The sequence below is a fragment of the Bos indicus genome, chromosome 17 (genome assembly GCF_029378745.1).
Source record: "Bos indicus isolate NIAB-ARS_2022 breed Sahiwal x Tharparkar chromosome 17, NIAB-ARS_B.indTharparkar_mat_pri_1.0, whole genome shotgun sequence".
Classification (NCBI taxonomy): Eukaryota; Metazoa; Chordata; class Mammalia; order Artiodactyla; family Bovidae; genus Bos; species Bos indicus.
In genome coordinates this window covers 57,143,614-58,202,162 of record NC_091776.1, presented here as the reverse complement: position 1 = coordinate 58,202,162, position 1,058,549 = coordinate 57,143,614, and the positions used below count along the sequence as shown (strand labels likewise).

Genomic DNA, 1,058,549 nt, shown 5'->3' with positions numbered 1-1,058,549 from the left:
CTTCTAGGTCCTGATGAGGCAGCTCGATCGTCTTCTCCCCAGGAGCAGAGTCTTGCTAAGGCCTGACAAGTCCTTTGGTCACTTGAAAAAGATTCTTTAAGACTATGAACTTAGTTTGGGTCTGGATTTATCATGGAGAGATTTCCGCGTGGCCTGCAGCATGGTCAGGGCTGAGACCCCAGCTCTGCTGTGTGATCTTGGTGCCTCTTTATGTCCTAGCTGCTTCTCTGGTGGTTCAGACGGTAGAGAATCTGCCTGCAATCAGAAGACCCAGCTTCCATCCTTGGGTCAGGAAGGTCCACTGAAAAAGGGAATGGCTACACACTCCAGTATTCTTGCCTGAAAAATCTCATAGACAGAGGAGCCTGGCCGTCTACAGTCCATGGGGTCGCAAAGAGTAGGACACGACTGAGCTCATTTTTGGATCCACTGGGTCCCAATTCTCCTACCCTTAATAATGGTCAACACTTATTGAGTGCCTTCTGTTGTAGGTTACTGGGTCCCTGTCTACACTGCCTAAAGTGAGTTTCCCAATTCTAGGGTGGTGAGAATGTGCTATTACTATCCTTTTTTACAGATGAGGAAACTGAGGCACAGGGAGGTAAAGGCTCTTGCCAGCAAATCACAGAGTTGGTGAGGAATAAACCTGAATCTAAATGAGGGCAGTCTGCTGCAGGCTCTAAGCTCTTAACCATGGTTTTATACTGCCCCCTGTAATCTAGGAATAATAATACCTCCCTCCCAGGATTAGGGCAGAGATTAAATGCGAGAAAAGTGTGCCAAGCACCTGGCAGGCATCGGGCCCTGGATAAACCTTGGTTCCTTTCGCTTCTGGCCAGAACCACTTCCCCATTCTCCCGGGACTCACCTCCTTAATCCCCGCTAGACTTTGCAGAGGGGACCGGATCCGTTGCCCAATGTAGCGTTCCAAGAATGAAGATACATTGTCTATTTAAAAAGCCCTTTGGATTTAAATTGAACAATTCCCTCCTCCTCCCCCTTTTTAATCTGCACGCTTTTAACGGCTCACTTCATGGACATTAATTTTAATGGGACGATTATTACCCTGTTTGGAAGCGTGCCCCTCGAAATGCTGGGCTCATGAGGTGGCGCTGGGTCGAGTCCCAGCAGCTTGGATGTTTTCTGTAGTGGAGAGAGTGCAGTCTTGGCCATGGGGACTGTGGACGTGTTGTCCAGCAAAGGGGGTGATGGAAAAGAGGGGGAAAAGGGAAGATGTCCTTCTCTCCCCCGACACTCTGCAGGTGACAGTCAGTCCCTAACTGTCTCACTTTTGAGAGGGCCCATCATTCACTTACTGGGGAATGTGGCCTTGAGATGAGGCTTTTTGGAGCCTCTGTTTCCTCAACTGTAAACTGAGATTAATAATAGTACCTGCGTTACAGAGTTCAATAAGATCATACCTGGAAGCCCTGAGCACGGTGAGCACTCAATAATAATAGTACCTGCGTTACAGAGTTCAATAAGATCATACCTGGAAGCCTTGAGCACACTGTGAGCACTTAATAAATGTTGGCTAATGTTGCTATTTTAAGGTAAATCATGTATTTGTCAAAAAGTGTGCTTTTAAGAAGGTTTGAGGGCCCACACCTTCAAATATTTTGGGTTGGCAAAAAAGTTGATTTGGGTTTTCCATAAGAGGTGGAATAGGGTCCCCTATTGTGAACTGACAGTTCAGTCACTGGTGATGAGTATTATCTAGAAAGAGCAAAGTGTTTGGGAGATTGGCATGTAACACTCTCCTAATACTTTAGTAAAAATGAGTTTCTGATGTTAACGTTTAGTTTAGTAAACACTTACATGGTGCTAATCCTGTGCCAGACACTGTTCTAAGTGCCTTAGATGTATTAACTCGTTTAATGACCCTTTGTACTAGGATAGGCTTCCCTGGTGGCTCAGATGGTAAAGAATCTGCCTGCAAAGCAGGAGACCCGGGTTTGATCCCTGGGTCTGGAAGATCCCCTGGTGAAAGGAATGGCCACCCAGTCCAGTATGTTTGCCTGGGGAATCCCATGGACAGAAGAGCCTGGCGGGCTATAGTCCATGGGGTCACAAAGAGTCGGAGGTACGATTCTTAGTCCTTTATTATGGATGAGCACAGTGAGGAGGAGCATTTAATTTGTCCAAGGTCATACCGCTGTCTGACCCCGGAGTGAATACTCTTTAGCATTATGTCACCACTGGGGACTTGGGAAGAGGGAGGGAAGGAGAGAGGTTGTTATGGGCTGAACTATGTCCCCCTAAAATTCCTGTGTGGAAGTCCTAAGCTCCAGTACCTTGGAATATGGCTGTATTTGGAAACTGGGTCTTTTTATTTATTTATTTTGGCCACGTCGCACATGGAACCTTAGTTCCCCGATTAGGGATGGAACCCACGCCCCCTGGATTGGAAGAAGAGTCTTCACCATTGGATAGCCAGAGAAGTCCCAGAAACAAGGTCTTTAAGTTAAAATGAGGTCATTAGATCAGAGTCCCAACCAATATGACTGGTCTCCATATAAGAAGAAGAAGAGACACCACAGGTTCAAGAAGGTAGTCATCTGAAAGACGAGGAGAGAGGCCTCAGAAGAAACCCACCGTGTTGACACCTTGATCTTGGCCCAGAACTATGAGAAAATAACTTTTGGATGTTTAAGCCCCCAAGTCTGTAGCACCCTGTTAGGGCAGCCCCAATACAGAAGGAGTGTGTGTGGGGGTGGGGGGACCTGTCCTCAAAGGAAAGCTAGGAGCAGAGATTCACCAGACTGCCCCCACTTTTACTGCTGGCCACGTGCTTGGACATTTTTCTAGGACTGTTGATGTGTTTCCTTCTTCCTCCTTCATGTCCTGTTGGAAACATTTAAGGGAGAAGTTGTTTTAGTGGATTATTTTGAGAAATAGTTTGTGAAATCCAGCTGACACATTTATTCAGAGAAAACTTTCCCTACCAATTGCCAGGATGCATAGCTTCTCTCTCATAAAGAAATGATAGATTTTTCTAGTCCATGAAAACTTCCTATAGCACACAGGTACTCAAAACTGGGTTCAGTGGGACTTCCCTGGTGGTCCAGTGGCTAAGACTCCTCACTCCCAATGGAGGGGTCCTGGGTTTGATCCCTGGTCAGGGAACTAGATCCCATGGGAGGCAACTAAGACTTTGCATGTTGCAACTAAAGATCCCGTATGCTGCGACTGGCAGGTGTTCAGTAAATATTTGTGGTGGGGAAGAAAGAAAGAAACAAAGAGGGAGGGAAGGAAAGAATGAATGAATGGTAAGCATCCTGATTTGTCTTTCTCACTTTCAGATATACACAGTGATGTACATAGAATTGTTACCACCAATAATATAAATTCTTACTGCAAATCTTTCCCTTACCTCCTACAGAAATCAAAACTCAAGTATTTTGAGCAGGGAGTGTGTGGGTATAAGGAGGAGGGTGGTGGTGGTATTTCTCTTCTTTAATTAAAAAAATAATTACCTATCCTGGTATTTGAGACCAACTGAGCCTTACCTTATGGTGTCTTAATTCTTGTGGCTTGGTAAAGTGCTAAATGAATGAACAGCTGTTGCTGCCTCCAAACAGCTGTGTTTTCTGAAGCCATATATTAGTGCCAGGGGCATATTTGATGCCAGGAGTCAGCCTGATGAACAACAGAGTTCTTGACTCAAAATCAGAGTTATCCCACAGTGGTTTGACACCCTGTGCCAGAGAAACCTAGGTTTGAACCCTAGCCATACCATGCAATCTAGGGCCCTTCCTTGGGCATATTTTTCATCTCTCTGAGCCTCCACTTTCCCATCTGTAAAATGGAAATAATAATCAAAGCACCTACCTCATTGGGTTGTTGTGAGGATTAAAAGGAAGACCATACCACATGTTTAGCTAAGTGCTTGGCACTCAATAAATAATTGTTATGATCCTTGTTGATGTATCAGGATTATTAAGCATCCACTTAAGAAGCAAGAACAGGGACCCCGACCCAAACCCACTGGGAAAACAAGAGGATTCATATTTCAGTGAGTCCAGTATTCAATGACATCACAGTTATTCCTAGGAAAGTCCCCTGCATTCAATAGACCCAGAGCAAGACAGCACTCATCTCTCACATTTATCCTGTTTAACCCCCTGATACCAGGAATGATGGGGTAACTCCTCCAGAGACTTCCTAAGTATTCATTTGCTACTTCTCCCTTAAGGATGTTTCTGTTGTAAGTGAAGAGAGAACAGCAGACAAATGTCCACAGCAGGAGAGAAAAGCTTAACCAGCGCATAATTATAGTCTCATCAATACTTTAAGTATAAAGGGTAAAGCTCATTTAAATAAAACCTAATGCCTTGATTACTGGAGTCACAAGAGATAGGGTTGATTAAACTTGCACTCCTGCTGTGAAAATTCAGATGTATTGTCCCTTGCTCAGGCAATAATCACTTTATTGGAGGCAACTGAGCTTAAACACGTGAATCGCTAGACTTGAAATTATACTGATAAGAGGGTAAATGAGGATAAATACTAGAGAACAATTTGGCAGACCTGGAAAAATCGGAAATTCATATACCCTATGATCTGGTGATTCCGTTTCTAGCTATTTACTCTCAGATCAGTGGTTCTCAACTAAGGACAATTTTGCTCTCCAGGAGACATTTGGCAAAGTCTGGAGATGGTTTCTGGTTGTCAAAACTAAAGGGTGCTACTGGCATCTCATGGGTAGAAGCTTGGGATGCTGCAAAACACCCTATATGCACAGACAGCAAAGAATTATCTGACCCCAAATAGTGCCAAGTGTGAGAAACTTTGTTCTAGATATACAGTTGATATGCATTTGGTTTTTGATATGCATTTGTGGGCTTCCTTTGTGGCTCAGATGGTAAAGCGTCTGCCTACAATGCAGGAGACCCGGGTTCGATCCCTGGGTCAGGAAGTTCCCCTGGAGAAGGAAATGGCAACCCACTCCAGTATTCTTGCCTGGAAAATCCCATGGATGGAGGAGCCCGGTAGGCTACAGTCCATGAGGTCGCAAAGAGTCGGACACGACTGAACGACTTCACTTCACTTCATGCATTTGGTAGAGGCTTTCCTGGTGGCTCAATGCAGGAGACCCAGGTTCAAGCCCTGGGTCGGGAAGATCCCCTGGAGGAGGGCATGGCAACCCAGTCCAGTACTCTTGCCTAGAGAAGCCCATGGACCGAGGAACCTGGCGGGCTGCAGTCCGTAGGGTTGCACAGTCAAACATGATTGAAGTGACTAAACAGCAGCAGCAGCAGCAGCAGCATGCGTTTGGTAGAGATTTAAATCATAAGGGTTTTTATTATTTACTTGACAACCAGTCCAGAGCAGGAATTGGCAAACTATGGTATGTGAGCCAATCGGTCTGCTCCCTGTTTTTATAAAAATTTTATTGGAATGCAGCATTGCTCATTCATTTATGTATTATTTCTGTAATTCTTTCTGCTGCAACAGTAGAGTTGAATAGTTGCAACAGAAACGGCATGCCCTGCAAAGGGTAAAATATTACTGTCTTGCCCTTTAGAGAAAAAGTGTGTCACCCACTGATTTGGAGGAAGACAAGCCCAGGATTGGGTTTGTGGTACAACTATTTCATTAAGAATCAGGCTATGCCTTTATTTCTACTCCAGGGTCCTCAGTATTCTGGTTGTGGTCCTCAGGCTTATTGTCTCATGGCTGTAGGATGGCTGCCACAGCTCCAGACATCACACGTGTACTGAATTGAATAGTGTCCTCCAAAGTTTGTCTCCATCTGGAAGCTGTGCATGTAGCCTTACTTGAGGATAGAGTCTCTACATACATAAGCAAGATAAGATGAGGGCATATAGGATTAGGGTGTGTCCTAATCTAATGACTGATATCCTTATAAGAGGAGGGAAATTTGGACACAGACATACACAGAGGGAAAACGACTAAGGTACAGAACTACCTATCATAGGGGCCACATCAAAACTCAGCCTCTCCCTGTGCCCAGTCCTGCTTCTTTCTCCTCCCTTCCCTAGGTAGTGATCCCAAGGGTGTCCCTTGCTGTTGTTCAGTTGCTAAGTCATGTTCGACTCTTTGTGACCCCATGGCCTGCAGCCTGCCAGGCTTCCCTGTCCATCACTTTCTCCCTGAGTTTGCTCAAATTCGTGTCCACTGAATCAGTGATGTCATCCAACCATCTCATCCTCTGTTACCCCCTTCTCCTCTTGCCCTCAATTTTTCCCAGCATCAGGGTCTTTTCCCATGAATCACCTCTTCGTATTAGGTGGCCAAAATATTGGTGCTTCAGCTTCAGCATCAGTCCTTCCAATGAATATTCAGGGGTGATTTCCTTTAGCATGGAATGGTTTGACTCTTTGCTGTCCAAGGGACTCTCAAGAGTCTTCTCCAGTGCCACAGTTCGAAAGTGTTAATTCTTCGGCCCTTAACCTTCTTTATGGTCCAAATCTCACATCCATACATGACTCCTGGAAAAAAACCATAGCTTTGACTATAAGGACTTTTGTTGGCAAAGTGATGTCTCTGCTTTTTTAAAACACTGTCTAGATTTGTCATAGCTATTCTTCCAAGGAGCAAGCGTCTTTTAGTTTCATGGCTGCAGTCACCTTCCACAGTGATTTTGGACCCCAAGGGTGTCCCTAACAAATTGCTCTATGCTAATCTCCATCTCAGATTGACTTCTTGACAAACCTTACAATAACCATGTTAGACCTTCCACCGTTGTTGAAATGAAAGTTCTGACACTTCGGTCAAAAGATAACCATATTACAGATGGTTGAATGGGTAAACAAAATGAGGTCTAGCCATACAAGGGAATAGTATACAGCCTTGAAAAAGAAGGAAATTCTTCAATGTGAATGAATCTTGAAAACATGTTAAGCGAAATAAATCAGACACAAGAGGACAAGTATTGTATGATTCCACTTCTGTGAGGTTTCTAGATAAGTCAAACCCATAGAGACAGACAGAATTGGGGTTGTGAGGGGCTGGGGGCAGGAGGTAGGTATTTAGTGCTTAATGGGTTTAGAGTTTCACTTGGGGTTAATGAAAAAGTTCTGAAGAGGGATGGTGGTCATGGTTACTACAATGTGAATGTACTTAATGCAACTAAGTTGTACACTTAAAAATGATGAAGATGGGGGGGGGGATTCCCTAGGTGGTCCAGTGGTTAGGATTCAGGGGTCTCATGGCTGGGGTCTGGGTTTGATCCCTGGTAGGGGAACTAAGGTCCTATAAGTGGTGTGGCACAGCCAAAAACAAAAATGGTTAAGTTTTATGGTATATATATATTAACACAGTTTAAAAAAAAACAACAGCAACGAAAACCCTCATACAATCATGATTCCAAGTCTAAAGACCTTTTATCTATCATTCTTAAACTTTTACTTTCCTTATCCCCACAGTTAAAATATATATTTATTTATTTATTTATTTATTTATTGGCTGTGCTGAGGACTTTTTTACAGCATGCAGGATGCACACTCTTAGCTGTGGTTTGTGAGATCTAGTTCCCAGATCTGGGATCAAACCCCCACCCCCTGAAGTGGAAGCATGGAGTCTTTATCACTAGACTTCCAGGAAAGGTCCCATATTTTACTTTTTAAAAAAATATTATTTTATTTTAGTTATAGGATGATTACTTTATAATTTTTGATGTTTTTTTTTGCCATACATCAACATGAATCAGCCACAGGTGCACATGTGTCCCCTCATCCTGAACGCGTCCCGCCCCCCGCTCTGGCTTTGGGTGCTCTGCTTCACGCATCAAACTTGCACTAGTCATCTGTTTCACATATGGTAATATACACATTTCAATGCTATTCTCTCAAATCATCCCACCCTCACCTTCTTCCAGAGTCCAAAAGTCTGTTCTTTACATCTGTGTCTCTTTTGCTGCCCTGCATATAGGATCATTGTTACCGTCTTTCTGAATTCCATATATATGCGTTAATATACAACATTTGTGTTTCTCTTTCTGACTTATTTCACTCTGTATAATAGGCTCCAGTTTCATCCACCTCATTAGAACTGACTCAAAGGCATTCTTTTTTATAGCTGAGTAATAGCCCATTTTGGGGGGCTCCAAAATCACTTCAGATGGTGACTGCAGCCATGAAATTAAAAGATGCTAACTCCTTGGAAGGAAAGTTATGACCAACCTAGATAGCATATTCAAAAGCAGAGACATCACTTTGCCAACAAAGGTCCGTCTAGTCAAGGCTATAGTTTTTCCTGTGGTCATGTATGGATGTGAGAGTTGGACTGTGAAGAAGGCTGAGCGCCGAAGAATTGATGCTTTTGAACTGTGGTGTTGGAGAAGACTCTTGAGAGTCCCTTGGACTGCAAGGAGATCCAACCAGTCCATTCTGAAAGAGATCAGCCCTGGGATTTCTTTGGAAGGACTGATGCTAAAGCTGAAACTCCAGTACTTTGGCCACCTCATGCAAAGAGTTGACTCATTGGAAAAGACTCTGATGCTGGGAGGGATTGGGGGCAGGAAGAGAAGGGGACAACAGAGGATGAGATGGCTGGATGGCATCACTGACTCGATGGACGTGAGTCTGAGTGAACTCTGGGAGTTGGTGATGGACAGGGAGGCTTGGCGTGCTGAGATTCATGGGGTCGCAAAGAGTCGGACACGACTGAGCAACTGAACTGAACTGAACTGAATATTCCATTGTGTATATATACCACAACTTCCTTATTCATTTGTCAGCCGATGGACATCTCGGTTGCTTCCATGTCCTAGCTATTGTAAATAGTGCTTCAGTGAACATTGGGGTACACGTGTCTCTTTCAATTCTGGTTTCCTCAGTGTGTATGCCCAGCAGTGGGATTGCTGGGTTGTATGGCAGTTCTAGTCCCAGTTTTTTAAGGAATCACCATACTATTCTCCATAGTGGCTGAACTAGTTTGCATTCCCATCAATCCCCATATCTGTCTTAAAAATCACAATATCACAGTCGTGGTGTATCATCCTTTTCTTGTTTTGTTTCTGGCCACGCCTCACAGTGTGCGAGATCTTAGTTCCCTGAGCAGAGTCTTAACTACCGGACCACCAGGGAAGTCCCTATAATTCTTTTTATTCGTTGGTGGATTTGACTTGCTAATGTATTATTGAGACTATTTGCATGTGTGTTCATGAGAGATATTAGTCTGCTGTTTTCTTTTCTGATAATAAGAGTATTAGGGGAATTCTGGCCTCGTTGAATGAATTGAGAAGTATTCCCTCTGCTTCTATCGTCTGAAATAGATTGTGGAGAATTTACATAACTTATTTTTTAAATGCTTGATTGAAGTCACCAGTGAACACATCTGGGCATGGTGCTATTTTAGAAGGTTATTTACTATTGATTCAGTTTCTTTAATATAAGCTTAATCAGATCATCTGTTTCTTCTTGTCTGGGTTCTCATCCAGGTTATCAAATTGGTAGGCATAAAGTTATTCATAATACTCTTTTTATTATCCCTTTACTGTCCATAGAGTCTGTAGTGATATCTCCTCTTTCATTTCTGATATTAGTAATTTACATCCTTTCTCTTTCTTCCCCTCCTTCCATGTGGAGGCTGGAGCTGATTGAATTTGGACATTTCCCTTACCCCCAGGTCACTTAGGCTCTGATAATATCCCATCAAGTTGTGCTCTGCTACTGCTGCTGCTAAGTCGCCTCAGTCGTGTCCAACTCTGTGCGACCCCATAGACGGCAGCCCACCAGGCTCCCTCGTCCCTGGGATTCTCCAGGCAAGAACACTGGAGTGGGTTGCCATTTCCTTCTCCAATGCATGAAAGTGAAAAGTGAAAGTGAAGTCGCTCAGTCATATCCGACTGCTAGCGACCCCATGGACTGCAGCCTACCAGGCTCCTCTGTCCATGGGATTTTCCAGGCAAGAGTCCTGGAGTGGGGTGCCATTGCCTTCTCTGGTTAACTATTAATAGTTTCTCCTGAGGGCAAGGCTGGTTAAACAGAATACTCTGGTGTATTTCAAAATGGTTCATTTACCCTCTCCCCCCTGGAACCGTGAGAGGACTTTTCTCTGATACTTGTGGTAAGAACTTGGTCAAACTTCTGGAGGAAAAACTCACAAAAGAGTCAGGCTCCTGTGACTGGGTCCCCCTGGAGCTTTAATCTCTCAGACGTGTCCACACTGAACCTCCGGCAGTTCATCCATTACAGCTCAGGTTTTCCTATCCCCGCACTGTTCTGCTTGTGAGCCTCTGCACCAGTAAGCTCGACTCCCTGTATTCACCAGTTCCATCAATCTTTTTTAAAAATTATTTATTTATTTATGGCTGCACTGTGTCTGCTGTTGCACGTGGGCTTTGTCTGGTTCCAGTGGATGGCTCTTGTTCCAGAGTGCAGGCTCTGGGCTCCCGGGCTTCAGTAGTTGCCAGTCGTGGCCCAAGTGGCCACAGCCTCAGTAGTAGTGGCCCACGGGCTTAGCTGCTCCACAGCATGTGGGATCTTCCCAGACCAGGGATCAAATCTGTGTCCTCTGCATTGGCGGCCGATTTTAAACCACTGGACCACCAGGGAAGCCCATGTTTCACCAGTCTAGGGGACAATGGTTTCCTCTGTCATCACCTCTCTTATGGATACAAGAGGAGCGGAAGATTTTTCAGTCTGTTCAGCTTTTTACTTGTTGTTATGACAGAGTGGAGGCTTCCAAGCTCCTTAAATGCAGAATCAAAAGTCAACCTAAGAATCTTAAGTAAAACAGAATCTAAGTCAGTCTGGAGAAGGAAGAAGGAAAGAAGGCTTCTTGGAGGAGGTGACCTCTAAAATGAAATCTGGTAGGAGTTAGGAGGAACTACAGAGCCTCTTGATGAGGATGAAAGAGGAGAGTGAAAAAGCTGGCAAAACTCAACATTCACAAAACTAAGATAATGGCATCTGGTCCCATCACTTTATGGCAAACAGAAGGAAAAAAGTGGAAGCAGTGACATATTTTATTTTCCTGGGCTCCAAAATCACTGCAGACAGTGACTGCAGTCATGAAATTAGAAGACATTTGTTCCTTGGAAGGAAAGCTATGACAAACTTCGACAGCATATTAAAAAGCAAAGACATCACTTTGCAGATAAAGGCTATTATTTTTCCAGTAATCATGTACAGATGTAAGAGTTGGACCATAAAAAATGCTGAGGGCCGAAGAATTGATGCTTTTGAACCATGGTGTTGGAGAAGACTCTTGAGAGTCCCTTGGACTGCAAGATCAAACCAGTCCATTCTGAAGGAAATCAACCCTGAATATTCATTGGAAGGACTGATGCTGAAGCTGAAGTGCCAATACTTTGGCCACCTGTTGTGAAGAGCTGACTCATTAGAAAAAACCCTGATGCTGGGAAAGATTGAAGACAAAAGAAGAAGAGGGCAGCAGAGGATGAGATGGTTAGATAGCATCACCTACTCAAAAAATTTGAGCAAACTCCAGGAGACAGTGAAGGACAGAGGAGCCTGGTATGCTGCAGTCCATGGGGTCACAAAGAGTTGGACATGACTTAGGGACTAAACAACAGCAACAAGGAGTTAGGCAGATGCAGGTGAGGGGATGAGAGCATGGGGTAGGAAGGTATATGAGACTGAGATGATTAGAGCTTAGTGACTGAGAAAAGTGTTGAGAAATCAGACTACAGAGGTGAGCTAGAGTCAGATTTCAGGAGGTTTTACATGGCATTGACCTTGCAGAAATACTGTGAAAATGGACATTAAGATTCACAGCACTAAAATGTCACCAAGGAACTCAGCCACATTATAGACATTCTTGACTTCATCCTCACAACAGCTCCATCTGCAAAGTGTTTCGATGAAATTCTGAGTGGCTTAGGGCACTTTGCTGCTATTAAGTGCCCATATAAATTGCAACTTACTGGCTCAGTTGTTTGATTTCCTATTTTTCTTTCCATTTGTGTGTCACCTGTAATTAGAGTTCCAAAGTGCTCTGTACACCAAAGTGCTCAGGGTGATTTTTCTGTAAAATAAAGACACATGTTTTCAGCAGTCTGTAAAATGGAATAGACCAAGGAACCTTTTCCATCTCCTATATGAGCACTTGTGTTGAGATTTATGAGACTTACAGTGAGGCCCCTCACTTCTTTCTTAAAGGAGTGAATTCATCTTTCTCTTAAGCTTTGTGTGAGTGTGTGTGTAGTTGTGCCTATCTTTATTGTAGCCTCCTCAGTAACACAAACATTTATTGAGCATCTACTATGTGTGGTCAAAACCCTCAGAAATACCTTCTGCTTCCTCTTAGCTTCATCACCCATGGATTCATTCAGTCATTCATCCAACCAACCAACCAACCAACCAACCAACAATTTTCCAACAAATCCCAGGAACAAAACTGGGAAGAGAACACAGGAAGAACAAGATATAGATGGTTCCTACGGAGCCTACATTCTAATGGAGGAGATGACAAACAAGTAAATAACAAAGAAAACAACTTATTACAGTAAGAGTGGATTTCAGTGACCAACAGTTGTGTATCGATGCCTCAGATGAGGCATGGAGGGATGGTTTTTCTGAGGAAGTCACATATAAGCTGAGCTAAAGGATGGATGGGGCTTCCCTGGTAGCTCAGCTGGTAAAGAATCCGCCTGCAATGCAGGAGACCCTGGTTTGATTCCTGGGTCAGGAAGAGCCTCTGGAGAAGGGTAGGCTACCCACTCCAGTATTCCTGGGCTTCCCTGGTGGCTCAGGTGGTGAAGAATCTGCTTGCAATGCGGGAGACCCGAGTTCAATCTCTGGGTTGGGAAGATCCCCTGGAGGAGGGCATGGAAACTCACTCCAGTATTCTTGCTTGGAGAATCCCCACGGACAGAGGAGCCTGGGGGACTACAGTCCATGAGGTCACAAAGAGTCAGACATGACTGAGCCACTAAGCACAGCACAGCAAAGAGTGGATAGGGCTTTAGCTGCACAGAGAAGTGATGTGGAGAGAGTATTTTAGGACAATAGAAGTATGTGCAAAGCACCTCTGTAGAACTCTGTGCTCCCAATGCAGTTCCATCCCTGGTCTGTGAACTGAATCCCACATCCTGCAACTAAGACATGGGACAGCAAAAAAAAAAAAAAAAGGCAAAAGGAGGCTGAGGAGAGAGGAAGATCAGGGGAGTGGTGTCCTCGTGGGACAACATCCCTTTGAATGATTAAGTTTGTAACTAGCAGCTGACACTGAATCCTGTCTGTGCAGCCTTTAAAAAAAGGAAACTATTGATGGGAGAATTCTCAAGTACAAGCAAATCTTTTCTTGTTACAGGTAGTTTTTAAGACCAAAGTTGTTCCTACACCCAAGGAATTAATGGGCTTCCCAGGTGGCACAAGTGGTAAAGTACCCACCTGCTAATGCAGGAGACACAGGAGACATGGGTTTGATCCCTGGGTCAGAAAGATGCCCTGGAGGAGGGCATGGCAACCCACTCCAGTATTCTTGGCTGAAGAATCTCCATGGACAGAAGTGCCTGGCGGGCTATGTTCCATAGGGTCGCAAAGAGATGGACATGACTGAAGCAATTTAGCATGCCAAGGAATTAATATTTTTTTAATCTTGAAGGCATAAAACAGCAACAAACGGCAATAATACCTATGGTGATAAATATATCAGAGTCATGTTGATATTTGAAATAGCTGCTTGTAAAATTCCAAAGTTGATGCTAATGTTTCTAAACATGTGAAATCACATCATTTCCTTCTATTAGCTTCAGGTTGGTCTCCTGGTGTTTTTCACTCATTAGTGGTTCCAAATGAGGTGTGATTCCTCAATCTTGCTCACAAGAGCTAAGGCGGTATCTCAGTATTAAGTGGAAGGGTGTGCATGCTCAGTAGCTCAGTAGTTTCCGACTAAGTGGAAGGGAGTTTTGTCCTAATTCATGGATTGCTCAAGAATGAACTACTGTTAGGTTTTGGGGCTACTGAATGCAACTTACAGTTCTAATAAAAAAATTTATTTTTTAGAAGTCAGAAATTGTTGCTAGTAATTAAAAATCAAGATACTGGTTTTTAGAAGCAGAGTGGAGCCGAGTTTTGGTTTTTATCTCTAGATGGGCATCTATGCATTCAGAAAACTAGGATCATGGCATCTGGTCCCATCACTTCATGGGAAATAGATGGGGAAACAGTGGAAACAGTGTCAGACTTTATTTTTAGGGGCTCCAAAATCACTGCAGATGGTGATTGCAACCATGAAATTAAAAGATGCTAACTCCTTGGAAGGAAAGTTATGACCAACCTAGATAGCATATTCAAAAGCAGAGACATCACTTTGCCAACAAAGGTCCATTTAGTCTTGGTTATGATTTTTTCAGTTGTCATGTATGGATGTGAGAGCTGGACTGTGAAGAAAGCTGAGTGCCGAAGAATTGATGCTTTTGAACTGTGGTGTTGGAGAAGACTCTTGAGAGTCCCTTGGACTGCAAGGAGATCCAACCAGTCCATCCTGAAGGAGATCAGTCCTGGGTGTTCATTGGAAGGACTGATGCTGAAGCTGAAACTCCAGTACTTTGGCCACCTCATGCAAAGAGTTGACTCATTGGAAAAGACCCTGATGCTGGGAGGGATTGGGGGCAGGAGGAAAAGGGGACGACAGGGGATGAGATGGCTGGATGGCATCACTGACTCGATGGACATGAGTTTGAGCAAACAACGGGAATTGGTGATGGACAGGGAGGTCTGGTGTGCTGCAATTCATGGGATCGCAAAGAGTCAGACATGACTGAGCAACTGAACTGATGCTTCATTTGCCACAGTTCACACCTAGTCTACTTGCCTCATTTTCATTTTGTGGAGTCACCTGAAGGCATTTGAGTCTGTGGTCACTGAAGGCCTTCTTCAGTAGGCTGAACCATGACCTCCCAAAATATCCAAGTCCGAGTCCCTGGCACCTGTGAATGTTACCTTAGATGGCAAAAAGGGTTTTGCTGATATGATGGAATTAAGGACCTTGAGGATCTTCCCTGGCAGAACAGTGACTGAGACTCTGTGCTTCCACTATGAGGAGGATGGGTTTGATCCTTGGTTGGGGAACTAAGATCCTACATGCTGTGTAGTGTGGCCAAAATAAAAGAGTAAACTAAGGATCTTGAGATGGAGAGAGGAGCCTGGGTTACCCAGGTGGGCCTTATGTAATCACAGGTACCCTTAGAGCAAGAGGGAGGGAGACTTGAACACAGAGACAGAAGGCAGTGTGATGACAGAAGGAAGACTCTGCTGCTGGCTTTGAAGATGGAGGAAAAAGCTACAAGGCAAGGAATGCAAGGAATTTTAGAAGCTGGAAAAGGCAAGAAAACAGTCTCCTCTCAAGCCTTGGAGGAAGCAGGGCCCTGTCAGCACCTTGATTTCAGCCCAGTGCAATGGATTTTGGACTTCTGGGTTCTAGAACAGTAAGAGAACAATAGTGTGTTGTTTTTAAGTCAGTTGGTTTTTTCATGTGTTATTAATTTGTTACTGCAGCCGTGGGAAACTGATACACCCTCTTACCTTGTACGTGAGAGAATATTAATGATCTCTGTTCCTGTCCCCCACTTTAACTACTTTTTTGAGGCCTACATAATTCTGCAGTGAAGTTCTTGAACCCCAGTAGGCCAGTGTGTGACTGAGGAGGAGGGGTGAGGCAGTAAGTACTTGGGCAAGGGTGTTGGCCATTTTCAGCTGTCTTTCTGGGGCTCCAGCAGAGTTGGGGTTCAGTGGCGAGTGCATAGCACCTCAACAGTGGGCTGAGGGGATGTGCAGGCATGGGGAGCACTGAGACTGACTTCTCAGAGTCTCCTCCTATGATAGATAGCCATATAGATGTGTTAGTCTGGAGCAGTATACCTTCCCCCTTCTTCTATTTTGGGAAACTCTGCTTCCCCACTTGATCTGGTCCTGGAAATTCACCCACTATAGTCCCTGCTCCCCAGTCAAGGTCTGGGATGTGACTCAAGCCAGACCATTCAGTTGATCCTCTGGGGTAGGGGTTCTCAGAGTCACTTGGAGGGGTTGTTAAAACACAGATTGCTGGGGTTGCATACCCAGAATTTCTGATTCAGTAGTCTGGCCTGAGAGCTTCCATGCTAACGAGTTCCCAGGTGATGCTGGTCCAGGGGCCACACTCTAAGAACTCCTGCTTTGGGATTTTGAATGCCAGAAGGTTGAAGAGTAGTGGTGAGTGCAACCAAAACAGATGGTTCATGACTTCCTAAATGACATCTCTGAATCTGATCTGGTTCTGGGCATTCCCAGGGTCTAGTTATTCCTCTTTTATCTCTCCAAGTTCAACTAGTTTATGCTTAAGGTATCAATTTCTGGTATCTGTTGCTTGCAACCAAAGATCTCTAATGGATTGAACTTGCAAGGAGCACTCTTGATAGGGGAACGGGTGGGGCTCATGGAGCACCAGAGGTACGGAGGATAAGTTAGACATAATCTCTAAATGCCAAGACCATATCAATGTGGATCTTAATGATCATTCATAGAATGCCTGCTACGTGCCTTATGGATGCTAGGAATTTTATGGCATCCTACCAGCCTTACAGTCATTCTAAAGGGAAGATATCTTTCCATTTATTTTTCATTTGATGATACAGAGGCCCAGGAATTTGCTATTATATTGGAAATATATGCAATCAACATAATATTATTAGTGAATGGTAGGTAATATTGAGCATATTTCTCCCCCTTTTTTCATTTTCCCTGGGTGACTAATGGCCCCATTAGCCTGTCCCCACTGCCCTTTAAAATTCTTTTAAAGGGACAAAAATAAATTGATTTTTTTTGGACCATCAAAATCAGGTATTTAAAATTTTTTCCAGTCTGCTTTTCAAGTATTAGGTGCTCCAAGTATCCTAGAGAGATCAGAAGAGACTTATTTGGCTTTGACCTACAGGCAGATAAATAAAAACACGTTTGACCTTTGGAATTCATATGGAAAACATCTAGAATGAAGGAAGATGTTAGCTAAATGTTTGGGGGGAAATAGCTCATTTTATCTTTATTACAAAAAATACTTTATTGAGTGCTTCTAATGCCCTCCACCACATCCTCTTGATTGGTTGTTCCCTTTAGTTGTGGCTGACTTCATGCATGGGTGACCTGACAGGTTAACTGCACAGAGTATCTCTTGCTTTCTGCCCCAGGGTATCTTTACTGCCCTGGTGTGGGACATCCATGGGAATCTGTTCACTTATATTCACCCTGGAAGTGACAGATTATGAAAAACCCGTGGTTTAACCTTTCTCTAAAGGAGGATGAGTCAATGGAGAAATATTCCCTTCCAGTTCTTATTTCTTGGGAGAAGAATCTTTGAGGCTCCTTAGAAGGTCCCAGTGAGACTGAGTGGTCCACAGCAGGACCAAGCCAAGAATGCTCTTTGGATTAGCTGTCCCTCCTTCCCTGCTTCTTGATCTCCCATGCTTATTCTCTAGAATCATTCCTACAAATAACCAGCTGCCTGAAAGCCTGGGGTCTCAAGCTCAGCTTTCTGGGAGAACTCAGGCTAGGAAAACATTTATTGTAGAAAATTAGAAAATACAGATAAAGACAGTAAATCACCCCATAAATCTGTTCTCTCTAGAGATCTCTTCTGGTAAGATTTGGGTGTGTATTTTTTGTAATGCATACACTTGAAGAGATTTTGCCATACATGTGTCTATGTATCCTGACTTGCTCTATTGTGAATATTTTCATATGTTTTTCTTCTCCAATGTAATTTAATAGCTGCACAGTTTTTCATTTACTCACTTGTCATGTGTAATACTACGTGCCAGACACTGTACTGAGCACTGAAGACATAGCTATGAACAAATAGATCAGGTCTCTGCTCTCATGAAGCTGACAATCCAGTTAGGATCTTTCCTATGTTCTGATTCGGTATAACTTAGTTAACCAATGCCCTTTGCTCAACTACTTAGATTGCTTCTGATTTTCAGTACTATAAACAGTGCTTCAGAGAACATTCTTAAAGGCATTCTTTGGACTCCTCACTCAATTCTCTTCTCTTGGATAAATTCCTAGAAGGGGAATTGCTGGAAGAAAGAGGATGTGAGTAAATGAAGGTGCTGGAATTCCCATCTAGATCTAACTCTGGCACCCAGGCTGTCAATAACTGTGCTGATGATATCACTGAATTTGAAAACATATATACACATACGCATGGTAACCCCAGGTGCAGTCAAATGGTTCCTAGCTGTTTCAGATGTGTGGACTCTATGATTTTGACAATTAGCAGGTCAGGTATGGAGTAAGAGGGCTTCCCTGGTAGCTCAGCTGGTAAAGAATCCGCCTGCAATGCAGGAGACCCTGGTTCAATCCCTAGGTTGCTCAGTTCCCCTGGAGAAGGGACAGGTTACCTACTCCAGTATTCTTGGGCTTCCCTGGTGGCTCAGACGATAAAGAATCTGCCCGCAATGTGGTAGACCTGGGTTCCATCCCTGGGTTGGGAAGATGCCCTGGAGGAGAGCATGGCAACCCACTCCAATATTCTTGCCTGGAGAATCCCCATGGACAGAGGAGCCTGGCTGGCTACAGTCCATGGGGTCACAAAGAGTCAGACATGACTGAGCCACTAAGCACATGGAGTAAGAAAGAGGATTAGAATCCTGGGTCTGCAAATTACCAGCTGTGTGATTTGTGGCTGTTTGTCAATATGGTGGAGACATTAGTTCTCACTTTAAGGGTTGTTACTAAGTAAATATTTATTGAGCTCCTACTTATCACTGACCTCCAAGCTAAGAATTGACAGTCCAGTAGGGAAGCCATTTAGTAAGTCCAGTTAGTAAGCCATTACACAAATAAAAGATTACAAATTGTGTTCTGTGCTATAAGTATGGGATGCTATAAGAATGAATATCAGGGAGATCTGATTTGTGTGGGCAGGGTTTGGGAGATGAGCTGAGACATGAAAAGCTGTGGAGGAGTTAAGTCCAGGTGGGGAGAAAAATTCCTTGTAGTAACAATTGATACAAAGCCATTGGAAGTTGGTATGCGATTGTCTTTTTTCTTTCCAGTCTCACAGCCCTCTCACTTGTAGTTCCTTCTAGAAAGATCTTTTCTGAGATCTGATCATCCCATAGTTGGTTTCTCTTCTCATCTAGCTTTTAGTTCACATGCCATGTCAGACGGTCCATTCTCTGGATCATCCTTCTAAAGGTAATCCTCCCATCCCCGTCCTTCGCCTTATTTTATTACCTTGCTGTAGCTTCTTCACTTTCATGCATTGGAGAAGGAAATGGCAACCCACTCCAGTGTTCTTGCCTGGAGAATCCCAGGGACAGGGGAGCCTGGTGGGCTGCTGTCTATGGGGTCGCACAGAGTCGGACACGACTGAAGCGACTTAGCAGCAGCAGCAGCAGCTTCTTCATAACACCTCCCACGGATCAGACGTTCATATTTATTTGTCGAACGTCTCTTCCTCCCCCCACCCCCTTACTTAAATCCAAACCCCAAGAGGGAAGGAATTATTTTTGTTGCTGCAGATTTAAATGTTGAATTCTCAGCGCCTGGCATACAATAGTTGCTCAATGCACGTTTGAAAAAACAAAAACAAACGGCTTGCCGCAGTGTGCACTTGGCAAAAGCCACAAACAGGGAAGCTGAGAAGCTGGGGGCGGGGGCACAGACCCCGACCCTGAGCTCCGCCGCAAGCCTCACCAGCCCTGCACAGCCCGACGGGGCGCGCGGGGGCGGGGCCGCCCACCCGGAACCGGAGAGCCGGGAAGCGGCGGTTTCCGGCGGCGACGGACACTTCCCGCGGAGGGACCTTCCCGCGGAGGCACCGTCCCGTGGCGCCCGGTGGGCCGAGGCAGGCGGGGGCGGCGGCGATGGACGACCACAGTCTGGATGAGTTCCGCCGGCGCTGGCAGGAGGAGCTGGCTCAGGCCCAGGCGCTGAGGAAGCGGCGCCGGCCCGAGGCTGCCGAGCGGCGGCCGCGGCGGCCAGAGGTGGTGTCCGGGCGCGGCGAGCAGCAGGCCTCGGGGTACCTGGCGCTGGCCCAGGGTCTTCTGGAGGGCGCGGGGCGGCCCCCGGCGGCGCGGGCGACCCGGGCCGAGAGGCAGGAGGCGGCGAGCCGTTCCCGCTCCCCTCCGGCCCGCGACGCTGCCGGGGGCGGAGAGCAGCTGGTGGACCAGCTCATACGGGACCTGGTGAGTGGCTGTCGCCTCCCGCCGAGGCACGGGCTGCCCCCGCCCCGATACAGACCGCCTGATGAGTTGGAAAGTGACTGTGCCACCGGTGGGGTTGGGGGGGGGGGGGGAATGAATAGAGGTGAGTCTGGCGGTTTACAGTCCACGGGGTTGCCAAGAGTAGGACACGACTTAGCGACTAAACAGCAACCCAACCCTACGTTTGTGGATGCATTGAGTATCTTTGGAAAGTGTGGTTCCGAACGGGGGGCGGTTTTGTCTCCCGTTTTGGTAGTGTCTGGAGACATTTTTGGATGCCACAACTGGGGCGGGGCAGTGTGGGGTGGCTGGTAGCAGCAAGTATCTCGTGGGTAGAGGCCAGGGGTGCTGACAAAGATTCTACAACGCAGGACAGCACCCACAAAAAATTACCTGGTCCAAAATGTAAGTACCAGATCGAGGAAATCCTGGTCTGGAAGGGCTCCTAAACTTGGGGGAGGCAAACCCACCATGCGGACAGGAAGGAATTTTAACTTTTCTCTATATAGTGTTTGGACAATTCAGGTTTTTTCTGACTGTGCATGTGTTACTTCAATTAAAATACACAAAAAATATTTTGATAAGAACTTTCATGCTACCGATAGTGACCATTTTATGGGACATGAATATCTTCCAGAATCTGGAGAAAGCCGGGGACTTTTTTTTTTTTTTTTAATCCTTTTCAGGAGATTGGCACAATCAAGATCACCAGAAACACAATCATGGTTAAGAGTTGGGGTAAGGCAGCGGGTTCAAGGGCTTCATTTAAATTGGGCTCAAAGGCAGTATCTGTGGCTTCCCAGTTGGAAGTAGTTATGTAATTGCCAAGCTGTTTCTAGAAGAAATGGATTACTCAACATAATATATAGTTATATTCAAATAACATTAGTAGCTGTAAGTTTTCACCAAGTTTCTGGTTCTGTGCTCTGCCTATCTCTAAAGTTAGAGATGACGTATTTTTTTTTTTTGGTCTATGTGTTAAACATTCTCATTTAACGTGTCAATTCTTACGTGTGTGAAAATTCATACTGGCATCATGCCTGCTTCTGTAAGAAGTGTTTGACCACTAAAGTCTGACAGATGTAAACATTTTTAAAATTTAATGCCTTGGCGAGGTGGCTTATCACCTGATAAGTTGCCCAGGCCAGGGCGGATCTACACAGAAGTTATTCTCACAGACATGTAGGCAAAGGCAAGACCAGTGCATGGGGGGTGAAGAGAAACAGGAATGGGGATTATTAGGACCAGTAATCCTCCCTACTGAATATGGCATTGTCTTTAGGAGTCACAACAATCCTGGGAGGTAGGTATTGTTGGTCTCCTTTTACAAATGAGGAAATGCAGGTTTTCTGTAACTTGCTCAGGATTACCTATCTGACAAGTTCTTTGGATTGAATTTGGGTCCAGATCTGTTGGACTTTAAATTTCACCAGCTAGGAGTTCCTTAAACTTGACTTGTTGCATCAGTTTCCAGAGGAGGGGGCCCAGAAACCTGGTGATTGGAATGATCAGGTGAGTTTGAGATATTGTTCTCAGCTTTACCACCTCTTGGTTTGGGGTCCTGATGCTCGCTCGGGGTTTTCCAGACTTAACACTCCTGAGGCGTCCATTCCAAAAACAGGAGCCCTCACTTAAGCATCCTAAAAATGGAAGCAGCCTGCCTTCTGGAGGATCCAAGGGACTTCAGAGTCTCAGTCACTACACCACCATCAGCAGCATCCAACCGTTGGGGCATCGCTAGTGGTTTTCTTTTGTTTTGTGTACTTAGCAATCATCAGTAACACGGCGATAAATAAAAAATAAACTAATAAAATCATTGTGTGCTTGCTTGTTGTCTCCTTGGTATTGTCAGGGTTTAGAAATGTGATTTCCAGTTTTCCCAGTGACCCTTTCCAGTGGCTAGCATTAGACTTATTTGGCAAATGAAGTTTAGGAAAGTAATTGACTTAAGGGACTCACCCAGTATCTTCAGTCAGAAAACCGATGGCAGCTTTTATAAAAAAGATCTGGATTTGTATTTCAGGGGTTGTAAGTCCCAGAGCCCACAGAGGGCAGGCAGGCAGGAATGTGAATGAGTGAAGTAGGCTGTTACTCATTTGATCCTTTTTTCCTAGTTCATCAGGTGTTTATGTTGAGCACAGATTCCAGCCATACTTTTGTAATAATTTGTTTCATAACGACTACCATTCTTTTTGTCACATTAAATAGTAAACATCATAACGGTGTAGAAATTGTCTTCATGATATCACTAAAGAAAAATACTTAACCGTTTTTCTTGATGCACAGCCCTCCTCTTGGTCTTGTTTCCCCATTTTTTTAAAAAAACAACCTCTGTATTGAATTGTACAAACCATAAATGTACATCTTAATGTGTTTCCAAGAATGTATATAGCCATGTAAACAGCGTCCAGGTTACAGAACAGCATTACCAGCTCTTCAGAACCTTTACTTGTGCCATTCCACCCAAGGGTAACCTCTCACCTGATTTCTAACACCTTAAATTTTATCTGATTTTTAAAATTGTATCAGTAGAATCATATAGCATGCACTTTTGTGTCTGGGTTCTTGTGCATAGCATTATGCATGAGATTTATCCCTAGGAATATGCCACATTGTACTAATTCTACTGTTGATGGGCATTACTGATAACTAGTTTGTTAATCACCAGCTTCGAGCTGTCTGGAAAAGTGCTGCTAGGAACATCTTGTAGATCTTCTGGAACATATGAACAGGTTTGTTGGGTATCTGCTTAGGAGTAGAATGGCTGGGTTACAGTAGGCATATGTTCACCCTTAGTAGATATTGACCATTTTCCAAAGTAATTGTACTAACTTTTTCACTTTTCATAGTAACTGGAATATGTGGAATATGGTATTTCACTTTTTTCTTTGCCATAAATATACTCCCACCCAACTGAGATGACATGCGGCAATGAACTTGACCCTAATATGGATGAGATGATAGTGACAAATTGGGGAATGTATGCTATGGCTGTGGAGAAGGAAATGGCAAACCACTCCAGTGTTCTTGGCTGGAGGATCCCAGGGACGGGGGAGCCTCGTGGGCTGCCGTCTGTGGGGTCGCACAGAGTCAGACATGACTGAAGCGACTTAGCAGCAACAGCATGCTATGGCTGGGCTAAACGTGGGAGTCTTGACCCAGATTAGCTGGTTGTTGCCATGTAAGAATGTGGTCCTGGTGTTATAGAGTCTTTAGGTTTTTTCCTCCCCAAATTGTGATTTGTGTTTTTATGTGGACTCTTACCAGTTTCTTTTTCATTTTTAAAATAATTTTATTTGTTTACTCTGACTCTGCTGGGTCTTTGCTGTTGTGCGTGAGCTCCCTCTGATTGCAGTGAGTGGAGGCCACTCTTCGTTGTGGTGTGTGGGCCTCCTTGTGGTATCCTCTTGTTGCGGAGCACAGTCTCTAGGTGCACAAGCTTGAGGAGTTGCTGCACGCAGGCTCAGCACTTACGGTGCACAGGCTTAGTTGCCCCACAGCATGTGGGGTCTTCCTAATCGAACCTGTGTCCCCTGCAGCCGCAGGTGGATTCTTAACCACTTGGACCACCAGGGAAGTCCAACTCTTATCAAAGATTTTTTGCTACAAAATTTTTTCCCCAAAATTTTGGCTTAAGACAAAGAATTTATTTAGCTCAGTGTCTTTCAGGGTGGCAGTTTGGGCTGGGCATGGGTGGGCTCGTGTACATGTCTGAGGTTAGCTCCTGTCACGGAAACAGCTCTGGCTGTGTGTGTGTATGTGTGTCTCATCATCTAGCAGGTTAGCCCTGGGTGGACCTTATCAGAGTTATGAGAGTGGTAGGAGGGCAAGTCCTAACCCACAAGTGCTTGTGAAGTCTGTGTGTTTATTGTCTCATTGACCAGAGCAATTCATATGTCCATACCCAGAATTGGAGCTACGCAAATGCTTGAGTACAGAGAATCATGTTGAAGTTGGGACTAGTTAATACAACCATCTGCCACAAGAACTCTTCCTTCCTCTAGTTCTCCATAACACTTCTCTGTGGGCTAGATCTGCCTTGGGCCATGAGTTTGGGATCTGTGGGTGACTCCTGAAAGGAAGATTGAGTTCTATTTGGTATGCCCCGCCGCCCCCCCCCCCCAAAAAAAAAAAAAACTCATGACAGTCTCATCCATTTGACCTGAAAAGGAAATAAAAAGTACCACCTCCTTACTCTTCCCCCCTTCTCACTACTGCACTTGACTAGTCTTAAATTTTAAAAAAAAAGTACCACCTCCAAACACCCGCTCTCCCCTCCTCTCCCCATCTTTGGTACTCTGTTACACTGTCAGGTCTTCTATTTTTGGTGCAGTCTCTTTCAGTTCAGTCTTCAGTATCAACACTGAAGCAAGAACAACTAGTAAGTTATCAGGAGTGAAATTGCCTCTTGATGGGGTAGTGTTGTAGTGTTACACAGTCGGGTACAGGCCTGACCTTTGATGGACAAGCCCAGCTGAAATGAAGACTTGGAAATGATTGCTCTTGAGCCTTCTCTTACGAAGCTTTTGATACAGTGCTTAGAGACCATCTGTTCTAGGTGGTGAGTTAGGGACACCTAAATTGTCTTCTTGGTATACGGTTGAATTAGTGAAAGAAATGATATGGCCCTGGAGAGAAGTTTGGAGGTATTGCCTTTTTTTGTCCTTTTCCCCCTTTTCAATAAACTCAGGGTTCCCATAGGTAGTAGAGCTGCATGAATATAATCACAAGCATATTGCTGCGTTCTTCACTGTGGTGGTCATGAAATCCAGTTGCTCAGTCTCATTTCTCTTTAGGTGGTGTATCAGGACTCTGGGCAGCAAGCAATCAGCACCCAACTTAAATTGGTTTAAAAAACCAAACTGGAATCTGTTGATTCACATAATTGAGAATTTCAGGTGGTAGTTCTTGTTCTGTAATGTAATTTATAATGTAACTAGAAATACTTCCATCTCTCTGTTTTTATCCTCCCCACCCCAGTTTTACTGAGCTATAATTGACATCAGTTTAGTCTGTCAGTCGTGTCCGACTCTTTGCAACCCCATGGACTGCAGCACGCCAGGCTTCCCTGTCTGTCACCAACTCTGGAGCTTGCTCAAATTCACGTCCGTCGAGTTGGTGATGCCATCCAGCCATCTCATCCTCTGTCGTCCCCTTGTCCTGTGCCCAGTCCCTCCCAGCATCAGGGTCTTTTCCAATGAGTCAACTCTTTGCATTAGGTGGCCAAAGTATTGGAGTTTCAGCTTCAGCATCAGTCCTTCCAATGAATATTCAGGACTGATTTCCTTTAGGATTGACTGGTTTGATCTCCTGACAGTCCAAGGGACTCTCAAGAGTCTTCTCCGACACCACAGTTCAAAAGCATCAATTCTTCGGTGCTCATCTTTCTTTATAGTCTAACTCTCATATCCATACATGACCACTGGAAAAACCATAGCTTTAACTAGATGGACATTTGTTGGCAAAGTAATGCCTCTGCTTTTTAATATGCTGTCTAGGTTGGTCATAGCTTTTCTTCCAGGGAGGAAGCATCTTTTAATTTCATGGCTTCAGTCACCATCTGCAGTGATTTTGGAGCCTCCCAAAATAAAGGCTTTCACTGTTTCCATTGTTTCCCCATCTGTTTGCCATGAAGTGATGGGAGCGGATGCCATGATCTTTGTTTTTTGAATGTTGAGTTTTAAGCCAACTTTTTCAGTGTCCTCTTTCACTTGAATCAAGAGGCTCTTTAGTTTTTCTTTGCTTTCTTCCATAAGAGTGGTGTCATCTGTATATCTGAGGTTATTGATGTTTCTCCTGGCAATCTTGATTCCAGTTTGAGCTTCGTCCAGTCTGGCATTTCACATGATGTACTCTGCATGTAAGTTAAATAAGCAGGGTGACAATATACAGCCTTGATGTACTCCTTTCCCGATTTGAAACTAGTCTGTTGTTCCATGTTTAGTTCTAACTGTTGCTTCTTGACCTGCATGCAGATTTCTCAGGAGGCGTGTCAGGTGGTCTGGTATTCCCATCTCTTTCAGGATTTTCCACAGTTGGTTGTGATTCACACAGTCAAAGGCTTTGGCATAGTCAATAAAGCAGAAATAAATGTTTTTCTGGAACTCTCTTGCTTTTTCAGTGATCCAGCAAATGTTGGCAATTTGATCTCTGGTTCCTCTGCCTTTGCTAAATCCAGCTTGAGCATCTGGAAGTTCATGGTTCATGTGTTGTTGAAGCCTGGCTTGGAGAATTTTGAGCATTACTTTGCTAGTGTGTGAGATGAGTGCAATTGTGTGGTAGTTTGAGCATTCTTTGGCATTGCCTTTCTTTGGGATTGGAATGAAAACTGACCTTTTCCAGTCCTGTGGCCACTGCTGAGTTTTCCAAATTTACTGGCATATGGAGTGAAGCACTTTAACAGGATCATCGTTTAGGATTGAAATAGCTCAACTGAAATTCCATCACCTCCACCAGCTTTGTTTGTAGTGATGCTTCCTAAGGCCCACTTGACTTCACATTCCACAATGTCTGGCTCTAGGTGAGTGATCACACCATCATGGTTATCTGGGTCTTAAAGATCTTTTTTTGCATAGTTCTTCTGTGTATTCTTGCCACCTCTTAATATCTTCTGCTTCTGTTAGGTCCATACCATTTCTGTCCTTTATTGTGCCCATCTTTGCATGAAATGTTCGCTTGGTATCTCTAATTTTCTTGAAGAGATCTCCAGTCTTTCCCATTCCGTTGTTCTCCTCTATTTCTTTGCAGTGATCACTGAGGAGGGCTTTCTTATCTCTCCTTGCTGTTCTTTGGAATTCTGCATTCAAATGGGTATATCTTTCCTTTTCTCCTTTGCCTTTCACTTCTCTTCTTTTTTCAGCTATTTGTAAGGCCTCCTCAGACAACTATTTTGCTATTTTGTATTTCTTTCTCTTGGGGATGGTCTTGATCACCGTCTTCTGTATAATGTCACAAACCTCCGTCCATAGTTCTTCAGGCACTCTATCAGATCTAACCCCTTGAATCTATTTGTCACTTCTACTGTATAATCGTAAAGGGTTTGATTTAGGTCATACCTGAATGGTCTAGTGGTTTTCCCTACTTTCTTTAGTTTAAGTCTGAATTTGGCAATAAGGAGTTAATGATCTGAGCCACAGTCAGCTCCCAGTCTTGTTTTTGCTGACTGTAGAGTTTCTCCACCTTTGGCTGCAAAGAATATAGTTAGTCTGATTTCAGTTTTGACCGTGTGGTGATGTCCATATGTAGAGTTTTCTCTTGTGTTGTTGGAAGAGGGTGTTTGCTATGACCAGTGCGTTCTCTTGGCAGAACTGTGTTAGCTTTTGCCCTGCTTCATTTTGTACTCCAAGGCCAAATTTGCCTGTTACTCCAGGTATCTCTTGACTTCCTACTTCTGCACTCCAGTCCCCTATAATGAAGAGGACATTTTTTTTTTTGGCGTTAGTTCTAGACGGTCTTATAGGTCTTCATGGAACTGTTCAATTTCAGCTTCAGCATTACTGGTTGGGGCATAGAGTTGGATTACTTGGATAACTGACATAGAAAACAATAAATTTAAGGGGTACAGCATGATGACTTGACATAGCTATATACTGCAAAATGATTGTAGTAAGTTTGGTTAACATCCTTTACCTCGTAGTTGGCAAAGTTTTTTTTTTTCTTCCTAATAGGAATCTCTTCATTTCTTGGTCCTGCTTTCCTTTTGTTGGCTTTATTCATAGACAGGTGCTCTCCAGTTTGGGATAAAATGGCTGCCGGCCAGTTCAGTTTTCTATGCTAGCAGCTAAGCAACTCGGTGAAAAAGAGCATGTTTTATGCTCCCAGAGTGATGAACTTTAATTCTCATTGGTCCATCCTTGAACCAGTCACTGATGCAAATTGGCCAGGCTCACATCCACTGTCTTCTCCTGCAGATGAGTGGAGTCAGCCTCACCTAACCCATGTTGACTAAGAATGGGATGATTTCCTAACAGAAAAGAGGAAATGGATATTGGGCAGAAACAACAGATGACTGCTTTAAGGGGGTAAGAGTTCAAAGTGTTTGCAGGAATGTAGGTGTTTTCTGTTCATCCAACATGTATTTATGGATCAGCTAGGTTCTGGGGAATCAGCAGTAAACAGAATGGACACAGTCGCAGACCTCAGAAGCCTACAGTCTTGCTTTTTTTAAAAACTGAAATGGTGACATTAATGGATCAGGTTGGCCCTGGTTACAAGTCCAGCCTCTGGAATCAGGCAAACTCGAGTCCACATTTGGTCTCTGCTGCCGCCTAGCTGTTTGACCGTGGGCAGTTTCAGTTATCTTGCCTTACTTAGCAAAAAAGGTCGATGCTAGTATCATCTTGTATGGAGGCATGGGACATTCTTAGCACCAAGCATGGCTTACAGTCAGTAGCCAGTAAGTTAAAGCTAGCACTATTATTATCAGTGGTTTTGCAGAAGAGTTTATTATGCTATCTCACTTCCTCTTTGCTAAGCGTTATTCCTGGTAAACCTCTTGCTTCAGCATCCATCCCGCCCTTGGATTGGAATCCCTGAAGGGCAGGTCTGTTGTCCTCCTCCTGTACCCCCACCCATGGTACTGAGTGTAGTAGTGGCCCTGCCTGCATTTGTGGAGTAGAAATAACAGGGACTGCTGCTTCCAACAGCAACCTCATAAGGAGGATCTATGGCGGTTGGAACCCTGGTGACCATTCAGAGCATTAAGATTTGGGTTTTCAGGCCTGATAAAAAATTTTAATACTGTTGGCCAGTATTTATTGCTCAGTTTGTCACAGCCTACATCTCTGTTGTCAGCAAGGTCAGTTTGATGACTTTCCTCTTTTTGTTAAACTTAGAAACAAGTAGGGAAACACTAATACAAAATGAGAAGGCAGCCTAGTCAAATGTGAACTCAAGTGTTGGCCCGCCTGGTGAGACTTCCCTTCCTTTCTGTCCTTTGCTTTCCTTTTAAGGCTTCACTTGATGCTTGTTCCTCTGTTTACTCTCTCCTGATTCTTCCAGCCCAGGGTTCGCTGCCTTCTTCCTTACCCAAACTAGAATGTTCTCCTGTCAGTGCCATTCATTTTTTCCTGTTGTGAATGAGCAAGTGTCTACTTGGGCATGTTTTGAAATGGTCTCTGTGTGTGCACTAGAACAGTTTGTAACTCAGGGCATCTGTTCGTTGGAAGGTTCTGCTGCATGCAGCAACCTGGGCTCCATTCATTCACTCCTCAGATAACTCATTAGGCAGCTTCTTGGTGAGCCTGGCAGGTTACAGTTGATGGGGTCGCAGAGAGTTGGACACAACTGAGCAGGTGTGCACATGCGTGCACTAGAGAGAGGGCTTCTTGGTACCAGGCAGTGTTCTTGGCACTGAGGCTACAGCAGTGAACAAGACAGAGAAATCAACGCTCTTATAAAAGTCCACATTTTGGGCAAGAGGGAGATGGACAATGAACAAATAATGGTTGGGTAGTAGATGCTCTGGAGAAAAATACAGCGGGTAGAAGGGATAAGAGTGTGTATGTGTTGGGGATTGGTGTATTCAAGAAAGCCTTCTTGGGAAGGTCACACTTCCAGAAGCGGGGAGAGATTCAGGAGAGGGCATTCTAGGCAGAGGACGGCAAGTGCAAAGGTTCTGTGGCGGCCAGGGCCAGCTGGCCTCACGGGTCCATGTGACCTGTGTGGTCACCTAGGGCCCCAGGCTCAGCAGCATATGCTGCTTAGTTTAATGCCCTCTTGTTACCATCTTGAAATTCTTAATATTAAACAAGGGGCCCTACACTTCTGTTTTCCTCTGGGCTGCACAAATTATATAGCTAGTCTTGATGGTATGAATGTGTTTGGAGAGTTTGGGACCCTTGACAGGGAACTTCTACAAACCAGCCATACCCACACAGGCTCCTCTGGGACCTGAAGCTTTTGACAAAGGGCTCCCTCTTCTGACTTCTCTTCCTCCTGGAGAGAGAAGTTGCATCCCATTGTAGATGAAAAAGGGGCTTTGAAAGCAGAGATCCAGCCTCTTCTGCCTTCCTAGCTTCCCCCACTGCCCAACCTCCTGGGATTGCCCCAGCTCTCACTAATCCAGGTGCTAAACCATTTTGTGTCCATCCCTTGTCAGCGCCTGGGGGAATCATACCGGTAGGTGGTGAATGATAGTGGCTTTTGAAGTTGGCAAGCCCATTAAAAAAAAGCACCGTGGATGTTGAATGTGCATCTGCTGTGTGCAGCGCAGTGTGCCTGGTAGACACTGCAGTGGACCTGTAGTGCACTGTGTACTGTAGTTCAGTTACATCAGCCACGTATGTGATCAACCAAAATTCATTGAATTCCTTTTGTTTTTTCTCATAGTGACACGCAAGGGATCATGCTAAGTGTTAAATGAAAAACTGGCCTTTTGTGGACTGTTTGGGAGTTCAACCACCCTTTATAGCATTGTTGCTTCAGAGAAATGATTTCCAAGTTCTGAATAGCTGGCTTCCTAATGAACTTGGGAGTACCTTGGGGGACTGTCTTTATTGCTTTTTGTAGACTCCAGTTTTTATCCCATTTTATGTGACAATGATATATCTCTATAAAAAATTTTAGTTCTGAGTGTTGACTTCATTTCTTACACACCCGCTCATAGTACCTCCCGCCCCAGCAGTTGGCATGGTCTTCAATTCAGATAGTGTTTTGGACGTAAAACATTTTACCTTATTTTAAAAATGAAAAGGTCACATAGTTGTTATGCGTTTTGAGACACATTTAGGAACGTAAACGAACACCTGTTTATCTCAACAGTATTTCAGACCTTTCCCCCTGCAGTCGACCAATTTTATTTTTCTTAAAGAAAATACAGATGAAACTGGAACTCATCCACTCCTTCTCATGAGATTGTGTGGGTCTGCTCTACTCTTCAGCAGTATGTGAACAGTTGAGATAAATTCCTGTAGAAAACAGTCTCCTTTCAGGGGCAGATTTCGCAGAAATGTTGCGTTATCTGTTGTCTAAACTCGAGGTTCTTGTCTCAGTTTCTTAAGACGTCATCTAGAGAGAGAGCTTTCGTGTTCTGTTTGCCCTAGAGATGAACGCTGGGAACAAACCTTAAGTCCGTTTCTTCACTCTTTACTGATTTGGCGCTTAGTGATTATCCCTTCTTCTTCTAAACAAGAGAAGACAGATTAAATTTCTAACAGTAAGGCACAAAACCAATCCATTTGCAGAATTAGTCTTACATTAGTACATGAGAGTACAAATCGGCCTCCCTGGGGATGGATCTGTTTGCAATTTCTTTTAACATTTACTGGAGTAAGTCCAGTAGACTTTGGGAAAATCGAGTATTCACTGACTTTGAATTAACAAAGTAACATAACCTCTCTGTGGTGGCTTTCTTTTTTTTTTTTGACTTGATTGGGAAAGGATTGATTTTTATATCTGTCGATAAGTTAGGGTTGTGTTTCTCAACGTTTGGTTTGCATGAGAATTCCTAAGGAGTAGATGCCTGAGCCCCACTCCTGAGAATTTGGAACAGAAGGTCTGAGTGAGACCCTGGATTTTGGTTTGAAACACACACACCCAGACAACTCCAAAGATGATTCTGATGTTTGGTACAGGACAGCGGTCACCAGTAGTGGATAGCGAGTCAATATCTGAATCATTAAAAAAAAAAATTAAAAGCCAAATTGTATGCTGTCAAAAGGATGTTTTTCTTTAAATTTGAAGAAATGTTAATACTTTGTGGGACTTCCCTGATGGCTCAGTGGGTTAAGAATCTGCCTGCAATGCAGGAAATGCAGGGTTCAATCCCTGGTTGGGAGGATCCCCTGGTGGAGAAAATGGCAACTCACTCCAGTATGCTTGCCTGAAAAATTCCATGGATAGAGGAGCCTGGCGGACTACAGTCCATGGGGTCGCAAAGAATCAAACAGGATCAAGCATGTACACATTAATATTAATACTTTAAATTTATTGGTCTTCCGAGTGGTCTTCTGTACCATAGATTTGGCCATTCTAAATTATTCTCTAAACTTTGTAATCATACTAACACTTTTATAGTATGACAAAGTTTCCTGTAATATTTCAAGTGTCTTTTTTTTAAGATTTACTTACTTTATTTTTGGCTGTTCTGGGTCTTTGTTGCTTTGGGCAGGCTTTCTCTAGTTGCAGCAGGCAGGGGCTCCGCTTCATTGCAGTGTGCAGGCTTCTCATTGCAGAGCGTGGGCTCTAGAGTGCGTGGGCTTCAGTATTTGCAGTGCGTGGCTTCAGTAGCTGTGGCTTGGGCTTTAGAGCTCTTGTTAGTGCTTGTGGTGCACACACTTAGTTGCTTCACAGCACGTGAAATCTTCCTGACCAGGGATTGAACCCATGTCACTTGCATCGCAAGGCGGATTCTTCACCACTGGACCATCAGGGAAACCCTTTGTCTGATTTCTTCTTAGGATATCTTAGTTTCTGAAATGACAACTTGTCCATTTCCATATTTAAGTTGGTACAGATACAGTTGGTTAATTTGGCCAATAACTTCTGGGGTAGTGGTATGTTGGCGCTAGTGTTAAAGAACCTGCCTACCAGTGCAGGAGACACACGAGATGCAGGTTTGATCTTGGGTCAAGTAGGAAATGGCAACCTGCTCCAGTATTCTTGCCTGGAAAATTCCATGGATAGTGGAGCCTGGCGGGGCGCAGTGGAGCTGCAAAGAGTCAAATGTGACTGAAGCGACTGAGCACAATGGCACATGCTTCAAAATAGTCTAGGTAGAAGTCTGTGATGGCACCTTTTAGGTTACAAGGTATTTCTGTACCCACTAGTAGCATTATTATTATCATTTTTACTTACATTTATGAACTGCAGGAAGTCCCAAATGAGAGCACTTAGGACCTTCCTGCTGCCTCGGCTAATTTATACGTGGCTACTGGATTGCAGCCTCAGTCCAGGATGTGGCTCTATCTCCTTGTCCAGTCACGCTGTACCTGTAAAAGGATTGCATTTTCAACCACGGGATCAAACATGCTCATAACTCTCAATCTTTTGTAAGGTGTTTCGCAAGTGGTATGTTACTAGTAATAACAAAGTGAAATTTATGAGTGATTGACTTAACCTTGAAGCTCCTCTGTAGTTTTTTGGTTTTTGATATAATAATGTCACTCTAACTTGCATTTCTCTGTTGCCTCTTTAGTGGAAAGTGAAGTAGGTTACCTAGTTTAATGACACTGGGATTATGCATAAGAACCCTTGGGAATGTGTTGAATACAGGGCTGCTTGCAAGTAAAGGTAGGATTAACCGTGAAACACTCTGAGATAGAGGTTTGCGTGCAGGTGGTTTCCTGGGTTGGTCTTGCTGAGGGGGTCCCATATTGAGGCCTTTTTACTCCGCTATCGCGCGGTCATTGGCTGCACACTGCCCTTGAAGAGGGAGTGTGACCTGGAATGAGGCAGCTTGTTTGCTCAGGGCGTGCCTGGGAAAGGACGCAGCTATGAGCTGCTGGCAGGCAGCATCCTGGGCCTCTGGGGGGATAAGTGTTGTGGACCCAGACAGGGAAACTGAGTGACCCATCACAGCCTCCATTACAAGAGCCAATGAGAGAATGTCTTGCCAGAAGGATTCCAAGTGTGCAACAGGAAACTGCAGCGTTTGGTCTCCTGACCTTGCGGGTCTACGTATTTCTTAAGGTGTGGGGACTTGGACCTCTCTTTAATATATTGGTTTCTTTTATGCTTTTTCCTGCCATTCCCAGCCAGTGGTAGCAACAGGGAAGTTCGTTTACATAAGAGTCTGGGACTTGATCTGTTTGGGATTGACCATCATTTTGAAGTTTAGATAATAATTCTCAGAGCACAGTGATTTAAAAAAAAAAGTTGGCTTTGTGCTGTTGGTGTTTACATAATTATAATTCAGTGCTTTGAAGCAGTTGTTACCCTCTAGAACTGGTAGGTGGTCAAGAGCCATGACAACTGTGTCAACAGTGAGACCACTGTGGCGTCTCTGATTGTTCGTTGGTGTGGGAGCCCTAACACCCCCGACTGGTGGTTCGCACCCTGCTGGCCGCCTCACTTTCATCCACTGTGCAGTAGAGCAGATCCTTCTGTAGTTATTACTGTGGTATAACCGTCTAGAATTGATGATTCTGTTTTTAAAAAATTTGTTTTATTTTTGGTCGTACTGGGTCTTTGTTGTTGCACGGACTTTTCTCTAGTTGCTGCAAGTGGGGCTCCTCTCTAGTTGTGGTGTGCTATCTTCTCTCATCGTGGAGCATGGACTCCATAGCTGTGGCACATGGACCTAGTTGCTCTGTGACGGGTGGGATCTTCCTGGACCAGGGATCGAACTTGTGTCTCCTGCGTCGGCAGGCAGATTCCTTACCACTGAGCCACCAGGGAATCCCTGATGATTCTTTTTTGAAAGCCTTTTTGGAAGAGACCTTGTTGTGTGGATACTTTCAGTGTTCAGATCCCTGAATGACAGCCTGTGCCGTACTCTTCCCTTTCCACTGTTGTTGACCGTCATCTGCTTATCATGTGACAAGGGGAGACAACTTTCTGTGTAAACAACAAGCTTATGTGGGGGCAGAGTGGAATGTGGACCTAATCAACAAATACTTGTTGAAGGAAAAAAAGGGGCCTGGGATATATCGTTCAAGGAAAGAAGACAGTAACTTTAACAATCGATGGTTGCATGCTTAGCCTTGGGTACTTGTGCCAAGTCCTTTCCGTGAATTATTTCATTTTATCCTTATAACTGCCCTGTGAATAACACAATAGGTATGCTGACATCTGTTTCACAGATGAGGAAGCTGAGAATCAGTTGCGTGTAGCCTGGTCTCATGGCTAGTGAGATGGCAGAGCCAGGATGACCAGTTGGAATCTGTGCTCTAACCCCAACGTGGTACTGCATCCCAGAGGTCACTGGTGTCAGGACAAATGGTGGCAGAGTCTGGAGTATGCTAGGCAGAGGCCTTATTTTCTAGGAGGAGAAGAGAGAACTGGCCAACTGAATAGGCAGAAGGGAGAAGGCACCTGCCACCAGAAGTATGACTTTTGTGCACCAACAAAACTAAAAAACAGAGGTAATTTCTCACCCTTCATCCCAATCACATCAAATCCAGACACCAGTTTATAGGGAGTTCTGAAGGGAAGATTGAAGAAAACAATGCCTGGCACATCGCTGGCAGCAGATAAAAAAAGAAAAAGCTAATTATGAGTTCAGTTTGCATGAATGCAGACTTTGCCTTTATTCTGCTTGTATAGGACAGGGGACATTTTTTCCTCTTGCTTCTCTACTGAATGTTTAAGGTAGACTTCTCCACCTCACTGTAGTCAAATAATCCAAAAGAGAAAGCAGAAGGAAGTCCAGGGCTGTGAATGATAGTCTTGTAATGTATGCAGCTTTCATTGACTCCTTTCACCATTACAATAAGGCATCTGAAGTTGAATCTGGGCAGAGAGAAAGTGATGCCTCTTTTTCTTGATGGGTAAAGTCGATTAGCTGTAGGAGGGGACCTAGCCTGACCAATGACTTTCCTTTATTTTTTTAGGCAGGGATCCTTTTTGTCTTTCAGTTACACTTGCAGATTTTTTTTTTTTTTCCTGTTGTTTTCGGTACAGCCAACTCTTCTGTCCTGACTTAACATTCTGTTCCTTCTTTACCCGCCGAGAACTGTAAGCCCTTCCTCCCTTTCCCTCTAGAGAGCCTTCTTGGCCTTCATGCTTATTAGCCTTGCACTGTTTTTGCAGTTGAATACATTACCTCCTTATGCCCTGGGTACTGTTAGCCCTGAGAGTTCTAGATGAATGGAAACACAGTTCCAGAAAAATCTTCACCCTGATTCTTGGTGCCTTAGCACGCCAAGACTCTTTCCATGCAGCCTTGCAGTATACAACTGTTGTATTTGAGTGGTGAAATAATACTTTCATTTGTATCCAGTAAGTCACTGATGTCAGCCAAAGCTTACTAGAAGTGAATTTTATTAAGCAAGTTCTGTTGGGATGAATAGCGCCGCTTTCCCCAGCTTCACAGGCTCCTACTCCAAAGCAGGCTTTGGCAGGTGGATTTGGGCACAGACAGAGGGATACATGTGCACACTTGGCCTTTTTTTCTGTTTCATGCTCATATTTCTTTGTGCTACCAGGATCGTCATGACAGCCTTATCTCTCAAATAAAGCCTGTTACCTCATCCCTAATTGCTTATCCAAAGGCAGGCGAGCTCTAATTTCTCCGCATTAATAAATGACACCGAAGAAGAAACTGCTTTGTTTGCACTGGCTCCCTGGGTTAACCAGCGCAAGCCCCCGAGTGCATTAGGAAACCTTGTGCTTCTCCTGTGGCTGAGGGGGGACGTGCTCACCTTACTCAGGAGCGGCGCCTCGTTTATGTACTTTCCGCTCACATTCACAGCCCTGTCCCCCTCTTCTTGGAGAAAACACTGCAGTGACCTAGGTCAGCGTTTCTCTGCTATGTACATGCACTCCCGTCCAGGTTGGGGAATAGCAGCAGTTGTCCTGGAAGGACCAGTGGCCTCCCTCCCTGGTTTCAAGGCTCTTTCTTGGCTTCCTGCCACTCATCTTTCCTGAGACGTTGAGAGGCTTTCCACGGACCTCTGCACTGATTCCCGTGGCACCCCTTAGCTTGTGAGAGGGCACCCCTGCTTCTCCTTTTTGAATCATTTCGTGAGATGGTCTTGTGGAGTTTATAAGTGCATGTGAGGAGACTTCATATGAATGTGGGGAGTCAGAGATTTGAGAGTGACTATAAGGCTCTGAATGAGTTCTATGACTGTGCTCCATGGAATAGTGAGAACGTTTTGCTTCTCCTTAGTATCACAGTTCTGTCTCTTGTCACCACCTAAGGTCGTTGCTGATCATTTAAAGGGCCTACATTTTCATGTTTCAGAATTTTAATATTTCTTTTCTTTTTTTCCCTCCTCAGAATGAAATGGATGATGTTCCCTTCTTTGATATCCAACTGCCTTATGAGTTGGCAATCAATATATTTCAGTATCTGAACAGGAGAGAACTAGGAAGATGTGCACAGGTAAGCCGTCAGGATTTGCTTACATGTGTAATTCAAGTGTGGGAAGCTCCTCCATAACAGAAGTGTACTTTACAGAATGACAGACTCCACAGAGTTCACAAATGGGATAGCAGCTTTACTTGAAGGGAAGCAACCTTGAGCTTAAACGATCGTGTTTCATATCCCCACGTGGTGTTGATCTTTTCGTGACCAGCTGCTCCAGCGCTGCGTTCCTCCTGCAGTCTGAGTTATGGCTGACCCGTGGCAGCGTGCTTAAGGCTGACAGCACTGTGCTTGCCTTTCTGAGCTCGCCAGAGCTGTTAATGTCCTCACTGTTTCTGATGCAAAGGTGTGAGGCCTTGGTTCAGTCAAGCCAGCTGTTAGGTTGGGAGCTGAGGGTCAGCCTGGGGACAAAACAGTGACATCATGTTCCACTGTACAGTCCAAATTACCCTTCAGACAACCGAATTCCATGCAGTGAGGTGAGAGGCATGTGAGAACTGAGACCCACCGAGGGAATTGCAGATCAGTGTCCCCCATCTCGTGCCTGCTCTGGGCCACATGCTGGTGGAGTGGGATGGGGGCAGATAGTTTAGGCCAGACTTTATTGTGTGCATGCATCACAGAGGGTCTGGATAAAACGCAGTTTCAGATTCAGGAGGTCTGGGGTGTGGCCCCTACTAGTCTGCATTTCTACCAGCTGAAACCAGCGTGGCTTTGGCCATGCTTTAAGAGGCAGGCATTTATGCCATTAAAGTTAGTCTTGTATTTTCTTCTTGGTGAAGAGTGAATGTGATTGCTGATCATTTGGCATTTCATGGACAGCTGTGTTTCCCAGAAGACACTGGAGTATCCATGGCCCATATCAGCCAAAGAAGTAATCTGTTTAGTGGTTACCATTTCCCATCTCTAGATCCTATAATGCGTTTGACACAAGTCTCTATACCTTTAGGAGAAAGAATTTGGTGAAACTGGGTGGTAGGAGGGACTTCCCTGGAGGTCTAGCGGTTAAGACTCCACACTTCCACTCTAAGGGATGTGGGATTCAATCCCTGATTAGGGAACTCAGATTCTACATGTTGGGCAATGTGGCAAAAAAAAAAAAAAAAAGACATTAAGTGGTAGGAAAACTATACATTAAAAATCCAAAACACTGTCATGAATATGAAGTTAAAAATATTAAGGCAGTTTGAGAGTGGTGAAAACTGTGCTCAAACTTAGACTCTAGAGCTGGCTGACCCCATGGCAATTCAGTGAAATGACAACAGAATGCAAGACAATTTAGAGAGTTTCTGGTTTTACTCTCTTTCCCTATTATGATTTTACCTTGTTATGAAGCAGTTTGCTTAATCAGAATGTTTTTCTACTTAAATATGAATTTGAGAAAGTTTTCAGGATTTTTGATTGCCACAGTATCAGTTAAAAGGGGATGTTGGCTAATATTTTTTAATGGAGAGTGTGGAAATCTTTAGAAAGAAATTATTCAAAGGGTAAAATTCACAAAATAAAAATCTTTGCAGTATAAACTGTGCTCAGAGCCTATCTATTGCATTAAGTAAGAGTACCTACATTGTCTTCTTTCCCTTGGCAATTGGATTTGTTATATTCTAACTTTACATATTGGCCCTATCCCAAGAATTGGAAACAAGGGCGTAGCTAAGTGAGTCCAGCTCCTGGATTTCAGCTGGATGCCGTTGGCTGAGGCCTTAGAACAGGGTCTAATAGCTTGCTTTCCACAAAGTCAGCATTCGGTGATAAAATCTTCATTCTTGATAGGGAGCTGCTGTTTAAGGAATCATTTCTTTTAACATTGCTTTTTGCTCTCCCACTTTGTAGTGGGCCATGTGGCTTTCACATCTGCTGCTGGTTTTCTCATCCAGAGAGTTTATCAGTGTAAAGATAAGATCTGGTGGAAGAAGAGACCCCCCTTTTGGTACAGTGGGGCTGCATTCCAGGGTAGATTGGTTATGCTGGTGAGATTATTCTGCAGGTGTGAACAGTTTAATTTGCAACACAGTAGTCCAATTGTCCACCAGAATTCTTCCCTCTTGGGCCAGTTGGATTTGGATTTTTCCTGTTGAACCTAATTTTTAAAGCACATGAGTAAGAACAGAAAATATCTCTAACCAGAACCCCTGAGTTGGCTGTGATCTGCAAAGCCAGGGTTTTTTTTTGTTTGTTTGTTTTCTGAGCTTTTGCACAAAGAGGACAATGGATGGCCAGTAGTTTGCAGACTTGGCTTTGTTTTTTTTTTTCAAGCATTAAAGTAAAACCCCAAAGTAATAAAAATAAGTAGCATTTTCATTTGTTTCTCACGGTGTTTTTATTTTTGAAACAGGGGAAAGGGCCTTCTGTTCAATGGAACATCCTGCTGCTTTATGATTTTATTTCAGAGGGGGCTAGCTCTCTCCGTCTTGCTGTTTTCCTCTGGTTCTCTTTTAATCTAGCCGCCTTGGGATTTGAGTGAAATTGGTTGGGCCAGTTATGGGGAATTGGCACCATGAACTATATGTGTACCCTTGGAGAAAACCTGTTTGCTTAGATCTTTATGCCAAATTGGTAACTGACTCACAGTAAGGAACCCTGGTTGGGGAGGACTTCTGAGATTTCATTATGCCACGGACTTGGGGAATTGATTTGGCTCTGACTTCGTCTCCTTTCTGCTTTGTGAGGCTTGATGCTTCAGAACTTAAGTCCCCCCACGTTAGTCTGTGACCCTGTGGACTCTGGATACTGGCCTCCCTAGCCTGTTGCTGTCCATACCTGGCCCTCAAGGGGTTTATATCTCTGTGGGAGAGTCTCACGCTGAGATGTCTCAAACAGTGTGCTTTTAGTAAGGTGTTATGCGTGGGACAGCTCATTGAGCAGTTTATCATTTTGCTAGTTACAATTTTATGTTCTTTGTATGCATGTGTGTATGTCCACAGAATTTCCAGTCTTTGCAACGTGATATTTTAAAATGGGTAACAATGACAAAATTGTTGATTTCAGAATTGTTTGTTTTTTATGAGAAAAAAGTAAGTGTGCTGTTATATTACTGGATAATTCTAAGAAGTAAAGGTTTTTAAGTATATGCCAGTGTTCATTTGAAACACTTTAAAAGTAATTTTAAATTCATAGGAAGTTGCAAAATACAGTGCAGAGAAGTTCTGTGTACCCTTCCCCTAGTTCCTCCATTGTCAGTGTCTTGGAAAATTGTCCCACGGTATCAAAACCAGGGATTGACATTTGCAAAGTCCACGGAGCTTATTCAGATTTCACCAGTTTAACACGCTTATTCGTGTGTATTTGGTTCTGTGTGGTTTCATCATGTGTGTAGATTTGAGTGACCACACAGTCAAGATACAGAACTTTCATCACAAGAATTCCTGCTACTCTTTTATAGCCACACCCTTCCCCTTCACTAACCCTGGAAACCTTGAATTTATTTTCCATTTCTGTAATTTTATTTTATTTAAACAAATTTTTAGAGATTTCATTTTTTAAAAATGTTATTTATTTTTAGCTGCAGTGGGTCTTTGTTGCTGCACGGGCTTTTCTCTAGTTGCGAAGAGGCGGGGGCTGCTCTCGAGTTACACAGGCTTCTCACTGCAGTGTGTCTCTTGTTGTGGAGCAAGGATTCTGGGGCGCTCGGTCTCAGTGGTTGTGGTGCATGGACTTAATTGCTTCATGAAATGTGGGATCTTCCTGGACCAGGGATCAAACCCATGTCTCCTGCATTGATAGGTGGATTCTTTATCATGGAGCCACCAGGGAAGGCCTGTAATTTTATTTTTTCATTTTCAGTTTTAACATATATTTTAGTTATGTGTATTTCCTAATGTGTAATTTTAGCAGTAGAGCTGCAAAGGCAAAAAGGTCATGCTTTTCAAGTAAAACGTAGAAAAAAATGTGCTTAAAGAATGTAATCAAGAAAAAGAGGGAAGATGGAGAGGTTAAAAAACTTAAGATTTATGATAAAAATTGGCAAGCAAGAAGTAGGTGTTACCAAAATAAAGAAGTACTTCTGGAACTAAAGCCTAGTCTATTAGATTATGATATTTCAAGTTTCAAGGAAAATGTGATCTTACCATCTTCCCAGATGTCCAAATAGGAGAAACTAAAACCAGACTTTTCCTAGCTGCAGGTCTTAATGACATGTTTAGAAGTTGGGGATTCAGAGCCAAGTGCTCTGGGTTGATTTTTCAGAGCAGAGATGATGCTGAGGACTTGAGATTGCTGGCAGAGTTCCCTCAGTTCTTCGCTTCACCTTTGCCCCCAGACTCCTCTCAGGGAGGCTCGTGCGCACCTGACACCCAAGCACCTACAGGCGTTTTCTTTTAATTTGCCAGGTTGCAATGGCTGCTCCCTCTAAATGGGGTTAAGGAAAAGCAGAGCAGCTCCAGAAAGAGGATGGGGAGCGTGATGAAACAGGGACAGTGAAGTGCTGATAATCATTTGAACGGAGTTGGGGGGGACTTGAGAGTTGTTTATACTCTTCACTTTACTCTTGTGTGGTGGACATTTTCCGTATTAAAATTTAAACGAGAAAAAAAATCAAAAAGCAAGAGATTATACTTGAATAAGAAAGTCAGAGCCTTCTGAGGACAGCACATGCCAGGAGCTGACCTTTGAAAATAAAAACAACCCAGTTTTTTAAGTGTTAAACAATGTTGGACCTACTCTTCTCATTCAGTCTTTCATGCAGGGCCTGCTATGTGCCATGTATGTACCGTTCTAGACAGTGAGTACAGCACTGAACAAAACAGAAACCCCATTCCCCCCACCTTCTAGAAAGCTTTACAATTATGTGCAGTAAATACAGGATTGAATATAGAGTATATCGGGTGGTGGTAGGTGCTGTGGAGAAAAGAGACCAGCAGAGACGATGTTGGGGTTACACTTCTAAGTGACTGGGGAAGATGTCCCAGAGAAGGTGGCCTTTCTGCAGAGACTGAAAGGAGGGAAGCAGGAAGCTGGACAGGTCTCTGGCAGAGGTGAATCACAGGTGCAAAGGCCTGGAGGTGAGTGCAGCTGTTGTGCTTGAGGAGAGCAGGAAGGTCAGAGCTGGCTAGACTGTGGTAACTGAGTGTCAGCCTCCCAGAGATGTGCATGTGCTTGTCCTCAGACCTGTGATGTCCATGTGTTACCTTTTGTGGGTAGGGACCTTGGCAGGTGTATGTTGAGGATCTTGGCATGGAGTGATCTTGGATTATCCAGGTGAGTTCAGTGTAATTGCAAAGCTCCATAGCGGGAGGCAGGAGGTCAGCGAGAAGAGGAGATGCCATGTTTCTGGCTTTGAAAACGGAGGAAGGGGCCCCAAGCCAAAGAATGTAGCTGGCCTCTCAAACCTGGAATAGGTAAAGAAACAGATTGTCGCTTGAAACCTCCAGAAGGAATGCTACCTGGCTGCCCACAATCTTATTTTTTACTTATTTATTTTTTGACTGGGCCATGCATCTTGTGGGGTCTTAGTTCCCTGACCAGGTATTGAAACCCTGCCCCCTGCAATGGAAGCATGGAGCTCTCATCACTGGACAGCCAGGGAATTTCCCCAGCTCCTTGATTTTAGACTTTTGGCCTCCAGAACTGTCAAGTAAACGCGTTTTATTTTAAGCCGTAAGTGTGATAAGTTGTTAGAAGATCAGTTCAGTTCAGTCGCTCAGTTGTGTCTGACTGTTTGCAACCCCATGAATTGCAGCACGCCAGGCCTCCCTGTCCATCACCAACTCCTGGAGTTCACCCAAACTCATGTCCATCGAGTTGGTGATGCCATCCAGCCATCTCATCCTCTGTCGTCCCCTTCTCCTCCTGCCCCCAATCCCTCCCAGTATCAGAGTCTTTTTCCAGTGAGTCAACTCTTCGCATGAGGTGGCCAAAGTATTGGAGTTTCAGCTTCAGCATCATTCCTTCCAAAGAAATCCCAGGGCTGATCTCCTTTAGGTTGGACTGGTTGGATCTCCTTGCAGTCCAAGGGACTCTCAAGAGTCTTCTCCAACACCACAGTTCAAAAGCATCAATTCTTTGGCGCTCAGCTTTCTTCACAGTCCAACTCTCACATCGATTCATGACCACTGGAAAAACCATAGCCTTGACTAGATGGACCTTTGTTGGCAAATTGTAATGTCTCTGCTTTTGAATATGCTATCTAGGTTGGTCATAACTTTCCTTCTAAGGAGTAAGTGTCTTTTAATTTCATGGCTGAAATCACCATCTGCAGTGATTTTGGAGCCCCCCAAAATAAAGTCTGACACTGTTTCCCCATCTATTTGCCATGAAGTGATGGGACCAGATACCATGATCTTCGTTTTCTGAATGTTGAGGTTTAAGCCAGCTTTTTCACTCTCCTCTTTCACTTTCATCAAGAGGCTTTTTAGTTCCTCTTCACTTTCTGCCATAAGGGTGATATCATCTGCATATCTGAGGTTATTGATGTTTCTCCCGACAATCTTGATTCCAGCTTGTGCTTCTTCCAGCCCAGCGTTTCTCATGATATACTCTGCATGTAAGTTAAATAAGCAGGGTGACAATATACAGCCTTGATGTACTCCTTTTCCTGTTTGGAACCAGTCTGTTGTTCCGTGTCCAGTTCTAACTGTTGCTTCCTGACCTGCATATAGGTTTCCCAAGAGGCAGGTCAGGTGGTCTGGTATTCCCATCTCTTGAAGAATTTTCCACAGTTTATTGTGATCCACACAGTCCAAGGCTTTGGCATAGTCAATAAAGCAGAAATAGATGTTTTTCTGGAACTCTCTTGCTTTTTCCATGATCCAGCGGATGTTGGCAATTTGATCTCTGGTTCCTCTGCCTTTTCTAAAACCAGCTTGAACATCTGGAAGTTCACGTATTGCTGAAGCCTGGCTTGGAGAATTTTGAGCATCACTTTACTAGCATGTGAGATGAGTGCAATTGTGTGGTAGTTTGAGCATTCTTTGACATTGCCTTTGTTTGGGATTGGAATGAAAACTGACCTTTTCCAGTCCTGTGGCCATTGCTGAGTTTTCCAAATTTGCTGGCATATTGAGTGCAGCACTTTCACAGCATCATCTTTCAGGATTTGAAATAGCTCAACTGGAATTCCATCACCTCCACTAGCTTTGTTTGTAGTGATGCTTTCTAAGGCCCACTTGACTTCACATTCCAAGATGTCTGGCTGTAGGTGAGTGATCACACCATCGTGATTATCTTGGTCGTGAAGATCTTTTTTGTACAATTCTTCTGTGTATTCTTGCCACCTCTTCTTAATATCTTCTGCTTCTGTTAGGTCCATACCATTTCTGTCCTTTATGGAGCCCATCTTTGCATGAAATGTTCCTTTGGTACCTCTAATTTTCATGAAGAGATCTAGTCTTTCCCATTCTGTTGTTCAGTAGGAAACTAATACAGAACTAATACAGTGAGTGGCCAGGGCTAAGAGAAGCTGAAAGAAAGAAAGAAAGTGAAGTCACTCAGTCGTGTCCGACTCTTTGCAAGCCCGCGGACTGTAGCTTACAGGCTCCTCTGTCCAAGGGATTTTCCAGGCAAGGGTACTGGAGTGGGTTGCCATTTCCTTCTCCAGGGAAGAGAAGCTGAGTTGGTCCCAACTGGAAAGGCACTTAATCTCTGGAACTTGAATAAAAGGAATTTGAACTTGGGTTCTGAATGAGATGGGAAGCCAATGAAGTGTTTTAATCCAAGGAGTGATAGGTCTGACCTGTGTGTTAAAAGGGATCATTTGGATTGCCATGTGGAGAATACACTGGGGGACAAGACCTGCAGCAAGGAAATCATTTGGAAGGCTGCCAGGAGCACACAGTGGGGCTTCCCAGGGGGCGCTAATGGTACAGAATCTGCCTGCCAGTGCAGGAGACGCCAAAGTCTCTGGTTCGATCCTTGGGTTGGGAAGATGGCCCGAAGTAAGAAATGGCAACTTGCTTCCATACTTTTGCCTGGAAAATTTCATAGTTGGAGGAGCTAGAGTCCATGGGGTTGCAAAGAGTTGGACACAACTGAGCACGCACATACACACACTCACACACACACTAGCGCCCATGATGATTTGGATCAGGACTGGCTGGTGGAAGTGGGCTGAATTAGGGTTGCTTATGTGTTGGATGTGGGGAGAGAAAGAAGAGTCAGTAGTACTCCAGGGTGTTTGGCCTGAGCAACCAGGGGGTGAGGTTGCCATTACTGATGGAGGGGAAAGTGGTGGGATGAGCAAAGATCAGTGCTTGGATGTAAAGCTGCAGGTGAGTTCTGGGTTGCACTCAGGACTGAAGATGTAAATCTGGAAGCTGTCAGCACATGGATGATATTTAAAGCCAGGAAACAACTAGCTCACCAGGGACACAAGTGTAGATGGAGGAGGAGATTGGGGGACTGAGCCTGGTCCACCACAGTGATTAGATGATAAGCAGACTAAGAAGGTAGTACCTGTGAGGTGGGAGGAAAACCCGGCGTGCACAGGTTCTGAACCAAGGAAGAGAATTTTACAAGGAGGTGAAGGTGATCCAACGTAATGATGAGCGGTACTGTGAGTCAGCCGAGAGGAGGACTGAGAAGTGACTCTGGGTTTAGTAGCTAGACATCAGTAGCGCTCTCCCCAGGTAGGCTTCGTACGCCATTGCTTGACTGGAGCAGTGACACTTTCCCCTGTTGTGGACCCCACTGGTAACCTTAATCCAGGCAGAGTTAATAAGCTAGTTTTTGAGCCAAGGGCTTTTTTTTTTTTAATGCTACAATTCATAGTGGTGCTATAAAGCAAAATGCTGGAGACATTTTTATTAGCAAATTCTTGCAGCTGAGGCTCACTCAGTGGGACTTTTACTGGGCAGGGCCAGTCCAATCTCAGTGTATTAAAGAAAGACCATTAGGCCTTTGGAAAATGCAGACTTGTAAACTTTCTAGATTTAATGAAACTTAAGAAATCAAAACAATTAGGTTTCCTTTTGGTGAGACTCTAAAATTTACTGTGAAGGTTTAGCTAGGTCTTTTTCTTGTTGATTTTTTTCCCCTTTCAGGCTTAAAAGAAATTCTTAAAGCCTGTCATTTTTGTTCTCCTTTAAAGAAGAATAAAAAGGCAACCCTCCCTTTACAGTTTGCTAAAGAAATTGTTGGCATGTTTGTGTGTTTAATACCTAATTGTAAGTACAATCCTGATCCCTTTTTGGAAGTTATTCTCACCTCTAATCTTTTATAAATCCCTCAAAGAGCTTTACTGTTTGTTATCCAGGGTTTAAACTTTATCCTGAATATTATTTTCTATAAAAGAAGCCCTGCGGTTTGGGGGTTAGTGGTGGGATGATACACTGAAACATCAACTTTTTATTCTTGGGTTTTCATCCCATAACCCTGTTGTACAGATTTCAGATTGTGTTATTTAAGACTACTTAGCATTTTCTTTGAAGCTGATACATATAAAAAAGTTTTCAGCTCCCAAGTTTTATAAGGTCTGACATATTTGAGACTCTTGAAAGTCTCGGAACGGTTTCTGTGTTTTAAAGTGACTGACCTTTGTACAGTTTAGTACTGGTAGAACCTCATCTAGAATGTTGAGTTTAATTGGGATATTCTAGTTTGTAATCAGTGAGTGCTGAATTTGCGTTCTTCTGAGATGCTGATGATTCACTGGCTCCATCTAACAAAGTGCAGCCTTGTGGCTAATTTTTAAACTCCAAAATTACAAAGATTACCCCCCGTTCAGGGCTAGTCTTGTGATCCAGCCTAACTCTGAGGGCAGAGACTGGAACTTTTCTTTCTAGCTTCCCCAGCCATGGGGAGCTGGCCCCCAATCTGGGCACGTCTCTGGGGTGTTACCTACTTGCAAAAGGTGTCAGTTAGGCAGGTTAAGGTGGAAAGTGGGTGAGAATTGCTGGCCTTAGTGCCTGTTGTGTGGTGAGCACCCAACATGTGTTTTAATCTATTGACCGATAACACATATCAGCATTCTCTAAGGTGCCTTCTGGAGGGCACTAGGCTTTCGAGACACTCCTTCTTAGAAAAGTCCAGGAGCCAGATATGTTTGAGAAACACAGCTTCCTATATCTCCTCCTCAGAGATAGGCAGCACGTGTCAGTCTATTAAAAGCTCTGAGAAGTTCCCACAGGCAAGAGTCAGTGTTCTCCAAACTTGTGTGACGTGGAATCCTTTTGATTTTTATTTACTTGTTAATCTAGCTGGGTCTTCATTGCGTCACATGGACTTTTCTCTGGGTGTGGAGTATGGGCTTCTCTAGCTGCAGCGTGAGGCCTTAGTCGCCACTTGGCGTGTGAGATCTTAGTTTCCTGACCAGGGATTGAACCCATGTCCTCTGCATTGCAAGGCAGATTTTTAACCACTGGATCATAGGGAGGTCCTGAGAATCCTTTTCTAAAGTTCGGGAGCTGCTATTCTACTGACTATGCTTTGGCAAGTGCTGTGTAGTGTATAGTGAAATTAATGACTTAGTTACTTTGAATCTCTCATCTGGAAGTTACATTTTATAATTTCTGCAAAGTTTTACCTTTTATAATTTTTACCAAAAAAAAGGACTGATGTATCCCACGGATCAGAGTAAACTGCTGCATGTTCAGTTTAGTTAGCTCTCTGTGCCTTTGAGAAACCATGAGGGTGTCTGTGTGTTAATCCTTATCTTATACTTTATTTAACCCTGAATTCCAGGAGCCTATGGGAGAAATACTGTGCTCTGAAGCTATTTGAGTTGTTGCCTACCTTCATCACAGTGAATGGTGGTCTGTCCCTGTCTGTTCTGCTTGATTGACTAGTGCTGAGACTCCCTTTGGCACAGACAGATGGACAGACACCACCCAGTGTCATGGACAGGCTCAGCTGTGGAGCAGACATGCCAAAAATAAAACCGTGGTGTTCTCGCTAGTCAGAACTGGGACTCCAGTATTATTGAGTCATTATCCTATTCTTTATTGCCTGACCACTTGTGATCAGATGAGGGTTTTTTTCCCTGATGCCCTTATGGCTGAGATGGAGAGGTGTGGGATGACAGTGTAGTTACGTGGATTTGTAACTGATGCTGTGACCATGCCCAGGGTGGGCTGCTTAATGGATCCCCATCAGCCTGGGATGAGGGCTCTAGTGCTTTGCTATGGGCTCTGTCTTCAGCCCCATCCTGGTTGGTTTTTTAAAAATAATTAAGACATGAAGGCCCACAGACTGCATTTTGCAGATGACTTATGTAAAGGAAAAGTAACATCCATATAATGGATGACAGAATTGAAATGCAAAGATGATATAAAATGCTGGGAGTGGGTATGTGTGATGAGCTGGGATTTAAAATGAATAGAAAGTTTAGAAAGCTAAGAATTTAAAACATGATAGTGTGAGAGTAAGAAATGGGGGCTTTTTTTTCTTTAATTACAGTTGGTGTTTAAGAAGACTGAAGATTGATAAATACCAAATTGAGATTACTGTTGGGGAGAAAAGGATGTGGACTCGGAGAGATACATAGGAGTTTTAAGCTTATTGGTTAATACTTCTTAAGCAGGGTGGTGTGTCCATGGGTGTTTGTAATATATAACTTTGTCTGCCTTAAATATTTGTTAAAATAAATGGACTCCAGAAGCTCTGGACTATGGGTTCTGCATTGTATCTTTAAGTGAAGTAGCAAATTAGTATCTGCTAAAATCCTTCTGTTCATGGGGCTTGAAAGTTGTGTATCTGGGGTGTTGTTTAGTCCCGAGTACCGCATTTGAAGAGGGACAATGCAGACGGTAAACACGAGGGTACGCTTCAGAGGTAATGAATACGGAGGTAGTTCTGTGACAGTTAGTTGAAGGAAATGTGTAGCGTTTAGACCAGTGAAGAAATGACTAAGGGGAAACATGATGGCTGCTCTCAGTCACTTGAGAAACTGTTAGTATGTCTTTTTTGTTCCTCTTTTCTGATACTATTATCTTCTTTTGTGTTAGATGTTTTTCTAGCATACCATTCTAATTCTCTTGTTTCTTGTACCATATTTTGGAGTTATTTTCTTAATGGTTGCCCTAGGGGTTACAGTGAGCCTCATAAAACAATGTAGTTTTGACTAATACCAACTTAATTCCGATTGTACAACCAAAGTGCTCCAGAATAACTGTGTTCCCTCTCCTTTCTTAGAATTTGTACACAGTAATAGAATAATCTTTATAAGCCCATCAACAGTTTTAGGCTGTGTCTTTTTAATCAGATGGAAGAAAAGGGATGCAAGTAAAAGTACATTTATACTGTCTTCTATATTTACCTTTATAGTGATGTTTACTTGGAAAATAAAGTATGCTATGCTATGCTAAGTCACTTCAGTCGTGTCCGACTCCGTGTGACCCCATAGACGGCAGCCCACCAGGCTCCCCCGTCCCTGGGATTCTCCAGGCAAGAACACTGGAGTGGGTTGCCATTTCCTTCTCCAATGCATCAAAGTGAAAAGTGAAAGTGAAGTTGCTCAGTCGTGTCTGACTCTTAGTGACCCCATGGACTGCAGCCTACCAGGCTCCTCCGTCGATGGGATTTTCCAGGCAAGAGTACTGGAGTGGGGTGCCATTGCCTTCTCCGAAAATAAGGTATATTTCCTTTCAATTCAGCCTAAAGGACTGCCTTTAGGCAGTCAAAATATTTTATTTAGTATTTCTTGTAGAGCAGATATACTCCAGGTGAATTCTCTTATTTTCTGTTTATCTGGGAATATCTTAATTTCTCCTTTTATTTTTGAAGGATCATTTTGCTGGCTATAGATTTGTTGATTGGCAGTCTCTTTTCAGCGGTCAGTGTGCTGCATGCTACTGCTTTCTGAGTTCCGTGATTTCTGAGAAGTGCGGAGTACCTTGTGCACGAGTCTTTTTTCTCTAGATCCTTTCCAGATTCTGTCTCCAGCTTTCAACGGTTTAACTGTGTCTAGGTGTGAGTCTCTTTGAGTTTATTCTTCATGGTGTTTGCTGAGCTTCTTTGCTATGCAGATGAATGTTTTCCCTCCAATTTGGGAGAGTTTTTGGCCTTCATTTCTTCGGGTGTCCTTTCTACTCCCTTTTCTCTCTCCTCCCATCTGGGACTCCTATAATGCCTACATTGGCCCACTCAGATGATGTCTCATGGTTCTCTGCGGCTCGGTTACTTTTGTTACTTTTTTGTTTTTTGATCTTTTTCTTTCTCAGTATGGAAAATCTTAATTGACCTTAAGTTTTCTGATTCTTCTTCTAGCTCAAATCTATTGTTAAGCCCTTTTAGTGATTTTTTTTGTTTCAGTTATTATATTTTTCAACTATAAAACTTCTATTTGGTTCTTAAAAAAATAATTTCTATCTCTTTATCGATATTCTGTACTTTCTGAGACATTGTGCGTATATGTTTATTTCTTTAGGTATGCTTTCCTTTAGTATTTTGAACATATTTATAATGGGGTGTTCCACTCCCCAGGTTTTCCTTTTAAGTCTTTCGATCAGCCTCCTTTTAGCCCTAGTTGGTAGTGCCGTGTCAGGCAGCTGCACTGTTAAACAGTAGTCCCTTATCTTTTCTGACAAATGCTCTGGATATAGGACAGAGTTAGATCTAAGTCAGATCGGATGAAGACAAGCCTTGAGAACAGAGCTTTCTAGCAAGCTGCCAGACAGCCCAAACGTGACTGTTTTCTGGGGATGGTGCTTTTGGAGAGCTGTAAACCCATTTGGCCCCCTTGGGAGTTGTTAGACCTCTGGTTTTTACAGCTACTGTAGTTGGAGGCTGTTGGTTTTCAAGGCTACCATGGAGCTGGGGGACGAGAATGGGATTAATGCAGGTGAAAAAACACAAAGGCTGGTGTTCTTACGAAGAGTCAGCCGTTTTCCTTGAATAAATGCTCCTCAGAAGATTACAAGCTTGTAGTTAATTTCTAGAGCTCTGGAAAAGTTGATTTTTGACAATTTTTGGCAGTATTCTTGTTGCTTCTTTCGAGGAGCAGATTTCCGGCAATCTTCACCGTGTAGTTAGAAAGTTAACTCTAGCAGCACTTCATCAAGTGAGGCACCCTTGTGTAATGAGTCTGCCGGGCACACGCTGTGTGCTCTCTCTCACTGTGTCTCATGTTCTTTCTTCTTATCTGAGTATTTGATGTCTTGGAGTAGCCCCAAGGGAGTGTTATGGAGCGCAGGTTACTGAGAACCACTGGTCATGACTTTATTAGAAGTGAGGCTCAGCCTTTGGGGGGGCAGCAAGCAGAATGTGTTGCAGACCTCATATCATGTGGATCTGCTGCATCAGTGTCTCATTTTGCCGGCAGAGTCCATCCTTTACAATCTGTCCAACTTTGTACAGTAAATCTCATAATGAAGAAAGTCCATCATTTCCCAAAGTTAGGCTTGGAAGACAAAGCTCTTAATGGCTAAAATGGCCCTTTCCTCTGGATACTGTTGGAATTTGAAATCCAGTCCAGTTATAGTGTTCATTTCTCTCTATCAGATCTTATCATAGCTTAATAGCTTGCCTTTTCTGTTGAATATTTTTTATTTACACACTTAAAATCTGAGTTTTCACACATAAAATGAATTTGAATTTCTCACATGACCAGAAGTTTGGGTTATGGATATTAATTTTATCACAGCTTTTTACTTCAGAGGTCATCAGTGTCTAGCTCTATAAGATGGAAGTGCAAGTACCTAGTAGTAAGAAGCAGAGATTCTGTTCTGCAAAGCTGTGTGTGATTTTGTATCTGCTAACATGTTAGTGTGTATTTTTTGTCTTTTACATGTTTGTGTATTTTTCTCTTTATATCTTGTATTTACATGTGTATGTATAAAATAATTTAACCAAGTAGTCTAAAATGTGGCATTAGGTTGGTAGTACAGCAATTTTGAAATCTTGAAAAATAAAACTGGAAACATTGGCTTGTATTTTTTTCGCCTCGGAGGATTTTGTTAATGAGACATTTTATACTGCCATAAACCCAGGGCAGTGATAAAGGAAGGTGTTGATTGATTTTTGGATGACAAGGGAGGTCTCTAATCGCAGAACTTGACGTTTGTGTCACTTGGGCTGTTGTAGGTGAGCAAGACGTGGAAGGTGATTGCGGAAGACGAGGTGCTGTGGTACAGGCTGTGCCAGCAGGAAGGCCACCTCCCTGAGAGCAGCATCTCCGATTATTCTTGCTGGAAGCTCGTCTTCCAAGAGTGCCGAGCCAAGGAGCACATGTTGAGAACCAACTGGAAGGTAGGCAGTGGCCAGTACCATTACCTGCGGGGGAATTGACTGCAGGGACCCAGGAATCCAAGCCCGGGATGAAACCCTGAGTCCCTCCAGTTTGAGCCTGAGGCTCACTGCTGAAAGCAGAGAGAAGGGTGTGGTGAGTGTCCCTGCAGCTGACAGTGACTTGCTGACCATTAGAGTATCTGCCCTCATTTCCAGCCACCTATTTGGGAGCATCCTTTGTCCTCCAGGAGAGGAGGTGGGCTTGAGGTGCCAGTCACCTCCCTCTGATGGTGGGGGTGTTTGGAGTGGAGCTCCATGCAGCCCGCTTTCACTCTTCCCTCTTCCCTGGATGGACCAAGAAAGCATCACCTGATTAGAAAAGAGGGGCTGAAAGTGCTCTTTCCAGTCAGTGCAAGAGGGAGATTACTAAGCGTCTCTAAGCACTGTCTTCCCTTCCCTCACATAACCTGTTGGCTTGCTTCCATAACGTTTATCACTTCAAAATCTCTACAGAAATATTAGATCACAGCTACGCATTTGCCCAGTGAAGTGTTTCTGTAGAAAGCACTGTCAGGAGCAGTGTTACATGGAGCTGTCTGAGGCATGAGGAGACGCCAGCCTGGTGGCCGTTTCTTCCCACCTGGGTGGCTGGATAGTCAGGTGGAGGGAAGGGATGGAACTGGATTCTCTATTCCCCTCCTGTAAAAGTCAATCCTAATATACTTTGAGATGAACAAGCTTTCGCTCATTACTGATGGTGACATACTGCCTATGTGCACGTCTGTCCCCAGTCACCTCACAACCTGATCAGCGACCGTATTCTAGATCTGGGTAGTGTCACAGTTCCTAGCAAAGTCAGTAAGAGCAGTGTTCCTTTAACTTGGCGCTTCTCAGCCCCAGTGCTGGCACCATGTGGTGCCAGATCCTTTTTAGTGAGGGCTGTCCTGAGCGTTGCAGGATCTTCTGCTTCTGCGGCATCTCCAGCCTCTCCCCAGTACAGGCCAGAATGCATTCCCTTCCTTCCCCCAGCATCACCCCTGGTTGAGAGCCACCCTTCCAAAGAGAATCAGCACAGCTGTCCTTAGACCACAAAGACACCTCCACTAAATAAAAGGCCCGCTGCCCCGCCATGTGCCTCCAGACCAGGGGGAGGCCCCTCTTCGCCTTTTGCTTGGTTCAGTCTGTGTGAAGGACATAAGTGAGAGAGCTGGGGATAGGAAAGCCGAGGCTCTAACCCGGGCAGGAGGGGCCATAATTGAAGGAACGCTTGAGAGGAGGGCATTCTGTCCAGGAAGGAGGGATGCTTTTGAGAGTTGTGAGCACAAGAGCTGGAGGTACTCCATGTACCATGGCTCAAGTTCTTAAATATCAGATCCTAGGGAGAACACAGCAGCGGAGTTCTTTGTTTGCTCCAGAGACAACGGGTACTTCCAAGGTGGTGCCCTTGGTAACCTGGCAGACTCCACCTGCCAATGCAGGAGATGCAGGTTCAGTTCCTGGGTTGGAAAGATCCCCTGGAGAAGGAAATGACAACCCCCTCCAGTCTTCTTGTCTGGAGAATTCCATGGACAGAGGAACCTGGTGGGCTATAGTCCATGGGGTCGCAAAAGAGTTGGACACAACTGAGCGCACCCGCCTACATACACCAGAGAGAATGAGGGAGGGAAGCAGGTATGCCCTCCTCATCCAGGGTGAGGGGGCAGAAGTGAAGCTGTTTAACGACCTCAGAGCATCTGGAACTTCATGCCTGTGTACAGATTGCATACAGTTTAACTGAACATCTGTTTATTGTTTTTCTCTAACAAGCACAAAGCCATGTGTTTGGTAAGTGCTCAGTAAGAGGTTGTTGCTTGAATGAACTGAAGTCAGACTGGAGGGAGGCTTCTCTTTGGAGCATCTTGGGCCCACATCCCACACTGTTACCTATAAGGACTACAGAGGTTGAGTGTCAAGTGATGGCTCTTGCATTAACAGTAGTGATTCTGGAATGAAAGGAATCCTGATGAAAACATGAAAGGGAGCAGAGAGCAGGGTGCCTTCCCTGTGGGTGCCTCTGCTTTCCCATCTCTGATGTGGAGCTGAGAGTAGCTGCGCTCTCCAGGCTGCAGTAAAGAGGACTGTCTAATGGTATCTAACACTCCTCCCACAGGGCTTGGCTGGTGCCTGCAGCTCAGTTAGCCTCAACTTTGGCACACAGATGCTGTGGTTTGCTATTCCTGGTCATCCTCTGGATGGGTTGGGAAGGTGATTTGGTTTGGAATCTCCTAGGTCAGTGTCTGGGGAAGGTCAGTGTCTGGGGAAGCTCAGAAGGGACCCCAGGGTTCTCAGTACTTCACATAGAGGGTGACCTGTGAGCGTACAAACTTAGCTGGACTTTAGAGCAAAGGCGAAACGGTGTTCCTTTCCCTGGTGTTTGCACGCACTCGTTTCACAGTGGAGTGCTAAGGTCTCTTAATCCAGAATACCAGTGTGGGGCTGGAGCCCAGGACGAAGAGGAAGCCACGTGACAGAACTTAGTGGAGGCCATGAGCTCACTGACCCTCTCCTTTGCTTTCACTGCCTGGTCTCTCAAAAGAGCTTGCTCTTGTCACTTTGGCCATGGTCCTTGCATGGATGACTTTGCAGTCCCTCCCATGTCTCACACAGCCCCACCTGGATGTGTCCAGTTGTGTCCCTCAGCCTTGGACTCATTTCTCGAGTTCAGTGCGATCACCGAGTGGATCATCTGGCACAGCGTCTGGAGTTCAGCTGCTTAATAAATGTTGGTTTTAATGGAATGGATGTCGTCATCTGTCTCCTAATAATAATGTAGATAGTGATAGTAGCTACCATTTATTGGAAACTTGTGTGCGAAGAGCTGTCCTTGGCACTTACACTGTTTCTGATCCTTGTGCTGGTGCAGCAAAGGTGAAGTTGTAGGTGGCTCGCTGGCCTTTCTTTTCACTTTAGTATTGTTGGCTTACAATATTGTGTTTCAGGTGTACAGCAGAGTGACTCAGTTATGTATGTATATTTTTTGATGGCTTGATATTCTTGAATACCTTTATGCATGCTTGCTTTTTGGCTTAACTGTCCCACCCTTCCCAACATCCCACATGTAAATACTTTCTATACCTCCAGATTCCCTTTATTTTAAAAATAATTATTTGTGTATATTTTGAATCAATAAATAATCATGATAGAATAAGTCAGAAGTCATCAAAAGGCCTATACTGGAAAATATATCTTCCTCTTTGCTCTCTTCACTTACATCAGGAGCTACTGTGTTACGGGTTTTAGGGTTTCCTTTATAAACCATTTCCATAATCAGAAATAATGTCTTTTCTCCTTTTTCCCCCCACCCTGATTTTTATTTTGTTGTATATATGTTTTAATTTTATTCTGAGAGCACTTAAAGAGCTGTTAGCAGGTAAAATACCATTAACTACTTTCTCTCCGCCAACCTGACCTTTCTAAATCCACTTCATGTGTTTCTTCACTGGCAGCCTCTGCAGTGAAGTCGTTTACGTCCTGTGAACCCCGAGGGGGTGGGTCGGTGTCTCACAGTCTAGTTCCACGCAGTGTGTGCAGCTCTGGTGCTAGTAGCTTAACATATTGGTTGTCATCTGTGTCCTTTTGAGTCTCTTTAACTGTGGACACAGTCCATGCTGTAGGCAACCCACCATGGAATATAGGTGAGAGCGAAATGCTTTGTCTCCCTGCCATCCCGAGAATAGTATAAACCGCACCCCTTTTCTCATGCAGAATCGCAAAGGCGCAGTGAGTGAGCTGGAGCACATTCCCGACGCAGTTTTATGTGATGTGCATTCTCACGATGGCGTTGTCATTGCTGGGTAAGCAAAAACAGTTTTTCATTTAATATTCTTCATCCTAAGGTCTTTCACTTTTCACAGACCACCCTCTGCGTCTCAGCCACCTTATTCTACCTTGGGAGCACGTGCCTTCCCACTCACAGCCCACGTGGAGATAAGACGGAGCCCCTGTGTCCTCCAGTAGTCGAGGGCTCTGAAGCAAGTTGGGTGGGGCGGCTCTGTAATCCATTTGTCTCATATCTTTTGAGCTTTTAAATGACTCTTGTGGCATGTTATTATGTTAGATTTTCATTAAGGCCAACCATTTGTTCTTTATGAAGACATGAAAAACTCAAGAATAGTAAGTGTTGGCAGAAACAGGTCCTATTCTTGATTTCTCATTGTGAAGCCTTCATTCTGAAGAAGGGCTGTGGCCACACAGGTAATCTTCCTTCCCTACCACACAGTTTGTATTTGCAGTTAACTTGTCCTGAAATAGGCGTTTTATTACGTATCGTCTCCATTGCTGAGAAATTAAATTTTAGCTTCTGTGAATTTGGCTTCTATTCCAAAAACCACTTTCATGAATTCTTCATGTTTTATCAGAGAGGTGTTTTTATGTGTTTCTTTAATGTATACTAAGGTGGTAATTTTCTTTTTGGATTAACAGTATGTCTTGAACTAGAGTCTCACGTTGTGTACCTAATGCCACAGAGACCAGGACACTTAAACTTCTGGGTCTGGATTGACTCTGAAGTGAGCCACCCAAAAGAGGTTTCTCCCTGGATGGACAAACAGAAACCTTGGACTTAACAACATAGTCATAGGAGAGCCTTTTCCTTTGAAAGAAAACTCCTTCAGAAGCATTCCTTGAAGAGTATTGTTTGAACGGAAATTTCAGAGAGTCAGATTATTTTAATATTTTGTGGTTTTGTAGTACCTTTGTAAAAGTATTTTACTTTAAACAGGTTATGCCTTAGGAGCAACACTTTCCTTTAGCTTGTGTTTTCCTGGCCATGATTTCGAGGTTAATGCCCTTCTCAGCAGTGCCATAAAACTGTTATTTTTAGAAAAATTAATGGACTAGAAATCTAGAATTCTGTCCATCCAGTTACCAGTGTGGCACTAGGCTTCTGCCCCCATCACTCAAGTGTGGGCATGAGAGCTCATGCTAGGCAAGGTCCTCTTCACCTGTTAATTCTGAGATTCCTTCGTAACCCCCAGAGGGACTGGGATCATCCTACCTTACAGGGGTCTCCTGGTTAGAGGCCTTTGAGAACAGACTGTTGAGATTGAACTGAAAGTCATAAAAGGAATTGATACAGGGAAGGTGACTCTCGAAAGCCAATTATGAATTTCTTATCCGGACGTGGACCTTACAAAAGGCAGCCTGGCCATGAGTCCAGATACCAGTCCTTCTTTTCCTGCCTCTCCATTCCCCTGAGGCCTCCTCAGCATCACAGATTATGCCAGCACAAAGCACAGCGATGGCAGAGTTTCGTTAATCGATAAGATGAAACTTGATCCGTGGGTCAGAGAGGCTCCTCACAGCCCCTTTTTCTAAGAGAACCTTATGTTGATGGCCTAGCCTCAGATACTTCAATCTTGCTTATATATACAGCATCTTGTGTTTATCATTAAAATTTTATCTGGTGGTTACGATGCTTGTTTTCTGGGTCAGATCTTGAATCCCTTTTCATTTGAGAACAGCGGTGTTTGCGGTTACCTCATTCTCAATCAATGTTGTATTCACCAGGCTTTCTGCAGTTATGTATCTCCAAGGAGCTTCTTAAAGAGACAGTGGCTACCCCACCATTTCTTCTCATTTACTTCCCTTGCGTTTTTCCTATTTTTCTTCTTCCCTTCCTTCTTCTCTGTTTTTTATGCAAGTGGAATCTGTTCAGAGGCTTAGTTTTATATATCTGCAGGTAACCTGTGTTCCATATCTGCATTTAAACTTGTTAATTACATAATTGAAGATTCTGTTGCAGAATCTTTTCCCGGCTTCTCAGTTTTTCAGTCCTCTATGTAGGTGTTCCTGGTTTGGAGTTGCATTGCTTAGACTTAGACTGATGTGTGTTACACGTAAAGGTAGAGTTAACCCAGACTTGGTTCTGCCTTAGTCTTCTTTTCATGCAGAACCAGGGTTCCTGTTAAATGCTTATTTGCTCATAAACTCTGAGACACTCGAGTCCCTGTCAAGTGAACAGGACGTGGATGCCTCTCACCTGAGGCTTGTTTTCCACCAGAGGAAGCAGACATTATTCTCAAAGCTTTTGATCTTTCCCTCTTGTCCATGGGTGTTTGTTTCCCTTCCTTGTCTCATGGATGATAGTTTCCAGTTACCTTTTCCTGACGCTTGGAGCCCTTTGAAATTTGTTTCCAACCTTCCGTTTCTCCTCACTACTCTTCCCAGGGTACTTTTGGTTTTTCTCCCCCCATACTATTCTAGTCACCTCTGACCATGTCTTTTTAAACTTGAGATGCAATTTACATACCATAAAATTCACCCTTTTAATTGTGTAAGTCAGTGATTTTTACTACATTCACAAGGTTTTATAACTGTCCACCATTATCTAATTCTTGAACATTTTCATCACCTCCAAAAGAAACTGTCTCCATTTTTTAAGGCTTAGCTCGAGTCTTGCTGCCTCCCACAGCTTCTGTGGCACAGTAGCCTATTAACTCTGCCTCCCATGCCAGCATCTCCCCTTCTCATGCCTCCCAGGAAGTGATTATCTGCAGCGCATGGGGCAGCTAACCACATGGCTTTAAGGCTTCACTGAAACATTTTTGTCTTATGTTGTTATTTTATTTTTCAACTTTATAGTCATGTAAATTCCCAGTTAATTTGTAAGCATCTTTTAAAAGTGGAGGTGTTATGTAATATTTCATTAAGCTCCCTGTAATACTAATACATTTTTTAATCTGAAGAAGAGTGTTAACACTTAATAGATTCCCTTCCCCCGACCTGTATACTACATGTTACATGAGAAACTGGAGGAATTACTGATTTCTTTGGTCTGTTCTGATTTCCTAGTTCTTTTCAACTTAGAATCACACAGTTTGAAACCTGGAAGGAACTTTATAGATTCTGTTCTGAAATGCTCCTCCTGCGTGAGGTCGTGGAGGCTCCCGAGGTCTGGGGAGTGGGGTTGATAATGTGTGCCCTGGCTGCCCCGCTGTGCTTCTGCCGGCGGCACGTGAGAGCCCTGCCCCTCGCTACCGTCTCCAGCCCTGGCTCCATGCCCGGATGGCCTGTCTTATTATAGTGTCATTTTGTTTTCCTTTATGACATGTATGGACCTTTCTTTTCTGTAAATGAAAACAGCAGTAAGACCATGTTGTCTTTGCAAAACTGTTAGAAAGTGGAGAAGAGAAAGCCGCCTGACTCCCAGCTTGCTAGCACAGCTCCCGTTATGGGTTTTGGTGTGTGCCATTTATGTTTCTGTTTTCAAATGCATGTTACTGGATTTAGGTAGCTGGATTTTTATCTTTTCCAGATGAAGGAATTATTTTAGGGACTTTGCTGGCGGTCTAGTGGTTAAGCTTCTGCACTTCACAGCAGGGAAGCCAGGTTCGATCCCTGGTCAGGGAACTAGGATCCCACATGCTGCATGGTGTGGCCAAAGGAAAAAAAAAAATTATCTTAAAATGCCTTCAATAATCCTCAAGTTCTTTCCCATTTAACTTTTTGCCTTGGAGTCTCTAAACCATCCCTCAGACCCACTCTCCTGAGTGTGCCTTCCCGGTCTCGGTCAGTGCCATAAATAACGAGAGTTGGCTCTTGTTGACTGTGCTCCTCTCTCTGACAATGGTGGGGGCTGTGTATGAAGAGTGTGTGTAACTGCAGAGCCTAAAGAACGCCAGTCCTAGCACCCGGGAGACTTCGGGGCAGGCACGCACAGAAGGAAGAGCCCCCACACTGTGCTCCCCGAGCCGCCTTGCTGCACCTTTGACTCACAGTCTCCTTCTCGGGTCCCTCTCATGCCTCTCTGTGGTGTCGTGTGGCCACCCGGCAGTGTGTGCAGCATCCCAGAAGATACCAGAAACAGTTTTTTCTTTGCTGTTGGAAGTCCCTGCGACTGTGACAAAGTATGTGATTCAAACACAGCCTGTCCTTAGACTTTTTTTGCCTGCTAAGATTTCCCATTTCTTTAACCCGAGAGCAACTTGTGCTGAGAAGCCACCGATCTGTGTGCGTAAGCCACCTTTCTCTTTTTGTCAGAGCTGAGCCTCTGTCTGCATTTCCTCTGTGATCTGGTAGCGTTCCTGAAACGCGGTGAGGTTTAGTGTGCTTAGAAGGACATGTTACCTAGAAAGTTGTTTGATAAGTGGTTAGGAAGCGTGGTGGTGGTTTCTTTCTTTTTCTCTTTTTATGGTGAGAGCTCCGAGAATTGTAGAGTGTCTCTCAAATGACATGTTTATCATTGAGGGAAAAGACCAGAAGGGACGAGGCTGTGACAGCGTCCCCGTCCTGTGTTGTGTTGTGAGACCTAGAGAGTCCTCTTTCTCCACAGTCACACTGAGAGTTACGGGTGTTGAAAACAGATGACATCATGAGTTCAGAAAGGTCACATTATAACCTGAGATGCAGGGCTAGGTATACTTTGCCAGAAATATGTTTGCTTTACTGCCATCTAGTGAAGGAGAGCCTCTCAGGTAAAACTTGGAGGAGAAAGTCAGCCAGGGGGCTCACTGGAGGCCTTGTGCTGGCCATTAAGCTGTTAGCTCACCAGAAGCTTTTATCAGATGCCCAGGAGTATACCGTGGTGTGTTTTGCAATAAACTCCCTTCTCACTGTTACTTAAGATTCATAAGTCTGAAGCGTTTCAGTTTGCATAGGAAAGCACACTTTTCTGTTCACATTAGAGGACCATTTTCCCCCTTTCGATTTAAAAAAAGTATCAAGTCCCCTTTTTGTAAGGTTTTTCTCAACACTCCTAAATGCTCTTCCCACCCCTCTTCCATTTTCTACTGTGGTGATCCGCCTTTTTAGGGTACGCTTCCTGTCTGTACTGAAAAGAACGGTGACTGCGTATCCGTGTTTGTCTTCACCCCCAAGTATGGTTGGCGGGAAATCTCTATCATTGAGTGTCGCCAAGTGTTAGCTGTCGTCTTTCTCTAAGAAGTTCTCTGTTATCCCATTTGGTCTACACTGATTTTCCCCATCTCCATTCCCTTTGAGGCAAGTAAGACACAGAGCAAAACTGCCTACATGTCTCTAGCAGCCCAAGTGACCTCTGGCTGTTGTTCTGGCTTTTATTATGACTAAAACTGTCCACACGACTTGGATAGTCGAAAGGGTTGCCAGTCTTCTGTAGACATGAAGCAACATTTTGAGCTTCTATCCTATGTATGTTAAATTGGGTGTCTGAATCTTGGGGTTCACTTTGCCTGTTGACACTTTTCTTGGAATATTATTGTTTATAGCTAAGAACTGTTGGAAAACAGTACTTCAGACGTAGGCATGTGTCTAAGGTAATGTCTTACTTTTAGCCATTTTTCCATCACTTTTCCCAATAATTAAAAATGTCCCTTAGTATTGACCACAAACCATGCCTAAATACGTCTTTGATCTGAAGTAGTGTGTATTTGCCCTGAAATCTACAACCCTTCTGTTCAGGAGCTGAAGACCTCAAGGTGGTGTTTCTGATATTCTGCTAGCTTCATGTGAATGTATAACACTAGATAATATAATACCTAGGATCACTTTGAGGCTCTTGAGATAATAGCAGACGCCTTGTAAATACACATTGGTGATAAAAACCGCCTTAGATAAATGTCACTCTGTATTTACATTTACTAAGGACTTGCTTTATCTGTCCCCCTTAAAAAAAAAACTCGTGACAGTTTTCCTTTCAACCTTGTGTTATATAGATTTTGTGCTGCTGCTTATTATGATGTTGGAGTATTTCCCATAAGGAATCCAATCATTACCCGTTAGGGACCTCTTCTTAAAAATACTTTTTATTTATTTATTTTCTGCTGTGAGGTGTACATGCTCTTCTGGTAAATAAGTCTGAGGTAAGATATTGATAAGAGACCAGAGGAGAGCTTCACATTTATTATGTCCTTAATGAAGGAGCTCTAGAATATCCTTAATAAATACTGGTGAACTCATGGCTGCATTTACCCATCTCAGGTTCTCCAAGGAATAATGGGAAGGGCCACAGCTACAATAACTCTGCATAATCATCATTGACTCTGACTCTATTGATTGTGATTAACCAAGATGTATGGAAAACAGTTTGAAGTGTGTAGTGCGTGGATCTCATAAGGTCCATTAAGACGTTCATTATTTCTCCATTGATGCGTCTTAAGCTGCACTTGATGTTTGCAGCAGTGCATTTCCACAGAAAGACTGCACTGTGGGATTGAGTTCATTTTGTTAATTGCATAATAACAGCACAGTTGTGTTTCATAGAAAACAGTAAATACTCTTGCTTTCATTGATTTGTAATCTTTGGTATTACTGAAGAAAGTATGGAGTATGTGACTAGTTCTTAAAACCTCTGCATGTTAAGGGCATAAACATTTTTTGAAATGTGGGCACTGCACTTGTAGGGGCCTCGGCCTAATTGCGTTGTAGTCTTTAAACCACTTTCATCTTCTAAGTTTAAATCAGATTCGTGAGCATGTACTAAGCACAGAGGAACACTACAGACTCATTCCTTGTTCGGGGGAGGGGTACACCTCCCTTGCTCACAGGCAATGTGATACAGTCATTGCTGGTCACAGGCCAGTGTGAGAGGCAGGGTAAGGGAAGAGCAGGCGCCGTGGCACACGGGAGAGGCACCGGGGTAGGCTCCGAGCCAGGCAGGTTTCTCCTGAGAAGTGACTCCTCAGCTGAGTCTGGAAGGGACAGCGAGGAGTTGTCCAGGCAGAGTGTCATGTGGAGGAAGGATGCTCATGACTTATACACATGCTGCCCCTGCTGGCTCTCAAACCAGCGATGGACTTGGGAAGTCCATTACAGTGAGCTGGGCGCAATACAGCTTCAGAATCCTCAGCTCAGGGCCATAGGCAACCACCACAGACTCACTGGATCTGACACACAGATGAAACCATTCGCTTTCCTGGCCTGAGGCCCGCATAACTAGGCTCGTTTTGGCTGCTGTGAGTACTTGATCAGAAGGAACTTGTGACTTCGTTTTACAGGTGGCTGTTTGAGCATGGTCCTGTAGAGGGTGAAGTTTTTTAAGACTTTTTTTTTTGTTTTTTATGTGGACCAGTTTTAAAGTTTTTGTTGAATTTGTAACAGTATTGCTCCTGTTTTATGGTTTGGCTTTTTTGGCTGTGAGGAGGCATGTGGGATCTTAGTCCCCCAACCAGGAATTGAACCCACACTCCATGTTTTGCAAAACTTAGTCTCAACCCCTGGACTGCCCAGGAAATCCCGAGGGTGAAGTTTAACCGTTCCACGTGTGGGAGGCACCTTTGCATTTGCCCAGTCCCACGCCCCTTGCCAGCACATGGAGCTTTTTCATCGTTGGCCTCTTGACTTCCAGTTGAGCTATAGTGGTGGAACTGATGAGTTAGGGTCAGGGACAGTGTCCTGCAAGCCTGAGTCAAGAGTATTGAAGAGGATAAATTCCTTATATTGCACTCAAATGGAAATAGTTCTTAAAAGCCATATTTGTTTCCAAGACACTGTCATTGGAGAAGGCAGTGACTTGCTGGCTAAAGCAGCAGTTAGAGAAAAGCCTGGGGACCCAGGTTGATCCCAGCTGTGCCACTAAAATGTTTCTTGTGACCTTGGCTGAGTCACTTAACCTTATGCCCAGCTTCTTAAATGAAAACAATGCCCCTGGTTGTGATGAAGAACCTTGAAAAAATTGTTTTCAGCAAATTAGCACTGGCACCTGGAAGCAAAATGGAACCATCCCTCCCCCACTTGGCTACTTAGACGGGAAAAAAGGTTAAAGGTGGTTTTTAGCTGTACAACATTTCTACGTTTTTCTTCAGGTCTCTTGGTCCAAATAAGTAGTCTGCTTATTGGAAATGTACTAGTTAATGAAAGCTCTTCGGTGGTAAATAATTTGAAATTGGCAATTGCTCTGGCGTGCCGAGCTTGAAAGAGGCTCTTTTCCCATTCTTTCAACAAAAAAATCAGCTGTGGTCTCTGACGTGTTTGTTTGGAGGTAAACTCAACCTCGCCAAGCAGGAGAAAGACTGGGAAAAGCATGCAGCTTCACTGATGCGTGCCGTGGGCTGGGGCAGCCTTCCTCGTTTGGAAAAGGCTTCTTTCTTCCTTAGTGTTTCGTTAGTGTTCTTACATCAGCTAATACGTTAGTTGCCATTGTACTTTGCACAGGCACTAATTAGAGAACCATCAACATTGGGGTCCAGAGGCTCCCTGACAATGCAACTGTCATAGTGGTGTCTTAATTGGTTGAGTGTAATTGTCATTAGGCAGCCGTAAAGACATCTGGAGCTCTGGAGAAAAATCAGCCCTCGCCCCTTCCAGCTCTGTCCTTGCTTCTCCCGGCCAGTGTTGGGAAGCACTTTGAAACTGCACCGAGAGTCTGGTCCAGGTCATCTGCCCCAGCCAGCGTTTCTTCCTCAGGAAAACGTCCGCTTCTGTAGCACGAGTTCACGAACGTGGTGTCCGAGCGCTGCTGCCGTGGCTGCTTTCATGTGGTTCACTCTAGAGCCCGTTGCTGAGTCATCACGTAGTACCTGCTGAAGCAGGGTATTTATTCTCTGTTCTCATCTTAAAGGAGCACTGAGTCTTTTGTATTTGCCTCGTGAGTCTTTTTGCAGCAAAACATTTATGCTGTTATCATGCTCTTTCGCCATAAAGAATGGAGTTGACTTAGATGGATATCCTCAGAAAGTTTTATAGTTACCGAAATAACGTAATTTGTTCTGTGTTTTGTAGAGAGGTTTTAATCAGTCTGGAGGTAAATGGAAGAAGCTCATGCATCTCGATGTGTGTGTTCTGGGTGTGTCACTGACCATTAGCACTGGAAGTGGGACAGCAGAGAGAAGGCGGTGCCACTCAAACCAGTCGGGCTGTTACCTGGGGAGCCCCTTCTCTCAGCTGCGTGTAAGGCGCTGTGGTGGAGGCTGTGGCACTGTGGTAGGGCCTTCATGGTCAAGTTGAGGACACATGGGACGTAGCAGGGAACGCCATTTCTTCAGATTCAGGGGCACTGTAGTGGAGGCAGAGAGGGGTCATGGAGAAGGGGGGCCTGGGCTAGACCTTTAGACGTTATTAGGCTTGAGTGAGGGCTTCCCTGGTAGCTCAGCTGATAATGAATCCTCCTGCAATGCAGGAGACCTGGGTTCAATCCCTGGTTTGGGAAGATTCCCTGGAGAAGGAAATGGCAACCCACACCAGTATTCTTGCCTGGAGAATCCCATGGACAGATTCTGGTGGGCTGCAGCCATGGGGTTGAAAAGAGTCGGACACGACAGCGACTCAGCACAACACAGCACAGGCTTGAGTGAGGTGGGTGGTTCTCAATCTGCTTAGCTCATTGGGAACAGCGTTGTCTGGTCCCGCCCCTGGAGGATGAGATTTCATTGATCTGGTGCGCCCTTGGTTTTGGGAGTTTAAACGCATCTCAAGGGATTCTAATGTATAGCCAAAGTTGGCCCACCTGGCTGGGTCATAAGGAGGGAAGGGGCTCCAGAAAGGTGGGTAATTGGGAGCCGAGGTGCAGAGGCACCCGTGCTGTGGAAGGCAGTGACCGACCGTCCCGGCTAGAGACTGGCTCCTGCTAAGGAAGAGGAGAAAATGAGGCTGGGAGAGGAGTGAGGTAAGTCTGTGGAGGGATCTCAGTGCCTGGCTGATAGTTAAAGCTTCATTCAGTGTGTTGTTAAGGCCTCAGGATTCACAAAGAGCTCCTTAGGTGTCAAGCGCTATTTTAGTTGAGCTGTTCTGATCACTGGATCAACAGCGGGGAGCAGGACCCAGCCCCTGACCTTAGAAGCTCATGGGTTCATAGGGGAGGTGATCAGTCAGATGACTGCATACACAGCTGCCACCAGAGGAGAGTCCACGCTGCTATCCTGGAAGATGGTAGCACCCGTGGTCTGGTGTGGAGGGTGGAGGGAGAAAGGGAGAGAGAGCCACGTAGTCAAGTATTTCCGAGGGTTTGGCTGGTGCTGGGTGGCCGGAGGTGAGTGAGGCTCGGGAGTGGGGAGGCTGTTGTGGGGCGGCTGGGGGGTGAGGGGTGGCCCAGGTCCAGAGGCAGCCTGGGAGCGAGGAGAGCAGGAAGGGTGTGGACTGCACGTGTAGTAAGTAGTGTGGTGATGTGTGCATGATGGCAGAGGGGCGTTGAGGAGCCCCCCAGTTTTGCACTGGTGATCTGGGACGAGTTCTGTCTCTGACAAAATCAAGAACTTGCAACGGGCCAGTTTGGTCATGGGCCAAGTCTTTTTGAGGAGAGCACGTGTTTAATTTTAGGTGAGTGAGTTGCAGCACGAAGGGGACAACTTCTTGGAAGAAAAGGCAGTCAGGAGCCTTCCCGATATTAATGGATGCTCCTCTGCGGCCTCTGCCCTCCACCTGTCTTCCCCCAAAAGAGAGAGGCAGACTGTATTTCATGGCTCACGGTTGTGGGGTGCAGCGGGTTTCAGGTTTGGATTTGGTCACCGTTGCTTTACCTTGGAACTCCTTGTGTAAAGGGAACTTGCAAATGGTGGGTTTCAAGCCCCCCAGATGCTGCCCTCGTATCCCCTCGGGGGCACCACAAAGGCCTTGAGGATGACTGGCGTGCTCCCATATGCAGGTCACAAGAAGCAGAATGACAGAGACGGACAGAAAGGAAATGCGTTTTCCTGGTTGGTGTAGTTCTTTCTCTCAAAGCTCCCGAGTCCCCTCTGTCTGTCTGTCACTTCTTTCTATTTCTGAATGATGTTGCCATCCTCCTCAGCCGCCTCTTGTGAATTGGCCGGTTCCTTTCACACAGAATTTAACCTCAAGAATCTAAGCATACACAGCCTAGAAATTCACACATGTTGTCTCTGAGTGTGTCTGTTGCTAAGCAAGTGGCCTTATTCCAGGGAACGGTGTAGTCATCCTTAGGGTGTCAGAGTCAGCGGGTAGTTTGGGTGCAGTGGAGTGTGTGTTCCTGTTGAGGTGGCCTCGTTGAGGTCACATGATCTGGAAGCACTGTCTGGAGAGTCTGGGAGCCGGCGATTGGTCCTGGTGATTTCAGTATCTTGCCTTTGCTCGTGTGTCACCAGGCTTAATGACTGTCATGGAGTGAGCGTTTTTGTTTGCTGGAGGATCAGTGGTCAGAGGCCCATCAGTCCAGTTTTAGACAGCACATCTGTCCTCCCTGCCTCTTCACACTCCCACTCCCTGGGTACCATCCTACAGGGAGAGAGCCCCGTGGTGCAGCCTAGAGAGGGTGCGTGACAGGATGACCTCTGAATTCATGGTGTGTATATTCGTTGTCAACTAATGTGAGGAAAACACTGCTGCATTTAGTAAGTGAAGCATTCCCGAATCAGAGTAACCTTAGTTTATTAAGAAACCTCACGTGAGAAACTGATGTACAACTACTTCATAGATGTATCATGTCATAGACTTCAGTAGTTAAATAAGTCTCGGAGTTATCTTTTTCGTTTCACTTGGAATGTGAGATGAAAGAAGCCCTGAAGGAACTGTGGCTTGGCCTCAGGAAGCCCGAACACCTTTCCCGTTGTCTGCATGTCTTTGTGTTTGTGTGGCTTCATTCTGAGGCTCTGAGCCTGTATCGAGCACGCCTCGGCACAGGTGCTTCGGTATTGAAGCAGACCCTCTGCAGCAGCTGTGAGGAACTCTGCATAAAGGCCTCCAGTGGCAGGCAGCGCACTACCTTGTCATCTGGCCGTTCCATTGTCCCCGGGGCCTGGTGCCTGACCAGGTTCTGGCCCTGCCGCGGCCGTGATGGAGAGAGTCATTTGTTGGAGTGGCAGGCGTGATAGGAGAGAGTGAGTGCTCCCGCGCTCTAAGTGGGTGAAACCAGGGAGCGTCATGCATTTCGGCAAGAGCTTTTCATGAGAAGGCAGCACTGTCTGGCTGCTGAAGGCAAGACTTAATTGTTTCAGCAAATCAATTAGTCTTTAGGGACTTTAATCAGTCAAATCTGATGCATGGATGAGGTATTAGAAAGCTTGTGCCTGTAAGACCATTAGCCCTGTGTGTGTGTGTGTGTGTGTGTGTGTGTGTGTGTGTGTGTGTGTGTGTGTAAATAGTGTGGCTTCTGCACGTTTCTGCTAGTGATCCCTTTACTGGGAGGACTTAAGGTAGCAGAAGGGGTATAATAGTCGAAAAGAAAGGCAGGGAGATCTTGCTGTCCGGTGTTTTAATTACGGTATCCTCCTTTGAAATTGTCACCACTGTGCCACGAGGACAGGGAGCGTGTTCTCAGCCTTCTGTTCCCGAGCTGCCGTTCTCTCCTGTTGGGGTGACTCGCGTAAACAGCGTTGCAGTAGTGGGCCCCTACCTGCCTAGTCTTCCTCCACTGGCGCTTTCAGGCTCCCACAGGCTCTGCACCGCGGCCCTGCCATTCGCTCCCCTTTGGAACCACATGTGTCCTTCTTTTCCAGATACACGTCGGGAGACGTGAGGGTGTGGGACACGCGCACCTGGGACTACACAGCCCCCTTCCTGGAATCGGAGTTTGAGGAGGATGAGCCTGGAATGCAGCCATATGTCTCCTTTGTGAGGATAAACAGCTCGCTGGCGGTGGCAGCTTACGAGGATGGTAAGCAACCCTCCTCCCTATTAAGAGAAGATAAAAAGCTTGACAAAAATTAAGCAGCTGTGGCCAGCTCCCCTCTGTAATCCCTCCATACATACACGTGGGCACACACACAGGTTCACACACATACACTCATCCTTGTGTTTATGTGAAGAAGTTGGCCAATAACCCTCAATGCATTAGTAGGCATTGGAACACAGCACCCATTAAAACTGGTGTTTAATTCCTACTGGAACTGTCGGGCTGGGTTTTAGTGCCAGACACGAGGCTGGCCAAGCCATCTTAAGCAAATAACTTGTTTGGTGTAAAATATTAAATATGCTTGGCCTACTTTTCCTGTTGGCTCTGCTTGATTCAAAGGAAACAGTGAAAAGAGGACAGACAGAGATAATCTTTTGACAAATACGGAAATAGAAAAATAAAAGTCAGGGTCTACCTTTTCCTGGCACTAACACACTATATGAGATAAATTATGGTAATATGTTGTCTCTCTGGGACTCATAGAATTCTTTTTGTATACTGGCAACTGTGGATTTACAGAACTGGGTAAGAAGAGTCTAATAGTTTCAATGGCCACGATACCGTATACCACCTCTCATACTCCTGACTTCCATTGTATTGTGAAGTCTGAATCTCCAAAATCTCCCCACTTGCTTGAATGTCAGGACCATGAGATATTTCAGAATGTTAGTGTTCATGTCATGGCATGGTTGCAGATCTTCAGAGGTAGGACAGAACTGTGGTAATGGAGCTGATGGGAACTTTATATGCATATGCCATTAAAAAAAATTAGGGCTGAAATCTTAAATACGTTCATTTTATTACTCTAACAATATGAACTCTGTTGTTTGGGTTTGGCATTATTTGGACACCACTGATGGATCTTTCTTTTGGCCTCTAGTAATTCAGCTAAGCTGTCTCTAGGGTATGTCATAGATGAGGTGTGTTTGTTGAGATCTTGCAGAGATAACAGAAGAGCAGCTTGAGTGTGATTCCTACATGCCAAATTACCAGTGAGGTTTTTTCCCATATAGCTATGCAAAGGTTTGCAGTACTTCTCTGTTAGAATCATACACTGCAGAACAATCTGATAGCCTCACCCTGCCACACACAAACAGATACAGACACACACCCCCCCACACACACCCTTCAGATCGGGAAACTGAGGGACACACACACACAGACACACATACACACACACACACACACCCTTCAGATCGGGAAACTGAGGTTCAGAGAAGCCAAGTGATTTCCTTGAGGTTGACTCGTTCATCAGTGGTGAATCCAGAACTGTGGTGGTCTCTCTTAGGCCGTACCCAGGATCCCATGCTGTTTATGTAATACTCCACAGAGACACTTACAGAACGGTGCATCTGATTTATTTGCACGCTCACGGCTCATCTCTCATGAGCTTGAAAGTCCAGCTTTTGAGGATATGTAAGTGTGCTGCTGGTTTTACATCGTTGGTTAAAATTGTCTTTGTCACCTCCCTGCTGTTGCACAGAAATATTAGGAAACCTTGTAGGAATGCCAGAGGAACTTCTCTTTTCAGTAAATACTTGGCAAGCAATTGCCATCATGTATTTTTAAATACTTGGTTTAAAAAAAGTTAGTAGTTAAAATTCAAACAGAGCACAAAAATATAAAATGTAAAACAAGAGATATCCAAAAAGAAGTTGAAGTGTTCCTCCCTGTTGCCCTACCTCTAGTTGCTGTCACATTTTGCACACACATTGCTTTTTCACCTAATAACAACATGTTTTGGGGTCTTTCTGTATTAGTGCTTATAGGTAAACCCTGTTCTCTTTCAGCCTGTGTAGTATTGCACTATGTGGCTGTACAATTATTTATTTATTAGGGCCTTTGGTGATGCACATTTGGATTTTGTTGTTGTTGTTATTAAAAACAGTACTGCAAAGCAGTATCCTTGAGCAGATACTGAGATGGACTTATACAAGTATATCTGCAGGGTAACTTACTGGTAATCACTGGATTGGAGGCTACAGATGCTTTACATATTGATAAGTATTGCCAGATTGCCCTCCAAAAAGGTTTCACTGGGTTATAGTCTCACCAAAAGTATATGACAGTATGTATACAAAAGTGTAATGACGGCTTCCTCATGCTTGTCTGCTAGGTGGCCACGGTGTTTCACCATTGTTTTTGTTTTGCTTATATAATTTTATATTTTTTCATTGTGTTGTTCAGTTCAGTCGCTCAGTCATGTCTGACTCTTTGTGACCCCATCGACTGCAACATGCCAGGCTTCCCTGTCCATCACCAACTCCTGGAGCTTACTCAAACTCATGTCCATGGAGTCAGTGATGCCATCCAACCATCTCATCCTGTGTCGTTCCCTTCTCCTCCCACCTTTATTCTTTCCCAGCATCAGGGTCTTTTCTGGTGAGTTAGTTCTTTGCATCAGGTGGCCAGAGTATTGGAGTTTCCAGCTTCAGCATCAGTCCTTCCAATGAATATTCAGGACTGATTCCCTTTAGGATAGACTGGTTGGATCTTCTTTCAGTCCATGGAACTTTCAAGAGTCTTCTCCAACACCACAATTCAAAAGCATGAATTCTTTGGTGCTCAGCTTTCTTTATAGTCCAACTCTCAGATCCATACAAGACTACTGGAAAAACCATAGCTTTGACTAGACGGACCTTTGTGGGCAAAGTAATGTCTCTGCTTTTTAATCTGCTGTCTAGGTTGATCATAGCTTTCCTTCCAAGGAGCAAGCATCTTTGAATTTCATGGGTGCAATCACCATCTGCAGTGATTTTGGAGCCCCCAAAAATAAAGTCTCTCACTGTTTCCACTGTTTCTCCATTTGCCATGAAGTGATGGGACTGGATGCCATGATCTTAGTTTTAAGATACTGAATGCTGAGTTTTAAGCCAACTTTTTCACTCTCCTCTTTCACTTTCATCAAGAAAACTTTAGTTGTTCTTCACTTTCTGCCATAAGGGTGGTGTCATCTGCATATCTGAGGTTATTGATATTTCTCCTGGCAATCTTGATTCCAGCTTGTGCTTCATCCAGCCTGGCCTTTTGCATGATGTACTCTGCATATAAGTTAAATAAGCAGGGTGACAATATGCAGCCTTTTGTGTTATTAGGTGCTTGTATTTCTTTCTCTGTGAATAGTTTCCTCATTTTCTTTGGGTTGTTATCTTCTGTGGTTGAAAATAAGGGCTAAGGAAATAAGCTTGTCCTTGTTCTTAAATATTTTTTCAATTTGTCACTTATTTTTCAATGAACTTTGTTTATGGTTTATTTTTCTAGATAGTAGTTATGTGTGTATATTTGTGATTTTAATTTTTTAATCAGTAAATGAGTGGGTTTTATTTTGTAATTTAATATGTTTGACTAATACATTGATGTCAAGCTAACATAAAGTTGTACATTGCAAAGTCTTCTACCCGTTTTTGTTCACTCCATTCTAAAGCAACCATATTTTTTAGTTTGTCTAGCTTGCAGTATTTCTTTATTATAAATACAAAGTATTGATATCTGTTCTTATTCTTTCCTCTCCCCCTTTAAACAAAAGATTGTTGTCGTTCAGTTGCTCAGTCATGTCTGACTCTTTGCAACCCCATGGACTGCAGCACACCAGGCTTCCCTATCCTTCACTGTTTTCTGGAGTTTGCTCAGACCCATGTCCATTGAGTCGATGATGCCATCCCACCATCTCATCCTCTGTCGCCCCTTCTCCTCCTGCCCTCAGTCTTTCCCAGCATCAGGGTCTTTTCCAGTGGGTTGGCTCTTTGCATCAAGTGAGCAAGGTATTAGAGCTTTAGCATCACTCCTTCCAATGAATATTCAGGACTGATCTCCTTTAGGATTGACTGGTTTGATCTGCTTGTTGTCCAGGGTACTCTCAAAAGTCTTCTTCAGCACCACAGTTCAAAGCATCAGTTCTTTGGCACTCAGCCTTCTTTATGACCACATCCGTACACGACTACTGGAAACCCATAGCTTTGACTCTACGGACCTTTGTCAGCATGTTACTTTATAACATTGTTGCGTACCTTGGCGTTTTTTTTTTTTTTTTTTCTCACTTAATGGTGTATCTTTTTTTTTTTAATTGAGTAAATTTGACATATAATATTGTGTAAGTTTAAGGTGTACAGTCTGTTACTTTGATACATTTATATATTGTAATATGGTGGCCATTGTATCAATATTTATAATATTACATAATTATAGTACAGTATTATTATCTGTATTTCATTATACTGTGCATTAGAACCCTGTGATTTATTTATCACTTAACAAGTTTATCACTTGACAAATGATACTTTTGTATTTTTTATTTGTACTTTTAAACACCATCAATCCTATCCCTCATGCCTCCTACTTGCTGGTAACCACCGTTTTACTGTTTTTTTAAAAATAAGTTTGACATAGATTTCACAATGTAGGTGTTACCATATAGCACTTGTCTTTGTCTGACTTATCTCACTTAGCATAATATGGTCAAAGTCCATCCACATTGTTGAAAATGACAGGAATTCCTTCTTTCTCATGACTGAATAGTATTTTATTATGTGTTGTATATTTTGGGTATATATACCATGTCTTTTAAGGGGCTTCTCAGGTGGCTCTAGGGGTAAAGAACCTGCCTGTTAATGCAGGAGGCGCAGGTTCGATCCCTGGGTGGGGAAGACCTCCTGGAGGAGGAAATGGTAACCCACTCCAATATTCTTGTCTAGAAAATCCCATAGACAGCAGAGCCTAGTGGGCTACAGTGCATGAGGTTGCAAAGAGACACAACTGAAGCGACTTAACACCATGTCTTTTTTTTTTTTTTAATATTTATTTGGCTGCACAGGGTCTTAGTTGCAGCATGTAGGATCTTTAGTTGGTGACACGTGGGATCTTAGTTCCCTGACCAGGTATCAAACATAGGCCCTCTGTGTCATGAGTGCAGTCTTAGCCACTGGACCGCCAGGGAAGTCCCTGTGCCATACCTTTTTTATCCGTTCATCCACTGATGGGCATTTGAGTTGTTTCCATATCTTGGCTGGTGGAAATAATCTTGTAATAAACCTGAGAATGCTCACATCTTGTTAAAGACATAGCATGAAAGGTTGTCCATGTCAGTGCCTGGGAAAGGCGCTCCTTTTTCATAGTATCCCACTGTGTACACTATGATTTGTTTACTTAGTCCTTTATCGAGGAACAGTTGGGTTGCTTCTGCTTTCACTGTTACAGTGTTGTAGTGAAAAGCCTGTACATATGACATTTCATGTGCATGCAGGATGGATTGTTTCCTGCCAGAAAATGTCTGTGTCAAAAGGTAAATGAAAATGGGGTTATATTATGTAGCATTCTTACCAGCCCATTTTTTTTAAGTTTTATCAGCAAAGTTATTTGTTTCAAAATGTTAGGTGTCACTTTGATAAGAAATGGTATCCAAATGTTTGAATTTACATTTCTCTTAGTGTGAGAAAGGTTGAATTTTTTCACATGTGTACCTGCCACTTGTAATTTTTTTCTTCTGTTACTTTTAGGGCTTAAAATTTTTTTTTAATTAAGATATAGTTAATGTACAATATTATATAAATATCAGGTGTACAACATAGTAATTCACAGTCTTAAAGGTTGTAATCCAGTTTTAGTTATCATAAAATACTGACTATATTCACTGTGCTGGATAATATATCCATGTAGCTTTTCAAATTTTGTACATAGTAGTTTGTGCTGCTTCAGCTCCCATCCCCATCTTGTCTCTGCCCCTCCCCTTTCCCTCTCCCAGGAGTAACCACTAGCCTGTTCTTTATATCCATGAGCTTGTTTCTTTTCTGTTAGGTTTGCTTATAAGATTCCACATATAAATGAGATCATGTCTTTTTTTGTTTGACTGACTTCAGTTTAGCTTAATACCTTCTTAAGTCCGTCCATGTTGTTACAGATGGAAATTCCATTGTTTTTTATGGTTGAGTGGTATTCCATTGTGTGTGTGTGTGTGTGTATACATATATATATACACACACACACACACACACCATGTTTTCTTTGTATCTGTTGATGGACAGGTTGCTTCCATATCTTGGCTATTGTAAATAATGCTGCTATGAAGGTTGGGGTTGCATGTATCTTCTCAAATTAGTGTTTTTGTTTTTTTGGAATATATACCAGAGTGGAATTGCTTAGTCATATGGTAGTTACATTTTTAGCGTTTTGCGAAGTACTCTTTTCCAGTGTCTGTACCAGTTTACTCTCGTACCAGCAGTGTATGAGGGTTCCCTTTTCTCCACATCCTTGCCGGCATTTGTCATTTGTGTTCTTTTTGATGACAGTGTTTTGGGTTATCTTTATGTTTGAATCCTGACCAATATAGAGTTCATCCTGGAATAGCATATGAATCTGATTATATCTTTCCAACATTTCTTAGAAGAAAGCCCATCTCTACCTCACTTGTTTGAGGTGCTACCTTTACAGATTTTTACATATGAAACTCTTAGTATTTCAGTCTGTTTCTAGATGTTACATTTTGTCCAAGTGGTCTGTCTGGTTGCTTACATTTACATCATCACATTTCAGCCTTACTATTTGGGGTTTCATTTTACCCTTCTGTGGGTAAAATCTGTAGTGCTTCCTTGGCTGCATCGTTTGCGTTGAAATCTTTGACGTGTCTCAAATTCCTTTTAGAATTCCCAGGTGGCGCTAGGTGGCGCTAGTGGTGAAGGGCCCGCCTGCCAGTGCAGGAGGAGATTGTAAGGGACCTGGGTTTGATCCCTGGGTCGGGAAGGTCCCCTGGAGGAGGGCACGGCAGCCCATTCCAGTGTTCTTGCCTGGAGAATCCCATGGACAGAAGAGCCTGGTGGGCTGCAGTCCATGGGGTCGCACAAAGTCAGATATGACTGAGCAACTCAGCACACACGCACTCCTTTTAGTATTAGGATTTTTCTTTGATGATAGCTCCTGAGTTTTCTTGTTCCTCTCTCACTCGCTGGTTTTATCAGGCTGATAGGAATTGTTACCTTCTGAGATAAGCAACAACTTTTCATTCGCCCCTCCCACCCCCAGACCTCAGGAGGCACTGTCTTTAGTCTTACTTCAGTTTAGCAGATTGGAACTATGATATCTGTACTAACATATTCATGAGTAGCTACTTCTAGGCAAAGACAGATCAAGATAATCAAATGCACATTTCGTAGTGCTCCTCTGTAGAGCAGTGAACACGCACTTGTTAGGCAGTGCCATGGCACAAAGGAGATTCACCTTGGGGGTCTGAAATTTGTGACCGTGCTCCACAGAGAAGAAGAAGACAATAAAACGAGTTAATGAACTTCAGCTCCCTGGTTGTGCCAAAGGGAAGCTCTGTAGCCGTGGAGACCCCCTCAGTGGTCTGTCTGTACATGTATTCTCCACAGAAGGAATCAAGTCCAGAGGCGGAGATGGAAGCTGGTCTGGGAGAGAGTAAGCCATCCCCACGTCCTTTTTAGCCTCCCTGTCCGGTAGGAACACTCTTACACCCACCTGGGGTGGTGAGATTTGGCAAGATGATCCACACTTGTGATTTTTTGAATTCCAACCCACTGGCCTCATATTTCTTCTGCCTTGTTTCCGATTGTCAGCTCTGGCCGCTCTCCAGTTTGATTTTACCACTAATTGTGTTGCACGTTACCATACCGAAATGAATCAAATCAGAATGCTTTTCCTGGAGCATTAGATAAAGCAGGCGAAGGTTCTGAGTAATGAGCAGATGCTGCTAATGCAGGGACAGTGCAGACCTTGCCAGGACTCCATCTGCTCCATGCTTGCCTGCCTTTGGCCTTGAGCCACCACATTAGGGAATGGCAGCGTACTCGAAACCCGCTCCCTGCTCAGAGTTTGTCTCAAAAACTCACTCTTTGGTTAGAAATGAGATTACACACTTCTAAGGTGCAAAGAAGTTCTGATTTGTCCCTGTAGGCGGAGAGCGGAGACTCAGTGCTCTTCAGCACGTGGAAGCCTAGGTGGGACAGCCAGCAGTCATCTTTCTGGGGTACCATGGAGCCAGGCAGAGTGGCTTATCCACTGGTGCAGCACTCCCAGTGCAGTTGTCTGTGCCCACACACGCTCTGTTGTCCAGGACTCTGCTTGCCCCGGGCTGGAGTGACTGATTTCTTGTTTCCTGACGTGTGTACAATGGATGGGAGTGGGTCTCTCCAAGCTTCTTTTCAGCAGTGAACAGTAGGACCATGTTTTACTTAGGCAGCTACTGAGACTAGGTGCATCCAAAGTTTTAGTTGCAATTTTATGCTTAATTAAAAAATCGGTTCTTCAGTAGTTTTGCTTATGTCTCTTAGATGTTGATGACATTTTAATGTCATAACATAACCTTTGAATGCAGTATTCAGTCTGCTCCTCTCCCCTGATCAAAACTTAAGTTTCAGAAGTGGATTATTAACATAATTGTTTAGGAGATGGCTAGCGTACCTGAACTATGGAGGATTGGGGTTGTTTTTTTCCAAGGCTTTCTTTTTCTGGTCATTTTTCTCTTAAAGTCTTGGTAAGTAATTCTTGCCAGAAACCTTTGTCTACCTTTTGGTCTTAGCCTTATTCAGACACTTGGCGGACAAAACAAAATGAAACATCTTTCTGATAAAAACCAAAAAAATACCAGGTCGAGCCCTCTTTTTTTTTTTTAAGTCTGCTCTGAGTCTTCACTGAGGTTTGTGGGCTTTCTCTAGTTGTGCTGCAGGGGTTTCTCATTGTGGTGCTCGGGCTCTCTAGTTCCCTCATGACTTGTGGGAGCTTAGTTTCCCGACCAGAGATTGAACCCCTGTCCCCTGCATTGGAAGGCAGAGTCTTAACCACTGGACCAACAGGGAAGTGCCCCAGGTAGAGTTCTTTTAAAAGAATACATTTAAACAGTTTTCTTAATAGTACAAGTGCTTACATTTTAAAGATATTCAGAGTGGAATTAAAAATTGAAGTGCAGAATTCTGAACTGAGGTGGGTTTTTTTTAGTATTGCGGAAGTATTTCTTAGAGCATTGAATGTTATAGTTGATTGCACTTGGAGTGGTCTTAGGGTGTTAAAATTTGTTTCATAGACAAGCCATAGAGACTGTGTTTATGTTATGGAGGAAGATGTCAAATAAAAATACTTATTTTAAGGTTTTTCTGTTCCTCGGGGAAGTTTTAAATTATGTTTGTTTTACACTTGCTTATACATGCTTTGGACTGCATTTGTGTTGTAACTAAATAATAGCTCAGTGTTCCTTAAGTGGCATTCCACAGATAAAACTGTGGGTGGGAGTTGTGAGATCTCTAGGAAATTTTTAAAAATCTGTGTGTTTTTATGGTCATTTGAAAAAGGAATCTGGAACTTTTGGCCTTGTGACTGAACCGCACTGTGAGAGCTCATTAATTGAATTTGCATTTGTAGTCACAGGCTGTTGGCACCCAGTGGTCACCTCGGTGCCTTGTAATGCTCTGTTTTTCACACTAACTGGTCCATAGATGAATTCTTAGAGGTCTGTAAGCTCTCGAATTTAAGAAACACTGGAGAGCAATGTTCTCATGCTTAGACACACATAGCAAATGAGCAATTTCTTGGATAACTACAAATTTTGAAGTTACTATGAAAATAATTTGAAATCGTTTTATCATGCAGAAAACACTGGCACATTGTATTAATGATACGAGAGTTGGTGTTAATCTTCTGGTTTATTGGGGGTCTGGTTTTACTGAACACTGATTTTTTTAATAAGGCACAGCATGATGCATGAATTCAGAGTAGCTGTCCTGTCTTACTACAGTTGAGATTAAGAACAGAAGGGAGCAATAAATAGCACAGGGGAGCTTTGGGGAGATAGTGGAAACTGCAGAAATAAATTGTCCAAGTTCTTCAATCTACCTAATGAAAACTAAGCATGAGTTGTTTTTTTTTTTTAACAAGAAAATTAATTTTAAGCCATAAAATTTAATTTCCTCTTCAGCACTTCCAATTTTAGTTGTAATGTTTACTCTGTTGTGAACCCTAGGCTCTGTTATAGCAGAGATAAATATATTTGTGAACTGTATTGAGTATTTTGAGTCACAGAGCTGTTAGGGAGGCCCATGGAGTGGGACAGCAGTCTAGGGGTGCCAGGGTTAGGTAGGGCAGGGAGTTCGAGGGGAACAGTGACCTGGAGGGTTTGGAAGGTTGCCACCATACAGAGAGGCTGAGCAGGTAAGACAACTAAGGATAATAGGAGCCAGTTTTCTTGTTGTTGGAGAAGGGAGGTGCAGGTATGAAGTGGGGATGGCCAGAAGGAACTCTCGGGGGCTGGATTGGAATAGGAGCTGTTGGTGTGGAGTGCGTGGTTTTCAGTATCGATTGATAAGCAGCCAGAAATGTATGTATGTTCGTATGCCTATGTTTTCATGTATGTCCTGGCTTTGTTTGTGAAAAAGGTATAGAAGCAGCAATAGTCCAGTAGCAAAACTCTGACCTAGTGCTCAGGTCTTGAAAAATATCGCTCTTTACTAAAAGGACCCAAGGCTTCTTGGCGTAATGGCTGACTCCAGGGCTAGGGCAGGGAGAATCTCCAAATATTTAAAAACTAAACAACACACTTCTGAGTAACCCATAAGTCAGAGAGGAAATCACCAAAGAAATTAGGAAATATTTTGAACTGAAGGAAAATTAAAAACAGTATATCATTGTATGGGATGTAGCTAAAGCAATGCTTAAAGGGAAATTTATAACATTGACTATTTATATTAGAAAAGAGAAAGTCGCAAATCAACAGTATAGCTTTTCACCTTAAAATGGAAAAAGAAGAGAAAGTTAAATAAGCAGAAGGAATAAAGTAATAAAGAGCATAAATCAATGGAGTAGAATAGAGTTAAAAAAAATAGAGAAAAATCAATGAAGGGACAACCATACCTTTGAAAAAATTGATCAAATTGACAAATCCGTAGCCGCATTGATGGAAAAAAAGAGAAAAGAAATTAATTGCCAACATAAGGAATGTAAGATGGGACATCATTACAAATCCTGTAAATATTAAAAAGTTAAAATGAAATATTAGGAACACCTTTATGCCAGTAAATCCATAAGTTAGATAAAATGGATGAATTGACTTTTTGGAAGACAAACTACCTAAGTTCACTTAACAAGAACTAGAAAACATAAATAGCTCTATTTCCGATTTTTAAAAAAATCGAATTTATAATTTAGTAGTTTCCACAAAGAAAACTGCAGGCCCAGTGAATCCTATCAAACACTTAAGGAAGAGATAATACCAAATCTACACACTTCCGTAAAATAGACTAAGAGGAACCGTTCTCAACTCCGCTTATGGGGCCAGCATGAAGGCTAGATAAAGAAGAAACAGTAACAACTAACACCTGAAAACAAGGACTACAGATGGATATTCCTCATGAGCATAGATGTAAAAATCCTCAACTATATTATAAAATTGAATCCTGCAAATATATTAAAAAGATAATACATCATAACCAGTTAGGATTCATCCCAGGAATTCAGGGTGAGTTTGATTCCATTAACAATTAATATAACGCGTCATGTTAGACTATAAAAGAAAAACTGTATGTTCATCTCAATGAAACAAAAAAATTTTTTGACAAAAACAAACTCTTACTCATTATTAAAAACTTAGCTAACTTTCTCAGTCTGCTTAAGAGAATCTATGAAAAACTTGGAGCTAACTTTGTACTTAGTGGTAAAAGATGCTTTCCCTTTAGAGTCAGAAATAGGGCAAGACTGTCCATTTTCACTACAATTGTTAAATGTTGTGCTGGAGGGCCTACTTAGGGCAGTAAGGCAAGAAAAGGTATCCAGTTAGGGAGCAAATAAAATGGTCTGTGAATAAATGGATAGACTCCTAAGCTAGCAACAAAAGTGTTTTACTAGAATAAATATTAATATATTTAGCAATGATACTGGATATTAGGTCAGGATGCAAAAATCTACAGTATTCAAGTGAGCAGCAAACAATTGGAATTGATATTGCATCAGAAATATAACATAGTTGGGGATTAACTCAGCAATGTATGTTTAAAACCTATATGCTAAGTGTAAAATATTACTGAGAAAAATTCGAGGAAAGCACGAATAAAGGGAGAGGGTTATTATTAGATTCATGGATTGGCAAGTTGAATGCTGTTAAGATGCCAGCTCTCCCTTAATTGATCTAGAGCTTCAATCCAATTTCAGTCAAAATCCCCATAGGCTTTTTGGGTAGAAATTGAAAAAGCTGATTCTAAAATTTAATATCTGAAAGAAAATGTGGTGGCCTAAGAATAGCAAAGAACAATCTTGGAAAAAAGCATAAAGCTGGAGTTCTTATGCTACCTGATTGGAGGATTTACTGTAAAATGACAGTAATCAAAACAATGTTGATACTGGTTTGAGAATAGACCTGTGGACCAGTGGAACCGAATGAAGTCCAGAAAAAATGTTTTTTATGAAAGGTGTCAACATCCTTTGAAAAAATGACCATCTTTTCAACATCAGTGATCAAATTAATATGTATAGAGATATGTCTACAAATTATAACAAATTGTTTGATATAGTACTACTTGTAGAAAAAATATGTAGTTAAAAAAAAACCTTTTTTCTTTCCATACCACCTTAGGGTCCTGATTCCCGCAGTCATCCCCGTCTCTTCTCCAAAGACATTGGCCGTTCCCGGTGTCTGATACACTCTTCCAGATACAGCCTGTATTGTGTTCACATCATTTAGTTGTATTGCAGGAAGGATCTGGCTGGAGTTAGTGGCTGTGTGCACAGTGACGGCTCTCTTGCATCAACTGCCTTCTTGAACTACACCCGCTTAAAGAAGAGCCGGTCCAAATTCTTCCCCGCCAATCTGTTTTTCCTTTGACTTTGCTAACTGTAAATGTTTCTATTTAGTAACATTGTCGTATTCTTACACCATATCATCTGCCTCCTTTTCAATTTCCTGTCTTTCTGTTTTTGAGTCTTCTCTTTAGAATGTTCGTTCTTTCTGCTTTGAACTTGAGACTACTGAATATATCATCTTTCCTCCTCCTTGACTCAGTTTCTGCTTTGGTCGCTCCCTTGCTTATGTGCTAACCAGTCAGGTCGTTGGTCCACAGGCCCACTCAGATCTCCTTACTTGTCTGGGATGCAGCTTCCAGGATGCTTCCTGTGTACAGTTTTTCTGCCTTAAGCAAGAGTTCAGCTGTAGAGCCGCGTTCAGCTGGGAGGTCAAGGCTGACATGCATGTGGATGCTGCATCTCAGTAAAGAATAAATTTCATTCTGTTTCATCTTTTTCAAGATCTTCTGTGAGTTAGCCCTACCTTATGACCCTTGTTTGCACTGGTTTTAACCTCTTACCTCTTACCCTCTGAAAGCAGAAGTTGTGCTGTCCTCTTAAACTTTACACTAGCCTCCATCTCTGGCTTGCATTCCGTGGTGATGCTGTGCAGGCTTAGTGAGTGAAGAGGTACACATTCAGTGAGTGCTATGGGTGTAATTGAAATTTCTGTTAAGATGCTTTTTCTCATTGCAGAATTTCCTTTGACTCCTGCTTCATTTCTTACAGGCAGGTTTTTACTTAACATGGTAGAAATTGAGATTGGCAGCCGTCTTTAGGAATAGTCAGCTTCACTGAGTGTCTCTGAACTGCAGTTAATTGATCCTGTCTACTTAACTGTTAGGAAGCTGAGACCAAGCCTCAGGTGTTGGTTATGCCACCTCAAGTGAAGAGGAGCTCGTGGCTAAAATAAGTTCTAATCGAGATAGCACAAAAGACTACAAGACAGCCTGCAGTTCAAGAAGTGACCAGTCTCTGACTTTCTAAACTGGTAACCTGTTGTAAATTTTATGGTGCATGGAGAAGATCAAAGGGGAGGGATAATACCAATTGTCTTTTCCCAAAACCAGTTCAGCAGTTATTTACCTTTCAAGCAATTAACATAATTACCATTATGCTAAAAAGTAATTTTTGAAAGTTCTGCCCTGAGCTCTTACGACTCCACTGGGACAGTTTTAGTTGGGACTTATCTTTTTGATGGAAGCCTAATTGCAGTTTTGGCTTTGTGCATGCAAACAGAAGCAGCTAATTGTTTAGGCAAATAGCAGATTAATTTAAATATGCATCCCTAATAAAACAAAAATGGTATCCATTATGGCCCTTGTTCCCACGACGAGGCATATAAATATTCTGCCCAAGTGCCATTAGGCGGAGGTCTTAAGGATTGTCGACATTATTTCACAGTGGTAGCACTTTCATGATATCGCGTGCTCTTTACAAAAGCTAACATAAATCAGTTTAAACTCATTGAGATCCCATCTCCACTCTGTGCAGTTTCATTACCACACTCTGGCTGGCCTCCTCTGGGAGGTGGGAGGGACGTGCTGCAGACTGGCACCGGTGCCCATCCACAGCTGCCGAGCCGGCTTTATGTCTCCTCCAAAGACGGGCCGTCGTTACTCATGTCACCGCTAATGACTGTTCCTAGGCTCGGGTGAGCTTGGTGTTCCCGCCGCCTCGCGGAGGCTTGTCCAGGTGGAGGGTCCCGGGCCCAGAGAGCAGTGGGCCTGCCAAGCCCAGCTCCCGTCTACTTTCCTGGGCTGGCGGCCCTCCCTCGCTGTGGTCCTCCACGTTTTTCGAGAGAGCCTTTTTCTTTTGTCTGAGTCCTTTTTACTTTGTTCATGAGTGAAGCAGTGTTGTGGAGATCCGGCACTGGTTGAGAGTTACACGTCTTTTACCCAGCAACCGAGGGAAAGGCGGACACACCTGCTCTCCTCTCAGCTTTCCCGGTGTGAGGCAGATGGGCCATCAGCCCCGGTGCTGAGGGTCATTTATGTCTGGTTCAGGGAATGCTGGCGATGACCTGTTTGCTCAGTCACCACCAAAGAGCCACAGTGAAGCTCCCTTCGCATTTGCTGAGAAGTTTTCTCTTGCTTCACCTTGGCCGAGCATGCGGAGTAAAGATGGTAGACACCCTTACGGGCATCTCCTTGCTTGGAAGCCCCTCTAGAGGTGGGTATATTTGTAGCATTTGAGTTGGTCTTTTGGCCTCAGTAAACGAGGATGGAGACCCCAGGCCTGGGGGCGGCTGTTTCATGTTCTTGGCTAAGCCATTGGGCTCAGACTTCTCAGTCTCAGTTGTGTGCTTGGAGTAGAAGCCCTTGTGAAATTGGGAAGAGAGAAAGCTGCTTTGTGGAGAGGGGTGGGTGGGGAGGGATGCACAGTACAGAGAGACGCAGAGGCAAGACGTGTGGTGCATCAGGAGACGAACTGCCTGGGTCTGAATGTTTTTCTACTTCCGGCTCTAATCCCTTTTCCGGTCCAGCTATGTTTTCTGCCCTTGAGTTCCGTGAACTAGCCTCGTTTCTGTTCAGTCTGTTTCCTTTTGTATTTAAGCCAGTGGATTTGTTTCTTACAACCAAATGTTCCGTTGCTAAAACATAAGACAAACATTCAGCAAACCTTTATGGATGTTCAGCCACTTTCCGTAGGAAATGGAGCAGAAAAAGGACACACTCCTGCCACTTCAGAAATCCACCATATTAGGAGCCACATCCATGCTAGTGCTGTGTCTGCAGTATGATAAAACTTGGCCTTTCAAGTGAATTTACATCAGATTTTTTAAACTGTCCCCTGTTTGGGAAGGTAGTTTATCAAGCTCTGACAGGTGTTGACTACAGCTTCTTTAATATTATGCAATGTATGTGGACTCAGTTCAACTTGGAATGTCTGTGAAAGTTAGCTGCTCCTTTTTGGGAATCTTAAAATAGTGTGTCAACAGGACAAAAAGTTAAGCTTATCCATTGTCCCCTCACACTTTGTGTATATATCTGTTGTGGTTAGTTGTATCTTCGTGACTATAACTGGTCTTTTCTGCAGTGTGAATGTTGTGAAAATAAAGATTATATCTTCCTGCATGCCCCCAAAACAAGATGCTTGGTGATGGCACTAGAACATCAGCTCCAGGCAGTCAGGGATTTTTTTGTTTATTTTGTCTTGTTCACTGCAGTTTTCCTGGTGCTTAGAACAGTGACTGGCCCCGGGCAGGGGCTCAAATACGTGTTGAATGTATTGTTGCATTGACTGCTTTTTGGCTAAAAATTGGTTAACACGGGTAGTAATTCAAGCATAATATTATAAAATATTCTTATAATTCAAGTTTTCACTGTTGAAGCCCCTGTAGTTTTAGGGTTGTAAAAGTAGCATGCTTTAACTATATTAACAACAACAACAAAAATTACCTTTCATAAAATTAGCTTTCTCTCAGGCATCCCTCCTGTCAGCTGCTGTGCTGGCTCTTGCTCACCTCATCTCTGTATTTTGGGTCAGATATCCAGCAACACAGTGGGAAAGTGAAATTGCACATCTTGCAAAAGCTGCAGGAGTTTTAACCGTCTTACAAGTGATATGGGAAGAGCAGTAGAAGTGGTAATTACATGGGTAGATATAAATGGGTTTTTTTTTTTCTTATTTCTCTTTAAAAGATAATTGCCTGCTTATGCAAAAATAATCACAATGCGTGTGGGGTTTATAACATATGTAGTGATTAAAAAGTATGGCAATAATAGCAGAAAGGCAGGGCGGGAGGGAATGGGAATGTGCTGCTTCCCTGTGTGTGAAGTGGTGCAGTATTGCTTGAAGGCAGACCGGTGAGTTACAGGTGAGGCTGCAAGTCTATAGCCCCTAAAATAAACACAGTTTGGCTAATAGACCAACAAAGGAATCAAAATGACATGAACACATAATTAACCCAATACCCAGTCCAAAAGAAGGCAGAAAAAGGGGGAAAGGGAACAAAGAACACATGGGACAAATAGAAAACAAGACAATTGGTGGACTAAACCCACCATTGCCAATAGTCACTTAAAGATAAGTCGTCTGCATACCCCAGTTAAAAGCAAGACCAACTGCACACCACCTACAAGTAAACCCACTTTAGATAGACACAAGGCAAAGTGAAAGGAGGGGGAAACAGGTAGCGTGCTGACACTACTCCAGAGTTGGAGTGACTCTATCAGTATCAAAGTAGATTTCAGAGGGAAGAACGTAACAGCAAGACATTTCATATGACAGAAGGTCACTTCATCAAGAGAACAGTGCAGCCCTAAATGTTAACTTACGTTAAAGTTGAAGGACTTTGTGAACAATACTGGTACTGATGACAGGTGAGGGTCTGGCTGAGTCACACACTTCATAGTTGGAGAAAATTGACAAAGACCACGACACCACAGACATTCAAAAGAGAAGGATGTGACCATTCAATGGATGGCACCTGGAAGGTATTTTCTAGGAAGACCCTTCTTAGAACAGCTCTGCAGTCTTGCGGTGAAGGGTATTTTATTGCATACAATTCTATTGGGGAAATGATGCCAACAAAACCAATACTTGATTAATAATGAAAAATGTGCTTATAGATAAACTCCATGTGTGTTTCGAGTGAGCTGTGGTTGAGTAACTTCCACACTTGGCAGAACACAGGTTGAGTTCATGTCGATTACTCATCAAGCTCATGGTTACTTCACGCACTTGTAAACGCAGCCGCTCACCCTGCACTTTCTAGCTGACTTCCAGCCCAGCCTCATCGCTTACCAAGTGGCTTTGGACCAGTTGTTGAGCCCCTCAGAGCTTCTGTTTCTTCTCTTCTGTCAAATGAAGGTAATGATGCTCTTCACGAGGTGGAAGTAAGCACTGTAGGAGAGGAGACGAGTGAGTGTGTGAATGCTCGCAGGCTCCGTGCAGCAGCAGTGGCTGTACTGCTTTATTGTGTTGTCAGCAAACAAATGTAATGCAGGCTTGTTGGGAAGAGGCACGTCCTGGAACGTGCCTGTCTCCCATTTAATATGTAGAGCCCTTGGCATTTTCTACAGTGTATCTGTTGTTTCTGAGTCTGAATGGAAAGAATTTGCCAAAATATTTGCCAGAGGAATGTGTTGTGGACCCTTTCTCAATCCACTTACCAACAAGTTTATCATAATTCTTAGAAGAGTACACTGTTTTACATCTGAAGCAGCATTTAACTTGAAGAAAGCTCTGCTTTTGTTTGTAATCACCCCCTTAGCCTACTGACAGTTTGAAAGGCTTGCAGAGCAACCCAAATGTATTATTTTCTTCTAACTTGCTGTATGTATTTAGTGCTGAATATTACCCTATAGTAAGATCCTATGTTCAATGCATTTACTGTTTAAAGATAAAGCTGTTGTTGTTCAGTCACTCAGTCTTTCTGACTCTTTTGCGACTCCATGGACTGCAGCACACCAGGCTTCCCTGTCTTTCATTATTTCCCAGAGTTTGCTCAGAATCATGTCCATTGAGTCAGTGATGCTATAAAACGATCTCATCCTCTGCCAACCTCTTCTCCTTTTGCCTTCAATCTTTCCCAGCATCGGGGTCTTTTCCAATGAGGTGGCCCTTTGCATCAGGTCGCCAAAGTATTAGATCTTCAGCTTCAGCATCAGTCCTTCCAATGAATATTCAGGGTTGATTTCCTTTAGAATTGACTAATTTGATCTCCTTGCAGTCCAAGGAACTCTCAAGAGTCTTCTCCAGCACCACAGTTCAAAAGCATCAATTCTTCAGTGCTCAGCCTTATTTATGGTTCAACTCTCACATCTGTACATTACTCCTGAAAAAACCATAGCTTTGACTAGATGGACCTTTGTTGGCAAAGTGATGTCTCTGCTTTTTAATAGCCTGTCTGGGTTTCTCATAGCTTTTCATCCAAGGAGCAAGCGTCTTTTAATTTTGTGGCTGCAGTCACCATTCACAGTGATTTTGGATTCCAAGAAAATAAAATGTGTCACTGTTTCTACTTTTTCTATTTGCCATAAAGTGATGGGACCAGATGCCATGATCTTAGTTTTTTGAGTGTTGAGTTTGAAGCCAGTTTTTTCACTCTCCTGTTTCACCCTCATCAAGAGGCTCTTTAATTCCTCTTTGCTTTCTGCCATTAGAGTGGTGTCATCTGAATGTTTGGGGTTGTTGATATTCGTGATAATCTTGATTCCAGCCTGTGATTTATCCAGCTCAGCATTTCACATGTGCCCTGCATATAAGGTAAGTAGGCAGGGTGACAATATACAGCCTTGATGTACCTTTCCCAATTTTGAACCGGTTCGTTGTTCCATGTCTGATTCCAAATGTTGCTTCTTGACATGCATACAGGTTTCTCAGGAGGCAAGTAACGTGGTCTATTCCCATTTCTTTAAGAATTTTCCACGGTTTGTTGTGATCCACACAGTCAAAGGCTTTAGCGTAGTCAGTGAAGCAAAAGTAGATGTTTTTCTGGAATTGCCTTGCTTTCTCTATGATCCAACAGGTGTTGGCAATTTGATCTCTGGTTCCTCTGCCTTGTCTAACCAGCTTGTCCATTTGGAAGTTCTCAGTGCATGTACTGCTGAAACCTAGCTTGAAGGATTTTGAGGGTTACTTGGCTAGCATGTGAAATGAGCACAATTGTACGGTAGTTTGAACATTCATTGGTGTTACCTTTCTTTGGGATTGGAATGAAAACTGACCTTTTCCAGTCCTGTGGCTGCTGCTGAGTTTTCCAGTTTTGCTGACATGTAGAAGACAAAGTACAAGGCAAAGGAAAATGGAAAGAGGGATTGCAGAAAGATGGAAATTGAGCGCTTTATCTGCTTTAGATAATAGGAAGTTGTAATAAATAGGACTGGACTTATGGATGGGCAGTAGAGAAGAAATTGTTCAGTTGCTCAGTCGTATCCACCTGTTTTGTGACCCCATGGACTGTAGCCCACCAGGCTCCTCTGTTGATGGAATATTCCAGGCAAAGATACTAGAGTGGATTGCCATTTCCTTCTCCAGGGGGTCTTCACAACCTAAGGAACAAACCCCTGTCTCCTGCGTTGGCAGGTAGATTTTTTTTTTTTACTGCTGAGCCATGCTGTGTAACATGGCAGGCCATATAGGATAACATCCAGATGTAAAAACGATTGCTCTGTCTCCAGGGTTTTGTGTGGTTTTCTCCTTTAATCTGCCCAGAAGTCCTAGGTAGTAGGTAATGTTTTCAGTTTTAAGATGAGAAAACAGACTCTCAGCTTTGAGTAACTTGCCCAAGGCCTTCAGCAGGCAAACAGTGGAGCTGGGTTTGAACTCAGACAACCACATACTGTGTTATCTGTGCACGGTTATTTTCAGTGATTTTTGAAAAGTAAAATCAGTTGATATCAGATCATCTGCATTATCCAGCATGAGCCAGAAAGTGATTCTTTTTTTTAAGAAATTGTTCCTTTTATTGAGAAGACCAAGAATGTCCCTGGAGTAATAATCGTATTAACAATTCTATTGGTATTAACTCTTTATTCCCTGATATATCATGTGCCCTTTCAATATGAATGTTCATAGCCTTTATGTGTCAGGAAATATTTTTGTGTTATCTATTTAAATATGTTTCATTTAGAATTTGGTTTTATTCTTTCAGGACTTAAAAACTATGCATGTTAGCTATCCTTTGTCTGTATTGAATAGCATGTCATTTTCAGGAAGTAATTATTTTCTTGCATATTTTCTTTGTGAGGGGAAAGTAGCTTCATGGATGGGAATGGTAAAAAGAAATTATTTGACAAGAAAAGAATAAGTGGCACTCGAAATACAGGAAAGTTTATATTTCTGTAGAAAAGTGTAAGTTTCTCCAGACAGTTTGTTCTCAAACTTAGGCATACATCCCCAGAGTTTGCTGCCCATGAACCTGAATTTCTAATAAGCTCCCAAATGATACTGATGCTGCTTGTCCAGGGGCTACACTTGGATATCATCGTTGTAGACAGTTTGAGAAGGGTGGAGACACGACCAGTGTGTGTAAAAGGAATTCATCTGGGGTCAGCATTCAAGGGGGTGGGAGAAGGTTATGTAGTATGATCAAGGAATTTCCTAAGTCGTAGTTTTTAACAAGTCTGGGATAAGTCAAGCTTGTGTTTTAGATTTTGCAAAAGAAAACACCTCTGCTAACCATGGCTAGAAGAAGGTAGTGGTGAGGAAGTTTGTAAAGTATTTGTAAGAACTTCTTAGAATGTAGGTTAACGGCTGTTTTCAGAACCTGCTAGTGTCTAAGTCAGTGCCTGGCGTGTAACAAGTCCTCAGTAATAATGCGTTTCATGTTCATCTCTTAGCATGGCTCTAATCAAAGATGAGATAGGCTCCCCTGGTGGCTCAGTGGTAAAGAATTTGCCTGCCAATGCAGAGCACATGGGTTTTGATCACTGATCCAGGAAGACCCCTCATGCTGAGGAGCAGCTAAGCCTGTGCACTGTAACTACTGAGCCTGTGAGCCTGTGCTCTGGAGCTCAGGAACCACAATGATTATAGTCCATGAGCCGCAACTGCTTAGCCCTCGTGCCCTAGAGCCTGTGCTCAGCAACGAGAGAAGCTACCACAATGAGAAGCCTGCGCGCCGCAACTAGAGAGTAGCCCCTGCTCGCCACGACTAGAGAAAAGCCTATGCAGCAACAAAGACCCAGCACAGCCAAAAATAAATAAATTATGAAAAAAAAGACAAGAGAGAACAGTTGTGAGGATGTGGATAATAGGGAACCCTGGTGCACTGTTGGTGGGCATGCAAATTGGTGCAGCCACTGTGGAAAACAGTATGGAGGTTTCTCAGAAAATTAACAATAGCACTTCCCATGTGATCCAACAATTCCACTCTGGGTATACATCTGAAGGAAACAAAATCACTGTGTCGAAGGGATACCAGCACCCTTGTGTTCACTGAAGCATTTCTCACGATAGCCAAGACATTGAAGCGGTCTAAGTGTCCACTGATGGATGAATGAATGAAGAAAATGTGGTATATGTATACAGGGGATCACTATAGAGCCATAAAAAAGAAGGAAACTCTGCTATTTGCAACAATATGGATGGATCTTGAGGGCATTATGCTAAGTGAAATAAGTCAGAGAAAAAACAAATACTGTATGATCACACTTATATGTGGAATCATTAAAACAAGAAAAACTTCAAAGAAACAGAGATCAGACTTGTGGCTGCCAGGGTAGAGAAATTGATGTAAGGTGGGTACAGAAGGTACAAACTTCCAGTTATAAGTTCTGAGGGTGTAATGTGCAGTGATGACTGTAGTCACTAATGTTTAGTCACTCAGTTATATCTGACTCTTGCACCCTCGTGGGCTGTAGCCCTCCAGGCTCCTCTGTGCAAGGGATTTCCTAGATAGGAATGGTAGAGTGGGTTGCCATTTCCTTCTCCAGGGGATCTTCCCAACCCAGGGATCGAACCTGTGTTTCCTGCGTTGGCAGGCAGATTCTTTACCACTGAGCCACCAGGAAAGCCCATAGTTAATAATACCATATTGTATATTTGAAAGTTACTGTGAGAGTAGATCTTAAAAGTTCTCATTATAAGGAAAAGGATATTTGTAACTATGTGAAGTGATGTTAACTTATTGTGGTAATCATTTCACAGTATATCAAAGCATTCTGTTGTACACCTTAAGCTTATATAATGTTATGTGTCCATTATATTTTAACAAAACTAGAAAAAAAGTATTTGTTGTGCAAGAGGACAAATAGAGTAAGTTAAGAACTCCATATGTTAAAACTACTCAGCAATTTTGTCCTCCTATTCTTCTTAGAGGGGTTCCCTGGTAGCTCAGTAGTAAAGAATCTGCCTGCCAGTGCAGGAGACGCGAGTTCAGTCTGGGTAGGGAAGATCCCCACTCCAGTATTCTTGCCTGGAGAATCCCATGGACAGAGGAGCCTGGTGGACTATAGTCTATAGGGTCACAAAAGAGTTGGACATGGCCTAGCAACTAAAAACAATTCTTCTTAGATATCTCATAAAACTGTTTTTTTAAAAGTTTATCTTTTTGGCAAAGATAATTTTGGAGAAAATTTTTTATATACAAGAGGATGTACACTAAATTTCTTTTTTACTCTTGTCTCTTTCCCCTAGTTTCTTTCCTTAGAGGTCAGTCATTGTTAAATTTTTTATGTGTCCTTCTGGGATAATCCAAGTATACATTGTGTGTGTGTGTACAGTTTTAAAACACATAACATAGTGTGCTGTGCCAGTTTTCTGTACTGTACTTTTTTCATTTAACAGTATATTTGTTGATCATTTCATATAGCTCGTATATGTAAGACTGACTCTTCTGATTGCTCATTTAAACTCCAAACAGTGGAGGTACAAACTATGAGGTATTTAAATTCTTATTTAAGAATTTCTTTACTGGTGAACATTTAGATAGCTTCCAGTCTTCTGACATAGTTAAAAATGTTGTAGTGACTATCCTACATACATTGATAATTTGGTACATATTATCAAATTGCCTCCAGAATTAGGTGAAATAGTTTACATTCCTATCAGCAGTTTAGCAAAAGCCTATTTCCCCATATCCTCAGCAACAAATGTTTTATGAATTTTTTTGTCAATTTAACGTTGATGAAAAATAGTATTCTATTATAGTTTTAATTTGTATTTTTCTAGTTGTGAGTGAATTTTTATATTTTTTAAAATGCTGTATGTCAGTTGTATTTCTTTTCCTGTGAACAGCATAACATGCTTAGGTCCTTTGTTCACTTTTCAGTTGCTTTTTTCCTTATTGAATCATATAAACTCTTTGTATATTAAGGAAATTGACCCGTTGTTATGTGTCATCCAAGTATTTTTTACCAAGTTATTATTTATCTTTTTAATTTTATGTTACATGATTATTCTATAATTGTGCATACTAAGTGAATTTGATTCCTGAATTATTTTTTTCTGTATAGGATTTCTTAATATTTGGAATCTAAGGACTGGAAAGTATCCAATTCATCGCTTTGAGCATGATGCAAGAATACAAGCTCTAGCCCTCAGCCAGGAAGACGCAACAATTGCCACCGCTTCTGCTTTTGATGTTGTAATGTTATGCCCCAACGAGGAGGGAAATTTGCAAATAGCTGCAGAATTTGAAGTTCAGAAACTGGTGAGCTTTTAGTCTGATTGTTTTGTTTTTCATTCTTAGAATCTCTGGGTCTGATATAAACAGAAATGATATTGACAGCACCCATCCACGCAGGGCTTCCTGTGGCTCTTTGTCCATAAATCTCACAAGAGCTCTGTGAAGTAGGTAGTTTTGTTTCCTCCATTTACCAAGAAGTCAGTAGAGACTTAGAGTGGTGAATTGACTCTTGCCCTAGATAAGAAGTGGTAATTTCCACCCCAGGACTGACACTGGGGCTGCAGTTTCTCATTGCTGGCATCCTCAGCCTCCTTCGCATTAACAGGAGGTTCACCCTGGGAATCTGAGACCAGGATCTGGCCTGATACATGAGTGAAAATGAGTGCAGTGGTGCATCCCAGACCATGTGGAAAAGAAGGTTTCCCTCCTACACTTTTTCCATCTGAAGGTTTTCTCACTTGGCATCAGGAGTAATTCTTGAATGAGCATAGATTTAGTCATTGTTGATCAGGTAGGCGTGTTCCTCAACACCATGTGTGAAACTGAGCTCACCTTAGTAGTTCATCACATGGAGCCTGATTTTGAGTTCACCTGTGCCCGAGCCTCTACATTTGTATGGTGGGAGACGATGTGATGGTAAGAAGGAAGAGCTGAAACCTGTTTATGTTGAATTTGGGTTTAGTTTCAAGCGAACTTGGTTTTGGCACCTGTAGGAGAGTGAACAGAAAAGCCAACACTGAATAATAATTGATGGCCTGAGCTGGCACAAACCCTGTTCCTTTCCCTTTTCCTCCCAGTGGGAGTCTTGTTAGACGTGAACAACTAAAAGCCACGGTGTCACCACTTGACCTCCGTAAGCTGCTTGTCCCGTTAACCACAAGCCTGTCTGGTTTGGGGGCAGCATTCCCCAAAATGCCTGGTGCTGGATTCTCCTCTTGGGGTTTTATTAGAGAAATGCAAAAGTACCATATTTTTGTTTCTTCTCAAAACCACATAGTGCTTGTTATTCGGCCTCTGCCTAAAGAACTCTGTAGATTAACAATGATTATATGAACTCAGACAATTACTTAAGATGTGAGTCCCTCCAGAAAGTGCAAATCCAGCCTTGGCACTCAGGTGGCATGCTGGCACCAACCAGAAGCTTTGTGAAGTTGTGTCCAGTTCCCAGCAAAATGGCACAGTCACAGTCAGTCTAAGCTCTTGATCTGTCAGAAATCCAACATGAAGGTGAAATTTAACAGCTAGACTGAGGATGTTGATTTTAGGAAAGCAAGAAGTGACGTTTATGGGGGACAGAGGACTCAAACAGCCACTGCTGGAGGCATGTGTCATAACACTGTTTATTGTTTCTCATCCTGGATGAGGGCCATCCCTAGAAAAGGCACCTCTGGGCCGGTGGCTGGGCCATCTTTGTCTTCCTCAGATAGGCTCCCTGAGTCACAGTGGCAGTGTTCCTGGGTCTGTAGTGCCAGCCTGGAACAGCTGTCCTTTGTGATGGGCACTGGGCTGGGGATGTGGGCCACCACTCACACCGTCGGTCCTAAGGATTAGCAGAGTCACCCAGATGTTTACTCTCAAGTGCTTCTGGACAGGTCTCAGGATTCAGGCCTTTGAACTCGCTTGGCTTCTTGTCAGGGACTGTGGATTTTCATAATTACAGAGGTGGCTCACCTTCTGCTTTTGTCCTCTCAGAATTTATTCAGGGAGGTGAAAACCCGATGTAAATGGCCCTGGGGCAAGCATGCCCCTTATGAATCTAGAAAAGCAAATTATTCTTAAAGGGAGCCCCTTCGGTGCATGCCGATCAGAGAAAGCGGCGGCGGTCGTGCAGCCGGCAGGACTGTGTGCCGTCCGCACGCTCCCTGTGGCCTTCCTGCCCGGGATGAGGTTGAAACTGGGAGAAAGCAGGTAACTCAGACACTGTCAGCAACACATTTATGGTATTTGCCAAAACGTGAAAAATACTATTTTGGCTAATTTGGAACTGAGTGAATTTTGTCATTTATTCAGTTTCTTATGAAGAAATAAAAACTAACTCTGGTTTTTGAATAGTTATTGTAGCCTCATGGTTCAGAATTTAAAAGACACAATACAGTTTACAGTGAGAATCTCCCTTCTGCTCTGTCCCACAGCTCATTTCTCTCCCTGAAGGCGGCCACTGTTAGATTTACGCACGTGCAAGCCAAGTGTGCACAGGCTTCCTCTGCCACTTTTACACACCTTGGCACACTGTAAAGTCCTCTTAACCCTGCTTCCTTGCTTTCCCCCCCAAGTTTGTCTCAGAAGTGATCCGTTTGTAAGAGTTTATAAAGAATGTCTTTGTGCTTTTTTCTATGACCGCATGGTACTCTAGTACATCAGTATACTGTAAGTTGTTTAATTAGTCCCTTAGTAAGGCATGTTCTGGGTTTTCTGGTTCTTGGCTGTGACCAAATAGGGCTGCAGCAAATAACCTTGAACACAGTTGTTTCACATAAATGTGAGTTTATGTTTAAATAAATTCCTGGATCGTCAAATGTGCTGCATCGGAGCACACGCACATTGGCTTGCGTTAAATGTTCCAGGATTTCCCTCCATAGAGGTTGGGCCAGACTACATCCCACCAATCATAAGTGGGATCCACAGATATGGTTGTCTGCCACTCCACTTCCAGCCCAATGTCTTTATAGACTAGTTGATCTTTACTGACACAAGTGAAAATGATATCTTGGTGAATTTTCACCTTGCATTTCTCTCATTAGGAGTATGCTGTGTTTCTTTTATCATTTCATTTGTGTAGGAACTGTGTTTCACTTCCTGTGAACCGGCCCTTGACCTGTCTTTTTCTGTTGGGTTGCTGATCTTCTCATTGACATGCAGGAGGAATTGTGTATTTTTGACCAAGTCAGGACGAATTGTAGGTGAAACCTAAAGGACTAAACAACCCTTATCCTTTAATAGGTTGACTACCTTGAAATAGTTCCAGACACTGAAAGGTACCCTGTGGCAGTGGCCACCGCTGGAGATCTGGTATACCTGCTAAAAGCTGAAGACTCTGCCAGAACCCTCCATTACGTCTACGGGCAGCCGGTCACGTGTCTGGACGTCTCTGCCAACCAGGCTGCTTTTGGTGTGAAGAGTCTGGGATGGGTGTACGAAGGAAACAAGGTACAAAAATAGCAAGATGTACGACTTAACAAAAAAACATGAATTTTATTTTTTAAGAGGCAATTTGAAAATTAAATCTGTCTGATATATTTTTAAAAGATGTGTTCAGGCAGTATATATATATATATATATATATATATATATATATATATATCAGCCTGGTTAAAAAAGATTTCAAGTAGCTCGAAATGATATAAAGTGGTAAGTAATTGCCTTTCTCTTCCCTTCCCCCAGTCCTACTCCATAGAAGAAACTATCAACAATTTTTAGATGTCCATATAGAAAATTTTAATGCACAGATGGGTACATTTATACACTAAAAGAGCGTATCTTTGAAATGAGGTCATAGTGTGATACTGTTCCGTGCCCAAGGTTTTATTCAGTAGTGTACCCTGGAGAGCATTCCGTGTCAGCTCCCTCTCCCTAGGATTCCAGCACTGCCTACAACAGTCTGCTTCACCAGTGTCCTCATCGGTGGGCACTGAGGTTGCTTTCTCTCTCTGTGGACTGTTACAGACAATGCTCCGGTGCACACTGCAACTTGTAAATCTCCGGGATAAATTCCTAGCATTTATGCCGCTTGGTCAGAAGGTTGCTGGACGTTGCCAAAGTGCCTTCTGATGAGGTTGCCTCAGAATTTACATCCTTTTCTGCAGTGTGTAAAGTGCCTCTTGATGCTCTTTGAGCCAGAAACAAGGAGACAGGTTTTTAATTGAAATTCTTTGCATGATGACTCGATTTTAGCACTACTTAGTATTTTATTATCCTGACTGTAGGCCAAGTACTTAGTCTTAAAACTGACTTACAGAACTCTCTCTTCCAGTGGGATCAGTGGGGAGAGTTATGGATAAAGGTTTGTGTTGTTTTGATTTTCCTCCAATTTGCTGGCTCTTGACCCTGCTGGCAGTGGTATAATCCCTGGGAAGGAACTTCCCCGAGCCAGCAGCTCCTCTGACATTGTCCTTTTCCTGTGGAAAGAGCCCTTTCCATGTAGCAGTGTTCTGAACCGGGAGAGAGCTAGACTGGATGCGGGCCGTCTGTGTTCCGGTTCCAGCCCTGCCACCTGCTCCACTGTGACCTAAACGGGTGGCTTAACTTGCATTGTGCCTCAGTTTCCTCATTTGTAGAAAGGAGTCCATCACAGTACTGACCTCATAGAATTCTAGGATTAAAGAAACACGTGTGTAAAGCTTTACCCGTAGTGCCTGGCGTCAGAGAATTAACAGTCTCCGAGTGCTTCCTGTTCTTTGTCGCACTCGTAGTCTGAGCCGAGCCTCTGGTTGTGGTTTGTACATTTTGTCTCTCCTGTGTAGTCTCCTGGAAGGTCACATCTCACTTCTCTAGGCGTTCACTGGTTTTGTGACTTGGATTCCTATTATATGTTCTTCAACCAGGAAGACAGATAAAGTGGTTGAAAATACATGAGACTCATTGTAATCTCACTGTAAGAAGGGATTCCTTTGTGCTCAAGCTGGCCTGCTTTGCTGGAGCCTGTTCAGTGTATCTTAGCTGGAAAGTCTGTGATGATATAATTCCTGTGTTTTGTCTTCCTGTAAAGTGGGTGAAGAGGGACAGCAGTTGGTTTCCTAAGGCAGTTCCCTTTGTCAGCCTTTGAAAATACTCTTTTCCCATCCCTGGCAAGCTCATTTGTTGAAAGAAGAGAGACTATTTGCTTCTTAATTTTTCATCCATCATGCTTTCAGGTTTCGATTATCTCACTTATTTCTCAAGTTCTCAGTGTAGTGAGGTGATACCTGAATTAATACTAGCCTGGTTTAAATCTTTCATAGTTTTAATAAATATTTCAGCTGACAGGTCCTATTTCTCTTTGACTTATCTGAGTGGATCTCTTTCTATAGAGATACGGTCGTATTCAGATGTATTTGAGAAACAGATGTATTTGAGAAACCAGTTAAAGGGATGTGTGTGTGCTCAGTTGCTCAGTCTTGTCCAACTCTTTGTGACCCCATGGACCATAGCCTGCCAGACTTCTCTGCCCATGGAATTTTCCAGGCAAGGATATTGGAGTGGGTTGCCATATCCTCCTTTGGGGGATCTTCCCAACCCAGGGATTGAACCTTTGTCTCCTGCATTGGCAGGCAGATTCTTTACCACTGTGCCATCTGGGAACCCAAGCCCCTAGTTAAAGAAATAGCTCAGCACAAAATTAGACTTGGAGCATCCTTTAGATATTGGTCTAAGTAGGCACTTTTTTGGATGGCTCTCAAATTTTCCAACCCAATTAAAAAGCATTATGAGAATTAGCTGATTTGTATGTTAATTTGATAAAAATTCATTTTTAAAAGTTCCTGTTCCCTCTAATAACTTGTTGTTCACTTACCAAGATGTCGTCTGGTTCTTTGTGACCCCATGGACTGCAGCACACCAGGCTTCCCTGTCCCTCACTCTTTCCTGGAGCTTACTCAAACTCCCGTCCATTGAGTCAGTGATGCCATCCAACCATCTCATCCTTGGCCATCCCCTTCTCCTCTTGCCCTCAGTTTTTCCCAGCATCAGGGTCTTTTCCAATGAGTCGGCTTTTCTCATCAGGTGCCCAAAGTATTGGAGCTTCAGCTTCAGCATCAGCCCTTCCAATGAATATTCAGGGTTGATTTCTTTTAGGATTGACTGCTTTGACCTCCTTGCAGTCCAAGGAACTCTCAAGAGTCTTCTGCAGCACCACAGTTCGAAAGCATCAATTCTTCGGTGCTCAGCCTTATCTATGATCCAACTCTCACATTCATTCGTGAGTCCTGGAAAAACCATAGCTTTGACTAGATGGACCTTTGTCGGCAAAGTGATGTCTCTCCTTTTTAGTATGCTGTCTAGGTTGGTCATAGCTTTTCTTCTGAGGAGCAAGCGTCTTTTAATTTCATGGCTGCAGTCACCATCCGCAGTGATTTTGGAGCCAAGAAAATAACGTCTGTCACTTGTTAGTGGGTGTTTTTCATTGGTGTTTTAAGAGTGGAGGTAAATTTGCTACAACAACGTGTTTAAGCACCTCTCTGAAATCTGGCAGTGGCATTTAGTTATCCAGAGGTTTTGTGAGTACACCAGCAAACTTTCATACCCTTGGGTGGGTGGGTGGGTTGTTAGCAGCGCTGGTGAGGACTCTGCATTAAGATGTTTCTCCAACATGAACGCCACCCACTCGAACGTGAGGAAAGCCAAGCCTTTGCTGTGAAACTTTGCTTATTTTTGCAGAGGCGGAACTTTCCATCTGATTATGGTTAATGGGTCTTCTGCTTCCTCAGAAAAATCAGCATTGCCGTGTGAACTAAGCCATGTCACAGTGGCTCTGAGGTTTCAGGAGCATCCTGCCATTGCACGATGCACTGTTGTAATTCTCAAAGTCTTCTGTGTGGCCTCCTAGTCACCTTGCTTGTGAGTTCCACACTTTGGTCCTGTTGGTCTCTGGCCTGGCAGCACATGAACAGCACTTTTTATCAGGTTAGTGTGAGACTGTTAGCAGTAGAGCGAGCCTGCAGCTGCGTCCACGTGGGGATTTTTGTCTGCCTCTGGCCATATGTCTAGGATTCAGATGAAGGCGTTATGGGAACACAGAGTTCAGTGTATCTTCATTTGTACCAGATACAAAACTGGGGGTCAGCTAGAGCCCACTATTGATTGACTGTGATAAATGCAGATGTGAAGTCCAAATGTTGATGTCGATTTTTTGGCGGGAACTGAAGTTTCCCTGACCTGTAGGAGTATTCCAGTAGTGTTATTTTTGTTTACTTGGAGAATATCCTTGTACCATCTGATGATCACATTAGCATTCTTTAGGTACCACAGCTGTCTGAGCATAGTAATAATGGTTCAGACTCATCCATTCACATGCCTACTAGCCAACCTGTCACGTATTCATCACAGAGAGTTACAGGACACCAGTCATGTTTCAGCATTGGAAAATTAAAACAGCCTTGTGCACAGGTCTCAGTAGTCTGGTACTTAGGTTACTAAGCTAGCAAGCATAGTTTTATACAGAAATGAAGCCAAGTGACTTAGGAGAAACTGATGTATTTAATCTAAGGAAACACATGTGATTACAGCTGGCTCAGCCATGTCCAGCTCTGGTAGGAAAGACCAGAGAAAACGTTAGTGGTCAGCTACATCTTGGTTTGCCTGTGGCATAGGGATCCTCAGATTTCTGGATTTCAGAGGCCAAAATTAGAGGCTATGCCTGGGTTTACCACCTTTTTCTTTGGCCAGGTAAAGTCATGGAAAAATGGCTATTATCTGTTTTCATTCTTTCTTAAAAGAGCAGATCTTTAAACACCCTTGAAAAAAAGAGTGTTTTTTAACTCGGTAATGCATTTACCTGATTGAGAAATCAAAAGATGCAGAAGGGAGGGTGTACAGTGGGATGACTCCTTCCGCTCCTTTCGGCCTGCCGCCCAGGTTCTCTTCCTGGAGCTGAGACAGTGCTGTCGGTGTCTTGTACGTCCCTGCAGAGCCATTTTATGCGTGTGTAAGCAGATTATTCATACGTGTCCTCCGTCCCTCTTTCTAAAAATATAAATGGTAAAACACACTATTTTTGTCCTGCATCTTGCATTTTCTTGCACCAAAATGTCTTGGAGATCATTTCATCGTTTCTTGTAACATAATAAAGAACTTCCTGGTAGTTCGTGTGTGTGTGTGTGTGTGTGTGTGTGTGAGTGATTTAATGATACTGCACTCTATAGTTGTCCCTTAGGGGCTGCCTTGCCCCTGTTGATGGGTGTTAGCTGCTCCCAGTCCTCTGCTGTTATAAACAACACGTGATCCGTGTGAACGTGTTTATAGGATTAGTTCCTCAAAGTAAAGACTTGCTGGGTCAGAAGGGTCTGAGCCTTCAGCATTTGGTAACTGTTGCCCTCTGTAGAAGGTGTTCCTTGGAAAGTGGTGGTCCCATTCTCCTCGCTGTTCCTTAGCATCTTTCCTTTCAACAGACTTTGCAAAAAGGTCACAAACAAAATGAAGCCAGAGGGAATAAACAGGGCTCTGTCTGGTCCAGACCCTCATTTAAATTATTTTGTGGCATTCTGCTTTGATGATGAGTGACCTCATCTAGAATCACAGGCTTCACGCGGGATCAGTGCAGTGGGCTCGACAGCCCTGTCAGACCACCATTAGGGCGGAAAGAACTGTGACACACACTGCTGTGTGCCCTTGCTCTGCTTGTTGGCTGTCACATGAGAGGAGCCCATGGTTACTTAAGACCGTAGACTCACCTGCCTCTGTGCTGTCAAATGAGGAGGGCTGGACATGGGACTTTTCGGTTTCTGTCCAGCACCCGCGTTCCTTGAGTCTTCAGGCGGTTAGGTGGTTTAAACTTTTCCCTTCACCTGTGGAGTCGTGTTGAGCTGATCCGTCCTAGGGGGCTGCTGGGGAGCTGAGGGCTTCTGAAATGGGTCGAGGAATCCCTTGCTGTCCGGATACTTCTCTAGCACAGTGGTTCTCAGACTTTTTGGCACCAGGGACTGGTTTTGTGGAAGACACTTTTTCTATGGACTGGGGTGGGAGGGTTGGTTTCGGGATGATTCACATGCATTACATTTACTGTGCACTTTATTTCTATTATTGTTACATCAGCTCCAGCTCAAGTCATCAGTCATCAGATCCGGTAGGCTGGGGCCCCCTACTCTAATGAGAGGGCTTCCCAGGTGACTCAGTGGTAAGAATCCACCTGCCAATGCAGGAGATGCGGGTTCCATCCCTAGGTCGGGAAGATCCCCTGGAGGAGGGCATGGCAACCCACTCCAGTATTCTTGCCTGGAGAATTCCATGGACAGAGGAGCCTGGCAGGCTACAGTCTATGGTGTTGCAAAGAGTCGGACACGACTGAGCACACAGTCTCTAATGGGATCTCCTAAAGGCCATGCTTATTGCTGGCGAGAATGATTGGGCAGGAACTTGTTTGGTACTTTTTCATCAGTTCCTGTGTCTTGCTGGACAAGGGAGATGTGTGGTGAGCTGCTTGAAGGTCCTTTTACTTTTAGATGAAAACAGACTAAGTTTTGACATTGCATTCTTTGGTTGTCACTTCAGTGGCATAAATGATCTTAAAGGTATCCATTGGTAGGTGGCATATGATTGTAAAAGAAAACAAATGTAATAGCATTTCCTCTGGCCTCATCTCTTCTTCATGTTGCAGCCCTCTGTGCCCAAACAGCCTCTTAAAATTTGTTTTTATGTCTCATATTTCCTGAACCTGTCAAAAACACTTTCATCCATGAAAATGTTTTTATGACGCCATATCATCTTTATTAATTCTTTTGCTACCTGAATTAAATTTTACTTGCTGAGGTGGAGGGTTAGGAGATAGAATTGCCTCATTTAAGAGCATTATGCTGACTCTGAGTCTCACGCCTCATCAAAGAAGAGACCCACTTACAGCTCTTCGCGTTATTCTTTGTATTTGGACATATTTCCTAATTTAGTCCTAATGCGCTTGGCATTCAGCAGCAGGTTGTAGTAAGCAGCATGTGACATGCATCCTAATCAGGGGACATGAGTGAAGTAATCCAGGAGGCTGGGTGTGTTTGACAAGGACCCTGGCTTGGCGCTGCCTCCTTAGCTTACATCACACTGGAAAACAATTGCTAACGTCTCTTAAGATAATCATTCCCCATACACAGACGTGAAAAGACTCTGGACTGGTTATTGCCCACATCACAGGTTGAAATACCTGTCTGGGAGAGCCTTTGGTATCCGTTGCAGTGCTCATGGATCCTGGCTCCATTCTCCATACCTACACTAGCATGTGAAATCTGTCATCCTTTTTGTTCAAGGTTCCATTCCAGAAGAGAACTGAAAACAGTATTTTACCAGCAGGATGACTAATTTGAAATTTAAAGTTCACAAAGTAAATAAATGTCTCATTTCCCCTTTACTTTCTCCTTAAACCTTTAATATTTTTCATATTTATTTACTTTCTGCTTGGAGAAGTTTAAGAAAACAGCACTCAGAGACCCATTTTCTGGATTTTTAGTGATGTTGCCAAAAGTCCCACTTCTGTTGCTCAAGATGCTGTCATTAACCACTGCTCACTGAACACATACTACATGCTGGATTTCTGATTGTGCTGGAAACAGTGATGTCTCAAAACATGACATCTGCCTCGGGGCTCACCATCTTGTGGGCTTTAACAGCAGCGTGGCAGATGCAGAGATGGTCTTCTCCATGTTGAGATGGACATGAGGTCATAGGGAGACCTTCACAGTGTATTTGCTGGATTCCAGAGTAATTATAGAAAATTGCATAGATGAAGACATAGATGAGGATTGAACATTCATATGCATTTTGTACATGTTTTAATATCAAAATATATCAGTAATCGGCATAATTGTTAGTATATTGTTAAAAATGAATAGTTTTCACATTTTTGTGAAAACCTTGAAATGCCTCTGTAGAGCCCCAGGGCTTCTCAAGACCCGTCTCTGAGTTAGAGACCTTTGGGGACCCGACCACCTCTCGGATTCTCTACACCCGTAGTGGGTAATTCTGCAAAACCTGTTTTTGGAAAGCTGCCACTTGTAGAAGCTGAGAATGCTTTAGGATCTCTAGCGGTCCGGAACCACTCCAGGGAGAGTGTGAGGAAGTTACTAAAAGTGAATATAGGGAAAAGTATTTTCAGCTAAGTCAGGCAGTGGTATAACCACTGGGGACGGAGCAAGGGTTTTAGAGTCATATAAGCCTTAGGCAAGTTGCTTAAGTGCCTCAGGCTTCCCATTTGGAAACGGGAGAATACCTGGGGAGAGCAGTAGTGTGCTTATGGCTGGTGCTCAGTACCTGTTCAGACTCCTCCTCCGCCTCCCCACCCCCACCAGCTTTGGGTCAGAGTTCATCAGGAAAGCCCGGGCGAGGGGACCAGTGCAGAGGCATCAGGCCTGGAGGAGGGTTTCCGGGCGCTGGGGTGGTCCAGGTGGGCTGGAATACCGGTGGGGTGGGCGGGTGTGGGAGCGATACTGAAGCCACGTCTGCAGTCCCAGCAGTCCGTGTGCATCACAGGGTTCATTTTCCCAAGAGCTGTTCTGAGAGAAGGCGTGTAGAGTAGGGAGGGCCAGGGGAGCTTGGCCTCTGGCAGGACGAACGCGGGAAGTTAGTGCGTGTGCTGAGTCACCTTGTGAACCATCACTTTGAGACGTGGAGCCTTGTCCAAGAGGACTGGCACTGTGTCTTAAGTGTCTTCTGTCTTCACTCACGCTGGCATCGTTTTGTTTATCTGTGACATTCTTACCATTTTCTGTTTCTAAAAAAACATTGATCTGTATTCTCGAATCACTGAGTACGTTTACAAGATCATTACGGTGACATATGTGATGATCATTTCCTTTTTTCTCATTTGTCTTTTGAATTAAGAGTTGAACTGTGATGATCATTTCCTTTTTTCTCCTTTGTCTTTTGAAATAAAACTTAGAGTTTTATTTAGGGCCTAATTTTTCTAATGGCTTTCTTGATTATTTACATGGAGTCCTGGTTTATCATCCCACAGCCATGGGAGAGAGTGAACTTGGAGTTATCTTGCATTTATGTCAACTTCTCAGTACATGTGGCTTTCGTTTCTTCCTGACCGATGAGGAGCAACAAGGTTTGTTAGGGTTAGAAATCAGCTTGTTTTTCCAATTAATGAAGATCAAGGGGGCCTGTCAGAAATGTTTGCCTTTGCCCACAACAGGAACAGTGACATTGTACAATAGGCCGCAGACTTTCCATGTACATACGTCCAGACAGTTGAGACAAATGGTGTTGGTTTGGTCAAGGGCAGGAGAAGAGGGCACACAGAAAACGGCCTGAATTTCAGAATATTTAAGAGGTTTTACTGTTTTCAGGTTCACATGGCAGCTTAAACTAGACTCAGAAAAATATTACAAAGTGGAGGGCTTTTGCTTTTTATTCAGTACATAGATGAATATGATTTATTAATATGCCCAGCACTTCAGTCTACAAGGCACTGTGTTAGAGAGTGGGTTTATAATTAACCTATCAATTATTGAGTTGCAGATGCATTCTTCTAATGGACACAAAGTTGCTCTCCCAGTGTGTTACTAATTTACAGGGTAAATCTGGTTCTGTAGATGGACAAAGGAAACCCCAGCTGAGTCTACATGTAAGTGGTCACATTCCAGATGAAGGGCCTTGGTAGGTTCTCAGTGAGCCCGGCATCTCTGCCACGTGCAGGAAGCAGCTCTGCCGGTACCTGGTTCCAGCCTCGGCTCACCTCCCCGCTGCAGATGCGGAACTGATGGCTTGGATGGGGACCGGATTCGATGCACGGGTTTCTTTGGCTCCTAGCCTCTAGCCTCGGACCCTCTGGCCCAGGCTCCACCTCTTTCCCTGGCGGCTTCTCTGCACTGTTTCCTTAGGGTGTGAACTCTTATCTCCTGTTCACAAGTTGTAAAATATATGTTGAAAGTGACGTGAGAATACTTCTTCCCTAGCCCCCCTGCCTCACCCACCTCTGCCCTTTCCTGGCTTTTGGGCTCTTGTACCACCTGTCAGTGCCCCTCCTCGTGGTCCATTTGGTTTTGTCAGAGCAGTGGCTGCATGCTGAGGAGTGTAGACGAGGCCCTGGTGCCCACCTTCTGCCTGGCCTTGGTTCCTGTTCTCCACACCTCCAAAGGGAGCCCCTTGCTCCAGCCAGGCATGTGCAGTACAGAGGATGCTGTTTCTTCCCCTCCTGTCTGCTCATGTCCTCTCAGGGAGTCCACCCAGTGTCCCCTTTGAGAAGCAGCCTTACTCGCGGTGCTGGCTCTCAGTGAGCGCCTCCCCTTCCCGACCCTTAGGTGCACAGGCCCCGCGTCGCACACTGCCGTGTTGTCACTGCCCAGCCCAGTGCTGTCTTAACCAGACGGCCGCCAGCTGGGAGGCGGGGAGTGAGGATTCAGAGCTGAGCACCACTGCTTTAAGGTCGGAAAGTCTTTTTGGCTTGAGAAGCAGGGTTAGTGCAGGGCAGGGGTTCTCAAACACCAGCAAATCGCAGAAAATTACAGATCTTGGGCCTCCACCCCTCAGGCTTCTGACTCAATGAGTCCGGGGGTGGGGGGAGTCCCTGAGGCTCTGCCCTGTGCTGCTGATGCTGCTAGTCCGGGGGTCGCATTTTGAGCACCCTGAGGTGGAGGTTTAGGATGATGGGCTTAGAGGTCTTCCCACCTGGCCGTGAATTCTAGTTTCAGAACTTCACTGTGTAAGTGACTTGACCTCTCTACACCTCCGCTTCCTATTATAAAGTGAGTAAAATCGTGGTACCCCCCTTATGGAATTGTGGGGATCAGGTGGGGTGAGTGACTGCACTGTCCCTTATTGGGACATAGAGGACACTGTAACTATCAGCCATTATTCATGACTATTTTTGCAGGAAAAGGAAAAAGCTTGTCATATGGTGCCATATGGTCAGGCAAACACTGACCTGGAAATGAGACAAGTTGGGCTCTGCCTCGTGCATCCTGGGCTGCTGTTACCTGTGTCATTTGGGGCAAGTTACTAATATTTAAGCTACTTTAAGGCTCAATTTCTTTATGCACAAAATGTGTACGGTGATGTTAGTCTTCCTTTACTGGTTGTGAGAACCAAATGGAGTGATATTCTGACAGGATTTGTGTGAAAAGACTATCATGATGATTGTTAACAGCTAATATTTGTCTTTATGTACAAGACCCTGCTGAGCACGTTTGTGCTGACACCAACATGGACCATACGGTGTCGTTGAAAGGCTGTTAGATCTTAAGGGTGTAAAGGGAGCTGGGGCGGACTATGCGCCCTCCATCAAAGGCCCCAGAAGTTGACTGTGGTTTTTCATGCTCCTCTGTCAGCTGACTGTATCCACCTTCTGCCAGTCTACCTGCTTGTAAGCCTTTGTTCAGCCTCAACTTGGGGCCAAACGAGGAGTTGCCAGGCCAGTCGACAGTTGATGCCCAAGCCACAGACTGTGCCGACCTTCATATACAGTGTGAATCTACAGGTTCACAGTGTTGTTACACCACTGTCGTCTCACTTGCACTCTTCCCAGTTAAAAAGTAATGTCCCAGTTGTCTTGAATTTTGAAGCCTTCATTTTGTAGTCTGCAGCCTAGGTTTTCCTCCCTCTACAAGCACAGATTTAATGATAACCTTCTTTCTCACAGGGCTGTGATTAGTTACATGTGAAGTGCTCTGAAACTGGGCGTGCACACTCTTCATTATGATGATGCCTGTTGGGTGCGTGAAAGGACATGAGGATTTTCAGCTTTGAGTTACATGCTTGCATAACAGTTACAGTCTCCTCACTGCACTGAATGCTCTGACAGTGAACATCTCCTGTTCATTCCAGGTTCCCCAGTGACCCGTTGTTTTGCTAGTCATAGCTCTTCACCTTCTTCTAGCACAAGGACGTAGATGTCTACACAGATCCCTGAAGCAGGGCAGAGAGCCGTTCTCGGCTCCGTCCCAGAGTACACCTGCCTTCCTCTATTATTTCCAGCATCTGTGGATGTAGGGGGATGGGGAGAGACTGGACCACAGGCTGGCCTGCGTTGTCACCCGAGCATGCTCTTGCTCTCTGGGTTCTTTTCAGGCTTAGGTCACAATAGGTGTCGGCTTGGCCTCGCTCTGGCCCTTTGTAGACATCTGCCCACATCACAAAGCCCCACGTTTGGCACGGTCTGTGGCGATTGGCAGTGCCTTCCCGGGCAGAGTCCAGTCCTGGAACAGCGGGGGTTGCAGGTGCATTGGCGCGTGGTGGTGGGGCGCGCACGCGGGCCTTGCCTACCCAGCGCCTGGCGCCGCTCAGCAGCACCGTCCCATCCCTGAGATATCTTGGCCTCGTGGGCTTGTCACTCCAATTAAAACTTAAACATGAAAGCAGCCTGGGCTACTGCTCCCTTTGTGCGCCGTTTGAGGGTGGACTGTGCCAGAAGCATGTCATGGAGATTGTCGCGGGGCTGCTGCGGCCGAGGGATCTGTGCTCGTGTCAGGGGTCCATTTCTTCAGCTCGGCAGCTTGTGCTCGCCGCTGCTGAAAGCGCCTGAGAGGCAAGCTTTTGTCTGCCAGCAGAGTCACCTTTGGGGTGATGGTGAAAGTCATTTTCCACATGTTCACAGATATGCCGCCTTACCAGGCCTCGCGCGCTGACTTATCTCTGGCAGGGACTTACAAAATAGTCTCTCTGGCTGATTGTCAAAAATTACATCATATCGGAGTAAACTGCTTTTAAATCAGACATCCATTATTCATGTATATTAACTGCTTTTTTATTTTTTTATTGGCTGTTTTGCGTATGATTTACTCTTTTCTCACCGGCTTGCCCCTCCCAGCCCAATTGTCTGTCTTTCTCATCGTTTTTTTTTTTTTTTAATCTTAGCTCATCTGTGGATTTATAGAGGCGATTCACTTAGCTTAGTATGTGAACATCGATAAGCAGGCCCTGCATTTTTTGTAGTAAAATTTTTGACCCCGTTTCTATGGGTCATATTATGTCAGGTCAGGAGATCAACCTGGGTTGTTCACATGAGTAAATTCTGCCCCAAAAGTGAGAGCTCTTTTTCTTTTGTATCTTTTTTTTTAAGTGAGCATCACTAGTCTTGTACTTTAAGATCTGTATTGAATGAAACTGTGCCTCCCACTTAGATGAAACTGTACCTCCCACTTAGATGAAACTGTACTCCCACTTACAAACCAGCTAAATATTTTGCTGTTGGTGGAAAGCAATTTGGTTTAATGTGTTCATTTGTATTTGTGGCGCATATGTTTAATGTAAGGCCAGTGTATCGTTTGCCTATAATCAACACATGCAGAAATGTGCAGCAGTTCCGCACTCTTTCATCAAAGGTACACCACGTCCATCCTGTGTGCCAGACACAACCGTACAGGTATCCAAGACACAGACCACATTTCTGGAGGCCCCCACGCACCTGGCATCTTTGTGCTCCTGGTACATTGCCCTGATGCATGGCACTTGACTGTTTGGAATAATAAGGACTAGATGGAGTTCGTTCTGTTTATTTAACCCCGAATCAGAATTGCGGTGGTGTACAGTCAACACTCATGGACTTCATGCACATTTACCTTATTCTTTGCTCACTGCGCCTCCTGGCATTTTAGACCTTTTCTTCTGAAATGATTTTACACCTTTCAAAAGTACATTTTTCATTGAAGATCTCGTGACCACAAGTGCTGTCTCTGTTTTTATCCCAAAGCATTTTTATTTCATACTTTTTCTTGAAAGGTGGTTTCACCAGTCCTTTGTCATTCCAGGATGGATAGGTGTTTTCTCTCAGACCTTTGAAGAGATGATTAATTTGTCTATGGCCATACCACCCTGAACACGCCTGATCTCGTCTGAAGAGGTGATTAGTTTTGACTTCCACTGATGTTAACTGAGAGGTTAATTTTCAGTCCCACTTAGGACTCTTTCTCTTCTTTTGGCTGCTTTTTCCTTGTCTTTAATTTTCTGTGGTTTCTCTCTACTGTTTCTAGGTGTGGATTTAGTTTTGTTCTCCCTGTTAGGGATTTTCTGGCACTTCTTTGCTTTCAGTTGCAGAAAGTTCTCAGCCATTGACTTGTTGAAATTTGCCCTCCCTCATTCTCTCTATTCTGTCTTGAACTCAGGTTAGATGTGTGTTAGACGAAACTACTTTACCTTCTCTGCCCTCCCCCACCCACTCATCTTTTCCATCTCCGTATCTATCTGTTGCACCCTGAATAATTTCTTCATCTGTCTTCTAGTTCACAAATTCTCTCTTGAACTCTTAATTACTTGTTTAACTCATCCATTGATTTTTTTTTTTAATTTCTAGAAAGTTGTTTTGCTTTTCAAAGCTACTTAATCAAACTTGCCGCTTTGACCCCTCACTCTCTTTTATTTCTGTAAACATTTCCAGCATGCATATTTTTCTTCATCTGATAAACATCTGATGTCCTTAGAAGCCTGATTCTTCAGGTTTATGTCTCTCACTTATAAAGAGTTGTTTCTGTCTTTGGAAAAAAAATTTTTTTCCTTTCCTGTTCTTTTTTTTTTAATTGAAGTACAGTTGATTTGACACTTGTCTTAATAGACATTTCAGGATGTGCTTTTGCCACGTACATGTGTGTGTGCCCAGTTGCGTCTGAGTCTTTACAACCCCATGGACTATAGTTCGCCAAGCTCCTCGGTTTCGTATTTTCTATGCAAGAATACTGGAGGGGGTTGCCATTTCCTTCTCTAGGAAAAATAATTTTTTTCAAGTTGTAGATCTCCTGCTGGACCTGGGTTGAGAGGGTCTTCCTCCTGTCAGTATTCTGCCAGCTACCAGGAACCATGTTACCGACATGAAAATACTTTAATTACTAGCCCTGGAGTCTTTTGGCCCTGCAGGTCATATGACTTCAAACCCCCAGCCTGTGTGAGGGTTGCAGGCCCAAGGGCAACCAGTTTCCATCCTGAGCTGAACCTGCAGGAGGCTCTGTTTACCAGTGGATAGAGTTTTGCTCCTGGCTCACTTTTTGCCAAGTGTACTTCACTCTCCAAGGGCCCCAGATTCAGGCAGACTCCACAGTGCTGGCTCCACCTGGCTCTGGCTGGAGACTGTGCCCGTTTCCCGTGTTTTCCAGGCTCCTGACCCCAGCAGACGTTCCCCAGAGCAGCCCTTGACCTAAGTGCTGCCTCCCCTTCTGCTTATTGTGCTCTCTCTGTCTCTGGCTCCTTGGAATTTCTCAGATTTTGTAGTTAAACAGGACATTTGAAGAATGTTTAATAGATTGAATCTTAACCAGCCATCCTCTGTGTGCCGTGTTGTCAGAGGTGGAACCTGGGGCCTGGGTACAGCGTGGGAGTTCTAGAATCTGGATATTGTGGAGAGAGAGCTATTGAACCTTCTGTTTTGAGCACAATGAAGTGGTTCCTTTGTGCAAGCTGGCAACAAGATTAGACGTGCAGGGATGGGGGAATATGTTAGGCCAAACAAGGCCTATCTGAGTATTTATTGTGTGCCAGACCATGGTAGAGCTTCCCAGGTGGCTCAGTGATAAAGAATCCACCTGCCAATGCAGAAGATATGGGTTCGATCCCTGAGTTGGGAAGATCCCCTGGAGGAGGAGATAGCAACCCACTGCAGTATTTTTGCCTGGAGAATCCCCATGGACAGAGGCCCTGGTGGGTTGCAATACATAGGGTCGCAAAGAGTTGGACACACCTGAGCGACTGAGCAGACACGCAGACGGTGCTAAGCCCTGGGTTTGCCTGATAATCATGTAGTTCATGTGCGGGCACTTACAGAGTACCGGGCGCTTGCTGGGTCCTTCGTCAGTGCTGCAGGAATAAATGATAGGGTTGTTGCCCCAAGGAGCCTTCGTGTAGGACAGTGTTAACAGCGTGTGGCCTGGCGCTTCGTAACAGAGCCTCGGCTGCTCTGTAAAGTCAGTCTCCTCAGTGACCCTCTTGCCCTCCAGCGTTTGAGAACCACAGGTCTGGGGAAAAGTCGGAGGAAGCAAATGCACAGTTTTAAATGGTACCTTGGGAACACTGGATGGGGTGGGCTGCATAGATGGTAGATACCTTCAGCACTGATAGGAGGGCTAAAGTCTGCTAAGGGCTCAAAGAGAATACAAGATAAGCTTTTGGGATGGAAGAGAAGAGAGCATGAGGCTCTACTTTCTAGAATTTGGCTTCTTAATCATGACTTTCCCTCAGAAGAGTATGTATGGTAGTGACGGAGGAGAGTCGTTAGAGATCAGAAAAGAAAGTAGGTAGACTGTCATCTCCACGAATGGCAATCAGGTCTTCTCCCTGTGACTTTTGTCTTTCACTTTGCTGCAGTCCAGCACAGCATCTCCTCACCTTTCCTCTCTGTCGCTTCTCCTTTTTAAGATGGTGGCAGACAAACTATCTTTATTTCACACTTTTTAAAAAGCTATAGTCTTGTAAGGAAGCCTTCTGACCACTCCTCACCTCTTTGGAAAGGCAGACAAGCCCTATATGAGTATTTCTTGTGTACGAGACTGTGGTAGGGCTTCCCAGGTGGCTCAAGTGGTAAAGAATCCACCACTTGAGAAGCTCCCCTGGAGGAGGAAATGGCAACCCATTCCAGTACTCTTGCCTGGGAAATCCCATGGACTGAGGAGCCTGGTGGGCTACATACAGTCCATGGGGTTGCAAAAAGTTGGGCACAACTGAACAGGGTCTGGGGGAGGTGAGCCTGCTGCTTAGGGTGACATTGGTAGTGGTGTCATGCCTTTGACAGATGACGTGGAGTAGTTTGAGGAAGACTCACTGTTTTTGGTAAACTTAAAGTACAAATGGAGTTCCTTTCTTCAGTCATTAGCGCGTGACCACAAGTTTGGGACTGCAAGGCTCTGTAATCTCTTCAGAACTGTTTCTGTACACAAATGGTTCCTGTTTCATAATGAGGGGAATAGCAGTCCCAGATTTCAGAAATGTTTGCAGCTAAACCCAGGTCTTACTGAGTGTAGTTGACCTGCCTTGAGCTCACTCCACTGCAGGGACAGAGCCATTTCTCATCCCTTTCCTTCAGGGTCTGGTTGGAAAGCCAGTGCTAGAAAAACTAGCTGGTCTGGGTTACACCGGGAGGAGCAGGGTTTGCCTGCACCAGGGTGTTGCCTGAGGTTTCCCCATGTTGGGCCTATGGCTGTCACCTCCCTCCTGACTGTACTGCTGCCCCTCCTGTGACATCACCACCTTCTAGGACACGGTGGAAAGGTGGGTCTCCTCAGAGAGGTGAGTCCCACAAACAGAGGAGTGGGACAGCTGGTGGCCGCACGCAGCTGGTGAAGAGGTGGGTTGTTTCAGCTGGCAGCCCGCCAAGGCTCCTGCACATCACCCACCCTCCCTGTTCATTCCAGTGCCTGCTGCACGAGGAAGAGTCATCAACATTTGTTGACTGACTGCAGAAAGAATTACAAATTAAGGGTAATTGTTATTTACTTTGTCTAAAAAAATTAGAAACAACTCAGATATCCACCAATATGGAATTATATATCCATGACAAATTCTGTGCAACCTTTAAAAAGGAAAAGATAAACTTATTAATAGGTACTGATAAAGATCTCTCATGTTATTTAGTAGGAAAAACAAGTCACAGAACAATAATCCCATTGAAGAAAAAAACAATTTGATACACATAGAGAGTGAGAGAAAGGGAGCAACAGACAAGACAGACGTGGGTATAGAAAAAGTCTAGCAGCGCCCAGTCAGCGAGACAGGCTCCGAATCCACAGATTCAACCAATCCCAGGTTGAAAATATTTAAAAAGATATTCTAGAAAGTTCCAAATGGCAAAACTTGAATTTGCTGAGCACCAGCAGCTATATACCCAGCATTTTCATTGTGTTAGTTGTGTAAGTAATGCACAGATGAGAAAATGTAAGTTACATGCAGACACTACACCATTTTATCTAAGTGTGGGCACATTTGGTATCCGGGAGTCTCAACCCCCATGGATACCGAGGGACAGCTGTATATACTGAACTGTTAAAGTGGCTCTTTTTGAGAGATGGATATGCAGAAGGTTACAAGTTTTTGTTACATGATTTTGTTGTGTTAGAACTTGTTATATATTATGTTTGCAATCAGAAAATTTTTTTTTTTTGAAATTTCAGCGAAATTAAGTAATTGACAGAAATGAAAGTTAGGATTTTAAGAGTAGGGTTTGTAGAAATACTTTAAGATCTCTAAGATGGAAAAAAGGAAAGTCGCTCAGTCATGTCCGACTCTTTGCGACCCCATGGACTGTAGCCTACCAGGCTCCTCTGTCCATGGGATTTTCCAGGTAATACTACTGGAGTGGATTGCCAAAAGCAAAGTGCTTTTTAAACAATGCTTGCTGCCCCGAGGTGCCCTCTCCATCTACCTGGAAACCAGAGAGAAAAGAGTAAACCCCACAGTGTCCAGAGACCCCACACTGCCTCTCCTGCACTTTTCTTTGTAAAATAGACAACAGGTTCAGTTCTTCTGGACAATTCTTAAAGAAACATCCAACTCCTACAAAAATTTGCTCTGTAGTCACTATTTAAGCCCTTTTATGATATACTTTTGGTACTTCAAAGAAAAAAAATCCCCAGCAACATCTATTGATTTGGCGGTCACATTAGTGCAGAACATTTTCTCCCAAGATTTTAGCTACGGGTCATTTTTTCCCTCTTTCCAGCATATCCATACACCTCTGAGAGCGAGTCAAGTGGCCAGGGGTTGAGACTCACCCAACTAGGGCAATAAAGAGAAAAATTAGTCTAATGCATGGCTTTAACAAGAGGGAGAGTGTGAGCATGAATAATTAATCTCACTAGTCTGTGGCAATCAGATAAAATGAAGTCCCATTTGCTCAACCTTATTAAAAGAGAGAGAGCACGGGAGGGAGAGGGAGATGGTAAAGGTCGTTGAGGGACTCGTAACGTGGGAAGAACCGCCTCTGAGATGCGTAATGTGTTTTCTAATCTCTGTGGTCTTTAACTAAACGTAATGGTCAAGGTACTCTTCTGGTAGTTCTGATTTGTTGAATTATTAAACACTTTAGAAAACCCTTGACTCCTGACTACTAACTTAGACATCTTTATGATGAATTTTTGGAGAGGGATTAGATCCCACTGTTTCATTCAGAAACGACCTGTCCTCTTGCAAAAAAAAAAAACTTCCAGAAAAAGTAAAGACATAGGGAGAGACTCAGTATCAGATTTTAATTCTTCTATTTACTGAGGACATTTCTTCCTGCTGTCGATGTTGAAGTATTTTAAAAACTAAGAGATTGAGTCCAAGTCCTATTGAAAACTCTACAGTGATATGTAAGTGTGGAATGTTACTTTAAAGTAGACCAGGAGATTGCTGGTGTTTTTTTTCCCCTCCCTCTAGGAACTAATTTTTATGCGGTTTTTAGGATATTCACCGTAGATAGCAGATTTGATTTATTTCTAGGTCCACATAATCCTATTTTGGATATTTTATAGTTGAAGTTTTCTCAGAAACTTTATTTTCAACTGCATGAAATAAAAATAAAATTTAGCGTGTTCTCTATAGTCTTTGTGGATTAAGAAGGCATTTTACATTTTGAAATTGCCCTCTCTCCTTTCAGATACTATGAGCAATAGTTTCTTAGGAATTTCCAAAGATTCAGTTCTTATAAATGTATGTTGACAGTGAGATCGATGGTTTTCAAGGTGGGGTCAGTTTATTAACCTCTCAATTCTGAAATATGAATCTGTATACTGATAATTGGTAAGTGTATAGGTTAACCAAAAAATAGCATATCATTTTCATGTGTGTGGTGAGAGGAGACTCTCTATAAAATATTACATTAAAACTGTTGAGTTCAGTGATGAATTTTAACCCCATGATAAACAGAATACAATGTATGCTCATATGTGTGTGTATGTGTGTGTAAATGAAGAGGCTTTTGAACTGTGAATTCTGGGGCAAGTACTGTGTCTTCAGTACTTAATAACAGTTACTGACCCATAGTGAGCACTTAATGTTAAATGAATTACTTTTTAATAAGAGACTTAAATAATCTTCAGAAAGGTTCCTTATGAATCATCCTCCCTGGCCCCCTTTTTTGCTGGAGAGAAGGTGTGCATGCATGCTCAGTCACTTCGGTTGTATCCGACTCTTTGCAACCCTGTGGACTATAGCCCACAAGGCTCCTCTGTCCGTGGGATGCTCCGGGGAAGAATGCTGGAGTGGGTTGCCATGTCCTCCTCCAGAGGGTTTTCCCGACCCAGGAATCGAACCCAGGTCTCCTGCATTACAGGCAGATTCTTTATCCACTGAGCCACCCTGGGAAGCCCGGGAGAAGAGGCAGTGTTCAAATATAATGAATACATTGTCTGGAGACCAAGAATACTTTCTTAGCTGCCTCCATACCTTATGGAACAGAGCTTCCTATTAATTATCAAGTGGATGTGACTGAAGAGAGCAGTGTTGGGGAGTATCAGTTGTATCTCAAAAGAAAATTTTTTTTAATGTTTCAAATAGGACTTTGTGTTTTAGTTTGTCATTTAAAGGAGTCATCTAGTGGTTAACTCTGCAAGCTTCGTCTTCCTTAATACTTCTGCTGTTCGTTCTTTTACCTGTTGTGGTGTAAATACAGAGGGGGAAAAAGAGATAACCCATGCCGGCTTCTTGTTAGCCTCCCCTATTATGTACTCAGAAGCAGTGAGCCTTAGTTGGTTTCCATGCTTCTTTTTCTGTGTTAGGAAATTGGGATGCCTAATTTCCCCACTTGGCATTTTTTGTGTGTCCTTTGAGTTTGTTTGCACCTTGGCCTGGAATTCTTTGGAGTTTCTTTTCTTCTGCATTTCCTTTTGTTCTGGCAGGGACGTCCTCTACTGCCATTACCTGGAAGGGGTCAGGAAATGAGGCGACAGAGCCTCTTCTCTGTGGGAGCGAGTGATGTGACCGAGCCCTGGGCGATGCTGGGTGGAAGGTGTCTGTGCGGGCCTGCTCCCCTAATGCACACCTGTGTGTTCCTCCTCCTCCCCAGATCCTGGTGTACAGCCTGGAAGCGGAACGCTGCGTCTCGAAGCTGGGCAACGCACTGGGCGACTTCTCCTGCGTCAACCTCCGGGACAGCCCTCCCAGCCTCATGGTCAGCGGCAACATGGACCGCAGGTAGGTCTCCACACAGTTGCATATCTGGCTGCCACAGGCAGCTTCTCGGGAGATTGGGCCACTCAGCCCCACTGAACTCGCTTGATTTCCTGCAGAGCTCACCCTCCTCACTTCTCACTCACAGCTCTGCCCACCTGAGTTCAGCCCTGACCCCACAAATACTGCCTCTTTGAACTTGGAGAACAAAAGTCTCATATTAGGTAATAGTTGGATGGAGCCGCCTCTCTGCCTCGTTTCTGAAACTCCATGGGAAGGGGGTCTTTTAGACCATTTGGTGGACGCAGTTGGTGGAAAGTCCAGTGAGACCACTTGGAATATCTTTTGTCCCCCTGCTATAAAATTTGTTTGGCATTTAAAAGCTCACTTTCTAATATTAAAAACAATAACCTAAGGGATGAATCATGTTAAGCAAAACAGGGTTGCCTGCCAAGTGATGTCAAGAGTGTGTTTCAGAACACTATGGTGTCCCTCTGGTGATGCGGGAGAGGGGGGAGACTTCATGTGAACAGATTCCAGTTTCTATTTAGCTGATTAGCAGTCTTCCCTTTAACGTATTGGCTGAGGGAGTCAGATTTTCCCGTTCCAGGGTCCCGTGCCAGCTCCGGCCGCTCCAGGACCCATCAGCACGAAAGGATTAGAGTGTTTGAAAAGACGGAGCCCAAATTTTAGGGCTTTTTTTTCCCTTTCTGTCCCCTCTCCCCCTTGTCTCTTCCTTTCCTTTCTTTCTTTCTTTTGGCTGGATATCTGTCACGTCTGATCCAGTGCCCTGAAGGGAGGTAGGGTGGCCGGAGGCCAGGTCCGGCCAGCGGCCCCTCCCCGGCCGGCTCTGGGCTGCAGGTGGCGGGCCGCTCGGTAGGGGTGAGGATCGTGAGGCGGGTCCTCCTTTGTGCCAACTCCCAGACCTCTGTCACATGAGTGCAGCTTGCAAAAATAATTATTTTGTCAAATAATATTTCCAACTTCTGACCTTCACTACTACTGCCCCACTCCCATAGAGCAAAAAGATAATGTGAGTGTGCTTTACTGAAAGAAAATACTTGATCTTATTTTTTTTTCCCTCAAGGCGTCCTGAAACAGCTACTTCTCATACTTGAGAATTAAAATCCTTAGTATACATGCAGGCAGGTTTTTTTTTTTATTTAAAAAAAAGAAAAAGGACAAGCCCTGGGCTTGGTAACTGGCCCCACTTGGGGCACAGCAGGCGGAACAAACCAGTTTGTAGGCTTACTCTTCCCATTTTCATTTCCAGTCTGAACTGGACAGAGGCTCTGAGCGTGCCTGATAGGAGCTCCCCCAGGGGCCCAGCAGCAGCCCCGCCTTCCAGGAGTGCTCTAGGGGGGCATCCAGATGGAAGGTGTGGGACTGTGGTTTATGCTTCAGTGTTTGCCGACAGCATGAGCGTGTAGGTGATCAACCACAGTGAGGCTGCCAGAAAACCAAAATGGTGTTCCCAGGAAGAGAACTCTGCTCTCTGCACAACGCAGCCTAGTTAGCTCTAGAAGCTCACTTATAGCCAGATCGTCCTGACCGTTGTCAGCCGCTCATCCCGCTCTCAGTGAGGAGGCCGGCACGTACTGGGTTAAGCCGATGTTTTATTCTGGAGCAGAGCTGCCTGACTACATACCCACTGCCAGAGGAGAAGCGAGCGCACAGTGTAAAAGGGCTCTCTGGTCATTTTGAAGGCCCAATCTGACCATGTTAAATCCCTTTTATTAATATACCAACATTATGTTTTTTTTCATATGGTAAAGAATCTGCTGGCAAGGCGGGAAGCCTAGGTTTGATCCCTGGTTCAGGAAGATTCCCTAGAGAAGGGAATGGCAACCCACTCCAGTATTCTTACCTGGACAATCCCATGCACAGAGGGGTCTGGCGGGCTGTATAGTCCATGGGGTCAAAAAGAGTCAGACACCACTGAGCGACTAACACTTTCACTTTTCTTTCGTCTTTATGGATGAAAAGAATGGACTTGGGACTTGGAGTTGGGGAGGGGCTGTCCAAAATGGCATTCCATCAGGGCCAGTTCTAGATCTGTATGCCACCAGTTTGACCGCTGCTGGTACCTCAGAGGGTCACCATTGTATATAGGATTGTTCTTTATGAATCACATTTACAGTGTTAGCAACATGAATTTGAAACATGGGGCTTAAAATATTACACATCTGTAAAAAGGAAGGACTTCTCTTGTGGCTCTGCTGGTGAAGAACCCTCCTGCAATGCGGGAGACCTGGTTCGATCCCTGAGTTGGGAAGATCCGCTGGAGAAGGGAAAGGCGGAGTATTCTGGCCTGAGAATTCCGTGGACTGTATAGTCCATGGGGTCGCAGAGAGTTGAATATGACTTAGCGACTTTTCACTTTCAAAAAGGAAAGAATATGGACTCTTAAGTGTATAGAGGCATGTCTTTTGGGATTTTCCCAAAGGCTTAATATTTAATAACTATGAGTAGGATCTCATTAGGTTGTACAGCTTATGTTTTATTTCAGAAGTGAGAGGAAGGGGCAGATACTGTGGAGAGAGCCATGTGGCTTTCACTTAGTGACACATGCAGTTTAAAAACCTTGGGACCTTTTTAATTTTAAAAACTAAATTTCTGTTGCTTTCTCTTGGTACTTTATAAATAACTTGAGAATGGAATAGACTCTAAAGGTACATAAAACTGTCCAAGGTTAAAACAAAACTAAAGTTTCATTAAAGTAAGGAAATCAGCTTGAGTAACTTTGTAAACATGGGTGGAATTATATAAGGAGTTGTGTTTTGGGGTAGAGGGAGGTGGCATGGTATAGGCTGAAATTAAAAATGAAAAAATAGTTCTAGCTTGTCACTAGAGGTTAGGTAGAGTCTGATAAAAGATTATAAAATGATCAAGGTGTGGTAACTGAGTTACTGTTGGGTTGTACCTTGCCCTCATTGGAAGGGAAGGGCGATACGGTGGGCTTTTATAGGTGGGGCTGTGCACAAGAGTTCTAATACCCTAGATCAGTGATGGTTTTTTAAATGTTTATTTTGTGTTTTGCTGCTAAGCCAAGAAGAAAGAGTGGTTAAGCAATATTAGAGGAGGAGGGGTGGGTTGTGCATCCAGTGTTAGGAACGGAAGCTTATGTCTTACCATGTGTCTGTCTTGTGCTCAGAGAGGGCTTAACCCTCTATGTGAAGTGAGTGAAAGTTGCTCAGTCATGTCCCTCTTTTCGACCCCATGGACTATACATACAGCCTGTGGAATTCTCCAAGCCAGAATACTGGAGTGGGTAGCCTTTCCCTTCTTCAAGGGATCTTCCCATCCCAGGGATCGAACCCAAGTCTCCTTCATTGCAGGTGGATTCTTTTTCCAGCTGAGTCACAAGGGAAGCCCAAGAATACTGGAGTGGGTAGCCTGTCCCTTCTCCAGCGGATCTTTCTGACCCAGGAATCGAACTGGATTTTCCGACATTGTAGGCAGATTCTTTACCAGCTGAGCTATCAGAGAAGCCATTAACTCTGCATATTTTGCATTTAAGATGCACTGATTTTTGTTTTTTTACATTTTCACATCTATAAAATCAAGATGTGTCTTTTATAACATCTTACAAATAATTGGCAGCATGTTAAAATATTACATAAAGTAATGGTGCTTCTTACGTTGGATGGTGTTTTCAATTAAATAAAAGTTTGTATTTGTTCAGTGAAGGCAAAAATAAGTCCATAACTTAGAAATTAGAACGGTTGTGAGAAACTTGATTGGGTTACTAAGATAAAGTCTGCAAGAAATAGACCACTGTGGGTTTGGGTTGTTTTTTTTTTTTCGTTTTACCTTTGTCTGGGGTTCACTGAACATTCAGAATCTGTAAATTTATGTCTTCTATCAAATTTGGGAAGTTTTTTGCCATTATTTCTTCAAATATTTTTTTCCACACTGATCCGTTTCCCTTCTCCCCTGGGACTTTAGTGATGTGAAGGACAGGCCTTTTATCTCACAGATACCTGAAACTCTATTCATTTTCTTTCCTAAGCCTTATATTCTTCAGGTTGCAAATATCTATTGATTTAACTCTGGATCCACTAACTTTTTCCTCGTCATCTCCATTGTACTATTGAGCCCATCTAGTGAATTTTTTAATTTTGGATTTTATACTCTTTGTTCAAAATTTCCATTGTTTCTATTTGCTCCTAATCTCATCCTTTCTTATCCCTGTACCTTTACCTCCTGGAATATAATTGAAATAGCTGCTTTAAAGTCACTGATGATTCCTAAAGCCTGAGTTATTTTAGGGTTGACATTGTTTTTTGCATGGAGAACGGGTTACATCTTCCTGGGGCTTTCAGGGTGGGAGGAGTATCAAGTAATGTGGGATGTGTCCTGGACATTTTGTGTCCGCTTTGTGTCCTGTTGCATAATCCTGTTTCAAACAGGCACTCCCCCTGGTTAAGACTGCAACTTGTGTCTTGCCTTCAGTGGGTGTCAGTTCAGTTTTCTCTGACTCTGTCCTGCATGTGTCGCCCGGAGCTTAGTCTGAGACCATCAGTCTTGCTGGAGCCTTTGTTGCACAGCTTAGCATCTGCGTGAGCAGGAGTCACGCCCAGTGTCACGGGCTCCCCGTCTCCAGTTCCTCCCGCTCTTCATCCCTACACTTCCTAGCTTTCAGGGCCCCCTTTCCCAGGGCCTCTGACCAGGAGATGGGGTTTCTCTCAAAGTCTCACCTGTGAGTGCAGCTCTGTGAGTACGGACTGCCCGTGGGCAAACCAGAGAGAGAGGAGAGGGAATCCCCAGAGACCCACACCCACATTCTTCAGACGTAGGGGCTTCTGTCGTCGGTTCTTCAGAAAGAGGGTGACGATTCTGTTAGCATTTCAGCTCCCGCACCATCACACAGGCTTCTCCTGGAGCTCATGCTCGGGGTGAGGCTCTTCCTCCCCCACCCACGACCTCCACAACTCGCTGTACTGAGTCAGCTCTCCAGGGTCCTTAGGTCCTTGCCTTTTTGTTCCAGAGGTTTTGGTTGTAGCAGCAGAAGACAGGCAGCTATGGGCTTATTTGAAGTCAGAATCAGAACTCCTGTTCTCTTTAAATTATTAAAATAAGCTCAATAGTTGGCAGCAGAGAGCTGTATTACATGGGGTCCCTTCCCATTCTGTTGCTCTCAGTCTCCTCTCTGGGAGCTGCTCCTTCCTCTCTAATGAGTGAAACCTGGGATCCAGACTAGGGAATGCTCCTCTGGGGACAACCAGAATAAGAGCTGGTGAGAAGGTGGGACTTCCTGGCGGTCCAGGGCTTAGGACTCTGTGCTGTCATTGCTGGGGCCTGGGTTCAATCCCTGGGCAGGGGAACTAAGACCCCACCCCGCAAGCCGCGTGGCAGGGCCAAAAGCAACAAAAAAGAGTTGGTGGTCAGGGCGCGTGTCAGGTTGTTAGTGGGCTGCCAAGGCAGTACTCGCTGAACCAACAAATCCCACTGCTTTTTCCTCCTGTAATCTTTCTTTTTAAAACTTTAATCAGAGAGAATTTACATACCTACAATTCACCAATTTAAATTATACAATCCCGTGTAAAGTTCACAAGGTTGGTGTGATCTTAGAATACTTTTTCATCACCCCAGACAGAAACCTTGTGCCCATTAGCAGACACTCTCCACATCCCCCCAACCCCTCTAGCTTTTGGCAACTGCTAATCACTTCCTGCCTCTGTGGATCTGCTTTGGAGATTTCATATAAATGGAATCATAGAACATGCGACCTTTTTGTGGCTGGCTTCTTCTTCCATTCAGCATAGTGTCTCCAAGATAAACCTCCAAGATAAGCTCAAATCAGCACTTAATCCCTCCTTATGGCCAAGTCGTTTTCCACTGTGTGAGTGTGCTACATCCACTCGTTCTTCATCCATCAGTTAGCATTTGGGTTGTTTCCACTTTCTGGTTCTTATGAATAGTGTTATTACCATTCAGCCACAATTTTTGTATAGGTGTTATATTTTCAGTTCTCTTGTGTATACATACCTAGGAGTGAGATTGCCGGCTTATATAAGTCAGTGTTTAACTATCCAGGGAGCTGCCAGACACTTTTCCAGTGGCAGTGCCGTCTTCCATCCCCACCAGCGGTGGGTGGAGGTTCTAGTTTCTCCGCACCCTCACCTGTACTTAGCGTTGTCTCTGATGATAGCTGCCCTGAAGATGTGACGTTGAACATCCTTTCATGTGCTTCTTGGCCTTTTTGGATAAATGTCTGTTCAGAGCCTTAGTCCATTCTTTAATTAGGTTGTCTTTTTATTTATTGAGTTGTATGAGTTCTTTGTCTAGTCTGGATACCAACCTCTTATAAGATATGACTGGTAAATATGTTTCCCCATTTTGTGGCTTCTTTTCACACTCTTGATAGTGTTCTTTGAAGCATGGAAGTTTTAAATTTTGATTGAGTTTGACTTTTCCAGTTTTTCTTTACTGCTTGTGCTCTTGGTATCATTGAAGAAGCCATTTCCTAGCCCAAAGTCACAGACATATTCCTATGTTTACTTAGAAGAATTTCTGTGGTTTTGCCCTCCATTGAGGTCTGTGACGCGTTTGGAGTTAAACTTTTGTATGTAGTGTGGGGTGGGGGTCCCGCCTCTTCTTTGCCTGTGGATATCCACTGTCCTAGGAGAGCCATGGTCTGCTGAGAAAAGGCTGTTCTTTCCCCATCAGACCGTCTGGCCGCACTGTTGAAAACCAGTTGACCGTACAATGGAGAGGTTGTGCTAGGTATACTCATCTGTTTAAAATTTTAAAGGATATTACAGTCAGCTAAATGTTTCCATATTCCCATGTACCTTGTTAATTTGGTGTTATACATATCTCATTTTTGTCCACAGGTGGTGTCATGGGCTGTCTTGTAAGGATTATAGAGTGTTCAGCCTCACAGAGCTCTTTAAGACCATCCAGTGGCGGCCCAGCTAAGGAGACAGGCCTAGAAAGGTCGAGTGATCACTCTCACAGGGCTTATTACTTTTGTGGGCAAAATACAAAGAACTCTAGAGAGACAGCTTTACAATACAGAGAGCTCTGACCATGGCCTGGTTGGATTCAACTCGTCAGTTCTGCCTGAAAATCCATGTTTTTCTAGTTGCTGTTAAAAATAAATCATTCACCAAAGACCATCATTGGTGCTGTGTAGATATAGATAAGTAGATAGCTACAGCTACTGATTTGGCCATATGTTATATTTTAAAATCCTCTTTAATAGCCTAGCTTTGATGAGACAAAACAGAATCATGTTATTGATTTCTTTAAAAAAAAAAAAAAAAAAACTTGTTTTCTTGATTAATTTGGTCATTTTGAAAAAGAAGGACTGTGTTTTCATGCCATCTTGCTGGTTGCCTTTATTTTCTGGACAGAAGTATAGCTGAAGGTCAGGTCTTTCTTCATGAAACTGCCAAGCCAGAGTCTGAACAGCCTTCATTTTTGCCATCAAATACAGTGTTTTGCCTTTTTTTTTTTTTTTGGCCTTATTATTATAAGGGACTATTTAGTCCAAACCATTGGGAAGCAAGCTCTGAGTTGTGACCGCTAATTAAAGAGTCTTGGAGCTTGCTTCTCGCCCTGACAAATGCAGAGTTGTGATGGCTTCTGGTGCTGTTGCCGGCTGTTAGGGAGAGCGAGTGGGGCGTAAATGTTACACTTGCTCCATCTGCAAGTGTTATAATAAGTTATTCAGAGCTCTTAGCACAGGACCAGCCAGAGCGTGCCTCCCTCTCGCTTCCAGCACGTTTTTCTGCCCGTCAGATGGATGCTCCTCTGTTGGGAGTCTTTGGAAGGTTCTGGTGTCTTTTGTTTTAATTGGCGGGCTTGAGCTGACTCCTATGGTGTGATTTTCATTAGAGAGGGGCTGGAGAGAAGGAGAGTGTTGGAACAGTCCTCCAAACCCAACCATGAATATTAAACATAATACAATTACAGCTTTCAGACCAATTTTTTTTTCCTTTTCATCGGGCAAAGTTGATGAAACGCACGCTGGCTGGGGATTCACCGTGTCCACCATGGGCTTCTTTTTGTCCCTGGAATCAGTTGTCTTGGCATGTCTGTGCCCGTTCGCCGTGCTACCTGTTTCCCCGTGTCAGGTATTTGATTTGTGTGCCGAGGGCACACGCTCTGCCAAGGAGCGCTGCCATTCAGGCTGGGGCCACGAGAGGTTCGTGGGGACTTCCCGCCCTGGTTGCTGTCTGTCTAGCAGAGACCAGAGCCTTGCCTCTCTAAGGAGATGTCTTCTGAGTGCTTTCCTTTCTCCCTACGGGGAGAGGTTCGAGTCTGCTTTTGGCCCATCTTTGTTTTCCTTAGTGATAGAATACACTAATGGCGTATCTTTCAGTGTATTTGTGTTTTGTTTGGAGCCATCCATGCTGGTATCTAAATACAATAGGAAAACAGATGGCAAACTTTGAACTTCTGGACCAAATTTGTGTTTGCCTTTGTCTCCTTAACAGCCAAACTGTAAATGATGAGAGTATAAATATTCAACAGAGGAGCTCTTTATGAAAATCACCAGAGCAAAATAGACCCTTATTACCCAAATATGCACTGAAAAGTACTCGAGCTAAAAATTTCTCCCTCCCCCTCGTCCTTTTCTGGTTCCCATTAGTAGGCCGTGCAGCTGCAGCCTGAAGGCAGGGTTCCCTTCACAGCAGCTTTACCTTTTCTCTCTTCTCTTACCCACAAATGGCCAAAGATTAGTGTCTCCAAATGCTGACCCAGGGAGCGCTTTGTCCTCACACTCGCTCTGCCTCTCTCTGGTCACCGACCCCCTCACTGGGAAGCGGGGCTGGGCGGGGAGGAGGTTGACGGAGCTCTCAGTCGTCCAGCCGACAGCCTGGAGGCAGCCCTGGACCTCGCCTCTGTGTCCTAAGACACTAGGTTTCTAAAACCCTGTGTGATTTGAAACAGAACACCTACGTGGAAGTGTATACAAGGTATGTTGTGTAGAATTTAAAGAACAACCGAATGCCTGGGCATCGCCCCAGCGCGCACACACACAAGAAACAGAGCATGACCAGTACTTGAAGGCCCAGCCCCGGGAGCCCCTCCCAGTCACGCGTGAGCTTGTTTCTTAAATAGTTCGGCTGTGTCTAGAATGAGAAGTAAAGGCTGCCTTCATTCCACTCATTCTTCCTTGACGTTCTTCCCCACGGAAACTACTGTTACCAGTTCAGTATGTGTGTCCTTCCGGAATTTTACTTTTAAAAGTCTTTAAGAGAAGTCATCTATACCTTTAAAATTCAAAAGCACAAATAAGTACATACGGGGAGAAGTTGTCTCCTGGGAGCGTCTCTCTGCTCAGAGGAGGCTGGGTAGCTGCATTCTCCAGAGGGGGGCCTTCACAGTCAGGTGGGTGCAGCCGCCGCCACCCCCCGAGCTGGCACATCCTGGGACCGGGTGCCTGGGGTGAGGCAGTGTGTGGGTGACGGATGCCCTCAGTCCGCGTCGTTCTCATCCTCTCCTGCCTGTGCAGGCCTCCATCACGCCTGTACGGACGCACCGTCACGGCCTCAGCTGATGGAGGTAGGTAACTTGTGCGCACCATTGAGTCTCTCAGATTCATGATGACGCAAAAACGATGCTCTAATTATCATAACATCTTTTTGTCTCAGGTTGCTTTTAAGACCTCTATTTTTTGTGGTTTCCCACTTTATGATAATACTCTTTGATATGTATCTCTTTTTAAGTTATTCTGATTAGTGTTCATGAGTGTGCGTATGCCTGTCTTTCATTCTGGGAAAATAGCCATTAACACTTCGAATAGTGCTCCTTTGCCATACACTGTATTTTCTCCTTAGGGAAACTTCTTTTGGGCATAAATAAGCTGGACCGTCCGCTCCCATCCTTCCTGTCTCTTAACCCTTCATTCACATTTTTCATCTGCTTCTCTCTCCGTGCTCCATTCTAGGTAACTTTTCAGATTTATTTTCTAATTTACAAGTGCTTTATCTAATCTGCTTCTGGACTGTCTGATGATTTTAATTGCAGGATTATGTTTTTGTGTCTAGAAGTTCTATACTGCTTTTTTGTGGAGCGACTTCTCAATACGCCTGTTTGGGCGGCCCCCAGTCTTGGCCCTGTGGTGCAGGAAGAGCCAGGCCCACTGCTTCCTGTGACTGGACCTGCCTTCAGCCTCACCCCTACCACACACGCCTGCAGGCGCTGGAAACCGCAGCTCAGGCTCTCCAGGCTGGTTTTCTATAGGGGTCCCAGGGAGGTCAGGTGCTCTGTGAGTTCATCAGGGCTTTTAGAAGGATGTAGTTACGTCTTACCCAGCAATATTAAGTGATATTTACTGGGATGGTCAGCAGGTACCTGAAACAGAAGCCTCATCTTTGCTACTAAAAAAGTACTGTGGCTAATGGCCTTATATATATGTGTGTGGATGTACACATATATTAGATGTGCGGTTATTTAGTTGCTAAGTTATATCTGACTCTTTGTGACCACATGGACTGTAGCCCACCAGGCTTCTCTGTCCATGGGGTTTTCCAGGCAAGAATACTGGAGTGGGTTGCCAGTTCCTTCTCCAGGGGATCTTCCTGACCCAGGGATCGAGCTCACGTCTCCTGTGTTGCAGGCGGGTTCTTTACCACTGAGTCATTGAGGAAGCCCCCAGTATGAGATGTAGCCTAGATAAAATCCTAGAAGTAGAGCGGCTAGGTCAAAAGTGAAGTATATTTTTTAATTTGTTGGATATTGTCAAATCACTCCGCAAAGAGAAGGTTCGTGCTCCCATCAGCTGCACAGAAGTACCTCTCCATCCAGGACGGAAGATCTCAGAGAACTGCAGAACTTTACCTTTGCAGGGTGGACAGTTTGACAAGCGCTCTTACGGTGCTGTAGTTTTAGTGCATGATTTCTCTCGTTACCAGTGAATTTGGACATCTTGAATGTGTTTAAAAGTCATTAATATTAATATTTCTTTTCCTGTCAACTTTTTCTTTTCTCTCAGTTTAATAATGGGTTATCAGTGACTTGCCTGGTGGGGCAGGGGTTCCGTCCCTGCCCTGGTCAGGGAACTATAAGCCAGCATGCTGCAACCAAGACCTGACCAGCCAACTAAATATTTCAAAAATAATGGGTTATATCAATTTAAATGAATTTTTTTTTAAACAAGAAATTAGCCAGTCCTCTCTGCTGCAAACATTTCCCCCAGTTTACCAGTTATGTGGACTTCTATTTTTTTTTTAATGTTTTTAGAAAGGCCTGCCTATCTCTAATATTTTTAATTGTTTTTAATTCTCTAAGTCCTCCATAGTTAGTTTTGGTGGGTAGAGCTCCACGTTGAGAAAGTTATTATAAGGTACTTTGTCTTTAATTGCTAATTTAAGTGGGATCTTTTCTTGTAATGGAACGAAGGGGCACAGCAAAATGAATTTCTTAGGTGTTATTTTTTATTTTACATACGATGTAACTGTACACATCAGCCGTTAAGTACACATGATGTTCCTCCCTCCCGCTCCTCTAGGCTGTCAGAGCACTGGGTGGTTGAGCTCCCTGTGTGACAGTGTATTAAATGTACTAAAACCCACCTGCAAAAGTGTAAATCATGGGGCGGTTTTTTAATTGGAATATTTGATTTACACTTTTTACATGTGGGCTTTTTTCCCCGCCAAGTTTTATGAAACGTTTAGTACACTGTACCCGTCTCATCATTATGAAGTACTCTCAGCTAATGCTTTTTGCTCTGAAATTTTCAGTATTAAAATTGTTACCTCTCTTCCTTGTCACACGCCAGTGTGCCTTTCACGTGTAGCACATACTGAGTTTTGCTCTGAGACTGTTTGAGGTTCTTCCTCTTCCTCGTAAGAGCTGGGTTTGTCCTCGTCCTGTGCGTCTGTCTGCCCAGCTGACATAGTAGGTCTTTCTCTGCTGTCTGCGATGCTCATACCACATTCTGTGGGGGGCAGGGGGCTCCTCACTGTCCTTCTGATATTTTGCCACCCCACTTTCTTTCAGAGAGTATCCACGGGTAGCTCACTTTGAGTCCTTTTCTGGTAGAAATTAAAAAAAAAAATCTTCATTATGCCTTCAAACTTGGTAAGTAATGCAGTATAGAATTTCCCGTTGAAATAATTTCCCCTCAGAATGCTGAAAGTAGCTTGTGTGTGGGTATGCTCATACAGCTGTAAGAGCCCAGGGCCTGGAGCTTGTTCGAGTTCTTCCCTCTCCCCACGTTCTCCGTGTGGGACGCGTTTGTCCAGCTCCCCTGCCAGCTGGTGGGCAGCAGTAGTCTCTTCTTGGTGGTAGAAATTCGGCACATACTTGTATAAAAAGTAGTTTTTAAAGATTCTCTTCAGATTATTACAAGGTAGGTAATTATCTCAAGATTTTAGATGAGCAGCTCCCCAGTGTCTACATAGTCTCATCATGACTTTCTTATGCTTAGTCAACGATGGATGCATCCCCTTTCCAAATTTCAACAAGACGCTGATGAACATGTACCACTCCACCCGAAAAGGGCTGTTTTTCGGGTGAACTGGGCACTGGTTCAGGTTGCAGACGAATGTAGCGGTTTTACATCTTGCCCTTAACAGACTTGCATACAAACAGCAGAACTGCCATGCTGGGCTTCTCAGGCCCAGGTCCTCATGGAGGCAGCGTGCCAGTCAGGTCACAGCCTCCCTCTCCGGGGGCTGCTGTCCCGGACAGCTGTTATCTGTGTCCTTGTTCTGTGCTTTGATCTACCCCGGTGGCTCAGAGAGTAAAGAATCTGCCTGCAATGTGGGAGACCCAGGTTCAATCCCTGGGTTGGGAAGGTGCCCTGGAGAAGGAGATGGCAACCCACTCAAGTATGGACAGAGGAGCCTGGCAGGCTACAGACCACAGGGTCGCAGGGAGTCGGACACGACTGAGTGACTAACATTTTCACTTTTGTGTGCTTTGAGCAGCTGTGGGTGCTCTGAACTAGGTCATTGCTAGTGCCCCGTAGCCTCCTGTGAGAGTGCACCACAGAGGTGAATGTTCAGACGTTTCATGTTCTTCATCTTCACAGGGTTGCTGTGCACAGACGAGGAGGAGTCTGTCACCTCGGGCTCTAATGCTAATTTCTCTGCTCACCTCGGGCCCTGCAGGGTGAGGATCCACGACCTCCGCACTGACAGCATCGCCCTGTCCATCTCCGCCCACCAGCTCGGAGTGTCCGCAGTCCAGATGGACGACTGGAAGATCGTCAGTGGAGGCGAGGAGGGCCTGGTCTCTGTGTGGGACTACCGGATGAGCCAGAAGCTCTGGGAGGTTCACTCCAGGTAGGCCAGCCTGCAGGTGCTGCTGTGATCCTCCGAGCCAGCTGCTGAGATCTCTGGAAATGGTCTCAGAACTGGAGCTGGTCTGCTGCCTGTTCAGACGGCCACCACACGGCTCGGGTAGAGACCGTGATGGGACAGACCGCCCCCATCCGTCCACTCCAGGGAGTGTTGCCGTTTACAAGGGCACTTCACACTGAAAAGTTCAGATTCAGCTAAGGAGGAATTTGTAACTTTAACCTTTAGATCTAAAATTCAAGAGACAGATACTCTCGCAAGCAGAGCAAATGGCTAGGTAAATGGAACTAAGGGGGCCTCACCTGTTAAACATCTTGAGCTTGCTTCTAACCTTTAAAGCAGAGGTGGCCTCGCCTGAGCAGGGATCAGCTGGAGCTGACCAGAGGCTGCCCCCTCGCCCACACCCACCCAGCCCCACCACGTCCCTGCAGGAGACAGGCAGCGAACCCCTCCCACCCCCAGCCCCCCGGGTTGTCCGTCAGCACCGCTGTAACGAGACGCAGAGCTTCCACAGCTGAGGCTGCAGATGGACACCGAGGCGTGTCCCCGCCAACTGCATGGCATGAAGAAGTGAAGACTGCTCACAGGTCCAGTTTAAGTACAAGGTCCAAAGAGGACTGGCTTGCCTTCTTGCGGGGCAGTGGTAGCCCGCTCTGGGCCGGCAGCCTTCTCGGCTGGGGCGCCTGCCTTCCGTGGTGACGCAGCGAGTTGCCACCAGGTGGTGCCAGAAGGCAGCAAATGCCCACACCGCGGCTGCCCTGAACCATCTATAAGGACAGCCGTTACTTTTTTCTCAAGAGCTGTCTCAGCCTGGCCGCTCCAACAGCCCACGAGGCCTGCCCTCGAGCAGAGCTCATCTCTCTCCCTGAAAAGCTGTTCTCCCTCGGGTGGATCGTTAAGGTGAAGCCGGGGTAAGTAAAATGGTGCCCAGAGCTGTGTCCTGCCCCACCTTCCTAGCTCAGTTGTGATGCCCGTCAGTTCTCACCAGTGCTTAGCACTTGTTCCAGAGAAGGTCTCAAAAGCCTCGTTTACCAGCGCAAGGCTTTGATGCTGCTCAGTCTGCTGGGGATTTTCAGACTCAGTCCAGTCCTGGCAGCCAGTGCCCCATGGCCTCTTGAGCTCTGGTCCCACTGTTCTCAGTCTCCCACCCCACTGCCCACCACAGCCACACTCCCCAGGCGTCCCCCCCGCCCCCCGCCCGGGACTGAGCCCTGACCTGTCCCTCCCCGTCCTCCTCTAGACTTTGCTCTCTAGCCCTCTTGCCTCGCTGGGCCGAAGTTCTCCAGGAACACTTTTCTGTCCAGTCGGTGCCGCAGACCCTGGACTCAAGAACCCCGTCACCACCTTAAGAGGATCCTCTGTTCTGGCCAAGATGCCTGTCCTGCCCGCAGCCGTCTCCGGGGCAGGGACACCCCCTCAGCCCCTCCAGGCCACCCCCTGCCCTTCTCAGAGGGCCTGGCTGACCCCTGTAGTCTGTGCTGGTGTCTCCTGTTCCTCCTCCCAGTGCTGAACTGTGTCTCATCACCTCTCTGGTGCTCTGGAAACACTGGCTGCTTTTCATGAGAATAGAGCCCACCTTCTTAACACTTGGGACGCTCTCTGATGGCAGGCATCTGCTTGCATTAGACAGTTTTTCTATCCTGTGTCTGGCCCATTGCTCCACCGGAGGAAGTTTTTTTAAGTGAACAAAAAGTCTTTGCTACATAGGTTTTATGGCAACCCACTCCAGTATCCTTGCCTGGAAAATCTCATGGACTGAGGATGGAGGAGCCTGGTGGGCTGCAGTCCATTGGGTCACGAAGAGTGGGGCACGACTGAGTGACTACACTTACACATGGGTCTGAAGCCACTTTGTTCCTAAACTTTCTGAATGTGCTGTCACAACCCAGAGTACAGCGCTCTGAGAGGGGCCAAGCGGGAGTCCTGTCCTGGGGGTGGCCGGGGGCGGGGCAGGCGTCTGGGCCAGAGCAGAGGATCCTCTCAAGAGTAGTGAGGTGAGGAGGCTCCAGAGTCCAGGGCCTGGCGGAGCCTTCGTGGGCAGCACTGGGCACACCCTGCAGATGGGGAACCCGGCTCAGAGAGCTGGCGTGGCTGGGCCCAGGCCAGCCTGTGAGCGGGGCTGGTCTCCACCGCGTGTGTCTGAGGTGTCTCAGGTTATTTGACCCTTACGTCCCAGCGTGCCAGGTGCTGGAGTGTGGGCCAGAGCACAGGGCCATGGAGACGCGTGGCCAGAGGAGGCCCAGCGGGTCTGGTCTCCGCGAGGCTGGGGACCGGAAGCCAGACACTGGCCCTCGGGGGCCCAGTTTCCTCTGCTGTGAAGGAAGAACCTGGCTTAGGCGGCTCTGGAGCCCCACGCAGCTCCCCGCTTTGAGGCCCTGGTAGCAGAGGCAGGATGCGAGCTTCTGCAGGCTTACCCTGACGAGCATCCCCGTGTGTTGCAGGCACCCCGTGCGGCACATCTCCTTCAACAGCCACAGCCTCATCACGGCCCACGTGCCCTACGAGCGGGTGGTGCGCAACGCTGACCTGGACAACTTCGCCACTCACCGCAGGTCAGTGCTCAGGGCGGGGGCTGGTCTGGGTGTGTAGGTGTTCAGAACAGACACTCTTAGCCTGATTTTGTTGCTGGAACAGCCTGGGCCACCTTGTTCCCTGCAGGGCGGCAGGCACGGCTGTTCTTTTCATTGAGGTCAGGAACAGAGAGATGTGGGCAGTACCACGGGCTGAGTGCCTGCTGCACCTGGATGCTGTGGGGGTGGGGAGGTGGTAGGGACATGGTGGGGCTGTGGCCACATGCCTAGAGCCCAAGACCGAAGGCTTAAGATGGTGGTAGAAGCCTAGCGACAGTGCCAAAGCCCAGTCCTCACGCTCAGCCTGAGGCTGCCAGCCGGGGCCTCAGAGGCCCTCATTACCGGTGGCCTGGCTCCCTGCCCAGTCGGGCACCTCCCCACACTCACATCCCTCCGCCAAACCTGTCTGCCCACCTCTTCATCTCTAGGCGTGGGACTGAGTGTCAGACACACTGGGACACTCGTCATGAATGGCTGTCTCGAGCAGACGCCACGGGGGCAGGGGCTGGGCCCTGGGACTGACCGTGCTTCTCTGTGCGTTCTCTAGACACCGGGGGCTGATCCAGGCCTACGCGTTTGCAGTGGACCAGCTGGCCTTTCAGAGCACAGTGCCCGTCTGCCGCTCGGCCTGCGACGCCATGCCGGGTTACAACTACGACCTCGCACTCGCCTTCCCCCCTGACAGCATCTAGGGAAGCGCCTCACTGGAGAGCGGGAGGGGCACCGCACGGGCTGAAGCGTGGAGAAGAGCAACCCCGGGCGCACTGTGCGACCCCATACCCCTCTGCTTCCCCCTTTGCTGGGGGGGGGGGGGTCTCCCCGCATCGTTGTGTACACTACACAGAGGCCTTCACTGTAGCCCCACCTCCAGCACTCTCTCTCCAGTCTCCAAACCCCTTCTTCTCGGGGGGGGCCTTTGGATACGCTGGTCTCCGAGCTGACAAGGCCTCATCACCCACCCAGCTCTTGGATCTGAGGTCACGAATTCAACTCTGGGTCGTCCCCAATCTGGAAGGTAGTCCTCTATGCTGGTAGCTTTTGATTTATAATTCTATATTTGTACAATGATTTCATTAACAACTGTTTTGCTTACTACGGTGTCTGTAACATGTGATACAAAGTAGACATTTTCTACATCCTCATGAATAAACACCTGTCGTCCACATAGGGGGAAGATGATGGATTCTGGAGCAGAGAATGAGAACGGGGATAATACTGGAGGAGCCGTTTAACCCACTGAGATAAGACAGGATATGTTAACCCACTGACATAAGACAGGGTAACACAAGAGACCTGTTCATGCTGATAAATAGCTTCCATTTCCGTAAGATTAAGAGGGCAAACCATTGCATTCCTCTTGATTTAAAGAGTCTTGTAATCAGCAGCAGCAGTTGCCTACCATACCTACAAAATATCAAAGCAGAAAACTGGTGGAGCTAAACAGACAAATCCATGCTCATGGTGGGTGGTCAGATCAAATCAGTAAAAATAAGGATTTGAAAGACATACTTACTATAATTTATAAGCTCAACACAGTGGATGTAGATAGGATCCTGTACCTTTGCAGATACCCACAGGCCACACACAAGAAATGAGCACGTATGGAGGGCACAAGGAGCAGCTCGGATTAGATGAAGAGCAGCAGACAGGCCCAGTCCAGTGCCCCAGTCCCGGTGGGTTGCAATCAGACAACAGAGTGCTGAGCAAAGCAAAGACCTGGAGACTCCAGGCGCTCCTGAATTAACTGGGGATTTTTAAATTTTTAATTGGAGGATAACTGCTTTACAACGTTGGGTTGGCTTCTGCTGTAAGCAGCATGAATCTAACTTGCTTTTAAAGAGGGAAATAGAAGTGGAAACAGGAAGGGTGACAGTGGAAGCGCTGACCATCCAGACCCAGGGGATGAGGCCAGGATGGGGCAGGGAGACCTTGCGGCTTAATAGAAAACAAGACAGGAAGTCAGTGCCCTGAGCGGGCACCTCAGGAAGCTCAAGAGAGGTCCTAGTGACCCCAACAGAAGGAAGGCGTTAGGATAAAAACACCCATGAACTAGTGTTTAAGCGTTCGTTGTTCAGTCATGTACCACTCTTTACAGCCCTATGGAGGGCAGCTCACCAGGCTCCTCTGTCCATGGGATTCTCCAGGCAAGAATACTGAGTAGGTTGCCATTCCCTTTTCCAGGGGATCTTCCCAACCCAGGGTCTCCTGAATTGCAGGCAGATTCTTTTCCATCTGAGCCACCAGGGAAATCTCATGAACACCAACAAATAGCGAAGTTGATCCTAAAGCCTAAAGCAGTTTTTTTTAAAAGATGAAATACACAGCTGTTGATAAAGGTTTTAAAAAAGAAGGCCCAAGGGACTATCAAACAGAGTAAGTATATTTTCAGCGTGGGGATAGTTTGCCTACACTGATCCCAGAGCAAAGCGCAGCTTTCCCGCTGTTCACAAGCATGTGCGTATGGCTGGGAAACCCACCGTTACCTGGAGTCCTGGAACTTTTGAGTCCTGAGGGTTGTGGAAGGCTTTTTCTTTTTCAGATTAAGGTCTTCATCATGAAAGATGCACATCCCGCAAGAGAGGATGACAGAGCCAGAGAGAGAGAGGCTCTGGGACCCGTCCCTCCTCCTGAGAGCGCGGCTGTGTCCGTGGAGTTTCCTGCTTCCCTTCAGAAAACCCCATCACTTCCCAGAGAAGCCGGCCTGCGGCTGGCGAATGACACACGTACTGTGCTTGATCTCACTGCTGTGAGCCCCGAGTGACACTGTGTTCATCTCGCAGTCTCATCACCGGGGAAAGTAGCTTTTCCTTTCAGCAGCAGCCCCCTTGCAGTCGGATTTCACTGTTCATTTTGCAGATACAGTCTCCCTCTTAGCTTTGCAGGAATTAAAGATAATGAAAGAGTTCAAAAGAAATTAGACCCAGAAAATTTTAATAGTTTTCAACTACTTTGATTCACTGCCAACTGCTGGTCCAGCGTAAAAATCTTAACAAGCGTGGGGTTTTTCCTTCCTAGCCTGTTGATAACATAAACCACCTGGGTTTTGTGAAGTTTCCTGGACCCAGACTATAACCTCCAGGCACGCCGAGCTCAGTCAGCATTTTTTTGCAGTAAACCTTATGTCCCGGAAGAAGTCGCCCTAATGGGGAAAGGTTCAGAGTTCCTGTGTGAACCACTTTCCAGTGGCTACAAGAAATCTGGGCCCACGTCCACCCCGTCTGTTCACCCCACCTCGCCTGTTTGTCCCCACTGGCTGTTGCGTGGGAACTCCTCTGCCAGTCGAGTTCTTAGCTGACTGACCCGAAGTCTGCTCTGCTGTGTACCGCTGTCTTCTGCTTTTCAGCCTCAGCCCAGACCTGGTCTTCCCTGAAGATCAGGACGGCTCTCTGGGAGAGCCAGAGGGCCAAACGCCAGCGATCTTTGTCTTGTCTGGCTTTGGCTTTTTCCACTTTATAACATGTCCGTGTTCTGATACTACATTTTTCAAGTGTATTTATTGCCAAAATTATTCATCATCCTGGCAAGGTGTGTGGCACCAGCACCCACCCCCCCGCCCCCAGTACACCACTCTACCAGCTCTCCCTTCTCCCCCCAAAAATCTCGCATAGCATTTTGAATAGTTTTCCCCCAGAACCACTGTAGAGGGGCTCCTAGCCTAGGATCCAGGAGACCCACACACAGTGTGTGAAACTGTGCATAAGGGTGTTTTCTGGGAGGAAGTATGGCTCTTTCGTCAGATTCTCCAAGGGAAACCCCAGTTCCCCGAGGATTCCAGCTGCGGCCACTAGACGGCGCTGCCCAGGGAGTGATTCATTTGAAGGCACATCCTAGGGCCACATCTTCCCCTGCAAGGAGAGCCTGCCCTGGCTAACTGGGTTCATCCGATTCAAGGAAAACGCAGTGTCCCTAAGAGTTGAGTTCTGGTCCAAGTCCTCCGTACCCTCCAGAGCCAGGGTCCTCTCCATTTGAGAGAACAGTGCGTCTCACTCTGCATTCAGAAGGCAAACACTGGCCACGGTGAACCAACCCTGCTCACCGTTGGAGAGAAGTGGCCTGGTGGGGATGCAGCCTTCTCTTACTGGGGCCTGTCAGGACGGGCAGAGCTGGGGGCTGCTGGCCTTCCCTTACTCGGGCCTTCGCTCTGCACAGCAGCTGTGGCATCCGGGAGCGAGCAGTGCCGGCTGCCAGGTCCCGGTTCCCCAACCACGCGGACCTGCCCGCCTCACCCGTGGCCAGGCCAGATGGCTCCCTGGCTGCTGTGCAGGGCCCTGGGCGATTTGGACGGTGATGCCTGGGGTGGGCAACGGCAGAGCCCCCCTCATTGGGCTCCAGCCGGTGCCATGTGGGCGCCAGACTGCTCTCCCTGCCTCTGCTGCTGGGCAGGGGCTTCCAAGCAGAGGCTCCACCGGGGAACTTCTCTGCCCCTAGAATTGGGTGGACAGGCTCCCCCATACCCAGAGCCGAGCCTATCCTGATCTCCCCTTGCCCAGCGCCAGTGCGAACGCCCCCTCCTGGATTCCTTCAGAGGGAGGCGCTGCAAGCTACTCCTTGGGCGCATCCATCCACCTTAGTGCATCTGCCCACCTGACTGCTGCCCCATGGACCACACCCCCGCTGCCCCATGGATCGTGCCCCCACTTGCCCCATGGACTTTTCCAGGGTAAAGACGGGAAACCCAGTCCCTGCTGACCTGGTCCACCAGCGGGTTAGGAGGAAGAGGAGCTATCACGTGCCCATCAGAGTCCTCAGTCCTCCTGGGGGCCAAGTTCCTCCAACCACTGAATCCCTCCTGGCATTCGTCACCGGTTCTGGAGAAGCCCAGAGACAAAGGCAACACTAACACCCTGGGAGGAGGTGGTGAAAGCCCCGGCTCCTCCCACTCAACTCTCCAAGGCCTTCCCAAGGTCACTGTGTGGGAGGACAGCTTGCAAGGCAACTTGTATTTTTAACTCTTATCAGCCTACGTGAAGTCACTGTGCTGTGTGAGGTTGAGCTTCAGCCTGGTGAACCCCGGGCAGCAGAGACGGTTCACCTGCTCGGTGACAAGGATCAGATCCACACATGAACCTGCTTCCCATTAGCAAAGCACATAAAGAACATCCCCAGCCCCGGGGTCAGAAAATAAACTGCTGAAGTCTAGGCGTAACTCAGTAACTTGTTCCCTCAGAGGGTGCTCGGCCAAGACTGGAAGCTCCTGCCATCGTACTCCATTCCTTTATCCATAATTCATGTGTAACCTGGCTGCAGGTTTCCCTTGAGCTTCTCATATTAGATTTCCATTACACAGCCCTTTTGTAAACCTACCACATGGCCGTGTGTGTGTGTCAAATCGCTGTATTCTAACAGCCAAAAGCAGAGTTGTGGTAACATTTTCTCCTTGGCCATACGGCAGCATTGGAGTAGACCCTGCCTTCATCCCAATTCCTGGGAAGTGGGTGGAGGACGTGGAGAGAGGTGACCTCACCCTCGTCCTGCACGCTGTGGACACGTCCCCGCTCCGTCTCCTTCACCCACAGCCCGAGGCCCTCAAAGCACTGACTTCAAATATTTGATTTAGCATTGATTAGTCATGAGTATAATTCCCAATGAGAGGAAAGCTGTAAAACAACGGCATTTGTTCTACAGCAGGCAAATTGAGAAATCGACAGACACGTCATTTCAGATGGGGGCAGAGCTACACTCACTTGGTCTCTGCCCCTTCTGAGCACACCCACGGGTCCAGCCTGTCACAGGGGCCATGCCAAGACTCGTGCCCAGAGCAATGACCCTCGTTCTTTCCAGTCAAAGGCCAGCCGGCTGTGGGGAATAACCGCCCTCCCTAGGAGTGGGCCTGCCCTAACTAACAGCCAACCCCAATCACTCCCTGAATGACCAAATGAGTGAAAATACCACCTCACGCACACGGTGCCCTGGGGGCCCGCAGGAGAGCCCCAGGCTGACTGGCCCGCCTTCTGGTGGCAGGCAGGCAGACTCCCTCAGGGACAGTGGGGTGTCAGCATGCTCTGGGGCAGCACGGACCAGGCTCGGGGTGAATAAATCCCTTTCTAACTAGCAGTTTAGGTAAGCCGTGGCCAAAGCTCCAAAGACACCCAGCCGGCCCTTGGTGAACAAGTACAAACGCACGCTCTGCACCCACAGTGGCCACGCTCCCCAACGCAGGCTGGGCAGGTAGAAGGTCTGTTATTTACAAAAACACTACATGAACTGCCTTTGTTGAGAAGACTAAAGCAAACGGAGAATCCCAGAAAACAGCCCTCGCAGCCACGCCAGCAGGCCTGCTCTGAGCGACTCCGCGGGCCCCTGGCATCCGTGCTGGGCGGGAAAGGACTCAGCAGGGGCTTGGGGGCTAGAGGCACGCGTGCTTCGGCCAGGCCGCGGGCGTCTCACTGCAGACCCATCCTGGACGAGCGCTGACTAGCACTTACACGGGACCAGCTCTCCCGACTGCAGGTCTTTCTAAATTCCTTCTGCTGGCAACCAGATCCCAGCAACGGGAGGAGCGGGGAGGGGTGTTGGAGTCAGGGGTGGGGGCAATCACATCCCAGTCTCCCACACAAATGCTGCCTTCTTACCTGGAGGGTAAGAAGCAGAGGCCTCGGGCTTTGCTCCTGAAAATGTCAAAACATTTGTGGAATTCAGCACTAAACGAGCAAATCCAAAAGCATGGCACCAGGAACTACATCCAGTCTCCTGGGATAAACCACAGTGGAAAGGAATATACAGAAAGGACGTACGTAGTATGTGTCTAACTGAGTCACTTTGCTGTTCAGCAGAAATTAGCGCAATGCTGTAAATCAACTATACTTCATCAAAAGGCCAAAAATCAGTAAAAATTACAAAGAAGCAGCAGAGCTCCGGAAGTGATTCCACACGGCTCTCGACTCACAGGAGATGGAGATGGGGTGGCACTGTCCCAGCCGCCTGTCTGCACATCAGGGTCCATGGAGCCGGCGTTTCTCAGGCCCCGCTGGGGTCGGAGGTCCCAGCCAGCCCCGCCATGCGCTCCCCAGGGCTGAAATGCCCACACCAGTGCTCACCATCTGAATAAGGAGGGCTTTCCAGCTCTGCCACCACCCTCAGACACAGGCTCCTCAACTCTGTGCTAGGTGGTCACGCTTCCCTTCATCGCCTCGTGGGTCTGTTTTGGCTTCAAAATACCAACATTCACCTCGTCCTAAGCAACACATCCGCTGTGTGCGCCTGACACAGCTCCGGGGGCGTGTAGACCCGGGCGCTGGGCATCGAATGAAGGCTCCAGGGTGTGCCTGTTACATTCTGAACCCTAACATGTGAGTGTAAGATAGAGAAAAGATGCTTAATACCAAAACTGAATTGCAAATTTAAGAGCACAAAGAATAACAGCAGTAACCAATGATCAGGGGAGCTTTCCTAGAAGGCTAGGAAGGTGCCTTCCAGTGGGTGTCAATAACAGGGACCACCAGGAAGCGGAACGTGACGAGAGACCACAGTGCTGCCCGAGAGTCAGCAGGTCCCCAGGGCACCACTGAAGGCCAGCCCTGTGCTGACTCCCCGGCCACAGCCACCGCCCCGGCTGAAGGACCGTGTTTCCCCCTTGCCTCAGCCTCCACTGCCGGCGGGTGACAACCGAGGTGTGGAGATGCTTACCTGGGCCAGTGGCCTCCGCAGCTGCCGCTGTGCTGCGGACCTCTGGGTGCAGGCTGTGTGGCTGTCCTCAGGCCAGGCCCCCCGAATCTGATCCCGCCAGGCTGACTGCCGGCGCCCCTAGTACCACGGGGTGAACTTGGGTGGTCCCCGTGGCTGGCCCTGCTCACGTCTTCTCCTTGGGTCTCAATATCGGATCGTGACACCCAGGAAGCCCCCAACCCCAACCCCTGCCCCCATGGAGGAGCTGGAGACTGAGGAGGCAGACGAGTTGCCAGCACTTGTGTCGGGAAAACAGCAACCTGTTAATCCCAAATACGCCAGGCAGGAAGGGAGAAAAAAAAATCCCCTTGCAAACCAGCCTTTGAGAACTAGCTGCTACTGCTTGCTCCTCATGGTCAACCTCTGGGCCACCAGACGGCCAGGCTGCACATGTGGACATGGGGGACAGATAGGAGCCACGCTCATTACCAAACCCTTTTCCTTTTTTATTAGAGATAAAAACACCAAAGTCCCACACACCATACCCTGCGGGAAAACGAGATGAGCGAGGCGTGTCGGCTATTTACAATAACGGCTGCAGCAAACGGGCCCCCTGCGCAGCCCAGTTCCCGGTGCAGGCGCTCCATGGGGGCGGGCAGTCAGTGGCACAGGGCGATGGTCTCCATGTTAAGGAAGCGGACGTGCATCTTGGTCTCGATGTCGATGCCCTGCCAGATCTGGAGCACGGACGGAGCGGCGTGAGTGGGCACCCCCGCTCCCCCAGACCCCCGGCCACTCCCCGCCCACCCACCTCCACTGCCCACGGTGATGCCCCCGCAGGTGAGATCCAGAGCGAAGCACGGAACCTCCTCCATCTGCCTCTTTGCTGGTTAACTGGGCTCTGACGTTCGGATTCTTTCTGGACTGTCACAGCAAGTTATTATTCAAGTGCTAAATCCAGGCTCCTAGCTAAAGTCGCTCGAATCCCACCCACCACCACTTCAGACTCTGTGATTTTCACGCAAATTCCTGAGCCCCTGTTAAACCTCTTTTGCACCAGAAAGACGTGGAGACCACCACCTGTGCTGCCCACTCTGTGGTGGGGGCTCCCGTGGAATCCTGCATAGAAGTGGCTTTTAAACTGTTAAGAGCTGTGTAATTCTAAGATCGCATCAAGCCATCATTCATTCAAAGGTCGCGACAGTTAGGTCTTTATAACCTCCCAGAGATAGGTCACAGTGTTCCAGAAAGACAAGCTCCTGCCCAGGAAAGGTGATTTCTGCCAAAGACCAAGTCTGTCACCACATACCTGGCACCTCCATCAGGGTCCATCCTGGCCAGGTCCCTAGCGGACACTCAGGCCACCAGACCCCACGCCGCACTACGAGCTCCAGCACCCAGGACTCCTGCTCCTCGGCCACTCGGGCCCCAAGAGGACCACGGATGGTGAGACGGCCAGAAGGATGCGGGCAGGGCCCGAGGGGTGTGGTGGGCGGTGACTGGTCACCGTCTCCCCGATTACGTAAGAACTTCAGACTCTCAGTGTCGCCCTCAACATCTGCAGGGACAGCCACGCGGCTCGGGCGAGCACAGTGCTGTGGGCACCCAAGCCACAGGGAGGCCTTGGCACGTTTTCAGCTACCTTCACAAGCCCACAGCCCCAGGCGCTTTCCTTGTTAGGTGGGCAGGGTGTTCCCAGGAAGAGATGTCTGGATGCTCAGGGTGGTTTCTGCCAAATGCCAAGGTGACGAGAGGGTCACAGTGGGGCTCAGAGAACGGGAGTGGCCGGCTGGTGGGGAAAAGCCCAGGGGCCACGGACTTGGGAGCCCTGGAGGCAGGCGGGGCAGGGCTGGGGAACGGACTGCGGGGGAAGAAGCTGGTTTTCTGGGGCCAAAAAGGATTTCATCTCGTCTTCTGGCTTAAAGCAGCCTCCCTAACCTCCCCTTGGCCTCCCTGGTCTTCTCACTGCTCACTCTGGTTCTTGCTTGGGTGTTACCACCTTTCCATATGCCAAGGTGACCCATGGCACAAATGCCAGCTCAATTTCTCCCCACCCACCTGCCCCCCTCCTGAGAAAGGAGATTGCCCTCCTCCAGCCCAGCAGACCCTTCCAGTCTCTCCTTCAGGCCTGGTCTGTACCACCCATGCCCCTCCTCTTGCCATGACCGGCCAAGTTGGTGGCTCAGACTTAGGGGGAGTCCCTCAGGCAGGCTGCCCCTCAGCTTCCCAGAGCTTCAGCCATGGGGTGGGGGTCTCCGGCCCCGTCCTGGGCACAGGCCTGTTCGTTCTCTCAGGGTTGCCTGGGAGCGCTGGAGCCCCTGGCTATTGTTGCCCCAACCTCCCATCTTCCTCAGCTCCTGGAAGGGGTGCAGGGACCCCACTGTTGGGGTACTCAGGGCCAAAGAGTGGGCAGAATACAGGAGGGGGGCTTGACTCCTCACCGATCAGAGCACCCAGGGCCCCCGTTCCCAGTCTGCGGGCACGTTTACAGATGTGAAGGCTGGGTGAGGCCTGAACATCCACTAACCAGGGTAGAAGGTGGGCAGCTGGGCACACAGCACTGTCTGTGAGGCCCAGGAGGACAGCAGGACAGCACGTGGGCAGCACCAGTGTGTGCTTCTGGGAAGAGCTGGGCTCACAGTCATGGAACATTCCAGACCCTGGCTCCAGCTGTCAACAGGGTGCTTCTGAGAAAGGGGACCAGGGACTTGATGGGGAGAAAAACGGAGCCTTCTTCAGAGGCCCTTTCGTACTTGCTAAGTTGTTTTGAGCGTCTGTGACTATGATCACCCTTTCAATAAACATAAGTAAAACCAGTTTCAGTTCAGTTGCTCAGTCGTGTCCGACTCTTTGCAACCCCATGAATCGCAGTACGCCAGGCCTCCCTGTCCATCACCAACTCCCAGAGTTCACTCAGGCTCACGTCCATCAAGTCGGTGATGCCATCTAGCCATCTCATCCTCTGTCGTCCCCTTCTCCTCCTGCCCCCAATCCCTCCCAGCATCAGAGTCTTTTCCAATGAGTCAACTCTTTGCATGAGGTGGCCAAAGTACTGGAGTTTCAGCTTATCATCATTCCTTCCAAAGAACACCCAGGACTGATCTCCTTTACGATGGACTGGTTGGATCTCCTTGCAGTCCAAGGGACTCTCAAGAGTCTTCTCCAACACCACAGTTCAAAAGCATCAATTCTACGGCTCTCAGCTTTCTTCACAGTCCAACTCTCACATCCATACATGACCACAGGAAAAACCATAGCCTTGACTAGACGGACCTTTGTTGGCAAAGTAATGTCTCTGCTTTTGAATATTCTATCTAGGTTGGTCATAACTTTCCTTCCGAGGAGTAAGCGTCTTTTAATTTCATGGCTTCAATCACCATCTGCAGTGATTTTGGAGCCCCCAAAAATAAAGTCTGACACTGTTTCCCCATCTATTTCCCATGAAGTGATGGGACCAGGTGCCATGATCTTAGTTTTCTGAATGTTGAGCTTTAAGCCAACTTTTTCACTCTCCTCTTTCACTCTCATCAAGAGGCTTTTTAGTTCCTCTTCACTTTCTGCCACCAGTTTAAACCACTGTAAAGGCCACACTCAGGCTAGACTCTATTCACTCAAGATGCCTGTCTCTTCCTGACTAGCAGGGTCCCCTACAAGCCCCCAGCGCAGCCCCCGTGCCCACCCCCAGCTCCCAGGCACCCACCTTTAGGAAGTCATCAAAGGTGATCCCCTCATACACCTGATCGGGCTCCTGCAGAGAGAACGGGGTGCAGTGAGTGGCTTCTGCCCAGGGACCCTCCACTTCCACCCCCCGACACAGAGGGGTGAGGTGTGCAGGCAGGACCACGAGAACACTGTGACTGTTCGCCTCCAGCTCGGGGCTGGTCACCTTGAACTCCAGCATCCCCTTGAGGGGAGGGTGGGAGCCGGTGCAGGCTCACCCCCTACCTATGCTCCTGGGGAGGACAGGGCCGACAAGGATGGGAAAAGAAGGGGGGTGGGGTGGGCACAGAGGCTGGGGTGGCCACCAACAGACACCCCCTGTTGTTTCTCTGTTCTGCCTTCTCAAACCAGGCTTGGTTAAGAGCAGCTCTGGGCTGACCGGCGCTCCAGACACTGGGAAAGGGCCAAGAGAATGAAGGGCCAGCCTGCACGGCCCACCCCTTCTCGCCCGTGAGTCACCCTGATGGCATGGGGTCCAGGAGCCTCCCTCCTGCTGAGTCACCTGTGCACACGGGGACGCACAAGATGATAAGCAGGGCTCCTGCCCCTGATGCCACTACGGCCAAGTCACCACAGCCCCCGCCCCGGCCCACAGCGCCCTCTGTGCCTGTGACAACTGGGTGGACATCCCACCGCCTGTCAACACGAGACCAGCTAAAGAAAGTGTGGTCGTCCGGGCTACAGATTACCACGAAGAAGGGGTTGATCCCAGATGGGCTGACATGGAAGAGGCTCCAAGATATGCACCCGGTGGAAGAAAAAAACAAGGAGCAGAAAGATGCTTGCAGATGGCTGCCACCTGTCCTGTGGACGTGCAGGGTCAGCACGGGGATGAGGAAGCCGGGGGAGTTGAACGCCACGTTGTGTGACTCAGAACTAGAAGACACACATGTGTGCGTTGATCTGTGTCGGGAAAAACCCATCAAAGGCAGGTCTCTTCAGGGAGGAGGACCAGGAGAGACGCACTTCTCTTTATGCGCCGCCCAGAGATTTGTTCTGATGCATAGTTAAGAAAACACTAGGGACTTCCCTGGTGGTCCAGTGGTTCAGAGTCGCCTTGCAATGCAGGGGACACCAGTTCGATCCCTGGTCCGGGAAGATCCCACATGCCACAGGGCAACTAAGCTCATACATGACAACGACCGAGCCAGCGCTCTGAGAAGCCAGCGCACCGCAACTAGGGTAAGCCCTGTCGCCGCAGCTTGAGAAAGCCCACGCACAGCAACCAAGACCCAGCGCAGCTAAAAATAAATGCATAAATAATTCATTTAAAAAAAGAAGAAAACACCAGCAGGCTCTCTACGAGTGTTTTACCAACGTGATTACCATGAGCTGATGCGAATCTCACAACAGCCCCCTCAAGTGGGCTCTGCTCTTAATCTAATTTGGGATATACTTTTTAATTTTATGAAAAACGTCAGATTCTTAGATGGCCTGGACCAGCCCTGTCCCTAGGGTTGCCTGCTCTTCCTGACCAGGGTCAATAGACAGAAGAAGTGGCTGCCCTCCGCCTGCCCGCCACCCTAGGTCCCTGGGGGCGGCCGAGGGGAGCGAGGCCCCGCTGGCCCGAGACCTGGCCTGGAGGGTGGGTGCCCAGTGGAAGCAAGGCAGGTGGAGGGGCCAGAGGCTCGGGGAAGCACTGGGGCTGAGGCCCCGGGAAAGCCGGCCCACCCTCCAGCCACAGGAAGGCTTCCCAGAGACACACTCTGGAAAGATCCCAGCCACACCGGACAACCGGCCCTGGAAGTCCATGATGGTGGGCGATGCCTCATCTGTCTTTGGCAGATATGTCAAGTGTCCTCAGAGGCCATGCAGTATGAAAGGATGTGGCTGCCCCTCGCCCCTGTGTTTATCTGGTCGACGATCACACGAGAAAACATTAGGACTGGTAACTAGAGGGAGATGATGCCCACGGTGGCGGGATGCCCCCCAGGAAGCCGGCACGGGCTCCAAAGATGCGTGGATTCTATGCAGACCAGCAGCTGCCAGCTGCCAGCGATTTCACGACAGCAAATTAAGAAAACTCGCCAATTGAAACTGGAGTACGACAGGGAGCAATTTATCGGAGGAGAGTGTAATTAAATCAAGTGAGGATTCTGCTCGCACAGCCCAGCCGGGGATCCCTGCGCTCCCCAACGAGGCCACCAGCCCTTTCTGCAGCAGTTTAATCTGCTGAAGAGGGTGGGTTCACCAAACTCAGAAGCCTCCCTAGGGCCCCTGAAGCAGACAGATAAAATGCAGGTCAATAAAGTGACCGCAACCCCCTTGCCCCTGGGGGCAGGCCCAGGCCCGCCATCTACAGTGACGGGCCTGGGCACAAACAGCAGGTTCCAGCAGGAAAAAAACAGCCCTCCACCTGGGCTGGGGTGACCCCAAAGCCGTGGTGGTGTCCGGGGCAGCAGCCACAGTGAATACGCAGGAGCCAGACGGGGTGGCCTCAGAGGGAACACCCGAGACACCCCCCCGCAAGGAACAAAGTCCATGGAGGTGATCATGTGCCTGCCCTCAGAGCCCCTGCAAGAGAGAGAGTCCAAGGTCATTGTCCAGGAAATCCAGAAGATTCCTATGCCTCTGAGCCTTGGTTCCCCTCAGTTCACTTGGAACCAGTGAAACAGGCTACAAGTCCATGAAGCAATGCCCGTGAAGAACCTAGCACGGCGCCTGCACACACTGTGCGCACACCCTTTGGAGGACCCTGGGGGTGCCTGGGTGCCTGGAGCCTCCCAAGGGAACCTGCAACTGCCCCTCCCCCCAACAGCACCATCCGAGCCCGTGAGTGCCAGCCGTGGCCGCTCACAGACGCGCTGGTTCCCAGTCCCCTGACCGTCCGTCCCTGTGCCCTCTGCTCCATCGGTTCTGCACTGGGGGTGACTTCACACACACACCCCACCCCAGCACCAACCCAGGGACGGTAGCTGTGTCTGGAGACACGTTTGCTTGTCGTGACTTGGAGGGTGTGACTGGCATCCAGTAGGTAGAAGCCAGGGACGCTGCTCAACACCCTGCAACCCCAGAGGGCCTCGTGTCGACAGAGCCGGGAGGAGAAACCCCAGGCCTGAGAGCCCGGCTGAGAAATGACTCACCACTTCTGATACCAGCGGGAGCCTCCCACCCTCCTCAGCCACACGCCCGGATGGCCGAGCCCCTGTCTCATCTACACGTGGCCCCCGCTGCTCCCAGCTCCTCCCTGGACGCCAGATCGTGGGCCCTCAGGAGACCCCTGCCCTCCAGGCCACAAATCGCCTCAAATAATAAAATTAATGACAGCGAGACCCTGCTGTACACCAACTGGGCCTGGCGCTGTGCCAGATGCTACCTGTGGGCCCAGGGAGGCTATCTAGTAGGGTCTGTGGCCCCCCAAAGCCCAGCCTCCCCTGCCTGGCCCACCGCCCCAGGACTGGGACCTCAGATCTGGTCTGGTGGGACAGGAAAGCAGCGAGGCCTCTGAGCAGAGCTCTGCGCCAGGCCCAGCTGGAGTGGTGAGCAGGCCACGTGCGGTCTCTGCCCTCCAGGCCTTCCAGAAGCACAGACTCACAGCGGGCAGGGCTCCGCAGGCGGAGAGTGGAGCGTGAAGACAGGGGCCCCAGGCCCTCACCATCTGCCCCACGCAGACGCTGGCCGCCTCCATCATGGCGCCGTCGGCGATGGAGCGCGCCGACTCCTTTTCGATGTGCGGGTTCCCTGACAGCAGCTCCTCTACCACCTGCCGGAGAGGCAGACACACCGTGAGCTCGGGACTACGCCAGGCTGCTGAGCGCGGGGTGTGGGGGGGCGCCGGGGCCCGCCGGGCGCGGGAGCATACTTTACATTTCGATACTCTTCCAGGGTGATGCGGCCGTCGCTGTCCGAGTCGTACATGTGGAACAGAACTGGGGGCGGCGGGGAGAGGCGGAGGATGAGTCAGGCGAGGCAGACGGAAGCCCTGGGTTCCCCGTTACCGCAACCTCCCCCTCCCTCAAACTGAGCAAAACACCCCCAGTAATGCAACCCGAATGCCAAGGCTGTAGGGGGCAAGGGCAAAGGGCCAGACGGACCACTTCAGGTGGGTGACCTTGGGCAAGCGACCTCACTGCCCTGAGCCTCAGCTTTCCCATCTGTAAAATGGGAGTCAACACACCTCTGCCTCGTGGTGGTGGTATCAGGTGAGCCAAGGCCGGTGGACCATGCGCAGTCTCATTAACAGGAAGTCAGCGCAGCGTGACTTCAAGGTGTCACTCCTGACACCCAAGAGGCTGGCTGCCGTCCTGGGCTTGGGGCAGGTCACAGACCCCGCTGCTTCCCTCCCGCCCCTGGCTGATCCAAGCAGGCCCTGAGGGGCATTCACAGCTGCTCGGCTCGCTTCCCTCTCAGTGACGTCACCTGGTCCCTTTACTGACATCACTCAGCAGCCCACATCCCAGCAGAGCCATGAGCTGAAGGGGAGGGGACCTTTCCACCCCTGGCTGAGCCTCAGGGAGCCTCGAGCTCACGATGGCCTTGGTCCCGGCATTTACCCTGCCTGGCGCTCTGCAAGCATCTCTGCCCCTCATCCTCACATGACCCCTCCCCGAGCCCGTGTCACAGACGGGGCTGACAAGCTCAGAGAAGTGAAGGCATTTGCCCACAGCTGCCCCATTAAGGGGGGGCTTCCCCTGAGGCTCAGACGGTAAAGAATCCGCCTGCCATGCAGGAGACCTGGGTATGATCCCTGGGTTGGGAGAATCCCCTGGAGAAGGGAAGAGCCTACCCACTCCAGTATTCTTGCCTGGAGAATTCCATGGATAGAGGAGCCTGGCGGGCTACAGTCCATGGGGTCGCAAAGAGATGGACACGATTGAGTGATTTTCACTTCACTTCATTAACAGAGGGGCAGCCACGGGTTTGAATCAGAGTCCATCCCATCCCATAGGCCCCATGACCCCTGACCAGCCCTTGGAACCATCTGGAAGCTGGGCCGACACCAGGCGCCATCCCCCTGCCCCCAGCAGCCCTCGGTACACGTCCAGAGCTAAGTATAGCCCAGGCCCGTGTTTACATTTCCCTGCAGACGCTGCTGCCTCAGGGGCGGGGTGCAGAAGGATGCTGGAGTCATGGGAAAGTGCACAGGGAGGGCCGGGGTGCCGCCCGCCCTGAACTCAGATCCAGGGCCAGAGCGGCTCCAAAGGTGGGGGCGTGGGCCCGCAGAGGCCACCCCGTGAAGCTGAGTCTGGTGGCAGGCTGTGGACCGGGGCAAGGGACGAAAGCACCCCTGCGGTCTCCTCCAGCCTCAGAACCAGCCACATGTCCAGCCCACGTTCCCACTGTCAGGTTTAAGGTCACACAGCTGCTTAGTGGAAGGGCTGGATTGAACCAGGTCTGTCCAAACCAATTTCCCATCACCGACAGACCCTTCTATTCCCAGAAAATCACCAGCTGCTGAGGAGTGTCAACAAGGAGGCTGTCTCAGAACAGCCTAGGAGGGGGAGCACCCTCTGTGCTGTGAAAGCCCCCTCCTCAAGGCCCAGAGCTGGTGCTCCCTGACCCTCCCCACCCCCTGCAGGGGCACAACAGGCCTCGGGGACATGCAAACGGGCACCCACATCTCAGCTTCTCTTTCCGGCACAGCTGCACCTGCTCCTCGTCCATGGTGGTGTCGATGGGCCGGAAGTAGGACATGATGGTCAGAAAGTCCTCAAAGTTGATCTCGTCGGCCAGGCCGCTGGTCCCCTTGCGCAGGTTCCTGTAGGAGCAAGAAGGGGATATCGGAAATATATTCAAAACAGAAGCTCATCTCGCTGCTGCCCACAGCCCCAGAGAAATTGGCCCTTCCAAGCACTCGCTTCACCTACAATGGCTGTCCCAGCCTTGGGTTCTGCTACCCAGCGACCAGCTCGTGGGTGGCACCGGGGGGCCCCTGGGGGGTTAGTCCAGCCCTGTGCTGCACTCCCCCCTACCCAGAAACCACCATCTGGGGGTCTGGGGGAGACACAGGCAGCTGTGTCTGTGGGGCAGGGGCTGCTGGGCATGCATGGTGCACAGAGTTGGGCGGTAATTCACCAGGTACGTCTCGTGATCCTTTCCTTTAGATCGAAAGGGTCAGGGAGTCACCCAGGGGCCAAATCCTGTCTGCTGCCTGCTTTTATATAGCCCATGAACTAAGAAGGGTTTGTATGTTTTGATATGGTTGAAAAAAAAATGTTAAGGGGGAAAAAAAGAATAGCATCGCATGACAAGTGAAAATTACATGAAATTCAAATCTGAGCGTCCAGAAATAAAGTTTTATTGGCACACGGCCACGCCTGCTCATTTACATGGTATCCGCGGCTGCTTTCAGGCTATAAAGGCAGAGCTGAACAGTTGTAACAGAGATGATGTGGCCCGCAAAGCCTAAAATATTTACTCTCTGGCCTTTTAGAGAAAGTTTGCCAGTTCCTGCTCTCTATCAGCTGTCTGAAACTCGGGCACAGTGATCTGTTGGCAGGCACTCTGAGTAATCTGTTTCCTACCAACGTGTAAAGTGCACCAATTAACTGCAGGTTTTCGAACAGATCAGGACAGGTTTGAGGTTGTCCCTGCAGGTGTGTTTTTCTGAAGGGGTGGCAAAGGGCTTGAGTTCCTGGCAGGGCTTGGGGAGGGTACCCAAGGCTGGGTCCGTCCCATGCTGAACACACAGCAGGTACTCAGCAAATGCATATGAAGGCATCGACAAGCCACCAAGTACAGGTCCTGGCAGAGGAGTTGAGAAAACAGCTCGGAGCCGATTCCAACCAGACACGGGCTCCTGACCCACTGCTGCCATACTCTTACCACTAATCAACTTCTACTGGGGCAGGTTGCCATCTGTCTGATGGTCCCCCTACCCTCCCTGTGCCTCCTTACAAAGGGATAGCTCTCAGTTTGCCTGGGATGATGGTGCTTCTCAAATGCACTTGGGTGCCTCTTGGGGTCAAGACCACATCTCAGCTTAAAGGAACATGTTCAAGGTTCTCTAAGGGCCCAGCTGTTGTTGTTTGGTCGCTAAGTTATATCTGACTCTTTGTGATCCCCATAGACTATAGCCCGCCAGGCTCTTCTTACCATGGGATTTCCCGAGCAAAAATACTGGAGTGGGTTGCCATTTCCTTCTCCAGGGGATCATCCTAACCCGGGGATCGAACCTGCATCTCCTGCATTGGCAGACAGGCTCTTTACCGCTGTGCCACTGGGGAAGCAGGGGCCCAGCTGTTCCCTTTCAAATCCTGCCCCTGCAGCGGCCACCACACTTCACAGTTTAGAGATCTCACTATCCCCAAGCTTCCATTCCAGGAGATTTTCCAGAAAGAAGTGGCTCCCGAGCCTGGATCACGAAAGGTGGATTGTGAAACAACAAACTGCAGAGATGAGAGGAGATCTCCCCAGGACTCAGAAAGCCTAGTCTTTGAGTGTTTTTTTTTTTTCCCCCTCAATTTTCTCTGAAATCATCTCTTACAAAGGTTTCCCACTGTTTCTCTGGACAGACTTTTAATAACCTCAGAGTTCCTGCTGTCGGGGGCACAGACCAGACTTACAAGGTGTAAAAATAGCCCCAGGCATCATCAGGCTCCTAGGAGGCATGGTTCACTGGGTTAGCTTGCACCTCCTTCTCAGGGGGTTCCGGCTGCAGCAAGGGGCACGGAGATGAGCTCAGAGAAACGTGATGGACCCTGTGGCAGGCAGGCCATGTGTGTCTGCTTCTCAGGGAAGGCTGTGACCTGGCTGCTTCGGCATCAGGACCCAATTCAGGGGCAAGGGGTTCCTGCCCATGTCCCTGGGAGGTCCCTGTGGGCCAGCATCCTGGTCTCTCAAGGTAACCAGAGGGCAGAGGCCGAGGAAACCCAGACACAGCACCCAGAGCCAGGCCCACCTGCACTCCACTCCAATTTCCACAGTGGGGCACCCCGAGGCCAGGGTCAGTGGGTAGAAGAATGGGCGTGTGTGCTAAGTCGCTTCAGTCGTGTCCCACTCTATGCGACCCTATAGACTGTAGCCCACCAGGCTCCTCTGTCCATGAGACTCTCTAGGCAAGAATACTGGACCGGGTTGCCATACCCTCCTCGAGGGGATCTTCCTGACCTAAGGAACCTAACTCACGTCTCCCAAGTCTCCTGCACTGGCAGGCGGGTTCTTTACCACTAGTGCCACCTGGGACGCCCTAAAAGAATGGGGCTCCATCCAAACCTGCAGCCCTCCATCACAGCACTCTTTTGCAAGAAAGCCTGCTTGAATGCAGTATTTTCACTTCCTTAACTCTCCAATGACTCTGTGAGGACCAGAACCCTTGGAGGTGGGGACAGACCCTGCTCGGCTGCCTTCCAAACAGCTTTTTGCTTCACTGTCTTGTTCCCAAAGCACCTTAGGATGCAAGGCAGACACTGGTACTTTTTGAAAGGAAACTCCCACCTCCAGCCTGTCCTCTGACTCCTCCATCACTCCTTGGCAGAGCTTACAGGACAGAAATACAAAGGACGCACAGGTGCTGAGCGGCTCCAGGTCCCGGTTGGGGAAGCCTTTCCTCAATCCTCCTCTTCTTGTTCACCTTGGGCAGTCCACCAACTCACCAGGGGCCTCCCTTTCTCCAGAGCGTGTCTGTAAGCAGCTGGCCCAAGGCTGAGGTCCCAGAACCCACAGGGGGCCGGGGGCAGGAGTGGGCTCTCACCTCCTGCTGTGGGCAGCTGTCCTCCCTGTCTCCTGCTCACTGTCCTGCATCATCTTCCAGTGGTCACTCCCTAGAGCAGGGGTCTTGTGAGCCGCCCGCACTACAGGCCTGGGGACCCCCTGACTCCCTCCCCATCATATCCAATCTTCTTCTCTCCTAGGACAGCCTGGGCCAGCTTCCACCATCCCGACCGGCAGAGGCCAGGATGAGCTCCGCAAAAAGCAAGTCAGAGATGTCCCTGGCGGTCCAGTGGCTAAGACTCTGCACTCCCAACGCAGGGGCCCAGGTTCCCTCCCTGGTCAGGGAACTAGATCCCACATGCTGCAACTAAGACCCAATGCAGCCAAATAAATAAATTAATTAAAAAAAAAAAAAAAAAGCAAATTAGACTCTGTTGCTCCCTTGCTCAATGCTCTCTGGAAGCTTCTCCAGCTCTTGTGGTGACTCCCCCCACCACAAGCCTCCACCTGGTCTCCCAGGTCTCAGCCCAGCCCTTGCCCCCGTTTCCGGCCGCACACCCCTCATGAGGGGCTCAAAGGCCTGATGACACCTTGCAGACACCCAACATTCCCTGACTGACCAAGGGTCTCCCTCCATCCTTCGGGAGGCACCTGCCTGTGCCCGCGCTCATGGCTCTGTCCTAACGTTGGATGCTCCAAGCAAGGCGGGGGTCTCTCCTGCCTCTGACTGTGGATTCAGGGCCACTTGTCCTCTGGCTGGAGGGAGGTTTCTGCTCCAGCTCGGGCCCAGGCCCAGCCCCCTTGGCAGGCAGCGTATCAGTCCTGGAGAGCAGCCTGGCCACACCCAACTTCCACCCCCACCTGAAAACACAACTCCTGGAACCTGTTCCCAGTTCCCCAGCGGACAGCGGAGGGCCAAGCAACCTCCGGCCAGCCTTGCTTTAAGGAACAGCTTCCCTGGTGGCTCAGATGGTAAAGAATCCGCCTGCAATGCGGGAGACCAGGGTTCAATCCCTGTGTTGGGAAGATCTCCTGGAGAAGGAAATGGCTACCCACTCCAGGATTCCTGCCTGGAGAATCCCATGGACAGAGGAGCCTTGGGGGGGCCAGTGGGGGAAGGCAGGTACAGTCCACGGGGTCACAGAGAGTCGGATGCGACTGAGCACTGAGCGTACCGTGGCTCTTGAACACACGTCACCTCAGCACAGCCTCACAGCAACGCCATGAGGCAGGGGCTGTTACTACCGTCATCGTTCTGTATATGAGCAAAGTGAGGCAGCCTCCTGGTGTCCACGGCCCCGCCCCCACCAATCAGGGCAGTAGAGGTTTCCTGGGGTCCCCCTCCAGCCCCGCCACTCTCCTCCTGGGCTGTCGGTGAGGACAGAAGAACCAAGCCCTTGGCCCCAGGTGGGCTCCACAGGCCCGGGGGGCAGCGGGGTCACTGGGACCTCTGGGGTGTCCCCCTCTCCCCATCTTGGCCCACCCGGTACATGAAGACACCAGCCCCTCCAGCTCCAAGCACAGAAGGCTGGGTCCCCGGAGCCCGGCCAACCTCACAGCTGCCCCGGTCTCATCCCGTCTTTCAGAGACAAGCCTCACAGGCAGGCGCCCGCGGGCCTGTGTACACACAGACACACACATCTGCACGCCGCCCCCTTCTCGTGTCAGGCGCCACGACACTCTGGTCACCCTTCACCATCTTCCTGCGACACCTCCAACCCTAGACCCCACGGGCCATATTGTCTCCACGTTGGGGGCCACATCACCCCATCCCCGCTCCACTACCTGTCAGGAACCCACCCCCTCCAATCCTGCTCTGCTCACTGCCCACCCTCCCAGGCCTCACCCTGGGATTCCGAAGGCAGAACCAGGGTTAAAAAGGAGGTGGGGATGCTGAATTCTACTCCCGTCTTCACCACGGACCACGTGACTTCAAACTATCCCTCTGTGAAGGGACGTGTGACAATTTGCTGAGGGTGATTCCTCAGATACCAGCTCCCTCACTTTCCTCTGCCCTCTGTCACCCCCTCCGGTATCTCAAAGCCACCCATCGCTATCCCTCTGCACTCAGGAGTCCTGGCTCCAGCCAGAGGGACCCTGGCCTCAGTCCCCGACAACCCACTGGCAGCCAGAGTGACGTCTGCAAGATGCCAACCTGCTTCATGCCCCACATACCTGCCTTAAAGCCTATCTGTGCCCCCACCCCTGATGCTGCTCCTGGGTTGAAGTCAAGACCCCTCTTGCTGGCCTAGGGTCTGCACGATGCGCCCTGCCCACCCCACACCTCTCCCCACGCTCAGCCTGTGTTCCAGCTGAGTCCCCTGTCACTTGTATATCTGGACTTTAGGCCACAGGGCCTTTGCACATGCAGTTCTGGTTTCTCCTTTGCCTGGTTAACTCCTGGGCACTTTCTCCTCAGGTCTCACCCCACAGGCCCTAGAGGAAGGTCTCTGCATTTTCTGGGGCAGCCAGAGGACTTCCCAGTCCCAGCCCATGAGCACTGAGGTCCTGCTTCTGGCTCAGGTCCCCATAGTCCTGGCAGAACTGAGCTGGGCGGTTCAGGCTCGCATGACTTGAAGCCCATCCAGGGAGACCCCACCTATCACATGATCTCAACACACCAGTTCCCTTCCTTCCTCTTTCTGCCCGCTCCTCTGCTCCTCAGCGATCTCTGCAGACACAGGGTGTCAGCCCGAGAGTGTGCCCATCCCCCATGTCCATCTCCTACCTCCTCACTAAGCCTCAGACACAGTGATGTCCCTCCCGATACCTGAGTCTTTCAACCCTGACGACACTGGACATTTGGAGACATGGGCTCTGACCTTAGCCTCAGCTCTGGGACACTGTCCATGGTGCCTCTCTCTGCCTCAGTTTCTCCATCTGTAAGCCAGGGCACTGAGCATACTCTGGCTCTTCAACACACATCATCTCAGCACAGTCTCACAGCAACACCGCAAGGCAGGTGTATCACCATCATTCTATCAATAAGGAAAGTGAGGCAGCCCCCAGGAGGGCGCCAGTGAGCCTGCTTCCTGGTATCCATGCCCCATGAGGTCCCCATTTCAAGTGTGGGGAGACCCAGAGACTCACTTCTGAAGAAAACAATAAAGAAAAGTTGATGGAATGTTATGTGCAAGATGAAGTTCCAATAGATTCCATCTCAAGTGCCCAGTCTCTCTCTTCTCCCTCCCTCCCTCTCTCTCTTTCTCCCTGGAACATCTTACTCTTGAGGGAACCCAGCTGCCAGGTGTGGTAACTCTGGGGATTGGTTCATGAGCTGCCAACATCCAGGTGGATGAGCTCGGAAGCAGAGCCTCCCCCAGTCATGCCTTTGGGTGACTGCAGCCCGAGTTAACCCTCCCTGAGCCAGAGAACCCAAATCCCTGATGCATAGAACTGGTGAGCTAATAAATATGTATTGTCTTAAACTGCTAAGTTTGCTGCTGCTGCTGCTAAGTCGCTTCAGTCGTGTCCGACTCTGTGCGACCCCATAGACGGCAACCCACCAGGCTCCGCCGTCCCTGGGATTCTCTAGGCAAGATCACTGGAGTGGGTTGCCATTTCCTTCTCCAATGCATGAAAGTGACAAGTGAAAGTGAAGTCGCTCAGTCGTGTCCAACCCTCAGCGACCCCATGGACTGCAGCCCACCAGGCTCCTCCATCCATGGGGTTTTCCAGGCAAGAGTACTGGAGTGGGGTGCCATCGCCTTCTCCGAAACTGCTAAGTTTAGGGGGGGGGGAGCAATTTGTTATGCAGCCATAACTAAGGAATACAGAGGCTGAGAGAGACTGAGTGAGCTGTCCCAAGTCACCTAGCCACGAATCCAGAACTGCTAGACCTCTGGCCCATGCTCACAACTCCTACCAACATGAGTTATGACAGAGGTTACAAAGGCAAAACACTCCCCACAAAGTCACCCACCATCAGCATTCCAGGAGAAGGGCCCACCTGTTGTCGAAGAAGGCACGGACGATTTTGGACCGGATTGGGTTGAGCTCCAGGTCAGGGACGTTGTTGAAGTTCTCCTTCCTGGGTTTCCAAGGAGGCACACCGGGAAATGAGGGAGAAAAGAATGACATCAGAGAGCGTGTTCATCACCTCTCATGTTGTGTTTTCTGAGCAGGCCCTACGAGAATGGTCTGGAATTCCCAAGTCAGGACTGGGGTTCGCTGCACTGGTCCACCTCCTCCTCTAACCCTTGGACCAGCGGGGCCACAGAGGGCCTGGAGGCTCAGAGGCGCCTTTGGGAATCTGACAGATGTCCCGGACATCCACCCTGCCCATCCCCCAGAAAGATGCAGCAACACAAGACCTGCATCCTATTCCGAGGGGTCAGATACCCCAGTAGGGAAACCCTGAGTTGGCTATCCTGGAATCAGAGCAGCAAGCTGCTCGCTTGGAGATTTCAAAAACAGTGTCCACACTAGGTTAAAAACCTGGAGTTACACATGACCCAGTGATTCCATGGCTAGGTATATACCTGGATATGTCCCAAGAGAAATGAAAACATTCATCCACATAGAAATTTGCCTGTGAATATTGATAGAAGTGGGCTTCCTGGGTAGCTTAGCTGGTAAAGAATGCCTGCAATGCAGAAGACTTGGGTTCAGTCCCTGGGTTGGGAAGATCCCTTGGAGGAGAGCATGGCAACCCATACCAGTATTCTTGCCTGGAGAATCCCCATGAACAGAGAAGCCTGGTGGGTTACAGTCCATAGGGTCACAAAGAGTCGGACACAACTGAGCGGCTAAGCACATTCAGCCATTAAAAGGAAATAAATACAGACACAGGCCACAATACAGATGGACCGTATAGACACGGTGCTAAGTGAAATAAGCTGGGCCACACAGTGTATGATTTCATTTATATGAAAAGTCCAGAAGAAATCAATCCATAGAGACAGAAAGGAGATTCGTGGTTGCCAGAGGCTAGGGGATTGGGAGCCATGCTGGGGAACGGTATTAAGGGTACGAGGACTCTTTAGGGGGTGATGAAAACGTTGTCAAACTGACTGTGGTGATGGATACAGTGCTCTGGAAGCATACTAAAAGCCAATTGCATTGCACATTTTAGTGGGTAAATCGCTGGATATGCGAATTCTATTTCAGTAAAGCTGTTCAAAGAAAGAGAGAAATGTTCGTATGAGATGGTGAATTTCAAACACAGCCACCCTGTGGCTGAGGCCAGGTGTCGCTGGGTCCCAGAGGCTGTGAATTTGCAGTCATGGAGGCAGGTAAGTCCCCAGCTGCCTGACCTTCCCGCATAAGGCTGTCCTTTGTTCTCGGACCTGCTTCCTGCTCACCTTTTCTTCTGCTCTGTGGATTTCAACAGGCAGTGGCCTTGGTAGGGACCCAGGACACAGGCTGGTAATCCCGGGGAATAAGGAGGCAGACCCAGCTTGGGGAAGCTGGGAGGATATCAGCCACTTAAAAGTAGAATGTCCAGTAGCCCTCAGATTTAGAACTTGAACCTAGAACCAACCCACGCTGGGAAGGAGGAAGTGCCACATACAAGGGGCACTCTGCACCATCAGAGCTGGAAGGCTCTGTAAACACACAGCTGAGCCCTGTCCTGCCCCCACCAAACAGATGGGGGAGCTGAGGCTCAGACAGAAGAAGCAGGACCTACCCGGGGCCCGGATGCCTCCATCTTCTCTCCCTCTCCAAGCTGTCTCCCACCTCTCCCCACCACTCAGTGCTCCTAGCTTCGTTTGCTTGCAGCATCTGGCCAAACTCAGGAGCCAGCATCAACGGATGCCAACATTTCAGATTCCTGAGGTTCCCAGTTCTGAAGGCAACCCACTCAGAGCAGCTGGCCCACAGCACTGGAATATTATTCAGCCATAAAAAGGACTGCAGTGCTGACCCATGCTACAACAGAGATGAACTTCAAGAGCAAGATGCTAAGTGAAGGCAGCCAGACACAAAAGGCCACACGGTGTATGATTCTATGTATGAATATATGAGATGTCCAGAATAAGCAAATCCAGGGAGACAGAAAGCAGACTGGCGGGTGCCAGGGACTGGGGGACAGTTGACAGCTAGCAGATACAGGGTTTCTCTTGGCAGTGATGAAAATGTTCTTATATGGACTGTAGACTAAGTGGATGAATTGTATAACATGTGAATTATATCTCAATCAGGCTGTTTTAAGGGCTTCCCAGGGGGCTCAGTGGTTGAAGAACCTGCCTGCAATGCAGGAGGCAAAGGTTCGATCCCTGGGTCAGGAAGACCTCTCCCTCGCCCCAGAGGAGGGCATGGCAACCCACTCCAGTATTCTTGCCTGGGAAACCCCATGGACAGAGGAGCCTGGCGGGCGACAGTCCATGGGGCTGCAAAGAGTCAGACACGACTGAAGCAACTGAGCACAAGCATGAGCAAGTCTGCTTTAAAATATTCCTAAAATATTTTTTAAAAACTAGAAAGCAAAGAGCCACTGCACCACAGCTTCATCAATATAGAGCTCAAAAGGTGAGGCGCTAACCTGTGCAGCTCAGAGTCAGGTTCATGGTCAACTATCTCCAGGGTTGGTCACTAGGAGACAGCACGAGGCCTGGGGCCAAGGATGCTCTGCCCTTGCTCTGGTTTGGGGTCACGGGTGTGTTTCAGCTTGTGAAAGCTCGTCTCACTGTTCCCGTCACTGTTCACACACCCAACAGTCTGCACTGCTCTGGCACGGCACCCGTGAGTGAGATGCAGTGACGGGAGGAAACACACGGAAAACCCAGAGCCCCCGGGATGGGAACAGCTCAAGTCAAAGGGACTATGTGGGGTTTGAGAGGGGATGTGGGGAGAAAGGAGAGGAAGCCAGCAGCTGCTGCACGGCTAGTTAGCACGAGACCCCAAGCCCTCTCTGGCTTTTCTTGGCCAGTCTTGGTGACTGTCAACCCTTCCTCAGCCTCAGTCTCCTCATCTACAAAGTGGGCGCAGCCTCTGGAATCACATTGGGGTTCTACCAGCTCTGCCACCTGGGACAAGCGACTTGGCTTCTCTTAAGCTCGGGCTTGCTCTTCTGCACTCAGGAGCCTCAGAGGGTTGTGGCGAGCATTCCTGGGAGGAAGTCTGGAACACAGCACGCATGGTGTCCTGTGAGGAGCGAGGGCTTTCAGGTGCCCGAGAGCATGGGTACAGGCCTCGCGTTCCCATAGCACCACATCCTCAAGGCCTCCCGTAACCAGAGGCAGCGCAAGCACAGAGCACACACGGTGAGCTGCAGGGAGAGTCGGCGTGGGCGGAGCATTGGGTGTGGGCGTGGCATTGGCCCCAGGCCCCGCCCCTTCCTCCAGCGTCCTTGCCCTTCAGCGTCCCGAGGCACTCCTGGTTCGCAGATCCTTGCAGAGCATCACAACCCTGCTCTGCCCTGTGGAGCCCAGGTAGGGGCTCTCAATGGAGCTTTGTCCCAGGGCTGCTGGAAGGACCACATTCAGGGATACACCGGGAAAGTGGGTCTGACTGATTCCCCAGGAGGGAACAGAAGCCAAAGCTGCAGGTTCTAAAGGGACTGGGAGAAAACAGGTCCTCATGCTTATTAAGGTGGCAAGGAGGGACACACCAGCAGCACCCCTGGCACCAGGAGATCCCACAAAAGGTAGCGGGGCCCCGGGCTGACATGAGAGGGCAACATCTCAGGAGGAGGACAGAGGCAGGAGGACTTCAAAGAACCCAACTGTACGACTGAGCGACTAGAGAAGAAAATTAACAACCAAAGAGAGGTCTGGCCTTCCACTGACAGAGGGCAGGCAGATGTTAGGAATCGAGCTGGGGAGACAGTGTCACGGTGTCCTGGCCTCAGCCCCCAGCAGGTCTGTGCAGGTGTCCTTGAATCCTAGCTGCCTTTCTCTGTAAGCCAGGACCAGTCTCCCTCACCGTGGGCACCTTACTGATGCTCCCAGCCTCAGTTTCCTCATCTGTGAACTGGGTACAGACCAAGCAGTAACCCCACCCCCACACACACCCATATCAAAGCAGAAGCGAAGCCAAGCACAGCTGGGGCCAGTCCAGGCTCTGCCCCACACCAGGCACATGCCCTGGTTGAGGCACTGCAGATCCCAGAGTCTTAATTTCTTATCTATAAAATGGGCATCATGGAAATATCCAGGCAGCATCATGGGGTAATGAGGTGATTAGGTGAGATAAACACACAGAAGGTGCTACTGGGCTCCCCAGGCGGCACTAATGGTAAAGAACCTGCCTGCCAATGCAGGAGACATAAGAGTTGGGGGTTCGATCCTTGAGTTGAGAAGGTCCCTGGGAGGAGGGTATGGCAACCCACTCCAGTATTCCTGCCTGGAGAATCCCATGGACAGAGGAGCCTGGTGGGCTACAGTGCATGGGGTTGCCAAGAGTTGGACACAACTGAGCAACTTCACACACACACACAAGGCGCTATTAGCATAACGTGTGACACGCAGTGAGTTCATTTTAAACAGTGATAATGGTGATAGTAGCAGCAGCTAACCTTCTATAGACACCCCAGGTGGCAGGTACTGTTTGCGAGCTTTACATTATGAAAGTAGGAACATATTCCCACCTTACAGATGAGGAAACTGAAGCAGAGAGGTGAAGTAACATCTTATTGCTGAGAACGATGCCCCGACTTAGAGTCTGGATGCCCAGCCTTGGAGCAACTTCTCCTGAGTTCTGTCTGGTCCTGGGGAGGCAGTGGGCACTTCTGCGGTATCTGCCAACATCCTTCTTCAACGAGTTGAGCTGCAGGCCTTGAGCCCAGAGGCAGGGAAAGGCCAACTGCAGTTTAGGACATGGAAAGATGCGGGGAGCTGCCCGTGAGAACGGGGTCCTTTGTCCGAAGGATACAGCTCTGGGAGCTGCCTCAGTCCTTGAGGGTTTGCTTGCAAACATAGCTCTCTGTCCCGCCACCCCAGAGATTAGGCGCTTATTTACTGCAGACACCTGGAGTTCTGTGCAAACTTCTCACGCACAGAGAAATGTTATCTGGTGTAAGAAATAATAACAGGGAGCCATTCCCATGCTCTCAAGATTTCTTGTGACTGTTTGTAAGATGTATAGGCCAACCAAGAAAAAATGTCAACTGTCTTGTCTTTCTCACGCTTTTCTGTATAAATATAAGATGCTGAATAAAGTTGGGGTCAGACTGTGTCCCTTCGTGGAGACGTGTCTGAACCTCTCGACCCCATCTTTGTTGTAGTCTCTTGCTTTACTTTCTTTCTTAGCCCTGCCGTGCACGTTCTCGGGACCTAATCAACTTTGCCGGCTGGCACCAGCAGAAGGAGGCATTTATCTGAGGGCACGGAACAGGACAGGACCAGGACTTTCCTGCAAGGATCTTTTGCACAAAGGTACGTGGACAGGAGAACCGCCTGGTGCAAGCAGAGAACTCTTGGGAGTTCCCTGGAAGTCCCGTGGTTAGGACTCTGTGCTTTCACTGCCATGGCCCCAAGGTTCAATTCCTGGTCGAGCAACTAAGAAGATCCTGCAAGCCGTGCGGTGCAACCCCTGTGCCCCCCAAACTAGGGAATTTGGGCACTTCTCAAACACAAACTTGCACACAAATCCTGGGGATCATGGTAAAAAGCGGGTTCTGACTCTACAGTCCTGTAAAGGCCAGTTTCAGTCTCATTTCCTTTTCTCCCTCGAGCCCCGAGGTGCCCATCAGGCTGGTCGAACCAGCTCAGCCCAAGGCCTCCCCCCACCTATGGGAACTGCCCTGTATCACCCAGAGCCCAGCACTGGGGGCGGGGCACTGCTCGGGGGCAGGAGCTGACCCACTGTGGCCAGTGGTCCAGCGACGCCGCCCCAGTGACCAGCGGGAAGGGTCTGCCCACACGGGGCCCCTGGGCTCACATCCTTGGGGCCCATAAAATTAAAAGACGCTTACTCCTTGGAAGGAAAGTTATGACCAACCTAGACAGCATATTAAAAAGCAGAGACATTACTTTGCCAACAAAGGTCCATCTAGTCAAGGCTATGGTTTTCCCAGTGGTCATGTATGGATGTGAGAGTTGGACTGTGAAGAAAGCTGAGCGCCAAAGAATTGATGCTTTTGAACTGTGGTGTTGGAGAAGATTCTTGAGAGTCCCTTGGACTGTGAGGAGATCCAACAAGTCCATCCTAAAGGAGATCAGTCCTGGGCGTTCATTGGAAGGACTGATGTTGAAGCTGAAACTCCAATACTTTGGCCACCTGATGCGAAGAGCTGACTCATTTGAAAAGACCCTGATGCTGGGAAAGATTGAGGGCAGGAGGAGAAGGGGACGACCGAGGATGAGATGGTTGGATGGCATCACCAACTCAATGGACATGAGTTTGGGTGAACTCCGGGAGTTGGTGATGGACAGGGAGGCCTGTGCTGCAGTTCATGGGGTTGCAAAGAGTCAGACACAACTGAGCGACTGAACTGAACTGAAACTCTCCTGCTTGAGGCCCTCTTGTATCCTCTGAGGCTGAGTGCTCTGTGAGCTCAGGCATGTTCAATCACCCCCGTATCCCAATGATGGGAGAGGTCAATGACCTCCATTTTACAGATGAGAAAATGAGGCCTAGAGAGGTGAAGTGACCAAGCTATAGTCACACAGTTACAAGAAGAGCTTTGAATCCAGCACTCACCACCCCATGCACTTCCTCACACCCGCTACTTCCTTCCAGTTTGGTATGTTTTTACTTCAAAGAGAGAACAAGGGACCTTCCTGGGGCATCTGCTCCTCCCCAGCCCCGAGAGGCCCCATCCAGGACCCAAAAGACAGCAAGGCAAGCACCCACAGGGGAAGGAAAGACTGAAAACCACAGAGGAGGGTGGGCGGGCGCTTCCTCCTGCCTCAGTGTGGCTTGGTTTCCGGTGGCGGTGAGGCTCAGCTCAAGTGCAAAGTTCTCTCTGCAGGTCCGGGGAGGCTTCTTGGCTTGAGGCCCCGGCCTCCCTGCTCTGTGCTGGTCCAGGGCTTCCCCCATCAAGGCAGGCCACCGGCCCCACACTGCCAGACCCACCCCCCACACTCGGTATTTACTTGTGACGGTTAAACAGTGGGGAACTGGGGGCCCCACGGGGCTCGTGCAGGAGCGGGCACGCCCCATCCAGCACGTGTCTTCCTGGGAAATGCTGAGCCACTCAGAGCACAGCACCCATACCAGCAGCAGCATCACTTGGGAGCTTGTGAGAAATGCCGAGTCTTGGCCGGGCCCAGACCTCCTGAATCAGAACCCCCATTTCACCACTATTGCCAGCATTCCTGTGCAAGTTCGAGAAGCGCCAAGAATTCCCGACACACGGTGAGTGGTTCTCCTATCCACATGACGATGTCCGCCTGGCACACAACAGTGTGCAGTTGCTCAGTTGTGTCTGACTCTTTGTGACCCCATGGCCTGTAGCCCGCCAGGCTCCTCTGCCCATGGGATTTCCCAGGCAAGAATACTGGAGTGGGCTACCATGCCCTCCTCCAGGGGATCTTCCTGACCTGGGTATCGAACCTGCGTCTCCTGCTCTGCAGGTGGGTTCTTTACTGATGTCTTTGCACAGAAGATTCTGGCCAGAAGGCTCTGGCCCCCGGCCCCAGGCAAATGTGTCTTTCAAATGCGGAGGCAGCATCAGCAAAGTGATTCCTCCCCCACAGGCTTCCCGCCTCCTCCTGCCTGCTTCACACCTAGGACCGGCCATCCCTCAACACCTGTCATGTACTCATTCCAGCGGGAGTGACAGGTATTCCAGCACCTTCCTGGTGTCAGGCCCTGTTCCGGGTGCTGGCTTCAGCAGTGATGGGACAGACATGATCCCTCCTGGCATTTCAGCGAGGGCAAAAATAGAGACGGAAAATGGAACTTTCAAGGCAGCAACAAGCGCTCTGCAGACACACCAAGCAGTGGGAACGGATGCGACCGCAGGGAGTTGGTGACATCCCCGTGGGCTGGTCAGGGAAGGCCTCGGAGTGAAGGGGACACGTGAGCAAAGACCTGCAGGAGGCGACTGCTCCCCCCAGGGGACTCTTGGTGACGCCTGGAGACATTTCTGGTTGTCTCACTGGGAAAAGGTGCTCCAGGAAGCCAGGGACACTGCACAACATCCTGCAATAATACATCCTAACTCCACTCTGCCCCTAGCAAGCCTGATCCAGCTCTGGGCTTCCCTGGTGGCTCAGTGGTAAAGAATCCATCTGCCAATGCAGCAGACACGGGTTCCGTCCCTGATCCGGGAAAACCCCACATGCCTCGGAGCAACTAAGCCCGTCCGCCACAACTACTGAGTCTGTGCTCTAGAGCCCAGGAACCGCAACTACTGAAGCCTGAATGCCTAGAGCCTGTTCTCCACAACGACAGACGCCACCGCGATGAGCAGCTCATGTTCTGCAACTGGAGAGTAGCCCCTGCTAGAGGCAACTAGAGAAAAGCCCGCACGCAGCACCCAAGATCCGGCACAGCCAAACATAAATAAAATTAAATAATTTTTTTTAAAGTACCTACTAAAATTAAAAAAAAAAAAATAACCCAGCCAATGGAAACTCTGCTCTGAGGAAGAGTGTTCTAGAAGGAAGGAAGGGTGTGTGCTAGAGCCCTGAGGCGGGAACAGCAAGAACATCCTTGCAGCTGGAACAGGAGTAAAAAAAGGTCAGGGGGTCGGAGGGGTGGTGGGATGCGAGGATCTGCAGGACACGTGCTGACCAGGTGGCTGTTATTTTTACTTGGCAAGGTAGAACCTTTGGAGCAGAGAGGTGCCATTTTCAAAGGCTCCCCCTGCCGCTCATGCATTACTGTGGGTGTCTATGAGGGTGGGGCAGTGAACAGGAGCGGCATATCCAGAAGTGGGGGGATGGTGTGAGATGAAGGCAACCCGGGAGGATGATGGGGGCTCTCCTTGGGACACGTTAAGTATGAGATGCCGCAAGAACATCAAGGGAACGAGCAGTGGCTGGGGTTCAGAGGAGATGGCCCAGCCACAAACTGGGCAGTTAGCATCCACGTGGTACTTTGAGCCTAGGCTGAGTCTTCCATTTCGGGTCCTTCCTACGGCCAAGTCGGGCCTCTGCGATCTGCCCCAACCGGCCAGTCCTCTTATCGCTCGGGCTGATGAAGCTCGGCCCCACCTCTGTCTGGAGCAGCCTTCCCTCTTCCCTCCACACGCCGCAGCCGCCTCAGAGGGGCCCGTGCTGACCACCCGTCCCCAGGTCCTTCTCCCCATGGTGGTCCCAAGGATGCGCCCTCTGCCCCGCTTCCTTCCTCCATCATCGTGTATTGTGAGCTTATATGCTAGTTTCCTCGCTCACACTCACATGCACACCTCAACAGAGCCCCCCGCCCCCTGGGGCAGTCAGCACTAGAACCCACCACAGAAGGTCCTGACGCCTGCTTCTGTAAAGCAATGACTGGGTCAAGTATTTATCATCCTGGGAAAAGAATCTCTTAAAACTTTTTAAGTGAGTCACCACTAATATATCTAAGACCATTTAGAAACCTTCTTTCCACTCCGGGGGACACCTAGGCACCTTTCACACCAAGCTGACACTTTCATGGCTCCCATTCTCATATCTGCCCTCACCTGAGTAGGTGTGGGAGCCCTGGGGCCACTCCCTCCTGATGTTTCCTGGCCAGTGTTACAAGTAACTGCGGGTCTTTCTTTCTAAGTGAATGTGCATCATCTCAGCTGAGGCTTTAAAGAGAGGTCTGGTTACCTCCTGAGTGAAAGACACGCATAATGTCTCTTTGTGACCCCATGGACTACACTGTCCATGGATTCTCCAGGCCAGAATACTGGAGTGGGTAGCCTTTCCCTTCTCCAGGGGATCTTCCCAAACTAGGGATCGAACCGGAGTCTCCTGCATTGCAGATGGATTCTTTACCAACTGAGTTAACAGGGAAGCCTGGTTACCTCCTTGAATACGGCAAATACTGGCCATGAAACAGCCTCGCGATCTAAGCGGGGCCCCAATTCTCTCACTGTCAGGCATATTCTTTTTTTTTAAGTAAATCTTTAGCTACTTGACAGAGTTAAAAAGCAAAGTAAACAGGTTAAAAAGTGACTTAAAAAGACAGATACACCCACATATTCACAGCACTCTTATTTACAACAGCCAAGATATGGAAGCCACCTAATAGTCTGTCGACAGATACATGGATAAAAAAGATGTTTTACATATATATATGTATATATATATAATGGAATATTACTTAGCCATAAATAGGATGAAATTTTGCTGTTTTCAACAACACGGATGGGCTTGAAGGATATTATGCTTTGTGAAATAAATCAGAGAAAGATAAATACTGTATGTTATGACATGTATGTGGAATCTAGAAAATGAAAAATAAGTGACTTAATTTGGAGAAAAGCGATGTGATCACAGTGCTCCAGGGCTCTGGCTATTCCAACAGCCAGCCCTTAACCTTCCTGCAGGTTAAGCTGTGGGGCCTTAACCTTCTTAGCCTCAGTTTCTTGACCTGTCAGCTGGGGTAATGGTGTGAACTTCAGAGGGTCCCCGAGACCCTTAAGACCACACAGGTAATGGCAGCTCCTAACACCAAGCTAACCTCTCACTTGATAAAGCGATGGGAGGCACTGCCGAGGGGTGTAAAACAAGCCCTGGGGTTGGGACTTTGCTGGCTCCAGGGATCAAGCCCATCAGAACACTGCTTGGGGCTCTGGTGGTGTGGGCAGTGGGCAACTGCCTCCTTTCTCTTCCTCATGTACATCTGTGGTTGCGTTCATCCCAGGAATCACTCCACATGTGATGTGTCCAGTATTCATCTAAAACTATTTTTGCAGTGCAGCTCTATCTAATCAGGCGCCCTCCTGGCCTGCATCACTACGTTTGAAGGATTCTATCGCATCTATTTCTGGGGGTTGGTTAGCCTGCCAGAGCGCTCTCAGGAAGTAGAAGGCTGCTGTTTAAAACATCTGACACCTAAGGGACCCTACTAAAGGGAGAAAAAGTACAAGAAGCCATTCTTGTATTGTCTAAAATCAGTATCGTTTAATGAGCTTGCTTATGGAGGGTCTTCCTTCTAGAAGGAGAGCTTTTGAGGACAGAAGTCTCTGCATAGTAGGTGCTCGATAAATGAGTCAGAGGAACATTTTCTATCATGCATTTTTCACCAAGACCCCTTAGAACAAAGTGCTTTGTGATCAAGGTGCTCTCAGGTTTGGGGGATCCTGAAACACATATAATCTGGGGGACCCTTCCTAAAGAAAAAGAATGCAGCATTAGGAATTGAAAAAAAATTCAAGTGCTGGGCCTTGTAAGGAAGCCATACAGAGTGGAATCCATACAGAGTGGGGCCCTGACTTGGAAAGCCTCATGGTAAACTCACCCCTGAATGTCCTTACATGATCTTCAGCAAAAGAGGGAACATGACCAGACACAGTAGGAAGTGGGGGGGTTAAAATTAAAATCAATATTCAGGACTTTCCTGGTAGTCCAGCAGTTGGGACTCTGTGCTCCCAATGCAGGGAGCCCAGGCTCCATCCCTGGTCAGCGAACTAGATCCCACATGCCACAACTAAGACTCGTACAGCCAAATAAACAAACAAAAGTAAAATCAATTTTGGCAGTTTTTACCCTCTGATATTTTTTTTAAAGCTACCCTCAACTTACTAAAGTCATAAATTCAGAGACACAATTCTTCGTTAAGCTTTTAGATGTAACTTACAAGTCTATGTATAAAAGCTGCAGGTGTGAATGGGGCCTTTTGCACTGCTGTATTCAAAAGTCCAGGCCCTTCACTCTCTCAGAGGAGGGGGCCGAAGGGCCTGCAACCACCCACACCCCTCCCAGACTGGGGTGCTGGGCGCCACGCTCAGGGGACCCTGGTTGACGACTTTCACAAATCTCGGCACTAAAGAAACAAAGCTTCTTTCCATGCTCCGACATCCCAGCAAGGCTTCCCGAACGTGCCCGAGGATCAGAGAGGTTGAAGGCTCAGCCTGGGGTCACACAGGAAACCCGTGGCAGACTGGGGGCCAGAACACTGTCCGGGGCTGCTCACCCCTTCTGCCCAGGGAGGATGTGCAGGAAAGCCTAGGAGGACGGGAAAAGCTGCCCCCACGCCCTTCTCCAGCCCTGGAGGGTGGATGAGGGTCAGGCAAAGCAGCTCCAGGGGCTGGGAGGGGGCCCTGCATGCAGGCCTGTTTGCACCAGCGCTACATTTGGGTGGGGTCACCTCCTCCTGCAGGCTGGGCTGGCCTGTCACTGAGTGCAGCTGACACTGCCTGCCCAGCAGAGGCTGCAGACGCTGGAGCAGGGGCCGCGGTGTTGCTAATGGTGCCCTCATCCCAGGATGTCAGGGCACAGGGTCCTCAGAGAGCAGAGCAGGGAGACTGAGGTCCTTACTGGACACTCGCCAGTCACAGCCAGGCTCCCAGCTTCCTTACAGAGGGATCTCAGCACCAGGCTTGAGTCCCAGCTCCTCCACTTGTGAGCTGTGTGATCAGGGGCCAGGTATGTGACCTCTCTGAGCCTCACTTTCCCACGTCTCAGGTGGGGCGCTCCCCTACCTATGGGGTCGTCTAAGGCACACGTTAAAGACTGTATGGCACAAAGCACGCTGGAAATAAGGTGGCTTATTATCTGTGAACCGTCTCCACGTGCCAGGCCCCCAGATAAATCCTTTCACCACAAACATGTAAGCCCTGTGAAGGAGGGCTGTTAATAACGCCGGGTCTCATGTATACCATGCTTGGCGTTACGGAGAACTCTTCCGGCCAGTGTGCTCATTCGCTTGTTCCTCACTTCACTGCTCTCATTCATCCGTTCATTCAATCAGCTGCTCCCAGAGCATCTATCCTGTCATAAGCCCCAGACTCAGCACCAGAACCAAAGAAGAGATCCAGCTTCTGTTCCCCAAGGGGCCGGCCGTCTGTTAGAGGGGGTGGGGGTGGCTGGAAGAGGGGCAGTTACAATTCTGTGCTGCAAATGCTAGGCTGGGGCACCCCGCAGGAGGGATCTGTGGGCTGGGGCATCCCCCAGGAGGGGTCTGTGGGGATGCAGGGGGCAGGAGAGTGTCTTGGAGGAGGTGATGTCCACACTGAGACCTCAACAAAGCAAAACCCAGCAGCTGAAGACTGTGGTGGACCCCAACTAAAGAGCATGGACGTGACATTGACTGGGGAGCCCTCAGGGCTAGGGAGCAGCGGCTACTTGCTGGGTCCAGGTGGACAGAGTCAGGGGTTACTTGAGGGCAGGGCTGGGAAGGCAATGCATATGGTGCTCCTGGGGGTGGCTGTGCAAGAGATGGGTAAGTGGTGGGCAGGGTGGCAGGCGGAACCACCAGTTCAAACTCTCCCACATCCTGGCTTGACCTACAAGGTGTGGGAAGTAGGAGGCTGCACTTGGACGGCTCAGTACTTGGGAGAGGGGTGCCCCCTCCACCTATTCAAGCCTGGAGGGCAAATTGGATCCATTCCCAGGTGCTAGGCAAGGCCAACCTCACCAAGATGGCCTATGGTAGTTATAAATGCAGAGTCCTAGGCCCCACTCCAGTCTTGTGAGCCAAAACCCACGTTTGAGCAAAATTCCCCGGTGATTTGCACACACACTAATGGTGGGAAAGAGCCAGGGTAGACCGCTCACTATAACCAAGACAAGGAAACAGCCTAAATGTCCATCAACAGAGGAGTGGATAAAGAAGATGTGGAACATATATACTCAGCCATAAAAAGAATGAAATAATGCCATTTGCAGCAACATGGATGAACCCAGAGTAATTTATCACATTAAGTCAGAAAGACAAAGACAAGTATCATATGATATCACTTATATATGTGGAATCTAAAATATGAAATCTACTTATCTATGAAACATAAAGAGACCCACAGACATAGAGGACAGACTCCTGTTGTCAAGGTGGAAGGGAGAGGTCAGAGGAGACAGGGATTGGGAGTTTCAGGTTAACAGATGCAAACTATTATATACAGAATGATTGGAAGGGAAGAGGCAAAGCTGTCACTATATGCAGATGACATATTATACATATAGAAAATCCTAAGGACTCCACAAAAAAACTACTAGATCTGATAAATGAATTCAGCAAAGTAGCAGGATACAAGATTAACACTCAGAAAGCAGTTGCACTTCTTTACACTAATAATGAAATATCATCAGAAAGAAAATGTAAAAAAAAATACCTTTTAAAATTATACCAGCCCCCACCCCCAACAACAACAAAAAACCCTCAGGAAAAAAACCTCACCAGGGAGGTGAAAAGACTTAAAGGCAGATAACTACAAAACATTAAGAAATTACAGAAGATTCAAAGAAATGGAATGATATCCTATGTTCTTGAGTTGGAAGAATATTGTTAAAATGCCAATACTACCCAAAGCAATCTACAAATTTAATGTGATCCCTATAAATTACCCATGACATTTTTCATAGAACTAGAATAATCCAAAATTTTACATGGAACCATAAAAGACACAGAATTGCCAAAGCAATCCTAAGGAAAAAAAGTTGAGCATGAGGCATAACTCTCCCTGACTTCAGACTATACTACAAAAGTACAATAATTAAAACAGTGTGGTATTACCACAAAAACAGACACATGGATCAATAGAACAGAAGAGAGAACCCAGAAATAAACCCACACGCCTATGGTCAATTAATATTTGACAAAAGAAGTAAGAATATAAAATGGGAAGAAGACAATCTTCAGCAAGTGGTGTTGGGAAAGTTAAACAGCTACATGTAAATCAATGAAGTTGGAACACATCCTTACGGTCTACACAAAATAAACTAAAAGATGGCTTGAAGACATAAACATAAGACATGACATCATAAAACTCCTAGAAGAGAGCATAGGCAAAATATCCTGATATAAAATCATATCAACTTTTTTTGTCAGTCTCCAAAGTCGACAGAAATAAAAGCAAACAAATAGGAAATATTTAAACTGACAAGCTTTTGTACAACAGGGGAAACTATTTTTAAAAAAGGAAAAGACAATCTATGGAATAGGAGAAAATATTTGCAAATGATGTGACTGACAAGGGCTTATATATACAAACAGTTCATACAACTCAACAACAACAAAACAACCCAATTAAAAAGGGGCTGCTGCTGCTGCTGCTGCTAAGTTGCTTCAGTCATGTCCAACCCTGTGCGATCCCATAGACAGCAGCCCACCAGGCTCCCCTGTCCCTGGGATTCTCCAGGCAAGAACACTGGAATGGGTTGCCATTTCCTTCTCCAATGCATGAAAGTGAAAAGTGAAAGTGAAGTCGCTTAGTCGTGTCCGACTCTTAGCAACCCCATGGACTGTAGCCTACCAGGCTCCTCTGTCCGTGGGATTTTCCAGGCCAGAGTAGTGGAGTGGGTTGCCATTGCCTTCTCCTAAAAAGGGGCAGAAAGCCTAAACAGACATTTCTCCAAAGAAGATATACAGATGGCCAGCAGCACGTGAAAAGAGGCTCAGCATTACTAATGAGAGAAATGCAAATCAAAACTACAATGAGGTATCACCTCACACCAGTCAGAAGGTTGTCATTAAAAAATCTACAAATAACAAATGCTGGAGAGGGTGTGGAGGAAAGGGAACCCTCCTACAGTGTTGGTGGGGATGTAAATTGGTGCAGCCACTATGGAAAACAACACTGAGATTCCTTAAACTAAAAACAAAACCACCACATGATCTAGCAATCCCACTCCTGGACATATGTCTGGAGAAAACCATAATTCAAAAAGATACATGCACCCCAGTGTTCACTGCAGCACTGTTTACAGTAGCCAAGACACAGAAACAAACTAAATGCCCACTGCCAGAGGAATGGGTAAAGAAGATGTGGTACATATACACAATGGGATATTACTCAGCCATAAAAAAGAATGAAATAACACCATTTGCAGCAACACGGATGCAACTAGAGAGTCTCACAGTGAGTGAAGTTAGAAAGAGAAAGACAAATACCACATGATACCACTTATACATGGAATCCAAAGCATGGCACAATGAACCTATCTACAAAGTGGAAAAAGACTTACATAGAGATCAGGCTTGTGGGTGCCAAGGGGGAGAGGCTTGGCGGAAGGAGGGAGGAGGAGTTTGGGGTTAGTAGATGGAAACTATTACATTTAGAATGGATAAACGACAAGGTCCTACTATATAGCACAAGGAACTACATCCAATCTCCTGGGATAGACCGTAACAAAAAAGACTATAAAAAAGAATCTATACGTGGGTATAACAGAGTCACTCTGCTGTGGAGCAGAAATTAACACGATACTGTATGTCAACTATATTTCAACAAGAAAATAATGGATAAACAACATGGCCCTACTGTATAGCACAGGGGGCTATATTCAATATCCTGAAATAAATCACAATGAATAAGAATGAGAATATATAAGTAACACTGAATCACTTTCTGTACAGAAGAAATTAATACAACATTGTAAATTGACTATACTACAATAAAATTTAAAAAAAAAAAAGTGTAGAGCTCAACATGTTAGTATATCCTTGGAAAAGCCCATGAAGGGTTGCTGGGCAACACAGTCTGAGCTCCAAAGCTACAGCCTCAGAGTGGGAGGGCTTCCTGCTCACACAGCACCTTCCCTCCCCACCTCCACTCCAGCCTGAGGATCAGTGGCCACTGCTTGGGCACCTCAGGGTGCATCCTCATGACCTCACCAATGGTGGAATGATGACAGTCCTGTTTGCCAAACACCAACCCAGCTCAGAACAGAGGTGTACCATGTGCGTCTGCTCATCTTTAATGCTCAAATCAAATCCCAAATGACCACGCTCACTTTACAGAAGAGACAGGCTCAGAGAAACACAGCAACTAACCCAAAGTCAACCAGCCAGGGACACAGATGTTTCAAATACGATTTGTTTCCCAGACCTGGGTTTTTGCCTCTGCTTCCCCCAAGTCTGAAAAGTATACACGTGTGGAATTGAAACCTGAGGCCTCTCACCAAACCAAGACCCATGGACCCCAGACACATAACAACGAGAAGCCCAGGGCAGATTGTGACATGCTGGGGGCACAGCATGCTGGAAAGTCATCTTGAGAAAGGGGGCTCTGCCATTACACACCCCCAATTAAGAGTTGCACGGTGGTCCTGTCCCCCAAGCACAGGTACTGCCTGCCTGGCACAGCACATGTGCCCATGAACTTCTAAAGAAATGGAGGATGCCCTTGACACTTCCATTTTCCAACATCCAGGTGTACCTGTGTCAGCTCACCTGAGACCTGCATCCATTCCTCAGCCCCTGGTCCAAGGAAGCCCACCTTGCCCTGGGAAATCACCCCACCCTCCACCCCTCCCCTTGGCAAGTGACCCCGCCCTGCTCACTCACAGCTCTGGGGGAAAAAAAAACAGTTTGCTGGTTACCCCTGGCCACAGTGATTGGCTCAGCCTTGGGCATGTGACCCCATAGGAAGCCAGGGGATCTTCTGCTGGGCTCATTACTGGGATTAGTAAGAGAGACTGTGTAGAATTCAAGAAGCCAGTCCCAGGCCTCCTTGGTGATCCGATGGTTAAGAATCTGCCTGCCAGTGCAGGGGACATGGGTTCGATCCCTGGTCTGGGAAGATCCCACATGCTGTGTGGCATCTGAGCCCATGTGTCACAACTACTGAGTCAGAGCTCCAGAGCCCGTGAGACTCACCTACTGAAGCCCGCACGCCTAGAGCCTGGGGTCTGCAACTAGAGAAGCCGCTGCAGTGAGAAGCCCGAGCGTTGCAACAGAGTAGTCCCCGATTGGTGCAACCAGAGAAAGCCCATACACAGTAACAAAGACCCAGCAGAATCATAAATGAATAAATAAACCTTAAAACTTTAAAAAGTCAGTCCTGATTTCACTTACTTCTGTCTTGGATCCAATCAAATTAAGACCAATGGCCCCCAGAACCTTGAGACCGCCAGACTCTGAGCTCTGGAAACGGATGCTCTTGAGACTATGACGCGCTGGATTAACATGCCATTGTTTAGACAGATGAGACAAATCGGACAGTATTTACATGTTGTTTTCCATTCAAACTTGGGTCAATTTTAAATCCACTTACTAAGAAAACAAGACACTTTCCTGGACTACTAAAAGGTTTAAAGTTCCAAGTCTGTAGCCTTGAGACTCTGCATGCCTATTTTAGGAAACTACATCTGTTAGATAGTTTGTGGCAGGGCAGCATTCGCTTTATGTTGGAAACGGTTCGGCTCCAAGCGTCTTCCTCACCAAGTCAGATCAACTCACTGACGAGGAACTCTCATAGCCTGGTTTGAAATGACATGGCCACTACCCAAGACTGAACACTCGTTCCCAGGAGGAGACGCACAGTCCGAGGCATTCCTCCTCAGAAAAAAGTTAAACCACCCACCTTCTAAGAGATTCACATGAAATAACGCGACGTAAAACGGTGGTTTTCCTAGACAGAAATCCACAGCTGCCGCCCACCATCTTGTCTGGGGCTGGAACTACCGACCAGAGGAAGCAGAGTCAAGACACCCTCATGACAGCATCCAACTCTTGAACTGAGGCACACCGCAACCGATTCACCTTGGGGTGCCTGGCACTGGACATGGTCCTGGCATTCGACAGGCCCGCCCTTTGTGCCTGGGTTCCGGGGAAGTCGGGGTAGTCGGGGTAAAGTGGCTGACCAGCTTTTCATCCCCCTTGTCTTCCCTCCAGTTATAATCTTCTGACCCCAGTTAGAACCATGATCCTGGCATTCGACAGGCCCTCCCTATGTGTCTGGGGTCCCAGGGAAGTCGGGGTAAAGTGGCTGACCGACCAGCTTTTCATCCCTTTTGTCTTCCCTTCAGTATAATCTTCTGACCCCAGTTAGAACCAGGTGGGGTTCCTCCCCCCGGGCCCAGTTAAGGACAGCTTGTCTAGAAGGGACCCAAAGCACTGAGGGAACTACAAGTTTGTCTCAGGAAATGGGACCACCCAGGGGCTCCAGCAGAGCCAGCCAGCACTCAGGGGAAGAGATATATGGAAAGGGACCTCCTCTAGGACCACAGTCCTGCCGACGCCTACATCCAGCTGCCCGTCTTACCGGATGGTGGGCTGGTCTCCGCTCAGCTGCTTAAACCTCCGGTGGAGCTGCTCAATCTGGTCTGATGAGACTGCAGGGGGGAAAAAAGAAAGAAAGAAAAGGCATCACCGACCTCTGAACTCAGAGCTGCAGGAGGCAGGCTGGACCCTCATCCCCTCTCCTGTTCGGTTCATTCTCGGGTCATATCCCACCAAGGCAAAACTGAGCGTGGGATGAAGCAGCAGAGAAAGGGTCTGCCATTCCTCCTGGTAACACAGCGCTGGGGTTGCTGGCTCTGACCCCCTCAGCAGTAAGACAATTACTACTAACAACAGCTCCTGGCGAACAGGACAAACGTGAACCAGCTCACCCTCTCCTTCCTCAGCTCATTAAGAGAGATCGTATCGGCTTGTCTGGCTTTCTCCCCTCCCACTCCTGAAGATGGGTGTCTTCCCCGATGAGAAAGGGGCTTCGTGCGTCACGTCTTAAGAAACAGAGGAGGAGGGGAGGGCGAGATGGTTCAGGCTGGTGCCAGAAGTGATTCGGGGAAGACCTGTAGTCAGAAGAGTACAGAGAATCTGGTAAAAGCGGGGGAAGTGGAAGGAAAAGAAGCGGACTTCTGGTCATTGCTGCTGTGGGCGATGCATTTACATAACCTCAACTGTTTCATTTTTTTCCCTTCCCGTTTGAGATATAACTGATGTACAGCACAGCACTGTAGACGTTTAAGGTGTACTGCAAATGATTTGACTCACACAGTGAGTGAAACAGTGACCATGTTTAAGTTTAGTGAATATCCATCTCATATGCAAAATTAAATAAGTCACCAAAGGAATCAAAGACACAATCAAAAAACACCTAGAGACAGATGACCATGAAAACACAATGATCCAAAACCTATGGGATGCAGCAAAAGCAGTTCTAAGAAAGAAGTTTATAGCAATACAATGGTACCTCAGGAAACAGGAAAAATCTCAAATAAAGAGCCTAACCTTACACCTGGAATAACCAGAGAAAGAACAGACAAAACCCAAAGTTAGTAGAAGAAATCATAAGGATCAGAGCAGCAATAAATGAAACGGAGACCAAGAAAACAAAAGATCAATGAAACTCAAAGCTGGTTCTTTGAAAAGATAAAGAAAATTGACACACCTTTAGCCAGACTCATCAAGAAAAAAAGGAGAGGCCTCAAATTAATAAAATGAAAACTGAGAAGTTACAATGGACATCACAGAAATACAAAGCATCGTAAGAGATTAGCAACTGTAAGTCAATAAAACGGTCAACCTATAAGAAACAAATTCTTAAAAAAAAAAAAAAAGATTATTTGTTTATTGGTTTTGTTTCAGCTGTGCGGCCCAGAATGGCATGTGGGATCTTAGTGCCCCGACCAGGGATTGATCCCGCACACTCTGCCGTGGAAGCGTGGAGTCTTAACCACTGGACTGCCAGAGAACTCTCCTGGACAAATTCTTAGGTACAACCTTCCAAGACTGAACCGTGGAGAAATAGAAAATACGAACAGACAAATTACAAGTACTGAAACTGCAACTGTGATTAAAAATCTTCCAACAAACAAAAGTCCAAGACTAGATGGCTTCACAGGCAAATTCTATCAAATGGTTAGAGAAGAGTTACCACTTATACTTTTGAAATCCTTCCAAAAAACTGCAGAGGAAGGAACACTCCCAAGCTCATTCCACAAGGCCACCATCACCCCGATACCCAAATCAGACAAAGACACCACACAAAAAAAGAAAATTATAGGTCAGTATCACTGATGAACATAAATGTAAAACTCCTCAATAGGGCTTCCCTGTGGTCCAGTGGTTAAGAACCTGCCTTGTAACACAAAGGATGTCAGTTCAATCCCTGGTCCTGGAAGATCCCACATGCCTCGGAGCAGTTAAGCCCATGTGCCACAACTACTGAGCCCGCTCTCTAGAGCCCGGGAGCCACAACTACTGAGCCCACACACTGCGACTCCTGAAGCCCGCATGCCTGGAGCCTGTGCAACAATGAGAAGTCCCCACACCAATGAAGAGTAACCCCCGCTAGATGCAACAGGAGAAAGTCTGTGTGCAGCGATGAAGACCCACCATGGCCAATACATGAGTAAATAAATACTAAAAAAAAAAAAAAATCCTCAGCAAAATACTAGCAAATCAAATCCAACAATACATTAAAAGGAACACACACCATGATCAAGTGGGATCTATCCCAGGGATGCAAGGATTCTTCAATATCCTCAAATCAGTCGGTGATATACCACATTAACAAACTGAAGAATAAAAACCATATAATCATCTCCATAGATGCAGAAAAAGCTTTTGACAAAATTCAACATCCATTTATGATAAAAATTCTCCCTAAAGTGGGCACAGAGGGGACTCACCCCAACATTAAAAAGCCCATATATGACAAACCCAGAGCTAACATCATTCTCAGTGATGAAAAGCTGAAAGTATCCCTTTAAGATTAGGGACAAGACGAGGATGTCCACTGTTACCACTTAAACTCAGCACAGTTTTGGAAGTCCTAGCTACAGCGATCAGAGAAGAAAGAGAAACAAAAGGCACATAAATTGGAAAAAGAAGTAAAGCTGTCACTGCTCGCAGATGACATGATACTATACATAGAAAATCCTAAAGATGCTCCCAGAAAACTACTAAAGCTCAAGGAATTTGGTAAAACTGCAGGATACAAAATTAGTTACACAGAAATCACTTGCATTCCTATACACTTACAACGTAAGAGCAGAAGGGAAATTCAGGAAATAACCTATTACACCAGAAAGGATAAATACCTAGGAATACACCTACTTAAGGAGGCAAAAGACCTGTGACTTGAAAACTACAAGACACTGATCAAAGAAATCGAAGATGACATAAACAGATGGAGAGATACACTACATCCTCAGATTGGAAGACCTTCAGCAGCGCCCCAGGCAGAGCGGAGAGGCCCTCCGGCCGGAGATGGGGTAACCGACTTCCTGTGACCTAGGAGAGGCTGCTAAAGATGTCTTCAATAAAGGATATGGATTTGGCACGGTCAAAATAGATCTGGGAACCAAGTCATATAGTAGAGTGGAATTTTCTACTTCTGGTAATGCTTACACAGATACAGGGAAAGCATCAGGCAACCTAGAGGCAAATACAAGGTTGGTAACTACAGCCTGATCTTCACCCAAGAGTGGAACACAGACAATACTCCTGGGACAGAAATTGCTTGGGAGAATAAGTCGGCTAAAGGACTGAAACCGACTCTTAATACCATATTTGTACTGCACACAGGAAAGAAGAATGGGAAAGTGAAGGCCTCCTATAAAGGGGATTGTTTCAGTCTTGGCAGTCATATTGATATAGATTTTTCTGGCCAACCATCTATGGCTGGGCTGTGCTGGCCTTTGAAGGTTGACTTGCTATCAGATGAGTTCTGACACAGCTGATTCCAAATTGTCACAGAATAATTTTGCCTTGGGTTACAAAGCCGCAGACCTCCAGCTGCACACTCACGGGAATGACGGCACGAATTTGGAGGGTCCGTCTGCCAGAAGGTGAGCGACAAGACTGAAATGTTAATGAATGTCATGTGGATGGGTGAGGGGAACAACACCCACTTTGGCATCTCTGCTAAGTACACGCTGGACTCTAGAACTTCTCTCTCTGCTCAAGTAAATAATACCAGCCTGATTGGACTGGGTTACACTCAGACCCTTCGACCTGGAGGGAAACTGACCCTGTCAGCTCTAATCGATGGAAAGAACATCAATGCAGGAGGGCACACAGTCGAGCTGGGATTGGAACTGGAAGCTTAATGTGGTTTGGAGGTGAAGAGAAATGTGTTTGGGCCTTAAAATTCTTCTTTGAAATTTCAAAAGCATGGACTTCTTATTCTTCCGAAGGATTCTGATCCTCCCCACACTGAAGCCTGGGTTCGGAGCCCATCCTAAGGGGAGGCGTGTTTGGAGGCATGCCCAGAGGTTGCCACGTTCGTGCCGCCCTTCAGTTTCACAGTGTTATTTTCAACGTGTTCCTCAGGATGGTGTAGTGTCATGTACAAAGGAGATGACCCGCCCCTGCGGCTGTCCATCACGTCCTGCGTGTCCCACGCCACTTTTTCAGGACCTTGTAACATACTGGTCTCTGTGCAGTAGTGGAGTCTTTGGTTTTGCATCAGAGTAAAATAAAATAAACCCATCACATTTGGAACATAAATAAATAAGTGGAAGACTGTACCTTCTGAAGCTAAGTCGCTTCAGTCGTGTCCGACTCTTTGCGGCCCTATGGACTGTAGATTGCCAGGCTCCTCTGGGATTCTCCAGGCAAGAATACTGGAGCAGCTTGCCATTTCCTCCTTCAGGGGATATTCTCGACCCAGGGATCAAGCCCACATCTCTTACATCTCCTGCATTGGCAGGCAGGTTCTTTACCACTAGTGCCACCTGAGAAGTCCCTAAAAACACACAGGTATCTATATGTCTGATTCTTTGTGATCCCATGGACTGTAGCCTGCCAGGCTCCTCTGTCCATGGAATTCTCCAGGGGAGAATACTGCAGTGGGTCACCATTCTCTTCTCTGGGGGATCTTCCCAACAAAGGGATCGAACCCAGGTCTCCTGCATTACAGGCAGATTCTGTACCAACTGAACTGTCTTCAGCCAATTCCTCCTCTCCCCATCCCCAACTGTTTCAGAAAACCCACATACAGGTTTGCTTTTTAATTACCATTTTTAGTAGGTGGGCCCTGTTTTCTTCCACAGCTAAGACCAGACCTGGTGGGTTCCAGGATTTAGAGAGTTTCCACCCACATGCTTGCTTTACGAAATGCACAATATTAGACACTTCTGTGTACCTTCTCACCTCCTCCTCAAAACACCCTGTGAACAGATACTTTTCTCCTCTGTTACATCATTTGAATAGTGCAGCTCGGAGGGTGCTGTACTCACACAACTGTGATTGGCAGAGTTGGGATTCAACCCCAAGTCTCCCCAACTCCAAAGACCACACCCCCCAACCGCTACGCAACACTGCCTCTTTTCCCAGAACATCCTGGTGTTCGAGGCCCTCAAGCCTGGTGTCTGGGGACTATGTATGTGTTCAGTCGCTAAGTTGTGCCCAACTTTTGGCGACTTCATGGACTGCAGCTCGCCAGGCTCCTCCGTCCATGGGATTTCCTAAGCAAGAACACTGGAGTGGGTTGCCATTTCCTCCTCCAGGGGATCTTCCTGACCCAGGGATTAAACCCGTGTCTCCTGCATTGGCAGGTGGGTTCTTTACCACTGTGCCACCAGAGAAGCCCCGGGGGACTGCATACAGTTCAGGCAAAAATTTCTGAAACCGCCTCTGGCCTGGGGCAGGGCTCACTCCTCCCACCACACTCGACATCTCTCATCCCTCAAGCAGCTTTTCTCTTCCTGTTTAAGGCGGCTAATATCTGGGGTCAAGTGGCCACCTTACTTCATGTTCTTTTTTTTTCCTTTTTGGCCTCAGGCTCCAGCTGTCATCTCTTCAAGAATCTACAACTCAGAGTTCTCAAGCTTCTCTAGAAGCTGTAGTTGGCTAGAAATGATCACTACAACGACCAAGCCATCCTGAAGGCCTGCCATGTGCTGGGGGAGTGGGACATCTCCAAGCATTAGCTCATCTGTTCTCAGGAAACCATGGGAGGGGGGCCACATCCCATGGTACAGATGTAGAAACTGATGCTTGGAAAGGTTAGGTAAGCCCTGGGGACAGTCACTACTTTTCCAGAGAAAAATACAGCCATTTGCGTCACATGCATGTTAGCACAGACATTCACATATTCCATGGTCTGGCCCATGCACCCAACAGAAATGCATATTTGCTGGGACTTCCTTGGTGGTCCAAACATGCATTTCTGTGCTTGCAATGCAGGGCACTCAGGTTCCATCCCTGGTCCGGAAACTAGATCCCACAGGCCACAACTAAGACCCAGTGTAGCAAAATTAAAAAAAAAAAAAAAAAGCATATTTGCACTCAATCAGAGGCAGTATGATCTGAAGAGCCCTGGACTTCAGCCATGTGGTGCTAGTGGTAAAGAACCCACCTATTAATGCAGGAGATGTAAGTGATGCGGGTTGGATCCCTGAATCGGGAAGATCCCCTGGAGGGGGAAATGGCAACCCTCTCCAGTATTCTTGCCTGGGAAATCCCATGGACAGAGTAGCCTGGCAGGCTACTGTCCATAGGGTTGCAAAGAGTTGAAGCAATTTAGCACATACTAACACAAGACTACAGCCATGAAATTAAAAGACACTTGCTACTTGAAAGAAAAGCTATGACAAACTCAGTGTATTAAAAGGCAGAGACATCACTTTGCCAACAAAGTGATGGTTTTTATAGTCAAAGTTATGGTTTTTCTAGTATTCATGTATAGATGTGACAGGTGGACCATAAAGAAGGCTGAGAGCTGAAGAATTGATGCTTTCAAATTGTGGTGCTAGAAAACTCTAGAGAGTCCCTTAGACTACAAGGAGATCAAATCAGTCAATCCTAAAGGAAATCAACCCTGAATATTCTTGGAAGGACTGATGCTGAATACTGACACTCTAATACTTTGGCGGCCATCTGATGTGAAGAGCCGACTCACTGGAAAAGACCCTGATGCTGGGAAAGACTGAAGGTAGGAGGAGAAGGGGGCATCAGAGCATGGGATGGTTGGATGGCATCACTGACTCAGTGGACATGAGTTTAAGCAAACTCCGGGAAACAGTGAAGGGCAGGGAAGCCTGGAGCGCTGCAGCCCATGGGGCTGCAAAGAGTTGGATACAACTTAGCAACTGAACAGCAACAACAAACTGGAAATTACCTGAATGCCCCACAGCAGCAGAATAAAGTGGGTGTTCAGGGCCCAGTCGCTCAGTCATGTCTGACTCTTTGTGGCCCACCAGGCTCCTCTTCACGGGATTTTCCAGGCAAGAATACTAGAGAGAGTTGTCATTTCCTACTCCAGGGGATCTTCCCAACCCAGGGATCCAATAGGCAAGGTCTTTACCACTAGTGCCACCTGGGAAGCCCAGAGTGGGTGGTATATTCAAACAATGGAATAGTATGCAGCAGAAGATGAACGCGTAGTAGGCCATTAACTAGGGTGATTTTCAAAACATAACAACAAGCAGAAGCCAGGTATGAAAAGAGTACATACTTTATGACTCCATTTACATAAAGCACAAAACCCGGCAGAGCTCATCTGCAGTATTAGAAGTCAGTCTAGAAAGGCTACATACGGTATGATTCCAACTACACGACCTTCTGGAAGAGGCAAAACTTACCAAGACAGTAATAAGACCAGTGGTTACCAGGGGAAAGATGAGCTGATGAAGCACACAGAATTTTCAGGGCAGTGAACCTACTCTGTGTGAACCTTATACATTTGTCCAACTCAAAGAATGTAGGACACCAAAGTGAAGTGAAAAAGGGTTAGTTGCCCAGTCGTGTCTGAATCTTTGTGATCCCATGGACTGTAGCCCGCCAGGCTCCTCTGTCTATGGAATTCTCCTGGCAAGAATACTGGAATGGATGGCCATTCCCTTCTCCAGGGGATCTTCCTGACCCAGGGATCGAACTCAGGTCTCCTGCACTGCAGGCAGATTCTTTACTGTCTGAGCCACCAGGGAAGCCTGGACACCAAGGAACCTAACATAAGCCTGATGTAAACCATGAACTCTGGGTGTTGATATGTCAGTGTAGATCCATCAATTATAACAAAGGCCCCATGCTGCAGGGGGTGTTAATGGTAGGGAGGCTGTGCATGTGGGTGGGGGCAGGAGTGCTGTGCTGGGCTTAGTCGCTCAGTTGCTCAGTCGTGTCCGACTCTTTGCAACCCCATGGACTGTAGCCCACCAGGCTCCTCTGTCCATGGGGATTCTCCAGGCAAGAATACTGGTGTGGGTTGCCATGCCCTTCTCCAGGAGATCTTCCCAACCAAGGGATTGAACCCAGGTCTCCCACACTGCAGGTGGATTCTTTACCATCTCAGCCACCAGGGAAGCCTGGGGGCTGGGGTGCATGTAATCTCTTTTCCTTCCCATTAATTTGCTGTTAACCTTAAATGGCTAATAACAAAGTCTTAATTTTTTTAAAGTTACAACAGCAGTTGCCCTTGACGGGGTAGTAACTTGAACGGGGCATGAGAGGGTTTCTGGGGGCTGGAAAGGTTTCATTCTTGACCCAGCAGCAGGTTACACAGCTGTGAAAAGTTTGTGGAACTGTATGCTCATGCGTGATGCACTTTTCTATAGGTGACCGTGCAATAAGACATTTGAGAAGCTGAGTAATGCTACATGTCGGGGATCTATCCTGAAAGAATAAATCCAACAGGTACAGTAAGATGAGTTTGTAAGTGTGTTCACTGTGTATTCTCCACAACAGCTTAACAACTGGACTCAATCTCAGTGCCCCCCAAAAGCAGGTCAGTTAAGTATTCTATGGTGTGTGTGTGCGTGCTCAGTTGTGTCTGACTCTTTGCAACCTTTTGGACTGTAGCCCACCAGGCTCCTCTTGTCCATGGGATTTTTTCAGGCAAGAATATGGGAGTGGGTTGCCGTTTCCTCCTCCGGGGGATCTTCCCAACCCAGGGATCGAACTCGTGTCTCCTGTGTCTTCTGCACTGCAGGTTAGTTCTTTACAGAGCCATCCGGGAAGCCCCCACCTTATGGTGTGTTTAGCCAATTAAACAATAAAAAAGGACGCTGAGAATTCCCTGGTGGTCCAGTGATTAAGACTCCGCACTTCCACTGCAGGGGGCGAAGGTTTGATCTCTGCCTGGGGGACTGAGATCTCACATGCCGGGCGGGCAGCGCAGCCGAAAAAAAAGATTTTAAAAAGGATGCTGACTTTAAAAGGGACAGCTGTGTATTTAACAGGAACATACATTCTAACATAATGTTGTCTAAAACAACCTGCTACAAAGACAGCAAGACTCCATTTTGGGGGGAACATCTAAATATACATAAATGCATGCAAGTAATGGAAGTCAACTTGTTTTCCCAAAATAATAATAGCAATTATCTCTCAACACTGGGATTAAAGACTCTTCTTGTTTGTTTTGCTTCCACTCATCTATATTTTCCAAATCTTCCATAATATACAATGTATACTTATTAGTCATATAAGGATTTAAGCAGGTCCCATATGGGACAGCTGAGGAATCTCAAAAATAGTGTTAACGGTGAATCATTCACTGGCAAGTACACATCCTGGGCACACATGTACTATTTAATCCTTTCCGTGACCCTGTGACTGACCGACAATTCCCACTTTATAGACAAGAAATGGAGGTCCTGAGGGGGTCGGGAGTTTGCTCAAGGTCACTAAACTTAGAAAGCAGCAGCCCCAGGATATGAACATAGTTTGTCTGACAGAACATGTGTGATTCAGTCTGCTTGTTTTGTTTGTAGCTGACACCCCACACTGCCTCCCTTTGGGTGATCGGATTGTGTGTGTGTGTGTGCTCAGTCGCTGAGCTGTGTCTGACTCTTTGGGACCCCATGGACTGCAGCCCACCAGGCTCTTCTGTCTATGGGATTTCCCAGGCAAGAATACTGGAGTGGTTTGCCATTTCCCACTCCAGGAGATCTTCCCAACACAGGGATCGAACCCACATCTCTTGCGTCCCCTGCATTGGCAGGCAGACTCTTTATCACCGTGCCACCTGGGAAGCCCGGGTGATCAGAGTTTACTGGCCAATTAGAGTCCCCACAGATCAAAAAAAAAAAAAAAAGGAATACACTGATGCCGTTTGCAGCAACAGGGATGGACCTAGAGATTAGCATTCTGAATCAAATAAATCAGACCAAGAAAGTCTCTTATGACAGTGCTCATGTGTGAAATCTTAAAAAACGATACAAATGAATTTACAAAGCATAAGTGGACTTTCAGACATAGAAAACAAATTTATGGTTAACCAAAGGGGCAAGAGGGAGGGAAGAAGAAATTAGGAGCTTGGAATTAACATAAACACACCACTATATATGAAATAGAACAACAACAAGGTCCTATTGTATAGCACAGGGAACTATACTCAGTATCTTGTAATAACCCATAATGGAAACGCATCTAAAAGAGAATATATGTAACTAAATCACTTTGCTGTACACCTGAAAGTAATACAACACTATAAATCAATTATATTTCAATAGAAAATTCAAAAATACACTGATGTGTTGCAAAATAATGATCAGAAATTATAGCCAAACACATGCTGCTAAACCATCTCCAAGAAAGATGAGTTCCCTTGAAGACACTGTGCTAAGTGAGAGACGCTGATCACAAAGCCCACGCCTGGCAGAATCCTCTTTACACAAAACGCTTAGAGAGGCCAAGCCACAGACACAGAAAGTAGACCAGTGGTTGCCTGGGGCTGAGGAAGGAGAGAAGGAATCACTGATAATAGCAGAGGAGTTTCTTCAGAGGGGGTTGACAAGGTTCTAGAATGAGATTGTTACCCAACGCTTTGATTATACTAAAAGCTGCTGCTGCTGCTGCTGCTAAGTCGCTTCAGTCATGTTCGACTCTGTGTGATCCCATAGATGGCAGCCCACCAGGCTCCCCCGTCCCTGGGATTCTCCAGGCAAGAACACTGGAGTGGATTGCCATTTCCTTCTCCAGTGCATGAAAGTGAAAAGTGAAAGTGAAGTCGCTCAGTCGTGCCCGACTCTTAGCGACCCCATGGACTGCAGCCCACCAGGCTCCTCCGTCCATGGGATTTTCCAGGCAAGAGTACTGGGGTGGGGTGCCACTGCCTTCTCCGACGCTAAAAGTTGAGCACACTGTAAAGGCGTGAGATGCAGGAGGTGAGTGACGGCTCAGTAAAGACGCTGAAAAGTAAGTTAGGCCGCCCCTGGTGGGCCAGGGGTAAAGAATCTGCCTGCCAACTCGGGATGCGGGTTTAATCCCGGGTCCTGGACGATTCCAAATGCCAAAGGGCAACGAAGCCCGAGCCGCAGCTGCTGAAGCCTGCACGCCTAGAGCCTGTGTTCTGCAACAAGGGAACTGCAATGAGAAGCCCACGCACAGCAACCAGAGTAGCCCCTGCTCGACACAACTAAAGAAAGCACGCAGGGCGCAGCAACAAAGACCCAGTACAGACAAAAATAAATAAATAAAATGTTTTTAAAAAGTTAGTGCACCATCATGACAACAACCATAGCTGTTAATTAACAAGAGGCATTCATCAAGCTGTGTCCTGGGCACAGCGCCCGACTCTATTCTTGACGAGCCTTGGCTCACATAAGCCTCAATCAATCCTACCAGGCAGGCACAGCTTTTCCCCCAACCTAGAGATGGGAACACTGAGACCTGTCCCAGGCCACACAGACAGGAACGGTGAATAAACTATAAACCACCGTAGGCCAGGTTTCTCTAATGAAGAGTTTTCAGCTGATGCCATCCAAAAGGCAAGCACACGTGTGCACCACACACCTTTCTGCCCTGCTGCACTGAAAGCAGAGGAATCAGGAGGAAAACTCCTGCAGCTCGGGTTCCCTTTTTGGCACCCAAACCTTCAGAGCCAAGAACTCAGTCCTTAACAAAGTTCTATGTGCCCTCATCACCAGCCTCCCAGGTTGATCCTGTCACACAGGGTCCCCCATACACATGTGCCCATGTTACACCCTGGAAGGCCCTGTCTGTCCTTCCCTCAAGGGTTCTCATGATCCCTTGATCTCATGATCCCTCTCAAAGTTTCCCTGCTCCTCACTCTGAGCCCTCTCTGTTTCCCCCACCCCCACTGTGAGGTCACAGTTGCCATGGGAACGAGAGGCAGAGACACCTCGGTGCCTGGCATCTGGACCTGGTTATTTGGGGTTTTAGATTTCAACCTGAGGGAAATGCACACCCTTCCATGGGAGTGGTGGGAGTTTAATCTGCCTCATCCAGGGCTGGCAGGGTTGCGGGGGACGGGGTGGGGGCTGACCTGTCGCTTTTGTATCAAAAGTTTAAGGAAAAGTATACATCTGCAGGGCCCAATACAGAGCCACCAGCCACAAGTAGCTATGAAGATGGGCTGATGTGTGAAAAAACATACCAGCTTTCAAAGACTTATTACAAAACACGTGACAACTGTCTTAATACCTTTTCTATTAATTATATTTGAAATATTTTAGTTAGGTTAAATACATCATTAAAATTAACTTCAGTTGTTTATTTTTTTTAATGTGGCTACTAGAAAATCTAGAATTATGTTCCATCTATAGTTCACTGAAAATTTAGAATTATTCTACCTCACATTATATTTGTGCTGAACAGTGCCTGGTATTTGTGCTCTGAACCAGCAACTTGTCCCTAGGAATGAATCCTAAAGAACAGAGACAAATATACAAAGATAAATACATAAGAGTAATCACCATTGCCTATTTCGAACAGTAAAAAAAAAAAAAAAAAGAATTGGGTAAATGCTGGGCCACAGAAAACTGGTTAAATAAATGCTGAAAATTGTTTTAGTATTGTGGGACACAGAAAAATACTCATGGAATATCATTCTATGGGAAAACCAACAGGCAACAAAGATCTTATTTACATGAAAGATCTCATTAACACATTGATATACAAGTGTGTACAAAAGAAAAATTAGGAAAAGGCTACAACAAAACAGTAGATTGTTCCAGATGGTAGCATGACAGGATATTTGTCTCCTCTAGCTCCTTATTTTGCTTAAGTAAGTAAGTGTTAGTCGCTCAGTCATGCCCGACTCTTTGCGATACCATGGACTGTAGCCCATCAGGCTCCTCTGTCCCTGAGATTTTCCAGGCAAGGATCCTGGAGTGGGTTGCCATTTCCTTCTCCAGGGGATCTTCCCAATCCAGGGATCGAAGCCAGGACTCCTGCACTTCAGGCCGATTCTTTACCTGCTGAGCTACGTATCTATCGTTTAAGTTTCCTGCAATTAATAGGGATAACTTGTGTAATCTTATTTAAATTTTTTTCCTTCTATGGCTATAATGAAAATAAAATAGAGAATATCAAGCACTGGTGATACCATGGAGAAAGTGGATCCCTCAGACGTTGCAGATGGGAGTGGAAAATGATCCAGCAACTATGGAAAACAGTCTGGTGATTCCTCTTCTAACTAAACATAGATTTACACCGAATCCAGAAATCCTGCTCCTAAGCATGTACCCAGGATAAACAAAAATGTACATCCACACAGAAACCCGTAAACAAATGCTCACAGCAGCCCTATGCACAACAGCCAAAATGTAGGAACAACCCAGATGTCCTTCAACAGGTGAATGGATTAAAAAAACAGCTCATGCAGCTCAATATAAAAAAGAAACAACAAAACTCAAAGAGTGGGCAGAAGATCTAAACAGACACTTCTGCAAAGACAACATACAGATGGCCAAATAAGCCCATGAAAAGATGCTCAACATCGCTAATTATCAGAGAAATGAAAATCAAAACTACAGTGAGGTTACTGCCTCATACCAGTAAGAATGGCCATCATCAGAAAGTCTACGAACAATAAATGCTGGAGAGGGTGTGGAGAAAATAGAACCTGCTTACAGTGCTGGTGGGAATCTAAGTTGGCGCACCTACTATAGAGAACAGTATAGGGTTCCTTAAAAATCTAAAAACAGAACTACCATATGATCCAGCAAGGCCACCCCTGGGCATATTTCTGAAGAAAACCATATACACGCACTCCAGTGTTCATTGCAGCACTATTTACAATAGCCTAGACATGGAAGCAACCTAAATGTCCACCGCCAGAGGAATGGATAAAAAAGATGGGCACATACAATGGAATATTCATCAATCATAAAAAAGAACGAAATAATGTCATTTACTGTAACAAGGATGTACCTTCATACTAAGTGAAATCAGAAAGAGAAAGACAAATACCATAGGTATCACTTACATGTGGAATTCTAAAAAAAAAAAATGATACAAATGAATTTATTTACAAAATAGAAACAGACTTGCAGATATCAAAAACAAAGATATGGTTACCAAAAGGGAAAGGTGGAGGGGAGGGATAAACTAGGAGCTAGGAACAAAGATAATACACACCATTATATATAAAATAATCATCAAGGGCCTACTATATAGGTCCTATACCCAGTGGATAGCACAGAGAACTACCCAATATTCTATAATATCCTATATGGGAAAAGAATCTGAAAAAGAACGTACATGGATAACTGAATCACGCTGCTGCATACCTGAAACTAACATGACGTTGTAAATCAACCATACTCTAATATAATAAAACTTAAATTAAAAGTACTAGGGATGATAGTATATAACAAATATAATTAACACTGCTGTATGTTATACATGAAAGTTATTGAGAGTAAATCTTAAGAGTTCTCATCACAAGAAAATTTTTTTGTTTCTTCTTTAATTGAATCTATATGAAATGATGGCTGTTCACTAAGCTTATTACGATAATCACTTCATGATCTATGTAAACCAAATCTTTATGCTGTACACCTTAAACTTATGTAGTGCTGTATATCAACTATATGTCAATAAAACTGAAGGAGGAAAAAGGCCAGGAACACAAATCTTTTCTTTCCTCCCATAGTCAGTTTGTTTGTTTACTAAAAAAAAAAACTACATATTTAAGGAAACAAAGAATATTTGATTAAAACTGATTTAATAAATGTGTGCTCTATCCATACAGTGGACTATTATTCAGACATAAAAAAGGATGAACTACTGATGCCAGCTACAACGTGGATGAACCCTGAACACATTCTGCTGAAGGAAAGGAACCAGACCCAAAAGGCCACAGGTGTGTGATTCCATTTATCTGCAAAGGCCAGAGTAGGCAAACCTACAGACACAGACTGGATGGGTGCCTGCCAGGGGCAGGGGGGCAGTGAGGAGTGGCTATGGACATGGGGTCTCTGCCTGGCCCTGGCCCCGCCGCTCAGCCTGCCCCCTGCTATGCTAGGAGGGGTTGTGCTCACTGGGGGAAGGAGAATCGCATAGATCAGGAGGTCAGAGACAACACTCAGGAAGGAGGGCAGGTGGAGACTAGGAGCAGAAAAGCCAGCCCCAAATCCCCTGCAGGGTCCAGCCTCCCCTACATGACTCGGGAGGAAATGGGAGACCCGCATTCACCCACGTCCACTATGGGGTGGTCAGGACTGTTCGAGCCTGGTGGCAGGCATACAAAATACCACTTGCTCCTTCCTTCCAGAATCTGTGCTGGTCTCAAGGGAGTGGGGGCCTGACAGATGCCCCCCTGGGGTACAGCTGTGTCTGCTTCATCCCCTGACGGGTGCCCCCATCACTCTGAGAGACATGTACTGAGTGCCTCTGATTTGCTGGGCACCTGCCAGATGCCAAGGACGCAGACACAAAAGGCAGAGCCCTCACCTCGCTGTGATCCAGGACCCTAAGAGGGGCATCTGCTGGCCAAGGAGCATCAAGTGGGGCTGCTAGTCCACAGGGATGGGCTGGGAGGTGATGCCATTGGGATCCCAGAGGCTGAGGGCCCGGTGCAGGAGGCAGGGCTGGTGGAGGCAGAATGGGAGGAACTCAAGGAGCCCCAAGCCCTTGAGCATGGGCGAAGGCAGACTAAGAACAGAGGTGCTGGGTGTGGGGGGCGGGCACATACAACAGACGACGGCAATCAGACTTTACTCTGAGTTTCCAGAGGATGCTAAGCCACAAAACAAGAGCCCAGGCACCTGGCAACTGAATGGACGGTGATGCAGATGATGGAGCTGCGTACCTGCTGAGAGGCCCGCAGGTGTAGTGCTCCTGGCAGGGAAGGGAGCTCAAGACACAGCTGGGAGAAGCAGGGCTGACTGAGAGCATGCTGGCTCCTTTTTCAGGGGGCGCCCTCAAGCTACCCTGCCCCTTCATGTCCCCTCAGCAGTGCCAGCCTGGATGCAGGTGCCAGGATGCCAAGTGGCATCACCGGGAAGGTCTTGGTGCCTCTCAGGGCCTGCTGAATCCTGACAGACTGACCAGGACTCAACCCCTGGCATCAGCCGAAGTCCTAAAACACAGAGGTGTGCCCGACCGGACAGAAAGGGGAGCTAAACCCACTGCTGCCAAGAGCTGCCGGTTCCACCCCAGCTTCACGTCCTAAGAAACCGCCTCCCGAGACTGTAACTTCCTCCTCCGTATGAAGATAATAATAGCACCGCCCACAAGAGGCTGTTCATACCATGAGAAACAATCAAACCCCATACACAATATGCATAATCGTCAAAACGTGGGAACCCCAACATCCATCCACGGGTAGATGGATGAGCAAAATGAGGCATCTCCACCTGATGGCATATTACTCCACCACAAGACCAGCGAAGTACTGACACTTGCTACAGCCTGGATGAACCTTGAAAGCGTGACGTTAAGTGAGAGAAGCCAGACACGCAAGGCCACTACTGCATGCTCCCTTTCATATGAATCACCCAAAGCAAGCAGATCCATAGAGACAGAAAGTAGGTTAGTGGTTGCCAGGGGCTGCCAGTTAGTTGGGAGATTAGAGTGTTTGCTGATGGGCATGAAGTTTCTTTTGGGGGTGACGAAGATGGTTGGGAAATACAGAAGTGGTGGCGGCGCATCACTGTGAAAGGGCTTAATGCCACTGAATTGTATGCTTTAAAATGGTTAAGATGGGGGAATTCCCTGGTGGTCCAGTGGTTTGGACTTTGTGCTTCTACTGCTGGGGGCCAGGGTTCAATTCCTGGTTGGGCAACTAAGAGCCTGCAAGCTGCATGGTGCAGCCAAAATAAATAAACAAACACAAAATTTTAAAAAATTTTTAATAGTTTAAGAGAATTCCTTGGTGCTGGGGAACTAAGATCCCACATGCCACAGGGCACGGCCAAAAAGAAATAATATAAATAAAATTAAATGGTTAAGATAATAAATTTCATGTTATATGAATTTTGCCCCAATTGTAAAAGAAACTGTGTTACATGCTCAGCACTGCACCTGGTAGGAGGGGCATGAGACCCTGGAGTTGCCACGGTTGTTATTACTGTGCCCCCAAAGCACTCATCTCGTGGTACCTACTCAGCTCTTCAGCTGCCTCCAGGCTCCCAGGGAAGAGGGAACGTGCTGTGAGCCGCCTGGGGCTACAGCCAAAGCAATGACTAAGCCAGGGCCTGGGGAGGGAGAGTGAGGGACTGGCCTTCACAGCCTGGAAGGGACCCGCTCTCACACGCCTGGTGCACACAAGATGCTTCGTGGTGTGAGGCGCCCTGCTTCTGTCCTCCACCTGCCGGCCACACGGAAGCCACGTGCTGGGTGCGTTACAAACCACACCTCGCTGCTGGGAATTTAAAAAAAAAAAAGCACCTGGGAGCACGTGGCCTGGAGAAGGAAGTTTTCAGCCTCCATTCAATTCTCCACAGCTGAAGCAGCCACAAGAAGACTGACTGCTGGCCTTCCTCCAGCACCTTTAAATCCTTTCTACACAAACTTCAACCCACTTTGTAAACGCAAGAGCTGAGGAGTTCCCAGGAAAAGGTTGCCCCAGCCCTGAACCAGCGTGCAAGATGGCATTTATTTTAGGTACTGAAGGTCTTGTTAGATATTTGGGGTTGTATTTTTTGTTTTCCTGCACAGAAAGAATCCTCCAAATCTCAGAACTGGAGGGGATGCTGGGAGAGAGTAAAGTGACATGAGTTTAGAAAACATTCTCCTCCCAGGAGAGACGAGACAATTCTCAAAATCACACAGACCATGCCCTGCTCATCCACGCTCATCTTCCCACGGCTAGGGTCTGGCCTTTCCCGTTCGCCTTACAGCAGCAATCGTAACTGCTGTGTGTCAGCATTTATGCAGAGGCAGGACCTAAGCCAAATGCTTGACACACATTATCTTATTTAATCCTCAACACAGTGTCTGTCTCTCATGATTATCACACCCATTTTACAGATAAGGAAACTGAGAGGTTAAGTCACTCCCCAAGGTCACAGAGATATGAGTGGCAGAACTGGGATTTGAACCAGGGTCTGTGACTCCAGAATCTGCTCTCCTGACCATTTGTGGTGCTGTCTGCCAAAATGAAGAAATGACTAGGACAACAAACACATTATCACTTACCTCACTAAAGACAGAAAGATGTCTCCATTGTAATAAAAAGACTAGGGCTTCCCTGGTGGCTCAGTGGTAAAGAATCCTCCCACCAAAGCAGGAGAGGCGGTTCAATCCCTGATCCAGGAAGATCCCACATGCCGTGGAGCAACTAAGCCCATGTGCTATAATTACTTAGCCTGTGCTCTCGAGCTGGGAGCCATTACTGAAGCTCGAGAGCCTACAGTCTGTGCTCTGCAACGAGAAGCCACCGCAATGAGAAGCCTGTGAGCCACAGCTAGAGAGTAGGCCCCACTTGCTGCAACTGGAGAGAGGCCCACACAGCAGCCAAGATCCAGCACAGCCAAAAATGAATAAATAAAAATTATATTTTTAAAAAAGGCTAAAGCTAAGGAAGAAAAACAACAGGGGAGATTTGGGCACCTTTCAGAGCCTATAGGGAACTGGTTTTCAGATCTTTCCAGATCTATTTTCAGTTCCAGATTTACCAAAAGTACAAGGGTTTATTATGGTAGGACATTTAAGTAAAGAATTCCAGTTCCATCAGAACTGGTCCAATGGTTAAGACTCCATGCTTCCAATGCAGGGGGCACAGGTTTGATCCTGATTGGGGAACTAAGATCCCACATGCCACAGACAAAAAAATAAAAAAATATACAAAAAGAAAAAAAAAAAGAACTCTAGTTCCTTCTACAAAGAGCTAACACAGACTCTCTATTCCATTACAAACCCATGAAGCACTGGATTAAATTAGAAAAAAATTTAAGATATCACTAAGCTGGGAAATCTTCAGGTACTAGAAGCAAGGAGGAAACTCAGTCGCAGTAAGACAGGTGGCCCAGGGGTACCAGAACAATTCCAGGCTCTAACAGCTAAGTGTGAGGCTTCTAGCCCACTGAGTAGCAGCAGTGGCCTGGGGTCTGTATGAGTTAGAAGCGAGACTCCTAACAAAGGCTAGAGCACAAAAGGCTGCCTCCCCATGTAAGGTGGGACAGAAAAATGTTCCCACTGGCCCAGAGAACCAACAGGGAAGCTGACTCTGCCGAAGAGGTGGGATGGTGCAGAGGGGGGAGGAGGACTCTGTGACGAATCAAAACTGTGGGCCTGCGACGTGCATGAGAGAAAAATCCAAACCTCTGTAGTGAAGGAAAACCAAATTGAGGAATTAATGTAAATAGTGTTTCCAGACCAGTGAAAACCCTAATAAGGTATCCAGAACAACAGATGCAAAGCACTGTGAGAGCCACTTCTATAGCCCTGAGCACAGGGTACTCTCATCAGGGAGGCACTTCAGCTAAGCTCATCTCTTTGGCCTTGGCATGAATGTGGAGATGAAGGTACACAGAAAGATATGAAAACCAGGGGCAGACAGCCCAAAGATGAGCTCAGGCTCAAAAACCAAACTACGCAAGCAAACGATCAGCATTTAGGAGAATCAGCAGACACAAATAATAAATGGAATGGAACTCCAAGAAGATGAGACAGCAGAAACTATAAATTATTTCAAATAATGTGAGAACAGTGCCCTATGACAAAAGTGGTGACTCTGAAAACCACATAGAACTTACAAAATAGTTTTTTAAATTCCATAGACTTAAAAAAAAAAAAAGCTAAGGCAGCAAAGTTGTAATAAATAAAGAGTGAATTAGTGAATTAGAAGACAGACTTAAGTACACAGCTTAAAATACAGCACAGAGAAACAAAAAGCTATGGAATATGAAAGAAAGGTAAAGAGGCATTCAGGACAGAATGACAGGGTTCATCACCTTTCTAAAGGAATTATTGAGGAAGAAGATAAGGAGAAAGGGGAGAGAGAATATTTTCATGATGGAAGACATGAGTTGCTTTTAAATAATATAGCATAAACCATTCCCCAGCAGAATAAATTAAATTCACACCTAGACAAAAGCATAGTATATTAAAAAAAAAAAAAACCAACAAAGAAAAAAAACTCCCACAACAGTTATTTTTAAAACACAGAGGAAAAAACAGATTTCCACAAAGGAATATCAGTCAGACAAAAGAGTTGACTTTTCAACAACAGAGAGAGACCAAAAATTTCAGTCCTGAGAGAAAACATGTAGCAATCTCAAATTTTATACCTAGCCAAATGACCATTCCTATGAAACGAAAGGAAATGTTAGTCTCTCAGTTGTGTCTGACTCTTTGCAACCCCATGGACTGTAGTCTGCCAGGCTCCTCTGTGCATGGGATTCTCCAGGCAAGAATACTGGAGATGGTTGCCATTCTCTTCTCCAGGGGATCTTCCTGAGATCAGGGATTGAACCTGGGTCTCCTGCATTGCAGGCAAATTCTTTACTGTCCGAGTCACCAGGGAAGCCCTATGGGCTAGCCAAAAAAAAAAAAAAAGACATTTTCAGACAAAGCTGACAACTCAGAGACTGACTGCAAACTCTATGGAAAAGTGTGTTACAAAGGAAGAAAACTGAATCTGTAAGGAAGAATGGTTGCAAGAATTAATAGAGACTGCGTAAAACAATAAAAATATAGGTTTTAAAAATAAAGAAAAAAAACTACAGAGTGATACAAATTCAAGCATGCTAAGGTCCCTGAAATTAAAAGATGCTTACTCCTTGGAAGGGAAAGTTATGACCAACCTAGACAGCATATTGAAAAACAGAGACATTACTTTGTCAACAAAGTTCCATCTAGTCAATGGTTTCTAGTCAAGGCTATGGTTTTTCCAGTAGTCACATACAGATGTGAGAGTTGGACTCTCACTCTCACATCTTCAGCTGAGCACTGAAGAATTGATGCTTTTGAACTGTGGTGTTGGAGAAGACTCTTGAGAGTCCCTTGGACTGCAAGGAGATCCATCCTAAAGGAGACCAGTCCATCCTAAAGGAGACCAGTCCTGGGTTTTTATTGGAAGGACTTATGTGGAAGCTGAAACTCCAATACTTTGGCCACCTGATGCAGAGAGCTGACTCATTTGAAAAGACCCTGATGCTAGGAAAGATTGAGGGCAGGAGGAGAAGGGGACGACAGAGGATGAGATGGTTGAATGGCATCACTGACTCAATGGACATGGGTTTGGGTGGACTCTGGGAGTTGGACAGGGAGGCCTGGTGTGCTGCGGTTCACGGGGTCCCAAAGAGTTGGACACGACTGAGCAACTGAACTGAACTGAAGGTCCCTGAGCATCAGCACAAGGGCAAGATAATGACTAACTTGAGGCATGTCAAAGATGGCAGACATGTCAAAGATGATATGAACTTCTGAAGGAAGTTACAGAATACCCTTAAAAGGGTTATATGTGGCCAGCTTCTGAAAGGTTTACAAAAATCAAAATAATTCTTACCTGCCAACAACTACTGAACACAGATGGTGTGTGCAGAGCTTTACTCAAATTCTTACTTAATCCTCACAGCAGGCTTAGGACACATTTCCATTTTACAGATGAGGAGACTGAGACTCAGGGAGGCAAGTTTTCTTGCTTAGACAGTTAAGAAGTAGTGCCGTGATTCAAACCCACACCTATCTGCTGGTAAAGGCAAACGTGGTGGGAGGCTAGTCTCTGCCCACAGGGGACTCTGGCTGAGGTCTCAGAGACACAGGAGAGGACAAGATAAGGGAAACCCTGAGAGCTACCAGGTGGGCGAGGTCTGTGAAGTGCTGGGTGCTCACCCGGGGTTCTTAGATCACTGGGACCCTGGTATTGGTACTCAGGAGGTGGAAGGAATCCCCCCGCCCTTCTCTTTCCATTGCTGTATGACTCAGTCACACCAACCCTGCTGATGTCTCCTGCCTGGCCACCGGCCCTCCGTCCCAGAAGTACCTCAGCCCTGAAACTGTGCTCTCTCACCTCCCAGGGAGCTGTGCAGAGAACTGCAGGCCCACTTCTGACAGCCTACCGGTCCACAAAGCTCACAGGGCTGGGACAACAAAGGCCTTTTTGTCCTGGGCCTTAAGGTGACTGCCACCACCAGCGGAAATCACCCACTTGACCTTCTGGTTTTATGAATTAATAATAAAGCTGGCGCCGGCGACAGGATGGCTGGCAGGACCTGGGTGCCAGGTTCCTTTCCGTCACCTTGCCTGGCCTCTCCAGCCTGGGAAAAGGAGGCCTTACCTTATCTCCCCAAAGCAGTGGGTATCCCAGAGCCAAAAACACTGTGTTCCCTGGGCTTGAGATAATAGATACTAAAGTGCTTTGCAAAAGCAGCAGCATCTTATCAACACATGAGGCATTTTGTCTGTAGGATTGGGCCGTATGGCATATCTGATCAGTGATTAAGTTCCACGCTGCCTTCTGGGGACCATTAACTCACAAAAAAATTATCCTGCCAGCGTGGGGGTGGGGGAAGCTAGAAGGAAAGATGCATAAGGGATGTAATTACTACTAGTCCGTGGAGCTGGGAAGTGCTGGAGTAGATCACCAGCTGCTCTCACGCAGAGAAAACACAACTATTTCTTCTGAAACCGGCGCGAGTCTCACAGTCAGACCTGTGAGGTCTGACTCCACAGGATTTGGAGAGGGCCTCCTCTTTCTTAGCCCTTTCTACACCCCTCACAGTGCCCACCACCAAGCTTGCCCTCCCTGGAGGATAGGTAGCCTACAGTTCTAGAACTTTCCAAATCACCCAGAGCTAATCCTATCCATCTCGAGGTCCCATTTTCCCCTTGCCAACTTAGTAAACAAGTGTGTAGAACACTATTGACAAGGTTGTGGTGAGGGGCACAGTTCCCTGGTAGTCCAGTGGATAAGACTCTGCACTTCAAGTGCAGGGGGCCCCAAGTTCAATCCTTGGTCAGGCAACTAGATCACACGTGCCTCAGCTAAGAGTTTGCATGCCACAACTAAGACCTGGAACAGCCAAATAAGCAATATCTAAAAACAAAATAAAACGAAACAAGGTCACGGGTCAGCAGTGTCACGTCTCCCAGATAAGACAGACTCAGGGACCCTCACACTGTCTACATTATGTCACGTGGGACAGGCAGTTTCTCCTTACCCCCCCCAAAAAAAGTCTGGTTTTGGATTTGGGTTCTACACACAGCATCTAAGTCATCTTTTGTAGACTGTGTTTTCCTTTTTTATAGAAGTATAACTGATTCATAGTATCAAGATCATGTTAGTTTCAGGTGTATAGCACAGCAGTTCAGTTACACATATGCATGGAAGTAACCTTGAGCCATCAGCTGCAGGTCTGAGCCTCAGTGTCCTCATCTGTAAACACGTAACAAAAGTCCCACTGGGCTCTTAGGATGGGAGGATGATGGATGGAAAGGGCCCCAGAAGGAGCAGCTATGACCTCAGCCACAGTCCAAGACCATCTGGTCAACTGCTGCATCTTTAAAGGTGTGGAACTGATGGCGTGGACAGCATGTCTCAGAACTACCACACGGGGCAGACCCCACGATCACCTTGCCCTGCTCTGCAGCTGCCACAGACACAGAACGAGCGGGCCAGCTGCACAGAGCGGGCCAGAGCAGGGGTGCTTGTGGGTGCCCAGGAATCAGTTCCCTTGTACCCAGCCCTCTCCTGCATGTTTCCACACTGTGAGCACCCAGAGGTAGGCAGAGATCCGGACACCCCTGCCTGACCAAGGGAGAGGAGGTTACTGAGGGCTGGGGCCTCTCGGCCCTCCCTTCTGTGGTAGAGACCACTGCACCCAGGGCCCCTGAGAGCTCAGACGTCGGCGACCAGTCCTCCTACACATGTCTGTTCCTCCCTCAGCAGGAAGCCACCCTTTTTCATTTTTCTAAAAAAAATTTAGTGCTCACTTTATCTTCACTTTTCTTTTGGGGTCTTATTTACATACAGTAGACTGCACTGTCACCGTTTTAAGAATCTCATGAAAGCTGAGGGTCCATGTCTCCCAGGGCCCCCAGGACACAATTCTGCACCCTATTTTATGGGGGTTCAGAGAATCCTCAAGGATCCCAAGTTAAAACCACAGTCTAGGACTTCCCTGGTGGCTCAGTGCTAAAGAAACCACCTGCCAATGCAGCAGACACAGGTTCCATCCTTGGTCCAGGAAGATCCTACATGCTGCGAAGCAAATAAGCTTGTGTGCCACGACTACTGAACCTGTGCTCTAGAGCTTGGAAGCCGAAACGCTGAAGCCTGAGTGCCCTAGGGCCCATGCTCTGCAACGAGAGAAGCCGCCACAGTGAGAAGCCTACACATTACGAGTAAAGAAACGCCCACACAGCAACGAGGACCCAGCCCAGCCAAAAATAAATGAAATAAATACATTATTTTTTTTTTCTTAATGAAAACAAACTATAATCTACCCCAGAGAAAATGGAAAGGGAGCTGGGTGGGTCTTGTCTGGCCATTTAGCTTCACAAGCCTTGATGACAACAGGAAGAACACAGTGGTACCTGCTGGCCTGCCCTTACCCCTCAAGGCCCCTTCAGGAGGGCAGAGGAGGCGCCTGTTGCATGGGAGAAGGTGGTGAAGGGGCTGAGGCCACGGTCTGGGGCTTCTTGAAGGCTTTATAACCCAGGAGTATCGCCCAGCAGGGAGATTCTGGTGGAAAACGTACTGTGTCACCCCTAGAAGCCTGCCCAGGCCGCACAGGACTCCCTCATCTCTGGTTCCCTCCCCAAAGGATGAAGTCTGGGGGTCAGACCAGAAACTGCATCCTGCCTCTGCTTCTTAGTGGCCTGTGGCCCTGGTCTGTCATGTCTTCTCCTCAGCCTCGACTTGCCCATCTACGGAACAGGGAGGCCACAGCATCCCCGGGAGGATTCTGTGAGCCGCCGCGGGGAACATCCCAGCTCAGCCCGGCGTCTGGCAGATGACGGGCGCCTGATAAACACTAGCTCCAATCATCATGAGGTCTGAGCTCCCGATCTGTGAGATTGTTTTTTCTTCTTCCTTCTGGCAGCTTCTTGGCATCTATATAGACATGCCTGTGGAGCTGTTTTGGAGCCTGAAGGAAAAAAAAACAGACCCTTCCACCTTTCCCAGAATCCCACTCTTATTGTTTCCTTTCCAATTCCAGGAGCAGACATCGGGCGGGGGGACGGGAAGCAGGGCCACCTCCACGCCAGCTCCAGGTGGTGACGGGGGACACGCTTCAGTGAGTGTCTCCTAAGGAGCTTTTCCTCCCGTCCAGGGCCCATGTCACACCCCAGGACACACACGCTGGGCTTGACTCCACACCTGCCATGGAGAAAGGCAAGCTCACCACTCAGACACACAATGAGGATGCCTTTGCTGGGGTTTTTAATAGGAATGTTAACCATCTAGGTAGTTGGCTTTGCTGGCACAGCAAAGATGTTTGGGAATACTTGCTTGTGTTTTAAATTGATCGACAAGGTTCTCAGAGGAAAGGAGAGGTGGGTGTGCAGACCTGAGGATGCCCTCTGTGGGCGAGCTTGCACTCAGGCCTATTTTTGGTGGGGCTGGCATGGCCCGGGCCGGCTGCTGGGGTGGTGCTGGATTTTATACCGGACACACGCTCCTGGGCAATACTGCTCGGGTTATAAAGTCCCCAGGGCCTTCACCCCCTCAACGTGAACCTCTTGTGTTCCCAGTGAGTACAAAGGTGAACAAGACACATCCTCCTCACTCTCGAGGAGCTCCAAGTTTCGAGGGGGTGGCAGGTGACAAAGCTGACAATTACAACAGGCTGTGATGCTATTATGGGAGGCAACACAGGAGCTGCTGGAGTGCTGGGGACTGGCATTTAACACACCAAGGTTGGAAGGAGGGTAGCCAGGGAAGGCTCTCTGGGAGGAAACAATAGCTAAGCTGAGCTCTGAACCAAGAACATGAGTTTCATGAAGAGATGAGAAGAGGAGCCATGCTCCATCTTCTCCTGGGTGATGGTTACTGCCACATGCAAATGCCGAATTACCTGAAATGGAAAGAGTGCTCCGGGGCACGGGGAACAGATTGTGCAAAGGCCTGGAGGTGAGAAAAACGTATGGCAGGCTGTTCCTACCCTTTCTGGGTTCCTAGAAATCTGCAAGGCGATGACACACAGTAAAAGCACAGTAGTGGCAGGACAGTGAACCCCGGGGGTGCTGGGATCCCCTACTCCTCTGCTTATGCACTGTGGGATGGCAGGCAAGTTGCTTAAGTCCTCTGAGCCTCGGTTTCCTCATCTGAATTGGCCACAGTACCACCTTCCCTGAACGATTACTATGAGGATTCCTTGAGGGTGCGTGCAAAGGGATCAGGCTGATTCTTCCAATTAGGGACCATCTTGGTGCTCAGAGAGGCAGGGGGAACCTAGAAACCCCGTGGGAACCGCCTGTCCTCTGGCTGCCCTGGTCTGAGGCTCTGCTAACTTTCTCAGAGATGCTTCCCAAGGGTTCTGACGGGAACACTCCACCCAGCCTGCAGGATCCTGGGAGCTGATGTCCCTGCACCAAGTCAGGTATTGCCACACATACATACATCATCTGGTTCAATCTATACCTCCACCCCAGGATCCAGGTGGGTGCATTAACACTCAGAGAGGTAAAACAACTTGCTTAAGGTCACACAGCTCTGAAGAAGTGGGACCAAAACTTAACTCTTACTTGTGGCTCAGAGTGACCAGGATCTATCAATGTGTTTAAAGCAAGGCTGAGAATATTAAATAATTGTGCTTGTTCTAAATGTGTGCATAGTTGCTCAGTAGTGTCTCTCTGCGACCCCATGGACTGTAACCTGCTAGGCTCCTTTGTCCATGGAATTTCCCAGGCAAGAATACTGAAGTAGGTTGTCATGCCCTCTTCCAGGGAATCTTCCCAAGCCCAAGGACTGAACCCAAGTCTCCTGAGTCTCCTGCACTGGCAGGCGGATTCTTTACCACTGCGCCACGTGGCAAGCTGCTTGTTCTAAATACTTTGCATATATTCACTCATTTAATCCTTCCTAACAACTCAGAAGAAGGTATGACTTCTATTCTGACTTCACAGTGCATGAAACTGAGGCATTCAGGGCATGAATGACTTGCCCAAGTCCACATACCTAGCAAGACTCCCTAAATCAGGCTCCTGACCCAGCTTGAGCCCTACATCCGTGTCCTCATCTCAAACAAACCTCACTCATTGTCTTCACTCTGTTCCTGCCAAAGGACCTTTGCATTTGCTGCGCCCTCTGCCCCCAGTGCATTTCCCACTGGTCTTCACACAGCTTGCTCCTTCTTATTTGGGTCTGCTCCATTATCACCTCCTCTGAGAAGCCCTCCAGGTCGACCCTAAAGAAATGTTTCCTTGCCCCATCCCAGCTCTCATGCCACTGGGTTGTACCCTCTTCCCAGAACTACGGATTGATTTGTTCACACTGTGCGTTGCGTCTCCCCTCTGCAATATCAGTCTCTCAGGTCTGAATGGGTAAAAGAGCTCAGACCGTGCCAACCCTTTTCACAGAAATAGGGGAGCTTTCCACCTACTTAAAGTTCAGATAACAGAAGGCAGGCGTTCATCCATCCCTCTAGTCTGATCTCAGAACACCCCTTTCTGGCTCTCCTCTGTCTCCCCTCTCTCTTTGGGGTGTGAAATCCGAGTTCTGAGCAGCAAGAAGGGAAGCCATATCTGGGAAAGCAACAGAGCATGGAACACTCAGCGTCTGTCATCCCTGTAGGAGGCTGGACCCAGGAAACTGACAAGATTCCCAGCATGCTCTGCAGCCCCATCACCTGTCAAACTGCACAGGCAGATGGAATTCCCCCAGACTGCCTGGCGTGGGGGCTGCCTGCAAGGCTATAGCCAGTAGAGCCCACACTTCCTGCAGAGATCCCAGCCTCAGAGAATCCTACTTCTAGGCAGCCAGCGGGCACTCAAGAAATATAACAGAAACGAGGGAAGCCCAAGGAAGTCAGGTCATGGTCCTACCTCCTCTCTCACATGAGCCTTGGGGCTGAACTAGACTTTGTAAAACTTTCTGAAGAAATAGTCACACATGATTCAAAATGAAAATGTAAAAAAGTTAACAGTGAAAGGCTCACTCCTCCATCCCTTCTACCAAATCCCTGGTAAGTATTCATTACTCTTCCTTGATGCAAATGAAACAGTTACGAAAATATACTCTTACTTCTCTTTTAAAAAAAAAAAAAGAAAGAAAGAAAGGGGTTCTATATTATGTATATGAACCACACCTTTTTCCCCCCTCCCACACAAGACAGCTCTATATTTGTACACAGGAAGGTGTCTGTATACATGTCTGTGTATGTATGCACCTGTATACACACACACACACACACACACACACACACACATCTAATTAAGGGCTTTCTGTAATTTTCACCCAATTCTTCTGGAAAGAGGTATTTAGATTGGGGGTCAGGAGGGGTCATTTTTCAGCCCAGGCACAAATGGCTGGGCTGCTCCCTCCAGCTGATCAACCATGGACTCTGTCTGCATTAAACTCCAAGTAGGCAACAGGGGCCTGCTGCCTGGAAATAACATCTGCGGCTCCCGTTTTCATGACCATCTAGTCTACCAGATACTAGCAGAAATTCCATTCTAGAAAGAAACCGAGACTCAGAGGGGTAAAGTGACTAGCCCAAGGTCACACAGCCAGGAAGTGGAGCTGGCAGGGATCAAACACCATCTGCCCACTGTCAAAGCCAGTCTGCCCACTCACCTAGCCTTTCGTGGTCCTCAGTCCACACTCCGCTTCACAGCCCCGTAACAGAAGCAGGGGCCCAGAGGTCATGGCCTACGGTCAAGTTCCCAGCCCGGCAGGACTTGGGCAGTCAGGCGCTTCCGCCATCACTTCCCTGCGGTCAGCTCAGCCCGCAGCACGGCCTCCTGGTGCGCCCTGCCCGGGCGGACGCTGGGCGCGCAGCCTCTGCGGGGCCCGGGAGTCCGGGCGAGCTCGAGGAAGGTCGCCGAGCTCCCGCAAAGTGCTCCTCGGGCGCTGCCTCGCTTAATCCTCCCAGTTACTCATGGAGCGGGACCCACCTGAACCCATTTCACAGACGGGAGGCGCAGAGACCCGCGCAGCCGCCAAAGGTCACGCAGCCCGGCTCGTACCCAGCTGCCGCCGATTTCAAAACTTTCCTCCCCCGGCGCATCGCGAATCCATCGACTTTCAGGTGCGGGGCGCTCACAACAGCTGAGCGCGCCCGGGCGCTCGCTCTCCCGGGCGCCTGCTCTGCCCCCGGCGGGGGCAGCCAGGACCCTGCTCCCTCCCGGGTCTGCAGTCCCAGGCGAGGCTTCCCGGCCAACTCCGAGGGCGCCGGGGCACAGCGGCCCCGGCACTTACTCAGCATCGCCGTTGCCTGCAAAGCGGCCGGCGGGGAACCCATTTGAAGGAAGAGGAGACTGAGGCGCCCAGAGAGCCAGCTACTAGCCCAAGGTCACACAGAGCGGGGACCCAGAGCCGAGCGGCCGGCTGTGGGCTGGGAACCCCAGGGCCAGCCGGCCAGCGGTCCCCGCCCCTGTCCCCGCGCGCGCCCCCCGCGGGATACTCACAGCCGGTCTTGCCCTCCAGCTCCCGCACCTCCTCGGACGCGGAGTGGGCAGCGCCCATGGTGCCCGCGGCGGGGTGGGGTCCCGGGACGCTTGTCCGTCCCAGGCCCTGGGCTGGCGTCAGCTGCGCCGCGGCCGCACCGGCCTCGGGTCCAACACACCGGTCGGGACGCCAGGAACGGGCCTGAGCCGCGGGTTCCGCGTGGGGCGCGAGCGCAGCCTCTTATAGCGGCGGCGGGCGGAGCGCCACGGTCCTAGCGCGCGCCGGTTTCGCGCACGGCCGGGAGTGGGCAGCGCTCCGCCCCGGGCGGGGGACCCAGGTTCCTCAGTCCTTGCAGCCGCCGCCGTGCTCATCCCTTCTGCACCCGTGCCGGCCCTGGGAAGAAGCAGGTATGAGCAGAGTTGGGGTATACAGGTAGGAGGGATCAGAACGAATGGAGGTTCCACGCCCATGCCCACCCCCACCCCGGTTCCACTACACCTCCTCCCAATTCTCAGAAAGGAAACTCCCTGGGAACAGTGAAGAAGGACAGCGTTAATTAGCTCTACGGTGAACAGCAATAGAGATGATAATAATAACAATCCAGCTTGAATGCACATGGAGGGGGTGCTTTGCTTAGCTTATTCCAGGAGAGCCCAACATGATGAAGTGGACACACCCACAGACAACACTAACCAGCCCTAGCCGCTCAGCCTAGTAGCTTAGGGTGGGGACCTTCTCAAACTTGAGGGTCAGGGACTCAGGCAGCGCCCAGGAGGCTGCATTTCAACCTGTCAGAGAATGCAATCCTTCTGGGAGAAGCTCTGACTTAGGCTGGCTGTAGGGAGCTGGGTTTTGTTAACCAGGCTGGGTGACCCCAGCCAGTCCCACCAGCTGTCTAACTGTGACTCCTCCTCCTTAAGATGGGGATAATAATAGTTGATGAGAACCTCCATCAGAAGGGCCTGGCCTGGGCCACAGTGCAAAGGCAGTCGCCATGGAATCATGTCCACTTTACAACAAAGGAACTGGTTCTCAGAAAGGTCACACAGCCAGGGCAGAAATCAAAGTCAGCATATTCCCTGGTCTCAAGCCCAGACCACTGCGCTCCACGGTGCCTAAAGATGTGTGTTATTAGCATGTATTTGGGGACTGTCCTGGGTGCCAGGCTCTGTTGATAGTGCTGGCTGGGGGAGACTTGAGCAGGCCCACTTACATCTATGTCACAGGAGGCTGGGGAGGGGGTGCTCAAACCAACTGCTCATACCTGCAGACCACAGGTCCAAGCTGAGGGTCACAGCTCTTTCAGAGTAGAGGAGCTGTTCAGAGTCACCAAGGAGCTACCTGAAATCTACCAGAGCAGAGAATCAGCCCCCGCCTGGTTGAAAATCCGGCTCCCCTTCACACTCTTGTTACTCACAGAGCAGGGGCTGCACCTGGAATGTGCATTTGCAAAAGCTCGGCAGGGCTGAGATCTCGCCAAGCTGGGGAAATGTTGGCTGCGGGGCATCAGCTGGTCCAAGCAAACTGGAAAGTTGCCTGGGAGGCTGCACATCAGGTCAGAAGGAATTTAGAAACCGAGGCTGGCCTCTGGAATAGGAAAGGGGTCCCGGGGAACCTTGGGAATTACCCGAAGCTGCCGGACACAGTTTTGTTCTGACTTAAAATATCTGTTCCTGGAATTTTATTCTATTGAATTATCCAGTGATTTTATGCTGGGGCTTTTTGCTGGGGAGAGAGAAAACGATGTTCTCATGCATCTCCTCCCCTTGGCACGGCTGCTCTCAGAGCTGGTACAGTGCAGGTGGGTGGGGGTGAAAGCCCTGGAACAGTGCCCAGGGGCAGGGAGGGTCACATGGCTTTGCTCTGGCCCTTGGGTGATCGCCCAGAGACCCCCCAGTGTATGGGGTGAAGGGAGGTGGTCTTTATTCCATCACCCGTCTACACGGTCAACTTCATCTCAAGCCCCGCTGGCCACTGTCAGCTCCGAGACAAGCATTTGCACTGGTCCCTTCTGCCTGAAACGCCCCTCCCTTCCCTCCTCCCATGGCGGGGGCTCCTGAATCTCAGTATAATCATCACCTCCTTGGAGAGTCCTTCTAAGGGCCCCCATCCACTGTTCTGGGTCTACTGCCAAATATGCCACCTTCACCAGCCAGCAGGAGCTGGGAGGCTGGGCTGTGATGACCATGGGAAATTTATTCCTGATGGCAGGGCTTGGAGGAGTCAAGAACTCCGGGCACCAGGGAGGCGCACTGTGCAGGTTTGCTTGCTCATTCATTTATTCACTGCCCGTTTATCCAGGGCCTGCTGTGTATAGGGGCCTGCATGGGTCCTGGAGCCACAACCAGGAACAACTGGGAGCCTTACTTCTGCTCTTGAGAGTCATGGAGGAGTGGGAGACGGACACACAGGAGGTGACAATGCAGCGGGGTAAACAGGCCCCCGGAGATCGGGATTGATCCAGCCAGAATGGCCCTGGAGAGATTGTTATACCCTAAGCTGAGCTTTGGGGAATCTGTGACTGTCCCCAACTGTGCTCCCAAAGGGACATGTCAGAGGCACATACGGCTAGACAGGTTTGGGGGCCCTGCAGTCACCCACCCTCTGCCTGGGCTTTGCCTTGTTCTCTGGCCGTGATGCCCACACACCGCAGGCTCTCTGCACACAAGCCTGCTGCACTGCTCTGGGACGTCAGGCCTTTAATTCGATCCAGCTAATGGCGTCAGGGATCCAGGAGGCCTGGACTGCTGCAGGGGGTCTGGCTGGGCTGACTGGCTCTGTTGTCTGGAGCCCTGGAAGTGGGGGCGCCCCCTGTGGTGACCTTTATCCTCCCCCTCACTCAGCGTGACCTTCTTCAGAGGGCCAGGAAAACACTTTGGTCACCAGGCAACTGCTTCTCTTCTCCCAGAGGAGCTGATTAAAAACAGCGGCGGTGAGAACAACTGGTACCTGTGAGGCCATGCCGGGCAGCCGAGCCCAGGGATGGCGAAGGCCGTCCTCATTCACGTAAGTGAAGCAGACCATTGAACCACTTGTGGGCAAGTGGCTTTGCTCCCCGGGCCTCGGCTTCCTGTCTGTAGAGTGGGATGATAACGGTGCCATCTTACGATGCTTGCGTGGAGTCATACGTGTGAAGACTGCCTGACACAGGAAGTGGCATCCGGCAGGGTGCAGGTGAGCAGGCTCTGAGGAAGCAGAGGGGAAGCTAGCCTTTACAACCTTGTCGATTGCCCTCATGTATAAATACTCCCACCACAGTCGATTTCAAGCTACCAGTAACTGAACAATGGGCTTGCAAAACTCTTGAATGTTTAATCATTTGTTCTCACAAGCTGGTCTGAGATAACTCGGTACACCACTACACAATCGGCTGTTATGATTCATATGTTCATCTGTCCATTCATTCATTCATCCATCCATTCACTCATTCACTACTGAGTGCTGGGGATTCTGATACTAGAGCGAGGTCATTGGTCTCTGACCTCCCAGTCTGGAAGGAAAGAGATAGGAACAGACCTAGATCACTAGCGGGTATCCAACACATGCCCATTCTATTGATGGGAAAGCCAAGGTGTCCAGGATGGGTGGTAAACCAGAATCAGAGCACATGTATGAAACTGTGTAAACGGCTGTTCCCATAATTCACCTGTACTGCCCTCCTGTCCCTCTTATCACTTAGCTTGGGGGATCTCCCAAGGCTTGGCAATGTTCTGGGGGCAACAAAACACTTTTCTTAATTTGGGGACCACTGACCCTAAGAAAGCTACGGGGATTTCAAGAGCCATCTTGTTTGGCCTTTGACTTAGAGAACACCACACCTAAGTCACTTCAAACAAGGAAGGAAGTGGTGCTCTCATAAAATACGTCCAGGGAAGGAAACCCCAGAAATGGCTACACCAGCATCTCGACTCTGAAACAATTTTCCTCTTACCCTCATTTAAGTTCCTTACACTGGTCTCATATGTCTGGGCCTCTTTGTGAATGGAATGAGAGAAGAATCAACCCCAATTTGCATTTTGAATTAAAGTTGGCCTTTTGGTTATCTGTTAAACAATCCCTTCTCACCCAAGGCACCTTAATCTTTGAAGCTAACCTTGGGTGACAGTGCCCTGTAGGAGATGGATTCAGATCTGAGTTGCATCCGGGCCCTGCCACTCCCCAGGTAGAGTGTGGCCTCGGGTTGGTTCCTTTGCAGTGCTGAACCTTGATGTCCTCATCTGTATAATGGGTCCACAATCCCATCTCTATAAATAGGATTCAGCAAGGGGGTTTCAGGGCCGGGGTGGATCCACTGGGGGTGGATGCTGAGCAGGCCACCTTGGCGACCACGAACTTGACCAACCAGGCAGTACCACTGGCTGGGATCCTACCACCTGGCTCATCTCAGCACCTCCCCAGCCAAGGGGAGGGTGTGGGGGCAGGCACAGCCATCTCCGCCCTCTCTCCTTCCATCCTCTCACTCCTGGGGTGGCTGAAAGTACAAGCAAGACCCAACTGAGGGCCTGGGAGGTAGGGTGATAAATATATGCTGGGGTGCAGAGCCGGTGCAGTCGATAATTTGGAGCTGATGTGGGACAGGATGGAGCAGGTACCTCCCATCTGGGCCAGACGGAGGGCAGAGACAGGCTGGGGCGGACAGGGTTGAAGGTGGAGGTGAGAGGTAGGCCCAGGTGCCCCGCCCCACACCCTCCTCCCCAGGCTGTGCTGACTTGGCAGCACCCGGGGCGCTCCTGCTGACTGGGCACGCTTCCCAGATGTCCACCCGGCAGTGTCCTCAGGCTGCGGACAGCAGGGATGGGAACCGCATCCACCTCTACCCTTCGTGGAGAACGACGTGGATGTGAAGCAGAGACAGGCGGCTCCCCGGCTGTTCTTTGGAGACTCCTTAAGCAAAGGAGGCATCCCCTCTGCCCGAGAGATTCCAGGGCAGGGTCGGGGATGGCTGGGAGATAAAGGTGCTTTGGGGGCTTCTGGGTTCCTCGCTGCATGTAGTAGAAGCAGGTGAAAATCCTGGGCAGGATTGAGTGTTCTGACCTGGCGGAAGGGCTGCTGGGGGAAAAACACAGGGAGAAGGAGCCCAACAGAGGGAGCCAAGTTGGGGGCGGCTCCAGGAGGGATCAAAAGGCCCCTGGGAATTGACTAGCTCGATCCTTTCATTTTCACCAGGGAGGAAGCTCAGAGAGGTCAAGGTCACAGGGATCTAAGGCTCAAAGAGGGCGGGCGTGCAGAGAGGACCACGGGCCTCAAGCCCAACCTCCACATGTCACAGGGTGAGGGGAGGCCTGGGGATCCTGGGGAGGGGGCGGCCAGTGAAGACAGCAGGGAACTCACCTTTGTGGAGCCCCTGGGCTTCCGGTCAGCAGAACAGGAGAGCCCGTGCTGGGCGGGGGTTCAGGAGAGGGGCTTCTGGAAAAAGCCATCCTTCCCGGGGGAACTCGGTCACCCTGAGGGCAGGGCAGACGGTGGAGGCACAAGTGAGACAGAGCTGGGGCTGCCCTGAAACCCGTGGGGCTCAGATACTGCTGTGTGCACTCGGGGCTGAGGAGCCAGGACCCTCCAGAGGCTTAGGGTGAGGCCTCGGGGGTTGGCTGACCACAGAAGCCCCCTCCCCTGTCTCTGTCTTCATGCTCTACAGTCTGAGCCTTTATTTCCTGTTCAGGAAGGTGCAGCCAGAGGATGCATTGCTTTGGATCACCTTCTTGACATTCAAAAGTCAAGAGCAGAATTTTCTCGAGATGCAGAGATATAGATTTAGAAACAGCAACACAAGGCTACAGTCTCTCTGGGGAGGACTTGGGAGCTGCAGGGCGGCCCTGGCTGCTGGGGATTGGGCGGCCAAGAGACCAGGTACAGAATGAACCCGAGCGGCGTCCTCAGATGTGGCCGCACCTCTGAACCACCAATGTGTGTGCGTGTTTAGTTGTTCGGACTAAACAGTAGTGTCTGACTCTTTTGCAATCCTGTGGTCTGTAGCCCGCCAGGGTCCTCTGTCCATGGGATTTCCCAGGTAAGAATACTGAAGTAGGTACCCATTTCCTCTTCCAGGGGATCTTCCCGACCCAGGAATCGAACCCGTATCTCCTACAAGGGCAGGCTGGGTTCTTTACCTAGCCATGTGGGAAGTGTTGAAAACCCCTAATGCTCAAGCCACACCCCAGACCCCAATTAGAGCAAGCTGGGGATGGGGATCTGAATTGTAATCCCCCAGGTGATTCCAAGACCTTACCAAGTTGCAGGCGTACTGTCTCCACCCTAGCTGTGGTGACACACAGCTGGGGAGGTTACAGCCTGCAATCAGAATCCCTGGCGGGGAGGGGCGGTGCCCAGGTGTTGGTGTTTTTATAAAGAGTGGAGTATGATGAACCACATGGACAGGGCGCTGTGGCTCCTGGGCCACCTGGGCGCACAGGTGCGCCTATGTTACAGTGTTTTCTTGGAGAGTCCTGGTAGCATGACCTTCGGCTGAGACCCGTCGCTTGGCAGCTGTGCAGAAAGACGCAGCTCATTAACTCTGCATCCAGAGACGAGAACCTTGAGGGCTGTAACACCAGTGTACCCAGGGACGGCTCACAGGTGGCACCATGTTAGCCCTTCTCCAGGGCCGGTCACCTAACCTCCGCCTCTTTAACCCAGGGAACATCTGAGGCCTCCCAGGGAGAGCCGCTCTCCTTAGGGACAATTCTGGTTAAGGAAGCCTCAGGAACGCGGGAGAACATCAGGGTGCCCTTGGGCAAGTCACTCTCTGGCTTCAGTGTTTCCTTTGTTTTTTAAAAAGACTGACTCGCACTTTGCTCCTCCTTGAAGGAGGGGGGTGAATGTTTGGGGCTCTCTGAGGGTCAGGTGCAATGAGTTTTTAAAAGATGGTTTCTCCAGCCCCTCCTAGGTGTCAGAAGACAAAAACTGAACCTCAGAAAGGGGGAAACTGAGGCTTGGGGTGGGGGCTCAGTTTTGTGGAGCCAGGGAGCAAGGCCAACAACAGACGCAGCCACAAGAGCCCCCAAAGGCCCCCCAGTGGACACAACGTAAGAACCGCACAGTTTCACGCACACGCCTGGCGCGGTAGATGCAGAATGTATGCAGCAAACGCCCAGTCACATACCGCGCAGGACCGCCGGCAAGACGTAATTTTAAAGAGTATATTTTAAGTTGAAACTTCCCTTTTCTCTCTCCTCTCTAGTACTTCCACTGAAAGCTCACAGCTCTTGGCGGGGAGCCATAGTTTAACCTCAGTTTGACTTAATCTTTGTACTTTCTCTCTACCCAGAATTAATGAACTTCAGAAAAAGTCAGCGGTTACCTGCTGGGGCTTGGAGCAAGCTCTGGACTGGAGTCTTCCTTCCCTTAAACAGCAGGAGTTCCCACACTCGGGCGCAAATGCGAATCCCCCCGCGGTGGGCTGGGCTGGGGGCCTGGAGTCTGCACGTGTTAGAGGCCCCTCAGGTGCCAGTGAGGCCGGGGGTGGGGGGTGCCGGCAGGATGGAGGCACCTGAGCTCTCTCGCTGCCCAGGAAACATCTAAATACAAAGCGGCCAGGGACCACCGGCCTCCCCTGCTGACCTCTGCTCTCCGTCCCCAGTCTACTGGTCAGGTGGCCAGCGTGCAGCCAGCAGTGGGGTGGTGAGGTGGGAAAGTGACAGGTTAGATCAGCTTCTTGACATTCAAAAGTCAAGAACAAATCCCATCTTGGTAATCACCTGGCACCGTTCCAACACCTTCATTGAATTCCCCAGGCTCAGCGCATCCCTCTGGAAGGTGGCGGGGGTGGGCAGGGAGGCTGTTCTGGCAGCTGTTATCCCCTCACCACCCTCCAAGACGCTGCTGCTCTGCTCTGACGTCACCAGAAAACATCTCCCGTCAGGCCTAGGCAGCTATTCTTAGTCTGGAGAACACACCTCTGCCTGTTAGAAGTCTCTAGACTTGAGCAGGCTTTTTATAAATCACTTAGAAACTTGCAGCCTGCCAGGCGCTGGTTAAGTACTTCTTTCTTGTACGCAGGATGTTCGACTGTCTCAGGGGTGGGCGCACCCCGCCCCTCCCTCCCCCGGGAACCTTGCAGACAATGTCATTACATCAGCAGTGATCACTTCTAGCAACTGAACTTGCACGAAGCCCTTCGGTACTAGCAGCAAACAGCGGGTGTGTTCTGTGTGTGGAGCAGCATGTGAGTGATTTCAGGGTACAGAGCCACTGGAAGACCTTGTTCAAATCCTGCCTGCTGGTCATGTGACCAAGAGGAGTTCACTTTGCCTGTCTTTGCGTCTGGGGACCCAGGATGCTCACCATCGCAGGGGCGCTGGGCTGCTGTGAGGTGCTCCTACTGCTGGTGCTGCTCAGTCGTGTCTGACTCATTGCCGCCCCATGGACTGTAGGCCGCCAGGCTTCTCTGTCCGTGGGATTTTCCAGGCAAGAATACTGGAGTGGGGAGCCATGTCCTACACCAGGGAAATCTTCCCTCCCCAGGGGATCGAACCCGAGTCTCTGCATCTCCCTGCATTGGCAGGTGGATTCTTTCACTAGTGCCACCTGGGAAGACCAAAGTGAAGATGTCTAGACCTTAAACACCAAGTCTTGGAGCTAGGTGAGCCCTCAGGGATCTGCTGCTCCCGACGCGAAGATGAGTAACACGCTCCATGGAGCTCCTCATCTCTCTGCCAGCCCAGTGGAAACAGAGACCCTGCTGCAGGCTATATGACCAGCCCACGCTGGTTAGTAACAGAAGCCTCTCTGGAACTTGAGTCTGGGCCACTGCAAAGCAAGGTCAGTTATGAGGCTCTGCTGCCCCCTAGGGCCTGGGGGGAATCAGACACCACTGCGGGGTTCCCAGCCTCTCTGAACCTGTAACCAAAGGAAAATCAGTGCCACTCTGTCCCCTGTCCCCTGGGGGAGCCATCCTCCTCCACCATGTGGTTCTTTCCCCTTTGAGATCTGGAGTGCCCTGTCGCTGAGCCTCAGTTTCTTCATCTGTAAAGCGGGTTGATAACAGCGTCCACTCTGCAGAGTGGCACGAGGACTAAATGATGTGGCTTTTCTGAAGGCACAGTCCCCCGCCTTCTCCTCTTGGCCCCATCAGGTGGGGGGGGCATCGTCAGCCTCCTGGATGGGGCAGTCCCCCAGCCCTCACCCCGCAACACCAACTGATCTGCGAGATGTGCTCAGGCTGGGAACATTCTTTTCCTGGATCTCCTCACAGACCTCTGGGTGTCCTCTCTGGCACAGATCCTCTGGGGACTCGTACTGTTCTGCTGTTAGGTTGTGTGACTGTCTCCCTGGATAGACGCTGAGGCTTGGTGATGACCTCGCAGGAGCAGGTGTCCGGGGAGTCAGAAGGATGCTGTCTCTGTCTGCTCCCCTCACCCCAGCCCCACAGGCATTACGGCGCAATCCACCCAGCTTGGTGAGGCTCCATCTGGGGACTTATCCAGGTGTTTCCCACATTTTTTCACATCTGCGAGGGACACCACCCTTGGCTGAACTCACTGCACGGCCAGCGCCTCCTGCCGGCTCCAGGAGGGAGTGCGGAGCAAAGAATGCACAGAGACACGAGCCCCAGGGTCTCTTCCAGGCCCCTCCAGCCTGGCAGGTTCCATTTATCAAGGGGGCTCCTCACTCCATTTCTGACCTGATGAAAGTGAGTGAAAGAAGGGGTGAGCCCTTCATCCAACAATCAGGACTCAGCAGACCCCTCCCGAGACGGGAGGCAGTCCTCATTTCCTTGTCTGCACTTCCCTGACACAGGGTGGGAGACCACACAGCCGGTTTCCTTCCTAAGTGCCCCCTGATTCATCCCATGAGACCACTGTCTCCTCCTCGTGCCTCCCATAGCCACCGATGGGGAGATGGCAGGGCACTCCCAAAGCCCAGGGAGACACAGCCGGCCCTGGTCCTCGGGGCTGTGGGGACAAGGTACTGAGTGTCAGTTCCCTGAGTCATTTACTGGAGCCAAGAAAGGGCAGGTTTGCTCAGCAAACATGACCCCAAAGAGAGCGTTTTGGAAGCTACCGCCCCTCTCCTGTGACTTTTCCCAGCCCGTTGTGTTCTCGTGGAATTGTGGCAGGTCCCACAAGGCAGCGATGTGTGGCTCAAACCTCACCCCCAAGACCTGCCCATCCCTAGACTAAGGGAGGGGCACTTCCATTTAAAATGAAAGGACCACAGAGACACAGCGTCTCCAGGCGAACAAGCAGGGCCCCCAGCAGATGCGAGGTGGAGAGGAGGGCAGATCGCAGAAAGAACGGATCAGGAGGTGGAGTGGGTGTGGAGAAGTCTCCCTCAGCCTTCAGTCTGCGCTGCTCAGCAAGAGAAATGACAGAAGTAGTAAAACAAGCTGGGAACAGATTTTGCTTTCTTCTGAGTCACCCAGGGAAGGAAAATGGAAAATTACCACTCTCTCTCTCTGTGGGAACATGAGTTACTCGGAGAGGACAGCGGGGCCTGGGGTGTGCGAGCAGCTGGCAGGATCCCTGGGCCATCCTGCGTGGTAGCCGCTCCATCCTGGTTGTCTCTGTGCGCCTGTTCTGTGTCTTCTCCTGGCGGGTCACACAGTGCTGGAGCTTAATGTGCTTTTAACCCTAGGGGTACAGTTGCCTTGGGGAGCTGTGCCTCCTGATTGGGGGTGACATGCTGGATGCACCTCGCCCAGACAGTGACACTTAGCAGAATCTGTCACTCTCAGAGCAAACTACAAAACATATGCCCCAGCCCCCCTCACCCCAGAACCATCTGTTTGTCTCTATTACCGCAGGACGATGCTGCTGGGAGGGAGACTTCCGCCTCCCCTCCCTCCAGCGGGGCTCACTGTGGGGAACCGCAGCTTCAGACATCAGACGTGTGCACCTCAGCCCCAAGAAGCAGCCCTCTGTCCCCCCCTCACCCCCACCCTCAAGCTCCAAGCAGAAGGCAAAGCAAACCGGAATCAGCACCCATGATAAATGGTGCTTGGATGATTTCTAATTGAGAGAAAAGTTACACGGAAGACTTAATACGCAAGGAGGAAATTTAGCTGTTGATACCTAACACACCCATATAAATGTGTGACCGAGTCACCATCTTGAGAAACCAAGGACTCAACAGGCAGTCCTCCGAACATCTTTGGCTGGCAGCTCTAGTCCCTCAAAAGACAAAGGATGTTGAATGCACAAGGAAATCACACTTTGCCAGGAGGTCACACAGTGAGTGCCCTGAGACCACCCTTCTGACCTTCACCAACTCCACCCGCCTGTTCTCGCTGAAGCTTTCTCACAGGGAGCGTCACCAAAAGCCGTCGACATCTTTAATGGGAGGGCTGCCTTTTTTCTGTTTCCGGGAGAGCTGTTATTCTAGTTTGGGCTGCTTTAGCAAAAACACCAACAGACTGGGTGGCTTCAACAACAAACACTTACTGTTCTGGAGATGAGGAAGGCCAAGGTGCTGGCAGATTTGGTGTCTGGTGAAGAGCACGTGTCCTGGTTTGGAGGTGGCCAGCTTCTTGCTGTGTCCTCATATGATGGCGGGGGTGAGGGAACAGCCTGAGGCCCCTTTTTATAAGGGCACTAATTCTACCACGAGGGCTCCACCCTCGTGACCTAATCACCTCCCAGAGGCCCCACCTCCTAAAATTCCCACCAAATGGAAGATGTTAACTACATCATGACCACAAACAAGGAGTCCCCCAGACCTACAGGTGTCTAGGAATGGACAGTTAACACCTGTGACATCACCTCATTACCTCACCGTCACCCAGAGAACTGTGCACTAGCTGATCACAGACCCTGGGATGCCCCTGTGTCACCTGGCCTTCAAAAATGCTGTCTTGAACCCTATCAGAGAGTTTGGGGTTTGGGGGCAGCAGCTGTCCTGGAAGTCCTTGCTGGGTGCCTACAATAAACGCTGCACTTCCCTTCACCACCACCTGGTGGCAGTAGATGGGCTTTACTGCGCATGAGCGAGCAGACGATTTGGTTCGGCAACATGCACGTGGGCAAAGCTGAAGTTTTGGGGAACGAAAAACCCCAAAGCCCAAAGGGATACAGGGAAACTTTTGGAAATGATGGATCTGTTTATCACGGGGATTGTGGTGATGGGAACACAAGTGGATGCATATATCCAAACTCAGCAAACTGTGTACGTGATTATGTGCAGTTTTCAGCATACCTGTTATATACTTCGAAAAGGCTGGAGCAGTGAAAAGCAGCTTCCTCGCAAAAGTCTCTACCGCCTTGTAATAGGGTATCCCCAACTGCAAGAGCACACATTGCTGGGATGGGGAGGGAGAATAACATGTCCTCATTTTCCCTCAACAGAGTCAATGCGAGTGAAACAGAGTAGCTGAAGGTGGCCAGGTGGTTGTCACAGCACAGTCGGCGAAGAAATAACAAGGTTCTGAATCCCAAATAATGAGAGATGGTATTACTAGTAAGGTGTTTTCTGAGGTCAAGTCTGAAGGCCCAAGCTCTAGTCCCTGCTTCGAGACCCACACCAGATCAAGTCACTTGAACCTCGGTGGGCCTCATTACTTCTCTCTGTAAAATACCAGGAACCAGGGTTCTAGCAGCTGATTCTTCAGGGGTCCTTTAGCTTTCAAATTCTCAGAGGAGGCAATTTAGGACATAGTCTCAAACAAAGGTGGCCATTACTCAGAAAACTTTACAAGTACACTTTTAAAAAATCCTACTTTTATAAGAGGCAAATAAATCTCTAATCGTTTGGTTTTTTTTTTTAAGGAACACGTTCTAAGAGATTCTGGTTAAAGTGTTAGTTGCTCAGTCATGTCTGACTCTTTGTGACCCCAAGGACTGTCGTCTGCTAGGTTCCTCTGATCCACTGGGATTATCCAGGCAAGCATGCTGGAGTGGGTTGCCATTCCCTTCTCTAGGGGATCTTCCTGGCCTGGGGATTGAACCCCCATTTCCTGTACTGCAGGCAGATTCTTCACTGTGTGAGCCACCAGGAGATTCTGGGGTCAAGTCAATATACTAAGCAAAGACTATTATGCAATACATATCAAGCAAGCTCTCTGGAATATACCTTTTGGCTTGCAGGTGACATAAATGTACTTCTGTATTCACTACAGCTCCTGGCACAAAGGTGGGCACACTAAAAGACACTCCAAGACAAGACAGCGGTGGTCAAGCAGGAAGGGGCAGACGGGCTTTTCCCAGTGCTGCCTCCCAGTGGGAGTGAAAAACAGTTACTCTTGATGTGTAAGGGCAGATACACATATGGCACCTCAGTGGATATACAGTCTGGTATTAAAATTTCATAGCAGTTTGCAGTGGCTCTATTCACAGGGGTTAAAAGGTGAAAACAACGCAAGTGTCCAGCGTCAGCTGAATGCATGAACAGAGTGTGGTCCATGCGTAAATATTACTTGGCCATAGAAAGGAATACTGCTTCATGCTACAGAGTGTGGACTTTGAAAACCTGATGCTACGTGAAATAAACCAGTCCCCAAAGGTCTATTATTATGATTCTTTTTATATGAAATGTCTAGAATAGACAAGCCCATAGAAAGAGAAAGCAGACTGGGGTGGTGGGGGACAGGGCGGAGAAACAGGGAGTGGTGGTTTCACGGGGTCAAGGTTTTGTTTGGAGGCAGTCAAATGTTTACATCTAGATAAAGGTGGTGGCTGCCCAATATTGTGATTGTGCTAAATGCCACTGACTTCAAAATGGTGAGAGACTGACCTGGCGGTCTAGTGGTTGAGACTTTATGCTTCCAATGCAGGATGCGTGGGTTTGATCCCAGGTTGGGGAATTAAGATCCCACGTGCTGTGTGGCATGGCCACAAGATAAAAAAATAAATTAAAAAAAAATGAAATAAAGTGCTGAATTTTATGTTCTATGAATTTCACCTCAATTTTTCAAAAAGAGGTCAAAACTCTTTCATGGGGTGAGGGCCCCCTTAATTTCCTTAATTTTAGGAAAAAATTTAGTAAAAAGGGTCCTGGAGTGGGGCAGGGAGGAATTACTGGGAAAACAAGGCTGAGAAGCACTGGGGGTAGAGACAGGCAAGAGACACTGAGGGGAAAGCCATCTGTGCGGGAACAGCCAGAAACGACCGTCGTGATGGCAGATTATGAAAGACCCTCACCACCTTGAGAAGACAGTGGTGATCTGCAAACAGGGAAAACTCAGAACTCTCCAAGTGCTCTCAAATTGCTCCCAGATTCAACAACTTAAATACCAACATTTCCATTAAGAATTGTCATGTTTAGAAGTAGGTGGAAATTTGATCTAACCACACAAGGAGTCTAGAATGAACTGGCTCTTCCCCTCTACATTTTTCTTTATTCTGTACAACTTCTTTTCCTAAGTTTCCAAAACAATGTGCTTTATAGATAGCTCTTTCTACTTCCCAGAAGACACTGACATCACTGTCTTTAGTTTGTCTTTTTTTTTTTTTCCCATAGCCAAACAGGAAATAGAGCTTCCTCTGGAAAAATTAGCCCACTTTGAACTTAAAACCAAAACAAAGAAACATCCCCCCCTCCAGAAACCAACACTTGAAAGAAATGCTGTGCCAAACCCCACACTAACGGTGTCAGCAGTTGGGTGCCCGGGAGGCTGGAGCGCTGTGCTGGGGGTTATATTTGGTTAAATTGCTGCTTACAACTTGCAAGGTGGAGCCGCAGGCACTGCAGCAGGTCTAGGGGAAGTTGTCAAAGACACTTGAATACAGGGTGCTGGCTGCTTTTCGCAGCTGATAGCAAGGTACCAGAGGGATGCTCGGGCCAAAACATGCTGGTTTAGACCCAAGACAGAAGAGTCAGAACTCGCAGGCTCCCTTTGTTGGGAATGGCACTGTTTCAGGACACCGCGGCAAGAGAGGAGGATGGAAATCAGTTTGAGCCACGAAGGCCCCTTAGACACTTGCCTGTTACAGTGAGACTCTGCTCCGGCCAGTAGCAGAGTCAGGCAGCTGCCATCTAGGTCAGGAAGAAGGGACAGGCACCAGGCAGAGGAGCGAGGTAAGAAAGCGGATTTCTGGAAAAGAACCTGACCGGCACAGGTAGCCTGCTAAGTTTTTGAGGGAATTGTTGCTGGAGGTATCAAAAGCTTGTAGAAACAAATGGACATCTTGGACTGGAGCTGTGAAGACTAGACGGCTTGCAGGCAGGGGGCGCCCCCAGCACCCACTAGTGAAGTGACCAGAGAGGATGGGCCCCAGAAGGCAGGATGGGGCGCGGGGAGCAGTGGACGAGGGAGTCCCTCCCAGAGGGCGCCATCACCCTCCCCCACATACCCTGCAGGGACGGGGCCTCACCCCCCTGCCCCCCAGTATTTCATCATCCAGGGCCCAGGGCCTGCTGTCTCATTCCTTCTTCCACTGCTGTTGTCCTGTCCCTGCTTCACCAGTGAATGGGCACTGGGAGTGGGGCGTGGACCGGAGGGGACAGCTGAGCTCCGAGAGAACTGAGAGCTGGGCAGGAAGTGGGTGAGAGGCACAGATATGGCGGGGACCCCACACACCTTTCACTGTCCCCACCCCCGACATGGGTGGCCACTGCCCACCTCCTCTGGAATTGGGCTGAGTGTCGGTGACCTGAGTTCTGGCTATGAAGGCAGTTCTGGGCGTGACTCACCTCGTGAGGTCTGTGCTCCTCCCCCCGAGGCCATCTGTTGCGGGGACGACGGGTCTGAGGTGGCAGAATGGCCAGCAGGAACACCCGCTGCTGGTGGTCGCGCTGGGCCCGGGGCCAGCAAGGCGATTCTGGACTGGGCCGCCTGACTGCAGTGGCCAGCTCCCTGGGCAGCAGCGGGTCCTACAGGGGATGGGCACACCCAGAGCGACAACCAGCAGGCCACCTCTGTCCCCTCACCTCCGTCCTGGCCTCCCTGCAGGAAGGAGGGGAAGCAGTGAACGCCACTGCCCGCCTCGGCGCAAGGGCTCTGCGTCCAGGGCCTGTGTTCTAGGGCCCTTCCAGACAAGTCCCTCCACACTCCCTACTCCCACTGGATGGCAGGGGGCCTGGGGGCTTCGGGAAGCCACGCATGGTGGTCCTGGGTCCTTAGGTGATGGTGTGTAGGGCCGCCCGCCAACCCACTCCCCCTGCCCCGTGTTATGTCAGCCAAGAAAGTTCTTCTGTGTTCAAGCCATCGTACATTTCTGGGTCTATTTATTACAGAACTAGTGTGACCCTAATACAATCATTGCTAAATGGCCATAATACATCTCTTCTGTATTTGCACATAAATTTTATTCACCGAAGGAATGTTCTTTTCTCTCAGGACTCTAAACTTTCAGAACTGAAACATGGGAAGTTAAGGATGCGGCAAGGCAGAGGACCAAGACGTTTGTGAGGTAGCTGCTGAGGTTGTAGGCAGCATGGCTGCGGGGAGCTGGAGTTTGGAGGCCAGGCTCTCCACCTGGGAGCGGTCCACTCGGGGAACTCGGCCGGCCTAGGCCTCAGCGGGGGTCAGCCAACTATAGCCCACGGCCATCTGGCCCCATCCAGCCTGCAGCCTCACAGCCCTCAAGCTAAGAATGCTTTTTTTCCCCTTACATTTTTCCAACCAAGAAGAACATGTGACAGAGACTTTATGCAGCCTGCGAAAGTATTCACCGCCCGGCCCGCGTCCTAAAGGGTTGCTGTGGGGGTTATAAACAGTTGTGCCTAGAGCCTAGCCTGACGTAATACAAGGTAATACATGCAATACAGCTGTTTTCTCCAAAACCAAACCGTCACGGAGCCAAATTCTGCATTTCCTCTAGGTGAACAGTCTCTCCTTCCCTTCAAAAAAAAGAAAAAAACCACCAAACAAAAACCACAAAGAGCAACAACAGCTTGATTATTATGACCACGAGACACTTCCCAAAGGAAAGACTTCTGGCAGTCTGCTTCAGAGGAAGGAAAGACGCATCCCCCACTTCCCCTTTTACAGCAAACGGGCCTGGCGGTAGCAGACCAGAGCTCAGGACACTTAAGCGCGACTCCGTTTAATACGTTAAGAAAGACTTGGACATTTTAAAAGTAGAAACGAGCCTTTAAGCGGATATTCGAAAACATAAAGCTGATTGAGGGAGAGTATTAACACAGGTTTTTGAAGTAACACGACTTTGCGGTGTGAATGTCACTTCCAATGGAGATCTGTGAGGCTCTGGCAGACAGGCCACAAAGCCAGCCTCTCAAACTGCGAATAGATGGATCGTACATTCCAATGAGACGCTTGGCCAGACTGGTCTGCTGGTGACATGGACTAGATTGGGTGTGACTGACACCTCGCTGCAAGTGTTTCCCAAAGCACGGCTGCAAACCTTGGGCCTCGGGGTGGGCGGGGAGGGTTGCTGTGACTATGCAGGTGTGTCACGGCAGGAAAGCTCCAGGGCCTGAGCAGTTGGGAAGACACCACCACACTCCCCTCCTGGGAAGTCACAATCACAACAGCGCGTGAAAGGTTCCAAGTGTGCGGAACTGGGGAGTGCTCAGCCGCGACGAGCGTGACAGCATGCATGTGACCACAGGCAAGACACAGTGCTCGGTGCGACGCTGTGGACATGCTGTGGGCGTGCAGCTGTGGGGTCAGCATCGACACCCCGAGAACCTGGGTTTCCCTCACAAGGCGTCCACAGCTCTTGCTTCAAGACATGACTCAATGTCATTAAAAAGCTGCCATCTTTGTGTTACAACCACTCTCAAGGTGAGCAGCCAGCTCAGAAGGTTAACGTTTGGCAGGGAAATCACAGTATAAAGGTACTCTGTTTGCTCACAGATGTTAGAAAAAGGCAGGAGTCAATTCTCGCCCGTTTCAATCAATGAGAACCAAGCAAGACTCTGCTGTTGTCATGGCTGGGCTGTCTACCTGGAACGAAACCCGGCAGGCCATTTGTGTGGTTTCTCTGGATAAGTTCCATTTATTAATTATTGTACAAAAAAATCTTGGCATTCATTGGAAGAGAAAAGAAGTTACTATATCCAAAGAGAGTATTTCAACATTGTGAAAGTTCTACTTTTATAACAGGGCTTTTTTTTTTTTTAAGTGGAGAAAACATTTGGAAAAATTTTAAAAAGAAACTTATGATTTATTAGAGTACAGGATCCAAAACACGTTTTTAGAAAAATATAAAGTGCCCAAAGACCAACTTACACAGGTGACACAGGCTTCCTGGAGCCAAATGAAGCATTCATGAAGAAACACACTTAGAAACAGTCTAGATACATATTTACATCGGGTCAGCAAAGGTAAAACCATCTTTCTTGGCTTCAATGTCACTCTAAGAAAAAAGGAAATCAAACCAGAAAACCAACAATTTTAACTCTCAGCATGCGCCACAGATTCTTAGTAATGCATCTCATTAATATTAATGCCATAGTATCTAATTTTCACCTTTAAATGAGAGTAGTGTAAAACGGCCCCAACCTTGGGCAGGCCGGGTGTTGTGAGTGGTCACAATTTCCAATGCGCGTCCAGACCATCTGACTTTGGATTGGACCAATGAGGAACATGGGCCCTGGACCAGAGCTAATTGGGGCGGGAAGGAGCTGGCTAGCCAAATCCCCATCTCTTTCTAGTAACTGCTCAGGAACTGTCACTAGCTGGGAAGTGGTCTCAGGTGGCTTCTCCAAACCTCAGTCATCCCAGGGTTTCCGAAGGGTAAACGAGAGGCGGTCACCAAATGTAGTATGGAAATACTGCATGCAAAGGGACAGACGGGCGGCGAGGCGTGGCTGGATCACGGCCCCCAGAGCTTCATTCACTATAGCAACTGGAAATCTTTTCAGCTTAAGAGAGTAGAGTAACTAGGTTCTAACTTCAGAAGTTAGCTACTACAGGTTAACTGCAAGGCTGGCCCACTGGAGAAGGGGCAGGTGGAGAACGGTGGGAGTCCAGAGCTGTGTTAGGACAAGGTACCTTCCTGCTTGGGTACCACAAACGTGGAAAAGATGGATATCCAGCAGCAACTGGATATGAAGGTGGACTCCCGGGCGCTTGAGCACAGGCTTCCTCCTGCTGCTGTCATGGCAACGGTGACTCTGCCGGCCACACTGTCTCCTTTCCCACTGAGCTCATGCTCTTACACCGGAGGTATTTCGCTTACTTCTACTCTGCCACATTAAAAAAAAAGGTCTTGAAATGATTCTAAGGGAGAACAGGGAGCATGAGGCCTCCCCTTCCCTTTTTAGTTTCTAAGCTTCATTATTTCTTCTCGTTTCTGGTTATCAAAGTAAAACCTCATTTTCAGGTTTTTGGAGACCATGGAGCACGGTTTCCAAAAAGCAGACATTTTAACAGCAGACTGTACTTTCCTACTACAAAGAGAACTCATTGCTGATTTAAGATCTACTTATGATACTGGAGTAGATTAAAAAAAAAACACTTATTTTTAAGGGAGGAATAGTAAATGAAAGTGGGAAAACCCATTCACAAAGACTATTATTATGCATTTTTTCAAAGAATTTTATGTAATAAAATTAAAAAACCTAATGATTCTTAAGAGATATGAGCATAAATCCGAGAGATGAATCTGGGAAAGCAAAACTGTGTCATGTGCTCGATTCATATAAAGAAAAAATAAAATGCCGGAAATCTGTTTCAAAGATTAGGAAAAAAAAAATCGAATGATTCTGATTACTGTTAGTTTGTTAATGACTCCAGATCCACTATGTGGCCAAGATCACTTAGAGCTTCAGCCCTGGGTAAAAAGACAGACCATCCTGACCGAGGAGCGCACACGGTTCACAAAGAGATCAGAGAGAAACGATTGCAAACGGACAACCCCACCTATCCAGCAAGCGAAACGCTCTGAGACAACGTAGACAGACGCGATGCGGGGTGGGGAAGAGGTGTGAGGAAAAGAACGGTTGTAAGTGTCAACAGTGAGACGTCCTGAAGACAGCATGTCATAAACGGTCACCACAGGACAAGCATACAAGCCATGCCACTGAGACAGTGCCTGTCAAATGAATCACTAGTGTAGGCGGAGAGCAACATTGTCTTTGCAGCTGGCGGAGAGAGCACACGTGATTTCCACTTGGTAGGAGGCAACCAGCACGACGGCTGAGTGGCCTGCCCGGTGGTGTGAGTCCAGAGGGATCCAAGGGGACGTCTGCACCCCAAACCCCGTCGTCTTGGAAGAGAGCAGCAGCAGCAAAGGTCCGATGTCCCCGAGACTTTACTCCACATTCTCTTTCTTTGCGCTGTAAATGTTCTGCACCGTCTCATACACAGACTCCAGGTCCTCTGGGTACCGGATCTCTAGCTCTGCGTTCGGGATGTAGTGAGTGCCTGTGAACTCCGAGAAGTAGCGTCCAACATCAGGATGGGAGATCTCCTGAGGCTCCACGTTATACTCCAAGTTCTCTGTTGGCAGAGAGGCACACGGACATTCTCATTAAAACTGGTTTTTCTGCAGCATCTTTTATTCAGAGAACCTCTGGAGAAATCTCTGAGTGCATTTTTGAGGTTGGGGGCAGGGAAAGAAACAGATGTTTTTGGAAGTCAGGAGGGAAAAGGTAGAAGGTGGGGGGTGCCCTGGAGGATGGAGGGAGGGGCCAGCTCCGCACAGAACACCAATGTTTTCCTTCTCTCTGAGCGGAGCTCCAGCAGCCCCTTGGGGTCTGCAGGCTGAAGGTGCAGAGGCTTGTCTCACCTGATCCAACACACACACAGCTGCACACACACACACACACACAGCAGGCCGAGGGTATCCTGGCCTGTTCTGTTCTCACCAGTGAAGTTTCTGAAGCCTTCACAGCACCGGGCCACAGGTCTCTCCCTGCGTCCTCTGTTGCACACTCCCCCTGCCCCCACCACCCCTGAGCACCGTGCAGTGCTGGCTCCTGCTTCCGAGGGTGAGGGCCCAGCTCCCAGGGCTGATGTGGCGTCCAGGGAGGAGTGGAAAAGTGGCTCGTGCCCCTAGACCCTAGAGGGTAGGGGTCATGCCATCTGTATCAGCTCTTAGGAAAACCATGCCCCGTCCCTTCTCTGCTCCATGTTTTGCCACTAGAGACAGAAACAGAAAATGACTCCTTTAAAATGGAAATAATAAAAAAAACAGAGGTGACACGTGTGAGGTATTTTAAAGACCGACATCCTTTCAGATGGCTTCTCCCTCCCAAAGCTATCTGAGAAACGGCTCCTCCGTGGACCCAAAGAGAGGACGGTGGGTTGTGGGCCCTTCCCCGCTGGCCGTGGAGGCCTGGCCTAGACTGGTTGTGGGCCAGCCAGGAGGGCCCAGCCCAGTCCTCCATGACCTGGACCAGAAAGCAGCTGGCCAGGAAGGCCTGCCTGCTCTGACTGCGTCCCAGGGTGCTCTTGGTTCTGATCAACATGAGCCACAATCAATTCAGGGAGTCCCCGCACACGCCAGTCGACCGGCTAACTAACACCAATGGTGCAGGAGGTTATCTCTTACACCGCTCGCGCCCTCCACCCCGAGAACAGAGGATAAACACCACGGGATAAACACAAGCGCCTCCCAGAAGCACTGCCTGTAACTTGTAACTGATGCTTGTCTTTCAGGAGAGGGGGAAAGAGTTTGTAATTCAATCTGTAACATATTGCTTTAACCCAAGAAGGAACATTTAGAGAACTGTGCTTATAGCTGTTTAAGGCTGATCCTTCAGATTACGTGGGACATACCAGTTTGAGAAATCACATACCAATTAAAGACGGATATCCACAGACTACCTCAGCATTGCTCAGGAGAGCAAAAGAAAAGAATAAAAAAAGGCAGCAACAGTCTACATGTCCACCTGCAGGTCACTGTAAATAAACAACGGCATGTTAACTCAGTACATCCCAGGCAGCCAGGAAAACGAGCAACCTGTTTTCCAGACGAGACGGGGGAAGCGGGAGTAAAAACACGTCTTATGAAAGGATAGGAAGGCCAAACACCTGCGCTGCTACGTGACACGTGCATACAGATACCTATTTTAAGTGACCTCTTTTAAACTGGGCATGTACGGTACGCCAGGCACCGCGAGACCTGCCCGGGCTCCAGCTCCTGTGACCCTCACAGGGCTCCACGCGAGGCTCCACTCACGACGCCCTCTAGCGGCTGGGCCGACAGCAGCAAGGGTGAGGACTCCGCCGGGGCTGGGGAAGCGGACCAAGAGCGGCGTCCCTGTGCACTGTCCTGCCAGCAGCGGTCAGGGAGAACGGGCTGGGACAGACCCCAGGGCCCAGACAGGCCTGCCTCAGAAGGCAGGCTGCGGGACGGTGCTCCGCAAACAGGCGCCTGGGGAGTCCAAGAGGTAACTGGGGGCTATGCTAACTGGTTTCTCCCTGCTATGACCACCAAAGTGTGGAGATGACTTCACTTCCTTCTTTACACTTATTTTCGACATTAAAACAAACTTGGACTTTCTAAAATGCTGCTGACTGAAAAAATCTGCTGTCCTGCCCACATGGCCCTCCTGCAGCGAGTGAGGGGTCACAGGCGTACCTGCCTTGGGGAGGCCTATGGGGATGCGAACACGGCCACGGGCCCTAACCTGGCCAGCTGCCTCCCTGTTGGCTTTTCTTGCCCCAGAGATGTTCAAGAGATGATGGCAGGGAATCTGGGATCACCAACAAGAGATCAAAGTCCCTTTTGTTTTCATCTGGGGGCCATTCTGCCTCAGACAGGATGCTCAGCAATGGCTGAAGACATTTCTGGCTGTTGCGATCGGGGCCTGTCATGATCTCGTGGGCAGGGGCCAGGGTGACAGAACATCCCCCAACACAGAGCTGTCTGGACCACAACACGTACAGCACCTGCTCTGAAGACAGTCAGACACACGCTTCAGCATCGCTTCTTCCCCCTCTTTTTCTAAGTATCACTAAGCAGCAGCCTGGTGTTGGCTGCCACTTGGCGTCTGAGTGTTGGCAGGAGGGCAGGAAGGCTGCTGTCAGGTCAGGACCACCCATCTGTTTAAGGACAGCACGACTGGGCAGCTGCACGGAGTTCTGAGCATGGGTCCAAAACAAGAGGCAGGGGCAGTGACGGCCCCGGGGGCTCCCAGCCCCGCTCCAAGCTGCCCACCAGCAGCACAGACTGAACGTGCTGTGTTTGCCTGCCTCGGCTCCCAGCAAAACAGGAAAGCTGTACTAACAAAAGACACTTTTTTAGGAGAAAACCAGACACTGAAGTTGGCAGCTTAGAGTTATCAGGGGAAGATAATTCCCAATCCACTATATGAGTTTAAAAAATTTTTTTGAAGTTTTAAAAAAATTTGAAGGAAGAAATCTAAGTGAAATGAAACTTAAGAAAGAGCAAAATATTAAACAGGGAATACTTAAAATGCCTGTAAAAATCGTGGGAAGAACTTCATTCCCCCAATATTTTCTGAGAAATGTTTCTGATTTTATTTAAAATTTTCAGCTACCTACATCAAAATACACGCATACCTCCCTGTAAAAGCCTAGAAATGGTACCCATGAGTCCTCTGGGGGCACCTGTCAGGCCCTCCCAAGAGGAAACCCCTAGGACTGTGGGTCTAGCTTCCCAATCCTTGTATAAACACATATACATGCAGTTAAACATACTTACATGCACTCAGGAGGTAACTCCATGTTGTCTTACGTGTGTTTATTCATACAAAGCATACAGTAAGCACTGACCTGCATGTGGTTTATTTGGCTGCAGCTTAGCATCCCCAAGCTTGGATATACCTCCACTGACCAGGCGAGTCCCATGCATGACTGTTTCTGTCATAACAAGGGGACCGCAGGCCCCCTGTGTGAGGGCATCTCTAGTGGAGGGACTGACTGGGGGAGCTGCCAGGTCAGAGGAAAACAGGCACTTGAGATTTTGACAACTTAAAAGACAGCACCAAACTGCCCTCTGAAGTGGCTGCAAGTTTACACTCCAGCCCTGACACGGGGAATCACCACAGTTAACAGCGTGTGCAGACTGCCACTGGCTGTGTCCGTGTGGGGGTGGGGTGGAGGGCTGTAGAGGAAACTAGTTTGGAAGTGGAGGACAAATCATGGAAAACGAAACTGGCGCTGGGGAGGGCACACTTGGACCCAAGCACTCAACCAGGTGCTTGGCCATCACACCCAAAGCGTGCAAGAACCAGGTTTTCACAGCACAGCCCAATTCCTGACTTTGCAATGTGGCAGCTGCCTTAAATTCAGAGCATCTGTGATAGTCACCTTCTCCAGGATCTAAGAAGTACGCAGGGAAGCTGAGACAGTTCCTGCTATCAGAAAAATACTAAAGCACGCCCCCTAGTGGTAGGAAAATCACAAACACGCAAAATGCTGCAGAGCCTGCTAAAATACTGATGGAAAACATATCTTAATGCTGCTGGCTAAACTATTTGAGGATGGCACACACATACTTGGCTCATAACTCACTCTTCTGTGGAGAGTGAAGAGAAGGGCATTCATTAATGGGCTCTTCCCAGATTACTAGGATCAATGCAGCCAAAGGTTGAAAATTTAGAAGATGAAAGTTTAAAAATAATTTAATGCAAACGTATTAGCCCATAAATGTTCAAAAATATATTTAAATAAGTCCTTTTAAAACGTTGTTTCTCAAGATCACTCCCTGGCTAAATGTGGGCTAACCTGAGCATAAAATTGTTCCAAATCATTATAACACATTGACTAAACAAAAAATCCAGCAATCCTTGGGAGGAGGCGGGAAGGAGAGAGAGACAGCCAGCAAGGGAAAGGAGAGGAGAGAGAGGTGGTGGTGGAGAGGAAAGTGAGAGGGGGCAAAGCTCTGCTTCACGGAACTAGAGGGTACACTCGCAGCAGAAAATCACCATTTTGCAACTTTCATATCATGATTTAGGCAGGAAGAGCCAACAGGAGCTAAAACAAACGTAAGGACAAAGGTCATCACTGGGGAACAGGTTATACCCAGGATTGGGTCACAGTTTGACCTCATGGATTTCTTGTTAACTGCAGATGGAACACTATCCCTTACAGGGTGTTGCTGTCTTGGCCAAGTGACCAAACCCCGCCTCCCTGATAGTGGACATGGAACCCCACGGCCTCTGGACAAGACGCAACGTGAACCACACAGCACCCGAGAGCAAGCTTGCCAGCCAAAAACCCCGACTCCATCTAATACAACCTGAGACTAACTTCTGGTTTACAGATGATAATACAAAGAAACAGTGAGACAAATCCAGACTGTTAAGACAATTCATAAGCCAACTGGTCCAGACTTTTCAAAAAAGTCAAAGTCTTGTGAAAAGCGGGGAAAAGATGAGGATTGAGGAACTGTTTTTACCAAGAGAGAACAGAGACATAAAAACCAAACACAACCATTAAGGAGGCCATAGGAGTGAAGGCCAGGCCTGGGAAGAACCCTGAGGAGAGGGCCCCCCAGGGCAGGGCGGGCCGGCCTCCGGGGGCTACAACAGAGCTCCTCTTCAGCGCTGAACCCCAGAGCCCAGCACCCCCGGGCACACACGTGCTGGGGAAATGCGGACCTCGGGCCGACAAACCACTAGCAGCCATCACAGGATGATACCCATGCTCAGTCCTAAGAATTTCCTAAGTCCCAGCATTTAAAACTTAAAAAGGGCTATTTGCTACCTTTACCCATGATCCTTCAATCTCAGTTTTAGAGTGTGAAACTGATAAGCAGATACTACATTTATAAAACAATGTCATTCCAGTATTCTTGCAGTGAACCTTTACAGCGCATGCTGGCCTCAGATACAATTAGGATGCGTTCCTGAATCGTAGGGACACTGGACAAATTCAGAACACCTTGAAACCAAATACCCAGCTTTACCTACTCTATAAAGCCCGTTTTAAAGTTAATATGGCTGTTTCTAGACACCCAAATATCAGATACTACAAGTCTTCATATCAACCCCATGTAATGGGCAACGACTGGATAAGGTGCGGGCGCAGACACTGGCCCCCAGAGCTGACAGTCTCCTCTGTTCTCGTGACGCGCTCTGAGACGTGCAGTGTGAAATGCGCAGAGTGATCGGTGGGGGTGCAAACCGTCCACGAATCATTCAGCAATTCCCAAATAACTTGATTGCTAAAATTTGTAGGATTTTTTTCTGACACAGCTTCTTACATTAAATAAAATCAGTCAGTATCTCCGTCTGACATGGAGTACACGCCAACCCCTCTCATAACTCCCCTTGTGCTGATGGAGGTTAGGTGACCTCTGGTCTCAATAAAGGGAAGTTCTCTTTTATAAGATCCTCTCTCATATTCTGATGAATTAATAGTAATTAACATGAGCCCTTTTCTAGTCTTGTTGGCACTTCTGAGATTTTTATACATCCAACATTTCTATTACTGGATTTACCAGAACATAATACTGACTTAGGTCAAGCCTTATGTTTTAGGTGAGATGCAAAAAGGTTCAGCATGAAGGTTAGGGTGAAGGCTCTTTGCCAAGCTGTCTGTGTTCGTACTCTGTAAAATTTACACATCTCTACGTGCTTCACTTTCCTAGTGTATCAAATGCACATGACGATGACGATGAGAGCGATTTAGAGTTCTCAGAGAAGTTAATACACATCAGAAGGCTGCTGTCACAGAGCAACACTGCAAAGCATTCATGTTTTTATGAATAAAATGAACAATGTGGATGCCTTGACAGGCAGGCATTCAATAAATTCATCCCATTAAACGGAGAGGACTAAGACAACGAGGGCCCTGGGTGAGCACCTGTCAGGGCTGGCAGTGGCCCCTAACACCTAGGGAGCACCTACCTGCTGACTCCCAGCTGCTCTCAGAGCTAGAGCTGTGACCTGCAGTTCCCACGATGGCCACTGGGGGTGTAGCTCTCCCAAGCACAACTTAACTGGCTGCCAGTTTCAGGGTGCCAGGGCGGCTCCCCCAACAGAGCCCATTCCGTGCCCTCTAGTTCAGGTAGGCAGTATGAGCAGGGCAAAAACTGACCCTCCTTGCCTGGAGTGAGCCAAAGGCAGTGGCTAACAAACAGGACTTTCAGGAACTAGGACTGGTAGAGGCAACGACCAATCAGAACAGAAATGGGCAACAGCTTGGAACAGGGGTGTGGTGGTGACTAGGGGGGAAGACCCCAACCTGTTGATATGGCCGCAAAAATACATACCCACCTACGTTTAGCTGACTATCAGCCCTGATAAGGTTGATGGCCGTGTGACAACTGCCGACTCTCAAACCGACCACCTCTGCCCGCAGCATCCGAGTGCTCAGACGTGTGCCTGAGGTACAGACAGAGCCCGCCACTCACCCTGGGCGGCGTATCGACAGGACCCGTCCTCCACCAGGACGTTGTAAAAGGGCTGATGGTGGCCGTGAGGCAGGCTGTGGACGTTCATGTTTCGGATCCACTCGTGTCCCATCATACAGGTGGGGTCCCAGCCGTAGATGACACAGTTATAGCCGTACCTGATCAACACAAGAGCAGCCACACGTCAGCTTCCTGTCGCGGGAGAGCAGAACAGAGGCGATGGCTTGGCTTCTCCGAGGCTCGGGTTCTTACAGATCCACCCGCCTTTACTCTACGCTGAGTCAATTTCACTCCTGACCTCTTTATGAGCCCCTCTTATTGACAAGCTCACTCCATCTTGTTGCTGCTGCTGTTAGTCCGACTCTTTGTGACCCCACAGACTGCAGCAAGCCAGGTTTCCCTGTCCTTCACTGTCTTCCAGAGTTTGCTCAGAGAGTAGTACAATTGGGGAAACACTGAAGTCTCACTAGATTTTTGATGAGGTTAACAAACTGTTGATTTTTTTCTGAGTTATGACAATGGAATGGTAAACACTCTTTTGAAAAGAAAGAGCTCTTACCTTTTTAGTGCTACTAAAATAGCTACAGATGAAATGACCTCTGGTATTTGCTCCAGGGGGAGGGGGAGAGTCAGGGGGTGGAGGGGAAATGTAGACTGACCTCATAATGATAGCCTTTGAAGCTGGACACGGGAACATCACTTGGTTCATTACACTCCTCTCTCTACTCTCACATACACTTGAAAATCTCACAACAAAGTTGAAAAAAAAAAAAAAAAAGAATCCAGTAAAAGAATGGAAAATCCTAGCCAAAAACTGAGGAGACATTTGCAATTTATCCGCCCACAGAGACTAATACACAGAATAAAGAAACTGCAAATCAGTAAGACTAACAACTCAATTGAAAAACACGCAAAATGCCCGAAGAGGCACTTAATCAAAGGAAACTTAAAAGGCCAGTTAACACAGGAAAAGAACCTCGATCTGCGTGGCAACCAGGAAAATGAAAATTAAAACCGCAACGAAATGCCATTTGCCACTTACTACAGAAGCACACTGTTCAAGGGCTGGCACTGCCACAAGGTGGCGAGGCTCAAGCCTCAGCGCCTGGCCTGCTGGCGGGATGCGAATCAGCACAGGTGCTCTGGGGGGCAGGTTAACTGTGCCTCATCCACCAGCCATAGGACCCACTGGGTAAGTCCCTACCGAACTCAGATCCAAGGAGAGTGAGACGGCGGGACAGAGAAGCTGACAAGAAGGGGAAGCATCCGGCCGGCAGGGCTTCCACTCCCCAGAGCTGGGACGCTACAATTGTTAGAAGAGCTCCCAGTTAGGAAAGCCAGGTGCTTCTTAACAAACAAAAAGGTTAGATACACGGTTTGGTCTTCGGTCCTTGCTGCGATGGGCCTTGGTCTCTGCTGCACCGGGTCAGGTCCCCGCCGCTCATGGCGCTGTGTCCTCGGCAGCCACACTGGGTGGGAGCAGGCGCCAAGAGCACTCACCTCTTGTGCTTCATAATGAGCCCAATGGAGTAGCAGACGTCCCTGTGCTTCTCGTGGGAGCGAAGCTTGACCTCCACCCCCACCTCCTCCTTTTTCCGCTCAATGTGCTCCAGTGTGTGCTGCACCAGGTAACCCACCGCCCCGTGCTGCCCCGGGTCTAGGGTCTGGATGTGCTGGAGGATGTCAAGCACCTTCAAGACAAGACAGAAAGACTAGGAGATAATATTTTCATTTAGGCCTTTTCGGTTTCCTGGCGATAGATTTAAACCTGCATAACCTGATGAAAGACGGCAAGGTGGGCTGGGCTAATAGCCTGTGTCTCTGTGACCCACGGGGGTCTCTCCCCACTGGTGCCAAGTACACCCAGAGTCGCTTCATGTGCTGGGGGCTGACCCTGGCATCTGAGTCCAACCAGTCTGAGTGGGAGGAACTCTATTTAGATACACAAGGCACTGGAGCCCACACGGGACGGGGAGGCCAGGGCTGCCGTCCGTGAGTGCACTGGGGCTGGGTGAAGCCTAACAGGTCCGCACATTCCTGGGAAGTGGGGACTCGACATCTTATACACAGAAAGGAAACCTTTTCAACCTGCTGCTCATGAACTGGAAAATGAAATGCGAAGTTGCTTCAATCAAGATGGAAAGGCTGAGTGCAGAGTGGCCTTGGGGCTGCAGGAGAGGGGAGGGGTCACAGAGAGGGCAAGGGGAGATGGACGTGCGTCAGCATAGCGCGTTTACGATGCTCTACGTAAGAAGAAAGACGTGTAGGTCCAAGGCTCGGAGAGCCTACTGTCGTGCCAAGTACGTTAACCCTCAGTGGACTTTAGTGTTCAGAACAGGGAGAAAGCCCTCTCCTCGGAAGTTACGTGACGAGCTGGTGGAGCAGAACTGCCTGAACCTGAGGTTCTATTCTCTTTATGGCACCCAGTGCCGCTATGGAAAAATACAAGTTCAAGGAAAGCTGACTCACGTGAGCAATTACCAAGCGCCTACTGTCTCAGCTGTCAGATGAGGGTCTCTGACGTGTTTGTTTTAGAAAAGGATCTCTTCCTATTTATTGACGCGGGATTCTGGCCCCAAATCTGCCAAACTCAACTGCTTTTGTCTTTGAATTAATCTACTTATCAAATAATGATTAAAAACTCCCCTATTTCCTGACACATCGTGAGCCTGTATAAGTGCTGTGAAAACTGCAGTTTTTTGCAACGCAAGGTATTATTTTAAAACCCAATCTTGTCTTCCAGAATGAGATTTGCAGGATCTCAGCATTTCCTGAATATTCTTCTCCTGCTGGTTCACTGTGCCAAGCCTGTCACAGGTCTTTTGAACCAGGCTTAGAGAAGTTAAGCAAGGTGCCTGAGGTCACAGGGTTATGGAGACATGCAGTGAAAACGTGGACCTGGGGCTGCAGCAGTCGCCTTCACACCAAACCAGAAAGAAGAGGATTGTAATTAACTGTTAGGAAAATTCTCAAACACGGATCAGGTGGACAGAATGGCACGACCCCCAGTAGCAGAGCCAGCTCGGAGCCCAGCCATCCACCTGCCGCCCCCGCAGTGGCCTCGTCACGCAGGGGCACTAGCAACAGTTGCGCCTTGTAGCTAAAAGCATCGGGTTTCACAGTAGGCTCCTTGTGTTCCCCTCTGCAGTTCCAACTAATTACTTCTGACAAGTTTTCTGTAGACACAGGCTTCCTCTCCTTCCTGGCAGCCCCTTCCTACCAGATAAGTGAAAGAAATGTTAACTTGGAATCTTCAAAGCACAAAGGAAGTCTTGAACTCAGAGTGTCAGAGGAGGAGATAAGGTTCAGGGATGATTACGTCCTTCCCTTGGTGGGAGGGGGGATGATGGGGTGACGGGGGAGGCCAGAAATGGAGAAGGTGCCGTAAGATGTGCCCAGGGCGTCCCGAAGGCCTTTGCTGACGGTGGGCCACCACGACATCTCCAGCTAATGTCCAGGCTAACGAATTCCGTCATTTCTTATTCATTCAAATAAAACTTCTGTGAGGACCTACTGGGTGGGAGGAATTGTGTTGAGAGCCAGGGGAATAGCTACAGTAAGGAACAAAACAAGGACGTCCCTGGTGGTCCAGGGGCTTAAGACTCTGTGCTGCCAATGCAGGGGGCTTCTGTTGACCCCTGGTCAGAGACCTAGATCCCACACGTCCCAGTTAAGAGTTCACATGCTGCAACTAAAGATCCCTCCTGCCACAACAAAGACTGGAGGTCTCGTGTGCTGTAAGTAAGACCCGGGACAAATAAAAAAAAAAAAGAACAAAACAGATGGTCCCGGTCCTTAAAGAGCACCGTCTAGTGGGGAAGCTTGGGGAAACAGGCAGCTTCAGACACCCTGCACGAGCATGTGGAAGGGCGAGCACAAGGCACAGCGTGGAGAGCTGGGAGGGGGTTCAGAGGCGAGAGCTAAGCTGACATTTTGTCTCAGCAGGCGTGAGCCACAGAGCTGAGGGACAGGAAGGAAGCTCCAGGCAGAGCTTCAGCGTGTGCAGAGGAGGAACCAAGAGCACGGGGGTGGGAGGACAACGCAGCCCAGGCAGTGCAGAGTGGACGTGAGGAAGCACAGCCTGGTGGAGCCGGGCCACCAAGAACCCGGCAGGCCTCGGCAGAGAGTGGGAGCCTGACCTTGCAGCCAAGGAGGGAGCCACTCAGAGGGTCCCGAGCAGGGAAGGGACATGAGTGACATATGGTTACGGTTACTCTGACTCCAGTGCTTAAAATGCGTTCAAGGGGTCTAAGAGAAGGAAGGAGACCGCGCAGGCAGCCTATGTGGTCACAGAGGGGACACAGCTGCCGGCAGATGTGTGGTGGAAGCCTGCTGGTGTGGAGCCCAGGGTCCAGGCAGGGATTCAGGAGCCATCGGCCTACAGAGGGGAGCGGAGGACTGGACAGCAGGTATGATCGCCGAGGGGAACAGCAGAAGGAAGTCTAGAAACTGCTCCCCCCACCCCGCATTGTGGAGCCTTTAACAGAGAGCAGGATGACAGGAACTAGAGTCAAAAGAACAGAGGTTCTGAGTGGTGGGGAAGTGGCCTCCATGATCAAGAGAGATAAGGAAAGACAAGTATCCACTGCATTTGGCAACAAGGAGAAAAGTTTTAACAAGAGGGGTCACGGACTTCCAGTTCACGTGGAGGAGGGGTGGGAACAGAGCCCTGGGTTCTGAGCAGCCAGAGGAGGCGAGGGGGAGGTCGGCCCTAGGACCCTGGCCAGGCGGGGAGCAGATAAGGTGGAGCCACGGGGCAAAGCAGAGGGCTGCCATGGGAGGCTTTGTCTTTTCTTTTTTCAAAGATGAAGAGAGACCTGAGCGTGTTTAATGCTGACAACAGAAGTAGAGACAGGGACCTGCAGATCCAGGAAAAGAAACAAAAGACTTAGCAGTCCCTGGACAGGCAGCAGGCTGGACCCAGAGCCTGGGGGTGTGCGCCTTGGGAAACCGAGGGGCTTCTTTTCCACTGAAATGTGGAGAATGGAGGCAGGAATAACTGGATCACAAGGATGCCGATTTGGCAGCAGGAAGTGGAAAGTGCCCATCTGTTGGCTTCTTTAGAGACCATCTCGCCTGACCCGGTCCACAGGGGTGAAGTGTGTGGGTGGGCTTGGAATCTGAATGCCTGGTGCCATCAGCTCCTGTAGGAACCCCTGACAGGTCACTAAACTTCTCTCAATGCCTGTTTCATTATTTACAAAAGGGCAAAAAAGCTTGTATCCACCCCGAGGGGCTGGCAGGTGTTGGAGGCATGCAGCCTGAGCTCTCTAGCTGTCATCCCCCCCAGCCCTGGAGGAACCTACTCCTTGCTCTGAAATCCTTTCCCGGGCCTTCCAGGGGCACCTCAAACCCTCCTCTGGAGCAGACCCTCTTCTAATTGCTCTGCACCCCTGGGGGTCTTCCTTACTGGGGGCCTAGCCCTCCTTTCTTGCTGCAGCTGGAGTACAGTTCACGGAGCTGGGAAGGTGAGCTGTGGGAAGGGAAATGGCCACTTTCCCCTCCTGATCTCAGATGCGGAGGGGAGGGGGCAGTGGGGGGGGGGGGGTCCCGGCAGCCCACGTCACGGAGAAAAATGTTCTGTGTGAGACAGTTTTTGGAACTTGCTCCAGTGACGTCTGCTTGGCAGGAAGGCAATCTTGGCCATCTGAGGAGGAGGCCGAGGAAACTCCCTGGAAATGGTAGAGGAGCCCTCAACGGAGCCCAGCATTAAAAGGAAGGACGCCAGCGCTTCAGCAGGCGCTCCTCACAGAGGGGACATCGACCCCTCTCCTCCTAAGGCTGAGCTGTGTTTTCAGTACAGAATCTACTTGGGAGGAACCACACTTTGAAAGCATCTCTGAGTCTCACAAACTATCATGAAATTCCTTAACCAACATACAGTAAAAAGTGACAGGAATTAGTTATGTGTATACTGGTATCAAAAATAAAGTAAAAAGATAAAAATCAACTGTTCATTTCTGGACAACAAGGTGCTGAGAGGCAGGTGGTGACTTGGGGGGAGTCTCATTTTCCTCTACTGGGTCCCATGGGGGTCCTGGGAAGACGGTGCTGTCTGGGCTGGAGGCAACACCTTAAGACAGGAGCCCGGGACTTCCTATTGCCGCGTCCTTTCCCAGAACTCCGGCAGATGTGTGATGCTGTGAATAGATGAGACGCCATAGATCTAAGCTGCGCTGAGTCACTGAGACTATTTCCTTTCTTAGAGAAGGCTTCCCCACTCTCCAGTGACAGGGCTGACGATTTCTTGATGTTGATCCTGAGAGAGCTCAGAGGTCAATTCTCTCACCAGGCTGTCCAAACAAAGTGGACTATGAACATATTCTCAGGACATGCAAGGGCAGGACAGGAGTGAGCAGCTGCCCCAGCACATGCAGTGCGGCTGGAAGCCACATGGGCTGCACCCACAGCTTGCCAGGAGCAGGGCTGACCTCAAACATGGTCAGGAAGCGCTGACAGGGCTTTCTGCTGGCCAAAGGGGGCGTCACCAGCCTGCAAGATCCACATGGAATGGTATCAAAACCCAACAGCTTCCAAAGGTGTGCACCATCCTTCTTGCACCCAGCAGCTAGACCTGAGCAAATCTGAGATCTCCTTTTCCTACATCTCCAGGTCGGTTTAGTCTCTAACAGCACAGCTGAAGGATGAACATTTCAAACTTCTGCTCCCCCTTGAGAAGGGGGACTTGGGGGAAAAGACATCTTTGGGCCACCAGTGGGTGAGTGGTAGGGCAGAGGCCTTGTAGTTCTGGGAGTTTAAGGTGCTGATCACAAAGAGAATGGGCAACTCCTGGCAGGATAGCCAATTTTCAGGAGAATAAAAGGAGAGAAAAAATTCAGTCGATGGGTCAAAACTGTGACACTTTGAATAAATCTGTGTTTATCCCCCAGGTTAATCCAAGGATAAACCGGTCAGTGCCGCCTTTCAATTAAGATTTCCCTCTCTATGGCAAGGGGAGAGCATCAAGATAAAATAATTACCTTCTCTGGCCAGATGCCCAGGTGGAAGTAAAGCCTGGCTTGGAGGAGGAGCAGCTGCACCTGGTCGGGGTACATCGCCAAGTACAGGTCCAGAGAGTCCCTCAGGAGCTGGTAGGACTGGTCGATGCCCTCCCTATGAGGAAGAAAACTTCATTTTAGCCTACTGGCTTCCGAGTTAGGGCCTGCTTTTTCAAAGACCAGGTTTCAAAACGAATGAGACACAAATCCCACACGTTCCCTGATTCTGATACTTCCTCTCTGTTTAGCAAAGTTACAGTGCTCTTAATAAAAAGAAGGAAGAGACAGAAATTTCGTACCCCACTAATTTAAAATCGTAAAAGTGCTTTCCTTGGAAGTCACCTCAACAGCACCATACATCAATCAGAAGTGGATTCTGAATAGGTGGTGCACGGAGGTCTTTCAGGACAGTGAAACCATTCTGGATGATGCTACAGCGGTGGGCAGGTGTCACCACACATTTGTCAAAATCCACAGACTGGACACCACCTAGAGCAAAGCCTGATGTAAAGGACGGTAGGCTCATCAATGGTAACAAATGCCTCTGGAGGGGATGCTGACGTGAGAGAGGCTGTGCGTGTCTGGAGGCAGGGGGGAAATATTCTGGACTTTTTGCTCAGGTTTTGCTGTGAACCTAAAACTGCTTTTTTTTTTTTTGATGCAGACCATTTTTAAAGTCTTTACTGAATTTGTTACAGTAATATTGCTTCTTCTTCTTTTTTTTTTTTTATGTTTTAGTGTTTTTGGCTGTGTGGCATATGGGATCTTCACTCCCTGACCAGGGACCTGCATTGGGAGGTGTAGTCTTAACCACTGGACCACTTTAGAAAAGTGGACTTTATGGGAAGTCCCCCTAAAACTGATTTTTTTTTTTAAGAAGACTAAAGTCTATTTTTAAAAAAATTCTACCATTAGGCAGAAAACTATGACTCCAATGTATACATTTCTTTTTTCCCTGAAAGACAATTTTCTTTGGACTCAGAAGCCTGACTGTTTCATATTTTTGCTTGTTTCCTTAACTACTGCTGCTAAGTCGACTGCTTCAGTTGTGTCCGAATCTGTGCGACCCCATAGACGGCAGCCCACCAGGCTCCGCCGTCCCTGGGATTCTCCAGGCAAGAACACTGGAGTGGGTTGCCATTTCCTTCTCCAGTGCATGACAGTGAAAAGCGAAAGTGAAGTCGCTCAGTCACATCCAACTCTTCGCGACGCAATGGACTGCAGCCTCTCAGGCTCCTCTATCCATGGGGTTTTCCAGGCAAGAGTACTGGAGTGGGTTGCCATCACCTTCTCTGGTTCCCTTAACTAAGTGATTGGTATTGTTGTTCAGTCACTAAGTCGTGTCCGACTCTTTGCAACCCCACAGACTGCAGGTGGTCAGGTTTTCCTATCCTTCATCTCCCAAAGTTTGCTCAAAACTCATGTCCACTGAGTTGGTGATGCCATCTAATCATCTCATCCTCTGCTGCCCCTTCTCCTGCCCTCAATCTTTCCCATCATCAGTCTTTTCCAATGAGTCAGCTCTTTGCACCAGGTGGCCAAAGTACTGGAGCTTCTGCATCAGCATCAGTTCTTCCAATCGCCAGTCTAAAATGTTTTTGTTACTGGAGAATGCTTTCAGCTTTTATAAAAGAGCCCTTGTCCAAGTCCATTGCAAAGACCTCGAGGAAAGGTCACTGAGCACATCCAAAGACTGGACAGTATTATGTCATGGGAACTGGTTCCTCCCCTGTGGCCCAAGGATGCTGCGCAGCATCCAGTGCTCCTCCGTACGGCAGGCAGGCTCGTGAAACAAAACTCTCTGTAAGGCGATTTGCGCCTCCAAAGACGCACACGCTACAAAAGAACTGGAAAACCGAGAAAACCTTACCGCTTCCCCAGACTTAACAGGTTTCCCACCATTCGCTGCAACACCTTCTTCACGTTCACCACCCCGTACAGTGCTGCAGTCACGTGCTGGCCGATCAGGTATTCACACTCTTTCACTGTCAGCTGCTTGCCTTTCCCAAAAGCATCTATGTAGATGTAGTCGAAGATGTCCAGGGTCGTCCTGCCCAAAGAGCAGCAATGTAGTGAGTTGTCACTCAGGCTGGAGCTGAACCAGTCAAAACCCCCTAATAAACAGCTCAGAGACAGAATGTTAACACAGTTGCATTTCTGCTGAAAATATCAAGGCCTTGTCCAAAGTCTGAAAGCTGACCTTTATACATACTCTAATGGAGTAAGATGGCGATATACTGTTATTTAAGAAACAGCACTGATTTGTGCCATTTAATATAGGTTTTGAGAGACAGTAACCCTAAAACTCACTGCCAGGTAGATCTATTCAAAATCCAGTTGAGAGGTATTTCTGGAATGCCTGAGGCAGTCAATAAATTCCACAGAGTAGCAGTTACTATGTGTGGAGCCTGGGCCCCTCGAGGCTGTGATGAAAGTTAGAGGAGTCTGGAGCCACAAGGGTTCTGGCCTCAGCTCTGCAGACACCCTCAGGCAGCTCAGGTGAGAACCTGCTCCGGATCACGGAGAGCTGTGTCCCTGGCCTCCACCCCCGCTCCTCCCTTGGAACTGCTTTGCACGAACCCAGCTCTCACACGAGGTGGCGGGGTGGGGTGGGGGTGGGGGGTGGCCGGCAACACCAGAGCTAGGCAGGGAGGTGGTCCTAGGAGGCAAATTCTTACTGCAGTATCTCTAACTACATGGCATTTTCCCGAGGAGGATTCCTGAAGGGCTGGGGTGGGACTCTCAGGGAAAGCTGTGTTTTCTCCTTTGAGCAACTATTTCACTTTGATCTTATGCCGACTGCAAATCATGCAAGAGACTTTCTCTTGGGCTGCTAGAAAGCTGTCAGATTTCTTCCTTGAGTCATATCAATAGCCCAGCTTTAGCAAGACATATATAAATGTTCCAGAAATAAGGAATGCTCCTCAATCCCTTTTTAGTCTAGGAGAATCACACAAATGCACACAAATTTATGGGCAACGATTCTAAATACAATATGACCAAATCAAATACAGTGATGTATGATCAAAATCTGTATGACAGAGTTAAGATGTTCCCTAAGAATGAAATGAGGGTTGAATGCTAAAAAACTTCAGCACATGCAGACTACAAGAGCAAAACCATATGATTCTATCTGTAGACACAGCAAAGAAATTTGAGGGGATAAAAATCCTATTAGTAAAACTCTGAGGAAATTACAATTTTAGAAGGTAGTTTTGATCATCTCAATGAAAGGTACTGCTCCCGAACATCATGTCTGAGGTGAAATTGTAAAGTCACACCCAAGGCAGAGTGCCTGCTATCACTGTTTCTATTCCCTGTGTTCAAGAGGACCTAGCCAGCAGAGTAAGCGAAAGAGACACAAACATATAACAGTTGGGGAAAAAAAAAAGAAGAGACACAATGTCATGATTCAGACAATATGATTATCTACACAGAAAGGCTGAAAGACCTAACAAACAGCAGAGGGGCCAATCAACCCAGATTTGTGTCAGCCATACCCCTGTACACCACCAACACATAAAGTGTCATTTAAACAATGACCATTTTCAATAGCAACAAAAAAGTGAAGGTGCCCCGGAATAACTAAGATGTCAAAGAGCTGGCTATAGTAAAGAGTAAAATCCTTTGAAGGACATTAAAGATGACGACAGACAGATGGAGCAGGGACACACACACCATCTCCTCACGTGAATCCGTGAGTTCAGAGAAGCTCTGGGGCCAGCTGCCACACTAGAGCTTCAAGGGGCCTGACCACGGACTCTAAAGCTGCTCGTGGGCTTGAGGCTTAGAGGAGCCAGGGCGATTTTGAAGGACTCCACGCGGGTCTCACCCTCCTAGTCTTTAAGACTCACGATATGGTCACAGTCAGCAAGCACTATGGTCTCGGTGCAGACATGGAGGCCAAGAGCCCAGCAGGCGTGCACACCCCCACAGGCCAGACGTTTCCCAGCCTCAGTGTCTGCCAGGTGTTTGGGGTGCTAACAAACCACTTCACTGTTCGTCTGCAACGCGGTGTACATTCACTGGAGCCTAAACAAGGAGACACGATCCTGCTGGCACACACAAACGTGCCCAGCAGTAGGTTACTGCGGTCAATAACACGGTAACTGGTGTTTTAAATGCTCTGTATCATGCAGAAGTCCCTGGTGGACCACTAAATAATACAGACATTTAAGGATGTTTTAGATATTTGGGGAAATTGGTTGAGTTACTCAGGGAGAGGGAATGGGCTGAAAAAGCATTTTTTTCTTTTCATTTAAAATAATGGAAAATGGGCACCTACTCTCCCACAGAGAAACTATCCAATACATCTTAAGAAACAGATTATATTTGGGAAACAAAGGAAGCTTGTCCTTCTTATTTAAGGAAACACACACATGTCATAGAATATGGAAATAACAAGTACTTTCAAACTAACCTCTATAAAGGAGAGGAGGGAGAAAAGAATGGAGAAGAATACCAAGGAGGTGTTTTATTTCCCAAACCCAGAGGTGGAAACACAGAGACCAGCATCAGAATTCCACCACGTGTAAAGCACTTGGGTTCTCTCACTGAACCCTCCAAAGCACTGTATGAAAAACATCAGCCCCATTTCACAGAGGAAGAAACAAGCCCAGAGGAAGCTGAGGTCTGAACACAACTCAAACCTCAAAGCTCCGCTACTTTCTTTCATTCTGCTCATCACTTCAGCAAAGGGTACCACCACAGTCATCAGGAAGTAGTCTCAAATAACAGGATGTAATCAAATAACTTTGTTTCTTTTCCCTCTAAAGGGCACTTTTAAAGAGAGGGCATCTCTGCCCATTTGACGAACTGTTTTCAGAAAAGCTTGACTACTGCTGTAAAGGAGCTTTCTGTCCAATAGGATACCAGGTTTTAAAAAAAGAGAGAGAACAAAACAGAACTCTTTAACCTGGTCTGCAAAGCAGCCACTAACCTTGCCTGAAGGAGCTCCCCTGCTGAGAACATGCGTATTGGCTTTTGCAAATGAAGAACCTGGCCTCCCAGTTCCCTCTCCCCAGCCCAGTTCCCTCTGCCTCCCCCACTCCACCCCCACCTCCCTTCTGTGGGAGGTTCTATGGAAGACTGGAAAGAAATATCTTAAGAATTCTTTGTCACTGATTTGCTTTGAACAAAGAGACTTTGAGATTCATACAAGACCCTGAACTGTTAGTCCTTCAAAAGTAAACTGTTTTCTTTGAGATAACTGGAGATTCACACTCCCGTTGGGAGAAACAAGGTAGAAGAATGCACACTGCCCTTCTCCCCTGAGCAGATTATGGACTTGGATACAATCAAGAGCAAACCAGCTCTCTCACCACCCTGGTCCCCTTGATAACTTCTGCTGTTACACTTCTCTCAGCACAGGATAATCACATGGGGTCGGAGATGGCTCACCCTTCTGCACCTTGGCACCACCTTAGTAAGAAGTGGCTGGGGAAGTTGACAGGCTCCAGTGGGACCCCCAACTGCCGGGCAATGGTCAGGTAGAGCAGTGACATGCTGATGGGGATTCCTGTTCTGCGGATTAACACCTAAAGAAGAAAGCAGGCTTTAGCTTCACACAGATGAATTACACCTTCTCGCCTCTTCCACACGCCTTCCCAGTCGGCGCCCACTGTGCAGCAGGTGCGAGGATAGGTTTTCAGACTTAAATGGATGAGTACTTTATTTATTTAGATCAGGGCTCTGTGGACTACAGTCCACATCAGACCAACCAGCTGTTTTTGGATTGCCTGCATAAGAATTTTAGCGTTTTTTTAATGTTTACAATAAGTCGACCAAACACCATTTCATAAAATGTGAAAACTATATGAAATTCACATGTCCTCGTCCACATACAAAGTTTTATGGGGACATAGCCACACTTCTTTGTTTCTGGATGGTTTGCGTTTTCCTTCACATGACTAGGGCAGAACTGAACAGTTAGGACAGAGGGCATTTGGCTTGAGGAGCCAGGTCGAGAGAAGTCAGTCTGGCCTTCACAGCAGAAGTCTATAGACCTATGGTTAGGCCCTCCTTTTTCTAGGAAGAACTTAAGGGTATTTCAAAGAAAAGTGTGTAAGACATGACAAAAGAAAATACAGGTATCAGAGCAACAGAACAGATATAAAAACAGAGACAGGTAGGGAGAAAACAAAAAATAAGCATCAATGACGCAGTCTGTCACTTACTTCTTCCAGTCTTCCTGGAGGCCAGTGCAAAAAGGGAGACCTGCTTAGTTTCACTGTTTACTGTTCACAAGAAGCGATCTGACCACACTGAGTCAGAGGAGTACCTATTTCTAGCCAGGAATTTACTTCAAGGGTTTTCAGACAAGAGGGTGCTCTGTGATGAAAAAGATAAAATCCACAGCAATACCCTCATAGGAGAGGCAAAAAATGAGTTTCACCAGGCATTGGCAGACCAACAAAATCTAGTACTTGCCCTCAAACACTGTACGATTCATCAGAGATAAGCTCCACCTACCTACATTGTAACGGTATTTTCTCTCACCCCCACATTTACCTGGTGCATATATAAGTTCAAGGCGTTGTAGTAATCCATTCGGTTCCCCTTGAACTTCAGCTGGTCATATAGAACGTGGTTCATGGCATCCAGCACCTGACTCTGGAGCTCTATTTCCATGATCATGGAGGATTCGCCTGAAACACCGAGACCTACTCTGAGGACACAAGCACAAATAACGCCGTGACGAGTGTCCCCAACAACCCCTGACGTGAGACACTGGCAACACCCTAGGAAGGCTCATCAGGTGTCGCCAATGCTGGGTGGAAAAGAGACTGTGTTTGAAGCCTCTGACATCATGCGGGTTGTGTTATCTATCGCTTTGCGGGGACATAATAGGAATGCACTGCAGAATTTTCCAAACTAACCAATCACTCTAGGTTTTTCTTTTACAAATACAGCTGGATCCAAAGCAATTCCACACCTGCCTTGAAGGCCAAGCTGGGGTGGCGACTGTTTATGCCCCGGAGGGTTTTGCAAACAAGCTCCACGATGCTGTCAATCTGAGCCTGGATGTCCTTGAGACTGATGTCAGAGAGAGGGTTGCAGTACTGGTCAATATACACCGCGCCTGAAACAAACAAGAATCATGGATAAGTTCTTACCTTTGCCTTTTCTTAACAGTGGTCATTCGTCCCAGACTCCTGGGGCCATACTCCTCAGATGGTTCCTATCCTGGATGTCAGGCCTGGCTCCTAATCCACTGAGAAGGGGCAACATGCTTACAACCAAGGAGCTGACATTTCATTATCAATATACCAAAACTCTCTCAGAGGTCAAGGACTTACTCTGACACATATATCCACGGTCTACTGCCAAGAGAGATAAATACCATAACGGAGCTCTTTTCAGGCTACTTCTCTCCCCCTCTTAATTATAATTCAAAATCCAACAACTCTGAGAACTCAATAGTATACAACAACATTTTGACTTGGAAAAAAAAAATCGTTGAAAGTCCACAATGTCAGATATGCCATTTCCACTAACTATTCCCCTGAAAGGTGAGCCAGTAAATGGACTTTGGAGATAACCGGAGTTTGAAATTAAACAGTTACACTCAAGAAACCCACAGTTAAAAAGTTGTACAGAGCACACCAGAGACACTGTCTGTCAAAAATCACTACTTTACTGCCTCAGGTCACTTTTTAACCCTAGAATCGAAGAGCTAACTTGCTTTTTTGTCACAGGATATTTTCACTTGGGAAGTTGTGGAGTCCCTTAAAATCCACAAGGTGTTCTCAAACCAGCTCAGGACCCCGATTCCCAAACTTGATCCCCAAGTGACCAGGGTATCAAGTGACCAGGACCCCATTTCTGGTGTTTCCACCAGCCCAGGCCTGGTTCCTGGGCCTCCTCAGGACTGAGTTCCCCCATCAGCCACGTGACAAGGTTTTTGCTGCATGGCTCTGGGATCTGCTGTATCTGACTGCTGCTTCCTAGACTTCATCAATGGCATTGGATGATTCTAGTCTGCCACTCAGAACCAGAATCCTAGAGCCAATTTCTATTCACTCAACTACTTAAAATAATCACTGCAGATGGTGACTGCAGCCATGAAATTAAAAAGACACTTGCTCCTTGGAAAAAAAGCTATGACCAACCTAGACAGCATATTAAAAAGCAGAGATATTACTTTGCTGCCAGGTCCATCAAAACCATGGTTTTTCCAGTAGTCACGTATGGATATGAGAGTTAGACCATAAAGAAAGCTGAGTGACGAAGAATTGATGCTTTTGAACTGAGGTGTTGGAGAAGACTCTTTTAAGAGTCCCTTGGACTGCAAGAATATCAAACCAATCAATACTAAAGGAAATAAGTCCTGAATATTTGTTGGAAGGACTGATGCTGAAGTTCCAATACTTTGGCCATCTGATGTGAAGAACTGACTCAGTGGAAAAGACCCTGATGCTGGGAAAGACTGAGGGCAGGAGGAGAAGGAGATGACAGAGGATGAGATGGTTGGATGTCACCAGACTCAATGGACATGAGTCTGAGCAAGATTCAGGAGTTGGTGAGCGACAATGAAGCCTGGTGTGCTGTAGTCCATGGTGTCGCAAAGAGTCAGACAGGACTGAGCGACTGAACTTAAAAAAATGATATTACTTTATATTATAAATAAAGAGGAAAGAGAAGTAATTGTTTTCATAAATAAAGCTCATCAAGTTATTCTTGACTGTGGAATAAACAGAAGATGACTCTCAGCTCCAGGACACATATGCGAAGACTCCAGGGCACTGAAGATATTTTAATGAACTGAAGCAGTCACTTCAATTGCTTCTGGATAGCACAACCAACGGAGAAGGCAATGGCAACCCACTCCAGTACTCTCGCCTGGAAAATCCCATGGACGGAGGAGCCTGGTGGGCTGCAGTCCATGGGGTCGCTGAAGGTCGGACATGACTTAGTGACTTCACTTTCACTTTTCACTTTCATGCACTGGAGAAGGAAATGGCAACCCACTCCAGTGTTCTTGCCTGGAGAATCCCAGGGACGGGGGAGCCTGGTGGGCTGCTGTCTATGGGGTTGCACAAAGTCAGACACGACTGAAGCGACTTAGCAGCAGCAGCAGCAGCACAACCAACAAGATCTATCAACAAGAACCTGCACACGGCACTGCGGAGTATATCTTGATTATAAGGCCAAAGAACCAAGAAATACAGTGACCACTGGAAACAGGATGGACATGGTTTACCAGCCACTGCTGCTGTGTTAGGTTGGAGGCAGCAAAATCTGCAAGTGCTGCAGCCATCAGAGAAACTTCATGCAAATGAAACCTGGAATGAACCTGGAGGGCGAGTAGGACTTAGAATGGAATCCTAAAGAAAAGGGATACCATGCACGAGGAAGTGAAGCCAGGTATCTGTGCGTAGGGTGCCAGTGAGGAGACTGGCCTGGCTGGAGCAAATGGCACATTTTGGACAGTGATGGAGACAGGCCTGACCAAATAAAGGAGGGGACTGAAAGCAGGCAGAGATTTAATTTTAAAAAGGACGCCAGCTGGCCACGTGGCAGTATCACGTGGAGTGCAGACGAGGCTGCGTTTCAGATGGGGCCGGCACTGTATGCTGGTGACTTGGGAGCCAGAAAGGGCAATGCCCATGAAAGCAAGTATTACTTAGAAAGCTGCTGCTGGGAGAGGTAGGGAGGCCTGCATGAGACCAGGAATAGAATGGAGACGTGACTATGAGCAAGGGAAAAAAAAAAATTAATGTACTGGGTATATCACTGGGAGTAGGGAATGAAAGTGAATGAAGAGTCACACTTATATTTCATAACCAAAATCTGTGGGAGTGTCTGGGTAATATGTTAGGAATTTAAAATCGTTTTTAAAAAATGAAGTCACATTGTGTTCTTGTCCAATTGGACAGGAACAGAAAGTACTACCCATCATCTTGCCTGTCCACAGGACTTCTTTCCACTCACTGCTCATTATGGACGAGAAGACTCACTGACGTGCAGGAACATTTTGTCCTCATTAAACTCCAACCAGAAGGGTTAAGGGATTTGCTCAAGGTCGCATGGAGACAAAACTGGACACATTTGTTTCTGATGTGGAAATGAGACTTTAAAACTTAGAAAAATGGGGAATTAACCTCCTTAGCTAAAATATCAGCTTCATACTTTGAACTGACAATGCATCTTTAGAAAACACTCTTTAGCTGACAGCTGAAGATTCTGAGCAGATCTTAGCTCTAAACGCAATCATTTTGCTCAGACCATATATTGTGATCAGACCATATATCCCAACCTCCAGAAGCCATGTAGTACAGTTTCCTTCTCCACTGCTTCTTCATCAGGGCCACTTTCCACCACTGCTCTTGAGGGCAACTTAGCTGACTATCACAATATCAGTGCTGAAGTCTCACCTTCAAGATACGATTCATAGTCATCAGGCTGTTGAAGAAAAGCCTTAAGATTATTTAAAATTTTCTGTTGTCGTAGGTAATAAAGGATTTTTTTGGCGTAGTATTTCCAGGTCAAAGCTTTTCTGGAAAAAAACAAACAAGTTAGCAATAAGTCAATAAGAATTAAGATATTAAAACTTTCCATCATCCATTTCTTTACGTCATACTAATCATACTGTGTTAAGAGTCTACTTAACAAGAAAAGTACATCTGGCTCACAAGCGTAGAGTACTTCTCATGGAAACAGCAGAATTTAGGACTTTGAATTTGTAATTTACCACTAAATTAGCTGTGCTGAAATTCAAGAAACGGTTACCCATTTGGCTTCAGATATACTAACAGGAAATCAAAGAGAAACCTGAAAAGTCAGGGGAATTGGGTGAGTCTCAGGAAACAGGCATGAGGCACCTGGAAGCTTGCTGGCCACTTGGCACCTGCCAGGGGCAACTCGGGCCTCAGGCTGCTGCTGTCTCATCCATTCTCATGGCTTCAGACACCATCCATACCAACAGCCCTCGATTTATTTTCCAGAATGGATTTCTTCCTTCAACTCCACACCTGTATATCCAACTGCTAAAATGATATCCCACCTCAGTATCTGATGAGACCTTAACTTTCTCCCTTCCTAGGGTCATGGCCATCTCAGACTGAGGCAACTCCATCATTCCAGGTGGGCCAAAACCTCTGGAGTCATCCTTGACTCCTTGCTTTTTCTCACAGTCATATTCAACCCATCTGCCAATAGTTATTAGTCTTATCATCCAAATGTATCAGAAACATAAAACATGTCTCACTAACTCAACTAAATCACCATCCTCTTTCATCTGTTTCATAGCAGCTTCTGCTTTGAACAGTCATAGTCAATGTTCAACAGGGTAGCCAGAGGACTCCAGCTGACATGTGAAGTCAGCACAAAAATACTCTGCCCCAAATTCTCCAACGGTTTTCCACCTTGCTCAAAGTAAAAATCCACGTGCCCATGATGACCGGAACAGTCCTTTACACTCTTGCTCCAGTTACCTATCTGACCCCTCAGTTCCTGTATCACCCCCACCCCACTCAGTCCAGTCACCGGCCGTGGGGGCTTTCTGACCGTCCCTTCATCACAGCTGCTGGAGCTCACATTAGGCCCCCTCACCTTTAGGCACTCAGTTCCTCCTGACTAGCACATCCTTTGAAGGCAATGGCACCCTACTCCAGTACTCTTGCCTGGAAAATCCCATGGGCAGAGGAGGCTGGTGGGCTGCAGTCCATGGGGTCGCTAAGAGTCGGGCACGACTGAAGAGACTTCACTTTCACTTTTCACTTTCCTGCATTGGAGAAGGAAATGGCAACCCACTCCAGTGTCCCTGCCTGGAGAATCCCAGGGACGGGGAGCCTGGTGGGCTGCCGTCTATGGGGTCACACAGAGTCGGACACGACTGAAGCAACTTAGCAGCAGCAGCACATCCTTTCCCTGGAGATCTGCAATCTGTGCCCTCATCTCCTTTCAGGTTTTGATTCAAATGTCACTTTGAGTAAGGCTCTCTCCAATCACTCTGTTTAAAACTGGACCGCCCCCCGCCCCACCCCCACGACTCCCTCGCCCTCTTCCCTGGTTAACAGTTCTCTAGAACACTTCTCATTTCCTAATAAATATTTTACTTTGTTCAGCACCTCTTCTCTACTCAAGTGTGAGCTCCCTGAGGGCAAGGTTTTTAAGTGTGGCTGACTGCTGTATCCTCAGCACCCAGAATGTCTGACACAGCAGATGCTCAGTAAATAACTGCTGAGCAACTGAATTTCTCCACCGGATCTCTCGAATACACATAGGGATTGTGGGAAGTAGCAGGGAGTTAATGATTATCTTATCTGCCTGGCTTCATAAATAATGGACTCTTCAATTTTCAGGGAGTAAATGAAAATCAGCAGAGGTTTTACCAGCTTTTTAATCTTTGGGTTGTAAAATATTGCCATTGAGAAAAATCACATGAATCAAATAAATAACTTAATTACTATAAGGGAAACACCCCTGGATCCACCACTCAGGCCAAGAAACAACTTTGAAGAAACCCTGGAAGCCCTCCATGGGCCCTCTCCCCCTGCCCCACCCCCACCCCGTGACTACGATCACAATCCTCGCTCTACAGTCACCACTACTTTGCTTTTTTCCAGAGCTTTCACAAACATGCATCCCTAAAAACTCCAGACCAATCTGGTAAGATTCCTTTTAAGTCACTTAATTCACAGGCTTCCCCTTCACCTTTTTTTCCCCTTGTATTTTATTTGTTGAAGAAACCTGGTTGTTTGACCTGTATTTTCCCAGAGTCTGGAATTTGCTGACTGCATCCACGTGGTGTAGCTTAACATGTTGTTTTCTAAATTCCTGTAAACTGGATGTAGAGGCTTGATCAGATTCAGATTCCATTTACTCTTCATAGGTGGTAGTGAGTTCTGTAAGAAAGGCAATCGTGCCTCGGCTGTCTCTTTCTGTGACGTCAGCAGTGATTGCTACTCAAAGGCCCAGGTCCACTCCTTCATCAAAGGCCCTAAAGTGGTGAATTCTAATTCAACTATCCCTTTTCATTACTACCTAGAATGTTTTACCATAATTTCCCCTCATCCATTATCTGGTCCCCAGTGGCAGCGTATGCAGGAAAAGGCAGAATAAATGCTCACTACCTTCATCAGATCCCAAAACAATACTTTGGGTTGTTATATCCTCCAAAGGTGACCAATTAGTTGTTGTTAAGTATTATGAGTTCACATTCTAGTACTGTCCACGTGGATGATTGAATCATCACATCTCTGACCAAAGGAAGCCTCCTCATACTGGCCCATGAACACTTCTGACGTGAAACACTGTTTACTTGTCTAAAGGAAGCCTCCTGTCCATGAATACTTCTGACATGAAATACTGTTACTTTCCTTGCTATCTGGCTCCAGGCTTCCAAGATGCTTCCGGGTCATCTTTTACATTTCCTGCTCTGGACCTAGAATCAGCCATTTCTCCAGAAACCCTGGCTGCTTTTGTGGGAAGTACTGACAGAAGACCACAATCTGAGGACTACTGATGATCGTTTCTGCTGGGTTGATTCTTGCTTCCAGACCTGTTCAGTCAGTCTAGTGTGTAAGTATGTGTACATATGCATCATATATACCTAACACATATTTCAGTAGCAAGTATCTTATGAGTTCATACTGATACATCTAATTTAAACTCACAACTATACAGTTTTTACCTTCTATATTTTTAATATATATATGTATGTCTTTTCTCCTCCAGGAGAATCCTGTTTCTTCAGGATACCAGGGATGAATCAAAATATCACATGATCACTTACTTGTTTTATTCCACATCTCTCTCTCTTTCACACACACACACACACACACACACACCAGCCTTGGAATAACAAAAACAATATTCTCATCACCTTGATGGTTCCTGAAAACAGTGAACATTTTGCTCATACTCTCCCCCATTGTCTGTTCATTTCTTTTGGAGAGCTGTATTGTATCTACACAGAGCTTACAGCCACCACATACAATCCCTTTGTCTGTATCAACTGTCACTTGGATTTAATTCTACAAGTAAACCTATATTTAACGTTCACCACTAGTCCTTGTATTAGGGTCTCTCTGGTTATTTCGGTTGTTTGAAGCTTATTTTCTAGCACATTTTTCAGGCAGAGCTCAAAAGTCCCTGAGTTACTGCAAGTGGATAGGTTTCTCCACAGCTCTTACACCTGGAAATCAACTTGGCTGGATATAAAAATCCTTGGCTGACATTCTCCATCCTTGGATATCTTAAATGTGTTACTCTTTTTCTCTGGAAGAGACTACTCCTGTTGAAAAGTCTGATGGTATTCTGACTTATTCTCCCTTGTAAGTGGCTTCATCTTTTTTGCTTGGATTCTCAAAGGACTTTCCTGTCTTTAAAGTCCAATAGTTTTACTGAAATATGCTTCAGTGTTGGTCATTCTGGGTCAGTCTTCTTATCTATGGTGTATGCTCTTCTAATATGCTGCTTCAAATCTTTATTTACTCTTTTTTAAGACCATGAAGAATGTAAATGTAAACTGTTTTCAAATATCCAGGGATTAGTGCCTTAGCATTTATGGAAACTATGCTTCTTCCTTCCTATGCTTTCCATATTCAAACAACAAGCCATTTGCCAAGAATGAATATAAATAGGGTCATTTATGAAAACCAGCCGGAGAAGGCAATGGCACCCTACTCCAGTACTCTTGCCTGGAAAATTCCATGGACAGAGGAGCCTGGTGGGCTGCAGTCCATGGGGTCACTAAGAGTCGGACACGACTGAGAGACTTCACTTTCACTTTTCACTTTCATGCACTGGAGAAGGAAATGGCAACCCACTCCAGTATTCTTGCCTGGAGATTCCCAGGGACGGAGGAGCCTGGTGGGCTGCCGTCTCTGGGGTCACACAGAATTGGACATGACTGAAGAGACTTGGCAGCAGCAGCATGAAAACCAGCACCCCAAAATATTTACAAACGTGAAAGTTTTCTGTTATTAAAAACAACCCTGCTTTAGGTTTAAAATATTTGTCAGGCTAAAAAGTAACATATTTATGATATCTTATTTCTTAAAAAAAACTATAATAATATACATTTTTTTGCTAGCTATTCATATTTAGTCTTTGTAACCAATCCGATAAGTAAAAAAGCAGTACTTCATTATTATTTAACATTGATCTGAGTGAATTTAAAGGTATTTTTACTAGACTGTCAGTGCCTGGACTTGCTTTTCTGAGAATATTGTCCTCTTATCCTTTGTACATGTTAAAATTTCTTTTCAGAAATTTTAAGTATTCTACTGACTTTCTTTACAGTTTCTTTGGTCATACAAATCTTCTCTTTTTTACTGCAAAATCGTGTCCTTTTTTTTTTTTTTAAGTGCCTTTGCATTACCAGTCATGGTTCAGAAGGAATTCCTAGATTGTACATGAAGTCTCCTGTTTTCTTGAAATTTTCATGTGATAATTTAAAATTTTAGGTTGTTTAATCTTAGAATTTAATTTTTGTACATGATGCAAGTTTTACTTTCTTCCAGGTGGATATTCAGTTATGTCCAATACCTTTCATTAAATAATCCATTTTCTCCCCTCTGAGCTTAATTAAAATACGTTATCTTTTATGCTGGGACGTGGCTTTGAATGATCCTCTGCCACTGATGGAGCTATCCATTTTTATTCAAATTTTGTAATGTTTGATAACAGGTTCCATTATAATATGTTCTAATATCAAGTGGTGGAAGTTTCCTACTGTGTGTGTGTGTTCAGTCACTCACTCATGCCCAACTGTTTGTGTTCCCATGGACTGTAGCCTGCCAGGCTCCTCTGTCCATGGGATTTCCCAGGCAAGAATACTGGAGTGGGTTGCCATTTCCTACTCCAGAAGTTTCCCGTTGTGATTATTTAAAAACTGTTTTTTTCTGGCTCTTCTTGTGAATTTATTCTTCTGTGTATATTTTATGACAATACTATCCATTTAAGACACACAAAACTCTTGTTGGATCCTAAATGGAACAGCACTATGTACTAATTTTGGAAGAACTGACATTTTTGTGATAGTAAGTCTTATTCAAGGACATGCTCTGCCTTGTGTACTTAGTCACTCAGTTGTGTCCAATTCTTTACAACCCCATAGACTGCAGGCCACCAGGCTCCTGTGTCCATGGGATTTCCCAGGCAAGAATACCAGAGCGGGTTGCCATTTCCTCCTCCAAGGGATCTTTCGAATCCAGGGATTGAACCTGCATCTCTTATGTCTTCTATGCTCTGCCTTATGTTTTTCAAACAACATTCTATAGTCTGACTTAAGAAACTCACTCCTAGGAACTAATACTTAGAAATGAAAGCACTAGAAACATCACTCTCCACAGTAACACAAAATAGAGAAAAAAGTGGTTATTACCAATAGAGGGATGGTTAAATAAGTCATGGTATATACTACAAAAAAGCAGGCATTCATTATTAAAGGTGAATTTGATTTTTACCAATTGATCAGGACAGATTTCCACACGGTAATGTTGAATGAGGATAAAGAGATATTTATTGCAAAGTACCTATTATATGATCTCAGTTTTGTAAAGTAATGATCCCCCTCCATCCTCATGTATATCATATTAGCATGGAAGCCTACAATCTAGATTGTCATCATAAATTATGGGAGTGGGGGCAGGGAAGGCCAATGCAAATGGATGGAGAAGAGAGGAAGGAAAAGTCACATAAAGAAGATAAAAAAAACAAAGTCTGCACTAAACATCCAACCAAACCCAAACAACCAATAAACTCAGTATGTATTAACTATTTATGTATTTAAAAGTCTATATGTATATATGCAAAAAAGAGAGGTCGACTTTTATTTTTAAAGCTGCACAATACTATTAGATCACACTTCAATTCATTTATAGATAAACCAAAATAGAAACAGAAAAATGACCTCTGCATCAGGACTCATCCAAGGCCTAGAATAGTGACACATCTTACCTCTCCCCACAGTTGTTCCACTGATAGATATTTCGCTCTCCTAAAGCCCTTTGACCACAGTAAAGAAAAATGTCTTACGCCTTGTTTGGGAGCTATTTCACAATGAGCTCTCTTAAGGAAGATGTTAAAATAGCATCCTTATCTTCCATCTCAAGTCAAGCTTCCAGAACTTTTAGAGCAGAAAATATTTTTCGTAGATAAGTCAGGCTGGAAGCCAAGTCATCTTTCAGGTAAACTAGAAATTAACCTTCACAGCAGAAAATACAAAGCATAAAAAACTTTAAGCAACAACCAAGAGACAAAGGGTTCTTCTTGATCAGGAGAGATGAACAACTCTACCAGACATCTACAATGTCCATGGCTAAAGTAAGATCGCATCTTATCGGAATTCAGAAACTATGAAAAATTATCCATTAAATAAGATATCCCTAAGAAAAATATTTTTTAAAATTCAATTCACAACAGGCAAGTTTGGTGGTGACAACAAAGAAAGGATATTTGTGTTACCCTAACGACATAATGGACACAAGTACACAGAGCACAGCCATTTGACCCCCAGGAGGAATAAATACTATTTCTCCCACAAGGATTTTTGCACCATTTCTTCAAATATTAATTGTCTTGGTGTATTTACCTTGTATACACAGAATTTTTCAAAAACGTAACTACAGCGACATGAAGGTAACATGAAACATTTGAAATAGATCTCATGGTTCAGCCACACACCTATTATAGCAATTAGTCCTGGGGTTAGTAAAACAAACTCCTGATAGAACTACAGCTTACCTTCCTTCCATATTTAGGATACACACCAGCTCATCCTCAAAAAATATCTCCGGGCCCTCAAGATTCTCAATGTCACTGAAACCGTTACAAGGGACCTATGAACAAGACAGATACAAGAGGCACAGTAAGGAGTAGCAATGCTGTTGTCTCTCACACACAAAGTTACAAGCAAAGCTGCTCACTTCCAAGGAAGTGGTCACACCTCTCCCACACTATCTGGCGCCACCCACCCACTAGGGGAGAAAAGGAACCTGTGGGTAACAGTAATTTGTTCAAATAATATTATTAGCTGCAAATGAATTATATTTGGAATTTATAGACTGGAATTTCTGAAAGTGATAACCCAGAGTTCTCACCTAAGGAAAAACAACTCTGAAAGGAGGACTAAAAAAATAAAAATCATGTCTTTCACAGTACCTATTCTGTGCTGGCAACATGGTATTCAACTAGGAGTCCAGGGCCAAAGAGAGAAGTCTAGGGGTTTGGGTGACTCTGAAGGTCGAGGCATGTTTCTCCTCTGTAAGCTGAGGCGGTGGTGCCGATGAGCTGTAATATCCCCCCCCTTGGTTTAAAAATCTGATTCCTTTTCCCACTTTTCTTTCTGAAAGTAGGCAGGAAATTTGTCAGCCTATGTGCACGTGGAAAACACAGGAGCACAAGGGTCCTGAGCCAAAGTAATCATCTACCCACAGATCAATCCTAAGTATAGTCCTGCTATGTTCAAAGTCCTCGGCACACTTCTCATCATGCAGAGGTACAGGGAAAGACGAGCTGGGGAAAAACAACAACGCACCATTACTGGACAGAGGCTCGGGCTGTTACATACGCACACAAAACCAGCTGGACTGTAAGCAGAGGCTGCAAACGAGAAGCTCGTGTCCAAGTGCATCAAACACATCCAGCACCCCCACGTGTATGTGTGCAGACATATTTAAACCAGTGTGGAATATCTGAGACTATGAGTGCTTTTACCCAGCATATGGCTTATCCCAAATAGGACACAAATTCAGGTCATTCTGACATTAACAAACACTTGTTTATAGAAACAAATTACACTGCGCAACACCTGAGCTTTATTCTTTATAGGGAGATATATTCAAATGCGTGCCAAGTTCGAATTTTCCCTTTCGAAACTTGAAAGGGAATGTGTGAACTCATTAAAAGTAATTAAAATTAGACATCGGAATTAACATTCAGTAAATCAGGATAAATCAGACTGGTTCCATTTCTGGACCTCCAATCAGAAATAAAATATTGGTACTGTCTCTTTTCCAGAATGTGCAAAAAGTTAAGAATCAGGACCTCATACAGAAACTTCTGTGAGACATTTTGTGGAAGGGAAACCAAACAAACCCATGCATTTCAGCAACATTAAAAACAAACAAACCCCACAACTTTTCAGAAATAATGAATATGAGATGGTATCACTGAGGGAGTAATAATTCTTGCTTTACGGGTAGCTTTTAATCCTGTTACCGTAACAAATAATGCATTCACTACTGGTTTGAACCTGCAAAGCCAGAGAGAAGAACTATATTAACTTTGTCAACCATTCTGGGAAAACTACTGGGTGAAATTTGTAGTGTTCAATCATGGATGATACCCCCAATCATGTAGAGACTGCAAAAAATACTGTCTAACCCCCCTAAAGAGAAATAGTGCTGATCTGGATTCCCTCCACATCGCCCCCGGGGCCCTCCCTCTCTATCCCTCCCCCATTCTCTCTGGCTTTAGAAAACTAAAGCTGGCAGGGACAAATGGCTCCGTGTTGTTGGATAGGAGGAAAGGACACAATGACTCTTGCAGCCATCTAAGTGAGGAAGGGATTGTGAGCGCATTGAAAAGGGAGATAGCAAAAAGACTGGATGAGCTAATGCCTACAGACCCAGACGCAGACCACCGCTAGCAGGCAAATGCTTAGAGCTCCATCAACGGATCCTTACGTGCTCTGAAAAGAACCTCTTTGAGAACGAGGCTACAATCTTCCGGGCTTCTAACCCAGCTTTTTGCCGAACTTTGTACTCCTCCAACCAATTGACGTAGTCGGTGGGGCTGTAGTGTTTCATAAGGGAAGGCCACCTACAAGGAGAAAAACACCCCCTCAGCTTAACAGAGAAGCAAAGGCAGAAGAAACATGAATCAAAAGCAGCTCTGGAAAACAGCGAAAGCGGTTGGGTTTAGGGATCAGGGGCGGCCCTAGCGAGGGACCCAGTTCAAATCTTTACCCGGCGCGCACGCACTCGCATACACCGTGACCTTGGCTTAGCAATATCAATACTGTGTCTCCACTCCCCATTTATAAAATGGGGACAGTCGTAGCAACAACAATCACAGTGACGGCAATCATAGTTAACATTAATTGTGCGCCTCCTAAGAGCGGGGCCCTGTGCAAGGCTCCCCTTGTATCAGCTCATCTAACCACCACAGTAAAAGATAGGTCTTCATCATAACACCATTTAAAGTCGATACATGAGACTCCAAAAAGGGAAGCTGCTACCCGCAAGGTCACACGGTGAGTATGCCAGGGCCAGATTTTATCCCGGGTCCTAACCGAAATCTGTGCTCTCGGCCAACTGCCAAAGGGATGCTGCGCCCGCTTCCCTCAAAGGGCCGTTAGGATCACTGCATCACCGGGTCCGTGTAAACATTTTAGCACGGAGTCGGGCACAAAAGAAGCGCGCAGGATGGATCAGCGGTGATAACCACGGTCGTCATCCTTGATGGGGGGCCGGACTACTGGGCGCTTCCCGAGACGCAATCTGGGCATTCGCGGGTCCGCCTGGCGTGGACGGAGGGGCCAGCGGCCTGGAGGCCTTTGTGTCTGTCCGCGGGAAGGGGTCCTCCCGGGGGTGGGGTCCGCGAGCCGGCAGGGAGGCGGCGGCGGCGGCTCGGAGCAGCCAGGCCGGGGCCCCGGGGTGGGGTGGGGGGCGCGCAGAGACAGGGGGGAGCGCGGGCTCACCTCACCCGGAACTGCTCCTTCCACACCTTCCCACTACCCTGGCACAGCTCGCGCAGCCGCCGGCAGGTGCTGGAGACGCGGCCGATGTCAGCGGCCGTCAGCGAGCCGCTACACAGGATGTACTCCAGCACCTCTCCCGGCAGGTTGACAAGGCAGCTGAGGCCCGCCGCCTCGGGCGCGGCCTCCTCCACCAGCGCCGGCACCACCTCCATCGCGCTGTCGACCACTGCCGCCGCCATCTTGTCCGCGTACCTGGGGCCCCGCGCGCGCGCGCCGGCGCGCGTTCGCTCGCGCCAGGGCGCCCCCCTTGGCCCCGCCTACCCGGTTCGAGGGGCGGGCGCCGAGGTCCCCCTCGGCTCCCCACGCCCCGCCCAGGCCTGTGGCCACAGCCCCGCTTGGCCCTGCCCACCCGCCTCGAGGGGCGGGCACCGGGGTCCACCCCGCTCCCCCTCCGCTCAGGCCCGTGGCCACACCCGCCTCAGCTCCTCTCCCCCGTTTGGCCCCGCCTACCCGCCTCGAGGGGCGGGCCCGGGGTCCCCCAGCTCCTCCTCCGCTCAGGCCCGTGGCCACACCTCCCTCAGCTCCTCTCCCCCGCTTGGCCCCGCCCACCCGCCTCGAGGGGCAGGCGCCGGGGTCCCCCCACCCCCACCACAGCCCCGGCCCGTGGCCACACCCCCTCAGCCCCAGCTGCTCCGGGAGGGCTGCCCCTGGCTAAAGAAAGGAAACGCGTCTTGGAAAATAACCCGCTGTGGGCCTGGGAGCTGTGCTGCTGCTGCTAAGTCGCTTCAGTCGTGTCTGACTCTGTGCGACCCCACGGACGGCAGCCCACCAGGCTCCCCCGTCCCTGGGATTCTCCAGGCAAGAACACTGGAGTGGGTTGCCATTTCCTTCTGCAATGCATGAAAGTGAAAAGTGAAAGTGAAGTCGCTCAGTCGTGTCCAACTCTTAGCGACCCCATGGGCTGCAGCTACCAGGCTCTTCCGTCCATGGGATTTTCCAGGCAAGAGTACTGGAGTGGGATGCCATTGCCTTCTCCGCTGGGAGCTGTGAGGGGACAGTATTAGTAGATTCCATCCTCCGCAATAACCCTAAGAACTGTTCTTCCCAAGTTACAGATCGGGAAACTGAGGTTCAGGGAGATAAATGGACTTGTTGGGAGTCCCGTGTCCTAGATTCTAACCCAGATCTGCTTGACTCTGCTTGACTGGATGCTAAACCAGTATGCTGTAATAATAAAACTCATGAGTGGGTGCCGTGCCAAGCATTGTAAGCACATTCTTCACGGCAGCCTATGTGAGCCCGGCTGTGATAGGTACCATATTTATATTTGATCTACAGATAAGGAAGACCTAGTTCACAAAGGTGAGCGTACTCATTAAAAGTGACAGAGACAAACAGTGGTCGAACATGGATTTGAATCCTCCAAACAGCAGTCCCCATTCAGCTATGGGCAGGCACTCTTTTTTCCCACACCTGCACCTATTTAAGTTTTTCAGCTCAGTTTCGTGCCAGGCCCTGTACTGTGTGCCTTGGGGACACAGAGGTGGACAAGACAGTGTCCTTGCCTCCCGGGAGCTCAAAGTCCTCACCCCTCCCCCAAGTTTACCTTGCTTCTTTCCCAGTGGTTCCTGCCTTGGAAGGGCTACCCATCCATGCATTCCTGCAAAACTGGAACCTGTTGCCATCCTTGTCACTTCTCTCTCCCTCAGCATCTGGGTCCAAATGCCCAGTAGAGCATAACATCTCCAAGCCTCTGCTTTCACATCTATGAAATGGAGATAACAATAGGTCTTCCTGTTAAATGAAACAATGCACATACATCAGTTCCTGTCGCTGAGTAAGAGATTAATCCAAAACATAGGAGATGGAAACAACCTTGTTTCTGTGCTCTTAATTTTGTAGGTCAGGAAACGGGGAAGGGCTTAGCTGGGCAACTCTGAGTTGCAATCAGGTGGTGGCTCCAGATTGGAAGCTTTCAACCACTGCAGATGCTAACTGCTGTTAGATCCCACAGGACCTGGAAAAAGGGTTGAGCTTTGTGCTAGCATACACTATTTGTATTCAGATGCCCAATACAGGTTAAGATTTCTGTGCCTCAGTTACTTCAAAGAAGCTTTTCTGGGGGGAAATAGGGAAGCAATTTCTTGTCTGAATGATCATTCTTAATATCCATCAAATCTGTCTCTTTCTCTTCAGCCACTGTCTCTGTCCATATCTCTACTGCGGCTCCTAACAGTCCAGCCCTGGCCCCGAGAAGGTGAACATCAGCCTTGGTGACACTCAGACCTTGGCAAAGTTTCCAGCCTGTGAAGCTGTTTTTATGAATGACTCTTGCTTTCTGATCAATGACAAATTTAAATTCTCCTCTGCCAATCCAGAGAATCCTCTCCAAGCCCTAGGAAAGAAGAACATTTTTATTTTTGTACATGCATTAAACCAGATGGTGATATACATCACAGGTAACCTGCTAATGAGATCACAGAGAGAAATCCCACCCTTTTATAGACAGCCAAGCATTGCGTCATGTACATGCTTCCGAGATTAGTGGTGGCTTGTGAATTACCATTCACTTAAAAAGTAAGAGGATCTGAGACTTCTCTGTTGACCTAGTGGCTAGGACTCCATTCTCCTAATGCAGGGGACCTGGGTTCGATCCCTGGTTGGGGAACTAGATTCCACATGCCTCAACTAAGACCCAACACAGCCCCAATAAATAAATAAGTAAAGTGTTTTTTTAAAAAAAGCACCAAAAGGTAAGAGTCTGATTGCATTTTCCCTAGCCCAGTTCATGCTAAGGTCACCTGCTAAGTGGAGCATACCTTATACTACCTGCTTTTGTCTCAAGGAATAAGAAAATTTCTCATCTTTGTGATAAGCTGGCAGATACAGTATAAATACAAGTGCTCCGATGCTGGATTCTTGGGGCTGGTGCACTGGGAAGGCCCAGAGGGAGGGTATGGGGAGGGAGGAGGGAGGAGGGTTCAGGATGGGGAGCACGGGTATACCTGTGGCGGATTCATTTCGATGTTGGGCAAAACTAATACAATATTGTAAAGTTTAAAAATAAAATAAAATTTAAAAAAAAATAAATAAATACAAGTGCTCAAATTCCCACATGGCAAGGAGACAAGGACACAACCTTCCTTGACATTTACATTTCAAAGAGATGGCTCCCATGCCCTTAAAAGAAACAGTCCTGGGTTGTGATATTGGCCAAGAGGTGTATTTATTTAGCCTTTGAAAAAATTTGCAAAATGTAGTGTAGACACACAGTGGAGTAATACTCAGCCATAAAAAGGCATGAAGCACTGACATGTGCCACAACATGGGTAAGCCCGGAGAACATGATGCTAAGTGGAAGAAGCTGCATGTGAGGGACTTCCTGGTGGTCCCATGGCTAAGACTCTGCGCTCTCAATGTGTAGGGGGCTCGGGTTCAGACCCTGGCCAGGGAACTAGATTCCGCATGCCGCAACTGAAGATCCCATATGCTGCACCTAAGACCTGGTGTAGCCAAGTTAATTTAAAAAAGAAGCCACACTCAAAAGGACAGCTATTGTATGATCACACGTCTGTGAATATAGAATAGGCAAATTCATGGAGACAGAATGTAGATTAGAGGTTTACCAGGGGCTGGGAGGGAGGAGAGAATGGAGGGGGTTCTTGCTGAATGGGTACAGAGTTTCTGTCTAGGGTGATGAAAAAATTCTGGAAGGAGATAGTGGTTGACAGTCACACAGCATGAATGCCCTCCATGCCATTGAATTTATACTTAAAAATAGTTGAATTGTAAATTTCCTGTTGTGTATAGTGTGCCATAGCATTAAAAAAAATAATAGAACCCACAGAAAAGATTCACATCCCTATGAAAGAGACAGAGGAGGGACTTCCCTGGTGGCCCAGTGGTAAAGACTCTGTGCTTCCAATGCAGGGAGCATGGGTCAGATCCCTAGTCGAGGAACTAAGATCCCACATGTCCTGTGGCGTGGCCAAAAAAATAAAAAGGAGAGAGAGAGACAGAGGAAAGATTTACACATATAGAATTTATAAAGGAAATGCTCTGAGAAAGAAAAGAGGGAATGGGTCTCTCTTCATTTTGGTGACAGGGAAGATTCTAAGTTTTTAATGCACCTTTCTGCTGAACTGCTGACTGTATTTAACCCAAAGATGACCCCCACTACCTGCGTGTGCATGCTATCACTTCAGTCATGTCCGACTCTATGCGACTCTACGGACCGTAGCCTGCCAGGCTCCTCTGTCCATGGGATTCTCCAGGCATGAATACTAGAGTAGGTTTCCATGCCCTCCTCCAGGGGATCTTTCTGACCCAGGCATCTAACCCATGTCTCTTATGTCTCCTGCATTGCAGGCAGGTTTTTTACCGTTAGAGCCACTTGGGAAGCCACCCCACCCCTACTACCTGAGTTCCTATTTAAAATCCCCTCACACAAGCGCCAATCTTTGACCAACCTGGCTTCCCAGAGTTCCTCCTGGGTGTCCTTCCCCTGCTATAGCAAGAGAATATCTTCATGGACCTTAAGTGTATTTCTGGTTATCTTTGGCTGGAGGACTTCAAAATTCCTTTCCCATGAGACCACCACAGCCCAGCTAGAGAGACTATATCTCAACCCCCCTCAACATCTTCTATGGTTTTCCTTGTTCTCAAAATGAATCTTCTATGGTTTTCCTTGTTCTCAAAATAAATAAACGCATCCTTTCTCTTCTGGTCCAGCCCCTAGATTCTCTCTCCCACCTGCTAACCCAGGGCCACTTTCCTGGACTGTCTGTAGCTCCTAGTCATCCTTTAGCTCCAACTCAAGAGCTTGTCTGCAAGAACACATGCCTGCTGATCACAGACTAAGCCTGCCTCTCTTTCCTGTCCTCGCAGAACCCCCTTTCATTCATTTGGTACATAGCTCAGCTGGTAAAGAATCTGCCTGGACTGCAGGAAACCCTGGTTCAATTCCTGGGTCAGGAACATTCCCTGGAGAAGGGATAGGCTACCCATTCCAGTATTTTTGGGCTTCCCTGGTGGCTCAAATGGTAAAGAATCTGCCCGCAATGGCGGAGATCTGGGTTTGATCCCTGGGTGGAGAAGATCCCCTGGAGGAGGGCATGGCAACTCCAGTATTCTTGCCTGGAGAATCCCCATGGACAGAGGAGCCTGGTGGGCTACAGTCTGTAGGGTTGCAAGGAGTCAGATATGACTGAGCAACTGAGCACACACATACTCCTAAAGTGCTGTAATACATACATTGGCATATCGGATTCACCCACCAGCATGGCTGATTCAGGCTTTGGGGGGTGTGGACAAAGAACATTGCCTCCCGTTTCAGTAAACAAAGAATGCTGCCACCCTCAAGCCAGCCGCTGCCTGGATGGTGCACCCTGAGGGGAATTCAGGATGGAGGAAAACGTGGTACGGCCCCACATCGTTAGAGATGCCTATCAAAGGGATGGTTTCCATGGGCCCGGCCTCTTGCATCTTTCCATACAGAGAAAAGCACTAAAATCATTAATTTGAGATGTCCGCTTTTGGTTGTTTTTGTTTTGTGTATGTGTGTGATTAGCAGCAATCTTTTGATGTTTGACTAAGTTTTGTTCTCCCCCCCCCCAACCCCCACCCCCAGCCAAAACGCCCATGTACCCTGGCTCCTCCCTTTTTACTTTGGAACAGTTCCTCAGAGCTTTCTGAGAAGGCTGACTTCCTGGGCTAGAGTCCTCAGTAAGGTGCCCAAATAAAATGTAAGTTGATACTTCGGCCACCTGATGCAAAGAACTGACTCATTTGAAAAGACCCTGATGCTGGGAAAGACTGAAGGCAGGAGGAGAAGGGGATGACAGAGGATGAGATGTTTGTGTGGCATCACCGACTCAATGGACATAAGTTTGAGTAAACTCTGGGAGCTGGTGATGGACAGGGAGGCCTGGCGTGCTGCAGTCCATGGGGTCGTAAAGAGTCAGACACGACTGAGCGACTGAGCGACTGAACTGAACTGAAACTTTGAGGTTGTGCATTTTTTGCAGTCAGAAGGAGCCTGAAGCTTTATTGTCTGGAGTCCTATTTTACTTTACTTTTCTTTTTTTTTTTTTTTTGGCCGTGCTGCTTGGCGTGTGGGATCTTAGTTCCCTGACCAGGGACTGAGCCTGTGCCCTCTGCAGTGGAAGGGTGTAAGTGTTAACCACTGGATCACTAGGGAATTCCCAGGGGCCCTATTTTATTATTTATTTCTTTTTTTGGCCACATCACACAGCCTTCATGGAACCAGGGATCAAACCCAGGCCCTTGGCATTGAAAGCCCAGAGTCCTAACCACTGGACCATCGGGGAATTCCCCGGAGGCCCTATTTTAGAAAAAGGACACACCAGGATAAACTCGTAAGTCAACTGGGGGACATTTATGTAAAATGAGGAAAGAAGTGGCCTTTGGTGAGGGTCCTGAGGTTTATCATTAATTTGATAATGAACACATTTCTTCCTATAAAAGGTAACCTCCATGTAAGCAGGGGCTCTGTCCCATTTGCTCAACTATTTGGTGACTCACATGGTACAGAATCTGCCTGCAGTGTAAGAGACAGGGGTTAGATCCCTGGGTTGGGAAGATCGCCTGTAGGAAATGGCAACCTGCTCCAGTATTCTTGCCTGGAGAATCCCCATAGAGAGAGGAGCCTGGCGGGCTACAGTCCATGGGGTCGCAAAGAGTCAGACATGACTTAGTGACTAAACGACAATGCTCCATAGGAATGACTGATTAAATCACTGGGCATTGACAGTTGATTCAACATCCAGCCCCTCTTCCCTCTGAGGAGCTCAGGGGCATAGGACCAGAAGATCCAACCCTCTAATCACCTGGTTGGTTCCCCTGGCAACCAGCCCCCTTCCTCAGGTGCTTTCCAAAAGTCACCATAGTAACATAAACGCAGGTGTGGTTGAAAGCGGCTTGTTAAGAATAACAAGACACCTTCATCACTTATCATAGGAGATTCCAAGAATTCTAGGAGCTCTGAGCCAGACATAGGACCGAGACCAAATATGTAGCCTAGCATGCATGCTCAGTCATGTCTGACTCTTTGTGACCCTGTGGACTGTAACCCGGGAGGCTGCTCTGTCCATGGAATTCTCCAGGCAAGAATACTGGAGAGGGTTGCCATTCTCACTGGGGAAGCCCGAGAGCCCGAATATAATAATATTCCTTATTATAAACCGCAACATCACAGGTATCTTACACAGCAAAAGGAACTTTGCAGACGGAATCAAGTTAGGAATCCTGAGATGCAGAGATAATCCCGGACAATCCTGTGGGCTCAGTGTAATCACAAGGGTCCTTATCAGACAGGCAGGTGACTTTCCTGGTGGTCCAGTGGCCAAGACTCTGAAATCCCAATGCAGGAGGCCCCGGGTTCGATCCCTGGTCAGGGAACTAGATCCCACATGCCGCAACTAAGAGTTCACATGCCACAGCTAAAGATCCCGCATGCCACAATGAACACCGAAGATCTTGAGTGCCGTAACTAAGAGTCAGCACAGCCACATACATACTTACGTGCATGCGTGCTCAGTCGCATCAGTCGTGTCTGACTCTGCAACCCCATGGATTTCAGCCCACCAGGCTCCTCTATGAGATTCTCCAGGCAAGAATACTGGAGTGGGTGGACATGCCCTCCTCCAGGGGACCTTCCTGACCCAGGGATCAAACCCACATTTCCTGCATCCCCAGCAATGCAGGCAGATTCTTTACTGCTGAGCCACCTGGGAAGCCTTTTATATATATATAAAAGGGGGGCACAGGAGGGTCGGAGTCAGAGAGAGGGGATGTGACGATGGATACAGAGGTTGGAGTGATGTTGGGCTGTAAGCCAAGAAATGTGGGCAGCTTTCTAAAAGCTAGAAAACCTAAGGAAATAGATTCTTCCTTAGATCAGTAGCAATTAGCAATTAATATAGATTTAATACAGATTTTACTTTTCTATTGCTGCTGTAACAAATGACCACAACTTAGGGTCTTAAAACCATACCAACGTGTGATCTTATTGCCCTGGATGTCAGAGTCTCAAGTGAGTCTTAGGAGTCTTAGGAGTGTTAGGAGACTAAGATCAAGATGCAGCCGAGCTCTGTTCCTTGTGGAGGCTCTGGGTGAAACCCTTTCTGGCTTGTAGAGGCTACTTGAATCCCTTGGCTATAGCAGCATGACTCCAACCTCTGCAGCAATAAAATAGCATGCCAGGGAGATGTTGTGACTGTTTGTTAGGCAGCATTACTGTGGCAATAGATAATGGATACGCAGAAGCAGGTAAAACAGACACACACACACACACACACACACACACACACAATTGCAAAGCAGTACCTCCACTAGGTCAAGCGACTGGTACAGGCAGAAAGTATGGCTGGACGGTGGAGGAGGGCTTCCCTGAAAAGGCAGTGTTTGAATCCTGCCCTCAGCAATGGAGGTGAGATCCGCAGAAATGAGAGGGCAGGGTGGGCTCTCTAGGTGAGGGGCATGTCAGAAGCAAAGCCCCTGGGGGCAAATCAGAAGACTGGATGGTTTGGGTGGAGCAGCGGCCAAAACAGAAACACAAAAGGCTGCTTGTGGCCAGAGCAGGCACTGAGCGCTGGCCAGAGGGGTTGGTCTTCCCGCCTTGGCCCCTGGTGGTCCCAAATGCCTTTGCGCAAAGGCGAAGCGGGCTGAAAGAGAAAGTTCTGGAGGCAGCGTGCGCTTTTCAAGGAAGGCGACGTTATTAGCACCCGCTTGGAGGAACAAGGAACAGGTGTCTCTCCCTACAGATTTTCCCTGAGGCTTTTCTGCTAATAACTATATTTCCATTAGTGATTCTTTTCAAAGCCTTCAAAACAGAACTGATTCAGTTACTCACTGCTTAATGCCACAGATACTACACCTTGAGTTGGTAGTGTGTCTTAGAGGCTTTCTTGCCTTTAACAGTTTATTTTCCCCAATATATCCTTATGGCACGTGGGACTCATCACCCTTGAAGATCTCAAAATTCCTGGAAACAGTAAATTAGGGAGGAGAGAGTGAGGCTTCCAGCATCAACTTCCAACCTCAACCCTGACTTCCAGCCGAGAAAACGAAGATGCCAAGAAGCCAGGAGATCCATCTACCCGTGTCCTCTCACCCTGCCCCTACCCTGGTCTAGTAATCTAAAAGATTTGCATCTAAAAAAAAAAAAAAAAATCACTTTACTAATTTACTGTTTACTCTGGTTTTAATCTTCTGCTATTTGATTAACTTAATCTTATTTTCCTCCAGAGGTTATTACTAAAGTGGTTTCCTTCTACTGATGTGGGTTAAGCTCTGTATTGATTGTAAACACGTTCCCTGTTTTTTGCTTCCTCAGCGGTTTTGCAAAGGGTACAATGAAAAACAGAAGAAGTACATTTTTTTACTATTCAACTGACTGCGAAGCCCATATTCTCTATTGATCTGCTGTAACTCAAAATTCCTTTTTTTCCTTCCCCCACTTGTTTCCCGCCCCCTTCTCCTTTTGATTTGTGGTTGGGAAGGTTCTGTTTTGGTGTAAACTTGGATTTTTCACCTGGTTGCCAGGCAACAGAAGCCACCCCAGCCGGGAGGCACATAAATGTTAAATTGTCCTCAGCCACCTCTTGAGGCTGGGCCTGTCAAAACTCCAGTGTGTGTACGGGTCACATGGAGGAACTGGTTAAAAATGCAGCGGTGTCAAACCTAAATCCCCAGCAAGCACTAGTGAGCAGGTGTGGGGAGAGGGCAAGGATTTGGCTTTTAAAACCAGTGGCCCCGTGATGGCAGGTGGTCTGGGAAACCCAGCACCTAAGTGTCAAATGGCAAACAGCAACGAGATGGGGCTGTTTTGAGTTTCAATAAGAAAAAAGGACTGGGACTTCCCTGGTGGTCCAGTGGTTAGGAATCCGCCTGACAATGCAGGAGACACGAGTTCAATCCCTGTTCCAGGAAGATCCCACATGCCATGGAGCAACTAAGCCCGTTTGCCACAACTACTGAGCCTGTGCTCTGGAGTCCCTGAGCCACAACTATTGAAGCCCACGTGCCCTAGAGCCCCGTGCTCTGCAACGAGAAGCCTCCACAATGAGAAGCCCGCACACCACAGATAGAGAGTAGCCCCTGCTCGCTGCAAATAGAGAAAGCCCACACACAGCAATGAAGACCTAGCACAGCAACAAATAAATAAATACATATAGAAAAGCGATGAGAAAGTTGGAAGGAACCAGAGCTAGTTTACTCATGTATAGGACTATTCTATTCTGTCCTATTCTATTCCATTCCATGCCATTATGTTCTGTGTGTGTTGTATATATCAATTCATTTAATCCCATCGAAAGGCAATGAAGTCAAAATCATCACAACCTATTTTACAGTGAAGAAATGAAGGCACAGAGAGGTTAGGCAACTTATCCAAAGTTGCACAGCTCAGGAGTGGAGGAGCCGGGATTTGAACTGTGACAGTCTCTTAGTAGCAGCACTGTGTCAACTGGGGGAAAAAAAAAGGCACAACCTAAAAGATTGCCAGGAGAAATATCAATAACCTCAGATATGCAGACGACACCACCCTTATGGCAGAAAGTGAAGAAGAACTAAAGAGCCTCTTGATGAAAGTGAAAGAGGAGAGTGCTCAACATTCAGAAAACCAAGATCATGGCATCCGGTCCCATCACTTCATGGCAAATAGATGGGGAAACAGTGGAAACAGTGGCTGACTTTATTTTTGGGGGCTCCAAAATCACTGCAGATGGTGACTGCAACCATGAAATTAAAAGATGCTTATTCCTTGGAAGGAAAATTATGACCAACCTAGACAGCATATTAAAAAGCAGAGACGTTACTTTACCAACAAAGGTCCGTCTAGTCAAGGCTATAGTTTTTCCAGGAGTCATGTATGGATGTTAGAGTTGGACTATAAAGAAAGCTGAGCTTAGAAGAATTGATGCTTTTGAACTGTGGTGCTGGAGAAGACTCTTAAGAGTCCCTTGGACTGCAAGGAGATCCAACCAGTCCATCCTAAAGGAGATCAGTCCTGGGTATTCATTGGAAGGACTGATGTTGAAGCTGAAACTCCAATACTTTGGCCATTTGAAGCGAAGAGCTGACTCATTTGAAAAGACCCTGATGCTGGGAAAGATTGAAGGCAGGAGGAGAAGGGGATGACAGAGGACAAGATGGTTGAATGGCATCACCGACTCAATGGACATGAGTTTGGGTAGGCTCCTGGAGTTGGTGATGGACAGGGAGGCCTGGTGTGCTGCAGTTCATGGGGTTGCAAAGAGGTGGACACAACTGAGCAACTGAACTGAACTGAAAATTAAGAATTATGTTTTACGTGGGACATTGTTGAGAACTCTAGCCTGGGAAAGGCAACATCTCAGATTGGTCTGAGGAACTGTTCCAGAGAAGAAAGGGGGAAGCTGGGGTATGTAGACATTTTTGCTGAAGACAAATGGACATGAAGTGGAACATCAAAAGATTACTGCTAGTCACACACATGCATAAAAACCAAGCCCTCTGAAGTTAATGATTTTAGTGCTGTTCTATGCATGGGAAGATCTAAGAATCTAGATGCACTGAAATTATTCCTTGAATATGTATCTTTTAGCAGCAGCAACTATCTAGGGCCAGCATCCTGGTTTTCTCCGTCCTGACTCCCCATCTGGGTGTGCTGAGGGGGAGGGGCAGGTTGTCCAGTTTTTTATACAGGAATGGCAGGAACAGTCTTTGTTTACTGAAATGGCTGCTGCTGCTGCTAAGTCACGTCAATCGTGTCTGACTGTGTGTGACCCCATAGACGACAGCCCACCAGACTCCTCCGTCCCTGGGATTCTCCAGGCAAGAACACTGGAGTGGGTTGCCATTTCCTTCTCCAATGCATAAAAGTAAAAAGTGAAAGTGAAGTCGCTCAGTTGTGTCTGAGAGACCTCATGGACTGCAGCCTACCAGGCTCCTCCGTCCATAGGAGTTTCCAGGCAAGAGTACTGGAGTGGGGTGCCATTGCCTTTTCCACTGAAATGGCAGGCAGCAATTTTTTTTTTTTTTTTTGTCTGAAACCAGGTGGTGGTTAAAAATGCAGATTCTCAAGCCGGACGGTCTGGGCTCAAACTCCATTTCTAATACTTACTGGCTGTGTTGACTGGTTGAGCTGCTTTCGCCTTGAAAGTGAAAATGTTAGTCACTCAGTCGTGTCCAACTCTTTGTGAACCCACGGACTGCAGCCACCAGGCTTCTCTCTCCATGGAGTTCTCCAAGCAAGAATACTGGAGTGGGTAGCCATTCCCTTCTCCAGGGGATTCTTCCTGACCCAGGGTTTGAACCTAGGCCTCCGGGTTCAATTGCAGGCAGATTCTTTACCATTTGAGCCACCAGGAAAGCCCCAAGCTCTTGCCTTAGTTTCTCAAGTTTTAAAGTACGGAGAGCAACAGTAACATGTCAGAGTATTCTTGTAAAGACTGGCACGTGATAACTGTTAGCCATTATTTTACTTCATTTCTGAAGGGCAGTGTGGATCGAGTGATGACTTTCTGCTTCCTTGCTGATCAGCATCTCCTGTTTGAACTTGGCCCTGAGGCTCAGAGATGGGGCAGAAGAGCCAGGAACAGTGTTAAGGGTATCTTTGCTGTTGGATAAATAACCTTGTAATTTAAAAGGTTGAGTATCTAATAGCTTATGCTTTTTGACTGGGAAATAGGTGTGAAGGTCAAACTGGCCACAGCATCTAATGGCCATGTTCAAAAGGGCTTGATAAAGGCCACCATTCACTTGATCCTTTCATAGTAGCCACTCTGTCAGGGTATTTGGGGTTGCTTCTTTTCATCTGTCCTTTATATGCTTTTTTTTTTTTTTTTTAATGTGGACCAATTTTAAAGTCTTTGATGAATTTGCTACAATATTGTTTCTATCTTTTGTTTTTTCGGCCAAGAGGCATGTAGGATCTTAGCTCCCAGACCAGGGATTGAACCCACATCCCCTGCATTGGAAGGCAAAGTCTTAACTGCTGGACTGATGGGGATGTCCCCTTTTATTGCTTTGGAAGTCTCTTCCTTTCGGAATCGAGTCTGAAGTCAGCTGGGAATTAGGTTCAGGGCCTCAGGCTCGTGTGTACAGGGAGAGGGGGCTGAGGGAGAAGGTGGTACTATCCCTTTGGGGTCCTTTCTAGGGATGCAGCTGTGACAGGGGCAAAGGGGTCGGGAGGAGGGTGGACAGGACACTGAGAATTGCCCTCCAGATATGTGTCAGGAGTCCGCAGCTCTTCCTCTGGACCCTGAGAACGCCCTCATGCCCTTGGGAGATGGCTTCAGCTGCAGAGCGCCAGGGCTCCTTGTCCTACATTGGGGACAGCCCTGCAAGGCCATCTTCAGAATTCCCGGCAGGGTTGGCGGAAGTTTCTGTTGAGACAACGTGGCAGCTCAGGTTCCCTCCCTGCCCCATCCCCACCCATCAGCCTCCTGCCACCTCTATCTCAGACTGGGCTTCCTGGGGGCACCCGGCCAGCCGCACGCAGTGGGCAACAGGCGTGAGAAATTCTAGGCCAGTCAAACAAAAGACCACAGCCAGTCGAGTTGAGTCCACTTTTTAATATTTTGACCATGATGCAAACAGGCATAAATAGACTTTTGTTGAATTTCATCAAATTAGAAGAATGATACAGAAGAAGAGCATGCGGCGAGTACAGCCTGGACAACCTTGCAGAGCGCGTTCTGGGAAGGTGCTGGAGCGCACGGGACACTTGGCAGCATTAGCAGCATCGAGAGCTCAGAGGTAGGGGGAGGTCCGAGTTTCTGACGGTGCAGTGTGGTGAGAGGCAACGACACCCGCTCGGCCCACCTCCCCAGCTCCCCAGACCCGGAACAGAAACCCACCACCTGCCCAGTGACAGAGGGCGACCCCCACCCACAAACCCATCCGGCGCCGCCTGGAAAACCACTGCTGAGCCCGGAGTGGGTCTTACAATCACAACGACAACTCGACAGCAAGGACAGAAGGGTGGAGGCGGGGAGGGGGTGGGCACGGGAGGGCACTGGGCCTCCGTGAGTCTTCGTCCGAACTGGACGCCAAGGGCACAGCATCTTACTGAATCGGGACTGTCATCTTTCTGTCCTGGGAGGCAGTTGGTGAAACCGTACTTTCCCATTTCCTCTTGAAATCCTTCGAGTCTCTGTTGGGCAGCAGATAATGGAAGGAAAACCAGCGGGCTGAGAAATGCTTCGCTTATTCCAGAAGGTGGATGGTAAGAAGGCCTGGGGCAACCGGTACAGAGTCTGTTGTCCCCAGGGTTCATCTGGCAAGGTCTGAAGACACAGTTGGTTGTCACAACTTTCAAGGGGGTCGGGTGGGTGGGTGGAGGCCAGGGATGCTGGCCAACATCCTACAAAGCCCTGGGCAGCCCCCTACCCAAAGTTGAAACATGTATAATATCATATATGAAACGAGTCGCCAGTCCAGGTTCGATGCACGATACTGGATGCTTGGGGCTGGTGCGCTGGGACGACCCAGAGGGATGGTATGGGGAGGGAGGAGGGTTCAGGATGGGGAACACGTGTATACCTGTGGCGAATTCATGTTGATATATGGCAAAACCAATACAATATTGTAAAGTTAAAAAATAAAAAAATTAAAAAAAAAAAAAAGAATTCTCCAGCCCCGAATGCCAACGATACTGAGGTTGACGGACTCTGGACTAGAGCCTCCAAGCATCTCCTAGGAGCCAAGTCTGGGCACTTTGATGTCCTGGAGCCAATTTCTAGAAGACTTTGGAAAGCTGTATCTTTGGGCAGATTTGTTCCCGCCTGCCAGGGCCACCTGCTTAAGAACGGTCTCTGCTTGGGACCAGACACACATGCCCTGCTTGCTCAGATATTCTAGGAAATAGCGAATTCAGAAACATGCCAAGGTGTGTTTACTCCCAATCACCTCCCATGCACATGACTCAGACAGTATTAATAGAGAACAGACCCCCCCCCTCCCCCTGCAAACAGTTCCTGCTTTCCTGGCATAAGAGTTTACCTGAGTCCTTGGACCTGAGACACATCAGTGTGTTTGTGCCGTCAGGCAGAGACCGGCAGGTGGACCAAGGTCCGGGAGGGTGTGGGAGAAAGAGGAAAGGCCAGGCTGCATTAGTCCCCAAGGCTTCAGGTTTGTGGGGACCATCTCTGTTGAGTCCCTCGGGAAGGGGGCAGGGTTGCCTTCACAGCCTCTCAGATTCTTTATCCTCCATCCCTGCTTTTGGCCTTTCATTCTTGAGTCGAATGGCACACTTAGATGCAGGAGAAGGCTGGGAGAAGACAGGGAATGTGGGCAGGTCCCAAGGGAAGCCCAGATTAATATTTCTTTTTCCTTGTCTCTGGCAGGTGGTCTCAGATTAACGTGCCTATTCAGACAGCAGGCTTCGAGGGTAAGGCAGGCACAGCGCCATGCTGGATATTGGTGGCAGGGGCAATGGAAATATACAAGGGAACATGGCCAGCCTAAGATCTTAAGTCCACGCTTTTCCAAATGGCATGAATTAAAAGGGACCAGAGCCATGGTGGTGAGGAGTCCAGACATCAGCTTGCCGATAATCATTCTGGCACCGTGATCTGGGTCAGAGAATCTTGCTTGTGGCAAACCTGACTTAGGGCAAAACCTGACCTCCTTTTGGAAGCCCCAAGCAGGTGGCTGCAAAGAGTGTGTTTGGCAAGAAATTCCTGTGTTCTCGGGCTGATGTCTGGTGGCCTGGGGTCAGTTCTCTTTCTGCCCATCTAGGTGTGGACCTTGGAGGATCCACCCTGTTGACTTGGGGTGGAGGGAACCTGGCTCTGTCACCTCTGAAAACTCAGTTCTCTTTGGAGCCTGTTTTTTCCTCCTGAGACCTGTTTCTCAGCCTAGAGGCAAGACTTTTGACTCTGCCTTTGTTCTCTTTGTCCACAACAGGTCGGGAGTCCAGGTCCTGGTAATTCAACCCCTGGAATGTCTTTATCACTATAATCTGCCCCTTCCCTCATTCAAGTCTTGGGTTTCTGCAACAACTAGCCAATAGTTCAACAGGTCAGCAGTCTATGCTCTATGCTGTAGCCAGAACATTTTTTTCCAAGCATAACTCCCATCAGCTCATCTTCCTCTTAAAAAAGAAACACTCCTAAGGACTCCGTGTTGCCTACCAAATAAAGACAAAATCTCTTGACAAAATTCCATCCATTCCCTGCCTGTCTCTGCTGCATACCTCCATCTTTCTCAGCCTCCCAAAGCCAGGCTATGTCAGAAGCCAGACCTGATCCATCCTGCCTGCTCTCCATCCATGCTTCACCCCCCACCCCCGACCTCCTACATCCTGGCGATCTCGTTTCCCCAAACCTGCCGGGGGAATCCTGGCGATCACTCAAACCCCAGACCTGAACACTGATTCTAAGACCTGTGTCTCTGCATCACAAATCCCAACCTTCTGTAAGAGAGGAACTGTGGTTTGCTCTGTACACTTGACTGTGCCTTCCGGATACTGGAGAGGTAAGATGTGACACCGATTAAGTGAAACAAAATTCTATTGCTTATCATGGGCCAGGTATGGCAACTGGGGCATTTTCTGGACATTATCGCATCTAGTCCACTTTGTGATAAAGGGGGATATGCAGACTCAGAAAGATTAGGTCACCAGCTCAGGGCTGTCCGCAGAAATGATGGCAGAGTTACTGTTCGGACTCAGGACTGCTTTTAAAACTCCACTTCGGTGGGTCTGAAGCATTGCCCCCAAAGCAAAGACACCTGACTGTCTCACTCCATAGAAGCCAAGGGGAAGCCTGTATCCTCTTTGGGAGGTTAATGACTTCTGCTTCTTTTGCAGCACAACCATAGGAATAGGATTCACAGTGACAACCAGGGAGCATGACTGTTCCACTTTCCTGTGGCAGGGGATTTCGTGTCCCTCCAGGCCAAACTCACTTTTGTTAAATCGAGTTGGAGCTACTTCTGGCCAGCTCGAGAGGGAGGGAGAAATAATAGCCCTGTAACTAGGATGAACCTCCCCCCTGCCAAATCAAATGCCCAGTCAACCCCATTTTTGCTCACTAATTGTTAACACCCAAATTTGCAGGCTACTGGGACTGAACCTCACAGCACCACAAGAGGGCAGTGTTTAGCTACTGTGGATCAGAGCTGAGCCTGAAATCAGGGTTCCACTCCTGCCTCTTGATGGGCTCATTACAGCGAGGCTTTGGGTATCAGAGAATTCTGTCAAATGAGAGACACACATCAGACTAATCTCCTGTCCTCTAGACAGCAGTTATGAATCAGCTTGTGTTGAGGGTTGAAAGATACTTACTTAAAAACCAAACCAAACAATCGTTCTTGGGAAGAAAGATAAATCCTGGTGATACGATTATTTCTTTAGGCTATCTGATAAAACAAGATGCTATTTCCCTCGCCCTTCCTGCTACTAGATGACCAGGGCTATATGAGGAATGTGCCTGGCATGGAAATAAGTGCTCTTAAGTATTTATCTGGCGATGGAAAAGCATTTGTGCATAAAACTTGATTTGGAAAGGGGAGCACTGGTTCATTTCTCTGTGATGGCGGTCGGACACAGCAGTTCAGTCCCCCAGAAGCTAGTGACATCTTAGGAGCTATCTCCAAAGGGCTCAAACGGCTAGAAAGAAAGCTGCTGGGAGGAGAGCTACTAGCCAGGATCATGTTTCCAGGAAAGAAAGGGTTTAGAATGGGCTTCCCTCCAGGTCAGAGAGGGTCAGCCGAGCATGCTGAGCACTTGGTCTCTGTACCATGGAAGCCTGAGCGGGAGGAAACGGGATTAAAGGGAAGCAGGGTAATCAGAACTGGCATGAAGTCGAACTCCGAGCGCCAGGGATATGACACCAGCGAGGGCTGCCGGGAAGGGTGGAGAAAGGGAGACAGAGTTTACCCTTTGTCTTTAAGGGCACCTCCTGGGGACACCTCTGGCATCCAGATCTAAGGCCCTTCCAGAGAGGGCCAGGACTCTCTCCCTTTGGCAGAGAAGAAAGAAAGAAATGCTCGTGCGCTGTATAGAAAGAAAAGGGCTAGCTTTCTGTAGGACAAGACAAAATGAAATAAGACGGAAGTTCCAAACTGGCTGACTGTTTGCCTTCAACCTTGGGGAAGGGGTTCTTGGGAGCATCAGCTGTCTCTGGGCACTGCCTACCATTGACTTTTAGTGCGTAAGTGTAGAAAGGGACCTTTCCATCCCATTTCCTCGGAGAAGGTGAATTCAGCAGGTTGTCTGCCTGGGAGAAACGGTACCCACCCTGATGCCTGCCAATGACTTTGCTGCCTTTTTTTTTTTATCTGAGTTGAGAATCATTTGTCAAGATGATCCTATCAGCTTAAAAAATGGGGGGAATCTCTTTTAGAAGACCAAAAGCATGAAGGCAGATCCTCCCCACCCTGGCTGTAGAGGAAGCCATTAGATGCCTCGTGACAGATTCCCTCTCCAACCTGATCTGCCTTCACTGGCTTCCATTACTTTACCCCCAGGGGTGAAATAGCAAGCTCCATGTGGGAGAATTAAAAAAAAAAAAAGTGATATTCTTCCTTGATATTGTTTCCAGTTTTCAAAACTTTAAAGTTTGATCCATTCACACTTTTTAGCTTCATAACATTACGATTAGGGGAAATTAAGCAACAAGTAATGTTTCCAAAGTTACCCAGAGGCAAAGACAGGAAGACCCTTATTTCCAGCTCATTCCCTTGGACAATGTTACTTCGGGTCTTGGGTGAGAGTGCCCGAGAGGGCCAATTAAGTGATCCTGGCTGGGGTGGGTGGGGCTGGGAAGTGGGTTTGCCCAATCCATCAGATGGGTTAACCTCCCCCCAAGAGCTCCGCTAACTGGTGCCACTACCTTAATGCATCTAATGCCCCCTTTCACTAGGGATTTCCCCCTTGGTCATCAAACCCCACCTCCATGCCCTGACCCTTTATAACCAGGACAATTAGGATGCGTCCCCGTGTTTCAGGTATGCTAGCACAGACCCTTAATTATGGATGTGTGAGGCTCTAATACGGGTTGGGGCGTATTTCTTGGCACCGAGGGTCTGGAGGCAACATGCTTACACAGGCAAGAGGACAGAGGGAGACCCAGGCCCATCACACCTGCGCACGCACATACACACACACACACACACACACGCACGACCGGAACGTCATCATAAAAAAGGATTGGGTGGGATTCGAATGGCTGAGGGACTAGCTCAAAAAACTCTTCTATCTGGTCCCTGCAGCCTCTCCAGGGCAAACCCCAGAAAACACCCTAACCCGAGCCCTGCCCACGTTCCAGTGGTTTTGTGCACCGGTGATTTGCCCTTGTCGGAAAGACAGAGAGAAAGAGGCGGGGGTGGGGAGATGGTTTCGTAAGAGCCACTGCGGATTATAAAGGCATTGCACTGCAGCACGAAAACTCAAGGAGAAAACCCAAGTGGGCCGGGAAACCACTGAGAGGTGAGAACCTGGGAGAGGAGGACCAGGACACAGCGACGGGACGAGAGGCAGAGCGGGGGCCACGTGGGGGTGCCTGAAGGGAAGGTTCAGCAGTGTCCGTGCTCACAAAAGCAGCCACCCCGGCCGAGTGCCATGGGGCGGCCACCCTGCCATCCGTCTGGGCAAGAGGGTCCAGTTAGGAGCTGAAAACCCTGTAGGAGGAGAAGTGGGGAGGGAGTTAGTGCCAGAGGAGCAAGGCTGCTCTGTTTCCTTAAAGAGACTCAGAGAAAAGCTCCTGAGTTCTGGACTTCGTCTCTTTCACTTCCTTGGCAGCTCCAGTGACTGGGACAGGCCCTGGCACCCGGGTGGGACTCATCTTGAGTGAATGAAGAATGAATCAATGAAAAGATGAAGGAGCCTGGCTCAGCCACACAATAAGCCAGGATGAGCTGTGATCTTCAAGGCAATAATGTCAGCTTGAGAGACACCAAAGTATGTTTTCAAGACTGCCGTGTTGTCATAAGGGGGAAGACAATGAGGAAGCTTATGAAATGGAATGTGTGTGCCCTAGCCTCCTGAAAACAAGGCAACTGAATTCCCACCTAATTTGAAGGGAGCTTGGTGGTGGTTTTGAGGCAGACGATGCAGGGAGTGAGCTTACAATCAGGGGTGATGTGTCATGGCATTAATGTAAGGCTTAAAGAGTTATGCTCAATCCCGGTTGTGTGGTACCTCAGACCATCTCCAGCAATTTCTAGAGGACAAATGGAATCATCAAAATAATAGCGATTGAAATTTGCATCCATGAGAATGCCAGCAGCATTTGAGGGGTGAGAGAGGTAGTATAAACCCTAGGAGCAGCGAATAGGAACACATCTTGCAGTGGCGAGAGCCATCACTCAACTTGGGGGTGCCCCAGTGGAAGCTGACATCCACAGCCAGGGTTCCCACACTTGAGGGGAACTCAGAATGCCCTGCAGGGGTCATAAAAACACCAACTGCTCGGTGCCGTGACCCCAGAGATTCAGATTCAGCAGGGCTGGGGCAGCCTGGGAATTTAGATTTGTAACACATTCCCAGGAGATGCCGATGCTGCTGGTCTGGGCCCCCAGCGTGGGAAAGCCATGGTCAACGGAGTCAGACATCTCTGTCTGTCAGGGCTCTGCCCGCCCCTCACCCCTGGGAAGGAGCCGGCTTACTCATCGGTGTCTTTCTTGCTCTCCTCAATGAAGGCAATGGATTCAGATCTAAGGCGGTTGGTCACTTCATATGTGCGCAGGGTGACCCCGAAAATATCCTCATGGTAGCGGTTGTCATCCTAGGCAACAGAAACAAGCAGGGATCAGATTCCAAATGCCAGCTGAGGGAGTGAAGAAGGGTGGACACACGGACATCCTGGAATGGAACATCCGTGGAGAAGATGGTTCCTGAAGACACCGTGCGCAGGGAGTTCCCTGGCGGCTCAGCGGTTAGGATTCAGTGCTTCCTTGGAGGGGCCTGGGTTCATCCCTAGTCAGAGAACTAAGGTTTTGCAAGCCCTGCACCATGGCCAAAGAAAGAGAAAAGAAATGAGATGTAACTCAGGGCCCCTGGAGACCCCTCTGGTCTCCGAGACTGTGTTTTAGCAAGAGCCTCTGCCCTGTAGGGCATGGGGTCTAAGCCCAGCTGGCAACAAACACTTCTGTTCCCACCCAGAGAGAGTGCTGCTGCTTTGCGGGTGCTAAGGACAGAAGAGCTGAGGGGCTCCAGGGGAAACCTTAGCTCATTTCCCCATTTCCTCCCTCCTCCTTGTTCCTGCCAGTTCAGATCTGGGGCACGGCTGGGTTTAGTGTGAAACGTCACCGTCAGTAGAGACCAGCAGAGATGGAAGAAAGGCCAAAGCGCCCGCTTAGCACTCAGGGAACACCATGGTTGCTAAAGTGGAGACTTCTCCTGACATAGTTTATCTGATGATGAGTATCTTAGCTCAGCTTTGCCCAGAAACAAACAGAAAAGTCGAGAAACACCATGAGTGAGGATGAACTTGGGGCATCCAAGGGTTTCTGGAGCCACTGGAGCTCCTTCGGCAGAACTGAGGGATGGGCATTAAGGAGACCCCATAGGGCGGTGTCACTGAGAATTTAACAAGGGGGTAAGGTGCCCCCCCACCCCTCACTGAGGAAAGGCGGTGTTTGGGGAATATGCATTGAGCAGAGTTTCTGGCATCCACAGTCCCAAAGGTTTTGAAGAAACTTTCCCATCTGTAGAGTGGCTTCATTTTAAGTTGGAGTGGTTTTTCGACCTTCTTCTGCAGAATCTATGAAAATGTGTCCCAAGGACTTATAGCAACGAGACAGAGTGGTAGGGGACTCTGCGTCTCTCCAGGGTGCTCTGGCATTTCTACTGGAAAGCTGTCATCATTGTTTTAACCTAGGAGAAGGCAATGGCACCCCACTCCAGTACTCTTGCCTGGAAAATCCCACGGATGGAGGAGCCTGGAAGGCTGCAGTCGATGGGGTTGCTGAGGGTCAGACATGACTGAGCGACTTCACTTTCACTTTTCACTTTCATGCATTGGAGAAGGAAATGGCAACCCACTCCAGTGTTCTTGCCTGGAGAATCCAAGGGATGGGGGAGCCCGGTGGGCTGCCATCTATGGGGTCGCACAGAGTTGGACACGACTGAAGCGACTTAGCTGCAGCAGCAGCAGCAGTAGGGGTTTAGTATCAGAATTAGAGCAAGGGCTTCTTCTGTGAAAATGTTTGACTGCTGCTCATTTAGGGAAGCAGGGAGAAGAATGGGGTCACATTTGGAGCTTTGTGGAGGCCTGGGACTTAGTTTATTCTATTTGGGGCAGTTGACCACAGAGTTGGGACTTTGCTTCCTGGGCTGCTACTAGCCTTTTTGCAAATTAGGAAAAGACACCCCTCCTTCTGGGAGGAACACAGTTCCATGCCAAGGCATGCTTCTTGGGAGGCCAGGCCTGGTGGTGACTTTCATCCACTGCTGCTGCTGCTGCTGCTAAGTCGCTTCAGTCGTGTCCAACTCTGTGCGACCCCATGGACTGCAGCCCACCAGGCTCCTCTGTCCTTGGGATTCTCCAGGCAAGAACACTGGAGTGGGTTGCCATTTCCTTCTCCAATGCATGAAAGTGAAAAGTCAAAGTGAAGTCATTCAGTCGTGTCCGACTCTTAGTGACCCCATGGACTGCAGCCCACCAGGCTCCTCCGTCCATGGGATTTTCCAGGCAAGAGTACTGGAGTGGGGAGCCATTGCCTTCTCCTTTCATCCCCTACTTGCCCCCTTTGGACAAACCCTTTTGTGCAGTGGCCAACCTACACAACTGCCCGGGGCAGTCCTGCAGCTTGGTACTGGGGACAGGAATGGTTGGGTTAGGATCGTTTCTGTCTAACTACTAGTGGCCCACCCGCTTTGTCATTTTCATACATCACAGCTCCCCATTCTATTTAATATACACACTGCATGCCCAGCTATCTTTCCTTCTCTACTATGGTTTGGGATCACCTGCGTCCTCTACCCCAAGTCATAAATGGGAAGATGGGAGCAGGGATGTCATCATGGGTCCCCTGAGTCACTGAGACAGGTAAGATGAGGAAGAGGAGACAGGATGCCAGAAAAGGGCTCCCAGGAGCCAGCCCATCACTCACCCTCAGCCTGCTGATGAACACACCAGCGTCCTCCACAGAGAGCTTGCCCTTCTGCGTCATGATGCGCTGGATGGCTTTGAGGACATCGGCCGCCATGGTGACATCCCCGCACACATAGATGTGGCCCCCTTGCTCCTTCAGGGCTCGATACACGGGTTCCGCCAGCTGCTCTTGTAGGATGTCTTGCACGTACTTCTGCGGGGTGTTAGGGGTGGGGTGGGAAGCGGGACGACTGGTGAGGAGGAGCCAGGCTGTGGAGCTCACCCCTCTCCCCCACCACCCCGGGAACAGAGCCTGACCCAGGCGCTTGGGGGCAGGTCTGTGTTTTGTGCAGAGATGCAGGGGACTGGGAAGAGTGAAGCAGGGGAAGAGGGACCATCCATCTGAGAGAGTGATGAGCTGCGCCTCTGCTGCAGCTTGCCTTTGCTGAGGACCCTGGAGGGAGCCATACTGCCCACGCCCAGAGCTGTCCGCCGGAGGCGTAAGAGTGGGGTGTTCTCTACCAGCTCCTCTCTCCCATGGCCAGTGGTCACCCCAGGGCTGTTTAGACCCGTGCACCTCTAGGTGTGGGGCTGGTACTGCAGGCATCCTATGCCCAGGTGCTGGAGAAGCCCCAGACAGACAGCAGGAGATGGGGGAGGGGCTCACAGGTGACACCCGAGCAAAGCCAGCTGCTGCAGGAATTGCTGGGATAAATGGTGGGCTAAGGGAATATCAGGTGGGCAAAAGGGGTGTCCAGTGCAGCCTCTAGAGAATTTTCTGGGTTGTTCAGGAAGCTTCCCCGAGGCGAGCCTGGTGTTCAGCTGGTACTTTTAGGCACGACCGTGCCAGCTGCTGAGACACTGATGAACTCTCATGCCAGGTGTCCAGTAGCTGCTGCCCAGACCCTCTGGGTACCCCCTTCCCCGGCTGTCCTGGGTCCTTTCCTGGGATGCGCCTGGGGGTCCAGTTGAAGTTCCCCAAGATCCAGCAGGGATGTGCCCCTGTCTTGTAGCCCGTGTCCACTCTGACTTGGAGTGCCTCTTATGGGCTGTTTAATTTTTTATTGGGGGGGGTGCTCTTTAACTTTAAAAAAATTCGTATTTAATTATTTTAAAAGTTTATTTTTTGGCCCTGAGGCATGTGGGATCTTAGTCCCCTGACCAGGGATTGAACCTGTGTCCCCTGCATTGGAAGCACGGAGTCTTAACCACTGGACCGCCAGGGAAGTCCCTTTTAATTCATTTTGTAAATATTTTTATTGTGATAAAATACACATAATGTAAAATGCAGGTGTGTTTTAAAGTGTGCAGCCCGACGCAGTGGGATTGAGCACATTCGTGGTATTGAACAACCACCCAAGCTTTCCCTCTGCCCCAGAAGGATACCCTGTACCCATAAGTGTCACTCCCCATTCCCCACTTCCCACAGGCCCTGGGGACCACAAATCAGCCTCTGTCTCTATGGATCTGGATGTTCTGGATATTTCATGTAAGTGGCATGACAGAGTATGGACTGTTAAATATTTTAGATCACATGTTTATGCTTCATGCTTCCTGAAGTTCAGAGCAATGTCACGGAGGAGAGTTCAGAAGGGGTGAGGGTGTTCGGGAGCAGAGTGTGCATGCACACGTGTGTGACGGGCTGGGGCTTACCTTTGGTTTGTCTGGCTCCCGGGAGTAGGCTGTGTACAGCTCTCTGAAGACCCCCTTGCTCTTGGCCTGCAGGGTCTCCTCCCTGTAGATGTGGTCTATCTTGGACTGCCGGCACCCGAAGACCAGGACCATGGGGCAGGGGCTCATTCCTGGGGGTGGGGAAACCTGTCACCGACAGCTCTGATGCCCGATGTGGGGGTGCTAGGGTGCTGGGAACCTTAGCACGTGTGAGAGGGGCAGAGGCGTGCGGACGCTGGGGCAGGGGATGTGTGTTGTCTCTCTCACACACACATGCACACACTGAGGGAGGTAGGTGACGTGTGTTCAGGCTTCAGCAGACCCCTTTTCTCTGGGTCTCAATCGCTCCTCTGCCCCTCCCCCACACTGGTAGCACCAAACCCCCGGACTTGGAAGCTAGACTGCCTGGGTTCAAATCCCAGCTCTGTGTGATGCCAAGGGATGAACTTTCTATGTCTCTGTGTCGCCATGTGAAAAATGGAATAACAGCATCCAACCTCATAGGGTTATTTTAAGAAGCAAATGTACATTAGACCCCTGCCCAGTACATAGTGAAGTCCCTTGGTATCCCAGGGGGTCACTTCCAGGACCCACCCCGATACCAAAATCCACTGATGCTCAATGCTATAGTTGGTCCCCTGAACCCACTGGTCCTCTGTATCTGTGGTTCCACATCCATGGGCTCTCAGCTGGCCTCGGATGGTATATACGGATTTAAGGAAAAAAATTTTCATGAAAGTTGACCCACGCAATTCCCATGTCTGTCAAGGGTCAACTGTACTTTGTGAATGTATGTTTGCTATTCCACTAGAATGACAATTCCACTGGGCAAGAGTGTGTGTGTGTGTTTCCAGTTGTTTCTGTCTTGTTCATTGCTACGCCTCCAGCACCTACAATAGTGTTTGGCATCCATGAGATGCTCAGTAAATCTCCGTTTAATGCATGTCAGAACTGTGGGTTTTTTTTTTTTCCTCTCTCCTCCCAAAGCTGACGTGTTGTGTTTCTCGCACAGCAAACCCTGCACTTCAATAACCGCCTTTGCAACCATCCCAGAAACACACATCCATTGGATAAGGCTTAATGCACACCCCTTCTAGGACTGCGTACATTTTAAGATGGGGGTCCTAGCTTAACAGAAATGTTAACAGAAATGTCTTAACAGAAATGTCTTCTGGGGATGGGCTTTCAGGCCTTGCAACAAGTTGTGTGGATGACTTGTTTAGATGGGTCCCTTGAGTTGCCCCATAAACTTCACCTGTGGGTCTGGTTGCTACAGTATTCCCAGTCCCTCCCCAGGCAGTGATGCAAAGGAGACAGAACAGGACATGCCTCCTGGCTGCTGGGATACAGGCAGCCCTCCCAGGATCCAGGGGGAGGAAATCATGTGCTTGCTGGACCATAACCCACCTTTGTGTTGGATATCAAATTGCCGCTGCTGCCAGAAGCTCCGGAAGGGGGCGATGCCAGTGCCTGGGCCAACCAGGATACAGGGCACTTGGGGATTTTGGGGCAGGTGGAAGCTGGGCGCTCTGGACAAGGAAGGGAGAGTCAGGAGTCTGGCTGAGTTCAAATCTGATCAAGAACTGTTGGATCTCTGCTGTATACAGCAACAGAGATCCAACAGTTCTTGATCATATTTGAGCTCAGCAACAGCACTGTGAAACAATTATCTTCCAATAAAAAAATTTAAAAATAAAGAAAAGAAAAACCCTGTTGGATCTTAGGTAAACCAGATGGCTGTCCTGGGTGGAACTACAATGGGACTTAAAGCTCTTCAACTGGGGTCAGGTGGCCCTTTTCATGTTTGGAAGGTCCCATAAATTTGGAGAATTTCCCCAAACAGGAAATCCTCAGGGTCTGCCTATCGCTCCATTTTCTAATTATCCCCATTGCTGAGCTAAGCCACAAAGGGAATGGGATGGATCAAATACAGGGCTTCCCTACCTCAGCCCTCCTGACATTGGGGGCTGCATAGTTCCCTGTATACAGTCCCACGACCAAGAGATGGGGGCTGTCCTGTGCACTGTAGGATACGGACTAGTGCCCAGGCCTCTATCTATTAGAAGCCAGGAGAACCCTCCAGCTGTGATAGCCAAAAATATCTCCAGACTTTGCCAAGGGCTCCTGGGGGGCAAAATCACCCTTGGCTGAGAACCACTGAATTAACCATCTATGAGATTTTCCAAATCTGGGAGCTGCAAATGTCAGCGTACAAAAGAATCACATGGGGATGTTCAAAGAGGGTGTAGATTGCTGGCAATGCAGTAAGTCTAGGCTCAGGACTCAGCATTTTTGAAGCACCCCAGGGGATTCTGGTGCTGGTGCTATGTGGACGATACCATGACCACTCTACCCTTCACAGCTGAGAAAAATGACTGTCCAAGTCCACGGTTTAGGTAGGGAAGTTATCAGTTGACAAAGCAGGTAAGTACAGAGGGCCTAAGCTCAGGTATATCAATGATTTTTTAATTTTTATGTTTTTAAGGCTATATTCTTCTTATTTGATTGACTGATTATGGTAGGAACACTTAACATGAAACTGATCCTTGTAATGTGTTTTTAAGTGTACAATACAGTACTGTTACCTGAGGGCAGAAATATCCTTTAAAACTGAGTTTGGAAGGGCAAGGTGGTTGACAGGGAGGGCGGTTAAATCTTCCTGGTCTCTAAGAAACTGGGAACACATGGGGTGGCCAGCAGGCTTCGGATAGAAATTTTATTGGCCTGAAAATTCCATTAAGGCTGAAAACTGCCTTTGCCTGGTTGTCTGCAGTGGCCCCAGCTAGCACAGGACAAGCACTTGATAAATATCTGTTGCACTGACCTGAATTTGACTAGAGGACTTGCTTAGCTCCTGCTAGGTTGCTCTGCCCCCATGAGCCTGTTGCCTAACAGCTGGGAGTGATGCTGAATGTTGCTCTCAGTCCTGCCTGACTCGGCCACCTCTCTAGAACCCTTCCGGCTGGTCCACCGGCCCCACCCACCCCATCTCAGGACCTCAGGATGCAGATTTGGGATGGCTGCTTCTCTTTCTTCGTTTGCTACTCACCCTCTCACGAAACAGGGCACCACTTCGTCAGCCTGGATCCGGTTGAGCCAGGAGGAGCACACGCCGTGGTGAATTGGTCCTTCTCCATCTAACAGGATAATCGAGGCGATCTGGCTCATCTACTGTCCCTCACGCTGCCCCATCCCTGGCCTCCCCAATCCTTCAGCACAGAAGGCTCACAGCCCCGATGCCAAGTTTCTGCCTTAGGGGTCCCTGTCTGGATCCCTTGCTCTGATGGCGAAAAGGAAATGGTAAAGCTGGGGTGGGCCCGTGGCTCTGAAACCACTGGGTAGGGGCGGGCTGGATTCTAATCCTGTCCACTGCAAGGGCCTCAGTCCATGTGCTCTCTGTGGCCTGCCAGGACCCTGGTCTCAGCACTCTCTCAGGCACCACGTACTTTTTTTCCTTTGGCTGTGCCTCGTGGCTTACAGGAGCTTAGTTCCCCGACCAGGGATTGAACCCAGGCCCCAGCAGTGAAAGCCTACAGTCCCAACCATCCGCCAGGGAATTCCCAGGCACCATGCATTTTCACCTCTTTACCAAGGATGGAAAACACAGGCACAGAGGTCAGGGTATCTGGCTGCCCTACAACCAGCTGGGTGTCACAGAGCACAGAGCTCCCCTCTCCGAGGGAAGAGAGGGTGGTGGTTTGTTCTAGCTGCCGCCTTGGGGTGCAAAGGGAGGAAGGGAGCAAAGGGCATCTCGGGCTTTGGGAGCAGAGGCTTCCAAAGGCACAGCTCATTTCTTTCCTAATTCTGCACAGAGCTGGCTCTGCCTAAGGGGGCAGTTTTCTGCACTGTTTCTTCTCGCAGTTTTCCTGACCTTGGACAGGGATGGGTCTCCTCCCCAGGGTTTGGGTCTTGGCAGAGGTTTAGGCAGGTGTTCAGGGGCCCTTGGAAGCAGGGTGGGAAATGCAGAGCCGGGGGCTCTCCCAGCGCCTCTGCCCACCTCGGGTGCGGTAGGAGACGATGGCCACGGTGAGGTGCACCTCGTCGGGGTACATGTCCGGGGAGGAGCTGATGGAATAGTAGCGAGGCTGCAGCAGGGACAGCTGGGTCAGGAGCAGGGTGGAGGGCATCTGGATGGACGGGAACTCCTCCAGCACTTCCACGATGGTGGGGTTCTTGCCCCATTTCCATTCCTCGTACTCCTGCAGACCCTGAACCGCAGACAGGGACAGAAGGGAACTTGCAGCCAGACCCTGGAGCGAACTTTCAAGGCAGGCTCGCTCGCGGAGGTTCAGGGAAGAAGGGAAATTAAAAAGTAGTCATAGTTAACTCTTACACAGGAATTATCCTGTGCCAAGTTTTCACTGTTGCAAGGATATTATGAAATAAGCCTGATTGTCACCCCTATTTTATTGATGGGGAAACTGAGGGATATAGAGATCACACAGCTATGGGGTGGTGGCAAACTTTAGCCCACAAACCACCTGCTCATATGGTCCGTGAACTAAGAGTTGTTTTTATATGTTTTAATGGCTGGAGGTAGAGAATCAAACGAACAATACTATCATCTGATGTGAAGAACTGAATCACTGGAAAAGACCCTGATGCTGGGAAAGATTGAGGGCAGGAGGAGAAGGGGACGGCAGAGGACAAGATGGTTGGGTGGCATCACTGACTCAATGGATATGAGTTTGAGCAAGCTCTGGGAGATAGTGAAGGACAGGGAAGCCTGGCGTGCTGTGGTCCATGGGGTCACAAAGAATTGAACACGACTAAGCGACTGAACAATAATAAGGGTTCCAAAGGAAGGAGAAAAAAGCGTTAGCAATTTCTACTGCCGTCAGAGAACTTAGAGGTTCAATGGGGTCGCTCTTCTGTTCCGTTAGACCTTTGTTAGAAGGAGGGGAGATGGCCAGGTCTAGCCTCGCCTGGAGAATCCCAGGGATGGGGGAGCCTGGTGGGCTGCCGTCTACGGGGTCACACAGAGTTGGACACGACTGAAGTGACTTAGCAGCAGCCGCCAAAATGGATTAGCTAACATGGTGACCTGCAAACTAGACCGTGGCAGCTCTCACTCAAGGCTGCCATCTGCTGAAACACTGCTGCAATAACCATAGGGAGAAGTGAAGTTGCTTAGTCACGTCCGATCCTTTGCGACCCCATGAACTGTGGCCTGCCAGTCTCCTCTGTCCATGGGATTTTCCAGGCAAGAATCCTGGAGTGGGTTGCCATTTCCTTCTCCAGGGGATCTTCCTAACCCAGGGATCGAACCCAGGTCTCCTGCATTGCAAGCAGACTCCTTACCAGCTGAGCCATGAGGGAACCATAAAATTCTCCAAGGAGCAGGTGGTGGGATTGAATGAGGCCAGGGACCCACCTTGCTGAGGACCAGCAGACGCTGCTTCTCTTTCTCACTGGTGGCCAGGGAGGCAAACTGCTGCAGCTGCAGTGGCGTTGGAGGCGTCGTGATGTCCAGGTAGTACTTGAAGGCCTGGAAGATGGTGCAGGGCGGCAGGCGATGCTCATCGGTCCAGTTACTGATAACCCCTGCAGAGGCACAACAGAGGTGAGAGATGGGTGGGGGAGGGACAGAGTGGGCTCTGAGGGTTTGGGTCCAAGTCAGGGAGGCCAGACCTGCTCCTGGAGCAGAGGATGGGGCCCAAAAAACTGACTGCCCCTGAGCCAACTGACCCCTTGGCTGGCCACCTCCATCCCACATCTAAAGCCAGGTTTCCTGGGGACCCTGTGGTCGCCTCCTGTACGCAAGGAGCATGTCCAAAATCAGCTGAGCAAGCTAGTGCCAGAATTTAAGAGTAAATATTAAAGTAGCATGAGACCGTCCCTTGATATTCTGAGCAATGAGCCACCAACTGAGCACGAACTATGAGTCCATTTTCCCCTCCGTCTCTCTTCTCGTGGTGTCAGCCTTTCACCCTCTGAGTGGGATTCTAGCATTTAAAATGACAAAAACGCCAAACACTTGCCTAGCCCTCTCTATGTACCATGTTTGTTTCCTCAGCACTTTCTATTAGCAACTCTCTTAATCCTTGCCACAATCCTAGGTGGTGGGTGCTATTATTATCTCCATTTTGCAGTTGAGAAAAGGGAAGCACAGAGAGGTTAAGGCATTTGCCCACGGTCACCAGGTGGCACTAGAGGAGATGCAGATGTGGGTTCCATCTCCGGTTTGGGAAGATCCCCTAGAGAAGGGAATGGCAACCCGTCCCACAGTATTCTTGCCTGGAGAATCCCATGGACAGAGGAGGCTGATGGGCTACAGTCTCTAGGGTCACAGAGAGTCAGACACGACCGAGCGACTGAGCTCAACAGCAACAACGCTGCTCAAATCCATAGTCAGGCAGTACTGCTCCAGACCATGTTTGAACTACTGCCTCTGTGTACTTAAGTCCAATAGAGGCCCTAAACACAAGCCTCTACTTCATCAGGCGCTCAACTCAAGATATAAAGTACTGTTCCAGTATGGAGGAAGAACTGGCTGGGCTGGATTTCATAAGAGAAGGAGTGTCTCTCCTAAGGGTACCAGCAGGGTTTCAACTACGTACTGTTTTCACACTCTGCGCTGACTTTATGTCCTGCCTCCCTTGTAGAAGAGATGTGTCACTGTATCATGGGCTACCACGTGCGGCCATCGCAGTTCCTTAAGTCCTGAGCTCACTCACAGCTACTGAGATGAAGCATCAGACCCATTTGCCTTGCAAAGTTCTTTAATAGGAATGTCAAGGGTGGCCCCCAAACAGGTTGGGACTTAATCTAATGATATCAGAAATCGGGTTCAATTCCAGTGGGCCACCAAGCTTCATTTAGTGCTTTTGGATTCTAAGAGAAGGCAGGAGTGGACTTTAGCTGCTATTCCCTTGGTGGGCGGTGAGGCTGGGGTGATGAAGGAAGTCAGACAAGTAGCCTATGCTAAGATCGGTGTCTAGCCGATGAAGGAAGGTAAGACTCTTTCCCTCAAGGGTGAACCATCAGTGTCCTGGCTTAAATGGACACTTGCTCAGCTAGTTGGGTCAAGGCTGTTCAGCCATGAAGAAGGGGAGCCTTCGGTCTCATAAGCTGGGGGGTGACAGAGACCCACTCTCCTGCCTGGACTGGCAACTGGGCAGAAGAACAGGTTTCCTCTTCCCTGGACACCTGGGACTCCTCGGAGATGGAAAGGGCCCTTGGGAGTGGCTGGGTGGGGTACTAGCTTGGCCGTAGTTACCCAAAGCCGTGTTCCGCTCCTCCAGCAGCTCCACCTTCACCAACTGGTTGGCAGGGGGGGCATCCTCCAGCCGCTCGATCAGGGCATTCACCAGGTCCTCGTGGTTGCCGGGGAAGACGCCCAGGTGGTCCCCGGGCTGGTACTGCAGCTCCTGACTCCCATTGGTGTGGAGACGCACGAAGATGGTCGATCGACTGGACGCAAGGGTGGGGGAACAACAGGGTGAGGGTCGCCAGCTTGTGCCCCTTTTCTTTGCCCCTTTGTCTGTCTTTGTGGCTACACCTCCCCTCCTTCCATTCTCCTTGGGGGCTCAGGCCAGACTTCCACCCTCATCAATTTCCACAGGGCGGGTTTCAGCAAGGTCACTCATGAGATCCTCTTTGCAAACCCAACAGCCAGCTCCCAGCGCTCACTGTGGTCATCAGAGCAGTACTCGACATGGCTTCTCACGTCTTCCTTCTCAATCCCCTTCTCTTGAGCTCCCCAGGCTCTCCTGGTCTCTTCCCTGGCTGCTCTTCCTCGGTCCCCTTTGTTGGTTCCTTCTCATCTCCCCTAACTCTGGACGGTGGAGCACCCCGAGATTCAGTCCCCAGATCTCTTTGCTTTTCTGACTTCCTGTCCCTGCTTTCCTTTTCTCCATAGCACTTACCAACCTCCACAGAATGGAGAGTTCACTCCATTCTATGGCATGTGGTCTGTCTCTATGCCTGCCCCTTCCCCATCCCCACCCTGAGGACAATAGAGGGGACTAGGAATCTGTCTAAACTCTAGAGGGCGAGGAACTTGTCTGTTTTCTCCACTGCTCTATTCTAGCACTTAGGACAGTGCATGACATACTGGATACTCAAGAAATATTTCTCGATTGAAGGAAGCTCAGATCCTCAGGGTTAACCAGCTGCTAGAATAGGCTCTACTTCTGATACCAGATTTCTACCAGGAACCACTAAACCCCACAGGAGCCACGGCAGTGATGGCCCTGTTCTGCGAAATTCCACCTCTCCTGGGAATCCCAAGCTCCACCTCCTTTTACAACTGGGATCCTCACCTTGTCCTGGAAAAGGGAAAAAGGCTTGACCTTAAGCTCAGGTTCTTACTATCCCCAGTCCACTGACAGTATAAAGTTTATAGAACAAAGGAGAAAACCCAGAGGGAAACTTGTTTAGGCCTGCCGAGTCATGCCCTTTCCTTCGATAGCTGGATTTCAAGTGCAGGACATCTATGAATGAATCCTTAGAATAGGATTATTCTGGTTCTTTTAAAGTTTTAGTACCAATACACTGCATTTTTATGCCTGAAAACTTTGGGATTGATGACTACACTTGGGTAAATCAAATCTTTTTGTATTCTTGGAGTTAAATTCGCATTTTCAGATCCGCTTTTTCTTCCTTGCCAACTGGTTTTCAGTTGATAGAGACACTTGATATTCAACATGAAGTTTCTACATTCTCCATGGTATGTAAATCAGCACTTGAATAGACCAATGGGACTCGCTATTTGAAGGAGTTTTTGGCACAACCAAAAGTTCTTTTGTGCTGCAAATAGCCACCATTATTAAAAATAGTTGTGCTGGCATCTCTGCTTTTTTGGGTGTATTTTCTTAAAGCATGACACCCCTGTCCTTAGTAGGGTGGGGAACTCGGTGACTGAGCTTGTGAATGATGGTGGTGGGGGTCTGGGCTCCCACTCTCCTTCCCCGGGCAGATTTTGCCCTCCGTGGGGCACTGATCTTATCTATTAAATGGGCTTGCGTGAATGACTCTGCTCTGAGCTCATGCCAGTCTATTGGTTCCTGGAGAGCGAGACCTGCCAGCTTCAGGAAGGGAACGAGCAGAGGCCGACAGCCAGCAGGGGGCGCTGTGGGGTTGCGAATTTGGGAGCCTCCAGGGCCAACCACGGGAAGCCTTTGAAAGGCCCACAAATCAATTCCCACTTTCTCCCTGATCATCACGAGTTGTTGTTGTTGTTGTTGTTTTTTTCATAAGTATATTTGCCTCCGTTCCTATGGCCGGTACAAAATAGAAACGTGGAGGCCCCAAACTTGCTGAGCTGGCTTGTGCTCACAGCCTTTTCGCCTAAGTCCTCTTGAACGCAGCTGAGGGTGGTCAGGCAGAGAACGGCCAGGGATAAGAATGGAGCCCGCCTGTGGGCCACGAGGTGGGGGCAGGCTCTGCTGGGAGTCGGACCCCGGACACTGCATGCCTCTGACTGGAGAACCCAGAGCTGAATGGCTGCATGGCCCAAGGTCCTTGAAGCTTTGCTGGGAACCGATCCCCGCCTGTGGGCCATGAGGTGGGGGCAGGCTCTGCTGGGAGTCAGACCCCGGACACTGCATGCCTCTGACTGGAGAACCCAGAGCTGAATGGCTGCATGGCCCGAGGTCCTTGAAGCTTTGCTGGGAACCGATCCCCGCCTGTGGGCCACGAGGTGGGGGCAGGCTCTGCTGGGAGTCGGACCCCGGACACTGCATGCCTCTGACTGGAGAACCCAGAGCTGAATGGCTGCATGGCCCGAGGTCCTTGAAGCTTTGCTGGGAAGTGATCCCCCAGTGGGTAGCACTAGCCTGGAGACCTACTGTCTTATATCTCTGTTCTGCTGGGGGTTTCTAAGTATAGGACTTTCTAACCTTTCTTTCTTTTTTTTTTAAACGCTTGGGATATACATGGGTTGTCAGAAAGTATTAGGGGAAGGACTTCCCTGGAAGTCTAGTGATTAAGATTCCACACTTCTACTGCAGGGGGCATGAGTTCAATCCCTGGTTGGGGAAAGAAGATCCCGCATGCCACGTGGCACGGGCAAAAAAAAAAAAAAAAGTCCTTTCCCAAGCTTAAAAAAAAAGTAAATATTTGGAGAAGGGGGTGAAAAAGGTAGCATTGGAAAGGCAACAGCCATTCAAATGCCTGTCCCCTGAGTATGGCCTGTTTGTGATATATTTACATCCACCTACAGTAACATTGCACACACACATACTCACTCATGTACACACACAGTTAGCAATGGTTCAATGACAGGTTCACAGGGGAAAGAACAGTCTGCTAACATCCAGCATTAAAAGTTGGGGGGGGGGGGTGGGAAACAGCTCATGTTCATTCACTTGTCAATGAAAAGAGTAAGCATGGTCTCTTGTGAGCAGTTTGAGGTGATAAGGCTCAGAGCTTCAACGAATTTGTTGACACTTTCTAGGCACTGGTGAGACAGTGATGGATAAAGAAAACACAGGGCCCCATTCTCATTAAGAAGCAACTGAAAAAGATTATGGATGGGGCTAGTGATGTGGATGGGTGGGTGCTGACAGGTTGGGGGCACTGGGCTCAGTGACCAGCAGATAAGGATGGTCAGGAAAGCCTTGCTGGCAATTTGATGTTGGAGCAGAGATCAGAACGATGAGGAGAAGGGGACATGCAAAGATCTGGGGGAAGAGTGTTCCCGAAAGGGGAAGCAGTACATGCAAAGGCCCTGAGGTTGGAAAAAGCATGACATGTCTGAGGATGGGAAAGAAGACTGGAGGGTTTGGAAGAGGGGTCAACACAGGGCTGACTGGCACAGGAGGAGGTTAGAGAGCTAGGAAGAGACCCGATCAGGAGGGTCTCATTGTAATCTGTTCAGGCAAGGAGTTTGGAGGTTTCCTGAGATCAGTGGGAAGCCATTGGAGGGTGTGAAGCTGCAGGAGGATGGGCTTCCATTTATGTTCTTAAAAGATTAGTCTGGCTGCTATTTGGAAGATGAATCTTTGAGAGAAAAGGCAAGAAACAAGGAAGACAAGTTAGGTGGCTTTGGGAGGCCCTCAGACCACAGATGATTGTGGCCTTTCTTACGGTGGCAGCTGTAGATCTGAAATGTATTTGAAAGACAAGCCCATGGTATCAGCTGAGAGTTGGATGGATATTAGGAGGGAGACAGAGGAGGCAGAGAGGGAGCCTGAGTTTGGGGCTTACACTGAATGTTGATGTCCTGTGTTAAGCTGGGGAAGGCTGGAAAGAAGTGATTTTATCCAAGAGGAGCTGGGAATTGAGAGTACTCCCATGCAGAACTCTCCATTACAATGTCCCATCTTTCTCTGCTATACCCCAGCACTCAGGCCCTTTCAGCATCTTTGCTCCTACACAGCCCTGTCTGTTCTCTATCTTATCTAAAGCTGACCCTGTGTCTCCCCTCCTCCTCCTGACTTCTAGGACTTACATGGCCCATACCCCACCCATTAGCGCTCCACTGTAGTCTTTTCTGTATTGTTTGCTAATTGCCGCACACAGGACAGTTTATTTCCTGGCCAGGCAGTGTCGCTTTTCTCTTTAGAGTTGCAAGGATCACCCTCAAAAAGTGGTTTATTTCCTCTTAAGCACTTTGCTTGCTTAAGGGTCTCTTGTTATGGGTGGGAACAGGGTGGGGAGGGTGTTTCATAATATCTTTATGTGGTCTCCTGGCTCAAACATCCTGACTTTGGCTGTGGGCAGGGGAAGATGGGAGAAAGGGTCATACTTTTTTACTCAATCGTTAAACACACACACACACACACACACACACACCCCTTATAAAGCTGGAAATGGTAGTAAGGCCTGAAAATAGGTAGTGCTGTGGAGTGTGGTTTTAAAGGGTTAAACACTGAGACCCCATTTGATTCTTTTAAAGCTAATCTGTAACTGATTTTAATACTATCTTCTGGTTACTAACCTTTCTGAAATGCCCTCTTGTAAGTCGCTCAGCACAGAGTCAGCTGCCCTTTCCAGAGGTGGATGGTTTGGTGGGGGTGGAGGGCATTTATTCTGGGACTTGGTCCAACTTAGCATCAAAACATTTGCAAATTACCTTGCTTTGTATGTACTATGGTTTGGGAGTAACTTTTATGATCTGGTCTTTCATGGTTGGTCGCTGAGAGAAATGCCCAGTAGATTCTTAGTCCCTTCTTCTCCAATGCCACTGAGATTGTACTTTTCCATGGGACAGAAATGGGGAGTAAGATGTGTATTTCAAATATAGAGTCACTTTCTACTGGGTTGGCCAGAAAGTTCGTTCACTTTGGGGCCAACCAATATATCAGAGATTATTATGCTCTGAATATTACATGTGACTAATTCTTCAAATACATTAATTTCCCAATCCATTTCTTGAGCGTTTGAGGGTCTGGGGGAGAACATGCGCGCCCTGGGGCTCCATCCTGTTGACCACATTGACGACTTTATCATATGTTTTACATCCGGGCACACAGAACAGACTTGTGGTTGCCAAGGGGGTGAGGGGTTTGGGGGAGATGGAGCGAGAGGCTGGGGGTCACAGAAGCAGCTTTTATATGTAGAATGGATAAACAAGTTCCTACTGTATGGCACAGAGGATTATATTCAATATCCCGTGATAAACCATAATAGGAAAGAATACTTAAGAATGTGTGTATACATGTATAACTGAAGCACTTTACTCTACAACAGAAATTAATGCAACATTGTAAATCAACTATAGTTTAATTGAAAAAAAAAGTTTTATATCCACATAGAAAGCACACATATTAAAATGTGCACATGTATGAAGCTGGGGTGGGTGAGGAGTAGTAGCAGAAACAGCATACCCCAGCTGCTTTGTGTGTGCTGTTTTTAATACAGCTGTCTTGTGATGCTGCTGATGCCACAGGTATAGCCATTTGGTGTTCTTGACTTTGGAGTCAGAGAACTGAGTCTGAGTGACCTTAAAAAGGCCACTTGCATTTTCTACTTGTCATTTTTCCTATTTAAAACACGGGTGATAACTACCTATTTCCTGGGCTGTTCCTGCACAGAGAGAACTCAAAACTGTGCTAGGAACACAGAAAATACTAGATAAGTACTAGTTCTCATTTTAGGTAAGGAGACAGGTATTCTGAAGACCTAAGGGACTTGTCCAAGGTCACATGGCTGGGGGATGGCAGCACTGGGGTAAGAACTCAGAGTTGTCTGGCTCAAGAGGCCACCCTCTGTACCGTGCCACGCAAAGGATGAAGATCTCAAAGGATTTTCATGGGCTAGTTTCCATTCAATGGGGATCCAGGCAAAGACTTTCAAAACTGCTAAAAAAATGTACTTATACATGGAGTGATGCAGAGATCTGGCTGGATCATTTTGAAAAGACTTCAGGTCTGAGAGCAGAAAGGACATAAGCTTAATGGGAGAGTGGCAAGGCTGTTAGGACAACCCCGGGCTGCTTTAGCAGCTCCTGTCCGGATTGAGGATGGTAACAATAGCCTTGGCGCACGTGGCCGTGATCACAGGACCTCACTGCTCTGTGACCAGGCCCGAGAACGACGCTTCTAGCAGGACAGTGTGTTCTTCTACTACAGCCAACGGTTCGGGAAACCGGGTCTCAGGAGAAATAGCTGGAAGGAACGAGAATCAGGGAGAGCGGCTGCTGTCTTGGCTACTGGCAGCTCTCTCATTTGGAAGAACTGACTTTGTTCTGGGTGTCACTGGAGAGTGTAACACAGGATCAAAATGGAAGTGCTAGGAACACATGCTTTGGTATAAACAATAGGAAGACAATTTCTAACAACTGGGACCTCAGAACACAGAAGGGGCTGTTTTGTAGGTTCATAAACTTCCTGTCATCCCAAAGGACTTAAAGTAGAGACTAAGCAGGCATTTCTCAGGACATCAGAGAAGAATTATCCGCAAAGAGGAGCTGTCTGGACTAAGCTGTCTGACTAAGGCGCTGTCTGACTAAGGTGCATGTTAGAGTGAATATTAGCAGTTTGACAAAGGTGTGGTCTCTATTAAAAAAAATTCCTCATAAAACATTTCTCTTTCCCCTTTCCACAGAGATCATCACTATTCATTTTTTTTTTCTTTTCTTTTTGGCTGTACCAAGTAGCTTGTGGGATCTTAGTTCCTTAATCATGGATCAAACCTGCACCCCCTGCCGTGGAAACCTGGGGTCTTAACCACTGGATCACCAGGGAAGTCCCAACCATTTACTTTTTTCATCCCTGCAGGTTGGAGCTTGGCAAATGGAAAGCAGTAAGCCAAGATGCTGCAAGGCAGCAAAGGGGGTCTGGAGGACCCTTCCAGTGGTAATAGGAAGTCAGTCCTTGGAGTCAACAAGGGTTCATTCCTTGCTATGGGAGGCGTCTGGGGCAGAGGCAGGGAACGTGAAGGGACCAGGGTGTTCCTACCTGGATTTTGGACTCTGAAGGTTCTGGCGGCTGAGGAGTCGAGCGGCTGAGACCCGCTTTTTGTGGACACTGGATAGACCTGGGTGGGGGAAGAACAAAGGTGCTCCTGAGATGGGGCAAAACAGTTGTCAATTCAGAGTCCCCAGCTTCTCCTGACCCTCTGGAGTGAGACGAAGAGATAAAAGAAAAGCGGTCAGGCGGGCCTTGGGGCGGGTGGTTGTGGATACAGCAGAACAGAAAGCAAAGCTGGCTGAACTTGGCGGAGAAGAGGAGGTTTAGGGTAACATGCTGCAGGGCTGGAGAGAGAGCCCAGAGCAGCCACAGTGTGTTTATTTGGGTGGCCTGCCTAAAGGGTGGAGGTGGGCACAGCAACCCACTCCAGTATTCTTGCCAGGAGAATCCCATGGATGGGGGAACCCAGTGGGCTACGATCCATGGGGTTGCAAAGGGCTGGACATGACTGAAGCGACTGAGCACACACGCATGTACTGCAAGGGAGACCTAAGCATCGAAGCCCACCTTCTCTAAGGACCTTTCGGAGGTGAGAACTGCCGTCTCCCGTCCCCACCCCCGGGTCGTGGATGTCTCCCCAGGCGGGTGGTAGGAGGTACCTTGTGTGAGTTCCGGAGCTTCCGCCACGTAGGTGAGACGGAACTTGTTCCTCTTCCAGCTGCGGTCATTGCTGATGAGGGAGTTGTTCGCCTTCTCAATGTTGACGTCATCACCCACGCAGAACACATCACAGGCTGCCTGTGTTACACATTATACACATTAGGAGCCACTCCCATCTTCCTCTCCGCACCTCCCCCGCCCCGGGGAATCACCAGTCCACTTCCTGTATCTCTGAATTTGCCTGTTCTGGACGTTTCGTGTACATGGACTCGGACAGTAAGTGTCCTTTTGTTCTGGCTTCTTCCACGTAGCACATGTTTTCAAGATTCATCCATGTCGTAGCATGCATCAGCACCTCATTCCTTGTTGTGCCCGAACATTCCATTGCAGGGACACACTACAGTTTGTTCATCCATTCATCATATTTAATGCTAACCAGTTTACATTTAAATCTAAATGACCACGTGTGGCCAGTGGCTACTGTACAGGTCACTGGAGATCTAGCACAAGAGGAACAAGATTGTCAAAGCAGACAGATTGGTGAGATCTGAGTTCCAGCCCGAGGCATGGCCCCCTGGGTTGGTTAACCAACTGTATGTTTTTGATTTACTTGTCTATGATTGTGAGTGAAGGATGGGTTCCTCCCAGCTCTAAAATTCCAAGGCTCTATAATTTTTTATAGACGAACTCTTTACCCTTAATACAGGAGGCTGGATTCCAGGTGGAAAATGTGTCTTAGGACCACCCAAAGTCATATGACTTGTTTAAAGCTGTCCCCTGGTTGGATACATAAGGGAAGTATCAAAGATTTTCTCAAGTTTTTTCTATTTCTGATGGTTTAGGTGATCTGTCCTTGGGGGTCCCTGGGGACATGATTCCTCATGGGTCTCTAAAACTGGGGCAGATGGTTACCTTGAAGACCTTCTTAGCCCAGGTCCTGAAAGCCTCTTCCTGCCCACAAAGCTCGTCCCCCTCCCTCATCTTCAAGATCCTCTCTCCTCCAAGCTCTTCCAGGAGAGTGTCCACGGCATGTCCAAAGGCGCAGAAGTGAGGGTATGCCCGTGAGCCAAGACCGAACACAGAGAACCTGCCAAGAAGACAAGAGAAGCTCTGGAATAGGGGGCTGGGGAGAACGTGCAGCGGTTCCAGTGTCAGGGACTGTTCAGTCAGTTCAGTTGCTCAGTCGTGTCCGACTCTTTGCGACCCTATGAATCGCAGCACGCCAAGCCTTCCTGTCCATCACCAACTCCTGGAGTTCACTCAAACTCACGTCCATAGAGTCAGTGATGCCATCCAGCCATCTCATCCTCTGTCGTCCCCTTCTCCTCCTGCCCCCAATCCCTCCCAGCATCATTCTTTTCCAATGAGTCAACTCTTTGCATGAGGTGGCCAAAGTACTGGAGTTTCATCTTTAGCATCATTCCTTCCAAAGAACACCCAGGACTGATCTCCTTTAGGATGGACTGGTTGGATCTCCTTGCATTCCAAGGGACTCTCAAGAGTCTTCTCCAACACCACAGTTCAAAAGCATCAATTCTTCAGCACTCAGCTTTATTCAAAGTCCAACTCTCACATCCATACATGACCACTGGAAAAACCATAGCCTTGACTAGACAGACCTTTGTTGGCAAAGTAATGACTCTGCTTTTCAATATACTGTCTAGGTTGGTCATAGCTTTCCTTCCAAGGAGTAAGTGTCTTTTAATTTCATGGCTGCAGTCACCATGTGCAGTGATTTTGGAGCCCTCAAAGATAAAGTCTGACACTGTTTCCACTGTTTCCCCATCTATTTCCCATGAAGTGATGGGACCAGATGCCATGATCTTCATTTTCTGAATGCTGAACTTGAAGCCCACTTTTTCACTCTCCTCTTTCACTTTCATCAAGAGGCTTTTGAGTTCCTCTTCACTTTCTGCCATAAGGGTGGTGTCATCTGCATATCTGAGGTTACTGATATTTCTCCCAGCAATCTTGATTCCAGCTTGTGCTTCTTCCAGCCCAGCGTTTCTCATGATGTACTCTGCATATAAGTTAAATAAGCAGGGTGACAATATACAGCCTTGACGAACTCCTTTTCCTATTTGGAACCAGTCTGTTGTTCCATGTCCAGTTCTAACTGTTGCTTCCTGACCTGCATACAGGTTTCTCAAGAGGCAGGTCAGGTGGTCTGGCATTCCCATCTCTTTCAGAATTTTCCACAGTTTACTGTGATCCACACAGTCAAAGGCTTTGGCATAGTCAATAAAGCAGAAATAGATGTTTTTCTGGAACTCTCTTGCTTTTTCTATGATCCAGCAGATGTTGGCAATTTGATCTCTGGTTCCTCTGCCTTTTCTAAAACCAGCTTGAACATCTGGAAGTTCAGGGTTCATGTATTGCTGAAGTCTGGATTGGTGAATTTTGAGCATTACTTTACTAGCGTGTGAGATGAGTGCAGTTGTGCAGTAGTTTGAGCATTCTTTGGCATTGCCTTTATTTGGGATTGGAACGAAAACTGACCTGTGAAGCCCTGTCCCCCAGTGTGACTGTATTTGGACATGGGGCCTTCAAGGAGGTAACTGAGGTCAAACGAGGTCATACGGGTGGGGCCCTAATCCTTCTAAAAAGAGGGAGAGGTACCTGAGAGCTCTCTCTTCCACCCCCAGTGAGAGGCTCTCAGAGGAAAGGCCACGTGAGGACACAGCAAGAAGGCGGATGTCTGCAAGCCAGGAAGACAGGCCTCACCAGAAACCTTGAGCTTGGACTTGCAGCTTCCAGAAGTGTTAGAAACAAATTTCTGTTGTTGAGGCCCCCAGCCTGTGGTACATTGTGGTGGCTGCCCAAGCAGATAAAGACAACTGGTACCTCCAGAAGGGCAGACCACCCCACACCCATTTGAGGAAGGCCATCTTTAAGCCTGAGAGCCCCTAAACCCTGCTCTCCCTTCCTTCTGGTCTCTGCTAGGTGCCACTGTCCTCAGGAGAAAACTCCCAGTTGGTCCTTAGGAGGATGGGTGACCTGGAACCATTGGCTGTTTCTTGAGTGTCCCTTTCTAAGCTAGACTAATTGGGAAAATTAATCTACTGGATTAGCCAAAAAGTTCATTTGGATTTTTCTGTAAGACATCGCAGAAAACCCTGAATGAACTTTTTGGCCAACTCCATACATCAGTGAAAGACTTGACTTTCTTACTCAGCATACAACTAAATTAGTTTCAAGTACAAAGAGCATGAAAACTCCAGCATAGCAGTTCTTGGGGACCTGTGCTAACGAGGAGATCAGAAGAACCCGTCATTAATACATCCAGTGTTGGTGTGTAAACAGGTTCTTCTCAAAGGGATTGAAAGATTTATGATATGCTGGCTGTGAAATTGATTTGTTTCACAAAGCCTCTTTGCTTGGAATAGACATATACACTCTGCTATATTTAAAATGAATGCGACAAGGACCTGCCGTACAGCACACGGGATGCCGCTCAATGTTCTGCGGCAGCCTGGATGGGAGGGGAGTCTCGGGGGGAATGGATCCATGTGTATGTATGGCTGGGTCCCTTCACTGTTCACCTGAAACTATCCCAACACTTGTTTGTTCATTGGCTATACCCCAGTACAAAACAAAAGAGCTTAATTTTTTAAAAATGTCTGTTTGCATAGATGCCACAAGAAAATGTTGGTGTTTGAATCAATGGGGGTCAAGTTAATGAGAATTTTCTGAAGTCTGGGAAGTAGAGGGCTGTGTCCCAGAGGACCCCTTAGTCCCGCACAGACTTGACATCACACTTCCAGGACTTGGTCCCGGCTGTGGGTCTTGGCCTCACTGGCCCTAGATGGACAAGGGAACAAGTGGGATACGAACAGCACCACAACTTGCATTTTTTTCCAGGTTGGAATGTGACTATCCTGTGGGTGACTGTCATTTCAGACAAGTCAAGGAGTGGAGCTGTTCAACTTGCTCCTTACAGAGTCTGACTCTGTCCCTGAATCTTTCTTATTAAAGAATGATGGAGCCAGCCATCACATGAAAGACTGCAATGGGGGATGAGGGGAAAACAGTAGGACAAGCTGGGAAGTGGCCCTCTTGTTATTGGAGAATGAGCCTGAGATGGGGTCCAGGTGTCTCAGAGATCGTGGGCAAGTTTACATAGATTAATATCCCCTCCTCTGAAATCCACACTGATGCTTCTTCATCTTATTCTCCCGCCCTTCTTTCCTGGGGGCTCCACAGTCTTCCCAAGGGAGGGATATAGGGTTAGGTAGCATGTTTCCCCATCACTCCTTCACCCACGATCCTCCTTTACCTGGATTCCTCACCTTTTCCCTGCAGGTGGTGAGAACTGGTGGCCAGCATGGGACTGCTTGGATGGGGGCCAAGAAGCTGCACTCCTGCCCCCAGCCATCGCCCTTAGCCTGATGCAGGTTTGAAAACTCAGTGCTAGTCATGCCTTGTGGTTAGGGAGTTGTTCCCCAAACCTCTACTATTTATTTACTTATTTTAATATTAATTTATTTATCTGGATGCACTGGGTCTTAGTTGTGGCACGTAGGATCTTTAGTTGTGACCTGTGGGATCTAGTTCCCTGACCAGGGATTGAACCCAGGCCTCCTGGATTGGAAGTGCAGAGTTTTAGCCACTGGACCACCAGGGAAGTCCCTCCAATATTGATTATGTTTGAGATATCCGCCATACTTGACTACCTCTCACACTGTTATTTACTTAATAGTTGCTATTTAATTTGGTTTTAATTTGTACTCTATTTGCACAAATTATTTGTACAATTATTTGTACTAGCTATTCAAACCCACTGGTGTTCACTAAGAGATGGCCCGGGGAATTAATTCATTAACGTGCTTCCCAATCTCTGAAGGCCTGTGTCACAGTCATCTCCTATATTCACATTTCATCACAGTCTAAACCTTATGATTGTAAAATTCCTATTTTAAAACCAGAAAACCTGGAAAAATTATTATAATTGGGGCCAGATAGTAAATATTTTCAGGCTTGTAGGCTAAGAAGCAAAACTGATTCTATTATGCAGATATCTGTGTAACAAGGAAGAAAATAAATTTCTGTATGCTTTTGGATAAAATTAAAAATATAATAGCAATAGTTATGGGGTACATTTTTCTAGTTATATATAGCTACTAATGAGAAGACTGGAATTTTTTTTTGAGAGGGGTATAGCATTTTGCTTAACTGGGGCTTGAAGGGAATATTTTCTATCATCAAATAAATTGTAGATGTTCATCTGTAAAAACCATTCTGGGTTGTACAGAGATATACAGTGGCTGGGCTGGATTCAGCCGATGGGCTGCAGTTTGCCAACCCCTGCTCTTAGGCATGATAGATTTAATAAGGAAAAAAATGGGTCTAAATGTCAAACCATGGATGTTTCAATGTCAAGCTAGAGAACATGAACTGATGTCAAAACCCATCAGTTCGAGGATGAACCAAGGGGGAACCCTAATGTAAACTATAGGCCCTGGGTGACAATGATGTGTCAATATAGGTTCATCAACTGTATAAATGCACCACCATGGTAGGGGATGGAGGTGGCTGTGTGTGTGTGTGTGTGTGTGTGTGTGTGTGTGTGTGTGTGCGTGCGTGCGTGCACCGAGGGTTGGGCAGGTAGTACACGCAGAATCTCTGTTGTCTTCCCTTCAATTTTGCTGTGAACCTAAAGCTACTTAAAAAAAAATAAAGTTTATTAAAAAGTGTACTGATGGGGAATTCCCTGGTTGCCCAGTGGTTAGGTCTTTGATGTACAGTCGCTCAGTCAACTCTGACTCTTTGCAGCCCCATGGACTGCAGCACACCAGGTTTCCCTGTCCTTCACCATCTCCCGGAGCTTGCTCAATCTCATGCCCATTGAGGCAGTGATGCCAACCAATCAAGTTACGTGGCATGGCCAAAAAGAAAAAAAGTGTACTGATAGAAACAATAGTTGAATATCTAGGAACCCTGTGATCTCTATCATATTCTAAGCATTGCCCTGAGCCGGTGTGGAGGAGGTTGCATTGGTGAAGGTCTAAGAGGTTCCTCGGACTGCAAGGAGATCCAACCAGTCCATCCTAAAGGAGATCAGCCCTGGGTGTTCATTGGAAGGACTGATGCTGAAGCTGAAACTCCAATACTTTGGCCACCTCATGTGAAGAGTTGACTCATTGGAAAAGACTCTGATGCTGGGAAGGATTGGGGGCAGGAGGAGAAGGGGACGACTGAGGATGAGATGGCTGGATGGCATCACTGACTCTACGGACGTGAGTTTGAGTGAACTCTGGGAGTTGGTGATGGACAGGGAGGCCTGGGGTGCTATGATTCATGGGGTCGCAAAGAGTTGGACACGACTGAGCGACTGAACTGAAGAGGTCCCTGGCTGTGCCTGAGCACTGCTTACACAGTAGCCTCATCTTGACCAGTGTCTATGAAACCAAGGGTTTGACATCCAGTTTTCTTCCTTTCCAAATACCCATGAAACTGAATCCACAACCACTGAAGTAGAAAATATCTGTCCACGTACTATCTAAAATGTTCTCATGGGATGTGACTACACTTTGGGAAACAAGGAGTCGTGACAATATTTTTTTTAATCTGACTGTACATGGGAGGCAATTAGGGAGATTGAAGAAAAAAAAAAAACAAGCAAACCCTGGATCCAAGTTTAGACCCAACTACATCAAAGTCTCTGGAGGTGGGGCTCAGGTATCTGTACATTATAAACATTTCCAAGTGATTTTGATGAGCATCCAAGGTTGGGAACCACTGGGTCATGGTGGGGTGTCCCCAGAAGCTTCTAATATATAAGATATAGTAGCACTTATGAAGGGAACTCACTGAGTTACATCTGGGGGATTAGCATCCTTTAGCACAAATGATATGAAATTCATGCAAAGAGGTGAAACTTGGGTGATGGGGGCTCTGAAGGAGTGTGATTTTGGAAGAGGTCATAGGAGGGGTCCAGGTAATGTGCTTTAATGAAGCAGGAGGACATCCCCAAACAGTGAGAGTGCAGCTGGTTATTCAAGGGATGAATGGACATGGAAGGGAGACCCCTCCCCAAACAGAGAGCCCACTTTGTTACCCTGTCCAGCTCCCCAGGAGCCTTCATCATCCCTGACGCCCCAGGCCCCTCTCTCACCTCACGTTGGCCAGGGGTCCAGTACTCTCAAAGTTGTCTCTGAGGTCTGGCCCATCACCTGATGATTTGCGGGAGTCGGAGTACGAGGAAACGCTGTTGAAACGCACCTTGTAGCTCCTGCCAAGACGAAAGAGAGTCTGTGAACTCTGGTTCAGAGCCCCCGTCCTGGGGTTAGTACCCCCATGGCTATCTCTATTACCAGTCCTGGTTCTAGGACCTTCCCTTTGAGTGTTGAGTGAGACTGTAACACATCCATGGCCTTGACTAGAACATATCAACTCACCCTCGCCCACCACACGGACACCTAGCCATCATCTGATGCTGCGCGTATTGAAAAGGTTTCAGCAGAAACAGAATCACAGACACAGACAGCAGCCTGGTGGTTGCCGAGGGGGAGGGGGTGGCGGGGCGACGGAGTGGGAGGGTGGGGTGAGCAGGGGTAGCTTTCACACAGAGAAAGGATAAACCACGAGGTCCTGCTGTACAGCACAGGGAGCTATATTCAGTAGCCTATGATAAACCATAATGGGAAAGAAAATTCAAAAAAGAATGATTATATATAACTGAATCACTTTGCTGTACAGCAGATATTAATACAGCATTGTAAATCCACTATACTTCAATTAAAAATATTAAAACTGAAAAAAAAAAGGAAAAGGTTTGAGACCACATTAATTGTCCATTCCTTAACCCATTAGACCATGTTTCCTTACTTCCCACATGTTAACCAGGACAAGAATCATTCTGAGATCTTGTTAAGATGCAGATCCTGACTCAGGAGGTCCAGGGTAGGGCCTACGATGCTGCATTTCCGAGAAGTTCCCAGGAGATGCCGTTGGTCCCCAAACCTCACACTGCCTAGCGAAGAATTACACTCCTGCTGTCTGCTATAGTAACCACGAAAGAATTACATTTCTGCTGTCTGCTACAGTAGCCATGGGATGCATGTGACTATTTAAATTCATTCAGATTGGATATGATGAAACACTTTGCTCCCCACATGCACTAAACTCACGTCAAGGGCTTGACAGCCATGTGTGGCTAGTGGTGCTGTATAGGGCGACATAGATATAGAACATTTATGTGCTCATAGAAAGGCTTATTGGGCGGTGCAGGACTGTTTCACTCAATACTCTCTTTTCTTTTTCCTATTCAAAAAAATTGAAGTATAGTGGATATACAGTATTATGTAAGTTACAGGTGTACAATATAGTGATTCACAATTTTTAAAGGTTATACTCCATTTATGAGCTTCCCTGGTGGCTCAGTGGTAAAGAATTCGCCTGCCAATCCAAGATACACGGTTCAACCCTAGGTCGGGAAGATTCTCTGGAGAAGGAACTGGCAGTATTCTTGCTTGGGAAAGCCCATGGACACAGGAGCCTGGTGGGCTACAGTCTACAGGGTTGAAAAAGAGGTGGACACCACTTGGCGACTAAACAACAACTCCATTTATAGTTATTTTAAAATATTGACCACATTCCCTGTGTTATACAATATAACATTGCAGCTTATTTTACACATAATAGCTTGCACCTCTTAATCCCCTACCCCTATTTTAACCCTTCCCTCTCTCCATTGGTAACGACTACAACATTCTCTTTCAATAAGGCTATCATCTTTAGACATTTCAAGGGTCTTTCACATTTCACATTTCAAATAAACATGAAAAATGTTCAGACACAGCCTGAAAAGAGATTGGATTTCTTATGAAGTTGTTTCAAAGAAGGAGAAAAATGTCACTGGGACTCAAACCTCGGCATCGGAGGCTCAGGAGCCTCGAAATTAAAAAAAACAAAAACGGTTTCCCAGTTTTCTTCTAAAACTGGTAAGTTCTGTTCTCAGATAAGGCAAAAACCAATAAAACTCCAAGACCAACAAAACAAAACAAACCCCCAAACAACAACAAAAGACTTTCATAAAACCCTCAAATCAAAACCCCAAACACAAAAACTCAACACACAAATCTGAGTGCAAAAGACAAAAAAAGAAATTGCGCATTCTGGCAGCAGGGTTTCTAAGCTGGATGTTCTTCAAAGTTTTTGCTCCAGCATCAGGAAAGTTCTAAATATATGTAAGTGTATTTTCTGCCCTAAAATAGTCTTACATTGAGTCACATCTCCAAATAAGTCCTGTAACATATCAGGGGGTGGCTGTGTTGTTAGTGTGGGAGGTAGGGTTGATGGTTGTGGGGTAAAAATATCAGCACATGTATTTGTATGAGGTTTGAGGCTTTTCCAAATGTGTTCCTCTTTGTTATCATCCTTCGATCCCTGCACCAGCTCCCAGAGATGGTCGGGGCAGAGATAGTTTCTCCCTATTTGGAAGGTGAGAAAGACAGAGAAGCCCAGAGAGGTCAAGTAACAAGCTCAAGGTTACTTAGTGTGTTAGTGCCATGGCCTGCGTTAGAACTCGGGTCTCCTTGAGACAGGGGCGTGGCTTTCGATGCTGCAGTATTGGGCATGCGCACGTGCATACTCATCGCCATGCGCGCGAGTGCTTACACCATTCACACACGCACATGAACGCCGGGCAAACACGATCACACAGGTGCATCCTGCACGTGCACACGTGCATGTGAGCACACACACACACACACAAGCACGCATGTGCACATACAGATGCTCTACCTGCGCTGGCTGTCACGAACTGCAGCCAGACCGTGGACTTCTCTGTCACCACGGGAGAGGGGAGGCCCTTTACGGGGAAAGAAACGCAAGGGTTCCGGGTACCTAGAGGGGAGAATGGATGGTGCCCTATCTCTCCCTGGAGGAGGGGTGAGGGGGACCTGCTGAAGACCACCAGGATGGGGTGGGGAGGAGAGAGGCAGAGAGGGTGAGGAATAAGATGCTGGTCTTAAAAACAGGAGGGCTGACCACCAGGGACTCAGCTGTCCCCTGGGTATGGGATGTAGGCAAGTTTGGCAACGTGTGCTTGGCTGAAAGAGAACCAAGAGGGATGTTCTGCAGAACACAGCCTCTGAACGCCAGTCAGGGAATTCCCTGGCAGTCCAGTGGCTAAGACTTCACCTCCAAGTGCAGGGGTGCAGGCTCGATTCTTGGTCAGGGAGCTAAGATCTCACATGCCTTTTGGCCAAAAAACCAAAACATAAAACAGAAGCAGTACTGTAGCAAATTGTATAAAGACTTTAAAAGCAGTCCACATTTTTAAAAACCCAAACAAAATAAACAACAAATAAAATGCCAGCCAGCAATGACATCCAATCCTCAGCTTAAGACCTACTCCATGGTGGAGGCAACACCGCATGTGATGCTCTCGAAGAAAGGCAGCTTATTACTCACAGTTTGTATGTTCTCTGCTTTGAGGGGATTTAAGGGCTTTTCACAGGTAATTTTGGTTACGAGTGTTTGTCACCTTATGAAATATCTGTAGAACCCAACCCATGTTAAGTGGTTTTACCAGTAACATCTTTTGACCTCAGGCATTCTTTTTTGCCTTAGGAGGTATCTTGTTTGAAGTCAGCCTCCACGTTAGTGGATGCAACTCCGCCATGAACATCAGATGGAAAAGTTCTAGGTAAAGAAGCTCACTGATTCTGAATGTAAGCTTCCAAAGGGTGGAGTAATAAGAACTATATTTACAGGGCACTCAGCTTTTCATGGGGCGTCCCTGATGGCTCAAGCACTAAAGCATCTACCTGCAATGCAGGAGACGTGGGTTCCATCCCTGGGTCAGGAAGACCCCCTGGAGAAGGAAATGGCAATCCACTCGAGTATTCTTGCCTGGTAAATCCCTTGGAGGAACCTGGCAGGCTACAGTCCATTGGGCTGCAGAGTCGGACATAACTCAGCACACACGCACAGCTTCTCATAGGATGCTGATACCTATTTTTTACCTTGATTCTTACAAATTAGAAAGTTCACGCAGGTAGAATAAACACAATTTGATGCAAAAAGAAACTGAGGCACAGGGCTGTAAGGTGATTAAAGACCAGAATGTCCACTTCAGTGGACCGCAGATACCCACTGGCTAAAATAAGTCACAGATGGACTTCAGGTCACAAAAGTATCCAGAACTCAGAGCTGAACCCCAGATGCCAAGAGACAACATTTGGTTTCCCCCAGAGAGTGTCACGGACACTGGCGGGTCGTTTACTTACTTCCTTTCCTCGTGCACAGAGTTAGGGTTCCTCATTTCCATCAGAGCACAGCCAAATTTCTGGAGGTCGAAAGAGACAAGCAGGATGTGAGGCAGATATGATTACCTTGGGAATGGGTTTGGGCAGAGGGTCTGGGGGTCCCGACTGGCAAAAGAGGAGCCTGATGCCTGGGGGCCAGGGTGTCAGGGGTTTGGGCCAGGCAGCAGTGGTGTGAGTGGAAGAGGACTGTTTATAAAGGGCTACAAGTGTGGATGCCCCGCCCCCCCACCTCAGCACGCAAATTCCCTTTGTAGTGGTTTTCTACAAAATATTCTCCCTGCTTCTCTCATCTGGAGTGGGGGACACCAAGCTCTTGACTGGAGCATCCACTGCAAAGAAGTAGTGAGCTCAGGTGACAACATTTTCAGGAGGGCTTGGCTGGTCAGCGGACGCCAGCAGACTGAGGACTAGGAGTTGTCCAGTCTTGGCACAACCTGGCCCCAAATCGAGGTCACTGGCTTTGCGATTCTGGGAGGATCTGCTACTGAAGAGCAGGGAAGGTGGAAACAGCTGCCAGAATAGGAGCTCATCTCACCTCCCCATTCTCAGGGGGGTCTCCATTGCCAAAGGTGCTGGTAACCACCAGGACCAGAGTTTCATGTTCCAGGTGTACAATGTCATATTCTTCCATGGACATCACCTAGGTGGGAGAACGAGAGGGGAGAAGAAGGGAGAAGGCGATGAGGAGAGAGAAGGGGTAGGAGAGAAAAAGTGATGGGGGAAGAGGAGAGAGGAAGAAGAGTTATCTTGAGCCATCTCCTTAGGACAGAGATCCAAAGGTTCTGGGTGCCACTGTTTCAATGGGCTCAAGTGGGTAGAACTAAAAGCTTGTTGGTAGTATGGGTTGCCTTTGGCCTGAAGGACTTCGGAGAGTCTGGGGCAATGCGTTGGCTGCCAGTAGAGACCGATCTTGACTGGGACTCCTGGGCTTCTTACAACCAATGGATGCCAGAGTCTTCTTGACCATGTGTAGGCTGGGAATGGCCCAGCTGGATCTGACCAACTGTGTGCTCAGGTTGCTTTCCAGTCCCCCATCCAGCAACGCAGAGGGCCTGGGCCAAACACGTCTGTGTGCCAAGTCACTGCAACCCTATAACTGTTTACAACCCTATGGACTGTAGCTCATCAGGCTCCTCCAACCCAGGGATTCTCCAGGCAAGAATAGCGGAGTAGGTTACCATACCCTCCTCCAGGGGATCTTCCGACCCAAGGATCAAACCTGTGTCTCTTAAGTCCTGCACTGGCAGGCAGGTTTTTTTGTTTTTGTTTTTGTTTTTACCATGAGCATCACCTTAAAAACTGCTTTGCCCTATCTCTTAGAATTCCTTGGGTACCCTTTCTCAAAGTAGATCCGAGGAAAACACTGTCTCCCTTAGATGTGCTTTAAAAATAAGTGAGCCATAAGCGAACATCTTTGGGATACATTTATTTTCTCTCCTCTCCTCTTTTGGAGATGGTAACACACATGTGCAGAGTAAAGGCTCTGAGAATTCCTGCAGCAAAGAAACCCACTGAATTGTATGAAATGCGGGGCTTCCCAGACTAACTTCCAGATTTGTTTTTCAGAAACTTTCTAACATTTTGGTCGAGAACTGGGGGTTATGATTCCTGAACTCCTGGAGAGTTCACAGGGAGAGAAGCATCATTGTCCCTTGAAATATATGCAGGTGGCCTGATGGGCATCTTCAGATGTGCTGTTACCCACTCTCTAAGGGTTCTTCTCTGCTGACTGCCTCTGTCCCCTCCCCAGCTTCACCAGGAGGGCCCAGAGAGCATGGTAACAGCCTGCTACCCACCTTGGCATCAAAAGCATGTTTGAAGATCTCACACAAGGTTTTGGCATAAGCCTGCGACTTGCCCGTCTCTGTGGCATAAAGGATGGTAGCCTTGACCCTCTTGGCCATAGCCTGCCCCATCAGTTTGGCTGAGAACTTGACGGCTCTGTGGGGGAAGAGGGTGGAGAGAAAGACAGGAAATGTAGAAGGGAGGAAGGGTGTCAGGCTGGGACTTGGGGGCAAGAACCACGATCCACGAGATATAACAGAGGGAACATACTCTCCTCATCTCTGATGGCATCAGGGATACTCAAAGTGTGAGCTGAGGCGCCATATTGATCCCTTTCTTAAGTCCCTCCAGAGCAACCAGTCATGAGCTAACATGGTTGGTGAGCTTTGCTAGTTTGTTACTTGATGGATCAATCCCAGCCGTGAGGACCTCGGTTTGCCAAGCATTGCCCCCAAAGATGATCATTCATTCATTCACTCACTCATTTGGCCATTCATCATGTGTTTTGTTGAGGCCTGGCTATGTGCCAGGCATTGTTATAGGAATGGAAAAACAGAGAAATGGCTGTCATGGGGCTTCCATTCTTGTGTGTGAGTGAGAGAGAGAGAGAGAGAGAGAGAAAATGAATCACTAATAAATGAACAGGCATTGAACTTGAGGGGATTTTAGAGGTTTATAACTCCACAAAAGAAGGGCCAGGTCTGGTGTAGTCAGCCATGCACATCCAGGGTTTTGCAGAGGGTGATTCTTAATAGGCACTAAATATCTACCAAGAGCAGGAATGGATTTTAAACCCGCTGCTACCACCAAAGCTCTGGGGAGCTTAAATGTCAAGTCGGGGCTCTTTCTGGTTAAATGGAGAGTCCAGAAACAGTGTTTTCTTCCTTCCCATCTATGAGGATGTGGGCTTGGCAGGTGGGCCAGAGGCTCAGGAATGCCTCAGTTCACCTTCCAAGCAAGCATCCCTGTTCTAAGTAGGAATCACTTTGAGTAGATAAATTGCTAATTTACCCCCACCTGGGGATTATTGGTGGTAAATTCATCATTTTTTAGACTCAGGGAAACCACCCACGCTGCCTGAGTTAAGGGGGAGAAACAGAAAAGAATAAAAGGCACCTGGAGGGTTCCCTTTGAATGACTGGAGCAGAAAAAAGCATCTGTAATTAACTCCCATTGTTTCTTCCTCAAACTTAATAGTGCAATTAATGCTTTAGATTTTTCCCTCCCTTCTTCCCTCAGAGACAGGTTGAACTGAACTGAAGCCAAAGGCTGCTATGCCTGAGAACTGGTGATGCTCTCGTTAGGGAAGGGATGGCTGCTCATGTGGTCCAGCTTGGCTGGAAGATAACTGTGAGGGAGAAGGAGAAGGGGGAGGGAGGGGAGGGGAGATCCCGTGGACCATATGGGTGGAGCCAGGACCTAGGTTTCAGTCCCTGCAGGATCTACCAGTCACCTGTAGAGAGCAGAGAGTTCTAGAAACGAGGGGCTGAGGAAAGTGAGTGAGTAGCTTGGTGCACAATAGCTCCTCTGCCAAAAAGTGAGCTTCAAATAAGGGGTCTGTGAGGAGTGGATCAGGGAGTTCTCTGTCTTTAGACAGAAGGCAGGCATCCCCATTTAACCATCTCAGTCACCCTACTTGTCCCCTGGCTGACCACAGGTTCTTCAGGACAATGACTCTTCAGTAGCCTTGGTCCCTGATCCTCTCCCCTCCCTCCTGTTCTCAGTGAAATCTTACTCATTTCATTCATTAACTCATCTCCTGAAGGAAGCCCCCTTTGACCTCTCAGACTCGGTGACGTCTGTGAGGCTTCCGTGACTCCTTCCTCGATGGTAGCTGGGAGCTTCATGAGGGCAGGATCACGTTACTAGGCTTGTCATGGCATCTCTGGGGCCCAGCATAGTGCCTGGCACTGAGTATCCATTTTTGTTGGCCAGATGAGTGAACTGAATGAGCGAGATGAGATTCAGCCCTGACGAGTGTCCACTCTAGGCAGTGGTGTGCCGGAGCCAGCTCATCCCAGCTCCTCCTGACTCTGGCTTCAGTGACTTCCTGTTGGGAGCTTGAAACTGGCCATAGCGGGAATATTTACACCATGGAAATTGGCAAATGTTACAAGTCTATTAATGTTATTATTACTGTGGCCACCATTATCATTAGGAGAGCTGGTTTATCAACACAACACTGCTTCCAGGACAAGAATTTGGGAACCTGGGGGTGGGAAGAGAGGTTGGGAAGGAGAAGGGTCATGGCAATGTTCACATCTCAGACTCTGGGGCAAAGGAGGGACAGGAATGTTGGAGAAAATGGAGAAGTTACGTCACACGACAGAGAGAAGCACAGCATCCTCCCAGCCTTCTTTTCTGGGGCTTTCTGAATCTGGGGACACATACATCCCCCCCCCCGCCACATTCCAGCTTTAGGAGACTTACTCTGCCAGCTTCTTGAAGCCGATGGCTCGCCGTTTTGTGGGGGTCCCGTTGGTGCCTTTCCAGACATGGGTGTTCCAAGGGTCAGGCTGGGGAGAGAGGACCATGGTCACTACAGTGAGGGAGCCTGGTTCCCCTTGGGAGATGTCCAGGATCCCTGGGGGCTTATGGCTGCCTGGCCACGCCCACCCCTTAGCCCTTGAAGGGAGTGAGTCTGCTGGTGGTGACCCCAGGGGACCTGGCAGAGTGGCTGGCCCAGCCTCCCTGCACTGTCCTGCTAGACCTTCCCACTCAGACCCTCTCTGACTCATGACCCCTGACTACTTGTTTCAGTTTCATTTGTCTTTCAGCTCGAGTTGTATTATCCAATCTGATGGCTGCACTTGAGAGTCTGAAACGCAAGTTTGAACTGAGGTGTGCCCTAGCCAGCAGACCCCAACTTTTTGGGCACCAGTTTTGTAGAAGACAATTTTCCCACAGACCTGGGTGGGCGGGGGACGGTTTTGGGATGATTCAAGTGCTTTCCATTCATGGCGCACTTTATTTCTATTATTATTACATCAGCTCCACCTCAGCTCACCAGGCATTAAATCCCGGAGTTTGGGGACCCCTGCTCTAGTTGTAACATGCATACTGGCTACTGAAGATTTAGGACCAAAGACATGGAGAGGGGCAGGACCTGGTATTCGAAGGAGGGTGTGAGCCGGTAGTTGAGCATCTCCTGGTGGAAGACAGGGGTGATACTGCCAGACATGGGGGGCACGATCCACACCCAGTCAGCGGGGCAGCCCCCCCGGCAGCGGTATTCATTCTCCATGTGCTTAATGAAGGACTCGGTGGCGGAGTGGTGGTCGACGATGGTCACCTTGTCACTCTGTGGGAGGAGAGGACACTGGGGAGTCAGGAGGAAAGACAAGCCGGGCTGTTTCAGGGCTCCCTCACCCCCAGAGCATGTTTCCTAAAGGGTGGTCCTGGGGATGATTCTAGGCAGTGTAAAGTGATTCTCTGCGTTGTGTTTTTTTTTTTTTTTTGATCCTGATCATATCCAGGAAAAAGACTCTGTGCTGTGCTTAGTCACTCAGTTGTGTCTGACTCTTTGCAACCCCATGGACTGCAGCCCATCAGCCTCCTCTGTCCAATGGGGATTCTCCAGGCAAGAAGACTAGAGTGGGTTGCCATGCCCTCCTCCAGGGGATCTTCCCAACCCAGAGATTGACCCCAGGTCTCTCTCATTGCAGGTGGATTCTTTACTGTCTGAGCCACCAGGGAAGCCCAGAAAGACTCTATTTGATGCTAATTCATTTTTAACATTTCTCTTGCCAATATTCCTCTCTCCTTCCTCCCTCCATTTTTTTTTAAACGAGAGAGAGAACTCAGGCAACTAGAATCTGACAACTTTGTGCTGTTTCCCTTGTGTGTATTTGTTTATATATTTATTTAAATTTACCATTCTCTTCTGTTTATGGCAAATGATACTGGTTCTCCATTCATGAAGGTGACACAAAATCCTTTTTTTAAAATTGGAGTATAATTACTTTACCATGTTGTGTTAGTTTCTGCTGTACAACAAAGTGAATCAGCCGTATGTATACATACAGCCCCTCCCTCTTGAGCCTCCCTTCCTCCCCACTCTTCCCCTCTAGGTCATCACAAAGCACCGAGCTGAGCTCCCTGTGCTTGACAGCAGGTTCCCACTAGCTACCCGTTTTACACATAGTATATGTGTCCTCTTATGTCTCTGCTGTCTCTGGCTCACCAGCCTTCATACCAGTCCACCAGACCACCAGAGCATCCGCCTTCATTTCCCACAACTCCCCGAACTTCACTCCTCCGTGGTCAAGAGTGAAGGGAGGGGGCTTCTTGCCCCTTCAACCCCATCTCAACTGGTTTCTCCCCTGGGATATACATCTCCCAGTTTACCCAGTCTCCCTGTTCCTGACATGGGGACCTGTGGTTCATATTCAGGTCTTTATATGACTTGATATGCTCCTTCTACTGCCTGTGGGTGCCTCCCACATACGCACTCCTAGAAGACAGAGCTGGTCTCTACTACAGGAAGTGACCTCTATTCTATGGGTCTCCTGCTTTGCCCAGGAGAATCCCAGCTTATGCCCATGTGCTGTCACAATTATTAGTGGTGCTCCCACTTTGCTCTCTAATGTGTCATGGTTTAGCAGATAATCTTTTATTGGCTGTGCTGCATGGCATGTAGGATCTTAGTTCCCCGACCAGAGGTCAAACCTGGGCCCCCTGCAGTGGAAGCTGGGAGTCCTAACCACTGGACCACCAGGGAACTCCCTAGCTGATAATTTTTAAAACCATCATACTATATATATATATCTAATGGGCCTCCCTGGTGGCTCAGTGGCAAAGAATCCACCTGCCAATGCAGGAGATGCAGGTTTGATCCCTGGGTCAGGAAGATACCCTGGAGAAGAAAATGACAACCCACTCCAGTATTCTTGCCTGGAGAATCCCATGGGCAAAGGAGCCTGGTGGGCTACAGTCCATGAGGTTTCAAAGAGTCAGACATGACTTAGCAACTAAACAACAACTCAACTATATATATTTTAGCATTTACCATGGAGCCACATGTGCCGGGGGGCCCATATGCCTCTGATCATGATGATGGATATTTGTCTCTGCTATTTGAAAGTCTGAGTGTCTAAGAGGTCAAGACACAGAGGATGTTTACCATTTCAATTCTAAAAAAAATCAAGCAACAAGTCATAAGCCCTCTATCTTTTTATCTCTCCCTCAAATGGTCCCCCTCCCCCAAGATCCCTGATGGAGAGTCAGGCATGCGTGATGGGAAGGACACCTTGCTTATGAGCAGAGCCCTGCAAGCAAGGGTCCTGGGAGCTGGGCTCTTGATTTTCTGCCTAAGACTCTGAAAAGTTTTAGTTCCCCCTTTGCGGCTTGGCAGCCGGGAGGCGTGTCCTGATGCTACCTGGAAGCTGTACAGAACCGCAATATTGATCTCCACCAGTGCCTGGTCCTTCCACAGAGAGGATGTCTTCCTCATGTCCAAGTTCATCTTCTTGGCCACATCCTGAAAGGGGAAGGAAACATAGACTCACAGGCTGGGCTACCTCTGGGTTTCAGACTAAAGAGGGACCGGGCTAGCATCACCAATAAAATTCTTCATTAATTAATGAACTCATATGCAGACTAATTCACTCAAATTTTTTTTTTTGAGGACATACTGGTAGCAGGAAACTAGAGCGACTTGACTGGCCCTTTGGTTACTGAGCTTACCTTCTAGAGTGGGGAGAGACAGAAAATAATACTGTGGTGAGTGTTAATTCCTAGGAAGAAAATAAGGCAAGGAACTAGGAGAAAGAGGGATAGGGGCAGGATGAATTGAACCAGGGTAGTCACTGAAGGACCACTGCAAAGGTGGCACACACATGAGATCCAAATGATGAGAAGAAGCAAGACATTTGAAAATCTTGGGAGGAAATGTTCTAGGCAGAAAGAACAGTATGTGCAAAAAGCCTGGGGTGGGATCAGGCTGGTGTTGAGATACAGAAAGAAGGTCAATGTATTTGAACGGTAGGGAGTCAGGGGGACGTAGGACTCTGATGAAAAAGAGAGATGCAGGACTGGATTATGCAGAGTGTGCAAAGCAGTCAGGATTTTATTTCAAATATGATGAGGAGGGTCTTTGAAGGGCTTTAAGGAGCTATTTGGGTCTGGGAGTGATAGCAGTTGCTTTCTATCTTTTTTTTTTTTTTTTTAATTCTTCTTTTTCTTTCTTATCATCACTACTTTCTGTTGGGGAAAGCCCTCCACCCATTCCGTTTCATCTCCAGAGCGGCCACTACTTGGAATCTAGATCATGAGGATTTTGAGTTTATGGAGACACCTGTTGACTCCATTTGACAGATGAGGAAACTGAGGTTCAGACTGCTGCACAGACTTGCTCGCAGCCTGCAGAGCCAGTTGGCCTCAGAGCTGGAGCCAAGGAGTTGAGTAACACCCAAGACCTGGGAGCAGCTCCCCAGTCAGCCGACTCCTTTGGCAAAACTGCTTGGCAAAAACAACCCCTGACATTTAAGTTACGGCTCCAGCTCCAGTAGGAGCTGATGTCAGAAGCAGGGAAGACCCAACAGCAAATCCATTAATTAGAGCCTGGCTTCTCACTTCCTCTGTCAATTCTAATCATTTGTGGGAACCTAGGTCTCATTATGCGGCTAGAATGTGACAATTTCTCAAGTTTGAGTAAACTGCTTCGCAGTCCCAGCTGTCAACATTTGTACATAATGGCAGTTAGAGTTGGAAGGCTGGGGCGGGAGCAAGTCTCATTTAAGTTACCCAGTGACTACTCTGTGCAATCGAAATGTGAACCTGAGTCATGAAAGCAGACATTAATTTACTCTTTGGAGACTGGGGCGTTAGGTTCTGTTTGGGGTCTTTTAGCGGTGACACAAATGCAGAGAGTAAGAAATTGGCTGCTTTACATAAATACATATAAAATTTGAGTTACTTTATAAAAGAGAGTGTGTACAATCAGTCATGCTGCTATTGTTATTTCTACCACATTATTTTGGTTAAAATAATAGAAATTAGTTGCAGCGTCATCTAATGACTTCTTTTAAGTTATATGTATTAAGTCAAACATATATGACTTAAAAAAGTCCCCAAACATGACTTGAGCCACATCTCTGGAAATTGCCTAGAAATGTTTTTTCCTTTCCTGTCAGGAGTTTGTATAGACCAAGTGTCAGAGGTATTGGTTTGATAACATTTATATGTTGCAGTATAATTAGTGCTGTAGGGTGAGTTAACACCTCTATCCAGTCACATAATTACCATTTCTTTTTTTGTGGTGAGATTAAGATATAGTTTCTCTGCAACTTTGAAACTCATAACACAGTATCATTGTTGACTATAAATAACTACCTGTGCATTAGATCTCCATGACTTATCTGCAAGTTGTAAGTCTGTACACATCAACAAACATTTTTCCCAGTTCTCCTGCCACCTCCTCCTGCCAACCACCCTCCCGCGCCCCCCTTACAGCTCCTGGTAACCACCACTCTCCTCTCTGTTTTATGGAGTTTGGCTTTTTTTAGATTCCATATAGATGTGAGATCACCCAGTATCTGTCTTTTTATGTCTGATTTATCTCATTAGCATAATGCCCTCAAGGTCCACTCAGGTGAATGTCCATGGATTTTTAACACTATAAACCTAACGCATGACTCTGACGTCGAACTTTGCTCTGTGCTTTCTTTACTGTGTGACATAGGCTCAGTGCTTAACTTCTCTGTTTCTCAGTGTTTTCTTTTGAAATAAGGCCAACCACAGCAGACTGTTGTTAGAAACAGCATTTGCTGACAAAACCGCAGCGCTGCTGACACATTCAGCAAAGTGGAGCTCCAGGGAGCAGTCCGCCCCAGCAATGTTCAGTAGATGAAGATGACTCAGCCTGGGGTGGGGGTAGCAGAGGAATAGGCGGTGGGGAGTCAGACCCTCCACTGAGAAATGCACATGGTGGGAAAAATCACTGCCAACCCTCCCTCCTTGTTTTTTCAGAAAAGAGACCAAAAATGCCCCAAGTTCATGCCCCTTCCCAAAGCTTCTAACCAGGTTTGACCTTGACAGGCAGGGCAGTAGAATGGTCATGAACTTGGGTCATAATACCAGCCTGGGTTCACACCACAGCTCTGCCACTCCCTAGCCGTGTGACTCTGAACTTGTCATGTTAATCCGCCAAAAGGCCTCAGTTTCCTCACCTATGAAGGGGGCATTTTCACACCCGGAGGATGTGATGAAGATCAAATGAGCATACAGTAATCTGCAAAGTGCTTGGAGTCGCACTCAGCATATAGCACACGTACTCTTAATGCCACGGAAGCCTTCGGAAAAGCCTGGGGCTCCTTATAGCTGCAGGTTCTGTGTTAACCTCTTCCAGTTTCTGAGCCCCAGAGCTCAGCTGTGGGGAAGGACCACTGAGCCCATGCCCTCCACCCCACGCGTCCCCCGTCAGGATGGCCCGGGTGGGGCTTCACCTCCAGGATGTTGTATCGGGAGCTGTCGCAGTAGTCGCGGACGCCAATCTCTGTGCCCATGTACCAGCCGCTGAAGGGACACGCGCTGAACTCCAGGCCGCCGATCTCCAGGAGCATGTTGGACACAGCAGGGAGGCCGTACCACTTCAGTCCCAGGTCCTTGAACCACTCAAACCTGTGGAGAGCAGCATAGCCCAGCTCGCTGTGGGGCGGGAGCCTCAGGGGAACACACGTGGGCGGGATCTCCTTAGCCTGAGGATGCCGAAATGCCAGCGCCTGACTGGGGCTTACTACTTGGGAACCTGATTCCTGGGCTCACGTCTGACCTGTGGAATCATGCCGCCATCCACATCAGAGGCCTGAGAATATGCACTTTCACATATTTCCCAGGTCATTTGCATGGACATCCAGGCCTGGGAACCACTGCCATGGGCTGCTATTTATCCCCTAAACTCACCTGGAAGGTGAATTCAGGAGAAAGTGAGCATCGGTGAGTTCCTTTTTCTTTTTTTTTTTTTAATTAACTTTTTGTTTTGTATTAGGGTATAGCCAATTAACAATGTTGTGATAATTTCACGTGAACAGTGAAGAGACTCAGCCATACTTTTACATGTATCCATTCTCCCCCACACTCCCCTCCCATCCAGGCTGCCACATAACATTGAGCCGAGTTCCCTGTGCTACTCAGTAGGTCCTTGTTGGTTATCCATTTTAAATATAGAGCCGCTGAGTTCCTTCTGACCTCAGGGCGTTTGCAAGGCAGTTCCTTCCTGCTCTTTTCCTTCTGTGCCTGTCTAGCTCTTACTCACACTTTCATTCTCAGCTAAAATGCTGCTTACAAAAAAAATAATAATAAAATGCTGCTTACACTGGAAGCCTTCTCTGATGCCAGATCTGGGTTGGGTCAGGCAGCTTTACGCCTCTAAGTACCATAACATTATTTTGCAACACCCGATTGGAATTTTATTTGGGTAACCGATCTCCTCTTTGAGATCGAAAGCACCACGGAGGTGGGGACCAAGTCAGTGACAAAGGCCTGCACAATGCATGACCCAGAGTGGGAATAATAAACAGTTTTGAATGACAAGTGAATGAATGAATGGAGGCCAAGTTTCACCAATGAAGCTGGTTGAGATCCTAGATACCCGGCAGTGTTGGGAGCCTTAGGACACTTGCTCCATCTCCAGGACCTGGACCAGGGTGGGGCAAGTAAGGCACTGGCTGTGGGTACAAAATTGAGGAGCACCAACAAACCCAGTAATCAAGATCAAATATTCTAAATTAATTCAGTGTCTTAAAAAAAAATTAACACAAAACCGCCATGATGAGCAAAACATCAAAACTTTACATAAAGACAGGATCCCACTCTGTACTTGTATACTTTACCTCACTAGCTTACCCTAATCTCAGCCCTGAACTGGTCCTTGTTTGAGAATTTTGATCCATTATGCATCATGGATTTAAAAAGCTAATCTTGATTTTTTAAAATTACATTAAAATACTATTTATTTGATGATTGATTTTTTTGGTGCTTCCTCCATCAATTTTGCTCCTGAGGCCAGGTCTTATCGTGGGGTTCTTTTACTCTCAAAAAGTGTAAATTCTATTTGTGTTGCTGGCCTCAGCCCTCACAGCCCCATCCCAACCCCAAACTACTTTTGAACTTGAGCGGCATCAGGTCACACAGTTTTTAATGGTTCCCTCTGTTTGAAATTTGCACCTGTAACAATACAGGAAGCGCTTCTGCTCTTTTGCCCTTTGTGTGTGTGTGCGTGTTGATCACGTCAGTCACGTCTGACTCTTTGTGACTCCATGGACTATAGACCACAAGGCTCCTCTGTCCATGAGATTCTCCAGGCAAGAACACTGGAGTGGGTTGCCATTCCCTTCTCCAGCCCTTAGGTTTGGGAAATGGATTGGTCCAGGTTGATGGCTTAAAAGGAGTGGGGTAAAAAGGGACATTTTTAAAGAACTGAAGTATAGTCAATATATAATATTATATATTATAGTATGTAATGTGTACAATATAGTGAAAGACATATATATAATCACTATATATATAATCACTATAATATATAAGGTATACAATATAGTGATTCACAATTTTTAAAGGTTATATTCCATTTATAGTTGTTGTAAAATACTGGCTATATTGGGGCTTCCCTGGTGGCTCAGACAGTAAAGTATCTGCCTGCAATGTGGGAGACCTGGGTTCGATCCCTGGGTTGGAAAGATCCACTGGAGGAGGGCATGGCAACCCACTCCAGTATTCTTGCCTGGAGAATCCTGTGGACAGAGGAGCCTGGCGGGTTACAGTCCATGGGGTTGCAAAGAATTGGACAGACTGAGTGACTAAGCACAAAGCACTGGCTATATTCCCTATGTTGTACAGTATATTCTTATAGCTTACTTATTTTATCCATAATGGTTTTTACCTATTTATCCCCTATCCCTCTATTGCCCCTCACCTCTTCCATCTCCCCACTGGGACCCCTAGTTTATTCTCTGTGTCTGTATTCTCTATCTCCTTCTTTTTTGTTATATTCACTGCTGCTGCTGCTGCTAAGTTGCTTCAGTCGTGTCTGACTCTGTGCGACCCCATGGACTGCAGCGTACCAGGCTTCTCCGTCCATGGGATTCTCCAGGTTATATTCACTAGGTTGTTGTATTTTTTAGGTTCTACACCTAAGTGATATCATATAGTATTTGTCTTTCTCTATCTGACTTATAAGGAGGGGGATTTTGATTCAGAAAATATGATGGTCCCTCAGCTGGTAAAGGAGGAATTACTAATCTTGAGGGAACCCGCCTTGCCTTGGCCCCATGGTGAGGATAGGACCAAGACCCCCTTTCAGCCTCTGTCTGGGCTGGAGAGACAGGAGGGGGCTCCGGGGTTGGGCAGAGAGGGGCACTGGGTAAACCACTCCCCCACCCTCCCCCTCCCCACGCCAGGCCCTCTTACTTGGGGTGCCTGATGGGGACTTCCAGCACCAACTCTGGAGGGATCTGGAAGAGCTCTGGGTCATTGCCGTTTGCCTGGAGCAGGAGTGGCAGGACATCGAAGCGGCTTCGTGGGGGTTTCCAGCCCTGCTGTATGCAGATCTGCAAGCAGAGCCACCAGGTCAGACCACTGAGCCCCAGGCCCTCCAGACGCAACAGGGGTGAGGGGAGGGGCAAAGGTCCCAGGGCCCGCCCTCAGCGGCCCCTTCCTCCAGAGGCTCTGGGCCAGGCCACCTCCTACATGAAGTTCTCCCTGATATCATCACGTAACTAGTACAACTTCCTGTGGTTCCACAGGACAGAAGACAAGCCCCAAGCCCGCTCTCCGGCCCCTCACTTGGTGATGTTTTCTGGGCCTTCCCTGCCCTCTGGGAACTCCCGGGGCAAGGGTTGAACTGAAACTTGCACTGGAAGTATTTGCACTCCGTGCCCTGAGTGCAAAGACACAGGAAAATCTACCAAAGTGGATGAGGGCAGCTCTCTCAGAATGACCGCAGAAAAATGCATCTGTTAGAGCAGCTATCCGCTGAAATATAAAGCCAGCCATGTAAGTAACTTAAAATTTTCTAGAAGACACATTTTAAAATGTATTAACAAAAACACCCCAAAACCCCTAAAGCAAAACCAGGCAAAGATAAATTTAAATAATATATTCATTTGAAACAGTTTTAATTTCAATAATATTTAATTAGTTATTAATTATAGCATGATATTGATTATATAAATAGTAGTAGTAATTTATTAACACTATACTAAAACATTAATATAAAATATTAATAACAATCACATTAAACTAATATCTATATTATATCATTAATATTTATATAAAATATTAATGATATGTAAATATTATATAATATTGATAGCATATATAACTATACACTATAAGATTAATATTTTAATAGGGGCACAGTGGTAAAGAACCCACCTGCCAATGCAGGAGACAAAGAGTCAGACATGACTGAATGAGTATGTGCATGCAAGCGTGCACACGCATGCACGCACGCACACACACACACACACACACACACACACACACGTGGTGTGGTTCAGTCACTAAGTTGTATCTGACTCTTCTGTGACCTCATGGACCATAGCCCATCAAGCTCCTTTGTCCATGGCATTTCCCAGGCAAGAATACTAAAGTGCGTTGCCATTTCCTTCTCTGGAGGATCTTCCCAACCCAGGAATCGAACCCGTGTTTCCTGCATTGGCAGACAGATTCTTGACCCCTGAGGGAAACCTTATTAACAGTATATTTGGCACTAAAATTAAATATGAAATATATGTATTAATCCAATAAAATATAAAAATATATAATTAAAACACCATTAACTGATTAATGATAAATAATTAATATTAATATATTTAAAGATATTTAACAAAATTAACTATGTGTTAATACAGTAAATGTATTAATTTATTAATAAATAGATTAGTCCAATATTACCCACAACATTATTTTTCAGCAGGTAATCAAGATACAAATTACTAATGAGACCTTTTCACTCTTTTTTTGTTCTCCGTCTCAGAGACCGTGTACCTTACACTTAGGGCATGTTTCCACCTGGACTCACAACATTTCATGTGGTCACTGGCTCGGTGCGGCCAGTGGCTGCCATGCTGGGGCTTTCGAAAGTTACAGCCATGTGGTTATGTTTGGGGTGATTCCCTCTGCTGGGCTGGTAGACAGAGGAAGCACACAAGTGTGGGTTTAGGGGAGCATGTGGTATCAGTGAGGTTTCTGGGGACAGAAGGAGAGGAAGAGGCTGAGGCATGTCTGTTCTGGCGGCCACAAGGACAAGGTGAGCCAAGTATACAGTTAGAGCTCAGCCAGGTGGAGCAGAGAGTCTGGCTGAGCCTAAACGGCACAGGTGTGACTCCTGGTCACCTTGCTTACAACCCCCTCCCCAGGATAATAACATTTTAGTAAGAAAAGCTCCCTGAAAATAAAGTCAGCAGCCATGAGGGTGGGGGGCAGCCCCCTCACGGGGAAGGTACTGGGGTGGACCATGAGGGTGGTTTGAGGGAAGAACAAGGATGAAGCAGAATGGCAGCTGAGTGGGTGACAAATAAGAGGGGAACCAGGCCTGTACGCCTGGGTGTTCCAGGCGTGGGGTCCGCCTATGATACTTCCTGTGGGCATAGATTCTGGAAGCTTCCAGGCCTTACCTGTGCTACCTGTGTACATCACCACCTGGAAGGAACCTGGATAGGGAGAAGGTGGGGTTCATGTTCCCAGTGTCTTATATGAACTGACTTGGGCTGCCAGCAGTAGTGGGGTGCTGGAGAGTCAAGTTCATCTGGAGAGGGGCTGTGTCGGTGGGCAGAATGTTGTACAGAGAAATGAATGAATGGATGAAGGGGATGAGGCTGACATATACCTCACTCAGAAAAGATGGCGCCAGGGACTCCCTGGTGGCTAGGACTTTGCACTCCCAATGCAGGAGGCTCGAGTTCAATCCCTGGTCAGGGAACTAGATCCTACATGCCTCAACTAAGAGTTTGCATGGCACAACTTAAGATTCCACATTGACTAAAAGACTCCACATGCAGCAACTAAGACCCAGTGCAGCCAAACAAATAAATATTTTTTAAAAAGAAAAGAAAAGATGCTAGATATGACTTCCACATATTAGTTCCCCTCCTCGTGGGGGAAGGCAGGAGATTTGGCCTGTACTTCTAGCTTTCCCTTTGCTATTGCAGTAGCCTTGGATAATGCATTTGGCCAGTCTGAGTGTGACTCACTCTACTCATCTGTGAAATGGGACAACAGTCCCCATCATGAGGGTTGGGTGACGTAATGACATGAAAACGACCAGCTGTAACAGAACCAGCTGGACTGGAGGCAGACAGACAGAGCGGGAGGCCTGGAGGTGAGTAAGCGGCACCTACTGCCTGCTCTCTCTGTGATGATATCAAACCAAGAAAAGTCTGTGGATAAAGAGTTTAGGGGATGAGAGTCTGGGTGGGGGAGGGGCGGGGGCGCCTACCTCCGTGAACTCCACGTTGGCTGGGTCCCCCAGGATGGAGCCGTCGGGCTGCTTGTAGCCAGCGTAGCGGATGAGTTGGGAGTTCCAAACGCGGAAGTCGTGCTTGCCGTCGGTCCTCTGGGGAAATATGGTGATCGCAGATCTGTGGTGGAGACAGGGGGACATTTGGCATCGGGGCTGGGCTTGCACTTCAGAGAAAGACTGAAAGAGGAGCTGCTCAGGTCAACAGTGCACAAGGCTCAGGGTGGATTCACATCTGCTCCGAGGCCCCCAGGGCCCATGGAGCAGCTGTTGGAAGGGGTGGGACTCTGCTCTGTCCCCCCACTGATCACTAGGTGAGAAAGGGCAGAGGAAGGGAAGCCCTGGGCCAGCTCGCAGAAGGAAACAAATGCCTCTCCAACTGGAGTCTTTTGAACAATCTTGACTTGGGCCATTTTTCCAGAAAGTTCTTTTGTACCAGGTAATCCTCAGAGGGAGAAAAAAATCATCAGGCTCTGTCTCCTCTTAAGAACTCACCACTGATTCCCAGTTTCAGTCTTTCTTTTACCACCATCATTATTGCCCCAGTTGCTCACCCCCTCTACAGATTTATGATTAATAGGAGATCAACTTTCATTTGTACTGATACTTATTTATTTAAAAAAAGTAGACTGCCCCTGGCCTCACTCACCCAAACAGGCAACTGTGAGACCCTGTATTATTATCAAACTGTAGAAAGATGTTGTTGCCTGCAGAAGGCACCTCACTGGAGCCCTGCCCTCTTTTTGTTAAAAGGGAGATCAGCAGTTTGGAGAGATGTTCATGATGCCTTATTCTCTTTGGCACCATCAGAAAGATTGAAAAAAAGGAGAGTAACTTTTTCACAAAGTGATTCAATGTAGGGACTTCCCTGGTGGTCCAGTGGTTAAGATTCCGTGTGCCCAAAGCAGGGGGCCCAGGTTCAATCCCTGATCAGGGAACTAGATGCCACATGCCACAACTGAGAGCCAAGGTGGCCACACACACACACACACAAAAAGGGTGGTTCAATGTTATCTCTTGCCAGGAGCTCTTGTTACCTGGACTTATCAGTTCCATCCATGGACCAAACCCGAGGCTACGGAAGCCACGTCCTGGCTTATGTCAACATGGGGGTGACATCACAGGTCCACCTCCATGCTCATAGATCTGCTCCCATTCATATCTTGCCCTGGAGCCCTGCTCCCGCTGCCTGCCTTGGCTGGAGTCCTTTTCTGCTGTCATGTACCTGATTTCAAGGCCCAACTCAAATCTGCCTTCTTCACACAGCATCGCCTGTCTTATCTGGTTCCCAGGGCCTCCTCTGTGAGCACATTTAGATCTTGCTATCTGCACAAGATCGTTATCACATTTAATTCTGCAGGGAGTGGTGTGTCACACCTTGGGGGAATCTGGAACCCAGGCTGAAGGTGAAGTCACAGAGGGCCAAAGACGCTCTTAAGAATCTCTTGGCAAGGGTGCCGTATTGTAGATGAACACAGACTGAGTCAAATTGTCAGCATTTCCCTCCAGTGTTAAAACACATGGCTGTTTGGCTGAGCAGCAGATAACACGTGTTTGTGTGTGTTTGTTTACATATTTTAAAAGTATGTTTAGAAACTCCAGAATGACATGCAGTGGGATGGGATGCTTACTCTGTGCAAGAATGAGCCCGGAGGGAGACACGGGACAGCTTCACACCTCCTGTCTCCCAAGTCTCCTGAGCTTGTCATGAAATGGCAAGTCAAATGGCCCGTCTTGTTTAAATTTCATCTCTCTCCCTCTCTTCCTCCCTCTCTTATTTTAGATTATTTCTATATATGGCATACATTCTCTTATGGCCTCTCATTGTGTCCGGATGTGTAGTTTAAAACTTGTTAAAAAAAAATCAGCTGAATATTTCATCAATAGAAGGTCTCATCTAGACCTCCACCAACAGAAAATTGAAAAAAGTAAAGGTGCACTGCCCGGCCTGATGACCCCCATCCCAAATCACTCCATCACAGCATCATTTGAAAACTTTCAAAATAACTCACAAGCTCCTTGAGGCTAAGACCTTGGCTAGGCCATGCTTTAACGCTTAGGATATGCAGTTGAAGGGGGTTCTTTGTTGTTCTCTGAGGGGCAAGGTCTTTTCAGAAAAAGATCTGAATGCTAATTTCCCCAGCAGGCCTTAAATGACAGGCTCTTTTCTCACTGGTGGGCTCAGGTGGTAAACACAATTTCCTTCTCAAGGAAGAGACATGTCCAAGAAAAACCATGCTTAATGCCAATAAGCCACTTCATGGATGAGCTCAGCACAGCCCAAGGGCTTGTGGGAATATCTTTGCAGTGGTCCTGTGCAGCCCCAAGGTGAAGCTGGTCTTCAGCTGCTGGGAACAGATGCAGGGGCAGGACCGAGGAAGTATGATTAACAAGTGTCACCGCCTGTCTGTGGGGCCTCAGCTGTTCCTTCTCAGCTGCTCCTCTCCCAGCTGAGACTTGCTAGCATGGAAGCCACTAGCTCACATCAGCGCCTGTCTGCTTTGGCCTGCACCCTGCAGCTTTGTTCTTGGTGGGAGGTCAGAGAAGTCCCAGATGTGGCTCAGCTTGGTGAAACCAGAAATGGTGGTCCCCATGGCACAGGGAAGAGACGTTGCCTTTGAAACCCCGGAAACCTCGGAGGCGGCTCCAGGCAACAGAGGAGGTGCTGGTGAAAGCGGGTCACCACCAGCAAGGGGGTTTTCTTCTTCCTGGGAATCTGAAACATCTCATCCTGCTTCCTCTAGAGGTTGATATTAAACTGTGGGATGAACATGATTGTGGTTGCTATCCTGCAAACCACAGGGGTGTCTGTGTCTCTCGGGAGAGAAGGCAGGTGGAGGTCAGAATGAGGAGGCCAGGCCACCTCTCCCCACGTGGCGCTGGCCCTGAGGAAAGAGGGGGAGCAATTCCATGGCAGGGGAGCCAGCTCCAGACTCAAGGGTCAACACCATGGGGACGTCAGATTCCCTTTCCCCAAGCTGGTTGGCTCACCTGAGGTTCCCTTTGTTGGTGGCATACTTGATGTGGTTACAGATGTAGTTGAACATCCCATGAGCAGTGGTACAGTCTCGGGCATCAAACACCTGTAAGGGGTACAATGTGGGAACGATTGCCTCCTCTTTCCCTGTTCAGCCCTGCCCAGCGCAGCCCTCCCATTGGAGAAGAGCCCAGAGCCCACCCTAGCTGCTGCCCCATAGGGGTAGTGAGCATTTCATTACTGAGCCCCCACCCTGTGTTTATCTTTTTATATTCTAATAACCATGGCTAATCAAACCAGGAAGAAATCCCCTAAAAGTAGGCATGGGGTGTAAGTGACCATGGGAAAGGAATGCTGAGCAGAGGAGTGACTCGTAATGGGCTGCCTGTATCTCCCGTGAGGTTGCTAGGGATTAGGGACTTTGTCACCTTGCCAACAAAGGTCCGTACAGTCAAAGCTATGGTTTTTCCAGTAGTCATGTATGGGTGTGAGAACTGGACCATAAAGAAGGCTGAGGGCTGAAGAATCGGTGCTTTGAAATTGTGGTGCTCAAGGGACTCTTAAGAGTCCCTTGGACAGCAAGGAGATCAAACCAGTCAATCCTAAAAGAAATTAACCCTGGACATTCATTGGAAGGACTGATGCTGAAGCTGAAGCTCCAGTACTTTGGCCACCTATTGAGAACAGATGACTCATTGGAAAAGACTGTGATGCTGGGAAAGATTGAGGGCAAGAGGAAAAGGGGGCAGCAGAGGATAAGATGGTTGGATGGCATCATCAACTCAATGGACATGAGTCTGAGCAAACTCCGGGAGATAATGAAAGATAGGTGAGCTTGGCATGCTGCAGTCCATGGGGTTGCAAAGAATCATACAAGACTTAGTGACTGAACAACAGCAATAGGGACTTAAAAATAAAACAAACACAAATCAGACAAACTCCCCCTGAGACTGATAACTAATCTATTTCCAATTTACAAATATTCTCCAAGGGAAAAAAAATCATACCAGGAGATGCAGAATCTAATGCTTTCAGGGAGTAAGCAAATAACGTAAATAAGGAAAGAGAGTAGGTGTAAGACAAAAGGGAGGAATGGGGTCTGTGGTAAACTGGACAGTATAAGCCCTACCTAGAGATGTCAAATTCAGTTTTTAAAAAAGATTGCTTTGGCTGAATAAAACAAGACTACAAGCCAGATGTGGTCATGATCTGAGAATCTGGGACCCCGTGATGACCATCTGATAGCTCACCATGGCTACCAAGGGCCCTCGGTAGAAGCTGACCCCTTTTAAAGCTCATTTCCCCCACACCGGTGCCCACCAAGGGGCTCTTCACAGTATCTGAGCCTGACTGCCCACCTGCAGCTTGGACCACTGGATCCTGCCAACACAGCGGGAGGCATTCCGCCAGGCGTGCTTGGCCCCGTAGATGAGCTCTGTGTCCTTGAGCTGGTAGGTGCTGGTGGTTTCGATTTCTTTGTTCACCTCTTCCAGCCTCTCCATGTGGGCTTTGGAGCCAAACCTGAGGGAAGAGGGAAGGGACACAGGAGCATTACTTTCTCTCCTCAGTTAGAGGCTGGTAGGAGGAGTAAGCTATTACAGGAGGCCAGCAGCCATGGAGAGTCTGAACTGATATCCGGACATGATAGTTTGTGCATAAAGCAGAGGACGGCAAATTCAAGTGCCTTCAAAGGCCCAAACATGGGACTAAACTGGCTGGGCGGGGACTGTGGCCAACAGGCCAGCCCGAGACTAGGCCCCAGCGGGCAGCCTTGACTCTGTTCCAGACTGCTGTTGTCTGATCGGGGGCGGTACTGCCAGGTCTTCTTTCAAGAGAAACTGGGCATCTGATTTTTAAAGGGAACTCTTCTCATTTCTAAACAAAAATTTAAATTCGTTTTTAAATAAATTCACTTTGAGAAAGTTAAAAAAAATTCTTATGGAAAGTTGCAGGCTACACAAAAGGTGTAGAAAATAATATAATGAACATCTGTGTCCCAAGCCTGGGAAATCATTAATAAACAAGAAAATATTTTATAATTCCTTGGGGACTACTCCTTACCATAGCTCACTTTCTTTCCAGAAGTGGTTGCTATTTTGAATGTGGCATTTAGCAGTCTCATGCTTTTGTCTAGATTTTTGCCATTTGAGCATTTGGTTGACCAAAAAGTTTGCTCAGGTTTTCTGATGTTATGGGAAAATGAATAAACTTTCTGGCCAGCCCAATATATATCCCCCTAAATCATGTATAGTGTTATTTTTTATGAATGGTGCTGTCCTAAATGTATCTTCTATAATAGATACACTGTATCTATTGAGTAGAATGTATCTATCTTTTCTTCCCTTTGCTCAAAGTTACTTGTGAGCTTCATTTCCATGAACACACAGAGCTTTAACGTGCTCATTTTCATAGCTGTATAATATTCCTTTACAGAAACTGCCACAGTTCACTTACACATTCTAACAATGGAGTTGAGGTCATTTCCAACTGGTTGCTTAATTTCATTTTTTCCCCATAATAACTATGCTTCAGTGAACATTCTTATGCTGACCTTCTTGTGAACAAGTGTGAGAGTTTCTTTAGGGAATATATCCAGGTGTGAAACTGCTTGAAGAGTTTCAAATTTAAAAGACACTCTTCAGGCTAAACAAAAACATTTCTAGGGGCCATATCTGGCCCTTGTGCATGATCAGGCCCAATTTTCAACCTCTGTGCGTGGCGGGCAGAGGTGCTCTGCTCGGGCTTGGTTCAACTGTCTGCAGAGCTGGACCTGAAGTCTCGGTACCCAGTACTGGGGCTCCCCAGTGTAGACATTAACTTGCCTTTTAATTGATGAGTAGTACTGATCAATGAACTCTTTGGCAAGGGGAAAGAGCTGTTCTTTTGTGCGGACGTCTTCAGGCTTTCGTATTTGCTGAGAAGGGAGCATGATGGACCCCATACAGATGTGCTCAGTGCATCCCGTTCCCTGGAAGGAAAAGAGGTTTGGGCTGTCACTTAGTTCCACCCAAGTGTGGCATGTGTAGGGCTGTGGCCTTGGCTCTGACATTCGTGGTAGAGTTTCCCTGGCCTTTAATTCCCAAAGTGAATTTCTCACATACCAGCTTCCAGTCACTGTTGTACCTGGTGATTAGCCCAGGTGAGGAAAAGATAACCAGCATTTTAGTGTGTGTGTTAGTCACTGAGTCATGTCCAGCTCTTTGCGACCACAGGCGCCTCTGTCCACTGGATTCTCCACAGGCAAGAATACTGGAGTGGGTTGCCATTTCTTCTCCAGGGTATCTTCCTGACCCAGGTATCGAACCCAGGTCTCCTGCATTTCAGACAGACTCTTTCCCATCTGAGTCACATCTGAGTTAGGGGAAGCCCTAACCAGCATTTTAAGGTTCTGTAATTATTTGCTCTACTCAGTGAGGTGGGGTGAGGAGAGGGGTTTTATGACTGTCATTCTCTGGGAATCAGAACCATTGATGCTGAATCTCCCAATATTAAAAAAATTTTTTTTTTTGGCTGCACCATGAGGCATGTAAGATCTTAGTTACCAACCAGGGATCGAACCCATGTCCCTTACATTGGAAGCATAGAGTCATAACCACTGGGCCATCAGTGGAGACCCCTCCCAACTATTTTTTGATCTCATGTTGATCAGGAAGGACTAGTAGAGTGATTATAATAGCTCTTTTGAGCAGATCCACGGGATGTTGATTGCAGAAAATCGCCCCAATTCTTTCCCTCCATCTATTCACGCCCTTTACTATGTGACTTTACAGCAACTCTCATCAAGAGGTGAAGCCTCCTCCCTCTCCTTTTGAATCTGAGCTGGTTTGGGCCAACAGAAAATGGCAGAGGTGACACTGTGCCCATTCTGATTCTAGGCCTCAAGATATCTTATATGTTTCTGCTCATTCTCTCCAGTGCATGGAGGAGACCAAGCTACCTTACTGGAGGCTGAGAGGCCCCATGGCACAGAGCTGATTTATCCCAGCCAAGGCCCTCCTAGCTCAGCCTGCCCAGAGCAGACCCCTCAGATAACTGAAGAAGCATGAGATCTGCAGAAGCATGAGAACCAGCCTGCCAATCTGTAGGTCCTGGAAAATAATAGTAGTAGTTGCTTTAGGTCACTAATTTTGGGGTGGTTTATTATACTGTGATAGCTAACTGATACAACATTCCTCCAAGCGTTATTTGCTCAGTCACGCCCGACTCTTTGCAACCGCATGGACTGCAGCCCACCAGGCTCCTCTGTCCATGGGATTTTTCCAGGCAAGAATACTGGAATGGGTTGCCATTTCCTTCTCCAGGAGATCTTTCCGACCCAGGGATAGAACCCGGGTCTCCTGCACTGGAGGTAGATTCTTTACCGACTGAGCTATGAGGGAAGCCCGCTTTCTACAATATAAAGAAATTGACTGACTGATTGACTTTAAAGTATATAAAAATTTAGAGGACAGATTGATAACTAAGAAGGGTTTGTTCAAAACTCCATCAGTGGTTGGATTGTGAGATGTAAAAAGAATGTACTTAGGAGCAGCAATCCCCTTTTGGGTACAGGGGACAGAAATAAATAGTATTCGCACAGCTAAGTATCTACCAGTGGTTCTCAAATGGGGGTGGATTTCCCCCCCAGTATCTACCAGTGGTTCTCAAATGGGGGTGGATTTCCCACTCAGGGGACATCTAACAATATCTGGAGACATATTTGGTTGTCACAACTGGCATCTGGGGGGCCCAGGTCAGGGGTGATGCTCAACATTCCACAATGCACAGGATGGTCCCCACAACGAGAATTATTCCGTCCCATGTGTGGATACTGCTGGGGCTGAGAAAAGCCTGGTCTCCCCCCGTGCTGGGATACTCACCAACGTGCTCTTGAGGTGGAGGGTGTCAGAGAGAACCACGTCGGTCTCCCAGTTCTTGACCTTGAGGAAGCGAGGGCACTTGGAGGGGCTGCCATTCTTTGTGGGAGACTGTTTTCCCGAGGCAGGGGGCTGGGGGAGAGAATGAAGATGGAATATTGGGCACTGGAAGATTGTCTCCACTGGGGTGGGAAGAGGTGGTATTCTCCCTGGAATCTGCCCCTAGTCACCACCTGTCTGTGACTCTCTGGGGTGGACACGTGCGAGGTGACTGGGACCTGGTCCCTCTACCTATACAGAAGGAGGTGCCGTGGAAGAACGTCTCAGGGGAAAGGGGTCAGGAGCTCAGAAGCTGGTCTCTCTGGCCTCTAGCACAGGGTCTGGCACGTAGCTGGGACTCAGTGAATATTTGTTGAATGAATAAGTGACTGAAAGAACACTGTCAGTCTCTCCAAATGGTAACAGCCCTCAGGGCTGAGGAATCAAACCTGAGGTTGGGTCAAGTTACTTGGATTTTTGGGCCATCCTGCCTTAGTCCAAACTTACCATTTTGGGCAAATACTGGGGAAACAAGAAGTTTAAGTGAGAAAGGTTTGAAGCATAGTGTGCTCAGCCATGTCTGACTCTTTGTGACCCCTTGGCTTGTCCCACCAGGCTCCTCTGTCCATGGGATTCTCCAGGCCAGAATACTAGAGTGTGTAGCTGTTCCCTTCTCCAGGGGATCTTCCTGACCCAGGGACTGAACTCTGGTCTCCTGCATTGGCAGGTGAATTCTTTACCACCGTGCCACCTGGGAAGCCCTTGAAGTATAGGATACCTTCCTCCAATTTCAGGTTTCTGTTTTTTCAAAAAGGCCAAGCATGTCCCTGCCTCAGGGCCTTTGCACATACTGTCCTTTCCATCTTGAACATCTTCAGCCCCCCCATTTGTCTTCACCTCCGTAAGCAAATTTCCCAGTAGGTGAGAGGGGAGCGGCCTGGCTGGCAAATGTTGCCCATCCATTTTAAGCCTCGCTGATAAGGATCACCTTCTGTTCTTGGGTATTTCTGAGTGGTTGTCTACCAGCCCAGAGAGATGTGTGTTCATGCATCAGAAAAGCATCAGCAGCTCTAAGGGAGGGGCGTCAGGTATACCCTGATGCAACAGCTGAGCAAGGGAGGGGAGAGGATGAGACAGTGTTGAGTGACACTCATGCCAAAGAGTAGCATAGTGGGCAGTGACCTAGAGCCAGGATATTCACACATTCAAATTGTATTTCTTGAGCATCTACTATGTGCTAGGCACTGCTAGGTGCTGGGGACACTGAGGTGAACAAGGCAGTCAGGATCCTTGTTCTTCTGGAGCACTGTGTTTGGAGAAGTGGAGATAAATAATAAGTAAACTAATACGTGGATGATATAATTTCAGGAGGTGATAAGAATACAATATAGAGAGAAGTAATGGTGAAAAGTGGAGGGGGGTGGGAAAGGCACATGCAAAGGCCCTGAGGCACGGATGAGCTTGTAAGTTTAAAGGACCAGCAAGGAGGCCAGTGTGGCTGGGGTGTTTGAGTGTGAATGAATACAAAGGAGATGAAGTCAGAAAGGAGGCAGGATCCACTTCTCATAAGCATGGAGGTGCTCAGGCTAGTGAGAGAGCTATGAATTAGGACTGAATTGGGTTAAGTCTGGGACCGAAATCAGAAAGAACCCTGAAGGACAACTACTGAAAACTAACATCCACTGAGCACTTGCTATGTGCCAAGCAACCACCTTATCATCCCCATTTTACAGATGAGGAGACTGAGGCACAGAGAAATTAACTAAGTTGAACAAGATCGCAGAACTAATAAACTGGAGCCAGGAGTCAAATCCTGGCAGTCTGGCTTTCAAACCACGCCCTCCACTGTTTGACCACTCTGCCTCTTGGCCATCATGTACAATTCATTCACTCACTCACTCACTCATTCACCCAGCACAGGTTTACTGAGTATCTCCTATGTTCCAGGCAAGTCAGTAAGGGCAAGGGCTACAGTAACAAACACAACAGACATGATCTGTGCCCTCATGGAGTTTATGTAGCCCAGTGGAGATGATGATTGAATGAACTCTTACCACTGAATGAAATGAGTATCAGAACATGGGATGTTGGCAGTGTGCAGGGGACTGTGAAAGCGCACAGAAGGGGCATCTGACCAGGGTCACTTGACTTCTAAGTCAAGACCTGTTAATCAGGTAAAGAAGAGGGAGCAGAGTCTTGCTGGTAGAGAAGTGAGAGGCACAGCCACCTTTCTGCCAGTGCAGCGCTATGCTAAAGCATCCGTGCCACCACGTTGGAGTTTGGGGAACGGGAGGCAAGTGACAGCATGCCACCATTAAAGACTGCCAGACAGTGCAGGGAGCGAGGGCAAAGCACGAAAGGAAGGTGCTATGACTCATGATCTTCCAGACTCGCTTGTCCCCAGTGGCTCTCATCTCAGCGCTGGGTACCAACATCCACCCACCACCCGTGCACGCCACAGGAAGGAGCTGTCCTGAACATCATCTTCTTTATCTCCCACACCCAGACCTTCCCTGACTCCCATCCGTTTAGCCTTCTAAATGGCTCCAGAATCCTCATTCTCTCCATCTACTGTGTCACACTCTATCCAAGCTTCCACCATCTTTCACTTGGGTGATTGCAACAGCCTCCTAAATGTTAGCCACTCCTCATCATTGTTGGTGTCATTATTCTACTGCTAGTACAACCTGCAGTCCTGTTACAACTGTGCATGCGTGCTAAGTCACTTCAGTCGTGTCCAAGTCTTTGCAACTCCCATGGGCTGTAGCCCACAAGATTCCTCTGTCCATGGGGATTCTCCAGGCCAGAATACTGGAGTGGGTTGCCCTGCCCTCCTCCAGGGCATCTTCCTGACCCAGGGATTGAACCCACATCTCTTAACGTCTCCTGCATTGGCAGGTGGGTTCTTTACCTCTAACGCCACCTGGGAAGCCCTGTTATGACCGCTGCTGCTGCTATTGCTGCTAAGTCGCTTCAGTCATGTCCAACTCTGTGCAACCCCATAGACGGCAGCCCACCAGGCTCCCCCGTCCCTGGGATTCTCCAGGCAAGAACACTGGAGTGTTGCCATTATGACTACTACTGCTTTAAGTGTTACTACTGCACTATCACCCTGGGAGCAGGAGAAGGATTTGAACAAATTCTTCCCTCCATTCCCTATCTGCCCTTCTACCCTGCTAAACTCTTAAGTTCTTTTACTTATGTCCCCACATGAAGCCATGTACAGATGACTCTACTTTCTTTGAAGGCCTGTCTAGATATCCTGAACTTCTTTATTTAAGATTCTATTCCCACTCCCATCTCTCCCAGCAGATGTCCAGGTGATGGAGGTTGCCTCTAGGTGGGCCTTTGTGGTGACAAATTCCTCTGATCATGCCAGCAATCTGCATCCTTAGGAAAATAAAATCATCCCTTGTCCATATGGGATGCATCCTAGCCATCCTCCCTAAATACTGGGCATCACTTAGCCAGTAAAGAAACCCTCTCTTGACACCCCAGAGTTTGAGGAGCAGCTGCAATCCCAGAGTGGGGATAACAGACGTGGTGTTGGCATTTGGGGTCAGGCCCAGGGTCTGTGGAGGTAACAGATGGGCAGAAGGCAGTGGTGGGGGGAGCCTGACAAGGTGGGAGGAAGCTGGAAGTCTTCACAGGCAGGGTGGATGGAGCGAGATACAGGTGATCAAAGAGGCTATCTGTTGAGGGTCCAGATGTGCGAGGGGTGGCCACAACTAATTGGGGGCCCAGGCATGAGTCGTGCCACCCTCCGCCCTGGGCTGTGTGAAGGGCACACTTGAAACCAGGCATTAGGAGGCCTCTGGCAGGGCTGTTGTACTTGGGTTTTGATGTTTTAATTAGCCAGCAGTAATATTAGATGACTCAGGAGGGGACAAATGGGGAGATTAATATAGCAGTCGGGGGCCTGGCGTGGGGGATGCAAATGACTTTTCTGAGTGGGGACTGAAGTGCTTGGTCTAAAAACTCAGGATAGTGGCACTTGTGGGTTGTTAGGCTGGCGACAGGGCACGAGCAGGCTTGGGAACGCAGTGCGTTCTTCCCTGGATTTGTGTTCAGGGTAGACAATGGAAGCTTTTCAGGTGGCGGGAGACACTGACTCGACTTCAGTGGGTTCAACAGGAGGACTCCTCGGTGCCTGCTCCTAAATTGGCAAAGCAGGCTCTGAGCTCCTGGGCATTTCAAAGGCTTTGTCAACACCTATTCATTCTGTGAGTCTTTAGAGAGGTCCTGAGGAAACGGAAGAAAATGATCTTGCAGCCCAAGAGGAGACAGCAGGTGAGGTGTTGTCAGCCTTGGGCTCTGAGCCAGGAATTCAGCTTGTAGGATCCCTGGCAACTTGATTTCCACACCCCCTCCATGCCTCCCTTCCTTCTTTCTTTCAGCAAATACACACTGAGTACCTACTGTGTGCTATGGACTTGTGTTCTAGGTTCTACTGTGATCCCCACTCTCTTGGCAGCAGCATCTTACAGCTGCATGCTCTGAAGCAGGGGTTTGCAGATGGTGGCCCATGGGCCACATCTGGTCTACCCTCTCTTTTGGTATAGCCCATGGGCTAAGAATGGTTTTCCCATTTTAAACTTGTTGAATAAAACAGTCAGAAGAAGGATAATGCTCCACGACATGTGAAAGTTATATGATGCTTGAATTTCAGTGTCTGTAAATAAAGTTTTATTGGCACCCAGCTACCCTCATTTGTTTCCATATTGTCTATGGCTGCTTTTGAGATACAATGGCAGAGTGGAGGTAGTTGAGATGGAGATTCAGATGGAATGGCCCACAAAGTCACATATATTTCCTATTGCCTCCTATCCAGGAAAACTTTGCAGACTCCTGATCAAAAGGATTGAATTCCAGTGGCTGAAAGCAAATCTATCTTACTTAGGTCTCCATTAACTTAAACATCAGTTATCTGTTTTATACATGTGAAAGTGAAAATGTTACTCAGTGGTGTCTGACTCTTTGAGACTCCCTGGACAGAGGAGCCTGGCAGGCTACAGTCCATGGGATTTTCCAGGCAAGAATACTGGAGTGGGCTGCCATTCCCTTCTCCAAGGAGTCTTTCTGACTCAAGGATCAAACCTGCATCTCTTATGTCTCCTGTATTGGCAGGCGGGTTCTTTACCAGTGGTGTATATATGTCAATCCCAATCTCCCAATTCTTCCCACTCCTTTTCCCCCTTGGTATCCATACATTTGTTCTCTACATCTGTGTCTCTATTTCTGCTTTGCAAATAAGATCATCTCTATAATTTTCTAGATTCCACATATATGTGTTAATATACGATATTTGTTTTTTCCTTTCTGACTTACTTCACTTTGTATGACAGTCTTTAGCTAGGTCCATTCACATCTCTACAAACAACCCAATTCCATTCCTTTTATGGCTGAGTAATATTCCATTGTGTGTGTGTGTGTGTGTGTGTGTACACACATCATACCTTCTTTATACATATATCTTTATAGATGTTTGTATACAGATACCACTTTTTGCGACACATCATTCACTTTGCTCTACCTCCAGTGCCAAGCTGGAGAAGGCCATGGCACCCCACTCCAGTACTCTTGCCTGGAAAATCCCATGGATGGAGGAGCCTGGTACGCTGCAGTCCATGGGGTCGCTAAGAATCAGACACGACTAAGAAACTTCACTTTCACTTTTCACTTTTATGCATTGGAGAAGGAAATGGCACCCCACTCCAGTGTTCTTGCCTGGAGAATCCCAGCGATGGGGGAGCCTGGTGGGCTGCTGTCTATGGGGTCGCACAGAGTCAGACATGACTGAAGAGACTTAGCAGCAGCAGCAGTGCCAAGCACACACTTCCTGTTCAACAAACATTTGAGGTCTGCTATGGACTGAACTGTAGACCTCAAAGTTCTGTCGGAGAAGGCAATGGCACCCCACTCCAGTACTCTTGCCTTGAAAATCCCATGGATGGAGGAGCCTGGTAGGCTGCAGTCCATGGGGTCGCTAAGAGTCGGGCACGACTGAGCGACTTCACTTTCACTTTTCACTTTCATGCATTGGAGATGGAAATGGCACCCCACTCCAGTGTTCTTGCCTGGAGAATCCCAGGGACGGCGGAGCCTGTGGGCTGCCGTCTATGGGGTCACACAGAGTCGGACATGACTGAAGGGACTTAGCAGCAGCAGTAGCAGCATGGACTGAACTGTATCCTCTCAAATTCATATGTTGAAGCTCTAACTCCCATTGTGACATATTTGGAGATAGGGCTTTTAGAAGGTAATTAAGGTTAAATGAGGTCACAAGGGTGGGCCCCTAATCTGATAGGATTAGTGGTCTTATATGAATGGGAAGAGACATCTATTTCTCTGCATGCACAGGCTGTTTAAGGACACAGTGAAGGTGGCTGTCTACAAGCCAGGAAGAGAGCCCTCACCAAATGTGACCACACCCCTGACTTTGGATCTCTACCCTCCATAACTGTGACAAATAATTTTCTATTGTTTAAGCTGCTGGGTCTGTGGTATATATAATGGCCGCCTGAGCTATTTAACATAAGATCTAAATGTATTTTTAAATTGTGGAGTCCCTTAAATGCTAAGCTGAAAGCTTTGGCCTTGAATGAGTAGACAGTGAGAACCCCTGAAGCTGCCTGGTGAAGAGGGTGGCCTTATCAAAGCCATTTTAGGACATACATGAGTGCAAGGACTGTAGGAGGGAGAGGGTGAAGGCTGAGAGACCCAGGAGGGGGTTGCTGCACCAGTGCAGGTGAGAGGCCAGGAGAGTGGAAAATACAGCAGTGGTAGCAGATGACAGGAAGGGAGGAGATGGGAGTTGGGGTGTCAGGAGCAGGACAAGAGCTCTGTGGCTTGAGAGGATGGGAGAGAAAAGAACAAGTCAACATTGACGCCGAGGCTTCCCATCTGGGTAAGTGGGAGGATGTGAGGCTTTTAGCAGAAGTTGGGAAGTAAGGAACTGAGGTGAGGGAAATGTGGAGGATTTTAAGGCTGGAAGACAGACACTAGACATCAGAATCTTGGTGGTCTAAAAAGAGAGGGCAGGCACCCTGTCCTCCTTCAGTTGTGGGCAGAAGGTTCACAATGAGATCGGGACAAGAGCTTGACAGAAGGGAGGGAGGGAGGTACCTGTGTACCACAGAGCATCTTAGGATGTCCCTCCAACTCATACGTTGATGGCCCAACCCCCAGGATCTCCAACTGTGACCTTATTTGGAGTCTTTAAAGAGGCAATTAAGTTAAAATAAGGTCGTTAAAGTGGCCCTAATCCAATATGACTTGTGTCCTTACAAAAAGGGGGAAATTAGGAGACAGACGTGTACACAGGGAGAACACCACATGAACATGAAGACCGTCATCTACGAGCCAAGGAGAGGAGCCTGGAGCAGAACCTTTGCTCACAGCCCTCGGGAGGAACGAGCCCTATAGCCACTTTGATCTCAGACTTTTGTGTTTCCAGACTCAGACAATAAATTCTGATTGTTGAAGCCACACAGTTTACGGTGCTTCCTCTAGAAAACAGCTCAAGGAGATGAATCCAGGAGCTGAGGCCCAAAGCTGTTCAAAGCGAGCCCGTTCCTATTTCTTTCACTGTTGGTACCAGCGCCAGCTCCTCCCTCTGAGGCCTGCAGCTCTTGCCCTGCTTGGCTTGCTCTAAAATGAGGGCAGCACGTTGGGGCTGAGCCAGGCAGCGGGCCATCCACACCAGGGGCCAGATGCCACACACCATGCCACAGCCCCTTCGCTGTAGCTCCAGGCAGTGCTGCTCCAATCTGTGGGTACCACCTTTTAGAGCAGTGAGTGTAACTATTAGGAGCTGTGGCAGCTCAGGTTCTAGAGCCATGGGCCTGCAAATCAGCAGGTACGCACCCATCCATGCAATTAAAAAATTGCTACTTATAAAACTTAACCAACAGTGTTAAGTACCCTGGAGTATAATTTCCTTGTAGTGTATTCAAAGCATGATTTCTAAAGTGATTCATTCTTTATAATAACTCCACAGAAGCTTGAAATCGCTTATTCTTCACCCCTCCACTCTCTTTCCCCCCTATTCAATGGTCCATGTTCTCTATGGAGGATGGTTACAGAAGGGAGTGCTTGGGAGTCAGACTCATCATGGTTTGGGGTTCACAGACAAGAGCCTCTGGAGATGAGGATTTTGTTTTGGCCATCCTGTGGCATGCAGGATCTTAGTTCCTCAACCAGGGATTGAACTCATGCCCCCAGCAGTAGAAGCACTGGGTCTTAACCACTGGACCCAAAGGGTCTTTAAGTTAGATTGTTGATGCTTTCTCCAAATGAAGTGATGCTTACAGTCATGATGATCTCACAAGATAATTAGATTATTAGACAACTTTAAACCTGACTCCATTACCAGATCAGAATGTACATGTGCATTATGAATTAATTTTGAGAAATCCTGCGATTATCTTGGGGCCCATCCCTCTTATATTGCATTGTACTGTGTGTGTTTATTAAAAGCATTAAACTGATAAATGTAAATACTTAAAATGTATAGCAGAAATAGAGACAGAGATGTAGAGAACAAACTTATGGATACCATGGGGGAGGGGGGAGTGGGATAAATTAGGGGATTGGGATTGATGTATATACACTATTATGTAGAAAACATATAATTAATGAGAACCTACTGTATAAACCCTACTCAATGCTCTGTGGCGACCTAAATGGGAAGGAAATTTTAAAAAGAGGGGATATATGTATACACAGAGCTGATTCACTTTGCTGTACAGCAGAAAGTAACACAACATTGTAAGGCAACTACACTCCAAAAAAATTTTTTTTAATTAAAAAAAAAATGCACAACAAGCTTTGTGATTATGTTTTGGACTTTTTACCTTGTAAAACATCCTGGGACCCTTAGAAAATAGAAGTGGGTTGTGGCTCTGTGGGCCTCTGAGAATCTCCGTGTGAAGGGAGTTTTGACAACTGATATCCATTTGTAAAGAGAGGAAGGAAAAAATGACTTTGATCGAGGGAAAGAATCTGAATATGGTTTGAAGCAATAAATGAGCATACAGAGTGCTATCACTGATTCCCAAACCAGAATGTCACTGTCCTTCTCGGACAACATTCAAACAGCCTGCGTTGAATATGCATGCTCAGTCACTCAGTCACTCAGTCGTGTCCAACTCTGCAACCCCATGGACCGTAGCCCACCAGACTCCTCTGTCCATGGCATTTCCCAGGCAAGAACACTGGCGTGGGTTGCCATTCCTTCTCCAGGGGACCTTTCAGACCCAGGGATGGAACCTGGGTCTCCTGCATCTCCTGCATTGGCAGGCGGATTCTTTACCACTGTGCCATCTGGGAAGCCCCTGCATTGACTATGCTCACTGTTAAACAGCAAAATATGTGGCAATTCCAGCAGGGCTGAACCCAAACACCTGTCAATTCAGGCCCCACTTCCTGGTTCCACCCTGCCTCTGACAGGAACAGGTGGAAGGACATGGGAGGCTGGTCCCCTGACTAAGTGACCTGTAAAGACCCAGGAGGTCACTAGGCAGGTGATGATCCAGGTGGAGGGATGTGAAACATCAGCAAGAATGGGATTCTGTGCCAGTGGGAACTGAGGGACTCTGTTCAATATAAATTCCTGGAAAGCATCCCTTTGTGCTTGTTTGAGGGTGTTCCAGGAACCCTCAAACAGGTGGAGGAAGGGGTGGAACATCCTTTTTGGGAAATCTGACCTGAGTGTCTCACTTCAGCCATGAGCCAGATCAAGGCCAAGGATACCTGGCCAGATACAGTTGGGGGCAGAAAAGGGCTTAATCAAGGCTTCTAGTAGGGACTGGGACACTTTCTTACAGAGAGAAATGAAGTTCAAAATAGAGGAGGTCTCTCAAGTACTTAGAGACAGGCTTAGCACAAGGGGCTGTGAGTAAGCGCCCCCAAGGAGTCAACATAAATGCGGCCGATGGAATGTGCTGGAGCCAGGCAGGGGGCACTCAGCATGGAATGTCTGTGCATGATTCTACAGAACCCCAAATATCACGGTATGCCGACTACCACGTATGTGTCTGTGTCTGGAGCTTGTTTCTGGACACTGAGACAAATATGTAAGTCTCAGTTCTGAACTAATGTCTAGGTTCTGAACTCGAGGGCTGTGATTTCAATTTCATTTTGAGTGACATTTATTAAATGCCTATTGTGTGTCTCCTCTAGGCTAGGCCACTGCGTACCCACTGGTTCGTGGATTCCTCATGATAACCCATTTTTCAGATGAGGAAATGGAGGCTCTGAGATGTAAAGTGCTGCTGCTGCTGCTGCTGCTGCTAAGTCGCTTCAGTCGTGTCTGACTCTGTGCGACCCCTGAGATAGCGGCCAACCAGGCTCCCCCGTCCCTGGGATTCTCTAGGCAAGAACACTGGAGTGGGTTGCCATTTCCTTCTCCAATACATGAAAGTGAAAAGTGAAAGTGAAGTCGCTCAGTCGTGTCCGACTCTTAGCGACCCCATGCGCTGCAGCCTACCAGGCTCTTCCGTCCAGGGATTTTCCAGGCAATAGTACTGGAGTGGGGTGCCATTGCCTTCTCCGGATGTAAAGTGACTGTCCCTAAATTAATAACTGACAGGCTAAAGAGCTGGGCATGGATTCCAGGCCCTCAAAGTTCCCATTTTTTTCCCCATTCCAGGTCTTTATTGCTTCCCCCCCTCTGCATATTCCTAGAGTCTGGCCCCAGAAGATAAAGACCGAATGCTACATTGATCTGAATGATTGACAAGGATGACAATGTTGCCATAAAGGCAAAGAGGTGTGCCTTTGCCACCAAGACTCCGCAGGTGGTCACCTTCCCTTTCGGGGCCATAAGGGTGTCACCTTCAGCCTCACATGAGCAATATGACCATTAGCAACACTCCTTTACCTAAATACACAGTATGATGCCTAGATCAGCAATATGATAATTAGCCAAACAACAATAACAGTAATGAACGTTTTTTGGAGCACTTATTCTGTGCAAGGCCTTGTAGAGTTGAGAGTGGGCTGTAGGGCTCTATGGCCTGGGTTCAAGTCCCATCTTGCCCACTTACTAGTCAAATGACATTCCTCAAGCTATTAAACTCTCTGGGCCTCAGTTTATTCATCTGTAAAATGGGAGCAGTAACAGTACTCCTTGGAAGGAAAGTTATGACCAACCTAGATAGCATATTGAAAAGCAAAGACATTACTTTGCCAACAAAGGTCCGTCTAGTCAAGGCTATGGTTTTTCCAGTGGTCATGTATGGATGTAAGAGTTGGACTGTGAAGAAAGCTGAGCGCCGAAGAATTGATGCTTTTGAACTGTGGTGTTGGAGAAGACTCTTGAGAGTCCCTTAGACTGCAAGGAGATCCAACCAGTCCATTCTGAAGGAGATCAGCCCTGGGATTTATTTGGAAGGAATGATGCTAAAGCTGAAACTCCAGTACTTTGGCCACCTCATATGAAGAGCTGACTCATTGGAAAAGACTCTGATGCTGGGAAGGATTGGGGGAAGGAGGAGAAGGGGACGACAGAGGATGAGATGGTTGGATGGCATCACCGACTTGATGGACGTGAGTCTGAGTGAACCCCAGGAGATGGTGATGGACAGGGAGGCCTGGAGTGCTGCAATTCATGGGGTCACAAAGAGTCGGACGCGACTGAACTGAACTGAACTGAACAGTACCCTCATGGGGTTGGGTTGGAGATTAAATGAGATTGCGGATCTAAACTGCTTGGCACAATGTCTGCCATCGCTCAACACATATTATTTCTTATCGTGAACAGCAGATGCAATCATTTCATATGGTATCTTATTTCTTCTTCCTCACAACTCCACAAGCTTATTATCCACTATAAGCTTCAGTGTGGATGCCAATCAGCTGTTTGACCAAGGTCACCGGGAGGAGGAGACCAAACCTGGGTTGACCCCTGAGCTGAGATCATGACCCCAGTGCTGTGGGTGAGTCCAGGGAATAGAACGGCCGCACCCCCACAAGGTGGTATTGTTGTCAGCATTATTGTTATTTTTATCCTGACATCATTAGCGTGCAGTGAGTCAGGGTTGACTTAGAAAGCTTCCCTGAAGCATGCTGGGTTGTCGCTGAGCAGCAGAGGGTTGGGCTTGTTTGCTTTCATCCAGGCATAGCTTGGAGGGGTCTGGATGCCTGCTTTCGGTCTTTAGCAAAGCCAGCAGTACTGGCCACTAGGGGTGCTTGCTCCTGAAGAGAGGGGCCCTGGACACCTCTGACCCTCTGAAGATTGGGAGCCCATAAGCACTCCCCTTTATGCCTTATAATTTGGAGTTCTGCAGAGAGGCTAGTGGGGGAGGCCGACACTTCCTTGGAAGGAGGGAAAAGCTTCTCAACAGATTTTGACATTTTGAAAGGCAACAAGCCCTATGTCCCCAGGGGTGAGGAAATGCCAGGTTGCTGATGAGGTGGTGGGGATGGGGTGGGCAGGGAGATTTCAAAATGAAAATCATCTCTCTGACTATCTGGCTGCCTTTGTCAGCAAGAGGCTGGAGAGAGGGGCAATGGGCTAAGTAAGAGAGAAGAACCCAAATGGAAATGCCACTTCCCCCAGACCCAAGACCTCTCACACTCACTAAGGGTTGGACGGATACTTAATTTGTATCTGAAAATAGACATTCTACCGCCAAGTATGACACAGTTCCACTCCTACCCCTTAGGAAAGCAAATCAGGCAGGCAAGAGAAATAGGTGCTTAATAAAAAAGGAAGCAAAGAAGGGCTTGAGTCAAATCCTAAGGTTTTGTGGGAAGAATGAACAAATAGCACTTTCTTACTAATCTAGGGGAACGTTTCCACTTAGGAGGGTTGTTATGTACAGGGCTTTGAGAATGGTGTCAAAACTCAAAGTGGCTCAGGTGGAATTAGCACCAAAGACAACCTCAGCAATCAAATAACAATCCTTAGTAAGAAAAAGAAACAGAGTTTATCAGCCCTCGCGGATTCTTTTAAAACTATAATGCCTTCCCCAACTTTCTTCTAGGCAAACTCCTATATGATCTTCAAAACCTAGATCAAAATGTCACCTCTTCTGGTAAATCTTTTCTATACCTGCCGAGGTATCTATGGCCCCACAGTGTCTTGTGCCCCACTCTAGTTTAGGATTAATTGCACTGTCCATGTGTGTGTGTCGCCCCACTGCATCCGTGAAGGTCTTGAGGGCAGGGAGGGCAAAGTTTGCTCGCTTATGCTTCTACCCCAGAGTTGCGCATGCGGCAGTATTGAGTGACTATCTGTGTGATGGGTGAACGGATTCATTCCATCCACCAGTGCAGGCCAGATACAACTCGTCAGGGGATGCTAAAGATAAGCATCACCAAGTCATTCATACGCTATGTTCCAGTGACCAGGGATTTGAGTCTCACCAGCTCTACCCACTGCTGACCCAAGCTATCAAGAGAAATGACCACCAGGTATAGATAAGCATCCCAGATTTCTGAGGCTAACTTAAGAGAAGATGCTTCTACAGCAGAATTTCTGTTGAATTTGGACAAACAAGAGTATCAAGGAGAATGGGGCAGACCATAATATTCCTTCAGGGACCTAATAGTTGTCTGAGTCAGGAAGTCCTTTCTCGTGTCTAGCCTGCATCTCTCCCACTTCACCTGGCCTCTTGCCTTTTGCCAAGTCTTTGCAGGGAAAAAGCAGACCAGCTGTTCTTCCACCAGCTCCTATTGGCAGGTAGTAGCTGGGCCTCTCTCTGTGTTATTAACAATGCTCCCCCATCCCTGGATGTCTAAAAAAGAAGCAAATGTGGGTTACAACTGGACAGAAGGGAGCTGATTCCAGGCGCTGCAGGTAAAGTGGCTTTGAGCAGATAGAGAAGAGGCTGAACACAGGAGCTGGTCTTTCAGGCCAGAAAGAAAATCATTGGGGTTTCTACTAATTTGCTTCGCCTGGGAAATGTTTCTGAGCCCTGTGGCTGTGGAGGTGTCTAGCAGGAGGTAGCCGAGCTGTTTGCTTAGCTCTGGGACTTCAATATAACTGAGCACTTGGGTCTCTGCTTCCTTTTAGCTCTATTTCTGAGAGGCATTTGGAAAATTGAGTCTCAGACAGCAGAGCCTGGATAATCTCACAGGCCAGTGATTTTGAAGCTTCTTTTGGGTCACAGACTAACAGCAAGGACTTGATAACATTCAAGGAGTAAGTCCAAGCACTGCTGGTCTGTATGTCACAATTCCAGGAGCTCCCATGTCTAAAACCGTTTGGCTGTCTTAACCTCAGAAGACTATCTTTCCCCCCTTTCTCCAGCACCCTTTCTCCTCCACAGAAATGGAGTTTCCATTTTAGAGGCAGCCTTAAGGCAGGTTCTCAGCACCTCCCCCTAATTGCTGTGGACTGAATGTTTATGACCCTCCTTCACCAAATTTATCTCTTGAAACCTAACCTTTATGTGATGGTATGTGGAAGTGGGGCCTTTGGGAGATGATGGAATGATGAGGGTGGAGTGCTCATGAATGGGATTAGTGCCCTTATAAAAGAGATCCTTTTCTCTTCTGCCATGTGAGGGCACAGTCATAAGAAAGTGGTCTACGAACCAGGAAGCAGGTCTGCACCGAATGTAGAATCTACCAGTGCCAGCCTCCAGAACAGTGACAAATATATTTCTGTTGTTTATAAGCCACCCAGTCTGTGGGATTCTGTTATAGCAGCCCAGACAGGCTAAGACACTGATCATTTCATCACGATGCCCCACAAAGGTCCCTGGGCCTATTAAACCTCCTGTCCTGTCCTCAGTATTGAGCCCTACTACTCAGGCTTGAAGTTCAAGGTTATGTTTTTTAACTGGTCACTGTCTGACCAAGGTGAAAGGAAATAGTCATCAGACTGCAATGGCTCAGATTTCAGCAGGACATAAAGGGTCTTTCTAGTGGGGTCAAGGCCTCCTTTGATTCTTCCCTACACCCCAGAGCTCAGGAATTACTGCAGGCCAGTGATTACAAACTCTGATACCTAGAGTAGGTAGGTAAGGCAAATCAGTAAAGCCAGCTGGGTAATCTTGAGACAGAACACTTGGTTGCATATCAAACACATAAGGATATTCTTCATTCTTACAAAACATGAAATCTTTCTCATCTTCCCTGAAATGTGTGAATCTCTCAGTCCATATCTACCTACCACTTACCCTAACCATTATAAGAAAACCAACAGTGCTAATGTTATGATAAATGACAATGAACAGTTGGTGGTAAAGAGAAGGGCACGCTAGGGAGTGGTGGGGATTGTGGCAAATTGGAGAGCCCATGCCCTATATAGTGGGAGCAGTGGTTAGTCAGTCTGGGCAGACAATTTCCCCATAAGAATATAGGCTCAATGTGGTCAGATTGTCCAGATTTGTAAGAGAAGTTGCAAATATGAGAGTCACATAAAAAACTGAAACACTGGCAATAAATTCAGTTATAAATATAAGTTGTCTATAGGACAATATAGTGCAAACCTAACAAATCATGTCTACAGCCCAGATCTCGCCTGAGTCTGCCTCTCTCTGCCCTTCTCTGTCTTGGGAGGGTTTGCATTATGGCAACACCCTTTACTTTCAATTGAGAAAATATGAAGAAAACTCAAGCTCTATTTGTTCACTTAATCATTGATGGATAACAATAGTCCTCACACTCACAATATGGCCTGGATTTTTGAGGACAGCATAATAGAGAACTAAAATTGTGCCTTGTCCACCAAACATTCCCAGGTGTCACTGTAGGAGTCAGAGTGCTTGGCCACTGGCATCATGGGTCTGACCTACTATGGGATCCCTGATGTCCTTCTTTTCCTGGCCAACCACTGGCAGCTAAGGAAAGCAAGTTCCACTGATGCTCTAGAATGTCCCATCCTCCCCCACGAAGCTACATACAGAGGCTATGAGTCACTGCTTACATGGGTTGGTGGTGAAAAGTGCTGTCCAAAGACTAAGCACTGAAAGAAAGAGCTTGGCAACCTGGCCTGTGCCATCCAAGGCTTGAGGTGGGTGGAGGGAAGGAAGAAGATGGCCATTCCAATAGTACTCTGCTGCAGTGCAGGGGAGGGGTGGGAAATTCACATGCTTCACCAGGGAAGCCATGGGCAGGTGAGAAACAGGCTCTGCTAATCTCTAGCCAGATCTAGACACTCTCAGGAAACCATATTGACTTTGCTGCTAAAACTCTCCTCAGCAAATTGGCAAAGTCTGGTAACACTCCAAGCTTGGAAGGCTGTGGTGAAATAGTTATTCTCCTACTTAGCAGATAGGAATGGTGCAACCTCTGTGGTGAGCAATCTGGCCATTTCTGCCCAAGTCATAACTGTATATGACCTTTGACTCAACAAGTGCTTCTAGGAATTTATTCTTTTGATGAGCCCACCCATCTGCCAATGAGGTATTTGCACAAGGTCATTCATTATAGTGATGTCATGGCAAAATATTGGTGAGGGGCCACATGTTCATTTTGGAGGCCTGGTTCAATAAATAAATAAAAGGGAATATTATGCAGCCATGAAAAAAGAACCAGGACTCTTCAACTACTAATTAGGACTAGTCTCCAAGATACACTGAAAGAACAAGATACAAAACAATACAGGCATATGGTGGAGATATTGTGGGTTCATTTCTGGACCAATAGTAATCCAGCAAATATCACAATAAAGTGAGTCACATGAGCTTTTTGGCTTCCCAGTGAATATAAAAGTTACATGCATTTTTATACTGTACTATGCATGTGTGCATCTTAAGTCGCTTCAGGAGTATCTGACTCTCTGTGATCCTATGGACTGTAACCCACCAGGCTCCTCTGTCCGTGAGATTCTCCAGGCAAGAATACTGGACTAGGTTGCCATGACCTCCTCCAGGGGATCTTCCCAACCCAGGGATCAAACCTGCATCTCTTACATCTCCTGCATTGGCAGGTGGGTTCTAGCCCACTCTGCACTTCCTATACTGTAGTCTATATGCTGTACAATAACCTTGTGTCTAAAAATGCATATACTTTAGCTTAAAAATAAAGCAATCAAAACCACAATGAGGTACCATCTCACGCCAGTCAGAATGGCTGCTATCAAAAAGTCTACTAAAAATAAATGCTGGAGATGGTGTGGAGAAAAAGGAACCCTCTTACACTGTTGGTGGGAATGCAAACTAGTACAGCCACTATGGAGAACAGCGTGGAATTCCTTAAAAAACTGGAAATAGAACTGCCATATGACCCAGCAATCCCAGTGCTGGGCATACACACTGAGGAAACCAGAATTGAAAGAGACATGTGTACCCCAATGTTCATCGCAGCACTGTTTACAAAAACCAGGATATGGAAGCAACCTAGATGTCCATCGGCAGACAAATGGATAAGAAAGCTGTGGTACATATACACAATGCAATATCATTCAGCTATTAAAAAGAATGCATTTGAATTAGTTCTAATGAGGTGGATGAAACTGGAGCCTATTATACAGAGCAAAGTAAGTCAGAAAGAAAAACACCAATACAGCATACTAACACATATATATGGAATTAGAAAGATGGTAACGATACCTCTGTATGCAAGATAGCAAAAGAGATACAGATGTATAGAACAGACTGTTGGACTCTGTGGGAGAAGGTGAGGGTGGGATGATTTGAGAGACCAGCATTGAAACATGTATATTATCATATATGAAATAGATCACCAGTCCAGGTTCGATGCATGAGGCAGGGTGCTCAGGACTGGTGCACTTGGATGACCCTGAGGGATGGGATGCGGAGGGAGGTGGGAGGGAGGGTCAGGATGGGGAACACATGTACACCCGTGGCTGATTCATGTGAATGTATGGCAAAAACCACCACGATATTGTAAAGTAATTAGCCTCCAATTAAAATTTAAAAAATGCAGTTGGAAAAATGGCACCAATAGACTTGCTCAGTGCAGGGTTGCCACAAACCTTCAATTCACACACACACACACACACAAATAATACATGTAATAAGATGAAGTGCAATAGCATGAGGCTTGCCTGTATGTATGATGTGTTCTCATTTGTGTAAAAACATATGAAAATAATGTGTATATATTTGTTTGTCTATGCATAAAACATTGCTAAAAGGACCACAAAAATGATGAATAATGAATACTGCTTGCCTCTGGGGAGTGAAGCCGTGTGGCTGGGATGAAGGAAGAGAGAAGAAGCTTTTACCATCTATCTATTTTACCTTTTAAATTCAGAATCATGTGAATATCTTTCTTGGTAGAAACAATGAAAATTTGAAAACTGGCAAGCTAGCAAACAAAACCCACGGAATCAAAGCCCAAAGCCGCAGTCCAGGGAAAGTGCTGCTGGCTGAGCCCCCACGCCATTTCTCCAGCCACACGGCTGGTTTTCTCCCCAAGGTGGTTTGGAACTTGTCTTCCCAAGAACATTCAGGGACCCGTGGAGTGTGGGTGCCAGGCTGACATCGCCACTTACCTGCTCCTTCTCTGAGTACGGGTTGTTGAGGACGACGGGCATGCTGCCCTTCCCCCACAGGTCACTGAAGACTCGGTCGTTCTCCACGCCGAGGGGCAGAGGTTTGTGTGATTTGCCGTCCAGGTCTCTGAAAGGCAAGGCGGGAGAGGTTGAGGAAGACGGGACACCTGGAGTGGCCGGCTGGTCACCCTGGTCTGAAAGCCCTGAGTCCGTGAAGAACCCTCAGGGTTCACCCACATGACCCTCCACGGAGCCAGTGAGCTTTGGGTCCGCAGCCTGCCGCTTCGTAGGATCAAGCGTGAAGGTGAGCTTAACTGACTTGGCACCCACAGCTGGCACATACCCGTTGTGAGGAGATAGTTTCAGGATGTCTGTGACAGAGACTTTGTTCCTCCCTCCCCGGCCCCTGATTTCCTGATCTAGGAAGCCGGGAGGCCCCTCTCTTAGCAGAATCCCATGAAGAACCCCTGGACAGCTTAGCATCCATGAAACCTAATGGTGGAAGATACAGGAAGCAGGAGGGATAGGTCCGAAAACCAGTCCTGTGGGCCAGGGTGGGGAGTCACACCAACAGCAACTAGAGCACTGATCACGAGGCTAATGGTACCAGCCCAGGATATGCAGGAATGATTCTGAAAATAAGGGGAACACAGCGACAAAAACTATTAATACTGTTGGTGTTGATTAAGCACTTACTGGTGTGTCAAGCACTTAACATATGTTTTAGTGAATTTAGTCCTTGGGACAACCCGATGAGGTCGGTATGAATGTTTGTCACTCTTGTTTAGATGGCATAAGTGAGACAGAAGCTAAGTCACTCAAGGTCACAGTATTGCAGTCTGCTGTTGTTCAGTTGCTAAGTCCAGCTCTTTGTGACCCCATGGATTGTAGCACACCAGGCTTCCTTGCCTTCCACTATCTCCCAGAGTTTGCTCGAATTCATGTCCACTGAGTTGGTTTTCCAGCCTGCTCTTCACGTTTATCGTGAAGTGGAGGCTGTTACTATTACCCTCACTTATCATCAACACCATCAGCACCATCATTCTTACGATTGTTAACATCACCATCCAACTTTTCCTTATCAGCATCAGCATCATTGTCACCACAGCCATCATAAGTGTCCTCATCAACACCAATGTTGAAAACATCATTTTCATTATCACCATTATTGCCCAAATCATTCTCATCCTTCTCATCACCATCACCTTCGTCCCATCAGAATCGTCATGACCATCACCATGTTCATTACCACCATCACCACCCTTGCACTCATTATCAGATGAGGAAACTGAGGCTCAGAGAGGTTAAACCACTCACCTAAGTCTCACAGTCAGGGGTGAAGGAGTTGGGGTTCAAACCTAGGCTTACTCCTGACTCTAACCATGAAGCTTTCCTGGCTCTCTGCCCTTGAACTCGGATAGGTTCAGGAAGAGGCTATCTTGGCTGGACAGGCTGACCATCCTCTGAGCTGGAGGGAAGTCGTGGCTGAGATGGGACTGACTGCATCAGATCCAGACCTCCCAACCTGCCCCACCTCATCTCCGTGCTTCTGCCGTCCTGCTTTCTGACCCTCCCACCCAATTTCGCTTGATGGCCTCTGTCTGTTCCCCAACTTTGGGCAATGCGGCTCGCTCTGTACTCCATCTCACTTTTGGTCCCAGGCGTGGGGGCTGGCCGTACCCAGCTCTCCATCCTATGTTCCCAGCTTTGGGGACTCTTGGCTCCATAAATTCCCCCAGCCCCCAGCCTGGTGCTGATGGTCATTGGGATGAATCAGAGGCCAGGGCCCAAGCTCTGAGTGTAAGGCCCTACGTGGCCCCTCTGGCTGCTCGGATGGGGCTACCAGAATCCCCTCCTTGCTTTGTCTCGCAGCGTTCTGGTGGCTCATGCTGAAGCCACTTCTGCTCATCTTGCTTGGAGAGGTCTGCAGTTGTAAGAGGGAACATTATGTTTTACTCTCTCAAAAATGTCTCCAAAACACACCAGGAGTGGTTCTTGATTAGATATTTCCCAAGTCAATGGTTTACCTATGTGGTAATAAACAGAGGCATTGTCTGTGGAGTGGGCTGTTCTAAATGTCATGCAGCCCCTCTCAGCGCTAAAACTCCAGTTCTAGGATGTCATGTGACCATAAGTGGGGAATCAGCAGAGAAGAGAGGAGTTTAGCGCTGTTTGAGTGTTGGTAATGTACCAGGTACCAGCACAGAAGTTATTTCACTTCCTCCCAGCAGATATTAAAAGCTTCCCTATTTTACAGATGCAAAAACTGAGACCAGAGAGGTTATGTCAATTTCCCAAGGTTTCTCAGCAAACACAAAGAAGAGCTGGGATTTGAAACCAGGTCTGACTGATGCTCGGCTCAGATCCTTCCTTTTTCTGTAAACAGACTGGGAAAACAAGTCAGGATGTGTAGGATAAGCCAGAGGCTAAAGAGCTAGGAATCCAGCATCTCTCACTGAATGAGGCCAGTTTACAAAGATTACAGGGTACAATTACCCAGATGACTCTTAAATGGCTCACACGACCTGTCTTCTTGTGGATCTGTAGAGAGAGGTGCTTTTATCTTCATCCTTTGCTTTTTTTTAAAAAAAGCCTTTAACACTTTTGTTTAAATAATATATTTGAAGTGTTTTGTCCACACAAACTTATGTAAGAGCCCTGTGATGAGCTGGGGAAGAATATTTTTATTTGAGACAACTGTCATGAGGTGAATGAAACTAGAGCCTGTTATACAGAGTGAAGTCAGTTAGAAAGAGAAAAGCAAATGTTATGTGTTAACACAGATCTCTGGAACCTAGAAAAATGGTACCGATGAACCTGTTAGCCTGGCTGGAATAGAGATGCAGATGTAGACGGTGGTCTTGAGGATATAGCAGGGGAAGGAGAGGGTGGGAAGGATAGGAGAGAGTCGCATGGACATATATATACTGCCATGCGTAAGAGAGACAGCTAATGAGAAACTGCTGGATGACACAGGGAGCCCAGGCCCTCTGCTCTGTGATGACCCAGAGGAGTGGGATGGGGGTGGATGGGAGGGAGGCTCAAGAAGGAGGGGATGCAACTTGCTTTATTGTACAGCATAAACCAACACAACATTGGAAAGCAATTAGCCTCCAACTTAAAACAAGAATATTTTTAACGTGGGACCACAGGGAACATCCTTCAGCATCTGACAAGGAGTTACTTTGCTTCTCCGCACCCAGGGACAAAATCAGGAGTAGATTTAGGTAGATTCTGAATTCCTAGTCCCCACCCCAAGTTTTCAGTAAAAGCTCTGAGGGAGATAAGGAGTTTATTGCCATGGATTTGCTCAGCCTGGGATGTGTCTGTTCGCTAGGTTTGTACGGGCAGTGAGATCCATGGGCTGTGGATTGGGTGGAGCTGGGTTCAACTTTCAGCTTTGCTGGTTGTAAGCTGTGTGACTTTGGATATTTTGGCTACTTAACCTTTCTAATTCTCAGTATACTCATCTCTAAAATAGTGTTGATAATAAAACCCAGTTTCCGGGGTTACTGCAACAATTACAGGAGGTAAGGCTCACAGCACTTAGCCTGGGGCATCTGCTATTGCTTTGACTACTGACGTGTTTGTAGGCTGATCAAACAGAAACAGAGAAAGGAAAATGTGAGTTCTTTCTAAAACAATCAAGATTCCTCTAAGTCAGCATGGTCTAGGAGAACTTTCTGAGTCAATGGAAACATTCCACGTCTGCTTGTGTTTTTTGGTATTTTAGCCATGGCCCACATGAAGCAACTGAATATTTCAAATGTGCTTAGGGACTTCCCTCATCGTCCAGTGGTTAATACTGCGCTTCCACTGGGCGGGTCATGAGTTCAATCCCTTGGTGGGGAACAAAGATCCCCTATGTGGCTCGGCTGTAAAAAAGCACCTATTGTCACTGAGAAATTAATTGAATTTTTAATTTTATTTCACTTTAATTAGCCATATATAGTTAGTGGCTATAGCACTGCATGGTACTGGCCAAAGCCTTACTGTCTCTAAAGACTGAAGGCATGTATGGCTCCTAACTGAGAAAGGGGCGTCTTCCCTGAGGGCTTATGGGGGCACAGGGAGGGATGTCTGCACTCAGACATTTCTTTTTAAATTGAAGGATAGTTGGCTTACAATGCTGCATTAGTTTCAGTGTATAGCAAAGTAATGCAGTTATACATACATATATTGCTATTGTTTAATCACTAAGTTGTATCTGACTCTTTCGGGACTCCATGGACTGTAGCCTGCCAAGGTGCTCTGTCCCTAGGATTTCCCTGGCAAGGCTACTGGAGTGGGTTGCCATTTCTTTTTCATGGGTTCATATACATATATATGTGTATATATATTACATATACATTATATATATGTACGTATACATATAAATGCACACATATTATGTACAAGGCTTCCCAGGTGGATCAGTGGTAAAAAAATCTGCCTGCCAATGCAGGAGCTGCAGGAGCCATGGGTTTGATCCCTGGGTTGAGAAGATCCCCTGGTGTAGGAAATGGCAACCCACTCCAGTATTCTTGCCTAGAGAATCCCATGGACAGAGGAGTCTGGCAGGCTGTAGTCTATGCGGTCACAAAAAGTCAGACATCACTGAGCTACTAAGCACAGCAGAGAGTATATTTGATTTACAATGTTGTATTAGTTCCGGTGTCTAGCAAATCGATTCAGTGAGACACAGACACACACCCACATACATATATGTTTCCTTTCCATTATAGGTTATTATAAGATATTAAGTATAGTTTCCTCTGTTATGCAGTACAACCTTGCTTTTTTAAAAAACTATTTTCTATACAGACATGTGCAAATGTTAATCTCACACTCTTAATTTATCTCCCCCCTCCCACTAGATGTTCGTTTTCCATATATATGAGTCCATTTCTGTTTTGTAAATAAGTTCATTTGTATCATTTTTTTAGATTGCACATATAAGTGGTATTATATGGTATTTGTCTTTGTCTGACTTCACTCAGTACGATAATCTCTAGGTCCATCCATGTCGCTGCAAATGGCATTGTCTCATTCCTTTTTACGGCTGAGTAACTGCCCATTGCTCACAGAGCCCAGGAATCTGGGAATTCTCTGCTTCCTTTCCAGACTCCCCACTTCCATCACTCTTGGCCCCGACCTCCACTCCCCTCTCTTCCCAGGGAGCACACCGTGTCCATTCCTATGTCCATCCTTGCCCTCCCTGGAATGCCCTTTCATCTCCCCTCTGTCAAGAGTCAGCTCCTACTCACCCTTACAAGGCCCGCTTCACACACCACCTCTCCTGGGGGTTAAATAAGATCATGCTTGTAAAAGGTCTAGTATACAGTCAGCTCTGACCAGACATGAACTGTATTTGATCCCTGGGTCAGGAAGATCCCCTGGAGAAGAGAATGGCTACCCATTCCAGTATTCTTGCCTGGAGAATCCCATGGAGAGAGGAACCTGGTGGGCTACAGTCTATGGGGTTGCAAAGAGCTGGACACAACTGAGCGACTAACATTTAACTTGTGGCGATTGAAGTCCAGACAGATTAGGTAACTTGTTAAGATCACACCACCAGTGAGAAGCAGAGGAAATTTTGCAATTAAATGCCTCTTCCTTGCTGCCCTCCTCATTGAGAATCACTGAGAACAGGGCTTGAGGGGGGGCATTTGATTGGATTTCATACTCATGAAGAATCTCAAATTTAGATATCGAATGTTTCCCCCAAAATGAGGTGGTGGTAGTGAATGTGTTTATCCACTAAATGCAATTTTGCTAACTCCAGGTTATCATTTCTTCATTTAAGTAAGTACACTGGGAGCCCACGGATGGAGGTAGACGGGGCCTTGGCTTGACTTCTGAGAAGCCTGAATGGTGACTCTCCTTGGCCAGTACTTTTGAGTCTTGGTCCTGCCCAGCTGCCTGAGGGACCTTGGTTTAGATCAGAAATTCTCAGCCTGTAACTACTGATATTTAGGTTCAGATAATTCTTTGTGGTGGGGACTGCCCTGTGCATTGGAGAATGTTTAACAACATCCTTGGTCTCTCCTCATTAGATACCAGTAACATCTCCATCACCAGCTGGGACAACTGAAAACATCCCAGGAGATCAATCAATGTCCCTGTGGGGAGGGGAGGAATTAGACTCCTCCCTATTGAGAAGCAGGCGTAGCTTCAGTCAAGGACCACAAACCCACGCTTCCCGGCTCTCCCGTCCCTGTTCCACACCCACCTGGGGCCTGTGAGGATTTATTTACTAGTTGTGCCTTGTTCCCAGACGGGCCTGAGGAACCTGCCTTCGCTCAGTGGCTCCCACATCTGCTCAGTGTCCTTATTCCCCTGCAAAGACATCCTCCAGTGAACCTGGAATTATGGCAGACCAGCGAGGCCAGAGCCATCCTGCGGTCAAGCTTGGTGGTTCTCAAACATCAGGGTGCATCAGAATCAATTGAGGGGCTTGTTAAAATTCCCCCCAGCCCATCTCCAGAGAGTCTGAAATAGTGGGAAGCCTGGAATCTGCATTGTCAAAAGCACCCACACCGTCCAAGGACACCTGTGAAAACCTGTTTCCCTGGGAGAGCTCTGAGATAGACTCGCGCAGTGAGCACAGGTGCCCTCCTGGCTAGAAGTGCCGCCCTCCCCCAGTTCTCCTTCTCCCCCTGCCTTAGTGTGAGGCTCTCCCTCCTACCTGGTGAGCATTTTTCTGTGCTGCTTGGCAAGAACTAAACTATAAAGCCCTTTCCTTCCACTTCACTAGTTGGATCCTCATACTCAAGCCAAGAGTCGGTCTAGCATCTCTAAACCTTCTGAGGATCTTTGCCAGATCCTTCCAACCGAGGCTCCCTGATCTCACGGGCATCGGGATGGGGGTCCCAGGCCAGACTCCACAGGCAGTTTGCACGTGTTGGTTGGCCCCATGCTGACCACTAAACCTCCCCTGACCAAGGACCCAGGATGGGGAGCAGGTGGGCCAGGCCTGGGTACAGGGCGCAGCCTGGAGGTGGAGGCCACCCACTCCAGCCCAACCAGGCGAGGAGGCCGCCGAGGAGCAGCTGGTCCTGGCAGGAAGCCCTGCTCGCATCTCTCCGCAGACACCACGCTCTCTCCAGCTCCCCTCCTCGCCCTCCACACTCCAACGGTCTTTGGCTTCTGCTTCTATCTGGTTGCAGATTCTGATAGCTGAGTTGAAGCAGGAAGATTTGGGGGGCTGTGCAAGTGGGGTCTCTGTGCAGCTTTCCTTCTAGACTCCATCATGCTGGAGTTTGCAGGGGTGGTTCTTGATAAAGGTACGCTCTTCAGAGCAGGCATTCCACAGTGAGTGTTGTAGCGAGGGCCTCAAGGCTCCAAAACAACCATGACTCTCATTCCTAAGATCACAAAAGCTGGGCAGGATTCTCCAACTCATGTCTGTAGGCCCCAGGCTAGGGGGGATGGGGCTGAATTTGGGTCCCAGCTCCTAAGGCCAACTGTCTTACTGGGATTTGACTTCTTGCTAACAGCCCCTCTGATATATCTTTTTTTTTTTTTTTTTTTGAGAGGCTGTGAATAGGTTTTAATGTAAAATATCTTGATTTATCTATTTTGCCACAAATTCACTTTTTAAGAAAAAGATTTTTGGCCATGCCCCATGGCATGTGGGATCTTAGTGCCCTGAGCAGGGACTGAACCCACATCCTTTGCATTGTAAGGTGGATTCTTAACCACTGAACCATCAGGGACGTTCCAAGGTGTGTTGTTTTAAGGCACCAAGGTTGTGGTCATTTGTTAACAGCAGCCACAGGAACAATGGCAGATACAATGAGCGGGTGTTGGGATGGTTGATGGCCCTGCCCCCGTGTCTATGTCTGACCTCACTGCCTATTGCTCTCCTCCTGCTTGCTACACTCAAGGCCTCCCTTTAGTTCCTTGAACATCCCAACCTCGTTCCTGCCTCAGGACCTTTGCTCCTGCTGTGCCCTCTGCCAGGAACACCCCTGCCTAGATTTCGCAAGGTTCTCACCTTCTGGCCCTGGTACAAATGCCTGCAGAGAGGTTTTCCCCAACCTTCCGATCCAGCGTGCTACCCAACCCCAAGCCACTTCTCTTGAAGTCACTGTATGATCTCCTCCACAGCACACATTGCTATCTAAAATGACTGCATGTGTCTATTTATTATTCCTCGAGTGTTGTCTATGAGATGACTCTGTAGTGGATCATCAGTGGATCCCCAGCTCTGAGGACAGTATCTGAGGCAGAATAGATGCTCCATAAATATCCAGTGACTGAGAGATGCTGAGAAGCCATCAGTTACATGCAATTTGAGGTGGGTGAGCTTCTTTCCCCTCCAGAATGAGCTGCTGGGTGCCCACTAGACCAGGTGGCAGGGACATACGTGGGAGGAGGTCACAGAGCAAGTGCATTAACTGATTAAACAGGACCCCTGGCCCCTGCCTGGGAAAGAACGCATGGTGGCAGAGAGGGCAGTGCTGGAAGTCACTCACACTCAAATAGTCAGGGTGAGAAGTTGCTCCCAGATTCTGCATGACGGCAAAGTTATCAGAGTTAATTCCTGAGTTGAAAAATGCCAAAAAAAAAAAAAAAAAAAAGAGAGAGAGAGAAAGAAGGAATAAAAAAAACAGTAGAAAAGAAAGAATGGAAATTGCCACCAGATGATGCACAGCCATGAGAAAGATCAAGTGCAGCCTAGGGGGAGGGGCTCTCAGGCATCAGTGCTGACATTGGTTGATCCGAGGTCACCTCTCTAGGGAGGCTGTCTTTAGTAGACGGCAACCTCAGGGCCTTGGTTTCCCCTCCAGTCTGAGAAAATACTCTGATAGCCTCAGAAAGTTGATGGCTAGTGGTTAAGGGCACTGTGGCCAACAGTGCAATCTACAAGCTTAGTAGAGGTCAAGAACGTGGGCTTAGGGTCAAGTTCTGGCTTTGCTGCAGGCTGGCTGTGTGACCTGGCACAAGAGACTACACCTCTCTGAGCCTTGGTTTCCTATCAGGAAAATGGGGTGCTATGTGGAGGAAGTGAATTACTTGATGTGAAGACCATAGCCTGGGGCCAGGCCCACCTGGAGTGCTCAGCAGAGGCTGGCTAACATGATGGGGATGAAACTTAGGCTTGTCACAGGAGGAGGCCCCTCCCCCCAAAAAGCGGATTCTCTAGGGTTAAAATCGACTTCTGTTCCTCCAGCCACATTTGCTTGTCTGGTTTCTTTTTAAACTCTAGACGGTCACTGTGAGATTGCTAGGTAGAACCTGGATAGAACCCTGTGGCCAGTGCTGTGTGACCCTGGGCAAGTTGCTTCACCTCTCTGAGCTTCAGTTCCTTCTTCTATAGGCGGGGGCTAGAACCACAGGTCCTACTTCAGGAGCTGCATTCGTACAGGTTCTAAAGAGGTGACTGTTGGGAAGGTACTCCTATAAGTAACCAAGGGAGGGCCCTGCAAGCAGACGAGGAGTTATCAGAGCGCAGGGCGAGGTGGCTGGCCGGCTGGTCCAGATGGATGCTGGACCGTGGACCTTGGCCTCTTTAGAACCCTCCTTCAGGGCAGCAAGCTGAGCAACCTGGATATCCTCTGACATGCAGCATTTTAAAGTGACCGCTCCCGAGTACAGAAGGCCCCGAATTCGCCGCCTCCCTTCCTGATCACCCTTCACCTGCTGTCACTGCCTGCTCAGGGTCCCCTCCCTCCTCCTGGGATGAAGGGAGGAGACTGTGTCTCAAGTCAACATCACTTATCTCCCCAAACACAGGCCGACACCCCAAACAACAGGACAGGGGTGCCCCCTGAGGGAAAGGGACTAGCTGGAGCAGGGGAATAAGTCCAGGTCCAAGGGGAAAGAAGGACGGAAGGAGGAAAATAAGGCCAAGAGAGCAGAGGAGTCAAGGTCGCTGCTGAGAACCAGTGATGGCCCAGCCTCTGCTCAGACCCAGAAGCCACGGATGCCGAGTGGGACCCGGATGTGGGGCTCTGGGCCCAGCGGGCTGCTGGCTTCATTGTCACCCAGCATCTAGGATGCTGGTCTGACCCCACCCCCAAAAGCAGCCTGGATGGAGAGGGGCCTGGGAGGATGAGTCGTTTCCAGGCAGCTGTGTGTGCTGTGGGGCTTGAACATTCCCAGGCCAGCAGCCCCGAGACGGGCTCTGAATGACATGCTGCCTCTGGGGTTGCGTTTCCTGACTTGGGACACTGATTCATAACAAGACACTTATTTTAGCCATGAGCAAACAGCTTTGCAATCTGTGGTTGTTACGACGATGGCCGATGCTTCTGACATCACAGTGGGAGGGAGGTGATGTCAGGGGTGAGGGACACCCTGGCAACACAAATGGCAATGCCACTCGAGGAGGAAGGGTCCTGACTGCCTCGCAGACTTTGGACACCTTTGAGTGAAAACAAAAACACGAAACATGCTTCAGTCTTTCAGCCGAAGTCTCATCGTGGGTTTATGTATAAATTCGGCTTTAAATTCTACTGAACTTGCAACTACTGGGAAATCAAAGACAGGACATCGTTTTACCAGGAATCATTCACCATTTGGGAAAACCGCATCACCAAGGCGACGCTGTGCGGCAGGTGGTGTCAGAGTTGCCAACACAACACACCTGTGTCAGTCTGCATCGTGTTTGCAGCGATTCTATCTTTAGGTGCCAACATGTGACACTCTGGTGGAGCCGTGCCTGTGTGCCGATATGTTAAATTATAGGCTCTTTTATTATAAATGACTTTTATGCTCTGTAGCCTTTATTCTATCGTTAGGGCATTACAGTGATTTAAAAAATGTAAAGTGTGGGTAGGCTACATGCTCCATGAAGGAGCTTCTGGTTAGTGAAGGGGGCATTTCAAAATATTTGTTAAAAAAACAGAGTGCAGGGGGAGAGCCATGCATCCAGCCATGGAGCCGGGGGGAACACATGCTATTACAGTATTACTCATCCTTAGAACCATTCATCTCAGTGGGTTTTGTGGAGCCATATACTTGCCCTGGGTCACTTTCTCCCAAAACATTTCTCCACCTAAGCAGTTTTTTCTGCTGCTTGTGGTCAGTCACACTGCAGGTGATGTGGGGTCCCTGGTGGAGGACCCTGAGGGATGAGGGTGGCTGAGAACTCAGATGTCACCTCCTGAGGTGGGAAATGGGTCTGTGGGAGCAGCGCTCCAAGGCAGACGGATCTATCTTGCCTTCATTCTTGGGGACACAAAGCCTGCTTCCCCGAGACAGAGTTTGGAGAGGCCCCTTGGGGCCTGGCTACCAAGTGGGCTCCCATTAAAGTTCATGGGACTCAAGTACCTCATCCCAGCCTGGGGTCCTGTCCACAGCCTTTATGTCCTGGACTGCAGGCTAGGAGAGGGTATTTGCTTGTATTTGCTCCTTGGATGCTTCTATAGTCCCAACTATAGAAGGGACTTCTCTACATCATAACCGGAGAGTCAGACTCCTGGGCCGGGGTGAGGCTGAAACAGAGCCCTCGGGGTTCTGAGGCCCACACTCCACGCCTAGCTGATAATCAGAACTAAGTACACAGGACATTAGACCCAGGGGTTCCACTGGCATGCAAGGTGAGATGGTCCTATTCGTGGACTCACTCCTGCTTCTGCAAGAGGCGGTGCTGAGGATGGGCGGGGCACGTAAAGGATTGGGGTGGGGAGAAGCCATGCCCAGGAGCCTCGGAGGATGGGCACTTCTGATGCCGTCTAGAAAAGAAGGCCAGTGATTGATTCTGGAGTCTCTAGCTGCCTTAGAATTCAAGCCCACGGGGTGAGACTTGGGAGTACCTACTGGCTGCCCAGAAACGACCTCATGGCTACACCCTCCATCTCCACCGAGTATGTCACAGTGGGGACCCCTGGGAAGTGGGTTCTAGCCCGCGGGGGGCTCCTGTGCTGGTTGTGGGAGAATGAGGTGCCAGGTCACTGCCACCGGGAGAACCCTGAGGACGTGATCCTGGCCTCCAGCTCTGGAAATGGACATTAGGCCACTGGGGACCCCCGATCATCTGTCCCACCGTGAGGGTCACACCACGCCCTGTGTATGTGGCCTAAGACTTACTGTCTCTCGTGGAGATGGGACCCAGGGTGTGGCAGACTCCAGGGTGTCTGTGGGGAGCTCGCAGGAGAGAGGAAGGGTGGACGGGAGGGAGGAGCTGGGCGGGCAGGAGGTGCCCTCTGTCGCCCTCTGCCAAGGCCTTCCGACAGAGCCTCCACTTTCCTCCTTGGGGGTCTTGCTGGATTGGCTCAGTTTTTGGCCAGGCGTGAGATGCTGGAAAAGCCCCAGGATGCAATGGTGGCCAGGGTGGGCTTCCACAGACTGGGGGGTGCACAGTGGGCGGTCTGGGGGCTGCCCTGCCAGGACTGGGTCCCATGCAGGCACAAGTGCACTTCAGGACCTTGGCACCTGCCACTGCCTCTGCCTGGATGCCCCTCCCCCTTGCAGCTGTGAGCCTCCCCGCCCCTGCCTCTGGGTCCTCCCCTGCTGCCTTCCTAGTGTGGCCTGCCAGCTTCCCCCCCCCCCCCGCCCCCGCCCCGCAATGTTACCCTCCCCAACACTTCCTGGCCCTTCCCCCGCTCTATTTATCTCCTCAGGGCGTATGACTAATGGTTTACAGCGTTAACCTCTCGCTTCTTTGGCTTCCCCACTGCACTGCAAGCTCCCCAAGTCAGGGGGTTTGTCTATTTCAGTCCCTCCCCCAAAGCCAGAGGACTTGTCCATTCATTGCTCCATCCCAGGGCCCAGAAGAGTACCTGCACAGAGTAGGTCCTCTGTGAATACTTCCTATATGAATACACACAGGGGCCTGGGAGCTAGTCAATTCAGGCCCCCACAGGATTTCCCAGTGACCTCTAAATGCCCTTGGAACTCTCAGGGGTCCTTGAGAAGAGGACTGGGAAAGCGCGGCCTGGATTTCCGTGGACCTCAGGTCTGAGCCTCCCTCTGTGTCTCCCAGGATCTGCCTAGTAACACTGTGGGCTGTAGCGTCAGTGCTAGACCTTAGAGGGGAGTGGAAGAAGGCAGAGAGAAAACCTGCCCCTCTCCACGTGTGTGTTCGCTCAGTCACTCAGTTGTGACCAACTCTTTGCGATCTTTTGGACTACGGCCTGCCAGGCTCCTCTATCCATGGGACTTTTCAGGCAGGGTTACTGGAGTGGGTAGCCATTTTCCTACTCCAGGGGATCTTTCCAACACAAGATTGAACTCGTGTCTCCTGGGTCTCCTATTTCCCCACCACCTGGCCCATCTGCTCCTCACCGACTGTGCAGCCCCTGGAGGGTCAGAAAATGCCAATCCGGCAAATACAGAGGGGCTGGTACCCAGTTCTAATTTTTAAAAAAATTTTTGGCCACACCACTCGGCATATGGGATCTTAGTTCCCTGACCAGGCATTGAAGCTGTGGCCCCTTCAGGGGAAGCATGGGGCCCTAACCACTGGACCCCAGGGAAGTCTTTGGTGCCCTGTTCTTCAACTGCTGGCCTCAGCTTCCATGTAATCAGAGCAATGCCAGAGTTTTGGGGAATGGGGACTAATTCTCTATTTTGTCTCCAGTTTCTCTCTTTAGAAGTTTTCTTGCCCTGGATGGGCTGCCCCCAGGAGAAAGCCAGTTTGGGCTGAGGCTCGCCCAGCACCCAGTTCTTTCTCTCTCTCCCCAGATTCTCAGCATCATCCACACCCAGGTCGGCCATGCCCAGGCGCCTCTCCTCATGCAGTGACCTCAGGGAAGGCCCCACCATCTGAGCCTTAGTCTTCTCACTCTTGAAATGTGGATTGCAAAAATACCCACCTTGTGGGGGTGCTGGAAGATGGGGCCTCAGCTACAATGATTATGAGCTCTGGGTTTCATGGCAAGAGATACGCACTAGACATTATGTCCATTCCATTCCGCAATGGCAATTTCCAGGGCAAGAGGCAAGGGGGGTTGAGCGGGTGTACGTGTGCTCGGATGCCTGAGACACTCAGCTTGGCTCCCGGGCTGTGAGACTGAGCTGCCACACACGCTCGCGTACAACACATGTGAGCACACACAGGCACCCCTGCAGCTTACCTGTCCACCTGGATTTCCACGTCCTTGGTCTCTGTCTTGGCAGGTCCCCCTCCATTGATCGCTTTGCCCCCACTGGTGAGAAGGTTCAGGACAGGCTCTATCTCTTTGAGCAGTTTATTGTTCTCTCTGCTGCCCTGGAGGGCGACCCCAGTGCTTTTCTTGGCTGGGTCCTGGCCTGGGGGCCTGGCAGCCAGGCCCTTGGCGTGGGCGAGGGAGCTGGCTTCCTGCCCCGGGTCTGGCGCATGCTGGGGCCCATTGCCGGGCCCTGTGGCCCCGTCCACCACCAGCGTCTGCTCTCTGCCGGCTGACGCTTGGTGGGATAGGTCAACAGCTGCTGTGGGGGGACCCAGGGGCTGGGTCACCCGGATGGTCTTGGGGGTCCCGTCCCCGGTGAAGGTGGTCTCCAGGTGCGTGGTGAAGCCCTCGGGGCCCCTGAGGATGAGCACCACGTGGGTCTCAGAGGCAATCCCCCTGAGCACCTCCAGGGCGCTGTCGTAGCTCAGGTCCACCAAGGGCTGGCCATTGACGGCGAGAATGATGTCCCCAGCCTGGATGAGGCCGCTTTGCTCCGCGGCGCCCCCTCGGATCAGGTCAGAGATGATCACGGGTGGCTTGCTCACCCTCTCCTTCACCAGGAACCCCAGGCCCCCCACTTTGCGCTTGAAGAGGCGGACAGAAATGACATTGGGTTGGATCTGTTGAACGCTGAACATGTGGCTCTCCATGGTGTCTAGTGTCTAAGGGTCCACAGACCTCAAAACGGGTCTGGCCGAGGTCAGGTCCCCAGGAGTGGCCGGGCTTCAGGCCGCGCCGGGAGGAGCCGCCGGGGGCTGGTGCTGCGGGGCTGCAGCCGGGACGGGGAGCTGCTCTCGGTGCTGGTCTTCTGTGCCTCTGACGTCAACTCAGCGTCACTCGCTCATTGCTGTTGCGCCGTCGGTGGCATGATTTCCTGCGTCTGCCTCCTTCCTCGGTCTCTAAGGAAGTGATGGTTGATCAGGCAGACGTCAGGGGAAGCAGTGGGATGAGTCCCTATGCCACAGGTCAGGCGGATCCCGGAGGAGACGTGTCTGGTGGCTGTGCCTAGGGGTGACGCATGCTAGCATGGACTATCCAACTGGGCATCGTCAGCCCGCCAGAGGCAGATCCGATCCGGGTCTTCCTGAGGTCAAGAGAAGGAACAAGGGAGGGGAGGAAAAGGATTAAAAAAAAAAAAAGAGAGAGGGATGTGGGATGCCCAAGACCACCTTTAAAACTAACATGGGAAACACAGCCAACTGAGAAGTCTAGCCATAAGATGCTCTGGAGTTCTGAAGACAACCTAGACACAAAATTCTTCTTCCTCCAGGGGGGCACACTCGCAGGTGGCTGCATATCGCCTGGTTTCATTTCCATGATCAAAGCCCTGTGAGACCGGGGGGCTCCTTGGGAAAACCACTGAGGAGTCAGCCCCAGAAATCAAATGGCAAGAACCCTAGGACCTCCCATCTTTTTTTCACCAGAAGAAGTCAGCACTCCTACCCTGTCATGCAGCCTTTGCCTCTCTGCTTTTTGCAACATTTTTCCATCCTCAGGTCAGGAGCTTGGCCGACAAGGATCACGGGGTGTGGGGCTCTCCATTCCCACCACTCCCAAAGCCCCCATCACAAACCCATCAACAGGAAATGACGTCACCCTCTACAGAACCACGGATGAGGAAGGTCAGCTGGACTTCAGGACCGTCATTTTTGTAATGATTCACTTATCTCAGGTTCAAAAGGACAGACTTGGCCACACTCCATCCCGTGATAAGCCAAAATTGGTATAATAAATACCAAAGACACAGGTCCTCGTCAAACTCTGGAGGGCATTTGTGTATCACAGACTGTCTGAAATCCTAACAGAGAAACATTAGGAAGTGTGGACTCTGTCCCCCTAGGGTTAGATAAACACAGAGCTGGTGCGCAACGAATATTTGTGGAACAAGAAAAAGCCCAAAAGACGGTGGACACTCATTGAGTGCATATGTTCTGTGTATTTTTTTCCTCCTTTGATCTTCACAGTTAACTCTTCAACAGACGAGAAGACTGAAACTTGGGAAGGTCCAGTGACTTGTTCAAGGTCAGGTGGAGAAGGATGGTGGGAGGAGGATTTGAACTCAGATCTGCTCCATTCTTGAGTCTGAGCTTTTAAATACTCTAGTTTTTAACAATTTATAATCTAGTGACTTTTGCAATTCCCACCAGCTTCACCAGACTCAGAGAAGGGACTGGAGTACCAAAAGACCACATGGAGGCCACCTGAAGATGCTGTAGCCCAGGTGAGGTGTGTGCACCCATGGCATGGGCCCAATGAGCAGCATGGAAGCACATCTTATGTGTCTGGGTTGGGGCAGGTGACCTGTGGGTTACGGGTGGAGTGGGGCAGGGTGGGAGGTAGCAGAAAATCCCTTCATCTCTTTTCCTACCCCCAGCTCCAGCCTCAGTTTCCTCTCTGCCCTGGCACCCCTTGCCATCAGCATCCTCAAAACTCCTTCACCCAAGGAGGGAGCTCTTATCCATCACTACTGACAAAGCAACACTCCCTTGTTTCCCTTTTAGCGGATTTCCGGGGTCACCCCAGGGCTGAGGCAGCCGATAAACTCCTGCCGCCTCTGAAAGCAGGGGGTGGGTGGGGATAACTCTCCCTGCACCCCGAGAAAGAGGCGCTACCTCCCAGATCCCCCTTTAAGGGAGGGTGGTGGTTAGCAAGTTCAGCCTCGCCCTTTTGCAGCTTGCGTTATGTAACTCTGCCAGCCCCTCTGTGTGGGTGAGGGAGTCATGAATACCCAGACCCAGCCTGGGCCGCCTTCTCCATCTGGCGTCGCTGTGAGTGTGTGTGTGTGTGTGTGTGTTTCTCTCTGTGTATTCATGCATCGCCCTCCTGCTGTGTCATTTCTCTGCTGTGTGTGTGAACCTGTGTGGCCCGTGTGTTGACAGGCTGAGTGTCTTTCGGCGTCTTGCTGCTGGCCTTCTGGCTTGCAGAGAAAACCAGCCCAAACTGCTATGTCCTTCCTCACTGGGGTGGATTGGTCAACCTCCCTACCCGCCCCCACCCTGAGCTCTGGTTTCCTTAACTCTCCCAGAGCTCTCATGGTACCCATTTCTTCTGGGTACCAAACCCAGGATGCTCACTGTTTAGTTGAAGGCAGAGACAGCTGGGACCTCCAGATCTTTTGAGTGTTCTAGTTTGGCACTGGGCTCCATTCTTTAATTCAAGAAGGGACTTGAAGGTGAGCTCTTCGGGAGGTGGGGGCCCCCAGCTTGCTTCTACCCCATACTGGCTTCAGCCAGAACTTACCAAAGGGACTTTCCTGGTGACTCAGTGGTAAAGAATCCACCTGCCAATGCAGATGACATGGGTTCAATCCCTGGTCTGGGAAGACCCCATGTGCTGTAGAACAACTAAGCCCGTGCACCACAACTCCTGAGTCTGTCTAGAGCCTGGGAACTGCAGCTACTGAGCCCACGCGCCACCGTTACGGAAGTCTGCTTGCCCTAGAACCCCCGTGCTCTGCAGCAAGAGAACCACCGCAATGAGAAGCCCGCGCACCGCAACTAGAGAGTGGCCCCCACTCCTCGCAACTAGAGAAAAGCCCTCACAGCAACCAAGACCCAACACAGCCAAAAATAAACAAACAAAATTATTAAGAGAAATAACTAGTTGAGGCATTGCATTAAAAAAAACACTGCATTAAAAACTAAATGCTGGAGAGGGTGTGGAGAAAAGGGAACGCTCTTGCACTGTTGGTGGGAATGTAAATTGATAAAGCCACTATGGAAAACAGTATGGAGAGTCCTTAAAAAACTAGGAATAAAACCACCATATGACCCAGCAATCCCACTCCTAAGCACATACCCTGAGGGAACCAAAATTCAAAGAGACAAATGCATCCCATTGTTCACTGCAGCACTGTGTACAATAGTTGGGACATGGAAGCAACCTAGATGTCCACTGACAGAAGAATGGATAAAGAAGTTGTGGTGCATATACACAGGGCTTCCCAGGTGGCTCAGTGGTGAAGAATCCGCCTGCCAATGCAGGAGATGCAGGAGACGTGGGTTTGATCCTTGGGTTGGGAAGATCCCCTGGAGGAGGAAATGGCAACCCACTCCAGTATTCTTGCCTGCAAAATTCCATGGACAGAGGAGCCTGGTGAGCTATAGTCCATGGGGTCACAAACAAGTCGGACACAATTGAGTGACATGGAATATTGCTGCTGCTGCTGCTAAGTCGCTTCAGTCGTGTCCGACTCTGTGTGACCCCATAGACGGCAGCCCACCAGGCTCCCCCGTCCCTGGGATTCTCCAGCACCTAAGTCGCTTCAGTCGTGTCTGACTCTGTGTGACCCCATAGACGGCAGCCCACCAGGCTTTCCCGTCCCTGCGATTCTCCAGCAGCTAAGTCACTTCAGTCGTGTCCGACTCTGTGTGATCCCATAGACGGCAGCCCACCAGGCTCCGCCGTCCCTGGGATTCTCCAGGCAAGAACACTGGAGTGGGTTGCCGTTTCCTTCTCCAATGCATGAAAATGAAAAGCAAAACTGAATATTACTCAGCCATAAAAAGGAACTCATTTGAGTGAGTCCTAATGAGGTGGATGAACCTAGAACCTATTATACAGAGTGAAGTGAGTCAGAAAGAGAAAGATATATACCATATTCTAACGCATATATATGGAATCTAGAAAAATGGTACTGAAGAATTTATTTACAGGGCAACAATGGAGAAACAGACATAGAGAATAGACTTATGGACATGGGGAGCGGGGAGGAGAGGGTGGGATGCATGGAGAGAGTAACATGGAAACTCACATTACCATGTGTAAAATAGATAGCCAATGGGAATTTGCTATATGGCTCAGGAAACTCAAACAGGGGCTCTGTATCAACCTAGAGGGGTGGGGTGGGGAGGGAGATGGGAGGGAGGTTCAAAAGAGAGGGGATATATGCATATCTATGACTGATTCATGTTGAGGTTTGACAGAAAACAATAAAATTCTGTACAGCAATTATCCTTCAATAAAAAATAATACGAAAAACACAATTTACCAAAGGACAGAGCTGGGACTTGGCTTAAGAAAAAAGAAACAAGGCAAACCTGCAGATCTCCCTGGTCACTCCTAGCTTCTCCTCTCTCTTTCTCAGCTGCTTTCTAAATTGGCGGCAGGGAGAGGGGGGTGGGGGTGGGGCTGCTGGCTGGATGGGAATTGGGAAATTGAAGTGCTGTTTTTTAGACCTTGGCCCTAGAAAGACAACTTGATCTTTAGAAGGAATGGAAAGAGGCAGGGCTTCAAAGAGGCAATGATACTCAGCGTCTACTGAGAGACAGGTGGGGGTAAACAGCTCTAGGTCTAAGCAAGTGGATTCTGAACCTTCATCAGGGTCAATCCTAATCTTAATGACAATCCCCCCCTTAATAATATCCCTCTTTTCCCTCCCCAAACACATCTTCACCCCCATCCTGACCAGGATCAGGTTTGACATCTGCAAAGAATATACTAAGATGCTAGATGGAGATGCGTCTGTCCTGCTTTGTGAATGTCCAGTATCCACAGTGTCTCCTCAAACCTGGGGCTCCAGGACGGCTGGCCACCATTTTGCCACAGGGAAGATTTTTAAGGCCCTTTCTGGCTCTATCTGTGTGTTTCTGGGTGAGTTCTTTATTTTCTCGGAACCTCAGTTTCTGTATGTGTAAAATGGGCTCTTTAAGTAATTCTTCACATCCTGGGTAACTGGGAGGACTGAATAAAAGAGTTAAGTGCATGGGTTTCAGTAATGTCACAGAATGAATGCTCAGAAGAAATGGCTTCTTACCACTGTCGTGTAACATGTAATGGTTCCGGCTTCCTGGCCCTTGACTCAGGGCACTTGCTACTCTGTGGCAGCCTCTCCAAAGGCATGTCATGTGCCAGGAGGGGGCCGATGCTTGAAAGCATAGAGAAATCTCACGCCACTCATGGTATGAGGCACTGAATACAGGGAGACGGGTGCTGGGTATCCTGCCAACCCAGCCTCCGACTCTTGGAGCTGTGATTTTAAACACGGCACATGTGCGTGCACACCACGGCATATACCATGGAAACAATACTTGGACCCAGGCCTCATTGGAGTAGTTCAGTGGTTTTGGGAGTACCTTGCTGTGGAGGAAATTCACGCCTGACTTTCGAGGACGACTGCCAGGGAGAAGGAGGGAGCCAAAATAGGCCAGCGTCTGCTCTTACCATCTCACTGTGTGACCTTGGGCATGCCACCCCCGCCCCATCCTGGGCCCACGTCTGCATCCAGGATGGTGATGGGAGCAGTTCCCAGGGATGGAGAGTTTAGCCTGCCAGTGCAGGAGACGTAAGAGACGGGTTCACTTCCTGGGTCAGGAAGATCTCCTGGAGGAGGGCATGGCAACCCACTCCAGTATTGTTGCCTGGAGAATCCCACGGACAGAGGAGCCTGGTGGGCTACAGTTCATAGGCACGCAAAGAGTCGGACACGACTGAAGCAACTGAGCACGCATGCAAGCACAGCGCTGAGTCCTCCACACGGGTGTCTTATTTTATCCTGACAGTGACCATGTAAAGCACATGTCGTTTTATCCCCATTTAACAGAAAGACAGGCTTCCCAGCTGGCTCAGCAGGAAAAAAATCTGCCAGTGAAGCAGGATATGCAGGTTCAATCCCTGGGTTAGGAAGATTCCCCTGGAGAAGGAAATGGCAACCCATTCCAGTATTCTTGCCTTGGACATCCCATAGACAGAGGAGTCTTGCAGCTACAGTCTTTGGGGTCACAAGAGTCAGACGTGACTGAGCAACCAAACAACAACAATTACAGAAAGACAAGGTGATTGGGGTTCAGAGAAGCAAACTGGAAGACTGCCCTGGCTCTAAGCCAGCGGGTGCTGGGTACACACCTAACCCTAAAGACGATCCCCTAAGACGACGCCTCCCCTCAACACACTCTCATTGGCTGCCTTACTTTTCATTCTCACCCTGACTCATCGCATTCAATGGTCTCCATTTTACAGAGGTTGAGATTAAGCTGCCTATTCGTTTCATTTTTAGCACTGAAAGTCCATGGACAAGAGGATGATGAAGAGCCATTAAAATCCAAAAGATTGTCCAACTCCCACACTCAAAAATAAGGAAACAGAAGCCTGGAGAAGGGAGGAGGGTACTCATTCAACATGGATCAGCCACAGTTGGGGTGTCAAGAGCTGTCTGTCCAATAGGGCAGCCACCAGCCACATGTGGCCATTGAACACCTAAATTGTGACTGGTTCCTGGAGATGTGACCTAAGGGTGAAATCTACATGGGGTCTCAAAGACTAGGAGGAAAAAAAAGAATGTCAAATAGCTCAATAAGTTCGCAATATTGACCACATGTTGAAAGGATAATGCTTTGGGTATACTGGATTAAGCACAGTTATTATGAAAAAATAATTTCAACTGTTGCTTTTGATGCTTTTATATGCAACTACTGTACAGTTAACAAATCAGATATGTGCTCACACTGTGCTGCCGTTGGGTAGTGGAGGTCTAGAGTCTGACCCTCATGGTGCCTGGACCAGAGGGCCTCCCTGCACCCCACTGCCCCTTAGGTCCCCTCAAGCACCTACTGATAACCTAGGCAGGAAGAAGATAATTCTGCTTTCTAAAGAAGTCAGAAAATGACATAGAGGGTAAAAGGAAACATCTCGCCATTTTTTAAGGTTGACCACTGGATAGCAGGAGTGGGGGGAGAAAGAAAACCCACCTCAAACCATGTAAAGAGAGAGAGTAGGGTGTCATCTGGGCTGGTTGTCCAGAACCCAACAGCTTGCTGCCTGAATGTCATTTGAAATCTAACCCACCTGTGCAACAAATGTTTCATTTAAAAAGTGACGCAGATCTCTTTTTACAGGTGGGATATGAGCTCCAAGATATACCGCTAGGTGAAAAAAGAATGGTGCAAAAGCATATATTCTGTACATGTAAGTGGAGAGAATGTTCTGGAAGGAATGGGTGTCACTGGCTACATCTTAGATGGAATTCTGCACATCACTAGTAGGAGGGAGACAGACTTTGCACTGACTACCTTGACAGATTTTATTTTCTCAGGCTCCAAAATCACTGCTGATGGTCACACAGCCATGAAATGATGCTTGTTCCTTGGAAGAAATGCTATGACAAACCTAGACAGTATATTAAAGACCAAAGACACTTTGCTGACAAAGGTCCATATAGTCAAAGCTATGGTTTTTCTAGCAGTCATGTACAGATGTGAGAGGTGGACCATAAAGAAGAATGAGGGCCAAAGAATTGATGCTTTTGAATTGTGGTGCTGGAGAAGACTCTTGAGAGTCCCTTGGACAGCAAGGAGACCAAACCAGTCAATCCTAAAGAAAATCAACTCTGAATATTCATTAGAAGGACTGATGCTGAAGCTGAAGCTCCAATACTTTGGCCACGTGATGCAAAGAGCTGACTCACTGGAAAAGACCCTGATGCTGGGAAAGATTGAGGGCAGGAGGAGAAGGGGACGACAGAGGGTGGGATGGTTGGAGAGCATCACCGACTCAATGGACATGAGGTTTAGCAAACTCCGGGAGATAGTGAAAGACAGGGAAGCCTGGTGTGCTACAGTCCATGGGGTCACAAAGACAACTTAGCAACTGAAAAACAACAACAAATTATTACTTTAAAATCATCTAAATGTGTATACCATTAAATATTAAAGAAAACGACACTCAGCCTGTAAACTGGCTGTTTTCACTTCAAGCACCCACAAAATCTCTAAGGGAGTCACAACTCTGGTTCCCATGTCCCTCCAATCTCATTTAAAAACAAATCCCAAGCCCACCATGTCTTGAAAAGCAAAACAGGATAATGCCACCCCCAACACAAACAAAAGATCAAAACTGTAACCCAACTGTGCTCTTAAAATACAAAACAAAACACAACACCAAACCACAAAATACAGCAACCAACCAACTTCCTTACATCTCCTGAACTGCTAATTTGCAGTCTTTCCCCAGAGAGAACACCCCCCAGGGATCAAAATGACGTGCTTTCTCCCACGCTGGCAAGTCATAGCTACAAATCCTCCAACCTCTGCAAGCTGCTGGCGGGGGGTAAGGGTAGGTTGGCGTTCTGTGTCTTGGGGATCCCAGAGACACAAACACCCTGGTGCCAAGGGGGGTCTCCCCAGTCACATAATTCCCCAGTTTCAAGGCTACAGTTTGTTCCTGATCGTCTCAGATCTAATGCTCACAGATCATCGGGGCAGGAAGGAGCACTGTTTAGAGTCAGGAGCATGAGGATGAAGACCGTTTAGAGTTTGACAGAACACTCTGATGCGAGGCTTTGAGAAATTTACACTCTCATCTATCGTGCCGTGTATAGCTTCTTTGTACAGCAGATTGACAGTATCTACACCAAAATTGAAAACACATGGATTTTTGGCCTGGCAATTCAATTCTTAGGATAAACTGGAAGGAACATCCTTACACACACACACACACACACACACACACACACACACACACACACACAGGGTTGTTCAGAATATCAAGAGACTAGAAAATCTGAGTATCCATTAATAGGGAACTTCTACATAAACTATGGCACATCCATGCAATGGAATATGGCGCAGGCATTAAATACGGGGAGATTAGATCTATAAAGACCAATAAGGGGGCACTTCCCTGGCCATCCAGTGGTTAAGCCTCCCAGCTTCCAATTCAGGGGGTGTCGGTTCAATCCCTGGTTGGGGAACTAGAATCCCACATGTTGTGTGGCACAGCCAATAATAATAATAAATAATAAAGGGCCAATGGGGAATGATTCTTAAGACATAGTTAAATTAAAAAGCAAGGTAGAGAACACCAACACATAAATATATTTGTAGACCCATTGCATGTATTCATCTATACTTCCATGTAAGCTTGGAGATGTACTCAGTATCTCTGGAAAAACACTCAAGATGTTGGTCACAGGTGGCTTCTGGGAAAGGAGATGGGGAGGCAAAAGGTTAGGTGGGAGGAGGAAGTTCACTTTTATTATATATTCTTTCATATTGTTTATTTTTTTACTATGCTTTTGTATCAGCTTTAATAAAAGGACAAATCTAAACTCCAATGAACAAAAAGATTGTTAGTGAACTTAGACAAATAACTATATTGTTATGAAAATAAGAATACTCAGTCTCTGAATTCTGGGGTGGGGGGATCAGGTAGGGGAAAAAATAAAAATGTTTTATCATTTTCCCAAAGATACATTTTATCAAATTGCTGTAAATCAGAGATAGCTTAAGAGAAAATAGAAAAAGGTTTCCTTAAATCTGGAAAAACAAAACATTTAGAAAATCAGCAATATTTTAGAAAATATACTTTTTAAAAAAACTTAAATTGAAGTCAGATTATTTTGTATTTGAACCCTAGCTTCTCCATGTAGCTTTGTGATGGTCAGCAAGTTACTTAACCTCTGAGTCACGGTTCTGCATCTATAAAATGGGAGTGATAATAGCATCTCCTCAGGGCATGCGTGTGTGAGGATGGCATGAGATAATAATGAGTATTTTCCGAGTTCTTACATTGCGCCATACAGAATGGTAAGTGCTCAGTAAATGGATCCTCCCCCGCCTCACTTCTTTACTAATTATTAAAATGCAAGCAGATGTTATTCTACTGGCTGTCTGGAGCATCCAATGGACGTATGTGGCTTAAAGTATTTTGTGCAGGAGGATCAGGTCAGTGCTGTGGACACACAGGTTGGTCCTGCTTGCCAATGGAATGGGAGCCTGTCACGGGCTCCTTTCTTGGAATACCAAGAGAACGGGATTCGTTGTGTCGGAATGTGGCACTCGAGAGACAGCCAGGAAGTCAGGCCCTGGGACTTCGTGATGAGTCATCACCAGTGGGAGGGAGGTGGGGTATCACTGGTCCAGTCCATCATCAGGAGGGAGTTTCACAGCTGTCAGCCCCATGTTGGAAGAGATCTGGGGAATTATGAAACCTTCATTCCATCTTCATTTCGCAAAGCTCATTTTTATGAACAAGTTCAGCCGGCTGTAGAGCACTATACCCATCACACAGACTGCAAATCCCAGGGTGTGGGGCTAGGCTCTTAAATTCTTCCATCTGTGGACCCCTCAGGGGCACAAGGTCCGCAAGGATGTACCTCTGCCCCTGTCCTTGCCAGACACACCCCATCACCGACATTGTCAGGTAGGGGTTGAAGGCATTTGCACTGGGGTTGGAAAGACAAGGGTTTGTGACCCTCCTCCACCACATATTAGCCCCAGATTCCTCATCTGGCAAGCAGGAGAAATAAGTTACATGGAATAAGTGGATGGAAAACATTTGATGGCATAGTCCACGTAAAGTGCGTGGTGCTTCCATTATTTTAAGAGTCACTCTAGATGACACCTCAAGGAAAATGAAGTATTTCAGCCCAGATAGGTGAACAGAATCATGGCCAAGAGGACAGCCTCTTTACTATAAAAAAGAAACAAACTGGGACTTCCCTGGTGGTCCAGTGGCTAAGACTATGCTTTCAATGCAGGGGGCCTCAGTTCGATCCTTGGTCAGGGAACTATTAACAAATACCACAACTAAAGGTTCAGACACCACAACTAAAGATCCCCAGTGCCATAACCAAGATCTGGTATACATTTTTTTTTAAAGGAAACATATATTACCAGTGGTCTCTGAATCATTTCTTAAGAATCATTACAAGAAGATGGCACATATTTCCTACCCTCAATAAACCTTACCCTCTTTTACTTTCTTTTCTTCTTCCACTTCTTTTTGCTCCTTCCCTTCCTCTCTTCTTTCCTTTATTTTGCCATTCACATCATCTATTCCTTCACTAACCCTTACGAAGATCTCAGTTGGGCCAGCAAGAAGCTTGGCACTGAAAATGTAAGGTAGACAAGACAGACAGCATTCCTACCCTCGGATCTCCCAAGCCAGGAGTGAAGCAGGGAGTAGAGAGAGAGATTAATGACAAGTATAGTGAGTAGAATGAAGTGGAAAAACATGGTGCTAATGGGAGCACGGGAGGACACTTAACATAGTCAGAGTGGTGGTAGTCAGGGAAGGCTTCCTGGAGGAAGAGTCAGGAATACAGAATTGGCCAGATGAAAGGGTGGGTGGTGGGAGCAAAGGATGGGAGAGACAAAGCACTGAGGTGTGGGAGGGAGCAGGTTGGAGGCACTGGACAAAGTCCACTGTGATAGGAGAAGAAAGCCAAGGTTTTATAAAGCTGGAGGGATCTCCAGGAGCTAGATCATGCACTTATCTTGAGGGCCAAGAGAAAGATTTTGGATCTTATTCTCACGGTGATGGCAAACACTGCAGGTATTTGAGAAGAGAAGTTCTGTGGTTAGATTTAGATTTTATTAAGATGCTGGACGGAAGATGGCTGGAAAAGCAAGGCTGTCTATGGGGAGCTCACTTAGGAGGCTGCTGCAGGCCAGAGATGAGAGATGATGGTGGTCAGGATTAGGGAGGAAGGAGGAAAGTGGGTAGGTGTAAGAGATATTTGGGAGGTTGAGTCAACAAGATTCGGTGACTGAAACCTAAGGTTTGAAAGAGGGAGGTATCCAGAATAACTTTTCAGCCCTGGCTTCTACAAGCAGATAGAACATCACGGGGTGAAGGAAAGGAAAAGAATGAACGAAACTCATTTGACAGAATTGTCCTTCTTGGGCAGTAATAAATAATTTAACTGCATTTTAGTATATTTCAAGAGTCAACATTTCCTGATGCCATTACTTTCTTAATTCTGAGAATTAAGGGGGATTACAGCAAATAGAATTGATTTGGCTCATTTCCCCAGCTGTGCTATTTACTGGGCATTTGATCTTGGGCAAGTCATCTTTCACATTTTGAATCTCAATTTCCTTTTGTGAAATTGAAAAGGTAATAACAACTACTTGGAAGGTTTTTGTGAAGATTAAATAAGACGGATGCTAGAAAGAGCACTTTGTGAACTGGAAATGTCAACTGCGGTGGTAATGTTGAGTCTTTATTTTCAGGAGGGCATCGAGAACAGTATCATCCAGATAGCAGCTCACTGGTAATGGAGATTTAATTTAGTTTCTCCTCATGCCTGGCATCCTTGGGTGCCTCTGGTGCAGGGAAGCTGGGTCAAGAGGATGGCAAAAGGCACTCATGGGAGAAAAAAAGAAAGAATGATTATATCTGCTCCCTTAACTCAAAGTGTTAGTCGCTCAGTCATGTCCAACTCTTTGCGAAGCCATGGACGGTAGCCCACCAGGTTCCTCTGTCCACAGAATTCTCCAGGCACGAATACTGGAGTAGCCATTCCCTTCTCTCAGGGATCTTCCTGACCCATGGATCAAACCCAGGCCTCCCATACTGCAGGCAGATTCCTTACCATCTGAGCCACCAGGGAAGCCCTCCTTAACTCCAAAGTTCCTTGCAAATAGATAACAGCATCCACAGAGGCTTAAATCAATTACAAATGAATTTCAGCAAAGGGAGAACACATTAAGTAGAAAACACAAACTTGCAATGGCAGGGATAACTCGCATATGTCAGATACATCAGTAATAATAATAAATGTAAATGGATTAAACTTAAGTAAAAGATCAAGACTCAGATTAGCTAAGTGGAATTGCAATTATCTGGTATTAGCATGGATGTAGGGACAAGAGCCAAGGACAGAAGGGAAAATAGTTTACTAAGGGAAGTATGAGCTGGGTGTGCATCTGCTGGTCACTTAACTCTAAGGCAGCATAAGTCTGATTTGATTTGAAAGACACAATTGGCTCTCTTCTTAGATTAGCATCTAGTAAACACAGAGTAAATATTTACTGAATACATGATCAGCTAGCCAAGCAGTATCTTTTAGTAAATTTGTATTAAATAAGCTGAAATATATGGAATTAGCAGTTTTGAAAATATCAAATTCAATAATTTCCTATAGTTCAATCTAATATTTCAAACATTTTTATATGTAAGAACTTTACTGAACTCTAATTTTGTTCTTGCAACAAATATGAAGGATGTGATAATAATATTTGTATTTATAGATGCTGAAACTGAGGCTCAAAAATATTAATTAAGTCATAGAAGTTTATCCATCTAGTGTCAATGGTGGGGATTCCAATCACATTTGTTGGAACTTAAAATCTTTGCTTTTTTTGTTTTAAATACTTACTAAACTCTTAATAGCCACAAGAATTTTGTCTCAGATTTTTTAAAGCAATCATATCACCTACAAATAATGACAGCTCAGTCTTTGCTTTTATCACTTTCCAGATACTACAGTGTATTTTTGTTTCAGTTGGCCTGATCACCAGCTATAATTTTAGTAATTGGAAGTTGAAAGGGACTCCAGGCATTTTCAATTCCATCATAATATGGAGTCTATGGGCCCCCTACAGGGCTCAGGAATCCCTGAAAATCCTGAAATTGTGTGCCAAAAATTTTGTGAGTACATGCATATATGCATTTACATGAGGAGGGGGGCATAGCATTAATATGATTTACTAAGCACTCCTTGACCCAATAAGCAGTAAGAGTGGAAGTTACTAGATTAACCTTACATTTTACAGATGAGGAGACTGAGGCTCTAGATGGGCAAGAACTTGCCATAAGTTCTTAGAAACAGAATCAGATCTCAGATTTGGACCTCTTGCATGATTTCTTCTCAAACCAAGGTTACATCCTCATTTCCCTCACCCCTCTTGTGAAATTAGGAAATTCTCTCAGGGTCCTGTATTCAACAGCAATGCAATGCTAATCTCAGGATGTCAGCTGCAGCCTTTTTGGTACCTGCCCCTTCTATCTAACTATACTATTTCTTGATTATTCAAAATAAGCCCAAGGCGTCAACAATCTCTTCATCCCTCCCCTCCTGGTGAGCCATCTCCAGTTACTTTATACTTCTCCAGGACTGGCGTCTGAGGACACCCTGACAGGTGAGAGTTAGGGGCAAATTGCCATAAAAGATGTACATACAATTCTAGGATTTTCAGGTAATCCAGAACCCTGTAGGGATCCACAGATTGCTTACCAAGGTAAATATTTGAAGACCAATACGTTCCATTTACTCACCTTTTAGCGAGTAACTACTTTGTTCTCAGAAAGGATGACTCTAGTGAACTGTGAGATTGTATGCACTATGAGACAACCTCTCCACGGTGCCGCAAACTCTCCACGGTGATCTCTCTAGAGAGCACGGTGCCCCGGTTTACTTGGACCCCTGGAGCACAGCAAAGTGCTGGACACACAGTAGGTGCTCAATATACCAGAGTCTCAATCCCCATGCCTATGACTTGCTATGTAAGGTATGGTCCATGGACTTCAGACATCATCTGAGAGCTGGTTAGAAATGCAGAATCTCAGTCTCCACCCCAGATCTACGAATCAGAATCTACATTTTTAATAAGACCTCTGGGTGATTGGTGTGTACATTATAATTTAAGAAACACCGTCTGGTTTGGCTCTAAATGCCTGTGTTACATTTTCACAGGCCAATGAAGCTTCAACCAGAACATTTCAGTCTAGGGTGTGCGGTAATATTACGCGGAACCACGTACAACTGCAGATACTCAACCATTTCATGACCTACGAAAATGGCCATTTCCAATGAAATTTCAATTTCCTTCCAACTATAAACTGTTCTGCACAAAACTGTCTGCTTCAGAGAGGCAGGATATCACTTGCTTCAAAAAGGCTCTGGTCAGATTTTACAAACAATAGCCCACAGGCATACAGATGACTTCTGTTTAGTTCACACACTTAAAAAAAAAAAGTTTTTTTCCAAATTGGTTACCACCATTAAAAAACTGTAAGTTTCACATGAAAGCCAAATTTTTGGCTTTCTTGGGTTCCTGGCAGGTGCATTCATACTGGGTCTGCATTCCTCAATGTTGGCCAACAGCTGGAGTGAGAGGTGATGCCCCTTTTATGTGGGGCATGAGCTCCTCAGTGCCCAGCCCCTATGAAGCCCCCTCACTCATTTCTTCCTTGCCAGGACCCTGCAGGTGGGACCTGCAGGGTTTGACCGTGGGACCCCGGACAGATACTGTGTTTTAGAGGGGAACAAGGAAGGTCACCTTTAGAAGCTGCTCAGTGAAGGGAGGTGCTCAGTGATTTGGGTCCCATCATAGGTGCTCTCAGCTGGTCCAGGTGTTTGATGAGGAGCTCACCTTCCTGAGAGCTCTCTGCACCTGTCCCAGTCTGTGCACTTTGGTTGACGCTCACCCTGCCCTCGTCTCCCTGGGTTAAAGCTACTGAGAATAGCACAGCATTTCACACAGAGTGTGTGTGTGTGTGTGTGTGTGTGTGTGTGTGTGTGTGAATCACTCAGTTTTGTGACCCCGTGGACTGCAGTCCACCAGTCTTCTCTGTCCATGGAGTTCTCCAGGCAAGAATACTGGAGTGGGTTGCCAATCCCTTACCCAGAGGGTCTTCCTGACCCAGGGATCGAACCTGAGTCTTCCGCACTGCAGGTGGTTTCTTTACCGTCTGAGCCATGAGGGAAGCCCGCTCCACATGACAGTCAACCTCAACTCCCTATCTGCTTCTTCTCACACCTCGGGGTTGTTTACAAAAACCTGTCCTGGAGTGACACCTCTCTCTCTAAATGGAGCTTTTTCTTTTGATGTCAAGCCGGTCTGTGCCTACTCATTCCAATGAGAGCTGAAGGGAAACCAGTGTCCTTCCTCTGTTGGGAGGGAACGCACAGTCCCAGATTCTATTGGTTTTCCTTGGTGACTCCACCTGGGTTCCCCGAGCTGGCTGGGAATTTATCTCCTGTTATGCCAGTGCACCTGGTAAGCCCCTCGAAGACATCCCTTCCTTGGTACTGAGGGACACATTCCTACCTGATTCAGTCTTACTGGACAGAGTTCTGCAAATTTCCCCCTGAAATAAAATCACAGGGAAAAAAAAAGAGAATGATGTCACTGGGATCAGTGTCTACACATTGATCACAGAGGTGGGAAGGAAGGCTTATGGGAGAAGATCATGGCTAAGATTTTAGATTCTGGGTTCAAATCCTGACCCCGCTAATGACTGACTGTGGCTTCGGGCATGACATTTAGCATCTCTGTGCCTCTATTTTTTCATCTGGAAAATATCAAATATCGACAGTATCTACTTTGCAGGGCTCTTGTGATGATTCTATGAAATCATATCATGTTTCCCTGCCTGGTCTTGCCACCTTCATAGCTTCGTGCCATACCTGTGCCTTGTACTATGCAATTATTTATTTACTAGTTTCCCTTAAAGTCGACTCATTTTTTCCCTTAAAAACACCATGGCCTCATCCGAAGGAATAACATTCATGAAATTATGGTACAGAGGTGCCAGCTACATTTTTCTATTAACAAAACAAATATTGAATGAATGAATTTGAAAAATGGATACCGCTTTGCTCCAATCATGAGAAAACATTGAACAAAATCCAATTTAGGGAGTTCTAGAAAGTAACTGGGGTTTCCCTGGTTGCGCAGGTGGTAAAGAATCTGCCTGCAGTGCAGGAGACCACGGTTCAATCCCTGGATGAGGAAGATTCCCTTGGAGAAGGGAATGGCAACCCACTCCAGTATTCCTGCCTGGAGAATTCCATGGACAGAGGAGCCTGGTGGGCTATATAGTTCATGGGTCACAAAGAGTCAGAGAGGACTGAGTGACTAGCATAACAACACAGAAAATAACTGGCCATTCATCTTTAGAAGTCTCAAATGCATGAGAGGCAAGGAGAGATTCACAAACTCACAGATCAGAGAAAAGAGAAATCATGAATTAAAAACGCTGTGGGATCCAGGGCCCTGGAACAGGAAAAGGTTATCAGTGGGAAAAGTGGTGAAATTTAAATAAGCTCTGTTGTTTAGTTAATAATCTTGCTTCATTGTCCGTTTCCTGCTTTTGATAATTAATTGTATTGTGGCTGTGAATGATGATAACATTAGGGGATGCTGGATAAGGGATAATAAAGAAAATCATTATACTATTTTGCAACTTTTCTGTAAGCCTAAAATTACTTCCAAATAAAAAGTTTGAAAAAGTGGGTACCAGTGAATCGGTCTCTGTCTTTTGCCCTCTCCCTTCAGTGCCTGGCAAACACTAGCTTGCTTTTTGTCTCTATGGATTTGCCTGTTCCAGGCACTTCCTTTAAATGGAATCCTACAATTGGTGGCCTTTTGTGTCTGGCTTCTTTTACTTCCCATGATGTTTCCAAGGTCCATTCATGTTGTAGCAGGTATTAGTACTTCGTTCCATTTTTTACTGTTGAATAATATTCCATTGAATGCATAGGCCACATTTTGTTTATCCATTCATCCGTTGATGGCCATGTGGGTAGTTTCCACCTTTTGACTGCTGGGAACAATGCTGCTTTGAACGTTTGTGTTCAACCTTTTGTTTGAACACTTGTATTCAAAACCCAAGGGTATGGGGTTTCCTATTGGGATGATGAAATGTTTTGGAACTAGACAGAGGTGATGATTGTAAAATATTGTGAATGTACTAAGTGCTACTCAACTGTATATTTTAAAATGATGAAGTTCATGTAATGTAAACTTTATCTCAATAAAAATGGGTACTACCAGTGGAATAAATACCATATTTTGGAAAATCTGTGCTTATGAGACCCCAGCACTTAACATAGTACCTGGTCCTCAGAAAATGTGTGAAAAATGTTGGCCAGTATTAGTATCTTTGCAGGAGTAACATAAGACTCCCTTCTCCCACCACAGGAATTCTTCCAACAACATGACATTGCTTTCACCAAGAAAGTTCCTCCATGTTTAATCTACTACAGTTCTTGAAGGTACCAAAAATAAAAAAAATCTCAGGGACCTTGGGATACCACCACTAGAATGCCTTGCTTGGCATTCATGAACTTCTCCTATTTTCACAAAGTGCACAGCTGGCTGGAATGATACGGCCACCCACTGCTCAGACATGTGCTCAGAATGCAGAATGGAAGTTCAACAGATAACAAACCGGTTACCTGTTGACTGAATACTGAACCTATTTCAGCAGCTTATTCAACAAGTCTCTTCAATAGACCAAATGCCTTATTGACCCAGGACTCCACCCTACAATTTGCTGGTTAAGTCTCAATGCCCCAGCACTCTTCACTTGATTTTCTAATGCCCGGTCCCATTTCCTCAAAGTACCTAGGGATGTACTCTAATGTTTGAAATGAAAGCAAATGCCTGAATCATTCTGAGGCTTTTATGAGGATCCTACAGGAGGCTGGGGACACCCCAGCACATCCCAGATTAGGGAAGCATCTCTCTGTTCAGAGCTAATGAACTGAGCTTGGCTGTACTGACCATTACCAGCAAAGTCGTCCTCTTTGTCTTGTCTGTGCTGGTTGTTCTCCGTCCTTTGTTCCCAGATCTGTTGTCCAACCTTCTCTGGGTCCTGGGAGGAGGCTGAGCTCTATGGGTATCAATAGGCTCCTTGTCCTCTGGCTTTTGACTGGAGGCCTCCAAGGGGACACACAAAGAAGATGAGACAGATGGAGGAGAGATAGGCTGCTTTCTTCCATCTCAGTGCTGTGGTCTGAAGAGGTCTACCATCCCCCCTTCCCTGACTCTGCCAGCCCACCCCACGGTCCAAAGGGCTTCGGCAACACTGGACTTCCTGCAGGTATATCAGGCCTCGGGTGATCCTCACTCCCTTTGCTGCTAACCCCTGGACAATTCACCTTCCCTGGTTGGTGCCAAAAACCATGTTCTTAAGTAATTCCTTCATTAAATTATCTGGGAATAAAGTCTCACAGCCACAGGTGCCTTCTGTTTATTGCTTGGACCTTGTCTAACAAATCTTCATCCTAATTGAACGTTGGGTTCAGGGATGAGGCATGTAAGAAGTGATGCTATGGTCAAGGGCATAGCAGGTCTCAACTGAAGCATTCTAATGGCCATCCCCATCCTTTCTAAGGGCTTCTCAGGTGGCACAGTGATAAAGAATCCACCTGCCAATGCAGGAGATGCACGAGACATGGGTTCAATCCCTGGGTCAGGGAAGATCCCCTGGAGGAGGAAGTGGCAATCCACTCCAGTATTATTGCTGGGGAAATCCCATAGACAGAGGAGCCTGGTGAGCTATACTCCATGGGGTCACAAAGAGTTGGACATGCCTGAGCACATACACATCCTTTCTAATAAACACACAAGCACACAATGCGAGCCAAGCACTGACTGGTCCCAAGTACTCAGAGAAGTGGAGTCAACCTTCTGTTAACAGAAGAGGAATTCCATCATCTCCACTAGCTTTGCTCATAGTGATGCTTCCTAAGACCCACTTGACTTCGCATTCCAGGATGTCTGGCTCTAGGTGAGTGACCACAGCATCATGGTTTTCTGGGTCATGAACATCTTTGTACAGTTCTGTATATTCTTGCCACCTCTTCTTAATACCTTCTGATTCTGTTAGGTCCATACCATTTCTGTCCTTTATTGTACCCATCTTTATCTGAAATGTCCCCTTGGTATCTCTAATTTTCTTGAAGAGCTCTCTAGTCTTTGCCATTCTATTCTTTCCTGTATTTCTTTGCACTGATCACTGAGGAAACTTTCCTGTCTTTCCTTGCTCTTCTTTGGAACTTCGCATTCAAATGGGTATATTTTTCCTTTTCTCCTTTGGCTTTTGCTTCTCAGCTATTTGTAAGGCCTCCTCAGACAACCATTTTTCCTTTTCTCGTTTCTTTTTCTTGAGGATGGTTTTGATCACTGCCTCCTGTACAACGTCACGAACCTCCATCCATAGTTCTTCATGCACTCTGTCTATCAGATCTAATCCCTTGAATCTACTTGTCACTTCCACTGCATAATCGTAAGGGATTTGATTTAGGCCATACCTGAACGGTCTCGTGGTTTTCCCTACTTTCTTTAAGTCTATTTGAAATCCTAAAAGATGATGCTGTGAAAGTGTTGCACTCAATATGCCAGCACATTTGGAAAACTCAGCAGTGGCCACAGGACTGGAAAAGGTCACTTATCATTTCAACCCCAAAGAAAGGTAGTGCCAAAGAATGCCCAAACTACCGCACAATTGCACTCTTCTCACAAACTAGCAAAGTAATGCTCAAAATTCTCTAAGCCAGGCTTCAACAGTACGTGAACCATGAACTTCCAGATGTTCAAGTTGGATTTAGAAAAGGCAGAGGAATCAGAGATCAAATTGCCAACATCTGTTGGATCATCGAAAAAGCAAGACAGTTCCAGAAAAACATATACTTCTGCTTTATTGAACATGCCAAAGACTGACTGTGTGGATCATAACAAACTGTGGAAAATTCTTCAAGAGATGGGAATACCAGGACACCTGACCTGCCTCCTGAGAAATCTGTGTGCAGGTCAGCAAGCAACAGTTAGAACTGGATATGGAACAACAGACTGGTTCCAAATTGGGAAAGGAGTACATCAAGGCTGTATATTGTCACCCTGTTTATTTAACTTATATGCAGAGTACATCATGAGAAATGTTGGGCTGGAAGAAGCACAAGCTGGAATCAAGACTGCCAGGAGAAATATCAATAACCTCATATATGTAGATGACACCACCCTTATGGCAGAAAGTGAAGAAGAACTAAAGAGCCTCTTGATGAAAGTGAAAGACGAGAGTGAAAAAGTTGGCTTAAAGTTCAACGTTCAGAAAACTAAGATCATTGCATCTGGTCTCATCACTTCATGGCAAATAGATGGGGAAACAAGGGAAACAGTGACAGACTTTATTTTGGGGGGCTCCAAAATCACTGCACATGGTGACTGTAGCCATGAAACTAAAAGATGCTTACTCCTTGGAAGAAAAGCTATGACTAACCTAGATAGCATATTAAATAGCAGAGACATTACTTTGCCAACAAAGGTCCATCTAGTCAAGGCTATGGTTGTTCCAGTAGTCATGTACGGATGTGAGAGTTGGACTGTGAAGAAAGCTGAGCATTGAAGAATTGATGCTTTTGAACTGTGGTGTTGGAGAAGACTCTTGAGAGTCCCTTGGACTGCAAGGAGATCCAACCAGTACATCCTAAAGGAAATCAGTCCTGAATATTCACTGGAAGGACTGATGCTGAAGCTGAAACTCCAATACTTTGGCCACCTGATACAAACAACTGACTCACTGGAAAAGACCCTGATGCTGGAAAAAACTGAAGGTGGGAGGAGAAGGGGACGACAGAGGATGAGATGGTTGGATGGCATCACTGACTTGATGGACATGAGTTTGAGTAGGCTCCAGGAGTTGATGATGGACAGGGAGGCCTGGTGTGCTGCAGTCCATGGGGTCGCAAAGAGTCAGACACGACTGAGTGACTGAACTGAACTGAACTGAACAGAAGAACAAAAGGACATTTCAAGAGAGATTAAACAACTTGCCCAAGGTTACAGGGTGAAGGGCAGGGGACGGACTCCAATCCAGCTTGGTCAGAATCTTGCCTCCTCCCCCTCACCTCATGTCCAGAGGCCTCTGATACATTCAAGAGTTGATGTCATGGCCAGCTAGACCCCAGCGCCTGGGAGAAAAGCTTGCTGACACTGAGAAGGATGTCAAAGCTGCAGTTTTGAATCACCCTTTGGAGCGCTGTAGGCATTTCCTGGCTGTAAAGCCCGTGGTGGAAAAGGCAACTTTGGAAGATATTCCAGGGACAAACCTCAAGCTTATTTCTCAACTCCTCAAGAGGCCCAGAGCCTGCTCTGCGGCTGACAGAGGAACTGTCGCCTGCTCACTGCCCCTGATGTAATGAGCACCGTGGAAGAGGGCTCGACTGGGATGCTAAACAGCCATAAATGACATTGTCACCAGCCTTCATAAGGCACAGTGACTCACAGCTCTAATTAAAATGCTGAGGGAAAAATGTAAAGAAAGGCTGCCATGGAAAAACAGTGACATTCTGCTAAACTGCAGGATTATTTTCTTCCAGGAAAAGAGGTGCTTATGAGTGTGTGTGTGCATGCATGCATGCGTGTGTACGTGTGTGCATGCATATGTATTAATGGGTGTGTGTGGGGGGGGATTGGAGATGGGGAGGCTGAATAGTATTCTCTTAAGAAACTTGGGTAATTTTAATACAGAACAAACTCTAACTAAAGCTATTCTTGCCACCCAACTTTTTCTTTTGAAATATTTAAATACAGAAAATTTAAAAGGATAATGCAATAACATCTATAAGCTTTCCAACTATATTCAACGGTTATTAGCATTTGCCATATTTGCCCTGCCTATTGTATCTATCATCTACCTATCGATCGACCCATCCGTTCATCCATCATCTCTTTGACTCTACCTACCTACCTATCTATCCATCCATTCATCCACCCATCCACCTCTCTTCCTACCCATATATCTGTATCAGTTATCTCCCATCTCTCTCTATCATCTTTGCACTGAACCATTTGGAAATAATTTGCAGACGTCATGATGCCTCAGCTCTAAATTCTTAAGCGTGCACATCCTAGACAAACCTCACAGCACCATCGTTACACCTAAAGATACTTGAAAATTTCACCAAATATTCAGCTAAAGTCATGTTTTAAATAATGGCAACCGAAGTAGTAAGTCCAATAGCTACTGCTCAGGAGAGAAGAGTCAATCTACCGCACAGAAACAGGCTGTCAGGGGTTTCTTGAACGGGAAGATTTTTGGCTTCATGGCTGGGTGCCGTCATCACAGTTTCAAGGTGAAATGCACAGGACATGATGCTTGACTTAGATGCCAGTTTAGAACTGCACAAGAAACCCAGTGTGATTACACGATATTATTTTAAAAAAGAGGCCCCCTCCTAACGAAATCATCACGTAACTTCATTCAATGCAACCTCCGCTTTTAACAAAATGTGGCTCCCAATGCCTTCCTGCTATTTCTGAAAAGCAAATGAACTCTTAAAAGCCCAATGAGGTAGCACTGGTAGGGAGATTCAGAAAGAAATATTGTAATTTCTGAAGGCAAGTCTTGAAGAAGATACCCCCAAGAAACCCTGGACATTGAAGGCAGTAGTTAAGAAAACAACCTTTATCTGTAAGTAAATGTTGTGCCTATTTGTTAAAAAATAATAATAATAAAAAAAAACAAAAATAGCAAGCCTCCAAATTCAATCAGTCTCATCTTTTTGGAACACACATTGTGAGAAATCAAGGGATTTCAGTTCAGTGATGACCATGATATTAGGAGAGAAATGACAAATGAAGGTCTTTGCAGCTAAGACTTATCTTAATAAACTAGCACGGACATATTATTGACTCTTTCTATTACCTGAGTTCTGGTACATGAATATAATTGGTTTTCATTTGCCTTATTGAATATTCCAAAGAGACTGCTTCAGAAATCAAAGAGAAAAGCCTGCCCAAAATATGTCAGTGGCTATTGAATACCATTTTGATTTATCCCTGTGGGTTACATTTTTATGCTTAAAATTCCTGGAATGAAATACAGCACAATGAAATCCACATGGCTATTTTCATGACCAAATAGGAAGGATTGCTTGTATCGCCTGCCCTGTTGCATTCCAGTTACTGGCAAGTGGATCCCTTTCTTGGGCTTCAGGAACTGCTTGGGGGTACAGACGGTGTCTTCCACTCCTTTTTGCCCCAGACTGTCCTATAGGTTCTGGATCAGAGCTGGGAGCTCAGAGTTTGCTTCTCAGATGAAGGAGCTGCTGCCCCGACCCTTGTTCATGACAAGAAATCCTTTAAGTGAGAAACAGTGTCTGCTCAACAGTATTTAAAGTCAGGCAAGCTGTCTGAGTTCACAAGCTCCTTTCCTCATTCCTACCTGCAGCTGGGTCCCAGACAGACTCACCTTTTCAATCCCCCATGGGGGCAAGTTAGTGGTTGGGCTTGGAATAAAGAAGAGAGTCCTGAGTATTAATGCTGGTGGGCACAGTTCCCAGCAGCAGCACTTTCTAGGACACTCCTGAAAATCAGGGGAATTTCTTTCAGGTGCCTTTAGCCCACGCAGAAGCATCTTGCATGGTCAAAGAAAAGGTTTCTGTTTTCCGGGGATCCTGTTTGAGAAGAGGTGACCTAATGGACATACAAACAAGAGGTGGGGAAAAAGAAGACACTTCCCAGGCTGAAAATGGAGACTATGCCCCTGCAAAGGGCATCTGCTTTCAATCCTAACAGAACCATTCTTTTTTAAGGAACTGTCAGCAGAAATCACAAATGCCACTGATGGACAAGAATGTTTTTCTTGGGTGAGGCACAGAATGTAAGGTGGAAAAGATCTTGGGAGGAAGTTAGTCCAGGGTTCATACACAGAAATATCTCAAAGCAGGCAAGTAACACAAACAGTATTTAATGATAGGGGTCTGTGACCTAAAGGTGAGAAAAATGACCAAACCAAAGCAAAATGCAAACTGTGTGCCGGCCAGATAGAATGTATTTGCATGTTTCTGAATGGAGTTGCCCTTGAATTCCAGCTCCTTCATTTCACAGATGAGAATACTGGGGCTGAGTGAGGGGAAGGGCAGGGCCCACATCAGCTAGCTAACTAAAAGGTCTTTTTTGCATTTCTTCTCTTTGATCATTAACTCAGCTCTGATGCTCTCTGTCCCCTTTCAAGAACTGCATTTACACCACCTCCCTGAATCCTTCCAACAACCCCATGCAGTCGTTATAACCTCTATTTACTGACGACAGGCCTGAGGTTCAGAGAGGTTAACTCACTCACCCCGAGTCACAGAATCCACAAGTGCCCGAGCCTGGCATCAGACGCTTTCCCAGATGACATCCTCATTTGATTTTCCTCTGCCTTTCGACCTGGCTACACTTGACTCAGTTTGGTATCGGAGACCCTTCCACTGAGCAGGTGCTACACATCAGACAGCTACCAGTTCTGAGGTCACCTCCTCTGTGAAGCCTTCCCTTATACCTCGAGTCACCCGTCCCGAGCGCTGCAGCAACATTTCACCTCTCTTGTCAAACCTTTGAGCTTGGTATAGGGCTGGTCTAGTGCCCACTACCCAACCAGACTGCAGGCTGTGTCAGAGCAGGGCTCGCACCACCTTAATCCAAGCACCTGCCCTTGGGGCCGGACTCTGGGTCTGCCATTTAGCACTCATCATTACACATTTGACAAATGTGCTGACGTCTGCCGCAGAACCACAAGAACTGCTGCTCATCTCTGGCTGATCATTGCTAAACACAACTATGCCAAGATCCACGTCCACTGCACCCTGTCGGCTACACTCGCACTGGGGACTAAGGGACGTTTTCTGTTGAGAGATCCTTTTCATTTGGTAGATTCACATGGACTCAATTTTCCAGCATTGCAGGACCCTGCTCACCATTCTCCTTCCCTAGGAATGGGCATGTAAGCGGCATAAAGGGATGTGGGACTTGCAAAGCTGGGGTGGGGGCTGACTTGGCTGCTGAAATGAGCCCAAATCAATGGCTTTGGTGAAATCAAAGATAAGTAGGTAATAGGTAGACAAGGTTTATTAGCTCCTGTGATTACCTGGTTCCTAAAGTCATACCCACTAGCTCACTTTAAAAAGGGGATTTCCTCTTTGAAAGGACAAATGGATCAACCGAAAGGGCTAATGCCCAACATTAGACGAGGACTCGGGGCTTCGTGCACAAGGTCAAGGTGGCCGGGCTCACACTCAGTCTTTCCTGAACAGTTTATCCAACCTATGATGACAATCGGGAAAGAGACGGGATTACATTTCCTTTCAGTACTGAATCTGTAGGGCTTCTTTACACTGAAGTGAATGTGGCGTTATCATAAACAAGCACTGGACAAAGAGCCAAGACACTGAGGTCCTATCCTAGCTTTGTCAATTCTGTGCTGTGTGACTTTCAGCAAGTCCTGTATCTTCTCTGGGCTTCGGATTCTTCATCTGTAAAACAAGGGTACTGGACAAGAGCTGAGGGCACTGGAACCTCATGAAGAAATCTCGTTAAGAATACATAAACCGCATGTCTCCCCTGGGGATATTGATTAAGGAGCTCTGGGGTGGGACCTGGCATCTCTGCTTTTGCTCAGTTCCTTGGTGGATTCTGATGCTGATGGTCCACTGGGCTAATGTTTGGCATCTACCGGATTAGATATGCCCAAATGCTGTCCTGTATTAGAATGAGGGAAATGGTCATGTTTACAGTTGTTGCAGTCTTCATGTTTTTAACTATGTAAACCCACCCTGACCAGTGGTGGGAAGAATGCCTGGCCAGATGAAAATTACTCCCGGAATAATGCCAGATTCAACTTCTGAGTGTTCTGGTTTCTAATAGGAAAAGGCTCCAGTTCTAAGGGTCATGATTGTTGCCTGCAGCTCTCAACCACATTCCAAGGCTCATCATGGCATGTACAGACCCAGGAACCTGAGTGACAGGCAACATAAGCAGTCTTGTCATGAAGACACCTCACAACATACACTGAGGAAGGCAGCCCAGCTAGACCCATGTGGGCTCACAACACGTGGATGAACTGACCCCCAAGTCTCCCTGTGTGCTAGGGAATCAGCAAGCCCCCACCAGTGGGAGGGAAAGTTTTTGGATAACTGCCTGGTGGTACCTTGGACAGCTCCCTGTGGCTCAGCTGTGGAGACCCTCAGAGAGCAGCCTACCCCACCACACAATTCCTAGCCTCTCATTCTTTCTGGTGAGGTCCTTCCCCAAAGGGAAGATAGAGCCTTTGGGGAATGGGGAGGGTCGAGGAGGTGGCGGGGTGGAGCTGGCTTTGGCCATTTGGGGAAAATGAAGAACAGGCAGGAAGAACAAGCAAACAGCAGGCTGATCTAGAAAAAACATCAACACTACGGGCCCCAAACGGTGCCACAGACTTCCCTGTTGGGTTCTTCTATTATCACCAATCTTGGCATAAAACTATTGTTTCCAGAACACTTGTCACATACCTTTTCACAAAATCTTCAGAACAAGCCCTTGTGGAAGTTATTGTTCTCATTTTACAGATAGTGGAACGGAAGCCCATTATCAGGTTAAGTGATCGGCCAGAGGTCACACAGCCAATGGAGTGAGCTAAGCTTGGCCTCAATCAGGGGTCCTTACCAGGTCTCTCTACTGTGCGGCCTGCTCCTCTCCATACATGGCTGGGATTTTGCGGGGAACTCACAATTTCTGGAGACGCAGTCAGGTCTCTGACTATTGGGGTAGCCTCTGGCTGTGCAGACGTATCAGGAAATGAAGCTGTGAGCGCTAAGGCAAGAGCACAGACTGCTTGTGTGCCCGGATGTGGGCAAAAGCCCCCCCCAATTAAGTAACTAAAAAATGGCACTGAGGTCTCCAGTTGTGCCACTTACCAGCTAGATGGCTATGGGTGGGTCTCTTGGCTTGCCCTGCCTCAGTTTCCAAAGCTGCCAAATGGGTCAGATCACTGTGCTGGTGACCTGGGGGAGGTTTTAAGAGTATGCCTGGGCAGGGGGGCGGTAAACATTGTATGTAACAGCACCTTGAAGATGACACAGAGCTGTGAACCCTTTCAGGGGCTCCTAGAAATTGGATTGGTGGAAAGGACTGGGGTGATGGTGGTGGAAATGGTGGGGTGGAATGACTCCTTCTGGATACACGCCAAGCCTTCTCAAATCTGTCTGCTGAGATCCTGAGGGCAGAAGAGAATGGACACCACTCTGCTGCCAGCGAGGGCACAAGAAGGCTCCTTCCCTGTTTTATCTTAAATTCAAAATAACAATCGGGGGAAAATCGATGCTCCCTTGCACCTTTGTGAATGCAACCTGTTTGCCCCAATCCCAATTAGAGAAATGTACAAGAAAGAGAGCAGCTTTCCCTCATTCCTCTGGGGCCTGAGAGATCAGCTCCTTCCTTCTCTCTACCAAGGTTCTGGACCACCAGAGACCAGACAATGTGTTCTGGGTGTCTTCCTAGCCCTGCACACACCTCTGCCCATGGACACTGTCTCCCCAGGTCGTTTGTGTGCTCTTCTGGGGTCCAAAGTCAGGGTTTGAGCTGGGCTATGTGATTTTTTTTAAGGTTCTCAGGACAGTCTCATGAGAAAGGTACTGTTTTCCCATTTTACAGACAAGAACACTGAGGCTTAGAGAAGTAAAGGGACTAACTTAAAACCATGGAGTAAGTAAAAAGTAAATCTAGGATTAGAACCTAGGTATGTCATTCCAAAGATGCCTGCCCTCGTTCTAGTGACTTCTGGGCCAAGCGCTTCTCCTTTCTGGGTGCCGCCCCAAGCAATGCTGTCTGAGTGAGCGCCCCCGCCACAGCGCCCGGGGGATGGAGGTCCCTAGAGCACAGCTCGGAGAACCCTATCCAGACAAGGACCCCTCGGGTGGCTTGGATCTCACAGGGACCCAGCTCTGGCTTTGGCTACCTGGCAGTAAAAACTACCGCTCTTGGTGGTACACGGCCCGGCCCCGAATCCCTGCAGAGTGCGCCCCTCGCCCGTCTGGGAGCTCTAGAGCCTCTTTCGAGCAGGAGGCACAACTTTCCTAGGTTCCGGGAGCCGGAGCTTTTGCACCCCAATCCCGCCCGAACGCTAAAAGTAAGAGGTGCAGGCAGCCCCGCCGTTACTGGGAGCGCAATAAGAACCCTGGCAAAGTTGGAAGCCAGGCGGGAGCAACAATGTACCCCACCCAGGAGCACAACCCTCCCGACCTCGGGGCCCCCCACCGAGGGTGGCGAGCGATGCCGAAGAGTCCGCCATTACCGGGCTGGCAGTGGCCGTGCCTCTGCCGAGCCCGGCGCGGAGGAAAGCTGAAAGTTGAGATTGGGCAGGTGCAACGATCCCCGGGGACTGGCGTCCCCCAGCCTCCGGCTGCCCGCGGGGGGTAGCGCGCCTTGCCAAAGGGGCCGCCATTACCGCAGGCGCGCAGCTCGGAGCCGAAGCGTGCAGCGGAACGGGGACGCTGGTCCCTGCAAAGTTGGAGCGAGAGCGCAGCGGGCGCGACGATCGCTGGGACCTGAGCCCGCCGGCCTGGGGCTGCCAGCTGGGGAGGAGATCGAGGCCACCGGGACCAAGTTGGGACGCAAGCAAGCCCCCCATGCCCGCCCGTGAGCACTGGGGGCTGGGAGCCCAAGGGGACACCCAGGGGACGCGGGACGCCTGGGCCGAGAACTCACCTGCTGCCGAGTCGGGCAGTGCCGAGGCTGCCTCTTTGCTCTGCGCACCCGTCAGCCCGCCGGTCTGCGAGCCCGCCCGCCTCCTTCCTCCTCCTCCGTCTCCCTTCTCCTCCTCTTTCTCCTCCTCCTTCTCCCGGGCTCCTGCAGCCACCGCTCTCCCGGTTCCAAACCCTCCCGGTCCGACGCCCCGCACGGCTGTAAGGCGCCAGTCGTACCCGCTCACCTCTGGGTAGGAGCCGCGTGCATCCCTCCGCCTTCCCCGCCGCCTCTCCGATCCCTTCCCGCCCCCTCTCCTCGAGCCCCCACCCCTCCCCAAGTCCCCTCCCCTCCCTCCGCCCCTTGCGAACCCAAGTTCGGGACGGAGGCTGTGGGCTTCCCCGGCGCGGTGCCGGGGCGCCCCGCGCGCGCGCCCCTGGCTCACCCCGTCCGCCCGGCAGCCGCTCGCCGCCTGGCTGCCCCTTGGAGCAGCCCCGGGGCTAAGTAGCTCCTCGCCCAGAGGCCGGAAACGCGGCATAAATATGTAGGGGCAGAGCCGTGAGCTCAGCGAGGGTCGTGAGGGGGAATTTATTTCTTAATGTCCCTCCTTTATCCTATCATCGCTGAAACAAATTAGCTGTGACGTCCAACCCGGCTGGTTTATGGGTGCGGGGAGGGAGACGTCGCAACCCTCATTAAAAGAGCCGCTCTGGGCTCCAAAACATACATCTTTTATATAACCTAATTTCCATCTTTTTTCTATCAGGAAACACACACATACACACACACACACACACCCCATGACAATTTCTGGGAGCCTGGAGGGGGCTCAGTGTAGTAGCCACAGGGCAGCTCTCTTTGGGCAGAGAGGGCCCCGTGGAAAGCAGAGATGTTTATTTCTGCCTCTCCATCAGCCTTGGGGTAACGTTCCTCAGTGGGACAGTGGGATGCGCTGCCTTTCACTCTAGACAAGGCCAAAAGACAGCCCAGCCTGAATTCTGGCTCTGGCTCTTGGGTGGGCAGACAGGAAGAGAGGGGGCCGGTGGTGGAAGTGCTGCCTTGTTCTGGTCTTCCTCCCCTGAGTAGCGCTTAGTCCTGACAGCTGGCGAGGGGGAAGGACGGGAGGGCGCAGGCTTGCTCACCTGTGGCCTGGAAAAGCTGCAGGTAAACCTGCGGGTTGGAGATGCCCAGGGCTGGGCTGGGAGGAGGGGAGGAGGCAGAGAAGCAAGCTTTCCTTCCTTTCTTAGGGGCCCTAACATATGGGTAACCATATAAACCCGGCTCAAAAGCTGTCTTTTCCCGGGCAGATTGCAAAGAATTTTGCATTTCACTGTTGCTGCTGCTGCTCACACACTCTTGGGAAAATGGGAGAAAACCAGGGAAAGAGAATACACACACACACAGCACCTGGCTCTAGATGGCTTGAAGAGGCAAAAAGGAATCCCCCACTTTGTCACTAATAAATGCTTTTCTAATCGTTTTTCATATCAAGCACCAGGAGAAGGGGGTGTGACTTCGGGGGACAGAAGGAGGGGTGTGGGGATGAAGGGGGGGAAAGAGTGAAGAAGCTGGCAGAGAGGTGGCTGCACAGCCTTCTGTTTGTCTTCAACACACTGGAAGGAACACACGAGAGATTCCCTCTCAGCCCAGGGCTCTGCCACCTCCGGACTGTGCCACATGGCGCTAAGTCCAGAGCCTGTTTTCCCAGTGGTGAAACAACCCCGGGGTCATTGTAAAGATGCCGACAGCCAGGTGATGCTAGCTGGGGAAGCTCTTGGCATAGAGCCTGGCATATAGTAAATGCTCAGTAAACAGTAGCCCCAAGTAATAATAACCACGATGAGAATCAGAACAGGAGCATAAAGGCTGGATAGGGTGTCCCAGGGAAGCATTCAGCCTGGGCCCAGCTTACCCTGCCTGAACCATTTCAAAGTTGAGCGCTGGGCTTCAGTGCTACCAGAGTCAGACTCGGAATACTGCTCCCCTCAATTACCATGGCAACTGGGGAAAATCAGGAAGCCAGAGGAAGAGAAGCTGCTCTTCCACTGGGCTGGCCCTTCACCTGTTCAAAACAGCTACCATGTGCATGCCTGTCATGTGGGGGTGGGGCTGGAGGAGACCCCAGATGAGGGGGGCACCTTCTCTTCTGGATCACCAGCTGCTCTGACTCAGGGAAAAGGGTGGTTGGTAGGAGACAGGCAGCCACAAGATGGTGAGGTCCAGGCCAAGGCTGGCTGTGCTTACAGAAGGCAGAGTTAGCCTGGGTTCAGGGAGAGGGGGACAGACCCCCCGGCCTCAATCCTGTCCTCATCAGCAGGTGTCTGAGAGCAAAGCACAGGCATGCAGGTCCTGAGATGGAGATTTGGGAAGATGGGCTTCCAAGTCCAGGGAGGGAGCCAGTTACCACCATGGGTTTTGTGAGTGAGTGAGTGAGTGAGTGAGTGTGTGTGTGTGTGTGTGTGTGAGAGAGAGAGAGAGAGAGAGAGAGAGAGAGAGAAGGAGAGAGAGGTAGTGAGAGAGAGGAAAGGAAGAGAGAAAGAGATCCTCCCCTTCCTCCCTTACTCTGGTTGTTTCTGTAGGGATCAGGGGACTAGTAACAGTACTAATTGCGGCAGAAAGGATAATGACTGTCTTATATCGAGTATGTCTCATTTTGCCAGTCTTGAGCCAAGCCTTCTTTAGGTGTATCTCACTGAATGATCACAGAAATTGTAAGGGGTGATTGCTTTCTCTTATTCCCATTGTACAGAGGGGAAAGCAGAGGCTCTGAGAGGCAAAGTGACTCACTCCAGTTATCTGGTGGTAAAAGCAGCTATTAGCACTGGGCCATACTGACCTCAGAGTGAGGCTCTTCCTGCCTCCCCACCGCCGCCTTGTGGAGAAAGAGGGAGTGAAGATGTTGCTGTTTTTCGGGGTGGCAGGGGAGTGTCTGGCGTTTGGAGGCCCTCCTTGCTTGTGCCAGAGGGCTTCAAAAACTGGCGCTTTTAAGCCACATGGTGGCCCTCGAACTGTGCAGAGGGACTGCCCCCCAGACACTCCTCAGGTGTGGTACCCTGGGAAGTCTTTCCTCTTTCTATGCTGCTTGGAGCTTTCCCTCTAAACTGATTCCTCGGGACCCCCTTGGTGTCAGGGGAGATGCTGATAACGCTTCTCTCCCTTCACCCACAACCCCACCCAGAGCACTGTAGTGCTCAACAGCCGAGACCTACCCAGGGGTCAGCCTGGAGCAAGATGTCCATAAATGGTCACCATGATAACAATTATTCTTGGATCTTCTCTCGGGCCCACACCCTCCACCCCTGTGTGCTCGGCAGGTGGGTAAAAGCCTTCTCCCGGCTGAAGCAAGGGCCATCCCCTCTACCTGCTCTCTGCCCCTCTGGACCCTAACCAGTCGCTACCCCAGCAGCTTAGAGGTGAGCCTGGGGGAGCAGAGGGCTCTGGGGTGGCCAAGGGGAGAAGAGGGAAGGAGGAGTTGGCCAGTGTGCTGCCACTAAGGGGGTAATACATTATCCAGGGCTAATGAAAACATAATTATCTTCTTTTGGCTGCAGAGAGGGTCTAATTTAATAGGCTGCGATCGAAAGGCATCTGCTGAATTCACCCAGCAGTGAAAACACTTGAAGGGCTGTGGCGGAGGGGGAACAGGGAGTGGGCAGAGCGCGGCTGGCTGGCAGAGCCCTGCAGCTGTGTCAAAGTGGTAGCTCTCCCAGGGGAGGGGAGCCTGGGGGCTGCAGGGCAGAGGCAGCAGAGAGGATGTGGCAGCTAACAGGTGTCCTCATTACAAGCTGGGGCTGCTTTCTTGCTCTCGAACTTGGACCTGTCCTTTGCCTCTCTGAGCCTCAGCTTCCCCATCTGTAAAATAGGGCTAATCCTGACTCCCTCCCATTAACTGGGAGGAATAGATGAGAAATGAGAGAGGAGTCCTGGTGCCTACTCAGTAAATATTTAGCAAAACCTCCCCACTCCCCTGCTGATTTGCTGGGTCGGTTCTACTTAGCCTTCTGGTCTTAGCACAAACAGCCCCTCTTTGGAGAAGACCCTGCCCCTCCCCTTTCATATCACAACACACTTTAGAATGTTTGCTGGTTTACAGCTGGACTGTTACAGCTCCACAAAGGCATGGCAGGTCTGTCTCATTTGTCACCAGAAGCCAGTGCTTCTCAGAGCATGTTCCCTGGACCAGAGGATTCAGCATCTCCTGGGAATGTATTTGAAAGGCTAATCCTTGGGTCCCGCCCCAGACCTGCTGAACCAGATACTCAAATGCGGGCTGGGTGCTCGGTAATTTGCCCAAACTCTCTAGGTAGTCCTGATCCATACTCAAGTAGGAGAACCTCTTCTTCAGCCCCAAACTCCAAAAAATGTTTGGTTGAATAAATGAATGAAGAGCTTGCTAGGGTCCAACTATAACAACCTTACCTCCCTTATTGGCCATCAGCTGCATACCAATCCACCCAGGGCCCCTGATTCTGGAAGAGAATTCAGCTTTCAGGCCTGCTGCTGGGGTCTTGGCTGGGGAAGTCGCTCAGATGTGCTTGTGAAGGATTGTGCCCGGCGGTCAGTCTTGAAAAGTTAGAGAGGCCCCGGCACTGCGGCAACCTTGGAGATGACTGTCCTCAACCTTGGGTTTTTACACAGGGAAGTCAAGGTCCAGGGAGGTCTGGCAGCTCATCCAAGGGCAACAGCCAGTTAGTGGCCCATCAGATCCCTGCCGTGGCTCCCAACTCAGGATCCCTTAGAGGGCTGGGATCCCTGAGAGTGTAGTCCTGGAGGGCCCAGAGGATGGCAGGTCAGCAGAGCCAGAGCACAGAAAACAGAGTTGTCTAGGAGCCTGGAACACCCGGAAGGTGTGAGGGTGTCACAGTCCCTGGGATGGCTGCTGTAGTCAAATACCCTGCAGACATTCGCAGGGTTCTGACAGGGAAGAGAGGAGGAGGAGCCCTTTAAGGCTTAAAGAGGCAGCCTGAGCATAAGACGCACTAGAGCATCTGACTCTCAGACTTGGCTTTGCCACTAGCGGGCTGTGTGAGTTTGGGCAAACCCCTTGGAATCTCTGGGTCTCAGAGGTGATCTTAACCCAAGGATAGTCAGCTCCCTGGAATCATACGCAAAATCAAGCAGAAGTGTATTTTTCTGGGGTAGAGGATTCATAGTATTAAGTGGTTTTTTAAAAGAAGGCTTAGAACTGGAAAAGGTTAATTGGAACTGAACCAAATGATATCTCGGGGCGCTTTAATGGGCAGAAAAAGGAGATACCATTGCTGAGAAACCTGGCGGGGAAGTTTGCCCGACACCCTTTGCCCTACGCAGCCTATTTGGCAGAGAGGCAGTTCTCCAAATGACCGACAGATGGCGCTAAACTTTCACTGTAGCTTTCCTCTTCTCCCCAAGACCTGCCAGGTAGGTTCTGGCTTCTGTTTACTCAGCTTTGGGGACCAGGGGCCTGGGTCCCTGCTCTGCCGGGCTGACTTGAGTGGGATGACAGTGCTGCGCACCTCTGGACTGTTTGTATCTCCTGGTTGCCACCCTGTCTTGCAGCGTCTGTCCACAGAGGAGGCATGGAAAAGGATATGAGTGTAGGGGCATGTGTGTAGGGCAGGGGTGAGGGGAGGTCTCTACCAGAGGAGACCACCTGAAGAATAGGAAGGGACCCTAAGTTTGGTGTTCATATCCCCTGCAACCCAAATATAGTCCCCGCTACACACCTGTGCTTCCCCATTCCAATTAAACACATCCCAACTCTCAGAACCCTGTAAAACTGGAGCGTCTGATGGTCTGTCACTGGGGTGTGAGGGGCCAAAGTATGTGCACCTTGAAGCCAGTGCCACTAGGGAACAGAGGAAGCCGGCTGGGTCAGAGACAGCAGGGAGTGGTGGGGCCTGGGGCTAAATGGAGGGAGTGCCCCCAACTAAAGGGCTTCACGTGCAAATGTTTTCAAAGCAACATTTTCTACCAGGCTAAACAGATTTGGCCCACCTGTGTGAGAACTTTGAGCAAGAAAATGGACTTCAGCACCTGAGTGGAGGTGTTTGAGTGCAAGGGAAGTCTTACTCAGAACAAAAAAAAGCAGAGATCCTTAACCTGTCAGGTACACAAAAATTGCATGAGATGAGGGCTACCGCTGCCTGGACCCTGCCTCCGCAGCTTATGAATCAGTAGGTCTCAAGAGGTGGTATTTTTTTTTTAAGCAAACTCCTGGAGGAAACTGAGGCAGGTGGCCTTCTGGGCCCAAGTGGTCTACTCTGTGCCCGTCCGTCCACCCCAGTGAGCTGGGTGGGGCCTCATCCTCAGCCTGCAGGCACTCGGAGTTCAGTGACACAGCATCTTAGCAGCAAAGACACCCCTTCCCGATTCAAAGTGGCCCTCTCGTAATTCTCCTCCTCCGCACCATACTGCAGACATGCACGGAAAGGATGACACACCTGGTCTTATTTCTAAGAATTGAGGAAAATTCTGAGACCAGTCCCTGGGAGAGGGCAATGGGGAGGTGGTAGAGAGAAGGCACGCGCAATTCCAGCTCGGTATTCCAGAGAGCTACCCAAAGTGGGGTCATGGCGTGTGACTTCTCGTCTCCTGTGCGTGTGACCTTGGCCAAGGGGCCTCCCCTTTCTGGGTCTGTTTCCCCAGATTAAGGGGGTTGGACTGGAGCAGAGCTCCCTCCTGCGTTCCAGGACCTCCCTGGGGCTCTGCAGCAGTGTTTTGGGTGCTGGCAGTCATGCAAGTGGAGGGGCAAGGGTGTTGGGACTCTTCTGCCATTCCCAAGTTGACCTGCTTCTGTTCCGACTGTGCATCTAGCGTCCTCCTTTAGCTTTCATTTGAAAAACAAATGCGAGCAACAGGCCCGGAAGCTTTCTGTGGCATCTTCCATTGTCCATTTAATAGTCATTCATTATTGCCCCCTCTTTTTTTGTGGGCCATGGGCTGGGGCAACTGAGACCCCCATCCTATCCAGGCAGGATTTCTGGCTCCTGGAACACTCAGTCCAGTGGGGGAAATCAGACAAACACCCAGTTCATCAGCAGTGACAAGCCAGCCTACTGGTGAGCTGGCACCATGCCGATTGTACCTCCCCGAACCCCAGAAAGGGATCCTGCTGGCTTTCCTCTGACTTTTAAAGCCGTAATGAGAGAATCCACTTCCTTCTCCCCAGCCTGACAGCCCAGAGTTTCATTAGCGTCATGTGCTTTGGCATTTGATTTATTCAAGCTGACACTCAAGCAAACTGTCTTATACTCCTCTCTAATTGTGGGGAAGGGAAGAGTCTGCAAGTTTATGGTGTGACTTCAAAGCTTCAGAGTCAGTCTTGGGTTTTGCTACTTGCTGGCTGTGTGACCTTAGGCAGGTTAATTACCCTTTCTGAGCCTTGGCTTTCTCCACTGTTAAAAATGGGGACAATGATAGTTCCTACTTGATAGGATTGTGCTGATTAGATGAGACTGTGCTTGTGAAGTCCTTAGTAAGCACAGTCTTTGGCACTCAGTACAAGTTCAGTTAATTGTAGTTCCCCCTCCTTTTGAAACTATTATTATATTATATATTATATATATTATATTGTGTTCTTATCTTATCTTATCTTATCTTATCTTATCTTCTGTTTTGAGATTAGAAGCTCTTTGAGGGATTTGGGCTGTATCTGAATCCATTTCTGATGTTCTCCAATATGCCTAGCCGTTTGCTGGCACATTCTAGGCACTCAATAGCTGCTGCTGCTACTAAGTCGCTTCAGTTGTGTCTGACTCTGTGCGACCCCATAGATGGCAGCCCGCCAGGCTCCCCTGTCCCACTGGAGTGGGTTGCCATTTCCTTCTCCAACTCAATAGCTAGATTTATCTACTTGCATGGAGGAATCAGGAGAAATTCTGTTACAGTGGTTCTCAAAGTCTTGTCCAGCAGTGTGAGGATCACCTGGGAGCTAGAAATGCAGATTTTTCTGGACCCATCTCAGACTCACTGACTCAGCAGCTCTGGGAGGTTGTGGGATGGGGGTGGCAGTCTGGCACTTTGGGTTTTTACAAGCCTCCAGAAATTCTGATGCATTTTTAAGTTTGAGAATCTCCTTTCTACACTAATGACTTTCAAACTTGTTTTAAAACTTAGCAATATTAAAAAAAAAAGTTCCAAATGAAATCATATTCAGAAGTCAAGATATAATAGGTGAAAGAGAAGTACTTAGGAGTCACGGGGCAAGGCAAGACCCCTGCCTGCGTATCCTCCTAGGAGTCCTCAAACATTTAAGACTTCTGGAAATAGAGTTGAAGAAGCACGGCCTTACGATTTTTCATCCTCCTACTCATCACCTACCCGCCCATCTATCCACCCTCTCATGCATCCGTTCGTACACTCAGTATCACTTAGCACTTACTACATTTCAGCATTTCAATATGTTACCTCTCACCTCCTTGGTAAGTGGCAGAGCCAGGATTTGAACCCATCAAGACTGGCTCTAGGGTCTATGCAATTAACCATTACATGATGGTTGCTGATATTGAGAAAGAAATGGGAAGAAGGAGCAGTTCAGGGCATAGAAAGATAGGATAGCAACTGACAAATAAGCTAAACATCACTTCTTCAAGATCACCATGGTTACCATTTCCAGAGCACTTCCTATGGGCCAGGCTAACCCTCCTTCATCTTCACAGCCACCTGGCAAATTGGATGTTACTGGTCTACTTTCTGGGGAAACTGAGGCACTGAGAGGTAGAATTACTTGCTCAAGGAGACACAGCTAAGCAGTGGCCACCCCAGAATTTGAACCTAAGTTTGTTGGACTCCAACCCCCATAATCTTAAGGGGATTAAAAAGGTGAAGGGGAAGCCTTAGAAAATTGGAGTGACCTCAGGGCAAGGGGGTCTGTTGACTGGGTTTGGGGACAAGGTTGGGCTGACCCAGCCTTGGAGCCAAAGAGCAGACAGAGAGACAAAGAGGATGAGTGAGAAAATCTGGGCCCTTCCTGAACTTTCTAGCCTAGAGTACCCACATCACGGTTGTATCCCGCCAGCTGACGATATGAAAAAGTGTGTTGCCACTGGAGCCAGGTGGTGGTGGTGGTTTAGCCGCTAAGTCATGTCCAACTCTTGTGACCCCATCGACTGTAGCCCGCCAGGCTCCTCTGTCCATGGGATTCTCCAGGCAAGAATATTGGAGTGGGTTGCCATTTCCTACTCCAGGGGATCTTCCCAACCCAGGAATCGAACCTGGGTCTCCTGTACTGCAGGCAGATTCTTTATCGACTGAGCTGTAAGGGAAGCCAAGTGAGACTGGGCCAAATCCTGGCTCTGTCTCTTGCTGGCTGTATGACCTTGGGCAAGTTACGTAACATCTCTGAGTCCCAGTAACGACTTGCCTTTCAAAACTTTGAAAATCATGTTAACAAACAAGGCACTTGGGTAGGCAGTAGGCATTCACATAATGCCCTATTGCCAAATGCCATTCATTGGTCCATTCACTCAGTAAATACTGACTGTAGCACTTGCTGTCAGTGCCCCAGCCAGACCACCTTGGTGTCCACCACTCATTCCCCTATGTGCTCACATCCCAGCTTCCAGCTGTCAGTACCTGCAATGCTTTCATAGAGGAAATAATGGGAAATTAACATCCCCCACCGCCTGGAGTGCCTTTAACCAATACCTGATAGCAGTTGGAGGACGTCTGCTCCCTTGACCCCCGAGGAGGGTAACTTTGAGACATATGGTCTACACTGGCTCCCAGGCGGTTCAGCTGTGGTCGCCTACAGTGGTAACTTACTAGATAGCGCCCCCTTTCCTGGCTCCTCCCCTTCCCCATCCCACCTGCACTCTCTCCTCTGGGTGTTTCCTGGGATTACCTCCTGAAGAAATTTCCTTGTATTCCAGCACCTCAGGTTCTGCTTCTGGGACACAAAACCTCAAACAAAACTGAGACATTGATTAAACCCCTACTATGTGCCTAGAGGAACCTATGCCATCCTATGCCTAGATGAACCAGGCAGGGTCCCTGCTGTCAGCACACTGCCTACCATCAGGCCATCAGAAAAACAGAGGATAAAAAAGCCTGTAAAGATTGAACTGCTTTCAGTATATGAAGCCCCAGAATGTTAAGGCCTCTTTCTTAGAACACGTCCAAGAATCACAATTATTTTTCTCCAGTCTTTCCCTGATGACCCAATGAATAAGCATTCTGAGGCCAGAATCCACATCTTGTTGCTCATTTCCTACTCCCCTGCAAATTGCCTAGCCCAGGGCTTGGCATTCACTTATCTGATAAAAATTCAGTGAGTACCCAGAGTATGTTCTAAGATGTGGGGACACAGCCAGCAGTGAGAAAGAGAGACCGGTTCCTAGCCCTCACGGAGTTGACCAAATGCAAGCAAGTAAAGTGGAGAAGGAAATGGCAACCCACTCCAGTATTCTTGCCTGGAGAATCCCATGGACAGAAGAGCCAGGGGCTACAATCCACAGGATCACCAAGAGCCGGACATGACTGAAGTGACTTAGCACAAACAAGTGAAGGCAAACATAAGATAAAAGCCCACGAGTAGACAAAGACTATAACGTCATTCTGTGACACATACGATGACAGAGACAGCAGGGCAAGGAGGAGATGGAGAGGGAGATGGAGAGGGAGCTGGGGCAGGGAGAGCGTCTTGGAGGACGCGCAGACCGCTGGTGCTCAGCAAAGGTTGCTGAACACAGGAAGTACAAGCCTTAGCTTTTGTGGTCAATGAGTAACACCACAATGAGGAGAGCATCTTCAACACAGAAAACCGTTCCAAGCACTTCAAACCCCGCTGACCCATCTCTGAGTTGATGCCATGGGAAAGATTTCAATGACTTCATTCAGAAATCTGTTAGGTCCCCAACACAGACAAGTACTTGGGCCAATTAACACCCCCGAGAGGAAGGCAGCCTTGATCAATATGAGTAGGAGTGCGGCCAGAATCAATGAGGGGCTGTCTGAGGTCTTGGGAAACCACACGGCACTGGACAAGCAGGTTCTGGAACAGTTTCTGCAGGAAGTCTCATGACCACGAAGTGGCTAAAACCAGCAGCAGTGAGTCCTCACTGCCGGCTTCCTTGGTGCTGGGCACATTGCTAAGTATCATAAGGGCCACACCTGTTGGAGGCTCACACAGACCCTGTTTGCTGCTGCTGTTTATTCACTAAGTTATGTCTGAATCTTGCTGACCCCATGGACTACAGCCTTCCAGGTTCCCCTGTCCAAGGTATTTCCCAGGCAGGAATACTGGAGTGGGCTGCCATTTCCTTCTCCAGAGGATCTTTCTGACTCAGGGATTGAACGCAAGTCTCCTGCATTGGCAGGTGGATTCTTTACTGTCTAAGCCACCAGGGAAGCTCAAAGACCCTGTTAGGTGGCTACTATCATAACCGCATTTTCCAGGGGAGGAAATAGAGGATCAGATGAGGTTAAGTAACTCGCTTGGGGTCACGCAATGACAATGTGGTTTGTTAAGGGCCACGAGGGGGGCTGCTAGTGGGAGCATAGAGGAGGTGTGCCTATCCAGTCTGGGGTAAAGGAACTCCTATGTCTGTGGGTATAATTTCTGAGTTGAGGTATGGAGAAGGTTGAAGTTGATGCAGGAATGTTGGAAGGTAAGGAGGGAGAGAAACTCATTTCAGTAACAGGCAATGCTTGAAAGTGAGGGCACATTCAGGAACCTCTGGGAGGTAGAACTTTGTCAAAAGGTAGAATTAACCCCTTGGCTTATTTTGTGCAGAGAAGGCAATGGCACCCCACTCCAGTACTCTTGCCTGGAAAATCCCATGGACAGAGGAGCCTGGTGGGCTGCTGTCCATGAGGTCGCTAAGAGTCAGACATGACTGAGCGACTTCACTTTAACTTTTCACTTTCATGCATTGGAGAAGGAAATGGCAACCCACTCCAGTGTTCTTGCCTGGAGAATCCCAGGGATGGGGGAGCCTGGTGGGCTGCCGTCTATGGGGTCACACAGAGTCAGACACGACTGAAGCGATTTAGCAGCAGCAGCAGCTTATTTTGTGTGGTTCAGGGTTTAGCCGGGTGGACGTTACATTTCCGGAGCTGTGGTTTAATGCTAGGCTGGCTGGCACTCCCCAGAAGGGCTGTATGGGTGGTGTGGGCGTCTTAGGGGTGATTCTGGGGGATTCCCTACTCCTCCTTCAGGTGGCAAGGTTATCCTTGCGCCCGTCTCCTTGGGCCCCATGGAGATCCCTGGGGTCAGCAATTGGACTCCACCATCCCAGCAGGATGAAGGCTATTCGTGTTGATTTTTAGATTAGCTTGTGGAGTCCACAGAGGTGATGGATGGTTAGGGGTGAACACAGCATCTGACAAGGTTGTCAGCATGTGCTGCCGCCCACACCCAGGGTGGCAGCCTCTCACCCAGGCCCTCTGAGGGTGCTGTGGACCACCCTGAGCAGCTTGATCAGTGGTCGTCTATGTATAGTCTCCAAGGCTCTGACTGTGCCCCTAAGCCCCAAATTGCTTGACGTGACCTTCTCTTTCCTTCTGACAACACTCTAGTCTGAACTGCCATCTTCCTCACCTGGAACACTCCATCAGCCTCAAGAGGCTTTCTGCCCGCTGTGTTCCAGTCTCCCCGCACAAATCAGAGTCACCTTTCCAAAGTGCAAATGTGACTGTGTCAAAGTCTCCAGTGCCCTCGAGTGCTTAAAGCCCAGATTCTCTAGCATTCCTCGGTTCATTCATTTTTCCATCCTACAAATGGTGATTGAGCACCACTGAGTCTTCTGAGGTCTGATGAGGTATTAGCCTCTCCACTGACTTGGCTGTATTGCCCTTTTGGTAGGAGTGAGTCTTGTGAGGACATCTCTTGCTTTTGTGGGCCCAGTTTTCACTGGGGAGTGCCCCCCTTTCACATACTGTCCTGGAGCCCATGAGGCACAGCTGTTTAGCCTTTCCTCAAAATCTTAGAGCTACCTTGAATTCCTTCAATACATTCCTTGTTTTGTCAGACTCAGTTGATGGTGCTTGAAACCAAAGAAACCCTGATGGGTGGGGCCACCTCTCCTCTTTCAGCCTTAAAGGGCTGTGAGCTGCCCGTAGTTTCCCCAGGTCCACCTGGACCCTTCTGTACTCTGCATGGTGCCCTTAGAGGCTGAGCCAATCAGCCGAGTCCCTTGCACCCAGCTTGCAGGGGGATTCAGCCAATGGAAAGCATCACACAACAGTGTGGGTGGGAGGACACAGAGGCTGGGTTTAATGCTCCTGGGTCCCTCCCTGAGGGCTAGAGGTGCAGTGGCCGTGCCCCTCTGTTAAAGGCAATCTTTCACACACAGTTCACTCCCCAGGTCCTGTTAACGGCCCCTTCCTCTTACTCTTTGAGGCTCCCCCTAGTTTTCTAGGCTCCCCCTAGTTCAAACCAATCAATCTGAAAGGAAATCAACTCTGAATATTCATTGGAAGGACTGATGCCAAAGCTCCAATACTTTGGCCACCTGATGTGGAGAGCTAATTAGAAAAACCCTGATGCTGGGAAAGATTGAGGGCAGAAGCAGAAGGGAGCAACAGAGGATGAAATGGTGGGATGGCATCACAGACTCCATGGACATGAGTTTGAGCAAACTCCAGGAGATGGTGAAGGACAGGGAAACCGGGCATGCTGCAGTCCATGGGGTTTCAAAGAGTCGTACATGACTTAGCAACTGAACAACTAGTTCTGGGTCTTGTACTGCCTCTTGCTGGTTCCCCTTGACCCGGACCACACCTTTGTAAACAAAGCCTCCACAAATCTCCCCTCCAATTACATAGTTTGTATGTGTATCCTTTTCTTGCCAGGGCCCTGACTGTTTCCAGGGAGGCATCTGCCATCATCTGTGCCTGCTTGTTAGAAGCTGTGGAGGGTTTCCCAGGGTCCTGGATGCATGGGGGGTAGGGCGGGGGATGGAAGGCCTAGGAGAAGACAAAGAGAAATCCCCTAAAGTACCCCTAAAATGGGAATGCTAAGAAGAGCTCCAGCTAGAACAAGCTCTGAGCTGTAAGTTCACCATTTCCTTGCTGCGTGACCTTGAGAAAAACCACTTCCTGTCTCTGAGCCACATCTTCTCATCTGTAAAATGGGAATGATAATAGAACTTCCTACATCACATCGGGCTCTGCTGGAGGGTCAACGGCATCATGGTATTCATCCATTCATTCATTGACTCACTCAACAAATATGAATTGAGGGACTTCCCTGGTCGTCCAGTGGCTGAGACTCTGCCCTCTCAATGCAGAGGGCCCAGGTTTGATCCCTGGTCAGGGAGCTAGATTGCACATGCCGGAATCAAAAGAACCTATATGCCACAATGAGGATAAAAGATGCCACGTGATGCAATTAAGACCTGGTACAATCAATTAAGTAAATAAAATTAAATATTAAAAGATGTATCGAGCCCCTGCTATGTGCCTGGCAATGTGCTGGGTGCTGGGGACCCCAGTAGAGAGCACAGATACTGCTCTTACCCTCCAGTAGCTCCCAGCCTACGTGGAGAAAGGCACATAGACAAAGAGCCATACAACCAAATATCCAGTTGTTCACTGTGGACGTCCTTCTGTGGGGGGCCCAAATGGGACTGAAAAGTCTTCTCTGAGGAAATGGCTAGTGTGTGAGCTGAGTCTTGGAGGATGAGGAAGGCCAGCTGGAGGGTGAACCAAGATAACAGAGGTGGCTGTTGGAGGAGCTGTGAGTGACGGGGGAACAGATGATGAGGAAAGGAGGTGGCAGAGATCAGGCTAATCAGAGCTTTGCCTCCCTCAGTGACGGGTCTGCATTTTATTCTGAGCATGAGAAGAGCCATGGGTGGTCTGATTTATGGCTTGAAGGACCACTCTGGCTGTTGTATGAAGAACAGACTAGAGATGGGCCAGGATGGAGTCAGGGAGACCAGAAGGGCCCTGTTGCAGTTGCCCAAGTGAGACAGGATGGTGGCTTAGGCTATGGAAGAGGCAGCCTAAGTGGTGGAGGAAATGAGCTGAGGCAGAGACGGCCTGCTGACCACCACAGATCCACTTCCATAGCGTATTGTGGCTGGGAAGCAGCTCTCCTGCCAGAGACTACACTTCCCAGTGCCCTTTGGGGCTGGATGAGGTCATGTGACTTGTTCTCACCAATGAAATGAGAGCAGAAGTGAAGGCCTCACTTCTGAACTGAAGCAGTTAAGAGCAGGTGTGTCTTTCCCACTTTCTCTTTTCCTGTCCATTGGTTGGAAGCAAAAAGCCCTACAGGATGGTGGAGGCATAAGATGGGAGCCCCTGAATCACCATCTGGACCCCTAAGTGGACTTTATTTGACCTATGCACACATTTCTGTTCTACAGAGCCACTGAGATTGTAGGGTCTGTTACAGTTAGACTGAGCAATGGGCAGACCAGTTAGGAGAAAGAACCAGCAGGACTTGGTGATGGATTGGATGAGCAAGAAGGAGGTCAAGAATAACTTCTGTTTTGGCTTGAGCAATTGTGCAGAGGAAGTTAATGTTTCCCGAGCTGGGGAAGATGAGAAAGGTGAAAGAGAGTCCCCCCCACCCCCTTCTTTCTTCCTTCCTTTTATTTCTTTGTAGGAGTGAAGAGTTGAGTTTAGAACATGATGTTTGCAATGCCTGGGAGACATTCGAATGGAGATGTTAAGTAAAAAGTTAGATGTAAGAATTCAGAAGAGGTCTGAGCCAGTGATGTAGTTTGGGATTTGTTGTTTTGTAGACAGCATTTGAAGTACATAGTAGGTCCTTGATAAATGTTCTCTGAATTGGAATGTGAGTCATGTCTTCTTCACTTCTACTCAGCATTTGGAAGTCGATGAGCGCAAATCATCCCAAAGTAGTTAATGACCTCTATCCCCACCCCAACAGCAAGCTGAACAACCACCCACTCTCTGCTCTGCGCTCCTCTACTCGTTGAAGAAGAGTCCCTTTGAGCTCAGAAAAAGTTGAGAATCTAGCTATTCAAAGGCTGAATGAAGGTAATTCTGATGACGCTTGAAAATGCCTTCCTGCTGTGTTGGGTAAAACACTCCTCTTTGATGCAATAAAATCACTTGTATCTCTGCCTCTTATGTCCTCAAGCAACTTCACCTAAGGGGCTGGGGTATGAAAACAGTGTGAAAGAGCAGGGCTGGGCTTCACCTGCCTCCAGATGAGGCCACTTGTCTCTTCCCAGGTCTTTTATTCCCCGGGTTTTACAGTTGCTGCAGCATAGGGAAGGTCTTCTGGGCAGACTGGGGAGGCAGTTTGGAAGAAATTCTTGGAAGAGCTGGTATTTTCACCCAATGGCCTCTAACTCCAGGGAAGCAAAACAAATATAGTCACCCCTCAGCATCCATGGGGGATTGGTTCCAGGACACCGCCCACCCCCCCCACCCCCGCCCCGTGATCCCAGAATCCATGGATGTTCAAGTCCCTTATATACAATGGGGAAGCACAGTTGGCCTCTAGTATCTGTGGGGTCTGCATCTGTGGGTTTTGGATTCTTGAATTCCAGGAACCGAGGACTGAAGAATGCAGAACTGGTGAATGCGAAGCACTGGGATTGGCAGTTGGGTGAATCTGCAAATGCAGAACTGGACGTGGAGGGCTGTTTGGACCTGCAGGAGCCCACCAGTTGGACTCAAAGAAACTGGTCACGTGGGGACTTGAAGAATTGTGGAGTACAGATTCTCTCTAAAGGGATGGATGCAATGGGGTTCCAGCAGATTGTTGCCATGTGGAATGCAAATCCAGGATCACTGGGTCTTCTGACTTCTCAAGAGATACTTCAAATACAGATTTTATATGAAATCTGAATTTTAAATGCTGGCAACTAATTACATTTAAACAGTGTTTGTGGGCCAAACAAAGAACATGTGCTTGTGCATATGATGTCTTGAAACCAGCTTGCAGCCCTCAGGGACTTGTGGGGTGGACGTGTGCCTCTTTCCTAAGTAATTACCCATGGGGGGGAAATATGTAATCATTTTGGAATTGCTATTGAACCAGTGCAAGTTCATCAACTCAGCTCTATAAATAGTGAACCGTAATTCATGTGTGTGTGTGTGTGTGTAACCCCCTCTTCCCTGATAGCTCAGTTGGTTAAGAATCTGCCTGCAATGCAGGAGACCCCAGTTCAGTTCCTGGATTGGGAAGATCCGCTGGAGAAGGGATAGGCTACCCACTCCATTATCTTGGGCTTCCTTTGTGGCTCAGCTGGTAAAGAATCCATCTGCAGTGTGAGAGACCTGGATTCGACCCTGAGTTGGGAAGATCCCCTGGAGAAGGGCAAGGCTACCACTCCAGTATTCTGGCCTGGAGAATTCCATGGACTGTATAGTCCATGGGGTCACAAAGAGTCAGACACGACTGAGCAACTTTCACTTCATTTCACTTCACTTTGGTGAGGTAAGCCTTTTAGGTTTTTCAATAGGTGAGAAAGAATGTCAAGATAATGGTGATGGGGAGCAAACCAGACCTTGAGTCGGAGGGCTGTGTGTCTCTCTCACTGCTGAATCTTCGAAACTAAGCAGGTGCTTGAAAATATTGTTGGATAAAGTAATGAACGGGAAGGAATGGGCGAATAAAAGTAGAAGCAACCACAGAATCAGGTTTGCATGTTTCAGAACATGGGAACCCTTAGTGGCCCAATGGTCCCCCAAGCCCCACATCTTAGTTCTGCTACATTTATTTATTTATTAGGTAAGTGTATGTACTTGCCTATACTGGGGCTTAGTTGCTTAGTTGCGGCTTGTGGGATCTTAGTTCCCTGACCAGGGATTGAACCTGGGCCCCCTGTGGCGGGAGCATGGAGTCTTAGCTACTAGACCACCAGAGAAGTCCCAGTTCTGCTACATTTCAATGATCTTCTGAAGAGGTCACCTCTTGGGTGCTGGTGCAATGTATAATGATTGGTTCTTTCCTTCCTCCCTCCTTCTCTTCCACCCCTCTACTGTCATAAGTATTGAAGAGAATCAGAGAGTCAAGAGGATGCAGAGTCCCGTGTCCACACAAGCTTCACCCTACCATCCAATCCATTTTTCTTACTGCAAGAAGAGTGACATCATCCTGTCGCCCACTAACTTCATCAGTGGCCTTCCACTGCCCTCAAGACAGAATGAACTGCTAACTCCTATCAAGTGCATCTTCTGCCCAATCCTTCCCTGGCTCTCCCCGCCGCACCCACTGACCTAGACTCCAGCCAAACACAGAGACTCACAGTTGTTAGCAGGGGCTCACCCCACGGCCTTTGCACAAGTGCTTCTTTATGCCTTGAAGACATTTCCACTCCCTCTTTACCTGGCTAAACCCTACTTCTCCTTCACATCTCAGCTGAGACCTCACTGCCCCCAGAAGGCCTCTCCTATCTCCTGACACTGGGTTACATGGCCCCCTCTGGGTTCCCTGAGTTCCCTGGACTCCCTTCCAGCACAGATCACACGACTCCTGGCTCCCTGCCTGCCAGTCTCTGTCTCTGTGTCATGTTCAGGGTTGGCTGGCTTTCTGTTGCCTAACAGAATTGCAGGAAAGACTTCTGAATGAATACCATCTCTCCTTTCCCCTCTGCCTCCCGAGCCTGCAGGGCCCTGTGGATTATAAAGAGAGTTAATGGTCCTCCACAGGGTAGGGAGTGTGAGGTTACAGAAGGGGCCCCCTGTCCCCACAGCTCTAATCGACCACAGAGCAGGAGCCCGCACCAATAGTAAGTCAGGGTCAAAAGAAAGCATTGTTCCCTTCTGGGAGGTCCTCAGGTAGAGACCTCACAAAGTCGGCGACACTTCTGGTGTCAAGGGAGTGTCCTATGGGGCAAAGACCTGGAAAGGGGTGTGTGTGTGTGTGTTACACCCCAGTACTTTGCAAGGGTCTCAAATTCAGACTTGTCAGCAGCATTGCCCCCAGATGCTGGGTAAGAGGCTCTGTGGTGTAGTGGTTACTTCCTCTGACTGTGGTGTCCAGCTTCCTGGGTTTGAATATTGTCTCTACTATAATTTTATTTATATAATATTACCCAGCGGGGTGCCCTTGGCCAAGCCATTAAACTTCTCTGTGCCTCAGTTTTCCCCTCATGTAAAACTGTCTTGAGGAGGACAGTATTACGTGTTGGGGTCGGAATGGGCATTCGGTGCTATGAGGTTGCTGAAGGGTTCAGGGCTGGGCTGGGCTGGGGTGTAGGAAGAGCTGGAGAAACCTCCGCGTTTGTCCTTGCTCTGCTTTGGGGACTGACATGGAGATGATTCTGCTCACTGCAAGGCCCGGCCTCCCCTCCCAGCTCTCCTGCAGACTCTCCGGGCAGCCCTGGGCAGGTTCCTTCTCCTTCTGGGGTCTCCCCAGCTGCTCAAGGAGTCTCCCGCCTCGGGCGGATGGGCCGTGCCAAGCATTTGGGAAACAGCTGTTTGACCGCTTGGCCAGAGCCTGCCCTTTTGGGGTGTGGATTAGAAGGCAGTGGGGGGGAAGTGGGTTTGAATCACCGCGGGGACTGACTAGTCTGTGGAAGCCCTGGACGATAGGGGTACAGGGCCAGCAAACCGAGGGGGCCACAGGCAGGGTGGCCGATGGTGCCGGTTTGCCTGGGACTGTCCTGGTGTTATCACTGAACCTTCCACGTACTGGAAACTCCCTCGGCCCTGGGCACACTGGGACCATTGGTGACCCAGGCACATCAGACACCCCCTAAGTGGGATCCTAACACTTCTGGGATAACGAGGTTGAGGGCAGATCGGATGTGGCTACTGGGGAACTGACAAGGGCGACCCCAGCACCCCACCCCTGGTGTTGTGGGCTGCCTGACTTTCTCTTTTTGCATAACGTCCCCCCAGATGTCAGACACCCTATGAAATGAAAGCTGACACTTTTCCAGCCACAGGGCCTGTTCAGGCTGTACCCTCCACCTGGACCTGCCTTCCTCCCTCCTTTCCTCCAGCAACAAAGGTTTATTGTATAGTACAGGGAACTGTACTCAATGTCTTGTAATAACTTGTTCAGTTCAGTTCAGTTCAGTTGCTCAGTTGTGTCCGACTCCTTGTGACCCCATGAATCACAGCACGCCAGGCCTCCCTGTCCATCACCAACCCCCGGAGTTCACCCAGACTCATGTCCAGCGAGTCAGTGATGCCATCCAGCCATCTCATCCTCTGTCGTCCCCTTCTCCTCCTGCCCCCAATCCCTCCCAGCATCAGAGTCTTTTCCAATGAGTCAACTCTTCGCATGAGGTAGCCAAAGTACTGGAGTTTCAGCTTTAGCATCATTCCTTCCAAAGAAATCCCAGGGCTGATCTCCTTCAGAATGGACTGGTTGGATCTCCTTGCAGTCCAAGGGACTCTCAAGAGTCTTCTCCAACACCACAGTTCAAACACATCAATTCTTTGGCGCTCAGCCTTCTCATTCCAACTCTCACATCCATACACAACCACAGGGAAAAACCATAGCCTTGACTAGACGGACCTTTGCTAGCAAAGTAACGTCTCTGCTTTTGAATATGCTATCTAGGTTGGTCATAACTTTCCTTCCAAGGAGTAAGCGTCTTTTAATTTCCTGGCTGCAGTCACCATCTGTAGTGATTTTGGAGCCCAAAAAAATAAAGTCTGACACTGTTTCCACTGTTTCCCCATCTATTTCCCATGAAGTGATGGGACCAGATGCCATGATCTTCGTTTTCTGAATGTTGAGCTTTAAGCCAACTTTTTCATTCTCCACTTTCACTTTCATCAAGAGGCTTTTGAGTTCCTCTTCACTTTCTGCCATAAGGGTGGTGTCATCTGCATATCTGAGGTGATTGATATTTCTCCCAGCAATCTTGATTCCAGCTTGTGTTTCTTCCAGTCCAGCATTTCTCATGATGTACTCTGCATATAAGTTAAATAATCAGGGTGACAATATACAGCCTTGACGAACTCCTTTTCCTATTTGGAACCAGTCTGTTGTTCCATGTCCGGTTCTAACTGTTGCTTCCTGACCTGCATACAGATTTCTCAAGAGGCAGATCAGGTGGTCTGGTATTCCCATCTCTTTTAGAATTTTCCACAGTTTGTTGTGATCCACACAGTCAAAGGCTTTGGCATAGTCAATAAAGCAGAAATAGATGTTTTTCTGGAACTCTCTTGCTTTTTCCATGATCCAGCGGATGTTGGCAATTTGATCTCTGGTTCCTCTGCCTTTTCTAAAACCAGCTTGAACATCAGGAAGTTCACGGTTCACATATTGCTGAAGCCTGGCTTGGAGAATTTTGAGCATTACTTTACTAGCATGTGAGATGAGTGCAATTGTGCGGTAGTTTGAGCATTCTTGGCATTGCCTTTCTTTGGGATTGGAATGAAAACTGACCTTTTCCAGTCCTGTGGCCACTGCTGAGTTTTCTGAATTTGCTGGCATATTGAGTGCAACACTTTCACAGCATCATCTTTCAGGATTTGAAATAGCTCCACTGGAATTCCATCACCTCCACTAGCTTTGTTCGTAGTGATGCTTTCTAAGGCCCACTTGACTTCACATTCCAGGATGTCTAGCTCTAGGTCAGTGATCACACCCCTCCCTTCACACGACCCCTCTGGGACCCTGTGAAAATCCCTCCATCCTGCTGCTGGTGCCCACAGGCAAGTTGCTGGGACACCTCCATCTCCTTGTCCACACAACAGAACGTAAGAGATGAGACCTCTTAGGGGTACCAGGACACACACCACCCTTCTCCCCTGGGCCTTTTCTCTCACATACCTAAGAATTGGGCACCCAGAATGTGATTTGGTGAAGCCACTATGGAGAACAGTATGGAAGCTCCTCAAGAAATTAAAGAGAGTTGCCATTTGATCCAGCAATCCCACTCCCGGGCATAGATTTAGACAAAAGTATAATTCAAGAAGATACATGCACCCCAATGTTCATAGCAACAATATTTACAACAGCCAAGATGTGGAAGCAGCCTAAATATCCATCGACAGACGAATGGATAAAGAAGATGTGGCACATACACACAATGGAATACTACTCAGCCATCACAACGATGACATAATGCTATCTGCAGCTACATGGATGGAGCTAGAGATGATCACACTAAGAAAATCAGAAAGAGAAAGACAAATATATGATATTACTTATATGCAGAATCTAAAATAGGACACAAATGAACCTATCTACAAAACAGACTCACAGACATAGAAAACAGCCTTGTGGTTGCCAAGGGGGGTGGGGGGCGGGGGAAGGATGGATCGGGAGTTGGGGATAGCAGATGCAACCTGTCATATCCATTCTATAATGGATAAACAGCAAGGGCCTACTGTATAGCACAGGGAACTCTATTCAATATTCTGTGATAAACCATGATGGAAAAGAATATGAAAAAGAATGTGTATATATGTATAAGTGAATTACTTTGCGGTACAGAAGAAAATGAAGAAACTGTAAATCAACTGTACTTTAAATGAAAAAAAAAAAAGAAGAACCAGGCTTACATATGTATCCATCCCAGGCTGGCCTTTAGCTCTCTGTACACATGTGATGTTTGATTGTTGAATCACGGATTTCAAAAACGTCCTTTCAAAGGCCTTGAAAGGGCCTTTGGCAAGACAACTACGAGCACAGTGAACATCTGTCAAGTGCTTTCCGCGGCCTGCGATGTTCTAGGCTGCAGCCGCTTTGAATTCAGACATCGCTGCTAGTCTATCAAGTGCTGACCACATGCCAGTCATGGCACAGAGCGCTCCACACCAGTAATTCTCAGCAGGGGTGGGTTGGACCCCCAGGGGACCCGAGGCAACATCTGGAGACACTTCTGTTGCCACGACTGGGGGAGCGGTGCTGCTGGCATCTAGTAGGTGGAGGTCAAGGACGATGCCTAACGCCCTGCAAGGCACAGGGAAGCCCCTATCACGAACAGTTATCCAGACCAATGTATCGACGGTGCCAAGGTCTGGAGACCCCGCTCCACCTGTGTGAGCTCTTATTTCATCTACCCAATGGCCACGGGATGTGGGTAAAACAGAGGAGGAAATGGAGACTCAGGTCCTGGCACATGCCCGGAGGAGTCAGAATAGGACCCCCAGTAAATATGATGCCGAGTCCCATGCTCTTTTCACCCTGGCTTAGGGGGAGCAGACTCGGAGGGGTGTGTAGAGGTGGCTGCCTTGGCAGGAGATGAGGGGATGCTTGGCTGGAGTTAGGGGACCCTCCTGATTAGCTGAGTGCAGCCCTGTCTGAGGGTCACTGGAGGGTTGGCTTGGGGCAGAGTGGCTTGCCAGAGCCCAGAGCCGGCCCTTCGGGAATTCTCCCAGCTGGCCAGAGCCGCCACCAGATGGGAGGCCAAGTAGAACTTAATATCTGACCATCTGCAGCCAGCAGCCCCCAAGCTTGGCAGGCAGCCCTCCCCGTGGATGAAAAGGGTCTGCTGGCAACACTGTATATCCTGCTGCTGGTTCTAGAAGACCTGATCACTGAAGATACAGTACCTCACACGCCACTGCACATCACACACACAGCTTCAATCTCTTGGGTGCCATGAGCTCTGATGGACACTGAAACCATCCATCTCTCTGTAACACGCCTGCTCCTGCCTTTCCTTAGGAACCTGATGGACACGAAGCTATGATAAAGGGGCTCTTGGTCTCCTACATCGAGCTGAAGGGAAAGCATCAACATTTCTGGGTGCAGCCAAAGACATTCATGCTGGCAAGGGGAGGGTGTCCTCTATCTGCCCCTGGCACACCCTAAGCCACCAGAAAGGCCTGGTCGGTCCCCTCCCTCCTGTGAGCTGCCCGCCAGCACTTTACTCTCTTGATCCACTTCCGGGAAGCTACAACCAGCTTCACACCTCGGGGACCCAGGGGTCCTGAGGCGTTACAGAATCATTCTGAAGAGGCACAGTTCTTAATCGCAGCAGGGGTTCCCAGTAATGGAAGGTTTCTGTCAGGCTCCAGGCACTGCGATCCATTGTCACCTTCAAGTCCTGAGGATGTCTCTGATACTGAACCCCATTTTCTGACGCTCAGAGAGGTGAGGGCTTTCTCCCAAGATCACAGAGCATGTGCATGATTTCAGGGTTTTCTAGTAAGTTGAGAATTTTCACAGCTCATGCAGAAGGGTCCAGGGTAGAGCCGGCATACGGGGAACACCCCAGACCAGCCCATGTCCCTGTGGGGTCTCGGGAAGCCCTGTGCAACAAGCGACAAGGGTTGTCCCACTAGGCTCGTACCTGCCTGCCTTCCAGATGCCGGGGGCATGCTCTTCTTCTGAGGTGGTTGAAACACACACACTTGCCATCGATGACTCTTTTGATCAAAGCCCTCTTTAGAAATAGGGCCATGACCCACTTTGTAGCAATTACACGTCTGAGAAAGGTCCCAGCTCCTGAAGTTGCATCTTTTGCGCCCTCACCCTGTCCAGAAGTTGCATCTTCCCTGCTGGTTTACTTGATTAGCCGGGTCTGAGCCCAGCACAGGGAACACCAGCATGAGGGCAGCACGCCTCTGCCTGGCGCATCCCATGTGCTGAGGAGAGCTGGCGTTAGCTTGGCACCCACCCTCTGAGGGGTGCTTTGCAGTCTCAGGCCTTCTCATCCTCTCAGTGGTCCTGTGATGTTGGATTACCATCACTTCCTTTTTGAGGCCTGGCAGCTGGGGCTTCCAGGGGTTTGTGGTTTGCGCAAAGTCCTGCAGTCAGATGGTGGCCAAGGTAGGGCAAGGAACCAGGTCTGGGCTGGGGTGTGTGTCCCTGTCCCTGTGGGTCTGAGCTCTGGAAGCCTGCCCTGCTGCCCTGATGGGGTCAGGAAGGGATGTGATCATTCTCTTGGCCTCCTGGGTTCTACCACCTTTCGAAGTTCAAGGCAATTTCTTCACCAATGGGACCAGCTCTACACTCTTGCTTTTAACCTAAGCACACAGGGCTGGCTAGCTGGCTACAATTCTCCAGTAACTTTCAAGTGTCCAGTGCAACCAAGCCAGATAGGCTAAAGAGTTTCCTTCTGCTGACCCGGGCAAGGAAATCATATTACCGAATTACGGTTCATTTGCAAAGTTCCCTTGACCAGCCAGTAGGCTGGCTTCCTGACCCCATTAATCAGATAGTCAACTTCCATGTTCAGGGTGGCCCAGACGGTCTGTGGCTGGTCCCAAAGGACAGTGGCCTGACCTTTGTGGAATGAGAGGTCAGTGATCAAAACATGGCTCAGATTCCAGTGGCTCATCTCAATTTCTGGGAGAGTTACCTAACTCCTCTGAGCCTCAAATTTCTCACTCATAAAACAGGGATGGTAACAGTATTTGGCTGTCTGGGAGGCCTTACAAATAGCTATGAAAAGAAGAGAAGTGAAAAGCAAAGGAGAAAAGGAAAGATATAAGCATCTAAATGCAGAGTTCCAAAGAATAGAAAGGAGAAATAAGAAAGCCTTCCTCAGCGATCAATGCAAAGAAGTAGAGGAAAACAACAGAATGGGAAAGACTAGAGATCTCTTCAAGAAAATTAGAGACACCAAGGGAACATTTCATGCAAAGATGGGCTCGATAAAGGACAGAAATGGTATGGACCTAACAGAAGCAGAAGATATTAAGAAGAGGTGGCAAGAATACACAGAAGAACTGTACAAAAAAGGTCTTCATGACCCAGATAATCACGATGGTGTGATCACTCACCTAGAGCCAGACATCCTGGAATGTGAAGTCAAGTGGGCCTTAGAAAGCATCACTATGAACAAAGCTAGTGGAGGTGATGGAATTCCAGTGGAGCTATTTCAAATCCTGAAAGATGATGCTGTGAAAGTGCTGCACTCAATATGCCAGCAAATTTGGAAAACTCAGCAGTGGCCACAGGACTGGAAAAGGTCAGTTTTCATTCCAATCCCAAAGAAAGGAAATGCCGAAGAATGTTCAAATTACCATACAATTGCACTCATCTCACACGCTAGTAAAGTAATGCTCCAAATTCTCCAAGCCAGGCTTCAGCAATACATGAACCGTGAACTTCCTGATGTTCAAGCTGGTTTTAGAAAAGGCAGAGGAACCAGAGATCAAATTGCCAAGATCCGCTGGATCATAGAAAAAGCAAGAGAGTTCCAGAAAAACATCTATTTCTGCTTTATTGACTATGCCAAAACCTTTGACTGTGTGGATCACAACAAACTGTGGAAAATTCTGAAAGAGATGGGGATACCAGACCACCTGACTTGCCTCTTGAGAAACCTGAATGCAGGTCAGGAAGCAACAGTTAGAACTGGACATGAAACAACAGACTGGTTCCAAATAGGAAAAGGAGTACGTCAAGGCTGTATATTGTCACCCTGCTTATTTAACTTATATGCAGAGTACATCATGAGAAACGCTGGGCTGGAATCAAGATTGCCAGGAGAAATATCACTAATCTCAGATACGTAGATGACACTACCCTTATGGCAGAAAGTGAAGAGGAACTAAAGAGCCTCTCGATGAAAGTGAAAGAGGAGAGTGAAAAAGTTGGCTTAAAGCTCAACATTCAGAAAATGAAGATCATGGCATCTGGTCCCATCACTTCATGGCAAATAGATGGAGAAACAGTGGAAACAGTGTCAGACTTTATTTTTGGGGGCTCCAAAATCACTGCAGATGGTGATTGCAGCCATGAAATTAAAAGACGCTTACTTCTTGGAAGGAAAGTTAGACCAACCTAGATGGCATATTCAATAGCAGAGACATTACTTTGCCAACAAAGGTTCGCCTAGTCAAGGCTATGGTTTTTCCAGTAGTCATGTATGGATGTGAGGGTTGGACTGTGAAGAAAGCTGAGCGCCGAAGAATTGATGCTTTTGAACTGTGGTGTTGGAGAAGACTCTTGAGAGTCCCTTAGACTGCAAGGAGATCCAACCAGTCTGTTCTAAAGGAGATCAGTCCTGGGTGTTCTTTGGAAAGAATGATGCTGAAGCTGAAACTCCAGTACTTTGGCCACCTCATGAGAAGCGTTGACTCATTGGAAAAGACTCTGATGCTGGGAGAGATTGGGGGCAGGAAGTGAAGGGGATGACAGAGGTTGAGATGGCTGGATGGCATCACCGACTTGATGGACGTGAGTTTGAGTGAACTCTGGGAGTTGGTGATGGACAGGGAGGCCTGGCGTGCTGCGATTCATGGGGTCGCAAAGAGCTGGACACGACTGAGCAACTGAACTGAACAGTATTTGGAAGACTTTTTTTTCCCTTTTAGTATGCATTTTCCTTTCTTATCAGCACCCCCATCTTTTAAGGGGTAGTTTGTCTTTCTCTGTTGGATGACCATTCATTCTGCTCATCCCTTGCCAAGGGGTGGGTAAGACTTAGCCTAGGGGGCCGTGGTGAGGATTAAATGGCTGATGCCTGCAAAGCATTTAATCTAGTACCTGGCATTCAGTGAGGATGCTGTCTCTCTGGGGTAGGAAGCCCCAAGGTGTCGCCAATGACCCTGCCTCCCAGTAATCATCCTTGCATCCCTCTGAATCCTCCCCCAATGAAGTGTGGCTGGGACCTAGTGATTGCTTCTAACCAAGAGAACCCGGCTAAAGCAATGGATGTCACTTCCTAGATTTGGTTCCGAAAAGATAGACGCTTCTCTCTTCTTTCCTTCTCCTGTCCTTGCCTTAGAGATGGTTAAATGAGACAATGCCTGAAAAGCATTTAACCTTGGTTCTTTCTCTTGGAGTCTTTGCCCTGGGGGAAACTGGGGAGAAAGCCAGGAGCTGACGCTGGAGAGCCCTGCATTGTGGTGAGGAGCTGATGTCTCCTGGCAACAGGCGGCCAGACCCACACTGCAGAGACCCGCTGACTAGCTGGGAAGTGGATCTTCCTGCAATGGAACCTGGAGATGACTGCTAGTCTTCTGTCTTGCCTCACCCACTGAGGGGGGTCCGTGAGGACTATGGTTTTATTTTTTCTTTATTTAAAAAAATTTTTGGCTGTACCTGGCAACATGAGAGACCTTAGATCCCTGACCAGGAATTTAACCTGCATTGGAAGGTGGAGTCTTAACCACTGGACTGCCGAGGAAGTCCTGGGACTGTGGTTTTTAAAGTGTTCTGCTAGCTCTGAAGCCCTCTAAGGGATTTGCTATTTTTCTGTTAACTATTACTCCAGAAACTGCCAACTGAACCTCTCGAGACCAAAGTACACAGTGTTGAGCCCATCGGTCCACTTGAGATTTCAAATTCCCAGTTTGCAGATGTGAAAACTGAGGCTGGGAGAGTTTAAGAGATGTGTGCATGGTCACACAGCCAATACTGGGCCAAACTGGGACTTGCCAGAGTGGGCCTGCTCAGTGAACATTTGCCTCCCAACAAATTTGAGTCAGTCTTCTGAGAAATGGGCCCAGGGAGCCCTTTCTCACTCAAGAAACATCCTTAGCCTGTGCCAGGGTTGGCGAAGGTCATCCATGTTGTCTTTCCCAAGGGTCCGCCAAAGCTGAGACTGGTCCCAAGAGAACCAGAGATCAATGGGTTTGCAGCAGCTTCCTCTTAGGTTGAGGAGGGTGCTGGGACAGCCTGAGTGGAGGCAGGGGGATGGCTGAGGTGGTCTGTCTGAGCCCTGGATGACCAGGAGCTGAACTCAGAGGCCCTGGCCACAGGCCTCTGACTGGGTCTCTGGAGGCCCCCCTAGTGGAAAGTGGCCCCCACCTGTGTGATTGAAGGGTGAAGGATCCCCACTGTCAATCTCCTTCCCAGGGACTCTCATCTGAGCCAGAGGTTCATGGTTGCTGTGACCTCATCCCCTGGGTCCGTCCCTGCTTCCCCATAATTTATGTCCACGTCCACGTTAATTGATGCTGCAGAGGCCGTGAACTGGGCTAATAGTTTCCAAATAGCAGATTGCCAGGTTTCTTGGCTGATTATGAGGCATTAGAGTGGGAAGTGGCAAGGTTCTGCTGTAGGATAATTAGTGAAGGACCCGGGGGACGCCATCTGCCCGGATGGGATTCAGAAGCCTCCGTGTGGCGTGGCCACCCGGCGCCCTCTGAGGTCCTCCAACCCCAGACAGCAGGAAGGGTACATCTCCTGGGCGGAGCTGGAGGAATTCTCCTCGGGTGATTTCTTCAGTGTCCCCCATTTTCATGTGGTGATGACGTGTCAGACGGAAGCCTAGAGGGACTTCCCTGGTGGTCCAGTGGCTAAGACTCCATGCTCCCAAAGCAGGGGTCCAGGTTCCGTCCCTGGTTGGGGAACTAGATCCCACATACTGCACCTGAAGATCGCGCATGATGCAAAGAAGACTGAAGGTCCTGTGTGCCACAGCTAAGGCCTGGCGCAGCCATACAAATAAACAACCAAGTATAGATATATAAGAACGAAGCCTAGTGCTGGGCTTCCAGGATCCAGAGGGAGCAAATGCTTGTCAGATAATAATAATAATACCCCTCTTAATAGTATTTGCTGTATGCCAGGCACTGTGCCAGGACTTTCCTTAGATCTCATCTAATTGACATGCCCACCTGGGGGAAGGGGCTTTTGGTGCTCCCATTCTACAGATGAGAAAACTGAGACATGAGCGGTGATGTCATATACCTCCAGCAAGAGGTGATGTTTGAGGAAGAGCTGGGCTTAACTCTGTGTGGTCTGGCTCTAAACCACCACTCCCCACAGCCTCTCCAGGGTGCAGTGGGACAAGCTTTGGGTTTTTTGTTTTTTGTTTTCCAACTTTCTATTGCTCCCCAATTACTCCAGTTTCAGTTCATTTCCAGGTTAGCCCCTTTGCACATGCCCTCACCAGTTATGCCAGGGTGTCCTTCCTCCCTTGTCTGACTTCCCACCTCCTCAGGATGGATGGCTGCAGGTGGGGAGAGGATGGGAAGAAGGGAAACAGGGCTCACTGAATCGTTCTGCATATATGATTCCATTTTAAAACGCCTGTGTGATAGCAGTGATGGCATTGCTACAATAATGAAAAGGAGAAACAGGCTCAGAGAGGTAGGTGACTTGCCCAAGGTCACACAGAAGACAGGTGGTGGAGCCAGGAGTGGTCTGATCTCAGACTCTGCTCTTTACTGTGGCATGTGACCTTGGGACAACCCCTGTTACCACTCTGCATCTATTTCTAGTGGGGCATTTTTCTCTAGGAAGCACAATGTTGTCCATTTGATCAGCTGTGGTAAATATCTGGCATGTGTACACCACCCACTCTTCCTGTGTCCCTGGCAGACATTACTAGTGGCTCACAGTACACTTTCCTCCTGATCCTGTATCTGTGCTCAACACAGTGGTCCAGGCAGCCATTACCAACCCCTCTGAGATGGCATTTGAGATGAAACCAGGTGTCACTCCTTTCCCAGTATTCTTGAAGACAAAGCAACATGTCTAATCCCTTGGACACCAATCTCAGGACCTCAGATGACTTCCCAATAATATGGAAGAAACCTGAAAACTCTTCGAAGATTGCTGAAAACAAACCCAACCTGAAGCTTGGCCTCCTTCCCAAACACAACTGTTTCTGGGACCTGCCCTTTCAGGAGTAAATACCACCTCAGTCCCACTAAATTGCAAATCTCAACTCTCACTCTTCTGAGACCCACAAAACAGATGAGGCAGTGCACTCTCATGGGTGTACCGACCTTAAGGCCGGAGAAACATTTAGCAGAGAAGGAATGCAGTGCAATAGCTGGTGATCACCAGGACTGCCAACCCCCACCCATCAGGAGCTCACGGCATCAGGCATGGTGTGGCTGAAATTGGGTGGATGATGGGGGCAGAGCCTCATGCGTCTGTGATGCTGCCAGATCCTTCCCTCATGCTTGTGAAAGTCTCAGGGGCCTCCTGGAATCTACTTCGATATGAGTCAGATATTGACATGCTCAGGTGCTCCAGGGTCCCTTGCTTGATGACAACATGCCACTGTTCCACCCTGGAGGCGAGAAGTCATGAGGCCAGAAATGACTTCTCCCCACTGGTGCCCAGAATCTCCTCCAAGGACCTGGTGTAGGGTCTGTGATCCTGGGTCCTGAGTCCTTGAATCTACTCCCTGCACGGTCTGAGGAGGACACACCACCTGGATTTGCCTGACTGTCTCTATCCCACCCTGTTCTGGGAACATGTCATTATTTTCTTCTGGGACAATTCTCCCCTTGCTCTCATTGTCATGAGACTGGTGAGGAACAGGAGCCTCCAGCCAGGGCAGTCAGAGGCCCTACACATCAGCTGAATTCCCACCTGTCTACCCGCTGCCCATTACTCTCCAACTCCCTCCCAGTTATCACTGGTTTAGGGAACTCATTATCCTGACTTGTTGATTGTTTGTCTCCCCAACTGGAACGTAGCCCCAAAGGACAAGGACTCTGTTTACTGATGATTCTTCAGTTCTTAGAACAGTGCCAAAACCCAGTTAAGGACTCACTCAGTTAAGATGTGTCCAATGAATAAATGGTCACTTGAACATGGTTGAAGTGATTAGAAAAGAGACCCTCTTTTCCCAGTAGAGTTGCTAAAACTTGCTCCAAGGAGACCCTGCCTGAGAATGAAGATAGCATAGAGGAGAGCAGTTCTAAGTAAACAGAGAAAGATTCCTGATGACAGCAATCACCTAGATCCAACTGTGCCTGAAGCCAGAACTGGAGTCACTGTATGGGATTGTTGTTGTCTCGTTTATTATGTGTAATTCATTGAATTAGATCCTGGGTTGTACACGGATAAATCATCCATAGTCCTGCCTTTTTAGTCCAAAGGAGGAACTAGACAACATAAAAGCAAGCAAGTGCACAAAAGCTATCGTTATAAGCCATGATAAGGGCTAAGAAGAAATGCCATAGGGTACAGTGAAAGAGAATGAGAGGGGATTTCCTCCAGCTAGGTATTTTGGAACATTATTCTGACTTGAAGCTTAAACTTGAATGAGTCCTCCTGCCTCTCATGTGAAGATGGGAGTATTCCAGACAAAGGAGAGAGCATGTGCAAAGGTCCTGAGGTTGGCACAGAGGTGGTATGCTTGAGGATGCCAGAATCCTGATGGGGACAGGGTGAGGGCCCACATGGCTTGACATGAGGCAGGACAGGTAGATTCAGCTCATCATGTAGATTAGAATTTGCAGATTAAGGTGAGGCATTGAAATTTTCTCTGATAATCACTGAGAAGCTACAGAAGGATCTGGAACAAGGGAATGGCAGTCACCTTGTCTCTAGACAGAACTCCTCTGGTGCCCGAGATGAATGGACTTGGGAAGAGCAGAGACAGGAAGGAAAGGCACCAGCAAGGTGGTCATTTAAGACTCCAGGGAAGGACGTCAGGTGCTTGGAGCAGCGTGGAGAAGCTGGACTTCGCCAGGAGTGGGCAGACTCAAGGCTGGTGGTCTGACTGGACTTTCTGAGCCCCACTCATCAGCATCAGCTGTTTAGAATCATTCTGGTGGCTCCCCTATGGGATACCCACCCCCAGGCTGGCCCCAAAGACACTCCTCGTCATTTCCAGGCACGGCCTTCTGGGATCCTTCCCTCACCTGCTTTGCTGTCTGTGTTTTAAGCCCTTCATTATTCCTAATTGTCCTGGTTTCAGTTCTTTCTTGTTCTTGTCAAACACCAATTTAAAATATGAGTCATCATTAACTTCACACCACTCCTCATTTATAAATAGGCCCATTTCCCCACTCTTCCTCTCTCTCTGTCTTTTTAATCAGTGTTGAAAAACTAGAGGAGAAAAAGAAAACGATCATTTTTTTTTTTGACATCTTTTGTGTCTCTTCTGCTAGCACAAAGGCTATTGGCTCTTCAGCTGTCTCGAAGTTCCCTTCAGCAGTTTTAATAGAGCAGTCTCGAGCTTCTGGCTACTTTAAATGCCACACATGGATCTCAGCTGGGGAACCTGAGAGGTGCCAGGATGCTTCAAGAGAGTACCATCAGCTGTGGCCTTTGGTGGCTCCTGGGGACATGTCTCACCGAGCCCAACCTCCAGGCCCCAGGACACAGCCTCCCAAACTGGCCAGCTCAGGTGTGAGTCAGGCTGAGGCCAGACCACTGGTGACATGATCCCATTGTTTGCCCTATGAGTAAAGCTGGCCTGGCTTTGAGCCCTGGGAAGTGAACCTACGCTGTTTCTAATGCAGCAACTCCAAAGATCAACAGAACAGTTGCTTTGGGGGGAAGGGGTTTGTTTCAGTAAGTCAGTCAAAAAACACTCTCATGCTTGTCTGCTGGGTTATAAGGTTCTGTTGGGAGGGAGGGAGGATGGGCTTAGGGTTAAAGGCAGGCTCTGGATTCAAACTACCTGAGGCTGCTTCTTACAGGCTGTGGGGTTTGGGACAAATGTCTTACCCCTCTGAATCTCAGTTTTATTATCTGCAAAATGCAGGAATAAAAACACCTTCTTACTGAGAAGGAAGAAAGACCTTTTTGAGAACTGAAAAGAAGTAGAAGGCTGTGTCTTACACAGGAGATGAGGCACAAGGAAACATTCATGGATGCAGTCACTTGTGGTTTCTGGACCAAGGGTTCAGAGTGAGTGACAAATAAAAAATACACCCGTCAGCTATCAAGAAGGGGCCTCTGGCACAAAGAGATGTATACTGTGTGATTGCATCTTGGGAAGCTCAAGAGAAAAGAACTATTCCTTCCTAGAATACCTCTTGGGGCAGGTTACTGATTATAGGGCACAGGAGAAAGACAGCCAGGCGCACTGGGAATGTTCTGCATCTTGATCTAGGTGGTGGACACACAGATGTACAACCATGTAAATATCCATCAAGTGTGCACCTTTAAGGTGAGTGTGCTTTCCTGGGTGTACTTATACCTGAGCCACAGAGAAATGGAGGGTCTGGGGGAGTTTGCAGAAAGGGCTGAGCGAGGGGAGCAGAGAAGAAAAGCTTAGGGATCCGGCTGAGCACGTTGAACCCCAGCCTTGCTAATGTTTCCTCCTCGTACGAAAGCTGGCCCTCTGGAATGCAGGCCAGGTGAGTGGACATCAAGTGGAAACTTGGTAGAAATGCAAATTCCTGCCCTCCGGGGGTAGGGTTTCCAGGTGGCTCAGTAAAGAACCCACCAGCCAATGCAGGAGATCTGGGTTCGATCCCTGGGTTAGGAAGATCCACTGGAGAAGGAAATGGCAACCCACTCCAGTATTCTTGCCTGGGAAATCCCATGGATGGAGGAGTCTATAGGTGGGCTATAGTCTATGGGGTTGCAAAAGAGTCGGACATGACTGAGTGACTGAACAACTTTCCTGGCCTGTCCCAGACCTACTGACTCAGGACCTCTGGGGCGGGGCCTGGGCATCTGAGTTTCATAAGCCCTGGGGGTGATCCTGCTCCCCCTCCACAGGGGATTAGCTGCTCTATGCCAAGACTCTGCCAGGGGAAGCTCTGGCCTTTGAGGACCCCCATCCTCTGGGAGAGTCTCCTTTGGTTTTCACTTGCTGCCCTGTCCTGCCCCTCCTCGGGCTCTCTGCATGCCTCTTCCTGTGTTGTCCTGTACATGTTTCTTTGTTCAGGGTTTTTCTCCATCCCTCCTCTTTTCTCTGTCCTGGGCTCCCTCTTACTCACCCCAGAAGCTTCAACCATCACCTTCCCCTGCCATGTCCCCAAGCTCTCCCATTAATTCACACTTCCATCTAGAGCTCCCAGCAGGTCCCTACACCCCTGCCTGGGTGGAGTCTGGGCTCCACTGTACCTGAGCAAGGAGGCGGGGAACCTGCTTCTCAATTTTACTCTCTGGGGTCTCAGCTGTTTTACCTTCAAAGGGGAATAATGATGCCCACCTCATCAGTCTGCTCTGAGAATTAAAGGAGATAAAATGTGGATTCAAATCTAGGCTCTGCCACATACCCCTGGACCCTTCTGAGCCTCAGTTTCCACATCTGTAGAATGGGATAGTCAATGCATGTACTCGACAGAGCTGCCGCAAACACGTATCTGAGCCTGGAAGGAGATCAGTGTTGGCTGATCTTGTAATCTATGATTTTACCAAAGCCTGGGCTGTTCACCTAGCTGGAGTGGGCTCAGCATTGACTTCAAGGTGCTTGGGGAAGAAGGAAGCTGCTTCTGAGGTAGAAACTGGCCCTAGACCTCCCCTCCTTCATAAACAAAAGCTCTTCCAAGGCTTCAGGATCCTCGTGTAGCTCCTTTCCCCTTTTCTCAAAACCTGAAAGTATCTTGGTTTCAGCAGTAAAACAGGCCCTAGGTCATGACCACACATCAACACACACTTAGTCATGGGTGCAATTTAGATTTCAGAAGAAGGTTTCTGGATTGTGTAATAAAAAACAGGAGTGTGTTAACAGGTGAGAGCTGATCTCTATTTAATTAGATGCCGGCTTCCTATGGCTCCAGGGAATGGTGAAAAGACTTCTGGGCTAGAGCGTGGCTTTTGCAGCCATGTCTCTCCTATGTTTCTCTCTGGGACATCTGTTGAAATTACCCGTGGAATATAAAAGCTAGAGAAAAGCCTTTATTGGAGGTAGAAACTAGGGAAGGTTGGCATTCATAATGCCCCAGACTTAAGATAATTGTGCAAAATAGCATGGAGATGGGATTAGATTGGAGGAAGGTCTGAACAGATCCATGGAAGGTCATGTGTGCAAGAATGTCACTACTAGTAAGGACCTGCTGTATAGCACAGGGAAACACACACACTCACGCACACACACACACACACACACATGCATACTATGTGTAACATAATCAATAAGGACCTACTGTATAGCATAGGGGCATCTATTCAATACTCTGTAATGGCCTATGTGGGAAAAGTATCTAAGAAGAGTGGATGTATATATAACTGATTCACTTTGCTGTATACCTGAAACTAACACAGCATTGTAAATCAACTATATCCCAATAAAATTTTTTTGAAAAAAGAATAAGTCACTGTCAAGTTAGGAGAAGAGACCCCAGAGCATACCACTGTCAGGAATGGGGAGTAACAAGCCGTTCACTTATTGGACTTTTTAAAACCTGTTTTTGATCATGCCACACAGCATATGGGATGCTAGTTCCCCAACCAGGGATCAGACTGGTGCCCCTTGCACTGAAAGCACAGAGCCTTAACCGCTGAACCTCCAGGGAAGTCCCAAGCAGTTCGTTTAGCTCTAGCTGGCGCCTCTGGGAGGGTGTAGTATGGGCCACTGTGTTGTGGGGAGCCCCAAGGGGAAGCCGGTCAGCGGCTAGCATCGCCATGACTGGCTGACACTGAGGAAAGCCGGGCTTGGCGAGGAGTTAAGGGTATTGCCTTAGCTATTCCACAATTGTCAGAGACAAGACACTATTTGACCCAAAGCTTCCTAATGAATCTGGCGGTGTGGTGCAAACTCCACTCTGCTCTCCTAGGTCCCTAGAATTCCAAACCAGAAATGTTCCTCTGTAACAACTTCAGTTTTACTCCCTCTCACTCCCATGTGACTGAAAGGACTGAAAGGATGCATAACCTTAGAAAAAGTCAACTCAATCCTAAAACTCGATTCAACACCCTATCAGCAGAGAGCTCCCTTAGAAAGGAAGCAGAGGAATGATATGAAACCTACAGAACGGTGGTGCATCCAAGAGAATAAGATGACGCATCCTTACGGGAGGGAGGGATTAAAAGAAATCAGAAAAACACTTGGTTAAATTTTTAGCTCATATTCTTGGCACAACTCTAATGGATGCTACCCTTAAGAAACTACAGCAAGTATTCATGAAAGAGGCATATCTGAGATTAAGGAAGACCGAAGAGATGAAAACATAATTGCTGAACTAAAAACTGCAATGGATATTAGAGAAATATGAATCAAAAGGACAGTGAGGTGCCACTTCACACCGGTCAGAATGGCCATCATTAAAACAGTCTACAAACTATAGATGCTGGAGAGGGTATGGAGAAAAGGGAACCCTCCTACACAATGATGGGAATGTAAATTGGTGCAGCCACTATGGAAAACAGTAATGAAGTCCCTCAGAAAACTAAAAATAGAGTTGCTGTATGATCCAGCAATCCCATTCCTGGGCATATAACTGGACAAACTAAATTCAAAAAGATACATGTATCCCAGTGTTCATAGCAGCACTACTCACAATAGCCAAGACATGGAGGCAACTTAAATGTCCATCAGCAGAGGAATGGATAAAGAAGATGCGGCACATCTATACAATGGAATACTTGTGCTCATGCTTACTCACTCAGTCATGTCTGACTCTTTCTGACCCCATGGACTGTAGCCACCAAGCTCCTCTGTCCATGGGATTTTTCAGGCATGAATACTGGAGTGGATTGCCATTTCCTCTTCCAGGGGATCTTCCCGACCCAGCGATCAAACGCATGTCTCCTGCATTGCAGGCAGATTCTTTACCACAAGCCATCAGGGAAGCCCCACAGTGGAATACTACTCAGCCATAAAAAGAAAGAAATAAAGCCATTTTCAGCAACATGGATGGATCTAGAGATTATCATACTAAGTGAAGTAAGTTAGAAAGAGAATGACAAATATTTAACACAACTTACATCCAGGAGAAAGCAGTGATCTCTTCTGTTGTAAGGAATGGGGAAAGAGGAGGTGTCTTAAATATCCATTTGGTCCCTTGTTTTCCTAACTGTGCTTTTTTTCCAGAGGGCCCTGGCTATGCAGTGACTGTTTGTAAGGCCTGATGGACATGCCATGCCTTGCTTTGGTGGCTTGCTTCTGCCAAGCTCTGGGCAACTCCACTGGTAGAAGTAGAATCAGGCCCTCCTCAGGGGACTGAGGAGTCACTGACAAGTTCTCACTAACATAGCACGTGGTGACCTTTCTGCCGGCAAGGGGTGATGACCTACCTCCAAAGTCCCCTGCTCTTCCCTGTCCAGCCAGGAAAGTTTTCAGCACCCCAGAGCACTGGCCAGCAGAGGCCCCTCTCCAGGGGCTTAATAAGAGGATGATGCTTTCGCAGTGAACATTTCCCAGGGATTTTCCAGCAGCCCTGTCCCGTTCTCTGCCTTTAAAACCAACTGCTCTCAAACTAAGACTTAAACAGAGGCCCCCTTCCCTCTTTTTGTCTCTGGTCACTGGGGTCAGGGGGTGGTGTCCCTGGAAGTGGCCTCTTTTATTCATGCATTCATGCATTAATCTATTCCCTCAATGTCATGTAATGTGCATCGTTAACAGGTTCAGTGACCACAGGAGGATTGATGGAGTCCAGTGAGAAAGACCATGGCCTCCAGTCTTAGCCAGCTTGGGGGTTCAAATCCTGGTTCTGCCATTTACTATGTGTGTGATCTTGGGGAAGTGACTTCACTTCTCTGTGACTCGGTTTCTCCTTCTGTACAATGGAGTCATAAGGAGCCCTACCTCAGGGAGCTGATGTGAGGATTTGAGCACATAAAATACTTAACCTGTGTTTAAGTGGCATATGGTGAGAAGCCAGAAAGGAAACTGCGATGATAATGATGACGATGGTGGTGGTGGTAGTGAGGAAATCTTGGCTTTGCATCCCAGTGATGCCCTCACATTTGGATCACTTTGGAAGGTTGCAGAATCTTCCTAGTCTTGAGGCTGGAAAACTAATGCAGGGGGAGTGCATGGCACAGTGCCTGGTACAAGCGAGGGTGTAAAAAGTATGAAACCAGCACAAAAGGGTGAAATTGGTTCTCTTGGCAACATGCCACACTAGTACGGGGAGAGAAGGGCAGGGTGCATTTGACTGGCAGCGGGTAGAGAGGACAGTGGCTTGGGCCCTCCTGCAGAAAGAACCCCCAGGGCCTCTGCTTTGCCTGTTTTTGTTTGTACCCCTCCCACGTCCTGCCCACAGGTCTAGACTCTTTGGAGCCAGCAGAGTTGAAGGGGTCGCTATGTTGTCCTGGGCGTATGCACTTCAGATCTAGAAAGAACCAGTCTGAGTCTTGACTCTGCCACCTCGCACCTGTGTGATGTAGATGAATTCTTTCTATGCCCAGGGCCCTAGTTTTTTCATCTTCAAAATAGGGGTGGTAGTAATGGTACCTGCTTGGGTGGGTGGTTGGAGGATTAAGTGAGATCACTCCACACTGTCCTGGATCTCTTAGACAGGGCCTGACACCAGGTATGGGGGTATGACAGTGAATGGCACAGGAATGGTCCCTGGCCTTGAGCAGGGGACATGTCACAAAGTCAGCATTCGATAATAGGGATCATTCAGTCATCATAACTAAATAACAGTGTTCATTCGTCCCACAACTCAAAGGTCCCTTACCCCAAATAGGATGATTCTGTTTTTCTTTTTGCATCTCTGGTCTCAGTTTCCCCAGGATTGTGGGAGGCTGGCTGATCCCTGGGCTCCCTTGCAGGAGGGTGACCATGCACTGAGCCAGCCTGATATTCCTCCACAGACCTGGCCCCATGCAGGAGGACACAGCTCTTCCCTCCATCTCAGAACCTGCAGCCTATAAGATGTCTCAGAGCATGCAGGCTGTATTTACTGAATGGTGGAGAGTCTCTACTGGGTGCGAGGGGTTAAGTGAGACCAGTCCAGGTCACAGAATCGCCATGTTTGCTCTTAGACCAAATAATGAAACCATAAACGGGGCTCTTAGTCAAGGCTTAATAGTTGAACTTGAGTGAAAAAGAGCCTAAGAGTTTCTGGTGAAACCACTTGGGTTTTCCTTGGGAAAAGAGACAGGAGGATTGATGGAGAATCCACCAGGAGCTTGTCAGGCTTTGGCTCCTGATAAATTGCAGGAGACGTGGCTCACGGGGAAAGAGGCACGTGCCTGATGTGAGCAGCCGGGCCTCCTTCTGTTTCAAGGACAGGTAATAGGATAAGAGCCCCTTCTCCCTCCACTATGTTATTTGAGTTTTATGATAACCTGTGAAATAGGCAGGATGAGTACATTTTTCCCTATAATATAAATGAAAAAACCAAGGCCCAGAGAAATTAAGTAACTGACCAAGGCCACATAGCTAAGTAATTGACAGCTTTGTGGAGCCAGATTAAGTGCTGATGCCACCAACCATGACGACTACATAAATAGGTACCTTGGCCTGGAAGGAAAACACCGTCAGAGGAGACTGCATGGTGATAATATACTTTGGGTGGAATCTACTTCCCCACCCTGTGGGTCTGGGCTGGTCATGTGACTTGCTTTGACCAATAGAATGCAGCAGAAGTGACAATACCCAGTTACCAGCAAAGGCACCAAGAGGCCACATATCTCCTCTCACACACTTAAAATCCTGCCACTGCCACATACATGAGCTCAGACTAGTCACTACAAGTTGAGTGACCAGGTGGAACAGAGGCGAGTCATTCAGCTAAAGGTCTTCTAGATCAGCCAGCCCCCAGCCAACTTGGGAGCTGACCACAGATTCAAACTGCTGACCCACAAGATGGCAAACTTCTATAGTGACTCTGTATAGAGAACGAACTTGTGGACACAGCAGGGGAGGGGAAGGAAAGGGTGGGATGGACTGAGAGAGTAGCATCGAAACATACATATTACTATATGTAAAATAGATAGCTAATGGGAAGGTGCTGTATGATACAGGGAGCTCAACCCAGTACTGTGACAACCTAGAGGGGTAGGATGGGGTAGGGAGTGAGAGACAGGGTCAAGAAGGAGGGGACATATATATACTTATGGCTGATTCATGTTGTTATATGGCAGAAGTCAACACAACATTGTAAAGCAATTATCCTCTGATTAAAAATTAAAAAAAGCATTTGCTTTTGGGGTGGTTTGTTACACAGCCAAAGCTCACTGATAAATCACAAGGAGAGACAGTTTCTTTTGGCCCGGCATCTGTCAGACTTGAGCATCTATGGAGTCAGGACCTCACTCCCTCATGAGGCCAGGGTCTCCATCCATGCAGTCTTCTGATCCGTCCCCTTGGGGACTTCCAAGGTTGGGAACCCGGATGCCTCCTGTGCAATGAACATATGGAGGTGTTCCCCATAAAATAGCAACCCCAATAAAAAGCAACCATTTTATTATATCACTGATACAATCTAGCAGTGTTTCAGTGGGTGGGCTTTGGAGACAAGGCCAGGTTCAACTGTGATACTCAACAGTCACTCTCCCTCTCAGAGCCTCATTTTTTTCAATTCTTAAAGTGGGGAGTTTTTAAAAACAGCAAAGGATTGCTAATGCTTTAACCAGCTTGCTACAGGCCTAGCACAGCATTAAGCATCAGCATCGTGTTAGGTGATATCCCTCCTGGGCCTTTCTCTGATTATAGGTCCCAGGCAGCAGGACACATGCCCTCTTGGCTGCTCTTCTTGTATTGATATTTACAAGAGGAGGGTGTGATATCCTGATACTGTAACAAAGAGTTAGAAGAAGGACTTCACTCTGCGTGCCCAATGCAGGGGTCCTGGATTCAATCCCTGGTCAGGGAACTGGAACCTGCATGCTGCAACTAAGAGTTTGCATTCTACAACTAAAAGACTCCACATGCCACAGCTAAGATCTGGCCACAATCAAATAAATAAATAAAGTCATCTTTTCTTTTTAAGAGAAGATGAGGTTAAAAAAAAGTTAAAATGTTGATATATGGCAGAAACCAACACAATATTGTAGAGCAATTATCCTCCAATTAAAAATAAATAAATTTAAATTTTAAAAAAGTTAAAAGAAGTAGAGAAACACACAGCCCTGGGTTTCTTGACCTCAGCGCTACTGACCTTAGGGATCATTCTTTGCGGTGGTGGTGGTGTGGAGGGCTGTCCTGTGCATTGCAACATGCTTAGCAGTACCCCTGGCCCCTACCCACTAGATGCCAGTTGTGACAGCTAGAAATGTCTCCAGACACTGCCAAGTGTCCCTCAGGGGACAAAATTGTCTCCAACTGAAAACCCACTGACATGGCCACCCTCTGATGCCCAAAGAACAGGGCTGAACTTCCTCCATCCTGGAGGACAGCAGAAAGTAGAGATAGGATGCTAAAAATACCGACTGCCCAATCAAGAACCATCAATCACTGTGGAGGGAGCTCTCTTGCCCAGATGATGCCATCTGCTTCCAAGTTGGTGGTGGAGGTGCCTGAGGGGGTTGTCCGGGAGGGGAAGGCAGAGAGGGGAGGGGCGATGGGGAGGGTGAGGATGAGAGGGAGGGGCCCCTGGGAGGCTGAGATGGAAAGAGATACTGTCTTTGGTTGGGTTCCCCAGCGTCAGACCCTGAGATGAGGATTTGGGTGGCACTGATTTATGGGAAATGTCTCCATGAAAAGTGGTCGGGGAGGGTTTCCCACTGGTCCAGTGGCTAAGATTCTGAGCTTCCAATGCAGGGGGCCCAGGTTCCATCCCCGGTCAAGGAACTAGATTCCACATGATGCAGCTAAGTGTTCACATGCCAAGCCACAGCTGAAAGAACCTGCCTGCCACAATGAAGACTCAGCACAGCAAAATAAATAAATATTAAAAGAAAAAGAAGAAGAGTGGAAGGGGAGAGTGGGAAGGAGGAACCAGGGAGGGAAGGTGACCGAGAGAGGATTTGTTAACACCCCGGAGTTGTCCCTATTAGGACATGAGGGTGCTACACTCCTCAATCACTGGGTAGGGGTCACCCCAGGAGGATGTCAATTCCTGGGCACTCAGGTTCTCTCCCAGGCAAACCAGGTTCTGGCTGTTGGGAGTGAGTGTGCATGGAGAGTAGCTGTGCACACAGGGAAGGAGCCTTGGTGAACGTGCATGGGACATGGAGCTTGGAAGCACTCCTGCTGCAGACAATCAGGGAAAGAACTAGAAGAGAAGAGGAGGAATGTGCAGACATAGTTGTTTTTACTGAATAGGGTGCCAGATACCGTGCCTGCCACCAGACCCCACGTGCAAGCCTGCGACTTGTGATGGAGGCTGGCGCTCCAAATCCAGCCAGCCAGTCAGAATCCTTCTCTCAAGAGCTGAAGCCCCCAGACACTCAGAAACAGTCCTGAGTCAGAGTTATGGAGGAGGTGCAAAGAGGAGGTGGTCAGAGGTATGGATGCTGAGAAGACAGTGGCGCACACTTTGTAAACAGTTTTATTTTTTTTAATACCTGGTACACCCCCCATGTCACCTCTGGTTGGGGGTGGTCTCCAAAGGAGGCCCTGCCTTGTCTGACTGTCAAGTGTGCAAGCTCCATGCAGGTTGGAGGGGGGTGTTCCCTGCTTAGTGCCGCCCTCTGCACACAGTACACACACCCTGCATACTTCTTGTTCAACAAGGCTGCTACAGGGGCTTGACAGCATATGACGTCTAAGGGCACTGTACCCAGGGCCTGGCACACAGCAGGTGCTCAATAAATGCATGCTGCATGTGTGAAGGAGGGAAAGGGTGAATAAAAGAATGCCATTGCCTACCCAGGCAGAGCAAACCATCTCATGCTTTTGAAGCCACAGCTTCTTATGTTACAAAATGGCTCTGAATGTCACTCAAATACCACCTCTTCCAGGAAGACTTCCTTGATCTCCTCCCTGCCCTCAGTTCAATGAATTATTCCCTTCTCTATAAGATCATCTGCTTGGGCATATCTCTACTAATCACTCATTTATTTGAAGTGAAACTTATTTTAATGCCTGTCTTTGCTCTCTAATATGATGGAGGCCACAGGACTGGAGAAGGTCATTTTTCATTTCAATCCCAAAGAAGGGCAGTGCCAAAGAATATTCAAACTACCATACAGTTGTGCTCATTTTTAATGCTAGTAGGGTTATTCTTAAAATCCTTCAAGCTGGGCTTCTGTAGTATGTAAACTGAGAACTTGCTGATGCACAAGCTGGGTTTAGAAAGGACAGAGGAACCAGAGATCAAATTGCCAACATTTGTTGGATCATAGAGAAAGTAAGAGAATTCCAGAAAAACATCTACTTCTGTTTTACGGTCTATACAAAAGCCTTTGACTACATGGATCACAGCAAACTGTGGAAAATTCTTAAAGAGATGGGAATACCAGACCACCTTACTTGTCTCCTGAGAAACCTGTATGCAGGTCAGGAAGCAACAGTTAGAACTGGACATGGAACAATAGATTGGTTCCAAACTGGGGAAGGAGTACGACAAGGCCATATACTGTCACCCTGTTTATTTAACTTATATGCAGAATACACCATGCGAAATGTCAGGTTGGATGAATCAGAAGCTGGAATAAAGATTGCCAGGAGAAATATCAATAACCTCAGATATGCAGATGATATCACTCTAATGGCAGAAAGCAAAGGGGAATGAAAGAGCCTCTTGATGACGGTGTAAGAGAAGAGTGAAAAGGCTGGCTTAAAACTCAACATTCAAAAAACTAAGATCATGGCATCCAGTCCCATCACTTCATGGCAAATAGAAGGGGAAACAGTGACAGATTTTATTTTCTTGGGCTCCAAAATCACTGTGGATGGTGACAGTAGTCATGAAATTAAAAAACTCATGCTCCTTGGAAGGAAAGCTATGACAAACCTAGACAGCATATTAAAAAGTAAAGCTATCACTTTGCTGGCAAAGGTCCATATAGTCAAAGCTATGATTTTTCCAGTGTTGATGTACAGATGTGAGAGTTGTACCATAAAGAAGGCTGAGCACCAAAGAATTGATGTTTTCAAACTGTGGTGTTGGAAAAGACTCTTGCGAGTCCCTTGGACTGCAAGGAGATCAAACCAGTCAATCCTAAAGGAAATCAACCCTGAATATTGTTGGAAGGACTGATGCTGAAGCTGAAGCTCCAATACTTTGGCCACCTGATGTGAAGAGCTGACTTATTGGAAAAGACCCTGATTCTGGGAAAGATTGAGAACAGGAGAAGAGGGCGACAGAGGATGAGATGGTTGGATGGCTTCACAGACTCAGTGGACATGAGTTTGAGTGAACTCCGGAAGATAGTGAAGGACAGGGAAGCCTGGTGGGCTGCAGTCCATGGGTCACAAAGAGTCGGACATGACTTAGCGATTAAACAGCAACAACATGCTAGAGGCTGCTTGAACACAGGCACCTTGGTCTAATTATTTCTGTATCCTAGTGCCTAGTGCTGTCCTTTGTGTATTGTAGGCACTGGACTGTCGGACATTAAACACAATTTCAGAGCCTGCTGATAAAGAATAAGATTTAGATGTACATGGGAAGTCAGCCTGGCAGCTTTCTCTCCTACTTCACGAAGCCTCAGTTTCCTCTTTTATAAAGTGGGGGTATGGAGAGAGACCTCTCGAAACCATCATGGGAGCCTATGGTGGACAGACTCTAGGATGGCCTTTGATGGTTCCCACCAGGCGTCCACCCCCTTGTGTAACCCATGACCCTTGAGTGGTGGGCAGGACCTGTGATGTGCTTTCAGCTAACAGAATACAGAAAAGGTGATGAGATGTCAGTCCAGCGATTTGTTTACGCAGGAGTGTGACTCCCAGGTAACTAATGAGAGCCTACTGTACAGCTCAGGGAACCTTACTCAGTGCTCTGCGCTGTGCTGGGCTGTGCTTAGTCGCTCAGTCATGTCCAACTCTTTGCAACCCCATGGACTGTACCCTACTAGGCTCCTCTGTCCATGGAATTCTCCAGGCAAGAATACTGGAGAAGGTTGCCATGCCCTCCTCCAGGGGATCTTCCCAACCCAGGGATCAATCTGGGCTCTCCTGCATTGCGGGCAGATTCTTTACCATCTGAGCCACCACGGAAGCCCATGAATACTGGAGTGGGTAGCCTATTCCTTACTCCAGGGGATCTTCCTGACCCAGGAATCAAACTGGGGTCTCCTGCATTGCAGGCAGATTCTTTACCAGCTGAGCTAGCAGGGAAGCCCAGTCAGTGCACCATGGTGACCTAAATGGGAAAGAAACTCAAAAAATAGGGGACATATGTGTACGTATAGCTGATTCACCTTGCTCTACAGTAGAAACTAACACAACATGGTAAAACAACTATATTTAAATTAAAAAAAAAAAAAAAGAGTGTGACTTCCAACCGGAGAGCAGATTCTATTGCCTTTTCAGCTTACACACTTTGATGAAGTCAATAGCCATGCTGGAGAATCCCACAGGCACGCAGTCCACCAACCCTCAAGAAACTCACTATTTTCAACAAACACAGGAGCCTGGAAACCTGTCCTTCCCCAGGTGAACCTTCAGATGAGACCCAAACCCAGGCTAACAGCCTGATTTCAGGCTCAGGAGACACTGAAGCAGAGGACCCAGCTAAGCTATGCTGGGATTACTGACCCACAGAAACAGAGATCACATCTGTGTGTTCTTATAAGCCACTAAGTTTGCAGTGACTTTATGCAGCAATAGACAACTTATATATATATATATAAATATATAATAACATATACTATATTAAATACTAAATAGTCATATATACATTATCTGCTATATATTTAGTTCTGATGCTCTCAATTAATGGCAGCCATGATTTTTAATGCTATTATTTTGGAGGGAGGGAAAGAGCCACCCCATCCCAACACCTGTGTAGTTTCACACTCCTAATGACAAACAGTCCTGATCATTTTGCTTTCCCATACTTTTCTGTTTGTCTACAAGGAACATAGATGTATGCAAGTTTTAAAAACCACATTGACAATATTCACAAATAAAGAAAGTTTGGCTGAACTGACTGTAGGAATTGAAGTTCCAATTTCTGAATATGCTAGAGAGGGCTTCCTTGTCTGTACCTGCCTGCCCACCTCTCCATCCTCAGTTCTCATACCAAGGGCTCTAGCCTCATCTGACCAGTTTCTGCTGTTCTTTCCTCCTGGTACCTCCTTTCCACCCTTCCTCACCGGGTTCATGCTTAACCATCGTTCAGGTCCCAGGTTAGAGCCACCTCCTCCAGGAAGTTCCCCTAGTTGCCCCAGGCTCGGTGAGATGCTTCCTCCATCCTCCCACAGTGCCCTGCCTCATCCAACCACATCTCCTGGGCACCCCACCAGAATCCCACATGTCTCCCTAATGACCCACCACAGGTTTTATTCTTCAGCGAGTAAGAGCCCCAAACTCAGTCACCTAACGTGGTCTCCAAGAGTGCTCATTCATACAGTCACCAAGACACAGCCATAGGATCTCAAGTAGATGACATTCATCAAATAACTTTTAACTTCTGCTCATAGAACACTATAAATTCATATTTTTAAAAAATCCTGTCATTTTCTTCTGGCCAGTGTGTTTGGTGGTTGTTAAATATAGTCGTATGAGTTCACTGCAATCATTAAACATATAGTGGAGAATTTTTAAACTCTGCTTTGAAATTTCCTCCTTTCTCCATATACCAGGAGCCTCAGGAAATGAGGGTGCTCTGGATCCTTGTCAAACGCCCTGTTCCTGCTGTGGCCACTGCTAGGAACGCCTTTCTCATTCTTTCCTGCCCATTCAAGCCTGCCCTGGCCCCTCCAGCCACAATGGGCCATTTCCTTCACCAAATCCGGACGCTGCCCGGGATTGTAAGGGTGGCTGGTACCCAGGCAGGGCCTCCCTGGGGGCCGTGTGGAGTCTTGGCAGAAGGCCTCCCATACCAGGCCGACTGGCTGGGCTCCTCCCTGCCTGGGCCTTGTACCTGTTGAGGACGCTGAGACCCTTCGAGTCTCCTCCTCTCCGCCTCCGCTTCTGTCTCCTCCTCTCTTCAGAGCCGGCAGGTCCTGAGGACACCTCTGGCCTGGCTGTCCACAGGCTCCTGGCAGCCTGATGCTGACCAAGTCTGACCCAGGGCCTCTGCGAGCCCTGCCCCCAGGGTTCTGGGCTGTGAGAATCAACCCAGGTGCGTCCCCGGAGCCCTGTCTCCCAGGCCCAGCTGTGCCTGTGATGTTGTGGCTGCGTGGGAGGCTTTGGGGCTGCAGCTGGGGTGGGGGGGGTGGGGGGGCCGAGACAGTTCACTCACCCCAGGCGGAACCCACCGTCTCGTCTGCTGTCAGAACAGGATTCCAGGTCCTGCATGGGGTATCCACAGAAAGATACTAGAAATCTCTACCCTTTAACAGGTTGTACCAGTTGAGGCAAGGGTGAAGGAAAGTTCTGGAAAGAAGCTTCTGCTGAAGCAGGACCTCTGGCCCAGGCTGTTAGCAGGACTGAAGGAGAAGCGTAAGGACAGGCTGGAGTACTGGCAGATGGACGGCCAGCCAGATGGACAGACAGGCAGCAGCCTGGTTATCTTCCCCAGAGTCTTGGCCCAGCTAGCGATTATATATTTGGCTGTTTGTTTACTTGTTATTGCTGTGTCCCCTACTAGAATGTCAGCCTTGGGAGGGCGGGGACTGTGTCTGTTCCAATGTCCCAGGCCTAGCATAGTACTAGGCACATAGTAAGTACTCAATAAATACTTGTGGAATAAATGAATGAATGAAGTGGATGCTTGAGAGGAGGAACTGGCAGTCAGGCAGATAGAAAGGTGAGTAGATGGGTGGATGAATGCATGGATGGATGGATGGACAAAGGCAGGGAAAGGCAGATGGATAGGCACCCAGGTCAGCACTCCAGGCAGGCTCCTGTCCAGTCTCCATCCCTATTTCTCCATCCTGAGACTTCCCAACCTCGAGGCTTCTCCCCGTCCCTCTGCCAATGTGCCCTGAGACCCCTCTAGCCTCTCAGCAGGTGGTCTTCTCCCTGTGTTGTCCAACCCCAAAGAAAGTCTACTCAAAGAGAAAAGCTGCCTCCTGGGTCACACTGAAGAGTTCCATAGGCCAGGTCAGAGCTGTCCTGAGCACGGCTGGAAGCTTCAGACCCAAAGCAGAAGGGTGCACTGAGGGCTGACGCTATTTCAGCCACTGAGGCCTCAGAGAGACCCTCTCCCAGCCTCCCAGTCTCAAGGTGGGGCAGGTCATAAATTTTTAAAAATACAAAGAATAAAATACAATAACTACCCTGCATAATCTGACCACCCAGCATTAATCTTAATTAACATTTTGGCATTCTGGCCTTTCTTCTAGACACACGCTTTAAGGTTTTATTTTACATTTACTCTGAATGGGAAGTACAGCGTTCCCATATGCCTCCTGCCAACCCCTCCTCCCCCAACACACAGCCTCTTCCACCACTGACCTCCCTCTTCAGAGTGGGATATTTGTCAAACTGATGAGCCGGCACAGACACGTCATTACCACCCAGAGTCCATGGTTTGACATTCAATGGGTTTGGACAAATGTATAACGACAATGTAAGAGTTGGACCATAAAGAAGGCTGAGCACTGAAGAACTGATGCTTTTGAATTGGGATGCTAGAGAAGACTCTTAAGAGTTCCTTGGACAGCAAGGAGATCAAACCAGTCATTCCTAAAGGAAATCAACCCTGAATACTCACCAGAAGGACGGATGCTGAAGCTGACGTCGCCTGACGCAAAAAACCAACTCATTGGAAAAGACCCTGATGCTGGGAAAGATAGAGGGCAGGAGAAGGGGGTGACAGAGGATGAGATGGTTGGATGGCATCACAGACTCAATGGACATGAGTTTGAGCAAACTCAGGGTGATAGTGAAGGACAGGGAAATCTGCTGGGCTGCAGAGAGTCAGACAGGACTGAGAGACTGAAGAGCAACATAATGACATGCATCCATCATTACAGTATCACAGAGTAGTTCCACAGCCCTAAACACCCTCGGTGCTCCACCTAATCATCCCACCCTCCTCCCTAATCTCTGGAAGCCACTGATCTGTTTACTGTCTCTGAATTTTAAATCTTTTCCTGAATGTCATATAATTGTAATCAGACAGTATGTAGCCTTTTCAGATTGGCTTCTATCACCTAGTAACATGCATTTCAGTTTCCTCCTGATCTTTCCATGGCCTGAGAGCTCATTGCTGCTTAGTGCTGAATAATATTCCATTGGATGTACCTCAGTTTGTTTACTCACCTACTGAAAGACATTTTAGTTGCTTCCAAATTTTGGCAATGATGAATATAGCTGCTATAAAATCTGTCTGTAGGCTTTTGTTTGGACCTAAGATTTCAACTCATTTGAGTAAGTATCAAGAGTATGATTGCTGGGTCGTATGATAAGAATATATTTAGGCAAATACTTTAAAACTTACATTATTACTGTATGAACACATTGTCCTCTAGAAACATGGCTAACATTTACTGAGCATGTGCCATAGGCCAGATGGTAATTCTATGAATTTTATGACATTCTCACTGCTCCTCTGTGAAATAGGTATTACTGGCTCCCTGTTCCAGATGAGGAAAACAAGACCAGAGAGATAAAGTAATTTGCCCAGGGTCATACAATCTTGGGGTCAGGATTCAAACCCAGCAATCTGACTTCAGAGTCCATGCTCGAAAAATCGGAATATTATGGGTAGAGTTGAAGTCTCCTTTGACACCCCCAGCTCTGACCCTGGTCCCTACCAGCCTTCCCTAGCAATGGGATACCAAGTGTTGGGCTGAGGGGGTGGACCACCCTGTAAGCATAAAATAATGAACTGAGCTGTCTGTAGAAAAGTTTACAGTAAAGCTAACTTGGTCTGCTTTTTATTATCACCACGAACTATGTATTCACTGATTCTAGTCGGTGATCAAATACTCCTCCACAAGAAAGTGTTTTAGGTTCTAAACCATTGCTGCATTGCTGTTAAGGTTTAATAATAAGCTTCAAATTAGCCCATTTTTGTTACTCATGCTTTAATGATCATAGTATCCTATGGAAGCTAAATCAGTGAACCCCTCAATTATACACTGGCCCCTGACACAGGCAAACTCAGCTACACATAATTGTTTTGAAAGTTCAAACATTCCCAACAGCTCGGAATTGTTCAAAGCCACTTTGGGCTTAATTTGTGTCTCCAGCTTCTGAGAGAATATATATTCCTATGTTTAAACCATAGATTCAAACTAAACAGTGATTATAGGCAGTTTTGCTATTCTTTGCCACTGCGTGCAGCAGTGTTTGAAATTAATTTGCGTTTAAAATGTAAAACAGTGAAATGGAGTACAAATTGTTAGATGTAAAATTTCTGGGTTTTTTTGTCAAACACAAATGTTTAGTTTATTCATGACCTATTTTATTGAATTTGAATACATTGAAATGTATTTCTTTAAACATTTTTGGTTTAAAAACCCAAGAACAAGCCCTGAAAATAATGCTTGCTATTACAGAAAATATTTTGCCCTGTAGAGGTGGGTAGTGTTAGAAAGATGACCCACTCTTGAGGCTTCCCTGGTGGCTCAGTGGTAAAGAAGCTGCTTGCCAACGCAGGAGACATGGGTTCCATCCCTGGTTTGGGAAGATCTCATACACCACGGAACAGATAAGCCAGGGTGCCACAAATACTGAGCCTGTGCTCTAGGGCCTGGGAGCCACAACTAGGAAGCCACTGGAAGACCACGCCCCTAGAGGCCATGCTCAGCAGCAAGAGAAGGCACCGCAACGAGAAGCCCACGGACTGCCACTGGAGAAAACTCCACGCAGCAACAAAGACCCAGCAGAGCCCCAGACAAATGAATAAATTATTAAAGAAACAGTATCTTTCTAAGAAAGTGACCCACTCTAGGTATCACATATCCTGATCATTCTTGTTCCCAGAGGAATTCTATGCTGTGAGTTTCCCGTGTCTTTCCAAATTTGCTTTATACTGATGGAAACAAGTATGTATATCGATAAAGTAAATATATAGCGTAATTTTTTATATGCACACATATTTAAATATATGGGGGTATTATCACTTTTTGTACCTTAGTCCATACATTTTTCCCACTCTGCGGATGTGTTTGAGGTCTTGTCATGTGAACGCTTTTCTTTTCTAGACTAGTTCTTTAACCTGGCTGTATTCATCATAGAGAACAAACGTATGGATGCTGAGGGGAAAAGGGTGGATGGGATGAACTGGGACATTGGGATTGACCACACACACACTATTGATACTATGTGTTGAACGGATAACTAGGGACTTCCCTGGTGGTCCAGTGGTAAAGAATCCAATGCAGGTTTGATTCCTGGTCGGTAAACTAAGATCCCACATGCTGAGGGGCAACTAAGCCCGAGTGCCACAACCAGAGAGCCCACGCCCTGCAACTAGAGAAGGCTTCGTGCTGCAACGAAGACCCAGCACAGCCAAAATAAGTAATATGAATAAATAACCATTAAAAACAGTAGATAACAAATGAGAACCTACTATCCAGCAGAGGGAACTCTGCTCTGTGCTCTGTGGTGACCTAAATGGGAGGGAGATCCAAAAAAGAGGGGATATGTGTATACAGACGGCTGATTCACTTTGCTGCAGAGGAGAAACGAGCACAACATTGTAAAGCAACTAGACTCTGATAAAAATTTTAAAAATAATAAAATACATGGCTGTATTCTCAAAGAGACTGCATTACACTCAATATACTTTCCTCCCACCTGTTATTCAGGCTGTTTTCAGTTTTTTTACTATTTAAGCAATGTGTCTGGGCTGGGGTTTCTCTAGAGGTGACAAGGTCAGAGGCAGGGCAGGTGCCCTCCTGAAGTCCTCCCTAGCCTGCAGCTCCTGACGGTCCTGGGCTATTTTCACTCCTGCCCTTTCCCCGATGGCCAGGGCCAGGCGAGGCCAGAGATGCCATTCCCATCTCAGGTGGCGCCTCCTGCATGGATCCCGTGACTCTGTGGCTGTCACAAACCTCAAGCCTTGTGATCTGGGCTGTTTAGGCAAGCTCCCCTGCCACACACACCCACACACACACCCTCCCTTGGTCTCTTCATACCAAGGAGAGATTTCTAGCCCTGATCAGGTTACTCTGCTCTGTGTTCTGGGGCTGGCAGCTGCGACTGGGGATCCCAAGGACTGTTCTCACTACCCATCTATACCACAGCTTCTTCCTCTTCCCCCAAATCCCCCTGGCCCTGGCCCTGGCCCATGCCTGCAAGAGACACCAGGCATGGCTGCCTTCTCTTATGCATACGTCTGCCTCCCCAACTTGTTTGTGACACCCTGGAGGATACGGACAGTGTCTTGCTCACTCAGCCCCCAGAACTTGGCATGAGGTAAGTGCTGGGTCAGATGTAAGAGTTGGACCATAAAGAAGGCTTGAACGCTGAAGAATTGATGCTTTTGAATTGTAGTGCTGGAAAAGACTCTCAAGGGTCCCTTGGATGGCAAGGAGATCAAACCAGTCCATCCTAAAGGAAATCAACCCTGAATATTCATTGGAAGGACTGATGCAAAGAACAGACTCACTGAAAAAGATCCGTGAACCGTGAACTTCCAGATGTTCAAGCTGGTTTTAGCAAAGGCAGAGGAACCAGAGATCAAATTGCCAACATCCACTGAATCATTACAGAGAAGGCAATGGCAACCCACTCCAGTACTCTTGCCTGGAAATCCCATGGACAGAGGAGCCTGGTAGGCTGCAGTCCATGGGGTTGCAAAGAGTCGGACATGACTGAGTGACTTCACTTTCACTTTTCACTTTCATGCACTGGAGAAGGAAATGGCAACCCACTCCACTGTTCTTGCCTGGAGAATCTCAGGGACAGGGGAGCCTGGTGGGCTGCTGTCTATGGGGTCGCACAGAGTCCGACATGACTGAAGCAACTTAGCAGCACCAACAGCAGCTGAATCATCGAAAAAGCAAGAGAGTTCCAGAAAAACATCTATTTCTGCTTTATTGACTATGCCAAAGCCTTTGACTGTGTGGATCACAATAAACTGTGGAAAATTCTGAAGGAGATGGGAATACCAGACCACCTGACCTGCCTCTTGAGAAACCTGTATGCAGGTCAGGAAGCAACAGTTAAAACTGGATATGGAACAACAGACTGGCTCCAAACAGGAAATGGAGTATGTCAAGGCTGTATATTGTCACCCTGCTTATTTAACTTCTATGTAGAGTACATCATGAGAAACACTGGGCTGGAGGAAGCACAAGCTGGAATCAAGATTGCTGGGAGAAATATAAATAACCTCAGATATGCAGATGACACCACCCTTATGGCAGAAAGTGAAGAAGAACTAAAGAGCCTCTTGATGAAAATGAAAGAGGAGAGTGAAAAAGTTGGCTTAACGCTCAACATTCAGAAAACTAAGATCATGGCATCTGGCCCCATCACTTCATGGCAAATATATGGGGAAACAGTGGCTGACTTTATTTTGGGGCGCTCCAAAATCACTGCAGATGGTGATTGTAGCCGTGAAATTAAAAGATGCTTACTCCTTGGAAGGAAAGTTATGACCAACCTACACAGCATATTAAAAAGCAAAGAAATTACTTTGTCAACAAAGGTCCATCTAGTCAAAGCTATGGTTTTTCCAGTAGTCATGTATGGATGTGAGAGTTGGACTATAAAGAAAGCTGAGCACAGAAGAATCGATGCTTTTGAACTGTGGTATTCGAGAAGGCTCTTGAGAGTCCCTTGGACTGCAAGGAGATCCAACCAGTCCATCCTAAAGGAGATCAGTCCTGAATATTCATTGGAAGGACTGATGCTGAAGCTGAAACTCCAAAACTTTGGCCACCTGATGCAAAGAGCTGACTCACTGGAAAAGACCCTGATGCTGGGAAAGATTGAGGGCAGGAGGAGAAGGGGACAACAGAGGATAAGATGGTTGGATGGCATCACCGACTCAATGGACATGGATTTGGGTGGACTCCGGGAGTTGGTGATGGACAGGGAGGCGTGGCATGCTGCAGTTCATGGGGCCACAAAGAGTCAGACACGACTGAGCTATTGAACTGAACTGATGCTGGGAAAGACTGAAGGCAGGAGGAGAAGGGGGTGACGGAGGATGAGATGGTTGGATGGCATCACTGACTTCACGGACATGAGTTTGAGCAAATTCCAGGAAATAGTGAAGACAGGGAAGGCTGGTGTGCCGTAGCCCATGGAGTCACAAAGAGTCGGATGTGACTAAGCGACTGAAGAACAACAAGGTGCTGGGTCATTAGAGAATTAACAATTGATAAATGCAATAATTGCAGCTACTCTGTGTTGGGTCTTTACTCTGTTGGGCACCATTCATTATAAGCACTTTCTCACTGAATTCTCACATAGCCAAATGATTAGAAGCTGTTGTTATTCCTGGGCGGTGGGGAATTATCTGCACTTTATGACTGGGGAAACCAAGGTTCAGAGAGCTTAAGCACGTTGCTAAGGTCACACAGCAAATTCCTCCAAGGCCAGGGGCCTTCAGTGAACCACAGTGACAAAAATCACTGATCACAGCCCATCGTAACAAACAGATAATCGGAACAGAATGAAATATTGCAAGAATTACCAAAATGTGACACAGAGACACAAAGTGAGCAAATACTTTTGGGAAAACAGCACCGAGAGACCTGCTGTTTCCTAAAGAATTTAGTACCACCGCTGGACAGCAGGCTCCCGTAGCACTGTGGCTGGGACCTTGGAATGATTTGATTTCTCATGTACAACTGCTCCTGGTCCAGAAGCAGGTGAGGGAGGCCTAGTCCAACCCCTGTGGGTCCTGCTGAGATCAGGGCTTGGGCTGGGGCGTGGGATGCATGCCCTCCCACCTGGGGGGCACCCCCAAGGTATGCACACTTCTGGGGTCAGCAGTTGGGATGGGAGGAGACTGGCCAGTTAATGGACCACTGCCCAGAGCCCCCTTTGGCTCTGAGCCAAAAGCCTCTTCGTTCCTTGGCACTGAATTGGGGGTGGTGGTGCTACTGGCTACTTTTAGCAGGTGAAGCCCCTGGGGAAGTGTCCCTTGTCTGTCTGTCTTTACTTCTCTTTAGTCTTTCCTGTCCCACGTTAATTATCCATTCCCCACCCCCACCACCATGCCAGGCACTGGGATAGAGCTGACAGTGACCATGGGTTCAGAGAGAGGATGGGCCCCATGGAAGACTCCAGCCCAGGCACGGCTTTCTCAAAGCTCCAGGGGGTTCTGCCCTTGTAGCTTTCCAGTGTGTCCCTTTAAGACTGGCCATGGGGATGCCACCTGCCACCCGGGAACACCACCTGACCTGACTCTAGTTGGGAGCGGTTCCATCTCTTGTCTTCTTCCTCATGCAGGAAAACCACACTGCAAAGTCCTGCTCAAACTTCATGACATCCCTTTGGGGTCAACCTCGGTCAGTCACCCACAAATTGTCACGAGAGGCTGGGAGCCCAGCGTACAGACACTTGTTCTTGTGAGCTTGTGTGGCCAGTTGTCTCTGTTGTATCTGACTGACTGTGACCCTATGGACGGTAGCCCACCAGGCTCCTGTGCCCATGGGATTCTCCAGGCAAGAATACTGGAGCGGGCTGCCATTTCCTTCTCCAGGGGATCTTCCCAACCCAGGGATGGAACCCGAGTCTCCTGTGTTGGCAGGTGGATTCTTTACTTCTGGGCCACTCAATTATCAAAGGGATCACAGATTCCAAGCCATCCTAGCATGGTCCTGAGTTGCTATGAAGTCCCCTCTCATTAAGGTTGAATTAGGCTCCCCTAACCTGCCACTTCCAATTCATATACTGATATCCTAACCCCCAGCACCACAGAATGTGACTTTATTTGGAAACAAGTCATCGCAGATGTATTAAATAGTTAGATGAGATCCTACTGGAGGGGAGTGGGAATTCAGTATGACTACTGTTCTATAAGAAGAACTCCACGTGAAGGCACAGAGGGAAGATGGTATGCAGACCGGGCCATGTCACTGACAGGCTGGGGAACCCTGATGCAGCCCGAGCTAAGCGAGGCACATGACATGTTCTCATCTGCACCCCTCAGAAGGTGTCCCCCAACCTTGGTCTTGGACTTGCAGTCTCCAGGACTGTGAGATGATACACTTCTATCACCAAAGCCACCCAGCGTGTGGGAATTTGTTACGCTGGCCCTCGCAAATGAACACATCTCATATCCAGAGTGGTGAATGCCCTGCAGTCCAGCTGCAGAGTGGATTGCCACAGTCCCCTCGCATTTCAGAAGCGGGCGCCCAGCGATGTCAATCACATACGCCCGGTGTCCCCCAGCACTCTGGGCCTGAGCAAAGGGTGGACTTGGAACCTTTCCAGGCTGCCTCTTCCCTCCTTTCTGCTTTGGTGACATCTCCCACATTCTGTGGGTGGAGATGACAGAGGGAGACAAAGGCTGTCGAGGGCTCTAGTTGGCATGAGCTGGTCGGTTGGACAAACACCCTGTGGACAGTGGCCAAGCCCCCAGGAGGGGCCCGGGGACTGAAGTCACCTACATGAGCGGCTCCTGTGGCCCTATGCATGGGGAGACATCGCCACTGAGCCAGCAGCAGCCTGGTACTTCCCTATCAGAGTCATGGTGGAGCAGAACCCACTACTGTGTCCCAGCCAGGAAACACAGCCTCTAGGTGACCAATTTCCTATGACTCCCACTGTTGCTCCTATTATTAGACAGTCTCAGAGTTCTAGGAATGAGAATGAGCATCCGACGAAAGGAAAGAATGCCCATGTGCTGCCATGAATGGGGCTGTCCCGCTGTTCTGTGCCACATCCCGCCACCTGGGGGCATCCTGCCCTGAAAATCTCAGGGGACTTTGGGAGAGACGGGTTCAGCACGCAGCCACACGCCCAGTGTGCCCCAAGGCAGGGAGCAGAGCGCATCGCAGTCACCTCCAGGATCTTACCAGGGAGTCCTGATGTATCTGCTCTGCTGCTGATCCACCCTCATGAGCTCTAGCCCAACAAAGACCCCACCTTACTGCATTTATCTGTGGGCTGTGTGTAATAACATCCTCTCACGTCAGAAGCATAGGTTAAAGGGACTCAGGTTCAAATCCTAGCTCTGCGGCTTACTGAGTGATCCTAGGCGAGTAACCTCACCTCTCTGAGCCTCAGTGTCTTCACCTGCAAACCAGGGCTTATTATACGTGGGATTGTTTTGTCTGGACAAAACAATGTGAATGCATGTAAGAGGGTTCATGCCATGCTCAGAACTTGGGAAATGTCCAAACAATGGTGGTGGTGGTGGTTTTTTCTTTTTTCTTAAAAATCAATTCATAGGTGCTTTAGAGCATTTTTTTTTTGGTTGTTTGTTTGTCCATAGAGAGATTTTTCAAACCGAGTCATCTATGGTTCGGAGAAGGTCAGACATGACTGAGCGACTTCACTTTCACTTTTCACTTTCATGCATTGGAGAAGGAAATGGCAACCCACTCCAGTGTTTTGCCTGGAGAATCCCAGGGACGGGGGAGCCTGGTAGGCTACCGTCTATGGGATCACACAGAGTCGGACACGACTGAAGTGACTTAGCATAGCATAGCATCTATGGTTCCTTGGGTTTCCAAAATCTGAGATCACTAAAATGCTGATGTGAGCACCTGCATGGCTTATTCCTCGGCCCTAAGCCCAGGAGGTCTGGCCCTGGGCCCAGGGTGGTGTATGGACCTCCTGAGATGACATATGCAGTACAGAGTGTATGTGAAGTTTTCTTCAGAGGGAGGTTCTGGATGTTGTCAGATTTTCCAAGCAGTTCTCTGTCTACAAAGGGATCATCTCTGAGTATGCTCTGAATAGGTTGTTCGTGCCCAAGGGCTGGCCAAAGGGACCCATTGCTTACTGAGCCTGGGTGCCAAGTTGAAATACATTATCCCTATACTAACAATTGGGCAAAGTATGTACCATCATTCCCATTTTCCAGATGAGGAAACAGAGGCTTGGGGAGCTCAATCAGATAGCCAGACCCTGGACCTGGCCACTTGCTTGTCCCATGACTGGCTGGCACTGGCCAGGGATTTCAGGTCAGGACACTCTGATCCCAAGGTGAGTCCTGTCCTTAGTACTGTGGTGCCTTGGGGAAACCCAATGAGGTACCGCAGCCAGGAAGTGCCCTTGGTCAGAGCCTCAGAAGCTTGACCCCATAGACCTCACCAGGCATGGAGGCACCAGAGCCCACAGGACAATGATGCTCAGGTCCACGAAGACTCCACGTCCCCTCCAGGAAGGACGAGTGCACTTCCCTCTCCAAGCGCTCCCCCAGTGCCTGGCTTGCCCCCTGGTGGGCCTTCTCTCGTGGTCTGCTATGGGCTACAAACCCCAGGCAGGCAGTTGTTAAAAGCCTGGGTCCTGGCTGTTGCTTGTCAGTCACTCAGTCACATCTGACTCTTTGCGACCCCATGGACTGCAGGCTTCCCTGGCCTTCGCCATGTCCTAGAGTTTGCTCAAACTTACGTCCATTGAGTCGGTGATGCCATCCAACCATCTCATCATCTGTCATCCCCTTCTCCTCCTGCCCTCAATCTTTCCCAGCATCAGAGTGTTTTCCAATCAGTCGGCCCCTGGAGGCAGGGAGAATGCTGATTCTACCACTGATCAGCTCTGTGATTGAGTGACTCACCTCATCCCTCTGAGCCTCACTTTCTACGTTTATACAATGAAGCTAAATAGTACCTGCCTCACATGACAGGGTATTCTATTCTTCTTGTACTTTCTCCCATCAAGACCACCCTCTCTTCTCTCTCCATCTATTTTCCTCTGAGCATGAACTCAATAAATGTTAGCAACAGTGACTGCTGTTGTTACTGTGTTGTTATCCACAGCGTGCACATTCACATCCACTACTTTCCCCACATTTTAAGCTCCAGGAAGGCAATGATTGTTTATTTCCATGTCCCTAGCCCCTACCATAGTTGCTGGAGTGTAATACAGCATCAGGAAATGTTTGCAGCTGAACAATCAACTCAAAGAAAGTCCTGCTTACATCACTGACGGTTAACACCGAACATTCAGAGCCCCAGACGCACTTCATAAAAGTACAGTTTTCAGGAAGGTTCAGAGCAATTTTTGACTGATATATCCCTGCTAGGTTACTGGGGAGAGCTGGAGAAAGTTGGGACATGAACTTAACCTTAAGGCTATGTGCAATAGGACCAATTAAACCATCTTATGGCACATGTTTTGATATCTCCATCAATAATGGAATTTTAGGATGAAGGAAGCTTGTTGATATTTCTTATTATACTCTCCTTTTTGCTGTTGTTATTTAGTCGCTAGGTTGTATCTGACTTTTTTGCGACCTCATGGACTGTAGTCTGCCGCAGGGATTAAAAAGTCATCTACCTTCCATTCTTCTAACTGCAAATGTTTTCGCCCACCTGTGTATCCATACCATCCTTCCAGTTATCCATCCATCCATGCATCCAAATATCCATTCAAACATTCATCTATTGATCTATCCATCCATCCATCCATTCAAATACCCATCTAAGCATTCATCTGTCTGTCCATTTATTTACCCATTCATCCATCTATCCATCCATTCATGCATACACCTATTAGTACATCTATCAACCTATACACCCATCATTAATGTATATATTGAACACTTTCCAGCTTCCAGGCATTGTGCTAGACATTGTTGTGACCTATCACTGAATAACCTATGGATCCCACTTCCAAAGAATTTACATTCAAGAGAGACAGACAAACAAGTAAACAGGTGTTTTCAATTTGGCACGATATGGGTGGGATATGGTGGAGTGTGTATGAGAGTCTAAGGGAGGACATAAGACCTAGGAGAGTCCAGCAAGAGTTCCTGCCAGAGGCAATGTCTACGCTGAGGCAGGAAGGACCAGCAGGGGATGCTCTGTGGGGAGATGGGCTGTCCTGGCAGCAGGAGCCACAGGTGCAGAGGCGAGGGCAAGAGGAAATGTGCTGAGCTGGGGGAAAAGTTCTGTCCTGTCTGGATGGACCATGTGAAGTGCAGCTGGGAGGAATGAGAGAGTTGGCAAGAGTCCAGGGCCTTGAGTTGAGCTTGGACTTTGTCCCAAGAAACTGAGAAGCCATGGATGGTCATAAAGAGGCTTGAGTGAAGGGAGTGGCTTTAGAAACTTCCCTCTCACAGGAAATGGATTCTCTTTTTGAACAGGAATGGCACTTGGGAAGCAAGTCATCAAACTCAGAATGATACGAGAAAGTCTTCTTTCTTCTGAAATTTGCCGTCTCCTTTCCCAGAATCATTTTATGCCTGGCTGAAAATCCAGTGATCCTGGCAGGAGGGGAGGTAATGGTTCATTATCTCTCAGTCATTAATATTCTCCCTGAAGCAGCTTCCTTGAAGCTCTAATGGGAAATTCAGACCCCCAAGTCCAAGAGAGAATTTCTATAGAGCTTAATTACAGGCAATGATGTCTTTTGCTCATTCAATAGTCATGTTCCATTTCCTACCCTGACCATGGTGGTGTTTGGGGGCCTGTTGCCAGGTTAGGGGTACCTACTATAGCCAAGGCACAGAGCACAGGATACAGACTCACTGCCACCTACTGTGTGCCAAGCACTGCTGGATCCATGAGAAACCACATCAGGACCCTGTCTTCCAGAAGCTTATAACCATATTAGGTAGATAGGACCTGTGTATAGAATGAATCAGTGATCCGCATGGATCAGGCAAGAAAAAGAGGGAGAAGAAAAAGAAAACAAGATAGAACATCAAGGGCTCATCTGAAATGGTCATGGAGTCAAAATACCCTGCTTGTGGCTGATGAAATAAGAAATGAAAGTGGAAGGCATTTCTTGAAGTTGCCACGGTAACCAACATGGGACTGAATATAGTGATAGACTCCCATTGGGAGGACAGGGCAGGACGTGTTGATAGATAAGGTCTAAGGTCCAGAAATCAATAAGCATCAAGTATATGCATGGGTTTGAGAGATTTGGAGATAACCACAGAAGAAACTCCTAGAAGACGTAAGAACGGGAACCCCTGGGAAGCTGACTAAGGGTAGGAAGGGGTGGGACAAGGAGCTACTTCCCAGTGAAAGGCTTTGTCTCCTGTTTATTTTTTACCATGTGAATGTTCTTAGATAAGAGATTTTAAACATTCAAATGGAGAGAAATCTTGGCTTAAAAGAGTCAGTGGCAAAAGCTACGTGCATGGTGCAGGCAGTTAACACCACTGGCTTTGGAGCAAAGGGTCTCTGGATACAATTAAGAGGGGCTGTGAACTTGGATGGGAAAAAATAATTACATCTTTATGTTATTAACCTCGAGCTGAAATTTAGCATTTGCTTTCCTTACAAATACAGGGGAAAAGCCACATCAGTATTATCAGACTTGTGACTTTATCACTGATAGAAAATAGTAGGTATTTTCATATTACCTTTTAGCTGTTAACAAATATCCCAAAATATTTATGCTCATCACTTCTTCAAATTCACAGTGTGTTAGGCTCACAGCTACTCATTTAGTTAATGCATAAAGAAACACACGTATTCTCTATTTGTTTTTTATAAAAATACATTTTTAGTAACTACAACTCAACAAAATTGGTTCCTTCACAATCCTGTGTGTTATTTTTTATGCATTGAAAAACACTCTTCTGCCAAGGGGTCTGTGGGTTTTGCGAGAGGGCCAAAGGGTGTGTGGCATGAGATAGGTTGAAAAGCTTCTTTAGAGACAGGAGAGCAACTAGGGGTGAAGGTATTTGATAAACTGGGGGGAAGAGGATTCACCTGTTGAGGGGAGCTGGGACTCAGGCTGATGGAGAGGAGGGTAGAGGGTGCTGATGGAAGGGATGTGCTGGTCACATAGAGGTACGATCACAGGAACAGCAGCAGCAGAAGCTGCAACTTCTGAGCTCACAAGGTTCCAGACCTTTCTGTTTGACCTTGACAATAACCGTAAGAAGGTTTCTAATTCAATTTCCCTTTCAGAGCCAAGGAAACACGGCTGCAGACATGTTCAGGGGCTTGTCTGAGGTCCCATAGCTGGGAAGTCATAGAGCTAGAATTCACACCATGATCACCTTATCCCAACTTGCTTGTCTGTACTGCCAAGTACGGTAGAAGGTCTCAGTTAACCGACCAAGAAGCTGAGGATGGGACAAGTCAAGGGAAGCCGAGCCCAGAATCCCAGCATGCCTGGGAAAAGCTGAGCCTCTTTCCTTGCCTGGCTTCCTGCTAATCCCTCTCTCCTGGCACCTCATGGCTCTGGGAGGCTCCAGGAACCCCATGCCAGTTCTCTGGGCATTACTGTTAAGCCCAAACTCTGCCTAATCTGCCTTCAACCCACCACTCAGACCTTCTGTCCCATTTTAGCTTTGGAGCCCTCTCAGCATCAAATCTTAACCATAACCTCCTAACTGGGCCCCCTAACTAGAATGCACATTTCTTCATACTACTAGATGTACCTGAACTAACATTTCTGAAATTGGGGTTCCCTTGTTGTTGTTCAGTCAGTCAGTCATGTCCAACTCTGTGACCCCATGAACTGCAGCATGCCAGGCTTCCCTGACCTAACTGTCTCCCAGAGTTTGCTCAAACTCAGGTCCATTGAGTCAATGATGACATCCAACCATCTCATCCTCTGTTGTCCCCTTCTCCTCCTGCCCTCAATCTTTCCCAGAATCAGGGTCTTTTCCAATGAGTCGGCTCTTTGCATCAGGTGGCCAAAGTATTGGACAAATTATTGGCCAAAGTATTGGGGTCCCCACAGGGGTTCATAAGACACTCTGAACATTTAGAAGTGTTATCATTTATGTGTAGGACACGACCATCAGCCTTTCCTGGATCTGCTGATGACTGTCTCATATCTAGGAGCTGCCACATGATTCCAGTGACTGTTCTGTGATGATGGCAGCTGGGCTGAGCTGTCCTGCTTTAATTACTGCACAGGAATGAGAAGAAGCCACCGGCACGATACAGAAATGATCCTCCCCGTGCCTGGAGAAGGCCAAAGGCTGGAACACCATGTTATACAGACAGAGGGGTCTAAGCAGTGTGAGGAGAGAGGGAGGGAAAATCAAGTCCTCACAGGGCCTGGCAGGTGGAACCTGGGGGACCCCAGAGGGCCTTCTGGTCCATGCATCATGTATTATACTTATGTTGCAAACAGAACTTCACTCAAGCCATCACTTACACGTTTTGAGCTCACATCTGATTTGCTCTGTAATTGGGATGGTGTTCAATTTGTGGATTTGCTTTGGTTTTGTAGGAATATAAGCATGAAGAACTCATACCTGCTGTTCTGCGGGTGCACAATTAAGCAGCATCATAATCAAAATATTTTACAACAACATTGAGGGAGAGTGTCTGTGAGAGTGCCCTTGAAAAGTGTGCCATGTCTGAAAGACATGGACCTATATGCCATCTTTTGAATCGTTTTAAAGTTTTCCTTTTCCATTTCTTTATTCTCTATTGAAGTATAGTTGATTTACAATGATGCATTAGTTTCTGGTGTACAGCAGAGTGAGTCAGATATATAAGTGTGTGTCTTCCCCATTATAGGTTAGTACAAGATATTGGTCTCTGTGCTATATATTAGATCCTCGTTGGTTACCTTTTTTTTTTTTAATTTTTTATTGGAGTATAGTTGCTTTACAATGCTGTGTTGGTTTCTTTAAATTTATTTTTAATTGAAGGATAATTGCTTTACAGCATTGTCTTGGTTTCTGCCAAACATGGTCAACTATTTTACAGACAGTGGCGTGTATCTGTTAATCCCAAACCCTAGTTTATCCCTCCGCAACCCCTCTCCCTGTTGGTAACCAAAAATTTGTTCCCTATATCTGTGAGTCTGCTTCTGTTTGGCAAGGTTCACTTGTATCGTTTCTTTGGATTCCACATACAAGTGATAAAGGATATTTGTCTTTCTCTGTCTGACTGACTTCTCTTAGTATGATGATCTCCAGGTCCGTCCATGTTGCTGCAACGGAAATCATTTCATTCTTTTTTTTATTATATGCTATCATCTTGCAGGCTACCCCCACTGCTCAAAAACTGTTGCTCACTTAGAAGTAAATTCCAATCCTGCCAATCCCCATGGACAGGCTCTTCACTGCATCCAAATAGTTCGATTTAATCGTTTTCAGCTAGTCTCTGCCAGTTTCCATCCACTGCAGGTAAGGATAGGGGGTGCCAATGGCTCAAACCAGCACCTAAAACACCAATCAGTACCCGATGGGTAGCAACCACGACTAATACCAGCATCGTTGCTGGCTCATGGGACTGATGGAAGTGACACTCAATGGTATAAAAATATCCTCTCCTGACATAGCGGTCTTTGCGTCTCACAACCTGGTCAAGAGAATACAGGAGAAAATGAGGTAAAGGTGCCAGCCAGAGTGGAGAAACACCTGGGAAGGAGACATGGGAGGCTCCATGATGACACAGGGAAGAACATTCTGGACTGGAAAGTACAGTCTTGAGGGGATGGCCCAGCTCCGTGTGACCTTCGACAAGCTACCTAACCTCTCTGAGCCTTTGGCTCTCAGTATATGAAGGAGGACAAAGGATCGTCCCAGTCTTGCCCACTTCACAGAGCAGGTGGGAAGAAGGCCAGGGAAGGGACAAGGAAGAAGGCAGTGACAGCAACGTGAAAGGCTACCATTACTATCAGTAGAGTAGCAGTGACGAGGCAGAGCCAGAGAGATGCTCACACAGCCAGTGATGGAGGGAGAGGGAGGGAGAGACAGAGAAGGAGACCTTCATTGCCTCGACCGTCTGTCCCCTCCCCAATGTTAACTTGGAACTGTCCTGAGAGATTTCCCTCCCAGCTCCCGCCCTTGGCTGCATCCAGCTCACACAGGCTCCCTGGGGCTGTCTTGCTGGCTGCTGAGGTCCCAATTGGGAGGCCAGAGGGTCAGGTCACAGCCCTGCTAGAAGAGGAACCTCGTGGGGACAGAGCATTGACCGCCCAGAGCAGGGATGCCCAAGGCTGGGCCTTGCTAAGCTCAGACCACACCACTGGGGTTCCGGACCTCAGCACTGACCCTCTGTTCCTCTGAATGTAAGAGAGTCACCACTTCTATCTTCCTGAGGGTACTCGGGGGGCCCCGAGGTTAAGTAGGAAGATCCTTTGGGGGCGTTAGCTAATATGAAGATCCAGTGGGCAGAAGGCAGCTTGTTTCCTGAATCCATAGGGATTGCTGGCCAATTGCACAACTGGCTTCCTTAAGACTGAATTTGTTTTCTCTGCTTTGGGGTCTGAGTCTTTCAAAATATTTGGTCTTTATTTGAGATAGTTTGTTTTTCTTGTAAGCAGCGAATGTCTCTGTATAATGCATTGTTCCAGGGGAATCCTGGTGAGCATTTGCAAACCCATTTTTTTCCCCCTAAATTTTTTGAATAATGAGCTCCACTTTGATTTAAACATTTTTATAAGAATTTTTCCTGTTAATTCTAAAGTGATTTTTTAAAAAAGACATTTGGCAGGAGTGGGTGTGGGTGAGGAATGTGTCAAAGTTACAGACTCATTCATCCCTAATGAAGTGGAAGGGAAGTGGAACCAGAGGAGAACGAGGATAAAAAAAGAAAGTAATAGAATCAAAGGAGAAAAGAAATAGTGTAATGGATGTGTGTGGGCTTTGAATAGGCATCTTGCTATGTGGGTAAGTGCTTGAGCTGGAAGAGATACAGGGAGGAGCAGTCAGAGCTGGAATCTGGCCAGAAACAGAGTCCTGGGACCTGAAGGCACTGCCCCCACCTCCCTCTTGGCCTGGGGGCCTCAGTTGCCACATCTGTCGAATGGGTTGAAGCCATGTTCCCAGGGCTGCTGGGGGTGGGGCAGGGAACAATGAATGAATAGGAAAAGTGCAAGCTGTAGGGTGCTGTGCACGCACGAGTGGCTTATTGGGGTGGGCAGGCGGGGGTTGGACTGAAGGGGATTCAAGACTCTTTCTGGCTCTTAGAATCCAGAATTTGATGAAAATACATAGACACACACTTGCAAGTATAGACCCATGCACACAGATACACTCCCACCCCCACACACACACCCTTTCACTTGCTGGTTCTCACACACCCTCACGTGTGCCTGTGTATGTACCACACACAGGCAAGCTCATTCATTACACACCCCCACACGGCCCCCACACACCATTCAATACACATGTGCATCCCCCCACCACAACTGCCCCCCCACACACCCTCACAGGGGCTTCCTCACCACATGTACTCACACACGCTCATACACATACCCTCCACACTCTTTATCGCACACATTTGCCTTTAAACACATTCTTGCACACATCCACACCCTCCACAGCCCTGCACGCACATTCTCATGCACTCACGTGATCCTCAGTTAGACAGTCCCTCCTGGCCTGCACGCCACCTCCCTTTCCCAGCTGAGCTCTGGATGAAAAGTGAGGCAGGAGATGGATGGGCCCCAGGCTGGGCAGCTGGAGTTCGTCCCCTGTGGACAGACACTCCAAGATGGAGAGGAGGAGGAACTGAGTCCTGCTCAGGTAAGAGACCACGTATTCCGCATTGTCAAGGTCAAGGTGACCTTCCCAACTATGCTTGCCCAGAAAGGCTCCTTGGAGGTCAAAAGGGTGGGAGCATCACCTCACAGTAAGTGATGTCAACCTACCCTTGCCTCTTCACCAGAATCCATCTTGGCTGAGAGGTGTGTGTGCACACGTGGGAGGATTCTGACTTAAACCAAATACGACCTTGGAATCAGGCAAAGCAAGACAAGTGGCCAAAGGAAACCAGGAAGAGATGCCCCAAAGAAGTGATTCAAGCTACCACGGCGGGTGCGCCTCTGAGTCCACCAACGTGTCTATTTACACATACGGTACTCTTCCTCCTAATAAACATTTTACTTGCTCCACTACTTTCCATCTTTGTGGGAATTCTTTTCTGCAAAGCCGAAGAGCAAGGGCCTTGTCATGGGCGACTGGTCTAGTGACGAGGACTTAGCGCTCACTGCCACTCTCTGGCTGGGAACTGAAACCTGGCTTCACGTCGCTGCAGGCCGAGGCCACCCAAGGTCAAAAGCAGAGTAGATCCTCTGTCCTCTGCCCATGCTGAGCTCACGCCTCACCGCCCTGAACCCAGGCCTCTGCCCCGCACCCCCCCCACTCCTACCATGCCCAGAAACCGCTCAAAGCTTCCATCTTCTCAACCCCTTGGCCATGTCCCTCTTTCTGTCCCCTGTCCTTGGTGTTTAATGACCCCCCTCCCCACCACAAACTGAGTTCCATGAGATTAGGGATCCTTTCTGTCTTACAAACACATCCTCAGAGCCTGGCACACGTAGCCAGCGTTCTGGAAATAGCTGTTGAATAAATGGATGGATGGATGGATGGATGGTTGGACAAGGGTGTGGTGCCTAGAGGAAGAGATTGTCTGCTCAGACCCGGGCTCTGTGTGTTGGGAGCAAGGTGTGGGGAGACCATGGGGGCCTTCCCCCTCTCGGTCAGTTTCAGGGCACTGTTTCCTCCTGGGGGCAACTCTGCTCTGTCCACACGCATCCCCTCTTTGCCTCCACCTGAAGGACCCAAAGTACCGATGACACTCGGGACCTGACCCTGGCAGCCGTTTCTGGCTCGCCTCCCAGGGCTCCCAGGGCTCTCTGGGACTCTCGGGAAAGAACTAGACTCTGTAGGCTCACAGCACTCTATAACCTGACCCCACGTCCATCCACCAGCTCCACCATCTGCAGCATCCCAGCACTTACCGTGTGTCCCAGGAATGGGGCCACTCGGATCACATGCAAGTCCTACCCACTGTTCCAGGAGGGAGCCCCAGGTAGCATCCACAGTGGAGAGCCGACCAAGCAGAGGCTCCGGGAGGGAAGGACCTGGCCTGGGGCCGTCACCTGGCAAATGGCAGTGCTAGGATTTGAATCCAGGCCCCAGGCTGCTTGAGGCCCCGTTTCCCTGACTTCCCACACTGGGTCTGGGGCCCCCTTCTGGCCTCCGCCAGCCCTCTGTGCTTCTCCACTGGGCCAGGGCACCCTCCCTCACCCGTCCACTGCCTGCCTCCTCCACCCCACTAGGAAATTCTCAGGGGCGGCACAGGAGGCCAATTTGGTGCCTTGCCCGAGTGTCCTTTGTCCAGCAATGTACGCACTCCCCAGCTGCTGATCTTTATTCCCGGAGAACGGCCTTATGTAGCCAAGCCGGTTTGTTGGGGAAAGATGACACCCCTCACCCTAACAGCACCAGTGACTAGCCAACATGGGGATCCTAAAGGCTCGCCCCCTTGCCTCAAGGTGGGATCAACTCCGCCGTGCCACTCACACTCTGGAGCCCCCATGGGGTCAGCTGAGCGTCTCCAGGCTTGTTAAGCCCCTTCGGCTGCCCTCTCCTGCTTCCCTCACTCTCCCTTTCTAGAAAGCATTCCCTCCACCTGTTAATCATTATAAGCCCAGTGCCAAGATCAAGGCCAGGTGGCAGTATCCCTTACTGAAGGAAGGAGCCATTCCTTCTGCCCTCAGTGCAAAGGCTGTGTTGAGGATCAGTTCTTGGCAGAGGGAAGGAGCGTGGTTTACCATCGTCACCCCTCTAATCCTTGTGCCTTGACCAGTACCCTGCCTGGAGTAGGAGCTTAGTGAGTGTTTGCTGAGTGAGTGAATCAATGAATAAATCAATGAATGACTGCCTCATCTTTCCCCGGCCCCCATGCCTGCCTTTCTCCAAACATTTCAGGCCACCTCGCCTTCACCTGCCAGGTGACCTCACCTGCCATGTCCACCCTGGCTGGCTTTGACTTCACACCAAAGTGCTTTGCCAGCTGCCCACACACCCCAGGGTTTCACTGAGGGACCTTGGTCTCCTCCCCAAGGGCAGGGGATGAGAGGGAGCCCGGGCTGCACTGGGCCAGACCCCCACCCGAGATTCACACCCAGGCCATCTCTGCTCTGCTCTACTTTTGGACAAAAGTGCTCTGCGGCTGCAAAGACTCGGGAGCTCTTTGCATTTTCCAGCTGCCCCACCGCCCGCTTGAATGGGGCACATCCTCCCTTTTGTCGCCCCACTCTAATTTTGTTTGTAGATGTTCTGCTCATGTCCCTATCTAGACAGAAACTCCCTAAGGACTCTAGCCTAGAGGTTAAAAGCTTGGGCTCTGGAGCCAGAAAGGCCTGGGGCAGGTCATGAAGCCCCCTCACAGCCTCTTTTTTGTATAGCTATGAAATGAGGAAGTAATAGGGCTGCCAGCTGACCTGGGCACAGCTTCAAAAAGATGAATCCTGTATATGCCTGACTTGTGGAAAATAATAAGTGGCACCTTCTAGTATTTATTAGTTACCTGAGCAAGTGCCTCTGGCATACCTGGTAGTTAATCATCAAAATGATCACAATTTCCTTTGGAAAAGGAAGTTAAACCACGTGTGTGTGTAAAGCTCACCCTGTTCTTGTCATGACCACTGGGTTCCAATGAAAGTTACTAATTCCAGGTAAACACTGGGGACATTCTAGTGGCAGCTGCATGGCTAAATGGGGCCCTTATGCCTTGCTGCGAAAGGACCAGAGAAGGGCCCTCAAGGTTCTTCTGTTTCTTAAGCACCTGGCTTTCTTCCAGATCCAGGCTTGCTGTGTACAGACAGCAAGGAAAGTTGGAAGAGAGGATGATTTCTCATTTCCCAGACTCGCTGGTGCAACTGCAGTGGCGAGCCCAGCATAGTGGTGCATAGCACTTGCTCCATAAATATTGTGGGGTGAATGAAGGAATAATTCCTTTTATGGATTAAAAGGAATGGATTTGAACTCTACCACGAAATGTCACCACCAAGTTTAGGGGTCTCTCAATCAATACTTGTGAGTGAGTGAATGAATTCCAGGTTCACTCTCACAATGCCAGTTCTGAGCCCAGGTTGTAGCCTGGAGGAAGCCTGTGATAAATATTTATGGAGGAATGAACTAGATCCAGTACTTCCCAGAAACCAGCTGAGCTTCAGCTGTGGTCGCCCCCGCTCACCCCAGGCCCACAGACAACATTCCAGGGACCGAGCCTTCGGATTCCAGCCACCAGCCTGTCTTGGCCTCAGCCAGCCCAGTGGGAATGGTGCCTTGGACACAGAGCAAGTTCAGGGCCTGGGGTGCACGACTGGGACCTAGCTGGCTCGCCAGGGAGCTCGTGGGTGTTCCCCTTGGGAAACACTGCCCCCTAACCTCCACGATGGACTGAGCTGGCAAGAGCAGACTGCAACGACCCAGGGACACTGCCAAGGAGCCCCCGTCTGCACAGCACTGGCATCAATACAACCACACACATACACACAGATGGGGACGTGTAGCTGTGCCCTGCTGCCCACAGGGCTCTCTGCCCGCAGCCCGTCCTTCCTCCCGAGCCCACGTGTCGGAGCCAACCACGTGTTGGAGCCACCATCCAGAACGGGCTCCAGTGATCCACACAGGTGATCCTCCTCAGCTCCTAAAGTCACCCCACGTGGTGCAAGCACGTGGACACACACCAGCATAGCTCCATCCCCCCAGGGTCCGCCATCCTGTTCCAAACACACCTTGCCTCCGCCCCAAGCTGGCGGAGGCTGCAGACCACCCAGTGGTACCACCAAGGGACAATGCCATCTGTCACCAGGGACCCGGTTCATGGATAATAGCACACCTCTCAGCCAGAAACTGGGCCCACAGGTCAAAGTGTGGGCACCAGGACAAGTCACCGTGTAGCTGGGAGGTACCGAGCTGGACCTCTCTCTGACCAGCCCCCTAGTCTGTGCCATGGGTTGGCAGCTGTCCCCTCCTTTGCCACTACTGGGACTGACTCCCCACTGGGTACCATGGGGTAGCTCAGACCCTGCAGAAGCCTGCATGCTGGATGACGCCCCAGAAGCCTCTGGGGTCCTAGGCCAGGGCCCTACTTGCCCCCGGCTGTGCACCGAACCATGCGGCACTCTGAAACCAGAGGACTCCCCCTGAGCTCTGGCTTGGGGAGGGAGCAGCCCCCCATGTCAGCTTCCTGCAGGGGTCTCATGCCAGGCAACCAAACCGGGCCACCCCACGGCATGAGCTGGCGGGCTGGAGGAACATGCGTGGCCTTGGGTGCCCAGACGGGCTGGCACAAAGAGCCAGTTCTTTCAGGGTGACGAGGAAAGAGTTGGGACCCTAAAGCCTCCCTCTGGGCTGACTGGCTCTTTGTTCACCCCTCAGGTCCCCTTCAGCCACAGGCGGGGGGTGGCCCCTGCAGCTGCACGATCCAGGGAGAAGGCCTCCAGGCTGGCATTTGGTCCCTGCAGGTCAAGCCAAAGCAAAGGGGGTCAGGGATGCTAGAAGCCTGAGATGCCCCAGCAAAGCAGAGACTGCAGTGAGCCCCTCTGCCCTACCACGGCCCAGTCGGGCTACCCAGGCCCGCCGGCCTGGGAGTGGGCCCCCCAACCTGGGTACTCACCGGCTCCGGCGAGGCCTCCTCCTGGCGTGGTGGCAGGCGCCCCTCTCAGGCCGTGCTCCCCATCTGGAGAGGCCAGCGGCACTAATCAGCCGCCTGGCGTGGCGTGAGCCTTGTGGCTGGGGCTTAATTGACACCAGGTGGCCCCTCCCCAGGGGCAGGCTGGGAGGCGGCTCTGCCGGGGCCAGGGGGTCAAAGCCGGGGCAAGGGGGCCTGCACCCAGGCCAGGCTGGTTCAGGCCTCCCCTGGAGAGACCGGGGCAGTCAGGCAGCCGCTGGCCACCCCTCCCCTCCTCGCCTGCCGGCTGCCTCCATCACACACCCAGCCCGGCTTCCCTAGGCTCTGACCTTTCTTTCATTTCAGAGGCAGCAGTGGCAGTGACAGCCTCTGCCTAGGAGGAGGGTGGCTCAGGTTTCCCCCCAGCTGGCTGGGGGCAGCCGCGAGCATGTGTGCTGGGTCTGCAGTGGCCAGGCTGGGCCCGCAGGGTCCTGAGGAGGGCCACCCACTGCAATCACAAAGGATCCCCAAAACCATCTTTTATTGAACACTTACTACATGCCAGGCCCCTGCATGGTTCCCCACACGGACCCCCCATTAACTCTCCTGGGCCCTGAAAGGTGGGTATTTATTTAACCCCACTTAGCAGATGAAAAAATAAAAAAAAATTCAAAGCTCAGAGAAGCTAAGCGTTGCCCCCAAGGTCACACAGCAGGAGAGGCACCAAGTCAGGGATTTTAGTTGCTACCTGCAAAGTGAAGAATCATTTTTTAGATAGGGAAATCGAGGCTCAGAGACAGGAAGCCAAGTCTCGAGGTCATAGAGCAAAGTGCGGAATTTGGATTTACCACCAGATGTATTGGGTCAGGCTGCCTGGAAAAACAAAGTCTGTGTGTATGCTGAAACATAAGCTTTCTTTTCTGACCTGCATGAGTCCCTGCCTGTATTAGGGCTCTGAGGTGGAGCCACAGGTGGACTTTAGGGGTAAGAACATTGGACATAGTATCAGGAGACCTCTGCTGAAGTTGCTGTGTGATCTTGAGCAAGTTACTCTACCTCTCTGGGCTTTGTTGAAGCTCCAGTGAACACCAAATGGGATGCCATGTCGAAAGGGCTTTGCGACTGGGACACACAGGGCAAGACTGGGGAGTGCTAAAGTGGTCCCTACTCTGTCCCCAGTACCCCTTCTCAGAGGCCCTGCACCCCTGCCCTAGCCCCTCACTGCCAGGGGCAGCAGGACCTAGCAGTTAAGAGCACACACGGGCTCTGCAACCACACAGACATGGGTTTAAGCCCTGGCTCTTCCTCACCAACTTGGGTGACCTTCAGAGGTCACTTCCCTTCTCCGGGGCTCAATTTTTCATCTCTAAGAGGTGCCAAAGAGGTGCTTCTCTGCCGGGGCTGTATAAGAATAAATGAGAAAATGCCAGCCCCTGCCTCTTTACTCAATCACATCTACTGAACACCTACTGTGCGTGGGTTCCCACGCTGGGTGCTATGTGCCCTGCTGATGGAGACTGATGATAAATTTAAGACACATATAGGCGTAATTCCTTGTAGAATGTCCTCCAAAAATAGGAAGTAGTTGTTGCTTGTTGTCTATGCACTTACTCAACAAAGAACTTGTTGAGCACCTCCTATGGGCCAAGTACTCTTACAGGCACTGGGCATACAGCAGTGAACAGTGAGGATGGACCCCTGTCCACATGGAGCTGACAATTTCTAATAATTAACCATGACAATCCATTGCAATAATAATTATTTTAAGACCATTCTTTGGCAACACACACACACACACACACACATAAACTGTGTTCCCTGGTGTCCTCACTGGTAGAATAACATGCCTGTCTGCTGGGTCTGCCCCTCGGGGAGCTCCAGGGTGGAGCGTGCCATTCCAGAATGTTCTTAGGTCTAATCCTCAGTGAGGTTCATGGGCTCCTTTTTGGTGTGACTAACGGGCAATCTGGCCAGCAGCCCATCCCCCTTGCCCAGGCTCAGACCCCACGTGGGTTGGGAGAAGCTGAGCCCGTGACTCAGCTGGCCTGACCTGTCAGGCTGAGAAGGAAGCAAGCAGCTGGCTGGGCTGTGAGCCATGGGGTCCTTCTGAGCCAGACGTGGGGCAGGTGGCCAGGGTGAAGACTGGGGCTTCCAGATGGGAAGGGCTCTGAGTTAGGCGACTGCACCCTGGCCCCTGGTTATCTCACTAGTAAAGAGCATATTCTAGAAAGAAGCAGTGAGCGGGACTTCGCTGGCAGTCCAGTGGTCAAGATTTCACCTTCCAATGTAGGGGTGGGGGTTGTGGCTTCGATCCCTGGTCGGGGAGCTAAGATCGCACATGCCTCATGGCCAAAACAAACAAAACATAAAACAGAGAAGCAATGTTCATAACAAATTCAATAAAGACTTTAAAAATGGCCCACATCAAAAAAAATCTAAAGAAAAAGAAAAAGCAGTGAGAAATCACAGGATGTTCTGCTTTGTGAGGGAATGAGCTCCCCGTCAGTCAAAAGATTCCAGCAGGATGCTGTTAAGGGGACTCCAGAAATGGGGAGAGTGTTCTAGAAAAGCTAGTCGATTTCTCCCGACATCACCTTCTCCTGGAAGCTTTTTCTGAGTCCATCTCCCACGCTAGTCAGGTGTTTCCCTGACCTCCTCCCACCCCTGGGTTCACTCTTGCCCCCAGTCAGCACTTACTGCCCTTTGCCAGAAGGGCCAGTTCACTTGTCCATCTTGCCCACAAAACTGAGCCCCATCTCCTCTGTCCCCTTTACACTATGAAACCCTCAGTACTCAAACACAGAGTGCGGCACACAGTAGGTGCTCAGCAAATGTTTCTTGTATTAAAAAATGTATCTATCGAAATGATGATCTACCATGCCCTTTCATACTTTGAGCATTTGGTACTTTGACAAGGAGGAGTCTTGCCATTTCACTCATTCATTTAACAAATATGTCCTGAGCACGTCCTACGTGCCAGGCACTGCCCTAGGCTCTGGGGATACAGCAGTGATAAAGACTGATTAAAAAATCCCTGTCTTCAGGGAGTCTACCTCCTCATGATTGTACCTTTAATTAGGTAATCTTCACAGGTGTTTTTATTAATAACAATAATAGCCATTGCCATACAGCACAGTTTCTAAACCTCAATGCTATTTATTGATTAGTGTTTGAGGTGGGAGCTGAACCCTGCATGGTAGGAGGTTTAGCAATATCTCTGCTTTCCACCATTAAATGCCACTAGCAACCTCCTCCCTCTAAGTGTGACACCCCAAATGTTTCTAGACATTGCCAATTGCTGTAGGGGAAAACACCACCCCTAGTTGCTAACCTTAGTTATCTGTGAAGCACCTACTATGGGATATGCACTTTGCATTCATTCATTTACTCCATCTCTAAAATAACTCTAGGAGGCAGGGGCAATTATTTTCATTTTACAGATGAGGAAACAGAAAAGATTAGTCATTTGCTTACGGCCCCAGATTTGCACATGCAGCCCTGTACACGTAGCTTACCAGCATCCCTGTGCAGAAGGCAGGGCTGGTGGACCTTGGGAGCCGGGATACCAGCTGCAGAGACCAATCTCGGAGTGGCATAGCGGGTTCCTTGCCTGGGCTCCAGGGGTCTGTCAGCCTGGAGCTGAATTCTTTTCTGGTTTCACCCTGTAGCCCCTTGCAGAGCACAGGGCCTGGCACTCAGAAGGCCTTCCAGGGCAGCAACAGATGGGAGAAATATGCTGCAAGCCAAAGACCTAATTATAAGCTTTCTAGTAGCCACTTTAAGAAGCTGAAAAGAAACAGGCAAAATTAATGATAGTAAGGTATTTTATTTAACCAGATCTAGTCAAAAATGATTACATCAATATGTAACCATTATACAAAATTGTTAAGAAGATAGTTTACATTCCTTTTGCTTTTTTTTTTTTCACACCTTAGAAATCCACTGTGGATTGTACACATACATCTCCACTCAGACTCATTACACTTCAAGGGGTTTATAACCACAGGTAGTAAGAATCTGACTGTCAATGCAGGAGATGCAGGTTCGACTCCTGGGTTGGGAAGATTCCTTGGAGAAGGGAACGGCAACCTACTCCAGTATTGCCTGGAAAATCCATGGACAGAGGAGCCTAGCAGGCTAAAGTTCAGGGAGTTGCAAAGAATCAGATATGAGTGAGTGAGCACATGCATGCATTCGAGAAAGTTTGTTGATCGTGGGAATGAACGCAGGAGGTAGGATATTCCGAGCGCAATGGATAAGGCATCCCTGGGCCCACAGAGCCTGTGGGCTGTCACATGGTACTGTCAGTTTTTCAGCTCACCTCTCTGTCTTCCAAGTTCATCTGTCTTGTTCTCCTTGGAGCCCAGCCCCAGAGCCTGGCTCTTGTAGGAGAAGCAGTGCAGTCTGGTGGCTTGGAATCAGAGGCCTGGTGCCTATCCTGGCTTAACTACACAGCTGAATGGCTCTGAGCCTCAGTGTTCTCATCTGGAAAGTGGGAGTGATGACAGTTTCGCTTGGTGCGGTGCACTCAGTGGAATTTCCTGCCATTATGGCCATGTGGGCACTAAGGTGGTTAAACTCCATCCACATGCGGCAGGTCTGATGGAGACTTGCTTTTCAAACTTTAACCGTTAGTCACTCCGTCGTGTCTGACTCTTGCTGCCCCATGGACTGCAGCCCACCAGGGTCCTCTGTTCGTGGAATTCTCCAGGCAAGAATACTGGAGTGGGTAGCCATTTCTTTCTCCAGGAGATCTTCCTGACCCAGGGATCAAACCTGAGTCGCCTGCATTGCAGGCAGATTCTTAACCATCTGAAACAGGGAAGCCCAATTTTAACTAAATTTAAATGTAAATAACCACAAGTGGCTAGTGGCTACCGTGTATCAGCACAGTTTTGGAGCATCACTGCAGGGGACGAAGTCTAAACCTCCTGGCCCAAAGCAGGCCTTCCCCGCTTGGTGCCTGGTTTACCAGGCTGGAGAGGCTATACTGTGTGTGGAGGTCCCTTTACAGTACTCAGGGTACTGATGTGGGTGTGAGGAAATCACCTCAAGGTCCAGAAAAGAAGCCTCTGAGGGGATTGAAAGTGAAAGTGAAGTCACTCAGTTATGTCCGACTCTTTGCAACCCCATGGGCTGTAGCCTACCAGGCTCCTCCCTCCATGGGATTCTCCAGGCAAGAGTACTGGAGTGGGTTGCTATTTTCCTTCTCCAGGGGGTCTTCCCAACCCAGGGTCTCCCGCATTCCAGGCAGATGCTTTAACCTCTGCTCCACCATGGACTCTGAGGGGATTAGGGTGGGGTTATTTGAAATGCAAATGCTGCTAAGCTGCTGCTAAGTCGTTTCAGTCGCTGTACAACCCCATGGACGGCAGCCCACGAGGCTCCCCCGTCCCTGGGATTCTCCAGCCAAGAACACTGGAGTGGGTTGCCATTTCCTTCTCCAATACATGAAAGTAAAAAGTGAAAGTGAAGTTGCTGAGTCTTGTCCAACTCTTAGCGACCCCACGGACTGCGGCCCACCAGGCTCCTCCATCCATGGGATTTTCCAGGCAAGAGTACTGGAGTGGGGTATTTGAAATGCAAATATCTTGATACAATTTACTGGGATGCCGAGGGCCCTGAAAGCCTCAGAAGAACCTGCTCTCTCAGAGGTGCTGGAAGTCTCCAAGTTCATTCCGGCAAAGACCTTGCATCTTGAACATCAACCTTTGATGGGAAGATGAGAAAGAAAGAGAGGGTAGCTGGAACCAGGTAGCCCACAGACTTGAGGTAGGGGCAGGTGAGGCGGAGGCCACAGGATTGTTTAAACTGTGAGAAATGGGGAGGAAGGGTGACTGCCACCTTGAAATAGTGCTGGCCTTTCTGTGGGTAATCTATCATAAAACTGGTAACAACAGCTATCAGTTGTTGAGGGCTACCTCTGTGCCTGGCATGGAGTTAAATGGTTTAATGTGAATTATATCACTTACTGCTCACAATAACTCTATGGCATAGAGACCTGTGGGCTTCCCCAGTGGCTCAAGCAGTAAAGAATCCACCTGCAGTGCAGGAGATACTAGAGACTTGGGTTTGATCCCTGGGTTGGGAAGATCCCCTGAAGCAGGAAATGGCAATCTACCCCAGTATTCTTGCCTGAAAAATCCCATGGACAGGGTGGCCAGGTGGGCTACAGTCCATAGTGTCACAAAGAGTCAGACATGACTGAGTGACTGAGCATGCACACGTGATTGAGACTTGTACTGTCTCTGCTATGTGAATGGTGGAACTGAGGTTCAGATTGGTAAAGCAACCTACCCAAGGTCACACAGCAACAGAGCTGAGATGCCAGCACAAGTCTGGCTGACTGTGAAGCCCTCTCTCTTTTCTCTACGGTGTGATACTGTTTCCTTATGCAACTCCTGTTATGTTTCCATGGCTTCTTAGTGATTCTGTATCAATCTTGACATTAGTTTTACAAGGTCACGTCATACTATCATTTGGTGATGATGAAAAAACTGGGCCGCCAATAGGTTTAACAACTTATCTAATAAAATATTAGTGTTAAGAACACTGTTAATGAAATTGACTCTAAAATTGGTTTGTACAATGTTTTTATATTTAAAAATAAAGCCTGTCATCTTTGCTCAAATTTAATCTTTCTAATTTACTTAGAGGGTCACTGTCTTCATCCTCTTGACTCTGGGTGTTTTGTAAGGCTCCTTTGCAAGAAGAAATGACCTTAAGACCTGACATCATATCATGTGAATGATGAGCAGAGATCTGGGCTAGAGCCTTGGGTTTCAGGTTTGTTCGGTTTGCAAATAACATCAACAAAAATTCTAACCGAGCTTTGGGGAAAAGAGGAGAAAGGGGGAAGAACTGATTAGAATCCAGCTGGAGAATCCAAGGAATCTGAGGAAATGCAGAAATTCTGTCAGCAGCAGAAATTCTTGAAGGTCTTTGAGTCACAGACTGACTTCTAATACTAATCAATCCCTCCCTGCAAGCCCCAGTTCAGAATTCGAAATCCCCAGGAAAAGACATCTGATTGGTTCAGTTTGGGTCAGGTGTCTACCCCTAAACCAATCAGCTTATGGGTCAGTTCAGTCGCTCAGTCGTGTCCAACTCTTTGTGACCCCATGAATCGCAGCATGCCAGGCCTCCCTGTCCATCACCAACTCCCGGAGTTCACTCAGACTCACGTCCATCGAGTCAGTGATGCCAGCCAGCCATTTCATCCTCTGTCGTCCCCTTCTCCTCCTGCCCCCAATCCTTCCCAGCATCAGAGTCTTTTCCAATGAGTCAGCTCTTCATATGAGGTGGCCAAAGTACTGGAGTTTCAGCTTTAGCATCATTCCTTCCAAAGAACACCCAGGGCTGATCTCCTTCAGAATGGACTGGTTGGATCTCCTTGCAGTCCAAGGGACTCTCAAGAGTCTTCTCCAACACCACAGTTCAAAAGCATCAATTCTTCGGTGCTCAGCCTTCTTCACAGTCCAACTCTCACATCCATACATGACCACAGGAAAAACCATAGCCTTGACTAGACGGACCTTTGTTGGCAAAGTAATGTCTCTGCTTTTGAATATGCTATCTAGGTTGGTCATAACTTTCCTTCCAAGGAGTAAGAGTCTTAATTTCCTGGCTGCAGTCACCATCTGCAGTGATTTTGGAGCCCCCAAAAATAAAGTCTGGCACTGTTTCCACTGTTTCCCCATCTATTTCCCATGAAGTGATGGGACCGGATGCCATGATCTTCGTTTTCTGAATGTTGAGCTTTAAGCCAACTTTTTCAGCTATGGGTAGGCAGGGCTTAATCATATAGTCATGGAGCAGAAAGGACTGCTGGGATATACACATCCATGCAGAGAAGACAGGGTGGGCAGTCAAGGAAAAAGGGACCCTTACCTTTGACACAGAACCCTCTTCCCAAAATCAGTGTGGCTTGATGTCCTCTCACTGTCCTACTCTGAACAGACCTGTTTCCTCCTTCCCTAGAAAGTGCTGACAATTCTGTACTGCAAGAGTCAGCGAAAATTTTCTGTAAAGGACCAGATAGTAAATATTTTTAGCTTCACAGACCATACCATGTGTGTTGCTGTGTCCCAATAAAATGTTATTTATGGACACTGAAATTTGAATTCCATATAATTTTCATATGTCACAGAATCTTCTTTTTTCAACCATTTAAAAATAAAAGACTCATTCTTGTGGGCTGTGCAAAACCAGGTGGCTAGTCATGTGGGGCTTGGGGGCTGGAGGTTGCTGATCCCCTGTTGTCATGAAGAGTAACATTAAGTCCTTTGATCTGAATATTTACTTCAAGATAGAGAAAGCAGCAATGGAACCAAACATCACTTCAAATATGTTACAAGTGAAAGCTAAACCAGCCTTAGGAGGACTTAATTAGACATGTAATAAAACAACTGCAAATCTGGCCTAAGTGAGTGATGCTGGTCAATTCACCTCCTCCCCCAGGTCAGTGTCTAGGGGACATCATTCAGCTATGTTTCACCTCTGCCTCCTTATCAAAGTGGTATTGTAATTTATTGTTCCTTGAAGAACTTCTAGCCATTATTCTTTACGTGGGATCTGATTTTCCTTAAAAAAAAAAAAAAAAAAGGCTCACTGAGGTTGGAAAATGTCACATAGAACAAAGAATCAGGATGATGCTGGACCAGAAGATCACAGAGCTGCTTCCCACCCTCCCTCCGAAGCCTAACCCCATAGTCAGCCTCCTGGTAGTGAGTCAGATATTTAAACAAGAAAAGAGGAAGCGATCAAATAAATTGAAATCCTCAGAGGTATGGTTGGAGGCACTGAAGCTTCGTTCTTTCTGGATGAACGGTCAGAGGGGAAGGAGTCCGGTGCTAGAGCTTCAAGCTCTAGCCCCTGTTCTGGGAGTACCTCCTGGCAGGGCGTGGGGGCAGGGGCGGGGCTGGGCCTATAGGTGAGGACCTTACAGGTGCACCATTGCTCAGAAGCCAGTCTTTCTTGTACGAGACTGATCTCTTGGGTTTTGAGCTGGAGAGAGAGCTGCTGCAAACTCCAAAGACACATAGGCTCCAATAACAATGTAATAACAAAGGCAAGTATCAGCTTTTCTTGAATTATGAGCTAGGCTCCATGCTAAATGGCTCACATATATCAGCTTCCTGAAGCTAAGAAGTTAGATATGATTATTGTCCTTATATGATGCCTGAGGAAATTGAGACTCTGAGACTGGCATGGGTGACTGTCTTAGCATGGCTTCTCCCAGAAGCAGATCCTAAGGAGTTGTGAGTGAGTCATTTATTAAAGACGTGTTCCCAGGGATGATGGGTGGGGAGAAGGCAGGCAAGGAACCATTTCAGGCTAGGTCCAGCCTCAGCCTGATCCTGCGGGGGAGGAGGGCTCCAGAGTGTAAGGTATGCCTCAGAGGTCATCCTCCTTCAAGACGAAGACTGCCTAGTTTGGTACTTCTGTGACCAGTCCAGTCCTGGCTAACAGCTGCCCTAGGGGGATGCAAGAGCAGCTCGAGCAGCTCAAGCAGCTTGAGCACGACCTTCCTGAGATCACAGGTAGAGCTGTACTTAGAGGAAGGGGAAGGGCACACAGAATGACAGCTCTTCAGGGCCTTTGGGCAATGAATGGAAGGACTGGGGTTCAGAGTCCTGGTGTCAAACCCTAGAGCCCTGGACCTACCACACTAAGCGTGAGGCCCCCAAACACTTGTATATGGACTCGTGCTGGTCTGTGTCAGCGTGTTCACTGGGCTTTGGAGAAATGAAAAATGTAAGGATATTTCATTTTATTCCCCCAAATTGTGGCTACTCTAATTTTTAGCCTTTCTTTCATAAAACAGTGGTGATAGTAAGGTGCACACGTGCTTAGTCCCTAAGTCATGTCTGACTCCTTGCGACCCCATGAACCATAGCCTTCCAGGCTCCTCTGTCCATGGGATTTCCCAGGCAAGAATATTGAAGTGGGTTGCCATTTCCTCCTTCAGGGGATCTTCCCAACCCAGGTATTGAACCTAAGTCTCCTGCATCTCCTGTGTCTCCAGCATTGGCAGGCAGATTTTTTTTTTTTTTTTTTTTACTACTGAGCCACCTGGGAAGTCTGATAGTAAAGTGGTGGAGAGACCTTATTTGGATTTTTCTGTTTTTTGACAAAACAAAATAAGAAGTTGAGACAATGCATCAGTTACCCCATTTTTCCTTTTCATCTAACAATGCAGGAAACATGGACTCTCATACTATATGGTCTGTAAAAGGCCCAAGAATATACTTTGAATTTTTCCCATGACTGAGAGCAAGGTTTCTCCCTTAGAATATGTATCTTCTAAGATACAGTGAACAAAGAGTTCTGAGGTCAAAAGAGTTGGGAAACCTATATACTCTAGTCCACTCTGGGAGAGTTTATGAGGTACATGAACATATAAAGGCCCTGACAAGTCCTGTAGCAATGGAACAGCACCTCATCTCGTTTTACCCAGTGCCCCTTTGCTTTTTGATCACACTCACTAGCCTGCTATTGACATATTTCAGGAAAACTCGGCACTGGCTGAAGCCACTGTTCTCAGTACATAAGAATGCATATACCCTTGTTTGGCTTGTTAGTGGCATTGTGCCTAGGAAGAGGCCGATGGGAGACAGGAGATGAGGGTAGGCTCCGGAAGGTCTCAGTTTGGGCAAAGGTGAGGAGGACCCCAGGGGCCAGAAAGGTTTGAGAGGCCTCGTCCCTGCCACTGGGGCGGCTGGGTGACCGCCTCTCTTGTTTCTCGCTCCCAGGCACTTTCCTTGCAGCCTGTGCATGGTGGTTAATGAGCCGTTCAGTTCCGTTGACTTGCAAGACCTCCCGTACTCAGCTTAACACCGGCTGTGCTTGATTGATGGTGGCCCTGCGGCCACAGAGGACCACAAGTCAGAACCGGGACAATCAATTAGTTCCAGGCCCCAGGGAAACCTCTCCCCAACTCTTCTGCTAGAAATAGAAGAGGAGGGGATGGAAGTTTCTGCTCTGTCTCACACTTTCTTCCCACATCAACACTATCCCAGGGCTAAATGTCAGATCCAGGCTGGAAATATATAATGTTTATTGGTTGTTTATGTCATGCAGCGTGTTAAGTATTTTACCTGTTTTTAATCCTGATCACAGCCCTCTGAAGTGAGAGCAATTGTTATCCCAATTTTATAGTCACAAGAAACCTAGGCTGTGACAGTTGACATCACGGCCCAGCCAGGTCACAAGGCTGGTCTAAGTAACATAACCTGGGACTGAAATTCAGGTGCTGTGGGAAAATTTCACTTCCTGGAACCTCAGTTTCCCCATCTGTAAGATGAGGCAACTCATACCACCCACCCCATTTGATTGTTTTGAGAGGGAAAAAGAAAATCATGCTTATGAAGGCAGGTCAGTGAATTTAGAGCATTAGATACCAGGTGATATTCTCTGAAAGAGACACTGAGAGTGGGCTGGTGCCTGGGTCACCTCCCATCAGAGATGGGGCACTCTGGGGTGCAGAAACTTGGAGCAGAGATTGTTCTTTACCCACTAAGGCTGGCCCCACTCCACAGCCATATTAGTAACAAACTCTAACACTACCGACTAACATCCGTAGAGCATTTACTAGAGGCTGGCACTGCTCCAAGTAGTTATGTTCTTCCACGTAAGCCACAATTATGCCTATTTTACCACAATTATGCCTATTACATGAAAATGGAGGCTCAGAGAAGCTAAGCGACTTACCCAAGGCCACACAGCTTGCATGTGGTAGAGCTAGACTTTGAGTCCAGGTCCATCAGGCTGCCCGTGCTCCTGGACTGCGTGCTGGGAAGAACTTACTGGGGCCAAGGAGGCCAGTTCATCTCTCTGCAGCATGGTCTCCAGGAAGGGGGCTGGGAATCTGAGTCAGTTACCCTTTGGCTTGTTTCCCCAGCTCTCAGTTCCTCCTGCTTTGGATGAGTTGAATAGCCCTGCCTCACTGGCTAGTTTTCCTGATGAGAAGTGATCTGGTTTCATAAAAGCACTCTGTAAAGTGGGCTTTAGTAATCCATGTGACCAAGGAGCCCGTCATGCTGTGTGTGTGCCCAAGAGAACGTGGGCTTTGGGTTCACACCTTGGCTTGGGCGGGTTACTTCATCCCTCTGCACCAGTTTCCTCTGTCAAAAGGAATTGGGTGGTTGTGGGAATTAATGACCGTGCTTAACACTTTCTGGGCCAGGGACAGAGCAGGTGCTCAATGTGTAGAATCACGCTGGGGGGTGTGTGTGTGCACAGTGTGTGCATACCTGTGTATGCTCTTATACATTCTCACCATATGCATCCCCAGGGAGAAAACTCATCCACGGCTGGCCAGATGGAAGGATTCCTGGCCAGGCTGTGACAGTTTGCATTGTTGTTGAGCAAACATTCACTTTCCTCCCCCTCCTACTCTGGGTAGAGTTTACGGCCCCTTGCAAATGAATGGCTGGATCACGGGACTTACTTTGGCCACTGGAATGTTAGTGAATGTGGTTTGAGAAGATGCCTTGAATGTCTTTATATGCAGTTTGGCTAAGCATTTCTGTTCTGGGGACCTGCCATAGGAAGAGCATGCCCCAGGGAGCTTCTCCTTCAGCCTGGGTCCTGAATTAGGGAGATGGGTGGAGCAGGCTTGATCTTGAAAGGACCCTTATTTAAGTCAATATGGGCCTCCAGACCTAGGAGCATGAGAATAAATGCTAGCTGTTGTTGGCCACAGAGTTTGTGGGGAAATTCGTTACACAGCTTTGTTGTGTCAATGGCTGACTGAGACATTGGCTGATATCACATCACAGGATCCCCTTTATACCACAGACAACAACAGAATTCACACCTGTTTTGGCGGCAGTGCGATGCAGTAATTTTTCAAATTCTTTATTGGCATAAATAATTCAGACATTGGATTCTCACTAAACATTGCACTAAACACAAGAAACAATAGGCTTGCCGGCCCAGAGGCTCACAACCTGTCCAACAGCCCAAGTTAGAAATACTTTTTTGAGAAGTGTAGAAAACTTTATAAATGATTCTGTACAAATATACACAGTGGACCCTCCATCCAGCTGGCCTTCCTTTCTTGGATGGCATCTGAATTGACAGTTCTTTCCCAGCAATGAGACATTGGCAATGAGAGAGATGGACAGACAGACAGACGAAGACAGACAAAGAGACAGAACAAGGAAAGGAAAGAAGTGGCCCCAAAAGGAAAACATGAAACCAACTTCTTACATGAACTCATTCTGTGACAGTCAGCACGACATGAAGAAAGTATGGGCCATCGGTCCATGTCAGTCTGTACAAGAATTAGTCTTTATATATATATATATAATATATATATGTATAATATTTATAGGTATATATACTTTGTGTATAGAAAAAAGTAACAGCATAATTTACATAGAGAAAGCCTTTTTTTTGTTTGTTTACAACTGAGAATTTTCCTAAGGTCAATAACTTTGAAAGTAATCAACCAAATGAATCATGCAGTAAGTGTGTGGAGTGGCCCCCAGTGGAAGATCAAAGCTCAGGGAGGCAGAAACGAAAAGCTTAGGGTGGGACTTGACTGCCCAAGTGGGATGCTCTCAGCCTGGCCCAGCCACGGGCAAGGGCACTCACCGGGTGTGACCAGACTCATCTGGCCCCAGTGCCTACCTCTGGCTTCTGTCTTGGCGCCCTGGGGGCGGCTAGTCTTGCCAGAGGCTCTCCAGCTCCCTGAGGGTGAGCCTCTGCCCTATGGATGCTGACCCCCACAGCAGTGGAGGGGGGTGTCCTTGTGAGATTTGGGCATCCCACCCCATGTCTATCAGGGAACCAACGTCTAAGAAAATAGTAAACACCTACCATCTCTCTATTCCAGTCCTTCCATTTTTTCAGGAAGATCCCCTTAGAGGTGGAATTCCTGGGGAAGCTTCAGTTGGGTCATGGAGAAGAGAAACCACATTTACTGAGCACCTACAGCTGTGCCAGGTATTGTGTGATGCTCCTGACATTCTTGACTTCAGCTGCTCCCTCCAGTATCCTTGAGGGTTAGGGATATACGAAGCTCTCATAGGCTGCATGAAGCTAAGAAAATCCAAGGAATGTTTGGGGGGGGAGTGCTGGTGCTGAGAATTGATGGCGAGGTCATTATTCACGATCCAGCGTGGCTTATGAAATACATGTTGTCACAATGAAACAGGTGAGCAAGCCCTGTTAATTTACAGCAACACACACACACACACACACACACCCCTGGGAGTCCTATGGTTGGCAAAAATACCATGTTCCCTATCCTTTAAGCTCTGACACATATTTATAGGGATAATGACACACACCATTCCATCAACAGGGTAGATGCATTTTCTCCCACACTTTCAGCTGCGCTGCAGACATGGCCTGTGGCCCACTAGGACCCCTAGGTCTTCTTCAGCCACTCTGTAACAAACCAATATTTCGCCCATCACACCTGTCACATCTAGTTGGGAGACCCTTAAAGCAGGGTATTTCCATGTTCACGCCTGTGCTTCATTTCAACACTCCAGTGGCCTATGAACAGGGTGACATAAACTCTCCAGCAAAGAGGCCCTGGTGACACAGCTGAGGGAGGCTTCCTGGTGTGGCAAGACAGATGTGCGGACCTCAGCGATCAGAGACACAGGTTGCAAGAGGAGGCAGAAGCAAAGACAGAGAGGAAAATGCCTTAAAGAGAAGGGCTGACGGCCAATCCATCTACAGAAGTGACGCCCCTGAGTCCTACCCAATGAAGGGGCACTAAGAGACACTGCATGGAGACAGGAAGCACAGAGCCAGAGGCGGTGAGGCAAAGGGAGTCCAAGGCAGCCTAAGCGCTGGTCTGATGCGGCGAGTGCAAATTCACTTGGGACGCCTATTTCCTCAGCTCAAGGCCAAGATCCTGGACCAGGTATGATGGGGGAGAAGTTGAGGACTCCACATCTGAGCCAGGGTGCCTTCTGTTCAGGCATGAAACTTCCCAGGGTCTCGCACCAGGGTTGGGGGAAAGCAGGGGAAGGGCAGAGCTAGTTCCTAGGGGGCAGGCTTTTCAGTAAATCGAGATCTTGCCTCTGGGCCTGCACATGGGCTGTTCCCTCCACCTGGCACACTGTTCCCTACCACTCACTCCCATGTGACTCAAATCTCAAGATAAGGTTCAGGAGTCCCCTCCTCCGAGAAGCTTCTCTTGAGGGCCCTTGCTGGGGCAGGGTGATCCTCTGGAGCTTCAGAACCCCGTCACAACTTTTCTGTCTTCTCCTCTGGACTTAGGTCCCTGCAGGGAGTGGCCACCTCCTCACTTTTTCCAGGAACACAGGAAGCACTGACTGAATATTTACTGGATGAGTGTATGAGATGAAGTCTTGGGGAATGAAGGGACACATGTTGCCTGATGCTGAGCTCTGCTGGGGGTATAGGCAGTGTGGCTGGGGACACGGGCTTTTGAAATACTGGGAAGATTTTCTTTGAGTCCTTCAACTGCTCAATAGGAAGCATCTTAAACCCATCAAAGGGCCAGAAAGTAGGAGCTACAGTGGTACTCAGGGACCACGACATGGAGCAACGCCTGTGGAATGTGGGAGTCTATGTGGATTTGGGGAGCCCACAGTGGGTAAAGGCTACCAACTGGATGAAAGCTTGGGAAGGGGGTGCCAGAGAGGCCTGGGTGACATCACGCCTGACACTGTTCGGGCATCCAGCCCCAAGGCTTGGGGCTTTCTGAGGATTTATTCTGGACAGCAAGGTCAGGATGAATGGGCCAAGAAAGAGAAATGAAAATCTACCGCCTTCCTTGAGGTAGGGGGCACCGGGGCAGAGGAAAGACATGAGAGAGAGGAGGAAGAAGCTGGGGAAAATCTTTAGGCATCTCACAGTTGTGCTCAGACCTGGCCAAGGGCACCCACACTGGCTGTGCCCACTCCATTAATTACCCAGCCTGGCCCAGCACTGCCCAGCTGGCTGGGCATTTATAGGGGGGCTGAGCAGGACTCCATGGGAGGCTGGTTGGGAGCACGAGTGGGTGGGCACTGGAAGGGACTTGGTGTAGCAAGACAGGTACATTAGGGTAGTCTGGTATCTACACTAGCTGCAGAGCAGTTACTTGAACTTACACGGGTTCATAGGTACCCATTTTATTATTAGTAGTAGTAGCAACACAGAAAATAAACAGAGGGAAGTGGCTACAGTCTTGGGGACCAATGCATGGCATTCACTGACAAGGATGCATTTAAACTGCCACTGCCCCGAGCCGGGCAGGGCTAGGGTGGGGAAAAGTTGACACCCTGGGGAATGGAACTCCAGTCTTGACTCAGAATCCTTCTTGGAAGGTGCTGGGCTGAGTGTCCCTGACTCCCAAAACAACTTTCCCAGCCCTAGTCCTTTGCAATGCCTGACTTCCTCGCACCCCCCCCCCATCCTGGGACCGTGGGAACCCCCTAGGATCTGATTGCAGGGGTGGAGCAGTGGAACCCACAGAGCTCATCCATACCCCACCACCCACCCCCATCCCCAAATCAGTCACATGGCACGGCACTGAACAGCCACCTCTTGTTCACACCATCCGTTTTATGACTCCGTCCCCACCAGAGACAGCCCTTATAACTCTCTTCCCCACAGTTAACTGGGGATTAGAAGGAGGGTGGGAGAGGCCCTCGGATGTCAGGGGACTCTCCTTCCTGGGGAGGACAGAGGGGACTTCCCTGAGTAGCCCCTGAGAGCAGCACTGGGGTTGCTGATGCAAGTGCTGAGATTTCCATTCAATAAGAGGATCTGCATCAGTAAGAGGATGGGGCCGGCCACCATGGAAGGAACAGGGGAGGATGTGGCAGGGAGAGCCGGGAGTCGGGTGCATGACCCGTGGGTTGCTTCCTAGCCTGTGAGCTGGGATTGCAGACCTTGTCATGTTCATGTAGATGGTGACGGGTAAGTCAATTTCCTCTTCACCCAGGCAGCCTTCCAACCATTGAAGATGGCCTTTAAAACCCATTTCCGTGCTTTAGGTACTTCCTTCTTGCCTAGGCAGCCTTCCAACCATTGAAGGTTGCCCTTAAAACCTATTTCCATGCCTTAGGTTCTCAAAGAGCCCCCTCCTTGGGTTTTCCCATTTCCCCTCCATCTGATTTCCCTTTTCTCTCATGAAAGGCTGCAGAATGGCAGGAGGCTGAATGTGGGTCCTAGTGAGGTGGCCAGAAGACAGTGTGCAAACGACGTCTGCCTTCGCTTAAAGCGGTGAAAGTCAGATGGTGACAGTGGAGCCCTTAAAAGCGCCCAGTGCCTCCCCGCTGCCCTCCGAAGACCTTTGAGATGCTCCCCAGCCTGGGATGCTCCCACTCCCCAGCCCCCAGCCTGCTTCATGCACTGTCTACCCTGCTCATCCCCTCCCTGGTCTCCCGCCACGCCTTGGCCCATGCCACACTTGTCTTCTTCTCGGGGTCTTTGTGTTTTGTGTTTCCTCTGCCTAGAATGGTGCTTTCAAATGGGCGAGGGAGGGGGATTCTATCCTCCTCCCCACCAGGGACATTTGCAATGTCTGGAGACATCTTTGCTTGTCTCAACTCAGGGGTGGCAGGAAAGTGGGGGTGCCACCAGCAGCTAGTGGATGGAGGCCAGGGGTGCTACTCAACACCCTCCAGCACACAGGATGCCCCACTCACAACACGAATTTCCTGGTCCCAAACATCAACAGTGTCGCGGCTGAGGGACCCTGACCTAGAACGAGCGCCCCTTCCCTTCTCTTCCCTGAAATCTCATCTGAAATGTTACCTGCCAGCAAAGACCTTTGCCAATTGCTCCCTCAACTATAGTCTCATCTCATGTTACTGATCCTCTTGTGGTGGTGGTGGGGAGGGGGAGGGATGGTGCTATGTGAGTGGTAATTTATATATTTGTCAATGGCTGCCTTCTTGTCTACCTCCTCCAGTAGGCTCTAAATTTCAGAAAGGGGAGACTTTATTTCCCTCATCACTGAATGCCCAGGGTCCACCAGCGTAGTAGACGCTCAGTGAATAATCTGTCGCATACATGGCATATGAAGGAAAAACCCTGTGGAGTTCAGATCTGATCCGGCCCTTGTCATCCGTGTGGGGATGCAAAAAGTCCGTCTACCACCTTGGCCAGCCCGGCGCTCCCTCCTTCACAATAGGCTTCTCTGTCTCCTACTGTCTGTTGTTGTTTTCTGCTATCCTGGCACCAGTCTCTCCAAAATTCTCACTCTAAGCACTGGAGGTCAGGGTATTTTTAAACTACAAGAACTAGCCAAGCTGGTCTATTTTTTTTTTTTTTTCTTAAGTGGTGGAAAAGAAAAACTAAGATTTGTTTTTAATCATTAGACGTTCAAATCTAAGAAGGCAGGATGCAAATAGCCCGTTGACATAAACAATGACTGCCCGCTCAATGGAGGGAGGGAACTGTTCTTCTGAGCTAATTTAAGCTAAATACATGGCAGCTATTTTTCATCTCTACTATTGTGTAACTTTCTCCTCGGCTCATGGTCCGGGGGAGATGCTATCTGGCAGGAGGCAGTGGTGGTAGAGGATAAGGGGAGAAAGGGAACGCAGAAAAGCGGCATACAGAAAGTCCTCTCGGCCACCAAGCTGGTTACTAAAGGCATTTCAAAAGCTCAAGGATAGAGTTGTTGGTCCACTGGGATTCCAGGGAATTTTATCTGGGTGAAAACTTGATTTTGAGCCTTCCACACAGTGAAACAACCAAAAAACAACTGCAATTAGATTTCCTTCTGCCTCTCTACAGGCAGCATTCCATATCTCAGAGATGTCCAGATTGAACCACAGAAACTTTTATAAACTGCCTCAAGTGAAGAAACCCACCCACTCACATACACACCGTATTTTCCTAAGGTCCAGGAGATTAAACCAGTCCATCCTAAAGGAAATCAACCCTGAATATTCACCGGAAGGACGGATGCTGAAGTTGAAGCTCCAATACTTTGGCCACCTGATGCGAAGAGCTGACTCATTGGAAAAGACCCTGATGCTGGGAAAGATTGAGGGCAGGGGGAGAAGGGGACAACAGAGGATGAGATGGTTGGATGGCATCACCGACTCGATGGACATGAGTTTCAGCAAGCTCTGGGGGATGGTGAAGGACACGTTAGCCCGGCGTGCTGCAATCCATGGGGTTGCAAAGAGTCGGACGTGACTGAGCGACTGAACAATGGGGCCTTCCAGCCCAGTGAGTATGAGGTCTTGAGGGGAAGCCATTCCCAGGAGGTTAAATGATTTCTCTCCAAGCAAACACATTATCAAATAGGATCATACTCAAGGTCTTAGGATAGAATCTTTCTTTCTGCATTTTAACTTACCTGACTGCAAATAAAGCTCTGCAGGGCCCATTGAGCCCACCAGCAACAGCCAAGACAGTTTCTGGAAATTTCTGGGGCCTTAGTTCTAAATCTGCCTCTAAGAAGGGCCCTGGCTTGGGAGAGTTCACCTTCCATGCTCTGGGTCCGAGTTCTTTCTCCTGTATAAGGAGGGGAGGCATGAGATAAGGCTGGCTACTTGTGTCCACATGAAGTAGGAAGGCATGCTGTGATTTTAGAAATATCTGCCACTAGAATGGAAGGTGCAGTGGTGGCAGAAATGTCACATATTTGTACCCCCTGGATCAGGTCGTCCTTCTGGATCTTCTAAATATAGATCATTCTAGACCTTTGCTGCAATGACCAGGCTGAGATAAAATTTCAGGTCCAGACCTAGCTGGCCCCTATGAGGGCATGCTGTGTTCCTCTATTTCTGCATTGGTCTCTGAGCCATAGTGTGTGGGGGAGTCACTGACACACAGCACATCTGACCCCTCCATTGGAAGACACGACCAGCCAGGGTTTTCCTTTGTGGGGTCCTTGTGTGTGGAATCATTGTCCTCATTTATGGAACCAGGCTCTTCCTTCAGCAGGCCTGGGGAGGGAATGTGAGGTGGCAGGGACAAATTCAAGTTTTCTGGGGCTCAGAATAGCCACTGGCCACTCTCCAGCTGCATCCCTCTGCCCAGTGCATCTTGTTCAGCTTCCAGGTTCATCGTCTTCACAGAGCCAGCCTCCAGGGGAGGTGGGGCTGATCTCCGTCTCCTAGCTCCTAGCAGGTGATGGCTGAATGCTGGGGGTCAGCTGTTCTCTTCTGTAGGCTGGCACTGGCTCTCAGAACACTGTGCAGGACATCAAGTCGAATTCACAGAAGTTGATTTTACTGGGGATTCAGAAACCAGGTGGGGAAGCTTGGAAAAAGCAGCCTGTTGTCAGTCTTTTAGAGATTTAGCTACACAGTAGTGTCTTCAAAGCTCTGATAAGCCCTGCAGTCAACAACTCGGCTCAGTCTTGTCCTTCCTAAGCATTTCCAATGCGTGTTTGTCTCGAACCCTTCCGACGATGCGACATTCATCTAATCTGCCATGGAATTAAAGGCCTATGCGCCACACCTGGTTAACTGGGTCAACCTGGCTGAGGCAAGCTCCGGACAAAGCCCATTTCCTCCAGCGTGGCCCTCAACAGAGGGACAGCGGCCATCTCAACCCCAGGGCAACAAATCCTTTGTATCCTTGGTGTTAGGAAAAGGGGCTAGAGGATGCTAGTGTTCAGCGTGACCCAGTGGGAGGGAGAGGGACTCACTGCTGAGCCTCCCAAGACAGAGGACCACAGTTCAATGTTCAGAGTGGTCCAGCAAGGGGGCTGGGCTGAAGGTGCAGGCTGCTCAGCACAGAGGTGTTGAAGAAGCTTGGGAGTGGCTTTGCCAACCCAGATGCACATTTCCTGGAAATGTGCAGCTCCTGGCAGCCTGTCAGTCTGGGGGTGTAAGTGGGAGCTTCCATGCAAACTCCCAGGAGGGTCCCCACCCTCCCCTGAATCCTCTCCTTATCCCGGTTATAAGCTACAAGTAACACCAGCGGTGGGGCCTGTAACACCCCGACAGACAGCCAGCATCTACTGCTCAAGGTGGTGGTGGGCTCCTGGGAAGGAACGAGCCCAGAGAACCACATTTATAATGTTGGCTCTACCACGTCCCAGGCTGGTTTATGTCTGAGTCCCACCACTTCTCTGCCTGTGAAATGCGGGTGATGGTACCACCTCCGAGGGCCATCCTGTCAGGGGGATTCAGTGAGCCTGGCACGCAGCAAGTGCTCGGTGAAAAGCGGCTGTTAGAGATGCATCATTACTCTGCATCCCAGGACTTAGGTACCTGTGACACCGGTCCCAGCAAGTCTCTTTGTGAGTCACCACCATTGAATCTGGCATATTCATTCGGAGTGAGGTGGAATCCACAGTACAGGGCCAGGGTGTGGGGAATCCCATTACCACCCAGCCCTGCCAGTGGACCCTCCTGGCTGCAGGGAAGGACATGTGGTCCCCTGTCTCAGGGCCTTGCACTGACTCCCTTCAGCTCCCGGCCCCCGCATTCAGCAAGCATTTACTGAGTGCCTATGATGTGCCAGGAGTTATGCTTGGTGGCAGTGTGTAGGTAAGTTGAGAACGTTGGGGAAGCTTAAAGGTCTCCCACCAACTTTGTGCCCCATCTGGTAGGAAGGGCATGGATGGCGTGCCCTTGAGAGGGGAGTCAGTGACTTGGGGTGATAATCAGGAGCAGTGGCTGGAGAGGAATGGGGCTACCCAGGAAGAACCTGCCAGACACAAGGTTTCTACATTCCAGGGCTCCAGGCTGCACCTCATCCCCCTTGGAGGTCAGGACTATTCTTACAGGTGTGTGCAGGTGAGGGCTGGGCTGGGAATGGGGGCTGGTAAGGTGAAGCTGGGGGGCCAGGGAGAGTGTCCGCCTGAGCTTGCTCAAAACCTTCCTCACTTCACAGGTAAAGCTGAAAGAGGACACAGCAAATGCACGGCTCACTGAGGTCTGTTCCTTTGTTGCTAAGACAGAATGTCAACAGAAGCCATCATGATGTCACCACCACCCTTTCGGACTGGGCTGAAGAGCATTCAATGGTCAAATGACTGTCCTGCTACACGTGGGCTGCTCACCCTCATCCATTGCACTGAAATATGGGACCACTGGACCCCAGTGATGGGATGTGGGGGGCATGGGGCAGGTTTGATAAAAGTGGCAGCAGTGGGCTGACCCTGGTGGCCCAGAGGTCTGGGGAATCTATCTCTGGGGGGTCTGCTACGAAAGAACCAAAGTGACCACCGAAGGCACAGCCGAAAGCTCCTTGGAGGACGTCAGGGGTTTTGAAATGAGCCCCTCTCCCCAAAAACGATACATTCAAGTCCTAACCCTGACTACCTCAGTATGTGACCTTATTTGGAAAGAGGGTCTCTGCGGATGTCATTGGTTAAGATAAAGTTGAACTTGAGTAGGATGGATCCTAATCCAACATAACTGGCGTGTCCTTAGGTGAAGATGCTGGGAGATGACAGACACACACAAGGAGAAGGCTGTGTGATGACAGGGGCAGAGGTTGGAGAGATGAAGCCACAAGCCAAGGAATGCCAAAACTGCCAGAAAACCATGGGGAGTAAAGAGGCGGCCGGGAAGGACTCCTTAAGAACTCCTTTATGAGTTCCAGGGGAACTGTGGTCCTGCCAGCCCTTGATTCTAGACCTCTAGCCTTCAGAACTGAGAACATCAATTCCTGCTCTTTGCACTTTGCTCCAGCAGCCCTAGCCAGCTGGTGCAGAGGGGGGAAGGGGCTTGAGTGCATCGGTGGCATATTTGAAACAAGACTGGCCCTAAGGGGATGGCTGGGTAAAAAGGCCGGTGAAGGATGAGGACAGAGTGGGCAAATTTAGGAACTCAAGGTTGAGAACAAGCATGGAAAAGCCAGCCAAGGATGGCAGTCTTGCCTCCAAAGGCCCCCAAGTCAGAGTCCTTGAAATCCCAAGGGTCCTTGTGAGGGACTGAATCATGCACACACTGCCCTCCCCCAACTCATACGTTGAAGCTCTAACCTCCACTGTGGCTGTTTGGAGAGAGGGTCCTTAAAGAGGTAATTAAGGTCAAACTGGGTTGTAAGGGCAGGACGGTAGTGTGATGTGACTGGTGTCCTTAGAAGAGACAGATGCCAGGCACGTTTGCACCCAGAGAAAAGGCCACGTAAAGACAGAGTGGGAGGCTGACTGTCTCCAAGCCAAGCAGAGAGGCCTCAGAAGAAACCAACCCTGACACCTTGATCTTGAACTTCCAGCCTCCAGAACTGTGAGCCAATATGTTTCTGTTGTTGAAGCTTCCCAGGCTATGGTATTTTGCAACGGCAGCCAGAGCAGACTGGACGAAAGCAGGAGCCCTCCTGAGGTAGGGCCTGAATTCCCCTCCAGATCCTGCCCACAAAGTGGTCTCCATGTCCGCACACCTCTCCCAGGATGGGGAGCTTTCTACCTCCCAGAGCGAGCCGTTGGGAAGTCCTTCCCCTGCTAGGATATGTTCTTGGCCCTTGTGACTCCCATCCCAGCTCCTGGTTCCCCCAGCTGGGAGCTATGTGCAAGCTGGTTTTTCCTTCTTTCTGACAGTTGCCTAGATCAAAGGTTAGGAAAAGTCTTCAGTGAAGGGCAAGACGGTAAATATTTTCAGCTTGAAGGGCCACCCTGTCTCCGTTACAAGTAGTCGTGGCACAAATGAAACTGTGGCCTGTATGTAAATGAGTGGGTGTGGCTATGCACCAACCACCTTTGTTTATTCTCACCGATATTTGAATTTCGTAGGGTTTTCACATACTATGAAACCTTCAGTTTTTTTTTTTCCCCTCCAGTTAAACACTGTACAAACCATCTGATGGGCTGGATACAGCCTATTCTGCCTACAGTAAGTCTAGAGTTTTAAACATAGTGACTGGGCCTAAGTGCATATCACTTCTTTCCTGTTCCTTACTGCTAAGTCACTTCAGTCGTGTCCGACTCTGTGCGACCCCATAGAATCCCAGGCTCCCCCGTCCCTGGGATTCTCCAGGCAAGAACACTGGAGTGGGTTGCCATTTCCTTCTCCAATGCAGGAAATTGAAAAGTGAAAGTGAAGTCGCTCAGTCGTGTCCGACTCTTAGTGACCCCATGGACTGCAGCCTACCAGGCTCCTCCACCCATGGGATTTTCCAGGCAAGAGTACTGGAGTGGGGTGCCATTGCCTATTGCCTTTTCCTGTTCCTTAGCCAATCACAAAAACTGCAGGAGATGGTGGGTGGGGCAGGATGTGGAAAGGGGACAGACCAGGGTTTCCCAGATACAGGAATCTAGTCTCCAGATAGAAATCCAGAGCTTCTATTGGCAAAGAATCCAAGATAGAAATAGAGAGTCGGGGGGCTCCATGGCAAGATGAGAGCTTTCTCTTTGACCAGCAAAAGGAAAACCAGGACAAAACAATTACATGCAGACTCTGATCTTTAGTCTACTCTGGGAATGGTGACATGTGGAGATGGCCCCACATAAGGTCAAGGAAGTTTCCCTCCAAGGGGATTCCCCCCCGCCCCATTTTATGAAAGACCTGTGGCCAGGAAGAGCTGGGTGGAATTCAACGTGCAAATCCACACACCCTGCAAAAAAGGCAGAGTCACGACTCACTAGTGAATCTTTACCCCACAGACTGGTCCCTTTGGGAAGCCCGTGTGTGTGAGCGTTTGCTGAAAGGGAGGCAGAGACAGAAGTAACTGGCAGTTGGGTGCTGGGCAGCTGTGTGCAGCTATGGTGGGATGTGTGCACACGATCTGTGTTGCGTGGATTCTGCAGAGTGAGCCAATGGTGGGTCTGGCAACTGTGATGTAAATGCACACACCCCTTTTCCTTCCTTGCAGAAGATGAATGAATGTGACCTCCTCCCTGTGCTTCAGTGAATGAGGATGGAGGTCAGCAGGGGAAGCAGCGGTTTGGTTCTTTATGTGAAAGCTGGCTTCTAAACAATTCAGGGCGGTGAAGCCAGAGGAAGGTAACAGGGAGGGGCTGGACTGGTTACAGTGGAGACGGAGGAAGGAGGGAGCCAAGTGAAGACCTGGGAAAAGAGGGAGGAGGTGAGAGTAGGTGACGTGGGACCCAGTTCTGCAGGCAGAGGAGCTGCAAAGGCGCAGGGGCTTCTCCCTGGTCTCTCAGCCCCTGTCTTTAATCCCAACCTGGTGCTCGTGAACAAATGGAAAAATTAGCCTGTGGAGATGCCGCTGGGCCCTGCCAAAGGCTCTGGGTGGCGTGTTAAATTCAGGAAACAACAGCGACCAGAGGTTCCGATGAGCATTTTGGCTTTAGGCAGCTGACCCTGACTGCTCCTCCCCTTCCCCATTTCCTTCCCCTGCACAGAGGTCCCTGATAAAGACTGGGGTCCAGGGACCCAAGAAGTCTGATTGGGCTAAAGAGATGCAAGACTCTCAGGAGGCTCAAGCGGAGGTCTGGGGCACGTCTGCTGGGGGACCTCCTGGGACAGGGAGGCAGCCACTGACGAGAGCTGCCTGCAGCAACATCAGAGCAGCTGGGGTTTGTGCAAACATGTATAAATGGCTCTAGGACACATAAAAGATGGCCTGAGGGCCACAGTGACAGATGCCCCCAGAAAAGGAACATTCAGGAACGGCCCATGTGAGGGCCTGGAGTCTCTGGTCCCAGGCGGCTGGGAAGGTGATCAGGAAGGCCTTTGGGGAGGCACAGGGCTCCCCTTCGGCCTGGGTCTTGGGAAGCATGACTGGTCTCATCATTTTCCCCAGTTTGGAAGCAGGCTTGGCCCCCACAGCATGAACCTGTCTGGGGGCCACCCAGAGTGGGAAAGATCCCTGTTTCTCCGGTTGGATGTTGAGTCTGAGCCTAGGTTGGGTTTTTGACGTCTGAGGTCCCCTCTCTGGGAGGGAGATGTCTGGATGAGGTGGCGATCAGAATAAACCAAGCCTGGGCAGTGCCCAGGAAGTTCGGCAGGACTGTGGGCTGACCCCGGGCCTCCTGCCTAATGCCCAGCTGTCCTGCTAGTATCCTACTGGGGAACAGAGTTCCCCCTGATGCCAGGTCAGGTGAGTGCAGTGCAGGGTTTGGGGAACGAAAGACATTCCCTTGTAAGGTAAGGAACATAAGATAGAGGCTCTCCTTATCGCCCTGCACCTAACTTGTTCCCAGCGACCTCCACGTAGAACACTGTACCCCAGTGTGGTCAGAAAAAGCAGCTGGTCCAGGTGGGGAGGGGGCGAGAGATGGGAGGTGGGGGAACCGAGTGTGCAGAGACATCAGATGGGGAAGCCACTCTGGGGCTCGGCACCGGCTGGAGCCCAGGACACAAAGCCCTGAAGAACAGCCGCCCTCCTCGCCTCCCCAAGGACTTCTTTTTTTTTTTTTTTCCCCCAAGGACTTCTTAAGGGCAAAGCGGTGGGGGTGGGGGAGGGATCACTGGCAAATAGGATGCCATGCACGTGCCATACAACCTGTCACACACACACACACACAACCTAGCGACCCGTATCTGTCATCGTGGTGGACAAACTTAGCTGGTGTGAGTGCCAGAGCAGAGGGAGGGAAAAAGAATGTCCTAGAACTTATCCCTCCCAGAGCCCCGTTTCCCAAGGCTCAGACTTCAGAGGGTGTCATGGATAAAGGTGAGCTGGAAGGAGGCCCCCTGAAGTCATCCTGGCCAGGGAGCCACTGTGCTTTCCAAACGGTGGTGGTGGGGGGCAGCGAGGAAAAAAGGGATGAGGCTGTTACAGAACAGGAGAAGGCGGCAGAAAGTGGGCAGCATACCCAAGAGAGACCCAGAGGGCAGAAGACATGCACTTCAGAACGAGATGCAAAAGTACCCAAACCCTGACGGGCTTGTGTGGAGCCTCTGAGAACAGACGTTTGCAAAGGAACAGCTGAGTCCCCCACCCAGATCTCAGCCCTGTAGCCTCCACTAAGCAGGTGCTCAGCTTTGCAGCCCCCTCACCATCTTTGCAGAGAGCGCAGCCGAACCCCCATGAAGATACGGAAACAGCTGGGGGTGGGGTGCCCTACTCTGGACCCGGGCAGCCTGACTCCTGTTGTCAAGAGGAGCTGAGAGCAGATGGCATCGTGCACATAGACACACACGCACACACAGACCGGCCCTGCGAGCCTGCCCGCATGGGCCCCCTGCCCTCGTCTCCATGGCCCAGCGGCTCTGTATCCAGCCCGTCATTCTCTTGTCTACACCGTCCCCCGGGGCTCACTGATCAACTCCGTGTCCCCCTAGCCGGTCCCGTGAAGTCCTGGCGGGGGGTCCCTGCCCTTGCCTGGGCGAAGGCGCGAGTCTGGGTGCAGGGAAGCCGCCGGGCTCAGTCGTGCAGCACTCCCAGGCCGGCCGGGGTCGGTACCCTCTGATGGTGAGCCTCTGGCCTCCTGAACTGGCAGAGGGCAGAGCGGGGGAGGAGAGGTGGCTTGGGAGCTGAGGGAGCTGAGAGCTGTCCCCTTGGCTCAGCGGTCACAGCCTGGAGCGCGGAGAGAACGAGAGAGTGGGAAGAGGTCACATGAGTATGACAACAGCATCTTTTGTGAATCAGTGCCCTGTCGGAGGGCAGGTGGTCTGAGATGAGTGGTTCCCATGCTCTGCAAGAAAAAGCGGTGGTCCTACTGGGCACTGGGCTCACGGCTGAGTGCCGCACATACCTGATCTCACTTAAACCTGAGGATGGTCCGCAAGAAAGGCACGTTGCACCCCTTTTACAGATGCGAAAACTGAGGCTCAGAGATGTTAGGTGTTTTGCCCAAGGGTGCACAGCCAGCAAGTAGCAGGCTCTCCTCACTGGAGCAAGTGGCCTCTGGACTAGGGATGGTCACCCAGGTGTGGCTGGGTTGAGGCCATGTGGAGCTGCTGAGAATGCTCGGTCGGGGATGGAGTTGCAGGAGGAGGAGGGGAGACCAGAGCCACATCACAGACCCCAGCTCTGAGTGGAGGCTCTGCTGACTGCTGCTGAGCCAAGATCTGGGCTGTTGGGGGCAGAATTTATGCCCACTCTCCCTGGATGGTTTTAGAAAGAGACCCAGAAAGTACACAGGCAGTCTTTGCCTAGAAAGCAGTGAAGTGGAGGGATCAAGGTCCAGACCAAGCTGGGTTCCAATACTTGCTCTGCTCCTTACTTGCCGTGTGACCTGGGATAGGCACTTAACCTCTCGGGCACTCCTCTGGGGTTACCAGATTACCTCTTGGTGAAGGGGTGGGGGTTCTGAGGATTCAGTGAGATGACGCGGATAGAATGCTTGACACAGCACCTTTCACACATATGTGCTTAATAAATGATCCCCAGAAGATGCAGATGGTGCTGGTGGTCAAGGTGATGAAAAAAGAACTGGAAGCAGGGACTTGAACAAATGCTCATACACCAAAGTTCACAGTGATGCCATTCACAATAGCCCCAAAGCACATACGAACCAAGTGTCCAGCAACAGATTAATGGAAAAAAACTGTGGTATATATTCACAGTGGAATATCACTCAGCCATGAAAAAGAATGACGGTCTAATACATGCTACAACAGAGGTCCCCAACCCCTGGGTCACAGACTGGCATTGGTCCGTGGCCTGTTAGGAACCATGCCACACAGCAGGAGGTGAGTGGCAGGTGAGCAAGTGAAGCTCCTCTGTATTTACAGCTGCTCCCTCTTGCTTGCATTACCACCTGAGCTCCACCTCCTATCAGATCAGCGGCAGCATTAGATTCTCATAGGAGCACGGACACCGCTGTGAACTGGGCATGTGAGGGATCTTATGAGAATCATCCCCAAACCATCCTCCATCCTCCATGGTCTGTGGAAAACACTGTCTCCCACGAAGCCAGTCCCTGGTGCCAAAAGGGTGGGGACCGCTGTGCCAAATGTGGATAAAACATGAAAACATGCAGAGTGAAAGAAGCCAAACACAAAAGGGCAAATGTTGTATGCACTGGCTAAACGGAGTATCTAGAACAGGTACATTCATAGAGACAGAACACAGATGAGAGATTAGGGGTTAGGGAGGGAAGGGATTAACTGTTGTTTTTTTTTTTTTTCCTTCTCCTAATTCTGAAATTTTGTGTAGATTTTACACTCAGAGCACATTTCAATCTAGATTCACCCCATTTCGACTGATCAATAGCCCCATACGGTGTGTGGCTGTTATTGGACAACACAGGTCGGAAGTGGGGTGTGGTCCATGGACCAGCAGCATCAGCATCACCTTGGAGTTTGTTGGAAATGCAAGATCTTGGGCCCCACCCCAGACCTAACAGAATGAAAATTTGCATTTTAACAAAGCCCCTGGGTAATATGAATGCGTATTAAATTTTGAGATGCATTGCTCTGGAACACAGGCTTGCCCCAGTTTTGCCTTCAACTTGCCATGTGTGAGGATTCTAGAAATGCCAGTTCCTCTGGCATCTGAGCCGTGGAAGGGCCCACCCAAGGTACCAGGGGCAAGTTTTGAGTTAGCTGCTGACCTCCTTGGAACATGTTGGCTACAGCTGAGAGCTCTTGGTTGGTCCCTTCTGCAGATTACAAAGCTCTAGACAGGGCCCAGATCCTGGGCCTACTTTAGCCAAGGGCTCCCCCAATCCACTGCTGACCCAGGTAGCTTTTGGAAGGACCACACCACTGGAGTAGCCATCTCAAAGCCAGATGAGTGTGAGTGAGGAATCTGTAGGGGCTGAGGTTGTGGGGAGAGCAAATTCTAAATTATAGAACTGGAGCCTGACCTGTGTCCCCAGTTCTATCACCAACACCCCATGCAGATGTAGGTGAGGTGCTGAATGTCGCTGTGGGCCACAGTATATCCATGTGTAAAAGGAGTTAGACCAAATCTGGAATGGCCAGGAAGGGCACCAATGCTGATTGGCTGATTCTAAGTAACTGCTGATGAGTATCACTGAGTGGTGGCAAATGTACGGTGAGAGATTAGTCATGACTGCCATCAGTACAGGAACAGGGCAGAGACAACTCATACACGTTTATCATCCATGGAATAGGTACTCCCCAGGACTTTTGTACTTTGATGAATAGCTGACATGTAGGACTTGGTGGGTTCAGGGTACCACGTCACCATGTGATGCTCAGACTCACTGGGGTGTCAACCTTCATCAGGAAGAGATGGGCAATGAGATAGCCATGGTAGTCACTGGGATCTGTGCCCTGTGTGGACACCTCTAGGACCCAGATTCCAGAGGAGACTCCCCTGAACAGAAACGCAGTGGGGAAGGGTGTTGTGTAGGGGAGGGAGGTGGGTACACGGAAAGGAGATAGTTGGCAGAGGAGTTTGGAGTGGGAGCAAAAAGGTGACAAAAGCCACAGGAGAGAGGGCAGTGGGAAGAGATGCTAAGGCGGAAGGAACACTTACTCTGCAGACTTCCAGAAATGTCCAGGGTGAGACAGGCGGCGGTTTCGCTTTGGCAGTTTCTCCAGCATGTCCATGAGCTTGGTGAAGGTAGGTCTCTCTTCTTGTTCAAAGGCCCAGCAGAAGAGAAGAATGTCCTAAAAGGAACCAACGTGGTGATTTAATGTAAATAGTAACTGCTGATTACTCCTTGGCATCTCATTGGATCTGTCTACCCATTTGTTCCACTTTCAGATTCCACTATCGTCCATCCATCCATCCATCACGCATTCACCTACTGTGCATTTACCCATTTATCCATCTCAATTCACGTATTTACACTTCATCTATCATCCAGCCATGCGTTATTTATCCATGTATCATCCATCATTTTACTTATCTACTTTTTGAGCCTATATAGCAAACTAGGTAAATCCTATTATAGAAGATATGGGATACACTGAAATTAATAGTGCTCCCCAAGGAGTCTCTTGACAGTTTTCTCAAAAGGGAGGAGGAAGATCCTGAGGCTTCTATCCACATCTAATACTATAAGTGCCTCTGGAAGTCTCAGAGGGGAAAATTACTCTACCAGTGATCACCTCACCTGAGAAAGGAAATCTAGAGACAGGTAAATCCTTAAAAAACATACACGTTTTTTATGTTCTAAAAACATACAGATAATTACACGTTCCCTGATTCATCTATTTTCTGATCAACAGAGGATTCTTCCTGATGTGTTTCGGAGGTTGATTATTAATTTATACTCGGGCTTCTGTGTTTTTGTGTATCTTGTTCTGAGTTGGATGATGCCCAAGTGTACTGCACCCTGATGGTAGGAACCTGAATTGCAGGCATAGTTTGAAGGCTTTGCCTTTGAAGCTCCAAATCATTACCTGACACGGCTGTGGGCAGGCGTTTTCATCACCCTCCCGGGAAGCATTTGCAACCTTAATGTATGGGGAAAGGAGTGCCTAGAACTGTGTCTGCTTCTCCCTTCGTCTCCCGGACCTGGCACCATCCTGGGACTTACCGAGATTTCTTTTCCCATGCCGATCTGGCTGAGGTTGGGTTTCATGCCTGTGCCCATTTGCCAGATTATTGCCTCTGCTGGTTGGGTCTTGAAAGGCCACTCCCTGGCATGGAGTTCATACCAGATAGTCCTGTGGGCAGACATTGTTAAGGGGATGCTGGGGTGATATGTCACCTGCAACTCTGTGTCCCCTCATTAACACACACCCACCCAGTCAGCCTGCTGGCTAATCACACTGGCCCCTGAGTTTCTGTCACACAGGAAAGCTGTTTTGCTACCTAAGACGTACTTTAAGCTTTCATGATGTCTTAGAAGTCATGCTTATCCCAGGATATCTTCTCTGGTGCCTGAATTAAAATGAATCAAAAGCTAGAAACTGAACAGTTTAATATAATGTGGCTAGGATCTCTGGCCCCATGTTTGTAATTTTAGAAAACTATTCTAAGGATAAAATGAGGGATATAAACAAAAATTCATTTATAAGGATCTTCTGTACACCATTATATACACTGAAAAAAAGTAGCAATAACAAAACTGCTCAACAAGAATTGGTTATAGGGATGATGGTAAATCATTAAAATGAAATGGAATACTTTATTATTATTATTAGAAATTTCAAAGAAATTTTGCTGACATAAAAATGCTAAATATATTAATTTAAGTGAAAAAAAGCAGGACACAACTGTATATTAGATATGTTACACTTTAAAAAACCATTATATACATATTGCTATATATATAATGTATAATAATACACGATTGATATATGTATACCCATATGTATATGGATATAAAGAGAATTAATAACAACAAAGCAAAATATTAGCAAACTTTCTTTTCTTAGTGATAGAAAGGACATATTTTTTCTATTATATTTGTGTTTTCTAAGAAGGAACCCTTCCTGTGAAATAATGGAAAACAAAAATAAAGATCTGAAGGTCAGACTGCCTTGAAGGGTTCAAGTCCTGATTCTGTTCTACGCTACGCTAGGAGTATGTCACTGGGTGGGTTGCTTCCCTTCTGAATCCAGGTTTCCTTACCTGCCAAATGAGAATGATGATAAAACTGCAGTGGAAGAATGTTTATCTGGGAGGCTGAATATCAGAACAACTCAAGGCTGGGATTATTCTAGAGGGATCAACTATGTTATCATCTCTGTTTCATACATCATGATATGGTAATGACTGAAGAAACCACTGCTTGTGAGCAGCACATATGGGCTGGATGGGGAGATGGGCTGATGCTGAAGGGATGCTGGGAGAGGTGTGGGCGGCACTGAGGACCATGGCGGATGCCGTAGGGGTGTCAGAGGATGCTGGGCTATCACTGAGTTGGACCATGGGGACAGGTCTCAACTCACTGAGAAGATTCCCCAACTCAGGAAATATCTGTAACAACGCTAAGAAATGATCTTTCCTCTAACCTAAGGTAATTTATGTACATTTGCTTTAAAGAATACGGAGCACTTGGTCATCCTTTTTAATGATGAAAAGTGAAAGTCATGTCTGACTCTTTGCAACCCTATGGGCTATACAGTCCATGGAATTCCCCAGACCAGAATACTGGAGTGGGTAGCCTTTTCCTTCTCCAGGGCATCTTCCTGACCCAGGAATTGAACCAGGGTCTTCAGCATTGCAGGCAGATTCTTTACTAACTGAGCCAATAGAAGACTGTATCAAACCAGCTATTTCCAGGGGCCTGCCTCTCAGCATACTCCCTCCCCTGCTAACCTCATCCATCTGGGTCAGGCAGGGGTGGTGATGCCCAGGTGTTGGGCTGTTGAGTCAGATGCCAGGAAGTTCTCAAGTTAAGGTGCTGGATGGGTCTAGTCATCGTCATCATAAACAATAACACTTACTGAGTTTTCACTCTGTGCTGGACACTAATCTAAGCCCTTTGTATTTATTATGATTACAGAGGGGCTGTATTAAGCAAGCCTTTTTATTCTGATGCTTTGATATCTGGGGTCTTGCTGACCCTGGAGGGTTTGCCCCTCTCAGGGCCAGCCAATTTCTAGAGACAGTAAAGGGCTGATCTGTAAGTGGTGATTTTCATATGCAAACTAACCAATCCAAAGCTCTGTCCCCCATCTTCTCTATCAAGCTCTCACGTTCAGGTCTGGTACCCCCCTGTCCTACTTAAGACAGCTCTCAGACTCTGTGCCCACTGAGGTTAGTCAAAGCAGCCAATCTTAAATCTGCTTACCCTGCCTCATCCATTCCTTCCTGGGGAAACCGCAATAATGGCTCTTGCCTATATTCTCTTCCTGCTCCTTCTGGCTCTTGACTGACCCTGGTGCCTCCCCATGAGCCCCTGCATGGGACAATGTGCCCCCTCCTTTTGGGAGCTGTGAATAACAAACTATCCAATGCTAAGTTGTTTCCTGATCTACTGGCCTCATCATACTGGAAAAAGGGTAAAAACCTACACTTGAAAATAAGAAGTGCTATTATCAGCCCCATTTCACAGCTGGGGAAACTGAAGCTCAGGAGGGTTATGTATCTTACCCAGGGTCACACAGCGTTTGAGAGGTCATAGCCAGAGTCGAGACCATCTGGCCACAGAATCACAGCACTGGCCATCCTGCTGTACTGGGAAACCTACACACGGTCCTATTTGCGAGACCTTTGTAACGGGGGCAGTGCACTATTTGGGAGGGCGACCCTATAGTTGATGGTTGGGGCCTGGTGACAGAGGCACGGAGTGTAGGCATTGCTCATGCGAACTGGGGAAGGGAGACTATGGGAAGCCTGGCCCTGTGCTGGGTGCCTTACAGATGTTTTCTCATTCAGTCCTTAGAATTTCACAGTGGCTTTATTGACTTTGATTTGTGGCTGAGGGAAGTAGGGCTTTGAGTGGTGAAATGACTCTCAAGCCCATTGGGGGCTCTGTGGTTAAAAGCTCCAAGTGTGGAGTCAGGATGACCCCAGTTTGATTCCCAGCTCCATGGTTAATTACTGTAAGGCAAGTCACTGAGCCACTTGGAACCTCAGTTTCCTCATCTGTCAATTGGGAACGATGGTACCTGCTTCAAAGCTGTACTTCTGAAGATGCCCTGAGACAGTGCCCATGATAAGCTTAACACGGTGCTCAACACACTTTTAAAAATCCATTTTTGTTCCAAGTCATGCCCCAGCATGAGGTTCCCAAGCAACAAGATGCACCTAATTGGCAGGAAACCAAGAGCACCAGGTCCCTTGGAATTCAGCAGTGTCAGGAATAAAGGTCTCATTAAAACTTCCTTTCAAACCTAACTTTCAAGAGAAACTTGCTTTAAGGGGGAAAAAAAATTGCTCAAGATTAAAACTCCAGTGGAAAACCAATTACTTACTTTGGTACATTTTGTTAATTACATTCTTTTTTTTTTCTTTTGCTAAATTGATACTAAAATATACCAACTTAATTACTGCAATTTGGTTTCAGATAACAATATTTAACTAGATAAAGATCTGGGCATAAACTAGCTGGAACAAGTGACAGCCTCTAAAGGGGTCCAAGTGACAGATGGCGAGGCTCCTGATGTGCCAGCCAATGCCGCCCCCACCCCGATTTATGGAGAGGACGCAGTGGGGGTACTTCTCTGTGGAAGACGGTCTCTGTACCAGCTCCTGGTGGTGCTAAAATCTAACTTCACACATCTGTGAGCCTCCAGCTTTCCCAAACAGCTTCCCCCGCGTCATCTCTGCCAGTCCTTGCAACCGCCCCCCACGGTCAAGGTAAGATGAGGCTCCTGGTGGATCTTTTCAGAATGCCAGGATCTGCATCTTAGGACAGTGCCCTGGAGCCTCTCTCCCTCCTCTGTACTTTCAAAGACAACTCATTTTCTCCCATGGCTGCAGTTACTCTGTCTTTGCTGATGTGTCCTACGCTCTTCATCTCCAGACTTAATATGTAGATTCAGCTGCTTTCTGGTCGCTTCTATGGGCTGACTCTAAGGTGGCTCAAACTCACTGTGTCCAGATCTGCTCTCTTTGCCTTCCTGGTACACCCCACCCCCAACCCCCACCCCCCAGGCAGGGTCTCTACTTTGGCAAAAGACACTACTCTCCACCCAGCTGTTTCAGGAGGATATTGGCACCACCCACATTTAAACCAACAGTCAAGCCCTATCACTTCCACTCCCCAAATCCTGCTTCTTATGTCCAATCCCAGCTTTCATTCCCCTGGCACTGATTCGGTGCAGAATTTCAGGGTCTCCCCCTGCACTGGTCACCTGGCCCCATTTGTCCTCCTCCTTTCTGTTTTTTTGACACAGTAGAGATTGTTCTAAAACTCAACATGTGATTATGTCATTCTCCTGTTTAACAACCATCAGTGGCTCCCTCGTGCACTGAAGATGGAAACTGCTTAACTCAGCCTCTAAGTCCCTGCAGCGTGCCTTCTTTCCGCTCTAGGCTTTCATCTCACCACCTTAGTCTCATTTTCTCCCCTGATTCTTCATCCATCGGCTCTCTTTCCACCCCCGCCCTGCTCTCCAGTGTGTTCCTCCATGGTGGGCAATTTGTTCCTCGTCACCCGTGTTCCTTTTCACTGGAACACGTGACCTTGCCCTCACCTGGACCACTTGTACTCAATCTTTAACACAGGCTCAGGAGTCCCCTCCTCCAGGAAGCCCTCTCTGATCTCCCAGACTGGATTTAGTTCCTCCTTTCTTCCCACAGTCCTGTGCTTATCCTCAGCATAGCATTTATCGTGGAATTTTGTAAAAACAACTGTTTCCTTGTCTGTCTTCCATTAGACAAGAGAGAATAGGGAACCTATGGTGGTTTTAAAACATCTACAAATTGATACTCCTTTTTATAAAAAAAAAGTAGAGCTTAATTCTCTTCACTTTGATTTACTGACTTGGTTATAACAGAGTATGGTAGAAGTGACTATATATAATTTCTATGACCAGGTCATAAAGGCAGTGCAGCTTCTTGCCACCGAGCCTGTGGAAAGGCCTGTGTGGTGAGGACCTGAGGCCTCCTGCCAACAGCCATGTGAGTGGTCACCTTGGTAACAGATCCTCAGCTGTCAAACCATCAGATGAGACTGCAGCCCTGGTCAACATCTTGACTGTGACCTCATGTGAGATGCTGAGCCAGCTCAGAACCGCTCCCAAACTCCTGGCTATAGAAACTTGAGATCATAAATGTCTTTTTAAGCCACTAAGTTTTTGACAGTTCATTAATACTAAGCACCCAATACAAAGCTATTGCATGAATGAATGAATGAGTGAGTCAGGCAATTTGCCATGTTTGCATCATCAGTTAGAAACCAGGCATGGAGGTTTGCTATAGTCTCTCTACTACAGCCCACTCAGACCCCTCCCTCCATAATTTCACCCAGAAATCTTCAGACAGACGCCTTGCTCCTTCCAAAAGGGAAGTGCCCCTCTGCCCAGGCCGGGCCTCTGAAGAGCCTGGGTTGGGCCACCTACCCGAGTGCAAAGACGTCTGAGTGTTTGGAGAAGGGGAGCTTGTCCTCCTCTGTGTCGGGAGACAGCTGGCGGATGATCTCTGGAGCCAAGTGGCACAGCCAGCCGTTCTGGATACGCAGCTTGTCATCACGCCTGAAGAAGTGAAGCACAGGGTGAGCCCTGTTTCACAGCCCAGAGAGGACTGGTCTTCCATCTCTGACTGCAAGTCCCTGGACCATCTCTGCTGGCTTCCTTCTGTTTCTCCCCTGCTCTATGCTCCCCATAAGGCACTGCCTGACCTTGTACTTGAGGCCAAAACCCAGTGGGAGGTACAAGACAGGATGGTCTGGAGAGAGACGTTCAACACCCAAACGGTCATCCTGTTCCTTCGACACTGAGGCGCCCCCTCCTCCATCCTCATCAAACAAATAGAGCTGGTCCTCGTTATTCATGGCACTTATGTTCTATATGGAGCCTCAGTAAACACTGGATTAGTAGTGAATACTGAGAGCAAACCAGTCAATCCTAAAGAAAATCAGTCCAGAATATTCATTGAAAGGACTGATGCTGAAGCTGAAGCTCCAATACTTTGGCCACCTGATGCGAAGAGCTGACTCACTAGAAAAGACTGTGATGCTTGGAAAGACTGAAGGCAGGAGGAGAAGGGGGCGACAGGATGAGATGGTTGGATAGCATCACCGACTCAATGGACATGAATTTGAGCAAGCTCCAGGAGTTGGTGATTGACAGGGAAGCCTGGCGTGCTGCAGTCCATGGGGTCACAAAGAGTTGGACATGACTGAGAGACTGAACTGACTAATACTCCTGGAGGAGATATACAATATATACACTTGCATGCATGTGTCTCATATACATTAATCTTAAATCCTAAAAACAACTCACTCATCCTAGTCTAGTTTATTTTGCACAAGAGAAAATGGGGCTCAGAAGTATTAAGTGACTTGCTCTGAGGCTGCCCTTCTACCAGGGAGGCAGAGTTGCAAAACCCATCCAACTGGCCCGAGAGTTGGAGCTTCTTGCCCTGCACTGCACCACCTACTCCTGTGTCCATGCCCTGGTCATCTCCAAGTGAGAGCCAAAGCAAGACTGCATGGCAGCCTCTCCTTGGACCTCAGTTGGGAACATGTGTATAGGTTGACCTGATAGAACACATTCTCTGCTAGAAAATAGGACTCAAATCCATTCATTAAAAAAACAAACCAACCATGAGTTTGCAGGGTCCAATGAGTTCTTGCTTCTAGAATCGGGGACACCTGCGGGGGTTTAAGGACCCATCTGTTGCTTACTAGCTGTGTGTCCTTGAACAGACCTGAGTCTCCACTTTCCCATCTGTGAAATGAACACATGAACTTGGACTCCAGATGACTGGCGCAAGAATGAAAAGGAGAAGGGTTGGGTCAGCTGCCAGGGCTACACGATTCCTGGACATCATTATTCCCTGTGGATGTTTTTGCGCCTTGAGGACACAGAAACGGAATGGAGGTTAGAGTCCAAAGTAAGAATGTCATCCAAGAGAGGGGTCGTGTCCTGGGCCAGCCGCCCTTCTGGCATGCCCAGGCTGTGTGGGGTGGGATGCTGCTGCCAGAAGGACAAACCTGCCAGTTCCCATCTTACTCAACAGCCCCTTCTGCCTCCTCCTGACTTGCTGGGGCAGTGGAGCTTTGGAACTGCAAGGCTGGGTCACTTGATAACCATCATCCTGGGGTGGATGTGGGCACATGCCTGGCAGGGGGCTGGGACCCAGGCCTGGCACAGACACCCTGGGGTGTCCTGTTCCCCTGGTGACGGGCCTATCAGTGACCAACCCAAATTGTCTTCATTATGAGTATCACTATAGGTGGTTGGCGCGATAGCACTGGCATCTTAAATGACACCTTTTCTGGATGACGGCAGAACAGCTGTAGACAAGGCAGTGCTGGGGATGGGCTCAGGGAAGCCCTGGCATCTGTCTGGATGTCCAGAATGTGCTCACTGTTACTGTGACTCACCCTTGCCCCAGACCCGGCTGATCTCCCCTTTCTGGGCACGGAGCCCTGTGGCTGCCCCAAGGTCTAACTGAGGGAAGGGCAGGAAGGCGAGTAGCTCCTGCTGAGTGCCTACTGTATACCAGGAGTTCCAGCCCATTTAATTCTCAGGCGCCCACAATCAACTGGGGATCACTGCTGTTCTGTGGGTGAGGAAATCGCCTCAAAAATGTTTAAGTGTGTGCGTGTGCTCAGCTGCTAAATTGTATCCGACTCTTGGCGACCCCATAGACTGCAGCCCTCCAGGCAAGTTTGTCCATGGGATTCCCCAGACAAGAATACTGGAGTGGGTTGCCATTTCCTTCTCCAGGGGATCTTCCCCACCCAGGGATCAAAGCCGTGTCTCTGGTACTGGCAGGCAGATTCTTTACCACTGAACCACCTGGGAAGCTCCAAAAGCTTAAGTGACCCTCGCAAAACCACAGAGATAAAAAGTGAAAGAACTAAGATCTGTTTGATTGCTAGTCTTTAAAACTCCAGCGACTAGACTCCTAACTACAATCCTACAAGAATTCCATGGCACCATTTGGGAGCAGAGTTCTGAATTGAGTCCTATTTCCCCAGCAACAAAATAAAAGCACAGGAAGTCACTGATGGCTCCTCCTGGGTAGCCAGGTGATGTGGGTCTCTGGTGGGGAGGTGTTACTGAGGGTTCCCTGGCCTCCTGTGATACTAACTGGGTTTGCATTGACAACCAGACTGGGGCACGGTTGGGGCAGGGTGCTATCTGGGGGACAAGGCCAGAAGCCATCTTGCCCTTGATTTGACTTCTCTTCCTGGTTAACATGGGGCCTCCATGAATAAGCTGAAGGTCATTCCATTTCCCTGTGCTTTTTCTTCAGTCTATGGCTTAGGAAAACCATGAATCTAATGGAAAAAAAAGCAGAGGCCCTGCCCTGCTTTCCCCAACTTGGGGGAAAAGCCACTGGCCAGGAGGATGAGTGTGGACCTGCCACCAGGAGGGAAGAATCCGATTTTTTTTTTTAAGAGCCTTGAACTAGGTTTAAAGAGACACCTGCTGAGCCTCTTCATGTCTTGACACACAGTACTTAGGTTCATAATGACATCACCAACTGCTTTCTCTGCCCTTGACCTTGGGGTGATGGAAGCAGCTATTCCCCAACCAGGAAACTGCAACCTCAGTGAGCACCTGGCTTCTTGGGTTCTGCTTGACGACCCTCTCCATCTATCTATTAATCTCCTGTCTCCTTATTTTCTTATCTTAGGGACTATAGGTCATTTTGGAAGATGAATCTCTTTGGGTGAAGTAATATCTGAGAACAAACAAACCCTTAAGCTTCTGATTGTTACTGCATCGCAAAGAACAACAAGATTAGGTTTTGCCAAATTTCAGATGGTCTGACCGAGATTCAAAGTATCATAGAGCATGAAGAAAATTCACTGTGCCGGGAGGAGTATTGGGGCTCCTGGGGCATACCTCAAAGAGATCAGAGATTCCCCAAATCAGCTGAAACAGGAGTACAAATAGAGAAGCCTGGAGGGGGGTGTAAAGCTGTCTTTCTGGAGAGGCACACCATTTGTTATAGAGGCGTGATTAGAGGAAACACACTGGGTTTACAGTGTATATGTGTGTGCACGCGCGAGCACAACTCTCCAAATTAAAAGTTACAAAGGGCAGACCTTCGGAATTAAGGGTTGTTTATTCAGGATCCCGGCTGTTTCTTCACTGGTCAGCTCAAGGCAGCCTGCTCCAGGGTGAGTGGTGGCTGAGCTTTAATTACTTAACGATAGTTAATGATCCTCCTGGGTGATACTGGGGAGGTGTATGCAAATTCATACTAATTAGAACAGCTCCACAGTGGCTATTGTTTATACTGCTTGATGCGCTCCAGGCGCTGTGCTGGACGCTCGCTGTGTGCTATCTTATTCTACGCTCATAAAGACCCGAAGGTAGGCACCATCATACCCATCATCTTCCTTGCAGGAACGTGGAGGCACAGTTAATGAGTGGCCAAGCCACACTAGGCCCTGGGTGGGTCTGACTTCAAATCTCTTGCTCTCAACTACACTCCAGCTGCACTGAAATGAAGGAATTCATATGAAAACTGAGCAAGGGTGCTTGGGTGAGTCCAACTTCCATGTGCGTGCTTGGAGGAAGGAGAGAGTCCTCAGGTGAAATTCAAGGGCAAGGGCATTGCAGGACTGAAGGAAGCTCTGTGCCCATTCAAAGGCACCACTTCCAAGACAGGCCCCATGGGACTCAGAGCCTGACCTGGCACCAGCATTGCACCAGAGGCATAGCAGCCTCGCCCCTTGGTTAAACAATCTCAGGTCCAGCATCACGTCTAGGTCACTAAGGCCATTTGGGTGACTTCCCATCCCCTGACCATCACCTCTCGAGAACCCCTCGGGGCCCTTCCAACCAGCGCTCACCTGCCAGCCTGCAGCACCCCAGAAATGCTGAAGAGCCCGAAGTCTGTGATCACCACTTTGCCGTTGTCGTAGAAGACATTCTTGGACTTGAGGTCCTTGTGCAGGATCCCCTTGGCGTGGAGATAGCCCATGCCCTGCAGGAGACAAGGACACCTCTATGCTCACTGTAGCCTGGCCTGGGCTCACGGTTCACACGCCCTGCCTTTCCACTGAGACCACACATGCTGAACAGCTGTAGGCCTGGGGTCCAAACACCCAGGCTTGCAAGTAGGGTGGAGAAGGCATGGCAAGTGGGAACAGGCAGGGTCCCCAAGGCAGAAATCTGCCACCAGCCTCAGATCATAGCAAAACCATCTCTATCTAAGTGCTTCTGCTTCCTGAAAAGGAAGCAAGGGAAGCTCTCCCCCGAGGGAAAGGGGCAGGGCCAAATCTGAAAAGAGGGCCCCCAAGAGAAAGGAACCCCTCAGATCTTATTCCACACCACTGCAGAAATTCACTTGTGTTCCTCAAGAGACGTATCATGAGGCAATAATCAAGAACATGGAGAAAGGCTTATGGGAGGTCAGGCTCAAGGGTGAAATATCTAGATTTCTATTTTTGCCTTAATGAGCAGTCACAGTTTTATTTCTTTTTTGAAGTTCAGTCCTAACACATCCAATGGAGAATAAAAACCTGAATATAACGGAGTCATGAGGTACCCAGAAAACACAGGATGTTCTTGTTTGTTCTAATCCCAAACAACACCCAACAATTTGATAGTTCCCCAGCAGCTATGGAGAGAGATGGTTTACACTCATGGGAATTCAAGGATTCAGGGGGTAAGGAATTCTAGTCATGAGAAGAGCCCCTTGGTCCCTGCACACACCCAATTATCCTGACGACGGGACACCAGAAGGAAACCAAACATTGGTTGACCGTCTCTAATGGTTGTTTTAGCAATTGTTACACACACATGACACCTGGTATCATTCAGGTGAAGTTTAATTGCTTTTAAGCCCAAACTGTTGGTCTGAAGCTAGACCATGAGTCTCAGGATGGGGCAAGGTCTTTCTGAGATTCAGGGAGGAGGCCCCAGACCCTACAGTACCTTCACAATTTCTTGGGCAATCTGTCTCGTTTTGTTGACATCCAAGACGATCTTGGCGTCTCTCACCACAGAGTAGAGTGTCCGGCCCTTACAGAGGCTGGAAAGCAAAAGAACAAAATTCATGGTTGGCAGTTGTTAAGATAAGGGCCACCCACAACAGCTATTAAAAGCGACACACAGAGGGAATTCTCAAGTGGCCCAGGGGTTAGGACTTGGCGCTTTCACTGCCAGGGCCCAGGTTTGATCCCTGGTTGGGGAATAAAGATCTTGCAAGCTGTGCGGCACACACACACAAAGTGATGCATAGAGAGTGGGGCGTGTGTGGACACACCACTATTATGCCCCTGAGATATTAAGCCTGCTACTGGACCTTGATTCTGCTTCTGGGATGCAGGTCTGAGAGCAAGTCCTTTGGGGTTCTTCAGGATCTTCACCAGCTTCCCCCTGCCCGCCTCGGCATCCAAGGATACCTTCAGAGTCTAGCCTAGCCCAGAAGCAGGAATGCCACGTACTGTCTAACCCAGGCTCTCACAGGTGAAAATCTGCTCGAAACCGATAACTTGTGTGTGGCAGTCCACAGGCAGCACTCAGACGGCACTCTGCTGGCCCCTCATCCCAGTTGCCATCACTTGCCAGGAGCCACTGGTGTGTGGGGACAGTGACGAAAGACCAGCAAAGCCATCGCTGATGTGTACTACGTGAATGATGTATTCAAGCCTTTGGACAGGGGTGTGTAAACACCAGTAACACTCCCCCAAACCAGATGCCTGTCTGGACAGAGGATTTTCAAACTATTTGCAGCCTCATTGAGTTCATTTTGAGGACCAGCGGTTCAAGATGAGTGACAAGATGAAAAAGGACATTATACAGTGACAGTAACACCTCATTTAATCGCCGGCATGTTTATCCATCCGTTTCCTCTGCAATGAGCATGATTCCTGATGCACACAGACCACACACTCGATGAACAGTCACCAAATGAATGAGAGAATGAATGAGTTCTAGATTCCCCATGGCATCCCCACCCCTAGGACCATGTCTCACTCACTGCATCCACTACTGGCTGGAAGAAGAAGGAAGGACACTAGGAACGTTCATTTTCTGTGTCAAAATGATGGCATGACTTTTTCTTTTAATCTGTGACTTGACTGCTAAAATGTTCTTGGCTTCGTGTTCATTCCTTTAGTAGTTACCAAGCCCTGCTGTGGGCTAGAATCAGCTGAGATCCTGTGGTTATAGCCAGAACTTTGGTGTCAGAAGGGCTCTGCTCTTCACCTACCATGTGTCTTGTGTCTTTCAGTGGGCTACCTAACCTCTCTGGGCCTCAGGTTCCTCATCTATCGAAGGATCTAAGGAGACCTAGCCACAAAGTTAGTACGAGGACCGAATAAGAAAAGATCTCTCTCACTGGTGTCCACCAATGAGAACAGGGGCCTAGTGTCAGATTGGGTTGGAACCGTGGTATGTCTGTCAGTGGCTGTGACCCTGAGCAGGAGAGTTAACCTGTCTGAGCCTCAGTTTCATTATCTGTAAAATGGGGTCAATACAGATTTTGCTTTTATCAGCTTACTTAGGAGAATCATATAAAATCAGGTGTGTCAGGGTGTAGGCAATTCTCCATGCCCAATACAGTCACTATTCCTGAAATGCTGGCTATTACGAGAGGTGGTAAATGATCAATAAAATGGTGAACATACACACACATACTTGTGTGCAAATATATATAAGAATTATATATTTATACACACGTCGCATTGGTCTGTCCACGTATTATCTACCCATCTGTCCTCTTGCTCATCATGCTACCTATAATCACTCATGATCTTCGACTAAGGTTGGTTTCTTCACCTGCTTGAAGTGAGATTCCCAGGGTAGCTGACTCACAGACAGGCTGATTCTGCTGTCCAAGGCTGCCCAGTTTGTCAGCGGGTGACAGCCATGGTGACTCAGGGCTGTCCCCTCTTTCTGGGTAGTGCGTTTGCTGTGGCTGCTGGAGGCGAGGTGGAGGATCAGGGAGTGGGCTGCACAGCCAATTAGACCGAAGTGACATTTAAGTATTCAGGATGGTGGAGACCGTGGGTGGATTCCCTCGCCCAGAGACGCTGTTCCTGAATAGTCACCTACGCTGATTATCCGCCAGAGCCCAGAAGAAATATTATATGTTCCCACTGTAGACAGCATGGTGAACAATTGCAACAGGCTCCAAGACTCCTAGACTCTCAGAGTGATTGTGTAGAAGTTGCAGGGTTCAAATGTCCATCCCTGTCTCCTTTCCCCTGCTCACATCCTCCTTTCCAGCAGCAGCTGCTGAAGTCTGTGCTTCTCCTTCCACCTTAGGGCATCTGGAGCCCCGTGGACACACACACACACCACCTATGGCATCTGGAGCCCCCTGAACACACACACACACACACACACACACACACACATTCACACACAGGCTGGTAGGATATCAATTGGTAAGATCACAGCTTGGCACATCCACTAAAGCGAAATATACAAATAACTCAGGACCAGCAATTCCTTCCCTAAGCATGTACCCAGGAGGCATGCATACTCACACTGACCTACAGACATGTACCAGAATGTACCAGAATATTCTAGAATGTTAATAGCAATCCATTCATATTAGCCCCAAACTGGAACCTACCCACATGTCCACCAACAGAAAAATGATGATACATCCATGTAACAAAATACATTCATAACTGGATTATTAATAAGCAAATTATTGCTAACTGCAAAAGACATGAAGTTCTAAACAAATGCTGAGCAAAAGAAGCCACATAAACACTGAATGATTCCATTTACATGAAGTCCAAAAGCAGACAAAACTGGTTTATGTGCTACAAGTTAGCACAGCGGTGACCTTTCGTGGGGAGGCTGGAAAGGGCGTGAGGGGTGCTGGGGGCAGGTGATGCGCCATATTTTGATGTGGATGTTGGTTATATGGATGTGTGTTTAGTGAAAATCCATCAGGCTGTCCTCTTAGGATATGAACACTGTGGTAGATACATTATCCTTCCAAAAATATATACTTAAAAAAAAATCCGTGATTACTGGGCATATACCCCTAAGAAAACCAAAATTGAAAGAAACACATGTACCCTAATGTTCGCTGCAGCACTATTTACAATAGTTAAGACGTGGAAGCAACCTCGATGTCTATCAACAGGTGAATGGATAAGGAAGTTGTGGTACATACACACAATGGAATATTACTCAGCCATGAAAAAGAACACATTTGAATCAGTTCTAATGAGGTAGATGAACCTATAGCCTATACAGAGTGAAGAAAGTCAGAAAGAGGAAGACAAATGTCGTATATTAACACATTTATATGGAATCTAGAAAATGGTACTGATGAACCTATTTGCAGGGCAGCAGTGGAAACACAGACACAGAGAACAGACTGCTGGATACAGCGGGGGAAGGAGAGTGTGGGATGAATTGAGAGAGTAGTATGGAAACATACACATTACCATATATAAAACAGATAGCCAGTAGGAACTTGCTGTATGACACAGGGAGGTCAAATCAGGTACTCTGTGACAACCAAGAGGGGTAGGATGGGGCAGGAGGTGGGAGGGAGATTCAAGAAGGAGGGGACATATGGATACCTATGGCTGATTCATGTTGATGTATGGCAGAGACCAACACAACATTGTAAAGCAATTATCCTCCAATTAAAAGTAAATTAAAAATCAGTGAGGAAAGGATGAACCATTAATACATGGTGTTGAAACAAAATCCCAGCCAATATCGACACCCCTGGTATCCGTTTCTAAATGCTTCACACAGTCCAGAGGGACAGTACCTGCAGGGGAAAGGGGGGCAGCGTGCAGGGCTGCGCCTGCTCAGGTGTGTATACGTGGCTGAGTGAGAGCAGGTGTGGGGTGAGGGCTGAGCTCTGAGCAGAACAGGCACTGGGCAGGCGCACGAGTGGCTGAGGCTCCAATAGTCCAGGCAGGTCGGTCCAAGTATCCGCGGCAACTGCTCTGAGCATGGGATTTCTGTGGCTAATGCCAGTGCCCTAAAAGCCACTGGTGGATGCGCAGTGGGGAAGGGAAGGGAGGATGGGATGGTTTTCTGAGCACGTGTGGAACCTAACTCACCCCAGCATCCTCTAAGCATCCCTGCAGGGTCCACGCTGTCACCCACCTCTTACAGACACCCAGAGGGGCAGAGGACCTGTGTCAGGGACACAGCCACGGCATCCACGGTGCGGGTGCCAGGTGCTGGACACGATTCGGGGGCCATGCAAGAGACACAGGGCTGAGGGAATCCAAATTCCAACTCTACCCTTTACTGCTTGTTGGGTGACCTGGGGAAGTGACTTCATACTCGCCTCCTCATGTGTAAAATGGGGATAATAGTAACAATACCAGCTAACACAGGCCGAGCCCTTTATATGTGCCCAGCGCCAGTCTAAGCCTAGAACCCAGGAGGTGGGTACTCTCTTGGTGTTTCACTGATTTCAATGGGCATTTCCTCACATTGTAAAGAGCATCTTTGAAATCAGAATGCATTTTGCATTCGTGGACAGGCGACAGTTTTACGGGCACTGCCTTTCTCTGGGGTACATGGAAGAAATGGTACATGTTCTAGTCGATGGCATCTTTGACTTCACTGAGTTCAGGATCAGCCCCGTTTCTACAGATGAGGCTCAGAGAGGTGAAGCTGACCTGGGATTTGAACCCAAGCAGGCTGCCTCCAGGGTTTATGTTCTTAACTCCTATCTTTTAGCAATTGATGGGGAGTTAACTCCCATCTTAATAATTTTTTTCAGACTCCAACATATTATAGGCCCTCAGTAAATGGTGGCTGTAATATCACTACGAACATCAACGATAGCAATGAAGATTAATGAGGTCCACTGCCCTCAGTAGCAGAGTTAGTCTGGAGGTCAAGAGAAGGTGTTTTGGTGGCTTACAGATATATTTAGAACCTCTCTAGCTTCTGGGGCGTATCCTCAAGAGCTAGTGTACACACAGCATCTCGCTCTGCAACAAAGATCCTATTCTTCTGAGAAGAGGAGCATGGACTGGGAATTTCCCATCTTATCTACAGGTCACTGTCCCTCCCAGCCCTGGCCCCAGGCAGCTCATAAAAGGCTGTCTTTGATCCCACATCCCAGGTGACACAGTAAACCTTTGGTGCAGCAAGTGTAAGATTTTTATTGTAAACCGGCCTAAAAGAGGCTTGTCAAAACCGATCAGATAAAACCATCTAGTGGGTTTCTCTCCAAGGGCCTCTGTTCAAACTGGCTCATTCTGCCAAAACAGTGGCTGGGAAAGAAATCTGAACGCTATAGCAGCTGTTTCCTTTCTCTCCCACAAACTCCTCACCGTCAAAGCCAGGGAGCCAGGCCAGCGTGAATGGTGGGGAGTGGGGGCGGGGGGCAACCTCCTCTGAAGACTGACAGACCGGCTCCCAGCCCAACTCTGCCCGCTCTGAGCCCGCACGCCCTGGGGACTTACTGTGGCTCACCTGTGTTCCCATTGGTAACTGTGGTCAACTCAGTAACAGTCCCCCAAAGACATCCACAGGCTTCCCTGGTGGCGCAGTGGTAAAGAATCCACCTGCCAATGCAGGAGACATGGCAGATGCAGGTGTCAGGGGTTAGATCCCTGGGCCAAGATCCCCTGGGGAAGGAAATGGCAACCCACTCCAGTATTCCTGCCCGGAAAATTCCATGGACAGAGGAGCCTGGCAGACTCCAGTCCATGGAGTCGCAGAGTCAGACACTACGGAGCATGTATGCAGAAAGAATATTTACGCGCAAAAGGGATTCTGTAGCTGTGATTAGATTAAGGTTCTTGAGGTGGGGAGACTACCCTGGAGGATCAGGGTGGGCCCAACATGTCATCACAAGGGTCCTTGTAAAAGGAAGGCAACAGCTGAGCGAGGGAAGGTGGCAAGTGAACCAGGAGGCAAAGGAGAGGCAGAGGGAGATCGGAGGACGAGGACGGTAGAGGAGGCTGAGTGATGTGATGTGAGAAGGAATCAACCAGTCTTTGCTGGCTGTGGGGATGGAGAAGCGGCTGCAAGCCAAGGGATGCAGGCAGCCAAGAGAAGCTGGAAAAAGCAAGGTGTGGGTTCTCCCCAAGGACTCCCCTCCCCGAACAGAATGCGGCTCTGTCCAAGCCCTGATTGTAATAACCCTGTGAGACCCATTTTGGACTTCCAACCTTCAGAGCTATATGTTTTTGTTGTTTCAAGCCACTGAGTTCATGGTAATCTTACTGCAGCAACTGACTTACTCAGCGGTAGTAAGTAGTGTCGCAGATAGGGTATGAGGGGGAAATGGGATCACGGAAGTGCAGTGCTAGGCCCAGCAACTGGCCAGAATGTGTACGCCTTGAACATGGCTCACATCACACCTAATAATGTTAATATTATGTCTAATAATATTCTAATATTACCTCTAATAATAACTCTCTCCTGTCTGGATGACTATGATGCCCCTCATGGCCACTCTGCCTCTCCCAATTCATCTTCCATCCAGAACTTTTGAGTGGCAGCTTCAAAATGCAAAGCTGACCAGGTCACTCCCCCACTACAATGGCTCCCCACTGCCTAACAGTGGACACAGACCTGACTCTTCCAGCGTCCAAAGATCCTGCAGAGTCTGGCCCCTGCAGATGACTCACCCCTTTGCTCATGGAGCTCCAGCCACAGTGGCCTAGCTCAGGGCCGCTGCCCGCCAGCTCATCTTTTCGGCCTGCGATGCTCTCCCCATCTGGCCTCAGAAGCCTCCCCAGCTAGGTCGGCCCCTGTGGCACCGGGCACTCCATCTTTGCAGCCTTTGTTGTGGTTGCCATTCCACATGGGTCAGCTGGAGTCTTTGATTACGGGCCGTCTCTCCCTCTGGACTGTACACGCCATGAGGGTAGGGTCTAGCCTACTTGGCTGCCACTGTCCTCCCAACATACAAAAGCTTCTGAAGGATGGAGAGATGTGATGCCTCCTATGGCCAGGCCTCCTCTTCCAGGGTTCCTGGGTGTGGGATCCCCACCAGAGCATCCACATCACATCCAACCAAACAAAAACACCTTCTCAGGGGCCTGTATCTTTACCTTTCTTGGCTTGTTTTGCTTGTGGGCTTTTTTGGGAAGTTCTAAGGGGCTCTGGATGAAAGTAACAATTGGTCCTTTTAGGAAGGAAGGGGTGTTGGACTTTTGGGCAGGCTCGGTCTTGCATTTGAATGTCCCCCGACAGGGCACATAGGTCTCCTCTGCCACATCTGCTCCACTTCCTGCAGTGACACCACCTGCCTGGACCTCACAGGTATTTAAGCACTGGGGCAGTGGCCAACAAACTTGAGTGTGCGTGAGAATTCCCCGGAAGGGCTTGGGAAAACAAAGATGGCTGTTCCCACCCACAAGAGATTCCGATTCTGAGAGTCCAGGGGGAGCCCTGAGAATGTGCTTTTCTGACAAGTTGCCAGGTGACGCTATTAATAACGCAGGTGGTCTGGGGACCCCACTTTGAGACCTGTCATTCAAGCCAATCTTGTTTTCCTGAGCCCCAGAGATCATTAAGTTCACAATCACAGTCCCTTTAGTGAGTGCCATTTGGACCCGGTACTGTTCTAGGTGTAACAGATACAGTGAGTGAGGCGGGCCCATCTTCATCTGGGCCTGCCGGGATGAGGAGAATTTAGGCGATAAACACGTAAGCCAGCAAATTGATGAACTTTCCGGGTGGAATGAGTGCTATGAACAGAATGAACAGACTTACTGGGAAAAACATGGTGGAGCTGGGAACCTTCTGGGCTAGCACACTCAGGAAAAGCTGCTCCAGGCAATGGCATGCTGAGACTAAAGAAATAAGCTGGCTGTGTGGAAATCTGGGAGACAAGGCCTCCAGGCTAAGGGGCCAGCAGGTGCGAAGGCCCTGAGGCAGGATCAATGCAGTACACTTGACTGCACAGCCCAGGCCATATGGCCGGACTCTAGAGAGCATCTAGAGGTGTCCGCCTTCCCCAAGTGTTGATCCTCCAGATAAAAGAAACAGCTGGGTGGGAACCGTCCTCAGCTCTGCCTGATTTTTAGCTGTTTTTAAAGTCAGCTATTATTTTAAAAACACTGGGTTCTGTCAGAAGGGATTTACAACCCCTCAGCTGCTCCTCCTCCTCACTTACTTCTCAGCATCCCCGATCTCTCAAAACTCAAAACCCACTTAATTGCCCTCTGCGCTTTCCCCTTCCCTTGAGCAAATAAATCACACGCCCAGTGACAAGTTGCTGCTCCATCAAATTCCAGCCGCAGGCAATCTCTAACTTCCAAGTACTTTGTGAATCTAACACCGAGGATATTAAACCTTGGCACTCTGGGGCTTTATAATAAAAAAAAGCCAGGTTAGCTTCCCATAAAAATGGGAAATGCCAGAAAGCGAGTGAGAAATGCCAGCTGTGTGCCACCTGCTTAACCCGACCTGCGTCCAGGAAATGAAGAGTTATAGAGTTGCATTAAGTGAGGGGCTGGCTGGGGAAGGCTCATGTCCCAGCCAGGCAAGAAAGATGACAGGGACCCTCAAGGCCTCGGAATATGCAGAGCAGGAACTAGCAGTGCTTTAAAGCAGGGCTTCAGCTTTTTTTCTTTATTTTTGCAATGCACCACCCCCAACCCCACCCAGGCTTGGATACCCTGCCATGCTTGAAGAAGTGGGAAGGAAAAAGCAGCTTATAATCTCCACTTCACTGGATTCCTCTCTCCGTTTTTGCTAAATCCAGAAAGGCCAAGTGTTGAATCCTCTGGGCCCTACAAGGAGTGAGATAGGGGTTCTGTACATTTTAAGGGGTGTCCTAGCCGCTGACTGTGACATTCTGTCCTCCCTGTTCTGTGTCTTCTGAGGGAGGGAGTGTTCCAGGGGCACCGGCATCCAGCTGGGGAGGGTTGGGCCTCTAGTTCACTGCAAAAACTTCTGGCTGCTTCCTTTGCCTCTCATCACACTGTGTGGTCCAGCCACTGCCCAAGACCTGTTCTTCTGACTTTATCAGAGACATCCAAGTAATGTTTCTCCTGGACTCTACAGTATCTTTTCTCAGCATCACCTAAAGTTCAGTGAGGATTTCACTTGGTACCTCCCACATTGCAATCATTCCAAAACCACCTAAAGATTTTTTTGCCAGATTGGCCAGCTCTTATTATTTATCACTTGCTAATAGTTTTCCTTTAGATGCACTGCCTCTGAAAAATAAGTGTACTTCAGGAAGAAAATGTATCATTACCTTTTATCATTATCAGAAGGAAACTCAGAATTTCTAGCCCCAAATAAATGTAAAAATAGATATACAATGAAAACAAACCCACTAAAAACCAAAATTAAACCCTTGCTTGGCATCATGGCCTGCCAAATGGTTGAAGCTTAAGGCCTCCTCTTTTTGTTTAAATGTTTGGCAAGTAAGGGTTGCTGCTGCTGCTGCTAAGTCGCTTCAGTCGTGTCTGACTCTGTGTGACCCCATAGACGGCAGCCCACCAGGCTCCCCCGTCCCTGGGATTCTCCAGGCAAGAACACTGGAGTGGGTTGCCATTTCCTTCTCCAGTGCATGAAAGTGAAAAGTGAAAGCGAAGTTGTCCGACTCTTCGCAGCCCCATGGACTGCAGCCTACCAGGCTCCTCCGTCTGTGGGATTAAATACCAGAACTGAATGAAAAGTTTCTCCTAAATGTCACCAGAAGGATAGAGAGAGAATTAAGAGGAAAATCATGATCCCACTAGTGGTTCAATATTATCTGGGGCTGGTGGTACCTGTCCTAACTTCTGGGAAATCTGAGCTCATTTAATCCTTAGGCCTGACAACTTTCCCCTCCTGCCAATTAGGTATTAACAGGGAGGTGCTTCCCAGGTGGCTCAGTGAATAAAGAATCTGCCTGCAATGCAGGAGATACGGGTTCGATCCCTGGGCCAGGAAGATCCCCTGGAAATGGCAACCCACTCCAGTATTCTTGCCTGGGAAATCCCATGGACAGAGGAGCCTGGCGGGCTACAGTCCATGGGGTCATAATGAGTCAGACATGACTGAGCACGCACACACGCACACAGGCCAGGTATGTGCAGTGACAAGGTAAAAAGGATCATTTCCCTGGTGATGGAGCTGACGTTCTAGTGGGGGAGACAGATGACAGGCACACAGAATAACTGTAGGTGACGATGAGGGCAATGAGGAAGCACACGTGTGGACAGGCAGACCGTGAGCATGGAGAGGGTGCCTCTTTGAACAGGTAGCCAGGGTGAGCAGCGGGGAGTCCTTCCAACATCCTGTTCTGTTGTTTCAGGGCAAGGACTGTGGAGTGACTTCTGGCAACATCCAACCAAATGACCCTGATCTAATATCTCCAAGGAGGGCAGGCCTCATCATGTTTAGGAAGATGACCATCTACCTAAGGCTTCCCTGGGGATCAAGACAGAGCCAAAAGGTTCCCAGGTATCATCATACTGAATGCTTCTAATAACTTGGCAAAATAGACCTAATAGATCAAAATAACCCTAACCCTAACCCTTTGTATAGATGAGGAAGCCGAGGCAATGAGTCAGCCTGTCCTTTCTTAGCTATGTGGTCTTAGGCAAGTTACCTGAAATCTTTGGAACTCAGAGTGCTTTGTGAACTATGAGGAGAGGTGATTCCAGAAAAGAGTTGGTTATCCATGTGAGCAGGAGTGTGATCTCTACATGCACTTAGCTGCCTGGAGCTGATGGTGGTCTCTCTACAAGGCACTGAGCCGAGACCCTGTCATGCCAGCCTGCACAGGAGGGGAGGCTCTATGTTACAAATGGAAAAATTCATGTGCAGGAAGGTTAAGTAACCTGCCCAGGGCCCCATAGTCAGTGGGCAATGGGGTCAGGACCCGAGTCCAAGTCTCAAATTGTCTTTCCAGGATTTCTTAAGATCCCCTGGGAAAGGATGGTTTCACAGAGCAGGAACTGGCAGAGCCCAGCTCAGAGGACCTGATCTTAGAAACCCTTGTTTATCCACTGAGCTGAGACTCTCCCTCCCTTCCCAGCTCTAGGCCTCTCCTTCCACCCTTTCAATTCAGGGCCAGCCCACGTTTGGCCTCATCACCCACTCTGTTGCTTCTGTTTGGGAACTCTCAGCTGCCACCCAAAAACAGGCAAGGCAGGCTGCAGGGAGCTAGACCGTGGGAGAGGATCTGGAGGCTTCTGGATGCATCCATGCAAGCCAAGTCCAGTGGACAGTACACATGGGCCAGGCCTGGGGGAGGACTCAGGAAGTGCTTCCAGAATGGGTGAATGGATGAACAAAGAAATGAGGGACTCCAACCACTTTCCTTCTTCCCATCGCCTGTGGGACCTGGGAGAGCCATGCTCCGGGCCAAAGCAGATCTTCCTTACCAGCTCAGCACATGAAACTAACTATGTGCCAAACCAGACCCACTCAGCAAGGAAGCTTCAGGTCTTGTTCCTGCCCAAGGCTCTCTGTGGCACAAAAAGACTGGACCGACCCAGGTCCTTCCCTCTGGAGCTGGATATCAAAACTCAACTGGATATGTTACTGTTGCCCCTGACCAGAACCACATTTTTGTAAACTGAACAGTCAACTGAATGACTGTTTTTAAAGTGTATACATACACCACCTAATTCATATGCATTAAAACTCACAGAGAAGATAGACTCCAGGGTGTTAGCAGGCCTAGTCCCGGGCTGTGGGATTCGAAGCTTTGCAAGAAATTTTTTCTCCCTGCTTATCTCTTTTTCCTAATTTTTCTCCAATAAACATGTATTACTTTTGTAAAATGAGAAAAAAGGAAAAAAGCAACTTTGAGTCAGACTTAAATGAAACTAGACACATGTTTATGCTATAGACAGTTTGAAAAACATTGAACTGGTGACAGACTGAAATGAGAAAGCAGAGTGGGAACCAAATTCTTCCTCCCAGGAGCCCAGCCTCGCCTGGAAGGCTCTCTGGCTGTGACTCTCAGGGCAGAAAGCTGTTTACTGCTCCCCCGTCTTCTGCACAGGGTTTACAGCCCGGTCAGGGCACACGGCCAGTGACTGGCCCTTATGTGAAAGTCCCAATGGATCTCTTTCCCTCTGAAAAAAATTGCATCCCTAATGAAGAAGATGAATTTGACTATTTGATATTTTAAAAAACTCTATCGGAGTCTAGTTGGTTTACAATGTTGTGTTAGTTTCAGGTGTACGGAAGAGTGAATGTTATACACATACACTCCTTTTCAGATTCTTTTCCCATATAAACTACTAGGGTATTGAGTAGAGTTCCTATGCTGTACAGCAAGTTATCATTAGCTATCTATTTTATATATCAGTTCAGTTCAGTCTCTCAGTCGTGTTCGACTCTTTGTGACCCTATGGACTACAGCACACCAGGCTTCCCTGTCCATCACCATCACCAACTCCCGGAGCTTGCTCAAACTCATATCCATCAAATTGGTGATGCCGTCCAACTATCTCATCCTCTGTCATCCCCTTCTCCGCTTGCCTTCAATCTTTCCCACTATCAGTGTCTTTTCTAATGAGTCGTTATTTGCATCAGGTGGCCAAAGTATTGGAGGTTCAGCTGCAGCATCAGTCCTTCCAATGAAGGGTTGATTTCCTTTAGGATTGGCTGGTTTGATCTCCTTACAGTAGTGTGTATATGTCAATCCCAGTCTTCCAATTTATCCCTCCCCCACGCTTACCCCCTAGTAACCTACATCTGTAACTCTATTTCTGTTTTGTGGATAAGTTCATTTGTACACTCCTCTGTTTGCCCCCTGCCCTCACTTTTTTAGAGATTCCACATGTAAGTGCTATCGTATGGTTTTTGTCCTTCTCTGACTCACTTCACTCAGTCTGACAAAGTGACTGTGGGGCTGGTAAAGGAGAAGGGGCAGACAGATGAGTGGTGTGTGTAACCCCATAAAGAGTTGTGTCCTTTCCACCCTTGGGAAGAGAGGGAGGAGAAGGAAGGGAGGAGAAAAGGGGAAAGGGAATATGTGTAGAAATTTCTAGAGTTGTTGGGTTCTCGTCCTTCAGGAAGAGATGGGGAAACCAAAAAGCAGAAGGGGGATGGAATTTCCCAAGGCTGTGCTTTGACTGGCAAAGCTGAGCTGGAAACCAGACCTGTCTGAGACGAAACTGTGGGCTTACAGCCACAGAGCCATGCTGCCTCCTGAGAATAAGCAATACCTTTCACTGAACCTTCCCGTGAGCCTTCTGCTAAAGGTTTTGCATGTGTGATCTTACTTAGTCTTACTCTTAACCTTGACCCTTTTGGGGAGGTATCGCTCCTACTTCACAGATGGGAAAACTGAGACTCGGACTGGTGAGGTTGTTTTCTAAGTTCACACAGCTAAGATACACGAGGCAGAGCTGGCATTCTCCCCTTGGTCTATTTGACACATACATCTTGCTCTCAATCTCTAAGCTACTTGGCCTCTTCAGGAAATGGAAAGAACAGAGGCTGAGGGCTGAGAAAACCAATGTTCTTGAGCTCCTGAGATAAAACTGATGCTTGTCTCCCTCTCATCAGAGACCTGGGGGGTGATGGGGAAGGGGACTTTTCATCTTCCTACTTTTCCAACATCCATTTGTGACTTTCCTGGTGGTCCAGTGGCTAAGACTCTGCACTCCCAATGTAGGTGGTCCAGGTTCCACTCCTGGTCAAGGAATTAGATCCCACATGCCACAACCAAGAGTTCATATTGTTGTTGCTTAGTTGCTAAGTCGTGTCTGACTCTTTGGGACCCCATGGACTGTAGCCTGCCAGGCTCCTCAGTCCATGGGATTTCCCAGCCAAGGATATTGGAGTGGGGTTGCCTTTTCCTTCTCCAGGGGATCTTCCTGACCCAGGGATCAAATCCATGTATGCTGCACTGGCAGGCAGATTCTTTACCACTGAACCACCGTGGAACCCTGTATTGGTATTCTTCAACTAAAAGATCCTGCAGCATGCTGCAAGACCTGGTGCTGTCAAAGTAAATAAATGAACACTCATCTGTGCTAAAAACTCCTTAGAAAGTGAGCAGAGAGGGAACATATCTCAACATAATAAAGACCATATATGATAAATCCATAGCTACTTTTAACACCCTTAAATAAAAGTTTAAAAAATTCAAAAGAGAAATGGTATTTTGTGACCTGTGAAAATTACATGAAATTCAAATTTCTGTGAAATAATGTTTTGTCGGCACACAGCCACACTCTCTGTTTCCATATTGTCTGTGGACACCTCTGCATCACAGCAGAAGAGCTGAGTAGTTATGACAGGGACTGACACAGTTGAAATATCTCCTGTCTGGTCCATTATGGAAAATGGTTGTTGACCTTTGTTCTAAGAAACTGGAGTGGGTCAGCAGAAATTGGGCTACTAGGTCTAGGAGTTTGACAGATTTGAACCATTCCTCTCTGCTCTGAGAACCGGGTGTGGTCAAGGTCAAGTGGGTTTCCCATTCATTTGTTCCCTCATTCACACATCCAACCATTCACCATCCACCCATGCCCTGAGCCAACACTCCCCGCCAGGTGTGGGCGGGCAGTGCAGGGGCACAGCTCTCCGCTGGGGATTCAGCCAGGCAAATGTGGGAGAAGGCAAGCATCTGGGGCCAGTGTAAATGCAGGCCAGGGACTTCTCTGCAAGCTAAGTTCCACAACAGTGGAGATGGATGTACTGCCCACCGCCACCCCTGACTGGAGGGAGGCTCCATCAAGGACCCACCTGAGCCTGGCATGCCGTGACTTTAACCGGGAAGCACATACCAAGTTCATGTCACACAATGTACATGTTTCTGAGTTTCCTACCTCTTCTGCCATTCCCTGCCTGACTTCCCACACCGTACCCTACCAGAGCCTTCCCAGGTGGCCCCTGGGCATGAAATTAGCTGGACAAATGTGCACCGGAGTGAGGTAAATCCCAAATTGCTTTAGAATGCCTTTCTTGCAGACCACTGGCTTGGACAGGGCCAGCAGGGGGAGGTTACCTGATGCGCTGCCAGCAAAGGATCCCTGTAGCAAAGGACACGTCTATGCATACCGATAAGTGCATGCACTTTGTTTCTATGGGTTCAAGTGCCTCTGCCTGTATGCATGCGAGTGTGCATATGAATATGTGTACATTGTTTACATGGGAGTGAATTCACGTGTGTACGTGTGCAAGAAGGCAGTAGTATGTGTATATACTTGTGTGTATGTGTGCTGGGGGGTGTCTTTGCATTTACGGGTACACTTGTGTAGTATATACTTGTGTGTATGTGTGCTGGGGGGATGTCTTTGCATTTACGGGTACACTTGTGTAGTATATACTTGTGTGTATGTGTGCTGGGGGGATGTCTTTGCATTTACGGGTACACTTGTGTAGAGTCTACGTATGGATTTGTTTTTTTGTGACTAGAATTGGGGAAAGGAAAGCAGGTACAGTCATGCCAGCTGCAGAACTGGCCACTGCCTCTCTCTCTCCCCTTGAAAAGCACTCTGTCTTCATTTCCCCCAGTCTCTGGAATGCTCCAATGAAAACCTCAATTTTTTTGTCTGAAAACTGGAGGCTCAGGTTACCAGGGGCTGGAGATAGTGAGTGACTGTTAACGGGTACAGGGTTTCTTTGTGAGGTGATAAGATGTTCTGAAATCATATAGTAACATTTCATGAAACGTAATCTATAAAAATATTGAATAACTATGTTGTACATCTTGCAGAGTCGGAAGGACTTAGCAACTGGACAACAATGTTGTACATATGAAACTAATATAATATTGTAAATCAACTATACTTCAATAACATTAGATTTGGTGACAGTTTCACAGCTTTGTAAATAAATTACAAACCACTGAACTGTATGGATAATATATACAGATTTTATCTATCTATCTATACATATAGATACAAAATCAATTAAGTTGTTTAAAAAAGAAAAAATTTTAAGTTCACAAAAATTTCCACCCTCCCACTCACTTATTCTCACTACATTTACAGAGGAGCCCTGGTCTGGGGAAAAAAAAAAAATCCTGATTTCTCAGCCCGGAAAGGAATTTTACCAGGGAGGGATTTCCTCAACTTTCTAGAACCCATGGCTTTGCCAGGCTGACAGCAAGGAATTCTGTGTCCTCTGCACTTGAAGTTTGTAGCTAAATCTACAACGCTGAGAAGGGGTTAAGACAGGCTGGATGGACAGAATCACGGGGATGAACACTGGCAGGGAAATGAACTACCATTTCATTACCCCGAGAGAGATGGAGAATCCAGGGACAGGGGAGTGCACTGGGAGAAGTCAGAAACAGAAATGGAAGAAACAGAAAAAAGAGGGGAGAGGGGAGAGAACTCACCAGGGAGGCAGCCGTGTCCAGCAGTTAAGAGCTCAGAGTTTGGAGCTGGGCAGAACTGGGCTCCAGATCCATGCCTGGACCTCTTATGTTAGAAGCATCTGGGCATGTTGCTAAAGATAAAAAATGTGGGTGGACAAGGCAGAAACTACCTTACAGGTCTGGGGGTATTAAATTAGAAAACTCTTGCATGGAAGACAAAAGGTCCTGTGCTCACCAAGTTCAGTGTCCTATTGCTCCCTTCCAGCTCCCCTGGAGACCACTTCTCGGTCTCTTTGTGGGTATGCAGCACCACATGACCGGTTCTGGGCCAATGGAAAGAGACCCCTGGAGCTTTCTGTCTGGGGTACAGAGAAGCCTATGGCTGATCTGCAGCCTCTTCTACCACGGTCAGTGTGGAGGCCTCAGGATGACAGGGTAGAGTCACAAGACTGGAGTTTGCTGGATCCCTGAATGACTGCGTGGAAGACAGCTCCCCTGGAGCACTGACCAACCTATAGCAAATTCAAGTGAGTGAGAAACTTTGAGTAAGCCAAAGAGATACCAGGGGTCTTTGTCACTGCAGCATAAGCCTATCCTATCCTGACTACAGTACCTGGTTGGCAGGTAATTGATGCAATCCGCCAACTCAACGGAAAAGACCCTGATGCTGGGGATGATTGAAGGCAAAAGGAGAAGAGGGCGGCAGAGGATGAGATGGTTGGATGGTATCATAAATTCAATGGACATGAACTTGGGCAAATTCCAGGAGACAGTGAGGGACAGGAAGAACTGGCATGCTGCAGTCCACGAGTCGCAAAGAGCTGGACACAACTTAGCAACTGAACAACACAGTAATTAGCAGGACGGAAAGGTCTGCAGGTGTAGGGCTTTCCCAGCAGGTAGGACAGGTACCACCAGCCCCAAAGAGCACTGACTCGCACAGAGATGAAGTGAGTGGGGGCCTAAGAAAACATAAATAGACACAGTAGTAAAATAAAAATAAGATACTCTGGCTAGGGCCATGCTTCTACAGCAACCATCACCAGGGAAACCAGTCTCCGAGATGGGAAGAAGCATGGTTCTTTACCAAATGGCCCACTGCTGCTGCTGCTAAGTCGCTTCAGTTGTGTCCGACTCTGTGCGACCCCATAGATGGCAGCCTACCAGGCTCCCCCGTCCCTGGGATTCTCCAGGCAAGAACACTGGAGTGGGTTGCCATTTCCTTCTCCAATGCATGAAAGTGAAAAGTGAAAGTGAAGTCGCTCAGTCGTGTCCGACTCCCAGCGACCCCACGGACTGCAGCCCACCAGGCTCCTGCATCCATGGGATTCCCCAGGCAAGAGTACTGGAGTGGGGTGCCACAATCCTTTCCCACAGACACCTCCATTTGTCTATAACTTGGCAGTGGTTTTAAAGAAGCAGGAACAAATGGGAACTTATGCTCAGCAAGATTCTATTTCATGTTTTTGTTAATAGCTTTCTCCTGCTTTGCACAGATAGAAAGCAAGTCACCCCAGGGATATGACCTTACCTCTCAATCATTTAAAAACAGAAAATAAATGTCCAGAGAGATTAAAAACACAGGTTCTGTGCCCCGAAGCACTGTCACATGACAACGTGGCATCTTCATGGGAAAGATGAAAACTCCATGTAATCCTATTACAAATATTTCCACTAGTCACCTAGCTTCACTTTGGTAATCTGTTTCAATGTAAAGTCCTGTCGTTCTCCATAAACCAATTTAGAAGGTACAGGAGCAAAATGTAAGTTTGTGCCAATTTCTCGAAGATGGGCGAGAATCGTCACTCAGGTTCATCTAGGGTTCTTTTTTCCCCTTAAACTCTTAACTCCAGGGCATGAAGAGAATTCCTTTCCAATATTCACTCAGGTAATCTTGCCCTTCCAGGCCTCCTTAACTCCCAGAGGCACTCTAGTTTCTATCTGCAAAGCTTTGAGGGCAAAGATGAAGGGATCTTCACAAGCAAAGGTCCGGCTATCTTGACACCCAAGGCTCATGTGCTTGGAGATGCTATAGGGAGGTTTGTGGGAGGGGATGCCCAGGCCTGGGGCTGGGATGCATATAAGAGAAGTGAGGACCAGCCAGGCCATTCAGTCTATACAGCTCAGGACCAGAGTCCTGACCTCATACCAGTCCCTATCTGGTCCTCTGTGCTATATCAGTTCATACACACTGCCTGAATGGGTCTGCTGCTTCTAAGTCACTTCAGTTGTGTCCGACTCTGTGCGACCCCATAGACAGCAGCCGACCAGGCTCCTCTATCCCTGGGATTCTCCAGGCAAGCACACTAGAGTGGGTTGCCATTTCCTAGTTGGCCCCATTTTACCCCAAGGAAATGGAAGTTCAGGGTTTAACTCAAACCCTGGAGCCAGCACGTGGAGATGCTACTTCTTCTACCCAAGAGTAGAACCCAGACCATTCTGTTTCCATGTCTTCATCTTTTCCCATCAGATCACCCCAGCCTCCTGCTCAAACTGAGTTGTGCTTCTGTTGCTCACACCCAGGGTAACCTGGACAAGTAACAAAACTTCTTGGACAGAATTATAGAGAAAATTTGTATTCCTCCACCTGAAATTCATAAGTTGAAACCTAACCCCCAGTGTGACGGTACTTGGAGTTGATTAGATCATGAGAGTGAAGCCCCCATGAATAGGACCAGTGCCCAGAGCTCCCTTACCCCCTCCATCATGTGAGGTTACAGTGATGAGACAGTCATCTATGAACCTGGAATTGAGCTCTCACCAGACACTGAGTCTGCCAGTGCCTCGTTCTTGGACTTCTCAGCTTCTGGAACTGTGAGAAATTAATGTCTGCTGTTTATAAGACACCCAGTCTGTGACATTTTGTTACAGCAGCCAGAACAGACTAAAATAGAGTCTGATCTATAAGAAGAATAATCATTCACTTCTCAGGGTGGCCATGAGCATTCAATAACAAAGTATCATGTTATAGATCCCACATGTCACAACTAAGAGTTTGCATGTTGCAACTGAAAGATCCTGCATGCCACAACTAAAAATGATCTTGAGTACTGCATCTAAAGATCCTGAGTGTCACAACCAAGATCTGGTGCAGCCAAATAAACAAATAAAAATAAATATTTAAAAAATCCAAAATAACACGCTTGGCATAGTGCCTGGCACACAGTAAAACTCAGTAATCATTTACTCTTATTATGGTTACTTATCCTTGAGGGTCAAGAGACCTCACACTTTGGTGCCTATTGTACATGCTCCAGTTGACACCACATGTACCAACTGAACCGAACTATTGTTACTTTTCTAAATGTCACGTCTTATTTCTACTACCTTCTTGCCTTTGCCTATACTGTTTCCTCCATCAAAAACACCCTTCCTCTATTTCTTCCAAATGTCTTATTCCTCAGGACACAGCCCATCTCTCTGCTCCTTGAATTCTCATCACACTTTGTACACTTGTTTCAACCCTTCCTACCTGGTATAGTGATTGCTGGGTTTCTCATGAGTTGGGTGGGTGGATGAACGGATGGACAAGTGAATGGTCGGATACACGGATTATTAACAAAGCTGTTTCTGAACATTTTGTTTGGAGACACATTTTTGGGCATTGACAATGCATACCGCCTCATTGGGCCAACAAAACATCATCTCTATCAAGATTAGGAGCTACATGCAAGGCTCTCAGATGAAATTTCATAAATTATTTCAACCAGGCAGCTCAGAAGAATCAGACTATGGATTTTATTGGCTCTCTACATTATATGTTATGCTTTTTTTGGCAGCCTGAAAATGACGTTTCTCTCCCAGCCGGTATCACCTCTTTTCCCACTTAACAAACATTGATATTCCACCCCCCTCACCGAGTTGTCAATTTCAGCTTGAGATTGTGTCCTCCTTTGGTGTGTGCACCTGAGGCTCTGCTCACTTCAGAGAATCAGAAACACCATCCTCTTGGTGTCAGAAGAGCCTTGTGTTGCTCACAAGCCTGACTGTTGCTTCCTAGGGCAGCTTCAAAAGGCATACAGGAGATGGGAGGAGGGAGCCTGGTCTAGGAGCTTTTTCCAGGAGATGAGCTGAGAAGCAGACCTTGGAGGATCTTCTCCAAGATCTGGAGGCTGGACAGAGACCCAGGAGGGAGCTCATGGGCTTCAGAGTAACACACAGGCTCAAGTGCTTCATAGTTGAGTAACCCAGGCATATTTTTTTAACCTTTCTGGGCCTCAGTTTCCTAACCTGAGATAAGGGTGATAAGACCATCTTCCTGAGAGTCAAGGAAATGCTCAGGTGTGAATCCTAACTCCACCAATACTTTGCCTTCCTGAGTCTCAGTTTTTTCATCTGTAAGCTGGGCTTAATAAGCCTACAACCCTGCTCTGAAAATGCATTTAGATAATATATCTAAATTGTAAGAACCTAACAGAAGCAGAAGAGATTAAGAAGAGGAGGCAAGAATACATAGAATAACTGTACAGAAACATCATAATGACCTGGGTAACAATGATGGTCTGGTCATTCACCTAGCATAAGACATCCTGGAGTGTAAGGTCAGTTGGGCATTAGGAAGCATAAAGCTAGTGGAGGTGATGGAATTTCAGCGGAGCTACTTAAAATCCTAAAAGATGATGCTGTGAAAGTGCTGCATTCAATATGCCAACAAATTTGGAAAACTCAGCAGTGGCCACAGGACTGGAAAAGGTCAGTTTTCATTCCAATCCCAAAGAAAGGAAATGCCAAAGAATGTTCAAACTACCACACAATTGCACTCATCTCACATGCTAGTAAACTAATGCTCAAAATTCTCCAAGCCAGGTGTCAACAGTATCTAAACTATGAACTTCCAGATGTTCAAGCTGGATTTAGAAAAGGCAGAGGAACCAGAGATCAAATTGCCAACATCCATTGGATCAACAAAAAAGCAAGAGAGTTCCAGAAAAACATCTACTTCTGCTTTATTGACTATGCCAAAGCTTTTGACTATGTGGATTACAACAAACTGTGGAAAATTCTTCAAGAAATGGGAATACCAGACCATCTGATCTGCCTCCTGAGAAATCTGTATGCAGGTCAAGAAGCAACAGTTAGAACTGGACATGGAACAACAGACTGGTTCCAAACTGGAAAAGGAGTACATCATCACCCTGCTTATTTAGAATCTGCCTGCAATGAAGGAGACCTGGGTTCAATTCCTGGGTCAGGAAGATTCCCTGGAGAAGGAAATGGCAATTCACTCTAGTATTCTTGCCTGGAAAATCCCATGGACAGAGGATCCTGGTGGGCTACAGTCCTTGGGGTCACAGGAGTCAGACATGACTTAGCGACTAAACCAACCCCCACCACCATTGCTTATTTAACATATACGCAGAGGACATCATGTGAAATGCTGGGCTGGATGCAGCACAGGCTGGAATCAAGATTGCCAGGAGAAATGTCAATAACCTCAGATATGCAGATGACACCACCCTTATGGCAGAAAGCGAGGAGGAACTAAAGAGCCTTTTGATGAAAGTGAATGAGGAGAATGAAAAAGCTGGCTTAAAAATCAACATTCAAAAAACTAAGATCATGGCATCCAGTCCCATCACTTCATGGCAAATAGATGGGGAAAAATGAAAACAGTGACAGACTTTATTTTGGGGGGCTCCAAAATCACTGTGGATGTTGATTGTAGCCATGAAATTAAAAGATGCTTGCTCCTCGGAAGAAAAACTATGACAAACCTAGATAGCATGTTAAAAAGCAGAGACATTACTTTGCTGACAGAGGTCCATATAGTCAAAGCTATGGTTTTTCCAGTCATCATGTACAGATACGAGTTGGACCATAAAGAAGGTTGAGCACTGAAGAACTGATGCTTTTGAACTGTGGTTCTGGACAAGACTCTTGAGAGTCGCTTGGATTCCAAGGAGATCAAACCAGTCAATCCTAAAGAAATCAGTCCTGATTATTCATTGGAAGGACTGAAGCTGAAGCTCTAATACTTTGGTCACCTGATGCAAAGAGCCGGATCATTGGAAAAGACCCTGATGCTGGGAAAGATTGAGGGCTGGAGGCAACAGAAGATGAGATGGTTGGATGGCATCATCGACTCAATGGACATGAGTTTGAGCAAACTCCAGGAGATGGTGAAGGACAGGGAAGCCTGGCATTCTGCAGTCTGTGAGGTTGAGTCGGACATGACTGAGTGACTGAAAACAACAATACATGTAGGGGCTTACTGCTGTGCCTGGCTCACAGCAAGAGCTGAAGGATCACCACCATTCACCAGCACTCCTCATGTGCATGTTCTGAGTCTGTTACAGGCATCACCACCTTCAAGCTTCCATGTAAGTCTATGAGGTTGGTCCTCTCTCATTATCCCCATTCAACAGTGGAGGAAAGTGAGGCTTAGGGAGGGGAAGTGACGTCCTGCTCTCACTAGGGCACTAAGTGAGGGATCCCGGGCTGAAAGGCAGATCTACATTCTCTTGAGAAGACAAGAGTGGAGATGCTCCCTTTGCTTTCAGTTCAGTTCAGTTGCTCACTCGTGTCCGACTCTTTGTGACCCCATGAACTGCTTTAGCAGGATCTAAAAGGTTCAAGGCTTACACTGTTGGTGGGAGTGCAAACTAGTACAGCCACTATGGAGAACAGTGTGGAGATTCCTTAAAAAACTGGAAGTAGAACTGCCATACGACCCAGCAATCCCACTGCTGGGCATACACACGGAGGAAACCAGAATTGAAAGAGATACGTGTACCCCAATGTTCATCACAGCACTGTTCATAATAGCCAGGACATGGAAGCAACCTAGATGTCCATCAGCAGATGAATGGATAAGAAAGCTGTGGTACATATACACAATGGAGTATTACTCAGTCATTAAAAAGAATACATTTGAATCAGTTCTAATGAGGTGGATGAAACTGGAGCCTATCATACAGAGTGAAGTAAGCCAGAAAGAAAACACCAATACAGTATACTAATGCATATATATGGAATTTAGAAAGAGGGTAATGACAATCCTGTATGCAAGACAGCAAAAGAGACACATATGTATAGAACAATCTTTTGGACTCTGTGGGAGAGGGAGGGGGGGATGATTTGGGAGAATGGCATTAAAACCTGTATAATATTATATAAGAAACGAATCGCCAGTCCAGGTTCAATGCAGGATACAGGAAGCTTGGGGCTGGTGCACTGGGATGACCCAGAGGGATGGTATGGGGAAGGAGGTGGGAGGGGGGTTCAGGATGGGGAACACGTGTACACCCGTGGCAGATGCATGTTGATGTATGGCAAAACCAATACAATATTGTAAAGTAAAATAATAATAATAAAATAGAATAATAAAAAAATAAAAATAAAAGGTTCAAGGCACGTGGATGATGATGCCTCACCATCCAGGGCAGCACCTCTCTGGTTATTATCTGCTTTCTCCCTGACTCTTGATGTGGAGGTTCTGGAGTCTGGCTGCTGGGTTCAAACCCCAGCCTGCCTCCTCCCTGAATGCCTCAGGAAATCACCTCCACTGAGTCCTTCGGCTGTCAAGTGGTAATACAGTCATAGCTCCTTAAGGAAGCTAGCTGTTAAGATGATCCCAAATCATCCAAGTAAAGGGATTATTTAGCAAGAGCCCTGGGACCCTGATGCTGGAAAAGACTGAAGGCAGGAGAAGAAGGGATGATAGAGGATGAGATGGTTGGATGGCATCATCAACTTGATGGACATGGGTTTGAGCAAGCTCCAGGAGTTGGTGAAGGAGAGGGAAGCCTGGCATGCTGTAGTCCACGGGGTTGCAAAGAGTTGGACACGACTGAGTGACTGAACAACAACTGGGACCTAGTAGGTACTTCATATTGACGGTCATTACTACTGTTACTCCCGCTCTTCTAGCAAGAGCTACTGCCATTGCCATGGCTTCTACTGAAACTGAATTTTGTCCCAGGGAACCCCCAATACCATTTGTACCTGGGATTTTATTGGTCAGCCCCTTGCAAGTAACAACAGTGATTTTAGCTACCAATTGTTGAGCCCGAACTGTTTTAGGTAAAGAAGGGCACCTGTGATGTTATCATATTTACTCTTCTCAACAACACTGGTCGCTGAGACATTCTACCCTTTGTAAAGGACAAACACAGCAGTGAGGAAGTGACAGAGGCATGGCTGTACCAGAGTCTGCAAGATTCCAGGCGCCCTGTCACGAAGCTTTTCTGATCCTAAGAGTGGGGAGAAAGCTTGACATGGCTCATTCTGGGAATTGTGCAGAGGTTCCTCATCCTGGTTCCAGGATAGAATGACCTGGAGAGGGTCAACAGAATGATACCCAAGCCCCACCCCAGATCAACTGAATCAGGACTTTGGGGGGATGGGAGGGGCAGAGAGTCCGGGCATCACTCAGGATTAAAAAGCTCCCCTAGGTGATGTTAATCCTAATGTGAAAAGGTTCAGAACTACTGGAAAAGCTGAAACCATTCATCCTGACTCAAAGGAATAAGAAAAAAAAACACAACCCTTATTTTCACTGAAATCCTTCTAAAAAACTATTTTCCTCTTCACATCTGTTTTTGTTGTTGTTGTTGTTTACAAAACATTTTCATCTTCTTGGCTTAATCTACTATTTGAAACAGTTCTGTGGAATAAGGATCCATGTGCCCTGTACAGATCCATGTACAGATGAGGAAGTTGAGGATCACAGAGCCCAAATGACTCACCCAAGGCCATCCAGCATCAAGCTGGGAAACCAGGGATCCCAATCCCAAGTTCACGAGATCTTCCTCAGACAAAAGGACCAGATCTTCAGGGCATTTAAAGAAAGCCATGGCCATTCACCTCACATAAGTTAAGGGACTCAAGGAACCTGGTTTGGACACTTGACTCCAAAGATATTCTTACTGAGGTTGACCAAAGGGTTTTACCGTGATACTAAAATGGCAACATAGAGCTAACTGCCATCCATGGGTGGGAGTTTCAGCAGAAACAGGGTTGGATGGGGCAAGAGAAGGGGAGAGACGTGTTCCTTAGAGAGAGACCATTTTAAGAGCAAGTGAAGGTTTCTGAGGTTGCAAGGCAGGAACCATGAAGGCCAGTGGGTGTCCATCTGCCAACAGCATTCCGTCTGCCTTTAAGCAGTGAATGTGTTCTGGAAGGATTTCTTGAGTGGGTTAAATCTACCCCACTGTGATCTTGTTTGAACTGTTGATTTGCTTAGCAAACACTTTCTCAATAAATAATGAATAAGTAAACTCCAGCCTGCCGCTGATAAATTATCATGAGTTGAGAGTTAATGGGGTGTAACACAGGCAGCAAACAGCCCTGTGCCTTTTGGTCTGCAGCAGCCCCCCCGCCCAACACCCAACCATCAGCTTCTGGAAAAAGTGCTGAGCTACCAGAGAGCCTATTAAATGAGCACCTTCTTCTCCCATCCCCCACAGCCCAAGATGACCCTCTGACCAGCCTCTCCTCCTCCATTTATCCCCAGGGTCTCAGCTTCCACACTTCTCAGCAGGGTTCCACAAAAATAGAGACGAAGGGAAGGAAACATGGAGGCACAGATGATTCTGAGTCTTTTAGTCTTGCTGCCTGGTTTTTCACTGGAGTGGTCTGTTTCCTTTTCATATCTGGGAACACGGCCTATAGTTCCTTTCCATAGATGTGCAGTCTGCTGAAACTCCCACCCGTGGATGCGCCTGTGGAGTCACTGATTGTTGGCTCCAGCCCAGTGACACCAGAATGATGCTAACCAGTTTCCCCACTTCCCTGCCATCCTGTGCTCAATCAAAGGACTGGCTTTAACTCTGACAAGCTGACTCCATCACATCCCCGAAGAAAAGCCCCAAATACTCGTTCTTAGTAAAATGGCAGTGCCTAAGAGAACAGCTCTCAACAATTATTTGCTAAATGGCTTGATGGCTGAGTGGATGGGTATATGAATGGATAGGTGGGAGGATAGATGGATGGTGGATGGATGGGTAGTTGAAAAGACAGATGTTGGATGGATGAATATGTGGGAAAGGCAGGTGGGTGGGTGGATATGGGATGGGTGGAAGGGTGGGTGGATAGGTCTATGAAGGGGGAGAGGGTATAAGATGAATGGACAAATTGATGAGAAGATAGATGGATGGATGAGGCTCATTCACTTCTCAGCATTCAGCTTAGGCCAACCAGGTCCAGACAAGGAAGGAAATGACCCTACAAAGGGGGAAGTAAGAAATGTTATAATCATTTCACAAACAAGGCAACTGAAAGGTTAAAGGCCTATCTAAAGTCACAGCAGAGAACTTCTTGAATTATTGGCTCCTTCCTCCCTCCATGCTCTTTCCTTGTCATATTCAGCACCTGATTGAAGACCCATTGTTCTACAGGCTGAGTAAGCAGCTCCAGTTTTTCATCTCTATACTTCGTATTAGAGTGGTAAGATTAGTCCCTGGGATATGCCAGCACCAAGGCTGAAAGCAGGAGAGGAAGAAGGTGAACAGGGAGGACAGAGGCAGCAGAGTTTCTGCAGAAGGAAGGGCTGCAAGGCCAGCAGAGCCAGAGAAAGAGTGGCTTATTAACAAGACTGAATAATAATCCACTGGGCTGTAGTGTGGCATCTCCAATTTTGAGAAACTGTCACAGGCAGCTCTTGTTGCTCAGAGAGAGATCAGATTCCAGTGACTGAGATGCTATGACAGTCCTCAATGGTCTACAAACACTTCCAAACAAGTCCGCTGAGAATCCTTGATCTGTGCCTCAAATCCCAATGGGCTGTGCTAATAACTGCCTTGGAGGAACTGGCCTCAGCTGGGGAAATGCTGAAGATGGTTGCGACCCCTTCCTTGCCTTTGAAGGTACTTGATCTGTTCCCTGCTCTGCGCTCCTCTGGGTCTTTTGAATGCCTAGAAGAAAAGGAATCCACTTTTGAAGAGAACTCAGAGACAAACCTTTTGATTAAAGCCAAGAGCAACTTCTCAGCCACAGATTCTCTGTTTCAATCAAAGAGAGAAGATGACAAGAAGGCTCAGGAGAGGGGTCCCTGCATCTTATCTGTCAGTTACAACCTAAGGATGGTCACTTCCCCAAAGACCAAAAGGCTTGAACCCCAAGAAAGGGAGACTGAGTGCAGGTCCCCTCAACTTTAAACTTGGGTCACTGCTGCCTACCAATTCAAGCAGAAAGTTCTCTTAGCCAATGAAGTATTTATGTATACCAGCTTTGACAAGAGCAGAACTAAGTTCAAATCCCTGCTCCACCACCACGAAAGTATCAATCTTATCTGGCAGTGGGGAAAAGTCAAAGTGCTAGAGGTTTCCCTTGTAGCTCTTGTTGGTAAAGAATCTGCCTGCAATGCAGGAGATCCAGGTTCAATCCCTGGGTCAGAAAGATATCCTGGAGAAGAAAATGAAACCCACTTCAGTATGCTTGCCTGGAGAATCCCATGGACAGAGGAGCCTGGCAGGCTACAGTCCATGGGGTCGCAAGTGTCAGACACGACTTAGAGACTAAGCCACCACTGGAGTGCTTAGAATACTACCATACATATATTCAATGCTTCCTAAACTATTGTTATTATTATAAAATTTAAATTATCCCACATTTCTCTATTCCTGGTCATGTTATGAAGAATTTTCAGTTCTGGTATTTCATGTGCTCCTCTTAAGACACCCAAGGATTTATGTTATTCCCAGTTTACAGATGAGAGCACTGAGGGTCAAAGAGGTGACATAAATTTGTCCAGGGTCAAACAGTCAGCAGGTCAAACAATCACCCAGGACTCCGAACTCTATATCCGATATTCTTTCTGTTGCAGCACAGGACAGGAGTGCTATTTTTGTCACTTCCCTTGGTGCAGGGCTAGTAGTAATAAAAACTGCAACAACAGCAAATGCTAACTAACACTTAAATGGCACTTGGTGTGTGCCAGGTTCTTATCTTAGTACCTTATACATATGAGCTCACTTAGTCCTCACAATAATACCAAGAGGTGAAAGCTATCATTATCTCCATTGTACAGATGCAGAAATTAAGGCCCAGAAAGGCGAAATTACTACCAGTACAAAAGAAAAACCTGCGCCAGCAAGGCTGCCCCCCCCCACCCCCCCCACCCCCCCCCACCCCTCCCCCCCGATCCAGACAACTGGTCAACCAGACACTTCCCTACGGGATGTTTTGGTGACCATCAGCTTGGTATTTTCTGATAATCCACAAGGTCAATTGGTGGAAGACCCACAGAAGCTTGACTCTGACATGGAAGAACTTTTTTAATCAGTTTAAAATTTCTATACGGGGGTCAAGTCCCATAAATCTGACTCCATTCCCAAGACTGAGAGGAGAGGCTGGACTGTGATGGTAAGCTATATAAAACTCAGCTGGAGGGCCTTGGGGGAACAGCCAAAAAGAATACTGCTGTTTGTTACATATGAAAGTTGTTAAGAGAGAAAATCCTAAGAGTTCTCATCACAGGGGAAAAAATATATTTTTTCTATTTCGTTAATCTTGTATCTATGTGACATGATGGATGTTCACTAAACTTGCGGTAATCATCTCATGACATACGTAATTAAAATCATCGTGCAGTGCACCTTAGACTTACACAGTGCTGCATGTCCATCACATCTCAATAAAACTGGAAGGAAAAAATAAATAATTTAAAAAATATTCAAACAAAGAGGTAATTCAGTCTAAGATGGCACAGGACAGCCTGGTGTACTTAAGGCTCAGACTCTGGGGTCAGAAAGATCAAGTGAGACCCTGACTCAGCTTCACACAAACCATTTCATCTCTCTACGCCCCAGGTTCCCCATCTATAAAATGGGGACAACAATCACTGTCCATAAAGTTCTTAGCACAGAGCCTAGCATGTAGTAGATGCTCAATAAACATTTCCCTTAATAAATATTCAGAATGCCTTTTCACAGCAAAGCTCTCTTTCATGTTTACAATGGTTCGACCAAGCCACCAACTTTCCTTATTTTTAAAAGGATGGTGGTGGCTGAGTAGGTTTTGAGAACAATACTGTGCAGTCTCTCCCTGGAGTAGAGATTCATTTCGGTCTCAGGGACCCCACACAGCCATCAGATGAATTTAGACTCTTTCCTTTGGGAACTGTTTTTGGGGGATGGATCTTCCACCTGTGTTTCAGGCCCCTCTGACAGCTGTCACTACACCATCCTTCCGGTTTGGAAGGTGAAGTGCTCCATTATGATCTGAAGCCTAGCCCTAACCTGGAAGGCACATGGTAGGCACCCAGGATCACAGTGCGGGTGTCAAAGGTCACTGGGCAGGTGAACAGGAAATTCAAGTAGGTCTAAAATCACAACCCAACAAATTTCAAGGCTGCAATAAGTCTGAGGGCCACTTTTCCAGGTGTATCTTGCCTGTCTTTTCAACACAGCTGATCACTCCTCCTTTGTGAAAAAAAAAAAAAAAATAAGTGTCTTCTCCAGATTTCCATGATAACATACTCTCCTGGTTTTCCTCTGACTCTCTGGCCACTACTCAGCAGTCTTTAGAGTAACCCTCTGTTTTCTTCTCACTTTGATCTTTTCCCCCCAGGACTGCTGGTCCTCAAAGTGGGGTTCCCACACCTGCAGCATCAGCATCACCTGGGAACATGTGAATTCCAGGAAAAATGCAATTTCTTAGGCCCCCATTCAAGAGCAACCGTATCCAAAGCTGAGGGTAGAGCCCACCACCTGTGTCTGCTCGAGCCCTCCAGGGCATTCTAATATGCAGTCAAGTTTGAGAAGCACTGCCTGGGGCCAGCTCCCCAGGTCCATAGCTCTTAATTCCTCACAGTACACATGGCTCCCAGTTTTATATCTCTAGGCAAATAGATGGGGAAGAAGTAGAAGCATTGACACATTTTATTTTCTTGGGCTCCAAAATCACTGCAGCCATGAAATGAAAAGATGTTTGTACCTTGGAAGAAAAGCTATGACAAACCCAGACAGTGTATTAAAAAGCAGAGACATCACTCTGGCCAACAAAGATTCATATAGTCTAAGCTATGGTTTTTCCAGTAGTCATGTATGGATGTGAGAGTTGGATCATAAAGATGGCTGAGGGCCAAAGAATTGATGCTTTCAAATTGTGGTGTTGGAAAAGACTCTTGAGAGTCCCTTAGACTGCAAGGAGATCAAACCAGTCAAGCCTAAAGGAGATCAACCCTGAATATTCATTGGAAGGACTAATGCTGAAGCTCCAATAATTTGGCCACCTGATGCAAAGAGTTGACTCATTGGAAAAGACCCTGATGCTGGGAAAGATTGAGGGCAAAAGGAGAAGGGGGTGGCAGAGGATGAGATGGTTAGATAGTATCACCAACTCAATGGGCATGAATTTCAGCAAACTAAAGATGTTATTTAGTGGAGGACAGAGGAGTCTGGCGTGCTGCTGTCTGTGGGGTCACAGAGTCAGATACAACTTAGCAACTGAACAACAGCAACAAGGCTAGAACTCCTCTCTGAACAATGATTTATCTAAATGCCTACTTAACATCTCTTCCTAACAAATTCAGCGGCCCCTCAAACTCAACCCAACTCTTGATTTTGCTCCCTGAACCTGATGAGGTTCTGCAAACCTCTTTCTCTGTGCATGTCGCCAGTACCCAAGCAGCCTGGTCTCCGCTCCTCCGCTCTCCCCACCCCATCGTCATTTCCAGTCCTTCCCACCTCTTTCCTTCCAGTGATACTGGAAGGCCAAACACAAACAGAACGACACACCCCTTGGGCAGAGGGGGTCTCTGGGTGCTTGGACATCCAGAGAATAGAAACAGTAAACACAAAATAGAGGCTTCCCCAATGGCTCAAGCGGTAAAGAATCTGCCTGCAGTGCAGGAGACACAGGAGACTCGGGTTTGATCCCTGGGTCAGGAAGATCCCTTGGAGGAGGAAATGGCACTCCATTCAGTATTCTTTCCTGGAAAATCCCATTGATAGAGAAGCCTGGTGGGCTATAGTCCGTGGGGTCACAAAGAATCAAGACACGACTGAGCACGCACATACACATGCGAACACTAAATATAGTTTCTCTTTAAAGCAAACCTCTCCTTGGATTTCTGCAGTTCACCAAGGAATCAGCGAGCGCCTACGGTGTGCCCGGTACCCTGCTCAGGTATCCACGGATACCGACGGTCAGTCTCTGCTCTCCTGTTTGCCCCTTCTCCCAGAACAAACTCTTTCTTCACTTTTGAAGATATACGCTCCCAATGCATATAGTAATATACTATTGATCTTCCTCTTGCCAGTCATTATCAAGATTTATTTATCCCCCCAGTTCCCCATTGATTGAGGAAAGCAGTATTCCCAGTGGTCAATCAATTCTGATATACTCCATGACAAAGAGTCAATAGCTATTTATTATTTGATTTATGGGCTTAATTATCTTAAACATGATCAGGCAGGGACAAAGCAGAAGCTGAGCAGTGCTAAGCAACTGTAGCCAGGTTGGGAAGCCATCAAACCTAACCCCAAGGCAGGCAAGCTCCCAGAAGTGGTGAAAAGCCACTGCTCTGACGTTTCCCACCCTCTGCCCACTGGGGCCACCTTGGACTCTGCCATCTGGGGAGGGAAGAGAAGGGACAAATACCAAGGCCAACTCTGCATGCCAGGCAAGGCTTGGTGGCTCGGACAATGAATCTGACTAGGACGTGGGTCAGCTTTTGCTTTCCTTGGGGCAGAGGACCCAGTAGCGGAGGGTTCTAAGAGGTCCATGGTGCATGGAGAAGGGGGGATGGACTTAGGTGTGTCTGGGAAGGGAAACAGGAGAAGAAGATGGTTTAATATGAACTTTGGTCTGAACCAGACAGTCTTGGGTTTGAACCCTGCTTCTTCCTAAGCCTTATAACCTTAGGCCTCCTGCTTCCTCTCTCCATTCCCTTGTCTAAAATGGGAGGGTTACATGGTGCTTACTTCAGAGGGTTGTTAACATGATTCGGAAGACAGGAAAACCAAAATGTGTACCCAGGTCGATTGGATGCAGGGCACCAGCTTTTAATGACAATTTCACCTCCCTCTCTCCATGAAGCTGCCTCCACTCCCGGGACTCCTGAATTTCTGTTTAACCACTGCCTGCCAGCCGGGCAGAAGAAACCTTTCCTCTGGTTTCTGGGATACATGGAAAGGAGCTGATGCTGCCCACATTTGCCTTCAAAACATGGGAGTGCAGTGGCTATTTTTAACTCGGGTAAATAGAGAAAGCTGTTGAAGACGCCTTCATTTCCACAGGGCTGCCAGCTCACAGTTGCTTTCCCCTTAGGGAGTCAAGCCAAGGATCTTTCAGGACCAAGGGCTTTAAAACCTGCACTGGTTCCCACTGACGTCGGATAAGGATCAACACTGACTATCTACACCCTTCTTAAAGTAGAGACGCACATCAACAATCCTGTGACAAGCCCTCCTAAGAAAAGGGATTGCCCTAAAGTGGTCTTTCTAAATTGCAAACCCGACGTTGTCACTCCTTTGGTTACAACTCTGGGGGGGATTCCTGCTGACTTTAGAAGAGTTCTGTGTCCTTAGCTTGGCTCTTGAAGTCCTTTAAGAGCATCTCCAACTTCTTATCTCTTGTTATTCCCCATGTGGATCCTATATTCCAGCTGTGACTCCAGCTTGTGCCCTAGCCCCACCCCTACCCCCTGGTCTTGCTGCCTCCTACCTCCTGCCCTCTGCACGTGCCAGTCCCTCTACTAGGAATGCCAAGACCTTCTTGCACATCTGGCCAATTGGTTGAATAAGGGGGCCACTCTGGGGCCCCAGTCAGCCCCTTAGGATCCTATAGCAGCCATTAGGACACCATTAGAGAATCACCCAGTTACCTGTCTACTAGGAAGCACCAAGGATGGAGGGGCCATGCCCACTTCTTTTCATTCCCAGCACCAGGGCCAGGACCTTATACATGATGAGTGTTCAAAGCAAACACCCCCAAGCCATTCAGCTTCTTTACTATATTTTTATCACCAACATCACCTTATTGGCATCTTTCCTCTTGCCATCACCACGAATTCTCCCACATCCTCAAGCCACCCCCTGACTAGTTTGTACTATATTTTACTTATGTCCCACTCATTCCTCAGTGATTCTAAGTAAATAGTACCATTCATTGTTTGCTGCTACACTTGCCGAGAGAAGCAGGCTATGATAACGTGAGTGAGTGTATTTTTGGAATCTGTTATTCATTCATTCAACATGTATTTATGGAGGACTTAATAGTTTAGGGGCTGGGGACACAAGGGTGAGTCAAATAGCTGAGGCTCTGTGTTCCTGGGGTTTATATTCTAAGGTCGGGGAGGGGATGTAGGGAAAAGAGGCAAGAAGCAAATGAATTGAGGAATAAAATATTATCTTATGGTAAGAAGTGCCCTATAGAAAATAAAACACAGTAATGACATAGGATGTGGGTTCAAATCCTAGGTCGGGGAGATACCCTGGAGGAAGGCATGGAAGCCCACTCCATTATTCTTGCCTGGTGAATCCCATAGACACAGGGGCCTAGTGGGCTACAGTCCATAGGGTTGAAAGAGTTGGACACAACTGAAGCGACTGAGCATGCACACGTGACAACATAGGAGGGACCAGTGGTGGGGAAGATGGGTGGTGGGAGGTGCTTTGCATTGGCTTCCCGACTCCATGACCTCTGGCTGCTCCTATTGCCATTCCCAGGGTGATCCAGGGGAGAGGAGGGTGACCTCAGCTTCCACTGAAGCCCACGGCTTCTATCACCACTTCTATGCGGATGACTCACATGCAGTTATTTCCAGCTCCAACCTTTCATCTGAGCTTTAGACCAGCACATTCAAGCCCTGACTTGACATCTCCTCCTGGGCAGCTTGAAGCATACAGAGGTTAAGCCACGTGGCCAAGGCTCAAGCCTGGAGCAGAGCTGGGTCACAAGCCCAAGCATCAAGCTGCAGTCATTGCCTTGTATCATTTGATATTATAATAAACACAAAACATCTTTTTGTAGCGCTAAGGCTTTGGCACCTGAAAATACACTACTTCTCCTAATTGTCGCTATCATTTTCATTATTGTTGTCATCGCTGTTAGAATGTTGTCATTACCATAGCAACCAGGAGATACAAGGTATCGAGCACCTCTAGTTACCAGAGGCATTAAGCTACAGCCTTTTCATACAAGATCTCCAATTCTTATCCCTCCCTAGAAAAAGAGATTAATGTCATCCCCATTTTACAGATGAGGAAACTGAGGCAAACAGGAGTTTGGCATTGGCAATAATAGACTTAAATCCAAAACAGGTATTGTTCATGCAAAAATCATTCAGTGCAAACAGCTAGCCATGAACAGGGTTGGTGGAGAAGTCTATTTTCAATGAAGAAGGACTTGTTTAGATGCCAGGAGAAATATCAATAACCTCAGATGTGCAGATGACATCATCCTGATGACAGAAAGCAAAGACAAACTAAAGAGCCTTTTGATGAAGGTGAAAGAGGAGAGTGGAAAAGTTGGCTTAAAACTCAACATTCAAAAAACTGAGATCATGACATCTGGTCCCATCACTACATGGCAAATAGATGGGGGAAAAATGAAAACAGTGACAGATTTTATTTTATTGGGCTCCAAAATCTCTGTGGATGGTGACTGCATCCATGAAATTAAAAGATGCTTCCTCCTTAGAAGGAAAGCTATGACAAACCTTAGACAGCATATTAAAAAGCAGAGACATCACTTTGCTGACAATGGTGAATATAGTCAAAACTATGGTTTTTCCAGTAGCCACGTATGGATGTGAGAGTTGGACCATAAAGAAGGCTGAGCGCTGAAGGATTGATGCTTTTGAACTGTGGTACTGGAGAAGACTCTTGAGAGTCCCTTGGACTGCAAGGAGATCAAACCAGTCAATGCTAAAGGATATCAACACTGAATACTCATTGGAAGGATTGATGCTGAAGCTGAAACTCTAATACTTTGGCCACCTGATGCAAAGAGCCAACTCATTGGAAAAGACCCTTATGCTGGGAAAGATTGAAGGCAGGAGGAGAAGGGGGCAACAGAGGATGAGATGGTTGGATGGCTTCACTGATTCAATGGACATGAGTTTGAGCAAACTCCAGGAGATGGTGAAGGACAGGGAAGCCTGGCATGCTGCAGTTTAGGGGGTTGCAAAGAGTCAGACACAACCGAGTGACTGAACAACAACAACAAAATGCTAAGTTGTATCTAACTCTTTGCAACCTAATGGACAGTAGCCTGTCAGGCTCCTCTGCCCATGGGATTTCCCAGACAGGAATACTGGAGTGTGTTGCCATTTCTTTCTCCATATCTTACCGATCCTACCCATAAATGTGTGTTTTTCACAGCTGCTGGTTCTTCATTGAAACCCAAGTTGTTTTCTTTCCAGGGATATAGTTTAGCTATTTCTCAGCCTCCCTTGCAGTCAGGTGTGGCCCAGGGGCTGGGCCAGTCCCTGACGTACGAGTGAAATGGTGTGTCGCCCATGTGACCCTCCAGGCTTTTCCTCTTTCCCCAACTGAAAGCAGAGGACTCTGAGCCCTGGGAAAAGCTCCAAAAGATGGGATTGAGTATGAACCCCTCCACACGTGCAGAAGAGCCACCTGCCATCCAGAAACACATGTCTTGGACTGTTACATAAACAAGAAATACATTTCTCTTGTATTAAGCCACTTAATGTTTTAAGGCTTATTTGTTACAGCAGCTACTTGTTACTCTGACAAATACAAACTGTGAGTTGGCATATATCCTTAGAAAACTGCCTAGCATGATACATAGCAAAATGCCTCTGGCTGGAGACACTCTGGGTGAATTTCACTTTCTTTCTGCTGATCTGTATTTTCAACACCAAATGAGTTATCACTCGTGTAATAAGACACAAAGGGCAAGTGAAGATGGTGTCACACCGGCCAGTGTAGAATCTTTCAGATTTGAGGAAAGCAGTGGCATAACGTTTCACCCACGCAAGTCCTCTGCTGGTCACATGATCATTTACCAACAGGCATGTACAGTATAAATGAGACGATGCTAATAATAATAATAATGATGATGCAGCACATTTATAGGCTTCCTTCACAAAGGTCCCAGGGCATCTTACATTCCAGCACAATTAAAGACAGCCACAGACAAAAAAATCTTTTCAGCTGTGCTTTATATAAAGAGAAAGCAATTCAGCTTTTTGAACATAAAAGGAAGTCAGTTCCACTAGATGATGGGGGGGAACAGAATGTTCATGTGCTCAGGTCCCCCCCCCACCCCCCGCCCAACTCTTGTATGATATATTTAGGACAATCAAAGTGGCCTGAAGACAGAAAAAAATCAGAAAGCCCATACATACAGAGTTACAAAAAAGATCTCATTCAGGCACTAAGTTACCATCTTAGCAGAAGGCAGGGTCCTCCTCGTGTCAAAGATAGCAGCCTGGAGTTATGATGTTTGAAAGCGTGAAAAACAGGAACTGATTCGGAGCTGGAAATAAATAACCTATTAAATAACTCCTGATATTTACCAGACTTAAAAAGCTGTGCAAATGAGGCCCCGTGGGATTTCATTCCTATCTCATCCCTGGGAGATGAGGACAGGCTGTGGATGTCCTGTGTGTGCCGGCAGAACAGTCAGGATGACATGACTGCAGAACTGCACGTGGACTCCAGGCACCCAGCAAGGGGACTGACGACAGGCACTAAACGAGAGATAAAATCTGCTCGAGCTGTGGAGAGATGTTCTCCTTCCTTCCCTCTCTTTCCTGGGGCGCACAGCCCGAGCCCCTCTTTTGAGACCAGATGTTTATTTAAGGTAATGCCCCTCCCTAATGCGTCACTCTCCCCTACTTCCATCCTTGTGAGAGCATCACGGTGAAGTTCACTGTGTTCCCAAAGGCAGAGGAACAATTCAGCATCTTTCCTGTCAGCCAGGACACCCCAGAGTCCCATTTCCTCTGTCTGTGTCCCTCAGAGCTGGGCTTGGTGAATGGCATTGTTGCTCTCAACCAAATGAGTTCTGACACAGTTGATTCAAGCAGGTGAGAGTCAAAGGAGGCAGCAGCCTGGCCTTCAGGAAACTTCCAGAGGGGTGGGAGCAGCTCCTGCTTAACATCTTCCCCCTGCATTAGGATAGACTCCAAGGCTTCACCTGCACTTCTGAGGCCCTGTAGCTCCTTCCCCCCGGCCCCCATCACTCGCTCTTGCTTCCTTGTAGTCCTCAGACATGCCCATCTCATTCCCATCTTGAAACCCAGTCCCTTCCTAAAACCAGGTTCCTCTGCCAAGTTTAGGATTTCCTCTTCTCGTCCTGTACCTGTTCCTTCTCAAGATCGAAGAGTATCAAAGAAGAGAGGGGATCGTAGCTGAGCAGAACCCATGGGGCCTTCTGGGGATAGAAACCCCGCCCTCCATGTCCTTCCCTTGCCTCTTATTTATAGAAAAATTTTGGCCTCCCAGGCCTTCCCTTGGAGGAAAAATTTAATTAGAAAAGTGAGAAAATGCAGAGGCAAAGGAAAACAGCCAAGGAAGAGAAAATAATAATAGTTTAACCATTAAGCAAAGTCGAGGACTTTTCTTTAGTCCTCCCCAATGCAGGAGACCCGGGTTCAATCCCTGGGTCAGGAAGATCCCGTGGAGAAGGGAATGGCTACCCACTCCTGTATTCTTACCTGGAGAACCCCATGGACAGAGGAGCCCAGTCGGCTACAGTCCATGGGGTCTCAAAGAGTCAGACAGGACTGAGTAACTAACACTTTCACTTTCAAGGGCTGTAGATAATATTCTGAGCTATATCCTCTGACCTGTTTTGTAGATACTGAAACCCCTAGGTGGAAGAAGTTAACTACACATTGCCCAGAAGCATGCAGATTCCAGACCCACTGGAACCAGAAGGTTGATAATGCTGACTCCCAATTACCTCAACTACCAACCCATCAGGAGAATGTCTATATATTCAGATGTACATCTGCTCAATTTCAGGTTCTACCAGTTATCTGTTCTATGATCTGGACAAGGGCTCCCTGAGCTTCTCTGACCTCAGTTTTCTCATCTGTAAAATGGGCATCACCCTTATGGCAGAAAGTGAAGATGAAGTAAAGAGCCTCTGGATGAAAGTGAAAGAGAAGAGTGAAAAGTTGGCTTAAAGCTCAAAATTCAGAAAACTAAGATCATGGCATCCGGTCCCATCACTTCATGGCAAATAGATAGGGAAATAATGGAAACAGTGGCAGACTTTATTTTGGGGGGCTTCAAAATCACAAAGATGGTGACTGCAGCCATGAAATTAAAAGATGCTTACTCCTTGGAAGAAAAGTTATGACCAACCTAGACAACATATTAAAAAGCAAAGACATTACTTTGCCAACAAAGGTTTGTCTAGTCAAGGCTAAGGTGTTCCCAGTAGTTATGTATGGATATGACAGTTGGACTCTAAAGAAAGCTGAGTGCCCAAGAATTGATGCTTTTGAACTGTGGTGTTAGAGAAGACTCTTTGAGAGTCCCTTGGACAGCAAGGAGATCCAATCAGTCCATCCTAAAGGAGATCAGTCCTGAATATTCATTGGAAGGACTGATGCTGAAGCTGAAACTACAATACTTTGGCCACCTGATATGAAGAGCTGACTCATTGGAAGATTCTGATGCTGGGAAAGATTAAAGGTGAGAGGAGAAAGGGACGACAGGATGAGATGGTTGGATGGCATCACTGACTCAATGATCATGAGTTTAAGTAAACTCCAGGAGTTGGTGATGGACAGGGAGGCCTGGCGTGCTGCAATCCATGGGGTTGCAGAGAGTCAGACACGACTGAGCGACTGAACTGAACTGAAAATGGGCACAGTGATAACCAGGAGACTGTCCCTGTGCCTTGCTGAAGGCTGGTGGCATCTGTTGCTTCTGGAGGATTCTGCATTTATTAACATTAAATTATTAACGTTCCTCAGTCAGGGAAATGGTTTTAACAATGAGGATCAGCTATGCTGCCTCCTTTAGCTATAAGAAAAGGCAAGAAAAGCCTCTACCTGGCTCACAGCTCTCCAAGTCCTCCTGTCCTGGCTGATACAGAATGTAAGGAGGACACTGGGACATTGTGATAAACCTTTCTGGAAGGAATGGGGCAGCTTCTTCTTCCCTAGGCTTACACTTGGCAGCTTCCCCTCTGCTGGTGCAGACCCTCATTCACTGTTAATACAGTGCTTCCCGGTCTGGCCAGGGGCAGTGGGATGGGTGGTGGGAGTGGATGCTGGCACCCACTGAAGCCACCAGCTCTTTGATCGTGTTGGGAAGTTAGGGCAGATAAACTGACATTTCTTTGAACTGTTGTTGCCTTGGCAGCCATCAAAATACTCCTGCTTTAAAAACACTCCGCAACATCCTTCATGTTGGAAATTTCCCAGTTTTTGCCCCCAAACACACTAGATACTGTCCCTGCCTGCTGCACTGAGCATAAAACTCAGAATTCTCATCAAGCTTTTAGGTCCTGTGACAGAGGGTCTCCTGGCTGCTCAAAGAGTCACCTGGGGAGGCTTTGTACTGAGGGCCAAGCCCCATCCAGACTAATTAGAGATTCTATGGGAACTACAGAGTCCTTAACTGGGGCAACTTTGCCCCCAGGTGGTGTCGACAATCTAAAGACATTTGGGTTATCACAACTAGGGAGTTGGTACTGCTGGTGCCTAGTGGGCAGGGGGCAGGGAGTGCCTAGAATGCACAGGACAGCCCGCATAAATGAATCGTCCAGCCCCAAAGCTCACAGTGCCGAGGATGAGAGACTGGGGTAGGTGTCAGTATTGTTTTAAACCCTGCTCCCTAAACCAGCTAGAGAGCCCCTCCCCTCCCCAGTCTGAGTCCTGCCAGCTTCTTTACCTTTGTTGTCTACCCTCTTGCCCTTACCCACCAGGCTCTGCCACCACAGTCTTCCTTCTGGTCTTTTAAGCACCCTCTGCTCATTCCTACTCCTGGGCCTTCGTATTTGCTGTTCCCTGCCTCCATGTCTGCACTGCTGGCTCCTAAAATCAGGGTCCCTGCCCAAATACCACTGCTTCAGAGAGGCTGCCTGGACACCACCCCAGCCTGACACACACATCCCTAAAACTACCCTGACACCCAAGTCCCTCTGCAGCACATCTCTCCAGTTTGTTTCCTTCAACAGACTAGGACCTACTCAAATGATGTCTATTGCTTTAGCATTTACTGCTGTCTCTCCAAATGAAATAATAGCCTTCTGTGAACCCGGTCCATGTCTGTCTTGCTCACTATCATCCCCTAACATCCAGCAAAATGCTTGGTGCTTAATAAGAGTTTACTAAATATCTGTTGTTTGGATGGATGGATGGATGGATGGATGGTTGGATGGACAAGACTGGAGAAGGATGGGATTTTCAAACTGACAGGGGATGACGTGTACTGATGATGGAGACCTGTGCTCCTGTCCTGGCTCCCTCTTGCCTTTCCTGGTCTCAGTTTCCACATCTGTGACATGGCCAGGGTGGGTTCAGTGGCATCAGGCTGCCCTAGGGAAGCCCTTCTGGAGACATAAACTTCAGGGATTTGTTTTGTCTCCATGGCATCAAGCTAAGGCAGGTTGGCCCAGACTCCTGTCACCAGACAGGTAACACATTACCTCCCCCTGAGGTCCCAGTCCTTTGTAATTCTGTCCTGCCTGTCTTCCTTGGAAATTTCCATTTCCATTTCCCTCTGCATTAGCTGGACGCATCTGACACCTATGCTGTGCACTTAATAATACTCCCTGGCGATACTCTTTATAGAAGGATCCCAAGTGTTTGTTGGAATTAGAATGGGAGCTTGGTTGAAAAAGGCTTCACCTATAGACTTGATCCACCAGATTGAGGACAATTCAATAGACTGGAAAGTGGCCCCCAGAGATATCCAGCTCCTAATTGCTGGACACTGTGATTGTCAGTTTATACGGCAAAAGGGACTTTGCAGGTGCCATTAAGTCAAACATCTTGAAATGGGAGATTATCTTGGATTACCTGGGTAGGTCCTACATGTAACCACAAGAGTCCTTATTAGAGAGATGTGACCTGCGACAGTGGAAGTAAGACGCCATGTTTTGGGCTTTGAAGATGAAGGATGGGGCCACAAGCCAAGGGATGCAAGGAAGGCAGCTCTAAAAGTTGGGAGCTCTAACAGCTCCAAAGCCTCCAGAAAACAAAGCAGCCCTGCTTTGGTTGTAGCAAGACCCACTCCAAACTTCTGACCTCCACACCTGTAAGAGAATGAATGCATGGTGCTTTAAGCCATCAAGGTTATGGCCATTTGTCATGATGGTCCTAGGAAATGAATAGAAGTGGGACCCAGGAATCTGCATTTTAACAACCTTCCTCCCTTGGTGGCTCTGATGCAGGAGGCCCTGGTGGACTGCGTTTTGGGAAGCATGGTTCCAGGGCTGTTCCAGACTGCTTCTGAAGCAGCCCAGGCTCAGAGAACCAAAGAAGGACCCTGCACTCAACATCTGCTTCTACCTCTTCATTTTACAGACGGGGAATCTGATATCTAAGAGACACTGCAGCAAGGGAGAAGCACAAGAGATGCTTTCATTCAACTCTATCTTTATTAGCTTTCACATTCAATCTGGGGCCTTAAAAAAAATGAGTGATTGTGCAGACGGTCTATAGCCTTGCAATAATCCTATAATGACCCAATTGTGAAACGATTTAGCAATCTTGCTGCTAATTGCATTTGTGGCTCTAGCAACTGGGTAACTAGTTGGTTATTACTCACTCCCCAACAGCCACCCACACCGCATTACAAGGAAGCTAATCTTAGAAATATGTGTTAACTTCAATGATAATTACTAAGTAATTGGCTAGAACATGCCATTGTGAATTTATCCAGAATATGCCAGGTGATTATCTGGTTTTATGTTCCCTGTAAAATAAATCCAGGGTCCAGAAGCTGTTCCAGTTGGTTGGCTCGCATCCAACCATCAACCTCTGCCAGCCAATTGCACGAATGCAAGTGATTAATCAAATTACTCAAATATTTGGTTTCAAACTGAACGTTCAGATAAGAAACCTGGTGGCCAACAAGTGGACCGTGTTGAACGGGAATGAAGAGGGCACCCGGCCCCTCCCTCAGATAAACACATAATGACACAATAATATGGAATAAATGCCACTTCTTTGGGGCTCATCTGGCTTCTTCAAACAAAATACCAAAACACTTCAGAGACCAATTATATGTCCCAAAGCTGCGGAGTCTTTATCGTGGTGCCAGGAAAAGGCTGTGCTATTTGTGAAATCTGCAGGCAGTTATGGTGCTTGGGGAGGGGGACTCAGGATTCTGTATATAATAGAAAAGGGGCCGCCAATGCAGCTGGCTTGCAGGGGGAGTGACACATTTTCATAATAGCCCACTCTTTTTTTCAAGGAAGGCTGCTAACTGCATCCATCCATTTCCAATTAGCCTGCCCTTGGGGAAGAGGGGAGGAGACGTGGGTAAGTGGGTTCCACTGTTACCCCTGGAAAAAGTCAGAGGCCAGGAGGTCCTTAGAGGGTCCAGGCACAGGAGAAGAGATGATGGATTTTGAATTTCTAATCTGGGGATTTGAAAAAGAGGGGTTTAGTAGGCCAGAAGGTGAGGAGCTGATCAGAGAGAAGGAACTGGGATGACAGACTGGTGGGAACAGGGACAGAAACCAGTGGTGGTGGGGAAGACCATCTTCTAATCAGACTTGTGTACCCCAAGTAAAGGGCTGCAGACAGCCTGCTAATATAGATGATACATACCAGAAAGGAGAAAGAAAAGGGAGCTAAGGGGCTTGCTGGCAGTGGTAGATGGGAAAAACAACCACACACTGGCCCTCTCGCGGCATGAACATTCTTACAACAATGGCATTCCAAATCCTCCCAGCCAGAGGTAGAGTCTGTTCTCCACACCTTGGATGGAGGTTGGCCATGTGACTTGCTGTGGCCACTGGACATCAGCCAGTGCAACACAGACAGAGATGAGAATGCCTCTGTCCATCAGGGCTTGACCTCTTGCTGTCTTGCTGCACTTGGAACTCCAAGACCACCATGGAAAGGAGCCCACGCTGGCCTTTTGTGGGTGAGAGGCCACGTGAAGAAGAACTGAGGCACCCCAGCTGACAATCTGTCAACCATCAGACATGTGTCCAACCATCAGACATGTGAGTGAGGGCATTCGAGACTGACCAGCCCTCAATCTGACCTGCCAGTGGACCACAGACACATCCAAGACCCCAGCCACTGAGCCTGGCTTAGCCCAGAAGAATTGTGTGCAGACTAGCGAGAAACTGTAAAGTTTGGGGGTGTTCGTTATTCAGAAAAGCTTACTGATCCAGTCCTCTACTCAGAGCAGCTCAGCCCCCGAATATGATCTGAGCTGATTATCTGAAAGCCACTTTTGGTCCTGTGTAGAAGTGAGAGCTGCCAATTTCTACCTTGGTTTAAAGAAGGGTTGAAGGGCCATCCTTAGATCTCTAATCCTTTGCAAACACTTAGCATTTGACACACAAGTTCAAGTCAACCCACCAGCTGCATAATCAATGGTGACAGATGATAACACAGCTTCTACCCATCACCCAGGTCTTACAAATGGACTCAAAGAGGGTTTGTATGGATCACAAGGGAATAGATCAAAGACATACCAGATCTTCCCTGAGCCCACAGGTCCCACCACAGCACTTGCCAAGATGCAAGGCTTGTGTACTTGGGATCTTATTGCTTGTATTGAGATTAAGAAAGAAAAGATTCCTAATGGACCCCTGGCATCACAGTCCACACCAAGAACACTGATGCTGTGGCTAGTCCTAAGTGATAGGAGAGCAAAGGCCTCAACTTAAAAACACATCAAAAGATTGTTCCACAACTGCTCAACTGAGTCTACATCACTGCATGAGGTTAGAGACAGCAAGTCCAAAAAAGTTACCAACATCTGATATGTTCCTAATGTCACTTCTCTGTTCACCATCCCTTTTGTGCAGCTATAGACTATGGATCCTGAATATTTAAAACAACAATGGTGGAGCCCTACAAATGTGCTCTGCTGTTTTAATGAAAGTCAGACTAAGTCATCAGAATGTTGATCCGGGTTCAACAAACTAGGGTCTGTAGGTCAAACCCAGCCCATTGCCTGGTTGTGTTAATAAAGCTTTATTGGCACACAGCCACAGACATCCACTTATCGTTTATCTGAGGTTGCTTTCACACTACAGTAGCAGAGATGAGCTGTTGCTGCAGAAACCTTATGGCCTGCAAGGCCAAAAACACTATTGGGTCCTTTACAGGAAAAGTTTGCTGACACCTGAGTTAGTCTAATCCATTCAATTACATTTGGAGAAAGTGAGTCTCAAAGATGCTTTTTCACAAATGTGGAGCACAAGGGGGTTCAATACCAGCTTTTCTGACTTCCCACGGGGAGCTCTCTCCAGAGCACTTCTCAGCCAGAGTTACAGCATGAATAGCATTTTCTGGAATCTCAAAGCTTCAAACCACAGATGTTGTGATTGGTAAAGCCAGACTCTCTATTCACCAGAATGTTGAATCTACCAGAACCCCCGCTGCTCAACACTGCCGGAAGCAGAGCTTTGGGAATGAATATTCCCAAATATTCCTGGTGGGAGTATTCCTGGTGGGGAACCCGGGCAGGACTGACCTGGTGATGATGGCCAGGTGGGGCGGGCTCATGCAGGCGCCCATGAACAGCACCACGTTCTCGTGCCGCGTCTGCCTGTAGGCCATCACCTCCCGCTTGAAGGCCTTGAGCTGGTCCTCGTTGTCCCTCTCAATGTCAATTAGCCGGATGGCCACCTCGCCATGCCAGCGGCCGTGGTACACCTGCCCGAAGCGGCCCTTCCCGATGAGCTCGCCGATTTCCAGCTGCTCGAAGGGGATGTCCCACTCCTGGAGGAAGATGCTGGTCTGGCTGGCCTTGCGTGGGAAGCTCCGGGCCGAGAGGAGGGACAGGTTCATCTCCTCAAAGTCGTCCTCCGACTCCTCGGCCTCGTCGTGGCCCTCCTCATTCTACAGCCAGAGCAGGAGAGGGGTCAGTTCCCATCAGCACCCCGCCTGCCCGCCAGGTCCCCACTGTGTATTGTTGGCTGGTGCACACGTGTCTCTCTCTAATTGCCCAGGTACGTTCTGTCTATCATTGTGCTGCAGTGAAGGGGCTGAAAGGGAAATCATCAAACTGAAGCTCAGAGATAGGAAATGCTGGGGGGCAGGGACCACCTATCCTGGTTTCCCAGGACTTTGCCCGTTTGGGGACAGATAGTCTCACACTTGGGAAACCAGCAGACAGGGATGGTTGGTTCCTGAGGGAAGTGCCTAGCTCTGGTCAGGCCGCCAGGCAGAGCAAGGGTTAAGAATCAGGTCTCTCGACTCCTAATATTCGATGCCCTTCTACTAGACCATGATGTTCTGACTTGTCTGGTTATTTATGTGGGAGTAAGAAAGACAACAGGCTGAAATACAGACACCCTATACACCTTCATATAACATGTGACAGTCCTCAACAGGGAGGGCCTTCGCTCCCTCGGAGGAATTTGAATTCATGAGGCAGAAACCAGGAGATGTCAGAGCTACTCGGCATAGGCCGGAGGCCCGGGGTTCCTGTGCAGCTGGGAGGGCAGGAGATACAAGAGTGAGAGGTTGAAAGAATGCGCTTAACAGTCAGACCAGATGAGCTGGAATCTGGCTGCTGTGTGACCTTGGGCAAGGTGCTTCACTTCTCTGGGCCTTCCTTGACTCATCATAAAGTGGGGCTAATGACATCTGCCCCTGGGGGTGGTGCGAGGTTTTCCATGAGGCAAAGATCTGTTGAGTTCTTTGCACAGACCTGACTGCCTGTATGAAACAGCTTCCAGGATGGCTGAAAAAAAATACAGACTCCTGGGCCCCAGCCAGATTTTCTGAATCAGAAAATCAGCAGGCCAGATCCAGGACTCTGCATTTTCACTGCATATCCACATGACTCAGGCACACTTAGACATGACCACTGCAACAGTGAGAAACTCCAGGCCTAGGGATCCGCCTTCCCCGCGTGGTGTCTGGGGGCACCTAAGGCTAGGGGGCCTGGTCCCTTGCCTTCTTCATCTGGAACAGGCAAGCAGCAGTGGCCTGAGCCCAGTGGGGGTGGTACTGGAGGGGGAGGTGGTGGTGATTTTCAGGGGCTTGGAGCCTGACAAGATGGCCGGAGGAGGCCCCTTGGCCGGGTGCAGTCTCTCTAAACCCCAAACCTGAGCAAGCTACTCCCAAAGGCATGTTCAGGAGAAATGACATGGGAAATACAGCTTCTTTGAGGGTCACTTTCCAGCTACTGTGATCATTCTAGAAAAGGACATGATTTGCTCTGGGTACCCTGACTCTATTCCCTTCAGTTAAGGACAGACCAGCAGAGCAGAGGAGTCAGGGCTCTAGTTCTCACCCCAAAGACTTCGTTTATTCCTCTAGGAGTTCTGGCAGCTGGGAAGAGGCCCCAGAACATTCTTAACACCCTACTAAGCCAGAGACCCTGAGGCCCTCGTCCCCTCCTCTCACATATTCTTCAGAAAGTAGTGGGGGCACATCCCCCTTGGTACTCACTGGCCCTGAGCTGAATTTCCAACTAAGAATGCAGATCACTTGCCAACTTCTGCACAACTAGCTTTTCCGTGATGCACACCATGTTAACGGCCCATTAGGCTTGGCGCCAGGAGGGGCCCCTCGCTCATTAGTCGTCCTGGAGTTAGAACATCCATCAAGCAGGGCACTGTACCCCCAGTCCACCCCAAGCCCTCTGCGTCATCAAAGACATCAATCGCCCTTGCCAAGTGGGCAGCCCCCGGAAAAAGCTGCTTCATTTGCTTCATCGCTCTCCGGTTCTCACCTCCGAGGTTGGCTCCACTTCAATTTGAAGTAATGGATTTCCTTCCAAGCTTTAAAGAAAGAAAAATAAACGTGACCCTTGGGTGAAATGATGGGTGCATGCATTGACTTGATCCATGTATGAAACATCTTAAAATGTGAAGTTCTCCATTAAGCCTTTTTCTCCAATTTCCCTTCACTGCTTGTGTCTAAAATAATCCATAACCTTGCCACCAAGGAGAGGTGCGCAAGGACACTGTTTTAAATGGACTTTCTGGTCTGCTCAGGGCTCATTTTTCTTTGTTGGTTTCCTCTAATCTAGCAATTTCTGTATAAATTGGCCTTATAAATCCCTTATAAAATGCCATGGATGGCAGGCAGGATCCCCAGAGCTCTAGGTGTTCCTTAGGAAAGGATTAATCAGATCTCTACAGTTCTGAATCTTTTGGAAGGATTCTTTGGCTGTTTTTGCTCATTCATTCATTCACCCATTTGATTAGAATTAAGAGTCAGGAACAGTGCCAGACCCTTAGAGGGATACAGCATTGAGACTGACATGGCTTCCTGACCTTAAGGAATATTTATATTACTAGTGCAGAAAGGCTATGAGTAACAAGGGTCAAAAGTTAGGTATGAACTGAATAAATGGATGGTGATGGAAATGCCCAAGAGAGAGGATTACTGGATGAATTTGAAAGTTCGCAGTGTTTTGAATTGGACCTTGCCAATCACGTTCAGTGGAGATATGTGGGTGAGAATGAGGAGGAGACAGATTGTATTGGACTGGAAGACACAGGTGTGTGTGCGAGTGTGTGCATGCGTGTGTGTATCCCATGCATTCTTGAGCTCCTGAGCTGCAGTTGTGTTCTGAGTATGGGAACAAGCAGGGTATGGGAGCTGGGGGCACACACACCGTGAGTGCTAAGTGTCCACTGAGGACTGTGTGGGTATCATGGGATGTGCTCTGTGCAGGGGTTTGTTCTGTGTGCATGTGAGTTGGGTGCACATGCAGGGGATGTGTGGGCGTGCTGGAGCACAGGATACGTGAGGGAAATGCAACGCACAGTGTGTGTTAAAGAATTTGGTGGGGGGAGTGGGTTTTTAAGGTAGAGGATATTTCCGGAGTGAACTGAAACTGGTGGGAGAAAAGGATCACAATGGCCACCATGGCCCCTTCCTATTTCTCCAGTGGAAGCTTAGCAGATTCCCCCAACCCATCTCCTTATTTGAGGGGGGCTCCCCTATTCTGACCTTCAGACCGCACCAGGAAGCTACCAACCCTGCAGACAGGGTCAATCCACTTGCTGGAGAGACTCCTGGTGAGAGGGAGTCTGAAAGATTGTAAGAGCTCAAAGAAGAAGAAAGAAGTAGCATTTGCCGTCCTATTAACCAATAATTTACAGTACAGCTTCGAAAGGCAGAAACCACACGCTGGAAATCTGATGCCCCGGGGGAGATGGAACAATGCAGCTGGAGTCCCTCCTCACGCCCAACAGAACGGGCTGCCCTCCTAGGCTTGCATCAGGCGTGATTACAGCAGCCAGGGCTATTAAATGATTTCCCTGCTGCAAAGAGTCAGTTCCCATCACTCCACGCACATTTAAGCAGATCGTGGGCACTTATTGACTTCGTTTTTCACTGGCACTCCCTGACTCTCAGTTAATAACCTGGAGTTCATCTTGCACAAATTGTGGAATTGGTTTATGTGCTGCAGAGAAACGATCTGGAGCTAGATGTCAGCACAACATCCCCCCGGCAAATGTACCATTTGGGTCTTTAACAAAGTGGGTAACATGGGTCAGAAAGGATGGAGCAGCTGCGGGAGCCGGAAGAAAAACCAGGTAGGCAAAAATGTGAGTTTGAAAAGATGTCAAACCGAAGTTGGGTCTTTAGCATGCCCTGGACTTGGGTCACAACCAAAGAAGTTATGGAAAGTGATTTCACTTTGGCTGCATGGGCAATAGAGTGCCTAGAAAGAGGGCTTGTATCCTAAGGATGCTAAAGACATCACACACAAAGATGTTCACTGCAGAACTGTTTATAACAGTGAAATATGGGAAGATGTAAGATCCAGCAGTGGAGAAACGGTTAAGGAAATCATTCCACATCAATATGGTATTTTAAAATCAATGTGTATGAAGAGTCTGGAATAGTAAGAAAAATATGATGTTATAGCATTAAGGGATAAACAGAGCAGGATGGAAATTGCACAGTTTAGATCACAAGTATGTAAAATATGAATAGAGCATACTTCTAAGAGTGGTGCAATTATAAATTATTCTTTTTCTTTTTTTATAGAATAGTTTAAATTTCACAAAAGAAGCTTGTTTTATTTTTGTAATGTTAGAAACCAGGGATTGGTAAATTTGCTGGGCCAGATAGTAAATATTTTAGAGTCTGCTGGCCACACAGCGGTCTCTATTGGAACGACTATCTCTGTTGTTGTAGTCCGAATGCTGCCATAGATAGCATGTTGTGAATAAATGGGCATGGCTGTGTTCCAATAAAACTTTATTTACAAAAACATGGGTCTGTCCGATTGGCTGTAAGTTACTGATCTCTAGTATAAAACCTAAATTTTCCTCTTTAAACAGGGGATAATGATGTAGAATACCTGCCCTTCCATTAAGGTTTAGCTATTGCCTGGGGGAAGTTGTATTTCTGATCACAGGAGGGTCTGGGGATCTGAAGGAAATGGTCTGGCCCCTGGAAGTCACACTTGATTGGCAAGACCAGAGACACAAGGCAGAAGTGGCTCAGGGGGACTAGCACTGTCCATCTCGGCCTGGGCTGTCATATTCTCTCCTCTCTTTGCCCAAGTTATTCCCTTGTCTCTATGGCCCCCTCAGGCTTTCCCATCAACCCTGCCTCCCACCCCATCAATTCCAGGAAGAGGAAGAAAGAAGACAGGGATCCTGAGCAAACTGAAAGGCCAGGGCAGGGGGAGAGGTCTCTGTCCCACTTACATTGGATTTGAGGTCACTGGGTGCAGGATGACCTGGGGTGCCCGCGTCGGCGTCTCCGGCACCGGCACCACATCTGAGAGCCAAAGATTGGACAGTCAGAAACCAGACAAGGGGTCCACGAGCTCCCTCAAAAGCCTGATTCCTGGGAGATGCCGGCGGCTGGAAACTTCTCAACAGATCAGGAGTCCCTGGCTGCCCAATTCCCTCTCTTCTTTCCCTGGCCACTTGAATTTACCTGCTGAGATGCATGAGCAGTCAAGATGACATCCTGAACAAAACTCCCCATCGGCACCTATGGGGCTGCCGGAGCCCTCAAGCCTCTGGCCTGAAGCACTCACTGAAGCATCATCTCTGGGTTCTCCTCACTCCTGAGTCCCCTTTGGGATGATGAGGCCTCTTGGTTTCATGTCTCCCATGCCCGATTACAGCCCCTTTGACCATCTCTCCCCCACCATGGGGTTCTGGACCTCTCCCCACCCTTGCCCATCCTTGCACTGCAGACCACCCACTCAGGCCTTTCCATTTGTGCTTTGGGACCTCATTGGTGCCACTGAGTCCTTGGACTCCCCATCCTTTTTACCCTCCGCCTCCACAGCCAGTCGCTAGCCTGTTGTCTGGGTGGTTCCACCTGATCCTCTTTGGGCTCATCTACCCCGGCAACACTCGCCGCTGTTCCCTCACAGCAGCTGCCATGCCTCAGTGGGCTCGCTTGGAAGAAACTGAGCTCACAGGAAACTCACCTGGGAAGATGAACTGCTGCCTGTATTTGTAGTAGTGGGACGCTTGCAAAAGAAAGAAAATACCACAGTGAGTGCCGCCCCAGAGCTGGCCCTTCAGGTAACAAATGGGGCTCCTGTAGCCACCCTGTGGTCCTCTGCCCACCCCTGACAGTTTCCAGACTTCTGCAGACACCCCGAATTCTAAGGGACTGAGAACATGTGTAAAGAATCCAGAAACATTCAAGCCAACCCTCCCATTGAAACTCCCTAAAGACAGAGGACCCCACCTTGGAGAGCCATCCTGAGCACCATCTCATCTTTGTTAAATGCATAAAGACACACACGTAGAGAGAAAAAGCCTCTAAACCCACAATCTAACACATTAATTTTCTCCCTTCTGGCAGAGTGATTATAGTGGCTTAAGATAATCCTTTATGACCACAATAACGTATCACCTCACAGTTAGGATGCCTATTATCAAAAAAGACAAGAAAATGACAAATATTGGTAAAGATGTAAAGGAAAGGAAACCCTTGTGCACCCTTAGTGGGAATGTAAATTGGTGCACCCACTGTGGAAAACAGTGGGCGGCTCCTAAAAAAGTAAAAATTAGAACTACCAGATGATCCAGCAATCGCACTTCTGGGTATGTATCTGAAGGAAAAGAAATCAGCATCCAAAGTTATGGAAATAACCTAAGTGTCCATCGATAGACAAATGGATAAAGAAAACATGTGTGTGTATACACACACACACACACATACACACATACACAATTGAATACTATTCAGCCGTGATAAATGCTGTTTGTGACAAAAGGGATGGGCCTCGAGGGTACCATGCTAAGTAAAATAAATCCGATGGGGAAGATAAACAGTACAATCTCACTTATATGCAGAATCTAAAAAACAATATCAAACTCACAGAAACAGAGATCAGATTTGGGACTGCCAGATGGGGATGGGGCCAGGAGCACTGGATGAAGGTGGTCTATGTGTTTCCTCTATGTGTTTCCCATGTTTTTCTAAGTTTCTGCACTGAGCATTGTATTGGTTTTCTTTGGGGCTGCCGGAGTTTGTTGCTGCTGTAACAAATTATCATAAATTAGATGGTTTAACACAAATTTATCCTCATAGAGTTCTGAAGGTCAGAAGCCTGAAAACAGTCATAGGCGGCTTGTTCCTTCTGGAGGCTCCAAAGGAGAATTTTCTCCTTGCCTTTTCCAGCTGGAGAATCTACCTCCATTTCTTGGCTCACGCCCTCATCACCCCAGTCGCTGCTTCCATCCTGACGTCAACTTCTACTGTCTTTGATCGCCTTGTCTCCCTCTTATAAAAGATCCTCATGACTGTGTTTAGAATCCACCCAGACAATCCAGGGTAATCTTTCCACTTCAAGATCCTTAATTCAGTAACAGCTGCAAAGTTCCTTTAGCTGTGTAAAGTAACATATTCACAGGACCCAGGATCAGACCATTATTCTGCCTAGCAAAGGCACAAATTAATTTCTGTATCTAAAGAAAGATAATATAAAAGAAAATTCCTCAGATTCACTGCTGATTTTCCTAGAATTCATTTTACTTTCCGTCTGTGTACTGGAGGCCAGTTGTTCTGGACATCCCCAAGGTTTCCAGTGTTATCACTGCTCCAGTGTGGTGGAGAACCTGGATCGGGGGTCAAGAGGGCAGGGCAGGGGACAAGGGGACAGGGGCAGGGGACAAGTCACACAGAGTTTTATATCCTCAAGTAAAGGCAGTGAGCAGGGATGGGCTCAGATATGAGTCTGAGCTGGTGGATACACTTCCAGAAACAGTTTTATCCATTCAGGGACAAGCTGGCTCACCAAGAAATCAGTACAGTGGCTCCAAACCTGGAGTCCAGAAGCCGATCCTGTAGGGTTGAATCCGTGTTCCTCCTTTGATTGCCTGTGAAAGTTTGGGCATCTCTCTCCAAGTCTCAGTTTCCAGATATGTGTAATGGGGACCAATAATAATCTCTCCTACATAGGGCTCATCATTACATGAGATGAGAGCTCAGGGATGATGCAGAATCAGGGTTAACGGCAATGCATAAGCTGGTATCTTTCTAAGTTCTCTTAACTAACAGACAGAATGCTTTATAATTCATAGACAGAGTTTCAAACAACTCAGTCATGAGCTGGCCCTGAGGGTGGAACTGGTTTATAAAGCTTACCCCCATCCCAGAATGGACAGCAACTTCTGGTATTCAGGATCCAAGCACCTGGCTTGGAGCCTTGCACCCAGTCAGTGAACTGCTCATGTTTGTTGAATTACTCAAGTCTCTTTTAGCACAGCAATCCCCCAAATATCTTAGCTAGCTGGAACCCAAATGGATGCATTTTTTGATTCTGGAAAACAAAGTACCCAGTTTGGGCAGCAACTCATTCAAGGTTACAGAACACAGCTTTAAAAGAAATCTGACCTCCATGATATCAGGGACCCTTTTCCCATTAGATAACTTAGGTGTTTGTTTTTTTTTTTTTTTTTTTGCATTTGGACATTTTATTAGTCAACAAGGACTAAAATTTAAAAAGAAAAACTACCTGGGATTCTCAAGAGACTTAGCTTATCTCTTTCCTCCCGAACTGGAACTGGGGATTCAGTGTCTGCAGAAAAGGTTAGCTGGCAGTTAAACATTCTTTTAAAGAGGCGGGGCTGGTGATGCAGAATGGGTGTCACTCTGAGAAGGGACAGGGGTCCAGCAATGGGACGCCCGGCAAATGCCTCCACACACAGCCTCCGACTCCTGCCAGGACCCTTCCGTGGCCTGAGGACAACTCGTTCCTGATGACTGACAGGGAGAGAGTCTTGGGCAGAGGAGGAGGGGAAGGGTGCTGTGAGCCCCGCCTGATCTTGCTGATGACAGACACCAGAGAGAAGCAGGTCAGAGAGGCAGCTGATGACTCTGAGTGGCTCCTGGCTGTCTGGTACCAAAGACAGTTCGGGAACTGAGAGGTTGCAGGTGACCAGAGGTCAGAGAGACAAACAGGCCACTTTCAAGGCTCTTCCACTCTCAAGGCCACATTCCCTCCCTATGGACTCCTCAGAGAGCAGCCTCAGTGGCCATCTGAAAGAAAGGATCTAGAAGGAAGGTGGAAAGATCAAATCATCCCCTGCCTAAACCATGCAATTCCCTGCAAGGCCCCACCAGGCCTCAGCCCTGCAGCTCTGAGCCTTGCCTGGTGCCTTGGTTATGGGCACTCTGAGCCATCAGTCACATGTTTCCAGCTCTTTCTGGTAACAGGGCCTTTACATGTGCTCCCCTCTGTCTGCCTGAACAACCTCCCTCCTGCCTTAAGCTGCCTCTGACGTTTCAGCCTCTTGACTTTGCTCATAGCACTGTTCTCTCCTCACAGCACTCACCACAATTTATAATCCTATTTTCGTGTGTCTGTTTGCTAGACTAACACCTGTCTCTTCCACTAAGCTATAAACTCAATGAGGGCAGAGACTGTGACAGGCAGAACAAGGCCCTTCTCCCCCAACTCCATTCCCAAGACGGCCACATCCTAGTCTTAGGAACCCAGGAATATGTTACCTCACATGACCAAGGGGACTCTGCATATGTTAAGTTGAGGATCCTGAGATGAGAGGATTATTCTGGATTCTCTGGGTGAACCTTGAGTATAATCACAAGGGTCCTTATGAGAGGGAGGCAGGAGGATCCAAGTCAGAGGATCAGAGGAGGAGATGTGACAACGGAAGCGGAGGTTGGACAGATGCAGGGCCATGAGCAAAGGCACGCAGGCGGCCCTTCAGAAGCTAGGAAAAGGCAAGGGAATGGATTCTTTCCCAGAACCTCCTAAAGGAACCAGCTCTGCAGACACCTTGATATTGAGCCCAGGGAAACTGATTTGGGACTTCTGACTCCTTAACTGTAGAGTTGTAAACTTCTGCTGCTTGGAGCCACTAAGCTCATGGCAATTTGTTACAGCGGCAACAGTGAACTCATACGGGGCACACCTGATGTGTACCTTGCTCCTTACCCAGTGCCTCAAACAGCACCTGGTATATAGCGGATGCTCAATAAACATCCGTTCAAGAAATGAATGGGTGGAATGCCGGGCCAGAGACAGTTTAAAGAAAAAGACCCTGCAGTTCTGGGAGGTAAACGAGCCTCAAGTCACGTGTTCAGTCATTCATTCACTCAACAAACATTTAATTAGTGCCTTCAGCAGTCGGCACTGGGCTGGGCTTTGGGTGTAGAGTGGCAGGTGACGCAGATGAGTTTCCTAGTGTCATGGAGCTGACTTTCTGGTGGAGGAGACAGTAAACACGGCACCAGGTTACTCCAAAGGAGGAAGGCATTTGAACACTTTAGTCTGAGGAACCCACACAACAGTCCCTTACAAAGTCCCTTCATGTACCTTCCCACAGCAACTGTCATACAAACGGGCAGGTCAGACCCATTTTACAGATGAGAAACTGAGGCCTAAACAAGAGTCAGTGCCATAGTCAAGGCCACAGAGGTGGGAGAGGGCAAATCTGGGATCCAAAGGAAGCCCTCCACCCTTCACTGTGCCACGTTCAACATGGTACCAGGATTCTGAAGGGAGTGGCAAAGAGCAAGGGGGTCCACCCAACCAGCAGAGCACAATCCCAGATCTGTGAAGGGTGTCCTTCACGGGCCCTGAGGTTAACAGTTAAGCCAAATGCCTGTTAACCACACGGCCTCTTTTTGAAAAGAATGTTCTAGAGTAACCAGTGCCAGGGGCATTGTTATACCTAGGTGTTAGCTTGAATTATCTTCAGAAAACTCAACATCTGGCAGGAAACCAGAGCCAAAGCTCCTTTCCCATCAACAGAGACTCAGTCTGGAGTATGTAACAGGTGACCGGGGCCTTGTGTGAACAGAATAGATGCCTGTCACCCTGGAGGAATTTCGCCAAAACCGCCTAAGGCAGGCAGCAGGGGTGGGGGAAGGTCTGGCTGTCCTTCTAGAGGGTGAAAGTGAAAGTGAAGTCAAGTCCGACTCTTTGCAACCCTGTGAAGTGTAGCCCACCAGGCTCCTCTGTCCATGGGATTCTCCAGGCAAGAATACTGGAGTGGGTTGCCATTTCCTTCTCCAGGGGATCTTCCCAACCCAGGGACTGAACCCAGGTTTCCCGCATTGCAGGCAGACGCTTTTACCTCTGAGCCACCAGGCAAGCGTCCTATTTTGTTTTCTATGTCAACACTGCATTTTATTGTTATTATTCAGTTATAAAACGGATGCATGTTTCTCGCTATTATATACACTACAGAAGTGCATAAAATAAAATTCCTCTTCTTAGAAAGAACACCTGCCATGAAGTCCTGCAGACAATTGTCTGCATATACAAATACATACACACACACACAGGTATAAATATATACATATAAATACATTAAATCATTTTACAACAAATAGGATGCTATTATACCAGTGCTTTTGCAAATCACGTATTTTCCACTTAAAAAGATATTATGGATTTCTTCCCATGTCCAGGATATTTACAAAGAGCTACCCCATTCTTTTCAAGGGCGGCTGAGTATTTGGTTTTACAGATATATTACAGTGTATTCAAACACTCCCCTCCTGATGGGCATTTGGGTTGAGTCCAGATTTTTCACTGCTGCCAAAAAAAATCGTTATAGATCCCTGTGCAAACACTTCTGTGTATAAATTCTTAGAAGTGATACTGCTGGTCCAGGGAATGTACATTTGAAACACTGACAATGCCAAATTACCTCCCCTAAAAGTTTAATTCCTACTCCCAATTTCAGGGTATCTGGGGACCTCATCTTTATTTCCACAATTCTGGTTAGGGCATAATACTTAGCAGTGGTAGCCACGGTAACTTGCTAATCCTGTGTTTAATCTAATAGTGATGAAAGCAGCTCACCTTCGGTTAGCTCTCGGATGAGACCGGTGCTCTGCTAAGTTTTGCACATGTATGGTAATGTTGAGCCCTTTGAAGGTTCTACAAAGTAGGTACTATTGTTATCCCCATTGTACAGATGAGGAGACAGGGGCACAGAGAGGTCACTAGTTTGCTCAACAGCACATAGATATTAAGTGATGGAGCTGGGATTTGAACCCAAGCAGCCTAGTTCCAGAGTTCACACTGTTTTAACTGCTGTTCTAAAGCGCCTTCACCCAGAGGACCCGTTAGTCCACTCCCCAAAGAGGGTCAGGGCACTATTGGGACCAGCCATGGAGTAGATGCAGACCCGCTGGCAGGCTAGCATAGTAATTTGGTCAAGACCCCTCCCCAGGGCTCTGACTGACAGGATGAAGGAAATAAGGATCACCCCTGGCGACTCAAGATGCCAGCAGAGTGTCCTAGAGATAAAAGAGTGCTGGTGTTTTGATGCACGGTTCCCCCTTAAGACGTCCTTTGCCAGCTCCGTGTCTGTAAACAAGCAGCAATGGTTACAAAGAAAATAGCCCTGAAGTGAATATCTTGGGTGAGGGGTGGAACAGCTCTAGGAAAGCATCCAGACTCTTCCCCACTGAGATTGAGGGGGGAGGGGTCTAAGGGGTAAAGGGGGTGTCAAAGGGCTTTTTTCCCATTCGCCTCCTTCCGCGGAAGTGGAAATGGCTGGGGGTGCTGGTGGGAACCCTCGGTCTACGGAAACACTGGGCACTGTTGCCTGGTTGACTCGGAGGCACTTACTGAGACGGTTCCAACTGATGATTCCCGTTATGGTCCTTGTTGGCTGCCAGGTGAGAGGCCCTCACACCACAGGTACGAGGCTGCCTCGGGATTGGACTTAACCAAAAAAATTCCTCATGATGCAAGTCTTTAAGACGCACTCTATCCCTTCGGATGCAGCCCAGATCAAAGCGGTGTGGGCAGGTGACATGAGCAGCTTATGCTCAATGGGTGGGTGTATCTGGGTGTTGCCTAAACGTGGGGCTGAGTCTTCATTTGTTTCCCAGATATCCTCTCGTGGCTGGGTAGGCTTGGAGATGTGACCTGTTACTGAGGACCTGGGGTTTTTTCTTTCCCCCTGTGAGGAAGCTCTCTGGCTCAAGAGGAAACCAACCCCTAGACCAGCACTGTCCAGTGGAACTTCCTGCAACGGTGGGAAGTGGTCTACACCTGTGCTGCCCAACATGGTGGCCACCAGCCACTAGTGGCTCCCAAGCACTTGGAATGTGGCAAGCGTGACCAAGGAATTAAAATTTTAATTGTATTTATTTTTAGTTCATTTAAATTTAAATAGGCACGTGTGACTAGTCTGTACCATATTGAACAACATAGAGCTAGACTTTGCTCCCAACTCGTCAAACCAGACCTCATCCCGCCAGCCTCCGTCTTGAAGTCAGCTATGGTGCCACAAATATGGCTGAGCTGGAAGTGTCCTTGAGGTCGGAGAACAGGAGGTGGGCTGGGCTGAGCCCTGGAAGGGGTGGGAAGACACTCAGGTCTGTCTCACCTGAGAGCTGAGAAAGATCCCTTTCGTAAGTCCAAGAAGCCAGAACACCACACGAGGGCTTCTCCATTGTCTCATAGCCCAGCACATGGTCTCAGGTCAGCGGCGGAGTGGCCTGGAGTTTGTGAGCTGGAAGACCCTTTGGGGTCCTCTTGTCCACCGGCATCCCTTCAGAGGTGTGAAAACTGAAGCCAGAGGTCACAGGGCAGGGGCATGAGAGAGCTGGCTATTGACTCCTGGACGCCAGCTCACTCTTTCGGAGTCCTGTCTTGATGTCTGCGCAGACTCAGGATGCAGCCCTGCTCAGGTGTGTGGGCCCTGAGATCCTTAGCACAGGATCCCGTTGCCAGTTTCAACTGATTTAGCTCTTCTTTTTTTTGGCAGCACTAGGTCTGAGCTCTTCTTAGATCTTCACTCTTCATTGGGGCATGCGGGCTCATTAGCTTTCAGTGTGCAAACACTTATTTGCAGCATGTGGAATCCAGTTTCCTGACCAGCATTTGAACCCAGGCTCCCTGCATTGGGAGTATGGAGTCTTAGCCACCGGCCCACCAGGGATTTTGCACTTAAGGCAATGTCCAGCTCCAGAGCAGAGGGCTCCCCCTGTGACTCAGACTTAGGTAGAGACCCTGGGCTGCTGCTTCCCAAAAGACAGAGTCTCTGAGAGTCTCCTTACCTTCTGAGCCTCGGTTTCCTCATCTGTAAAATGGAGCTGATCCTACTTACCTTGTGACTGCTCTAAAGATCACATAAGGGACTATGCAGCAGTTGCCCTGCATATGGTAAGGCTTAATCCATACGCTGCCAACTCAACACCTTTCATGCGGACTGGCCTGGACACGGCCCTGGCACGAGCCCGACTGCTCACCCCATGACCTCCCACGCGCAGGAGGTACCTGGCAGGCTGAGATTCTTCTGTTGCCTTGTGCACTGTGGAGAAGGGTGTAGGGGAGAAGGCGGCGTGGCGCTGGGCGGGAGCGGGGGCGCTGGCGAGGAGGGCGTGGAGGATGTCGTGGACGAGGGGTTGCTGCTGGAGTCCGGCTGGTAAGGAACAGGGATGTGGTCCTGAAGAAAGAAAACAGGGCGGGGTGGGGGCAGGGGCAGGCGGAGACACTGCAGCAGTGAGGCTGAGCTGCTCGGGAAGACCACCACCTCTGCATCCTCAGTGCCTCCTCTGTTTTCCTCAACCACCAGACAACCCCCAGCAGAATCCCACCTGCCTCCCCCACCCCACCGGGTTGCATCCAGCTGTGGAAGGCAGTCGCTCGAGTCAAGTTCCTGCCCACTGCCTGGAGCCCGGGCTGGAAGGTTACCACGCAATGAAAGCCAGGCGGGCGATAGCCACACTCCTCGGGCCTCTTTGATTTTGGAAAGTCCCATGCCAAGGTGCCCAGAGAGCTCTTCCCATCCTAACGCCTCTCCTCCCGAGTGTTTTATTAAAGAATCAACAGCCTGACAGCTCAGGAGAGAGTGCGAGAGCCAGCCTGCAGCATCTTTGCTCGCATCTCGGTTGGAATCAGCACAGCCTCCTCTGGCCAAGATGAAGACAGAATCTGTGTGCACATCCCCAGAATGGCGCTGGCCAGGGTGGGGCCAGTAGCCATGCAGTGGGCTGAATACTGTCTCCCCTCCAAGACACGTCTACTCAGAATCGTAGTAATTGACCTAATTGTGATGGGACCATCCTGGATTTGGGGTGGGGTGGGGTGCATAAAATCCCATGTCAAGTGTCTTTATGAGAAACAGGAAAGGAAAGACACACAGAGGAAATGGTGCTGTGAAGACGGGTGGATGGGGACTGATGCTTCTAGAAGCCAAGAAGTGCCAAGGACTGCCGGAGCCACCGAAGGTCAGGAGAAGGGGATGGAATGGATCCTCCCTTGGAGTTTTCCTAAGGAGCCAACCCCGCTTGACACCTTGACCTCAGGCTCCTGGACCCCAGACTGTGAGAGAGCAAATGGCTTTTGTCTCAGCTACCCAGTTTGCAGTAATTTGTTTCTGCAGCTCCAGGAAAGTAATAAGAGCAGAATTCCGAGTGAAGAAAAGGGAAACACAGCCACCTGTTCCCCATGCATCCTGAACAAAATGCCCAACCTCACCATTCCTCAGTTTTGCCCTCTGTAAAATGGGAATAAATACTAGCAAACCTCAGCATCCCAGGAAAGAGGTTCCTGCCTCTCAAAGTTGGCAGAGCTAAGCATTCTCAGGGGTACCTTAATCTGTTCACTCACAGCACATGGATAATTTGGTCCCTGAATCACTCAGAGCTCCACCACTCAGCATGGCTCCAGGTACCCAAGGATGGTTTTGTGTGATCTGATTTTGTCAACAGGTGTGTTTACCTGCCAAACTCCAGAGTCTGTATAGCAAATACCAACGAGCATAGAAGAGTGGAGGGTGGGGAACAGACATTCCTCATCTGGAGGCCCAGTGGGTGCTCAACCGGGTTGTGCATGCCCGCTTCCCAGAGGTCATTCCACTCCCATGAGGTCATACTGCCTCCACATCAGTGACTTCCCCACTTCGAGCTTCAGTCTCTCCTCGTCCTTCACATGGGCTGAGAACACCCACTGTGCGGCTCTGTTGTGAAGTTTAAGGTGATGTATGTACCTAAATCCCTAGCATTGGGATAAGGCATTTTCTTATCAATAAATGGAAGCAATTATATTTGTGACAGCATTTATTTTTGCAATTAAGCTTTCAATTTGAGATAGCTGCAGTTTCGTATGCTGTTTTAAGGGATCCCGGTCAAAGCTGTGCTTTTTCCAGTAGTTATGTACGGATGTGAGAGTTGGACCATAGAGAAAGCTGAGTGATGAAAAATTGATGCTTTCCGACTGTGGTGCTGGAGAAGACTTGAGTCACTTGGACTGCAAGGAGATCAATCAGTCCTAAAGGAAATTAACCCTGACTATTCATTGGAAGGACTGATGCTGAAGCTCCAATACTTTGGCCACCTGATGCGAAGAGCCAACTCACTGGAAAAGATCCTGATGCTGGGAAATATTGAGGGCAGGAGGAGAAGGGGGCAACAGAGGATGAGAAGGTTGGATGGCATCACTGACTCAATGGACGTGTGTTTGAGCAAATTCTGGGAGGTAGTGAAGGACAGGGAGGCCTGGTGTGCTGCAGTTCTCGCGGTCGCAAAGAGTCAGACGTGACTTAGAGACTGAACAACAACAATGCATTCTTATTTAGTTTTTTCCAATGATAACATCTTGCAAAACTAGGGTACAATAAAACGACAAGCCAGACACTGAATTGATACAGTCGAGATACAGAACATTTCCATTACCAGAAGGATCCCTCATGCTGTCCTGTTCTAACTACACCCATTTCCTTCTCTCTCCTCACAACCCCTCCCTCCCATCTTTTCTCCCCGGCACCACTAATCTAGTCTTCATTGCTATAATGTCATTTCAAGAATGTTCTATAAATTGAACCATACAGTACGTAATCTTTTTGGATTGGCTTTTTTTTCACTCAGAATGGTTCTCTGGAGATTCACTCAAGTTACTGCATGCAACAATGGATTGTTCCTTTTTATTGCTGAGTGATATTTCATGATATGGATGTACCCAGTTTATTTGATCAACCATCTACTGAAGGACAGGTAGGTTGTCACCCCCCGAGGCTCTTGTGGATCAAGCAACTACAAACATGCCCTGGACAAAGTCCTATTCCAGGCAAGGTCATGCTCTAGTTCATTCCAGCCACCTTCCACGCAAGACCACCTTGGAGGTAATTCTGATCTGATTTTAATAGTAAGGTATCAGGAGGCCAGCCTTCTTGCTCCATCCTAATTTACAAATGGTAATTACATGTTCCTGGCAACAGACTTGTTAATGTAAGGAAAAATAAGGCAGTGACATGTGGGCTAAGGTTTATGTGGCTGGGCTGTGAAGCTACCACACATTCAAAGAGGGTACAGGAGGTTTTCAGAGGAAGTCAGTGACCGTGTCAGTAGAGGGATAAGGGGAAATGAAAGTCAGGCATCTATCCATCCTAGCAAGACTCTCTTCTTTGAACTTCTACTCATAGATGGGCAAAGAAGTTTCCACAGATGCTCTGCAAAAAAAAACATTATCCTTATTTAAAAAGCATAAAGGTTTGTGCTAAAAACAGTGTCCCACTAGGCATACAGATCATGCTCAAATGACAGAGCATGTTTAAATGAACATGTTGGTTCATGATGCACACATTCAGGCTGGACCTGGGCTCGCATCACTTCCTCTTCTCATTCCCACAACGACTGCCATAGTCACATCAAATGGCCCACAGTTCCCAACACAAACCAGGCTATTTCACATCTCCAAGGCTTGGGAGATGTTATTATTCCTGCTTGGAATGGGCTTCTCTGGTGGCTCAGATGGTAAAGAATCTGTCTGCGATGCAGGAGACCTGGGTTTAATCCCTGAGTCTAGAAGATCTCTTGGAGAAGGGAATGGGTACCCACTCCAGTATTCTTGCCTGGAGAATTCCATGGACAGAAGAGCCTGGCAGGCTGCAGTCCATGAGTTCACAAAGAGACTGAGTGACTAACACTATCTTCCCAGCCTTGTCCAGTCGGCCTGGAAGATGCCTACTCTTTCTTCAAAATGCAGCTCAGATTGCCCCTCCTCCATGAAGCTCCCCTGACCTCCCACTCAACCAACCAGGTCAGCACGTTCCTCCTCCTGGGAATGGCCCTGCCTGGTACTAGCTTGCTCTGGTACTGGTCTTGGCTTCTGCTGTTGCTTCAACACCATCACTTCTCAGCTTGCTTGTCTGTCTTTGTCCTCAAGGCTACTGCTACTGCTAAGTCACTTCAGTCGTGTTCGACTCTGTGTGAGCCCATAGATGGCAGCCCACCAGGCTCCACCATCCCTGGGATTCTCCAGACAAGAACACTAGAGTGGGTTGCCATTTCCTTCTCCAATGCATGAAAGTGAAAAGTGAAAGTGAAGTCGCTCAGTCGTGTCCGACTCCCAGCGACCCCATGGACTGCAGCCTACCAGGCTCCTCCGCCCATGGGATTTTCCAGGCAAGAGTACTGGAGTGGGGTGCCATTGCCTTCTCCAGTCCTCAAGGCTAGAAGCTCCATATTCTCATCATGGTCCCTTGAAAAATGTGTGCTAGAGGAAGGAAAATAGAAAGAAATGAAGAGAGAGATGGATAAGGAGAGAGAGAGGGAAGAAAAGATTTATGTCCTCCTACTAGACTGTGCCTTATTTATCTTGGAATCTGCAAAACTTAGCACAGAAACAAAAACATAAGAGGTGGCTAATAAATGTTATATGTATCAGTGAATGGAAAGGAAGGAAGGAGGGAAGGTGAGACAAAGAGAGGGAGGCAAGAAGAAGTTGTCTTTATGGAAGAAACAGTTAAGGCAGGAATTCAGTCTCTTTCATATCTGAGGCTCAGGGCTGATGTGAATCAACAGAATCAGCAGAAGAGAAATGTGCATATAGTGCCCACATTCCCCAGCAGAACAGCTAAATGGGAGGGGAAACTCCTTCCTTGGGCCAGACCCAGATCTGTGTCCCAGTAGGAGGTTGTCTTCCATCAGAAGGAAACTCAGACTCTCTCAGATCATGCAGGGAAGGGCTAATGGCGTAATTCCTCTTTCTGAGTGCAGCTAAAATGTGGAAACATCCTTCAGAAACCATCCAACACCCCATTTCATGTTGTAGAGGGGGATGCTGAGACTCAGACATGGGGGCGATGTGCTAGAGTCATACAGAGAGTTAGTAGCCCAGGTCCCCATCTCCAGCCCAGAAGCAGAAACAGAAGGCTGAACCAAGTATTGAGAACTCACATCTGACTCTGAGAATCAAACAAAGTATGTTCGCTTCCCAGGTTCCCCTTCAACCAGCTGTGCACTGACTTTGACATGGCAGTGATAATAACTCTCTCCCATGGAATCTGTCTCCTAGGGAAACTGTCCCCACCCCCCAACCCAAAAGTAGTAGTAGTAGTGTTAGTCGCTCAGTCGTGTCTGACTCTTTGTGACCCCATGGACTGTATAGCCCGCCAGGCTACAGTTCACGTACATTCCTCTGTCCATGGAAATATTCAGGCAAGAATACTGGAGTGGGTTGCCATATCCTTCTCCACTTCCAACCCAACAGAGTCTCCTAAACAGCCTTACTTGTCTTGTGACCTCCAAAGCCCACTCCCAACTCAGGACCAAAAGTCAGGGCATCACAGCAGCTGGTTAATGACCTATGATACCTGGAATAAACAGATGAGTGGGTCTAAGAGGAAGAATAGCAGAAAGCAGAGCAAAGGTGGAGAGGAGATGAGGTTGAAGGGGACAGAAGAGCCACAACAGGCCAGAAAACAAATCAGCTGAGGTAACAAGGAGCAGGAGTGCTTCTATGGCTGCAGAAGTGAAGATGGAAAGAAAAGATGAGAGCAGAGGATGAGGAAAACAGTCAACAGTTACAGACCAGAGGGGACCCACAAAGAGTAGCCAACCACTGTCATGATGGAGGACCAGAACAGTGAGCCATGGTCTTGCTGGGGGTCTGAGCTGCTGACCTGAGCACAGTTCTGTCCTCTACGTCCAGTTTCATGAGCCCTAGCTCCTTAACCAGGATTCCTCTTTCTCTTATTGCCCCATGCCCAATCCTTCCAAGAGACAGTTCCTGGTGCTGAGCTAGCAGAGATGAGGCTCTGTTCCTTGCAACCAGCTGAAAAGGACAGCGAGTAGGCAGCCACTCCAGAAAGCTTCCCTGCAGTGGGCAGATATTCAGCTTCGGACACCCAGATAGGTGGGGCTTTTGATGCCTTGATGTGGAAGCATGCGCCTTACAGACTAGACCCCTCAGGAGCCGGCAGATGCTCCTGCTGCTGTCGCTTCTCCTCCATCTCCTCATTCTCCTCCATGTCCTCCGTCCTCCACATCCTTCTTCTTTCTTCCGTTTCCTCCTCCTGCCTCTTCTTTCTTCTTCCTATTCTTGTTCCTCCCCCGTCCTCTTTCTCTTCTTCTCCCTCCTCCTCCACCCCTTTTCTTCCTCCTACTCCTCCTTCTGTTCCTCCTTCTCCTCCCCACTGTCTCTCTTCATCCCTGAGCTCTTCCATGCCCTGAGGATCCAGTGTCAGGACTAAATCCCTTACATGTATCACTGCACCAAATCCTCTCCACAACCCCTGAAACATCTATTATTAGAATGCCTATTTTACACAGAGGGAAACAAAGGCAGAAGGATCTTGGTTCGGTCACAGAGTGTATGAAGAAACTGAGTTTCAAGCCCAGACCTTCTGATTCCAAAATGCACATTCAAACCATTAGGCTGGGTGAACAGGCTAGGTTTTTATGAAGCTAGATTGACAGAGCTAGACGAGAGAGGAGACAGAGCAACGAAAAGGAAATCCTCAGACCAAATTGGCTCAGATATCTATTGCACTAACCACATCATTGCCTGACAGAAAGAATCTGTGTGAAGCTAGTGAGAACAGAAGTAGGGGGAAAAAAATAACCCAGTTCTCTGATAGCTCCTGTCCACCTTCATGCCAAAGCCACTTTCTAAATAGAGGTTAATTTATTTCTCTTATCAAATTCTCCTGCTGGCAGACAAGCAGAACAATGTCAGAGTCACCGATCTATCTGACCCATGTTTCTGTCCCACCTGACACCAAGAGGCTCACTGTGTCTATAAAGCCAGAGAGAAAGGTCTCAAGATGGCTCTGAGCCACTCACCCCTCAAGAGGTCAAAAAGGAAAGGATGGTTATAGTTACTGCCCAGGAGCCTCACCACCGGAACCCCATAAGCACCCCAACTCCAGAAGGGGGAGACCCTCCCCTAGAGACCTACGTATTTTACCAAAAAATAAAGGAAAAGTGGACCCAGCCTGACACTGTGATTAGAAGCCCAAGATTTAAGCCTATAAAAATAGCTAGAATTTCTTGGACACGTATCCACATGCCAGGAACCTCTCCCAAGTGCCTCGCCTTACACTGATTATTTCATTTCATCCTCACAGCCATTCTGAGGTTGGTACTCTTCTTGCTCAGCAGGAGACATTTAAAAAATGTGGCCACAAATTCCTTGGACGCTTCCCATTGACAAGTGGGGCCATGCCTCCTCCCCTCAAATCTGAGTAGGCTTGCGACTGCTTCTATCAGTACAGTACAGCAGAACCCACGCTTGCGACTGCTTCTATCAGTACAGTACAGCAGAACCCACACTGACACCCCGAGGCTAGTGACAAGCCAAGACAGTGCTTGGGGCTTTTATATCGCTAGGTTACAAAAGCCTCGCAGCTTCCAGCTTGTTGGATGAGAAAGTTGCTCTGCAAGCCCTGAGGTGCCGTGTAAGAAGAGCCTCACTACCCTGAAGCAGCCATATCGTGAGGAAGCCCAAGCCACAAGGCAAGACTGTGTGTACTTGCTCCCAAAGAGACCCTCTGTTGAGTTCAGCCTTTGACTCATCCCAGCTCAGACATGTGAGTGAAGGAGCCTCTAGATCAGGGGTTGGCAAGTTTTTTCTCTAAATGGCTCATTAGTACACATTTTAGGCTTTGTGAGCCAGTGATCTCTGTTGTAACTGCTTAATTCTGCTGTTGTAGTTTGAAAGCAGCCATAGAAAATATGAACGTGGCTTGTTCCAACACAATTTAATTCACACAAAAAAAAACAAGCTGTGAGCTAGATATGGCCTGTGAACCATAGTTTGCCAATCCCTATTCTAGATGATTCCAGCCCCCAGCTGCATCAGCTTTCCCAGTTGAGTCCCTGGGCATCATGAAGCAGAAACAAACCATCCCCACTGTACTGCTTTCCAGATACCTGACCCACAGCTTCCACAAGTGTAATTAAAAAGCTGTTGATGTCCACCACTAAGTTTGAGGTTGTTGGTTTGCACAGCTGTGGATAACTGGAACATGCCCATTTTACACATAGGAAAGCTGAGGCTCAGAGATATTAAGTAACTTGCCCAGAGACTCTAAGAGCGAGGAAGTGGAGGAAGCCAAGACTGGCTGCCAAGTCTGCCTGACTTCAGAGGCCAAGTGTATCATCAAGTCCTAAGACGATGCCACAGGAGCCAGATGGTGCATGACTGAGACCCAGTGCGGTAGGTGACAGCTAGAGACAGAAAGAACATAGGGGCTTTGGTAGGGAGGTCAGAGAAAGAGGGAGGGACCAGTTGTGCATGGAGGCTTGCAGACTGCAGGAAGGGGGTTGACTGTTTCCTCCACTTGATAGAAATCCACAGGAGGGTTTTTCAGCAGAGGGTGGCATGATTCAAATTACATTCATTAAGAATCACTCTGGCTGCTGTGTAGAGAATGGATTAGGGAGGGGGCTAGGCCCTCCCCAGCCTTATGCACAGAAGGGAGAGTATGGTTGCCAGAGAGGTCAAGTGGCCAGAGATGCTCATCCGGGTGGGTGACTGTCCACACACATGGACTGGCCCACACTTTATCCACCTTCCACACAATGCATGGAGGCACCATAGGGCTTGAGAAATCATCTGCTGGCATGTGTTACCTCTTCCTTCCATGAGGCTTTAAGTGTCCCTGGGATCCCTTTGGTGTCATCCAACCCATAGATCAAACAAAGAATGAGGAAATCCCCAGTGGAAATTTCCAGGCCATGTTAGAAAGAAAGACACACAGAGAGGCCCACTGCTGACCGTCATCTGAGAACCAGTCAGAAGCCAACCAGATCGGCTATGGCTCAGAGCTCAGGGCCTCCACACAGATCCATCTACCTGGTCTCCAGCAGGAGCTCAGAAACTGACTTTTGTCTGGGGTGATTAGATTCAACAGATGTGTCAGAGAGTTCAGAACCTTCTGCAAAGCTCATCCTGGCAGATGATGAAACAGCTCAGAGCAGAGGGTGGAGCCTGGACCACTAAGGATCCCCTCTCAGGCTCTCCTCCCATCCCTACTGTGCCCCCATCAACATGTTCATTCATTCTCATTGCCAGGTGCCCTCTCTCTACATCAGACAGACTTCTGGCACACTCGCTCTGCACTGATGGCTGGATGCCCCCCAAAACTTTCCTAGACACAAACCACACAGAATGAGGACAGAGCCCAGGGGCGCTGGGAAGTAAGGGCAAGGCTCCCAGATCAAGCCACCGAGTCCTGTTCGAGAACATTCCTCCCTCCTGCTCCGCATCTGGCAGTGCCCCAACCCAGCAAGCCTGAACCCAGGGGAACCCCAGTCTCACCTTGTTGATTTTGTTGGTTTTGGGGAGCGTCTGGCTGATGTGCAGGTCCGAATACCGGGGTGGCTTTCGTAGAGGGTTGTTGATGTCACACGGGACGGACTCTGTCCGGACTAACCTTGCTGGATCCGTAGGGGTAAAGACAGAGATTTGGGAGTTTAAGTACCACTTCTGCTCTGTAACGATGCCAGGAGAGCAGACCCCACCTCAAAGGCCCACCCCCAAGGCTGGAAGGGAGTTGCTGAGAAATGATAGTTGTTGTGTTGTGTTACAGTAGCGGGACACTCTCCCCACTACCTGCGTCCTCTGCGGTTTCTAAGATGTTCGTGCTGTCAACATACAGCTTTAGACAATTAAAACTTCTAATAATGAAACTGAAGCTATCAGAATTTTTTTCTCCAGGATCATAATTGTTTCACATTGGTGTTCATTTCAGAATTGTACCTCCTTTGAAAGACAGGAGGCTCCAGATTTCTCAGGCGCTATCATGAGTGGACAGCTCATCATGGCCACCGGTCCCTCCCCCATCTAAGCTTGTGTGTTAGGACCGTCCTGCGTCACTGGTGGGATTTCTCAGGCCCGAGCGGCCTCTAGCCTGTCAAAGCACACTTGTCCTACACAAGGGCATTGGGGATCCCTGAAGGGAAGTCTCGGCTCCCCCAGCCTCCCCTCTGCATCCATCCCTGAAGGCACACCAAAGCTGGACCAGCAGGCGGTGCTAAACAAACGCGTCCTGACTCCAACCGTGCCACCTGAGCCCCTCTCTGTGAGCCCTTGGTTACTTACTGTTTACAGGGGCTGTGGGAGGGGCGAAGCTCACATGCAAATATGATGCCTGGTAATGCTACTGGTTAGCTGTTTTTTATTGTGTGGGTGGGGCCGTTAGGGAGAAAGTTACAGCTTTGGACTGACCCAGGGATTTAATTTCTCTCTTAAGCCTGAGCTGCCATCACCATGGAAACCAACTATATTTTCAACTTCCTACCAAAGAGAGGCCGGTAGAACAAGAAGCTAGCAGAGTGCTGGAAGGTTCCTGTTTGTTCTTTGAGTAACGGGGGCATGGCCCTGATGGTAGGTGGGCAGGAGGGTGCCCTTCTTCAGATGTTGGCGTCTGAGAGTGGGTCACCTCCCAGCAGGCTGGTTCTGGTCTCCACGTGGGAGTCAGGACTCCAGCAGGCTACCACGGAGGGGTGTCCAGCGGGAGGTGATTTTCCCCAAAGAATCTTTTGCAAGACAAGGTCTCCAGAGCAGTGAGAGTTCAGGTTTAAAATAGGCTTGGGGTGTGTATACAGTTGCTCAAGGAACAGATGGTTCTTAATTAAGGATGTGAGGTGGGAAGGGGCAAGAGGAAAGAGCTGCAGACTTTTCCTTCTCTTGCAATTTCCTCTTGGAGGAAAGCAATGCAAAGATCATCGAAAACCAATGGCCCATTGGCTCTGGAAGACGAGCCAGCACTTTCGGCAGCCATCTGCCTCCTTTTTTAAGTTTTCCTTTGGTTCATTTGAGAACAGGGCAGGTTGCCCTGAGCCTACGCTGACCCAAGACCAGGAGGACTGGGAGGGGTGGAGGAGGAGGACAAGGACTAGCAAGTTGTGTTCCCCAAAGTTGGCGCTAAGCCTCCACCCAACCTAGAGAAGGCGGGTGGCCAGAGGGGGCCAGCAAGTATTTTCATAATTTTAATAAGTTGTTTACATGGGCTTCCCAGTGGCGCTAGTGGTAAAGAACCCGTCTACTAATTCAGGAGACATAAGAGACTGGGGTTCGATCACTGGGTCAGGAAGATGCCCTGGAGGAGGGCATGGCAACCCACTCCAGTATCCTTGCCTGGAGAGTCCCATGGACAGAGGAGCCTGGAGGGCTATAGTCCATAGGGTCACAAAGAACTGGACACGACTGAAGTGAATTAGCACACACGCACAACTTTTAAAAGTAAGTATACGGCATATGAAGCCATTTGGGCTTTTTTAGAAACATGAGAAGTGGTACAATGCAAGTCATGTTGCTGGAGTGGCCATCCTCTCTAGGAGGTGCCTGGGCTCTCTCTCCACTTTGCATGGCCCCGTCTGGCCAGCATCTGTCATTCACCTGCTTGACCCTGGCAGGCATCTGAGTTTGCAACTTCTACTCCAGAGCAGTGCTTCTTAACTTTAAAGTGCAGACGAATCACGTGTAGATGCTGTTTAAAATGCAGGTTTTGATTCGATAGGTTTGGAGTGGGACCAAAAGTTGTGCATTTCTAACAAGCTCCCAGGTGATTCCCGTGTTGCTGCTGGTCCACGGGCCACAGCTGGAAGAGTAAGGGTCTGGACCAGCGATGGCCAATATCTGCGATGATGAACGTGTTCTATGTCTGCACTGTTCAGTACAGTAGCTGCATGTGGCCACGGAGCCCTTGAAATGTGGCTGGTATGACTGAGTAATTAAATTTTTATTTCATTGTAATTCACCTAAATTTAAATAGTCAGATGTGGCTGGTAGCTACTGTATTGAACAATACAGGCTTAGAGAGTCCCCCACTAGATGAAGTACAGTGTCGATAATGGAAAAACTACCCCAAGAATCAGGAGAACTACATTTTGAAAGTTGGACTACAAGGCCTCCTATTGTATTCTTGGCAGGCAGGGAAAAAACTTTCCTTATAGTCTTTCCTTCCGACTAAATTGGTCTTGCTTTTGCCTGGTGGAAGGCTGGTAGTGGCTTCCCAGAGGCAGTGTCTGGCTACCTCCCTGCCCAGCCAGGTTGGCCCAGGCACTCCCAAGGCCCCAGGAGACAGAAGATGGATGACCCAAACCAACAGGTCCGATCAAGACCCCTCTCTGTGCCTATTTCTACAGGGCCAATTGACTGAGTCTGAAGAGCACACAGTGGAAAAACACTCAGCTAGTATTCTTTTTACGTGGGAAAGGAAAGGAATAGGACTGGGGGGAAAAAGAGGAGAGTGAAAAATTAGGAGAGAGGACAAGAATGAGAGAAAAGAATTAGGGAGGGGAGATGAATCTGGGGGCTAAACTATCAAGGAGACCAGAGTGAGGACAAAGAATAGGGAGAACAGGCACTGGGGTGGATTAAGGAGACAGATATCAGGAGGAGGGGGTCAGAGGGAAAGAAATGAGGCAGGCAACGGTTAAGGATCAAGGGGTTTTCCAAAATTTACCTGGATGGACAGCTATCTCAGATGGCCTGCAGGAACCCCCACTACTACCCCAGGGCAGGAAGTGTTAAATACTTACCTCCTCGGTGGATGATCAGAAGATGACAAGGCGGGGCTTCTTTGGTGCATTTGTTGTGGCACTTTAACCTGAGAGAGAAAAAGAGAGAAGGATGGATAGATGTATGGATGTCGAGATGAACAAGTGGATGGATGGATGGGTGAGTGGATGGATAGATGGATGGATGGATGAATAGATGGATGTTTAAATGGATCAGTGGATGGATAGATAGATGGGTGGGTAGATGGGTGGGTGGATATATGGCTGGGTAGATGGATGGGTGAATGAGACACACCAATGGTTCAGAAAGCTCTGGGTGCTATGGATACCAAGACGTGGGGGTGAGATAAGACAGCTACTGCAAAGGCATACCCCGGGAACCTAGGAGATTAACTCTGGAGAGAGTTTTTCTGCCATCCTACATTCACAGGTCAGTCCTGGGTAGTCCAAGAGTGGGAAGCAACTGTTTAACCAACAACATCCACTTGGCCTTCAGGCTTTGAAAGACATTGTTATCTACCAGTCTATATTTGTCATCATTCAATCACCACCTGCTTACCTGAAGACTCGTTTGGCAGCCATTGTATCAAGCGTTCTATAGATGTTAAGTCATTAGATCTTTAAAGCACTTTTATGAAATAGGTATTATTCTTCCCATTTTACAGATAGAAAAGCTGAGATTAACTGACTTGTCCTGGCAGAAACCCTGGCTCAGTGGTGCCTGAGGCAGCCTCATTTTTTTCTTAAAGGCTCATTCTATAGGAGACAGCCAACCCAGACTTCCAATTAGGATGAGATTAGTAACAGGTATTAAGTTTTACTGGCATAAGAGTTTAGAGGCAAAATGTCTTCCTTTGGGACAAATCCAAGATGTCACCTTGCTCTTCCCCATACCTTTGTCAGATTTCAAAGGGTACTATGACCTGGTTTTCTCTCTTTCTTTTCTAAGGCCCAGACTCAGACCCATAGGGAAGGTGCCTGCTCCCCTGGAGATAACTAGTGTTGCATCAAAGCCCTTATGGAAAGCCCTGCTGAGTGTGAAATTAGCCTTTGATTCATTCTACAAATACATCCTGGGGACATACACAACAGTCACGCAGATGAAGCCCCTGTGTTTATGGGGACAGTTAATAAACACATAAATATCAGATCATTGCCAGTGTGGGAAGATGGTGGAAAAATAATGCAGGGAAATGAGATAGAAAATGACAGGAGTGGGAGGGGAAAGGCTCCAGAGGCACAAAGGTTAGGGGGCAAAATCAAGCCTGATGGATTCAAGGGTCAGAAGTTAAAGGCTGATGCTGAAACGAGAACCAGAGTGAAAGGAAGATTTGAGGAACGGGAGGTGGGCAGAGCCCCAGTATGAGAGTCTGTATTTGATCCCACAAACACCCGGAAGAAATCAGACGCTTTAGACAACTGTGACTGGGTCAGATGAATGAGCCTGAACTGGGGAGACTGCTGATGACAAATGATAGTCAGATCAAGAGGTTTCTGTACTCTTCCCTGATTCAAATAGCTCAACTTCCAGAAACTTCCAGAAAGAGATTGTTCCTTTCTGCCACCCCCGACCGAGGAGTCTTCTTGAGCAAACCCAGCTGGAAGGCTGATGGGCAGGTGTGAAGCACCCTGTTCCCTGTCATGGGCAGCACCATGAAGCGAGGGCAAGCAATTCAACGTTACCTCTGGACCGTGTCCAAATCAGGACGAGACAGGCGAGAGCCCTAGTGACCTCAGCCATCTCCTGTCTCCTCCTGGCATCTTCCTTTCCGTCTTCTGCAGGAAGGGAGCAGCCCTCCTCCACCTCTGGCTGCAAGGTGGGAGATGGAACATGCATCCTTCCAGTCATGGCTTCAGAGGGCAGTGCCAGGGCCGGGAGCATGGCCCCTCCTTGCTCTTGCAGAAACCCCAAGAGATCGTTCTCTGATGCCCGGACAGTTAAACCTTGCACAGAGGTTCTCATGTGAAAAACTAGAGCCCACACATCCAGGACTTGCTGATCCAGACAGTAGGATGAGCTTGGCAGTGGAATCACCCAGACCCTGGAGGGGAGTGGGCACAGGGACTGAGGCCAGACATGCCTCATTTATGAAGAATCATTTTTCCAGCAGGAAACACGCACAATTCCACCCAAAATTAGATTTTTTCCTTTTCACTGGCTAAGAAAGAAGAGCCACTAGCATGCAATTTATCGGTAGACCACCTACTTCAGAGTCAGATTCCCAAGGCATACCCTCTTGGGTTCTGAATCAGGAAGTGCTGGGAGTGTGGGTTTTCAGCAAATGCACACCAGAGCTCAAGGACCACACAGAAGAGGGACATACTCTACTTCCCAGATAGGAGATGTCTGGATGCCTAAGTCTTCCAGAAGGCAGGGTTCTCCTTGCTCCATATACCCCCCACTAAATAAACAGATTAAAAAAGTAAAAGGAAATGGTGTCAGGATAATATACTGAACAAATCTGAGTTCAAAGCCTGACACCACCACCTCCTGACTGTGACAAGCTGGGCAAGTCGCTGACCCACTCTGAGCCTCAGTTTTCTCATCTGTAAAGTGGGCACAATCACAGCATCTGTCTCACAGGACAGTAGAGATGAAAGACACAACAGAGGTAAGGTGCCTAGGACGAGCACTTGAAGCTGCAGGTACTCTTGTTTTTACTGTGGGAGTTCTGTTTAGTGTTAGTTTGCGCAGTGTTCCACAGACTAACAATTTGTGGGACAACTCAGGGGTGTATTGTCAAGGGATTGGACCCCAGGTGCCCATGACCGTCACCTGCTCTTCTAGGACCCAGGACAGGCTGCCTTCCCTTCCCGTCCCTCTCTCACTTCTCAACACCTACCCCCCACCCGCCCTCACACTGGGATGGCCTTGGCTCACCTCTCAAAGAAACTACTTGTCTCCAGATCTTTGTCTCAGGGTCTGTAGAAAAAAGGGAGCCCAACTAAGTCACCGTGATTATTACAGGAGGTTTGGAACACCTACACGGTCTGCCCCAAAGCTCTCACATCAAACCCAAGCCTTCTGTTCCTTGTCCTTCACGTGTCCCTTGATCCCACAGTCCTTAAGGAATTGGGTCCTCCATGTGCTCCGTTCCACAAGGAGGAAAACGGAGAGGTGGGGAGGACACAGCAGACCGCTCTGGACAAATCTCCGTACCAGACATGGCCCTGAGGAGCCCTGCAAGTTAGGGTGGTAGCTCTGATCAACTCAAGGCACCAGGTAAAGGTCATATGTGCTTCCAGGTTAAAAGCCTGGGCTTCAGAATCCAGCTGACCTGAGCCTGGGTCACAGTTTTACCTTTTCCAGACCAAGGAGGCATCCACCTGCCTGGCTAAGTTCCAGGTTCCTCCTAGGCAGAACTGCCATGAGGATCCAATGAGAAAATGTCTGAGTGGTGCCCACCTGGATGGCAAATAGGTCAATGTCTCTGCAGGCAGGGCTAAGGCACACTTGAGGGCACACAGGAAATGTCACACGAGCCTCAGGCAGCCTGGACACTTGGTAAGGATTTATTTAAAACTTTCATGGAAAACAGTTCATTTTTTTCAACTTCAAAGGCTAACAGGATAAGCTTCAGTTATCAAGAAAAGTTGCTTACGTGGGATATCTCATTCTCCAAAGGAGCTAGCTGCTGGCCAAATGAGACACCCTTTCTGTCTGAAAATTAAATATGTGAATTTATCTTGGGGGCAGGATTTGGGTCTTCCGCATCCTTGCAGCAACTTTCCTACCCTGATGTCAGTGCCTGGTTTGGTGGCTGATGCCTGATACATGCTGAACAGACACTGGAGAGATGGAGGGAGAGAGGAGAAGAGAAAGAAACAGGAAGGTAGCCCAGCAGAAGGGAATGCCCCCAGATTGCTCCTGGCATGGGAACATGAATAGTTTCCATCAAATTTTCTGAAAATTTTTTTGATGTGGACTACTCTTTAAAGTCTTTATTGAACATGTTATAATATTGTTTCTGTTTTATGTTTTGGTTTTCTGGCCATGAGGCATGTGGGATCTTAACTCTCTGACCAGGGATTGAACCTGTGGCCCCTGCATTGGAAGGTGAAATCGTAACCACTGGATCATCAGGGAAGTCCCAAGTCTTCATCAGTTTTTAGAAAATTATTTCTATTTCTTATAAATTGTATCCCTTGCAGTTTGTGAAGTGCGAACACACCCAATTCTGCGTTCCCTTCTTTTGGCCCTCTTCCTCCCCAGCGTGGGGGTGGGAGATGGGGATCTGACCACAAGCAAACTGGACTTCTGTGGATCCTGCCCAGGAACTATATGAGACAAACAGTTTTATAAGCAGCTCTGCCCCGTCCTTAATGGATGTGTCCTGGTCCCCAGCAGCCCCTAAGAGCAGACACAAGCCAGGAGAGTGGCGTGGGGCTGGGATCAGAAAGGCAGCCTTCATGGACGGGGCGCCACTGACCCTTGCTGGTGAAGACAAACATGTTCAAGTGGTTTGCCAGCGGAGTTGAACCAATTTATGAAAAGTTTGCTCCAGGTAGCCTAAATCCCTGATCCTTTCTTTCATCCCACACCAGCTCACTTTGCAATCTGCCTCTCCTTACGGAGTGCAAATGGGATGTTTTTAAATACCTGGTCCCCAACATCCAGTTGAAGAAATGTTAAGCAAACACCCAGTTGGAGCCAGGCGCTCTTATATAACCCTTGGTGATTCTGAACAACAATTCTGTGAGCGATGATTACTGTTACACCCATTTTAAAGTCAAAAAGACTGAGGCTCAGGAAACAGCCCAATCACATAGATATCAGACTCAGGATAAACATGCATTCATGCTCACATAAAACAACATCATCTTCTCCCTCTGTGCCAGGTGCTGTGTGAGGCACTGCGAGTGTATAATAACATAGGGGGAGAATTCTTCTTTAACCATCTTTCTTAGAATCATCTAGCAAGGAGTTTACTATCTACATGGGTATGGAAACCCATCTCTTGTCCTTTCAAACATAAATGCCATTTCACTCATTTCATTGCCTCAAAGTCAAGTCATCTCCTAGAAATGACCCCATTTGGATGGGAACCAGGGTCCCAGAGCCTTGGGTTCGGAAGAACCACTTCCATCCAGAGGCTCCTTTTGAGATCGATTCCACCATCTAGTATTTCCTGAGCACTTACTGTGCCAGGCATTGTGCTCACCCTGTTTGTATGAACGGTGAACAAAGCAGACACAGCCCTTCCCTTGAACAAAGTCTGGTTAGAGGGACAGAGCGGTAAATAGACAAACACATCATATGTTACACGGGATGATCTGAAAGGGCAGGATATGGCAATTTGGAACTGAGGGGAGTCAGGGAGGGCTTCCTGGGGGAAGTGATAACTGAGCTGAGCCCAGGGAGCTAGCAGAGGTGCACAAGAAAGATCTAGGCTGAGGCACTTGAGTGCAAAGAAGCATCAGTGAGAGGGCACGGATGCTGCTGCAGGGTTGGTGGCATGAAGAGGCTGGAGCTCTGGGCCAAAGGAGGGACGTGGTGAGAGGGGAGGAAGGAGAGGTAAATGAGGATGGCACAGGTCTGCTCAGGAAACTGGATTTTATTCTGAGAACTGAGGGGAACCAAGGAGGGTGTTAAACAGGGAGGTGAAGGCTGGATGAGCATTTTCGAAAGACCTCCCCCAACCCCCGCCCCACTCCGGGAAGCAGATACTTACACTTACAGGGCAGCCAGTGCCCTTCTCGGGTTATCCCTCCTCACTCTCCTGCCTCTGCGTGCCTCCCCAACATCACTGTATTAGGTGCTTCTTAAGGCTTCTTGCAAAATCTCTAAACCAAATCAGTACCCTCTTTGCAGTGGGCTTGTCTGTATGACTACCCCAACTGAGCAGTTTTGTCTAATTTTGGTTCCCCTGGGGTCTGTCATTTGAGCCAATACTTCTAGAAACGCCTCCTTATGGTCTCGGTGAAGGACCTCAAAGAACACACCCCCCCTTAACTCACTGCTGACCGCCCAGTGGGGTTGAGCTCTTTGGCCTTCAACTAACTGAGTTAGAAAGAGAAAGGCAACAGCCGAAATAAGCAAGGGAGATGGGGAGTATTAACACAGAAATCAGAATGAATGCTCCAGCAACATAATGGACGACAATCGGGAAAACCCCAGCACCGGTCTTTCCATAAGAGGTCTCCGTAAGGAAGCTGTAGAATTATTACCTGTTGGAGACTCCTCCCCCAACCCCACACCCCACTTCCCCGAGAGAGGAGAGCGTGACTACAGAGTCTTCTGGGTTCCCAGCACCTGGTGGGGGATGGGGTTCATCACAGAGACCCATTCATTATCTTTCTATTCAAGAAGGGATGATGGGAGAAGGCAGCAGGCGGGGGAGGAAAAGACTGATAGCTCTGGTCCAGTGTCAGGTTGAGATCAGAGTCTCATCTTCTGCTTGTCTGGTTCAAAGAGAAGCAGAGTGGGGACTGGCAGCTGTGTGGTTGGTCCTTGGCCCACGTAAAATGGTTAAGGCTCTGGGATCTTGAATCAGAGGGATCAGTGGGTTTGAGGAATGGATTCACCCACGGTGATACTTTTGGGCCAACGAGTTATTCCTGAAGGGCTCTGTTTTCTTAGAAACAGGGATAATAATAGACCCTACCTTCCCTGGTTGTTGTAAGAATTAAATGAGTTCGTGCATGTAAAGTACTTAGCAGAATGTCTGGTACTCAGCAAGCCCTCGATACATGATACCATGACCATGACTATCATCCTTGTATCCAATCCCCACCTCAACCTCCAGAATTATAATCCACCCTCACATACAACTGTAATTGGACTGAACTATAACAGATAAGGGGCTTCCCAGGTGGTACAAGTGGAAAAGAACCTTCCTGCCAATAAAGGATACATAAGAGACTCGGGTTCAATACCTGGGTCAGGAAGATCCCCTGGAGAAGGGCATGGCAACCCACTCCAGTATTCTTGCCTAGAGAATCCCATGGACAGAGGAGCCTGGCAGGCTAAGAGTTGGACATGACTGAAGCGACTTAGCACACATAATAGGTAAAAACTCATATAAGGGATCATTAATTCTCACGATGATTATTGCAAAAACTGAAGTGTTTCTATTAATGGAAAAAATAAGTTTAGGCTTCAAGCTGGTGATCTCTGAAATGCACGCTCATAATTATATCCTGCCAATATCCTGCCTGTTGTACAAATTCCTGAAGCTTCCAGGAACTTCGCAGCAGCTGCAACACCAGCTCATCATTTCCCCAGTTTTGCAAGAGCTGGGAAAATTAGAGCGCCCAGTGGCTCAAACCAACCATGGCTTACTTCCTGCTTTTATCTCCTTGTCACCTGTGGCTGAAGTCATTTTGCAAACACAGGAAAATTTCAGATAAAACATTGGACTTTGAGGCAAGGGCACCGGAGAGGAGGACACACAGGGCAAGGAGGGCACCGAAAAGCATGTGAAATCCAAGTGAAAAAATCCAATAACAGAGCAAAACCAGATAAAGAAGTGCCTGTAAAATGGCAAAGGGACTGCTTACGTGAAAAGAATTCAGTGCAAGCATGTCTATCCAGGCTACTGCGGGCAGGAGGAGGGGAACTGTGGAAAATGCATTAAAACACACTGGAATAAACTGGAAATAGTGTGCTGTTTCTAAACATCACTTTCTACCTTTTCTGGGAAGTGATTATGGCTCTCACGCCTACGGAAGCGGGCAGTGACCTTAATTGGAGCATGTCAAATGTTTCTACCAGCACAGACCTGCCTCCGCCAGCCTGGGCCACCTGGGACCTGGGACTTTCAGCGCTTGACCAGGGAAGTCCCAGGCTACCTGAGTGGTTTGATCATTCTATTGAGTACTTTAGTAATGGCACTCTAATGCGGGCACTTAAAAGCTGAATAATGGATATACAGCCCCACTGGTTGGGGATGAGGGATTTATGATATAAAACAATGGTTCTCCCCCAAGGGCAATTTTGCACCCCCTCCACAACACAAGGGACATTTGGCAATATTTGGAGACATTTTTGATTGTCATAGCTGAGAGTGGAGTCGGGGAAGGGTGGAGTGGGGGTGTGTGTGTGGAAGTAATGGTGCTAATCATCCTTCAATGCACAGGACAGCCTCCTTACCACAAAGAATTATCTGGCTCAAAATGTCAAGAGTACCAAGGTTGAGAAACCTTGTTACGAAGCCTTTAACTAGTCTCCCAAGAAACTGACTGGTTCAGAAAATCCCCAAAGAAAAATGGGGAACAAGGACTACAGAAAAGTAGGAAATGGGCTAACTGTTCCAGAACTTCGACATTGCTTAAACCCTCAGAGGTGATCTGGTGAGTCTGTTTCTTTTCATATTTCATATTAATAGAGAATCCACTTCTTTAATGAAATAACTGCTGAACATCTGAAAGAATCATCAAATCATTAATGTGACTGGAGCACTCACATGTCTCATCACATCAAATGAACATAGTAGCCTCACTTTATCGGAGAAGGCAATGGCACCCTACTCCAGTACTCTTGCCTGGAAAATCCCATGGATAGAGGAGCCTGGAAGGCTGCAGTCCATGGGGTCGCTGAGGGTCGGACATGACTGAGCGACTTCACTTTCACTTTTCACTTTCATGCACTGGAGAAGGAAATGGCAACCCACTCCAGTGTTCTTGCCTGAAGAATCCCAGGGACGGGGGAGCCTGGTGGGCTGCCGTCTATGGGGTTGCACAGAGTCGGACACGACTGAAGTGACTTAGCAGCAGCAGCAACCTCACTTTATATCAGAGAGGGTTAGAAACTTTCCCAGAGTCACACAGCTTGGAAGCAGCAGAACCAGGACCTACTCTCTCTGGCTCCAGCGTCTGGATCGTGTTGTTGCTTTACTGTCCTAAGTCGAGCTCCCTAGAAACAGATCCTGAGATGGGCAATCTGGCAAGTGATTTATGGAGGGAGTTCTACAGGATGTTCCTTAGCACGGGAGGATGGGGGAGAAGCTAAGCAAGGACGTGGTTGCAGGTGACTCTAGTCTCAGCCTGATCCCATAGGGGGCTCTGGGGTGTGAACTGTACCCTTGAGTCCGTCTGCCTGCAGGAAAGGAAGCTGGCCTTTTGTACACCTGTACCAGTTACAACCTGACTGCCTGCCTCTAAGCCCCCTGGGGGAGAAGCTACAATCAGCCAAGGGCAAGCCCCCCAGGGAAGGTCTCAGGTTTGAACTGGTAGCACCGGCATCCCTAAACGAGGTCACTGGTACTGTGCTCAGTGGCTACTAAGTTAATCATCTTATCTTCAAAGCAGAGGAGCGAGTACTCTGTGGTCCTAGAGGAAAATGAGTCTTATACATCTGCAAGGTGTTCTGATACCCATACAGTTCCTGTCTCAGGCCCCAAGAGCAGGTGACTCAGAGCACAGCAGGACTCTCCACCACCACCCAGAGGCACAGCCATCCCAATACCATATTCTCCTCCCTGCACTGGGCCTCGTCCTGGCCAGTGAGCTGGTCCAGGGTAGTGGGAGCTCCAGAGCCCAAGACTGCTTTCCCAGAAGAGTGGCTGGCTGGGTGGTAAGGGGTGCCTCCCCTCCATGGGCCTGGAGCCTCAGGAAGCAACAGCAGGAGTCCTAGGGCTGGTACCACAGCTGCAAAGCAGAACCAGTTTCCCCCCTACCCTGGACTCTGCCTGCAAAATACGCTCAGACCAGGTTCGATTCCTGGGTTGGGACGATCCCCTGGAGAAGGAAATGGCAACCTACTCCAGTATTCTCGCCTGGAGAATCCCAAGGACAGAGGAGTCTGGCAGGCTACAGTCCAGGGGGTCGCAGAGCCGAACACAACTGAGCAACTAACACTAAATCCCGAGCCAAGCCTTTGTCCGTGCTGTTTCCTCAGCCCAGGACACTCACACTTATGTGCAAATAGGAATTATCTGGGAGGTTGACTAAAAATGCAGATTTCTAGGCCCTACACCAAGAGTCCGGGTCAGAGTCACCTTGGTTCAAACTCTTATTTTCTAGAACACAACCACTCAAATCACCACTGCTGGTTTTCCTGCAAGAAACCCAGAGAGACATGGAGAGGTTTCCAAGGAACCTGACCTCAGCCCCGCAGAAGTGTCCTTCTCTGGAAGGACTCTGAGAAGGGGGAAGAGTGCAGATAAGACATGACTGAGCCAGGAAAATCCATCAGCATCTTACTGCAAAAGCAAACTTCAGCCAGCTGAATCCATGGTTATCAGACAATACATGGTCTGTACTGACAGCCGACCACTTAGAACTAAACTCCATTCCGTGCTCATGAACCTATTAGACGAAAACGCCTCATTTTAGATAACTGCAAATTGCTTTCTGAGCATAATTTCCTATTAGTTCATTAATCTCTCTATTCACAATGCTGACAAGACAGCTGATGATAATTCCGGAGGAAGTGGGCACAGAACCAAAGCAGGGGGGAAGGCGGTTAGACATTCAGAAGTACTCCGGGTTCCTGGGTGGAGAGGTACTCCCAAATTAATTTAATAACAGCATTAACTTTCATTTATTAAGCTCTTATAATAGGCCAGGTACCAGGCTAAGCATTTTCCCTTATTTAGTCAGTTTAAAAAAAAAGATTTAGTAAAATAGATGTCATTTTTTTTCTTTCTATATAGCAAGAGGGCTTCCCAGTTGGTGCTAGTGGTAAAGAACACACCTTCCAGTACAGGAAATGTAAGAGACCTGGGTTTGATCCCTGGGTTGGGAAGATCCCCTGGAGAAGGAAATGACAACCCACTCTAGTATTCTTGCCTGGAAAATCCCATGGACAGAGGAGACTGGCAGGCTACAGTCCAGAGGGTCACAAAGAGTCGAACATGACTGAAGTGACTTAGTACGCATGTAGAAAAAAAGTGAAGCTTAGAAGTGATTATACAGTTAGTGGTGAGTCAGGATTCAAAGAGAGGTGTGTGTGTGTCTGACCTACAGCCTGGGTTCCTAATCATAGCGTATCTTTTCTGACTCAGCACACAAATATTTACTGGATGAATTTACTGGAGAGACCAGGATGAGCAAGACTCATGTCTACAGAGTGAGGCCAAGGGATGTAACAGCAGAAGAGACTGAAAAGTAATCAGCAAAGATGGACCAACGTTAAAAAAACAAAACAAAAAACTCATGTGCTAAAATAAGGTTTGATCTTGGGAAACCAGTGCTTTCATATAGAGAGCAATGGTTCTCAGACTGTGGTCCCAGGTCCGGCACTGGCAGCATCAGCATCACCTGAGAACTTGTCAGAGACGCGGGTTCTGGGGACCCACCTCAGACCTGCTGAACTGGAGACTCCGGGGTAGGTCCTGCGAGCTGTGTTCTATTCAACTTTCCAGGAGATGCTGACTCAAACTCCAGTTTGAGATCCATAACCTACAGAAATAAAATCAGCTCTGCAAGGGGATTTGGAGCTCATGAGAGCAGCGCTTCTCAAAATTAATGTGCACAAGAGGCACCTGGACAATCTTAAAATGCAGATTCAGGTGCAGCAGGTCTGGGGTGGGGCCTAAGAATCTGAGTTTCTGATCAGCTTCCAGGTGCTGCTGCTGCTACAGGTTACAGGCCCAGGGACCACATTTGGAGTAGCATATGTCTAAGCCAGGACACCACCAGAATTGTCCTAGATTTTTTAGTTGCTTAGTTGTGTCCAACTCTTTGCAATCCCAAGGACTGTAGCCCTCCAGGCTCCTCTGTGCTTGGAACTCTCCAGGCAAGAATACTGGAGTGGGTTGCCGTTCCCTTCTCCAAGGGATCTTCCTGACCCAGGCATTGAACCTGGGTCTCCTGCATTGTAGGCAGGATTCTTTACTGTCTGAGGCACCAGGTAAGCCCTGTTCTGGGTTTTCTTTTTTAAAAAAGGCAGGGATGGGGCAGGGGTGGGGGTGGAGAATCACTACCTTCAGGACAGATTCAAACCCAAGCCTCTGGAAATTGCTTTAGGGTAATTAGGAAATGACCCGCATCACACACCACTTTCCCCCTCAAGGTTCCCAGTCAGGTTTAAGACCTTCCCTGAGCACTCCAATTAAAACTGCAGCCCCTTGCCTGGCCCTCCCTGCCTCCCTGCTCTGCTTTGTTCTTCTCCTTAGCACTTCAGCATCATCTGAACAGATGACCTATTTCACTACTTCGTTTACTGTCTGGCCTCCCCGTCTCCACCCCCACTAGCATGCAAACTCCGTGAAGGCAGGGATTCTGTTTCATTGACTGTTGTTTCTCCTGTTCCTAGAACAGTTTCTGGCACATAGTACATGCTCAGTAAACATCAGTCAAGTACATGAACAAACAGTTCTGCCCATTTTTTAAATCAGCTCTGACAGCTAAGAATCTGCAGGAAACACAGGTTTGATCCCTGGGTGGGGAAGATCCTCTAAAGAAGGAAATGGCAACCCACTCCAGTATTCTTGCCTGGTGAATTCCATGGACAGAGAAGTCCAGCGAGCTACAGCCATGGGGTTGCAAAGAGGCAGACACGACTGAACAACTAACACTAAAACAGTTCCCGGCACACGGTACATGCTCAATAAACACTGGTAGAATAAATGAACAAATAGTTCTGCCCATTTTTCTAACCAGCTCCCTCCCCATTTTCGGCGTTGCCCTCTGGGATTTCACTGGTTACTGCTTGTGTGCCCACACTTGAGCTTCACCGAAGTTCATTTCTCTATAGGTGTGTCTTCCCCTAACCTCTTTGACAATGGGGTCTGTTTCCCTTTTCTGTCCTTCATCCAAATCTTTTCAACTAAAATTTTGCGCATCTTTTAAATCACATATAAACAGCCATCCATCATCACTACTAATCAATGCAAAAAACTGCACAATTTCACTGATGGAAGAGTAAAATCAAACTTCAGAGGATGATATCAGTAATGCAAGCTCCTAATGGCAACCCACACCAGTACTCTTGCCTGAAAAGTCCCACGGACAGGGGAGCCTGGTGGGCTACAGTCCACGGTGTCACAGAAGAGTCGGACATGACTCAGCAACTAAACAGCAACAGCAACAATTACACACCAGAGAGAGCACTAAACTCTGCTGACATCAGGCGAGTACAGCATCAAAGTTCCTGAGGCATCCGGAAGGTCTGTGGCTGCTACAGATTCTGCTTTCACCTTTTGGGTGGTTGTTCTAAAGTGAAAGAAAGTGAAAGTGAAGTCGCTCAGTCGTGTCCAACTCTTTTCGACCCCATGGACTGTAGCCTACCAGGCTCCTCTGTCCATGGGATTCTCCAGGCAAGAGTACTGGAGTGGGTTGCCATTTCCTTCTCCAGGAGATCTTCCCGACCCAGGGATTGAACCCAGGTTCCCGCATTGTAGGCAGACGCTTTACTGCCTGAGCCACCAGGGAAGTCCTAAGGGCTGAGCAAATTGGTTAGATCAAGTGTTCCTTCCAACCAGGGCTTGGTTTGAATCCTGCCTCTTACAATTCCAGGAGGCGTTTCTGTACAAGGTAAGAGTGGGGAGGAATGTTTGATAAAATGTTTGTCATCTGGGGCGAGGACCTTTCACAGACTCCTTCCAACAGCCCTGTGACGGGGGTGGGGGTGGGGAAGGGGCACTAACATCACGCCCACTTTGCAGGTGAGGAAACTGAGCCCGCAATGAGAGTCCCTTCCTAAGGTCACACAGGGAGTTCGGCAGTGCAGGTGGGACTCCAGCTCAGTTCTGCCTGCTTTAGAGCCTCTGCTTCTGGCAGGCATCCACGTCTCTCTCTCTCAGGTCCCCATCCCTCCCCCAACCTTCCGCAGGGTCTGAGCCTCTGCTCATTACTTCTGGAACAGAGAGAGTGTGAGTGAAGGCTACCTCAGACTTCTGCCTCTAGCGCTGAAAATTAAAACGGCTTAGGAAGCGTTCAGCCTCATGGACTCCTGGCTGCGTTCCTGTCACCTAATTACCTGACTTCAAAGCCTCTGCTCGGCAGGTGTGAGGATGTGAAAGCTGCCATCTCCCCCTCAGAACATGGTGTGACTACACACAGATGAGACGGACCCCGAAGCATCTGGTGTACCGGGGAAAGCAGACCAAAGTTCCACCCGGACCCAAAAGCATGGCTTCGTGCGTCTCCAGATCAGAAAGAGGAGAGGCCGCCGTCCTGGGGACTCACCTGGGGCCAAGGTGGGGACGTGGGCCTCTAGACACTAACACCTGGTAGCTACTGCCCCCACCCCGTCCCCGTGTGCCATGCAGTTTAAGGTTCCTTAGAAGTTGGAACTAATTAATCCTCCCCACAACTCCAGGAGGGAAGGGGGCTCAGCCTTGCCTTATCACTGAGACATCCAGGCTGCAGGGAGAGTAAGAACTCCTTCATGGGGCAGCGATGTGGGGAGGCCTGATGCAACTTGAATCAGTTCCCAACCTGGGCTGGACAAGGAAGAGGGAGGCTGGAGGAGAAAGAAGGAAGAGGCTGGAGGAGTCCTACTTTTCAACTTAGTGGCCCCTATAAAGCGATCAGATGCATACTCATTTGTAACCCTTGATATAGTTGAACGTTCATATTTTACAGACCAGAGCAGGTATTTAGTACAAGTTTACAGGAGGGAAGAAGAAGACCAAACAGAAAGGCATTTGTGACCTTTGACAGAAAGCCTGGCCCTGGGCTATGTCCTTTGGTGTTGATTTATTCAGTGCTCACTGCCACATCAGGCAGGTGTGATGATCATTTCTTTGGTGCAGATGAAAATCCTAGCAACAGAAATGTGAGGCAACTCGCCCACGGTCACTGAGCTAAACAGTGGCGGGACCAGGATGTAAAAACCTATCTCAGTCTGACTCCAAGGCCTACGTTGGGCGTCACAGTCCCTCCTGCATCCCGTTGCCAGACGCGACCTGGGGTGGGTACGTGGAAGCAGGGGGAGGTGGGGGCTTGAGTGGTCTGGTCTTCTCGCCAGAACTCGAGACCAACACGATGCCACAGAAAGAACAAGAGTTTGTGGGACAGGGTTCAAGTCTTGACTGCCACCTCTCAGCTGTGTGACCTCAGGCTTATCCTAGCTTTAACTCAGCTTTCACATTTGTAAAATGGGAAGAATCGGAACCACTCCCACTTGGAGAGACACCATGAGGAGAAAAAAATTAAGGGCAAAAGCCCTTTGCAAAGTTGAATTCAGGGATTGGCAAACCATGGCTGAGGGGCCAAAACCAGCCATGGGCTGTCTTTGTACAAAGGGCTTTACTGGAATAGATAAATCTGTCATGCTTATTTGTTTATATATTGTCTATGGCTGCTTTTGAACAACACAGCAGAGCTGAGGGACCCTGTGGGCCACAAAGCCTAAAATATTTACTCTCTGGTCGACCAGAGAAACAGTTTGGCAACCCCTGATTGCAGAGCCTGTGGAAATGCAGGTTCTCTCTGTACTCTGCAGACAGTACTCTGAGTTTCCAGCATAGACCATGAGCTCCAGTTCTTACTCACAAGCACTCTCCTGACCCCTTCCCCAAGTGCAGGTGTTCTTTTAGGGCATATTTCCAAAAACAGAGCAAGCAGCTCTCCTGAGAGCCAAGGAACAAAACCTCCTAAGCCATTTCAGAGCCCAGGCCGGCTCCAGCCTGACATTAGGCACTATGAAAAGGCGTTTGTGGGAACAGCCACTTACTTGCAATTTTTACACTTGAGGCCAAAAAGCATTCCTTTCCCACAGACTGTGCACGTCTGAGACATCCAGTACTTGGTGGAAAACCTGTGAGGAAGAGAGAGAAAGTGTTCAAGGCCAAGGTGATGGTGACTGACCTAGCTCTAGAAGGATGACCACTGGAAGGAAAAGCAATGGGCCCTTGATTCCAGCCCCACTTCTTCCAAACTAGGTGACTTAATCAAACTGTTTAAACCACTGGAGCTTTGGTCTTTTCATCTGGAAAGTGGGCATAATAACACTATTGACCTCATAGGTTGTTTGGAGGATTAGACAAGGTTACACATGTCAAGGGCTTCACACAGGGCCTGGTAGACAGAAAGCAGTCACTGCATGGGGTTGTGACTATATTATTACTATATTATGACATTCAAAACAGTCATTCAGTCATTCAACAAACATGCCTGGAGGCCTACTATGTGCCAATTTCAGTTCCAGGACAGATGGATGGGACTGTGACTGTCCTCAGAGAACCACAAAGCAAAGTGCGGTTTCCCTGGGAGTCTGTTTCCTATCACTGAGCTGAGCCTTCCCCATCACTGCTATTTACATCCCTTGGTTAGGGAGCTTCAGGAGGGAATCTCCCCAAAAAGTGGAGACCCCCAAACTTTAGTAGCAGAGAAGAGGCCTCTAAAGGGAAAGCCTTTGCGGACCACCAGCTCACCTCCCTGCCTAGCCACCACCACGTGTTGCAAACAGAAGGCAGTTTGGAGGTTTCTGATATTCAGTTAAGAACTAGCGGGAACAGAGGTGCATTAACTTCCGAGGTTCCCTGATGTTGCCAGGGTGCTTTCCTCGCACAGAGATACCAGGCAGCAGCAGGGCTGGGCCCAAGAAAAGTACTGAAGGTTGTCAGGTCAGAGTTAATTTTCATTTCCAATTTTTGTCACCTCCAGCAGGAGTTGTATCTAATCTCCACTGCCTCACAGTGTCAAAATGAAAATTGGAAGTGATTATGTAACTTTGCTGCTTGAAAATTTTGAGGGCAAGCCTGCATCCCTCTGCTGTACCATCTTGCCTGATTTGGGTCAGTCACTTTCCAAACAGAATGAGCTGCAGCCCGAAGCCTCCATGTATAAACAAATAGCAATATTCTGAATACAGACTCTTGTGGCCAAGAAAACTCCCTTTCCAGTTTTGGACTGGGGGTTGGTTAAGTCCCATTCTGCCCCTTCAGTAGGGCCAGTGAGTTTGGCAGGATCTATTTTTGCAGGATTTTGCAGCTTTGGGGAATGGCAAATGGGCTCATGTTCCACCCACTAGCCAGCAGTGTGGGAATCGAGAGTATGAGTGGCAGACGGGAATTCCTTTTTTCCAGCCCTCTCTCATCCTTGGGATCAGCAATCCCTCTTCCCCAGATGTGACTGAGGTGACTCTGAGGACAGGGGATGGTATGCGATTTTAATTTCATTTTTTCACGAAGGCTGGGATGAGTGCAGGTCTCTCTGTCCTGGCATGGAGCCGGGGAGAAACACAGGGTGAGACTGGACAGTAACAGGGAATCCTAAGTGCTAGCTCTTCTAAGAAGATGTTCCTGTTGCCCAAAATCACCAGATGATTTCCCTCCTCTTGGCATCAGCATTTGAATCTGAGGTACCACCAGGTCTAACCTTAGGATGCTAGAGTCTGGCGTCTTGGTTCAGCCAATTGGGGTGGAGCCAAGTCAGGGCGTAAAGCTGAGCTAGGGGTGTGACCAATCCAGAGGTGGAGCTGAGCTGGAGTGTGGCCAACCCAGGGGTGGAGCTGAGCTAGGGGTGTGGCCAATCCCAGGGTGGAGCTGACCTTGGGGTGTGGCCAGTCCAGGGGTGGAGATGACATCAGGGAACAGAATGTAAGAAAACAAAACCGGGCCCTTCTTTTTGACATCTTTCTCTCTGCATCTCACTGCCTGACTATTGATGTGTCTATCATGTATTTCTCAAGGCTTCCTTCACCGTTTTCCATTTGAGTCTTAGCAACTATCCTGTCAACACATTTCTTTCAAAAACTGTTGACGAGATGACATTCTGAGAGATTGTGCCCACTCCTGCCTCACCCCAGGATACCCTTAGGTGTCTGCCCCTGGTATTGCCCATCTCTTATAGCCCCGATCCCCTCTGTACTGTCATGGTCTGTTAAATGTCTATCCCTCCACTAGACTGCGAGCTCCCCAAGGCTGAAAGCCTTCCGTGGTGCTCAGCGTTGCAGCCCTGGTTCAGATATTCTCTATAAATACTAGAGAAAAAAACCATGAATGAGTGAACTCTGCTGGTCACAGAGGCCTCAGTGCACAGAAAACTCTCAGCAGTGGTGTCAAAAGAACACAAAGTTCTGAGGTTAGTTAGCTTGCTGATTCATCACTTAATTATTTAGGGCCTCAGTCTCCCTATCTGTCAAATGGATGTGACCACACTTGTGCTACTTACCCCACTGAGTTTGTGAACAGATTGTGAGGATAACACAATAAAAAGTGAAAAGTTAACTTCATGTAATGGGTGACTTAGTGGACAGAAATCTCCCTCCTGAAAAGGGCAAGTGCACTCCTGGAGAGGCTGAACCCTGCACCAAACAGAGCTGGAGCTCTGGACTGACAGAAAGTGAGCATCTCTGCAATCTTGTCTTCTGGGTACAAAGACTCAAAATTAGGACAAGCATTTGTCTCAATACTGAGTGGTTATTACATGCCAGGCCCTTCGCTTAGCACTTCAATACATTATCTCACTTAATCTTCATGACCACCCTGAGTAGGCAGAATTATCTGATGAGAAAATTGATCCTCAGCGAGGTTAAGTAACTTCTTCAAGGTTGCAAAACTTTACTAGCTGGGAATGGAATACAGATCAGTCTGACTCCAAAGCCCTGGCTTTTAACCACTAGGTGTTAACTTTGTAAGAGCCAGGTGAAAAAGAAGCAGGCATTTCAATGCCCTGCCACATCAAGGTTCAACCTGGCAGAGGACAGAAGGGAAGAGCAGGGCCATCCAGGAACTGGGGCAGAACACTCTGCCGAGCCTTTCCCCACCCTGGGGCCAGAGCCCCCAGCCCTCACACGCTGGGAGAGAGCCACCCATGCACTCAGGAACCCGGCCTACCTGTGCTTGATGGAGTTGCCGAGGTCTCTGCGAGGGATCTGTGGGGACCAGCGCGGCACTGACAGTGTGTCTGCAGGGAGAGAAGACACAAGAAGGTCTGGTTACACAAAGAACTGGAAGTGGGGTGGGCTCTCACCAAGCCCTGGAAGGAAGAGGCAGGCTTGCTGGCCTCAGGAAGGGCACTGGCCACCATCACTTGCTAAACCAAAGCGAAGTGGAAAACTGGTTTAGCTTCTGTTATCTTGACTCAAGCAAGGTCCCCAGAATGAGGCTTCCAGTCAGTGCCTGGAAAGAAAGCAGCCAAGGGAGAATAAAACTGAGCCTGGCTCCCATCAGCAAGCACTTACTGTGAGCCAGGTGTGTGCCACGTGACTCACATGCCTGACTTCATGACATCCTCAAAACACAGTTAGAGACTGTGAGCATCCCATCCTCACAGATGAGGAAGCTGAGGCCTGGAGACAGGAAGTCATGTGCTCAAGGTCCTCACACCTTGTAGATGGCACACCAGCTGAGTCCGGGCTTAAGGGACCTAGAACACATGCCTGTGCTTGCAAGGCTCTGACTCGGCAGATTCCAAATGCTGGTCATACAACTACCACTCCCCTAGTTTTTGTATGCCCTTGTACAACTTAATTAAGTTGACTTGTTTGTTTAAACACATTTCTCCTCAAAGTAAACTCTATATGGAAAACCAATATCACATTCTGTATAAGTAACTGTTTAGAATATGTCTAACCATGCACCACCTTAAACTCACGCTAGAATAAGTGATGGATGGATGAATGGATGGATGAGTGGGTATATGGATGGATAGATGAATTGGCAGATGGATTGGTAGGTGGGCTGATAGATGGATAGATGAATGTTTGGATAGATAGGTGGATAAGTGGTTGGATGGGTGGACAGATGGGAAGATGGGTAAATGGACTGGTAGGTGGATGGATGGATGGATGTTTGGATAGCTGGGTGGATGCATGGTTGGATAGGTGGGTAGATGGACAGATGAGCTGCAATGTGGACAGATGGGTAGGTGGATCAATGAATTGGTAGGTGAGTGGATGGAAGGAAGGATGGATGGATGGATGGAAGGATGAACTGGTAGGTGAGTGGATGGAAGGATGAATGGACAGACAGCTAGATGGATGGATAATCTGATGGATAAATGGGAATGAGGAGGAAGCAATAAATCACATGGACTTTAGACTGGGTGCCTGTTCTCATCAGGTCTTTTCTTTCATGCCTTGGGCTACGTCCCAGTGACCCACACCAGCACTCCACCACTGAGTTCCAGGACTCCTTCCACTGCCTCTGAGCACCAGCCCCCACCTTCACTCCAGTGCCTGGGTGCCTGCATCACCCTCCTCACAGACCTCACAGGCCCCAGGGAAGTGTGAAACAACAGCAGAAATGAACTGGTGCTTTCTGTGAAGCCTCTACCAGTTAGGAGAGAGAAGAAGGAAGTGGCTGACCCACACGCCAGCTCTCATTTCTCAGGCCAGATGGATGGAGTCGGTGCCCCGTCCTCAGAGCTGCAAATGCACGCCTCATTTTTCACAGCAATTGTTATGGAGTGGCATGCTCATTGGGGAGCCGGGCATGTCTGAACCCATCAGGGAGCGTTTAACCCCAACCCATTCACGCCTCCCTTTTGTCTAATGACACTGTCGACAGCCATCTGAAAGCTGTTTCCAGAAACCCCAATTCCGCCCTTGTAAAGCTGGGACCATTTCTGGGAGAGCAAATGATTCTGTAAGTCCCAAAGGGCAGAGAAAACCTAGAAGAGAGACAGCATGATGTATCAGTCAGAATCATAGCCAGTGGAATCTCCTCCAGGTTAACTAAAAACTAAACGTCATCAAACCCAAGCCCATTTTATAACTTGTTTCAACTTGTGGGAGAAACAAACAAAAAACAAGAAAGAAAAATAATTTTAAAGGAAAGAGAGTGGGGGACTGAAGTCAGATTTCGGAGGAAGGATGCGACCTGCTAACTCCTTACAATGGTTTCTCCCGGCCAGGAATGGGAGGCGGAATGACCGTGCTGGAGTGGAAGCTAGTACACTAGCTCAGATACACAGTCTCCTCATGGGGAATCCACAAAATTATTAGTACCAGCACCAAAGAGGTTTCATCTCATGGGACATTAGTAGCGGCTGTCTAGAAAGGTGTATTCAGAAGGATTCTGAGGCTCAAGAGGAGAGAGCATTGGGGTTGATCAGCAATGTCTGCCATTTTGTCCTTGTTTAGTCACTAAGCTGTGTCCGACTCTTTGCGACCCCATGGACTGTATAGCCACCAGGCTCCTCTGTCCATGGGATTCCCCAGGCAAGAATACTGGAGGGGGCTGCCATTCCCTTCTGCATTCTGCCACGGGTAGAGAACAAGGCAGTGCCAACAAGTCTGCACACTTCTGCCGCTCCTGCAAGGACAAGGACACATCTCCATCTCTGCATCACTGTCTCATAGCACAGCATCGTGGACGAAGCAAGCATGTAATACATGTTTGCTGAATCTGAGACTAGTATCACAGAAGGAGTGAGTAGACTGAGTACTCCATATGTGGTAGGCACTATTCTGTGCAGCTTACACCCAGAAGCTATGCCTCTGTGCAGTCGGTGTTCTCATTATTCCCACAGCACAAAGGAAGAGACAGGAGCTCAGAAAGCTGCAGTGACTTGCTGAAGGTCACACAGCCGGGCCCTGGTAGATCCTCAAGGAGAAACTCTGCAAGTGTTTATGAGCCTTCCAAAAGCCCCAGTCAGGGAGGTTTTGCCTTAAGGGAACATTTGGCATAGTCTGGAGATATTGCCAAATAACCAGAGTGGAGGAGGTGGTGGTGGGGCACTGGCATCTAACTAGGTAGAGACCAGGGACGCTGCTCAACATCCTATAATACACAAGACAGACCCCTGCATCAAAGAACTAACCAGACCCAAGTGGCAATGGTGCCAAGGTTAAGAAACCCTCATCAAGATGTTTTTCACTTCTCTGGCCGTCTCCCCACCCCCGTCCCGCCCCCCAACATCTCGAGATGATACTTGTGAAGCTCAACCCGGTAGAGAACAAATCCTCTTTTATTATAAGCACATCCCACCGTTGGATTTGTATCCTAGTTATTCTGTTATTCTCAATTACAGCACCTTCTCAGAAAAGTAGATGTAATTAAGTTTAGTAGTTTGGTTTCATTTCTCAATATCTGGTTGAAGGGGTGAATTCCGTCAATTACATTCAATGGCTGCGACATCATTAGTCTCAAGCAATAATAACCTCCAGACGGCTTCATCCGTGGGTGTGCAGATCTGAATTCTGAGATCTTCTCTTTACTTTCTTCATTTGGATTTCATTAAACTTGCCAATGCAAGCCTTAAAGCAAAGGAAAACTGTTTAAAAGGAAAATCTATGAAAATTCAGGCCTTATCATAACAGAGAAGGCAAACAGCATTTAGAGCAATTAAACTGATACAGAAACTTCTGTTTAACAATCAAAGTGCCTATTAAGATGTCTCCATAGCTGAACAAAAGCTTTCTACTCTCATTTTCTGATAACAAGTCAGGCAGACACAGAGGCAGAATTGTGATCATCCCTGGTGTGTTCCGTTCCAGGGGCAGGATAACAGGAAAACAGACACTTCTTCCCAGATATTTTCATTCACGGGGCATGGAAAGGGAGAGGGTTGGAGAGAAGGAGGACTCCTCTTCCCTCCTTTAGGTCCCACTTTTGATGCCCTCTCAGAAGTGGCCTCTGTAGAGAAGGGGAGAAACCAGGAGGCTTGGTCTTTGACACCTTGGTAGCCAGACAGACAAACAGGACCCATGATAGAAGGAATCAATATTAATAAAATCATCACAGTAGGTAGAGCTTTAAAATTAAAAACTTGGGCTCTGACCTGGTGAATTTGAACTCAGGCTAATGGAGGAGTCAGGCATGGAGAGCACGCTTGAAAACATTTATCACAGAGACAACACGTGAAGATGGGTGGTGAGAGACTTCTCTGGAGGCCCAAGGGTTAAGACTCCACGCTTCCACTGCAGGGGGCATGGGTTTGATTCCTGGTCAGGGAACTAAGACCCCAAATGCCGCTCAGTGAGACCAAATAAATAAATAAATACATTTTTTTTAAAAAAAAGATTAACAGTTGGAGTGATTAAAAAAAAATTTTTTTAATGGCTGATGATAAAACAAAAGAAAGGGATGAAAAAGAAGAGGAGGAGAGAAATAAGAATAATGATAAGAATTTTTAAAAATGAGAAATAAGAAAAACAATAAATATGCTTTGTGTTGAGCGTTACCACGCACCAAGCACTATTGCCAAATGAGCCCTTCACATATGTGATCTCATTTTATCCACACACCGCATGTATGAGCACATGTGATGCATCAGCTGTTACTGTCGGTGCCACTTCACCAACGAGGAAATCAAGAAGTGATGCCATTTGTCCAAGGTCACACAGCGTGTGTTTTTTAATTCAGGTTACCTAGCTGAGGCTCAATAAACAACAGCCAATTCATCCCTACTTCACAGATGGGAACACTGAGACGTAGAAGCAGTACGCAACTGTCTATAGTTTAGAAGTCTCTGAACTGGGATTTGAACCACAGACAGGAACAAACTGGATGCTTCCATTCCAGATCGCCCTCCAGATACACAGAGTTCACCCACCCTGTAACTGTCCATGCTTCCTACTTCTGAGAAGAGTAAAGGGAAGATGAGAACCAGCCGGTTCAAAAAGGCCACAGAGGCTTGGAGAGTGATGCCATAGTGTGCTGTGTATTCTGACTATCATTCATGCAGTTACTCAATAAATATTTTGTTGAATTTGCCCACCCTCCAAGTTATGACCAACCTAGACAGCATATTCAAAAGCAGAGACATTACTTTGTCAACAAAGGCCCATCTAGTCAAGGCTATGGTTTTCCCAGTGGTCATGTATGGATGTGAGAGTTGGACTATAAAGAAAGCTGAGCGCCGAAGAATTGATGCTTTTGAACTGTGGTGATGGAGAAGACTCTTGAGATTTCCTTGGACTGCAAGGAGATCCAACCAGTCCATCCTAAAGGAGATCAGTCCTGGGTATTCATTGGAAGGACTGATGTTGAAGCTGAAACTCCAATACTTTGGCCACCTGATGTGAAGAGCTGACTGATTGGAAAAGACCCTGATGCTGGGAAAGATTGAGAGCAGGAGGAGAAAGGGACGGCAGAGGATGAGATGGTTGGATGGCATCACCGACTCAATGGACATGGGTTTGGGTGGACCCCGGGAGTTGGTAATGGACAGGGAGGCCTGGCATGCTGCAGTTCATGGGGTTGCAAAGGGTCAGACACGACTGAGTGACTGAACTGAACTGAACCACCCCCAGAGATGTCCACATCCTGTGACCTAACAGGTAAAAAGAGACTTTGTCAGTGTGATTAAGTTAAGGATCTTGAGATGGGAGATTACTCTGGACTAGCCAGGTGGGCCTGATATAATCAGGTGAAAGAGGGAGGCAGGAGGGTCAGAGTCAGAGAAGGAGATGTGGAGATGTGGAGATCTGCTGGCTCTGAGGATGGATAGGGGCCAAGTGCCAAGGGATGCAGTGGCCTCTGGAAGCCAGAAAAGGCAAAAGAGCAGCTTCTCCAGAAGCAACAGCCCAGCAAACTCCTTCCCTTTAGCACCGAGACCAGTTCTAGGCTTCTGACCTCCAGAACTGTGCAATGATACATTTATGTTTTTGTAAGCCACTGAGCTTTGTGAATGTGTTACAGCAGCCACAGGAAACTGATAGATCACTGAAAGTGCCAGGAATGGAATTGGGGGTGGGTATGGTAAACAGGAGAGTTAAGAGTCTATAGGGGGAGACATAATGTGATATATGCAATGAATGAAATAAAACAAGACTTTGGAGTTTGTGTTAAAGCAATGGGAACCGTCTAGTACTCATTGGAAAAGTCCCTGATGCTGGGAAAGACTGAGGACAGGAGAAGAGGGTGTCAGAGGATGAGATGGATGGGTGGCATCACCGATGGAATGGACATGAACTTGAGCAAATTTCAGGAGATGGTGAGGGACAGAGAGGCCTGGCATGCTGCAGTCCATGGGGTCTCACAGAGTCGGACATGACTGAGCGACTGAACAAGTGTCTTAGAACAGAGTGGGATGCTGTGTGGGGTCTTGTACATATAAGCACTCCCTCTGGCGGCCGAGTGAAGAACAGCCTGCCAGGCTTTGACAAAAACAGGAGGGTCCACCCTCACCCCAACCGCTAACTCCCCACCCCTGCTGGGGTCCAAAATATGAGCCCTGACCCTTACAAGGCCATTCATCTCCCGGGCCAGGCTTTTCCCATTTGAGCTGTCATGTCATGATCTCACCTGCAGCCCCCAGTTGAAAAAAAAACAACCATACCGCAGGGACTTCCCTGGTGGTTCAGTGGTTAAAGACTATGAGCGTCCACTGCAGGGGACTTGGGTTCTATCCCTGGTCAGGGAACTAAGATCCCCCTGCGGGCACGATACAGCCCAAAGTGAAACAGACAAATAATACAGATTTAAAAAATAAACCCATATCCCCGAGTAATCAGTCCACTGGCTGGCACAGGAGCAAGGCACGGTCTTCTTCTTGTACGTATCCCAAATAAGGATTCACCTCTTGGAGCTGTTTCTTCATTGAATCCTGACAACCCCACGAGGTTGTATCCCTAGTTCAGAGATAAGGAAGATGGGGATATGTGTTCAACGTCTTACTGCTAGTATTTGGTGCACTTGAGAGTTGACTTCAGTTTCCTATAAAAACCAAAGCCTTGCTTTTCACCCCCACACCATCCTGCCTTCCTGTGCTATGTCTCCTGAGACAAGTGTAAAAATTATTGTTCAAATTGTGCATCCTAGAGTTGGACAGGACCACAAGAAACCATCTACTGCAGTCTAGTCCCTAAACTCTGTTGGCTAGAAGAGAAGCTATGCTAACCTTAAATGTTTCCATGGAGATAAAGACTTCTGAGCACACAATACTATTAATAATAACAGCTAACATTTATTGAGTATATACTATACGGCTGGACTCAGATTAAATGCTTAGATGTATTATTTCATCTGATCTCCTAACTCCTTTTTAGGCGGGAGAGCTGGGGTTTCATCCAGGACAGCCCAACGCCAGGCTTCATCCTCAGAAATGCCACAAATGAAATGGAAGGTCCAGCTGCCCTTCAGCTTCCAGCCCAGGGACAGGACAGACTGAGAACTTAACAATGGTGCTGCACTCAAATCGAGTAGCAAATTCTTTAGGCTCCTGAAACTAATAAAACTTAGAGCGTTCAAGCCACCAGCTAAAATCCCACTGATTCATCCAAGGTGCCAACCAATCCTTGACTAAAGCTGTTCACAGTATTATTCACATAGCGGCGAACAACTCTATTTGCTTTAATATCCAATTCAAAACATCACATCCAAGAGTCTTTTCATTCTGTGCTATCTCTAAAGGTTACAGCCCCATGGTGCTTCAGGGCCAAATTGAGTTTCTTGGCGTAGATGGACATAATTTTCTCCCTGTGACAACTACAAGCCACTTCTCAAGATGAGAATTTCATCATCTGGGGGCTCATGATTGCTATGGAGGTGACCGGGGAACCACTTAGCACTGGTGAGTATGTAGATGAAAGCGAACCTGGGTCCTGGGTCTTGCAGGGAAGCAATAAGGCAGAGGGACGGACAGTGATAAAGAGATGCTTGGTGTGAGCAAAGTTTGTGCTGCTCACTCTTAAAGGAAGAGACCCTTCAGAGGAGATTCTTAGGGGTCCACATGGCATTGGGGCAAAACAAAGGGCAATGGTGAAGCCACCAGCCTAGAAATAGGAAAACTGTGGGGTTGGAGGTATAGGGTAAACCAACCTGCATGTATATGGGGTTCAAGCCACCGACAAGGCTCTGAGTGTAGACCTATTCTGGAGACAGGGCAGCAGACTTCATTTCTGAATGGGAAGGGCCTCCAGGTTATCAAGCTGCCCGGGAGAGTGTGGGACTTTGAAGTGAGCAGACCTGTGTTCACCCATCAGCTCTGCCACTTCCCAGCTATGAGACCTCGGGCATTTTCACCTCTGTGAAAGGTGTCTTTCCTTATCTCCGGCCAAAAAAAAAAGGGGGGGGGTCACACTATCCCCCTCCTAGGAGGATGAAGCGGGCAATACAACTGGAACAGAGCTCAGCTGAGTGCCTGACATATTATTGTCATTCTTGTTCTTGTCATTGTCATCATCACTCTGCCTCTAGAATTAACACACCAGTTAGAACCTGACAAGGCTCTCCAAGGACCATGATTTAGAACAGAGGTTGGCAAACTATGACCCTCAGGCCAAGACTGGCCCATCTCCTGCTTTTATAAATAAAGTTTGATTGGCACATAGCCACGTCCACTCATTTACACATCATGACTGATTCTGCATTATAACAGCAGAGTTTGAGTAATTTAGACAGGGGCAATGCAGTCCACAAAATCAAAAGCTAATTATTACCTGGCCCTTTATTGAAAAAGTATGTCAAACCCTGATTAAGAGCTGTGTAATTCATTCCTTGGCTGATTAGTGGGAAAGTACTTTTCTACCTTTACTGAGGTATAATTAACAAAATTGTAAGATATTTAAAGTATATAATGTGATGGTTTGACATACGTATACATTGTGAAAGTTTTTTTTTTTTCTTTGAAGCCAGAAGGCTAGGGTTTGTAGACCCACTTCAGCCATTTACATGGTGGGAATTCTTGGACAAATGGTGTGCATTCTCCAAGCCGAAGTGTTCATGACCCACAGGGCGTCACCCCTCTGCTTACCTAATCCTAACACGGCATAGGGTGTGTTGTTTCCATGCCTATTTTACAGAAGAGAAGAGCCAGACACAGTAGGACCAATAAGCGGTCCAGCCAAGATTCTAACCTATCCCAGTCTCACCCCATGCCTGTTTTCTTTCCAGCTCTCACTGTCTCCTGGTAGAATAATCTGTGATGAGGCAATGTCTCTGATTACATGCCACTGCTGAAATCTATGTCAGCTCATGGAGACAGGGGGGGGGGCGGGAATTAACCCTCTCCTCTCACTGCTTCTGTCTGGGTTAATTAATACGATTATCCGGTTGTCACTTCATCAAAGCAGAGAGAAGACCCTGAGGACGTGCAAGTTATCGTGGGAGAGGTGGCGGTGCTGGTCACGGCCAAGGGGAAGAGATGAAGTGGTCTCCTGGGGGTGTCTCAGGTGAAAGCCTACCTTGGTGGGATGGGTGGGCAGTGAGGACTAAGCAATGCGAGTGCAGAGAGGACTGATGTGTGGGGCGAGAGGCAGAAGAGTGCAGAGGAAAGGCCATGCTAGCACAAGGAGTTAGAATCCAAGCTGTCCTCTACCACCTGTCCCTCCTGGCCCACGGCCTGGGTAAAAAAAAATTTTTAAATGGTGAAACCAAACTGGAATTACCTTCAGGATCTAGTGGGAAAACTAGAATGTATGTATTGTAACACCCCCCACTTCAGAATCATGTTCCCCTTTTTAAAGACCATCACCACCTCACGTCTGAGTCCCGGCAGGTAACTGCTGAGCTGGGATCCCCTGAACTGCCCATAAATTACATGCATAGACAGCGGATAACATCACACCCTCTCCCAGTAGACACGTGAAACGTGGAGTCATCACCCGTGATTTATCTCAGCCCCCTCACGTGGCCTCAATTAAATTTCATTGCCAGTAAAGAAAGTGAAGATGGCTGAGGCATTTAATTACATTTTATAATGTGCTCACTGTTGAATTTATTAAAGTGTATCGGATTTTTAACCTCGTAACCAAACAATGGGACACCCGGGTGCCACACGAGTAATTATCTTCCTTGTGGGGATGATAGATGGAGATTCTAAGACATTAACAGTAGGCTGAGGATGTGTGTAGGCAGTGTGGGGGGAGTGGGGGCTGATGAGGGGGTGGATATGACAAGAAAATGAAGCAATGGGCCTCTAATTCCATAAGACACCACCACACAGATTGGAGTTGGGGGGAGTGGTACTAATTATCCATTTTCCCTCAATTCTAAAAATGAGACCTATTAGAAAACCCATCTTCCTTCTCTCTCCCTGTATCCTTACTCCAAACCTTCCCCTTGGGTTTCCCCTTGATATCATTTTACTCCTATGGTCTAGAAAGAGGAGAGGGATCATCTCCTTGAAATGTCAAAATCACTTTATATAATAAGATTTAAAAAATGCAAAAAGGGGAGAATAAAACATTATCTAGAAATCCAGAAGAATCTCATCAGGATAGTGGGTCCACGGTGGTTTATTCATGAAGCACTAAGGAAATTAATTATCAATAAGGAAATATGTGGGCTTCCCAGGTGGCACAAGTGATAAAGAACTCGCCTGCCAATGCAGGAGACATAGGAGATGCAGGTTTGATCCCTGGGTTGGGAAGATGCCCTAGAAGAGGGCATGGCAACCCACTCCAGTGTTCTTGCCTGGAGAACTCCATGGACAGAGGAGCCTGGCGGGCTACAGTACTCAGGGTTGCAGAGTCAGACACGACTGAAGCAACTTAGCATGCACGCATGCAAGGAAATATGTGTGGTGCTTCTGGAGGAGGAAGGTGGTGGATCCCATAAATATAATCCTGAGGGCAGACTTGGTATATCACAGGACCTCTATTATGGCATCATGTCTGCTCAAGAGACCAAGACAAGTCAGGTGAGGAGGAAGGCTACACTGATCCCAGACCAAAGAGGAAGAAATGCCCAGTGCCTCTGAGATAGCAGAAGTACAGCACTGAGAGCCAGTCCTGGCCTGAAAACTGCCACTGGCAGCACGGCTGTTTTGCAACAGCATCTGTATGCAACATACATTCTTCTGTATGTTCTATTCCCTTCCTACTTCTCTTAGTCCAACTCATGCCAACTCTCTCCAAGATCCAACACAGGCACGGTTCCTCCAGGAAGCCTTCCCTGAATGCACAGGGTCAGACACCCCTGCCATGCCCCTCCTGTAGCATCCTGTGCTGACTTCTCCAGGCCACTTGCTTTGTTGCACGAGAGCCTCTGCTAACACCTCTGATATCCTGACTACCCACTTGACAGTGAGATCCTGGACAGTAGGAGCTGCCAATTACTCACCTGTATGTCTTCAGAGTTTGGCTTAAAAGAGAGGTGAAGGGTTTTTCTTGCTAACTCCAGCAAAAATAACCCAGCAGCCTATCCCTCCAAATGGAGGCTTCACTTCTCCAGGGCATTTGAGCGCCTGGACCGGGGAGAGATCCCAGGAAGCCAGGCACTCTACTTGGCCCTGGCCACCCACCCATGGCTCTAGCCCCAGCTCTCAGGCTCTGGGTGGGGCTTTGGACCTCAGCTAGGGTGGCTGACCAAATGAAGCTCATCTGCTCAAAAACACAGCCCACCGCTTCCTCACTCAAACCTCTTCCCATGTGCCTGTCCAGGGCCCCATGGTTTCCAGAGCCACTGGAACATTTTCAACTCCTCCTGACTCTCACCATAGAGTCCCTCCCTGCAAGGTGCATCAGTGTTCACACTTAGGTCTCTTAGCTACTGTGTCAGGGAGGTCTAGTATCAGTCCCATTTTACAGGTGAAGACACTGAGGCTCCAAGAGCTTAAAACAGAAAACCAAAATGACCAAAAGAAGGGGTTCAGGGTTAGAAAGACCAGGGTTATTGTCCTGGTTCTGCCCCCAAACTGGGCAAGGTACTTGACTTCTGTGAGCTACAACCTAGGAATTGTAATAGCTAACATGACCCAGGCATTGCCCAAGTCAGTGGTTCCCCAGTTGTCAGCACCCTGGAACTGTCTGATGCCTGGATCCCTCCCCTGCACTGTGATTTAATTCAGGGGTCAGCAAACTAAAGGGCAAGGGTCAAATCTGGCCTGTAACCTGTTGTGTAAATAAAGTTTTATTGGCACATCAACATGTCCACTGTCTACAGCTGCTTTTGCACTGTAAGGGCAGAGCTGAGTAGCCATGATGGAAACCTGATGGCCCTCAGAACCTAAAATATTTACTATCTGGCTCTTTAATTAAAAGTTTGCTGATCCTCAATTTAATTATGCTGGGGTATGTATGGCCTGGCTTTGAACATTTCAAAAGGTCTTCACACCCTACTAATTCACAGGCAAGCTTGAGAATCATTGGCCTAAGTGTTCCATGTATATTGGCACACTGATTCTTTATAACACGCCTGTTTCATTTCCTCCTGTATCCCCAGCAGCCAGCACAGGGATGGGTACAAAGTGGCATTCCCACAAATACTGATGAGAGAATGAGTGAACGAACGAAAGACAAATCTACCCTGTGAGGTAGGTACTAATGATCCCATTTTTCAAATGGCAAATCGGAGGCTCAGAGGTCATCTATGGAATATGTCCTTCTGGGATTTTAACCTAAAACTCCTGGACTGCAGAGCCCTGTTCATGAGCACTGTGGCCTCTCTTCAGATATTCAGAAAGGAGGAGAGACCAGCAGAGTGTCAGTGAGGGTGTTTTCTTGTGCACCCTCCCTAGGAGAGGAGCCCCGAGCAAGAGGAGAGGCAGCCTGGAAACCTGAAGGAGCTCGGGGTCCCGCCAGCCATGCAGAGTCATCTCAGACCACACAGATACAGAGCCGTTCTCCTTGACCTCAAGGAAAATGCTAATTGGAAGAGGCTGGCTTACTGCACCCGGTTTAGGCTTAAACGAGGACAAAACAAGAGTTGACAGACAGAGGCCCCACGCTGCCATCACTGCAAATGTCCCTGTGAAGGGAGGAAAACAGTCAGATCTGTGCTCCATCAATTTCAGTTGTATTAATAAATGGCCTCATGTTGAAACCGAGCCACAGAAAAGGCAGTATCAGTGACAGGCGTGGGGCAGGGGGGACGTGCAGACTACAGCCTGGGATCTGCAAGTTGGGCTTGACACCTGGACCCAGAAATGGGCAACGAACACATTCATGGATGGCATGGTCCACCATCCAGGCAACCCAGGGGCCCTTGCCCACTCTTTTGCCTGAGAGGCAGAGGGACAAGACGGCATTAATTACAGGCGCAGACCTGAGTCCCAACCCCTGACTCTGCCTTTGTGATGCTTTTGTTCTCTGCTCTTTGGACCTCTTGCTCTGAGGCAGAGGACTGATGGAACCCATCCTGTGGGCTTTCCTTAGGAACGAGGCACTGGAACATGAAGCAAGTGCCTCGTACAGAGTAGGTATGCAACCAGGCTGGCTCCCCCTCGAGCAGCCCGGGTTCTTGTCTGCTTTTTCCTTAGTGGCCCTTCTCTCTGGCCCAAGAAGACAAAACCAGGGGGTGGAGGAAGCTCTTTTGGGAATGAGGCCACGAGTCTGGAGAAGCAGTGGTGAGTTATGGGGAAAGCAGAACTGTCTAGGTCCCTCTGACCATTTATTCCCCTCCTATCATCCTGTTCTCTGAGCGTGTCCACAGTCCTTGCTTGCCTGGGTGTGATGGATGGGTCTTAAGTTGCTTGCACACTACATCATCAATTACTTATATATTTATTGCCTTGAACTGGACTTACGGATCTTAAATCAGAGCCGTTCAGAGTTGCCTGAGATGAAATTCTTCCCCCATGGAACACTGGCACTTTTTTTTTTTTTTTTTTTTAAATTATGCAGTCACCCAGTAGTCAGTGTTCGGCCGAAGTTAATTATCCATAGAATAAAGGGCTGCTGAGAAGTTCCCCACATGGAGTCATTTTGTGGAATTTACTGCCTTAGTGGGCTCAGTGGGGACAGACCAGGTAAGCTTGCTAGGAGAGACCCCAGTCTGACTTTAAGAAATCCAAGACACCAGGCATCTTTGGGTCTGAACTTTAGGCGATAGATTTGCTCCCCCTCTCAGTTCTGTGATGCTCAAAGTGATGTCCAAAGAGGTGTCACACTGTCTGCAGTTTGCAGACACGGTGGAGACAGGCTTGTGACGGAGCATATTCCAAGGTCAAGATGGGGCGCCGACATGCCAAAGCATCTCTAAATGGGGCTGAGGTGATGGAGATGTGACATCAGATACTGGTCCTGATGCACGGCCCTGAAGGTGAGGCCATGGAGATAGGAGACCTCTGCTCCAACAGGGTCACAGTTTATCAGCAAAGTATTGTCAATACTGGGGTGGACAGAGAACCCCCACCCCAAAAACTTGGAGCTAAGGAAGTTGATCTTTCAAGAGCGAATCTAGCACAACACCTAATTGGTCAGAGGGCAGTGGAGGAACATTAACCTAAAGCAGTGGTTCTCAAGTATCTGGAAACATTTAGGAGGTCACAACTGAGGGATGGTGCAACTGGCACCTAGTGGGTAGAAACCGGGAATGCTGTTGCTGCTGTTGCTGCTGCTGCTACTAAGTCACTTCAGTCGTGTCCGACTCTGTGCGACCCTATAGACGGCAGCCCACCAGGCTCTCCCATTCCTGGGATTCTCCAGGCAAGAACACTGGAGTGGGTTGCCATTTCCTTCTCCAATGCATGAAAGTGAAAAGTGAAAGTGAAGTCGCTCACTCATGTCTGACCCTCAGCGACCCTGTGGACTGCAGCCCTCCAGGCTCCTCCGTCCATGGGATTTTCCAGGCAGGAGTACTGGAGTGGGGTGACATTGCCTTCTCCGGGGAATGCTGTTAAACATCCTCTAACTACACATGGACATCACCAGATGGTCAACACTGAAATCAGACTGATTATATTCTTTGCAGCCAAAGATGGAGAAGCTCTATACAGTCAACAAAAACAAGACCAGGAGCTGACTGTGGCTCAGATCATGAACTCCTTATTGCCAAATTCAGACTTAAATTGAAGAAAGTAGGGAAAAACCACTAGACCATTCAGGTATGACCTAAATCAAATCCCTTATGATTATACAGTGGAAGTGAGAAATAGATTTAAGGGCCTAGATCTGATAGAGTGCCTGATGAACTATGGAATGAGGTTCATGACATTGTACAGGAGACAGGGATCAAGACCATCCCCATGGAAAAGAAATGCAAAAAAGCAAAATGGCTGTCTGGGGAGGCCTTACAAATAGCTGTGAAAAGAAGAGAAGTGAAAAGCAAAGGAGAAAAGGAAAGATATAAGCATCTGAATGCAGAGTTCCAAAAATAGCAAGAAGAGATAAGAAAGCCTTCCTCAGCGATCAATGCAAAGAAATAGAGGAAAACAACAGAATGGGAAAGACTAGAGATCTCTTCAAGAAAATTAGAGACACCAATGGAACATTTCATGCAAAGATGGGCTCGATAAAGGACAGAAATGGTATCGACCTAACAGAACCAGAAGATATTAAGAAGAGGTGGCAAGAATACACACAGAAGAACTGTACAAAAAAGATCTTCATGACCCAGATAATCATGATGGTGTGATCACTCACCTAGAGCCAGACATCCTGGAATGTGAAGTCAAGTGGGCCTTAGAAAGCATCACTATGAACAAAGCTAGTGGAGGTGATGGAATTCCAGTTGAGCTATTTCAAGTCCTGAAAGATGATGCTGTGAAAGTGCTACACTCTATATGCCAGCAAATCTGGAAAACTCAGCAGTGGCCACAGGACTGGAAAAGGTCAGTTTTCATTCCAATCCCAAAGAAAGGCAATGCCAAAGAATGCTCCAACTACTGCACAATTGCACTCATCTCACATGCTAGTAAAGTAATATTCAAAATTCTCCAAGCCAGGCTTCAGCAATATGTGAACCGTGAACTTCCTGATGTTCCAGCTGGTTTTAGAAAAGGCAGAGGAACCAGATATCAAATTGCCAACATCCGCTGCATCATGGAAAAAGCAAGAGAGTTCCAGAAAAACATCTGTTTCTGCTTTATTGACTATGCCAAAGCCTTTGACTGTGTGGATCACAAAAAACTGTGGAAAATTCTGAAAGAGATGGGAATACCAGACCACCTGACCTGCCTCTTGAGAAATTTGTATGCGGGTCAGGAAGCAACAGTTAGAATTAGACATGGAACAATAGACTGGTTCCAAAGAGGAAAAGGAGTACGTCAAGGCTGTATATTGTCACCCTGCTTATTTAACTTCTATGCAGAGTACATCATGAGAAACGCTGGACTGGAAGAAACACAAGCTGGAATCAAGATTGCCAGGAGAAATATCAATAACCTCAGATATGCAGATGACACCACCCTTATGGCAGAAAGTGAAGAGGAACTACAAAGCCTCTTGATGAAAGTGAAAGTGGAGAATGAAAAAGTTGGCTTAAAGCTCAACATTCAGAAAACAAAGATCATGGCATCCAGTCCCGTCACTTCATGGGAAATAGATGGGGAAACAGTGGAAACAGTGTCAGACTTTATTTTTTGGGGCTCCAAAATCACTGCAGATGGTGATTGTAGCCATGAAATTAAAAGACGCTTACTCCTTGGAAGGAAAGTTATGACCAACCTAGATACCATATTCAAAAGCAGAGACATTACTTTGCCAACAAAGGTCCGTCTAGTCAAGGCTATGGTTTTTCCTGTGCTCATGTATGGATTTGAGAGTTGGACTGTGAAGAAGGCTGAGCACCGAAGAATTGATGCTTTTGAACTGTAGTGTTGGAGAAGACTCTTGAGAGTCCCTTGGACTGCAAGGAGATCCAACCAGTCCATTCTGAAGGAGATCAGCCCTGGGATTTCTTTAGAAGAAATGCTGCTAAAGCTGAAACTCCAGTACTTTGGCCACCTCATGCGAAGAGTTGACTCATTGGAAAAGACTCTGATGCTGGGAGGGATTGGGGGCAGGAGGAGAAGGGGACGACAGAGGATGAGATGGCTGGATGGCGTCACTGACTCGATGGACGTGAGTCTGGGTGAACTCTGGGAGTTGGTGATAGACAGGGAGGCCTGGAGTGCTGCAATTCATGGGGTCGCAAAGAGTCGGACACGACTGAGCGACTGAACTGAACTGAACTGAAAGCACAGGTCAGCCCCCCACACGAATAATTATCCAGCCCTAAATGGCCACAGTTTTATAGTTTAGAATCCCTGTCCAAAGAGTTATTAGGAAGGGATCTAGATCCAGAGCCTGATGTAATCAGATTAAATGTTAACACAGACTGAAAGAGGAGCTGAGTCGACTATGTTTATGTGTTTGCTCAGTCGCTTCAGTCATGTTCAGCTCTTTGCAATCCTATGGATTGTAGCCCACCAGGCTTCTCTGTCCATGAGATTCCTCATGCAGAATACTGGAGTGGGTAGCCATGCTCTCCTCCAGAGGATCTTCCCAACCCAGGGATCGAACCTAAGTCTCCTGTATTGCAGGTGGATTCTTTACCCACTGAGCCACCTGGGAAGCACTTAGTTAACCATAAAGAGAAGCAAAAAGAGTCCTGGAGGCAGATGTTGGCTCAACTCTCCCAGCCCATCCAGGGGATGGGGGACTCTGGCATCAGAGCCTATTCCTTCTTCTAGTAACAGCAGCCTGGTTTTCCATTGGGAAACAACCCTTCCAGCATCTCAGTCCTAGAGATTCAGAGTAGGCTGGATCTCCCAGTCCTGGGGCAGAGCATTTACCCAGGCACAGAGAGTCCAAAGCATTCCAACTCCTTGACCACTGTGATTGGTTCAGGGGCAGGCATGTGACCCAAGAGGGGCCAGAGTCCACAAAACACTCTGGGATTTTTTTTTTTTTTTAAATAAAGGAAACCCTCTGTTCCCTGGAGTAGCTAAGTTGGTGGGTTGTACACCTGAGTGCCCGGGGCCACCTGAGCATACCTGTGAGAAGGGCCTGCCTGAGAAGGAAGTCAACACTCTAGGAAAACAGAGTGGAGGAATGCAGAGAAACCAAGGGCTGACAGGTCATATGAGCTCCTGGAGCTTCTCTATTACATCCTCATTTTTAAACATGTGAAGCAGTTTGAGTTGTTTCACTTATAAGCAGAAGAATGCTGTCCTTATACAAGGTCACACAAACAGACCTTATAGCAGACTTCTGTTATCTTCAATCCCTATAGCAACCCACTCCCAAACATTAGATGCTTAATCACTTAATCGTTCATATCCACGATTCACAGGCCACGCACCAGGCACTAGTACTAAACACTTTACAGGTGTTACCTCATTTAATCTGCACAATAGTCCTACAAGATCATCATTATTATCATCTCAAAATCACAGAGAAGCAAAGTAACATTCAGACAGGTTGAGTAACTTGCTCTAGGTCACACAGTTTTCCAGCGGTGGGGCCAGGATCTACCCCTGGGCAGTTTGCCTGTGTACTCCTCGTTACCCTGCCCAGGAAAAGCGGGTTATCCCAGCTTGGGGTCTTCAACATTTCATGTAGCAAACCCTCCTCCTCTGTATTCCAGAATCACCAGGAAGCCTCCCAGTGAAAATCTGGCCTTCAGGAAGGGTAGACTGCCGAGAGGAAATGGGCAAATCACACAGCCCTTGAGAAATGCAGCACTGGTGACAGTGAGTTCTCCTTGTACATTAACAAACATACATTTCAGCTTTATACATCAGTCTCAAAAGTCAGGTTAACGTGAATCTAACTCTAGGAGTCTCTATATTCTGAACTGGCAAAGCAAGACCCAGATTTCTGAATTCTGATGAATTCTTTTTCTCAGTAGTTCTCAAATTTGGGCATTCCTAACAGCATTATTGATAATATCAAGAAAGTAAAGACAACCCAAATGTCCATCAAGTGATGTGCAGATAAACAAAATGGAGTCTATCCAAATAATGGAATATTACTTGATCGTGAAAAACTATGGATGAGTCCTGAAAATCTTATGCTAAATAAAAGAAGCCAGACACAAATGGCTACATATTGTATGATATAATTTACACGAAATGTCCAGACTAGGTAAATCCACAGAGACAGAAAGTGGATTAATGGTTGTCAAGGGTTTGAGGGAGGAGTAACAGGGAGTGACAGCATATGGCTGTGGAGTTTCTTTTGGGGGTGATAGAAGTGTTCTGGAATTAGAGAGTGGTGATGGTTGCACAGAAGTAGAGTTCTTTCTGGAACTCTGCTGCTTTTTCGATGATCCAACAGATGTCGGCAATTTGATCTCCGGTTCCTCTGCCTTTTCTAAATCCAGCTTGAACATCTGGAAGTTCACGGTTCACGTACTGTTGAAGCCTGGCTTGGAGAATTTTGAGCATTACTTTGCTAGCATGTGAGACGAGTGCAAATGTGCGGTAGTTTGAGCATTCGTTGCCATTGCCTTTCTTTGGGATTGGAATGAAAACTGACCTTTTCCAGTCCTGTGGCCACTGCTGAGTTTTCCAGATTTGCTGGCATATTGAGTGCAGCACTTTCACAGCATCATCTTTCAGGACTTGAAATAGCTCAACTGGAATTCCATCACCTCCACTAGCTTTGTTCATAGTGATGCTTCCTAAGGCCCACTTGACTTCACATTCCAGGATGTCTGGCTCTAGGTGAGTGATCACACCATCATGGTTATCTGGGTCATGAATATCTTTTATGCATAGTTCTTCTGTGTATTCTTGCCACCTCTTCTTAATATCGTTTGCTTCCGTTAGGTCCATACCATTTCTGTTCTTTATTGTGCCCTCTAATTTTCTTGAAGAGATCTCTAGTCTTTCCCATTCTGTTGTTTTCCTCTATTTCTTTGCATTGATCACTGAGGAAGGCTTTCTTCTCTCTCCTTGCTATTCTTTGGAACTCTGCATTCAAATGGGTATATCTTTCCTTTTCTCCTTTGCCTTTAGCTTTTCTTCTTTTCTTGGCTATTTGTAAGACCTCCTTAGACAACCATTTTGCCTTTTTGCATTTCTTTTTCTTGGGGATGGTCTTGATCACTGCCTCCTATACAATGTCACAAATTTCTGTCCATAGTTCTTCAGGCACTCTATCAGATCTAATCCCTTGAATCTATTTGTCACTTCTACTGTATAATCATAAGGGACTTGATTTAGGTCATACCTGAATGGTCTAGTGGTTTTCCCTACTTTCTTCAATTTAAGTCCGAATTTGGCAATAAGGAGTTCACAATATGAGCCACAGTCAGCTCCCGGTCTTATTTTTGCTCACTGTACAGAGCTTCTCCATTTTTGGCTGCAAAGAATATAATCAATCTGATTTCAGTATTGACCATCTGGTGATGTCCATGTGTAGAGTATTCTCTTGTGTTGCTGGAAGATGGTGTTTCTACGACCCAGTGCATTCTCTTGGAAAAACTCTGTTAGCCTTTGCTCTGCTTCATTCTGTACTCCAAGGCCAAATTTGCCTGTTACTCTAGGTATCTCTTGACTTCCTCCTTTTGCATTCCAGTCCCCTATAATGAAAAGGACATCTTTTTTGGGTGTTAGTTCTAAAAGATCTTGTAGGTCTTCATAGAACCGTTCAACTTCAGCTTCTTCGGCATTACTGGTTGGGGCACAGACTTGGATTACTAGGATACTGAATGGTTTGCCTTGGAAATGAACAGAGATCATTCTGTTGTTTTTGAGATTGCATCCAAATACTGCATTTTGGACTCTTTTGTTGACAATGAGGGATACTCCATTTCTTCTAAGGGATTCTTGCTCACAGTAATAGATACAATGGTCATCTAAGTTAAATTCACCCATTCCAGTCCATTTTAGTTCACTGATTCCTAAAATATTGCTAATCACTCTTGCCATCAGAGTTTCAGAAAAACATCTACTTCTGCTTTATTGACTATACTAAAGCCTTTGACTGTGTGGATGACAAGAAACTGGAAAATTCTTAAAAAGATGGGAATATCATACCACCTTACCTGCCTCCTGAGAAGTCTGTATGCAGGTCAAGAATCAAGTGTTAGAACTGGACATGGAACAACAGATTGGTTCCAAATCGGGAACAGAGAACGTCAAGGCTGTATATTGTCACCCTGCTTATTTAACTTATATGCAGAGTACATCATGCGAAATGCCAGGCTGGATGAAGCACAAGCTGGAATCAAGATTGCCGGGAGAAATATCAATAATCTCAGATGCAGATGACACCACCTTTATGGCAGAAAGTGAAGAAGAACTAAAGAGCCTCTTGATGAAAGTGAAAGAGGAGAGTGAAAAAGTTGCCTTAAAACTCAGCATTAAGAAAACTAAGATCATGGCATTCAATCCCATCACTTCATGGCAAACAGATGGGGAAACAATGAAAATAGTGAGAGACTATTTTCTTGGGCTCCAAAATCACTGCAGATGGTGACTGCAGCCATGAAATTAAATTGCTCCTTGAAAGGAAAGCTATGACCAACTTAGACAGCATATTAAAAAGCAGAGACATTATTTTGCCAACAAAGGTCTGTCTAGTCAAAGCTATGGCTTTTCCAGTAGTCATGTATGGATGTGAGAGTTGGACTATAAGAAAGCTGAGCACCGAAGAACTGATGCTTTTGAACTGTGGTGTTGGAGAAGATTCTTGAGAGTCCCTTGGACTGCAAGGAGATCAAACCAGTCCATCCCAAAGAATATCAACACTGAATACTCATTGGAAGGACTGATGCTGAAGCTGAGACTCCAATACTTTGGCCACCTGATGCAAAGAATTGACTCATTGGAAAAGACCCTGATGCTGGGGAAGATTGAAGGCAGGAGGAGAAGTGGACAACAGAGGATGAGATGGTTGAATGGCATCACTGACTCAATGGACATGAGTTTGAGTAAGCTCTGGGAGTTGGTGATGGACAGGAAAGTCTGGTGTGCTGCAGTCCATGGGGTCACAAAGAGTCGGACACGACTGAGTGACTGAACTGAACTGATGGTTGCACAATCCTGTGAATATACCAAAAACCAGTGAATCGTTTTAAGAGGATAAACTTTAAAGTATGTGAATTCTATTTCAATAAAACTACTATTTAAAAAAACTTGAATGGGCATCAGAACCATCAGGAGAGCTTGCTAAAATGCAGATTAACTGGGCTCTGCTGCCAGGGAAACTAATTTAGTTACAGCTGGATCAGGACCTGGGAATCTGCATTTGTAACAAGTTCCCAGGTGCTGTGGTGCTTCTAATCTAGGTGCCCCGCTCTTAGAAACACTGGTTGGTGCTTGCTGCTCCCCACCTGCCATAACTTTGGACTAGCCCTCAGGAATGGCAGTACCCGAACATCACCCTGTCACCAAACCTAGTGCCGGGCCCTTTCACTACTGTGTCTCCTACAAAGGGCTTTATTTATAGAACTGCCAATGACCTTAGTCACTGCGTGTTATGGACTGAATGTCTGTGTCCCTCCAAAATTCACATGGTGAAAGCCTTATCCTCAATGGGATGGTATTTGGAGGTGGGGCCTTTGGGAGGTGATGAGGTCATGAGTGTGAAGCCCTCCTCAGTGGGATTAGGATCCTTTCAAAAGAGACCCCAGGAAGTTCCCTGGTCCTTTCTCCCAGATGAGGACACAGCAGGAGGATGGGCATCAGGGAATCAGGAAGCCAGCTTCACTAGATGCCGAACCTGCTGGCTCTTTGATCCTGGACTTCCCAGCCTCCAGAATTGTGGGAATTAAATGTTTGGTTATTTAAGCCACCCAGTCAGTAGCATTTTTGTTACAGCAGCTTAAATGGGCTAAGACACTGTAGGCTGAACAATGGCCTCCCAAAGACACCTATTTCCTAATGCCGGGATCACATCTGGAGCCTCTAGAAGGAAACAGCCATGCACACACAAAGCTTGATTTTAGCCCCCTAAGACTCATTTTGGGCTTCTGACCTCCAGAACTGTTAGAAAATGTACATGTGGTTTTGAGTCATTAAACGTATGACAGTGTGTTACAGCAGCAATAAGGGAGGGACAGGGCCATATGCCTCCCAACTCTTCTTTCAAAGGAGAAGTATAAACGGGCATTTATCAAGTGTCTACTCTGTGCATGGCATTTTAGGTACAGGATTCTCCAGAAAGACAGGGACCCTATCCTTATTTACAGAAGAGAAAATTGCAGCTCAGTTCAGTTTAGTTCAGTCGCTCAGTCGTGTCTGACTCTTTGCGACCCCTTGGACTGTAGCACGTCGGGCTTCCCTGTCCATCACCAACTCCCAGAGTTTACTCAGACTCATTTCCATTGAGTTGGTGATTACAGCTCAGAGTTCAGTAATTTACCAACACAGCGAAAGGGAGGAGGGAGGAATTTCTTGCTACTTCCTTTATCAGAAACTTCCCATGGGGGAGCGAGGGAATCTGTTCATGCATCTAGCATCCTGAAGTGATGAGGCAGGCATGGTAGTATCTTTAAATAAGATTCAACATTCCGTGGAAATCAAAATCAAGGGAAATCCTGCCCTGGCTCTTTGTGGAGTCAAGCAACGTAATCTAACAAGCCCACAAGAGCCGGCAGCAGCCAGAGAAGCTCAAGGTGTGCTCTCCCCTCCAGTGGCCGTTTGGCAGTGCTTTTCACTTAATTCGCAAATTCTTTAGCCTCTTAGACCAACACTAGGCCCTGATGTGGGCCTTCCCAGGTGGCCCTAGTGGTAAAGAACCTGCTTGCCAATAACAGATGCGGGTTCGGACGATCCCCTGGAGGAGGGCATAGCAACCTACTCCAGTATTCTTGCCTAGAGAATCCCATGGACAGAGGAGCCTGGCGGGTTACAGTTCCTAGGGTTGCAAGGAGTTGGACACAGCTGAAATGACTTAGCACAGCAAGCAGGCCCTGGTGTGGAAGGTTAGCTATCTGTAGTCTGGCACAACCTCAAATGGGACCGAGAGATAGAATGATGGAGAACATGGACTCTGAGGTCAGAGAGGCATCTCTGTGGTATATGCAGGGAGACGTGGGCCCACAGCGGCTTCTCTCGGCCTTTTATAAAATGCACTGCCCTAAGTCAATGGTTCTCAAACCGCATGTGTCAGATCACCTGGAGGGCTTGGTAAAATACCGGTTTCTGGGCCCCAGTTGCTGAGTCACTGAGTCTGGGGTCGAGACCAAGAATGTGTGTTTCTAACAAGTTCCAGGTGATGCAGACACTGCTGTGAAGTTTGGTGATTGCACCTTGAGAATGATGCTCTAGATCAGGGTTTCCTGACCTCAGCATGATTGACACTTAGGGCCAGATAATTCTCTGTTGGAGGCTGTCTGTGCCTTATAGGATGTTGAGAAGAATCCCTGGTCTTCACCCACTAGATGCCGGCAGCACCCCCACCTGTGACACATATAAATGTCCCCAAACACTGTCAAGTGTCCCTGGGGAGTGGGTGGGGAAGAGACAGCATTGCCCCTGGTTGAGAATCGATGCTGTAGGCCAAAGATACTGAGAATGTATAAGAAGAAGGGAAACACTTAATGGGAGCCCCAAACATCTTGGGGTTCTTGACTATGGTCCCAACTACTTATCAATGGTGTGGAGTGAATGGTGAGCATGAGGGTTGGGACAGGTTGCCCAAGCCTGTGACTCCCGTGGGGATCACAAGGTCAGTCATGCAGCCACAGGTTCAACCAGCCACATGGCTCATCATCTTCAGACTAATCCTGAGGACTGAGTCTGAGCTGTCGAAGGCATTCAGGGCCAATGTTCAAAGATGGTGTGATTGCAGATATCACAGAGGAAAATAAATTCACAAAAGGAGCCCCAGGTTCCCAATTCTCCAGCTCAGCAAGCCAAACCCTAAGGTGAAATTTTCTCAGGTTTTGAAAAAGCTATGTGATTGACAGCTGGTGGAGAAAGGAAGAGGGGCTGAACCCAGGGCTGATGGATGGGCGTGGACGCAATCAGACATGTTTTCAGAGCCTCTTTGCTCCGACACCTGCCCCCATTCTCCATCTAGGTGGGCTCTGAATGCACTCCTGGACCACACCACACCCTCCGTCTCCTCTCCCTGGTGCCTCTGTGCTTGCAGGAAGGAACACAACCTAATGATGGATTCCTTCAATGTGATTATCCTCACTTATGCACAAAACAAAGGCAGGATTGATGAACTCCGAGGAAGCACATTCACCGGCCTGATATATGCCTTTCACCTTGGAGCGGGCAGTCAGCCCAGCACCCATGTCAACATCTTCACATTTGTCAATAGGACCTTGATTCTCTAAAGGCTGAAAGGGTTTTCATGGGTGAATGCTCAGAGTCAGCTCAGGGATTTTGGAGCCTCATCAAAGCCTCCAGGTGATTCTTTTTGCATCCGCTAGATTCTTTCATCCCTAGATACCACCCTTGAGTGAGGGCAGGCAAAAGACTTTCTCCACGCATGTAAGGAAGAAACGGAGATTAAAGGTGGGGGCTTGTGGGGAGGGGACACCTGTGCGCTAGAGAGAGCAAGGTCCTACTTCCTAAGTTTACAGCTCAGCTTTGCCGGTGGCTGAGTCCACTATCCTCTCTGAGACTGTTTACTTACTTAACCCGCGAAATGAAAATTTAAACAGCAGCCCCGCGAGGTGGCCGTCGGATTCAATAAGGCCCTGGAGTCATGCTGCCTGGGCTGGCATCCTCTCTCTGCTACGTGTCAGCTGCAAAACTTCAGGAAAGTTCTTGTCTAACCTCTTTGTGCCTCACTGGTTCCTCAGAGGATTAATCAAGCGCTTAAAACCATGCCCAGCACTTAGAAGGTGCTTAATTCATATTTAATAGCCCTCTGCTTACTTCCATTCAGCCTCAGGATGCTTCCAATTAGGCGTGAGTAGTCTGTGCTCCGACTGAGCGACTTCACTTTCACTTTTCACTTTCATGCATTGGAGAAGGAAATGGCAACCCACTCCAGTGTTCTTGCCTGGAGAATCCCAGGGACGGGGGAGCCTGGTGGGCTGCCGTCTATGGGGGTCGCAGAGTCGGACACGACTGAAGCGACTTAGCAGCAGCAGCGGCAGCAGTCTGTGCTCACTCATTCAGAGTCAAAGATCTTGGGAGCGCCTGATGCACTGGGTTAAATAGGGTCCCCCTCCCAAATTCATGTCTACTCAGAACCTCAGAATGTGACCTGATTTGTTTTTTCTTATCCATTATGGTTTAATCACAGGATATTAAATATAGTTCCCTGTTGCTGATCCATTCTGTATACACTAGTTGGATCTGCTAATCCCAATACTCTATACATCCCTCCTGCCCTACCACCACTTCCCACAAGTCTGTTCTCTATGTCTGTGAGTCTGTTTCCTAGATGTTTCTTCATTTGTGAGAATGTGACCTTATTTGGAAATAGGGTTTTAGGGGATGCAATCAAGTTAAGATGAGGTCATAACGGGTTAGCGTGGTAGGTCCTAACCTGATGGTTTATAAGAAGAGGGGAAAATGGATACAGAGAAACAAAGAGGAAGGAGGATGTGACGTCACATTCAAGAGAAAGCCGTGTGAAGACAGAAACAAAGATTGGAGCAATGTGTCCACAAGTCAAGGATTGCTGGCAACCCCAAAAGCCAGCAAGACACAAGAAAGGATTCCCCACTAGAGCCTTTGGAGAGAGCATGGCCGTGCTGGTGCCTTGATTTCAGACATGTGGCTCCAGGAATAGGGAAGAATAAAAGTCCATTGTTTAAGCCACCCAGTTTGTGGAACTTTGCTGGAGCAGCCCTAGGACTAACACACTGAACATTCAGGGAAGCCTGTTTGTCCATCCCTCTGCCTCCTGGCTCAAGACCAGTGACCACTGTGCTCCCCTCTGGGAAACTGAGATACTAATTTCCACCTGACTTCCATTGCCTGGTCGAAAAAGATCTAGTCCAGAGGACAGAAAACTTCTTCAGTAAAGTTCCAGATGGGAAATATGTGAGACTTTTCAGCCCACAGAGTTTCTGTCTCAGCTACTCAACTCTACTGCTGTAACTCAAAAGCAGCCACAGGCAATACATAAATAAACTGGCATGGCTGTTTTCCAATAAGGCTGTATTTATGGACACTAAAATTAATTTCATATAGTGGTCACGAGTCATTAACTATTATTCTTCTTTTCCTTTGCTTCACTTATTTAAAAATGTAAAAGCACATTGTTAGCTTGCAGGCAGGGCAAAAACAGGAAGGGGGCTAGATTGTTTTTTTAATGAAGGGAAATTCACATAACATAAAATTAACTATTTCAATGTGTAGGATGCAGTGGAATTTAGCACATTCACAGCGCTGTGCAAACCACACTCTGTCTAGTTCCAAACCATGTTCATAAATGCCCAAAAAGGCTTATGAAGCAGTCCACTCCCTGTTTTCTACCCACTGGCAGCCCCCAGCAGCTATCTACTTTCCGTCTCAGTAGATGTACCTACCCTGGACATTTCCTATAAATGGAATCATACAGTCCATGACCTTTTGTGACTGTCTTCTTGCCCCTCAGCATCATGTTTTCAAGTTCATCCATGCTGTAGCATGCAGCAGTGCTTCACTCTTTTATGGCTGAATAATATTCTACTGTGTGATCACCATTTGTTTATCCACCCATCCACTGATGGGCATATGAGTAGTTTCCACCATTTGACTACTGTGAATCCTGCTTCTATGAACATCTCTGTACAAGTACTAGTTTGAAAACCTGTTTTCTATTCTAGGGATACATCTAGGAGTAGAATTCCTGGGTTTTATGGTAATTCTAAGTTTAACTTTTTGAGGAACTGCCAAACTGTTTTCTACAGCGCGTGCATGCTCAGTTGCTTAGCGACCAACTCTTAGCGACCCCATGGATTGTAGCCTGCCAGGATTCTCTCTTCATGGGATTCTCCAGGCAAGAATACTGGAGCAGATTGCCATTTCCTCCTCCAGGAGATCTTCCTGACTCAGGGATTAAACCCAAGTCTCCTGAATTGGCAGGTGGATTCTTTACCACAGAGCCACCTGGGAAGACCCCGTTTTCCCTTCTGCCATTTTGCCTTCAGTGGGCCGGGTGTCACTGGCAACTCACAGTTTGGCAATCCTTGATCTAGAGCAAGGAGATGAAATCTCAGTGCCTACAGGTTAGACTGAGCACCAAAGAATTGATACTTTCGAACTGTGGTGCTGGAGAAGACTCTTCAAAGCCCCTTGCATAGCAAGGAGATTAAACCAGTCAATCCTAAAGGAAATCAACCCTGAATATTCATTGGAAGGACTGATGCTGAAGCTGAGGCTCCAATACTTCAGCCACCTGATGTGAAGAGCCAGCTCACTGGAAAAGACCCTGATGCTGGGAAAAACTGAAGGCAAAATGAGAAAGGGAGTGACAGAGGATGAGATGGTTGGAATGCAACACCGATTCAATGGACACGAGTTGGAGCAAACTCCGGGAGATAGTGAAGGACAGGGAAACCTGGCGTGGTGCAGTCTATGGGGTCACAAAGAGTCAGACTTGACTGAGCAGCTGAACAACAACAACCACAGCGTTAGACAAATGAAACATGGGGCCCTCTCAGTCTGTTCATAATTTTCTTAAATTTTATAGAAACATGGATGCAGGAAATTGTTTATGATAATTAATCCAATTAAATATAGATTAAACCAACGAGTGCACGCAGTGCTAGGTGACAGCTGGCATTCTGCCTTGCTACTGGAGAGAAAACAGGAAGGGCGGGTTCTGTGATGAGGTGTATTCTGCATATGACTTACAGCAGAGGCCGCCACTCGGCTCTAGGGCTTTGTGGCCAATCAGGAACGAGGGTCCAATGCTGCCAGATTTTTCTGGGTTTTCTTTGAGAAACCAGAGATTCAGATTTTCATATGAAATTTTGCAAGTTTTAAACGTTGACAATTAATTCAGGGGAAAGATGGATTCATCTGCATGGACCATACAGTCTGTATTCAAGAGGTCTCATCTCTTGTGTTTCCTTCTAAGTTTGTTGGTGGCTTCTTCTAAAGAGAGGGACAAACAGATTCTCTGGGATCTTGGGGAATTTTGGTCTCTTGAGAGGATTTGTGTTCTGAGGTTCTCCCAGGAGTCTGCTGATGGACAGATGCGTGCATCCTGAGTTCGGGTGAGTGGTACTGTGACAAACTTGTTGATTGGGTTTTAAGGAGGCTCTCTCCAAGCCAACAAGGCTCTGACATCCACTGAAGCTCCTCTAGTGTTGCTGACAAGAACCCCAGACTTCCTATCCTGTCACTTAACGAGAGATAGGGGCAGTGGGCCACTGGACTAATGACAATGGGCTTATTTCATGCCTCAGATGGAATCCAGAAATAAGCAAAAGAAACCAATGAAAGAAACAATGAGGCCAAAATGAAGAAGGTTCGTCCACAAAAGATAGACAAGATCTTCCAAAATATTTATGGCAGTGAGTTGGGAGATATGCAATAGTTTTGTCTGCTGATATGAGCACTGGGCTTGGGATCAGGCTGGGTTTTAGGGATGCTCTGCTAACCTCTCTGTGCCTCGGTTTCTTTGCCTGTTAGATGGAGGCCCCGGTAAGCATTTTTCCCGCTTCTCTGACTTGCAAGATCAAAGTGTTTGGGGTTGTAAGATATAATTCTGTGCATCCCAAAACTTATTACATATACCATGCTAATCCTGATAAATGCCCTGTGAAAAAAACAGGATGCCATATCCACTGAGCTTTGAAGAGTCACCATTACCAACATCATCAGTTTTGAGAAGTCTTGTAGTTAAAGACTTAACTTGTTATAACTGCTTAACTTGTTATAACCTAGATTTTCCAAATGTGTTTGACCTGGGACCTTACCCTCCCTCCCATCACACCTATTAACATTCCACATAACTAATTTTCAACAAACACAACAGACATCCAGGATTTTCACAAAGGAGGCAATGGAGTGATCCCAATAGGCTAAGAGCTGGTGGTTAGCCTACAGCCCCTTGAAGCTTCTAAACATCTTCCCACCTGCCTCATCCGGGCTTCAGTCCTCAACCTCCAGCTCCCAGCTCCCCTCTCCAACTGTGACCCTCACTCCAAAAAGGAGAGGAAGGATCATAGAGGTTCCCTCTAAGGAAGGGTAGGACAGGAAAAGCCCTCCAACTCTACCCATTAATGAGAATCGCAGCAAGAGCTCAAATCTCAGCTCAGTCACTGCCTAGTCGGGCACTTTAGGTGAGTTACTGCTGCTCTCCGTTCTTTTCACCTGTTGTAAATCAGTAATATGCATGCCCCCGGGTGGTGGTCATGATTCATGTAAGATGCTGTAAAGAGATAATGCATGCAAAGTGTTTAAGGATAGAGCTGATCACAGAGGCAGGCTGTGCAGATGAAAGGTGAACAAATTAGAAAGCTTAAACAAAGCATTAAGGCTTTGGTCAAAACAGAGACAGGCTCCATAGCAGACTGAATATTTGTGCCATCCTCCCCCCATCCAGCTCTCCCCTCCCCAAGAATCTCTTTGTTGAAATCCTAGCCCTATGTGGGTCATTTGAGAGGTAATTAGGTCATAAGGGTGGAGCCCCTGTGAATGGATTAGTGCCCTTTCAGACACTTTCTCTCTGTTCTTCCCCTCTCATTGTGAAGACACAATGAGAAGGCATATAGCTGCAAACCAGGAAGGGGGTTCTCACCAGACATCAGACCTGTCAGCCCCTTGATCCTGGGCTTGCTCCAGAAGTGAGAAACAAAGTTCTGTTGTTTAGATGACCCAGTCTAGGGAACTTTTGTTAACAGCAGCCCAAACTGACCAAAAGTCTTCTTGGTGATTCCTGCTGACTCTCACACTGCTTGATTCCCTCCTTCCACCAGTGAGTGCCTGCTCACTGCCTTCTCTGGTTCACACACTGGACTTGGTTCTGGAAACATGGAAACAAGAATAACGGGACATCCTTTTCCATAAGAAACAAACAGTTCCTTCTAGACACATTCCTAAATGGCTAGAAAACAAAGAAGAAAATGAGTGATGTAGAGACAGGATCCTGTGAATAAACCCAGGAGTGGGGACAGAAGATAAAGTTCCTGCCCAACATGGGAAGGAGGGGGTTCTGGAAGCTGCTCTCCACCCACTCAGCCCCCCTGCCTGCCTCCCCAAAGTTCTACCTACTCTGGAATCCACAGGCAGTTCTGTAGGGGATGGGGCCCTGTGCAGCCCTGACCTGTCCCTGAGAGGCACCTGCAGGCTGACTTGGGCTATCTCTCCATGCGTGATGGCGATGACCTTCAAGAACAAGGGGCAGATCTGGTTCATCTCAGCCTCCCGGGTGCTGGCCTAGGATTTGTATCGCTCAGAGGAATGGCTACTGAAGATCTAGGTGCATGAAAGTGAAGGTGGGCTAGGCTAGTCTGCACACAGAGGGATTCCCTCTCATAGTAATTACCTGAAATGTGTTCACTGTCTTTCCAAGGACTATGGGATGGGGAGGCATGCATATGTCCATTTCTCAGATAAGGAAACTGAGCTCAGAGAGATGCACGGCTGGTCGGCAGCAAAGCCAGCACTGAGCTCAGGGTGGGTAACCTGGGAAGGCTGCAGAAGGTCAGGTCTGCACCACCCTGGAGGGACCACTACTCCCTTCCGGCATGGGGAGCTGGGAATCTGGGGATCTTCTTGCCTCTCCAACCTCCCTAACCTCTCCCCGAGTAGGGAGATCCCTGAAGGGGAATCAGCAAAGTTCAGAGCTGTCCTGGACTCATGCTCCACCACCCGTATTGCATCAACAGCGCTTCCTGGAAAGCAAACTTCAGAGGAGCAATGAACAGGCTTGATGGGCAGGGTGGGTGACAGTGTCAGGCATCCAGCAGACAGGAGATTAACCCAGGGGTTCTGAGGATCTCAGGCTGAAAGACAGGTATGTCAGGAGGGGGCAGGATTTCTGACACTGCCAGGGACCTTCCGGAGAGAGCGGGACAGAGTCTGGGCACAGTTGCTACTACATGAAACTGGGTTATCCCTGAGGTCACTGAAGCATGAGTGATGCCTCCTGAGCAGGAACGCCCAGGCCACAGGAACCACCACCATGAGGGATCAGCTCAACTGTGCAAGGGGAGTGTCCCACCCACTGGGAAATATTATTTAAACTCTCTGAGCCTCAGCGTCTTCATCAGTAGTGGAGCAGAAAACAGTGCCTGCTTCCTGGGCTTGTTAAGTGCCAAACTGCCCATCAAGTGCCTAATGATGTCTGAGACTCACCAGTGTTTTGTTATAAGGTCAACCTGGACCACAAGCTCCTCAAAGCACAGCTGTGTCTTATGCTGCACCTAGAAAAGTACCAGGCATGTAGTAGTTGCTCAATTAATAAGAACAGTATCTGCTGACTGAAGGAAGGAAACCTCAGATCATTTCATCATTGCCTCCTGATTGAGATTTGTAAGGCATTGTTATTACTTTTGAAACAAGGAAATCTCAGCTCTGAGAATAAAGACTTCTCTAGAATTCATAACAGTCATGACCTGATCCCAGAACTCTGGGGAAACAGCACTGGAGCAGCTACTCTGCTCAGCATGGGAAGTTCAGTGCTGGAGGCCCATGAAAGAAGTTTTTGGTTTCATTTCTTTATAAATTAGAAGAAAGAAATGAATGCATGAATAATGGGTATATAATAATCAACAACAGTCTGGATAACAATGTAGGAGCAAAACAGGATTTTAAAAATTTTCTACTGGAGGAAGGGGTTCATGAAGGCAAAAGTGCCTTGGGGCACTCAGGGGGAACACAGCCACAAGAAGAGCCCATGAGTGGAGCCCATGAGTGGAGGCTACTTGATGGAGCCAAGTGCTGTGAGGTCTGAGATGGACATGGTGAGGGAATAACAGCTCAAACTGGGGGTGCATCCTTAGCCAGGGAGCCTCCTTTGTACCTTCTGTCAACAGGAAGCAGGGCTTTCTCTCAACCTCCTTCCTTTATACACTCTTCATTCTTCCCTACAGTCCCATCTATTCCCCCCACCTCCTGCCATCTCACCTTGGTCCCAACCTCAGACACACACATCTAGGTTTGGGGAAGAGGTGTATCATTTTGGAGCCAGGCGGTGTGTGGATTTCACGCTCTGGGTCCAGAAGGGGCCATCCCTGGGTTCAAATCCCAGTTCCACCACTTTGTAAGTGACAGATCTCAGACAAGTGACTTCATCTCTCTTTTGGTCTCAAGTTCCTCACCTCTAAAACAGGGATAAGAACCTTGCACAAGGTTGACATGAGAGGAAGCAAGGTAACCATCCACATACAGTACCTGGCGTAGAACGAATGCTCGAGGAGTAACATCTGTTGCCTCCCTCTGACAGAATCTCTGAACAGCTAACCCAAGAGGCTATAGAGTCCACCTAACGCAGAGGTCAGCAAACTGGCTTGACGGCCAAACTCAGTCCACCACTTATGGCTTCAGTCTAAGAATGGTTTTTACATTTTTTAAGTTATTTAAAAAAAAAAAAGCTTCTTAATGACCAGTTTGTGACATGGGAAAATTATATGAAATCCAGATTTCAGGGTCCATAAACAAAGCCCCACTGGAGCACGTGGTGCCCATCCCTGACTCCTCCTGGGCTTCAGGGACAGAGCTGAGAAGTTGTGACAGGGAACCTACGGCAGGGACTCTCTGCTTCGGCACTGCTGACTTTGGCGTTGGGTGAATCTTTGTGGTGGGGGCTGTTCTGCTCGTTGCAGGTTGTTGAGCAGCACCCCTCCTGTCTCCCCGCTACACACCCATGGCACTCTTTCCCTGGCTGTGACGACCACAGTGTCTCCAGATACTGGCCATGGAAAAATAACCCCCAGTTGAAAACTACTGCCATATGGCCCACAGAACCTAAAATAATTACTATCAGGCCCTTAAGGGAAAAAGTTTGCCAGCGCCAGCCATAACCCAACTTCCCTACTGCATAAATGAAGAAACCGTTGTGGGGAGGGAGACAGAACTGCCCAGATCCTCCCAGCTGGGTAGTTTTCTTATTTTTATATTTTTCCGGAGTGTTCTTCCTACTATATTATTAACCAGCCTCCTGGGTAGGAAGATTTTTTAGTTTTCAGGGAGTATAAATCAGTACAATTTCCAGTGTAATTTGGCAACATAATTCAATAGCTTTATAAATATGCGCGCTCCCTGACACAGAAATTATTCTTACAAAAAACACCACCTAAGGAAATAATCGTGGTTGCACACAAAGCTCTGTAGCTATGTAGATTGTTTGGAAGTTGTAAAATTTTTAGAATGCCCCCAAATTAGAGAGCAACCCAAATGTCAAATGATAAGAGAATGGGTAAATAAAACACAGGACATGAGATGCTATGCAGCCATTAAAGTTGATCCTAATTAGCAGATCTAGACCCAGATATTCCAAAATTTTATATACAAACAAAATACATGTGGTGGGGGGAGGGGAGAAAAATACTGAATACATTTCACAATATAACTAAGAGCACGCTCTAAGAAGCAAGATTACTTCTGCGATAGACCATTATTAGCACTGTGTAAAAATTAAGTTCTTGTTAATTTTAAACTTTAAATGAAACTGAAATCATCATTCCTCCTTCCTCTCCTCTTAGCCTCAGCACCACATGTGGGCTTGGAGTTGTGAAATGAAGCCTACAGGGAGTAGGAATCCATGGGTGGGGCGGGGTGGCAGTCTCAAGGGAAGCTTGCCATGCTAAGTGGCTTCAGCCTTGTCCGCCTTTTTGTGATCCTATGAACTGTAGCCCGCCAGGCTCCTCTGTCCATGGGATTCTCCAGGCAAGAATACTGGAGTGGGTTGCTGTGCCCCCTTCCAGGGGATCTTCCCAACCCAGGGATCGAAACCGCATCTCTTGTGGCTCCTGCATTGCAGGCAGGTTCTTTACCCCTTGGCGCTACCTGGGAAGCCCCAAGGGAAGCTTGGGCAACTCTAACATGGTTCTGGATTTACAAAAGAAAGCTTAGAAGGTCCCACAGGGCATGGCAATTCCAGGGTTAACATATGATCTCTTTCAAAATTAGTCAAATCATGCCCCTCAGCATGACAGAAATCTGTCAATACTTGAAAAGACACACATACACATGTGTATTCGTTGCAGACTGTCTGCCATCAGTAAGCAGGGTGAGAAGTGGAGGGTCAAGGCAGAGGTAAGCGCTAATAAAGCTTATGTTCACAGGAAGCAGACAGAGAAGGTGAGGGGACACCTGGGGGCGCCTAGGAACCATGACGTGGCCAAGAAAAAACAGATCTGGAGCAGAAGTGATGGCTGAACCCAGTGCTCAGATAGCAACTTGGGGCCTCTTCTAACGATGGCTTCAGAAACCCATGCTCTACTGGAAAACTACAGGCAACCCTGTGCTGTGCTTAGCTGCTCAGTTGTGTCTGACTCTTTGTGACCCCATGGACTGTAGCTGGCCAGGTTCTTCTGTCCATGGAATTCCCCAGGCAAGGATACTGGAGTGGGTTGCCATGCCCTCCTCCAGGGAATCTTCCCAACCCAGGGATCGAACTCAGGTCTCCCCATTGCAGGCAGATTCTTTACCATCTGAGCCACCAGCCTCCACAGACAATCCTAACCAGTGATAATTTAAAGTCACACTTGTATCCCACCTCAGAGGATGGAAATTCTGATGCATGCTACAATCTGGCTTGAAGGTATTATGCTCAGTGACATCAGTAAGTCACAAAAGACCAAATCTTGTCTGATCCCACTGATAGGAGATACTTGGAGTAGTCAACTCACAGAGACAGGAAGTACAATGGTGGTTTCCAGGGAATGAGCAGAGGGGGAATGAGAAGTTAGTACTTAATGGGCACAGAATTTCTGTTTGGGAAGACAAAAATGTTCTGGAATTGGGTGTCAGTAATGGTTGCCCAGCAATGCAAATGTGTTTAATGCCACAGAACTGTATGCTTAAAAAATGTTACAATAGTTTTATGTTACATATATTTTACCACAATAAAAAAACAGAAAAAAAAAGTCACATTTGTGTTTGACTTTGCAACTCTTTTTTGGCAGCAGTTTTCCTTTCTCTAGGGTCCCTTTGAACAATACTTAAATGCATTTATACTCCCTAGAAAAAGCATCCAGTAACTTGCTAGAAAATAGAAAAATTGAAGTTGTTCCAAGACATATGAACGGGCAATTCACAGAAAAAACAAACAAAAAAAAACCAATGGCCAATACGTCTATGAAAGAAATGTTTAACCTCACTATTAATTAAATAATCACAGGTGAAACCAAAAGCATTTTCACCTATCAAGTTGGAAACCTTGGTGAAGACTGACAGTATCCTGAGTTGGTGAAAGTATAAGAAATGACTTTTTCATGCTCTCTTATGAGACTACAAATCTGTAGGACATTTCTGGAAAGAAATTCATTGGAATCTATCAAAATTCTATATGCACATAACCTTTGAATGAACAATTCTAGTAATACATTTTATAGAAGTATGAGTTTATTAGACACAACTCACTAGCCTCCCCAGACTATCTAGGCCTCCTGGCTGGCTTAAGACTCAACATTCAAAGAACTAAGATCACAGTCCCATCAGGAAAATAGATGGGGAAATAATGGAAACAGTGAGAGACTTTATTTTCTGGGACTCCAAAATCACTGCAGATGGTGACTACAGCCATGAAATTAAAAGATGCTTACTCCCTGGAATAAAAGCTATGATCAACCTAGACTGCATATTAAAAAGCAGAGACATTACTTTGCTGACAAATGTCCATCTAGTCAAAGCTATGGTTTCTCCAGCAGTCATATATGGATGTAAGAGTTGGACCATAAAGAAAGCTGAGCACCAAAAAATTGATGTTTTTGAACTGTGGTGTTGAAAAAGACTCTTGAGAGTCCCTTGGACTGCAAGGCGATCAAACCAGTCAATCCTAAAGGAAATCAGTCCTGAATACTCATTGTAAGGACTGATATTGAAACTGAAGCTCTAATACTCCAACTGATTCATTGGAAAAGACCATGATGCTGGGGAAGATTGAAGGCAGGAGGAGAAGGGGATGACAGAGGATGAAATGGTTGGATTGCATCCCTGACTCGATGGACATAAGTTTGAGGAACTCTAAGAGTTGGTGATGGACAGGGAAGCCTGGTGTGCTGCAATCCATGGGGTCGCAAACAGTTGGACATGACTGAGCAACTGAACTGAATGGTGCCTCCTGAAATCTCATTCTGCCCCAACTGCCCATTCAGACCCATCCCATGGGGCCTGCGTTGTTTAGTCACCTGAGGCTGATCAACAACACAGTCGGAGCCTCTGCAGCCTCCTGTACTGGCCCCAGAGAAAAAACACTGCAGGGAAGATTATTCAATATCCTGTGGTAAACCGTGATGGGAAAGAATATGTAAAGGAGGGTATAACTATGTATCACTGAATCACTTTGCTGTACAGTAGAAATTAACACAGCATTGTAAATCAACTACACTTCAACAAAATAAATTACACAGGAAAAGAAGAAACACCACCATCCCACGAGGCAGGGGATCTGGCCTCTGAGCAGCTACCAAATGGGCTGAAAGACACAGCCCGTAAGGGTGGGAGGCTTAATGCGCCGCAGGGTGAACCATGACCACTGGAAGCCAGGCTGAGAGAAACTGGTGGGCAGGTGCATTTTGTCTCCCTTCCTCCCCTGAGTGGTCAGCTCTTGAGGTAGAGTTTCTCTGCCCAGCTTGTCCTAGGACACCCCACATGGAAGAGCAGACACACCTGCCAAGTGACGTGGTGCTTCTGTGTGGCTCACAGTGGACCATTGGCCAGGATGGCATTGCTTCTCCTTCATCCTTTATTTCTCACTCTTGATGCCCTGGGATTGCACCACCCAAACAAAGCATTAGCACTTAATCCTTGCCTTAGACTCTGTGTTCCGAGACAGGCTAAAACAATGAACATTATGCTAAGAGAGCTGCATATGAGACGCTATGGTAACGACAGTTCCGTAAAATATGGGCACAATTTTATTTATTTATTTTATTCCCGACCCAGGGATCAAACCAGCACCTCTTATATCTCCTGCATTGGCAGGCAGGTTCTTTACCTCTAGTGCAGCCTGGGAATGTCAAATCTTTGAACAGCAATTTAATATTTTTGCCATCAACAGTACGATATGCCTCTAATATTTTATTTCTCTTTGCTGTTCTTCTGTTCTTTCAAAAAGCCTCAATTCAGCTTCTGATGGTTTAATGGTTTTTAAATTGGGTTATTTTCTTTTCTATCACATGTAAACCTAGCACTGTTTGATGGATTTTAGTGTAATATATATATATTTTTTCTTTTCCTTTGTTTTTGGGTTCAGGTACTCATCTTGCTAGAGGAGGGCATGGGAACTCAGTCCAGCGTTCTTGCCTGGAGAACCCCATGGACAGAGGAGCCTGGTGGGCTACAGTCCACGGGGTCAAGAAGAGTCTGACACAACTGAAGTGACTTCACATGCACACACACTCATCTTGCTAACACACCTCTTCTAGATTTTGCTACCAACGCATACTTTAGGCCCTCCTGTAGTGAGATACAAAATTCTGAGTCTATCAAAGGCATCTGTTGCTTATCTAAATCTTGTCCAACTTCACCTCCTCTAAGTTAAATAATTCTATCCAGAAGGAGGTGTTTTCCCATTAAATTGACATACATTTCAGACTTGGACCAGCTCTCTCATTGCCCTGACTGACTTAGAAAAATACATGTCATCTTTGTTGGTATTTCTCTTAGAATCATATTTCTCTAAACTTCTTGGTGCTGTTCTCTCTTTTTTTTTTTTTTTTTTGAATGTTTTATACATTTTGTATTTGTATTTTTTTTATTTTTTAACTTTACAATATTGTATTGGTTTTGCCATATATCAAAATGAATCTGCCACAGGTATACATGTATTCCCCATCCTGAACCCTCCTCCCACCTCCCTCCCCATACCATCCCTCTGGGTCGTCCCAGTGCACCAGCCCCAAGCATCCAGTATCGTGCATCAAACCTGGACTGGCGACTCATTTCATATATGATATTATACATGTTTCAATGCCATTCTCCCAATTCATCCCACCCTCTCCCACTCCCACAGAGTCCAAACGACTGTTCAATACATCAGTGTCTCTTTTGCTGTCTCGTATACAGGGTTATTGTTACCATCTTTCTAAATTCCATATATATGCGTTAGTATACTGTATTGGTGTTTTTCTTTCTGGCTTACTTCACTCTGTATAATAGGCTCCAGTTTCATCCACCTCATTAGAACTGACTCAAATGCATTCTTTTTAATGGTTGAGTAATACTCCATTGTGTATATGTACCACAGGTTTCTTATCCATTCATCTGATGATGGACATCTAGGTTGCTTCCATGTCCTGGCTATTATAAACAGTGCTGCGATGAACATTGGGGTACACGTGTCTCTTTCCCTTCTGGTTTCCTCAGTGTGTATGCCCAGCAGTGAGATTGCTGGATCATAAGGCAGTTCTATTCCCAGTTTTTTAAGGAATCTCCACACTGTTCTCCATAGTGGCTGTACTAGTTTGCATTCCCACCAACAGTGTAAGAGGGTTCCCTTTTCTCCATACCCTCTCCAGCATTTATTATTTGTAGACTTTTGGATCGCAGCCATTCTGACTGGTGTGAAATGGTACCTCATAGTGGTTTTGATTTGCATTTCTCTCATAATAAGCGATGTTGAGCATCTTTTCATGTGTTTGTTAGCCATCTGTATATCTTCTTTGGAGAAATGTCTATTTAGTTCTTTGGCCCATTTTTTGATTGGGTCATTTATTTTTCTGGAATTGAGCTGTAGGAATTGCTTGTATATTTTTGAGATTAGTTGTTTGTCAGTTGCTTCATTTGCTATTATTTTCTCCCATTCTGAAGTCTATCTTTTCACCTTGCTTATAGTTTCCTTTGTTGTGCAGAAGCTTTTAAGTTTAATTAGGTCCCATTTGTTTATTTTTGCTTTTATTTCCAATATTCTGGGAGGTGGGTCATAGAGGGTCCTGCTGTGATGTATGTTGGAGAGTGTTTTGCCTATGTTCTCCTCTAGGAGTCTTATAGTTTCTGGTCTTACATTTAGATCTTTAATCCATTTTGAGTTTATTTTTGTGTATAGTGTTAGAAAGTGTTCTAGTTTCATTCTTTTACAAGTGATTGACCAGTTTCCCAGCACCACTTGTTAAAGAGATTGTCTTTAATCCATTGTATATTCCTGCCTCCTTTGTCAAAGATAAGGTGTCCATATGTGCGTGGATTTATCTCTGGGCTTTCTATTTTGTTCCATTGATCTATATTTCTGTCTTTCACAATTTTAATAATAAGACAGACTCACACAGAACCAATCAATGGTTATTAATGAGGAGGGGGTGGGGGAAGGGCAAGATAGGGTAAGGGGATAAAGAGGTACAAATACTAGATATAAAATAAGATAGGAGGATGTAATTAATGCACAGCATAGGGAAATACAGCTAATATTTTATAATCACTTTAAATATTTTATAATCACCTTTTAATAGAGGTATAATCTATAAAAATATCGAATTCCCTATGTTGTCCACATTATAATATTGTAAATCAACTGTCCTTCAGTTTAAAAAATATGGAAGTAAATAAATTATATTGTATCCAAAGTATAAAATATTATATCTTTAAAAGCATGGACATATACAGATAATGTGAAGAGATGTCCTTGACATATTAAGTGAAAATACACAAACTGTCAATACATTTTAAAAATAGAATACTACTATATGTATAGAAAAAAAATTTAGGAAGGTAGACTCAGACTGGTTTATGTGAACATATCCTGATGGTGGGACTTGAGACCTCTTTATGTGATACACTTGATTTGTTTGAATTTGTTGTAATAGCATAAATTACTTTTTGTAATTAAAATAAAAAGCTGTAAAAATCTGGAGAAAACCTGATCTATGCATAAGACACACAGAATAAGGATTACAAATGGATAACAGAATTGACTGGACTTGTTCAGGCTGGATAAAAAAAAAAAAAAAATGCCCTGAAACTCTCTGAAATACTTCTCCCTGGGTGGGCCGCTCAGAACTCTAGTTCATCATCTGATAAAATGTGAATTTAATATCACTATTAAGAGTAAATGATAGATCCTGTTGAAAAAGGAACCTCATAGATGATAAAAGGGAAGGCAATTGACATCTCCGTATGGAGAAAGGTCGCTTAATATCTTCCTGTCGTACTTTTGCACATTCAACTGTGGGCACTTGGGGAGAGGAAAATGATTCAACATTACAGGCTGGCTTTTAATTCACACCCATGAAATAATTTTGACAGTCATTCATAAGTGTTTAACTAATGTTTATTCTGGAAATGTCACCACTGCCTCTGAAATTTACTTGGATATTCTGAGTGTTATCTCTCTATTAATATGGGAGTGTGGAAACACTTGCTGTCTGCTTCCTGTCCTGACATCTTTTCTGACGTGCCAAGACTTGGCCTGAATTTGTTAATAGTGGTTGCAGTGGCGATAAAATTTATTTTTAAAGACCATTTATTTCATTCTCTTCGCCTCTCACCCCAACATACACACTTGGGTACACACCCAATATACATATCGGGAACACCCCATATATACACCAGGAACTTCCACTACACACACCACGAACACCCAATATATGGACCAGGAACACCAAATATATGGACCAGAAATACTCAGCACACACACCAGGAACACCCTTGGTGTCTGGGGTGTTCCCCACTTCAGTGGACCTGCTACAGAGAGAAGAATCCTAGGGTAAAAGCAGAGGTGACCACCCACTCATCTTCTCCTGGTGAAATATACCCAGAGTGCTGAGAAGGCATGTTCCCTCCTCTCCAGTTCTACAACCCATTCAGGCATCGTATTCCATCTTGGTCTAGAAGAACTTGCTATGCTTTAAAGACCTAAGAGCAGCTCAGACACAGGGGTTAAATTCTGTCCAATGACCCAGCACCTTGAGAAGAGTACAATCTGCTAAGCAATGCTAAACGCTTTACCATTCTTTGCCACTTCCCCTTCCCTTCCTGCATTACCTATCCATCCCCAAGTTTCTAGTCTTCAGTAAAACATCAATTTACAACTCTGCTCACCTTGGAACAAAGCAGACTGGAGAGACCAACACGATGTGGAGAGGTGGGAACTAGCTCCTGTGAAACTCAGGCTGCTGTGTCATGAGGCCACTCAAAGAGCCCTACAGAAAGATACACATGGAGAGAAAGTCTTGCTGCCAAAAGCCAGCACCAGCTTGCTAGCCATCTAAGCGCACCATCTTGGAAGCAGATCCTGCAGCCTCTGCTACAGGTCTAACCCGTACCTACCAAATTCATGTGTTGAGATCCGAACTGCCAAAGGATGATGGTTTAGTATGTGGGGCCTTTGGGAGGTGCTTAAGCCTGCGAGAGGAGCTCTCATGAACAGAATAAGTGCCTTATAAAAGGAGGCTCCAGAGAGATCCCTAGCTCTTTCCATCATGTGAGGACACAGCAAGAAAGGGCCAGCTACAAACCAGGAAGAGGGCCCTCTTAATGACTGTGCTGGTACCATGATCCTTCTAGTCTCTGAAACTGTGAGACATAAATGTCTGTCATTTGTAAGCCATCCAGTCTGTGGCATTTTGTTTTGGCAGCTCTAATGGACTAAGACCATCTCAGTCAAGTCTTCAGATGTGATTCTAGCTCCAACAATATCTTGCTTGCACTCTCATGAAAGACCCTTATCCAAAACCATCCAACTAAGCTGCTCCAAAATTCCTTACAGAACTGTGAGACAATAAAGATATGTCATTTTAAGTCACTAAGTTTTGAGATAATTTGTCATGCAGCAACAGATAACATACGGATTTTTAAGAAAAAAAGAACTTCAGTACCTAGTACAGTATCTCAAAAATAATTTTAAATATTTTAATAATGATGAATCATTAAATGGGTGAATTCTGAAAAAAAGAAAAGCATCAGGAAAAAAAAAAAAAAACAGAATAGGTAAGTAGCACTTCAGTCACCACATCCCACAAGGTAAACGGATTTTCTTCATTCACACAGTATGAGAGCATAAGTTATTTTATATGAGTGTTAAAGAACTGGTAACTCCTGAAGGCTTTAAAACTTGGGATGCTGGGTTTCCATATCATTTCTTTTTCATGGGGAAGAGAAATGAAAGGAAGTATCAGAGAGCGAATGAACACTGCGAGGCACCCCCAAGATACACTCTCCACCTAGCAACCACTCTTGGCTGAAGAAAGCAGCCATGCCCAAAGCACACCCCACTCCTTGAGGACAGCCCACTACCAAAACTGGCCAATGAAGGCATGTAAAGACCTGAGCACTTTGTCCCTATTGAGAACATCTCTGCACCACCAGCCAAGCTCAAGTGTCCTGTGAGGTTCAATGAGGTCTTTATTGAGACTGTATCACAGCCCAACTTCTCCTTTTGCCCAGTTTGCATCCTTTACTTGCCCCTCACTGTAGATTCCAGGAGTGGTCCTCAAGAAACTTCCCACATGATAATTTCCATCTCAGATTCTGTTTCCCAGGAAACTACCTACATGGCAAGTCAGGGAAAGAAAACTGGGCTCCACGACTCATCTTCCTTCCGTTTTTAATTCTTTCCCTCTTTCCTTTCCTTCACCATTCATTCACACATACATGCATGTAACGAGCAATGACTGAGAGCCCTCCATGAAACAGGAACTGGATCTTACCAGTTTTACTAAGAGGTGCTTGGGTGTATTGGAGAAGGCAATGGCAACCCACTCCAGTACTCTTGCCTGGAAAATCCCATGGATGGAGGAGCCTGGTAGGCAGTTCATGGGGTCGCTACGAGTCAGACACAACTGAGCGACTTCACTTTCACTTTACACCTTCATGCATTGGAGAAGGAAATGGCAACCCACTCCAGTGTTCTTGCCTGGAGAATCCCAGGGACGGGGGAGCCTGGTGGGCTGCCGTCTATGGGGTCGCACAGAGTCGGACACTACTGAAGCGAATTAGCAGCAGCAGCAGCAGCTTGGGTGTATTCTTTCTTTGTATTCATTCTATTTGGGGTTCAAGGCACTTCTTAGCTTGACATCTTTTGTCATTTTTGGAAATTTCTCTATCGTTATCACTTTGCATGTTGCTTTTGTCTCTTTATCTCCTACCCTTCTGAAATCCCAAATACAAGTATATTAGACCATACAAGCATCTCCCATATATCTCACATATATTCTTCTCAATATTTTCTCTATCTTTATTCTCCCTTTGTGCTTAGGTCTGAGTATTTTCTTCTGACCCATCTTCCAGTTCACTAATTCTCTCTTCAACATGCTAATTTTTGAACCCACATATTTAATTTCTATTATTATACCTTTCATTTATAGAATGCTCATTTGATTTTTTTTCTAGTTTCCAGATCTCTGCTGAAATTCTCGATCTTGTCATCAAATTTCTTATGTATCTTAATTATAGTTATTTAAAATCCATGTCTTACGATGAAATATAAGCAATAAAAATAACAAACCACTGATAACTCTAACAACAGAAATGAATTTCAGAAACATTACGCTGAGTGGGAAAAAAGCCAGACACAAAGGAATACATACCATATGAACCTATTTATATGAAGTTTTATAAAGTGCAAAATAATGTATAGTGACATAGAGAAGATAAGTGGTTGATGGGACTGGGAAGATGAAGAGATTAACTGCAAAGGGATATTGAAGAATTTTTTGGAATGATGAAAATGTTCTATATCTTCATTGTGATGGTGGTTACCTAGATGAATACACTTGTGAAAATCCATCCAACAGCAAATTTAAATGGGTGCAACTTATTATACCTCAATAGTGTTGATCTTATAAAAGCTAAATTAGACCTAGGCTAGTTGAGGAGACATCTTCTAATTCTGGCAAATCTTGAATCACGTGAATTAAGAAATTGAATCTTAATAAAACAAAAGACAAAGCCCTCAAATAACTCCTCTGGTCTGTCCTTTCCTTCTGGTTTTAAGTCATGTGGTTTTGCCTCCTAATATGCTTGGTATAATTTTTTTTTTTACTGAATTCCCAAAATTGTCTGAAAATTGAGGTAATTCGAGATTCTAGATAATGTTATTTTTCTCCAGAAAGGGCTGGAGATTTTTGCTTCTGCTTTTGGCAGGCAGTTAAGGAAGGGGGAAATCATGTTAATCCAACCAGGGACTGATGAGATTGGAAGCTCAGCTTTATCTTTATAAGCACTGGTATGTTTCTAGTTTACCCTTACTCCTAGAGTATAGCCTCTCAGGTCCCTACTGGACACACTACTATTTACCAAGGTCTTCTTCTGTTTGTCCTGAGCTCCAATTTTTATTCTTCCAGCCCCAAAAGGTGAAGGAAGTTCTTAGCTTTCTAATCTCTCGGCCGCCACTTTGGATTTAACCAATAACTTGAGTGGAAAAGTAGCATTGACCTATGGGCTCACTTCTTTGTGTGACCTTTCTTTCTGGGAGCCTCACTAACTGAGTACCTTACTGATGTCTTTAAATAGATTTTTCAAAATATCTTATCCGGTATTTCCAGTTATTCTTGGCAAGAAAGTTGGTCCACAAAAGTAAAGATTGCCATTACTGGAAGGACTTTCTTGAGGGCCTTTGGGAGACCCAGATCCAAGGCCAGCCCCTACCTTCCAGAAACTGACAACTTTCAATATTCATTATTTACTACAAGGATGTCTGGTAGACTGCCAGGCTACCAAGTTGGTGCAACTGTACTCCCCAGCAACGTTTTCTCTGTGCAGCTGGCCTCAGAAAGCAGACAACTTCCAGTTTTCAAAATGCTAATGATGGTGCACACACGTAGTGTCAGAATGTCTTAAGTGATTCCATTCCCATCATCTCACTGAGCCTCACAACGAATACTTTTTATAAAACAGCTTTTTTGAAATATCTCTGGAGAAGGAGGTGGTAGTCAACTTGCCTGGAAGTCATTCTTGTCATTCTTGCCTGGAAAGTCCTATGGACAAAGAAGCCTAGTGGGCTACAATCCATGGGATCACAGAGTTGGACAAAACTTAGCAACTGAGCATGCATGCATTGAGGTATAATTTACAAATTTGTAAAATTCAGTCAGTTTAAGGGTACAGTTCAATGAACGTGAAAGTGAAAGTCACTCAGTTGTGTCCAACTCTTTGCAACCCCATGGACTGTACAGTCCATGGAATTCTCCAGGCCAGAATCCTGGAGTGGGTAGTCTTTCCCTTCTCCAGGCAATAGTCCCAATCCAGGGATCAAACCCAGGTATCCCACAACGCAGGTGGATTCTTTACCAGCTGAGCCACAAAGGACGCCCAAGAACACTGGAGTGGGTAGTCTTTCCCTTCTCCAGCTCATCTTCCCGACCCAGGGATCAAACCAGGGTCTCCTGCATTGCAGGCAGATTCTTTACCAATTGAGCTATCAGTAAATTTACACAGTTGTGATTATTGTCACAACTCAATTTTAGAACATTTCCATCACCCCAGGAGATACCTTGTGCCCATTTACAGTCCCTTCTTATTCCATTTCCAGCTCCAGGCACCCACTAATCTTCTGTCTCTATATATTTGCTTTTCTGGACATTTCATATAAATGAAACTGTAGGGAATGTGGTCTTTTACATTTGCCTTATTTCATTTATCACAGTTGATCTTTAATGAAGGTACTCTTCCTTTCATTTTACAAATGAGAAAGTTGAGGGTCAGAGAGGTTAAGAGACTTGCTCAAAGTTCATCAGTTGGTTAATGATGAGGGCACTGGGATTTGAACCCATGTCTGAGAGCTTTTTCCCTCTACCAAACTGCCACCATCATGTGCAAGATGCCTGAAAATTAGAGCTAGTCCTAATGGTCCCTAGATCCTGAGTGATGAGCAGTGTCTGGCCCATTGGAGTGTTCAGTAATTATTCATTGAACTGAAGTCAATTTATCCTATTTAGTTCCTGCCCCTTTCCTTATTCATTATCCCCAGGTACCATTTTGAGTGACCTCATATTGACTGTCATTAGTTGATATATTCCTCAGGATCACACATTTGTGTCATGGTTGACCAAGGGCAAACAAAGAAAAATGAAGAAATTAAGGAAGTACATGCAGCACAATAGTTTGCGGATTAACTATTACAGAAGCTCACACACCTCAGAGCTTCTGATGAACAAATATCTGTGCCCTGATAACGGTAGGTTAGGTTTGCTCCTAGCTCCATTATGGGTTAGGCAAACACCAGAAAGGTGAGCCCATTCGCTGCCAACATGGCTTAGGATGCTGGTATCAGATCAAGTGGTTCATGACCAATAACCAAAGTGTGGCTATTTCCCATTCTTCCTTTTTTTTTCAAGGCTCTTTCATTCCTAGTTCTCGTGGCTTAGACTTAGCCATCCCCAAGTTCTGGGGATGTAGAGGGAAAACAAGATTCACTCTGGTCATACCCCATAGTCCCTGAAAGTGAAAGTCGCTCAGTCATGTCTGACTCTTTTCGACCCCCATGGACTGTAGCCTGCCAGGCTCCTCTGTGCAAGGAATCCTCCAGGCCAGAATACTGAGGTTCGCTTCTCCATGGGATCTTCCCAACCCAGGGATCTTCCCAACCCAGGGATCAAACCTAGGTCTTCCACATTGCAGGTGGGTTCTTTACCATGTGAGTCACCAGGGAAGCCCAAGAATACTGGAGTGGGTAGCCTATCCCTTCTCCACAGGATCTTCCTGACCCAGGAATCAAACCAGGGTCTCCTGCATTGCAGGTGGATTCTTTACCAGCTAAGCTACCAGGGAAGCCCACTTCATAGAACCTACCCATCATGTATTCAAAATGAAAGTGAAAGTTGCTCAGTCGTATCCAACTCTTTGTGACCCCAAGGTCTATACAGTCCATAGAATTTTCCAGGCCAGAATACTGGAGTGGGCAGCCTTTCCCTTCTCCAGGGGATCTTCCCAACCCGGATCGAACCCAGGTCTCTCACATTGCAGGCAGATTTTTTACCAGCTGAGCCAAAGGGAAGCCCAAACAAACCTAAATATGTAGTAAGCCCCTACCACAGGTAAATCACTGCAGTAAGAGTAGCAGGATATATAATCTAAGCCTCTACTTCCAAAGAATTTTACTACTGAGCTGGAAGGCACTAGAGAAAAGAGGTTAAGAATGTAGGCTCTGGAGTCAGATTCCAGGTTGGTATCACAACAGCACACTTACTAGCTGCATGCATTTAGGCAGCTTTTTTAACCAGTGTCTCACTCTCCCCATCTGTAAAATGGGGACAATGATAGCATCTACCTCAACATGTTCTAACCCACTCCAGTGTTCTTGCCTGGAGAATCCCAGGGACGGGGGAGCCCGACGGGCTGCCGTCTATGGGGTCACACAGAGTCGGACACGACTGAAGCGACTTAGCAGCAGCAGCAGCAACAGGTTCTTACAAGAACTTAAATGGTATCAGCATGCAAAGGGGTTGGTACAGAGTAAGAATTCAGTGATTGCATCCACATATTGTTGTTGCTCAGTCACCTGGTCATGTCTGATTCTTTGCAACCCCATGGACTGCAGCACAGCAGGCCTCCCTGTCCCTCACTATCTCCCAAAGTTTGTCCAAGTTCATGTCCATTGCATCGGTGATGCCATCCAGCCATTTCATCCTCTGATGCTCTCTTCTCCTTCTGCCCTCAATCTTCCCCATCATCAGGATCTTTACCAATGAACTGGCTGTTCGCACCAGATGACCAAACTCTACATATATATGCATGTAAATAATACAAACCTTCTCTTTTAGTTTAGTTAATAGTATCATATCAATGTATCATATCATAAGAAGAGGTGGCAAGAATACACAGAAGAACTATACAAAAAAGATCTTCATGACCCAGATAACCACAATGATGTGATCACTCACCTAGAGCCAGACATCCTGGAATGTGAAGTCAAGTGGGCCTTAGGAAGCATCACTATGAACAAAGCTAGTGGAGGTGATGGAATTCCAGTTGAACTATTCAAATCCTAAGAGATGATGCTGTGAAAGTGCTGCACTCAATATGCCAGCAAATTTGGAAAACTCAGTAGTGGCCATCGGATTGGAAAAGGTCAGTTTTCATTCCAACCCCAAGGAAAGGCAATGCCAAAGAGTGTTCAAACTACCGCACAATTGCACTCATCTCACACACTATCAAAGTAATGCTCAAAATTCTCCAAGCCAGGCTTCAACAGTATGTGAACCGTGAACATCCAGATGTTCAAGCTGGATTTAGAAAAGACAGAGGAACCAGAGATCAAATTGCCAACATCTGTTGGATCATTGAAAAAGCAAGGGAGTTCCAGAAAAACATCTACTTCTGCTTTACTGACTACGGCAAAGCCTTTGGCTGTGTGGATCACAACAAACTATGGAAAATTCTTTAAGAGATGGGAATATTAGACCACTTGACCTGCCTCCTGAGAAATCTGTATGCAGGTCAAGAAGCAACAGATAGAACTGGACATGGAACAACAGACTGGTTCCAAATATGGAAAGGAGTATATCAATGCTGTATATTGTCACCCTGCTTATTTAACTTATATGCAGAGTACATCATGAGAAATGCCAGGCTGGATGAAGCACAAGCTGGAATCAAGGTTGCCGGGAGAAATATCAATAACCTTAGATATGCAGATGACACCACCCTTATGGCAGAAAGTGAAGAGGAACTAAAGAGCCTCTTGATGACAGTGAAAGAGGAGAGTAAAAAGTTGGCTTAAAACTCAACATTCAGAAAACTAAGATCACGGCATCTGGTCCCATCACCTTATGGCAAATAGATGGGGAAACAATGGAAACGGTGAGAGACTTTTTTTAGGAGGCGGCTCCAAAATCACTGCAGATGGTGACTGCAGCCATGAAATTAAAAGACGCTTACTCCTTGGAAGAAAAGCTATGACCAACCTAGACAGCATATTAAAAAGCAGGGACATTACTTTGCCAACAAAGGTCCATCTAGTCAAAGCTATGGTTTTTCCAGTAGTCATGTATGGATGTGAGAGTTGGACCATAAAGAAAGCTGAGCACCAAAAAATTGATGCTTTTGAACTGTGGTGTTGGAGAAGACTCTTGAGAGTCCCTTGGACTGCAAGGAGATCCAACCAGTGCATCCTAAAGGAAATCAGTCCTGAATATTCATTGGAAGGACTGATGCTGAAGCTGAAGCTCCACTATTTTGGCCACCTGATATGAAGAACTGACTCATGTGAAAAGACTCTGATGCTGGGAAAGACTGAAGGTGGGAGAAGGGGATAACAGACAATGAGATGGTTGGATGGCATCACGACTCAATGGACATGAGTTTGAGCAAGCTCTGGGAGCTGGTGATGGACAGGGAAGCCTGGCGTGCTGTAGTCCATGGGGTCACAAAGAGTCGGACATGACTGAGCAACTGAACTGAACTGAACTGATCATACTAATGTCATTTTCCTGGTAGTGGTAATAGATCAGTACTATAGCTATGTTTGATAAGGTCACTGGAGAAGCTGAGTGAAGAGTACACAGGAATCCTATACTATTTGGGCTCTTGTCATGAGTTCACTGTTATTTCAAAGTTTAAAAAAAGTATAAAATTCCTAAGCCAAATATAAAAATGATCATCATAATACAGACCTTCTCCTCAATACCATCCACACCTCCAAGCTTTAGCCTCCACAATACTAATTTGCAAAAGGGAGACAGATGAAGGGGCCAGAGACACTCCATGGTTTACCTGGGGATGCACTGGCATACTCTAGTCCGTCAGTTTCGGGCACTGAGGGATGATCTCATTCAGCACATGAAAATTACATAACTGTATTGCTTACAAGCAAGATGGCACCAGCTGCAAACCTCAAGCCCATCTTTATAGAAGAGACTCAAACCATTCCCACCAATGACTCCCAATGCAACCATAGGCTGCTGCTGCTGCTAGGTCGATTCAGTCGTGTCCGACTCTGTGCGGCCCCATAGATGGCAGCCCACCAGGCTCCCCTGTCCCTGGGATTCTCCAGGCAAGAACACTGGAGTGGGTTGCCATTTCCTTCTCTAGGCAGGTCACCATAATTCTCTGCACTTTTGATTTCTTTAAAAAAGAAGAGAGGTGGAAAAAAGCACCCAATCCTTAAGAATCCAGGATTTAGGATGTGATTTGCTCAGGATTGAATCATCATTTCCTGCATCTTATTTTACATGCGTAATTCTAGAGCTCAGAGAGTCAACACGATTGGGATTCACAATTAGCCTTCACAGACTGCACCCCAAACAGCTGCAAAGCAGAAGATCCTATTGCAGAGTCTCTTTGATAAGACAACGAAAGTCATTTTATTCAACTGGCATCTCCTTCTCAGTGAGCCTATTTGTGCAATTTGAGTGTTGTGCAATTTAGTTATCAAGATTTCTTTTTTTCCCTGTCCCCAGAAGACAAGGTCAAACATGATTAAACACATGTTCATATCTTCCACTGCCTTGAACAAAGGCAAAACCATGACTAACTCACACTGATTGAAAAAGGTTCTCTTATATCTGCACAAAACTTCCAGGTCCATTATACACCAGAAAAAAAGAAAAAAGAAACACTTTAAATGAAATTTTCAGAATCATGAATTTAGAAATGTTCCTTACTCCACTTTTAGGAATAAGAGGAAATTGTTCCCAAAACCTAGTTTAAGCTGATACCCACTCAACAAATATTTATTGAACTTCTTCTATACTCTAAACATGGTGCTCAGGGCCAGGAATATGACACAAGTGTGAACACTGTCCTCCTGAAATACAGTCAGATCTGGGAAAAAGACAAGAAGCCAGACAATCACAATGCGCAGAGGTAGGCAAGCGCTCCCCTGGAGGAAGTGTAAGCTGGTGGTCTGAAGCCCAGTTTTTAAGAAGCTAGACTCAGCCCAGTGCTGATGTGTGACTCTGCGCAAGCTATCCAACCTCTTTGAGCCTCATTTTCCTTTTATTTAAACTTCATAATGCAAATCTGATCATGTAGACCAGTGCCTGCCATATGATAGACTCCCCATGGGCCCTTGGGGTGGAGGTGGGGAGGGTGAGTAGCCATAGATACAATGATACTTAACATTTGTACATTTTTAATGCCTTTATTCCAGAAAGGATCTATAACTGTTTATATGCATACACTATAGAAGGAAAATAAAAGTTTTTTGAATGAGCTAATAAAAAATGCTGAGCAAAAAGAAAATGAGAGTAGGAAATAAATCTAAAACCTAAGAGAACAGATGTAGCGTTTAAGCTGACAGTTGTGGGCAGCTGGCCAAAGATTTGATCTTGAGCTTCCTGGTAGCCCATGCAAAGAGGAAAATACAATCAGTCACCTGACCCAGTCGCCTGCTTCTATAATATAAAAAACGAAGCAAGAGAGTGTGAGAATCACAATTCTTCCTGTTACTGAAAGCAGAAATAGGTCCTCCCTAGGATACTGGTTACCAAGGCAACCAGCATCTGCCACAAACCCCTCTTGGGATCATCCTAAAATGTTTCAGTTAATGATGAGGAAATATAAGAGCCACAATGTAGGTTAGTGACAGGAATCCTGTGGGAAGTCAAAACGATTCAGTCCTGGTATCATCCCAGAGACTTACTTGGTATATCAAGAAATGTGCACATACCCTCCATAAGCTCTACTCCCTTCAGTCAACTTTATGCAAAATAAGAAACATTAGCCAGTCCTCTAGTAGGGGGACTGTCTCCAGCTTCACTGAGTATGCTACCATCTGCTTTATTGTTCAGCCAAGTGGGCTCTCACGGAAGTGGGTCATGGGAATGTTCACAGACAGGCCAGGGAGAGTTCTCTTAAGTAGGTTTACAGTCCTTCCAGCACATCCAGGAGGAAGCAAGGAGAACCCTGAAATTTTAAGGAAGTGATGGTACACATGCCTAATATATGTACTCCCACAAGTAATGTCTCTCGGTATCTCCTTATGGAAACACAAACCTACTGCAGGGTGAGGGTTGACGCATACTCTGGGTGCTCAGTTGTGTTCCAGGCGGAGAGAGCAGCATGTGCAAAAGTCCTGGGGCAGAAGAGAACAGGGTGGCCTAAGCAGGGCTGAAAGAAACCAGTACATATGGAAGAGGGAGCGTGGAGATGGGGCAAAGAGAGAGAGGGCAGGAGGGAGAGAGAGAGAGACAGAGCGTGTGTGTGTGTGGTACAAAATGAAGCCAGAGAGGGAGGGGCCAGAGCACACAGCCTGGTGGCCACACTGAGGAGTTTTGTCTCTGATCTAGGGCTTCCCAGGTGGCGTAGTGATAAGGAACCCCCCTGCCAATGCAGGAGACATAAGAGATGTGGCTTTAGTCCTTGGGTTGGGAAGATCCCCTGGAGTAGGGCATGGCAACCCACTCCAGTATTCTTGCCTGGGGAATCCCACGGACAGAGGAGCCTGGTGGGCTACAGTTAGTTCATGCGGTTGCAAAGAGTTGGATACAACTGAATCGACTTAGCATGCTGCTGACCTGAGAGCAATGGAGGGTTTTGAAAGGATTCTAAGCAGGAGGAACTGACCAGAGTTGCCTTCTGCACAGATCTCCTTGGCTGCAGCTGGGTCATGGTTGGGAAGAAGACGAAGGGAGAGGAGGAGTTAGGGGACTGTGGTTGTGGCAGTGATGGCTTTGACTCAGAAGGAAAACATAAATGTAAAGATGCAATTTGAGAACTCACTGCTGCTGCTGCTAAGTCGCTTCAGTCACGTCCGACTCTGTGAGACCCCATAGACGGCAGCCCACGAGGCTCCCCCGTCCCTGGGATTCTCCAGGCAAGAATACTGGAGCGGGTTGCCATTTCCTTCTCCATGAGAACTCACTAGGAAGTGACAATAGGGAGGAATCAGGAACATAAGGTTCTGTGGGTGTGTGGTTGCTGAATGGGTGAAGAAAAGAGGCCCTGGTGGGCAGAATGGAGGGTGTTAAGGACAGCTGGACAAGGTAGAGGTCAGGACTATGTCTTCTGCAAAAAGCAGAGACCCTGAAGATAAAGGACAACAGTACTATTTCCTGTTGGTATCTATTCACCAAAGACCTGAGGATTTGCAACCCAGGCCAGTGGACTCCATGAAAAGTAAAACTCTTCTCCAGGCTGCCAAGAGAGACAGATGGAAAAACAAGGTTCTGAATAGTTTATTGAAAGAATGAATGATCAACCAAGTCTGGAGCTGCCTGGGACCTGCCATTTTAAAACTACAAGCCTGGATGATGGCCTGACCTCTTATAACTATTTCTGTTTTTGAAAAATATTTAGACTCTTAAGCTCAAAAAAAAAACTTCATGATTCTTCTTTGTGATTATTATTAATCTAAGTCTTTTCTTCTCCATCAGAAAAAAAAAAATCTTGATTTTTATCTATATTTTTCATGCCTAATTATTTTTCTTCATCTATATTCCAATATGCTAAATATTATGATAATAAATCTAGATAATCTTTAGTCAGTTCCTTTTCTAAGCATACTAAGTGTTAATTAACACCCAGAATCCAAATGAAACCTCAGTGTTTTCTACATACTCACAAATAAGATGAAACGAGTTCCTTGGGGGCAGAATGGGGATAATTATCATTATTTATCAACTATATGAGATTATAAACGAAAAAGCACTTTTAAGCTAAAAAGCATTATACAGAATGTGAGCTGTTACCATGCGTTAAACAAAATTCCAAAGTTAAAAAAAAAATCTTTTAAAGCCCTCATAAAAGATTTATTTATTCTGATGGAAGGAGAAAGTTGGGTGTGTAAGATGGAGCTTTAAAAGGCCCTCACAAAGTTCAGGTTTCCTGTAGAATCTGAAAGCCCCCATCAGGCATTCATCAGCCACCATGAATTGGCATTCACAAGCCAATCATGAAGGCACACAGTTGCCAGATTTAAAGGAGAAGAAATTTCACTTCAAGCAGAAAGTGGCTAGACAGAGATGCCCTCAGGATAAAATCTTACAGGAATTGTCTCTCCCCCAGCCTGCTGCTGAAATATACCAACTGAGGAAGAATTTCCATTTCAAGTCACACTTTCACTGTCACAGGAACTGACCACAAGGAAGGTAGGAATTCAGGGCTGGGTCGCCTTAAATCAGCCACACCCAGCACTCAGAGTCCCAGAGATGGTCGGCCTGCCCTGAGGACTCTGGAGTCAACTAGGGTTACCTCCAAGCTGAAGGTGTTTTCCTCGGTAAGGAAAATGTCAGTGTTGAGATACACCATCTCCATCTTCCTGGAGAACTTGAGTCAGGCCCAGAGGCAGACTGTCTGACCATCCCAAAGTCAGGGATGTGAGAGCAGTGAGATTGGTCAACAGAGGTGAAGGAGGCCCAGATGCAATGATACCAGGCTGGGACTTTCAAGGAGGAGATGCCATGTAGGTGTGATGGCTGTTGCCCCAGCAAATCAAACATGCCATCTGCACTCAGAACAGTTGCCTGTAGAGGGTTAACCCAGGGCAAGGCTCCCAGAGCGGGACCTCTGGAGAACTAGAGGCCAACGCTAAAACTCAGGGCAGGGAGGAAGCAGGCCAGCTGTGGCCCCCTCCCCATCCCCATTCATGCTGAGGTTTTCTCCTTGCTGGCTTCCTATGGCCAGGTTTTCTGCTGTTACAAACACGACCAAAACTAAGAAAAGGTATTCAGAGAGAAGCAGAGGAGAGAAATATTACATATTTTAATACATATTTATATAACATGTAATAATATTATGTATTTAAAATATATAATATTTTAAAGGGAGGGTAGATGGTTATGAAGAGATGAAAGGTGAGAGCGAACTAAAAGTGATGAATAACCCATAAGTTCAAAATGAGTCAGGATGCCAATAAGCAGAAGACAGAGAGAGTTTTTGCCTTATGTGTTGAGAGAGAAGAAAGGAGACTGAAAATAAAAAATGACTATCAGTCAAGGAAGCAGAAATTTAAAAGATGGAGGGCAAAAGAGCTCAAAGATTAAGACAAATGGTTTAAAGCCGAGAGATGATAAATTAAAAAATGTAAAAGTAAGTGATGGGTGTAAGGATTAGAGACGGCATTAGAGACGGTGTTAGTAACAAAAGGCCAAAAAAAAAATTTTTTTTTAAATGAGAGAAATCTGTTTTAATCAACGTACTACTTTGCAAAGATAGTACAGAGAATTCCCATATACCTTTCATGCAGCTTCTTCCACAAACACAGTACCTCTGTCAAGACTAACAAACTGATGTTGGTACACTGCTACTCAGTAAACACCAGACTTTATTTATATTTTCCTCAGTGTCCTTTTCTTCTCTGAGATACCCCAGTGCATTTAAGACAGACTACTTTTAAAAGAAAATTAAAACAAAATTTTCAAAATTATTCAGATACACTTGAAAAAAAAAAATAGGGATAGGAAGAAGTGACAACTAGTGGAACAGAATAAAAAGTACAGGAGTGGCCCTGAGTGAACGTAGACACCTGACCAACAACAAGGCGAAATGGCAGATTCGTGGGGCAAAAGAAAGCCTACTTGATAAGTGACGCTGGGAAACTGGCTACCCATTTGGGAAAGAAAACAAGAAAGAGAGCTGCCCTTACACCATACATCCAAATCAGTTCCAGGTGGACAGGACAATGTGTTTATGACTTCAGGGCAGAAAGACTTTATTAAATAAGATTTCTTAAAAGCAAGAGCCATAAAGGAAAGAAATGATACATCTGACTACATTAATGTTAAAAACTTCTATTCATCAACAGAGACAATAAAGTGAGAAGGCAATGCCACAAATCAAGAAGATATTTGCCACACATATAACAAAGAATTAGAACCCAGAATATTTTTAGTCCTTAAAAATCAATAAGGTAAAAAATAAAAAGGAAACAACTCGTTAGGGGAAAAAAAAAAAAATGGGCCAAAGGCACAGAGGAGGAAACATGAGAGGTCAAAACACTTTTGAAAAGATCCTCAACCACACTGGCAACTGGGGCACCGCAAACAGAAACAAAGCCCAGACGCAGTTTTATTCTCACCACATGGGCAAAGGAGTTCAACAGTCCGGCCTAATGAAAGCTGGCAAAAACAGGGAGGATAGAGAACCCCATGAACCACTGGGTGAACGTATTAATTGAGGCAGCCACTGTGGCCACCAATCATATATCCTCTAGTTGCGCGGTTCTCAGCCATGGGGTGATTTTTGCCCCTGGAGGAAGGTTGGCAATGTCTGAAGAGCTCCTGGTTTCTGAAATGTGCTTTTTTGGGGGAATGGTTCTCCTGGCATTTCAGAGGGAGAGGCCATGGGTGCTGCTAAACATCCTAAGACAGACAAGCAGGCCCCACCATGAAAAATGACTCATCCTCAAGTGTCAATAGTTCTGAAGCTGAGAAACTCTGACCTTGAGTTGAAAACTTCAGTGAAAAAGAGGGAAAAGGGACTTCCCTGGCGGTCCAGTGGTTAAGAATCTGTCTGCCACTGCAGGGGACACAGGCTCGATGCCTGGTCTGGGAAGTTTCCCCATGCTGCGGGGCGACTAAGCCCATGTACCACAGCTACTGAGCCTGCACACCCGAGAGCCCATGCTCTCCAACAAGTTACTGCGATGAGAAGCCCATTCAGAGCAACTGGAGAATAGTCTCTGTTTCCCGCAACTAGAGAAAATCCAAGTGCAGCAACGAAGAACCAGCACAGCCAAAAATAAATAAAGAGGGAAAAATATCCCAACATCATCCACAGAGGAACGCTTGCATTCACTGTGGCCTATTCATACAATGGATTATTACCATATTTCACTGGCTTTTAAGATGCTGTTGAGTGTAAGGTTATCAATTTATGAACCACTAAGATAGAAACACTACTTTGTCAACAAAGGTCTGTCTAGTCAAGGCTATGGTTTTTCCAGTAGTCATGTATGGATGTGAGAGTTGGAATATAAAGAAAGCTGAGCACCAAAGAATTGATGCTTTTGAACTGTGGTGTTGGAGAAGACTCTTGAGAGTCCCTTGGACTGCAAGGAGATCCAACCAGTCCATCCTAAAGGAGATCAGTCCTGGGTGTTCATTGGAAGGACTGATGTTGAAGCTGAAACTCCAATATTTTGGGCCACCTGATGTTAAGAGCTGACTCATTTGAAAAGACCCTGATGTTGGGAAAGATTGAAGGCAGGAGGAGAAGGGGAAGACAGAGGATGAGATGGTTAGGTGGCTTCACCGACTCAATGAACCTGAGTTTGGGTAAACTCCAGGAGTTGGTGATGGACAAGGAGGCCTGGCGTGCTGCGGTTCATGGGGACGCAAAGAGTCGGACACGACTGAGCAACTGAACTGAACTGAACTGAAGATAGAAAGAGGCTACCAATTATCTAGGACACAGTGCTTTCTTACAGTTAAAACTTTTAAATTTGATGTTACTTTAAAATATCTTTTAGGGCTTCCCTAGTGATTCAGTGGTAAAGAATCCACCTGCCAATGCAGGAGACACAGGTTCAGTCCCTGATCGGAGAAGATTTCATTTGCTGCAAAACAGCTAAGCTTGTGTGCCACAACTCTCGAGCCAGTGCTCTAGCGCCTGGAAGCCACAAGTACTGAAGCCCGTCAGCCCTAAAGCCCATGCTCCACAGTAAGAGAAGCCACCACAATGAGAAGCTCTGTGCACTAGTTACAGAATATAACTAGTGAAAAGCTCACAAATCAATGAAGATTCAGTGCAGCCAGAAAAATAAACCAAAAAAAATTATTTAAAAATAAATAAAATACCTTTTAGACTTATTTAGACATATCATATATCATGCGGCTCTGTTCTTACACCTTTCTGTGTAAGACTGTTTCAACTCCAATGAAACTCTACTCACATAAGATCAAAAAAGCAGAGGCCCCCAGAAGTGACAACATTATGAAGAGCCATGTCTGTGTGCAATGCATGGATGGTAAATGATGACAGCCTGAAACTCTGCCAGGAGGAGAGCAACCAAGAGGTGCCAGAAACTGCAAGTCACAGCCCAGTTTCAGTGGTGTTGAACTGTGGGGGGACATGTGCGTCTTAGAGTTGGTGAAACACAGGATGTGACAGTATGAAAATGATCTACGATTATTTATATAGACCTGAATGCATCTAAAAACCAGAGTTTTCACAGGGGAAAAGCCACAGAATATGTGAGGGATGATTCCATTTCTGTGAAGTCAAATTCATGCAAAACTAAACTATGTGTTGTTTAGGGACTTGCACATGTGAGGTGGCCCACAAAGAAAAGCAAGACTGGTGAGACAAACCCAGGATGCCGTCAGTCCCTCAGGGGAACGGAAGAGGAATGCACATAAACAGGAGCCTGAGATGCCATATTCTCAAATTCAAGTTTGGTTTCCTGAGCAGTATTATCAGGGCTGGGACTAGGGGAAGGACTAGGGGCATTAGCCTGCAGGAATTTAAGGAGGTGGCCAAAACACTCAGGTGTCAAGATAAAAATATTTTGATGCGGCATTTTGAACTGAGCGCAAAAAATCCACTAGAAACAAAATAGCCAACTTTTATATAAGCACTTACATGACCTTGCCTCACTTGATACTCCCTGGTTTGAATAAAACTTTATTAACAAAAACTGACGGCTGGCCCACACACTGTAGTCTGTCCACCTGTTATCTTAAAATATTGCATTAAGCTTGTAATATTTTTCTTTTGAGTGTATATAGATTGTAAACACACACATATGTATTATGTATATATGCAAATACACTATTTTTCATTTGGGATGTATATTTTGTAAATATTTTACAGAAAGGAAAAAACAGTAAGAACAATACCCAGAACAACATTGGTCTGGGAGATCTCAACTGCAGCCACCACTCATCAGTCATTTTCAGTAAGATCAAAGGATGTTTTCTACCATGAACCCCAAACAGAGGGGTGGGGGGCTTCACGCAAACCTCTCTCAGGATGAGTGGATAAAGAAGATGTGGAATATATACATATATATGTATGTGTGTGTGTGTGTATACACACACACACACACACACACACACACACAATGGAATATTACTGAGCCACCAAAAATGAAATATTGCCATTTGCAGCAACACAGATGGATCTAGAAATTATGCTACTAAGTGAAGTAAGTCAGAAAGAGAAAGGCAAATATCATATGATATCACTTACATGTGGGATCTTAAAAAAAAGCAAATGAACTTTTTACAAAACAGAAACAGACTCATAGACATAGAAGACAAAGGGGAAAGATGGGGAGATAAGAGTTTGGGATTAACATATACACATACATAAAACAGATAACCAACAAAGACCTACTGTATAGCACAGGGAACTACATGATATTTTGTAATAATGTACAATGGAAAAGACTCTGAAAAAGAATATATATTGTAATATATATATATAATATGTATAAATCTATATACCTGAAACTAAGACAATATTGTAAATCAACTGTGCTTCAATACATTTTTTTTAAAGCCTCTGTCAGCCTGCCTAGCAACTCCTTCAAACAGCCTTCCCCAATGGGGCAGAATTCTTCAGGATAGAAGCCACTTAGCCATCCAGTCTTAAATCTAATCTTTATCATATTACTGTGTGGGGAAGTAGCATAATCTTCACTTTCCAATGGGGACACTGAGTCTCAGAGAGGTTGACTAACCCTGCCAACACTGCACAGTGAGGGATCACAGGCCCCGGCTCACACTGGGGAGTTTCCAATCCTTCCAACATTCATTACGTAGACGCCAGCATCAGACTCACATCCTTTGTGAATTAAGAGGCGCCATACCCAGTTCACCATCAAATCACCACATGGGGTGACAATAGGTACAATGGGGCTGCCACTGAGGCTTTCTGGGCTGGGACAGTGGCTGATTCCAAAGAGCTTATTCCCATGGTGCTGCAGGCAGTATGGACACGTGCGCCTGAGGGTGGGCGGCAACAGCTGTGCCTAATTGGCTCCCACCCTCTCCTCCGCCAAGAGGCCCCGTGGGCTGCATGTCCAGACTCTCTTCTGTGGCAAACGGCCATCCAGGGAGCCACCAGGCCATCTTGGGAAGCGGCACTAACTCTTTATGGTCACTAGGAGGCCATCTGCGAGGTGATCACTCGAACGCACTGATTGACGAGCAATTTCACAGCTGAGAGGAACTCATGTCATTTTCCCAAAAAGCACCCAGTTTACTCCCAGACCAATTATACAGTCACCAGGAGACTGACTCATGAGCATGACACTCGCATACGTCAGGGCTGAAGATGTAGCCCTTAGAGACGCCTGTTACTGTCCGGGGGCTGCCGTAACAGAGTGCCCCAAACTGGGTGGCTTCCAACAGTGGAGAGGTATTGTCTCATGCTTTTACAGGCCAGAAATCTGAAATCACGACTAAACGCAATCCTTCCTTGTCTCCTTCAGTTTCTGGGGGTGGTCGTCAACCTTGGGGGCCCCTTTGTTTGCAGCTGTGCCCCTCCAGTCTCTGCCTCCATTTTCATGAGTCATTCCCCTTGTTGGTTTCTGCCTTGGTGTCCAAATTTCCCTCTTCTTAAAAGGATTACCAGTCATGTTGGATGAAAGGCTTGCCCTGCTCTTTTATGACCTCATAGTAACTTGGCTAATTATACCTGCAATGACTCCCTTTCCAAATATGAGCATGTTCTATCCTGAGGGGCTAGGACTACAACATATTTTTGAGGGGATCTCAATTCAACCCATAACAGACCCACCTGTCAGAGAGCTGCTGCTGCTGTTGCTAAGTCACTTCAGTCGTGTCTGACTCTGTGTGACCCCATAGACGGCAGCCCACCAGGCTCCCCTGTCCCTGGGATTCTCCAGGCAAGAACACTGGAGTGGGTTGCCATTTCCTTCTCCAGTGCATGAAAGTGAAAAGTGAAAGTGAAGTCGCTCAGTCGTGTCCGACCCTCAGCGACCCCATGGACTGCAGCCTACCAGGCTCCTCCATCCATGGGATTTTCCAGGCAGGAATGGGGTGCCATTGCCTTCTCCGGTCAGAGAGCAGGAGATGCCATCAAAGGGAAGGGTGAAACAGCACAGGTGAGTCAGTGCCTGAGACCTGAGGCTTAAAAGCTTCCCTCAGCACTAAACCCCATACACTAAACCAAAATTCCGGATCTGCGCTCCTGTTCACCTCTTTTTCTCTGCCATGCCTCATCCACAGGCTCCTGGGTTCCTGAAACCTGTCCAACTCTTTCAGCCCAGGCTGTTCTTTCTGCCTTAAATGGATGTCCATCACATTATCTGACTGGCCTCATCTAGCCTTCAAGTCTCAGCATAAACAGCCCATGCTCTTGGAAGCCTTCCCTAGTTCCTCGGCTGGACTAGACATCCCTGCTCCGCCCACTCCCATCATCGCTCCTGTTTTAATTTGCATAGCATCCTGGACATTCACTCGCAGCTTTCATCACTGCCATAGCTAGTGGCTCTTTATATCTGTTTCCCCCAGCAGTCTGACTGCTCCGTGAAGACGGAGATCTTGAATGTCTACACATCCTCGTATCCCTGGTACCCACACAGGGAGAAGGCAATCTGAAATATTTTTGGTTGAATGGACAGATGGAGGAATGACTCTTGAAGAGATAGACTCATACGTTATACTATCAGAAAAGCCATAGTTCCTTAATATTTTCGAAGCTCCCTCCGAGACGCCAGAGCCAGCTTTGTCCCATAAGGGAAAACGGAAAGGTGCTCTGGACCTCAAGGTAAACCAAGTCCTGACCCCAAGTCCTTCCTCCTTCTTGGTGACCCTGAGAAAGTCATGTCACTTCCCTGGGCTATGTTCTTCTCATTTTCAAAGTGAGAAAATAGGGGTTGTTACAATGAAGATGATGCCCCCAATACCTACTAGGTGCTAAGTCCAGTCTGGGGTTGGTGGGGGATGGGAGAGTCTTTTTAATTCATCAGTGACATGAACCCTTGGGATGACTGGACCCAATTAGGAATCAGGAGTTTGAGAGAATGCTCTCCATCCTAAGGCCTCAGGTTTCCCATTCGAATCATTCAAAGAAATTTCTGAGATAGCAGTTCCAAATTGAATTTCAAAGAAGTATCTCCAAAGCCATCATTGAGGGGAGGGCCAGGACATGGAACATCAGGCTCCTTGGTTTACAAAACCCAGAACAACTTCCCTTTCGTCTGCTGATTCATACAGTAAGGGGTTATATGAGCTTCTTTTTGAAGAAGGAGCTTTGGTTCAATAATATTAATAATCAACCTTTAAACTCCCATCTAGAGAAAGAGTTCCTGACTTGAATTTTACAGACCAGAATATTTAATAAACAGGAGACAGCTTACAGTTAGCAATGTCTGTTTCTAAGAAAGGACGCTATGTAAAAAAAAAAAAAAAAAAAAAACCATCTATAATTATCCATCATTTCACTTTAAAAAGGATATTTAATACCAAAAATTTTTGATGGATATTATCTCAAACTAAAGGAAATCAGTCCTGAACGAATATTCATTGGAAGCTGAAGCTCCAATACTTTAGCCACCTGATGTAAAGAGCTGACTCATTGGAAAAGACCCTGATGTTGGGAAAGATTGAGAGCAGGAGGAGAAGGGGGAGACAGAGGATGAGATGGTTGGATGGCATCACTGACTCAATGGACATGAGTTTGAGCAAACTCCGGGAGATAGTGAAGGACAAGGAAGCCTGGCCTGTTGCAGTCCATGGGATCGCAGAATCGGACACACCTGAGTGACTGAATAACAACAATCTCAAACTAAAAAGCTGCTTATTTAGCTCACTAACATACTTCGTGGAAACACAATTTGTTCCTTGTCCTTATTTCTTTTATCTAGCTGGAAGCCAGTTAAAAACAGCCCCAGGTCCCAAACTGGGGCATACTTCAAGGGTGCTTGTTCAATTCCCAGATTCCAGGCCCAGCCTCAGAGACTGGGATGGGAAAGAGACTCTTGAACAGCTGATCCATTTGAACCAATACAGGACCTTCCAGGGTTTCCTCTCACTCAATAAGAGGAGGTTCAGATGCTTCTGCATAGCTCCTGATTTTGTAAGCCCGTCACCAGCACTGAATGAGCCTAAGAGGAGAACTGCAGATATTTGAAGCTCTCTGGAGAAGGCAATGGCACCCCACTCCAGTACTGTTGCCTGGAAAATCCCATGGATGGAGGAGCCTGGTAGGCTGCAGTCCATGGGGTCGCTAAGAGTCCGACACGACTGAGCGACTTCACTTTCACTTTCCACTTTCATGCCTTGGAGAAGGAAATGGCAACCCACTCCAGTGTTCTTGCATGGAGAATCCCAGGGACGGAGAGCCTGGTGGGCTGCAGTCCATGGGGTCGCACAGAGTCAGACACGACTGAAGCGACTTAGCAGTAGCAGCAGCAGGACAGGTGTCCAAGTCTCCTCATTGGCCCTGTTGCCATAAGCTGATCTGTCTGTCATCCACCCCAGGAACCACTGTCCTGTCTGTCTTTCACACCTGTCTGCCCACCCACTTTCTCCACCTCCGCATATATGCTTTCAAAATCCCATGTTGCTGCCTCAGTGTCGGCCCAGCTTAAGATGCAGCAAGGAAACCAGATAATCTAACAGTAATCAGTGTGCTAGCAAGCAGGAACAGCAGTGGTGAATCATGGCCCCAGCAGGGGCCCAACACCTGTAAATCACATGGGTCACACTGCAGACCAAAACCTGTCTTCTATTTAATTCTAAAGCTTGAGACGAGAAGACAGTTCCCAGTATCCACAGAGATGACGTAGGTCTTCAGAAAATCCTACAAGAACTTACCTCCGCCTGTCTAGGATAGCTTCTGAATATGCTGGCCACTCCAGCTGGATCTGTGGTTCTTGATGTTGGCTGCACATTGTAATTACCCAGGGAGCACTGAAAAGTATTGGTGCCTGGGCCTCACCTTCCAGTGACTCTGGTATCACCGGACAGGGGCTGCAGCCTTGGAATTAGGATTTTGAAAAGCCCTCCCTGCCCAGGTGACTGGGATGTATAGTCAGGGTTGGAACCACTGCTGCTGCTGCTGCTGCTAAGTCACTTCAGTCATGTCTGACTCTGTGCAACCCATAGACGGCAGCCCACCAGGCTCTCCTGTCTCTGGGATTCTCCAGGCAAGAACATTGGAGTGGGTTGCCATTTCCTTCTCCAATGCATGAAAGTGAAAAGTGAAAGTGAAGCTGCTCAGTCGCATCCGACTCCTAGTGACCCCCTGGACCGCAGCCTATGAGGCTCCTCCATCCATGGGACTTTCCAGGCAAGAGTACTGGAGTGGGGTGCCGTTGCCTTCTCCATGGAACCACTGAGTTCCTTCTTATTTCATGGCTGACTGAAGGGGAAAAGATTCCTGACACCCTCTGAAAGTGGGAATCTCAAGTAAACAGAAAGGGAAGTGGAACTCATCAAATAGGTTCACGCTCTTTTTCTGATTTACCAATCATTCATATTTCCCCTGGCTCCTCAATGAGGAGAGAAACAAGTGAGAGACTGAATCACAGATACTCAACCCACAGACAGTTTTGTAGGAGCAGTTGTTGCTCTTGTCTGCTCAGCATCCCTATTCTGGATGTTTCATCACCCTGGTGTTCCCTGGAGATCTATCCTCTTAACTGCAATCCAGTTGGTTCAAGGGGTTGATGCGCTTAGATCTGTAAGGATGGAAACCTGGGCCAGCCAAAGGCTACCATGAAGGGAAAGCCTACCTGAGAATGAAACCCATAAAAAGGAAAGCATAATGTGAGATGAGAGACAAAAAGAACATGATCTGATGACACTGGCTTCTGGACCCATCCATCCCTGAAGACCTTGTCTAGGCTTTTTTTCCCCCCAGTACCTACACCAGCAACTTCCCTTTTATCTTCTGAAGCCAGTATGTGGAAGGTCTCTGCATCAGAAAAAGCCCTGATGAATGCAGTCTTGGAGGCGTCTAAGCCAGGTACTCTTCTTTCACCAGCAACCCCCACTCTCTTTCATTAAAAAAAAAAAAAACCCACTTTTTTGTCCAGATTCTATGGCATTTCAAAAGGAAGTGAAACTGGGTAAGTAAGGACTGTTTCCTCTGTCTAGATGCCTGGGTCTCCCAAACCATGTATCTGCTCTTGGGATTAAGTTTACATATGAGCAGAGGCTGTACTGGCCCTGGTGCAAATCTTGATTTCATAGTCTGTCTCTCCACTCACTGTCACTGGAAACTGAATCCCATGCTGCATGGAAGGGGTTGTGAACGGCAATCACCCCAACGTGGACGAACTGGGTGGTGGGTATGGCAGCCCTGACACAGGAAATGGGTCCTGGATTAAAGCCCTGGCTTCTCGTGAGGACCAACTGTGAAGTGGCCTCATTAAGTAAGATGGGTGCAGAAGCCTCACCAAAAACCACACTGTTTTGGTTCTTCCTGTAATTCCAAATCCATCACAGAAAACAACTGCAACTCGTGGAGCATATGTGTATGTCTGTGTGTGTGTCTGTGTGTGTGTATGTATATAATGTATATAACATATATATGAGTGTTCTATATAACATGTACACATATTAGTAACATTATATATATAATAATTGCTGATATTTATTGCCTGCTCACCATGTGCTTGACCCTGTGCTAGCCATTTACAGGCATTCTCTCATGTAATCTTAAAACCACCCTATGAGGGAAGCCCAAATGTTCTCCTAACTTTGCAGATGAGAAACAGCAGCTCAGAGACCTCACTCGCCCAAGGTCTCCTTGCCAGTAGGGGGCAGAGCTGGGAGGTGAAAACAGGTCTTGTTTAGCTTCCAAGTCTGAGCCCAAGTTAGCCCACCCCCTGTTTTATAAATAAAGCTTTACTGGGACACAGCCCTACCCCTTTGGTTACATAAGGCTATATTCATGCTACTATTGAAGAGTTAGTAGTTGAGACTGTTGACTTGCAAAGCTGGAAATATTTGCTCTCTGGTCACAGAAAAAATTGCTGAGCCCTGGCCTAAATACTCTGTCTCCTGGGGTTTCCAGAAAATGCTGAGGCCAAATGCAGCATGGAAAGCTTGGGGAAACAGAAAATAATGACCCTGGCTGGAAGCAGGCTGAGCCATGCCAATTAGCATCTAAGGACCTAAGACCCCAGTTCTGTCATGATGGGATCAGCAGTGGGGTTCACCCAGAAGAGGCAGGCCAGCCCCTGCCCCAGACAGGACCCTTCTGCCGTCTACCCCTACGATTTGTAATGAATCCCTAAGAGACAGGCACTTTGGGGTTTTTTTCTTGGCGGGGGGGTTAGTCATCCCTCTCTCCAGCCCCCAAGCCACCAAATCCAGATCACCTCTATCAAGGAACGCAGCACAGAGTGGCTGGAAGAGTCAGGCTGGGAAGGTGGGTAACTGGAGACAGCAGGGTGAGGACAGAAAGACAGAGGAGAAGAGAGAGAGGGGACGTCAGCAAGGGGTAGGGCGTGGAGGGGGACTGAAAGTGTGAAGGTGACACCACGGGAGAAAGGGGAGGGTGCAATGTTCCCAGGGGAAACCAACAGAAAAAGAGGCTGACCAATCCAGAGAGACAGACAGGATGGAGAAAGAGAGGAGGAGAGAAAACAGAGAAGGGAGGAGTTGGGGGCAGCACCGTGTCCATCACGCCTGCCTGGTGATGCCCTGACTTTTAGCCGAGGGGAGAATCGCTTAACAGGGGTCTCGGACAGAGCAGCGTGGAGCACAGTGAGACACTTGCCACTCGTATCCCAGCTGAGAAGAAAGTGCCTGGAATGAAACACAGGTGCCCAGATCCTGCCTGGATGCTGGTGGGGTGGGGCATTCGAGCAAGGGTGTGCACCCATGACCAGTAAGACGGTGCGCCCAGGCCAGCAGGGGTGGGGCGGGGACAGGTCCACCTGAGGCCCAGGAGGCAACGGGCGACTCTCCCCGTTGAGAAGGAGTGTGTACATGGTCAGTTACCAGGTCGTGTCTGTCTCTTCATGACCCCATGGACTGTGGCCTGCCAGGCTCCTCTGCCCACGGGATTTTTCAGACAAGAATACCGGGGTGGGTGGCCATTTCCTCTCCCAGGGGATCTTCCTGACCCAGGGACTGAAACCATGTCTCCTGCATCTCCTGCATTGGAGGGCAGACTCAACCGCTGAACCACCGGGGAAGCCCCACTCAAAAGGAGTAACAGACAAAATGTCTGGGAGGAAGATGAGAGTTATCAGAGCTACATCCTAGAACAGGACAGCCTGTGTCATGTGAGTGATGGAAAAGGTCATCAGGAGGGGAGTGGGGGGGCACAGTCCTGGGGATGAGAAGAGTGGACTCTATGTCTGTGAAAAGAAAACCTTCTGTTGTTAGAATTAGCAAAGGACATGTCATTTAAGGCAGGTATGGGCACAAGGACCAGAAAAGCCCACAAGGACTAAGTCGCTCAGTATCACACTTTACTCGTCCGGCATTCAATCAGTAGTGATGGTTCCATTCAGGTGTGGTGTGGGTGACGGGGGTGGTTTGGACCGATGTCCAGCAGAAACCAGGGAGGATCAAAGCTGACTGAAACCCAAACCCTACATGATAGTATTGACGACCACAGAAAAACAGGTCTAAGCAACAGGCACAGTGCTCAGCTTCCTTTTATTTCAAATCCTAATAACTAGTCCACGAGCAATGGACTGAGGATGGGGAAACTGAGGCTCAGAGATGTTAGGCAATAAGTGGCAGAGATGAGATTCAAACCCAGGTTTGTCCAACTCTACATCCCATGCCTGGCTAATACCAAGATGCTATGGCTTCAAATTGTGAGTGGAGCTGAGTCTCCACCCGGAACCACGGGTTAACCTTCCCTGACAGGCTGTGTGCTTCCTGGAGACCCCACCACAGGAGTGTCAGAGGGATAGAAAAGAAATTCCTTGCCAGGGATCACTGAGAAATACAGCCCAAGGGAGACCCTCAGAAATAGGAAAGAGCTTTCTGTACAGTAGTGGGGACAAGTCCCCACTAACTTGGATCATGAACTAATTTGGCCAGAAAGGTGCTCCTCAAAGCTTTTGAGTACAGGGACCATTGTTGCTCATTTCTACTCTAATGGGCACTGGTTGTCAGCTTCCCCAGCATTCATGTTCCCTTTTTAGGCAAAAAAGATTCCATTTCTAAGCCCCAAAGTAAAAATCACAGCTCAGGATTAAACGAGTAAGTTTCCACCCCATTCCCCTGACTCCACTGATTGGTTCAGACGTGAGCACATGGTCATGCTGGTTGACTCAGTGAATCTCAGACTTAAACAATCTCACTCCTTTACTATGGATCAGAAGAGGGAAGGGACTGGAACTTCTGAGGCCATATAGTCACCACATGAAAGCCTAAAAGTGAAGCCACCCTGGAGAGGAGCAGAGCTGAGAGATACAGAGTCCTGACATGAACTGAGCCCCTAGATCGAGCCATGCCTGAAGCTCACACAACCCCTGGACTTTTCACTTACATGTGCCAATAAATCACTTTCACAGTTTAAAAAAAAAAAGCTCAAGTTTGTTTACTGTCACTTGTAACAAAGCCATACGTCCATACAACCACTATCATGAAGCAATAAAGACCTGCTTATTTTCTGATTAACAAAACAGTTTTTGGCAGAATTTTGCTTGGACACCTGCTTCTCTGGTCAGGAAAAACATCCATAAAATACAAAGACTGCATTGAAGTCTAGCAACTTCAGTTCCTGCCTCAGTGATGCCAAAACCATCCAGCTCAGCAGCTCTGAAGAGCAACAAGCAGAATCTTTTCTACTTTGCCTTCAAGCTCCTGGGTAGCTATAGACTCACAATGTTGGCCCCAAAGTGCATGCTCAAAAATGGTACTGTCTGTTCAAAAATATTTATTTGTGCAGGAGGCGCTGTTGGTGAGACAAAGGCACAATCAGACACAGAAACAGGATGTCCGTGCCGACAATGTGTACCTGACTGGGGATCAGGACTCACTCCAAGAGGTACAAATGACTCCCCCACACAGTTCCAAGTGCCAACCACTTACCAACCAATTTTTGCTGCCACAGTTCCTGGTGAGAACAATCATAACAAAAGGTCTAAGGCTGTCCACACTGCATGCTGAGCCCAAACTGTTTGTGCTAAGGCAGGAATTACAAAATATACGGGCACATCAGAGAAGGAGTTGATAAAAACCCAATAGTGGCCTCACATAAAATGTACATATTCACATGCGCACACACACACACACACACACACCCCACACATCATTAGCCCTTCATACATACAAAATACATTGCCTTTTAATCAAAGGCACTGTTCCCTTCCTCTGTGGCACTTTCAGCACAAACCTTTATGAAGCTTCAGTTTTCCATCCAACTTGGTGTAACAGAGAGAACCATTAGCTGGGCATCAGGAGACCTGGGTTCAAACCCAGCTCTGTAACCCTGGGCAAGTCCTTTCCGCTCTCTGGTCTCATTTTCTACATCTGTAAAAATGAGGGCTTAGACTTGGTTATTTTTGAGGTACCTATCTGTTCTGACCTCCATGATTCTAGAACAGAGGTTAAAAACTGGGAAACCCAAGACCAAGTAGGACCCACAAGCCTGTGGGACTATTTAAACTGGTTCACACACGGTTGAAAGATTTTTCACTGGGTGCTTAGATTTTAAAATTTGGAGCTTTCTCATCAACATCATGGTCTCAGACTGTTTTTTTTTTTTTAAAAAAAGCTAAAGGTCTGGAAGCCCTGGCCCACAGAGAATAGGGCTGCACTGGAAAGTTATGACCAACCTAGATAGCATATTCAAAAGCAGAGACATTACTTTGCCAACAAAAGTCCATCTAGTCAAGGCTATGGTTTTTCCTGTGGTCATGTATGGATGTGAGAGTTGGACTGTGAAGAAGGCTGAGCACTGAAGAATTGATGCTTTTGAACTGTGGTGCTGGAGAAGACTCTTGAGAGTCCCTTGGACTGCAAGGAGATCCAACCAGTCCATTCTGAAGGAGATCAGCCCTGGGATTTCTTTGGAAGGAATGATGCTAAAGCTGAAACTCCAGTACTTTGGCCACCTCATGCGAAGAGTTGACTCATTGTAAAAGACTCTGATGCTGGGAGGGATTGGGGGCAGGAGGAGAAGGGGACGACAGAGGATGAGATGGCTGGATGGCATCACTGACTCGATGGACGTGAGTCTGAGTGAACTCCAGGAGTTGGTGATGGACAGGGAGGCCTGGCGTGCTGCGATTCATGGGGTCGCAAAGAGTCGGACACGACTGAGCGACTGAACTGAACTGAACTGAAGTAAAACACAGCACCACTTGAGTAGAAGTCCCACCAAAGCTGCACAGCCCAAGTCTAACCACAAGGAAACGTGAGACAAACCTAAACTGAGGGACATTCTGTTATGTGGCTGGTCCCTACTCTTCGAAAATGTCAAAGTCAAAATGACGAGGGCTAAAGAACTGTCCAAGGTCAACAAAACAGCTAAATGTAGTATGTGACCTCAGATTGGATCCTGCACCAGAAAAAAAAATACTATAAAGGATGCTATTGAGACAAATTGCTGAAATTGGAAGATGGTCAGATGAAAGTCTTGATTCAATATCAAGCTTACTAAATCTGGTGTGGTTATGTAAGAGAATATGCAACCTAGTCTCGAATGGTCCACAGAAAGGAGAGAAAGAGAGAGAGGGAGGGAGAGAGATGGAAAGAGAAACTGAGGGTGGGGGGGGTGGGGGATTGGAGAGAAGAAGCAAATGTAAAGAAATGATAAAAACTAATGACTCTGAGCTAAGGGGGTACAGGAAACCTTTGTATTGTTTTTGCAACTTTTCTGTAAGCTTGAAACTATTTCCCATAAAAGAGAGAGAGATATAATCGGGTGATTCTCAAATGTTCAAGTGCAGAATACCCTGAAGGGGTGGTGAAAATACAGAAGTCTGGACCCTCCCCAGGGGTACTGATTCAGTGGGTCTGGAAGGAGAAGAGTAAGAATTTGCATTTCTCACAAGCTTTGGGATGGTGCTGGTCTGAGACATGCTTTGAGAACAACAAAGCGGTTATAACCTAGCTTAAATTGTGTGAGTCCAGCAGCAGCAGCAGACATGGAAAGCATTTTTTAAAAGCAAGACTGGGAGAGGGATGATGAGAGGGACAGAAGTCCTCATTATGAATCTTTCTGTACCATTTCACTTGCTCCCAGGTACACACATCTGAGAGCCTATCAAGCACCTACAGCAGCACCTGCCTGGCAAGTGGCAGGCAGATGGTCAGTAAGTGTTAGCAACCCGCTGGGATCTCAGTTTCTAAAATACCACAAAGATGCCAGGTGGCATGGGACATGGGCGCTTCCTGGGTCTCTTGGGTACGGGTGTGGGGAGCAGGATTTCCGCTGGCTCACTCTAGGGGAGAAAAGTCCTTTGGGTCACTCGTATGGGATATCATGTCTTCCCCTTGGATATGCCACCACTGAGCCAGGTCAGACTCAAATTTCTCAAAATTTCTCCCGATTCTGAGATGAGAACGTGGTTCAGGCAGTCAAATTTTGTCAAAGCACGCGCTCCTCTTCCCCCTCTTCCAGGGGGTGGCGGTAATGAACCTTGGCCTCAAGCCTCATTAAACCCCATTATATAATGCACCCCCATCCCGAGTCTCTTTATAACCCTTCCAGTGGCTGGTTTCTTGGGAGTCCGCAGCTCGGCTTCATCAGTCTTTATTGCTACCTTCGGTTGCCTCCCTAACAAACTGGGCTTCTGACTCATCTTGCCAAGGCACACAAGGCCAGGCCCTCAGCTGAGGGTCAGCTGCCTGTTGCTGTGTCTCTGGAACAAAGAACAGGAGCTTCTTGGAAAAGAGATGAGAGGGCACAGTGAGACGGGGCAAGGCGAGGGCATGCTGTCCTTCAAACACCTGGTGAAGGACTATTTCATAAGACCGGGGTCTCATATCCAACTGCAGCTGGTGTTCAGGACCAAGATGGGGATGTCCAGGTATCATCAGTCACTTGTTCATTCTGGCAGCTGCTGCCCTGAAGTACCCACCCACCCAGCCAGACAGCTAATAAACACCCCCAAAACTGCAGGTGGCAAAAGAAGTCCCCATCACCCCTCATCTTCTACCAAAGATGTTCAGGATGACATCTTTTGGGTGCGTTCTGCAGCTGCCTGCCCCCTGCCCACAGGGATGGCCACTGCCTGGGACGATGGATCCCCTGAATATAAACACTGGAGTCCGGAGGGGTAACAGTCTGCTAGCCAGCATGGGTGCTGATTGTTGAGCAAGCACTGTGCTCTGGTGGAACAAGAGGCATCCTTGGAGCAAGACTGGCCCCCATCACACAGTCTCCCAACGAGGCAAGGGTGCCACAGAGAAACTTTGAACAAGGTAAGCTCCCTACTTGCTGAACAAAGAAGTTTCAGTGGAAAAGGTGTTGCCATTTCACATGCCAGTGTTGCAGATTTGGCAGATTCTGAATAAGAGCAAACTCCATCCCATTCCTGGCCTGTGACCTTGGGGCAATGACTTAAATCTCAGCCCCAGCTTCTTCATCTGTAAAATGGGCATCATAATAGGAAGCCTGGTGCGCTGTAGTCCATGGTCGCAAAGAGTCAGACATGACTGAGCGACTGAATTGAACTGAACTGAAGAGTACCTACCCAATGGAGGACTATGAAGCTTAAACAAAACAACACAAATAAATTGCTTTGCCTGAATTGATGAAGCTTGGGACATTGTCAACACACAATAAATGCCGACTGCTATTATTATCGGCATTTTCCTCATTGTTACAAGCTATTCCATCACCTAATGTACAGCAAGAGCTCCCCAAGCGACCCTTCATTGAGACTTAATGCTTTAAGTTCTGGCCCCCATGCTAGGAAATTCACACGATTTCCTCATTTTACCCTCACTACCATTTTTGCTGGGTAGAACTAGACCCACGGGGTTCAGTGATGTGCCCAATGATAGGTCAGCCACCACTTGGTTGCTATAATCCCCAAATCACTTCCACTATCCGGTATCGAATGGTGATGAATAGTTACTGTTCCCATGTAGGCAGCAATTTATTTTTTTTTCATTCTGAAGAAGCTCCTTTATAGGGATCATAGAGGCTACCTGAACTGAGTCAGCTGGGGGTCAGAGATGCCCTCCAAGGTGGCACAGACACACAGCTTATTGGTCCAAAAATGGTCCATGGGTGGAAGGCATCCAATGAGACAATACAGGGCAATGTGGCATGCATGAACGCAGCACGGAGTAAATAAATACAGCAAGGATGGAGAGGTAAGTGATGGTTCTCTCCTCTGAGAAGCAGGTTCACTCCTGGGTCAGCATCCTCCATGCTGAGCAGTAGAGTCTGATATCTGGTGTTTTGTCCATGGCTAATCTTAGAGATGGATTCCTCAGGAGCCAAGACTCCTTCTACTCTCCTCCCTTCCCCTGCCTGTCATCCCCAGACCAGGGAAGCAGGGCCAGCCCCAAGGAGGTTAAGTCCTTCTTGCAGCTCATTCGAGGTGGCTAGGCACCCCGGGTCCAAGGCCCGGCCACTCTGCAGCCAGAATCTTCCTAATGCTGACTCCCTGCATTACCATCGGGGATAACAGGACATAGGATCTCCGCCCTTCTCAGCACAGCCACAGCCAGAGCTGACAGTGACAAACGGGAGGACGGACTCAGCCTGGCAGGGACACTGCCTCAGAGGTTTCCTCAGCCGGGTCAGGGGAGGAAGGCTGGCACTGGGGCCCAGAGGCCGGAAGTTCTCCTCTAGAACTCAGAGTGGCGTGAGAACAGGACTGTCAGTAGTATGGGGGAGCCGGTGCCCGCAGCTGTGTGCTCCCCGTAGCCCTGACCCAGAGACTCCCAGACTGGCATTCTGAGTGCGTCAAAATATCTGCCTAGAAAAGCCGCTCTGCATACTCCCTGGGTTAGCCTTAGAGTTCCTGAGCTCCGGAATGGACCTGCATGGAGTCTTTTATTGCACAGTTGGGGAAACTGAGACCCAGAGAGAGAAAGGAAGACGGGATGCAGGTTAGAGTTTGCGTTTGAATTCAATACCTATAATGTGGTCAAGATCACTCGCCTTTCAGAGCCTCAGTTTCCTGATCTGTAACATGGGAATAATGATATCCGCCCGCAAAGAGTGCAATGCATCTGAACTGTGACAATGCCACTGACATGCCCAGTGAGGACAAAGGTCACAGGGCCACTGGTGACAACACCAAGATCCAGTGGAGAGCTTCTCATTTCCTGATCTGGAGCCTCCTCCACCAGGCTGCCTCTGCTTCTGTTGTTTGTTAGGATCACTGAAAATACGACTGGTCCACGGGAGTCCAGCTAATACTTGGGTTACACACTTGCTCTCTCCCTGAGACTCAAATGCTAGCTTTCTCCTTCCTGGGAGATCAGGGAGGGGCCTCTCTGCATACAAGGACCAGGACTGTCCTGAGAGAAAATTGTGCTTCTAGGGCCTCATAGTATCGGGAGCTGATTTTAATTCAGAATGACTCCGCTCCTGCCCACGGGCAGGCAGGGAAGCGTCTCCTCCAGATGGAGATGAGGGCAGGATGAAAATGGGAAACTACGGTGAATCCTTGCAAAACTCTGGGGCAGAAGCAGGGGTCTGAACGTGCAAGTCTGACGGCTGTTGTTTTTTTTTTTTTAAGGTAAGATCGAGATATTTCTCCTCTGGCTGGAATTAAAGTCCAGAGCTATGGTCAAACCCTTTGAGGCAGCCATGCTGACATTCTCTCATATGACGGCGATGCCTGAAGACAGATGGCTGCCAGAGGCAGTGCGCAGCATCACGCCAAGGTAAATTCCAGGCACTCTTAGGGCCAAAAGGGAGTTGGGTTGGGGGTGCTGGGGTGACCTGAAAGGCATTTAGCTACAGCCTCAAAATTAATCATGGAGCCAGAGGATGGAAATGACTCTAGGAGAAGGAGACAACAAACATCAGAATAGCAACTGCCATTATGAGGCGCTTACTGTGTGCCAAGTACTGTGCAGGCAATTTGACAAATATGAGCTCATCCAGTCCTCACAAACATGTGTGACGTGAAGCTATTGTTTTCCCATTTCACAGATTATGGAAACTGAGGCTCAGAGAGGCTCTTAACTTGCTGGAGGTCAGCACACTGCTCAGAAATAACAGAGCTGGGGCTGGAACCCAGGCAGCCCCCTCCAGAGCCATGGCGCCCTGCCCCAGTCGGCTGCCAATACTCACCGCAAATGTCATCACCCCTTTCCCTTGACCAGGCTCACCTCAGGCCCACCCACCATCATGGAGTGTCTCTAATCCCTCTGACAGTGATTTCTCTTGACAAATGGATAAACTGGCTTTCTGGCGTCGACGTGTGTCGGGAGCACTATGTTAGTTTGCTTGCTTCAGGGCCTGTAGCCTCGGGCACCGAGACAAGCCAGGCTCTGGAGCCTCTCCTGACGTCCACACAAGTCTCTTCTGGCACCAGGCCCTCCACTGAGTCCTGCAGTGGACGCAGGAGACACATGTGTGGACTGTAAACTGAGTTCACCGTTCTGCTCGGGCCATCCAGCCCGAGGAAAGGCAGAGCTTCTCAACCTGACAATCCTGACTCCAGACATCTGTGTTGGACATTCCATCTGCAGTTTTCCAGGGAGAGAACTAACAGATTGCATCCAATCCTTAACAGGTCCATGGGCTCCCTAAAAAGAGTTTTAAAAACCTTTATGTAAAGATAAAGAACAGAATCCCACATTTAGAGAAAGATGTCCTGCTGGGTATCTGAGGAACTTGGTTACAAAATCAGGCATGATGGTTAAACTGGTATACTCTGGAGTTAGAAGGAATCAGATTCAAATCCTGACTCAACTACATAGCTGTGTGACTTTAGGCAATTCTTTGATGTCTCTGGGCCTCAATTTCCTCATCTATACAATGGGAATAATCCATGTGTACCACTGATTGTTGCAAGAACTAAATGACATCACACATGTGTCTGATTAGCACATACTAGTTACTCAGTGAGCATCATTTATCACTTATCAGAGTAGCAACACGTGGACACAGTCTGGCTGTATTAAGGGCAAGGGGTTATTTCTCCACATTCTAGCACCCCCTCCTCTTCCCAAGTTCCCAAGCAATAAAGTTATTGTCTTGGCTGGAGGACTGGTTGAGCTTTTTTCAGGGGCTCCCCTCTGACCACATCTGCGCCTGCTCAGCAAAACGGGCCTCTGGGCAGAAAAGATTAAACGCCTTCTGAGACTTCATCCTTGATCACCAAAAAGTTCCATTTCTGCCCCTAGGAATAACCACTTTGCCGCAAAACTCATGACAGCAGAATGTAAGCCACCCCGGGTACCCGCTCAGCCCAGTGTGAACGAAAATCCATCATGGAGATGTAAAGGTTACACGCATCCACCGGTGTGGGGGAGAAAATTACAAAATTAAATCAGAGACGCCTTAGCCCATGGTGTCCAGGGAGAATCCTGTGACTGGGCAGCTGAGAAGCACAGGAAAGAAAGGACTGCTGTTTCCTGTAACGTCCTGCAAGCTTGCTTCTCGCTGTCATGCCTACACACCCGCAGGCACACGGGCCCAGTGACACTTAGCAGCACACGGCCCAGGGCCGCCCTATTCCACCCCCTTTTCTCCGAAACCATCCGCAGGGGCGTTGCGTGGCGCAGCGGGTGGTGCCTGGCGGAGCGCGGATGAGGCGTATTTTCACCGAAGGAAAAGCAGAGGGCGCGCCCCGGGAGCGGAGAGCAGCAGGTGCAGCCACCCGGGTACGGGTGCAGAGGACTTACTTGCGGAGAAATTGGCCTCGGAGTGGACGGGAGGGGTGGAGGGCAGGAAGGGCGCATGTCCCACGAAGAAGGAGCGGAGGGAGCGCTCGGACAGCAGCGGGGAGCGCTGCTGGGAGGGGATGTTCTCACAGCTGCCCACGCTGCTGTGGATCTTGAGGTTCAAGGGCTTGCTTTTCTTCTTGGCTCTGAAAAGGAGACAGAAAGAGAAGAGGGGAATGTATCCCTACGCACACACAAAGACAGCCGGAGGCCCTATCTCCTTACCATAGCACTCGGCACCGACCCCCCCCCCCCCCATCTCCACCTGGCCTTGCCACCCTCTTCCGCTTTCCCTCCCGAGGCTCCCCGCACTATATTCTGTGCTGTTCCTCACCTCCAGTCCATGGCTTACACTGTTCCCATCGTCTGAAAGACCCACTCCTTCTTTGCCTGGTTGACCCCCACATGTCGTTTATAACTCTGGCTCTCATGTCCTCTCCTCCAAGAAGCCTTCCCTGGCACCGGTAGTGCATCCCAGCCAGGGTCGAGTGTTCTTCCTCCAGGAAGCCTTCCCTGATACTCCCCATTTCCTCCTAGTTTCGGTTGGTGCTCCTCCTCCACCCTTGTAAAGTATTCTCTATGTATCTCTGTGTCTGCACTTCCCTATTTTTTCCAGACTTATTCCTGTAGGCTTCCCAGGTGGCACGGTGCTAAAGAGTCTGCTTGCCAATGTAAGAGACACAGGTTCAATCCCTGGGTGGGGAATATTCCCTGGATTAGGAAATGGCAACCATTCCAGCTTTCTTGCCTGGGAAATCCCATGAACAGAGGAGCCTGGTAGGCTACAGTTCATGGGGTCACAAAGAGTTGGATACAACTAAGCTTGCCCGTGCATACACATGCACACACACACTCTCTCTCCCACGTGGACTGCGGATCTTTGAGGGCAATGATTTTGTACTGTTTTTGTTTTTCTGTCTTTGGCAACCATCACAGAGCCTGACACACAGTCGGTGCTCATGAAATGCTTGTTAAATGATTGCTCTGGATGGACACTTAGCAGACGGCGTTTGAATTCTCCTGACTGTGGGCTCTTTGGAGGGTGGGACCCCGTCATTACTGTTGTTGGAACTCTCAGCCCCTAGCTCAGCCCCAGCTGAATAGAAGGTCCCTCTTGGGCTGGTTTTGAAATGTTTCTGCCCTTCCCCAGGAGCTCATGTGATCAGCTGAAGAGAGTTTGGTTTAAAACTGCACCCCAAATTACCCTCACTTCTCTCCCCCTCACCTCCCCCGACCCCAGTGCCCTGTTCAGGTGTGGCAAGGAGTTGGGCGCCCCCCTGTGGTCAAAGCAAACCCCCTTGCAGATTTTCACAGCTCTGGACAGAGGGCGGGAGAGTGTTAATTTTAAGACTGGAGGCCTCCCACACGGGCAGCCTAGAAGTCACCCTCTCCAGGAGGTCTGCTGCTCCTCAGCTTTAAGGAGTTCTAGCAGTGCCTGCCGAGTCGCCCCCTTGCAGCACCTGCGCTGGCAGCCTTGCTTATTATCTCTCCAGGGGTCAGCAGCAAGGCCTCTTGTTAGAATGGCAGGCGGCGCTGGCTGGCTCACCAACCCCCCCCCCCCCGCCCCCCGTGAGAGGGATAGGGCGCGGCATTTCATTCCACATGAGCGTCCAGCTGTGAAGGTTCAAAAAGGCGTCTGCACAGAGGGAGTAGGAGTCAAATTCACACAGGCTTTGGGGTCGGGGGGAGGACTGGCGCTCAGGTCCTGATTGTAACCTCAGGAAAGAGATCCCACCTTTCTGTGCCTCAGTTTCCTCTCCTGGACCATGGGGGTAAATAATAGCACCTATCTAAGAAGGAAATCGTGATACGAATACTTCTATGAGATCACATGCATGACACGGGACGCAGCACAGAATGAGGGTTCAGGTTCAGTTCAGTTCAGTTCAGTCACTCAGTCGTGTCCGATTCTTTGCAACCCCATGAATTGCAGCACACCAGGCCTCCCTGTCCATCACCAACTCCCGGAGTTCACTCAGACTCACGTCCATCGAGTCCATGATGCCATCCAGCCATCTCATCCTCTGTCGTTCCCTTCTCCTCCTGCCCCCAATCCCTCCCAGCATCGGAGTCCTTTCCAATGAGTCAACCCTTCGCATGAGGTGGCCAAAGTTGGAGTTTCAGCTTTAGCATCATTCCTTCCAAAGAAATCCCAGGGCTGATCTCCTTCAGAATGGACTGGTTGGATCTCCTTGCAGTCCAAGGGACTCTCAAGAGTCTTCTCCAACACCACAGTTCAAAAGCATCAATTCTTCGGCGCTCAGCATTCTTCACAGTCCAACTCTCACATCCATACATGACCACTGGAAAAACCACAGTCTTGACTAGACGGACTTTTGTTGGCAAAGTAATGTCTCTGCTTTTGAATACTCTCTCTAGGTTGGTCATAACTTTTCTTCCAAGGAGTAAGCGTCTTTTAATTTCATGGCTGCAGTCACCATCTGCAGTGATTTTGGAGCCCAAAAAAATAAAGTCTGACACTGTTTCCACTGTTTCCCCATCTATTTCCCATGAAGTGATGCCATGATCTTCGTTTTCTGAATATTGAGCTTTAAGCCAGCTTTTTCACTCTCCTCTTTCACTTTCATCAAGCGGCTTTTTAGTTCCTCTTCATTTTCTGCCATAAGGTTGGTGTCATCTGCATATACCTGCTATTAATGCAACTATGACCAGGTTAAGCTGGATGTCCATGCAGACACAAAGCAGGCGCCCCACAGTGGCAGAGCCAGGTCCACAGACTCCCATCCAAGTCCATGTGCCCCAACTCAGGCTGGGAACCAACATCCGCCACCTCGTGAGAATTCTAAAGGACTGTGGCCCAGATCTGATCTGTGAGTCAGGAGGACTGTTTATTAACATCTTCCCAGTTACTTCTCAACTATGGGCTCCTAGAGGATGGAGATGCACCTTATTTCTTTTGCCAGCCTCGGCCACCTCTGCCTGGGTCTGGCAGACAGCTCTGCACTCAGAAGGCTCATGATGAATGTCCATTTGCCAACCTGCCTCTTAGAGCTTTCATCACAAAGGTTGCCGGGGGAAGTCGCAAACTGATGGTTGGGCTTTGTACCATTTCCTCTCCCTAAAGTCTGCTGGATCTTGAGTTAAGCTGAGCTGCCGGCTCACAGCCCCTCAGCTGCGTCAGGGGTGGGGTTATGTCCCCTTGAACTCGAAAGCCTTCAATGGCCAAATCCCTCAGCATCTCATTAACGGGGTCTGGAGCATCTGGCCCTGTCGACTGGGAGGAAATGACAGGGTTGGGGACAGACAAGCTCCTCTCGGCGGGCATGGCAGGAGGACAGGCGAAAACACGCGTTCTCACACACCACCCTGGGCGGTAGGGGGCTAATCCAGGAGCCATTTCCCCAAACAGGAAAAATGCCCGCTGGTCTAACCCGGGGCTGTGTGAGTTGCTCCTCCTTCTCAAATTGGGCCATTTAAATCTTTTGCAGTGGGCCTCATCTAATTAGCCAAAGGGTGACCTCCAGGAAAGACCCTTTTCAAACAGCAAAGAATAACACCAGTTCGTAGATGAGAAGGGGTGAAAGTTGGGGTGGCTGTACTTAGGGACCCTGGACGCAGCTGCTCAGAGGAAGGGGAGGATTTGGAAAAGCCTAAGGCTGGGAGAGTGTTTATTGAGAATCCACTCTGTTCCTTGGCCACAGGCAACAACCCTCATTTCTGGCTTAAGCATGCCTGGAGCAGGGCAAGTATCAACAGGGGCCTTGGCAAAAGCAGAGGCACCAATGAGTCAAACAGCATAAGTTGCATTTCCCCGGGTGTGGAGGAACAGGCAATACTTTCAGATGAGACACAGAATCATGTTTGTATTTTAATAGTTAAAATTTGAAATATTGATTTTGTACACTAAATCTATAATTTCATGCAGTTAATTTCCAGTATACAGCCTTATGTAAAATATAATAAAAAGAATTAAAAGAAGAGGAAGGGAAAGAAGAAAAAGGAAAATAAAGAGAAAAAGAGGAAGAAGCAGATGAGGAAGAAGAAAGGAGATGGAGAAAGAGACATTGGTTAAAAAAAAAAAAAATGTCAAGTAAATTTTCGTACAGGTCTCACCAGAGTGGCTAATGGAGCTGACAGCACCAAATGTCAATACAGAGCAACCAGAATTCCCATAAAATCCTGGTGAGACTGTGAATTGGTACAACCATCTAGGAAAACAATTTGACAGTATCTACTGAAACTGAACAAATACTCTGATCCAATCATTTCACCCCAGGGTATTGTGTCCTTAACCAAAATGACTGCCCGTGTCCACAGAATGACCCATGTAAGAATGTTCATGCCAACATTGTTCATATGGGCAAACACTAGGAACACTCTCAATGGCCATCAATAATAGAATGGATAAATATATCATAGTATACTCAAATATTTGACTGTAACTGCATGACAATGAAAAAGAGGAAACCACTGCTATTCTACAATATGGCTGAGTCTCAAAGATACAGTGCTGGGCCAAAAAAGCCAGCCACAGAAGAGCATACGCTGTCTGAGTCCCTCATGATTCCATTTACATCAAGTCCAAGAACCAGCAAGACTGATCCATAGTGAGAGAGGCCAGAAGAGTGATTTTTGAGGGGGAGGTTATTGACTAGAAATGGAACCAGTAATCCTTCTCGGTGCTGGATGTGTCCTCTGTATTGATTGGGTGGTACTGATAAATAAAATTCGTCAAATTGTCCACAAAAATAGTGCATTTTACTTCTGAGTGGAAGTTATGCCTTACAAAAAAGTCTTTTAGACAACAGTAAAAAAGACAACCCAATTAAAAAGTGAAAGATTAAAAGATTTGAGCTGACATTTCTCCAAAGAAGGTACACAAATGACTGACAAGCACGTGAAAAGATGTCCAGCATTATTTAGTCATTGCTGCTGCTGCTAAGTCGCTTCAGTCGTGTCCGACTCTGTGCGACCCCATAGACGGCAGCCCACCAGGCTCCCCTGTCCCTGGGATTCTCCAGGCAAGAACACTGGAGTGGGTTGCCATTTCCTTCTCCAATGCATGAAAGTGAAAAGTGAAAGTGAAGTTGCTCAGTCATGTCTGACTCTTTGCGACCCCATGCACTGCAGCCCACCAGGCTCCTCCATCCATGGGATTTTCCAGGCAAGAGTACTGGAGTGGGGTGCCATTAGGGAAATGCAAATCAAAGCCACCATGAGATGCCACTTCACACCCACTAAGATGGCCATAATCAAGAAATCATAAAACAGTGAGTGTTGGTGAGGATGTGGAGAAACTGGAACCTGTGTGCACTGCCGGTGGGAATGTAAAATGGTGCGGCCACAGTGGAAGACAGTTTGACGATTCCTCAACAAGTAAACGTAGAATTACTGACCCAGCAATTCTATTCCTAGATATGTTCCCAACAGAATTGAAAACAGGTGTTCAAACAAAAACTGTGCGCAATGTTTATAGCAGCATCATTCACAGTGGTCAAAAGGTGGAAACAACTCAAATGTCCATCGACAGGTGAATGGATAAACCAATTGTGGTCTATCCAGACAATGGACTATTACTCAGTATTATGAAATACTGAGTCATGCTACAATGTAGATGAACCTCAAAAACTTGAACTAAGTGAAAAAAACACATGCAAAGGCCACACACATATGATGATTCCATTTATATGAAATATTCAGAATAGGAAAGCCTATAGAGACAGAAAGCAAATTAGTGGTCGCCTGGGACTGAGGTCAGAAGGGTAAATGGGAAATGACTGTTTAATGGGTCTGGGGTTTCCATTTGAGCTGATGGGAAATTCTAGAACTGGATAGTGGTGATAGTTGCACAAGATTGAGAATACACTTAATGCCATTGAATTGTACACTTTAAAATGGTGTATTTTGTAGGATGGATAAACAACAAGGTCCTACTCTATAGCACAGGGAACTGTACTCAATATCCTGTGGTTTTCTGTGGATAAAGACAGCAGACAACACGGTAATGTGCTTCCCAAGGCCTGGAAGTCAAGTAGCCTGGTTGGAGGTCCTGCTCCCCTCGTGTTAGCTTTGTGGTCATGGGCTAGTTGCTTCCTTGTTCTGAGCCTTTCTGCTGAGGTCTATCATCCAAGTGTGCAAATTACCACTGGAGATTAGAGGGATCTGAAAGGTGTGAGGCCTGGCACCATCCTCTTGGTATGGATCTGTATTGTTTCCCGTCAATTTCCTACCTCACGAAGGCACGTGACCTCAACTCTGTTTTCCTTGTTACCTCTTACTGCCAGTGAGCGCTACCTCAGCTTCCCTGTGCCTTTACTCTCCTAGAACCCTCTCTCATCTACTCCCTGCACACCCTTAAAGACTGAACTCAAGGATGAGCAGCTCTGATCCCTCCAGAACCATCTGACGCTGGGTTGCCATCAACAACCCAGCATGTGCATCTCTGTCGTGCCCGAGTACTCACTGCATTCCAGACACCAACCCTACACAGGCAGTAATTCTTGCGGTCCTCCCCACTGCCTTGTGGGGAAGGTGCTACAGTCATTCCCATTTTACAGATGGGGAAACTGAAGCTCACAGAGTTGATGTGGCACTTGGTTTCAAATTCAGCACAGGTTGCCCAAGCACACTCTAAGTGTAAGGCACTGCATTGGACACCACAGGACATAAAAAAGGAAATGTGAGCCCAGTTTGTCCTCAGCAGCCCCACCTTGCATACCACTTCCACACCAGTGTAGACCTGGCCAGAAAGCAGGAGTCTGTCCCACACCTGCTTTGTGGCTGTGGGTACCCCACCAAAGCAGAGCAGGAATCTCAAACTCAGGTGTAACCCGCCAGAAATCGTCTTTCACTGGAAGTAGGTCATCCCAGTAGCTACCTCCTACCCTGGCTGGGTGTACAAAATGTAAGAAACCCTGAGTTATGCCTGGGGCATTGTTCTCCTCTTGTTCTCTGGGAGGCTGCCTGCTGGTTTGAGCTGGGTAGATCCAGCCAGATTCTTCTAGTCCTGGGGCTGACAAACTCTGGACCAACTCTGGACCAAATGCACCTCCTAGGCGGTTCTTGTAAATAACGTTTTATCAGCCATGCCCATTCATAACACACTGTCTGTGAATTCTTTAGCTTGACAACGGGGGAGTTAAGTTGCAGCACACACTGTATGGCCCACAAAGCGGAAAGAAACTATTTCCTTTCTTGCCCTTTACCGAAAAAGTTTTCCAGTCCCTGTTCTAGGCTCCCTGCCCAAAGATGTTAATCATGAAAAAATCCTAAAAAGAACCAGAGCCAGCTTGGGATTTATTTTCCCTCAAGTGACAGCATCTCTTGACCTTCTGCAGCTAAATAATAAACACTCCGCCTTCTTATTCCCTTCTCTCCTTGTAGCTCAGCCACGGTGGCCTGACTCATCCAGGGTCAGGCATTGGCCACACCCCTGAGTGGATGCCTAAACCTATGCCATCCTATACAGTAACCACAGCCACAAGTGGCTATGAAGCTTTAAAAATTCAGTAAGATAAAATTTACAATTCTGTTCATCGGTCTCAAGTTGCCACAATTCAAATGCCCCGAAGTCACCTGCAGCTAGTGGCTGCTATTTGGGACACAGCACTTCCAGCATCACTGAAACTTCTTTTGGACTTTGCTGCTCTAAGGCACCCTGTTCCCGGCCAGACAGGGTGAGGTGATCACTGTTCTGCTATTAGAGCATCTTCATCATCCTACCCCCTCTCTTCTCTCTGATTTTCCCCCTCCCTCTCCTATAGTAAAATTAACTTTGCTTCGCAAAAGGCTGGAGACAGCAGAGATATGTATCATAGGGGGCTGATCCATTAAATGGTATGAACTGGTAACTCCGTTTGATGGAGCTGTGTAGGTGTTTAAAAGAATCTGGATAGTGAGAATACCACTTATTACAAAGTGAAGGAAGGAAGAGGAAAAAACAGTGTATATAGTATGACCTCATTTGTGTCGTTAAAAGATATATTAGTGAAAAACATGAATCCAATAAATATTCTTTTTTAAAGTTTTTTTTAATTTAAATTTATTTATTTTAATTGGAGGCTAATTACTTTACAATATTGTATTGGTTTTGCCATACATCAACATGAATCCGCCACGGGTATACACGTGTTCCCCATCCTGAAGCCCCCCTCCCAATAAATATTCTTAGGACAAGGAGGTGCTAGACTCCAACAATGAAGGAGGCAGATGCAAGAGCCATGGTTTCCCTGGGTTGGTATCCTGGTGGGGGATACAGACAAATACATGAAATGATAAGGAAATACTGGTTAATAATAAGAGCTACAGGGAGAACAAAAATCAGGTGATGTAGTGGCTCTGTGGCAGGGTCTCTCTGGGGACACGGCCTTTAGGCCGAGACTTGCATGTCAAGGAAAGCCAGACTTGCAGAGATCTGAAGGGAGAGGAGACCAGGCCATGAGGAAAGATCAAGGCCAGGGCAGGTCAACTCACAGCAAGAGAGGAGAAAAGAGGCAGGGGGCCACTCAAAGGAGATTGTGAAAGTGATGGGAACCTGTTGGAGAGGTTTAAGAAGGAAGATGATGAAATCTGATTCTGTTCTTAGATCGCTCTCCTTGGTGTGTAGAAAGCTGACTGGATGGAAGCAAGAATGGGATGAGGGAATCTGAACTGGAGGCTGCAGAAGGCACCCAGGCAAAAGATGAGCACGCCGTGGACCAAGGTCTGGGTCATGGAGGAAGAGGGAGAGGAGGCATTTGGGACTCAGCTCTCCCAGGACGTGCTGGCCAATTCAATCGAGGAGGGAAACAGGAAGAGACACAAGATGTGTGCTAAGCTGGTGTGTCATACGGACCCCCAGTCTTAGGTAGACACGCTCATGTCTAAAGCTACACAAGAAGCAATTGGCAAATTGGGATTTCCAGAGTACGTACTTTATTACTTTTAGACTTTTCTTTGCCATTTTAGCTTAGCAACAGGAGCATTCTTTTATAATAATAATAATAATAATAAATCTTTAAATGCATACCATATTATTTGCTTGAATTTCTCCTCTTTTTTTATTAAAATGAAAAAAATCTCTAGAAAACAAGAGGTATGGGCATGGAATAATGTGCTCCATTGTTACTTAATATTTCAATGATGTTTCATTATTATTTCAAGTTTTATATTGAAGATCAAACTTGAGGTGAATTTTGTTTCCCAGATGACTGGTACCAGTTAGTAACTGGTATCTCAGATTTAGTTAACAGATATTAAAATGTGGTTGTTTATATATTTTTAGAAATTTAGCATATATGTTTAATTATATAATATTATGTTTGTATATATTAATTATATACAATATTACATAAAATTTATGGATGTATATATTTATACACGTTTGTACTTTTATATTTATATGATATACAAGTAAACATATACATATATTTTTATATATTATATATGCATGCATGCATGAGTGCTAAATCCTGCTCTACAGCTTAAATGAGACTGTGCGTGTCGTGTCCGACTCTGCATGACCTTATAGACTGTAGCCTGCCAAGCTCCTCTGTCCATGGGGATTTCTTCAGGTAAGATTACTGGAGTGGGTTGCCATGACCTCCACCAGGGAATCTTCCCAACCCAGAGATCAAACCAGTGTCTCTTAAGTCTCCTGCATCGGCAGGCATGTTCTTTACCACTAGTACCACCTGGGAAGTCCATTTTATATATGATATATAATTAAATATATGTAAACTTTTATATCAGAGAAGGCAATGGCACCCCACTCCAGTACTCTTGCCTGGAGAATCCCATGGATGGGGGAGCCTGGAAGGCTGCAGTCCATGGGGTTGCTGAGGGTTGGACATGACTGAGCAACTTCACTTTCACTTTTCACTTTCATGCACTGGAGAAGGAAATGGCAACCCACTCCAGTGTTCTTGCCTGGAGAATCCCAGGGACAGGGGAGCCTGGTGGGCTGCCGTCTATGGGGTCGCACAGAGTCGGACACAACTGAAGTGACTTAGTAGTAGTAATAGTAGTAGTCAACTTTTATATAGTACATAATATATAACTAAACAAATATATTACATATAAATATGTCATATGTGAATGTATGTATAAATATGCACTTGAAAATCTTAAGAATAGATATACTGTATTTTTTTAAACTTCGCTCAGTAACAGATCAGCTCTCAATATCCAATAGATTTCTACCTATTGATTGACTTGATTTAGAGAAGAGCAAACAGTCCTCATACACACATTCTCCTCTCATCCACTAAGATACACTTCAGATCCAAGGTGAGTTGTTTAGTTGCTAAGTCATGTCTGACTCTTTGTGACCCCAGGGACTGTGGCCCTCCAGGCCCCTCTATCCATGGGATTTCCCAAGCACAAATAGTACAGGAGACAAAAAAAATGATCAGGAGAGGATAGGAAAGATGTTCAGTGCAGAGGTCGACAACTTCCTGTAAACAGCCAGAAAGTAAGCATCTTTGGCTTTGCAAGCCCTAAGCTCTCGGTCACAGCTACTCAGCTCTGCCCTTGTGGCACAAGCTCAGTCAGTCCCGGGTGACAAGTGATGAACGGGCAGGGTGTATTCCAATAAAATACCCACAAAAGGAGGCTCTGGGCTGGATATGAGCTGCAGCTTACCAACCCCATCCTAGTAGGGTCTGGACTCACCTGAAAGCGGGAAAACTCCTCTGGTTTGTTTCACCCTGACTCCCACTTCCCATCACCTGGCTCATCCCATGAGCTTGCCACCCCTGCCTGCTGGACTTTGTTTGGTGTCTTTCCTTTCCTCATCCTGACCCCGCCTGTCCAGGGTAGGCTGGGTCTTGTCATAGCACCTGGACAGGCTTTCAAGTTCCAGCCCCGTTCTGGAATACACATCTGTTTTTCTAATTATTTGAAGAACATAGACCTCTCCCATCCACTTGGAAGCACCAGGAGGGCAGGGATCATGTGTGACTTGTTCTGTGTGGATCCCTAGGGCCCAGTATGGAGTCTGACACATAATAAGAGCTCAATTAATGAAATGAATGTCTGAAGGTCCAAGTGTGCCCACTGTACCACAGCCTGAATGCTCGGGGGCTCCTCCTGGCAGTGAGTGAGATGAGGGACCCTCCAGTGCACCCACTTTGCCTCGATGCCACAGGTGGGGGGTGCCAAGCTGGCACCCACCCTATACATTTATTTCTGGTAGGACACATTTTCTACATGGAGTGGCTGTGGGGCTGGTTAACCTGCAGGACAGGTAGGTGCCCATAATCAGCTACCTGGGGAGGCGGGTGGGGTTTGAATTCCAGTATTCCTGGGACTGCTAATGTCAGCATTAAGACTGGCCTGGCTGAGAGGTAAGGGGTCAGATGCTGTGTTCTGGACACATTATCTCATTGGAGTAGGAACAATCATGACTGCCGTTTTGCAGTGAAGGTAACTCGGTTTCTCCACACTTAACATACCCAGGTCACAGCTCAATAAAGGCTAGGAGCATGATCACAGATTTCACTGACTTCAAAGCCAATTCCTAATCGCTTTATCAATCACACCATAAGAGCTGACCACACATATTCCCATCTTACAGCAGCGCCTGTGCAGTTCTAGAGTTGTCTAGGTTGTTGATATGGGGGTTGGCTGGGGACAACCAATCTTACACTTGCAAGTCATGCATCTTGCAGTTTAGACCAGTTCTTGACCTGGACACGGACAACGGTGCTTCTGACCTGTGGGATGAGCCGGAGGCCCTTCTCCAGCTCCCTCTCCAGCCTCCCCCACCCCATCTGAGCTCACCCAGACAGCCACCCTCAATTCTGCCTTCCAGGCCTGATCTGTGCCGGCATCCAGGCCCGCTGATTTTCCTGCATCTCTGTGATTAGGAACTAATCTTATATTTTTGTTCCCCAACCCATAAATCAGTTACAGACCAAATATTTACACAGACCGTCATTTCCGAATGAACCAAGGCTCATGACAGCCCTCATTATTAGAAAGGATGACTGATTTTGGACAGAGATTTCACGGGCATGTGGCTGGATGTTTTCCTTTAGGTTTCCCTCCCCCTCCCCTGGCCTGAAGAAAAGACAATTTCCAAGATGAATTGGTACAGAGGTCTGCTCTTGCTGTCTCCCTGGGGACAGTAGGATGTGGACAGGCTTTCATCAGCCCCATAAGTGACAGCCAGTATTGGCTTCTTCCCGCTTCTCTTGGCCTCCTCCCGGGCAGAGAATCATTTAACTAAACATCCCCTAAAATCAGAAACCCTAAAGGAGACTGTGGTGCTGGAGAAAACTTTTGAGAGTCCCTTGGAGAGCAAGGAGATCAAACCAATCAATTCTAAAAGAAATCAACCTTGAATAATTCACTGGGAGGATTGACGCTGAAGCTGAAGCTCCAATACTTTGGTAACCTGAAGAGCTGACTCACTGGAAAAGACCCTGATGCTGGGAAAGACTGAAGGCAAGAGGAGAAGGGGGCGACAGAGGATGAGACGGTTGGAATGGCATCACTGACTCAATGGACATGAGTTTGAGCAAACTCTGGGAGATAGTGAAGGACAGGGAAGCCTCACGTGCTGTAGTTCCTGGGGTTGCAAAGAGCTGGACGTGACTGAGCAACTGAACAACAACAAAAGGAGACAGAGAGAGAAGAGGCCGGGAAGAGGGAACTCAGCAGCATCACTACCACCATTAGGGACACCCACCCTACAGGGGAGGGTGTGGCCTGTCCAGGGTGACCCTGAGGGGGTCATGTGCTGTGCTGATAATATCTCTGGGTATGGAAGCAGGAGGCTGAGCTGCTGACCTGGCTCTGTCATTACTTAGCAGGTCACTGCGGCCTTGGAGGCTGGTTTCCCTTCCTGTCAAAGCAGGGATCTGCCAAGTTGTCTCTGTCCCTTCCCAGTCCAGGTATCTTGGCTCTCATGGTGACAGGCACCATCCATTAAGCCCTTATGATGAGCCTGGTCTTGTGCTAAGCACTTTATAGGTATTTGGTCGTTTTAATCTTTAAAATGGGGATGGTCATCTCCAGGTGAAGAAACAGAGGATCAGCGAGACTGAGCCACTCTCCCAAGGTCATACTGCATGTGAGGAACAGAAGCCAGGACTTGAAATTGGTTCTGTCTGACCTTGGTGCTCGTGGTCCTAAAATATATCACAGCCTCCCTGAGACCTGAATGTGCTTGGGGCACAGAAGCAAGCTGTCACGTGCATTCTCAATGCCCCTTTAACCCCCAGTGAAAGCACTGACTGAGGGTCAGCATCCTAAGCAAAGGCAGAATTGACAGCTATCTGCCAGGTGGTGGGCCAGCGGAGAGCCTTCTCTCTGCAAAGCTAGAGGTTGGCAGGAAATGTTTCTTCAAGGAAACCATGATTTTTGTGTGTGTGCCACCTATAAAGCTCTTCAAAGAAGCTTCCTTTACCCTGGGAAAAATTAATTGGGAGTGAATCTTTACACACAAACCTAAAAAGCACATATTTCAATCTGGTGGTTCTCCGAGAGCCACATGAAAGGCGTCCATCAGAGCTGGCGAGACAGACAGCAGCCTCTGACACCCCTGAGGGTTTGGGCAGGATTCAGACAGCACCAGGGCTGGCTGGGCACTCGGGCCAGCCACTTAACCCCAGCGGGTGTTCAGCCACTCCACTCGTAAAATGAGGGCTTAGAGCAGATCATCCTTAAAAGCTCATCCATCCTCACTATGATCCTCCATCCTCACAGTCTTTCCTCCAGACTTACACCGTGACCTTCGGCAGGTCAGAAACCACAAGGCTTCAAGCCTTCTTATTTATATTGTGGGATAACCTCTCCAGACCCCTTGTCTACCCCTCGCTTCTCTGGGGGCAAATGAGTCAGCATGAGCGTGGTGAAACCTCGGCGCTATGATCCCAGCAGTGGGGAATTTCCGATAAGTCGGGACTGTCCTATGGCGACTCCAAGAAGAAGGTCTGAAACCCTTTTTCCATGTGAGTTTGAACACTGTTGCCTGAAATCAGTGTTTTGTTTTGCCTTTCAAACCAAGGCCTTCCACATGGTTTCAACTTATGCATCCAACAGTGACTTGTTATGATACAAAATGCATTCATTGGGGATCAAATAATACAGAGGGCGGGCCCACCAGGGATTGTAACTTAATGCACTTGCCCATGTATTTCTCTCTGCTCAGCACATCTCAGGTATTTAAAATTCTTAGCCAATGGCCTGTCTGGCTGCTTTGCAGTGGAATTTGATTGTGACCACCCACCCACCCCCACTGTTTGGGGGAATTCTCTCTCCTCTATGCACAACCTTGTTGGAGGCGTCCACCAGGGAACAGACGTTGCCTACCCCAAGTCACTAGGTGCCAAATCAGACCCATCAGAATCTCACCAGGGAATGTGAATCTTGAGTGGTGTGACACAATGGAAAAAAACACTTTGAAGCTCAGGTGATCTATGGCAGCTCCCCCAAACCCTTTCAAGTCATTCCTGCTACTGAGAACCTCTGGGACGCCCTGGATCCTGCTCCTTTCCAAGCTTTCCAGTAGATCCTGAGAGTTATCCCGGAATCTTCCAAGTAGGTCCATTCTCTGTGTAAGCCGGCTAGAACTGGCTTCCGTCATTTGCAACCCAACACCCCTAGTGCACCCTTGAGGGAGCCAATGAAAGCTGAGTTTCTTTTTCAAGAATGTCTATGGTTCCCTTTTTCATTGTGTTGGGCAGTATATGCTCAGCTCCAGAATTTCTCAAATCCTTTGGGGTGGGGCCCAGACATCTGCATTTTAACGGGCTTTCCAAAACCACTTCCACACTCCCAAGAACTGCTGCCCTGTCTGCCAATTCAACACCAATGGTCTATACTGTTACCAGCAGGTGTGGCACAATCTGACACTCTGAAATGAAAGACCACTCACCTTGCCAGCATCTGCTCAGGTTCTCCAAGGACCAGACCTCAAGGTCTGAGAGTTTAGGCCAGACCAGGGCAAAGGTATGCCAGAAGAGACAAAAACTACCACCGAAACACACTCCCCAAGACAGCCGTGGGGACACAGCTGCAGAAGCCACACTGCCCATCTCTGGTGCAAGCTTGAAAGCTAAGGGTTCACCACCCTCCCCATCAGAAAAGTCCACAATATGTATGTCAAACTGGAGGTATCACAGAGAGAGCCTGAGTTAGTGGGTCCCCACTAGAGTACAAACAGAGACTAAAGCAGAGGGCTTCCCTGGTGGCTCAGCTGGTAAAGAATCTGGCTGCAATGCGGGAGACCTGGGTTTGGTCCCTGGGTTGGGAAGATCCCCTGGAGAAGGGAAAGGCTACCCACTCCAGTATTGTGGCCTGGAGAATTCCATGGACTGGATAGTCCATGGTGTCACAAAGAGTCGGAAACAACTAAACGACTTTCACTTCACTTCACTTTAATAAAATACAGTACATCCACACTTTAGACTACTATGCAGTCATGAAAAAGGATAAGGTAGTTCTATAGCCAGGATCAACCAACTTTTTCTATAAAGGGCTAGGTAGCAAATTCTACAGACTTTGCAGGCCAGGGGGTATCCATCACAGCTCCTCAACTCTGCCAATGAAGCACAAAAGCTGTCCTGGGCAACACATAAACACATGGGTGAGGCTGTGTCCTAATTCAATTTTTTTTTTTTTTTTACAAAAAAAAGCTATGGGCCAGATTTGACCTGGGGCCCTGGTTTGCCAACTCCTGTTCTCCATGAGCAGATGGGGAAAATGCCACCAGACAGTGATTTATGAAGAAAACTAACTGCCCAGCAACACATCCAGTGTGATCTCATCTCTACAAATATATAAAAATATGTATAGATACATTTGTGCAATATTCAAATATATTTACTATATATTCCTATGATGTATTTAAGGTCACAGAAGAAAGGCAGTGGGAGTAAGAGACTTGGAGAAACTCCCACATTTGACTATGTATGTGACAAGTAAGTGAAAATGCTTACCATGAGTGTAATGTGTGTAATTTGGAAGGAAGGGGAGATGGAAGGGAAGAAGAAGGAAATTAGGAGAAAGGAGAGAAAGGGAAGAGTGCAGGGAGGAAAGAAGAGAGGAAAAGAAATGAGGCAAAGGAGGAAGGGAGAGAGGGGAAGGACAGAAGGAAAACTGTGTTCCAATAAAACTTTATTTACAACACCAGGCAGTGGGCAGAGTTGGTCCATGGACCAAGGTCTAATCTAGAATACCAACTCAGTGAGAGCAGGGACATGGCAGTGTCTAGAGAAGACCCTGGTGCACAGTAGGAGCTCAAGAAATAACTGTTAGAAAAATGAATAAAACTGGCCTCTCTCTATGAACCTAGGAAACGAACAAGTCAACTATTACCCTAAGCCCTTGACACGAGCAGATATAAAGGGACCTGATTGTGTGTTACTCAGATGTCTTAAACTAATTGCTGCCAGCATATAGGTTAATTAAATGGCAGTGATCTTTAAAAAAAAAAATTCAGTTCTTATTCTAACAATACCACATCAAAGGGGTCTCGCTCTGTGGCACTGGGCTGCTTTAGAAAAAGAAACAGGACTCTGGCTTCTGCTCCACATCTAGAGACCAGTCCCCCAGTTACTGCCAGGCACAAAAGCTCGTCTGTGGTCATGCAGGTCCCCAGATCTGCCGGCAGATGTTTCCATCTCCACGGAAACCACATCTCTAAATGCCAGGCAGTGTTTTCCAACCACAGGCAAACAGATTCTGATTTGGAGGAAAATCTGCAAATCCCTTCTCAAAAACAGGAACAGGGCTTTAAGGGGGGACCAATATGAAGTGATGACATTGCAAAGGTGACTTTCAAAAGTATCGGGGCTGTTTTTTTGAGGGGGTGGGAGGAGAGATGAGAAGCTTTGCAAGAGGATTTTTAAAGCAGTGAGAAAATTGCTGTGCTTTTGGACACTTTGTTCCGCGGTGCCTGCGAATCAAGGGCAATTGGCGTCTTGACTGGCAGACTGGAGGGAGCAATGTCAAGTATGATCTTTAAGTCTTGGGGAAATGATACAACCTGGAGTCTCACTGCTATAGAGAAAGATAGCTGCAGTGGACACTGAGTCACTGGCCCTCACCTTATGCCACAGGCACCTAGGAAGCTAATAAGTAAGAGGCTCCCCTCTTCCTCTTGAATATGCAAACCTGCCTGCCCTTTGGGTTCTGCTGCCTTCAGTGTGACTGGGGCATCAAGATGAATTATGTATCGGAGAGGTTTGGCAGATTGACAGAGACAGACGGCTGCCCACCAAAGGCCGTGCTGAGTGCAAACACAGCCATCAAGATGTTGCAAAAGGCTCTCTCCTGCCCCTGTTCGCTTTGGTACAGAATCCCTAAGCTGTCTCCATCACTATCTGCAGCGTCCATCCCAGATCGCTAGTGGATGCAGAAGCATCCAGGAAGAGAGTATATGTCATGAGCCCAGCCATGAGCTGCAAATTCAATTGAGGGGCAGGAACAAAATTCAAGCTAACAAAAAGGGTTGCCATTTCTCGGGGGGCCTCCCCATGCTGGGCACTGGAATAAACATTCCCCCTACATTACTTCCAATCTTTAGAGCTCATGTAGGAAATAGAGGACCATGTCTCCATTTTATAGATGTAGAAACTGAGGCACAGAGAATGGAAGCTGCTTGCCCAAGGGCCCACAGAGGTAGTACTCCACCTGCCTACAGCAGTAGACCCTGCTGCCTACAAGTCTGCACTCCTTTACCTCTGAAAGGTGCTACTGCTACAGTTGGTGGGGGCTCAAGAGAAGGAGAAATGACAAATGTGGATTCGAAGAGAGCATGGAACAGAGACCAACAATCCAATTATTAAATGGACAAAAGGCTTGAATAGCTATTTCTCCAAAGGCGATCTACAAATGGTGGCCAACCAAAACATGAAAGGATGCTCAACACTGGTGAAACCACAATGAAATACCACTTCACACACCCTAGGGTGGCTAAAATTTTTAGAAAGGAAAATAACAAGTTGCCAAGGATGTGAATATGGAACCTTTGCCCATTCCTAGTGGGAATGTAAAATGGCAAAGCTGCCATGGGAAAGATTGGTGGCTCCTCAGAAAGTTTAAACATGATGTGACCACAGGACCCAGCAACCCTACTCCTAGATTAATCTCCAAATGAATTAAAAATAGGGATAGGTATGCAGGCAAATGTGGGCTTTCCTTGCGGTTTAGTGGTAAAGAATCTGCCTGCCAATGCAGGAGACATGGGTTTGATCCCTGGGTTGGGAAGATCCCTTGGAGAAGGAAATGGCAACTCACTCCAGTATTCTTGCCTGGAGAATCCTATGGATAGAGAGGAACCTGAAGGGCTATAGTCCATGGGGTTGCAAAAGAGTGGGACATGACTTAGTGACTAAACAACAACTCAGACCAATACATGTATATGTATGTTCACAGCAGCATTATTCAAAAGGTGAAAATGACCAAATGCCCATCAAAGGATGGATGGTTAAACAGGTTGTGGCACATCTATGCTGTGGATTATTATTCACCTGTGAAAAGGAATGAAGATTTACAATATGGAGGAACCTGAAAAACATGATGCTAAGTAAAGAAGCCAGACACCAGTGGTCACATATCGTACAATTCCACTTATGCGAAACGTTCAGAACAGCAAACCCATAGAGACAGAAAGCGGAGTAGTGGCTGCCAGGGGCTAAAGGGAGGGGGCACAGGGAGTGACTACTTAACGGGTATGAGCTTTCCTTCTGGGGTGATGACAGTGTTTAGGAACTGGACACAGATGGTGGCTGCACATGACGAAGTTACCAAATGCCACTGCACTGTTCACTTCAAAAGAGTTTGTTTGATGTTTTCTGAATTTTGATGTTGCAAAAGTGACTTTATTTCAATTTTAAAAAATACTTTTTAATAAAGGGTGGCATCCAAAGAAATGGGGACATTGGGTGATTGCAAAAGTGGAAACACGGATGTCAGGAGACTTGGAGGTTTTTGTCACCACTGGCTCTGTGACGGGTCACATCCATCGGTCTCTCTGGACCTCAGCTTCCTTGCCTACTGGATAACACAGTCACAGAAAAGTCTCTTGGGTTTACCCTCACTCGACAAGCACTGGCTGAGGGGCTACTATGTGCAGGTACTGGGAATTTGATAGTAAGCTACAGGCCTGCTTGCTGAAACCTCTGAATTCAGCAGGAACTACATAACCATCTAGCTGCTCCAGAAGTGAGTGGGGGTGGGGGTGAGAGGGATTCATTCCAACTCTAGAAATCAGTGAAAGGTTTACGGAAGATGGGGGATTGAGGCTGGATCCAATATGAATAATCTTAGTAACTCTCATTTATAGAGCATGTACAATGGTCCAAGCGCTGTACCATTTTATACACATCTTTCAAAACTGAATCTTCATTACAGATCCATGAAGCCAAGAGTGCTGTGCACCCTGAGTGCTAGATGCTGTGAGGTGCCACCCAGATGTGCCTTCAGGAAGAACCTGTTGCCCCAGCTGCCCTTCAGGGACTGGCTCACTCAAGATCATACCTCTTGGGGGAAGCCCTCATCCAATGACCCAAAAGAGTAGGGATATAAAGGCCTGGCCATGTGGACCCACTGCAAGTCAACTCTGGTTGGACATTTTGGCTCCCGAGCTCCCGTGGGATCTCTGGGCTGAGACTGTCTCACTTGACCATCACCACTCGACATCCCCCTCTGTCTGTTCCTACATATGCCCTCTCCCTTCCATAGGGGTGGATCCCCACTGCTGCTGCTGCTGCTAAGTCACTTCAGTCGTGTCGGACTCTGTGCGACCCCATAGATGGCAGCCCACCAGGCTCCGCCATCCCTGGGATTCTCCAGGCAAGAACACTGGAGTGGGTTGCCATTTCCTTCTCCAATGTATGAAAGTGAAAAGTGAAAGTGAAGTCGCTCAGTCCTGTCAGACTCTAGAGACCCCATGGACTGCTGCCTACCAGGCTCCTCCATCCATGGGATTTTCTAGGCAAGAGTACTGGAGTGGGGTGCCATTGCCTCCTCCGTGGATCCCCAGAGCACTCCATAATAAACATCCACTGTGCTTAACTCCATCTAAGAGGCTTATTCCTGGGGGAACCCAGCCCTCTACCCCATCTCAGAGCGGAGGAGACAACTGAGGCTCAAAGAGTTTTTTTTCACTTGCTTGAAATCACACAGCTGGGAAATGAGAAAGCAGGGACTCAAACCTCGGTTGACATAGCTCCTAAGCTCCTGTTTTATCTACCCTTTGAGATCACTTCCCAGGGGCTTCCCAGGGGGCACTAATGGTAAAGAATCCGCCTGCCAATGCAGGAGACTCAGGTTTGATCCCTGGGTTGGGAAGATCCCCTGGAGTAGGAAATGGTGACCCACTTCAGTATTCTTGCCCGAAAAATTCCATGGACAGAGGAGCCTGGCGGGTTATGGTCCATGCGTGGCAAAGACTTGGACACGACTGAGCACACACACATGCCCAGGAGCAAATAGAAACAGGACAGGTGTGGGGACAGAGGTACTCTTGAAGGTTCCCACAGCTCTGGCAAAGGAAGAGGTTTAGAGGCATGTGGTGAGGGCAGAGGGTCGAGTTGATTCTGATTGGTGGGGCTTGGTGGTGCCTGTGACATGCAAAGAATATTTCCCCTGAGAAAGGACTACAGGCAAAAAAGCATGAGGGCCATGTGGCTTCTGCTGAATTGCACTCAGTCCTGGAAATTTCAGGGAGCGGGGACACCATTTACTATTTCTCAGCCTGCACTCAGGGGCTCTTTCAGCTGCGTCATAAAGTCTGGAGAACAACTGTGGGTCCCAGCCTCGGGCAGGGGAGAGAGAACTTGACATCACCCACATACTTCTTGTCTTGCTTCAAGGGAATGTATTTGTTGCACAAATGAGATACTTAATGTGGTGGGATACCAAACAGTAGGGAGAAGAAAATGAATCAGACTAGAGAAAGGAAAGGGGAAGATGAACATGTCACCTGATGCTGGAGGCAGCCAGATGGCAGCTCTGCTGTGTCCTAGCTGTCACTCCAAGGGCCCTGGGCCTGTATGTCCTCATCTCCATCTCCACTGTAGGATGGACCTCCCTCCAGGGCTGTCATGAGGATTGAATGGGGTGACGCGTGTAAAGAGCTTTGCATGTGCCTGATGCTTAATGGATACTTGGTAAATGTTTCACATTTTCCCAAACTATGATATTAACCATCAGCAGTCCCTAGAGCTCCATAGTACACTGCAAACAAACTGTCATCTCTATGAAATAACACTTAGTAAGGACATCTGATCTGCCAGGCTTCCTATGTACATTAATAAAGTCAATTTAATTCTTCCAAATACTCCTTGGTGGGCACTAGTCCTACTGTCTTCATTTTACAGATAAGGAAACCGAGGCAGTATCCAGTCAGAACATCCATTCAATCTCTGAACAAATATTTACTGAGCGATAGGGAAGGATATATGAAGAGGCACCTGCCCTCGAGTTGCTGATAATCTAGTTGAGGAGACAAGATGGACTCCCACAAGAAGCTATACACAGAAAATGAATAAAAATAAAGGGGAACACATAGTGTTCTTTTATTCAAGTCATCTGTCCTGTGAGCAGTGAACTCAGGCTTCAAGAATTACCCTCTTTCTGTTGGTCTTATTTAAAGAAGAATCTAAGAGATGCTGTAGAGTAAGAACCAACATAAAATGAACCACTTACAGGCAATAAATGATTCCCAACCCATGCTTGATGGAAGCCCAGAGAATGGGACTGACATTCTAGAACATTCCTGAACTGGAGGAAGAAGCTCATTTTTCAAAATCTAGACCTCCTCTTCATTTCTGCTAGGTCACTGAAGATGTGACTATTTCTAAAGGCCTCTGCATCTCGAAGCCCAGGCCTTAAGAAGCAACAAGCATGACAGATAGTAGGTGTCTCTGTGAATTCCAAGGCCGAGCATTAGTAGGTGGTTGATAACTTCTGAGTGGAGGGATGCCTTCTATCCATACTAGGGATACTCCCAGAATGCTTTTCTCCTGTCAAGTCTCTATGCTAGATGCTTTCTATGCACAGTCTCATGGAACCCTCCCAAACCTAGAAAGCAGGTCCTGCTGTTATCCCACTAATTAGATGGGACACCTAAGACTTAGAAGGGAGCGTCATTTATTCAAGTCATCTGTCCTGTGAGCAGCGAACTCAGGCTTTAAAAATTACCCTCCCTCTGAGTCCACCCTGGGGCTAAACCACTCTGCTCTTGCCACTCAAATAAATTCCTTTCCTCAATTCCATATTCCTTGGTCTGCAATGGCTGAAGGGTCATCATTCAGCCCTTGAACTTTGTCTGGGCAAGACTAAGAGAGTTAACCAAAGGACCTACAAATGCATTGAGGATATGCAGAAATTGGAACCCTAGGGCATTGCTGGTGGGAATGGAAAATGGTACAATTGTTGAAGAAAACAATATGGCAGTTCCTCAAAAATGTAAACAGAATTACCATATGACTTCTAGGTATACAACCCCAAATTCCACTTCTAGGTTTTTAATCCCTCCAAAATGGAACGCAAAATCTCAAACTGATCTTGGTTTACCCATATTCATAGCAGCATTGTTCACAACAGCCAAGAGGCAACCCAAGTGTCCATCAACAGAAGAACAGACAGACATAATGTGGTCTATTCATACAACGGAATATGCGTCAACCTTTAAAAGGAAGAAAATTTTGACACATGCTACAATAAGGATGAACCCCTGAAGCCATTCAGTGAATTAAGACAGTAACAAAAGGATAAATGTATGATTCCTCCTATATGAGGTACTCAGAATAGTCAACATCATAGAGATGGGAAGTAGAATGGGAGTTTTCAGGGGCTGGGGGAAGGGAAGAATGAAGAATTCATGTTTAATGGAAACAAAATTTCAGTTTGGGAAGATGGGGAAAGCTCTAGAGATGGATGGTAGTAGTGGCTACAGAACAATGTTCAATTCATGCCACTGAACCATACACCTAAAGATGGTTAAAGTGACACGTCATAATAGCTCAACTGGTAAAGAATCCTCCTGAAATGCAGGAGTCCCCAGTTTGATCCCTGGGTTGGGAAGAGCCCCTGGAGAAGAGATAGGCTACCCACTCCAGTATTTGTGGGCTTCCCTGGTGACTCAGATGGTAAAGAATCCATCTGCAATGCGGGAGATCTGGGTTTGATCCCTGGGTTGGGAAGATCCTCTGGAAGAGGGCATAGGAACCCCACTCCAGTATTCTTGCCTGGAGAATCCCCATGGACAAAGCAGCCTGGTGGGCTACAGTCCATGCGGTCGCAAAGAGTCAGACATGACCGAGCGACTAAGTATACACATATTTTATCACAATTTAAAAACTGTGTCAGCAAGGGGATAATCCACCCAGTGATGTTGTTTGGGGAGGAGAGTCCTGTGGGGGAAGAGAGAGAAAGAGAGATGCTTGGAAAGGAAACTGCTTTTCTTTAAGGAGACCAAAGAGAGGACCACCGAGACCCGTGGCAGAACCAGGGTGCGAGTTTCTAGGCAAAGGAAGCTAAGCTGTGGGAATGAAAGTGCACAGCCATCACAATGAGAGAAGCCATCAGCCAGCACTGATTGTGTCCCCGCCTTTCCCATACACCTGCTCTAGCTATGTGCTCTCCACCTGCTCAGATCCAGTTTCATTAGAGAGTCAGGGCTTCCCAAGCACCAAAAGCAAACGCCAAGTTTATGAACACTGGCAAAGGAGCCGTAAAACCCAGACCTGCTCAAGTACATCTAGTGCCACCTGCCACCCTGAGGAGGCTGCTGAGCCCCAGCTTGGCTGTCCTTGGGGTCCCACTCCACCCATAATCAACACATTATCTGGATCATAAGGAAACCAGTGGACAGTGAACCCGAAAGGAGAGTGGATTTCTCAGGAGCACAGCTTGTACAAACTTTCAGAAAGGATCATGGTAATAATCTGAGCTACTCTGACAGCTGAGCAGCCAGAGCACTAGATGCCAAGAAAAATGCGGATCTGGAGTCAGACCAGCTTGGAACTTGTTTCTCTTACACCTTGGATTTCTCTGTAAGAAGGGATGTCATGTGTCTTTGCATCGCCAGAGGCGGTATCATGGAGCTATTCTCTGTGTGGGCTCAGGGGGTGGAATGGGATTCAGGTGCCAGTTCTGCAGTGGAGCACCTGGGCTGATTCAGTGAGACTGCTTAACCACTCTTATTAAGGGACTGGGTTGGGTTAGAGAGCACCATTCCCCAAAGGACCCTTCTCACGCCAACCTTCCCTAAGAGTAGCTACTATGGAAATTAAAGAGCGATTCCAGACATCCAAGGACATCCACGGCCTCCCCTTGCCAGGTCTGGTTGATGTTAAGAAAACACCTAAGAAACTGGACCTGTGAAGTCACCTCCAAGACCTTCAGCCTCCATACCTGTAAAATGGGACAAACAGTAGCGCCTGCCTCCTGAGGTTTCAGGACGGGTTTCCTGAGATGACATGTGTCAAGCTGGGCTCCTGAATTGTGTTCACCCCATGGTTCATGCAGAAAGTGACACAGATGACGGGGTCCAGCTGCCCCAGGCACCCAAGAGACTGTGTGGCCAGCTCCCAGAGCTGATGACCAGCTTGGTCAATGCTTTGATGCACCTTTAAGCCATTTTACAGGACACTGGTTGGGAAGCTCCACTGAAAAGCCTGAGCACGGACAACGCGCTAAGCTGCTCCCCTTCCGCCATGATGGAGGGACCCATGTGCGCTCCTGTTCCTCGGAGGCCCACAGGCTTGAGTTCTTTATTTCTAAGTTCAACTTGATTTTATCGTAAAGCAAACCCACACCATTTTAAAACGTCAAAGTCAGCATCAAAAGGTACATAATGAAAAATGAAATGCCCCTCTGGAAGACTTCTGGAGAGCTAGTAATGTTCAGATTCTTGGTCTGGGAGCTGGTCACACAGGTGAGCTTATTTGATGAAAATCCAAGAGCCACCGCCGCTGCTGCTGCTGCTGAGTCGCTTCATTTGTGTCCGACTCTGTTCGACCCCATAGACGGCAGCCCACTAGGCTCCCCCGTCCCTGGGATTCTCCAGGCAAGGATTCTGGAGTAGGTTGCCATTTCCTCCTCCAATGCATGAAAGTGAAAAGTGAAAGTGAAGCCTCTCAGTCGTGTCCGACTTGTAGCGACCCCATGGACTGCAGCCCACCAGGCTCCTCCGTCCATGGGATTTTCCAGGCAACAGTACTGGAGTGGGGTGCCATTGCCTTCTCCAATCCAAGAGCTATACACATACTAACATGCATTGTTCTATATATACGTTAGACTTCAATAAAAACGTTTCAGATCCCTTTGTTATAATTCAGATCTCTCTGAGTTGAAGTGGGCTCTGCCCCCAAACTATGTCGATTTTCTAACCTCCAGTAACTCAGACTGTGACTTTCCTGGGAACTAGGATTGTTGTAAATGTAATCAGTTAAATCTAGACCAGGCCATACTTGAGTCTGGAGAAGGGCATGGCAATCCACTCCAGTATTCTTGCCTGGAGAATCCCATGGACAGAGGAACCTGGCAGGCTACAGTCTATGGGGTCACACAGAATTGCTATCAGGGTGGTGACATGACTGAAGCAACTTAGCATGCATGTATGCACCCTGGAGTAGGGTGGGATCCTGATCCAACATGACTTGTCCTTACTAAAGGGGGAAAGTTGGGCACATCCAAGTGAGGAGACATGGAGAACACCATGTGAAGATGAAGGTGGAGGTCAGAGTGATGCTCCTACAGACCAAAGTCTGCCGGGAAACCGCAGAGGCCAGAGGAGAGGCTAGAACAGGCTCTTCCTCCAGAAAGAACCAACCTTGCCAACACTTGGTTTTGGACTTCAAGCCTGCAGATCTGTGAGACAGTAAACTCCTGTCATGTACGCCATCCTGTTTACAGTGCTTGGCTATTACGAAATGAATACACTTTCTCTGTTTGTTTCTCTCATTCTCAGTCAAGCTCCTGAAAGGTCCTCACTTGTTAAGGGCTTCTTGTGTGTACTCCCAGAGAATGTGTTTTAATCCCCACTATCTGTTATCCCTTCTTAGCTTTGCTCGTGGCTCCGCTGTGAGGGGTCAGGCACACCTGGATTGAGAGCTCCACGCCCACTTCAGAGTAGTACCCGCTGGGACCTTTGGGGCAGTAGCCCACAGCTAAGAGCAGCCCCATCACTTCCCTCTATCTAAGACCATAAGCACCTTCAACATGGAGGATCAAAAAGGATGCTGCAGAGCCGCTCCCAAAGACGAGCTCTCCAGCACATCATACACCACTCTGATATCAAGATCCTCAAACAGACCTTCCCTGACTGCTCCCCCTCAAAAGACTTCCAGCAGGCTCCCATGCTGCATTCTGTCCCCTCACCCACCTCATTTTCTACCTAGCACCACCTGATGTTTTATTACCTCTCATTTATTGATCTTCTGCCTGTCTCCTGACTGGGGCCATGGAGTCTTACTGGCTGCCTCAGTGCCTTTGCACACACTGTTGTCTTAAACTGAAATACTCTTTCTACGGAAGTCCATACAGCTTGTTTTATCATTTCATTCAGCTCTGTGTTCCATCGTGCCCTCATTAGTAAAGCCACCTCACCCACCTTATCTAAATGGTAGCCATCCCCTTTACTGGAAGATGCGGATTGACACATATGCACTATTGATACCATGCATAAAATAGATGACTAATGAGAAGCTGCTGTACAGCTCAGAACTCTACTCGGTGCTCTGTGGTGACCTGAGTGGGAAAGAAATTCAAAAAAGAGGGGATATATGTATTTGTTGGTGTTGTTCGGTCACTCAGTCATGTCCTGAGCTGACTCTTTGCAGCCCCATGGACTGCAGCACATCACGTTTCCCTGTCTGTCACTATCTCCCAGAGCTTGCTCAAATTCACGTCCATTGAGTCGGTGATGCCATCCAACCATCTCGTCCTCTGTCGTCCCCTTCTCCTCCTGCCTTCAATATTTCCCAGCATCAGGGTCCTTTTATACGTATAGCTGATTCACTTTGCTCTGCAGCAGAAACTAACACAACTTAGTAAAGCAACTGAACTCCAAAAAAATTAATCTAGAAAATAAATAAATAAATAAAATGGCAGCCTCCTCTCCCACACACTCTGTTCCCTTACCTTGGCTCTCAGCTTCTTTGTGGCAGTAATCATCACCTAACACCGTGCATACTTCCTGGTTTATGTACCTAGGTCTATCTCCCCCACCAGGCCACTTGAGCACAGGGCCTTCAAGATTCTGTTCTGCTTGTAGCCTGGCACCTAAGATAGTGCCTGGCACCTAAGATAGTGCCTGGCATGTGCTAGGCACTCAACACACGCCTGTGAACAAATCCATCTGGTAGCGTTTACGTAAAACGTCTATGATGATCAGCACTACCCTTTGGCGAACTATTGTCAGTGCAGTATCTCATTTAATTCTCACAACAGCCCAATCAAGTTGGCATTAGGATTATCCCCTTTTACAGATGGAAACAGGGTTGCTAAGTGACTCACCCAAGGACACACAGCTATGGGGAGGTGGAGGGAGGATTTGATCGCAGGACCCCAGATCTCAGAGCCCCCGGGCAGAACCACCTTCCTTGCTCCCTCCACTCACCTCCTAAGCTCACCACGTACCACTCTGTCTCCCCAGCCCCAGCCATGATTTGAACTAGCATCATGGCAGAGCAAGATCCTTCAAGAAATGCAAATGAAATGCAACCAACAGTAACCACGAAATTGCCTTTTCTTATTTATTTCTGCTGCACAGGACTGGCCCAGTTGTTTTTTTTTTTTTTTTTAAGTCACTGGAAAATAATGATGCTGCACCGGTGCCTTGGAGCTATATGGAGATATATAAAGCCTGCCCAGGCTTTAATTGGCTTCCTGCCACTGTGTGTACTTAACTAGGTGAGGATGCTATTAACTGCCCAGAAGAAAACATTTATTCACAAAAAAGCCATGTAATGAGGGGAACTGTCTGTGTGAGAGCAAATGTTGGCATCTCTCAGATGAGGAAGAATGGCTCACTGAAACTGCTGAAACGTCCTCTTAACAATTCTCAACAACCAGGCCACCCTGCAGGGCAACGCTGAATAAATGATCCTAGGTGATAAGAAGGAACTTCTGGTTTATTTCCATTCACTTCTTCAACATCATTCCCTCCACTGCTCCAGGATAAGCCCCAGCATCTCTCTCCTGGAGGGAAAAAAGTCTTGGCTGCATCCGATGCCTTCCAGTCCTCTCATTGCATTAAAGAAGAGAAAACTTTTTAAAAGTTTAAATTTGGACATGCCATGCCTTTGCTTAGAACTCTTTAGTGGCTTCCCAAAGTCATAAAATAAATATCAAATTCTTTATCATCACCTCTGTAGTGAGTTGAATGGTTCCCCCCTCCTCCTCTGCCCTAAAACATACATCCCCTGGGATTTGTGAATGTTGCCTTATTTGGGGGGAAGTACATTTGTACTTTTGTACATTTGTACTTGTACTATTTGTACAAGTACATTTGGGACCCAAAGCTCAGATGTGGGGCACAGACAGGGTGGGGATCATGCCACTTTTCCTCATTTGTATAAAAACCTCACCTATGCATTCATGATAAAGAGATAAGCATATGTATTTTGTTCCCCAACCTCAGAATAAAAACCTGTTTGTTAAAAGAAAAGAAGGTCCCTGTAGATGCAATTAGTTATGGATCTTGAGATGAAATAATCCTAGATTATCCAGTGGGGCTCCAAATCCAACAACAAGTGTTCTTATAAGAGAAACAGAGAGGGAGATTTCAGATTGAAGAGGAGACAGAGTAGAAGGCCGTGTGAAGACGGAGGCAGAGACTGGAGTGATGCAGAGGAAAGCCTGAAGCCGCCAGCAGCCGGAAGAGGCCAGGAAGGGTCCTCCCCTGGAGCCTATGGAGGGGGCGGGGGATCCGCTACACCCCTGCTCTGACTCCTGGCCTCCAGAACTGTGAGAGAATTAATTCTTATTGTTAGCGTAAATTGTTACAGCAGCCCCAGGAAATTTGGGCTTCCCTGGTGGCTTAGATCGGTAAAGAGTCTGCCTGCAATGCAGGAGACCCAGGTTTCATCCTTGGGTGGGAAAGATCCCCTGGAGGAAGGAATGGCAACCCCCTCCAGTATTCTTGGCTGGAGAATCCCAAGGACAGAGGACCCTGGTGGGCCATGGTCCATGGGGTCACAAGGAGTCGGACAGCACTGAGCGACTAACACTTTCATTTTTCAGGAAATTTACACAGCCTCCAAAGTCTCCATGGGATTCACCCCTCACACTTGCCCCTGATCTCTTCCTCCTGCACTGCCCTTCTTCAGCCATTCAAATGCAACATGCTTTCCTGCCCACCCCAGGGCCTTTGCACTGATGTTGCCTCTGTCTGCCCCCATTTAACTTCTCCTGCACCTTCAGAGAGTAATTCAGTCATAACTGCTCTAAAGGAGGTTTTCCTGATGTCACTGGCCAAGCATGAGCTCCCTGTTAGAATTCTTCCCATTACCATGCCCCTCTCCTTGGTAGTCATGTCTGTTACCATTGCCAAGGTATGGAATTCAATCATCTTCCTCATCAAAAGTGCTCCATCAGGGTGAGCATCACATTGGTCTTCTACTCCTGTCCCTAGAGCTGTGCACACAGTGCCTGATATATAATAGATCCCTGAAGACTTGATTGAATATTGAAGGGAGTAGTAATTCAGAGAACCTCAGAAACAGGTTCTATAGCCAGACTTCAAATAGATCCATCAAATTAAAAAGGGAGGGGGGAAGAAAGGTCTCTGAGGTGAGCGGTCAATTTAGCCTGACTTGTTTTCCCAAAGCCACATAAAAGTTTTCAGGAACAACTTTCAGAGCCTTTAGATGGTGTCAAATCAGGACATCTTGTCTTCCAGACTCCCTAGTGTGGGCAGAACTAATTTCCTCATTAAGCATCATTTCTATCCATGCCTCCACCAAACTGGAATATTCCCAGAGACCAAGGCCAAGACTCTGATCATTTGCAAAAGGAGAAAAATTCAGTGAAGCTGCTGGAGCTGGTGACCGGCACACCATGGCCTTCTTAAAGCTCCTCTCCGGCTAATGGGATGTTTAGCTTGGCGTGAGATCTCCCAGAGCTACGCTATTACATGTTCGGGGCCATTTTTCTCTATTCACAGCTGGACAATTGACTGGATGAAGGGAAAACCAGCCAGCTTCCCCTGGGGGGATGAGGAGGAGAAAAAGTGAGGAAAGACAGTTTTCCAGCAACGGACTCCGTTCCTTCTCATTCTCTCTAAATTCAAACTCATCAACCTCCTCCAAAAACCCAACCCAGAAACAATGGGGAATTGACGAAAGCCAGGCTTTTGAACTGCGGTGTTGGAGAAGACTCTTGAGAGTCCCTTGGACTGCAAGGAGGTCCAACCAGTCCATCCTAAAAGAGATCAGTCCTGGGTGTTCATTGGACGGTCTGATGTTGAAGCTGAAACTCCAATACTTTGGCCACCTGATGCGAAGAGCTGACTTATTGGAAAAGACTCATGCTGGGAAAGATTGAGGGCAGGAGAAGGGGACGACAGAGGATGAGATTGTTGGATGGCATCACCGACTCAATGGACATGAGTTTGGGTAAACTCTGGGAGTTGGTGATGGACAGGGAGGCCTGGCGTGCTGCAGTTCATGAGGCGCAAAGAGTCGAACACGACTGAGCGACTGAACTGAACTGAACAGGATGGAGCAGGGGGCCATGGTGGGAGAGCAAGATGGCCCTGGGGTCAAGCCTAGGTTCCAGTCACAAACTCAGGAGCTGCCGTGTGCCAAATCTTGGGCAAATTGTTTAACCTCTTTTAGTCTCATTTCAGGGACTTCCCAGGTGACTCAACGGTAAAGAATCCACCTGCAGTGCAGGAGATGCAGGTTCGACCCCTGGGTCAGGAAGATTCCCTGGAGGAGGGCATGGCAACCCACTCCAGTATTCTTGCCTGGAGAATCCCACGGATAGAGGAGCCTGGAGAGCTACAGTCCCTGGGGTCGCAGAGTCGGACATGACTGAAGTGACTCAGCATGCACGCACAGTCTCATTGAAGCTGTGGAGCAGGATTTCATTTGTTCATTCAACAAATACTCATGGAGTGCCAACAACGTGTTAGGCAGGGCTGGAACTAGGGGGAGCTGGGGGAGGTAGCTGGGGCCAAAGGTTCAGGCACTGGCCCAGCCCCCGAGTGAGCATCTCTGTAAACATCACTCCATATGCTCCTTACTCACCCAACCCTGGCTCTGGTGTTGGGGCAGGGGTCCTGGGAGAACAGCACCAAGTCCATTTTGCAGTCATGAAGTCTAGGAGCTGAAAGGGGGAAAGCCTGTCTACACTTCACGACACTGATCCCTTTGGCTGCAACAACAACAACAACAATAACGGCAAAGAAATTGCTCCCTGAAGTTCTTAAAAGGCAATTCCACCTCCTGCTGAAAAATCACTCGTGTGTCCTAGGCTAGGCTGAATTTATCAAACACTCACAGCTACCCAGCAATCTTCCCAGAGAGCAGGATTAGAGGCCAAAGGAAATTAACGCAAGCAGACCCAATAAATAGCAGCCTCTTCCAGACCTGCCCTGTTGGAGTGTCGGTCCTCCCAATCTGAATGCCAGGCACTCCAATTGCACCAGGGTCTGAATTGGGAGCACTGAAATTACCCCCTCTCTGCTCAGTGTAAGGAAGAAGCAGTGGAATCAGCTAGTCTCTTCACTTTGCAAAGAAACTGTCGGGGAGGAGGGGGAGGGCAAAAGAGGACATGCCCACAACTGGGATGTATCAACATAAATAGAAGGCATTCAGGCGATTTCTGGGTAAAAGCTGAGTCTCACTTGGGGGTATTATTTGATCCGTGCACTGCTTTCTGTGAGGTTCCAATAGAAGACCTGTAATCTTCAGGATTATCTGAATTTGAGAAGGACATTCTGTATTCACAGGTGAAGATGTTCCTATTCATGCTTTGGTGATGAACTTGGGCTCATCACCCAGCTCAGTTCCTAAGCTGCAGGTGCCCCTGAAAGATCTTTCACATCCATCATTTCCAGTGATGGAAACGTGTCTTTCCCTTCAAGGACTGTAAACCCACACACCACCATCTCCAGCTAAGTGGACAAGTGGAAAAGCCTGTTTCCAGCATGGATGGGGAAATTGGTACTGGCGAAGCTGGAAGAACCCAGCTGACATTGACCTTGGAGCTTACTTCTGCGTCGCTTCAATAACGAGCAACGAAGGCAACCCTGGAGACCCAGACGGCTGGGAAGAGAAGGAAGACCACCAAATGGGCCCCGGAATGCCAAGAGGCAGGGTGTCAAAGAACATGGGCTCCGTATCAGATTGCCTGGGTCTAAACCCCAGCCCCACACTTTACATCTGAAGGATGGCAATGATAATGACGTCTCTCTCGTGGGGCTGTTGTAAAGATCACATGAGATGATGTGTGGAAAGCCTTGGTGCCCCTACATCACTACCATGTCAGCTACTATCTGAGCAAGACAGCTATTCTGAGTATTCACTTCCTCGGGCTGCTGTTCCCAACTCCGACAAACTGGGTGGCTTGAAACAACAGAAATCTATTTTCTGGAGGCCGGCAGTTCAAAATCAGGGTGTTGGCAGGCCCACGCTCCCTCTAAAGGCTCCCGGGAAGAACCCTCCATCCAGCTTCTGAGGGCTCTCAGCACGCCTTGGCACTCCTTGGTGTGTAACCACTCACTCCAGTTTCTGTCTCTGTCTTCCCACGGCCTTCTCATCCGTGGGACTCTTGTGTCTCCCAGTGTCCCACTCCTCTACCGATAAGGACACCAGTCACTGGATTTAGGGTGCGCCCTAATCCAGAATGACCTCACCTTAACTTGATTCTTATCTGCAAAGACTCTTCTTCCTAATGAGGTCACATCCTGTAGTTCCGGATGGACATGATTTGGAAGGGGATGGGTCACTGTTCAATCCGCTCACTGCTCATGCTCTTTCTGGTCCTGAAAATCACCAGGAAGAACACCCTAGCACCTACTCTTAGCAGACATCTTTCAAGATACCCATATCTCCCGCTGTGAAGACTCCTACCCACTTCAGCCAGTACTGCAATATGTGTCCCTGCCCACTCCTCCCCAGCAACAGGTGATTGGATGAGAGAGGGCTCTGGACCTAGGAAGGGCCAATCAGAGTCTCTCTCCTGGGATTTTTGGCATTAGACCTAGTACATATGGTTGGCTAGCTGCAGATGCTGCACTATGAGGGCACATGAACTTGGGGTTGAGGCTGCCACTCAGAATGGGCAGAGAGTTAGGAAGGTTGACCTATAAAGGAACAGGGATTATACAGAGGAGCAGGGGAGCAGTAGCCCCTGGGTTCCCAACTTCAGCCTCCCTGGGGCACCCTTACCATTCCAACCAATGTCACTGTGTGTGTAAAAGTATGAATGTTCTTACAAAGGAGGGACTTCTGCTCCTTACATCCTTTACAACCTTGACTGAGACAAACACTCTCTAAGCCAAGGCTTCCATAGGGTCAAGAATTCTTTATCTCCAACCAAAGATTTTTTTAACTTGGGTCCACTTCACTTGTTCTGACCTCTCCATTGGAAATCACTGCATAGGATCTGATAAGCCGAAAACACACACACACACACACACACACACACACGCCCTGAAAACAATCCCCTTCCAAATTCAAAGATATGAGCTGGACCACCTTTCTCCTCTGGGCCCAGGTTTCACAATGCCAGATCTTCCAATCTTTTGTCTATGGCCCTCCACACCCAAGGTCAACAAACTGTGGCCCTCTGGCCAAATCTGGCCCACAACCTGTTTCTGTAAATAAATTTTATTGCAACTCAACTAAGTCCGCTCACTGACATATCATCTCTGACTGCTTGCACATGGTAAATGCACTTAGTTGCAACAGAGGCCGAACGGCCCATGGAGCCTAAAGTATCTCCTATCTGTCTCTTTACAAATGAAGTGTGCTGACCTCTGTAATATACCACACTCAAGACACAATGGAAAAGGATCTAGAGCTGAGGTGATTTCCATTAGAAGCTACTAACTCTACATTTAAAGAGTAGGGCAAGGTCTCAAGAGCTTCATGTCTGGCCTTTTATTCATCACCTGCCCCACAAAGGGCCTAGACTGTGTGGGATGCTGGACTAAATGCTGGGGGTGTGATGTGGACGAGACTAGCCAAGAGCCCCTCCGAGGGACTCAGAGCTCATTCCATAAAGCATGGCTTCATTGAAACCACGGAAAGTGCTATGGAAGGGTGGTCCTCTCAGAGAGGATCAGGGGCACACAGCCTAGTGAAGGGGGCCAGGGAAGGTTCCCCAAGAAAGCTACGACCAGATGGGGTTAGGCAAAGGATGTTCCCAGAGTGGGAGATGCATACATGTGCAGTTTCTCAACCTGAATTAAGAAACGTCAGCTTTGTCCGTTTGCTCCCACACTCTCTGGATTATGCAACAGGGCCCCCTGTTTGTCAAGAAGCCATTAGGAGTCTGGAATTGGGGACATAGGGCAATGTGGCTCAGGGATACCCTTTCCTAGCTCTTCCATGCATGATGGCAGGTTCCCTGACAGGGCTCTAGGGGACACTGAGCAGAGGTGCCTAACCCAGTCCTCATCCTGATATCTTCAGATCCCACAGTCCCAGCCTCGAGGATGGCCTTAGCTTGGTGGCGAGCAGCTGCATATGACAGTTCCCATCTGCCTTATTACTATCCTTACCCAGAAACCACATTTACAGCTAAGTACTCTCGGCCCTAACTGGTTCCTGAGAGATGGGGCCATAACAAAGCACTCAGAACCCGTCAGGCAAGGTTGGGGTGGGGGCTTCCCCTCCTCTTTGGGAACTCTTCTTGTTGCAAAATCTGAGAAGCCAGTGAAGCAAGAGGGCCCAGACTCTGAAAGCTACTGATTTTGGAATTCATTCCCAGTACCTCCATCTACTGCTCTGAGTCTCAGTATATCCATCTGTAAAATGGGGCTGATGACACCCACCTCACAGAGCTGTTAGGAGAAGGTGAGGAGGTAATCAGGATGCCCCAAATTTGCTGAGCACCTCCCACACGAAGACCATCAAGCTGAGTATTTTGAATATATTCACTGGTTACAACTTCCAATCCTATAGTCATCAATCCCATTTCACATCTAGGGAAACTGAGGCAAAATCACCTGCCCAAGTCACCTGTCCCCGATCCACATTCTCCATCATGGATAGACATTCAGAAAGCAGAGCGTCTTCTCTAAGTAGTAACCGTTCTGCTTGCAAAACAGATATTAACATGGCTGAGTCACATATGTGGAGACACCTAATGTGAAGAAAGCAGATGGACAGTTGCCCGGATCTGGGGTAGGAGCAGGAATTAACTGCAAGCAAATGTAAGAAATATTTTTGGTCTGATGCATGCAATCTAAAACTAGGATATTGTGAAGGTTGTACAATTCTGTAAATTTACTAAAAATGCATTCATTGTATTTAAAATGGATGTATTTTATGGTATGTAGGTTAAACATGAACAAATATGATTTTGTTTCCCAAAAAAATAAACAAATATGATTATATTTCCCCAAAAGTGAGCTGATCAACGTGGCTGTAAATGGCTATAAAGATAAAATGTATACTATCACAAATAGGAGGGTTAAAATAGAAATGGAAATGTATGTCCGTACAAAAACTTCTACATAAATGTTCACAGCAGCGTTATTCATAATTGCCAAAAAGTCAAAACAACCCACACGTTCCTCAACTGAAGAGGGTATAAACAAAATGTGGTCCATCCATACAATGGAATAGTATCCAACCACAAAAAGGAATGAGGTATCGACACATGCTAGAGCCTTGAAAACATCACGCTCTGTGAAAGAAGCCAGACACAAAAGGCCACCTAGTATGTGATTCCATCTACATGGAAGGCCCAGAACAGGTAGGTCTACAGACACAGAAATAGGTTAGTGGTTGTCAGGGGCTGGGGTGGGAAGGAGTGAGGAGCAACTGCCAATGTAGATGTACAGGCCAAGTTCTTCAAAAAGCAGGAATGTGACTTTATTTGGAAATAAGATTTTTGCAGATGTAATTAAGGAACTCAAGATGAGATCATCATAGATTTAGGACAGGCCCTAAATCCAATGCCTAGTGTCTTTTAAGAAAAAGGAGAGGGAGATTTGAGACTCAGACACACAGAGGAGATCTTATGAAGACGAGGTAAAGATTCGAGTAATAAGTTTATAAACCAAGGAACATTAAGGATTGCCAGCAATCTCCACCAAAAGCTAGGAGAGAGGCATGAACTCCAGAAGGAATCAACACTGAGGTCATCTTGACTGCAGATCTCTGGTCTCCAAACTTGTGAGAGAGTAAATGTCTGTTATCTAAGCCATGAACTTTGTGGTCATTGGTTACAGCAGCCCTGGGAGACTCATACAGCTTGCAAATCCAGAAACATCAGTTCTTAATCTCTATATGATTTTTTTTCCTGAAAGGGGATCAGGGGATGGTGGTCAGCAGGAACAGGAAGTGGGGGGGACGTAGGTGGTAGGTTACAATACAGAGGGGACATTTGGGAGGGAAGGGGCCAGACTTATTCACAACTTAGTGGACTTCACATAGTGATGAGCACCGTGATTGGGTGAGAGGAGAGTGTGATGGGGCTCGGAAGACAGACACCAGCATAGCCTGAGGGAGTCAAAGAAGGCCTCCCTGAACTGACTGTTAAAGAGTAAACAGGAATTAGCCAGGAGATGAAGATAAGGAAGGGCATGAGGAAAGGAACAGGTGAAGAAACTACACAGAGTTGGGGGTTGCTGGAGTGGACCATGGAGGGATGGGGGATGTAGGTGGGCCATTTCCCAAACTTCCAGCTGAGAGTGGCCAAATGTGATTATTTGTTCAACCAACATTTATTGAGTCTCTGCTGAGTGCCCAGAACTAGCCTGGGGAAACAGTGCTGAAGACAACAGCTTCCCTTGGGAGTCACAGTCTGATTCGGGATCACTCAGCTTCGATACTTTTGGGGTCAGGTAATTCTTTGTTGGGGCTTCCCAGGTGGCTTAGTGGTAAAGAATCCGTATTCCAATGCAGGAGACTTAAGAGATGAAGGTTCGATCCCTGAGTTGGGAAGATCCCCTCGAGAAGGGAATGGCAACCCACTCCAGTATTCATGCCTAGAAAAATCCCATGGACCGAGGAGCCTGGCGGGCTACACTCCATGGGGGTTGCAAAAAAGAGTCAGACATGACTTAGGAACTAAACAACAAAAATTCTCTGATGAGAGGAGCTGTCCCATGCATTGTAAGATATCAAGCAAAAAAAAAAAAAGATATCAAGCAGCATCACTGGGCTATACCCGTCAGATGCCAACAGTGCCAGAACGGACCCAGGCATTGCCTGAAGTCCCCTGAGTAGCAGAGCCATCCAGATTGAGAACCACCGGCCCATGGGAGAGAGAGGTACTAAATACACTTGATCACAAAGAGTCTAGTTCCACACCGTTCTTATCCTCAGAGAGAAGGTCACAGAGTGAGATGGCTCTCAGCCCTCAAGGGGGTGGATCTGGACAGGACCTTTGGCATTTGAGACATATTTGAACAATTGTCTGCAAGGCAATTGGAATATTGAATTGGAGCCCTGAATCCAAGGAGAGAAATGAGTGAATAAAATATAGCGAGGCCCGACAGGTAATGATGCCATTTGAATATGGCCTCTTGCTCCGAACCATCAAACCATCACTGCTGTTTGTTCAAAGAATTAAAAAAAAAAAAAAAAAAATGACCAACATAAAAATTGGCAGGTGACATCGCAGGCCTTGAGGGCATCTGGATTTCATTATCTGCTTCTCATCTTTTATTTAACAAGGAAATGGGGGGGGGAAACCACAAGGAAATGAGAGAGTTTCTGAGCACTGGGGGGGAATGAAAATAATAGAACATTTGAGTGCCTATGGAAAAAATGTCCATATTAGGGCTGGGCAGAAAGCTGGTTCCTGGAGTGGATTACAGGGGAGCTGGGGATGCTCATACCTCCCTGAACCTCCGGTGGCCTTGGATGCTGGGGCAGAGGAACCTGATCCTGTAACAAAGTGTAGACAGAAACAAGTGCATTGTGGGATTTAAAAGCTTTGGAGTTCTAGATTCAAATTTGGGTCTGTGCCTGCAGGCTGTGGGAGTGGGACTTTGGACATGTCACTTAACCTTTGGGAGTCTCCATTTCTTCATCTATATCCTAAGAATAACCTTATTTGGGGTTGTAAGAATTAAAGGAGCTACAAAAAAGCTTTTTGCTCAGGGCCTAAACATATTCAGTCAGTTCAGTTCAGTTGCTCAGTTGTGTCTGACTCTTTGCGACCCCATCAATTGCAGCACGCCAGGCCTCGCTGTCCATCACCAAATCCCGGAGTTCACTCAAACTCACGTCCATCGAGTCTGTGATGCCATCCAGCCATCTCATCCTCTGTCGTCCCCTTCTCTTCCTGCCCCCAATCCCTCCCAGCATCAGAGTCTTTTCCAATGAGTCAACTCTTCGCATGAGGTGGCCAAAGTACTGGAGTTTCAGCTTTAGCATCATTCCTTCCAAAGAACACCCAGGACTAATCTCCTTCAGAATGGACTGGTTGGATCTCCTTGCAGTCCATGGAACCCTCAAGAGTCTTCTCCAACACCACAGTTCAAAAGCATCAATTCTCTGGCACTCAGCTTTCTTCACAGTCCAACTCTCACATCCATACATGACCACTGGAGAAACCATAGCCTTGACTAGACGGACCTTTGTTGGCAAAGTAATCTCTGCTTTTGAATACTCTCTCTAGGTTGGTCATAACTTTCCTTCCAAGGAGTAAGCGTCTTTTAATTTCATGGCTGCAATCACCATCTGCAGTGATTTTGGAGCCCAGAAAAATAAAGTCTGACACTGTTTCCCCATCTATTTCCCATGAAGTGATGGGACCAGGTGCCATGATCTTCGTTTTCTGAATGTTGAGCTTTAAGCCAACTTTTTCACTCTCCTCTTTCACTTTCATCAGAATAAATGGTAAGTACCATTATACTGGGCTTTCTCTGGTAGCTCAGCTGGTTAAAAAAAAAAAAAAAAAAAATCCAGCTGCAATGCAGGAGACGCCGGTTTGATTTCTAGGTTGGGAATATCTCCTGGAGAAGGGATAGGCTAACCACTCCATTATTCTTGGCCTTCCCTGGTAGCTCAGACAGTAAAGAATCCACCTCCAGTGCAGAAGACATGGGTTCAATCCCTCAGTTGGGAAGATCCCCTGGAGGAGGGCATGCAGCCCACTCCAGTATTCTGGCCTGGAGAATTCCATGGACAGACAAGCCTGGTGGACTACAGTTCATGGGGTCACAAAGAGTCGGACAAAACTGAGCAACTAACACTTAATGTCTAACATTTCCTTTAGAGATTGTCTTGAGTGTCACTTAATCAGAGATGCTTCTTCCATCTGTCTCATCTAAGTCAGATCCTCCTGGCTTCATCCTTCATCATGCCCATTATTTCCCTTCCTATTCCTTAACACAATTTTATCATGTATATAACTCTCTGTGCAATTGTCTGTTTAAAGACTATTGCTGCCTCTAAGTTCCAAGAAAGCAGGGGCTACTAGGAACAAGTCAGGGAATCCACAGTGGAGAACCTCAGAAACCTGGCTGGAGGGGCTTTCTTCCCTGCCCAGTCACAGGAACACTCTCACGACTGGGCTTCACTCCTTCCACCTGTAAGATGGGGTACTGAGCTTCACCCCTAACTCCTAGGTCATTTATAGGAGCAAACAGTTCAGTTGCTCAGTCATGCCCAACTCTTTGCAACCCCATGGACTGTACCACACCAGGCTTCCCTGTCCATCACCAACTCCTGGAGTTTGCTCAAACTCACGTCCATCAAGTTGGTGATGCCATCCAACCATCTCATCCTCTGTCATCACCTTCTCCTTCTGCCTTCAATCTTTCCCAACATCAGGGTCTTTTCAAATGAGTCAGTTCTTTGCATCAGGTGGCCAAAGTATTGGAGTTTCAGCTTCAGCATCAGTCCTTCCAATGAATATTCAGGACTTATTTCCTTTACCATTGACTGGATGGACCTCCTTGCAGTCCAAGGGACTCTCAAGAGTCTTCTCCAACACCACAATTCAAAAGCATCCATTCTTCAGTGCTCAGCTTTCTTTATAGTCCAACTCTCACATCCATACATGACTACTGGAAAAACCATAACTTTCACTAGATGGACCTTTGTTGGCAAAGTAATGTCTCTTTTTTAATATGCTGTCTAGGGTGGTCATAGCTTTTCTTCTAAGGACCAAGCATCTTTTAATTTCATGCAGTCACCTGCAGTCATCATCTGCAGTGATTCTGGAGCCCCCCTTCAAAAAAGTCTCTCACTGTTTCCATTGTTCCCCATCTATGTGCCATGAGGTGATGGGACCAGATGCCATGATCTTCGTTTTCTGAATATTGCCTTTTAAGCTAACTTTTTCACTCTTCTCTTTCACTTTCATCAAGAGGCTCTTTAGTTCTTCTTCACTTTCTGCCATAAGGGTGGTGTCATCTGCATATCTGAGGTTATTGATATTTCTCCTGGCAATCTTGATTCCAGCTTGTGCTTCATCCAGCCTGGCATTTCACATGATGTACTCTGCATATAAGTTAAATAAACAGAGTGAAAATATACAGCCTTGACATACTCCTTTTCCTATTTGGAGCCAGTCTGTTGTTCCATGTCCAGTTCTAAATGTTGCTTCATGACCTGAATACAGATTTCTTAGGAGGCAGGTAAGGTGATCTGGTATTCCCATCTCTTGAATTTTCCACAGTTTGTGATCCACACAGTCAAAGGCTTTGGCGCAGTCAATAAACCAGAAATAGATGTTTTTCTGGAACTCTCTTGCTTTTTGGATGATCCAACGGATGTTGGCAATTTGATCTCTGGTTCCTCTGGCTTTGCTAAATCCAGTTTGAACATCTGAAGTTCACGGTTCACGTACTGTTGAAGCCTGGCTTGGAAAATTTTTAGCATTACTTTGATAGCATGTGAGATGAATGCAATTATGCAGTAGTTTGAACATTCTTTGGCATTGCCTTTCTTTGGGATTGGAATGAAAACTGACCTTTTCCAGTCCTGTGGCCACTGCTGAATTTTCCAGATTTGCTGGCATATTGAGTGCAGCACTTTCACAGCATCATCTTTCAGGATTTTAAATAGCTCAACTGGAATTCCATCACCTCCACTAGCTTTGTTCATAGTGATGCTTCCTAAGGCCCACTTGACTTCACATTCCAGGATATCTGGCTCTAGGTGAGTGATCACACCATCATGGTTATCTGGGTCATGAAGATCTTTTTTGTATAGTTCTTCTCTGTGTTCTTGCCACCTCTTCTTATTATCTTTTGCCTCTGTTAAGTCCATACCATTTCTGTCCTTTATTGTGCCCATCTTTGCATGAAATGTTCCCTTGGTATCTCTAATTTTCTTGAAGAGATCTCTAGTCTTTCCCATTCTATTGTTTTCCTCTACTTCTTTGCACTGATCACTGAGGAAGGCTTTCTTCTCTCTCCTTGCTGTTCTTTGGAACTCTGCATTCAAATGGGTATATCTTTCCTTTTCTCCTTTGCCTTTAGCTTCTTTTTCTCAGCTATTTGTAAGGCCTCCTCAAACAACCATTTTGCCTTTTTGCATTTCTTTATCTTGGGGATGGTCTTGATCACCACCTTCTGTACAATGTCACAAACCTCTGCCCATCTGTCTATCAGATCTAATCCCTTGAATCTATTTGTCACTTCCACTGTATAATCTAGTAACAGATTTGATTTAGGTCATACCCGAGTTGTCTAGTGGTTTTCCCTACTTTCTTCTATTTAAGTCTGAATTTGGCAATAAGGAGTTCATGATCTGAACCACAGTCAGCTCATGGTCTTGTTTTTGCTGACTATACAGAGCTTCTCCATCTTTGGCTGCAAAGATATAATCAATCTGATTTCAGTACTGACCATCTGGTGATATCTATGTGTAGAGTCTTCTCGTGTGTTGTTGGAAGAGGGTGTTTGCTAGTACCAGTGCATTCTCTTGGCAAAACTCTGTTAGCCTTTGCCCTGCTTCATTATGTACTCCAACGCCAAATTTGCCTGTTACTCCAGGTATGTCTAGGAGCAAATACGATGCCATTAAAGGGCTTAACACAGCACCTAGCATGTGGGAAAGAATTCTGTCACCTCGCTGCCTCTGGACTCAAGGCTGCAGCATCAACTCTGGAATTGCTAGTCTGCTTTGCAGATTTTTGACTTTCCAGCCCCCACAGTCCCATGAGCCAATCCCTCAAATTCTGAATAGATATAAATACAGGTGCTATAGACATCACCGACTTGATGCATGAGTTTGGGTGAACTCCGGAAGTTAGTGATGGACAGGGAGGCCTGGCATGCTGCAATTCACGGGGTCGCAAAGAATCAGACACGACTGAGCAACTGAACTGAACTGAATAGATATATATGATATTGATATAGATACCTATATCGATATAGACGTAGGTGGTATTGATATAGATATAAATGATACTGATAGAGATGATATTGATAGAAATGACAGAGACAAAGACAATCCAGAGATAGAGCTATACACACATAGCCTCTTGGCTCTGTTTCTCTAGGAACCCTAATACAGATTTTTTGGCATGTTGGCTATTATTCCCCCAAAGCATGCACAGCAAAGGATTAAAAGCAGTCATCTGGGGAATAAAACTGGGGCTAGAGGGAAGGGGGACTCATCACTGTTTTACTCTAGGTACTTGTGTGTCATCTGTCTGTTACAGAAGCACAGCTTACCTTTATCATTTAAAATAGAGGAAGGGGAGGGATGGTCAGGGACAGTGAGAGGAAGGGATGAGAGGACAGAGCAGGATAAGCAAAGGAAAGCCGGTCCAGCCTCCACAACCATATCCTTGCCCTCTCTTCCCTCCTGTTTTCTGTAAGCGCTGATGAGCAAATACCAGCGAAAGGGCTTCTAGAGGGAGAGGTGAAATGGGGCTGCTCCCCCGGGGATGCAGCAAAAACACAAATTACTCCTGGAGGCTGACTCAATCTCGACTCCTCGGGCTCCCTGGATGCCAGCAACTCACTGCTCTGAAGTCAGAATTAAATGAGTTGGGCAGCATGATATTACTTGTGATGTTTGGGGGCTGGGGAGGGCAAATTATTCCCCACTATTTTACTTTATCCTTTCCTCATTCATCTAAGAGTCTGGAATGAAGAAGAGGAATTTTCTTTTCTGATTTGGGGGCAGGATCAGGGGAAGCAGCAGCTTTTCGTTATCAAAGCTGGGCTCATTAAATATTCATCCGGATGCCTGTCACTGTTCCAGGAGGATGATCGGATTTAAGGTTCGAATCTCACTGATCTATTATTCTATTTGGAGCTGCAGGTGGAACTCTTTCATGCAGCTGCAAATCAGAAAACCGCGCCATTCTTTGAAGAGAACTTTAAGTAATCAAATGCAACTTTTTCTTCACCCCAACAGGTGCTCTCCTATGCTGGATCTCATTGAAGAAAGGCAAAAGAAGAACAGGGGAAAACCTGGAATGAAGCCTGCACCCATTTGCCCTTACGGATCAGCTCAGAGGGGAAAAGACTCCAAGGAACTGGGGAGAAGGGAAGACAAGGAGGCAGCAGCAGTCGGGGGCAGGAAGCAGGGAAAGAAAGAATCCACACTCACAGAGGCCCTCCCTGGTGCCCAGCACTTCACTGAAACCATCCCATAGCATCTCTACAATGACCTTTCAAGCAGGAGTTATGCTCCAAAAGGTTAAGTCGTGTGTTCAGGGTCACACAGCTAGCAGGGACTTGAAGCCAGTTGGTCTGACCGCTAACCCCAAATCGGGAACAGCTGTCTGTTAACTCACACAGGTGTCCACAGCCAATGGTTACCTCTATACCACTGCTTCTCAACCAGGGACAGAGCTGTCCGCCAGGGGACATTAGGTAATATCAGGAGATGTCTTTGGTTGTCACAACTTGGGGGGAGGCGGGGTCCTAACTGGAGGCCAGGGAAGCTATTAACCTCCCTCCAATGTACAGGAAAGCCCCTTAATTACCTTGCCCCAAATGTCCACAGTGTCAAGGCTGAGAAGGTCTGAACTATGTGGAGGCCATGGGCAATCGCTCCCACAGCCCCCTGGCTTTCACCCTGGGAACCTAGAAATTCTGCCCGGTGCTCCTATATTTTTGCCCAATGCCTGGGACAAAACTCATCTGGTAGTGAGCAGGTATGTGGGGAATTCTTGCCTCTCTGCGTTGCCCCTGGATACATAAATTCTCATCTAAATTCATGCTCACGCTCACAATTTCACGGTGGCGAGAGAAGCACAACTTTCTCATTAAGGGGTGCAGTCAAAGTTTCTCTCTACCGAGAGCAGTAAGAAGAGTCTGGGCTCCCTTGAAATGAAGCGAGGCTGTAATTAACGTTAATGAAACCCCTAAGACAGTCCACATGCCTTGGAGCACGGGGTGACGGCAGCAGGGTCTATGAGCTACAGACCACCCCATCCTACCCTTACCCCCTCAAGCAAATGAAACACCACATTCAGGAGGAAACTCTGATCCAGACAGAGAAGTCAATTTCCCATTTCACCTGCCTTGGAACGTGAGCCGTCCACGGAAGGATGAACAGAGAGTTCAGAGAAGGATGAGGGAGGGGATGCAAAGGAGAAAATCCACCTCCTTGAGGGTAAACTAAGCCTAGTCACTGAGGCAGGCAAGGGACAGCCTCCTCTCATTTAATCACAACAACTGTTCAAAGAGGTCAGTATTATTGTTGACCCCATTTTATAACTCAGGGATCGTCAAACTTTTTTTCCGTAAAGAGCAAGATAGTAAATATTTCAGGCTTTGTAGTCTGTAGGATCTCTGTTCCAACTATTCAACTCTGCCTTTTTGGCAGAAAAGCAGCTGTAGACAATACATACGGCATGCACTCTTCTGTCCATCCAGCTGTCCATCCATTCATTTATTTATCCAGCTATCCATCTGTTCATTAATTTATCCAACCATCCAACAAACCATCCATCCATCCATTCATTTATCCATGTGTCCATCCATCTATCCATACAATGAACATTCATTGACAACCTATCGTGTGTCAGAACCTTTGGATATCAAGACAAATGAGTTTCCTCCAACTCCTTCTCCAGGTAGCTCTGGCCACACAGGTTGTCAGAAAGCTCCTGGAACATGTGAGTGCTTTCCTTGCACAGGACCTTTGAATATTGTTCAGGGCCTCTATTCTCTTCCCCCTACAACACCTTCCACCATCCCCACACAACCAGCTCTTTGCCTGGCCACTGCTGTGATCCTTCTGATCTTAGCTTCTGATACAGACAGGCCTTCCTGACAGCCCTGTCATTCTCCATCTCAGCACCGTGTGTGTTTCTCTCATAGCACTGGGTATACTTTAAATGATTTTATTTATTTCATTTTAAATCAGCTTTGTGTCATCCTCCCTTATTAGCACATCGATTCCACAGAGGTGGAGATCAAGTCTTTCTCATTTGCCGTTATATTCTCAGCATCTGGCACATAACAGATGCTCAACAGATAGGTATTGAACTGAATTGGTAAGTTGATAAACCCAGAAAAGTTGATGCCAAAGTATGACCTCCACCCATTATAGCAAGTACAGCTTAGACTGTGCCATCCAGTATGGTGACCACTGGTCACATGCGGCTAGTGAGCAACTAAAATATGGGGAGTCTGAGTTGAGATGAGCTATAAGTATATGACACACACCAGATTTAGGAGACTTCATATGGAAAAAAGTAATAATGTAAAATATCTCAAGTTTTTAAACTGATTGTATTAGTTCAGTTCGGTTCAGTCACTCAGTCGTGTCCGACTCTTTGCGACCCCATGAACCGCAGCACGCCAGGCCTCCGTGTCCATCACCAACTCCCGGAGTTCACCCAAACCCATGTCCATTGAGTCAGTGATGCCATCCAACCTCAGGATGCCATCTCATCTTCTGTCATCCCCTTTTCCTCTTGCCCTCAATCTTTCCCAGCATCAGGGTCTTTTCCAATGAGTCAGTTCTTTGCATCAGGTGGCCAAAGTATTGGAGTTTCAGCTTCAACATCAGTCCTTCCAATGAACACCCAGGACTGATCTCCTTCAGAATGGACTGGTTGGACCTCCTTGCAGTCCAAGGGACTCTCAAGAGTCTTCTTCAACACCACAGTTCAAAAGCATCAATTCTTCTGCGCTCAGCTTTCTTTATGGTGAAATGGTATTTGAGATTTACAGGGCAAAATGAAATAAATTATTTAAATCAATTTCATCTGTTCACTGGGTAATTTTTTTACCTTTTTTTTAATGTGGCTACTAAAGTTTTAAAAATTACATATGGGATCTGCTTTATATGTCTATTAAGTAGCACTGGTTTAGACCTCCCCGATTCTATTCCCAGACTTCCTACTAATTAGCTCTCTGATGTTGGTTCAGTCAATTAACCTCAACAGGTCTTGGTTTCTTTATGCAACAAATGAATATTTCTGACCTGCCAAACACATGGGTTGTGGTGTAGCTCAAATGAGATAATGGATACGAAAGTGCCTGGAAAAAAATCTATATAGATGTAAGCTCTTCTGTAATGAGATTTTCTGACTCTGTTTCTAAATCCCCAAGGCGTTTTTTCCCTGCCTCCCTGGCTCCTGACTATGACCTAAGTTGCTCCATCCTTTCCAAATTCTGATTTTCATGGTCTGACTTCTGGAATCAATACTGGTTCTTTCTCCCAAGTGACACATCCCTCCTGCCCTGGGGACAGAATTCCAGAAGCTGAAGAGTTTGACGAGACAAGTCCACTGTCACACTTCTCAAGTTCGTCAACGTCAGTGTGTTAGCACATTCCCACGCCACTCAGGGTGCTCTTTCAAGTAACAGTGATGTCAAGGGAAACTTAATTATTCGGACAGCTTCCTCTTGTAGTACAACTGCCCATTGACAACTGTACCCTTGAGAGAGCTCTATATTAATTAGGCTGACCCAGGGCTGAGATTTCAATTATTTTTAAAATGTAGAAACCTTGTAGGTTTAGTCTGCCTATCATCCACTTCCTCTGGTTCCCACAAATGGATAATCATTACTCTATTAAGGACCCATTCTTTCCCTGGTCTTCACCCACATAGTCAGTGTAGGGCAGACAGGTGTATGTATGCCTGTCTTGATCAGTTTATTCCATCCCCCTGGACACAGTGATGGTTTTGAGGAAGGGTACAAGACTGAAGTTGATCTAGAGGAACTTTCAAGAAAGAAGAGTTGACTTTGCCACTGGATGATAAGTCTGCAACTACTTGAGACATGGAGTTGAGGGAAGCAGGCCACCATGAGAAAGCTAGACGAAACTATCATGGAGAAAGGGTCAAGACAGACAGTCTCTTCCACCCTGTTTAGTCACCTAGACACCACTATACCTGCAGCCAGTGAGTTCTGAATTCCTCTGAACTTTGCAGTCCCAAAAGCCAACAAGTGCATTTTGTGGGAGAAGTCAGTTTAACTTGAGATGTAATCACTTGCAACCAAAAGACACCTTTCTAAAACAAAAAGAGATCAAATACAGTGCATTTAAAAGAATTTTACTTTTATAACTTTCAATTAATGCAACAACTCCATCTGGGTTTAACAGAGTATTGTCCATAGGTGCCACTAAGAATCCTTTATAACTAGATCATGAATTAACCACAAACAGCCTCTTCTAAAGTCACTGAGAATGCATGGAAGTTCATGAAAGGGTCGCTTTCACTGGAATCATTTTACTGAAACTCAACTGTTCACTGTCCATGGAAGGAAAGGTACTGCTCTTCAGAAATAAACTTCAGACAAGTCACTCCACTTGGAATAATTCAGAATTGGATTACTGGGGTTTTAAATTAATGTGGGCTTCAGGGTTTTAGTCGTGTTACTTGAGAAAAACCTTCTGCCACCAGGAATGCCACCAAGAAACCTCCACTTTTACCCTGAAATCCTGGCCTGCTGGTCACCTTCCTGGCCACCTCACAAGGTTAGTGAGTAGATGGCTCATGGGGAGATGGGGAAACTGAGGGTCACATGTGCCATGCCCAGTCAGAAATAAATGTGTGGACTTCGGAAGTCCAGCTCTGCCCTCCAAGCCAGACTCCATGACATGAAGATTAATAAGGTGACAATTGTCAAGGACCTGGGAGGGGTTAAAACAATCACCCAACACCAAGACTATTTTTCAGCTTCTTCTGCATGGGCTTCAAGACATATGCCAACAGCAGACCTGGCAAAGTATGGCCTTTCAGCTGGTTTTCCGTGTGTCCCTTCTGCCATATATAACTTGAACATGGAGACACTGACAAGGTCCAGTTGATGTCATAGAGTCACCATCTCCCTGACAAAGATGACTTCCAACCTTTATTATTATTTTGGTTTTTTCCGGCTGCATTGCAAGGCTTGTGGGATCTTAGTTCCCCATTAAGGATTGAATCTGGGCCTCAGCAGCGAAAGCTCAGAGTCCTAACCACTGGACTGCCAGGGAAGTCCCAAGAGGACTTTCAATCTTTCAACAAACCACCCTGCAGTGGACCCAGCAGGCTTTCTAGTTTGGTGGACTTCAAGAAAAACATTTGTTAAATGAAGGCATAAGACTTTAAATTTAGTAAGCAACGGGGTGACCTATACAGTACCATTTGGACAGCAGACAAATTTTATCTGGCTCAATACGAGGCTTAAGTTTGGAGTTGCTGGCAACATTTTATTAACAGAGAAATTTCACATGAAAAAAATGCCATACTTCTGGCTTCACTTGATAAATTGAAGCAATGCACAGCCTGCATTCTCCACAGCAACAGTCAGCTGGAGATGGGGAGTGCAGATGGGGGCATGGGCTCTCTGGCTGGCCCCACTCCCCACCCTGCCCTATTGTGCTCCTTGAGTCTGAAGCAGAATGTGAGTTGCCATTTGTCATCTTACACCAGGCCTTTTCTGTCTGTCTGAATTTCCTGCCTGGCCCTATTAAATACTGGAGTTCACAAGCTCTGCAAAATGCACATGAATTAACTGCATAGTAAACTGTTTTGGTAAAACTCAAGTAAACCAGGAGGTGAAAAAAGATGAGGCTTCTAAGACCCCTTTGGACTCAGAAGATACCAGAACTGTACAAGCTTTGTGTGTGTGTGTGTGTGTGTGTTTTGTACAAGCTTTCTGAGACCACTGGCGGGAGGAGGCAGGGAGAAGGGAGGCAGGTGCTTCTCAAACCTTTAGTATATCTTTTCACGTGAAAGAAGCTCCACCCACATCCCACACAGGGTCCCCCTTCACCCACCATCACTCCTTCCGCAGAGAGAGGGAGGTTCAGTAACTCGAAGTTTGGAGGAAGAACTGGGCCAGTGTGTCCCCTGTGCTTCCTCACCCTCCTCCAGATTGAGAGTAGTAAAGTACTCCAGATTGGGAGTATTTTGATCTCCATCTGCATCTTTCTTTACTCACATTTCTCAACTGATTCAAAGCTCAGGCAGGGAAGGAGAGAAGGAGAGCTAGCTATTGAGTTTTGCAAAGACCCTGATGATCATCTAGGATGACAGTTATCATCACTTGGAGGGTTTGTTTCCCCCACTTCTGAGAATCTGATGAAAGCTACACACCTGTTCACACCACACTTGTACACATAATGTCCTGGTGCTCACAGCCCCCGAAGCCCATTCATAGACTTCAGATTGTTTTTAATCCTTGATTGGTTTCCATTCCCAAAGAGGAGTTATTCAAAGTGAGATGAGGCAGAGACAAGACTGATAAAAGCCCAGACATCCTGACTGGCAGTCTCCTTGTTTGGCATTCAGATGCAGGTACTCATTCAACACCGCCCAATGCCAGGCACTCACCAGGCACATGGTGCTGAGCTCCACTGTGTGTCCTAATAAAGGACTCAAACACCAGTCCACTTATTACACAAATGAACTTCCAAGCACACACCATGCCAAATGCTATGATGGAGAAGAATGGGCACCATTCTTGACAAGGCAGTCTGATGTATTTGAAGGTTGTGGAGTGAGGAAAGATTCTCAAAGAGAATGACATTGGAGCCTAGATCAGAAATCTAAAGGATAAAGAGAAATTAATTAAAGGGGGAGAAAGGAACACATATGGAGAAGGAAATGGCAACCCACTCCAGTGTTCTTGCCTGGAGAATCCCAGGGATGGGGGAGCCTGGTGGGCTGCCGTCTGTGGGGTCACACAGAGATGGACACGACTGAAGCGACTTAACAGCAGCAGCAGTAGCAGCAAGGAACACATATAAGAGGCATCCAGACAGCACAGGCAAAATCTCTGGGGTAGGAGGGCTGGGAGAATGGAATGAGATGGAACTGGAAAGGAAAGACAGGTGTGTGCAGTACAGGTGACACACAGACATGTCAGGATAGACCCTTACAGCCCCATTCGGCCACTAGATCCACAATTGGTGTGGGGAGGGGGGCCACCTTAAGCTCTGACAGAGTTAAGAGGTTCATAAATTCAATCCCATGTCCCAATTCTGGGAGAATTTCTCCAAAGAAATCATCCAAATCAAGGAGCTATATACGCCAAGATGCTTGCAGTCGTGCTATCTATAACATCAAAGCTCTGGAAAGAATGGAAATCTCCAACTAAAAGAAGCATCGCTAGAGAACCATGGGCATCAACATGATGTGATATTATCTAAAAAGGGAAATTCTAGTTGAAGTAGGAATTTGGGGACATGCATGTGAGAAATGAACAGCTATACAAGAGTGTAGAGAAGAAGTGGGGGGCAAGATATTTCCATACCTGTAGGCATGACTAGAAGGATATATGGTCAGAATGATTTTATTAATAATGACAGTGTAATAGGATATCAAGGGGGATTTCTCCTACTATCCTGGAATTATGGCTTAGGCCCAAAGTTAAAAATAAAACACATAACTCCACTTTCTAAAGAGAACTGCCCACAAGCTAAAGGTGGGACCAGTCTCCTTCCCACCAGGGTAGCAAAGAGGGGACAGAGTCAGCCCCATACCCCAGTGATCACTGCCACCTCCTCCTCTACAGGGGTATGGGGTGGTCTTTGCCCTTGTGAGGGTACAGAATTCACAAAGTGTGTGCAATCTGGTTCCCTGGGGTGTCTGCAAGAAAAGGGAAACAGGCATCTCATATCCTGAATAGACAGCTGCTGAAATATTGATGCTACAGCCATGCTCTAATGCCACCATCCAAGCAGAGAAGGGTGGGGGACAGTTCTTGGAAGAGATTAAGGTGAAGGATGTCTAGACCAACAATGTCCAAAAGAACTTTCTGTGCTAATGGAAATGTTCTATACCTGTGCTACACAATATGGCAGCCCCCCCCCCCCCCCCGCCCAAACATGGTTACTGAGTACTTGAAATGTGATTGGTGTAACTGAGGAACTGAAAGTTTAATTTTGTTTCAAAGTCTGACTCTTTTGTGACCCCATGGACTGTATCCCGCCAGGCTCCTCTGTCCATGGGATTTTCTAAGCAAAACATACTGGAGTGGGTTGCCATTTCCTACTCCAAGGGATCTTCCCAACCCTGGGATTGAACCCTGGTCTCCTGCATTGGTAGGCAGATTCTTTACCACTGAGCCACTGGGGAAGCTGTTATTTCATTTTCATTACCTTCAATTTAAATAACTGCCAGCTGTGGCTAGTGACTACCATATTGGACAGCACAGGTCAAGGTGTTTCCATGGATGACACAGAAGTAGTGAGCCTGGGGAGGAAATGGGAAAACTTTCTACTTCATCCCAGATGTCTGCCCCCTCAGACAGTGTGAGAAGGGACCCCAGTGCTTCCATGGCTCCAGGAGAAGGAGCCTGAAGGTTAGTGGGTGAGTGGCATCTGTCCATGTCTAGGTGGCCACCAGAGAAGGGGTCAAGGGTGGTGCCCCAGATGGGGCCCACGGGATCCTCTGAGGAGGGTGGTTCTCAGGACGGGAGAGGCTGTCAGTATGAGCACGAAGACAGGTCAGAGAAAACCATGCTCCCCATTTATAATGGAAACCACTCACAGCAGAAGACCAAACCAGAGCATTACCCAGGAAGCCAAGCCTGGTTTTAAGTTTTTCCAACCAAAAGTGAACAAACCTGCCCAAGTTGTCATTAAGGATGGGAAAGGAGACATTCAGTTTATCTCAACTACAGGAAAAACAAACTGCTTCCTTCATGTTCACACTCTGATGAGTTTAGACTTTTCAACAAACCAATTATAACAGTGTCCAAGCACTATGTGCTCATAAAAGTTGTTTAAGCCTCACAATAACCCTACAGTTACCCCATTTTATGAGGAAGAAACTGAGGCTCAGAAAGTTTAAGTGAATCACCCATGATCCCACAGATAAGTGGCAAAGCTGAAATTTGCCCCCAGGTTTTCTTGCTCCAAAATTTTTAATTTTTTTAAGTCATCTTTTGGGCAATATGATAATTGTGGGTTTTTTTTAAGCTGAAAAAAAGCATTCATGTAAAACTGATGAAATCCAAATAAGATCCACACTTGTGTGAGCAGTCTTGTACCAATGTCAATGTCCTGGTTTTGACAACATACTGTGGTTAGTAAGACACCATCCATGCAGGGGGAAGCTAGGAGAAGCTGCACTACAACTTCTTGGGAGTCCTAAATCATTTTTATGTTCTACCTTTTTTTTTTCATTTTGGCCTCACCACCTGGCTTATGGAATCTTAACTCCCAGACCAGGCCCACAGCAGTGAAAGCACCAAGTCTTAACCATTGGACCACCAAGGAATTCTCAAAGGGAGTCCTAAACCATTTTATAATAAAAAGTTCTTTTAAGCTGAGTCTTTTGGAAGTTGTGCAAAATGTTTATTGTATGTTTTTTACATTAAAGTATTAGTCTATGATTTAAGAAAGAAAATCATTTAAAGATAATGGAAATCCTAAATTTTTCAGGTAAGTATTCCAGATTCAAGCTGTCTTTAAAGCCTGCTCTTACTGTTTATTTCAATGTACACTAAAATGGGGTTTCCCTGGTGGCTCAAATGGTTAAGAATCTGCCTGCAGTGTGAGAGACCCGAGTTTAATCCCTGGGTAGGGAAGCTCCCTGGAGAAGGGAATGGCTACCCACTCCGGGATTCTTGCCTGGACAAGTCCATGGACAGAGTAGTCTGGTGGGCTACAGTCCATGGGGTCATAAAGAGTCGGACATGACTGAGCAACTAACGTTCACTTTTTACTCTTTAAAACATAATATGTTTGGGGGACAGGACTTACTGTAAATCTTTTAAACCAGGGGTCCCTAACCTCCAGGATCTAATGCCTGATGATCTGAGGTGGAGCTTATGTAACAATAACACAAATAAAGTGGCAAAATAAATGCAATGTTCTTGAATCATCCCAAAACTAATGCCCGTTCCTGGTCTGTAGAAAAATTGTCTTCCATAAAACTGGTTCCTCATGCCAAGAAGGTTGGGGACCGCTGTGGTATACCTGGAAATAAGCAGCAATGCCTCTCAGATACTGAGGAAATCAGGGCAGGTTCTAAAGATCATTTCCATATAAAAGCACCAGACTTTCCCAGATACGATGGGCACTATAATCTTTCCCTTTAGTCCTGCAGAGTCATGGGACTTAGGTGGCTTTGCTGCTGGTAGCTACACAACAAGCATCGACTCTCTGGATCATTAGCAAAAGATAGCCTTGCCCCCTTCCTCCCTCTGTGCATTTCTGAGCTGCTGGATACTCCATGAGCCACGTCAAACAGGCAGGGGGTCTGCAATGCCAGGGCATAACCAGTGGCATCAGCCCAGATGCACAGGAACATGCCAAGAATAAACAGAATCAATGGAGACAAGAAACATTTTTGATCCCTTATAGGGATGGCTGTTTGTGAGTTTTCAGTCCTGGCTTGATGAGTCATTCATTAGGAGAGAAACATGACCTTTTTCTGTTGATTCCAGGAAGACTGGTGGAGGAGGGCAAGGATTTCAAGAAGTCAACAGAATCAAAAGACAAGGGGAAGAATAAGTTGTGGCCAATCTGCTTAAGCAGGACATTCTTGGGGTGAGTGAGAACTCAGGGGATGTGTAAAAAATAAGGAAACTGGTTAACAAGAACAAGGATGCTGGGTGCAGTCAGGTACTGCTTTTCACTCCTGGCTAAGTCAATTTTCTCACTCACACAGACACACAGGAGAGAGAGAAGATGAAAAGGGAGAGAGGCAGGCAAAGAGGCATGAAAATGGAAGAAATAAATAGTTTTTTTCCTCCCAATTGCCTTTATCCCAAGCCCAGTGAAAGAGGGGAAATTTAGGGAGGGGAAAAAAACAGAAGAGATGGATGAGCAGAGCAGGGCCAAGGAGACTACAGAATCAAGACAGTGTAAGACTGGCATAAGCATAGAACAGAAAAAGAGGCTTGAAATAGACTCACATATACATGGCCCATTTATTTGCAACAAAGTTACCAGGTAATTCAATGGGGAATAGGGGTCTTTACAGCAAAAGAGCTGGAACAACTGGATATTCACACCTTAACCCTTACCTCACACCATGTGCAAAAATTAATGTAAGATGGATAATAAATCTAGATTATAAAAGCTGAAACTGTAAACTTCTAAAAGAAAACAGGAGACTATCTTAGTGACTTTGGGATTTGCAAAGATTTCTCAGGATATAGAAAGCACTAAGCATTAAACAAAAACTATGATACACTGACTCCTTTAAAATGGAAAACTTCAGCTGTTTGAAAGACAACTAATTGTATGAAAGTGATAAGGGAGGTTACAGATTGAGAGACAGTAGCCATAAAGCGTAACGTGGTAAAGGGTCTACAATACAGTAGTAAGAAGATAAACAATTAAAAAATAGGCAAAAGACTTGAACAGATAATTCACATAAAGAGAGATTAAATGACAAGGACAGGTTTAACATCTCCAGTCATGTGTGTTGTCCTCAGTCGTGTCCGACTCTTTGCGACTCCATGGACTGCAGCCCGCCAGCCTCCTCTGTCCATGAATTTTCCACGCAAAATTACTGGAGTGGGTTGCCATTTCCTACTCTAGGGGATCTTCCCGACCCAGGGACCAAATTTACCTCCCCTGTGTCTCCTGGATTGGTAGGTGGATTCTTTACCACTGAGCCACTTGCTTCTGCTGCTGCTGCTGCTAAGTCGCTTCAGTCATGGCTGACTCTGTGCGACCCCCATAGACAGCAGCCCACCAGGTTCCGCCATCCCTGGGATTCTCCAGGCAAGAGTACTGGAGTGGGTTGCCATTGCCTTCTCCGCTGAGCCACTTTTAAGCCCCAAAAAGTGTTAGTTGCTCAGTTGTGTCTGACTCTTTGCTATCCCATAGTCCACTAGGCTCCTCTTTCCATGGGATTCTCCAGGCAAGAATGCTGGAGTGGGTTGCCATTCCCTTCTCCAGGGGATCTTCCCGTCCCAGGGATTGAACTCTGGTCTCCTGCATTGCAGGCAGATTCTTTACCTTCTGTGCCTCCAGGGATGAGGGAAATACAAATCAATTAATTAGTGCAAATAAAAACATAATAAGATACCACTTCACACTTATTAAAAGGACAAAATCAAAAGCCTGACAATATTAAGTGGTGACAAGGATATAGAACACTTTCTCAGCGTCAGCACTGGTGATATTTTGGGTGTGAAAATTCTTTGCTGAGGAGGGGAGGGTGAAGGTGGGGGCTGCTCCATGCATTACAGGATGTCTATCAGCACCCCTGGTCTTCATCCAGGAGCCAGATGCTAGCAGCACCCTCCCCCCAGGCTGTGACAACACAAAATGTCTCCAGATGTTGCCAAATCTCCTCTGGGAGGCAGAGCTGTCCCGCACCGAGAACCACTGATGCAGACTTGCTGACTTTCCCTACACTGCTGGTGAGCTGTAAAATGTACAACCAGTTTGGCAGAGTCTTATACATACACTACAACCTAGGAATTCTACTCATAGGTATTTAACCAAGAGAAATGAAAATATACATTGACAAAAAGAAAAAAAAACACACAACTTGTACGGAATGTTCATAGCAGATTTATTCTCAATAGTCCCAAACTGGAAACACCCCAAATGTCAATCTATGTGAGTGTAGGGGGCTGAATTGTACCCTCCAAAGGACATGTTAGGGGCTTCCCTGGTGGTCCAGTGGTTAAGAGTTTGCCTGCCAACGGAGGGGATGTGGGTTTGATCCCTGGTCAGGGAACTAAGGTTCCACATTCTGCAGAGCCCGTGCACCACAACTACTGAAGCCTGTGCCCTGTGAGTACTAGACCCGAGTAGCCCTCGCTCACCGCAACTAGAGAAAGCCCAAGCACAGCAATGAAGACCCAGCGCAGCTATAAATAAATAAATGAACCCAATTTGGTGGGGGGGGGGGGGGGATTGGGGGGGAGGATATGCTGAAGCCCTAACCCCCCAGGATCTATGATTATGACCTTACTGAGGAATAGGGTATTTGCAGATATAATCAAGTTAAGATAAGGTCATATAGGATTAGAGGGGGCCTGACATCTACTGACTGCTGTCCTTAAAAGAAGAGGAGGGAAGAAGAAGGCCCTGTGTAGACAGAGGTAGAGATTGGAATGATGCAGCCACCAACCCAGAAATGTTAAGGATTGCTAGGAGCTGGAAGAGGCAAGGACAGATTCTTCTCTAGATCCTTCAGAGGAAGTAAGGCTCGGTCATCACCCTGACCTGGCCTTCTGGCCTCCAGAGCTGTGAGTTAATACATTTCTGGTGTTTTTTTTTTTTTTCCCCTGGTGTTTTAAGCCTCCAGGTTTGTATTGCTTTGTTATAATAGCCCTAGGAAAAAGAATACAGGGAGAAGGGATAAATACACTGTGGTGTTGTCACACAATGAGGCATTATTAACAGATAATAATAAAGTGATGGGCTTCCCAGGTGGTGCTAGTGGTAAAAGAACCCACCTGCCAGTGCAAGAGAGGTGAGAGACTCAGGTTCGATCCCTGGGTCGGGAAGATCCCCTGCAGTAGGAAATGGCATCCCACTCCAGTATTGTTGCTTGGAAAATCCCATGGACAGAGAAGCCTGGCAGGCTACAGTCTATGGGGCTGTAAAGAGTCAGATGCAATTGAGTGAGCACACACGCAATAAAGTGATACAGAAGAATAAACTACTGATACACACTACAACATAGATTAAGCGCAAAAGCATCACACTGGGTGAAAGAAGCCAGACATGAAAGAGTATATGTTCAATGCAGGATTCTGTTTGCAATGAAGTTTTATAAGATATCTCAGCCTCTTTTAAAGTAATAAAAATCAGAATGGTGGTTGCCTTCAAGGTAGGGGAAAACAACTGGAGAATGGGGCACAAGGGGACTTTCCAGAGTGGATGAGAAATATTCTGTACCTTGATTGGGGTGGTGAGCATATGAGGATATACATTTATTACAACTCACTGAACTTTAAACCTGTATTTTTGATTGTATGTAAATTAATGCTAAGTTTTTAAAACTGGAAGTAAAGAGGCTCAAAAGAAAAGAAAACTGGGAAGCATGGGATGTTCTCACAATGATAAGGGTCAGAGAAGGAAAAGAGAGGAAGAAAGTAAGTGGCTGCATCAGAAAAAGACCAACTGCAAACACGCCAGCCACTGTGTCCCCACCTCCAACAAGTTTTGTCACTCTGTTACACCTGTGCTCGCCACGGGTAAGTAAACTCGAAAATTCCCCCCTGGAGGCCAAGTTTGCAGAGCTGTTCACAGCAAATTGGCCCAGGCAGACATCCCAGCTGCTGTCCATTATAACCTGGAATGGAACATTAACTTCTGAGAGGCCCCTCTGGCTCCCAGAGAGCCCCTAGCCACCCCACACTTCGGGAATTTTCTTGAAAACATAAATGGACAATGGAGAAAAACTCAGAACTCAGTGCCTGCTGAGCAACCTGTGAGGTTCGCTGGCATCAAAGCATGAAACGTTCTGAGTGAGGCCAACGACCATGCTGCCATCACCGCCCAGACAGCAGCGGGCAGTGCTGGGAACTTGGCCTGCGTGGAGCTGCAGACACCTAAGGGCTCAGGTAGGAAGCAGCGTCTGAGGTCAAAGCCTTCCTTGCTGCCTCACCTACAGCCAAGCCACACCAGGAGTCACTGCAAACACAGGGAGAGGCCAAAATTCCTAACTTTGGCTCCAGATAGCCCAGAGTTCAAGTGTCCGGACTGCCTCCTCCCTGGGCTCTTTACACCATCATTTCCCAACCTGAGAAATGGGAAGATGCTAAGATGCACACAGACAGGGAACTGGTGCTCAGGAAACACGGGGTTCCTCTTATGAAAGGTTAGCAGCTCTCTAAAGACTGTAAATTCCATGTGAATTACATTCCCTGCTTTAAAAAAAGCTGTCTGCTAGAGACTTCATTTTCTGTGGCCTTAGGATTGGCTGAAATGCTTCTGGGCTCGCCATTGGGCTTGGCCTCACAGCTGCCCTTTGAGGAGGGTGACACTGCTTTGGCCGCTTCCTGGGATTCCTGGCTGAGTGACAGAGCCCCCCTCTCCTTCAGGCCTAGTGCAAAAGTTCCAGCAAAGGTTCCCCACGAGTTCACAATCGGGACTGTGCTCACCATGTTGGCTGACACACGCTGCTTGAATAGAATAGGGTGTCAGGAATATTCAGAATCTGAATTCCAGACAAGGACAACTCCATGAGATTTGTCCAAATGAACAGTAAAGATTGCTTACTCTGGCTTCTGCCAGCTGCTTCCACATTACTCTGCCAGCAGGCGGGAGATGGAAACCATGGGGGAGGTGTCTTTGCCAGGGACATCACCACTCCCCTCTCTCCCTGACGTACAGGAGCAAACTGGACAAGGGCCCTTCTTATGCATCTTTGCTCACATTTACTCTGTAATGGGAAGAGTGCTAGACTGAGGGTAGGAAGTGGGGGCTTCCAATACTGGGGGTGCTGGGAGAATCATCCATCTACCCATTCATCCAGTCATTCAACAAACACTTATTGAGCCTTTAACTCTGCAGTCAGTGCTGTGTTAAGCAGAGAAGTGAAAGAGATGAATGAGACAGCATCCCTCCTCTCAAAAAACTCACAGTCCAGGGTCTAGAAAAGAAGAGAGACTTAAACCCTGCTGGAGGAAAAGTGCCAGGTGCAGGCATGGCAATTATAGAGGCGGCCTAGTGTGTGTAAGGTCATGAATTCAGCTTCTGGGCCTGAAACATTACAATCACGACTTCAGCTAAAGACAGGAGTCTGTAAGCATTCTCTGAAAGGGCCAGAGAGCAAATATTTCAGGCTCTGGTCTCAATGACTTAACACTGGCATTGTAGTGTGAATGGATGTGATGGATTCCAATAAAACTTTATTTACATAAATAAGTGGAGGGCCAGATTTGGCTCTTAGGTGGTAGTTTGTCAATATCTGATGGAGAAGATGTCATCCTAGGTGAACTATATAATCTCCTTTCACCTCAGTTTCTTTCAATACTAAAGAGAGATGATAATAATTACCTATTGCATGGGTGGCAGAAGCTGATACGACATGTAAAGCACTTAGCACAGTGCTCACAATATGGTAAGGGTGCAATAAATTATTATTTATTATTTGTTACTCACTGCATTACAGTATGAATACAAAATTATGCTGGCAGAGGCAGAAAGGAGTGGAGGGTCCATCTGGTGTGAGGGAAACCACAGTCAATGTTACCTATTTGAGTCTCTCTAAAATCTACTGCAGATGTTGACTGTAGCCATAAAATTAAAAGACTTGGAAGTGAAGCTATGACAAACCTAGACAGTGTATTAAAAAGCAGAGACATCACTTTGCTGACAAAGATCTGTGTAGTCAAAGCTACGGTTTTTCTAGCAGTCATGTGCAGACATGAGAGTTGAACCATAAAGAAGGCTGAGTGCCAAAGAATTGATGCTTTCTAATTGTGGTGCTGGAGAAGACTTTTAAGAGTCCCTTGGACAGCAAGGAGATCAAACCAGTCAACCCTAAAGGAAATCAACTCTGAATATTCACTGGAAAGACTGCTGCTGAAGCTGAAGTTCCAAAACTCTGCCCACCTGATGTGAAGAGCCAACTCTCTAGGAAAGGCCCTGATGCTGGGGAAGACTGAAGGCAAGAGGTGAAGCAGGCAGCAGAGGAGGAGATGACTAGATAGCATCACCAACTCCATGGACATTTGAACAAACTCTGGGAGACAGTGGAGGACAAAGGAGTCTGGTGTGCTGCAGTCCACAGGGTCACAAAGAGTCAGACACAAGTTAGTGAATGAACGACAATAACATATCTATGTGTCAGAACAAGGACTAACCCACCTAACTACCCTGCAGGGCTCAGTAGTGGTCCAAAAAGCTCTCTGGGGGGCGGGGGAAGCTCTCTGAAAACTGGAACTTTCTCAGGTCCACACACACAAACTGTTGATGAAACAAGGGTATAAGAAAATTAATCTGTGCCTTCCCTGTGCAAACACGTTCCTTAGATACTCCCCCTCATTTTCACAGAAGACAAATGTTTTCAGTCTCAGGATCTTGGAAAGTGACATCAAAGCCGGTGCCAACCTCGGGTCCCAGGAGATGACATCCTGACAGCTGGGGCTCCCTAGACACAGCACACCCCTATTTGGTGGTTGAAATCCAGGCTGGTGAAGTGATAGCCACACACCTGTGCCTGATCCAGTGGCCAGACACCTAAAGGCCATCTCTTTCTAATGTCAGAGTCACGATCCCGAAACACAACCAGGGTTAGAAGGAAGGATTTGCTGACAGCTTCCTAACAATCATTAAGCACCATTCTAGAACGTTAACCTAGCCTGTTCGCAAAATCCAGGGCCCCAGCTGGACGCCTCAAGAGTTACTAAAATTTGTATTCTTACTCCGTTAATTTGAGTTAGTATTGACAAATACCTCTAGTCTGAGGAAAGCAAGAGCAGGGGGCGGAGAACTCACTGCTGTCCGGGGGAGAGCCCCAGCCACATTCATTCCAAATTACAGTCCCAACAGGGCCCAAAGGGGACTGCAAGCCAGGAGGCACTAGATGAAATGGGCAGCTCTAGAAGTGGGGTCAGGGGCCCCCTTCTCTACTATCAGCTGCCAGGAGCAGATGGTACGACCTCCCAAGTTACCAGAGCCATACTCTCCTGTGTCCTGGAAGGGACACCATATACCTGAAAGAATTAATTAATGGAAAACATGAAGAAAAGCGCTCGGAGCAATTGGACCGAGGCCTCGAGGCCAAAATGCCTCTCAGCTAAAATGACTCATGACAGGTCCTGCTCCTCAGCGCCGAGAGTCCTTCCAGAGGCTCCCTACCAATCACCTCGGGGAGACACTCCAAACTCCCCAACAGCTTATCCTTAATCTTCCCTCTCACCCCACACCACACCACACACACCACACCACACACACCACACCACACACACCACACCACACACACAAACACACATGCTACAGTCTGGTCACACAAATATTTTCAGCTCCCCAGGCAGCCCTCCCTTCCAGGCCTTTGCACCTGCCATTCCGCCTGCACACCTTTCCCCTTCTCTCCTCACCTGGACAACTTCCACTCACTCTGCAGGTCTCACCTTGGGCCAGGAACTGGCACACTACTACAGCCCGAAGGCCAAGTCTGGCCCACCACTTGTTTTTGTAGGGCTTCCCTGATAGCTCAGTTGGTAAAGAATCTGCCTGCAACACAGGAGACCCCAGTTTGATTCCTGGATCAGGAAGATCCTATGGAGAAGGAATAGGCTACCCACTCCAGTTCTGTCGGGCTTCCCTTGTGGCTCAACTGGTAAAGAGTCCTCCTGCGATACAGGAGATGGGTTTGATCCCTGGGCTGGGAAGATCCCCTGGGGAAGGGAAAGGCTACCCACTCCAGTATTCTGGCCTGGAGAGTTCCATGAACTGTACAGTCCATGGGGTCGCAAAGAGTCAGACTGAGCGACTTTCACTTGTTTTCATAAATAAAGCTTTGTTGGAACACAGCCACACCCACTCATTTGCATACCATCTATGGCTGCTTTCGCTTACAACTGCAGAGTTGAGTGGATGCCAGGGAGCCCACTGGGCTGCAGAGGTTGATGTATTTACTACCTGACCCCTACAGAAAGCTTTCCCACTGCTGCCTTAGACAACGGTTCCTCCACAAAGCTGTCCCTGACCTCCTCAAATGTTCTGGGTTATCCTCACTTGGGCTCCTTCAGTCCTACCCTTACTTCCCTTACTCCAGATCCTTCCCCACTGAGTTATAATATAGGTTTTGAGTCTGTATCCTCTAAATCCTGAGTTCCTTGAAAGGAATACTGTTTTCTTTTTGCAACTCTGCTTCCCCAGCTTCTCACACAGATCCTAGACATCCTAAGTGCTGGAAAAATACATTTTTTCTGAATGAAAGAATCAGTAAATGAGTGAGTGTTTGATGCAGGGCTGGAGAGCCCAATAATACCATTAAATAGGGTACAACTGATTCAGGCTCTTGGCAACTTGGTCAGGACACTTCCCAGCAGCATTATTCTCCTGGGATAAACAGAGAAAAGAGGGAAGGCTCAAATATTAGCCCATCCAATGAACAAAGAAGCCCTAAAATATGTCCTGGGGAATGGCTTCAGGACAAACACAAGGAAAGAAGAGAAGAAAAGGTCACTACCAGTTGGGGATGGACTGTTCCAAGGCGGGACCCATACTTTAAATCCTACTGTCCCTTCCAAGACAGCCCCCAAGGCTCAGCACACACTACTATTTTAGTCTGCTAACTGACCATTTCTTTCTGCTCAGTTGTAAGCTCCTGGAAAGTGAGGGTCATTTGCTAATCAGGGAATCCCTGTAGGACTTGGTACCAGGTAGGCAAAAACATATGATACATGAATGAATGAACCATAAAACATCAAATCCTTCTATCCGGTATACAGCAGTACAGAATGTCAGACGGGGCCTGATTTTACTCTGCAATGGACCCATGACTGGCCCCTGACCACAGGGGCCACAGGAGGGAACACAGAGTACCTTCCATAAGGACAGTCATGACTGTTTCATGGCTGTTTCACACCTGCATGCTGAGGCCACACACTTGGCTTCCAACAGCTTCTCCATCATGGCTTCCAGTTTTCTGGATGTATTTCTGGGGTCTCAGCTGTACCCAGCCTTGTTCCCGACTTCTGCCTTGGCTCTCAAAGGCCTCACTTATAAGCCTGCCTCATTGTGACCATTCCACCCCACGCTGATATCACTCCTGCATCCCGGCCCCCATTATCTTAAATCAAAGTGCTGGGCAGCTGCCCTCTATGACTCAAGTTGCCATCTGGGAGCCAAACAGAGGGGTGAAGTTGGCCCAGGGAGGAACTTTTCTGTCTTCCCATTTATCACAATAAAAGGTTTGTCTCAAATTCTATCAGACAGGCCAGATAGCAAGATAGAGAACAGTGCCTCCTGTTTGTTTTTTCCAGAAATGATACCATTCTCTCGAGTGAATAGATCTGGGGTATTTAATCTGGCAATCAAGTGACATTCCCTCCCAGAAGCCTGGCGCCTGCCAGTGGCAGAGCAAAGAGAGGGAGGCAGAGCAAAGAGAAGCAAAAACTCAACATCATTACCACAAAGAAAGATAAAAAAGACCCATAAATTCTACTCAGTAAATGAGGTCAATCAGGAAACCCTGCAGTTTTCTGTATGCAAGATGGACTTTTATTCCTAGGCATCTCAATCCTGAGTTTAATTCTAATGCTTTCCCTTTAATCCTGGTAATAACAATAACTATTGTTATACATTCAAAAGGATGCATGAATGAATGAAACTCAGTCATCAAGTCCTTCCCTCTGCCATACAGGGGTACAGAGTGTCAGGTGGGGCCTGATTTCACTGTGTGGACACACAGCTCCGATACCAGTGCCGTGCAAAATGTCTCATTCCACTTGCGGCCAAGCAGCTCTGGACTTACATGAACAATGGGCCCACAGGACGACATTTCTGGATGATTTGGGGAGAGTGCATCTATAAGATAATCATGGCACCACAAAAACCACTGCTGTATAACAGTAGGTAAGAAACACTTTTAACAGCTTAAGGGTGACACCCTTTCTCCAGCTTTTTCTTATCTGTCTTTGTTTCATATTTGAAGTCACATGCTCATCAAGAGAAGAACCATTTGTTCTAATCAACAGAACAAAGGGCTTTGGGGAAGGATGGAAATGCACAAACATTAATTAATCGAACATTCCAGCTTCAACTGACTGATAGTGACTTTCCCAAGGTGTTATGTTGAGAAGGATTCTGAAGTCATTAGCAGGGTCCATGAAAAATGCCTGCCCCGGAACTGGAAGGGAATGGCCAGTCTTACACATAGCAGACATGCCAACCCTACCGTTGGTCCTTTGACCATAGCCGAATCAAGTAAAATGGGTATTGAAATTTCTCCCCATTCTCTGTGCCCAGCCAAGTCAATCACACCCCACAAGGTGCCATTAAATGGTAACCTAGTATCACTTATTCACTTGAGCTTTCCTTGGCACTGTTCCCTTCTGCCTGTGGAGAACAAATATTTCTTTCTTCAAAAATGTAAAGTCATCCTTTTGATGGGAATGCAAGTTGGTGCAGCCACTATGGAAAACAGAATGGAGGTGCCTCAAAAAACTAAAAATAGAGTTGCCATATGATCCAGCCATCTCAGCCCTGGGCATACACCCAGACAAAACTATAATTCAAAAAGATACATGCACTCCTATTTTCATAGCAGCACTATCCATAATAGCCAAGACATGGAGACAACCTAAATGTCCACAGACAGATGAACAGTTAAGGAAGATGTGGAAGATGTGGGGGGGGTGTGTGTGTGTGTGTGTGTGTGTGTGTACTGGAATATTACTCGGCCATAAAAAAAGAAAGAATGCCATTTGCAACAACATAGACGGACCTAGAGATGATCATACTAAGTGAAGGAAGTCAGCCAAAGAAAGACAGCTACCATATGATATCACTTATGTGCGGAATCTAAAATATGAACTTATCTATGAAAGTTCATCCGTGTGAATAGAAACAGATTCACAGACACAGAGAACAGACATGCGGTTGCCGAGTGGGGAGGGAGGGAGGAGAGGGGTGAATTGGGAGTTTGGGGTTAACAGATGAAAACTGTTATACAGAGGATGGATAAACAACGAGGTCCTGTCGCATAGCACAGGGAACCAGTTTCAATATCCTGTGATAAACCATAATGGAAAAGAGTTTAAAAAAGAATGTATATGTAACTGAGTCACTTTGCGGCACAGCAGAAATTAACACAACATTGCAAATCAACTATCTCAATAAAATAATTTTTTTTACAAAGTAAACTCTACTCATTCTATAGCACTTTGACACTGACTAGGGAAACTTGCCTCCGTGTTCGTCTCTCTGTCCACCATGCTTATCACCATGGCTGGATCAGGAAAGGGGCCCAGTAAATAATTTGTTGAATTCATGTTGCATTTGAACAAATTCCATCCCATTCTCATCCCATCCCAAGAACTTTTAAAATTAATAAGGTGTATGGATACATTTCCACAGTACATTCCAATAAGTTTATTCCAGAGTAGGAGAGTTTCCTCCCCACCAAGAACCATGCTCCACGGCTTAGAGGGAAGCATGAAGATTAACCAACTGGAAAGCCACAGGAACACTGTACTTCTCCCCAGTCTGCAATCCAAAATCTTCTATATTCAGCTCAAAACACAGCTTTCTGCCTCCATGAACCTGTACATGTGTGTCACCCACATTGGATGTGTCTACCCTCTCACTAGTTGCTATGGTAAAGATTTACTAGCAACCTAGATGTCCATCAACAGGGGAATCAATAAATATGTGACTACGGTATATTTGTATACATATTTGTATACACATATTGTATATTTATATAATATACAATACAGCCATTGAAATGTGAATAACATGAAGCTGTGTATATATCAGCATGGAAAGGTCTCAAAACATCTTGAAGGAAAGCAAGAAACAATGATATGCACATATGTACATACCAGTCACATAAAAATGTTAAGTACACAAAAATAATACACACACACACAGGAAAGACACGCTCTGGAATGCATTTGTGGCTGCCTCCGAGAAGTGGCAGGAATGAGGCCGAGTTTTCAGAGGGCTCTTCGACTTTATCTGTCAGTTTCTGTTGTTGCTATTGTTGTTATTTGGGGGGCAGTGCAAATAGAACAAAATGTTAAGGCACATTCATTCTGAGTAATGAGAACCTAAGTGTCCATTATGAGTCATTACGTCTTTCTATAAACTTGCTAATTTCTCAAAAAAAATAGTGGACCCACTCCAGTGTTCTTGCCTTGAGAATCCCAGGGACGGGGGAGCCTGGTGGGCTGCCGTCTATGGGGTCGCACAGGATCGGACACGACTGAGGCAACTTAGCAGCAGCAGCAGCAAGGGGATACCCCCTGAAGACTGTATTGGAGTGAGTTAAGAGTCTGGGCACCAGAAGAGACAGCTTTTGTGCCTTTGTGACAGACATCTGTGTCTGGCAGAGCCTGCCTGCCCGCTGCTGCTAGAAAAAGATCAGAAGGGAGGAGAGTCAAGGGCTTGCATATCATAACAACACAGAGATGACATGAATGGTAAGAGTTAACACTTACTTTGCATGAGGCAAGGTGCTCAGCTCTGTACACACAGTATCTTATACTTGGGGAAAAAATAAAAACCACCTGCCTTCAGATAGAGATTTCACAACTTTCCGTGCCAGAAAATAAGGCAATGCTCAAAGAAAGACGAGAACGTGTCTGAAGGATGCAGGAGCCAGTTTGATGGGGCTTCCACTAGGCAAATCTGATACAATTTGAGTAGCAAGATAAATACTGATATTATGTAAAGGATTATAACCTAATGAATAAGCTAAGAATCCATGAGACCCCACTGATATAAATCAAGAAGGAGAAGGAAAACTTTTCCCTTCAAATGTAAAAGAAATGATGGAATTAGAAAAGGACCATTTGGAAACCATCGTGATAACAGATTCAGGCAAGAATCATCAATAATGGATGCTAAAATGAGTGGTGAGATTTTGAAGAACAAAAGACTTACATAGTTCCAAAGTATCTCCCCACAAGATGCTTATTTATTTTAATGGGCAAAATAATTTTATTATGGAGCACTCCCTCAGATGCCACTTTCACCAGATGACCATAACTGGCATCACCAGGAATAGGACAAACCAACATGTGTTTCCTGCTGTGATGCACTGAGAATTCCACATGGCTTCTGTGATATTCTTGCTAAACTGTATAACCTGAACGCAAACATAAGGAAACATCAGATAAACCTAAACTGAGAGACAGTCTACAAGATAAAGCATATCTCAGGAACTGTTTCAATTAAAGAAATCTAAGGGGTCATGATAACTGGATTCAATGCCTGATTTGGAATTTTTTCTTTTGCTATTAAGAGCATTATGAAGACAACTGAAATTTGGATAAAGTCTGAGATTAGATGAAAGTACTTCATCAGTGTTAATTTTCTGATTTGGGGAATTATATGGTAATTATTTAAGAGAATGCTCTTGATTTTAGGAAATACATACTGAGGAAGGTAGGACCAAGGGGTATTTGTCTGCCACTTATTCTGAAATGGTTCAGAAAGAAATATGGATGGATGGATGGATGGATGGATGGACGGACAGGCAGATGGATAAATGGGTGTATCAAGGGAGAAAGCAAATGTGATAAAATATTAATGTTTGGGATCTGGGTGAAGAGAATTAGGAAGGAATTCTTTGTTGTATTCTTTCAAATTTTCTACAAGCCTGAAATAATTTCAAAAACATTTTTTAAACAGATTTTAAGGGACCTTTAAAGAGACTTTTCCCTCCCAAGTATTTGAAAACACAACCAACCCTGTCAGTCTTTAAAATCTAGACAGGAGTAGAAGAATGCTCATCAGTGAGTCCCTCTCCACTGAACCAAAGCCATCCACCCCTTGCAAGAATAGTTACATCATGAGGAAACCCACATACCAGATAACTGAGCCAAAATCTGTGATCAGAATGCAGTTGATAAATATTCTACTTCACTTATACAAAGTGTGGCTAATATGGGAGTGTGTGCCTGGGGCCATGACATTTACTCAGTCACCTCTGTGAGCTCTTGAAGGGAACTAGACCCCTCCCCTCTAGGAGAATCTGAACCTCCAGCCTCTCCAGGTCAAGGTCAAGGACTTGTCTCTCCCACACAATGCAATTAGCCAATCACCACGTGTCCCCCATAAACACATAGAAATCCTAATAACAAAGTCTTCGGTACACCGCTCAGGCTCCTGGCAGAGCACCTCATCACCACCAGCCTCTGCTGAAGAAGCTGAGCAAGCAGGACACCTCATCTTCACTGAGGATTGGAGTCTCCCTCCAGCTCTGTCACTTGCTGTAGAAGAATCTCTTTTTGGATCACAGGCCACGATGAACTTCTCAGAGGGGTAAAGGGCAGACCAGAGATGAGAAGAACTGGATTACAAATGGCAAGGAGGACAAAAGGAGCACAGGGCTCTTCCCTTGCCTCCAGGCTGACTACAATGCTAGTCTATACACACAGGGAAGTGCGTGGGTATATTCTGCGAGTGCGTGCCCTACAATATGCCCATAGCACTGAATCTGCATCAGTAACTCTGTACTCTAAATACTATAACTGCCCCTATTTTGCAAAAGAGAAAATGAATGCTCAGACGAGTTATCTTTCCAGGGAAATCTGGCCAGGAGGTCGCCTGACTGGGATGTGAACACACGCCTGTTTGGCTCTACTGCCTGTATGCTTAGCCTTGAGGCTTCCTACTTTTCTGTCACTGATGGACAAGCTGGCTCTAAAATGGTAAGGATTTCAGAAGCATGGTAGAGTCCTTTTAATTTGGGGGGACTCAGGGGAGCAGAAGTTTCTCTACTGCCTGGATGCTTTCAACCTGGCCACTAGGTTACAAATCAAGATGCTCTTGGGAAGTGCCAAGAGCATCGCTTGAACTCTCTGGCCCCCTCACTTTATTACCAAACATCCCCATCTGTAGGTGCTGACTGTCCCAAGCCAGCAAGCACGCCCCATGCTCCCTAGTGCATATGATTCCCATAATCTTTGGTTTCTACACCATCTTCTCGGTGCAAACCACATCCAGCATGGCACAGTAACAAGAGCTCTGGTGTCAGGCTGGGTTCCCATCCTGCCTCTGCTGCATACAAAGCTGCACGACACTGGTCAGCCTCCCTGAACCTCAGTTTTCTAATCTGTAAAATGGGGATAAAGACGACGACCTCTCCCGTTTACAATGAGAAGTAATTACCCTTCCACATGTGGAGTGTCGGGCTTCCCTGGTGGCTTAGACAGTAAAGAATCTGCCTGCAATTCAAGAGACTTGGGTTCAATCCCTGGGTCAGGAAGATTCCTTGGAGAAGAGAATGGCTACCCACTCCAATGTTCTTGCTGGAGAATGCCATGGACAGAGGAGCCTGTTGGGCTATAGTCCACGGGGTAGCAAAGAGCTGAACACAACTGAACAACTAAGTGCGTGAGTATACACACACACACACACACACACACACGGAGTGTCAGGTCCTCCATATACATATTCAGTAATTGTCAGTTCTCTACCTCCTTGAATTTACAGTGATGCTTTTCCCATGCATCCATGCACTTTGAGTACCAGGACCTACCCCACCTGTAAACTAGGGTACAGACGGTGGGCTGGTAGACTCATAAGACTGTATCAGTCACATTATATGTCCCACAACATGGGAGGAAAGGAAAGCAGTGCCCCAGTTAAAGCCTGATAGGAACTTTGTGGTTCCAGCCTAGAGCTTGGCTTATGGAAAGCCCAAGATCTAACAGAAGTTTTCTAAGTCAGCCCGCAAGAAGGGAAGGAGCAGAGGAAAGCCCTGGCAATGCGGCCACTCACGGAAGCACCTGGAGCCCGGGGCTAGGGGTGACAAAGTAGTTAAGTTTTGTCTCTACTTCCAAATCTATTTCTGTGTTTGAGCTGCCTTACATTATTAAGATTAGGCCTTAACGATATGCTGGTCGTCTCAAACTAGAACTGAAGCGCCTTAAAAGCAGCAGGGGTCCTATGAGATCCTCTTTTCTATGCCTCACAGTATTATTAATGGATTATTCCCCTGCAGGAAACCTACAAATAACCAAGGTTATTATCATGGATTCTGGTTTTTTTTTTTTAAATAGTGACTATGAGGAACACTTATTTAGCCCCTGCTGTGGGTCAGGCACTGTTCTAAGCACTTGACATATATTAATTCTTTCAACAATGCCATGAACTAGGAACCATAGGAGAAGGCAATGGCACCCCGCTCCAGTACTCTTGCCTGGAAAATCCCATGGATGGAGGAGCCTGGTGGGCTGCAGTCCATGGGGTCGCTAGGAGACGGACACGACTGTAACTTTCAAGTAGACAACCTGAGCGACTTCACTTTCAATTTTCACTTTCATGCATTGGAGAAGGAAATGGCAAGCCGCTCCAGTGTTCTTGCCTGGAGAATCCCAGGGACGGGGGAGCCTGGTGGGCTGCCATCTCTGGGGTCACACAGAGTCGGACACGACTGAAGCGACTTAGCAGCAGCAGCAGGAACCATATGAATCTCATTATATAGATGAAAACATCAAGGCTGACAGAGGGTAATCCACTTGCCCAGGGTCACACAGCCAACAAGTGGTAAAGTCAGAACGCTAACCAGGTCCCTTGACTCCAGGGCCCATGGCCCCTACTCACCCCATCCCCCAATGGCACCGTGGACTTTGGGTTAGAAGGAACCCCAATTCTGTACTTAACTAGTCTGAATGGGTTTGGAGGCAGCACATTCTCTTAAAGCCAATTTCCTTGCCTGTAAAGCGGAATGTTTGAGGATTAAATAAAATACACCACATAAAGTGCCAGCAAACAGTAAGCTATACAATATACAATATGTGACAGCTATAATTTGCATTATTATAACAGTCATCCAATCTTTTAAGTAGAAATGTGTCCACACAGCTCTGTGTAGAGCTTAATGTGATTATATAAATGATTACCTTTATTCCTGTTTTAGTTCTGTTTCTCCCAAAATCAGACCCTGAGGGAGGTTCTGGAATACAAGTAGGATACTTGGGAAGTGGCCCCTGGAAACAGGATGAAGCAGAGAGGTGAGGCAGAGATGGAAGGAAGCTTACAGAAAATGTGTTATGATGGGTCTGTACCACCACGGGCAACTGGGGCATGGCCCCTCTGAGAACCCTCCAAGAGAACACATCAGAATGGCCTCACTGAGGACAAATTTATACACAAACTCTCAACCCTGTTGATTGAAGCTTGCTCCTGGGGCCGTGGGCTGCCCTGCACTCAAGCAAGACATGCCCACCGGCCCCAAAAGGCCCCCAGACAGAGACTCCATGTGAGAGGTATGCACAGGGTCTGCCCACCAAAGCTGCAGGTAACATCCAACCCGGGGGGGATGGGCAGGGCCTCACCTGCCCTGAGATGTGAGCATACATATCTTCCTTTCACTGGAAGCAGTAGCTCCTATGAGACTTGCTAGTCACAAGCTAGTCAGAGCAACACTGGGGCTGTCCCATGCACTCATGCTAAGTCGCTTCAGTTGTGTTCAATTCTGGGCAAGCCTATGGACTATAGCTCACCAGGCTCCTCTGTCCATGGGGATTTCTCCAGGAAAGAATACTGGAGTGGGTTGCCATGTCCTCCTCCAGGGAATCTTCCCAGCCCAGGGACTGAACCCACGTCTCCTGCAGTGGCAGGTGGGTTCTTTACCACTAGTTGCCACCTGGGAAGCCCTGGGGCTGCCCCAGGCTCCTTCTAAAACTGGGAGCTACCTCAGGTGGAGTTGTTATGAGAGATCTGAGGAAACTCTCAACTTCTTAAAAAGAAATAACAAGAGACAGAGGCAGAGCTGGGGAAGCAGAATGACTCTACATAGAACAAATTTCACCTACAATAAATTCAGTTATTCCTTGCACAAGGCACCTCAAACAAAATACCTGCTCCCCAACCCACTTGTGGGTGAAGCACGCTTCACCACAAGATGTCATAATACAATCAGCACATTTGTCTAGCTGAGTTTTCACTGTGGAACTTCTAAGTTGCTATGTCAATAGGAGTGTAGCAATGATAATTCATTGTGGTGTGTTTAAAAGCCTCTGGAGCAAACAGAGAGAGACAGTCTTATTAATATCTGGAAAGCTAAACTTATTCTAAATGACTTTCACTGGAGTTATCACAGGACTGAAAGGTTCAGCAGCTTGAGGGAAAGGAAAGGTATCCATGAGAGTAAGAGCCTACTCTTGTTCCAGCCCTAGGGAAGAGGGCCTGGCATCTAGACCAGAGGACATGGGTCAAGGGTGAATGGGAAGTCTCAGCTGTGAATATAACTTTCTTATGTAAAGTAATGATAATATTTAACCAAAAAAAACTAATAAGCATATATTTTATGGCAAATAATTATAATAATGTTATATATAATGTATCAGTTCAGTTCAGTCCAGTCGCTCAGTCATGTCCGACTCTTTGCAACCTCATGAACCACAGCACTCCAGGCCTCCCTGTCCATTGCCAACTCCTGGAGTTTACCCAAACTCATGTCCATTAAGTCAGTGATGCCAGCCAACCATCTCATCCTCTGTCATCCCCTTCTCCTCCTGCCCTCAATCTTTCCCAGCATCAGGGTCTTTTCAAATGAGTCAGCTCTTCGCATCAGGTGGCCAAAGTATTGGAGTTTCAGCTTCAATATCAGTCCTTCCAATGAACACTCAGGACTGATCTCCTTTAGGATGGACTGGTTGGATCTCCTTGCAGTCCAAGGGACTCTTCAAAAGTCTTCTCCAATACCACAGTTCAAAAGCATCAATTCTTCAGTGCTCAGCTTTCTTTATAGTCCAACTCTCACATCCATACATGACTACTGGAAAAACCATAGCCTTGACTAGATGGACCTTTGTTGACAAAGTAATGTCTCTGCTTTTTAATATGCTGTCTAGGTTGGTCATAACTTTCCTTTCAAGGAGTAAGCGTCTTTTAATTTCACAGCTGCAATCACCATCTGCAGTGATTTTGGAGCCCCCAAAAATAAAGTCAGCCACTGTTTCCACTGTTTCCCCATCTATTTGCCATGAAGCAATGGGAACGTATATAATGTATACATGTTATATATTATTATATGAATTATAAAAGACCTTGCTAAAGACCTCACTGATTCAAAATAAGAAATTCACTGCGAATCAGAGGCATTTAAAAATGACAGGATTTTTCAAGAGAAGCTGTAGGTGAAGGGTGAACTCAACCTTTTCATCTTCTGCAGGTGGGAATGTGACCTTGGGTTGACTTTCTAGCCCTAATCCTTTGAATCTCAAGGGGGAATGTTGACTCTGTCAGTAGACCCCGTTGCTAGTGGCAGAACCGGCCTGTGATGGGTGAACTGCATACAGACTGGGAGTTTTTGGTATGAACCTGAAACACCTGATGAGGAGTCCACAGCCTTCGGGGATCCTGGAGCAGCATGACTGTTCTACTGGGCACATCCCCTGTGGAGACCCAAGCACCTATACTGATGGAGTGTTCACCCGAGTTCTTGTGCCCTAAGCCAGGATGGCTCCCACACCTGCTTAATGTGTATCTCACCACCTTGCACTTGAACTGCCACTTGGAGATGAAGGCAAGGAAGAACAGCCCCCAGGGACCCACCAAAGAGATGCCTGATGCTGCCTGGCATCAATCGGATGCCAAGTGTGATTAGTATTAATCTTGTGTGTCTGAATGCTTAGTTAGACCTAAAAGAATCCCATGCATGAGCCTAGCAGAAGCCTTCCTATTTTAATGAATATGCTATGGTATATAAACTAATCACTCACTCTTGCCCTTATAAATATATTAGTGAGTGTCGTATTAATTAGCACAATGATCTGTAGGTGTGTGTCAGAGACTCTAAGTGCTTGCCCATAATTAGTTTTCTAAAATAAATGAAGAGAGCCCCCTTGAAGTCTTATTTACATAAGGAATCTGTCAAGAAAAGTCTGTTTTCATACAAACTACAAATGGCATAGATCTCAGATATAGAAATGTGAACTCACTGGAATGAAGGGTCAGAATGAGGACTGAGTGTGGGTTTCATCCAGCCTGTTCTCCTTGCTCCCAGGTCAGCCGAGGTTTTCATACTCTGTCCCAGAAGGGCAGAGGGGAATTGTGCTCATACAGAAATGATACAGAGGGCTGAAAGCAGAGATAGGAACAATGTTCTAGATGAGCTTTGGGGAGACAAAAGAATTTCTAAAAGATATAAGGTGTGAAAAAGTTATAAGTGGGATGTTTATATTTATGTAGGACTAATTAAGGCAAGTCACACTGGAAAAGCCATACAGAGTGGTTCCAATTATGAAGAGAGGGAAGTAGAGATATTACAGATGCGTACAAGCACAACATATGCACACAAGGACTCTTATTAAGAGAAGCTCTAGGTGTTCTCTGTGGCAAGGGGAGGGGGACTCTGACCTTGGATGGTTTACATTTTATACTGCTTTTACTTTCTAAATGAAGCTGTACTTGGGAATTAACTGTGTAATTAAAACAAAGTTATAATTGGAAATTACCTTTAAAAAGGAATTTGCCAAAAGGGGGAGAGGGTTACAATAGAATTCTTTTTTAATACTGAGCTACTCCTATGCATTTAAAAGCTGATTCAGTTTACAGAAATCCAGTTTACCCTTTCAGATGCTCTGACAAGAGAAAGCAAGTCATTTATGTGATGGGGGGACAAATGGGGGGATTAAAGACAGACAACTCATCACACTCTTAAGAATGGTTAGGTTTTTCTTTCTTCCAACACTATGACCATGGAATCCATGTACTGAAAGCCAAGACAACCAGAGTCTTTGAGGCTGGCTTAACTTTTAACTTTTCACACGGCTGACTGTAAGGAACCAGCGCCAGTTTACCTATGTAGATGTGACCACGGAGGCTGATGGAGAAGAAAAAAAAGACCACTAAGAACACTGGGGAGACTTAACAGCCCTCAGTGTTTATGCCTAACTCTATCCACAGGATTATATCCACAGATCTATGTCTGCATTTCTCAGACTTTTTTTCAATGACCCCTAAAGAAACTATACAGATGGTTCTTCTAATCATCACCCCCAACTCCCGAGGAAACGTGAGTACCACAGATATACTGAGTATCTATATGTATATTGCTCTATGGAGATTTGCAAATGATTATATCAAGGATTTTTTTCCCACCTCACTCTCCTAAAAGTCAACCTGCGCCCCACTGGGAGTGACTTCACCCCTGTGAGAACGCATGGTGTGTGTGCGTGCATGTGTAAAACAAAAGGAGTAGCATATACTTTCCCCTGTCTTCATCATACTTCCTGTGTTGTCTCAATTTCCACAATAATCAGGTATTACTTTACCAGAGGAAAAAAATAAGTTTTTCCCCCTCTGTGTATGTGTGTGTGTTTAGTAATGTTGTAGGAGTAAAATCACACTCATAAACTCAAATGCAAAAGAAAAGAAAAAAGGAAATGTGTCGTCACTCAGTCGTGTCTGACTATTTGTGACCCCATGGACTGTAGCCTATGCAGCTCCTCCGTCCATGGGATTTTCCCGGCAAGAGTACATAAAAACATCTTGGAGAATGCATATAAAGCAGGAGAAATGGTTTTGGCCAAGACTGATCACAACAGTTGTGATCCAGCCAATATACCTGGGCTGCAAGGCTTCCAGTGATGAGAGACAGACTACTGCAAATATATTCTTGTTTTCTTGCGGTGCTTTTCCTACAAATGCCCATGAGATGCTACTGGGGACAAGACTGAACCCCACCAGATCTCTGCTAAATACCACCGTGGGTATACCTGAGAGTACCCAGGATAAATGATCTCAAACACAGCCTTCCTCCAACCCACAACCTAGCAGGGTGTTGGTGCTGAAAAACTCATAGGAAAAGATGGTTTTGAAAGATTCAATTCTGTTTAGAAAGACCTCTAAAAAGGTGAGAAAGACATTCTGAAACCCCACATCCCACTGAGAGGAAATAAAGACAGGCTGAAAACTGCCAAGTTGGCGGCAAAGAACCATCCCCAGCAAGGCTACCAGACAGGAGAGAAGAAATTAGATACTAATCAGACTAACTGAAACCGGAATGAGCTGAGCGATATTGGACGTGCCTCTGGCCACATTCCACAGGATGAAAGGCCACCTTCTCACCTGCTCACCTGCTCCCTGCTGGGGTTTATCCCCAAACCAAAGCTGTCCAGAACGAGAAGAACCCCCAGAGAAAGAAAAAATCTGTATATAGTTGACCCTTGAACAATACGGGTTTGAACGGCATGGGCCACTTACACACATTTTTTTCAATAAATCATACATAAACTGTGGTTGGAACCATGGCAATGAAGGGCCACCTCTGGGACTTCCTCCACAGGTTCCAGAACCCATCCTCTACAGATACAGAGGGATGACTGTATATCAGACACAAGTTTCACAAGGCAATACTAACACTTAGCCTCATTAAAGGCAATGCATTCCAACATAATTGAGTCTGGGATAGTCTATTTCATATTCTCAACACTGGTCATAGCCCATGAAAAGTGAACCCTCGTACAGTGTTGGTAGGAATGTAAATTGGAACAACCACTACAGAAAACAGTATAAAGGATTCTCAAAAAGCTAAAAAGATAACTACCATGTGACTCAGCAATTCCATTCCTGGTGTGAGTGTGTTAGTCACTCAATTGTGTCAGGCTCTTTGTGACCCCGTGGATTGTAGCCCACCAGGCTCCTCTGTCTATGGGATTCTCCAGGCAAGAATACTGGTAGCCATTCCCTTCTCCAGGGAATTTTCCCAACCCAGAGATTGACCCTGGGTCTCCTGCACCGCAGGAAGATTCTTTATCAACTGAGCTACCAGGGAAGCCCACTCCTGGGTATATATCCAAAAAAATTAAAAACACTAATTCAAAAAGATACATATACCCCAGTGTTGATAGAAACATTATTTACAACTGCCGAGATATGGAAACAACCTAAGTGTCCATCAACAGATGAAAGGATGAGGAAGATGCCGTATATGTACACAACGGAATGCTACTCTGCCATAAAAAAGAACAAAATGTTGCCATTAGCAGCAACATGGATGAACTTGGAAGGCATTATGCTAAAGTGAAATAAGTCAGAGAAACATAAACGCTGCATGATATCACTTATATGCAGAATGTAAAAAAAAAAAAAAAAGAAAACTAGTGACTGACTATAACAAAAAAGAAGCAGACTCACAGACATAGAAAACAAATTAGTGGTTACCACTGAGGAGAGGGAAGGAGGGAGGGACAATAGAGGGGTAGGGGGTTAAGAGGTAGAAACTGTTAGGTATAAAATAAACTACAAGGATATGTTGCACAACATGGGGAATATAGCCAATATTTTCTAATAACTATAAATGGAGTATAACTTTTAAACATTGTGATTCTTTATATTATACACCTGTAACATACAATGTTGTACAGCAACTATACTTCAATTTAAAAAATAGACCAAAAAAATAAGCTCCTTAATACTGGTCTTGGCAATGATTTTTTGAGTATGATAACAAAACCACAAGAAACAAAAGGAAAAGTAAGTGGAACTATATCAAACTCAGAAGCAAAAGAAACAAAAATGAAAAGACAATCTACAGAATGGGAGAAAATGCTTACAAATCATATGTCTGGTAAGGGGTTAATATCCAAAATACCTAAGGAACTCCTACAACTCAATAGCCAAAAAAAGAAAAGATCCAATTAAAACCTGGGCAAGATACCTGAGTAGACATTTTTTCAAAGAAGATTTACAAATTTACAAAAGGCCAGTGTTTACATGAAAAAGGGTTCAGTATCACTAATCATCAAGGAAATGCAACACCACAATGAGATATCATCACCCCACACCTGTTAGAATGGCTACCAAGAAAAAGACAAGAGATACCAAGTGTGGGTGAGGAGGTGGAGCAAAGGGAACCCTTAGGCACTGTTGATAAGAATGTAAACAGCGCAGCCACCATGGAAAACAGTACGGAGATGCCTCGAAAACTTAAACAGAACTACCATACGACCCTGCAATCCCACTTTTGGGTATATATCCAAAGATGAAATTATCACCTCAAAGAGATATCTGTACCCCCATGTTCACCGAAGCATTGTTCACAATAGCCAAGACATGGAAGCAACCTACATGCACACCAATGGACGAACAGATGAAGAAAATATGGCATACATACATATATATAACACACACACAGAATATTATTCAACCATAGAAGAGAAAACATCCTGCCATTTGCAACAACGTGGGTTGACCGTGACAGCATTAGGCTAAGGGAAATAAGTCAGAGAAAGACAAATACTATGGTTTCATTTACATGGGGAATCTAAAACCACTGAATTCATAGAAACAGTAGAATGGTGGTTGCCAAGAGCAAGCGGGTGAGAGAAATGGGGAGATGCTGGTCAAACAGTACCAGCTTCCAGGTATAAGAATAGGTACTGGGGAATCTAGTGCACGGTGTGCTGACTGTTTAACAATATGTATTGTTAGTACTTGAAAGCTGCTAAGAGAGCAAATCTTAACTGCTCTCACTGCACACACACAAAAGGTAATTATGCGAGGTGATGGGTGTGTTAAATAACCTTATTGTGGTAATCATTTCCCAATATGTGTGTGTACTAAGTCATCACATGGCACACCTTGAACTTACAGAGTGTTATTTGTCAATTACATCTCAATAACACTAGGGAAAAAAACAAACAAAGGGCAGCCTCTCTCACATTGCCCCCACCTCATAGATTAGAAGATGGTGTATGTGTCCAGCCAGGCTCTCCTCCTGGTTAAATTCCACCTCGCTCTGTGGTCAACACAGGGAGGGATATGGAAGATGCATAATCTGTGGACACCATGGCCAGCAAACCTGCAATGCCTCTCCCATCTTCCACAGTGGTAGCCTGCATTCCTGAAACTCTCCCCACACCCTCACCCTGAGGTCTCAGCAGTACTCCCAGTCCCTCAGGATCTCACGAAACCATGAAAATCAAGCCGACCTCCAATCAGAAAAGCATCGGCCCTCTGCCTCGGGCTCTGATGTCCCAAATAGGTCTGGTGAAACAGAGTGTTTCTAATACAGACCTCACACAGAAGCTTGCTAACCTTCTTAAAATCAGATGCAATCGTGTCTTCCACTTAAATCACTTTAAGCACTTCCCTTTCAGGCCTCAGGAGGGAGAATCCCTCACTGTTTACAACTGGGCTTCTGTTAGGGCATACCACAGCCCGTAGGATTAGGGTTAGGGTTAGCCAAACGCAGCCAGGCACCTAGTTTTATAAGCAAAGTTTACTGGGACATCACCATGTCCACCTACTCAGCTACTGTCTGGGACTGCTTTCGCTACAAGGGCAGGGATGCCGCAGAACACCTGGACTGAGAAGCCGAAAATATTTACTATCTGGCCCTTCACAGAAAAAGCGTGCCCACGCCCGGCTTTCCTGCCTAACTTGTTTTTTGTCATCGTTGTAAGATATATATACTTTGGCCACCTCACGCAAAGAGTTGACTCATTGGAAAAGACTCTGATGCTGGGAGGGATTGGGGGCAGGAGGAGAAGGGGATGACAGAGGATGAGATGGCTGGATGGCATCACTGACTCAATGGACGTGAGTCTGGGTGAACTCTGGGAGTTGGTGATGGACAGGGAGGCCTGGTGTGCTGCGATTCATGGGGTCGCAGAGTCGGACACGACTGAGCGGCTGAACTGAACTGAACTGAAGATATATATCCATCTCTAGGAGTTTTCCACTACCCAAACTGAAACTCTGTCCCCAGTAAACACAACCTCATCTCTCTCTCTCCTTCAGTCCCTGACAACCTCTGTCCTCCTTTCTCTGTGTGTGAATTGGCCTGTTCTAGGCACCTCACATCAGTAGAATCACACCACAGTTGTCCTTTCATGCCTGGCTTATTTCCCTCAGCATAACATTTTCAAGGTTCATTCTTGCTGTAGCAGGTGTCAGAATTTCGTCCCTTTTTATGGCTGAATAATATTTCGTTGTATGGACCACACTGGGTTCATCCCTTCACCTGCTGATGAACAGTTGGGTTGTTTCCACATTTTGGCTGTTGTGAACAGTGGTGCCACCGGCCCAAGCTACGTGTCTCTTCTTGCATCACCTGTCTGCTCCCTTAGCCACAGAGGCCTTCTAGTTGAGTTCTCTAGAGGGTCACACTCATACTCCCTTCCTGGAACACCTCCCACCCCTTGCTCCATCTTAATCCCCAATTAGTCTTCAGTCCGAACAGTCCTTTGGAAGCCTCCCCAGTTCCCTTCCCCGCCTCCCCCGCCACTCACCTCCCTGCCAGTGCAAACTCAATCAGGTCCATCTGGTTGTAAGCTCTGATAGCTTCCTACACTTTCTCCTGATGGCCTGTAATGCTGTTTGTAATTACTGAACATAAGAGTATAACACCTACGTGTGGTTATTTGATTAATGTCGATCTTCACAGGACCAAAGGCTATGTCTCTTCTTCCTTTCCATTACACCCCTGCCAACTAGCCCAGAGCCTAGAACCTACCCAATTTCATCAATTCTAAGATGCACATTTTTAAACTTTTATCACAGGATGCATGGTAATGCGAGCTCATGAAACAACTGCTGAACTGTTGAGATGGAAACACAATGAAACATTCCCCAGTGCTCCCCCACATCAGAGTTCCCAGAACCAAGATCCACACCTCTCATAAACAACAATCCCCAAACGTAGACTCCTTCCCATATCTCCTAACAGGATTATACATAACCACTTTATCTTCTATGCTATGCCGCAGATGCAATTTTGTTAAATGTAAATATTTAAAACATGCTACCCACTTTTGTGATCCTGTTTAGCATTTCTTCCATTTCTAATACACAGAGAACCTCAAAGTCTACAAGGGACCCAGGTCAGAGTCAGCCTCTGAGCGACCCTGCAGAGAGTTGTCCCATTTCTCTCATTAGCCAGCACTAGCCACAGATACTGTGTGCTGGCAGCAAGACCCCTCCAAGCCAGAGCCAGGTATACAACACATCCACTTCCAGAGCAAGTCCTACGCATAGGGTCTATCAGCGCTGCACTGCCCAGCACAGAGGCCACCAGACACAGGTGGAACACGGCCACTCTTGGAGCATGGCCAGTACCAATTAAGATGAGCTGGAGGTGCAAACTACGCTCCCGATTTCAAAGACTTAATAAGGAGAAAAGAAAAAAAATATTTCCAAAGTAATATTTTACACTGATTCTGTGCTGAAATGATCATGTTTTGGTAGATTGGGTTAAATGACATATTTTGAAAACTAATAACACTTGTTTCTTTTTACTCTTCTTTAAGGCAGCTACCAGAAAGTATAAGGCCACATGTGCAGCTGGCACCCTATTTCTAGGGCAGCACTAGGATAGACTCTGCAGGGACTGGCAAGTGTTCCACCCAAAAGGGCTGGATGGTAAAGATTTCAACTCTGTGGGCCATACTCAACTCACCCATCACAGCACGAAAGCAATCACAGACAAAACAGAAGGGAATGAACCTGGATGTGGTGCAATAAATTCAGAATTGGCTCCTGGGCTACAGTTTTCCAAATCTGACTTTAGAGCACGAATAGTATAAAAAGAGGTCATTTCTGGGAAATTCTTTCCTATTCATTTTCCAGCCCAGCCATTAGAGAAAATCCACCTTTCCTTCAACAGGAGGAGGGGAATACAGCCGATTTGTGGCTTGGCTGAGTGGGAGGCTCAGCCACCCCGGGGGGCCCAGCCACCCCGGGGGGCCCCACCAAATGCACTCACTTGGGCGTGTGGGCCTCGTCTACGCGGTGACCCAGCTGGAATTCATGAGACTTGCTCCGATGCAGGGCCGTGAAACCCGGGATCAGGTGAATCAGCTTCCGGGAGGAGGGCGGCGGGGTCCCCGGGGGCTTCAGTTTGTTCTTCCTCCTCATGGGCGGCGTGCCCGGCGGGGTCACGGTGGTGACAATGTTGGGGGTGCGCGGTGGGGTGCGGACCGCGTGCCGCTGCCGGGGCGATGGGGGCAGGGACCGGTGCCCCGACTCCAGCGGCGGGGGCGGGCACAGGCCCGGGTAGGCGTCCACGGTGAGCCTGTCCACGTGGGTGTACACGGGGGCCCCCAGGGTGGGGCTGGCGTGACAGTAGTGCTGGACGCACTTGGACTGGACCCTGGGGCTCTGGGAGAGGTGGGTGCGGATCCACGGGGTCGGTTCCGGGGGGCACACGGGGTTGTTCTCCTTCCCCGTCTCCGTGGTGGGCCACTGGATGGTCCAGTCTTGTTTGGAAAGGTTGCCTCCTGAGTTGGAACAAAGAAGCAAAGACGACAGGTGAGCTATGAGAAAGCTGCTTAATTACACCATCTGCACCTTACCACATAAGCACATTATACCATACACACCCTGAACACTGCCGGCTGGGTACAGGGTGAGAGCGAAGTGCTGTGTGCATATTTACATAAATTATGCACCATGAGTTGGAAGCACAATTTACATATATTCAACCACACCCACTTGGCCCCAACAAAAAGAAAGAAACCCTTCCTTGACCCTCTCACCATAAGCCTCATTCAACAGCCTTGCCCTCCTCTGTCCAGGGCTGGGGAGCCCACAGCTCAAGTGTCCAAGGAAAGAACTTGCAGGTGTGAGGAGAGAGGAGGAGGATGGCAAGGACACCAGCATAGCAGTAGGAAGGGGAGTTTTTGTTTGTTTGTTTTGTTTTACAACAGTTTATTAGAAAAAAAAATGGAGCACTGAAAAAGTAATATAATAAAAACATCCTACTGTCTGAACACAACTTGAGGTTTTCAGCCCTGATACGAGCTACGTCAGAAAATAAAAATAAATCCACTAGTGTATTAACATTTTTCACTCATTTTCTGTATTGAGAGTACAAACACAAATTTGGTCTACATGTACAGACCCTCAGGCCACAAAGTGCAGTCCTTCCGCACCGTCTATGCAAGGAGATGTAAAAGCATAAGAGTCAAATACCAATACCAAACTACAGGATCCAAAACCATCTAAATCAAGCCAGGTACTTCTCCGGGTCTCTTTTCCGGGCTCGTCTCGAAGGTGATGTACGGCAACAATGGGGCAAGTGGCTTGGCGGCTGCAAGGATGGGTGAGGGCAGACTTCCAGGCTCACGGGCCTAGTTGCAGGGTGCATTTTATACCACGTTCAGTGGAAAGCCAGTGAGGGCTTTGATCTAAAACTTCATTTCTCCAGTTACCATCTGTCACCGTACAAAGATATTACATTATTATTGACTATATTCCCCACACTATAACGAGACTCGCCACGGTGATCATTTTGTAATATATAGAAATTTTGAATTACTGTATTGTATACCAGGAACTAACATGGTGTTGTAGGTCAGTTATCCTTCAAAAGACAAACAAACTCGGAGACAAAGAGATCAGATCTGTCATTCCCAGAGGCAGGGGTTGGGGAGGAGGGGAACTGAATGAAGGCGGTCGACAGGTACAGACTTCCAGTTACGAGATAAGGAAGTACTAGGGATGTCATTACAACATGATTGATACAATTAACACTCTCATTTGTTACATATGAATGTTATTGAGAGAATAAATCCTAAGAGTTCTCATCACAAGGAAAGACAATAATTTTTTTCTGTTTCTTTTCTTCTGAATCTATAGAAGATGATGGATGTTCACTAAATCTATTGTGGTCATCATTTCATGATGTATGTAGGTCAAATTATTATGCGGGACACATTAAACATAGACAATGCTGTATGTCAAACATTTCTCAATAAAACTGGGAGATAGATATTTAGATGTAGATAGATAGAGACAGATGACGGATAGATAGATGATAGAGATAATAGATGATATATGGATTGATAGATGATGGATAGATTGATGATAGGTGATGATTATAGATAAAATTTTAAATAATCCAAAAAAATAAATTAAAAGAAAGTTCATTTCTTAAAGATACTGGGGATGCTGCACGGATAAGGAGAACCCAGTTAGAGGGTATCACAGCGCTCCAGGCAAGAGGTAATACTGCCTTCCACTTGAGTGGTGGCAGCAGAGGTGGAGAGAAGTCGGCAGGTGTCAGTGGAGGACCACGTGGTAGGACTTGACAGAAGGCAATTGAGTGGGCCCTCCCAGCACAGGCCAAGGAAGGAGACTTGGGGCAGAAATAAATCCCAACTCATGGCTGACTAGCATTAACAGTAATAATTACGATAAGGGCCATAACGAGAGCTAATTCACAGGGCCTCTGACAGTTTATAAAGTGCTTTCACGAACACTGGCTCACTGCCCCCCTTTTAATTAAAACAACTCATTTTGTTATTACATATTCATTATAGGAAAATTAGAAAATTCAGATAAGGAGAAAGGCAATGCTGTTCTACAGCCTAGCCGTCATCCCTATTAACGCTCGGCTATGGAGCCTGCCAGATGGTTTGCTGTGCATTTTTTTTTTTTTAAGAAATGCCATAAGATCTTATTTAATGGTTTGTCATCTGTTTTCTTCATTTGTTATATTGAGACTGCTCCACATCTTACTTAATTTTCATAAATCTGTGTGCAAAGGGCCATTTTGATCTCTACTTTGTAGATAAGGAAATGTATGGACAGAGATGATGTTTCCAAGGTTATAGCAGAAGTGGGGACTGGCAGCCAGGATTCAAACCCAGGATCTCAGCCACCCCAATAAGGAGGGGACCAGGCATCTGGGAAAGAGTGGGACCTGCATTCTCTGAAGACCCTGGACCATCATAATGAGCCAAATAGGAGCAGGAGCTGGAGCCAGGGCTCTTTCTTGCAAGAGTCACCCTGTTCCCTCCTCCAAGACTTTGCCAGAACATTCTACCAATATCACCATCATTACGGTGTCGATTCTCAAAATATTTGCACATATACATCAGCCCCGTGACAAGAGAGTTAGCTCTGTTAGTGACTTGGCCTTAATTCTGGCTCACCTACTTCCTGGCTGTGTGACCCTGGCACTCATCAGGCTTCTCTGAGTCTTTATCAGCAGTGAGACAGGACAATAACAGACATGCCCCCTGGGAATGGTGTAGGGCTCAGATGCAACAACACACACAGTGCGCTGAGCCCAGCACCTGGCACACAGCAGGCACTCCACAAATGTTAGCTGCTTGTATTGGCATTCCCCACACCATGGTGACATCCACCACCTCCCATTTACAGTGTGTGCACCTGTGCTGAGAGCTGTCCACACACCGGGTGACGTCACCACTCTGTGTACCTCTAGGAAGTATGAGGTTCAGAGAGGCCGAATAGCTCTGAGAGCTGGGGACAGACAGAGAATCGAGCCCAGATCAGCTTCTCCGTCACCCGGCAAACTCCTGACTGATGTATTTGCTCAGGAAATACAAACATATTGCCAAATGGGCATAATTAAAGCATGTTTAGGAAGGCAAATCTATTTTTTAAGTTATCTTGATCATATATTGCCCTCCAAGGCCACAGGAAGCACTTTGGGCATTATCACTAGACCTCACGGTCCCCTGAGTGAAGTGAAAAGAAGATGGGACCATGACTCAGAGAGAGCCAGCTGATCAGCTCCGTGACCTTGGGCCCGTTACCTGACCTCTCTGAGCCTCTGTTTCAGGGTTTGTGAAACTAGAATGCTCATGGCTCCCTTGGAGGGTGCAGCGAGGGTTAAACACACTCATTCATTCATCCAAGTATATTTCACAAGTATCTGAAGTCTTCTCATATACCAGGCCCTGTTCTAGACACCACGACAAAGCAATGATCAAAAGAGCTGAAAGTCCCTGTCTTCAGAGTGCACGTTCTTGGTAAAGAAAGAGAGAAGAGAATGGGATGAACAAAAAAGTGACGGTATATTATCTATAAGATGTCATATATAATGTATATGTTGTCTACAATATGTCAGTGATAATAAATGCCATGGAGGAAAAGAAAGCTGGACTTGGGTACCAAGAGTGTGCTGGGGATACCTCAGTCAGGAAAGGATGAGTGGGCATCTGAACAAATATCAGAGTGAATCAGGGAGTGAAATAATGAGATAAAATGAGTCGCGCCGTCAGTAGAGCCTGGACCATGGGATGATGCAGACAAACGGGCAGGCGGGTGAGGACGAGTGAGACAGCGACTCTGGATGCCGGAGACTCGTCCCATCTGCTCCCCAGGCTTTCGCTGGGCCGGCCCCTGGGGTCGGGTGTTTGTCTTCCTCTACCTTCACGGAGCTCACAGTCCACTGGGAAGATCAATGATGAAACAAGCACCTACTGCAAACTACACTCCCAGGTATAGATCCAAAGGAACTGAATGCAGCACTCAAGTGTTTGTATGTGAATATTCATATCAATGCCCATCGCAACAGCCAAAGGACGAAAACAACTCAAACGCTCATCAACTGCCACATGGGTAAGGTAAATCTGGCGTGTCCATAAAATGGAATATGATTCCACCATCAAAAAGAATTAAGTACTGTTACATTCTATGATTTGGATGAACCTCCAAAACACGATTCCAAGTGGGATCAGAATGGCCCATGATTCCATTTACATGAAATTTCCAGAATAGGAAAATCCATAAAGACAGAAATCAGACAAGCGGTTGCCAGGGGCTGGGCTGTGAGGGGGAGGAAGGAATGGGGAGCAACTGCTTAATGGGTACAGAGTTTTGGGGTGATAAAAATGTTGTGGAACTTGACGGAGGTGATGATGGTTGCACACCATTGTGAATGCACTGAATGCTGCAGAATCATTCACTTTTTTTTTTAGGCCACCCCATGTGGTAAATGGGATCTTACTTCCCTGACCAGGGATCGAACCCATGGCCCCCCGCATTGAGAGTGCAGAGTCTTAACCACTGGACCTCCAGGGAAGTCCCCATTCTCTTTTAAATGGTTAATTGTTAATGTTCTGTGAGTTTCACCTCAATTAAAGAAGTACTTGCCATACAAAATAGGGAAGCCCCTGTTGGAGGAAGCACAGGTGAGAACAGAGGGGAAGAAGCCAGCCCTCTGGGGAATGAGGCGGAAACGCATCCTGGAGGAGAGGGCACCTATGCCCAGACCTTGAGGATGAGGGAGAAGGTCCTGGGAAGGAGTGGGGTGGAGAGTGTGGGAGGAAGGGTGCAGGCAGAGGGAACAGCAGGGTCAAGAGCCAGATGATGGCAGACCAGGGTGAGTCTGGAGAACTTCGGAGAGTCTGGTGTGGCTGGAGATGTTCCAAGGGAGGAAGAAATCCGAGCTGAGGCTGCAAAGAAGGGCAAAGTGCGACTGTCCAGGGATTTACTCTCCTAAGCTGATCCCCTGCATGGGGCTCCTGTGGAGCTCCTGGAAACCTGAGGCAGCTGAAGGCTCAAGGCCATCAAACCCAGTAATGACAAGGGGGAAGCTCTGTTCCAACACACCACGCAGCTGTAAGCTCGAATCTTGGACCCCAGCCTCATGGTCATGCCCAAGGAGGGGCTGGCACTCCCCCAACCATAAGTGATGATGATATAGAAGCCAAGTTCTTGCCTGGCCACTGTTATATCCCCAAGCCTTGGACCCAAACCCCTACTCATGCCAAGGGAAGGGCTGGCTCTCCTGGTGGACAAATGCTGAGAAACGGGTTAGGGCTAGAGACTAGAGTTTTTGCCCTCATATCACTGTTATATCCCAGCCCTTGTTCATACCACGGGAGGGGCTGGTGCTTCTCTGATCCCACAGCTTAAAAACCACACAGTGCAAGGGAGTGGGTCCATGTGCCATGGAGTCCTGCTGGACCCAGTGTGCTGGCCCAGAGTGCACACTGGCTACTCCTCCTGTCCCTCTGTGATTAAAACTGGCCCAGAGGCCCTGGTATGGGGCTGTGTGAGCATCCATTCTCGTTCAGTGGGACCCGCTGTGCATAGGGGACACGACCAGGTGAGTGTTGTGGAAAGGCGCTATCTGGCCACAGTACGGAGAAAGGGTCGGACAAGTCAAGGGCAAGCGCAGGAGCCCAGCCTGAGGCTGCTGAGGCACCTGGATGGGAGATGCTGGGGACCAGGAATGGAGTGGTGGCCGCAGAGATGGAGACAGCTGGGATGACTAGTATAAGAGGAGGAGAAACAAACAGCTGTCATGACTGAGAACTTACCATTTTCCTGACACTGTTGTTTCAAGCGATTTACTTGTATCAAATTGATAGCCACACAACAATCCTACAAAGTAGCCAGAAATCACTCTAGTTTGTAGACAAGGAAACTGAGGCACAGAGTGTTGAAATGACTCACTCAAGACAGTTGGAGGGAAGGACAGCTGGGCTTGGAGTCTGTGCCCCTGAGCATGACACTAAGCCAAGGCTGACGTCCTGATTCCACCCCTCATCTCGGGTCAGCACAGCAACGGGAAGTGCAGAAGGGAACGGGGCACATGGAGCGATGTGCGCACGGAGCAGTGAAGCACAAGGAGCACATGAAGGACATGACGTAAGTTCAGGGTCAGACCGGCCAAGTCTGAGCTTCCTGCCGGACACCTGGTGGCGATGCCCAGGATGCAGCAGAATTCCGCCTCCTCCTCTGGCTCCCTGGAAATCTTGGGAGCACTGCTCAAGAAGTTATTGGTCGAGCCTGAAAGAATTGGTCGGGGGATTCTAAAACCTTCTAAGTCTATCGAGGAGTGTCAGGCTCATTTTATAATTTTTTTTTTAAAGAAAGACATGACATTTCACCTTTTGCCTCCTTTCCCATCTGACCCCTGAATCTTCAGAGCAGACATCCATGGCCCTGAATTATAGGGCAGGGAGGGGACATAATGAGCACAGCACCCAGTGACTGACTCCCCCAGAAAGAGAAGAGATGCCTCCGCACATTGAAGACTTGCTTTCTGAGCCAAAAGAACAAGAACTGGTTCCAAGTAAATATCAAGTAAGGAAATGGGACTTTTTATATGCACAGAACACCCTGGAGTTTGCAACATGATGCGTAGAGATTAACTTGTGCCTACCTTTCCTGTGCCTCGGTTTATTAGTCTGCAAAATGGAGATAACATTAGACTATTTTGAGGATTAAATAAGACCGTACAGGTAGAGCATTCAGCATGATCTTTGGCACACAGCCAATGCTGAATAAATGTTAATGAAAATGGGAGTAAAACCACCTATTTTTACATGATGCTGGTGAGGACTAAATGAGATTGATATGCATATATATAATGTGTCTGGCCTTTAGGACTTCCCTGGCAGTCCAGTGGTTAAGACCTCACACTTCCACTGCAGGGAACAAGGGCTCAATCCCTGGTCGGGGGATTTCCACATGCCACACAGTGCAGCCAAGTAGTAATAATAATAAAAAAATAAATAGATGCCTGGCCTTCAGTGCCTATGCCCCTGATCTTGCCTGCTGCCATCCCCTACTGAAAGCAAAGCCAAGGTACAAAAGCCTCTGAGTCCTTACTGCAGTTAAACTGTATCCCCTCAAAAGCTATGCTGAAACTCTAATCCCCAGGGCCAGTGAATGTGACCTTATTTGCAGACAGGGTCTCTGCAGATATGATCGAGTCAAGATGAGGGAACACTGGATTAAGGCACATCCTAACCCCAATGACTGGTGTCATTGGAAGAGGAAAGGTCACACAAAGGAGGAGGCCATGTGAAGACGGAGGCGGACACTGCAGTGATGCAGCCACTGGAACTGGAACTTAGATGCCACCAGAAGCTGGGAGAGAGGTGTGGGACTGATTCTCCCCCACAGTCTTTGGAGTGAGCATGGCCCCACCAACATCTTGATCCTCGACTTCGAGTCCCCTGGAACTGTGAGAGGGTACACTTCTGCTGTGTTAAGCTGTCTAGTTTGTGGTGGTTTTGTTACAGTAGATCTAGGAGAGTAACAGAGCCTTCAACAGGGAGTCAACAGTGTTTACCGAATCCAGACTGGGGAGTAACAGTACAAAAGTTAGCCTTTGGAGGTGGTTAGGACTTGGTGGCCTTTACTGCGGTGGCCTGGGTTCAAGCCCTGGTTGGAGAACTAAGATCCTATAAGCTGTTCAGTGCAGGAAAAAAAAAAAAAAAAAAGTTTGTATTTTAATCAAAGAAATATATCACATGGTTGAAAGCAAAAAGGTATGAAAACATTTTTGCTAACAGCAGTCCCCTGCCCAATCCTTCTCCATCCCAGAGAGGCAATCATTCTCAATTCTTCTAATTTCCTGAGTGTTTATCTCAATGTTTATCTCAACTAATCCCCAGTTAGGGGATTCAGTGCTTGTCTTACCTGCCCTATGAGGTAGGTGTCATTGAGCTGTTTTATAAATAAGTTCTAGATGAGGGACAGGGCTAAAGTTTCCATAGCTGGTAGTAACCTTCACCTTCAATCTTTACCTTGATCATGTAGCAACTGAAGTTGAGCTGAGATCCAGTGCCCCCCCCCTCCCACAGCCTACAGTTCCTCCAAACACACACACACATGCCTCCATGAGATTCAAGGAAGTACTAAGTTGGCCCCAAGGATCCCTGTCCTAAAGTTTCAAAGTTCTGAAAGATAAAAAAGAGGGAAAAAAAGCTTCACTCTTTCCAAATTTACTTCTCCATCAAATTCTCTTCTCCTTCACTCTTACATTTAAAATGTAATGTTTGGGGATGGAGAAGCAAAAAGCCTCATTTCATTATCCAAATTGCCAGCTGTTCAACTGTCGACTTCTCTCTGCTGATGCTTCAGAAGTGTTTCACTGATGGGCTGTACTAACATCAACCCTTCCCCTCTCTCTTTTGATCCTCTTTTTAATAAAGTCTGAGGGAAGAGTGTAATTTTTTATTTTAAATAGGGAAGGTGTGGCACCAAGGTGCTCTGGGGTTATTAATCGTTGCCCTTGCTATCTTGTCATCCGTTTCTGGAAAATCATTTTATTTCAGGTCTTGAAAGGGCGGGGAGAAGGGAATAGGTTTTAAGAAATGAAAGGTCTGAGGATTGATTAAAGACATTTCAAGGTGCAGGGATTTTTCTTTTGACATTCTCCGATAAGCGTCTACAAGAAATAAAAGCCATTATCAAGAGAGAAAGTGATTTCAGAAAGTCTAGGCAAGGGTCTACCTTTTTTGTCCCTTTCCATTAAAATTTTATAAACAGGCAAACGTGTGACTCAGTCCTTGTCTGAGTTTCAGAGCCAGCATCAGAATGCATATATGCTACTATTTCAGAATCACCCCTGCCTGTAACTTTTGTGACTATTTCAAAATGCTTGTCAGTTTAATCCTCATAACTTTTCAGCAAGAAACAGAACTTTCAGATGCTGGTTGAACAGAATAGACTGAAGCCCTTGGTGGAACAAAAACAAAGCGTTTGTACTTTAATCCCTTTAACTTTGTGACAAGAAACAGAACTTTTAGATGCTGGTTAAAAACATTTCACTGGAGCCATTGGTAAAGCAAAAAAAAAAAAAAAGTAACAATAACATTTACAATTAACACTAATCAGCTCAGTTCAGTTCAGTCGCTTAGTCGTGTCCGACTCTTTGTGACCCCATGAATCGCAGCACACCAGGCCTCCCTGTCCATCACCAACTCCCGGAGTTCACTGAGACTCACGTCCATTGAGTCAGTGATGCCATCCAGCCATCTCATCCTCTGTCGTCCCCTTCTCCTCCTGCCCCCAATCCCTCCCAGCATCAGAGTCTTTTCCAGTGAGTCAGCTCTTCGCATGAGGTGGCCAAAGTACTGGAGTTTCAGCTTTAGCATCATTCCTTCCAAAGAAATCCCAGGGCTGATCTCCTTCAGAATGGACTGGTTGGACCTCCTTGCAGTCCAATGGACTCTTAAGAGTGTTCTCCAACACCACAGTTCAAAAGCATCAATTCTTCGGCACTCAGCTTTCTTCACAGTCCAACTCTCACATCCATACATGACCACTGGAAAAACCATAGCCTTGACTAGATGGACCTTTGTTGGCAAAGTAATGTCTCTGCTTTTCAATATGCTATCTAGCTTGGTCATAACTTTTCTTCCAAGAAGTAAGCGTCTTTTAATTTCATGGCTGCAGTGATTTTGGAGCCCCAAAAAATAAAGTCTGACACTGTTTCCACTGTTTCCCCATCTATTTCCCATGAAGTGATGGGACCGGATGCCATGATCTTCGTTTTCTGAATGTTGAGCTTTAAGCCAACTTTTTTACTCTCCTCTTTCACTTTCATCAAGAGGCATTTTAGTTCCTCTTCACTTTCTGCCATAAGGGTGGTGTCATCTGCATATCTGAGGTATTGATATTTCTCCTGGAAATCTTGATTCCAGCTTGTGCTTCTTCCAGCCCAGCGTTTCTCATGATGAACTCTGCATATAAGTTAAATAAGCAGGGTGACATATGCAGCCTTGACGTACTCCTTTTCCTATTTGGAACCAGTCTGTTGTTCCATGTCCAGTTCTAACTGTTGCTTCCTGACCTGCATACAGATTTCTCAAGAGGCAGGTCAGGTGGTCTGGTATTCCCATCTCTTTCAGAATTTTCCACAGTTTATTGTGATCCACACAGTCAAAGGCTTTGGCATAGTCAATAAAGCAAAAATAGATGTTTTTCTGGAACTCTCTTGCTTTTTCGATGATGCAGCGGATGTTGGCAATTTGATGTCTGGTTCCTCTGCCTTTTCTAAAACCAGCTTGAACATATGGAAGTTCACGGTTCACGTATTGCTGGAGCCTAGCTTGGAGAATTTTGAGCATTACTTCACTAGCGTGTGAAATGAGTGCAATTGTGCAGTAGTTTGAGCACTCTTTAGCATTGCCTTTCTTTGGGATTGGAATGAAAACTGACCTTTTCCAGTCCTGTGGCCACTGCTGAGTTTTCCAAATTTGCTGGCATATTGAGTGCAGCACTTTCATAGCATCATCTTTCAGGATTTGAAAGAGCTCAACTGGAATTCACTAATAAGATTTACTATTTACTGAGCACTTACTATGTGCCAGAGAGTATTCCAAGTATTTTTCATGTACCACATGACATTATCCCCACAAGACCCTTTGGAGAAAATTCTGCCATTGTTTCCATGTTACAGCAGAGGAAATGGAGGATTATCTGAGAGAGTGAACTACCCAAGGTCACACAGCTAATAAGTGGTACAGTGGGGTTTGCAATGCAGGTCTGTACCCCTTTTCATCTAGGTCTTTCTAGGAACCTCCCAATGCCCTCAGGAAGCAAGACAGCCAGCCAGCAAGCCCTTGAAAGGCTGATCTGTTTTACACAGTGTTTTTGGATCAGCACTAGAGGCAAGTCAAATACTGTACTCATTATAGCCACTGCGCCTGAAAGAGTGAAACCAGAAATCCAGGATGGATTTTCAAGTTTCTGGTTTGGAGTGCTTGCAAAGAGAAGTAAATAAGGACAAATGAAAAACACACTGTTGCCAAAGCAATTCAACATTGGCAAGAATCTTAATCTAAGATCACGTTAATGAGCTTGGCATCTGGTCAAACTGTGGGTCCCGCTGGACACTGTCTCTGCCCCCAGGACATCCCAAGCAGGACCAAAAAAATGCACTGACCCCAGTCTGTGCAGGTCGTCTGGGAGATGGGTCAAGCCAGGGAGCTTGGGCTCTAACCCAGTAATGCTTCCTAGGTCTTGCTCTATGAGGTTTTTGTCATTTTATTACCCACTAGGAGATCTAGATAGATTAATTTTTGGTCACTAACCTTAGGGTGGCTTTTCTGTTCTAACAAAGCTCCTTTTGAAAAAAAAATTATTGAAGTAAAATTCACATCAACCACTTTTAAAGTGCAGAATTCAATGGCATTTTAAATATTGTCTCTATTGGTTTCAAAACCCTTCCATCAATCCCCCCAAAAAACTATGCCATACCTGTTAAAGAGCCACTCCTCACCTCACCGCATTCTCCCAGCCTCTGGTAACCACTAATCCATTTTCTGTCTTTCTGGATTTACCTCTTCTGGATATTTCACATAAATGGAATCAAACAATATGTTCTCTTTTGTGACTGGCTTCTCCCACTTTCCATCATGTTTTCAAGTTTCATTCATGTTGCAGTCTATATCAGAATCTCATTCCTTTTTTATGAAATATTCCATTCTGTAGGTAGACCACATTTTGTTCATCTGTTCATGAGCTGATGGATATGAGGGCTGTTTCCACCTTTTGGTTGTCTCGAGTAGCACTGCTGTGAAAATTTACATATTATACAAGTATTTATTTGAACAACTGTTTTCAGTTCTTTAGGGGTATACACCTAGGAGTAGAATTGTGGGTCACCTGGTAATTCTATGTTTAACCTTCTGAGAACCCACCAAACTGTTATCCACAGTGGCTGCACCATTTTATATTCCCACCAGCAATGTCCGAGGGTCTAATTTCTTCCAATCTTAGCCAATTCCTTTTACTTTTTCTTGTTTCATTATTTACTTATTTTAAAATTATTATTATATTATTATTGCCATCCTAATGAATGTTTAACAAAGCACTTTTTAATAGTACTTCTTTTTAAATTAATTAATTAATTTATATATATATTTTCCCCCTACCCCCACGGCTTGCAGGATCTTAGTTCCCCAAGCCAGGGATCAAACTTGTGCCCTCTGCAGAGAAAGCGTGGAGTCCTAACCACTGGATCTTCAGAGCATTCTCAACGAAGCACTTTTAATCATGGCCATAGCTTCCTGTACACCTCCCCATCTCTCATCCTGAAACATCGCTTCATTCTCACAGCAACCCTGTGGGGTTGGTGAGGAAATTAAGGCTTTGGAAAATTAAAACACTTGCTTGAGGCTAAGTTCCAAACCCTGGTAAGTCTAACCACTGACTGCATTCTCTTGGCAGCCATACATAGCGCATCTGAATTAATCCACGCAGACATGCAGGTGACATGTATTACCAGCCCAATTGTTCAGATGGAAAAACTGAGCCCCACAGAGCAGCAGGGACCTTCCCTAGGTTCCACCCATCTAGAAAGTTCCAGGTCCTTCCGACTCCAAACGCCATGTTCTTTTCCCTCTGCTATACATTCTTTTACAATATGGAGTGTTTTAATTGTTAAGCACAATTAAAATTGTAGCTGGGATGCATCCAGTCTCCAGAATAAAGAGAGCAACTGCCACCATCTGTTGGGCATTTTAAACTGAAAAAAAAAAAAAAAATCCCTTCCTGGTGAGTAACACGGTGAAAATCTGCATGGAGAATACTACCACAGAACGCTTCCCAGAGGATCCTGTGGTTAGGATGTCTGATAGCAGTGAACCCTGGAGGGACTGACGGTTCTCACACCATACACTGCAGTCTCCTTGGAACCGTGGTTCTGAACCCTGGTGACCGTCAGCATCACACAGCAGCTCTGAGCAGCCTAACACAAAGGCAGAGTGGATGGCACAGCACGCTGGACACCAGGATCCCTGGGTTCCAGGCTTCCCAAAGCGCCAAGCACCCACCCTCACTTCCACCCTACCACTCTCTCTCTCTCCCCTCCTCCTCCTCCCACTTCATTTTCCTCACACTCCTCACCACTTGGTGGAACTATTCTTTTATATCGTGTGTTCTCATCATTCACCATCATTATAATCTATAAAGTCACTGCAAGCACAGAATTAGCCAATATTTAACCATGGCTCCTAGAAGAAATACAAGGTTATGTTCCTATGAGCCTTGGGTCACATTTTCATCTATTGATCCATACATAATCTTGTTTTATGAATATTTCTGTTTAGAAACAATTTAATAAGTCACTGAATATCTATATTGCTGACTCATTAACGTTCAACTCATGGCCAACAGCACCGTCACTCCTGCCTGAATAAAGGAATCTTACATAACATATGTTTTCTCCATAAGGCATGTGGCAGCCTCCTTACTCAGGACTACGGGACAGCACCTGCTGCGCTATGCTCAGGGGTATTTTAAACAGAGAAATCACCCCCCCAAAAAAAAATCATGAAAAGGTGAAAAAAAAATTTAAAGCGTTTTTGACAGTATGAGAGCTGAAATAGCAACCTCAGCTGAGGATGTGCACGTCAGGTCACTCACATTTCTCCCCGCTCCACAAATGCAAGTATTGATTTTAGGATTTCAAATAAATTTTAGGGAGTTGGCAAATTCAAGTAGATAAATACAGAATCCACAAAGAATGAAGACTGACTATACTGGACTTCCCTGGTGGTCCAGAGGTTAAGAATCCACCTGCCAATGCAGAGGACATGGGTTTGATTCCTGGTCCAGGAAGAATCCACATGCCGTGGGGCAACTGAGCCCGTGTGCCACAGCTACTGAGCCTGAACACCCTAGAGCCTGTGCGCCACAAGAGAAGCCACTGCAACGAGAAGCCCGAGCACCAGAACTATAGAAAGCCCGCGGAGAGCAACAAAGACCCAGCGCAGCTATAAGTTAAAAAATTTTTAAAAGACTGTTTATCACCTGTCTTCTTCACTGAAATACGAGCTCTAAGAACACAGAGCCCTGGGCTAACTTTCCCATCACTGCATCACCCAGCAGATAGCACAGCACTTGGCAACAAATACAGGTATTTTCCCCCAAACCATACGTATATCAAATCATCATATGGTACATCTAAAACTTAGAGCGTGTTATGTATCAACTGTTGTTATATCTTGATAGACCTGGAGGTTGTTGCTGTTCAGTCACTAACTTGTGTCTGACCCTTTTCGACCCCATGGACTGCAGTACACCAGGCTTTCCTGTCGTGAGTCGGTGATGCAATCCAACCATTTCATCCTCTCTTGCTCCCTTCTCCTCATGCCTTCAATCTTTCTCAGAATCAGGGTCTTTTCTAACAAGTGATTCTTTGCCTCAGGCAGCCTAAGTACTGGAGCTTCAGCTTCAGCATCAGTCCTTCCAATGAATATTCAGGGTTGATTTCCTTTAGGATTGACTGGTTTGGTCTCCTTGCAGTCGAAGGGACTCTCAAGAGTCTTCTCCAGCATCACAATTCAAAAACATTAGTTCTTCAGTGCTCAGCCTTCTTTAGGGTCCAACTCTCACATCCATACATGAATACTGGGAAAACCCTAACTTTGACTATACAGACCTTTGTCGGCAAAGTGACGTCTTTGTTTTTAACCTGCTGTCTAGGTTTGTCATAGCTTTCCTTTCAAGGAGCAAGTGTCTTTTAATTTCTTGACTACTGTCACCATCCGCAGTGATTTTGGAGCCCACGAAAATAAAATCGGTTACTGCTTCCACTATTTCCCCTTCTATCTGCTATATAGTGGTGGTACCAGATGCCATGATCTTCATTTTTTTGATTATCTGCATAGCTGAGGTTGTTGATATTTCTCCCAGCAATCTTGATTCCAGCCTGTGATTCACCCAGCCTAGCATTTCACATGATGTATTCTGCATATAAGTTAAATAAGCAGGGTGACAATATACAGCCTTGACGTACTCCTTTCCCAATTTGGAACTAGTCTGTTGTTCCATGTCCAGTTCTAACTGTTGCTTCTTGACCTGTATACAAGTTTCTCAGGAGGCAGGTCAGGTGGTCTGGTATTCCCATCTCCTTAAGAATTTTCCACAAAACTAGAGGAAATTTTTAAATAAAGACTTTTGTCTCAATGCATATATTATACATTGCTTTAATATATATTTGTAGACTGAATTGATTCTTCATACATTCTAACTGCCATGATTGATCATCTTGTTTATACCACCCATTCTGAATTCATCGAGTGGTGAGGTGGGAAATGCCTTACCATAGCTAAAGTCTCTGGGGATGCCCAGGGCTTCCCTGGAAAGATAAAATCTTAAGAAATAAAGTCCTTAAAGAAATAATGACTGAAGAAAAAGAAAAAGAAGATGTCCTTATCTTGAGCCTGCCTCCTTCTGGTTCTACACCCTCTGAGTAACAGCTGTGTCTCTGCCCTGCTCCAGCCTTGTGCAGAAGGATGGTCTGCCCCATGGGCCTCTGAGGGAGGAGAAGGGGAGATTAGAAGTTGGGGGAGGTGTCCACTGGGCTAGGACCAGCTCCCAGTGATGCAGGAGGAGAAAGCCCACAAAGGAACAAGCCACGTTAGAGAAGGATGCTCTCTGAGACTCTGATTCCAGAACCCTCTGTTGCTCCATCACAGTATCTCTCTTTGAGTGACAGGAAGTATATTAGTTTTATAACTTCTTGTGTTGGCAAATTCGAGAAAGCAGAAGGCAGCTTTAGATGAACTTAGGTGCAGCAAGGCATCCTATTTTTATCTCCAGACACCTGACTGGGACGGCAGGTCTTCTTAATCCTCCTGCCGGTTCCCTCGCCGTGGGGATTCAGTGGGACCAGCACCCGCCCTGGTTTCTCTCCCAATTTTCCTCGGCGGGGAAACTGCTTGTGAAAGCTTTAGAGCCTGGGGTGTGGCAGGCAGTCCATCTGTTCAGGTTACCCACATAGGCAGAAATATGGATGCTTCCAGGAAAAAAGGTGGTGGGAAAACCTGTATTATCCTCCATCACCCCTCTTGACCAAGGCAGACACCTCTGTGGGCACCAGAGGGCTTTGCTGAGACCCCTAGATTTAGCACCTCTTGCGATAACTCCTTGTCACAGAACAGCAGCACCCAGCTGAATCCCAGCTCTGCTAATTACCAGTGGTGTGACCTGGAGTCAGGTGCCTAACCTCGGAACTGCCATTTGCGTATCTCAGAAGGGAATTATAAAAGCACTAGCTCCGTAGGGTTGTTTTGAAAATTCATGAAAATAAACCAGTCCTCCTGCCCTCGTTGTCACGACTGTTGCTAGTGTTGCTTAGCTGTAATCCTCTTTCCTTCTCCAGGAAGCTACAGACATACATCTTTCAGATTAGATACCCACCCCAGTGGCTCAGCGGTAAAGAATCCACTTGCAGTGCAGAAGTTGCAGGAGATGCAAGTTCAATCCCTGGGTCAGGAAGATTTCCTGGAGGAGGGCATGGCAACCCACTCCAGCATTCTTGCCTGGAGAATCCCAAGGACAGAGGAGCCTGGTGGGCTACAGTCCATAGGGTTGAAAAGAGTCGGACACAACTGAAGCAAGTTAGCATACACATGTACAAGGCACCTGGATCCACAAAACCAGTGGCTCTCCATCCACACAGAATTTATACCCTACAAACAGGGTTATGAAGACTTAGCATGAAAAAGAAGCTTTAAAAAAAATCCTCATTAATAATTTTTATGTGAACTGCATGTTGAAAGGGTAATTTTTTTAAAATACTGGGCTACATAAAATATATGGTAAAATTTAATGTCATTCCTTAAAATGTTAAACATCATTCTATATGATTCAGGAATTCCACCTCTGGGTATATACCCAAAACAATTGAAAGTGGGACTCAGATCCTTGTACATTGATGTTCACAGTGGTGTTATTCACAGTCACAAAGAGGCAGAAACAACTCATGCATCCATCAACGAATGAAAAAACAAACATCCACACAACTGAGTATTATTCAACCATAAAAACAGGTGGCATATTGATAACTGCTACAACATGGATGAACCTTGAAACCAAGCTAAGTGAAATAATCCATTCACAGGACAAACATCATTATGTTTTCACTTATATAAGGTCCCTAGTCAACTGTATATAGACAGGAAGGTAGAATGGTGGTTGCCAGGAGCTGGGATTGTTTAATGTTTACAGAGTAACAGTTTGAGATGACAAAAAAGAGTTTAGGGAGGGATAGTGGAGATGATAAGACAACATTGTGAAAATACTACCTCTGACACAGTATACGTCTAATGTTTACCATGGGCAACTTGATGTTATGTATACTTTGCCAGAATAAAAAATAAACATAACCTGTTTCTTTTTTACTGTGACAACTACAAAATTTTAAATTATCTATACGTACATGGCTTGCCTTACCGTCCTCTCATACATATACGATCCAGAGCAGATCTAAAGAAGAGGCAGGCTTTAGACACAGGTGATGGACAGAGGCCTGGCGTGCTGCGATTCATGGGGTCGCAAAGAGTCAGACATGACTGAGCGACTGAACTGATTGAACTGAACTGTGTTTTAATTATCTAGTTGGAACTGAGAGAGCAGAGGGTTGGGAAGAGGTCCCCCTGAGCTGGAGTCTGGTGGATGAGCAGTGATTAATTAGGTGAAGAAAGAGGGGCAGGTGCCCCAACCAGGACACGCATGTCTAAGGATGGAGCCCACTGGAGGAAATTTGAGGGGCCAATGGGGCCAGGGTCTAGAAGATGGTAACCTGATGGGGAGATGAGGCGGGGTACGGGCCAAGGTGGAAAGCTGAGGCTTCATCCAGAGGATGGTGCCCTCTGTGCTCTCAGGGCACTGATGACCAGCTCTCAGGAAGTGAGCCCACTTCATTGGAGCTGCAGACCTGTCCACATCTGCAGTTAGACCACCAACTCCTGGAGGTCAGAGGCCACATCCTGGCACTTCCCATTTCCTCACACCATCTCGGGCCCATAGCAACTAACCTTGGCTGGAGCCCAGGCTGCCACTGGAGCCCGAGCATCACACTGATGATGCTTCCAAAGGATATTCAAAAGGAGATGCTGCCGAGTCCATAGATTTTTTAAAAATGCAAAATTAAAAAATATCCCTCCAGGTCTAAACAATAATTGAACATTTTAAACTGCTTTAAACAAATCAGAGCCTGAGATGGAACTCAAGGTGTCTAGATATTAGCAATGCAGACCTCATGGCTACTCACTCCAAAGGGCCGTCTGATGCTGACAGGCAAGGCACAGAGATTGAGTTGTGAGGTGGCTTACTCACTTAATGAACACTTACTATGCAGCAAGCACCTGTGAGGTGTCAGAAGCCTTGGGAAGCTTTTTGCAAACTGTATCTGGACCATAACTCCTCCTACATTTGGAATAACTCCTTGTACACTGCAGTCGGAGCTTCCGGATATCACACTATCAGGGGTTAATAAGGAACATGTTTAAAGGACCTACTATGTGCCTGACATCGTGCGAGACGTTTTGCCTGTATTTTTAAATTTCACAAATAGAAGCAATTATTCACAAGGTACAGATGAGGCTTTGGGTGTTGCGGGGGTGGGGTGGGAGTGTGCGGGTCTAAGTTTTACTTGTCCTAAGCTATACTGCTATTGAATGAGAAAGGCAAAATCTGAAACCAGAGCTCCTCTTTCTTCCTTTTCTGGTGGAGGATGATAAGGAAGAAGTGGGAGAAGTTCATCTAAGAAAAAAAAGAAGAAGAAGAAAACTGGGAAAGGGCAGAGAATGGGAACATGAGACTCAGCCCCCTGGGCATATCCTCTGGGCACATCCTCTGGGCCATGTCAGCAGCTGGGAGAGGAAAAGGAATAATGGCCCAAAGTGCTAATGTATTTCTGAAAGAGAAACGACAAAGTAATATCCACTGTGGTTAAGAATAAAATGGTGTCACAAATGACTGAAATCAATAAATATTTACTGAATCCCATGGTATGCCAGTCATTGTGCTGAGAAATGTCTAATACACAAGGAAAGAATCAACAGCAGTGGCAATGACCCCAGTCACCCTTCACTGGAAGTGTATGCATGCCAGGCACTATTCTAAACACTTGTATCACCGCATCCAATCCTTGCAGTGTTGCTACGTGGTAGACACCAGTATTTCCCCATTTTAAATATGAGGGGCAAGGAGGATATCGGCACTGGCCCCAAGGGCATCCCAGTGGAGGACGGGAGGTAAGGGGCCCAGGTAAGCAGCTCTGACACTGCTGCTGCTGCTGCTAAGTCACTTCAGTCGTGTCCGACTCTGTGTGACCCCATAGACGGCAGCCCACCGGGCTCCCCCATCCCTGGGATTCTCCAGGCAAGAACACTAGAGTGGGTTGCCATTTCCTTCTCCAATGCATGAAAGTGAAAAGTGAAAGTGAAGTCGCTCAGTCGTGTCCGACTCTTCGTGACCCCATGGACTGCAGCCTACCAGGCTCCTCCGTCCATGGGATTTTCCAGGCAAGAGTACTGGAGTGGGGTGCCATTGCCTTCTCCAAGCTCTGACAGTACAAGGATGCTTTAGGCAAGGCACCAGGTAGCGTGAGTACATCAGTCAGCTGAGGGTTTATCTCATGACTTCATCTCTCTGAGCCTTTGATTCCTCACCTGTAAAGTGGGGGCAGTATTGCCTACCTCCCAGGATTGTTGGGAAGGTCTAACAAGCTGACATTTACAAAATACCTATGTGGGTTCTGGGTCTGGCCATGATGGAGAGAGACTATCTTAGGAGCACTGATTACAGCCCCAAACTCTCAGAAAAAATGCAAAAAGGCAGCTAACTGAAGATTCAAACAAGTAAATAACAGCAGGTGAAGAAGGGAGGAAAGTAAAAATTTGAAGAAGGACCAATACGATGAATTTCCTTAGCCTCCCTGTTTTGCCTTGAAAGTGGGCAGGATCTAGCAACTATGGAATCGGGCACACAGAATAAAACTCCCAGAGCAGCCCATCTTTCTAGCCAAAGGATGGAGACACAGGGCCCAGTGAACAGAAGAAGGTAGGGAGAATCTTCTTTTTCTCTCTCTCTCTCTCTTTTTCCTCTCCCAGCCTTGCCCCCAGGTCACCCCAGACACAAAATCGCTCTCTTATGACACAGAAACAACACGGGCACCTAGGACTCCAAGAGAAAACCCATCCCTCAGATGGAGGGGCTGGGAATAGGGGTCTGTGTGATGTGCATACATGAGGGAGAATCCATGGGGGTCCTTCTCTCTCTTTCCTCACTACTTCATCCCAAGATCAGGCTCAGTCATTCAGAATACTGCACCAGGGCAGCAGACTACCCTCTGAGAGAACCCCATCTTCCGGACAGAAGAACTGGAGAAACAGAGAACGGGGAAGATTTCCCCAAAAGGAAAGAGCAGGAGAAGGGGCTTCTTAATTTTGTGTGTGGAACACTGCACCTGCTCAGACCAATCCAAAGAAGCATCGCAACATCTCCGAGAAATCACCTGGTATTGGACCCACAGAAAGTAAAGCAAAACGGACAGCCTGAACCTAACCAGATGGATCGCTTAAGAAAATCAACACAAAACAAACAGTAATCGATACGCTCCAAAGGAGATTCAGAATCTCAGTTCAGTTCAGTTCAGTCACTCAGTCGTGTCTGACTCTTTGCGACCCCATGAATCGCAGCACGCCAGGCCTCCCTGTCCATCACCAGCTCCCGGGGTTCACCCAGACTCACGTCCATCGAGTCAGTGATGCCATCCAGCCATCTCATCCTCCTGCCCCCAATCCCTCCCAGCATCAGAGTCTTTTCCAATGAGTCACATGAGGTGGCCAAAGTACTGGAGTTTCAGCTTTTACCATCATTCCTTCCAAAGAAATCCCAGGGCTGATCTCCTTCAGAATGGACTGGTTGGATCTCCTTGCAGTCCAAGGGACTCTCAAGAGACTTCTCCAACACCACAGTTCAAAAGCATCAATTCTTCGGCACTCAGCTTTCTTCACAGTCCAACTCTCACATCCATATATGACCACAGGAAAAACCATAGCCTTGACTAGACGAACCTTTGTTGGCAAAGTAATGTCTCTGCTTTTGAATATGCTATCTAGGTTGGTCATAACTTTCCTTCCAAGGAGTAAGCGTCTTTTAATTTCATGGCTGCAATCACCATCTGCAGTGATTTTGGAGCCCAGAAAAATAAAGTCTGACACTGTTTCCACTGTTTCCCCATCTATTTCCCATGAAGTGGTGGGACCGGATGCCATGATCTTCGTTTTCTGAATGTTGAGCTTTAAGCCAACTTTTTCACTCTCCACTTTCACTTTCATCAAGAGGCTTTTTAGTTCCTCTTCACTTTCTGCCATAAGGGTGGTATCATCAGCATATCTGAAGTTATTGATATTTCTCCCGGCAATCTTGATTCCAGCTTGTGTTTCTTCCAGTCCAGCGTTTCTCATGATGTACTCTGCATATAAGTTAAATAAGCAGGGTGACAATATACAGCCTTGGCATACTCCTTTTCCTCTTTGGAACCAGTCTATTGTTCCATGTCCAGTTGTAAATGCCCAAGAGATACTCCAAGACTACTTCAATGTTTGCAGGCATAACGCATATGACAACTATTAATATAATGTCAAGTCAGAGGGGAAACTCAGACCAGAGAAGACCCTTAATAAATGATGACATTATTCTTGCTCTAGTATACTCTGATGTTTAAGAAAGGTAATAGCTTGTGGATTGCTCTTCTACAGGGAGAGGCTTGTTCCAACTGTACATGAGGTGTTCAAATTTCCCACAACGTCCACCACAATGCTTATGCCTTTATACTGAACACAGTGTGAAAACCTAGTCCCTGCCTCTCAGTCCTTACACTCTAAGGCTGATTATAACGATACAATCAGAAACCAAAACAAAACAAAAAAAGGTTGTGATTACATACATCAGCTCTCAGCTCTAACATCAAGCATCCTTCCCTGACCATCTTCTCTGGGTTGGTTCTCACCCCTCGTCATTCTCCATCACTTCCTAGCCACTCAGTACACATTTAAAATGTATATTCATGTGTTCTTTTCATTTTGTCATCATTCTTCTCCCTACAGACTGCATGGATCAAATCGGTCTTGCTCAGCTCTGTCGCACCTTGTAGATAGATGCCTGGCACAGAGTGGACACCCAAAGATTTGGGGATGAATGAATAAATAGACAAACGAGAGAAGTCAGTCAATTGGTCAATTGGTTGTTTAGTACAAGTGAAGTGCAAATATGGTTTAGGAGCAGACGGGCAAGCAAACCATGCAGTTAGGCATATGAAGGAGATTTCAGATGAACAAAACTACTGGTCTTCACCAGAACAGATGAATAAGAAAACTGTGATCTCCCCAGATCTTTATTAATAGACTGGACTACTTGGGTGGATGGAATGATGATAAACTACTACAGAAGATTCTTGAAATACATGTCTGCCCAATGATAAATGTTTGTTCTTTGTAATCACCTCTGTGAAAGAAGCCAATTTAAAGAGGCAACATCCCAGTACTTACCTAACCACAGAAATCAAACCATATTCATGGGATGGGAAATGGAAAAGAGAAACCTTGGGAAGAGATTGAGGATAAACACCTATCTTTCTGCTACCATCAGGCAGAAAAGGAATTCGATTTGTCCCAGATGGTTCCAGGGGTCATTGCTAAAACCAATAAGAGGAAACTAAAGGAAAGCAAATTTGGCTTAGTACAAATAAAATGCTAGTAGTTACCAACAGCTTCTCTAAAATAAGAAATGGGTGACCTCATGAGGTCTGATACTTATGATACTGATACTCCCTGTATCAGAAGCTTTGGAGAAAATGCTGAATAACCAGAAATTCACAGATGGGGTTTGTCCATGTGATGGCAGACTGAACTAGATCTGTGTTACCCAAACCACGTGCCATGGAATATGAGTCCTGAAAGTAAATTTGAAAACGACTGCAAGCTACAGCCCTCCATTGGAAATTCACAAAGAACATTAGCATATTAAAGGCTCTGACAAGTCCTGTAGAGTAGAAACTCAGCATTTCTCAGACTTATTTGATCATAGAATCCAAATTACTTAACTTCCACCACACATGGGTGAAACTCATGGTCTATAAAATGTGTTTCAAATAACCTGGACTAGAAAATAATTCTGAACATTCTGATTCTCTCTCCATTAAAGGAAAAGAAGTATTAGAGGCTGGAACCTCTAGGCTTTGGATCTCAACTTGAACATGCATGTGAATTCCCTGTAGGGATTGTTAAAACACTGAATGTGGGGCCCAGCCCAAGGTTCTAATGCCCTGGGTTGGAATTGAGTCTGATATTTTGCATATCTGACAAGTTCCCAGGTAGCGCTGATGTTGCTGGTGCAGGAACCACACTTTGAAAACTGTTTGTCTACAATCTGAGATGAAGACCAACCTGGAGTCAGAGAGCTCCATATCATCTCACTGACTTAATCTCCAAGCCTTCATAATTCTGATCTTTTATTCTCACTTCAAAAGGTGGGAAGTGGAGAGGGGAGAGAAAGAGCAATCTGATCCTTAGTGATAGAGGCCTAGTCCACAAAGCCCTCGCCTGCCAGTTGTGTGTCCAGAGAAAACTCAGGGGTGTTATTAGCCTGGACAGGACACCCAGCCCTGTTCAGACCTCTCCTGTTCTAATCCAGTCACATACTTCCTTTTTTCCCTAGACCTCATCTAGGTGCTTTCACTCACACGCTCTCAACTCTCCACTATGGCTACCTTTCCAGGAAACTACCATGGTTCCCTTTTTACTGATGGTAAACCTGAAGCTCAGATAGGTAAAGTGGCTTTGGCCAAGGTCACACAGTAGAAGGAGGCAGAGCCAGGGTGTGAACCCTGATCCTTTGAGCTTATGTTTGGAGCTCTTTCTACTACATGACCCTCTTCTTGCCACCTGGCACGCCCTCCTATTTTCTCTCCTCCAACCCTCTACGTTTATATCTAGAATGTTGTTTAGTCACTAAGACATGCCTGACTCTTTTATGACCCCATGGACTGTAACCCGCCAGGCTCCTCTGACCATGGGATTTTCCAGGCAAGAATACTGGAGTGGGTTGCCATTTCCTACTCCAGGGGATCTTCCCGACCCAGGAGAACCCATGTCTCCTGCGTCTTCTGCATTGGCAGGTGGATACTTTTACCACTGAACCACCAGGGAAGCCCTATATTGAGAACAGATTCTTCCTCTTTTTTTGGCTACACTGAACGACATGCCAAACCTCCCCAACTGAACCCTCTGCAATAGAAAGTGTGGAGTCTTAACCACCGGACCACCAAGGAAATCCCTGGGAACAGATTCTTGAGAGAAGAAGGCCCTCCCCTCCCTGATTCCTCCTGTAAGCAATTCCATGCAGTTCTTCAAAGGGCTACTAAGCATCAGGTACCTTGAGACACAGCAGTGAACAGGGCAGACCAGGCACCCATCCCCGCTGGGGTTAGAGCAAAGTCATGGAGACAGACAACTGTCAGGAAGCATGCATCCCTTGTTCACACGCTGACACAGGGCAGCTCAGATGGGGTTTCTGGGAGGAGGATTCTAAGCTGAATCTCAGAGGAGAGGTCATGTTAGCTGGAGGAAGGCATGCTGTTCAAAGCAGAGCCCTGGGTCAACTCCTTGGCCATCACCCCAGACCTCCATCATTCCCCATGACTCCCCAACTCCAGATACAGCAGGGTCATATGCTCAGATGCATCTTTCCCTCTCTCCCCACAGCAAGACCTGTCCGTGCCACCTCCATACACATCCCAAACCCCCCTATTCTCTCCATCACATGGCCATTGCCTGGTCTGAGGCTTCACCATCTCATGCTACATAGCTGTAGCAGACTCCTCGTCGATCTCCTCACTTCCTCTCCAGCTCCTCTACAAACCATTCTCCAAAGACGACTGATCTTACAATCATACAAAAAGCCCTCACCTCCCTACTGTCAACTTCAATGGCTCCCTATTACTCCTAGAATCCAAATTCCCTCCCGGGGCCTACAAGCCTCCCCTCCTCCTCCCTTCCTCCTCTCCCACCCTCAGACCTCCTGCCACACTGGACTTCCTACTTTCCTTCAAACACACCAGCTGACCTCAGGGCCTTTGCACTTGCTTTTCCCTGTTTGGAAAGCTCTTCCCCAGATCCTTCAAGAGCTGGCCCCTTGTCTCACACACAGCAGCTTCTCGGAGAGGCCTCCCCTCTCCTGCTAATCACTCCCTATAACATCAAAGTGGTATTTTCTTCGCAGCACTGAGCCATTCTCTATTTGCCCGTTTATTCATTTACCGTCTGTCTCCCCCAGCTGGAATGTGAGCTCTAGAAAAGCAGGAACTTCTGTTTTATTTTGTTTACCATTCTCCTACCTCAAACTGAGCTTGGCACACAACAGCACCACAAATATTTACTGCACGAGTGAGTGAGGGAGTAAATGGCCAATAAAACCCCACACTACTCAGTGTGACCAGATAACTGCATCTGTGGAAGATGATCTGTGGGAGAGGTCATTTTGGAGACTGACCTGGAAATCCAGCAGAGGCTAGGAGGGCCAGGTTCTCTGTGGCTGTGGTGTGTGTGATGTATGTGGTGTGCATGATACAGACCAGCTCGAGGGTTGTTTGGATGAAATGAATGAATGACAAGATGTGGAGGAGGTCGAGGAAAGGAGGCCTTGAAGATCAAAACCCCCATACGGTCCGCCCACCATGCTGCCCAGATACTCAAATCATGTAGCCAATAGAAATAAACATTTTGTTTGTCTGACTCAACTGCCCTCTGTGTATTTCAGAAACAGAAACGACTTTTCCATGTCTCTGTCTCTGTACTTCTCTCCACCCCAAAAGATAAATTGCATGGCTCAGTGTCCACAGTGAGTGGACTATTTTATACACTTTATAAAGTGGCTACTTTATAAACACATGGAGCTTATAAGAGGGAAAAGACCAGTACTCTCTCAATAAGACACAAGGGACTATGGTGCTCTGGATGGAGCTGGTTACACTCCCTGCAACACCTTGGCAGCTCACTTAACTTGTGGGCCCCAGTATTTGCATCTGCACGATTGGGATAATGACCCCCCATCACAGAAGATGCTGGCACGGAGTAAACAGGACCCTACGTGTAGAGGGCTCGGCGCTGAGCCTGGCACTGAGCAAGCCCTCGTCCTAGGGAGCTATTATTAGGAATGTCGGCCACTTAAATCAATTCGGCAGCCTCTCCCGGCCCCTCAGCCCCTGGCCCTCTGGCTCTGTCCCGGTGTCTGACTCACTCTGCTCCCTTTCCACGTCTTGCCGGCTGTTTAGCTGCTGTTTCTCTGGAGCTGGAATATGTCATAATGTGATTGATGCACCCAATCACAAAAATAACCAGTTATTTTTGATGTCGGGTGCGTCATCCCTAAAAATAACCCGGCATCTTATAAGTGAAGGCGACACGATGAATGTTGGGTTGCATCAGGCACACGCATCCTCACATGAGCGTGCGTGCATGCACACACACACACACACGGGAGTCACTTTAAATGGGATGGGGAAACACATCAACTTCAACCAAGGAGGAAAAGTCCTCTACTCCTTTATCACATTCATGGTGAGTTGAGGCCGGTGACATTTTATTAGAGGCCTCTCCGGTAACCAGCCCGGATGGGGAACAGGACAAGGCAGCCTGACTCAGTGTCAGAGAACACGGCCAGGTGACATTTTCCCTGGAGCTACAGCAGAGGCGCTGACTTCCAGCTCTAGCGACCTCTCTGGACTTCATTTGCCACGAGAGCATCCACTATTCTAAGCCCGTGTCTTGCTTCCCTCCTTTAGCAGGGGAATGGCCCCCAGGCATGCCATCCCAAGTTGCAACACAAAGGGAAGCGGACTCATCTTTCTTTAGCTACTGGAAACACATCCTTTGCCACTGAAAGTGCCTGGGAAGCTGCGGTGGGGAAGAAATTCACTCTCGACTACGGGACCCTTTGCTTCTTCCCTGTACAAATCAGGGCCCATGAGCACAAGGTTTTTTAAAACCTCTGGACTTTCTTAGAAAAGAGAGACAGCCCAACTTGTCAGTGGTGTCACCATTCCAGGGACATCACCCGTGCCTCCTGGTGACAAATGACACTCACTCTGGAAAACGATGCCAACTTTTCACAGCTCAGCCTGCCAGGTGGAACAGGCTAGAAGACTAGGGAGGCACAGCGGGGTTTGGGTTATCAGTACACGGAGATGTTCTGGGAGCCATCCAGAAACTTCCCAGTTGTCCCTGGCGCCCAGAGAACAACATTTGTCACTAAGGTGAAGGAAGGAGGTTACGACAACTCACTGGCAGGAGAACGTGGGGTGAGGACGAGTCAGGGGTGGGGTCAGAAGCCTGCAATTGAATCCAAGCTCTGCCTCTTACTCTTAGGCATTTGGGAACAAGAGAAGTGTGAGCCTCAGTTTCCTTTTCTGTAAACTAGGGTGGACAATATCTTCTGTGTAGTGGTTAAGGACTAAATGACATGACGCAAGGAAATCACTCATCACCAGCTGGGCATACAGTAAACACCGAATTGTCCTCATCACCATCATCATCACATTCATCACTCTTTCTGTTTTTGGCCCTACCACGCGGCTCGTGGTATCTCAGTTTCCCAACCAGGGAGAGAACCTGGGCCCTCTGCAGCAGAAGCACGGAGTCCTAACCACTGGACCACCAGGGAAGTCCCTTCATCACCTCTGAGGAAGTGTGGAAGGGGTGCAAACTGCCCGGTAAATTTCTAGACCCATGTTACATACCTGAGAGTGCCCAGTGAAGCCTTATACCTGAAACAGTACTGTTCCATTGGGCAAAGAGCATGGCCTGTGGACTCAAATAGACCTACGTTCAAATCCCAGCCCTTAATTCTCCAGGCACAGTGTCCTTAATTCTCCCAAGCCTCAGTTTCCTCAGCTGTAAAATGGAGCCAATCATGTCTACTTCCCAGAGTAGGTGTGAAGATAAACAGAGTTTCTCATCACGGAACCAGGAACACAGGAAGGGCTCACAGTTCAGTTCAGTTCAGTTGCTCAGTTGTGACCGACTCTGTGACCCCATTGACTGCAGCACACCAGGCTTCCCATCACCACCACCCATACCAGTCCATCACCAACTCCTGGAGCTCACTCAAGCTCATGTCCGTCAACTCGGTGATGCCATCCAACCATCTCATCCTCTGTCATGCCCTTCTCCTCCCGCCTTCAATCTTTCCCAACATCAGGGTCTTTTCCAATGAGTCGGCTCTTCGCATCAGATGGCCAAAGTATTGAAGCTTCAGCTTCAGCATCAGTCCTTCCAGTGAATATTCAGGACTGATCTCCTTTAGGATGGACAAGGGGAGAGCTTTCTTGGCTTCCCCTTCCCAGAGTGGCTCAAAGAAGATGAGAAAGGATCTCCTGTACCCAGGGGGATCCTTGCAAATCATCATGGCTGGAAGACTGGATTATGGGTCCTCAAAAAGCTAAACAACAGAATTACCACATGACTCAGCAATCTCACTCCTAGGTACGTACTCCCAAAATGGAAAACAGGTGCTCAAACAACTCTCTGTATACAAATGTTCATAGCAGAGCTATTCACAGTAGCCAAGAGGTTAAAGAAACCCAGATGGATGGGTAACAAAATGTGCCCTAGTCATACAATTGAATATTATTCAGACACAAAAAAGGAATGAAGCATTGATGCATGCTACAGCATGGATGAACCTCGAAAACATGATGTTGAGTGAAAGAAGCCAGACGCAAAAGGAAAATATGCAATGATTCCATGTATATGAAATACCCAGAATTGGTGAATCCATAGAGACAGAAAGCTGACTGGTAGTTGCCAGGGGCTTCAGGAAGGAAGAAGTGGGAAGTGACTGTCTGATGGGAACAGGGTTTTATCTGGGGTGATGAAAATGTTTTGGAAATAGAGGTGACGGTTGCACAACACTGTGAGTGTAGCTAAACGCCACTGAATTGTTTGCTTTAAATGGTTACTTTGATGTTATGTAAGTTCCACCTCAATTTAAATAAAAGATTGAGTTGTGCATAATAGGAGTGAGTGTTTTGAAGCACCAGGTGCTTCGTATAGCGCCGGGGCAGTATGCCATTGTTCACCGTGGCATGATTCACAGTGGAAACAACACAAATTCCCATTGATGGTTGAATGGATAAACAAAATAGTGTCCACACAATGTAATAGCTATTCAGCCGTAAAAAGGAATGAAGTACTACAACTTGGATGAACTTGGAAAATATTATGCCAAGTGGAGGAAAAAAGCCAGACACAAAACAAAAGACAAACGTATGATCCCACTTATATTAAATACCTGGAAAAGACAAAGTCACAGAGAGAGACAGCAGAATAGTAGATTAGCCAGGGGGTGGGAGAGAAAGAAGGATGGGGAGGGACTGCTTAACAGGTACAGAGTTTCTTTTTGGGGTGATGGAAAAGTTTGGGAAATGGATTGTGACGGTTGTACAACATTGTGAATGCCGTCAATGCCACTGAAGTGTACACTTCAAATGGTTAAAAACGGTGAAAAAGTCGCTCAGTTGTGTCCAACTCTTTGCAACCCCATGGACTGTACAGTCCAGGGAATTCTCTAGGCCAGAGTCCTGGAGCGGGTAGTCTTTCCCTTCTCCAGGGGATCTTCCCAACCCAGGGATCAAACTCATGTCTCCCGCATTGCGGGCGGATTCTTTACCAGCTGAGCCACAAAGGAGGCAGTGATCAAGACCATCCCCAAGAAAAAGAAATGCAAAAAGGCAAAATGGTTGTCTGAGGAGGCCTTACAAATAGCTGAGAAAAGAAGAGAAGCTAAAGAAAGGCAAAGGAGAAAAGGAAAGATATACTCATTTGAATGCAGAGTTCCAAAGAATAGCAAGGAGAGAGAGGAAAGCCTTCCTCAGTGATCAATCCAAAGAAATCGAGGAAAACAGTAGAATGGGAAAGACTAGAGATCTCTTCAGGAAAATTAGAGATATAACATTTCATGTAAAGACGGTCACAATAAAGGACAAATGGTATGGACCTAACAGAAGCAGAAGATATTAAGAAGAGGTGGCAAGAATACACAGAAGAACTGTACAAAAAAGATCTTAATGACTCAGATAACCACGATGGTGTGATCACTCACCTAGAACCAGACATCCTGGAATGTGAAGTCAAGTGGGCCTTAGGAAGCATCACAACAAACAAAGCTAGTGGAGGTGATGGAATTCCAGCTGAGCTATTTCAAATCTATTTTGCACAATAAACAAATTTTTAAAAAATTAATAGATGATGGGCAGTTATTGGCTTTATTGTTTCTTAACGCAAAATTCAGAGAACTGGTGTCAGGACTCAAGCAGATTAGTGTCTGCAGCTCAGCTGCAACCTCCTCCAAGCTGTGTGACATTGTATAAGACACTTGACGTCTCTGAACCAGTTTTCCAATCTATAATAATACCCAGAGCTACCCTGATTTCCCATATGTGATAGGTCCTATTCTTCATCCTCCATGTACATTCCCTAAGAACATCAGAAGCCAGCAGTAAAGGTTATTGAAGTTGAATTTGAAACGACTCCTTCAAATTCTAAGTAAAAGGATCCATTCTTTTCATGCATTAAAAATATAATTTGATTACTTTTCTTTCTAAACAAATTAGACAAAGATAGCTGCTATAATAAATAAACTGACAGAGTAAAAAGAAAATACCCGGAGATGAGGGTTATTGTGAATAAAGATCTAAACCACAGTGCCTGGCTTAAATGTCGAATCAATAGTGATGAGTGTTAAGAACTGTTGTGTCTAAGAGGCATCAGAATTCTTCCCCACCTCCTGGAGCCTTCCATGTTGAGAATAAAGACAGGCAACGAGAGTCGGGGCAAGCAATCTGCCTCTGAGGCTGACTCCTGAGACGTGGCGGCAAGATGACCGTGGAGTGGTATTAATAATTCAGTGATCATGGCACCACACGGAGACTTAGGAGAAACAGCCAAAGGACATCTTCCATGTGGTATGTAATATACACTGGAATACTACTCAGCCATAAAGAAGAATGAAATGATGCCATTTGCAGCAACATGGATAGGCCTAGAGATGATCATACTCAGTGAAGTAAGTCAGAGAGAGAAAGACAAATACCATATGACATCACTTAGATGTAGATTCTACATCACGGCTCAAATGAACTTAACCTACACAACAGAAACAGACCTGCAGACACAGGAGCAGACTTGTGGTTGCCAAGGAGAGTGTCGGGGAGGGCTGGATTGGGAGTTTGGGATTAGCAGATACTAACTATTATATAAAGGGTGGGCAAACCACCAGGTCCTATTGTATAGCACAGAGAACTGTATTCCACATCCTGTGATAAACCAAAATGGAAAAGAATATGAAAAAGAATGCACATAGATAGATAACTGAATAGCTTTGCTGTACAGCAGAAATTAACACAACATTGTAAATCAACTATACTTCAATAAAATAAGTGTTAAAAACAAAACAAAGGACGTACCCGAGCCCAGGTACTATGGGCACCAGCCTTTCTAAAGAGCCACTGGCATTCCCACACGCCCAAGCACCACCCGTGGTTAGACTGCTTTGGGGCGCCTGCTGCTCCTCTGGTAACTTCATTCCAGAGTTAGGAATAAAAGGGGCAGCAGAAGCTGCAAGGGCCCTCTGGACACCCTTTCAGACGGTCACAGGAACCAGGAAGGCAGGCTGCCGTTATGGCGGCACTTCCTGGGAGTGAGGAGCTCTAAAGACAGAGCCCCTATGAGTGCTACCTCACCAGCTCGCCCTGACCGTCACGGCAGAGAACCCTAAGAGTCACAGAGGCCTGGGTGCTTGTCCACTGGGGATCTGGGGGGGCCAAGCCTGCTGGCCACTCAGCTGGGGGAAAAGCAGATTCTACCCAGATAGAGAAGAAGGGGGTGGGCAGGGCCAAGGGGAGGAGAAGTGCCTGTAGCTGAGTGAAGGCCATCAGGCAGCTGGTCTGGGACTCCTGAGTGACCCTGGGGCTGAAGAAGTTTACATGATCTGAGTGTCTCACCATGGAAACTTGTTTCCAAGAAAAGCGTGACTGAGAAGGTAATAGATGGGGTGTGGGACTAGCCACTAACCTCAGGTAAGTGTATCAGTTTCCAGTGGCCACTGAAGCAAAACACCACAAACCCAGTGGCTCTGGTGGCTCAGATGGGTAAAGTGTCTGCCTGCAATGCAGGAGACCCAGGTTCGATCCCTGGGTCGGGAAGATTCCCTGGAGAAGGCAATGGCAACCCACTCCAGTACTCTTGCCTGGAAAATTCCATGGACGGAGGAGCCTGGCAGGCTAGAGTCAGACACAACTGAGCGACTTCAATGTCACTTGTCAGTGGCTCAACGTAACACCCATTTACTGTCTCAGAGTTCTGGATGTCAGAACCCCAGTGGGTCTTAGTGGACTACAATCAGGGCGTCACTACAGGGGATGCTCTACTGTTTCCTTACATTTCCCAGCCTCTCTGGCCTGCCTACCTTCCTCAGGTCCTGGCCCCCCTCCTCCATCTTCAAAGCCAGCTGTGTAGCACCTTCAGGTCCCTCTCTCTGAAGCTGACCCTTCTGCCTTCCTTTATCTCTTACAAGAACCCCTGTGATTCTTGGGACACCCAACCCCTTACATTGTGCCCACTGAACATTCCAGAATAATCTCCCCACCTCAAGACCCTTAATCACATCTGCAAAGTCCCTTTTGCCATGTAAGGGGACATAGTCACAGGTTCCAGAGATTAGGGCAACAAGAACATCTCTGGAGTCCATAGCAAGCAAGTGCCTTCTCCTCTCTAAGCCTCAGTTTTCCCACCTGTAAAATGGAGACAATGAAAATGACAGTAATAATAATAGCATCAATTACCCTGGGTTTATGTGAGGATGACAACAGGATGCAGTGATCTCTTAGCACAGCATGAGGGACAGAGCAGGTTGGTGGGGAGGGGGTCTTTTGGGGGCCATCCCCTTTCCTTTCCCACTCCCACTCTTTTACTGGAAAACCCCAGGAGGCCTGTTGCATCTTTAGAACTGGGGTTTGCCAAACTATTTGTCCAAGGCTGAGGCTCAGGAGAAACTTACCCTCTGACAAGAGGGTATCATTCTTCATATAAAAGTGAAAAATGAATCTTCACACACCCCCCAACCCCGATCTGGGAGTAATGGGATTTTTCAAGCAGGCTTCATTACAGTGTCTCAGCGTTACTGGACTGATAATTGCATTCTGAACCAGAATTGATAAATTGCCCGTGCATTGTCATTACTGGATGTTTACCTGATCTATTTGATGAATATTAATTCACAAAAAAAATATTTCCATCCCTAAAGCAATTCTGGGCAAAATGATTCCTTTCTCCCCTCCTGTCTCCTACCGGCAACTGCGGAAACAATGTATAGAGTTAAATAATAACAAGCCCTTGTCAGAGTGATTTATTGGGTGTGAAAACAAAGAGAGAGAAGGACTTCAGCCTCCCCTCCATCCAACAGCACCTGCGGGAAGGAACATGGTGTTTCCTTCCAAAGCCAGGAGGTGCATGGTGGAGAGATGGGAGTCTGCAGGCCATGCAGGAGCAAGTTTGGACGATATACATCACCCTCCTGCCAAGGGATCTGAAAGAGGTCCTGGGGTGCCCACCACCTACCCCTACTCCACCCTGAGGGGCTTATATAAATGAGTTAACACTTACTGAACACTAGCTACCCTGCAGGCTCTCTGTTCATGCATCCTCCCTACAACTCTGTAAGGTTGGACCCACCACTGTCCCCATTCTACAGATGAGCACACTGAGGCTCAGAGAGGACAAGGTTGCACGTGTCCAGGGTTATCTGCTAGAAAGCCTCAGAGCTGGGTCTGGAACCCAGGCCGGACTCCGGAAGATGGTGCTCTTTCCACTCCACAAGGGGGCGACAAACTGCAGCCCAAGACCAGATACCTAATACTTCAGTAACTGATTTTATTGGAACACAGCCACATTCGTTGACAGATTGTTAGAGCTGATTTCGCCCTACAATGGCAGCACTGCGTAGTTTTGACAGAGATGAGATGGCCTTCAAAAGTCTAAAATAGTCACTCTCTGGCCCTTTAAGAAAAAGCCTGCTGACTCCTGGTTGCATATCCTTTGCCAGCAAGTTCACGGTCCATTTGGAGACCCTACACTGTGCGCTCAGTAAACAGCAGCCAAAATAATCATTATCATTATTATTGTTGTTTTCTTATTACTGTTGTTATTAGGCTGCTTTTACCATCGTTACCTCCTTGAGAAAGACAGATTTTGCCAACCACCCATCATGGAGCTAGCCTTCAAGATAATAAATGTTGTGTTTTCCACAGTAAATCATAAGAACCTTCAACATAAGAGTTTAAGTTTTTCAACGTTCCTAGCATCTTAATGGGGCTTCCTGGGTAGCTCAGCTGGTAAAGAATCCACCTGCAATGCAGGAGATCCCAGTTCCATTCCTGGGTTGGGACATTCCCCTGGAGAAGGAATAGGGAAGCTCTCTTCTCCCCTGGAGAAGGGATACCCACTCCAGTATCCTTGGGCTTCCCTGGTGGCTCAGATGGTAAAGAATCTACCTGCAATGTGGGAGACCTGAGTTCGATCCCTGGGTTGGGAAGATCCCCTGGAGGAGGGCATAGCAACCCATTCCAGTTTTCTTGCCTGGAAAATCCCGAGACAGAGGAGCCTGGCGGAGTACAGTCCATGGGGTCGCAGAGTCAGAAACGACTGAGCGACTCAACACAGCACAGCATCTTCAGGAGAATTTAGTTTGCAACTGCATCCTTCAACAGGCTCTTCTGAAAATGTAAGCTGCTCTCCTCCCCCATCATAGCACAATTCCAGAGATGTTCAAAGGAACACAGGTTGACAGAGGCAGAAGTCATTTACCAAGACCAGCCATATGTGGGGACAAAAGAGGGGCAGCTTCAGACATCTTTCCCTGCCAGCCATAGCCAACCTAGCATCCTTGGAAGCTGTAGAAGATCTCCTGAGCTCTCAGTAGGGGACAGATCATCCTGGCTGGCCAAGGAGTGGGGCGATTTCCAGGGACGGGGACTTCCAGAGCTAAAATCAGGGAAGTCCCCAGCAAACCAGGATGAGCTGGTCACCCCTGTGCCCCAGAGATATGATTGCTCCATCAGGAGGCCTTGCAGAGGTCAACTACAGACCTTTTTGATTGGCCAATCTGCCTGGCTTGTGGGATTCTTAGTTCCCCAACCAAAGATCGACTCTACACCCCCTGTGGTGGAAGCGTGGATTCTTAACCACTGGACCACCATGGAAGTCTCTCCAACTACAGACCTTTTAATTCAGGGGACCCACTTGTTGAATCCTAACACACACACACCTTTTTATGGACTAAGTGGCTATGCTGAATTTGGACTCTGAATACTACCCTGGCCATCTCTGCACCATCTTGAGCTGAGACACACAGGTCTGGACCACCTCTGTCCCTTCCCTGGAGGCGGGGGAAGGCAGAGGTCTACAGTATGGCTGTACAAGCATGGACACATTACTTCCCGCCTCTCAGCCTCACTGTCCTCATTCGTCCTCAAAATGACCAAAGCATATAAGACAGGGATAGCACCAGGATCACCGGCATTGGCAGGTGAATTCTTTACCGCTGAGCCACCGGGGAAACCCCTGGAGCCTTTTTTTAAAAAGCAGGTAGCACCAGAGAGCGACTGTTGAACTGTCTTACATGCTCCGGTCATTTTGGTCCTCACGCCTTTTCTCTGAAGCAAGTGCTTCGATTGTCCCTGTTCTACAAATGGGGACAGACAAAAATAATCCTTTTTAAAAAGTCTCCGGACCTGAATTTTCACATGTTGATTTATTTGCATTTTAGACCCTGGCTGAATTTGGTCCCTGGACCAGCAGCATCAGCATCACTCAAGAGCTGGTTGGAAAATGCAGATTCTCACACCATCCCAGACCCGCTGAGCCCAGATCTTCACGGTGATACATCCCCAGCTGACTTATGTGCACATTAGAGTGTGCCCCCCGCCCCAAACCACCTGGAAACCACGCAGGGCTTGAAAGTGGCAAGGGAGAGAGGCAGAGAAGATACAGAAGAAAACCACCATCACTCTCTAGAATATCCCCCAGGCTGTACTCCCACAACAATACCGCTTCACAGCAGGTTGTCAGGGGTTCTGGAAAAGAGAGACCAGAAGCTCTAAGTTTGGGTATCACTGATTGTCGCTCCCCATTTTGAAGATTCTCTAAGCAAGTTTGTAAATCTATGGTCCTGAGAAGTCCTGCAGGAAGGGAAACTATGGTCATTTCATTTAATGCATCCGATCACAGAAATATTCCTCTGCATGTGTGGACCCTCGCTTGTAAAGGCATCTTAGAAGTCCCTAAAGGATTCACAAATTGAATCTTTTGTTCTCCAAATGTTTATTGAGAACCTACTATGTGCCGGGCACAATTTGAGGAACTGGGGATGTGGAAGCAAGAAGAGTTGTGATCCTTGCACCCAAGGAGCTTCTATTCAGGTAGGTGGAGACACAGTAAGTAAATAAATGAACAAAAATAACAACACCTGAATCTACTCTTTCAGTGCCTGCCTGAAAGATCTCCACAACAAACCTTTCTGGGCCCCTCCAATCAGCGCTGACATCTTCCTCTTTGAGCTCCTATAATATTTATGGTTGGCACCATGCAGGAGGAAATCATTTGTGCTCTGCCTGTGCCAGCTCCCAGATCATGATGTTAGAAATTTCATGATCTCTTGGGTTGTTAACATTTCCTGTTTTATGTCCTGGATTCTCAGCTGAATTGTAAACTCCACTGGGAAAGGAATCTCTCTGTTTGCTCCCCCGTCCCCATTGATCCCCAATGAATGAATCCCTGAGAGGCTTCTTGGAGAACCCTGGGTGGGTTACAGTGAGTCGATATTACACATATGGTGCTCTTCAAGGACCCCTCACGTCCATCTAAGCACAACTAGAAAGGCAGGACCCAGCAAGCCTTCTAGATAACTTTGATGCAACAAAAGTTTAGGAAACACTAACCTAGGGTCTCTACCATGGCTTCTTGGTGTCTGCGATTAAATCCCAGCTCCAACCTTTATTAGCTATTACATGGGACTATGGGAAGTTATTTAATCTCTCTAAACCTCAGAGGTTTATCATCTTATCATCTCTCACAGGGGAATGATATGAGTAACAATCTCAGAGAGTTGGTGTGAGGATTAAATGATATTTTCATGGAGAGAGGCTTAGCCTGGGGCCCATCGCCTGCTACCTCTCACTGGCCAGTGTTCCTAGGAAAACAGTGTCTGTCTACCTCAGACTGAAGCCATGACTATCCCTTCAACCTCAGCCCCTACACACTCCCCTCTCCCACCCATTCCAGTCCTGGTGAACTCCTTACTGGGCCTCCCAAATCCCAGGCTCATCCCCACTCTGGCTGACTGAACATGGAAAGCATCTCCACCTCCTCCAGATGTGGGCCCACATCTGAATATTTCCCAGCCTCCTTTGTAGTTAAGAGTTCTGGCCAGCAGAACATGGATGGAAGCAAGGCAGACCAGAGAGAAAGGTGTGTTGAAAAAATACAAAACCACCTGCTCAGTCCTCCCCTCACCCCTGCCCTCCACCATCCACCTTCTGATTGTCAATCAATATGCAGGACAACCTCAGTAGCTCTGTGTTGAAGATGGTGGAGACTGGGCCTTGGGTTACCGAATGAACAGAGCCCCTGCCCAGCCTCCCATCAAAAACATCCATTTAAATTATAACTGAGTTAGAAATAAACTTTTCTACTATATTTAGCTGCTGAGACTTCTATGCTATGCTAAGTCACTTCAGTCGTTTCCGACTCTGCGACCCCATAGATGGCAGCCCACCAGGCTCCCCTGTCCCTGGGAATTCTCCAGGCAAGAACACTGGAATGGGCTGCCATTTCCTTCTCCAATGCATGAAAGTGAAAAGTGAAAGTGAAGTTGCTCAGTCGTGTCCGACTCTTAGCGACCCCATGGATTGCAGCCTAACAGGCTCCTCCGTCCATGGGATTTTCCAAGCAAGAGGTACTGGAGTGGGGTGCCATTGCCTTCTCCGGAGACTTCTATAATAGCCAGCATTATCTTAACTAACACATTACCTTAGGGATTTGTTTATACCTGTGGTTTCTTTTCCCTGGAAATTTTGCTGAAGCATCTGCTCCTTAAGGACAGACCAACCAGTGAGCTTCTGGCCAATGGAACCTAACAAACCAATCTGTTTTTTTTAGGTCAAACAACAAAGAGTCCACAAAATTCATGAGCTATCACTCCATTAATCCTGACTCTACAGTATCTCTATCGAACCCCAGTTTGAAACTGAAAGTGAAAGTCATTCAGTTGTGTCCTACTCTTTGTGACCCCATGGACTTTACAATTCACGGAATTCTCCAGGCCAGAATACTAGAGTGGGCAGCCTTTCCCTTCTCCACAAGTTCTTCCCAACCCAGGGATCAAACCCAGGTCTCCCACATTGCAGGCAGATTCTTTACCAGCAGAGCCACCAAGGAAGCCCAAACCCCAGTTTAATATTAAATAAATCCTTTCTCAATTTCAAAGATGATACCTGACTGGCAATTAAACCATCATGTCTTAGCCAGCTAATATACAGGAGAAATGACACACAGCTACTGCAATATGAAGATGGTTAAACCACGTTTAGCCATCCTGGACCTAGTCATTGTTTTGTGTTTATTTTGTTTTGTGGGTATTATTTTTGGTTGCTTTGAGAAAAGAGAAATGAAAAAAAAAAAAAAGCCAGAGTTAATGAGCTTAGCAGAACAAAGCTAAAAATAAATGAATAAATAACAATGATGTTGTGAAACAAAATAAAATTAAATCCAAATTAAAATGTGCTATGATTTTTTTTTTAAAGAAAGTAGCAAACAAAGAAAGGATTTTTCTCCTGCTTTTTGACCAATGTGAGGGCTCAGCTCAAACCCTCTTACAAGGAGGGAAGGCAGGTCTGGCTAATAGAAAGCTCTTTCTTTTCTGGAGCCCAGGTCCAGTCAAGGTGCATTCTGTCTTCCTGGCCCTGCTCTGCACTCTATGCTCACATAGCACAGACCTCTGGGTGCATTCTGTCTTCCTGGCCCTGCTCTGCACTCTATGCTCACACAGCACAGACCTCTGGGTGAATTCTGTCTTCCTGGCCCTGCTCTGCACTCTATGCTCACACAGCACAGACCTCTGGGTGAATTCTGTCTTCCTGGCCCTGCTCAGCACTCTATACTCACGCAGCACAGACCCCAGTGCCCTCTGACAGCCCTCTTCACATGTGACACCCATGGGGTGGCTGTGCCCCTCCTGGCTTCTGCTTCAGGATAAACACCTTCAGTGCCTTCACCCTTCTGCAAGGGAAGCGACTTGGAGGAAGGGTTGACTTCAGCACAGTGCTTTTCAAACTGTGGCCCCCAGACCAGCAGCATCAGCATCACCTGCGAACTTGTTTAAAGTGCACACTCCTGGGCATTCTGAGTGGCTCAGTGGTAACAAATCTGCCTGCCAATGCAGGTGACATGGGTTTGATCCCTGGTCCGAGAAGATTCCACATGCTGCAGTACAACTAAGCCCATGCACCACACCTACTGAACTGTGCTCTAGAGCCCAGCAGCCACGACTACTGAGCCCATGTGCCGCAGCTCCCGAAGTCAGCCTGCAAACAGCAACCAGAGAGGAGCCCCTGCTCACCCCAACTAGAGAAAGCCTGTGCATAGCAGGAAGACCCAGCAGAGCCAAAAACAAACAAATGTTTTAAAACACACATTCCCAGGCCCCACCCCAGACTCACAGAGCCAGAAATTCTGAGAGCAGAGACCAGCAACCTGTGGTGTTCTAAGCTCTCTGGGGGATTCTGACGCACACTCGAGTTTAGAATGCACTGCTTCACATTAAGACCTTGGCCAGTTACTTTACCCTCTTTTGCCCCAGTGTCCCCTCTCTCAAATAGGCACATCAGAAGTATCCACATCACACGGTGGTTGTGAGATAAGGCGTGTGATGGGGCTAATGTGGTGCCTGGAGCCTGGTGAGGATGTTGGCTAGCGGTGGTTCTCGTTGCTGGTGTTATCACTACCTAGTTGTTAAGTTTTGATAGCTACGGAGAGGGTGAGTCCTAAGTTGGGTTGAGGTCTTTGTGGATCTGCCTGCTCAGCATCTGGAGACACTGCAGGAAGCCAGAGCATCTCCTGGCAGCGTCTGGAGATTCACAGCCCTGCCTGGAGCCTGGGAAAGGACACGGTTATGTTGGCTTCCATTCCCAAGAAAAACAAATCCAAAAAGGCAAAATGGTTGTCTGAGGAGGCCTTACAAATAGCTGAGAAAAGAAGATAAGCTAAAAGCAAAGGAGAAAAGGAAAGATACACTCGTTTGAATGCAGAGTTCCAAAAAATAGCAAGGAGAGAGAAGAAAGCCTTCCTCAGTGATCAACCCAAAGAAATAGAGGAAAACAATAGAATGGGAAAGACTAGAGACCTCTTCAAGAAAATTCGAGATACAACATCTCATGCAAAGATGGGCACTTTACAACAGAAATGGTATGGACCTAACAGAGGCAGAAGATATTAAGAAAAGGTGGCAAGAATACAGAGAAGAACTATACAAAAAACATCTTTATGACCCAGATAACCATGATGGTGTGATCACTCACCTAAAGCCAGACATCCTGGAATGTGAAGTTAAGTGGGTATTAGGAAGCATCACTACGAACAAAGCTAGTGGAGGTGATGGAATTCCAGGTGAGCTATTTCAAATCCTAAAAGATGATGCTGTGAAAGTGCTGCACTCAATATGCCAGCAAATTTGGAAAACTCAGCAGTGGCCACAGGACTGGAAAACATCAGTTTTCATTCCAATCCCAAAGAAAGGCAATCCAAAGAATGGCCAAACTACCACACAATTGCACTCATCTCACACACTAGCAAAGTAATGCTAAAAATTATCCAAGCCAGGCTTCAACAGTACATGAACTATGAATTTCCAGGTGTTCAAGCTGGATTTAGAAAAGGTTGAGGAACCAGAGATCAAATTGCCAACATCTGTTGGATCATTGCAAAAGCAAGAGAGCTCCAGAAAAACGTCTAATTCTGCTTTGTTGACTATGCCAAAGCCTTTGACTGTGTGGATCACAACCAACCATGGAAAATTCTTCAAGAGATGGGAATACCAGACCATCTTACCTGCCTCCTGAGAAATGTGTATGAAGGTCAAGAAGCAACAGTTAGAACAGGACATGTCAAGAATCAACAGTTAGAACTGGACATGGAACATGGTTCCAAATCAGGAAAGGAGTATGTCAAGCCTCCATATTGTGACTCCACTTATTTAACTTATATGCAGAGTGAAAGTGAAAGTGAAGTTGCTCAGTCGTGTCTGACTCTTTGTGACCCTGTGGACTGTAGCCCACCAGGCTCCACCGCCCATGGGATTCTCCAGGCAAGAATACTGGAGTGGGTTGCCATTTAGTACATCATGGGAAATGCCAGGCTGGATGAAGGACAAGCTGGAATCAAGATTGCTGGGAAAAATATCAATAACCTCAGATATGCAGATGATATCACCCTTATGGCAGGAAGCAAAGAAGAACTAAAGAGCCTCAAATAAAAGTGAAAGAGGAAAGTGAAACAGTTGGCTTAAAGCTCAACATTCAGAAAACTAAGATCATGGCATCTGGTCCCACCACTTCATGGGAAATAGATGGGGAAACAATGGAAACATTGAGAGACTTTATTTTGGGGGGCTCCAAAACCACTGCAGATGGTGACTGCAGCCATGAAATTAAAAGACGCTTGCTCCTTGGAAGAAAAGTTATGACCAATGTAGAAAGCATATTAAAAAGCAGAGACATTACTTTGCCAACAAAGGTCCATCTAGTCAAAGCTATGGTTTTTCCAGTGGTCATGTATGGATGTGAGAGTTGGACTATAAAGAAAACTAAGCACCAAAGAATTGATGCTTTTAACTGTGTTGTTGGAGAAGACTCTTGAGAGTCCCTTGGACTGCAAGGAGATCCAACCAGTCAATCATAAAGGAAATCAGTCCTGAATATCCATTGGAAGGACTGATGCTGAAGTTGAAACTCCAATAGTTTGGCCACCTGATGTGAAGAGTTGACTCATTGGGAAAGACTCTGATGCTGGGAAAGATTGAAGGCAAGGGGAGAAGGGGATGACAGAAGATGAGATGTTGGATGGCATCTCTGACTGGATGGACATGCGTTTGAGCAAGCTCTGGGAGTTGTTGATGGACAGGGAGGCCTGCATGCTGCAGTCCATGGGGTTGCAGAGTCAGACGCAACTGAGCGACTAAACTGAACTGAACTGATACTGGCTTCCTTATCCAACAAGCCAGCTGAACGTGCCTGGTGAAAGTCCCCACTGGGAGTCAGCTCCCTGAGCTTGGGTTCTGGGAGAAGCAAAATTCTGCTTGGAATACACTGGGCTAAAGTCCAATGCAGATGTTTGTTGTTCACAAACCACCCACCTTGGAGAGCTCTGGAGCTGCCCAGTCCAGTAGGGTAGCCGCCAGCCAAGTGTGGTTATTAAGCCCTTGAAGTGTGGCTAGTTGAACTGAGATGGGCTCTAAGTGTAAAATAAACAGCAGGTTTCAAAGACTTAGCATTATATTTTTTTTAACGTAAAATATCTCAACACTTTTTTATTTTGATGACATATTGCAATACTTATATCTTGGATATGCAGAGTTAAATAAAACACACTAAAATTAGTTCCCTGTCTACAGATTCAATGCAATCCCTATCAAAATTCCAATATCATTTTTCACAGGAATAGAAAAAAATTCTAAATTTTGTATGGAACTGCAAAAGACCCCAAAGAGCCAAAGCAATTTTGAGAAAGGCTGGAAGCATGATGCTTATTGATTTCAAACCATATTACAAAGCTATAGTCATCAAAACAATTTGGTACTGACACAAAAACAGACACGAAGACCAATGGAACAGAACTGAGAACCCAAAAATAGACCCACACATTGTCAATCAATATTTGACAATAGAGTCAAGAACACTCAATGGGGAAAACATAGTTTCTCCAATAATAGTATCAAGAACACTGACTCCTGTCTTACACACTCACAAAAATTAATTCTAAATGGAATAGACTTAAATGCAAAACCTGTAACCATAAAATTCCTAGAAGAAAACATACAGAGAAAGCTCCTTGACATTGGTCTTGGTAATGGATTTTCTGGGTATGACACCAAAAGCACAAGAAACAAGAGCAAAAATAAACAAATGGGACTACATCAAACTAAAAAACTTCTACACAACAAAAGAAGCAATCAACAAAATGAAAAGACAACATATAGACTGGGAGAAAATATTTGCAAACCATAAATCTAATAAGGACTTAATAACCAAAATTTATAAGAAACTTGTACAATCTAATATGTGTATGTACATACACACGTACACACAGAGAGGAATATTATTCAGCCATAAACAGAAGGAAATCTTGCCTTTTGTGATAATACTGATGGATCTTAAGGCCATTATGCTAAGTGAAATATGTTGGAGAAAAACAAATACTGTGTGATCTCATTTAATCTAAAAACACTGAACTAGAGAAAGAGAACAGAATAATGGTTGCCAGAGGCTGGAGGTGGGGGGAATGGAGAGATGCTAGTCAAAGGGTACAAACTTTCAGTTATAAGTCGAATAAGTTTCAGGGATCTAATGTACAGTGTGGTGGCTGTAGCTAAAAATACTATATTGTATCCATAAGGGGCTTCCCAGTTGACACAGTTGGTAAAGAATCTGCCTGCCAATGCAGGAGACACAATAGATGCAGGTTTGATTTCTGAGTTGGGGAGATTCCCAGGAGGAGGAAATAGCAACCCATTCCAGTGTTCTTGCTTGGAAAATCCCATGGACAGAGGAGCCTGGAGGGCTATAGTCCGTGGGGTCGGAAAGAGTCAGACACGACCGAGTGCGCACACACATCAATCATCAAACACTGTATCCATAAAAGCTGGTATGAGTGTAGAGATATAATATTTTCCCATGACAACAACTATAACAAAAAGGTAATTACATGAGGTGGAGGATGTGTTTGTTAACTAACTTCATTGTGGTAACTGTTGATTACCATACATGATATCTCATTATCATATCATACACCTTCAGTTCAGTTCAGTTCAGCTGCTCAGTCGTGTCCGACTCTTTGAGACCCCATGAATCGCAGCATGCCAGGCCTCCCTGTCCATCACCATCTCCCGGAGTTCACTCAAACTCACATCCATCAAGTCAGTGATACCATCCAGCCATCTCATCCTCTGTCGTCCCCTTCTCCTCCTGCCCCCAATCCTTCCCAGCATCAGAGTCTTTTCCAATGAGTCAACTCTTCTCATGAGGTGGCCAAAGTACTGGAGTTTCAGCTTTAGCATCATTCCTTCCAAAGAAATCCCAGGGCTGATCTCCTTCAGGATGGACTGGTTGGATCTCCTTGCAGTCCAAGGGACTCTCAAGAGTCTTCTCCAACACCACAGTTCAAAAGCATCCATTCTTCAGTGCTCAGCTTTCTTCACAGTCCAACTCTCACATCCATACATGACCACAGGAAAAACCATAACCTTGACTAGATGGATCTTTGTTGGCAAAGTAATGTCTCTGCTTTTGAATATGCTATCTAGGTTGGTCACAACTCTCCTTCCAAGGAGCAAGCGTCTTTTAATTTCATGGCTGCAGTCACCATCTGCAGTGATTTTGGAGCCCCAAAAAATAAGTCTGACACTGTTTCCACTGTTTCCCCATCTACTTCCCATGAAGTGGTGGGACCAGATGCCATGATCTTCGTTTTCTGAATATTGAGCTTTAAGCCAACTTTTTCACTCTCCTCTTTCACTTTCATCAAGAGGCTTTTTAGTTCCTCTTCCATTTTTGCCAGAAGGGTGGTGTCATCTGCATATCTGAGGTTATTGATATTTCTCCCGGCAATCTTGATTCCAGTTTGTGCTTCTTCCAGCCAAGCGTTTCTCATGAGGTACTCTGCATATATGTTAAATAAGCAGGGTGACAATATACAACCTTGACGTACTCCTTTTCCTATTTGGAACCAGTCTGTTGTTCCATGTCCAGTTCTAACTGTTGCTTCCTGACCTGCATATAGGTTTCTCAAGAGGCAACTTATCCAAAGTTATATGCTAATTATATGTCAGTAAACCTAGCAAAAATTAATGTTACCTGTTTCTTTTCCAGTGTGGCTATGAGGAAACTTTAAACTGCATTTGTGGCATATTTTGAGGATACCCAAGCAGCCACGGGTCAAGGTCAGTGCAGGAGTTTCATTGAGGACCCTAGGTTAGGTTTTGGCCAATAGCTGGCTTTGACTTCCAGACATGTAAGTGGGGGTCAATTTTTAGATGATTTCAGCCCCCGGCCATCATGAAGCAGACACAAGTCACCCCCACTGTACCCTGTCCCAGTTCCTGACCCTAGAAATCCATGAGCATCATAAAATGGTTGCTATTTAACATCATTAAGTTTAGGGTGGTTTGTTACATGGCAGTGGTAACTGTGACATTTCACAAATGTCTGTGAAGTGGCTTTGTCTTTTCTTGGCCATCATGGAACAACTGGAAAGTCATGATGGTTGGAGGGGAGAGTCCTGGAATATAGCTGGTGTGACTCTTCATTATATTTATTAGCTTACATCTTTGTCTCCCTTAGCAATGCGTGAGTTACTTGAAGATTAAGGTCTAGGTCATGATCATCCTTATGTCCTTGATGCCCAGCACAAGAAATTGGCCCAACCTTGGTGTTCACTGGGCAGCAGGCACTGAGCTGAGGGCTTCGTGCAATTTTAGCTAATTCATACAACCACCTGTCACATAGGAATGACCACCCACTTGGCAGAGAAGGCAACAAGGTTAGAGAAGCAAAGTGAGTTTGCTGGCGGTTCATCGGCTCTTAAGGACAGAGCAGAAATTCCAACCCAGGGATGGTTGTGCTGGCGGGTCCTGTAATCTACACCCTGAACCATCATACACGCAGCACAAAGAAGCTACCAGACAGACGGGTACGCTTCTGTCTGGAGTGGCCAGTCCACGAGGGAGAATGCCCTCTTGACAAATGTCGCCAACAGTCCCAGAACTCAGCTTTTAACCAACTCCTAATTCGTGCAAGTTTTGATAAGCCATTTCGAGGCTGTGAGCCTCTCCGTGACAGCCTCTCTTCCTCTGGAAGAGAAAGTTTGCTGACACAGAGAAGTCCCTTAAGACCTACTGTTGGATCACATCTGAATTTCTAAGCTGTTCAAGCAAAACTTCATTATACTCGGAGTGTGGCAGAAGAGACAATGATCTGATCTCTCCCTCCCTCTGCCACCCTCCCCACATCCCCAGCTGGAAATGGCAGAGGAAATTAGACGGCTCTAATTAATGACTCAATAATTAAAGAAAAGGGGATACGTGTTTCAGCCCTGAACGAGCTACCTTCCCACAGCAAGCCTGCCGCTTTTTAGAGAAAAGGGCACCCTGCTTCCAGGATCCAAGCTCTGGTTCTTGCTATAAGGGTCCTCTCTGATGCCTCATCTTTGCAGGCCAACACTGTGCTCCCAGGCACCTGGATTAGACCCCGGGTGCTGGGGCAGTGGAGAAAGAAAGACTACTTCTCTCTGCAGAACCTGGGACTCGCACCCCAAGCTCCTCTCCTCAAGATGCTCCTCCAAAGAGGAGGTGGAACAGAGCAGGGTTTCAGGACAACCTCTGGAGTCATACCACTGGGGCCAAATCCCAGTGTCACCATTTGGCCTTGGGGAGATTCCCAACCACTCCCCCACCCCAAACCTTTAATATCCTCACTTGGAAAACAGGAGCCATAACAGAGGTCATAGAATGCTTGCTGGCTCCAGTCACTGACTCTGGGGATTTGGTCCTGGCTGGATGGCCTGGGGCAAATTGCTTAACCTCTCCCTTGGCCTCAACATCCTCATCTGTGAAGTGGGACTAGTCCAAATACCTACCTTGGCAGGTGTCTATAAGGATGAAGTGAGTGACGAGGCATAAACTGCTCACAATGGAGGCTTCACCCCACCGTGTGCTATAAAGGGTTGGCTCTTACTAGTAAGTTTATATTGTCATGGGAGCAGTGAGGTGAATGAGTTCCCGGGAAGGGGCTTAGCACAGGTAAGAGGAGCATCTGATGGGTGTTCGTGGGTGTCGGTGTCTTACTGCGGTTATTGTTGCTTCTCAGTCAGCCTTTGATCCTGCTGAACACTTCCTGTGTCTGGGGGAGGAACGTGAATGCAGTCATTGACTGGGTGATTAGGCAGGTAATGTCCTCAAGACAGAGCTCCTGGTGTCCTTCTGCCACGGGATGCAAGGATGACAAAAAGCAGAGGGGGATGGAGATGCCTGAAAGTCCTGCCCAGTGAGAAACAGCTGGACGAACTGAGGATGTTTGGTCCCGAGAAGAGAAAACTGAAAAGAAGCATAAGATGCTACCTCCCAACAAACAAAAAGCACATTAAATGCTGCTTTCTATAGAGGGCTTCCCTGACTGAGGCATTCCCCACCCCCCAAAAAAGGTCAGCACCCTGTGATAAGCTCTGATAGTGCCTTACGCCCCCTCCTTCAGCGTGAGGTTCATCCCAGGGTTAAGCTGTATTTATATACTTGGTTGTTGAACACCTATCTCCCTCACCTAATCATGAGTCCAAGGAGATCAAAATGTACGTCGCAGTCACAGCTGTGGTCAAAATATTTAACATCAGGCCCCGGGGCGGGGACTGAATGAACAGGGAAAGAAGCTGCAGTCAGCAAGGAAAGAAGGAATGTCCCCTGAAAAGATCAGAGGGCAGAATTAAAACCATAGAGTGTACATTGAGTCAGGAGGCCCATTTGAGAGACTGGTCAAGGGAGAAACATGCAGAACAGTCAGCCATGAAAGGAGACTGACTTTGGGGGTAGTGAGCTCTCTGTCACTGAAGGCATTCAAGGCAGATGTGTGTGAAGTTGCATTCTTTCATTTGGTGAACTGTGGCATCCACCTTCTACATGCAGGACATGTCCTAAGCTGTGCCCTGGGACCCAGAAGGGGATCCAAAGTTGCTAAGAGCATCCTAGACATGTGAGGTCACCGCCAAGTGCAAGGAAAACAAAGTCACTCAAGGACAGGTTGGGGGTGACAGACACATTCATTGTCTTGACTCGTGACATCAGTTTTGCACGTGTTTTGTTGTTTGGTCGCTAAGTCGTGCCTATTTCTGCAACCCCATGGACTGCAGCACTCCAGGCTTCCCTGTCCTTCACCATCTCCTGGAGTTTGCTCAGATTCATGTCCATTGAATCCATGATGCTATCTAACCATCTCATCCTCTGCCACCGTCTTCTCCTTTTGTCTTCAATCTTCCCCAGCATCTGGGTCTTTTCCAATGAGTATACATATGTCAAAACTCATCAAATTGTATACTTGAATCTGTGCAGTTTATTATATGCTGATTGTAACTCAACGAAGCTCTTAAAAAATATACCATCTTTAAAAGAAATAGAGTAAGAGTAGATGATACCAAGACCAGATGATACAAAGATGTTCAGGACACTAGTGCTAATAATAATAAAAAAGGAAAGCACAAGATAACCAAAAAACAGTGGTTATGCAAATTCACCATACCCACAGGAAGAAATAAGGTGTAGCTACCAGGTGTGATATTTTCAAAAGTTAATTAATGACATAGCCAAAAAAAAAAACACAACTGAGTGAAGGAAAAAGGGCATAAGACAATTTACACAATTTGGTACTGTTTCAATTTTGCTAAAAATGTGTAGAAGAAAACCAAGAAATTATCATAATTTAAATGCAATCCTGGGTTATTTAGGCTTCCCAGGCAGTGCAGTGGTAAAGAATCTGCCTTTCAATCCAGAAGACACAAGAAACATGGGTTCGATACCAGAGTGGGGAAGATCCCCTGGAGGAGGAAATGGCAGCCCACTCCAGTATTCTTGCCTGGAAAATCTCATGGACAGAGGAGCCTGGCAGGCTACAGTCCATGGGGTCGCTTGCAAAGTCAGACAAGACTAAGTGACTGAACATGAGTGCGCACATGTGTGCATACACACACAGACACACACACACACAGACAGACAGACAGACACACACACACACACACACTGTTACTTGGGCAATTTTGAAAGCATTTTTAAATATTGAAAGGACTCACCATAAAATGTGACTACGGGCAAGAGGATAGATGATATGGATTTGCTTTTTCTATTCTCTTTATTTTCCAGAATTTTACAAATGAAAATGATTTTAGCATCAAAAAGAAAAATAAATATTACTTTAGAACAATAAGTAAAGGGCATGAAGGTGTTCTCCCCACACACTTCTGTGGGGAAGGAGAAGCCAGAGGCGTATTGACGTCGAGGTGACCTTGGCCCCTTTGAAGCAGGCTTTCCTTTTAACCTCCAGACCCAGGTCTGGGGGCTCTGAGGTTGTGGGCGGGGGTGGGGGATGTGCTCCCTAACGCAGATGCCGATTGGATTAGGGTCTGGTTCTGTCTTCCTCTAAGTAGATTATGCTTTTCTTGAACTCACTCCAATGGGTCCCGGAAATTCATCCCAGGACAGTCCTGCAGTTCGTTTTCAGAGCTCGCTGGAATATGTTTAAGCATGTAATAAATACATTTAAGCCTAATCGGATAAATCACTAAATCAGATCGTTATCTTGCAATTTGAAAACCAGACTCTGGCTCCAGATCCCAAGGGGAAGGAGGAATAGGAAGAAGTGGAAAGACTCGGGGCATCGACAAGGTCACATTCTTACCCAGGACCACCCGACACCAAAGGCAAAGACCTGCACCTCTGCCCTGAGCCCAGACGTTCGGCGGCGGCAGACTGGCCTCACATCTGCAACAGAACTTGGCAGCAGAGTGTAAGGAAAAAACATCTGGTTGCCTCTGTCACTTAGGGCCTACCAAGGAGCACTAGTTCTAGAATCCCAAGTGGGGTTCATCTGGTCTACCTCTCTCCTCAAAGCAGAAGAACATTCACGTGCTTAGCCAAGACCACCAGAAGCGCTGACGTCACCCTCCTCCAAGTCTGTAGATTGTGGAGCTTGTGCTATGTCAAAGCCCTAAGAGGCAAGAACTTGAGACTCTCATAGCTCTAGGTCCCAATCCCATCTCTGCCTCTGATCTGTAAGTGCTTAGACAAGTGACTCCACCTTTCTGTGTCTCAGTCTCTTCATCTGTAAAATGGGGACACTAATAATAGTACCTACCTCACCATGCTGTTGGGAGAACTAAGTGAGATAATGCATATAAAGCACTTAGCACACTGCCTGGCACAGAGTAATTAACCCATGGTAAATACAGTTATTGTCTGAATTGCTTTTATCGAACTTCCCTTCCTGATGTATTTTTTAATGTGGGCATATAACTTTAATCAGAGGAACCACATGATTTGATTTGGGATTATAAGAGGTTAATCTGACTCTAAGTAGAGAAGGCAGTGGAGAGGAACAAGTACGAAAGCCTGGAAACCAGGTAGGAGGCTGCTGCAGTCATCCAGGCAGAAGATTAAAGCTGTAGTGGTGAGAAGTGGGCATACTTGAGATACATGTTGGAGACAGAATTAACATAACCTGGAGAGGTACAGAATGTGAGGAGGGAGGGTAGGGCTGAAATGCAGATGATTCCCAAGTTCCCAGCTTAACTAGCGAGTTGGTGCTGCCACTTACTAAGAAGAAAAAAAGTACTGGAAGAGCAATTTGAGAGAAAGATAAGCAAATTCTGTTTTAGGCATGTAGGAGCCAGAAAAGTAGGAGTAAGCTGGGAGAGTGTGCCTTCTTGGAAGCCAAGAGAAGAGAATGTTTCCAAAAGGAAGATGCGGCCAATGGTTGTATCTGCTCCTGAGAGATTAAGTCAGATAAGAGAGATGTGTCTGACACATGTATCCCATTGTTCATTGCAGCATATTTACAATAGCTAGAACATGGAAGCAACCTAGATGTCTATCAACAGATGAGTGGATAAAGAAGTTGTGGTACATATACACAATGGAATATTACTCAGCCATAAAAAAGAATGCATTTGAGTCAGTTCTGATGAGGTGGATGAACCTAGAACCTATTATACAGAGTGAAGTGAGTCAGAAAGAGAAAGATAAATATCGTATTCTAACACATATAGATGAAATCTAGAAAAATGGTACTGAAGAATTAATGCATAGGGTAGCAGTGGAGAAATAGACATAGAGAATAGACTTATGGACATGCGGAGAGGGGAGGAGAGGGTGGGATGTATGGAAAGAGTAACATGGAAACTTACATAACCATATGTAAAACAGATAGCCAATGGGAATTTGCTGCATGGCTGGGGAAACTCAATCAGGGGCTCTGTATCAATCTAGAGGGGTGGGATGGGGTGGGAAATGGGAGGAAGGTTCAAAAGGGAGGGGATATATGTATACCTATGGCTGATTCATGTTTAGGTCTGACAGAAAACAACAAAATTCTGTAAAGCAACTATCCTTCAGTTAAAAGAAAAGAAAAGAGATGTGTCTGATATAAGATGTCAGCTAAAGTTTGTTAGATGTATGGCTAAATGGACGGATGGGTACACGGATGTGTGGATGGATGTGCACGTGGATAATTGATGGATGCACAGATGGATGAATGAGTTAATGGATGAGTGCATGGATGAATGGCTGCACAGAAGAGTGAATGGGTACATTCTCTGGGATGGATGGATGGGTGCACGAATGTGTGCCTGGGCGCAGGACAGATGTGAACAGGGATGATGAGTGGTTATAGATAGGTATACCCAAATAGATACATGGATGTATCCAGGGATGCATGGATGTGTATGGGTGAATGGATGGGCATGGATGGACGGGTACCTTCATGGGGGCATGGCTGCAGTGGCTCCAGCCACAGAGGACTCTGGTTACTTCCTTAAGCTGGAAGTACTTCCCTTCATTGTACAACCATTACCTGTGTCTAGAGAACTCTTTCCGGAGAAGGCCATGGCACCCCACTCCAGTACTCTTGCCTGGAAAATCCCATGGATGGAGGATCCTGGTAGGCTGCAGTCCATGGGGTCGATAGAGTTGGATACGACTGAGTGACTTCACTTTCACTTTTCACTTTTCACTTTCATGCATTGGAGAAGGAAATGGCAACCCACTCCAGTGTTCTTGCCTGGAGAATCCCAGGGACGGGGAAGCCTTGTGGGCTGCTATCTATGGGGTCGCACAGAGTCGGACATGACTGAAGCGACACGGCAGCAGCAACAGCAGCAGCAGCGGCAGCAGCAGAGAACTCTTTCTGCCACTTTCTCTCCCCTTCACATTCTTCAGGCTTCTGTTCAAATGTTCCTCAGAGGAACCTTCACTGACTCTTCTAACTAACATGGTTCTCTCACTTAACTTTCTTCACAGTGTTTATCAGATTCTCAAATTAACTCATTTCCTTGTTTAATGGTCTATTGTCTGTCTCCCTCATTAGCTGGTTCTGTCCTCCACAAGGGGAGGGGCCTTGTTCATCATACCTAAATCTGCAGCACTCAGCAGACTATCTGGTGCATAGAAGGGACTTGGTACCTATCAAATAGATGGATGGATGGATGAATAGATAGATGGGTGAGTAAATGTGATAGACGGGTAGATGGACAGATGAGTGGGTGGATGGAAGATGGATAGGTGGATGAACAGATGAGTGAGTGAGTGGATGGATGGCTGGGTGGCCAGGTGGATGTATGAGTTGGCATGTAGGTCAGTAAAGTGAGTGAATGAGCAGATAGATGGATGAATAGTATATGGATGGATGGGTGGATATATGGATGGATCAATTGATGGAACAAAGGATAGAAGGACAGAAAGAGAAGAGGGTAAAAGAGAAGGAAGGAAGAAAAATTGGATGAATGAATGAGTGAATGAATGCACCCACTCCCTTCTGACCCACACTCGGGACAATTCAACCCTGCTTAAAGAAGTCTCACTCAGCCTCCACTCAGTCACCAGCTGACAAAGCCCAGAGTGGTCGCAGAGAAGACACTCAACCCTCCCAGGTGCTAAGGGACTTAAATTCTCTCTTCATAAAGGCCATGGCAATTCTGCTCTGCAGCCTCAGCCTGTCCCCAGGGGTTAACGTTAGCTTGTTCCTGTTTTATTGTCTTAGATAAGCAAGGCAGGGTCAGACTACAGGGCACAGAGAAGGAGGAAAAAGGAAGATTTTTAAAGACAAGGAGAAAAAAAACACTGGGATAGGCAAACAAACAACAACAAAAAAAAACACTCTTAAAATACACTGTTACAGAGGGGGTCAAGCCCCCCACTCTCGAAATATTCAGAGGATGACAAGCAGGAGACAAACGAAGTCTGAAGGGTGACCTCTGTGAAGCCCTGCCTGACATCAGCAGAGGCAGGTATTAGCATTTGGCAAGAACACATACAGAACACACACACGTACACACAGAACTGATTCAAGAACTAGGGCTCCCATGTCCTTACAGTTTTGGTTTAAACACTGTGGAAAGTAGTTCTTTCTTTTCCAGATCTGTTCTTAGGAGCCCTGAACTATACCTCTGACTTCAAAAGGCCGTTACAAAGGCTAGAGAGAGGAAGAGGGAAAAGAATCAAGTCTGCCTTTTGAAAGGGAAAAAAGGAGAAGGCGTACAGGTTCCTGAAAGTCTAGGGAAGAACGATAGGACTCGATTAATCTCTGAAAATGCTAAACCGAATGCAGGCTGCCCCCTGCTCTGCTGGATTCTCCTCTCCACATGCGTCCACAAGCTGGACCCCTGCCTGGTAACATGGTCTGCTCTGCCATAATCTCAGCGAGAGTGATGGGGCAGTGGTTACAACCTCAGGCACTGGAGTCTGTCAGCCCAGCTCTAACACTAACAAATTGTGTCCTCTTGATAGGGGCTTAACGGTAAGCCTCAGTTTTCTCATCTGTTAAATGAAGATAATAATAGTCGTTGCCAGGTAAGGTTGTTGTGAGGAATAAATTAAACAAATCCATGCAAAGTGCCTAGAACAGAGCAAACAATCCACCAGTGTTGGCTGTTATTATTATCATTGCTATTGACTATTCTTTTATTAAATACTTATAAAGCACTTTATACATGTCAGTGCCTTATAACTCATTAAATTCTCATATTAACCCTGTGAGGTAGGCGTACTCTCCTCATTTTTTACAAGAGGCAACAGGTGCAGAGAGGTGAAGTACCTTGCACAAGATCACACAATCAGAGACCACAGTTAGACAGAGCTGGTTCTCCAACCTCAGCTGACTGATTGCAAGGTCTGTGCTATTAGCTCCTACATTAGGCTTAAGCATGACTCTTCCCCAATTCAGTTTTACTACCTCCTGCCAGGTCAGTATTTCTCATCACCCTTCCAACCTCCTGGCAAGACAAGAGGCAGTGGAGATTCATATTGTTCCCATTTTACAGGGTGTAACACTGAGGCACAGAGCAGCTCAGGACCCTCATGTAAACTCTAGGAACTACCATCAGAATCCGTGAGGCCAGGATTTCTTGCTCACTCTTCTGTCCCCAGAGCCGAGCACAGTGCCGGACGCAGAAGAAGCCCTCAGTAGGCGCCACCCTTACCTTAAAAAGAATTCCCCAAAGCCTGCTTTGTGCAACACTGTCTCAACATACACTCAGTGAAAACAGAGAGTCATGGCCAAGTTTGGGTTGAATGTTATAAGTAAAATCACAGTACATAGCAACTTACTACCTACACCAAGAAGCCTTACAGGAAACAAACACATTTGACTTTAAGTAAAACACTTTGACATTCTTTAGAAAATGCTATCCTGGATAACAATTTCATTGCTGAATCATTTTGTCAAGTGCTTACTGTCCAAGACAATTTCTTTCTAGCATAACTCACTAAATTATCACAACAATCCTAAGAAGTGAGAATTATAATTATCCCATTTCACAGATAAGGAAGCACAGGTCTCTAAGACTCTTTATAAAGTAATGCAACCCTGGACCTGCCTTTGTGGCCCGGCTGTCCCAAATTACAGGGGCAGCCAGTGTTCAAGGTCGTGTGTGCATGTAAAGTCACTTCAGTCATGTCTGATTCTTTGCATCTCTATGGACTGTTAGCCTGCCAGGTTCCTCTGTCCACGGGATTCTCCAGGCAAGAATACTGGGGTGGGTTGCCATGCCCTCCTCAAGGGAATCTTCCTGACCCAGGGATCAAACCCATGTCTCTCACATCTCCTGCATTGGCAGGCAGGTTCTTTACCACTAGCACCATCTGGGAAGCCTGGAACTTATCAGCCCTGATCTCAGGCCCCCAGTGGGAATACAATATCCAGACCACATGGCTGTCCCTCTGGGACATGCTCAGACACTTTATGGAATACACCAGATTTCAGGGTCTTCTCCCCTGGTCAGCCTCCTAACTGCCATCTGTACTGTAAAATAGGAACTGTGCCTTGGAGAATTCTACTGCTAACATTCTCACTGACCTCAAAAGCAGAGGTATTTTCAAAGGAGACATTTGAGATGAGTATAAAAATGGAAAGTCAACCTGCACCCAGATCAGCCAGCTTCAAAGCCACCTGAAGATGTGGTGACCTTAAGATACACCTCAGATGTATGGACCCCATCAACCACACACCACTCCAAAGCTGTGGCTTGGAGACAATCACAGCAGAATAAAGATACAGAAGTCACCATTCCTGTCCTTAAAGTGCTCCCACATAGCTTCTCATATTCTTACTAGTTTCAGCTTTTCCTCTCATCACCCAAACTGTCCTACAAATTGACTTCCTGCTCTCTGAGCCGGTCATGCTTAATCACAACCAGTGATTCACTACAGGCTGTTCCCACGCCTGGGAGGTCATGGTCCCCCAGCCGTTTGGTAACTTCCCATTTTTATACCCATTTCAAATGTCTCCTCCTCTATGAAAGTTTCCCTAGCTTTCTCCTATACTCAGCCTCCAAAGCACTGCCTGTTTCCTCCTTCCTGACACCACTACAGCATACATAGCCTCTGTTTGTATCTTACTATATTTCAATACTTTCTTAAAGACAAAAAACACCCCTTGTGCCTAACAGGGGGCTTGGTGCCAAAAAAGTGCTTTCTAATGGCACCCCACTCCAGCACTCTTGCCTGGAAAATCCCATGGATGGAGGAGCCTGGTGGGCCGCAGTCCATGGGGTCGCTAAGAGTCGGACAGGACTGAGCGACTTCACTTTCACTTTTCACTTTCATGCATTGGAGAAGGAAATGGCAACCCACTCCAGTGTTCCTGCCTGGAGAATCCCAGGGATGGGGGAGCCTGGTGGGCTGCCGTCTATGGGGTCACACAGAGTCGGACACGACTAAAGTGATTTAGCAGCAAATGCTTGATGAATGAATAAATAAATGAGCTTACTTGTTCACATCACACACAGCAGAAGAAAAGTGAAAAATCATTTTCATGCACAGTCAAGGACTAGAACTACTAAGTCGCTTCAGTCGTGTCCAACTCTGTGCAATCCCATAGATGGCAGCCCACCAGGCTCCGCCGCCCCTGGGATTCTGCAGGCAAGAATACTGGAGTGGGTTGCCATTTCCTTCTCCAAGGACTAGAACAGAGATTGGCAAATGTTTTCTGTAAAGGACAAGATAGTAAAATACCTCAACCTGTGAGCCATATGACCTCTACTGCAACTACTCAACTCTGCCATTATAATGCAAAAGCAGCCACAAATGAATAGATGTAGCTGTGGTCTAATAAAATTTTATTTTAAAAAGCAGGCAGCTGGTCAGATTTGACCTACAGGCCATAGTTTGCTGGCCGCTGGATTAGATTATCTGATATATCTCAAAATGGCATAAAGAAGATAGGCTCATTCTTAGCAAGTCTTTCTCTATTTTCTCCCAAAGATAGCTGGCCAGGCTACAATAGAGAAGGAAAGGATGGGAGGATGGAGGGATGAACGATGGAGGGAGGGGGGAAGGAAGAAAGGAGGCAGGGGGTGGATATGCCATTTCCTGAAAGTTTTCTGCATGATTAAAAAGATTTTCTTGAAACTCAGACCCCAAGCTTCAAACCCTTGAGGTAGACATGGGAAGAACAAAATGTATATAAGCTGCAAGTTAATGACAGCTTCCTCTAAAGACAGAGATGTGACTTCAGCCACATACTTAAGATAACAGAGGATGTGGTGCTGTTTGGATTTTATTACAATCTTTATTGTTATTGTTACTAATACTGTCATTTCTATTGATAAATTCTGCCCTAACTGACGTCTTGGGAAAGAAAGAAAACAGAAGAGAAAATTAGCTCAAGGGAAAAACCAAACTCAAAGGAAATTTAATTAAATAAATAGATTCTCTTGACTGTAAAAGAAAAGAGATAAGACGTGTTCCCAAAGTCCAACTTCCTCCCAGGTCCCTGTCTCCTGGGGGACTGGCGGAGCATGAAAAATCCAAATACTTCACCCAGAGCCAGAAATTTCCTGATATTATCAATATGCCCTGGCCACACGAAATCATGTCTGTTCAGGCAGAACTTGTTCATTTTGCTCTTTCCCCTTCCCCAAAAATGCATTTGAAAAGAAAGTTTGGTCAACTTTTTCTTCTTTCGTCCTATGTTTTGGCTGATACTCTGTCTCCACCCAGCATCAGCCATTTCTTTCCTCAGGTGAGAAGTTTTGTGCAAGCATCCCACTGGCAGAAACCATCCCAAGTTTGGCCCATCTTGACAGAGGCACAGGACAGGCAAACCCAAGACCCCTCTTCTCTGCCTCTTTGAGACCTGGACCAGTTGGCATAGACAGCGGTACCTCTTTCTTCATCCATAAATTGGGACCATGAACCTCAGGCACTTAATTCACACAGAAAACAGGGGAGGGAAAGGGGAGTGCCAATGAGAAGAAGAGGAAAATAATTCTTGCAGGACTCCCAGGAGCAGTCAACAGAATTGGAGAAACCGAAGAGTAACAACAATTATTGGTCAATGACAGTAATAGCAAAGGAACAGTTATCAGGCTCCACGGGAACACCATGCCAGGCACTGCTCATTGCCTATTTTATCTCATTTAATCCTCACAAGAAGCCAAGGAGGGACAATTATCACCTGAATTTTCTGGCCAGGAAATGATGGCTCACAGATGAAATGACTCACCAATGTCCCCCCAGTACCAGGGACAGGGAGGTAACTGATTAACACCAGTTCAAGCTGAATACAGGAGTGAGCTATATACTAAAACATCGTCCCCCTACTGTCCCAACCTCCTAACCAGGCTCTGCTTTCCCAGGATTGGCCATCGAAGATTTCTGTGTGCCTTGCTGTAACATTTGTATTGTGTCTGCCTACATCTGTTTGAGGGAAGCAAACCAGAGCTCCGCGGAACTTGCTTCAAGAGAGATCCACCTTTTCTTTGCTCAAGGCCCCAGATAAAGCTGGTGCTTCAGACCCAGCGGTCCTCAGTAAAAGTAACTGCCCCTCCCCACTGTAGGTTCTAGATGGCTGGCAAAGCCCTTCCTGGATGACACCTGGTTTGACCCTCACTGACACCCAGGCAGGTGAGGAGAGTGAGAATTCTGATTCTCTTCTTTAAAGAGAGGAAGTGAGGCTTGAGTGATGTGGCCCAGGAAGTAAACCGGGAGGATTCCAGGAAGGTCTCAGGTCCCAGCCCGGGGTACTGTGCTCTGAGTTGTTTTTCTGCTGGGCAGGGCAGGTGAGGGGTGTGGGGGGAGACTTTGCTCCCTGCTCACATCTGTGAAGAGTCTGGTGGGTCAGGGAGAGAGAAACGGCTGATGGCTGTAGGATCCAGGAACGTTCTTTGACCTGAGAGGCATCACCCCAGCAACACAGGTGCAAAATGCAGCGCAGACGCCCAGCGGTATCGACGCTGACCTTTGTCCCTGCTCACCTGGATTTCTGGTACCCCAGCTGGTCCCCTTGCCTGAGTCCCTGCCTGCTCCTCCAGGCCCTCTCCAGCTTGCTAACCATCATCTGCTCCCAGTTCCTGTGGCCCTTCCAACTCCACAGCCTCTTCCCCTCTGTGCAGAAGAGGACGCTGATGCCTGGAGAAGTGGACCAACTTCCCAAAGTTGCGAGCAGGAAAGCTGCAGGAACCCAGCATTTGAAACCAGGACCATGTGACAGCAAGGCCAACGTTTAATGAGATGACAGCTGATTTGTGGAAGAGTCTCCCCCATTTCCTTCCTTTTCCATTCCTCCTGTGCGGAGCCCACCCAGATCCCCAGCATATTCCTGGGATCTCCCCGGGCTGCTAGCACTGAGGAACGGCGCCCTTCGGACCATAGAACTGGTCCTTGTTAGCAGAAATGTGAGCTCAGCACACTGGGAAGCGGGCAGCTGTGATTCCCCTCTCACTGCACCAAACCCCAGGTCTCCCCTTCGCCTGAGGTTTCACTTTAAGAAACTTTCGCAGGCAGCAGCCATGCCTACCTGGCCCTGAGCTGTTTCTGTTTGAACCTGATCACTAGCAGTAACAGTGTAAGCAGCGTCTGCCATGCATTTACCGAGCACACACTGTGCACCAGGGCTGAGCCACAGCCTTGAGACGCATCGCCTCACTGTGTCCTTCCTTTGCGGGGAGATACAGGTACTCCTCCTGGAGGAGGAAATGGAAAACCACTCCAGTATCCTTGCCTGGAGAATCCATGGACAGAGGAGCCTGGTGGGCTGCAGTCCATGGGGTCGCAAAGAGTCGGACACGACTGAGCGACTAACTCCCACTAAAGAGATCCAGAGAACTCCGGCCAGCAGCTGCCTGATGCCGCAGAGCAGGCCTCCCTTTCAGGCCCCAGGCCTCGTCCCCACCCGCCCCCTCCTGTTTCACGTCACCTCTCTCCCCTTCACGTACCACTTGTTCCAGGCCCAGCCTGGGTGCAACTCCATCAGCGACTCTGTTCCGATCTACTCCCAGGGCATCAAGTCACCCACTGGCGTTACCTGCGCCCACAGGTCACTGCCACCCAATGAGTTCATGATTCTCAAAACTCACGCCTAAGCAGACCTGCCAGTCCAGGTGACCTTGCCGGGCAACTTCTGTAGCGCGCTTGGGCTCTCAATCAATGCCACTCCCTTCCTGCCTCTCCTCAGGGCCTCGGGGCGTGGTATTAAAGCAGTGGTTTCACTCCAAACTCCCAAGTGCAAGGCTGCCTTCCTGACTTGCCTATGCTGTGCAGTCTCAGCTAAATTCATCCACCTCTCTGAACCCCCATCTCCTCCCTTTTCGGGGGGCAGCCCCAACTTGACAGAGTTGTTATAAGGACAACAGGCGGCCGTCACGGAAATTCCTGATATGCCGTGTGTTGAGCACATTGTAAGCATGGAGCAATGCCTTGGACACAGTGGGGAACAGCAATCATTTCTGCAGAGAGAGACATCGAGGTGGGGGCAGGAGGGGCATTTTAAATCCTCCCTTTCCACATTCATTGGCACCATGAATGTTTGGAAAAAATCTACTGGACACCAAGCCCTTCCTGCATAACTAAACCTCTAACCTAAACTCTGGCCCAACCTTTTCTGGCCCAGCCCTGTTGCCATAATTTGCCTTTGCCAGTGTCTCCTCATAGAACTGGCATCGCCCAGGAACATGAAAGACCTTGCCAAATAAAGCCCATGGTCAGAGCTTAGGAAGAACTTAAATTCATCTTTCACCTTCTGGTCATGGGTACCGGGATCAAAGGAAAGTGGATAAAGCTGGGTCAGATCCTGCCATTTTCTGTATATACAACATCCTTCTTTCCAAAAAAAGAACGTGCACATGACTGACTTTGGCACTGAAAGTCTGCAGGCAGCTTTTACAACACAAAATGGTTCAGGAAGATACTGCCCCCAAATCGTCCCCAAAAGATACTGTAAATATAAAAAAAATTTTTTTGAGCTAGGATGATTTGAAAGAAAAAAAAAAGGCAATGACACCCTGAGCAGATCTGAGAGTTGGCACTGGTGGGCAATAAAACAAAATAATTCGGGAAGTAGGCAAAGAAGCCCAAACACAGCCTGTCATCCTCGGAACTCCATGTAGCTGGTTCCTTCCTCTAGAAAGATCCCTGGAACTCACTGGGGCTGCACTTGGCCCCTTTCCCCAGGTTCTCCCAGCCTGCTCCCCTGAGTAATGACGGAGAAAGTAATCAGAGAACTCCACGCAGTGAGTGCACCCAGAGCTGGCAGCACACAGAGGGAAGGAGCCAGCCCCCAGGAAGGGTGTCAGAAGAGGGCAGAAGAGATGAGGGCAAGGGTGGGAATGAGCTTCTTATGTTCAAAGGATCCCCACACGGTGTCATTGAGCTGATTCAGGCATCCATGCAACAATAACCATCACAACTGGAAGCTGCCGTCTGAACCGCACAGCTGTGGGTGAGAGTGGGGTCGTGGTCACTGCTGTCAGCTCACTGGCCAGGCATGAAGGTCAAACCTGAGACACAGAATCTCGGGGGAAGGGTTCATGCCCATCCTTCCTGTCCCTGGGCATTTTACAGACACAGGCACAGAGAGGCCACATGGCTGGTCCAGGCGGTCACAGCCGGAGAAGTCAGGGCATCGAGAGCTGTTTACCTGCAGAAGTGATGGAAGTTTTAACTAGGAACCTGGAGAGAGAGAGGGAAGGATTATGCACGTGAATATGAGCGTGTGTGTGTGTGTGTGTGTGTGTGTGTGTGTCTGTGTCTGTGTGTGTGTGCACACATGCTCGCTGGAGGGAGGGTGGTACATCAAGGTTCCTGGCTTTCATCTGGTTCCTGGAAATTTGACTAAAGACCCCTGGGAAAATTATGCTCTGGGCATGATAAACCCAAGTCCAACTCAATTACGGTTTTCTGTGCTTTTATAGACCCTCAGTCTTCACAAAATTTCCTGGCTTTCATCTGGCCTCAGAATACTTCACTTGTCATCATCCTTGACATCCTTATCATCACCACCATCATCTGAGCAGGAGCATCATCAGCTGGGCGAAGCCTGGGGCACCTCGGAGAAGTCAAGACAGCGGTTCTCCACCTGGCACATCTGAGGACGCTGGGAGGCATTTTGGATTTCACGAAGGAGGAGGGGGTTGGAGGATGGATGCTTCTGGCATCAAAGTTCAGGGCATGGAGGGACGCTGCTGAACAGTCTACAATGCACGGGATAGCCCTGACCACCAAGCATCATCGAGCCAGAAGTGTGGACAGTGCCATTTGAGAACCTTGAGCTGCCCTTTGTCTGCTGTCATTGAGGAGCCCAAGAAAACCTCCTGCCCGGGGCCTGAGATCTGGTGACTGTGACATGGATGGGATTAACAGACAATGATCTTTGTTCTTAAGCACAATGCCTCCCACCCCACACCCGGAGACAGTCAGCAGTGTGAGGAAGAACCCTGTAGAAATCGACAGATCCCCTTCCTTAAAAGCCCTTTCTTTAGTCTAGAAGCTTGCTCACTTTGGAGGAATAAATGAGTCTTGTGGTTCTGTAAAAGACGATGGGAGAACTTTTCCAACCTCTCAAGTGTATAAAAAGTTGGCTGTGATGGGTTATCTTTTTTCTGCTCCAAAATAATAAAATTGGCTGCACTGCCCACCCTCCATCCATGTGGCATTAGCTCTGGCTGATTCAGGGGCTTGTCTGAAGTCATGGCATGACCCCTGGCTGCCCATGCACATCGGCGACTGGGCTTCACCAGCTCTGAGGCCCCAGGACCTTTCAGCTCCTGAGGCGTCTGCCTTTAGGGAGCAGAGAGAGAAACCTTTGGCTCGTCCCGTTCAGCTGGCTCATATGATTTCTGATTCACTGTAGCCAAAAGGATCAAAGTGCGGTTCTGCTCAGGCGGGGGAGGCAACCCCTGACGGGGGAGGAAACATGCATCATCACACCTGTTCCTCCCGACAGCACTAAATGGGCAGGTGCTTTCATGCCCGTTTCTTCAAAGACAGAGACTCTGATGGGGAAGGGGCTGAACCAGCTCTAGTACAGCCCAGTGGCCCTGCCAGGACTCACATCCCAGGCTCAGAACTCACACATGCTCCCACCTGTGCCAAAACCTGGCCAGGCTGGCTAGAAGAGGAAACCAGGAGCCCAGCCCCTTGTCAACTGTAGCCCGCGTGTTTTTTTAATCTCTACATCCCCATGTCGGGCACGTTGGCAAAGGCTGAAATGATTATTTTGATCAAAGCAAGTCCTGCTGCTTCTCTTCGTGGCCACCCTGTTCAGTGCCTCCAGGAGGCTCCTTTATGGCCAGAGTTACCCCACGTCTGGCCCCCTGCTCTTGCCAGACGTCTCCCAAGGGAATGAGGCCACTGACTATTGAGCTCCTGCTGCATCTCCAATAGTTGTTATTTGGAGACTACATTTCAACATTCCTCCTTTACAGATCACTTTCTTCTCTTAAGGAGAAGGCAATGGCAACCCACTCCAGTACTCTTGCCTGGAAAATCCCATGGTTGGAGGAGCCTGGTAGGCTGCAGTCCATGGGGTCACTAAGAGTCGGACACGACTAAGTGACTTCACTTTTACTTTTCACTTTCATGCATTGGAGAAGGAAATGGCAACCCACTCCAGTGTTCTTGCTTGGAGAATCCCAGGGACGGAGGAGCCCGGTGGGCTGCCGTCTGTGGGGTCGCACAGAGTCGGACACGACTGAAGCGACTTAGCAGCAGCAGTAGCAGTTCTCTTAATTGGTCTTTCAGTGTGGCAAAGAGCTGGGGGGCGAGAGCTTCGGTAACAAGAGGGCTATAGGAAGGTTAGTGACTGCAAAGACCCCGTCTGAGACGACTGGAGGCAGGCAGGAACCAGGAGCTGCTCCGATGCCCTGTAGCTCACACAAGGCCAGCTGGGACAAGGGACTAAAGTTCCCCTGGCTCTCAGCCTGCCCAGATGCTCTGTCTATAACACAGAATTAAGCCCACATTCTTCCATCCTGTACATGGGTCAGGCCTTTATCCTCTCCGGGACTCTATTTTTCCCCTATTTGAAAGTTCAGATGATTAGACTGAACTTCCTTCTTCCAGTTTGCACCTTAATGTAGATCTCCCCGCTCCCCCACTCCCTGGCTCAGCTAAAGGATGGTTGTCAGGCAGCGCCCCCTGGTGGCCATCAGGAGTCATCATGTACTAGCCCCGGTTGGATGGTGTCCAAGGTAATAAACACAGGGAGGAAAAATCATCCAAGTGTGTGCAGCCAGCCAGCGATTTGACCCCAACTTTTTCAAGCAAGGAGCCTAAGGTTTAAAGCAAAACAGACAGCCTGCCACTTAGTACCCCCGCCTTCCGTGACAATGAAGGCAGAAGGTCTTTAGAAGTTAGAGCTAGAAAAACAAACTGTCGCTGTCACCGAGGGTGTCCTGGTATCTGATTACAGAGCTTGTCCGCCTCATTTCTCCTCCACAAAGTACCAGACGGAGAGGGGAAAAACAAAAGTGCTAAAGAAAGAAGATGATCAGATGATGGAGCTAAACTGAGCTCTGTTCCCAAGGACAGAGCTGACGTGGAGGGTGGACACATCAACAGGCCTGTGTCACTGGGGGAAGGGAGGCATTTCGGGTTTCCTTTTCCAAATTGAGAGGAGGCAGCTGGGAGACCTGGAGTGTGAGGCGCCCCCGCCTTCAGAATCCTATGGGGATGGTGTGACATGTTTGCCCAAAGAGACCCACAGACCCCCCTAAATGAGAGTGACCCTCCAGGGGCACAATCCAGGCGGCACTCGAGAGATGCAGTGTGATCCCCAGCCCCCCAAACCTCACATCTAGCAGGAAACAGACAGGAAATATCAGCATGCAGGACACTGCAATAAAAGCATGTGGGCTTTTTCATTTTGTTTTGTTTTTTTGGCCACAGCGCATGGCATGTCTGGAGAAGGAAATGGCAACCCACTCCAGTGTTCTTGCCTGGAGAATCCCAGGGACGGGGGAGCCTGGTGGGCTGCCATCTATGGGGTCACACAGAGTCGGACACGACTGAAGTGACTTAGCAGCAGCAGCAGCATGGCATGTGGGATCTTAGTTCCCCAACCAGGGGTCAAACCCACGGCCCCTGCAGTGGAAGCATGGAGTCTTAACCACTGGACCATGAGGGAAGTTCCCTGAAAGCATGTATTTTGACTGAGTCTGGCATAGGCCTGAGTGCAGGCTGTATCCTGTAGCAGCTGTGTGACCCTGAGCAAGCTATTCAACCTCTCTGGGCCTGTCCAGCCTTCCTGCCCTTTCTTTTTTTTTTTAAATATGGAACGCTTCTCGAATTTGCGCGTCATCCTTGCGCAGGGGCCATGCTAATCTTCTCTGTATCGTTCCAATTTTAGTATATGTGCTGCCGAAGCGAGCACCCTTCCTGCCCTTTCTTCCTTCCTCTGAGCATTTAGAATGGTAAGTGCTCGATAAAGGACAGCTCTAGGTAATGCTGCGCAAACAGTAATGCACCCTCATGGCAGAGTTCTCCACCATCAATGTCCCATCAGATACACAGCATGTGTGTATTTGTTTTAAAGAACACTTAGTATCTCTTGCTTGGTCTTTTACAATAAGGGTTATTAGCCAACTTCCTCTGTAAAAGCCAGAAGGTAAATACTTTAGACTTTCTGGGCCAGATGGTCTCCATTCTGCCATTGCTGTGTGAGAATAGCTATAGACAACATAATATGTTGTCGATGAACATTTAACCCATAAATCTAAGAAAGAAATGGAAAATTTTATTTGAGTGAAATTATTGACAGTTTACACAATCCAGATCTAAGCCTCATTGTGGCCTCTTAAGACCAAGAAGGAATGGTCTCTTTGTGTTGTCCTGTTGATGCTAGGAGAATATTGCTTTTTATGGTTGAACAGGTATTTCTGCCGATGGGGAAGGTTGCTCACTGCATAACGCAGAGAAGCAAAGCACAGTAGAGCTGAGAGGGGAGGTCACAGGGCACAGAAAACTTTTTTATGTTCAAATTTTTCTTATCTTGACATAAAATGTGAATTTTATTTTACAATGTAAAAAATGGGTATGGCAATGTTCCAATAAAACTTTATTTTTGAAAGCAGGCAGATAGCTGAATTTGGCCAGTGACCCCTGATTCAGAGTGAATTCTCTTTCATTGTCTGTCTGTTATCTCCACCACACAAGCCCTCAGTGATATAGGCAGAAAACATCTGTTTCTCACTTCTCTCTCCTGGAGCAAATCTAGAAATGCACCAACCTCTCCCTCCAAGAGTGTCATTTCCATGATTAAATTATGACTGCTCATGTATTTGTTCAGGGCTTCCCTGATAGCTCAGTTGGTAAACAATCCGCCTGCGATGCACTGCAGGAGTTGTCGGTTCGATTCCTGGGTCAGGAAGACCCCTGGAGAAGGGATGGGCTACCCACTCCAGTATTCTTGGGCTTCCCTTGTGGCTCAACTGGTAAAGAATCTGCCTGCAATGAGGGAGACCTGGGTTCTATCCCCAGGTTGGGAAGATCCCTTGGAGAAGGGAAAGGCTACGCCCTCCAGTATTCTGGCCTAGAGAATTCCATGGACTGTATAGTCCATGGGGTCGCAGAGTCAGACATGACTGAGAGACTTACTTTCATGTATTTGTTAAATGCTTCAGTGGTACTTTTGCTACTGTGTTAAGTAATGTACAGGAAACAAAAGAAGCAAAAAAGAAAAGAGAGAAAAAAAATGAGCCTGTGGTCAGCCAAAGCTCAAATGCTGGTGCTCTGCAAGTCACTTCATGTAACCTTGGGTCAGTAGGTTCACCTCCCTGCTCCTTAGTCTTCTTATCTGAAAACTGGGGACTACAACATTCCCTATCTCATGGTCAAGTTCTGAAGATTAAGTGAAGTTATCCTTGAAATCAGCTTAGAACGATATCTGATACAGAGCATGCTTTTAATAACTTACCGCTATTTGTGTGGCTCCTGCTAATAAGGAATTTCTAATCTAAGAGACTTTTATATCAAAGCAACTACAAGAGGGATGTCTATGGCAGTCCAGTGGTTAAGACTTCGCCTTCCAATGCAGGGGGTTCAGGTTCGAGCCCTAGTTAGGGAGCTAAGATACCCTATACCTCAAAGCCAGAAAAAAACAAAATATAAAACAGAAGCAATGTTGTAACAAATTCAATAAGGACTTTAAAAATGGTCCACATAAAAAAAAAATCTTAAAAAAAAAAACTACAAGAGAACTGTGGGATCATCAACACAAAGTGAAGAAGGGGCAGTCTAGGAGGCCTTCCAGCAGTGGTGGCATATAAATTGCTTTTGGGGCATCATCAAGAATTGTCTAAGCTACAGGGAATTTTACTTCAGGAAATCGCAGCAGGAAGTTTTCCCTTTTGAACAGGTGCAAAGAAAGGGGTTAATCAGCCAAGAAACTGTTGAAATAACAGAAGGGGTGGGTACAGAAAGAGCTAAACTGGGTTCAAGGAGGAAATTTTTTCCTTTCTTCTTTTTTTTTTTTTTTGTTTAAATTACATAACTGCTTGTTCCTCACCCAGACAGATAGAAAAAGCAGACAAGCAGAAGAGAAATCACAATCACCCTAATCCAAAAACTGTGCTAAATACCCAAACGTATTTCCTTCCAGACATTATTCCTCCTATGAATCGTTTTTAAAATACTAACATGCAAATTATAGTCAAAACAAAGCCTTGTTTTTCCCTTCCCCAAACAATAGCTTGGATACTTCTCATATAAGATTATAAGTCAATAAATAGAAAAATTATTTAAATAGTAAATAGTTTATTTACTATTAAACAATGGGGGTAAAAAAAACTACCTGAGTAAAAAGCGTGACTATTACAAACTAGAATCCTCTCGTAGTTTCCAGGAATGTGCTGTCACAAAATTGGGACATTTTAGGGGGAGGGGAAAACAGCTCTGTTCCAAATAACATCATGACATCGTAACATCTTTCTCCATCATCCCTGCCCTTTCTACCTTCCTCCTGCACATTTACTGAACTTTTCAAACACATTCATATACCTGAGGATGCCTCCATGGCTGAAAAGGACAGAAATAGTCACCAAGACAGACTTAACCCTGCCAGGAAAAGGGGGGAGTCTCCCCAGACTCTGAAGCAGATCTAGAGACTCCTGAGCTTTCCCAGCCATGCCCAGCTTGGGGCAACACCCCATTCTCCCCAGCTCCAGGATCCTACCTGGAGGGGAAACACGGCCACTGCCATCATCCCCACCCCACTCCTGACACCAGACAAGAGAAGGGGTTCTGCACTGAGAAGCAGGAAAGGGACATTGCTGTTCCAGTCCCAGCTCTGTGAGATCCTGGGTGGTTCAAAGTAACCTTCTCTTTTCCTCAGTGTTTCCATCTGTGGAATGGGTACTCATCCTGGTCTGTCTGCCTACCTACCACTCATCAGGTTGTGAGAATCGAAAGGAGCTATCTGTGTGTGGGTTCTTACTACAACTGAAGGTGCTCTGCAAACAGGCAATTTGGTAGTTACATATCATTCAGGGTTTATGTTCTTTCTTTTTATCTCTGTTCTGGCTTAAGCTGTTACATCCCTGCAACCCATTTCCCCCACCAAAGGCAGTCACTTCAGCAGAGCAAATGGAGGGAGACACATGAAGGTCTCAGAGGTAAGGGGAAAGCTGCCCTCACCTCTCTCCTAGGAGGGAGCCACAGCTTAGGAGTCAGATGGACCCAGGTTCAAACTCTGTTTTGTTTTTTTCTTGTTTGGCTGGTCTGGATTTAATGTTTATATAAAATAAATGTGGTTTGGGATTTCTGACTCATCAGATAAAATCTAGATATTAAAGCAATTCAGCCACTCAAAGAACCAACCATGAAGTCTGAAACACCAGTGTTTTCAGGGCATCAGGACTCGCAATCTCTACCTTCTTATATTCTATGAACTGATATGCTGTACTTTCTCTGGGGTACGCTCTTCCACTAAGCTGATTTGATTTTGTCTCTGGGAAACCCAAAGCCATGACTGTATTCCATGCCAGGATATGACACTGGAGCACGCTTAGTCGCTCAGTCATGTCCGACTCTTTGCGACCCCATCAACTATAGTCTGCCAGGCTCCTCTGTCCCTACTGGAGTGGGTTGCCATTTCCTTCTCCACAAACCCTGTTTCTGATACTCAGTTGCGGTGTGACTCTGAGCCTCAGTGTTCTTACCAGAAAATAGAATCACGTAGACTTCACAAGATTGTGGAAATGATTAAGTAAGCTAAGGCTGCATGTCAGTTACCCAGAGCAGCTCTTGGCCCGGCAAGAATGCAGTATTTGCTGTTACCATTACCATGGACCGCCACTCATTCAGTCACTCAGTAACCCCTCCTGACACTCTGGTTCTGAGTCAGGCCCTGGGACAATTCCAGCACAGTGGTTCTCACAGTGCAGGCCCCAAACCAGGAGCAGCAGCATCCCCTGGGAAACTGTTAAAAAATGCAGGTTCCTGGGTGCTGCCCCAAATTGGCTGAACCAGGGAATCTGGGGGTAGAGCCTTCTGGGGGATTCTGATGCATATTCAGGTCTGAGAACCATTGTTCTAGTGAGAAGAGGTAGAGAAACAAACATTTAAGCAAAAAAATCGTTGTATTTATGATAGGGACCATGAAGAAATGAGTGAATAAGAGGGAGGTGGGACCAGGAGAAGGTGGCATTTGAGCTGAGACCCAAGGGACAAAGAATTAGCCAGACTAGGGTTAGTCTGACTAATTAGGCAGACTAGGGTAGTGCGTTTCAGGCAGAAAAAATGACCCGTGCAAAGGCCCTGAGGCAGGCCTTCCAAGGAAAAGCAAAGTCAGGGGAGGCGGGCGCGGTGGGCGGGTGAAGACATGGAGAGCCTGGGAGGAGGAGCTGTGATCTGATTACGGATGTGACCGTCCGTCTGGGCCTGACCTGGCTCGTCCAGTGCGGTGCATGTGGAACCACAATCCTCAGACAGCTCAGCCCCTGCAGACCGTACAGTACAAGTTCAGGGTCAGTTTTGTGCCCAGTTCTGCTCAGCACCTGCTGGTCGCAATCCCGGTGCTGATCAGAGGCGACAGCAGGGGGCCAGGCTCTCTTTGTTCTCATCTCAGAGGGCTGGTGGGGACGTCCACAAAAGCCAGAGCTGGTCCCTACAGGGGAAGCAACAAGTGGGCTCTACAGAGGGGCCAAAAGGCAGCCTTCAAGAAAGCAGGAGAGGAGGCTGGATCAGGAACGGCAGGTTAGGCCCCAGATGGGGTGCTGACCTGGGGCTCTGCTTCTCTGGTAGAGCCCTGACTGACACTCCCTCTGTGGCCACCCCATCAGAACCAGCCACCGAGTCACCGTCAGAGCACTCTCCTGTAATTCTCTGCATAAAACTGATCACCGTTTGTTACTTCTTTTGCTTATTGTTTCTCTCTATATAGTCTAGAGCAGAGCGTTCCAACAGAACTTTCTGTGATGATGGAAATGACCTAGAAGCCGGGGCTGTTCCCGTAGGGGAGCCACTAGACACAGGTGGCGATGGATCACCTGAGGAGTGACTAGTGCCATGGAAGAAGTGACATTTTAATTTTATTTCATTTAATGAATATAACTTTAATTTGCCACATGAGTCTTGTGGCTGCCATAATGGATGGCTCAGGTCTAGAACACAACAAAGCCCGTGGCAGCTGGCTTGCCATGCCCACTGCTGTGTCTCTAGTCCCCCGGTGTGACGTTCAATCGTAATTTGGGGGGTGAATGAATGAGCTGTGTCTGCATGAGGGTGATCATGTTAGGTTTTGGTCACCTGCATCAAGAGCCCTAACACAGGGCCATGCTGTTTCCGGGATTCCTGATAACCCTCGAAACAAGACTCTGGAGAACGAACAGGGACTGGAACTCAGCAAACCTGGGGGGCTGCGGGAGGGGCGGCTCGTCCTGCGCCACCCAGCCCAGCCCTCCCAAAGTTAGAAGCAACTGAAACAATCGGGCAATCAAGACGGTGCCTATTCTTTGTTCCAGTGGAGGGAAGGCTCTAGTGGAAGGCGGGGTCCTGGTGGGCTTCATTCAATCCCCAAACTGCGGAGAAACCAGAGAGCATCTGAGGCTGTCCTACTTTGGGGCCACTTTGCCTCCTGTTTGTCTCCTGGCTGCCAGTTCTCTGACCCTCCACCAACCCCTAACCTTTAGGGGAGGAGGAGCTGGGGTGGGTGCTCAAGAAAGCAAGCCCCCAGGACACCTGTCTGCCAGTGGCACCCCTGGGCTCCTCTGACACTCCCTAGCATCTCACTCCGAGCCACCCACCCAATCTGCAGCCAGTGTTTGTTTGAAAACTAGACAAGTGATCCAGGCATCTTCAACTCAAAACCCTGCCATGCAAGCTCCATGCCCTGGTCCACCGTGAGGGCTGGCCTGCCCTCTGTCTGACCCCAGCTCCAACCTCTCTCCCCAGCATTCCCAGTGAGCCGGCCCTACACTGGTCTCTCCACGCCTGGGATGCTCCATGCTCCCTTGTGGAAACAATGCACTTCCACATGATCCTACCATCCCAGAGTCATCAGGAGACCTCCTCCTTCTTCTCCTCCTCCTCCTCCTCTTGGTCTCAGCTCCACGCTGAAGTTCCAAGAGAGTCCTCAAGCCCTGGAACCCAGCACAGTATCAGATGTGTAGTGAGTGCTTGACACATGTACATGAGGGAGGGGTGAGGAAAAGGGAGAAAAGCAAGGTCTTCCTTTATCTTGAACCTGGTTTTTCCCTTAGGAAAGTGAAGACACAAGTGACCATGTATTATTAGGCTGAAAATAATCAAAAAGCCAAGAAACAGCATAGAGAGAAAGAGGAAGCCTCAGAAAAGAGAAAGAAAGCCACAGCAACAGCACTCTGATATCGGAGCCATGCCCCGACCAGGCTTTCCTCTGGTAAGGCGGTTGTGACTCAGGAAAGGAAAGTTCAGAAAGGAAGCCCGTGGTCTTTGCATCCAAGGTCTCAAGCCTTGGGCTGGAGGGAGTTGGGGGGCGGGGGGTGGGAAGAATGGCAAGAACATACTCTTCTAGCACCGAAATCAGTTTCACCCTAGGACCTCAGGTCTGTAGTGACCACAGCAGCAGGGTATAGCTTGGAAATTTTTTTTAGCCAGGGAAAGGTGGGCCACCACAAGAGAACAATCAAGCCAGTGAAAAGTGGGAAATAGGTTCTAAAGAATCATCAAGGTTGAGGAAGACAGTGGCTCAGAGGGAAGAGAAATCAAAGAGAAACAAAGAATTAGAGAGTGGAGTTAGAAAACAGAAGCCCAGGGTCCCTTTGGAGGAAAAAAAGAGAGAGAGAGAATGGAAAGAGGTGGAGGAAAGTGAGCTGGAGGCAGAGAAAGGCTAGAGGCCCTAATGACAGTAATGGTGGTCATGATGCTGGCGATGATGGTGATCATGGGAACTGAAGCAGGAATGGTGGTGATGGTGGGTGTAGGATGGTGATAATTACTACAATAATAACAGTAAAAGCAACAATGTACTTAACCCAGACCAGGAACTGTGCCCTGCCTGATCATTTCCTGTAATCCACCCAAACAATCAGTGGGGTGGAAATGATCGTCATCTTCACTCTACTTACGAAACTAAGCTCAGAATCAGGAGGTACCGAACTCAAAGTCACCCAGCTGACAGGTCTGTCTGATGCCAGATTCCATACTCCAAGCAGACGACTGAGGACTGAGGAGACACTGGAAAGGAAAACACTGAAGGGAAGGGAGGCCTGCCTGATCACTCTTTTTAATATGACAGCTGTCCCCTGTTCCCAGAGGACACTACTGCTCCGCCTTCACCAGCTCAACTTTTCATTTTCTCCACAGCTCTTAGTCTAACACACTTTATAATATACATGCTTGCTGCTGCTGCTGCTAAGTCGCTTCAGTCGTGTCCGACTCTGTGCGACCCCATAGACGGCAGCCCACCAGGCTCCCCGGTCCCTGGGATTCTCCAGGCAAGAACACTGGAGTGGGTTGACATTTCCTTCTCCAATGCATGAAAGTGAAAAGTAAAAGTGAAGTCACTTAGTCGTGTCCGACTCTTAGTGACCCCATGGACTGCAGCCTACCAGGCTCCTCCAACCATGGGATTTTCCAGGCAAGAGTACTGGAGTGGGTTGCCATTGCCTTCTCCAATATATACATGCTTATTATGATATAATTTATTGCCTGTCTCCCCCCACTAGAATGTAAACTCCACGAACACATATATCTAAGCACGTGTTTTCAGAGGGTGCCTGGCATACTTGAAGCATTGATAAATTCTGTTAAATGAGCAAATGAATGCTTTCTGGTTTCAGGTCACAGCTGATATGATAAGGAAAGGTTAAGACACCCTGGCTCCGGGGTTCTTGGAGCTTGTTGAAGGGAGGATTGAGTATTCTTTGGTGTCAGACAAAAGCTGATCTAACGAACTGTGAGAAAAGATCAAAGGGTTAAGCTTTCCTATCTTTGGGGTTCCTTGGGAACCCGGAAATAAGAAGAGCCCCAGAACCCAAGGGGAAAACTAAGATTAGAGTTAACAACCCTAAAATCAAGCTGCCCCTATGCTCTGAGACAGAGGCAGAGATTACACTCATTCCTGGTCAGACAGAAAGCTCCCTTGTCTCGACAAGCTTGGTTTCCAGATGGGTTTCTCAACACAACTTTTATTCCTTCAGTCACTCAACAAACACACATTGAGTCCCCACTACACACCAGAATTTTAAATATCTGACTTCACTGACTGTTGGAGGCTCCAGCTTTCTGGCTGAGACGTCGGGATACCAAAGATGACGACCCTCAAGAAACAAGAATCTGGTGGGAAAGACTCACGTGTGTTTGTGTGTGTGTGTGTGTGTGCGTGTTTTCCTTTAGTTTTGGATACATTTTTGGTTAAGGTGAAGGGCGGGGGAAATGGCAGGAACCATCCAGCTCCCCAGAGAGTTTGAAGCCTCAAGGAATCAATGGTAATTTCTGAGAGAAGAGAACGTAAAGCAAGGATTGTTGAAGGGTGGCTCACTGCTTCCCCCTGGTGGAGATGAGTAGCAAGCACATCAGGTGGTCTTCCCAAACTTCCTTCACCACAGGCAGGTAACCGGGCCAGCTGCCAGCAACAGAGGGGTGAAGGGCACGCAGCCAGCCGCATCTGCTTCAGAGAGGCAACGGTCAGATGAGGGCGTGAGTCAAGGATACTGGAAGTCACTGTTAGACATGGTCAGCCGGTGGTAGAAGTATTCAGTCATCCATTCATTCAATAAGGTGCGGAAGCTTAGAGGCAGGAGCTGGCTGTGAGGATAAGCAGGGATTCATCAGGAGGACAAAGGGGAATGGAATTCTAGCCAGAGGAGTGGGTTTCGAGATGGGAAATCCATGTCTGATCTAGGAAACCCTAAGTAACTAATAGATGAATTGGGTATTTAGTGTTCTTGCCTGGAGAATCCCAGGGACGGGGGAGCCTGGTGGGCTGCCGTCTATGGTGTCGCACAGAGTCGGACACAACTGAAGAGACTTAGCAGCAGCAGCAGCAGCAGCAGCAGGACTTGGGGGGGGGGGTGGGAATGTGAACAGTGGGCCTCCAGAAGAGAGCGGGAATCTGAGGAGACTGGCATCTATAAGAGAGCCTGTATGTGCAGGTACTGGGGAGTTTTCCTGTGCTACATGAGGGTGGAAGGTGTATTGAGATATTTACTGAGTCCCTCCTACGGGCTAGCTATATAGCTAGGAATAAAATGGTGAACAAAAACAGGTACGACCCCTGTTCTCTCGCAGCTTTAAGTCTACTAAGGAAGAGAGGCATCCATTTAGGAAAAAAACACTCTTTAAAAAAGTTTAAATTAAAATGTGAAAGGTGGCACCATAACATCGACGAAGGGCAGAAGTAAAGTATAATACTGATATTAAGGAGACTCAGGGACTTCCTCAGCGCTCCGGGGGTTAAGACTCTGCCTTCCAATGCAGCAGGCATGGGTTCCATCCTTGGTGGCGTAACTAAGATCCCACGTGCCACAAGGTGCAGCAAGAGAGAGAGAGACTCAGAGCTGAGTGGACAGCGCTTTACTGCACTGAGGTTCTCCCCAGGCTGACCTTGGTGCTGGAAGAATCTGGGCATGAGCACAGCCCTTAGAGGACCCAGTGGCTCAAAGGGTGGCATCAGAGGTAGGGCATCGTTGAAGGAACCTTAGCTGCCTGGGAAGGGTTGGTGGAGGCAGGAGGATCAATAAGATCAATATTTTTTCGAACTGTGGCTTAAAGTCCAAAGTGGGGTGTGAGATCAAAGTGGTGGGTCATCACCAGCATTCAGTAAATGATATGGAATACACCAGAAAAGAGCGTGTAAAATACCATGCACAGTACCATGCACGAATGAGTACTATTTCATGAAACTCCGTTTACTTGTGTATGTGAATGTGTACGTGTGTCTTTGTGTATTTGCGTAAAGGGTTGCAACATAAGTCATATTTGTTCCTGTGCATCTTGATCAAAAAATTTTGGAAAACACCAGATTAGAGGCCTTCTCAAGTCTCAGCCAGCCAGGATGTAACAGAGGGTGATGGTCCAGCCCATGGCAAAGTGACATAAACCCCTTTCTCAGGAGAAACTGGGGTCCAGCTCACTTATAAGGACCTTTTCAAACTCAGCAGCACAGTTCTGAAGAGAAAATATTAACTCTGAAAAACAATTAAGAACCTAACCTCAAATGCTCACTCTCATACATTGTAGGGGGGCAGGGGTGGGAGAGAAGCAAAAATTGGCACAAATTTTGGGGAGGTCATGTGGCAAGGTTCACCAGAAGTTTTAAAATATGTACATACTTTGCTGGAGCCCCACTCGTATGAATTCACACTACAGGGATCACCAAGGATGTACCTAAAGTTAACACTCAAAACTGTTCACTGCAGCAATGCTTATCTAGGAGAAAAAAACAGACACAACATACATTTCTAGAACTAGGAGGTGGGTGAAATGAACGGTGGCAGAATTCAGGCATTAAAAATGAGCAGCAAATGCATTATTGACAGAGGAAGATGTTTGTGATATAATGCTGCAATTAGGTGCAATTTTTTAAGGGTGAGAAAACTGCCAGCTGCTTCTCACAGCAGGGGGAGAGAAGTCACCTTGAAGCAGGTTTTGTCTGCGCTGAGTGCCTTTCTTAACTATGCAAATATTAGGTGAGTCAATAGCATTGTGCTAGAGTGAAGAATAACATGACCTTTATAGTTAGTCAACCAGGGATAATTGTGCACCCTCCCTGGAACATTTAGAAACATCTAGAGAGGTTTCTGTTTGTCGTGACAGGGGGTGTTATTGGTGTCTAGTGGACAGAGGCCAGGAATGCCACCAAATATCCTTCAAGGCAAGACAGCCTCCAACTCAGGGCTACCTGATGATGACTGTAGCCATCGTTAGAATCCACTAGCAAGAAAGAACACAAAAAGGCATCTGTGGGGGAGCTGGCCCAATGACCTGTTTCAAATATGTTCTATTCTGCCCACTTCCATATACCGAGCCATGCTGGCACGTATAGTCATTCCATAAATACTCGTTAAATGTTGCATGTTGAATCCATCGAGGGCACCTATGAACATCCACCTGACTGTGCCAGACTAGTGCCCAGCAGTGACCCCTTGTGGCAGGAACTGAAACAACAGCGCAGGTGGACCAATAATGCTTTTCTTTGGTTGATGTTTGCAGAGCTGATCTCTTAGGACTGAAAAGGCCCCGGAAATTGTGGGAAAATCATGAGACTAGAGGAAAGCCGGAAGTCTCAGTCAGGACGATTTTTGGTGTCTTGTTAATCAGGGCAAACAGAGATTTGAGCAATTAATGAGAAATAGCAAAGGAAGATGACAATATATTTGGACCTCAAACTGATAAAACAAGTGAGAGCTTATTTTGCTGGGTGAAAAGAGTAGGTTTCAAAGTCATATGTATGGCTAGCCCTAGTTTTATGGTTTTATCACTGACCATTTAAAGACACTGCATCCATACCCATTTGTCAGGAAGAATCACACCAAAAACCATACCAAAACGGTAACAGTAGAGGGTGGGGACTTGGGGCTGTTATTTTATCTATTTTTTTCAACTTATTTTCAATGAATTTATATTATTTATGTAAGAAAATAAGTTAGGTGCTGAGCCTAAATACAAAGGCACGTCATAATGTCTAAAGTAAAAAGACCCCTCGACTTTCACACACGTCCAATTTCCGTATCTGGACCTTAATTATCCAGAACCAAATGCCGTACGACCTCAGAAGAGTGGGCAAGAGCAGCTGCCCTGACCACTTCTGGCTCCGAACCCCAGGCCCCTTTCCTCTGCTCATGAGCGGCACACAGCATCCAGAACCGACTCCGCCTCAACCCGGCCTGCAGGTGCGGGAACAGGAACCCGAGGGAACGCCGGCGCACATTGGGGACCAGCGTCCATCCCCATGGGTCTGCTCACCTGACATATGGACGTTCCGGAGGCAGGAGAGGGAGGCATTGAGGCGGGCACACTCCTCCCGGTTGGCCCCGTATTTCTCCACGGTCTCACACACCTGCTCATCTGTCATCTCCAAGAGGTCCTCCAGACTCAGCTGGCCCGGGGTGATCTCCTAGAGGAGGGAAAAGACAGAAGGGTAACAGACCCGAAGCGCCCTGAGAGGAGGCCTCCATGCCGCCCTCTAGTGGTACCTAGCGGAACGCCAGGCTCTGGGTGGACGTCTGCTTGGGATTGCTGTCTTGGAGTCAGACAGGCCTGGATCTAAATCTCAGCCTTGCCACTCGGTAGCTAGATGACCCTGGGCAAATAACTTAACCTCTCTGAGCCTCACTTTGCTCACCCGTAAAATGGGAATCTTAAGCTCACGAGCTTTGTAAGGTAGCACATATGCTCATATGCTATGTATCCACACCGTTAGAGAGCTCTGTAAATGGTGGCCGTTAATTATCTGTCTGTCTTCCCATGTAGCTCCTAAACTCCTTATGGGCAAGGCTCCAGTCTACTCATCTTGGAGGGTTCTCCATGCCTCCTGCCCAGCTTGGACTGCACTGACTTGCTACAAATCCAGGGTAACCTCAGAGCAGAGCAAACCGGACAGCCCCAGTCTCCTGATGGCTGGTCTCCATTCCCTGCTTCTTTTTTTCCAAGCCACACACATTCTAGGGTTCAGATTGGGGGTTCAGGAGCCCTAAGGGGAAATGGGGGCTGGAACCCTGTGGGTGGTTCAGTGCTGTCAGTGAAACAGGGTTTGTGTCTGAGCCCGACTAGAGGCATGATTTTGCAACCTAAGACAAAGTGGAGCATTGCATGGAGTGGGGGGAAAGGACACCTCTGAAGACATGGGCTGGGAAAAGAAATGGAAGATTCCCGAATATAAATGTGTGGGTCAGATGTCCCTTCACCACTGTCAGCAACCACTCCCCTCCCCCAAACCGTGTGTCTCTATACAGAGCGGACACACCTCGAAATTTGTCAATTTCTATGTTTATGTATTCACAAAAACTAGACTTCACATTATAGCACTTAATGATAACCAATGTTTTTACGTATTATTTTTATTTAAAAAAAAGAGTTTTAGATATCAAAGGATGGCGATTCTGAAGCACTACCGTGGAGTAGTTCTGCCCTCTTGTGGCCATATCTATGTATTACAACAGAAAGATGAAAACCGCATCGGCACAAAAAATTCTATTTAAAGAAAAAAAAGCTGCCAGGCAAAAGGTGAAACCCAGTCAGTGCCTTTCCAACTCACTAGGTCAGGGGTGGAGAGAACAGTAATGAGTCACATAGGAGCTTTCTTAAATAGGGACTGTTACAGGGGTAGCGCCACTTTAAGAAAAGTGATGGACCAGGATCTGGAATTACTGATGTAAAACGAGATACATTTAGAAGGGATGATTCACAACATAAAAGAATTCTCCACTTTGCTGCAAGAGTCACTTGCGTGTTTTAATCTTATTATGTATCCTCCAAAATACTCAATTTACACTAAGGTTTATAGCTCACATCCACACATCACAAAAGGAAAAATGACAGAAAAAAAATGCAGAAGGCGTTAACATGCTTGAGCCAAAAGAGGAGAAGCATTTCTGTTGGATATAATAATAATAAATGAAATAGATGTAACAGCACTTTAAGTGCTTTTCGTGGATTTTCTTTCAAGGTCACAAAGACCACATAAAGCAGGTACTTCTACCATCATCACCAGTCTGTACATAGGAGACTAGAATTCAGAAAAGTTAGACCACTACCCAGGGTCACACGGTGAGTAAGTTTGAACCCAGGCCGTCTCTCCTGGGAGCTTTCTGTAAAGTGCCTGTTCCTCCGCAGAAGGTGGCCCTCTTGTGGACATATGCGGGAGTTGCAGAGAGAGAGCTGGAAACCCAGCTCTGTCCACACCGCCTGGTGGATGGCCTTGGACTTCGTTTATTCCAAAAAACTAAGGTGAGAGCCTGAGCTCAAGCACCTGCAGCCCAGGTAAATGTAAATGAGCAAAGCTGCAAACTCGCCTGAGGTTTCCTAAGGGGCAGACTGACACCAGACAAATACAGTTCTGTGTGTCAGCAATTCCGATTTTTCAAGAGAAGTCGAAGACCTGGGTTTTTAATGCAAACTCTTTCAACTTTTACATATGGGCTCAAAAATAATTTTTCAGACAAAAATATCTGTGCATCAGATACAAGATAAGACAGAGGGCCTCTAGTTTTCAACCCCTGAAGATTAGTCTCCGTCTTACTCGCCTCACTTGATAAATGGTCCCAAAAGCCTCTGAAAAGTTATACAGGGTCAAGCAAATAAAATGTACTGCTTGAACTTTTATGAGACCTTTCATTTGAAGGATATTCACAAGAAACCACCATCCTGGGAACAACACCAAGAAACACGGACGCATATGCCATCTGGTTCGCAGGCGCAAGATGGGGTCGGGGGGATGGAGGGGACGGGGAAACGTGGGAGGGTCCTGCGTCCCCAGTTCAGGACTGTTAGATGCGGTGGGTTCAGGCAAGATTACATTGAGGACGAGGTCTAAAAAAGACAAAAGGCAGAAGAGGATGTTTCAGGCCTCTCCGAGAAGAAAGCAGGGAGTGCCTTGAGAAAGGGCACTTGGCCCTGCAGGCAAGGGGCACACCCAGCACCCCCTCTCCCCAGCCCAGAAAGGCCCCCACATCAGGAAAACAAGGAGAAAGCACCGTGCTTCCCACCTCACCCTCTGGAGTCTGTCTGAGCTGGCTTTTCCTGCTAGCCCCTCCCACTCACTAGCAGGGCAAGTCCCTCCATCTCCCAGCCTCAGTTCCTTGCTCTGGACAATGGGGTAACCGTCAGACCAACCTCAAAGGTCATCGTGAGGGTCTGAACACTCTCCAGAGCTGAGATCCTGCATGTAAAGCCCTCAACACTATGCCTGGCCCTGAAGATTCAATGAATGTAGAAAGGTTCCACGCAGTCAGTGATAACAGTGGGGACCCAAGATCCCGGAGGGTAAGGAAATCTCACCACCCTTGAAACCTTAAGGATGTGGCCCACCCTGGAGGGTGGACATAAGACAACCGGTGTTTTGGTTTTGTCACTGGAAAACCCATTACTTCCTAAGTTTTCAACAACAGCAATGGCAATAATAATAATAATAATAGTAAGTTGACATTTCCTGGGTACAATTAGGTCTCAGACTATGGTCTGAACAGTTTACACAGATTATCTCATTTTATCACACCAGCTACTTAAGAAGAGGAGACAATCATTACCCCATTTAACAGAAGAGAAAACTAATGTCTTAAGACCGTGCTGCCTGGTACAGTGGCCACTGGCCTCATTAATGAACATTAAATACAATTAAAAATTCAGTTCCTGTCACGTGCACTGAGCACAGTTCCAGTGCTCAGGAGCTTAAATCTGGCTGGTGGCCACTGCATCAGGCAGCATGGATTTGAAATATTTCCATCATAGTGGAACATTCTGCTGGACAGCACCAATCTAAGAGGTAAAATGATTTGACCCAAGTCACCAAGCGAGTCCTTAAGTGGCAGAGTTGAAAGAGGGTCTACCTGACTCTAGAACCACACCCTTTCTTTTTTTGGGTACACTGTGTGGCACGTGGGCGCTTAGTTTCCTGACCAGGGATCGAACCTGTGCCCTCTGCTGTGGAAGCATGGATCCCTAACCACTGAACCACCAAGGAAGTCCCTAGGAACACCCTCTTACTGACTTCATTCATTCAGAGCATCAGAGATGCTCTGTATTTTCATCCCACACATATTCAAGTCCTACTATGTGCCAGACACAGCCAAAACCCCACTGCCTGAGGGGGCTGGCTACCAGCCGGTAAGGGGCATGGGGCAGGGGTCGCCTCCGGTCACCTCAAGGACTTCTTTCCGTACATCGACGATCCGGAACCAGTGCCGGAGCTGGGGGAAGCCGTCCAGCTCAGCGTTGCGTTCCTGCAGGGCGACCTTCTTTTTGCAGGACAGCTGCCGGCTGAAGTACTTCACCAGCTTGCTCTGCAGAGAGACACAGAGAACAGAGGACACGTCTCAGTATTGCCACAGGAGGACAGGCAAGTACCTCCCCAGCGTTCCCTCCCACCCCAACTCCATCCAACTCTATTTTAAAGACCCATTCAACTGCAGTGAGACCCAGTTTCCACTCATGACCCAACTGTGTTGGCGAAGATGGGCACACAGGCAGGTTCCAATATTTTGCCAGGGAGCGAGGCGTGTAAAGTTCCAGCGTTAGTGGGGATGTGGGACTTGGGCTGTATCCATCCATGTCTCCACTGCACAAAGGTCTCCTTTGACCTTCACAGTTGCACTTCTAGGAACTTCTCTCTCAGACCCCCCCCATCCTATGGCAAATGACTGGAAAAGGATATTTCCTACACATCTGTTTGCAATGGTGAAAGATTACAAACACGCCAAGGGGCCATATGTAGGATACTCTTCATAAATGAGGATACAGGCCCACAAGGAGCTCCATGCAGCTCTAGAATAAAGCAAGGAAGCGTGCTATTGTACTGAGACAAGATGCGCTGATAAATTAAAAAAAAAAATACTCTCTCATTCGTGTGGGAAATTTTACATGTGTAGATCTTTGTAAATGCAGACAGTCTCTGGAAGGATCTCTAATCTTCCAGGGAAGGGAAGAGGGAGGGTGGGTAGCAGACGTGAGAGGAACCTTTGTTTAACTCGCTGTGTATTATTTCAATCTTAAGACACATGCAGATATTCACAAATTAACAAATACTTTTAAAATGAGATGGACCCCGGTACTTCCCTGGTGGTTCAGTGGTTAAGACTCCATGATTCCACTGTAGAGGGACCCGGGTTCCATCCCTGGTTGGGGAACTAAAATCCTGCATGCCCCTCGGTGCAACCAAAAAAATAAATTTTAAAAATAAAATGAGATGGACCTGAACTCATGCTTCTAGAGGGATGCCATGACTTGAAAAAGGCAAGTTTTTTTACTGCCTATTTTGTAAAATCTAACAACATTAACAAAAGAAAGGCAATAGGCATGTATGAGCAGAGAATAAAGTGTGCAAGACACACCCCCCAGCCTGCTAAGTTGAGATGGGGAGGTCCTATAGATGGGGTGACAAAAAATGGCTTTGCATTTCTCTATATATTTTTGCTTTGTTTCAATAGTTACCCAAAGTATATTATCATCTTTGTGATATAAAATCTATTTAATAAAGATAATTCAATGAAAAAAAAAATCTTTAGGTATATAAATGCCTTTGACATTTCAAAGCACCTGTCAACGAATATTTATCAAGAAGACAGTCCTGGAATTCTGTTGTTGTTTAGTCACCAAGTCGTGTCCGACTCTTTGTGATCCTATGGACTGTAGCCCGCCAGACTCTGCTGTCCATGGAATTCTCCAGGCAAGAATACTAGAGTAGGTTGCCATTTCCTTCTCCAGGGGATCTTCTGGACCCAGAGATCGAACCCACATCTCCTACATTGGCAGGTGGATTCTTTACCACTGAGCCACCAGAGAAGCCCCCTGGAATTCTAGGATCACATAATTTGGAGCAAGGAATAACAGGAGTGGGCGTGTGTTTCTGTTCAGCTGGTGAGCACTGCCCCTCTTTTGGTAAAGACCGTTTGAGTCTCTTTTGGGGGGAACCTTCCTTCTTTGGCTCCCAGTTCACATGGGTGAGAGGAGGCTGGCCTCACCCACCCACCACACCTGGGCTGCAGGGCAGGCTGGTGACCCAGGCCTGGCCAGAGCACTGGGATCAGGGATAACAAGCGAGCTGTGCTGGGCCACGGAAAAGCCTCCCCAGGCTCCCTTCACAAGCACTCAGAAGACAGCCCTCACTCTCCTCTAGAACTGTCAGGAGGGTGCCAGAGACACCAGGAGCTGCCAGGGCATTCCTGCCGCCTGACACTGAAGCGCATTGGAAGAAATCAGAAAAGTGTTTTTTAAGCTAACATTAATTTTATTCACCTTACTAACAAAGAGAAAGTTGCCATTCTTGACAAGCCCACATTCCATTGCAATAACAGGCACCATAATCACATTAATAAGCCAATGTACCTAGAATACCTGTCATTTGGAATCTCAGTTTCGAGTGTTAAAATAGAAAATGTCCAAAAGGATGTTTTTCTTCTCTAACTTATTTCTGAATGAATAGGGTCTGACCTACTGAGAACTCAGAGCCAGGCTCTCAGCTGAGACATCTATAGAACATTCCTGTCTGTCTTTTGTTTTATTCTATGACTGGTTTAACAGTTATCTTTACACGGGTACGGAAAACCACACAGAATAAAAAAAAAAAAAAACACTCTGACACATCCCCACGTTTCCTGGAATACTTCCTTACTTTCTGGCACAACAAAGTTTTCCAGGTTCATCATCTTCTTTTCCTGCCCCAACCCTGGAATCAGTCATTTCTCCAGAGTCTTGCTTGGTTCCTCGTGGTATTCAGAAACCAAGGTGTGGGTACTTGGTGAGATCATTGACATTTCCAGTCCCCTCCGTAGACAGCCTAGGCACCACAGGTATGTGCAATGCACGTATGAATATGTAGACACATAAATATCATAAATCTGCACTTGTATTGATTTTGCTATCTCTATGTGTAGCTGACTGACGCCTCTAATCCCAGTCAACACCACGGGGCTTCCTCTAGCGTTTCCCCTCCCCACATTTGTATCACTCTTCTCAGAGAGTGAGGAGAAACAGTCCCCAATATATTTCTTGGCTCCATCTGCTGAATTTAGTTAATTCCCCAACTCCACCAGGCTACTGCCTTGCGTGGGCGCTGCCCTAGGGAACCCTGACCCCTGCGGGGCTGCCTTCTCACCCTAGTTCTGCTGCCTGCTTTGTTGTTGCTGCTGTTTTTGAAATTGAAGTATACTTGATTTTCCACGTTGTGTTCATTTCTCCTGTACAGCAAAGTAATTCCCTTAAGACGTGTATTCATGGAGCTTCCCTGATGATTCAGAGCTAAAGAATCTGCCTGCCAATGCAGAAGACACGGGTTCGATCCCTGGGTCTGGGAAGATCCCCTGGAGGAGGAGATGGCAACCCACTCCAGTATTCTTGCCTGGAGAATCCCATGGACAGAGGAGCCTGGCGGGCTACAGTCCATGGGGTCGCAGAGAGTCATGACTTAGCAACTGAGCATGCATGCACCCAGGCTACATATACACACACGCACACATATGTATATGTTCTTTTTTCCATTCTTTTCCATTACAGTGTATTACAGGGTACTGAGTAGTTTGGCATGTCCCTGTGTCCTACTATAGGACACTGTTGGTTTTCTGTTTCTATATATAACAGTTGCGTGTGCTAGTCCCACACTCCCAGTTCGCCCCTCCCTGCCCCACCCTCCCCTCTTTGGCAAAACCGCAAGTCTGTTCTCCATGTCTGCTTCTGTTTTGTAGATAAGTTCACTTCTGTCATACTTTAGATTCCATATATAAGTGGTATCATATGGTATTTGTCTTCCCCTTTCTCACTTACTTCGCTTGGTATGATCATCTCTAGGTCCATCCACGCTGTTGCAAATGACATTATTCATTCTTTTTTGTAGCCAGCAATATCCCATCGTATGCGTGTACCACATCTTCCTTACCCGTTCATCTGTCAGTGGACGCTTAGGTTGCTGCCATGTTCTGGCCATTGTACAGAGTGCAGCTATGAACACAGGGGTGTGTGTATCTTTTTTAGTTAGAGGTTCGTCCGGATGCATGCCCGGGAGTGGGACTGCAAGATCGTGTGGCCCGCCTTGCTGTTGTGTGTGGCATGCTGATGTTGTTGTTTCAGGTCTTGACATGTGCCAGTGGATTCTCAAATCCCAAATTCAGGCCCCATCCCCAACTGTGCTTTGGTTTCACACTTGGAGAAGTGGATGTTAGTGAGGTTGACTTAATTTCAGTCTCAAAATGGCCAAAACGGTTCTTTCACTGGCCACATGTAGCTAACTGAACCTCTGGGGTATGGCTACTGTGACTAAGGAATGGAACTTTAAATTTAATTTAAATTTGAAAATGGAAGTCAAGTACAGTATTTTTCTGTTAAACATAATTTTATTGTTATGATAGAGCCACATTTTATTTTAACCTTGAAATTTTAGTGTCTGAATTGAGGTATGCTATAAGTGTAAAATACACACTATCGAAGACTTGATAGGAAAAAAATAACATAAAATATTTCATTAATATTTCTACATGGATCACATGTTTCAATGATATTTTGGATACACAGGGTTAGATAAAATGTATTATTAAAATGAGTTTCATCTGTTTATTAATGTGGCTACTAGAAGATTTTAAATTATACGTCTGGCTCACATCTGTCACTCTCATTATAGTTCTAATGGACAATGCTGCACTAGGGTTTCATCCTGAAGAAATAATTAGGGGTATTCATGAGGTCTTGCTCCAAGTGGATAATAGACATGAAAGATTGGAAACCTTCCAACTCTTCAATGATAGAAGTCTATGTAAATAAATTACAACGTATTCATACAATGCCATACCATTAAGATAATGTATTAAATATGTATGTGTAACATCTGCAATGTATAAATAATATATTAAAAGATTTATAAAACTATATGGGTATCAGATCAGATCAGATCAGTCACTCAGTCGTGTCCAACTCCTTGCGACCCCATGAATCGCAGCAGCCAGGCCTCCCTGTCCATCACCAACTCCCGGAGTTCACTGAGACTCACGTCCATCAGGTCAGTGATGCCATCCAGCCATCTCATCCTCTGTCGGCCCCTTCTCCTCCTGCCCCCAATCCCTCCCAGCATCAGAGTCTTTTCCAATGAGTCAACTCTTCGCATGAGGTGGCCAAAGTACTGGAGTTTCAGCTTTAGCATCAGTCCTTCCAAAGAAATCCCAGGGCTGATCTCCTTCAGAATGGACTGGTTGGATCTCCTTGCAGTCCAAGGGACTCTCAAGAGTCTTCTCCAACACCACAGTTCAAAACCATCAATTCTTCAGCACTCAGCCTTCTTCACAGTCCAACTCTCACATCCATACATGACCATAGGAAAAACCATAGCCTTGACTAGACGAACCTTTGTTGGCAAAGTAATGTCTCTGCTTTTGAATATGCTATCTAGGTTGGTCACAACTTTCCTTCCAAGGAGTAAGCATCTTTTAAGTTCATGGCTGCAGTCACCATCTGTAGTGATTTTGGAGCCCAGAAAAATAAAGTCTGGCACTGTTTCCATTGTTTCCCCATCTATTTCCCATGAAGTGGTGGGACCGGATGCCATGATCTTCATTTTCTGAATGTTGATCTTTAATCTTTAAGCCAACTTTTTCACTCTCCACTTTCACTTTCATCAAGAGGCTTTTGAGTATAAATGCATACAAAAAAAAAGCCTTGGGAGGGCTTCCCTGGTGGCTCAGAGGTAAAGAATCCACCTGCCAATGCAGGGGACACAAGTTCGATCCCTGATCTGGGACGATTCCACATGCCGCGCAGCCACTAAGCCTGTGTGCCACAGCTATTGAGCCAGTGCGCTAGAGCCTGGGAGCTGGAACCACTGAGTCCGTGTGCTGCAAATGCTGAAGCTTGCACGCTCTAGAGCCTGTGCTCTGCATGAAGCCACGCCACTGCAATGAGAAGCCCAAGCACCGCAGCTAGAGAGTAGCCCCCGCTGGCATCAACTACAGAAAAGCCCACGCAAAGCAACAGCACAGCCAAAAAGAAATAAAAACATTAAAAAAATTCTTCTAACCTTGGGAAAATATATAACAAAATATTAGCAGCAGTAAGATTACAAGTGACCTATTTTTTTTTCCTGTTTGCTCCTCTGTAGCAATATTAGAAAATACAATGTGTATGTACTGCCTGCTTATCAATAGAAAAAAATGTTTGGATAGCATTAGTGAGACCCATAGCTAACTGATACACCACCGCATCAACTCAGGAAAATCTGACTTTGTCCCCAAAGCCCATCTCTGATGTCACCTTCTCCAGCAAGTCTTTATCAATGCCTTCCTGGCATTTTATTTGTACATACAGTATTATAAACTTTATTACTGTTTTCCTCACATCATAATTGGTGAGTAATGAAGACACAGGAATCTTCATTCCTTCATTAAAGGATTAAGGAACGCTTTGCAGATTTGGAAGAATAAGTGAAATAAGCATCAGGAGCAGAAGGGGACGACAGAGGATGAGATGGTTGGATGGCATCACCGACTCGATAGACATGGGTTTGGGTGGACTCCGGGAGTTGGTGATGGACAGGAAGGCCTGGCGTGCTGCGGTTCATGGGGTCGCAGAGTCAGACGCGACTGAGTGACTGAACTGAACTGAACTGAAGTGTTAGTCGCTCAGTTGTGCCCAACTCTGCGACCCCATGGACTGCAGCCCACTAGGCTCCTCTGTCCATGAGATTTTCCAGGCAGGGTTACTGGAGTGGGCTGCCATTTCTTTCTCCAGGGGATCTTCCCAAACCAGGGATCAAATCCGGGTCCCTTGCACTGCAGACAGATTCTTTACCGATTGAGCTACAAGGGAGGCCTATAAGCCCATAAGCATCATTGCTATTTGATAAAAATGGCATCATTGATAAAAATAAAAGTAGCATTATTGGGTACTTCCATGTACTCTTACATGCATCCTGTCAGTGCTTCCCCGCATCCCCCGGAGGCAGGTGCTGTTAGGAGCTACACTTTAAAGATGAAGAAACAAGGCCCAGAGAGATTAAGTTATCTGCTCCCTGTCACACAACTTAAGTAGAGGGCAGGGATTCAAACCCAATCTGATTCCAAAGACCCAGTGTTGCAGAAAGGATAATCTTCTTTTAATTATTTAAGAAACACATCTATATATTTTCCTCGTAAAGGAGGAGCTAGAACATTTCAGACAAAGACAAAGCTCCCTGTGACCACCCCTTCTCATGCTGGCCTCCTTCTCCATGGAGAAAATGGGGGAAACTATTGAGATTCGTTCGGTGTCCATCATTCCAGATCCTTTCCATGTACATTCACATGTGTGCTAGTGCTCAGTTGCTTCAGGCGTGTCCGACTCTTTGCAACCCCACGGACTGTAGCCCACTAGGCTCCTCTGTCCATGGGATTCTCCCAGCAAGAATACTGCAGTGGGTTGCTATGCCCTTCTCAGGGGATCTTCCCAACCCAGGGATGGAACCCGTGTCTTCTGCATGCAGGCAGATTCTTTACTGTTGAGCCACCTGGGAAGCCCTACTTTCCATGTGTACATATATGTAGAAACTCTGTAGTGTGGTTTGATGTTAGGATTGTTTGTTGTGTGTTTTTTTTCCCCACATCAATTATATCATTTTTTCACTTGGTAGTAAGCCTCCAGGATCTCTCCCTGCTAGTTCATACTAATCTGCCTCTTTCTTTTTGATCTTTTGCATGAGAGATTTTTTTGATACCAGGGTCAAAAGCCCATGATGCAAGCAGTTCTGAGATGTCTGCTGAGGGTGTCTTTGTCAGCTCCCATAAAGCGTTTTCGGGACTAATGGCCTTGAATGTAACCACTATTCACTGAATACGAGCAGTGTGTCCAGTGCTGTGAGATAAGTGCTTTGAATATGTTCATTTTTAATCCACACAAGAATGCTAACTATGAGATGGATGTTCTGAGCCCATTCTTTGAATGAGAAAACTGAGCATCAAAAATGTGAAAATGTTAAATCACTTGCACGGATCCACAAAGTTACTTAAGTCAGGGAACCAGGGTATGATCCCAAAGCACCCTCTTTGCCAGGATACTAAACTATGAGTTAGTTGTTCATGGGTCTTTCCCATCAAACAGGAAGTTCAAAAGTTGGGCATTGACCCCGCAAGGGCAGGGAAATGGTCTCACTCATCTTGGGAAACCCACTGGCTGTTTTGGGAGAAGTATATTTCTGAATTCCTGTTCTGAGGCTTGGATAAGTCATATCAGTTTCCTGGGCCTCTACTTTCTCATCTGTGAATGGGCATATATCACCTTTGTTCACATGCCTACTGAGGCATCACAGGAGATAATGTCTGTACAGAAGACAGGCTGAGCCCCCCACCACACACACACACTGTGTCCTGACTACTTTGGATTCTGGAGAGGTGTTTCCAGGGTCACTCAGAGACTGGACCTATACCTGCCCAGAAGCCAGAAGCAAGGAACATCGCCACTATGATTCAGTAGAAGCAGGGAGAGAGACAGTGTAGGAAGCAGATGGTGGGGCAGAGTCTGGTTGGAAGACAAGTCCAGGGCTTGCCCCGGAGTTAAAGAGGAACACAGATCACCTTTCAGGGAAGCAGCTGGTCTAAGCAGGGAAGAACCCAGTGAACTGTCCCCAGTGTGAGGTCAGACTGGGCAGAGAAGATACAGCACCTCCCACACAGGGGCCCTGGGGCTCAGCAGCTCTTTCCACCAGGGCCTGGGCTGGGTGGTACAGGACAATTGAGGCTGTCAGCTAAAAGGGGCTCCCTCTGAGCCAGATGCCATGATAAGTGCTTTTTTACGAATTACTGATTTAATCCTCATGACAGCATCGCAGCACAGGTTTGATCACTGCCCAGCTCCACAACTGAGAAAATCAAGGCCCAGAAAGGTTAAATTACTGGCCCAAGGTTACTCAGCTACTAAGTGAATGAATCAAGATTTGAACCCAAGTCTAACAAACTCTTATTTCTTGATGACACACAAAGAGTGCTATGATCTACTTGCCAACAGCAATAACACAACAGGAACAGTATAATCCCATTTTCTGAATATAAAATGCATGTACAGACACAAACAGAAGACAAGGAGGTAATACCCCAAAATGTTAGCACCTGCATCTCTGGGTAATTAAAGATGAGACTTATTTGCTCATTTCTGTGCATGTGTATCTTGTAATTTTTCTGTAAGCCTGCTGCTGCTACTGCTGCTAAGTCACTTCAGTCGTGTCCAACTCTGTGCGACCCCATAGACGGCAGCCCGCCAGGTTCCCCCTGGGATTCTCCAGGCAAGAACACTGGAGTGGGTTGCCATTTCCTTCTCCAATGCATGAAAGTGGGAAGTGAAAGTGAAGTCACTCAGTCGTGTTTGACTCTTAGCGACCCCATGGACTGCAGCCTACCAGGCTCCTCTGCCCGTGGGATTTTCCAGGCAAGAGTACTGGAGTGGGGTGCCATTGCCTTCTCCGTCTGTAAGCCTAAGTTATCTAAATAATAGCTACAAATGTCATGAAAATCAGATAGTTGCCAAAAATAAAGATGTGGGTCATTCACAGTGTTAGGCATTTCAAATTAAATAAAATTTTAAATATATACATAATATATAAATAAACATAAAATTTCTATTTGTGTATAAACACACACACATATCCCCATCTTACAGATGAGGAAACTGAGAGCCATAGAGCTTAAGTGGCCCTCCTAAGGCACTAGGTAATTTTACAAGTTAGTTTCCTCTTTCCCTAATTTCCTAACAATAAAAAATCACCTGGAGGTGTTAAAAATCAAACTTCCAGATCCATGCCCTGATCCAGACATTCTGATACAAGGAATCTAGAGAAGGCCTAGGAATCCACAGAAATGCAAGCACCCTGAGGATTCTGAGCGTTAGGCAGGCTTGAGAAACATCCATCTCCTGTCTGAATTACGTAATGAAAGCTGGTTGCTTCTCAGACAAGCTTAAGCATCCAGGTTCTTTCTTGGGCAACAAAACCAGGGCCGAAAACCATTTCTAGAAGCCAGGGTGCAGCACCCCTGCCAGCAGTGCCCTTTAAGGGCTGTGGGCGCAGCTGCACAGCAGGCCTTTAGCAGCAGCTCCGGGGAGGAATCCACGGGAATCCAAAGAGCAGGCCGCACAGGTCCAGGCCTCAAGGGGCTCCCAGTGGGGCAGACGAGACAGCCGGGCACACACAATCACCACAGTCACGGGGCAGAGAACAGGAGAGCAGGAGCAGAAGGGCAACCGGGGTTCAGCACAGGCACCAAGGAAGAAAAAATCACGAGAACAGCCTCTCACAAAACAGTGTTCCAAGATCCCAGGGCAGTTCAAGTGGGAGTTCCACGTTTATCCTAAGAGAAGTAAACCTTCTCATTCATTCATTTAAGATTTTTCAGGTACTCTCTAAATACAAGGAGCTTGGGAGAGGGGTGGGATCCAAGATCAGTTACACCCTCCCTGCCCTAAGGAAGGGCCATTCAAATATGGGAAGGCCCTGAAGGCCAGCCCCCTTCAGTTAAGGACAGAAACTGAGAGCATTTAGACATTTTAACAGAGGATGAGATGGTTGGATGGCATCATCAACTCAATGGACATGATTTTGAGCAAACTCCAGGAGATAGCGAAGGATAGGGAAGCCTGGCGTGCTGCAGTCCACGGGGTCGCAAAGAGTCGAACACGACCGAGGGACTAAACAAGACATGTTAATGGCTCTTGGACAGGGCAGTTTTTTGTTTTGTTGAATGTGATAGTTTCAAAGTGAAGCTTCCATTGTGTTTGGGGTTTGGGGCCCATTTCATTTTTCTAGTAAGTATACAATTTTTATCCTATTTTTATAAGAGTATTGGCTCCAAAGTCCCAGGAAAGAACAAAGCTGATCCTTCCCCCACACAAGGTGTGAGAGGCACTGACCTCCCCTTGGGGAATTTTCATGGATTGATCTCAATCTCCCTACACCACTAACTAAACTATTTTCCAAAATGATTCTAAAGATACGGCCTTATAAGAGCAGCATGACAATGCTGAAGCATGTGTTGGGCTGTTATTAACGAAATTCTACAAATGGTGAAACTGATGCTCAGAAGCTTGGGAACTATGTCGAAGCCCATCACTAAAGAAGCAGGAGGGTCAGAATTTGAACTCAGGAGCTAATTTCCAGTTCGGATCCCTCTCCACTGTAACAGTCCACCAAAGCAGAAGGTTCAAATCACCTGACATCGAGATTGTGAAATACAATTAGAAAAGGCCTTGATATGTCTTCACCCTGCCAGGTGTCCTGATTTCTTTTTAGGTCACCTTCAATTTAAGTCCATGCAGAGCCGAACTGCAAAACGTCGAAAGAAATCCCATCTTTAAGTGATAAACATTGGGTTTCTGGAAACAGCACATCCAAACTGAGCCCACCACCGTTGGCCCCTGTACTGTCAGGTACAAAATAAGGTCTCGGTGGGCCTGGGGTCAGAAGGATCACAGGTCTTGGGGGAGCAGGAACGAAATGTGTGTTTCCCCAGCTTCCCACCAGGGGGCAGCCTGGCACTGTCCACAATAGATGGAATAATTCCTCAGACCTTCCTGGATTTCAGCATCTTCCGTGCCTTATTACGGTACTCGGTATTAGCATGATGATAAATTTAGCAGCATAAACAACAAAAAAAAGTTTAAAGTCAAGACATGTGACAGAGCTATAAATAATCATGTCTGAAATCTCTAATGTGAAAATGGGTACTTTTCACTCAGAATCTAAACCAAGATAAACCCAGAGACCCATGAGCAAGCCCCTGGGGTTTGGTTTGCTGGAGTTCAAAACCTTCACCACTCAGATGGTTTTAAAAAAACACAAACAAAACAAATAACAACAACAACAAAAACTAAAGCAGAGTCGGGTACGCTGGAAAGAGTGCAATACAGAAGGAGGATCTATGTGGTCTTACAGAGCATCTCGTGTGAACCTCATGGCAGCGCCCATTTTACACATGAGGAAACTGAGGCTGAGGAGAGCTATAACTGGCCTTAAGATCACACGAATGAACAGGCAGGCTCCAGAGCCCATTGTACCCCTCGGGGCTGCCTGTCAGCAGCCACCCATATTCCTGCCATCTCTTTAACAGTAACCGGCTAGCTGTGGGGAGCTCAAAGCACAAAATCCAAACGGTTCATGTCTTCCCACCGCCCAGAGTTCTTTTCCTCTGCCGTTAGACATAAATGGCATTTTCCTGTCCTCTGGGTGTCATCCCTCCCCAACCATCCCCCTATGTCACCGTCACAGCACCCTGTTTTTTTCCTCAGGAGCACTCAGGCTATCCCACAAATTATCCTGTTTACTGGTTTCCATGGTTACCCCCCCACCCCACCCCACCTCATCATCTCACACACCCATCGGAATATCAGCTCAAAAGAGCACTGGCTTTTGCCTGTCTTTCCTCCCAGCTTTCAGATCAGTGCCTGGCAATACAAGACGTTTTTCTTTTTGTCGTTCTATGAACCAGCATCATTGGCGGGGAGCAGGTGGGGACTGGGGTGGGGGTAAGTGCCGAGGCCTCTATCCAGAAATCTCAACTCCTTTTCCAGCGGGCGCTGCACGTTCAGAACCAGGCCAACCAGGCCCTGGCTTTGCCGCCCAGTCTCTCCGAGGGTAAAGCAATCGCCCTGGCGGCCCGACGCCTTCCCGCGGTTGCCAGGGCGACCATTGTCATAACATCCCCGGCGCTGGGGGGACCAGCTGACAGCACAAGAGAATTATTTGACTCGCTAAACGTCTCAAGTAACCGGCCATTTGCATCCGCAGGCAAATCCGCTACTGAGGGTTGGAGGCTTGGGAGACGCGCCCTTCCTCTTCTGCCAAACCGGATCCCAATTAGAACAGGATTCCTCAGGCCGAGACCAACCTCACGCACCCGTCCAGCTCCGGCTCCCTCTGCCCGCAACTGCCCGCTGCCTTGGGTTAAAGTCCTCAATGTTCCTGGTGGCTTTTCCTTTTCTCTATAGTCTTATTGCTAATGAATAATACAAACCCTAGGGAAAAAAAGACTTCACACATTTAATGAGCACTTACTTAGATGCTGGCCCCGCTGGTAACTGCCTCACATAATGGTAAATTACAATTTTAATATTTTTGCCATGACAATATATTTTGCTACATAACATACACACAGTTTATTATATGTAAATACATGTATTATGTTATTGTGGATTGTACATTATATATAATTTATCTGCCTAATACATATTCATAGATCTATTCTTATATATATCATAGATAGTGATAAAGTGTTTGTCACTCAGTCATGTCTGACTCTTTGCAACCCCATGGACTGTGGCCCACTAGGCTCCTCTGTCAGTGGGATTTCCCAGGGAGGAATACTGGAGTAAGTTGCCGTTCCCTTCTGCAGGGGATCTTCCTGACCCAGGGATTGAACCAGGGTCTCCTGCATTGCAGGCAGATTCTTTACTGTCTAATTCTAAATATACAATACATAAGATAATTTTAAACATAGCAATATCTATATTATACAGCATATATATCTGTCATAATAAAACTGACATTTGTTGATACTTTTTATATGCCAGCCCTATGCCTACTGCTTTAGTTAAGAACGATGCTATTATCAATAATCCATTATACAATAATATATTCATAATCACAGCTCAGTTTAACTGAGCTACCTACCATGTATCAGACATTACGCTAAATGCTTCATTCATGTTATTTGATTGTCATATGCACCCTAAGAGCCAAGAACTTCATCACTCCCCATTTTTATTTAAAAAATTTTTTTGGCTGCGCTGCTTGCAGGATCTTGGTTCCCCAACTGAGGATCAAACCCACGCCCCTCTGCAGCAGCAGCACTGGGCCCTCACCACTGGACTGCCAGGGAATTCCCTATCCTCATTTTTAAGATGAGAAAATGGAGGTACAGAGTGATGGGATAATTTGCCTAAGGTCAGAGAGAGAACAAGAAGGGGCTGAGAGCCTGGTCCATTCCTTATTTCCATTCCACACTTTAAAGATGTCGACCTTTAGCTCCCTTAGGGGAGCTTGTTAAGAGCACACAGGCTGAGCCCCGGCTCCCCCCAACCCACACGTGCAGAATCAAATACTCCTGAGGACGGGGGGGCTTTTCTTCTTGTTTCTTTTAAACAAGGTCCCCAGAGAGTTCTGACAGAGGCAGAGAGGTGCAGAACCACTGCCGAAGGGTTCTTTATTAGCCACTGCCACTGCAGCGCCAATTAGGTGATCTGATTAAAGGAGGGAGTCTGGAGGGGCTCGAATTCCGGAGAGGGCACAGTGACCAATCGTCCTGAAAATGAGGAGAAGCAGGGGGAAAATAAGATTGCAGGGTCCCCTCGGGCAACCTTAGCTTGTGTCCCCGCTGTAACCTCTCCCAACCTTTCTGGAACAAGGACAGCCTGTGTGAAGAGTAATAAGTAATAGCACACACTTTTGTCCAGGACCGGCTTGAGGAGGGCAAAGCCAGACAGTCGAAATGACCTCCCACTGCCCATCCCCTGGCCCTCCTCCCTTAATCGTCCACCAGGGACCAAGCTGTACAGAGAAATGTAAGCTTGCAGGGTAGGGACCCACGCTTTGTACCTACACTGCGAAGCGTGAGACTTCCTGGCAAGTGACGAAGATAGATCAAGTTGTTTAAAAAAGAAAAAAAAAGGCCAGTGGGTGGGCATGGCATAAGAGGAGGCATGGCTGGAAGTTTTGGGGGGCCCTCTCTGTGGTCCCTGTGCTACTGGGGGGACAAAGCCAGACTCAAAAGAGGAGCAGGCAAGAACATCTGTGGAAGGTCTGGCCTGGGCCATGTGTTGCCTCACTCTTCACTGTCCAAATGAGAGGGAAAGTAGAACTAAGACCCCAGGCATAAGGCAAGACCAGGTGACGCAAGGAAAAAACACAAAACCCGAGAACGCTGAAAGCAGGTCTCATTTGGGCAACTACTCCAGCTTAACTGTGGAAACCTATTCCATCTAGAGCTGTGCTTTCCAGTACACCAGCCACTCAGCACACGTGGCTTGGTATAGGTATTAAATTAACTAAAATTACATAAATAATCAACATAGTGACTAAACAAGGTTGAGACAGCTTATGTGCACTGCTAACAAAAATCCAGAAAGCAACCTGACTGGCCATTAAGTGACCTCAGACAAATCAGAGAATTCACCTCCCAAAAACATCATTAAAATTGAAGCTTATAATTGTGTGAGGTAAACTAGTTTCCTGAATAGGCTAGCATCTTTAGGCTCTGGGAAAATCTAGGATGGATTATTAGACATATTTAAGATAATTAAACCTGTAATAGTAATATTTAAATTAAAGAGTCTGTGCCTTTGGAGTATTGCTTTTACATTCTCTTAATGTTTTACATAGGATCAATTAGGGGAAGACTTCACCTTCCTAACTCTAATTTCAAATGTGTTACTGAATAACTGGTTTACATTTTAAGTTGAAATTGTACTCCATTCATGTACTATATCAGAAAGTGGCTTAAGGCCCAGTATATTTTACAAGTTTATTTTTTTAGATTTCCATGTGCTATGTAAGTAGTTGGGGAGGCTTGTCTGTCAACTGAGTACTTAAAAAAAAATTCTGTATCTCAAATTTATAAACATAGTTAAAATTGTTTGAAGGTGTTTAATTCACTAAGGTTGCTGATGGACGCAAATGTTATGCAAAATTCCCTTATATGTGATTGCTAAAATGTCCTGGACTTATGTGAATAGAATAATACTGCCTGTCAGCTGAATTTAAAGCACAAGGAGAATAAGGGTATTGAAAAAACTTTTGCTTTAATAAACTATTAACTTCTAAAACCAAAAAATAATTACATAAAAGTGAAAATTCCTTTCTTCAGTTGCACTAACCACATTTCAGGTCATCAGCAGCCGCATGTGGCCAGCAGTTGTGGTCCTGAGCAAAGCAGAAGTAGACTATGTCCGTCATTCATAGGGTGTTTCCTCTACACACATCTCCAGCTTTTAGCGGATCTCTTAGGAAACAAACACCCCAAAGCCTTCCCCCCCAGGGGGGACAACAGGACTCTTTCCAAGATGTTCAGGATTGGAAAATGCTTGGGAAATGCAGGCTCCTGAAGACCAGAGGCAAGCTCCAGAGGGGACTTGAGATGGGAGAGACAGAGAACAGTACAGGGAATGCTCCTGTGAAATTTACTCCAGAATGAAGACAGTCCAGAAAAATCTGCAGGAGGAAGCGTACAAGTGATAAACCTCTACCCCCTGTCCATTTTATTTGATGATGGAGTTTTGCCAAATTCTTGATATTGCTCTCACTCTGATCCCCACTCAGTACTAAGCAGCTCTGAACCGGGAATCAGGGAGTGGTTTAATCGAGCTTGGTTTTCTTCCCCCGATTTGCTACATTTTACCGGCAACCTAAAGGATTCTGACCCAAAAATAAACTTGGAAATTTGCAAATGAGCCAGAAAAAGGTACAGCTAAAGATGAACCATACGACAACACTGTGTTCTTTGAATGCCAGGGTGAAAAAAGACTAAAAGTCAGGGGGCTGCATTCAACTCTCTGCTTAGTAACTAAGAAACCATGAGGTGCCAGGCAAGCCCCATGAGCCCTCACAGGCTCGTTTATCCATTCAGTGAAAGATTTAGAAATACTCCCCAGAGTGACCCAAGTTCAGAGATTTCAGGATTATTCTTAGAAATGACACTGATGAAGGAGAAGCAAAACCTTCCTACCAAATTTTACACACTTGTCTTGACCTCGCTGGGCAGGGAAAAACCATTTTTGTGTCTCCTTCTGCTGCACTTAGGGTCTTGGGAACAGGGTCAGTTTTCAGAAGAGAATTCTGGCCAGGCAGACAGGGCTCGGGGTTGGGGCACCAGCCTCCTGGTCTTGCATGCGAGCAAGCAAAGCTGAGAGCAGGGAGATGTCCATACATGTGATGGCACAGGTGGCTGCCATGGACCAGAAATCGTGGAGCAAAAAGAGTTCCATGCTGGGAGCTGTTCAGGAGACCGGGGTCCCATCTGACTGTCCCATCTGACAAGCTGATAGAATCTTGCTTCCAGCAGCACTTATCCAATGTCTGGTACGTGCAGCATCCAAGATGGGAGCCATAGTCACCTGTGGCTACTGAGTACCTGAAGTGTCGCTTCTCCGTGTGACTGAGGAGCTGAATTCAAAGTTGTATTTCACATTGATTAGTTTTCAATAGCCACCTGCAGTCAGTGGCTACCATCTTGGACAGCATTGATGTAACCCTTCTCCGTGGTGTTTCTTCTCCCCATTTTCCTCCCCCTCAGCAAACAGCCATGCCTGCTGCTCCCTACCTTCCAGGCATGTTTAGGGGTTGAACAAAGGAATTACTGTGCAGGACTGAGGGTTTGCTAAGAGCAGATTGCTTTGGAGGTGTGAGGTGGCACTGTGCAGCCTAGCTCAGGGCAGTCCCCATTCAGATCTTTCTGTGGCCATGGATGAAGGTCCAGGGTCCTGAGATTGTCATCTAAGATCTTCCTGTCCTGTGCCCTAAACTCTCCACTTCTCCCCCAAGATGTGCGTTTGCTGGATATCCAATGCACTCAGAGTACCATCCAAATGCCTTACTCTGGCTGCAGGGCTCTGCCCACTTCTACTCCACCAAGAGCCCCAAAACTCTTTATTCCAAGTCCATGAGAAGGTTCTTCCACTCCTCAAACAAGCCAAGCTCGCTACTACCCCCAGGGCCTTTGCATATGCTGGCCCTTCACAAGGAACCTTCCCTATACACGTCTTGTCAGATCCTTCTTATCCCGCAGAGCCCCCGCATATGCCATGTCCATTCCAGCAAAACAGATGAGACCCCCACTCTGTTATTCTCTCCTGTATCACCACGTTCTTATCCTTCATAGCACTTACCACAGCTTCCAATCATAATCCCCTGATGTCTCTCTGCTTAACATCTTTCTCTCCCTGCCCTGACAGCAGTCTCTCTTATCCTCCTCCATATCCCCAACACCCAGCACAGGGCCTGATGCATATAAGTGTGTAATACCTGTTTGATGGGAAAGTGGGTGAATGAAAGATCTCTAGCACTTTCTTCTCTGCCCCTTTGCCTTCACCAGGGGTTCTCAAAGTGGGGTCCCCAGACCAGGGCCATCAACACCAGCTGGGAACTTGTTAGTGATGCAGATTCTCAGGCCCCACGCCAGAACCAGTGAATGAAACACTGGGGAGCGACCCAGCAGTGTGTTTTTCATAAAGTGATTCTGATGCACGTTCAAGTGTGGGAGCTCTCGCTCTAGGCCCTTCTGCGCTTCTGAAATAACCTCCCTACCCTTCAACCTCCTGTTCATCCTTCAAGTTCTAGCTCCAATGTTCACTCTCCCTGGAAGCCTTCTTTTTTCTCTAACCACCCAAAAGTACAATCCACCATCTACAACTCCAAGACCACAATGTTTATCCCTGACAGCTAAAATGTATACCCTTGTTTTAAAGGGAGGTCTATTCATGTCTTAATTCTCCTACCAGATTTTAAGTATCTTAAGGACAAGGGGCCTTGTCTTTATTGCCTTTGCATTCTCCCATCGATGAACAGAGTGATGTCCCCATAGGAAATAATTAAAACAGCAGAATGGATTCATGAATGAATGAGAGATGCACAAAAATGACCAAAGGAAAGGCCTCCATTCCCAAAACCCACAGCTGCCCCACAGGTCCTAGCTTCAGATTCCCACTCTCAACTCTGGATTACCATTTTATTTTGTTTGTTTGGGTGTTTTGGGATGTGGAGGGGGTTTGGTATGCAAACACAACAGACTGATAACTCCAACCATCTGCTGCTCACCTAGAGATGAGGTCGTTGACAAAAGAGAGAAGCAGAAAGCTATTCTTTTCCAAAAGAAAGAGAGAGACTTTTGATCACGTGACCCTCTTTAGCACAGTGACCACCCTACAGCCCCTGCAGTATCATTTCTCCTAGTCATCTCAGCAGCTAATAAATGGCAACAGCAGGCTCTATTTTTCAGGCTCTTTATGTATATTCTCTCAAATCCTTACTGCAAACCTACGTGATTGGCTTCACTGTTTCCATTTTGCAAATGAGAAAAGCAGGGGCTCAGTGGATGTCTGAGGCAACGCTAGCTGGCCAGCAGCAGAGCTGACCCCTGGGCTGTCTACTTCAAAGCCGAAGGGCTTCCACAAGCCATGATGGCCAGTTGGTAAGAGGTGGAATCAGAGGCCAAGGTTGTGGTCAAGTCTAGCAGAGTTAGTGACTCTATGCATCTTAGCCCAATTCATCTCTCAAGGTCATGAGAACAGAGAGGACAGGACACTGAATAGCTTAGGACCTCACCCTAGGACCACAGTCCTATCCAGAGCCCCTCAAAGGGGATGCTGAGGTGTTCTGGGCACATTTGCAGAAGACATATGTTCCCTTGAAAACCTGCAGGCAGTTATAGGCCTCAGCAGGGAAACACCTCAGCAGGTATAAAATCCATACCTCAGCAGGTATAAAAGGGCAGACAACCTCAAGAGGAAAGCACCTTGCAGCTCCCAAACAGGCCCTGCTCTCAAGGAGCTGGGAGGGTAGTGAAGTGGCCAGGTGCGCACACAGCTCCTTCAACCAATGACGGGGGACAGCTCCACGTGTTCCAAGGACAGAGAGATGACTTCTGGGAGGGACCGTCTGAGAAAATTCCCCAGAGGAAGCAGCATCCAAGGCCAGTCTTGTCAGACATTCACGATTTCCTGTGTTCCCAGTCACCATTCACCTGTCCCCTACACACAAAAACACATCCACACCAGCTTTCATTTGAGCAGAGGATGGATGGGGGATTGAACTGGATGAATCTGGAGGTTCCTTTCCACCCTGGTATCCTATGATTGCATAGATCTGGAACCTAGCCATTCTTCTATCCCATCCATCTACCCATCAACCATCTACCCATTCACCCACTCACCCACTTACTCCTCCATCTATCCACTCATCCATGCAACCATCCATTCATCACAGAAGCATGTCGTTGATGGTACCTGCCTAGTACCATATAATGAAAACACAAGGAAGCCAGGATGGATTCCCATCTTGAAAGCCAATGACATCACACTGGGCACTTCAGGCTTTGGGTAGTTGTTATACCTAAGTGATATACATTTCTACTAGTCTTGACAATAAAGTTAGTTTACAAACAACCACAGAGTAGAATAAGATATTGTTTTTAAAAGTGCTTCTCACTGTGCCTGACACATAGTGGACAATCAATAAATAGTTGATTTCCTGCAGGTGTCAACCACTGTGCTAAGCTTTGTGATAAAATGATGAATGAGGGAGACTTGGTCCCTGCCCTCATGGAACTTCTATCTTGGGAGAGAGAAACAACAAGTAAGAAATAAATGTTAATCACAGATTGTGATAACTACTATGGTTGTAAAAAAGAGCCTAGAGAATGTAACAGGGAAGGATGGGTACCTGGACCAGCCAGAGGAAATCTCCCTACGTCAGGGACCATGCAGCCAAGCACAGCGTGTGCAAAGGCCCTGAGGTGAGAAAGCACTTGGCATGTTTCAGGATCTGGGAGCTGAATTATCATGGGCAGAGGGAAAAGAAGAAGATGAGGTCAAAGATGCAGGCAGGGGCTAGATCACATGGGTCCTATTATAGATGGCCAAGAGTGAGGTTTTATTCCTATGCCATAGGGAGCAGTAGATGGTTTTTGGTTTTACTTTGTTTCAGTTTTGTTTTTCTTGAACTATAGTTAATTTACAATATTGTGTTAATTTCAAATGTACAGTAAAGTGATTCATTTATATATATATATATCTTTTTCAGATTATTTTCCATTATATGTTATTAAAAAATACTGAATCTAGTTCCCAGTGCTCTACAGTAATTCCTTTTTATCTATTTTATATATAGTAGTTTGTATCTGCAAATCCTGAACTCCTAGTTTATTCCTCCCCCCTCCCTTTCCCCTTTGAGAACCATAAGTTTTCTATGTCTATGAGTCTCTTTCTGTTTTGTAAATAAATTCATTTGTATTATTTTTAGATTCTACCTTTAAGTGATATCATATAATATCTGTCTTTCTGTGGCTTGTGATAAGTGCTATGTCACTCCAGTTGTGTCTAACTCTTTGTGACCCCATGGACTGTAGCACCAGGCTCCTCTGTCCATGGGGTTCTCCAGGCAAGAATACTAGAGTGGGTTGTTATACCCTCCTCCAGGGGATCTTCCCGACCCAGGGAGCAAACCCGAGTCTCTGGCACTGGCAGGCCAGTTCTTTACTCAGTACGATACTTTCTAGGTCTATCCATGTTGCAGAAGTTTTTTAACCAAGAGGTGCTATTACCTGATAAAATGAGTAAACAATCTCATCTGCAACCTTAAGAGAGATGGGTCTGGCCAGTGTCACTATGCCCATTTCACAAATGGGTAAACAGAGGCACCAGGTGATTAAGGGGCTTCTCATCTGTTCTGGATCTGTAACTCTGTAACCCACCCCAGCTGGCCATTTCAGCCTCCTCCTGCCTTCTAACAGTAAAGGCCCTTCTACAAAATACTCCCCAGCATAATCCCCAATCCCAGAGCAAATGATAGAAGCAAAAAGAGAGACAAGAAGACAGGAAACCGGGGATGAGGGGGGATCCTGTCTCCAGAGAAGCCTCAGCACAGCAAACATTAATGAGCATGTCCTGGAGCTGAGATGGACATTTTTGTCTCCATATCACACAGGCAAAATTCTTAACGACGCCAGCTATTGCCAGAACTAAAATGGTCTTCTCAAAGGGAAATTTCTGAAAACCTATTACTTGTAGTGCTGGGGAAAAAAAAAAAAGGCTTCCCAGAATCCTGATGGCCGGCCAGCCTCATATATTCAGCTTCCACCAAAAGATGATACTCAGAAGAGCGCTGCCAAAAAAGTACTGCCTTGAGACTGAGGGAAACACACCATCTTATGCTTCTGGTGGATGTGCAAGAAGTCACATATTTATGAAAAGCAATCTGGCAGGAGTTATTAAAAAATAAAATTAAAATTTCTGACCTCTGCAGCTGTTGCATAGTGAGTGAGTGGAAAGGAGAAAGGCAGATGCAAAATATGGCACTGAATAGACCTCTGCAAAACCCAGCTCAGGGAATGAGGCACTAGAATTCGCCAGCCCTGTCTGTGTCCAGCCTCTCTACCGTCCACTCAGGTCCTTCTCTTTAAGTCTCACAAATGGGAGTAGAAGCAAAAATAGCATCTGCCACGTAGAAAAACTACACGTAACTAATGCATTTCTGTCTTCCCTCCTGATGTTCAATAGGTAATGCCAAAGGATGCCGCAGCCCGGAAGAGGAAAGACGGAGCTGAACTGGGTGTCCTTGGACACGTCACTTCATCTACCTGGGTCTTGGATCCCACTGCAACGGGCATGATCACAACAGCCCTGTTGGGTGCAGATGGGCAAGCCCAGGCTGAGACAGACAAAAGGGTTCCTTCAGGGTCACACAGCTATGAGGCGGCATAGCTGGACCTGGAATCCAGGTCTTTCCAGTGAATGTCACAGGAGTCATTACTGTCCCTAATTATTGAGAGCTCGCTGTACACTGGGCATTGTGCTAAGCACTTTGCATGCATATCTCATTTGATCTGCGCCACAAAACTATGAAGCAGGATCACGGTGATGGTTACACAACATGCCAATAAACTTAATTATTATTATTAATCACTTTTTACAGATAAGGAGACCGACACACAGAGAGGTTAGTCACTTTGCCCAAGATTCCTCAACCAGAGAAGATGGAGCCTGAAAATGAATGCAGGAGGTCTTGCTCGGAGCCCAGACACCCAACCACTGTTACCCTGCCAGGGTTATCTCTGGGGCAAAAGTATGCATGTGTGCATGTGTGCCATATGTACCCTATCTTTATAATATGCATGAAATCATATGTGTATATACACAAATGCGTAACACGATTACATACACACATACAGATGTATATATGTAATTGTTAAGTATATACTTTTTTTGTTTTTGCTATGCATTTTTATGCATATTTATGCCTGGAAAATCCCATGGACGGAGGAGCCTGGTGGGCTGCAGTCCATGGGGTCGCTAAGAGTTGGACACGACTGAGCGACTTCACTTTCACTTTTCACTTTCATGCACTGGAGAAGGAAATGGCAACCCACTCCAGTGTTCTTGCCTGGAGAATCCCAGGGACGGGGAGCCTGGTGGGCTGCTGTCTCTGGGGTCACACAGAGTCGGACACAAGTGAAGAGACTTAGCAGCAGCAGCAGCATGCAACTATTACCTGGGTTATTAAAAAACACTGGGTCACCCCCCAGGGAAAGAGAAGAAAACATCTTGTCTTATTTTGTATAAAGGTCCTAAGAAGAGGTGTTCAAAGTGAAGGAAGGAGGTGCCTGTGATATTTACATGCAGTTCCACCTTGGTCAAAATCCAGTATACACAGGTCTCAATGAAACCACACAGGTCCAGGATCAATTCCTGAGAATCAAGCCTATCCATAGGATGCTCTGTTTTAGGGAGCTAAAAACTTAAAACTGGCTTCAACAGAGGACTCTTTCAGTCACAGAGCAAGAAATTCAGAGGCTGGTAGCTCCTGGGGTTGGTTCATTCTTTGGCTCTTTGACACCAGCAAGGACCCATGAATGATTTCTCTCCTGCTGCTGCTGCTGCTACTGCTAAGTCGCTTTAGTCGTGTCCGACTCTGTGCGACCCCATAGACGGCAGCCCATCAGGCTCCCCCGTCCCTGGGATTCTCCAGGCAAGAACACTGGAGTGGGTTGCCATTTCCTTCTCCAGTGCATGAAAGTGAAAAGTGAAAGTGAAGTCGCTCAGTCGTGTCCGACTCTTAGCGACCCCATGGACTGCAGCCCACCAGGCCCCTCCATCCATGGGATTCTCCAGGCAAGAGTACTGGAGTGGGGTGCCATTAGTGGGCACCAAGTGGCTGCAGCAGTTTCCCATAGGTGACAACGAAGGGGCAACATTTTCACCAAGGGTCTCTTTCTATGAATGATACATACTTTTTCCAGGAGCCAGCCTCCTTCTAGACCTTCCCTGCATCCCATTGGCCAGAATGGGGCAGTCATGTGGTAAGAACTAGCCAATCATTGCAAAGAGAATGTCATTGACTTGGACCAGTCAGGAGGGACCCATTGAAGGCATCCTGCTGCTGAGGCTAAGTTGCTTCAGTCGTGTCTGACTCTGTGCGACCCCATAGACAGCAGCCCACCAGGCTCCGCTGGCCCTGAGATTCTCCAGGCAAGAACACTGGAGTGGGTTGCCATTTCCTTCTCCAATGCGTGAAAGTGAAAAGTGAAAGTGAAGTGGCTCAGTAGTGTCCAACTCTTCGCAACCCCGTGGACTGCAGCCCACCAGGCTCCTCCGTCCATGGGATTTTCCAGGCAAGAGTACTGGAGTGGGGTGCCATTGCCTTCTCCCATTGAAGGGCAGTGGTATTCAAATGAACACAAAAAAAATCATTTTAGAATTCAGGAAGCAGGGAGGAAAATGGATGACTTTGGATAGGCAAACAGGAGTGTCTGCCACACCCAGTGTTTATCTCAATTCAGCCCCAGATAACTTGTGGCTTAAACCCCTATTGAGGATAATCCTAAAACCACCAGCATTTTTTTTTTAAGTTTTTATTCAGATGTTTGACCTTTGGTTTTTCCCCAGGGCACTTTCAAACTTTCCACCAGAGTTCCGATTCAGCCCTGAATGAAGCTTCTGGGAAAACTCAAAAAGGGCCAATGCTACAAATAAAAGCTTCCACCATATCAAAAGTATATCCTCGGAAAGGATGAATATCGGACGATTCCACTTATGTGAGGTGTCTAGAATAGTCAAATTCACAGAGACAGAAAGTAGAGTAGAGGTCTGCGGGGGAGGGATAGGAAGCATTATGGGCTGAATGGGTCTCTCCAAAATTCATATGCTGAAGCCCTAATCTCCAATGTGATGGCATTCGGAGCTGGGAACTTTAGGAGGCAATAAGGTTTAAATGGGGCTTCCCTGGGGGCTCAGTGGTAATGAATCCACTTACAAGACAGGAGATGCAGGTCTGATCCTTGGGTCAGGAAGATCCCCTGGAGGAGGGCATGGCCACCCACTCCAATATTCTTGCCAGGAAAATCTCATGGACAGAGGAGCCTGGTGGGCTACAGTCCATAGGGTCTCAAAGAGTCAGACAAGTCTGAAGTGACTAAGCAAGATTTAGATGAGGTCAGGAGACTGAGGCCCCAGTGAAGGGATGAGTGGCCTTGTAAGAGGAGGAAGGGACCCAAGCACTCTCTCCACCACGTGCGGATACAGCAGGAGGGCCGCTGTCTGCAAGTCAGGAAGGGAGCCCCCACCAGAACCTGACCATGCTGGCACCATGATCTTGGACTTCCAATCTTCAGAACTGGTGAGAAAATAAACGCATGTTGTTTAAGCCACCCAGTGTATGATATTTTGTTATGGCAGCCCTGGCTGACAGGGAGTTAAGGGATACAGAGTTTGAGTTTAGGATGGATTGAAAAGTTCTGGGCAATGGATCGTGGTGATGGTTACACAACATGCCAATAAACTTAATACTAAATTGTACGGTTAAAATGGTAAGTTTTATACTTTGGCCACCTGATGTGAAGAGCCAACTCACTGGAAAAGACTCTGATGCTGGGAAAGATTGAGAGCAAGAGGAGGGGGTGATATAGGATGAGATGGTTGGATGGCATCACTGAACTCAATGGATATGAGTTTGAGCAAACTCCAGGAGATAGTGAAGGACAAGGAAGACTGGAGTGCTGCAGTTCATGGGATCGCATAGAGTCAGACAGGACCTAGCGACTGAACAACAACATGTTATGTGTGTATCTTACAACAAGTAAAAGAAAAATCATGCTCCCACAGAAGCCCCAGGTACTGTAGTGTCCATTTTACAGATGCAGAAACCGAATGACTTGCCTGGCATTTCCCATGAAAGTCAGCAGCAGGGGCAGAGTTAGAACCAGGGTCACCCAATTCCGAGGCATCACACGGGGATGATGCCCCCCTCCCCCAGCCTCGGATGCCTCTTTACACGCGGGTCACATGTCAAAGGAATATCCAGGCACCAGTGACAGTTCACCAGCAAAGGAAAACAGATCTCCTCTGGTTATTATTAGCCAGGCGAAGGAGCCGGGTGTGGAGGGCACCAGCTGTGTGGCTCTCACGGGAGAGAAGCCCAAGATGAAGTGAGGGCCAGCATGCCCGTGCATCTAGGCAAGCCCTGCAGTCACCACGGCCTAAAACTTTCCACCAAAATCCCCATGTGCAGCCACTTAGTTCTTGGGGGAGAATTAACACGAGTCCCCAGGGCTGAGATTTTCCATGTTTAGCTTCAACCTAAAGGAAAATTTTGTTAGAAAGTTTAAAGGGTGTGACTATTTTTAAATTAAACATCAGGCCACAATGTCAGCACACCCACAGAAGTTAAAAGAAAAGAAAAAAAAAGCTTTCATCTCACTTTTTCCCCTTTTTTTATTACAATTCAAATGGCTAAACCATAGAAGAAAGTTAAGCAAGTTAATGCTTAATTAACAGTCTACTATAGTTCTAGGAATTTGCTTTATACTAAAGTAGTGGTTGCCAACTAGGGGAGATTTTGGCTCCCGGGGGACGTTTGGCAAAGTCTGGAGACATTTCTGATTATCACAATTTGTGGTGGGGGCGGAGGGCTGGTTGCTACGGGCATCAGGTGGGAGAAGCCAGGGCTCCCTCCTGCTCAGTATCCTAGAGTGTGCAGGATAATCCCCCATTTCCTCCCATCGCCCCCCAAACAAACAAATCTCCAGCCCCAAATTTCAGTAGTGCAGACACTGAGAAACCCTCTCCTAGGCCAATGCTTCTCAAACTTGAGCTGCATCAGAATCCCCTGGAAGGCTTGTTAAAAACGGAAATTGCTGGACTGCCCCCTCAGAGCTGTGATTCAGTAGGTCTGGGGAGAGGCCCAACTTCATATCCAACCAGGTGATGCTGATGCTGCTGGTCCAGGGACTACAGTGTGAGATGCATTGTCCTGAGTCATCCTCACAACAGTCTTGAGGCATCAACACTGTTCTTCCTACCTTATGAATATGAGAACAAAAGCTCTATAAAGGGGAAAAGGGTTGCCCAGAGTCACTCAAGCTATTAAATGACAGAACCAGTATTCAAACTCAGATGTATACGATCTCCAGCCTCCATGTGGACCCAAAGGCTTTAGTGTGCAGCCACTGTGGCCTGGGAAGCCAGGATAGTACCATTTACAAGTGCCTTCTCCAACCACAATCATCCTCTATTATTGAAGCTTGTAAGTTTCAGAATAAGGGGACCGAGCTTAGAATTCCATAATCGTGTTCTTCTGGAAACACTGCTTACAAATCTAATATTTTTAAATAAGATCACTATTTAACAGTCCTTTCTGTGTTACAGCATTTTGTGGGTTGTAGAAATTTTATATAGAAGAAATATTTTATCCATGAGTTCATGCCTAATTGACTTTATGTGGGGACCCCTTCCCCATGCTTCATTCAGATCCATTTTACTGCATTTAAAGTTGTTTATATATCCATAAACCATAGGGGTTTTTTCCTTCCCACTTGGATCCACCATGGGACATTTTTCTGCCAAATCTTGCATCACACTCGAATGGTGTAATGGAAATAGCATTGGACTGGGAGCCAGGAGACTTGGGTTCCAGCAGATGGGAAAAGGAAGTCTCAAAGTGGAATATTGCAACAGCCCATTTTCTCCCTCCAAGGGCTACTGATTCCCTTGTGGACAAGGAATTACCTCTGGGTCACCTTGCTACGTGGTTAAGCACTGTCATCCCTTTAAATCATTCAAAGTTCACAGGAGAAGTGTTTATGTCAGGAGTGGAGAAAGTAAGTGAGGTGCCTCAATTCTTAGGCCTCTAGTTCCAATCACTAGAGCTCACTTCTTTTGTTAGAAATGTCTTGGGACTTCCCTGGTGGTCCAGTTGGTTAAGACTATACCTTTGCACTGCAGAGGGCACAGGTTTGATCCCTGGTCAGGAAAAGAAGGTTCTACATGCTGGGCCGCACAGCCAAAAGAGGGGAAAATAAAAATTTTTTAATGTCTTATTATATCTAAAGTGATATTCAAAATTGGTTGGGAGGAGGGGAAAATGGGGAGTTGCTAACCAAGAAGTATAAAATTCCACTTACGCAAGATGATAAGAGTTCTAGAGATCTGATATACAACATTGTGACCATAGAAATCTCACAGTAGTGTATTATACACTTAAAACTATTAAAAGCGTGTGTCTCATGTTAAATGTTCTTACCACAATAAAATTTTTTTAATGATTTGTTAAAAGACAGTTGAGAGTCAAGCGAAAAAAAAAAAAAAGCAGTTTATATGTCCTTTTCAACATCTTTGTTCTAACTTACATTCTCATTTCCCATCCCTATTAAAAATTCAAGATTAAATTAAAAACTAAGTCCTTGCACCCCCTCAAAAACTGGCATATCTTTTTTGTTTCTCATTCCCCTGCCTGAAAGGCTAAGGATTCTCACAACACAGTATTTCCACCTCTTCCATTTCTGCCATTTAGAATTCATTTTGTTTCCAGCCTTTCAAGATTCTATGTTCCACAGGCCAATTTCAGTTCAGTTCAGTTCAATTCAGTCGCTCAGTCGTGTCCGACTCTTTGCGACCCCATGAATCACAGCATGCCAGGCCGCCCTGTCCATCACCAACTCCCGGAGTTCACTCAGACTCGCGTCCATCAAGTCAGTGATGCCATCCAGCCATCTCATCCTCTGTCGGCCCCTTCTCCTCCTGCCCCCAATCCCTCCCAGCATCAGAGTCTTTGCCAATGGGTCAACTTTTTGCATGAGGTGGCCAAAGTACTGGAGTTTCAGCTTTAGCATCATTTCTTCCAAAGAAATCCCAGGGCTGATCTCCTTCAGAATGGACTGGTTGGATCTCCTTGCAGTCCAAGGGACTCTCAAGAGTCTTCTCCAACACCACAGTTCAAAAGCATCAATTCTTCAGCGCTCAGCTTTCTTCACAGTCCAAATCTCACATCCATACATGACCACTGGAAAAACCATAGCCTTGACTAGATGGACCTTTGTTGGCAAAGTAATGCCTCTGCTTTTGAATATGCTATCTAGGTTGGTCATAACTTTCCTTCCAAGGAGTAAGCGTCTTTTAATTTCATGGCTGCAGTCACCATCTGCAGTGATTTTGGAGCCCCCAAAAATGAAGTCTGACACTGTTTCCTCATCTATTTCCCATGAAGTGATGGGACCAGATGCCACGATCTTTGTTTTCTGAATGTTGAGCTTTAAGCCAACTTTTTCACTCTCCACTTTCACTTTCATCAAGAGGCTTTTTAGTTCCTCTTCACTTTCTGCCATAAGGGTGGTGTCATCTGCATATCTGAGGTTATTGATATTTCTCCCAGCAATCTTGATTCCAGCTTGTGTTTCTCCCAGCCCAGCATTTCTCATGATGTACTCTGCATATAAGTTAAATAAGCAGGGTGACAATATACAGCCTTGATGTACTCCTTTTCCTATTTGGGACCAGTCTGAAATTCCCAAGCATTTTTTTCCCCACGTACTGGCTTCTGGTGAAAGATACACCTTCCTTTACACCCAGTGTCAGAAAATCATTGCCCACAGGTCAAATCTGGCCCTTATTTTGTTTTTGTAAATAAGTTTTATTGAAACACAGACTCACCCGTTTATTTACATAATGTCTGTGACTGCTTTCATGCTATAATTGCAGAGTTGAATAGTTGCTGCAGAGACTGCAGAACCTGGAAAGCTTAAAATGTTTACCATCTGGCTCTTTATAGAAAAGTTTGCTAACCCCTGCTCCACATACAAAAATAAAAATCAATTTCATGAGAATTGCTTGTAAAATGAATTTTTATGAATAGTACTGCATCACTAATCCACACATAGGACTTTGGCCATCTTGTCACTGACTCCACAACCAATATGACAGAGTGCACATAGCTAGATTCAGTAATTATTTGCTGAGCCAAAGAAATAAATTACTAATTAAATTTAAGGGGAAAACAGAATGAGATTCTATGTAAACTAAAAAAGCCTTTTCAGAAAAAGTGACCAAGTCTCCAATGAATTAGTGACTAAGGCTCAGCTTTCTCATCTGCACATGAGGACCCACATTTTCCATCCTTGCTACTTTGCAGAGTTGCTTGAGGCTTGTGAATGTGAACATGTCAGACACCCCAGCAGGCAGCAGCACAGTGCTATACAAAAAGCATCATTTGGGGCACGAAGATCTGAGTCCAAACCCAGCCTTGCCACCTGTGCTACCTGTGGGGTTTGGGTCACAGTCACTCTCTCTCCAGTGGCTCAGCGGTAAAGAATTTGCTTGCAATGCAGGAGACGTGGGAGACGCAGGTGCAATCACTGGGTTGGGAAGATCCTCTGGAAAAGGAAATGGCAACCCACTCCAGCGTTCTTGCCTAGAGAATTCCATGGACAAGGTAGCCTGGGGGGCTACAGTCCATGGGGTCACAAGGAGTCGGACACAACTGAGAGACTAACAGTTTCGCTTTTCACTATATCTCTGAGCCCTGTATCTTCATCCATGAACTGAGAGTTCTATCACCTACTTTAAGCGGATTGCTGAGAGAATTAGGTGTGATAAAATGAAGTCAGGTAGAGCAACTAAAAGTAACTAGAACATAGTAAGTGCTTAATTTTCACCATATCTAGAGGCAAGTAAAGGCAGAGATGGGAGAGAGTTGAGGAGAGTGATGCATTCACCTTGGGTGCAAAATTCAAGGAGGCATCAAAATTCAAGTTGGATTCTACTTTAATGCAATATTTTAAAAAAAATCAAAATCAATACCAAAAAAAAAAAAAAATCTACAAAGAACAAAAGCTCACAGTCAGTTCAGTTGCTCAGTCATGTCTGACTCTTCATGACCCCATGGAGTGCAGCATGCCAGGCTTACCTGTCCATCACCAACTCCCAGAGCTTACTCAAACTCATGTCCATCACGTCAGTGATGCCATCCAACCATCTCATCCTCTTCTTGTCCCCTTCTCCTCCTGCCTTCAATCTTTCCCAGCATCAGGCTCACAATCTTAAATAAAAATAGGACCTAATAGTACCAGGATTAGGATGAGGGGAATGAGGTAAGTCATGCCAGTTTGGGGTCATAGGCTGTCTTTATATAAAATGTGGTATTTTGTTTATCAAGAACTTTTTGCATTAATTTTGATTTTTAAATATTGCATTAAAATATTAGATATCTTGATCACTGACTTTTTTCACATCTGGCCCTTAAACTTTGTGCCCAAGCAGAGTGCCTTGCTTACCTCACCTACCTCCAGCCCTGGGTAGAGCCCTACAAAATATCTACTAATGTGCTAGAAAGTGCTCCAGGCCCATGGTTGTAAAACCTGGCTGTACAAGAGAATCAATCAGGGGAATATGTTCCCAGTTGGCACTAGTATTAAAGAATTCACCTGCCAATGCAAGAGACAGAAGAGACATGGGTTTGATCCCTGAGTTGGGAAGATCCCCTGAAGCAGGGCATGGCAACCAACTCTAGTATTCTTTGCCCGGAGAATCCCATGGACAGAAGAGCCTGAAGGGCTACAGTCCGCAGGGTTGCAAAGAGTTGGACATGACTAGCAATTTAGCACACAATGATAAAACTGATGCCCACGCCCAGCCCCCAGACCAATTCATTGGAATGAAGAGAGATGCGGGTGGTATAGACATTTGGTATTTTTTAAAAAGATATCCTAACCACTTCCCCTGCTGAAGCTGAAGCTCCAATACTTTGGCCACCTGATGCAAAGAGCCAACTCATTGGGAAAGACCCTGATGTTGGGAAAGATTGAAGGCAGGAGGAGAAGGGGATGACAAAGGATGAGATGATTAGACGGCATCACCGACTCAGTGTACATGAGTTTGAGCCAATTTCAGGAGATGGTGAAGGGCAGGGAAGCCTGGTGTGCTGCAGTCCATGGGGTTGCAAAGAGTCGGACATGACTGAACGACTGAACAACAACAGCCACTTCACACTCGCTAGGATGTCTATCATCAAAAAGACAGACAAGTGTTGGTGAGGATGTGGTGAAACTGGAACTCACATACATTGCTGGTGGGAATGTCAAATGGTGCAGCTGCTGTGGAACACAGTTTGGTGATTCCTCATAATCCAAACAGAGTTACCACATGACTCAGAGATTCTGCTAGTAAGTACTGTGCGTGCTCAGCCACTCAGTCATGTCTGACTCTTTATGACCCCATGGACTGTGGCCTGCCAGGCTTCTCTGTCCATGGAATTTTCCAGGCGAGAATACTGGGGCAGATTGCCATTTCCTCCTCCGGGGGATCTTCCCGACCCAGGGATCAAACCTGCATTTCCTGGGTCTCCTGCATTGCAAGAGGATTCTTTACTGCTTGAGCCATTGGGGGAAGCCCACTACTAGGTATAGACTAAGAAAACTGAAAAACGTTATGTTCATACAAAAACTTGCACACAAAAGTATACAGCAGCACTATTCACAGTAGCCCAAGTGTGGATACAATCCAAATGTCTATCCACTGAAGAACAGATAAACAAAATGTGGTCTAGCCATAACACAGAATATTACTTGACCAGAAAAAAGAATGAGGTACAGACATAGGCTACAACATTTTCAAGGTTCAAGGTATGAACCTTGAAAATATTATGCTGAGTGCAAGAAGCCAGACACAAAAGGCCATGTATTGTATGATTACATTTACATGAAATATCTAGAAGAGGTAAATCTACAGAGACAGAAAGTAGGTTAGTGGTTGCCAGAGGTGGGTGAGAACAGACTCTAGTCTGCAGAGCAGGCCCCTGGAGTGATGCAAATATTTTCCTGGAGTGATGAAAATATTCTGGAATTGGATAGTGGTGATGGTTACACAACCTTGCTCCTTATGCTAAAAGCAATTGAACTGTACACACAAAAGGAGGAGATTTTATATTATGTGAATTATATCTCAATTAGAAAAAAAAGGCCTCCACATGACACTAACATGCAGTCAAGTCTCCATCTTCATAAAATGGGTGTGCTGGTAGTTGCCCATCTCAGCAAGGTCAGGGCTCCGATAGCAATCAGACTGGGGGAGCTTGACAGGGCAGGGCTGTGCTACTTCCTCCACTAACCAGAAGGTGTTAGAGAGGAACAGTTTCTTCCCCTTCGCCCTGTTCCTCTTTGCCCAAATCAACAGGGACTGGTCCTCAGCTCCAGTGGGGGGTGGGGGAGGAAGTGGGTAGCATCTACCCTTATCAGGAGTTATCGCCTCATTAGGATCTGTCTCCCAAGCTGTGGCAGATGCACATTATCCACAGCAGAAATGATCTGGAGAGAGGGAAAAAAAAAAAAACCACTGCACGGGTGCCAAGGAAATACATGCGAACTAAGAATAGCTTTGGCGCTCAGCATGCTGTGCAGAAAGGTGAGAAGGTTGCTCTCCCTGACCCAGCAGTCTGAGATCTCGGCTTCTTTTAAGAGAAAAAGCAAGCACTCCAGTCTTCCCAGCAGCCTCCATTATCAGGAAGCATGAAAGGTTGACTAGGAAACCACATCAGCTTTGCCGTGTCCAAAAATACAATCAAAGCTTAGCTGGCGTCTCCTGTGATTCCCATGCAAGGGGCCGAGTTCTGGCTTCTTTCTGTCTGCATGCTTGTCCCCATTACCTGGCTCAACAGACATGCCTTTGAGGTAGCAACAGCCTTCAGAAGGGAGGAAAATTCTCCCCCTGTGGAAATCCCCTTTGGTACAAAAATAAGCACTGGGTTGGTTATTTTCCTATTTCTTTTTTTTTTTTTTTTTTAATGTGAGCTGGGTGACTTGGGTGCTAGCTGTCTTCAGGGCAAAGAAACCTGGTGATGCCAGATCATTAACGCAGAAGAAACCACCAAGCAGATGCCCCACAAATACAATGGTCTCAAGTCCCCAAATTGTCGAGAATATTGTTTTATTTTGAAGTCTTCTATGAAAACACCCCCGCATAAGTTTCACTTGGCTTGAGAATATGTCCACCCACACAAAAGGGTTGGCAATGTATTGTGCACCTCACCAGAGTGTATGAGCATGTGTGTGCATGTGCATGTGTGTGCGTGTGCATATGCGCGCAAGCACAAGGGAGTGCATGCCTACAGTCATATATTACCCTCGCTCAGCGACTTAGCACCTCTCCCAGGTGGCTTCCTGAGAGCTATCATTTGCACATCAACCTCCTGCAAACTAGTTCCCCATCTCCAAGGGTTAAGACACTCAAATGCACTTCAAAAGGGTGATGGGATTGTAAACACAGACACTGATGGTCAATCACCCCTCTCTCAACAACTATCTTCTTAGTACAGAGCCAAACGCAATCATACTTCACAAGTCCTCCAGCTGGAGGAGAGGTTAGTGAAGCTTTTCTTTTTTCCACTTTCTTTTAAGAAAACAGTAGGGAGTATTTGCGGGGCTGTTTTGTCTCCTGGGTTGTTTTTGTTTGGGAGGAGTAAGAACTAGCTAAATTCCTCCTTGGAGACAGGAAGCAAGATCAGATGACCTCATATTCTTCCTTCCGTGCAAACTGTTTTTGAAAGCCCCCCTTTCATAAAACCTTGATATGATGGATCCCAACATAAACACAGATAATCTCAATAGCTACATAAATTTGGTTGGTCTCTCATGGATACTTAACATGATAAAAACACAGAAGTCACTACTTACTCCCAGGCCACACTTCCAGCAACTTCCCCACTTTGGGCCACAACCCTAAAGTAAACTATAGATGAGGTCCTATGAGAAGTTAGTGTTAATGAGGCCCATGCACTAAAATCTACATGTTTTCTCCAAGAAGGCTATAGTAGGCAGAATTCTAAGATGTCCCATGAAATTAAAAGACGCTTGCTCCTTGGAAGGAAAGCTATGACAAACTTGGTGTATTAAAAGCAGAGACATCACTTTGCTGATAAAGGTCCATATAGTCAAAGCTATGGTTTTTTCCAGTGGTCATGGACAGATGTAAGAGTAGGACCATACAGAAGGTTGAATGCTAGAGATTTGATGCTTTTGAATTGTAGTGCTGGAGAAGACCTGAGAGTCCCTTGGGCTGCAAGGAGATCAAATCAATCAATCCTAAAGGGAATCAACCCTGACTATTCACTGGAAGGTGTGGTTGAAGCTGAAGCACCAATACTTTGGCCATCTGATGCGGACAGCTGACGCATTGGAAAAGACCCTGATCGTGGGAAAGACTGAAGACAAAAGGAGAAGGGCGTGACAGAGGATGAGGTGATTAGATATCATCATCAACTCAATGGACATGAATTTGAGCAAACTCCAGGAGACAGTGGAGGACAGAGGAGCCTGGCTGCAATCCATTAGGTCACAAAGAGTTGGACATGACTTAGTGACTGAACAACAACATGACCTGCTATGTCCTTGTACAACCCTTCCTTTTTGAGTGTGGGTAGACTATGTGGCTTGCTTCTAACCAATAGACTATGGTGAAGGTGATGGAATGTCATTCCTATAATTAGGACTCATTCTATAAAACTCCCATCCCAGTGGACTGGGGAACAAGACTTCTCTGCTGGCCTTGAAGAAACAAAGAGCTACGTTGTGAACCACTACAGAGACAGCCATATGGTCAGGGAACCATGGCTGACTTCTGGGACATAAGGGTGGACTCCAGGCAAATGGTCAGTAAGAAGCTGGGGTCCTCAGGCATAGACCTGCCAGGAGATAAATTCTGCCAACAACATGAATGAACTTGGAAGCAGATTATTCTCCAGTCAAGCTTTCAGATGAAAATGCAGCCCAGTCAACACCTTGACTGCAGCCCTGTGTGACTCTGAGCACAGGACCCAGCTAAGCCATGTCTGGACAGACAGCCCATGGAAACTGAGATAATAAATGTGTATGTTTCAAGGTGCTAAAATTGTGATAATCTGTATGCAGCACCTAAAACTAATACAAAGATCCTTAACTACCTACTAAGAGCTGAATAGGCTCTCATCCAATATCCAGTACAGAGGTTTATTAACTCTAATCCCATACATATTTCAGGTGTATATTTTTCTATAACACAGCTGGAAAGAAACATAATACCAGGAAGACATTGCCATCAGGAACAGACCCTATACGAAAGGTGCTATGGTCAGTCTTTACCACACAGTGTGTAATCAAAGAACATTTCATGGATGCAGTAAGAGAAAGGAGAGAAAAACAGAAAGATAGACATAAAATTCAAAGTAATAAAGACTATCACGTATTGAAAATCTAGTGTGGGCCAGGCACCATGATAGGGACTTTATATGTTTCATCTTCACCAGAGATATAACCCTGGAGAAGGCAATGGCACCCCACTCCATTACCCTTGCCTGGAAAATCCCATCGATGGAGGAGCCTGGTGGGCTGCAGTCCATGGGGTCGCTAAGAGTCGGACATGACTGAGCGACTTCACTTTCACTTTTCACTTTCATGCATTGGAGAAGGAAATGGCAACCCACTCCAGTGTTCTTGCCTGGAGAATCCCAGGGATGGCGGAGCCTGGTGGGCTGCCGTCTATGCGGTCTCACAGAGTTGGACACGACTGAAGCGACTAAGCAGCAGCAGAGATATAACCCAACTTACAATTTGTAACCGTTTTTTTTTCCCTATCATAAGAACATTAGCATCATAGCCAAAACTTGTGTTTAAGAATGCACTCAGCATTGATAAGATTTTGAATAAACTGACATTAGACCATACTGTCCATCGTGATGAGCAAATGTGATGGGTCAACATGTAAGGGGGACAAGTTCTGGACTACATGGATGCTTGATTGGACCCAATAAATTCCCATGCCTCCCAACCAGTCTGTATTTTAGCAAAGGCATGCTTTCTCTTCAAAATGCTTAGAACAGCATGGTAAGACATTGAATCATTAAAACCAAAAGACAGATTCACCTTTCTTAGCAGAGAATCTGTTGGCAAAATAAATTCAAAAGCATCACAGACTCTTACCAAAAAGTCAGCTTAATATCCGTGAAGAGAATACCTTGTGACAAATACTCAAGAATGAAACAGCACATAGCAGGGTCACTGAAGCGGAGGGACCAGGGCCAGGGTGATACAGATGAGGCATTCACCTTGGGTACAAAGTTTAAGGAGTTCCACAGACACAGAGAACAGTCTTATGGTCATCAAGGGTGATGGGAGGGAGAGAGTTGGAACTGGGAATTTGGGGTTAGCAGAGGCAAGCTATTATATATAGAATGGATAAACAGCAAGGTTCTACTGTATAGCACAGGGAACTATATTCACTATGCTGTGATAAACCATGATGGAAAAGAATATGAAAAAAATGTGCATATGTATATGTATAACTGAATCACCTTGCTATACAGCAGAAATTACAACATTGTAAATCAACTATACTTCAATAAAATAAAGTTTCAAAAAATTGTTTGCCCCCCAAAAAAGTTAAGGGGTGCCAAAACACCCAACATCCAGGAAATGACAAGTAAATAAACATATAATACATGTGTAAAAATATAAATAAAATACACATTTCCCTAAAAATGGAAAAAATGATTCATGAACAAAATATTCAAGTATTTCTAAAAGACAGGCCATTGTTGATGGCTCATTTTAAGACCCTGAATTAGTATACAATAGGAGTTTTCCCTTCCAATCAGCCCTAGACCTGTAAGGCCATCACGTCCCCCAATGAGCAGGTTCATGGGGGTTGACAATGACATTCAGAGACTGGACAATGCAGGCTTTACATGTAGTCATGCTTTTTATTGTAGAGCTTTTACTAACTTTCCCACTTAGCTAAGAATATAAGAAGATCTTTTTTTTTTTTTTTTTTTGGAGGAGGGGGGAAGCTATGCCATGTGGCTTGCAGGATCTCAGTTCCCTGATCAGGGAATGAACCCTCACCCTTAACAATGAGGGCACAGAGTCCTAACCACTGAACTGCCAGAGAACTCCCTGGACAGATCTCTTGAGAGACATAGAGAGGAGCACATTTTTCCTATCCCATCATGCCTCAGTGTGATTCTGCTCCACACTATCAAAACCACCTTTCCTGGCCAGCAGTCAGCAGTCAAAGCCTTTCATCTTTATATACACTGAATGGCCAAACACAATGAACACAATTTCAAACTCAGTTTGAAAATTTGAAAATTCTGGATACAGCAAAGTTTGTCTATTCTTGCTAAAGGTGAATTACCAGGAAAGGAAAAGGAAATCTTTGGTACAAATGTCAATAGACTCCTATTTTAAGGAGTCTCTGCTAAACCAGATCTGATGGAAAAATTCCTCCAAAGGTTCCAAAGGTTTCATTTATGGATTCATCTTAAACATATACTGAACGATGCCGAGAGATCAACAACACTCTCTGGAGCCAAACTGCTTGGATTCAAATCCTGACTCTACCACCTATGACGTGAGAGTTGGACTATAAAGAAAGCTGAGTGCCAAAGAATTGATGCTTTTGAACTGTGGTGTTGGAGAAGGCTCTTGAGAGTCCCTTGGACTGCAAGGAGATCAACCAGTCCATCCTAAAGGAGATCAGTCCTGGGTGTTCATTGGAGGGACTGATGTTGAAGCTAAAACTCCAATACTTTGGCCACCTGATGTGAAGAGCTGACTCATTTGAAATCTTTCCTTGATGCTGGGAAAGATTGAGAGCAGGAGGAGAAGGGGACGACAGAGGAGGAGAAGGGGACGACAGAAGATGAGATGGTTGGATGGCATCACCAACTCAATGGACATGGGTTTGGGTAGACTCTGGCAGTTGGTGATGGACAGTGAGGCCTGGCGTGCTGCAGCTAATGGGGTCACAGAGAGTCGGATGACTGAGCAACTGAACTGAACTGAACTGAACTGCCTATGAGCTGTGTGACCTTGGGCAAGTTCCCTTCACCTCTCTGAGCTGAAAAATGGAGGACTATCATACCATTCATATTAACACTTCCACATCAACACTTTGTTTAAATTCAGACCATCTTTAAGAATCTAGAAAACAGATTTCAATGGCATTATAACCCCCTTCCTCTCCTAAACATACTGGGCTTCTGTATATTGGGCATTCAGGGCTTCCCTGGTGGCTCAGACTATAAAGGATCTGCCTTCAATGTGGGAGACCCGGATTCAATCCCTGGTTGGAGAGATCCCCTGGAGGAGGGTATGGCAACCCACTCCAGTATTCTTGCCTGGAGAACCCCATGGACAGAGGGGCCTGGTGGGCTACAGCCCATGGGATCGCAAAGAGTCAGACATAACTGAGCGATTAACACACACACACATATTGGGCACATACTAGCACCAGCACTCTGCTAAGCATTGTGGATACATTTCTCACTTAACCCTCCCTATTACCTGTGAAAGAAAAAATATTCTCATTTTATGGATGAGGAAATAGTTGCCTGGGACTTCCCTGGTGGTCCAGTGACTCCACACTCCCAATGCAGGGGACCCAGGTTTGATCCCTGGTCAGGGAACTAGATACCACAAGGCACAATTGGGATTGAAGAGCCCATGTGTCACAACCGAGACCCAACGCAGCCAAATAAAGAGGATAATTGCTTACAGATGTTCAACGATTTGGCCAAGGTTACAGAGCTGGTAGGGGCTTCTCAGATGGCTCAGTGGTAAATAATCCACCAGTCAATGCAAGAAACACGGATTTGACCCCTGGATGGGAAAGATCCCCTGGAAGAGGGAAATGGCAACCAACTCCAGTATTCTTGCTGGAGAATCTCATGGACAGAGGAGCCAGGCAGGCTACAGTCCATAGGGTTGCAGAGAGTCCAACAGAACTAAAGTGACTTAGCATGCACAGACACACAAAGCTGGTAAACGGCAGATCCTGAACTCACACCCAGCTGTGTTTAACCTCAAATATGACGCTTTTAGTTCCTGGGCCAGTTTCCAAAACTTGTCACCTGTATACCACTTTACTGACCTTTGCCATGGTCACTGCCATGTCTTTAAAATCAACAATTGTTATTTCTTTAAAATTTGTCTTCAAGTTAGTGGAAAACTAATATCACTACTAATTCTGGCCTTGTCCTACATCATAATGTCTGGGAGGCCATAATTTTAATATGCTAGTACTGTGTTTTTAATACAAATAAAATGAAACCTGTAACTATTTAAAATGCAAAGTGTTTTGCCCATGTGCCACACCCTGGGCCTAAATCACTATGTACATGTACCATTACTGGTCAATTTGCCACAGTCTGGGATGCTTGAAACTCTGGAAGCAGCAAAAACAATGAAAGGAGGCAGGCACCCAGGGGAGGAAAGAGAAAAAGCTAACATAATGGGTAGGCTACACACTGCAGCTATGAAAAATTCAGCATCACTAAGAACATATTTTCTGCAGCAGAAAAGCATTGCCCTGGGAGGTGGGCAACAGTTCTGCCTTATGCCTGGGGACTAGACACTGAGCCATAATAAGAGGAAAATAATAAATAAAATGGGCTTTCCTGATGGCTCAGCTGGTAAAGAATTCACCTGCAATGAGCAGGAGACGCAGGAGATGGGGTTTCAATCCCTGGGTTGGAACCATCCCCTGGAGGAGGAAATGGCAACTCATTCCAGTATTCTTGCCTGAAAAATCCCATGGACAGAGGAGCCTGGCAGGCTGCAATGCATGGGGTTGCAAGAGTCATAACCACAAAATGGGAATCATACATCCTTATCCTTCTGAAGAGATTTGAACTAAATCATACAACCTTCCCCTTTTTCTCATCTGATTCCATGACTTAAAAATTATCCTATCTAGGATAATTGGGTGATCAGGATCATAGTTAATATTCATTCATTCATTCCACAAATATTTGTTGAGTATCTATTATATGCAAGGCTTGGTGCTGGGGATATGGGTGAAATATATTACAAAATCACTAGTCTTCACCAAACTTCTGCTCTACAGAGGTAGAAGCTTCTGATGTACCAACAAGTCTTTCCTTGATTCCTCATGGCAGTGGTTCTCAAAGTTTAGGGTGCATCAAATTCCCTGGCTGCTGCTGCTGCTGCTGTCACGTCAGTCGTGTCCGACTCTGTGCAACCCCATAGACGACAGCCCACCAGGCTCCCCCATCCCTGGGATTCTCCAGGCAAGAACACTGGAGGACTTGTTAAAATGCAGATGCCTGGGTCCCACTCTCAAAGTTGTTGATTCAATAGGTCCTGGAATGGGATCTGATCCCTGGGTTGGGAAGATCACTGGAGGAGGGCATGGCAACCTGCTCCAGGATTCTTGCCTGAGAATCCCATGGACAGAGGAGCCTGGTGGGCTACCGTCCATGGGGTCACAGAGTCGGACATGACTGAGCAACTAAGCACAGCACGATATGTGTCAAGGTGACGTTAATTCATGCTGCTGGTTGGGGGCCCCACTTTGGCAACCACTGTCTTTCAGTAAGTCTATAAGAAAGGTACTTGTATTTTCTTTGTTGGAGAGCTGGAGAAACAGGATCAGAGAGGTTAAATGACTTGCTCAAAGTAACACAGTAAGGGACACTACCGAGATTCACACCCGGTTCTTTCTGACTACAGGATCTCTGAGATTTGCCACTGCAATAAACTGTCTTTGTTTGAGGGGCAGGGGGTGGTCCTGCCATGCTGATTCAGTGAAGATTGAACAGGTGCACTTTATTTCTTCCAGAATGTATAAAACTCAAAGAAACGAGTCCTCCAGCCTATAAGCCTGGACCTTCCTGGTCTGGGAGCTCAAGATGACACTCGCCAGGCATCTCAGGTGAGACCTGGTCTCCAGGTGAAGGCACAACAGCTGCACCCCTCTCGCAACACCCTCGGCTAACTAATCTGCAGGGCTGGATTGACGTCAGCCACAGTGGAAACTGCTCTCCTGCCCTGACCTGTTTAGAGATTAAGAGAGCACAGAACAGAGAAGGGGAGGGGGAGGGGGAGACAGAGAGAGAAAGAGAGAGAGGCAGAGGGAGAGAGGAAGAATATCAGAAAAAGTGAATGGAAAAATCTGCAAGCAAACCAACCACCTGTAAGAGTACAAGGTCAAAGGAAGCTAACCTCACACCGTTGAGTCATAAAATGCAAATGAAGAGAAATTCATGTGCAAGGTTCCAGAAATATCTGGAGGGGGGAACTGTAGCCGCATCTTTGTTTTTCCCTTTTTCCTTTCTCTGAAGCTATATGATCCTGGCTTCCTAAGAATCCTTTCACTGCCCCTCTTTGTTGCTGCTGTTGTCCACTCGCTCAGTTGTATCTGACTCTTTGTGACCCCATGGACTGCAGCACACCAGGCTTCCTTGTCCTTCACTATCTCCCAGAGTTTGCTCAGACTCATGCCCTTTGAGTTGATAAGGCCCTCCTGGGATCTGCCAACTTACAGAAAAAGTATTCAATATAATCACACTCCTTGTCTTTTAGAGAGAAAAGAATCAAGTGAAAGTTTCTAGTGAGAGCGGGAAGATATTGGAAGATTTGAGTTAGTTAAAAGTTAAAGTGATAATCAGTTATAAAGAAGAATGTAACAAGAAAAAGAAATATTTGGGTGAGTATTTGCAGGACAGAGTGGTTAACAGTAATCAATTTACGAAGTGGCATCAATATCTTCTATTTGTATCTCGTGTTGAAATGAAAACAATTCATATATGGAAAAGCAAAACACAGACTATATTTAAATAGAACTTGTCATATATCCATTTATATACATTTCCAAATAAACATCCGGAAAAAAATTACTGGAAAACTCATTCACTGTGGCCCTGTTTATGCTTTCTTGCAAGACTAATTCTTTACTGAGTTTGGCTTTCTTCTGGATTATATTTTAAAATCTGCTGGCATGTTTACTGAGTGAGGCTGCCTTGAGAGGAGAAACAGTCTTCTGAAATATGAACAAATGTGGAAATGAACACCTACCTTCACCTTTAAGGGACTTCGTCAAGGCAAAATATTCCTAAGCAACCAGCCTTAGGAATAGAATGGTAAACAGAAGCACAATTCACGAAAGCTGCCCTTTCTACTATCTGAAGGATGTCTGTAGTTTAGCTCTTTAAATATATCTCTAGGACACACAAAAATCACAAAGATAATCCTGTCTTTGGGACCTAAATCCACAGAGGTCAAAGGTCAAAGAGATGCTAGCTGTTATAACAGCCACTCTGAGGTTGAAGAAGCTTCAATGTGCTGTGACTCTTACAAGAACGTCAAGTTGTTGGGACTTCCCTAGCAGTCCAGTGGTTAAGACTCCATGCTTCCAATGCAGGGGATGCACTGGATTAATCCCTGGTCGGGGAACTAAGATCCCACATTCCTTGTGGTGTGGCCAAACGAATTTAAAAGTAAGGTAAAATAAAGACAGCAAAAAAGAGAAAACAACCTGTTAAGAACGTGAAGTTATGTGCTATACAGCTAATAAATCACCATTCTAACACAATACACGGAAAAGTTATGTATTTTGCATAAGCCCCCCCACTTGAGGTTCAAAAGCAAGTTACAGAATTTCTTTTTACTATTAAGACAACGAGGTAGCTGGGCAATGAAATATCACTTTCAATTCCAGTATTTAATTCACTGCAACATATAACTCTAGAGAACACTGAAACCGAAAGTGAGCCTGAGGGCCTCTCATCAAATCCAACTCTAAGTGCGGAAAGACAGAGAGGGGTGATGTGAACACGCAAAGCCAAGAAGCAAGTTAATCCCAGCACCGAGACTCACACTTGGTTGTGCCTCCCAGGACCAAGATGTATGTCTAAGGATATGCACGAAACCATGTTCCATGGAACCCTTAGGGTCCAATAACCCCAACTGCTTCAACCCAGTAGTTTGACTTTCATCTACTTTTTATATAGAAGTCTTTAAGATTTCACTTGGAAAAAAGGTTACTACCCCAGTTGTTGTCTCCTATAAAACAAATTCACTAGTTCCCTCCCTACCAGGTCTAAGTTATCTGACATTGTTTACTGAAAGGATGGTGATAAAGTGTGAAACAACACTTCTCCACATCTTCACTTGTCCCTCCACTGCCCCCACTGCAGCTCCTATGTCTTTCAACTGGCTTTACCCTCCAGAACAATTGCCTAAGATACAGTTTACCAAAGTGTGGTATATGTACTCCTGTTAATATCAGGGGATATTTAGCTGGCACCTGCACATGGCATTAAATCACACAGAATCACGTGGTATGAAACGTATTCGCCTTCTCCAATTTGTTTTCAACTACATCAAGATTATACCAAAAGAGTCTCAGCTTAGTGCTATTCTATCCTTAACAACTTCCTGCTGCTGCTGCTGCTGCTGTTGCTCAGTTGCTTCAGTCGTGTCCGACTCTGTGCGACCCCATGGACTGCAGCCCACCAGGCTCCTCTGTCCATGGGGTTTTCCGGGCAAGAGTACTGGAGTGGCGTGCCATCGCCTTCTCCAACAACTTCCTAGTGTTTGCTAATCTCCTTCTTCTAAGCATGTCTCTATTTCCTCATTTGTAATAACAATACTTGCCTCATAGGATGGTGTGAGGTTCAAAATAGATACGTGAAAAGCGCCCAGCTCAGTTCCTGGCATAGAAAACAACCAATGTCAGCTCATGGGATCTTACTTTATGCCTGTTCCTGTATTAGGTTCAGGAAGGCAAGGTTCGCTGGTCCCCCTGCCCTCAAAGGGCATGCCCTCGACCCTGGCATTACTTTTCAGTCATCTGATACATGCTGTATCCAGACCCCCTCCTCCACTATGGTGGTACTTAAACACATCTCTATCCAAGGACTTATCACACTCTAAGTGCTCTTACGTACAAGTCCAGGTCCTCATAAGACAGCTCCTTGCGGGCAGGAACCACATCTCTTCCAGTTTCTTATATGACAGGTATTTGATATACCAGTGTTGACTGGACAGATACTGCAATTCACCATGATTACAAATTCTCAATCATGACAGGCATAAAATAGCAAACATGAGCTGGATTTTTAAATATGCCAACATATTGCTTAGCAAGAAGCCAGGGCTTAGGCTTCTTAGGTTAAGAGGGCCACCTATCCTTAGCTTTGAATCCACAAAGAACCGTGGACCCAGACATCCAATACCATCTCAAAAAGCCAAAAATCCCACAACATTGTGAGGGTAAAATGTATTGATTTCCTAAATGAAAACATTTAAAACAAATCACCAACTTGCATAATCTTGTTTGGGCCTCTCCTTATTTTTCTTCATTTCCAACATACCAGGAAACTAAACAGAAGGAACATTGCCTAGATCCTCTCAACCTCTAGGAAGTGTTGAATAAACAAGAATCTTACATGTTCAGTGCCTTATATACTATATATGAAAATTAACTTCTCCCAAGAACAAATTAAGCGGCCAAGTTGACTGGGGAAAAGCTGTTTTGCTGGTATTTAGCTGTTTGGATCTGTAACCCTGATTAATGCTTTATCTTAACTTCCTTGTTAAAATAAAAGTAGAGATTAATATTACTCAAATGATAGTAGATTATGTTCTTCCGGGAAAAACAAAAACTACACCTCTGACTTTAGGAACATTTGGAAGCATGGTTTTACTTACAGTAAAACCTTGCCAGAGATTTCTGTTATAATGAAACAGAAACTTACAGAAAACCGCAGATCTGTTTGTCCACAGGGATCTAAAGTCCAAGAGTTTTGAAATAACAGAGAAATGGTCAAATAAGAATATAAGATTTTGAAGCTGTTTTTAAAAGTGCAAAAAAAGAAAATAAGATTAAGCAAGAAGAGCAAGATTTAAAGTATTAAATGCAGATCACCTCGATATTATAAAGTGGAAAAAATATAAAAAATGTTTTGGTGAATGCTTTTGGGTGGTACGATTATTGGACTGCTTTGTACTCTTTTAACACTTTTACATACTACCCAAATGTTCAACAAGAAGCCAGATTTTAAAATATAAAATACAGGGAACAGATTAAAAGGCGGAGTGATTTGCGCTTAACACTCCAGAGGATATAGAGTTTTCTCTGATCTTGGCCCCTTGAATGCTGTATTTCAGGAAGATGCAAGCAGGGACCTGTAAAGACAGTGAAATGCCAGCTAGGGAGGCTTACTTAGTTAAAAGAAAAAAAAAAAATTCATTGGCAGTCAGTCCCCTCAGGGCAGACACTGTTTCCAGCAGTTCTGAAAACAGTTTGTTCCAAATTAACCTTTTGATGAGAATCTCCAGCAGGCCCAGAGGTGAGAGGCCCTATCCCAAGCAGGGGAGCCAGGAACAGTGAGCGGGGAAGTCTTCAGACCAGGAAACGAATGGCATATCTTCTCCCCACCACAAGATGGTCTGAGAAGCAGAGTGCCCCATCTGCACGTGGCCCAAAAGGAGAAACATCCTGGGATTTGAACGATGAGTTTCTAGAACAGGACGCAGGGACCTGGTTTCTTTCAGCTGTGAGATGCTCATGTGTCAGTGAACTGCGAGAGCTCTGAAAGTCGCCCCCAGGGAAGCAGTCACCACCGCCCTTAGCCGTGGGGCAGTAACGACTGCCAGCCTTTCTGCCCACAACCCCTCCCCATCCAGGCCTCTCTTTCTTTAAACCTGTCCATCCTACTGTAGTGCTGAGTTGTGTCCCCTCCAAAATTCATGTTCCCCTGGAATCTTAGGATGTGACCTTATTTGGAAACAGACTCCTTGAAGATGTAATTAAGGTAAAAATTGAGAGGAGATCATACTAAATTAGGGTGGGCCCTGAATCCAATGAGCGTGCCCTTATTAGAAACAGAAATAGGACACACAGAGAGACACAGGAAAGAAGGCCACGTGAAGACTGAGGAAGAGACTGGATGATGCAGCCACAAGCCGAGGGACACCTGGAGCCACCAGAAGCTGGAAGCGGCCAGGAAGGATCCTGTCCTGGAGCCTTTGGAAGGAGCACGGCCCTGCTGATGCCTTCATGTGGACTTCTGATCTCTGGAACTTTGAGAGAATACATTTCTACAGTAAATTCGTGGAATTTTGTTACAGCAGCCCCATGTAATGAAGACACCTCCCACCCCAAGTCCTCCACCCTGGCCCCGTGAACCAGCTCTGACACATCACCCTCTCCCTGTGACTTCTCTGTTGCTCTCTTCATTCCAAATGGGGCAAGTGGCCCCAAAATGGTTCTAAGGGGCTCCTGCCACTTACTGGCTGTGTGACACTGGATATATATTACATTAAGTTCCTGGAGCATCAGATTTCTCATCTGAAAACTGGGAAGAATAATGTGTTAGGTGTATCCTGTTACTAGGATGATCAAAGAAGTAATCTATGCAAAGTATTTAGCACAGCAACTAACACTTAGGAAATATCCAACTAATCTCTCCTATCTGGTGATGCTTTTACTCAGCTATTTATGCTCCTTTCATTGACAGTTTTTCCTAAGCTGATCTGCACAGCCTTGGATAAAAGAGGAGCTGAGAGAATAGTGAATGATTCTAAGGTTTCTGGAACTGGGCAGGAAAATTAGCAGTTGCTAGATAATAAATTCCAAAAATGGTATCCCTTTATAGTTTGCAAACTGCTTCCACTTTGTAAGTTGTTTGAGCGTAACAGTAACTTTGCAAAGTAGAAGTTATTATACCTGTTACATAGATGAAAAAGCAAAGCTCAGAGAGTTGAATTTTTATTATTGGGCATTGAGCCTTTATAAGATCCCTGATTTGTCCCATCTATGCCTGCCTCTGGGGCTTCCCTGGTGGCTCAAACTAAAGAATCTGCCTGCAATGCGGGAGACTTGGGTTCAATCCCTGGGTTAGGAAGATACTCTGGAGTAGGGAATAGCTACCCACTCCAGTATTCCTAACTGGGAAATCCCATGGACAGAGGAGACTGGCGGGCTATAATCCATTGGGTCACAAAGAGTCAGACATGACTGAACGACTAACACAGACACACACACATACACACATACACACACCCCTGCCTCTGTCTCGGTGTCTGGTAATAATAAGTGCTGGACAACACTTTAATGAAAACGACAAGTGAGGACTTCCCTGATGGTCCAGTGATTAAGAATCTGCCTGCCAATGCAGGGGACATGGGTCCAATCTCTGGCCCAGGCAGATTCCACATGCCGAGGGGCAACTAAGCCCATGCCCACAACTACTGAGCCTGTGCTCTAGAGCCCGCAAGCCACAACTACTGAAGCCTGTGAGCCTAGAGTCCGTGCTCCGCAACAGAAGCCACCACAATGAAAAGCCCACTCGCTGCAACTAGAGAAAGCCTGTGTGTAGCAACAAAAACCCAGTGCAGCTATAAATAAATAAATTTTTTTCAAAAAAAGAAAATGATGAGTGATAAATTTTCACAAGCAACAGCTAAATACAGTGTGAATGTAGGGATCTGAAGAGGGTGGGGGGATTGTGAGTCAGCAGAGCATCTCACAGGGATGAGGTCAATAAAGGACACTCAGGTACCCAGGATTACAGTCACAGGGTGAAGGGCCACAACAGCAAGTGTCAGTGGGGGGTACAAGGTCACCCAGAGCCATTACTGTACCAGCATCAGTCTGTGCCTCCTATTTTCTACCCCAAAATCTAGATTTGAGATCTAACAAGCCCCCAGTGCACTTAGGAGAATGCTGGGGCAGAGAACTCTCAGCTGAGATGACCACACACTCAACCTTTTAATAGATACTCAGCTGCATACTCGTATATACCAGACAGCAGGCAAGCAATGGAGAGGAACACAGATATGGCCTCTGCCATCAGGCTGATCCCAGACTAAATCTGTCCCAGCAAATCCAGGGAAAACTATCCTGTCTGTGTATTTTCTGTGGACCCTGACAAGTTTAGAAGCTTTGGCTTGAGATATACCCTAAAAATCTCCCCCTTCTTTCAAGACCTGATTCAAATAGCTCCTCCACCTCAGAGCTTCTTTAAGCCTTGAGGAAGATTTAAAATCTCTCTGTACACTCTCTGCCTGCACACCCAGAACACCCTCCCACCCTCTCCCCCACACACAGAGTTACCAAAACCTTCTCTACCATTAAGCAGACTTAGAGGAAATGGCCAATTTATCATTTTTGCCAACTGCAAGATTAGCAAAATAATTCCACTTCCGTCTCTTCCTTTTTTCCCCAATTCAACGACTCTGACATTGTCCACACTGGTGATCCTCAAACTAGGATACGTAAAACCTTGAGGCTCCTCAGATGAATTCTTTGGGCGGCGGGGGGGGGGGGGGGGGGGGGGGGGGGGGGCGGGTCTGTAGATTTCACATGAGAATTTAATTTTGAGTTTTCACAGCTAATTTTTTTTTAATGGCACAAGATATATATATATACCTGCTGGATGCCCACCTTGGAAACCAGTCCTGCCCAGCAATTTCAGTGCTTGTAATTTATGAGCCTTTTGGTGCTGAGCTGTTCTGCTTCAATTATCACAGGTTAATGAGCATCAGACTGAAGCGGACTTAATACAGAGATAACAGGCTCCCCGTGAAGGCCAAATCCTACCGTTCTTCCTTCCTCACGGGACAGGAGCACTCGGTCACCAAGGCACACACCTGAGCCTCACCAAAGACAAAGCAGCCGTACGGGAGTAAGTGGAGCCCCATCGGGCTCCCAGGAAACATCTGGCTTTTAGTAAAGTAGCGCTTGCCCCACTGATGGGATCCAATGGAATATACTGGGTTTGTGAAACTGTGTTTAAATTTTGCAAATGTGTGTTGTTTTAATCACTGTTTAACATCTATAAGCATAAGGCATTTACATCTAAGTTTGTGCAAGGGCGGTGCAGCGGTAGGGTAGGGGATGGGAGGGTTGGGGGGAATCTCCATATGGGCACTACTGATATTTGGAGCCAGATAATCCTTTGTTGTTGGGGCCATCTTGTGCATTGCAGGATGTTAATCAGGGTCCTCTCCATACGGGAGGCTAGTGGTACGTCATCCTCCCCAAAATCATGACAACCAAAACTGTCTCCAGATTTCTCCAAAGAACCTCTGGGAGGGGGCAAAACCACCCCAGGTTAAGAACTTAGCTTATGTCAGTAGAGATTTAATTAAATTTTACTTAAAATAGTTAAATCTATATAACATTTCTGAAAGTCTTTTTTCCTTTATAAAAAGAATATTCTGTGAGCTTGAGAAACTCCAACTGACAGAGTATCATACCAATGGATGGATACATCTGTAGATATATTGGAATGTAATCAATACTCTGAATTCTTACTGTATCTGGCCTCTTTGTGTTCTGTTCTCTGCCCAGCACCAGAGGATGAAAATGGGCAACTCACAGGTCAGATCCAGCCCATAAAAGTGTCCTTTTAATTGTGCATTAGTTGCCAAACTTGGAAAGTTAGGGGAAATCATGAAAAATCTGAATGTCTGACTTCTCCTGAAAAACAAACAGAAGGTCCAGCAATTCTAAGCCCACATTCGTGCATGGAAACCCCAGCTGGAACACTGTACCGGTGTCTCCACTTTCCACCTTGCTCTGTCTCCTCCCTGCACCCCTCCCCAACCCCTGCTTATTATCTTTCATCCAGTCAGCAGCAGCTCCACCAGGGATGGCTTTCTGATTCAAAGAGGAGGCTGACCTGAAATGCCCTGAGCTAGCAAGCAGCTTCGACCGTATGTTTACTTCAGGGGATACTACCCCATTCATTATGATGGCCTCTTTGGCATCTCTAAGCACTAGAGTTTGCAAACCTAAGCCCTACATGATGCCTTGCACAGCATCCTAAAACACAACTCTGATCACGCCACTTTCCTGCTCATGAAATTTCACTGTCTCCCACTGCCCACCAAACTAAGTATTCAAAGCTCTTGATGATATGGCCCCAGTCTCAATGGTCAACTTCTGTGTGCTGCACCACAAACTCCAAACATCCTTGCCCTGTCCCCTACTTGCTGTTGTTTAGTCGCTGACTTGTGTCCAATTCTTTGCAACCCTATGGAGCCCCATCAGGCTCCCCTGTCCATGGCATTTCCCAGGCAAGAATACTGGAGTGGGTTGCCATTTCCTTCTAAAGGGGATCTTCCCAACCTAGGGATCAGACATGCATTGGCAGGCTGATTCTTGACTGCTCAACCACCAGAAAAGCCCTGTCAGCTACTTAATTACCCTATCACTTACCCACTACTGTCTCCTAGCCATCTTTCAATATCCATTTCATATACTGTCTCTGATAAACCTTATCTGGTCCATCAGACCAGGCATGATCTTGACCCTGCTTTCAATAACTCCTGTGTTGTACATATAGTTTGTTGGTGAAGAAGTCCCAGAGCCCCAAGGAACAAGTAGGAGCATCCTCAGCTTTAAACACAGTGTGGCAGAAGGTACATCCTCCAGTAGGCATGTACTCGGCTATTTGTTGCAATAATGGTTGTAAAAACAAAATGGTCAAAAGTATCCTAGATGACTTTTACTAGTAAAATGTCAAACCACCAAACATCCATTTTATGGCTTTCCTTAGTGCTACTCACTAATTCCACATTCATTTGTCACAAAAGACTAGTGCTAAGTCGTTTCAGCCGTGTCCAACTCTTTGTGACACATGGATACCAGCACGCCAGGCTCCTCTGTCTATGGGATTCTCCAGGCAAGAATACTAGAGTGGGTAGCCATTCCATTCTCCAGAGGATCTTCCTGACCCAGGGATCGAAGCCGCGTCACTTTCATCTCCTGCATTGTCAGGTGGGTTCTTTACCCCTAGTACCACGTGGGAAGCCTCACAAAAGACTACACCCCCTCACATCCTTTAACGTAAGGCATGACCATGTGACCTGCTCTGACCAATGAAACACAAGCAGAAGGGACGTGTCATATCCAAATGGAAGCCGTCAAGGGCCAGTGTGGTCACCTCTACATCCCCTTTATCTGCCTTATCTGCCTCTGTGATTGTAAAGTTGAAGCCTTCATCAGCCTACGCCCCTGAGTGGCTCTGATTAGCAAAGATCCCTGCTGGCCTGCGCTGAGCACGTAGCATGAAATAAGGATAAACTGTTGTTGTGTTAAACTGCTGAAATTTGAGGGTTATTTGTCACTGCAGCATTTCTTAACCCATGCTGACTGGTATATATTCTATAGAATACAATGCAGCACTCTAAAAGATGAGACTAAACCATACAAAATACACATCTAACAACAAAGCTCCAAAATACAAGAACTAAAAACTCACAGAACTGAAGGGAGAAAAAAACAATCTAATAATAATAGTTGGAGACTTTAATATTCCACTCTCAACAAATGATAGACATAGACAAAATCAGCAAAAATGGGGAAGGCCAGAAAAAGTAAGGACTGATTCACATTAAGTGGAAAAAAATACAGAATAATGTATAAAGGTATAAATATATATTTATATACAAACAAAACAATGATACGTATTTCCTACAAGTGCATATATGTATATGTAAACACACAGAAAACAGTCTACATAGCAAGCCAATCATACTAGTTAGCTCTGGGGAGCAGGAAACAAACCATAGAATTGGAGGGGTGTTTAAGGGCATTTTAATGCTATCTGTGATACTCTAATTTTTACCAAGATAATGAGTCATACATTATATGAATAATTTTTTACCAATATAAATGAAAGAAAAGTAAGATAGGTCTGATGATGGTGGATTTGACCTGGAATAAAAGGAGGTTAAGAAACAATTGCCTGGATTAAAATAAGACAGATGAATAATAGTAATACATTGATGTCATTTATTGAGCACTTTCTATATGCCAGGCACTAAACCAGCTACTTTGTATGCATTAACTTAAAACCTCACAAGAGTCCCATGGGAGAGGTATAGTTATGGTCTCTCAGTTTTAAATAAAGACACAATGAGTTGAGAAGGTAAATGGCCACTCTTAGTGACCCCATGGACTATAGCCCACCAGGCTCCTCTGTCCATGGGATTTTCCAGGCAAGAATACTGAAAAGGGTTGCCATTCTCTTCTTCAGGCGATCTTCCTGACCCAGGGATTGAACCTGGGTCTCCTGCACTGCAGGCAGACTCTTTACTGTCCAAGCTACCAGAGAAACCCTTCCTAAGATTACATCCTGAAATGCAGTCTCCTACCATCTATAACGAAACACAGGGCTCACTTGGAGATGGCAGGGTGACGACCCACACTGCAGCACAAGGTAGAGCGGAGGAAGAATTCAAGCACAAACCAGCAGGGTTTCCGAACCCGGAGACCACCTGGCTTTAAAATGGGTTTGCAGTCCACAGATGGTGAACTCCCAAGAGGAAAAATATAAGCCTAGAGAAAAACTGTGGACCCACTGTGGATGGAAGCACAAAACCCTCCTCGTGCTAAATTATGGCTTTTTAGGTACTGTTCTCACCCCCACACTCGTTCTTGATTTACCTCTGAGAGGCAGTGAGAGTGCAGTGGTCCAGCCCAGGGACCCTGGCGCCCAGGCATGAGGCCTGGCTGCTATTCACTCACTCTGTGACTCTGACTTATTATTTAACCGCTCTTGACTTCAGTTTCCTCATCTGTCGAATGATAACAGTAATGAAACCTACCTCAAATGGTTGTTATAATGATTATAAGAGCCAGTATATGTAAAATCCTCAGAATAGCATGGGGAACATTAAATACTACATTAAGTGCTAGCTGCTACTATTATTAATTCCATAAAAGCCTACTGGGGTGTCTAGCATATGATACCTGTTCAATACACATTAAGTTGAATAAGACTGTCTTTGAGGCCATACAGTGAAACCTTATCACAAAGAGGCTTTTAGAGACTTTTCTAACTGAGGTGGTCAACACACAGGCTTTGGAATCAGGCTGACTTAGACTCTGCTACTAACAGGCTGTGTGACTTTGGGTAGATTGCTTCACCTCTCTGAGCTTCAACTTCCTCATCTGTAAGATGGATATTGAGACTATTCCCTCAGAACTGCTGGGGGAATTAAATGCAATCAATATATAGCTCTTAGCATGATGTCTAGTACATAATAAATATTAAAATAACAGTAACCACTATCAGCAACTAAGTCACTGCATTGGGTGCACTTAATCCTACTCCCTTTCCATCACAAATAATGTTATAAGGGCAACCAAAGAGGATGTGTAGCTAGTAAAGTGGTTTGAACTTTTCAAAATAACAGGAAGTGATCAGTAAATAGTAGTTGCTCTTCCTAACAAATTCACATGCAAATCCCTAAAGAGGTTACCAAATATGTTTGTGTGACAGCTATTTATGGAGGCTGCATGCTTTTATTTGTCTAGAATTTGATGCACTATACATAAACAAAATATGATGAAGATTGTAATAGAAGCAGTCCCCAGACAGAAGCCAGGACTCCTTCCCAAGCTCTCTGGAAGCCTAACTCCTCTGCAGGCAGGATGACATGGTATATTTAGGCTTCTAATCACACCCAGAAATGTTCCCACCTATCTGAAGACAGGGCAAACCCAGCGAGTCTCAAATTAGAAACATCCAACAAAATCTCATCAACTAATCTAATGCAAATGTTTTAACCTCTTCTCAGAGAAATTCTCTGAGAAATTCTGCCTAACAGTTTTTAAAAAATTCATGGCTGAAGATCACCTACCAGTACGTATCAATCAACTTGGGGTAAAGGAAAGCACATTTTGCACATATTAGTAGAGTTCCCTATTTAAATAAAACCTGGGTAAATCGTATGGTAGGGTGACCAACAGTCACAAATGAAGCACTTGAGAAATTTTACATGAATCTGACTTCATGTAAGATATTTCTGAAGACCTGGAACCAACAGAGTTGATAGATTCGATGATTAATATGCTAGGCCAGTGCCTTATTGACAAATAACTACTATTTCAGACGAATGGAAACACGTCTAAACCAAATTAAACATCAATATTTAGAGCTATATGACCCAAAGTAGAAAATACCCATTCTCATTTGGGAATTCATTCATCCATCACTATTAAGCTTCTACCACATCCAAGACACATACACATGCAAGCTCTCCCCTCCTGGAGCTTACAACAGTGGAGAATGAAGGAGAAAGAAGATAAAGATAGGCAAATAAAATACAATCCATTCTCATTATTCACAGATTTCCTGTTGCAAATCTGCCTACTTGCTAAAATGCATTTGTAACCCCAAAATCTTTACTCACAGCATTTGGGGACATACGCAAAGCAGGAAACTATTCCGCTGCCCACTGTATGTTGTCAGCTGAGGCTGAACGGAGTGATACTCTGGCTTCTTGTTTCAGCTCTGGTTCTATAAACAAGTGTCCTTTTCAGGGTTATTTAGAGCCACTTTTTGTGCCTTTTTCTTTTTTAAAGACTGCACTTTTTCAAATGACACTCAAGCATAGTGCTGAAAAGCTGTTTAGAGTTCCTAAGAAAGAAAACTGGGAAATGTGACTTATGGAGAAAACACCTGTATTAGATAAGGTTCATTCAGGTGTGAGCTATAGTAGAGTTGGTCATGATACAAAATAAGATATCTTTAAATGGTAACACACATAAAGCAAGGTTATGTTCTGATCAGTTGGCAAAACTATGACCAGAGGCTTGCGGGAACCTAACCTTCCATCTTCCCTGGGGCAGTGGTTCAGTATTTGTGAACTTAGTGATGACTTTATAGAACATAACTGCCATGAATAACAAGAATCGACTCAATCAAATCTATAAACACAACAAAGCCAACAACTTAGCTGAAATAGAACTAAACAGGGGAACTTCAGAATATTAGGGTATATAGTGTATACAGTATTCTACCTTTTATGTAGAACAGGGGTAATATTAATTAATATACTTGTCATATATGTATATATTTGCATATATATAATAAATATTTGCTTTTAATAATGGAGCTTAAAAGAAATAAAACTTAAATGAATCTCTGTATCAAGTTAGTGACATAATTATACAGAGGAAAAATTCATGTGATTTTAAAACACAATGTTTCAACTGTTTTTGTTGAGTAAGACATCACAATGACAAAAAAGAAACTCAAAATATATTAATTATATTCAGTATTCTTATTTAATAGTAGCAGTATAAATATCATTATTTTGAAATACATATTAGTATTAAGATCAACATAGAAACCAAGATTCTTAGCTTAAGAGAAATGAAGTACAAATATAAAATCGAAAGTTAAGTAAAATTATATACTCTTAGATTTAAATTATAAATTCATTTTCCTCTCTCTGAAAAATTTATATCTTCTAAGTCTGTCTACAAAAATGACAATAAGTAGCAATGAGCACCCCCAGTGCCCAACTAGGTTTTTAAATTCCATTTTCTCTCAAAGGAAGCAGGACTTCTTTAAGAATGGAACAAAATAATATATTGGGCAAAACTTGTGCCAGAAGGCATGGAAGCCATTCAAGACAACCGAGACCATGTCTGAAGAACTTGGGAGGCAACTTAAAGGGGCTTTGACTGGTCAAAGATGGAGCATTTTGAGCTTCAAAAAAGAGTCATGGCTGTTGTGGATTGTAACACATCAAGTACATTTTTAAAATCCATGACTTCAGAATAATATTAAGGGACTTCCTTGGTGTTCCAGTGGTTAAGATTCCATACTCCCAAAGCAGGAGGTGTGGGTTTGATGCCTGGTTGGGGAACTAAGATCCTGCTTGCTGCAAAGCACAGCCAAAGAATACATATTCTTTTAAAATCACTGGCCATTTTTTCCTCCCTACATTTGAAAAATTGGTTAAGTAAAGGGAAATGATCAACATTTCTCCTGCCTTTCCATTTAAACTTGATTTCAAAGTAACCATAGAGGAGATAAGTAAAGGTTATTGGTTCCAAATAGGAAAAGGAGTACATCTAGGCTGTGTACTGTCACCCTGCTTATTTAACTTATATGCAGAGTACATCACGAGAAACGCTGGGCTGGAAGAAGCACAAGCTGGAATCAAGATTGCTGGGAGAAATATCAATAACCTCAGATATGCAGATGACACCACCCTTATGGCAGAAAGTGGAGAGCAACTAAAAAGCCTCTTGATGAAAGTGAAAGAGGAGAGTGAAAAAGTTGGCTTAAAGCTCAATATTCAGAAAACGAAGATCATGGCATCTGGTCCCATCACTTCATGGGAAATAGATGGGGAAACAGAGGAAACAGTGTCAGACTTTATTTTTGGGGGCTCCAAAATCACTGCAGATGGTGACTGCAGCCATGAAATTAAAAGACACTTACTCCCTGAAAGGAAAGTTATGACCAACCTAGATAGCATATTAAAAAGCAGAGACATTATTTTGCCAACAAAGGTCCATCTAGTCAAGGCTATGGTTTTTCCAGTGGTCATGTATGGATGTGAGAGTTGGACTGTGAAGAAAGCTGAGCACCGAAGAATTGATGCTTTTGAACTGTGGTGTTGGAGAAGACTCTTGAGAGTCCCTTGGACTGCGAGGAGATCCAACCAGTCCATTCTGAAGGAGATCAGCCCTGGGTGTTCTTTGGAAGGAATGATGCTAAACCTAAAACTCCAGTACTTTGGCCACCTCATGCGAAGAGTTGACTTATTGGAAAAGACTCTGATGCTAGGAAGGATTGGGGGCAGGAGGAGAAGGGGACGACAGAGGATGAGATGGATGGATGGCATCACCAACTCGATGGATGTGAGTTTGAGTGAACTCTGGGAGTTGGTGATGGACAGGGCGGCCTGGCGTGCTGTGATTCATGGGGTCGCAAAGAGTCAGACACGACTGAGCAACTGAACTGAACTGAAAGGTTATTTATAAAATATTTCTAGCTTAAAATGCAGAAGGAATGACCAAATTAGAAAAGCATGATACTGCAACCCCCTAAGGGAATCAAGGATCTAGATGTGGTTATCAATGGATGCCAGTCATTAGGTGAAAGACTGTTGGAACACGTAATGGGTACATCAGGTTGGCAGCACATGATCCCGTGTGATCAATGTTCACATCACTAAAAAGGCGATATTCAGATGTTATGTGTTTTGTGGTGTGATCATTACAAAATGTTCAGCATCACCTATGACGTATTCTTGCAAAAGAAAAAGTAAATCTGAACTTAATCAAACATCTCTAGACTTAGCTATCATTTGACAGGAAACATGGACTTCCCTAATAGCTCACTTGGTAAAGAATCTGCCTGTAATGTGGGAGACCTGGCTTCGATCCCTGGGTTGGGAAAGTCCCCTGGAGAAGGGAAAGGCTACCCATTCCACTATTCTGGCCTGGAGAATTTCATGGACTGTATAGTCCATGGGGTCGCAAAGAGTTGGACACGACACGACTAATCGACTTTCACTTTCACTTTGATAGGAAACATGCGGATAGAGGGACAAGTTAAACCATACTCCAAGGAAGCATGCAAACTTTACAGGACAAATCAATCAGTTTTATCAACAAATAAGTAACATGGGGCAAAAGGACCAGGAACTATCAAGATTAAGAACTTAAGAGACACATAAACCAAATGCAATATAAGATCCTCATATGGATCTTGATTTAAACAAATCAACTACAAAAACACATTTTAAAAACACATGGAGAACTCTGAACATGAACTGTGTACTAAATTATATTAAGAAATTAGTTTTTATAATGGAAGCTGTGGTTAACAGCTTTGTGGTTATATTATTTTAAAAGGTTTATTAACCTGATTGAGACACATGCTGAAGTACAGATAGAAGTTTACAACATTTGAGATTTGCTTCAAAACACTGCGAACACACACACACATGCACACACACACACACAAATGAATCAAGACTAGCAAAATGCTGATTACTGTTCAATCTGTTAATTTTTTCCATTAAAAAAGAGTTTAAATAGTCTCCTGTTTACCTTACTCTTTATAGGAAAAGATAGTTAATGCTGACAATTTTTAACACGTGGTGGTATTTTACATAATAGTAACTGTATAATAATGACAACTTTTCTTATTGCAAAACTCAGGCTTAAATAAAGAAAGTAGGGAAAACCACTTAACCATTCAGGTATGACCTAAATCAAATCCCTTATGATTATACAGTGGAGGTGATGAATAGATTCAAGGGATTAGATCTGGTGGACCGAGTGCCTAAAGATCCATGGACAGAGGTCCATAACATTGTACAGGAAGTGGTGACCAAAATCTTCCCAAAGGGGGAAAAAATGCAAGGCAAAGTGGTTGACTGAGGAGGCCTTACAAATAGTTGAGAAAAGGAGAGAAGTGGAAGGCAAAGAAGAAAGGGAAAGATATACCCAAATGAATGCAGAGTTCCAGAGAATAGCAAGAAGATACAAGAACATCTTCTTTAGTGAACAATGCAAAGAAGTAGAGGAGAACAACAGAATGGGAAAGGCTAGAGATGTCTTTAAGAAAATTGGAGATTTTCTTAGGAGATTTTCTTAGGAATGTTTCAAGGGAACATTTCACAAAAGAATGGGCACAATTAAGGACAGAAACAGCAAGGACTTAACACAAACAGAAGAGATTGAGAAGAGGTGGCAAGAATACACAGAAGAATTGTACAAAAAAAGGTCTTAATGACCAGATAACTACAATGGTGTGGTCACTGATTTAGAGCCAGACATCCTGGAGTGTGAAGTCAAGTGAGCCTTAGAAAGCATTATTGTGAACAAACCTAGTGGAGGTGAATATACCAGCAAATCTGGAAAACTCAGCAGTGGCCATAGGATTGGAAAAGGTCAGTTTTCATTCCAACCGAAAGAAGGGCAATGCCAAAGAATGTTCAAAGTACTGTACAATTACACTCACTTCACATGCTAGTAAGGTAATGTTAAAAATCCTACAAGCGAGGCTTCAGCAGCATGTGAACCAAGAACTTCTAGATGTACAAGCTTGATTTAGAAAAGGCCGACTGTCAACATCCACTGGATCATAGAGAAAGCAAGGGAATTCCAGAAAAACATCTACTTCTGCTTCACTGACTATGCTAAAGCCTTTGACTGTGTGGATCACAACCAACTGTGGAAAATTCTTAAAGAGATGGGAATACCAGACCACCTTACCTGCCTCTTGAGAAATCAGCATCCAGGTTAGAGAAGCAACAGTTAAAACTGGACATGGAACAATGGACTGGTTCAAAACTGGGAAAGGGGTACATGAAGGCTGTATATTGTCACCCTGCTTATTTAACTTATATGCAGAGTACGTCATGCAAAATGCCAGGCTGAATGAATCACAAGCTGGAATCCAGATTGCCAGAAGAAATATCAATAACCTCAGATATGCAGATGATACCACTTTAACGGGAAAAGTGGAGAGAATTAAAGAGCTTCTTGATGAGGGTGAAAGAGGAGAGTGAAAAACCTGGCTTAAAACTCAACATTCAAAAAACTAAGATGATGGCATCTAGTCCCATCACTCTATGGCAAATAAATGGGTAAAAAGTGGAAATAGTGACAGATTTTCTTTTCTTGGGTTCCAAAATCACTGCAGATGGTGACTGCAGCCATGAAATTAAAAGACACTTGCTCCTTGGAAGAAGTGCTATGACAAACTTAGACAGTATATTAAAAAGCAGAGACATTCTTTTGTGACAAAGGTACCTATAGTCAAAGCTATAGTTTTTCCAGTAGTCAGGTACAGATGTGAGAGTTTAACTATAAAGAAGGCTGAGCACTGAAGAATTGGTACTTTCGAATTGTGGTGCTGGACAAGACTCTTGAGAGTCCCTTGGACAGCAAGGAGATCAAACCAGTCAATCCTAAAGGAAATCAACCCTGAATATTCATTGGAAGGACTGATGCTGAAGCTGAAGCGCCAACACTTCGGCCACTTGATACAAAGAGCCGACTCACTGGAAAAGACTCTGATGCTGGGAAAGACTGAGGGCAGGAGGAGAAGGAGGCAACAGGACAAGATGGTTGGATGGCATCATCGATTCAATGGATGTAAGTTTGAGCAACCTCTGGGAGATAGTGAAGGACAAGGAAGCCTGGTGTGCTGCAGTCCAAGGGGTTACAAAGAATTGGCCATGACTCAGTGACTGAACAACAATAATGACAATAGCCGTGGCTATTAATATTATTACTTCCTGCATGCCTGATATAAGGCATTTTACATGCATTATCTCATTAAATTCTAACCTTGAGAGGTAGGTTTTGTTACTCTGTATTTTACAGATGATAAAACTGACAGAGTTGTTCAAAGACACACAGCTAATAAACGGCAAATTCAAGATTTGAACCCAGGGCTGATTCTACATTGTGTGCTTATCTGACATGCAATGCTGCTCAAGGCAGCCTTTTCAGATAAACGAAGTAATGGCTGCCCGTCTATCTTTCTCGTGTAGATCTGGAAGTAAACAACAGAGAAAAGAGAAGAAAAGTCAGCTCTCTCCCCGTCCTCGCCTTGGTTTCCTTCTTAGGAAACCAGGCAAAGCTTCACTAGCTCATCTTGTTTTCTGCTACAAAAACAAAGTCCTGATAACTTGTTGACAAGGATGCTATGAACACCGAACATCATGTGCAAAGCACCCCAAGGATGACAAACACTCCATAATTCCTAATTAGCATCTCTCAGTTAGGAATCTGGAAGCTGCTGCTTTGGAGGTGAATTATAAATTTGATTTGCATATGTCAGGGCTGCTTTAAACAGAGGAAACTAGTTGATCTCTCCTGGGAGGGAATCCACTGGTACTATTTCCAAGAGCTCTTTCTGGCACCAAGGGAGGTCCCCTGAACACCCCTTCTCCTGTCATGCATTCATTCCTACCCAGAGGAGAAAATTCACTCAGTAGCCACTGGTGGGGAAAGCCGCAGATAGCCCAATCACCTTCACCACCTACCCTCTTCCTGCAATAGAGAGGCGTAATTATGGTCTGGGGGTGCCCTGTGCAGATCACCTTTGGGTGCACATCCTGGGAGGCAGCATGGCATGGTTTGTAGGACAGCAGGTCCTGAGGCTCCCAAATCCTGCCTCCATCAACAACGAGCTGTGCGTCCTTTGGAAAGTTATTTAATCTCTCAGTTTTTTCATGTGTTGAGTATGAGGGCACCTACCTCCCAGGGTTGCTGTGTGGATGAAAACAGACTAATATATGGAAAGGGCTTTGCCCAGCACTGTCAGCATCCAGTAACAACAATGATCACTTATGGGTAATGATTTTATTATCATTATAAAGGACTCAGCCTTTCCTGGACACCAGTCAAACACTGGTACGCTGAAAACAAGGTAGTCAGGACATACCAGCAAAAAATTAGTACCTATAAAAATCCTTCTTCCCTTTCTTTTCCTCCTTATGTTTATACTGTAGTAAAATATATATAACAAAATACACCACTTTAGCATATCCATATTTTTGTGCAACCATCACCATCATCCATCTCATTAATCTCTTCATCTTCCTAAGCCGAAACTCCATGCCCATTAAACAATAAATCCCCATTTCCCTCTCTCTCAGCCCCAGACAACCACAATTTTACTTTCTGCTTGTATGAATTTCACCATGCCAGGTAGCACATGAAAGTAGAAAAAGACAGTGCTGATTCTTTTGTGTTTGGTTTATTTCACTTAGCATAATATTTTCAAGGGTCATCCATGTTTTAGCATGTGTCAGTACTTGATTCCTTTTCATGGCTACATAATATTCAATTGTATGGATGGACCACGTTTTGTTTATTCATTCATTAGTTGATGGACGATTGGGTTGTTTCCACCCTCTCAGGTATTGTGAACAATCCCTCTATGAATATTCATGTAGAAATACCTATTTGAGTCCCTGCTGTCAGTCCTGATGGATATACATCCAGAAGTGGAATTGCTAGATCATATAGTATTTCTGTGTTTCATTTTTTAAGGTGTCTCCTTATTTTTAATGGTAAATAATGCTTCTTAAATACTTACAAACCAGGCATTTGAATTACTTTTTCCCATTTAACTCTCACAGCAATTCCCATAGGTGGGTATTTTGACTTTACAGATGGAAAAATGGAACTTAAGACTAGACAGGTAATAAGTGCAAGACACTGAACTTAGCAAGGGCAGATGCTGGGATTTCAACTCAGAGCTGGAAGGCCCCAAAGCCCAATATTTACCACCGGGCCATACTGTCATCCCTTAGAAAGGAAGAACAATACTTGTCTTTCTCTTTATTATGTATGTGGCCCCTGGAAACAACAGAAGCGACCAAATAAATGCAGAAACCCAGGGACTTCCCTGGCAGTCCAGTGGTAATGACTCTGCCTTCCAATGCAGGGGGCACAGGTTCAATCCCTAGTCAGGGAACTAAGATTCCACATGCCACAATGTGCAGCAGCCAAAACACTTTTTAAAAATCCAGAAACCTAGCACTACCACCCAGCAGCTGGGTGACTTGAGACGAGTTCCTTCACATCTCTGCATCTCAATTTCTTCATGTGTAAATGGACTTAATGCTCCTAGGAACACATCCAAAAGGACTGAAAGCAGGAAAATTACAAACAGATATTTGTACATGAATATTCATAGCAGCATTATTCACCATAGTCAAGAGGTAGGAATGACTCTTCAGTGTCCATCAACAGATGAATGGATAAACAAAATGCGACCTCTCCATATAATGGGATATTATATGGTAGCTCAGATGGTGGCTCAGTTGGTAAAGAATCCACCTGCAATGCAGGAGACCCTGGTTCAATCCCTAGGTCAGGAATATCCCCTGGAGAAGGGATAGGCTATCCATTCCAGTATTCTTGGGCTTCCCTGGAGGCTACCCACTCCAGTACTCTTGCCTGCAGAATTCCATGGACAGAGGAGCCTGGCAAGCTACAGTCCACGGGGTTTCAAAGAGTCAGACACAACTGAACAACTTTCACTTTCACATGGAATATTATTCAGATGTAAAAAGGAATGAGGTGATGATACACATGACAACATAGATGAACCTGGAAGACACTATACTAAGTGAAATAAGTCAGACACAAATGAACAAATACTGTATGATCCCACTTATATGAGATATTTAGAATGTGCAAATTCATAGAGACAGAAAGGAGAATAGATGTTACCAAGGGATGGAAGAAGGGGTGGGGGGAGTGATTGTTTTAATGGTTACAGAGTTTTTCCTGGGGGTGATGAAAAAGTCTGGGGTATAGACAGTGGTGATTATTATACTATATTGTAAATGTATTTAACATCACTTAATTGTATACTTACCAATGGTTAAAATGGTAAATATCATGCACATTTTACCACAAGAAAAACATTTTTAATGGAACTAATAATATTGGGGTTGTTCTAAGGATTAAACTGGTGCTTCACAAAATTTAATGTGCATGCAGATAACCTGATTGTATTAAAATGCAATTCAGGACTTCCCTGGTGGTACAGTAGATAAGAATCCATCTGCCAGTGCAGGGGATATGGGTTTGATCCCTGGTCCAGGAAGATTCTGCATGCCACAGAGCAACTAAGCCCACAGGCCACAACTACTGAGCCCATGTGCTGCACCTACTGAAGTCCATGGGCCTAGAACCCACGCTCCACAGCGAGAAGCCACCATAATGAACAGCCTGTGTACCACAACGAAGAGTAGCCCCTGCGTGCCATGACTAGAGAGCCCACGCACAGCAACGAAGATTCAATGCAACCAAAAATAAACAAACAAATGAACTATGTGGATGAGTCTGAGCCAGAGTCTGAGCCTCTGTATTTCTAACCAGCCCCCAAGTGGCACTGACATCACTTGTCCGTGGGCCACACTGTGGGGAACCATGTACCTGAAGCTCAGGTGAGAGCTTAGGATTCAGCATGCACCAGCACGTTTTGACTTGCCTCTGAAATTTTCATAACCCCCAAGCACACTCTTTTTTACAGAAGTTACAAGAATCTTGCAGAGACTTCAGCCACTGAGTCTCCCACAGTTGTCTAAAAACTTTCCTCTCACAACGCCATATGAATAAAAACACCCAGGTTGAAAACATTTCCATGTTAAATGATTCCAAGGAAAAAGAAGCATGCATAACACACAGGGGGAACCTCGGGCAGGCCCTTTCCAGACTCGGTTCCCGGGCAGCCCTCAAACACTTCTGGAGACCAGGAGTTCATCTGTACTCAATCCTGGCATTTGCCATGGGGTGACAAATAGATAGAACCAGAAATAGGAGCTGCAGAAAATGATTCAAAAAGAACAGCTCCATAGCCTTGGAATCCAAGTCGTGTTCCTACGTCCATCCTCCTGCTAAACAGGGCATGCCTCCTTGAATGTGGGGCAAAATCTTGAGGTAAGACTGCCAAAATCATGCCCAAAATCCAGCCTGGGAACAACAATCCAAATCACTGTTAGTTCTCACTCCTCATTTCTCTCTCATCTCCCAGTTTGGAGGTCAAAACTGTTCATACATGTCAAGTTCAAGTCTGTATCTTGTTACGCTGCTCCAAGAGTTCAATCTAGTAAGCATAAAGCCCAAACCATAGGACAGTTCAACTCCAAATTTTCCAAATAGAGCTGAGAAGTTAATTTGGAAAACCAAACGCATTTTTCTGGACCAGATTAATTTCTAAAGCTTTACCATAACTGCAGCCGCTAATGCTTATTGAGCTCTTGTCACATGCCAGACACTGAGCTAAGCACTTTGCACATATTATCCAATCCTCATAAGAACACCATGAGGTAAGTACTGTCATCTTCCTGTTTGTACAGATGGGAAAACTGAGACACGGAGAAGGTTAAGCCCAAGGTTATGACTCGTAACTGGAAGAAGCAACACTATTATCCAAGATTTAAATCTTTCTTACAATGAGAATTTCAAAATGTGGTAGTATAGGATTGACATATATGACTCTAAAACAGTCAAAATTTAAAATTCAAACTTAGCCATAAACCCACAGTCCAAAAAGAGAACAAAAAATCCATTTATGTCCAATCTGAAAACACTAGTCATGTCTCCTCGCATGAATTGTCAGTAGACAGTCATGAGCAATCAGTAATAATAACACATTTCCCTTGTCATCCCAGTGCTGTCAGGATTAGCAAATAAAAGAATAGTTGGCTAAATCTGAATGTCTGATAAACAAAAATGATTTTTGATATAAGCATGTCCTGTACAATATTTGGGCATACTTGTACTGGAAAAATATTCATTATCTATCCAATTCAAGTTTAACGAATATCCTGTATTTTACCTGGCAACCCCATGATCAGAAACTACAAAGCAGTCTTTAACTAGGAGCAATACAGCCAAGGCCCTGACACGTGGGTCCATTTTCCCAAGCACTTTAAAAAGGATCTTTCAGGACTTCCCTGGTGGTCCAGTGGTTAAGACTCCATACTCCCAATCCGTGGAGCTCAAATTCAATCCCTGGTCAGAGAGCGAAGATCTCGCATGCCTTGCGGCAGGACCAAAAAGTAAAGTTAAAAATAAAAAGTGTCTTTTGTTTGATCCTGCCAATATCCTCTATGGTTCATTAAAGTTATGTAATTTGCCTAAATCTGTGTGGCAAGAGGGTGGCAGAACTGGGACCCATATGTTGTATTCTAACTCTCCATCTACTCACTGTCCCAAGAGAGATACATAGCCCACCTCAAAAGGGAGGTCAGTCATGAAAACGCATTGGAAGCAAAGGTTCCTTAGGCCCAGAGCCGACTACCAGAGTAAGACTGTTAGATAAATCTGCTGATCGTGTGAACACTGAGTTAAAAGATCTCTGAAATATCCCACTCCAAAGCACCTCGACATTCCCAGGGTATGCTCTACCCTTTGCTCCTTATATCCTCCTTAGAATTCCCGATATTTGCTGAAATTTTGGATTAAGAATTAGGACTAGAGAATCTAGTGTTCCCTCCAGCTGAACTTATTATTTTCTGGTTAGAACATCCCTACTCAGTCCATGAGGCTTGGAAGTGCCAACCTTTCACCCTGGTTCCAAAACTGACCTATAAGGAATGCTCTGCCCTCCTATAGAGAGGAGGAGTACAGGAATGAACCAAACCTGATCAGCAGAAAGGCTATCCCAGACATTCACTGGAGCTCCTAGGAAACAACAGTGCTCTTCCTCCATAGTAGCTAAAGTGACAGAAAGACTGGATGAAGACAAGAGAGGATGAAAGCAGAGGTGAGAGATGGAGAGAGAGAGACTTGTCTGCTTCTATAAGTATCTGGATCCACCCACACTGAAGCTAGCATGACCCATAGACTTCTCAGTTACATAAGCCAAAGAATTACCACTTTCTATACAAACAATTTGAGTTATGTTTCTGTCACTTGTGACCAAAAGAGTTCAGATTAATGCAACCAGTAAGCATCATCATTTTTTACATCAATCAACAGGCAAGGTAAAAAATATCTGGAAATCCTATTTGCCGTAATTTCTAAACATATCCGAAATCCAACCACAGCTCACCCGCCTGGTGTGACCCACCATTGTCTCCCATCCATGATAATCTTCCAACTCATCTACCTTCTTCTACTCTTGCCCTCTACAGTCTGTTACTTAGAAAGATGCTATTAAAACTCAAGAAAGGGACTCCCCTGGTGGCCCAGTGGTTGAGAGCCCACCTGCCAACACAGGGTTCAGTCCCTGATCCAGAACTAGGATCCCACATACCTCAAAGCAACTAAGCCTGTGTGTCACAACTACTGAAGACCACGTGCCCTTGAGTCCTTGCTCCACAGCAAGAAAAGCCATTGCAAAGAGAAGCCTGCACACTGCAACAAGAGTAGCCCCCGATCCCCACAACTAGAGAAAGCCCATGTGCAGCAGCAAAGATCCAGCACAACCATAAATAAACAAGTAAATAAATACCTTTTAAAATAACAATAAATTAAAAATAAATAAATAAAACTCAAGACAGGTCATGTTACTCCTCTGCTCAAAACCCTCCAGTGCACCTCATTGCACTCAGTAAAAATTTTACAGTGGTTTAAAAGAACCTTGGGCTTCCCAGGTGGCTCAGGGGTAAAGGATCTGCCTGTAATGCAGGAGACGTGGGTTCAATACCTGGGTCAGGAAGATCCCCTGGAGAAGGAAATGCTAATCCACTCTAGTATTCTTCCCTGGAAAATCCCAAAGACAAAGGAGCCTGTGGGCTACAGTCCAGGGGGTCACAAAAGAGTCACACACGAATTAGCAACTAAACAGTAACAAAAGACCCTGTTGATCTGGTCTCACTCTGCTGCTCTGAGCTGCTTCTCAACACTCCACACCAGTCGTACAAGCTTTCTCCAAGGCCTCAGGGCTTTTGTACAAGATGTTGCCTTACTTTAAATGCTCCTTCCCCTGACCTAGACAGCTTCATGGATGGCTCCCTCACTTCCTTTAAGTCTTTGCTCAAATGTCATCTTTTCCATGAAACTGGAAAAGGTGATATTTCCTTTTCTTTACATGTATTTATTGTCTGTCTCCACCAGTTAGAATGTGAGCTGCATAACAGCAGGGCTCTGTGCCCATTTTACACTTGCATGTATCCCTAGCACCTAGAACACCACACAGAACACTGCAGGGACTCCGCAATGAGAAATCATGAGTTGGGCTGACAAGGTTTAGGAGGAAGGTGGGTCTGAAAAACAGAAGGGCAGTATCAGGGAGACTAGACAAAAGCTGGAGCACAGGGGAAGGTCTAGAGACTTTTCCTCTATCGGACCCCAGGTTCAAAGTGGCATCTGGGCTCAACCCACCCTCTGCCATCCTGGCCTATCTTTGCAGAGACCCTGCTGCTGCTGCTGCTGCTGCGTCGCTTCAGTCGTGTCCGACTCTGTGCGACCCCATAGACGGCAGCCCACCAGGCTCCCCCGTCCCTGGGATTCTCCAGGCAAGAACACTGGAGTGGGTTGCCATTTCCTTCTCCAATGCATAAAAGTGAAAGTGAAGTTGCTCAGTTGTGTCTGACTCTTAGCGACCCCATGGACTGCAGCCTACCAGGCTCCTTCGTCCATGGGATTCTCCAGGCAAGAGTACTGGAGTGGGGTGCCATCGCCTTCTCCGGCAGAGACCCTAGTTCCCATCTTAGCAGACAACTAAGGGCAACTGGCTGTGAGGAAATGTGATTATATGTGAATGACTGAATAGTAGGGGAAAGAGTCCTCCTCTTAATCTGAGTTAATATAAGACTGCTCTCATTATCATTAATCTGATCAAACAATGACCAGCTTCTCAGACCTGTAGCATGCTGCTAATGAATTTTTCATAACTCTGTAGAGATGTTTTCTGCGTTGCTGTTAATAATAAACCACAAAGCATGGGACTGAAAATGTATTTCCATTTTGCCAACTCTCTCTCCTGGCTTTATTTTCCTTCCCTCCAGGTCACCCTTCTTAAGGTCTTGCCCATCAATTATTATTATGGGATGCCTTGTATTTGTCACGTGTTAAGGAACTTGTCCCCACCTTCAGTTCAGTTCAGTTCAGTCGCTCAGTCGTGTCCGACTCTTTGCGACCCCATGAATCGCAGCACGCCAGGCCTCCCTGTCCATCACCAACTCCCAGGGTTCACCCAGACTCACGTCCATCAAGTCAGTGATGCCATCCAGCCATCTCATCCTCTGTCGTCCCCTTCTCCTCCTGCCCCCAATCCCTCCCAGCATCAGAGTCTTTTCCAATGAGTCAACTCTTCGCATGAGGTAGCCAAAGTACTGGAGTTTCAGCTTTAGCATCATTCCTTCCAAAGAAATCCCAGGACTGATCTCCTTCAGAATGGACTGGTTGGATCTCCTAGGGAACCAATAAACTCATGTGAAGCTTTCAAGTCATATTTGAGAAGTGGTGATCATACATTAGAGAGCTTGATTCAAATTTGGCAAACGAGATGCCTCATTTTTCTATAATGAGGAGATGAAGTAGGAAGAAGATGTGAAGGAACTCAGTTTAGAGAAAGGAAAGCATGCTGGCCCATCCCTTTGCCTTCCAATGGGCCTGAAGCACTTGGTGTGCCAGCCATGCTGGGCTCCATCAGGTCCCTCAGAAGCCCCAGACTGTCTTCTACCTCTAGGCTTTCTGCACACACTTTCCCTCTCCCTGGAAGAACTTTTCCTCAACTCAAGTTAACTCTATGGCCCTTCATGTCTTAGCTGTAGCATCACATCGCTAGATCCATGAGGCAATATATTCCAGGTGCCAATACTTAGAACATTGCCTTATGTGCTGTATATAAATATATACATCCTAAGCCCCATATGGGCAAGACTTTGTAAGTCTTAACAGTCTCCTTTGTATGTCTAATGCATTTGACACAAAGTGGAATGAATGAATGAGTGAATGAATGTTGAAACTAATCAACCAGGTCACCTTTCAGAACAGACATTGGAAATGACTGAACACTTATCCCAACATCAAACCTATGACTCTTCTCCTCAAGTTTCCTCTTAGACACACTGCCCAGAACACTGTCAAGATCATCTGCAATGGCAACACAGCCTATTTGAGAGTGGACTTGCCTATTTTTTTGTTTGTTTGTTTTAAATGGACAAAAGTCATCAAGAATCAATCAAGCCAAGTTAAGATGGTAGCTTTCCATTTTGAAGGCTACTATTTAAGGTTAAGAGAAAATAAAGAGACTTGTTTTCTTGTAAAGTGACTCTGAAGAAAGTTTTCAAGAATGTCTTAAGTTATGCCAGCAGAGCTGGAGCAAGACAGCACTGATTATCTGTACCTTCCTTTTCCTTATCCAACATTAAGTATACTAAGGGAGATAATGGTGAGGTTCTTTTTAAAAAGTATTTCTTTTTAAAATTAATGTATTATTCTTATTATTTTATTTATTTTGGCCACGCCATAAGGCATGTGGGATCTTAGTTCCCCAACCAGGGATCGAACCCAAGCCCACTGATTGTGCAGTCTTACTAGATCACCAGGGAAGTCTGTGGTGAGGTTCTTGATCAGATAATCATGAGTCAGTGTCTGCTTTTTGATTTCAGTTTTGATTTCTGAGTTCTGCTGGAAAATGGAAATTCCATGATAAAATGAGGCTTACATCCAATCCACTGACAACTCTGACATCTGTAAACATGACATACGTTCTCCAGTTCACCATGGCCTTGTCTCCTCCTAAGTATCCAGCCCCTGGCTTGTTTTTCTTCTGTGGGTTCCCTGTCTGGTCCCAGAAAACAATTGACTGCGTGATCCCCTGAAATCAGATGACCTCATCTGTAAAACTCATGTCCCTTTCTGAAGTCATTTCAGAAAAATTTCATCTTAAATTAGGTGTCTTTATTATTAACATGATTATAACTGCATTTATTTCAACTGAAAGTATGTATTTTTAAAAACCAAGCCTGCCTCAAGTTTCTTAGCTCATCACAAGCGGATTCACAGATGTAGTAAAGTGACTTTACATATATATTCTATTAAGTCACAGATTTGCTAGTAACATTTGCCTCTCACAGTTGTCATTCCTGGAGATGCAAAGCGACAAACTCTACTCTCATAAACTCTGAGAGCTTTATAAATGGACACTCTTTCTAAAGGACCATGGTCATACATGAGAAGAAGCCTTATAAGCACACAGTAATTCTACTTCTAGGCATATTTCTTAAGATGCTTTACAAAGATTTCATTTCAAAAGTAGTCACTAAGGCTGTGTTTATGAGAGCTAGGAACCAGAAATAAATCTAACTCACTAAAGGGGGTTGTTTAACTCAATTATGCTACATCTTTATGCTGGAGTGTTACCAGCCATTTGAATTGCTATTAAAAAAAAATGGTTTTGGCAGGGAAAGACATTCATGTCTTAAGTCAAATTTTAAGAGGAAAAAGAAATAAATAAGAGAACATTATGAAATAAATAACATATAGTTGTTCATAGAAGTCATATGAAAGTACACATATGCATGCAGAAAAATCTGTAAGGCTCCATAACAAGATATTAGCAGTGCTGATCTGTGGGTGGTGGGATTATAAGTGTGTTCATTTTTCTTTTTTATTAAATGTACATTCTCTTTTTTTCCTTGGGTGAATATACTTTGCTTTAATGGCTATAAATGTCTTTTAAATCACTATTTAATGAGTTCCATTTCTGAAGTCAGTGTGAACGTCTCATAACCTGGCATACATAACCTCAAGAGCCACCAAAGCACCTGCAAGAGCTCCAGGGAAATGTCACAGGGACCATCGTGTACAATCACGGAGGGTATGGAAGGGACTTCCAGCTCCAGAGTTCTAACTCTGTGCCAGCCTGAACCTGGGGGCATCTTTCTTTCGTCTGTAGCAGAAGTGAAACAGTTTCCTCCCCAAACGGCCCCATCCTCTTAGGCAAACAAACATTCACAGCAGCACTAGTCACAAATAGTCATAAGGCAGAGACAACTCAAATGTTCACTGATGGGTGGATAAACAAAATGGGCAGATCCACACATTGGAATATTATTCAGCCATAAAAAGGAATGAAGTACTGGTGCATGTCACACCACGGATTGACCTTGAGGACACTGTGTTACGTGAAAGAAGCCACGCATAAAAGGCTGAGAACTGCATGATTTCATTTGTATGAAATACTCAGAAGTGGGAAAAAAGTACCGAAAATAGATTAAAGGTTGCCAGGGGATGGAGGATAGGAAAATTGGGGTGGACTGCTAACAAGTACAAGGTTTAGCTTTAGTTTTCTTGGTTGTTGAGTTTTTTTGTTTTTGTTTTCTTGCATGTGTGGTGATGGAGATGTTCTAAAATTAGATGGGGTCAGTGGTTGCATAACACTGCACACGTACGAAAAGTCATTCAGTTGTGTACTTGAGGAGCATTTAAATGGTGACTTTTATGTTATGCATATTTTACCTCAATTTTTAAAAACCTAGAAAAAGAAAAGCCGGGGTGGCTACATTAATATCAGAGAAATAGTTTTCAGAGCATGGAAAATTATCAGGATAAATAGTAACTTTACATAATGCTGGAGGGTGAAGTCACCAAGAAAACAACTCTCCCACATTTGTATAAACTTAAAAACAGCTCAAAATACATAAAAACAAAAACTGCTGGAACTACAAGGAGAAATGGAGAAATCCACATTTAGAGTAGGAGATACCAACACAGATTACCTCTGTCTAATCAATAAAACTTAAGAGAAAACCAACAAGGATATAGAGGACTTAGTACCATCAACCAACTGGACCTAACTGACATTTATACAATACTGCACCTATCAACACCAGAATTCACATTCTTTTCAGGTGCACCCATTACCTTCACCAAGAGAGAATATAGTCAAAGTGACAAAATAAACCCTAAACACTTTAAAAGAATCAAGATAGTATGTGTTCACTCATCATAACTGAATTGAACTGTTAAAAGAAGTCAGTAACAGAAAGATAACAGGAAACATCCACAGTGCTTGGAAATTAAATGACACACTCATAAAGAACATATGCATCAAAGAGAAAGCTTCAAAAGAAACTACAAAATAGGTGCACTAAAGGGAAATGAAAATATAACATACCAAAACTTGTGGGATGTAGCTAAAGTAATCTTTCAAGGGAAATTTACAGTGATAAATACTTACATTAGTAAAGGAAAAAGGTCTCAATTCAACAAAGTGTCCACCTCAAGAAAACAGAATAAAGAGGCACAAAATAAACCCAGAGCAAGCAGGAGAAAGGAAATAATAATAAGAAGAACAAAAAATGAATAAAATTAAAAACAGAAAAACAATATAGAAAATAAATGAAGCTAAAAATTAGTTCTCTGAAAATAAAACTAAAATTAATAAATCTCTAACCAGATTAACACAGAATAGAAGAGAAAGAACATACATTACCAACATTAGGAATGTAAGACCTCACTAAAAGAATAATAGGGAAATACTATGAGCAACTATCCAGATATAAATTCAGCAATTTAGATAAATTGTACCTATTCCTTCAGATCCACAAACTACTAAAATTCATCCAAGAATAAATTAAAGAAACTGAAAAGTGAAAGTGAAGTCGCTCAGTCGTCTCCGACTCCTAGCGACCCTATGGACTGCAGCCTACCAGGCTCCTCCATCCATGGGATTTTCCAGGCAAGAGTACTGGAGTGGGGTGCCATTGCCTTCTCCATAAAGAAACTGAAATTGTAGTTAAAAACCTTCCACAAAAAATTTAAATTAAGTCTCTACTCCACATAGTTTTCACTGGTGAATTCTACCAGCATCTAAAGATGCTGGGGCTGCTGCTGCTGCTGCTGCTGCTGCTGCTAAGTCGCTTCAGTCGTATCTGACTCTGTGTGACCCCACAGACAGCAGCCCACCAGGCTCCGCCAGCCCTGGGATTCTCCAAGCAAGAACACTGGGGTGGGTTGCCATTTCCTTCTCCAATGCGTGAAAGTGAAGTCGCTCAGTTGTGTTCGACTCTTAGTGACTCCGTGGACTGCAGCCTACCAGGCTCCTCCATCCATGGGATTTTCCAGGCAAGAGTACTGGAGTGGGGTGCCATTGCCTTCTCCAATCTAAAGATGAAATAACACCAAACACCAATTCTACACAATCTCTTCCAGAAAAGAGAAGTAGAGGAAACAATTCCCAACTCATGTTATGAGGTCAGTATTACCCTGATAATTAAATAAAGATGGTACAAAAAAGGAAACCACAGACAATATCACTTATGAAGAAAGACACAGAAAACTCTCAATAAAATACTAAGGAATCAAATCCAGCAATATATTAAAATAATAGTATAGCAACATATTAAAAGGATAATATTGCTTTGGGGGTTTATCACAATGTACTGTTTATCCCACTCAGATAAGCATAACAATATAAAAAGTGGCAACTAACTTTGCTCTACGGCCTACCTAATAATAATAATAACAAAGGTCCATATAGTCAAAGCTATGGTTTTTCCAGTAGTTAGAAGGTAAAGCATCTGCCTGCAATGCAGGAAACCCCGGTTTAATCCCTGGGTTGGGAAGATCCCCTGGAGAAGGAAATGGCAATCCACTCCAGTATTCTTGCCTGGAGAATTCCATGGACAGAAGAGCCTGGTGGGCTACAGTCCATGGGATAGCAAAGAGTCGGACACGACTGAGCGACTAACACTAACACTTTTGCAATGTGAGAGTTGGACTATAAAGAAGGCTTGAGCACCAAAGAATTTACATTTTTCAAACTGTGGAGTTGGAGAAGACTCTTGAGAGTCCCTTAGACAGCAAGATCCAACCAGTCAATCATAAAGGATCTGATCAGATCAGATCAGATCAGTCGCTCAGTCGTGTCCAACTCTTTGAGACCCCATGAATCACAGCATGCCAGGCCTCCCTGTCCATCACCATCTCCTGGAGTTCACCCAGACTCACGTCCATCAAGTCAGTGATGCCATCCAGCCATCTCATCCTCTGTCGTCCCCTTCTCCTCCTGCCCCCAATCCCTCCCAGCATCAGAGTCTTTTCCAATGAGTCAACACTTCGAATGAGGTGGCCAAAGTACTGGAGTTTCAGCTTTAGCATCATTCCTTCCAAAGAAATCCCAGGGCTGATCTCCTTCAGAATGGACTGGTTGGATCTCCTTGCAGTCCAAGGGACTCTCAACAGTCTTCTCCAATACCACAGTTCAAAAGCATCAATTCTTGGGCGCTCAGCCTTCTTCACAGTCCAACTCTCACATCCATACATGACCCCAGGAAAAACCGTAGCCTTGACTAGATGAACCTTTGTTGGCAAAGTAATGTCTCTGCTTTTCAATATGCTATCTAGGTTGGTCATAACTTTCCTTCCAAGGAGTAAGCGTCTTTTAATTTCATGGCTGCAGTCACGATCTGTAGTGATTTTGGAGCCCAGAAAAATAAAGTCTGACACTGTTTCCATCATAAAGGAAATCAACCCTAAATATTCATTGGAAGGACTGATGCTGAAGCTGAAGCTCCAATACTTTGGCCACCTGATGCAAAGAGCTGACTCACTGGAAAAGACCCTGATGCTGGGAAAGATTGAAGGCAGGAGGAGAAGGGGATGACAGAGGACAGGATGATTGGATGGCATCATCAACTCAATGGACATGAGTTTGAACAAACTCCAGAAGACAGTGAAGGACAGGGAAACCTGGCATGCTGCAGTCTGTGGGGTCGCAAAGAGTGAGATGATACGACTGAGCGACTAAACAACAGTAAAAACAAAGACCCTGGATGGGTTCTTTTTTATACCTGATAAGTTCTTTATTACACCTGTCTATTAGTCTCATTGCTCAAGTCCAGGCCGCCCAACACTGCCCAAGGCACCATGCCAGTGCCTTTGTGGATGGGCACAAAGAGACATATTCATGACAATTTCTGATTGCTGCGATACTCTGGGTAGGATTCGTGCACAGGCAAAGGAAATGTCACCATCAATAGTGACACCAGAATCCAGAATTCTGTAAGAATAGAACTCACACAGGACAAAGCAGGGAGGCAGTGGCTGCAAAATTTGGGTTGGAGACTTGTCAGGAATCTGTGGACGCGGCTCTCTTGTCTCTACCTGGCAGGTTCCAGATCTAAATGCAAACACTTCTTGAGAGTTTGTCAGCCAAAGGAAGGACTGACCTTATTATCTTTTCCTCAGAGAGTAGAACCAAAGGATAGAAGTCATCAGAGAGCAGATACAGGTATACATAACGAGGATAATTCTAACCTTTATAACTCACCCATATCAAAAGGCTGACTTATAAAAGGGCTTGAATAGATATTTCTCCCAAGAAGATATACAAATGGTCAATCAGCACATGAAAAGATGCCTAATTCGTTAGTCACTGTGCTGTGCTGTGCTGTGCTGTGCTAAGCCGCTTCGGGTTGCGTCTGACTCTTCGAGACCCTATGAACTATAGCCCACCAGGCTCCTCTGTCCATGGGATTCTCCAGGCAAGAATACTGGAGTGGGTTGCCATGCCCTCCTCCAGGGGATCTTCCCAACCCAGGGATAGAACCCATGTCTCTTTCATCTCCTGCACTGGCAGGCAGGTTCTTTACCACTAGCGCCACCTAGGAAGTGCAAATAGTAGGGAAATGCAAATCAAAACCACAATGAGACACCACTCCATGCCCACTAGGATGGCTATAATCAAAAAACCAGAAACTTGTAGGTATTGCCAAGGAGGTAGAGAAATTGGAACCCTGGGGCATTGGTGGTGGAAACAGAAAGTGGTACAGTCACTGTGGAAAACAGTATGATGGTTTCTCAAAATATTTAACACAGAATTACCATATGACCCAGCAATTCCACTCTAGATATATAACCCCAAAGAATTCAAAGCAGGGAACCAAACAGATACTCGTAAAATAGTGTTCACAGCAGCATTATTCACAATAGTCAAAAGATGAAAATAACTCAAGGTTTTTCAACACAGGACAGATAAAGAAAACATAGACTATCCATACAATGTAATATTATTCAGCCATAAAAAGGAATGAAATACTGGTATATATACTATAACATGAATGAACCTTAGAAACATTATGCTATATGATAAGAGCTGGACACAAAGGGCACACAGTGTACGATCCAACTTACATGAGATAACTAGAATAGTCAAGTTCATAGAGACAGAAAATAGAATAGAGGTGACCCTGTGGCTGGGGGCAGGTACAGAAAGGATACGGAATTTTTATTTGGAGTGATGAAAAAGTTATCCAGATGGATGGTGATGATGGATGCATAACACCGTGAATGTCCTTAATGCTGCTGAACTGTACATTTAAAAACAGTCAAAATGGTAAATTTCAGGTGATATATATATATATATAAAACCACAATTTTTAAAAAATGAAAAAATTTTTAAAGGCAGCCTTGTGAAGTAGTGCGTGCCCCAAATCACCTAGCCAATGCTGGACATGGGCAGGAAGTGGGCTTGCACAACCTCTAGGGTCCTCTAACCTTGAAAGAACACACTCTTCAAGCCCTTGGATATCGCGGCTTCTGACTCTTCTCTTTGCCGCACAAGCTTGAGACAAGTTCACGAGTAGTAAGGCCCAGCCCCATAACTGGTATTTTGTTATCCAACTTGCAGTTATGATGAGCACGTGGTTTAAAGACTAAAGCCTGCCAGGCACTGATGTGAAGTGAGTCACCTGTGAGCAAATTCAAAGACGCAGACCTGGTATAAGAATCTTGATTGCTAACGTCACCTGCAACCCAGCAGGTGTGCCACTATCCCATAGAAGGCTTCCATGGGCTTCTCCTTTTCACGCCTTGCTATGTTAGTCCCTGCCTCTCACACACTGCGGCCTCAGTGATCAATGACTGAATAAATGAAACTCCCCTCAACTACCCAGGGCTGAAGCATCTCACCTCCCCGTGACCATCTACAGAGGGTATGATCATCAAAACCTCCGAAGCTAGTAAGCATTTGCCGTGTGCCAGGCACTTAAGACAGCTTTGTAATACATGAGTCCACTGAATCACCATAACAACCCTATGTCAAACTGTCCCGATTTTATGAGCAAGAAAACTGAGGCTCAGCAAGGAGAGCTCATTGACCCTCAGGTTACTGAGCTAGTAAATCCTGAACTCAGACTGGGATCCAAGCAGTCGTACTGCAGAGCCCAAGCCTTCCCAACTATTTAGCTCTACTGTTTCAAGCACTGACCCAAATTTCCAAGGACTCAATTATGCTATAATTTTTGAGCCTTCATCTCATTTTTCTCTCCTGGTCCAGGGAAATCGAAGGCATCCATCTTTGGAATGCATCCATGGCTTTAATCAATGGCTGCCTAGTAACTCCAGGGGGCCCATGCTTTCAGTCTTTATCAAGAACAAGCTTTCCATTATGACAAAACACAGAAAGAAAGAAAGTGAATGTGTTAGTCACTCAGTCGTGTCTATTCTTTGCAACCTTGTGGACTCCTCTGTGCATGGGATTCTCCAGGCAAGAATACTAGAGTGGGTTACCATGCCCTTCTCCAGGGGATTTTCCTGCCCTAGGATCGAACTGGGGTCTCCTGCATTGTAGTCAGATTCTTTACCATCTGAGCCACCAGGGAAGCCTGAAATCACCTCAATGCTCAAAAGCAGCACTGACCAACTGAAATACACTTTGAGCTGCCTGTATCACTTAAAATGTTCTAATAACCTCAGGAAAAAAATAAGATGCAGATGAAATTAATTTTAACATAGTTTGTTTAACCCAATATGTCTAAAAAAAAATCAATGAGCTATTTCACATTCTATTCTTTATTCTAAGAGTTTGGGATCTGGTGTGTATTTCACAGGGGCTTCCCTGGTGGCTCAGTGGTAAAGAATCTGCCTGCAATGCAGGAGCCATAAGGAGATGCAAGATGGATCCCTGGGTCAGGAAGATGCCCTGGAGGAGGGCACGGCAACCCGCTCCAGTATTCTTGCCTGGGAATCCCATGGACAGAGGAGCCCTGCAGGCTACAGTCCACAGTGTTGCAAAGAGTCGGACACGACTGAAGCGACTTGGCATGCACCGTAGCACATGTATTTTACAACTATAGCACATTTCGATTAGAACTCGCCACATTTCAATTGATCAACAGCCAAAGTGGCAAATGGCTGGACCTTTCAGATCTACAATCCTCTTCTCATCTTTCCTTTTCTCTGTGAATGCCCTGCTTTGTCTCCATCAGTTCTGTATTTCTCTTCCATCACCATCGGGAATGGTCACTGATGGGAGCATGTGAGTGGTGGAGTATTCCATCCTCACCATTCTCATGAATCCCCCAGCTCCCATCTCGGATCACACTGCTCTGATTGTCTGTTCTTCCTCCTTTGCCTGCACTTGCCCTCAGCTTTGCTTTCTTTGCTTCCAGGTCAGGCCCTCTTTGGGACTCCAGAGAGGAGCTGTCAACCTCTTCCCAGAATCAAGGCTCCCTGAATTTGCAGGATTGGGGTCAGATCAGTGACTCCAAACCTCAGTCAACTGGCTTGTAAAACAGGAACAACTATAGTTATGGTCACTCCCCACTGGAGAGACATTCCAAGGGTCACAGAAACCCTGCCAAAGAAAATCAGGCTTTTTTTTCCTCTCCCATGTCTGTCCCTTTTCCCTCCCCACCCCTCATCTTCTCCATCCTCCTTCCTGGATGCCTTGTCCCCCTTGGCTTCCTTGGCTTTTGAATACCTTCCATTGCCCAGCTCCAGAGCAGCAAGGAGGAAGCCCAGGTCCCACAGATAGAGTCCGATGCGGATGGCTGGAAGACAGCCCAGAAAACCAGTCGTCCTCAGGGAGAGGAGGAAGACTCCTCAATTTTCTACCCATTAGAGGAAGGATTAGAGCTCCCTAGTAGAACCTTTCACAGAGAACCCTCCACAGAGAACCCTTCAGAACCCTTGTTGCTGAGTCAGACGTTTGGGATCACACTCCACCCATGTCCCTACAAGAAAAAGGCAGAGGCTGGGTCACTGCAGGCTGGCCACCATCTATGGAAAACCACGTGCTCCTCTCGTCTATGCAGGTTCCCAGGTCCTTCTCAACCAGAAACAGGAAAGATGAAATTCTGGCCTGAGACAACTGCCTCCTTAAACCCAAGCTCTTGGTCATCAAAATACAGGCAACCAAAAATCAAAACAAAACATAAATCCAGACTAAGGATATGGAAAACCAGGTCCTTTCCCACACTGTAAGTAAAAGGTAATTTGGCAAGACCTATCAAAAGTCCAGAAACTTTGCATATTGCCAGATCCAGCAATTCTACTTCGAGAAATCAAAGACAAGCATTACTACAGGCCACGAGGATGTCTACCACAGTATTATTTATAATAGTAGAAAATGGTAAACATATACAACTTTAAGAATTACATTAAATAAGTTAAATAAATTTTCGTATGTTCATATAACACTACACAACCATTAAAAATATTGTTTAATAAGGTGAAAAGATATTCCTGACATGTTAAGTGAACTTTATATATCCAGCCTTCCTCAAATCTCCAGGCTCACAAACCCAACTGTCTACTTCACAAACATTAAATGTCTAAACAGGCCTGAATCGTCAAGCCCAATCTGATGCACCCCAAGTCTTCACACTTCAAATAATGGCACCGCCATTCATTTAGTTCTTAGGCCAAACACCTAAGAATAACCCTCAGTTCTTTATTTCCCTTCGCGCCTCACATCGATTCATGAGCACCTCTCACGCCTGTGAACTTCTGAGTCCAACTACTTGCTCCATCTCCCCATCATCACTGGAGTCAAAAGGACCGTCATTCCTGGCTTTGACTCCCACACCAGCCTCCCAGTTTGTTTCCCTGCTCCCAGTCTTATGCCCCTATTAACTATTTTCCCTGCAGCAATCAAAAGGATCTTTTAAATAAGTCAGTCCCCAACCCTTTTCACAGTTAGAACAAAATCCAAGTATCTTAGCCAAGCCCTCCATGACCAGGGCCCCGTGTCTTCCTCCTACTGTGCCCCTCATCCCTTCCCCACTCACTCTGCTCCAAATACAGTGGTCCCTGTGCTGTTCTCATAATATGTGGAATGTATTCCCACCCGAGAACTCTGTACCTGCTGTTCCCTCTGCCTTGCACACTCCCCAGATATTTCATGTCTTGCTCCCTCACGTCTGTGAAATCTCCCCAAGGGGTAGGGCCTTTGCTGATCGTCCCATACCCCTCTCTCTCTTTCCTATGCTCTTTTGGGTTTATTTGGGAATTTTTCCATGTGGTTCAGTTACATCAGATTGTTCACTAGTCCCGAAAGAACCACACCTGCCAAATCCATATCCTTGAATACGAACTCCCACACAGACCATGGGCTCAACCACATAATTTGCTTTGGCCACTAGCATTAGTGGGACATTAGCAAAGGTTACAGAAGCAGAGGCTGAAAATGGGCTATGAACTGGAGCCTGCCTTCTTGGAACACTTGCTGCTGCCACCATGTGAGAAACCTGGATGACACTACAAATCAACTATACTTCAATCTTAAGGAGACAGAATAGAAGGAAGGGAGGAAGGAATCTGAGGTGTCCTGCTGGAAAGGCCATGTGGAAGAGAAGTGGGGTGCCTTAGCCAACCACTAGCCAACCGTCAGCCACGTGAGTCCACACGGGACCATTCAGTCTCAATGGACCCACCAGATAACCACAACTACACAAGTGGCCCAGGCAAGATCAGAACTGGCCGGCTGAGTCCAGTCCCAACTGCAGACTTGTAAGCAGATAAATAACTGTTGTTTTAAACCACTAAGTCCTGGGTTGGCTAGTTTTAGAGCAGTAGATAACTATTACGCTAGCTTCTCATTAGCTGTGGCAGAGACTACCAGCTCTTCAGTCAGTTTGGGCCCACTTCACCATCTTGTTGGCAATGTTGTGACTCAATTCTAGCCAACAGAATGCAAACAGAACTGATGAGGGCACTTTCAGGGGTGAGGCTTTTAAGAGGCTTTGTTTTCTCCACACTTTTGTCCCTTTCTGGATGCAAACAAATGACAATGTTGCAGAATGGAAAGGGCCTGGACCATGAGAGAAACATCCACCAACCAAGACAGCAAGAGTAAGACTTCCACTCTACTGGAGCCATTACACATTTGGGGATCTATATAGCTTCACCTAACTAATACATAACTGAGATTCTCTGTTCACTTGTTTATTGTCTGTCTGCCCCAACCCCACCTTGACATTCACCCGTAAATGTAAGCACCTTGAGAGCAGGGGCCTCACCTGCCTTATTTATCACTGTGTTTCTAGTGCCTAAAACAGCTCTGGGCACACGGTGAGTGTTCACTAAGTATCTACACCTGTCAGAAATTAAATATGGCCAGAGGGGCTTTGCAGCTCCTCCCACTTAGTGGCAGTCTTGTTCCCCAACATCTAAATTCAGGCTGGCATGTGACTTGTGCCAACACATAAAAGGCAATGAAAATGACATTGTGTGACTTCTGAATCTCAAGACCCTTTGCAACTTTCGCTGTGACCCTCTTGGAATACTGGGACCATGTAAAAACCCAGGTGATCCCACTGGAGAGTCCACGTGGAGGGAAAGGCTCGGCTCTCTCAGCAGCCAGTGCACCTGCCAGTGAATGTGGCCACACGCTAAGTCCAGGCCAGACCAGCAGAAGAACTGCCTGGCCGATCCCAACACACAGAATCACTGAAAATAACGGGATACTGTCTGAGGTCCAGTTTCCCAAACATAATTAAGTCTAGGTATGGTCTCTCTAACCATTATTAATAATTGAGATAGAACAGATTAAAAACAAGTAATTGGTAAGTGATGGCTAGAATGCCCTTGCTGTATAAGGAGATTCTGTTACTTACTTATCCCCCAACCCAATCCCTGATATCTCCCTCCTCTTATAATTTAACCAAAATAGAACCCAACTCAGGACCACCCACACCTGGCCACTGCCCACCAGTCCTAGGGCCACTCAGTCATCTTTCAGATGGTCTCTGTGCCTCCAGGTTCTTTCACAACCCATATACCCTAAAGATCAAGGATCAGCAAACTACAGCCCATGGGCCAAATCTGACCCACTGCCCGTTTTTGTAAGGCTTGACCTGAAACCTAAGAAAACATTTTTAATGTAAAAAAAAAAATTAGAAGGAAAATAATATTTCATGACATGTGAAAATTATATCAAATTCAAGGTTCAGGGCCCCTAGGTGAATCTTTATAAGAACACGTTTATTTCTGGATTGTCCGTGGCTACTGCAAGCTACAGCAGCAGAGCTGAGTGGTTGCGATGAAAACCTCATAGCTCACAAAGCCTCAACACCTTACTATCTGTCCCTTCACAGAAAAAGCCGGCTGGTCCCTCCTGTTAGTTCCTCCTACCATTGGACTAAACTTTAAGCAACTTTTAAATTGTATTCCCTCCAAAACCTTTAAAAATTTCCACCTCTTCCCTCAAAGAGATAAAAACTTTGTTGGTCTGACTTCCCAGTTCTAAGGCAGACCCCAGGAGTTTGTGACCTGAATTCGTTTCTTACGAAGATCTCCCAGGTACTCGCCATTCTGGGCCAACCCGTCTGTAAGCTGCCCCTTGAAGGCAGGACAGTGCCTCTATCGTTTGTTGTTCTGGCCCAGAAAGCTCCTCTGGCCCACTGCAATTGAAACCCTCTCCATCCTTCACTCCATTCAGAGTCGCAGCTTTTTAACCAAGAATGCTTCCCTAACCACTCTGCCCCATGTTTCCCTGGGTGAATTCTATGGAACATCAAGCCCAAAAGACATCTTTGGAAAAAGACGTCTGCAGATGTTCACCTTCCTTGGAGTCACAATGTACAAATACGGCATATTAAAGGCTCTGAGAAGTCCTGCAGTCCAGATGCCTATCTATCTCTTTTGCTGAACTCAGCCTTTCCCCAGTGAGTAAACTATGGGATTTATTTTGTCTACAGAATACTTGTTGACCACCAGCATCTAGTACAGTGCCTGGAATTCAGCACTTGTTGAAAAAATGAATAATGCTGACATCCCATGGAACTAGGGTTCCACAAAACATACTTTGGAAATGCTGCTCAAGCTCCTTCTGCTGTCCCTCTAGTCTGAGCTGTTCCCTCCCATGTCACCTACTCCACACCACGTGATGATCATCATCACCATCAAAGGAGCAAGCATTGCACTACAGACAGTGTTAGACCCTTGAAAATGTCATCTCTTTTCATCCTCACAACCACCTCTGAGGTAGGTAATGTTATTCTTCCACTATTTTGCCAAAAATGAAACCATGGGTCAGAAAACTTAAATCATTAGGCCAAGATAAAGTAAGTGGAAAAGCAAGAAGACAAGACTACATAGGTCTAACTCCAAAGCTCATGACCTTTCTTCTCTGCCAGAGTGCCTCCTGACAATGTACTGTGGCCAGCGTGGCTGGCTGCCCACCCAATATCCCTTCTAGCTCTCTTCTGCTAACGGAACCCTGGTTTTATACAGAGTAGCAACAGGTCAAACCAGGAAATGGATTGCAACCACCTAAATCAGTCATGACAATGGTCCCATTGCCTTGCAGCTTGGATAAGTGATTTGACCTAGTGCTGGCCAAGAAGACGTACTAAAACAACATTTGTGGGGTAGTGAGGAGAGGTGTTTTACGGAAGCCAAACAAAGATATGAAGCCTTTATTCCCTCCCACTCATCTGGTCCCCCTCTTCCCTACCTTGAACCTGGGTGTAATGATGAAAGCTTCAGCAGCCATCTTGAAACTGTAAGATAGAGGCCATGAGAATTCACAAAGATATCAGTCCTGATGTTATTAAGTCACTGAGCCAACTCAAGCAGCTATATACCTCCAGACTTCTCGTTACTTGAGAGAAAGAAACCATTATTTGCTTAACCACGCCAGTTGGATTTTCCGTTTCACGCAGCTGAACACATTCCTAATGGATGCAGATGCAGTCTCCCATATCACTTACTGTTGAACTTAATCATTATCTCACATGTACGTTATTACTCTTGTCTCTCTCATCATAAAGTATGCTTCTTGGAGGGTAAGTCCATGTCGTATATTTTTGTTTCCACAGGGGTATAGGCAAGAATTTCAGGAATGGTCTGTTCAATTTACTGCTTTCTTTAGTGCTTGTGAGCAGAGAGAGATCATCGTCGAATAGCTGAAATATGGCCTCTATCTCTTATTTAGTCTTTCCATGGTGTCAATCGGAAAGCATGCATCAGAAATACCTGACTGTTTATTAAACACAGCCTACTGGGCCCCCTCCAATCCCAACTGAATTAGAATCTCTGGGGTTAAAGGCTGAGAATGGACATTTGCAATAAGCTCCCCCAGGTGGTTTTGATACATAAAATTTGACAACTTCTGGGATTCAAAAACAACAACAACTGTGGATCCAAAACCTATGTGAGGTTTGGCAGGACTTGGCTGGATCCTAAGGCACCAGCCCTCCTCAGGGGCCCTACCTTAGCCCTGGAGATCTAGGAAGCCTAAATTGGCATAATTGCTCAAGACCCTTTCTTGGGCAATATAGATAACGTAGCTGGCACGCTCTGTGGCATACTGGGATTGGGAAACAAACAGATGCACTCCCAGTAATTGCCACCTCCCACCATACCAGTGCCTACCTCTCCCAGTTTAAAAAGAAACCTCTATGCAGAAAAGAAGCAATGAAATCAGTGGTCCACTGCAACAATCACCATGAGCCACAGAGCTCTCAGAGGATGAAGCGTGTTGAAAAGAAGAAAAGAAAACTAGAGAAAGTTACATACTGATACACAAGCTAGCACTTGGGACTCCTGACTCAGAGGATCAGAAGAGACCTCCGGTGGCCCTTTTGGGTTATTTCTTTATTTACAGCATGCAATTCTGAACAGAATCTTCTCTGAGGCACTGCTCAAACAGAGATGGAAGGCTGGGCCAGGGCATCCCACACTTTTTCTTCCATTGGCAGAGTCCCAGCCTGCATGGCTCTCCAAAGCTCGGAGAAAGAAAATACCTGTGCCTCCCAACAGAATTCCCACGCCTCTGCTACCCCTTGACACTTTTTCATTTCTGACAGTTATTTTCCAGGTGACAGGTGCACACAGAGACACATTCTAGGGGAGCAAATAGCATAGTCAATATACACAGACACACACACAAACTTCACTTTCAAACTGATGGCCTTCCTGCCTGCTGACATCTAGCCAAATTTAAAACCACGGAGAAAGACGTGAAAGTGAATCAGAGAGAGGTGCTCATCCATGCTGGGACGGGAGCACAAGGGCTAAAAGATTCAGCCTGGGATTGAAGAGTGCAGGCCTTGGAAACTCGCGGGCTGGAACGAAGGGCCCTCCCAGCTCTGCACATGCCAGCTCCACCACGGGGAGAACCACTTTCCTCTGTTCCCAGCCCCATGGCCACCACCCTCAGCAAATGCCAGCTAATGGGAGTTCCCACATTTCATCAAGCCTCAAACCATGTGTACCACCGGCCGGTTTGAGGAAGGGAGGTGAGTTAAACCCTTCAAGTGTTTGGAACACCGTGGATGCCAGGCATTTTCTAAACCTCTTGAAACCTTCCTTTGACCAGATGGCCTTGGAAAGGAATAATTTCTGCCATCTTCTTTCTGAGTAACTTTGCATCCATCCTACCTCCCACCCCACCCCACCCTCCTCCCCCCGGACAAAATTGCTTCAAACTCCCCCTCAAGTTCTGTTAGAGAGAATGTTATAACATGCCAAAGATAACTCCTCCTCCCGACCCCCCCCACCCTTTTTTTTTCACCGTCCCACCAAGATTCCAGAGTATTTTCTCACACCACCTGTGTGTGCCGATCCAGGCTTTTTCATTAAAAAAAAAAAAAAAAAAAGCATGCTTCAGGCCTGCAACAGCTCCCTGAATCAAAATGATTCTACTGGAAATGGGGAGCTCAACGGGGAATTCTTTTTCAGGCATCTTGCCTCCTGACATGTGTACCCCTGAAAACAAACAAACCAAATCCAAGGAGCCAAAGGTGGGGGGCGGTGGGCAGGCTGGGAAGAAGACCGAGAAAGACGAGGTCTACATTTATAGGCAGTCCCATTCCGCGAGCAAAAACCACCTTTTGACCACCTGCAGAATGCGCAAGGTCACGTGGGTTCTCTGCAGCGCCTTAATGTCTTTACCCTGCACACAAGCCCCCCGCGGCATATCAACAAATCCACAAGCGGAAAAAAGAGAGAACTCACTCCTCAGAGAGGAAGTGAACGATAACCACAGCCGCCAGAACAATAATAAAGACTAACAATTACTACTACTGCTCCCACCACCCAGCCAAGCGGCAGCCGACAGCGGTACAGTGAAGGGACATCCAAGCGCAGGGTTTGCAAGATAAATCACAGAAGATCGAAGACCGAACCATGCCCACCTTGCAAACCTCCCACCCCCTCCACCCCACCCCCAACAAACAGAAGGGAAAAGGGGATGGTGGGGGAGAAAGGGGAGGGGAGGAAGGATTGCTTTTTTTTTTTCCCATAGGCAACACCTACCTCCAAGGTCCGGATTTCTTTTTGTGTGAGGTCGTTGGAGGTAGCACATTTGGTCCTAAGCCCTTCCAGGTTGGAGATGCTCAGGTCTATCATGTTTTGGACCAACTCGCACTGCTGTAAGGCTTTTTGCAAACTCAGAGGCTGCTGCTCCTCGCTTTTCGTCATGTTTTCCTCATCCATCGCTTGCTCTGCAAGCCCCCTTCCCCTCCTCCTCCTCCCAGAGAGAAAAAAGGGGGGTGTGTGGGGGGGAGTAGAGGTAGTCTACCCTCTACGCCTCTCCAACCACTGCGACTTCTCAACAGTGTCTCATGAAGAAGAAACCCAACATCTCACACAGGGTTGAGGGGGTGGGGGTGGGAGGAGGGGACAAGAGCCAAAATTTATTATTTTATTTTGGGGTGTCAAGCAGACTCCATTAGAACGTCTCCCCTCTCTGAGTCTCTGGTCCCTGAGAAGAAGAGATGCTGTTTCTCAGAAGCAAACCAGGTGATGTGATGCTGTCTGTACACTTGCGGGGAGGGGGGGGCGGGGAGAAGGAGGAGGGGGAGGGAGAGGAGGAGGAGAAGGAAAATAGCGCTCACTCTTTACACACCGGCTCCGTGAAGGACAAAATTATATATTTTTGGCTGGCTGGCTTTTATGTCAAAAAAAATCTGGTTTGCCCCCCTCCCAGTTGCAGTGACACGGCATTGTCCACCGTTTGGGGTGCTTTAGCGCGTTCTCAAGATGCTGTCTGCATTGCTCCCGCGGCTGCGGCGGCGACTGCGGCTGGCTGCTGTCTCGTCCTCGCGCTGCTGCTGCTGCCGCCGCCGGGCTCCGGGGGTGACGGCTGCTGCATTCGCTCCTGCCTCGCTCCACACCGACATCTTGCCTGTCAATCACGGGGAGGAGGGAGCGAGGGAGCGCCGGCGAGGGATGGAGAGCGAGCGAGAGACCTGCAGGGGAGCGGGTTGGTGGAGAGGCGCCGTGCGCGCATCCGCCCCCGCCGGGCCCGGGCTCCGGCTCGCCAGGGACCCGCTGGAGGAGGCGGAGGTGGAGCGCGCAGGCTCGCGCACCTGGCCGGGGAAAGGGACGGCTCCCAGCGCGGGTAGGGGGAGCGGGGGGCGGGATTTCTAGGGGATGCGGAGCTCGCGTGGCAAAGTGAAATTACTACCGGGCGTGCGTGCGAGCGAGCAATCGGCGGGCGGGGGCGCGGGGGAAGCGCGCGGCGGCTGAGGCTGCTCCTGGGGGCGGTGGAGAAGGCAGGGAGTGTGCCAGAGCGCGGAGACTGGGCGAGGGGGCGGGGAGAGGGATTTGGTGGCCGGGCGGGGGTGGGGGACACTACTACTGCACCGCTCTCGCGAGAGGAGGCCGGCGCGCGGCTCAGCAGGTGCGCTCTGGCTGGGAGCAGGTGTGTGTCCAACTTTAAACCCCGTAGTGCGTGCTGGAAAAACGTCAGCGTGAACCTGGGCACGTCCTCTCTGGCTTTCTGGCTAGAAGGGTGTGTGGGTGTGTGGGTGTGGGTGTGGGTGTGGGTGGGTGGGTGTAGGGGTGTGGTGTGGGGTGGGGTGTGTGTGTTTGCTTGTCCTCCCTTTATGGTGTGTGTGTGGCGGGGGCGGGGACAAACCTGATGCGCTCCCTTGGGCTGTAGGAAACTGCCTCCCAGAATTGACACCCAGGCCTTCAATCGCCCTAATGGGTGACTTTCCATTTGGAGAGTGAAAGGGGCTTTGCCTTAATCTGATTGTTAACCGTGTCCTACATGTCCTGCATGATCTGATCCCAGATACCTAACTGACCTTCTATCAGCAAACTATGGTCCCAGAATTACAAATGGATTTTACGCTACAAACAATATATGCTGGAGAGGGTCTGAAGAGAAGGGAATCCTCCTGCACTGTGGAAATGTAAGTTGATGCAGCCACTATGGAGAACAGTAGGGGAGGTTCTTAAAAAAACTTAAAATAGAGCTACCATATGATCCAGCAACACCACTCCTGGGCATACATCTGGAGAAAACCATAATTTGAAAAGATACGTGCACCCCAATGTTCAGTGCAGCACTATTTATAATAGCCAGTACATGGAAGCAGCCTAAATGTCCCCTGACAGAGGAATGGGTAAAGAAGATGTGGTGCGGTACATATACACAATGGAATATTCAGTTCAGTTCAGTTGTTCAGTCATGCCAGACTCTTTGCAACCCCATGGACTGCAGCACACCAGGTTCCCTGTCCATCACCAACTCCCAAACCTTGCTCAAACCCAGGTCCATCAAGTCAGTGATGCCATCCAACCATCTCATCCTCTGTTGTCCCCTTCTGCTGCCTTCAGTCTTTCCCAGCATCAGGGTCTTTTCCAATGAGTCAGTTCTTCACATCAGGTGGCCCAAGTATTGGAGCTTCAGCTTCAGCATCAGTCCTTCCAATGAACACCCAGGACTGATCTCCTTTAGATTGATTGGTTTGATCTCCTTGCAGTCCAAGGGACTCTCAAGAGTCTTCTCCAACACCACAGTTCAAAAATATCAATTCTTTGGTGCTCAGCTTTCTTTATGGTCCAACTCTCACATCCATACAAGACTACTGGAAAAACCATAGCTTTGACTAGATGGACATTTTGTCGGTAAAGTAATGTCTCTGCTTTTTAATATGCTATTTAGGTTGGTTATAGCTTTTCTTCCAAGGAGCAAGCATCTTTTAATTTCATGGCTGCAGTCACTATCTGCAGTGGTTTTGGAGCCCAAGAAAATAAAGTCTGTCACTGTTTCCATTGTTTCCCCATCTATTTGCCATGAAGTGATGGAACTGGATGCCGTGACCTTCGCTTTTTGAATGTTGAGTTTTAAGCCAGCTTTTTCATTCTCCTCTTTCACTTTCATCAAGAGGCTCTTTAGTTCCTCTTTGCTTTCTGCCATAAGGGTGGTGTCAACTGCATATCTGAAGTTATTGATATCTCTCCCGGCAATCTTGATTCCAGTTTGTGCTTTGTCCAGCCCCGCATTTTGCATAATGTACTCTGCATATAAGTTAAATAAGCAGGGTAACAATATATAGCTTTGACCTAGTCCTTTCCCAATTTGGAACCAGTCCGTTGTTCCATGTCCAGTTCTAACTGTTGCTTATTACCCAGTCATAAAAAGGAATGAAATAAGGCCATCTGCAGCAACATGAAGAGACCTAGAGATTGTCATACTGAGTGAAGTAAGTCAGACAGAGAAAGATGAATATCATAATATCGTTTATATGTGGAATCTAAAAAACGGTACAAATGAACTCATTTACAAAACAGAAATAGAGTTACAGATATAGAAAACCATCTTATGGTTACCAAGAAATAAAGGAGGGGAGGATAAATTGGGAGTTGAGATTGACATGTACACACTATCATATACAAAATAGATAGCTAATAAAGACCTATACTGTATAGTCAGGAAACTCCACTCAATACTCTGTAATGACCTACATGGGGAAAGAATCTTTAAAAAAGTGGATACATGTATATGTATAACTGATTCACATTGCTGTGCAGCAGAAACAAACACAACATTGTAAGTCAATGATACTCCAATTAAGAAAATTATTTAAAGAATGGATTTTACATTTTTAAATGGTTCAGAAAAAATCAAAAGACTATTTTGTCATGTGAAAATTAACAAGGAATTCTAATTTAAGTGTTCATAAATAAAGTTTTATTGAAATACTGCCACCCATTTATTTATTGTGTGTCTTTACCTTTGCATTGTAACAGCAGAATTTAGTTGCAGCAGATACTATATGACTTGGAACACCTAAAATATTTACTATCTAGCCCTTTACAGAAAAATTTGCTATCCCCAGGTTAAACATACTCTTGCCAAACATACTCTTGTCCTAGAGATCTTTGTACTCTATGTCTCCTCTCCCCAGGTCACATTTCCCCCAATACTTTTCTGATTAGCTCCTGTCACTTTGTGTCAACTCAATGTCATCTCAGAAAGGCTTCATTTCCCTGATCATCTTAACTAATAGTACTCCCAAGATGCATTGCCCAAAGGATATATTTAGGATAATTGGCAAAAGGCACCTCTTTCTCCAGGTGAACAGAGCTCCATTCCAGGGATTGGGCTTATAGAGCAGAGGAGATTCAGAACTCATGGTAATATGTATTCCTTAAAGGAAGTTGCTTAAGATGTAGAATGACAACTGGAGATATCAAACTTTTTCTTGGACTGTGGGCCCATGGGATTTAATGGCTCAAATAGAGCTGAATCAGCATTTTCAAAATTTCCCCCCATCCATGAGGAGCTCAAGTGTGTTCTCTACGTTCTCAATCTTTTGGATTATGAAATTTACAAATTCCAGTTCTCTGGGAAAATTCTCTCTTCATTCATTTTTTCCGTCTTTTTGTTTTTCTTGAAAATATTAATTACGGTTATCTTAAAGCCCCTGTCTAACTCCAATGCCTCAGTCACCTGGGGGGAGGGGGGTCTATTTCTATTGACTATTTTTCTCTTTGTTTTCAGTGATTTGGTCCTGTCTCTTGGCAGGCCTTGTAATGTTTGTTGAATGCAATACAGTATCTGTGTATGAAAAAAATATCTAGAGTCTCTGGTTGATGTTGTCTAACTCTGGAGAGGGCTCATCCTTTCTCTGCAAAACAGATGGCATGAGGACTAACCATCCTAATCCAATCAGAGGCTGAGCTGGATGGAGGCTGCATAGCAGTTTTGATAAGAGCCATTTAACTCTGGCTCTCACTTCTAAATCCTTGCCTTTGGGTATTTCCAACTGAGAAGTTTAGGTGTTCACCAAGGCCCCTCCCCCTGGTCCTAGGTTCTAATCCTTGTCTCCAAAACATGGCAAGGCTGTTGAAAACTCTGCTGTTTCTCAGAAACGTTTTGCTTGGCTCCTTAGCCTCTTGGCCTGCACTGTTTCAGAATTTGCCAAATGTCTTAAGCAGGAAATTGCCATCTATGAAACTCACTTTTCTGTCCCCCACTCCCTCTTTACGCAGTATTAGCCTTTCAAGTTCCCAGTTTTGTCTCTCCAACCTTAGAAGGCTGCCAAAAGCTTTGTGGCTTCTCTGTCCCCTAGAAGCAGCTCCTTGCCTGGAAACTAACTGATGAGAATCGTATTTCACCCTAGAAACTGCACTCGAGCTCTGAAAGATGAAAATCTCAGAGTAGCTTCATCAATAGTGGAAATAAATTATTGTTACTGGGCTACTGAATGAGCTGAACTTGGCAAACTCTCATAAGATCCCATAGCTTTTAGTTTCAGCCATTAAGAATGATCTCAATTTTGCATATTAGAAGTCCATTCTAGTCCAACCAAAGCTTCCTTCTCACATCCAGTTTTATGCCTCTTCCCCACCCACTCTGGTATGGAGACTAGGGCAGGCATGTCCTTTCCTGCCTCCTCTCCAGCTCCTCTTGCTGGTGTTCAGGAGCAGAGGAATGAGTGCAAGGGACTTTCAGATGAAACAAGTGAGAACAGGTATATCTGATACTTGAGTGTCAGATCTCCCCCGTCCATGTCCTGGTGAGTCCTTACATGCTGGTTCTTTCACATGGGGGTGCACGGTGGGGTGGATCTTTGGAGACCTCTGTGGGGACCATGTGGAGACTCAAAGCACATGCTATGATCTCTCCCACATCCCCTTTCCACTCACACCCCAGGAAGTACCCTACATTCTCTTTCTGAGGGCCGCTTGCCTGGCAGGCTGCCCTCTCCGTTGAGTTTTTCAGGATGACTCAAGTCTAAGGATATGTGCTTTGGCCCATGAGAAGCAGGATGTACCTTTGCCCTGCTGCCCTTTCTCCTCACCATGGGCAGCCTTAAGTGGGCAGTGAAATGCCAGCCACTCCCCCTCTGTGTGCCCAGTCTCATGAGTGATCCTCCTTTGAACTCTCCTCTCTTGGCTTGGGGGTTGAAAGGGAAGAAGAAAACACCCCCTACAAAGACCTGCTGGAGAAACCTCCTCTGGATAAAATCTTGACCATGTCTTATATTAGCTGGAGGCTGATGGTTACTGATGGTCAAAGGACCAGTCTGGCCACCTCGTAACAGAAGGAGGAAGTACTGTTACCCACTGCCCTCACCTTCAAAGTTTTATAGTTCTGGGTTGACAGGAAAAGTCTCATTCCACGTCCTGTTGTATTAGTGTGTGTGTGTGTGTGTGTGTGTGTCTGACTTCTGTGACACCATGAACTGTAGTCCACCAGGTTCCTTTGTCCATCGGATTCTCCAGGCAAAATTACTGGTGTGGGTTGCTATTCCCTTCTCCGGAGGATCTTCTGAACTCAGGGATCAAATCTGGGTCTCCTGCATTGCAGGTGGATTCTTTACTATCTGAGCCACTAGGGAAGCCCATTAATGATGACCTGCCCCCAATATTTTCTAAGTTGCACTGTGAATGCAGATACAAATTGGAAAATGGCAGATTCAAAGGCAGAGGGGTGATTTATGACCCTGAAACTGAAAAACGAACAAAAAAACAACTACCACTGACTTGTCCTTAAAGCTATTGCCCAGGGCGTTGCTTTTTTCTTTTTCCCTATTGATTTCTTTGAGGAGGAGGAAAAGTTCAGAAAACTAGTCCCCAGAACATGACCAAATCTTTCGTAGCTTCGAAAGGATTACTATTGTTCTGTTCTAACTCATTGATCCCCAAAACATAAATGGCTTTTAAAAAAAAATACCTTTGATGAGTGCAGGCAGAAAGTTCCTGCCTTTAACCTTATGAAGTTTTCCCAACATAAGAAAACTGACTTGTTTCAGAGTTCTCCTTTTGGCCTTTTGCCTCTTAATTTTCCAACATGAGCAAAACCACCAGCTCACTCTCTTGATGGCAAGATAGTTTGAGCTCATGGTAATGGACAGTTTAGTCCAATGATTTATGCTGGTTTTACAAATTAAGCACCCAAATGATGCACTGTAAATTTTCAGATACAGAACCCTCAGGATAGAAGAGGATGCAGACAGTGGCTCTCTGTAGATGCTGAGAGGTATACAGCTGAGGAGTATTAAAAATTTTAATAAAGTGAGGCCATCAACCAAGTTAGTTTGCTTCTCATGCCATCTTGTCTATGAAGTTCTGCTTTAGCCCAAATGGAGACTGTGTGTGAATCAGAACAAGGCATCTGCTCTGCAAGGGGACCAAGGGTCACAGCTTGTATGGCAGGGCACAGCCTGGATTACAGACTTGCCTCAGTCTGGGCACCTGCAACCTGCATAGCCTCTATCTGCAGCAGCCCGGAGGAAGCTCCTGATTCCTTTATTTTTATTGTTGTAAAATATACACAACATAAAATTCACCAGTAGTGACATTTGGTACACTCACAGTTTTGGGTGACCATCACCACTGTCTAGTTTCCGAACATTTTCCTCACCCAAAAAGGAAATCCTGTACACATTTAGCAGTCATTACACATTCTGGATATTCCATATAAGTGGAATCATACAATATTGTGTCTGAGTTATTTCCCTTTGCATCATGTTTTCAAGATTCACTCACTTCATAGCACGTGTCCTTTTTATGGCTGCATAATATTCTATTGTGTGGCTATACTGCAATTTGTTTTTCTGTTTATCGTTGGTGGACAGCTGATTTTTTTCTACCTTTTGGAACTTGTGAATAGTGCTGCTGTGAACATCTTTGTAGAAATTTTTGTTTGGACACCTGTTTTTGATTCTTTAGGTATATATATAGGAGCAGAATTATCATATGTGGTAATTCTGTTTAACTTTTTGAGAAACTGTCACTGTTTTCCATAGGGAATGCAACATTTTACATTTCCACCAGCAGTGTGTGAGGGCTCCAACTTTTCTACATCCTCCCCTCCTGACTCTTCTTGCATCGATATTATTTCATTAATGAATAAAAAAAATTACCCATCATAATGGCGTCTTTAGGAAAGTATCAACACATTCATTTCTTGGGTACCTATAATGTGCTAGGGAAATGCTACATGCATGGAATTTAAAGATTAATTAGGGACAGTGTGTTCTTCAGTTTTCTTTTAGTTGCAAAGGACAAAAACTCAACACAAATCAGTTTAGGTAAAAAAAAAAAAAAAAAAGTGACTGACATCATCAGGAAATGAAGGGGAGGAATCTTGCTCTGGCCCGGCACCATCCTTTTCTCTCTCTATCACTCAGCTCTGCTGTCTTCTGTTTTGGTTTTGTTTTTAGGTGGCTTTCTCCCAGGGTGTGACAAAGACAAGCACAGAGAGCTTAGTAATTATATGAGAAATGTAGTCCCTTTCTCCTTAGCTCCAACGAAGTTCTAGCTCACTCCAACATAGTTCCAGCTAGTTTCAACATAAGTTTCAGGACTGAATGTGCAGGCCACCGATTCCAAAGCCAGTCACATTGGCCAAGGGGGTGGGACGTGAGGATGGGCCAGGCCTGGGTAGTAGGAAGTGGCATCAAGTCTACACAAACCATGTGGTATGAGATTAGGGGAGGACTGGTCCCCCAAAGAGAAAGAGAAATACTATTATCAGAAGTATAAAGGGTATATTTGGTCAGACAAAAACATCAGCAACCATCCACCCTTCTCGAGAAAGTCACAGTCTAGTGGGGGGACCAGTGCAAACAAATCCTGTAATTAGAACATGCCCTGGGAAAGGAGAAAAGAGTCCTTTAGACCTGTGCAAGAGAAAGGGATGGGACTCTGGGAAAGCTCTGCTGAGGAGGAGATTCTGAAGCCAAGATAAAGCAGGAATGGGCCGTTTGCTGCAACATAGATGAGCCTACAGATTATCACACTGAGAAAGTCAGACCGAGAAAGAAGATATTTTATGATATCACTTATAGGTAGAATGTCAAGTATGATACAAATGAACTTATCTGTGAAACAGAGACAGACTCACAGACGTAGAGAACAGACTTGTGGTTGCTGGGGTCAGGCGAGGGGAAGGATGAATTAGGAGTTTTAGGATTAACAGATGCAGACTATTATATACAGAATGGTTAACCAACAAGGTCCTCCTGTATAGCACAGGGAACTATATTCAACACCCAATGATAAACAATAATGGAAAAGAATGTGGAAAATAATATATATCTATGTATTTATGTAAGTGTATACATAAAGCTCAACATTCAGAAAACGAAGATCATGGCATCTGGTCCCATCACTTCATGGGAAATAGATGGGGAAACAGTGGAAACAGTGTCAGACTTTATTTTTTTGGGCTCCAAAATCACTACAGATGGTGACTGCAGCCATGAAACTAAAAGACGCTTACTTCTTGGAAGGAAAGTTCTGACCAACCTAGATAGCATATTGAAAAGCAGAGACATTACTTTGCCAACAAAGGTTCATCTAGTCAAGGCTACGGTTTTTCCTGTGGTCATGTATGGATGTGAGAGTTGGACTGTGAAGAAGGCTGAGCGCCGAAGAATTGATGCTTTTGAACTGTGGTGTTGGAGAAGACTGTTGAGAGTCCCTTGGACTGCAAGGAGATCCAACCAGTCCATTCTGAAGGAGATCAGCCCTGGGATTTCTTTGGAAGGAATGATGCTAAAGCTGAAACTCCAGTACTTTGGCCACCTCATGCGAAGAGTTGACTCATTGGAAAAGACTCTGATGCTGGGAGGGATTGGGGGCAGGAGGAGAAGGGGACGACAGAGGATGAGATGGCTGGATGGCATCACTGACTTGATGGATGTGAGTCTGGGTGAACTCCAGGAGATGGTGATGGACAGGGAGGCCTGGCGTGCTGTGATTCATGGGGTTGCAAAGAGTTGGACACGACTGAGCGACTGATCTGAATTGATACATGCACATTTCTGAACCACTTTGCTGTACACCAGAAACTAACACACCATTGTAAATCATGTATACTTCAATTTTTTAAAAAAATTTAATAAACACATAAAAGAAGTAATAAATAAAAGGGAATCCTCCAGGTACACACAGAAGCATTGGTTTGTGCTAAAGACAGAGGCCTGAAATCACTGGTGATTACAAACAACAACAAGGAACATATGCTCGGCACAATGATTTTTAAAGTCACACTCAAAAGACTTAAACTATGTGGCCTGACCTTGAGAAGGCTCATGCTGGTGAACGAGAGAGGCCCTGTCAGCCCTTCCTCTACCTATTAGCTTCAGCAGCCTCTAGAGGGGTATAACCACCCAGAGGGGCTTCCTGGGATATGGAACCTTCAGTGCTAAAACTGTGACAGTACAAAGCAATCTGGGATGACTCGGTCATCCTAGAGTTAAGTTCCCAAGTCATAAGCACCTGCTTGGAGTATGCTTGGAGTTGGGATCAGTGTTCTGGGAGCGTATGTTGTTATGGAAGAATAAGCCCTGTGTTGAAACAAAACTTGCACACAGTTGTTCAGAGCATCACTATTCACAAGCGCCAAAAGGTGGAAACAAGTCACCTATCCACCGTCTAATGAGCAGATCAACGAAACATGGTCTTTCCATACAATGGAATTTTGGTGGTGGTGGTGGTGGTGATTTAGTTGCTAAGTTGTGTCCAACTCTTTTTCAACCCCATTGACAGGCTCCTCTGTCCATGGGATTTCCCAGGAAGAAGACTGGAGTGAATTGTCATTCCCTTCTCCAGGGGATCTTTCCAACACAGGGACTGAACCCAAGTCTCCTACATCACTGGCAGATTCTTTACCAATGAGCCACGAGGTAAACCCACAATGGAATCTTACTTAGTTATAAAAAGGAGTGAAGCACTGACACATGCTACAACATGCTGCTGCTGCTGCTAAGTCGCTTCAGTCGTGTCCGACTCTGCGCGACCCCATAGACGGCAGCCCACCAGGCTCCTCCGTCCCTGGGATTCTCCAGGCAAGAACACTGGAGTGGGCTGCCATTTCCTTCTCCAGCTACAACATGGATGGACTTGAAAATGCTGCACTGAGGTAAAGAAGTCAGACACAAAAGGTCACATCTGTATGATTCTGCTATGGAATACCCAGAATAGGCAAATCTGAGAGACAGAAAGCAGATTGGCCGTTGCTGGGGGCTGGGGGAGGGGAGAATGGAGAGTGAGTGCTTAACAGCTATTGGATTTCTATTTGGGGTGATGAGAGAGTTCTAGAACTAGATAGAGGTGATGGTTGTTCAACACCATGAATGAACTTAATGCCACTGAATTGTATACTTTAAAAAGGATTAAAATGGTAAATTTAATGTTAAGTGTATTTTACTGCAATAAAAAGAAGAATCCCCAAAAGATGTATAAAGCAAAGGCAGTCCACAAAGCCAAATGTGGACTGTAGGTGAGTTTCATTTGGCTTCAGGGAGTTTTAAATTTTGGCAAACAGTTCTAGCAGGGGGATATTTCACATAAAAATAATTCTGATGAGCAATTTATTCAGAAGAATTTGAAACCTTGGCCCTACTTAGGCTGCATCTGCACCTGGAAAGGATGGGAGGAGGGGTGGAGCAAAGGGGGTGTTCCAGTTCCCTCCAGTCCCCTTTCCCTCAGCCTTCACCTCCTCTTTGGTACCTGCCTGGCCCCCAGAGGCACTAAGCACAGGCCTTCCAATACTTGCACAAAACAATTAGAAGAGAGGTAGATGACAAAGTCCAGAAATCAGCCACACTACATGGTGACTTCCATTTTCATTCCTTTGTAAATGAGATATCAGTGGATCACTATTTTCCCCAAAATGCTATATGACTTTCAAAAAAGTAAGGAAATATCCCCTTAAAGCAGTGATTCAATAAGCTTTATCTGCACATGGGAATCACCCAGGAAACTTTTTTTAAAAGTGTTGAGGCCTGGGTCCTACCTCTGGAAATTCTAATTTCTTTGGTCTGGGGTGCAACCTAAGGATTGGAATTTTTAAAAGCTCCCTAGGTAATTCAAACATGCAACTGGAGTTGAGAGAATTACTGCTTGACAGCTGTCTTTTAGAGAATCACCCTTTTTTGGCCTTGGACCTTACAGATCAAACTGCACACAAGTTGAAAATCTTTCTTTGGTTTTTACTGACATGTCTTTTGCAGTTCTCAATATCTACACTCACAGACACAGGCTACCTTCAGCTGCCCAACAGTCATCTTGACAGATACAAGAAACACATGAGTAAATCATCTGTTTTTTTTTTTTTTTTTTGTGGAGCGTTCACTGCTTCATTATCAAAAGGACATCTAAAGCGTCTCATAAAATATAAAAGTTAGCCCCACATTTGTTTAATGGGTGTGAAGGGCTCCAGTCCACAGTGTGCTGCGGTCTGAGGAAGCCATCTGATAAAGAACACATGCTGTTTCCCTGGGACCAGAGTCTTAATGGTTTGTCATGTGAATGCATGTGCATTGTTCAAAGTGATCACCCCTTTGCAAAGTGCAACTGTGACGCAATTGCTGACATCCTGGCCATGCATTTTCCATGTGCTCCTGCTTGTAAGCTCTCTTCCACCAGAGCAATTCAGCGGTGCAAAAAAGCATCTGCTGACAGGAAAAACAAAACCTGTTCCACAGTCTGTGCATATTCAAGGCATCCTTCCTACCTTGGTACCAGACCTTTGTGGAGGTCAGCTGTGCCTGGGTCAGAGATGAAGCCCACCACTGCCTCTAGCTCACACTGTCTGGGCTGTCTGGTCGGTAAAAGCAGAATGTGCCTCCTCTTCACACCCCACCACAGCTGTCTGCAGCTCGGCTGGTAGGCCAGTGTTGGCTTCGCTTCCAGCACCAATCTGTGACTTTGGCTGGGGGCGGGGGTGGGGGGAGGGTGGGGAGGGAAGAAAAAATGCACATGGTGAGTGAACAAAATTGCCCAGGTCGTCCTGCGTGAGCTTCAAGTCATCCAAAATTTGACTGCCTTCTTCTGAAAGGTACAGACTGGGAGTTTACTGAGCCCCATTTTGTACCTGAATTGGAAAAATAGAACCGAAGGTCCTTTACAAGTCTCATCTGTGATTTTTGGACTTGTCTTTGAAGAAATGGGGGAGAAAGTTAGAAATGTTTAGCAAGACAGATCACAGGTTTTCCCCGTCTTGTGCTTTTTGTGTACAGGATCACGTAAGTCAGTAACAGTTTATTTTTCTTGGTAAATTGAGAACGCCTCTTTTTTTTTTTTCATCAAAAGAAGTAAAAATGTTGACTTTTAGTTTTTAAAAGACAGCCCTGCCCCTAGTTTCAAGAGAAGGCAAATTGTTCTCAATGCTGAAACATTCACCCAGTCTTTGATTCATTTATTTATTCAGTCCAAATATCAATATATTTCTGATTATAAATAGTCTGATTTCCTGATACGATGGATTCTTCATCATCACAAGTAGAGCTGGAGTCCAGGAGAGGTAATAGACTACTAGAGGGAAAAATGCTGGTTTGGAGCCACATAACCAGGTTCTAATCCCAGCTCTGCCAACCTCCTGGCCTTGTGACCTTATTCAAGGGATCTCAGCTCTCTGGATCTAGGTTTCCTCACTTGTAAAATAGGAGTAGTAACTATCTGCCCCTGGGGTGGTAATGAGGAGTCAGTGACTCAACAAGTGTAAAGTGCTTAGAACATAGCCTGAACGTTAGTTGTAACTGCTTCTATCCCTGGAAACACAAAAGTAGCACAAAGGCAAAAGCACTTCTGTGGCTTGGCAGGTTTGCACACAGGTAGCCCTGTTGCAAATCCATTAAAAAAACAAACAAACAAAAAAACACCCCCGTATTGGGTTAAAATTGGAAGATCTAGTTCAGAATTTCTGTAAGTACCCCATGCTAACCAGTTACCTCAAAACTGCAAAATCCCAGGGAGTTCCCTATGGCCTAGTGGTTGGGATTCTGGGCTTTCACTCCCATAGCCCAAGTTCAACCCCTAGTTGGGGAACTAAGATCCTGCAAGCCATGTGGCACAGCCAAAAAAATTTCAAAATCCCAGATCCCACCTGGGACTTACTTCGGCTCTCTGGGGTTAAAGTCCTGGGAACCTGCATTTTTAACAAACATCCCATGGGGCCATGATGTACCCTAAAGCTAGAAAAGTATGAAGAGTTAACAAATAGCAGTACCTCGGAAGCCCAGATACTGCTGTTACAGATCCACTAAAGTAGTGTCTCCAAAACTTCATTCGAGTATTATCTTTATGCATAATTTTTGCCCAATTATTTTACAATCTGACACAGCATATAATTTTCTATGAAGTGACTTGCTATTTTTACAAAAGCAAATTTATTGTAAAAGGGACATTTATTTCATTCAAATAAATGAAAAATAGATATCTTGCCATAATTAGATGATAACCATAGAAGTAAATATAATTTTAAAAAATAATGTTATTAAATTCTACCTAGACACTGTTACTTAATGAAGCTCTGAATTTGCAGGTGCATCTTTGCTTTTTAAAGAAAACTGGCCAGGGTTAAAGAGGTGTTACAGTCTTTCTAGCACCACGTAGGGACGTTCTCCTTGATGAAATGATTGCAAGGGATCGAGGGGAGTAACTTCCTTGCTGGGTGATTCAGTGCCATTTAATATTGTGTTTGAGCAGCCCCTAAAGTCACTTCCTAGTGAGTCATGCCGCACACTCTGTGCAGAAGTGCAATCAAGTCTTCGTCTCAAAGTTTACTGACTCTGGATTTGCACACACACTTACAAAAGAACAAAACAAAAAGCCCCAGAATATTCGAGACACTGGGAGTTATGGTTCAGGTAGTCCATACTTGTCTCCACAAAGCTCCAGGACCCACTTCAGATGTCACTCTCAAGGACGTCAGACAGATTTGGGTTGGGATCCACTACCCACCCCCCTGCTATGCTTTGTGACCTTGGGCATATCTCCAGAATCCATCTCCACAACTGTAAAATGAGATGTGTCTGTTCCAGCCAAGATGATGTAAAATGATGTATGAAAAGCCCCTAACACAGAGAGTGACACATGGTTGAAGTTCAGTAAACGGTAGCTTTTTAAAATTACCAAGCCTTCATATTTTAAATCATTTTTGATAGAACTCTTTGTAAAAACACAATTCCACATCCTAAATCCCATGCAACTACTTGATGACTCAGGGCTATCATTTTGAACATCTCTGTAGTCATTTTATTGTATTGGGACGCATTTTCTAATAGCTTCCCAAATTCACCCTCCTCTTTGGGCGTTTCACATATGCAGTGGGCTGGTAACCAAGCTAAGTGACCACCAATAGAAAACTGATTACACCATAGCTAAATTACATGGGTAGCCAACACCAATGCAAAAAGATACTCCCAAAGCAATCACAAACATAAAAATTTAAGCACTGAGGTTTTTTTTGTCCATGTGCATAGCAAATATTAAGTACAATATTATTTAAGTGGGTGAGGAAATGGCAAATAAAAACTTCCATACACTGACAGTGGAAGTATAAATTGGTACAACCTTTTGGAGGGCATATACATTTGACCTAGCAATTCCATTTCTAAGAATCTATACAACAGAGTCTCTTCCATACGGGCACAAGAATGTATGTGAAAAACAAGTATTGATGAGGATGTGGAGAAGTTGGAGCCCTGGTGCATTGCTAGTGAGAACGTAAAATGATACAACCACCATGAAAAACAGCATGATAAAATCAAACATAGAATTACCATATAATCCAGGAATTTCACTTTGGGGCATATACCCAAAATAATTGAAAGTAGAGACTCAAACAGATATTTGCAAATGAATGTTCATAGCAGCATCATACACTGTGACCAAAAGGTAGAAATAACCCAAATGTCCATCAGTGGATGAAAGGATAAACAAAATGTGGTCTATTCAAGCAATAGGAAAATTTTCAACCTTAAAAAAAAAAGAATGAAATTCTGATACATACCACAACATCAATGAAATTTGGAGACATTATACTCAGTGAAATAGGTCAGACAACTATTGTATGATTCCTAGATTCCTAGATTGTATGATTAACTAGAATAGTCAAATGCATAAAGAGAGGAAGTGAAATAATGGTTACAGGGGTGGCAAGAGGGGGCAACAGGGAGTTACTGTTTAATGGGTACAGAGCTTCATTTGGGAAAGATGAAAAGTTCTAGAGATGGAGGTGGCTGCACAACAGTGCCTATGAACTTATGCCACTTAACTGTGTACTTACGGTTAAAACGGTAAATTTTATGTTAAGCCTGCTGCTGCTGCTGCTGCTAAGTCGCTTCAGTCGTGTCCGACTCTGTGCGACCCCATAGACGGCAGCCCACCAGGCTCCCCCGTCCCTGGGATTCTCCAGGCAAGAATACTGGAGTGGGTTGCCATTTCCTTCTCCAATGCATGAAAGTGAAAAGTGAAAGGGAAGTCGCTCAGTCGTGTCTGACTCCTAGCGACCCCATGGACTACAGCCCACCAAGCCCCTCCGTCCATGGGATTTTCCAGGCAAGAGTACTGGAGTGGGTTGCCATTGCCTTCTCCAGCATGTTAAGCCTATTCTACCACAATTTTTAAAAAGAATGCAGTGCTAAGCCAAAAAAGTGTCACTTTTGAACTGATGCCCAGGGGACATTGTTCTTTTTATTTCATGTTCAAGACTATGGGTAATAGGAGGACAGAGGATATTGGAAATTTGGTTTCAAAATAAGCAGAATGCTACTGAGTTTATCTTGTTTACATCTGTATCTCCTAATTATCGTTATTCCCATTGAAATACTATTAATAACAGAAACAAACTTTTGTACCAACCTAGAAGGAAATGGCAGCCCACTCCAGTGTTCTTTCCTGGAGAATCCCAGGGACGGGGGAGCCTGGTGGGCTGCCGTCTATGGGGTCGCACAGAGTCAGACACGACTAAAGTGATTTAGCAGCAGCAGTAGCAATAACAGAAAACCATTCATATTAAACAATGAATAATTATACAAATAATTGTTGTGATATGATGCCCTTCATAAATTTTGCAAGTCCTAAAGATTTAATGAGATAATAATAATAAAGGAGCTAGCACAGTTCCTTAGTTATTAGTGTTCTTATTTTTAGCTCATTTAATTCTCAAATCAGTCCTATGACAGGTATTATTGACATCCCCATTCTATAGGCAAGAAAAACCAAGGCTCAGAGAAGTTAAGTGATTTGTCCAAGGTTACAAATGGCAGGGCTGAGGATAAAAAAGTGACTGTCAGACTCCAAAATCTATGTACTTCAGATGTAGAAAACAAACTTATGGTTGCCAGGGGAAAGGGGGGAGGCATAAATTAGGAGATTGGGATTGACATTTATACACTACTATATATAAACCAGATAACTAATAGGGACCTACTATATAGCACAGGGAACTCTACTTAATATTCTGTTTGAGGGAGCATGGATTCTATCCCAGGTTGGGGGGAACTAAGATCCCACAAACCTTGCAGCCAAAACAACAACAACAAAACAAAATAATATAGTTGAAAAACAACTATATTTATTTAATTTAAAGGACCTGTTCTATTCTTTCCCCATCTCACCTTTCAGGTCCTATTCCTCTTAGGCAACCACCCGCAACCTTCATATTTTTTATCCCAGTACTTATTAATGTCCTTCTAAATAAGAAACATAAACCAAAATTTCTTGATTTATCCATTTTAGACTATTTATTGGCTCATTTATCCCCACACTAACAACATTCCCTACTTATCCTCCTCCTATCCAACATCATTACATAGCACTTCAGGAGTGGAAAATGTTTATATTATGTTTTTATTACAACCACATAAATACTGTTTACTACCAAACCAAGTAGATGCACTATGACTATGCCTCCTTTCTTAGACAACTCTTTGCTTTTCCTAGAGTTAATAACTACCTTGGTTTTTTTGTGTGTGTCTCTGGTTTTCTAACTATTGTTTCTAAGTAATTCTCCAAGTGCTCTGACATCTCCGCCATAGGCTGATCAACAAAATATTCTCTACGTTCAAAGAAGCTGTTTCATCTTTTTCCTGGAGACCTCTTCCCAGAATCTGTTTTCTTGCTCCAGTCTGGACAAGCTGCTCTCTGGGGCCTGCTACACCGTTGTCATTTCAAATCATCTTATTGTCACTGTCCTCAGAATTCACTTTACCTTTCGCCAATTTAAAATCTCCTCTTCCCTGGAGTCTTGTCTTTAGCTTTCTCACTTTACTCTGTCATTTTTTTGGGGGGGGGGGGGGAACACATTTCCAGAAGCTTACTAAAAGAGGGTAAATGGGAGGTAATTTTTTTTAAAATCTCTGCATGCCTGAAAATATCTTTGCTCTAAGACCTTACCCAAGGATAGCTTCCCTCATCTCTGCCTTCCTCAGTTACTAGGGATGAGTTCCCCCAGAAAGGACACGAACTTGAAAGAGATAGCTCTCTGTAGCTGAGGCTGACCCCAAAGAAGTTGACAGGAGAATATGTCTCCAGATCATGCTCCCAGCAGCTGGACAGTATGTCCTTCCTTGAATAGAGTCTGGACCATCTCCAGGCCCATCATTACTGTATGAGTCTGCTACGGCTGCTGTAACAAATTAGCACGAACATAGGGCTAAAAACAACCCACATTTATTATCTTACAATTCAGAAGATTGGAAGTCCAAAAATATCTTGAGCTAGTCAAGGTGTCGGCAGGGCTTTGTTCCTTCTGGCTCTAGAGAAGAATATTTCTTTGCCTTTTCTGCCTGCAAAAACTGCCCACAATTCTTGGCTCCTGGCCCCCAGCCAGCCATCACATCCCTCTGCTTCCAACTGTCACATCTTTCTCTGACTCCTCTGCCTCCTCTTTCACTTATAAGGACTCTGGTGATTACACTGGGCCCACTGGGATAATCTAGGATAATCTCTGCATGGCAGGATCCTTAACTTAATCACATCTGTGAAGTCCCTCTAGCCATGTGAGGTAACATAGTCACAGGTTCTGGGGATAGAAAAGTGAACATCTTTGTGGGCCATTATCCTGACTACCCAAGTCACCACAGAGATGGATATTTCACAGTAGCTGGTGAGATTAGCACCAAACACAGTGAACTTGATCCCTGCATTTGTCTACAATAACACCTCCCATGGATAGAGAGCTTACTCTGTCCCAAGTACTGTGCCAAGTGCCAGACATGAATATCTCAATTATTTCTTTCAACAGTTCTCTGAGGTAGGCACTATTTTTACAGTCCTTATTTTGCAGATGAGGTGTGAGAGGCCTGAAAAGGTTAAGCTGCTTGCCTTTGGTCAAACAACTGGTAAGTGGAAGAGTCCTCATTCAAACCCAGGTCTGCCTGACTCCAAAGTCATGGTGCCCTTGACCGTGTCTTTCTAATCCTGCTTTGCTTGTTGCTAATTTAGGTCTTTAGACTGCTAAACACAACTCCTTACCGTATGTGCCAGCTCAGAGTGGCACACAGCAAGGGCTCAATAAATATTTGTTGAATTTAACTCCCAAAAAAGTCATCTCTTACCAGTTTCCTCATAACTTTTAGGGCATTCCCAAATCCCATATCATCCTTCTCAAATCCAGTACACTTTTGTTTTTGTTTTTTGGCCAAACTACAGGGTATATAGGATCTTAGTTCCATGACTGAGGATCAAACCTGTGCCCCTGCAGTGAAAGCACAGAGTCCTAACCATTGAACCATCAGGGAAGCCCCCCAGTGTGCCTCTATTGGGCATTTATGCGCTGCCCACGGGAGAAATTCAATCACGAACAGAACACGTGGTTTACGTCCACGGGAGCCCACCTTCCAGTGAGGGTGTCATGATTGTGACCTCGGAGTAATTTTTTTTCCTGTTTAGACAATGAGCAGAAAAGAGGAAACTTTTGAAAAGAGGAACTATCATGGTTATTGTCCCTCTCCTCAACTATCCAGGACAGAAACCAGAAGAACCAGAAGAGGAGGTTGGTAGCTCTTTCAAACTATTTTTCATATTATTACATATTTTTACTATGCACACAGGTACAGGAGCAGTTTAGGTTTTGTTTCTCTCTCTTTTTTTCAATGGGACCATGTTCTATGTATTATTCTTATGCTTGTTTTTCCATTTAGGAAGGCACAATAGATTTATTGTCAAGCTTACTTCCTCTTAACTATTTCATTCCCCTATTGATGTTCATCAAAACTGTTTTCAATTGTCCCCCTCCACCCTTAAACTTGCAGGATAGGAACTTCCTTTTGCAGCTCAGTCCTGGTTACAGGAATGATAGGTAATACCTTTTACTAAACCATTTGGCACCTCATCCCCAGAATGGTCTTTCCAAAGCATGAGTTTAATGATCTCTTCTCTCCCAAACTTCCCAAGGCCCTGCAGGATGAATCTACATCCCATCTGCCTGGCCTAACATGAAAATTTTTCAGAATCTGGCCCCTAGACCAGATCAGCCTTGAGTGGTAACAGTCTACACACATATTCCACACCCCCATGGGCTTTCTTCATTCCGCCTTAGTGGTCTTCTTGCAGACTCTTCACTGCACCAGCCTGTCTGGAATCCAGTTAAAGGTTATTCTTTCTTCAGTCTGCTGATACATCATTTCCTCAGGGTCCTCTTCGGCCCCTCCCAGCCTGGGTCTCCCTTTCCTTTCTTTCACCCTGGGCAGGTGCTTCACACTAGTGATTAACTTCCTCAGTATCTGTGTTGTCTGCTCTTCTCTCTCATCTACTGTAGAGTCCGTCTCCTTTACCTGCTGTATCCCCAGGACATAGCACAGTTGATAGCCCACTGCAGGTGTCAATAAATGTTTGCTGAATGGGTGATGACGAATGACTCATGGGGAAATTTTACTGCTTCTAGTTAATACACAAACACGTAGGTACAGTCTCATGTTGAATATTTGCTTCCACTGACAGTGACAAAAGAGAAAGATAGCTTACCAAAATACAGGCATCCTACTTTCTTTTTCGAAAGTACCTTATCTATTTTAAGAGTTGTTCTTTTCTCATGGTTTTTATTCATTTATTTGTGGCTTTAATCACTGTGATCCAATGTATTTTAACGGAGTCTTTAAAAATACAATTATCTGAGGCAGTTGGGAGTTTATTTTGTTGTTTATTGTTTCTATTGTCCCTTGCTCATGGTGAATTGTTTCCTTGTGTGGTTAGTCATTTCAAATGAATAGATCTTTATGGGAATCCTGGACATCAAGTCTGAAGGTTTGTCCTTCCAGAGCTTGTGTTTAGCTACTTTCTTGGTTTGGGCATTCTCCATAGCATAAATCAGAACTCCAAATCTTTGTGAATAGGGCCTTGTTGTGATAGATTCAGAAGGGACATTTCTTGCCTACCCGGGGACCTCAATAAGACAGATAAACATCCTAGTTATCGCCCTATGCTGGCTGGGCAGATTTTTCTAGACCCTCCACCCCTTTGCATAAAGGTGGAGCTCCTCTTTGAAGGTCCTTGTTCGTGTGGAGGCCACAGTCCTCTCTGTCCTTTGGGACCTTTAAAACTCAAAATCCTTCCTCTACTATCCTCTGATTCCAGAGGATTATCCCTATGTTCTGCCTTTAAAAGGGTGTTTTTTATATTTTTACCTCGATTTCTATCAAATGTGGGAAAGTTTTTAGATTGTCTAGTCCAGAATATTGCCAAAAATGGAAACCCAGTGGACTAGTTTTCAGATCTTTCCCTAATTCTGCATGCATGAGTCTTATTTTTTTAAGTCACTTTGTTCTCTTATTTTCTATAGATTTACCACTTCTCTCCTAGTCTCTTACATTTACAAGTTACATTACAGAACAAAATGCCTTATGCTAATAATTTCTCATGTATAAACTATTCTTTTTTCCCTTAGTATTTGGCTCGTATTATTGGCCCTTTTCCAGTCCCTTTTCTATCTTTATTTTGTAATTTCCTAGTGAACAGGCACCAAGTATGCTTAGTATTTGCTCTATATGTCACCTGCTCATTTAAATGCTCTTCTCTCTTTTTAAAAAACTAAATACTTATTTTGGGCTACACGGGTCTTTATTGCTTTGCACAGACTTTCTCTAGTTTCGGCAAGCAGGGGCTCCCCTTCCATTGTAAGAGCTTCTCACTGTGCTGGCGTCTCTTGTCGTGGAGGTCGGGCTCTAGGCATGCAGGCGTCAGGAACTGCAGCCCTGGGGTTCGGCGGTTCCAGGGCGCGGGCTCTGGGGCTCATGGGCTTCAGTAGTTGCGGCCCACAGGCCCAGTAGTCTCAGCTCTCGGTTCCAGAGTGTGCTTTTAGTGCTTGTGGCACAGGGGCTTAGTTGCTTCTCAGCATGTGGAATCTCCTGGAGCAGAGACTGAATGTGTGTCCCCTGCATTGACAGGTGGATTCTTATCCACTGCACCACCAGGGAAATCTTGCTCTTCTCTTAAAAAATCAATCAATCAATCCAGGGGCTTTCCTGGTGGTCCAGTGTCTACGACTCTGTTCTCCCAATGCAGGAGGCCTAGGTTCAATCTGTGGTCTGGGAACTAGATACCGTGTGCCACAACTAAGAGCTGACATACCCAAATAAATAACTAAAATTAAATATTTTTTAAAATACACCTGCTTTCTCCCCAGAAGACAGGTCATAGTTAAAAAAAAAATCTACCCCAATCTTGCAGATAAAACAATTTTGAGGTGGACAAAATTGCTAGCAATGTTTCCATACACACTATTGTCAAAAGGCTGGCAAACTTGGCAAAACTAAATACTAAGTTTTTAAAATTTCAGTATTGGTAAAACACAGAAGAACTGTGCAAAAAAGATCTTCACAACTCAGACAATCACCATGGTGTGATCACTTACCTAGAGCCAGACATCCTGGAATGTGAAGTCAAGTGGGCCTTAAAAAGCATCACTACGAACAAAGCTAGTGGAGGTGATGGAATTCCAGTGGAGCCATTTCAAATCCTAAAAGATGATGCTGTGAAAGTGCTGCACTCAATATGCCAGCAAATTTGGAAAACTCAGCAGTGGCCACAGGATTGGAAAAGGTCAGTTTTCATTCCAATCCCAAAAAAAGGCAATGCCAAAGAATGCTCAAACTACTGCACAATTGCACTCATCTCACATGCTAGTAAAGTAATGCTCAAAATTCTCCAAGCCAGGCTTCAGCAATACGTGAACCATGAACTTCCAGATGTTCAAGATGGTTTTAGAAGAGGCAGAGGAACCAGAGATCAAATTGCCAACATCAGCTGCATCATCAAAAAAGCAAGCGAGTTCCAGAAAAACATCTATTTCTGTTTTATTGACTATGCCAAAGCCTTTGACTGTGTGGATCACAAGAAACTGTGGAAAATTCTGAAAGAGATGGGAATACCAGACCCCCTGACCTGCCTCTTGAGAAACCTGTATGCAGCTCAGGAAGCAACAGTTAGAACTGGACACGGAACAACAGACTGGTTCCAAATAGGAAAAGGAGTACATCAAGGCTGTATATTGTCACCCTGTTTATTTAACTTATATGCAGAATGCTGCTGCTTCTGCTGCTAAGTCGCTTCAGTCGTGTCTGACTCTGTGCGACCCCATAGATGGCAGCCCATCAGCCTCCCCCATCCCTGGGATTCTCCAGGCAAGAACACTGGAGTGGGTTGCCATTTCCTTCTCCAATGCATGAAAGTGAAAAGTGAAAGTGAAGTCGCTCAGTTGTGTCCGACTCCTAGCGACCCCTGTATATGCAGAATACATCATGAGAAATGCTGGGCTGGATGAAGCACAAGCTGGAATCAAGATTGCCGGGAGAAATATCAATAATCTCAGATATGCAGATGACACCACCCTTAATGGTAGAAAGTGAAGAAGAACTAAAGAGCCTCTTGATGAAAGTGAAAGAGGAGAGTGAAAAAGTTGGCTTAAAACTCAACATTCAGAAAATGAAGATCATGGCATCCAGTCCCATCACTTAATGGGAAATAGATGGGGAAACAGTGGAAACAATGTCAGACTTTATTTTGGGGGGCTCCAAAATCACTGCAGATGGTGATTGCAGCCATGAAATTAAAAGACACTTACTCCTTGGAAGGAAAGTTATGACCAACCTAGAAAGCATATTAAAAAGCAGAGACATTACTTTGCCAACAAAGGTCTGTCTAGTCAAGGCTATGGTTTTTCCAGTGGTCATGTATGGATGTGAGAGTTGGACTGTGAAGAAAGCTGAGCACCGAAGAATTGATGTTTTTGAACTGTGGTGTTGGAGAAGACTCTTGAGAGTCCTTTGGACTGCAAGGAGATCCAACCAGTCCATCCTAAAGGAGATCAGTCCTGAGTGTTCATTGGAAGGACTAATGTTGAAGCTGAAACTCCAATACTTTGGCCACCTGATGTGAAGAGCTGACTCATTTGAAAAGACCCTGATGCTGGGAAAGATTGAAGGCAGGAGGAGAAGGGGATGACAGAGGATAAGATGGTTGGATGGCATCACTGACTCAATGGACATGAGTTTATGTAAGCTCTGGGAGTTGGTGATGGACAGGGAGGCCTGGCATGCTGGGGTCCGTGGGGTCGCAAAGAGTCGGACACAACTGAGCAACTGAACTGAACTGAATGCAAGTCATACCTATAATTTGAACAAAAATTCTAACTTGCTTCAAACTTATTTTAGGTCTAGATAAATTACTTTTGGTCTTAGATCTAGGAATACATGCATATAAACATTCTATTGATGCTGTGTACTTTATAAAAAAAATATTAATATTTCCAGCCTAGGGATGCTATAGAAAAGGGCCTAGTTTGTAATACTGTTCATTCTCACTCACAGCTTTCTTGGAACATCTCATTTACCTAATCCCAAGTAAGAAGTAGATAAATATTAAAGTGACTACTCTTGTCATTGCTATAGTCATGGTTACACATTCAGTTCAGTTCAGTTCAGTCACTCAGTCGTGTCTGACTCTGCAACCCCATGAATCGCAGCACACCAGGCCTCCCTGTCCATCACCAACTCTCAGAGTCCACCCAAATTCATGTCCATCGAGTCGGTGATGCCATCCAGCCATCTCATCCTCTGTCATCCCCTTCTCCTCCTAACCCCAATCCCTCCCAGCATCAGGGTCTTTTCCAATGAATTAACTCTTCGCATGAGGTGGCCAAAGTATTGGGGTTTCAGCTTCAGCATCAGTCCTTCCAATGAACATCCAGGACTGATCACCTTTATGATGGACTGGTTGGATCTCCTTGCAGTCCAAGGGACTCTCAAGAGTCTTCTCCAACACCACAGTTCAAAAGCATCAATTCTTTGGTGCTCAGCTTTCTTCACAGTCCAACTCTCACATCATACATGACCACTGGAAAAACCATAGCCTTGACTATTATAAATCACTCGCTATGACAGAAACCAGAGAAGGCAATGGCAACCCACTCCAGTACTCTTGCTTGGAAAATCCCATGGACGGAGGAGCCTGTTAGGCCACAGTCCATGGGGTCGCAAAGAGTCTGACACGACTGAATGACTTCACTTTCACTTTTCACTTTCATGCACTGGAGAAGGAAATGGCAACCCACTCCAGTGTTCTTGCCTGGAGAATCCCAGGGACAGGGGAGCCTGATGGGCTGCCGTCTATGTGGTCGCACAGAGTCGGACAAGACTGAAGCAACTTGGCAACAGCAGCAGCATGACAGAAACATCAGCAACTGACACAGTTTATAAGCACAGTACAAAACTTTTTCAAAAGGACTTTTAAGAAATTCTCTTAGCTATGTCAGCTTTGGTTAGTGAATATTCTACCTAGTTTTTCTTTGTAGCCTCCAATAAAGTTTTAAGAGTTGGTAAATTCCAGTTTGAAGGAGTTTGGAGAACTGTCACTGTGGTGGTTATCTATTACTGCATGACAGACCATACCTAATGCAATGGCTAAAAATAATTCATTTAATTTGTTCCTGAATCTGTAGGTCAGGAACTCCAGCAGGGCTCAGAGGGGCAGTTCATCTGTGTTCCACATGGTGTTGGCTGGAGTGGCTTCATGAGGGTCTGGAGAACCCAGGGCAGCCTCACTCACAGGGCTGGCACTTCAGCCAGATTGGCTTGAGTGACTGGGGACTATATGGCTGGGCCTCTTTCCTTGTGGGGTTCATGTGTCTGGGGCCTTCAAGTGTCTGGGGCCACTTAGCTGTCAGTTGAGTCCCTGGAGTGTCCTCCCTTGGCCTCTTTCTCTAGCAGGATAGCCTGGCCTTCTCTTTTTGGGGTGGAGGTAATGGCAGGGGGTGGGGTGGGGTGGATCGTGTCTCATGGCCTGCAGGATCTTAGTTCCCAGATCAGGGATTGAACCTGCAATGGAAGCAGGGAGTTGTAATCACAGGATCACCAGGGAAGTCCCTAACTTGGACCTCTTGCCTAATATGATTACAGTGGAAACTTCCAGGCCTCAGTTTGGAAGTCCCAGAATAGCATTTCCACCAACTTCCACCACATTCTATCAGTCAAAGCAAGTCAAAGGCCAGCTTCCAAAGAGTAAGAAAATAAAGACTCCACCTCCTGAGAGGGGAAGAGGCACGCAACTACAGGGATGGGAGGGATTGTTGGTGGCCATTTTTAGGCAGTCTACCACAGTTGCTTTACCCAAATAAATACATAGCACCCATTCTGTTTATAAAGTGTTACAAATCAAAGGGGAGGTGTTTTAACTACGGTTTAGAAAAGCTTAATAACTAGTATTAGAATACTTTGTAATACTTAGACTAAAGATGTCAAAGTATTTTCCTATTAAATAATATAAATACATTTAGGGCTGAGTTTCAATGTCACTGCCATTATTCAGCACTTAGAGCTTCAAGTGAGGAGGTACAATTTCACTTGATTAACATTAAAGCTTAAGCCAAATTCAACTCGTCATGAGAATCTGGGGGATTACCTTTATTAATATATTTATTTTTTAAGCAGCAATTTCATATGGTTTGACTTATTACGTTTTCACATCTCAGAATAATTTTAAAAGTCCTTTATATTTTTTATTTTTGGGGCCACGCCATGGGGCATGTGGGATCTTAGTTCTCCTGCCAGGGATCAAACCTGTTCCTTCTGTAAAGGAAGCTCAAAGTGCTAACCACTAGATCACCAGGAAGTTCCTGTGGGAGATTACCTTCAGTTCATTTACCTCTGTGTGTGTCTTCTCCCTGGCAGTCACTTAGGAGTATGGGAAGATATGAGCAAATTATGTTGTTTTCTTGTTCTGATAATACCATATTGTCGGCTTGGAATAACTTTTTAATCCCACTAATTGTTTTTTAAAGAGATAACACAATTTTGATTTTGCAAATTTTATCACACCAAGTTCTCCACAATTGGGTACACCAAGATCTTACCACTGAAACCCTTCCTGGTGTTAAGCAGATGGATAATTTTGAAATATGTATGTATGGAATTAAGTTTCATGACTATCCAAATACGCCAACTACTTCCACAGCATTTGGAATTATGCAATGGAAAACATTTCCAGTGATGCCCTTTTTTGTGTTAATTTTGCAAAATTTATTCTCAATTATAATTTCAAATCACCTGAGCAACAGAAGAAAATCAGAAGTTGTATTAAAATCAAGAACTTATTTGAATTTAGCATTAAGAAAACATTTTTAATTAATTAAATGGCACAAATTGAAGATAACCATATTTAACAAATCAGTTCAGGTTGACATTTGCCAAAATATGACATATTGACTATGTTCTCTTTATTCAATACCCCTTAAATTGTGAAAAAAATAAAGCAGAGAGTATAAAATAATTTTCTCCCATGAGATGGAACTTTAATTAGATACCCCCTTTAAGAAAGAAATTTGCTTCTGTTGAGTTTTTAAAAAATCTGTACCTTAAATGACCTTCAAGTTTCAAGATTTCTTCAAGATACAATTGCCCAATCCTCATATTAATGAACAAGCCAGATATTTTAATTTCCTGCACATGTGCCAAGTATCTTCAGTTTAGAAGAGATTAATTCTAAGGTGACTCCCCATTTAAAAAACACAATTTCTCTTAAGTAAAAAGAATTTTTAAAAATATATTTTGACCATCTATATCATTGAAACACTTAAAATACTTTCAAGTTTAAAAATTCTCCTCCAAGCTGACTTGCGGCAGTCTTGGCTCTTAAACTTTCAGTACTACTCTCTTGCTGTACTTTTCAGCGTTGCAATTGATTTTAAATACACATTTTTTTTTTTATCACATTGCCATTGAACTTGGGCCAAATGCTTTGAAAGAGTGAGTTTAGGGGGATTGGAGGAACGGGATGAAATGTCTATAAATAGCAGTTCTCTGTGTAGCATGCACTATATAATAAAGTGTTGTGTAATTCTGCCATACAACGTAAATGACGATAGTAATTTGCATTTTCTTATTACTATTTGTTCTTGAATTGAATCTGTGGTCTTTTGCCAATATTAAGGTCTATTTCTCACTTCCTTATCTCCCCAGGGTCCCTACTATGATGGGAGTAAGTGGTCAACAGTCCCCTTTTTAGCTCTTACAACAGGTATACACTCAGTTGCTTTCTCTTTTTTTTTTGCCTCTCTTTTCCAGTCTCACAAACATAAAGACAGTATCATCCATGACTGGACCAATGCCAAACAGAGTCAGACAAATGTAGCCACACTTCCATTATCTCCTTATTAACACTCCTTTCTCTTTTTAAATCAGGATGACCCCAGAGATTCTAGCCCAAGGCTATTAAGCTGGACTCCAAGTAGGGAGAATCAGGAAAGGTTTCAGAAGAAGAAATATCTTTAAAATTTTACTAGCCTGGAGGGCCTATTATTAGTGTGACAGAATAATATGATTGAGAATTAACTGGACTTATTTTCTACTCTAGACTCATCACACATGACTAAGGGGGAATTTTTTTTCTCCAAGCAATTAAGTCTTGAGTCCGGGGAAGCTGGGCTTGCCTTGCTCAAGGGAGCTAGGATGCCTAGGAACTTAGGGAGATGAATTATTGAAATGAAGGGCCCTTAGAGGAGAAGAGGTGGGAGTGCTGTCTGTGAGAGAGGAGTGGCCCAGCTCCCTGAAGATCCACACTAGGGATGCAGAGCAGTGGTGGGGAGCAGGATTCGGGGAGAAAGATACATTCTGTGATCCAGGTGTCACCTGAAAGGTGCATGCAAACTGCCTGGAGAACTTGTTAAAATGGAACTCTGATCTGGGTGGTCTGGAGTGGGTCTAGAGACTCTGCATCTCTAACAAGCTCCTTGGTAGTGCCCGTACTATGGGTCCTGGGGCCTCACTTGAAAGAGTAGGAGGAGGTGGTGGAAGGACTTTGAAGGAGGGACACGAGGAAGTCTAAACTTCATACTCTGTAGCATTGGGAGGGATGACAAAAGTTCTGGGTGGCTGAGTTGTTTGTTGAGGGAAAGGATACTATTACCAACAGAACTGTCCATCTTAAAAGGGATCATTCCCATCTGTACAAAGAGCATCTACTCCAACAGATTATGTAAAGAACTGAAAACTAAGAGTCCTTCCTCACATTTTCTGGCCTGTTTGCCCACAACCTCTTAGACATCTTTAATGACCTAGAGAAGGGAAGGAAACCAACTCCCAACCCCTCAGTAGGCTAAATTTCCAAACTACCTTCCCCTGTGGAAGGAGCAGTAGAGGACCTTGAACCAGATGTGTTTAATGTAGAAAAACTGAAATTTTTGAGCACTAGTGTCATGGAGCAAATTCAAATGAGGTACCCTTTCAATCTCAAACTTGAAAAGAATCAAATTCAGGAATCTATAAATAGCCATTTCATTAGTTATTCAATCAACAAATGTTTCAATTCAGTTCAGTAGCTCAGTCGTGTCCGACTCTTTGTGACCCCATGAATTGCAGCACGCCAGGCCTCCCTGTCCATCACCAACTCTCAGAGTCTACCCAAACTCATGTCCATCGAGTTGGTGATGCCATCTAGCCATCTCATCCTCTGTCGTCCCCTTCTCCTCCTGCCCCCAATCCCTCCTAGCATCAGAGTCTTTTCCAATGAGTCAACTCTTCACATGAGGTGGCCAAAGTATTGGGGTTTCAGCTTCAGCATCAGTCCTTCCAATGAACACCCAGGACTGATCTCCTTTAGGATGGACTGGTTGGATCTCCTTGCAGTCCAAAGGACTCTCAAGAGTCTTCTCCAGCACCACAGTTCAAAAGCATCAATTCTTCGGTGCTCAGCCTTCTTCACAGTCCAACTCTCACATCCATACATGACCACTGGATAAACCATAGCCTTGACTAGACGGACCTTTGTTGGCAAAGTAATTTCGCTGCTTTTTAATATGCTGTCTAGGTTGGTCATAACTTTTCCTTCCAAGGAGTAAGCGTCTTTTAATTTCATGGCTACAGTCACCATCTGCAGTGATTTTGGAGCCCCCAAAAATAAAGTCTGCCACTGTTTCCACTGTTTCCTCATCTACGTCCCATGAAGTGATGGGACCAGATGCCATGATCTTAGTTTTCTGAATGTTGAGCTTTAAGGCAACTTTTCCACTCTCCTCTTTCACTTTCATCAATAGGTTTTTTAGTTCCTCTTCACTCTCTGCCATAAGGGTGGTGTCATCTGCATATCTGAGATTATTGATATTTCTCCCGGCAATCTTGATTCCAGCTTGTGCTTCTTCCAGCCCAGCGTTTCTCATGATGTACTCTGCATATAAGTTAAATAAGCAGGGTGACAATATACAGCCTTGACGTACTCCTTTTCCTATTTGGAACCAGTCTGTTCCATGTCCAGTTCTAACTGTTACTTCCTGAGCTGCATATAGATTTCTCAAGAGGCAGGTCAGGTGGTCTGGTATTCCCATCTCTTTCAGAATTTTCCACAGTTTATTGTGATCCACACAGTCAGAGGCTTTGGCATAGTCAATAAAACAGAAATAGATGTTTTTCTGGAACTCTCTTGCTTTTTCGATGATGCAGCGGATGTTGGCAATTTGATGTCTGCCTTTTCTAAAACCAGCTTGAACATCTGGAAGTTCACGGTTCATGTATTGCTGAAGCCTGGCTTGGAGAATTTTGAGCATTACTTTACTAGTAAGTGAGATGAGTGCAATTGTGCGGTAGTTTGAGCATTCTTTGGCATTGCCTTTCTTTGGGATTGGAATGAAAACTGACCTTTTCCAGTTTATGGGATGCTGAATGAATTTCCCTAAGTTCTGATGTGGACTTCTGACATGAGAAACTGGTTGTAGGGGACAATTACCCGCAAAGATCTGAGGACTTAATTTCATCAGTCAGTGAACTTGCCATGGTCACCAAATAAGATGGCCCTTCCCCCTATATAAACTCTTTGAATTGCCCTTTGAGATTTTTCCCTCCTTCAAGACCTTGCTCTTCATTTAAACATGATAAATTTCACCAGTATAAACATGTTCAAGAGAAAGACCCAGTTTGATTTTCTTCTGCCAGCCTCTTCCAAAGATAGTCCTTGAATCCCATTCTCTCATAAGAACAAGTCTTAAAAATAAACTAAGGCAGTAAGTGCTGTGTGTCCAAAGCCAAGTTGGTTTCAAAGCTGAGAATAATAAAATTCAGGGTTCCCGTTCCCTAATTCAACTTTAAGAGCAAATGTCTTTTGTTGTTAATTCTGCTTGCAACCTCTGATCCCACCATCTCCAGGACCTGATGTTTTATTAAAGCATTTCAAAGTCTGGTTCTGATTATACAAGAAAAGTTTGTGCCTGTGTTCATCAATGTCACAATTCACATGGAGATACCAGCCTATTTGCCATAATCCTCCAGAAGGTCTAAAATCAGGGTAGAGGATAAGAAGGGGTTGATGTTATCTTTCCCTGATCATCTGTTCTTGAGAAATCAAAAGTCACAAGTTCTCCTGCTGCTGCTGCTAAGTTGCGTCGGTCGTGTCTGACTCTGTGTGACCCACAGACGGCAGCCCACCAGGCTCCCCCATCCCTAGGATTCTCTAGGCAAGAACACTGGAGTGTGTTGCCATTTCCTTCTCCAATGCATGAAAGTGAAAAGTGAAAGTGAAGTCGCTCAGTCGTGTCCAACTCTTTGCGACCCCATGGACCACAGCCTACGAGGCTCCTCCGTCCTACAGTGTTTTTATGTAGCCAGCAGTTTTGTTTTCTTTAATTAGTTGTCAAGGTTTAACATACAAAATTTTCACATACAAATCCAGGCTTTTGGTTTCTCTCGAAATTCGGAAGAGCTGGCAACATTTGCCTGCTGTCCCTCATGGCTCAGTACTGGTACAGTGGACACTTATGATCCTTTTGGCTGCCAGCATCTGAACCCCTTTCCTATCATTTAGGGATGTCACCAGTTCACAAGTCTTGGTGGGAGGCAGATGTCACTTCCCACTGCTGCTGCTGCTGCTGCTGCTAAGTCACTTCAGTCATGTCCGACTCTGTGCGACCCCATAGACGGCAGCCCACCAGAATTCCCCGCCCCTAGGATTCTCCAGGCAAGAAAGAACACTGGAGTGGGTTGCCATTTCCTTCTTCAATGCATGAAAGTGAAAAGTGAAAGTGAAGTCGCTCAGTCGTGTCCAACTCTTAGCGACCCCATGGACTGCAGCCTACCAGACTCCTCTGTCCATGGATTTTCCAGGCAAGAGTACTGGAGTGGGGTGTCATTGCCTTCTCTGGCACTTCCCCACTACTCAAGCTATATACCTGGTACTCACTGGCACATGACCCAGGCCTGGCTAATTAGGCATCTCTCCCCAAAGTTTTGTTGTTGCTGTTGTTTTAAAACATTTTAGTCTGTACTAGGGTATAGCCTATTAACATTGTTGTGATAATTTCAGGTGAACAGCAAAGGGACTCAACCATGGGTCACTGGCTTTAGGAAGACTCCAGTACAGGAGAGAATTGGTGAATTCTTTCTGATATTAGAAATGGTGAAAGCAACATCCAGTGAGTAGGGGCAGTAGGGTCCAACGGTAAGCAGCAGAGTTTCCCTACTGTCTTGGCTCTGTGGAGTAATTTTGACCATGGTTCCAGTTCCATGGCCTGTCTTTGTTCCATTTTCCAAGTAGGGTTCTCCAGGATTTTACTGACTGTGAGCTATCCAATATTTCATTACTACAATCCTTTTCTGCTTATATCTTTTATCTACAAACTCTTCTCCCTTAGAGGCAGGGCATAGAGTCCACCCAAACTTTTTCCTTTATATATTAACTTTATGCTGCTTATAAGATATGTAAGCTTGGAACTTAGGTCTTCTCTCTCACTTTCTCTTTGAAGTTATAGAATTTTGTCACTGGGAGAAAAGCTAAGGATCATCTAGTGCAACAGTGAGCAAAGTAAGGAGAAAAGTTTCCCAGAGGTGCCTTCCCCACCCACTGCCATTTCCTCTTACATCTCATTGGACGGAACTGGGTCACATGTTATGCTTTAAGCCAATCAGGGAACTAGGGTCACTGTGATTGGCTTAGCCTAAGGAAGTAGTCCAATTTTGGCTGAATATTAGAACAACTGAACAGTTTTTTAAGAGGCCAGTGCCTGGTGGCACCCCCTAGGCCAAACTTAATTGATCTGATTGGATTTCTGGTATTGAAATTAAAAAAAAAAAAAAAAATCCTGTCGTGCTTCTAATATCAACCCTCTTTCTAGTTCAGTCCCCCTAACCCCATCCATTTTTCAAATGCCAATACTGAGACCCAAAGAGATACTAAGTTGCCTAAAGGACTGTATCTTCAATTAATAGCAAAAATAGATACAAGCAAGACCACACACACATTTACTAAGAAATGACATTTACTAATTGTTTTTTCAAAATATGCATGTGAGTACCCATTCCTTTTCTTAGAAAGAGAAGTCCTGAGGAGCTCAAGGACTGAGAAGCAGTAGAGTGTAAGACACTGTTTATCAAATTTGAACACATCAGAATCCTCTGGAGGGCTTGGTACAACAGGGAGCGCTGAGCCCACCCCCAGAGTATCAAATTCAGTGGTTTTGGTTGGGGAGAGGGGGTGGATAATTTGCTTTTCTAACAAGTTCCCAGGGGCTGCTACTGCTGGTCTGGCGACTACACTAGCTACTAGCAGAGTGGCTAAGCCTTTTGGCTATAGAATCACACCAAGATCCAGTTCTGCCCCTTACACCAAGTCAGAACATGGGCAAGTTACTTAACATACCAATGAAATGGGGTCAATAATAACAGAAGGCTGGCCTTATGACAACAACTAAATATGAACTTAGAATGTAAAGCAATTAGAACAGTGTCTGGCCCACAGCAACTGCCTAATGAACATTAGCTATTATCATTCATTCCTTCCTTCATCAAACAATTATAAATTGAGTCTTTCCTTTGAGACATGCACTGTTTCAGGCACCAGGAGTACAGTGGTGAGGAAAGCAAAGCCTTGCCTTTCAATGAGCTTACAATGCACTGAGGAAGAGCATGATAGATGACCTTGTAAATATACAGTATAACACAGAGGAATTTTGCATTCCAAGCAAACAATATCAGCTGTACACAGAGCTTTATGAAAACTTGGTCCAACCTTGTTCACATTTTCCAGCTCAAGGAGGCGGTGGCGTTGTTTCTAATGCAAAAACCTCTTAGCAGCATGGCTCTTACCATGGCAGCTGAATAAAGCTCAGGTTATGGCTTTTCCAGTCAGGTTCTCCAGAGAAACAGAACCAGTAGTGTGTATGTTTGTGTGTAAAATTTAAATTTACACTTATTTTTAAAGTATGTTCAAATATAATTTGGGAATTCCCTGGCAGTCCAGTGGTTAGGACCCTCAGCTTCCACTGCACAGGGTACCGGCTTGATCCCTGGTTGGAGAACTAAGATTCCACAAGCCAAGTAACGTGCCAAAAAAAAAGTTTAAAAAAATGTGATTTATATTTATATTTATACTATATATTATATTTATGTAGATTTAAAAACACTCTATTTTAAATCACTAAAATGTACTACATGAATTAAAGGGCCAAAGGAATTGAAAAGAAAGCAAAACATGCACAAAATCCTGACCCTGAGCACCTTCTAACATTTTTTACAAATTCCAAGTCCATCAAGATCAAATCTTTGATATCGAGTGCTCTCACTTCTCCCATCCTCAGAAACAAGCAAAACAATAGCTCTAAGATGTATCATGAGAGACCAGGGTAGATGATAGAAATAACTTGCCTCCTCCCCCTGAATAGATCCAAGATTGTCACTTACGCCCCAAGGATTTCTCCCAAATAATGCTGCAGGCATAAGGATAAGACAAATTTGGCAATCAACTATTCTTACTTAACTCTATGTTTACTGGGTGAGGAACTCCATCAAAGCTATTAGAATTAATCAGCCAGTTCAATGAAGCTGCAGGATATAAAATCAACATTTTATATACTAACAATGAACTATCAAAGAGAAACAGAGAATATAATCCCATTTGCAACTGCATAAAAAAATAATAGAAATGCATTTACAAGGAGATGAAAGATCAATACAGTGAACACAACACATTGAGAAAAGAAACTGAAGAAGACATATATAAGTTGAAAGATATTCTGAACTCACAAATTAGAAGAATTAATATTCTTAGAAAGTGCATACAACCCAAGGCCATCTATAGATTCAACACAAGCCCTAGCAAAATTCCAATAATATTTTCCACAAAAGTATAAAAAAAAACAGTCCTAAAATTTGTATGGAACCACAAAGGACCCTAAGAGAAGAACCAAGTTGACAGCATCACAATTCCTGATTTCAAACTTTATTACAAAGCTTCAATTATCAAAACACTATAGTACTGGCATAACAAAAAGACACACAGACCAATGGAACAGAATTGGCAGCCCAGAAAAAAACACATACATATATGATCAACTAATACTTGTCACCGTTAACTTCCCGATGTTCAAACTGGTTTTAGAAAAGGCAGAGGAACCAGAGATCAAATTGCCAACATCCGCTGCATCATCGAAAAAGCAAGAGAGTTCCAGAAAAACATCTATTTCTGTTTTATTGACTATGCCAAAGCCTCTGACTGTGTGGATCACAATAAACTGTGGAAAATTCTGAAAGAGATGGGAATACCAGACCACCTGACCTGCCTCTTGAGAAACCTGTATGCAGGTCAGGAAGCAACAGTTAGAACTGGACATGGAACAACAGACTGGTTCCAAATAGGAAAAGGAGTACGTCAAGGCTGTATATTGTCACCCTGCTTATTTAACTTATATGCAGAGTACATCATGAGAAACGCTGGACTGGAAGAAGCACAAGCTGGAATCAAGATTGCCGGGAGAAATATCAATAATCTCAGATATGCAGATGACACCACCCTTATGGCAGAGAGTGAAGAGGAACTAAAAAGCCTCTTGATGAAAGTGAAAGAGGAGAGTGAAAAAGTTGGTTTAAAGCTCAACATTCAGAAAACAAAGATCATGGCATCTGGTACCATCACTTCATGGCAAGTAGATGGGGAAACAGAGGAAACAGTGTCAGACTTTATTTTGGGGGGCTCCCAAATCACTGCAGATGGTGACTGCAGCCATGAAATTAAAAGATGCTTACTCCTTGGAAGGAAAGTTATGAGCAGCCTAGATAGCATATTCAAAAGCAGAGACATTACTTTGCCAACAAAGGTTCGTCTAGTCAAGGCTATGGTTTTTCCAGTGGTCATGTATGGATGTGAGAGTTGGACTGTGAAGAAGGCTGAGCACCGAAGAATTGATGCTTTTGAACTGTGGTGTTGGAGAAGACTCTTGAGAATTCCTTGGACTGCAAGGAGATCCAACCAGTCCATTCTGAAGGAGATCAGCCCTGGGATTTCTTTGGAAGGAATGATGCTAAAAGCTGAAACTCCAGTACTTTAGCCACCTCATGTGAAGAGTTGACTCATTGGAAAAAGACTCTGATGCTGGGAGGGATTGGGGGCAGGAGGAGAAGGGGACGACAGAGGATGAGATGGTTGGATGGCATCACTGACTCGATGGACGTGAGTCTTGGTGAACTCTGGGAGTTGGTGATGGACAGGGCGGCCTGGCGTGCTGCGAGTCATGGGGTTGCAAAGAGTCGGACACGACTGAGCGACTGAACTGAACAGTAGCTACTTCTAAATCAGAACACTTGTAATCCTGGGTCAGCCTCATCTCCTCTCAGGATTGTTGTCTTTCTCAGCATGGCAAAAAAAACCCCCAAAACCAAAAAAACAAACCAACAAACAAAAAACAGGGACTTCTCTGGTGATCCAGTAGCTAAGAATCCGAGCTCCCAAAGCAGGGGCCTGGCTTCCATTCCTGGTCAGGAAACTAAATTCCACATGCCACAATGAAGAGACCGCATGCTCTAACAATGATCCAACAGGCGGCAATGAAAATCTCGTGTGATACTGCGTGCCACAACGAAAACCCAGCGCAGCCAAAACAACAGCCAAAGTTTATTACAGATATAATACACACTTATTGCTGGGAACTACAGACCAGCAAAATAGAAAACAGAAGTGGTTCATAATTCCCTGCTAACTGCTAAGTCACTTCAGTCGTGTCCGACCCCTAGCGACCCCATGGACTGCACCCTACCAGGCTCCTCCGTCCATGGGATTTTCCAGGCAACAGTACTGGAATGGGGTGCCATTGCCTTCTCCGTCATAATCCCCTTACCTCAGAAAAACAATACTAACATTTTGATACCAATTCTCCTCAGCAGCTTCCTGTCAGAGGGACCCTGTCCTCTTCGCTTACTAACTAGCCCTGTCCAGTTACACATATTAACCTGGCGGGAAGTTACTTATTATTTATTTTTTCTCTCTGGAGTTGTTTCTGGAGGTCGGTTCTGTAAATTTTGTTGGGTGAGGGGCATAGATTTGAGAGACGGACTGAAGTTGGAGTTGTGCTTGGAGTTGTTTTTCAATGTGAAGTGCTCACCTCCTAGCTTTGGGGGCAAAAAGTATTTCAAGCCTTGTTTCTTATGGCATCTGTATTCAAGAACTGGTCGTGTCATTTGGGGTTGTTTTACCTCAGAATTTTTTAGCGCTGGCCACTTTTCGTTCCTTTGAACGGTAACAGCTAGAACTCTGGTGACGACTGGAATTGGCTTTGGCCGTGAGACTTTAATTTGTAATGACGACTGGTGGCTGTAGGGGGTGGCCGTGCCTCTCCGGCGCGCGCTCCCTCTGGGTTCAGGACTCTGGTCCACATTGGAGAGGGCAGCTCCAACTAGAGAAGGGCGGAGTTGGCGCGAGGCGTCGGCCCGGGCCTGCCGGCAACCTGGCAACAGGGGCCTTAGCAACGGGGAGGGGGCGGGACCTAGGGAGGAAGTCCGATTGCCGCTAAATCTCGCGAGAGTTGCGTTTGCGCGCGAACTCTAAGAGCGAGGGTCCCGGGGTCTGGTTGCGGCTGTTGGCGAGGTTCGGGCCTCTGGGAAACGCGACAAGCCCACCGGCCACCATCATCACTCCGTTATGGAGACCTCAGCGCACAAGCAGCAGCAGCCTGAGGCGGCCAAGATCAGAAACCTGCCCTGGTAGGAGGGGGCCTGGCTGCTGCGGGGAAGGGGATCGGCCGCGCGCGGAGGCGGTGGCCCGAGTGAACAAGTGGCCAGTCCCCAGTCCGACCTCGCCCCGCCGTCCCCAGACTTGAGGCCGGGGTGGAACCACATAAGTTCACCTCCCCTCAACTCCCCAGTCCTGCTCCATTCTATTTATAACTAGCTAGGTCTCCCTTCACCCATAACCCTGGGCCCCCTTTCCTGTTGCGGAAGAGGAAAACGGCTTCCCCACTTGGGTGGCAACACAGGGGTTCGATCCCATGTCTTCTGACATTGCCTTGGCCTCTGTGGCAGAATATTCTCTCTTGCCAAAATAGTCTCTTCTCTCGGTGCGATTACCGGTCACATTCTAAGCTAGAATAATGATGATGATGATGATAACAGCACTTCCTAGTTAACTTTCATTTCAGTGATTTCGTTACACGCACCCTATTAGATGTTGGAATTTTGCAAAGACCCTAGGAAGAAGGCACTGTTATTCCAGCTTTACCAAAAGGCTAAATGACTTGCTTAAGGTCTAGAGTTGGAAAATAGGTTTGGATTTGAACCCAGGTGGTCCAGATTCAGAGCTTGCACTCTTAGCCAGCCTGCTTCCACAACTGTGTCTCAGTGTTGTTTTAAAGACTGATGGGATTTGGCTTGATTTTGAAAAACTCTTGTTTCTTTTCAAAAGTTTTCAAGATAATGAGTTCGGTTTGTTATTACTATAGTAAAAATACATAACATGAAATTTACAGTTGTAGCGATTTTAAAGTGTACAGTTCTGTGGTGTTAAGTGCATTCAGACAGTTCTGTGGTGTTAAGTGCATTCAGAATGTTGTGTGATCATCCACTATCTAGTTGCAAAATTTTTCATATACCTCAAATGGAAACAATATACCTGTTGGCAGTCACTCCCCATTCCCCTCTCCTTCAGCTCCTGGCAACCACTAATCTACTTTCTGTCTCTGTGAATTTGCCTATTCTGGATATTTCATGTAACTTGAATCATACAATATGTAGTCTTTTGTGACTGGCTTCTTAGATCAGCAATTCATGTCCTTTTATTGCCAAGAACATTCCACTGTATGGCTATATCACCATTTATTGATCCATTCATCTGTTAATTTATATTTGGATACAGGTTCAATTTTGGATTAACTTTAGGTGCCCATCCAGGTTGAGATTATAGGCAGATAGCTGGAAAGGTGAAATGAGAGCAGTTTTTCAGCATTATTGACATTTTTAACCAGATATTGGAGGGGGGAGCATGGCCACAGGGATTAGCCTTTGCATTTCATAATGTTTAATAACTTCCCTGATGACTATCCACTAGATGCCAATAGCACCTTCCACCCAGTTTTGACGGGAAAAGTCTGTAGATACTATCAAGAGTTCACTGGAGGACAAAATTGCCCCGATTGAGAACCACTGGGTTACAGGTTTTTGTAGCTCTCTCTTCTTTTAGGTAGGATACGTATGAAAGGATTCTTTTGCACATAACAAAATATTCTTGCCTTTATATATGTCGTAATGCATGCTACATTGTATTTTAGGGTTGAAAAATATCGGCCACAGACACTGGATGATCTCATTTCTCATCAGGACATCTTGAGTACTAGTAAGTATCCATGTGTCAGTGGCTGGTATCCTAGTTGAAGGACCTGGATATATTTCTTAGGGATGTTGTCTCTGCTGTAATAACTTTAAAGAATCTGATTAAGCTCTTTGGGATGTGGCTTTGACAGCTGCATCCTTCAGATTTTTCATTCCTGCCTGAGCCCTGGATTTGAACATAGAGTTGAAGTAGATTCAGTCCAACTCTGGCCCGCAGTGAATGAGGCGACTCTAAGACTGATAGCATCTCTCTTTTTCCCCCCATCTTCAGTTCAGAAGTTTATCAGTGAGGACCGCCTGCCGCACCTCCTTCTGTATGGTCCTCCAGGGACAGGAAAGACATCCACCATCCTGGCCTGTGCTAAACAGCTGTACAAAGATAAGGAATTTGGCTCCATGGTCTTGGAGGTAAATGAGAGGATTACCCTTAACTTTCAAAGAACTCTGGTCTCTTATTTTTAGTTCTGCTAGTTTTGTTTTCCAAGTTAGTTGCCGTGCTGGTGGTTGGGAAAGAAGCAGATGTACAATATTTCAATTCACTTTTCCTATAATTGACATTTTTGCCTGGAGATTTTTGGTGTAGCTAGAGGGCAGTGGTAGGGCCAGGTGTTTTTGTTTGCTGTTGCCAGCTTTTACTCAAAACACTCAGGGGTCACTTGGTTGCTAGCTGTCTCCCATGTGCCCTTCTGCATGTTGCTCCACACTGTTCTTGTCCCAGAAGACTGGGCTGTGTTGCCAACAAGCTCTCTTGCCCTCTGGCTCCTATTGGGTTTGGCCCGTAGGGGCCCTGGCAGGAGTTGGGGGAAAAATGATGCCTGGTCCAGCCCCGGGTCACCACATTACACAGATGGACAATGTCCCCTCCCACAGGGCACAGCACCCAGCATTTCCCCAGGAGCCAGCACCACTCCCCCAACAACCCCTTAAGACTTGGGAGTGGTAATGGGCCCCAGTAGCCCGTAAGGTATTGCATAGCTCTTGTGGTTTCTCCCACACCTCATAAGCACCTTTTAAAATCTCTCTTCATTTAGTTCTCTTCAAATTACTGAATTTGAGTGTGCTGTCTGTTTACTGCTGGGACACAACTGATCCACTTAGATTATGAAATTCTAAATGTTGTCTATTGTTAAGAAAAAAAATGGTTTAACTTACTTTTTTTGTTATAGATCTTAGAATCTTGCTGCTACCAAGATTCTTAATTGTTCTTACTTCAGTTTATTAAAAACTTGTTAACTTCTGGGTTGCTCTGGGTTGTGGTAGCTAAAATTAGTATCATTCTGCTCCTGCCTGGGGTGCTATTCACTGTGACCAGACCAATTAATTATTCCTCCAAAGCATGTCAGTGATTGTCCTCAAAAGGGAGAAGAAAGATAGTCATTGGCCTTTCAGAATATAGTGGAATGATCTAGTGAGCTGTGAGTTTTAAATATAATTGCAATCTTTTTTTTAATGATCATCTCTTTATCTGTCCTTAGACCTAGAGACCTAGCTTGCTGAGCAGGACTGATAAAAAGATACATTAATTCATAGCACACTAATACGTTTTCTATTTATTCTGGCTTCTTTCATGTTTAGCTGAATGCTTCAGATGACCGAGGAATAGATATCGTTCGGGGACCAATCCTGAGCTTTGCTAGCACAAGGACAATATTTAAGTAAGAATTCTTTGCATGATTTCTCTCCCTAAAGATTTTGATCAGTGAGTTGAGTTTTTTAAATCCTCTCCTTTGCCAGTTTATAAAAGTGTAAGAAAAAGAGCGGGGAAGGCTTTGTCAAAAGCAGCCATGAGAAAGACATAAAGTATAGGAATGGTGGTAAGAAATACTAAAATGAAAATATTATCTAAATCTATTTGCAAGTACCCTGGGGAAGCATTAGTTCCATTTTATTGGTTAACAGAGAACTGATTACATCATAAGACTGGGTGAGCTAGTTTGAATTTAAACAAAAATGAATTGAGATCAGGGTGGATAACTAGGATGGTGGTGAAAAAAGAGAGGAAAAGACAGGCAGAAGTAAAGGTGGTAGGGAAAAGGCAGCACTAGGATAATAGGATTCTGGGAGGAAGAAAGATGAAGGTGCCAGAGGACAGAACCTGACACAGAGGTTAGACCTCTGTTCCCTTTAAGAGTTGAAGGAGCAGTGGGGTATTTGCTCTGTGTTACCACAAATGTCTGCTTTGGTCAGAGTTCTAGGAGAAATGAACTTTGTGAGCCGGGGCCCAGTGGCACAAATGTGAAGGTGTAGGTTTGGGCCTGGAAGTCACAGTGAGATTGAAGCAGCTTTTAGAAAGTACCACTTGTCTTCCCAGGAAAGGCTTTAAACTGGTGATCTTGGATGAGGCTGATGCCATGACTCAGGATGCCCAGAACGCCCTGAGGAGAGGTAAGGAGTATGGCCATGTACAGTGGTTGGTGAGGACAGCTCTAGAGGAGAATTAGCATCTTTGGACATGAGATAGGACATGGGTTCTTTTCAGTTTTCATTCATCTTCTGACCCAAAGAAATTTCTGTATGCCTTTCACTGCATATCCCATCTGACGATCTAGACAAAAATCTCTGCACTGGGGTATTACCTCTTTTAGTAATTTAAAGACATAAACCTTTTGGGGACTCTTAGGTAATGACCAGACACTGGTGTTTTATCCTCCTTTTCCCTTGGGTTCAGTTTCAGAGTTGGGAATTTGTACTGATGGATGGGGGCAGGTAGGAAGTTGTTCATTTCTAAACTGCTAGATAGGCCTTTCTGCTATTGGTACCCTTAGATACAAAGGAGCCAGGAAAATAATACTAGAAATTTAGTTGCATCAGTCATGTCAGAAAGCTGACATGCTTTCACTTCTTGCCAGAAGAATGATTTGGCCAGGAAGGGAGAGTATGCTGTAATTTGTCAGTCTTAAGGGGCCCAGTGCAGTTAGTTTCTTTGCAAGGACATTCTTAATCTCTCATTAAGATTCTGCAGTGAACAGCTAAGAGAGAAGAGAATCTTTAAGAATTTTAGGGAGGAGTAGATTGCAGCCCATGTTTAAGGAGGAGGAGAACAGAATATCTTTTGGTCCTAAAGGCGTTGGCAGCCTTTCTGCAGCATCTTGTTCTGTTGAGTCAGTCTGGGCAGATCCCAGCGTGAGAATGTTGGTACAGAATGAAACTGATGTCTTAGGCATCTCTGAATTCAGCTTAATGCTCTCGAGAATGCTTTAAGAGTTTGAGACAAAGTCCACTGGAAAGTCTTCAAAAAGCCATTCTCCTCCCCTGCCCAGTAAAAGTTGGGGCATCATCCATCTGCCAAGTAGAATTTTATGCAAAAGGGAAGGAATACTGGATTTCACATCTTAATGGAGTAGAATGGCAAGAGTGCCAGAATCATGGCCACTCGTGGAAAAGGAAGCTTTTTGTTCCGTCCTGTTCATCAGCTTGGGAAAGAATGGCTGGTCTCCAGGGACATCCTCTATCACTACCATAGCATCTCCACTTGTCTGCATTCTTGTTTTCTGTACCTTTCACATGACCCTAGAAAAGTGCAGGGTTTCTGGGTCCCTTGAAGAATCAGAATGGAAATGAGGTGGTTTTCTTTTCTCTTGCCAGTGATTGAGAAGTTTACTGAAAATACCAGATTTTGCCTCATATGTAACTATCTGTCAAAGATCATCCCTGCCTTGCAGTCCCGGTGTACAAGATTCCGATTCGGACCACTGACTCCCGAACTCATGGTTCCCCGCCTGGAACACGTCGTAGAAGAAGAGAAGTAAGTATGTTGAAAAGCAGGGAAGGAGGTGGGCCTTGGGAGACTGGGTGTTGGGTAAGGCGACTGGCTGGTATGTTTCAAGGTGATACCGTTTGTAGACAATTCAGGAAACCTGGCACAGGTTAAGCCTCCCTGTCTGTTAGCTGCCCTGGCATCTCACAGACATTCTTCATGAAAGTCATTTGGTTCTTCACTGGATTCCATCCTTCTCCCCTGGAAGCTGTCCCACCTTCTTCCTGCTCTTCTTTTGTTGTTGGGAACTGCACATTGCCAAGTCTCTTCTGCTAAGATGCCACTAGCCTTTCTTGACTAGAAGGGAGGGTCCTGAGTCATCACATTCTGTGTAATCAGATGCCAAGCAAGTAACCAGCCCGAGCCGCTGCTGTTGTTAACAGGTGCCTTGGCTCTGCAATTGCAGATCTCATCAGGACCCTATCCTCCCAGAGAACAGATTTCAAAGCTACCTGCGCAACAGAGCAACACTTGATCCCAGTAAGAGTCCTTCTAGACTTGAACTGGACTGTGACTCAACATGAGGCCAATGTCCCCAAAAGCCAGTGAATTCTGGAGTCTGTAGATCAGGAGAGTATTGTTAACTCCATCCTTCCCTTTTCTTTCTTTCATTGTTTAAATGCCTCGATCATCCCAGGCCATCTTGTTCTCTCCATAAGCACTTGTGCTCTCAGGACCTCTGAATCCCTTCTGCCTGTTTCCTTTCAGAGTTGATATAAGTGAAGATGGGATGAAAGCGCTCATAACTCTTTCCAGTGGAGACATGCGAAGGGCTCTGAACATCTTACAGGTATGGCACCACTCCAAGCAGATCTCTAGTTGCTTTGGAATAGTTTTCCAAGAAAGACATGAGTAACAGTACAACAGAACTGGTAAAAACTTGATCTTGTTATATATTAAAGATGTACCCCCACCCTTGTGTTTCGATTAACTGAAAGAATAATTTGTTGCAAACAAGGGAGAGATAGGGAAGGACTCTGCAGCAGTAACATAGCTGACTGGCAGCGGCATCCTCCAGACATGGCCAGATCTTAGCAGTGTAAGAAGTACAGGGTTCGGCCTGTCGGGTACCTCCCCACCCCCACATTGCTGCCTCCGCAATTGCCTCCTGATCCGCCTGCAGCAGCCATGGTGATTCTCCCCCTCTGACTGCACAGAGCACCAACATGGCCTTTGGGAAGGTCACAGAGGAGACTGTCTACACCTGCACAGGGCACCCGCTCAAGTCAGACATCGCCAACATTCTGGACTGGATGTTGAATCAAGACTTCACCACGGCCTACAGGAATATCCTTTCTCTTGCCCTACAGTCGGTGCATTAAGTGTCCAGGGTCTGAACATGGAACTCTTTTCAGCTCATGATGGAACACGATGTCTGTGGGTGGAATGAGTGCTTGTCTTTAATGTCACAGAGTTCTTCCTGAAGGGCCCTGACCTGGGTGTGGCTTGCAGCCGCTCCACTCACAGATGGGAGGGAAGCACTTAGACCTTGGGTAGAAGATGCAGTCATTTTCAAGATGTCACTGTTACTCTTGTTTTCCTGTAAAATTAAGAGCTAGGTGTAGTGATGTAAAGCCTTTTGGGGAATGCATTTGGTTCTATTCTCTACTAGACAGATACAACTGTTATCTTTCAGAAAACTCTTATTGGATGGAGATGAAAACAGAAAAATAAGAATTTGGGTCCAACATATGCCACTTCAGATGGAAAGCAACAGCTGTGTTGGGGTGAAAAGCCCTGCTTTCAAAAGTCACTCTCTACAGTGTTTGTCCTGGAACTTGGTCCCTTTGCCTTAACTGTTCCTCTCTAGATATCATGGAGTTAAAAACTCTGAAGGGGTTGGCGTTACACGACATCCTGACAGAGATACACCTGTTCGTGCACAGAGGTAACTCATGTTCCTCCCCGGTTCAGAAGCTGTGTATAAAGCAGCATTCTTTGAGGTTGGGGGTGATTGGAGAGGGAACCTGAAGCTCCACTGTCCACTTTGGAAACAAAGAAACAGGAATGAAGAGGTGTAAACCTGGTCCCTCATTTTTTGTTTTATCTTGCTATTTAAAACCTTGTTCTAAAAATACTCTTGACCTCTAGAATGCTGGGGGGAAAGAAGAAAAGAAATTTCTCAAAGGCTAACTTATGTCCTCCAAGGGTTCATATTTTAAAGCAAAAAGTAGGATATTGTAATTCGTATTTCTAAAAGGGTATTTTCCCCAAAAGGAGAGAGGGAGAAGGAAGATCTAGCTTCACATCAGCCAGAGTGGTCTCACCTAAACCATTTTAAGTTCCCCACTTGGTTGTATGTTATGTACAGAGAACTGCTTCTCGACCCTGGCCCATATACAACCCACCCCAGGCCAATCCAGTTAGCCCTTTGAGGGAGGACCAGACACTTGTGTCTTCCAAGCTCTGAGTGGTCTGCTGTTCAGCCTCATGGAGAAGCTCCTCCCTGACCCGCAGTCACCTGCGGACCGTCTGGTCCATGAACACTGGTTCTGCCAGTTCCTTTCTAAGCCGCTGGCTGGTGTGAAATTCTGCCCAAGAACATGGTTGGCTCAGGCCCAGCTCTGCACTTTGTGGACACTGAGAATGAATCGACCTTTAAAAATCAATCGTTTTTAAAACTGGGATAGCAAGTGAGAACTCAGCTTTGACGGTAACTTAGAGTGACCCAGCAGAGAAGGCAGTGGCACCCCACTCCAGTACTCTTGCCTGGAAAATCCCATGGGTGGAGGAGCCTGGTAGGCTGCAGTCCATGGGGTCGCTAAGAGTCGGATACGACTGAGCGACTTCACTTTCACTTTTCACTTTCCTGCACTGGAGAAGGAAATGGCAACCCACTCCAGTGTTCTTGCCTGGAGAATCCCAGGGACAGGGGAGCTTGGTGGGCTGCCGTCTGTGGGGTCGCACAGAGTCGGACACGACTGAAGTGACTTAGCAGCAGCAGCAGTAGAGTGACCCAGTGGCTGACAGCATTATGGACGGCTCTTCCACCTTCTCATGATCACTCTGGAACCTGCTCATTTTTTTAGCTGCCCTACAGACTCAAAAAGAATAAAAACTTTGAAAACCTACACACTGTACTTCTAGAAGCATGGTGTCTCAAGATCTGTAGCTTCAAGAGATTAGTCTTATCTGATGTGGAAACTCATACTTGTCCTCTGTGATGTTTTTAACAGTAAATGACAGACCCCACTCATTTGATTTTTCTCCCAGTTGACTTTCCATCTTCAGTTCGAATACATTTATTGACCAAAATGGCAGACATTGAGTGAGTATTTATTTTCCGGTTTTGTTTTCCTGCTTTCCCTTTGTTCTTTGTTTCTACTTGTTTAGGATCAACGGTTTGGTCTAAATCATTCATACTTGGTGGAGTCTAGTTTTGGGTGGGATTACTGAACCAAGCGGGGGGAAGGGTATGAGCTGCTTTTTTAAAGCACAGGGGTTAAGCAAGGACAGGTACAGCTCAGTTACATATTTGAGATAAAGGCCTCTCCTTCAGCCTCAGAGGCTGGGTCCACCCTTGTTCTCCACGTGCTCTTGTTATTTGGGAGGTCTGCTTTAGTTCAAACATCTAGGTTGTTTGGGGACAGCCAGCTATCCAGCTGTTATTAAGGCATTTTGGCATATGAAAGCATATTGCAGGGAAAGTAAACATAAACTCAATTTTCTACTTTGGCTGCTTCAGTAAACACAGTTATTAGCCCCCAGTGAAGCTGGCAGCTCTCATCTGAGTAGACAAAAAGCACTGGGTTCAAAATAGACATCCACCTCAGCCAGCTCCAATTCACCATCACTGGTATTCACACGTACCAATTAGGTCACTTCTTACTGCTATACTGTGAATTGCAGTTTTACTTTCAGTAGCTGGGCACTTGAAAAGGTTGCAAGATAAATACCAGTGTCTTGCTTTATTGACTAGACCACAGAACCACAGATATGGCAAACCAAACTTCCCAGTGAATTAGGAGAAAGGAAACTTAATTAAAATCCTTCTCAATGCATTTTGTAGGTGAAGAAATAATCCCTAGTCACACGCATTTTGCATATTCACATAGAGCTTCAACAAAGTTAAGTTCAGATCACTGCTACTGGTAACAATTTTTTAAAAAATTTTTACTTTGAATCAGATTTATGAATATTTGAGGCAGCAAAGAAAATGTCAGGGAACACAAAAGATTGCTGCCTGGGATGAATTTCCATTCCCTCCTTCCAGTCCTGCAGCCGACTGTAGGTCTGATTGCTGTTGTTCTGTGGTCGAAAGGCAGCTGCCGTGCTATTCTCTCTCCTTACTTCGGTTTGCTTTCTTTTAGGTACAGACTTGCTGTTGGCACCAGTGAGAAGATTCAGCTGAGTTCCCTCATTGCCGCTTTTCAAGTCACCAGAGACCTGATTGTCACTGAGGCCTAGATGCCGGGGACCACACGCTGCCAACTAACTCTCAGGCCCAGAAGTGACAAGAGAGCAGGGGACACAAGTGAACAGCTGCCTGGGCTGGCTGTTTACACAGTCACCCCCACCTGTGTAAAATTGTTCCAGGCATGGATGGGCAGACATTTAAATACTGTTTGTGGCTGTTTGGAGCAGGGCTGTACAAAGCAGTTTTAAAGTCCAGCTCTCTTATTGCACTATGCGTGTGTGTCTTACAAGGGAACAAAGCAAAACCCATTTTTAGCCTTAAGGCTTTTACCCTTCAGTTGCTTGGATGATAGGAAACTGGCGTACCCTATTTGGAACATCAGGCTTTCAAATCTAATACGGCCCAAGTATCTTCCAACACAAGGTAAAAAGAACATCACCAAAGTCACGTTTGTAAATCTAATCTGTGCTATACTTTAAATAGGTGTTAATGGGTTTCTGGCCCAAGCCATTATGCTTTTATAAAATGAACTCAATTTTCTTCCTTTAAAACCTGGCCTTTTTATTTTTGCTCTTGAAGTAGAATAATTGCTTGCCAGTTCCTAATTGTAGTGTGGACAGGAGAGAAAACGTTTGAAGTGATGCCACTGGGGCCAGAGATCATCCAACACTGACTTGTTTAACCCAGGGCACATGAGATGAAGCCTGACTAAGCCTGCCAGTGCTGAAAGGATTGGAACTCTTCGTATTTAAATAGAAGACAGTTTATCTGCAAGCATTTGTGCTGCATCTGTGACAGGGTTCTGCACAGTAAAAATAAAGCAGCTTACTTACTGTTTAAGTGACTCCTCTTTCCTTAGCCGGCTACACAGAGGCTGACTTGTTCGACTTGCATTTATATGAAAAAGCCGCCTCCGACCCTGATTATCACAGAATTAACTTTCTCTGGAGGCTGTTCTTTATAAAGGTGTCTAATTCTTATACTGTCAAAAGGGAGAAGTTGGTTACACCCATCACTCAGGTGGGCCTTGTCTGAAGCTAATGGCCTGGGGGTGGGGGTGGGGGATTGTCTCAAGGTAGCTGCCCAGGGCCTCTCAGACTACACCGTATATGATATTTCAAGATGAACACGAAATCTAAATGCTGCCCGATCTAGTCCCACTTGTTTTAAAAGGTGATTTTTTTTTTTTCTTAATGGAAAAAATGAAACGGTGAGCCAAAAGCTTTCTACCTTTTTTCCTTCAATGAAAGCCTCTCATCCTGAAAACAAAAGTTTTTCTTTTAGCAACAAAGGCAGCAGAGGAGAGGCTCCTCTACCTTTTCAACACGCTTTTTCATAATACACAGGCCTCTACAAAGCACCTAGTAAGAAAGCCAAAGGATAAGATGTTGCATTTCTTTTAAAATAATTTAAAATATATTAAATTTTCCAAAGGCAGATTTTGTTTGAATGAGGTGTCTTGATTAGATAACTATACACCACTGAAGGAGAACAGTACTTTTAAGGAGCTAGTTGTGTTTAGGGGCAGAGTTGAGACTGGCTGATGAGTCCAATGAGTTGAAGCAGTCAAGTCAGATCTCGTACAGAAGAAAATCAGCTGAAATGATGACACCAATTCTTCACACAATTAAGGAGACATCTTCACAACTGTTCAAATTGAGTACTATGGTTTTTAGATACCATTGACAAAAACACAGCTGTACCTTAACATCTGTTGAGGAAATACAAATAAATATGCTAACTGGCAAACAACTGACAGATAACTCAGTAGCCACTGGGACAGTCATGCAGTTGAGGAATACGTTCTGTGTAACCCGACACACAAATCTGACACCTCCGGCACATGCACACCATTATTTAAAAAAAAAAAAGCCAAATCTACTAGCAGGAGCACGGCCTCTTGAGTCACCTGGACTTGAGCTGACAGTGCCTCCCACCAGACATCTCTATGACACCTGTCCTGCGGGCCAGAGGGGAGCAGGGAGAAGGAAAGCCCTTGCTCACTCACATCAGAGCCGCTCTGACCAGCAGGACAGAACCAAGGCCTCTTCTGCATCTGGATCAGTGACAGACACTTAGCAGAAGCCACACTCCAGTCAAGGGAGTGGGAACTTTCCTGCTGCCACAGAGGCGTGAGGCCCAGGCGCTCCTCTCTGTGAAACAACTCCTTAACTGCACTTGGAATTAAAATGACCAGAGGGCCCAGCACTGCTGTGCGTAAGTGGACTGAAGGTAAAGCTCAGGCTCCATCACTCTGTCCCTCTTCTAAGACTGACACTCTTGTGTCCTGGGGAAGAGACCCCGGCGGGTCCACTGGAATCTGGCTTTGCTACATTCTGTTCACAGCTTCCCAAATAGAAATTGTATTTCAAGCCAAGGCCAGATGTTTGGCCCATTATTCCACCTACTCCTTTGTCAGGAAGATTTATCCTGCTACAAAGAAAACAAGTAAGACTATGGAGACTGGGTTAGAAAGTCCTGTACGTGAGGAACTCTTTCATTTTCTTGGGGATTGGCAGTGCTAGCACTTGGTATGTCGTGAGGAAACTTCGAAGGGCTTTCCGGCATAAGTGCTTCAGTGATGACAGGACCCGAGGAGCCGTCCAGAACTGGACGTGGCCGTCCCTTGTCCTGAAATGAAACGAAAGACAGACCTAGGAGTTGTCTTTTCACCGTGACAGTTATTAACGTTTCTACTGACTTGCACTGGCAGGAGACTGCAGAGAGTGAAATGCAACCTGGACCTTGGAAATACATGTGAAGGGTGTGGCGCTGAATAATTAAGGCTGCCGAGAGCACTAAGAGAACTCTAGACACCTCCGAGTCCAAAGTGCTATCTCTGGGAGTGCAGGCCTTTATAAATCATTCTATGGCTTCAAATGTAATGGGGCAGAGTGCCACTTACTGCATTACAGATGTTCCCTGTCAGGTGGTCTCTGCCCCAAATGGTTTCCCATATAAATTCTGCATCATCTTAATTTCTGTTTCCTTGCAGACTTGGCCTGTTTGGTAGCATGAATTGTAGATTTTTCATTACATTTAGGTTAAATATTTAAAGTGAATGATAAACTACACTGGCAGAAGTAAATATTAGAATTTTATGTAATCTCAGATTTCCTTACAGCCGTCCTCATAGGCAAGAAAATTCTAGATGCTTTCTTTCCTTAAAAAGCTGCATGGAATACTCAGCAGAAATTGCTACCCATCTGTTCAGCTAACAGATACATACCCTGTGGCAATAACTCCACCATGTGGAAAAAATGTGCAGCAAAGACCATTGGTCATAGGAGCAAATGCAATCGGAGTCTTCAGTTCCAGGGCCCAGATCCTGAGGAGCCTGGAGGAGAATGGGACACGTCAGTAGGCCTGAGGTCAGACCCTGAAGGTGATGGTACAAGTCCTTTCAAGCACTTGGCTCTGAGGCTGCGTAAAGAGGTTTCTCTTCATTACCTGTCATCTGCCACCGTGGCGAGGTACAAGCCTTCGGGGGAGAAGCACACAGATCTCAGGGAGCTGATGTGGACGTCGCTATCATCCATGGGGGGGTTGAGCTGGGTGTGGCTGAGGAGAAGGACACAGGACAGTAGGCGGGCCTGGAGTTTCAGCCACCCTCCACCCTTCAGTGTTCATCCCCAGGCAGGAGGCCAAACTGCCTCGGCCACAAAGAGGTTCCAGACATGTCTTAGATCCTATGTGGAAAACCTGGGGATTTGCAGACTGGGTAAAAGACAACTGGAAACAAGTGCATTTCATAGCTCCAGTGTCTCATGGAGAGGGCTGAAGAGCTACCAACACTCCCCGTGCTAATTTCCTTATGCAAAGTAGGTCAGCCCTCACTTGTATGCCCCAGTACAAACTGAAAGTCTTTTTTAGGCTAAGATACATGATAATTATAGGACTACCTATTATTTGCTTCAGAAAACAACAGAGACAAAGGGGAAAAGGAGACCAAGTTGGTGAGAATATGAAAACTCACTTTGGAAATAACAGTTTCGATAAGAGGATCATTCTGAACCTGTTACTACAGTTATTAGTAAATGGAAAGAAAGAGTCACTGTGAGGTTTCATAATGCTGAATCCAAGCAATACAGTGAGCCTCCGATCACAGGAGACTTGAAGGCACTGGGGGCTCATTTGAGAACTTCACTGACAAACACCGCCACACACCAGTGCCTTAGAATAAGCAGGACCGCACTGGGTCCTGCACCAAGACAGGTTTCTCATCGGTTACCCCATCAGGAAGCTGAAGCAGGGGAGTGGTCCTTACTGGAGTGATCGCAGCCGCTCGCCGGTGTAGGGGTCCCACATGATCACATTGGTATCGTAAGAAGCCGTGACGAGCAAGGCAGAGTCAGGGGAGAAGTCACAAGACACCACACTGCTCTGGTGGCCCTCTAGCTTCCGGATTAACGTGTAGGAACGCATGCTCCACAGAAAGACCTGTGGGAAGAGCAGGTGCCTGGTCACGGTGGAGACAGCACTCAGGACATGACCAGCGAGGGGAAGGTACAGCCCTGCCTCTCCCAGCTCGACAGCCAGGGGAAGCCAAGCTCTCTACCCGCTCTTCCACGTTTCTTCCAGTGTGTGTCATTTGGGCTTAAATAAAGTGACGGGTCTGAATTCTTGAGACGCCTAAGCAAGGGACATGCTCAAGACACTTACTTCAAGGGAGATAAACTGACTGACCTTAGGAAGATGGCTGCCAACATGGCTCAGGGGAGGCATCTGGGTTCTGCTTCTGAGCTCTCTTACCAAGTAGGGCAATGCATGCTGAAGACCTAAGCCAGTGGCTATCTTGCCCTTTCACTTAAAACTAAAAACAGGTGTCAGAGGTGAATTCCAGGGCACCCAACAGAGCCATCTGACACCCCGCTTTGGTTTACAGGACCAGAGAAATCTGCCCCACAGCTGTAGGTCTGACCTAGCTCATTAACTTAAAACTTCTGAGAATCATTAAAAGAATAATTTTTTTCTTTCCTTTAAGAAAACTCTCATTTTCACCTAGTTCCAAACCTCAAATCAATGATTAACCTCCTGGGCTGTACCAAATAGTGGACTCTTAACTTTCCCAAGTCAGTCACAGCAACCAACAGCCCGATGCAGATACAAAACTCAAACGGTTTCCAAACTGTTCCTGGGTTTCCAGTACTTTTCTTATAAGAGATAGGATTTCAGGACAAAGTTCAAGAAGGTTCTATATATTTTATGATTTGAAATGGAAATCCTAATCAGATGGATTCAGATTAGATGGTTCGAAGGAAATATGGATCCAAGTGTGGGTTGCAACTTTTAAAATCTTAGACTTTGAGGGGGAAAGACATTTAAAAAGCACCACTTTCCCATCTTGTGAAGGCAAACGGCCCTCCAGTGGTGCAGCGGGTCCGTGTCACAATGCAAATCAGAAGGCAGGCGTGCAGGAGGGGCCTCAGCGGGCAGTGCGGCTCCCGCTGGGGTGGATCTGCAGGCGAGTTTCAAGGACACTGGCTCGCTTACCCTCCCACACACAGGCCTCCACGTCTCATGGAACTGAAGCAACACAGCATAGGGCACCCCTAGTTTGAGACTCACCGACTTCTCTCCGGCCGCGGAACATAGCATGCTGCAGTCTGGTGAGATGGAGCAGCAGTAAACCCACTGCAGGTGGCCCGATAACACCTGAATCTGTTTACCTGGCAGAGAAGTTGGAGCACACAGTTAGCCAACTCCCTGAACCACAAAGCAGGAAGCCCCAAAACCAGTGGTGTTGGCCCCCCTACCTGCTGTATCCAATGGTTCTCCAGCAGCTGAGCCCACACTCCCCCCTTTTTATTTGGAAGACAGTCGCTTTATAATATTGTGTTGCTTTCTGCCATACATCAACATGAATCTGCCATAGGTATATATATGTCCCCGCCCTCTTGAACCTCCTTCCCACCCCATCCCACCCACTCTGGACTGTCACAGAGCATAGGTTTGAGCTCCCTGAGTCATACAGAAAATTTCCACTGGCTATCTCTTCTACATATGGTAGTGTATCTGTTTCCATGTTACTCTGTCCATTCATCCCACCCTCTCCTCCCCCACTGTGTTCACAAGTCTGTTCTCTGTCTACATCTCCACTGCTGCCCTGCAAATAGGTTTTATCAGTACCATCTTTCTAGATTTGGGCTCCTTTTTTAATGCAGAGACATATGACAAGACTTGTCATTTAAATGCCTGAAACCTATTAACGTGACATTACAATGCCCACAGGAAATCATTACCAACTGCTTCACCAAAATCCACAAGGTCAATGGGATAAGGGCTGGCCACAGATTAGATTGGACACATTCCTTTTATAGCAGACTATTCTTTTCAGGTCCTCCAACCACCTGGATTACTCTGAAGCATCCTCCCAAATTTGAGACCTTCAATTCTGTCATTCATGCTCTGTAATGGCTTCCCCCGGTTACAGGATCCCACTCTCCACACCTCGCCAGAATGAATGGATGAGTAGTGGTGCAGGGTCATTAGGGCCACGTGCTCTGAGGCAGGCAAACTTGGGCTTGAACCCTGGCTCCACTGTCTACTCAGTGCATTATGCTGGGACACTCATTTCATCTCTCCAGGTCTCCATTTTGGGAAAAAATCAAATGCCCATCAACAGAGGAACGGATGGACAAAGGGTAGTAATTCCATCTGTTAAGTCACATGAAATTAAGGAACTAGATTTTCTATGGAGTGTTTAATTTAAAAAAAAAAAAAAGGCAAGATGCAAAAAAATGTAAAAAATGAGATTCCATTTTTGTGAGACAATGACCCCCAAATCCATAAATGGAAACGTGAGTGTCTGAATAGATTATGTAAGTATAGAGAAAAACATGGAAGGAAACGTGGAAGGCTCTTAGCATGGGTGACAGCACTACAGGGGGGATCATGGAGGAATGCAGTTGAGGGGAGGGTGAGACCGCTTAGGGGGAGAAACCCCAACAAGGGGGGGGAATGTCTATGGTCATATATATGCATTTATGAGTTTATGTGTATGTGTGAGTATACATTGGAAATAAAATTTTTTAAAGTCAGTCATGGTTTCTTTAGCTGTAAGAAGTGCACCTGCCCCCGGGTAGGTGTGAGTGAATATATCAAGGCAGGATAGCACGGCAGGGCCGGGTAGAGACACAACTCTAGCCCTTCTCTCCTTGAAAAGCCCTAGTAATTGGCCTAGGCCATTCTGCCCACTCTCGGTCCCCTCCCCCTCCTTCCTTAGGTGGTGGCCAGCTGCCTGTGGACACACATTATAAATGGCGCTGCCTCTGAGCGGTGCTCCCAGTCTGCAGGCCCACCTCGGACCACGCAACTACAAGCTCCAGAGCAACAGGCAGAAGAGGCTCCAGGGCTGTGTGGGTGACGAGGCGCCTCCAGGGAAGGCCACCACACGCACCTCCTTAGTCGTCTGACAAGCTAGCAGGCTTGTTTCTGAGAGGAAAGGGACAGGTAAGCGGGAGCTGCAGTAGTCACGACTCGGACTTTGCACTGTCAGGGGGACAAGTGCGCTCTTCACGGGCCACGTCGCCACTTCCTCTTTCTGCCACCTCCCTCCACACCCACGTCCCTGCCCACATGAGGGAGAAATATCCTGGAAATAAATTCCTCTTCCCTGTGTCACCATTCCAGCTAAGGATCAACACCAGAGATGAATGGAATTCTTCATCAGGCCACTCCTGGATACTGTTCTGCTTAAAGGAGAAATGAACACCCTGCTCCGCCCCACCCCTAGCCTGAGAGAATTCTTCTAACCTAGATTCTTTCTAACTGTATCTCTAACAGGAAGTACCCAACATGGATGATTTCTTCTCAATCACTGGTTCTCAACCCAGGGAGACTGTGGCCCTCCATGTGGAAACCAGGCAATGTCTGGAGACATTTTTGGTTGTTACCACTGGAAAAGGTGCTACTGGCATCTCACGGGTACAGAAGTATACTGCTCCACAATCGAGAACCCAAAGGTTGGCCCATGACAAAGAATTATCTAGCCCAAAGTGCAAGAGTGCCAGAGCTGAGAAAACCTATTCTATACCATGTATTTTCATCAGCGGTGAAAACTGGTTCTTGATGGTCAGAATAATCTTACCTTTTTTATGTACAAAGCATAGATAAGCATTCAGCACCTGAACAGATACACAGTGTATCTCTGTATCTCTGGTATGAAAATCTCCCAGGTAGTTGGGGGGGGAGGTGGTGACTAGGAAAAGTATGTCTAAAAAGTCTCCTTAGGAGGCACTAATAGAAAAAAGGTTAAGAAACACTGTTCTGGATAAAATGACACTGGTCAAGCAGAGAGGGGGGCAAATAAAGAGTATATGGGGGCTTCCAAGTCATCCCTTCACTTCCATACCATGTTTATTCAGATCCCAGATGCGAAGAGTCTTATCCCGAGATGCAGAAACCAAAATCAAACTGCCACTGGGTGTGAAGCTCAGATCTCTCACGACATCCTGGTGGCCGGAAAGATTCAAAAGCAGGAGCCCTAGCGTGAGAGAGCGGGGCACTAAGTCAGGGGGAGAGGAAGCCCTGGTCCTCGGGTCACGGCCACACCCCTCAGTCAACAGGCCGTCCCTGATCAGAATGTGCAAGCGAGCCCTGGGGTCCTTGATCCCAGCCAGAAATGACCTACCTGTCTGTACCTCCCAAATCTTGATCTGCCCATCGTTGAGCCCAGTAGCAAGGATCAGGCAAGAGACATCTGGCACCTGCGGATGGTGGCGAGCCCAGAGTTTCTTGCTGGGTGGAGAAGGCCATGGGCTGAAGGCCAAGCCCCAGACAATCTGCCCACAGTCCAGTGTCTTCTCCTTTGGGCTGCCTCGCCCTTTTGTCTCATTTTTGCTGCTTCGGCTTTTGGCTTCAAACCCTTTAGGGATGCTAGGGAAAGCAGAAGAGTTCTTAATGAATCTGAAACTGCCAAGTTAACCAATCTTTCACTCTGGGGCATCTAAGCCTTTGAAGTTCTAGAAACTACTTTGGTGAATTCTAGCATGACTTTCGGAGAAGGCAATGGCAACCCACTCCAGTACTCTTGTCTGGAAAATCCCATTGGCGGAGGAGCCTGGTAGGCTGCAGTCCATGGGGTCGCTAAGAGTCAGACATGACTGAGCGACTTCACTTTCACTTTTCACTTTCATGCATTGGAGAAGGAAATGGCAACCCACTCCAGTGTTCTTGCCTGGAGAATCCCAGGGACCGGGGAGCCTGGTGGGCTTCCGTCTATGGGGTCGCACAGAGTTGGACACGACTGAAGCGACTTAGCAGCAGCAGCAACATGACTTCTCTTTTTGTTTCTTTTTAGAATGCTTGTAACAGGGACTTCACTGGCCATGGCTCATTCCACTTCTGACAGCCCTGCAGTGGCGTGACCTGCCTTGTGGGAGAACTAGATCACAGATGCTCCAGGGAGTCATTCTCTTCTTTGGAAAGTTTTCCTGGGTTTTGGTGCATGGAAGGAGAGAGACATTCAGTGTTCCTCATGAGAAAGAAAGCATGCTGTAGGTCTGGAACTAGGACAGAACTTAGAGCCTGATTACGCATTTGCTACTCTTCTGCCTTGTAGCATTCCTTTATCTCTAGCTTAGAAAGCACCCTAGGAGCAGAAAAATAAACCCCTTTCTGGACAACAGTTTTCGTGAAAGTGAAGTCGCTCAGTCGTGTCCAACTCTTTTGCGGAGTCACATAACTATAGCCTACTAGGCTCCTCCATCCATGGGATTTTCCAGGCAAGAGTACCGGAGTGGGTTGCCATTTCCTTCTCTAGGGGATTTCTTCCCAATCCAGGGATTGAACCCGGATCTCCTGCATTGTAGGCAGATGCTTTACCGTCTGAGCCACCAGGGAAGCCCAACAGTTTGCTTAATACACGTGATTTCCACCTTCCCTCACTTTGCTCTGATCCATGAGTGGGGCTCTTTCATTTCTTTTCTGATGACTCTTCCAGCCCAGGAACCAGTCAGCAGGGCATCAAGGAAAGAACTCAGAGCTGTTCACAGGTACGCTGACCTCAAAGATCTTGTAGCCCAAGCCTTGCCTTTTACCTTCTACTTATGCTGAAACACAGGCCTAGACAAGCTAAATAAGACTCTGTCCCTAAGAAACAGGGCCCTGCCCACACTCTGCCTCACATAACTCTCAAAGGAACAAGCAATTAAATTGCCCTGCAGTTCAGCCCGCAAACGCAGTTTCTGGTCTGTGGTATACTTTATCAGTGCAAGTACTCAGTCCTGCTTTTCTACCTGACTCTGACCACACTCTTGGATTTATCAAACTGAAGGAATGGTGATGATAAAGCTGGAACTCATTTCCATGAAAAATCCTATAGTCGACGTACATGCAGCTGAACCTCTTTCTGTATTACATTTGTTCCCCAAAAGTTAGGTAAATCATACTTTTGTCAATCACTTGGTTGAAATATATTAAAGAATTTTAACCAAGTTCACCTACAAAACTGGCAGCAAGAGACTGAGGCCAGTGTAGGTTCTTTCAGCTCTGGAAACCCTATTATTCCATAGCAGAAGCTGGCAGGGAGTGCCCAGGTAGGCAGTCTGTTTTGCATATGAAGTCTGCTTGTTTGCCTGCATCTCATCGAGGGTTGCTTAGACCCTCTAGCAGCAGAGCCGACTTGTCCTGATGGAGACATATGCCCCCAAAGCCAAAATATTTACTATCTGGGCCTTTAAAGAAAAGGTTTGCTGACTCCCGGTCTAAATGGCCAAATGTGCTCTGAAAATTTGTCATTCTGACACAACACCTGAGTATGACAGTGAACTTCTTTTCAATGAAGGCCGCCCAGTGCACACGTGGCCCAGACAGGCCGACACATGCACTTCAAAGACCTGCCCGGCTCTGACTTGGGAGCCCGAGTTGGCCATGGAGCTCTGCAGGACAGCTTGGAACCTCCAAAGTTACCTTTTATTTCTTTTATAAAATCCTAACTTCTGTATTTGAATTAAGAGATGCATCTGTAGCTACTTTACTCCAAAGGAATTAAGGCACATTTATATATTAATTCATTTTAACATCATAGATTCTCTAGAACAAGATATTAAAATCTCCATGCTTGGGATAGAGATAACTTTCCCAGGGCCACAGAATTGCAGGCAGAATCAGAGCCAAGTCTTGGGTGTCCCAGCCTAGTGTCCAGCAAATGCCTTGGACTTCAGAGTCTGCAATGAATTCAAAGGGTGAGCTACATGGAAGGTAGGGGGTAGCTGGGGACCCGGGTAGAGTCATTAGAACTTAAATTCATCAAAATTAAAGTGTCTGAAAATGTTATTTCTAAAAGTAGTACATTATTTTGTTAATATCAATTATTTGCTCAATCTTGAAAGCACTGTATGATTTCTTAAGTGTGTAACAATCCTAACAAGAATATAAAGGACTCAGATTTTCTCTTTTAAAGAACTTTTAAAATAACAATTATTTCAAACTATAAAAATAATAGTGGAAAATGGGGAAATTTTGGAGATGAGAAAATTATAAAAATTACCCAGATCCTAATAACAAAGATCCGTCTAGTCAAAGCAATGGTTTTTCTAGTAGTCACATATGGATGTGAGAGTTGGACTATAAAGAAAGCTGAGCACTGAGAATTGCTGCTTGAACTGTGGTGTTGGAGAAGATCTCATGGACTGTAGCCTACCAGACTCCTCCATCCATGGGATTTTCCAGGCAAGAATACTAGAGTGGGTTGCCATTTCCTTCTTCAGGGGAACTTCCCGACCCAGGGACTGAACCCGGGTCTCCCGCACTGTAGGCAGGCACTTTACCGTCTGAGCCACAAGGGAAGCCCAATAACAAAGATCCGTCTAGTCAAAGCTATAGTTTTTCTAGTAGTCATGTATGGATGTGAGAGTTGGACTATAAAGAAAGCTGAGCACTGAGAATTGCTGCTTGAACTGTGGTGTTGGAGAAGACTCTTGAGAGTCCCTTGGATTGCGAGGAGATCCAACCAGTCCATCCTAAAGGAAATCGGCCCTGAATATTCACTGGAAAGACTGATGCTGAAGCTAAAACTCCAACACTTTGGCCACCTGATGCGAAGAACTGACTCATTGGAAAAGACCCTGATGCTGGGGAGGATTGAAGGTGGGAGAAGAAGGGGACGACAGAGGATGAGATGGTTGGATGGCATCACTGACTCAATGGACACGAGTTTGAACAAACTCCAGAAGATGGCGAAGGACAGGGAAGCCTGGCGTGCTACAGTCCATGGGGCCGCAAAGAGTCGGACGCGACTGAACACCACTCTAACCACAGTAAGCACGGTACCATGAATTCTTATTTATGTATATACATGTTTTTCAAAAACAAATTTGGGATCATACTGCATAGAGTTTCATAGCTTGCTTTTCTGAGTAAGCCTTATACTGTAAATATTTCCTCAAGTTATTACTCTTCAAAATATATGGTTTTTCCCTAAAATAAGTAACATGCCATTTAACACGCTAAACAATATTCCCTCCATTATATTAAACAAAAGATACACAAAAAGGGCTAATGCTCAAATTTCTATTTTCCCTAATTAATATGGGAAAGTTATATTTATGTCTAGTAATATACATATCTCCAGTACTCCTGCCTGAAAAATCCCATGGACAGAGGAGCCTGGTAGGCTGCAGTCCATGGGGTCGCTAAGAGTCGGACCTGACTGAGAGACTTCACTTTCACTTTTTATTTTCATGCATTGGAGAAGGAAATGGCAACCCACTCCAGTGTTCTTGCCTGGAGAATCCCAGGGACGGGGGAGCCTGGTGGGCTGCCGTCTATGGGGTTGCACAGAGTCGGACACGACTGAAGCGACTTAGCAAAAAAAAAAAAAAATATATATATATATATATATATATTTGAATACAGAAGTGATTTTCAAAAAAAAAAAAAAAAAAGTGATTTTCAAGGAAATAACAGATTTCCCACTTTATGCTTTTTAAAAAAATTATTTTTCAGACTAAATATACATTATACCCAAATCTGGATATGAAGCTGAATCTCTAGCATTTAGACTGGGGGATTAATAAATAATGAATGATCTTGACATTTTCATTAAACGAGTATAGAAGGAACTGAAAAATGTAATTAAAAAAAAAACAAAAACAAAAAACAGAGCTTCCCTGGTGGCTCAGTGGTAAAAAATCCCCCTTGCCAATGCAGGAGACACGGGTATGATTCCTGATCCAGTAAGGTCCCACATGCTGTGGATCAACTATTGAGCCTGTGCTCTAGAGCCCAGGCACTGTGACTACTGAGCCCACCGTGTGGCACCTATTGAAGCCACAGCAACCCAGGGCCCAGGCTCTGCAACAGGAGCCACAGTAACGAGGAGCCCTCGAGCCACAGCTATAGAGTAGCCCCCGCTCGCCACAACTAGCGGAAAGTCTGCACAGCAATGAAGACCAAACACAACTGTAAATAAATAAACATTAAAAAAAAAAGCCTACATGCAATCTTCGATGGCTGCAAAAATATCAGATGGCAATGCCATAATTTCCTTAACCATTCTTGTTACCAGATTTTAAGCTATTTCTGACTTTTAACTATCATATGATTAATTTCATATTGAAAAGCAGTGTAAGTAATACATGACCTCCCATTTACAGCAACATGGGTGAACCTAGAGGCTGTCATACTGAGTGAAGTAAGTTAGAGAAAAACAAATAACACATTATAGCACTTATATGTAGAATCTAAAAAAAAAAAAGGTACAGATGTACTTATTTTACAAAACAGAGCTGCAGATGTAGAAAATAATGTTATGGTTAAGGGGAAAAAAGGGGAGGGATAAACTGGGAGACTGGGATTGACATATACGCATTTGCCGCTGCTAAGTCGCTTCAGTCGTGTCCGACTCTGTGCGACCCCATGGACTGCAGCCCACCAGGCTTCTCCGTCCCTGGGATTCTCCAGGCAAGAACACTGGAATGGGCTGCCATTTCCTTCTGCAATGCATGAAAGTGGAAAGTGAAAGCGAAGTCGCTCAGTCGTGTCTGACTCTTAGCGACCCCATGGACTGCAGCCTACCAGGCTCCTCCATCCATGGGATTTTCCGGGCAACAGTACTGCAGTGGGTTGCCATTGCCTTCTCCATATATGCATTACTATATATAAAATAGATAATGAATAAGGACCAACTATACAGCACAGAGAACTCTATATTCAATATTCCATAATCACCTATATGGGAAAAAATTTAAAAAAGAGTGGATAAATGTGTACGTATAACTGATTCACTCTGCTGTACAGCAGAAAATAATACAACATTGTAGATCAACTATATGCCAATAAAATTTTTTTTAAAAACAAATAAATAGATGACCTCATTTCTGAGATTTTTTGATTGCAGGAAGAACAGTTTTAAGATTGTTGAAATGGCCTTCCTTCCAGAAAATGCACAAATGTACACCCCTCAACCCCTGCAGCGTGCAAAGTACTCATCTCAGCAAATTTGCATCAGCATTACCTATTATCAAGGCAACAAGCTTCAGACTGGACTTATGAAAAACTTTAATATGCAACTTTTAAAATGCTTAAAGCAAAACAAATGAGACCTTCAAGGGCAGGGGCCATGTTTAATATATTTCAGAATTCTCAGCCCTTGGCTCCTGGTCAGGCAAGGAAGATTTGCAAAAAATGCTGGCTGAATAAATAAATACAGACATAGAGTTGCCCTGGGACAAATGAAAAAAATGCAGATGCTAGGCCATCTGACTGGGAGCTCACAGCCTTCAAACACTGAGACTTGTCCAGCGCAGAGAAAGAAAAGCTAGTTAATATCAGAAACAACTTAGTTGATAACAAAAAAGGCAACTAGCCAATTTTAAAATGGACAAAGGATCTGAATAGACATTTCTCCCAAAAAGATAGGCAAAGGGCCAGTAAGCACATGGAGGGGGAGGGCTGTGAGGGGCGGGGAGGCACAAGATCAGCAGTCAATAGGGAAATGCAAATCAAAGCCACAATGAGATGCCACTTCACACCCACTCCGATGGCCATGCTGCAAGTGTTGGTGAGGATGTGGGAAGTCTGGGAATCTCCAGCACTGCTGCCGGGATTATAAAATGGTACAACCACTCTGGAAAACAGCCTGACACGCCCTCAAATGGTTAAACGTACATGCAAACATACATCCACACAAGATACGAAAACATATCCACACACGAACCAGTACGGAAGTGTTCGCAGCAGCATTATTTCTAATAGCCAGAAAGTGAAAACAACCTAAGTGCTCACCAGCTGATAAACTTATAAAACAAAATGTGATGTCTCCATAAAATGGAATATCATTTGGCAATAAAGGGAAATTAAGTCACGGAGCATGCTAAAACACAGATAACCATGAAAATAGTCCCCTAAGTGAAAGAAGCCAGTCAGAAGATGACAACATACGATTCAATTCATATGAAATGCCTAGAACAGGCAAATCTTTAAAGACAGAAAGTAGATTAGAAGCTGGTCAGGGATGGATAGGAGAAAGGTATTAAAGAATGATGGGTTTCTTTTGGGGGTGACAAAAACGTTCTAAGATTGGTCATGATGATGGATGCACAACTCTGTAAATATACTGAAGTCACTTAACTGTACACTTTAAATGGGAAAATTGTATAGTATGTAAACTATACCTCAGTAAAGCTGTTAGAAAAAAAAACACTTGGGGCTATCAACAGAATGAGGTTTCACAGGTACAGGATGAAGGACCCTGGAAACCCCGATGATCAATTTCTGAACTGGTCGGCCAGCTTCCCTCTTCTGCTCTTGGGCAGGATGTCATTTGGGAAAGTTCCCCAGGACATCCGCATTCCTTTGGGTGTGAAAGAACTTACAACTGCTCCTCCAGCGGCCAGGGGATCAGCTTCACAATGCAGTGTCCTTGAGACCAGGCAAACCAGGAACCATCCGGGGAGAAGGCAACGCTCCACGTTTCACAGCTCGACTTCCAATCAAACTGGTGGGGGCGCCCGGGCTTGAGTTCGGCCAGCAGCAGCGGCTCCTCTGGGGCAGGAGATAGCATACTTCAAGAAGGCACCCGTGCCTCACCGGAAAGGGCAGAGCCCAGTCCCCCAGCACCTTGCTGACTCAGACACAGGAAAGCAGAGGTCGTCCCCTGGCAAAAAGTGACAGTCTGGATTCCGGGAGGGAGTTGTCATTTAAATGACCCAGGGCAATAACAGTAGCCACAGGCCAAATTCCAGTGGGGTTACTCAGTTCTGGCACTGCTGGTTAACCATGACTCAGAGTAACCTTTGTCAGGGTGAACCCAGTGAAGGGGGGCCTCGTTTTCCCATGAAAGCCCAAAGAGGAAGAAAGGAGACATGCCAGGCAAGGATTGAGCTAGAAGGTACTAATCAGGAGGCCTTCAGATGTACTTAAGTTCTCTCCCGAAAGGAGTATTTGAAACACAGGCTTCCCCTCACTTGCCAGCATCCCTCCCATCACCAAGGCTAACACTGGCCCTGCTCACCACCTCTTGATCTGCCCTCCTCTTCCATCTCCTTTCTGTTCTGGCTTAAATCTTCATCCCATCTTGCCCATATTTTTTACAAGATTCATGTTTTCCCTGCCTCTAGGGACCCTGCTAAAACTGAAACACATATTACATCACAACATTTCTTTCAAATACATTCCAAGGCACCCACTTACCTACCACTAAAGGCAACCTTCCTCCCCACCCCACTGGCCCCAGCCTCCCTTTTCCGGTCCATACCGCGTGCCAGCCACACACGTCTCCTTGTCATGCCCCAAGTAGCTCATTCGAGTTCACACCTGGACTCATATTCTGCTTATGAGAATCCCACTGAGATTAGCAACTGAGAAGCGTACCCAGATCTCACACTATCAAAGCGGAAATAAGTCCTACCCTGTTTATTGCACTGCTCTCCTGTAGTTATCAATTCCCTCTGCCCCAACCCCATCTCCAGCTCGGGATTTATACAGCCTCCTTCAAACACCAAGCCAATTCAATCCTTGTTTCTCGGGGTGAAGGGTGGGGGCTGGACTGGTGCTTCTTCATTGACTTGAAGGGCAGTCCCTAATTCAACTCCATCCTCTGACAGAAGATTCTCAATGGCTGACAAAGTCTTTAAGTTCAAGGCCTTCAGAACTGATCCTCTGATTGCAATACATATGAATACAAAAACTGGCTTCCATCCTGAATGAGGTCACTGTCTGATGAGTATGTTCCACTTTAGCAGTTTTGAGACTGACCCTTTTATAGCTGTTACCAGATAGATACTAATTTAACAGCTCCTGTTTTGTGTATTTTAGGACATATCTCTATATGTCTTCTCGTAGTTTGACCTTGTTAAAATCAGGATGTGTCAAGTGATGACTTCTCATAGTTTAATAGGCAGTATTTTTTCAGTGATACATATGGCAATACAATCCATGATCTCTTAGATTCAATAAATCAGATAGTAAACATGCAAATATGTATATAATATTATGTGTGCATATATATAATATTTCCTGACGTATGCATTATAGGAAAATACAGGGGTACATCTTATTTACATGGATATATTTTGCTGAAAATTCTCTTTAAATAGAATTTTAATAAATTATATCAAGACTTTGTGGCTTTGCTATTTAAAGAAAATTTTTAAAGTTTCCTTTGTAAAGAGAATATTCATTCCCTGAGGTTCTATGTGGAAATCTAGGTCTGTCTAAACTGGCATTTGTACAGGCCTAGGTAATTCCTCCTAGAAATTTGTATTTTTGTATATGTGACCCTTTCACTTATACAATTACTTGTGTAATCGAGCATTCTCCTCTGGATGTGAATATTTGCATGGTAGGACATTATTTTATATTTCAAATCGAAAACAAGACTCAATGTTAGGCAGCAATCCTGTGGTGTTTTCTTTATTCTCATTATTTCTAGGTATCTTAAGGTAACAAGGCCCTACCCTGTCAACGCCTCCTTCATGTAATCCAGTTCTCAGCTGGGGGCACTTCTGTCCCTTGGGGACATGTGGCAATATCTGGAAATATTTTGGTTGTCCCAACTGGGGGTGGTGGTGCTGCTGCTGCTGCTAAGTTGCCTCAGTTGTGTCTGACCCTGTGCAACTCCATAGACGGCAGCCCACCAGGCTCCCCCGTCCCTGGGATTCTCCAGGCAAGAACACTGGAGTGGTTGCCATTTCCTTCTCCAACGCATGAAAGTGAAAACTGAAACTGAAGTCGCTCAGTAAAGAAAATTTTCTTGTCCAACTCTTAGCGACTCCATGGACTGCAGCCTACCAGGCTCCTCCGTCCATGGGATTTTCCAGGCAAGAGTACTGACCGGAGCAGGTTGCCACTGCCTTCTCCGGGAGGTGCTGCTCCTAGTATCGAATGGGAGGAGGCCAGGGACGCTGCTAAACATCTTACAGCACACAGGACGACTGCCCCCAACTCCCACAAGAAAAAAATTATTTTGCTTAAAACGTCAATGGAATGGTGTTGAGGCTGAGAAACCAGAGTAGTCAAATATTAAATGACATTGACCTGGAGGTACATTTTTATCACCTGACTTTATTCCATCTTGGTAACAGCCACACTTGGTTCACTTCCTCCAGGATATGCATGTCATCCATCCTTTCAACGCCACGCAGGCTCCACACAATATGAAAAGGGGTCGTCCCCGACTTCTCTCTTTTCTTGACCTCCCAATCCAGACCCATGAACAAGTTCTATCGAGCCTGCTCCCAAAAGACTTGGCAAACCTAACTTCCCTCCACCTCATGGCTGTTTATTCTCAACTATGTAACACCATCTCATCAGCATCAGCTCATCTATCCAACATTATCTCTAAGCAGCTTCCGACTGCTCTCCTAGCCCCCTCTCTGGCCCCCACCACCTATTCTCCTCACCTCTCAGTGATCAGTTTCAATCCATCTCATAATAAAAACCTCACCCTGCCCTAGAAGTCCTGCACATAGGCCTTTTCTCACCCCTTGGTGGTGCTAAATTAGTTCCAACCTCAGGGCCATTGCACCAGCTATTCTCTTCACCGTAGAATATGTGAAGAGAGAGAGCCCTAAGAAAGGCTCCTTAGAGAGCCCTTCTCTGATTCCAAGTTAAGGTTCTTCAAAACTTCTCACTTTATTTTCTTTACAGCACAAACACCATTGTGATCATTATCTGTCACCTTCCAACTAGGACATCAATGCCACAGAGTCAGGACCTTGTATGTTTATCTCCAGTGCCTAGCAGAGTTCCTGGCAGAGAGCAGGCCATCAGTAAATATTTGTGGAATAAATATACATGGTATCTGTCTATAATATACATGAAATGAAGTCCCTTAGACTGTTATGATGCCTTTGCCAAAAATTTAACATGAAATGCTTCTTAAACATAAGCCATATCCAGATTTCACACTCTATTTCTGTCATTTGGGGATTTAATCTCTTGCTATCTTAGGCTCGGGAATTCAAAGACTAAAATAAGGAGGAAAAAAAAAAAAAAATGAAGGAACTATGAAGATTCTGAAAGGGAGTCTGGGCCCAAACTAAACTTGGCAGCTGGAAGAGAAAGCCATAATTAGTGCAGAACTTAAAAAAAAAAAAACAACAACAAAACAAAAAACCCAGAGGCAAGAGGATCCAGCTTCATCTGGGATTGTACCTGCCCTGGACCTTCTTGGTGAAAAGGCCTATGGATCCGAGTTTTCTAACTAAACATTGGGATGTGTTTGGATAATCAGGCAGAGTAGAAAAATACGTACCATGGGCCTCTTCTGTGGGAGGAGATTTGCCTGTACACAGAGACAGAAGCTATGAAGGACTCTAGCTGGCAGGAAGCTTTACGATTTATCCTGCCTTGGGATCTTTACATTAGCTGTTCCATCATCCTAGAAAACTCTGCCTGGCTGGCCCCAGATCCGTGTCAACGTCTGAGAGACCTTCCTGGCCTCACTACCCAAAGTGGCCTAGTGACTTGCGTTCACTGCACTGAATTTTCCTTTTAACCGTCACTCACCCATCTTCTCTTGATTGCTTGTTTTTAGGTGACTGTAGTTTCTCTCTTCCCTATCCTCACTTCAAATTGTTCACTGCTATCAGGCTGCACTGTCCCATTCAGTAGCCACTAGCCACATGTGGTTACTAACCTTCTGAAATGTGGCAAGTCCCAATTAAGATGGGTTGTTAGCTACAGAATACATGCTTTATTTTGAAGATTCAGTACAAAAACAAAAATCTAAAAATGTTCAGTAATTTACCAAGATTATATGTTGAGATGACATTTTAGATATGCTGGATTGACAAACATTTAATTTTAAGGTTAAATCCACCTGTTTCACTTTTTTTAACACCGCTACTAAAATATTTCAAATTGCATATGTGGCTTGAGGTTATAGTTCTCTCAGCCAGCGCCGGCCTAGAGAGTGCCTGACATACAGTAGTTACTCAATAAATATTTCAACGTATAAATGCATTCTAACCACTGCTCTGAAGATATCTACTGTTGCCCATTGTAATCCCATCACAATGGCCTTTATTCAGGTTCAAAAGAACATAAAACTGACCTTTTTTTAAAACAGTAGCTTGGCAGCTCTCAGTAGCTCAGCCCACACCCCAAAACACAGTCATCAATCATTAGGAAAAATCCAGAACTGGAAACAGATTCCTGCTAAAAAGGGAGACTAGCTCCAGATCACTGTCAGATATAAACTAAAAGGAGTCAATGGAAATGACAGCGGAAGCTAGAAAAAGATTCACATAAGATTTCAGGCAAACACTAGAGGCCATTTAACAAGAGTTCTATGGGTAACACACTCACTGAAAAGAAAGCCCTTATCTAGATGGGAAAGTAGAGAGAGCTACCTCTACACCTGGTATTGAACGCCTGACTCCAGCAAACAAAGAAATGTCATTTTCCAAATTAAAAAGTTACACCACCCTGGGGGAATCCCCTGATTTCAACCCACCCACCCACCAGTAATCCCTATTCCATCCAAGGAGTCAGGGAAACATAAAAACACCCACAATCATAATCTTCCAGACCAGAATGAAGCTTGCACTTCACTGGAAGAATACAAAGAGGTTCTGGAACAAATTCTGAGTCCAGGCCTTGACCCCTTCAGAGAAATTTCCCCTAGGGAAACTGCCTTTAAGCAAGGGAGTATATTCAAGAGTTGGGACTCCCAGAATAAACCACAAGCCCACCCCAAATTTCTATATTAGTGGGGTTTAGAGGCAAAGTGGTTGGAAAGATTCTGAAGCACGCGCCTTGAGGTTTGGCCTTAGCACAAGCACACCATTCCCCCTGAGGCTTATTAAGTTCATTTGGGCTGACCCTCCAAGTGCTTCCAATATTCTCTGACTTCCACACCATTTTCTGATACAGCTGTTAACAAGGATAAAGGCAAGTACCTCACTCATCGGTGTATCCTAACTTGTCCCCCCATCTATGTCACCAGGCTCGCAATATGGGTTTTCAAATGGAATTCCAGACCCGATTTTCATGCGCAGGCAAGTTTGAGAAGCTCCCAACCGCCCGCTAAGGCAGATACTATTATTAGCCCATTTTGCAGATACAAAAGAGACTTGTGTTAAATGGCTCGTCCACGATCACACAGCTTCTATGGGGCAGAGCGGACTCCCACCCAGACCTCGAGTGCGTCACATGACAGCTGGGCACCCACCTCCTCTCGGGAATCAAAACACCCACACCTCAGAGGGCCTGGCGTCCCAACCGGGCGGTGGCGTCTGGCCCCAGGCGCCCCCCCAACTGTCCCGGGGGTGGGGATCCCTGCTGCACAGAGGCCCGTAGTCCCCGGGTCCGGCGGGGAAACGGGAGAGGTTGGAGACGGTGTGGGGGCCGTTGACAGCGAAAGTGAAACAAAGCTCAGCGCCGGGCGTGCACCTCGCCGCCGGCCGACGCGGTCGTCCCAGGCCCGGTGGCCCATGCCACCCCACCCCCGCGGACCGTTCCCGGGCGAGCCTGCACCCCCCACCCCGAGGGGAACGGGCCCTGCCCCGCCGGCGGGGAACGCGCGCTGCGGCCCGACTCACCTCCGGCCTCCATGGAGGACGCGCGCGGCCTCGCGGCAGGCGGCGGGCGCCTCAGCCCCCCGGGCCGCCGGCCCTCATGCCGCCCCCACGCAGCCCGCCCCCGCCCCGGCCCCGCCGCCGCCGCGCCCGCCGCCACCCGGAGAGGCCATCAGCTGCTTCCCGTCACATGGCGGCGGGCGCGGGCGGGGACGCGCGGGGGGCGGGGCCGGGGCACGCAGGGGAGAAGCCGGGAGCCCGGCTGCTGGCCACGCGGGGCGGGCAGGTGGACCCTGGGGGCCCGGGGGAGGCGAGGGCTGAGGGGGAGTCGGGGATGTGGGGGCAGGTGGCCTCGGGCAAGATCGAGCTTGGATGGAGGGGCAGCAGGGCTGATAAGGAGATGGGGAGGGTGGTGGGCAGAAGAACCTGGGGTTTGGAGGAGCCTGGACCAGGGGAAAGTGGGGGCGGGGCGGCGTAAAACCCAGGGGTGGGGGTGGGGCTCGGAGGAAAACGGGGGTGGGTGCGGACAGGAAGTAATCCCGGGCGAGGGTGGTACTGAGGGAAAAACCGGCGTGGGAGGCGGGCAGGTGAGGCCCGCAGAATAAAAAGGGAGCGGTGGGGGGTATTCGGAGAGCTTGGCTGAAGGGAAACCGGGGCCGGCAGGGCACGGTGGTGGGAGAACCCAGGGGCAGAGGGAACGCCTGTGGTAAAGCTGAGAGGAGCGGGGCTCGGGTGAAGAGGAGGCGGGGGCTGGGGTAGAAATCCGGGTTGGGGGAGAGATGGGTCAAACGGAGTGGGGAGGACTATAAGGGCCAGATAAGGACCAGAGATGGAGGGAGGAGGTGTGGGTTAAAAAAGGGATGCGGTGGAGCTGAGGGAAAAACGAAGGCTGGGGTAAGGAAAGGCATCGGCGAGCTGAGGAGATGGGGCAGGGTGAAAATCGGAGTGAGGGGTGGGGCGGGAATCAGTTTGGAAGGTGAACCTGAAGACCCAAGGAATCAGTATTGGGAAAACAAAAAGCGAAGCCTGAGGAAATAATTGGGGTGGGAGGGTGAGGGTCTGGGAATTCCGGAGAGAGGGAAGAAATGAGAGGAATAAAACTGGGGACCTGAGGCGGCAGGGAGCTCAGAGGTTAAATGGGAGCCGCGGTAGAGGAATAAAAGGGCTGAGTGCAGGGTCAGAGGAAGGGGTCGTTTTATGAAAAAATGGGAACCAGAAAAAGAAAGCCCATTGGAAAATGGAGGATGAAAACGGAAATGCTGTGGTTATAAAGGGTAGAAGGCAAGGGGCAAACAGACAGAGAAAAAGAGGAGTTGGGCTGGAAAAACAGAAGCTGGTAATAAACACACACACAACATGGAGTGAAAGTTGCTCAGTCGCGTCCAGACTTTTGAGACCCCATGGACACAGTCCATGGAATTCTCCAGGCCAGAATACTGGAGTGGGTAGCCTTTCCCGTCTCCAGGGGATCTTCCCAACCCAGGGAGAGAACCCTGGTCTCCCGCATTGCAGGCGGATTCTTTACTAGCTGAGCCATAAGGGAAGCCCCAGCACATGGAGAGACTGGATTTAAAACAACCTGGGAAACATGGGTTTGGTTAGAAGGTAAGGGACTTGAAAATGGGACAGCTTTGATTAGAGTTTAGGAAGCTTGGAGTGAAGTAGAGAAACACAGGAGAGACAATGACCCAAGAAAAAAGCCTCTAACAGGGATAGGGAGTGGAGCTGGGCCTCCTCAAGTGGGAGTTGAGGTGAGACTTTGTTACTGTTTCTGTTCAGTCAGTCTTGTCTGACTCTTTGCCACCCCATGGACTGCAGCATGCCAGGCTTCCCTGTCCTTCACTGTCTCTCACACTTTGCTCAAACTCATGTCCATTGAGTTGGTGATGCCATCCAACCATCTCATTCTCTGTTGTCCCCTTTTCCTCCCCTCAGTCTTTCCCAGGATCAGGGTCTTTTCCAGTGAGTTGGCTCTTCGCATCAGGTGGCCAAAGGATTGGAGCTTCAGCTTCAAAATCAGTTCTTCCAATGAATATTCAGGACTGATTTCTTTAGGATTGACTGGTTTGATCTCCTTGCTGTCCAAGGGACTCTAGAGAGTCTTGTCCAGCAGCACAGTTTGAAAGCACCAGTTCTTCAGCATTCAGCCTTACTTATGGTCCAACTCTCACATCCATACATCAGTTCAGTTCAGTTCAGTTGCTCAGTCATGTCCGTCTCTTTGCAACCCCATGAATTGCAGCACGCCAGGCTTCCCTGTCCATCACCAACTCCTGGAGATCACTCAGACTCACGTCCATCGAGTCAATGATGCCATCCAGCCATCTCATCCTCTGTCGTCCCCTTCTCCTCCTGCCCCCAATCCCTCCCAGCATCAGAGTCTTTTCCAATGAGTCAACTCTTCGCATGAGGTGGCCAAAGTACTGGAGTTTCAGCTTTAGCATCATTCCTTCCAAAGAAATTCCAGGGCTGATCTCCTTCAGAATAGACTGGTTGGATCTCCTTGCAGTCCAAGGGAATCTCAAGAATCTTCTCCAACAACATACATGACTACTGGAAAAACCATAGCCTTGACTAGACAAACCTTTGTTGGCAAAGTGATGTCTCCGCTTTTTAATACACTAAGTTTGTCATAGCTTTCCTTCCAAGGAGCAAGTGTCTTAATTTCATGGCTGCAGTCACCATCTTTAGTGATTTTGGAGCCCAAGAAAATAAAATCTCTCACAGTTTCCATTTTTCTCCCCATCTATTTGCCGTGAGGCGATGGGATGATGCCATGAACTAATGCTGAGTTTTAAGCCAGCTTTTTCATCTCCTGTTTCATCTTCATCAAGAGGCTCTTCAGTTCCTCTTCACTTTCTGCCATTAGTGTGGTGTCATCTGCATATCTGAGGTTATTGATGTGTCTCCCAGCAATCTTGATTCCAGCTTGAGTTTCATCCAGCCTGGCATTTCGCATGATGTACTCTGCCTATAAGTTAAAATTAGCAGAGTGACAATATACAGCCTTGATGTACTCCTTTCCCAATTTTGAGCCAGTCCATTGGTCCATCTTCAGTTCTAACTGTTGCTTCTTGACCTGCATACGGGTTTCTCAGAAGGCAGGTAAGGTGGTCTGGTATTCCCATCTCTTTCAGAATTTTCCACAGTCTGTTATCATTCAGTCAAAGGCTTTAGCATAGTCAATGAAGCAGAAGTATGGGGACTACTATTAGCTGAGCCCAGTGAGAAACTCCAAAACCACCAGCCACTGCAGTGACCCAACAGCTTGCAGAAACTGTCTTTTCAGACAGTCCATCAATCTACTGCTCTATGATGATTCCTACCCTAACCCTTTAACGTTAGAAAACAGGCAATCTGACCAAAAAGAAATATGTATTTGAGGATATGCAAATACAATGGAGAGATGAGAGAGTAGGTAGCATCTACAAGTCATAGAAAAGAATAAAATGGCAGCAAGAACAATATTGTTACCAGTGTTGGGAAAGCTAGTTAAAAAAAAAAAAAAATTGTGGATGGCAATCCCATTTCCCCAAATTTTTTAGTTTACTAATCAGGCCTAAATGAAGATCACTAAAGCATTTATTTAAAAATAACTTTATTCTATTATCTTAAAAAAACAAATCCATGTTCTAACATCAGGATGAATTTCTCCCAACCCCCCACCTCCATACCAAATATTAAAATGTAAGTAGTGCAGAGAGAGCTGTTTCTTTTTGCATCAGTTCCTGGCCAGGACCATGGTGAGAAATACCAGTTGGCACATGTTGCATCATAATAAATTTTACCCAATAAAGATGATTTTCCAGGTTTCAGTGCCTAGGTTAGGGAGATTTTCCATCATGGGCTTTCCTGCTGCAGTAATAGTAATAGGTATGTGCTTGTGAGAATGGGAACAAATATCAAAGCCACAGGATTATGGGACCCCCCTCCCCAAGGTCCACCAGGTTTTGTGGAAAAGGAATGTCAGTTGCAATGGCCCGGAAGTATTTATCTTCTAGGTTCTGATAATTATATCTCCTGGTCTCCAGTTCACAATTCATTCAGCTAAGTTTTTTTTTTTTTTTTTTTAAAGCACAATGTAATGAGTTGGACTTTGCCACAGAAAGTCTACAAACCACTGTCGACGACGTGCTAGTGGAGTTGGGGATGGGTCATCTTGAAGAACAAACAAAAAGCCCTAATTCTTTAAAAATCCTTAAAGCTTGAAGACACTGCCCCCCGCCCCCAGTACTTCAGCTATTAACTGACCCAACAATATTATCCGTGCACACAGGGCTCAGATATACGTGACAGCAGTCACAGCTCAGCTGGACAAGGGTTTATCATGTTTGGCACCAAGACCTTGAAGCTCCCATTTGCAAGGGGAAAATCCTTTCTTGAAGATTTCCTATCATCAGGTGTGCATGCAAGAGAAGAGGAAGTCACGGGGAGCATTTCCGTCATATTGCAAATCATTGTGTGCCTTCCAGGTAGGGAATTCTTTTTCCCCCTGCCTACAGTTTCTCTGCTTTTTCCTTTTTAAAATATGGTTGCCTCTGCACAGTGGACTGTCAGATCCAGAAATGGATTCATCAAAGACTAGCTCAGTGTTCAATGACTTTAAACACAGCCTGTCTTAAGTATCCCATTCTGAAATGACACTTAGACTGGTGAGAGTGGTTAAGTACATGAGGTTCCATGCAGCAAAAGATCCAGCCCATCAAGAGAACAAGGCCACAGGTATTCCTGAGGGGTGGACACTGCAACCAGCCTCTGACTTCCCCAGTGTTCTGAGCTGAGGACAGGGCTCTCACTTCTGGTGACTTCCTCAGTTTTGTTTCTTCATCCAAGAAAACTGACCTGCCCCAACCACACCGGCAGGGTAACCCTGCAGATAACCAGCTTCTCATCTTAGAAGTCCCAGGCCCTGTTATTGGAGAGGAAAGTTCTCCTTTAAGTCTTGCCTGTTAGAGCAGAATATGCAGTATTAAAGAGTGCAAATTCAAGTCAGATTTTCAAGTTTAGCACACATATTTTATACCCTTAGAAGGTCCCTGACATTTAAGAGATTAGGATGAAATCAGAAAGAAAAGAAAAGAAAACTCTATACAGGGATCTACTGGAAACAATAGCAGCTTCAACTCATCACATGTTATTTTCATTCAGAATTTAGCATTATTGAGCAGCGTATCCTCATAACATCCTTAGGAAGGAAATACATTTTCCTAATCCCATTTCTGAGATCAAGAAACCGAGGCCACAGGTCTACTATGTTACAAAACATTCCTCCTGCCTTTTTCAAAGCCACAGGAGAAAGGAAGGGTGAGAAAGTCAAAATTAATAGTGCATCACCTAAGAGGCTTGTCTATAAATATGAAGCTCTGACATACGTGAGGTTCTGGTGAAAGGCACTTCCTCTTATTGGCCCCATCTCTTTTGAAAAGAATTTCATCTCCAGGAGAGCAAAAATCCGCAGGAGAGCTCTGATGATGCCCTGGTCTGGAACCATTCTACAGAGAATGAAAGGCCCAGGTAGCAGTTTGTAACTGAACCGAGGACATCTTTTTCCCTTCCACTAGAGAAGGCAAAGGAGAAGGAGCATCTGCTAGGCACTTTCACATCCTGCAGGACCTCAGTCCCCACCATAACCCTGTAAAGTAAGTGTGATTTCACCCATTTCACAGATGAGGAAATTGAGGCTCAGGGGAAAGGTAAAGCCCAAGCCCATGAAACAGGCAAGGAGCCAGGTCCAGATTGAAGCCTGGGTGTTTCCAACTCAAAACCCAAAGCAAACTGCCTCCCTCTGATTAACAGCAGTAACTGGCACCTCTTCACCTTTTCAGAGAGCTGATGTTCACCTGGTTCTTCAGCTCACCTAGGCAGTGAGAAAGGAAATGTCCTTATCAGCCCACACTGTTCCTTTGTGTACCGGCACGGGCTAGTTACAGACCTTTAATAGTGACAAAGGACAGTGAGGCCTACTGCCTCCCCCTACTCCTGCTCCCCCATCTCAGCATCAGTCAACCTGGAGAAAGCCCAAATGTAGCTTTCCCCCCACACACTACCCATTCCCAAAGCTTTTCACCATTGTTGAGAAAAGTTACAGTAAATCAAACCAATTTAGGAAAAAAAAAGGGGGGGGTAGGAAAGATGTATGTGTGTTTTCCTATTTTGCTGAGAACCTCCAAACCCATTGCAGCCCTCAGGCAGGGGTGCAAGTCAAGTAAAGCAGAATATGAAACTCATCTTGAACATAGCTTTCCAAGCTTTTAAGACAGGATATCAAAGGACAGTTGTATTCTTCACACTGGCCTGTCTTCTTCTTGAATGATGTCACTCTGCTGCTCACTGCTGTCATCTGTACGGGGCGAAAAGTAGACCCAACTCCTGAGTGGTGCTCTCAGTAGAGATGACTCCATTTCCCCCTTCAGTTTTCTTTTTTAGGAAGTTAGGGGCTGCTAAGGGTTGCTTGTAGGGTCTTAGTTCCCTGACCAGGGATTGAACCTGTGCCCCTTTCAATGGAAGTCTTAACCACTGGATCACCAGGGAAGTCCTTCCCATCGGTTTTCAGTCGCCTTGATTTCCAGTCCTTTACTGGTGAGTTTCATGAATGTGCAGTTGGAGCAGGGTGGGTTTCCCTGCCTTTTACCCATTCTTTCTACTCAGAATCCACTGACCTGCTTGACACTGTCCACATTTCTTGGCTCCTGACATTCCCCTCACCTGGACCACCCTCTGCTTTCTGCTTGCTCAAACTTAACTGTCCTGAAAGACATGCCTCATAGCCCACATCTTTCATAAAATGTCTCCCAACCAATGCATCCCTCTGGGCTCTCATCTTTCTCCTGAGGTCCTGTAAATTGTAAAAGTATCATTCATCAGGCAAGTAATCGTTCCTTTGTGCCACAACTCTACTACCCTTGCAAAGGGTTGGTTAAGTCTTCCTTCTGTTTTCATTTTCCCTTCATATTTTAGTCTGTTCATGCTAACTGCTTTTGGAAAGCCCGTCACCATTGGTCTTGATTTTCTGGTGCCTGACAGTACCAATCTGTGTCTTTCCCAGAGCTGGCCCGCAGTAGGTATTTGTCAGTTTAATTGTTATGTTGGTAGTTAATGGGAGATTCTTAGATTCTAGATTAAACTTTAACTGTCTTTCCCAGCCCTTAAAAAGCAGACCCTTGGAGACTTCTTCCTGGAAAGCCCACCACGACCTTGCAGAGTGCTTTAAAGGGCAAAGAGCTTACCCTGCAGAGCCTGCAGTCCGTTGCCCATCTGGTCCACATTCCCGTTCACCAGTGCGGTCACTCTGTGAATGTGGCCATACTTGGTTATTTCTATTGGCGACTCCTCCCTCTCACTAGCTTCCTCCTCTTCCTCTTCTGCAGCATCTTCCTCCTCCTCCATCTCTTCCTCTTCCGAATCCACCAAAACCATGACATCACCCATGTCTTGCCTCCTAATTTCCAAAAGGGAAGAAATGATCAAGAAGATACCCTGTTTTCTCCAACTTCAGCCCTCACTTGAATAGGGAACACTCGGTTCTCTGCAGCCCCTTTGGTAACATGGACAATTCCTCATGGACTCAACGTGGTTGAGTTGTGAGATGGAGATGATGACCTTTCAAAGAGGTGCTGCCACAGACTGTCTAGATAATCACACTGTGTGCTGGGTGAATTTCATCATCCCCCGTCCCCTCTCCCCACTGTTCGTCTGGCAGGTGACCTCAGGGTCCCAAGCTCTCACCATTTCAGTTCCCCTTGCAGCACGCACAGAGATGCTCTGTTCCTTTCCTGAAATGCCCTTATTTCTCCTCTACTTACTGAAATTTATCTTCCTTTTCATTATTCAAAGCCCTAGTAAAGTCCTCTCCCTCCCCCTGCAGCCTTGAGCTGTGACTGAGTTTGGCATCCACAGCCAGCGGTTTGGCACTTAATTGTCCTCTAGATGATTGCTAGTTCTGCCTCCCCAGCCAGACTGTACATTTCATGGGCCAGTCACAATCCTGTGAGCATGACATTCTCATTTAATCCTCACATCCTGCCTCTGAGAAACAGTTGAGGAAACAAAGGCTCAGAGAGGGTCAGGGCTTTTCCAGGAGCCTCAGGCTTGAAGGGCAGAGCAGCCATGTGAACCCAGGTCCACTTATTCCAAAGCCTTTTCCCATTATGCCAAGCTGCTCCCTCTTGTGAGAAATAAGCCTGGGAAGGACAGACTCATGCCAAAATGACCCTCAAAAATGGGGCAGTACAGGTAACACTCTCCCATGAAAGACGGTGCCAGAACAATGAAATCTCATTATTTGTCCCAGAACAGTAATACCCCAAATTATAAGCGGATAAGAGAAGCGAAGAGTTCCTCGCTCCTGCGCAGGCTCTCCTGGGAAGTCAAGTTCCACTTAGTTGTTTCTCTCCTACTAAGGTTCCCTCCTTTTGGGAGGGGCTTCTGGGCATACGCAGACTAGTTTTCCAAAGCACGCTGTAAGATTATGACTTATTCTTCCTTTTAGCTCTTTCCAGAAAATTAGATAAATACATGAATGACTGAGCTCAACACATTCATGCTGTCTTTATGCCTCAACAACAAACCAGCAACGTGCCTCGCCCTGAGGTCTGGCATTGAAAAAGGAGCACAGACTTTGCAGTCAATCAGACCTGGGTCTGACTGCAGGTATGGCCATCACTTCCTAGATGAGCCTGCAGAAACTGCTTCGCTTCAGTGAGCCTCCCTCACCGTATCTGGAAGACGGCGATGCCAGCAGCACCCTGAGGAGTGTATGATGGGGTCTCTAATAACGCCTGAGGAAGCCCCAGCCCCGGGTCTGGCCCCTGGTGGGTGCCCAGTGGTAGTGATTACTACTGCTCTTATGAAATGTTATAAACAAAACATCAGTGAAAACAGATTATGGAAATTGGTTTCTGATTTGAGTCTAGGGGACACTCACCTGAAAGTGCTTCCTACTGAAAGGAGAAAGGAAAAAACATTAATATCCAATAAGATCTACTTCGGCCTCACAGAAGTTTCTAAGCCAGCTAACAGTTACAAAACGATGGGCAACGAGAAAACTGACCCAAAACGAGAGATGACAGGGTGCTCAGGAAGGGTACTTGGGTGCTTCATTATTGCAAATCTGGACCCAGTTTGGAAGCCTACAGAATGGAGCTTCAGGGGGGAGCATAACAGGGACCATCTTCCCCCACCCACACCCTCTCAGGAAGCCTGCAAGAGAAACAAAGGGGCCCAGGAAGTCCTTACCATTCCGGGAAGCTCTTACCTTTCCAGCAGAACACAGGGCTGTAATACAACAGGAGCCCGGTGATAATGGCCAGTCCCAGCAGAAGCAGGCTCACGACGGTGGCCACGATTCCCCCGATGTTTAGAGGTTCTGCAGACACACCACACCCTTCACTTATCCACGTGATACACACAGCTAGGAGCACAACACCTCTCCTCCCCTGCCTGGATCCTGCTCTTATCTTGGTTTCGTGACCTTGGGTGAGGCATATGACCTCTCTGTGGACTGTGTTAGTCACTCAGTTGTGTTGGACTCTTTGCAACCCCATGGATTGTAGCCCACCAGGCTTCTCTGTCCAAGGAATTCTCCAGGCAAGAATCCTGGAGTGGACTGCCATTGCCTTCTCCAGAGGAACTTCCCAACCCAGGGACCAAACCTTGGTCTCCTGCTTCACAGGCAGATTCTTTACCGTTTGAGCTACAGGGAAGCCTCATGACCTCTCTGTGCTGCTGCTGCTAAGTTGCTTCAGTCGTGTCTGACTCTGTGCAACCCCATAGACGGCAGCCCACCAGGCTCCCCCGTCCCTGGGATTCTCCAGGCAAGAACACTGGAGTGGGTTGCCATTTCCTTCTCCAATGCATGAAAGTGAAAAGTGAAAGTGAAGTTGTTCAGTCGTGTCCGACTCTTAGCGACCCCATGGACTGCAGCCTACCAGGCTCCTCCGCCTAGGGGATTTTCCAGGCAAGAGGACTGGAGTGGGGTGCCATTGACTTCTCTGTAAAGCAAGACAAATATCTCATTTTCCTACTTCATACAGTTTGTGGGAATCAAATGAAGCATGTTATACAAAAGAACATTGGAAAGTTAAAATCTCTGTCTTCATACATCAAGACTGCTGTTAAGGCTACAGTAATTAGGACTGTGAATTACTAGTGCCGCAATGACATGATCAACAGAACAGAATAGGAAGGGACTTCTCTGGTGGTCTAGTGGTTAAGACATTGGGCTTCTACTCTACAGGGCATGGGTTTAATAAGAACAGGTCTATGAACAAAAGGAAACTTGATATAGGACAGACTAGTGAGTAAAAAAGGAACTCTTTAGGAAGTCATATTAGACCAAATGGTTATCCAAACTGGGGGTGGAGGAAACTTGATGTCTACTTCCTCCATTCACCAAAGTCAACTGTAGATGGACTACAGAGTTAACTGTGAAAGGCAAGCAATAAAACATTAAGAAGACAATATAAAAGAATGCCTTCATGACCATAGGATAGATAAGGATTTCTTAAGACACAGAAATGCTAGTGATACAAGAAAATATTCATAAAATCAACCACATTAAAGAACCTCTGCAAATCAAAGGATACCATAAATAAAGCAAGAAGGACTAACTGAAAGATATTTGTAACATGTAAAACAAGGAATTAGTGTGTGGAATTTCTGAAGAACTCCTATATATCTATAATAAAGAGGAAAACATCAAAAGAGACAATTATGGGGAGTTCCTTGGTAGCCCAGTGGTTAGGATTCCAGACCTGAGTTCAGTCCCTGGTTGGGGAAGATCTAGAAAGCCACATGATGTGACCAAAAGAAAAAATTTTTTTTTAATTTTTAAATAAACTATTTTTTAAAAAGCACAATTATATATTTCATAGAAGAAAACTAAATAGCAAATAAACATATGAAATAATGTTCAGCCTTCTTAGTAATCAAAGAAATTCAAATTAGAACCACAGTGAGATTTCATTTTGCACTTACTTGATGGACAAAAATCACAAAATCTGTGGTTGAAAATCTGGGACAACTGCCATTGCAAATGGAAATTAGTATAACCACTTTGGAAAATAATGTGATATTACCTCATAAAGATAAAAATGCACATAACCCATAACCCTTCATTTCTACTTCTTGGTACAGATATGCTGGAGACATATTTGCCTGGGGACCTGGGTATATGTGCACAGGGGGCTGGGTAAAAGATTTTCACAGCAAGACTGTTCATCACAATAACAAAAAATCAGAACAACACAAATGTCCATCAGCAGGAAAATCAACAGTTTAGTTGTGGAATAGTGCTACAGTGGAAAATTAAGAAGCCAGGAAGAGGCATAAAATATAATTACAAATGTCAGCATGAATAAATCCCGGAAAACAAAATGTGGAGTAAAAACAGCAAGTTACAAAAAGACTACATTTGTATAATAACACATTTTTTTCAAAACTCTAAAACAAAAACTAAACAATATATTATCAAGAAATGTGGGAAAAAAATGTGTACATATGCAGCAAAATTTTTCTTAAATAAAACATGAAACTCAGGAGTTACCTTTTTCAGAAGGCCCAGGATGAGACTGAAAACAGGCCTACAGGTAGGGTTGCCAGATAGAATACAGTATGCCCACTTAAATTTGGATTTCAGATAAACAATGAATAATTTTTTTTGAGTAAGTATGTCCCAGGATTTCCCTGGTGGGACAGTGGCTAAGCCTCCAAGCTCCCGATGCAGGGGGCCTGGGTTCAAACCCTGGTCAGGAAACTATCTCACATGCTACAACTAAGACCCAGTGCAGCCAAATAAAAAATAAAACTTTTAAATATTAAAAAGTTATGTCCGATGCAATATTTGGGACATAACACTAAAAAAAAAATTCTTTGTTTTTCTAAAGTGCAAATTTAAGTGAGCAGCATGTTTTTTTAGCTTTGCTGCTATTGTTTTCTAAATCTGCCACACTACCTACAGGTAACTTCAGCAGTGCTGGTTACTGTTCTATATCTTAAATGGGATGGTAGTTTCTTAGGTGTTCATTTTGCTGTTATGTTTCACAGCTTACAATATATAAAAATATCATTATATCTTTTATTTTAGACATGTATTTGAATATATATTTATATGTTTTATATATATATATATATATATACATTTTTTTTTCTTTAGGATGTAACTGATATTAAATAACTTTTGTATCTTCCCTGGTGGCTCAGGTGGTAAAGAATCTACCTGCAGTACAGAAGACCCGGGTTTGATCCCTGGCTTGAGAAGAAATAAATTTTTTATCTTGATACAATAGAGATTTAGGACTGGACAGTAATTTCCCCATCCCTCTTGTCAAGCCACAGGTAAGCAGATATGCCTCCTCCCTGATGGCAGTGACACAAGTAGAGGGAAGCAACAAGCTGTCCCCATGCTGGTCCTCTGAAGCTCTACTCCTCCAGGGTCACTTCCATCACTCACCTTTCACGCTCAGCCAGATGTCCACCTCCCTCACCCCCACAGCATTCTCAGCCCGGCAGACGTAGTAGCCCTCGTCCAGGTCCTGGGAGCAGTTGCGGATAATGAGGGTGGAGCTCTGGCCACTCTGGGTGATGAGGTGGTGGCCGCTGGGCTGGATGATCACCTTGGGCTGGGTGAGGTTCCTCAGCCACATGATCTTGGCAGGGGGGTAGGCTCCAGACACCTGGCAGGTAAGCGTCACACTGCCCCCCACGAAGCAAGTCTTCATGGGCTCAGAGAGAAGGGAGGGGCTCCCTGGCCATCAGGAGAAAGTAAAGAAAGAGAAACATTTAAGGAGATTCAAGCGGTGACCTGAGAAGTTCAAGAACGTTACTTGTTTTGGAACAAAGAAACTCCAGGAATATCTGTACCACACCTGGTCTCGTATAATAATAAAAGATAATATTTGTTGAGCATTTACCATGGGCTAGGCACGCTATGTATTAACCCAACTAGTTCTCAACAATAATCTTGTTATTCCCATTTTGCAGATGGGGAAACTGAGGAACACAGAAAGTCAAGTAACTTAAAGTCACACAACTAAGGAAGTGAGCAACTAAAATTTAGGGGGACCACCTGTCCTGGGTTGCCCAAGACTGAGGGGATTCCCAGCACCTGGGGCTTTCAAGGCTTGTGAAATCCTAGGCAAACCAGGATGAACTGGTCTGTGTAAGAATGGAACCCAAGAAGTCAGGCTTTTGTGATCCACTTCTCCTTACTTCCTATGTACTAGGCTTCTGTGTGTAATAACCACACTGATCAGATAAAATACGGGCACACACCCTGACAAGGGTGTTTCAGGGGACAGGAGGGCACCTGAATTAGTTTCCTGTTGTTGCTGTAACAAATTGCACAAACAGCTTAAAACAATACAAATTAATCCTCTTAGTTTTATAGTTCTGGAGGCCAGGCATCTGAACTAATCTCACAGAACTAAAGTCAAGGTGTTGGCAGAGCTGGTTCCTTCCGGAGGCTCAAGGAGAGAATCCATTTCCTTTTTTCTCAGCTTCTAGAAAGAAGCCACCTGCATTGTTTGGCTCATGGCCCCTTCCTTGAATTACTCCTTCTGCTCGCATCTGTCATAACAAATCACTACCACACTGACCCTCCTGCCTCCCTCTTATGAGGAACCTCGGGATCACAATGGGCCCAACCAGAGAATCCTGGACAATCTCCCCATCTCAATATCCTTGATCACAGATGCAAAGTCCCTTTACCATGTAAGCAAACAAATTCACAGGCTCTGGGGGTTAGGATGTGGATATCCTTGGGAGGCTATTCTTCTGTCTACCATAGGTCTGTCCTAGAAAACTCAAGACTGTGCATCCCTGTGGCCTTGGGGTCTGATTTAAGGGGGTGACGGGGAGCCATGAGATCTACTATGAGGATCAGTCTGTAGCCTTCACATGGGAAGCCTTTCCCCCTAATGCATATCCTCTTGGGAAGGGTAGTGAATTCATCTTGGGAGGACTTATTAAATCCATATTTTCAGCAGCTGAGGAATACAGAACAGCATGTTGGGTTCCTGCCCAGGAGAGTGAAACTACACACTTCCCCTTGGCAGTTGTTCCAAGAGAGAAATCTAGGGTTTCACTGCTGGTGTCCAGGGAAGAAGGAAGGGGGAAGGGGGAGGGGGCTGGGGGTGGAACAACCTCTCTCTAGGTCGGGTCAGCAGAGGAGAATCGCCCAAACCTGGTTTTGCTCAGAAAAATCACCTGTGAACACCCCTTCTTGAATCAACTATCAGATTCCCCCCATGTTGTTGCTAAATTGCTCCTTCCCTGCTTGTGGTTAACCAGAATTTCCTTTGGGGTCACAAAGCCGACAGCAGTGACAAGCCTCATCAGTATGTTTGTATTTCAGGGTCCCAAGCCAAAGTTTGAGAAATGGCCCCTTCTTCCTTTACTAAAGGCAAAACAAACAGTCCCCCAGTGCACCTCCCCTGCAACCCAAAGATACGTACTTTCACCAAACACAGCATTCACCCCTCAAAAAGCTATGTCACCAGCCAGCTCGGTTAGAAATTCAGAGTTTTGCTTAAGACGATGCTGCATGCAAGGGTGGGGCAAGGGTGGGGTTGGTGCTGCGGAGCCTCACAGATCTGCAGGAGATGGACAGCATGCTAGAGCCCTCACACCTGGGGTTCCATAACACTGCAGCTTGTCATGAGTTGGTTTCTTCAGTTTTAGGGGGCCTACATGCCATATAATATGGTAAAGGACAGGAAAGCCTAGCGTGCTTCAGTCAATGGAGTCTCAAAGAGTCTGACATGACTGAGTGACTGAACTGAACAGAACACGCCATATAAAGAGGGATCTGGGAAGTTCTCTGGTAGTTTAGTGCTTAGGAGTCAGCGCTTTCACTGCTGTGGCCCAGGTTCAATCCCTGGTTGGAGAACTAATATACTGCAAGCCATGCAGCAGAGCCCCCCCCCCCAAAAAAAAAAGAAGAAAGGAAGAGAAAAATAAAGAGAGATCTGGGCAGCAGGAATCCCTGAGAGCACTGCTTTTCATCAGCTTGGGGGCTATGCTGCCCTGCATCCCTGGGTGGATGTTAGGATTGCCCTTCAGTGATGCTCTAGTCCTTCTGTGTGGAATAATCCAGAGCCCCTCAACCCCGAAGGCATTGCTACGCAAGGTGTGGTCCTCAGACCAGCAGGATCAGCACTTCCTGGGAGCCAGTTAGAAATTCAGTCTTGGATCCACCCAGACCCAGAGAGTCAGAATCTGCATTTTTGACCAGCCCCTCAGGTGACCAGCATGCACATCCAGGGTCGAGTGCCCATGAGTGAGGCGGGGAGAACTGGATGGCATCAGAGTTGAGAAGGGTCCTGGCTATTTCCCTTGCTCCTGGAATTGGGAAAACTTCTGGTCAGCTCCCTTTTCCAGACACATTTCTTAGCCCTGAGCACATATTTAGATTCAGATTACAGGTCAAGTCTCAGGGGCCATAGGAATAATGACTTAGGCAAGATCTGCAAATAAAATGAGAGGGTAAAGGCAAAATAACAAAACTCGCCAGCTGCCTCTGCCAATTTCAACCTCTTTCAGCATCAGTCCATCATTTATTCACTTCCTGGGACTTACGGTCCACAACACACTTTGGGCATTTCCCGTTATGTACCACCCTGAGTGTGTCTACTGCTTTCTAGCTGCATGAGTCTGGGCAAGTATTTCACCTTCTGTAAAATGGAGCGTCCTCCCAAAATTTGTGTTCATCTAGAAGCCCAGTATGTGGTCTTACTCAGAAATGGAGTCTTTGCAGAGGTAACTAGTTAAGGATCTCAAGATGAAATCATCCTGGATTGAGGGTGACCCAAAATCCAAGGACTGGTATCTTGTAAGAAGAGGAGAGGGACTTCCCTGGCACTCCAGTTGTTAAAGACTCCATGCTTTCACTGCAGGGGTGCAGGTTAGATCCCTGGTAAGGCAACTAAGATCACATGTGCCATGTACCAAAAAAGAAAAATGAAGAGGGGAAGGCATAGGGAGACACACCCACAGAAAGGAAGGCCACATGAAGACAGACGCAGGCACCAGAGTGATGGAGCCGCAGGAACACACAGAGCCATCAGGAAGTGGAAGAGGCCATGAAGGATTCTGCCACAAAGGCTTTGATGGGAGCATGGCCCTGCCAACACCTTGATTTCAAACTTCTAGCTTCCAAAACTGAGAGAGGATAAACAGCTGTTGTTTTAAGCCACCACCAAGTTTGTGGTACTGCAACTCCGGGAAACTGATTCTGGGGGATAATACTGCAAGGGCTCAGCTCACCAGCTGATTGAGGACTGAACAATATGCTGTGTGCAAAATACTCGGCACCTGCACAAGGTCTGCACTCAATAAAACATTACTGTCTCTATTGCAGTTGGCCCTAGAACAACATGGGGGTTGGGGGGGCCAGTCTGTATGGAATCTAAAATCCATGTCCTGCTATCTCTGCCTCAAACACAAAGAAAATGACTCACCCAAGGACAGGAAGCTGAAACAGTTTTGGATAGCATCAGGACTCAAACCCTAGTTCTTTTGATTCCACATCTTATGCTTTCTAATCAGACACAAACTTTTCCCACACTGAGTTGCTGCTGCTAAGTCACTTCAGTCGTGTTCGACCTTGTGCGACCCATAGACGGCAGCCCACCAGGCTCCCCCATCCCTGGGATTCTCCAGGCAAGAACACTGGAGTGCTTGCCATTTCCTTCTCCAATGCATGAAAGTGAAAAGTGAAAGTGAAGTTGCTCAGTCGTGTCCGACTCTTCACGACCCCATGGACTGCAGCCTACCAGGCTCCTCTGTCCATGGGATTTTCTAGGCAAGAGTACTGGAGTGGGGTGCCATTGCCTTCTCCGCACACTGAGTTAAAGATCTATAAAATGAAAATATAGGTACTATATTTATTGGGGAAAAAAAATCCACATGTAAGTGGAACCTCGCAGTTCAAACCCACCTGTGCTGTTCAAGGATCAGCTGTATTGTGATATTGCCATTTTCTGGTTTAAGTGTGCCAGACTTCCCTCTCCAAGTTTAAGTCTTTTAAAGGGAAGGACTCTGTATTCTTCCACAGCACCTGGCACCATACATGCATTGTGTCTGCCTTCAGTCTTGTCTGACTCTTTGCAACACTATATAGCCTGTCAGGCTCCTTTGTCCATAGGATTCTCCTCGAAATAATACTGGAGTGGGTTGCCATGCCCTCTTCCAGGGGATCTTCCTGACCCAAGGATCAAACCCGCATCTCTTCTGTCTCCTGCACTGGCAGGCTGGTTCTTTATCACTAGCCACCTGGGAAGCCCACTTGGCACCATGCTGAGTACCTAAATTCCACATGAAGAAAAGATTTGCCAGATCAAGTCTGGAAAGAGGTCACCTGGATAAAAGCAAGGGCCCTGGCGTCAGACCAGTCTGGCTTAGTGCTGCTCCATCACTTAAGAGGTCGCTGATCCTGGGTAAATTAGTTTACACATGTTATCATCTACAAGTTACAAATCATCCCAATTTGCACTCATCTCACACGCTAGTAAAGTAATGCTCAAAATTCTCCAAGCCAGGATTCAGCAATACATGAACCTTGAACTTTGAGATGTTCAAGCTGGTTTTAGAAAAGGCAGAGGAACCAGAGATCAAATTGCCAACATCCGCTGCATCATTGAAAAACAAGAGAGTTCCAGAAAAACATCTATTTCTGTTTTATTGACTATGCCAAAGCCTTTGACTGTGTGGATCACCATAAACTGTGGAAAATTCTGAAAGAGATGGGAATACCAGACCCCTTGACCTGCCTCTTGAGAAACCTGTATGCAGGTCAGGAAGCAACAGTTAGAACTGGACATGGAACAACAGACTGGTTCCAAACAGGAAAAGGAGTTTGTCAAGGCTGTATATTGTCACCCTGCTTATTTAACCTCTATGCAGAGTACATCATGAGAAACACTGGGCTGGAAAAAGCACAAGCTGGAATCAAGATTGCCAGGAGAAATATCAATAACCTCAGATATGCAGATGACACCACCCTTATGGCAGAAAGTGAAGAGGAACTCAAAAGCCTCTTGATGAAAGTGAAAGTGGAGAGTGAAAAAGTTGGCTTAAAGCTCAACATTCAGAAAACAAAGATCATGGCATTGGTCCCATCACTTCATGGGACATAGATGGGGAAACAGTAGAAACAGTGTCAGACTTTAGTTTTTGGGGCTCCAAAATCACTACAGATCGTGACTGCAGCCATGAAATTAAAAGATGCTTACTCCTTGGAAGGAAAGTTATGACCAGCCTAGATAGCATATTGAAAAGCAGAGTCATTACTTTGCCAACAAAGGTCTGTCTAGTCAAGGCTATGGTTTATCCAGTGGTCATGTATAGATGTGAGAGATGGACTGTGAAGAAAGCTGAGTGCTGAAGAATTGATGGTTTTGAACTGTGGTGTTGGAGAAGACTCTTGAGAGTCCCTTGGACTGCAAGGAGATCCAACCAGTCCATTCTGAAGGAGATCAGCCCTGGGATTTCTTTAGAAGGAATGATGCTAAAGCTGAAACTCCAGTACTTTGGCCACCTCATGCGAAGAGTTGACTCACTGGAAAAGACTCTAATGCTGGGAGGGATTGGGGGCAGGAGGAGAAGGGGACGACAGAGGATGAAATGGCTGGATGGCATCACTGACTCGATGGATGTGAGTCTGAGTGAACTCCGGGAGTTGGTGATGGACAGGGAGGCCTGGCATGCTGCGATTCATGGGGTCGCAAAGAGTCGGACACAACTGAGCAACTGAACTGAACTGAACTGATGAGGATTACAGATAATAAGTTAACAAGAGACAAAGACCTTTTGAGCACAGAAACCTAAAACAGGACTGACAGAGGCGACCCTTTCAAAATCAGAAATTGCTCATCACTAGCAGAAATGTCACAAATATGGTTTAGGAACAAGATATGCCAGAATAATATCTATAATGTGCATGACAGTTCTATGAAATTAAGTGACTCTTGTGACATAATAAGAAACGATGAAGAAACCAATAAAAAAGAATGGACAAGATATGAACAGATAACTCACAAATAAAATATAGGAAGCCAATAAGTGTATAAAAATTATCAACCCCACCAGTGATCAAAGAAACCCAGATTAAAACAATCAGCCATGTCCCAACTAGCAAACAGGAAAAGTTTTAAAAAATTAATAAGACTCAATGTTGGTGGAGATACTGGGAAATAAATATCTTTGCATGGTCTTTCTAGAGAGACTGACTGCCAGTAGGTACAGGGTTTCTTTTGGGGTGATGGAAATGTTCTGGATTAGAATGGTGATGGTAGGACAACACTGTGAATATACTAAAAAAAATAAATAAATAAAGCCCACTTAATTATACACTTTGCTACTGCTAAGTCGCTTCAGTCGTGTCCGACTCTGTGCGATCCCATAGACGGCAGCCCACCGGGCTCCCCTGTCCCTGGGATTCTCTAGGCAAGAACACTGGAGTGGGTATTATACACTTTAAAATAGTGAATTTTAGGGAATTCCCCAGTGGTCCAGTAGTTAGGACTCCATCCTTTCACTGCTGATTCAGGTTCATCCTGATTGGGGAACTAAGATCTCACAAGCTGCATGGTGCAGACCTCCCTCCACCCAAAAAAACGAGTGAAATTTACATTATGTGAATTATATCTCATTTCTTAAAAATTGCCCCAAAACAGTTCAGTCAGATTTGGTCCATGGAGCACAGTTTGCCAACCCCTGTCCTTGGACAGAAAGTGAGTCCTGGTCCCTTATGTTGCCCAAGGCCAGGTGCAGTGCCTGACACAGAGGGGCACCTGGGGACAGTGCTCAGTTAGTGGGAAGGGTCAGCCATTCCAATGCCACTTGCCTAGGAGGACAAGCACTTGCTGGTACAGCAGGGCTCACTTCTCAGCGTGTCCACTGTCCACACGCACCTCTGAGGAGTATTCTCATAACCTGTGAGGACAACCTCACCAGGGCCAACACAACCCAACATACGTCGGCCCTGGCTTACTCATTATATTGGTCTCCTGAGGCCGCTGGAACAGAGGACCACAAACTGTGTGGCTTAAAACAACAGACATTTTTTCTTACAGTTCAGACAGTCTGAAGTCCTAAATCAAGGTGTTAGCACCTTGCCCTGTATGAATTTCTGGCCCACAGAAATCATGAGATAATGATTGTTGTTTGAAGCCATTACGTTTAGGGATAATTTGTTCCATGAACAAATTGAACCTTTGTCATTTGTCAACAGATAAATGAACCTTGTCTGTTTTGTTCACGGCTCCATCTCCAGGACTTAGAAACTTATGCCTGGCATGTAGTATGTGCTCAGTTAGTATTTGTCAAGAGAAAACCAGCTTGGACTAGAACCAAGAAGTTTCATTACGCATCTTTAAAGTTTGAAAGGAAGGAAGCATAAAGCAAAAGGAAGGGCGTAGGGAAGGAATGGAGTGGGAGTTTGGAGTTAGCAGATACAAACCAGTATATATAGAATGGATAAACAACAAGGTCCTACTGTCTGGCACAGGGAACTATATTCAGTATCCTGCGATGGGGACTTCCCTCGTGGTCCAGTGGCTAAGCCTCCACACTCCCAATGCAGGGGACCTAGGGTCGATCTCTGGTCAAGAACTAGATCCCACATGCCCACAGTGAAGATTAACGATCCTGTGTGCCACAGCTAAGACCTGGCACAGTCAAATAAATAAATATTCTGTGATAAACTACATTGGAAAAGAATATTAAAAAGAATATGTATATGTGTATATGTGTGTGTGTGTATAACTGAATCACTCTGCTACCCAGCAAAAATAACACAATATTGTAAGTCAACTATACTTCCATTTTTAAAAATAATTTTAATCAATAAATTAATTTAAATTAATGATTGATTTTGTTAATAAATAATATTTGATTTTTTTAAAAAAGAAAATGGGAGGAAGATATGAAAGGAATTCAATTCACTCCAACACCCTGGGATCTCCTTCCCAGACCCTCTTTCAAAGGGTTGTCCCAGAAGACAGGAAGGTAAGAGGACCCCAACCCCAGGACAAGGCAAGGCAGACTCACTGATCTGTACCACACAGCTGGCTCCCAACTCCGGCCCCACTATGTGGCTCCCGACACACTTGAACTTCTTGCCATCCGACAGCTGGGACTGGCTCAGCATCTCCACCCCCAGCTTTGACGTTCCCACGACCACACCTCCTGGCTCTTCTGTCCATAAGAAGTCTGGGTCTGGGTATCCCCCAGCCCAGCGACAGTTGAGCTGCAGTGAGAACAATCCTGGTGACACCTCTGCCCAGCACTGGGGGGCTGACGGAGGGGGAGCTGCAAAATACCAGAGAACATGGCCTTAATCACAGGCTAAAATGAGCCACTGGGCTGAGTCTAAGGATTACAGAACCAGGGTATCGGAGAAACAGCAACTCCAGTTAGTGTACCTTGAAATAAATCCTAGCACAAATCAGTGCCTGGCAAAAGTCGGGTTTCCCCTGCTGGGTGTTAAGTCTCTGAAGAGATTTGCATTTCTCACTAGCCACATGTGGCTATTTGATTTAAATTAATTACAAATTTAGTTCCTCCGTCACACTACCCACATTTCCTAGTAATCACAGGTAGGAGGTGGCCACTGAAGTAGACCACACACAAGAGAATATCTCCATCATCACAGAAAGTTCTACTGGACACTGCTGATCCCTGGAGGGCATAACAGGAAGAGAGAGACTTATTCATCCCCTATCCTCAACACACACTTTTTTTTTTTGCTATGTGCAAATACAATTTTTTAAAAAATATATATAATAATTTAACAAATTACAAACTTGTAATGTAACCCATGTATTCATAATTATACATAAAAATAGTTAGGTATTATTATATATAATATATTTATATATTTTATATAATATATAAATATTTTATATAGAAGTATTTTCTATAATATGTAGATATTTTAAATACTTTATATATTTTATATAATATACATAAATAGAAATTTGGATCTCATGTGGGTAGATATGCGGCATCTACAAGAAGAATTATTGGAAATACATCCAAACGATGGTGAGAGTACAAGTGATTATTTTCTTCTTTCTATTCATCTGTGTTTCCCGCAACAAGGAAATGACTTTATATAACTTTATACACAATAAATGTCATTTATGATAGAGAGCATTGAGACTTAACAAAGGCTCTGAATAACATATAAAGTAAGTGTGTCATTACCCTGCCTACTAATTTGTTGTTCTCATGCTCCCTTTCATTAGCATGGATTATGAGTGCACCCTGTGTTTCTACAGTGGTTTTCCTCCACTGAATGTGTGCATGAGTGTATTTGGTTGTTTCCTCACCTGCAAAATAAAGCTTCATGAACTACGTGTTCTTAACAGCGCTAGAGGGCCTGAGTTAACGGACAACGTGAGTAAGGACAGATGAATGGATAAACAAATTGTAGTAGATCCATAAAATAGATACTCTTCAGCCATATATGAAAACAAGTACTGACACAAGCTACAACAGGGATGAACTGTGAAAACATGATGCTAAGTGAAAGAAGTCAGTCCCAGGGATTTCCCTGGTGGCCCAGTGTTTAAGACGCCATCCTCCCAGTGCAGGGGGTGAAGGTTCCATCCCTGTTTGGGGAATTAATGATCCCACATCCCATGCATTGCTGCTGCTGCTGCTGCTGAGTCGCTTCAGTCGTATCCGACTCTGCGACCCCACAGACGGCAGCCCACCAGGCTCCCCCGTCCCTGGGATTCTCCAGGCAAGAACACTGGAGTGGGGTGCCATTTCCTTCTCCAATGCATGAAAATGAAAAGTGAAAGGGAAGTTGCTCAGTTGTGTCGGACTCTTAGCGACCCCATGGACTACAGCCCGCCAGGTTCCTCCATCTATGGGATTTTCCAGGCAAGAGTACTGGAGTGGGGTGCCATTGCCTTCTCATTGCAGCCCCTCCCCCAAAAAATAACCTCCATTAAAAAAAAAAAACACAAGAAGCCAGTCCCCAAAGGTCACATAGTGTATGATTCCATTTATATGAAATGTCTCGAATAGGCAAGTTCATAGATATAGAATGTAGGTTGGTGGTTGCTAAGGTCTGGGGAAAGAGGGTATGGGAGTGACTGCTTAATGGGTACAGGGTTTCCAAACTGGGGTGATGAAAATGTTTTGGAAATAAACATGATGGTTGCACAACACTCTGAATAGACTCAATGCCACTGAGTTGTACATCTTAAAATGGTTATACATTATATAGTTTCACCTCAAAAAAAAAAATACTTTAAACCTGGCATAAATTCCCTTCTGTGGCTCACAGGGACTCTCCTGTACCCCTAGTTAGCAGCGAGCTGTCAGAAAAGGTAACATTCTCTCTGACATGCAGTTTGGGTGTGTCCGTGTGTCGAGGGAACCAGAGAAGCAGGTTAGGACCCGTGTATCAGGGAAGTCTTTGCGCACAAAGGGAGGCACAAACACACAGGTCACCAAGGGTCAAGGTGGAGGAGAGGAGGGGCGCATTTCTTACGCACAGTAGACCAGGAGCTCGGTGGTCACCTTTCGATGTCTCCCGCTGAGCACGTTTTTGGCCAAACAGGTGTAGTTCCCTTGCAAGTTCTGTGACATTAGTAACAGCGTGAAGCAGCTGGCTGTCAGGTTGTTCCCAAAGAGTTCAGTGGTGGAATCTGGGGCCTGGAACCACCACTCAATCACAGGCGGAGGCTGGGATCTGCTGCTGCAGCTGAAGTCCACCTGGGAGCCCTTGGCTGCATAGAGGGTGCCGTTGGGGAGCCTGCCAGTGCTGGAGATGTTGACCTCAACCTGAGAGGGGCCGTCTGCAGACAACAGGGCAGTGGGGAAGGCAGAAGAGTTAACTAGAGCCCTTCATCAGAATTAAGGGACATAGAAATAATTAAGCAGCAGCCAGTGAAGATGACAATACTACTTACTATGTGACAAATGCTGTGCTGAGTGCCCTTAGGCATGCTCTTATTTGTTGCTATTGTTAAGTCGCTAAGTCATGTCTAGCTCTTTGCAACTCCATGGACTGTAGCCCGCCAGGCTCCTCTGGCCATGGGATTTCCCAGGCAAGAATACTGAAGCAGGTTGCCATTGCCTTCTCCAGGGCATCTTTCTGAAGCAGGGATTGAACGTCTGTCTCCCTTATTGCAGGTGGATTATTTATCAGTGAGCCACCTGGGAAGCCCATGATATCACTTATGTGACAAATGTTGTGCCAAGTGCCCTTAGGCATGCTCTCATTTACTCCTGAGCAATGACATGAGCTTTACTGAGGGGATCAATCCTCATACAATAGGGAAAATGCAAATTGATCCTTTTCAAAAACACTGATGAGCAAAAAAGGTATCTGTGCTTTAAAGAGTTAACATAGCAGGACCTCCCTGGCAGTCCAGTGGTTAGGACTCTGTGCTCTTACTGCCTGGCCAGGGAACCACAAACAGACAAAAAGAGAGTTAAGGTAACAGACCTGGGTATGCTTTCCTTAGAAAAGCCGGTCTATAAGGCTGGCCTTGGCTGGTGACTAAGACCTTGGATTTCAGGGGGGTTCCCACCATTCCCAGAACTGGTAAGAGTGGGGTTCACTGGGGTTCACTGGGTTTATGCTAAGCACCTGCTTTCCTTCTGAGAGTCTGGAGTTTTGGTATGTGCTGGGCAGAGGATGCCTACGTGACCAGCCTCAGTAAAAACCTAGGGCACTGTGTCTCTGATGAGTGTCCCTGGCAGACAATATTTCACATGTGTGGTCACAACTTGTTGCTGGAGGAATTAAGCATGACCCATGTGACTGCACTGGGAAAGGACTCTTGGAAGTGTGCTCCTGGCTGTCCTGTGAATTCTCCTATGGAATCAGTGAGCCAGGGGGTGGTCTTGGGGACCCCCCACACAGTGTCACACTGAAAGAGAAGGAACACTGGTTCCAGCCCCGATCTTGAACTACACTTACTAGCTGTGTGACTTTTGGCAAAGTATTTAACCTCTCTTAAGCCTCTGTTTCCTCATCTGTAAAATGGGGGGATGCTAGAACCCATTTTATGGGGTTGTCATGACAACTAAATGAATTACCATTATACAGTATTCAAAACAGTGCCAGAATTGTCCTCCCACCATTTTTACCCAATGCGCCTAAGATGCCACACCCTCTTTGATGAAGAGATCCATCACCTATTTATGCTAAAGTCCTGTAGAGTGTTAACCACTGCCAGAGACTTCCTCTTAAGAAGAGTTCAGAAACGGCAATGCTTGGCCAAATGAATAAATCTATGACTGTAGAATTCTGAACAAAAATATGCCAGCAAGGACTTCCCTTTTTGGTCCAGTGATTAAGAATCTGCCTTCCAATGCAGGGGACATGTGTTCGATCCCTGGTCCAGGAAGATTCCACGTGTTGCGAAGCAAGTAAGCCCATGTGCCACAACTACTGAGCCCTCAAGCTGCAGCTACTGAAGCCTGCATGCCTAGAGCCTGTGCTCCACGACAAGAGAAGCCACCGCAATGAGAGGCCCAAGCACAATGAAGAGTAATCCCCACTCCCCACAACTAGAGAAAGCCTGTGCACAGCAATGAAGACCCAGCACAACCAAAAATATAAATCAACAATTTTTTTTAATGCCAGGGGGATACATTATTAGAGGGAGCAAACAGCCTTCCCAGAGTCCCTTATAGTACAGAAGCTACTTCACCTATTTTGGGGCCACTGTGTAACTATAGGAATTGTGAGTTTCTGAGAAAACTATTCTTGACAATATGCATTTCTAGTTGGAGCTGGCTTCTAATAGTTACAATTATTTGCTGGAATCATGTCACTTCCCACGGAGGGTCTGGGGAAAAGTTATACTGTGGTTTGGGAGATGCTCAAATCTCCCATTGAATGTTGGCAACTAGCGGGGTAGGTATGTGGACCAGCAGGTCTTAGGGAGTGCCCACAGATGGTGCGCACCTGGTCAAGCACAGGGTATCTCTGTGGTATTAGTAGCCACGTCTGGACCAGCAGAGGTATTGTGGTAGGCTGGGCAGCCTGGGTCTACCAAACTGTGGTCTGGAGGGTCACAGAGGCCTGTCATGAACAGTGCAGACCCCCAGAAACTGACTGGGAAGGGCTTTTGACCAGCACAATCCTCAGAAAAAAAAAATGGTGTTGGATACAAGGAATGGATGAAATGAAGCAGATAGAAGGGTTAAAAAAAAATTAAATGAGGGAAACTGAAGGGTTTTCTGAATTGAGTGTTCAAAAGTAACAGTTCATCTATAAACCCTTGGGTTGAGTCTGCTTTTTTTTTTTTTTTAATAGTTCTAGAACGTAGGACTCCTCATTCCCAACCTAGGGCTTAGGAGTCAGTTTATCCTCAGTTTTATTTGAGGATATTTTATTTATTTATTTTTTTGCCACACCACTTGTTTGTAGGATCTTAGTTCCTTGACCAGAGATCAAACCTGTGCCCTCTGCATTGGAAGCATGGAGACTTAATCACTGGACCTCAAGAGAAGCCCTGAGTCTGCTTTCTTAATTAAAGCTGATGCCACCCATATAAGATGAACTTAATAAATGTGTGTGTTTTAACTGCTCCACCAAAAAAATAACAAAAAAGCTGATGCCGTCTTCTTAAACCCTTGGGGTTCTTCCCCTATTCTGACTACGAAGAAGGCGGCACCTATTTCCATCCCTCCTACCTTTCTCTCCACCCTGCTGCTATTCCAAAACAGAAACCACCAGCCACTTCTGCTTGCAGGGTGATGGCGGCAATCATTCAAAGAGACAGATGGGGAGGAAACGAAAATAGAACAGCAAACAAATAAACAAAATATAGAGTGGTTACAAAGGTTTAGCATCTTATGGAGGCCATGGTCATGTCAAGTTCGGACTTGCGGATGAACACCTTAGCCTAATTGTTATGGGTGTGGACTCTGGACCCAGACACACCCAGGTGTAAATCTTACTGCCACTTCTAGACGGACAACTTCGAGCAAGTGTCCTTCCCTTCTCTCAGCCTCCTGTGCTTCCTGTGAAATGAAAAGAAAAGGAGTAGCTTCTACCACCAGGTTACCAAAGGCTCCAATGAGGTGAAAGAAGAAGAATTCTTACCCTGGTATTTTGACATGTGGTTGACATTCTATGGGCTTCTCCTGTGGCTCAGCTGGTAAAGAATCTATCTGCAATGCAGGAGACCTGGGTTTGATCCCTGGGTTGGGAAGATCCTCTGGAGAAGGGAAAGGCTACTCACTCCAGCATTCTGGCCTGGAGAATTCCATGGACTGTATAGTCCATGGGGTCGCAAAGAGTTGGACACAACTGAGCGACTTTCACTTCATTAATATTCTATACATGTTATCTAACATTGTATCAATAGTACACCTGTAGACTGATTCTAGAACAGGCATCAGCAAATCATAGTCCACTGTCTCTTTTTGTACAGTCCACAAACTAAGACAGTATTTACAGATGAACTTTCAAAATCGATTTGAGAGAAAACACTATCTTTGAACCTCAACTAAGCGAAATGTTATCTCCCTGACAAAGAATTCCATTGTTCTAATTAATAGGCCTATACTACCAAAGAGTACTCAATTCTCTGGCAGTCCATTGGTTAGAACTATGCTTTCGCTGCTGAGGGTATGGCTTCAATCCCTGATTGGGGAACTAAGATCCTGCAAACCGTGTGCAGCAGCCAAATTAAAAAAAGAGAGAGATGAAATATAGAGGCAAATGGAACAACCCCACTGACTCCCTATCTCCCAACTGGCCACTGTTCCTGTTCAAAAGGCCAAAACCCAGAGGCTGTTACAAGCATACGTCTCTGCTTCAGATGAGCTTGGCAAGACTTGAGTTAATCAATCTTGGGCAAGGGCCATTCCATCTTCTGATGAGGCCAGCAATCATTCTTCGGTACACCCAACACCCCCTTTCCCTAGGACCTTATGTAGTAACAGGGTACAGTGTCACTTACCACCATCACAGAACGTGTACAAATCAGAAGGGCCCAATTAGTGAGAGAACATGTGGCTTTCTCGAGGCTCCCTTTCCTCCAAGTCTGGCATGGCAGTCACATCCCTGGCTAGCCAGAAGCACTCCTATCCTCCAAACCCCAACTGAGTCATCCAAAGGGGCTCCTGGAGGTGGATACAAACCAGCTTCCTCATTGCTCATGTGCCCCCAGCTCCAATGCTCCCTCAACACTTGCCTGGCCTGAGAAAAACAGACACAGCGAGAGGCTGGCATAGTGTACCACTCGACTCCCCAGTGGCTACAAAATGATCTCTTGAAAGAAGCACAAAGTCTACTGGAATGTGTTAAGGTCCATGCTACCCACTGTAAAGGCAGAAAGTGAAGAGGAACTAAAGAGCCTCTTGATGAGGGTGAAAGAGGAAAGTGAAAAAGTTTGCTTGAAACTCAGCATTTAAAAAACTAAGTGGCATCCGGTCCCATCACTTCATGAAAAATAGAAGGGGAAAAAGTGGAAGCAGTGACAGATTCTATTTTCTTGAGCTCCAAAATCACTGCAGATGGTGACTGAAGCCATGAAATTAAAAGACGCCTGCTCCTTGGAAGAAAAGCCATGACGAACCTAGTTGTTTGTTGTCGTTTAGTTGCTAAGTCATGTCCAACTGCTTTTCGACCCCATGGACTGTAGTCCAACAGACTCCTCTGTCCATGGGATTTCCCAAGCAAGAATACTGAAGTGGGTTGCCATTTTCTTCACAAGGGGATCTTCCCAACGCAGGGATCAAACCCGCATCTCCTGCATTGGCAGGTAGACTCTTTACCCCTTGGGAAACCACCTGGGAAGCCCAGGACAAATCTAGACAGTGTATTAAAAAGCAGAGACATCATTTTGCCAACAAAGGTACCTATAATCAAAGCTGTGGTTGTTCCGGTAGCCATGTATGGATGTAAGGGTTGGACCATAAAGAAGGCTGAGTGCTGAAGAATTGATACTTTTGAATTGTGGTGCTGGAGAAAAAAACTTTTGAGAGTCCCTTGGGCTGCAAGGAGATCAAACCAGTCATTCCTAAAGGAAATCAATCCTGAATACTCATTGGAAGGACGGATGTTGAAGCTGAAAATCCAATACTTCGACCACCTGATGTGAAGAGCTGACTCACTGGAAAAGACTGGGATGCTGAGAAAAATTGAAGGCAAAAGGAGGACATGGCAGAAGATGAGATGGTTTGATAGCATCACCGACTTGATGGACAGGAATTTGAGCAAACTCTGGTTGATAGTGGAAGACAGAACAGCCTGGCATGCTACAGTCCATGGGATTGCAAAGAGTCGGATACAACTTAGTGACAGAACAACAATAGCTAGCCCCCCAGCCTTTCTGCAGGTGAACACACGGCAGTTCTGCCATCATGCCCACCCAGTGTGGAGGCAAAAGGGGGCGGGTAAGGCAATGGAAGAAACAGCCATGGGAATCCTGAACTGCTCTGGAATAAGGGATTTCTGTACCCTCAGAAGCAGCAGCCCCAATCCTGATGGCTAGATTCTTCAACCGCATCATTAAATTAATAAGGAACAGTGCAGAGCCCTTGCTCCTGAAACAAATAACAAAAGCACATCACAGTGCCCATTCCAGGCAGGTTGAATCACCCCTAGCCTATAGAAAACCTTCCTCCCTGGAAGATAGAGGCATCAAATGCCCACTGATGGATAAACAGAGATCCAGGTGGTAAGGAGGGTGAAAGCTACCAGCCCTCATACAGCCAGCTTCGTGCTTCTGCCGCGTTTCTGTCCATTCACACATTCAAGGTCATTCTCAGCTCTTTGTATGTTTTGGATATTGATCCCTTATCACTTGCAACTGTCTTCTCCCATCCAGTAGTTGGCCTTTCTGTTTTGTTGATAGCTTCTTTCATTGTGCAAAAGCTTTTCAGTCTAATGTAGTCTCATTTGTTGATTTTTGCTTTTGTTCCCCTTGCCTGAGAAGACATATCCAAAAAAAATTACTGGGGAAAAAAAAGAAGACAGCATTCCAAGCATTGGGACAGTCACAATTGTGTGTCTGACAAGACCAGAGTTGTAACAGAATGGACAGTGATAGAACACTGATAGAAGAGTGATAGAAGGATCTTGGATTTGACTGATGATGTTGCAAGGCCACTGAATGAGCTTCCTGAACCTGAACAGGACAAGAGCAGCACCACAGAATCTGTTAAATAACCAGAAACGAAGTGGACCGACGTGGCCTTACAGTGCCTCCATGATAGTGTCCCTCCCATAAGAAACCGATGCCTGCCTCCTTGTCCATCATCAGATTCTTTTTAAAAGACACAGATATAAAACATTTTTTTTCAGTCTCCTAACTTGAATCTTTTAGTGATAGAGCAGCACTCAAAAATGTACAACTAACTTTGCAGTAGAAAAATGGTATATATACCATGTACATACCATGTATGTACACATATATACACATAATACAATGAAATACTATCCAGCCATAAAACAGAATGAAAGCTTGCGTTTGTGACACTATAAAACTAGAGAGTACTATATCAAGTGAAATAAGTCAGATTGAGAAAGACAAATTCTGTATGATTTAGATATGTGGAATCTAAAAAATAAAACAAATGAACAAATATAAAAATCAGAAACAGAGCCACAGATACAGAGAAAAAACACGTGGTTGCCAGAGGGGAGGGAGGTGAGGAGAGGAAAGATATAAGTGAAGGAGATTAAGAGGTACAAACTTTCAGTTACAAAATGAATGAGTCATGGGTATGAAATATACAATGTGGGGAATACAGTCAATAATTATATAATACCTTACAAATAGCTGTGAAAAGAAGAGAAGTGAAAAGCAAAGGAGAAAAGGAAAGATATAAACATCTGAATGCAGAGTTCCAAAGAATAGCAAGAAGAGATAAGAAAGCCTTCTTCAGCGATCAATGCAAAGAAATACAGGAAAACAACAGAATGGGAAAGACTAGGGATCACTTCAAGAAAATCAGAGATACCAAAGGAACATTTCATGCAAAGATGAGCTCGATAAAGGACAGAAATGGTATGGACCTAACAGAAGCACAAGATATTAAGAAGAGATGGCAAGAATACACAGAAGAACTGTACAAAAAAGATCTTCACGATCCAGATAATCATGATGGTGTGATCACTGACCTAGAGCCAGACATCCTGGAATGTGAAGTCAAGTGGGCCTTAGAAAGCATCACTACGAACAAAGCTAGTGGAGGTGATGGAATTCCAGTTGAGCTATTCCAAATCCTGAAAGATGATGCTGTGAAAGTGCTGCACTCAATATGCCAGCAAATCTGGAAGACTCAGCAGTGGCCACAGGACTGGAAAAGGTCAGTTGTCATTCCAATCCCAAAGAAAGGCAATGCCAAAGAATGCTCAAACTACCGCACAATTGCACTCATCTCACACGCTAGTAAAGTAATACTCAAAATTCTCCAAGCCAGGCTTCAGCAATATGTGAACCATGAACTTCCTGATGTTCAAGCCGGTTTTAGAAAAGGCAGAGGAACCAGAGATCAAATTGCCAACATCCGCTGCATCATGGAAAAAGCAAGAGAGTTCCAGAAAAACATCTATTTCTGTTTTATTGACTATGCCAAAGCCTTTGACTGTGTGGATCACAATAAACTGTGGAAAATTCTGAAAGAGATGGGAATACCAGAACAACTGATCTGCCTCTTGAGAAATTTGTATGCAGGTCAGGAAGCAACAGTTAGAACTGGACATGGAACAATAGACTGGTTCTAAATAGGAAAAGGAGTTCGTCAAGGCTGTATATTGTCACCCTGCTTATTTAACTTATATGCAGAGTACATCATGAGAAATGCTGGACTGGAAGAAACACAAGCTGGAATCAAGATTGCTGGGAGAAATATCAATCACCTCAGATATGCAGATGACACCACCCTTATGGCAGAAAGTGAAGAGGAACTAAAAAGCCTCTTGATGAAAGTGAAAGTGGAGAGTGAAAAAGTTGGCTTAAAGCTCAACATTCAGAAAACGAAGATCATGGCATCCGGTCCCACCACTTCATGGGAAATAGATGGGGAAACAGTGGAAACAGTGTCAGACTTTATTTTTTTGGGCTCCAAAATCACTACAGATGGTGACTGCAGCCATGAAATTAAAAGACGCTTATTCCTTGGAAGGAAAGTTCTGACCAACCTAGATAGCATATTCAAAAGCAGAGACATTACTTTGCCAACAAAGGTCCGTCTAGTCAAGGCTATGGTTTTTCCAGTGGTCATGTATGGATGTGCGAGTTGGACTGTGAAGAAGTCTGAGTGCCAAAGAATTGATGCTTTTGAACTGTGGTGTTGGAGAAGACTCTTGAGAGTCCCTTGGACTGCAAGGAGATCCAACCAGTCCATTCTGAAGGAGATCAGCCCTGGGATTTCTTTGGAGGGAATGATGCTGAAGCAGAAATTCCAGTACTTTGGCCACCTCATGCGAAGAGTTGACTCATTGGAAAAGACTCTGATGCTGGGAGGGATTGGGGGCAGGAGGAGAAGGGGACGACAGAGGATGAGATGGCTGGATGGCATCACTGACTCGATGGACATGAGTCTGAGTGAACTCCGGGAGTTGGTGATGGACAGGGAGGCCTGGCGTGCTGCGATTCATGGGGTCACAAAGAGTCGGACACAACTGAGCGACTGATCTGATCTGATCTGTCTGGTGCCGATCATAACTCGAGTTATTGCAGTAATCATTTGGAAAAGTACGGAAATATCAACCTACTGTGTTGTGTAACATAGTGTTGTAGGTCAACTATATTGGGTTGACCAAAAAGTCTGTTCGGATTTATCCGTAAGTTTGGCCAACCCAATAGTTCAAAAACAAACAAACTCATAGAAAAAGAGATCAGATCTCTGGTTGCCACAGGTAGGCTGATGGGAAGAAGGGAAACTGGATGAAGGTGCAAACTTCTGGGGTCAAGCCCAGTCCATTTTCTGAAACTCCCATGCAGAAACGAGGGCTGAGTTCCAATCTGAGATGCCAAGGGCTTGCCTTCAGCCACTGTCTGAGGAGCAGGAAGGGGCTCCCTGGTGCTTGGAGGGGTATGGTATAGCTTGGGGTCTCTCTGAAATGGGAACACAACCTGACGTTCCAGAGGGTTCCTTTTGGTGTATGTGAAACCAGACGATATCTGTGCTGTGGACTGAACGCTTGTTTCCCCCGCCAAATTCATATGCTGAAGCCTGTGTCCAGTGTGATGGCATTTGGAGGTAGGGCCTTTGGGAGGGGGTTAGGTCCTGAGAGAAGAGCTCTCATGAAGGGGATGGGTGCCCTCATAAGGAGAGGCCCCCAGAGCTTGCTTCCTCCCTCCTTGTTTTCTACCAAGGAGAGAAGATACTCATTTACCAATCAGAGAGCAGGCCCTCATTAGACACTGCATCTGCCAGCACCTTGATCTTGGACTTTCTAACCTCCAGAACTGTGAGGAAGAAATGTTTGTTCTTTAAACTACTCAGTCTATGCTATTGTTATAGCAGCCCAAACTGAGTAAGATAGCCTATGTCCTGTTTTCATGAACAAGCCCTACACCAGTCAGGGACACCATATGTTTCCAAATGAAGTTTCCATAACACAAATTACACCACAGTAACTCAGAGAGCTCAAAGCACCATTTGAGTTTAGTGACTTTTTAAAAAAACATAAGTTCACTTTCATCACAAGAAGACCTTGCATTTATCTCCCTCAGGGCAATAATGAAACTAATCCATCCTCCAATAAACTTAGCCAATGATTAATAAGTTAGTGCCAGATAAAATCATCATAAATCAGAGAGAGTGAGGATAAAATAAAAACCCAAAGTTGTAATGCCACCTTACTCCTTGAGGTCAAAAGCAAAGACGTTTAGGGACTCCTTTGGTGGTCCAGTGGTTTAGACGCCACACTTACACTGCAGGGGGTGTGTGTTGAAGCCCTGGTCAAGGAACTAATAAGATCTTGCATGCCTCATGGTGCAGCCAAAAATTAAAAAAAAAAAAAAAAGACATTTATTGACATTGATATGAAGGAATTATTATTATTTTTAGTCACATCATGCAGCATGCAGGATCTTAGTTCCCCAACCAGGGATTGAACTTGTGCCCTGTGCAGTGCGAGCACAGTATTAACCACTGGACCGCCAGGGTAGTCCCAAAGGAATTATTACTGTTTGGCAGCTGGAGTGAGGGAGGTCTGTTGGCACCTGCCAGGAACAAATAAGAACTGGGCCAAATTGGGTGACATTTTTTGATACACCCACATTCATTCTGGGTCATTCAGCAATTTATCCAGACCCAAAAACATTGTATTTGCAAATTCCATAAGCCTTGAGAGTTGGTGGGAACCTTAGAAACCATCCAAAAATCTAGACATGTCCTCGAAGCCTCTCTTTCCTTCATCCTCCATTTCCAACCCAGCAGCAAATCTTGGCAGTCTCCCTCCAAAATATTCTCTGAACTGTACATTTTCACCCTGACTCTGACCACTAACATCTTGCACCTCTGACTGGCTTCCTTGTTTTTTATGTTACCAGTTTTCTTTGTGATGAGACACATCCATTATGTGTAATTTAAATGATACAAGACCCCTGCTAGCTTACAGTCGCAGGGGTGCCTCCTACACCTAGAATAAGAGTCCCAATTATCTTTGCCAGTTGTATTAGTATCCTTGGGCTGCCTTAACAAAGTACCTCAAATTAGACAGATTAAAAGAACCGAAATTGGGACTTCCTTGGTGGTCCAGTGGCTATTCTCCATGCTCCCTACACAGGGCACTGGGCTTGACCCCTCGTTAGGGAACTAGACCCCACATACCACAACTAAAGAGTTTGTATGCTGCAACTAAGACTCAGTGCAGTCAAATATACAAATAAATATTTTTTTAAAAAAAGAATAGAATTGACTCTCCCACCATCCTGAAGTATGAAATCAGATGTCAGGAGGGCCATACTCCTCTCAAGGCTCTAGGAGAGAACCCTTCCTTGCCTCTTTCCTCGTGGCTGCTGCTGCGGCCATCTGTCTTTGGCATTCCTTTGCTTGCAGCTGCACTACTCCAATCTCTGCCTGCCACTGTGTGAGTTCTCCCTGTGTCTCTGTCTTTGCATGCATTTTCCTCCTATAAGGATAACAGTCAATTTTAATTAGGGCCCACTCTAATGACCTTATCTTCTGGGCTTCTCAGGTGGCAGAGTGGTAAAGAATCTGCCTGCCAATGCAAGAGATGCAGGTTCAATCCCTGAGTCGGGAAGATCCCCTGGAGGAGGGCACAGCAATCCACTCTAGTATTCTTGCCTGGGAAATCCCATGGACAGAGGAGCTTGGCTAACTATAGTCCACGGGGTCACAAAAGAGTTGGATACCACTACGTGACTGAGCACACAATGACCTCATCTTAGGTTGACTGTAATTGCAAAGAGCCTATTTCCAAATAAAGTCATATTCACAAGTACTGAGATTAAGAAATCAACATATCTCTCTGGGGGATACAATTCAACCCACAACACCAGTCCTACCCAGCCCCACGTGGTCTGGCCCTGCCTCTCATATCTCACACGTCCTGCCTGCTCACATCCTGGGTTCCCACCACACCAGCTGCCTTCTCACCTACACATGCACCATGTTCAACTCGTCTTGCACCAGTTCAGTTTCTGCCTGGATCCCTCTCTCTCTTTTGTGTGACTGGTTCCAACATATCATTCACTGCCAGTGTCACTCCTTCCAAAAGCTCCTGACCCACCCATGTAAAGTGTTTCAGAGAGTCACATCACACCACCTCAATTCTCTGCACAACACCTGTCACTCTGATACTGCCTGATGCATTTTTTTACCTGCTGTCTGTCTTCCCCCATTAGGATGTCAGTTCGGTGTGGGTAGGGACAGTCTCTGTCCGATCCATTCCTGTGGCCCAGTGCCTGGAACAGGTCTGGCATCAGGCTCTCAGTAAATACATATTGACTAAAGGAATGAGTAAATTCTTTAATTTATAGATGAGAAAATCAGGGAGCAATAAAATGATCACATGAGTATTTCCACTCAACTAGAATGTAGATATCCCTCTAAGACAGTGATCAACAAACTCTTCTGTGGGGGCCAGAGAGTAAATAGTTTAGGTTCTGTGGGACATACAATCAGTTTCACAGTCACTCAGCTCTGAGATTATAGCACTAAAGACAATCAGAGATAATATGTGACTGGATAATCATTGCTATGTTCAAATAAGACCTTATTTGAATCTAAAGTTGAATTTCATATAATTTTCACATGTCACAAGTATCATTCTTCTTTTGATTTTTTCAACCATTAAAAATGTAAAAAAATATTTGCCGCTTGCAGGTCATACAAAAATATACAACAGTCTAAAAATGGCCCACAGGTTATAATTTGCCAACTATTGGTCTAAATTCATGCATATATATTGACAGACATGATAGACTGACTTAGGAAAGACAGTAGTAATAGTGGTTCATACTAAGCCCTGTATTTAGCACTAGAGCATAAGAGCATATATCTGGTAAGGCATGCAATGCATTGTCCCCAGTTAACAAATAAGAAAAACTGAATCTCAGAGATATTAAGTTACTTACTCAAGATGACCTGTCCTTAGGGTTGGAACTCAGGCAGTCTGACTTGCTTATGTTATACTTTGAGTTTGTTGCATAATAAAATGAGATTAATAGCAAGGATGATATTAATAAGCTAAAAGTAATAGCTAACTATTAATAAATAATATGCCAGGAGCCATTTACAGCAAGTTACATAGGTATCAGTTCAGTTCAATTCAGTGGCTCAGTCGTGACTGACTGTTTGCGACCCCATGGACTTGAGCACGCCAGGCCTCCCGGTCCATCACCAACTCCCGGAGTTTACTCAAACTCATGTCCATTGTGTCGGTGATGCCATCCAACCATCTCATCCTCTGTTGTCCCCTTCTCCTCCCTCCTTCAATCTTTCCCAGCATCAGGGTCTTTTCAAATGAGTCAGTTCTTCACATCAGGTGGCCAAAGTATTGGAGTATATATGTAGATATACTGGCATTTATTCCTCCCAGCAATTCTATGAGGCAAGAATTCCTATTATCCCCATTATACAGATGAGGAAATGACAGATGTGAGAGCTTGCACGTGCGAGTGCCCAGAATGAAAGCCAGGCTACTGACTCCAAAGGCCTCCTCAGGTCCAAGGCTCTGAGCACCTCCCCACTAGTTGCAATCCCCACCCACCACTTACTGGCCACCTGCAGCCACACTTGGAACCTCCGGGTCTCGGTCTTGTTCAGGACCTCAGAGCAGGTGTAGTTCCCCTCATCCTGCAGATTCAGCGCCTCGATGTGCAGGGCGCTGGCATTCACCAGAGAGAAGCGTGACTGGGCTGGTGGGAGGCTGGAACTGGAGGACAAGAGGAAGACCGACTCCGAGTCATTGCGGCACCAGGTCACGAGGCCCCTCGGTCCCGAGATGTTGCCACAGTGCAGGGTGATGTTCTCGTGAATTTCTCCAATGGTGACAGCCTCCAATCCTGTGCAAGGAAAGGTCAGGCTGTTACTATCTTTCTTGATCCTAGATAATCTCCTTTTCTTGCCGTTCCCCTGCATTAAGATTTAAAAAAAAACAAAACAGGCATGTATGTTTGAGATGCAATAATACATCGAGCCCCACCCTGTTGGGATTATTGGCCAGTAATTGACAGTAGTGAACCTGTGGTGGATCACAGCTGCAAACAGTCCTAATAAGCCCCTCCTCCACTGTCTATGCCCTTCACAATGTCACTCCACAGAGCCCTCCTACTCTTGACTCTGGTAGCATCATGTGACTTACTCTGATCACTGGGGTGTTAACAAATGTGTTGCAAGCAGAGACTTAAAAAGCACTGGTGTGATTGGGCTTGCTCACTCTCACCTTCTGCTACCACCTTGAGATGCATGTGCCTGGGCTAGGTAGCAGGGGAGGGTGAAAAATACATGGTGCGGACTCCAGCTGCCTCAATCCTCTCAGCTATGGCCACTCACCTGATGCCCAGACACATGAGTGAGCCCAGGCAAGAACAGCAGGGCCAACTGTCCAATACTCCCAGGCCCTTCAGAAATAAGCACTCATTGCCGTTCTGTGATGCTTTGTTACACAGATTATTGTGGCAATAAATAGCTGATACAGAACCCGAGTGGCTTTACTTGCCTAGAAATCCAGAGTGGTGGAAGGAAGAGGGCTCTGGCTTTGTTTCCTCTTTCCTGCTGCTCTCTGTCTTTCTCCATCTCAGGTACAATGCAACACCACTCAGCAGCTCCATGCAGGAATGGGCTCAGAGTGGGGACTTTGGGGCATGCTCTGAGCTAGGCACTGGGGAGCCAATGACAGACAAAACAGGCAATAGGGACTCCCCTGGCAGTCCAGCGGTTAAAACTCCACACTTCCACTGCAGGGGAATGGGTTCGATCCCTGGTCAGGTAACTAGGATACCATATGCCATGCAGCATGGCAAAAAAAAAAAAAAAAAAACAGGCAATAAACTGGCAATTAGGATGCAGTGTGATAAATAGCATGATAGGAGCTTGGAGAAGGGGCTCTTAAGTCTAGCTGTGGTTTGTGACAGGGAAGGCTTCCTCTAGGAAGCCACACTGAGATCTGACGGTCAGGAAAGAACTAGCTAGGTAGAGATGAAGCTGGTGTTCCCAGGCAGAATGGAAAGTGCATATCAGCAACAGCACTGTCAGAAATTCAGATTATCAGGTCCCATCCAGAACATCTAAATCAGAACCCAGGGGTGGGGTGGGAGGTAGCACTCTGCATTTTCACAAGCCCTCCAGGTGACCCTGATGCGCATTCAAGACTGACAAATGCTCAGGCAACTGATTTGGCATTAAGACTGCCACCAGGTAACAAGAAGCGAATGCAGCCCATTTTGCTGAGAAATGTCCTAATATTTCAGCCCCCTCCACAATCAGCACCCATATACAAAGAGGTCACAGGCGCAGGAATAACGGGCAGAACCAGTCTTACTCATGCTGTCACATTCAACAGATGAGAAAACTGTGATGCAAAGAAGGGAAGTGGGCTGGCCTGAAGTCCTACAATGAGAAGGTAGCAGTGTGCGACCAGAGTCTAGATTTCTTGCTCCATTCAGTGCTTTTTCCACCACACTGGAAGTTTTCAAAGTATGTGAATATTCTGGGGTTTTGTGAAAGATGGTATTTCATTACAAAATAAACTGCCCTCAACAGTGGTATTGGGACAATTGGCTGTCCACACACAGAAGAATGAAGATGGACCCCTTACCTCACATCACATATAAAAATTAACTTAAAATCAGGCGTTCCCTGGCAGTCCAGTGGTTAGGACATAGCACTTTTACTGCTGTGGCCTGGGTTCAATCCCTGGTTGGGGAACTAAGATTCTGCAAGCCAGGCAGAGAGGTTAAAAAAAAAAAAAGGAACTCAAAATAGACCATAGATCTATATGGTCTATAAAATACTTAGAAAGCTATAAATTACTTAGAAAAAAAAAACAAAAGAATGTATCTTTGTGACTTTGGGTTAAGCCTGAGGGTGCCCGAGAACCTGTGCTTCGCAACAAGAGAAGACACTACAATAAGAAGCCTGCGCACTGCAACCGGAGAAAGCCCACACCAGCACAGCCAATAAATAAACAAATATTTTTTAAAAAGCACCCTGAAACAAGATGAATGGGAAACCATCCCAATAAACACATTTTGGATACAAAAAAATAAAGTGAAAAGAAGACCCACAAGCTGAGAGAAAATATTTGCAAATCACATCTGAGAAGAGATTTGTATGTGGAATATATATATACAAAAACTCTCAAAGCTCAACAATAAGAAGACAATGTAAAAATGAACAAAAGATTTAAATTGACATTTCTCCGAAAGATAAATAAAAGGCCAATAAGCACATGAAAAGCTCAACATTAGTCACTAGGGAAAATGCAAATCAAAACTACAATAAGATATCTAACACTTCACACTTGCTGCTACTGCTAAGTCACTTCAGTCGTGTCCTGTCAGGAAGCATTTAACAGGAGGCTTCCTGTGTGCTGTTTTGGATCTGTCAGGAATTCTCTGTTCCTTATTAATTCCTGAATATTCAGAAATTAAGAGGAGAGGCAAGCCTCTCCCAGGACTAAGGAATCCAGGCATTTCCTTCGTTAGTTTTTCTATACGGTGGTAAGTACCCTCTTCCTGTTTATGAACCATATGGTAAAAGTGGTTATTTACAACCCTCTCTTTCATATGGATGACCTCATGTTTTCTTGATAACTTGGAAGTTTTGACTTTATCTCTGCTGAAAACAGCTATCTTGTAAGACAGTATAAATACCTACACAATGTTGAATAAAACACCTTTGCTCCATCAGAGCTCTAGTCCCCATGTCTTTCTTTCTCTTTCTCTCTGTCTCTTAGGCTATTTCTTTGGAGCACAGAGGCCCTCTGAGTTCACTTTCCTGCCCAGGCTTCTAAGACCATCTCGAGAAGGCGCTCTGTGCCTTCACCCCATCAAGAGGGCGCCTGAAGCCTCTGTGAACAGAGCAAGCCCTGTGCCAGGGGCTTTATTGGCTTTCTGTGCAAACCAAGGAATATCAGCCTCTTTCTTTCCTTTACTTTCTTATCGTCGACTCCGGACCACCAGGTTCCGGTCCATTAAAGGACCTCAACAGTGTCCGACTCTGTGCAACCCCATAGACGGCTCCCCCATCCCTGGAATCCCGGGATTCTCCAGGCAACAACACTGGAATGGGTTGCCATTTCCTTCTCCAATGCTTGAAAAGTGAAAGTGAAAATGAAGTTGCTCAGTCCTGTCCGACTCTTAGCGACCCCATGGACTTCAGCCCACCAGGCTCCTTCACACTTGCTAGGATGGCTAAAATGAAAGACAATAACAAGTGTGGCAAAGATGTAGAGAAACTGGAACCCTTATACATTGTTAGCAGGATTTTTAAATGGTGCTGCTACATTGGAAAACAGTTTGATATTTCCTCGCAAGGTAAAGCTACCATATGACTCTACCCTGGCAAGTCTACCTCTAGGTATATGACCAAGAGAAATGAAAACTTGTCCACACAAAAACTTGTACATGCATGCTCAGATTATTCATAATAGCCAAAAGGTGGTAACAGCCTGAATGCCCATCAACTGATGAATGAATGAAATGTGGTATATCCATATAATGGTAATATTATTTGGCCATAAAAAAGGCCAAAAGCTATAGCATGGATGAATCTTGAAAACACTGTGTTAAGTGAAAGAAGGCCGTCATAAAAGACAACATATTTTGTGATTCCAATTATGAGATGTCCAAATAGGCAAACATACAGAGATGTCCAAATAAATAAATCTCCGGAGATAGAAAGTGGATTAGCTGTTGTCTAGGGCTGGAGAAGTGGCTTGTCTGGGGGCAGAGGCACGTAGTGGGGAGTGACTTTTGAAAAATTTTATTTATTTTTGGCTGGGTCTTCATTGCTGCGTTTGGGCCTTCTCTAGTTGCGGTGAGCAGAGGCTACTCTCTAGTTGCAGGGCTGGATCTTCTCATTGTGGTGGCTTCGCTTGTTGCAGAGCATGGGCTCTAGGTGCACGAGCTTCTGTAGTTGTGGTTCCTGGGCTCTACTGCACAGGCTCAACAGTTGTGGTACACAGGCTTAGTTGCTCCATGGTATGTAGGATCTCCTCGGATCATGGGTCAAACCTGTGTCTTCTGCACTGGCAGGCAGATTCTTTACCACTAAGCCACCAGGGAAGCCCAGGAGAGACTTAATACTTAAGTAGAGGGCATCTTTTTGTGATAAAAATGTTCTGGAACTAATGGTGATGGTTGCACAATCTTGTGAATATACTAAACACCAATGAATTGTACAGTTAAAAGGGTAAAGTATATAGTATGTAAGTAAATTATATCTCAATTAGGTTGTAAAAAAATTGTTACCTGCCTTTGGAACTCATTCTCTTTTATAAAACAAAGAGTAACCGTTATCTGTATTTGGGCTTTTATCTGGTTGGAAGGGGCTACCTCTGAAAAATCACAGGACAGCTGAAGCTACAGCATGTTCCCACACTCTCCCATTGTAGCTACACCATTCCCCGAAGCCAGGGTAAAATGAAAATAAATAAATAAATAAATAAATTCTAATCACTTGTTGGAAGGCAGAAAATGTGACCTAATGATGGAGATTCCAAAACAGCAAGAAACACTTCAAAACAATCACTTTAAAAAACAAGTGAGAATTATTTTTAAATAGTTAGGCCTGGGAACCCAAGTTGTCAGTGGAATCCCCACTGAGGAGAAAAAAACTGCAGAATTACAGATGCAACAATGTGTTAGTGAGACCTGAAGACCTGCCCTTCCCAGGCCCTTTGGCAAAGGAATAAAAAAAGCCTTGGAAAAGCCCTGGTGAAACTTTAGTCTTGGAACTTGAGCTAACACTGTCTTTTCCTCCAAGGACTAGAATGACATAACCACAAACTACACCATTTTAAGGCCTTTCCCTTCTCCTGGCTTTCCTCACTCCATTCTTTTTAAACACTGACGCTGAAGGTGACCTTAGAGAGCCCTCAGTCCTGAGGGCTGAGTTCAGGACAAGCTGAGTCAGGGCTCGGTAGGGAAGAACACAGCCATCAACTAGTGATGTCTGATAGGGAGAAGGAATGGGTGGTCCTTGAGGGTGCACTGGTTCCATGCTTAATCATCCTAAACCTCATGTTATAGCTGAGAAAACTTAAGTCCAGAAAGCTGAAGTGATTTACTTACTGCTAAGTCACTACAGTTGTGTCCGACTCTGTGCGACCCCATAGACAGAAGCCCACCAGGCTCTCCCATCCCTGGGATTCTCCAGGCAAGAACACTGGAGTGGGTTGCCATTTCCTTCTCCAATGTGTGAAAGTGAAAAGTGAAAGGGAAGTTGCTCAGTCGTGTCCGACTCTCAGCGACCCCATGGACTGCAGCCTACCAGGCTCTTCTGTCCATGGGATTTTCCAGGCAAGAGAACTGAAGTGGGGTGCCATTGCCTTCTCCGAAGTGATTTACTTAAGCTCCCACAAAAGCCACTGGGAGAGCTGGGACTGTCATTCAGGTCTTCGATGTGCCAGGTCACAGGAATTTACTCGGTCTCCCAACCAGAAGAGTGAGACATTCTACGTTACTAGAAGTGGTCCATAAGGTATCCAGAGGGCCCCTGAAAGTCCCCCAACCTTAAATTCAGAATATGGACTGGAGGGGTGGGATGGTAGGGGTGGTAGGGAGGCTCAAGAGGAAGGGATATATGTATACATATAGCTGATTCACAATGTTGTACTGTAGAAACTAACAGTTATATCCAATTAAAAAAAGAAGAATATGTACCAGAGGAAGAAACAATATAAACAACCCTTTTCCAAAGCTGCCATCATATTAACATTTACAGAGTTGGGACTATATCAAACAGTTATTTTTTTTTTCCTATTCTTTTCTCAAGAATGATCCCAGATTTACAACCTGAGGTGACAGCAGGGCCTTGAACACTGTCTGGAGTTAAGTGACAGGAGAAAGATGGTTTTCTCCCCCAAAACAACTCCCAGCTTGAAAAACAAAGAACAAAAATACGTCAAGCAAGGAAAGCCCTCTGGCACTGTACACAAAGGTGAACTTGACCTGGGCGTCAAAATACCTGGGCATGGCAATGGAGGAAACATCCTCGTGTGGAGAGCTACAGCCAGTTCATTCCACAATGATGATTTCAACCCAGGGTTCTGGGTTGAAAGGTCCCCAGGCCCTTGATATCCACAGTACAGTAAACACTGCAGACAGCTGGGAAGTAGGGAATACACAATCACCTTTAACTTTGAGGGTCAGCCGACTGGAGACGGTATATCCACTTCTCCTCCCCAAAGCACAGTGACCACCCCTCCATATGGAGGTGCCAGCCCAGTCATGTCTATGACTTCAGTGGGCCAGGGGGAAGCATTAGTATTAATACTACAGCCAGGAGCGGGGAACAAATTTGAAGTCACCTATCCTAGATGAAAACGGGTGACCACAACTCAGTTCCATTGGGAAAGCAGGCCCTGAGCGGCAAGATCCTCAGATTTTCCCACCTAAACTAGAAATCTAGCTTATGAGAATTTTATTGTTTTTAAATAATTGCTAAAAAGAAAGCAAAATAAAAACTTGTGAGAACCTCACAATTAGGAACTTTTGGCACTTGCTGCTGGGAAGCTCACAGCGGGCAATTCCTCTAGGCACCTACAAGAGATCAGCAGACCACACTGGACTGGGTGACTCCTGAAAATAGGGCTCTGTAAGTATTCTGGCAAACTCCATCTCCCTTCCCTCAGCTCAGGTCCTCTCACTGCTTGTCACACTGCCCTGAATGCAAAAGACATGCATTTGCTGGTGAATTAAGTTCAAAAATATTTTTTCAACCTTTTAAAAATTCTGTATGTTTTTGTAAGGGCTTCCCTGGTGGCTCTGTAGTAAAGAACCTGCTAGCCAATTCAGCAGGCATGGGTTTGATCCCTGGGTCAGGGAGATCCCCTGGAGAAGGAAATGGCAACCCATTCCAGTATTCTTGCCTGGGAAATGCCATGGACAGAAGAGCATGGCAAGTTACAGTCTATGGGGTCACAAAAGAGTCAGACAGGATTTAGCGACAAGACAACAGCAACAACAAAATGTTTTTGTAAGCAACCGTCTGTTCTTTATTGCTCCAAGGCAGATCACAGATGAAGCAAGTTAAGACTCTTCGCCAATCATATCAAGAGTAAGAGGCAATGTCAAGTGTAGGGGAAGTTTCCTATAAGTTTGAAATTATTTCAAAGTAAAAGTTTTTTCGTTTCTTTTAAGTAATGGAGAAAAGCATAATTTTGCCATAGTCCACACCGGTCGGCTTGCGGGAATGAGTAGGGAAATCACAGGTTACAGGTGCAAGGCGAGTTCAACCTTGGGCAGAGGGAGGAGAGGAGAGCAAACTGAAGGAGCCTCGAGTTTGAGAACCAGCGCAGCACGTAAAACCAAACCACGAATTTACATACGCCGTTTTAAAAAAAAAAGAATAAAAATAAACATTTCACACCTCTTCAACGTTTCCATCTTCAGTTTCCCCAATTTTCACCTCCGCAGGCCCTTTGCAGCCTCGCCTGCTGCCCACTCTAAGGAGGGTAGGGATGTCTTGCCCTTTATCAAGGGCTCGGTAAAATTCCTTCCTGCAAAAAGCTGAGCTGCGAGCAGGAAAGTCAAGACCCTCCCAGGGCGACTTCGAGGCCTCGGCCACGACTGGATCCAGGGAGTCGGAGGGAATTCGGTCCCCGGCTCTCCCCTCCCCACCGTTGCCTCGCATCAACTTTTTGCCTCCAGATCGTCTCCCCTTACCTGCGGCGACCCAGCGGGCCAGCAGCGCTCCGAAGCAGACGAGAACCCAGGACTCGGACGCCCGGACGCCTGCGGCCATCTCGCCCCAGATACGGGCAGGGGCCCTTCGGGAAACTCAAGCTCCGGCTCGGCTGGATGTGCACTCCCCAGGGGTACCCAGTACTCCTCCCAAGTCCTCGGAACGGCAGAGTAGCTCCACTTTCCGCAGCCCCCAGGAAGGATGCTTGGGGTGAGCCCGATGTCAGGGGCTAGAAGCTGCGCCGGGCTCCAAGCGCCACTGTCCCTGCCGAGAGCCCAGCCCGTGGTGGGAGGGCGCACCCCGCCCCCTGCGCCCGCCACCCACTCCCGCTGACGGAAAACAACAGGAGCTGAGTTCCCTCCCGCCTCCCATCCAGGCGGGAGCCCAACTTCCTCTACCTTGGCCGAGGAGGAGGGCTTTATGCAAAGGGCGCGCGCCCGGGCGCGCCGAGTCGGGTCGGGGCAGGCCGGGGGCGGAGCGCCGAGGCTGGTCCCTCCCCGAGCCCACTCGCCCGGGACAGCGGCCCTGAGTCGCGGGGAAAGTGGGCGGTGCAGAGCCCTGCAGCTGCCGCAGGACGGCATCCCCACTCGACCCGCCGGCTGCTCCCTCCCGGGCGCTCAGGCTGCGGCACTCGAAGGACCGTCTCGACTCGGACGGGCTGGTGCCAAGCTGCAGAATTCACGGTCCCCTCGGTTTAACTGTTCTAGGGATTCCCAGTTGTTTCCCTGTGCCCCCGGGCGGACTCCTGGGCCGCCATCGCTGCCTTTCTCTACCCTTTGCAGAAGGACGGCAGGTCTGGAGCAGGAGAAAGATGATCCTTTAGAACTTCCAGCCAAGAGCTGCCACGAGACTCTGGTCCTCTGGCTAACCGGCAGAGACCACACAGTAAGCGCGAGGGCAGCGGAACTGGGTGCTGGGAGCTTTTTTGTTTTTTCTAGTCGTCCCCCGCCCCCCCCCCGCCCCCCCATCCAGTCTGGTTCCCAGAGAACTGCATTCCCACACTAAAATCCCCCTCTTCCTGCCACACCCCTAACCCATCCTCTGTCCTAGGGAAAATGCGGTTATGACATCCTGAGGAAGAGATGATCCTTGAAACAGCCCTAACAGAAACTTACTCTTAAAAAACAAACAAACAAACAAACAAAAAACCTGCAGCTAACATAGTGAAATATTAACTGTGAATTAACTAGGAGGTGAATATATGAGAGCTCCCATCCTTTCAACTTTTCTATCTTTGAAAATTTCCCCATCATCTCACTGTAAATTTTTGTTGGGGAAAAAATAAAGAAAACAATGCTATTAAGAAAATCATTCATTCTGTTGCCGGAAGACCCCTTATTGAAATACTTCTTCCATCAGGAAATCCTCTTGAAACCAATAAAAATGTGTTTTGCCCACGAACTGAGACATAAAGTTGCACAGTCCCTTTTTTTCCTCCCTCTTTTGTTCAATGATTTTATGTCTTCAGCCAGCTCCTGAAAGTTTTCCTCATTCCTCTCCTTTTGTTTTTCATCTTTTACTTGGTGATGGAAAGTTAAGTCTATCCTGGATGCACAGGTCCTGTATTCCTAGCACCTGTTACCTCAGGTACCACCCAATGAATATTTGTTAAATAAACAAATGAGAGTTCATTGGTTTTGATATTACATCTCCTCAAACTTTTCTGACAGACATCTCACATCCTCACCTGAAGTTAACAAGATACAAATAAAATCAATAGGGGGCAAGTTTTTCAGCTGAGGGTCTGGAATTTTCTGTGACCCTACTGGTGCCTCACAGGGAACTTGCTCAGAGCACGCCCTCCTGGTATATTTGCTGAATCAAACACACTGCTCTTACACCCAGTTTTCCACTCCTAGAAGGATCAACCTCCTACACAATGTTTTACAACAGTGATTATAGGCACCTCATATTTGCATAGCTGGGGCTTTTTTCTAAAGCAGTTTTAGAAACTTGATCTCACTGGTCCCTCCCTCCAACCCTTGGACCTAAAAATCATTCAATCCCATTTTCACCGAGAAAGTACAGCTAGGAGGTTAAGCTCCAGTTGGCGGTAAAGCCAGGACTGGAACCCGTGTCTGTCTGACTCCAATTCCTGCCAAAGCAAGTTCCAATCTTGTCGCTTATACAGAGTCTTGTTGACTTGAAAGAAAAGTAAGTGCACAGCCGCGGATCACAACCATAGAGACAGTCTCTCAAATAGCACCGAGAAACCGCTTGAAGAGGTAAGGGATGAGCCAGGTTATATATGAACTTTCTTGCTGGGAAAAACAAGTAGTCAAGCTTTTAAAGATTACTGCTAATGATGAAGAACAGACATATCAAATTAACGATTTTAATGTTTTTTTCTGTGTATGAAAAGATGCAAGAATTTGGGGTCATTTGAAATTTTCCCTAGATATGCATCTTAAAAATTTTTTTTTGGCTGCTTCGGGTCTTAGTTGTGTCATGCGGAATCTTTCCTTGGGGTACAGACTCTCCCTCTAGTTGTGGCACAAGGACTCAAGCACCTAGGCTCAGTAATTGTGGAGTGAGGGCTTAGTTGTTCCACAGCATGTGGGATCTTAGTTCCCTGATCAGGGATTGAACCCACATCCCCTGCATTGCAAGGCGGATTCTTAACCACTGGACCACCAGGGAAGTCCCTAGATAGGCATCTTAACTATTCAAGGGGCTGTATATCCAAAGCACAGAATGTTTCCTGCTTTTTTTTCCCATCCTGAATTTCCTGGAGGGTGCACTGTCATGGGCCACTGTAGTGGCTAATGGCTTGATCCTTGTAGAACTGGAATGGCAGGCAATAATTCTTTCTTTACACTCTGGATGTTTTGGGTGTCACCAGGCCAACAGACATGGGCATTCCCCTAAGCAATGCTCAAAGGAAGCCTCCAGACCACTCAGAGCTGGGACAGGGCTGGTGCAGGTAACACCCACTCTCTCTGGTTTGAGCAAGGCTGTGACTGACTCTGAGAGAGGACCTGTTAGGAAACACCCTGCCCTAACATCCGGTTGTGTTCCAGGCCACTCTGGACAGTAGAAAATGCCCTACCTAGTACAGTGATGTTGGGGGTGAGTTGGGGGTTCACTATGGGGTCTCTAGCAAGATAGGAGTCTTTCAAAGCCGTAGTTTCACTATCTGTACCTTATGGTCAATGTTTATTGTATTTGCATACGTGCTCAGTTGTGTCTGACTCTTTGTGACCCTATGAACTGTAGTCCCCCAGGCTCCTCTGTCCATGGGATTCTCTAGGTGGGTTGCCATTTCCTCCTCTGGGGATATTCCTGACCCAGGGATCAAACCTGCATCTCCTGCAATGCAGGCAGATTCTTTGCCACTGAACCACCAGGGAAGCCCCATGGTCAATGTTTACATCATGAGATTGTCATGAAAATAAAGTGAGGGATTCAGTCTTTAAAGCATCGCTTTAGGGTTTCTATTTGAGATGCACCCTGTCAGAACCTGTCAGGACTTTTAAATCGCACAATTAGATATTAAACATGAGGCTCAAACACCTCTTAGCTCAGGCTGCTATGCATGGCTACTTTTGTTTTCTTTCATTTTCACCTCCTAAGAATTGAAAAAACTCTCTCTATGCTAGGTGCTTTGTGTCTGTTCATTGAATCTTTAGCACAACCCTAAGAGGTTGGCATTAAAATTTCCAATTGACAGATGGCTCAGAGAAACCAATTTACATCTCAAGTTAAAGGGGGAATCTGGATTTGAACATATATCTGAGGCAGTGTCATCCTGATCAGTCTTGGTGGGAGGACTGTGCTGGGGCTCCTGCCTGACTCCAGAGCCAACAGTCTTTGAAGCATCCTGGGTCTTTGAAGCCATCCAGCCACCTATTATTTCTGCCCCACTACTCCTCTTGCCAAGTCCCCTCCCTAGAGGTAACGCTGAAAGGTTTCTTAGCAACAACCTGCTTTTCTGTTTAACCTCTTGGGGGCTCAAGAAAGGATGGGCCAGTCGGGAATAGCTTGAGTAGCAGCCTGGCCCTGGGGTCTGGCTCCGAACCCCTTGCTTCAAGAAGTACTAAAAGGCGGATGACAATATCCTACCAGTCCCCTGAGAAAGGGTTAACCAGGGACTGACAAGAGATGGAAGACTCACTCATCCTAAGGGGTGAAAGGAGCCCAGTCATGTGCTGGTGAACATGGAATCTCTCCTGGCAGTGAGAAGAGAGTATAGTGTCTGTCAGTTTCCATAGTGTAAATATTTCCACAACAGCCAATTACAAGTTATCCCTGTGAAGTTACTGAGCCATAAGCACAGTCAGCTCTCCCAAGCCTGTACCACTGGAACTTTGTTCCTATGAGATGACTCCAAGGTGGGAAACTTGCCAGGATTACCCAGGAGGAGAATGCCTGGGAGCCAGCTGTATCAGATGCCTCAGGTGAATACATTTTCCCATCAAACTCCTGTTGTCAGGAGTTCCCTGGTGGTCCAGTGGTTAGGACAGCCACCCTCATTGCTGAGGGCATGGGTTCAATCCCTAGCCGGGGAACTAAGATCCTGCATGTGTGTGACCAAGGGAAAACAAACAAAGAAGTCCTATTCTCTGCTCTCACACTCACCTATTTTTTTTAAATTAATTAATTTATTTGGCTGCACCTGGTCTTAGTTGCAGCACTCAGAATCTGTGATCTTTGGTGTGGCATGTGAACTCTTAGTTATGGCATGTGCACTCTAGTTCCTTGACCAGGAATTAAACCCAAACCCCCTGCATTGGAAGTATGGAATCTTAGCCACTGGACCACCAGGAAATTCCTTTACCCTCACCTATTGAGTGCATCTGTTGGCCAACATAACTGTTATCTTCTTAATTCCAAATCCGGACATATGGATTGACAATTACAAATGTATTGAATCCACGGGGTCAGAAAAAACTAGCAAACTCAAGGTACCCTGAGAAAGCTTGATGAAGCATTTCCCCGAAGTTGTCTGTTTTTTAAATAGCTTTTGCTGTGTTCCTGATTATCAACATAGGCATCTTATGCTCATTCTAGACTAATGGGGGAAAAAAGAGAAAATAAAATGTAACCATAGTCATCCAGAAGTAATTACCATCATCACTAGAAACTTCTAGTATTTTCTGCTGAGTTCCAATATATGATTTTTTAAATGCAAAGTTGTGATGACATTTTACAGGGAGTTTTCATTCCTGCTTTTTTCCCTTAATTCTATATTAAAAGTAGACTTTGTGTGTTTTTGATAACTATTTTTTTTTAAACTGGAAAATTAATAAAATGCTAGTGGCTTTAAAAAAAAAAAAAAAGTCCAGATGAACCTTGCAGACACTGTGCTAAGTGAAATAAGGCAGTGACAAAAGGATAAATACGGTATGATACCAGTTATTTCAGAGGTACCCAGTGAAGTCAAATTCCTAGACACAGAAAGTAAAGGGGGAGAGGGGGTAAATAGGAAAATGAGGAGATATTTAATTTGTCTCTCATTTGCATTTTACAAGATGAATTCTGAAGATAGTTGGTGGTGATGGTGGCACATCCATGCGAATGTACTTCATGCCACTGAACCACACACTTTAAAAGGTTAAGACAGTAAATTTTATTTTAGTTTTTCATTTTGGCCACACTGTGCAGCTTGCAGGATCTCAGTTCCCCAACCAGGGGTTGAACCTGGGCCATGGCAGTGAAAGCCCAGAATACTAACCATTAGGCCACCAGGGAATTCTCAAAACAGTAAATTTTATGTTATGTATACTTTAAAAAGTATATTATTTATTTATTATTTGGCTGTGCTGGTCTCAGTTGCAGCATGCAAACTCTTAATTGTAGCATGCGGGATCTAGTTCCCTGATCAGGAATGGAACCCATGCCCCTGCATTGGGAGCGCTGACTCTTAGCCATGGACCACGAGGGAAGTCCCATGTTATGTGTATTTTACCACAAATTTTTTTAATGCAGAAAAAAATGGGAAAGTGACAAAACAATGAAGGGAGAAATGATACATAGACAGGACAGAGAACAGAGATACTTCAATAGATGTGACGAAAAAATCAAATCAGGACTTCCCTGGTGGCCCAGTGGTTAAGAATCTGCCTGCCAACGCAGGGGACACAGGTTCAGTCTCCAGTGGAGGAAGATCCCATGTGCAGCAGGGCAACAGCCTGAGCACCACAACCACTGAGCCCATGCTCCGAAACAAGAGATGCCACTGCAGTAAGAAGCCTGAGCGTTGCAATGAAGACCCAGAACAGCCTAAAATAAGGCTTTAATTTTTAAATTAAAATAAAAATAAGATTTTTAATTTAAAAAAATCAAACAAAATCCAAGCACTTTTATAATGTAGTTATATCTTGAAAGTAAGTCATCTGCCCACCTCCCCCAGGCTTCTATCCTCTTCCCCAAAGACAACCAGACCCAGCAACTTCCAGAGACTAGTCTTTGCTGGTTACCTAATATACACCCATTGAAATATTATATATCCAGGAACACTTGTTTTCAAAGTTTATGATAGGAAGTAATGATAGTGAAGTGAAAGTCCCTCAGTCATGTCCAAGTCTTTGCAACCCCTTGGGCTGTGTAGCCTTCGAGGTTCCTCTGTCCATGGGATTCTCCAGCAAGAATGCTGGAGTGGGTAGCCATTTCCTCTTTCAGGGAATCTAACCTGGGTCTCCTGCACTGCAGGCAGATTCTTTACCAGCTGAGCCACCATGGAAGCCCAGGTAATGACAGAAGATCCATCTATTAGGATTACCCAGATGTGTGACTTTCAATAAAATTTTTTTTCAACATAATTATTGAGGTATGTTTCATATGCCATACTTTCAATCTGCCATTTAAAATCTATAACTTTTTAGTATAGTCACAGAGTTATCCAACTATCACCACAATCAGTTTCAGACTTTTTTCAGCTATGACTCTCAATTCCTTCCACTTGCAACAGGCAAATGCTGGCAACCACTAACCTACCTTTTTTCTCTACAGATTTGCCTATTCTGGACATTTCATATAAGTGGAATCAAAGAATATGTTGCAATAGGCTGCTTTCACTTAGCATGTTTTCAATTAGCAAAACATGCTGTAGCGGGTATCAGTACTTCTTTTCTTTTTATGGTGGAATTATATTCCAGTGTACGGAGATAACCACATAGTGTTAACCCATTCATCACGTGATGGCCATTCAACAGACATTGAAGCTATGAAGGGACTCAGAGAACTTGGGGCACCTCTTTTCTAATTTCCTCTCTGCCTCAACCATAATTCCACTCACATCTTCTGGAAAGAGATTGTTCTCACTTTCTGTGAGGCTGAGATGCTGGCATTTTACAAAAGCCTGCCTCTCTTCACTTAGACTGGGCTCTCTGTATGCCAAGGCACTTGCCTGGAATGTGGTCAAGTAGCATTTTATGCCATTATTTTTTCTTTTTCCAAAGGCAAACTCCTTTGGCTGTGTAGCCAGGAATTCCCAACCTCTTAGGGTCCCAGCATCTGATCTTTGTTTGCTTTGGTTCTTTCTCCTGTGTGCTGCATAAGTTCTATCACATTTCTCAAATACAAAGTGTATGATGCCTGATTCCACTCTAAGATTTTTGCATTCCCTCTCTGGGAGAATTCCCTGTCTCTGCTCAACATGGCATGTGGGATCTTAATTCCCCCAACAGGCACAGAACCCATGCCCCCTGCATTGGAAGGCAGAATTTAACCACTAGACTGCTGGGGAAGTCCCTCTTGTAAGAGTTTTGAGAAAATTTCCTCATAATATATACTAATTGCTCTTGCCAGGCACACTTTCCATGGATTTTCTCCTATCCTTTGAGCAAACTTCAGAAGGAGGCACTAATCTTATCTACATATTATAAATGAGGAAGCTGAGGCTCAGAAAAATAAAATAACTTTCCAAACAAAGTCATAGCCTCAAGCCCATGCTTATCGAATGAATCACTTCTGCTCTGGGCCTCACATTCAATGACAGTAGTAAAAACTTCAATTGAAGAAAGGGGGTACTAAGAAATGTTGGATGAAAACTATATACCCTCTTTCCAGGAAAATGGACATATTCACAACATTTTAAAAAGCAATTTCCAGGAGTTAGGGGAAAAAACCATCCTGCAGGTCTAAACTGGAACTGTCAACTGGGTTAGCTGGGCACAGGAAGTGAAAAATCTCACTCACAAGTTTGAATCACAAGGTGGCGCTCTCAGCCCTGAATGGATTTCGGGTTCGACAGCCAAGGCCTTCCAAGAGATAGGAGTTGGCCCAAGTTGCCTGGAACTCAAAGAATTTCAGAGATTGTTGATTCAAACAATAACCTTCACCATCCAGGGGAGGAAACAAGGCCCAGAGTTGTTAGGCAGCTTGCTCAAGGTCAAAGCTCATGGACAAAGCCAAAACTCACCCACTTATCCAAATTCTGTTATTTCTGAAATGTAACACAGTTCTCTTACTCTGAACAGAGCACAGTGGACACAATGCAATCTTTTCTCATAACGATTCCAGGAATGAGCTTTTTTGCATGTGAACATTGGCTACCATGCTAACTGTGGGAACTAGAAGAGCTTATCCCACACACAGAATGGCCCCAGACTGCTGTTTCATTGTTAATTCCTCCTGCGGATTAGGCACTGGGTTTGGGTCTTCCTATCTGTCAGATTTGCTTACATTTCATTGTGTCTTTAGGAAAGTTATTTCCCGCTCTTAGAGCCTCTGTTTCCGGGGGTTATTGAGTGGATTTGATGAGGCATGTGCCAGTAAAGTACCCTGTAGACAATAGATGTTCAGTAATTGATAACTACTGATATAATTGTTCTTGCTCCAGTCAATTTACTGCTTTATATATTCTCTACCTTAGAACCCAGACAACTAAACTTATTAGACCTGGGTAAAATATCTGGGACTTGCCAAGTAGTCCAGGGCTAAGGAATCTGCCTGCTAATGCAGGAGAGACAATCCCTGGGTTGAGAAGATCCCCTGGAGTGGGAAATGGCAACCCATTCCGGTATTCTTGCCTGGAAAGTTCCATGGACAGAGGAACCTGGCGGGCTACAGTCCATGGGGTCAGAAAGAGTGGGACACGACTAAGCATATACAAACACACACACAAAACATCAGTAAGAATACAGAGACACTAAGTGAGAAAATTACCTGCTCCATTATGGACTCTATGACCTTTGTTTTGTAACTTGGCAGTTCGGATTCTTGGCTGGGTTCTGGAGAGGCAGGGGTTCCAGGTGGAACCTTCTTCAAAGGATATAGAGCATTTGTGGACATAGAAGGGAGATGGAAGATTAAACTTCTTGACAAGCAAGTTACTTTTAAGTTTAACTTCCCTAGACCTCTTCTTTCTTTTCAACATGTATTTCTGACCATTCTGTGGACAGAAAGAAGAAAACGTAAAGACTTGTGAGTTTCAGTTTTATTCAGGGATCTTACTGAGGAATACAGTCTGAGAAAGTATCTCTCTGTAACCCTGAGAAACTGCTCCAAAGGTGTAGGAGAGGCCAATATATGTATGATTTTGGAGAGGGAATACGTGCAGTCAAGCATATATCTTAGTAAAATGATGATTGCTAGTCATAAGGAACAGGTATCTTAGTTCAGGATTTTAGTGCTTTACTATGTATGGGAAGATGTAAGAATCTGGGTTCATTAAAATTGATCCTGAAAAATACACCCTAACTAAGGGGCCTGTTTTCCAAAGCATAGAGAGCCCCATCCTGTTTTTCATCCTGAATTCCTATCAGGATGCACTGTTGGTCAATCACTGGAGTGGCTAATGACTTAATCCTTGTAGAAACGGATGGTGAGCAACATTCTTTGTTGTACAATTCCAATGTCAAATAGCAATGAAATTGTATTTTTACAAATAGGAGATCTCCAAAAGGCAAAGCTCTAAGAAATGTGAAATTTCACTTTTCAGTAGATATGTTTATTGCCAAAGTTCTTTTAGAGATGTACACCCTTAAGTTATTCACACTGAATAACTGAAGACCCCATGAAGGGAAGATGAAAACCCCATCTCTTCCCTCTCCATCTCTTCCCTCTGTTCCTACACTCCTCACTGGAGTTCTGACCTTTTAAATATATATATATGTGTATATATATATATATATATACATATATATATATACACACACACACACACACACAATATCAGTAAGAATACAGAGACACCAAGTAAGAAAAATACTTGCTCCATTATGAACTCTATGCCCTTGTATTGTAACTTAGCAGTTCTATTCTTGACTGGGTTCTGGAGAGTCAGGGGTTCCAGGTGGGTACCTTCACAGGATATAGAGCATTTGTGGAAATAGAAGGAAGCATGTGCCAGACACTGTGCTGGATACTACAGTAACAAAGCAGAACAACACACAGAGTGGGCTTTCCCCTGGTGGAGCCCACACTCATTCCCATAGCTCCAGCCATGTCTGACAATGAACACTGTGGTGTACTCTTTACACCTCCTTATCCCTTACCCATGTTCTTGCTCTTTACTACTTGTTACTTGTTCTCCACCTAGCTAATTTCCAGCAATTCTTTGGGCTCAAGTGGTCACCTCTTCCAGGAAGTCTTCCTTAATGTACACAACAGAGACAGATACACTTCTTCTGCCTTCGCGTAGCACTCTGTGGAAATTCATATCAGAATCCTTGCTACTCTGAATTGTGAGAATCACTTTCCATGTCTGTCTTCCTGCTCCAGTCTGGAATCTCCTTAAAGGCATGGACAATGTTTCATTCATGTCTCTGCCTTCAGAGTCTAGCACAGGGCTTGGTAGATGTTCAGTAAATGGTATGCCAAATTGCTTCAGTCGTGTCTGACTCTTTGCGACTCCATGGACTCTAGCCCACCAGCCTCTTCTGTCCGTGGGATTCTACAGGCAAGAATACTGGAGTGGGTTGCCATTTCCTTCAGGGGATCTTCCGCACACAGGGATTGAACCCACATCTCTTAAGTCTCCTGCATTGGCAGGTGGGTTCTTTACCACTCGCGTCACCTGGAAGCCCTCAGTAAATGGTACGTGAACAAATAGAGTGTTGGTCCCAACAGAAGCAAATGGCAAAACTGAATATAGCACTCAGGAGAGGATTTATTTTGGCAACTCATGCTCACAAAGATCTGGAATCTTGATGATGTTTCTTGTTTGCCCAAAACTATCTTCTTGACAATCAGTTCAGTTTGTCCCTTTCCAGGGGACATCTGGCCTCCCCAGGAGTTGCTTATCTTCCCTGCTTCAGGCTCAGCTTGTCTTTTGATCATCTTTAATGGGTCATCTTCATTTCAGTTTATATATAGTCACAGGTAAGTTTCACTGCTCTTGTCCTCAACATTTATCTCCTTAGTGACTTCGTTTTTTTTTTTTTAATTTTTAAAGTTTTAATACAGTTCAAACCAGCACACGTGGTTCATTTCAGCTTCTTCACTGTCAAATCTGGAGGAAGGGACTGCTTCAGTTTGTCTGCCTTCTCTTTGTGATAATTAAGGTGTAAACATATCTGCTGCATCAAATTTTAATCTTCACATTATCCTTATTTTTCTTGATATTGACAGGCTTGAGGTCCTTTTGCCTGGTTGTAAACAGTAAGTCCTTATTTCCTCAATTTTGCAGACATGGCAATGAGGCACAAAGAGTGGGGCCAGCACCTTCGATCTAGGCCCGGGGTCACCAGATGTCACCTGGTCTGGATTACCAAGGCTCCAATGGATTAGCCCCCATTCCCCATGTACAGCCTGAGAAACACTCCCTGGCATTTCACTTTTCTTATGCTCGCTATTCCCTGGTCTGCATTCCAATCTTTTCTAACTGGATGCAGGATAAGACCCTGTGTTCTGGTATCAAACACACTTGGATTTATATCTCTATCCCACTGCTTCTAAGCTTCCCTAAGAGATCTCTCTGAGCCTCAGTTTCCTCTGCTATAAATGGGAATAATAAGTATAGCCCTTACCTTAGGATATGTTGAGAGGATTATATAAGAGAAAATCATTATAAGATGCTTTGCATGGAACCTGGCAAAGAAGAAAGCTGAATAAATATCATTATGTCATTTGGGACATGCACAATATGCATAATATTATTTTATTTTATAATTTATTATACTGATAATATTATAATTATATAAAAGATAATTGTTGAGTCTTGCCCCAAGGCCACAGAAATGGAGCCCAGAACCAAGGACACCTCCAAAGCTAATTGAGCTCCTTTGTAACTGTTGTCAAAAGCCCCTGATCATTAGCAACAAGCTTCCTGATGCCAAGTTAGTCAAAGATGCCCACTTCAGTAAACACCTTATATAGTCTATAGCAGCCTAACCAGCCACCTAACGGCAGCCTTCCAGGAGGGATTTTGTCTTGAGGCTATAAAAAGTGGCTACTAACCCACACAAAGTTGGCTTTTCCTGCTCTGTCAGGAGGTCAGCCCCCTGCGCTCAGAGTGCTCACATTATCTCTGCTCTTTGTTCTTAAAAAACTCACTCCCTTCTGAAATGCACTCTGTCTGGAAATTCTTTTCCAACCCGTGCTCAGATTGCCTCAGCAATAATATTCATAAAATAGGATAGTAAATATCACATTATAAGTATGTACGTTTATAATACATTACAATTTATAATACTTTCAATTACAATTATAAAAATTATAATTTTCTCTACATTTTATATATTAAATAATCTACACGACCATACTAATGATCTGGATTACTTTAGTCTCCTATCTTTTAAAACGCTTTTTGCTTGTCACCTAAGAAGAGCTATGTTGTCTTAAAGGGAAATTTTATAAATCTTTAATTTAAAATAATTTAGTCCACTTGTGGGAAATAAAAGTCCCTATAACAAACCTTCTTAAATTTTAGATTTCTTGCTGAAGAAAACCACAGTTAAGTGTTATTTATGCTTCTAGTTCGGAGAAGGCAATGGCAACCCACTCCAGTACTCTTGCCTGGAAAATCCCATGGACGGAGGAGCCTAGTAGGCTGCGGTCCATGGGGTTGCTAAGAGTTAGGCACGACTGAGTGACTTCACTTTCACTTCTCACTTTCATGCATTGGAGAAGGAAATGGCAACCCACTCCAGCGTTCTTGCCTGGAGAATCCCAGGGACAGAAGAGCCTAGTGGGCTGCCGTCTATGGGGTCGCACAGAGTCAGACACGACTGAAGCGACTTAGCAGCAGCAGCATGCTTCCAGTTGTGTGTTTCTGTACACACACATTATATACAACATGTAAACAAATAGATTTTTTTTAAAGCATAGATGAGATCACACACTATATATTTTTAAGCAGCTTGCTTTTTTTGTTTTTTTACCCTTTTAAATGAAGTGTACAATTCAGTGGGTATTCATAAATTCTCAAGGTTGTACAACATCACCACTAATTCCAGCTCATCCTCATCGCCTCAAAAAGAAACCTCATATCCACTGGTAGTCACTTCCCATTTCCTCCCCTTACAACCCCAGCTCCTGGCAACTATTAATCTAATTTTTGTCTCTATGGATTTGTCTACTGTGAATATTTCATATAAGTGGAATCATATAATCTATGGCCTTTTGTGTCTGGCTTCCTGTCACTATATTTAGGTTCAGCTAATACCTTTTAAAGATTGCCCAGTATTCTGTAGTTATGATGATTCCATACTGTGGCTTCACCGTAATTCGGTTAATCCTCCACTCAATGGTCATTTAAATTGCTTCCTCTTTTTCATTATCACAAACTACAAAGCAATGAACACCCATGGCTTCACAGCAATGTTCAGGCTTTATGAACCTCATGAGATTTCCTGCAGGAAAAAGTCTTATAGGAGAGGTATTATTATTGGATAAAAAAGCATGAATAGTTGAAATTTTGATTGATCTTCCCAAACTGCCCATCAAAAAAGTTATACTACTCTCTACTCCTGCCAACAGTATGTTAGCTGACCATTGCCCCCCGACCCTTACTAATGATATATATTTTTTTTTCTTTACTTTTTTTTGTTATGCCACACAACATGTAGGATTTTCTCTAACCAGGGATCGAACCTGTGTCCCCTGCATTGAAAGTGCACAGTCCAAATGCTGTACATTTTAGACTTCAAAGAGAAGTTACTTCAAAGCCCACTTGCAATCACACCAGATTTTGTGGTAGAAGTAGTGATATTTTGGGGTACATTGAGTTTACTGGAATATAATATTAAAATTAATTTTACCAGCTTTTTAAAAAAAACACATTTTTAAAAAGTGACTACTTGAAAAATTTTAAATTACATATGTGGCTCAACTTTTATTTCATTGGATGCTGCTGCCCTAGAGTTAACCATGATCTCTATCCTTCTTTCGAATGTCCTGTTATTGCTTTTTATAATCGATGCACATTGATATTTATCCATATATTTACCAGTGTCTTTGTTCTCCACGTCTTCTTTTTTGTTTCTTTGTTTAATTTTTTAAAACTTATTTTATTTTTTGGCTGCACCACATGGTATGAGGGATCTTAATTCCCTAGCCAGGAATTGAACCTGCGCTCCTGAACTGGGAGTGCAGAGTCTTAACCCCTGGGCCACCAGGAAAGTCCCGTTTGTTTCACTTTTACTGAAGTACAGTTTGTTCAGAATGCTGTGTTAGTTTCAGGTGTATAGCAAAGTGAATCAGTTATGCATATGCATATGTCCTCTCTTTTTCAGATTCTTTTCCCATATAGGTCATTACAAAGCACTGAGTGGAGTTCCTTCTGCTATACAGTAGGCCCTCATCAGTTATCCATTTTATATATATAGTAGTGTATATCAATCCCAATCTCCCAGTTTATCCTCCCTGTTACCCCCATCTCCATTAGTTCTTGCATCTCTTTCCTTCAGGCACATATATCTTCTCCAAAGAACCATTTTAGGGGTAGTTTTTTCAGCAAAAATATGAGCGTGGGAACCACTCTATCTTAGTCTAAAAGGTTATTGGAAGATAGTATGTGTGTGTATATACATATATATGTACATATAT

The 1,058,549-nt window shown here is 46.6% G+C and overlaps 8 protein-coding genes, 2 non-coding genes and 1 pseudogene across 26 annotated transcripts; 4 read left to right on the top strand and 7 right to left on the bottom strand.

Annotated features, from left to right (window-relative positions):
• The first annotated feature begins 19,685 nt into the window (after nt 1-19,685).
• FBXW8 (F-box and WD repeat domain containing 8) lies at nt 19,686-133,233 on the top strand. 2 transcript variants are annotated; one of them, XM_019977658.2, is made up of 11 exons: nt 19,687-20,101; nt 37,002-37,106; nt 52,041-52,205; nt 55,929-56,017; nt 68,525-68,682; nt 92,370-92,566; nt 95,483-95,689; nt 116,115-116,242; nt 129,292-129,465; nt 131,922-132,032; nt 132,598-133,233. In XM_019977658.2, the coding sequence occupies exons 1-11, from the start codon at nt 19,781-19,783 to the stop codon at nt 132,740-132,742; spliced, it is 1,800 nt and encodes a 599-aa protein (XP_019833217.2). In that variant the 5' UTR covers nt 19,687-19,780; the 3' UTR covers nt 132,743-133,233. The 2 variants fall into 2 exon arrangements, with proteins under 2 accessions (XP_070625699.1, XP_019833217.2); XM_070769598.1 differs by lacking the exon at nt 52,041-52,205 and having other exon boundaries at nt 19,686-20,101.
• Nucleotides 133,234-140,140: 6,907 nt separating this feature from the next.
• TESC (tescalcin) lies at nt 140,141-204,529 on the bottom strand. 4 transcript variants are annotated; one of them, XM_070769599.1, is made up of 8 exons: nt 204,315-204,524; nt 174,919-174,988; nt 155,917-155,997; nt 148,934-149,073; nt 147,183-147,244; nt 146,911-147,078; nt 143,356-143,403; nt 140,141-140,392 (listed from the first exon to the last, which is right to left on the bottom strand). In XM_070769599.1, exons 1-8 carry the CDS (start codon nt 204,370-204,372, stop codon nt 140,315-140,317), a joined length of 705 nt encoding a protein of 234 aa, XP_070625700.1. In that variant the 5' UTR covers nt 204,373-204,524; the 3' UTR covers nt 140,141-140,314. The 4 variants fall into 4 exon arrangements, with proteins under 4 accessions (XP_070625700.1, XP_070625701.1, XP_070625702.1 ...); XM_070769600.1 differs by having other exon boundaries at nt 146,971-147,078; nt 204,315-204,522; XM_070769601.1 differs by lacking the exon at nt 155,917-155,997 and having other exon boundaries at nt 204,315-204,529.
• LOC109570921 (voltage-dependent anion-selective channel protein 3 pseudogene) lies at nt 177,916-178,927 on the top strand (annotated as a pseudogene).
• Nucleotides 204,530-222,272: 17,743 nt separating the features above from the next.
• FBXO21 (F-box protein 21) lies at nt 222,273-259,333 on the bottom strand. 4 transcript variants are annotated; one of them, XM_070769595.1, is made up of 13 exons: nt 259,053-259,333; nt 258,037-258,172; nt 256,094-256,188; nt 248,776-248,897; nt 245,334-245,480; nt 244,910-245,046; nt 243,800-243,936; nt 240,270-240,449; nt 238,382-238,514; nt 232,902-233,113; nt 232,061-232,147; nt 231,402-231,559; nt 222,273-224,572 (listed from the first exon to the last, which is right to left on the bottom strand). In XM_070769595.1, the coding sequence occupies exons 1-13, from the start codon at nt 259,289-259,291 to the stop codon at nt 224,385-224,387; spliced, it is 1,971 nt and encodes a 656-aa protein (XP_070625696.1). In that variant the 5' UTR covers nt 259,292-259,333; the 3' UTR covers nt 222,273-224,384. The 4 variants fall into 4 exon arrangements, with proteins under 4 accessions (XP_070625696.1, XP_070625697.1, XP_019833077.2 ...); XM_070769596.1 differs by having other exon boundaries at nt 232,902-233,092; XM_019977518.2 differs by lacking the exon at nt 232,061-232,147 and having other exon boundaries at nt 259,053-259,332.
• A 13,281-nt stretch (nt 259,334-272,614) lies between these two features.
• On the bottom strand, nt 272,615-468,496 carry NOS1 (nitric oxide synthase 1). Its single transcript, XM_019977709.2, has 30 exons — nt 468,172-468,496; nt 366,535-367,693; nt 352,529-352,655; nt 334,078-334,206; nt 332,041-332,186; nt 330,577-330,739; nt 329,233-329,324; nt 326,221-326,362; nt 323,190-323,329; nt 320,228-320,402; nt 317,161-317,262; nt 314,890-315,084; nt 314,214-314,299; nt 311,795-311,939; nt 310,534-310,638; nt 309,960-310,018; nt 308,470-308,571; nt 305,840-305,956; nt 299,638-299,812; nt 298,725-298,863; nt 298,114-298,192; nt 290,988-291,181; nt 289,143-289,312; nt 287,766-287,976; nt 286,818-286,905; nt 285,176-285,297; nt 283,751-283,899; nt 282,117-282,311; nt 279,669-279,787; nt 272,615-278,681 (listed from the first exon to the last, which is right to left on the bottom strand). Exons 2-30 carry the CDS (start codon nt 367,257-367,259, stop codon nt 278,666-278,668), a joined length of 4,407 nt encoding a protein of 1,468 aa, XP_019833268.2. The 5' UTR covers nt 367,260-367,693; nt 468,172-468,496; the 3' UTR covers nt 272,615-278,665.
• A 12,514-nt stretch (nt 468,497-481,010) lies between these two features.
• KSR2 (kinase suppressor of ras 2) lies at nt 481,011-966,320 on the bottom strand. 4 transcript variants are annotated; one of them, XM_070769588.1, is made up of 21 exons: nt 966,098-966,320; nt 940,894-941,091; nt 841,106-841,246; nt 837,213-837,363; nt 759,391-759,904; nt 677,626-677,810; nt 600,436-600,505; nt 597,330-597,413; nt 581,787-581,853; nt 578,559-578,684; nt 569,292-569,460; nt 560,997-561,038; nt 560,257-560,329; nt 557,313-557,361; nt 555,102-555,469; nt 510,300-510,396; nt 509,213-509,346; nt 504,795-504,926; nt 499,373-499,502; nt 498,364-498,497; nt 481,011-495,489 (listed from the first exon to the last, which is right to left on the bottom strand). In XM_070769588.1, the coding sequence occupies exons 4-21, from the start codon at nt 837,319-837,321 to the stop codon at nt 495,483-495,485; spliced, it is 2,490 nt and encodes an 829-aa protein (XP_070625689.1). In that variant the 5' UTR covers nt 837,322-837,363; nt 841,106-841,246; nt 940,894-941,091; nt 966,098-966,320; the 3' UTR covers nt 481,011-495,482. The 4 variants fall into 4 exon arrangements, with proteins under 4 accessions (XP_070625689.1, XP_070625688.1, XP_070625686.1 ...); XM_070769587.1 differs by lacking the exons at nt 940,894-941,091; nt 966,098-966,320 and adding an exon at nt 928,440-928,980 and having other exon boundaries at nt 578,559-578,677; nt 581,786-581,853; XM_070769585.1 differs by lacking the exons at nt 940,894-941,091; nt 966,098-966,320 and adding an exon at nt 928,440-928,980.
• On the bottom strand, nt 825,095-825,201 carry LOC139176882 (U6 spliceosomal RNA). The gene has a single exon (XR_011561353.1). It is a non-coding gene; the product is annotated as a U6 spliceosomal RNA (small nuclear RNA).
• Nucleotides 966,321-966,424: 104 nt separating the features above from the next.
• On the top strand, nt 966,425-977,178 carry RFC5 (replication factor C subunit 5). 2 transcript variants are annotated; one of them, XM_070769593.1, is made up of 11 exons: nt 966,425-966,604; nt 968,164-968,228; nt 968,496-968,632; nt 969,800-969,879; nt 970,536-970,609; nt 971,810-971,969; nt 972,690-972,771; nt 973,139-973,273; nt 973,797-973,869; nt 975,195-975,249; nt 976,292-977,178. In XM_070769593.1, exons 1-11 carry the CDS (start codon nt 966,543-966,545, stop codon nt 976,386-976,388), a joined length of 1,020 nt encoding a protein of 339 aa, XP_070625694.1. In that variant the 5' UTR covers nt 966,425-966,542; the 3' UTR covers nt 976,389-977,178. The 2 variants fall into 2 exon arrangements, with proteins under 2 accessions (XP_070625694.1, XP_070625695.1); XM_070769594.1 differs by lacking the exon at nt 975,195-975,249.
• An 810-nt stretch (nt 977,179-977,988) lies between these two features.
• Nucleotides 977,989-998,479, bottom strand: WSB2 (WD repeat and SOCS box containing 2). 3 transcript variants are annotated; one of them, XM_070769591.1, is made up of 9 exons: nt 998,328-998,479; nt 992,157-992,325; nt 984,971-985,215; nt 984,692-984,823; nt 981,907-982,007; nt 980,606-980,778; nt 979,789-979,899; nt 979,568-979,675; nt 977,989-978,969 (listed from the first exon to the last, which is right to left on the bottom strand). In XM_070769591.1, exons 1-9 carry the CDS (start codon nt 998,338-998,340, stop codon nt 978,807-978,809), a joined length of 1,215 nt encoding a protein of 404 aa, XP_070625692.1. In that variant the 5' UTR covers nt 998,341-998,479; the 3' UTR covers nt 977,989-978,806. The 3 variants fall into 3 exon arrangements, with proteins under 3 accessions (XP_070625692.1, XP_070625693.1, XP_019832908.1); XM_070769592.1 differs by lacking the exon at nt 984,692-984,823; XM_019977349.2 differs by lacking the exon at nt 998,328-998,479 and having other exon boundaries at nt 992,157-992,359.
• Nucleotides 998,480-1,001,884: 3,405 nt separating this feature from the next.
• On the bottom strand, nt 1,001,885-1,057,361 carry VSIG10 (V-set and immunoglobulin domain containing 10). Of its 4 annotated transcripts, XR_011561181.1 has the most exons (12): nt 1,057,168-1,057,342; nt 1,055,531-1,055,591; nt 1,052,727-1,052,952; nt 1,035,485-1,035,772; nt 1,021,811-1,022,113; nt 1,019,349-1,019,609; nt 1,010,752-1,011,045; nt 1,007,557-1,007,667; nt 1,007,227-1,007,242; nt 1,005,530-1,005,741; nt 1,003,676-1,004,643; nt 1,001,885-1,003,249 (listed from the first exon to the last, which is right to left on the bottom strand). XR_011561181.1 is itself a non-coding variant. In XM_070769589.1 (11 exons), exons 1-11 carry the CDS (start codon nt 1,057,254-1,057,256, stop codon nt 1,004,588-1,004,590), a joined length of 1,917 nt encoding a protein of 638 aa, XP_070625690.1. In that variant the 5' UTR covers nt 1,057,257-1,057,342; the 3' UTR covers nt 1,001,885-1,004,587. The 4 variants fall into 4 exon arrangements, 3 of the variants coding, with proteins under 3 accessions (XP_070625690.1, XP_019832906.2, XP_019832905.2); XM_070769589.1 differs by having other exon boundaries at nt 1,001,885-1,004,643; XM_019977347.2 differs by lacking the exon at nt 1,019,349-1,019,609 and having other exon boundaries at nt 1,001,885-1,004,643; nt 1,057,168-1,057,361.
• Nucleotides 1,037,565-1,037,636, top strand: TRNAK-UUU (transfer RNA lysine (anticodon UUU)). Its single transcript has one exon. It is a non-coding gene; the product is annotated as a tRNA-Lys (tRNA).
• Nucleotides 1,057,362-1,058,549: the final 1,188 nt, after the last annotated feature.

Excerpts from the sequence above, each read along its gene's own strand:
- NOS1 (XM_019977709.2), bottom strand. The coding sequence starts at position 367,259 with ATGGAGAGCCACATGTTCAGCGTTCAACAGATCCAACCCAATGTCATT. Across the intron at positions 315,085-317,160 it reads CGGTTCTGTACAGCTTCCAG|AGTGACAAGGTGACCATCGT; the intron begins GTAGCATCAGGA and ends CTCCTCCCACAG. Across the intron at positions 279,788-282,116 it reads TGTTCATCAGCAGGCTGAGG|GATGACAACCGCTACCATGA; the intron begins GTGAGTGATGGG and ends TCTGTTGCCTAG.
- KSR2 (XM_070769585.1), bottom strand. The coding sequence starts at position 928,619 with ATGGATGAGGAAAACATGACGAAAAGCGAGGAGCAGCAGCCTCTGAGT. Across the intron at positions 759,905-837,212 it reads CCGGAACGTCCATATGTCAG|GAGGCAACCTTTCCAAACAA; the intron begins GTGAGCAGACCC and ends GTTCCAACTCAG. Across the intron at positions 597,414-600,435 it reads GGCAACTCCATCAAGCACAG|GTTTTCCACCAAGTACTGGA; the intron begins GTAGGCCGGGTT and ends TCTTCCTCACAG.
- WSB2 (XM_019977349.2), bottom strand. The coding sequence starts at position 992,344 with ATGCTATCTCCTGCCCCAGAGGAGCCGCTGCTGCTGGCCGAACTCAAG. Across the intron at positions 984,824-984,970 it reads GATTTGGGAGGTACAGACAG|GGCTCCTGCTTTTGAATCTT; the intron begins GTAGGTCATTTC and ends CTCTCACGCTAG. Across the intron at positions 978,970-979,567 it reads GGTGGAGTTATTGCCACAGG|GACAAGGGACGGCCACGTCC; the intron begins GTATGTATCTGT and ends GTTTCATTTCAG.
- RFC5 (XM_070769593.1), top strand. The coding sequence starts at position 966,543 with ATGGAGACCTCAGCGCACAAGCAGCAGCAGCCTGAGGCGGCCAAGATC. Across the intron at positions 968,229-968,495 it reads TCAGGACATCTTGAGTACTA|TTCAGAAGTTTATCAGTGAG; the intron begins GTAAGTATCCAT and ends CCCCATCTTCAG. Across the intron at positions 970,610-971,809 it reads CCAGAACGCCCTGAGGAGAG|TGATTGAGAAGTTTACTGAA; the intron begins GTAAGGAGTATG and ends TTCTCTTGCCAG.
- FBXW8 (XM_019977658.2), top strand. The coding sequence starts at position 19,781 with ATGGACGACCACAGTCTGGATGAGTTCCGCCGGCGCTGGCAGGAGGAG. Across the intron at positions 37,107-52,040 it reads AACTAGGAAGATGTGCACAG|GTGAGCAAGACGTGGAAGGT; the intron begins GTAAGCCGTCAG and ends GGGCTGTTGTAG. Across the intron at positions 92,567-95,482 it reads AATTTGAAGTTCAGAAACTG|GTTGACTACCTTGAAATAGT; the intron begins GTGAGCTTTTAG and ends ATCCTTTAATAG.
- TESC (XM_070769599.1), bottom strand. The coding sequence starts at position 204,372 with ATGGGCGCTGCCCACTCCGCGTCCGAGGAGGTGCGGGAGCTGGAGGGC. Across the intron at positions 155,998-174,918 it reads GGAGACCAGCCCACCATCCG|GAAGGAGAACTTCAACAACG; the intron begins GTAAGACGGGCA and ends TTGGAAACCCAG. Across the intron at positions 140,393-143,355 it reads CCTTTGATGACTTCCTAAAG|ATCTGGCAGGGCATCGACAT; the intron begins GTGGGTGCCTGG and ends TCCGTGCTCCAG.
- FBXO21 (XM_070769595.1), bottom strand. The coding sequence starts at position 259,291 with ATGGCGGCGGCAGTGGTCGACAGCGCGATGGAGGTGGTGCCGGCGCTG. Across the intron at positions 258,173-259,052 it reads AAGGAGCAGTTCCGGGTGAG|GTGGCCTTCCCTTATGAAAC; the intron begins GTGAGCCCGCGC and ends TTCTCCTTGTAG. Across the intron at positions 240,450-243,799 it reads TGGTGCCAAGGTGCAGAAGG|GACGACCCTGGACATCTTCG; the intron begins GTGAGCCATCTC and ends CTCTTTGGGCAG.
- VSIG10 (XM_070769589.1), bottom strand. The coding sequence starts at position 1,057,256 with ATGACCATTGAGTGGAGGATTAACCGAATTACGGTGAAGCCACAGTAT. Across the intron at positions 1,035,773-1,052,726 it reads TAGAGTCCATAATGGAGCAG|GATTGGAGGCTGTCACCATT; the intron begins GTAATTTTCTCA and ends TTCCTTGCACAG. Across the intron at positions 1,004,644-1,005,529 it reads CGGACTGCAGGCTCTGCAGG|ATGACAGCAGTGAGCAGCAG; the intron begins GTAAGCTCTTTG and ends CGCCCCGTACAG.